The sequence below is a fragment of the Nyctereutes procyonoides genome, unplaced genomic scaffold, assembly GCF_905146905.1.
Source record: "Nyctereutes procyonoides isolate TBG_1078 unplaced genomic scaffold, NYPRO_anot_genome, whole genome shotgun sequence".
NCBI classification, from domain to species: Eukaryota; Metazoa; Chordata; class Mammalia; order Carnivora; family Canidae; genus Nyctereutes; species Nyctereutes procyonoides.
The window spans coordinates 60483086-61636518 of NW_026575046.1; the positions used below are offsets into that span (position 1 = coordinate 60483086).

General features: G+C 43.8%; 2 protein-coding genes, 1 long non-coding RNA gene, 1 other non-coding gene and 2 pseudogenes across 4 annotated transcripts in view; 2 read left to right on the top strand and 4 right to left on the bottom strand.

Moving 5' to 3' along the window:
- Positions 1-53045: 53045 nt before the first annotated feature.
- Positions 53046-53152, bottom strand: LOC129510060 (U6 spliceosomal RNA). The gene has a single exon (XR_008664502.1). It is a non-coding gene; the product is annotated as a U6 spliceosomal RNA (small nuclear RNA).
- A 75673-nt stretch (positions 53153-128825) lies between these two features.
- KCNMA1 (potassium calcium-activated channel subfamily M alpha 1) lies at positions 128826-838420 on the top strand. The gene is given in 30 exon segments (XM_055325743.1): positions 128826-129233; positions 345840-346001; positions 487978-488039; positions 548963-549056; positions 549886-549958; positions 549961-549996; positions 603601-603676; positions 612438-612513; positions 614610-614780; positions 616389-616480; positions 634775-634885; positions 637419-637524; positions 639288-639370; positions 643159-643228; positions 649213-649368; positions 681980-682089; positions 695113-695181; positions 697601-697612; positions 704522-704608; positions 710954-711030; positions 749581-749674; positions 762740-762863; positions 767104-767328; positions 770782-770974; positions 800141-800254; positions 804971-805101; positions 824327-824521; positions 826391-826509; positions 828012-828236; positions 837713-838420. Coding segments are annotated over 30 exon segments (3534 nt in total). The 5' UTR covers positions 128826-128864; the 3' UTR covers positions 837735-838420.
- A 21309-nt stretch (positions 838421-859729) lies between these two features.
- Positions 859730-878877, bottom strand: LOC129509415 (malate dehydrogenase, mitochondrial-like; annotated as a pseudogene).
- Positions 878878-1015370: 136493 nt separating this feature from the next.
- LOC129510048 (U4 spliceosomal RNA) lies at positions 1015371-1015454 on the bottom strand (annotated as a pseudogene).
- Positions 1015455-1049436: 33982 nt separating this feature from the next.
- LRMDA (leucine rich melanocyte differentiation associated) overlaps positions 1049437-1153433 on the bottom strand; it is a 1013426-nt gene continuing 909429 nt past the window's right edge. The window contains exon 7 of the mRNA XM_055325848.1: positions 1049437-1050833. Within this exon, the coding sequence (XP_055181823.1) occupies positions 1050754-1050833 (80 nt within the window). The 3' untranslated portion in view covers positions 1049437-1050753. The remainder of the gene's footprint in view (positions 1050834-1153433) is intronic.
- The window catches only part of LOC129509934 (uncharacterized), a 33529-nt gene continuing 9333 nt past the window's right edge, over positions 1129238-1153433 (top strand). The window contains exons 1-2 of the long non-coding RNA XR_008664443.1: positions 1129238-1129457; positions 1152792-1153091. This is a non-coding gene — a long non-coding RNA (uncharacterized LOC129509934). The remainder of the gene's footprint in view (positions 1129458-1152791; positions 1153092-1153433) is intronic.

The window sequence follows — 1153433 nt, forward strand, 5'->3', positions numbered from 1 at the left end:
CAGACTGGCCTCATTAAATGCCCCGAGTTGGGGTCAGGGAAGAGTCCTTCTCCTCCTCTGTTCTCTTTGCCTGGGGTAGGTGGGGGCACAGTGCTAGAGAAAAGCCTCATGCTGCAGCAGTGACCTGGCCAATAGGGGCAGACTTGGGGTTCATGCCTCCTCAGTCCTTTCCTGCTGGGTGGAGGTTCCCTTGTGCACCTGCAGTCTTGGCCTCACCTGTAGCCACAGGACTCACAGGGCCATGGGGGCTGGTGCAGCTGGCTGAGGCCCAGGGCACAACCCTCTTGCCCACGTGCACTCAGCCATTCGGCTGCCCACACTTCCTCGCCAGCCCAGAGCCAGTGCTGACCCGAGAGGGGCAAATGGGGCGGCAGCTACTTGTCTTAGGCATGGGTTCTTTTCATGAGCCCAGTTATGCCAAAACCTTAAAGTTTTGCACATGCAGCTTTATGAGTGACCTTTTCTTCTTTTAGACTTTCACATGTTTTCTATAGGAAACTTGGTTTTCTTTCATAATTAAAAGGAAGGGGAAAAAATGTCTCTTTTAAAAATGGAGGCCAGCTAAGTTGCTAGAATCACAAACTGTTTCTGGAGCTGCCAATTAGCATTGAGGGAATTCCTGCTTGTTTCCAAGCCAAGCTGAAACTGGGATGGGGGAGAGGTGCACAGGAAGATCGGTCTCTGCCCTGAGTTGGCGTCTGTCTCATGCAGGCTCAGGTCCTTCTGGAAAGGCAGAGGTGACTTTTAGTTCCAGCCGTGAGGCCTTGGACAGATCATGCTCGTGGGCTCAGCACCTGGCCATTGAAGGTAGTGCAGACTAGATAATCTCTAAGGCCCCTTCCCTTGCTGACATCTGGGATAGGGGTGAGGAATGGGACTTCAGCGGAACCCTAGCTCTGGGGAGCCTTTCCAGAGGCTGGAGGAGCCCTTCAACACCTCATGCTTAGGAGTGAAAACCAAAAGGGACTGGAGTAGGAGCCGAGCACTGGCCCAGAGGCTCAGGCTGGCGCAGAGGAGCTGGTGCAAGGAAGCGGCACTGCTGCCTGGCTTGGATGGACAGGGCAAGGGGCCACCTGGGTCAGATACTCAGATGTTCACTGCGAGCAAGGACTGGCACAGGTGCTGGGGGTATCGAGGCCACTGCTGTCACACACACCAGGTCCTCAATGTCTGGCAGAAACGTGGCCAGAGGGCTTGGGCTGCTCTTGTCCATTTGCACACTGACTACAGCATCCTCTGGACTCTGCCAGCAAGCCAAGGACGCTTCCGTGGGATGGAGCACCGCTCTGGAGATCAGGAAGCTTGTCAGCTCACGTCAAGACAAGCTGAGTGGCAATGAAGAATGTGCACCAGGGTCACTTGATGTTTTCTTCTTGCTAAGCCACACCAAGCCAGAGACCCTGGTGCTAACAGTCCTTCACGTCTCCATCTCAAGTCCCTGCCCCAAAGCAGACTTGTTGCTCATGAAGTCTGGCAGCAGCTCTCCCAGTTTCCTGGGGATTTTCACCATTTCTTTCTTTGGTTCTCTTCTCTCTCTTTGGCTGTCCTGCATCCTGTGCCACTTGTGAGGGGAAATTCTCAATCCCTGTTGGGAATGCTTTCTCCCCAGGAGGATGACTTGGTTTACCTTCTCCCAACACTGTCTTCGAGAAAAGTTCTGCATTAAGAAAAAAGGAGCCGTCCATATGCCCCACAGTTTACAGATTGGTACACCTAGGTGGTCGGGAGGTGGGGGTGGGGGTGGGGGTCGCGTTGATGCCAGAAGCCCAGATGACAAGGCCTGCATCGACACCCGCCGTTGGGTGTGTCCCTCTTCCTGGGGCTTCGGTTATTTGTGTGTTGGATGCTGGCCTGAGTCCTGCATTTCTGACCTCCATTCTGTCCTTCCACTGTGCCTTCATGGAGGTTCACTCAATGTCACCCTTCAGTGCCCTCTGATGAATTCTCATCTTTGGTATCATGTCTTTAATTTCCAAGAACTCTTTATTCTCTGAATGTCCATCTTTGTGTCATTCTATATTTGTCTCCTGGGTGTGATGTTTTAACTGAAGATAGATTTTTTTTTCCTTTGTCCTTTCATATACATCTAATTTCTCCACCCCCACACCCAATTTGTCCTGATCTCAGTCTTGCACATCAGAGGATTGGCCTCAGGTGTCTCTGATTCCCCGGAGGAGTCCTTTGGGCCCCGACCAGGAGGGTTGGCCTGGCAGCAGGTGTGCAGCCGTTGTTGGGGAAAGGCTGGCACTGTGCAGTCAGCATTCAATATGGCAGCAGCACAAGGCCGTTTACTCCTGTTTTCAGTGTGGGACCAATCCTCTGCTCTGTCCAGAAATCCTCTCTCACACTCTCCAGGGAGAAAACTTCCTGACTTCTGCTAACATGAGTGAGATGCAGGAGCCCTGCAGCTTCCAGTCTAGAAACAGGTCTCTCTCTGGCCTTCCTGAATTCCTCATTTAAGCCATTCTCTCCACCTCGAGTTCTAGAAGGTGCAATGCCACAGTTCCTTGCTTTCCAAGATTCCTTGCTTTCTCATGTTTCAGGATTTGGCAGGCACAGGTTGGGTACGTAACTTGGTACTGGTCTGTCTCCTTTTCATCTTTTTTTTTTTTTTAAGATTATTTGAGAGAGAGAGAGAGTGTGTGTGTGTGTGTGTGAGAGAGAGAGAGAGAGAGAGAGAGAGAGATAATGATCAGGGTAGAGGGGCAGGGGGAGAGGGAGAAGCAGGTTCCCTGCTGAGCAGGGAGCCTGAGGTGGGGCTCCACCCCAGGGCCCCAGGAGCATGACCTGAGCCGAAGGCAGATGCTTAACCAACTGAGCCACCCAGGTGCCTTCCTTTCATCTTCTAAAATGATTTTGCCATGGCTGTTTCTCTGGTCTTCCCATGTTTCCGGAATTATGTCTTTTTAAAAGAAATCCTTTTCCTATATTTACTTTGCTTTAGTGAGGTTTTAATAAACAAAATTAAGTGTATGTATAATTCTAGTTTGTTTTTTTAATCCCAGAAGTAAGGCTTACACTCTTTCGTGTTCCTTTATTTTTTACTCTCACTGGGCTCTTGGAAGGACCTAAAACACATACTCGTTTCCTTCAACGGCCGTGCCCTCTGCCAGTTGGTGGGTGGGGGGTCAGGCCTCTACCAGAGAGGCAGGGCCAATAGGAGCCAATACGAGGCGTGTGTAACAACAGAAATCTCTTTCAAGTAGTGGGCATCTGTGAGCGTGAGTGCTGGCTAGCAGGCACGGAGGGTCACGGGCAGGTGGGGCTCTCTGGGCACGGACTGACAAAGGAAGAGTGAGCGAGTGGAACTCCATAGGAGAACTGCAGCAGCTGTCTACACATACAGTTTCCCCCCCCCCTTCCAGGGAGGTTTCAGCTTTCCCAGCCTTTCCAGGCTTCTGCTTCTAAGGTCTGAATGCATTAGCTCACCCACGTTGTCCAGGACACTCCCTTGCTCTTAATGTCAGCTGATTAGGGGCTTTAATGCAAATGGAAAACGCCTTCACAGTTAGTGTCGAAATAACTGGGGCCTGTGGCCTAGCCACGTTGTCCCATCAAAAAAAAAGAAAGCATCACGGGGGCATTTGCCAATCATTTACTTACCCGGTTTCCCACAAACGGGCATTTGGATTAAATTTGTTGTTGTCTATAGACTTTTTTTAAAAAATATATATAGACTTATTTATCTTCTGTGTGGAGTTTGTGCTTCACAGATAAGAACACCAAGGCTTTAAGGGTTACAGCAAATTCCCTAAGCCCTTTTCTCATGCCGTATTACCTTTGGGATAAAAGCTGACTTGTTCTTATTTTGGAGTTGCTCTCTTTAGCTCTGCACAGATGCTACTTGCTCTGGGGACGTTAACCATCTCAGCTACTTTACACCCACCTGAGCCATGGCAGATGGACAGAGATTCTGAGAACTAAGTGACTGTGAAGAGAGAAGGGGGACCTAGTAGGGCCCCCAGGGACCACCTGCAGACAAGAGGGCTCTGCAGCACATGGTGGCACATGGATGGTGTCTAGCACACATCCAAGAATACGAAACAATAAAAAACAGAACCAGGTGGACCTCTGAGTTCAGCAACAATGCATGCTGGTGTGTGTTCTTTGTGCAAATAAGAAGAATGATAACTCTAAAACTGCACGGTATTTTGCTGGAAATGACAGTCTCTTTTTTGACAAACAGCTTATTTTTAAGATTATCTGCTAATACTTTGAAGGTATTGTATGCTTTGGCATTTGACAAGTTGACATTTCTCTTGAAGTGCAGTAACTTGTTTTTACATTTTCGAGTTTGAAATATATTACTTTCAATAACATTTTATAATCTCTAAATAATTCCCTTTGTTCTTAGACATCAGCGTCTTTTTTTTAATTAATTAATGGCATTCTGAATAATCTATTTGTATGTTACAGAGTTCAGACTAAGCAAGTGATTGCCTAGGAGACTGCAGCTTGAGGTCAACTTCGTATGTGGGGAAAACAATTATTTAAAACCAAAAATCTCAGAGTTGAATCTGAAAGGTGTGTGTCTGTGTACATATCGTGGAAGATCAGAAAGCAGGTTCCTTATTTCAGGTCAAAGCCCAGGTAATTGACCCTTAAGAAAGCAGGGAAGGAGCCAATCGAAAATGCCTACAAATGCAAAAAAGAACATGGAGGGAAGCCTAGCAGAAGAACTTCTCTGGGTCTTTTGTAGGCTGCTGACTTGTTTGCCCAACAAAGAGTCCAAGGAGGAGAGCCCAGGTGTGGTGGACGGCAGTATATTGGCCTCCGTGCCAAAGCAGTGCTTTGTCCTGACTGGAGTCCATCCTTCAATCCTGTAACAGCAGGCTGGATGGCTGGATTCCCTGTGCTGTGTTGTAGATGGATTCTGTGATGTCCTTGATGACGGTGGTATCCACAGGAGGTCGGGGGTTACTGCTTACCATCTAGCTACTCAGCCAACAAAAGTGGGTGCAGCAGTCACAAGAAGGGAGCCTGGGAGGACAGACTGCTGCGATCTAAGTTGTGTCAATATGCACGCCTGTCCCTGGGACACTATGGCATCGTTGGATCCACAGACGACATAATTGTTCTAAGAGGTGCTGATCATGTTCTAAGAGGTCGAAGGCCTGTGGGGTTGCTGTCCCTAAATAGGAACTGACTGAGTCGTTGATCTGATTACTTACAGCTCTGCTCTAAATACCTACTGGGTCATTGCGGGGCCCTGGGTGGGATCCTTGCATTGGCTGTCATGACGGGGTCATTCACGTCCCCAGGGTAGGGGCTAGCTGAGGAAGTTAAGACATGGCTGAATGTGCCCATAAAACAGCAGCCAGCACTGTCGGGGGGATCCGAGGCCAGCGTTGGGAGCAAAGCCCCCAAGTGGCAGTGGACATTCAGCCATTCCTGCTGCGGTCCAAGGGGTAAAAGAAGGCCCCTCAGTCAGCTGGCTCAGTTACCCCACAGGGCTCAACTCTCACCGAAACATTTTCTGATGTCCCCACAGCAGCCAGTTGGTGAGAAAGCACACATACCATCATGTGCTGGGTCCACAGCCCTAGAAAGGACACCAGGAACTGCAGCCACAATGCTCAGGCTTGTTACTACATTAGCTGGCAGGTGCACACAAGTGGGCTGTGACGGTGAAGACGTCCTCCAGGGTACACCCCGTGCCCTCAGGCTACTTTGGATAGTCAGAGATGACATCTCATCGATGAGGGGGGGGGGAAGTACAGGGATGAAAAACCAGAGACCCCCCAGTGGGGGAGGTGCAGGTCCCGGTTCCCTTGTGAGCCGGCCCGCCTGGGGGAAAAGGCTTGGACTGTTTGCTGTGGTTTCGCCACTGCAGGGCTCAGATGACCCCCCAGGACCAGGGGAACATGTGAAAGTCTGTGGCAGAAAACAACCCATCAGTGACAAGGTGGGGTGGGCGAATGAAGGACTTCAGCAGGCGGGGCTGAAAGTGCCTCCTCGGCTTAGAAGATCTCTCTCTGGAAGGATTTGGTGATCAGAACTTCCTGGAGTTTGGTTTGGTTTCTTTTCCTCTTCAAAAGTAAAAAAAGACATAAAAATGTATACTTTTAATACACAAGAGGTCTCATCTCAGGTTCATTCTACCCCTCATCCCAGAAAGAGGACTCACTTTCATCAGTCTGTCCCTGTGGCATTCTGGTAGAGATTCCAGATAAATCAAATGTGAGTCACCCCCTGCCCCCCAGACTCTTTCTCACTCAGAAGCAGCACAGAGTACTCTGTTCCGCCTTTTCCCACGTAACCCAAAGTCCTGGTGGGGCTCTTGGCCTTATACTGCACACGCTACTGCACCAGCAGACGGGCTGTGACCGTTAGAACGGAAACAGGGAGCCATCAGGCCTTGAGGCAGGAAACTAGAAGCCCATGGGAGGGGGGCACAAGGGCCATCACATGGAGCCTGTTTCCCTGACACAGGGCACCTGCTAAGATGCCACACGGCCCCTCAGGAAAGGCCAGAGATGGGGATAGACGTTCGGGGAGAGGGGCTGGGGTGTAAAGGTTCCTGAGGCTGTGCGGGCTACCAGCATTTCCTGTTTTTCTTAGGCAGTTGAGGCCAGGGAATGCGGTTCAAGAAGAAGAAAGGTTTAGAGACGTTTTACGTCGAGCCAGACTGGAAGTCCCACCGTGTTCCCACACTTTCGGGTTGGGTGCCAGGAGAAGGCACAGCCCCTGTTTAATACAGGTAATTTCTCTGCAGGTACGAACCCTGGGTCCCCTGGAGTGATGGGGGGAGGTTTTCTGCTAGAATTCAACAGGTAAGCGCACCTGCCTTGCCCCACCTCCGTCATCCTTGTAGGATATTCTGAGCCTAAGGTGTCGGCCGGGACCTGGAGACGTGCAGGGACACCAAGTGTTATTCTCGGGTCCTGGGAGGTGAGGGAGCGTGGGACGCTGTCCAGGGAGGGAAACGGTGGCACCCTTTCCGCTGGGCACCAGCAGAGGTTGGTGGCCCTCTTTCAATGCCACTGTGCTGTGGGGGTGGCAGTGCTGTTTCTAGGTTGTGGTGCCGGTCATGGCCTAACATAACCTGAAAGAAAGAGAGGGCTGGTCATGTGCCCAGGGTGCCACGATGGGGACGGGCCCTCATACTGCAGGATACCTACTCTGTGCCATATCGTTTACTAGGCGACTGTCATATGCTCTGGACTCTATACAATTTTTTTCAGGGTTAAAATTCTCTATTCTTTTTTAACGGTCAGTATTCGATCATAGCATTCTATTATTCAAATTCAAATTAAACTAATTTTTAGGTGGTCGATTTCATTAACTACATGTCTAATGAAAAGAGGGTGACACCCTGTCATTTGAACACAACAGGACATTGTTTTTGTTTACTAAGCCAGATATGCAAAACTTAAAATTGCATACTTGGAAGCATTTACTTTAATTTTTGTTGTTCAGAATATTACATTCTAGGTGAAAAATCAAAGCATCTTTTTCTCGCAAATATTAACATAGGCGCACGGCGAGAAACCGCCAATGATACATGGGAGGGGCATGAATTGAAAAGTTAGATTCCATGGTCTTTGACATGGTGAGAGGTCCAACTCTTCTCACCTGAACTGTGACCACACTTAGCATCAGTAACAACTGTGGAAATAAATGAGGGCCACTCAGATGACAAGCAGCAAGGGCTACTCCCAGCTAGCCATAGGAATGGAGTTGGCCCCCATGGCTTGCCTTTGGCAGAGACTCAAAGGCAGGCAGGGTCGTGGGAAAGCTGTGTAGGGAAGAAGAAAGGCTTCAGGTGTGCACTGATTAGTCTGAGGGCCCGAGAAGCTAGAGGCAGACTAACTAGCAGTGGGGCGTCCTGCATGATTGGTTAGGGGTACGTATTTGGCTTTCTGTGGTTGGTTCTACTAAGCTAGACGCTGGGGCAAAAATTATGAAAGCTGGCAGGTATGGATGGATCAAATCTTGGCTATTTGGGGCCAACTGTTAGGGGGGTGGTTTGGCTTCCTGGACTGGTGGCGACAGACTGTGGATCCAAGTCCTATTTTTATAAATGGCCTGGCAGTTGTCCATTGGTATACTCCATCTCACAAGGAAATCACCAGCTATTACGATGAGATGCAATGTGAAGTGAGGACATAGCATCACCTGTGAGGCATTCGTGCCAAAAATGTTTCACCTGGATCTCATCAAGCCACAAAATTCAGCTACTGGCTTATAGGAAGTTTAGGTAATGAAGAAACAGGCAAATCTACGAGGAGTAGTCTGCAAGATAATCACCTGGTCTCTTCAATGCTAGGTCTACAAAGGTGGGGGGGCAGTAGATGGATGGAAGGGACCATTTTAAAAGAAGAATGTCTTAAGAGACATAAAACCAACTATTAAGGAAAAAAGTTGTAGGAGACACTTGAACAATAGAGATCTGAATATGGATTCAGAATGAAATTGTACCAGGGAATGGGTCTGGATGTTAGGGTGCAAGGGGAATATGTCGTGGCATTGCAACCTCAACTCTTCAGGAATACAAGTGTCTCATGTAATTTCCTTCGAAATGGGTTAGCAAGATCAAGGTGATGCAGCAGGGCAAAATGTTGTCGGTCTAGACCTGGGTGGTGAACCGTGGGTTTTCATCACAGAGAAGCAGACTTCTCTGTGGCCTTCTTAACACTAATGCTTAGAAAAAGGGTATTTTGATTGACCCTCGGTTCCCCTTACTTCCTCTAAATAACCACTGTTACAGTTTGTGTCTATACAAGCAAGCAACAGACTTGTAAATTCTTCTTAACGTTTTTACCTAAAATAAAATCATAGCCTAGCTGCTTGATTACCCCCCCCCCCAACACACACACACATACACCAATACCGTGGGGATTCTTTCCATATCAAAACATGTGAACCTGCCTCATTCTTTTTATGACTGCAATGAGAATATTTATTGGATGAATGAATCATCACTTATTAAATATACCCTTTTAAAAGTCATTTTTCTGCTGTTAAAAGCATTATCTAATTCTACTCTCAAAGAAAGAGTGCAGGAGGCATGATAGGAAACAGGTTTGTTGCTTACCCAAAGACACATAGCCAAGTAAGAGAGAGAGCAGGCCAGGCTTTGAAGCCATGTCCATGTTTCTAGAGCCCTGCACACCAAGCTCGTCAAACCAGTGCTTCTTCCAGTATCCTCCTTTGGGACTGGTTTGTCTTTGGCCTCTCAGAGACTGATCTCTGGTCACATGGTCTATAATCTTGGGGCATTCGATCAAGAGCCAAAATACCTCAACTGATTTGTATCTAACAATGGGTGAGTCACTTTAAATCCTTGTCTCTGATTTTTAGGATCCTTTTTTATAAGGGCAGGGGGCTGCTACTTCCTTACAACTAGTAAGATAATGTCCTCGAAGGATGAGGAACAGTCAGGGACCACTGCCCGGAAAGCTGCACATCTCTGTCACTACCATCAATAGAAAACATTTCCCACACGGTGCACTGTTAATCCAAGTTCCTGGGAGCACGTCTGGTAGAGTCAGCTGTCCGTACCCTAGCTGTAAGGGAGCCCAAGAAAGCAAATGTGGGTTTTTAGCTTGGGGAGGCAGGACCTCCTAACATGAGGGGTTTCCCAAATGGAGGGAGGCTCTTCAAAAGGTGCTGGGCGGCTTCGAGTGACAAATGTACATCGTGAATCTAAGTATCTTACGATAGACGTGGTACAGCCATTTCATAAGCCTATTTTTGAAGAACATTTAATGGCATGGGGAAATGCTCAAAATAAGGTCTATGAAAAGATACACAAAACCATACATCGAGGACGGTCTCATTATTTTTAAAAGGATGGGGCAAAAGCTTTGCAATACAGGTGCCCGTTGGGGATCCTCTGAGAAGCAGGTGCCAACATGGGATTAGACATACAAGAGGTTTATTGGGGAAAACGCCTGTGAAGGATAAACGCGGGGGGAGCTGGGCGTCCAGAGAAGCCCTCAGCTGGGGGCAGGTAGGGCTGACTCCTGTGAAGGGAGAGAGGGAAGGGAGGGCAGAGAAGGAAGAGCCTCAAACTGCAGTGCAATTCTGAGAAAATCTTGCCTGGGCTAAATCTCGACTCCTCCTGAGGAGAAGCTGCATTTGGAAGGTGGTAGAAGAGCCTTGGTTCAGCACGACTACCTCTGTTGTGCTCGTCACTGCCAGGGTGTAGCCTCGGGGCTGGGGCTTGCAGGGACAGTAGCCGAAAGCGGTCCTTCTGGGGGAGCTGTGCACCCAGAGGGTTCTCCTGAGGATTGGGCGGCGCATCCTCATTAATGAAATGAGGGGTCGCTTTTGAGCTGGGTGCTCTGCACACAAGAGGTATTGGCAAACAGTGGTTATTAAAACTGCCCAAGTAACTTGTTTGCTGCCCTGTGGAATCCCTTCTTGCTGGGAAGCGCCGCGCAGGTACACAGTGCACGTAAAGTGCAAATATACGGGCCATGCGTGACAGTGTAAGCAAGGTTCGAGTGGCTCTGGGGCCACAGCCCCGTGCAGTCCCCCTTGCATGGGCACATGGGAGCCCCCGAAGAGGGAACCTGTATCCCCCTTTAAAGCGGCTGCTTCGGTGCTTCCCATCATAACTTTGTCACCCAACTGTGCTGCTCCTTTCCTCCACTTGCCAACTTTTTGAAATTTGGTCTGTAACATGGTTTCCCTGAAAATTTGCCTTAAAAGAGGAGGAGATGGAAGCCAAAAACACTAGGGCTGGTTTTTTCCCTGCCGTTCTACAGTTTTGAGTTCTAAGTTTGGGTGCTTTAGAAAAATAAGGGTCGGTCATCCCGAAAGCCAGCCCGTTTATGTGGAGGACTTCATTTTTATGATTCTGATTTTAATTAACTCAGACTTTAAACCTCATACCTGCCAAGGGTTTCTTCTTCTATTGAGCATTTTCTGCCATCCCTAAAATTAGGTTCTGTGGATTATAAAGGTCCGTAAGCAACTCAGGGACCCTTTAGAATAAGCCAGATCCCAAAATGTCAGTACTTTGAGAAAATCGGAGATTACCTGGTCCCAGCTTATCAGTTATGAAATCAGGACACTGAGACTTGCCCAAGCCCTCAGACACCTTTTGGGGCTTCTGCTGCCCCAGACGCATGGTCTCCCTGCCTCCTTGACATCACTGTGATTGCAGGGTTAGCTGGGTCAGCCTGTGGGCCTTCGGAGGCCAGGTGTAGCCTCCCATCCCTTGTCAACACTTCTATCCCAAGACAGGAAGAAGTGTGAGAGAGGTGGTAAGGGTGGGCGCGTCTCTGGTCTCTAGGCGTCCAATGAGAGATGCTCAGCTAGTTGTACAGCTCAACCGTGTACAGCTGGGGGTGGTGAGGAGCTGTGGTGTCCTGAGGAAGCAGGAATAGCAACAGTAGTGGTAACAGCGTCATGGCCCTCACTATGTGCCAGCCTTCCCTAAGTGCTTCGTGTGTATTAAAACTTGTAACACTATTTGGTAGGTACTAGTGTCCCCATTTACAGATGGGGAAACTGAGACACCAGGAGTTGAGAAACTTGGCCTAAGGCGACACAGCTAACCAGGGTCTGTCCTCTCAACTCCTTTCTGAGAATGCCTGCCAGGCAACCAAGAAGGAGTCCATCCCCATCCCAGACTTGGGTGACGGGGCCAGGCCTGGGAGGAGGACCAGTAGCCACAGAAGATGGTGGGTGCGCGGATCCAACCAGGCACGTAGCTTTGCTGAGGGGAATGGGAGCCAGAGGAAGGGGAGACTCACACAAGATGTGGAGCCCATCCTCAAACTCAGCCGGGCCTGGTGGCCACCATGGTCACTGAGGTCATGCTTAGCTGGAGGACGTCCTTAGGGCAGGAGCACCTGCCTTTCTAGCCTCCTATACCCTCCCGAGAGGGCATGTGAGCCCTGGGGACAGTCTCTGTGCTGACTCGTTTATGCCCCAGCTGGAGGCTTGAGGCAGCCAGCCTTGCCATTGTCCACTTCAACGTAGCGGCGAGGCTGGCATCAGCCACGGGGGCAGGACCAGTCAGGGGTGTGGGACCCCTTACTACACCATGACCCTACTGACTCCTACTTGTGGCCCAATCTGCAGATACAGGGAGGCATCTGTTCAGTTAGGACAAGGACACCAGCACTTAAGATGTCATCTCATGGGAGGTTCCTCAGTTTTGGGAACTTGCCAAACGTGGTGCCTTCTCCCCCCCCCCCCTTGGCTCCCCATACCCTACAGACAGGATTGGGGGGCCGTCTGTTTCCACAGTGGACACTGTTGACTGTAAGAGATTCCCTTTAAGGAATCACTTTCAAGAAAATTTTTTTAGACTTCACCTAGAAGGGACCTGCTAGAAATAAAGACCTGTAGGTGTTGCCCAGGGAACTAGATGTAGTTTTCAAATGTGTTCCCAGCCAAGCTGCAGTTTTCAAGGATCCTGCTACCTCTGTGGGTAGGCAGGAGCCAGGCTCTTCGCTTGCAGAAGGATCTCCTGAGAAGCCCCCCTTAAGCTGCGTCCACGTGAGCTGAATGGGCAACCTTGCCTCATGGGGGTAAACATTCTCGAACACAACTCCCGGCTCCCGGGGAGGGGTAGTTCAGTGTGCATTCCTCTGGGGAGGCGGTTTCCCTTGGAATAGTGCTTAGCATTAGCCCCGGCAGCTGAGGGCCACTGCATAGAAACGCCATCCAGGGAGGCGTTGTCATGGCGAGGAATCTGGTTGGCCTCTGAGAGAATCCCGAGGGACAAAGTGGTTGAGCATCTGCGGAATCACAGCACCAGCTTGCGACACTAGTGGGGATCTGAACCATCAAGGACACCATCCTATTTGTGGGCAAGAGCGCATCTCACCGTTCAGGGTCAGAGGCCAACAGCAACACTGTATAGAAGCAGTAGAAGCAATGGCAGCAAAATGCTACGGCTGGTTCCCGGTTCCCGTTGCTGCTTGCCCCAGGAGGCCAGAGCAACAGGCTGGGCAACCTCCAGGGAGTCTGGGGCAGCCTAAGGAGTCCCCAGGACAGATCGTGGGCTGGCCTATTAATCTAGAAGGCAGAAAATTAGGAGTAGGTCTACATGAAAATACCACACTACGCGCTGTCACCTTGACCCCTGGAGTAGGTCAAGTGCTCACACAGAGGGAAGAGACAGGCGGCCAGATCCCTGAGCATTGCACACTTCAGCCCCATGGCAGACCCTGAGGATGAATCCAAAGACCTTTAAGAGGCACGTGATGCCTCGCTTCCAATATCTGAAGGACTGTCAGAACCGGGCCTGTGGACAGAACTTCCCAGAGGGAGGTTGTGGCTCAGTCTGGGGAAGAGCTTTCTGGCCGCTGCACCTGTTTCAGAGTGTGATGAGTCCCTGAGACGCCAGGCCTAGGATGGCCGATTAACGCCTACTTGTCGTTTTGTTCAAAACGACAACTAAAACACTTCTTAATGAAACAACTTCTTAAGTCTCTGTGACACTCCTTGGAACGAGGAGCAGCAGCACGAGGGGCTGTCGGTGCCATCCCACCCAAGGCTGCCTTCCCGAGAGACTCAGAGTGACAGCTGCTTTCCTGGCTTCCTTAGAAAGCCTGACTATGCTACTTGTTTGTAGCTCATGGGAATGCTAACTCACTTAGGGCAGGTGTCTTGAGTAAGCCATTGGAATTTTCTTCTTGTATATAGCGTTAAGGTAGTCTCTGAGTATAGAAATCTCTCCAAAGTGCCAGAGTGTTTTCTTTTTCTCAAGCCAAGAGAGTCAGCATTAAAAGGTTACCACCTCTATATCACTGTGACCTTGTCAGAGTCACCCAAGTTCTTTGAGTTTCAGTTTTCCCATCTGGAAAGATAGGGTGTGGGGCAAAGGATCATGGAAGATCCCCCTAGGAGAGCAGTCAGCCTCTTAACCATGTGGAGTCTGGGGAGGAGACCATGGCCTAGCTAATGCAGGTTGTCCACTCTGGATAGGGCAGCTGGCACTTGATGCGACGGAAGCGATGCCTCTTGGCCTGGACTAGGATGGGTTGAGCCGGGGCCATAGGGAAAGTTGGTCAGAGTTTGGGTCTCAAAGTGTGATTTAACCAAGCAGGAGAGGGACTGACTGGGATTGCTGACTAGGGCTGGGCCTTCCTTCAGTGTCCCCTGTCCTTGACTCCCAAGCATTATAGGGCAGGGCCGGCACTCCACTGCCTTGCTTCCAATGCCTTTCTGCAGTAGAGCCAAGCCTTTCCGCCCTACTGGCTAATTTTCTCCTAAGGGTGGGCTGAACAGATCTGATTATGACTCCTATACTTCCCGACTTAGACAACATTTTATAAAACTAAAACACTTCCCTGCCTAGGCTATACTGACTAGCAAAAAATTAGTTCTGAACCCATGATACATTTGGAGTCTGACATATTCCTTTGAACTCATAGCTTCAATTTTTAATTCTTTTCAACACTGGAGTTTGAAATCACAGAGATGGTATTTGCTTATTTTGGGCATTCTGATAACACAGAAGAATATAGTGTGAAGGAAGGTCCCCCTTTGTTTCCAGAAACTTTTAGCACATTCCTTTCCCCCTGTGGTTGTGTAAGGGTTTAGTGGCACCTGCCTGGTCTTAATGCATTTATAGACCTCTAGTCTTCTTATGCATACATGGGGTCATACTATACATATTGTGTTATTTGCTCTTAAAAAAAAAAAAACAACAAAAAACAAAAACCCAACAACTAAGTTCATCCAAACTCACTGTAATGAGAGAGAACACTTGAAGATCTTAGCAGGGTCCCAGAAAGGGAAAGTAGGAAGTTGGATTATTGTGAACCTTTGGATCTGGGCTCAAGTGGTTTAAGGCAGACAGGAAACTGATTGAGATTGGCAAAATTTTATGATACTGTAATTTAGGATTGGTACCAGCGAGGAGAGAGTCTTCAAGTGTTTCTTGATAAGTAAATTATAGTTTACAGCTGACTTGAATAAGTTGACTTGTGGGAATTCCTTTATTTTCACCATTTCTGACACTTTTTCCATCCACATTTCCATCTTGTATCATACTCCTTCTGCCTGAAGAATTTTCTTTAGTATTTGTTGTAGTATAGGTCTGATGACAGTGACTTTTTTTTTCAGCTTTGTGTAGCATGAAAAAGTCTTTGCTCATCTTTAAAAAAAATTTAAGTGTATCTTATTGTCATGTTTTCTTTGTAGTGATTTTAAAGCCAGTCGCTGTTTATTAAGCTATCTCTGAGAATGACTTACCTATTAATGACATAGCTATATCTGTTTATAGTGGGCCATACCATACAATGTAAGTGCCTTGCCATAGTTAATTTAAAGCAGATGATTACTATTTTTTGTCTGTGATTTCTTGTGTATTCATTTATTTATTTATTTATTTATTTATTATTATTATTATTTTTTATTTATGATAGTCACAGAGAGAGAGAGAGAGAGAGAGAGAGGGGGGGGGGGCAGAGACACAGGCAGAAGGAGAAGCAGGCTCCATGCACCAGGAGCCCGACGTGGGATTCGATCCTGGGTCTCCAGGATCGCGCCCTGGGCCAAAGGCAGGCGCTAAACCGCTGCGCCATCCAGGGATCCCCTTGTGTATTTTTAAAAAATATTTTATTTACTTATTCATGAGACACACAGAGAGAGAGAGAGACAGAGACAGAGAGGCAGAGACACAGGCAGAGGGAGAAACAGGCTCTATGCACAGAGGCTGATGTGAGACTCGATCCCCGGCCTCCAGGATCACGCCCCCTGAACCGAAGAAGGCAGACGCTTAACTGCTGAGCCACCCAGGCATCCCACTAGTGTATTTTTCTTAAATTGAGGTGAAATTCACACAACATAAAACTATAACCATTTAGAATTTAAATTTAATGTTATTTAGGATATTCACAATGTGTATAACCATCACCTCTTGTCTAGTTCTAAAATATTTTCATTACCCCCAAGTGGTCAGTCCCCACCCCCCCCACATATCCCCAGCTCCTGGAAACTACTAATCTGCTTTCTATCTCTCTATGCATTTACCTACTTTGGGTATGTCATATAAGTGGAGTCTTTTTTTTTTTTAGAATTTTCTTTAATTTTTATTTATTTATGATAGTCAGAGAGAGAGAGAGAGAGAGAGGCAGAGACACAGGCAGAGGGAGAAGCAGGCTCCATGCACCGGGAGCCCAATGTAGGATTCGATCCCGGGTCCCCAGGATCGCCGCCTGGGCCAAAGGCAGGCGCCAAACCACTGCGCCACCCAGGGATCCCTAAGTGGAGTCTTATAACATGTAGCACTTAGCATAATGTTTTCAAGATTTATCTGTATTGTATCTATTGTACTGCATTCCTTTTTTTCTTAAAAATATATTTATTTAGAGGGAGAGGGAGAGGGAGGGAGAGAAAGAGAGAGAGAGAGAATCTCCAACAAACTTTGTGCTGATCACCGAGCTCCAAGCGGGGCTTGATCTCACCGCCCTGAGATAATGACCTGAGCCAAAATCAAGAGTCTGACACTTAGCAGACTGAGCCACCCAGGAGTCCCCATACTGCATTCCTTTTACGGCTGAATAATATTTCCTTGTATGGTTATGCCACGTTTTACTTATCCATTTATTCATTGATGGAAGGAAATTTGGTTGTTTCTCCCTTTTGGCTATTGCCAATTTTGCTCCTATGAACATTCTTTTAAGGTATTTGTTTGAATACCTGGTTTTAGAATTTGGAGTAGATATCTAAGAGGATGGAATTGCTGGTCATATGGTAATTCTGTTTGACTTTTTTTTTTAGATTTATTTATTTGAGAGAGAGAGCACACATGTGGCACACAGGAGCAGGAGGGACAGAGGGAGAGAAAGAATCCCAAGCGGACTCCACACTGAGTGTGGAGCCCGATGCAGAGCTTGATCTCACAACCCTGAGATCATGACTTGAGCTGAAACCAAGAGTTGGATGCCTAACTACTGAGCCACCCAGGAGCCCCTCTACTTAACTTTTTGATGAACCCACCTTGATTTTTTTTCCAAAATATTTATTCATGAGAGACACAGAGTGAAAGGCAGAAACATAAGCAGAGAGAGAAGCAGGCTCCCTATGGGGAGCCCAATGTGGGACTCGATTCCAGGACTCCAGGATCACGCCCTGGACCAAAGGCAGACGCTCAACCACTGAGCCACCCAGGCACCCCCCCCCCCACCTTCATTTTTGAAAGATATTTTCATTGTTATAAAATTTGGGGTTGGCAGTTTTGGTCTTTTTTTCTTTTTAGTATTTCAAAGTTGTCAATCCATTACCTTCTGAGGTTCTTGGGTTTTTTAGGTATATTATTGGTTTCCTTTAATTTTAGAAACTTCTTGACCATTAGGTTCAAGTATTTATTCTGTTTTCTCTTTTGCATCTCCATTGACTCTAGACTGGTATTATCCTACAAATTTTGAATGTTCTTTTCTGGATATTGCTTTTGCTTCCACTCATTTCTCTTTATGTTTCAATTTAGATAATTATCGATCTGTTCTTTGAAGCTCAGTGATTCTTTCCTCAGCTGTGTGTAGTGTGTTGACCTGCCTGTCAGAGTAATTCTTCATTTCTGACATCATGTTATATCCAGCATTTCCGTCTGACCCTATTTTATAGTTTCCCTATCTCTGCCGAAATTTCCTATCTGTTCATGCAGATTGTCTACCTTTTCCATTGGATCACTTCATGTTTAAACTCTGTAGTAATCCAAGATCTGGATCCTCTCTGAATACAGTTGTGTTTATTGCTTTATATATATATTTTTGACAATAGGTTGTTTTATCTTGCTTTTTAAATTTGTCGGGACATTTTTAATTTAATGCAGGACATCATTTTGAAAGACTAGAGGAGACTAAGATAATCACTATTTATGCCCAGAAATGGACATGCCTCCTCTGTCAGATTGTTGGTATGGAGAGTGGAATCAGTCTAGTCATGAGATGGGTAGTTTTCTATTTCTTTGGTGATATCCTTATCCCAGTGTATCCACAGACTTCAAATTCCTTTAGAAGTGGGGTGCTAAAAGTAGGGTCTGGGATGTAAGTGGGCCTGGGGATGTCAGAGGGTTTTTCTTATGTTCCAGCTGCACCACCAGCTTTTAGAAGTCCATACCCATACCACAGAGAGGGGGTCTCCCTATGCTCTTGCCTCTTTGCACTAGACTCTGGTGGCCTACTTGCTAACATGCTCATGTTGGAAGTGGGAGGGGTTTTCTGTTCTGTTGTCCTGACCATCCTTGAACTTAGGCAAGCTTTACATGTGTGGGTTTTGGGGCTGGACTTTTTTCACCATCTCTTCTCCCCCTCATGGCAACAAAACTGCCGTGTATCTGCAGTTGGACCCGGGTGGGAAAGTTTCCTGCTGTTCTTTCCAGTGGTAAGAGACCTATGCTTCATATAGATACAGGGTCTGGAGTTTAAGAGATTTTGCTTTTTCTGCTGAATTCCATTAGTTTAGGTGTGACCTAATCTCATTATTTCCCCACTGATGGACATTTGTGCCATAAAACATCATAAAAATGGTGCAAGTTACTTTGTCTACGTGTGAATGCTTTCCTAGAATGGATGCTCAGAATGAAATTTCTGGGATGAATGGGGCAATGAATGGTTTTTTTGTTTTTTGTTTTTTTTTTTTTTTAGAGAGAGAGAGAGAGATAAAGCACGAGTTGGGGGTCAGGGAAGGGGCAGATGGAGAGGGGGAGAGAAAATCTCTGCTGGGCACAGAGCTGGACTCGGGGCTCAGTCTCACGAGCCTCAGATCATGACCTGAGCTGAAATTGAGTTGAGTGCTTAACCAACTGAGCCACCCAGGGGTGCCTGAATGAAGCACGGTTTAAAGTTGTGATAAAAACTGACTTCCTTGATTTTTTTTTTCACTTACTATATTGACCTTTCAGATTAGTAAAAAAAAAAAAAAAACAAAAAAACAAAAAACAAAAACAAAAAACCAGCAACAACAAGAAAACCCTTTTGTTGTTATGAGGGATTCAAACAGTAAAAAGACCTCTGATAAAAAATGATGTATGGGGCAGCCTGGGTGGTTCAGCAGTTTAGCGCCTGCCTTCGGCCCAGGGCCTGATCCTGGAGACCTGGGATCAAGTCCCACGTCGGGCTCACTGCATAGAGCCTGCTTCTCCCTCTGCCTATGTCTCTGCCTCTCTCTCTCTCTCTCTCTCTCTCTCTCTCTCTGTCTCTCTGTCTCTCATGAATAAATAAAATTAAAAAAATATTTTTAAAAATGATGTATACCTCTGGTATGGAAAAAATAAGAAATTGTTACTTAATCGATTTTTTTTTTTTGGTGACATTTCCGTTCTATGTCCTAAACCACTGTATAGTGTTCTCACCATACCTTTTGAACTGCCCTCTATGATATCTCCTTTATTATAAATGTTGCCAGTCCAGTGCAGAGCCTCCTCGTCACAGCTCTGGTGGCCTGGAGCTGGAAGTATGCTCTCTCTGCTTGGAGCACTTTCCCATTTGTGCTATTCTGAGAACACCTCACCTTTTATCTCTGTGATAGGATCAGACCTGTTGTTATGGCCTTTTTTTTTTTTTATGGTCAGGGTATCTTTATCATAGTGGAAAATATTTAGCAGCAGTACCTCATTTGTATAGAGATTCTTTTACCTAGCAACCTCAGTTATCCAAAAATTATTTTTTTTAAAAAAAAAGTCAGGGAGGATATATGGCAACAATCAAAGTAGGTGCTCCAGAACCCATGCACTAATGTTAAAGACACTGCATGAAAAAAACCAAACCCTTCCAGGCACTTGGGACATATTTTGGTTCTTAGCATAGATACATTTTATTATTGGTGTTTTTCAGTTGCCAGGAAATTGGACTCTGGTTTGGAGAGGATTGTTTGGGGCAGATATACTAAGCCCAATATGAAGACATTAGATAGAAAAATCGCTAAAGAAGAAAGAGTGGTCCAGGTGACCTGACCTAGCATAACCAATGAGGGCTCCTGCCACTTCTTGAGGTTAGCAAAGCAAGGCCGCCTTACTAACCTGTAGTGTGGGGATGTGCTGGTGGGGAAATCAGGATGGGGAAGCAGCATTCTGGAGCTTTATTGATCAGTGAGCACGCTTAGCTGATGCTGTTTGGTCTAATGGTGAATTAATGACAAGCGTATATGATCTGTTCAGGGTCTACTATATGTGCCAGGTACTTTACATATATTTTTTGTATTCTCACAAGGACCTAGAAAAGTAACTGCTTCTTACTGTCATTTAACAAATGAGGAAGCCTAGGATGGAAACAAATAATTTGGCCCTAGATCTCATAACTGAAAACTGCTAAAGCTGGTATTTGAAGTTATGGGGTTCACCCTCTTTACAGACAGACCAGCTCTGTTGTTTGCAAAAAGAAGAAACCTGAAAGACGCTTCTTCCTCAAATAAGGAGTGGGGGTATGTGGTAGGGCCACTTGCATATGGTAGGCTCCCATTCAGGACCTTGCATGGGGACAGAGGCCTGTGGGGCCTTTTGCTCAAGAGATACAGTGACTTTTGCAGACCACATAGCCCGGGCCAGGGCTGGCAGCTGTGGGGGAGGCAAGGGGGGGAGGAGAACATGGTCTTAATCTCAGGAGCTTTTTAGTTCAGCTGTGGAAACAAGATACTCAAACAAAATAACAAGGAGGCACTGGATCCTTGGTTATTTATTTGATATTATTTTGTTTGGTTTGTTTCCTGACATTTGTCCTGTCCCCACCCCTGAGTGGGCCATCTGGGCCCCAGGCTCCAGGAGGCCAGACATAGGCCACCAGAGACTAGTGGTGCAGGGGAGCTCAGGTAGGCTTCCCAGCAGAAGTGTGCTGAAACAGGCCTTGGTCTGTGGGAAGGGCTCAGGCAAGAGTACAGGAAGTGAGAGTCTGGTCCCGGTGACTATCAGAAGCTGAGTTCCCTCTCCTCAGTGTCCGAGGTAGCCTGTCTTCATGATGGGCTGGGCGGACCCGGTTGTGGGGCCGCACCCCCCAAATCCCCATTGCATCTTAACTGGGGAGCTCCAACTCAATCCCAGTTGATGGTGGAGATTTGATTAGAGAAGTCCATCCTGCCTAGGTCCCGCCCTCACTGGCTCCTGAGTGGACCTCTCTCCCAGGGCCGCTCCTTGCTTTTATTCATTGAACACCTGCATGTGCTAGGCGCAGGGAAACAAAGGTGAATAAGACATGGTCCCTGTCCCCAGGAGCCCACAGTCTCGCGGGAGGCAGGCGTGCCAGAAGGCAGCGCGTCAGAGCGTGGGCACCATGGTAGAGCTCTGTGGAGACAGCTCCCTGCCCTCCTGTCTTCCCTGTGAGATGGGAGTTTTCAGTGTGGTGCCACTCCCCAGGTTTAGAATGCTCTGTCCCATTCCTCTGCTGGGGAGGAACTCCCAATTCCAATTCTGGGATATTCCTGCTGTCCTGTTCATGCTGGACATAGGACAAGGATCCAAGTTGTCAGGGCGGCCTGTGTGGTCAGGATCCCTCAGTGCGCCTGGGCAGAGGGTCTGTCACAGGCAGGAGATGGGGATGGGAACCTCCCGGAACAAAGAGGCAGTGTGGCTGGGGGCAAGTGTGGGAGCCCATCTCTGCAGAGAGCCTTTCCTTGCCAGTCCCACCTGTGGTGGGTGCTGTGGCAGTCGGGGATGGGGGACCCGCTGGATTGCTTGATGAGCTAAAGGGATTTCTTATAAATTGGGTAAGTTTTGACCAAAATATAGTCAGCCATATGTAACATGAATCACATTTTTTTTTCATGAATCTCATTTTAAAATATTTTTAATACAACATCTTCCATTTAAGTTCAGAATGCAAGAGGCTAAGAGCCCCAGGGCCCAACAGACATTCTTTACAGGAGGCGGAGGTCAGATTCCTCAGTCAAAAATGTGCCAATGACGTCAGCAGAGATCATCTGTGGGGTTTGGAACATGGCCCTTGTGTAGGGCACAAAGCAGAAGGAGAGTTTAGATGCTAGCATCTGGTACTGAGTCTTGGGGAGTTTTGGGTAGCAAACAGTATTCGAAAGACAAAGAACTGGATTGGCTTCAAGGAAACATTTTCTAAAAGAAATGTTTGAAAATGGGGTAAGATTTTTTGAGAGGTCCTAATAAGCTTTTTATAAACCTACAGATTTAGATGGGATTTCAAACACTGAGTGGGAAAAATAGGGATATGATTAAGTTTCTTTGAGCTTCCCCAAGCAAACAAACTTAGATCTAAAATTAAAATACTGTATACAGTCTTGAGAGGATACTGATTTTACCATTATGAAAAAGGGTTCTTTTTTCAGGATTATGCACTGGAAGCACATTAACCACCCTCTACTGAGGTAATAAAGAATCCTCTGACACCCAGAGTTCTTGTTCTAAGAGTTACTTCCTAAAACAGGAAGTATTTGTTCATTTTGTAAAGTATCATCCTTATCAAATAATATTTATGAATACAAGTGTAATGCTTGCTGTTATGCAGAAAGGAAAATCTTTCTAGAAGCTTGTGCTCTAAAACAAACTCTTTTGAAGATGGAAGAATGTTTAATTTTCTTCAAATTCCAATGTGTACCAGAAAGCTAGTTTTGGACTTAGGCTCGGGAAAGATAGAGCATGTGCTGGTAGCCGTGGGTGGAGTGTTCAGAGCCTCCGCATCTCAGGTCCCGACTGTTCTCCTCCCACCTGCCTGCCTGGAACGTGGGTTTGCCGAGCTAGGATTTGCAGGTTGTACTGGGCCAGGGGAGTGGGTGTCACTCGTTACCTCTGGGCTGACCCTGCTGCGTGGCCTGGATAGCGCATCATCCAATTGACTTTTTGATGGAGAGCTGACGTTGTGCCAAGTTCTTTTCTGAGTGCCCAGAATGCCAGGGGGCTGCCCTGAAGATCCTGACAGCTATCTGGTGCTGGTGATGTGGGGAGGGCCCGTCACCTTCACACACAGAATTGTGGTGGGCGCTTAGCAGCTCCACAGTGTTTTTCTCGTGAGGTTGTGAAAGAGCATACAAACGTAAGACTTCAGTTTGCTATCCAATCAGGAGCAATGTAGAAAAACAACCAGATGCAAAACTGAATGCATCTGCTTTTCTCCTTTAGGTCTGAGACACTGCATCAGAAGCTAAGTATGGCTTTAGCCAAGACCCCGGTCCTGGAGCAGGATTTGGAGTCGCTGGCATTTGTGTAAAAGACCTGGGAACCCATTTGAGCAAGACCTATAGAAGAGAAGGAGAATCATAAGGAGAAGGGGTTTGTTTTTTTGTGAACAGAGTCCAGACATCCCCAGCAGGGCACCTAGGTTCTAAAGAATGAGCAAAATAAGCTTCAGCCAAGCAAAAGGGTTGTCTGAGTACCATCATGAACAGCGCCATCTGGTAGACTGAGATCCATAGAGGGCAGGAGACTTTAGGATGGATATATGGGGTGTTTGAGGGCTGGGAGGTCTTCTAGCTTTTTTTTGCTTCTTACAAAAACTTGAGGCACTCGACTTTCATCTGAGGGGAGTCTAGGCAGCAGGCTCTATGCTGGGGTGGGAGGAGGTAGGAATACAAAGATGAACAAGGCATAGTGTCTGCCCTAACCCCTTGGGCGAGGCAGACATAACAAAACACGTAGAAATCACTACACTAGAGGCATGAACAAAGCCCTGTGGAAATGAAACTTCCAGGGAAAGCCTGGCAAAGCTTCACAGAAGAAGTGACATTTGAGCTAAAACTTGAAGAGTCAGATTTGGCCATGTAGGAAAGTGGGTCTGGGCCTACGGAGCCGCTGGTTGACAGATCTAGAAGTATGGAGGAATAGGGTGTGTTTTATAGTCGGGCCCACAGAGCTGGGACCAAGGGCACAGGAGAGAGGGGCAGAGGATGAAGCTAGACACAGGATAAGATTTGGAATGTGCCACGGGAGATCATTTGGGAAACTATTATGGCCTTAAAATGAATAAGGCAGAATCAGATTTTGGAGGGGAAGATTAATTCCCAATGGATTGGAGGCAAGGGACGCTGGTTCAGAGAAAGGAGCCAGTTAAGAAGCTACTGGTAAGGCATGGATGAATTGAGTGTTCCTAATGGTGACACCTCAGGGCTGAACTTGCCTAGAAATGAAATTTCTTGTGGATCCCGGGTGGCTGACAATCTCCTCCCCTCTAGTTTCCCAGCGGTTCTCATTCTGGCCTATTTTCTTCCTTTATCTTTTTCTTAACAGTTCCTGATACGTAAGCATTAAAAAAACCTCTGAAAAATCCTGCTTTCATCTCATGTAAATTGATAGTATTTTTACTTTCAGAATAGTTGTGCTCACGGTATTCTCCGTTCCATTTCTTGTTGGAGGAGAGATTTACAGTCTTCCGTTCAGTAATCATTGTCATCCGCTTTGTTTTGATCTTGTTGGAACCTCAGTTGTTTCTAACCTGGACCCGTTCTGTGACTATGGCCCCCGAGGACGTCTGCATTTTGGAATTTGTGATTTTCTCTGTGGTTTGATACTATAGTTTTGACTTTGAAAAAAAAAAAAAAAAGCATTGCATGCATATGGTAAAAACCCAAATGTTATGAAGGATATCCAGTTAAGATAAGCTTCCCTTGCTTACACTTAGCACCCAGCCCACTCTCCATCCCCTCCCCGGACGCATCTATGGCACCACAAGAACTGGTTACATTTCCAGGAAGAGTGCATGCAAAAGGCAACAAGCAGACATGTGCCCCGATTCCTTGGTGACTTAACTTGCTGATTTTGATTGGTTTGTTTCCTGACATTTGTCCTGTCCCCACCCCTGAGTGGGCCATCTGGGCCCCAGGCTCCAGGAGGCCAGACATAGGCCACCAGAGACTAGTGGTGCAGGGGAGCTCAGGTAGGCTTCCCAGCAGAAGTGTGCTGAAACAGGCCTTGGTCTGTGGGAAGGGCTCAGGCAAGAGTACAGGAAGTGAGAGTCTGGTCCCGGTGACTATCAGAAGCTGAGTTCCCTCTCCTCAGTGTCCGAGGTAGCCTGTCTTCATGATGGGCTGGGCGGACCCGGTTGTGGGGCCGCACCCCCCAAATCCCCATTGCATCTTAACTGGGGAGCTCCAACTCAATCCCAGTTGATGGTGGAGATTTGATTAGAGAAGTCCATCCTGCCTAGGTCCCGCCCTCACAGGCTCCTGAGTGGACCTCTCTCCCAGGGCCACTCCTTGCTTTTATTCATTGAACACCTGCATGTGCTAGGCGCAGGGAAACAAAGGTGAATAAGACATGGTCCCTGTCCCCAGGAGCCCACAGTCTCGCGGGAGGCAGGCGTGCCAGAAGGCAGCGCGTCAGAGCGTGGGCACCATGGTAGAGCTCTGTGGAGACAGCTCCCTGCCCTCCTGTCTTCCCTGTGAGATGGGAGTTTTCAGTGTGGTGCCACTCCCCAGGTTTAGAATGCTCTGTCCCATTCCTCTGCTGGGGAGGAACTCCCAATTCCAATTCTGGGATTTTCCTGCTGTCCTGTTCATGCTGGACATAGGACAAGGACCCAAGTTGTCAGGGCGGCCTGTGTGGTCAGGATCCCTCAGTGCGCCTGGGCAGAGGGTCTGTCACAGGCAGGAGATGGGGATGAGAACCTCCCGGAACAAAGAGGCAGTGTGGCTGGGGGCAAGTGTGGGAGCCCATCTCTGCAGAGAGCCTTTCCTTGCCAGTCCCACCTGTGGTGGGTGCTGTGGCAGTCGGGGATGGGGGACCCGCTGGATTGCTTGGTGAGCTAAAGGGATTCCTTGTGATTCGGGTTGAGTCTTGGCCAGATGCGTCCCTTTGAGACAGGTCTGCCTGCCCTGAAGTCCCGAGGCAGGACTTTCCCAAGGGGTCACAAGTCTCAGGGGCTTGTGTCTTTTCTTCAGTTTTCGGAAGTCACTTCAGCCGCACTCCCCGTCAAAGGACAAAGGCTACAAAAGGAGATACCGAGTGTGGTGACAAAAAGTTACCTCCATCTGCCTGAGCCATTCGAGAAGCCTTCCCAGGGGAGTTGCCACGTCCTGGGGGAGGAACAGCACGGGTGGCAAGGGTGTGCTCTGCATGGACAGGGGCCTTGGGCGGGGGTGGGTTAGGGCAGGACGGGGTCCGCAGAAGGCCCAGGAAAGAGCGGATTGGGTAGGGATGGCAGGACTGTAGGGTGTAGCAGGGAGGGAGAACACGGGCTAATCCGTGGTTGACAGACGGAAATGTGGGTTGGTTTTTTCTTCCCCTAGAAGCCAGTCTAAGGATTTCACGGTGATGAGGGGGCGCTGTTTCCTACAACTCAGGTTTATGTTGTAGAGAAGCTCAAGTTGGATTAGAGCTGATATTTAAGTTTGGTTACTTCAGAACTCAGGATCGCTCCCTGCTGACCCCCCTACCCCCCACCCACTCCTACCCCCACCCCACCCCCGCTCTCCTTCGCTGCCCATCTGGCCCGTCAGTGAACAGTGTTTGGAAGGAGGCCAGGGTGTGTGGCTGAGGGGCCATCTCTGAGGGCCGGAGGGCAGGCTCTCAGAGACCCGGTAGCAGCAAGGAGACCTGGGGCCCAGGCTGGGACAGTCACCCGGCCGAGAGAGTCTGACAGGGAGCGGCCCAGAACCCACCCCACTTTAGCCTGCAGGCCACTTGCTCCCTGGGGTGGCCCCAGGCTCCGGGCTCGGCTCCCCAGGCACATAGCCTCAGCATCTCAGTGATGGCAGAGTCTTCCCGGCAGCCACTGTGGATCAGGCGAGGAGAAGGCTGCAGGGCAGGCGCAGGTGCTGCAGTACACACCACAAAGCTGTGTATGCTGCAAAGTGTGGGGAGGAAATGGGAGCTGGGAGGTGGGGATATGTGTGGGGCCTGGGGGGGGGGGTTGGGGGCAGCGCCCTCAGTGTGATGGCCGTCCCAGGGTCTTCAGCTGGACCGCCAGGCCTGTAGCTGTGGGTGGAGAGCTCAGAGCCTCCCAGCCTCCTGTCTCCCACCCTTGGCCTTCTCCCACCTGCCTGCCTTGGAAGTGTTCTAAGAGTTGGGGATTTGCTGGTTATACTGGGCCAGGGCAGCAGCCGGCGCTCCCTCACCTCTGGCCTGACCCTGCTGTGTTGCCCAGATAGAGCACCATTCAGGGACTTTTTCGTGGACGCTGACAGTGTGCCATAGTCTTTTCTGAGTGCTCAGGATACAAGGGTATTGTATCAGAATGCGCCCTGCCCTTGAAATGCCACAGCCACCTGGTGATGCTAATGCCAGGAGGGTCCCTCACCTTCCACTTAGTCACGGGGAGCAGTCCTGACTGTGAAATGTGCACTTCGTGTAGCCATGGGCTCCCAGCAAAACACAGAGTCCTTGACTTTATGCCATCCTCTTCCCGCCGCTCCTTCCACCACCCACAACTCCTGGACTTTTCAAGCTTCCACGTGATTTAGGAGATTCTTCACTGGCTCATTCTATCACATGGGGCTTTCCCCTCTGAGTGGACCTCAAATTGTAATCCCGACATACCCCTCCCCAATTCTCTACATCAACCGTGCTCTAATGGACAGTCAAGTGACAATCATCCAATCGGGGATCATTTGTCTTGGGAACTAGTCATACTTTTAAAAACACATTGAAAAATAAATAAAAATAAAAACACATTGACTTCTCGGTGCTTTCTCTCAAATATTGTTGGCATAGTATCAGAGAAGTGAGACTAGTTGTAACCTTGGCTGCAAGGGATTGAAGCAAAATGATGAATTACAAAGGGTAGGATGGGGGATCCCTGGGTGACTTAGTGGTTTAAGCAGTTTAAGCGCCTGACTTGGGCTCAGGGCAAGATCCTGGAGTCCCGGCATCGAGTCCCACATCAGGCTCCCTGCATGGAGCCTGCTTCTTCCTCTGCCTGTGTTCTCTGCCTCTCTCTCCCTGTGTCTTTATGAATAAATAAAATCTTAAAAAAAAAAAAGGGTAGGAGCCCAGAAATCAGCAGACCCGTATTCTACTCAATATTCTGACATGAGGGGATCCCTGGGTGGCTCAGTGGTTTAGTGCCTGCCTTTGGCCCAGGACGCGATCCTGGAGTCCCAGGATCGAGTCTCATGTCGGGCTCCCAGCATGGAGCCTGCTTCTCCCTCCTTCTGTGTCTCTGCCTCTCTCTCTCTCTGTGTGTGTGTGTGTCTATCATAAATAAATAAATCTTTAAAAAAAAATTCTGACATTAGCTGGCTCACAGGCCTTTGTAACTGAGCATGGTTATCCTCATCTGTAAGCTTGAGGTTGCAAACAAAGGCATATATTACTTATGGAATCACTCAGTGTGGTATAAATATAAAAGAATACATGGGATTTATCAGGGATTTTAGTGTTTACTCTCAGGGAGAGAAGGTACAAGATAGAGGGGCACACAGTTCTTAGGGCCTCGTTCTGCTGCGTAACAGGAACAGTTGGTATCATTGTAGCAGGGGTATCTTGTAGCTGAAAAGAGTGGAGAAAAAACAAATACAAGCCAAGGGGTGAATTTTTCCTTTAAATATATTATTACCTCTTGGGACTATGAGCTCATTCTTAGAAGAGTTTTATCTGTGGGACCCCTGTGAGCCCTGACCTCTGGATGGGTCCTGTACAGAGATATTTCATTTGCTTATGCCAGGTAACCTAAGGATATCACCAACTCAGTGTCAACCTTTTTAGTTCCTCACATATGAGTGGAATATATATTTAAACTCCAAAGCCTAGGAGTCCTAGACATTGGTTAAAAATTTCCTAGGGAGACTTTCCTATGCAGAACCCAGACTTAGATTCCTTTGTCTAATTTTACTATATCTGGGAGTAAGTATTGCTTTTAGAGAACTCCAACTTTGTGTGAGGAGTGTCTTACTCCCAACACCCCCTAACAAGCCCACGATTTCCCCTCCACGTGTGGATCTAAGAAGACCAGGCATTGCAAAACGTGACCCCATGCTACCACAGTCTCCCACCATAGGCAGCAACGACAGCTGCTTATAGAGTTCTGTGCGCTTGGTGCTGTGGCCCAGAGGAATTTCCTTTACCTTCTTGTAACCTCCACTACACATTAAAAGGAAATTTTATAGATAGTACCTAGTATTTTCTAGGTGTTTGGCTGCAAGGAGCTCTTCAGGTTATCCTGTCTGCCCCAGTACCAGAACAGAAGCCTCATAGACATCAGTAGCATTTTACTTCTGGAAAAAAAATCTGAAGCAGAAAAGGAAAATAGTAGGATTTTCTGACGTTAGGTAAGGGGCTATATGGGCATTTATCCTCTATTTTTTCAGTTTGTTGGATTATTTCCTAATCAATGAATGAAGAGAACCTACTTCGTATCTGAGGTCCCTTTCCCGTTTCCGATTGGGAGTAGTTTTAAGTGTGAGCAAGTTTCTCCTGGCAGTGAGGAGAGTAGGATACTTCGGTGTGAGAACTCTTCCCAGGGCAGGACAAGAAGCTTCACTCTGTTCATACTGGCAAGAGAAGTTACAGGCAAAGCCTGAACTGGGGCTTTAGTCCCCTCCGCTTATCTCAGGCCCAGTGATGTGAGCTGACTCAGCACTTGGCACAGGGAGTCCCGTGCCCTGACCAAGCCATACCCAGCTCTTCTTGCCACATGGGCCACTGGCCCGCCCGTGTGGGACACGGCCCTTTATGGAGGGACGGCACACTTGCAGCCTCAGCATCATTTCGTACCCTGGCAGCTGAATGGGAACAAGTGGCAAAAGTAACTCAATTGCTGCTACTTCTTTTTTTCTGACGTTTCCTGACTTCCCTTTATTCATGGGAGGCAAAAAAACCTCAAGAGCAAAAGGCAGCCAAGGAGACACAGAGTAACGGTAGTTCATAGCGTCTCTGGAGATATGACCATCTCTGAGGTATGCTTTGAGGGTAGGCGGTGAACAGTTTTTTTCGTAAAAGTGTGAGATGCACCGCTTGGTTGGCAATTAAGAGGGAAACCAAGCCCTGTGCATTTCAGATGGCCCTCAGCAGTGGCTGCTTTGATCTGAAATACTGGACGTTCACGTGCGACATCAAAATAGGTATTATACCCATTCACATTAAAGGTTCAAGAAACTTCATCTGAGAGCCAGGAAATTGAAACATACACTTCAGTGATAGAAGTTAAACACACACACACACACACACACACACACACACACACACACACAAACGCAAGGTCACCTCTTCAAGGCCCTGAAGAAATAGCTCTAGACGAGCTTGCTGCCCAGAACGCGTCTTCCAGTGTGAATCTGGGAGTTTATGTTTAATATCTTGGTGGTGTTGCCTATTCCTCCCTGGTCCCAGCTGCTCCTTCTGTCTGCCCACCTTGACTTGTTTCCCCTGCTTCAGTTTCTGATGCTTGCTTCTTGGTGAAGCCAATTCCAGATGGAGGGAACAGCACCAGAGGGGTCAGGCAAGCAATGCCATGGGCGCACGCCACCTTCCAGGGGGACATGGTTCTCACCTTAACCCAGTGGCCACAGGGAAGGCTGCTTCCTCCTCCTCGTGGTTGAGGTTTGACCGGTTAAGGAGGCTTTGCCTGACATCAGGTACTTTCTATTAGATGAAGCTGGCTTGTCTCTCTTAGAGCTGCTTCCGCTTCACTTAGGCCAGTGCTTCAACCATTTAGGATTCAGATTCAGTCCCACCTCCTCTGGAATCCAGGAGTGTGGAGGCCCTAACTTCCCTCCTTTCTTAGAGGATTTCTCCATTCTGTGAACCCCTCTCCTGGTCTTTACTACCCATTTTACTCAAGGACCCTTGACCAGAGTACAGCTGTGGATTCTGGGAACACCGTTCTCTTCAGACAAGTCACCCTTTGGGGAGGACCACAAGTGGAGTTGGGAAGAAGTAAAGGGGGATCCACATGGTAAAGGTATCCACAGGTCAGTGGAATTAAATACTTTCTGTAAGACAACAGGGTGACAGATGTCACAGCCAGCTCCCTCACTTCTGGGTCACTTATTCTGTGCCCAAAAGACCCTGCCTTACTCAACTAGTTTATCTTCTCTCTTGAGAATTAATTAATTTAGTTAATTATTCAAAGGGAGGGAACACTTCACCTTTTATACCCTTTGACCCCAACACAGGGCTGGGTGTGGTGGAGGCTACCAACAAATGCATGTTGAATGGGCAGATGGGTGGATGGATGCTCCAATTATCGAATGAGACTTCTCTATTCCTTACTTCCCAGGTGTCAGATGACCATCTTAAAATCCATAGCTCTTCCATCACACCTCAAGTCCAAATGCCTAAAATCCTCCTATTTTCCCCTTCAGATCTCCCCTTGTTCTTGACCTTGGCATCCCCCTTACCGGTACAGCTCTTCTCTAGCACTCAGCAGAAACTCTCGTCATGTTGGAGTCTTTCCCCTCTTGGGCCCTAAACCACCAAAGCACATCAAGGCGCTCGTTTCCTTTTACTCCCTTCCACACAGCCACAACCTAGGTGCTGGCCCTAGGTCTTTCCAAAGCCTGCCCATCCTTCGAGGTTCACCAGATTCAAGTCCCATCTTCCCATCTCATTTACACCTTCACCAGCCACTTTCAAGGCCACAGGCTATTTACCCTGGGGCACCCCTTCCCCCCTTGCTCCCAAGCTCTTTTATATATATAAAATATATAAAATATTTTATATTTGTAACCTGCATTAGCTCTCTTAAGGATCTTCCATTTTTGGAAATTTCCAGCCCACTTAAAACCCACACCCATCTCTGCTCCTGACCATTGATAACTCTCATGTGCTGCTTCGCTGAACCTGGGGACTGACTGTGCTTACTATTTTCTTATAATAGGACTGGAAAGGCACTCAGAGTTCACTCTTGGCTCCTATTTTCTTTACTTCCCATTTGGATCAGATCCCCAAAAGCCTATTGCCGTGTATTTTGTACAAACCTGATGAGTTCCTGGGCAGAGCAGAGGCAAGGAAGCTTTTTTTTTTTTAATTTTTTAAATCTTTTATTTTTTTGGCAAGGAAGTTTTTGTCCTTGGCATCAAGGTACATATTGCTGGGAGGATCAAGTCCAAAGGGCTATGAAAAAGGAGGCAGTTAGGTAAGTGCCCCAAGAGGAGTACAGGGTTCTCCTGTACTGGGCACTTACCCTACCATCCCCACATCCCAGCGGGTCATCCTGGATGTGCTGAGCGGAGGGAACAGCAGTTCTCCTCAAGCTGTCAAGAAGTAGGAGAGGCTAAGCTTTGTCCTGGCTTGACCCACCACCCTCTACCCTTGAACAACCCCCCACGCCCATCCTCCCACGCCCCTCCAGCTACTGAGGAGGCATTTCTTGTGCTGCTTATCCTGCTAGCCATAGCCAGCTCCTTCCTGGCTTCCCCAGCAATGCATGGTCTGAAGGGGCCCAGGTGCTTCCAGGGCTAACTTCCCAACATGCAGTGCTTTTAGGACAGCGCTCACTGCTTTTGCTTTTGCTTCTAAATTTCCATCTGTGCCTAAGAAATGATTTGAGTTTGTAAAATCAGTAAAAGCAGAAAATCAAATGTTAACAGCATGCCCTGGATGGGCAGAAAAACCAGAGTGAACCTTCGGAGAGGTCCTGCGAGTGGGTGGGGGGGCTGAGGTTAGGCTTCACTGGCTTCAAGGCAGGAGCCTCGGGTCAACCTCCTCCTACCTTTTGAGCTAAACCATTCCTCATTTCCTTGGCTTGGAACCCCTCACTATCCTCTCTAGGAACTAAGAGTCCCTTTTGCTGAGGATGCTGAATCCCTACCTCAAGTGTAAGGAAATATGGGGAGGCTCTGGCTTGCTGCCTTCCTCAGGAGTCAGGAAATCAATTTCGCTTCCTGAAAAATCAGTACCAACACTCCTACCAGCCCAAAGGTCTGACGTCACCCATGAGCTCCCTTCTCTGCCTTTGCTGCCAACAAGCTCAGAGTTAACATTTTGTGTGAAGTTACTCTGACCTTCTAAGGCTGATTCTTTGGGACCATTATTCCTCTCCTCCCTCTCCACTCCCTGACTCCCACCCTCTACCCCTTTTGTGCTAACAAGCTTTGGTCTTGTTCTATTTTAATGTTTATATAGATTCGTTTGAAGCTTCTGCTGAATCCCCATCTCCCCATTCCCCATGGCACTCCATCTATTCCCTCTGTGAGAAACCAGGGCCCACCCAGGCGGGGACCCGTGGTGGCAAAGCATCCTTCCCTTTAGGACTGAGCAGAAGGACTTTCTTCTCAGTGGTCGCTTCTGATGGTGGCTCCTGCCAGCTCTGGCAACAGCTCTGAGGCCTCCTTGTGACCCAACTTCTGAAAGACAGCTTCAAGAGGCTCCTGCGTTTCACGGGACCCTGTGTTAGGGCCCGGCTCCCTAAACCTTGAAGGGACTGCCTGCTTCACTTTCTCTGCTCAGCTTAAGTCTTGTCCAGCCTCAGGGAGGGGAGCAGCACCCCTGAAGGCTTCTGGGAGGTGCCCTGGTTGCCCTGGCAACGTGGCAGGGCTAAGCCACCAACTGCCAATGCGGATGACAGTTATTCAAGAACTTCCATTGGTCCTCTGTGCCAACTAGAAGGGGGTTTCCAGGCAGCAAATATTTAACAGCATTTCTGAGACCAGGGGCATGGCTTGATCAGTCACTTAAAATGGAATGAAAACACAGGAAGCCTCTCCATGAAGAGAAGACATATCACACTATTTGCCACGATGAGCTCCAGGGGCAGCTCCGGCCCTCAACTGGAAATGCTGGGCCTTCAGGCAACTCAGGGCTCTTACCAGATGATCAAACACGGCCTGAGTCTGATCCAGGAGAAAAATCTAATGCCGAAGTCCACTAAGGGCCAGTTTTCCAAAGTGTGGTCTCAGGACACCTGAATCAGAATCCTCTAGGATGCTTGTTGCAAATGCCAAGTCCCAGGCTGTCCACCTACTCCTGGGCATGGGCCTGGGAAGATGATTTTTTAATTAGGACTCCCAGGTGACCGATGCACACTGATGTCTTGAGGACCACAGATACAGGGGATGAGGTTGCAAGGATGAGCAGGAAACTATTATTTCTGGCTAATTTTTAGAGATCAACTTTATTGAGGTATAATTTACATACAGTAAAATATGCTCATTTAAAGCTTGCAGTTTGAAGAGCTTTGACAAATGTTTATGCTTTTGCAATTGTTGCAATCCAGATAAAGGGCATTTTCCTTACGTCCCTTTGCAGTTAATGCCCACCACCCAGCCTCAGCCCTACTGGCCTGCTGTCTGGTACAGTCAATGAGATTTACCTTTTCTAGAGCTTCATATAAATAGAATTATATGGTATGTTCTCTTTTGTGTCTGATTTCTTTTGCTTAGCATAATATTTTCAAATTTCATGTCACACCACTAGTTCCTTTTTATTGCTGAGTGATACTCTGAATACATAAGACTTTATTTACTTGTTTTGGTTTGGGTTGTTTCCAAATTTTGACTATTATGAGTAAAAATTTTATAAACATTCAGTAATCTAGCCAAAGTTAATTTTGGTTTGTAGTGTAACAGTTGAGATTTTTTTTTTTTAAACCCAACTAGTTAAGGGTATCTAGTTGTTTCAGCAGCATTTATTGAAGACTCCCATTTCCTCCATTGAATTATCTCAGCATCTTTGTTGAAAGTCAACTGACAATATATAAATGGAACCCATTTTTGGACTTTATGGTCCATCAATCTGTTATGGCCAACTTTAAGCCAATTCCCCATTCTGCTGATTACTGTAGCTTTATGATAAAAATCAGTTAGTCTAAATTTTTTTTAAAGATTTTATTTATTCATGAAAGACACACAGAGAGGCAGAGACATAGGCAAAGGGAGAAGCAGGCTCCATCCAGAAAGCCTGATACAGGACTCAATCCCGGGACTCCAGGATCACGCCTTGAGCCAAAGACAGGTGCTCAACCACTGAGCCACCCAAGTGTCCCCAAAATCAGGTAGTCTAAGCCCTCCAGATTCTATTGTATGTTCTTTGCTTTTCCATATAAACTTTTTTTAATTAAAAAAATTATATAAAAAAATAAAAAAAAATTTTTAGGGACACCTGGGTGGCTCAGCAGTTGAGCACCTGCCTTCGGCCTAGGGCATGATCCTAGAGTCCTAGGATCGAGTTCTGCAGTGGGCTTCCTGCATGAAGCCTGCTTTTCCCTTTGCCTGTGTCTCTGCCTCTCTCTCGTGTATCTCTCAAGAATAAATAAAATCTTAAAAAAAATAGTGTAAAAAAATAAAATTTAAAAATAAATAAAAATTTTAGGGGCACCTGGGTGGCTCAGTGGTTGAGCAACTGCCTTGGGCTCAGGGTGTGATCCCGGGGTCCTGGGACCAAGTTCCACATCGGGCTCCCTGCATGGAGCCTGCTTCTCCCTCTGCCTGTGTCTCTGCCTCTCTCTCTTCTCTGTGTGTTTCTCATGAATAAATAAATAAAATCGTAAAAAAAATAAAAACTATAAAAATTTTTTTTTAGAATAATCTTGTCTACATGAAAAAAAATCTTCCTGGGATTTTGATAGGAGTTGCAGTAAACATATATATGTACTGACACTATGTTGAGTGTACTAATCTGTGAATATGCTGTATCTCTGCATTTAGTTAGAATTTCCTTGATTTTTCTCATCAGCATTTTGTCATGTTTTGTATTCAGTCCTGTACACATTTTGTTATATTTATACCTAAGCCTGTAAACAACTTTTTCTAGCTATAAATGGCATTGTGTTTTTAATTTCAGTTTCCATGGGTATAGAGTAGTGCAATTCATTTTTTGGTATATTGAACTTGTATTTTACAAGCTTACTATCCATTCCAAGAGTTGGGTGTTTTCTCTTTTGTCTTATTTTGGTATGCTCCTTAAGGTTTTCTATAAGGTCTATTATGTAATTTGCAAATAGGACAAATTTGTCTTTTCTAGCATTAGCTAGAACTTCTAGCATTATGTTGACTAGCACTGGTGAGAGCAGACATCTTTGTCCTGTACTTGAACTTAGGGAAAAACAATCTTTCACCAATTAGTATGATATTAGTATAGTTTTTTTGTAAATGTTCTTTAATTTTTTAGCTTTAATGAGTAGAATTGACAACTAAAATATCTAAAGTTTGTGGGACGCCTGGGTGGCTCAGTGGTTGAGCGTCTGCCTTTGGCTCAGGGCATGGTCCCAGGGTCCTGGGATCGAGTCCCTCCTTCCTCTGCCTGTGTCTCTGCCTCTCTCTGTCTCTCTCTCTCTTTCTGTGTGTGTCTCTCATGAATAAATAAATCTTAAAAAAAATAAAGTATGCAATGTGATGATTTGACATATGTAAATTTTGCGAAAATTTTGCAAAATGATTGTCACATCAAGTTAATAACTTCACATAGTTACCTTTTGTGTGTAAGGGTAGTAAGAATGCCTAAGATCTTCTCTCTCAGCAAATTTCAAGCACCTAACAATATATTAACTATAGTCACCATGCTGTGTATTAGATATCCAGAGCTTATTCATCTTATAATGGAAGTCTTGTAGCTTTTGACCAATATTTGCCCATTTCCCCCACTTCTCATCCCCTAGTAAGCACTATTTTACAGCCTGTTTCTATGAGTTTGACTTTTATTTATTTTTTAAGATTCCACATATACATTAGATCATACAGTATTTGTCTTTATCTAGCCCATTATTTTCTCTAGTTTCATTTATGTTGTTGCAAGTAGTAAGATTTCCTTTTTTCTCATGACTGAATAATATTCCATCATATAAAATCTCGTATCTTTTTTGTCCATTTATCCATTGATGGGCACTGAGGGAGTTTCCATATCTTGGTTATTGTAATGTTGCAATGAACATGATAGTGCATTTATCTCTTTGAGATACTGATTTTGTTTCCTTCAGATACATATCCAGAAGTGGGATTGGTAGTTTTGATTTCTTGAGGAAACTTCATACTGTTTTTTATAATAGTGATATGAATTTAAATTCCTACCAGCAGTACACAAGGTTTCTCTTTTATCCACATCCTCTCTAATACTTATCTCTTGGCATTTTGATAAATGCCACTCTAGCAGGTGTGAAGTGATCTCTCATTGGTGATTTTTATTTGTATTTCTGTGATGATTAGTGATGTTGGGAGCACCATTTGTATATATGTTGGCCATTTGTATATGTTTGGGAAAATGTCTATTCAGATCATTTGCCTATTTATTTATTTTTTCTTTAAAAGATTTTATTTATTCATGAGAGACAGAGAGAGAGAGAGAGAGAGAGGGAGGGAGGGAGGGAGAGAGAGAGAGGCAGAGACACAGGCAGAGGAAGAAGCAGGCCCCACAGAGGGGGCCCGATGTGGGACTTGATCCCAGAACTCCAGGATCATGCCCTTTGACCAAAGGCAGGTGCTAAACCGCTCAGCCACCCAGGCATCCCCTTTGCCTTTTTAAAAATGAGATTATTTGGGGATTTTTTTTGCTATTGAATTCTTTATATATTTTGGATATTAATGCTTTATCAGATATACTATCTGCAAACTCTCTCCTCCATAGGTTGCCTTTTGATTTTGTTGATTGTTTTCTTTGCTGTGGAGAAGCTTTTTAGTTTGATGTAGTCCCACTTGCTTTAATTTTTGCTTTTGTTGTCTTTGCTTTTGATTTCATATCCAAAAAATCATTGCCAAGACAATGCCAGAGAGCTTTTCCCTATGTTCTAGGAGTTTTACAGTTTCTCATCCTTCATTTAAGTCTTTAATCCATTTCAAGTTAATTTCTGTGTATTGTGTAAGATAAGGATCTAGTTTAATTCTTTTGATGTGAATAACCAATTTTCCCAATACCATTTGTTGAAGAGATTCTTCTTTCCTTGTGCATTTTTGGCACACTTTTTAAAGATTAGTTAATGGTATATACAATTGGACTTGTATCTGGGTTCTCTATTCTGTTGCAGGTCTAAGTGTACTATACTGTTTTGTTTACTATAGCTTTATAATACAGTTTGAAGTCAGGAAGTGTGATGCCTCTGGCTTTGTTTTTCTTTCTCAAAATTGCTTTGGCTATATGGTGTCTTTTGTGGTTCCACACACATTTGAGGATTGTTTTTTCTATTTCTGTGGAAAAGGCAAGTGGAATTTTGATAGGGGTTGTACTGAATCTGTAGATTGCTTTGGGTAGTATGCATATTTTAACAATATTAATTCTTTCAGTCCGTGAAAGTGGGATATCTTTCCATTTATTTGTGTCTTCCTTTTTTAAAAAAATTGTGTCTTCCTTGATTTCTTCCATCAACGTCTTATAGTTTTCATAGGTGTTATAGCATAGGTCTTTTACCCTCTTGGTTAAATTTATTCCTATTTCATTATTTTTGATGCTCTTATAAATGGGAATGTTTACATAGTTTCTTTCTCCAGTAGTTCATTCTTAGTGTATAGAAATGCGAACAATTTTTTTAAAAGATTATTTATTTATTCATGAGAGACACAGAAAGAGGGAGAGAGAGGCAGAGACACAGGCAGAGGGAGAAGCAGACTCCGCGCAGGGAACCTGACGTGGAACTCGATCCCGGGACTCCAGGATCACTCCCTGGGCCAAAGGCAGGCGCTAAACCGCTGAGCCACCCAGGGATCCCCAACGAACAATTTTTCTATATTGATTTTATATCCTGTAATTTTACTAGATTTATTCTAACAATTTTTAAAATATAATCTTTAGGAATATGATTGTATTGCTGGCAAACAGGTACCATTTTACTTCTTCCTTACTAATTTAGAGGCCTTTTATTTCTTTCCTAATTGCTCTGGCTATGACTTCAAGCACTATGTTGAATACAGTGGTGAGAATGAGCATCCCACGGGAGGCCTGGTGGCTCAGAAGTTTGGTGCCTGCCTTAGGCCCAGGGTGTGATCCTGGAGTCCTGGGATTGAGTCCCACGTCAGGCTCCCTGCATGGAGCCTGCTTCTCCCTCTGCCTGTGTCTCTGCCTCTCTCTCTTTCTGTGTCTCTCATGAATAAATAAATAAAATCTTAAAAAAAAAAAAGGAGAATGAGTATTCTTGTGTTGTTTCTGATCTTAAATCTGAAAGCTTTTCACAGTTGAGTATGATGTTAGCTATTGGCTTCTCATAAATGACCTTTATTCTGTTGAAATACATTCCTTCTACACCTAATTTATTGAGAGTTATTTTTTTTTAATCATGAAATGATCTTGAATTTTGTCAACTTCTTTCTCTACATCTATTGAGAGATCATATGATTTTTATCCTTCATTCTGTTAATGTGGTGTGTCACATTTCTTAATTTGCGTATGGTGCACTATCCTTGTGTCTCAGGGATAAATCCGGTTTGATCATGATGTCTCATACTTCTAGCGTGCTGGTGAATTCTATTTGCTAGTCTTTTGTTGAGGGTTTTTTGCATCTATAGCCATTGGCGATACTGGCCTATAATTTTCTTATAGTGTCATCCAGTTTTGGTATGAGAATAATGCTGGCCTCATAAAATGGGTTTGGAAGTATTCCCTGGAAATGTTCTTTATTAGGTTGAAGAGGTTTTTTCCCTATTTTTAGTATTCTAAGATTATTTATGAATGAGCATTGAATTTTGCCAAGTGCTTTTTCTGCATCAGTTGATAGGATCATGCGATTTTTCTTCTTTAGCCAGTCAATATGATAGAATACATTGATTTTTAGAATTTGAACCAGTTTAGTATCCCAGAAATAAACTCTACTTGATCCTGTTGTATAATACTTTTTAATATATTAACTGAATTGTCTTTGCTAATATTTTGTTATGGGTTTTTGAGGGATACTGATCTTTAGTGCTTTGCCATTTTTTTGTTTTTTGTTTTTATTTTTTGTAATGTAATTGTCTTATTTTATAATGTAATTGTCTTGTATTGGCTTTATAAAATGAATTGGATCTTAGAGGTATCTGTATTTCCTTGTTCACTGCAGCATTATTCACAACTGCTGAGATATGGAAGCATCCTGTGACCACCAATGGGTGAATGGGTAAAGAAGATGTGATGTGTGCACACACACATAGACAAACACACATACACTGAAATATTATTCAGCCATAAGAAAGGAGAAATTCTCCCAATTGTCGTAACATGGATGAATCTGGAGGACATGAAAAGTGAAATAATCTAGACACAAAAATATAGACACTGCATGATCTCACTTATATGTGAAATCTAAGAGTAGAACTCATAGCAGCAGAGTAGAATGGTGATGTTCAGGGACCAGGGGTTGGGGGAAATGGGGAGGTGTTGGTCAAAGGGTACCAACTTTGAAGTTATAGAATAAGTTCTGCAAAAAAAAAACCCGCAACTGTCTTGAAGAATGTGAACCTAAAGCTGTGAGCTGTGAATATCACAGAGTTTAAACAAAATCCCTCTGACCTACAGATACCTCACAAACAGCAACTCCAGAAAACTTCAGAGCAGGAGCTGAGAGTGGCGCTAATGCCTCACATTTGGATCACTTCTCTCAGTTAAACAGTCTGATCAAAACAGAGGAATTGGTAAAAAGCCACAGGCCCAAAATGATGTCACTTTGGCCAAGTTGCCCAACTGGGGCTGATACCTAACCTAATTATGGTTTCAACATCCCCCAGAAAAGTAGTCTTAACTGGTCAGTAAGGAATTTTCTGGTAAGCACCAATGAGGTAATCGGTCACCTAGACCCTCTCTATTTCCCCAAAGAAGAAGAAGAAATAATCTGCATGATAAGACCCCCTTGCTCCCTGCCCCTTGCTCCCTGCCCCCACCCCCCAACGAAGGGAAAGTCACCTTGCCTGGAACAATCCTTTCTTTTTTTTTTTTGCCACACCCTCCTTCCTATTGAAACCTTCCATTTTGTACAACTCTTCAGAGGTCCCCTCTATTTGATAGGTAGGATGTTGCCCAATTCATAAATCCCTTAATAAAGCCAATTGGCTCTTTTAAAAAAATGAAACAAACAAAAACAAAAAAAAAAATGAGTAAGTTCTGGAGATTCAATACATAGCACAGTGACCATAGTAATATGGTACTGTATTTGAAATTTGCCAGAAGAGTGAATCTTAAGTGTTCTCATCTCACACACCAAACTGGTACCAGTGTGAGGTAATATGTTAATTAAATTGATTGTAGCAGTCATTCCACAAGGTATACATCTACCAAAAATCATCACATCGTACACCTCCTGTTTTTACAATGTTTTGTCAATTATACCTCAATAAAGCTAGAAAAAATGAATTATCACACCTATAAAGAGACAGTGTAGGATTGGTGTCAAATCTTCCTTACATATCTGATAGGATTCAGTGGTAAAGCCATCTGTGCCTGGAGATTTGGGGGAATTTTAAAATTATGACGTTAATCTCCTTAATAGTTGTAGAGTGGTTCAAGTTATCTGTCCTCTATGGGGTAACCTGTGGTAGTTTGTAGTTTTCAGGGAATTGGTCCATTTCATTTAAGTTGTCAGATTTATGTGTAGAGTTGTTGGTTGTATTCTCTTACTCCTTTCGTGGACCTGGCGCTGCAGGGTCTGTAGTGACAGCCTGTTTTGTTGCTGATACGGTAATTTGCTTCTTGTCACTTGTTTTCTTTGCCAGTCTTGCTAGAGGTTTTTCAGTTTTTTCAGAAAGCCAGTTTTTTATTTCATGGATTTTTATTCTACCTCATTTTTCTGTTTTCAATTTCATTTATTTCTGCTCTTACCATTATTATTTCCTCTGTTCTTCTTGTTTTTGGTTTAGGATGTTCTTTCCCTAGCTTCCTATTGTGGGACATCAGACTACAGACCTGAGGCTTTTCCTCTTTTTCCCTATCAGCGCTGCTTTAGCTACATAACACAAATTTGATTATGTTGTTGGTTTTTTCTTTTAATATTTTATTTATTAATTTAAAGACAGAGAGCATGAGTGGGAAGAGGGGCAGAGGCAGAGGGAGAGAGAGAGAATCTCAAGCAGGCTCTATACTCATGCTCAGCCTGGAGCCTGATTGGAGGCTTGATCCCATGACCCTGAGATCATGACCTCAGCCAAAACCAAGGGTCGGATGTTTAACTGACTGAGCCACCCAGGTGCCTTGGTTGTATTGTATTTTCATTTTCATTCTAGTCTAGTTGTTTGTCCTTTGGACAGGAATCAATAAACTTTCTTTGTATAGGGCCAGATACTAAATACTTTAGGCTTTGTGGGATATATAAAGTCTGTATCATTCCTCCTTCTTTCTTCTTTCTTATAACATTTTTTCCCTCATAACATTTTTAAAAGTGACTTTAATTTTTAGAGTGTTTTAGGTTCACAGCAAAATGGACTAGAAAGTACAGAGGTTTTCCATATATCGTCTGTATATCCAATATCCATGCATGTATAGCCTCCCCCATTATCAACATCTCCCACCAGATGGTACCTTTGTTAACAGTTGATGAACCTACATTGATCCATCATACTCATCCAAAGTCCATAGTTTATATTAGGGCTCACTGTCACTGTCATACATTCTATGGGTTTGGACAAATGTGTAATGACCTATGTGCATCATTCTGGTACCCTACTGAGCATGCACTGCCCTAAAAAATCCCCTGTGCTTCACCTATTCATTCTTTTCTCCCCTCTAACCCTGGGCAATCCTTGATCTCTTCATTCTCCATAGTTTTGGCTTTCCCAGAAAGCTACATAGTTGGAATCCTGTAATACGTAACCTTTTCAGATTGCCTTCTTTCACTTAGAGATACGCATTTACGCTTCCTCCATGTCTGTTGGTGGTTTAATATCTCATTTCTCTTTAGAACTAAATAACATTTCATTGTTGGATGTACCACCAACTGAAGGACATCTTGGTTGCTTCCAAGCTTTGGCAATTATGAATAAAGCTGCTGTAAATATTTGTGTGCAGGTTTTTTTGTGAACATAAGTTTTCAACTCCTTTGGTAGGAGTGTCATTGCTGGATCATATAGTAGGAATATGTTTAATTTTGTTGGAGACCACCAAAGGGTCTTCCAAAGTGTCTGTGCCATTTGGCATTGCCACCAGCAATGAATGAGAGTTCCTATTGCACTACATCCCCACCAGCACTTGGTGTTGTCACTATTCTTGATTTTAACCATTCAGATGGGTGTATAACATTTTAAAAATGTAAAATCATTCTTAGTTTGCATCCTAAGAAACAGCTTTTGCACCAAAAAAAAAAAAAAAAAAAAAAAAAAAAAAAAGGTCTCGTGGGGTAATGGCTTGTTAACCCCTGGTTTAGACCCATCTCCCATTTTCCATAGTCTTGTGTGGGTGTCTCTAGCTTTGCATGCTGCATGTCCTAGCTGAGCTTTTGTGCTTAAACACACACCCACACTATTAAAGCCTTTTCTCTTCTGCCAATTTCTCTACAACCTTCTCTTTTCTCAGGACTCACTTCAGTTCTTACCCCCACCACTTCCATGAAATTTGTTCTGTCTGCTTCATTCTACACCTGTCTCTTTTTCAGAACACTTCACGAATTTTGATAACACTATTTTGTGCAGACTCTCACGGTTCGCTACTTTAACTGCCTCACGTATTTTAATTTATTTCCACAAGCGGATTATATGTTCCTGGAGAGCTGGCATTTCCCTTAACAACAACAATGATAACAATGCTGCCTTTTAAAACAATTCTTTCTGGGTTATAAAGTGTTTAAATGGGCTTTTTCTTCTTAGTTCATCAGAGGAAAACTGGGAAGCAGTCTGGGCAAGGCATTTTATCTCTGGTTGACAAACTGAGGCTCAGACAGTTCATGTAGACCAAGGCTCCGTGACTAGTAAATGACAAATGCAGATCCAGAGTGTCTGCATTGGCCTGGTGTGGCTTCAGCATCCTGACGCCAGTAGGGGATAGGTACTCCCAGTACCCTTGGCCCAGCCTGTTGAACGAATGCCTGATGCTGGGGTCCAGAGGGTCCAGTCCCTGGGTCCATATCCCCCGTTACTTCCCCAAACCTTCTGCACCGTTTTTTCTGCCGCACACTGCTGTTAATTTAGGGAGAACTTGGGATCCCTGGGTGGCGCAGCGGTTTGGCGCCTGCCTTTGGCCCAGGGCGCGATCCTGGAGACCCGGGATCGAATCCCGCGTCGGGCTCCCGGTACATGGAGCCTGCTTCTCCCTCTGCCTGTGTCTCTGCCTCTCTCTCTCTCTCTCTCTGTGTGTGTGTGACTATCATAAATAAATAAAAATTTAAAAAAAATTTAGGGAGAACTTGGGCTGTCACCATTTCAGAAGACCTGTGCAAAAGAAGCTCCATCCTTTCATATTTGGAAAATCTTTCTCCAGAGGAAGAGGACTCTATCTGAAAACACACTCATTTCCTGGAGCTGGTCTTGGGTGGAAAGGCCACATTCCAGGGGAGGACTTTTCCCCGGGAATTTCACACTTGTCCCCGAGAAAAGACTCTTCCCTGCCATCGGGCCATTGCTGCATGGTCCTCTGTGGGAGCACAGAGGCTGGGGGCCCAGGCCTGGGGGGCTCTGGCCAAGGAAACTCCCTCCTGTGCCAGGCAGTCTCTGCCTTAGTAGAGGAGGTGTTGGTGGAGAAGCTAGGGAAAGGATTGCCACAGCCTCAGCAAGCCACATGGCAAACATGGAAGTAAATGCAGGCCTGTCCATCGCTGCTGTGCAGCAAATGCCCTCTCCCTGTCCTCTCAGGGAGTCCGGTGGCTTTCTACTTAAGAGGAAGACCTTTGGGCTGATCTGGGCTGTCAGAATGGCCGGTCTCCCTCTGGGCACCCTGAGCCCCGGCCGAGACCCTGCCTGGTGTGTGCTGGCTGGCGGCATTGCTCTCTGCACACAGGTGGCTCCCATGGCCTGGCCACTCCACCCGCACCCAGAGCTGGAAGCCTGGCCACAGACCAATGTCCAGCCGTGTGACTGGAAAAGGAGAAGCGTGGCTGGACTGGGTCAGGGAGGCTCCTGGAGCAGGTGACAGGGACACTCGGGTCCCCAGAGGGCTCTTCCTGCGGGGCTCAGCTCTCATGCATTCAGGGAGAATAGGGCCATCCTGTCGGGAGAAACTCCCCTTCCTGGAAGGCCACCTCCTTGGTCCGGGTGCTCTGCAGTCGGGATTTCCACCCTGTCCCAGTCCTGGTGAGCAGCTCCTGGTGGGCGGCCTCTGAGGGTGAGTGCGTGGGGGGAGAGGAACGCTAGACAGCGGTATCTAGGCCCTGTCCCCCTTCCACTTAACCCTCACAGCAGCTTTGCGAGGCGGATCTCTAGTATCTGGGCTTCAGGGGCACAGAGGGTGCTGGGGCAGGGCCGGCGCCTGAGCTCAGGTGCACACTCTCTGACCTCTTCGTTCTCTTAGGCCTTCAACTTGGATGTCAGTCAGGGACACCGAGTGCAGGCCGAGAACCGACCCGGGCCAGTTGCCTGAATGCCTGATGCTGGGGTCCAGAGGGTCCAGGATAATGGAAATCCAGGTAATGGATTTTGGAAGGAGAGGGTGGATTCCAGCTGGACACCGCCCATTCCATTTCTTGGCCCCAAGCGTAGGGGCAGCGGTGTTTCCTGCCTAGACAAGCCCGGAACCCAGCAGGAGCTGATGTCCAGCCTGAAGTCTCTCTGCCAAGGCCTCACCTCTACTCTCCTATGAAAGAGGTGGAGCCATGCTGGAGGAGTACTGCCCAGGCCAGCTGTCCACCCTGCAGGGGCCTGCCTGTGGCTGGCGAGGAAACCTTGGTGCACCAGCCGCTGAGCTGTCAGGCTTGGTTGGTTGGAATGGCCTAGCCTATTGTGACCAATAAAGTCAGCAGATGAGGCTCGGCGGCTCCAGACCCAGGCACGATGCCCTGAATCAGGTGCCCGAGCTGCTTCCGTGGGCGCCTCCATGCTCCTGCTGCTGGCATAGGTGGCATGGTTTGCGTGACCATCACTGAGGCACCGGGCAGCAGGCACTGCCGATCCAATCTCTGCCGGGCCGCCTCTGGGAAGCGGGGGGGCTGGCGCGACCCCAGCTTGGGCAGGCTTTGCACAGCCCAAAAGTGTAAGATGTGGATCCTAACCTCAGAGAGTGAACTGTCCAGTTGGAGGAGTAAAAACCCATAAAGGCCATTGTGATGGAAGAGAAAGTGGTACGTATGCCAGGAAAGGATGGGTACTGGGCTCTGGTTCCTGGAGGAAGAGGCATTTAGGTCAGGATGGTTGACTCCGTGCACTTGGGCTCTGGGGATAGCCCAGAGCTAGTTTAAATTGTCTAGCTAGTTTAAATTAGGCTAGTTTAAATTAAATTACTATCTGTTGCAATTCAAGAACCGAAGGGAAAATGTTGAAGAAAAGGTGGACACAGAGTTTATATTTAACAACAACAACAACAACAACAAAATCCCGCAACCCCAAAACATATATACTCATATATCCCTCAGGGAGGGATACCCTTAGACCCTGCACTTGACCCTTGGTTCATAGTTAACTTTCTCCCCTTCCAGTATAGACTTACTTGGCAGAATGAAGTGAAAAGCAACTTTATTTGTTGTTTTAACTCTTAAGACATTGCATTTTTCTGGGTCGTTCATTAAGGAACCCAAAAACCTACTCTTTCAAGTCAATACTTTGATTAATGACTCAAGAATAACATCACTATCAGGGGCTCTACTTCTACTACTGATTGTTATTTATCATTTATGTAGTTCTGTAAAAACAATCCCACTGTGTTAAAATGCTTTTATTCAGACCCATTTAATGGTTAAGACCGAGGCTGCCGACATTCCCATATACATCTTCGTTTTATCATAACCACAAATCATTCTTTCGCAAATCTATTTTCCTGATTAATAACTTCAAATTTTGCATTCATTAGTAGCCATTTAACTTATAATCCCTGACAAGAGTATTGATGTATTAACATTATACTTTTATTGTATGCTTATGTTCCCAAATTGTCCTGATTCCCTTGAAGGTGGCTATTTTGCTTGTCTTAATAAAGGACAGCAAAAGATTGGAAACAAGTCAAATATCTGTAAAAAGGAAACTAGTTAAATATATCATGTCACGTCCCTCTGTGGGATGCTACTCGGTTGTAAGAAAAAATGAGGTGGCGCTTCGTGTCCTGTCACGCAATGATCTTCGAGACATATTGTTAAGACAGCCAAATGCAGAACAGGATGTAGAGAATGCTCCCGTTTTTGGTTTTTGGTATAAGGGAGATGTTAAAATGTGTTGGCTTTGCAAAAGTGCGAAATACTCTGAGCAGATATATCCAGAAATGAGATAACATTTGGAAGAGAAAATCATGTGGCTGAGAGGCTGAGTTAGGGGGGAAATACTTCAATGTATATGTTTTATTTTTTCACTTTCAGATACTTCAATGTGTATTTCCTAAGTGTGAGGATATTCTCTTACAGAACCTCCGTGCAATGATCGCAATCTGGCAATTTAACGTGAATACACTATCATGTAACGCACAATCCACATTGTAATTTCTCAATAGTGACTCATAGCCATTCCCCACCTCACTCCCACTCAGGATCACATGTCACACTAAATGTCTTGTATTTTAGTCTCCTTTACCTTGCAATGGCTCCTACACCTTTCTTTGTCTTTCTTTTTGTCAACAGCAGCAATGATTAAGCCTCTTTTTTTTTTATTTAAAGATTTAATTTATTTATTCATGAGAGACCCAGAGAGAGAGGCAGAGACACAGGCAGAGGGAGAAGCAGAGATGTGGGACTCCATCTGGGATCCTGGGATCACGCCCTGAGTGGAAGGCAGACGCTCAACTGCTGAGCCACCCAGGCGTCACAATGATTAAGCCTCTTTAAGTGGCTTCTCAGGTGGCAGATGTAGACAGGTGGGAGCTAGACTAGGAGAGCCAGAGGATGGAGGCCCTAGGGATGGCTATCAGCTTCAGCCTTGTTTGTGGTTCAATACGTGGAACCTTTTGAGGACTTGGTGGAATAATGGCATTCTTCTAGAATGTGCTCCTAGGTTGTGGGGATGGGTGGGTGGGGCTTACAGTCATTGTAAGTTGGGCCTAAAGAGAAATTTGAGCCTATTTTAAAGGCTGGTATGGCCAGGTGACATTTAGATTACATTCTTGGGTGCATTTACAAGGGGAGGCTGTCTGTAGCTTTCATTAGAATTTTTTTTAGGCTTTTTATTATGCAAAGTTTTAAATACATACAAAAGCGGAGAGTGTTCAATGAACCCCCATGTACTCGTCACAGTGGTTTGGCTGGCTGGTCAGGGACTTGGAAAGGGCACAATTAAAAATTGATCACAAGGCATTTTGAGGAAGAGATGTGTGGCTAGACCTCTCTAAATGGCCTCAGAATGGGAAGATCTGCATCCCAATGGTCGCTTAAGAGTTGCTACAGCAGAGAAGGATTTTTATAATCAGGTAGATAAAATGGTCTGTTCTCTGGACTTCCTTTAGCTTCTTTCCCCAGCATCTCCATCCTTGCCCAAAGGCCTCAGAGACCAAGGTGGCCAAGGCACCAAAGTGGCTCAAGGCCAAGGCATTGAGCCTCTGCACAATCTCTGTCAACCGCTGAGCCAGGGCAGCCCAGGTGGTGCAGTGGTTTAGCGCCGCCTGCAGCCCAGGGCGTGATCCTGGACCCAGGATCGAGTCCCATGTCTCCCTGCATGGAGCCTGCTTCTCCCTCTGCCTGTGTCTCTGCCTCTCTCTCTCTCTCTCTCTCTGTGTCTCTATGAATAAATAAGTAAAGTCTTTAAAAGAAAAATTAAAACAAAACAAAACAAAAAAAACCGCTGAGCCACCTGGGCTGCCCCCTGCTGGGATTTGAATGGGATTGTGTTCAATCTATAGATGAATTTCGACATAACTGACATCTTAACCACACTTAGTCTTTCAACCCATGAATGTAGCATATCCCTCTATTTAGTTAAGTCTTTTTTACTTTCTTTAACAATGTTTTTTTGTAACAAGTCTTGTGTACTTATTTTGTTAAATTCTTTCCTAATTATTATCTGGCCTGTGATGCTATTATATAAATAGCATGTTTTAAAATTTAATTTTCTAAAAAAATAAAAAAATAAAATAAATAAAATAAAATTTAATTTTCTGACAGGTGATTGTCAATATTTAGGAATATAATTGATTTATTGACTTTATACTTTATAATTTTTGCAAATTTTCTTATTTTAGTGATTTCATTGTATATTTCCTAGGATTTTCTACATACATACATTATTATATACCTGGAAAGAGTTTTACTTCTTCTAATCTATACCTTTCATTTATTTCTTTCTGTTTTGTCACATGGCACTCCAGTACAACATTGAATAGGATGGTGAAATAAGACAATTTTACCTATTTCTCGATGTTAGGTTAAAAGGGGTTTTTTAGCCTTTTATCATTAAGTGTAATGATAGCTTTGTGTTTTGTATGTGTGTGTTTTTATTTTTTAAAGATTTTACTTATTTCTTCATGAGAGACACAAGAAGTGAGAGGCAGAGACACAGGCAGAGGGAGAAGCAGGCTTCACGCAGGGAGCCCCTTGTGGGACTCGATCCCAGGTCTCCAGGATCACGCCCTGGGCTGAAGGCGGCGCTATACCGCTGAGCCACCTGTGCTGCCCTATGTGTGTGTTTTTAAAGTTCACTGAAAACTTGTAATTTTAAAAATGACCCATGGGGTTTGTAACGAATTCAGCAAATCATTCTAATATTTTACAACTGATATCAGCTTTTGCCATGCAATTTGAAAGATTCAGATGTGAAAATTTCACAGTCAACTCCACCCCTAGCAAAACCCCTCATGTTACATGGTTATAACTCTCAATTCTATACTAAAGTCTGCATTATAAAGCTCTGAGGCAAGCATCAAATAATTAAGTAGTAATATTTTAAGTGAGGACAGGTTTTCCATTATTTCCAAGGCTTGAATCTCCTTACGTTGTAACATTAAATTCAATATGATTGATGAAGTTTTGGAATATAGGTGAGGTCCGAAGCCGATGACCCAGAAAGAATTCTTGAGACGTTTTTGGTGCAAAATGGTGGTTTTATTAAAGCACAGGGACAGGACCCGCAAGCCAGAAGCGCTGCTGCCCCAGGGTTGTGAAGGGTGGAGTTGGAGGAGTTAAGCAAAAGGGAGATTTCAAAAGGGTTTTCATATGCTAAGGAGGACCTACGAGATCCTGGAGGCCTTGCCTTCTTCATGTTAAAGATAGTTTTTCCCTCTAGCAAAGTATTAACATTAAGACAACTGGAAGCTTCCTGAGGAATGTCACACATTTCCCACCCTGGGTGGGGGTTGTTTGTGGATATCAGCCGAGCTTTGTCCTCAGCTAGCCCTGTTCCCCCATCTTGATGACAAGTCAATTTAAAGAATCCCTCTTCTTATACAAAGTTCTACAAATTTCTTTTTTTGGTCATCTTTCTTCTTCCTTGTCTTTGCTCTTTGGCCTCTTTTTCTTGTTTTTGTGTTTCTGGCTCCCCCCTGCCCCAATTCTGTGCCAATGCCTGTGTGCTTCCTGTGTATTTTTTAAAAATGTTTCTTGTATTTCTTCTTGCTGTCCTGACTTCCTGCTGAGCTGGCACTGCCATTGTGGCTTTGGGCTTGGCTTCTAGAAAGACCGTCACATTGACCTGGATGGCAACTAGGACCACTTTGCTTGACTGCTGCTGTGTCCAGGCTCTTCTGCATCCTTCATTGTTTAGGCCCTTAGACATTTTGCTGAATTTTTCTCTTCTTTTACAGACAATGTGACTTTCACTGTCACCGTCATTATAGTCTGGCCGAAAAGCTGCTTCGTCGTTTTCTCTAGTTAAGTCAGAGGAGGGTCGAGAGGAGTAGATAGCGAGGCTTTAGGCTGGATAGATTCTAGTCATTTCACCTGCTCCTTTGCTCTTTTTTCAATATCTGTGTGTCTGATAGGTTAAGAATAGAAATTAATTTATTGCCACTTGCTTCTTTTTTGCTCCTTCTATTATGATCCTTCCAAGTACTTTTGTCTGCAGACTCTGTCTCTTCACTGGAGCATTTAGCATCATAAGTGGCTCTCTGCTCCTGAGATTTTTTTACTTCTTCTGGTACGTGAACTACCTTTTTGGGAAATGTCCTATTCCTTTTTTAGGCAACTCTCTCCTCTTTCAGCTTATTTTTCTGTTCAGATGCAGAAGCTCTAGGTATATATATATATATATATATATATATATATATATATATATATATACTTTTTATTAGGTTGAGAAAGCCCTCTTCTATTTCAGTGTTTTTGCTGAGAGGTTTTTTTTTTTTAATCATAAACAGTTGTTTAATTTTGTTGTTGTTTTCTATGTCTTTTGTGATGCTTATAACTTGTCTCTTAATTGTGCTATTATTGTTATGGATTACATTGAGCTTTCTTTCTTTCTTTCTTTCTTTCTTTCTTTCTTTCTTTCTTCTTTCTTTCTTTCTTCTTTTTCTTTCTTTTTTAAAGATTTTATTTATTTATTCATGAGAGACACAGGGAGAGAGAGAAGCAGGCTCCATGCAAGGAGCCCGAGGAGGGATTAGATCCCGGGACTCCAGGATCAGGCCCTGGGCTGAAGGCAGGCACTAACCCATTGAGCCACCCAGAGATCCCCAACATTGAGTTTTCAAATGTTAAGGCAACCATGCATTCCTGGAATAAATCCCACCATATCGCATGTATCACCCTTTTTAATATTGCTGGGTTCAATTTACTGATTTTTTGTTGTTAAGGATTTGTGGTCATGAGAGATCTTCATCTGTAATTGCATTATAATGACTTTTTCTCATCAGGATAATGTTGACATTATACAATGATATTCTCTCACCTCTTTTTTGAAAGTTTTTGTGTAAGACTGGTGCTATTTTCTCCTTAAATGTCTGATGGACTTCACCAGTGAAGCCATCTGGTCTGGCATTTTGTGAAAAAGTTTCTTAAAAAAATTATTATGAATTCAATTTCTTTCATAGACATAGGATCATTTAAATGATTTCTCTTTTTATGCCAGTTTTTGTAATTTGACTCTTTTAAGGAATAGGTAATTTCACTATGTTGATGACTATATTGGCATACCTTTGCATATATTATTACTTAATCATTTTAGTGTTTGTAGGACCTGTAATTGTGTCTCCTCTTTAATTCCTGATATTACTAATTTGTGGTTTTCCTTGATAACTCTAGAGGTTTATCAAATCTATTACATTAAAAAAAATACACCCTTTAGCTTAATTGATCTCTCTCCACTGTTTGCCTATTTTCTATTTCATTTTTCCTATTCTTGCCTTCATGTTTCTCTTCCATGTATTTTGGGTTTAAGCTGCTCTTTTTTTCTTTTGGAAGATTTTATTTATTTATGAGAGACAGGCAGAAACACAGGCAGAGAGAGAAACAGGCTCCATGCTGGGAGCCTAACATGGGACCCGATCCCAGGACTCTGGGATCATGCCCTGAACCAAAGGCAGACGCCCAAACGCTGAGCCACCCAGGCATCCCTAAGCTCCTATTTTCTTTCTACTTTCTTAATACAGAAGTTTATTTATTTTTAAAAAGATTTTATTTATTTATTCATGAGAGACACAGAGATAGAGAGGCAAAGACACAGGCAGAGGGAGAAGCAGGCTCCATGCAGGGAGCCCGACATGGGACTCGATCCCGGGTCTCCAGGATCAGGCCTTGGGCTGAAGGCAGTCCTAAACCACTGAGCCACCCGGGCTGCCCAAGATTTCATTTTTTTGATGGCTGAGTAGTATTCCATTTTGTGTGTGTGTGTGTGTGTGTGTGTGTGTCTCACATCTTCTTTATCCATTTATCTGTTGATGGACATCTGGGCTCTTTCCATAGTTTGGCTATTGTGGACATTGTTGCTATAACTCTGGGGTGCTGCATTTTTATATTTGGAGTAAATATACAAATATTTGGATTTGGAGTAAATACCCAGTAGTGCAATTGCTGGGTCATAGGGTAGCTCTTATTTTTAACTTTTTGAGGACCCTCCATTCTGTTTTCCAGAGTGGTTGCACCAGCTTGCATTCCCACCAACAGTATAGAAGGTTTCCTTTTTCTCCACATCCTTGCCAACATCTGTCATTTCCTTACTATTTTTTTAAAAAGATTTTATTTATTCATGAAAGATCCACACACAGAGAGGCAGAAACATAGGCAGAGGGAGAAGCAGGCTCCCTGCAAGAAGCCTGATGTGGGACTTGGTCCAACTATTTTGGGATCACACCCTGAAATGAAGGCAGATGCTCAATGGCTGAGCTCCCAGGCATCCCTCCTGACTTGTTAATTTTAGCCATTCTGACTGGTGTGAGGTGGTATCTCATTGTGGTTTTGATTTGTATTTCTCTGATGCCAGGTAGTGTTAAGCATTTTTCATGTGTCTGTTGGCCATTTGTATGTCTTTTGCGTGTCATCCTTGCGCAGGGGCCATGCTAATCTTCTCTGTATCGTTCCAATTTTAGTATATGTGCTGCCGAAGCAAGCACCATTTGTATGTCTTTTTTGGAGAAATGTCTGTTCATGTCTTCTGACCATTTCTTGATTGGATTATTTGTTTTTTGGGTGTTGAGTTTGATAAGTTCTTTATAGATTTTGGATACTAGCCCTTTATCTGATATGTCATTTGCAAATATCTTCTCCCATTTGGTTGTCTTTTGGTTTTGCTTTGCTGTGCAAAAGCGTTTATATCCTGATGAAGTCCCAATAGTTCATTTTTGCCTTTGTTTGCCTTATATCCTCTCTCCTGCTTCAGAGGAATTGTTGCTGCAAAGGGCCTCTTATGTTAGCCCCCTTCTCTATTTTTCCTCATGTGAAATTGCGTAAACTCTTTGCCAAGCATAAAGGATCTCTTCAGACTCAGCAGGTATGTTAGAGAAACTGGCTTTGAATTTGGTGCTAGTCCAGATGGATTAAGAAGTGGAAATAAATTGAAATGAGGATAAAGGGCATTTTAAATGATATCAGGAATCCCATTTGGTAAAATCAGAGTAAATTCTTCTTTTACTTCATTTTCCCCAAATTCCATTTTAAAGCAGGTGACCTTTTAAAGGCAGATGCTTCTGTTGTAGTAGGCATTGGATACATGACTAGCCTTCCTGGGCTTTCTCAGCAGGGATACAGACCTAACATGTGATCTAAGAGTGTTTTCCTTGAGTCCAGTTAGTGTTATTTGGTTCCAGATATGGAGAGGAGAGGGATAATTTCCTAGTCTAAGATGTAAGAGGCTTATTCTCACCTTTTCTATATTTTCAATTAATAAGCCTTTTGAAAAACATTTGGACTTCCACTTCCAGGTGGACTATAGAAATTTGCAAGAGACCATTACTCTCACTGTAACAAGGTAGGCTCAGTAAGCTACAAAATCATAGTTGTTAAAAACTAGTGAGAGAGCTGAGGATGCAAAGAATTTAAAATGACCTAATTCCAGAGTGTAAAGAGCCCCTTTAAGGAGAGTGAGTCTGCTTCCATATAAGGGTATTGGAATAGCAAACCTATTATAGATACAGGATTTTTGGAGTCGCATGAGAAACTAGTTGAACTAGTTGAAATTGGCATGAGCTGTCATGATGTATTAAAATTCCGAAAGACCTAACTGCAAAGTAGCACCCACCTGCAAATCCTCATTTATAAGACCTCACCAAAAGTATGGCTCTGGCCTGGTGAAGGTAAAGGGTGAAGAGAGATTTCCTAGCAGCACTCATTTGTTACTTTTTTCTACCTGAGTCTTCACTGAGTACATAGCAGCAACAGGGACATGGAAGAAGGACAGAGATCCCTTAAGGTACACCTGCCCATCAGTCCTTTCCAAAGGAACACATAGTTAAAGGTAGAAGACATGTAAAAGAGCAGGAAAATGTGACCTATAATCAAGAGGAAAAAATGGCCAGTAGAAACAGAACCAGAAATGACCCAGATGTCAGAACTAGCAGACAAAAATTTTAAGATAAGTATACCTCTGTTAAAGTGTCTAGTGGAAAATATGAGCAAAATAAGTAAAAATGTGCAAAATTGCAACAGAGAATCTGAAATTTCAAAAAAGAATAAAATGAAAATTCTAGAACTGATATGAAAATTCCATTTGAAGGATTTAACAACAGAACTTAAAGATAGGTTAATAGAATTTATCCAGGGGACGCCTGGGTGGCTTAGCAGTTGAGCATCTGCCTTTGGCTTGGGGTGTGATCCCACAGTCCCGGGATCGAGTCCCACATCAGGCTCCCTGCCTGGAGCCTGCTTCTCCCTCTGCCTCTCTCTCTGTGTGTCTCTCATGAATAAATAAATAAAATCTTTAAAAAAAATGATCTAAACTTATGCATAGGAAAGAAAAAATAAAATTTAAGATTCATTTACTGATTTATTCATGAGAGACACAGAGAGAGGCAGAGACACAGGCAGAGGGAAAAGCAGGCTCCATGCAGGGAGCCTGATGCGGGACTTGATCCCAGGACTCTGGGATCATGACCTGAGCCCAAGGCAGATGCTCAACCATTGAGTCACCCATGTGTCTTGTGAAACATTAAAATTTAAATAAAATTACAACAGACTTTCAGAGAACTGTAGCACAATATCAAACACCATAACACATGTATACTGGAGTCCCTACAAAAGAGAAGAAAGAAAATGGGGCACAGGGAATATCTGAAAGGATTATGCTTGGAGATTTTCAAGAAATAACAAAAAGTATCAATTCACAGATCTTAGAAACTCAGGAAAACCCAAGCAGAATGAATAAATACAAAGAAAACCATACCAAGGCATATTGTAGTCAAAATACCAAAAATCAAAATTAAAGAGAATGTCTTAAGCAGAGCCAGAGAAAAAAGGCACATAAGTTAAACAATACAAAAAATGAGGGCTAACTTCTCATCAAAAACAGTAGAATGTAGAACACAGTGGCATGGCTTCTTCAAAATGCTGAAATACAGGGGGTGGGAGTGACTGGGTGGCGGGCACTGAGGGGGACACTTGACGGGATGAGCACTGGGTGTTATTCTGTATGTTGGCAAATTGAACACCAATAAAAAATAAATCTATTATTAAAAAAATGCTGAAATAAAAAAAGCCATTCAAAATACCTACTTCAAGAATGAAAGAAAAGTTACATTTGCCCACAGAAAAAGGCTGAAAAAACTTGACTCTAGTAGACTTTCATGACAAGAAATCATAAGTTCTTCAGGCTAAAGGGAAAGATACCAGATGTAGCCTGGATCAGTAGGAAAGAACACTAGAAAGGGAAAATAAATGGGAAGGTGTGTGTGTGTAGCTGTAATCATTGTTTTAATTTACCCACCAGATATTTAGACTTACCCATGTTGGGGTGAGCTCTGCTCTGTACTAAGGACGGATACTGGTATATGGTGGTGACGCTCTCTGGTTTTGTTTGTTGACTACAGCTTCAGTTCACGCTGATGGTCACTTTTTTTTCCTGGGTAAGGAGTTTTATGTTGGGAGTTCTCTTCTTTCAGCACATGGAGATGGTCATTCTGCTGTCTCCCAGGTTCCACTGTGTTTGTTGGTTTGTTTTTCTGTTTTTTTTTTTTTTTTTTTTTTTTTTTTTTTTTTTTTTGAGAATTCAGCTGTCAGCCTAACTGGTACACTCTAAAGATTTCTCTTAGGTTTTTTCTTTGTCCTTGGTTTTCTGCAGTTTCACCATAAAATGTATAAACGTGGATTTCTTTTTTTTTAATATTTTATTTATTTATGAGAGAGAGAGAGAGTCAGAGACACAGACAGAGGGAGAAGCAGGCTCCATGCAGGGAGCCTGACGTGGGACTCGATCCCGGGTCTCCAGGATCACCCCCCCCCTCACCCCCCACCCCCCACCCCGGGCCGAAGGCAGGCGCTAAACTGACTGCTGAGCCACCTGGGCTGCCTTGGATTTCTTTTTAAAACTTTCTCCCTGGGATCTCTTTGGCTTCTCAACCATCCATTCTGGTATCGTAGTCTTAGTCTACGTAGGCTGCTATAACTAAATACCACCTACTGAGTAGACTTCTAGTCCTAGAGGCTGGAAGTCCAAGGATCATGGCCCAACATGATGGGGTCAGGGCCCTCTCCCTGGTTGACAGCTGGTGCCTTCTGGCTGAGTCATTACATGGTGGGTGGGGCTGGGGGTCCCTCTGCCTCTTTAAAAGGCATGACTCCCATTCAGGAAGGTTCTATCTTCCTGGATCAGGCACCTCCCAAAGCCCTCACATCCTGATATCACAATTTTTGAGGGTTAGGATTACAACATAGGAATTTGTTGGGGGGGGGGCACATCCAGACCCTCGCAGCATCTTGCGTTCTGGACACTTCTCAGTGCCCATTTCTTCACACATTCCTCTGTCCCTTCTTCTCTCTTTGCTTTTGGGATACCCCCCAAAAAACATATAGGTCAGACCTTCTCATGGTATCCTCTATGTCTATTTCTTTCTTTCTTTTTTTTTTTTTTTTTAAGATTTTATTTATTTATTCATGAGAGAAACAGAGAGAGAGAGAGGCAGAGACACAGGCAGAGGGAGAAGCAGGCTCCAAGCAGGAGCCTGATGTGGGACTCAGTCCCAGGTCTCCAGGATCATGCCCTGGGTGGAAGGCAGGCATTAAACCACTGAGCCACCCAGGGATCCAGTGAATGTCTCCATGTCTCTGCACACCTGGGACTTTCTGAGCAAAGGTTGATACCTGAGGTGAACAGTGTTAGAACGGAAACCATCTGCTCCCATTCAAAGGCTAACAAAATGTAGCTTCTCTGAGCTCCCCACCTCCCAGAGCCAGAGGCTTGCATTCTTCCCTGTTATACTTCTTAGATAATCCTTTACATTTCAGAGAGGGATAAAATTTGGAATCCTGGAACCATTTGTTTACATTCCAAAGGACAGTAAATGACTCCAGTGAATGCCCCCCCCCCAACCTCCTCTTAGGAAGAGAGGGTGCTAGCTGGGCATTGTGTAACCTATGTACACTGCCAGATTTCTAACTTCAGGGTGTCTCTCCTGCAGTGCAAAAAACGCTTTGCTCATGCGGCTCTAACCCATGGCTCTCACTGAGTGACTCTGAAGGCAGAAGAAGTCAGGAGTAGGGAACCGATATAGTTACTTGTGTAAGTTATAATCGGCCTCATCCCAGAACTTTATGATTTTAGTCAGGATAACAGACGTAACTAGAGGTATTTAAAACTTACCACTTAGATTTCCTGCTTTATTTTCCATCCCCTTGTCTTGACTATTCTCTGTGTGGTTTCTTCTGACCTACATTTTTGTTCATGAATTCTCTCTTCAGCCCTTGTAATCTACCATTGAGCCATTCATTTAATTGTTTTTTGTTGCTGTTAATTTTTTTTTTCTGTTGTGGTGGTGGTTGCACAAGTATAGGTCACCAGAGTGTATACAGTGAATGAATGGATTTTATTGTATATAAATTATACTTCAGTAAAACTGGTAAAAAGATAAAAAGGAAAGTGCACCTGGGTGGCTCAGTTGCTTGAGCATCTGACCCCTGATTTTGGCTCAGGTCATGATCTCTGGGTTGTGGGATGGAACCCTGCATAAGGCTCCATGCTCAATGTGGAGTCCACTTGTCCCCTGCCCTCTACTCCTTTACCCACTCATGCTCTCTCTCTTAAATACATACATACATACATACATAAATTTTAAAAATCTTTTTTTAAACATTCATTTTTAAAAAATTTTTTAAAAGATTTTTAAATTAAAAAAAAAAAATAAAAGATTTTTAAATTTATTCATAGAGAGAGAGAGAGAGAGAGAGAGAGAGAGAAAGAGAGAGGCAGAGGGAGAAGCAGGCTCCATGCAGAGAGCCTGACGTGGGATTCGATCCAGGGTCTCCAGGATCACACCCTAAGCTGCAGGCAGCGCTAAACCACTGTGCCACCAGGGCTGCTCAAAAATCTTTTTTAAAAAGATAGAAAGGGCAGGAAAAATCTTACTCTTAATTTTCATATTATTCTAATTTGCCGTTTTAAAAATGACTCTGTTCCTTTACATATTCGTCACTTTTTTTCACATTTGTCACTTTTTATAGTTTCTAGTTTTCTACCCAAATAGTTTATCTCCTTGAGATAAAATAACTAGTAAAACTTCATCTATTGACTTATTTTAAATAGTAAACATATACATTTTATAGTCTCTGCTGACAGTTCCATTATTTTAAATCCCTACGGGCCTCATAGTATTATCATCACATATGCCTGATTATCTCTGACTGTATGTTAGGCATTGTGGTGGGAAAACTATTGCCTAGGACGTGTTCTCATCTTCTTCTGAGAGTGGGTTTTCTATTGCTTTAGCCAGGGGTCTAAGAGCATGACCAATCCAGGGTCTCTTCATCCCAAGTTCAGGCTTTGTTACTTCCTCAGAAACCCACATAATCTGAAGATAGATTTTCATCTGTGTGAGGGTTATTTTTGCTTACTCTTACCTATGGTGTATGGCTTTGGGAGGCCACAGCCCAAAGCCAGAAGTTTTTTTATTTGGCCCTGTACTTTGAGAACTCTGGACTCTGACATTTCCTCCCATGGCCCCTCAAGGCCACCAAAAGTCCCAAATTGCAGCTTTCCTTCAGGTGGTAGAGTCCAAAGTATCTCATTAGCCTCTCCAGTTTCCAGGCCTTTCTGGGATTTTAGCCAGGTCATTTTTTTTTTTTTTTCAATTATCTTTTGGGCTCTGTAATGCTTTTAAAAAGATTTTAAAAATATTTTGTTCACCTTTTTTAGGTATATTGCTAAGAGTTTGGTCTGAATCACTTAGTCTGCTATTAGGAGGATTAAGTTTTAACACTTGACATTTAAAATAAATATTTTTATTTAATTAAACGCTGACTTCCCTAGTTTTTTGGGTTTTTTTAGCTTTTTTTCAGATTTATTTATTTATTCATGAGAGACACAGAGAGACAGGCAGAGACATAGGCAGAGAGAGAAGCAGGCTCCATGAAGGGAGCCCCATGATCCAGGGAGCCCCACTTGATCCAGGACTCCAGGATCATGCCCTGGGTCAAAGGCAGACGCTCAACCGCTGGGCCCCCCAGGTGACCCTGACTTCCCTAGTTATAAAAGTTAAACCTGCTCATTGTATTGAATTTTGAAAGCTCAAGTAGAAAAGTAAAAATGAAGAAATATCTGCCCTTGGAGTACCACCAGATATAAATACCTTTTACTGTGAGGATGTGTTTCATTTCACTCTTCTTTTTCCCTTTTAATTAGAATTAGTATATGAATTCTAATGCATTTACATTTTAATATCCTGCTTCTGTTTCTTAAAATCATATTGCCAGTATTTTCACTAATAATATTCTGTGGGGAAAAATGGTTTTACTGGCTTTGTCATATCCTAACATGAGTATATCAAAATTAATTTAGCCATTTCCTACTTTTGGAGTTTTATAAAAATTATCATTATCCTAATTTTAATAGTATGATTAGCATCTCCTCATATAAATATTTTTCTTGACTTTTGAGTATTTCCCTTAGGTTTATTCTCTAGCATAGAATTACTTGGACAGGATGACTAGAAATGTTATTTTGATAGCAACAATAATTACCCACAGCTAATCCATCTTTTGCCAGTTTCTCCTCAGCACACTGAGAGCTGTTGTCACTGTAAACTCACCGTGAGTTATGAGTAAGTGGTGCAGAGAAAGTGCATCACTCTTACCTCCTTGACCACTTGGGAAAAGTTTTCTGCTGAATAGGCAGGTACAGACAACTTTTTGCTCTAAGACAGCGGGCCTTAGGGACGCCTGGGTGGCTCAGTGGTTGAGCATCTGCCTTTGGCTCAGGGTGTGACCCCCAAGTTCCAGGATCAAGTCTCGCATGGGGCTCCCTGGGAGGAGCCTGCTTCTCCGTCTGTCTGTGTCTCTGCCTCTCTCTCTGTCTCATGAATAAATAAATAAAATCTTTAAAAAATAATAAATAAATAAGACAGTGGTCCTTAACCCCTGTTGCATATTAGAACGCCTTTGAAACAGTTTAATATGAATCCCCAGGAACACCAATGGGCATCTATAGATCTGTGTTTGTAATTCCTCAGCAAGTTCCAGTGCAAAGTCACACTTACGGACCACTGCTTAAAAGTAAACGACCAGGGGATCCCTGGGTGGCGCAGCGGTTTGGCGCCTGCCTTTGGCCCAGGGCGCGATCCTGGAGACCTGGGATCGAGTCCCACGTCAGGCTCCCGGTGCATGGAGCCTGCTTCTCCCTCTGCCAGTGTCTCTGCCTCTCTCTCTCTCTGTGTGTGACTATCATAAATAAATAAAAATAAAAAAAAAAGTAAAAGACCATCTAAGTCTGTGTTTAGTAAACAAGAGAATTTTAACTCTTGACCTCTTAAAATGCCTTTGACCTTTGCCTGCTTAGGAAAGGTGGGTTTGCTCCTGATCCTGGTTTTACTTCAGAACTAGGGTTGACGGATAAGCTACAGGATGCTTAGTTAAATTTGTATTTCAGATAAATAACCAATAACTGTATGGTTATTGACTGTATGTCCCAGATATTGCAAGGGATATGCTTATTCTAAAAAAACTACCCCTGTTTTTACAGTCTGAAATCCAAATTTAATTTAGCTGAATATCTTGTGCATTTATTTGCTAAATCTGGGTGCACTAATCATGGTCCCACTTCCAGGTACATGTGATTTTCTGCAGCATTCTCCTCTTCTTGCTGCGGTTTGGTATGGGACCCTCTGTTTTATGAAGAGGTTTGTGTTTCTTTCTGATTCTCTCTGCCTGGGACAGAAAGCTGCCTTCGTCAACCTTCTGCAATAAGTTAGTCCACAAAGACACTTTCATGACACTCTGTAAGGCTGGTGGCCCCTTGGCCGGCCCTAATGTCTGTTGCAGGAAGCTCTCACTTGGTATACAAGAGGGCTCCCAATGGCCATAAAGTAGGTAATAGCCTTGTCAGACATAGTTAGAGAAAGAAGCTTCTAGCATTTCCAGGTGTCAGTCAACAGAACTGTGTATTCTGGAGTAGGCTTTTGCTCAGACAGCAGTCAGCGGGGGCCCTGCTAGCTATGCATCGAAAACAGACTTGGGGGGGGGGTATGTAGAAAATGCTGCTGCTCTCATTTAGTGCTCGGTCTTGGAGGGTTTGCACAAGTTGCCCAAGGGGTCTGGTGTGTGTAAAGGCACTGGGACCACCAGTTCAATCCCTCCTGAATCAGCAGGTGAAGGGCACCTGGGGAGCTCAGCTGGCACGGCCCTGCCCAAGGCACTCTGGTAGGAAAGAGTCACCGGAACGGAAAGGTGTGCGTGTAGGGGGTGCGCCTGGGTTGGTGGTGCTGCACCCCTAACGTTCTAGAAGCCCTGTTAGATTCAGAGTCCTCCGCACCCAGCGTGATTAGAGGAACAACATCTCAGCACGAGGCGGGAACCACAGAAGAAGCCCAGCCTCGGAGCTGGAGCTCCAGGGTAGGACACCCCCGCCCCCCTCCCGGGGCTTGGCGGGGAACCGACCGGGGAAGGCACCCCCGCGCCCAGACCACCGGGCCAACCTTGCGGGATTGCCTCTCTGTAGCGACACCTTGTGGCGGCATCTTGTCATGGCAGCGGAGGCGGAGCTGGGGGAGGCGGGCCCGGGGCGGCGGGCCCGGGGCGGCGGGGACTGCGCAGGGCGACAAGGCAGCCGGGGAGCTGGTGCTCGTGACCGCGCTTGGCGGAGCCCGGGAGGGGTTGCGTGGGCCGAGCGGCCGCGGCTGCGGCGAGACACCTGCTTCCCAGGACGCGGCCACGTGCCCCAGAGCCCGCCCTGACTCGCCTCTCCTGGACGCCGCGGGTGACCTGATCCGCACCCCGCGTCTGCGTGGCTGCTCGGGGAGGCGCAGGGCCACAGCCCGGGCTGTCCTCACGGCGCAGGAGCCTGCAGCCTACGTGAGCCCCGCGGGAGGGCACATCCCCTCCCATTCCCGCCCCGGGCCCTGCCTTGGTCTAGCGCCCGTCCCGTCACCTGCGGGGGCTGCGCGTCCTCTCGGAACCGGCCGCCCTCCTCCTGGGCCTTCCCCCTGCAGCCCCCGCCCCTTGCACGGGCGCCCTCCTCCTGGGCCTTCCCCCTGCAGCCCCCGCCCCTTGCACGGGCGCCCTCCTCCTGGGCCTTCCCCCTGCAGCCCCCGCCCCTTGCACGCGGCGCCCTCCTCCTGGGCCTTCCCCCTGCAGCCCCCGCCCCTTGCACGGGCGCCCTCCTCCTGGGCCTTCCCCCTGCAGCCCCAGCCCCTTGCACGGGCGCCCTCCTCCTGGGCCTTCCCCCTGCAGCCCCCGCCCCTTGCACGGGCGCCCTCCTCCTGGGCCTTCCCCCTGCAGCCCCCGCCCCTTGCACGGGCGCCCTCCTCCTGGGCCTTCCCCCTGCAGCCCCCGCCCCTTGCACGCGGCGCCCTCCTCCTGGGCCTTCCCCCTGCAGCCCCCGCCCCTTGCACGGGCGCCCTCCTCCTGGGCCTTCCCCCTGCAGCCCCAGCCCCTTGCACGGGCGCCCTCCTCCTGGGCCTTCCCCCTGCAGCCCCCGCCCCTTGCACGGGCGCCCTCCTCCTGGGCCTTCCCCCTGCAGCCCCAGCCCTTGCACGCGGCCGGAAGGCTGCTCTTCCTACAACGCACTCGCTGGGAGCCCGCCGGGCCCCCCCTCCCGCGAGCCCGCCCAGCCTGCTGGGGCCGCGCAGACCTCAGACCTCCGTGCGTGGCTGAGCCCCTCGCCGTCCTGCTCCCAAGGGCCAGGCTCTTGGCATCGAGGCCTCCCGCTGGACCACGCACCAGGTCTCACGTCCTTGGCCCTCAGCCCCCCGTGGGAGACCGAATTCACTGACGGCAGAGATCAGATGTGACCCAGGGGTGTCCCCTTGGTGACCAGCCTGGCACCCGGCTAGGAAGTGTCGGGGTCCTGGGGGATCAGTTAAGACAAGGAGGCGGCCTCTCCCTGGGTTGAGGGTCAAGCGCAGCCCCTCAGTGCATCGTGGGAAGTTAGACACGCGCAGGAAGGGAACAGCAGGCCCACACGCGCACCGGTGTGCCAGTTCTCTGTCCTATAAGAAGCCTAGAACACCGCAGTTTGGCTACTCGTAGAGCTCTCTAATCAACAGAAGAAAAAAAAAAGATTATTGCCAGAATTTATTTTGTGTGGGTATCGGTGAGAAACAGTTGCAGCTGGAAAGCTTAGGCGGGGCGGAGGTGCAGGTCAGAAGTCAGAGCCCTGGGGTGGGCGGGTTGGGGGCTGCGGGGCTGCGGGGAGCACCTGCCCCCCCCCCCAGCTGAGCTGCAGGAGCTTGTGGCCTAGGTCGGCCTCCTCAGCCTCTGTGGCAATAATGGGGTAAGAAAGCAGCCCTCCCAGGCGGTGTCAAGTGAGGGGCCAGTCCCCGCAAAGCTCCTCTTCTGGGAACACCACCATGAAATCAGGTGCTGGGGGGGTCATCCTCTCACCCCACCTACATGCCCCCCCCCACCTCCACAGGGATCTGCGGAGCTCTGGCTGTGGGAGGAGGCCCCCCCCTCCCCGGTCCCCAGCCACCTTTGCTCTGAGAGTCATTGAATCAGGACCCTGTAACCCACAGACCACCTTAATGCATTTGGCCCCCGTGCCCCGTCTCCGGAGGATTAGCTCCTCTGTCCCCTTTCCTTGGTTGGCATCGCACTTTCAGAAACAAGAAGCTTTCTGAGCTCCGGAGTCCCGCGAGCCCACGGTTTCTGGGGTGCAGCCCTGCCTCTTCCATTGGAGGCACCGAAGCTTCTCCCTGCCACGCTGCCCACATCTCGCCGCTGGTGTAACGCTAGATGTGTGCAGGGCGTTTTTGGGCACTTTTTTTTTTTTTTTGATTTCACACACATTTTATCTCCCATTTGAATACCAAGCATTCTGGCAATGTTTTTCCTTCTTATTTGTTTTAATAATAAATTTATTTTTTATTGGTGTTCAATTTGCCAACATACAGAATAACACCCAGTGCTCATCCCGTCAAGTGCCCCCCTCAGTGCCCACCACCCAGTCACCCCCCCACCCCCACCGTCCTCCCCTTCCACCACCCCTAGTTTGGTTCCCAGAGTTAGGAGTCTTCCATATTCTGTCTCCCTTTCTGATATTTCCCACTCATTTTTCTCCTTTCCCCTTTATTTCCTTTCACTATTATTTATATTCCGTTTTCGGGCACTTTTGCTGCTAGTGTGTCCTGGTTGCTCTAGTTCCAGAGCCATATGTGTCCTCTGCTCTCCCTCCCTTGCCTCATCCACCTGTTTCTGGTGGTGCGGTGGGCAGGGGACTGGGTTTTAGGGCAGGGAGGGGCCTGGGTTCTGGATCCCGACTGTCCCCTACTGATTGTGTGAACTTAGGCAAACCTTTTACCTCTTGGGATTCAGGGTCTTTCGCTAAAAGAGATGGTTGGACTGAGGTGACCAGTAAAGACCCTTCCAGCTCAGGATTGTTTGAGGCTTCACCTTTCTCCCTGCTCCTGATTTAGAGCTGACCATTCATAAACCCTTTTAAGGGAGTGGCGGGGGGACCCCCCATCTGCATCAGTCAATGGGGAGGCTCAAAGAGGGCACCAGGCTGTGTACTGCCCAGAGATATCGTGCCAGGTTGTTCAGCCTGTGTGTCCTGCTTCCCAATGTGGTTACACTGATGCAGAAGATCCAAGTGCTCCTAATGGGATGGGTAATGATGACTCTTTGGGTGTCTTTTTTTTTTTTTTTTAAAGATTTTATTTATTCATGAGAGACACAGAGAGAGAAACAGAGACACGGGCAGAGGGAGAAGCAGGCTCCACGCAGGGAGCCCGACGTGGGACTCGATCCCCAGGACTCCAGCATCACGCCCTGAGCAGGATGGCAGCTGCTTAACCACTGAGTCACCCAGGCATCCCAACTCTTTGGGTGTCTAATTGGAGATCTGGACATCTTGTCCAGTTGCGAGCTAACCAGCCTTTCATTGAGACTGCCGGTAGCTGCCAAGGGGCTGAGGCTGGCCTCTTGCTTCTCTTGCACCCCTGTGATATCCAGCAGAGGGCTGGGGGCACCACACATGCTCACTAAATAATTTTGAATAATGACACTAAGTCAATAGTAGGATGTGGCTGCTGAGAAACTTAATGTCCTCTCAGGTTGCATTAATAGAAGCATGCTAACTGGAATAAAGGAGGTGATGTTGATAACATGTTGCATGCTGCAGAGACTTTTTCGGTAGAACTGTTTCATTTTGATTCCCCAGGAAAGCTGCATGAGAGTTGGAACCTTGTTTGCCTTTTTTTTTTCTTTCTTTTTTCCTTTTTTTCTTTTTTTGCTGCTATATTGCCAGTAAAAGCACTGGGCTGGTCAGGTACCAGGCTTGCAGAAACCATGTTGCCTGCCCAACAGAGCTTGTTGTCCTTCAAGATTATAAGGAGGGTTGTTCGCACACCTTGTGGAGAGCAGCAGAAGTAACCAGGGGTTATTTCACTGGACCCAGGGAAGCCTGAGAACCTTCTGTGTTTAATAGTTCCCATCTGTGTTTTCTCCTGCCTCACTAACACCCATTCCCCCTGTAGTCCTAGCATTCTGGTTTCGTCTGGGAAATCCTAATGAGCGCAGCCCTGTGGGATTTGCCGAGTCCATTGACTACTGCCTCGGCGCGACCATTTCTCAAGGTTCCCCAGGATCCCAGCTACAGAGGTTTGCTCTCAAAGTGTGGTCCCCACACCAGCAACCCCAGCGTTGCCTGCAAAAGCCCAGACTCCCGACTCAGAATCAGAAACTCTGGGCACGGGACCCAACAATCTGCATTTTGGGAAACGCTCCAGGTGATTCTGATGCCAAAGGTGGGTCCCAGCACCATCTGAGAGTCTGACTGTCGATTCCCCCAAAACTTTGAAAAGAACCAGCACCTAATTGTCTGCTGGGGGCAGGGAGGTGATTAAGAAGGCTGAAGGGGTGGCCCTCAAGAGACTGCCCAGGGTTTCCTGCTCCGAAGATCCCTGGAGTCTGTCCTATCAGGGGCCCAAGTCTTTAGCTTTTCTTCAATTTTATGGGCTTCCCAACTTCCTCAAACTCGTAAAAATTTAAAACCTTTTTTCCCCTTTAGTTCGCTAGAGTCAATTTCCTGTTTCTTAGAACCAAAGGGCCCAGCTGACCCCGGATGGGAAGGATTTGGACAGATGACCTGTAAGGTGTCTTCCAGCCGGCACACTTTGAACGAGGGTCCATGCATGACTGACTGATGGGCTGACACCAGATCTCCTTGAGTTTGAGCTCTGAGAGACAGCAAAATTAGAGCTTGGGAGAAAAAGGAAGGTGACCAGATCTGTGACCAGATTCCGATCCCGGAATGACTTGGAGTTCTGGCCGGAGCAGGATTAGAACAAGCGCCAGGAAACGGGTCCCCAGGGAGAGCTTCTTGGTTGATTGGCTGAGTGACCTCAGGGAAGTCATGTCACCTCCCTAGATCCCATTTTTTTTTCTAACAGAAGGATTCTTTTGTGCTCTTAGCTCACCCCCCCCCATCGTGTAGCTAAATTAAAATGCACACGTGACTAACAGCAGCCTTGGGGTGGCCGGCATGGGGTGCGGCCTGTGGGGTTATGTGCAATTAGATGGAGAAGGGCTTAATCTTGGCTCCTGGGGCCAGATGCTTCTGCACAGACCCCGCTGACTCACCAGCAGCTCTGAGGCTTACCAGGCTTCCTGAGGGAATGCCATCTGCCTTTCCAGAAGCGCCCTGCTAGGGTGGTGCACTGGGAGTGGGCAGGGGGCTGGACAAGCATCCTGGGAGCATCTGCAGGGGCTCTGAAGGACGGGGACTTCATCCTAGCTGGATGCACGTTGATTGGAAGTGAACCCTTTCTAAGGGGCACACGTGAGTGTCTACACGTGGAATTCCGGGGGCTGGGACACTCACATGCATTTGGGAGAGGAAATGGAGAGAACCAAGCTCAGAAGCCACCTGGTGCTGGGGCGCTGGCAGGCTGGCCTCGTGCCCCTGCTGCTCTTTCTGCCCCTCTCGGCATCTCTTTGCCACTGTACTGGGCCTGGCCCTCTCGCCTTTTGGTTTCAGCTTCTCGTTTCTGCATGTTGCCTTCCAGGCAAGAGCCCATTTGGGTTACAAGTGACTGATACCAACTTGGCACAACTTGGGGACCCGGGGCGGGGGCACTTTCTTGGCTTGTGGAATAAAATCCTGACTTTGAACAAGCAGATCTTTGAAAGGGAAGAGTCCTGCCAGGTTGCAGAAATGACTGGAATCTGCTGGCAGAGTCACCCCTTCGCTTGTCCCTGTGTGACCGTCTCAAGGCCTCTCACCACAGATCAGCTCCCACCACACGTGGGGAGTAGGGCCGCCGACGACTGGGCATGTGCAGTGCACAGTTCCAGCTACTGGAGGGGAGGGGCGGCCTTCACTTTCCGGGTTCCACGTTGAATTGAAGAGAACACTCCAGGGATTAAGAATCCCAGTTCATGACCTTGACTGTCCTGCTCTGCCAGTGACTACCTGGGTGGCCTTGCAAAAGCGACTTCACCTCTTGGGACCGCTGTCTTCTCTCGTCTGAGAATTGGGGCTGAGCCTAGCGCCCACCTTAGAGAGGCAGCTTTTGTCTAGTGGCTGGGAGGAGAGGTGGGGGGCCAGGCCGCCCCGCTACAATCTCCGTTTTGCTACTTAGAAGCAGTGTGACCTTGGGTGTCCTGCCTTCCGCATCTCTAAGATAGGAGACTAATCGCACCCTCTAGCAGGAGTGTTGCAAGCAGAAAATGAGCTTGTGCACCAAAGGAGGGCAGAGCAGTGAATGCATCTCCCAAGCAGTTGGCGAGAGCATTTAATCCCTGAGATCTCCACTGCTCTGCACGGGCTGCAGTGTAGACATAATGGAGGGGGAGCCATGGGCCATTCACTCCTCTGCTGGTAGCCACTCTGCTGCTTTCTCTTCTGCTTAAGAATGTGAGTAAGAACCAAGAGGGATGTTCTTGGAGGAATAAACTCGAATCTGTCTTAATTTGTGTTTTTTAAAAAGTGATCATTCTCCAGCCTTGGTTCCCTATTATTAGTGGATCGCTTTTAAGAATAGATTCTATTCTGAGCACTGCGTCGAGTGCCCCGCAACCGGCATTTCATGTAATTGTTGCAAAACACAGCAAGGCAAGTGTTTGTAGCCCTTGCCTGCAGATTCAGGAAACGTGCCTCTGAGAAGAATGGTGGTTCCCGAGGGGGGTCCCACACCTGGCTTAGGGAGGCCCCATATTGAAGACCTGCTGGCCTACCCTGAAGCCCATGTGATGCCAGTCTCCAATGCATCCTCTGCTGGAGGCCCTGGTGGCCCCTGGAGGCCCTTAGAGGCCCTGGAGGCCCCTGGAGGCCTTGGCGGCCTTGGCCAGCCTTCCCATCTGCTTCTCTCGTCCTCCTCCTGAGTCAGGCCACCCGACTGCCAGTAGGTCTCCCCTCTGTGCGCTGGTGTTTGGGCCTCTTCCCCTCTGTGCTGCTCTGGCCTGCCAGGGTCCCCCAGGCTGCTTGATAAATAAGCTCTGTGCGGTGGCCCCTGTGCCTCAACCTCCCTCCCAGAGGACAGGTGCGCTCCCCACCCAGAGGCCCGGGGGGCTACCAGGGAGCGAAGGCAGCGGAGGCACAGGCCTCCCAGAGCCCGGCCAGCCTGGCGGGGGCGTCAGGCCGGAGCCTCCCAAGGCCTGGGTGCTGCCTTCATCCTGCAGAGGCACCAGGAGCCCGGGGCTGGGGATGCATGGGGGCGGGGAGGGCCCCGGACCCAATGCAGCATGAGGCCAGGACCGCTCCGCTTGGTGAATGTGAACATGCAGGGCCGCCCATCACTTGGTGGGTCCGCATTTCTTCGTCTCTGTACAGGCCCGGGCCTTCAGACAATGCGAGAGGCCCTCCCATCCCCCTTCCCCCCCAGCCCTAGGCCTCCAGCAGCCTTGGCCCCACTGCTTGGGGACTGCAGCTTTTCCCCTCCCCTGTAAGCTGGCAGGGATGAACCAAGTGGCCCCAAGTTCCCCTCTAGCTGTAACTTCTTAAAAACTCAAAATGTAGAGCCCTCCTCAGAGATGTGGGGCACCTGACAGCCACCTGGTTTAGGCTACTGTTCATTCATTTGGGGTTAACCAGGTGCAGCCGCAGGCCAGGCTTCCCTGGCAGGCTGCCAAAGGCAGGGCCAAGCCCGCCCCCCCCCCCCCCCCCCCCCGCCACTCTCCACCTCCAGACAAGAGTCCAGGCCTCAGGGGGATGCCAGGTTCAGTGCAGGGAAATAATTGAGAAGGCGGTTGCCCGCTATGAGAAGTGCCCCAATGGGGAAGTGGATGTGAAGGTCACGGAGAGCTCCCTGGAGGAAGGGGCCCCTGAGTGGGGGCCTGAAGATGAGGGGAGCTAGCTGGGCTCCAGAAGTGAGGGGTGGAATTGGACACTGGGCCTCAGAAACTCGTGTCTCAGGAGCAGGGCCTGGCTCCATCCCGTCCCTCCTTGGTCATTCGCACCTCAGGGACCCCTGCTGGGGGAGGCAGCAAGTCCACCTCTTATCTGTCCACGTGAACTACAACGTCCTGCACAGAGGATTACAAATCTGTTAAGAGCTACCAGCCTTCTCCACAGGAAGAATATATGCATACGAGTGCGTCCCCTTTACACCCACAACTGCAGGGTGTGGAGAGGAGCCCCTGGATTAGAGGCAGAGAACAAGGTCAACCTCAGGCTCATAAATCAGTGGAACCTCACCAGTCTCACTCCCAATTGCCTTGATCACTGTCCTCTGGGATCCCTATATTCTGGAAATACCTCCTTGGTTCCTCCAGGAGTCTTTCTATTAACAAGCAGGATCCCCATCCAAATCCCTGTTGCTGGGGGCTCAGTTGTGAGGGCCATCCACTCTGAGATCCCAGGCCCGATGGGCACGGAGGAGGGTGACTTGGGGAGACCATGCCCTCTTTGATGTGAGCCCCAAAGCCTGGTTGCATCTGCGGAATGACACCGATAGTGTCCTTCAGAGTCCTCAGGATCCCTTCTGCCTGTTGGTGTGGCCCAGTGGAGAGCGCACTGAGCTTAGTGTGGGGACAGCCGGGTGTGCGTCCCATCCCTGTCTGCCATTTTTCTCCCATGTGATCCTGAGCAAGTCCTTTTGCACTGCTCGCTCTGGCTCTCTATTTCCTCATCTTCTATAGCTCTTGGCCACAGTGAGAGGATCAAATGAGATGCGAGTTCAAGCACTTTTAAACCGTATAGGGATCGTGTCTGCTGGGGTGCTTTCAGTGCACAAGTGAGAGAAAGCAAAACCCCAGAAGCGTAAGTAATAAAGGAGACGTATTGATTCCCATTACTGAGAAACCCAAAGCCTGGGCGGACACTGGCACTGGGGTTTCCTGTGCTTCTCTTAGCTCTGTACCCCTCCTGGGGCCCCTTGGTCCTGCGGCCTGGCCGAGGCGGCTGCAGGATGCACGTGGTCTCGCCCCACACACAGTAAAGAGAGATCCTTGAGAAGGAGGGGGATGTTACCCCAAATCATCCGCCAAGCCTGCTGCTGCGCCTCAGAGGTCTGAAATGGGCCATATATGCTTATGGTCTCTGAGGGGCCCTCCAGTAAATGATAACTGCTTGTCTCTATCTGGGTCATAAAAAGCAAAATCTTACTTTTTGTACTGATACTGCTGGAGGCTTATTACCTAGGGGACAGCTGGGATAGCTGCTCACCCAGTTGGGGTCTCCCCCTGTGGGCAACCTGCCAGGTGAGTAAGTCTCCCGGCATGGAGAAGAGGAGGTGACCGCGTGCTCTACGTGGGCAGCTCACTTCCACAGGAAGAAGAGCTGAGCTGGGCTGAGCTTGCCCAGTTTATTCTTCCCTGGTTTTCATTTGGAGAGATTACATTGCCTCTCCTGGGGCACAGTGGGTAATGGGGTAGAGAGAGGTCAGAAACTACATGAATGGATTTTCTAAGGGAAGAGAATCTTAGGAGAGAGAAAGATACATTTCCTCTTTCCTTCGCCCCTCAAATCTCCATTCCAGAACCATCCATGTGGCCAGGAGAGTATCATGCACTAATTAGCTTAGTCCTGATTTAACTGAACTAATCAGGATGGCAGGGGGGCGGGGTGCTGGAATCACACCAATTGGATTGGAACTACATGGGGCCAGTGTGAAGCTGTAGCCCAGGTGATGTCTCCCCACCCCTCCTTTCCAGGGGTACTAGACGATGGGAGTTTGGTACAAGAGCTATTGAGAGGATAACCTCCACTTCAGTAACATAAAATAGTAACTTAATAACTATGATTAGTTTAATGTTTATTACAGCCAAACACAATGATAAGCTGGTTTAATCTAAAAAATCAAATAAGTTGAGATTTCCACTTCTGGCCGTGATGGAGTAATTGTATCAGGGTAACCCTCCAACCATAAATGACTACAAAACTGGAAAAAAAAATGAAATAAGGGTTTTCAGCCATTGGACAGTAGCCAGTGGAACCCTGTGATTGCCCTGGCTTTCTGCCTGGAGGCACTTACCAGAAGCCAGCACAGGGAGGAAGGTCCAAGGGAGCTCCGCAGTCTCACTGAGCCGGGCAAGCTAAGTCTTGAGTGCAGGGGGGCTGAGGCATCTGGAATATGTGAGGCAGAGTACATTGGCAGGGAGAGAGCTCTGCAGACCTAGGGCTCCAGAAATCTGGAAGGATCCCCGCACCATGATAAAAACGTCCTGGAGTTAGACGGTGGCGATGGTTGCCCTGTCTTGTGTCTATATTAGAAACCAATGTATCGTACACTTTACAAGGGTGGATTTTAAGGTATGTGAATTACATCTCAATAAAAAACAAGTGAAGAGCAAAGAGGATCCCCTTAAGTCTTTGGCTGAGTACTAAGCTGGTTGTGGGTAGGGTGAGACCCCAGGAGAACAAAGGGCAAATACTGGCCAATGAACCATAAGCAGGGAGCTGAATAATGACCAGAGCACACACAAGGTTGGAAGACTTTTTTTTTTTTTAAAGATTTTATTTATTTATTCATGAGAGACACGGAGAGGGTTGGAAGATTTTTGAGTCCTGACCAACCAGAATAGAGAAACCTCCATGAACCCTGGGAGCTCTCAGTAGTGGCTTCACAAAGATCTTACCTTAGACGAGGGGTTAAACTATCCCCAAAGCAAAGGCTGTCCTAGATGTACTTTGACAATGTTTTTAATTTTTTTTGACAATGTTTTTAAAACATTGTTTTGAAAGTAACAAGCAGATCCTCAAGTAACTCTCAGAACAAAATGATATTTTTAAATCTTTTTTTTTTGAATTTTTATTTATTTATGATAGTCACAGAGAGAGGGAGAGAGAGAGGCGCAGAGACATAGGCAGAGGGAGAAGCAGGCTCTATGCACCGGGAGCCCGATGTGGGATTCGATCCTGGGTCTCCAGGATCGCGCCCTGGGCCAAAGGCAGGCGCCAAACCGCTGTGCCACCCAGGGATCCCCAAAATGATATTTTTAAAGACAACAAATTCCAGTACTCAAAAACATATTCATCATGTCCAGCATCTAATAAAACTTTTTTTTTAATCAAAAGGAAAAATAATAGTCGATAGACCTAGAAATAGCCGTGATGATAAAATTAGCAGGCACAGACTTGCCAATAGCTTTTATTTGAAGAAATAACGACTGAAAGTTTTGCAAGTCAGATGAAAAATATATACAGATGCGAGAATTTCAACAAATGGCAAGCAGAACAAACATGGAGAAAACCATACAAGGCACTTCCGAGAATGGCTGAAAACTAATGATAAGGAGAAAAAAAAAATCTTAAAAGCAGCCAGAGGAAAAGAATGACATACAGTGGAATGAAAATCAGGATGACCATGGCTTCTCATCAGCAACAATGCAAGCCAGAGAAAATGGAACCATCTAAGCAACCCTCCTGTAGACAAGGAAATTGTGGCTCCCAGAGATGAAGATACGTGCCTAAGTCATTCTGTACAGTGGAGTTTGAACTCTGGTCTTTTGACTCTAAAGTCTGATTTTTTTTTTCTTTTTCCCAGTTTGTCCCTTCTTAACTTATGACAATATCAATAAAGTTTTTGTAAGAATTACCATGTTGACTATAAAAATTAATGTATGAATGTGCTAAGAAGTAAGTAAAAATAACCTGAAATCCACCCCCCCAGGGATAAATCATTCATAACTGGTAACAAGGCACAGATACACATGTGTCTGTATGCGATGTAACGGCACGGATCATACTCCATGTGACTAAGACAGCTAATTGCCTGCCAAATATATATTCTCATCTTCTCCCCTGGTCACAGGGCTTTGGGCATTATGCCCAGTTGGAAAATTCTCTTTCCAGGTTCCCTAATAGGAGCAGTCAGGTGGGGGGGCTCCCGGCAAAGCTGTGGTGGCCCCTCCCCAGGATTTCCAGGCCACAGGACTGATGGCTGAAGCTCCAGGAGTCAGACTCTGGCCTGGGAGGTAGAAGCTGCCTTCCGAGGACGACGGAACACAAGCGCTGAAGGATCCAGAGCCTCGGATGGATTTCAAGGAACTGCCATTCCAGCCTGGATTGTCTGTCTCTAGCTTCTCTTATGTAAGAGAATAAACCATGAGTCTGTTTAAGCCATTGGCTTGAAGAGCCATGTGCCCCTGTGAATGTATTTTTTTTTTGTTTTGTTTTTTTGTTTTTTCCAGCACAAATCTATTTAATTGAGGCAGGCGGCAGCATGTTCCACTCTGATTAATTAGTCCAGGGGCCTGTCAACACAAAGTACAGAAGAAGCCACAATCATTCTTTCGGGAGTAGCCTCCATTGGTGGCTGCAGTGTGAGGGGACACTATGGATCCCTGGATGCTGTGGATAGACTCCTTCTTAGGGTTGATCCAGGGTCTGATGTTAGCTCGGGAAGTGATGGAAGGTGGCAGAGGAGGGGGTAAAAGTTCTCCAGGGAATTAGGTCTTGATGATACGGTGGATATCCTGAGTGGTCTCCTGGTGTAAAATATCTCACTTTTGTTCTTGAATGTCCCTGTGTGGTGGTTGTACAAGGCTGCTAAGCGGAAATCCAGGTCATCCTTTGGTATCTCAGGATCAAAAAAATAAATATCTTGCCTCATGGAGGTGATTGTGGGAGTCGAGCTGAGCTGACTCCAGGGTTCCTGTTGCTGAGCAAGGTGAGTTGGGTTCTTATATGGCAGTTTCTTGGAAGCCCGGAGTTTCCCCAGGGAGGAATCATCGTTTTCCAACGTAGGGTGCTGGAAAGGTCTTGGGTGAAAGGCATGGTAAAGTGCAGAGTGAGATGCTGGTGTGAGGAATGGGAAGCCCACCACCTTTGGAGGGTTTATTTTATTTTATTTTTTTTGAGGTTTTTAAGTTGACATCAAAATTTTTTTTTGTAAGTTTAAGTAGTTGCAAAGAACGAACGTAATTCTGACTTATGAAACTGTTAACATTCTAAAGCTGTCACATCACTTTAAAATGTATTTAAGGAAATAAACACTTCACAGTAATCTTTTTTTATTTTTTTATTTTTTTTATTTTTTATTTTTTATTTTTTACTTCACAGTAATCTAATACCATCATTTAAAAAAATACATGAACAAATGCGGTACAGATATACAATGGAATATTACACAGCTGTAAAACAAGATGAGATTGTGCCATTTGAGACAACACGGATGGACCTAGAGGTATTATGCTAAGTGAAATAAGTCAGACTGAGAAAGAAATACCATATAATTCCATTCCTAAGTGGAATCTAAAACAAACAAATGAATAAACAAAGAGCAGAATCAGACCCATGAATACAGAGAACAAATTGATGGTTTCCAGAGGAGAGAGGGGTAAAGAGTGGAACAAAATGGGTGAAGGGGAGGGACACCCTTCCAGCTACGGAATGAATAAATCACGAGTAAAAGGCACAGCATGAGGAATATAGTCAATGACGTAATAGCAACGTAATGGGACGCATGGTAGTCACACTTATCGTGAACATAACACACAAAATTGTTAAATTCCTTTTTTAAAAAAAGATTTTATTTATTTATTCATGAGAGAGAGAGAGGCAGAGACACAGGAAGAGGGAGAAGCAGGCTCCATGCAGGGAGCCTGATGTGCTACTTGATCCCGGGACCCCAGGATCACACCCTGGGCCGAAGGCAGGCCTTAAACTGCTGAGCCACCCAGGGATCCCCCAAACTTGTTAAATTCCTAATGTAACATTGGACGTCAACAATACTCAAATAAAAAAAACACATGAATAAAATCTTTAGCAGTCAAATGTTAGATCTTTTTTTTTTCTTGAACTCTTATTTCCATTCTATTATCTTATAGAATTTCATCCTAACTTGCTTTTTTTTTTGTCTTTTTTTTTTTTTTTAAAGATTTTATCTATTTGTGAGAGACACAGAGAGAGGTAGAGACATAGGCAGATGGAGAAGCAGGGTAGCTGCAGGGAGCCTGATAGGGGACTTAATCCCAGGAATCCGGGATCGTGACCTGAGCCAAAGACAGACGCTCAAGCTCTGCCACCCAGGCGTCCCCTAATGTGTTTTTTTATGCTTAAAAGTCTTTCAGATTATTTTACCTTGTGTCTCTGCAATTTGATTATACATACACAGACACACATATACACATTTAGATCTTGTGACCACATATCTTTACAGACTGAAAATTTTGACCGGGATTGAGGTAGGTACATTGCAATCTTAATGAATATACAATTGAGCAAAACAATATAAAGTAAAAATTTTCATATAACTAAAAAATTGGAAATCCACTTCTCAAAAATGTGAATTGAGCATTTAAAAAATAATTGGTTCATTTATCTATGGCTGCGTGTGATTGTTAGATTGAGACGGCGTTTAGCCAATTTCTCTTGCTGTTGATGGTTTTTGTAGAGATAAGCACTAGGAAACCTCATTCACATAAGAAGGTAGATAGGAATGGAATACGTTGTATTATATAGCATTGTCATATAATTCTTTGAACTATTTTTTGAGTTACAGGCTAAAAATCACAATGATATATCATCAAAAAACATTTATAACCTTCTATCAGCTAATCCTCTAAGTTAAATCCTTCTTTATTTTTCTTGAAGCCAAAGAATTAGAAACCATTGATTTGCAACTCGGTCATTAGAGTAATTCACATTCTCAGTTTCTGGGAAGTATATCACAAAGCCTATGTACCAAGACCTATCAAATGACTATTAATTACCCTCTCATTCCTTCACAGAACGACATTTGTTTAAACTGACATTCACAAAAGGAGTTGGGAAAAATCCAAACATAAATCTCAATTTGCCCTTATCAACATAATATTTTTGATGAAATGCTTCTGTCTCAGTGCAAGCCTTAAACATTTTCACCCAAACCTTGGAAAATGTCCACCAAACATCCGAGGTGGCAAAGCTAGTTCTCGTTGCCAAATCAATTAGCCCAGTCAAGTTTATTTATTTTGAAATATGACAAACATTCAGAAAAGTCTACAAAGCAAAACTTTATGGGTCAGTAAATAATAAAAAAGCAAACCCATGTAATTATCACCCTTTGCCGGCGTCTCCAAAGCCTCACCTCATGCCCTTTCCCACTGACACCTCCCTCCTGTTCTCTTAGAGGATACTGGGATCCCTGACTAGCTCAGTCAGTAGAGCATGTGACTCTTGATCTTGGGATCATGAGTTTGAGCCCCATATTAGGGCATAGAGATTACTTAAAAAAAGCAACAACCATCTATGCCTTTCTTCTAGAGGATACCACTATCTTGACTTTTATAGTAACTATGCTCTTCTTTATAATTTTGCCATATATGTACTCATTCCTAAATGATACAGTTTTGCCTAATTTTGAATTTTTATAAGTAGAATCTTACAGTGTGTGTTTTTTTTGAAATGGGTATCTTTAACATTGAGAGATTCATGCATATACTTCCATGTATGCTACAATTTCATTTTGGTATGGTTGACCATTGTATGAAATACTTGCCCATTCTGTTATTAATGGACATTTGAGTAATTTCCAGTTTGGGACTGTAAGAATCACGTTGCAATGGATATGCATTTTTTTCCCAACAAGAGTCAAATTTCAAATTGCTGAGTTCTAGTGTATGCCTATCTTCAGTTACAGTACATAGTGCCACCCTATTTTCCAAAGTGGTCATAGCAAAATGGTGCTTTTACTCTCAATACGAGAGTTCCCATTGCTTCACGGCCTCACCCACACTTGGATCCATCAGTTCAAACAATGCCCATTGGTACGTTTTTGTAACTCCTATACATTTGTCAGCCTTTGTACTTTTGTATTTCTTGCATTCTGGTGGGCATATAGTGATATCTCACTGTGATTTTAATTTGCATTTGTCCAATAATGCATGGGGCTGAGTTCCTCCAGTGAATTGTTTGTTCAAGACTCTTGCCATTTTTCTCTTGAACTGTTTGTTTCTCACTGTTTTGTAGGAGTTCTTTTGATATTTTGGATGTGATCCCATCATCAGTTATACATGTTGCAAAAATCTTCTCCCACTCTGTGATTTGTCTTTCAATCTTTAAGTGGCTGCTTTGGATGAACATGAAGTTCTTAATTTAATGGGGTCCAAATAACAATCTTTTCCTTATTAGTTTTTTTGTGTGTTTTGATTAGGAAGCTTTTTTCTACACTGTAGCCATGAAAATAGTTTCCCATATTATCTTCTAGAAGCTTTATTGTTTTCTTTTACATTCAGGTTTACAAATAATGAAATTAATTTTTATGTAAAGTGTGAAGTAGAGGTTTCATTTTTCTCTCTCCATATGGATACCCAATATCTAGTGTTATTTATTAAAATACAGTCTCTTTTTCACTCTGTTGGAGAGCCACATTTGTTAAATTGTGTGTGTGCTCATGCATTGCAAGATTTCTGGGCCTTCTGTTCTATTCTTTGAGTCTATTTGTCCAACTCTGTGTCAAAACAGGTTTAATTACTGTTCTTTTATAAGAAATCTTGATATGAAATTAAGCAAGTTCCCCCAACTTCTTGAACATCTTGGCTATTGTGTTAGTTTGGGTCCTCCAAGAGGCAGACCCCAAGATGGCACGAAAAACTAATAAATAAATTTCATTAAGGGAAATGCTTATATGCAAAAAAAATAGGGAGGGATCTTGCTAAGGCAAGGAGAGCTATCAGACTGACCCACAAGTCTGCTTCCAAGTAAAGAGGAGAAGAGAAAATTGGGTGGAATTGTTAAAAGCAACTATGTAGTCAAAGAAAGTTTCGACAATATTGGAAGGTCCTAGAACCAAAGCTGGCCATCAGAAGGGTCTCTGTCTCCCAAGAACAGGTCTGCTGTAGTATCCCTAAATGCACAGTCGCTGAGGTCCTTGGTCGGTTATTTTCTCTACAGTTGAAGGTCCACAGGACACACATGCGGCTGCCATGGTCCACCCTTATGGTAGGCAGATTCATTTTTCCACACAGCTTTGGAAGAGTTCCTCATTAGGATGTGATCAAGATTAAATTAAATACACAGATCAGTTGGGGAAGCATTGTTACCTTTAAAATATAGGTCTCCCAATCCATGAAACTGGTATACAGCTTTATTTTACAGCTTTTTTTTTTAAAGATCTTATTTATTTATTTGAGATGGAGAGAGAGAGAGACAGAGATAGCAAGAAGAGAGCACAAGCAGGGAAGAGAGGGAGAAGCAGACTGCTCACTGAGCAGGGAGTTTGATGCAGGCCTGGATCCCAGGACCCTGGGATCATGACCTGGGCCAAAGGCAGATGCTTAACCGACTGGGCCACCCAGGCACCCCACATTTTATGGCTTCTTTTATTGATCTTCTTACTTATTCATTGTTTTTTGCAAGGTCTTATACTTAGATTAATTTCTAAGTATCATATATATATATTTTGCTATTTATTGCAAGTATATACAAATGCAATCAATTCTTGTCTATTGAACTTTTTTTGAAAAACCTAAACTTATTATTGTTAGGTTTTCCCCAAATGAACGATGGAGAAATTAAAAAAAACAGCAGAGCCAGGCAGTAGGTTTGAGAGTGCTTTAATGGGGAGTGCTCCTGGGCAAGGTTCTGTGACTCAGAGGGGCTTGAGTCAGGGAAGCTGCCCCAGGCAAACTGCAGGGGGGTCTATAAAGAGTTTTCGGCGGGAAGATGGGGGCAAGGTGGCATTCCTATTAGGACAAGGGTTACAGGTCCTTGTGTGCTAAGGTAGGGTAGGGCAGCAAGGCGGCCTTATTGGGAGGCTGTTGGCCTGGGGTCGCTGTTTTGAGGTCCCCAGTCTCACCAGCCCAACAATTATTAATTCTGACATTTTATTTGCATGTTATTTTGGATGCTCTCTGTACACAATCAAATTACCTCTTCCTGATTGTTCTATTTCTTCCTTTTTCATCCTGTGTCTTTTATATCTTCTTCTTGTCTTATTGCATTGGCTACTTCCTCTACCATGTTGAATAGGAGGAAACATATTTGTTTTGTTCCAAATCTCAAAAAGACAAATTTTCCACATTTCATGAGTAAATTATGTTATACTGAATGCTTTTTGTTTATTTCTCCAGATCCATTCTCTTTACTTTTCCAGCTGTACCGTACCCCAAGAGGCAACTTGTAGGCACTGAACCAATGGGCTCCACTGCCTTTTTTGGTTTAGATTAGTTGTGGCCAGTTATAGGCACTGATATGAGATAGGGTAGGGAGGAGAATTGCTTGGAGGTATTTATTCCCCAGACTACCTCACTGCCATGTCATATAGATTAGGTGTATCCTACCAAAGGCCACAGCTTATGTCATGTAGCCCCCTCCATATAGCCAACTTTCCCCATTTTATAGTAGTTCCTCCTTTCTCTTGCCCCTTCAGTTCCTCCTGTCCATTACTAGCTCTAGGATACTACATTACACCTTGTTTGTTTCTTTAAATGCTCCCCCACCTTTCTAAGCAATTATTATATTAAACTCTTCAGGTCACCGCATCTGAGGGCTATCTACCTTCTACTGAGTCTCTAGAATAATTGAAGTCTACTGTACATTTTGTCAGATGACAAAGTTTCCTTCTACTTCTATTTGTCTGTATTTTCTTAAAAAGTATGAATGAATCAATGTTGAGTTTTATCAAATGCTTTTTATGAATCTATTGAGACAACATAATTTTTATCCTTTATTTCGTTATTGTGCTATATGGCATAGTGTTAAGCCATCTTTGTACTTGGAATAAAACTCAGCGTGGTCATGGCATTTAGAGACCACCTTTTTAGAGACAGTTGAAATTAACTTGCTAATATTTTATTAATGAATTTTGCATTAATAAAATATAAAACTCAAGAACAAGATTTGGCTCATAGTTCTTTCACTTCGTGTTTCTGTCACTTTTGGTATCAAAATTCTGTAGGCTTCATAATGTGAGTTGGACTGTGTTTCTTTTTGTAACATCTGGGAAAAATTGGCATTTTTTCTTTGTCAATGTTTAAGTTCCATGTAGAAAGCAAATGGACCAGAAAATTGAGGAAATTCAAATTTGTATGTTTAATAACTTAGTCTCAAATACCTACTAAAAACTGACAAACCCAAAGAAACAATTGACTATCATAATCAGATTTTAACACACTTTTCTCTGTAACTGATAAGGAAATTGACAAAAGTAAAAAAGATTTAAACACAATCAGCAAACCAGAACCAATGGATATATGGAATACAGCTCCTGATGACTTTAGAACACATGTGGTTTCAAGCTAATGTAAAATATTTATTAAAAAATTTGACCATATCCTGGGCCATAAAGCAAGTATCAAAAAAAAAAAAGGACTAAAATAATACAGAGGGTTTTTTCCCCCTTACAATGTCATGAAGTTAGAAATGAGCTAGAGGAGCACCTGGGTGACTCAGTGGTTGAACTCCTGTCTTTGGCTCAGGTCGTGATCCTGAGGCCCTGGGATTGAGTCCCACATCAGGCTCTCCGCAAGGACCCTGCTTTTCCCTCTGCCTGTGTCTGCCTCTCTCTGTGTGTCTCTCATGAATAAATAAATAAAATCTTTAAAAATAAATGAGCTAGAAAAAATAATTTGCCATAAATTTGGAAATTTAAACCTTGCTTTTGAATAAACATAAACCAAAGGAATAATCACAATGAAAATTGTGAATTATTTGAAACTGAATGATAATGAAATACTATATATCAAAATATGTAGGTTACAGCTAAAGGTATGCTTATGGAGAAATGTATAGCCTCAAAAGCATATGTCTTAATATATTACTAATGTTAGTTATGGTGTAAATTTAAATACTAACAGTTTATATTAATAATAAATGACTAATATATTAATTATTTAATGTAGTTCCTAATATATTTAAATTTACCATTTTACTAGGCTCTTTCTATTTTTCCTGGCTAGTCTAATTCCCCCTTTCCTCTTTTCTTGCTCTTTTGGATATATTGAGTATATTATCATTCCTTTCACACTCTCTGTTAGCTTGGAAGTTATACAAATTTAATATTTTTTTGGTGTTCACTCCAGAAATTGGAACCTTCATCTTTGACTTATCAAAAACCTAGAAGTGATTACTAGTAATGCCATCATTCTGGACAGTGGAAGGCTGTTAAAACATTGTGATTTCATGGACACTTTTCTTGACTTACATGTCCATTGATGACATATATTTAAATTTCTTAATATAATATTTTAAACTCAACAATACATTATTATGCCTTTTTAAAAAAAGTTTATTTATTTATTTATTTATTTATTTATTTATTTATTTATTTATTTATTTATTTATTTATAGGAGTGGGGAGGGCCAGACGGAGAGGGAGAGAACCTAGAGCAGATTCCCCACTGAGCACGTATCCTGGCACAGGGCTCGATTCCACAACTCTGAGATCATAATCTCAGCTGAAATCAAGAGCCAGACAGTAGCCTGACTGAGCCACCCAGGCAGCTCTATACATTATTATTATTTACACGGTCTGTGGTCACTTATACTGACTCGTATTTTTATGATTTTCATTGCTTTTTATTCCAACCTGCATCTGCAACCTTCAGTTTGGAATCACTGCTTTTCTGTTGGAAGAACGCCCTTTAGTACTTCCTTTTGCTCACTACTTGGTGAAACATTTCCCCAGATGGTCTGCAAGTGCTCTTATTTTATCTTCGTCTTGAAGGATAACTTTGCTGGGTATAGAAGTCTAGGTTGCAGGTCCTTTCTTTCAGTTTTTGAAAGATGGCATTTCACTGACTCCTACTTTCCCTTGTTTCTTTTGAGAAGTCAGTTGTTTGTCTAATTGCTGTTTCTTAGAAGGTAATCTGTTCATTTGCTCATTTGTTTTCACTTAACCTGCTTTTAAGATTTTTCTCTTTGTCCTTTGTTCCCTATAGTTTGACTCTGATGTGGCTGGATGTTTTCTCCCCCTGCTCCTTAACATAGCTGGCCTGGAGGCTGTAGGGATTCTTAAATCTGTGACATGATGGCTTTCATGTATAGGGCAGTGTTCTCACCCATTATAAGTTTAAATATTGTTTTTGTCCCCTTTCCTCTCTCTCCATTCTTCCTGAGACTGGTTACAAATATGTTGGACCTTCGCAGTGTTTTGTCTAAGTCTCTAACATTAAAAAAAATATTTTTCCATACATATTTTCCTCTCTGTGCTCCTTTCTGGAGATTCATTTCTTTTTTTTTTAAAGATTTTATTTATTTATTCATGAGAGACACAGATAGAGAGAGAGAGAGAGAGAGAGACAGAGACAGAGACATAGGCAGAGGGAGAAGTAGGCTCCCACAAGGAGCCTGATGTCGGACTTGGTCCCAGACCCCAGGATCACACCCTGAGTCAAAGGCAGACAGATGCTCAACCACTGAGCTACCCAGGTGTCCCAATGGAGATTTTTTTTCTAACTAATTTTTTCAATTCATTACTTCTCTGCTTAGGAATATTGGCCTATCCATCGAGTAATTCCTCTTAGTTGCTGTGTTTTTCAGTCCTAGGATCCCTAGATTTCTTTTTCAAGTCTGGGATGTTTTTTCCTAGTTCTTTCTTTGCTAACATTGTTGATTTTTTTCCCTTTTATCTCTTTGAATATACTAAGCATAACTTTTTAAGAAAACCTTTTTTATTATGGGAAATGTGTGTATGTATGAATCTATGTATCAAAACATACATATGAATTGTAATACATATAGGTCACATACATATCAAACAAATGTAATGAATTCCTATGTGTTCATTGCTCTGCTTCACTAAATATCAATATTCTTTCATCCTTTAAAAAATATATTCTTCCCATTCTGCTGTTGCTCCTGACCTTCCCCTCCTTCTTCCTCCTTCCCTTCCCCCTCCCTCATTCACCTCTCCTTCCTCCCCCCCCTCCTTCTCTTTCTTCTTTACTGGAGTAATCAAAGCAAATCCAAGGCATTGGTATATTTTTCTCTAACAGACAGACTTTAAAAAAAATCATAAGCACAAAATCATCCTACCTAGCCATACTAATTCCTTTTTAAAAAAAGTTTTTTTTTTTAAATTCCTTAATGTCATCTACTACCTGTGCAGTTTAAGATAATTGTGGCTTTCTTTGGTTTTAGCATCATATGTCTGAATTTTTCACTGGGTTGGTCAAGAACTTAATAAAGCAAATATGAAATTTCCCTCAAATACTGCAGTGTGTGCAAGGGACCCCTGAGGCTCCACTGAGGTGCATTTTCACACACTGGGCTCAACTTCTTTTCTGCCTCTAGGCTGTTCACACAAGCACACTCTTCCATGAAGAGCAGCTGGCATTGGACATAGTGATTCTCACTGGGGAAGACAGACACAGCAGAATGAGGGTGGAGGTGGAGAAGGATCCAGGACAAATAGTTTGAAAAAGCACTTTGTCAAATCAGCAAGCCCCTTTGCTAGAGAGGCATAACTCCCCCAGGAGTTTCCTGCTTGACTTGGTCCCAGAGTGTGGACTGTCATAGATAATATGCAAGCTGATTGTAGATGGGACACAGGGGTGGCAATGACAATAGTTTATCACAGGATGAGACAGTGATTCTCCTCTCAGTTCTCCTCAATACTTGTGACTACATCTCATTTACGGATTATAGGTTTTCAGTACTTCTAAACTTTCTGCATCTCAATTCTAACAAAGAAAACTGGGCTTCAGGCAGGCAGTCTCTGGTTAATGTTTCATAAATTGTTTGGTTTCCTTTGTGCTTATTTTTGTAGTTATGTCCTACTTATGGCAAGGGATATGCCTTAGCAGTAGCTAGCACATATCAAGTTCAAACACTGTTTGCAGTGTTTTGAATGCTTTCTGATTAGTAGCTCTTTTTATCCTCATGACAACCTATGAGAGGGGTTCTAGTACTCTGCTTTCCATGTATAGAAACTGGGGTTCAGAGAATTTTAGTAAGCTACCTAGAGTCACAGTTTGGAAAGGGCCATGCTTGGCTCCAATCCAGAGCCCACATTCTTAGGAGCCACTCCACACTGTCTCTTTTAGGGTAGTGTTTCCTTTAAAGATTATTTAAATCAAAGTGAACTAATTTAAATTAATTCTTATGTAAAGAACTAAAAAGTAGAGGCACTATGTGAATGGGGCAAAAATTGGGACAGGGTCCTTGGAAGATCCAAGTTCGGAAAGCATCAGCTCCATGGTTCTGACCCAAGGGTGGCAAGTCTTCAGCTCTGCTCCAGGCCACAGCCAGGTCAGTGGGGAGCTGTCTGCTGGAGGAAAGAGCAGACCCCATCTTGTTCCTGTTTAGAAGCTGTTGCAGGACAGCTCATCCTGGGGACAGGCTGTCTTAGATCCTTGTATTCTTTTTATATTTCTTACCATGAAATTGTATTACTGGTTCAAACAGTATGATGTGATCTGATATGAAAAGCCGTAACAGTACAAATCAGGGCTTTTCCCAGCAAACCTAGCATGTGGTTAAGAGCTGTCGCAAGAGTGAATGTGTTAGTACATGTCAGCATTTAGAACAGGCCTTCGCACTACATTAGTGGGCTTACAGGGGCGTCGGGAATGGGGATGGTTAAAGATGGATGAGACCGTGCTGAGGATTAGGGAGAGCGGGCCTCTCAAGCAGCCTGGAAGCAGCAAACCCTTAATGAGCTCCCACCCAAGGCAGCTCAACATCGATCTGCCTGACGTTTGTGTCAGGACTTGCTTTGTTTCAGGCAGTTGCAGAGACCTGCCAGAGCCAGCTGGGGAATGCCAAATGTTCCACCTTGATGCCCGGAGATGCAGTGTCTCATCTGAGCCCACCAGGTGTCATGAGTGCGGGACTCCACCGAGACGGGGATGGAACACTAATGGGTTTCCGTGTCAACATTAGTCAAAACCCTGCCCTGTGTTGTGAGCTACACAGAGCTGGCTGATGCATCAAGGAGTATATGTTCCAGAGACGGGCACCATCAGGCACAAGTCAGCTTTTAAGTCTGGAGGAGATGGGGTTCTTCTATAACTTGTGAATCAGTGAACCTAAGACCAAGAGAACAGGATTAGCTAGGAAACGAGGCCACCTGGTGAGAGCAGGTGCTAGGAGCTGGGCTTTACCTTCTACAGAGCTCTACAGGCTGCAGGGCACCCGCAGAGCTGCCAGGGGCTCAAGAGCAAGGCCATGTATAGAATGGACATGGGCATGCCCCTTACTCCTTGTCTAACCCTGCACAAATCATTTGTCCCTCTGAGCCTCGGCTTTCTCATCTGTAAAATGCAGGCTGTACCTACCTTGCAGGGCTGTTGTGTGGATCAAGTTAGATAAGGTAGGCACAGTGGCTGGTGCACAGCAAGGGGCCAGTCAGTGGTAGAACCATCTGTTCTGACGTCATCTCAGCTGTGCTGGGAAGGCGGGGTCCTGGAGCCTATTTGACTGGTGAAGTTCGGCTACAGGGACGTGAACGGACTACCTACCCCAGGACACATGGCTGCTAGAGTTCAGAGCTCTATTCCAAGCCCCAAGCACCTCTTCTCTAGGTGATGTGTCCCGGGCACAGCATGACGTCCAGCCTAGGGGTCATCTGAATTGGCCACAAAATGGAACAATGAGGTTCAAACCCAGGTTTCAGCCTAGGAACCCTGTATGCTCAGATAGGCCAAGACTGGCTTATTCAATTTATGCCACCGCTGTGGACAAAAATGCGGCCAAAGTCCTCGTTTGGGGGTAGACAGAGTATTAGTAAATTGAATAAGGAAGAACTTTATTTATATTTTTGTGGCTCAAGGTGATCAGATGGATTTTAAATGGGATATTTCATGTGCCGTGTGCTGTGTGTCTTTTGTAGTGAGAGACCTACAGTCACAGTTCAGCATGAGACTCTAGAATCGCACGGCCTGGGTTCACGTCCTGGCACGACCACCGAGGCGCTGGGCTGGTGGCTTTCTGGTAGGCCTCACCATCCTCATGTGTAAGGCTCTGATGATAGGGCTATTTCACAAGGTGTCTATCAATTAAGGTGAGATTTGATTGAGGCTGTGCTATTTACGGCACCTAGTGCAGGGCCTGGCGAGCCAGAGGTGCTCCGTGATGGCAGCTATTACCCTAATTAAGACACAAGATGTCACTTAAACTTACAAGGCATTATCCTTGCAGCCAACTATCAACAGATTTTTCTCCCCAGTTGTGGACATGAATCATAGCTCAACCTGGAGCCCTGGTGTCTAAGCAACTGGATGCCTATTACCTTTGCAAAGCCAGCCTCTGCAACTCGTGTGTCGCCGTTACCATCACCCCGCCGCCTAGCTGCCCCAGACACAGTGCTTAGCACAGAGGTGCTGCAAAACGATCTGTGCACTGGACCCGAATATGCCACCCACCAGCCAGCGGGGAGGTGTGGGTTGTTTCTGGGGGATGGCACAATGGCAATGTCTGGGTGTGGGGCTAAGGAAAACGAAGCCACGAGGACCCGGTTGGACAGACCCCTGGCCCTGACTTCAGCAGTGCTCGTTCTGATTATAGGTGGTGCCCTCGGGGAACTTTCCAGAAATGTAATCATTGATGGGATGCTGGTAACACTCTGCAAGAGTTAACACAGCTGATCCTGGGCAGGTCCTTTGGCCCCTCAGTGACTCAGTTCTCATCTTGAAACTAGGAATAAAAAACACCTGCCCATCTAGGTTTTCATAACTACCAAGTTAGCTCCCAAGTGTGATGCTCTGCAAATGGAAAAACTCTCACACAAATGTGCACACACACGGTTGACTAGTGGGGACTTTGCCCGTCCTTCCCCCACCCCCGGGTGGGCTGGTGGTACAATGGGAGGGTCCCTCTCTTCCTACATGAATTTGATCCTGTAAACCTCCCGTCTTGACCACGGCCTCCAGGGAGAAGGGCCAGGAGCTGCTGGCTGGGCAGCAGGAAACGGACCCTTAGCTCTGGCGGTGATGCTCCTAGGGACTCATCTGGACCTGGGGAGTCAGCTCCAGAGGACACACTTCCAAGCGGGAGATTCAGGAGCCAAAGGTAATCTCCCTCTAAGGGCAGCCACTTCAGAGCTGAGTGCAGCTCCGGGGTTGGCTCTGGGAGGGGAGAGGGTGCTGTAGCTCCAGCCCTGCCTGCGGCGGCCAGGCGGCTTGGCACTGATGCTGACGCACCCCCTGGCCCCCCTCCAGCTCTGGCCCGCTCTCTGACAATGACCGCCCAGGAAGAGCAGCAGCAGCCGTATGATCATACTAATGAGGAAGGCTTTGTGTGAGCGGATCGTTTCATTTAATTCCCATGACAGCTCAGCGAGGCCTGTGCTATTATTATTCCCATTTTACAAGTTGGGAAACTGAGGCACAGAGAGGCTAAGATGGGCCGTGTGACAGATGCCTGGGCCCGGCATATCCAAATTCCAACCCCGCAGTCTGACTCAGAGTCTAGACCTCTTGCCTCTCCCCCGTGTTTGCGGACGACCACTTGGACTGAAGGGAGGGAAGGAAGGAAGGAAGGAGAGCGTGCATGGAAGCGTGTTGTAAAGTGTGCAGTGTCGGCACGGGCTGGGGTTTGTCCCCGTTGGCCCAGAGGCGGCCCCCGGAGCTTGTGCTCTCAGGGCTGGGGCTGCAGTTCCCCGGGTGTCTGGCTGAGATCTGGAGCTTGCCCCTCCACCCTCAGGGCTCCCCTGCCCCTGGGGCTGCCCCCTTCCTCCAGGCGCCAGGGGAGCCAGTGCACACCTCCAAATCCGAATCCAGAGACATGGCGCTCCCTGTCCCTGGCCGGCTGGTGGCCATGTGCCGCCTTGGGTGAGTCCCTCTCTGTCTCTACGGAGAAGCAGGCCCTGGCCTGGCCTCCGCGGGCCTGGGGGGCTGGGGCGCCTGCGTGCCTGGTTTCAAGGCCACGCAGCCCAGTGATTGCCGGGAGCTGTACTGCATGAACCAGGCACAGAGCATTTCCATCACCGCAGAAATGTTCCATTAGTGCTGCTCGAGAGCTTGGTATTTGTTCACGGGTTTTCTCTTTTGAAGTAGAAAGAATCCTATCACCCCAGAAATTTCCTGCACGTCCACCTCAGTCAGTGTCTGACTCCGGCCCCCGAGGTAACCGCTCTTGTGGTTATTTTTTCTTTTTAATAATGTAAATGTTTACTTTTTAAAGATTTTTAAAAATTTTTATTTACTTAAGAGACAGAGAGAGAGAGAGAGAGAGAGAGAGAGAGAGGCAGAGCCACAGGCAGAGGGAGAAGCAGGCTCCATGCAGGGAGCCCGATGTGGGACTCGATCCCGGGCTCCAGGATCACACCCCAGGCTGAAGGCAGGTGCTTAACCGCTGAACCACCCGGGGATCCCCGTGGTTATTTTTTCAAACCGTGAATTCGTCTTGCCCGTCTATGAAATACCTTGTTTGGCAGGGCAAGGCGCCCGAATGCTTGAACCATTTTGCAACGTCCTCCTCTCAGGAGAACAGGAGCGTCCTGAGACCGACGGTCCCCACCGTCTCTCCTCCTTGCTCCCCTGCCTTCTACATTCAACAAGCAACACGGAACAGAGCTGGTCTTTGGGAACTTGAGGATGGTCTGCCCTCAGCTCCAGGGAACCTACACCTTTCCACTTGCCTTGGTCTGCGTTTGGCCTGTGGAGCCTGGGCTGTGGCTCTTTCTGGGAGAATGGACTGTCATTCCCGGGTGGGCTCTCTGCCACCCTGTGCAGGGCTGCCGAGCAGACGGGAACGGCAAGGAGGACCGAGGCTGTCACCTTCTGAGGACTGTCAGAGAGGGGGTTGGCCCAGAAGACATTGCTCCAGGTCACCCCTGCCCCGGGGCTGGGTGGCCACTTGCAGGCCCTGTCCTGGGGGTGGGGTGGGGGGTGGCGGTTACAGGAGATTTGAATCAAGTTTGAGCTGGAAAGTGAGAAATTACTTTTTGCTTAAAATTTGGGTAAGGAAACACATTTTACCTTTTTTAAAAAATTTTATTTATTTATTCATGAGAGACACAGAGAGAGGCAGAGACATAGGCAGAGGGAGGCTCCCCATGTAGGACTGGATACCAGGACCCCAGGATCATGACCTGAGCCAAAGACAGATGCTCAACCACTGAGCCACCGGGGTGCCCCCACATTTTACCTTTTTGCTTCAGATCAGTTGAAAAAAGTCTCAAGTAGGAAAAACCAGATGCAACTCTTTCCATATTTGTTCTCACCAGGGCTCGGAAAATCCCCAGGTGTTCAGGGTGTCCTGCCGGCCAGCCTCTCCTAGTAACCGCCATGCTGGAGGGGTGGCCAAGGAAGGCATCTGTGTGCAGAGAGCCAGCTAGAAGGACAGGACCTGTGATTCCAGAGACTTCTGAGCTGGCACAGAATGACCTCACTTGACTTTTCCTGGGTGAGGGAAGGGCCCCCACTGGGGGTGGAGGTGGGAGGGAGGGCGCTGGGATAAATGTCAGCAGCACAGTGCTGGAGACTTCCTGAGCCATCAAAGGGGATGGGGGCTGGCTCTAGCACCCCGCAGGAGGGACCTCTCTGCAAAGCCTGGAAACGGTCACCTCCTGCTGTCTGTTGGTCTGCTCACTTCTCACTTCTGTGTGCTGATTGGCAGCTGTGCCAGGATGAAAGAAAAGGGACTGATGACCTGCACCACAGGAGGGGGAGGGAGGGCAGCTAAGGACACTGGGGCTGGGAAGAAAGTCAGCAAGGTTGTGTCTGGGAGCTGGCTGAGGAGTTGCTAGAAGCAGCACATCCCTGAAGCTGATGGGAAGGAAGCAGGCCTGGAACAGTGGGGTGTCTGGGACTCGCCTGCCAACAGGACCGCGGGGATCCCTGAAAATGCACAGTGGCCAGGCCACAAAATGATGGGCCAGAGGTCATGTGTGGAAAGGGAGACCTTTTTTGCTTCCTGGGCAGGGCCCCCTAAGTCACTGTGTGTGTGCATGTGAGTGTGGCAGTGAGAACCTCAGAGGCGGAGCCGGGGGCTTCAGGGTCCCTCTCCATCAGAGCTTCCACAAATTTACGAAGTCCTAGAGGTCTGTTTTGGGGGAGGGAGTCCCGGCCTCTCCTTCCTTTCCTCTCTGTGGCCCCAGAATTCCCGGTGCTGCCTTTGAGGCCTGTGGGTCCGGAGGGCCACCTGCCCGGCCCTCTCCGTCCCTCCACCCAAGTACAGACTCGGAGAGAGAGAAAGCTCTTTGCCTCCCTTCTGCTGGGACCTCAGAGTCCTCATGCAACCGTCCCCAGACTTGAGTTGGAAGCCTGTATTTGGGGACCAGTCATCCACAGAGCTCAGTCCTGGACCTGCCAGAAAGGATGGTCAGAGCCTATGCAGTCTCGGCAGAGCAGCACCGGGGCTGCGGGAAGGGGTTCTGACGTTGAGAAGTATTAAATAGGCGCTTTCTTATTTTGACCATGGAGCGATGTCCTTCTACACATTGGTAGAGACTCAGCAGAAAAGTAGTAAGCTCCCTGTCACCGGTGATATGTAAGCCGAGACTAGCTAAACACTAGCCAGGGATTGTGTGCGTGCGTGTGTGTGTGTGTATTTCAGGGACGAATTTACACGATTATTGCCAGTTTGCACCAGATGAATGCTTCTCATTCATGTGCCGTCTTCCAGATTTTTGACATATCTGGTTCCTGTTTATTTATACACTATTTTTCTTTAAATAATTCACTCTTTTGGACACAAGTGTATGTTTCGAGAAAACTTGAAATCAGTATCATAAAGGAAAGCCAGAATTGCATGTTATAAATAGAAAATAACGCTTAAAAACTCCCCGCCGCTGCCACCACAAACCAAAGATCCTGGTGCTGCTGCTGGGCCGTGTCGGCTGGATCCAGAGGGAGATGGCAAGACACACCTGCCCCTCATAAGGCTTCCTCCCGGAGGTCATCAGGTTGTTTGGGAAGGAGCTGAGGAGCCAGGGCCTCCTCCCTGGGCCCCACCCCAATCACCTGGACCAGGTCTCCCTGGGCCGGCTCCTTACCCCTCCGGGCTCACCCCAATGTGTCAAAGGAAGTGTTTGGAAAACCATCACTAGGGTTCTTTGCAGCTCTAATATGCCTTCCAACTTCATTTTTAAGGATTTTCTACTCCCGTATGATTTTTTAATTTTCGAGTGGGCTTTCATCAGCCCTAGTCCAGGGAGGGAGCTGGGGTCCTCGCTGGCTCCGCCATAATAAGCACCTGCCTTGCAGCCCTGCCTTGCAGCTGTCCCTCCTGCTCCAGACACCTCCCGTCCTCCCTGCTTCCACGTCTGCTGCTTCGCGTAGGCTAAATGTCGGTTTGAAAAATAGCATCCCATTAAAAGATTATTGTCTGCTTCCTTACTCAGGCCTCCGAGATGAAGCCTGTCCTCATTTGATTTGGTTCAGGGGCACTTTCAAAAAGAAGGGGTGGTGGGGGCGGTGGGAGGGAGACAATTTATCACAGAGAGTTAGACATAGACGAGAAGAAGGTTTCATCAGGAGCTTTGTTTATACTTGGAAAAGTGCTTTGAAATATTCTCCCTGGCAGGCCGGCGTCGGCACCCTGTTAGGCGCACCCTGTTAGGTGCAGCACCCATTCCCCACTATAGCAAGGCCTGACCTGAAGCAAGTTCACCACGTGACAATCAGGCCGGAGGAAGGAGAGGCAAATGAGTAGGTAATGAGGCGCTTTACACAGGATGGGTTTCCAGGAGTCCTCTAAACAGGCAATCCCTGGTGACTTTTATTTTTTTATTTTAAAGATTTTATTTATTTAATCACGAGACACACAGAGAGGCAGAGACACAGGCAGAGGGAGAAGCAGGCTCCCCACGGGGTGCCCGATGCGGGACTCGATCCTGGGACCCCGGGATTACTCTCTGAGTCAAAGGCAGAGGCTCAACCACTGAGTGGGTGTCCCCCCCTCCCCCCGCCGTGACTTTTAATTACAATCCTATTTCTTCTGAGGGTATGGTAAGGACTTAAGAAGATGACTGTATCTCAACCAGATACATTTGGGGGAGGGATTTCCTCCTGGAAATCGCTAACCTGCTTCCTGTCTTTGTAGATCTGCCTGTTCTGGGCATTGCACAGAAACGGAATCACACGATATGTAGCCTCTAGTGTCTGGGTGCTTTCACATGCATGTTTCTAGGGTCCATCCATGTTGCAGCGTGCATGAGAACTTCATTCCTTTCTGTGGCTGAAAAGGAATATTCCACTGGGTGGCTATGCCAGGTTTCGCCCAGCCATCCATCAGTGGACTGGTATCTCGGTGGCTTCCACTTTTTGGCTATTGTGGATAATGCTGCTCTGAATATCTGTGTACAGACATTTTCATTTCTCTTGGGGACACACCTAGGGATGGAATTGCTACATCATATGGTAAGTCTAGGTTTAACCTTTCGAGGAACTGCCACACTGTTCTCCAGAGCACGCGCACCACTTTACACTTCCACCGGCAGTGTATGAGGGCTTCAGCTTCTCCACATCTTCACCCATGCTCGTTGCTGGCTTTGGCTCTAGTCACCCAAGCGGGGACAAAGTGGAATCTCCTTGTGATTTTGAGTCGCATTTTCCTACGACATAACCTGGGACTTGAACTCACGTCTCTCAATTCCCAAGTCATTGCTCGATCCCCAATACCAAAGAAAGAAGAGGAGGAGCCATGATGGGGGAAAGGAAAGCATCTTCTTCCACCATTCCCTCCTACTGTGTCTAAGGGAGGAGGATTTGTTCAAGCCCCCCGTATGAAGACTATACTGAACATGATAAGACTGCCCCAGCAGTCTGTCTTAGATGCCCAAAATAGCCTTAAGAAGGTGAGAACAGGGGCACCTGGGTGGTTCAGCGGTTGAGCATCTGCCTTCCACTCAAGGTGTGATCTCCGGGGTCCCAGGATCGAGTCCCACTTCGGGATCCCAGCGGGGAGCCTGCTTCTCCCTCTGCCTGTGTCTCTGCCTCTCTCTGTGTGTCTCATGATTAAATAAATAAAATCTTACCAACAAAAGGTGAGAACAGAGAGACTCCATGGAAACATGGGACCAGTTTATCTAAGATGTAATCGTAAAAAACAAAACCAAACCCATAATGGTACCCAGTGGACAGCAGACCTTGATCCTCCTAGTAGGCTAACCCCGCACAGTGATTCTCAAGAGTGTGTGTTCTCCCCTCCCTTCCTCCCTCCAACCCTTTCCCGGAGACTTCTCGAGCTGGAGAGCCACCATCTCTGCTGGGGCTGAGTCTGGTCCCCTGGGGATGCTGGGGCGAAAATACTGCTGAAAACCGCTCCTCTTGGGGCTGGTCTGTCACAGGGTCATGCATTTGATCACTCTACAAGTGAATTACGGGTTGACTTGAGTCTTTTTCAAAGGCCGATTACCATAGTTTTTAACCTTTGAATCTTCAGTGCCTGGCATACAAGTTGGCTTTCCAGAAATGTTTGTTGAAGTCATTCATCCACCCATTTAACAAATATTTATGCAGCATCCATTTTGTCCCCAGGTACTAGTCTAGGCTTCCAGGATACAGTGAATGAAAACGGTTAAGAATTCCCTGCTCTCGTGAGGCTTACATTCTAGTGGCTGAAGAATAAAGTGTACAAACCTGTATTTGAGACAATGAATATGAAGGGAATTTGTAAGCTGTGCATGCTATGGACAATGAAGGATTCTATGCATGAAGAAGTGGTGATAATACAACAACACAAGCAGGTACGTGATGCACTAAGTGCCAGTCCCTGTCCTAAAGTATAATATGAAGACTGTGTATAATATAGATGAGGATTATGTGCATAATATATATGAGGGTTAGGTACTTAATGTGCATGAAGATATGCACATAAGGTATTCGAGGGTTTAAAAAATTTTTTTTATTCATTGATTTTATGGTGTCAACTGACTTTATTGTTCGTAATGGGAAGTGGAAGGGGAGGTGACACCACGACTCTGGCTCCAGAGGTGACTCCGAAGACCCACTCTGTCGCTGTTCCCTCCCACCGAAAACTAACCAAATTTTTAAATTGCAATATAAAATAAATAAATAAATAAAAATAAAATAAATTGCAATATAATTTTTTTTATAACAAAAAGCAGAGCACTAAACAAAATAACATAATGGGTCAGACGGTGTAAACGTACTGTGCCCTGCCATGTGAGATGGGCGACTGCAGGGAGATCCAAAGTAGATGAGCTTCCTGGGTTGGTGTCCAGTCATCTCTGATCCCACCACACCGGACAGCCAGAGGGCCAGCTGTGGTCGGGGCTGAACCTTTGGGGAGCCGAGTTCCTATAAGTCAACCTACTTCGTGTATATGAAGCTTTTGTACATGAGGATTCAATAGAATGTTAGACACACACATACACAAAACGTAAGAATCCATTAATCCTCCCAACCACCCTACAAGGTAGAAGGTTATTATTATCATTTCCACATCATGGAAGAGAAAACTGAGACACAGAGAGGTTAAGGAACTCGCCCGGGATCACACAGTGAGTAGGTGAGAAAGCCAGAACTGGAACCCAGGCTCGTGGCCACAGCCCCTGTGTGCTTGACCGCTGTGCTATGGCCCCGTGCGGTGGCAGGAGGCACATAGGAATTTGGCATGAGCTGGCTTCCTGGGCTTTGAGGGCTGGCTGCCACAGCGTCTTTCATTGGTGTGGGCCTGGGATGTTTGGGTTGGTGGCAAGCCAGCCAGACCACAGGAGCAGAGGCACGGACCTCCTTCAGGACACACCCCACCACCTCAGCCCATGAAGCCTGTGACCTCATGCCCTGGAAGCTGACCCTCCCAGAGTGACGCTCCTCGCAGCCCTCCCTCTGGCCTTGTCCCAGGTGTCTTTGCAGGAGCCCGTGCTCATGCCCAGCAGCTGCTGGGTGACCTCACGGCTGTGGCCAGGGGCTGAGAGTCAGGCATCTTGCTTCCGGGGCCTTGCCTGCTCAGTGTTCCACGCAGGGCGGAGAGCCTCCCGAAGCTGCAGGGGGGAGGAGGGCAGGGAACTGGGGGGCTGTTGGGGTTGGCTCACATTTTCTCCCTGATAGGGTGAGTGACTTCTGGGTGTCTCCCTGTAAAGGGTGGGTGGTCCTTCAAAGGCTGCTCTGGACACCTTTCATTCTGTCATTTAAAAAGAAACAGCAGGAGTCTGGGAGGTGAGGAAACACTCTGAGGAGCCTCAGGCTCCAAGAGCCTAGGCCAGCAGGTAGGGCCTGCGGAGGTCTCCCTCACGCTCCACTCCCCTGCCTGGGCCAGGCCGGGTGCAGTGGGCACCCAGGGAATGCTGAATGAAAGGGCCGAAGAGCAAAGGGAATCCACCTGGTCCAACTCTCTCCTTTTATAAGCAGGAAACAGGGCCAGCAAGGAAAGGAGACTCAGCTAAGCCAATATCTCTAGCCACAAAACGGGAGACCCAGAGAGCCAGGCCAGGCCTCGAGTTGCAGCAGAGGTGTTCTTTACGGGGCATGGGTGGCCTAGGTGTGCAGGTGCCTCTCCTAGAGGGGATGGAGCCTGCTGGATGGGGAGTCCCTGACTCTCCTCTCCCCCACACTGGCTCTCATCTCCAGGAACATCTGCTCATTAGCAGCCCAAATTGGAAAGCCAGGAGGTGGGGAGGAGCCAGTTAACCTTTGCAGTTCAAAGTGCTTTTATGGGGCGGAGGGGGTGGGGGGAAGAATGATGATTAGGATCACAGGGTTGGCCATAACTCATTGAAGACCTACTACTGTGAACAGGCCTTTTTGTGTGCATTATTTTTAATTCTTCCATGTTCCTAAAATAAATTATGGACAATTGATGGAAACATTTTTAAACAGAAGGGAAAAAATATGCGTGGGCCCAGGTACCCCAGTCAGGGGCTCTGGGGCCTTGTGGTCATCCCAGCAGAGGGCAAAAGCTCCTACTTCATGAGCTGTGGGCTGTCTGTGGTCCTGGGGCCTGCAGCCTCCGGGTCTCAGGTTCGATCCCAGCCCCACCACACCCAACTGAGTGGTGCCCTTTCACACTGAAAGGCCGGGGAGAGAGGATTAAATACACGGGCTGAAAAGGATCTCGAGTCGGTAGGACCGGCACACAGTAGGTGTTTGGTAATTGTTAGTTCTCTTTTCTCTCCCAGCTGCAGCAAGCCGATGTCTACTTCCAAGAAAGATGACTGCCTTGCACCGTCTTCTAAGAAATCAGCATTTTAACTGATGACTTTTAGAAACCACTGTGTTTGGAAGCTCCAAGAAGTGCATTGCCAAAGGTAATTGGGAGCAACAGAAGAACCATGGACTTGTACACTTAAGAAGACTTGAAATGTCGTGACGTTTCCTGGCCAATATATATATGAAAGAACCTTGAAAGAAGTTTCCCCACATTTCGTAACAATCTTGAAGAATTCCTGATAATAAGTTGTGGAGCTGAAAAGGAGTTTTCCAAGCTGTCAATGATTTAAAAAAAAAAAAAAGGTTGGTTAAAAAGCTAAAGTAGGGGCACCTGGGTGGCTCAGTGGTTGAGCGTCTGCCTTCGGCTCCTGGAGTCCTGGGATCGAGTCCTGCATCGGACTCTCCATGGGGAGCCTGCTTCTCCCTCTGCCTGTGTCTCTGCCTCTCTCTCATGAATAAATAAATAAAATCTAAAAAAAAAAAAAAAAAAAAGCAAAAGTAATTGAGAGAGACAGTGGGGGGTAGAGAGGCTTCCCCCAGGTCGTCACTGAAGGGCCTGACCGCCCCCTTCCTGGGCCACCTCTCTCTGTATGGGGATCCTGAGGTCTGGGGACACCTGTGCAGTAGCTGGGCAAGAACCCCTCGGGGCTCAGGGCACCCCCTGCATGTGCCCTGTGTGAAGGCTGGGGATGGGAGGCATGGGCAGTGGGGGCTTGCGATTTGGGAGTGGAATTGAGGAAGGAGACGGAGGTCTCAGGCACCAGGGTGAGGGTGTGGGGTCTGCAGCTTTAAGGGTCTTGCACTGCGGTGTCTCAACACCACTTGGAAGATGCTGGGAGGGTCACAGTGGTCACAGTCTCCCCAGGACGGGGTGAGGAGTCCCAGAATGACAGAGATGAACATTTTTATTACCTTTGCCAAATAGGGACTCAGAATAGGTTACGTTTGCTTTCAGAAAAGCACTAAGAAAAGGTAATGTTTCCTCCACTTGAGTTTTGGGGCAATACTTAAACATGCCACAGATGCATGTTACCAGCATATTTAAGTGTAATGTAATAATAGGGGATCTATACCTTTTAATTTTTCCTCTAATGATACAGCCAAAGCCCTCTCTCTTATCTGGTGCTATCCCTTCTGGTTAAAGAGCAGGTTAAGACAATCATTATACAAATTTCATATACATATTTAAATATTTTATTCTAATTTGCAAAGATGATCATACAATAATCTGGCTTTTTTCTTTAAACTAATGATGGAAAACTCTAAATATGTACAAAACAGGCAGAAGAGAATAGGAAACCCTCGTGTGCTTTGTGACCCAGCTTCAAATATTATTGAATCACGGCCGAGCTCATTTTGTCTATGTCTGTCCTTCCAACGTGCTGTTACTTTGAAGCAGATCCCGGATGTAATTTTGCTTAATCCCTGGCATTTCAGAGCGCATCTGCTATGGACTGAACTGTCTCCCTCCAAAATTCTTATGTTGAAGACCTGGCCCCTGATGCGATGGCCTTCGGAGATGCGGCCTTTGGGAGAAAATTCTGGTCAGATGAGGTTGTGAGGCTGGGGGCCTCGTGATGGGATCAGTGCCCCTGTGGGAAGGGACACCAGAAGGCTTGCTCCCTCTCTCTCTCCAGCCACAGCCACCATGAGGAAAGTCCACATGAGGACACAGTGAAGAGGGTGGCCATCTGTAACCCAGGGACAGAGCGCTCACCAGGGACCGACCTTGCTGGTACCTGAGAAGCTGAGACTTCTGTCTCCTGAACCCTGAGAAGGAATCTCCTATTGTGTAAGCCACCCAGTCCCTGGTACTTTGTTTCAGCAGCTCATGCTACTACAGCACCTTTAAAAGACAAAGGTTGTTTAAAACAAGCAACTAGAACAATAATGTTACCGCATCTACAACCTTGGATGGTTGACTCCTTCATTTCAGCAGGTATCAGCAGGTAACAGTAGGTGAACTTCTCATGTGGGGCCGGGGCTCTTCTCCTGCCTGCGCTTTGGCTCCCTGGAGGTCTGTGCGGCCTCCCAGGGACAACCACATCCCTAATGCATGATCTACAATCTGCAGGTTTCAGGTTTTGGGTTTTGTCTTAATTATCCTTTTTTAATTTTAATTTGTTTTTATTATTTTTTAAGGTTTTATTTATTTATTCATGAGAGACACAGAGAGAGAGAGGCAGAGACACAGGCAGAGGGAGAAGCAGGCTCCACACAGGGAGCCCGATGTGGGACTCGATCCCGGGACTCCAGGACCACACCCCGGGCCGAAGGCAGGCACTAAACCGCTGAGCCACCCAGGGATCCTTAATTTTTATTATTATTTTTTTAATTGCAGAATGAGAACTTAGAGGGATTTGGGGAGATATGAGGGTAGAACTCTCTCAGCTAAAGTTCTTACTGTCTCCTCTCATGTTTTGTAGTTGTCTCCTTCACACCTACTCCACCAGCGTTTTGAGTTTTTTTTTAGAAATTCATTTTCCCTGAGCATGTCCAAAGCATTTACCTTTTCACGGAAATGACTCTCCTTTTTATACTCAGAGTCACTTGGTGTTTTGTAGTGTTTACTTACAAATTAACAACCACGGGTACAGCTGGCATAAGTAGGTTTGGGAAGAAACACAGCTCATTCCTGCCAAGCATTGAACTCCACTTGCGGGAGAAGGGCCTTGGGATGCCGGAGAGGGCCACAGTCATCCCATGGTGGGCTTGTGGAGGGACGGAGGGCATCACGTGACTTGGGAAGTCTGTTGGGTGGAGATTGATTAAGTGACCTCTTCTGACTTTTTTTGGAAATCTTTTTGTTTTAGTGCAAATGGCTCCGCAGCCTCCTTTTATATACTGCATGGTAACCATTGCATAGTTAGTTGTACCATGTGCTTTTACTTACACATTTCTTGGGCAGCCACCGTGGTGCAGCGGTTTAGTGCCGCCTGCAGCCTGGGTGTGATTCTGGAGACCTGGGATCAAGTCCCATGCGGGGCTCCCTGCATGGAGCCTGCTTCTCCCTCTGCCTGTGTCTCTGCCTCTCTGTGTCTCTATGAATAAATAAATAAAATCTTAAAAAAAAAAACTTACACATTTCTTGGTGGTAGATGTGGAAGTTGTTTCTGGTTTTTGTCTGTTCATTTTGCTTCTTTGCTAAGAGGTAAAATGCTTCATTGAGCCTCCTTGCCCATGCACCTTGCTGTGCTTTTAGATTTTATTTTTTTATGTTTTAACTTTATTTTTCAATATTTTACACTTTATTTAAATTCAGTTAACATATAATGTATTATTGGTTTCAGAGGTAGAGGTCAGTGATTCATCAGTCTTGTATAATACCTAGTGCTAAAAAAAAAAAATACCTAGTGCTCATTACATCCTAGTCCTCCTTAATGTCTATCACCTAGTTACCCATCCCCTCACCTCTCCCTCTCCAGTGACCCTCAGTTTGTTTCCTATGATTAAGAATATCTTATGGTTTGTCTCCCTTTCTGATTTCGTCTTGTTCTATTCTTTCCTCTCTTCCCCTATGATCCTCTGTTTTGTTACTTAAATTCCACATATGGAATGAGATTATATGATAGTTGTCTTTTTCTGATTATTTCATTTAGCATAATATCCTCTATTCCCATCCGTGTCATTGCAAATGGCAAGATTCTATTATTATTTTTTTAAGATTTTATATATTTATTCATGAGAGACACACAGAGAGAGAGGCAGAGACATAGGCAGAGGGAGAAGCAGGCTCTGTGCAGGGAGTCCGATGTGGGACTTGATCCCAGGACCCCAGGATCATGCCCTGAGCCGAAGGCAGACACTCAACTGCTGAGCTAAGTAGGCGTCCCAAGATTCCATTATTTTTAAAGATTTTACTTATTTATTCATGAGAAAAACAGAAAGAGAGAGAGGCAGAGACATAGGCAGAGGGAGAAGCAGGCTCCCTGCAGGGAGCCTGATATGGGACTCCATCCCAGGACTCCAGGATCACGACCTGAGCTGAAGGCAGATTCTCAACCACTGAGCCACCCAGGTGGCCCCCATTTTTTTTTTTTTTTTTTTTTTTTACAAATCTTCTTTATCCATTCATCTGTAGATGGACATCTGGGCTCTCTTCATATTTTGGGTATTGTTACCTTGTACTTTAACCAGCATATTTACAGGATACATTTCTTAGTGTGAAATTATTGGGTTAAACAAAAGATATATATATTTAAAGGTATATATATTTAAAGTTTTTATTGATACTGCAAGTGATCCTCCAAAATCATTTCACTAATTTCTACTCTTACCAACAGCATGTAAACGTGTCTACTGCACACCTTCTCAGCAACCATTACCACCCTTTTTTATCCTTACTCGTCTGATAAATAGTGCTATCTTACTGTTGTTCTTTTTCTTTTATTATTTATTTAGAGTGAGCTTTAGCATTTTTTTTTCTGTTTAATGGGTATTTGGACTTACTTTTTTTTTTTTTAATGAACTGTGAGTTCATATCCTTTGCTCCGCTTGTCTTTTAAGTAGATTTATGAAACTCTAATTTAACAGTCCTTGCCCTTTGCTTGTCTTTGTGTGACATAAATTCACAGCGAGGTTTGGATGACTGTTCATCAGAAATGTGCGCTTTCCCTTCCACTGTGTGGAGTTGCCTCTGTGAAGAGGTTGCCAGCTAGGGATTGCACTTTGGGGTGCAGGTGGAGCCACGTGACTGAACTCTAGCCAATGGGCTGTGAGCATGGATGACAGATGCTACAGGTGTCTGGGGAGTTTCTCACCAACCTTCTCCATGATCCCACAGGTCAAAGCTGGCAAGACCTCTGTCAGGCTAGCATCTGGGTGATGTGCAGGAGGGGACCCGTTCTGTTCTGCGCTGCTGATTGAAACCACTAGTTAATTGAACCATTAAGCATTTTACAGTTTATCTTTTTTTTAAATAGTAGTCAGCCCCCTCTAGTACCGGAAATACCTAACAAGTAGCCTCTTCTAATTTATGTATCAAATATGTGTTGTGTTTGTTTTTTTGACCTTTTCCATGAGATTTCTTTTTTAATCATGCAGATTTATAATTTTTTTACATGTTCATTTTTAAAAATGATGTTTGCATTTTGTGTTATGCTTGGAGAGAAGCTCTCTACCCCAAGGTTATTTTTTAAGTCATTTATGTATCTTTCTAGAACATTTAGGGTTTACATTTTTCATTAAAATTTTTTGCTTCATTTGTAAGTTATTTTAGTGTAAGATATAATGTGGGTTTCCAGCTTAGGTCCCCCCCCCTTTAAATTCTTAGGAGTTTGTTCTCATCCCATATATTGAAGTCTAATTTTCATCACTGATTTGAATCACACTTTTGTCATTTACCAAATTCCCATATGCGTTTTGGTTTATATATGGACTCTTCCCTATTTTGTGGATTTGCCTGGTAATTCGTATACTGTGCCAAAGTGTTTTTGTTGTTGCAGGTTTATGACAAATACTTTTTTAAAAAAAGATCTATTTATTTAGGAGATTGAGAGAGAGAGAGAGAGAGACCATGCACACATGTGCAAGCAGGGAAGGGGCAGAGGGAGAGGATATCCAAGCAGACTACTGCTGAGCACAGAGCTCGATCCTGCGACCCATGAGACCAGGACCTGAGCTGAAACCAAGAGTTGAATGCTTAACTGACTGAGCCACCCAGGCACTCCTATGATAAATACTTTAACATGCTTGGTGAGGAAGTCTATCTTCATTTTTCTCTATCATTTTCCTGGCTCTTGTCATATTTGCTTTTGCAGAGAAACTTCAGAATAAGTTTGTGTAGTCAAGAGAAATTATGTTGCTACTTTAACTGGAACTGCTTTGAGTAAAGAAAACTGAAATTTTTTACAGTACTAAAATTTTGTATTCAAGAATATGTGTCTTTTAGTTTATTCAAATATTGGGGCACCTGGATGGCTTAGCGGCTGAGCATCTGCCTTTGGCTCAGGTCATGATCCCAGGGTCCTGGGATCGAGTCCCACATCATGTTCCCTGCAGGGAGCCTGCTTCTCCCTCTGCCTCTCTCTCTGTGTCTTCATGAATGAATGAATGAATAAAATCTTTTTAAAAAATTTATTCAGGGATCCCTGGGTGGCACAGTGGTTTGGCGCCTGTCATTGGCCCGGGGCGCGATCCTGGAGACCCAGGATCGAATCCCACGTCAGGCTCCCAGTGCATGGAGCCTGCTTCTCCCTCTGACTGTGTCTCTGCCTCTCTCTCTCTCTCTGTGACTGTCATAAATAAAAAAAAAAAAAAAAGAAAAAAGAAAAAAGAAAAAAAAGAAAAAAAATTAAAAAAAATAAAAAATTTATTCAAATATTATTAAAATTTCTCACAGGAAGGTTAAAATTTTTTCATGTAGATCCTGCACAGTTACTGTGGAATTCACTCTTAGGGGCTTTATTTTTCATTCTTATTATAATTGAGATCTTTTCTTTCTTTGGCTGGCTGTTGTTTGCATATGAAGAAACCACCTAAATCAATACTGAATGTTTCTAAAGCTTTTCAGCTGGTTTGGATATATAATCATATCATCTTCGAATCGTATGAAATCTGCTCCCTCCTTTCAAATATAGTTGCTCTACCCTCTCATTAAAAATCCTGTACGTTTTTCCTTCTTGATTCTCCTTTCACAGATATGGAAAAGGAGGTTCAGAGAGGTTAAGTGACTGGCCCAGGAATTGCTTGGCTAACGAATGGCCGAGCAGGATTCTGTCCTAGCCTTCTGGTTCTTTCCATTCAGCTGTGCTGCCGCTCAGTTGACCATCCCTTGGAAAGCAGCTCTGAAGATTTTCCATCTTGATAATGAAATGTGACTTTTTGAAAGCTGTCAGCTGAGGAGGCAGAAGGGAGTAAGGGAACTGTGTCCTGTAGAAGTCGCTACAGATTTTGCCCCTGTTGGCAGAGGGTAGGTTTGTGTGGGAGTCTGGCAAGGAGGGGAGGGCTGGGGGCAGTGAGGGTGGGAATGTGAGAGGTAGCGTGAGAGCCTGCACATCCTTCAGCTCATTGTCCAGCAGCCTAGACTTGGTGTGTTGGAGACCCTGGGGACAGTCCGCTGGCCCCTTGGGGCTGACTCTTGTCCTCTTGTTTGGTGGTCCCATGGAGGGTCATGCAGCTCTCAGAGCACTGGCCCTTGTGGGGACTTGGAGGCCTTCCCTACGCACACAATCCTGTGTCAGCCACTTTGGGATGGTCCCAAGGAGAGAACAAGAGTGCCCAATCCTTACCCTAGAGACCCATGTTCTGAAGGGAGAGAGAGAATCTAGCAGCTACTATGTGCCTGGCTGGATGCTGACACCTCACCACTTGGTCCTCACCACCAGTCCAGGCTGAGGTAGAATGAAGTCCCTAAGCGGAGTCTCAGAGAGGGCCCCAGCTCGTTGTGGCCAGCTGAATTCCAGCTGGGGGTGGGGGCTCCAACCCCCCTGCTCCTTCTGGGCACCCCGCCACCCACCCACAGCTTTGGACCGTACAGGGAAGTCCTGGGTGACCGTGCTGGGCCCCGTCAGGGGAGAGAATCAGGGCAGCTGCTTGGAGGGTGAGGCGTAGGAGGCTGTGAATGGCCTCAGGGAAGTCAGAAAGGAGGCAGCGGGCGGGCTCTGAGACGGATGGGCAAGCAGTGTGGTCTGGCAGTAGGGAGAGGCCACAGGGATTAGACTCTGGCTCTGCGGAAAAGGGTAACTTCTGAGTCCGCCATACTGGAGGCCACATTCCCCTGAAGGCCTGACCTTGGCGACACGGTGAGGTCAGTAAGTTTAGCTACTTTTCCATCCTCTCCCCAGGCCCAGACAGCTTGTGACCCCACGGGGGTCCTTTCAATCAGCTACAGGTCAACCCTACTGCACCCCCTCTGGCCCCCACCCACATCAAGCTCCCCTCCTGGGCCCTCGCACATGTTTACACCACACGGGCTGGTGTTCCCGGAGCCCCGGGAGCCTTTCGGGCTGTCTGTAGACACGGAACGGCTACCATTGGCTATTCAGGAGGTGTTCAGGCCGGCAGGAGGGTCTCCTGGCACCCCTCACTGTCTGGGGGGCCACCCTTTGCCTGCTCCACACGTGTCTCTGTGGGTTTAGGAAGTTGGGCTGTCCCACCTCAATGCTGACTTAGAGAAAGTAGGGGCAGTGGCTTTCCCTTCTCTGGCCCTCAGATGTCATTGGCTCCCCTCGACATAGGCAAAGGGGAACAGCAATCCCGCGTGGCAGCCCGTCGCTGGGCGACTCGATTTCACTATCAGGATGGAAAATCTTCAGGGGTTATTATCTTCCAGTGGGCTGGTCACCTCCATTAGTGACTCCTTCAAACGCAATCCAATATCCCAGTGAATATGACTTTGAAACCAAATCTGGTGTCCCTAGCCTTGCCTTAATCCCTGTGAGCTGCCTGCCCATCCCTCAGAGCTGACCCAGCACTGGCCCCCCGCGGCTAGTTCCTAAAATGACTTGGCTTAGGAGGCGGGGCGGAAGGGAAGCGTCAGCTCGTCAGCTCGGACTTAACGGGATGGACAACGGGTACTAAGTCTGAGGCCACTACCTTTAGAGATTTGGGCCCCCCTGAAATGTAGGTGACAGGCGATCCACAAAGATATACGCTCTCTGCAAGCATGAAAAACCCTTAGTCAAATATCACACTGACATGCACGGGGCCTGCCAGGGTTCTAAGTTCTAAACAGGATTGTGGGAGCCAGTTTCTCATAAACTTTTCAGAGCCCAAGGGCTTCCTTCCCTGTCTATTTACCCCCAACACAGTGGCTCAGAGAACATCAGATTAGCACTATGAAGACTGATAAGGTTTCTTGTCAAGATTTACACACACACACACACAAACACACACACATGCTCTCTTTCTCTCTCACTTTCCCAGTCAACTCCCTTTTCTTTTTTTTTTTAAGATTTTATTTATTTATTCATGAGACACACACAGAGACAGAGAGGCAGGTCTGTCTCTACACAGGCAGAGGGAGAGGCAGGCTCCACGCAGGGAGCCTGATGTGATCCCAGGACCCCAGAATCATGCCCTGGGCTGAATGCAGGTGCTCAACCACTGTGCCACCCAGGGATCCCAACTCCCTTTTCTTTCTTTCTTCTTTCTTTCTTTCTTTCTTTCTTTCTTTCTTTCTTTCTTTCTTTCTTTCTTTCTTCTTCCTTCCTTCCTTCCTTCCTTCCTTCCTTCCTTCCTTCCTTCCTTCCTTCCTTTCTTTCTTTCTTTCTTTCTTTCTTTCTTTCTTTCTTTCTTTCTTTTCTTTCTCTTTCTTTCTCCTTTCCTTTCCTTTCCTTTCCTCTCCTTTCCCCTTTCCTTCCTTTCTTTTGATTTTGTTTATTTACCTGAGAGAGAGAGAGAGAGAGAGCAAGACCAAGAGAGCACGAGCAGGGTGAGGGGCAGAGGAGCTCCTGCAGAGCAGGGAGGTGTTCAGGCCGGCAGGACCTGAACCCCAGGACCATAATGAGGATGCTCAGGCACTTAACCAACTGTGCCACCCAGGCACCCTCTCTTTTATTTCTTAGAGAAAATTAAGACATTGTGAGGCTCACAAAACTAATTTGGTGAAGTTTCTTGGAAAGAACAGGGTTTTAGGGGATACATAAACAGCCTCTGGATTGATCTTCAAAAATACTTTACCTCCTATTGTCATTTTAGTCTTTGCTTAAGGTCCTAAAGCAGTGTCCCCATCTCTCACCCTACCTCTCACATCTAATTTAATATTCAAGATCATTCTCTGGGTCTTCACTGCTTTGTAACGCACCCCTGCCCCTGCTAAGTTCTTGCCCACACACCCAGGTTCTCTCTCTCTCACATACACACACACACACACACACACACACACACACACACACACACACACACAGGCTTCCTCTTGCCTCACAAAGGCCTTCCTTCTGCATCTGCCCCATTCCTGTGCAGTCTGACCCATCCCTCCAGGCTAAGCCCAGCTTCTACTTTTGCTTCTCAGAATGCCAGGAGCATTTAGAATATGATTATACCCTCATTTTCCTCCTTCTGTCACTTTTTTAGCTCCTTGTTTTGTAGGCACTGAGCCTTTCTCCCTTACTAGATTAAAATACTGCAGGAGGACACGCACTCTTCTTGTCTGTTACCCATTCCCTCCCCTGTGTCTGCAGCAGGTGCAGCACACAGTGGGCCCTCAGGAAATACTGAATATTAAATGAGAGTTTTGGTTTCTGGTCTCAAGGAACAATTCCTAGTTCCTTAAAAAAAAAAAAAAAACAAAGAAAGTGAAGCAGAAGGAATGTAATCAGGAAGCATTTGGACATTTTCCACAAGATGTTCTAAGAGTGCCTGCTTCTGTGTGTGCATGTGTCTATGTGTGTGTACATGTGTGCATGTGTATGTCTACATGGGTGTGCTTGCCCTCATAGGGATATATGTGGTAGTTTGGATCCAAGGCAAAGTTAGGCTCATTATGAAGATGCCTGCTGACCACCTGCATGTGGGTGCATCCTTAAATTGTGCTCATTTGAGATGCCTTTTTTTTTTTTTTTTTGCACATTGTAACAAGCCCTGGGTAATGACAGGAGCTAAGGCTGGAATCCCTAATGAGCTGTGGATTAAGAAATGATGTGATAGCATCTTGCTGATTGTAATTAACACACGGCCTCTATTATGCCCTATCGGAGCTGCATCTTCTTGCTGACAAGTAATTCCCCAAAATAATCACTTGTCTTTCAACATCTCGATGTGTGGACTAATTGTGAAGAGCTCCTGCCTGGAAAGGCCACCCGGAGCAATTTGAGGACAATTACATGGGAACTAGTGGCTGCTGGGCACAATTACCTGAACTTGAATGCATGGTGAGTGAGACCAAGCAAGGGGAATGAAGCTCTGGCCGGGCCTTCAGACAGCACCTGCCCATGGCCGCTGGCTTCATAATGGGCTTTCCACACATCTAACATGTTGCCCTAGAGGAGGAGAATAAAGTGCTCATCAAGAGTACCTGAAAGGACTTGGATCAATTTTTTTTCCTCCTTAAGCGATACCAGTCATGCCTATCTGTAGAAAAAACAGAAAATATAAACAACAAAACCACTACCAACACCACCACTCTCATCACCATCATCTTCTGCATCTTCACCATCAAAGTTGCTACCACTTAGGGACTTAATACTTCATGCTGCACACTTTGGCAGGCACCTTAAATAGGTTTTCTCTAGATCTGACAAAAATCTTGCAAAGTGGGTGACTATAGTCCCATTTTATAGATAGGAAAACTGAAGCACATGCCTGTCCCAGCTCACACAAAGCAATAGCTGTTGAAGGTTTGGGTCTGTGTGTCTAAAACATGTGCATATGCTGTTTCTCTTCTTGTCTTTTGGATAGGATGATGACCCCTTTCCCTCTTGGCTGCTGTTAAGTATTAACTGTGAATGTTGAGTAAGATACTGGAGATGAAAGCTTTGCAAACTGTAGAGTCCTGAATGGATTCAAGGCTTTATTAGGCAGTGCCTGGAGTCTCTTCAGATATCATACCCAGCTGCCAGGTAAGTAAGTAATGGGCATTGAATGGTGTGTGATTGGGTCTCTTTGAGTCTGGGCAGGTCCGTGCAGTTTGAGTAAAGGGAAGGAAGGATTAGAGCAAACCTAGGTACATGGGCAGGGACATCAGGATTTAAGGGGAAAGAAAATAATCCCATCAACTGGAGTGAACATTGAACTGGGCAGTGGGAACACCCTGTTCAGTTCCACCAGCCACCTCAAATCAGTATTTATTCAAAATCAAAACAGCATGATTAATCCCTAACAGTAGCCTCAAAACAAGCTCCTAGCCCTCTTCCAAGCAGATCATCAAGTTCTTACGTGTGAAAATTCTAGAGCCACTGCAGGTGCTGGGGAACAGGAAGGGTGAGAGTTCAAAACTGTGGGTTGAGCTTGGGCAGGGGTCTGAGTGTGACAGGTGGGCCAGAGCCAGATGATTAATGTCATTCTCTCTGCTTCTGTCTCTGCCCACCTTACCACCTCTCTCACCTTTTGTTCATTCTAACTATTGACTTTGGTAAATAATGTGGAATTCAAAAGTTTTGTCCGTGTGTGTGTGTGTGTGTGTGTGTGTGTGTGTGTGTGTGTGTTGGAATCAGGAACGGGTTCACATGGTAAAAGGCAGAAGTCAAGAGGCTCCGGCATCTAAATGTCTACCCAGGATGCCAGCCAAGTGCCCCGCCATGCTTGGACGCTGAACTCCCCTCCCATGTTGGAGGTCCTGCCGGCAACCTGAGAAATTAATTGAAGTTCTGTTGGGCAACTGTCCGCGAGGGCAACTCTCCAGCACCCTGTGGCTTCTGAATTTGTCTTGGAAGATGGCCAAGCCAGGAGTGGAGTTTGACCAAAAGTAGGTGGAATTGACATAGAAGAGCTAACTCGGGCAGTCGCTATCATCCAAAAAAGCAAAGAGAAGGAGGCTGGGCGGGAAATTGGGCAGCATCAATAAGGGGATGCTACTTTGCTGGGAACAGCTTGCAGCCACAGCCTGCAAGGGGGCAAGGCTGGCTACGTGCAGTCACGCAGATCCTCCACCTGGGGCCAATGCACTTGACCTCCACATCCATACCCGGTGAAGGTGAATCCTCTCAGGCGGGGGGCATTGAAAGGCACATGCGGAAGTCACCAGGCTGGAGGACTCTGCAATGGGAGCTCTTCACACCGACCAGGCATCTGGCAACTGGCTGCATGGCCCTGTGGTCATGAACTGGGAGAAGTCATCAATGTTCTGGTCATGGTTGTGTGGTGACCCTGTCAGAGGGACACCAGTGGCCATGAACTTTCTTTCTCAGAGTTGTGTTCCATGTATCAAAGGCCACTTCTGCTTTCTTTCTTGAAACTGCTGCTGGGCTTCAGAGAGAAGCTGGTGTTGATGTGATCTTTGCTCCGGGGAGGTCTTTGGGGGTAAAGAGGGAAAGAGGAGCAGAAGGGAAATGGACAAAGGAGATTTCCTCAGTGGGAAGGAAGGAAAGGATGTGTAGAAAGTTCAGCTGAAAAAAAAAAAAAAGAAAGTTCAGCTGTTACAGTGAACAAGTAAGTAAGTACATAAGTAAGTAAGTAAGTTCAGCTATTACTATCCAAGCAGTGAGCAGGTTCTTGGATGGTTTGAGCTGAAAAATCAACATCAGACTGAAAAAGCTGGGCATATAGGCACAACCTAACTGAGTTCCACCCTCCGGGCTGCAGGTCTATGAACTGCTGCCTGACATTAGGTCTACTAGGTCGTGGTGCTAATGCTGTGGCTCCCCTCGGGCTCTGGAATCCGCAGGGACTTCCAGGGGGAGAGAAGAAACCTGCACTGTGTGTCCTTCCCACTCCACATGGGGCTCCTCTGCTCTGTCCTGTGCTGCAACCAGGTGGTCACTGGAACGTGAGAGAAATCTGGTCAGGATGGTCCTTGACTCCTAGAACGTGGAGTTCCAAGTTGTCCTATCATAGCTCATTCTCCACCTGAAGATAGAGGCGGTGGCTCTGAGAGGATGCTGGAAGCCTCCCCAATGCCCTCCTTAGAGGGCTCACCAGAGGCGAACCTCAGAAATAGAATTAATTGGTGCCCCATCAAGTCCTGGCACCCCCAGCCCAGGCCTAATGCAGCTGACAGTCCAGTGTCGGTGCCTCATGGATCTGCAGGGAGACCTGAGGAATGGCTTGGTGGAGCCTCTGACCCCAGAAGACCCTCATTTTTCATCCCCTTCTTTCTGCCTCCCTCCAATTGGCCCTAGTCCTCAGCTGTGCCCTTGGCTGCTGCTTGGATAGGGATGGCTCCCTCCCTGTCTCCCTCGTTCCAGCTGTCACACGAGGCTCTGGAGCCCAGGTTCTGCGAAGGATGGAAGGAGGGAGCGATGCTCGGGGTGGAGAAGAGGAGGTGCCAGAAAGAACCATCGTCGCCCTCTTTAACTCCCTGGCACAGGCATGTGTGTCTGGAAGAAGTGCCAGGTTTTGGATGGCCCAAGTGTTGGAATTCAGATCTCCGAAGGGGAGCTGGGGGCGGACAGATTCCAGGTCAGAGTGAGGAAGTTAGTAGCTGCATTAGTTCGGAGTTGCACCACCTTTCCAGCAGCTGATGCTGGAGAAAGTGTGTGGATGTCGGCATTACCCCGTATCCAACACCTGTGTCCTCCTGACCGCTTACAGAGCTGAGCACCCCGCCAGGCACTTCACCCACATGGTCTCACGTAGTACCTCTTCCATTTACTGCCACCCGCTTTTCTCTCTGAGCCCCATTCTCCCCACTCCTGAGCCCTCTGGCTTGTGGTCCTCGGGAGGTTAGAGCTTGGAATGAGGAATCCTGACAGGGCTGGAGGCCTGGGAAAGCAATGGGCCAGGGCCTTGAAAGTCAGGCACTTGCTTGATGCAAACAATGACTTTGCCCTTCAGTAGCTGACAAGTAGGCCTCATCCTTGGTGGGGCAAGCGGGGACCCAGCCTTCCATCTGAGCCCTGTTGCCCACGCCGCAAGCTATGACCCTTCCTGTCACCCTCCCCCTCACCCTGCATGGAAAGCTTCATACAGAAATGAATTATTCACAAGTTTATGTGAAATTTAAGGATTTTGGTTTCCTCTTCCAGGGCAATTATTGCTGTCAGGCCAATCTCTCCTGATACAATGGAAATCCTTGTTCCCTTATCATTAAAGGAAGGTTATGATTCTGAAGGCAAGTAGGAGTATCTCTGGAGGCTTGGTCCCCTCGGACCATGCTGCATGGACAGATAAAGATGGATAGAAAGGGGATTGGGAGTCATTGTTTAATGGGGACAGAGCTCCAGTTCCTGCTGATGATAAAATCCGTGGAGCCAGATGGTGTTGATGGTTGCAGGACATTCTGAGTGTACTTAATGCCATTGAATTGCGAATTTAAGAATGGTTACAATGGAAAAAGAAAAAAGAAACCGTAGCTGGGCCTGTTTGGAGGCTGAGGCAGGACTAGCTAGCAGGAGAAACAATGAAAAGAATAGAACGGGAATGCTTTCCCTTGTTGGAGGGGGTGAAGACTGACACAGACCTGATGAGAAGCAGTTGGCCACGCGGACTGGAATCACAGCTGCTCAGGCCCTTGGAGTTCACAATCTCACCACTATTCAAAGTGGGGGCCTGCTCTCATACCAAATGATGATGCAGGAGCTCTTTACCACAGTGGTGTCAAGAACAAGAGAAGACCAGCATTGGAAGCACCTAGAGGGCTGGTTAGACAAACAATGACAGAGCCACACTACAGTATAGCTGTTGGGGGCCGGGGGAGGAAGAGGGATAGAGGGAAGGGGGGGGGGGGAGAGAGAGAGAGAGAGAGAGAGAGAGAGAGAGGGAGAGAGAGAGAGGAGTTTCCTATGTTAATGTGGAAAGTTCTGCAGTGGAACCAGCCTGTAAGTCAAGATTTATTGTAAGGTAAAAACATTGAAGAACAGAATAGTACAAATGAAACACTACCTTCATGTAAGAAAAGAGGAAATGTGAATATATATATGTATTAGAAGTGTGTAGAGAAATACCGGAGGATACATAAACCAAACACAGTGGTTGCCTGAGAGTCCTCAGTGAGGAACGGGGGGTGGGGACAGACACAAGGCTGCATATTGTATATTGTTTTGATTTTTTAATTGTATGAATAAATTACTTAGTCCTTTTCTAGGAAGGGAGGAAGGAAGGGAGGGAGAGAGAGAGGGAGAGAAGAAGGAAGGAAGGAAAGAAGGAAAGAGGAAGGAAGAAGGAAGGAAGGGAGAGAGGCAGGCTAGGAAGGCCCTTTACAAACTCCAAGACATCCTACAGACAAAAAGCACTTAATAATGAGAAAGCAATTACGATGATCATACTGTAATAGCTACCATTGCTCAAGTGTTTACCAGACATCGCACTAAAGACTTTCTATGATCTTCTTTGGTCCTGACACAACGGTTTTTATTTTCATGGATGGGAAAACCGGCAATCGTTGGAGTGAGTTTGATTGTCCAAGGCCAGGCTTCTAGAAAGGCACAGAGCTGGGGTTTGAACCCGGATCCTCCCGTGGCTCTGGACTGCCTTGCTCCCCTCCGTGCCGTGGTCTGGGGGGATTTTCTTGGTGGCAGCGGTGGGGCGTGTGGTTCCACGCTGCCGGAGCATCCCCTGGGATCGACATAGGCATTTTCCAAGGAAGGCTCAACTTTTTAGTAGTCTAGGTGCCGTTCTTGGAAAAAACCGAACACCTTGACACCGCCAGTGTGCCTCAGGCCCTGTGGTCATTCTGTCTTCAGGAGGTATTTTTGGTCGCAATTTTCCTACAATATCCGGACAAGTGCCATGATGAGGCACCACACTTCCTTGCGGTTGCGCCTAGCTTTCCTGAAATACCCATCCAAGACCATGCTGGCTCCACCGCCTTGGATGGAGCCCAGAAGAAGGTTTTTATGGAACATGTCTTTAAAACCGGTTAATGATTTACGCATAACTTGGCAACGAAGGCAACGTAGGTACAACAAAACCTTTTCCTGTGTTCGGGCAACCTCATGGCCATGGGCTTCAGCCTGCAAATGGGGCCAGGTAATTACATAGTCCCAGAGGAGGTCCCGCCGTCCAACAAAAATTTGGTTGTAAAAATAATTAGATCGCAGGATATTTAAAAATAGGGTCCAGAAGTGGAGCTGCGGTCTCCATCCTCATTTACCTTCAGAGAAGGGACCCCAAGTTGTGAGTAAGTTGAGAAACAAAAAGTACTGGCATTTTGGCAGACTGAAACTCGAGGCTTCATTTCCCAGGGCCCGGCTCTGCCGCTGGTGGGATTGCCCGATGGAAGATGCTTGCTCTCTCCAGAAGATTCCGCTGGGGAAGTTTGCAGCCTGCAAGTGGCCTTTGTGTTTCCACGAACGAAGCCCACCGCACCCTTTCCCCAGCACCATGCTTGATGACTTGTCTCTCCCGCAACACTTGATCCATTTTTTAAGTTAATGGTGCTCTGTGCCCAGAGAGCAAGGCAACTGACGTGCAAGTGCTTCCCTGAAAGGATGAGTTATGGGATGTCCCGTGGAAACTGAAGGGCCGGTTTGCTTCAAGATAAATGGCCTTATTGTATTCTGTTTTTCTTATTAGTTGATTTCCCACAGCTACCCTCTTTTGTTTGGGTGTAGCATGGGGGGGGGTGGCTAGGAAGAGGAAAAAGTCTTTTGTTTTGTTTCACCTTTGTTTTTGGGTTGTTTTTGTTTTTATCATGACCAGCAGCCAAGGAACCCAGGAAATCACCTCCCTTCTGGCTGGGTTAGAGGATCCGAGCAAGAAGTTAACAGCTCACATCTCCCTGGTTAGAGCAAGCCCCTCAGGAGCTGCAGAGTGCTTCTTGGTAAGATGTGTTGATGGGAAGCTGACCTTTACCCTGGGCCACGGACATGTGGAAACAGCGATGCTTTCTACCGAGTGTCCTGGGTGGCCTGTGACATGGTGGGGAGAACGCTGACAAAGGAGTGGAGGCAACCAGACTGATCATCCCAGGGGAGGTTTCCATCAGGGGTGTCGGAGGCACCAGCACCTGTGCAGGCCTTGGAGGCTGCCCCAGCTGTGGATGGTCAGCCAGGCCTGGAGGTGTCCCCTGATTAGTGACACACTTGACAGTGGTCGTTCCCACTGGTCGATGCTCTGGGTAGTTTCTCTTTCCTGTGGCAACCGTCAGTACACATCTGAGCAAGATGCTGCGTGGTGAGGTTTACCAGAGGGGAAGGAATAACGGATACAGGCCAGTTAGCACGATGCCTCGCACCATGATGCTCAAAATACGCGTTTGAAAAAATAGCAGAACAAAAGGGTACCATTACGAATTCCTGTTTACCCTCTATTTGAATTTGGGCCACTGCAATTTGCTAGACACACCCTCCCTTGGTGTCTTTGCTCCTGGAATTCCATCTGCTGGAACTCCATGGCTCCCCCTCTTCACCCACTGTTCCAGGTACATCAGTTCTGCTCATTCTCTATCTTAAAGTCTATTTTGTCTGATGATGAAACTGCAAAATAGTTTTATTTTGGTGAGAATTTCTCTGGGGCATCTCTCTCCAGTCCTTTACTTTCAACTTTTCTGGGTCCTTAGATTACAAATGTGTTTCTGGGACACACACATTCTGAAACAATTTATTTATTTATTATTTTTTTTTTCTGAAACAATTTAAATCCAATCAGGGAATTCTTTTAATTGTTTAGTTGCATCGGTTTACGTTTACTGTAACTTTAGGTATGTTTGAATACATTCTACCATTTTCTCTTTATATTTATTTATTTATTTAAAAAATTTATTTATTCATGAGACATACAGAGAGAGCCAGAGACACAGGCAGAGGGAGAAGCAGGCTCCATGCAGGGAGCCCGATGTGGGACTCGATCCTGGATCTGCAGGATCACGCCCTGGGCTGAAAGCAGGCGCTCAACCACTGAGCCACCTGGGATCCCTTTCTTTTTTTTTTTTAAATTGAGATACAATTGACATATAACATTATATTAGTTTCCAGGGTAGAACATAATGGTTTGATATTTGTACATACTACAAGGTGATCACCTCGATAAGTCTAGTTAGCATTCATCACCACCCATAGTTACAGAGGTTTTTTTTTTGTTCCCTATGCCAAGGACTTTTAAGATCTACTCCCTTAGCAACTTTCATATATAGAATATTATTAACTGTATTTTCCATACTTCCCACCTCTAGCCTCTGGTAATCCCCAATCTGTTCTCTATGCTGTTGTGTTTTTTAAATTTTTTGGTTTTTTAAGATTCCACATATACATGAGATCATTTGGTATTTGCCTTTCTCTGACTTATCTCACTTAGCATAATGCCTTCAAGATACATCCATGTCGTGGCAAATAGTAAGATTTCATTCTTTTTTATGGTTGACTGTATTCCTTTGTGTGTGTGTGTGTGTGTGTGTGTGTGTGTGTGTGTGTGTATCAATGGACACTTAGGTTGTTTCTACGTCGTGGCTATTGTAGATAATGTTGCAATAAACATGGGTGTACACATACTTTTTTGAGTTAGTGTTTGCGTTTTCTTTGGATAAATACCCAGAAGTGGGGTTGCTGAATTGTATGGTATTTCTACTTCTAACTTTTTGAGGAACCTCCATACTGTTTTCTACAGTAGCTGTAACCAATTTGCATTCCCATCAACAGCACAAAAGGGTTCCCTTTTCCCCACATCCTCACCAAAACTTATTATTTTTTGTCTTTTGGATCATAGCCATCATTTTCTTTTATTATCTCTGTTTATTCTACGCTGCTTCCTTCTTTTTTCTGCTTTCGTTTCCCTCTTCATCTTCTTTGATTTGGGAGCTGTCCATTTGGTTTTCATTCTTTCAGTGGTTACTCCTAAAATGTTAACGTGTTCACTTGATGTCACAGTCTCAAGTTAATTTATACCTCTGCCCTCCTACAAACAATTGACAAATAACAATATGCCTAAGGCTAATGTACTCACAGGTTATTGTGTCTAGTATTTGGGTTCCAAAATTTGTCCTTAATATTATTATTATTATTATTTAAATATTTTATTTATTTATTCATGAGAGACATGGAGAGAGAGGCAGAGGGAGAAGCAGGCTCCCTGCGAGGAGCCTGATGTGGGACTCGATCCCAGGACTCTGGAATGCCCTGAGCCAAAGGCAGACGCTCAACCACTGAGCCACCCAGGTGTCCCTATCTTTAATATAATTGTTGTTGTTTTATAATTTAAGCTTGTTTAGTATTCCCTATATGGTAATCAGTGTCTTTGCTCATCAATGCTTCTTTAGGACTTTCTTTTGGGTTCACTTGCTCACCCCCTTTAGAAATTCAATCAGGGTGAGTCTATTTATGAAAGATTTAGTTTTCATTTGTCTAAAACCCTTTTTATTTCAGCCTCATGGGTAAAATAAAGGTAGGATATTTAGAATTATTCATTAGAATTCTGGGTTGACAGTTATTTTCATTCAGTCCTTTGAAGATATTACTCTGTTGTCCCTGGTTCCAGTTTTGCTGTTGAGAAGTCCGCTAATTGTCATTCCTCTGTAGGTAATTTCACTTTTCTCTCTTGTTGCTTTGAATATTTTCCTCTTTGACTTTGGTGAATTACAGTTTTTCTACAAGGCATCTGTAGGTGGGTTTTTCTTTATCCTTAGAACCTGTGCTTCCTGAATTTGCGAATTCTTGTTTTTCGTCATTTCTTAGCCATTACCTCTTTGAATATTATCTCTCCTCCTTCTTTATGGTCTTTTCCTGGAACTCTCACTAGATATATTACAGAACAGGCATTTTCATTCTATCTGCTGTGCCCACCAGGTCAATGCTTTTCTTTCTTTCTTTTTTTCCTCTCATGCACTCCATTCTGGGTATATTTCTCAGACCTATTTTTATTTGCCTAATTCTTATAATCCAATCAAGTCCAATCTGCTATTTGTTCTCACTTACTGAATTTTAAAAATTCATTGGCCATTAAGGTAAATCTTCCATAAGTTCTTTTTGGTTCTTTTCCAAATCCACTTATTTTTTGTACTGTTGTGGCTGTTCCATTTTTAGATTTTTTTCATTTTCTATTTCCTTCTTTTAAGCTCTTAATAATTTAAAGTAATTAATTTTATGGTCTCTATCATATTATTCTCTTACCTGAAGTTCTTGGCAGTCGTATATGAACTTGGCTTCATTCTGTCTATTGACTTTTGCTCATGATGTGATGGCTTTTTCATGGGTTTTGAAATTTTGGATTGTGAGTTCATGTTCAATGTGGGTTTATCTTTGAGAATCCTTCTCAGCCTCAGTTGAAGATATGTATCTTTTTTTCCCAGCAATTAATACACTTTCACGAGCATATTAGGTGACCATCAAATACTCATCTCTGCTGATGATATGGACAAGCTACTAAAAAAGATAACTAAAGCTCTTTACCCCCTCATTAGAAGAGCACTTATTTCTCTACCATGTGTTCCCTTCAAGCTTTTCTGCTTGTTTGTTGTTGAGATATGCATTCTTGGGACCAGAGAACACATCTAGCCTTGGGAGAAGAGAAATGAGCAAAGGTTTTGGAAAGGGGAAAAAGGAGATGGAACAATTCTTTAGTCACAGGAGAAGAGACAACATTGAACAGCAAACAAAGACAGGTAAACAGAAACACCATCATTCCTGGGTTGAGACAGGGGTGTGATGACAAGGTAACAGGTGATGAACCAGAGGAAGTATCTCATTGTATGTTTCAGAGGATGGATCCTCTGAGAAAGCAGGAATAGATTTACAGAACCACCTTTCTGCTTTTATTAATAATAGCAAATGACAGTAAAGGGTCCAGACATTACCTGTGCCAGGTACTATGCTAAGGGCTTTATTTGCATTCTTTCATTTGATCCTTGTAAAAACTCATAATGGAGGCACTTCCCCCCTACTCTACAGATGGGGACATTGAAATTCGAGAAGCTAAGAAACTTAACCCAGACCCCACAGCCAGGGAAAGGAGCAGAGCTGAAATTTGAACCCAGCTCTGTCAACTCCAGAGCCAGCCTGTGTAGCCACTTCAGGGCTGACCTAGCACTTCCCCTGGTTATGATATAAAATACTTTAATACATGTAGTAGGGCCTCCAGGGCCCCCTTGTGTGGTGCTGGGATTGCTGCTAGGGATGGGAAGACTGTTCATTGGAACTGTTGGTAGCGTGCGGTATGTGGCATATGGTGGGTGCTTAATAAATATTTACCCAATAAATAAATAATGCTTTTTCCTTCACAGAGTTGGGGAGCTGAGCCCTGGAGAAGTGGACTAGGACATGTTAGGTTGTGACTCTTCCCTCTCTGGCTTGGCCCTTGGCTTTAAAGTACTCACAGTCACCCAGAGAGACCAGTGTCCTGATCTCTTTCCCTGATAAGGAGGCTGGGCTGGGTGGAATTCTCTAGAAGTGTGTCACACTGCAGGCTGATAATGGTGACGAGGAGTCGTGGCATGGGTGTTTGAAGCTTCTTTCTCTTGGCTGCATGGCACTTTCTAGATATCGATCCTGCTGAGTCTTATTCTCACTCCTCATCTTGGTGAGGGGAATATACGCAATGAAGGGATTCCTTCCTCATCTCCTACTCCTACTCACACAGCCCAGGCTCCCCTGCCAGCAAACCAGGAGACTTTACAGATCTGCAGGGTCTCCCTGACAGGGAGGCTGAGCATCTCAAGGATCTGTGCTCCTGGACAGTGAGACAGCCCAGAACGTCGGGGGTGGGGGGGTGGGGGCTGTGGTTGGAGAGGATGGGGAGGTTCACCAGCCGGAATCTGCCACCAGGATTCTGTGTCTTTCCTTTACAGGGGAAATGATTTGTTTCTTACTGTTGAAGCTTTGGGGCTTTCAAATCCCCTTGAATTACAGCCACAGCTGGCTGTGCTTTCCCAGGGAACAGGAGCACCCAGAAGAGGCAATGGGCTGGGGACAGCTGCATGTCTCCATGTCTTCCTTGTGTCTTGGGTCTCACATCTCTTTTTCTAATTCTCTGACTTTGTGTCTGTCTCCCTCCCTCTCCTTCCTTTAGCTTTTCACTTCATTTCTTCCCTTTCCTTCTTATCCCCAAGTTTCTCTCCCAGGTCTCACACTTTTGTTCCTGTGAACTTCTACACAGCTCCACCCCATCATGCTTTCTTTCTCTCCACAGGGGCACCCATTCCTGCTATTTGCCTTCATCCCTGCCAGTCTCCCCACGGCCTTGAAAGGTCCTGGTTTGCCTGCAACTCCAGGGCTCATTCCACAGAGGTTCTTCAAAGTTCCCATCTTGACCTCAGACTGGGTCTGGTTTCCAGTGAGAGGCCCAGGAGTGGGGCTGCCATATGCACCTGCTGTGTTGAACATCCCCCACTGGGGAGCCTTTGGTGGGCTAACCAGGATGCCCGGCCCCTGTAGGGTGCACAGAGGCCCAGAGGCCATGGGGGGCAAACTTCCTGGTGCCTGTTATTGGCTTAGGAGACTTCTGAGGTCCTCTATACTGACCCACAGTGGGGGGAGGCTCACTGGGCCAGTGGGTTCCCCATGGGGTAAAGGGCCCCATGAAACTCTGAGAGCCAGATTAGCATTTTAAAGAAAGGTCAGCAAGAAAGAATTTCTGAGACCTGCTGGGAACATAAGGGATGTTGGTGAGGAAAGATCACCACCACCCCCAGTCCTCCACAGGCCCATCTGCTGACCAGGTGGCATTTGAGAGGGCAGAGAAGGCACCAGATAAGGAATGGGAGCGCTGGATTCCAACTTTAGCTCAGCTACTGGTGAGCAAAGAGTGAGCAGGTTACTGAATACTTCCAAGTCTTACTTTCCTCCCTTCTCCAAAGAAAAAGTCAAACAGAAAGACCTTGGAGATTCTTCCAGCTCTAGAGTTATGGTGGCCCGGTGAAGGTCAGGACCACCAAAGCTGTTGTCCTCTGGCCTCAGAACAAATGCTAGTGCTTTGTGTGACTTTGGACGGGGCACTTCACCTATCCGAGCCTCAGGTTCCACATCTATATGGTGAGGGTGATGCTTGCTTTACAGGATCCTGTAAGAACTGCCTCAAATAGGAAAGTACAGCATTGCTCAAAGGATGAGTTGTGTGACTCCAGGTAGTGCAAAGGATGATTTTATCTCAGATTCCATCCTGATGTTCCATGAGAAAGTCATACCCTGTTCAATTCTTTCTTAAACCTAGTTGCCACGGAGACAGCCAGCCTGCCTATACCACCTGTATAACCCTCAACAATTACTCCATTTAGCAGAGGGAGCCCAGGCCTCAGGGTGAGAGCCTTCATTTTTATTTATCCTGTTTAGATGTTTTTACACTTTTCTTCTATTTAGCATTTGTATATTTCTATTTCTATCTTTTTTTTTGTGTTTTTATTATCATTTATTTACCTTATATTTATAGCAAGGCTGGTTTTCCACAAAGCTAGTGTTATTAAAATTTCCTTTTGAAATAAGTTTGAGTAAATCATAGGAGTCACTTGGAGCCAAATATTAAATACCAGTAAAGGCAGCATGATGATACGGTAAGATTGTGAAGGTGATCTAAGAGTTGGGGAAGGCCTTGCATTAGATCTGGGGACACGTCGTGTGATAATCACGTGGGTACTCATGACGTGCCCTAGAAGGAAGGGCATGTACTGCCCACATGCCATTTCTCTGCCTGTGATCTCAACTCCCAGGTAGTGCTGGGGACGCCAGTCTCCCCAGAAGACCCATGGATGAAAGAGCAGAGCAAACCCTCTGGACACTGCAGTGTGGACTGTGCAGTCTTCAGATTGGTTCTGACTTAAATGGTCCCCCCCATCGAATTTAATGGAAAGCCATTGCAACGGCCACCTGATTATGAACTATTGAACTTCCACAATGATGATAAAGGGGGTGGAGTTCCCATCTGAGCCATTGTATTTTAAACAAAATGTGTATTACCTTCTGAAATAAAAGCCACTTACGCGTACCAGCCAATCTGTCTCAGTATAGGTCACCAAGACATATCTTGATAGAAGAGCCAAGAGCAAGTCAAATAAAAAGCCGTAAGTCCATGACTAGCCATCACTCAGGGAGTTCCCGGGACAGCTTAGGGCAGCTTGTGGGTTACTTTGTTCAACTTACAGTTTTCAGTTTTGTTATATATATATTTTAAAGATTTTATTTATTCATGAAAGACAGAGAGAGAGAGAGAGAGAGAGAGAGAGAGAGAGAGAGAGACAGGAAGAGGAAGAAGCAGGCTCCATGCCAGGAGCCCAATGTGGGACTCGAACCTGGGACTCCAGGATCACGCCCTGGGCCAAGGGCAGGCGCCAAACTGCTGAGCCACTCAGGGATCCCCTCAGTTTTGTTATAAGGAGGGGAGGCCACAATGAGATTTATAGATAACCAAAAGGACGTTTTTATAAGTCTCCAATTCAATGTAGCACCTTGCAGAAAATTCATTCAGCACAGAATCCTGATGTTCCTGGAGGCTTTCCAAAAGCAAAGACTCAGCCACATACCTGGCAGTGTCTGCCTCTACCTGTCTGCTCTGTTCCAGATATGTAGTGTAAGATGTCTTTCTAGAACTATCTCAAGTATCTAAAGTTTGTGCTCATACAAGCCCACCTCAGGGGTTCCCCAGGGAGGAAGAGCTGGTAAAGCACTCAGTGGATGCCTCCAAACAGCAGTGGCTTCAGCACCTGGAAAAACCAGAGGCCCCTCCTTTCTTGTGCTTGGATTTGCTAGACTGGCCAGACAATTGGCAAAGGTCACTGGGGGAGAATTTGCTTGGTGGCAGACTCAAGGACTCAAGTCCTGGCTGATGGGGAGGATCTACCTCTCCTTCCTGTCCACAATTCCTAGAAAAAAAAAAAACGTTTAATCAACTTTCCTTTTTAACTCAGTTACCAGGTATTGGTCCATCTCCTTTATGTCTTATTCTTCTGCTACTCCCAGGATATTGATAGCTTGGGTTTTTGTCTTGCCTTTTTTATATTTGCAAAAACATGGCAGAAGCAGGATCTCTTGGTTTTGCACAGATGGCCTTACCTCTCATAAAAACATAGTTTATAATTTTTGAAGACACAAAAGCATGATCTCATCCTTGGGAAGTAAAAAGCTTGACAACTGTAAGATAAATACTAAAGCTGAAGAAAGGAGGTGACCTCCAGGGAGGCCAGTCATCAGTGTGAAAGGAAGAGATGGATCCTGCTCTGGATAATGTGCCCAAAGCAGACACAGACAGAACAAGTCGGAATTAGAAGTCAATGAAACCCACAGGATGTCTGGTTTTCGACTCATCTTTCCTTGTTCTCAAGAGGGTTTACAAGTGGGAAGGATGATCTCAGCATTGTCCTTACGTGCAAACGTGATACGAGCTTCTGAGCAGAGGCAGGATGGAGGTCCTCAGCTCATCTGCACAGTCCCTTTTATGGTGTAGTCATTCAGGCACCCATGGGCCGAGGGATGGGTTACATACTAGAGTACCCAGATCTCGAACCACTGCTTTTGCAAAGACCAATTAGGGATCCTCTAAGAAAAGGATTAGAAAGTCTCTGCCTGGTTTGCGGTGTCTGGCTGGCTTGGTCTGTAGAGCATGTTGACTCTTGACCTCGGGGTTGTGAGTTCAAGCTCCTTGTTGGGTGTGGAGCCTACTTAAAGAAAAAAGTCTCTTGGTCTGAAAGTAAGAACAATTTGGATAGTATCAGGGAGAATCTCTTCACCTTTGACTCCTTCTTTGGCCACCAGCAAAAATGAGCAGATTAGTTTTTGCCCTGCCTACCTCCCAGAAGCAAGGTCTATAGAACTGGCATGTGGGTGTAGTGACAGCGATCACAGAATGACAGGGAGATGGGAATTTGCACAGTCATTATTCCAGAAGTCCTGTGGAATGCAAGTGGGAGTCAAATTCAAACCAGGCCACGGTCCATGAGCGAGGTCTACTTTGACTCAGCCAAGGATGTAGTTGAAGGGAATGATGACTATATTCTTGCAAGTTTGTAACCTGGCTGGCGCTGGGGACAATGACAGAGGATGATAGGACACTATTCTTCACATTCCCCACTCAGCATTGGCTGATCTGACGCCAGTATGCGAGGCAAGGCTGGGAGGTATCCCACGGCTTGGTTGGTTCGCACGTGCTCCAGCCCTGGAAGACGGCTACTGGGTTTAGGATGTAAAAATATCAGCGATCTTCTTCAGGGCATCTTTTCAACTACTTTGGATCATTTACATAAACTTTTAGGACTTATTTAAAAAGATGTTAGATTTTGGAACAACCTAAATGTCAGCAGTATGCCATCTAATGAAATATTATTCAATTATTTTTAAAAAAGTGTTTTTTTTTTGGTTATATTTAATGACCAATACTTACAATAATACTTACAATGTAGTTTTAAGGGAAAATAGGACAAAAATTAGATGTTCAGGGGTGCTTCCATGGCTCAGTTGGTTAAGCATCTGCCTTTGGCAAGGGTTGTGATCTCAGGGTCCTGGGGTGGCATCCTGCCTTAGGCTCCCTGCTCAGTGGGGAGTTTGCTTCTCCCTCTCACTCTGCCCCCACCCCTGCTGGTGCTCTCCCTCCCACTCTCTGTCTCAAGTAAATAAATAAATGAAACCTTTTAAAAATTAGATGTTCAATCTAACCCTAATTTTTCAAAAATACACCCCACCGCTAAGAAAATAATGAGAAAGAAATATATGAAAATATTAATAATGATTACTGGTGGGCCGTGGGATTCTAGGTAAGTTTTATATCCTTTTATGAAATGTTTGACAAAATCTTTGAGTCTGAGTTATTCTTATAAGCAGAAGTAAATGTAAAATAAATATTTACTATAAACAAACTGCTCAAAGCTTGTTCTCTGCCATCCCTTCTGGAACTCAGAGGCTCTTGGGCAGAGTTTCAGTGGTAGACCGCTATGCTCATCCTTGTCCATGGTAAGTCACAGAGAGAGAAATTGCTCCAAAGGTCTAGGCCCTCTAGTCATGCCGAGTAACTTGGCAGATCTAAGACTCAGTTTCTTACCTGTAAAATGGGAGAATGACTACTGCCCTCTCTTATACCACAAAGAGATTATAAAGACTGGAGAGGACGAGGAGGGGGAGAGTACTTTAACCATTTAGAACCGAATGCACTGGTGAGGTATGGGTCACCAATGGTAGTTGTAGCTTAGAAGATCGGACATCAAAGCAGGGGTGATAATATCAAGCCTGTTAGCCGCCCTTATCACAGTGCTTTATATGACGGTAGGACTGGCAACTGGGTAATTCTTGTTGCTGTGGTTGCAGGATCTTTGGGAATTTTTCGCACCAAATTTCTGTTTTAATAGGCCCTTTTTTCAAGCATTTGCCAAATCATGTCAAGTGCCAGAAAGGGTCACCAGAGGGCGCTAGATCACTTAGGTGTCCCCGCGGCTTCCCTAGCAAAATCCCCAGGATTTGTTGGAACTGGGTCCAGGCTGGGGGAAAAATGAAACCCAGTTTTCGTTACGGTGTTGGGCCAACATTTAAGTAAATACAATTTTCTTTCTTTTTTTTTTCTCCTTGACTAGTACTTTAGTTGCTCGACTTTTTCAGTTTGCATTTTAACGCATTTTTATTTATTTCTTTTACATCAGTTGAGATTGTCCAGATTAGAATCCTTTAGAAGCTTGAGACCCTGATTTGCTTTGAAAGCTGCTGTAGGCACGTGTTCACATGATCAAGAGGCTGCCCTCCCCTCTGAGAAGTTTATAAATGTATTTAGAAGTAAACAAATGGCCTATATTGTTTTCAGAACAGGGAGGAGGCTGAGGTTTGTATTTGTGGTTAGGCTTTCAGTGCGTGTGTGATGGATGGCCCTCGGTGCCCAGCTGCAGACACACCTACAGGAGGGCAAATGCTCGGGGCTATTCGCCGGCGGGCCTCTCTATCCTGTCCTGGAGTCTGTCCACCCACTGGCTGCGGCGCCCTCCAGGCCCTAACGGCTGCCTGCCGCAGACAGCAGGGACACTTAGCCTAACTTCTTATCCCAACTGAGGGGGTCGTTGGGTGCGGAACAGCCAGGTGGGGACAGGGGGCAATAGTTTTAACTGGTCGCATCTCCCCCACAGTCTGGTGCTCACGCAACCAGTACTGATTTTGGGGTCAGAAGATGTGGTTGGAGTTTGGCTGTTTTTTGGGTCACGGCAGTTACAACCAAGACCTGTATAATGTTTTCTTTTTCATCCTTACAAATCACCCTTTGTTATTTGCAGATAGGGAGGCAGAGCAGTTCCTGTTTTTATTCCAACTTTACAAATGAGGAAACAAGATAAATGCAAGGCGCTGATGGTTCCATTCTGTCTGATGGGACCTTTCCCCTGGTTGGTCAGGCCAGATGCAGGTTTGCAGGACCTGGTGCTGAAGCTGGTGGACTTTAAGGTGGTAGCAGGAGAGGTGGGCGAAGGCCCGATGAGGGCTTTCTCTGGTGGACAATAGCACTCTCGTCCACGGCCTTCCAGCTGGGCCATCCCGGGAGCTGGTGTGGGACTGGCTGGTTGCAGGAATGGTAGGATATGGATTTTGATGGCAAGAGACTCTGATGAATCCCGACTCAGCCTAGGTTTGGATAACACAGATGTTGCTAAAAGCTTCCCCCAGCATGGGCAGAGGCAATGAAGACAGTAGGAGACAGGCCCTCCAGCACCCTGGAAGGCCGATGGGACGGTGACGGGGACAGTGGAGAAACACAGCTGGACACAGCTGGGGTTTCTGCAGTTGGGGTGACAGAAGTCAGAGCAACCAGTGTCTTCTTGCTGGTAGCCCCAGACTGGTGATTTCAGGGAACTCAGGTTGTGGGGGCTGCCCAGGAAGGCCTGGAGAGGCTTCATGGTTTGTGGAAGCTCAGTTTTAGGGGGGAGGGAATCCATTCTGGGGGCTTCGTATCCCTGTGGGCAGACAATCCTAGCTTTCCCTGCTCTTTTTATTTTTAAATTTCAAATCTTGTACTTGATTTAAGGAAAGTCCTTAACGTCCCTGGCATATGCTAAGGCCCAAAGATAGCAAAGTACAGCCATTTAGAGGGCTAATAAATCGAAGGAGTCTCAAGGTCACTGTTACCTTCTTGCAACGTCGCCACAGCCATCTAGGGCTGACCCTGAACCCAGTGCTGGGAAGAACCCAGGGTCCTTGCAGGGACTAATGCAGCACAGACATGTTGAGAGAGGCTGCCGTACACGAAGGATGAGGCTACAGGCACTATCCGGGTGACAGTTTCACTTTCTGGAAAATACTGTCTGTAGCTCCCTTTTATGCATTGCTTTTTGACTACCAAATACTCAAGAACCCTGATTTCATTCTACTTTCCCTTTTGACCTTGGCCTGGACTTTTTTCTAAAGGGTATGTGTCCTGAACCCAAGGAACATACTCCAGATGAGGCTGGAGAAGCTGCAAACATTCTCTTCAGCCTCTCTGCCCAGCTGGGCCTCCCTTCTTGGGTCCTCCTCAGCATCCTAGGGCCTCCAGGGGCAAGGGGCAGGGCTGAGCTCTGGCTCCCGCAGAAGCAGGCTTGGCCTATGCAGTAAAGGATGCTAACTTGGCCCTCACCACAGGAAGGGCTGAAAGGAACCTGAGGATTCCAATTAGGCTTAAACTAATGAGCTGGAAACTTTGGGGAAACCACTGTGGGCAATGAGGGGAGAGCGTGACCATCTTCCTTCTAATTAGCACTAGAAAAACTTCTGGTCCAGCTGGTAGCCAAGAGGAAGGGCCATGAACAGAGGAAGCAACATTTCTGAGAGTGTCACAAGAGGTATTCCCCTGTGGTATAGGGTTAGAGGCTGCTGAACAAAACCAGGCTCCTCCTCCTCTTTAAGGGTGGAGGTAGGAGAGAAGGCCCTAAACGGGGTGGGGGGGTGGGGGGTGTAGACTCGAATGGCACCTACAGCGTCCTTCCTCCAAGCTGCCCTCCTCACACGATGGGGCTTGAGGCTAAATAAAATGGGAGTGACTTTGGGGTAACTCCATTGTCTATGGGAGCTTGCACCATCCCTGAGGCCGGGTCCCCCTTGTTCCTCTCTCTCTCTTGGGCAGTCTCTGCCCCTTAATAAGGAAAACACAGAAAAACCACCTGCTGCTGTCAAGGGCCACAGACCACCCGCCGGCCTCCAGCCATGCTTGGGGCACCGGGGCACCTAGGAAAGGGTTAGGGATGAGTGAACTAGATAGAGGCCAGAAGGGGTCGAAGTAGGGTCTGTATCCTGGAGAAGGGTCCTGCTCACTCCCGAAGCACGAGGATTTGGGGGTGTCCGGCCAGCGGTGTGGACAGTTGGTCCCTCCTTCCCTCCCCACCGGGGGCTCCTTTGGTAAAAACGGCCTGTGGGGGGGGCTCCCCTCCCCGGGTCGGGCGCTCGGCTGGGGGCGCAGCACCTTGGAGAGAGGCGCCCGGGCCGGAGCCTGATTTGGGGCGCCGTTCCTCGCGCTCGGGGGCCAGGGCGCGTGCCAGGCGGCCGCCCAGGGCCCTCCGCCCCGTGCCGAGCCCCGTGCCGAGCCCCGAGCCGGCGCTGCGAGCCTCCTCCCCTCCCGCTTCGGGCGGCCTGAGCCCGCGCCCGCTCCAGTTGCTGCAGCTGCTGCCGCCGGCGGCTGCGGGCGCGGGAGCGCGGGGAGCGCGCCGAGAGGCTCGGGCGGCGAGGACGGGGCCGGGAGGGGCGGGGGGGGGGGGCCGGGAGGAGCCGGCGCAGGCGGGGAGGCCGCGCGAGCGGAGGCCGCGGGGCTCGGCGGCGCGGCGCGGCGCGGCGCGGGGGTCCCGGGGGTCCCCGGGGGCGGCCCGGCGCGTGCGGGGGCGGCGAGCCGGAGCCCAGGGGGCGGGGGGCGCCGGGGCCGGGGGCGGGGGCGGGCCGCCCGCGCTTCACTAGTTGCCGCCCGCTCAGCCCGGGGCGGCGGGGGCGCGGCGGGGAGGGTCCCGGGCCGGAGCGCAGCGCACCGCGTGGCGCACGGCGGGCGCGGGGGCGCGGGGCGCGCGCGGGGCCGGGGCAGAGCCGGGGCGGCCCGGGGGCGGCGCGGACCCCCTGCGCGGGCGGCCCGCGGTGCGTCCTCGCTCCCCGCGCTCGGGGCCGGCGCAGCCCGGGGCGGCGGGCGGCGGGCGGCGGGCGTGGGGCGAGGGGCGTGGGGCGGCGGGGCGCGGGCCGGGCGGGGAGCGGGCGGCGGGGCGCGCTGCATCCCCTCCCCCCGGGCGGCGGCGGCGGGCGGCGGGGGAGGGCGGCGGCGGCGGCGGCGGCGGCCCTCCGTATATATCTCGGCGCACCCCGCCAGGTCGCGCACAGCGCCCCGAGCCCAGGCGCCTCCCCGCCCCCTCCCCGCGCTCGGCGGCGGCGGCGGCGGCGGCGGCGGCGGCAACATGGCTGTTGATGGGTGTTCGGGGTGGCGCTGGCGGCGGGAGGAGCTCCCCCGAGCCCCTGCGCCGGCCGCCCGCTGCTAGCTATGGCAAATGGTGGCGGCGGCGGCGGCGGCAGCGGCGGCGGCGGCGGCGGCGGAGGCAGCAGTCTTAGAATGAGTAGCAATATCCACGCGAACCATCTCAGCCTAGACGCGTCCTCCTCCTCCTCCTCTTCCTCCTCTTCTTCCTCCTCCTCCTCTTCCTCCTCGTCCTCGGTCCACGAGCCCAAGATGGATGCGCTCATCATCCCGGTGACCATGGAGGTGCCGTGCGACAGCCGGGGCCAGCGCATGTGGTGGGCTTTCCTGGCCTCCTCCATGGTGACTTTCTTCGGGGGCCTCTTCATCATCTTGCTCTGGCGGACGCTCAAGTACCTGTGGACCGTGTGCTGCCACTGCGGGGGCAAGACCAAGGTAACGCGCGCCCCGGGCGCCCGCCCCCTGCGCCAGCCCACCCCTGCTCGCGCCGCGCCGCATCCCTGCCTGCCTTCCCCGCGCCGCCTGCCCTGCCCTGCCCTGCCCTGCCCCGCGCCCTCCCCGCGCCCCGCTCGGCGCGGAGGGCGGCGCGCCGGGGCCCCCGAGTCGCCCCCGACCTGCCCCCGACCTGCCCCCGACCGGCGCGCTCCGGGACGCGGGCGCCCAGTCCCGGCCCCTGGCTCCTGGTGCGGCCGCGGGCGGGGCGCGGCGGGGCGGGGGCAGCGGGGCGCGCGGGGCGGGGGGTCGCGGGGAGGTGGGGGGCGGGCCGGGGGCCCGGGGAGCGGAGCGCGCGGGGCCGGGGTCGCGGGGCCGGGCGGGGGCGGGCGGGCGGGCGGGGCTCGGGGCGCGGGCCGGGGAGCGGAGCGCGCGGGGCTCGGGGTCGCGGGGACGGGGTGCGGAGCGCGCGGGGCTCGGGGTCGCGGGCGGGGGGCCGGGGGCCGGGGGCCCGGGTGCGGGGTGCGGGGCCGGGGAGCGGAGCGCGCAGAGCTCAGGGTCGCGGGCGGGGGGGCCGGGGGCCGGGGGCCGGGGCCCGGGGTGCGGGGCCGGGGAGCGGAGCGCGCGTGCCCCGGGTGGCGGGCGGGGGCGGTGGGGGCCCGGGTGGCGGGCGAGGGGGGCGGCACGGCAGCCCGCACTCTAGAAACCTGTTGGGGAGACGAGTTGGCGGAGTCGGCAGCGAGGGGGAAACCTTTTGGGCGGGGGAATCCCGGGGGAGGAACGTGGCCAGGGGAAGTGGAGGGGGGACTTCGGGGACCGCGAGGGAAAGTTGGGGAGACGCCTCCCAGTTTTGGAGGCAACCCGCGGAGGCCGCCACTTCAGGAATGTGCGAGGTCGCGCAGCCGGTGCCACCTGCCTCGCCGTCCCTTGGATGTGCCCGTGGAACGCACCCCCACCCCGCGTTCCAGCCTCTGTGCTCTCGCCCCCACGCCACCCTCCTTAGGTCCCCGGAAATGCCGCCAGCGGCGGGGAGCGGGCGCGGGAGGTCCGTGCGGGAGCCTCCTCCCCGCTCCCCGGCGCTCGCTCTCGAGGTGGCTGGGTGTCGGCTGGAGCTATTCCTGGCGCGGGGACGCCCACCTGCTCCCGGGCGCGCTACACCTTAAGTGCGGTTGCTAGGCTCAATGCCTGGTCTGTCGCCGTGTCCCTAGAGATGTCCTCTTCTCCCCCCCCCCGCCCCCCACTGGCCGAAGGTGAGGGGCTGGGGCAGTTTTTCATCAAAGACAGCAGAATTAAAAAAGAAAGAACTGGAAAAAAAAAAAGAGAGAGAGAAAAAGGAGGGATCGAGCCGCCTTGTGTTTGAGCAGTTCGCATCCTAGGGGACTTCACGGCGCCAGCATTCTTGGTCGGCCGGCCGGAGGGGAGATGAAGGAGAAGAGGGGAACCCGGGGAGGGCGGAGCAGGTCTTGGGGGGGATGTTCACACCTTTTCCTAGTAAAGTTGATCCCAGGACCCCTGGAACTCGAGTAGGGCTGGGCAACTTGTAGCAGCCTCCTCGGTTGCCACGGCGAGTAGGGAAGCCAAGGGGCTGTGGGTGAAGCACAGGGTGACCCCAGGCGCTCTCTCCCCATCATTAATTATACACGGCGCTGGGTGCTGGAGCTCAGCTGTGTTTTGTGGCAGCACATTTGTGTTTTGGAAAATACTGGTGTGTTGGAAATAAGGGAGAAGAATAAAAGCCATCTCTCTCTCTTCCTCCTCCTCCCACTTCTCTGGAGGCTTCCAGATGTTGGCCAGCGGGCTTTCTTTGGAGTTACCTTCTCCTCCAGAGAGGTGTCTCCCTACTTGTCCAGGTGGGAAGCCTCTCATATTGCAGAGAAGCAAACAGGTTAAGCAGAGTCTGAACCCCGAGACCGTGCGACCGTGTTTCTTGCCTTCCTCTCAACCGATTATTCATGGAGCCTTCTTGATCACACATTCACTCATCTCCTCCTCCTCCCACAGTCCAGTCCTGGAGTTTTGTTTGTTTTTTCCCCTTTACTGAGAGAGTCTGAGTCTGTCCTCAGAGGAGGGATAGCTCCCCGTGATGGGCATCTAAAATGTTCGAGGCCCCTGAGCGATTTTGGTGAAGTTTTTAACAGCCTCCTCATCCTTAAGGAATTGGACATTCTTGATCGTTAATGAAAACTTTCTCAGTAAGTCCAAATAAGTTTGGGTGTTTCTGTGATCCTGTGGTTTTAAACACAGCTCCCACCTCCTTTTACTCTAGGGGTTCACTGATGCCACTGCACTACCTGTGATGAAATGCTGATGGGATCGTTCCCATAGAGAATCTCTTTCATAAACGATGACCAAGCATAACTTCTGTTAGCCTTCTCAAGAAAAATAGGTTTTTGGCAATGATCATTGGAAAAAAAAAAAGATGCCTGTCTATTAGACTGTATTTTGTAGTTCCAAGGCCGGCTGAGTTGACATAACTGGAAGTTTCTACCAAAAATCCACCTGGGACAAGAGGTGTCTGCAGTTGGTTGGGAGGTTATGAGGCCAATGGAGGACCGTGTCGGGTCACTTTTGATACCATTGGAGCACACTTTAAAACATGCCCAGAATCTCTTGATAACTGCCCCTTGATTTTCTCACTTGAACCATGTGTAGCCAGCTCATTACACCTGTAAATAGTAACTTAGACCTTTCCTAGGCTTTTCTTTCTGCCCCTGAGGTCTGTATTTTTACTGCCCTCTTGGTGGTTTTTTTTTTTTTGCCCTTCATTCTTTTTGCTTTCCAAGTATTTGGTAGTTGTTGAGATCCGTACAGAAGAATGCATTTGGCCTAAACTTGGAATAATTGTTTTAGCGCCACGCTTCCCAAGCAAACCTAGACTGCTTTTGCCCAGAATTCTGTTGGCCGTCAGATGTGCTCACTCTCGCCCTCATTCAGTCCCAGGATGATCGGCCAGGAGCTGGGGTCCCGTGGAGGGCTGGTTTTTAGCATCTGAAATTCCGTGGGAGGTAAGTTTCAGCAAGGTGCTCTGACGTCACAAGTACTTGGCCTCTGGGACCCTACCGTCTTTTTTGATCAAAGGAACCCAGGGCTAGGGATGTTTCCTTTTTTTTCCTTTTTTTTTTTAAGGGGTGTTTCTCATGGGGCATCTCATCATTAGCACTTTGGCCTCTGAATCTCAAATGATGAGTGACTTTAGTAATTTGAAAAGAATGGTATGTGGACTTTTTTTGGGGGAAGTAAGAGACCTTGTCACATTTCCCCCCTGTTAAGAACTTGGGCACCATCATCCAGTACTGTGTTCTTTGCTGTACTTTTTTCACAGTATTGTTTTTCTCTGTTGGGTTTCATCAGAGCTCTGTGTTCACGAGGCTGTGACGTTCTGAGGTCCAATCCAGTTGCAGACTGTAGTGAACAGTGAGAAGCGCAGGCAGCCTGGCTAAGGCCGTGACCTTGAAGAACTCATTTAACATCTCTGGTCTCCTTCTCCTTGTGTTTAAAATGTGGAGATTGAGTTCTGTGACTTCTGATGCCCCTTCCTGCTCTGGGATTTAGTGTCCGTGGTTGGCAGGAGTCGAGAGAGTACGGGGAAAGTTTCTAGCTCAGAATGTGTGTTGCAATTTTTTGGCAAATTCTTGAGGAATTCAGCCTTACGGTGCCTCTGCGTCTTTATTGCCGCTCTTTCCTCTTCCAGCACACGTCAGGGTAATCTCTTCAGATTAGCCTGGGGAAACCGAGGCCAGCTTTCTGACAGAGCTGTGGCTGGCTGGGGGACCCGAATGCGGCCCAGCAAAGGCCCGCACCTGGCCTCAGTTTGAGCTGTCCTCCCCGTGGAAGTTTGGGCTTGATCAAGCCTGGTCTGCATGTAATGAATTATTGAGGCATTGTCTCCATGGCTGTGTGTCTGAGAAAAACAACACGTTTTCTCTGTCAGGTTGGTGAGTAATATAAATATCAGATCCTGTTATGGCTCGGTAATTACCCAGGGTCTGGCCCGACGCGTCCAATCGGGGCTGAAGCTTCAGTGCCTCAGAATTCTTGACCCCAGATTGGCCCCGCTGCCTCATCGCGTCTTGGGGATTGCCTGCACCGGGTGGCCTTCAGATAATTCTCTCCGATCAGAGCCCTCAGGGTTGGCCCTGGACGAGCTCTCAGGTCCCAGTCACCGGCGGGGTTCCCGCTGACCTGCCCTCGTGCAGGGGGCGTTTGCTCCTCGTTCCCGGCACTCCTGATGGAAGTGCACCCTTCAGGAGAGACTCGGCAGTCAGACCCAGGTGCAAGTCGTGAATCTCACACTCATTAGCGGGGCGTCTTTGGCTGCCAGCCACATCCAGCCTTGATTTCTTCATCTGTAAAAAGACCATATTGATGCCTACTTTGTCAGATGCTTTGAGGAATAGCAATAATGGGTATATGGTACCCAGCACAGGCCTGGCACGAGGCAGGTTTCCCGTAAATAGCTCTGCAAAGTGGTGAGTTTATTTTCTCCTGGATTACTTGAGTTTGACCCCAGAGGGGCACAGACTACAACACATAGAACTTTTGAGTTGAAACGAACCACTAGACTCGGAAGGTGGGTCCGATAGCCGCTCAGGGTCAGATGGAGGTTTGGGTTCATGGCTCTTGGCTGTTGCAAGGCTGGAGGATTGGGGAGGGGCGGCCAGGGGAAGCTCTGTGTTTGGATGCTGCTGTTTTGAGGGTGGGGATGTCAGTGGACTAAGCGTTGACTAGTGTTGACACTGTGTGGCTCCGGGAGTGGTAGCTGGAGAGGATGGGAGCTGTTTAGTAGGAGGGCAGGCTGGCCCCCATCATACCATCAAGAAGGGACGACGTCCTTCCCTGTTACCCCAGTCCGGAGCTCACAGACCTGTTCCCCCGATTATGTCACAGTTTCCTGGCCAGGGTTCTCTGTACTGGCACCAGCTTCCCTGAAAGCAGTGTTTCCCAAAGTGTGTTCTGTGGAGCACTTGTCCTTACCATGTGAAAACCATTGTGAGTTGTGGCACACCTGAGCGCCGCCCCCCCCCAACCTTGGAGAGTCACATCACAGGCTTGGAGAAGTCCTGTAGTAGAGAAATCCCTTAAACTGCTCTTACCTGTGCTCCCTTTGAACACACTCGCCTAGCTGTCAGGCATGCTGTGTGGTACCTAAGAGTCTGCCTGTGACCTTGGGCAAGGACTTTGCTGCTTTGTACCTCAGTTTCCTCATCTGCACATTGGAGATTGTAACAGAGCACAGCCCTATGGGGTAGGTACTCTCTCCAGCCCTATTTCATAGACTTTCCTAGGAGGACACAGGTGATCTAAGGCCTTGGGCTGACTCTGGAGACTTATCCAAACATACGTGGGACAGAAAGAATGCCAAGGCCAAGTGGGCCCTCTCTTTGCCTCGCTACTGTCCTCTTCCCTGCATAGGGCCATTCATTGGGGGTGCCTGGTAGCAGGGAGTAAGTGCTTGCTTTGGGTCCCTCTCTGTCTCACCAGGGCACGAGACACATGCTGTTGAGATGGTCGGGCTGGCAGTGGACTGCAGTGCCAGGGCCTCTTTCCCAAAGTGGGCGGCTGGTGAGGGGGGTACTGGCTCACAGTGGCAGTGACCACAGTAATCTGCAAGTCACGGCAGCCAATGCCTTCTTGGGACTTCAGAGCCGTGGAGCCCTTGGAGGGCCGCTTCTGTGGCTCTGGTGAAAAGGGCTGTGTTCATGCGGTGATGCCACGGCTCCGGGGCCCTGCTGGGAATCCTGACCCTTCCTGGATACATATCTAGGGGTCGGGCGAGCTCAGGCCTCCTGAAGGACCTCTGAAATTCCAGGGCCTTTCTGGGCTTGGTGGGCAGCAGACCAAAAGTGCCTCCTCTTTTGAAATGCTTCTGCAGTGGGTGGAATCCTGGCCCTGGGCACACAGTGAAGGAATCTCAGCCTCGGAGGAAGGGGTGTCCTCTTGCTCTGGGTAGAAGTCTCAAGGAATGTTGAGTTGGGATGTCAGACCTCTGCTTCCGAGGGCAGGAGACAGCATTTGTTGGTCTAGTCCTGGGGCTCCTCACACCTTAATATTGCATACGAATCACCTGGGGAGCCGTTAAAATGCAGCCCGTGATTCAGAAGGTCCAGGGTCAGGCCTGAAGTTCCGCACATCCCACAAGACACGGGCAGGTGTGTTGTGCTGTGCAGACCACACTGAGTAGCCAGGCTCTGGCCATTCCTCGGCCTCCAGTCAATCCCTCCCTGAAATGGAGCCTATTTTTAAATATGGAAATTCCCAGCTCCTGAGCAGTGAGGAGGGGTGAGACACGGAAGGTTCCCTGTGCCAGGACAGCCTGGTCTAGAAGACTCCGCGCAGGCCCCTCCGAGCTGCCGTGGTTCGGTCTGGGCCCTCCCTGCTGGAGCTGATTGTTCGGGTGCCCCCTCCCAAGGCACCCGCCAGTGCTGTTGGTTTGGGGTTGGCCTGTGGGGGCCCGAGCAGCATTCTGTGGGTGTACAGGGTGTGGCCTGTGTGCCATCTGCCCGTCGGCGTGCGGGCTGTCCCTCGCGCCAGTTGGTCACCCTGCAAGGGGCGAGGCTTCCAGACGTCCAGGACGGCAACTCAGCCAAACCACCTTCTTGCAAAATTAAAGGCTCGTGGTGTAGCCAGGGCTGCGCTGTGGTGATGCTCCAGGGAGCCAGCCACTGGCCACTCCCTCTGGAGTGTTTGAAGTCAGTGGGCAGCAAGACTGCCAGCCTGACTTGCCACAGGGTCCTGGGTGGGCCTTCCCAAATGGAGGGTTCTACTTAAAAGGTTTGGACTCAACGCTGATCCTGAGTGTGGGGAGGACGGCTGGCTGGCACAGTGCGCCCTCCAGCTGCTCTTCTCAATGATTCTAGCAGGTGAAATTGAGAGTAGCTCCTTTTGTCACCTTAGCACGGTTGTTTGCAGCTCGTACTGTCAGGGACTTTTTCCTTGAGATGTGCTGTTTATGTCTTTCCATTGTCGAAGAGGAGAAGCTGGAGGAAACTCTCAGCCAAAAGCGTCTTCAGCAGCCAGGATGAAGAAGGGCCTGGCACAGTGTCCAGCATGGAACCGATCCTCGGATGAATATTATGGTTATGATTGTTGTTCTAGATTTGGCTTTTACTACCTAGTAAGTGCATACTATGTGCCTGAAACCGAGCTGGTACCAGGGGAAAAATAAGACCCCGTTGTGACTTTTATTGGACAGGGTGAGAGGGAAAAAAGCAGCTGTGTTCTCATGGGGTGTGCACACGTCTGCTCTCTGAGTTGCCTGCAAACCCCCTGAGGACAGGGGCTGAGTCATATAAACACAGGCGCACATATGTGTTGGGAGGGTCCTTTCCCTACTGGTTAGCTGGGGGCCGGGTGGGAGCGTAGCAGGTGCCAGGACATTTTGCTGCTCTTTCCGGGTAATTTGTCAGAAGCTACGGAAAAAGGCTGGTGAAAGGGACGGGCCTGATTTGGTGACCCGACGATGTTTGAGTCATTCCTGGGTTTCGGGTATTCATGCCACCCAGGTCTCTCTTGACCAGCAGCTCAAGGATTTGGTTCACGATGAGCAGCTGCTTGTGAGCTGGCTGAGTCAGGCAGGGGATGGAAGGGCAGCTTCAGAAGAATGGACGATGGGATTTGCTTTGTTTTCGGCATTATTTGGTGATTGTCTTTGTCTAATTGCCAATTTGGAAATGTAATTGACACTCCGGGTCCAGAATGGATATACTGAACATCCTCATCTCCCTTTGAGATCTCATTACCTGTATGACTAATGCTTCTTTACATGGCCAAAGGCGAAATTATTTAAGACATCTCATTCACTTGGTATTCTCTATGCTGTTTCCTTGGCCTGCCTGCCTGGTTTTCTGAGGGCCCCAGATCTGGCTTACTCTGGGCATTTAGCAGAAACGCCTATCTTTCTCTTTTCTCTCCTTCCTGCTGCTCTTCACCCTTTCCTTCCTCCACTTCTTCCGTAGTGACTTCACCGGCATCTGAGAGCAGAGACTGGATTTGGCAGGTTAGTGGACAGCAGACAGGGACTTGCTCTCGCCAGCTCAGAATCACAGGGCATTATGAAGTCATAGAGGTGAAAGGGAGATTTAGGGTCTGGGTACTTCCTCCCCAGGGCCGGTGCTGGGAGCCCCAAGCCCTGTCATCATAGGGGGATGGGGGTGTCACGATCACCTGAGGCCACACTGTTCCACTCCACTGTTCCATTCACACCTTGGAATGAATGGAAAGATCTTTCTCCTTACGCGAACCCCTCTTTGCTTCTGGTCTGTTCCCATGACACACAGAACAAATCTTGGAGGATAGTAGATTTTGGGTTCTTTTTTTTTTTTTTTTTTTTTTTTTATTTATGATAGAGAGACAGAGGCAGAGACACAGGCAGAGGGAGAAGCAGGCTCCATGCACCGGGAGCCTGACGTGGGATTCGATCCCGGGTCTCCAGGATCGCGCCCTGGGCCAAAGGCAGGCGCTAAACCGCTGCGCCACCCAGGGATCCCGATTTTGGGTTCTAAGTCCAGCCCAGGAAGGCCCAGAGCTGGGTGGTGGTTAATGTCAGCAGTGTTGTTGAGGGCTAGAAAGCCCATAGTTCTACCCCTCTCAGGCCACTTTCTTTTTTTCTTAATGACTTCCCAGTGTCCTTCACCTGGGGTAATGAGGTTTCTCCTTGTCCCGTTCCCCAAAGTTTGGAAAGGGTCCATTTTGGCTGTTGGTTCTGATGGTTTGCCCTCCAGGATGTGTCTGGTCTTGCTGGAAGCTGTGGGTGGAGGTGTGGGCTGTCCCTTGGCCATCGAGTTGCCTCTTTGTCAATGACACATGTACTATGTTCCAGGGTTAGCTTCCTTCACCATTTAGCGCTGGGCTTGGCCGGGAGCAGATGTGATTCTGAGGCCACGCCAAGAATCCAGATGTAGAGAGCATGGATCCTTTGTGAAGACGCCTGAGTTGGTCTCTGCTTTCTAGGTGTCAGCTGTTCCCAAACGAGAGAGAGCAGATAGTGATCTGGAGCCTCTTTTTGCACCATTTAAGTATAGCTGCTCCCTGGGATCGAGGGTTGTTCCTCCCAACTGCTCATCTTACCTCTTCTCTGGGCTTCCATATGCTACCGTCGCCATGTCCCCTATTCTGCAGAACAGAAAGAAACCAGAAAAGAGAACGTGCAAGAGGAGAAGGTGAGGGAAAGTAAGGGGTAGAGGGAGGTGTTCACACAGTGAAAAATAGAATTTCTCTTCTGGGAGTTAGATGTTGGGTAAATATATAATTGGATGGATTTTTAGTTCCTACACCTTTGTCTTAATGAGTAAGTCATGACAAGTGACCTCACCCCCCAAGAGTGAAGCGTTATGTAAAGACCAGTAGAAAGAATGATTTCACTTGTGGAAGATTTCAGCTCTTCCAGTGAGAAGTATTGTCTAGTTAACTGATAGGATGGAGCCTGGGTGGCCTGTGGCCCGTGGGGATCTTTTTTGCGTGCCCGTTATACGGGAGCAGAGTCCTATCCCTCTTGAGGAACAGTTGCTGCATTAACTTGCTTTGGAGTATAGACCCTTTCTGGCTCTGGAAGAGGAGAAAGTGGGTATCCAATAATAAAGTGAAGAGCTCGGAGAAAAGGCTCTCAGGTTAGTGGGAAGGTTCTTTCGGAAGATGGCAGGGTTTATCGGAAGTGCTAGGGATTTTCATGACCAACATTAGCTGGCAACAGCTTTATATACATTGTTTTTTTTTTCTTTTTGAAAAATTGTCAATGTTTCTATCTATCTATCAATCACATTTTCTTTTTTTTCTCTCTTTTTCAAAGGTTTTATTTATTTATTTATTCATGAAAGAGACAGAGAGAGGCAGAGACATAGGCAGAGGGAGAAGAAGCAGGCTCCCCACATGGAGCCTGATGTGGGACTTGACCCTGGGATCATGCCATGAGCCAAAGGCAGACGCTGAACCACTGAGCCACCCAGGCATCCCTCAATCACATTTTCTTTATCCGTTCCTCTATCAGTGGACACTTAGGTTGTTTCTGTATCTTAGATATTATAAATAATGCTGTAATGAACATGGGGGTACATACATCTTTTTGAGTTAGTGTTTTTGGTTTCTTTGGATAAATGCCCGAAGTGGAATTGCTGTAACATAGGGTGGCTCTATTTTAATTTTTTGAGAAACCCCCATGCTGTTTTCCAGAGTGGCTGCATTGGTTTATATTTCCACCAGCAGTGCATACTGTTCCCTTTTCTCCACATCCTTGCCAGCATTTGTTATTTCTTGTCTTTTTTTTTTTTAAGATTTTATTTATTTATTAATGAGAGACACACACACACACACACACACAGAGAGAGAGAGAGAGAGAGAGAGAGAGGCAGAGGCACAGGCAGAGGGAGAAGCAGGCTCCATGCAGGGAGCCTGACATGGGACTTGATCCTAGGTCTCCAGGATCACACCCTGGGCCAAAGGCAGCGCTAAACCGCTGAGCCACCCTAAATAGGCTGCCCTATTTCTTGTCTTTTTGATAATAGCCATTTTAACAGATGTGAGGTGATAACTCATTGCACCTTTTCTTTTCCTTGTACTTTTTTAAATAAAGATTTTATTTATTTATTCAGGAGAGACAGAGAACTCATTGTACTTAAAATTATTTATTTATTTGAGAGTGAGCGAGCATGAGCAGGAGGAGGGGCAGAAGTCAGATGCTTAATTGGCTGAGCCACCCAAGCGCCCCTCTTCTGCTCATTTTTAAAAATCAGATTGTTTGCTTTTTTTTTGTTATTGAGTTGTACATATTCTTTGTATATTTTGGGTATTAACTCCTTATCAGATATATATGATTTGCAAATATTTTCTCCCATTCAGCAGATTGCCTTTTCATTTTGGTGGTGGTTTCCTTTGTTGTACAAGGGTTTTTTAGTTTGATGTAGTTCCACTCATCTATTTTTGCTCTTGTTGCCTTTGTTTTTAGTGTCAAATCTGATGTATCATGGCCAAGACTGATGTCAAGAAGCTGAGCGCCTGTGTCTTCTTCTAGGAGTTTTATGGTTTCTGGTCTTACACTCAATCTTTCATTCATTCTTAAGATTCCTTTTTTAACATCAATGTGTTACACTTTTGTCCTTCTTAAGTGTACGATATGTTCATTGTAGAAGTGTACAGCAAGGCATTAGAAAAAAAAAAAAAGAAAGAACACCTCATACCCACTGGGATGCTACTATTAAAAACATCAATAACAAACCAGCCCAGAAAATAACAAGTGTTGGCTAAGCTGTGAGGATTTGGAATCCTTGTGCACTGTTGATGGGAATATAAAATGATGCAGTCATTGTGGAAAGAAGTATGGTGGTTCCTCAAAAAAAAATTAAAAATTGGATTACCATATGATTCAGCAATTCCACTTCTGGGTACAAATCCAAAAGAAGATATTTGCACACCCGTGTTCATAGTAGCATTATTCATAAAAGCCAAAAGGTGGAAGCCACCCAAATGTTCCCTGACAGATGAATGAAAAAAAAAACCAAAATGTACCATATACTTGCAATGGAGTATTATTCAGCCTTATAAAGAAAGGAAATTGTGAAACATGCTACGACGTGGATGGACCTTGAGGATATGTTAGGTGACATGAGTCAGGCACAGAACGACAGCAACTGTATGGTTCTACTTATATGAAGTACCTAGAATAGTCAAATTCATAAAGATAGAAGTAGGGTGGTGGTTACCAAGGGCTACGGGGGGTGGGGGTTAACGGGCACAAAGTGTAAGTTTTGCAAGATTGGAAGCATTCTGCCCAACACTGAATAATCTTAATAGTACTGAACTGTATACTTAAAGATGGTTAAGATGATAAGTTCTATGCTGTTCCTATTTTACCACAATAGAATAAAGGAAAAGAAAATTCCCCCCCAACCCTACCTCCTGGAGATGACCCCCTCCCCCATTATCTTTGGACTCATTTTCCTCCCGCATTCTTCACCATGGCCACCGTGGCACTCATGTTTGTCCTTGGGGCAGCTAGTAATTTTCCTCTAAGGGTTGGTAAATGGCAATCCTGTGAGAAGTACCCAGCCTGGCCTTGTTGGATTTAGGTGGTGCCCATACTGAGAGCAGAACAGACACCACAACCCTGCTTCTGTCTGTGGAGTCCGGTTTAATGGCATCTATTCTAAGAGTGAAGTTAAAGGCTACTGGAGTTTTGATCTTGACATAGGAGTGGCAAGTCATTGTCCCTGGGCCTCTGTTTTCTTACATGTAACGTGTTCTCTGATTCAGTGATTTCAGTATAACAGCCGTTTCTTCAAATCAGATTCTAAAGTTACCGTTGGTACCCGATGAAGAACCCAGGAGCGAGTCATTTAGGGCAATCGGGCAGTCCTGGTTCTATTATAAATCACAAGAGTGAAATCTGACTGATGCGTCTCCGAAACGTCCATACTGACTTGGATGAGATGGCTTAGTTAAGAATTACGGTCTGAGGACATAGGCCCTTTTGGAAGTATCTTCAAACTTGTCATTAAAAAAAGCAAAATGAGACAAAAAAAAGTCTTAGAAATAGTTTTTTTGTGACTCTACTGTTACTTCTAAGGAAATAGCCATGTCACTGCTGGGGTTTTAGTTTTAATTTTTGGTGTGGAGGCAAGGTTGGCGACGTCTTAGATTATAGGCTGTAAGTGGTGCGCTATGATAGGCTGGCTTTGTGGAGGTTGGGCATAAAAAGAAACATCTCATTAAAGAGAAGGTCATGCAAATCAACCTGCTTTGATGCTTTTCCTTGACTTGGCCCAGAAGGCAGCCCTGGAGTGAGAATGTTCATCTTGGCTCCGTTCCATGGAGCATTTCAGCCTCCAGAAGCTGGGAGGAGATGATCAAAGCTTCTGTGGCAAAGGAGCTAGTGTCTGAAGGGATGATCCCCGCACACTCAATAACTTTTGAAATAAAATCCACCCCCCACCCAACCTCCAAATTGTAAGCATCGACTACATCAGAACGGACTGGACCAAATAGTCTTAGGTTACGTAACATTAATTAGATCTTGCTACTGGGGGCCACGTATTACATTTTATTTTGTGTTATTTATTTTTAAAAAAGAATTTATTTATTGATGAGAGACACTGAGAGAGGGGCAGAGACACAGGCAGAGAGAGAAGCAGGCTCCCTGCGGGGAGGCCGATCCCTGGACCCCAGGTCACGCCCTGGGCTGAAGGGAGATGCTTAACTGCTGAGCCACCCAGGCGTCCCCACGTATTACATTTTAACTTGTCACAGACACATTGCATTAGTGCTTCACAGATCCACAGGGTACCAGGTAGCCTTTGGGTATTATTGAGTGAACTGGTGATTGTGCAGGACTTGACGAAGCCTGGACAAAAATACTGCTTTAGATTTTTCTGTAGGTGTCGTTACACTCATATGAGGGGGTGCAGACATCCTGCAAGTATTTCTTACAAAACACACTAAAAATTGAGATGGGAGTTATTGTATCTGCCGTACTGAATGGGTTGCTTTATAGCCATGAACCAGATACGGCAGAGATTTTTCAAACTCTGGGTACCTTCTCATTTTCCGATGACAGGCAGTGTGAGCGCTATATTTTTAATTGGTCCCTTCTTTAAATCAGGAGCTGAAATGTTATCATGCAAATCTCTCCTGAGTTGCATGGAAACTAATAAAATCACAAAGGTTTCTATTTGTACTCTATGAACACAGACTGTAATGAAGCTGAAACAGCCATCTCCAGGGGATGATGCTATTTAAATGCGAGGCAGGGCTTTCAAAGGATTCTAATGGTGAGAGGAGAAACCAGCAAGTGAGCAGGGCCCCTTCTTTCCTCCCTGCCTCTCAGGCCCCTATGCACCTACGCTCCTCTGTAACTTCCTGACCTCAGGAAGAATTCATTTAAAACAAAGACCTCTAATCCTTAATACATCCTGTCTGTCACCTGTTGTAGCAAATAGCGGTTGACACTCAGTCTCTCTTGGCCATTTGCTGCTCCTCCCCAGACGTGGCATGGATCCCTACCTACACTTACTCGGGCTTTCGTTTTGGTAAGTCTCCTGTGAACTGGGGTAACTGACTTCTTAGGGAAAAAAATTAATCACAAACTTTTGTTTTTGGAGCAGTTACGATGCACAAGCCCTGTTTTAAGCTCCATATGTTTCTTCTGTTAGCCAACCTTCAAAACAGTCCTATGGAATAATCATGTTTATTGTCCCCATTTTATAGATCAGAACACTGAGGTACAGAGGATATATATATATATTCATAAATATATGTATATATATATTCATAAATATATATATAAATAAATTTTTGGATAACAGACTTTGAGTGCTTACTATGTGTCTGGTGATTTCCAAGTTCTTCGCATGTATTATCTTATTTAATCCTCGCAACAACCCAGCAAAATAGGTGGTATTGCCATCACTTTACAGATGAGGAAACTGAGGCATAGAGAGGCTGAGTAACTTGCTCAGGGTGACACACTAGTGAGGGGCTGGGCCAGGTTGAAGTGCAGACAGGTGGGCGGTGGAGCCCGCACGTCTCACCCTTGCCCTGTACACTGCCAGGTTTACCTCCTGTAGCGGCGGTAGGTTAGCTCTGCTCAGGTCATCCGTGTCACAGAGGGAGGGAAAACAGGGCGTAAGAGAAGAGTTGGCATGTGGAGACTCCTGTATCATCCCAGGATGAGGCATGAAACCTCTTAGATAAATTCAGAGAATTGTATACCATGAGGATAGAGGTGACCCTTAAGGGATATCTAGTCCTTTCAATCTCTCTGAGCCTTGCTTTTCCTTGCTGGAACATGGGTTCAGCACCTTTTCTGTACCTGATAGGCAGGTGTGCTGTGTGCAGTAGTATAGGTTGCTCACTGCACAACCCTAGGGCTGCTTTGAGATTCATACCTGATACATAATCAGACTTTATGCACCGTGGCACATGTGCCATATTTCTATGTTGGGGAGGGGGGATTTGGAGGCACAGAATAAGTATGGGGCATTTTTCTGAGTACTGGTCTTCCTTGAAGTTTTGGAAAAAACCACTATTTTTTTTTAAAGATTATATTTATTTATTCATGAGAGATACACAGAAAGAGAGAGGCAGAGACACAGGCAGAGGGAGAAGCAGGCTCCCTGCAGGTGGCCCGATGTGAGACTCAATCCTGGGCCGAAGGCAGGTGCTAAACCGCTGAGCCACCCAGGGATCCCCTAAAACCACTCTTTCTGATATTAACACACACACAGGAGATATTAGGAGTAGGATGCAGAGTTCAAACATATTTTTAAAAACTTGAGGTGTGTGTAGTATGTGTGTATTTGTGCACACACCTGCAGGAGGGCGTGAGGAGTGGAGAAATTTGACACCCACCAGCCAAGCCTTATCATTAAACTGTGAACCTAAGTATCCTGGTGTGACATGATGCCTTATTATTCCCACATGCTATTTGCTCATATCTGGAACTCTGAACCTATTTTATTAAAAGAATGGGAATTGTATGAAAAGCACATAACTATATCTGAATTCCCCAATCTGTTATAAATAAAGTACATTTCAGGTGTCGGTGGGGCAGAGAATTTAATCTGTGCACTCAGAAGAAGGTAGTGCTGGTTATGAATCTTCCCTGGCCTTAGAAAGATCGATTCCTTGCCACTCTCCACCTCCACAGCCTGGAAATACATTATTGTATCACAATATGGATTTCTTTCTAGACCAGTGGGTATTGTGGCCTTCGCCAGCCAGATCTCGTGCACGAATATTTAGAAGCAGGAGATGAAGTGGTCCAGTCTGTGAGTCTTCATGAGCATGGCTGTCCTTTTCTCGGGGATACAGAGTTGTGTAAGGCAGCTTGTTTCCTCCCTGGGCAGGGCCAGTAGCCATGCCTCCTGATTCCAGGGGCACCCTCCCCTTCAGAGTCATGAATGATGGCCCTGGAATTGTGCAGCGTACACCCTCCATGTCCACACACGTGGCTTTTCTAAGTGTCCAGCTGGGTTGTATACACCTATGTAAGAAATTAAAAACAGTACAAGGCCTTTAATTCTTAACGGCCTAACAAGTAAGAGAAACATCAAGAACTTGAGGTCCGGAGAAGGTGGAGGACATGGAGAACTGCTCAGAGGGTGGCCAGACAGAGACCCTGGGGATGTGTGGAGGTGTGAAGGTGGACCTGGCTTTCTCATCCCTAGGCCCAGCACCTGTTGCCATGACTTCTGATGAAGGTGCCGCTCCTGACGTGATGTAGGAGGGCTCCCAGGCCCCCACCCTTGTTCTCAGTGAGAGCCTTTGGAAAGATTGATTGCTTGGGTGCTAGCCTGCGTGTGCCCCCCAGGGCCCGTGCACGGGGAATAACAGGATTCAGGGGATTTGGAAAAGGCCTCTCTGTGGCCAGCCGTGCTATTTTTAGCTCCCTCCCATGGCCCCTGCTGTCCCCAGATGTTTGTCAACAGAGCATCCCACACCTATGTGGAAAATGGCAGTTGAGGCCCAGGCAGGCCCGGTAGGCCACAGCAGTCTCCCCACCGGGCCCGGCGGCCGGGCCGGATCTCTGGGGCTGGCAGGCTGCTGCGAGGGTGGTTGCATAACTGGCCTTTCTGCTGGTTGTGGTGCCTGCTGGTTCTGGGTGAGGAGGTCGAGCCAGAGTAAACAGGTCTACGCTTCACGGCCCCTCCCTGGGCCCTGCTGCACTGGACGGGTTCGTGGGCCTGGTGGTGATGAGCTGGCACAGTTGGGAGCCGCTTTGGCTCTCTTGCTGCCTGGCCACTGCTGCACGGCGTCCAGTGCCCGTGCTGGGAAATGTGCAGATGGCCTGGCCTGGTCCAGGAGTGGCCAGGTGTGCTGGAAGGCTGGGTGTGACCTCAGGGATGGCTCCCTCCTTCCCTTTTAACTCTCCACTTTGCCTCCCCCACCCTGCGAGGAGGCTTGGCTCACTTGCCTGGAAGCCTTCTGTACGGTCTGCACTTCTGCACTTCTGCACTTCCTGGGAAGCCTTCTGCACGGTCTGAGCCAGGCCTCGCTCTGTCCTCGCAGACTCCGCACTGTCCTCCCCATCCTGCGTGAGCATCACCCATCTGCTGCTCCTTGTGGACAGGGCTGGTAGTTCTCCTTTTTTGATCTGTGGCTCCTCACCGGGGTCCTAGAGATTAGGCTGTGAGTATTGGCCAACCAGTGACAGTGTGGTGGCCAGTCCTCAAAGAAGGCCCTCGACAAACCAAGCCTCCTGGTATTCATGCTCTCGGGTATTCCCTGGCTTTGAATCCAGACTCTGACTTGCTCGTAACCAGTAGAATGAAGTCAGAGTGACTGTGACTTCTTTATTTTATTCAAAGATTTTTATTTATTCATTAAAGACAGAGAGAGAGAGATAGAGAGAGAGAGGCAGAGACATGGGCAGAGGGAGAAGCAGGCTCCATTCCAGGAGCCTGATGTGGGACTTGATCCTTGGGCTTCAGGATGACACCCTGGGCTGAAGGCAGGTCTAAGCCCCTGAGCTACCCAGGGATCCTGTGACTGACTTCGAGACTAGGTCAGAAGAACCCTTGCAGCTTCCCTCTTGGCCTCCTGGAACACTGGCTTTTGAGAAACCAGCCATCATATAGAAGACATCTGATTGTCCTGAGGCCACCGTGCTGTGAGAAGTCCAGGCTACAGGGAGAGCCTTGGAGGCTGAGGTGCCACATGGAGATGGTGGGGGTGGGTGAGCGACGCTCCACGGAGCACCAAGACACCAGACGTGATGAGAAGAATACATCTTGGAAATGGATCCTTGAACCCCAACTGATGTAATCAAAGATGATCCAACTAGCTCATCCCTTCCTGAATTCCTGACTGAAAAATGATAAAATAAAATGATTGTTTTAAACCACTACATTTTGAGGTGATTTTTTATGCAACAATAGATGACTAGAACAAATAGCTGTCATGTTGGACAGTCCTTCTACTAGATCCAGCTCTTAGCCTCTTCTGTGGGTTCCTCTTAGTCTCTCTTCCCCAACCCTCTGGAGCCAGCTGCATTGGACTTCCTTCATGTCATAGATGATCTTCGCTCTGCCTAGAATTCTCTTTCCTTATCCTGTTTTATACAAGATTAAAAAATATTTTATTTTATTCATTCATGAGACACACACACACACACACACACACACACAGAGGCAGAAACATAAGCAGAGGGAGAAGCAGGCTTCCTGCAGGGAGCCTGATGTAGGAGTCAATCCCAGGACCCCGGGATCACACCCTGAGCCAAAGTCAGGTGCTCAACCACCGAACCACCCAGGTGTCCTCTTTCCTTATCCTTCCTCTCCTGTTCCGCTTAGTTGACTCCTGTTTATCCACTGATGTGCTGGTGTTTACTCTCTAGGGAGAAAGCCCCTATTTGTGGCATTGTCCGTTCCTGTGGGGTAAATATGCCCACCGTGGCTGGTGTCAAGATACCAGCATGACGTCACAGAACACAGAGGCTAGGCCAGTTATTATAATAAGCAACCCCAACATGTCCATGACTTGATACAGTAGGAGCTTATGTATTGCTCGTATAAAGTGCCATTAAGGGTGTGTGTGGAGTGTGATGGGGTGGCGCCTTGTTCCACGCAGTCATTCAGGGCCCCTGGCTTCTCGTGCCTGTGGATGCATCTGCCGTCTTCTAGGGGTCTCTTACAGTCTCTGCTGAATTTTCTGTATCCATCTGACAGATGAGGGTGAGAAGTAAGCCCCGTGAGGTGGGACTGTGGGAGCAGTCCTGGAGGCTGTCCACATCCCTCCTGCCCACACAGTCTATTGACCAGAACTTAGTCACATGGTACCCTAACTGCAAGGGGTCCTGGGAAATGTAGGAGGGCACCCAAGAGGAGTTGGAGATGGATTTGGAGCCTACCCGGACTGCAGAAGGGGCTCCCGAGTGGCCATGCTGGGGAAAAACAGGGGAGGGTTTCAACTGTCCAGAGCTGGCTCTGCCTTGATTATATGACCATCTGCCAGGATTACTGATACTGCTGGATGTTTCCTGGGTGCTGCCAGGTGTTGCAAATGGGGTTAAGCACTCCACATTCCTTGTGTCTCTTACGCCTCTCAAAAAGCCCATGTTTAGGTATTATTTCCCTTATCCCCATTTTAGAGATGGGCAAACACTGAGCATTGGAGTGGTTATGGCACTTGGGCAGGGCTCCGTTCTCACCCAAAGTTTTCTGGTTTCAGAAAGCCTTCTTGTCGCTGCCTTCAACTTGCAAGCTACTCTCCTTGTTCAACACTAGAGCAATGGGACCAAGGGGCTGAATTGCCCCATCTCTCCACATTCTAAGGAGAACAAAGAGATCAAAGGCGTCTTGGCCGTCACCAGTTGGCATCGCCCCTTATTCTCCGCCATGGTTAGAGGGTTGCATTGACAGTGGTGCCTGTGCTCCACCTTGTGACTTGAAAGCACTGTCTGCCCCTTAGCTGCCTTCCACTTTGAATATTACTTTGAGTGGCTCTTTGCCTGGACCATCAAGAGTGTGACGGTGGTGAAGGCGGAGGCTGGGTCCCAGGTCCCTCACTGTCCTCTGTGTAGTGAAGCGCTTCTCCCTTGGAAAGGTCACTTCCCTTTACCCCATCCCACCCCGTGCAGATTTCGTGTTTAACCAGAGTGAGTTCAAGAGTTCATTGCTGAGACAATGGGATTATTAGGTGAGTAATAATGGGAGCAACGTGGCTGCTTGTCTAAAACCCAGTGGACCGGAACGTACATGTCCAAGTGAACCTCTCTCATCCCGCTGAGCTCAGTGTCGTCGAGAGCTTGCTCTCTGGAGCCAGATGGCTCAGCCTCAAATCATAGGTCTGCCACTTGGTGACTTTTAGACCTTTGGCATATTGCTTAACCTCTCTGGGCCTCAGTGTACTCAACCTGGGAAGTGGGATTGATAATAGTAATCACTTCATGGATTTGTTGGGAGGATAAAGTAGATGTTGATTGCTTAGAGTAGCACCTGATACATAACAACTGCCACGTAAGTGTTGATTGTGATTGTTATTTCACTTTGGTCACCTTTGGGGACTGACTCTTTTCCTAACATGGACCATGACACTAGCTTCGGCGGTCACTCAGTCTCCCATAACTCTCTAGTTTGTTCAGTTTCCAGAGGGCTGGCTGGCATGCCTGTCCCCCTGCTGGAATGTAGCATTCCTGAAGTCTGGGACTCTATGTCCCTGTTTGCATCCATAGTATCAGGGGCACTTGAGGTCCTCTGCAAAAATTGCCTGAAGAAGTATTGTCCCCATGTCAAGAACTCCAAGACCGAAAACTTTTTATGTTTATCTCTGTTTCCATAGCAACCTACAACAGTGTCTAGCATCACGAGATGCTTTTTGAATAAATGCAGGAGTGAAAGAACAAATGGTTTCATTCTTACTTGGGAAATGAGGGTCCGTCTTTGGGAACAGGCTTGTTGATGGCATCGGAGCATTCTTTTGAATGTTGCTGGGGTGACACGTCTCGACGTTTGAAAGCCAGTGTGATTTTGGGAAACAGAGGTAGTTCGCAAGCAAGTTCAATGAATAAGAGAGGAAGCCAGTGTGGGTACCCAAATGTGTAATTATGATGTATTGAATCTGAAAGTTCTGGATGGCGTGTCCATGACCTCTGCAGGAGATTTCCAAAGAAAAGTTTCCCAAGTGCTTTTGAGTCCTGGCAGCCCTGGAGCGGATGTGTAACTCACCCCGTCCCCCCGCGCCCCCTCCCCACCACGGAGGGGCAGGACTCATTTAGAATATTAACTTTGGTCTCTTAAATTCAGGCTTGTGAACTTTACAGCCTAGCCTTGGAGGAGGGACAAAAGCAGGCCTGAAATCCCAGCTTCACGTTGCGCTAGTTTGGCGGCTTCGGACAATTTACTTAGCCTTGCCAAGCTCACTTTCTTCATCGGTAAAATATGAATACTAAAAATATCTGCCACATAGAGTTTTTGTGCGGGTAAAATGAGGTGATCGAAATGAGCACTCAGCACCTCTTAGGTGCTCAGTAGAGAGCTCCCGTCTGATGAAGTTATTTCAGCCCTCGCTCCTCCATCAACAGCCACAATGAGGTGGGAGGAGGGCTTCCCTCAAGGGAGCGTGGTAACTAGGGGCCAGCAGCGAGTACTGAGATGGGCCAGTCGGGGGCTGGTAGCATCTACGTATGACGGCAGAGCTTAGGGTAAAAGAAAAGTGGAGTCAGAAATACTCCCTTCCCTCTACCTCTGCATCACCCCCCACCCACTGTAGGGAGGAGGGGGAAGGGATGGAGCCAAGGGAAAGGAAGGATTTTTGGAGTACGAGAGGCCTCATCTTATTTTATTTAAAGATTTTATTTATTTACCTAGAGAGAGAGAGAGAGAGAGACGACAAGTGGAGGGGAGGGGCAGAGGGAGAGGGAGAGAGAGAGAAGCAGACTCCCTGCTGAGCAGGGAGCCCGACGTGTGACTCGATCCCAGGACCTGGGGATCATGACCTGAGCTGAAGCCAGACTCAGCCACCCAGGTGGCCCGAGACCTCACTCTAGAAGAGTCACTTCTGGGGGACCCTCAGGTTGCTCACCTGCAAGATGAAGATTGGAGGAGGTGATTCTCAGGGTCCCTTTGTCCATTAATCCCCCGTTTTCTTTTTTTTTAAATTTTATTTATTTATTTATTTATTTATTTATTTATTTATTTATTTATTTATTTATGATAGTCAGAGAGAGAGAGAGAGAGAGAGAGAGAGAGGCAGAGACACAGGCAGAGGGAGAAGCAGGCTCCGTGCACCGGGAGCCCGACGTGGGATTCGATCCCGGGTCTCCAGGATCGTGCCCTGGGCCAAAGGCAGGCGCTAAACCGCTGCGCCACCCAGGGATCCCCTCCCCCATGTTTTCATAAGAATTTTGATTTTGCTCCTGAATGTTCTGTGCTGGGCCAACTAACTTCCATAACCTCAGGTAGATGGAGACCAGAGCGGAGGGAATGGAAGGGATGGCAGTGAGGGACAGCCTGGAAAGTGCTTCTCCAGGAGGCCTTTGAGTCTGGTGGGCCCATCTGCCTTCCGCCCTGGGTGGCCCTCCTGTCCTGCGAATGCCTGCAGGGGCCTGGGGAGCCATGAAGGGACCAGGGGACCTTTAGGGCTGGAAGGGCCAAGGAGAGGGTCTTCTTGGGCCTCCACCACCTCACCTGAGTAGGCTGATTTCTTACCTGGCAGGTTCCCCCTTTTAGGAACATGTGCTACTCTGATACATCGAGGGAGGTGAGGTTCTAAGGTTTACATAATATCTGGTATTTGTTCTCGGGCTTTTTTCCTCGACTGGGGATTATGTGTTCTGAGGCACCAAAAACATTTTTCTGTACACTGAACTCCTTCAGGAAGACTTCCGGGTCATCTTCCCCACCTCCCACCCCCTTTTCTAGTTTGTCCTGCCACAGTCACTCAGGTAAGCAAATATCTTCATCATCAGTAAGCTGTCCCCCACTGGTCCCTGCTGTGAAGGGGATCCCAGGGACAGTAGGCATGGTGGTACCTCCTTGGGGGAGCCCCCAGTTGAGTTGGGCCTGAGCAAGGGACAGACATGGGTGCTCTTTCCTGTTTACTGAGTGACACGGGGAGGTGTGGGATCATGAGGGATCTGGGCATAGCTCTCACCGTTCCCGCTGATGGGCTGTGTGGTCTCCCCAAGCCTTGGCTTCCCTTGCCTGTAAGGTACAGACCACAGAGAAAATTCTACGTCGCACGTAGCAGATGCTCAGTACATCATGGCCACCATTTTTATTATGGAGCACATGGAGCGATGCTATTTAGCAGAAGTAGATCTCTTCAGGTCTGCCTTTGAGGACCCCCACCCTCACCCCCTTATGCAAAGTACTGTGTTAGGTGGAGGGTGGAGATAGCCCTGCAGGGTTCTGTGTTGCTTCACTTGCCCAGCTCTCTGTCTGATGAGATTGTAAGCCCCTGGGCCACCTGGGTGGCTCAGTGGTTGAGCATCTGCCTTCAGCTCAGGTCATGATCCTAGAGTCCTGGGATCAAGTCCCCCATCGGGTTCCCTGCATGGAGCCTGCTTCTCCCTCTGTGTCTCTGCCTCTCTCTCTGTGTCTCTCATGAATAAATAAATAAAATCTTAAAAAAAAAAAAGACTGTAAGCCTCTAACAGTAGGTCTTTCAGGAGTGGGCACACAGGGGGCCTGTGGTATTTTCTCTGTGTCCCCAGAACCTAGCATATGACGCATGACACAAGGTGGCCACTCGGTAGACCCAGGTTGAATGAATGAACAAACGGGTGTTAACAAACTCTTGCTGATGAATCGACTAATATTCCACGCTGGTTAAAATTGTATTTCGGGCACTGAGTCTCTTTCTTGTCTGTGGCTTCTAGAGCGCTGAGGGTATTTCTCTCCGGATGCCGAGCCTGAGCCTTTCAGGTTGCCCTGGCCTGGTGGGCAGGGCAGGGTGTGGATGCTGCAGAGGTGGCCTGTCCCTGCTCTGTTTGCCAGTGGCTTGGCCAGCGTCCCCAGAAGAAAGGGTATTTTGTACTCTCTGTTGTGTAAGTGTTGGACACCTGCAGACGCTCTTTGCCTGTGTTTGATAAAATGACAGATTAAAAACAAATTTTTAAATTTATTTATGAGAGAGAGAGAGAGAGAGACAGAGAGAGAGAGAGAGAGAGAGAGAGAGAGAGAGAGACAGGCAGAGGGAGAAGCAGGCTCCATGCAGGGAGCCCAACACGGGACTCGATCCCAGGACTCCAGGATCATGCCCTGGGCTGAAGGCAGATGCTAAACCGCTGAGCCACCCAGGGATCCCTAAAGTGACAGATTTATCCTTTTCTTCTCCCCCTGCCTCCGTGCACCCATCACTTTCTTCCATTCCCCGCGTGAAGGGGCCTGTGTTGGGCTGGCCACCAGCCACCGAGACAAGCCAAGGCCCTCGTCGTGCTGTGCGGAACCGAACTACAGCACATTGGGCGGAGGAGGCAACTTCAGCTCAACTGCAAACACCCTGTCAAGGAACAGAACCACGTATGTTTTTTGCTGCACGTGGGGAATCACAGCACGGAGGTGCAGCTCGGCCTCTGCATGCTGCTAACTAACCCCTCGGTGCACACTCGCTCTGTGAGCCAGCTCGGAGCCTGGCCCACCGTCTGTAGGGAAGGCCCCTTGGTGGCCACAAACTCGGTTGGCCCAGTCTCCGGCAGCTTCTCACCTGCCTTGGGCCTGACTTCAGACGAAAGTGTTGTTCTGGGACTAGATAGCTCTGAGTTCTCCAGCCAGGCACAGAGTATACTGGAAAGAGGCACAGAGCACCCAAGGGTGGGGCTGGTCAGTTCTAGTCAACCACAGTTCATCGGGCTCCTGGAAGTTTTAAACCTTGTACTGTGATGAGGGGAGGTTGAGGCAGGGCAGCTGCCATTTACTGAGGGCCTACCATGTGTCATATTCTGAGCTGGCCACTTTGCGTCATAGCTGCAACCCCGGAGAGTGGATGTTGTTCAGGAAGAGGGACTTGGAGAGGTTAAGGAATTGCCCCAGGGTCACATCGGCATCCCCGGGGGTGGGAGACACAGGCCTTGAAAACTGACTGTCCTGTTGTATGGGCAAAAGCTCCAGATTGTCATTTATTCCTGAAACAAACAACCGTTGGGTGCCTACTGTGTACGTCTGCACAGGGCAGGGGATCCAGAAATAAGTCAGCCTCAGCTTTGGCTTCCTGGGAAGGTCTCAAGGGGACTCTTCACCTTCACTGTTTGGTTATGGGGCCAAGAGCTGTGTCAGGGAGGCACGCAAGGTGAGGAGCTGAGGACTTAGTCTTGGCGGTGAAGCCAGGAAGGCTCCCCCGAGAATATCACACTGGAAACATGCCTGGAAGGATGAGAAGAACTCTACCAATCTTTTGACTTTCAGTTTCTAAACTGAGGTCTAAATATATAATAGGGCATGCACGGATCTCAAGTTTGCAGGTTGGTGGATTTTTACATATGAAACGCACCCTTGGAGTCACCAGGTCTTGGAGGCACACATTGCGTGTTGTGTTCGGGCAGAGTGATGAGCACACCCTGAGCGTTCTGGGGGCTTCCGAAGAAATGGAGCCCAGTGAACTCTCACAACTCTGGTTTCAATCATAAGAGAAAGGAAGATGAATATTCGTGTATCTTGATCTCTTTTTGCATCGTTACATTTTGCTTTCTCTGGATTTGAGGCTCCCCACCTGCCCCTGGGTTCTGCAGAATAAGTATTTGATGGCATCACTTTCCTTTTTTTTTGTTTTTTACCTTTTTTTAAAAAAGTTTTATTTATTTATTTTAGAGAGCAAGCATGAGCAGAGCAGGGGGAGAAGCTAAGGGGAAGAGAAGGAGAATCCATGCTGCGCATGGAGCCCGACGTGGGGCTCGATCCCACAACTGCGAGATTGTGACCTGAGCTGAAACCGGAAGTTGGGCGCTTAACCAGCTGAGCCACCCAGGTGCCCCACATGCATCACATTCCTACTGCATTGGGAAGAAGGAAGTTGGCGGAAGAGGAGTTGATTGAATCCTTGACTAGTTTAGCCAGCTTGCTGTGCACGGCTGGGAATGTGTCTGGGTCTTTGGCCGTGTACATGGCATGTGTATGTGATCTTTGGGGTTTGTGGCAGTGAGGCCAGGCCTGGTAGCTGGGCTCAGGTGTGCTGTTTCTTCCCTAGGTTCTTGGAGGGAGTGTGTTTGGTTCTGTGTAGGCCCCTGTGTGGGAGCAGAGGGAGCAAGGAGACACTAGAAGCCCCCAGGACTTTCATTTCTTTCTTCCTTAAACTGTTTAGTGTTCACATTGAATCGCTTAATCATGTAAGAAGGCAGATATATACTCTACTGTCTTGTGCCCCTGGATCCTGCCTTCCAGATTAGATTGTAAAGTCCTCTGTTGGTTTATAAACCACAGCGCCTCGTTCTTCTCTTACACTTTCCTCTTGCCTATACCTAATCTCGTCTGAGCACATGGCAAAGCACCTCGTGATTACTTGTCATGTGCATTGATTTTAGGGTCTTTGGTGAAGTTGTCCGTGGCTTGCTATCAGAGGGATGTGCAATTGAATTGTGAGGTTAAAGCCAGCATATGATTATAAGCCAGTAGTGTTCATCTCTGGACATTAGGGTGAACATTGACCTTGGTGAATAGCATGGGAGGAATTTGGGAAAAAGTCACAGTAGCTCACATTTTTAGGAAATTATGTGCCAGGCCCAGAGTGAAGGATTTTATGTAGCTGAATCAATTGTGATGCTTTTGATAGTACGTAGTAGGAATGCTGGCTTTCGTTGTCCTCAACGTTAAAAGGACGTCATTAGCTGATATAATTGAAAGGGTGAGTGACTTCAGATGAGGCTTGATCCAGTGGCTCAGTGTCTTCAAGGACCCAGTTTCTTTCTGTCTCTCGAATCTACTTTCCTTACCAGTGGCCTCATCCTGAGGCTGCTTTGCCTCCGGGTTCCCAGATGGCTGCCATAGCTCCAGAGAGCACGTGCTGTTACGTTCATGCCTGTAGGAAATAAAGCCCCCTTGGTTTGGCATTCCTTGCACAGGTCCTGAGGGTCACTCTACCTGGACAGGGTGAGGCCAGGCTGTATGGTTGGTGTCCTCAGAACCTTGAAGACCTCTAAATGGAAAACAGGGGTCTACAAAGAAGAGAGAAGATGGACATCTGGAAGGCAGTCAGCCAAAGTTCCATACAAGCAGTGGTTGAATTTAATCCTCGCTACACCCTTTCGAGGTTGGCACCGTCACAGGTAGGGGAGCCAGGGTACAGAGAGACCACGTAATTTACTTGAGTTCACACAAGTTCACAATGGAGGCTGGACAGCCAGACTCCAGAACCTGCGTTTCTGACCACTCCATTGCATTCTTCAATGAGTCCTTTCTTTTTTAATTTAGGTAACATTTATCCTTTTACGGTGTACATCTCAGTCGTTTTTAGTATACTCACGAAGTTGCACAGCTGTCACCACTGTTTAATTCCAGAACGTTTTTACCACTCTAAAAGGACGCCCTGTACCCATTCAGTGGTCACTCTGCCTTGCCCTCCTGCCAGCCTCTGGGTAATCTACTTTCTGGCTCTCTGGATGCGCCCAGTCTGGAATCCTAGATGGGGAATCACGGCATAGGTGGCCTTCTGGGTCTGGCTTCTGTCACTGAGCCAGGGAGTTCTATTTGACTGGGGTTTGCTGTGCCTGACCTTAGGGATTCTCCAGCCCCATCCTTCCCATCTTGAAATGGACAGGGATGGGATCCCTGGGTGGCGCAGCGGTTTGGCGCCTGCCTTTGACCCAGGGCGCGATCCTGGAGACCCGGGATCGAATCCCATGTTGGGCTCCCGGTGCATGGAGCCTGCTTTTCCCTCTGCCTGTGTCTCTGCCTCTCTCTCTCTCTCTCTGTGTGTGACTATCATAATAAATAAATAAATAAATAAATAAATAAATAAATAAATAAATAAATAAATAAATGGACAGGGAGAGGATGGTGCTGCTGGGCCGAGGAAGAAAGAGACTCTGGAGACTCTGGCAGGTGAAAGAGACACTGGCGGGCAGGCTTTTTTTGGGGGGAGCCACCGGGCTGGGGCTTTGTGAGGACAGGTGTGAGCTTTTGTGTCCCCTGTCTCCTGGATATGCCCAGGGAGGGTTCATTGTGCGTTCTCGAGCACCCCCATGTGCCAGGCACTATTTGAAACCCTGGAAGAAAGTGAGGGAAAGGGCTGGGTGGGTGGGGAGCAGGGAGGGGGGCAGATAATCAATCAGTCGATGAACTAATGAGATCATTTCTAGGACACAACGGAAGAGGGTGATGGGGTTGAGGGTGTTTGAGAGGCTACTTCGGTGGGTGGCCAGGGAAGGCCTCCCTGAGGAGGCGCTCACTGAGCTGAGCCCTGCCCGAGGGGAGAGGTGGCCATGTAGGTTGGGGGGCAGCATGCCCCAGGCCTGGGAGGCCAGGGCTAAGTCCGAGGTGGGAACTGGGTGGCAGTCCGGCTAATTGGACATGATAGTGCCTGCCGCCTCGTTTCTGCTTTTCCCAAATGGTCCCTTCCTCTTTGGGGCTTTTTACCTGCAGCCTGTGCCCTGGGAGGGTTTGACCACTGCCCAAAGGTCACGGTGAGATTCGTCCCTGAAGGCTTTGGAGGCTATTTGGGGCTTTAATCCCCTTCTCTGTTTCTGAAACTTGAGCCCAGCCTTCCTCCTGTTTCTGACTCAGGCTTGACAGTGCCGATCACCTGTTTTGGTCTTTTTTTTTTTTTTTTTTTTAAAGAAAAATTTGGTTAAAGACCCTCATGCTCTTTCTTTTTAAATGTTGTGTCCACTGAATTTCAGGGACCGTAGACTTCGGCAAGCCGGACACCTGATGTCACTCACCGATGGGAGCTGTTTGTTCACTGTGCTCTGGTGAGAGTGCAGAGGGATAGGAAGACAGATAATCGGCCCCTTGTACACGCAGGTGCACGCACGCACACACACGCGTGGGAGCCCACAGTGACGACCGGCCGTGGATGAGGCAGGGCTCAGGGAAGCCTTCTGTAGAAGCAAGGCCTGAAGGAGAGGAGGTGCTAGGCAGGCCTGGGTGGTGAAGAGAGTGCTGGGGGCCCCAGCAAAGCGGCTTGGAGGCCATGGGCTGGAAGCGGGAAGGACGTGGAGACGTTGAGAGGCAGATGGCACCGCATGCCAGGCCCCGGGCCCCAGGAGAGGGGAGGAGGAGAGAGTAACTGTAAGCTCTGGGAGGCCAGAGACGGTCTCCTTCATCACGTCACCTCCAGTGGCCAGTACGGTGCTGAGCATGGAGAGCTCGTCCTGACTTCTCAGGTGGAGCAAGTTGTGTCTCCATTTCCCATCACCGCTGTGATAAATTGCCACAAACTTAGTGGCTCAGGACACCGGTGATTATCCTCCCCCAGCTCCGGAGGCCAGAAGTTTGTAGGTAATTGGTTTCACGGGGCTAATGTCAAGGCATCCGCCAGGATGGTTCCTTCTGGAGGCTCCGATGGGGCCCCCTTCCCTCGCCTTTTGCAGTGTCCAGGCGCACCCCTGGCCCTTGTTCTGTGACCTGTCCCCATCTTTATTTATTTATTTATTTTTGGTCCCCATCTTTAGAACCCGTCGCTGTGGTCTCTGTTTCCATCACCACATCTTCAGCGTTCTCATTTGTGGTCAGCTCTCTCTCTGCCACCTTCTTCTCCTTCTCCTCCTCCTCCTCCTCCTCCTCCTCCTCCACCTTCTTCTTCTTTTTAAAGATTTTATTTATTTATTCATGAGAGACATAGAGAAAGAAAGGCAGATACACAGGCAGAGGGAGAAGCAGGCCCCCTGTGGGGACCCCGATGTGGAACTCGATCCCAGGACCCAGGATCATGCTCTGAGCCAAAGGCAGACGCTCAACCACTGAGCCACCCAGGCGCCCCTCTGCCTCCCTCTTCTCTGGACCCTTTGCTCACATCAAGGGATAATCTGGGACACTCACCCCACCTCAAGATCCTTCACTCCATTATATCTGCAGGGCCCCCTCTGCCAGATAAGATATCTTGTGCTTCTGCCGACCACAGTGTGTCAATGAATGATGTTTATAGGGGGTATTAAGGGTACGGGAGGCCATAGCGCGTTCAGCAGGAGAGCCGCACCTTGATATCCATCAAGGAAGACGGGTCTTTCCCTTGGCTGGCCTGACTCTGCAGCATTGTCCTTTGTCCTCTGTGGCTGCTCCTCCTGACTTCCCCCTTCTCACTGCTGAGTGACATGAGCTGGTTTCCTCAGCCCCAGACATCTCACTCACACCCTTTCCTGACTTCTGTTCCTTCCCTACCCTGCAGGTCTTCTCTTCATCCCAGAACCAGCATGGCACACGTCCCTCCTGCCCCATCCAGTTAGCGAAGTCAGAACCCCAGGTCGGGCCAAGATGGTTTACTGTTCGTAGGCCCATAGTCACGGGGAGGGAGAGTGGAGCAAGGCCACTGCCAAGGTGGGGATGAGGGTCTTTGGAAGGCTGGCTTCCCTACAGGTCTTGTAGGGTCTTCCTCATGGTCAAGGGGCCCAAAGTGGCACTGGACAACCAAGATGGCTCTTTGCAAGGGTTTGTTGGGTGCATATGGTAAATCCCTGTTGCCTCTGCCTGCTTTGAAAAGGGAGCTCCGTGCCACCAAGGGAGAGCAAGCGATGGGGCAATATCACCTGCTCAGCACCCCTCAGCTTGGGGTCCCTCAGAAGGGGCTTAGGAAGAAGGGATGGCCAGGTGCAAATATGTCCTTCTTGACTCCAGGTTGGGGTGTTGTGTTAAGGACCTTCCCGGTTTGGGTGTTTCTCTGGAGGAGCTACTTGTACCTGACCGTCCCATCCCCTCCTTCCAGACAATCTGGAATGACCCTATTTTAGAACCAACTTGGCCTTTCAGCAGTCTTACCTGCAAAGGGCCTGAGGCATAAACGGTCAAGGAAGGCCAGGGGATTTGAGCGAAGGGTGGAAGGTGGAGCCTACAGGGAGTAGTCAGGCTGCAGCCATTGGGGTGTGTCTGGGAAGATGGTGGCCGAGTACATCCTTCTGTGGGTGTGACCCCCAAGGGGCGGGGTGGGTGGTGAGGAGTGGGGACTTGGTCCCACCTCTGCCATTTATGGCTGCAGGCCTTGGACAAGCTGTGTATCCTCCATAAACCTCAGTTTTCTGCGAAATGAGCACCTTCCTCATAGAGCATCTGCGTCCATGCAGTGAGCTAATGCGGGTAAAGCCCATGGCATCCAGGAAGCACCTGCTATCGGTGAACCACCTCTGTCACTGTTACCGTGTGTCGGTGGCCCAAGGGCCTATGACATGGAGAAGCATCCTGGAAAGGGGGCCAGGAGTTGGCAGCCGCGGTTGGTTGGGGCGGCTGCTGGGGCTCCCTGTCTGAGACACTGCTGCGGACTGTCCGGGGCACATACGGGACGCCGCCCCATGTCTGGAGGCCACGAAGCAGAGAGCCACTGGTCCCCCGCAGGCATCCCCAGTAGCTCGTCACCCCTGGAGGTCTGCAGGCAGACCTGGCTCGAAGCCCAGGGCAGTCACTTCTTGGTCGTAGGACTTCCCAGTGTCCCCATCTGAAGATGGGACTGGAGCCCCACTAGTTGGGCGCTCTCGGCCTCAGCGGAGATGAAGGGTCCTATTCGGAGCCCTTCTTGGTGGCAGGCAGGGTCCTCACTGCACTGTCTCCGTGGCCTCCTTCGGGAGGGCTCTGGTGCCCTGGCAGCTAGCGAGCCCGCAGGGAGGGCCTCTTCGGCCAGGTGGCCTCTCTGGACCTGCCCATCCAGGTCCCCGGGCTGCTGCTGGGTGCAGGGTGGGGAGGGAGCCTCCCTCCGTGGTTCCCGGGGTGCCAGCAGCTGGCTTCTATGCTCTAGCCACAAGGGTGTCTGCTGTTAACAACCATGGGGTTTTATGGCTGTTCCTGGTTCCTGCCCAGAGGCTGTTTTATGGGCTGCCGTGTTCTTGGAGGGCCGGGCCCAGAGAGTCCCAGAAACTCTGTGGACCGCGGGGGTGTGTGGTGGGTACCCCGTGCTGCCCGTGAACAGGAGGGTTTTGGGTGCGGTGGGCCCAGCTCCTGGGGTTTCCAGTGACCCCCCCCCCCCCGCCAGGCCCTCAAAGAAACGTGTTTTGCTCGGGTGTCCACTTCCGACGAGAGCCATCTGCTCATCTTTAGGAAGGGAACGACAGCCCGTTTTCTATGCTCTGGCATTAAGTTAACCTCAGAGGACCTGGGGAGGAGAACTTGGTAACTCAGACACTAATAAATGCCGTGCCTGCTGATTGCTTTATTTTATTTTACTTTCTGCAGTTCTTAGTTTCTTGTTCCCCACTGTCCTTGAGGAGAAAGGCTTTTGCTTGGGGCCTCGTGTGGGTTTTGCAGGAGGCAGTTTGGTGTAGGTGGTTAAAGGTATAGGCTGGGATCCCTGGGTGGCTCAGTGGTTTGGCGCTTGCCTTCGGCCCAGGGCCTGATCCTGGAGTCGCAGGATCAAGTCCCATGTCGGGTTCCCTGCAGGGAGCCTGCTTCTTCCTCCTCCTATGTCTCCGCCTCTCTCTCTCTGTGTCTCTCATAAATAAATAAATAGAATCTGTAAGAAAAAAAAAGGTACAGGCTTAGTGTCACACAAATCTTGGTTTGAATCCTGTCCTCACTGCTCGCCCATTTTGGCGGTCACCTGACTGGAGAGGCACTGCCAGCGTTTGCTTCCCAAGGCCTGGAAGAATCAACATCCTGCCGCATGTGGGGCAGCCCCAGACAGTTAGGAGTTGCCTGGTCCCCCATGCCAGTGGTTTCCCTGGAGACATTGTTAGTGGGTCCCCATCAATGTCTTGCATTCACTGCACATCTTTTTGCATCAGGCGCTATCGTAAGAGCTCTAGATAAACCGTGTGAGGTAGGAAAGGTTATCATCCTCAATCTGGAGTTGGAGAGCTGAGGGTCAGTGACTTGCCCAAGGTCACACCGCCAAGCGGTAGAGCCAGGATGGGAATGCCAGCATCTGACATAGTCTTCATTCAGGATCACCCAACCGTCTTGTTTACGAGGCTGTTCTCCCTCTGAGGAACTAGAGTTCTGCATGAGTATTGGGCAGTCCTGGGGGTGGTTGGTCTTTGGAAGGAGCCCAGGTGGCACTTCTGGCTGTGTAATGGGAGTGGGTGGGTGGGAACTCAGGCCCACATACTGCCCCGGCCATCTGCCTGCCTGTGCACTCTCGACTCCTTCCCCTAAACACCTGCCGGGATCCCAAGGTGGGGGTGGGGGATGTAGGGGGGCCTCATTGAATGGATCTGAACCCTCCTCCTGCTAACAGAGATGCTCAGACCCAAAGGGGCATAGCACCTGTTCAGGTGCTTGGTTCCCAAGCTTCGCTCCACATCTTTGAAGTGGGACATCAGAAGCAGATCTGTCCCAGCCTCATTTCTCTCTGTCCTGCACTCCTTGCTGTCCTCGCAGCCCCACGCACCCCCCTTCCCACCCCTGCCATGCTATAGAAATCCATGCTGAGGTGGAGGGGAGCGGGAGGCAAGGAACACTGAAAGGAGCCCAGAGGGAGGCTGGCTCTGCGGGGACTCCTGAGAACTCTGGCATCGCAAATATAAGGGCCTGTTGCTTTATTTTTAGCAGTATGAGGGGCCCTGAGGGCAACAGGGGGGATGTGGGAATCCTATTTTTTGCTGTCTTGCTAATGGAACCTCTAGCCCGATTTGTTTTCCTCTGAAGTCTGTCGGGCTTGCAGCCCCAAAGTGCTCTCCTCCGGCACAGCTTGGAGTAACACAGCGTTGGTGTCAACTGTCGGGCGCGCCGCTCTTTCCCTCCCAGCTCCAGGTTCTCCAGAAGGAAGGTGGCCGTCTCTTCCGTCTTGTCTCGCAGCCTTCCTCATCCTGGGCTCGGGTTTCTGAAAGCAGACAGCTTCCCCACCAGATGAATGGATATTCCCAGAGGTGTTTCCTGGGAATGTTCTGAGAATGTTCCCAGGCCTGCCTTGGTTGCTTAGAACCCTTGAGCCTATGGGGTGAGGGCGGTCTCTTGGCGGGAGGGGCCTGCTGAGGGCTGGACGGTCATAGGACAGCGCGTGGGGCACTGGTCCCACCACTGTGGGCTGCCGGGGGTGCTGAGGATGTGAGGACCCGTATCAGTGTAGGGGTAGCCAAGGAGAAGATGTGGGGGCCGAGGCGCACCTCCTGATTCGGTACGCTCAGATTCTCTGTGTCCACCAACACAATTTAAAAACATAATAACAGGTGTATTGAGGTGTCGCTCTCATGGCATAAAGCTCACCCTTTGAAAACAGCCTTTAGCCTATTCATAGAGTTGATGGTGAATCCTTCACTATTATCTAACCCCAGAACATGTGCATCACCCCAAAAGAAACTCCTTAGTGCTGAGCAGCCACTTCCCATCCCCTCCTCTCCCCCTAGCCCTGGCAGCCACTGACCTGCTTTTGGTCTCTGTGATTTGACTGTTCTGATCATTTCATATAAATGGGATCATATGACATGTGGCTTCTTTGATCTCTGTGTCACGCTACAAGAGTGTGTCTCGGTCCTTTTCTCTGAGCACTTTTGTGTCCGTGGACACAGGACTCATCAGAGTCTGAAAAATGACTACAGTGAGGGCATCTCTCTCAGTTTCAGTGCCTGGGTGGCGATGGGAGAGCTGGGATGCCTCCATCAAATTTTGTTGCCACCCACTGGTGAGTTTCACGGGCCTTGCAGGTTGGACTAAGTTCAGAAGGCCCCTCGCGTTACCTGGGATGGTGATATCGTATAAGGGTTGGCCTCTTAGTGCACTTTAGTAGAATACGGTTTTGGTGAGAGGCAAGGTTAATGACTTAGGTGGCATGGATCTCCTCGTAAGCAAAGGAGTGAGGGCTGGACATCTATTGCCCCCTTGCTCAGAACTCAGCACTTCCTGGAACTGAATATTAGCATGGTCTGTGCCACCTGCTTTGGCCCTTGGTCCAAACAATTTGCTACATCCCCTGACCAGGTTGACCGTGGCCACGTTCTTCAGGGCCAGGAGGTTGCCTTGAGGCCCACATGGTTTCTGGTTGAATCATTAGCAAATAAACTGGCCTTGATGCTTAGCAGGGCCCAGGGGACGGGGAGGCACCATGGCGATGACCTCTGATGATAAACAGACCATTGGAACTAGCCTGTAGCCTCCAAAGCTTTGCTGCCTTCTGTGTTGGGACCAAAAGCAAGAGCTTCTTCATCTTGGGGCTGGTGGGAGTGAGCCACTATGAGATATTTTGGTTCCCAGATTATGAAAGGAGAACAAATGTATATACCAAGACTATAAAGGTCATAGGGTCTTGAGTCTAAAGACAGTGGCATTATTTGTGCTTGATTGGCCAGATCATGGGCTTCCTCATTCATGTCACCAAAGAGCTATGGAGTGCATATCACACATTAATCAACGTCACAAATTTGGATTCCAACATATGTTTAATTGTAGCTCTGCTCTTTTAATGGAGCTTATATAATTGTCCCTTCTTTTTATCCAAGAGGCTTTGGTTGGGATGGAGATAATGATGGTCCCTGGTGTCCCTGGACACGAGCATGTTCATCCAGCCATGGGACCCTGGGCAGGACCTTCACATGTGAGCCACAGTGACCTTCTCTGTCAAGTCCCTGCCTCTCAGGGGTGTGAAGCTTAGATGAGATCTTGTTTCTCAATATATTTTGAAAAGGTGGAAAGGGCTGGCTGTAAAAGCCACACAGTAAAAGCCTTCCTGTGCATGAAGGGCCAGTACAAAGTCTCTTCTTGGCTTTGCCAATGAGAAAATGGCCTTTGCTCAGTGGCAGGGATCTTTGGTCATCTCCCCCTGGGGGGTAAATCATTAAGTGGCTGTCACTGTGTTAGGCAGTTTAACAAGCAGATTCATCCCCTGTAGGGAGGCAGGGTGGTCTAGGGGAGAGAGCCTGAGGCCCTTGGTGCATCCCTCGGCTCTGTCACCTGCTGACTCTGTGACCTTGAACAGGGTGTGTGTGTGTGTGTGTGTGTGTGTGTGTGTGTGTGTGTATCTTGTAGTAACTTCTCCACGTATCCCATTACATAAGAGGTCAGCTGAGGACTAGGTCCTCGAGGGGATGTGTTCAATGCTTGGAAATGCTCAATGTGTCTTACTTGCCGCTCAACTCACAGGACCACCACTGACTTCTCCTCCTCCTCCTTTTGACTGGTCTGTCACCGCCATTTTACAGATGGGGAGACTCGGGTCACTTTTATTCTTGTGTGGACGGACCCTCTGTACCAATATCATGGGGGCATTCCCACCTCTGCTTACATGCCCCTGGGAGAGGGGAGCTCACTACCCCTAAGGCATACATTTTGTTCTGTTTTGGAATAGTTTCACATGAATCCTAGAACATGCCAAGGTGGGTGGTGAACTATTTACATCAAAAACGATGAGCTGTTCATCTTAAGAACATGATAGGATCAGCCCACTTCTCACAGTGCAGACCTGGGATGATGTTCCTTGACATGGAGATGGGTTGGCAGTGAACTTTCTGTTGACATCCCCTCCGTACAGGTGAAGGCCAGGGTGTCTGAGGGACTAGTGAGGGTGGAGATTAGCCCAGAGAGTTACAGTGTTGAAGAGTGGAGGCGACCAGCAGGACAGCTCTGGCTGCTGAGGTAGGATGACATCGTTCTGTCCAGGGTCACGGGCCTCGTTGCCCTTGACCTTGAAAGTCAGCATTGGGGTGGGGTATCCAGTGCCGAGCAGTCCTCTATTAAAACAGGTGAAGGAGGCACAAACACGTGATGATCTCTGTGATTGCAGAAAAAGCTTTCAGTATAATCCAGTTGACATTTCATGAGAAAACATCCCAAACTCGGCACGGAAGGGGACTTGCTTATTTGGTGATGGATAGCACCGAGAATTATAGCAAATGCTATTTTTAACAGATAAACATGAGATGCATTCCCCGTAAGCTAAGAACAGGACAGGGGTGTCCACTATCACCTCTGCTTGTTCAATGTTGAACCCTAGGTCCAAGGCAGTGCAGTAAACAAGAGAAAGGCAAGAGAGACATAGCATCAGACAGGTAGAGATAACAGTGTCATTTGCTGGGGATCTGATCATTGGGCTAGAGGAAATCTTAGACTCTGAATCTATAAATTATTAGAAGTAATGGAATTCAGCCAGGGGGCCAAAGTCAAGTACAGAATACACAGCTTTCTCATAGATCAATGGCAACTCACTGGAAACGAGGTTGAGAAAGCCTTGGCTCTCCCCATGCAGGCTTTCGATGTTACCCCCCACGTGGCAGCTGCAGTGGTGACGTCTCCCAGTGAATATTTGTGAGTGTGATAAGGCACTGTCACTCACACCCAGCCCACTGGGCCCAACAGGTAGCTTTATTTTGGATTTTACGCAGGAAGAACCTATGGCTCTGACAGGTGTGAGTGACCTTGTCCAAGGTCACTAAGTGAGTAGGAGGCAGAACAAAGGCTCCTTCCCATCCACTACTCTCCACTTGCCTTCTTCGGGCCTTACCATCTCTACCAGTTGGCCTTGCCCCTTGTTACTCATCTCCGGTAGTGGATGACCTTGGTGGGAAGGCTGGTCTGGAAACATTTTCATTTCATTTGGGCGAGAATGTACTCTCAGATTTCTTTTACGAGCAACAGCTTGTCCTGACAAACTCGCACCTGGGCTGCTGGGTGGGGCTGGCTTTCTTCGGAGGGCACCTGGCTTGAGACGTGAGGAGGGAAGAGAGAGGGCCCAGTGGTTGCTGGGCGTGGTCTAGGCTCCCTCTGTCTTTGTTTTGGCTGGCTTCCTCTTAGTCCGACTTCCATCTTTGCCTTTTATTTTATTAAATGCCTCTTAAATTGTAACAGCAACACATGTTCACTGCAACCAATAGAATAATAACGTAGAAGAAAAGGTAGTCTTTATTTCTTCCTCGATAGCTTTTTGCTGCAACACACTTGTCTCCTTTAGCTTCATCACCCAGTGGTAAGAGCCTAGTGTAGTAGACTCTTCCACTCACTTCTCCAGGTGCACAGCGCAAGGTGCACAAGCAGGTTTTCCGTTGATTTGATAAGAATTTATAGGCACTGTGCTAGATGCTGGGGATACCATGGGGAACAGGAGATAAAAAGCTCTCATGGAGGTTACAGTCTAGAAGGTTGGAATACCTGATAGTGAAATGTCTAAAGTGCCACCCGGAGGTAAGTTCTACAGGGAAAAATAAAGCAGGAGAAAGCTCCCACCCATTCCCCACTTTGTAATTTTGAATCAAGAGGAGGTCAGGGTAGAATTGACTGAGAGGGTGGCTTTTGTGGGAGAAAGCCATGAGATCTCTTGGCTTTGAGGCAGAGGTTAAGTACAAAGGCCCTGTGGCAAGATGGTGCCTGGTAATATGCTCTGTCAACTGGAGCAGGGCGTGAGATGGGTAAAGAGGTAGGAAATGAATTCGTGGAGGGAGAAGGATGGAATTGGAGGAGGGGAGGTTGTGTAGGGCCTCCTGGGCATCAAATAGGACTTTACGGTTGTGTAACGAAAGGAGGATCTTGTTATATGTTTTTTCCCTTGCCACTTGCTTTCCTTGTTTACTCATACATCGTGGACACTCCTCCAGGTCCACAGATGGAGATCTCATTTTCAAAAATATTTGCAAAATATTCATATACCATGATAGATTCAGCCATTCCCTTTTGATGGACTTCTGGGTTGTTTCTTTCCCCACTCCAGCAGTGCTGTAATAAATATCCTTGTATTATGTTGCCTTCCAGGTGGGTGCTTTTATTTTATATGTTGGAGTATGGGATTTCTAGGCCAAGGGGTGTGTGTGTGTGTGTGTGTGTGTGTGTTTTATTTTAATACATATTGTCAGATTTTGCCCCAGAAAGGTTTTTGTTTTTTCTGATAGAACCATTCCTAAGTCTCAGATGGCTGGCTTTGTCCCTGTCACACCTACAAAAAAAGGACAGCTTTGGAATCCTTCAGCTGGTGGGAAGGTGTGTGGCCTTTTGGGGGTGTGCTACTGGGAACAATATCATTAGCTCTTTTTCGGAGCTTGTGTTTGATGTTGGTGACGTCAAGATAACCAAGAAGATGAAAACACAGCTGTTGCTGTGTTGTTTGTGTTGTGGCTAATTTTCTGTATGCTGAAAATAAGCCCAATGGCGAGAAGCCACACGGACAGAGATTCACACCTTGTCAAATACTGAGTGGTGTTCCTGCAGCATCTGAATGATGAGGCTTCCTCCTGGCATGGGGGTCTTGTGAGCTTCGCAAATGCGGGTAGCGCGGCAGTGGGCGTGTGCTCGCTTGGCCCCCCTCCTCTCCGTGACGTTCCGGAGTGGGATGTTGTAAACTTTGAAGCTGATTCTCACCTGTTTGATAGTCTGTATGTACTTGTGTGATTTGTACCGTTGGACATTTAGGCTGTTTCCCATCTGTCGCAATTCAAACAATGAATAATCTGGTGTGTGAGTCGTTTTGCACCTGTATGAGGATATCTGTTGGGTAGATTTGTAGAAGTGGAACGGCTGAATTGGAAGGGATTGGCCGCTTGCGTGGTGATAGACACTGCCAAATTGACCTCCCTTGGGAGAGGGAGCGGTGTCCCATTGTCAGGTAGTGTGAGAGGGCACCCTCTTCCCCAGACCCTCTGCAACTCAGGGTCTTGTCCCATGTTTTGGTTTTTCCCAACCTGGTGGGTGAGTTGTACCCCATTTCTATTTTGTATTTGTTTCATTTTATATTTATTTGTCGCCAAGGACAACCCCCGCCTTCAGATGTTCAAGCGCTATTACTGTTTTATGTTTTTGAACTTTCAGATTCTTTGCACTTTTTTATTTTCCTGTTGGATCATTAGTCCCCTATCCGCCCTCCTCCGATATGGTCTGTCCACATTATGAAGACATTTGACACTATGATCAGATAACCTGACCTGTCTGACTAGTTAAGAGGTCAATCCACACTGTCTTTATTTTCGGGAGGGAAAATTTAGGTATTGGAGAGAAAGGAATACGTTCTCAACAACAGTTCTCGACTGTTCCTGAAACAGCTTAAACTCAGACAAAACAGAGAGCCACGTGTGCGTGTGTGTGTGTGGAGGGGGCTCCTGAGTGGCTCCATTAAGCATCCGACTCTTGATTTTGGATGAGGTTATGATCTCAGGGTCGTGAGATCGAGCCCTGTGTTGGCTCTGCACTCAGCATGGAGTCCTGTGAGGTTCTGTTTCTTCCTCTCCCTCTGCCCCTCCCACTCGTACTCTCTCTTTTTTTCTCTAAAATAAATAAATAAATCTTAAAAAAAAAATAACTGTGGGATGGTGGAGTCCCTAAGCCTGGGGACATCTTTTATATGGTCTCATTTTTATCCTTCATTGGTTTGAGGAAATAATGAAGAAACTTAGCTGTCTGCGACTATAACTTCTTTCTCCACTTGCCTGAATTTACAACCCTGTTGTGGGGCTTTTCAAAGCAAGCGCTCCACTGGGTCATTATTCTTGTCCAGGTGGTCTAACTGCTATTTTCAGACAACCTCCAAATTCAGTAACTTAACACAATACTAGGGTTACAACCGACATGGGTGTTCCAGATGAAGTAGGTGCCTGGGTGTCCAGGGAAGGATCCAGACTCCTCCTATCTGTGACTCTGCCCTTTCTAGTTCCCCAGAGGCCTCCTCAAGGTCCTCAGCTAGCAGAGGGGACAGGAGAGAAGAGGATTATGTGTGGGAGGGTTTCACAGGCCGGTCACTGTGCCCGTGCTCCTCTGGCCAGAACTTGGTCTTATGTCCCATCTAACTGGAGGGAGGCTGGGCAGTGGAGGCCAGTCTTGACCCCAGGAGCTTGTTGTGTCATGGTCTCTTAACACTGTGTGGAACCTGTAAGTTTTCAAAGCATCTGGAGTGTGATCGCACTCTGTCCTTTGACAGCTCTGTGAAAGAGAGGTCAGATGAATGCTTTTAACCCCCACTTGGAGCCGAGGAGGCTGAGGCCCAGGGAGGTAAGTATCCTGCACAAAGTGAGGTACTGAGGTATGCGCATAGGTGCATTTAGAGTAAGCTTGAGGAAAAAGCTCTCTCCTGGCCCATCCTTCCTAACATGATACAAACACAGTCACCCACTCTGGGCATGCCTGGGCCAATCCCCTGCACATGGGAGAACAGGCTCTTTGGTTAGGGGGCAGTAGAAGCTGGTCAGAGCATATCATCTACCGTGGTATGGCAAGAGGGGAAGGTCTCTCTTGTCCTTTGTAAATGGTACCCAAAAGGCGAGGGGTGCTTGTACTTGTACTGGTAGGAAGTTTGGCCAAAGTATTTTATGTTAGGATAGACTCGCCATTAAACCTGGCCCTTCCAGGGGAGATGTTCTTTGCCTTGACTTTGGCCATCATCCCTTTCTTATCATTTGCGTGGGGCACTAGCATTGAAATTGGGGCTTTCTTCTTCATGCTCCCATTTCCCTTTATTTAATTATTTTAAAACATCTGATGTTGCAGTGAGATCAACATGTGAGCTGTGATGTCTCATCTGTTCTATTTCAAGCAGCGGGGAAACAAATGTGGGATGTTCTCACCTGCCCTCTGGGTAAGGACTGTGCCTCCAAGACCCCATTAGATGGGTGAAGTCAAGGTGGTTCCTGGCATAGTTTGCATGCTTTCCCCTCCAGGGTGGACACCTGGGTTTCCTTGTAGTGAGAATGCCTTCACTAACCTACTCAAAGCCTATAAAGACAGAATACTAGGTGGTTGCATGTGTTGTGGTAGCAAAGTCAGCCCCAAGCAACAGAAAGAAGAAGCATCCAGAGGCCAGTGGTTGGGGCTTAGTACTGTTACTTCTCAGTGAATGGCTGCTGAACTTGGTTTTCTCAACTCTATGACAGAAATAATATCTTTCTTAGTACTCTCACTGGGCTCTTATGAGGATCACACAAGATAATTTGTATGAAAGTGCTTTGTAAATGGGAAAGCACTTTGTAATATGAGATATTACTAATAGTAACAACAGGTATTTGCAATGCTAGTGATTCACTTGGGGTAGGAGACCATAGATCTCATCACTGCTACCTTGTGCTACCCCACATGGTACTTCAGAGCTGCAATTAGCATGTGCAATTTCACTTGATACTTAGCGATCATGAAATGTTCTGGAAATAATCTTGGGGCTTAACTAATCCAACCATATCACTTGATAGATGGTGAAACTGACACCTGGAGGGGAGACACTTGCCTGGGGTCCCTAGAACCTGGGACTGCATGCTCTAAGTTCCACAGAGTGGGTTGTTGGGCTATTTGCCTTAGGATGGTCTTTGCTTCTGAAAATGCTCGAAACTGGGAGGTTTGGGTGGGACGTTTATCCTTAGTCATTAGGTGGAGTTGCAGCTCTGACTCATGTCTGCCCGCTCATTCTGACCCCACTCTGAGCTCTGCTGTACAAGGTTCTGGGCAAATTTGGACAGTGCTCAGGGAAGCTCAGATGCTTGGGCACAGGGTCCCGGGAAGCAGAGAGTAGGAACTGAAGTAGTTTGCCAGCAAGAAAGGGAGGCCAGGGCTGTTCCCGAATACGGAGAGTGGAGGTGCCCCTGCTCCTGACCTTGGTCCTTGTCAGGCCCCCCCTAACCTTACCTTTGCCCCATGCACTCCCTGCCTGCCCTCTCCAGGGGGCGCCGGCCACCAGGGCACACGCAGCTGCAGGACTGGATGGCCCTCTAGGGGGTGCCTCTAGGAGGGTGCCTCTAGAAGGCTGGGGCACCCAGCGATGCTTGAAGTATTCAGACGGCAGCCGGGCTTGGTCCAGATGGAAGAGGGACCCATGAGTGGAGGCCCTAGAAAGACTAACTTTGTCCTCCTTTTCCATTCATGCCGCTGGTCAGCCCTTTCCCTGCCTCTAGGTCGTGCTCACATGTCACCTTCCAGATAGGCCTTTGGGAACGCCTCTCTTTGAACATGTGACTTGTACTCCCTACGTGTTGATCCCTGTTTCTGGATTGGATTCACCATCTGAAACATACAGAAAAGTTGCAAGTCAGTGCAGAGAGTTCCCATCTACCCTCCACCCAGCTTCCTCTCCTGTCTACCTACACCCCAGGGAACCCTGGTATGGGAGTGCTAGTGCCTGGGGATTGAGTCTCGTATTACTGACACTCACTAGCCACAGACCTTCGGATTCACCAGTTCTTCCACTAAGGTCCTTTTCCTTTTGCAGGATCCAATCCTGGATCCTACCTTGCGTTTTACCTGTTGTGTCTCCTGAGTCCCCTCCAGTCTGCAACTGACTTTGTCTGTCATGACTTTGGCATTTGTGAAGAACACTTATTTAATTATTTTTGTAGACTATTTACCAGTTTGGGTTGGTCTGATATCTTTTTATGGTTAATGTGTATGGCTTTTATTTCCTGTTGATGGGGTCTGTTCCAGGGGTGGATTGTCCTTGCCCATCTGGTTCACTGCCATGCCCCAGGCCTGCTGGAGCGCTCAGTCAGTATTTGCCGAGTGCACAGTTGAGGTGGAAGCCTGCCCAGCATTAGCAGAGTGCTCGATCTGGAGTGAGAGAGACCCAGAGCAGCTGGGTAGTAGTTGAGCCTTGGTGGGTGACTGGGCTGGGTGAGCCCTGAAGCCTCTTCCATTCATATTCTGTGATTTTAGAACATACCCAGTGGTGGTATATGAGCTCAAACTCATGAAATTCCACATGTGTTAGCTGAGCATGTGCTGGGGAGCCCTGTAGTGGGCACCTGGGATCCAGCCTCTGAGAGGGGTTTACTTTCCTTGTGGACCAAGACCCCAGGGAAATGCATGGGAAGAGCGAGTGGCCATGCTGCTGACAGTTAGTGGTCTAGCATCTGGACTCTAGATCAGTGGTTTCCAGACTCCGACTGACTTCACAATCACCCAGTGGACTCGGTCAAAACACAGATTGCTGGGTCTCACCGACAGGGTTTCTGCTTTGCTTGGTCTGGGATAGGGCCTAAGAAATCACACATGTTGCAAGTTCCCAGGTGATGCTGAAGCTGCTGGTACAGTGACCCCACTTTGAGAACCACTTCTCTAGTTGTTCGGAGGAGAAATAGTCCACTCCCAATTAGCAAAACCCAGGAAGACCTCATGGAGGAAAAGGTCAGGCTTGAGTGGGATAGGATTTACCCAGGTGGCTGTGGGGGCTTGAAGCACACCTGGCTGCCTTGCTGCTGCCACCTGCAATCTGTGGGTGCCTTTTGCTTACCTTTGCCACATTGACCTCTGGCCTTATTGTGGTTTTGTCCAGTCCTCTCGGTATAGTGGGCTGTCTTGGCCAGGGGAGTCTGAGCCCCTAGAAGAGGAGGCTGACTAAGCCTTTGAGAGGGGTTGACCTTGGCTGGCTTGGATGAAGTCACTCTGAGGCCTGGATGCGTCCGTATTGCACAGGCTGTTTGAATGTGTTTATTTGCCTGGGCCTCACTCTCTGCCTGCTGGCACCGTTTGAGGTGTTGCTGTTGGGCTCCGTGGCTCTATTTCTGTTTTCCCGTCTGGCACCAGCTCAGCGGGGGCAGATGAGGTGTGTGGCCACCCTTGCTTTCTTCCTGGCTCCATGTTCTTCTTGAGGCCAGCACTTGGTCCAGTAGAACATTTGAGTCTCACTAGAGTATCTGCTGTGGAGCAGATGGGTTCTTTTTGGGAGAGAGACGTTCTGTGATGGTAGGAGAAAGCTGGGAGATAAATAATTGAACTATGTTTGGACTTAACACACAACAGTGGTAGGAATATATACACACACATGCGTGTGTGCTTAAACTTCCAGATCATTTACAAGTTGTTATTCCTTTAAGTGGCATTCAAAAATTGGTGTTAGAGATGAGGGGGCGGCATCAGGAAACTTGGGAGAGGCCATGTATTGTTTGTGTAGTTGGAAAACTCCAGGCAGGAAGGTAGTGTGTCATTCAAATCACAGAATGTTGGAACAAGAGGGACATCAAGGAGCTTTTGGTTCATTCCTTTCATTTTAGTTGGGACCTTCAAAGCCTAAGAGACTTGCTCTGCTCAAATGTTACCTCCTCAACTGTCCCAGGCCACTCCAGATTGCTCTCTGTTTCTCTTGTGTTCCAAAGTTGTTTTATTTGTAGCACACATCTCTTGTTTTATAAGTAGCCACGTATGGGTTTGTTTGACCCACGAGATCAAGGATCAGCCAATTACAGGCGGGAGCCCACTGCTTGCAACCAGCCCACTGCTTGTTTTTGTAAATAAAGTTTTATTGGAACACAGCCTATGCCCATTTGTTCATCTCTTGGCCATGGCTGCTTTTGCACTACAGTGGCAGAGGTGAGCAGTTGCTACAGGGACTCTCTGGTCTGAATGGTCTAAAGTATTGACTATCTGGCCCTTTACAGAAAAAGTGTGCCAGCCCCTGCAGTAGAAGGTGAACTCTCTGAGGGCAGGTATGGAGTTTCATTTATCTTTGCATCTTCCATTTCTTGCTTAATAGTAGGCGCTTAATAAATATATGTTGACTAGGCTTGAAGTGCAGGGGGCCAATTTATCAATGATTAACTGTACCAGGCTGGAGCCACCACCTGGCTGTCCCGGCTTCCCCAGCCTCCATCCCTCTGTTGGACCACCCCATGCCCCAGTTTTTTCTATAGGAAGATGATAATATCGTCTGTCTTGCTGAGTCCATTGACCTGTGGTGAGGATAGAATAGGATATTGACATGTCTTAATAGAACCACAGGCCTAGATTCTGATGTTCCTGAACATTCTAAACCAGCTTAGTGCTCGATTTCTCTTTCTGAATCTCTTTGGCTCCCTTTTGCCTGCAGGCTACAGTATACACTTATTCATGACCCTCCTTATTTTGGCCACTACCTGCCCTCTCCAGTGTAACCTACTGTTGCATCCAGAATCTTCTACATGATGTCCCCTACATATTTATTGCACCTTTGCTGGGACCCTGCGCCCCACCTCGACCTTTACTCTTCCTGTTTCTCTTCTGTCTGTCCTTGCAGGTCCCCCTTATGTCCGACCTTGCTGGAGTCTTTGGACCTTGGCCAACATGAGTGACTGTCTGATTTGCCACTCAGGGCAGTGTTTTTCTTTGTTATTTTTTAATCCCCATGGATGCTTGTTAAAAGAAACCCAGAAGCTAGGCAGCCTGGGCTCAGAGGCTTCGTGCTGTCTTCAGCCCAGGGTGTGATCCTGGAGTCCTGGGATCAAGTCCCACATTGGGTTCCCTGCATGGAGCCTGCTTCTCCCTCTGCCTGTGTCTCTGCCTCTCTCTTCTCTTTCTCTGTGTCTCTCATGAATAAATAAAATCTTAAAAAAAACAAACAAATCCAGAAGCCTGGACCCCAGACTCATGGAATGGCTAGAATGTCCAAGGGTGGGGCCAGGTCTCTGTTTTTTTTTTTTTTTTTTTTAGAAGCTCCTCATGTGGTTATGATTTTGACCAAAGTTTGAGGAACAGTAAGTAGGAACAGGGTGCTCTGTGGTAGTATTTATCTTTTTACGAGATTCTTATCTCTTCAAATAAACTGGAAACATCTTAAAGGCGGATCTCGGTCTCATTTTTTAGAATAGCACACACACACGTGTGTATATATATATATATATATATATATATATATATATATTTAATTAAGTCTGTGAGATGCTTTGTGGGTGAGATTATCTCCTGCATCAAGCCTGCATCTGGTAAGCGCTCAGGAAATGTTTACTCGTTGATCGGTACAAGATATGAAAGTGCTCGGGAAAGCAGAGCAGGATCTGTGAAGCAGGGGATTATTATCAATGTGTGCCTTTGACTGATTTCTGCTGAAGATGTCCTCAGAGCTCTGGACACAGAAAGTCACCCCCGAGAAACGCTCACTACGCAGATTCCCTGCACTTCTCCAGAGCTCTTTTCTTTACTCTCATCTCCCTGGGCTTATGCAAGAACACTCCTTTTTCTTTCCCCTATGGCTGATCCCAATAATGCCAAGCTGTAGAAGTGCATGCTGCTTGGGAGAAGTTTGTTTGGACACTTAAGAATGTAGAAGAGGTTTAGCTTGTATAATGAGTTTTGCTTTCCCATTTAGCATGCTCGGAGAGAAGTGCAAATGTTTCATCTCTGCCTAGTGAGTTATACTGCCTGTTTACACAAGCCTGTGCTCTGCTTCTGAAAGTGCTCCTTGCCTTCTTCAGGGTGTGGTGTTGCTGCCTGGATGTTCTCTTCAAGCAGACACAGTGCTCAGGCCTCGTGTCTTTTATCCTGTTAACATGGCAGCAATGTTATGTTTCAGAAGAAATAATTTCAAGTGGAGCTTTCCTTAGAACCATTGTGCAAGGTTATTTAGAACATGAGGATGCTGTCATTTTATAGAGCAGTGGGGAGAGACCAGTTGCATAGACTGCCCATCAAGGTTGTGAGCTTGGGCTCTGGTCAGGGCGCTCTCTAACTGGAATTGAAAATTCTTAAGTCTGTGATGGAAAGAGATCAAACAAACAAACAAACAAAAAAGAGATAACATAAAAACAGTTAGGAGTCACTGGTGAGGGCTGATTTAGGAAGATTGTATTTCCTTAGAAATTCACAGCCATGTGAGCATATATGGGAACCTTGGCTTTTGCAACCAATGGCCTGTGGATAAAAACTTCTTTCTTCTGTTGTTTCATTACCAGCACATGGTATGTGGGGAAAAAAATGTAGGTTCTAGAGCTTACTCCCCTCCTCCCTTATGATTTCACTTCATTAATATTAGGCTTAATTATTCCAATTTATTATATGAGAGGCTTATTGCTTAATTTGAAAATTGAATGGATTATTAGCTTTTTAATAAACAATAACATTTACTATCTACTGATGAGGGCTCTAATCATTTAACTTATGACTGTACTCTGTTCATGAAATGGAACAGAAACTGTTACCTACCCCAAACTAGACTCGATGACCATCAATGTGGACAGTGGAGAGTGGCCCTCGGAGGATCCAGAGCACATTTCATATAGAGCACAAGCAGAGGCTGTCAAACATAGAGCAGTGGGTCTAGCATTCTAAATGCTAGAATCTGTCTTCCTCCATTGTACCCAGAGCCAAGAGCATGGGTCAGAGTAGCTCAATAGAGTGACCATGTGATCCTGTGTTATAAACGGAGACAGGCCTAGCATAGTCTCTCCAGTGATGAGAGAAACCACCTGGTTTCAGATTCAGACGTGGAGAGTGTTACATACAATGTTGGATAAAAATTGGAGCCCTTTAGTGTATAGAGGGGCTAGAAAATGAGTGTTGATAAATACATTGTTTGATTTGGACAGCCAATTTCATCGTGATATAAAGTGTGGTTGGTCAAATGGGCTTCTATTTTTGATAAAAATGAGGTTCCCGAAGGCCATTCTGCTTCTGAGAAAGAGATTTCAGAAAGGAGTTTTGGTGTGTTCCCCCACAGAAATTGCACTGCTGTAATCATTCTGTCACCAGAGGCTTGGCACTGAAGAATGAAAGCATGAGTGAACTCAATCTTATCCTTCAGGAGCTTGTGGCATACAGGGCCCCTCCACAAAGGAGGTAACTAAAGGTGGTGAGGACCTGCATGCTTGATTGCCCAAGAAATCCAAAAACAGAGCAGGAAAGCTGTTTACCTAGAGACCCACTACTTATGGAGGTGCCATCTGAGCTCATCCTTGAAGAATATATATTTTATAAACAAACAGACTGAAGAAGTAAATGGAACAGAGAAAGGTGATGGGGTACAGAGCATGTTCATGGCAGGTTAATGAATCTTTTTTGAGAGCCTTCTCTGTGCATGGAGTTCCCATCTGGTGAAGGGAATGAGGTGTGGGCTTGGTCCCAAACCAAGCAATGTTCCTTGTGCTTATCTTCACTCCTTACAGGAATTTTTGAGTATAATAAATGTCTTGAAATGTGGTGATTCATTTAACCATGACAGCAACTCGATGAAGGAAGAACCACAATTGTCCTCAAATTATGGAAGAGGAAACCGAGATGCTTGCAGTTGAGTGACTTGCTTAAGTTCCTGCCGTTAGTATGTCACGAGGCAGAGGTTCCCACCTGCTAACCTGACCATGGAGCTTGTGCCCTTGGTTGTGGCTCCTCACACTGCCACTTCTCACCCTGAGCACCAGTAACTCATTTCTCTGCTCACCTCCGCCAGCAGAGCATGAGCAGCTTGAGAGCAGGGACGCATTTCACCCCTTGTCCTGGTCATGCAGCCAACTGTTGGTGTGTGGTCTGAGCTCAAGAAGGTGTGTAGGGTACCAAAGATTTGCTATGGGGTCTTTAAGGAGGGAGCAATCAGATTTTCTGGGTTTTGAGGAACTGTTTAGAGAAAGTAAGGGAGGGCATTTCAGGATGAGAGAAGAACGTGAGCAAAGGGCCAGAGTGGCTAAGTGGGAGGAGTGTGCAGGGGAAGAAGGGTCTGGTGTCCCTTGGACAGGAGTGTGGGTGCATCTGGGGAGCTGGAAGTGACCTGGGAAGGAGGGTGTAGCCCTTGAGTACTGGCAAGTGCTGGCCCCTCTGCGGGACCTCTCTGGACCTGAAGGATTGTGTTGGACCTCTGGCCTCCAACGGGTATCAGATGACCATTCTCTCCCCCAGCTCACCCTTTGGTGTCTGTATCAGAGACAGAGTGTGGGACTGAACGGCCCATGGCCTGGATTCCAGGGATCATTTACTTGGTTAAAAACATGTATTGAACAACTTAAATGTACTACATTCTGTGGCTGGAGAGGCCCTGAAGGGTGGCTCATGGGCTAATGCTCTTGTTGGCATATTGGGCTATTGGTGTTTGTTGCCAGGGAAAACTGGGTGGGTGGTGGGGACCAAGGCCTGGCCCAGGGGGGTGTCAGGTCTTAGAGAAAGAGCCAGAACTGTGGTCTGACAGTTTCTCTGGTGCTGAGTTGCTGCCTGGCAGGGTACCCAAGTCCTGCTCTCTAGGTTTTGGGAACTGAACAAAGCAACTGAAGAAATCAACAAATTGTCACCAGGTCAGGTCCTTGATAAAGTATGATAAAGCATGACACATGAAGAAGGAAACAGAGGTGAGTCAACCTACCTCTACCTTAGCCCCCTGAAATTGTGTCATTTATGAATGAGATTGTACTTTCCAGAAATGCAGAATTCCTTTTAAATGAATATAGGGCTATACCTCCTTAGGGTCTCCTGCCTGGGCATGGTCAAGGCTGGGGATTGCAGACCCTACCTTTATACCCTTAGGAGATGAGGTTGGACATGTTGGTCTTTCCTTCTGAGCCAGCACAGAGGCTGAGCATGGAAGGTGGGTGACATGAATGGGTTGTCTCTGGGAGAGCCCCAAACCCAAAAGGAGTCAACACCCCATCTTCTTTTTTTCTTCTGCCACAAAACCAAGGATGTTACCCCAAACCCAGGACAAACTTTGACCCTGCTCCACCTGTGTGGAGAGTTAGGTCATTGATCAGAGAAGGATGGACCAGTTTCCTTCAAGGACAGGACTTTTTTGTTGTAAAGCTATCATATTACTCAGATTTCAGATCTCAGAAAATTATAGTAGCAGAGGCTCCAAAGGCTAAACGTTTTACAATCATTTCTTCTTGGGTTTAGAATCTCCAGGTGTTAGACCAGTCCCTGGAAATATCGCCTTCCGGACTGGTGTCTCTGTGTGAGAAACGATACCCACCCAGGCTCTATGGAGCCTCTGTTTGCCAGGGCCTGGATTCTAGTGGCCATTTGTGTCCTCATCCATCCTTCTCTGAAATTGGGCCAGTGATACATTGACCTGATTTCTGATGATCTTAAACTGCTCACAGTAGAATCAGGTCTAGTCAGGCCAGGATGGGACTGATCAGGAAGAAGCCCAGCCTGGGAGTCCAGGGAGCAGAGCAAAGGGTCAGGACCATGGAGAAGTGGGAGGAGGGCCAGGCTCTGAGTGGTCGGAGGTCAGCAAGAGCAGCCCCGCTTATGAGTTTGGCATGGGGGTGCCCATTTGCCATGACAATCCTGGACCTGTGAGCAGTATTTGTAGCCAAAAGAAGGTTGGAGGCGCACTGTGTTGCTGACTGAAGCAGGAGGGGCTGGAGATGCCGGATTCACCTCACCTGGCCAGGGCCAGCTTTGCCCTGCAGATTGGCAGATGGAGCTGGTGGCTGGTTATGGGTGCAGACAAATCACATAGGAAGTGGGGCCTCCCTAGCTGGCTGCTTGCCCTGTGCTTTGGGACCATGCCCATAACTAAGCAGTCACGTGTCTCTTAAATAAAGGCGGCTGAGAGTTTCATCAGGAAGCCTGTATGGAACCAAACACCTGGGTGTCTGCCAAGGCCGTGGCTGCTCGGGTCAAGAAGGCCCCCAGAGGGGTGTGGCTCTGAGGCCTGCCCTTGTGAGTGTCTTGCCGGGAACAGGCGTTTCCTTGCAGTTGGTCAAGAGAGGGCAATCCTGATGGCTCGTTCTAGAGATTCCAGAGGGGAGAGATTTAGGGTATGGCACAGCAGAGGCTGCTTCCCACTGAGTGAGCATGTCTTCATGTTCCTAAATTCCAGCTGGAAGAGGATGTTACTAATACAGATTGCTAGTGATTGGTAAATCCTTATTCCACATATATTAATGTGTTTATGCCTCATAACAACCCTGTGTGGCAATAACCCACTGTTATTTCTGTTTTGTAGAGGAGGATGTTGAGGTGAAGGAGGTCAAGTGACTCGCCAAGACTAATTAGCCAGTGAGCATCAGGGCCAGGGATTCAACCCCAGGCTCACTAGCTCCGCTGGGCTCCGTGTCAATGATGGCATCGGTGACCTCGGGGATGAACTCCACTCTTGCCTGGGTGGAGCTGGGCTGACATACATTTGATCTTGCTGGAGAAATCACCAATCTTCTCAAACTTTGGAAAGTGTGACAAGTGGAACCTCAAAGTTGTATCCCAAGGGCATGTCTCCAGGTTTGCTGAATTTTTTAAAGAGAAGTTTTACTTTCTTTTTTACAACAGACTTTCTTGCCCAGTCATGGGAAACTGATAACCACTTGCAGAACTGCCTCTGTCCTGGCTGTCTTCCACCCCTCCTAAAACTCAGCTGCTCCTTGAAGTCCTTCTTTGAGTGTCAAGAGGCTCATGCATCTGGAGTCAGAGCCAGACAGCAAGGTTGGACCAGGCAAAGCAGGATGTCCCTTCTGAGGCCGTCCCCTGTGCAGCCCTGTCACCAGCCCAAGGCTTGGGAGATGTAAATGGGGACAGCCATGTGTTCCCCAAGGAGGGAGAGGTTGGTAGGAGAGAGTGAACTATGCTCAGGGGCTGACTGAACCAGGCCACTGAGTGTTCATCCCACCTGGATAGAAGCCCAAACTTGGGTGTCATATGAATCCTAATGTCTGGGCTGGCTTTGGCTTGAGGAGCCTGGGGTCAGGGAGGCCCTTCATGAATGTAATTTCTGACCATGTTGTGGTTGGGCAGGCTGGTGCTGGAGTCTGATGGTTGGGCTCCTAGTGAGCCACGCGACCATAGCCACTTACAGTGGGGCTGGCTATGTAACTTGGGGGGGCCAGAGCCAAGTGATAATTCCAGGTCCCTTATACAAAGATTATGTATAAATACATAATATAAATATGTAATATGTATTATATAATACATATGATTTATATATATAAATACACACACATACTTTATACACACACAATGGAGTATTACTTAGCCATCAAAAAGAATGAAGTCTTATCATTTGCAATGATGTGGATGGAACTAGAGGGTAATAAGTCAATCAGAGAAAGACAAATACCATATGATTTCACTCACATGTAGAATTTAAAAAACAAAATAGATGAATATAGGGGAAGGGAAGGAAAAATAAAATGAAACCAGAGGGGGAGCAAACCATAAGAGACTCTTCTTAATCATAGGAAACACTCAGGGTCCCTGGAGGGGTGGGGGTGGGGAAGGGGGTAACTGGGTGACGGGCGTTAATGAGGGCATGTTGATGGAATGAGCACTGGATGTTGTATAAGACTGATGAATCCCTGACCTCTACCTCTGAAACCAATAATATACTACATGTTAATTAATTGAATTTAAATAATAAAAAAAATTACTGAGGATTTTAAGATGGCAACAGCAGAGCATTAAGCCAAGGCTGGGGACCTGTGGGCTTGCTCAGTGTGTGTGTAAAGCCTCCGGTTCTTCCCCTGGGACGTGGAGGTGATACGTAGTAGTATGTCCCTCAGGGGCTTGTCGTGAGGCCTGAGCGTGAGGCCACGTGATCAGGGCTGGACAAAGTCAGCTTCCACGAGTGCCGTGTCAGGCGTTGACAGCCTTGTTTTGGCTTGGGCAAAGGCATGTGGAGGGCAGCGGGACCCTCGGTAATGGCTCAGCTGAAGGGGCATTTTGGGCTATGTTCTCTGCTCTCACCAGCTCATGGTTCGGGACCTTCCACTTTGCCAAGCACAGAAGCTTCCTCTGAGGGCGCAGGGAGGCTTTTCCCACATGTGTGGGCCCTGCCCCACATGTTGCAAGCCGTGGGCTGGAGGGCGGCCAGGAGAAACGTGGGCTGGCTTTTTTTTTTTTTTTTTTTTTGCTGCGTTCATTTTTAATTTGCTGAAAAAAGTCAATTACTGACATCATGGAATTTCTACCCAAAGATTTTACTGTGCCTCTCTGAAAAATAAGGACATTTTCTTTTCTTTTCTTTTTTTTAAGACTTATTTATTTAGTTATCTGAGAGAGAGAGGGAGGGAGGGAAAGAGAACGCATAGAGGGGGAGAGAGAGAGAATCCTATGCAGACTCCCCGCTGAGGGTGGAGCCCAATGGGGGGCTTGATCCCACAACCCCAAGATCACAACTTGAGCTCAAAACAAGTGTTGGACACCCAACCAACTGAGCCACCCAGGTGCCCCAAGGGCATTTTCTTATATATGCACAGTAACATTATTATAGATATCGAGATTTTTTTTTTTAAACAGCATTTTATGGAAAGTTTAGCTAGGTATTTGTGGGGAGGTAAAGTGGTTAGTATAGATTTGCTTTGCTAGGATGAAGGGCTGTTATCCAGATTCAAGCTCTGCATTCTTGTTTACATTAAAAAAAAGATTTATTTATTTATTTACTCATGAGAGAGAGAGAGAAGCATAGACACAGGCAGAGGGAGAAGCAGGCCCCTCAAGGGGAGCCCGATGTGGGACTCAGTCCTGGGACCCCGGGATCACTCCCTGAGCTGAAGGCAGACGCTCAACCACTGAGTCACCCAGGCGTCCCTCTTGTTTACATTTAATTGCCATTCATAGGAGGTAGTGGCTCATCATTTTGGTGAGAAAGATGTGGGGACACCTGCCTCATTGCCCCACTGGGTGAGAATGAAAACCGCTTCTCAGGAGGAGCCTCGGTGTCTCATTGCTATTGCTGGGTCCTTCTCTGTCTTTCACCTAACCCATACCAGGGGCCTCCCAAAGGGTCACCTGGGCTTTGGAGAAACACCCCTGCTGGCCCGTTCTTCACACACCATGAGAGAGGTCGACGATGTCGCCTGGACCTTGAGAATGTCACCAAGACTTATCATTCACTTAGTTAAACCTCCCCAATGCCTTCAACAGAGTCAGCTGGCCACCTCTGTCTGTATGGCCGGTGAGCTGAGGATGGTTTATACATCTTTTAGTGGTTGGAAAAAAATGAAAGAAGGGCACTATTTTTTGATACATGAAAATTATGAGAAATTCAAATTTCAATGTCTATAAGGTTTTATTGGAACATAGGCTTGTGCATTCACTTATGTGTCTTCTGTGATTGCTTTTATGTAGCAATGGTGGTTGGGCAGTTGCACAGATCATTACAGAATAGTTTGCTGACACCAAAGCTGTATAAAACCCATGCTTTTTGGCATGGCATCTAGGGCTCCGGTCACTGCCACCTACCTACCTTTGCACCTTACCTTGCTTTTCTTGCCCCTTTTTCTCTTAGGAACTTCTGTCTCCTGCATGCATCATTTTCACCTCTGTGCTTTGCTACTTCTCTCTCTCTCTTTTTTTTTTTTTCCATCTTTTCCCCTTCCAGGGCTCAATGTCACTGACTCATCCCTGCAGAAATTATCTCTTCCAGGAGGCCTTCCAGGCCCAGCTCTCTGGTTTAGTGGTTCCCTGCTTGGGGTCTTACTGTTCAGTTAGGAAAAATAGGGAGAAGGCCAGAGGCTCTGAGAGCTTGGGAGCCAAATGCTCAGCACAGGGGAAGCAGGGCCTGGGGTGGAAGTGGCTCACCCATTCAGGAGATATGGATGGAGTGACTGGTATACACCATGTACTCTAGAGGTGGACAAGACAGACTTGAGCTCTGTCCCCTTGGGGCTAGCATTCTAGTGGGGGAGACAGTGCACATATTAACACATTAAGTGAGAAAGAGTTTCCAGTCTTCATTAGTGCTCTGGAAAGGTGGTAGGAATGACAGAGGGGGTGGGTTGTCTAGATAAGGAGGCAGGAAGGCCACCGAGGAGGTGATGTCTAAGTCCTGACTGAGCAGGACACTGGCAGCCAGGAGCTCTAGAGTGACAGGGAAAGATGAGCTTTCTTCTAAAATTATCTCTTCTATTCCTTCTTCAGTCTTGAGGAGATGGTGAAAGGCCGTGCATCTCTCCTCCCCAAGTCCATAGTGTAGCGGCCTGAGAAGTCACAGCAGGTTCTCAGGTCAGAGCCCTCCCTTGTGCGTGGGCTGCACCTTCCCTAGGCCCTTCTCTAGAGCTTCTTGGCATCTATCACAACCCCAGGACATCACTAGCAGCCACCTGTTGAGATCTGTGAGGTGGCTTGGAGGGACTTCAGCAATGGACCCATCTGGCCTCTCCATTTCAAGAGGCAAAACTGAAAGCCAGAGAAGCAGAGTCCCTTGGCCACTGGGGGGCTCAGAGGCAGAGCGAAGATCAGACTCCTGGTTCCTTGACCCTCAAAGAAAGGGATCACTCATCTTCTTTTGATTTTATTAGGGGAGACATCAGCCCCCAGAATTGAGATAGGGCTACTAGAGGCCATTGGGAAACCCTTGGATCAAGGCACCATCCAAGAGAAGGGCTGACTGGCTGGGACTCCTTTGCACCAGCAGTGCTCTTTGCTGGAGGTGTCCGGAGGCACTATGTGAGGCTCTTGCCCTAATCCCACTGGTTTAATTTAGCGGCAGTCCTGAGGGAGGCTGTGCTAATTATAGCCAGTTGACCATACTGGGAGCTATAAATAGGGCAGGAGCCACCTGTTTGGTCATTAGTAGGCATTTATCAAGGCACCTATGAAGGATTCGGTGATGGTGGTGGGCATGGCGTGGGTGCAGAAGGCACCTAGAAGCCTTGAACTGTGCTCTGAATTTGTAGTTTAGCCAGAGGAAGCCAGTGTGAACAGCGGAGTTGGGGGGGGGGGGAGGGCATCAAGAGCATGACTTGAAAACCAGGCTTTCAGAGCTCAAATCCTGGCTTTTCACAGCAGTGAGCCTCTGAGAAAGTTGCTGGAATTCTCTTCCTTCATTTCCTCACCTATAAAATGGAGGATTTAATATCTGCTTAGTAAGGATGTTGTAAGAGTAAATATTTGTGCACACACGTATACTCATTTGACAGATACATTTATATAATTATGTAATTACATATTCTGTTGTATATGTTATTACTATCAATATATTATATGTTGATATATAAGTAATTTATGTGTATACATGTGTGTATTATTTAGAATAGCCTAGTATCTTGAGTCAAATGAAATTGCTCGTTATTTATTGCTGCATGAGGACAGCTCCAGGAACAACCTGCCTTTGAGTGACCATCTTGCACGGAAACCTTCATCTTGGAAGAATGCTGAGTATAAGCGCCTACTTCGATGTGACCACTAGCGTGTGGCAGTTAAGAGTGTAGCTTTTTTAACCTGGAGTTCAATTTTAGCTCTCTTACTGTATCCTGTTAGGCGTGTTACTTCCCATTTTGTGTCCGTTCTTCATCTGGAAAATGGGACACCACACTAATGAGCATGTCCTGGGGTTTTGGTAGGATTAAAGAGATAACACCTGCAGAACACTTTAGAGCACAGTGCCTAGCACATAGTCACTGTTTTTTTTTTTTTTAAGGATTTTATTTATTTATTCATGAGAGACACAGAGAGAGGCAGAGACATAGGCAGAGGGAGAAGCAGGCTCCCTGTGAGGAGCTTGATGTAGAACTTGACCCTGGGACCCTGGGATCATGATCTGAGCCAAAGGCAGATGCTCAACCACTGAGCCACCCAGGTGTCCCCACATAATAGCTATTAATGGAAGTATTGTTAACCTTCTTCTCATCTGCCTTTGGCAGCACCTCCAGGCTGACATCGTCCTCCTACCTGGAGAATGGGGCCTGTACCTCTGAGGGCAGAGGACTGGTCCTGAGGTGCCTGGGCCTGAAGATGGGTGGCCGGGGCTTCTTCCTTCACAGGTGCAAATGTCCCTTCTCTGGAGCCCCATGGCACCTCCTTTTACAGTCATGCAGGTTTTTCCTGTGTCTCTGCCCTTGTGCTCCAGACGTGGCACATGGTGGGCACCCAGGAAGCACACCCCTAGCAGAGAGCCGTGTTTGCCCGCGACAGAGGAAGAAGAGATAAAGCGACAGGAGGTGTTGGATTTATTTATTTTTTTTAAAGATTTTATTTATTTATCTGAGAGAGCGAGAGAGAGTGTGAGCATGTGAGTTGGGGTGAGGGAGGGGGCAGAGGGAGAGGGAGAAGCAGACTCTCCGCAGAGCAGGGAGCCCGATGACTGGGGCCCTGATCCCAGGACCCTGAGATCATGACCTGAGCTGAAGACAGACGCTTGACCGACAGAGCCACCCTGGCACCCCGGAGTTGTTGGATTTGTATGGAGAGAGGCCAAAGGGTGGGGGGAGGGACAAGATACCTATGAGGTTTCCTGGGAGAGGAGCCTATTTGTTTTATCCTGTGCCAAAGAGCAAGGACATCAGAGTAGAAGTGTGGGGAAGACAAATCTCTGTTAGGTAAAGGGCAAGTTGCCTGGCCCTAAATCTGCCTGAGGTGAGAAGCGTGGGAAGAATGTGGCCCTGGGTGTGAGGCTCCCTGGTCCGGGCTTGCAGCTCCAAGCATGGTTAGACGACCAGCAACCTGGGTCCCCCCCAGACCTGCTGAGCCCAGATCTGAAGTTCAGCCAGGTTCCCAGCATGGGGGGTGCATGTGGAAGTCTGAGGAGCTCGGCTCTAGACCAGTGCTGCTTCAGGTAGGGGCCCCTCTTGCCAGCCCACAGCTGAGAGAACCGAGGCTATGACATGGGCCTTGAGTACCAGTTCTCAAAGTCCTGCGGCTCTCCCTAGACCCCCGGAAGCTCTGATTCTGTCCTGGGAGCAGCAGCAGCAGCAGCGTGGAAGCTTGTTAGAAGTGGCAACCAGTGCATCAGCCCCCTGGGGGTGGGGCCGTCCAGGTGGCCCTGCACAACCGGTGAGATGGATGACCGAGCCGGAGCACTGGCCTGCAGCCCCACCGGCTGCACAGTGGAATCCCTTGGGAAGATAAACAAAGGAAATACTTGGGTCGCTGCAGAGCATGTGCACGTGGCAGGGACACTGGGAAAGCCACCACAAGCTCCCTGGGGGATTCTCCCGTGCAGATGGATGGAGGCCCAGGGCTCTCGGCCAGTGCCCTGGTTAGCCTCAGTTTTCTCAGCTGTAAATTGGGAAGAATTGGGGAGAATTACCCCAGTTTGTGTGTCAGAAAAAGGAAAGTGCCTCGGGGAACCTTTCACTGAGCTCCCTGGGGTCTGGAAATGTGCCTAGGGAGGCGGGCTTCCATCTGTCAGGAAAGGTGCAGTGAGATTCCTGTGTTGGTAGGGGTGGGATTCGATACCCGGCATGGGCCAGGGGGTGGAATTATAACGTGGCGGTTCCCCGATCAAGTACTAAGTGCTGTAAAGTCGATACCCTGCCTGCTGCAGTAGCTAGGTTCCGGACAAGGCACTCACTGGCTCCGAGGGAGCCCAGTTCAGGGATTTTCCTTGTCCACCTGCTGCCACCATTGCCTCCTGCGGGAGCTCACCTTTCCTGGGGCCCTTCGCTCTGGGTTGAGACACAGTGAAGACTGCATCCCAGGCTCCCTTGGGTTAGAATGGGGGGTTGCTGGGATCCTGGCCCCCTTGCCCTGAACACTGGTGGTGGCAAGAATGAAGTTTAGAAAAATATTTACCCAGAGTAATCCCTCTGCTATGCCACTGACCGTCTCCCAGGAGGCTGGGTAACAAACACAGAGTTCTGGTCATAATTTATAGAGAGGATGAGCTGAGCCTTCCAAGGGCTAAGACGAGGCAGGAGAAAGGGTGGTGGTTACCGTGTCCAGACCCAGGCTCTGCAGTGGCCAGGGTCGAAGGCCTCTGAAAGTAGCCATTGGCTCCAACCACCGGGTGAAGCTGTATGTGCATTATAAATGCTGGCCTCAAAAGCATCATGAAACAGCAGATGTGGAAAGTAATCATAATTTAATCTTATAAATGCAATTATATGGCGCTTCCCAAGTGCCCGAGGGACTATACCTCATGGGATCTTCACGACCATTATTCCTCTCATTTTACATGAGCAGTTGCTCTGGGGGGGGGGGGTCTGCGATGGTCAACCTCTGCATTTTACAAGGGGGGAAACTGAGGCCCACACAGTAGTTGTATGCCCAAGGAGGTCATAGTGAATAAGTAGCAGAGACAAAATAAGAAGTGCAAGTCCTCGTCATTCCAGCACATCTTGAAAAACAAAGGGTTTACCCAAGTCTCTTCTTGATTTTCAGGCTGGGATGACTTTAATACAGAGTTGCCTGGATTATGTAACACCAAAAAGAAAACCTCACAGGATATTCGTTCTGAAAGATTCACAAGAAATTCTTTAGAAAGTAAATTTAAATTTGAAATTTTTAGACCATGTCCCACAGGAAGAAACACACTGGACGTTGTATATGTATTATATGCACACACATATATATGATACATATATATGCACACCCATATATATACATACGTGTGTATATATGTACTAAATTATACATATGCGTGTATATATATATATATATATATTTACTTACATACATACGTCTCACAGAACAAAAATTCATGAAACGATTCTTACCACATGGGCCAACTTGATGTATTGGATTTATTCTGCTCTATTTTATTTAAAAAATATTACTCATACTCCATTAAGTAAATTTCATGATCAACCAGTGGACCAATTCCTGCCATTTGCAAATTACTGGTGAGATCTGGCTCCTCACTCAGTATGGGAGGAAGCTGCAGCTTTGCTTCACATTGCGTATCTCTTCATCACGTATCTGAGACTAGAATCCAGCTATACCAATTGCCACCATCCACCCTGCCCAAGCCTGACCATTGCACCTGAGACTTTGCTGGGGACCTTGTGGGGCTATTTTCTGGCATATTCTGTGGTTTTATGCCTGCAAAACCGTGGCTTCCAGGCCTGGCCGGGTTCTCTCTGGCCATCACCCATATCAATGCTTTGCTCCTTTTCCTGGTCACTATCCTTTTCTTCCTCTTCTGAGAACCAGAGCATGGATTTGGCAACTGAGTCCCAAAGAGTTTTGGGACTGGAGATTGAAGTATGAGGGATTTTGAGAGAGAACGCATTGATCTGGCTCCCCAACCCCTTGTTTACAATTCCACGATTCTTAAAGCTCTGAAAAGTGAAGGTTTTCACATAATTCATTGGAGGTGGGGGTGGGGGAGTACAAACCTGCCTGGAACTGATATGAGGCTGTTGATGGTCTTTATTCATCCAGCTTAGTCTGGAGAGTCCTGTGTGTCCCTATAGAAACTATAGTGTAACAGTGATTTGTGGCCCAAACCCCAAAAGATTTACCTGATCAATTTTTAGAAATCTGAAACTGTTGAATTCTAGAACACATCTGGCTCCATGGTTTTGAGTAAGGAAAGTTTGGACCTGAAGACACAATTGAAGTGTGTGTGAATGTGTTATTGATTAACCAGTGAATACTTTTGGGAGAAAGAGTGGTAGATGGAGGAAAGTGAGGGAGGACCAGTTATCAGATAGTTGACTGTCAACAACCTGTGAAAAACAGAGGGGCTTTTGTGAGGATGACTTGGGTGCAGGCCATGGAAGCAATGGAAACTCTAGTGGCCTGTACTGGTATCAGGTGTTTGGTGTGGTCTGATTTCTTTAGAAAACTGAATTATTCTCTAAATGATGCACTTATTTCCAGCTTGAACAAAGGCCCACGTTGTGCATGTGTGTGTGTGTGTGCATGTGTACATGCACATGCTAAGAAGGTGTCCCCTTTATTTTGCGGTGCCACAAATGAGGAATAACCAAGCAAAAAAAAAAAAAAAAAAGATAGGAATGTCCCTGAGTTCTTTGTAGATTCCTTTCACAGCTCCTTGGCTCGGTTTTAATATTCCTGTCTTCTTTGTTCTCTCTTCTTTATAATAGTTCAGATGCCTCTTAATAGAAACTGCTGACTGCACAGTGAAATGCACTTTTCTTCATTAGTATTAGCCTTGTAGGTCATTAAAACCTTGCCGAGGCTGCTTCCCCACCCTCCTACCCTAATAAAGGCTTCAAAATCTTAAGAGTTTTTAAAGCCTCTGCGTTAGAAGGCCCCAGAAACTCCAGGCTCCTGAGATGAGAGAGAGGCATATCCAGCTTTTAGGGAAGTGCAGGAGAGAGAGAGCACGGACCCAGGTCCTCAGAGACACTTTGATATGTCTAAAGAGAAATCAGGCTGAGGGAGTGTCAGATTTTAAGCCAGGATTGAAGCCATGGTCTTTATGAAGGCCCGGGAGACCAGACCTTGGACCCTTGTCAGGTGGGGAGTTGGAAATGAGATTCCTGCATAAAGCCAGCCCTTCCGGAGAGGGGGTACATCCTCAGGAACAGGTGGTCCAGGAAACATTTGGTTGAGGGAGGGTGAAACAATGTCTTTTGTGAGAATTTGTAATCATAGATCTGCCTTCTTGCAGGTTCAGGTTTGAATTTGTATCCCCCCATGTGACCCAGGACACCCCACGCTGTGAAATTAGCCTGATGTAGTTTTGGGTTGATAGCATTCTATAGTGTCTGTCAAAACCAAATGAAAAATTCTTTCTAGAGGAATGTACTCATAGCTCAAGCATTGAAAGATTCCTGTAGAGAAAACCCAGCCAGTCAGACAATGAGCCTTTACTCTCCAATTACAAAACAGACAAGGAAACAAGTCACCATGAGTAAAAGTCAGCAGAAACAGCAAACAGGAGAATCAGATCCCCCAGGGTTTCATGTTTAAGACCAATTAGATATATAATGTATTTCAAATGTCGAAAAAATAAGTTGTTGAAAAACATGAGTAAGAAGCATTATACTAATTTTAAAAATGTGTGGCTATTTGAAGAAAAAGAAATAGAGCTTCCAGAAATGAAAAATATAATAACTAAAATTGAAAATATGATCTTCAGCATTAGCCACGTACTTTTACAGGTTATTTTTAATTAGAAACATAAAGATAATTCATTTATAGGAGTATATCAGATACAACGTTAAAAATATTTGCAGTTTTGCAAAATTGAATGCATTATAATGTATTAGAAAAAAAACATGGGACCCAGGCAGGCTTTCATTTAATGACTATGTAACCTTGGGTTACTTCTTGACCTCTCAGATGCAGTTTCCTCTCATATAAGCTGACTCCACAGATTTGCTCTGAAGGTTCTATTAGATAGTTTTTGAAAAGGTCTTGATTTCCCTTTTCCCTTCATTTCTCTTGATTCTGAAGAATACTAGTCTCTCCTATTTCCTTCTCCTTTGGGAAGAGTCTTATAATTTATTAAATTATAATTTAGTAATGATCATTTCAGCCAGGATGGCCAAAGGGTAGGGTGCTTAGCCAGTGGGGCCAGTTGCAGGTAGGGACGCTCTGGCCAGGCCTCCCATCCCGAGGCGGGAAGGGATGGTGCACTCTGACTTTGAGTGGGGCCTGAATTTGGTTAATATGGTGGCAAATATGGATCTTAGGTCAGGCACAGCCTGCAAATCCTTTTTTTTAATAATAAATTTATTTTTTATTGGTGTTCAATTTGCCAACATACAGAATAACACCCAGTGCTCATCCCGTCAAGTGCCCCTCTCAGTGCCTGTCGCCCATTCACCCCCACCCCCCTTCCTCCTCCCCTTCCACCACCCCTAGTTCGTTTCCCAGAGTTAGGAGTCTTTATGTTCTGTCTCCCTTTCTGATATTTCCCACACATTTCTTCTCCCTTCCCTTATATTCCCTTTCACTATTATTTATATTCCCCAAATGAATGAGAACATATACTGTTTGTCCTTCTCCGATTGACTTACTTCACTCAGCATCATACCCTCCAGTTCCATCCACGTTGAAGCAAATGGTGGGTATTTGTCATTTCTAATGGCTGAGTAATATTCCATTGTATACATAAACCACATCTTCTTTATCCATTCATCTTTCGATGGACACCGAGGCTCCTTCCACAGTTTCAGCCTGCAAATCCTATTCCCAATTAAGCCAATCCAACCCATGGGAAATCTGAGTTTTGCATTGAGCTTGGACCCTAGTGTTGGGCTCGGGCTCAGTTTTACATTTTCCTACAGGCATTGTGCACCCTGTCCTGTTGGTCGGCTCTAGCAGAGGACAAGACCTGAACTCCCAGAACAGTGGGGAGGGAGGAGAATGGGAGGTACCTGTAGGGTAGCTCGCATGTAGATCTCCTCCCTCCCCGTTCCCTGCTTTGTTCCCCTGACCCCCTTCATTTTCTCCCTACCTATTCTGCTTTGACTTTCACTCCTTTTTTCTCTTCCCCTTTTTATCTTTATATTTTCTTCTTCTCTTTAGCAGAGGAATGCTAAAGAGACCATTTTTTTTTCATCCTGTGAAATGAGTACAGTGAGAATTTGGGGAGTAGGTTTCATCTGGCCTTGCCTGGACCCACAACAATGTTTGGCATACGCTAAGATTTTAGAAATTGTCTAATAGGGTTGTCCTGGACCTTGGAATCGTTTCTGGACCTTTCCTGGTGTGAATGCAAGTCATGACAATGTAATTCTACCCAGGAAGGGAAGAAGTGAACCTGAGCAGAGTTGGCCTTTGGGAGGAAACGGCAGGTTCCCCCTCCCCAGTGACATGGGCCCAGCCCAGCCTTGGAACTCAGCAGAGTCAGGCCTGCAGTGACGTCACTGGCCTTCCGTGGGACAGCTGCAGCCAGCAGCAGGACACTCCAGAAATGCCAGCAGTAATTGGAAACTTTATTTTCAAATGCTTCCCACAGCATTTGTGCATGGTGAAGAAGTGCTCCTGCTGCTGGGCTTTTCAGGTAGCTGTCCTGAGCTGGGCCCTGGGAAATCAGGGGGACCCGAAGCTAACCTCTATCATCTCTGGTGCAGGGCTCCTGGGGGTAGGATGCAGGGACATTCCCCAGAGGGCTAAAGCTTCATGTCAAAGGGATTCCATTTATATAGGCCTCCAGAGCCCGTGGCATGCATTCTTAGACAATAATTTTCTTTTTTCTAAAAAAAAAAAATCTATTTATTTGAGAGAAAGCGCACTTGTGCACCCGAATTGGGGTGAGGGGCAGAAGGAGAAGCAGACTCCCCCCTAAGCAGGCAGCCTGATGCAGGGCTGGATCCCAGGGCCCTGAGATCAGGACCTGAGCCGAAGGCAGCCGCTTAACCGACTCAGCCACCCAGGTGCCCCCTAAGAATAATTTTCAAAGCCCTTTTTGTTTTGCTAGTCCATTCAAAGAACATTGTCTTCTTATTTAGCTCTCTCTGATGCCTAATCTCTGTATAGCAGGTGAGTGTAAGAGAAATGAAGGGAGAGAGAAACACAAACATTGTAGAGGAGAGACTATTTTGTGGAGCCAAGGCATTGGCCTTCCCCTGAATGAAGGTCCATGATGGGGAAGCGGCGTCAGCTTGTTCCATGTGGCCCCTGACAAGAGAACCAGGGCTGTGGGGAGACACATTTCATCTTGGAATCCCAGTGACAGCAGGGAGCTCACAGCAGCGCACCTGCTGCGGGACACACAGGGCAGCGGGCTTGTGCACAGGCCTCGGGTGTCAGAGCCACTTGTGCTTGGGGAGATGGCCTGTAGCATGGAACCCCTGGAACCATGCTACCCAGCCCCCTGATTGATCCCAGGCCGAGTGTCAAGTGCTGCACTGGTCAACTGTCTAATTCTCATGACTGCCCTGTTGGGTGGGAACTATCATTAACGTCATTTTACACATGGGAAACTGACTCACAGAGTCCAGGTGCCCAAGGTCACAGGCTAGGAAGCAACAGTGGCTGGACTGGAATCAAGGCGGCCTGTCATCAGAGCTCCCTTCCCACCAGCTCTTAGCCACCAGGAGTTAGGTCTCTGGTGTTTGAATGTGGGTTATTAACCCTTTGGCCCTCCCTCTTGCAGTTTTTTTTTCTACCTTCTTTTTTTAAAAAATATTTTATTTATGGGATGTCTGGGGGGAGGCTCAGCAGTTAAGTGCATCTGCCTTCAGCTCAGGGCGCAACCCTGGGGTTCCAGGACCGAGTCCTGCATCGGGGTCCCGCAGGGAGCCTGCTTCTCCCTCTGCCTGTGTCTCTGCCTCCCTCTCTCTCTCTCTGTGTCTCTCATGAATAAATAAATAAAGTCTTAAAAAATTTTTATTTATTTACTCATGAGACAGAGAGAGGCAGAGACACAGGCAGAGGGAGAAGCAGGCTCCCTGCGGTACCCCGATGCAGGACTCGGTCCTGGAACCCCAGGGTTGCGCCCTGAGCTGAAGGCAGATGCACTTAACTGCTGAGCCTCCCCCCAGGTGCCCCCTACCTTTTTTTTTTTTTTTTTTTAAGATCTTAGTCTTAACTGTCATATGGGCGTATTGCCTAATGAACTCGTTGCGGAGAAGCGGCTTTGGGAGGAGGCGCTCAGCCATGGAAGCGCTCCCTGCCCCCAACCCCCCCCCCAGTTTAGCTCCTTTAAGGGAGCGCGTACTATGGGAGCTGGCGTCTAAAAATGGACTGGCTCAGCCCTAGCAGATTCAGGAGGGGGAAGGTGACCACTTGCAGGAGGCCGAGCCGGGCGTCAGGCGGGAGGGCTGCTGGACGCCCGAGGCCCAGCCTAATGAGGACAGTGGCGGGGTGGCCCTTGATGGCGCTCTCGCTGCCCTGGAGACGGCGCTGCCAGAAGCGTGATTGGGCTGGGGCGGCAGTGGCACGCCGGCCCTTCTCACCACCTGCTTGAATTATTGCAGTTGCCTCCTGCCGCCCCTGCCAGGCCTGCTTCGCTCCCTCCTCCGGCCGTCCTGGCGCAGCTGCCCCAGCCATCTCCCCACATGCTGATTTTATGACATCACCCTGAACTCCCTTTGCTCCTGTCTGTGCTCGGAGGCCTGAACTCCTCCGGTACCCGGTGCTCAGGCCTCTGCCCTCGGACCCCGCTTGCTTTTCCCTCTCCCCTTCCTCATCCGCCCTCCACGAGCCTCGCTCCACCCAACCCATCTGCCTGAACAGGCCCTCGGGACCTGTGCGTCCTGCCCTGGGACTCCGTCCTCCCCTCCCAGGTGTCTGAGTTGCTTGTCCATTCAGGGCTCTGTTCGTGCTTCTGTTCACTCAGTGCTCCTCTGAGTGACTTGGTGCCAGGAAGAGGTGGGAAGACCAAGACACACGAGACAGGCCCCAGTGCCCTTGAAGAGCTCTGGGTCTTAGATCAACCTGGTGAGAGCCACTCCAGGCTGGGTACAGAGGCTCCTCTTCTAGGAAGCCTTCACTGATTGCTGTGTTACTGTGAACCTGCCCTGAGTAGGAGCTCTATAGATCCTGGTCTCTGTTCTTTCTCTTTCAGTGTCTTGTTTTCTGCCTGGTGTTGCTCCCTTAATGCCAGTATCTCTTGGACATTATCCTAAAGGAACATACCGCGCTGTACTGCAGTATGCGCCTATTAATAGGAATACACGTTTATGTTGAGGGCTGACTCCCAAGAACACTCACTTCCGTGATGCCCCTGGCTCCCCTAACAACACTGTGGGGCAGCCAGGACAGACGTGATCCGGCCCGGTCTGCAGAATGGATGCGTCTTGCTCACAGGCACACAGTTAACGAGTGGCAGAGGTACATGAGGTTGCCGGGTTGCTTAGATAAAGGGTGCTTAGAACTCCTAACGCTTCTCATCCAAGCGCTGTACCCACCCTCTTTGTCCATGGAGATGGGAGTAGCTGGATGGAGCGAGAGGAGAAAGAACAGTGTGGGAGGGGGCCGGAGTGGATATAGGATGGATGGCAAGAGGGGGCAGGTGAGCAAGGCGTGGGGGCAGAGGCAGTCAGGTGACCTATCCCTTATAGCCTAGGAAGAGCTTCAGGCTCAGCCACCCAGCTGAAAAATTTCAGAATTCTGTGTGGTTCTTAACATGGTTAGTGGACCTGGGGACCGGGTATACAGGGAGTGGAATCCCAGGTCCCTCTCGCTCTGGCTATCAATTTTAGGCTTTCCAATTACAGCAAAGGTGGTACCACTGTGAACACTAGCTAGTTGGAATGCTTGGGCTCCTGAAGCTCAGTGGTGAGAGTTACCTATGTGTTAAAAAAAAAAAAAATCTTACCCTGCTTTAACAAGAACAAAGTGTGTTTCTTTAGCCTGGGCATGAATCAAAAATAGTTGAACTTTTTTTTTTTCTTTCTTTCTTTCTTTTTTTTTTTTTTTTTACTCAAGTTTAAAAATAAAAAAGTCACCTTTGGGCTGAGATCAAGCATGGAAAATTTCAGGGCTTAAGAGTAAATTTTTTTTCCAGCTGCTCTGGTAAGGGCCGATAAGGTGTTTTGATGGAAGGCTGCATGTCAGCGTGGACTAGGAGTCCCACTCCATTGTTGCTTTGCAATGTCTGCTTGGTTCAGACGTCCTCAATGAAAGGCTTCTCCCTCTCCTGGCACCGCTGAATATGCAGAGGACAGGGGAGACATGTGTAAGTGAATATAAGCAACTAATTGGAACAGACAAGGAAGGTGGTGATTAAAATTAACAGATGCTTCAGCTTCTGCAAATGTGGTTTTATCACATAGAGTACCGGTTGGCACCCCAAATGATCAATTACTGATGCTCTAGATTGGGTAGTGACAAGTGTCTAGAGATAAATGCCAGGCCTGAGGAGCTGCAATGGAAGTGAGAATAAGGATGGAGACACTTCTGAATTTTCTTTTTTTAAAAGAAATTTATTTATTTATTTATTTATTTGAGAGAGAGAGTGAGAGCGCACAAGAAGGGAGGCAGGCAGAGGGAGAGGGAGAAGTAGGCTCCCTGCTGAGCAAGGAGCCTGATGTGGGGCTTGATCCCACGACTCCAGGATCATGACCGGAGCCTCAACTGACTGAGCTACCAGGTGCCCTGAATTTTCATTAAGATTAAATCTGGACAGTTCTTGACTACTGTAGCTAATTTTGAAGGGCATTGTAGTTAAAGCTTTGTTTGTTTGGCATACTTTATTTTTACAGCTCAGTATTATTAAGGAATGAAGAAACTGTTTTATGTAAGTCTATTTTACTGTTTCTGACAACATCTTCCAAAGAAGTATACATTTGTGCAACAGACTGCCTGCGATGTTAATTCTAATTTTAGAAGCTGCCTCCCATGGATGCTGAAATCAGTCACACAAAATTCAGGTAGTTACTCAAAAAATCTCAATACACAGGAGACTGGCATAGAGACTGGTGGAAATTTGGGCAACTGAACCTGTGTCTTAGGATCCCAGGATTGTCGGGCAGTGCTGGGTCAGCTGTGGGATGGCTCTAGACATGTGCATGAGCAAACAGTTGTTGAGCAGAGTCAGCATGGATGGAGAAAAGACAAGCCACCATGGACAGACCCGGAAAGCGTCAATCCAGGGGTCCTAGGATTTCATCTTGACTTTGTCACTTACTAGCTGTGTGGCCTTGGGCAGGACGCCTCACATAGAAGCCCTGGTTTCCTCATCAGCAAAATGATGGTATTGGATTGTATATGTTTTAGGTCCTTTCCAGATCCCCAACCCTGTAATTCATAAACAAAAAATTCAAAGATTCAAGTAAGAGCTTTAGCTCTCTCTTAGCTGAGCTGTTTGTAGTAGTCAAAAGTGATAACATAATTCAGGAACTTCCCTTCTGGTTAAAGTAGCCGTTGTCAGATGTAGTCAACGGTATTGTAGTAGTATCGTATGGTGGCAGATGGTAGCTACCCTTGTGGTGAGCATGGCCTCAAGTTGAATCACTGTGTTGTACACTTGGAACTATTGTTAACATTGTGTGTCAACTATAGTCAAATAAAAAAAACGTTAAAAACAAAATATAATAGCCCATTGTCCTAAGTTGTGTGAGTAACTCTATCACTCTGGCTTTTTCCCTGAAAGCCTCTGGACCTTCCCAGGAGGCAGTTTTTAAAGCCTTGATGTTTGACCCTGAGAGGGTCTTCAGCCTAGGCCCAAGTCCATCCTGATGGTCATGGCCCTGCCTTACCCACTATTAAATATGGTGGACATCTTCCTGGCTTACAGGTAGTCTCTGGGTAGAGACACCACGACGATCGAACTCCTCTGGGTCTCTGTTTCTGCACCTGGAAATGGGGCTTCTCATAAACAGTAGAGGTAGTTACAAAGGTGGGCCCTGAAGCCTGACCACTCGGCTTCCAGTCTTGGCTCTGTGATCCATTGGTGTGGGATCTCGGGTAAGTCATGTGACCTTTCATACCTCAATTCATTGCCTGCAAAATGGGAGCTATAATAGCCCCTGCTGTCTGGAGCTGAGGGTGGGATTAGACAATGCATATGGAAAGCTTAGAATAGAACATGCATGGTAGAAACGATGGCTGTGTGTGTGTGTGTGTGTGTGTGTGTGATATTAACACTTAAGGCTTTGTTATATATCAAGTGAGATAACGTAATTATACACCGAGTAAGAGAATGTGTGTAAGCCCCTGGCACGATGCTTGCCAAATAGTTAATTTTCAATGAATGTTAGCTTTTACCTAACCAGGTCCTGTTGGAAAAAGAAGTTATGTCTTTTATGTGGTTGTAGTAGTCTCTCCTCCAGGATTTATGCCTTTTCTCATCAACAAATGGTGGAGGCTGGGCATGAAGCTCACAGTGCTTAGCCTGGCTGGGCGGATGGGAGGCCCTGGCAGCTGCGTCTCTGTCAAGGCCTCCTGGCCGGGGTCAGGAATTCAGGTGCTGAAGTTTTGTCTGCTGGGGCAAGTCACAGCTGCCCTAGAGACCACTTGAGTGCAGCTCTTGGGGGCTGAAGAGCCAGTTCCTTAGAATCCAGGAAACTGGGTATCTGTGTCCAGAGCCAGGGCCGCTTCCAAGAGGAGAGAGGGCAGCAGGCCTGTGGAGCGCCAGCCACCTCCCTGTGTCACACCCTCCGGGGGCCTTGCTCAGCTCAGTTTCCTCATCAGTGGCCAGCTGCGATGAGCTGGATTGGGGCTTTCACACTCTGTTTTCCCCCTTGAGACCCACAATAAGAGATGCTTTTTCTTCCTCAACTCATCACCTACAACTGTGAATAGAATTAAGGCAAAATTCCACACAATGGCGCCTTTCTGTAGGTCAGACTTTCTGTTTCCTGTGCTGTTATGTTGTTTTCTATTTCAGTCGAAAAATGCCAGTTGTGAGCTATGAAGTTGGTTCTGTGAGCTGCTTATGGGTCATCATGTGCATTTGAAACACACGGGCCCGGGACGCCTGGGTGGCTCAGTGGTTGAGCGTCTGCCTTTGGCTCAGGTCGTGATCCTCGGGTCCTGGGCTTGAGTCCTGCATCCAGCTCCCCGCAGGGAGCCTGCTTCTCCCTCAGCCTATGTCTCTGCCTCTTTCTGTCTCTCTCATGAATAAATAAATAAAATCTTAAAAAAAAATAAACACATGAGCCCTTGAGGGCTGCTGTGCTGTGACTCTGCTGGGACGGTGGAACAGGGAGAAGGTGGCTTCTCCTTGTTGGGCCAGAGACGGTGTGAAATAGCAGCCAGATTTTCAGGTCCAGAGGTGGAGCCAGCTGCCGCTTTTCTCCCACTTTTCCTTGAAATCAAGTGGATATTTCCATAAACTCAAAAGTATGAATCTAACACATGTGGGGCTGTAATTCCTTCACTAGTTCCCAGTCCTGGAAGCAATGAAGGGAGGCCTCTCACCAGGTGGAGAACAATAGATGGTATGGTTTCATATGGTTCTTGGCGTAGCTGGGTCCTGCAGCTCTTCCGTCAGGGCCGTGCTGTGGGTCAGGCTGCAGCCCCATCGCATTGAGGTTGCACAGCCTGTGCACCTGTGCAGTCCTGGAGCAGTGCCCAGCTTGTGCACTGGGCACCAGCTTGTGAGTAACAGAATCATGGGGAGGTCTGGGGTTGTGGGGTGGAGTGGGTTGTTGGGCAGCATGATAGTGGTGGGCACCCAGATGCTCAGAGATGCACCTATTTACTAACATGTACAAATTCCACTCTTAGGCACTACTGTTGTCCCTAAAGAGACCACCAGTAGATACCACCTATTACGGACCAGCTGAAGTTGGTCTGAAGGCTCACTGAATGTTGCAGGCAACAGGGGCTGGGCTGAGCAAAGGCATGGAGAGGGGCTGGCCTCTGGGACCGAAGCCCCCAGGCAGTGACACCCATCAGACCTTTGCCATGGCCAGAAGTCCCTCACGTTCCCAGTGAAGCATGGGAGCCTAACTATACACAGCTGTGTTAAGATGAAGTTGTATCACCTGCTCTCCGCCTAAGACTTACAGACCGCAGCCATTTTACCACGACTCATTAGAACCTGGTGTCACCTAGAGAGGCCTCGAGGCCCAGCAAATGGAGACTGTGCCAGGGGTTCCATGGCAAGATGTCTGCTTGATGCCAACTTCCAAGCCTCTGCTTCTTGGGTTTATTTTGTGCCTTTGCCCTCTTCCATCTGGACAAGCAGAGATCTTATTGGAATTCCAGGGCTGCTGTTGAGGCCTTCCTTGAGATGCAGCAGGATTTCTGACTAGTGGGGGCAGGTCTTTGGACCAAAGGTGCATGCCTGATAGCAACTTTATTGTAGGAACCTACCTCCCAGGATGCCTGGGTGGCTCAGTCAGTTAAGCATCTGCCTTTGGCTCAGGTCATGATCTTGGGGTCCTGGGATTGAACCTTGTGTTGAGCTCTCGGCTTCTCCCTTTCCCTCTGTGCTTTTTTTTTCTCTCTCAAATAAATAGACTCTTAATAAAAAGGGGGAACCTATCTCCTTGGGCATGGCCAGGAACTTGGCCTCTTCTTCCGTAGGACACTTGTCATCTCAGGCCCTTCCTGGAACTGCATTTAAGCTGGTGAACCATGGGTCGGAGTTCTCAGTTCCTGTCTTTCAGGGCCTTGATTGATCCTCTCTGTCCTCTCCTTCCCTGGTATCACTCTGGTCAAATGGATCTCATGAAATAGCTATCTACTCAGGCTCTGCCCCTGCAAGTCTGCACTCTCAGTGAGGCGCCACTTAGGTATCACGCGATTTCAAGAGGCATGTCCTGACATCTGTGTTCTTATTTTTGTAAGACCAGAATTATGAACATTCCAGGGATCGTTTGGAATCTGGAGAGGCAAGAACCCATTTTCTGAGCCTTTTTCTTATCCATAGCAGGGGGGATAAGATACCCACTTCACAGATTTGTTGTGGAGATCATATGAGATAGAACTTTGCAAATTATTTGGCCGAAGGTGAAAAAAAGAATTTTTATTCATTAATGTTGCTGTTATTTAGAATTTCTTACAATTTGCACACCCTAATGCCTTATTTGGTGCAATCTTTCTATAATTCCAGATTGGGATGCTAGCTTACTTGCTTACAGAATGATGTAAAGGAAAAAAAAAATCACTCTTCCCTGGCAGGCTGAATTTTGTAACTTGGCCAGTCAGACAGCTTAAAGTTTTTTGAAAATATTGGGGAGGGGGACCCAGAATAACCCAGCCCCTCTGGTAATAGCACATTATTACTACCTTTTCTGTTTCCTGTTCATCTCTGGAAACCCTAAAGAGCAGGAGAATTATATTCTCTGTCACTGCTCGAGAGTCTCCCATGAACCATATAAACAGGAATGAACTGCACACTTGTTTCTCATAAACCCAGTTGGGCTAATATTATAGGCCTGTTTCTGTCACCTCTGGCTGTCTGGGTATTTGTATTTATCCACACACCCTCTATGCCCAGGGCACTTGCTGTGTAGGAGAAGCCTGTGCCCTCCCAGCTGGAGGATGCTCATAACTCATGAACTCAACATTGAAGGGCTAATCGTGGGCCTTGATCCATAGTGTTCCGGAAAGCTCTGGGGCCGGATTAAACTGCCTTCTGGCTGTGATTGACAGCTGCCAAGATTGAACTAATGAGCCCGGAGTGCCTGATTGTCTGCAAACCACTCTGGAGTTAATTTCCTTGCCTACCTCTCCCTACCTTTCAGAAACCTGCCGCCTTTACTCCTCTGTGCTCAGTATATGTCACATCCATCTCCCACTCCTTTGCCAGACTTAATTGCCAGAATTATCTGAGTGAGTTATTTATATTAGTCTCCTACCAACCAGCAATTATAGCTAGAGGACCAACAAACAGAACACATGCTTATTTGCCTCAGTGCCTTTTGGTCTTGGCCCTGAGAGGGCCTGTGGGAGATGAGTTTGATTGATCTGTGATCGATGGGCCGGAGGCTGGAGCTGTGGAGATGCCCCAGTGACTGCATTTTCTTAGTGTGTTTTTGGCACACAGGTGCATCATTGCAGCAGGACCTTTGGGTGTTGATGAAAGATGGTCCCCTGGTGTTGAACTTGAGGCACTTGGATGGGTGTGGCCAGGATCCTGGGATCTGTGCTCACTGTGATCCTTGGTTCGATGGATCCGGTTCATATCTCCAGGGTCCTGGATTCTACCTGATGCAGCCTGATTACGGCTTTGAGGTAAGTGAGGAGCGGCCTTGTTCTATCACTGTCTTCATTGTCGTCAACAACACTGATGTTTCCGTAGGAGACGGAGCTCTGTCACCTGAATTATGACTTTCAGTTTCTCCCAGTTTGAAAAACTGTATTTCCATTTTTAAGGATTTTATTTATTTTATTTATTTACTTATTTGAGAGAGAGAGAATGAGAGAGAGAGTGCGAGTGTGGAGAAGAGCAGAAGGAGAGAGACAAGCAGACTCTGAGCCGACCGTGGTGCCCAATGTAGGGCTCAGTTGTAGGATCCTGAGATCATGACCTGAGCCGAAATCAAGTCAGGTGTTCAGCTGACTGAGCCACCCCGGTGGCTGTATTTCCATTTTTTATAGATAAAGAAACAGACTTCAGCGAGGTTGGCTGACTTGGCCAATGTCCCCCAGATCACAGGTAGTAGAAAGTGGCTTAGAACCTCGATCTGAAGGGACGCCTGGGTGGCTCAGTGGTTGAGCGTCTGCCTTTGGCTTAGGTTGTGATCCCGGGGTCCTGGAGTCAAGTCCCGCATCGGGCTCCTTGCAGGGAGCCTGCTTCTCCCTCTGCCTATGTATGTCCTCTCTCTCTCTGTGTCTTTCGTGAATAAATAAAATCTTAAAAGAGAAAGAAAGAAAGAAAGAAAGAAAGAAAGAAAGAAAGAAAGAAAGAAAGAAAGAAAGAGAGAGAGGGATCCCTGGGTGGCGCAGTGGTTTGGCGCCTGCCTTTGACCCAGGGCGCGATCCTGGAGACCCGGGATCGAATCCCACGTCAGGCTCCCGGTGCATGGAGCCTGCTTCTCCCTCTGCCTGTGTCTCTGCCTCTCTGTCTCTCTCTGTATGACTATCATAAATAAATTAAAAAAGAAAGAAAGAAAGAAAGAAAGAACGAACTTCGATCTGAAACCCAAGCTCTTTCTCTTTGGCCACACCATGTATCCACTCTGGATTCTTCCCCAGCCCTCTTTGAGAAGAGCTCAGAATGCTTTAAAAAAACCTGCATTTTGCTGTTTTTATTTATAGAATGTCAGTGTTTGCTTAAGTCAGTTCTTAGGTAGTAGTGATCAAGAATCTCATCATTCCTCATTGACTCCAGCTCGGAACCAGAGGCCCCAAAATACAACCACACTTCCTGGCTTCTCCAGCACTGACTTCATCTCTAGATGCCACCCATGTGAGGCCTATGTGTGCACAAGGGGCATGGGGGAGCTAAGTTTGGATCCCTGTACTGTTCCCTTTTCATCTGTTTAGTTTAACCTCCAAAGCCTTATACCATGCTCTCTGTGCCAAATGGAAAATGATGTTTTTATATGGCTCCATACATCATTCTTACTCCAGCGTGGGGGCTGGGATCTTGGAACACTTCAAGATGCACAGCACAGGACTCTGCTTAAAGCTACAAGAAGCTGTTAGATTGTTTTGTCGTGAGGTTGGCTGAACTCAAGTTTTTTTTTTTTTTTTTGAACTCAAGTTTTACAGCTGTTTTGTATGTTTGGTTCAGAAAGCCAAGGTTGAAAGAACAGGTGACACCGAAGTGTCATTTGAGTAAATGATTTTTGTTTTCTCTTGGAAGGGAGGTTGGCTGTTTCTGGATTCTAATTTTCGTGTTATTTTTTTCAAGATATATAATTCTGTTTTTTTTTTTTTTCTGACATATGAGATCGTAAACCCTGGAGACTCACTTCTTATAATAGTCAGAAATGGCCCTTGATCCAGTTTTATCTGGGCTCAAATCAAGTCTCCAGAGGACCAAAGGACTTGTGATCTTGTCATGTGATAATCACCCTGGCCTGTGAGGAAGGGCCAGGCTGATCCTTTCCCAAGTACATTAGACACGTCTCTCCATCTCTCCCTTCCCGAGAATGAATGCCCTCCCCTACCGGATCAGGGGAGTTCTTCATCTCCTCGATGTTTCTATGGTGGACACTTGTGTGCTTGTGTGTGTGTGTGTGTGTGTGTGTGTGCGTGCGCGCGCAGACACAGAGTGAAGAAATGGTGGGTGAAGAGGTGTCTTCAATAAGGTTCTTGTTAGGGGATGTTTTTTCTCAGAAGAGAAATCCCTTTCACATGATGGGAGGGGAGCTAGTACGGTGTCATCGGCAGCCCCACCTGACCCTCTCTGTGATGAGCTGTTCCTCCCATCTTCCTTTTTTCCTGCCATTGTCAAGTCCCTCAGGAACTACCTGGTCCACAAGGGTGCACCATGGGGGTTGACTCTCCGTGGGCTCTGTGCCACGACTGTGAAGTTAGGGCCTTTCAAATGCTAGGAGGCTTTGTGGATGGCAACGTTTCCAGGAACAGGAGGACCTTGGAAAATATGTGTGCTCATTTGATGGAGGCAAAGGTTCCTCTGGGCTCTTGGTCTTCTTCATTTCTAAATTGCAAAAGCAATCTCTGTGTAGTCCTCCTCACCTCCTCAGAGAGGACTTGGTTCTCAGGAAACATCTTCAGGGTGCCTGAGCTAGTTTATCTGTTGGGTTTTTGGAGGATTGAAGAAACAGCAGACTCACCCCCAGATGTGGAAAATCCAGTTCTGAGGAAATTATTCAGCTTGCTTTGAAGAGCTTGGATTGCCATACAAAGGGGGTCCTTTATTTGTAGCGAGTGGCTTAGGCCAATTGTTTCTAGTCATGGCCACAAGAATCACCTGTTAGAACCTAAAAAAATAAATAAACCCCCACTCCAGTCCTATTAAATTGAAATATCCAGGAGTGGAATATGAAATTTGTGTTATTTAGACCAGTGCTATGGGGTTTTCTGATGCCCTTTCATGCTTTAGAACTGCTGGACTCCCCACTCATTAACTAGGCAGTGGGGGAAGACAGGATGAGGGGTGAGGTGACCCTCAGGTGGGACCTTGTGTCTTTGTGGTTGCCTTGAGCTCCTCTCCTGGCTACCCACACCTTCATGGTAATAGCCTGCTGGGATGTTGAGCCCTGAGGGTGGGGTCAGTGGGACACTCTGCACCTGGGTGGGCATTTCCCTGGGAACAGCCCCGAGACAGAAGCTGCTTTCTGGGAGTGGGATGCACTTGAAACATTGCAGGTGGGTTCATTGCTGAGCAATGTGGTGGCTCCCCCAAGCCCCTAGAGGCACTCAGGCTCTGGATAGGTGTGCGTTGTGGATGAACATCAATGCAGGGAGGAGGGGAAGAGTCCGGGCAATGGCAAGAACCATTTATTCATGAGGGCTGATTCAGGAACATTTAAAAGATTGATGGGCTACATTCTCAAAAATTCAAAACAAAAGTAATTTTACAGAGACCCAAGGGGCAAAAAATGAAAAAAAAATTAGATTTCATATTTCACTCAATTGACCTTGCCTTGTCGCTAAAAAAAATGTTAGTGTCTGTGCTGTTTAGGAAGCAGTAATACAGAGACTGCTTCCTAACTTTCTGCATTCTTAAATGAGCTCAAGGTTGCATCATGGCCCGCCGGTGTGTCCATGACGAGAAAACCATGCACATTGTGGCAAAGGCAGGAAGAGTTTCGTCTGCCCTCTGGGGTGTCAGATCTCAGCACTTCTTGGTGGAAGTCTTTTTACAGTGCGTATGTACTCAAATACCACGACCCACACTTAAATATCTTAAAATGTTATTTGTCAGTTATATCTCAAGGAAGCTGAAAAAAATAAGAGCAATCATGAATACATATATATATATTCCTAAAGAAAACTCCCCATACTTGATGTTTCCTTTTTTTTTTAAAGATTTTATTCATTTATTTATTTGTTAGAGAGAGAGAGAGAGAGAGAGAGAGAGAGAGAGAGAGCACATGTGATGGGGAGGGGCAGAGGGAGAGGAAGAAGCAGGCTCCCCTCTGAGCAGTGAGCCTGATGCAGGGCTTGATCCCAGGATTCTGAGATCATGACCTGAGCCAAAGGTAGATGCTTAACCGACTGAGCCACCCAGGCACCCCAATACCCAATGTCTGAAACATAGACGGGGAGCAGAGAGCTGTAGCATGTATGTACATGGGTTGTCTGCCCACCAAAGTAGAGAGAGGCCTCCACGGGTACTTGTCTTAGCCACCACCTGGAGAGTGCCAAGTGCTCAGCCTGCATTTGCCCTCCTCGTCCTCCCTGCACCCATAATGTCTGTACATAGTTACTGTCCCTGTTTTCAGATGAGGAAACAGATCAGAGAATTAAAGAACTATACGAAGGTCACAGAGCTGGTGCATGGAGGAGTTAGGATTCAAGCCTGGTCAGGGGTTTGAGCCACCTGAGGCCCCTGGTTTAACCACCACACGTGCTGCCTTTCCGCAGCAGAGGCTGGCTGGGGTCACATCCTACTCGGTGCTGTCCGCTTTCCTGCCACCCTGTGTGCTGGCTGGGCTCTCTGCTCCCAGGGCTTTGCTATCTCTTTGAATACCGTCTCTTTAGCCTTCTTCTTTTTCTTTTTTTTCTCTAGCCTTCTGTACCCAGACTCTTTTCCTGTTCCTTCCAGGTTTCAGAAATGCCTGGAAATTGCAGATTTGTCCTGGGGGTATTTGCCCACTGAGGCCCAGGGAGGTCTGTGCATCTGTCGCTGACAGTTGACGTCCTCCTTAGCACTTGTGTGGTCTTTTGGTCGACCGTGCAGGTAGACCTCTCCTGTTAGAACTGCAGAGTGTCCCTCTGCAGAATCAACTGCCCAGAATCTCCAGAAGGAGAGGGTGACTTCCGGGTACCCATCTGCCATCTTAACGATGGCTGGAAGAGATGTGCTGGCCAGGTTGGGTGGTAGGGTCTCTGCTCCACACATGCCATGCTCAGGGGACACAGGGTCTTCCTTGAAGGGTCAAGTCTGTGGTGTCAGCTGAACCCTGGCTGGAATCCCAGAGCACTGCTGTGCTTGGAAGAATTAGTTAGGGATGCATCTCTGTAGCATGCTGTCCCCGTCGCAGGGCAGGATGAGTTAAATTGGAAACCATTCCTGGTGTCTTCCTCCTAACATTGGGTGGCACTTTCCTAGAAAGAGCATTGATCACGGGGTTCAGGGGCTTGGGACTCTAGTCTGCCTCTGTTCTTTCCTTTCTCTGGGTTTCAGTTTTCTCATCTATAAGGTGGGGCCATTAGAAACTCGGTATACAAGGTGATAAACTCCCACAATGTTGAATGTCACTTACGTCTCAGTAAAGAAGAAAAAAGAAACTTGGTGCTCTTGAGGATTTTCTACTGAAGTTTTTTAAGGGGAGAAAAGAAGAGAAGGTGAGTGGGCCCTTTCTCCCATCTCTTCCCTCAAAATATAGGAGCATAGTCCAGAGTTATCCACTCCTTGCACACGTTTACTTGATAAAGTCTTGCAGATTTTTCTTGTCACTGCATGATGTGTATTTTTTATTTAATATGTAAATATGGGCAGCCCGGGTGGCTCAGTGGTTTAGCGCCGCCTTCAGTCCAGGGTGTGATCCTGGAGACCTGGGATCGAGTCCCACGTTGGGCTCCCTGCAAGGAGCCTGCTTCTCCCTTTGCCTGTGTCTCTGCTTTCTCTCTTTCTCTCTCTGTCTCTTATAATAAATACATAAAATCTTTAAAAACTATGTAAATAGTACTCTCCTTACATCTTTGGGTCAATTTTATGCTCCTTGAGTGTATTCCGTGGCTGGTTTTATATACCCTGACGCCAAAACCTTGCTGGGGGCCTTATATCTGGAAGGCAAAGCTTGGGGGGCTTGTGTCATGTTCTGGTAGGGGGGCAGGATATAAAAATAGTACCCCACATGCCCTACCTTTCTGCTTGTCTCAGGGTCTTATTCACACACCGCTTCCAGCATCTTTTCTTCATGGACTAAGCGATGATGCAGACGTCTTACCTTAAAAACGCTCCACTTTTGAAAATGTGCTCAGAAGCAGCACACCCAGGCCTCACCACTCCCCAGCCCCCCTTCTGCCCAGACGCAGCCTGGTTTCCGGGGGAGAGGCTTGCCCGAGGCTGAGATGCTTGCTTGGGAATGTTTTCCAAGGCCCCTTCCAGCTCTGATGTTCTGTGCGTCTGCATGAGGTCAGAAAGCTAAGATGGGCAGGCTGACGTCCATGCACACAGCAGCGTGTGCATCCAGGAGCTAGAAGAGAAAGCGAGGCAGGAGAAAACAGTGTGAAACCCAAGAAGGTCCGGGGGTTCCCAGTGCTTCCAGCAGCAGGAGGAAGACAGCAGCGGATGCTGTGCCACCTCTCTCGGGACCCAGCATTCTTGGGTCTGCACCATAGGCTTTGAGAGAGACGCAGCTCCAGCTAGAACCGGTATCACATGGGAGCAGGGCTCCCTTCTGTCTTCTCTGATGCTCTGTTCTCCCGACTGGATGCACCGGGACTGCCCCAAGAGGGGGATTTGTCTCTGCCTTCTTTTCCTTTCTACTTTGCTTCCACCCTGGCCTTGGTGGTGAGCACACTAGACATGAGGACCATTGCCCAGGGGAGTGTCTTGGATGGCTGCGGGGGTGGGGGTGGGGGGAGGATCCCTGCACAGTCCCTGAATCTCACCCTTTTCTTCCATGTTCCACTCTCTGCCCCTCTTAGCATCCTCCTCTTCTGAAAAGGAAGCTGTTGTTTGCCTCACTAAGCCAAGACTGTCATCCTTCAGCATGGGCAGTGGAGAAAATGGGCAAAGGGTAGTTGCATGTCCTTGACTTTCTCCAATTTTACCCTTCTCTTGAGGAATGTCTCACCTATTAGTACTTCCAGCAAGGTGCTAGTTAAGGGGGCACCATTTTCCTCTAACCACGGTGGCCCAGGCTTGGGGGCATGGCTTTTCAGCCTTTCCTTCATTCCTTGTGTTGTTGGACATCTGGCCTGGGACATTGAAACAGGTGAAAACTTGGGCCTGGCACTAGGGAAATAAACAGAGGGCAACAGGGCCAGATAAACGGCCTTACAGGGCATGACGTATCCCTGCCCGCATCCTAGTCTTGGCCTGCCTCCATGGGGCGGGGAGGGGGGGGGTGTCACTGCTTTCACTGCAGCCCACAACTCACTATCTGCCTGCTTGGAGCTGCCCGGCCAGGAGAATGGCCCAGAGAGGGAGATGCAAGGGCCATCTCCACCATATCAGTTGAAGGCCTGTCCTGTTAGGAGCTGTCCTCTCCTAGAGGACGTCCATCCTAGGACGGGGTACTCCTGCCAGCCTGGAGCCGCATGGCCTTACTTCCCGAGTTCATGAGAGAAGAACTAGACACAGTAAGTTCAACACCTCCAGCCGGCGTCGGAGTATCAAGAGGGGTAGGACAGTTAATTTCCTTCTCAGTATAGGCAGGACGGCATAGTGGTTAGGTATACATGTCCTGGTGTCTGAATGCCTGCGGGTTTTGTTTGTTTGTTTTTGATAGAAGGGTCAACAAAGACGAGTTTATTTATTTATCTTTATTTCAGTTCAGTTTGCCAGCATATAGCACCCAGTGCTCATCCCATCACGTGCCCTCCTTACTGTCCATTGCCCAGTTACCCCCACCCCACCCACTTCCCTCCACGGACCTTCAGTGTGTTTCCCAGAGTTAAGAGTCTCTCATAGTTTGTCTTCCTCTCTGATTTTTCCCCACTCAGTTCCCCCACCCTTTCCCTTATTGTCCCTTCCACTATCTCTTATATTCCACATAGGAGTGAAACCATATGATAATTGTCTTTCTCCTATCGACTTATTTTATTCAGCATAACACCCTCCAGTTCTATCCACATGGATGTAAATGGTAGGTATTCATCCTCTCTGATGGCCGAGTAATATTCCATTGTGAGAACCTGTGTTTTACTCCAATCTCTGCCTTTTACTGATGGTGTTATCCTGGGAAGATGGCTTCACTGCTCTGGGCCCCAGCTGGCTCGTTTGTGGAGTGTGTGTATTTATTTATAGAGCCTTACTTGGTGTTGGGGGCTGCTTGTGATTGGAGGGTCACTACATGCAAGGCATTTATTTATTTATTTATTTATTTTATTTATTTGTTTTATTTATTCATGAGAGACACAGAGAGAGTGGCAGAGACACAGGCAGAGGGAGAAGCAGGCTCCCTGCAGGAAGCCTGATGTGGGACTTGATCCCAGGACTTCGGGGTCACACTCTGAGCCAAAGGCAGATGCTCAATCACTGAGCCACCCAGGCATCCCCATGCAAGGCATTTAGAACAGTTCCTAGTCAGTGACTATGGTCAGTGATCGATTCCCAGCAGGTCCAGTCCGTAATTGGTCCAGAGTGGGAGGATCATGTCACCATCCATGATGCAAGTGCAGCACATCATGGTTTTTCAAAGTATTCCTGCATGCATTTCTTGTGAGGTTCCAACCCAACCCTGCGTGGGGGGTACACTCCATGAGGTGGGGCTTTTGTCTGTCATGTTTGCCACTATATCTCAAATGCTTAGAAACAATGTCTGGCCAGTAGTAGATGTTCAATAATTACTTGCCCTGTGCCTGAGCTCTGTGAGTTAGGCATAGCAAGTAGTATTAGTCCATTTGACAGGAGGAAAGGCTGAGGCCCTGAGATGTAACTTGACCCTTCTAAGGTGGTATGAGGTGTTAGCAGCTGAGTTGGTGTGGGACCCCTGTCTCCTGGGTCCTGCCCTAGTTCTCCTGCTCCCATGGGCTATTGTCTTTATTAAGAGCCATGCCCATAGGTTGCCCAGAGCAGGGGCTAAATAAAAGAAAGGTTGCTTTCAAGTCAGCTTCTTGTGTGTCTCCTACATGTTGGAGACTCTGGAGCTTGTAGCCCAGAGGTGCTTGCTGCATGGATCCTGCTGAGGGACAGCCCTCAGGCTGGCTTCTTTGGTCCCTAGCTGAGTGGCATGCAGCAAATGACTGTTTGCTTTCCCGGAGCAGGCATTACCTACAGTAGGCCTTCAGGTGTGGATAGGGGTGCAGGGTGAGACTGTGTGATTGTAGCAGATCTGTCGATCTGGCCTCCCACAGGTGGTTACAGATTGCCCTTCTCTAAATAGGAGTCATCGGAGGCCCTGGGTACCAGGCATCTTGTCTCTTTTAGGCTTCCTATGGGGCTACAAGGGCCTTCCAGGGCTATTTTTTTTCCATCCTTTTACCTCTATGTAAGACCAAACCAAATATATCCTAGAGGTATTATTTGCTTTTAAAAAGACTCAGGAAATAGGACCAACCACTTCTGAAGGTTTTTCTAAATTGAGGGTTGCATTTTTTTTTTCCAGTAAAGGGCCAGATAGTAAATATTTTAGGCTTTGTGGGCCATACTGTTGCAACTACTCAACTGTACCTTTGTAGCGTGGAATCAGCAATAGATAACACTTAACAGATGAGCATGGCTTAGTTCCAATAAAGCTTTATTTACAAAAACAAAGGTCAGGCCAGATTTGGCTCATGGGCTGTAAGTTTGCCAACCCTTGTCTGAGTAACCATTTTTAGGGTCAGACCATTTCCTTTGGTTTTGCCGGTCGTGGATGCTGCCTGAGTCAGATAATCCAAAGGGAAGGCAATTCCATGTTGACTTTACTTCCCAGTCTCCACTTCAGAACTCTCCTCAGAATACCTGCTTAGGAGAGGTCCTGGAAACATGTGCCTTCCATGCAGAAGGCTTACTGTGTATGGAAAGACTGGCTCTCACCCCAAATTCCAGTTGATCTGGAAAAGCCACACAGGGGTGGGCCTGGATGGGGGCAAGTCTGGGGTGAGGCTGGATTACTGTAAATGCTCAGACACTTGGGTTCTTGGCTCTGTACCCTCCTCACTGCCTTCCTCAAGCCAAGAAAAATGAAAGGCAAGGGCTGTTTGATCTTGGGCATAATATTTAAGATTGAGTGGGTAGGGTGAAATATAATTGACCAGTTCTTTTCCTGTAGCCAAGCCCTGGATGGTTCCTTAATAATTCATGGTGGGGATTGCAGATTGGTGGGAAAAGCAGTGAAGCTCTTCAGCTGGCTTAGGACAGATGTCTGGATTCTAGGAGGTACTGGCTTCTGAGAGGCAGATTCAGCATGATTTTTTCAACTCATTTTCGCACAAGGAGATTTTTATGGAAATCTGAACACTCCCAGCTAAATACTCTTGCTATTAGCATCTTTCATTTTGACAGAAGAGTTTTCTTCTTCTGCCCTGATGGATTATTCAGGCTGGGCTGGGTTCCTGTGTGGAGTTATGGGCACTCTTTAGGGGAAACATTTGGTGTGGTAGGAAGATCATGATTTCTGGGACTCTAGATTTATGTCTTGGCCATGTGCTACTACTTGTAATGGGCTCGGGTAAGTTCCTTAACCTTTCTGAGCTTCAGACCTCACCTGCGCAAGGGGGTGATGATACCATACCCACTGTTGCTGGAAGACTGAGGGTTGGTGTGCAGTGCCTCCAGCACAGTGACTCATAGGAGGTGCCCTGTAAAGGAAAACAAAAATTCAGTTCCACTATCTAGGCTGGGTTCAACATCTTTGAGGTTGTTTATGTGCTTCCCTGGGTGACCACCCAGCAGTAAGGTTTTAAAATGTGAAGGAGGCCTTGAAAGGATAGACTGCTACCTGGTGAACAGGTGTTTTTGAAAGTCAGATTATCCCTTTCTCTACACATTGGAAAAATTCAGCCAGTTTGGGGCCAGGCAGCACCAAGGGGAAGGGGCACATGTCTGTGAATTTTGGAAGATAACCTTCTTGTGAGAACTCTTCCAGAAGAAGGAGATAGGATTGGCCTGGGCCTCTGGGTGTTTCGGCCTACCTGCTTGGAAGAGCTTGTCTTGCCCCTCTCCTTGTACTGGTGTTTTGGTGGATTCTTTGAGGCTGAAATGTTCCTCCATTGTTCCCTTATATGAGGTTCCTTCTGTCAAAACACAGTGCACCCCTGCTGCTTCCTGCGTCCCGCATGTCCATACTGGGTAGTGGCAATGATCACCCTCTCCTGATGGGTGGACCAGAGCTTTCTGCTCATTCCCCGTGGAGCTGTGTGCCTGTAGCACACTGTGAGTGAGAGGGAGGCAGTGAGCTGGGAATTTAGTGGAGGAGGGAAGCCTTCATGGCACAGAGAAGAGACAGGATAGGGAGAAGAAAGAGGAGGAGGAGAGGGAGGCTGTTGAGATAGCTCTCTCATTTACGGCAGAGAGTGTGTGATCACAGCCAGCCCTACACAGACTTCCCTCCAAATGAGAAGGGAGTGAGAAAATATAATTTTAGCGTCTGGCTTTTGGCTGATTCCCTGCGGAGGTTCCTTCTGGGCTGTGGTGTTGGGTGTCTCCCCTCCTCTGCAAGGGACAGACGGGCCGTGATAAGTGGGTCCAGATTTTGCTCAGGGGAAAGCAATGGGGAGAAAGTAGGGAGCAATGCCTATACATAAGGGGCATGGGGGACTTGGATTTGGGGACATGGAGGTGAAATCGAGGTCACTGCAGGAGAGCACCAAGGACGCTGCAGGAGAGGATGTAGGGACAGGGTGGTGGGGTCAACAGCTTGACTCAGTCTGGGCTGAGCTATATTGGGTCTCTGTTCCTACGCTGAGGCATGAATCCATGTTTTCCAGGCCCCGTTCCACGGCCCCACTGCCAACACAGGTGTGCATTTTGGTGGAGGCTTGCCGACCTCTGTGCAAGACCAAGGCAGCAGAGTCTTTCCCTGGAACAAGGCCCTGCTAGGAAGTGCACACTCCTAGGAGGATGTATCCTAGGCAGGGCCTGGGGGGCCCCTGCGCCTGGCTGCCCTGTGACTCCTGGCACGTGAGATGCCAGGCAGTATAAACCGCTGGCTGGACAGGCTGGTGTATGTATGTGTGGAAATCAGACCTGGGGAGACTGTAAACCAAAGACAGCCCTCCGCATCCCAACCTGACGGCCCCCACCTACCCCAGAGAGTTTTCAGGGATGGCATAGGGAAGATTCACACTTGGTGGAAAATCTTAGCATTTTCATCCTGCTTTCCCTCCCCTCACTGCCAGTCAGCGAGTGTTAGGGGAGTAGAAACTCATTTAAATATGAGTCTATGAAAAAATATAATTAGGAAGATAAATTGGAAAATGCATATAATACACTTCCGTGCCAGATATAAATTACTTTATCCACACCGCTACACCCATCCATTAACCTGCAGAATTGGGAGTTGTCTGTGGTGTGAAACTCTCTTGGGGGATTTTCCCAGGGAGCCCAGCTATTAGGAACTCCTTAAAAATGGAACTTAAATGATAGCATATAGATAAGAGCATCTTGGAAACCTCATGATTCCATTTAAATTCATCATTCAGTGACTTCATCACAGGTCAGAAAAAAAATGCAGGGTCTTTTTTTTTTTTTTCTGTACCTTTTGCACCTGGGTGGGTTGCTTGGGGAGGAAGAAGCCTGGACAGATGAGGGTCCTGGGATTTTTGCCTTCCTATGTTGGAAGGCAGTGCCATATGGAAAGGGGTTTACCTTTTTTGTTGTTGTTGTTGTGTCCCCAGAGAGCACAGAGTGTGCCATTGGTTAGAAGTTATAGAAAGGTGAGCCTTGGATCAATGCAGGGGAGCACTATTTTTTTTTAAAGATTTATTTTATTTATTCACTTGAGAAAGAGTGAGAGAGAACACAAGCCAGGGGCATGCAGGTAGAGAGGGAGAAGCAGGCTCCCCTGCTGAGCAGGGATGGGAGCCCCATTTGTGGCTCGATCCCAGGACCCCAGGATCAGGACCTGAGCTGAAGGCAGACATTTAACTGACTGAGCCACCCAGGTGCCCCTTTTTAAGATTTATTTACCTATTTTAAAGGGGGGGGAATGGTAAGGGGAAGAATCTTGGGCAGACTGCCCACCAACTGGGGAGCCTGACATGAGGCTCGATCCCATGACCCATGAGATCATGACCTGAGCCGAAATCAAGAGTTGGACACTCAACCAACTGAGCCAGCTAAGCGCTCCAAGGGAGCACATTCTAGCAAAGCATTTTGGTTAAAAACATGGTCTTTAGAGTTTTGGAGTTCAGACCTACCACCTCCTGGCTGTGGGGCCTCGGGGAAATTCACTTCTCCAGGGCCCAGTCTCTTCTGCAAGAAATGAGGGAAAACTCATGAAACCTTATAACTTCCTAAGTTTGCTCTGCAGATTAAAGGAGAATGTAGAAGAATATGATGAGCTCCTAGTTAGGGCAATTCAATAAAAAGTAGGCATTAGTGCTAGAAGACATGATCACAAGGGGAGCAGCAGTGAGAAAATTAGCTGTACTGTGCAGCGGGAGAGGTTTTGGTGGGCTGGGTGGCTGGCTGCTTCTCAGGAGTGCTGCCCGGAGATTCCTGGGCCAGACGGCGGGGTCGCATTCCTGGGCTGCGTTCAGTGGTCTTCAAACTTGGCAGTGACCATCTCAGCCACCTGGGAGTTTCTTCCTCTACAAACAATAATGGTTTTGTGAAATAATCACTACCAAAAATTCACAAGAGAGGTTTTTTTTTTTTAATTCACAGAGAGTTTAAAAAAATCATTCAGAATCTCACCACCTAGGAATAAGCATCTTCAACAGTAGGAGGAAATCACTAAAACGTCTCTCTATGGATGTATACGGCTGAAAAGATACATAGACCATAGATTGACAGTAATAATTTTAGAATAATAGGATCACACTCTCCATTCTAATTTTAACAAAGAGTATTCACTTACTTTGCTTGATTTTTCTAAGAGGAAGCATCTGAAGGGAGTGCTGCGCTCTGCATTAATATCTCTTCATTGAAACACATTTTCTAAAAGATCTCACTGAGGTGATGAAAAATATTAAAAGGTTGCAGTCATTACTTTCTGTCAACGACGGATTATAATTATAATAGTGTCTGCTATACAAGATGCAGAAGGATGCAGTCACGTACTTTTTTCCCACCACCTGCCTCTGCCTTACATTAGTACTACTGTTGTTTTTACAGCCTTAAGGTTGATGATATCTAGTAAGTCCCAGAGCCGTCTGGTCTCGAGCCTTTCCCCCATGTAGGAATTCAATTTTTATTTATAGTCTTTCTGTCTCCAATTTATGTGGCAATCTGAAACGGTGTCATTTTGGTCTTCAGTTTGTTTTCTTTGATCTAACTTCTTGATAATCTAACTTTTCTTGTTGTTGTTCTTGTTGGTTTTTTTTTTTTGAATATATATTCTGATTAATTCTCCTATACATTAAGCACTTGTAGGAAATTTCTTCTCTTTCTTTGGTTAGATTTTCTTCAAGACAGGGCTCTTCATCTTCTCTATGCTGTGTTCCCTATGTTTACCCTTCTTAGTCTATGTATACAGGTGCCATGACACTATCTTGCTTATGCTGAACTTGGATGGCTTTGTCTGGTTCTTCTATTTGTTCTGATATTAGACAAATGCTTTTTTTTAAAAATGACTTTTAATGTTTTGTTTGTTTTTTCAATGATGCCTTTTGTAACTTATTCAAAACCCCTACCTTGGTATCTGAGCTACAGTTTGAGATGATTTCTGATGCCTGAGAGCCTTATAGGGAACATGCAGATGAGGGAGGGTCAGAGCTTGGAGCTGCATGTTCCTTCGGCTAGGACTATGTGCTGCTCTCCTGAGATTTTGCTCGATATCCTGTTCCAAATTCCACTCATGGCAAAGGTACTGTCTTCTGTGAGGGGATGCCCTTGACATTTAGATGATCCCTTGAATTAAGCATTGAGCTTTGGAGCATATGTTCATCTGAGATGGAGAGAGGGACCCTGAATTATTGAAACCACAGCTTTATGGCTATCAATTCTTTACTGTCAAATCAGACAAGGGCAAAAAAGTAAGTTAAACCATTGTCTGCTTCTTTCTAATAGTAATTGGCAAAATACTGATGACTTGTCTGTACCACTCTAGTACAGAGACTGGTAGTATAATAATGATAGTAATTGGTAAAAAGTTTCAGCATTGTGGCCTCACCAATAATGCTTCTGGAGAGGATGGTGTGGGGATAGGAGTTTTTCACAAGACATGTCAAATCCTTTCCCCTTACCCTCACCCCAGGTCTTTCTTCCCTTTTAGATGTTGATAGCATTCCTTGTTTGATCACTTTCAGTTCCTACCCCCACTCCCCTTTTTTTGAGGGAGGTGTATGTTTTGCTTAATTATGTGTTGGGACATAGAGTTATTGTGATGTGGCTTCACTCCACCATCTTTCTCCAAAAGTCTTTGACTTTCTTTTAAAAAATATTGTCTCTCAGTATTGAGCCAGACACATGGAATCACACTCCCCTATCAGTGGGATGCACAGATCTATAACGGACCCTTGAACAGTGCAGGGGTAGGGGCACCAACTTTCTGTACGGTCAGACATCTGGGTATAACTTTTGACTCCCCCAAAACTTAACTCCAAATAGCCTATTGTTGACTGGAAGCCTTACCTATGACCAAACAGTTGATTAACACATTCTTTGTTATCTATATGTATCTATATCTATATCTATATCTATCTGAATTCTTACAATAAAGTAAGCTAGAGAAAATATTATTAAGAAAAGCAGAGGAAGAGAAAAAGCACTTGCAGTACATTACCGTAAAATATCTGCGTATAAGTGAACCCACGCATTCAAACCCATGTTGTTCAAATGTCAACTATATATTTTTATGAAGTTTGCAAGCCATTTCTAACAGTCAGGTCTAGGATCCATTTTAAGGTTCCACCCCTAAGATTCTGTGATTCATTCTGTTCTCTTTAAGAAGCAGGGAGGGGGTGTTAGTACAGGGTTGTCAGCTCTTTTACCAGATATTCCCAGATGTGGTTTCCCTCATCTGTGGAAGAAGGGATCACATATCTCCCTGTGTTCTGAAGGTTTCTTTTTTGATCTGTAGGTTGGACGGATGAGGTTGGAGGTCATTTAATTTCTGCTTTCCACAGCAACCTAAAAGTAACCTCTATTAACAGGCTGTCTTTGAGTTTGTGTACAATTACATTGTTCTTAACCCTGCCTGAACACCAGTCAATTTGGAAGCTTTTAAAATACTGATGTTTGGGCAGCACTGCTCTACAGATGCCATATTAATTGGTCTGGGGTGAGGCCTAAATCACTGGCCTTTCTTAGAACGCCCTAGATGTTTTAGCTAATCTACTTCCAGGATTGAGAACCAGTAGATTGTTCTTTCTTATTTTTTTAGTGACTCATGATCCTTTCTCCATTTTCCTTACTCATACTCCAAGCCTTGGTTATGGAACATGTATCTTCTGCACACTAAATATTTCCCAAGGTAACATTACTTAGAATAGTAGTGTGTTGTGGTTTTGAACATGGGCTTTGGAGTGATAGAAACTTGATTGTGGATCCTCTTTCTGCCCCTGCTGCCTGCGTGACCTTGGACAAGTAACCTAACTTCTCTGTTCCTCAGTTTTCTCATGTAAAATAGGGATTTCAGATCTACTGAAATCTATTTTGTACTATTTTGAAGGTTGTTTTGAGGACCTGTAGTAGTTTTGAATGACATTAATTACATGCTACAATGGTTTTCTTTCCATTAGTGTTTTGGCATCAGAATGCCTGATACATTCTTTTCTGTTCCTTTATTCTTAATCTTTTAGTAAAGTTTTGTTTCAGCTGTGCCTCTTGTAATCATAACACAACTGAATTTTGTTTAGTTGTTTACAGTAGTATGATAATCTCTGTCTTTAAATAGGTAAGCTTAATCCATTTATGTTTATTATAATTGCTGCTATAATTTCTGAGTTTTTTTCCCCTACTGTTTTCTTTTTACCAATCCTTTTCTTTGCTCCTCTTTTTTCTTTTCTATGTTGATGGATATTTCCACATCTTCTCCTTTTTTCCTTTGCTGCTTCCTAATTAGTAGATCATATTCTATCCTCTTAGTGGTTACTCTTAATATTTTTAATGTACGGGCACACCTTGTTTTATTGTACTTTGATTTGTTGTGGTTTGCAGATACTGTGATTTTTACAAATTTAAAGTTTGTGGCAACTCTGGGTAAAGCCAATCTATTGGCTTCATTTTCTGAACATCATTTGTTTGCTTTGTGTTTCCATGTCACATTTTGGTAATTCTCACAATATTTCAAACTTTTTCATTATTGTTACATTTGTTATTTTGATCTATGACCAGTGATTACAACTCACCAAAAGCTCAGGTGATGGTTGGCATTTTTTAAAAATTAACTATTTTTAAATTAAGGTAGACATTTTTAGACATAATGTTATTACACACTTAAAAGACTAGAGTATAGTGTGAATATAACCATTGTATGCACTGTAAAACCAAAAAATTCACTGACTTGCTTTTTTTGTGATATTCACTTTATTGTGGTGGTCTGAAACCTAACCCTCAATATCTCCAAGACATGCCTGTACATACTTAGCCAAAAATGTTTCTAAGAACATTGAAAGTGATACAGGATTATTATTATTATTTTTTAAGGATTTATTTATTTATTTTAGAGAGAGAGTGCATGAGCAGGGGGAAGGGTAGAGGGAGAGAGAGAGAAGCACAGAGCCCATTGTGGGGCTAGGTTTCAGGACCCTGAGATCATGACCTGAGCCAAAATCGAGTTGGATGCTTAACCAACTGAGCCACCCAGGTGCCCCAATACAGGATTATTAATAAAATACTATATGTAAAGATCAGGCATAGTTCCTGATAGTCATTAAAATGCATGATAATTTCCAGTTACTGGTGCTGCTCTTACTACCGCCAACACTGCAATTAATATTAATACCATCATTTTACCCAGAGAGCTGCTAAACATTATTTTTACCCATGAGTATGTTATCAAGAACCTGAACATTATGAAAATTATGCAGAAAAATTGTTAGTCTGAATAGTGACAGTTTTTCCCAAAGGAAGGCCTGTCTATTAGGGAAGATAGCATTGCATCCTGGTGACTTTGTCCCCAGGCTCATGACAGCATCTTTTTTATATGACTTGTTCTTATTTGTAAAGTGTTGCACTGAGTATTCGTTAAGTTTTGCAAAGCACTTAGCACAGATTAGGTGTTCAATAATTGGTAGCGTTCATATGGATACAAAGCTGAACTTCCCTTTTCAAACACACCCGCCTTGATGCATTACCCTGCCTTATTTCCCTGAAAGCCAGTTCTTGGTGTGCGTCCCTCTGGCTCCGACCTCCTGAGCCAGAGCTGCGGTGGGTTGAGCATGGATGTGTCTGCTCAGCTCCACCTGCTTGGGGCACAGCCAGGCAGGAGGTGGCCCCGCACTGTGAAATCAATCAGGATGATTCTAGGAGGAATTATTGTGAATTAGCGGAATGCTATGAGGGATGGTCCAGATGGAGGTAGGTGTAAAGTAGAGCTTTGCTGGATGGAGATGTTTTTGCACAACATATTGATTTCCTTGGGGTGGGAGAAAAAAGAAACAGCAGCTCCTCAACACTGTCCCAGAACGGCGGGTGGGAGAGGACAGGTGGGAGTCTGTGGGCCCCCTCAGCTCGCTTTTTTTGGCTGTACCATCAGGTACTGAAGTTGCATTCCCACTGCTCCCCCGGCGATGCAAAGGGCAGATTACTAAGCAGGGCTGGGGTGGCAACGAGCTATGCTTTGTTTTCTGTCGGCGGCTGTGGCGTTCCTGGAGGTAGGTGGCACGGATACTCTAGGAGGGGGTGCTGTTCATGCCTGGTGCCCACAGACTGAGCTCGGAACAGAGAAGTATGGCTGAGAGTCCAGCCCGTAGCTCCCCAGTGCCTAGGTTGTCCTCCTCTGATGGCCCCGGAAGTAGCAGGGCCTGGGAATAATGTAAGCCTGGACATTTGGGGATGAGGGACGCTGTCAGACCGGGTCCCCTCCTTGAAGATGTCTCCCAGATCTGCCCTTGAGAGGACACAGTTCTCCTTCCAGCCTTGGCTTTGCTTTGCTGCTGCGATCCATTATCTGGGAAACCCTAGGCCACTTGCTTCCCACCTGGGTGTCTGTTTCCTAAGCTGTAAAATTAGAAAGGCAGGTGTTTTAGTGGCAGAGTCAGGAGATGAACCTAGGTTTTAATTCCATCCCCATCACCAGAGGGATGGGGATCAGTAGACTTAGGACTCGTGACCTGGCTGAGCTGTTGAGGACTGACCTCCTATTAGCTCTGGAGTCTGGTACTGCCACTCTCCAAGACACGCAGGAGGAAATTGAGGTCCAGAGCAGTTAAGCAACTTTGCCAAGGCCACACAGCTAGTTGGCTGGGATTTGAACTTGGGTCTGGCTTAAGGAATCTAGATGGGGATAATGATACCAGCGAAGGTTCTGGAGTTGGAAGTGGTGACAGGAAATGGCTGTTTCAGAGGCCAAAGAACATGGCAGGGTGTGCTGGCCCACAAGACCACTGTGGGGGTTCCAGCCAAGGGTGAGAGTGTGAGTGTGTGTGGGCACGTGTGTGTGTGTGTGTGTGTGGAGGGTGTGGCATACATATAGAATGCATGTGAGGAGGCTGTACAATGTAGCTTGTATCTAGTGTGTTTGAGTGTATGTGCAGGTAGGGACTTGTGTCTGTGTGGAGTTGTGGGAGTGTGTGTGTATAGAGTCTATGAGCGAGTGTGTGTCTATGTGTAGAGTCTATAAGTGTATCTATCTGTGTGTGTGTGTAGAGTCTATGAGTGAGTGTGTGTGTTTGTGTAGAGTCTACAAGTGTATCTGTGTGTGTATATAGAATCTATAAGTGATTGTGTGTGTGGAGTCTACAAGTGTATCTGTGTGTGTATAGCATCTACGAGTGAGTGAGTGTGTGTGTAGAGGGCCAATGAGTGTATCTGTGAGTTGTGTGTGTATAGTGTCTACGAGCAAGTGTGTGTGTGTGTGTGTGTGTGTGTAGAGTCTATGAGTGTATCTGTGTGTGTGTACAGCGTCTATGAGCAAGTGAGTGTGTGTGTGGCATCTACGACTCTATGTGTGGGTGTGTGTGTGTATAGCGTCTACGAGCAAGTGTGTGTGTGTGTCTGTAGAGTCTGTGAGTGTATCTGTGTGTGTATATAGAGTCTGTGAATATGTGTGTGTCTGTGTGTAGAGTCTATGAGTGTATCTGTGTGTGCGAGCCCCTTGCCCTGCCGGGGCCCAGGACAGCCTGCGTCCCACCCAGTCCCGCCGAGGCACGGTGGGGTTGGGGAGCCTGAAGGTTGCCGGGCGGCAGAGGTGGCGGCAGCGCTTAGGGACCGAATGGCCCATGTGGCACCTGGGGTGACAGCGGGACCAGCGCTGCCACTCGGACTCCCAGTGGCTCCTGAGCAGCTGCTATGTTCTTAATAACAGATTGTTGCCGTGTCTCATGGTAGGTAGGGTTATTTTTTTTTCTTTTTAGAATTATTTCTTCTTTTACAGGCAGAATGGAAAGAGAAAGAGCAGGATGCAGGCAGCGAGGAGGTTGAAAGGTTTTAGGGATCATCGAGGACATTCTCTAAGCCAGAAAAAATAATTGGGAGTGCGTTTTAGGTTTGCGCACTCCCGGGAGGATCTTTACGTGGAAGACAGGTCCGGCCAGCTCCTGTGTCTCAGAGCTTGGGAGAGCGCTGGCCAGGCCCTGCTCTGGGCCCTGTCCTTGGCCCACGAGGGAGGGTGGGCCACGGAGGGGGCGAGGGTGGGGTTTGTCCTGCAGCGCGGCTCAGGCACTGCGGACTCCCCTTGGCTCTGCAGAGTGAGTGGCCCTCATGGCAGAAAAGTCCGTCCCTCGAGCTAGCACCTGGTGACGCATGGCTTTGCACCCACCCAAAGGAAGGCACTTCCTGCCAGTGAAGGTAAAAGCCAAGGGGGGAGGGTGACAGAAGGAAGCTAGGTTCTAGAGAGAATTCAAAGATCTCGTGGGTGTTGGTGTTAGGGGACACGCTTCCTCCCGACTCTGGGGTTCTGCGTGTTCCCTTGCAGATTTTAGGATTGGCGGTGCCCAGTGTTTAGGGCTGTCTCTGAGGAACAGGCATGAACAGAAACTAAGAGGGGGTGCCTTTGAAACAATGGCACGAGGCGCAGTAGGCTTTTTCAGCTTTGGGGCTCCGCGCCAGGCTCTCTACTAGGTTGTGCAGATGGCTCAAAGGTCAGCAAGACTCAGCCTCTGCCCCTAGGACCTCACCCTTGCTGCAGTGGACTTTGGGTTTTGTTTTCTCTTTCCAGGTCATTGGCTGTGTTGAATTGTGCATCCTTTCCGTATCCAACAGGAAATGCCATCAAGATGGCCATTGAGAGAAGGGTACAGATTCGGCTGTGTTGGGAGGAAATAGCGATGCTACTATTTATGGAGGGTCTACTGTGGTGTTTTAGGTAGTTGGCTTCTAAAGTCCGGATGATGACCTTGTCAAGTGGCATTTTTTTCCCTTCCCAATTAACAGATGTCACAGAGTACGTGGTAAGAGCGTGGGAGACAGACCACCTGGTTTCAGTCCCATCCTACTGCCAACTAGCCGTGGGACCCCGAGCATGTTACCTACCTCTCTGTGTGTCCACTTCCTTATCTGTAAGATGGGCGTGATAGTAATAGTACCTAGTGCTCTTCTCATAATAGCGTTGTTGCAAGGAAGAGATGGGCTCTTGGGTGTAAGCTTTAGTGTCTGGTACATACAAGAAGCTTAAAAACGTTGGTATCGCTGTCACCAGTGGGGAGATTGAAGCTTGGTGAGGTGAGGTGACTGGCCTGTGGTCACTTACCAGTACGTGGTGGGACTGGAAGTCAAATCCAGTGTCAGGGGGTGGGAGGCTGGGGGTCACGCCCCAGCCTCGGCCTCCACCTTTTGCGACCTAACCAACTAGGTAAGAGAGAAGACTAGAGTTCTTGACTTTTGAAGTGACATCTGCTAGAGAGAAAAGAGGCCCTTTGTCTTAGGAGACTCTAGAATCTTCATGCAGTAACTTCAGTGAGCCCTGAACCACACTGAGAAGAAAGACCACAGTAGGATAGCCCTCTGGGAAAGCCCGTGTTCTCTAATTTTTTATTTTTTTATTTTTTGTGTTCTCTAATTTTTAATAAGAAAGTGCGCTGGCTTCCTTGTGCTCCCAGACGCCAACTACCATGGCCTCACTTGGGGGAAAATTCTAAACCATTGTTTCTAGACCAAGAGGTAGTTGCCAAACCAAATAATTACACAAAATGTACCTGCCAATATGTTTCCTTTGTCTTAAAAAAAAACAAACAAAAAAACCCAAAAAACCCAAACTGAATTAAAGCTTCTTTTATCTGTGTTTTTCAACAAAAGGGTGATAAACTTTTTTTTTTTTAAAGCTTTTATTTATTTGAGAGAGAGCATGGGGGAGATGGGCAGTGGGAGAGAGAGAAGTAGGTTCCCCACTGAGCAGGGAGCCCGGCTTGGGGCTTGATCCCAGGACTCCGAGATCATGACCTGAGCCGAAGGCAGACGCTCAACCGACTGAGTCACCCAGGCGCCCCAAGTGATAAACTTTTTGAATCAAATTTGTTCGGCCTTGAGGAGTTTTGTGTAGGTGAACAGGAGTCACGTATTGTTGATTTTGACCTTGAGCCCTGAGAAGAATTTTCTGGTGTGTTAGTGTTTTCCCTGGAATCAAGACTCACTTTGTGAACTGATATGTTTTTGATACTAGAGTGTATATATGAGTGTCAATCTCAAGAAATCATCATAATTTTATGGCCTAACTTCCTATAACATCTTCACATAAGGCCTGGCACTTGGGCGAGCTCCACAACTGTTATCAGCAACCCTGTAGGTTGTAGATTTAGGTTGTAGGTATAGGTGTGGTGCAGGTATAGTCATAAATATAATTTGTAGATGTAGGTTGTAAGTGTCGGATTTAAGTTGTAGATTATAGGTGGAGGTTGTAGGTAGAAGTTGTCATTATAAGTACGCAATAGAAACAAAAGGCTTTTCACTTTTCAAGGTCACATGCCACGGAAACAGAAAGCCCTGAACCTAGAACCCAGATATTTTGATGCCAAGATCCCTGAGATCTTTCTGAGTATATGTTCCTCCATGAGAAATGATGAGATGTATTTCAAAGATATTGTTTATATTTGCTGTTTTAAATATATGGAAACATAGAGGAGGGACTTGTCTTTGGTCTCTCTACCTAGAGACACCCGATGGTTACCTGTTGATCCATTTCCTTCAAGCCTCTTGGTCAAGATACTCAAGTTATTTCAATTTCCTTAGCTGTGATTTATCCAATTTTGTGTGCTGCCCGCATTACTATAATAAACATTTTCCCTGCTGTTGTAAGTCTGTAAACCTATTTTATTTTATTTTATTTTTATTTTATTTTATTTTATTTTATTTTGTTTTGTTTGTTTTGTTTTATTTACTTATTTATTTAATTTAATTTATTTTATTTTGTGACTACATGCTGTTCAGGATGGCTGTACCACCGTTTCATTGTTAGCCTTTCTCCAGTGTGAGATATTTAGGCTGTTTGTAGTGTTTGGCTTCATAACTAAGATAACAACAGTCATCTTTGAGCTAAGTTTTCTTGAAGCTGGTATCTTTAGGTTTCCAGGGGGAATGTGGAGCTGGAGAGGCTGGGGAAGGCTGGCAACTCCCCGATGGGGAGCCTGGCCTGGGTTTACACAGCTGCCTGGTTCAAGTGTGCCCTTGGCAGTTGTAGGCCCCGAGGCCAGCAGTGGGCAGTGTAGTGGGCCAGCCCTGGGGTAGATGGAGCAATAGAGGGAAGGTTTCTCCTTTCTGTAGACAAGAGTAAGGATGGGCAGGCACAGAGCTAAGAAAAATGGATGCCTTTCAGAGATTTGGGTTTATAAAGCCAGTAGAGGTGGGCATGGGGTGGGAGGGAATAACCATACTCTCTGGTATTTCTGCCCTGAGTTGTCAATAAGCAAGTTCTCTCCCACAACTAAAGTCTAAACAGGGGACAATTGACTCTCCTTTGTCAGGGCTTGGGAAACACTGCTTGGTGCTCCTGAGAGGGATCTTGAAAGGTTAGTGGCCAGAGGAGTGATCCTTTCATAGGGTTGGGTGAACCTTCAGGGGAAAGGATGGTGGAGGGGAGAAGGAGGGGCAAAGCCTGGCATGAGGAGCGGGGACGGAGTAGGGTATGGAAGAAAGACTGGCCCCTTCACTCAAGGAGGTTATGATCCTCAGGAGCCCTTCTCCCAGCCTGGATATTCCCAACTCTGGGATGATTTTCCTCCTTTTGTTTGTCTTGTTTTTGCAAATGAAGCAGTCAAGTCCTGGAGGAGTTAAAATTATTTTCCTAAGGCTGTGTAGCCATTGAATGGGGATGGAAAAGTAGACCAGAGAGCTCCAGCTTTCCTAGTGCCCTGTCCACCATGCCATGCAGCCTGTTATATGTGTTGGCTTGTATTCCCTTGGGGTGTCTGCTTCTCAGGGGTCAGGGTTGTGTCTTACCTCCTTAAATCCCTGCATGTGTGACATTACCTTGTTAGGACTCAATGGGCATGTTGGTAACCCTGAGTGACTTCCCAGGGTGAAGAAGGCAAGGGCCTGTCATGATGTGGATGGTCAGCCTGTGTTTGGTGAATGCATGAGTGTTGATCCATCCAGCAGAAATGCGTATGTGTTCTGTCTGCAGATATTTTTAAGTGCTTGCTATGTTTGTCCTGAGCATAGTAGTAGACCTTCTATTCTTGCAGAGGAGAAAGTTGTCAACAAGAGTTATAGAATTAATTAATTACAGATGGTAGAAGAGCCAAGGAAGAGAGTGGTTTCAGGTTGCCAAGAGAACATATGAGTTTGGGAAGCACCTATAAGCATTACCCAGATGCCCTGGACTCAGAAGTCAGGGTCCTGTAGTGCCAGGGGAGGATTTTGTTAAAATAACTAGATGTTTTCCACTTGGACTTTTGTTTTGCTCTGCTGTTGACCAGCTGGGTTGCTTTCAAAAAGTCATGTTGCTTCTTTACATTTTGTTTGCTTTATCTAAAAGCAAGAGATTATACGAATGAAGAGATTGTAAAATTCTGCTATAAATAACGGAGCCACCCTGTCTCCTCTACCACCACCACCGTGGTGGAAACACATCCTAACCCTATCTTAAAAATAGTCATGATATGCAATATTTTAGTGTTTGTGTTTTGTCTTTTGAGTGGGGTTTGGCCATTGGCTAGTTCCTGATGGGTAAGACTCAGAGGGGAGTATTTTTCAGGCATAAAAATGAGAAAAAGAAAAGATCTGGGAAGAAATATATTGACCCTTGCTGCTTCTTACCCAGTAGGAGCATGCTTCGTATAGGGCGCATCTCTCTTTTCATTGGCTTCATTTCAGTCCTTCATGTACTGGTAGCTGCTTGCCCTCACTTGGTCAGATGGTCCAGAGAGCCCAGTGCCCTGCCCCTTTTGCACACATCCTGGGGAGGCTTAAAGGCATCTAGTTGGACTCAAACGACGTGTTATCACATGCCTGCTTGGGGAATCCTTCTGTGGTTGACATATTACATGACACACAAGGGGTTTTGCATCATGCTGAAATGCATGCAAGCCTCTTCTCTCTCTGAGCACCAATTTAGTGCATTCCCCACCCCCCAGTCGCTGCTTTTTGTAGGAGATTATTTCTGATGCATATTGACTTGTTAGTGGAAAATGCTTCAGAGGGATAATGAGCTGGGTATTTTCCTCTTCATTTTTCTTTGTTATTGTTGTTGAATTCATATGGGCTCTCCACTTACACTTTATTGATTTCTGAATTTAGGGGATGGCCTGTAATAGGCAATTTCCTCCATCCAGCATTGAGCAGAGAAGAGGACTGTATCTGTGGATGCTGACTCTGCCAGAAGCTGTATGATTCCAGGACCAAGGTCCTCGCCTGAGACGGGGGCGCTTCTGTCCAGCCCTGGCCCGACACAGCTCAGTGCCCTTGGGCAAGTCCCTTGCTGTTTCTTTCCTGGCTCTGTTTTTTCTCTTGCCATCCAGCCGGGGGTCAGACCAGATGCCAATGAGTGCTGGCCCTCCAAGTTCTCACATCCTCCAGGCTGGGATGGAAGCCCTTTTCTTTGGTAGCTTGGTGTGTGGAAACTCGGGCACTCCTGCATTCATGGATGACACCACTGACCCCATGTGCTCTTGCCATTGTTTTCCCAGGAGGCCTGATGAGTGTGTGCTGAGTCATACATACGCACAGCCAGAGTCCCTTGTGACTAAGCTGTGCATTTTCAGGAGGACTGGCAGGGCCAGTGGTGCAGCCTTTGGACTAGGACAGCCTGAGCCCGGCGTTGCCCAGATGAGGAATAACCGTGACCTTGCTGGTGTGGGTGAGGGGCACCTGCCCATGGAGCTAACCGGTCTGGGCTCATGCGTTGCTCTATACTGGTACTCTGGCTGTCAGCTTTGCTTATGCATAGATGAATTACTCTTGTTTCAAATTATCATGGAAAATCTTACTGTCAAGTTCTTAGGACAGGATTAAGGAGAATAAGTGATAAAGGTCGTCAGCATTATTTACAATCGCTGGACTTTTGTTCACCTCCGTAGCCTGCAGAGGAGTGGGTTTCTTCCGAGGGTGGCAGAGACGTGGGATTTGGAATGAGGCACACCCGAGTCTGAAGCCAGCAGTGGTGCTTCTGGCCGTGTCACCTTAGAAACTGGCCTCCCTGAGCCACAGTTTACCTTCTCGAAAATGAGAGAAAACAGCCGACTTAAGAGGTTGGCTGGGAAAGACTAAGTGAGGGAAGGCTGTGTTTTGCAGCATCCCCACACTGGTGGGATGCTTTTAGGTGGGACACAGACGAATTTCTTATTATAGTTATGTATTCGAATGTGCTTGTGAAAAAATAGAACTAGCACATCAGAGCTCGTGCTTTCGCAGATATTATTGCTCAGGACAATGCTAATTTTAAAGAAGTGAGACAATTTAAAGTTGATTTAAAGAACAGTGTGCAGTGAATTTTAGTGCAGGATATGCAGACAACAGCAGAAATCAGAAAGGTGGGTGAGGAGGACAGAAATCCGGGTACGATGGAACTATGTTGTACCAAAGATCGCAGACTCAGGGGTAGGGCCAGAGTCAGTGCACCTTTCCCTTCTTGTCTGGTACCGGTGCAGGGGAGGTGTAGGGTGCTGGTGTAAGAAGCCCAAGGAGACAAGCTGCTGGTGGCTCAACTTCACACACTGTATCCACCTGATGGATGCTGTCTGCTTCCAGCCATGGATTCGCTAAGTGATTGTGGACAAGATTACCACTTTCCCACATTTTTCCAGGGCAAATGTCACTCATTTCAGAATTAGAGCCTGAGAGCTAGAAGGGATCTCAGAGACAATCTACTCCATTTTACATTAGATTCACGGGATTTCTTTAAAAAATGAGTTTACAAACGAAGGACAGAGAGGTGGAGTTACTTGGGAACACACAAATAGTGCAGTGGCTAGGACAAATCTTTATGTGTCTTTCCCTAAAGATCTTTCTTTCCTCCGCCGGGCTTCCCATCATGGGCAATAGCTTGGAGTGTGTCCTTAGAATGGAACCTACCAGACCTCAGACGTGTAAGCCTGGTGACAGTGAGGGTCTACTTCTTGAACATTGCCTGTGTTTCTGGGTTTCTCCTGGTGGGGAGCTGCTCTTTCACCTCTGAGCCAAAAAAAGGAAATGAATTTTAAAATCGCGTTTGGCTTTTTGCGGTTGCAGGGTTGCATAGCTGTGGCTCACCTCCCAGGGCCTGAATTTCCTTCTTCTTTGTCAGATGCTTTGACCTCTGTAGGTTTAAATGAGATAAGAGGTGAGAGAGGCCTAATGCTTGGATCCCTGGGTCAATGTAGTTGAGGCTGAGGCCAGGCTGTTCACTCTAAGCTGAGCTCAGGGCCTCGCCCATGACTTTGCTGATAGAGGCTCACTCTGGTGCCTTGAAGTGGCCTGGTCACTGCCTGCTTGGGGTCTTGTAGTCCTTCTCCCTGAGGAGGTTTTGGGGTGGGGGTGGGGTTAGATTATCAAGGAACCCAATCTCCTTTGTTTATACTACTTATTTCCTTTCTCTTGATTTCTAAAAAGTAGTCTGTAATTTTATTTTATTTTTTAAGATTTTATTTATTCATTTATTAAAATAAATTTATTTATTTATTCTCTCACACAGAGAGAGGCAGAGACATAGGCAGAGGGAGAAGCAGGCTCCCTGCAGGGAACCTGAGGTAGGACTCAATCCCAGGACCCCAGAATCACAACCTGAGCCGAAGGCAGATGCTCAACCACTGAGCCACCCAAATGCCCCTAGTCTGTAATTTCAACTACCTCATTCATTCATGTAGTTACTGTGTCCTGGGTTCTAGGATCTGAGAGTGAATTAGCTATAGTCTGTGCTTGGAAACTTACAGTCAAGTTGTGGAGCAATATTGGGACTTTGTGAGCACAGTGCTTGATAAAGGGGGAAGTGCAGGGTTCCCGAGGTAGGAACCCAGGGGAGGAGCCCACCTAACCCAGTGGAAGAAGAGGCAGCTGGGGGGAAAGGTTTACACAGCAGGCAGTGCCTGAGCTGGGTCCTGGGGCATGAGGGGAGTTCGGCAGTGTCCTGGAGGCAGCAGAGGTGCACTTCTGGTGGAAAAAATAGCATAAGAAAGGCCTGGAGAGGATACGCAGCCTGTGAGTGTGGTGTGGGGAAGGAGGGAGCTGGCAGGAGCACAGGAGCTGAACTCTGCATATAACAGCAGCCCTCGGCCCCCAGGACCCTGGTCCCTCTGTCCTCCCAAACCCCCATGAGGTAAGAGGTCTTGGGGGAGAAGGGTCTGTCTGCTGTGCCTTTTCTGGGTTCCTTTTTCGGTGTGAGGTAAAATACATATCTATAAAATTGACCATTTTAACCATTTAATAAAGATAGAGTCACAAGGTTGTGGAGCCATCACTGCCTCTTAGTTCCAGAACTTTCCCATCACCCCAAATAGAAAACCCATACCCATTAGTAGTCACTCCCTGTCTCCTCCTTCCTCCAGCCCCTGGAGCCGTGGATCTACTTTCTGCCTCTATGGATTGGCCTACTTTGATATTTCATAGAAGTAGAATCATACAATATGTGACCTTTTGTGTTTGGCTTCTTTCATTGAGCATATTGTTTTAAGCTTCATCCATGGATCGACTTCATTCTTTACTGTTTAAGGTTCATCCACTTCATTCCTTTCTGTGGCTAAAGAATACTCCATTGCATGGATATTCCACATTGTGTTGGTCTGTTGTTCATCTGCTGATGGACATTTGGGTCATTTCAATCTTTGCCTACTGTGAACAATGCTGCCGTGAACATTTGCGTGCAAGTGTTTGTTTGAAGCACCTGTTTTTAATTCTTCTGGGCACGTACCTAAGAGTGAAATCGCTGGGTTATGGTGGTAATGTTGCATTTAACACATTGAGGAAATGGCTGGATTCTTGAGGGTACATTTGGCTCCACCCTTGCTCAGAGCCTTGCCCTTCTCATGTGCGCTACTGGGTCCAAGCTCCGGGGAGTGCACCCAGCAATTGCCAGGTGCCAGGCATGGTTTTGCATCCTCACTAGCAACCCAGGTGGTGGGCACTATTCTTGTTCCCAGATTTCAGATGAGGAGACAGAGGCACAGGGTGTTTGAAGATCGTACCCACAGTCACACAGCTCCTGAGTAGTGGACTGGGGATGTGAACCCAGACAGACTGTCTCCCAAGCCTGGTCTTTCCCCAACATCCCACGCGATGCTTCAGACGTGGGAGCATTCATTGGCAAGGCTGCAGGCTGAGCCTGACTTGCAGTGGGGGGCTCTGTGTTTGAGGGCTGCCTTGGGGCCCCCATGGCGGTTCCCAGGGCCCTTTGTTCTTTTCATACCTTGCTTCTCCCCAGTACCCCCATCGCAGCCACCAGCCTCCCCTCTTTCTCTTTCAATAAATGAAGATGCTTTTATGCTTTCCTAGAAATAATAGAATAGAAAGCCCCTGCCCTCTGGTTAGTGGTGGGAAGAAGGGTCAGGGAGCATGTTCCTGTAGCCCATCTGAGGAGAACCCATGGGACCATCCAGTCTCATGGGTTCTTTTTTCCTTTCCTTTTCTTTTCTTTTCTTTCCTTTCTTTTTTTTTTTTTTTCAAAGATTTTATTTGTTATTTGTGAGAGACATACAGAGAGAGGCAGAGACACAGGCAGAGGGAGAAAGAAGCAGGCTCCTTGCCGGGACTCAATCCCGGGACCCCAGGATCACGACCTGTGCCAAAGGCAGATGTTCAACCACGGAATCACCCAGGTGACCTCAGCTGGGGGTTTTCATGGTGCTTGCAGGCTGCAGAGGTGACCCTGAGTTGGGCTTGGGCTTTGGTGTCTGAGCATCACCCATGTTCTTTGTGATCGCCACAGGCCAGGCTTCTGCATCTGCTGTTGTGTAAGCAGCACCCACAGAGGACGTACCATGCTGGGGCAGCTAACTGCCAGTAGAAGAGCCTCTGTTGGTTCCCTTTGGCTGAGGCTGGAGGTGGAGGACCCTGGGGAAGGGGTGGCCGAGCCTTGGAGAGGGGGGAGTCCCCTCTTGGGAGGTGAATTGGGAGCCCCAAACCAGTTTGTCCTGTGGGAGCTGGCCCAGATTATGGTTTACAATGCAAATTTGGGAGCATGCCAGGGCCATATTAATACTGCATGAGGCAGTAAGGGGACCGCAGGCTTGAAACCGGAGCTCTGGCCTAGAATGGAACTGCATAGTGGGCCTTGTCTTAAAGGGACATGACGTGCTCCCAGAAGTATGTGCAGCATTATTTCCCTCTATGCTGTTTACTATATTTGCACACAATGCCCCTGAAGGGTTTAAAAAGGAAATGACAATGTAAGATGGGAGGCGTATTTTATTGCACATGATGGTACCATGTAATGCTCATTGACTTTAATTATCATTTCTTTTGTTACCTTGGTGAGAGGTGGGGAGGAGGTGGTGGAGAGGGAGGGAGAGGGAGAGAGAGGAGGGAACTTATGTGTCTCCCTGATACTGTGCTAGAATCTATCTCAGCTAGTCAGCAGATTGAGAAATCCGGGACTCATTCACAGGTAGAACAAAATGAATAATAACACTTTGCAAGCTCAGAATCACGAACATGACACATAATTCTGCCTTCAGAAAGGTGCCAATTTTGATTCTTCTGCTCTTGTGCTTGAGTTCATGGCTGTGCTCATTGTTTCCATGCAGAAGGGCAAGTCAGTGCTGTTTCTTGTGGGAATGTGCAGGCCACTTGCATTTGTCTGGAAACCAAAAGCAACAATAAAGTATAAATACCTGGATGCTCTTGGCTTCTGAGGAAGAAATGGAAGAGAAGATGTCAGGGATTTCTGTGAAAGGGTGACCTCTATCCGATGATATCCTAGACATGAAAGGAAGACTCAGATGCGTGCAGTATAGTTGTAGTGTTAAGTGTGTTTCGGAATTTTTTTTCATCCTTTTCAAATTGGTGGTCCACTATGGTAGCTAGCATGCCTTTGGGTGCAAGTAATGGGCAACACGGACTCCAGCTGGAAATGTAGAACAGAGATGGCTGGGGCGGGGGTAGGGGATCTCTGGTGTGGCTGGGTCTGGCCCAGGGATGTCTGAGGTCCTGGCTCCTCCTGTTTCTCTACCCACTGTCCTTAGTTACAGCTTCATCCTAAAGCTTGTTCCTCTCATGGCTGTAAAATGGCTGCAGCAGTTCCAGGCATCACATCCAGACATGGCAATGTCCAGAGGCATGGTGGGACCATCTCTTCCGGGGAGGCTTGACAGAGAGAGGAACCTTTCCTGGAAGGCTTCCAGCAAATTCTCCATGCAAGAACTAGGCCAATTCCCCTCCACTGAGTCAGTGAGTAACAAGTCAAATAGGAATGCTCTTAGATATAGACCAGACAGGAGCTTACCTGAGGCCCAAGGCAGTTTAGAGAGGAGGTAAGAACCTGAATAAAATGAGGCCATGGTATGAAAGAGGAAAGGGGACATGTCTAGCTGTCTCTTCTAGTCACAAATAGCAAAAGGCAGCTCCCATTCACCTGATCCACAAGGTGGTATGGAATGCTCCAACCTGGGAGAGAAATCAGAGATGATCTGCTCCAGTCCCTTCATTCTACAGATGAACAAACCGAGCCACCGCAGTGGAGGTGACTTGCCCAAAGTCACCTGACCCATCCTAGAACCCATGCTACAACTATGTGAGCATGGTGAATGGTTGGGCCTATCCTGGCTGATGTTACACAGTTATGGAAGAGTACCAGAACTCAGGGTGGGAGATTACTGTCAGGGCTTCTAGAAACCATTTGTAGGGCCTGTCATTTTCTTTCAATAAATATATCGATCAACCACTGAATCTCTAAGTTTGCCCTCTTTGGGTGTTATGAGCCTAAGTGCAGTAAAGACGCTTCAAGGCATCCATATGAGAACAGGTTCCAATCCATGAGGGCATAGCCAAAGCTGGGTATGTGTTCTCTTCTGGAGAGGGTTCTCATTTTTCATCTTCTCACTGCCTGATTCCAAAGACTTACAACAGTGTCTGGAACACAACTAGTACTCCACAAATGAGTGTCAAATTGTGTTGATTAAAACTGCATGAAGCCATGCAAATATTAATGGTATCTTGTTTTCACCTGTACAAGGTAAGTATAAAATGAAGTCATGCTAAAGATATCTAGATAGGATTGTCCAAAGAAGAATGTTATGCCCTCCTGAGAGCAAATATGTCTGGCCTTATTGGAGGACTACGGTCTTGATGATTGGGTATTGATTGGGTTAGGCAATCAGCCAGTGATGGTGGCAGAGCCAGCTGGTGCAGTGAGAGGCTGAGCTCGGATCCATGCAGGTCATCCATAACTGCCCTTGGCCATCGGGTCTAGAGGACATGCATTTTTCCTGGCTCCTGCATAACTCCTCAGGGTACTTCTTGGAGCCTTCTCTTACCAGCAGGGAAGCTCTGGTTGTCCATTATTATCTAATGTCAATTGCAAAGAGAGAGAGAGAGAGAGAGAGAGAGAGAGAGAGAGAGAGAGAGAGAGAAAGGGCAGTGGGGAGTAGCTTGTGGACAACTAGACCCAGGTCCCTTGGTCCCTAGATAACACCCTACACAAAGCAAAATAAGTAGCCCACAGCTGTATCAGTGTGTTTTGTCTTCTAGAACCAGGTCACCAGGACTGTAAATCATTCAGAACTCAGAATACCACACACACCATCATGTTGAGGTTTCTAAAATCAGGCCCTGTCTCCTGTGCCATCTTGAGAGTGTCAGAAACTCCAGCATATTTGAGGGTTCCCAGAGGAGAAAGGAATAGCCTTCTTATTATTCTGAGAGAGTATAGTTTGCACATTCTTGGCTTCCTCAACATTTGGATTCTGAAGCCTGGTCAGTGTGGGGATGCAGAGCAAACCCCATCAAAGCTACTCCTCTTGTTATGCTGATGGACAGTTCTCCACTCTGTTTCATTACTCAAGCATTCCATGTCCCCCTTTGACATCTCCCATACCCTTGTTGCTTGCCTTTGGGCACTGGAGACTTATCTTACTTTGTACACGGTGACAGCTGAGTTCTCTGAATAGTGAATTTTTGTAAAGCACATCCTTTTCTTGCATTGACTTCACTTGGGCAGTGAAGATAAGTTTCCATGGAGGAAATATTGCTTACTGTTTCTTTTTTACTTTTTTAATTGAACTATGCCGTGATATGGAAAAAAGCAACAGACCGTAAAGTCTAGCTATCTCTGCAAACAGAACTTACCTGTGCAACCAACAGCCAAATCAAGAAACAGCATCTCCATAATTTCTTGAAATACGCCCTTACCTAGAGATACAAGGCCCCCATGCATGTTCTATCACTAGCATTTCTGAACACAGCATATCCCCTCTAACACCGTCTGGCCTACATACACATCACCAAACCCAGGGAATTTCTCTCCCATGGACGGGTTACTTGGCTTGCATTTCTTATGTGTTAGCTTTGGACTTTGTTTTAAAAATGAGGATTCATACGCTTCCATGTTAAGTAAACTCAGCATATGAGAAAGCCATGTTTACCAATGAGACCAACTGGGGACAGTCTTATTTAACACGTTCATTGTTTAATGCTTTTCTTGTTTTATTGTCTTGTGTGTTTACTGCTTTCTTTTTTACTCTTCCTCTTCGATTGTTGCTTCAATCGGGTCAGCTCTTCCCTTGCATTTATAGAGCGATCCATCTTAACAACCCCTAACTATTCATCAGGCACCTGCTACACGCCAGGCATTCTGGCAAAGTAGCGTGTGTCTTTAACATGAGTGCTGTGGTGGCAAGATCTAAGGCTGACCAAGACATGGCTTGTCTTCTCAAAGATGCATCAGTCCTGGGGTGGGAAGTGGGGGGCACAGATGTGTGCTAGCCTGACCATGGACTTGCTACATCAGTGAGATATTGAAGAGGCTGAGACAGTTGGGGGATCACCCCCATCTGAGGGTGGGCTGGAGGATTCTGGGGGACTTGTGAAGGAGAGGACTTTTTTTTTTATTAAGATTTTCTTTATTTACTTGAGAGAGAGAGGGAGAGTGAGAGAGAGCGAGAGAGCACCAGTGAGGGGAAAAATAGAGGGAGAGGGAGAAGCAGGCTCCCTGCTGAGCAGGACCCTGGGATCATGACCTGAGCAGAAGGCAGATGCTTAACCAATGGAGCCACCCAGGTGCCCTGGAGGGAACGTTTTACATTGCCGCTTGGAGATGTGACTGCCCTTCGATGGGACCCACGTTCATGTTTATGATATGAGCCACAAGGAAAGGAGTCTTAATGTGCTTTGATAGTAGATGCTGCTATTTAATGCATGAAGCTTAGTCAGAGGGAAGGTTTTGGGTTTATTACAGGAAATTAGAGCGCTCTGTGCAGGCAGTTCTGTAAGTTCAAAATGCCATCCAACGGGTTTGCTTAAACAGTTGGTTGCCCTGGGACCTGTTTCTTGTTCACTTGGCAGCTGGGCAGTGCTTGAGCCTTTGAAGGTCGCCTTTGGAGGGTACAGGCTGGATGGAGGCCCTAAGCCAGGCCCCCCAGACTCTGTCCCTGCCTGTACCGCTCCCCTGCCAGCTTGCTGGAGCCCTGCTCCTGGGCAGTGACAGCTGGGAGGTGTGGGTGAGGGGTTGTTGCTAAGAAAACGATCCCAGCTTGCCTTGTCTGACGTGTGTGTTTAAATTAGCATCTTTAACTGCAGTTCCCAACAGTTACTCAGTTTTGAAACTACTGGGATTTGGGGAAAGGGGGTGGTGTTGAGGGGGAGGAGAGGTGATTTGAAAAGGCAAAACATTTGCAGGTGTTTTTTTTTTTTACGCAGTTAAATAGAGGGAAGACTATTAGCCGGGGGAATGTCAATCTCAGGCATGGTTGCAGAACCCCTCTGTGGGTCATAGAAACCCTCTACTTTGCCCCAAGGGGCTAGCGGTGGCCCCGAGGAGTCCGTTAGAGTGGCTCATGGTCCACTTAGAGTCCTCAGGAGTCTTGGTATTGCATAAGACTGTGCGGGGATATCCATCTACCCCAAGGCAAGGGTGGTCAGGCAGTTGGGAATCTGGACAAGGTGCTGGGGTGGGTGTCCTTCACCTACCCAGTTACCTCTCCGAAGGGGCCAGGTGGAGACGGGACATCTAATAATAATGATGACAGTGCTAAAAATAGACAATGGTAATGCTCACATTTATTGGGTGCCTTCTGTGTGTCGGTGATGGAGCCGAGAACGCCCCATCTTTTAACTTGCTCACAGCAGCTCACAGAACTGATTCTCTATTATCTGTTGTTTACAGATAACAGAACTGAGGCACCGAGAGAGGACAAGTAACCTTCCCCCAATCCCTGAAGCACTAAATGGCAGATCTGGGGTTGAAATCCTGGTTTCCTGGCACTAGTGTGCATGCCTCTAACTTTGCATTTTGCTACCACCAGGCATAAGGCACCGGGAAACTGAGGAAACCAGATGAGAACAAGAATGTGTAAGTGGAAGGCAGGAGATGGGGCTTAGACATATATGCTGCACTGAAGGGAGTGCCCCCCCCACCCCCCGTGGCTTTTTAAAGGTTGCCTTTGGAAGAGGATGAGACAAAGATGCTAGTCTCTCCGGACCTCAGGGCCTTTGCTTGTGCTGTCCTCTGTGTGTGGCTAAGTAGGATCATTGTTCTGCCTCCTTTTTGTGTGCTGGCTCCATCTCATCTGTCATGTCTTAGTTTAAAGCCATGGGGACAGAGAAGCCTTTTGGACCATCCAATAACACTCATTCGGCAAATATTTATTGTGTATTCTAGGTACACAGCATACACTAGTGAACAGATGTAAATCCCTGCCCATGAGGAGCTTAGTTCTATTTGGGAGAGAGAGAAAATATGCAATAAACACAATATATAAGTAAAACTTTGTAGTGTGTGATTTTGCTGTTCTGTTTCAGCACCCCGTTTGCTTCTTTCAAAGCCCTTACCACATTTTGTAATGATTTTCTTTGTTTACTTGATCATTGTCTGCCTACCTCCCATATGGGGTAAGTCCCTTGGGGACGGGGACCTTGGGTGTCTTGGTCACCACTGGCTCCTAAGTGCCCAACCCGGAGCCAGACATGCACTGGATGTTTAGTAAGTGTTCATTGAGCAAATGAGCGAGAAGTGAAGCTCTTAGACTTTGGGGGGATAACTAGACTGAGAAGCTTGGAAGGATTTTCTGCAGCTGGGCCTTTAAAGATGTCTTCCAAAGGCCAGGGTTTGTTGGGACAGATGATGTCCATGTGAACCCAGGGACCCTGGCTGAGCTGTGGTCTAAGCCTTTCCCTCAGGGCAGTCCTTGAGAAAGTCCCTTGGATGCTTTAAGGGCTGTCTCTTTATTTATTTATTTATTTATTTATTTATTTATTTATTTATTATTTATTTATTTATTTTTTTAAATAAATTAATTTTTATTGGTGTTCAATTTACCAACATACAGAATAACACCCAGTGCTCATCCCGTCAAGTATCCCCCTCAGTGCCCGTCACCCATTCACCCCCACCCCCCGCCCTCCTCCCCTTCCACCACCCCTAGTTCGTTTCCCAGAGTTAGGAGTCTTTATGTTCTATCTCCCTTTCTGATATTTCCCACACATTTCTTATGAATAATAGTGAAAGGGAATATAAGGGAAGGGAGAAGAAATGTGTGGGCTGTCTCTTTAAAATGGTGATGATCCTGCCTTTTCCTCTCCGTTGAGGACAGGCGAGGGATCAGTGGCTGCTGCTGGAAGCAGAGGACTGTGCGGTATGGGGTGACCTGCCCTGGGTGCCTCACATAGATGGGCTGAGGTACAGTGGGGGGCATGCCGTTCTCACCTGCATTCTTGGGTTGGTGTGGGGACCAACGAGAACACATCATTATCAGTAGTAGTAAGGATTCAAATAGGAGCTAATGTTTAGGGAGTGCTGCTGTGCACGGACACCTTGCCAAGCCTTTGAAGGGCACCCTGTCATTCACTCTTTACTAGTCCCTGTGTGATGTGGAAATTTGCTCATCAAGTGACTTACCCAAGGTCACACAGCTGGTGGAGCTTGGAACCCAACCCAAGCCAGTCCCAGACCTCACACTGTATACCCTCAGGCAAGTCTCTTGGCTTATTTTTAGTGTCCCCCAGCAGAAAGCTCTTACACTGTCAGAAGATTCTTCACTCGAGCCTTAGAACATATTTCCCATTCTGTGTTTCGCCAAGAAAGGCCTTTACTGTTGAGGTACTAGCAGAATTAATGTACTTTATAAGCGCTCAGGTTATTTATTGTTCTTGCTATTATTAATAGAAGCCAAAATAACTCAGTCTTTGGGTTAGGGAGGCAGCCAGAGGGAGCCGGGTGACCTTGGTTGGGATGTTAATACTCCTTTGCAGTCTCCTCTCAATTATCCAGGCTAATGGAATGGGAAGCAGTGCCTACAAATAGTCATAAAACAAGAAAATCAATTATGTGCTCAGTGGGGTGTTGACTGACAAGCAGGTACTAAGCCTTTTATGAGGCTGGCCTTCAAACACGACTCCCTTCTCCGGCGAGCTTTTGGAAAGTGCGAGGTGGGAAACAGTCCATACTTTGCAAGGCAGGGATGGGGAAGCAGCTTTGTGCTTTGATCTTGGGTAGAGACAGTGTGCGGGAGCGTCAGCAGCCCAGGTGTGGCTAGTGATGTTTTCTCTTCTCCTAAAGCAACTTGGGTGATGGAGGGAGTTGCCTTAATCCACCCCCCCCCCCCAACCCGGAGCATTTCGCGGGCTGGTGCAGCCGCAGAGAAAATGTCAACGCGCTGTCCCGGGCCAGGCTCAGGCCAAGGCCAGCGTGTCTTCGAGTTCTGCGGGGCTGACGTGGCGTGCAGCTTGAAGGGAATGGAAAGGTCATAGAGGCCTGGGACAAGGGAGCGGACGGAGCCAATGGCACCGTCCGGTAACATTATATGGAAGATGAAATTGTAGTGTGGAGCCGAGAGATGCCCGGCTGGGGAAAGAAAGCTCAGCATTTTCCATGATTAACTTTCTAATAGTAACCGTGTGTGTACAGCTGGCGCTTAGCAACGGGGAGCTGATCTTCCCCGAGTGTGCACCAATACAAGGGCACGTGGCTGCTTACCATTGTTGGGTGTTCCCCTTTGTTTCTATCACCGTCCAGGGGAGAGGCATCCGGGAGACCCGACCACACCTGTCGCCTTTGACAGCAGAGGGGGCAGGCGGCCAAAGCTGTGTCCTTTGCCCGTTGAGGCGCCCCTCCCCGGGAACCCCAGGCCTCAGGTGACCACAGAACTCCCTCATGGCTGCAAGTCATGAAGGAACCCATGCTTCGCGAGCTTACCCAGAAGCTGGGGCAGGGCTGGGACCAGCACCCCACTCTTCCCCCCTGTTTCTGTCCTGTGCTCTGGAAAGTGGCCCTGTGCCACTTTCTCCTTGGCCTCCTCCCTTCTCCTTGGCCTCCTTGGCCTCCTCCCCCAAAACCAACGCTTTGTCTTAGATTTGTCAGCGGTCCCCACGAAGAGAAACTATGGGTTCATGTTGGCATTGATGACTTCCTGTGTCGCCACTCAGCCCACTCTGAGGATTTGAGTAAAGGTGCCTGGGGAGGGCATCGCTTAACCCAAGGGAAAGCTGAAGGCAGGATTGCAGGTCCCGTGTGGCCCGTGGGGTGTTGGCCTGTTCTGGGTGCTAGGGATGCAGGGGTGACGCCGACCCAAATCTTCTCTCCTTTTAGGCCGTATGTTCCAGTGGGGGGAGGCAGGAACGTAGTAGATCGAATGATAATTTACCTTCAGATATGTGTTTTAAGAATATGAAAGCAGGCTAAGAGGTAGTGGTGGCATGAGTGGAAAGGGGCATCTGTTTTACAATGGGTGGCCACACAAGGGCACGATGTGTCTATGGGAGCGATCGCCGCGGGAATGGCATTGACCTGCCTGGAAAGGGAAACTGTGGAGAACCTCTGGGGGAACAGTGCTTTGGGTGTGTGGAATAGCAGCTGCGAAGCCTCTGGGGAGGGAGCGAGCTGGGGTGCTGAAGATTCCCCCCCCGCCCCCCCGCCCCCCCCCCCCCCGCTCTGTTTGTCAGCCCCTTTCCTCCCTCCCTCCCTAGCTTTGTCTCTCCCTGGGAACTTGTCAGCATCCGATATACCTTGGGTTTATACGTTGCTTTGTGGCTTTGACTTGTGGGCTGCTTCCCTGGCTGCAGTGTCCCTGGTGCCCAGAAGGATGTCTGGGAGGTAGTGATGCTTAGTACCTTCTTGTCAGAGGAGGAAATGGATGGAATCCTGTGTTTGGAGCCAGTGAGCAAAGTGGACCGTGAAGATGTGACCGGCAGGGTAGGCAGGAGTCAGAGCATGCAGGGGGCGGAGGAGAGGCTGAGAACACTCCGCAGGTATTTGTACCCTTGTCTCACAGCCTGCTACATGGGGTGGGCAGGGAATAAGCCTCTGGCCCCAGGAGCCCCAGCTCAGCTAAGAGACCATTTGGTCATCATATGTCCGAGGCATGGTGCTCCCAGAAGCTGAGATGTTCTCATTAGATGTGTAGCCAGTGAAAAAGCACCCACATTGCCCTAATGACGTGTTTGCTTTCCAGAATCTCCAAGGAATCCAGATCTATATGTTCAGTCCTGGTGCAAAACCACCAGGAGCCTGGCCTCCTTCTGAGGGACACTGGTGACCCCATCCCTGGGGAGCCTGAGGCACCCATGCTCGGTGTTGGCCCATTTTCCTGGGGCTGCTTTGATTGTCTGGTTGCTGCTCTGTAGTTGTCTTCTGGTCCTTCCGTGGAGGAGGCCTGGGTTCCAGTTCCATGGTGTCCTGTCCAATACAGCCTTATCAGGCCAGGCAGCAGGCAGCAGAGGGAGGAATTCTTGTGTAAGACCCAAGGGCACTGGCCACCTGGTCCCCATCTCTGCCTCTCCAGCTGGAGGCTGCACCAGGGAGAGGAAGCACCAGCACCGTCTCCCACCAGCACACTTTTCCTGCATTCACAGATGTGCAGATGCACACAGGTGCACACCTGCATACACCCACATGTGGTGCCTGCCTCCCCTCCCTTGCCGTGTTTTTACACATCCCCATGAACATTCTCGCCCCTTGGCCCCTGCCCCCTGCTCAGGCCCACCTGCTTCCACTCCGCCATCATACACATTTGCTCACACACCACACACCTGTAGCTCCCCAAACATGCCTCCACCCCTCAGCCCACCTCTATGCACTCAAGACACTCACTGCCGCCCCGGCTCCCCTCACCTGGTACCTCCTCATCACCTCCTCTTACATTTACACAAGAGGGATTCTTGCCCTTTGCGGGCTCAGAAGCATGATGAGGTGTGAGAGGTGGAAAGCGTCTTGCTTACTGACACCAGAGGAGGGGGGTGGAGACAGGGGTCTCAGCTGCTTCTCAGGCAGGTACGGGACTCACAGTGGGCATACGAGAAAGAAAGCAGACACAGGCTCTGATGTCTCGGGTTATGCTCTAGGGGTGGAGCAGGCCATACACAGGATAATTAGGCCAACACGGTAAGTCAGATAGTGATGGGGCAACAGGACAAATGAAGGAAGGACAGGGAACGAAGTGATGAGGAGGGCGCTCTTTCCTACAGGGCAGTGAGACAAACTCTTCTGGAAGATGAGCTTTGAGTGGCGGGTGTGTTCAGAGCACCGGGGGAGGGAGGAATAGCAAGTGCAGAGGGGTGGAGGGGCGGGTGGGGGCCAGGGGTGTGGCTGTGGGTGCAGATAATGGGGAGTTGGTGGGAGAGTCCTTCCGATGGAGGCTTCTTAAACATCCATCATCCCCAAAAGATGGTGATCCCCTGAGGCCGCTGGATGCGTGGGGTTCATCTCCATGGTCTTGTGTGCTTGACCCCGTGGGGTGCTTGGCACCAATGGGTGCTCTGAAAATGCTTGCCCCTTGACACGTTGCTTGGTTCAGTTCTACACAGAACTTCTTCTGTGTTCCAAGATACTTGTGCTGGCCACTTGGGCTAATGGGATGTAAAGAGCCAGCCCTCCCCTTGGGGAGCTCCCGGCTGGGGAGGCGGCTAGCCACATGCACGAATGCTGAGCGGCCCCTGAGAGGGATGTGCCAGTGGCCCTGAGTAGGGACGGCTCTTTGGAAAAGCTGATTCCTGATCCGTATCTTCAGGAAGAAGAGGAATGAGCCCAGGGTGAGAGGGAGGAGGAGGAAAGAGATATCGCAGGAAAGGGGTGAGTGACAAGGATTAGGGAAATGACACCCTCCTGCATGGTGTATGGTGCTGGGTACCCAGCAGTTGGGAGCTCCAGGGGTGCCATATGCTCTTGCCTACGTGCTCTGCTTGTGCTGGGCCAAGAAGACAGCAAGACAGGGCCCAGATGCTTCACCCTCGAGTTGATGCTGTCATGGGGGCAAGCCCTGTGGCTGCATGGCCGCTTCCCGGATCCCCATGACTGAGAATCCCCATGACTGCAACACCTGACTTACCTGTTCTCTGTTTCTCTTGGTCATCTTCCTGGTCCCCTCAGGGTGCTGGGAGCCACATTCCCTGGCTCATCAGTCAAGCCTCCCCCTCTGGCTGGTGCTGCTGTTTGAGAGGCAGGCCAGGAAGGCCTCCCTGGGTGGGGAGCAGAGAGGGATGGAATCCTCTGAATGTGCTCTCCAGAAACCAGTCACATCACTCTCGCTTTCAGAGGGGACAGGCTGGTGGTCCCCAAGTGTGCTTGGATTGGCCTGTGTGGTTTCAAAATTCCATTTTGTGGGTTTTTCGTTTCTTTTCTATTTTTTTTTTGCATTAATTGCCTACATTTACAAAATGGGAAGTTTGGGATTAAGATAAACAACAGCTGGGTTTCTAACTTTTCTTGAAAAAAATAAAAAGGGTTAAAGACAGACCTTTGTAGGCCTGGGTCTCCTCATGGTGATGATCAACTGGGCAGAGTTGTGGCCCTTGCCGTGGATAGTCCCTTACTTACCATAGCGGCCTGGTTCCAGCGGGCACATCAGCTTGGAGCCCCCCAGCCCCTTTTTTTGCATTTAGGAAATAAAAATAGTTTTGTGTTTCTGCAAGTTCTCAGGGATGGCTTTTGAGTCCTTAAACTCTTCTGGATCATTCTCATTCTCAACTAGAAGCCAATAGGGTGAAGCCCCCCTCTCTGTTTTCATTTGCTTCAGGAGAGCTGGGTGTCACTGTCTGGCAGCAATAATGGGGAGGGGCACCTGGGTGGCTTAGTTAGGTATCCGACTCTTGATTTCGGCTCAGGTTATGATCTCAGAGTTATGAGATCCAGCCCCTCATGGGGCTCTATGCTCAGTGGGGAGTCCACTTGGGACTCTCCCTCTCCCTCTGCCCCTGCCCCATTCGTGTAGGCTCTCTCTCTCTCAAATAAATGGATAAATCTTTAAAGAAAACAAACAAACAAAAAAAAAACAAAAAAAAAAAAAAAAGAAAGAAAGGGGAGATGTGGGGGTGGGCAGGCCCTAGGTGGCATTGTTGGAAGACACAGGCCACATTGCCCGGCTTCTGTGAAAATGGTGTGTCCAGATGTGGGTAAAGAGGTAGAAGGCCTGAACCCCTCTGGAAACCTCAAAGGCTGAGCATGGAGAGCTCACGAATGCAGAGGGCAGGGACATGGTCAGGCATCCTTTTCTCTGCCCTCATTGCCCTGCTTCACCATCACCTAGGCTACTCACTGAGCCAGATCCTCGGGGAGTCTTTATAGAAAAAAAGAAGGTATGATTGATATGGTCAGGGTCTAATTAGATGGTGATCCCTTCCCAATGGGTCCCCTTTAGCCTCTGGGATGCACAGGGCCATTTCCAGACAGTGGAAAGCCTTGGGGTGGGTTGAGAGGGGGCACTGGGAACTTGCCTCTTGAGTCTTTACTGAAGTGGGGAGTCATGTTCTGTTTTCTCACCTCTGCTCCGTACTCTGAGGAGACTGAGCTCACACCACCTGGGCAAGCTGCTTTGATGGGGCCACATGTGGATTAGGATCAGATGACCACCTGGGGAATGTGCCAGCTGGGCAGCCAGGACAGAGTGATTTGCTTCCCTTTGCCAGTACTTTCCAAGGTCCGGTGTTTGCTTGCAGCTTCTGGCGAGGCCTGGCCTACCTCTGAGGGCAGCTCAGCACACACTTGGGCTCAGAAGTCTGCAAGGTGGCACCGCCAGGCCCTCCGGACCTTGAGCAAGGCCTGATGCACCAGGGCAGGCTGGGGGGAGTCACATGCTGCCAGCCACTGATGGTGGTGGGGAGGCTCCAGGCCCAGGTGCCAGGCGGGTAAATTGATTTTTCAGCCTGCGGAACTTCTAAAGATAGGCTTGGGTGGTGCTCTGCTGGCACTGGGAGTGATGGGCCATCTGTGAATCACAGGCCCGCCTGCTGCGGGAGTGCAGGCCCAGGGCAGGCAGCGCTGCAGTGAGAAGGACCCAGATGCATGAGGGGAGGGCCAGTGCAATGAGGGTGACTCATCCCAGGCCACCCGCAAGGGGGGGCTTTGCTGCCTGGCTCTGGGAGGACTGCATCCGCCTGTAATTTACGTGGTTCCTATGACTGGTTGGAGCAGATAAAGCACAAACCGAGTAGATGAACGTCTACTTCTACTTTTTGTGCTTTGTGCTTCTCTGGCCTGCAAGCCTCACCTAGTTAAGAAAACAGATTGCTTGGTTTATTTCTTAAATCACCACTTGGAGTCCCTCCGTGTTTACTCTGAATTGCCCATCCCCCTACTTTTACCCTGTTTTCTTTGAATTATTTGACTGGCTCTTTTGGGTACTTGTGACACTTTCATGCCCCACTCTACAGTTTGCAAAGTAGGCAGCCCACATTTATTGAGCTCCTTCTAGGCGCTGGACAAGTGCTGGCAAAGCAGCAGTGACTGGGCAGAGAGCTTGTTGCTATCATCTAGGAAGATAACAGTGTGAGAGGCTCCTGAGGGTTTCTTTGTGATGGGGAGAAAGGCCTCTTCGAGGAGGAGACATTTATCCAGAGAGGAAGCTAGCTGGGCAGAAATTTGGGGGAAGAGCATTCCAGGCAGTGGGAATGGCTAGTGTACACCCCCCACCGAGGTAGGAATAAGCTGGCTTATTTCCAAAATAGCAAAAAAGCCACTCTGAACAGAGTTTAGGGCATGGAGGGGAAAGTGCTACAACAGGAGGCTGGCATTTCTTGTAGGGCACGATAGGCAATGGTGTAGAGTCTAGATTTCCTCCTCAGTGCAATGGAGTGTTATCAGAGGGCTTTACGTAGCCATGCATGTGACGTGATGGACCTTTGTAAAAGCTTGCTTTTGCAGCAGTGAGGCCAGGCAGTGAGGGCAGGAGTGGAAGCAGAAGCGCCCGTTAGGAGGGCTACTGCATTTTTCCTGGTGAGAGTTAAGGGTGCAACCATGGCTTGGACTCTAGGCTTAGATCAGATAATACTGCCTCAAGCCTTAGAGGAGTCCCATTAGAGACAGAGGAAGAAACAGAGGTTCAGAGGGTACCAATGACTTGTCCTGTGGCCAGCCATCGGTACGTGAACAGTTGCAACCAGAGCCCCAAGTTTAAGGACTTGCATATTATCTTCACCTCAGCGTGGTGTCTGAGAGGCCGCCTGCCTCCCTCTCACATGGCGTGATGCTGGGATGTGAGGTGAGGGCAGTCCTTGTGGGTCCTTGTATCCTTTTGTTCTGGCTGCTGTAACAAATACCCCAGTCTGGGGGTGTTAAACAACAGACATTTCTTGCCTCCTAGTTCTGGAGCTGGAAGTCAAGGTGTCGGCAGGATTGCATCCTTCTTCTTCTGTTTTTAAAAGATTTTATTTATTCATGAGAGACACAGAGACATAGGCAGAGGGAGAAGCAGGCTCCTTGCAGGACCCTGGGATCACGCCTTCAGCTGAAGGCAGATGCTTAGTCACTGAGCCACCCAGGTGCCCCGGGGTGCTTCCTTCTGAAGCCTCTCTCCCTGGCTTGTAGCTGGCCACTTTCTCCTGGCGTCTTCACCTGGCTTTCCCTTTGTACCTGGATGCATCCTAATCTCTTCTTCTTAGGTGTCTAATGACCTCACTTTAGCTTAATCACCTCTCTAAAGACCCCGTCACCACATAGGATCATCTTTGGATGATCGTACTAGGGGTTCAGACTTCTATATATGAATTTTGTGGGGGATGCAATTCAGCTCCTCCCAGTCTGTTTCCTTGGCATGGAGTTCATGCGTGGTGACACTTTGGTTTGTCTCCAGGACGATGACCACTGGGAGCAGGTATTTGCAGGTGGCCGTGTGCAGGAGTCCAGTGCCACAAGTGTGGGAGGGGTCCACAAGGAGGGCAAGTGTACTTTGTGCAAGGCGATGAGTGGGAGAAGGAGTGACAATAGCATCTGCCCTAGTCACTGACTTTAAGGTGTCCCCTGACAGCACACAGATGATGAGCCGCTTCCTAGATCAGGTGTTTAAATAACAAAGTAATTGAAAAAGAACAGCTAGTATTTACTGAGCACTTACCGAGTGCCAGGCCCTCTCACTAGCATCCTGCATGCTGGGATGCATGCTTTCAGAAATTCTGTGAACTGGGAGATGAGGAAGCTACATCTTAGAAGGTTTTAGTAACTTGTCTGTGCTTATTTCCAGGTAACTGTGGAGCAGGGATATGCAGAGGTGCTCTTTCTGATTGCAGAATCTGATTAGCTAACTACTATGACGTGCTTCCTTTGAGAACTTGTCCCAGAAGAGAATGAAAGTTTTCAGTTCTAGTTAGACTTGATTTCTGTGGTGTTGCCGGAGGTACAGTTGACCCTTGATCAGTGCAGAGGTTGGGATGCCAGTGCCCTGCAGCCAAAAATCCATGCATAACTTTTGATTTTCCCCAAACTTAATACTACTAGCCTACCATTGACTGGTAGGCTCACCAATAACATGAAGATTTGATTAACAGTTGATTTTGTATGTTACATGTATTTTATACTGTGTTCTTACCATGAGGTAAGCTATAGAAAATGTTAAGAAAATCACAAGGAAGAGAAAATATGTGTACAGTCCTGTACTGTAGAAAATTCTGTGTATAAGTGGATCCATGCTGTTCAAACCCATGTTGTTCAAGGATCAACTATATTCACATTTCATCTATGTCCTGTGTTAACCTTGTAGGTGTGGAGGGTTTTTTTTTAAAGTTTTATTTATTTATTCATGAAAGACACACACACAGAGAGGCAGAGACACAGGCAGAGGGAGAAGCAGGCTCCATGCGGGGAGCCCGATGTGGGAATCAATCCCAGGACTCCGGGACCCCAGGATTATGCCCTGAGCCAAAGTCAGATGCTCAACCACCAAGCCATCCAGGCATCCCAAGGTTTGTTTGTTTGTTTTACTACCTATTTTAATGTTTGGAAAGGTGGGGTTTTTGGATCAAGAAGCATCACCTGGGAATTTGTTAGAGATGCAGTTCCTGCCTTGGATTTCCTCAATCAGACACTGAGGCTGGTATCGGTTTGGCCCTTTCTGGTTTAACAAGCCCTCCAGGTTCTCATGCTTGCTAAATTTTGAGACCACTGGCTCACTTCAGTTTCAACATACAGGCATGTGCATGGAGAAACCCAAGGCTGGATGTCCAGATTTCAGGACTGTACATGGGATGAGGGACAGAGCAGCATCTCTCAGAGTCAGTTGCATGGGACAGGAACAGGTATTATGCCAAAAAGGCCCCAGTTGACAGTAGATTTCTCTATTGCAGACTTTTAATATGGTGATGATTGTTTTGCTTTTTTGGGAGATAGCAATATTTGTATTTCCCCAACTTATCTGACTGTTAAATTCCTTTTGTGGGGAGCAAATACCAGGACTAATGTTTGTGAAACACTGCAGTCCGTAGGGGTCTCTGGGGGAGATACAAATGATCAAATTGGGATCTTCACCATAATGAGTTTTAATCAAATCAGTTGTGTTTGCTAATAGGTATGTTGTGTTCCCTCCCATGGCAGAAGCTGTGAGCAATCCTAGAAATGAACAGGGATCGTTATTTATCAAACACCTGCTTCCTGGCAGGCACAGTGCAAGGCCCTACAACTCTAAGGGGTTGATATCCTTAGTCCCAGTTGGCAGATGAAAAATGGAGGCACAGAAAGGCAAACTTGCCAGGCTTTCGGCAGGTAGATGGTGGAACTGGAATCATACTCCAGGACTCGGTGATCCCCACATCTCTTTCTACTTCTGTATCTCCTCGTGGAGCTTGGAGAGGGAGACGGGGCACTCGGGGAACAGAGGACCAGACCCATGCACATTGCACTGTGACATGGTAGTGTGCTGTGCTCCGGGCAGGAGGATGATGTGAGCCAGTCCCCAGAGCAGTTTAAAAAAGCGACATTGTTTTTCTGATTATAAACATATAACACGTACTCCTGGTAGGAAACTCTGAAAACACGTAAATGTATACCCATTAAAATGGCTATTAGCCCCAATCCAGAAAATAACAAGTGTGGGGGGATGTAGAGAAATTGGAACCTTTGTGCCTTTCTGGTGGGACTGTAACGTGGTGCAGCTGCTGTGGAAAACAGTATGGCAGTTGCTTGAAAAATTAAACATAGAATTACCATGGGATCCTGCCCTTTCACTATTGGATGTACACCAAAAAGAAATGAAAACAAGGAGTTGAACAGATATATGTACACTCGTCTTCATAGCAGCCTTATTCACAGTAGCCAAAAGGTAGAATCATACCAAGCATCCACTGATTGAAGAATGGGTAAATACACACCGGAAAATTATTCAGCCTTTTTTTAAAAAAATATTTATTTTATTTGAGAGAGAGAAAGAGAGAGAGAGCGTGCGAGAGAGCACGTGAGGGAGCAGTGGGGAAGAGCAGAGGGGGAGGGAGAGAATCTCAAGTAGACTCCGCACTGAGTGTGGAGCCCAGTGTGGGGCCCAAGCTCATGGCCCTGAGATCACGACCTGAACTGAAACTGAGAGTCAGACACTGAACCAACTGGGCCACCCAGGCACCCCTATTATTCAGCTTGTTTAAAAGGAGAGAAATTCTGACACTTGCTACAACATGGTTGAACCTTCACAATATTACGCTCTGCGAAAGAAGCCAGTTACAAAAATACCGTATGGTTCTACTTTTATGAGAAACCTAGAGTATTTACATTCAGGGAGACAGCAAGGGAAGCGTGGCTGCCTGGGGTGGTGTGGGGAGACTGTTTAGTGGGTGCAACATGTCAGATTGGGGCGATGAAGAAGTGCCTGAGATGGATAGTGATGCTGGCTGCACAGCGCTGTGAATAGACCTAGTTCCGCCACAGAACTGTACGCTGCAGGTAGTTCCAGGGGCGTATATTTTGTGTTATGTGTATCTTACCTCAGGTATTTTAAAAGTATAGCAATGAAAGTAACTGTTCCATCCCAGAGATAATTGCTGTCAATATTTAGATACATGGCCTATCAGTCTTTCCTCTATGCATTTAGACACACACGTAGATCTTTTCCCATGTCATCAATAATTTGTTGAAAGTGTCTTTTTTAAAAAAAATTCTTTATTTTAGAGAGAGCAACTAAGCAAGTGAGGGGAAGGCGGGGGGGGGGGGGCGGGGAGAATCTCAGATTCCCTGCGGAGCGTGGAGCTGACGCAGGGCTCGACCTCACAAGCCTGAGGTCATGACCTGAGCTGAAACCGAGATGTGAACACTTAACTGACTGAGCCACCCTGGTGCCCCAAATACGTGCTCTTTAGTGATGCCCCTTAGTTCCTCAAGTAGATGCGCTGCAGTCTGTTTCACCATCTCCCTGTTGTTGGTTCTGCACACTATTTCTCATTTTTCACTGTTTTAGGCAATGCTGTAGTTGAGATCTGTATATGTCCATTTTTATTCACACCACAGCTTGTTTCCTTAGGACAGACTCCTAGAAGTGGAATTTGCTGGGCCGGAAGGTGCATGTTTTTAAGATTCTCTGTGCGCACTGCCAAATTGCCTTCCAGAAAGGTCATGCAGCTTTCATGCAGTCCCACCAGAAGTGTGTGAGAAAGAGTGTCTTTTTTCATCACCTTCCCTACAGGGAGCCTAGAGGATGCAGAGGGAGAAGGAGCAAGGTAGCCTGGTCCCTTCCCTTCCCAGAGCTGGATCTCAGCCCATGCAGTTTTCTTTCGGGCAGTCAGTAGGCGCCTGTTTAGCCAGCCAGGGATGGGGCTGATGAGTGCTCTGGCCAGCCCGGGGTTCGGAGCCTGCCTGCGGGAAAGAACAGCCAGTTCAGGGATAATCCCTTGATATTGGCGCTCTGGTTCCAGTCTGGAGATTTTTTATCCGGCTGATTGCCAGTCCAGCTCTGGGCAGTCGGCTGAGCTGCTCAGGCGGGGTTCCCTGAGCTTCGGGAGTTGGCCCTCAGACCTCATTTCAGGGGGAGACCTTTGAGAGTCTCTGTGTTGCTCTTCTCCAGGGTACCCTGATTGAACAGTTGAAGGGGGGAGAAAACAGTGCCTCCTTCCTAACAGGCATTCTTCTCTTCCACGGGACTGAAACTAAGTTGCAGGAATAGGTGCTTCCCTATGGTCCCTGGTAGAGCCTTTCCCTTTTGAATGAAAAAAAAAATTAATGTAGAGGCTGCAAAGCATTTTCTATTTTTGAAAATTATTTATTTATTTTTTTTTTTTGGTGGATCGTAGAAACAAATGTTTGCTTGCTCTGACCCGTTTGGGAAATAGTGTGCTGCTCTTCATTCTGAACGGGCAAAATAAACACAGGTTTGGAATGAATGGCCTGTTCCTCTGGAATTAAGCTCTTCCGGCGGTGGGAGGGGCTGCGAGCCCTGAGCCTGGGACTCAGCGGAAGGCTCTGGAAGGAAGACTTGTCTCCTTCTCTCTTTCTGGCTCCTTCTCCCTCCCTCTCTCTCTCTCTCTCTCCCACCCACACACATTTAAAAGCTTCCCCTCTGTGTCTGTCTGTCTGTCTCTCACACACATGCACAAGCTCCTTGGGAACCTCAACTCTGTGGCCTTAGTTTCTTTCTGGTGTAGGATACCCTGACAAGGTCCCCTGAAGATTCTTTCTGATTTTGGACTAATTCTCAAAAGGACTTGTTTTGCGGGCTCTCACAGTACCCAGAGGAGTGGAACGCCCTTGAGCTGTACCCCTCAGGTGTGGGGAGGATGAGAGGAAGCAGGATGAGGAATGGGCCTGATGGTGAGGGTCCGACCGAGGAGGCACACTGTTGATGGTTTCAGAACTTTCAGAAGAAAGCCTGATTAGCTAGCTCTACACATGAGCCAGTGGGGTTAAAGTCACCAAGGAGGGATGGGGGAGCCATGATACCATTCTCTAAGAGAGAGAGAGAGAGAGAGAGAGAGTGTCTCTCACAGGGGCCATGGTTTCAGGGCCCAGCTTTCCCTGTCCCTTTTCTAGTCTGTTGCCAGATGCTGATGGTTCTTGCTATCATTGCCCGCGTGCATTCACCCTCTCCACTGCTGCTGCCTCTGGTCCACTTCAGCCTTCCATTGCTGCTTGCTTGGACCACTGCAGTAGACTTCCAGCTGGCTGCCCGACTCTCTCCTTTCTGATCAGTTCTACCTCTGACTGCCCAGTTACATGTTCTAAATGTTAGCCGAATATTTCAATTTCCTCATCAAATATTTTTTTCATGGCTTCTAATTAGCTGGAGGAAAAGAGAAAGTCCAGTATATATATCTTTTTCTTGGCGTTAGAGATCTCCATATCTCTTCCCTGTCTTCCCTTTATGTCTCTGGGTGGCAGCCCGCAAAACTACTCTCTGTCCCTGCCTCATGTGGTAGTTCATTTTATCCTTTCTGTTTTTTTTTTTTTTTTTTGGGTCTGTGTACTCTTAGGTCTCATTCATTCTTCATAGCCTGGGGCCAAATCCTCTTCTTCCAGGATGCTCCAACGAGAAGTAATCTCTCCTCTACTCAGCATACTCCTCCCCTGTTCCCTGTCTTAAAGCCCTGAATTTTTGTACTTCAGTACAAAATTCTGCTGCTCTTGTCTCCTCAGTCTTTGCAGACCTTGGCTTCACCGCTGAGTGCCAGCGTTGCCAGGGTGCGGTGCCTTGCACGTTGCACATGGCAAATATGCAGCAGTAGCTGATGAAGAAAACGAACAAATGATCCAGGCTTTTCGGTGGTGTTCAGCCTGTGTTTTCACCCTGTCCTGTTTGCCCTCCCCTCACTCGCACTTGGTTCCTGCTGGTGAGCAGCTTGCAGCCCAGGTACCGCTTCACTGAAACACGCTCGTGTGTTTCCAGGCACGTAGCAAGGGGCAGCAGGTTAGTGATTCATGAGTAGGTGGAGAAGGTGATCGCCTTGAGAGCTGCTGACTCAGCCACCAGCCGCTAACCTGGGGCTCCTCTGGGCAATGAATCAATGAGTGGATGGTATGAATGAACAGATGGCCACAGACTCTCAGGGGACCCGGGTCTCTTGGATCTGTGCTTCCCAGCTTTACAAGTACACAGCCCGGGGCCGCATGGGGAGTGCTGGAAGCCTCTGTATCAACACGGCATGTTTTCCTTCACAACTAGTTCCTTTTGGAGGTTTGGGAATAAATATTCTTTAATATTCGATCAGAGTTATCAGGGGAGAAATGCAAATAATGCTTGCATTTTAAAAGATGAAGTGTAACACGTTAAAGAAGCTTCCTGCCTGCTGAAGGCATGCTTCAGGTTCCCACCCAGGCTCCCCTGGGTAGGAGGGAGGTGGGTGTTCACTCTTCTCACCCTCAGGGGCTGTGATGGAAAGGTCTGCAAGGATCTGGGCTAGTTCTATAGCTCCTGCCCCACCTGGTTGCTAGTTTCTCAGCACTCGCCTCCCCGCCCCATGGCCGATCTTAAGCAGGGTGTAGACTGTTAACTTGGAGATTTCACGGAGCTGGGTTCAAATCCCTCCAGCAGCATAGACGCTGTATCCGGAGGGTGATGGGGGGAGGGACACTCCCCCTCTGCCTTTCCAGAGGAGAGAGACATGAGTCCTGGAAACATTATAAGACTAAAAGGTACACATGGAATAAATTTCGTAGCTAGTGCAGTAGAAGCACCCGGGGATCAGTGGGAGAAACACACTCAGGCAGGAGTATAACCCACATGAGGGACAGTGGGGAGCACTTCAGCTGATGATGCTACTCAGTTATACCCCCTGGCAGAGTGACCCTCCAGTGCCACACCCCAGCCACCTGTGCTCTTGCCCCTCCCTTCACCCCCCATCATGATGAACTTGGTCTAGCTATGTGACCTTGGGCAGGTCACATGTCCACTCCCTTGGTGCCTCATTTGTTAAGTGACTGTCAACACCTGGTCCAGAAGGTTGTTGTAATCACAAGTCCTGCAAAAGGCCAGCAAAGATTTGGGGTCTGATACCTTGTGACTAATATGGCAAGCCCCCCCCCCCCGCCCCCCGGGCCTCCTGGCCTGCACTAGAGAACCCATCCGCATCTTTGCAGTTCATACATAGCAAAGGCCAGTTGTTTGCTCCCTTAAATTTTTAGAGAAGCAGTTTAAAGAATGGCAGTCCCATGAAGGCGGGGACCTGCCTGATTTGCCCCCATCTCCCTACCCGCTGGAATGGTGCCTGGGGTTCAGTAGGTCCCGGACCAATACTGGATGGTCGGATGCAGGAGGGATATCCATTTAACATCCGAGGGCAGACAGGTACCAGAGAATGTGCTCAGAATCTCTGAGGAAGTTAGTTGCTAAAATATTGTGAATTTCATGACCTCATCCATTGGAAATAAGGCTACCAGGCTTTTCTGGATCGTTCTGTGGGAGCCTCAAACTGAACCCTGGGTCATATGCCACCTGGCTGGGTGGCATATAGATGTGTCTAGGATAGAAGTGAAGTGACCTTTCTCTCCGAGTCACCAGTGCCAGGGGAGTGTTCAGTATGCTCTCTTTCTCGGGGATTGAACAGACTCTTGGAGCCTTGGAAGAAAGGAAGGAAAAACCTCGATGTGTATTAACACAGTGTTTGAGGGGATCAAGAAATCAGTCTGTGGGAAGGCTGCTGTGATTCTTCTCCAGGTAGATGGCTTTACCTGGGCCAGTAATTAGTCTTAGTCATGAGGTCATCAACTATTTATGAGTGAATCATTGCCACACTCAGTTGTACATTACCTTTGATGTGTTTTGCTCATACAAGTGGGACGTACTTCTCTACCAGACTTCACACCCTTGCATATGATGTGTCCTTTGTGCCTTTTTGTAAACTATATATACATTGCTTCAAAAAAAGGAAACATTGATTCCTAGGGTGAAGAGGTGATGGTTTCACCCTTGAACTGTCCTTTGTATACTTTCCTGGGATTCTTGAGGTGGCTGGGTTGGCTTCTGTTTGGAAGATGGATTTTATTATGACTTATTTATCTATTTTTTTAAAAAAGATTTTATTTATTTATGAGACACGCAGAGAGAGGCAGAGACACAGGCAGAGGGAGAAGCAGGCTCCCTGTAGGAAGCCCAATGCAGGACTTGATCCCGGGACTACAGGATCACTCCCTGAGCCAAAGGCAGATGCTCAACCACTGAGCCACCCAGGTGCCCCTTATTATGACATTTTAAACCAAGAAGTCTGTTACCACTGCACTCTCCATCTCTGACCTATGGGGACTAGACTTGATATATCTGCAACGTTGAAGCCAAAAAGGGTCTGATTTATCTGCATTTCTTTGATAGTGTTGCTAAGTTGTCTCGGACACATCAAACTAAATCGAAAAGTACTTATCATACACGGATGCTATTTATCATCATTGTCATTGTTATTTTTATTATAGCGACTTCTGTTTGGTGCTTGGAACTTTACTCACGTAATCTCACTTAATCCCCCCAACAACCCAGGAGGAAGGTATTACTGAGGCTTCGAGAGTTCAGGTGACTTGCCCACGGGGTGGCTGAGTGGAGGAGGTGACATCTGACCTCGGTGAGGTGAGAGTTTGGGCTTTGCCATCAGACAGACCTGGTCCTTCTTTCGATGTCCGTGGGGTATGAGAGACGTAGGGGTGGTGCTCGCTCCTTCCAGGTCAGACACAGCTGCGAGTCTGAGTACCCCCCGGGCGGTATAGGTGAACCTGAGATCAGATTCCTCCAGGGGTAAGACAGCGTGCGGAGGGAGGACTTCCTGGAGGACAGTGCTCCGTGTGGGGACTGAAATGTGGAAGCTTTGGGGGCAGGTAGGAGGAGAGGCAGGCACTGAGAGTGAGAGCAGTAACCTGAGGAAAGATTCAGAGGTGGCTGGCTCAGCGTGTTCTGGCCTCAGTTTCCCCACCTTCCTGGGCACATTTACCTATGAATGAGGTGATACACGATGCATCCTTTCCATGTTAGAAAAGTGCTGTAGAAGAGGGGCATTTCTGGTGGCAGGAGCACGATCATCAGCGGAGTATCAACTGGAAACTTCATCTCTTTTTGTGACTTTTTCTCTCTTCCCCGGCGCTGTGGCTGTTGTGTTTCATGGCAGCCTGATGTAGTAGGAAGAAGCTTCTTTTGGCGCCCTCAGCTGTCCTTGGTGCGTTCTGGTCCTCCGTTAGGATTTTCTGCTGTGTGACTTTGGGGCTGCCTCCCTGTGCCCTGTGCCTCACCTGGCGGAGTAGGGGTCACACAGGTTGATTTCCTTGGGCATTCGTAGCTCCAAGATGCTGGAGCATATGGTCTAATTGTGACGACACACAGTCAGCAGCAGCGAAATGACTGCACATCTCAAGTTTGAATTACATCTTTATGAGCGGAGAGATCGTCTCCTGCCTTCTGGGACACATTCATGTCCCTAGGACACACCTGCCTCTGGTTCTACCTAGGGACATGGAGAACGTGCTGTGTGGCCCAAGGCCCCTGCCCGTCCCTGCTGCCTGTTTTCCTGGAGGACCGTGTCCTGGGACTGGCCTGGGGCTCTTTCGTGTGCTGGCTTTCTCTGTTTGGCCGAGAGACCAGGGCCCAGGGTCTGGGCCTGCCTCTGCCCAGCTCTGCAGCCTCTCCAGGGGGAGGAGGAATGGAGCTGGGAGGCCAGGAGGGAGGGCCATGTGGGCGGGGGGAAGAGGCCCTGGAATGACTAGCTCAGTGAGTCACTCAGCGTCTGCTCCAGCTGGAGAGAGTCGGGGAGGGGGGGCGGTTATGGCATTGCCTCATGCAGCAGGGTAGGAACCAACCGTGAGAAGGCATCGATTCATCGTCAGGGGGCGGCCGTCCTCCTGGGCACAGTCGCGGAGGAGTGGGCACGGAAGGTTCCCTGAACCCCGGGGGCAGAAGAGCAGTGGGGGCTCGAGGTGGGCCCTGCTGTGCATCCCTGAATCAGAGTGAGAGAGGTCAATGAGTGCCTTACAGAGCTGATCTCATCGTCTCTCGCAGGAGACCAAGAGGGAGCCATTCTTCTTCTTCTTCTTCTCAATTTGTGGATGATTAATCTGCAGCACAGAGAGGTTAAGCGTCTTGCCTGAAGTCACCCAGCAATGACTAACTGGGGCCTTGGGAGCCTGTGGGCTTAATCACTGCATCAGTGATTCTCAGCGTGGAACCTGCATCAGAGCCATCTGCAGGACTGGGCTCTACCCCATGGTTTCTAATTCCGGTTGAGTCTGGGATGAGTCTGAGAATGTGCATTTCTATCATGTTCCCAGGTGATGCCGGTGTGGAGGGAGAGGGGGCAGGGACCACACTTCGAGGACCACTGTTGTATCCTCTCATCTTCCCCACCCCAGGCTCTTCTCCCGTGAAGCAGGAGGGATGGAGTCTCCCACCGTGAATGCCATTCTTTTAATTACACGTAATTATGTTTAGTTTGGGCCAATTTAATTTATGAAAGAGCAATAGCAGTTTGATAAACTCTCCTATTGCTACTGTGTTTCTGTCCCTTGTCTCTTTTTATTTTGGAAAAGTTGCTGCTGGGCGCCTGGCTGGCTCAGCTGGTGGAACATGAGACTCTTGATCTCAGAGTCATGAATTCAAGCCCCACGTCTGGGCGTAGTGCCTACGTGAAAAAAGAAAAAAAAAAGAAAATTCACTGCTATATGTTTTGATGCTTTCTTACTTCATGCGTAACGTCCTTGACTCCATTTTGGATTATAGTTCTTATGGACACAAACGCTTTTGAGTTGTCTGATGTCTTTCATCTTGAGTTTCTCTTGATGGGAATACCAAGGCCGCCAACCTGGCATCATCCCTGTTGTGTGCGTGTGCTACGTGTATATGTGTTTTATATCCTAAAAACAAATATGTTTTGACCCTTCTGGCTCTCTTCTGTTTTTCAAAATTGCTCCTTTTGCAGTCCCCTTTGTTTGGCTATGGTGAACCATTTTTTAAATTTAATTTTATACTTTTCTGTGGAGCAAGGTTAGCTCTATCTTTGTTGCTTCTCAGGAATTTAACAATATTCTTCAGGGGCGTCTGGGAGGGTCAGTCAGTGGAGCGTCCGACTCTTAGTTTTGACTCAGGTCATGATCTCAGGGTGGTGAGATTGAGCCCGGCATCAGGCTCCACGCTCAGCTGGGAGTCTGAGAGTCTCCCTCCTGCCCCTTCTGCCCCTCCCCCAGCTCGTGCTCCCTTTCTCTCTAAAATCAATCAATCAATCAATCAATCAATCTTTAAAAAATATTCTTCAGTCATCTTTTGCTTATGGCTAATGTACAGAATGAAAAACAGCAGCTCTTGCCTCTCTATCGTGTAAGGTAAATAATGGTAAGTTTTCCCTTTCCTTATTCCTCTACTCTCATCATATCGCATTCATATTTTTATTGTATATTCTGGTATTTTAAGCCTCTGCTGTATTACTGCATTTTACTTGATTTTACATTTTATCTTCTCTTGAAGGAAGCTTAATTTTTAATTTTAATTTTGTGTCGTGATATATCACAATTATAACAATTATTGAGGCTGAAATGGATCTTCATGTTCAGTGCCAAATCTTTATTACCACGGGCATTCCCCATTATTGAAGCCCTTACGTTGATTAATGTCTTTCTCTTAAATGTGAGAAGCTTAACATCTGTATAAGCTTTCTGAAACATTTATTCTGATTCATTGCACCTTGTTTCTTCTAATGTGAAGGACAACTTGGCCCCGTTGTTGAGTTCTGCAGGGGAGCAGCCCACTACGAGCCTGAGTTATCTTCCTTTCATAGGTCATCCACCATCTTCCAGTGGGGTGCTTATACTTCTTCACCATGAAATGAATAATTACATTTGTAGGCACCTGGTCCTCAGTGAGCCTTTTGATCTTCAGACCTAGGTCTGTCTTTAGTGTCGGAAAGTTTTCTTGCATTTTCATACGTTTTCAGTTCAGTTTATTCTGAATTGACTGCCTGTCCTTTCTAGCTGTCATCTTTTATATAACCTGCAGTCTTCGACGTCACAGTATTCTGCTTATGTCTGTCCTCCTCTTCATTTCGGGAGTGCTTTTTAAATTTGTCCTTCACAACACATCTTGTTTCAGAGGTAAGTCCTCTCGGCTTTTATTGCAGACATGGAATAGATGGTTTCTTGGTGCTTTACTTATCCCCAGAGTTATCTTTAACGGAGCACTTATTATGCTCTGGGCATTGTGGCAGGCATTTTGTGTGCACGACCTCAGATGAGCCTTAAAACAAGGCTGAGAGGCCTGGGCTTTGAGTGTCTTCACTCTGCAGGTTGATATACAGATGCTCAGCCTCACCCAGGTAGTGAATGCTGGGGCCAGGGCTCACAACAAGCCTGTGTCCATGCCCTTGGCCACGATGTCTTTCCAACCATGGTTCTTTTCAGATCTCTTCTTCACTTTGAGTGCTATGTTCTCGACCTGCTGTGTTTAAGCGTGTTTCCACAGGTCTGGTGGGAGGTTTTTCATTTTCATCCCTGAATGCAGACGGTGTTTGCCTGTAAATAGGAAGGGTCAGTTCTCCTGGGTCCTGGTCCCATCCACCCTGCTGCGGAGCAAACACCCCCCTGGCTCTTAATGCACAGGAGTGGCTGACGGAATGAAGTGGCTGACGGAATGAAGTCTTGAAATGAAGTCTTACAGCGAACTGTAAGGCAGGGCAAGTGAGCTCCCACCATGAGGACTTCCAGAAGGGAAACTTAATGCCCATGATATTTCTTCTCAGAGTTTGGTGAACCCATTGCACTGTGAGCCAACTGTTTGCATCTGGCTGGCTGTTTGACCTGGCCACCATGCCAGGTACAAACTGTGCTTGGACTTGCCCTTCTTCCTGGAGCTGCCACCTGCTACATCAGGGACAGGGCCCTGCCCCCAGCCAGTTTTCTTCTTGCTGTACCTGCCATGTGATTCCTGGGGCTTCCCAGGGCTGCTGCTGACACATGCTGCTGTCATTCTTTGGTGACAAGAGGGAGCCAGGTGTGGTCAGCATCTCTGCCCATGCTGGCCTCACTGTCCTGTTCTGTCGTCCTGATCTTGGCAATTCTACTGTGCAGCTCCTCGGCGACCTCCTCTCCTTGTGGCGTGATCTTTCTCCCACTTCTCCCAAAGTAAGGCTGCCCCAGGGGCCTCCCTGTCTTTTCTCCTTTCTTCATCATATATATTTCTTTAGACGTTCTTTTAAGTTGCTGGCACAGGGGTGGCACCTTTTCCTAGTTTCCCAAGCTGTTGTAGGTTTTCCAGGCTTGCTGTACTCCTTTGGTTGTGTCAGTAGGAATCTGTTGCAAGCCTGTGCTCATGTCACCATGGTGACTCCTAAATGGACAGTTCCCTCTGAAGCCAGTGGCCGGGCTTTTCTCTCTGTACTGCCCATGCTCCTGAGGGTGGGGATGGGGTAAGTCACTACTTCTCCCTGACTTCCCACCTGCTGGTCACACTCCCTCCTTTCCCACTTCCTCCTACCTCAGATCTCAAGTCTTAGCATGAGACCCGGGCTTCTGGGTTTCTCACACTGAGTTGGGTGACCCATCACAACTTCTATGACTCTGTGGCATTGGTCCTGGTGATCTAGGTCAGGCTAAACTAAGCTCTCTGTTAGGAGATCAAGAGACTTTATAGTAAAAAGGGGATCCTCTGTTGCTGTCCTTATATATCATATGGTCTCAGGCTGGGAACTCAGGTTTTTAGAAGACTGTCTGGGGGTCTGGACACAATAATGTGGCACTGATTCATTGTTGGAAGGTGAGAGAAGCAGTGTCAGGAGTAGATTGAATATGTGAGCTCACTCACCCTCAACCAGCATGGACTTGGTACGTCACTTCCAGATCTGTGTCTGGTGCGAGGTATAGTCACATCCTTGGGGTTTACTTGAAGGCTAGTCACTAAGGTACTTGACACTACAGACACATCAAATGTGATATGCAAACAGCCTTCCCTTCCAGGCTAAGGATGATCTCTCCCCGTTGGACCTTGATTATTCATGAATGACAATTGATAATAAAGCACGCTCTACTTCGGAAAATTCATTAAGGGAGGCTGAGGGGGGGCAGCCCTGGTGGCTCAGCGGTTTAGCGCCGCCTTCAGCCCAGGGCCTGATCCTGGAGACCCAGGATCGAGTCCCATGTCAGGCTCCCTGCATGGAGCCTGCTTCTCCCTCTGCTGTGTCTCTGCCCCCCTCTCTCTCTGTGTCTCTCATGAATAAATAAATAAAATCTTTAAAAAAATATATTTTAAAAAAAAAGGGAGGCTGAGGGGCTTTTCCAGTGAGAGTTAGGACAGGTTGGTGGCTGAGTCCCTAGGCAAATTTGAGATTTGCTTTCTGAGATGTTGCTGGCTGCCATGCATTGGCCTCTTCAGAGACTTTGGGGGACACTGCTGTTTTCATTTGCTTTGCCAGTGGAACAGGTGGTGATGATCTAGTGAGAAAGAAGAGAGGAAGAGCAAGGTCGAGATGTGGGGCTGGTGAGGAAGGGGAGCAGGAAGTGTGAGGAGGGGAGGACAATGAGTTGAACTGTGGAGGGGCTGGGTTTGAGGTACTCAGGAGATGCCAGGTCAGGCAGCCGGGAGACTGCAGGAGTGGAGAGAACATATCCATGGTGGTGCAGAGGGTGACATCGGGCCTCTCCTTAGCTCCATGTCTTAGGAAACTCACCTAACCTTTTTGAGCTTCACTTACCCGTAAAATTGGAACATTCACAACTTGCTCACGGTGCTGTTGTGAAATCAAGTAAGTCAATAAATGCGATGATGCTGGTCTGACAGGGTTCTCAAAATCTCTTCCTCGAAGGGTGCTTTTTCTGGAATATTCTCTGTAACATTCATGAGGTGCTCTCCTAATTGGAAGGCCTGTCCCCCGATGAGGAGGGTCTTGATTAGAAAGGTGGCAGATCGGATTTTGTTGTCAATAAGGTGGTAAGGAAGGGTCTGGCATCCAGGGTGGTATTGAGGGCTGGCCAGGCTGTGTGGTCGGGTGAGTACAGCTGCACTGAAGTTGATTTAAGAGCCCTGGGGTCAAGGAAGAAGAGGGGGCAGGAGAGTCCTCAGGCCAGCCTTCGTTGGAGATGAAGACTGTCCACAACCATGTAAGCCTTCTGCTTCCTTCTGAGGCTGGGGCTTCTCCACTTCCAGCTCTGCTTCTTTATCAGACTGATTCTCACTGAGAATCTCAGGCCCCTTGGTGCCAGCTGAGTGTCCCCAGCAGGATGACTCCCAGAGACAGGCAGCCCTCTGTGAGAGACCACAGGGAGGGAGCAGAGGCCGCTCAGAGGAAGGACACGTCTGTCTCTAGTCTGAGGGCCTCCCCTTTGCCTCTGTGTGGTGCAGGGCTGCTTCACTCCTGTGCCCACCCCTTGGGCTATGTCCACATGTGCCGGCCTCTTAGGTGGCAGCCTTGACTTGGCCTCCCAGTGTGCTTCCTTGCCAGTGTCTCAGGAGAACATTCTAGGAGCAATGCTTGGGGAGTTTGCTCTTTCTCCTTTCATGAATGAGAAAATGGCCTGAGAAGCCAAGGTGCTTATCATCGTGCAGAAGGTAGTGGTGCCACATTCTGTCCCCCAGGTGGGACAGCCCCTGGGGCTGTAGAGTAGGACAGAGGTAGGGGGGTTTGGAGATTTGGTAGAGGTGGGACTTGATGGTAGGGTTCATGGTCGGGCTGCAGCATGCTGGGGGATGTAGAAGGGAGACTGACCAAAGCTAGGGCACCCGGCAAGGAGTCCATCTCAGTGGATGGAGGCATGAGGCTACAAAGGCAGAAGCTGGGCTGGAAGTCCTTTTAGTCATCTAGCCTGCTTCTCAGAACTCTGCTCCAGGACATTAGTAATGCTATGAATTCTAACTTGGCTTTTTTTTTTTTTAAACTGTTTTTCCTTTGGAGAACCCAAGTATTATAGGTTGAATTATGTTCCCTGCCAAGATACCAAAGTACTGGGCCCACGTCCCTGTAAAGGTGACTTATTTGGAAATAGGGTGATCAACTGCAGATGATCAAGTTGAGATGAGGTCATTGGGGCAGGCCCTACTCCAATGACTGGTGTCCTTATCAAAAGGAGGAAATTTGAGTGCAGATAGGCACACAGGGAGGATGCGTGCAGAGATGAAGGGAAACGTTGGGGTGATGCATCTGTAGGCCAGGGAACGCCAGTGACTGCCAGCAAAGCCTCTGAAGCTCCAATGAAACAGTCTTTCTCACAACCCTGAGAAACATCTGACCCTGTTGACACCTTGATCTCAGACTTCTGGCCCCCAGATCTGCGAGAGAATACGTTTCTCTGGTTTAAGCCCCCCCATTTTGTGATAGTTTGTTATGGCAGCCCTTGGCAAATGAGTATACCGTGCTTTCCAGATCCCATTTTCCCACTTCCTGGAAAACTGCTCCCACTGATGCCAAAGGATTGTGGATGCCCAGCTGACCCCGGGGAGTTCACTGAAGGTAAGCAGGAGCTGCCCTCTGAGCTGCAGACAGGCTGGGGAGCTCCTGTGGGCAGAGGTTGCCGGTTCACCGCCTGCCTCTGGGGACTTTCTTCCCCATTTCCTCCCCCACGGACCTGCCAGACCAGACCCTGCTGAAACTGCTTGTAGGGTCAGGCGGTGGGTAATGCTGCCCCTGCCGGGGACCATGTGTGCTAAGCCCAACCGGGCAACCGACTGCGCCCCTGCCCAGCCCCACCGAGGGATGCCCCCAGCCCCTGTCCTGCCCTCAGCCCTAAGCCGGAGAGGGCCAGGGTAATGAAGACGAAAACCTTGTCACTGGGTTGTGCACGGTCTGTTTGGTATGGCGCACAGACTGAGCAGAAGCCACCTTTTAAAGTCAAGTGTGGTGTTGTGAGTTTCTGAGGTGTTGGGTATCCTCTGGTTGTCCCATTGCGCTGAGTGGCACGGTTGGTTGTATGTTTATCCCCCAGCCAGTGGTTATTCTCTTTGGACTGTTTGAGCCGACAATCTTGTATTACTTACGGACTCCCGGAGCACAGAGACCTCTCCCTATATTCACCTTGCACACTGGAAGCCAACATTTGCCGAGGGCTTGTCTTTCGGAACCCTTCTCAGCAGGCCTGTGTGAGCTGTTTTATCCATTCATCGTGCAAGGGAGGAAAGCAAGACTCCAGGCTGGAGTGATTTGCTCCATGTCACACATGCAGAGCTAGACCGGGCGTCCCCTGCACACAGTAGGTGCATCGGAAGCATAAATTGGTAGGCACCACCTGAGAGTTCTGTGTGTGACGGTGGCCCCAGTGGTCCAGAGGGGCCAGTCTTGGTCCTCAACTAAGGCAGTGGGCCATCGGGGGCAGGGATAGCCTCTCTGCTGCAGCCCCCGGGCTCCCAGACCCGGCTTGGGCACATGTTCTCCTCCTGTGCTGATTGATGAGTGTGGTGTTAAACGTGTGGCCTTTTGCAGGGAACTCTAGGAGGGCGATGAGCTTTATAAATCTGCCTGGTGCCTAAAATTGAACCACACACATAATTCACTCACATGTACTTGCTCAGTAGGGCTTGCATTCTGTCTGCCGTCCTGCCTCCAGCTCACGCTTGACGCCTTATGATTCTGGACTTCTCCAGTACACAGTGGCATGTCCAGCCTGTCCCAGATTCCTGACCTTTAGGCCTTGGGTCCCCGTGGGCAGCTTACTGCTACCCAAACACCAGGCCCTGGCCCTTGGTGAGGCCTCGTCAAGTGTTCCGCTACTTTTTCCTCTGCTTTCGAAGCACATGCCTGCCAGGGTGGGTGGGTGGAAAAGGGGGTGAGAAGCTAGGGCACCCTGGGATGGGGAAGGGCTCCTGAGCTGTGGCCAGAGAGACTTGATAGAAACCTGGAGCAGTTACTGAGTAGATTTAAAGGGCCTGACACAGGGCCAGGTAGTTTGGGGAATGTGAAGACAAAATCACTATTTCCAGAGACTTGGGCAAGCAACAGAGGATTCTAGTGAAAACTCAGATTTGTATTCAACTACTGGCTCAAATCCCCAGTTACTAGCTCTGACCTTAGGCAAATGGTTTCATTTTTCTTGATTTAATTTCTCTGTATACTTTCATGAGGTTTTCGTGAGCCATTAGCATAGCGCATGGCACACCACAGGTACCCGGTAAATATTAGCTCAAAACGCTGGCCCCTCCGCCTCCACTACGGTGATAAGAGCTGACCCGCGGACAGCGCCTGCTGGCTGACCACAGGCTGGTTGCGGGGAGCTGTCTGAAGTTCCAGGCATAGAGCTGGGCCCCTGATCTCTGCCTTCAGTTGCCAGGCCGCGTGGCCTTGCTTAGACCCACCTATGTGTGAGATCTTGGACAATCTCCCTGTACCAAAATTTCCTCATCTTTGGAGTTGGTACGAGGAGGGTACCAGCCAGGACCCTTAGGAGAATCCCTTGAGCTTTGTCAAGGGCTTAGCGGGATGCCTGCCCATCATAAACACTCAGTGAGTGGCAGCGGTCCTTTGATGGGGAGCACATGTGCACAGGTGACCAAAATGGCAAGCTGTTCAAGGCAGAATGCCAATGCTGCCATGCAGCTCTTTTATTGTAGGTGTTTAGAGTGTGGAGCTCAGCACGGGCTGATTGGGAGAGACGGGGAGGGGGTGGCTCAAGCGAGGAGGCTGGTGTGGCTAACAGCAGGTGGGAGAGCAGAGAGTGAGGAGGACAGGTACCAGCAAGGTTCGGGAAGTTGGGAACTTTAGGTGTGGGGTTCGACCTGTGGACCGTGGGAAGACACTGTGGGACAGCGGGCTCATGGGAGTCACTTCAGGGCCTTTTAGCAGCTCGGTTGTTAGAGATTGGAGAGACTTCTCATTCATTCGAATCCAGCTGCCCGTCCCTGGTGAACAGAGCAGTAATTGCAAAGGAAGGGACCCGGCCGGGCACATAGGATGCTTGCCCAGTCCTTCCATCTGCTATCCCAAGGGGCTAGCCTAGACCCTGGACACATCCAAGGCCCTGGGTTTACTGCCTTTCAGCCGCTGTTTGTGTCACAAATGCCTGTCCCACAAGGGGTATTAAAAATAACCCAGTGGCTAATAGCATTTCTCAAAATAACTGCTTGCAAAGTACGTTGCTAGAGTGAATGGCTACTAAAATTAGATTCCCTGGAGCGTGTGTGTGTGTGTGTGTGTGTGTGTGTGTGTGTGTGTGATTTTTAGACTCCTCTCCCCTGGGTGAAGCCCACAGTTTGTGCCCTTTTGTTCTGTGGCTCCTTCTGTCGTCACTGGGTGTCCCAGAGCCATAGTTACCAGCTCATCCCCGCAATGCCCATTTCCATCCCCCAGTCCTTGGCAAATTGGGGCGGCTGCTGCCCTACATTGCCCAGTTATGCTGCCCCAAAGAGCAGGATTTTGAAGAATCTTGGAGGGGGTGTGGGGTGGCCTCATTGTAGCAGTGGCCTCATTCCTCGGTGTGCCAGGTAATAATAGCACACTGTGGGGGGGAATCTCACTCAGCCTGCTGTCCAAGGGGGAAACTGGGCCACGGAACAGTGAGGCAGCCCCACTCAAGGTGCCCTAGTAACTGAGGGCATGGACACTCGATTGGCCAAGCCCTCGTAGGCCACGGCTCCAGAACTCTTCAGTGGCCTTCCGGGCCAGTCCTTTGGGCCACCAGGCAATGGGCTCATGCAAGCCCAACCAATTCTCCTTTCACTCAGAATGCAGAAGGGAATGTCCTTAGAGCAAGTGACAAAAACAAAGTGACTCAGTCCTGGAGGGGAGAGGGGTTTTGGATGTAGGACAAACAGAACCTGAGAGCCAGAGGTTGGTTCTTCCTTGGGTAGTGACTTGCCTGGAAAGAGGTGGGCCAGTATCCCCATCTTCCACATGGAAGAGCTTTCAGAGATTCATTTATTTATTGAGCACCTGCTACGGGGCCGGCTCTGTGGTAGGCACTGGAGTTATGGGGAGAGGTGTAAGGTGAAAGCAAGGTCAGGACACTGTTGAGAGCTAGTGGCAGCACCCTAGGGCTTGGGTTCTGTGTGGCCCAAGGGGAGAAATGCGTTGTGTACACATTGGCTGCATCCCCATGCCCACTGGCCTTGTGTTGCCCCTAGAGAGTTGGGTTCTGTGAACCCAAATAAATGAATCCTGTGCATTTATTTACCTATTTATTAGATTTAATTTGACTTAATTTAATTTAATTTTACCTGGAATGGAGGCCCAGGACAAAGTGAATTTCCCATTCCCTGTGGAAGCTGCATGTGGTAGAAGGGGTCTATAGTGGAAAGATCATAGGTTCTGAGGTCAGGTGGATTCTGTGACTGCAGACGAATTGCTTATCCTCTCTGAACCTGTCGCTTCACTGCTAAATGGAAGTCAGCATAGCACCAATATTTAAGGGGATTAAAAGTCATAATTGATCCAAAGTGCCTCGTGTGGTCCTGGTGTGTAGTGGGAGCCTCCACACGTTATAGAAATCGGTAGTTACATCAGCATTAAACTAATAAACTGTGTTTGCCTTCGAAGTTCCGGTGGTCATTGCTTTCAATCAAGGTGATGGAGATTTGAGTTTTGGGTACCAAGTCCTGGCTGTCGGTGTGGCTGTCAAAAAGCTGGAAACCAGTTAGGCCGATTTCTAATGCTGGAGTCAGGGTTGAGGTGGGGATATATTTAGAAAAGTTTGCATGAAAAAAAAAAAAAAAGAAAAGTTTGCATGTAACCAAACTTTAATATGATGCATTCATTATGGGCGCTGGATGTTTAAGAAGAATCTTTTCTGCAAACCCATACATCAAGTTGGCTATCTTTGAACCCAGTGATTCTCTACCAGACATGGCTTGGCCCTCACATGGGATGTCTGGCACAACTGGAGTGGGAGGTTACTATTATTTAGGGGGTGGGGGGGAGGGGTGATACTAAATATTCTATAGTGTACGGGATGCCCCCACAAGAAATAACTAGACCAAAAGAGTCAGGGTTGAGAAAGCCCTGCCCTAATCTAAGAATGAGGGAACTGACCCCTCTTTGGGGGAAGTGACTTGCTGAGGTCACCCGGCACATCCGAGTCAGAGCCGGGACCCAAAACTGAGTTGGTTGGCCAGCTGCCAGGCCTTCTCCTAATGTACCTTGGTGCCTTCATCTCGTTGTGTGAAGCACATCATTAACTTTAATCACGTTACTGAGCTCTTACCCTACACTTGATCATTTTCAAGGCACTTTGTCTTGTCATCTCTGGAGTTCTGCTTTGGGAGAACCAGGTTTTCATATTCCAGGCTTGCTGATACAGAAGAGTTACCAGATTTAGTAAATTAGAATAGAGGATGCCCAGTTACATTTGAATTCCAGATAAATAAGACACCGTTCTTTTTTTTTTTAAGATTTTATTTATTTATTCATGAGACACACACAGAGAAAGAGAGAGAATGAGAGAGAGAGAGAGAGAGAGAGAGAGAGAGGCAGAGACACAGGCAGAGGGAGAAGCAGGCTCCATGCCGGGAGCCCGACGCAGGACTCGATCCCAGGACTCCAGGATCGTGCCCTGGGCCAAAGGCAGGCACTAAACTGCTGAGCCACCCAGGGATCCCAAGACACAATTCTTAAGTATGTTCTCTGTAATATTTGGGACATATTATATTAATAAATTATTTCTTATTTATCTGAAATTGAGATGTGACCAGGGCATCCTATTTTTGACCTGGTTACCTTACAACCTCTACCTGCTGTCCCAAGATCACACACAGGCCATGATACCTTTCCCACTCCTGCCTGAGGCTTCCAGCATTACTCCTAGGCCCCTCTGCCTGGAGGGTGAAGGCGGAAAGGGACAAGTGGCCCAGAGAGTTGAGCAGGCATCTGTAGCTCCTGGCCTGCAGGTGTTTGGGAGGGTCTGGCCGTCCACTCTGGGCTACAAACTCTGTAAGCTGAGAGGGTGGCCGAGCTGTCCCTTTTTTTTTATAACTGGAGAATAGTTCAGCTGAAGTGTCAGCAGGTGAGCTGTGTCCCTGGAATACCGGGTCTTGGGGGGAGGCCTGGCAACTTTGCCCCTAAATCAGAGCAGAGTGTCCTTTCTATCTTGCTGGCTTCCACAGAACACCGCCACCTGGGCCTGAGGAGCACCTGGGCCCCAGCACCTTCCAGGATGGAAGTGCTGTCCCTGCACAGTCCCTGGTCTGGGCCTGCCCCTGGGGCTGGAGCTGGGCAGCTGCAATCGGCTCGGGATGGGGAGAGGACAAGGGCAGGGGGATGTACCTACAGAACTGCCTCTGAGCCAGCAGGCCCAGCCCCTGCAAGCTCCTCTGTTTAGAAGAAGAGGCTGTTAACAAGCGGGGTGAGTACGGGATGCTGGCCTAGCTGCCCTGCCCTCTCAGCCTCACCCTGGCCTGCCCCCTCTTGCAGCCCTGCTACTTCACTAGCCTGGACACTGGGCTCCAGAGCAGTTCAACAGCCCATGTTGGGGGTGAGGCCACCGCCCTGCCCCATCCCTCCCACCAAGGTCCAGGTTTGTTGTTCCTGGGCATCGGGATGCCATCTGTCCTCTCACCCCAGAGCAGTTTCCTGCTGGGGGAGCTCGTCCCCACAGTACTTCCTAATGGGCAGTCAGCTGGCCAGTGCCTCAGTATGGTGGCCGTTCTTGATGTTGACTGGGAACAGCCTTTGAGGATCACTGGGGGGCAACTGCTTAGGGGACTTACCACATTGGCTGCCACTTTGTGGGCATCCATGGGCCACCAGGGAGCCAGTGAATATACCTGGCCTTTGTTTGTGTAGGTGCTTAATAAGTGCATGTTGAGTGAACACATGAAAGAAAAGTATGTAGTAATTCTATTTCACAGAAGGTATCTGGTGATCAAGGTCGAAGTCACTGCTTCTCACACTTGCGTAGGCATCAGCATCGCCTGGTGGACTTGTTAAAACAGAGATCAGCCCCAACTCAGGATTTGTGGCTCTGTGGGTCTGGGTAGGGACCAAGACTTTGCAGTCCTGACAAGTTCCCAGGTGATGCTTCTGGCCTGGGGTCACACTTTGAGAACCACTGTCTTAACTTATTGCCCTTCCCAAACGCTTTGCATTTCAATGTTACTTTTATTTAAATAGTCGTTAATCAGGGATCCCTGGGTGGCGCAGCGGTTTAGCGCCTGCCTTTGGCCCAGAGCGCGATCCTGGAGACCCGGGATCGAATCCCACGTCGGGCTCCCGGTGCATGGAGCCTGCTTCTCCCTCTGCCTGTGTCTCTGCCTCTCTCTCTCTCTCTCTGTGTGACTATCATAAATAAATAAAAAATTAAAAAAAATAGTCGTTAATCAGGGAGTCACACAAATCTTGGTTGAATGCCTACTGTGTCCCTGTGTACCACCTTTGGGGCACAAACGGATACTTGTGGCCTTGGGGAGCTCACAGTGCAGTGAGACAACTGCACACAAAAGAGTTCCCAACTAATCTGATTGCTGTTCCTGGGGTACCATGTTCAAAGTGCAGGGGGAGTGTAGGAGAAAGGGCATCGTGGTAGGATCCCTTTGAAGATAAGTATGACAGCGTCTCTTTTTCTCTCCGTATTGCACTTCTTTGTGGCTTTGTGGCTTGTGTCTCCAGTTGTCCAGTTAGATCTTGAAGGGTAGAGATGGAGGTAACTCTTGTTTTTCCTTTTATTAAGTGTGTTCTAGTTCTGGGGACATAGTAGACAACCAAAAACAAAACAAAACAAAAACCCCAAAACTGTATTGCCCAAAGAAACATGTCAGTATTAAAGAAGTGAATGCCTAATGGTGGAATTTCAGGCCTAGGTGTTTGTGGGAGTTTTACTGATTTGGATTCTGTTATATATACCTACTTCTGGGCTGTCCTGGATGGAGACCATCTTCAACACTGGTCCCCAGTGTCAACTTGCCCCCTGAGTTTATGAAAAATACTGCAGACATTTACCTGTAGGGATTCTTAGAACCTACCATGTTCTTAGAGAATTTCCAAGAGCTTTACGTGGTCCTGAGCTGATGCTTAGCCAGGGGCTTGTCATGGCCTGAGGGGACATGCCCTTGCAGGAGGAAGAGGCCTGGGTACTCTTCTTCAGAATTTGGGAGTTTGAGGAGGGAGGGAAGCCCCTCCGTGGTGACTGCTCGAGGCTTTGGGCTCCAAACAGAAGCTGAGAAAGGAAAAAACTGCTGCTTATTCTGCGCAGGGGTTGGGAGTAGCCGTCGGGCTTTGCCTGGGCTCGGGGCTGGCTTCCCTGTGACTTTTCCTCCACGCACCCTCATCTTGTCCGCTTTGGCTTCAGGAGTGCCAGGTAAGTGCAGAACTGTGCTCGCTGTCAGCATCATTAGTAACAAAAGTATTCATAATAGTTGATGCTAGTGGAGCGTCTGCTGTGTGCAGAGAGCACTGCTCTGTTCAAACACCTTAGATTCATAAACGATTGGAAGGGTCGAAAGGTTAAGAATAGTCCATGCTGATGGAGCGCATGCTCTCAGTGTTCTGCAGTATTCTGCATGTGTTACTTCATTCAGTCTTTAAAACAACCTTCAGAAATTGGAGTATAATTGGCTCCCTTTTATTTTATTTTAATTTTTTTTAAAGATTTTATTTATTTAGAGAGACAGAAAGAGAGAGAGAGAGAAAGAGACACAGGCAAAGGGAGAAGCAGGCTCCATGCAGGGAGGCCTACTTGGGACTCGATCTCGGGTATCCAGGATCACACCCTGGGCTGATGGCAGAGCTAAACCACTGAGCCACCCGGGCTGCCCAAGAAGAGGTATTTTAATGATAATGAGATCTCTTGGCTGGAGGATAGATGTTGGAATTATTTTCAGCAGGGGGTGGTCCAGACGAAGAGCAGAGTGAGTTTTAGTGTAAATTGGCATAGAACGTCCCTCAGCTGATGTTCAGCTGATGCAGGTGGTTGGTGCTTAAGTGTCTCTGTGGATGCTGTGGACGCTACTTATGGGATCCAGTGTCAGGAGAGCAGTCCTTGCACCACGGAGGTAGCTTCCTGCACTCACGTTCCGCACCCCTCATTTTATCACATCTAGCAGGATGAGCGTGTTAGCTGATGAATGACAGGAGCCAGTATTACATAGGTGCACAGTTCTCAAAGTGGGGTCCCTGGCCTGGCAGCAGGAGCACCCCCCTGGGACGTTGTTGGGAATGCACATTCTTTGGCTTCACCCCAGACCCTCAGGATCAGAGAGTCTGGGGTTAGGGGGCAGCCAACATGCCTTGGTTGAACCAGCAGCCCCTCTAGGTGACTCTGATGTGCAGGCAAAACTGAGAACCACTGAGATACAATGGCAGGAGCTCGGAGTTGGGTCTGGGTTCTGCCCTGTTGGGTTCTAGAGTCTTGGGCAAGTTACTAACGTCCCTGAGCCTTGCTTCCCCACCTGATTGACGAGGGCTATAGCCTTTCTCTCCTAACCTCAATACGAGGATTAACATAGGCGATAACTGATATAAAGTGCTTCCTGCCAGGCGGAGCATACAGTGTCAGTGACTGTTTCTCTCATTCATTGGATTATGATGGGGCAGCAGCAGTGGGGTGGGGGGGTCCCCGGAAACATCTGACTCCCAGTTCCTTCACTCACTAGCTCTGTGACCTTGGGCAAACCAGTCTCCTTGTTTGTAAGAGAGAAGTTGCCTAAAGTCCTTTGTAATTTGTAAGCTACCAATCCAACATGTGAAGTTGCTGCATAGGTATTGACTGGTGTGGCTTGTACTTAGTCCTCTTGGAAAATCTTTCCCTTCTCGCAAACGATGAAAGAAAATCCAGAATCTCACTCTGCTGGACCTGCAGGCTGGATGACACAGGGATTTTTTTTTTTGCCCCAAGAGTGTTTGTTTTCCCTACGTTGTTTCTTTCCCTCCCACCCTGACCCTCTTAGGCCAGATCCTGTCCTTAGCTTGTTTCCCCCTGTGGCCTGATGTTGATCCTTTATTAAAATCTCAACCACAAATCATGAAAACTGTCTGGTTTCTTGGAGGAGGGGACCGCCCACCATATCCTTTTGCCATTATGATGATTGCTTGGGTGGCTATGCCAAGACATCAAATAAATTGCCTCCTCCCCTTAAACGTCTCAGTGTAGAGATAAGCTTTGCTTGCAATTTCACCAGATTCTTAAATGAGGAAAATGGGCAAGCAGCATTCCTTTCGCTCTACTCTCCTACTTTTTCCATGGAAATGTCCAGTGACAACACATCCATCACCAGAGAGGCCCAGGGCCGGCTAGCACAGGCTGCTAGAAGGCTCCTGGCTTCCCAGAGAGTACTGAGGGCCCTGGGAGGGGGTCTGCAGAGAAGAAGTAGAGCCAAAGACCCTGCTGTTTATCATTGGGGTGCAGCAGATCTTCTCCCTGGGAGGAGAGGGGTGCAGCAGGTCTTTTCCCTTTTCTCTTCCTCCCTGCCTCAGTGAGCCACACATTGATGAAGTGGAAGCTTGTGTCACAACCACGCATCCTCATTAGGCTGCTGATGAATAGGGACAGCAGGAAAAATGAGTTGGGCTCTGCTGTGGCATCCCTTTACTTTTATAGCAAACTGCCAGGATGTCCTTCTCCTGTAAGAGTGAAGGTTGCTGAGGAGAGAGGAAGGGTCAGAGCAGAGAGATTTCTGATATGCTGTTAGTGGTGCAGCCAATTAAAAATAAATTAAAACAGAAATCTCTGAAGGCTGCTGGAATGCAAAAGTCTTCTCTCTTGGCCCCTTTAAACCCTTGAACAAATTAATTGGATGGATGTTGACTGGGTATCAGCTGAAGGCTTAGGTACCAGTTCTTTCTATGGTGGGCAGAGAGGAATGTGTGTGTGTGTGTGTGTGTGTGTGTGTGTGTATGTGTGAGAGAGAGAGAGAGAGATGGAGGGTGGGGCTTGGGAGTGTGGTATGGGTTGCAGGGGGGCGGTTCAGAGATTGAAAGCATGCTGCATGTGAATTAAGCATTTTGGGGTCTAAGAGACAAAATGTGCTGAAATTTCCTTTTGGAAGTAATCAGAGGGTTGGGAGAGAGATCTCTAGCCTTGGAGAAAACAGTTGGAGGCTGTGACGCACTCTTGCTTCCAAATGCTGCTTTTTGGAAGCAGGGCTCAGGTGAGCTATGAAGAAGACCCATGTGGCCTGTTGCTGGAAGAGGCAGTGGAAGGTGTGAGGTGGCCCCATGGTGCCCGTAGTTGGCCGGAGGATGGATGGGATTACTTTACCCCTATGCTGACGCACATTTGTCTAGAAGCTTTTTCCACTATGTGGTTGGGTGATCTCAGAAAGAGACAGAAGGAGGAGGCTGTCTCCCTGTGCTGGGACCTGGATATTTGGGGTCACCTGGGTTCCTCCCTGACCTCTTGAGGTCCTCAGCCCTGAATTCTCATAACTTCTCTCTCTCTCTCTCTCTTTTTTTTTTTTTTTTTTGCACATTCTCTTTAAGAACATAGATAGTGATAGCTGTGGCCCTTTGGCCCAGAGTTCCAGAACGTGCACTTTACTGAGGTCAGGGCAGATGAGTGGGAATGGAGCAGAGCTCCATCGTGCTTCCACTGCTGGCTGCCTGGGCCAGCTCTGCTCCATCCTGGGGACAGTGGTGGCCTCTCTGGGAACAGTTCCCACCACGCACTGAGCCATAAAAAATTAAACTGCAGGGCTATCAAATATTTAATCGGTCTGATAAATGAATGCTTGCAGATTCTTATGAATTCTTTGCTTTGATTAAATAAAATTGAAGGATGGGAGTTGTCTTTTCAGCACTTTAGCAAAGGATGAGGCATGGCCGTTTCTTTCCACCCAGGATCTGGTTCCTGGGAGCAGCGAGAGTCTGGGATAACCCACTGTGTTGTCACCATCTCTGTGCTCCAGAGTTTTGGACTTACCCCAGTTGTGGTCCAGAGGGGCAGTTCTAAGACCGGCAGCCCTTTATGGTTTATGACATTATGCTAGTAGATCCCAACTTCTATATTCTCAACTCTGGATAGCCCTCTGATTGTTATAAAATGGGAATAACGATGATTAATAATAACAATGATGATACTTTTTTTTTTTTAAAGATTTTGTTTATTCATGAGAGATACACAGAGAGAGGCAGAGACACAGGCAGAGGGAGAAGCAGCCTCCCTGCAGGAAGCCCGATGGGGGACTCCATCTCAGGATCCCAGGATCATGCCCTGAGCCGAAGGCAGACGCTCAACCGCTGAGCCACCCAGGTGCCCCAATGATACCTTACTTATAAGACTGTTGTGTGAGACAGATCAAATTCCTTATACCCAGCACCTAGCAGGTTCTAAGAAATGATCACTATCATTATTACTTTGTTTCTACCGTATCATGACCGAGTCACATCTCTCCTTCGATTTGGGAAGGCATGATTTTGGAGGATGTCCCTACGGAGGCTGCTGCCAGCAGTTCCTTGGTTATCACCTGACCATCATGTTAGCAAACCTACTTGCTCATCTGTTCACTAACTTAAGGCTGTTGGCTCATGCTAGGAAGTGTAAGCAATCAGATCCTGCCCATCTGGAAAATGTGCTTTCGCTGGAGACATCACATGTATCCACTAGGTATGTGTGTATGTGTGTGTGTGTCTGTGTCTTAATATGTTCATCATACAGGGAGAAAAGAAGGTTCATAAAAGTTGAGGTTACTATGGGTAGGGTTCTCTCTCTCTTTTTTAAAAGATTTTATTTATTTATTTATGAGAGACACAGAGAGAAGCAGAGACACAGGCAGAGGGAGAAGCAGGCTCCACGCAGGGAGCTATGGGTAGGGTTCTTCGGGAGAGCTTTCACTAGCAGGCTTTACTGCTAAGTAAAAGTCTTGTGTTGTAAAGCCTGTGCTGGAGAAGGAGTGAAGAAGCCTGTGGTAGTTCCTGGGATTTCAGAAGAACTCATAGAAGGCTCTAGATGTGCAGGACCTCTGGGGAACATTCAGGCTTAAAGATAAAATTGCTCCAGGAGAGGGGGATTTTTTCCTTACTTGCCGGATGCTTTAATAGTATGGGAAAAGTCAACATGGCCCTGTCTGAGTGCCTTTGGCTCAACTGGAGGAAGATCTGCTCTGCTGCAGTTGAGGGGTCAGGTGTACTGAGGATCGGATCTCACCAGACCAGAGCTGTACAACTGTGATTTGCCTGCCGGAGCCCTGGGTCACTGTGCCAGACCCAGCCTTGGGTCAGAAACTGGAACTGGATTCCTGTGGCCAGATGGGAGGCAGGCAGGCAAGGCCAGCCCTTCCTGGTCAGGCCTGTAGCCAGCCCAGGTCTGCTGGGAAGTGAGGGCACATCCTGAGGTCTGAATGCCCTGTAATGTGCCAGTCGGTGGCTCAGTCCCATGGGGGGCAGATGCCAGCATCACAGTTGACATGCATTGACGTCCTGGTTGGTGAAGTCTGTGGGTCCTGAAGGAGGTGCACCAGCTTTTGCCTTGGTGGAAGGTCAAGGTGCCCCATGGGACCATTCTCCTCTTTAAGCTATCTAACTAGTCAATCGATGAGCAATTGATGAGATTCGAGGTGTCCAGTATTGAAAAAAAATCTCTAGGCTTGGCCCTGGAGGGGTGTGAGGAATTACAATTTGTACCACCCTCAGAGATAAGACCGTGGGCAGCAGTTCAGGACACATCCTAAGACAGCATCTGCTCAGTGACACACGTGTCTAGGGTGGGGGGTGACCTCTAGGCAGGGGTGGGGGGCAGGGAGCTTGCCTCCTTGGCCAGCCTCTGTGTATTCTGCCTCATGAACTTATTTACATGAAAAGAGATAAATTCTGTTCCTTTCCAAACTCCAATGTGGATGAGTAATACCTCTGGACATTCTTTTCTATTTCTTAGTCCCCTTCCACTGCTTATGAAAGTCCTTTGGACACATTGTAAGATATTTGCAAAGAAGCAGAAATGAAATCACCTGTAATCCCATCAGAAACATTACCACCATTCGTGTTTTGCCGTATTTCGACAGTATTGCCATACTTTTATTTTTCTTTACGGTGCTGACATCATGGTGTATATATAATTCGTGTTCTGTTTTTTTCTTTAGCATCGTCATATTATCAGTATTTCCACATGCATTGGGACTCCATAAACATATTTTTAAATGACTCATGTCTCATGATATAGATCTCACCCCTTTTCCTTAGATTTTCCTTTAGTTTAATCTTTTTTTTCTATTATAAATGGAGTTGCCCTGAATATCGTTCTTCAGAATTATGTATGTCCCCCACTTGTTCATTTATTTAAAAAACCTTGAATGCCTCCCATATGTAAGAAATGTGCTCTTAGCCCTAAGAAGGAAAAGGCTTTTAGGCATACTGTTGGATATTGAGAATGTCATGGGATGACTTAAGAGGAAACCACCTGAAATCACAAACACATGCATTTCTGAATTACTTGAGAACATGCACGGTTTTGTGATATTGTTTCTACAGCCACTGTTCCTGGCTTATCCTAGCACATTGGGCAGGTTAGTTGTTGTAGGCCTCAGTTTCCACATCTGTAGTCACTAGATGGGTTCGAAGTTGCTTCTTGCCTCCAACAGTCTGTGGTTCTAACTGTAAATGGAAGATCACGCAAGGGTCCCTCTTTCCTGAGGACTCACTGAGACTCTAGGTGTTTGGAGCATTCCTGGTCTACAGATGCTGCTGTCGGGCCTGGACATAGCCTCTTCTCTTCCCCTCTTGGTCATGATCACGTGTCCATTCACCCAGCTCTTCTTTTGCATGGTTGTTCAGGGCTTGACTGCAGCCCAACTCTGTTGGGAATTAGCGCAGACATCATCGAGTTCTGTAAAACTGTGAGCAGAGCAACCAAGGAAGGAAGACTCTTCCCCAGATGCCCATATGGCCAGAGAGATTCCCCTTTGAAACACAAGCAGGGTAAGTGGGAGGGGTTCCTACCCCATTAAACCCGTTGTGATAAACTCAGAGAAAGTATTGTTCTGAGAAGTGTTAAAGGCAGAGCACTGCAAAGACTTTAAAAAGATGGCCATAGAAAGAAAGGCCACAGGACATCTGGTACCTGCAGGGCATTCTAGTCTAGCTGGATGAGTGTGCATGCCCAAGTCCCACAGACCCCGGATAATGGCATTCACATTTATGAGGCTTTGTTCTCAGTTTATACACAATGTGATTGTGACAAGCCAGCACATTTGAGACCGAAGACCAGCTAATTTATTAAGGATTGCAGTTTCTTGCTGGGGTCATGCTTTTAGCTTTGTTGGCTCAAGGAACTTAATTTTGACAATTCACACAGAAGGAAGCAGGTTCACAGAACTGACTGCTACTCAGCTAACTCTCCAGCAAGTGGGGGTACGACTATAAAGGCATGTCATGAGTGGCGTGAGTGGGAGGGAGCATCATCTGTCTAAGTCATAGATGACGAAGTGCCACCTCTTATCCCTTACTCATGACAGATATCCTTAATCTATCAGGATATTTTTTCCAGCTGAGCCAAGATGCAGGTTCAGAATCCTTCTTAACGCCATGCTCCAAGCAGTCCCTCGCAAACAAATGGGGCCCATTGCTCTTGGAGTAAAACATCCTTGTCATCCCCAGGCATAGATGCATTCTTTCTCCTGTGGGCAATGCTGTGTGGGAAAATAAATCAACATCTGGAGGGTTCCCCAGTAAGCACAGATACATGGTGGCCTGATAAATTGCTTCTCTGTACTCCAGCGACGTTTGTCCAAGGAACTGGGGGCCATCTTGAGTAAAACCAGGGAATATGGGAAAGCGCAGATACCCTTTTTATTATTGGCCACCAGCATGAAGATTGGTTCGTGTTATGATAACGAGTTATGTTGTAGGCACTTCCCGAAGGACTTGTCGCTGTGTTTTATCGTGTGCTCTCCATAGCAACACCTGTGGGATGAGCAAGGTTGGTATTATCTCCGTGGAACAGATGATAAAGGCTGAAGGAAGAGAAATGACCTGCACAGGGCAAGTCACACAGCTAGGAATTTTTCCCAGAAACCAGGTGTCTTTAGTATTCCTTTTAAACATTAACAAAAAAAAAAATTGACCTTTTGGGGGCACCTGGGTGGCTCAGTAGTTGAGTGTCTGCCTTTGGCTGAGGTCGTGATCCTGGAGTCCCAGGATCTAGTCCCACATCGGGGTCCCTGCAAGGAGCCTGCTTCTCCCTCTGCCTGTGTCTCTGCCTCTCTCTCTCTCTCTCTCTCTCTCTGTCTCTCACAAATAAATAAATAAAATCTTTAAAAAAAATTTTAACCTTTTGAGTTTGCACTAACATGAATTCCACTAGGGCAGGGTCATGTCTTATTGCTGCATCTTTGATGATTTTTCCTCCTAATCTCCAGTATCGTGACTAACACAGGAAGTGATTAGGAGATTTTTATGGCATAAAAAATCCAGCGGAAGATCCATTTCTTCCCTCCCTTCTTCCATTTCTACCTTCTTTCCTGCCTTCCAGTAAGAAGCATGTCCCCTCCCTTCCACGCTGGCCTTGCCCACTCCAGGTAGGGGAGAGCCGTGAGCTGTCATCGCAGGAGCAGCTCTGACTGCGAGGCCACCCTTGCACAACTGCACCTGTGCAGCAGGTAATGACATTATCACTCCACTGGGGCTTTCTTTCCCACCAAGAGGCTAGTCGTTAAACCCTTATTTGCAGCTCTGACAGCAGGAGCCACAAGCCACTAACCAGCTCAAGACCAGGGGTCCCGAATAGAGGGATCCCTGAGCAACAGGCCTTCCAGGAGGGTGGCAATACCTCTGCTGCAAAGGGCAGAGGGCTTGGGGAGCTGGCGCCCCCAGGCCCCCGGGCTCAGGCCGAGGCAGCAGGAGAGAGGCCGGCACTAAGGAGAAAGCGCGACTTGGAGGGTGGGAAGTAGATTGGTTTTAGGGCTGTAGGGAGAGGCGGGAGGCCAAGTAACCTAGCTCCCCAATCCCTCTCCGGACCATCTTTGTTTTCTGATTTATAATGTGTCCCCTTTGGGGATGGCCTTTTGACATGTGCTAATTATAAGTTGTCCTTTGGCGCATTCGGAGAGCTCTAATAATTAGAATTTCTAATTCCAGTCCTGTGAGCTGCTCCCAGCAGCCTTATCCTGTGAGAGGAGCACTTGACACATTTGCTCTCCTGCTCAAAGTCACTGCAGGAGGGCCAGCAGTGTGCAGCCTGGAGGAAGGATCCAGATTTGGCCAGTAGGGATGGAAACTTCTCTCCACAACCCAATGTCCTGGAAGAACTTCTCTCTGTGGCATGTTCGTTTTTAGAGAGGAATACTTTCAAGGGAAATGGGACAGGGCATGGTGGTCTAAGGAAGAGCCCCTGGGCTCTGATCCTCGCCTGGCCAGAGCCTCCCTGTGGGACCCCGGGCAAGACACTCCATGAATCTCAGTTTCCTTTGCCTGTATACCGAGGGGATCAGAGCTGTGATTGCCCAGGGCCCTTTCAATTCTGGGATTATTTGAATCTCTGAAATATGGTAATGGGGTGTTCAGAGCCCCCGGATCACATAGTGATGCTGCCACGGCTAGCTGCTTGACTTTGTTGGCACGTAATTTGATAATAGGATATTAAATAACTTCACTCAAGGTCAAGGTAAGGGCCCATACCGTGTGTTTCTTTCCTCGCTTCCACACTGTCTTGCTTAACCTCCCCGAGCCTTGGTTTCTTCATCTGTAAAATGGGAATGCTCCTACTTGGGAGACGGTATTGGTGAAGCTCTGTGGCAAGTGCAAAGCACAGGGATCTCTACACTGTCACTCTGACCTTCCATGGATCTTTTGGAAGAGGGGCAGTGCAGTTGCTTTACTGTCTCAACCCACACAGGGCTGCAATCAGAAAGCGTCTCTAGGGCCCCGCAGTAATTTGGCACCTAGGGTGGTGGTGGGGAGAAGGTAGGTGGGTACTTCGGCTCCGGCTCTTGCCGAAGACTCACTCTGCCTTGCTGGGGAGTCGCCTTGCGGAAGGGCTGGAAGTGGATGTCAGTCCTGAGAAACCCCCGGGTGTCTGTCCTTCCGTCTTCTCCGCTAGTGGCAGTGAGCATGCTTGGTGTGGCAGGATGTGTTACTGGTCCCTGGCACATATGCTCGAGTTGTTCACAGATGGGAGGTGGGTGGAGGGGGGATGCTCAAGGCCATGCAACGGGTAAATGGAGGAAGGAGATGGGGAGGGACAGGAACTGAAGCTTCTAGCTCCAAGGATCAGCCCCACCGCCCTGCCACAGCACCCCCACCTCTGTGTGCTGCTCCTGCAGTTGCCTCGCTCCCCATCTGGGCTTGGGCCCCAAAGCTGCCCCTTACTGGGGGTGGTGCTTGAGCCTTAGAACTGGAAAGGAGAGGCTGTTAGTGCCAGAGGGACCTTAGATGGCATTAGGTTCAACTGTTTTAGGTAGTTGATGCTGGCATGGGGGCTGAGATGATGGAGTAGTCAAGGCCACACACGTAGCTTGTTCAGATAGCCTGGGGATGACCAGCCCTCCCGACCAGAATCGCAGTGCCCTTTCTCCCACACCTCATTGCCTTTCTTTCCCTGGAATTCTATCAGAGAGTCTTGTACTACTGAAAGCGAGGTCCAGGGTTCCATTGTATTTGGCTGATCTTTGAGCTGGAGGCGGGGGGGGGGGGGGGGGGAAGAATTTAAAGCCTCAGGACAATGCCCCACCCTCCCTGTGTTTGTCAGCTTGGGCTGCAGCAACAAATACCCCGGACTATGTGGCTAGATAACACATTTACTGTCCCGCAGTTTTGGAAGCTGGAAGTCTGAGGTCACGATGTCCTTGGGGTTGTCCTTGGGGTTTCTTCTGAGGCCTCTCCCCTTGGCCATCATCTCCCTGGGTCTTCATGTGGTCTTTTCCATGTGGGTCTGTGTCCTCTTCTCTTTTTTACAAGACTACCCACTGGATAAGCTTAGGGCCCACCCTAAGGACCTCATTTTAGCTAATCCCCTCTTTGAAGAGCCTGTCTCCAAACACAGTCTCATTCGCAGGTGCTGGCAACTAGCACTTCAACATATGGATTTGGGGGGGGACCTCGTCCGTCCCTAGCACCCCCTCTCCCAAGCTCTCCCAAGTCACCTTGTGTCTGATTTACACCCTTTGCTGTTTGTCTGGCCCATGTGGGCATTTGCGTTCCCAACCCTATCTTCCTTCGGGAGCCTTGGTGAATGATCAGGAGAGATTCCAGAATGGAAGGGATGTCCTGAGAATGTTAAAGATGGGGAAGCAGAAGGGGCTGCCTGTGGCCACCGCCACATTCATCCCATGGTGGCTGCTCCGTGGATTTGCTTGGAGTGGGGGTGGGAGGACCAAGCTGACTCAGAAGACGTTTGGGGCCTAAGAGGGAGCAGAGGGAGCAGACAGTTCTTCTAGGGAGCATACCTGATTAAAATCATATCAACTGGCCCTCAAAGAGACATATTTATAGCCTCAGCGACACATTTTTTAGGAATCTAATTTGGATCAGACTCTGGGAATCTTATTTTTAGGCCCAGAGGAGATCCCTGCAGGCAGGTGACCAGATCTCCGGGGGCTTTGAGGCCATTCTGTCCAACTGGAGACTCTCAAAGTTGAAGAAACTTGAAAGGTCCCGTCAGCCCATCCTTCCACCTGTCGTTTGTGTCACTGCCCCAGTGTTCTCACTGAGGGACCATCCCACCTCTCTTGAGTACCTCCAGTGCCAGGGAAACCCTTTCTTTCCAAGGGACCCATCCTGTCCTAGGAAAGTTAGAAGCAGCTTTCTCCTTTCTCAGTTATCTGTCTGCTGGATTGGTCCACCCTCGGGGAAGGACAGAATGTGTCTAACCATTTGTCAGCTCCTCAGAGGTCTTGAATACGGGGCCAATGGCCTTGTTGGCCTTCCTGGCTCCAGGCTAAAGGCCCCAGCTTATGCTCCAAGCAGTTCCTCTCAAGATGTAGTTCAACCCTGTTTTTTAGGGAATGTGTATATTCAGTTCTGGGGTCCAATACTTTCCCCATTGCCCGCCTCATGGGGGCTGCTGTAATTCTGGGTCCAGATGAAACTTGGCCAGTTATAGTCAACTGGTCTTTGTTGAGAAATTTTAGGGAAAAGAGACCACTTCTAAAAAGAAATCACTCAAAGGACACCTGTGCTCTTGGTTTGGCCAGGAGAAAGGTGGAGGCTGAGTATTGAGAGAGGGGGTCTGCCCATGTGGGGGGCAGCACTAGGCCCCTTCTGGAGACCCAGATCAGGCCATGGGATGGGAGGAGAAGCCAGAGCATCTGGGTGGGTGGTCCTTCTGGGAAACCAGCATTTGGGCACCACTGGTTTGCCTACCTCACCCTGCCAGGCCTGAGAATGGAGGGTCCTTTCTGCCCCATTTGTGGGTGCTCCTGACAGGGAGAGCTTGGGGAGCACCTTGTGTAGGGCCGTGTCCCCTGGCTCATACTGGGCACACCTTCAGGGTCACACTGAGTGGACTGTGTGCACCCAAGACTCAGCTCTGTGGCTGACCTATCTTTTGTGACACCTCGAGCAAATGTCCCCACTTCCCTCATCTTCAGATTCCGTCTGCCTCCCTTGCTGTTTGGAGGATGAAATGGGGTGATGCCTGCAAAAAACCCCACTGGCCCCAACGCTCTCCACAAAGCTGCCTCTGCCTGCACAGATGTTGATATTGTAGGGCCCAACACTAACCGCAGAACAAAAGGAAACGTTAGTTTTCTGAGGTGGGCAAACCAGACTTTAGAAGGTATTTCATTGGAGCTGTTATAGTAGGATTGGCCTAATTGTCCAAACACCAATTTTTTTTGTTTCCTTTAAAAATTCTGTGTTTTCTATTAAAGACAAGAATACAGTGTATGTGTGTGTGTGTGTGTGTGTGTTCGTATGTGTGTATGTGTGAGTGAGCGTGTGTATTTATTCTTTGGACAAAGGGGCATTCCTCTGTGGACAGGGCCACCCTCGTGCCCAGTCCCCGCCCCACATTGCTCCTGCTCCCCGCGTCAGGTGGCATACTTGTGCTTGTACCTAAAGGAACCCAACAGAAGAGCCCAGGTTTTGGGACAAACAAATGCCAAGAAATTGCACTTCTCAGGAAGATCACTTTCAGTGGCTTTCCTAGAGACACCCTCATCACTTGAAACAAGATGAGAATTTCCCAGGTTAGACCCCACAAGATGGTCGATTCTGTGGGCAGGCTTTTAAGAATGATGAAATTACCTGTTCACTCTCATCAGGATTATAGTCAAGTGGCTTATTTCTACTCTTCTGCCTGGCTGGCAGCTAAAAATAAGGCTCGGGAATTAGATTTTTCTTTTTTGTCCTCACCACAGAGCATCCTCTGTGAGCGCTGGCTTTCTTCCTGAGGGGAGTCCCTGCCCAGAGGCCTCACGTGCTGACCAAGCTCTTTCGGCTGCTCCGGGTGCTCAGGAGAAGCTGGTGTGGCCTTGGGTCTATGTTCCTTGGGGGAAGCTCATCTCCTGACTCACCCTACCCTGGGTCTCCTACCCCATGTCTTGCCTTTGTAGTGTCTAGGGAGGGACTTTAATGACAGAAGACTGCAGCATCACCCCCTTGGTGTGCTCAGTCTAAATCCTTGCTGCTGGACCATAAACCCCATGAGGGCAGGGGCTGGGTCCATCTTTGTCTTCAGTGTAGCCATGGCATAGTGCAGGCTGTGATCATTTGTGGGATAAATGAGTAGATTTCCATTCCTAAGTTCTTTCCAGAATTGGCACCGGCGACAGAGAATCCCACTGGCTTCTCTTTCCCGGTTCCCTCTAAGCAGTTGGTGCCTGGTGGAGAAGACGGCTCCTGGAGTTTCTGCCCCAGCCCCCAAATCCTGTACCTTTCCAGAAGAGACTCAGAGAGCCGAGAGCCAGAGGCACAACTGGGCAGCCAACCTTTGCTTCCTTGCTCACCGTGACTGATGAGATTAAAGAATTTTGGCAGCATTTTTAGGTCTTCATCTGCTATTAGCTGATTAAAATGGAAAAAAAAGAGAGCGAGAAAGAGAAAGAAAGATCTGCATCCTGGGACAGCTTGTTCTTGATGCAGTTGAAGAAAGACTGGGAAGCTATCAATGACTTCCTGGCTTATGTGGCCCTATTTTTGGCCTCAAATCCATTGTGAATTGCTATCTTTCCCCCCCAATCATCAGCAGGAAAATTCATCAACAAATTAAAATTCCCTACAGAGTCAGAAGGGCTTTGGTTTCTGGGTTTTTAAATGACCTTAATTTTAAGCACCAATACCATGCAGGTTTGGAAGCCGCACAGTCACTGGATGTCTTGCTCCTTGCTGAGGCAGCAGAGTGCTGGGGTTTTCACAGCCTTGCCAAGATTCTGGGTGCTTGGGGGATCCCTCTGGAAGCCTTATTGATTTCTAAAGGGCTTCCCACCCCTTCCTTCATTGGCCTCATTCAGCTTTAGGTGGGTTCATACACCCTTGGGAAGTTTCCTACCACCTTCAGGTTAACTCGGCCTAGGCCCTCAGGAGCCCCCTCTGGCGGCCGTTACGTTCAGGGGCCCTTTGTGGGACGAAGGGAGAACCAGGGGCAGGTCTCAGGCTGCCTCCTACAGGCCGCGTGACCCTTGGGCGGCCCGGAGCGCTGTCCAGCACCCTGTCAGCTCTCCGGCTCATCTCCAAGTAGGTTAGACCATCGTGGCCGGGAATCCTCCAATGAGCCAAAAGGGAGGCCTCTGAATCCCACGCTGTGGGGATTCGGATGACCTGTAAGGGTTTTTCTGTCACTGCCATTTTCTGGAGCTGCATCCTGCGTTGGTCTCATGTTGATAAACTGGAGGAGAACCACCAAGCTTCCTACTTGGGCCTTGGGTGGGAGGAAGGTGGAGATGGACAGGCAGGGAGGGACAGAAGCGGCCTGAGTGCAGGTCCAGGAATTCAGACTGGTTTGCTGTGAGGTACTTGGGGGGCCATGAAGAGTCAGGACTTGCCTGCAGAGTTTAGTGCTCTGTGCATTCATTGTAAGCCCCTTTGCTCACACAGAAGAGGAGGCTAATCGGTTTGCTAAGACCAGGTTGCCTTAAGGCTACTTGTTAGTAGTAAGAGGTGTGAGAAACATTTATCGGGCACTTCCAAGTGTGAGGAATGGAGAGCTCGACACAATGGTGTGAGGAAGGGACTATTGCTCTCTGCAGTTTCCTGATGAGGAAAGCCAAGCCTGCTGACGTGTCATAACAAGGACCACACACTGCGGGGTATGGGCGGGGTGGGGGGCTTAAACAACAGAGGTTTTCTGTTGTTCTGGAGGCTTCAAGTCCGAGATCATACAGGATTGATTCCTTCTGTAGGCTGTAAGGGTCTTAGCCTGTAGATGGCCATCTTCTCCCTGCATCTTCTCGTCTTCCCTCAGTACCTCTCTGTGTCCTCTTCTTGTAAGGACCCCAGGTAATATGGGGTTGGAGCCCAACTTAAGGCCTCATTTTAACGTAATCACCTCTTTAAAGGCCTTAGCTCCACATACAGTCACATTCTGAGGTACTGGGGGTTAGGAATGGAACACAATTTTTTTTTTTGAGGGTGGGATATAATTCAGCCTATAACAGGCACAGAGAGACTAGATAACTTGGCTGAGGTTGCACAGCTACAGGATTCGAAGTCAGGTAGTCTGACTCCAAGAATCCCTTGGTTCTGTACATATTGAAAAAATGTTGGAGAAATGCCAAAGCAAAGTAATGCAGTTGTGGTCTATTTGAAATGTTTACATGAATCAAATAAAGGAGCTCTGTTATTTTTTTTTTAATTTTAGATTTTTAAAGATTTTATTTATTTGTTCATGAGAGAGACAGAGAGAGGCAGAGACATAGGCAGAGGGAGAAGCAGGCTCCACGCAGGGAGCCCGATGTGGGACTCGATCCTGGGACCTTGGGGTCACACCCTGAGCTGAAGGCAGACGTTCAACCACTGAGCCACCCAGGTGTTCCATAAAGGAGCTCTTTTAAAAAGAAAAAAAGCCAAATACAATATGGCCATGCTATGCGGAGGACAAGTAGTTCCTATGTAAACCTAATGTTAATTCTTACTGTGTTGCCAGGGATGAGATCCAGTAACTGGACAGAAGTGTAAAGTCGATGGGCAGTGGTATCTGTTTCCCATCCTGTGGGTGCATCTCTCTGGATGTGTAAGTAACCTCATCACTTTGAGGTCTAATTCGGGGTCCTGGGTGAGTGTAGACTCGCCTAGTGGTCCCCAGCTCCTCCCTGGCTCTTCGGGGTAGCCTTTCTGAAACTTTGGAGCTCCCCAGTCTCTCATCTTGGATCACCGTGCTCTGCTTCCTCCCAAGTCTGGCAACAAGGGTTCTGGACTCTCCAGGAAGCAGCAGTGACCTTGGGAAGGTCATTTGTCTCAAGCTTACCTTCCCTATCTCAAATGGAGGTGTTGTAAGTAGAAGATGACCTTTATGAGTCTCGGCAGATCCATGTATCCCCACAACTTCGTTGCTGTGACTGAGAGCTCCGTCACCTGATTCTATGGCTGAAAATTAAGCTAAATGAAATTGCAGTGTCTGGAACCCTATCAGATTGTCCCCGATGGCACCCAGAAGCCCTTGGGGTCTTCTGATCGCCCGGCGTCACATCCACGGAATGCTGCTCAGCTGACATGGTTGCAGACCGCCGCGTGTCAGAGCCCCGTTCCAACATGAGGGAACACAATCTGGAAAGAGGAGTGGTTGTTTGATCTGATGCGGAGCCATGGCCTCTGCAACGTGTGATTAGTTTTCACAGATGGAGATATAAGGCCAAGAGCTATGGGAGGTGATGATGCGTGTCGGAGTGAGGTGGCAATAGCTGTGTACCACGGCGTCCTTCCCAGCGTGGCCTAGAGGTCACCCTGAGAGCTTGGGACAGGCTCTGTGTTCTTCTAGCTGCGTGTTCCCGGCATAGGTGTCTATTTCCCTTCTCTACCCTTTCCTTCCCTTCCCATTATTTGTCTCTATTCCCTCCCTCCTTCTTTCCTTCCTTCAAGTACCATTGATGAGAGCTTCCAAATCAAAGGTGATAATTCGCCTCCTGTGAGCATCATCGTTCCATGGGACATAGCGTGCGCACACCCAGGGGTTATTTGCTGGTGGTCTTTCCTTTCTCGTCCCTCTCTGACCCCTTACTCTCTTGTCAGGGCTACATTCAGCCTGTCTCATGCGTTACTCTTTCTCTGACTATCGAAGTTTTCAGTGATGGATTGGAAAGTGTAGTGACTCCTTTCTTGGAAGTTATCACAACTTAACACATACGTGATATAAATAATGTGTGTGTGTGTCTCACCGGAGGATAAACTCTTTGAGGACAGGGATCCCATCTGCTTCTTTCACCATCACGCTCCCAGGCCCTGCACAGTGTCTTAGTGGCTTACAGTACGTCCCAATGCTTGTTTGTTGAATGGGTGAGGGCGGTAGGTGATTGGGAGAGTCTTCCTTTGGAGCTGAAGAAGCAGGTTCATGTAGCTAGGTGTTTTGTCCTGACATCTCTGCCGGCCATCAGCTGACACAGACCTGGGCTCTCTCATTGCACTCGGTTCAAGGGGCCCATGGCCACACCCATCAGTCTCCTGCCCGTGGGGTCCCTACTGCCCCCTAGTTGAAGGGGGCAGGCGAAGGCGGAGGAGGGCAGTGCAAGGAGCCATGCTAGGATTATGGCGTGCAAGACACAGGCAGCCAGGCTTCCAAGGGGCAGGGAGCTCCGAGCCAGGGACGGGTGGCTCACCCCGAGCCACACAGCTGGTCTTTGCCTCCACCTTCAGCAGCTGTGGTGCGCTCTGGATGTTCCTGCCAAGGGGTGTGCCTTTGCTGGACTTCTCACCTCCTGCCAGCTGAGCCCCTGCCAGGGGCGCTTTCTGGGGGTTGTCCCATTCCCTGCCAGGGTGGATGTGGGTCTGTCCTTTCCCTCCCGGTATCCCTTGGACATCTCCACAGACGGAGGCAGGGCCAAGGCCACAATGTGGGCGGTGCTCCCTCTAGTTGTGTGGTGGCTGAGAGATGGAGCTGGGGACCGTGCCGGTGGGGGTGGGGGTGGGGGTGGAGTCTGGCTCACTCTTAGTATAATATATAAGGGAAGAGAAGAGCTTGTTCCCTGGAAGGGCCCGTCCTTGAGCAGTTTTGTTTGTTTTGTATTGAAGGATGGTGCCAACATTTATTAGACGCCTACTGTTTGCCAGATGCTAATAGGATGCTTTGTATAGGGTATCTTATATAATCTTCCCTACAGCCCTCTGAAGCTAATTCTGTTATTATCCCCATTTTACACACGAGAAAGCTGAAGTTCAGGATGTGCACAGCTAGTAAGTAGCGGAGCCCAAATTCAAACTCGAGCTCCCCAACCCCAACTGCCAAGTATTTCTTTGCTACCGTGATGGATTCTAAGACCTGAGAAGAGCCAGGCAGCTCCAGAGACAGGAGGTGCCGGAGAACAGAAGGCTCAGCCAGGACCCCTTTCTTTCCTGCAGACTGCCCGGTGTCCCTGGGTCAGGAGCTACCAGTTGCCCTTAGCTGCATCTCCAGCCCGGGGGCCCTTCCCAGAGCCTGGAAGGCCAAGCTGTTTCCTCTTGCTGCTCTCGGAAGCCAGTGGCGGGCAAGGAGTGGGGCTTCTGCTGGGGTCTCCCAGCCTCATCAGAGACTGTGACTGGGCCAGAGGTGGGAGCCCTGGGCACCCAGGCCTGGCCTTCTCAGAGCTGACCATCCAAACTACTGGCATGTGCGTGTATTCCATTTTGGGTGTACTTCAGTCCCTCCACTGCTTTTGGTTTAGAATTCGGGCCATATCTCTTTGTTTCCCCACCCCACACGCAACCACAGTCCTGTGCAGAAGACAGGTGCTTGGCCATCGCAGCCCCCGGAGCTCATGGAGGGAAGCGATCGATGACTTTGATGAAACAAGATAAGCAATAATTTAGAAAATTTCTGTTTAAGCTCTGTGATGTAATTTCCTCTCGTGGCAGATTTATCTCTTCAATCCTGTGCAACTCAGACCAGCGTTAGAATGGCTTCCCCCTTCCTCTCTGTCTGTGTACCAGTCTGAGTTGGCTGTCAAGGGCCTGGGTGCCCTGAAGCCCTGAAGAGAGTTTGCCTTGGAAGGCAGGGCACCAGGTTCTGGATTTTGGTCCGGCCTGCCATTGGTTGTGTGGCTCTGACCCACTCACTTAACCTCTTTGAGCCGAGGAGGTCTCCTGTCTCAAATGGGAGTTCCGGTATGATAACTGAATTGCCTTAAGGCAGTGGACAGTGCCAGACCTGGGATTTCTAGATGCAATACTCTGGCTTACTTAACATGCCTCAGATTTGCTGCCCCCCCCCCCCCCATTAGCAAGAGACAGTATCTTCTCTTTTTTTTTTTTTTTTTTTTTAACTTTTTTGGGAGTTAAGAACCATAAGGTTTATTTTTTATTTTTTTATTTTTTAAAAGATTTTATTTATTTATTCACAAGAGACACAGAGAGAGACAGACACATAGGCAGAGGGAGAAGCAGACTCCCTGTGGGGTGGGCCTGATGCAGGACTCTATCCCAGGACCCCAGGATCACGCCCTGAGCCAAAGGCAGACTCTCAACCACTGAGTCACCCAGGCGTCCCAAGAACTGTTAGGTTTAAAATGGAATTAAGAGACCATCTTCCTGGCCTCAGTGTGTACTCCAGGGATCATCTCTCCACCTTTCTCTCTGTGCACTAGCAACATCTAGAAGAGGGAGGGGGGCATAACCTGGTGGGAATGGAATCATTTCTTTATGGAGACCCTCCTCCTTCTCCAAGGGCTTGCAGTTGGTGGGTCTGACTTGAACCTCCTGGAACCCCTGAGAGAGAAACCAGGCCCATTGGCCCAATAGCCCAAATGAGGAAACTCCAGCACGCAGAGAGGTCAGGTGGTTCTCAGAAAGTCACGCAGCAATTCGAAGGCAGTAGAACTCAGGGGTATTGACTCCGATCCAGTGCTTCTCAAAGTTGGGTCTGCTCGGGAGTCTCCCGGGAATCTTGTGAAAATGGAGATCAGGTCCAGGATGGGGCCTCAGGTTCAGTATTTGTGACCAGGGCCCAGGTGGTGCTGACACTGCAGGTCTGGGGATCTCGCTGGAGCAGCAGGGGGCTTGATGAAGAAGCTGGGAGCCTGGGGTCTTCGCAGCCTGATCGAAGAGGAGGGAGGCCTCGGTCCTGTGGCCTCCTCACTGACTTGTGTGCGCCGACCTTTTTTTCCTGAGTTTTCTTCCTCTTGCGCCGTGAAGGCTTCGGCTGCATCTTGTGCTGCGATTGAAGTGAACGTCTCATCTCAGCTGGTTTCTGAGAGGGCCCTGCTTGCCGTAGGCTCACAGTCCCTGTTCCAGGGAGACTCGATGCCTGACTTAATTCCCTCTGGAGCAAGAAACCACCCTGAGTGCTAACCTCGTTTGTATTTTTAGAGTGCTCTCCATCAATTACTTCACTGGCGGAGCGGCTTCTCTCCGCTCATCGGGGAGGCACCAGCAGTTCTTCCGCAGGCCTCCCTGGGCTGTCCCCTCCTTGTTCCCATCTCTCACGGAGTCAGGCTTTCTCCCCGGGTGCTAGATCCTCTGTGTGCAGGATGGAGACATTATCCACCCCATTTGGTCCGTGTGGCAGTACCACGGGCCCAGAGCAAGCGACAGGCCAGGTTCAGAAGTGCAGTGTGACCGTCCCAAGAGGCAGGCCAGCCCCTAAGCCCTTCACCTCCCTGCTGGGGAGAGGTCATGAAAAAGGGACATTGTGCAGGGCCAGGCAGGGCTGGGGACTCTCTCTGAGCCACTGTTTTGCAAGCTGCTGGTCTGAAAGGGAAGCCACGGAGGGGGCCATGACTTGTGCTGCCCTCTGGTAGAGTGCTTTTTTTTTTTAAAGATTGTATTTATTTATTCATGAGACACACAAAGAGAGGCAGAGACACAGGCAGAGGGAGGAGCAGGCTCCCTGCAGGGAACCTGATGCGGGACTTGATCCCAGGACCCGAGGATCACAACCTGAGCTGAAGGCAGGTGCTCAACCATGGAGCCACCCAGGGGCCCCAAATGGGTTTTATTTCTAAAGTTCAGCTGGAAAATCCTCACGCCAGAGAAGGCTGCCAAGGCCACTTCAGCCAGTGGTTTCTGTCACATACCTCCCACCGTAGGGGGACCTTTGACTCTGGCCCCAGATGAGTCTTAGCAAACGACCGGCTTTGTGTCTCAGCCCCGTGTCTCCCACCTGTGGCCGAGGCTGTGCAGAGGCCTCGGGGTGGGCAGGCTGGCTCCCTTCCGGGCTGGCCGGGCTGCTCCGGGTCGCTGAGGGCCGCTTGCACACGAGGGTGACGTGGGCAGCGGCTGGCTCTTCTGAGCCAGGCTCTGCCTCTGGCCCCAAGGCCCGTGGAGGTGCTACGTCCCGCGTGTCCCATGTTCTTCCACCAGGAAAGGTGAGCACAGCCTTGTGGTGCCCCAGGCGGGCTGCCCGGGGCTCCGAGCGGGAGGGACCTCAGGGACCTTAGGCCGCTTCCTGGAAGGCATGCTGTGTCCATCTGGAAGAGTAAAAGCTAAAGGCATCCGGAAATGTGTGTGCGTGTACGTATCAGTGGGTGCACGTGTCTGCCCGTCTGCGTTTAGGGACCTGTGTGCTCGTGTGTACGGTGTCCCGTGTCAGTGTCAGTGTGTGTCCACGTGTATGAACATGTGAGCATATGTCCTGGTGCGTGCGCGTGTGGCCTGTGCGGCAGTGGGTGTGTTTCTGTGTGTCTGTGAGTATCTGTGTGACATGTACGTGGGCGTACGTGTGAATGTGTGCGTGTGTCGGTTAGTGTGCTGTGGGCTGTGGCCTGTTGGGCCCCATGGTCAGTGGGAGCACCCCGACGCCCTGGGCAGTGGATGGGCCGGGGACACGTTCCCTGTGTGCTGTCTCTGGTCCTGTCCTGGATGTTTGGATGTTTCTTCTGCCCAGAAGCCACTGGGCGGAGCTCATAGTGAAGAGAGAGGAGGAAAACAGAAGGCCTAACTTCGCCTCGGTCGGGGTATGCCTGGTTCCGTGCAGGGCACACGACAGACCCAGACGTGCACCAGACTTGCCTGGTGCGGGGGACAGGCCTCTCCTGTGCTCTGTCCGGAGGGAAACTGAGCAAGAGGAGCCTCCAGAGGAGGGGTGGCTGAGGCCAGCCCATGATGCAGGTTAGAAGAATGGCTCCTGGAAACGAGGCATCTGCGCCCTCCTGCCCTCGCCACTGTAGCCTTGGTAGGCCCGAGACTACACCGAATTGAGATTCCGGGCACCCACTGTCTCGTTCCGATCCTTACTGTGTGATCTGGAGAAAGTCACTTGGCGTCTCTGAGACCCTAGATCATCTCCTTATCTTACAGAAATCCGTAAATCCTGCAGCTGAATGGGTCACGCCACAAATGGCAATCTGAGCCATTTAGCCTGCAAAGCCTAACATATTTACTCTTTGGCCATTTCCAGGAAAAGCTTGCCACCCTTCTTCTAAGTGTTTAGTAAACAGGAACTTATTTAATCCTCGTAATAGCCCTATCGGGAAGGTGTTATTATTGTGCCCACTTTACGGATGAGGACACTCAAGCCCAGAGATATCAGATACCGGGCCTCAGGCCACGCAGTTAGGAAGTAGGAGATGGGATGTGAGGGCTGGAGTGCTGGCCACTCTGCAGCACTGCGAGAGGACCCTGGGGAGGGAGGATCAGCTGAGAGGATGTTGGTGCTGACCTCCAGGGTACTACCTTGACCTCGCCAGGCTCTTGTCCAGAGTAGTGATGTGTCAAAGCTGCGCTTTGGAAACTGCTGTAAAGTGGACATCCAGGGACCACCCTGCCTTTGGGGAGACTCAGTCTCTCAACCATATCTCTTAAGCTCTTGATAGTTCTTGGAGACAACACCTGCATGTCATTAGGGGGGCGCTGCTCATAAGAGCTTCTCCAGCGAAGCTCAGTGGTTTAGCGCCTGCCTTTGGCCCAGAGCATGATCCTGGAGTCCCAGGATGGAGTCCCACATCGGGCTCCCTGCAGGGAGCCTGCTTCTCCCTCTGCCTGTGTCTCTGCCATTCTCTCTCTCTCTCTCTCTGTGTCTCTCATGAATAAATAAATAAAATCTTAAAAAAACAACACTTCTCCATAAAGTCTTCCTCATTTAGATTATTGGTCCGTGTTTGTACCGTTGCCACGTGCTGTGGCCTGTGTCCTAGTGGCCTGCTGTAGGTCATAAATACTTGGGAGGCCTGTGTTGTGTTTTTCACGGTGTGTTGTTCAGGGGCAGAATGGTGTCCTATCAGGCCAGAGGATTCTAGGGCCACAGTGGTGTCAGAAGGGAGCTGTCAACATGCCTGCCCCTCAAGAGGCTTAGACCGGAGCCGGGAGTTATGTGCAGGGAGGATCGATGATGTTAGCAGGTGCCGTCCATTACCCCATCCGGTTCCCCAGCCCTCTCATTCCTGCCCTGAGCCGCTGCTCCTGGCTCAGGGCCCTCCCCCTGCTCGGAGCCAAGGTGAGCCCGCACAGAGTAAGCCCATGGGAGCGGCCCCAGCCACAGACCCCCGGCATCTGGCTTGTCAGGCGGGCACGGCTCGGAGACCAGCTCTATGCCAGAGCTGCCCACAGAACCTTCTGGGATGATGGAAGCTCTGCCTCGGTGCTGTCCACCATGGTAGCCACTGATTACAGGTGGCTACTGGGCTCTTGAGATGTGACAAGACTGAGCAACTGAATCTTTAATTTTAAGTAATTTAATGTCAGTAGCCAGATGTGGCTGGTGCCTGCCCTGGGTCCCAGAGGTCCCCAGCAGGCCTGCTGACTCTGTTGTCTCAACAGTGTCCTTCCTGTTAACAAACCCTGCACTGAATTCCTCCCCTTCCCCACTCTCCAACTGATTCTTCCCTGGAATTGCCATCTGAATAAACTCTTGATTCCAGCCATTTGGAATGACCATTTTTTTTTTTAAATTTTTTTATGATAGGCACACAGTGAGAGAGAGAGAGAGGCAGAGACACAGGCAGAGGGAGAAGCAGGCTCCATGCACCGGGAGCCCGATGTGGGACTCGATCCCGGGTCTCCAGGATCGTGCCCTGGGCCAAAGGCAGGCGCCAAACCACTGCGCCACCCAGGGATCCCTGGAATGACCATTTTTAAGGTCAAAAAATAGTCGAATGTTGGTACTTTCATGTGATTGAGTTTGCACTGACATCCCTGCTGTGGGTCTGCATCTGGGGGACACCCAGGTTCATGGGGGGTGTTGAGGTTCATGTTGGTTTGTGTGCATGAGCGATGGGAGGGTAGTGGAACTCATTCCCTGTCCAGGCTGGAGTTTGAGCCCAGCTCTGCCTCAGAGTGGCTGTGTGGCCTTGGGCAAGCCACTCAGCCTGTCTGTCCTCATCCTTGGTGAGGATAATCCTGCCTGCGTCCATGGCCCGGCGCCTGCCCTACCTGCCTTGCAGGCTGGTTGGAAGGAGCAAGAGAGCTCCTAGACAGGGCTACTCATTAAAAGGGAGCCCAGTGAGGGGCGCCTGGGTGGCTCAGTCGGTTAGGGATCTGCCTTCAGCTCAGGTCATGGTCTCCTGGTCCTGGGATTGAGCCCCACATCTGTATCTGGCTCCCTGCTCGGGGGGGGGGGGGGGGAGTCTGTATCTCCCTCTCCCTCTGCCCTTCCCCCTGCTTGTGTTCTCCCCACCCCCATAAATAAATAAAATCTTTTTAAAAAAAAGTGAGCACAGTGAGACTGTAAGGTGCCGTGCCCCAGCTGCACGCAGCCCCTGGCTGGAGGGATGTTTGCTCACGGCTGATGGAATCCGGACGGTGGGCGTCTTTGATGCTAGGATGGGCATTCCTAGCTGCCCGGGATGCCAGTGCCTTGAAGCCATCTTTGCATCCTCCTGTCCTTTTGGCAGGTTGCACTTAGCCGCTAGCGTGAGCTCCTGAGCAGGGACGCTGGGGAAACTCACCCTGCCTGCCATCTGATCAGAGCAAGAGCATGCGTTACTGGATGGCTGCTGAGGGCCTCACATTTGTTTCCCTTGTCCACAAAAAGGCAGTGAGCAGTTGAATTAGTGGTGATTGTGAGGCTTATCCTTTTTAGGTTTTTTTCCTGCAATGGACCTAGACAGGCTGGAGGCATTGCACTTGCAGACAGTGTGGATTTTCCTAGTTCCCTCGATCTTCTTGAACTTCCTAGGGGTTTGCCTTCAGCTCAGACTCGTCTTGCCCAGAAGCTCTGTGCCTCCCAGAATGTTCAGGCTGGAGAGAGGCTGAGCCATCAGGGGCCACTCAGGAAACCAGGGGTCCTGCTAACAAGTGCAGTAGGGGTTTATAGAGGGAATGAGGTATAGAGGTCTTAGAGGGGATAAAAAGCTAAGCATGGAATGGAGAGGTGGCCCCAGAAGAGCCATAGCAGGAAGCTGCTAGTATCCCTAGGGCTGGGGGGACAGGGAGAGCTGGCTGCCTGGAGCTCAGGATCCAGCAGCACCTGGGGATGCTGGACCTTTGGAAGGCCTGCTGGGTGGGGCAGCACCACGGAGCAAGTGAGTCTCTGGGGACAGCTGGAGACCCAGAGGTGATAGAGTCGCTGTGGAGACACCACCCAAAGAAGAGAGGGGTGGGGGTAGACGTGTGCTGGTTTCTTTCTTCCTTCTTCCAGGAGGAAACACGGTCTTTTGCCTCTCCTCATTGGCCAGATCTGTCAGGAGGCAGAGGGCAAGGGAGCGGGGTGGGTGGGGGCACTGTGGTTTGTAGAAGAGGAGTCAGGATGGGGTCTGAGGGCAAATGACCGGCATGGGGCCTTACCAGAGCCTTTAGGGGAGAGCCGTGAGTGAGCTCCAGGGAGCCCAAGCACCTCGAGCGAACACAGGCACAATTTTGTCTCCACGTATGTGCACACATTCTCTAGGAAGAGAGCTGGTATCTTTCCTCAGATCGTCCAGTTGCCCAGGGCCCAGACTGCACAATTGATAAAGGTACACCTTGTCTTACTTATGGGAAATCTGTGGGTGCAGAGGAACACACGTGTGCTCTTGGTCCAGGGTCCTCTCTGCTAACTGGATGTTTTCCTTCGCTCGTCCTGGTTATATGAGTATGTTTGGAACATCCCCTGTCCACTGTCTGCCTCTCCAGAACTGGCTGTGTGGCTCCCCTAGCTGGTCGGCCTTCCCTACTCAGGCACACCAAACGGCTCCAGGCAGCCTGCTCCTGCAGCTGTGGCCAGCGTGCCCCCGACCTGGGTCCTGGGCCAGGTGCGCCACACTGTGCGTGATGCAAGCAGAGCTCGCACCGGGAACAAAACCTGGTTCTCCTTCATTTGGTCTCCCTTGTTCAGTACACGTGGACCTTGTACCTACCATGAGCCAGGCGTTTTGCCAAGTGCTGGGGGGATAGTGCCCATCAAGATTGGCGATGACCCTGCTGTCATGGAAGTAGAGGTAGACTTAGAAAATAAACAAGAGAACAGGGACACAAACAAGATAATTTCTGACCATGATAAGTGCCAAGAAGACAACAGAGCAGGGAAACGAGGGTTGAGTCTGAGAGCTATTTTTGATGGGGAAGTCCTCTTCTAGGAGGATATGTTTAAGCAGAGATGTGAAGGAGGAGGAGTCAGCTTTCCAAGAGAAAAAGCCTGGGAAGTGGGAGCAAGAGCCAGTGCAAAGGCCCTGGGGAGGGAATGAGGACTCTCCCCCCCCAATAAAAACAAAACAAAACAAAAAACAAAAATGGTATCATGTGGCTGAAGCCAAATGAGAGGTCCTGCCCTGACAGTCTCCGACTCTTCTGACTGACCCTGTCGTGCCTCATGTGTCTTCTTACCTTTGTGCATGAATGGGTGGGTCAATGCCCCTTCCTTCGCCATTCTCTGTTCTCAGCAGGGTGTGCGGCAGGTGGTGGGAGCTGTTTTGTGCTCCCTGGAGCAGTGGCTGAATGTTTTGGTATCTCCGAGATGCCAGGAGGATGGCAGATTGTTTCTGTTCAGACCATCAGTCACACAAAAGCCCAGAGAGCAAAGAGCACAGGCTTAATTTATTTTGTTTATTTTGCAGAGGAAATAGCACTTCCTTGGAGTGAAAGCTCTGAAGACTAGAAGCTGAATGGAGAGGGGGAGTTCGGATTAAATGAATGGGCTGACCAGCTCTGACCCACTTTCCATCTAGCACAGCAGTGATGGGAGAGGAAATTGCATTCCGGCTCTCTCTGTGCTGGCCCCGGGGCTGGTCACTTCTCCAGCCTGCCTTTTCACAGGGGCCAGGGCTTCTGTGCAAGTCAGGCTTGATGGAGTGTTCTTGAAGGTAGCTCATGAGATGGAGTGGAGCCTCACAATGTACAGTGGCCTCGTGCCCTGCCCGGGTTCATGGTGGACCCTTCAAGCCTGGCTGACAAAAGCTGATGACCTTGGCAGTGAGGGCAGCTGTAGGTTTAGAGGAGGGGTCATTTTTAATTAATTAATTAATTAAATTTTTGGTTAATGAATTGATTTAATGGCTGATAGATAACCAAGTACATAGATTGTTAGTAATGCACAAAGAAAGATAGGTGATGTACATATGAGTAGATAAATGTAATTTTATATATGTAGATATATTTTAAAATTTTTAAATTTTTAATTTTTAAATTTTTATGGGAGGAGGGGTCATTTTATTGGTTCTGTGATGTAACTGAACCAGGAGGGAGAAATCGCTGCTCCTCTGGGCTGCAAAGGGGCGATCACAATGGGGAATTCTCAGGAGGCTTGCAGCTGGCTGGGCAGGGAGGGCAGGGGATATTCCAACTCCCCCTTGCTGTGACCGGTCTAGCGCTGTGATTGCAGTGCATAAGACATGTCCATGAAGGGCTTGCCTCAAGGAGTCCTGGTTTCACATTCCTGGTTCTGCATTTCAGTAGCTGTGTGGCCCAGCAGGTTACTAATCCGGTTTAGAAGTCTCAGTTTCCCCCCCTCTGAAATGGAAGTGTTGATACCTGTCCGTCCCGCCTCTCCGGGTTGGTGTGGGGTTCCCGAGGGATTGTAGGCTTTGAAAGTACTGCCTTTGAAAGGCCCATGGTAGGTACTCTGTAAATATAGTTTGCTTAATTGAAAGAATGCAGAAGTAACTGAAAGAGACCAAAGCTGGAATATTACCTGGAACTTTTGGGCTATGAGGAATGAGCTTTGAGGTGGCAGTGACAAGGAGGAAGTTAAGGTGGACTATTGCGAGGTATCTATGAGATCCATCATCCCAAGGGCTTGGCCAGTTCTATCAAGTTTCCTTACGGCAGGAAGAACATGCTCTGGACATAATGCAGATTGTCCTGCTCCCATAGGATGGATGACCGTGAATCACAACCCCGGGGGACTTGGGTCTGTTTATGGTAAGCTCCTCAAGATTGCTTTAGACCACAGTTCATATGAGGATTGTAAAAGGGAATAGAGCCCAAGAGAGAAAAAGGGCTCTAGCCATGGCATTTTGAGGGTGCTTCACTAATGAAATAATCACATCATTAATCCCCACATGAAGAAGGAAAGGGGAAGGCATCGAAAGAAGAGTGCTTGTTCATATGCAGTGACAACTGACAAACTCTGATTGTAATAGACCCTTGTGAAGGAGAATGAAGAGTCATCTGACTTAGGGCTGACCGAGAGAGGTTCAGGAAGGCTGAAACAGAGAATCAACTGAAGCTGGTAAAAAGAGCTAAAGATAGCCATAGACCTTTGTAAACTAATAGCCTCAGAGTTAGAAGGTGAGCGAGACCAGATAGTATCACTACTCTGGAAAGGTGACACTGTTAGCAGACAGAGAAGCAAAATGGAAAAGTGAGTGTTTCTGTTTTTTCTCTCTGTCTTCTCCACCTGGAGTGAACCCTCTCTGGAATGAAAAAGAGAACAAGTCTCTTGTAAGGAACTAGAGAGTTCTCTTAAAAGGTGTTTCTAGGATCAAGCGGATCTTATGGCAAGGTCTTGACATACCCTTCGGATATTATGGATAAGATTGTAGGGTTGTGTGGGGAGTCTTTTGATTGATTATTCTTTTCATTAGGGATCATATTTTCCTGCTTCTTTACATGCCTGGTAATTTTCGATTGGATGCCAGACAGTAAATTTTACCTTCTTAGGTACTAGATATTTTAGTACTAATATAAATATTCTTGAGCTTTGTTCTGGGACATGGTTAAGTTCCATGGAAACAGTCTGGCCCTTTGGGGTCTTGCTTTTAAACTTTATTAGGTGGGAACAGAGCTACCTCAATGTAGGGCTGATTTTTTCCCCCACCCTAGAGGCATGCTATTCTGAGTACCTGTATGAGTTTGCTAGAGCTTCCATAACAGAACACCACTGTGGCTTACCGACAGAAATTTATTTTCTCCCAGTTCTAGAGGCTAGAAGTCTGAAATCAAGGTGTTGGCAGGGTTTTTTTTTTTTTTTTTTTCTGAGGCCTCTCTCCTTGGCTTGCAGATGGCCATATTATCTCTGTGTCCTCACATAATCATCCCCCTGTCTGTGTGGCCTGTATCCTAATTTTTTCTTAAAAAAGACACCGGTCACACTGGGTTAGGGCCCCGTCTAAGGACTATATTTTGATTTAATTACCTCATTAAAGACCCTGTCTCCAAACAGTCATATTCAGAGGCACTAGGGGGTAGCGCTTCACCACAGGAATGTTGGGGGGGGGGACATGATTCAGTCCATAGCCTGTGCCTCATGAATTTTGAGGTTTTCTATTCTGGCGGGTTGGACATGACCTATTTCCAGCCCTGTGTGAGCTCCAGGCTGTTCTGTGTGCCCCTTCAAGATGTTTCTCTCCGCCACCTTGGGCAGTTTCCTCACAGGCCTGTGCTGATCAATACTTAGACTTAAGGAGGCCCCTCTGCTCATCTCTGCTGTGCTGTCTTGGCAGCTTTCTCCAATCTGATGCCTTGCCCTGTGAATTCCAGCCGCTTCTGCCTCCATGGAATCCCAGCCCATCCCATTAACTTGGCAAGGGCTCTGGGCTCTGCCTGGGTCCCCCTTTTCTGTGTCCCAGTCCAGACCCCCCTCGAGGAGTCCAATCATAGGCTCCTCTCATTTGTCTCTCAGGGATCACTGTCCTGCTGTGCCTGAGCTCCAGTGTCTGCAAACTCTTGTTGCCAGTGTTGCTTCTGAGTTTTTAGCTGTTTTGAGGAGGATGTTGTTAAATCTGGTCCCTCCTACTTCCTTTGGGGAGCCTTTGAATGGTGGGGAACACCTGTAGTGTTCTGGAACTTCTCATCCTTGCTAGTATTTCTCAGTGCATGTTAGAAGATGGATTCTGGAGTCTCCATTCAAATGATGCTGTGGCTTATCCTTGGGAATAATTTCTGATCAGATTATTATGCTGAGTGCCTGGAGCCATTAGAGGTGCAAGTGGTAGTCACATTGCACTCCATTCAAACAGGTCATGCTGGAACCACCAGCTATTAAAGAACTGATGTCAACCTGTAGTGCTTCCTTTACCATGACTTAACCTGAAGTGGTCAGGGAGGTTTTGCTGCACACGAGGATTTCCTCCTTATAGCAACCCCCTCAAGCAGTTGCTATCATCCCTGTTTTCCAGATGCTGGAAACTGCAGAGGGCTTCTGGAAATTCCTCAAATCTGCAGTTCGAACTCAGTTCTGTTGGCCCTTAAATGAGATGCTGCATTGTCCAATATCTTCATCAGAGGTTTTTTTTTTTTTTGAAAGATTTTATATGTTTATTCATGAGAGACACAGAGAGAGAGGCAGAGACACAGGTAGAGGGAGAAGCAGACTCCCTGCAGGGAGCCCAATGCAGGACAACCTCCCAGGACCCTGGGATCAAGCCCTGAGCCAAAGGCAGACGCTCAACCACTTAGCCACCCAGGGGCCCCTTCATCAGCATTTTGTTTAGGGAGCATCCAAGAGCTGGAACTTCGACTCAATGAGCAGAACAGAAACAACAACAGATCAGGTGCAAGATGAAGTTCACTCCCTGGTCCCTGCATGCAAATCAGAAAAGATCCCCAGAAGCAAATGGAGGCTAAAACTTATTCTTGCAAAAGGCCTCAGTTTTAGAAGGGAGCTCAGAGATTATTCAGGCCCCACCTTACAGCTGGTGTTAGTGGTGGCCAGTGGCCAGTAGCTGTTGTGGCAGTGTCACACTCACAGGCAGGCAGGAAGCCTCCCTGGCAGGACTTTCTGGGTCTCTACTATGTGAAAGGCCTTTTCCTTGTGCATTCCCAAAGTGTACCATTACCCCTGGATGATTGGATGGATGAACACAATCTTGGATTGGTACAACCTTGTCAATTGTAAATAAATCATCACCTCTCCTCTCCATCACTATCAAAATGTCTTTCATGCTCCAATTAAATTAACCCACTTACTTCATTCTTTAATGAACTTTTCCAAAAGTTAACCCCTCTGCCTCCATCAAGAAAAGAACTTTGATTAGATGTCAACCACTCTTTAACTCCCTTGGGTGTCCACCTCGTTCTCCTGTCTGAATTTGGCTCCCTCCATGTGATCACCAGTGGGTGGTGGGGAGGGGAGTCTTGCTGTTTGGGAAAAGAACACTTGCTGTCTTGGAATGCCAGCTCATGTCTGGAACAGCGATCAAACATAGGATAGATGTTTTATTTCCACTGCTATTAGCAAAGCTTTGATGGGAAGGAGACATCGGGGTGCGGAGTTTAGTCAGACCCAGGGGTGTTCCATAGATAATGCTTGTTAGGCCTAGTTTCCTATGGTGAAAAGAGTTGTGAATTTCAAAAGCATGTCGTGAACATCCACAAACTTTTGTTTACTGTGGATTTGTAATTGAGCTATATACACAGGAGGCAAAACCTGGGCACATAGGGTCTCTGAAAATATAGATGCCCCACATGGTGATGGCTGGCAGCTTTGCCCATAAGCAGGAGGGACAGTCACTAGCATATGTGGTCCACATGCCATGTAGTGACTGCCCACACCTGGGCAGGTGGACACCTGGCTTCTATTTGAATCCACCCAGATTCTAACCCAGTTGCCATGCCACCTCTTTGGGAAGCCACCCTCGTGGCCCAGGCTGGAAGTGAACTTCCTCTTCTGAGCCCCAGCTGCCCGTCACCAATATGTTTGCTGTTAGGGCTCTGGTCACTGTCTGCCTGGTATTTGAGTTAGTTACCTTCTTACTTCCTCAGCTGGACTGTACCCTCCTTGGAGGACAGGAGGTCTGAGACATCTCTGTGACCCCTCCAGTGCTTGGCACAGAGCAGATGTGACCTCTCATTGGTGGTTCCTTGTCATCTGCCTAATGTCCTCCAGCCCGTGTATTTCACAGGGTGAAAAATACCCATTTATTTTGGGGGTGCCTCTAGGTCAGGCTGCCCTTATATTTTAGGGGTTCAGGGCTGGTGGGAAGTGGCTTCAGATGGATTTGAGGCTAAGGTTTAAGAATTTGGGGTCTGCTACATTAGAGCTGACCTCTTGTAGTGGGTCTCCTGTACTTTCCCTCTCCTGGACTCAGGACACTGGGATCCTTTGAGTGGATCTGAGGCAGGTCATCACGTAGAAATTTGAAATTTCTAAGGTTTTTATTACACGTAGTACATTGTCTTACTAACAGGATACCTTAAAGTAAAAAAGAGGCTTTTTAGCATAATAAAATTATGTGTTTATGGGAGAAAACATGGGAAATAATAAATTATAAAGAGCAAGCAATTTCTTTTGTAATTCTACAATGCAGTAATCATATTTCGGTGTATTTTATTATTACAATAAAATGTTATTCTGAAAATGTAATTGGATCCTAAGACATATAAAACTTTAAAAATAATGCTTTTTAAAAATAAAAGTAGCACATGTGGTATTCAAATAATTCATAAAGATATAAAATGAAAAATATAAGTTTTTTGGCCACCCACTGGCCCTAATCCCTGAAACTTGTCTCCAAAGGTACCAGCTCATCAAATATTCTTTTGTATCTCCCGGGGGTGGTAGGGGTAGGGTGGAGAACACATATACTAGCTTTCATAAGTGTGACTGGTTAGGCTTTTAGGGTAGAAACAGGTAAAGGAGCATTTCCTCCTGTTGCTACTGATATTTCAAAAATATTTTAAATGGCACCACCCCAGTCCGTCACGAAGCTGTCCCATCTCTGCTCTTCGTTGGGCATTTAGTTTCTTTCCAGGTTGTTATTAAAAACAATACTTTAAAATAAAAACATTTTTAGGTACAATTGTGACCACCTCTGCTTATTTTTATTTTTATTTTTATTTTTTTTTTCAGAACAGAATTCCCAAAATGGAATTCTCGTAGCAAAGGACAGAAGCTTCTCTGGCTGTTGGTAGATACTGTCTGATTATGATACATTTCTTCTATAGAAATAGGACTATTTCTCTTGCCCATACATTCTTTTTGATGTCTTGAAGATAAAAAAAAAAAGAAGTAATACAAGGGGAACTGCTCTTTATGCAAAATTCAAACAATATGCAAGTTCATGGAGTGAAAAGTAAAAGGGGTGCCCCTCCTCAGCTTCTCTCCCCTCAGCTCAGAAATAAGCCTTGTTAGAGCCAAACCTGGATGGGGCAGGCCTGAATTAGAGTTTGGATGTTGCTGTGTGATGGTGGATTCGTGATGCAGCTGACAGGCCTTGGTTTCTTCATCTGTAAGATGGGTGTGCCGAGCATCACCCTATTGGATTGTGAGGATGACGTGGGTGTGTGCAGAGAACCCAGCCAGCGGTAGGCATCGTTACAAGTGTCACCCTTGTTGAATGATGGATGGCTATGGGATGCGGAATCCACAGATTCAGGCTGAAATTGTGCTGGGAAGTGGTCCTGTCATTCTGTGGAGTGCTGGCCCTTCTCTCCAAGATTGCTTTCAATCTGGCCCGACGGAATCACAGTCCCGTGAGCTCCACGTGCAGGAGACGGTTTCCGGCAGCTGTTGCGTTGAGCTTGTGTCCTAGTGTGCTGGCCTAGGCTCTTTGAGGGGCAGGCAGGAGCTTATCACTCCTTTATTGGGATGGACACACCCAGGATGACTATCCCTGAGGACCTTGACATTGAGGACAGAAGAATCAGGCACGAGAAGTCCCAGCTTGGGATGGCCTTGCCTGAGTGTCCCCTTGGAACGTCAGCCTGCGCAAAATTGTGGGCATGAGACCAGAAACCCTCCTATTTATATTGCACTAAACTCTGCAAATATCTTTAGTAACACTAAGCCCTGGGTTGTTCTAACAGCATCTCTAATTATAACCTTTTTAACATTTACCGTGCTGTCACGCCACCCTGATTAAAGTGCCGTGGCGAGCAAGGCTGTTCGCACCCAGTGGCAGCATTGCTGATGAGAAGGTGCCACTAAAGCTGACCTTCCAGGAAAAAAAGGCTGAGCCATCACTTAGGATGCACAGGACGCAGTGGGCCACTGTTCTGGATCCCGGGCTCCAGCCGTCCCAGCTGAAGCGTCTCCCTGTGGCCCTCAGGCGGCGTGTGCGAGACGGAAGAGCAGGTGTACCCTGCAAGTCCCGGGGGGCCAGAGGAAGGCTTTGCTGCGGAGATGGTCTGTTTTGCTGGCCTCCACGTCATTCAGCCCACCTGACAAACAGCTACTCTGAGTGTGCGTGGAAGACTGGCTGGCTCTGCGAGAGCTTGGTCAGCAGCTAGAAACGTTACGGGATTCCATCTGTCGGGCAAAGGTGCCTCGAGCATCTTCTATGGGAGGAACGTCAGGTTGTACAATAATGACCAGCCAATGAAGACGAAGAGGGGGTGGGCACCGGTGCAGACTGGGTTTCTGGGAAACAGACCTGAGTTTGGACATAGGATTTTGGCGGGGGAGCAACACCTGTGAAAGGAGGGGTCGGGGGGCAGAGCCATGGCCACGGGGACGCAGAGTGGAGGGCCGATCAGGCCCCACCAGGCCCTCAGCAGCCCAGCAGGGAGCTCGGGGTGGACCCTGCCCGACAGAGATGATGTCTTCTGGCTGGAAGGCTGGGCCTCTGTACCCCAGGCCCTCATCCGGTGCTGACTGTCCCAGAAACGCTGTGACCGTTGGGGAAGCCAGCACCTGCACTGGAGGCTGACCCTGATGGAGCGAACAGCTGGAGGCAGTCGGTCTGCTGACCCCTCTCCCTGAAGCCGCCTTGCAGAAGGAGGATGGGGTCAGGGCATGTCCCCAGGCAGTCACGGCCTGATGAAGGAGCTGGGGTTCCCCCTCAATCCAGAAGGCTACCTCAGGCTGGTGGTCACAGAGGAGTGGGTGGGGCGCGGGCTTCCAGGTGAGCACAACAGTGTGAGCGAAGGTATGGAGGCAGACAGTGCGTCCTGACCAGGAGCCAGTGTGCGCAGCGGCAGAATTTGGCTACCCGGGCGGAGACGTGGCCACCGCTGGAAGTGGCCCAGGGGGCCACCCACATGAGTGACCTTCCCAGCTGTTGGTCCTCTACCCTGTCCCCCCGCCCCCAAAACCTGTTTTTCCTGTCACCGTTAGGGAAGTGAAGCCAACCTGGTGATGTGTCTTCCCAAGTGACCCGGAGTGGCCTTTCCTCTGTGTCCTCTGGCCGCTTCACCTTGGACAACAGGGAAGATTCTGTGCTTCCTCCTGCACAGAGCCTGGATTTTCAGGGCTCATCTGGAGGAAGGTGGAGGTGACTGCTAGGGCAGCTGACCAGAACCTTGAGAGCCTCCTTGAGCCTGGTCACCCAGTTCTATTCAGAAGCTCTCCTGAGAGGAGTGCAGGGATCCGGGTAGCACCCCAGATCCTGAGTGTTGGGGGGCTACCCTCAGCCTCTGCCTGGCTCTGGGAAGCTGGGCATCTTGTAGGCCCTCTGTTGAAGAAAGGCTGGTCTTTGGCCTGACGGCTTGTCTGTTTTGATTTCTGAGACAGCCCTCGAGATGAAGGGATTTTCATAGGCAGCGACTTCATTCAGCTTCCCTGGTGGTCTGGGACGGGGGGGGGGGGGGTTGGTGTCTCCTTAGCCAGGTGCTTTTGGCAGCAGGGTGTCTATGAGAAGAACACAGAACCAGACGAGTTAGGCCATGAAGGCAGGTACCGGGGTCAGCCCGCTCTCTCCAGACACCCGCCTTACCCATCAGCTGTTCCAGCCTCCTGCCTTCCTTCGGCTCCCTGGTCCATGCTGCCACTTGGCTGACCAGGGCCACACCTTGAGTCCCTGTCCCTTGAAGTTGGATTTCCTCCCGAGTATCCTCAGAGGCCCTAGCCTGGGTGTTGTCATGGTATTTTGGGATTTGACAAAGGAGCAGAGACAGATGGGCCCCGTGGCCTGTTTGTGGTAACTTCCCTCTGCCTTGACTAATGACTGCAGTGACATCTGTGGACAGTAGGCAGGTCCCTGGTGCAGCCCTGTGCGATTGAGTTTCCTGAGTTATTCCATATCAGCAGTCAAGAAGCCAGATCGCTGGCTGCTAATCGTGCCGGCTTGTACCTGGCGTGGAGTTTAGGTTTCGAGGGCCTTCCCACTCAGTCCTGAGTCGATGAGGACATGGTGCGTGGCTAGAGTAGCAAGGACTCTACGCAGGAACGGAAGGTACAGGAGTGGAAGCGTCCGAGGGCAAAGTGAATCAGAAATTTTCATGAAAGGATTTTGTTGAAATTGATCATGCATCAATATTTTTCTCGTTTGCAAATTAACCGCAGGGACCTGTGTATACTTTTATTTCCTGCATGTGCTTGCATCGTGTGTGTGTGTGTGTGTGTGTGTGTGTGTGTGAGAGAGAGAGAGAGAGAGAGAGAAGGAATGTTTCTGCAGAAGATCTAGAGGTTGGTTGTTGACATTAACCTCGCTGGCAGAGCTAACCCACGGGGCCTGCGTCAGCTCTGCACATGGGGTATTCTCGGAGTTGGCCTTGATACAAAGCTAAGAGAGTAGCCACATCCCCTACCCCTCTTTAGTTTTCTTGGGCTTTTCTGAACCTGAACAGATCTTGTTTTCCATCTCGAAATACTGCTGGGTGGTCTTGGCTGCTGGGACCCTGGCATTCCCGCCCTGCCTTGGGTGTCTCCTAGGTGCTCCTGCAGCCACAGTGGGTTGCTATGGAAACCAAGGCTCACAGTACCATATAGAGCCTGTTTATTTCTCCATGTCCTGCCTCTACCCTGGGGAAAAAAATGATGATGGTGACACTTTTGCTTGTGGACCATTGGGAATTCCCTGGGCCATCCAGTGAGGCTTTTCCAGGCCCTGCCCATGGTGACCACCGGGGGAAGTTGGTAACTGTTGGAGGGTTGGTGCTCCTCTTGTGCAGGGTAGGTCTTCACCTTTGGATGGGCTGGCCAGCTGCTCCTCTGGGCTCAGCACTGGGGCAGGGAGTACTTGGGCCTTTGGGAATGGCTGGGAGGTGCCCAGGATAACCTCTGGAGTGGTTGGGGACACAGGGGCTGACAGCCACCCTGGAGACAGCCTCTGCCTCTTAGCATGGAGACACCAATGGCAGACTACATGGCATTTTACGTCTCACGGATCAGCTGATAGGATAGTGAATATCATTGCCGTGTGGCAAATTAAAGTGACTCCAAGTCAGCTAACAGGTGCCTTTTCATTATTAATTCCCATCAAAGACATTAGTTGCTATTTAGGGATCTAGCTACTTGGCCACCTACACTCTACTTCCTTTGGATGCCTGCAGTTTTTGAAGAAGAGAGAGAAGAGAAAGATCTTTTTCTTTTCCCTTGCTACTCATCCTTGGAGAATTCACTTTGGAGAAACCTTAGGTGATTCTCAGGGCTAAGTCTCTCCCCAGAGCAGATGGAGTCTGGACAAGCACCACAAGAATTCTGCGTGCTGGCAAGTCTCAGCCCCCTTCAGCAAGCTCCTACTACGTGTCTGTGACCTTTTGAAATTATATCTTTAGAACTCTCAAAACTGTGCCTTGCAGAAGGCATTTTAAAAATTCTCATTTCTTTGATGGGAAAATTGAGGCTGAGAGAGGCTACATGTATCACCAGCAGTCACCTACCTGTGAAGGGGCTCAGCTGGGATTTGACCCTGGCCTCTGCCTCCATGTGACACCTGAGTGCATGTGGGGCCAGCTGGACCTGGAAGCTCTGCATTTCGCAGGGGCTGCCGTTCTCTCTGACCAGCAGACATCTCACCCTGTCCTCTGTTGTCATCAGAAGCCCAGCCCAGATCAGCTTCCCTAACGAATTTTCCAAGCCACGACAACAATCCCTAAGTGGCTCTGAATGCCCATGAGGGGGCTTAGCGATGGATCTCATGAAGGTACGTGTCTGTGGCAGACTGCATGAGTGCAGGAGCTTGAAGACCAAGAGTATCTGTGCCCCTGTCTGCAGGAGTGACCCAAAAGCCAGCTGGAACCACCAAGAAGACCTTTCTTTTGGGAAAACATTCACGTAGAGGCAGTCTGGCCCCTTGATGGGAGACTGGTGGCCTCTAGGACTCCTTTCTCTCACCTGGTTTCACATGTGTTGGGTATACCCATCCACTCCTGGATCTCGGGCAACCCAGGGCTATCACCCTGATATTGCTGGGCAAACATGCTAGCTGAAAACCAAACCTGTGCTTTGGAAAAGGACTGTCCTTGCACTTTGGCCACCTGTGGGAGTAAGGGCCTCCCTCGCTAGGATGGGAGGAGGGACAATGTTAGAGGGTAAACAGTAGGTGTCAGACATGTACAAAAATGTGTTCAGATTCACACTGGCCAGGATCAGGAGCCCCAACTACAGAAGCCGAAAGTGCAGACTCCTGCTGTCACCGAGCCTTTTGCTGGGGTGTGAAGGAAGGTGGGGGGAGAAACCAGCCACTCATGGAACACGTGCTGAATCTGATGCATCTCGGGGTGGGGGCTGGGTGTAGATAAAAGCTGCTGGTGACACTCTTGTAGGGAGCCTTGCCATGGGCCAGACTCCAGGAGAAACCCTTCACGTGCTCTCTCTTGCTCTTCCTCATGAGCAATCCTGGGACGTCAGTACCATTGCGCCCATTGTACAGTTGAGTGAATTAAGGCATTGAGCATTTAAGCCACTTGGCCAAGTTCTTACAAGTAGTAAATAGCAGCTCTAGAAGGCAAAGTTGGGCTTATCTGATTTCAAACTTGGTTGCCTGCGGGGTTTTGGGGTTGGGAGACAACTGAGGAGCCGGGGCAAGAGAAGCCTATTGTGCAGGGCGCAGAAAGCCCGCCTGGAGGGGGAGGAGACCAGTGGGCAGGAGCGGTGGCTGATGATGGGCTGGAGTGTGGCACAGGTTTAGGCGTCAAGGGAAGGGGTGGTGGTACGTGGTGTTAGGCGTGGTAGGCACTGGGAATCCAGAACAGGTGTTCCCACCCTTGAGTATTCACTGAGTTCACCTCCTGGTTCTGGGTCCCGAGCATTTACTCGTTGGCGCAACTGCGATAGCCTGGGAGTGGGTTGGGGCCAGGGTGATGGCTGAACATGGGCACAGTGGGTGATAAGGTAGGAAAGGCCCTGGATGACTGGAGCTAGATCTTGACCCTATATGCAAGGAGACACCTCAAGACAAAAGGACCTTTTGAGTCTCCTGGATGGTCTCTTTCCTGATCCCATGCCTCCTCTCAGAACCGTGAGTGGCCAAGCAGTCTCCACTACTGGCTCTGCTGGGAGAGAGGTGAATCCACAGAGGACCTAGGGCATTTTTGAAGCTGTTTTAGGCTTATGGCTCACACGGAGGGGAAAAATGGCCTGGATCAAGTATGTGAAACCCTTGCACTCCTCATTCTGACGCTTGGGGGCCCTTTCTTGCAAGACAGAAAAAAAAATCCTCAGCTTATTGTCCAACCCTTCTATTTATAGCCACCAGATAATTAAGCAGATCAACGTGTCTGGGATCAGAAGGGGCTGCCTGGCTGGTGGGCCATATGGTGAGTCTGCAGGGTCGCCGTGTGGCTAATAGGAGGAGCGAGGGGGAGTTTGGAGAGCCTCTTGTCGGTGTTTATGCTTCATTTCATCCCAGTGTGTTTCTGGTCAGCAGAAGGATTAAAAATAGCATGGTCCTGGATGTGGTCCTGGGGGGCTCTTTGGGTCACATTTACTCACTTGGCGGATGGCACAGTGTGCTGCTGAGTTCTGAACAGCCTCGGAAAGAAGCCCAACCGAAGACTTCAGGTGTCCCCCCCTACCTGGTCAGGGGCTGAGGCATGACCTAACTTCTTGCTTTCCTTTGTCAAGACCCAAGGGCTCCTTGGCCTTGTGATACCTGTGATAATTCATCAAGGTCACCCCTTGCCACCGCCTAGTGGGTCTAGTGGGTCACCTGTAGACATTGCGGTCATGAAACCTCTCCTCTCCACCCTCATTGCAGTTCCTCCAAGGCTCCCTATTACCTACAGGGTGGAGTCCAGACTTCTTTGCCCGGCGCTTGAGGCTCTCGAGGCCTGGCCTGAGCCCATCCTTCTAGCTCCTACCCTGTCCTCCTGAGCCTTAGTCAGTCATTTGGGGCTCTCCACCTCTCCAAACACGGGGGGCTGCCTCTTTGAATTTTGACTCTTGCTGGAATGTTTTTTCTTTGCCTGTTCAAATCTTGCTCACCCTGCAAAAGCCAGTTCACATTCAATATCCTGGGCTTCCTACAATGGCAGATTGATCTCACTCTTTTTTTTCCCCCAGACCTTTAGAGCAGTTCTGTCTGAATGGTTTCATTTGGCAATTAATCATGTTCTGCCGGCAATATCTTCACCACTATTATCCCAAATAGTTATTTAAATATTTCATCAGCATTTAAGTCTTGATATTTGTCCTGCCACCTGGACCGGATGGAGTGTCATTGGAGGGCAGAGAGAGGGTCTTAGGCCTCCCTAGCAGACAGTGATGTGTGCTGGTCACCTGCACGACGCCAGAGCCTGCCTCTGCCTTTCATTCTCCCTTGGCCTCTTACTAACCATATGACCTGAGGAAAGTCTCCCCGGCTCTGTGCCTCAGTTCCCCTACTTGTAAAATGTAGATAAAAATCTAGCACCCACCTCAGAATTGTTGTAAGGATATAGTGAGCTCATACTTTCAAAGAGAGAAGGCTTCGAGAAGGACTCCGTGGTGCATGCTGAGATGCCTGCTTGCCCTCCACCCAGCCCCCAGGCCCCTGCCTTGGACTCAGGAGATGGGCCAGATTTGCTCATTCTTTCCATTTGATGTAGCATCATTTGTACAGATGAGAAAGCTCTGCCCCAGAGAGGGAGAGAGGCTTTCTTAAGGTCACATAGCAGGAAGGGGTGGAGAGCCAAAGGGGACAGAACTGAGTCCAGGGCTCCCAGGGCTCCAAGGCCTTTCTTTTCATATGCTAACCTACTGAGGGTCTTTACTTTGCCAGGAGCATGGAGAGAAAGCTGGGTTTTTTTTTTTTAATTAATTAATTAAAATGGTTAAACAACTTCTCCTTGGAGCAGATAGAGTAGGAGTGGGAGGGATGCCATAGCCCTGCAGGAGTCCCAGGGGACCCTTTGCGTTGTATTCTGTGGGAATGGCCTCCCCTTGAGGTATGCAAAAGGGCGCTGGATGGGAAATTTCCCTGATAACCTTCCCATCTCACTCCTGGGCCCTGTGATGGAGCCCGAGGCCACCTGTAGCTGGAAAAACACAAAAGCATCAGAGCCAAGGGTGCTGTTCCAATCCCTCTTGAAGGAAGGGCTCTGAAGGTAGGCTCAGCTGCCCTTGATGTGAACTGCTCTTCCTGCTGTGTCTTGGCCACATTCCGAAAGACCCCTCAGGGTTCAGGAGGTATTTCGAGGAGCTATTCCCAAACACCCTCCCTCCCTGCTTTGTGTCAGGGGGGATGTCAGTTTGGCTGGGACATGTGGTGTGATGATGTGCGGGGGTGTTCCCAGATCACTGCTTCCCTTCTGGCCCGCCCCAACCCACCCCTGGCCCGAGAGAGTGGAGGGATGAGGGGGCTTCAGAAGATGCCAAATGATTTCTGATTCAGAAATGGCAACATCTGACCTGAGCCTCCAAAGTGTTTTCCAGGCTGCTTTTCAAATGGAACCAAAGGTTAGCCTGTGGATAGATTTGTGATAAAATAGTAAAATGTAATAATGTTCATGTTAGCATCTGCGTGGTGAATATTCATGTGTTCTCTGTGAAAGTCTTTCAACCTTGCTGTATGTTTGAATTTTTTTTTTTTTTTTTTGTTATCAAATCTGGGGGAAGGAGTGAGGACTTTGCAGTGGACTGCCTAGGTGGCCAGTCCTAGCTCTGCCCCTTTCTAGCTGGGTGATCTTGTACAAGTTACTTAACCTCTCTGAGCCTCAGTTTCCTCCTTTGCAAAAATGGGCTTAATTCTAGAACAGTGTCATAGGTGGTAAGCTAATGCATTTGAAGTACATCTTGGGCAAGAACTTGGAATGGAATCTGATACATTTATTTAGTTGGTAAGTATCCACCATCATGATTATTATCAATTAGTTTTGTTTGGATAGGGTCTTAGGAGAGGGCATTGAATTAGACAATTAGGAGGTTATTAGTAATATGAAAGAATTATTCTAGGAGTGTGGTCCCATATGGAGGAAGAAGCCTGGTAAAGGGGTTTAAACAGAGAGGGCCAGGGATGGGTGGAGAAGTCAAGGCAGCAAGCATAGACTCCACTCTCAGAAGGCTTGTTAGAAATAGGAGGGGAGGGGAGGGAAGCGGGGTGGGGGGCAGAGGAGACTTGTTTGTGGGGCACAGGGAGAGAGAAAGAGGGCCAGGAGGGAGGAAAGTTGTAGATGGCGCCACCTGGCTCCTCAGAGTGGGGTCCTGGGACCCGTGGCAGCCACGCCACCTGGGAGCTCACTGGAAAAGCAGAAGGTTTGTGCTCATGGAAGCCGGAGAAGCGTGGGGCTGGATACCCACTTGAACTGCAGGACCAGCAGGGCCTTGCCAGTCTCCCGCAGCATGCTCAGGTGCCCAGTCCCACGGCCTGCATCAGGACGCGGAGTCAAATGGTCCAGCCGGGCTCTTTGTCACCGTTCTTGGGGGTCCAGGCACCTTTGATGGGGCCCCAGCTGGACCTTTGCAGTAGCTCTTCCCCACTCCCAGCAACTGAATCGATTAGGTCCACCCAGCAGTTTTCTCTTGCTCTTCCTCCTGTTGGGCTCCTCTGCCAAGTGGTGTCTCAGAGGAGCCGTGGGGCCAGCGATGCCAGGGCCGTGTGGTAATGAAGCAGGGGGGCAGGCAGTAAGCCTACTTGACACCCCACACTCGAGGGAAATTCTGGAACGTCTAAACCAGAGATCACGGCCAGGGTTTGTGTCACTGACCTTCAGGGGATTGACATTTTTGCAAAATTAGATGCCAAGAAAAAATTGAGAGTCCACATGAAGGTCTAGATTCCTAGCTTCTCTTGAAAAGAAAAAAAAAAATAGATCTACTGATCTATCAGATCTTAGCAATTATCTGGGTTTGAGTGGCAGGTGCATGGGACGTTTAGGTCACCCCTGTCCCTTCAGGCTTATGGTCCAGGCTCACCCTCCTGAGCAGTTGGGTTTGTCAGCCTGGCCTAATGCAGCTCCTTCTTTTAGGGGAGTGGCCACTGGCGAGGCAGGTTCAGGGATTTGTCTGAAGCCATGCATTTTGTCCACAGAGCAGGGTCCTGGCTCCCAGGCCCCCACGTTCATATCGGAGGCCCCTCTCTCTATAGCCCTCCCATCAGAAGCCTCATGCAAATTCTAAGAAATCCCATCAACCTGGTCAAGAGGGTCTTGGGTCCGTCCACCTGTCAGGCAGGCCCTAAAGGGATGAGATAACTCTTTGTAACTGCTTTATATAAAATTATCACAAACCAAGCTCCCCTTGGTGAGTCGTTCTGAGTTTTCTATCCATGAATGTTCTTCTATCTTTGCACCCCAAACTTTTACCTGTTGTCAAACTATATAATAAGAACTTTAAAAGACATGAAAAAAACCAGCCATGATCCCACCAGTGTAGCACAGCAGCTCTCCCTGTCTTTGATTTTTAAAAATGCTTTAAATCTCAGAAAAAAAAGCTATTCTTATTTTTATCTTGTGCCACTGACAATATATTTTAACCAATTTCCCGCCTTCCAGCCTCCCTCCCTCCCTTCTCCTCCCCGTCTTTTCTTTTCCCTTTCCTCCCAGCCTTCCCCACCTGTTAACCGCGAGGCAACACAATGCTTCTATTCTACGTCCAGAGTTTTTTGCTGGAAGGAGACACAGTCGCCCAATCTGGCTCAAAGAACAGCCCAGGCCCACCCATGGCAAAGGAGCTGTCTGTCTGCCGTCTGGCTGGCCAGATAAGTTCCAGAGCCTAGGGGGCAGGAGGGAGAAAGCTAAGCATTGGGACGAGCTAGGAAAGTCTCCTAGCTCTTACTTTTCCATCTACTAAAGTAGCACATTTTGGCGGAAGGTTTGTGTGTGTGTGTGTGCACTTGTGTGCATGTGTAAAGAGGTAGGCCTGGAATGGAAAACTTGTAGGCACCAGGAATCCCCTCCCTTTCCAGCCTGGGACATTCAGATCTTTTGATGCCTCTCACCCACGCTAAGTTTTAAGCTCAATACGGTCATCTTTCCTGAGTATGACCTTCTTAGCATTTATGTATTTTCATTTCCAAGAGTTAACTGTGCCCGGCCGGGCATATTTCAGCACCTGGTGATAACAAAATATAAACGGTACATCCCTGGGACAACCGTGCCCTGTGCTGCTGGAGACAGCCCGTGCTTTGGGTGCCAGAGTAGCTGTGTGACCTTGGGCAGGTGACTCAACGTCTCTGCGCTTCGTTGCCTTTCCTGTAAAATGGAGATGACCATTCCCAACCCTGCTGGGGTTGGATTCATTAGATGAGATACTGTATGCAGAGCACTTAGCAGAAAGCCTGGCAACCAAACGGAGCAGGGATTCCAGTTCCCTCCCCCATCCTTCCCCTGCTAATTTTCTTCAGAGCTTGAGGATCTGCCAAGGAGTTAATAATCTGTTAACAAACACTTACGTGTTCCAGGGAAGCTCAGACTATAACGGGTGGCTTTCGGAGAGTGGAGAACCTTCCTGTAATGTAAATAGTCAACTCCGATTTAAGCCTTTAACTCTGGTGAGCCTCCAGTTTTGCCTGTTTTGGTTTTTGGTGCCTGGCCACGGAGAGAGGCAGAGACCCAGGCAGAGGGAGAAGCAGGCTCCCTGTAGGGAGCCCGATGCGGGACTCGATCTCAGGACCCCGGGGTCACGTCCTGAGCTGAGGGCAGATGCTCAACCACTGAGCCACCCAGGCATCCCACCCTCTCTGGTCTTTTATGTCCATGTTTGTAACCTGAAGAGGGTGGATATATTTAACCCTGGAAGGGGAAGGGGCAGGAACTTTGGAAACCCAACTCAGCCAGGGGCCCGGTGTTGTTCAGCATTGTCTGTTTCCCTCTCCCTGGTTTCTTTGGCATGAGCCGTGTTCTTAACGCTGTTACGGAATCTGGACATTGCCAGAAATGCTCGGGTTAGCTCCGGCTTTCGGGTTCCCCCAAGTGTGGAAAGCACACCATGGGGAGCGCGCCAGGTACGAGACCTTGAATCTCCAGGAGGAATACAGCTCCTTTTCAGTTTTCCTCCAGTCTTCCTGGGAGATCTGGGAGAGAAAGCCTCATTTTGGTGTTTTGAACACCTCTTGAAGCTCACCCTTGTTCCTTTGGAACAAAGGCACAGCCATCCGGCCAGCAAGCAGTGGCTCCTTGGAATTACGTGACTGGGTTTTGCTTGGCGTTGTGTTTATTTCGAAGGCTTTTGTCTGTGTTTTAGACGTGATACCAGTTTTTTACATTAGGCAGTGTTACAAGGTTCCATTAAAAAAAAAGCGAAAGCCTGAATCAGTGGTGCAGGTGGCATGTGGATAGGGCAGGGTTAGGATGGGGGGTGGGGTGTGAATAGCACGTTCAGGAGGCACCGACTGAGCCAGTCTCCTGGATTGGTCCCCAAACTGCTGACCTTGACTCCATTTCTGACCTCACCACTGACAAGTAACATCGGGGCAACTTCTCTCAACCAGACAATTCTCTGAAGTCAAGAACGGTGTCTTTTTCCCTGCTTGTCATCCTGCGCACGACAGAGGGACCTGGCCTATCACTCTTATTCATCTGCTTGATGACACACATGTCAGTGGGCCACCTGCTTCCCGGCAGCCTGCACTGGGCCTGGGGGTCTGGGAGTGGGAGCCAACGTGCCCCAGTCTCCTGGGGTTTCGAGGACACAGGTAGCTCCTGTGGTTGACTGTGGCATGTCTCATATGAAAACATTCACATTCGTCATGACTCGAAAACACGCCTGGCACAGACCGAGGAGAGGGTGGAGCTGGCATCCTGAGGGTGGCCTCAAGATGTGCGGGGAGACAGGGCTTCCTAGTAGTGGCTGCTCCTGCAGAGCATGCTGTTTGCCTGTGCTGCTCATGTGCAAGCCTGTTGTGCACTGTCCAGAGCCGGGATCCTTGCCCCGGGGCCCACCAGTCTCTCCATGTAGCAGGAAGGAGACACCTGGTGCTGGTGTAGTCGGCTCTTCCATGGGGGAAGATGGCCCAGATGGTGAGACAGGTCCTGCTGCCAATGTCTGAGCGTGCCTCAGTACCCCCTGCCCCGACTGTGGTCAACACAGCTCTCAGACTAGCCTTTGTGCGGTACTTTCCAGAGGCAGGTGTATGGCTGGCCGAGCAGAAGGAAGCTCGGAGCCAGCCAGTGACTGTGGGGAGAGAAGCCCTGGGGTGGGTGAGGGAGGGACAGCTTCGAGGCCACGGCATGTTGGTGTCCTGAGGAGGATGGCTGTGCTGAGCTTCCATGGCTCGTTGTGGCTCTGACTGCGCCGCAGTTAACCCTGGAGCCTGGGATTCGGGCTTGGGATGATAACGACCTTGTGCCACCCTCTGCTTGTCACTGCTCTTCAGGTTGGGATGGCAAAGTGATCTGTCAAAAACCGAAGTCACTTTTTCAACAAAAAATCAAAGCAGACCTAATGATTGTGGCCTGATTTCTGAGCGGTTGGCCTTCCTTAGTTTTGAAATACGAAGTCATTGCTTCTTTCTTACCGTGAACAGACTTGGCTGAGCTTTTCTCACCTCGACGCGACTCCATCCCTGACCTTGGCCCCTTCATCACCCTAGCCTAGTTCCTGGCCTCACACCTGTCTTGGCCCTGTTCTCTTCCTCACCTCACCCCTTGTTCCTCTGTGTCTGTCCCACCCAGGGATACAATAGCAAAGTCAATTTTGCCTCTTGCTTGATAATTTAAAAACAGTTGAAAGCCTGGCAATTGGTTGTTTAAGTGGTATCAGAATGTTCCACCTTAAAAATGACAGGGCTGGGAAACCTCTGGGTTGACCGTGGGGGCCTCTTGAGTTCTCTGCCTTCTGGGCCTGGCCTGGCCACCACCTCCCCACGTGTGATGATACCTTTCACTTTCCCGGGGCTCTGCTTCCTCATTGGCCGCCACAGGGATTTGGGCCAGATGAGCAAGTCTTTTTATTTCTGGATGTCAGTCTGCTCCTCGGTGGGACAGTGACGCCAGAGCTAATCTCCAAGGCCTCTTCCCATTTTAAAGTTCTTGAGTCGGACCCCTGAGGACTATACTTAAATTCCATAGTTGTGGGGTGAGGAAGTGAAATCAGGACACTTTATAAGGAAGGCCAAGTGTGGTGCTGAGACAAATGGGTTCAGGGAAAGAACACGAGGTGATTATACTTCGTGCAAAGCAGTAAATAAGCCTCCAGAAGGCAAAGTCCCTTTGGCTTCATGGTTAAGCATTATCACTGTACCTTGACAGTGCTGGGAAGGAGAAAGGGGAAGGGAGAGGAGTCAAGGTGTGGCCCTCCGAGTCTGGAACCCTGCAAGTGGGAGAGACCTGCCGAGTGCTTTTCCAGTCCTGAGGGCCCCAGCCTCTGAGCCCTTTGCTGGCAGGTTTCTCGCAGCACAGATTCCAGGAGGAAGCCGCAGACATCCAGCATTTGCTGTTGCATTCCTGTTACAGCTGTTGGCTGAGCTCAGTGGCCTGTGGTCACCTCTATATTTTTCAGACTGGCTGGAGCCACAGTAAACCAAGAGAGGGGCCCCAGGCCTGCCCTCCAGCTCAGACCCTTCCCCCATTCCGAATCCTTAACACCCTTCTACTTGGAAAGCCCCAAAGGGCCTGGAGCAATCCCTAGGACCCTCTTCTGCTCCTGGGGCTGAAAGAGGAGCCCTGGGACACCAGAGGCTTAGAGGTAGGATTCTATTTCAGTCCTCATACAAAACTGTAGAATGTCACACCATCAACACTTTCCTTCTGGATATTGTTTTGATTGTTTTGCAATCTGAGAATGGGAGCCAACCTGTGGCTCCTCCAGCACTTGGTCTTGGAAGCTGAGACCATCAGGGGAGTGAGTGATCAATCATTGCATGTGGTGGAGCCAAGAGTGACAGGACACTGGTACCTTGACATGCTGCCCTTAGGAAGGACACTGGACCAGCTGATCTGAGCTGGAAATTGATCTCTTATGTCTTGGAACTGATGCAAGTCCCCAGATGGACAGTGGACACTTCACTGGAGGGCCCACATACCCTCCCTAAAGAGTAGTTCTCTGCAGTCTGGAAAGCCCAGGGTGGAATATGACCCAAGAAAATGATGAGACAGGATAGAGGGAACTGGGGTTTACATGGCTTTACAATGTTATCGATGATCTGTGAATTTTAATCAAGGCATGGCAGTGGTGGAGGCCTTGACCTTTCCTGGCTGACATATTCCTTCCACCAGCCTTCATCGGGGCCCGCTTTATGCCAGCCATGATACAGAGGTGCATTGTGTGGATGCGGAGATGGGTTAGGTCGAGTGGCTCTAGTGGGACTAGCACTGTGTTGGGCTGGTGAGGTATGAGGATGTGATATTAAGTGGTGCCTCCCTGCATCGTCCCGTGGTTAAGGTCATCACCAATGTGAGGTCCTCCTCTGCTCTGCCTGCAGAAAGTACTTGCTTTGTTTGCTCTCCTGGGAAATATTCATGCTTGTAGTTCACTAGCTTTAGCTTCCTGGTTGGATATTCTGAATGGTGGCGGTAGAACCAAATTGTGACATGATAGTGAGAAGCTGGACTTCTATCTTGTAAAATAACATCCAAATCATTTATGCAGGAGGATGTAGACTGGGACTCAAGACTCCAGGCTGCTAGACGTGGCTCTGGCCCTGCCACTCATCTGTTAATGATGCTTAAAAACATGACCTGCTTCTTGCCTCCATTCATCTGGTCATTTGTGGGGGGTGGTTGCCCCCCACATGTACACATTACCAGATGTACCAAAGTCTAACAATATAGTCCTTGAAACATTACTCTGAAAGATGCAAATAGATAATAAAGGGGTCTGTTTGGTAAAGTTTGCCAAATACTAGGTTAAACAGTTATTCCATGAGTTTTTCTACTGTAGAACTTTTCATGACCTTTAATTTACTAATGTCAGGGATCACCATTTCCGGGGCGGGGGGTATAGGTATCATATGCCGTGATTCCCAGTTTTAGTTGGGAAACCCTGAAATACTTGTGTTATAGGGGAGCTTACTGAACTAATGTTCCTTGGAATCTACTTTGGGAATTGTCGGGCTGGATGGGTGGTTCTCAACTGGTGGTGATTTTGGCCCCTTGAGGATGTTTGGCACTGTCTGGAGACATTTTAATTGTCACAACTAGGGAGGGAGGCAGGATGCCACTAGCATGCTGTAGATAGAGGCTGGGGATGCATGTGACAGCACACAGGACAGATGCCCACAACACAGACTTACCTGGTCCAAATGTCACAGGGTGGGGTTGGGAAGCCCTGGCTTGGGGGGTGGGGTCCCTAAAGTTCCCACCCTTCTCCCAGCTCTAACACTTAGGGAATTGGGTGGTTTCGTGATACTCTCCAACATGGTTTGCACTGTGAGATCTCTGGCCCTTGAATGCCGTTGCTCTCTGGAAGGCAGGAGAGGTGACGCTACCGACTCTAAGCTGCATATCCGGGCACCCATATGCTCAGTAACCATGATCTGGCATTTTTGGCAGCTCAGAGGCTGGTGGCGAGGTGAGAAGAACATAAAGTCTCCCTTTCCTGGGTCTTGTTTTCACCCTCAGTGGCCAAGCTGGGGGAGCTCACTTTGCTCTGTTGCCCGAGAAACTTGGATTTCAAAATCTGCTGCCTGCCAGGAGCTGTTCCTGCAGATGGAGCTGAGATTCCAAGAAGAATCTCCAGCTCACAGATTCATCATCTTTATGAAGTTTTAAAATCACAGATGGTTTTTATGGATACTCAAGGTATTCCAAGCTTTTTCTGCTTCCTCTTGACCCCCATACCCCACTTCTCCAAACACACATTTTTCTCCAGTAACCAAAACACACTAAGTAATGGAAATTCCGTCACAAGCTGGCCCACAGAGACCCGGATGGGACTGGTGCAATTATATCTGAAGCGAGGCACCGTCATGACTAATTAGCCTCTTAGAGAAATGAATTTTCCTATGGACAACATCAGGGAAATCAGCCTGTCGCATCTCAAGGTGCACTCTTTGTAAGCTTCCTGGCCTTCCTCCCCAGGCTTTGGAGGTGCGCTCTCTCCACGGATGTCCTGCCACCCATGCACCATGTGAATAGTGCATCCCGAGGTGGAAATTCACTTTGTGCCTGCCCTGTCCGCTCCATCAACCCCATGCTTATTCTTATCACAGAGGGCCTCATCACCTTTAGGGGCCAGAGCCATTTATGGAGAACTTGCTGCTTCCCAGAAGACAGCGTAGGCAATGGTGAGCAGGCTCTGTCACCAACAGTAACCTAGGAGGCCTTGGGGAAAGCGTGTTGGGATTTGCCGTCTATGTCTTTCCCATCTGTAGAGAGTTGAGCATCATCCTGTGTCCAGAGATACCAGATGAGACTGAGTGAGTGAAATTTATGCAGCCAACTTTATTGACCACTGGCCCCGGAGGGATTGTATGAAACACCATTTTCAAAAGGACGCTCAGTGATGGATGACTTATTGGGGAAAGCTCTAGGCCTTTGCCTGCTTGGTTCAGATATTTGTTGAGTATTAGCCATGTGCTAGGGAGTCCTGCTATTTCTCTTGAGGGTTGCAGAATCTGTAAAATATGGACACACAGAGAGGGGCAGGGAAAATTCTTATAGGGTTTTGGGTCAGGCTTAGAGGAGACAACAGTGACCTCCTACTGCCGGTCGGCGCTGCCTTGGTATGCGTTCGGCATCCCTGCGGACCCTCACAGCGACCCTCTGTGGTGGATATGAACAGTCCTTTTTCCAGGTGAGGGCACTGAGGCTCATGGGAGGTTAAGCTAGTAACCTAGTAACTCCAAGCTAGTAACTAGCAAAGCTAGGCTTTGAACTCATTTCCAGCAGACTCTAAAACCATGCTCTTCTTACTTTTTTAAAAAAAATTTTGTCTCCCATGAGTGCTGAATCTTGAATCTTGAGTTCTTAGTTCCCCAGCTGGTATCCAGTCTCCACACTTCAGTGCTCCAGCTAGGCTCCAAGGTCTGGGGGAGGGTCCCAGGGACCATCCAGGCTGTGACAGCGCCATGGTGCTCACACGGAGTAGATGAGCTGTCTAGCTCTTCCTTTGGAAAGAATTGCTGTGCGCTGTGCTCAGAAATCGAATGTGCCACATGATAGAGCTGAGTTCCCCCAAGAAGAATTTATCAAGTCCTGGCTGCAACCTGTAAGTGGATTATAAAGTTAATTTAGCAGGTCACAACCAATGCTTAAAAAAAAAAAAAAGGTAGTACAAGAAGATATAACAGTAAATCCCTGGTACTCAGGTTTGGTGTTGTTTCATGAGTCCTTTGTTGCAATTACTGAGGTACTAGGCGCGTACAGGTCACAACATAAAGTGTATTTCTCTGTGGGTGAAGGTCACAGGTTTGAAAGTACTGCCCTGGAGGGAGGTTGGGCATGCAGCAAACACTCCAGAGAGAGGCCTGTAGTGTTTGCTTCTTGAGTCTCTGCTGAAGGATGGGTTGAAGGAGGCAGAACATGTCTTGGCAGGTGTGTGAGCAGGGGTTGGCGGAGAGCTCACTCTGAGCTGGGCTCTCTTAGGTGCCTTGGAAGCTTCAGAGATGCTAGAGAGGAGGCCCCTGCTGGCTCTCAAGGTTCTTCCTTTCCCGTCAGAGAAGACAGCTCTGCCCAACAAGACAAGAGGATGTAACAGGCAACACCCTATAAGAATAAAAACCTAGTGGTGCAACATAGCTGTGGTTAAAAGCATGAACTCCAAAATAGGTTTAAGTCTTCGGTCATCTCACTTAGTATCCACCCTGACCTTGGGTAGATGACCGCTCTTGCCTCCGCGTTCTCATCTGTAAAATGAGCTTGATAATGGTACACACTTGAGTCAAGTTGTTGCGTGGATTGAGTTAGTATCTGCAGAATGCTCAGAACAATGCCTGGCACAGGGCCACCTACATTTCTACACCTATATACTATATGCCTCATTTGTCATGTGAGCTTGACTGGAGTGCCAACAGAAGGCTTTACCAAGGCAAACTTGAAGCAGGGCTTGAAGCTCACCCCATTTAATATTATTTTCATCATGATCATCATAACTACCATTTTCTTGTCATAGAGATGCCTGAGTGGCTCAGTGGTTGAGCGTCTGCCTTCAGCTCAGGGCATGATCCTGGAGTTCTGGAATTGAGTCCCACATCGGGCTCCTTGCATGGAGCCTGCCTTTCCACCTGCCTATGTTTCTGCCTCTCTCTGTCTCTCATGAATAAATAAGTAAAATCTTAAAAAAAAATATTCCAGACACGCAACAGAGTCTTCCATGTATGCCCTATAATCCAATGACGTGGGAATCCTTATGCCCGTTTTACAGATGGGGAAATGCGTGTTTAAAGAGGAAAAAAAAATAAAGAGGATCCATGCCAGGCCCCAGACCCAGGTTGGTCTGGCTCAGAGGCCTGTGCTCTTGAACCAGAGGACACATTCTGTCCTTGACCTGCCACTACTGCTTCCTTTGAAGATGTGGCAGCTAGGTCCTTTCCTGGTCCTGAGAAAGGGTAGTATCCTCTCCACTGGGGAGAGGGAAGGTTGGAAGCATGGCGGCTCTATGGATTGTCCAGATCTACCCTGTGAGGTGACCCATTCACTACAGAGACCTGTTTTCTTGGTGGCTCCTGCAGCTGCTTGACCTCTTGATGGCCTTGTCTGGTTCTGCTGAGGTCAGAGCTGTGTCACAGCTCTCTGTGCCCCACACCTGGCTCATCTTCTCTCTATCTCAGAAGTCGAGACCCTGACTGGACAGAGAGCCTGTGACAAATGCCAGCCCCTATTTGAAGTGCTGTGTTAAAGAGGCTTCCAAATAAGATGCGTGGCTCAGCAGAGACTCATGCATTTTTAAATGCCCACATGCTTTTGGAAACTGCTGGAATCATTAGGGCTCTTAGTCATCTGGTTCAGCACCGGGGAACTAAGGATCTTGGCTCTGTTCTCAGCAGGAAAAGTCCTTCTGCCTAGGAAGCCAGGAGGGCAGCCCACACTGCCTTGGCAGGTGGGCCCACCCCTGGACCTGTGCTTCCAGGTAGGTGTGGACCGATTAGCAGCTGACTGATGGGAAAGAAGGGCAGTGAGAGTGGCTCTAAGCTACAGGCCTTTGGTGGACTTGGACTTGGCACCCACTGGATGTCCAGGTCTCCCCCAAACACTGAATAAACATGAAGGAGGAGGCTGGGCTGGGGAGACACTCGGTGCATAAGCCTAAACCTAAGCACTGTAGGAATCGGGGAGGGAGTCTAGGGGGACTGTCGCGGTCTTGAGAACTTCCCACGGGAGAGTAAACTCAGGTCAGGGCAACCGAGGGTTTGGAATTACTACACTGGTAGGTAGGTCTGGGTGGTGTCTTTACACATAAGGTTTTCTCTTTTAGGAAGCAACCACCGGCACTCCAACACTCACCTATTCATTCATTCATTCATTCACTCACTCACTCATTCATTCATTGTTCAACAAATACCTCTCCCATGGCTGCTCTGCTCCAGGCCCTGGGTGTAGAGTGGTGCACACAGTAGCATGCCACCTCTCCTCCTGAGCTCATGGTCTAGCGAGGGCCTCTGGCATTAAACAAATAAATCTGCAAACATCTGTGAAATTAATCCCGTAGAGAGTCTGACAGAAGCAGCTAATGGGTTGTTGAGAGAAAGGAGAAGGGGGGGGGCTCATTTAGACTCAGGAGCACTGTGCCCATCCTTCGAAGCCAGGCAGCAGCCCTCTGCCTTCAGGACATCAGCCTTTCCTGGGAACACTGTCTCCCACCACTTAACAGGCCTGTGTCATGCTCTCTCTTCCCCTCCTGTGCCACATTCTACTTTTGCTTAATTTTGGGCACTTGTCTTATTTGCTTTGACAGATCTTCAACTCGTGGAAGGAGAGGCTGAGTTTTATTGTGTGAGAACCCACTATGAGAATTCCCTCTATGAGTGGGTACAGGTAGAATGTTGTTGAGTGAATGAGCATAGGCCTCCATTCCTACCCCAGAGACACACAGGGGGATGTGTCAAGTCCCTGCGACGAGAGTGCAGGCTTTAGAGCCAGCCTGCTTGGGTTCAGCTCAGCTGCTTACTGGCTGCGTGACCATGGGCAAGGGCCTGGACTTCCCTGTGCCCCTGCGTCCTCATCTGCAGAAGGGGAGATGTTAGGAAAGTTGTCGTAATGCTGAAAGATGTTAGGACATGTGTACTTCTTAGATTCGTACCCGGTCATGGTAGCTGCTTTACAAGTTGGTAGTAACGTGCCAGAGATATTCAGCATCTCACAAAATTCTCCCAAACCTCTGGCACTTATTTTATTATTTTATTTATGATATTTATTTTGTAGCTCTGAAACCTGAGGTTTTGAAAGGTTTACTAACCTGCTGCAAATGAGATTTTGATACGAAACAAAACAAACATAAAATGAAGCATATCTGCAAACCCAGGACTTTTGTACTCTGCAGTAGCATGCCATTCCTCTAGCTGGTTTAATTCTCACCTCGAGGTATTGGCTGAGATGTGGATGTTCCAGAAGTCTTCTCTCCTGGTCAAAGACTAATGTTCTGTTCATGGAATGACTGGACATTTGAGAGTAGATGCTGTCCTTGGAAGGGATGAGAGAGGGAGTACTTCTAGGGTGTGTGTGTGTGTGTGTGTGTGTGTGTGTGTGTATCTGCTCCACCTGTCTCAAAGAATCAGGCCTCTCTCTTATTTTTCAAGGGACTCAAGGTAGAAGATAGTATCCCCAAAATCTCATAATCTATCATGGTGGCAGAAAACATGGCCTTGGTCTATGTGTAAAACACTTGAAGCCTTTCAGGTTCACACCGACTCCATGTGAACAGTCAGCCCTGGGTTGGCAGGGGTTGGAGAGGCAAGGAAGGTGTTTGATTGGTTCTGATTTTCTATTCTGTGGCCCCTGAGCTTGAGAATACAGAGTCCCCATCCCGTGGCATCCCCTTTCTCTCCATCAACAATGACAAGCTGTGTCCACATTCCCTTTCTTGGCTCCCTTATGTCCTCCTTGGGCACAAAACTATGTCTGCCTCTTTTGAGAATAAACATTATACCCCTTATTTTTCCAACAGGAGAGGGATATAATTTGTGGCTAAAACCAGGGTGCTCAGGTTATGAAAATATCCATTTCTAGCTCAGACCCAGAGGAAAAGAAGCTGTTTGTCATTGTGAGGTTCTTTGTGAGCGTCTCCCGATAAGAAAGAGACAGGACCAGTGGAACCAGGATGGGGAAAAGCCAAGTCTCCTTAGTCTATTCATTGACTTTTTTTTTTTTAAGACTAAAAAAAAGGATCACATGCGTTTTGCCAAAACCAGCCCCATGGCAGGAATCCAAAAAAACATCATAGTAATACTATCTAGATCATCTAATTTCCAAAGAGAGACCCCAGCTCAAACACCCATCAGCTAGCAGTGATGCGGAGATGGTCACACGATCTGAGGGCCGAGGCCCGTCATTCCCCTAAAGTTCTGTGGACAGCCTCTAACGTTAAGGCTTGGCCAGACCTTCATCTGGATCCTGTGTATGTGTGTGTGTATGTGACTCTCATATCTGTGATGGCAAGAAACACCCTATTTGAGGGAAAGGCTGCCACACACTAAGTGGCTTAAGACAACAGAAATTGATTCTTTCATAGTTCTGGAGGCCAGAAGTCCAAAGTCAGGGATTTGCAGGGCTGAGCTGCCTGTGAAACCTGTAGGGTAGAATTTTCCCTGCCTTGTCCTAGCTCTGGTAGCGGCTGTCCATCCTAGACATTCCTTGGCTTGTGACTGCCTCACATCAGTTTCTGCCTCTGCTGTCACTTGACCTTCTTCCTGTGTCTCTGCCCAAACGTGGTGTTCTCCAACCTGTGTCTCATCCTCCTCCTTTTGTAAGGACACCAGTGGTACTGGATTACTTGATTACATCTGCAAGAACCCTATTTCCAAATAAAGTTACATTTACAGGCACTGATGGCTGGGAGGGTTTGGGGTACACAATGCAACCCATTACGGATGCCTTGCTCTGATTCTAGGAAGATGGCTCAGGGTTTCTTTTACCAGCGTGAGGAAGTGGACAGGTTGGGATGTTCTAGGGAATTAGGTCCTTGGAAGGAGGAGGAAACCTCAGATGGAGGACTTATGCATTTAAGGCCCTCCCTAGCCTCCTTCCTCCCACCCTGCCCAGATTGATGTTTCTCAAAAAGGAGACCCAAATTGGCAGCATCAGCATCAGCTGAGAATTTGTGAGAAATGTGAATTCTTAGGCTCCAATCCCGACTTCCTGAAGGAGCAACTTTGGGGTAGGGCCCTGGAATCTCTGTTTTAATAGGTCTTGCAGGAGATTCTGATGCACAGTGAAGTTGGAGGACTGTTCTTCTAAGTTCTGCCCTTTTGTCCTCACTGTCATACTTTCTAATGGGGTTGCCCATGGATAGTGTTAGGTTTGGATTAAAGTAGAAAATTCTTTGGTGTAAAATGAGTTTGGGAAGTACTGTATTGGTCTAAGTCAAACAAGTTCCTTGACTAGTTCTGAGCTTTTGATATGCTCTATGGACTAAACATGGAAAATTTCCAGAAAGGGGAACAGTAATGTTTGCGGATTTCATTGACAAAAGAATGAGCCTTTCTTCGTGGCGTGTCCCATTGGACAAGTGTTCTACAGAATACACACTGGGAAACTCTGCTCTCATCCACACATCAAGGCATTCAACAAATTTTTATGAATCACCTTCTAGGAATCAGGCCCTGTGCTAGGGGAATACATCCGTGAACAAGACATAGTTTCTCTCTCCATGGAACTTATAGTTGTGTGCAGGAGTTGGCAAACTACGGGCTGTGTGCCAAGTCTGGCCTGCCATCTGTTTCTGTATGGCCTGCTAGCTAAGAATGGTTTTTGCATTTTTTAGATAGTTGAAAAAAATTTTAAATGAAGGACATTTTATTTATTTTAAATGTGAAATTATATGAAATTCAAATTTCAATGTCCATACATAAAGTTTTATTGGAACAGAACCTCTCTCTTCTGTTTGCATATTGTCTATGGCCACTTGTGCTCTATAATGACAGAGTTGGGTAGTTGCCATAGAGACCGTGCCATGTATGCCCCACAGATCCTAAAATATTTCCTGTCTAACCCTTTACAGAAACAGTTGGCCAACCCCTGGTCTAGTAAAGCAAAGAGGCTCTGAACAAGTTTTGCAGGTGCCGTGAGTGTTACGGAGGACCACATAGAGATGGAGGTTGGAGGGGACATTAGGGAAGGCTCTCCGGAGAAAAAATCTTGAGGATGAACAGAAAGTCTGGAATATGACAGAGTGGAGATGGTTGTTATATAAGAAATAGTACATGCAAATCCAAGAGTCAGAAAAGAAGACCACTCATTGAAGGAGTGGAAGAAAGCCCAGCATGGCTGGAACATGAAGAAGGTGAGGCCAAGACTGGTTCCATATGTGACTAGGTGCCAGGCAAAGGACAGACATAGAAGAGCAACTCTGAAGACCCTGCTGAGGATTTTGAACTTTGCCCTAAGAACAATGGGAGCTAATTGAAGAGTCGAAGCACAGGAATGGTATGAGTGATCTGTAGTTTGTGACATCTCTCTGGCTTTGATGTGGGAATGGATGGAGGACTGGAGCAAGAGTGGACAGTACACAGATAATTATGAAGCTTGGCTGTCCATCAGGGGAGATAGAATGGGGATGGAGAGAAGTGGATTTTGGACGTAACATCTTCATGACATCTGTGACACTCCCCCTCCCTCCTGCAGGTTCTGTGCGCTGCCTGACAGCCTAAAGAACCTGTCTCTTAGGTGCTGGGCCTGCCTCCTCTTAAACCCTGTTTATTAATCAACACTGATTGCTTGTTGCAAACCTACCATTTGGCAGAGTGCTAGATGTAGAATAAGAATATATATATACACACACACAGTACAGAATGTGTTCTATAGGGGCACCTGGGTGGCTCAGTCGGTTGAACATCTGCCTTTGGCTCAGATCATGATCTCAGGGTCCTGGGACCAAGCCCCATGTTGGGCTCCCCGCTCGGTGTGGAGTCTGCTTCTCCCTCTCCCTCTCTGCCTCCCCCAGCTCGTGCTTGCTCTCTCTTTCAAATAAATAAATAAATGGAATCTTAAAAAGTATAATATGTTTATATTCCTTATCTTTAAGAACTAGTAAGATCAGATTTCTGACCTCGAGATTCTTAGCCAGGGGAATGATGGATGTATCCACAGTACACGAATGTAATGAGGGCTCATAACCAGAGGTACGAGTCGTTCTCTTAGGGAACAGAGAGTAAGTGTTGAAGAAACCCCGGTGGGAGATATTAATTCTAATTAAGAGACCTGGTGAGGCTTCATGGTAGAGGTGGCTTTTAAACTGCATCTTGAAGAACTTGTGGGATTTGGGAAGGAGGGGAGAGGTAATGAATCCAACACGAGCACAGTGATGAGTTGATGGTGGTGTGAGGTGTGTGCAGGGGAGGGCTGGGGAGCAGTGTAGGGTAGTGGAAGGCTTACTCTTTCTCTGATGGCCAGGACCCTGCCTACTTCATCTTATGACCTCCTGAGGGAAGTAGAAACCATGAAACACATGTCCTTCGCTATAACCTTGTTTCTAGGCACGACCTTTCACCTGAACCAACAACTACTGTTATCCACAGGGACAGGTCCTCTTGGGGGGTGCAGTCCATCCTTCGATGGCTATTTCTGATTGCCTTTGACCTCTGCGTTGACTTCTTCCTTCTGGCTGATGCCTAGCCCCTGGCTGTGCCCCAAGACCAATGACTTTGAATGAAGTTTCCTCTGGTTCTTGGTTCCGTTGTCCGGGGCTGTGACACAGAGTCATTTGTAATCTGAGTCTTCTGTCCCGTGCCAAGAGATATTTAATAAATGTGAGTGATGATGATGGGTCCCTTAAGAACAGTTTGGCTGATTTATTTTTAAAGCCTTTTTTAAAAATAGTGAAATAAAACAAATATACAGAAAAGTATATAAACATAAAAGTACAAAGGAGTGAATAATGATGACAAAATACTGATAACCACCAACTTGGGGTCAAGAAATAGAATATTGCCCACAGCTTTTCTCTGTGTCGCTTCTCCTTGGCCAGCTTCTCACCTTTGATGTGTCAATGTTAAGAAATACTAACAACTACCCCTGTCAGGGCTCCTGGTCAGAAAACGCTGCTGTAGCAGGAAAAGAGAAACAATCTTGGGATTCAGGCAACAATCCGACGTTCCTTCCAGGGCTGCCTGCACAAAGGAGGTCCCATCTCCATGAGTTCTAGGGGCTGGACTGGCCGTTGCCATGGAAACTCAGGGCTTTTGCAGGATGCCTGCTCCGGTGATGACCACAGTGCTCACACAGGGGCCCCTGCCCTCATCATGGTTGTTAGATATTTACAGTAAGAGACTTGTGAGGTTCAAAAGAAGCTTCCCCTTTGGGTTTTCTTCATACCCATGCCCACCTGGCGTGGCCCTCCTGAGCACAGTAGATGGGGCGCAAACGGAGGGAAAGCGTGTTTTCTTTTCATCCAAGGGAGATGGTGGGTCCTCAGGGGAGAATGTGCAGAGCTAACAACAGTTCAGTAGTAATTCATTAGTAAACTTGACATTCAGGTTACGGACATTTTTGCAAACTGCATTTTCTAACAATCGTCTTGGGCCCCCCTCTGATTACAGTCTGTATTTGTAGAAGGAGGCTAGTCTCAACAGGCAGGAAGGGAAAAGCAATTTCCATCGGAAGAGAAGCCTGGATGGCTTTGCCCTCTGTTCTCGGAGAAAGGTGTGTGCCTTTTGAGATTTCAGCTGTTGAATCACCTCTCCCCGGAGCTCCTCAATATTTATATTGGGCGCATTGCAACTAGATTTGCAAACTCAGAATCCTGGGTGGAAGAGAGAGGGAGGGATGCTGTAGGGAAGGAGCCCCTGTGTATGCAGGTGTGTGAGCAAGACCTTTTGGCTTCCTGTTGACTTGTTTTCTATATCTAATTTCATCTTGGGGTCAGACCTGCCACTTTTTCAAGAGTGCCCTGCTGACTGAGGTCCAGAGCCGGGGAAAGGGTGTGGGTGCCCCTGGGGGTGGTGAGCCGCCACGTCCAGACACTCGGTGTGCTCTGTCTGGGTGGAAAACCTCCTCTGAAGCCAGACTGAATCACACCAGTTTCTAAGACATTCCTCAACCATGTTAGGCAAAAGAGTCCCCCGCTGACAAGCTGGGGTAGAAGGAAACCTGATATAATTTTGGAAAAACCTTCTTTGAGAGAGAAGGTTCTCACAGCTGCAGAGCCGCTCCCTGCCGTCCAGGGTTGGAGGGGTCCCAGGCTACGGGAAGGAGATTAATGGGCACAGGGGTGCCAAGCAGAGAGCTGAGGCTTTGCAGTGCTGGGGTGCTCACCCTTCCCAACTCCCTTCGGGGATCCAGAAGGAGAAACAGTCATCTGAACCGGTTAGAAATAGAAGTCCCCTCGCTTCTCCCCCGGCTGTTGAATCATTGTTATTATTTCACATTAACAGCCAGTCCAGACTGTCTTGTATTTGGCTGCTGTGTTGGAAACCTAGATCCAGACGAGGGTTGTGGGAACGCAGGAGCATAGGAGGCTGAGGTTTGGGCGTCCAGCTCGGCCTCCGAGGCGGGTGCAGAGCCGGAGCATGGGGAGGTGGGCAGCCCTGCGGAGCCTGGGCGGCCGTTCACGTTGCCAGGTCCCTAGTGCATCATGTGCCCGGTATTTTGGCCATCTTTCTGCCTCCCGAGGCCTCTCTGATTTGCTGGGCCTTGGTTTCCCGAATGGGGGTCATGTCATACCCTGGGAAAGGCAGTAGGACCACCTCACTGGGACAGCTCTTTTGATCCGAAGCGCGACACCATCCCACGTTCAAGCACGTGGAAGCGGCAGAAAGATGTTCGATGAGTGAGAGGTCTATAGACACATGCTGGATCAGGCTCTAAATCATGGTGGAAATTTTCCTGGAGTGGGACAAATCCTTTTGTAAACAAGAACATTCATCTTTTATTTTTGACTGACGTGTCTGGTGAAGCATGTGCCTCTCAGAAGCCCCATGACATCTGATCTTGTTTGGGATTTGGTGTTTGTGTTTGAAAACGTAGCTGCACTGAGGAACAGCAGTTTGGGAGCCAGCACTCGGTGCGAGGCTCAAGCTGTGGAAACTGGCCTGCTTTAGCCAGGATGTCAGTGGTGCCCAGGAAAGCACTTGCTTTTCCAGTGCCTATCTATTAATCACCTGCTGGATGCCAGACACCCTGAGCCTTTGACTTCAAGTTGCTTTCAGGCTAATGGGGGCAAGGGGACGTGTGTGGATCAAAAGACAATGAAGACAGCCAGCCTGTGCATGTCCAGTGACCAGGGAGAGGAACAGAGAGCGAGGGCAGGAAGAGCTGTCGGGGTGGAGCCAGGGAGAGGACTTCACTGGACCCCTGGGAGTTGATTGAGTCGGGGTGGGGGTGCAGCTGAGTGGAGAGCAGTGGAGTAGGTGTCCCAGGAGTGGGAGCAGCTGGCACAGAGGTTGGTGCTGAGGACCAGGTTCTATCAGGGAGGCCCTGGGGGGAAGCGAGCCCAGTGCATGGTGGGGAAAGCCACAGGCAGGCCTGAAGAGCAGGCCCTGAGGGGTTCTGGGCAGCGGGCAGTGGGGACTGGGGAGGATTTTGAGATTCCAGAAAACATGAGCAGAAGGAAAATAAAGCAAATCGAACAAAACCCAGAACTCGTGCAGTCGTTCCTTTGGTGCACCATCAGGTCCCCCGTAAGTACAGGCGGGTCCCGGGCTCTGAGGATACGCAGTAAACAAGCCCGGCCAAGACCCTGGTGTCCCCGCAGTCGCGGGGGTTGATGGAGAAGGAGCGTCCTCCTCCTCCCCGCCCCAAAAGTGGCCCCAGGAGAAGCGTGGCGAGCTAAGGGGATGGAAGTGGCCCGTGTCCTTCGGGGCATTGGACTGTTGTTTGGATGTTTGCCAGTTATTCACCTCTTCGCTCGGGGTTGCCTCTGTCCGCGGACGTGGGGGGCAGTGGTCAGCCAAGCGGTACTCCTACCTGCAGCCAGCGGGTCCCCTGGGTGACCTGGTGGGGCCGTGGCTACAGGTGCACCCCGCCCCGGGGGTCGCTGGGGTTCTGGGCGCTTCCTGCCATCTGAGTGAGGACTTGAGGACCTGGCAGTGATGCTGCGAATCAGGACGCTCCGTGTGGCCCCGAGCCCTGAAAGCGGACACGTTCTCCTCTCCTGGTTCTGATGGGCACTGGTGGCGCTGTTGGAGTCCTGCCGGACCTCGCCTCTGCCCTGTGCGCCCTGTCTTTCCTGGCCTTGAGGCTGTCCCCGATGGGTGTGACGGGCCCACGCTAAGCTCCATGTAGAGGCTGTGGCTACTATGAGCACAGCCTCTCTGTGGCCCTCACTTCCCATCCGTAGAGTGAGGACCAGGTGAGCCGTTCCTGGATTTTCCATGAGCTACTCAATTACTCTTAAAGACATAGAGAATATCACAGGGTTGCCAGCCTTTTCATTTTGAGAAGCAGGAGCATAAAAAAGAAACTGTCAAATGCCAGCTCTACCACCGTTGTCATTTCATTAAAAGGGCATATTAATACCCAACAAAGGAGTGATGGCATAATGTCAAAGAAAAGGACAGTTCTTCCCTGGAGAGGAATGTTGGCCGTCCTTCACTGACATCCATCCTTACACTGTCCCACCGCTTTTCATTTCCACCCTTCCTCCTGGAGCAGCATGGCTGTGTGGCCCCACACATCGGGACCTTGGGACCAGAGGGCCTGCGAGCCCACCTGCCAGGGTCCTTTGCTATCGAGACCAGATGAACTGGTCCCTCAAATATCTTGAACTCTTTGTCTTGGTGGTGACATTCATGTCCCACCCCCCCCAACCACGTCCACAGCCCTGTTTTGATTCATTTGCCTTCCACCCCACCAACTTGAGTCATAAAAGTTAACTTGGCTAGGATATGGAGATTTCTGACTTCTTTTATGAAAATGAGGGTTTTGGATTTCCTGTGGGTCTTAGTTATACATATCTCTAGTCTATCTTGACTAGAAGCCAGATTTGGCCTCCGCTTTGGTGAAGTGGACAGAAAGGAGGTTTGCTGTTGGGAAAATAAGGATTCACATCCTGATCGGCTCTGTTAGCCGGGGGGACCTCGAGCCGGTTGCTTCTAAGGCCCTCCAAGTGCACCGTCTGGCACTCGGCTGGTAATAATAACTGCTGTTTACTGAGCCCTCGCCTTCTGCTTTGCGTTCGTCCTGATGGCCGATCCTCACAGATGCTCTCCGAGGAAGGTATTTGTAAGCCTGTTTCCTTTCCCATGAGGAAACGGAGGAGGCTAGGATGAGGTTCTAGGTTGCACAGTCAGTAAGAGGGGAAGCCAGGAGTCAGACTGCGGCTCTCGGACAACAGCACCCGTGCGTGCCACACTTCTCAGGCCACCTCTCAGCCACGTGTGGCTCTACACAGTCTCTTCTGTGAACAGGCTGCATTTCCTTGAAAAGCCCCCCTGCCCCCCATTCCATGGCTCGTCCTTTCTGAAGGGACGGAATCAGGCTGCACGGGTTCCAAAGTCCCTTGCAACGTTGACCTCTACAGTTTTGTGACCCTGAGGTTCATTTCATTAAAAAAAAAAAAAATTTTTTTTTAATTGAAGGAGTTGGAGTAGTCTCCTTGAAGCAAGAAGGCGTGCTAGATTGCCAGATTGCCTTCTCCTGAAATGCAAGAGTCTTGCTACAAAGAAAGGGATTTATATTGAGCTCATGGTCCTCACAGGGTTTGGAAGGTCCCCATGCTAACCATAGACCCTCAGAGAGCCGCGGTGCCTCAGTTTCCCATTTTCACAATGGGGATAATAGGATTTAACTTGGAATATTGTCCACAGGATTCACCAAGATGCTACATTCAGAAAATTATATTCATTCTTTATCCTTCTGAACTTCTCTGGCCCTGCTTCAGACCTGCCTGGTGTGATTGCAGGTGATTCCTCAACTAAAAGAAAAATGAGGTTTTTGTCTTCTGACTCGGCCCCGGGATAGTTTTCTCATCTGAGGGTTCATGAGACATTCTCCCTGGGCAGGGGCAGGCTGTCCTGCAGACTCGAGGGTCAGCCGCCGTGTCTTTGCAGGTGGACAGATGGACTTGGGCCCGGCCTGGGTCACTCTGGCTGAGGGATCAGAGCTGAGGTCTCTGCTAACACAATTCCAAGTCTCTGAGGCCCCAGTGGTGGACTCTGGGCTGTCACGTATGTTCTCATTTTGTTAAGCTAATTGTGGGAGAAGGAGATTATGAATTTGCATGTGTGGAGTAGTGGCTGAGATGTTCATGTTTGTCCTGAAAGTTAGGGGTTACCTTTTGATTTAAGCAGCAAGTGTGGCCCTTGGATAACACATCTCACTACGGGACATTGTGTCTCATGGGTCATTCTGTTCCCAGGTTGGATTCTCTTCCCCAGGCCCTTTCTCCAGCTCCCCATCCGGACACAGCATGACCAGATTTAGATGTCTGAACTACAAAATTTTGTTATTGAGAAGCCATAGGGTATGAGATGATGGTTTCAGTAGTAGTGATAAACAGCATTTTATGGGGCGATCCCATCTCTGTACATTTTGCCTATCCTGAGGCAGCAAGGAATAGAAGAAAAACATGGCCTTTAGTCTTAGAATAGACTGGATTTAAATTTCAGTGCTGCCACTTATGAGATGAGTGATCTTGGAAATTACTCAGCCTCTCTGCGTCTCATGACATTCCTACCTTGCAGCCTTACTGTGAAGATTAAATAAGATGGTGTAAAACCCCCAGTAGAGGACATGGCCTGTGGGTATAGGAGGGAACACAGGATTTCCTGAGGGCCAGCCCTGCCCCACGCCCCCGGACACTGGCCAGCCGCTTATGGTGTTTGCCAGAAGGGGCCCTGGGCTCCCCCAGCACTTCACCTTGGGGGACACGTGCTATGCTAGTGAGGGGCTTGCCCTCCAGGCCTCAGGGTCAGGTGCTTTGCAAGCCAGACAGAGCCTTGGGGAGTGTTTACACAGCCCCTTTGAGTTTGAGACAAAGAAACCCAAGGCACAAAGATGGTAAGTGCCTTCTTAAAGGTCACCCAGCCTTTTTCTGCTGTCACCTTTTTTTTTTCCCCCACAAAGACCTACGAAGAGCAGTTATTCACACACAGCCCAAGGGGGGTCTTAGCAGTGAGACACCGGACAGTGCACCCGGGAAGCTAGAGCTAAAGATGCCTGTGTTGATGAAGTTTCTTAGGACCCACAGAGAGACCCAGGAGACTTGGATGGCTTTCTGACACCCCAGAGCACTTGGCTTTGTCTGAGCTTCTTTGCAAGCTCCAGTGGGCATTGTACCCCTTCTCTGGAGGTATAGCCCGTAGTTTTTAGCAAAGGTGATAGCTCCTGGGTAGGTCCATCTGGCTTGGACGTGGAGTTGCCTACACGTGTGAGGTCCCGGGGGATGGATGGGGAGGCCATGGGGTGCAGGACGCTCTGCTGCCCTGCTTCCCCCACCCCTGAGCATCAGGGCTGCGTCTTCTTGCTTTTCTCTCCTCTGCAGAGCTCTTGCCATGAAAATCCCAGCGGATGGTGCCCACATTATGCTTTATTTGCCTGAGCTGCTTTAGGTAATCGGTCTAATCCCTAATACGTAGGATTACCAGTTCCTGGGAGACTGCCGGGCTGGGCCCACGCCCAGGACATGAAGGAGGCCGCACCAAGGGATTTCCCCCTGGCCTGCTGGGAAGGGCTGCGGGTGTCTGGAGGGCCCTCCCAGCATGAGGCCTGAGGCCTCGAACCAGGTCCTGGTAGCCCTGTGGGTTTGCGGACACTGAAGTTCAAGCATTTCTGGGTCTGAGGCCAGGCTGTGCCCCAGAATGTCATGATCATTCCCATGGAATAAAGCATCTTTTAAAAGCTACAATGGGCCAGGGGATTTCGAACTTGCTTCCCCCACAGAAAACCACTTTATTCCAACACGGTCTCGCCCAGGCTCAGTGCAAAGGTGCTTGAGTCTTCGGCCCTCCCTCGCTGGCCCCCTAGGGTCCTAGGGTTACTTGGGACTCTCTGTATTCTGTGTTATAGAATGCAGGGGGCTGGGCCCCAGGAACAGAAAATTATGGGCTTAACCCACTGCTCCTTCTCATCTCTTGCACGAGGGCTCTGCTCAGAGAGGCTGGGTGACCGGCCAAGGCCCCACAGCCTGTTCCTGGCAGAGCGGGGCTACAAGGCTAGCTTCCCAGCGTTGAGCCCGGAGCTCCTCAGGCCGCCACCATTCCTCGGGCAAGAGAAAGACTCCTGCTCCATGCCCCACTGAGGGCAGCTGCGTGCCAGGCTGCTGGTGTCCATCTCAAGGACAAGAGGGTGCAGGAGAGGTGGGGAGGCTGCCACTGGAGATGGGGTGAAGGTTGGCATTGCAGGCAGGGGGAAGGGACAACTTGGGAACAGCATCCTGCAATACAGACTCTGGGAAATGAGTTTCCGATGGTGACCAGGGAGACGTGAGGACAGCGTGGGACTTGTAGTGAGACCCAAGGAGAGGACAGACGGAGGCTTCCAGTCCTTCCTTCTCCTACAGCCCTGGGGAAGCTGAGCGTCCAGGAAGGATGCTCGAGTACAAGGCTCAGGGCAGAGGATGCAGGCGTGGGACTAACAGGGAGGGGGCTTGCTCCTGCCTCCGCTGTGCCCCCAGGGGAGGGGGGATGGTTCCTGGCAAGAGGCCCCCACTACCCCCCACCCCACCCCACAGGTGCCTCAGGCCTGCGGGACTCAGCCCGGGTCACCTGCATCTCCTCCTCTGGCCCCATCTGCATGGGGCGCCTGCCTCCTTGCTTAGGAGGAAGGCTTCGCGGCCTGTCAGCTTGCCCATGCTCATTTCTGATTCGATGGGTTTGCTCCACGAAGGGTGATTTATGGCTCCGAGCTGGTTTTTGGCCAAGAAAGGAATCATATTTTCTCTGTCCTTGATTTAACCACCCTCTCAAGGCACAGGGACCTCGCAGAAGGGTCTCTGCGGTACACGCAGTACCCTGGAGCGGGGCAGACTGAGTCCTCATAATGATCATAAACCCCTCATGGGCACTTGGCAGTTGTCCACAATGCGTCCACACACATGACCCACTGGCTCCTCCCTGGGAGGATGTCGGAACAGGACTCAGGTCTTACGGGTGTCAGAGAGCTGGGCCTAACTTCTGAGTGCGCCCCCCTGGGTCAGCTACTCAGGCCTTCACCTGCGCAGAGTTGCTGCAGTCGTGCTCAATGTCAGTAGCTGCTGGTGGTAGCGTTACGATGGGGACGGGTTTGCAAGCCTACCTGTTCTAGATGTTGCTGAGGACACGGCAGAGAGCAGAAGCAGTGTCACGTCTTTCCCTCATGGAGCTTACAGATGGTAAAAGATGCTGCAAGTTGGCGGGCGAGCAGATCATTGTATAAATGCTCTGAGCAAGGGTGGGGGGTGGCCGGGTTGGGGGTGCGTGTTGTTTTCGACAGGGCGGGTGGGGAAGCTCTCAGTAGTAAGGCAGCGATGACCTGAGGATGGTGAGGGAGGCCGCCTGGGGCTCTGTGGCAGGGGAGCGGCCAGTGCAGTTAGCCCAAGGTGGGAGCAGGTCTGGAACATTCTGGCAGCACGAGGAGGCTGGAGTGAGTGAGCGAGTGGGAGACTTGAGGGATGGCAGCAGGCGCGGACAGATTGGGTGCGTTGGACTGTGTGAAGGCTGTGACTTGTCCTCCCAGTGGGACGAAGAGCCACAGGAGGGTGTTGGCACTGCACCAACACGATCTGACTTACATTTTCAAGAGTAGTTTTCCTCCCAGATGATCACTGTTTAAGCAACTTCCCAGATCTGGGACAAGGAGCCGTTGTCCAAGGAACTGAGAGGAAATCGAGCCAGATTTGGAGCCCCTGGGGGCAGACCCAGCAGAGCGCAGTGAGGCAGCTCTGGATTCCTCCCAGCAGCTGGCCGCCCCCCCCCCCCATGGCCCCTCTGAGGTCACCCACCAGGTGTGGTGCCCATCGTGGCCTTGGCACCTGGCCCGGCCCGACAGGTGTGGGTGCGAGGGTATCCCAGGGAGAGTGAGGCCCGCCAGGCAGGAGCAGGTGCGGTGGCAGCTCACAGGTGGCCAGCATCCTCTTGGGGCCTGGGGAGATGGTGGGGGCCCTGCCCCGTGTGAGCTCCATGGGGATCTGAGAGTCGAGCCATGTGCTCTGCAAGGCCTGGTGTTGGGGTCTGGGATTCCTTTCTCCAGAGCAGCATTGCTTCTGGTCCAAACCAGAGGGCGCCGATGCCGCTGTTGCCCACCCTCAATAGGACAGCTGGTGCTTCCAGAAAGTGCTGTACTCCGTATCAGGTTACAAGGCACTACTCATTGCTGTTGATAGAAGAGGCTTTGAGAAATGAACTGGCTTGTCCAGGGCCATCCAGAAGACCTAGACTTGGATTTGAGTATTTTGATGCTCAAAGTTCTTCCTGCCACACCACAAACCTGAAGTTTACAGTCTACTGGGTCCAATTCAGAAAGGACGAGAGATGGAGAGAGGGCCCGGAACTGAAGACTGGGGACGGTGGTGTCCTGGGGTTAGAACGGGCTTGCTCTCCAGCGCTGGGCCAGGGCTGCTCCCATGACTGGGGAAAGCCAGGCCCTTTAGACAAGGAAGGTTGCTTCCCACCACAGCCCCTCCACCTGGGCCAGGAGCCTGGACCAGCGGTTTCTTCCAGTCCCAGGAACACTCAGATTCCACGTTGCGGGCTGGTGCAGCGGAGGGACGTGCTTGGGAGTGGCTGGTTCCCTGGGGCTGGATTCAAGGGGGTGACTTACCTGGTCCAGGAGGCAACCAAGGATGAGAGCAGCGGAGGCAGCTGGGGGTTCCTTCCTGGCTGGGCCGGGCGGCCCTGGGCATGTGGCTTCCCCTCCCGCCCGTGGTGTTCCCATGTGCATAGTGAGGGGGGTTGGCATCCCAAGGGGTTACTGAGGTCCTTCTCAGGCTTTGGTGTTTGATCCTATGATTCAGGAGAAATGTCTAAACGTCCAACAGATGTGTGCTCTGTGTAGTGAGCACCAGGTGAGTGTGGTCCGGTCAGACCCTTGGCCACAGGTGACAAGGGAGGCATTACGCCCTCTGCATCACGCCAACAGAAAGTCACTGAAGGGGACGTTACTCAAAGGAATGGGGGAGGGCACAGAAGGGGTGAGGCCTGTGAGAGCAGGCAGGCGGAGGGGCCAGCTGGCCATGGTGCCCTCCAGGGTGCCCCCAGACTCCTGTACCTGCACCCCTGCCCTGTGGTCTGGGCGCTGGCATTACATGTTGTCCTGTGTTGTCTGCAGGAGGCAGCTGTGGCTTATTTTACAGAAGACTCTGGTGGTGGGAGAGGGCAGGACTGGGGGGAAGGGGGGCCTCCCAAGTATGATGGAACCCTTTTATCAAGGGAGGTGGCTATAGCGTGTCTGCATCTTCCAGGACATGCCCCACCCGCCCCCCAAGCCCTACCCAGTCTCATTCTTTCCCCGTCCCTTCTTCCTTAGTGTTCCTCTCTTCTCCCCAAGGCATCCTTCTCTCCATTTCAGAAAATCTCTGTCCTGTCTGAGGCTAAGGTAGCTGGAGCCTGTAGCTTATGGGGTCTCTCTCTCTGTGTCTCTCTCTCTGTCTCTCTGTCTCTCTGTCTCTCTGTCTCTCTCTCTCTCTCTCTCTCTCTCTCACACACACACACACACACACACACACACACACACACACACACAGGTCTCCGTGGAGGATGAATGAGGGGATCAGGGCCAGGTCCCTCCTGATGCCAGGGCTGCCTGCCTGACCCTGCTCAGAAGTCCTCCTGGAAGAGCATCTGGGTCCTTCCCTGCAGTGGGAAGTGGAAGTTTCGATGGATGCCCACTCTGCCATTCAGAACAGTTTCCCACCCCACTCCCCAGTATCCTGGGGGCATAGGGGAGGGAGTGGTGTCCTGGGACCCGGGAGGCAGCCTCCCTCTGGCCCACAGTCTCCTCATCTCGAGTGGGAGGTTGATCTGATGGAGTTCAGAGTCAGAAGGAATCTAAGAGGTCTCTTGGTCCAAGGCCCACCCTGTGTAGGAAGCCCTGCGGCCCCCGGCCTGGGGAGGTGCCACCCAGCTCCTGCGGGAGCCCCTCCAGAAGTCATGGTGCCTTCCCATCCAGCGGCCCGTTGCCTCGTTGAAAAGCCAGAGCCACTAGAACTTACGCTTGCTTATCCTCCATCCTGTAATTATTTATTAAGGCTTCTCTCGGGCTCAGGGTCCCACCTAGGGTCATCGGCGTCCCTTTCGGGGCTACTAGTCAATGGGGTGGTGCAGTTTTAACGGAACATCCTTGGAGGCAATCCCTCCCGTGAGTGGGTGCTCTGTCTTGGCAACTCTAACTGCCTTGCACCGGGCCAAACACTGTGCATCATTTATCTAACATAAGCTGTGCCCCCCACCTCGGTGGGGTCGACGTGCTGGTCCCCATTATTGTGCAGGAGGTGAAGTTCTGGAATTGTAACCCGCCCAGTGCAGCCAGCTTGTAAGTGGCACAGCTGACTTAGCCCAGGGGGGCCCTCGGCCCCCAGCCCTTGCACTGTGCCTTCCTCTGAGAAATCCCTGCTCCCACTTACCCTGTTTGTAAAACAGGGGTAACCCCAGCTGTCCATTGGATTATCATCAGCTCTAAGCGAGTTCGTCCATGGAAAGCACTTAATTTTTAGTTGCTGGCACCCAGTTCTGGCTTCATGAATGGTGACCAGTCACCATTAGACTGGGTGCTGTCCCTTACCGTTTCTTCCCTGCTGTGTGCCTCCACAAGAACCCAGCCCCCCTGGGCCGCTGCCCTCTTTTCTCCAGAGCGTGGGGCTGTACCTGCTGCCAGCGAGGGATGCTTTGGCCAGAGTGAGGTCAAAGGTGGGGGGGAGGTGCTTCCCTGCAGGCCGAGTGGGGCCAACCTGGCTGGCTGGCATCAGGCTCTGCAGAGCTCTGGCCTCCTTTCTGCCCTGCCACTGCCCCAGTCCTGCCTCCCGCATGTGGTAATTGAGCCCACGGCATCGAGTATTAGCAAATAATAACACGGGCATTATCTTTCTTTAGTCTGTGTTTTTCCTTGCCTATCATAAAGTAATTAAAATAATGAATGCCTTGTAAAACAATAGTTAAGAGGGCTGGCAAAAGGGCATTATCTGCAGTACACCTCTTGTGCTCTGAATTATTGATGCATTGAAACCACCGAGACTGGGGAGGACTCCCTGCCTCGTGGCCCTCTTCATGCTGCTTCTCTCCTCCGAGGTCTGTGGAGGCTGAGCCTCCAGCTCGGATGCACGGCGGGGGGCACCACTCCCAAGGAGACGTAAGAGCCTCTGGTTTGAGGGCTTTGCCCTTGCACTGACCTCTCCCTTGTCCCCTCACAACCCCTCCTTCTGCAAGAAGCCGGTTGTTCCGTCCTGGGTGAAAGGAGAGGCTGGGCGAGAGCTGGATGTTAAGATCCACGTCCCATTTTAGATCAGGGCGGGGATGATGAAGCCGGGCCAGTGTGATTAGGAACAGTGGTTCTCAAAGTGGGGTTCCCGGGCTGGCCGCATCGGTATTCTCTGGGAAAGTGCTAGAAATGCAGGTTCTGGACAGCCTGGGTGGCTCAGCGGGTTAGCGCAGTGTTTAGCCCAGGACCTGAGCCTGGGGTCCCGGGATCGAGTCCCATGTCGGGCTCCCTGCATGGAGCCTGCTTCTCCCTCTGCCTGTGTCTCTGTCTCTCTCTCTCTCTCTCTCTCTCTCTCTCTCTCTCCCTCTCTCATGAATAAGTAAATAAAATCTTAAAAAAAAAAAAAGAAATGCAGGTTCTGGCCCGGGGCACAGCACTCTGTGTTTTAACAAGGCCTCCAAGTGGTTCTGATGCCCACTTGAACTTGAGAATCACTGCTTTTGAGCCTCAGTGGCTCGCGGAGAGGTGGGAGGTGGTGGGACTAGTAACTGAGTGTGTCGTGTGCCTTTGAGCGCTGCTTAACCCCTCCAGCACCCACGGGGCCGGCTGTGTTGTCCCCATCTCATGGGGCAGGGGGATGCTGTAGGGGCAAGAGAGTGAATCCACACTTTTGGTTCCTAAGATTCAGGGGACGGGCCTCTGGATCAGGGCTGTTGTGATTTTCGGTACACCAACCTGTGCCGAATCTCCGTGTGATGGAGACTCGGGGTCTCTGGACTGAGACTGGCCTTAGGTGGCTTGGGCAGCAGACCCCACAGGTGTCAGGTGGTCCCCAAATGTGCCCACCCTGTGATCCCCCCACTCCACACCTCTTCTTAGACTCTTCTAGCTCCCTGGGGCCCAATACGCTTGGAAAGACGGTGTGAGCACCCAGTGCCTTTGGCTTCTCAGCTTTCCTGGAGCCCACGGAGGCCAGAAGGGGAAAACCCTGTGTCAGGAGCAGCTTCCTGCCTGCCCGCCTGCCTGCCGTCCCCAAGGGGATGACTCACCCGTGCCTCTCAGCTTGTCTCTCCTCTCTCTGCCTCACCCCCACTCACTGCAGACCAAGGTGGTCACCCCTGCCTTGGTTTCTCTCCCTTGCTCCGACTCACAGTGATTCCCTACTGTCTTACTTGCTTTGAAATTTAATTCTAAGGTTTTAAGTGGTGAACATAATTTGCTGGCGTCTTTTATACATCTGTATCTGCAAAAACAATCTCAGTGGATATTTGAGCAGGGGGCGCAGTTAAATTTTATATAGTGAATATTTTTTCAGTATAACTGTGTGCTGTGTAAACAAAAATTGGGTTTCATTTATCTGAAACTCAAATTTCTCTGGGTGCCCTGAATTTTGTTTGACAATCCTAAACCCAGTGGGGGGGTGGGGGGGTTGATACGTATAGCTCTTTATATTTTTTCGTTCGTGTTTATTGAGCCACCTGTATGCAAGGCACTCTTCCAAGGCCCTCAGGGTACAGGAGTTGGGAGGGGGAGGCAGACTGTAAATGAAAAATAAAACAGAAAGGTGGTGCTGTTGGAAGGCAGAGTTGGAAGTTTGAAAGGGTAGCTGGAGAAGATTTCATTAAAAGGTGATACTTGAGCAGAGACTTGAAGGAGGTGAGGAACTAAGCTTGGGTTCTCTGTGGGAGAAGAATATTTGAGGCAGAGGGCACCTTGCATTTAAAGCATGCAATTTAGGGCCCGAGGTGGGGCTCATTTATCTGAAGAAGTCAGCTTTGTGTCCTCAAGCATGTTTTTAGCCATGGAGGAGCATTTATTCCCTTTTGTAATTAAAAAGGTCTAGTGTGGATTTCAGGCACAGCTGGATTCAGGTGTTCAAATGATGGCATCAGTATTCTATCACTGCTCTCCATCTCCTATGCGGTGGCTTCATTCCCAGGGAAGGATTACTTTTCCTACTCTCTCCAACAAAGGTCCTGGGCTTGAATTGTATTGGGTTGGCACAGGTCGTGTAACCATCACTGACCCAATCGCTGTTGCCTAAGGGATGGAATGGTCTAATTAATCAGTCTCTATTCCTGGAGCCAGTGTGGGCCTTCAGTTCCTTTTGAACTACACAGATTGAGATGAGGAGATGGGGGATTTCCTGAAGAAAGAGCACTTCTGGGAGCAGGATAGGAAGGCTGGGTAGGTGGACACCACAGCGTGTTAACCTCACCTCCTTTGTAATCATTCCATGACCTTAGACAAGATGCTCTCTCTCCTGAGCTTAGTGATTTTTCCCCCTTTAAAGTGGAAAGAGAATAATTTCATTCTTTTTTCTTTCACAAAGATATTTTAAGAGGAAAAAAAAAAAGAAAAGATCCTTTTAAAAAAAGATTTAAAAGAAAACCAAAGCCATAGTACATCCCATCTCCCTGCCCCTCGTACCTTCAAGCCAGTTCCCACATCACCAGGACCCTTTCAACTTTGATTCTTTGGGGTAGGCTGTGTTTAATAAATCCAGTTGGTTCCTATTCTAAACCCTTTTCTCTCTGTTGCCAGGAGGCCCAGAAGATTAACAATGGCTCAAGCCAGGCGGATGGCACTCTCAAGCCAGTGGACGAAAAAGAGGAGGCGGTGGCAGCCGAGGTCGGCTGGATGACCTCTGTGAAGGACTGGGCGGGGGTGATGATTTCTGCCCAGACGCTGACCGGCAGAGTCCTGGTGAGTCCACAATTCCCTCCTCCTCAGGGAGGCCTGCTGTCTGGTCCATGATGCCTCTGTGTAGAGGGATGCCGTGTTTCCTGGGGCTTCTCCAGGCCTCTGGCTATTGGGAAGTGGGGGTGAATGGCAGGTCATGGAGTAGAGACAGGGTTCCCTGTGTGCATAAGCCAGTGGTTTGAGGGGGGTTTGCAGAGTGGGCCGGCATCTGGGGCACAGAGGGTGTGTTGGGGAAGATGTAGAGCATTTCCTCTGTCAGCAGAGCAGGTGTGCACAAGCACGCACACACACAAGTGTGCACACGTACATGAGCATGCACACACACACACATATGCCGCTTGGTAATCTTGGAGAGGAGAAGGGAGTCAAAGTAATGTGTGCTGAGAATTCTGCAGAGAGCCCAATAAACGATAGATGCCAGGATCCGTAGAGCTCTCCGTATGTGCCCATCGGCTCTCTTAGGTCTATTCTGGGACGGGAGTTTCCCCGAGAAGGATGCTGCATTCCAAATGATTTCTTGTTGCAATTCTGGAAGCTGCCCTTCCTGGCCCAGAAGCTGGGGCTTGGTCAAGACACATTTGGCTCAAAGAATGAATGGAAATGTCCTGACAGTTGGGTGAATCAAAGATCGGGCAGGGACATTGGAAACCGTGATGTTTCATGGCAAAAGCTCAGTGAGGAGGTGATGAAAGGTGTAGGGAGGTGGTGAAAGTTCCACCATCAGAATCCTTCTTGGGGAGAACTCTACATTATGTTTGGAATGAATATCTCACAGGCTGCTTGAGGGAAGGAAAGAGACGCTGAATGCCATGCTCATGTCACAAAGGTGGCGGCCAAATAGCCGACAAGGAGGATGAGGGTCTATTAACCCAGGATGCTTGGGGAGCTGAGCCTTCTGGAGAGTCTGGATGTGAAACTGTGGCTGATGTTAACTGCTGGCAACATAGGAAAGGGAGAAATCTAAAGCTGTGGTTTTGGAAAGGAGGCCAGAGGAACTGGTGAGGCCTGCTGCTGCCTGGAGGAAGACAACCTGGATGGGGAGGACCCAGGAGAGACAGGGCGATGTGGAGCGTCTGAGGAATTGAAGGTGGCTTGCCGCGGGCTGTGCCAAGTTACCACCATCCTCGCCTCCCTGCAGGGTCTTCAGTAAATGCTCCATTGCTCTTTTGTGCTTGTGTATGAGTGGATTCTGTGTGGGGAGCTTGCAGAGGTTGAATTCTGGGTCTGGCCATTCATGTGAGAAGAAATGCAAGCAGTGCCTTCTCTACCTGTGGTAGTGATGGTAGATGAAGCACAGCCCACTGTTTGGTTGCACGAATGTGATACCTGTCACTTCCACGTGGCCACAGTAGGCAGCTCGGATCCTCTTCATCAGCCTCTGCCAAGACTTACCGAGGATGACTTGGCTAGGCGTTTTTTCCAACCCTTTGGCAAACAAGGAATGATCTCATTCCATTGCACCATGGATGGAAGTTCTTGAAGGAATATCTGGAGGAGAAACGCTAGGGCTACAAGCATTGTATGGGTGTGTGTAGGGGGCGCTGAGCATGGGGACATAGGAACCATCAAGAAAGCCTTCATGGTGCTTCATAGAGAGGAGAGCCTTTGAGCTCAAACTCCATTTCAAGATGAACTGAACCCACGCTCGGTGGCAGAGAAGATAACAAAGATAAAAGCTTGAAAACAAGAAAGGGACCGCTTAGTGGGCCGGAAGCTGAGAAGAATACCTAAATCATAAACCATAAAACAGAAGGCATTTGAGTTGAGCTTTGAACTGTGAGCAAGCATCATGAAGTTCCATTGAGGAGAGGGGATCATCCCAGAGTGAGCGGAGGGTGGTTGTAGAGCAGAGGTGAGGCACGTAGTATGCACCCGCTGCAGCAAGGCCCGAGCGAGCACCAAGTGGTGCAGGCAGGGGGGTGGATGTGGGTGGTGTGGGGGAAGCAGAGCTCACAGGCCAAGTGCACCGGTGGTCATCTTGATACTGCTGCTCACAGGAACGTTACCCTCAGCCTCCTGTGAGCCGGGCACTGTGCGAGCCGCATCCGTTATGACCAGGTTGAAGGGCAAGGACCGTGTTGTGTTTGATCCACATCTCTCGTTTTGCTGTTGGGTTGAGGGGTCCATGACAAGGAAGTGAGCAAGCCAGTCTTATCGATGGATTCCTCTCCATCTTAGAGTTGAGGAGCCCAAGGCTTGGGAGGGGCAGTGCCTTGCTGATGAATATGCAGCCTCAGGTGACACAACTGGGCCCTTATGTGTGCGCCTCCAGACTCCCTGTCCAGTGCTCTTTCTGTGTCATTACTTCCCAGTCGAAGATAATTCCTCTTCTTTTTCTAAGCCCTTGTCAGCTGTTGCTTTGGCTGTGACACTTTGACATTCCTGTCTGAGCCAATTAGGTCCTGAGGCTGTTTGGCCTGATTCTCCTTAACATTTGCATGGACGAGCACAGTCCGCGTCAGCCTCCCCGTGATGCCAGCTGCTCTCTGAAGGTCTCCTTGGAGAAAATCCTGCCCGGGTTGCTCTGGCTCACTCAGAGCCGAGCAGGTCCTGCTGCGCAGAGAGCAGGCGTCTGGGAGTCCCGGGCGGTGCTTCAGGACAGGCCTCTCCTTTAGGGGAAGGCAGAACTTTGCTCTGAGGAAGGAGCAGATTCCACATGGCAGTCTCAGTGCGCACGAGAATGCAGCTCTGTCTGTTGAGAACCCAGAGCTGTGTTTGTCTTGAGCTGTCCAAATGTTTATCCTTGCAACAGGGGGACTAAGCACGACTAGACATCCAGCTGTTCAGAGTTTCCCTGTTCAGTTTTTAATATGGTTGTTTTTTTTTTTACACATGGCTCAGGAGCTTGGCCTTCACACCTCGGCCGCTTTCTTACCTGTCTCATTGTCACAGGTGAGAGTCTCAAAGCTAGGCATTGTGGGTGAGGCCCAGGTTGCAGAGAATTCACCAAGATCACCCCAGCACATCTGTAGACACACCTGCTGTCTGGGATCTCTCAGGCGAGCGCATCATTCATTCACTGAGTACTTATTTCTCATCTGCACCAGGCACTATTCTAGGCCCTGGGCATAAAGCCACGAGCAACAGACATGCAGGGTGTGAACTATTTATATTGATAAATTAGATATAAATTTGTAGAGCTCAGTGTGAAAAAGGAGAAATGACAGCCACCATTCACCAGTAGCTTTTTATAGTTCACACCTGGAGCCTTGGCATCGGCTCTCGGAATAGCCTGCCTTGTCTCCGCCATGGCACTCAGGCTTACCTTCAGGACGGGAGCAAGACTGGACAGGGTCTCCTCCTGGAGCTCATGGCTGAGAGGTTCTGCATCAAAATGACCACCAGGTGGTCCAGAGTGGCTGCATCCTTTATTTATCTTTTAAAATTAAAGATCTTTATTATTTTCTGATTATTAAAGGGGGTACGTGCTTATTTAAAATTTGGGAATATTCTGGGAGAATTGGTGTAAAGTCCACTTTGGGACGTGGAGTTGGCGCATGCCACGGGACAGTTCAGTGTAACAGTAAATGCCATGGAGGTACCTCCCAGCTGTTTGGGGGTTGCTGGGGCTTTGGTCGCTACATCTCATGTCATCCCTTTAATGCTCAGACTCAGGAGATGAGTAGTTATCTCCGGCAGGGATTGCTGTGGTCTTCCTGGTGGACCTTCAGGGAACACTTTACGTTGGGAAGGAGATCATGGCCCTCCTCTCATAGTGGCTCCTGCGAGCCAAGTTCGTGGCCCACGGAAAACACACAGCATCTCAGGATTTGCATTCTACACCTTCAACACCCCCCTGATGCCGTCTCTGTGTCTCTTGGCTCACTTTCTCTTCGTCCCTATTTCCTCACTCTCCTCTTCAAACTTTACGTTGTATGTGGATATATGCTCCATTGGTGTTTTGTGAGCTAATTAAATCTTTCTAAGAATAAGGCAGTGTAGATAAACAAAGAGGGCAGGAAGCCCTACAAAAGCAATAGGCTTTTGTATTGTTTGGTTGTACTTTACAGAATCATAAATCAAAATCAGGAAGCGTGATGGTCTAGTTCAGGGTTGGTTAGGGATTTTGTAAAGGGCCAGATAGTAAAGGTTGTAGGCTTTGCAGACCACAGGGACTCTGTCGCAGTGACTCAACTCTGCCATCATAACTTGAAAGCAGCCACAGCCAATATTCAGGTATGACTGTGTGCCGGTAAAGCTTGACAAAAAAGGTGGCGGGCCAGACTGGTCTTCACGGCCATAGGTTGCTGACCCGTGGTCTATTCAGTTCCTTATTTAATAAATAAAGAAAGCAAAAGGCAGAAACTGGAAGAACTTCCGTAGGAAGGAATTTTCTAAGGTAAGATAGCGCAAGAGGGATAGTACCAGAGAACCCATTTGTAATGAGGAAAGTTCTAGACGCATAGAAACACACATGGCTAAACATAGGCACGCACGTACGCTACTCACCCCATCTTTGTTAAGCATCTTGTTTCTGAACGTTCATATTAATTCCTACATTGACCTCAGAGCGGCTCTCTCCCTAAGGAAAAACTGTGTCTCATGGCCAAGCCCGGCCTCACCTCAAGGTGGAAGCAGGCTCTACGGGGCTCCGACCGCACCCCAGTTCCTTTACACATTCAGTGCTTTGCGCTTCTCTTCAAAGACACGTTTTGTCCATACAATGATCAGCTCCTTAAGCAAAGATAGAACTCTTAGAACTGCTCTCTGTTCGGTTATTTCCCCCATATTCCCATGCCACTCTGTTTGAATATTGCTCCAGGAAACATCTAAATCTAATCCATGAACCGAGAAGATATGCTACCTGCTTTACCGTCATCGGGATGATTTGTCGAAGAAGGAGAAAGAAAACCACCAGTCTTTCCCTTTATCGTCCTACATTCATCGCATGTGTGGCATTTTACATTCACATTATATACACAGGCTGGGCCATTCTATCTTTATCCCCTAGGGCTCCAAAGAAAATATGTATCAAAAACGCCTTTCAGATAGCAATAATCCTATTGGTTTAATAGAGTTAGATAGACGTGTTCTCTGTTGCGTCATCTGTGCATGAGATCGGACCAGTTGAACAAAATTGGAGGGGCACGTGGGCATGCGCTTAATCAAATATGTGACATTTATTGCTTTCATTTCCCCCTTTAGGTGACTCATGGTGCTGCTGACATTTCTCATCAGCATCCTCTACTTTTCATTTCCCGGGCTGCCTGGTGGCAAATTCACGCACAGCTCACGTTTCCATCTCCTCTCTCTTCTCATTCATGCCCGCTCCCCTTTTTATTACCTTTTAGGCATATCTACCTAAAATTTTTATATCACCTACAAATGACCTATGTAGCGGAAAGACCAGAGGTGTCATGGACCTACATTCTTAGGAAGACTGTTCTTACAGTAGAGAGGTAGATCCTGCTGTCTGTGCACTTGGGAGTAAGTCAAGATTTTGTTTGAGGTTTTTTTTTTTTTTTTTTTAAACTCCCCTGAGGGAGGCTTCTTTGAAAGGAAATGCATGGCAATCCCTCTCCAGGACTTAATAATGGCTCTTCATTTTATCCTGTGCAAAGAGTTTATATTCTGGATATGAATCAATAAGTCCAGAAAGGCGTGCTTTCTTTATATCATTGAACAGGAGAGGTTTGTCCTCACCTGTTGAAGGACACACTAGATTGCCAAAGATTCGTTATTTGTGACCTGGCACCGTTGGTAGGGGGTGGGAAAACTGAGTCGGAGAAGTTGCTGAATCCAGCAGGTGCTCATGCTAGGTGCTGAGCTGCCTGTCACTGGAGACATTCAAAGATGGGCAGGATCACATTTGGTGCCGTTGCTGCCAGTTAGTTAGACTTTTTCCTCACTGCTTTAATTGGGTTCTACAGAAAACTAGATCTGGGAGCTGCTCTAGGATAAAAATGGTTTCCTGGAACTTGGACAGACTTCATTTCTCTCCTTTTTTTTTTGAGATTTGTCAACGCGTATCAGTGTGTCAGGCTCGAAGAAGTCCCGCAGTAAAAAGGCAGAAAGACTTTGCTTTGCCCAGCGTTTCCCATTCCTGTGTCACCATGGAACCCTTTCCTCGTGAAGCACCTGTAGGCGTCACAAAGAACACGCCTTGGGAAATGTGGAAGTAGTCTGGGGATCGGCAAATTGTCACCCAGGGTCCCGATCTAGCTCCCTGCCTGTTTTGCTCACAAGCTAAGGAGGGTTTTTACATTTTTAATGGTGTTTTAAAAAAAAAATCAAAAGAAGAATATCTTGTGACATGTGGAGTTATATGAAATTCAAATTTTAGTGTTCATAAACAAGGCTTTATTGGGACACAGCCATGCTCACTCATTTACATATTGTCGATGGCTGCTTTTGTACTGCACTGCAATGCAGAATTGAGTAGTATCCACAGAGTCCAAGATACCCGCCAGCCTAAAATAGTTACTGTCTGGCCCTGTACAGAAAATGTTTGCCAGCCCCTGAACTAGATCATTAAGTTCCCCTCTGCTCCGTGACTGTCAGTATTTCTAAGCCACCTGCGAGACTTGCCTCGTGGTTCCCCGTAGCACGAGCTAATGGGCCACAGGTACCATCTAGCCCCTTGGGCAGACGTTTATTCCCACAACCTCAACCAAGTGATGAGGGTAGAGGTGGAGAGACAAAGGCCAGAGCCAAGTGTGACAGCAGGTTCCCAGCTGGCTTGGTTAACGGATTTCCCCTCCCCAAGGTCAGTGGAGTGTGTCTGGGAATCCTGTAGCAGGGGGTGCTCCCTGCATCTCCACCTGCCTGTGTCCATCCCCTGCAGGTCAGCCCACCCCGGGCCCAGCCCAGCAGCCCAGAGTCCAGTCCCCACCACAGAGGACAACGCCTGGTTTGGGCCTGCAGGCCCTGCGCCTCGGCCACACCGGCTGCTTGTGTGCACTGCCCGTCTGCAGGCCATGTGCTCCGTGGGCCAGCCTCTCCAGCACATTCTGTAAAGCAGCTGTTAATTTTACTAGCTGGTGTGTTGGTGCCCCTGGCCTCCCCTGTGAAAATGAAGGAGAGTTTCAGAAACAAATCCTCGGACAGCTCTGGGGAGAGGAAAAGCATCCTGGCCCAGGAGCAGCCTGCTTCGTCCTGTTTGTCTCTGACTCCCAGGGGCAGCCTCTGGGCTCTGGTGGCAAGTGCTGATGCCCACGGCCTCTCTCCTCTGGGGCTTCTGGGGGAGAGGTGCCTGTGTTGTCCTCCCACCTTATCTGCTCTTCATTCATTCCTCTATATCCGGTATATACCTTTCTGCCCCACCCACGTACCTTTGTTGGTGTTCCCTGGCACATGGAACTGAATGTAGCACCCAGTGGACACCTGATCAGTGAGGTAGTTCACTACAGGGCTCTCCCTCACCAGTCGCTCTTGCTTCTGTTCTTTCTGTTTCAGCTTCTGGGTCTGGGCTGGGAGACAGGAGCCCTGCCCCTCTGCTGAGCTAGCGTTCTCTGACGCAAGGCTCCTACTCCCTTGATCTCCATCTGTCTCCTTGTGTCTTTTTCTCATTTTGGTTGGAACCAACCAGGAGGATAGGTAGAGTGCTCAGCATCCCCGGCTTCTCCAGCTCCTACTCTTCCTCTCTCCTTGGGATGTGCATCCCCAGGAAAGCATGCTGAGGGCTGTTGTGCATGGTCTTGAGCCTGTTAGGGGTGCAGTCCCTGAAGCCCTTATGCTGAGTCCAGCTTGGCCCTCTCTCGGTCTTTTACCCTGGGCAAGTTCTTTCCATTCTGGTGCCTCAGTTTCCTCATCTGTCCAGTGGGCATAGTAATGGTCCTTGCTTCTTCACGTTGTAAAATGTGATTCATCAGTGTGTATACAATGTTGAGAATAGTGGCTCTTAGATGGTGAATGCATTAGCTGTTATTACTTTGTCATTGTTGTGTGAGCCCAGAGACATGTCATGGAGGAAATGCGCTGGTGTGGAGGGAGTGGAGAATAAATCATTTCCTGCAACAGAGGTGGAGCAGCCCTTGGACTTCACCACACTCAGATGTCCTCTCAGAGAGCCGAGCCAGCTCTGGGCATGGCCATTTGAAAGGGTTCTGAGTGTCCCAGGCAGGCCCTGCTTTGCCTCCAGGCAGCTCATGAGGTCTGCTCCATGCACACAATTCAGGCCCTGTCATTTCTGAGGCTGCCTCATGCCCCCCTGACTCACCAATGTCAAGTCAGCCAGGAAATTCTCACTTCATGTAGCCTCCCGGAGCTGCCCAGGGGCTGGAGGGCAAACTGGGCTCACCCTGGGAGCCATACATTGTAGGTGCGTGTGTCAAGGGTCAAGTTTTCTTATTACTGTGGTCCTCATGTCATCCTGGATGGGGCGGGGTGTGGGGAGGGGGCTGACAGACACAGAGCTGGTTTCAGAGAACACATCATCTCCAGTCCACTGGGAGGTGTCTTTAACATTCATTTTGGCGGGCAGCAACCACAAATCTGTTGGAAGGATTCAGGAGACTGTGCTGTCACCAGAAGAGGACACAGATTCTGCTGTACATGCAAGGCGTCTCCTTTGAGCTATTCATTCATTCTTTCGAACATTCCTGGAAGCTCTACCAGGTGTCAGATGTTATTTAAGGCACTGGACACATGTTAGTTCTTCTAGCAAAATCTGCAAAGTGAAATCATTCAAAATGTTGAAAGTGCAAATGTTATGCCTCTGTTTTGCTACAGTGCTCTGGGAGGCAAGATTTTGAAGGACTTTGGTCATAAATCAGAGCCCATGGCCTCTCCATCGGTCCTTGGACAGGCCTGGGAGCCTGACTTTTCTAGTCCCGATCACACATCCTGTGTTTTTCTGCTGCTGGGCCCAAGGGGCCTGAGCAAATGTGTTTCTATGACTAATGTTAAATGAACTTCTCCTTTCCCATCAGTAAAAGCTGGCACCCCCTGGAGGCTTTGTAGGAAATGGAATGCCCACCATCTTGTGCTGGGAGAGTTTTCTCACTTGGCTTTTCCCCCAGGGCCTTCGGAGAGTGCCAATGGTTTAGCAGCCTCTATTTGCCAGAAAAATACCCTGGTGGGCTGAAACTCTCCTTGGAGCCTCCATTTCAGCTGCGGAAGTTTGTTTAGCAGGGAGACTCAAAAATAGGGATGACGCGGATGACAAAGTCGCCAGCCGTTGTCGTTGCTGGGGGCACGTGCTCGGAAAGTCACACTCGGGACCACACACAAGCTGATGCTTCCAAGTTTAGTTTACTAGGCTATGTTTAGGAGGAGGCAGACTGACTCGTGCCTGCAAGGCCCCAAACATCCCAATTTGGTGCACTAGAAGCCCCATTTTTAGGGTCTGGGTCTAGAATGAGGCCTTTTCCAGAAAAAAAAAAAAAAAAAAACATACTTCAGGGGAATGACAACAACAGAAATCCACCATTTGCCCTAAAATTTTTTTTTTGCAAAAAAATGTTCTCTAGCATTTGAGTAGTGAGGGAACTAGGGCAGGGCATTTGCTTGTCTGTCATCTTTCTTAAGGAATCAGGGCACTCGAAAACTCCATTAAATGCATGCAGGCCTTTTAAGCAGCAGGGCCATGGTTTTGCTCATCCGGTTAATTTTAGTTCGTACAATTGGCGTGGTACGGATGCAGAAGATCATGACAACACTGGGAAGCCGGGGGCCTGTCTGCGTGGAAGCTGAGTACCCAGTTCCCCAGCCTGCTGGGACATAGGTCTTCGCCTGGGGAGTGGGTGGGTGGGGTTTACCTGCAGCACTAGGTGCCTCCTGAGCAAGCACACCTCTGGACCTTCCTTGTTTGTTGGATGATGGTGAATCCAGAAGGTGAATGCACTGGTCCTACTGGTTTCTTGTACCTGTGGAGAATCCCAGGTTCCAGCAGATTGCTCTGAAGGGTAGAGAAACCCACACCTTCCAAGATCTGTTCCCAGCCTGCCTCAGCAAAGAGGCTGAATTTTGATCTTTTCCCCGTTTTTCTTTATTAGCCATTTTTTTTCCTTTTCTTTTGTCGGCTCTTAGGACAGTGACTGTCCTCAGGGAGATAGGGAGCAGCTTACAGAAAAGGGGAGAAGAAGCAAAGACCCTGTTCCCACACCACCTTCTCTTAAATTCTGGCTTCGCTGACATTAAAAATAGCTTGAAATGGAGGCCGAATTGCCGAAGAGTGGCATTTCAGAGGGCAGTCTGCTGGCTGCCTGGCCACCACTCGTGCCTGCGAGGGCCCTGACTTGCATAGGAAGGTGTGGGCTTTGGAATCCCACTGAGAGGGCTCCAGACCCTTCTCCTTGTATGTCAGGCTAGATCTATCTGGAGCTAATTGGATCAGCGGGGCACTCACGCAGCCTTCTCCCTGGGATCGTGCCCCAGGGGTGGGAAAGAACTTCCTGCAAGGGAAGGAGGTTGTCTTCAGGCACATGCATGGGCTCCTGGGGAAGCTGCCATGAGGCTGCTATATATCTCCCTCCAAGCCACAAGGTGGGCACCCTGGGCTCTTGGACCTTTGACCTGTCCAGGAGGAAAGCGTCGATCATCAGGAAAAAGGAAAGGATTTTGCTCACCTTAGGTCATGCGGTGTATCTCTCTGGGCTTTGGGGATTAGTGACAGCGTTCAAGATCAATTTGGGAAATAAGAGTAGAGGTGACAGTCACTTCCTTTCATCTGAGGAACTGTGGCCAGCAGCAAACTAAGTGGGTTCTTATCCTGGCTCTGTTGTAACCTTCCTGGTGACCTTGGGCAAGTCCATTCCCCTTCAAGGTCTTGGCGTCTCTATGACTGAGACAAGAGGGTAGCGATAGTTTGTCCCCTTAAGGCCCCAAGTGTTTTTGCGTTTTCTCATTCCTCTCCTGTCCTTCAACCTGTAAAGGCAGTGAGGGTTCACCTCCAACCTGTTGTGCTCTTGACAACGTGCTAGACACTGGGAGAGCTGAGTTGGTCAAAGGATAAAGGAGAGTTGTCTTTCTCCCATCTGCTGGAGCAAGTGAAGAGAAGCAGGAAATAGTCCAGGGGCGTCCCTGCGTGGCCCTCCCCTTGGCTTCATGTTTCATTTAAAATAAACTCTACAAGTCTCCCTGTGTGATGGGGCCTCTGCCTCACACTCACCTATGATTCTTTCCCTCCCCGACTCCTTTCCAGGCAGATCTCCATACGCAGGAAGGGAAGCAGCTCGCAGAGGGAGCAGGACATGTGACTGTGGGGTCAGCCTGGAGGAAGGATGCCTTGGGGGGGGGGGCGGGTCACCTCCCAAAGGCCAGGTCCTCCTAGGGGAAGTGGGCTTCTTTGAAACCATCTCCATCTCGGATCTCCCTTGAGTTATCTTTAAGCAGTCGGAAACTTCCAAGGGGATCGAGTTCTGACTTGGTAACCTCTCGAGCACCAACACAGACTTTAAGAGAAGCCTTCCTTCCAGCCGAGCAGCCTCTGTGTGGGGAGACCTTGGATGAGATACAGCCTCTGTCCTTTGCTGTAACAGAACTGCTGTTGAAGCATGTCACCATGTTCCTGGAAGTCCATTCCTCTTCTGGAGGTAGAAGCAGTACCTGTAAACGTTTCATAAGAGGCACATTTATAGGAAATAGTGAGTGGAAGAGACACCCAGGAGAGGTGGAACAGTGGGGAAGCATGATTGTCATGAAAGTCTTTTTTTTTTTTTTTAATCTCTGGAGCAAGGTGGTGGTGTACCCTGGAGGCTGGCAGGAGGCACCAGGCTGACTCCACATTCACAGCAAGGGTGCGAGCACTGTGGGTGATTGGTGGGTTTGGTGCCGTGGAGGTTCCCCAAATGGAGCTTCATTTTAGGTAAACTTCGATGAACTTCTAAACAAAACCTCAATCGACTCTTTCAAGTGCTCCTGATTTAATGAATATGATTTAAGCAAAGGCGGTCCGAATGATCTTTCGCAGTAAGGACCGAGTGGTTTCCTGGATGCTGCATTACGAAACGTCACTGTTCCTGTGGCCTATGCCCACTTTGCGAACCAGTGGGTTTATCTGGTTGTTTCCCCAGAAAGTTTCAGTGCTAACGCAGGTTTCATAGCACCCTCTCCCAAAGGGAGTTGCCTTACTGGGGCTCAGGGTCATCTCCAGCAGACAGACCTTGTGGAGGCAACTACTCAAGCCATCCTTCCAGCTCTCAAAGATACAATTCTTCTTCCCTGGGGTGTGATAGAGAGATCCAGATAGAGAGACCAGAAATAAATAAGAAACTAGATTCTCTTTCATTTAACTCTCTTTCAGACACAGCCTCTGGTGCTAATTATTTCTGCGGTAGATTTTGTCAGACCTTGAATCCCTCTCTTTTTTGCCAGAAGTGGTATATTTTTTAAGATGCACAATGACATGAAAAACAACCCGCTTTCCTGAAAGATAATTTTGCGTACATTAAACAGACATATTAAGCCATTTATAATCGAGCTGTTTGTTCTTAGGAATCTGGAGGAAATCTGAATTTCTAATTTCAGACTTTTTAATAATTTTCAAAAGAACCCACAGTAATAATTAAATGTCTTTGAACTTCTTTAGGCTGTCTTCTATTCCATGATCGCAAAGCATAGGGAAAGAAATGGAATTCTCTACCTTGATGAACTCCTTAAGAGGGTACAGGGGACATCGGGCCCGGGGGGGGGGCGTGATTTTTAGCAGAATTGAGGGAACCTAAGATAAAGAGGCTCAAGGAAAATGCTCAAGGTCGCTTTTCAGAGCTTCAGACACGGAGTGAGGGCCTAAAAGCTGGTGTTTTTTTCATAGCCTTGGCTGCTAAGACTTGGGAGAAAGCCAAGGAGAGAGAGAAGTAGAACTTAGTTAAGGGTATTTGTAATGAGAATATGCGTGATGTGTAGCATTTTGTGGCTTTGGTGTTCAAAGATTAGAAGAGATCTGGTCCAGGGATTGGTGAACATGTCATCTCCTGGGCCCACTTTGATTAATTGGTGGCAGTTCCAAGAACGCTTTGCTGAAGATTCAAGGCTCAGCAGGAAAGACTAACTTTCTGGGGCTCTGCTCTCCAGAATTCTGTGATTGATTAGAGATTCCCATCAGGAGCAGTGACTTGAATGGGGGCAGTCCTAAGGTGATTTATGCCCCGTTATGCTTTAGATGTCTCTGTTCTAGATCATTTTCCCTAAAGTTCACTTTATGTGTGATTAACGTGAGGCTTGTTCAGGGTCACATAGTTGGTCCCAAGCAGTATATGGACAAGAACCCACATTTCCTGACTGTCTAGCGTTTGGTACCCCAGCTCTATAGGTTAAATCCCCAGAGGAGCAGAAGGTTGTCAGCTTCCCGCCTGAGCCCTCTTTTTCTTTTCTTTCTCTTCTCTCTGTTTTTTTTTTTTTTTTTTTTTTTTTTTATTCATATTGTAGCCTGATTTCAGTTTTTTCCATCTGGAGACTTGCTTTTGTGTTTGGAGAAGCAGAGTGGGTAGATTTCAGGTCCATAGTGATTTTGCAGACAGAAATGCAAGCACCTTTCTCCCATTTGTGAGGTTCACTCTCAAAACTCTCTTAGGCACAGAACACGAGCTGGTCACCGCCTTTCCCACTACAAAGCTTTGCCCTCGGCCCACTCCCAGGTCCTACCCTCCCCATCTTTGTGGATGCTCCCCACCCCCCACTCCGCTCCCAACACTCTATGAAATGCTTTCTGTGGGGGCTCATGCGTCATCATTCCCTCTCTAGCTTTCAGAAGCCTTACCTCCTATTTCTTCCTGTTTTCTCCCTTAATGTTTTCTCTCTCAGGTATTCATGCTCACATCTTAATGGTTGTGCTTACAAAGATGAATACGTTTTTGCCTCTGACCAAGAGCACTTTCTGCCCTGACTTGAATTGAAAAGTCTGCAAGAGTGGCTGGATGGGAGCAAGGGTAGAGTCCTCGGCTTTATCCTGGGAGACATAAAAGTTGGCAAAGATTTTATTGCCTCCATCAAGATGAAAATGGGATTCCAAGGCTTCAGATAGGATAGATAAATAATAAGGAAAACTCCAGCTTTTGTCAAAGCCAAGTTGTCTTTATCAGTTTTATGAGTCTTCCTATTGTGCCTGTACCTCAGCATCTCTCATTCTGATGCCAGACAGAAGAACCTTCTCTGGGAATTTATGCAAAACTGAAAATGGATAGAGGATTTCAGACAATTGGTAAAACTTGGAAGAAGGCTGATAAATCATGTTCTTGGGCTATAACTCACTTTCATGCTCCCTATCCGGCTTAATGGGGATTGGCGAAGAGAGCTGAATTAGCTGGGAGGCCCAGGCTGGGTGGGGCTGGGATTCTGGGATTGTGATGGATAAGGCGGTATGACCTACGGGATTGCAGTAGCATGTACCAGGCAATCTTTCACGTTTAGGGTGGCTGGGATCCTTTGTCAGCATGGAATGTTGTCTTCAGTAGCTAGCCATGCACAACTGCAAAAGGCTTTTACTTCCATTCCCATGCACTGCTTGAGGGACCTTCATGTCTCACCTTCTTTAGAAACCAGTGCTGCAAGGAGCTCAGGTGCCATGCTGGGTGGGCAAGAAAGCACCCTGTGAGTGCTCCCTGGAACTCGTTTCTGATCTGAATGCTTGCTTGGTGGGAGACTGATACAGACATCCTGTACCCTGGCAAGAGCAGAGTCCTTGGCGACTTACCCCCCAAAGCTACTGCCTCCATTGTCCTGGTTGAGGCCCGGTGACATCCTCCCTCCTCCACTTACAGCAATTGCTGTGTCACTCTCCTCATTTGTCCCATCCCCTTCCTTTGGTCCACCTTGCATGCCATTTGCATCCTCAAAGCCAGCTTTGCTTTGGTTTCCCCATGGCTCAGGGACCTTCAGTAGCTTCCCATGTCCTCAAGCCCAGGCTCCTTTTGCTGAGGGTCAGGGCTCACCATCCTCTGGCCTCCACTCTCTTGCCAGCCAGTCCTTCCACTTTTCTCCTCCACACACTCCATATGTTCTAATCCTGCTCACCTTTATGGCGTAGTGCAGGGTCTTCCCTCCTGTGTAACCTACCACTCCTGTACACTGTTCACTTACACTCGTGCAGGTGGCCTGTGCACCCTAATAGAGTCACAGGCTGAATGGTTAAGGGCACTGGCAGTAGAGCCAGCCTGGCTGGGTTTGACTTTTGCTTTGCCATGTATTTGTGTGACCAAGGGCCAGTGCCAGGAACCAGTAATAGTACCCACCTCAAAAGGATATTATGAGGGTTAAGTAAGCTAATATTTATAAAGTGCTTAGAACAATAGTTGGCACAGACTGAATATTATATAAATTGTTTGTTCAATAAATACGGTAAACTTCAAATTCCTTAAGAACAGGAAACATGTATTTTAATATTATAATCACCTTTGTCTTATACTGAGCTAAGATAATCCTGAACCAGATTGCTGTGAGAATGAAGTTTAAGAGAGAAAGAGAGGGGAAGAGAGAAAGGGAGGGAGAGGGAGAAAGGGGGAGAGAGGGCAGGAGAGAGAGGGAACGAGAGCGAGAATGAATACATGTGAAAGTACTTTGTCGTTTGTTCATTCAACTGATATTATTGAGTATCTGGAAGTACCAGGCTCAATGCTCAGTGGTTGCTAATGATCAAAATGGGATGAAGTATGGTTTCAATATTCAAGGAGCTTGCAGTCTAGGGGAAAGGACAGAGATGTAAGTCAGTATCTGAACACATTGGCTCTAAATATATGAAAGACCAGTAGATCAGACATTTTTCTGATCTCACCTTCATTTTATAGATGAGAAAACCAAGACACAGATATATATGAACAAAGAAAAAAAAAGACATACAAAAAAACAGAACAAACTGGAAGTTGTTAGTTAGGGGTGAGGGGGGTTAGAGATAGATGAAACAGGTAAAGAGGATTACGAGTACACTTATCCTGATGAGCACCGAGGCATGTATAGAATTGTTTGTTTTTTAGAATTGTTGAATTATTATATTGTATGCCTGAAACTAATATGACTGTATGTTAATTATATCTCAGTTAAAAAAAAAAAGAGATGAGTGCAGGAATGAATGTGTGAAAGAATGAACTGAAAGATCCTAAAGACATGACTCCAGGAAGAGAAGCTCAAACCAGGGATTTGCCAGAGAAGATGGGTTCCATGTCGGGTTGGATGGGTGGTGAACCCCTGAAGCCATAACTATCCATCCAATCAAGCAGTTACTATGGTGGGCAAGTGGAATAGTTTCATTGCTTCCCTTTTTGGGGACATCTCACTCCTTTGGTCACACCTTGATACCCTTCTGCCATTTTTCTCTGAGGCAAAGGTGGTTTTATTTCCTTTCCCTTTGGGTCATGCTGAGGACAAGAAGTGAATGTGACGATGGACAGAAAAAGTACTTAACTATTCACTCCTGAATCTGCTTTCATCATAATGGGCCCATTAGGAAGGCTTCTGTAGGTACAGGGACAATGTCTGTCCACTGGGCTTCATCAGCCACTAAGTGATCAAGGCGTCAGGGAACAGTCAGGAGTGAGGCTGGCTGGTTTCCATGGCAACCTGAGCTTGCCTCAGCCCTGCGCACACACACTTCTCTCTTTCCACGTAGGCATGTGTTTGTTTATTATTGGTTCCACCCGGAAGTGCCCGAGTGGCTGTGCAGGTGGTCTCTATGCTTCCATTGCTGAGGTCACTCTCTCAGTTTGGAGATGGACCCTTAGGTGGGCGGTTAGAGACACAAGATTTGTCCCACCAGGTGAAGCTCTCCTTTAGGCCTCTGAGCTCTGCTGTCTGTGAGCATGATGATGGAGATCCCTCAGGTGGGGACATAAGGGATGTAGATCTAGAACCATTACAGTCAGACACTGTGTGGGGCCTGCGGTGAATCACAGGCTGCTCTGGAGGGCTGTTGGTGGTGCACATACCTTTCATCAACAGATGGCTTGCTGCTCTCCCCTGGGGAGGCCTGTGAGCTGGCCCAGCATGTGTAGGCTTGAGAAGCTCCAGATCTAGGCTGTCTGACATGGGAGCCACTAACCTCAGGTGGCCATTGGGCACTCGAAACTTGCTTGGCCAGTCCAAATTGACATGTGATGTAAGTATAAAATCTAGTATGAAAAGAAAGGGGAAAATGTCATGACTACTTAATAATTTTTGTATTAATTGCATCTTGAAATGATAGCATTTTGGACAAGTGGCCTAGAACCTAATTTAGGTTAAATAAACTTCCTTATTAAAGTTAATGTTACCTGTTTCTTTGTAGTTTTTAGAAATGTGTCTCTAAGATGTATCGTGGTGAGGGCTGCACAGTGTGAATGGACTGAATGTTACTCAACTGTTACTTAAAAATGGTTAGGATGATAAGTGCTATGTATATTTTATTGTAGTTAAAGCAAAAAGCAAAAAAAAAATTTAAAAATTTTAAAAAAGATGGAAAAGGAACCATCGCTTCCAGGTTTCTCAGTAGTCTTGATCATTTTTCTAGAAGCCCCTAGGACACTTCCCTATTTATCTTATGGGTCAGGACTGAATTACATATGTGATCGTTAGCCAATTGCAGACAGAGGAATGAGACTACGTGGTTGGCTCAGACTAACTAGGTCTCCTACCCAGGAGTGAGGCTAGGACCTCTTGTGGTGTTACCTGTGTCCTAGAATGAGACCAAAGCTTCTGAAGAAGGAAGAGAAGGGGAAATAGCAGCCTACACTGCAACTGTAAAGGAAAATGTATAAGAAAATCAACGTATCTGTGCAGTAGGTGAAAGCAATTTGGAGATTTCCTCCCCCACTTGGGATATTACTGTCTTTAAATCTGTTCATGGTTGTAAGCAAATTGGTTAAGCATCAAAAATATGTGCCTCCCACGAAATTTAAAATTATATATGTGGCATGTATTATATTGCTTTTGACAGTGCTGCTCTGTAGTATTAGTGGTTAAATGCGGGGTCTGGGCTCTTCTCTCCCATTTACCAACTTTGTGACCTTGGACAAGCTGCTCTGCTATGTTTTGATTGCTTCATCTGTGTAACAGGAATAGCACTCACTTCAATGGGTTATGAGTTGAATCGATACGCGCAGGGCACTTAGCACTGTAGGTCTGGCACATGCGAAGAATCTAATGAAGATCAGCTCGCATCAGTGACTGAGTGACTGCGTGGGGACCAGTGGCTGTTCCCAGAGCCTTCAGACTCTCCCCAACCTGCACACCACCCCTTCTTTGGCAGGGAGAATGCTGACTCTCAGACACAAAGGCGTCGTTCCCGAGGGAGCTTTTAATCAGAGGTGGTAGTGAGTGCTTGTTGGATGGGTTCTTTCTCCGGATGGTCCCGAGATGACTTTTCTTAGATAAATAGCCTTCTCCTGAGGCTTCTCGGCAACATGGAAAGTAAAGATGGAATAAAAGGTCCACAAATGGGAAACCTTTTGTTCAGTTTGGGCAAGGTCTGACTTAATTGAACTCAAGCCTGTTGTGCTCACTTAACGTGGCTCCAGGAGAAGCGGGTGTAGGAAGCCAGGTTACCCAGCATCCTTGCTCTCAGAGTCCCACTTTATGAACCTTTGTAGGTGCTTGTGTTGACCAGGAGGTTGTCTCAAGGATATCTGAGGGGAAGGAAGGCCTGGATTTAAAGTTGTTTCTAAGTCAACAGTTGAAGAAAATAAAATCACAAGGAAATGCGTGATTGCCTTCACAATTATCTGGGACCAAAGGCACACGTGGAGGATTTGTTGGGATCTCCAGGGCATGTGGGGATGTTCTTCATGTCATTGAACCTTAGACTGCAATTATTAGATCTTGACAAACTCTTATCTCAATTCAAATTGCTGCCTATTGGGGTGCCTGGGTGGCTCAGTTGATTAAGTGGCTGCGTTCATCTCGGGTCATCATCCTGGGGTCCTGGGATTGAGCCCCACATCAGGCTCTCTGCTCAGTGGGGAGCCTGCTTCTCCCTCTCTCTCTGCCCCTCCCCCTGCTGCTTGTGCTCCTTCTCTCTCCTTCAAACAAATAAACAAAATTAAAAAAAAATCTGAATTGCTGCCCATTACTTAAAGAACTGTGATGTCAGTGCTGGAAGGTAGCATAGGGAGCACTGTGCAGAAGGGGATGGGGCTTGAGGGTGAACAGCAGACATGCCCAAGGTTAAATAGCAAGTTAGCATCAAGAGTCACACTTTTTCTGAAGGAGCTTTCTTTGTGTTTTCTGTAACTTTCCATCATTTTTTAGTAAATTTCTCCCTATTTTAAATTACTCCTATTTCCTGTTTCCTCTTGTTGCTTTATAACACTCATAATTCTCTAATATAGTATATACTGCTTATTCATTTTATTTATTTATTTATTTATTTTTATTTATGATAGTCACAGAGAGAGAGAGAGGCAGAGACATAGGCAGAGGGAGAAGCAGGCTCCATGCACCGGGAGCCCGACATGGGATTTGATCCGGGGTCTCCAGGATCGCGCCCTGGGCTAAAGGCAGGCGCCAAACCGCTGCGCCACCCAGGGATCCCTTCATTTTATTTATTATGTGTCTTCTCCCATCCCCACTAGAAGACATACTAGCTCCATAAAAGCAGGGATTTTTATCTCTTTGGACCACTGTTGTATCGTTAACATCGAGTTGCCAGACTAGAGTAGGTGTGGACCGAATGAATGTTGAATGAATACGTGAGAGCCTAATGGGATCTTTTAGGTCCATCTTGGTGGAAGTCAGCTTTCCTTGGTTGTCTAATTCAGAGTCTCTCGAAGAGAAATATGAAAGCCATTTTCACCCCAATGGAACTCTAAGGTTAAAACTCATAAAGTTGCTCAAGACTAAGCTATCAATATTGACTTTCTAAGAGATCCTAAGGTTTGGAATTTAGTGCCCTCAAGTCACTTCATGTCATCATGCCCACTAGGCTGCTTGAAGAAAATAGGGTGGATACTTGGCACATCCTTCCTCCCAAGTGAGGGCATCTTTTTTTAAAAGATATTATTTATTTATTTATTTGAGGGAGAGACAGAGATAGTGACAAAGAGCATGAGCAGAGAGGAGAGGGATAAGCAGGCTTCCTGTTGAGCAGGGGGCTCCAGGTGGGGCTTGATCCCAGGACCCCGGGATCATGACCTGAGCTCAAGGCAGACGCTTAACCCACTGTGCCACTGAGGCACCCCTGAAGGCATCTTTTATATGAAGTGCCCGCAGGATTTCACTAGGTTAAGGGGGGAGAAGCAGGTGTCCCGAAGGAAAGGAGTGCTGGAAGCACAGCTGTGAAGGCAGACATGATCCTTCCTTCAGCTGACATTCCTCGGAGCACTTACAACGGGCTTGGCTGTGGCTGGCTGTGGATCCATGGCTTGGTTGTGAGTACTTTTGAAGGACTAAGCATTCATGAGTAGGACACTGGGGAGAGAAGGATGCATATTTTTTGCCAGATTCCGAAATGTGCCTTCAATTCTTTGGTGAGGTAGGCTGAACAAGAAAGTAATGCTGGGAAACTCTTCAAAGCAGCCAGGCCTTGGGGCTCCAGATGAAAGGACTCCTTTGTGAGGGAAATGAAGGGAGGAAATAGAAGTGATTCTGTGGTTGAACCATAGGCTGAATGATGACCTGGAATAAGGGAATGCTTTAAAGTTAGATGCCAGGCTGGGCTTTCTAAAGAAGACTCATGGGGAGAGGGACCCACTGAGATGGAGGGCTCCAGGCGGAAACCCAGAGGCAGGAAGGAGGTGCAGTGTTTAGGTCTCTGATGGAGACTGGAGGGTGCTCTTTGCTTAGGGCATGAGAAGACCATGGTGCTGATAAGGTTACCTTTAACCTAATAAAGAAAGACCTTTCAGATGATGTCACAAAATTTCCAAATATTTTTGTTTACACACACATTCTTTTCTCCCTCTGTTTGTAACCCCAGCCGGTGACAAACAGTCCTATTTCTGAGGGATTTACTAAGTGCCACATTTGGTGCCAGGTGCTCTCCCTACGTTGCCTATAATCCTCACATTCCTGCGGTGGACTGGGTACCACGTTCATCCCCATTCTAAGGACTCTACACGTGAGGAAATTGCCTTGGTTGGTGGCAGGCCCGATGGAAATGCTGGCCTTTGTAGACATCAGGTGTTTTCTGTTGAAAAATCAGGTGGCGTGGCGTTCTGGGGCACGGATGAGGGACTGCTGCTGGCCCATGTGCTGGATGGAGTCTTGACGTGATTTGACCTCATTAAGGAAGCAGTTAGCGAGAGGTTACATACCCTTTAACTTCTGTAATTGTAAATCTGTTACAAAGCTTTAAAAGCTTTTAGTGACAATCTTCCAAATTAGAGGTCACTTTATGACAGTTGCTCTTTACTTCTCACTTTATTGTTGTCGTTTGGTTGATTGATTGTTTTCTTTTCTGCCTTCCTCTGTCTGGTTTTCTCTTCATCTCTGCCCCCTAGCTGCCTTCTTAATCACTTCTCTTTTCTTTTTTTTCCCCACTTCTCTTTTCTATCACTCGTTTTCTCTGCCTATATATTTATTCATCTGTCTTTCCTTTTCCTTTTCCCCCCTCTGTACCTATTAGTATCTCTGAAATGCCCATGAAAAAGAATTTCTGTGTTCTTGTTTATTGAATAGGAGAGGGTTTTATGATTTTGATACTTCTTTCTTTAAAATACAATAACATTAGGTCACTTTTTTTTTTTACTTCATTAGAAGCAAAAGAATATTCTGATTCTCTACTGGACAGTGGTCCTCGATGGGGGCGAGTGGATCACAAATCTCCTGTGAACCACTTGCATCGAGGGGTTCTTACTTGGTCTGTTTTCTTTCTCGGTTATTTATTATTCAGTTTAACTTAGAGATCATTAAACAGACAGTGTTTTCCATCTACAGTGTCAGGGGAAAGCCTTGTCAGTCCCCAAACATCAAATGAAACAATGCTTTGGAAGCAAGAACTTCTCAATAGAAACCAGACAATTACCAAGGGTGTCATCTGTGCCTCATTTTGGTGTTTGTAATTGAACAATGAAAATGAAGGTACATGTAGGGGCCATGCAATAAGGCTTTTAATTTGAATCAGAGGATGGGGCCAAGAGCTGTCATTTATAACATTACACAACCAGTCCTACAATGAATAATAATTCTGTCTTGAAATTACTTCCTTACATCCTTCCTGACAAATGATCACCATAGATTAGTTTATAATGGAGATAATAGTGCCTTATATTTGCACACAGTGCTTTTCAGTTGTCAACATGCTCTCTCATAATGTTATCTTATTTGGCACTTGAACATCTGAAATGTCCTAAGAGGGGTGAGACCTGGAACTAAGACCTTTCTTACAGTGTGGAAGCTGGAGATCAGAGAGGTTATGTCAGTTGCCTGATGACACACAGCATACCAGTAGTGACAGTTGACCTAATCCAGGTCTCCAGATTCCTGAGCCAGGGTGATTTTTGTTTTTGTTTTTTTCCTGACTGCATGTGGCTGGAGGGGGACTTCATACTAGCCATTGTGCTGAAGCCAGAGAATGGGGAACTTGGCAGAGTCAGCACTCTAGCTTGGTAGCCCTCACCTAGACAGGTCTTCTTTCTCTCCCTGAGGACTCAAGGCAAAAGCAAATGTCTTGAGGTTTTCCTAGCTAAGCCTTTGCCCCAGACTTTGGGTACTTGTGAGATGAGAATGGGGTTGTGGGGAGGTGCAAACACATGGTCCGCAGAAAAGCAGTTCCCTCACCACCTTGCCAAGGTCCCTGTGAACCCCTCCTCCTGGAGAGGTCAGTCAGTGGATTTTATTTTCATGGCTCATTGGCTTCTGGACACCCCGGGGCTGTGGTGACCAGTGTGGCTTTAGGTGGATGAGGACAGAGCATGTGTAGAACCATGGCTTATTTTCTCAGACATCAAGCAATTTTTTTAAAAGATTTTATTTATTTATTCATGAAAGACACACACACACACATACACACACACACACACACACACATATATAGAGGGGGCGGGCAGAGACACAGGCAGAGGGAGAAGCAGGCTCCACGCCAGGAGCCCAATGCAGGACTTGATCCCGGGACTCCAGGATCACATCCTGGGCCAAAGGCAGGCCCCAAACCGCTGAGCCACGCAGGGATCCCTGACTTCAAGCAATTTAAACACAGGGGGACGTCTTTAAACTTAGCAAAATAAATAAAGCTTCTCTGCCATTGTACCCTCGGAGTAGAAGCTCATCTGCTTTAGGCACTAAAAGGGGCAGATGCTCATTTAAAGAAAATATTGTATGCCATCAGGCTTTTCACACTTATTGAGAACTCACTATGCACCAGGCACGGGGTGAAGTCTGTGTGGGCCTCCTTGTACCCTCACACCCAGACCACGAGGTAGACACATTAAAATTGCTGTTTTATGCCAGGTTCAGTGGGGTTGAGTAACTTGTTAATGGCTGCACAGCCACTAAGTGGTCTGACTTTTGGCCCCTGCTCCCCAGGATCTCTAGGGAGGGACATCTCTTAAGGCAGTTGCTTTCCTACTCGTGAAGGCCCAGAGCTCTGTGTAAATTGACAAGAACCTAGGGTTGGGGTTGGGGGGAGGCTGGAGCTCCACCTGTGCCCCCTTCTCTGGAAACCCAGGCAGGTGTCTATCAGGCCTCCACTTGCCTTCTGGGAGATCAGGGTTTCCTATCCTCTAGGTAGGGAAGACCAGCAGCCATTCCTCCTTGGCCTACCTCTTTTTCCGCAAACGGGTATTGCAGAGGGATCGTCCTCATCCTTGGAAGTGAGAAAGGACGCAGGCCTCCTTGGCGAGGCTGCAGGTGAGACTGCTGGATATTCGGGTCCTTCGCAGCAAGCCTCTGGCTTGGGAGAAGGCACAGGTGGGGGTGGGCTGAAGTAGAAAGTGCCATTCCCCCGCCGGGGCTACTCGTTAGGGAAAGGTGACCTGGGCCTGGGAAAGGCAGGCTGGGCCAAGGAGGCTGCCCTGGAGCGTGTGGTGGACGGACATGCCTTAGGTCCACTGGTGCTCCCTTCTTTTCTGGCTGCGCCCTCTGTGCCAGGCGGCTCTGGGAAGGCCTCAGGGCCTGTGGGCTGAGCCAGCCCCCACGCTTCTTCACCTCACTGCCAAAAAGAACATACGGGCATTTTTGATCATTTGAAACGTGAAGCATTTCACATTTGGGTTTTTTTGTTTGTTTGTTTTGTTTTGAATTAACTTTAATAAAAAGCTTAGTCAGCAGTTGATGAAATAATTATTTTGAAATTGGCCATTTATCTTCTAGGACAAAAACATGTTTTCTGTTTCTTTTGCTATTGGGAAGAGCTTCCTCTTCCCTCAGGGTGACCTTCCAGGTCGTGCCTTGAAGTGAACATCCTCCCTCATTTGTATTTATCTGAACCACTGAAGGCCCTTGGTAACTCCTTGGATAAAAAAAAAGTGGGTGCCGTCCCATTGCAGGCTCCCCTCGGTGTGTTTTATTGCTTCATTTGTCTCCCCGCCCAGGACTGATTGTCCCAGCTACATGGGGAAAGTGAACCTGATGGTTTTTGTAGTGGAGAAGGTCTACAGAGCTCACTCTCTACCTGAAGCTTCCTATACCCTGCTGGAAGACAGCCGGCTACCTGATTTTCCTGGAAGGGAGACTTGCCCGTGTGCAAGCGTGGCTATCAGGGTGGTCACAGCCCCCCACACATGCCATTTTGCTTCCCCTGGTCATGACTGTGCCAGCAGCAAGAGTGCCTAGGACATAAAAGGGCCAGGACCGCAGCGTGGCTGGGCACATCAGGTCTGGGTAATGCTCTGGATTTAGAAGGCAGAGAGTCTTATTTTCAGACATTCATCTGATCAACAAATTCAGGGTTTGCTGTAGGTGGGGGGTTCTTGGGAAGCAGACTCTGAGGTGGAGTCGAATGTGTGCAGGATGTTTATTACGAAGTGTCCGTAGGACCAGTGCCTGTGTGAGGGGTGGGAAGAGGCAACATTGCACAGAGGATGAGCTGTGATGCAGGCCTGTGGCAGCCTCGGCCAACCCCACGGAGGGAGCTGGAATGGAGGTGGTCTGCAAGGTCTGTAAGCGTTGCCCTGACAGGAGCTGAAATGGGCCCTAGTCAGCCAGAGGGAGAAGGCTGTCCCCCCAAGGGTATGCTTGGGCCAGACAGTTCTCTGCAGCTGAGCATACCTTAAAGAGGCTGCCGACAGCCCTCCCAGCAGCTGGGCAGCAAGGAAGGGGGGTGTCTATGTTCATCATGGTTGTCTCGTGGCTAAGGCACTGTGTCAAGTCACTGCAGATGGCGTCAAAAGACTTGGTCTCTGTCTTTAAAATGCTTGCAGTCTTGTGGCTCAGATGCTGGTGTGATGGATGCAGGTATGGAGGGCTGTACCTGGTGCCCCAGGCACATACCTGCTCCGCAGCCTTGGTACCCCTAGGGGGTTTATGCTAACACCCTGTTTGCTGATGAGGAAGGCAGGGCTCTGAGATGTTGAGTAGCTTGCAGGGGACAGCCAGCCAGTCCGGGAACGTACTGGGATCCCAATTCAGGTCCAACCCTGAAGCTTGTGTGCTTCTCTGTATTCAGAATTGGCTCTGAGATGGGAGGTGGGCCAATAGGAGCCATGATCCCATTTCCCCACACTCCTCCATGAAGATCTACCCCCTTCTCCAGCCCATATGGCTTCCTCCTTGCTTTGACCTTTCTCAGCTGGCCAGAGTTACATTCTCTGGTTGCTGCACTGGAGGAAGCACTGAGCCCTTCCAAAGGGCAGGGCTGTTGTTATGTGTGCTGACTTAGGTCTTCTGTGAGATTTCTGTGCTCATGGTCAAGAGGTGTGGTGTGAGTGGCTTCCTTCCTCCACCAGAGACACCCTAACCCCCCTCTCTGGGAATCAGGGGATTGTGAAACACCAGTAGCCCCTCAGCCCTAGGAATCACAGGCGAAGTCACTGTCTTGCCCTCCAGAAGCCCTACTGGTAAAAATTCTCACATCTACGCCTTCTTGTGGGTCTGTACCTGGCCTGCCTCATGTACCTAAGAGAGAAGGTGCAGGGCAGACCAGGGCATTGGCAAGTCTGAGGGACTCTGACTCTCCCTATGTTTGCTGAAGGGGGCACTGAAGCCACCCTAAAGCAGATTTGGACAAAACCCAAAGGTTCCAGGGCCTTGACATCGAGCCCCTATGACCTACCACTTAATCAGATGGTCAAGGACGTGTTAAGAGGGAGAAATATGTAAATGTTTAGAAAGCAGTGGGTTGTGGGCTGTAAATGGCCCTGGCGTGTTTATAAGAAATGAGCAGGCCAGAAAAGAAACCCCAATAGCTTTTTTTTTTCTCCTCCTTTGGATAGAATTACCAAACTGATGGATGGAGGGAGTGTCCTGGTTGTTAAATATTTGGGCCTCAGGAGTCTTTTGATGTAGCGCTGTGTGACAACTGCTTGCAAAGTGAGCTCAGACTGGCTTAAATTAGCTCAGGGCCATGTGTTGGGAAAGAGAGGCTAGTGGTTGGAGTGGATTCCCTCCATCATTGTTTGCAAGTCTATTGTCCAGAAGTTCAGGACTCACATTTGTCTCTGCTCACTTGCTAGCACATGTGGTACTCAGGGTCTTGGGTGAGTGTGGAGAAGCATCAGGTCAAGGAAGCTTATCATGATTCTCAAACAGGTATTGGCGTTCACCAGGGCCAATCAGTCTCTCTCCATCCCTGTCTACCACTACCCACCCTCCCCACAGCCTTCTCAGCAGCCCGCCCAAACTGCTCCCTGGTCGCCATGCATGTCTCCTTCCTCCTGCCCCCCTGTCTTTTCTGCCATCCTTCAGCCAAGGATGCTCTCGTGACTCTCTCTAAATAGCTCTGGTTGAGCCTTTAGGGGCAAGCTCAAAATGGCATCTTTTGCACCGAGTCTTCTTGAACCACACAGCTAGAAGTGATCACTACCTCTTGCAAATGTCATTTCAGCCAACTGGACAGATCCAAAGTGAGAGTGGGAGCCATCTTGGTTTTGGGTTAGCTGGCTGGCTGAGGAGACAGGGAGACAAGGGAAGAGATGAATGGAAGGAAACTTAGACCCAGGGATGAATATAGTGTCTTCTGCTTAAAAAGCACTATGCTTCAGCTTGCTTAGTCTCCTTTGTCAGCAGGACTGGTGGTGCCAGCACCTACATTGCACTGTGTGAATTAGATGAAATAGTGTGTGATACCCGGGGCTGGGGAGGATAGCTGCTGTTATTGTTGTTGTTGTTGAAAATAACTCCAGGAGATGTTCCACCCTTTGAGGAAATTATTTTAGGATTCTGTATTAAACCCAAAGTTTCCTAGGGCTTGTAGTTTCACCATCTAGACCTCCTTCCTTATGTTACTGACAAGGAGTCTGAGCCCGAAAGAGAGATGGGAGAGACTTGCCCACATTTGTCAGGGTTGGTGGCAGGCTTGGTGTCAAAGTAGAATTTTTTGAAAGTTAAAAATGTGACTCAGACAAATATAGACTGTGCACATGTCAAAGATTGCATTTATCTGCTTAATGAGGGAATCCACAGGATAGCAAAGTGGAGTTACATAGGCGCTGGAGAAGGAATGTTGGGATGAGATTGCTAGATTAGACATAGAGATTTTTTTTTAAGATTTATTTATATATTCATGAGAGAGAGCGAGAGAGAGGCAGAGACACAGGCAGAGGGAGGGAGAAGCAGGTTTCCCGCAGGGAGCCCAGTGCGGAACTTGATCCCAGATCCTGGGATCACGACCCGAGCCGAAGGCAAATGCCCAACCACTGAGCCACCCAGGTGTCCTGATTAGACACTAATGAATGGTTTGCAGAGCAGTAAAATCATCACTTTGGGATTATTTTTACTACTGAACATAAATCATTTGTCTTTCTACTGGGCAAAACCCTGAACGTGAACATACAGCTTCTCAGATTCTGAGCCTTTAAACAAGTCACACAAAGGAGCTCCTCCCTAGATGCTGAGACATCCGTTGGGAGGGCTGTCAAACCACACCCTAACTATGACATTGAGAGAGCTCGTGCCTTAATCCTGACAATAGAACCAAGTCTTCCCACCAAACTCATCATCTCCCCACCTCTTTCTACTCTCCCTACACATGCATGCGTGCATGGAGCCAGGGTCCCTGCTTCCACTCCCTCGTTGGCAACATGAGGATTAATTACGCCACCTCCCTCGTGGGCCAGGTGTGCTGACTTATGGCTTGGAGCTGGACAGGCACATGGAAGGTCACCTGGTCCTGGGACTGGGGGACCCTGACGTCTACAGGAGAGGCAGACTTGTGCAAATAACTGTGCCACCATTTGGTAGTGGCTGTGAAGGCAAGAACAAAGAGCTGCAGGAGCCTGGCAGAGGGGTGCCTTGGTGTAGAGTAAGGGAAGAGACAGGAACGTTGAGTAGGGCATCTCCAAGCCCCACAGAGTGGCGTCATTCGTGGAAAAGCACAGGGCCAGCTTGGCCAGGTAAGCAGCGTAAGCAAAGATGTGGGAATAAAAGGAAAGATGCTTTCCACTTCATGCGTATTTGTTGAGCATCTGTCAGTAAGGTGCCAAGTTCCGTGCTTGACCCTAGGATGTGTGCAGGGAGTGGAGGAGATGGAAACGTTCATCCATGGAGCAGAAAACAAGCCCTAGTCCTTTTGGAATGTTTTTAGGAGACTGGGGTCTTAGGTACATTTGGGAGGAGGAAATGGAGGACCCAGTGGAATGGAGACAAGTGAGGCTGGAGAAGCAAGAGAAGCCCAGGCTTTAGCTGAGTGATGATATAGATGGTAACCCTTGACCAAACAATTCATCTTTGTCCAGAACCTTCTCTAATGCAAAGCCTGTGGCTGACCCCCTGGGTGAGGCAAACAAGTGTAAGCACTTGGTGAAGTCCTCAAGAAGTTGATGGATTGAGTGGAAAAACCGGCCACACTCACAGAAAGAGCTAACAATGTACAGTGGTGGGTAAGATAACTGTTTGCTCAAGCTCTGGGGGGAAGGAGAGCTCTTTGTGGCATGGGTGGTCAGCAGGAATTTCTGGAGAGGGGGACACTCGATCAAGAGTTGAGGAAACAAAAGAGCAGACAGGACATTCTAAGCAGTGAGTGGAACACCTGCCCACAGAGGGCCTGGAGGCAGGGAGATTTTCCAGGGTTCTTGGGAGAGGAGTTTGGATAGATGTGGTGGGCCAGGTGGTGGAGCACCTTGAGTATCCAGCCGAGAAACTCTAAGTCCATATTTTCCCAGAGGTTGAGCGCTCAGATGTCCAAACAGGCTGGGAGGGTCATGTGATGAGGGAGTGAGCCTGGTTGGGGGGACTGGTCAGCACAGTGAGAGACTTCCCAGCTGAGGGAAGTTGTCTTGGAGAACTGGCTGACTGTGGCCATTTGGCCAGTTTATGATATTTCAAGGGAAGTCAGAAATTTGCATTTTTGTGAAGTTTGCTGATTTTTTTTAAACCTATTGTCAGTTAAAGAAAATAGTAAAAAAAAAAAAAAAGAAATCCCTCCATGGGCCAAGAAACATGTGACTTCTCAATAGGTAGTGTGGTCCCTGAAGGTCCTTCCAGGCTTGGGCATCACCAGGCAGATGGCAGAGGGAAGATGAGGGTACTGAGCAGGAGAACTGAGCAAGGAGGGGCAGCATCAGGGTCAGGCCCTTGGGCATTTATGACCAGAGGTCACAATTAATGCTGAGCAGGCCTTACCCTGACCAAGAACCACAGACCTAGAACGAAGGGTGCCTAAAGGAAAGGGAGTGAGGTGCCTGATGCAGGGTTGGGTGAATAGTACAAATCCAGTTTCTTACTTGCTGTCTTTAAGAAGCCTGGGTGTTGGAAGTCTGCTTATTTGACAGAGCTGATCAGTGGCAAGGCTGGTATTGGAATCCAGATCAGTTGGATTCCAAAGACCAAGGACTTTTCTCATGGACTGCTGCTCTGGCCCCTACAGGGTCTCTCCTCATTCTCTATATCTAACTCATTGTGGGACCTTGGATAGGTCACTTCTGTCTTTGCAGAGAGGGGCAAGAGAGAAAACCAAAGGGCTTGTCTGGTCCAACCTCAGCATGTTGTGGTTCTGCATTGGAGCCATTTGCCTGTTGGGATTTTATGGTTCTAAAGGTCTTTGAATGTTTCCTTTCAAAGAGCTAGGAATCAGAGATGTGTCATCCTCAGATAGCCAGGGGCAGCAGGGTTGAGAATGAACTTGGCAGCCCTGTGAGAAAGGATGCATTCTCGTCATTCTTGGAAGGGCTTTTTGTATGAAATAGGCACATGGATATAAAAAAAAAAATAGGCACTCTAGCATGGCTGTCACTGAGGCCCCCAGCCTGGAGGCCTAGAATGCAGCTTTTGCTGTTTTCCTATCTTTCTGCCCTTCTGTTCTCTATGAATGTTCACAGTCCCCCCACCCTAGGACCTGCAGCTTCAAAGAGAAATATTATTGATGCACCGAGTCTATTTTTGGCTGGCTGGGGTTGGTGCACATCCAAAACGGAAGCATTAAGTTTTGTATCCATTTTTATCTACATCTGCTCCTCTCTCTCCTAAATTCATCAAAAGATAACAGAAACAGAACTTTCCTCAAACCACATTCAATTGGTTTGTATTTTGGGGGCCAATATGTCAGGCCCCACCTTGCTGTAACTGAGACATGCATGTAACATTTCCAAGGAGCCACAGAAAAAGACAGAGGAAAACTTCCATTTGCCCTTAGAGATTAGAGGAGGGTTTTTCTCTTGGAGCTGTTATATATGGAACTGTTTTTCTGACTCAGCAGGGGAAGGAGGTGGTTATGAAAGCAGAAGATGTTCCTTTGCCATGAAGCAAGTATTTTGGGTCATGGATCTTATTGATCAGACCTATGGAATTGGACGTTTCTCTTATGCACACATATATTTTCTGTCTGGTGCTGTTCCAGTAACTGCCAGAGAGACCTCTGAAGACTGAAGACAGCCAGAAGATGGGCTTCTGGAATCTTGCTCCGGTTCTTGGGTTGGGTGGGGAAAGGCAGTTCTCAAGTATAGGGGATGTGTTGGGCTGACAGAGAGAGTTTGGTAAATCTATCAGTCAAAATTCCTCCTTGAAAATTCTCAGTGAGATAACGTCTGTCCTTGGGTTATTATAATGTGCAATGGGATTGGGAAGCAATGAACCTATGGCCTTAAGCAGACTGACATAATGAGCAGGGGGCCAGAGCCATGGGAGGCGAGCCCAGATTCTCATATGCCTTTGTCTGAGTCTAGAGTAGGGGTTCACACTTGGCTGACACTTAGAATCATCAGAAGAATTTCCAGTGCCTTAGCCCAGCTTCAGAGATTCTAATTCAGTTGGTCTACGTGGAACCCAGGCATCTATATTTTATAACTCTTTCCAGATGACTTCACTGTGATTTCCACTGTAGAGTAGCATGCTTCTCAAACTCTGATGTGCAGGGAAGTTATCTGGGGATGTTGAAGTAATGGTTATGAAGACCTGAATAAATGGAAGGACATATGTTCATAGACTGGAAGACTCATCTGTAAAGATGTCAGTTCTCTCCAGACTTCCTTATAGATTTAATACAATTCTAATCAAAATCTAAGCAGGACTCGTCAACCCAATTTCTGACACATATGTGGAAAAGCAAAGTAACTAGAATAGTTAAAATAATTTTGAAAAATAATATATTTGGAGGGATCACACTACCTTGATTTTAAGACTTATTATGAAACTATGGTAATTAAGACAAGGTGGCATTGGCAAAGGAATAGACACACAGGCAATGGAACAGAATAGAGAGCCTCGAAATAGACCCATAGCAAATATGGCCAAATTGTTTTTTGACAGAGGTGCAAAGGCAATTCAATGGAGAAAGGATAGTCTTTTCTACAAATGGAATTGAAATAATTGGATATTCAAGGGCAAAACAAAAAACCAAAAAAATCTTGACCTTAACTTCCCACTCATACAAAATTTATTCAAAATGGACAATAGAGATAAAGTAAGACTGTAAAACTTTTAGAAGAAAACCTAGGAGAAAACCTCTGTGACCTTTAGCTAGGCAAAGAATTTTTAGGCACGACACCAAAAAGACGATCCATAAAAGAAAAATGGACCAATTGGACTTTATCAGAAGTTCATCAGAATTAAAAACTTTTGCAGCATGCCTGAATGGCTCATTTGGTTAAGCGTCTCAATTTTGATTTTGGCTCAGGTCATGATCTCGGGGTCAGGAGATCGAGCTCTGTGTCAAGCTCTGCACTGGGCATGGAGCCGGCTTAAGATTCTCTCTCTCCCTCTCCCTTTGCTTCTCTCTCCTGCTTGCATGAGCACTTTCTCTGTCTCTCAAAAAATTAAAAAAAAAGTAAAAAATGTTTAAAAAGAATTAAAACCTTTTTCTTTGTGAGAGACACTATTTGGGAATGAAAAGATAAGCCACATACTGTAAGGGAAAGCTTGAAAATCAAATGTCACACAAATGACTTTGTATAGTCAGGATATATAAAGAACTCTCCAAATTCAACAGCAAGAAAACAACCCAAATGAGAAATGGGTAAAAGACTTGAACAAACACTTCACCAGTTGTCAGTGCCTGACAAGTTTGCAAAGTGCTTCCTGAGAACCATGGAAGTCAGGAGGGTCCTAAGGAAGATACAGTGAATTATCACCTCAGCCCAGTTTTACAGAGTTTTTATTCTTTACTCCAAGTGCTTATGTATTGTTATTATTTTTTTTAGATACTCTGCATTTATATGGGGTCCTGGGAAGGGATTCTTTTCCCCATCTGGCAGGTAATCCTGCTGAGACTGTGGGAGGTTGTGGTTATAGAGTGTGTTAGTGAAAGAGCAAGGTGGAAGCTGGTTTCTTACCCAATAGGATGCCCACGATGCCCATGAGAGGCATGTCGAGTGGCTAGAGCCATCACAGAACACAAAGCACAGGAATTAGGTTCTCAGGACTCTTCTGCGGAGGAGGCTAACGGCAGGGTGAAGGTGGCAGGATAAAATGCTGGATGGAGATACAGTCAAAAGCAAGGGGAGGGAAAAGGAGAGAGGAAACCAAACTGACAGTCATGGGTTGGCTTAAATACACAGTGAAGGTCTGAGGGTGCATCTTTGTCAAATGGCGGGTCTGTGGGAAACCACGCTATCACTAACTCCTAGTTATCTTTTTCTCCCCCACCCACTAGAGGAGATCGTGTTCGAACATTCCTGTATTGAGTAGGAGGCATTCAAGTCAGCACATCTGGGCTTCAGTATGCTTCAGCTGACACCTACCTTACTGCGAGATCTTGAGCAAGTCAGTGAAAGCTTTGTTTCTGGAAGGTCCTGGGAAATAGTATCTGGGTTGCTCAAGGTATGGGAGAGGAAGTTATCTGTGAATAGCCCCTCAGTGGGTTGTGCCTTTGAGGAAGGCAGCGAGAGGAGCCAGAAGACAAGGGGCACCTGTTCCCTAGTTGGGGTTTTAGGGTGTGAATTTCTGATGTCTCTGTCATTTTCTCCGAGCACCCACTGCCCTCACTTGTGCTTTGGTTGATGACCTTAGTTGATTCTTTTATGCAGATGGCTCTCGAACCTCAATTTTCCTGGCAATTACTCCTCGACAGTACCTTCCCTGCTGCATGCAACTTCAATTAATCCTCAGTTAAAATGCCACAGAGACTGAAAGGCTTTTTTCCCTTGTTCCCTTTTTTCCTACTGAGCAGATTGGATTTTGTGCAGCTCCATTGAAAGAGGAGTCATTTTGAAAGCAGGTTCAGATTCTAGCCCAGTTCCTATTTATTTATAGTGCAAGTTATTTCAGCAACTGCTGTCAAGTAAAAACTCTGTTTAATCGGAGGCAGGTAAACATGCCAATTCCATTTCATTGCCTAAGCCACCGTCTCTGCTGGGGTGGAGGAATGATGCCATGCTGGCTGACCCTGGCTGCCAGAGGGTTGAAGACCAACATGGTTAGGAGTTGCTACCCAACCAGACCTGGCCACCCAGCTTATTGTCATTTATGTCATTTGGTAGAAAAAGCAAGAAGTTATGAACCAGAGGTTCCAGTTCTGGTTTGGCCACATGCTGACTCCATGACTTGTAAAAGTTACTTAGCTTCTTGGAGTCAGGATTTACTCATTTTATTTTGTTTTTTTTTTTTTTAAATATTTTATTTATTTTGAGAAAGAGAGAGGAAGTGAGAAAGTGAGTGAGAGAGAGAGAGAGAGAGAGAGCACATGCATACAAGTAGGGGGAGGGTAGAGTCAGAGGGAGAAAGAGAATCTCAACCAGACTCCATGCTAAACATGGATCCTGACTATGCAGGGCTCCATCTCATGACCCTGAGACTATGACCTGAGCCAAAATCAAAATCAAGTGTTGGATGCTTAACTGAGCCACCCAGGTGCTCCAGGATTTACTCATTTTTAAAATTTTATTTATTTATTTATTAATGAGAGAGAGAGAGAGAGAGAGAGAGAGAGAGGCAGAGACACAGGCAGAGGGAGAAGCAGGCTCCATATAGGGAACCTGATGCAGGACTCGATCCTGGGACCCCAGGATCATGCCCCCGGCCAAAGGCAGACGCCAAACCGCCGAGCCACCCAGGGATCCCCAGATTTACTCATTTTAAGATGGTAGCATTAATAACTACAAATATAAATGAGCTAATGTAAGCCTCCAGTGCTGTGATTGGTAGACAGTGGTTTCTTACTTCATGGTCCATGGAAGTTCTTTGAATGAATGAAGTTGGACATTGGGGAGTTGAATGAATGAATGAACACATTTGTTCAGCAAAGATTTGTTGAGAATTTGCTAGGCATCAGACACTATGCAAGCTGGTGGAGAAAATGAGATATTGTCTCCGGCTTCACAGAACTTCCGTGGTAGGGAAGGAGAAGACATGAGCGTAGAAATGTATAATCATGCATATTAATAAGTCTGTTCTTAAAAGGTGTGGAAGAGAGAAGAGGAGAGAAGAGGGTGGGAATAGCTTGCACTGGTGAGTAGTCTGGAGACTCGTCTTGGAGGAGGCAGCATTTGAGCTGAGACCAGAATGCAGGGCGGGAATTCACTTAGACAAAAAGGAGAAAAAGCATGTGTCCAGTCCTGAGGCAAGAGAGAGCTGCACATACTCAGGGAAGGAAAAATAAGGCCAGGGAGGTGGGAGTGTGGTGAGCAAGGACGGGTTTGGCTGAAGGTCGCTGGAGAGGAGGGCAGAAGCACCCAGGCCTCGCAGGCCACAGGAAGTATTTTGCATCTGGGCGCCACTGCAAGCCATAGGCTTTGAGCACAGAATTAATGTAATTCTCTTTATTAGGACCAGATGAGGTTGAATTGAATCAAAGGTTATTATTAAGAATACAGATGCCATTTTTATGGGAAGAGCTTGTGCACTCGGTGCTGAGGGCTGGCATAAGGCAAGGGTGGCTGTTGATGATCGTCTTTGGTTCTTCCTGCTTCTGGCCCCTGCTGTGGAGCTGGGGACGGGCTGACTCTCTGGGGTCCATGGGCTCCTGCCCATCTGAAGCCATAGACTTTCCCACGACCCAGTCCCATGACACCTTTGGGTCTGAGAATCCTCAGGAGTGGGAATCCAGAAAGTGTTGGCTGTGTGGCCTCAACTGGAATTCCAACTTGATTTAGTTCTAATATTGATTGGAAGAAAAACAAGGAAGCTGTGGTGTCAGCAGGCATAAACCGGGTTGAGGAAGCTCACCATGTATTTTTCAGAAAAAAACAAAACAAAACAAAACAAAACAAAAAACAAAAACGGAAGCTACTCTCAGTGTTGTAAGTCACCTTGACAACCTAAGGATTAGAGTTGTCTGCTGCTTGGCCTAGCCATCCCGGTGCTCATGGGTCCCACTGGGAGATTGTTCAAGCTAAGCCAGCCATGCCTCTGTCTTTCTTCCCACTGACAGGAGAACCATAAAAACTTGAAAGGGGGACACATGCCCCTCATCCCCATTTCCGCCCGATTTGGGGAGTAGCAGGGACTCGTCATAATATCCCTCCCCTATACAAGCACATCATGTGGGGAGAGATTTGTGAGAGGCCCATTTGACTGATGCGTGTATCTTCGTAAGCTAACCATCCAGGGGAGAGTCCTTTCTAACTAAGAAGAGGGGCGATGGAGAGGAAGCTACGAGAAGCCTGAGCAGATGGACTGCAGCTCCCATGCCCTGCAAGGCTGCAGCTGCCCTGCGCCCCGGGTAGCCAGGTCTGAGGCAAGGCACCAGGCAAGGTCTATCCAAAGAGCATCTTGAATTTACTGAGAGTCTGCTGTCCTTTGAGCTCGGCCCTTCCCCCATGCTGGCCGTGTGTTCTTCCCAGTGATGCTTTACATCTTCAGATGGAGCCACCGAGGCTCACAGTGGTTACATAAAGTACCCAAAGCCACGTGGGCATGAAGGGGTTGATTGAGACTGAATGTCTGCGTTCCCCTCCCCCCAGATTCTTATGTTGGAACCTGACCCCTCACGGGCAGGTGTTTGGCAGTGGGGCCTTCCAGAGGTGACTGGGTAGCGAAAGCAGAGCCCGCATGGGACAGGTGCCCCTATAAATGGCTCTGGAGAGCTCCCGCACCCCTTCTGCCCTGTGAGGACAGCGGGTCCTCACCAGACACCGAATCTGCCAGAGGCTTTGTCTTAGACTTCCCGGCCTCCAGAACCATGAGAAGTAAAGGCGTGTGGTTTAAGCCACCTGTTTGTGGCATTCTGTCCTAGTGGCCCAAATGGACTAAGTCACGGGTAGAACTGGATTTGAACGCCAATCTTTCTGGCTCTCTCCACATTGTCTCCCAGCCTGTCCCAGCTTCTTGTGTGCCTGTGCATGTTGGGGACAGGGTCAGTGATGCCCTTCTCCCACGCATGTGTCCTGGTGCTAAGTCATTGTCCTCGGTGGGGGTGCAGTGAAGGGTCACTGGCTGCAGAGGGGCCCGGTGCTGACTTGTCAGCAAGCCATTATGTTCTTCCTTATGAAGCAGGATCAGCCTGCCCACCTGGCCAGCCTGCCCTCTGCTGGCTTGCCCTCTACCTGCCTGCCCACCTGGCTGGCCTGCCCTCTGCTGGCCTGCCCACCTGGCCGGTCTGCCCTCTGCCGGCCTGCCCACCTGGCTGGCCTGCCCTCTGCCGGCCTGCCCTCTGCCGGCCTGCCCTCTGCCAGCCTGCCCACCTGGCTGGCCTGCCCACCTGGCTGGCCTGCCCATCTGGCTGGCCTGCCCATCTGGCTGGCCTGCCCTCTGCTGGCCTGTCCTCTGCTGGCCTGCTGGGAGCCCGAGTGAGAAAATGGATGTGAAAGGTCTTTGGGTAACAGAGAGCACAAGACAGGAAGCTGAGGTGCTAATGGGTAGGCAAGACTACCTGCTGAGAGAGATGGTGGACCTGGCTTGGCTACCACTGTGCTCAGCATTCAGGCAATGGAGAACTGGGCCACAGCTGGCCTGTGCTGGGTCAGAAGCACTGTTGCCTGAGCCCACAGCACCAGCCTCCGTTTGCATGGTTGAGGAGGTGCCTGGGCGTCCTGCTTCCCGCCTGGCTGCATGTGGGGGGCCTCTCATTCCTGCTGCTTAGAGTCCAACAGTAGCCAGGGGTAGCTCTTGGCCCACAAGATAAACTACGTGGGCCAATCCTGGTCACCTGGCCCAGGGTCACCTGGCCCGCCTGGCCACAGAAAGTCCCTTGGGCCACTCCTGGCTGGAGCCAGTGCTCCGAACTACCAGCTGCCCCCCCCCCCCAGTCCTCCCCTTACTTCTGCCCTTACCTCATCTTCACAGTTACTCTGCAGTTTCAGTGGGAGGTGTTGGAGCAATTAGGTGGAAACATCCTTCCTACTGCCTAGAATCTTCGAGCTCCCAGAATCTTGTTAGCTCCTGTGTTCTTCTGCTCTGCCTTCCTGCTCTTTGTCAAGAGCAAATCCATGGGCCAGCCACCTTGTTGCTGGGGGGCCGATGGAACCCCAGGCAAGTGGCCTCCGTGGGAGGGAGTTCTTCTGGCTGGGAGTGTACACCGTTTGTGATTCTCTAGGTGTGCTCTACTCCTGGGCCCATCCCTCATTGTCTGCTAAGGCAGAAGGCTCTGGATGCAGACTTGGGAAGCCTGGGGCCTGGTCTGAGAGATGTCTAATCTCGATGATGGTGAGGATAATGATACTAATACTAATAATAGTTAAAATAGCTCTCATTTACCAGATGCCAATTTACACCAGAAGCAATTTAGACCTGCAAGGCTGGTATTATAGTCACCTTACAGAGGAGAAAATTGATGTTCAGAGAGGTCGAATGACTTTCCCAGAGTCAAACAGCTGGAAGGTTACTGAGCTGAAGTTTATGTCCACAGATTGGTGATTCCAAAGCCCTGTTGTGTCTCCCGGGTGCCCTGACACATGACTTCATGAGCCCCAGGGTCACTAACTCAGAAGCCACCCAGAGCTGTTAGGGTTCCAGATCCTTCTGTCACCCTGGCAGTGAAGAGGTTCAGGCCTCTACTACATTAGTACCTTGGTTCCTGAGTTCTTTCCTCTCACCCTCTGAGTGTTTGCAGAGGGCCCGACTCTCTGAAATTGCCCTGGCTGGGCTGGGTGCTTTGGAAAGTGCCAAGGAGGAAGGAAATTCAAAACGGCTTGACTTGGCTTCTTCCAAGTTTCCCTTTGGAGCCCCAAGAAATGCATCTGGAAAACGGACGGGAGGATGAAAAGAAGCAAGCAAAATTGGAAAAAAGAAGGCTGGAGAGTTCACCTATGCTGAGGGTGCCCATTTCCCAGGAGCTCAGGCATGTATGTATCTTTAGAGTGGCCTGAAGGGGTGGAGAGGATCAAGGTGGAGTGAGACCTTGCTAGCCTTGACTCTCTACTTGCCTGAGACCATCTGAGCACAAAGCAGGGAGGGCTTCCCCAGCCTGGATAGAGCCTCATGCTCCACCAGGGGCCAGCCTCCTCATTCCTGAGAAGGCTGGGAAGCCCAGAGGCTCTCTGTCCCTTAGGTCCCCAGAGGGGAGAGTTCCTGGAATATGTCTTGTCTGTCCTCTTTGGCTATCCTGCTTCTTCCTAGGCTCCCATTCTTTCTCCAAGGCCCACTCATCGACATCTCTGGGAAGTCTTCTCTGGCCACCCCAGAATCTTATTCCAGAACAGCTACTGCATTGTAGTCTATCTAAATGCTTGATGTATTTTTTGTCCTTTTCTCCAAGATAAGGCCACAAGCAATTTTCTAGCCTGGGGTGGTCCCTTCTGTGCATAGTCAGTTCCATGAAATATTTAAAATACTACTGGCATAATTTAGCATACAGAGTGAGTTTATACTCTTGGGTATTTAGATCATTTCCCTTTTCTTTGTAGTTGATATTATTAATTATTCTTATTATCACTTTACTCTGCTTAGTTTTTTTTTTTATTTTAACAGCTTTGCTTCACGCTGTCTTTTCCTATGTTGGCATTTATTTATTCATTCAACAAATAGCCATTGAGTAAGCTGTTGAGTATCTACTATGTGTCAGACACTCTTCTAGGTACTGGGGGCACAAAAGTGAACAAAACATTTATCAGTTTATATAATTGAAAGGCACAGGATTAAGGGTCACTTAGGGTGAGGCTCAACAGTATCACCACTGGGGCGCACTTCCTGTGGGAGCTGACTTTGTGGGTTGAGTATCTGGAGACCCTTTCCTGGACATGCATCAGGTCTTTCTTGAATGAGTGTTTCATCTGGTAGTGAATGAGGCCACCCAGGCTCACACACACTTGTTCCTGGAGTTGGAGCTACCCTCTAAGGTTTCATAATGAGAACATGCTTTTTTTAGGGGAGCAGGTGTGTGGTAGATTCTGGACTCCTACGCGGCTGTCTTCTGATTATTCCCAGAGAACTGCACCTCTCTGATCTGGTTTGGCTGAGACTGTTTTTGTCACCCCCACAGGGCTGTGTTGTTTGTTCCTAGAGCAGAGAGACATCTGTCATCCTCACTGAGCCTTGACAGATGCCACATTCAAAAAAGCAGCACCCATTTAAATACGCAGCAGCAGGAGCCCTGTCATTGCCACCCTGGCTCAGACACTGTACCTTCGTCTCCATATCCTGTGGCTTGCCCTTCCTTCCGCTGGGTACACCTTCCTGCACCCTCCTGCCAGCCCAGACCCCCACACTGCAGGTACAGAATCAACAGTACCTGTGTGCAATATGACGCCCAGCAGATTGAGCAAGAGGGCTTGAGCCTGAGATGTAGGGTTGTAAGCACCTGCTGGACAATGAGCATCTCTCAGCTTGTGGGTTGGAATGGGGTTTGGAGGGTTGATCGTGAACACAATGGGAAAAGCAGGTAGGACACCACCTCCCCAGGGATAAGGATGAGTCTTCCTTAGGAAGTGCCACACTTGACTCCTGTTAGCTTCAGGAGTGAGAGCTTGGGGAACTGGGGAGGGCATAAACCTACAGTGGGACTTGCTCTTAGTATCAAGGGGAAGCTGGGGATGCTCAGTTTCATAAGAGAGAGAAGGCTTGACTGAGGATGGCTTCCAAAGCGAGACCTACAGAGATGAAGGAGGGCTGGGGATGGTGGGATGAGAAGGAAGAACCAGGATGTAGATCATTTCCTCTTAGTTTATGAAATCACCCTGCCTTTTGATACTTTAGCACTCCCTCACTGTGGGTCCTAGCGGTGTAATCCTGAAAGACATGTGGATTTGTTTTTAGAGAAGGCTGGGTTAAGAAGTTTAGGAACAATAGAGAATATCATATCCTCCTCCTGGGCAGGCTCCTGCATGGAGAGGGTGACTTGGGCAAAAGATGCTGAAGGGTCAGGTCACTGAGGCCTATAGAGAAGAGGTGAGCCCGGCAGTGTCTGGGGACAGGGGGACAACCATTGGTTGGGTCCTGGGCAGTGTCCTGGTGCCATGTTCCAGATGGGAGGGTAGGGGAGTTATCAACCCATAGATGACCATCCTGCTCTGGTGGTCGGGCTTGGGAAAATAAGGCAGGAGACTGTTAAGTGTATTTGACCAGTCGTATAAGCCACTGGGTAAGCCAATAATATAAGTCCTACTCTTTACCATGTATGCTTATAATAATGGATCACTAGCTGAAAAAGACTAGTCCTGAAAGCTTCCACGGAAGGAAGCTAGTGAGGCCCCTGTTGAGCTAGAGGTGTGCAGCTCCAGGTGCTGAAGAGTGTCAGAGTCAGAGGACCAGGTCCGAGGCTGTGGGCTGGGCTGCAGGGAATCCTGAGTGGGGTTCTTGGCTGACCCTCACTGCTCTTCCTTAAGCCTCCCTCATTGAAAAGCACTTCTGCTTTCATATTGTGCTTGTGCTTAAATATTTATTTGGAGAAAGGCATCAAGAACCAAAACACTTCTCTATACCCTAAGTCTGATCATCTGCAAGCTCCCTAAGCTGATTTTGTGACTTGGCGTTCCGGAGACCCCAGCCCACTTCACTTATTCCTGCTTTTTCTTTTTGAAGCTACTCGTTCTTTCTTAAGCTGACATTTGAAATCTTAGGTTGTTCTTTCTGGGTTTTCCCAGATTATGGTTGTGACTAATCCTTCTCATGATGTTTTAAGTAATGAAGAGAACCTGAATCCAGCAGTAAAACCAAAGACCTTCGTCATACCTCTAGAAGTTTCTGGAATCTATAACATACCAGTTAAAGAAGGACTAGGTTTTCCCTTAACTTAAATGACTACAGCTCATGGGAAATTTAATTTTTAAAATAAATCCTGCATTCCAATAAAGAGGAAAGCTCTGCTAGATAAACAATGAACATGTTTGCTCAAAAAAATGGTTCTTTATTCAGCTAGGGAGGAACCAGGGGAATAGAGGGAGATACAAAGTGCTGAATAGAATCTATAAGATGATATTTTGAAATCAAGGCTGAATTTATCCTCTCTCCTTTCCAGTGGGCTCTAGCTAAGCAGGACTAAGCAGACCTTCTCCAGATGTTCCCTGTCTCAGTTCTAGGACCACCGGAAGATGCTGCCAGAAGGACTGTCCCAAGTGTCAGGGTGCAAAGCCCGGGTCTGTTATCTGTGATAGAAAGCTTCACCAGGGTAACTGCATGTATCATCCAGGATTTTTTTGTATGCAAGTGAGAGAAATCCGGTTCCAGCTGCTTAAGCAAAGCAAAACAAAACAAAATGAAACAGAACAAAGCAAAGCAAAACAAAAATGTGGAGGTGGGTTTGATAAATCCAGGAACTGGAAAGCTTAGGGGTTAGGTTTGGTTTCAGTTGACTCTAGGTGCTCCAGTGATGTCCGGAGGTCCCTTGCTCCCACTCTTTCACTCATTTCTCCTATTTCATACTTCTGTTTCTTTCTATATGGTTTTGCACCCAGGCATATATCCTTCTCAAATGCATATCATAGTTGCTTTTTACCCTAAGCTCTCAGTGGAGAAATGACTTCTGTTTTGTATACAGAAGCTCCAGCAGAAATCACATAATCAATTCTCATTAGAACAGGTTGGTTCACATGCTTGTTCCTGAGCCAATCACCATGGCCAGGAAGATGGGTCTAATTCTCCTACTGAGCAAGCCTGGGGGGCACCTGCTCCTGGACTTGGGAGTTAGAGTTGGGGCCCTTCCTGAACCACAAAGATTGAGAGCGAGGGAGTTTTGTTACCAAAGGGGCAATAAGTACGAGGCAGATAAGATAATAGCTATCCACTGTGATATGGTGTGGCCCCGCAAATCCATGGGGCCAACCTGGGGGTGAACCCATGTTCGCCAGCTGATCCTTTTAGGTGATTTCTTCCTCTTTGGTTTCCTAAAAACTACCTCAGTTGTTGAAATGATCCTTCTGCCATCTTGCTCCTTGACATTGGAAGAGTATGCAGAGCCTAATTTACCAACTCGGACCCACTCTAGAAGGCAAGGCACACTCTGTGCCCACACTTCTTCCCCAACTGTAAGAGTTAAGAAGTCACTTCCATCTTCTAGGCTTACTATTAATTTTTGGCCATCAGTTGAGAGCTGATAGCTATTGGAGATTCAAAAACAAAATCTCTAACTTTATGATTGGAACTGTTTGATTTTATTAAATGAACAAGTTTTTATTAAATATCTCTAGCTATCTGTTATTGGGTACCATGTATCAGGCTGCTGCATGCTTCATAAATATTGTCATATGTTGACAGTAATGCCATGAGATACAGTATTCGTCCTATGTCACAGGAGAGGAAACAGGGTCAGAGTGCCATGTGGCTTGTCACAGGCCATGCAACCTGGAGTATCCTACATATCTCGGCGTTTGTGCTGGGTTTGATGCATAGAGGGATGTGTAAGGCATGTTCTGTGCCCTTGAACAGTAAGGAATTGCTGCGTGTTTACAGTTACATAAAAGAATGAGTAATATGTTTCAATGGGAGTAAAAGATTAAACAGAAGGAAGTGATTAATTTTCCTTGAGTGTAATCTAGGAGGAGGGAAGGGACATTTGAGCTAGGCCTTCAGGAGTGAGTAGGAGTTTCCACGTGGGTATGGTGCAGAGGGAATTTGTTCTTGAACTGAGTAATACATGAGTTTTGAGATGGAGGTGCCAGTGTCGGGATGTAATATCACTTTGTCCTCTGTCTTCTCATTTTACTGGACGACCAAAGTGATTCAATTGTATTAGTTCAGATGCTTTCATTTGCAAAGAATAGAAACCCCAAGACAAGCTGCTTCAGACAATAAAGGGGATTTATTGTCTCATCTAATTGAAAAGCACAGAATTAGGGCTGGCTTAGAGTGAGGCTTGATCCATTGGCTCACTAATATCACCAGGGGTCGGGTTTCTCTCCATCTCTCTGTTGTGTCTTATGCAATGGTCTTTTCATCCGAGGCTGGCTCCCTCCTCTTAGAGTGCTAAGATGGCTGACAGAGCTCCTTTATCATGCTCCTCATGCTCGGCTTTGTCCTAGCATTCTCAGCCAAAGACCTGAGGCGCTTAGATTGGACTGACTCAGGTCACATGCCCAATCCTGAGCCAGTCTTTGTTGCCAAGGGACATGGATGACATTAGTTTCTTCGGAAACACATGGATCCCCAAATGGAATTTTGGGGACTGATGGAAGGAAGAAGTGACAATGGATGCTGGGAAGTCATCAAAGAAATGTTTCACCACAGCATTTAAGTTTGGATATTCCTTCTCTCTTGAGCAGTAAAGGTGGCATGTACCTGTTACACATGACCTTTGAGGCTTAATCTCTGGTACCTCAAACTCCAAGATTGACCTTGAGTAGTCCAGCCATTGAACCACCATTTTTTTCTCTGTTGTCCCTTCCTAGTTTATCTCCTGGACAAGGTTGCTTTGACTTTGTCTGAGAACACCCAGAACACCCACTCTCTAGTAACATGCAGTGGACTTTGTGCACAGACCAGGATGCTCCCGGCATAATGGCATAAGTACCACACAGGATGGTCTAGAGCTTTATAGCAGATCGTCTCTTAGGCCTTTTAAATAGCTGCTTTCTCTGAAGAGGGTAAAAAATCTGACACAGCATTTTCTAAAATTCTTCCCAAACTCCAAGACCACTACTTTCTCCTTTCTACTGAAGTAGCTAAATTTATTCTCAGTTAGGGAATGGCAAAAAAAGAAAAGGCTTCCTGAGATGTCCTGCACCCACGAGGGGAAGAAATACCCATGGCCATTACTAGCCAGAACTGGCAAATGGCATGTGGATTATACAGCACATAGAACAACTCTAGGAAAGGCTGGGTAGTCGGAGGTGGAGAGACCTGGGTTTCAAGTCTGGATGCAGGCACTTTTGAAGAGGCAACGTGCCATGGGGGTGAAGAACACAGACTAGTCACACTGCCTGAGTCTAAATCCTGGCTTTTAGGATTTTGTTGACAAGCTGTGCTCGGGTTCTGTCCCAGCTTTCTCGTTTATTAGACGTGGATCTGGAAATAGTCACCACGTTCTAATCTTCCATTCAGGGGATTGTTTTCTGAGGTTTCCTCTTGTCATCTGACCTTCCAATTTAGTTGGGAGGGCGATGACTGTCACTTTACATCAAGCTGCTTCGTCTGAAAAATATGGATACAAATAATATCCACATTAGAGGGTTGATGTGAGGATTAAATGAATTAATACATGATAGACGATTGACACGGCATCTTGTAAGCACTAACCGTGTGGATAACTAGATAACTTGTAAGGTCGCTGTTAGCCGTAGAGACATTGCATATATGCTCTCTGGCATGTCACAGATGCCCGACAAATGTTAGCCATTATTAATAATAATTAGGTTGATCAGACTGTTTCATAATAATGCGAGTCATCTGAGTAGAGCTTTTTTTTTGTGGCTGGAGTGCTTGCCTCCAGCATTGTCCCCCTGGACCTCACGGCTGCTCAGGGATGGGGCTCCTTTTGGCCAGTGGATCTCAGGGGAGGGCTGAATGCCTCCCAGGATGTCCTGGCCAAGTGGCCTCTGTCGGGACAAGGACAGGATGCATGGCGAGGAGTTTCCTTGTCCACGGCTCCTACATAGCCCCTTTCTCTCCATCCTGGAGGCTTCCCAGCCATTTGTCATAGCCTCTTTTGAAATGCATGCGGTTCTCATCAGTAATATCCTGATTGCCCCATTAATCTCCTTTAAGCTTCATGAAAAATACAAAGGGCTGGATCAGGAAATAGTCACCAAGTTCTAATTCTGCATTCAGGGGATTGTTTTCCGTGGACGTGCAGAGACTGATGTTTCCCATTTGGCATTTGGATTTCCAACTAAGTCGGGGAGAGCTGTCACCTTCTGAATTATCAACCAGTTTACAAGGTTGCATCTATATTTTGCCTCTAATGTGTCTGTACTTTTTGTTGTGTCTCTATCTGCATGTGCTCTTCTTCCTAATGGATGTTTTACTATACTGCCCAGAGGGAGCACCAAGGAAATTTCTTATGATAAGACCTTAGAGAAGCAAGAAGCCTGGAGCTTCCAGTCATTCCTTGTACATGTTCCTTAGGCCCTGACCACAGAGCATTGCTCGCTATGGAAGGAGCAGCGTTTGCTTTGTTAAACTGTGCTCACACACACACACACATTATACACACACATACATACTCAGAGACACACACACAGACACACATTCCAAGGCCCTGAATTCTATATTAGTTCACTGTTTAATGGGGTAGCTACTGGCCACATGTGGCTTTTTAAATTTAAATGAAATGACAAGTTTAGCTCTTCAGTCTCATTAGCCATATTTCAAGTGCTCAGTAGCCACACATGGCTAGTGGCCACTGTATTGGGCAACAGTTCCATTCATGCAGAAAGTTGTGCTAGACAGTGTTTGGCATAAAAGAGAAAATGAGAGGGAACTGGCACATGAGTGTTAGCATTAATGACATCATACCCCCCAGACCAAGGAATATTAAATATTCCTCTTTCTTCACTCTGTGTATTTCCCTTGCGATTCCAAGGACACTTATGCCAGGAGAAACAAGAGACTATATTGTTCTTTGATCTGACACATTCAATGAAACCATTCATTGAAAATTGGATTATTTTAATCTTATAAAAACATATAAATGCCTATTTTGTCACCTCCCATGAACAGTGAACTTTGACAGCCTTTCATGGGTGTTTCATCCCGTCCATGACTGGCATGGGAGTGGCCGGTGTAGAACCTTGTATCTCTTGGTGAGGGTGGGGTTCAGGAAGACTGTTTTTGAGCATTGCCTGGCAAGTCTAGTACTAGTCTAAGACTTTTAAATACTTCTGTCCAATTTGATCTTTAATGCTTCTGGCTGTGGACCACGCTGTTTCTGCAAATCCACTTAGGAACCATCCAGTCTACTCATTTGTCTCCAAAAAAGCAGGCACCAGAAATGACTGTAAGAGCACACTTGCGTTTGATAATATCAGGATGGCGCCTGCTGCTATCTTGTTGTTGAATATCAGTAGGTTGTCCAGTCGTACCAGATCCAAAAAGGTGAGCATCATTGCATGAATGTTGCAAAAAAAATCTCTGGACGTTGCGGGGACTGCCCAGACCTAGTTTTGAGAATGACTGATTGAATCAGTTTGCAGAGTTTAATTCACATACTCGGGCAAGGGTTCTGAATCCTTCAGTCCTTTGGGGGGGGGGGAGGCGTGGGGAGGGAAGGCATAGAGTGGCTGTTGGAACTAACAGGAAGCATGGGGAGGAGGGATCTAGGGCTGCCCCCGAGATCTGAGGTCTGATTGACAGAGCACGTGCAGGAAAGGGCTGATGTGCCTGCCTGAAATGGGCTTATCCAGCAGCACCCAGGGCCTCTGGTGAGCATGGGGGTCATTGTGTTCCAAACTGTCTGCAGCTGGCTTACCAGACAGGTTGCAGTCTGGGGGAGACTATCTGTGGGGTTTTCCAGAGACCTGAAGTCCGAGGACAAGGAGGTAATCTTCCCCCAAGTGTCCTTGTAGTCTTAATTGTGGCATCCTGGGAATCTCAACCCATGTTAGGGGTCATCTTTTTGGTGCCTTTTGACCTTTAGTCCCCTCAGAGTTGACAGGTGACATTAAGGTGACAATTTCTTAACTCCTGTCACTGATAAAACTCTTAAAAGATCTATAATACTCTAAACGTATCAGAGTAATAAATGTAATAACACCTCTTTACACTTTTGTAGCCTTAAAAAAAAAAAAAAAGATCTGCCCATGAGAGACACACAGAGAGGCCGAGACATAGGCAAAGGGAGAAGCAGGCTCCCTGCAGGGAGCTTGATGTGGGACTTGAGCCCAGGACCCCGGGATCACGCCCTGAGCCGAAGGCAGATGCTCAACCACTGAGCCACCCAGATGTCCCTTTTGTAGCCTTTTTTTTTTAATTTTTATTTATTTATTTATGATAGTCACAGAGAGAGAGAGACAGAGACACAGGCAGAGGGAGAAGCAGGCTCCATGCACCGGGAGCCCGACGTGGGATTCGATCCCGGGTCTCCAGGATTGCACCCTGGGCCAAAGGCAGGCGCCAAACCGCTGCGCCACCCAGGGATTCCCCCTTTTGTAGCCTTTTGAATAAAGTCCCCCAGAAGCGTTATCCTAGTGGTTTACAAACTCATTTTTTCTTGGTGGGGGTTGGGGGCCAGTCCTTAAAAAATCTTTGTTCTAGTGACTCCTAGGCTAGAACCCACCAGGCCATCCAGATACAAGAGGAGCGGTGACTGAGCTCACTGAGCCTCTGTCCTCCAGGCCCTCCAGTCTTCGAGCCACTCCAGAGTGTCGCCCACTGAGCCTTGCGAGTGTGTCCTCCTGTCACTGCAGTGATTCTTTGCTGCTCCTGGAATTAGGATGGCAGCCAAAGAGGAGAGAGTGGCCTCCTTTAGCCCAATTCAAGGAGTGTCTGTAGTGAAAGGGTTGCAGGGGGAAGGGACTCATCCAAAGTCACTGGTTGGGGGAGGGACTGGATTCTCCATCGACTCTTTTCCAGAACAGAGCATGTCCTAATAGAACGTGGCTCATGGTTTCTCAGGCCAGGCTGGAGATTTTGAGCCCTGGCCTCCGTGCAGCCTGTCTTCAGCCTCCACTCAGGGATTCTCCTGGGAAGACCCTCACGAGGGTTTTCAGCCTAGCTCAAACTCTGGGTTGCTCCAGTTCCTTTTGTTTTGCACACTCAGGTGAGAGCACCTGGAAGCTCTGCTATGGTCTCCACCTGAGGCTCATGAGGCCCATTGTGCTTGTTCTGCCTCTCAGGCTGTCACCTGTAACAAAACAGCTGCAGTCAGAGTGTCCACAGGTACAATTGGTTCTTGCACACAGATGAGTGAGCGCTCATCCTCCACCGACTCTTGTCTCTAGCGTGTCATCTGCCCAGTGCCTCAGTATTCTTGCCTGTGAAATGGGCATATAAACAAATCCACCTAAGGCTCCCTAGAAAAGTCAAGGTGTTTGAAAAACTGGCTAACCACAAATTTTCCCAAATAGATGCTGGCTGTAAAGCCAGAGAGTAGGAATAGTTGGCCTCCATCTCAGAGGCCATTCCTGCCATGCTCCCTAAAACGTCAGTGCTGTTCTTGTTCTGAAACCAAAGAAACCAGAGCTGTGGCTTCTTGTGTAACCTTTGATGATGGTTTTCAGATCGACTCTAGATTCAGAAGAGCTGCTGATCAGTTTCTTAGAGGGGGAAGCAGACGATGGGGAGGAAAGGGACTGAATTTATTTTCTAAACGCAGTTTCCATGCTGACTCACCCAGTGGGTTCGGAGTAACCTTCTGCTCTCTGTATCCATCCTAGAGATGGGGGAGATGTTACCCTTTTGCCCAAGGGGAGAATGGAGAAAATTCCAAGGACTGCATTGAGAAAGGGAGTCAGCAGAGCAAAGGAACTCCTCTTCAAAGGTTAATACAATCTTAGTAATCTCATGAAAAGCCTTCCTGGCTTTAGCATAACTCCAAGTAATCTGGCACCAGACTTTAGATTTGCTCAGAGAGCAAGAGGGAAGGAGATGATGCTTTTGTCTGGAATCCCAGTACCTTCCTTTGCAAGGCCAGCAGTGCAGAGATAGGCCCCAAAGAATACTGGCAGCCTATAGTTGGGACGGAAGCACTTAATTTGCCTCAATTTCTAGGAGTCACTGGGAAATTCAGCAGCTAATGAGTGTGCCCCTGTTCTGTCAGGTTCCTATAGGAATATTTAGTATTCCCTTTCTAATACTTATCAGCTAAGGGAATTACAGAAATATATTTCTGGAACTTGCTGAGGATAAAAGCAGAGATATAAAAACCTCCTTCTTTTCCACCCGATGGGACCCAGCAGCACAGGTGAATGTCACGCCTGTGTTAAAAAGGCCAATGATTCCCAGCAGGCTCTGACCACAGCCTTCACTTCCCAGGACTGTGCCAAGTTGGCTTCTTTTCCCTGGTCCTACCCCTTGCTGGGGTGTCCGAGGGCCTTCCATTCAGCGCGTGGATGTCCAGGTCCTGTAGGCGGACACACTTCTATGAATCTGGACAAAAGGGCAAAAGACGTGGAATGAAGGACTGTTCCCTTTTGGGCTGTTCACTATTTTCTTCTCTCCCCTTTTGCTATAGAATAGTCCCCCCCCCTTATCTTCGGGGGCTAATTCCAAGACCCACAGGGGCTGCCTGAAACCATGGATAGCACCAAGCCCTATCTATATTATGTTTTATTCCCATACGTACATACCTATAATAAAGTTTAATTTATAAGTTGGGTGCAGTAAGAGGTTAACAGCAATGGAACTAGTGCAGATTTCTTTTCCCTGTTTTAGTTTCATGGAAAAGAAGATTCATTCATACCATAGATCTTAGCGGCCTCAGCACACAATTTTTATTCTTATGAGGTCGAAAAGCGTCACCTTTTCACTCAGAAGAAGCGCTTTCTGGCTTCCCTGTGGTATCTCCAAATTGCCAGCATCACGAGTCTTGTGCTTTGGGGCAATTGTTAAGTCAAGTGCGGGTTACTTGCACACAAGCACTGTGATACCACAACAGCAGGTCTGCTCACTGTAGTGGCTACTAAGTGACTAGTGGGCAGGTAGTGTAGGCAGCGTGGGTACACCGGGCAAGGGGATGATTCACATCCCGGATGGGATGGAGCAGGACAGCCTGCAATTGCATCATGTTATTCAGAACGGTGCCCGATTTAAAACTTATGAATTGTTTATTTCTGAAATTTTCCACTTAATATTTTTGGACCACGGTTGACTGTGGGTAACTGAAGCCGTGCATAAGTACTACTGTACTTAGTGTTTCCACTAAGTAAATGACTAGAGTAAATGACTCAGAAGTGGTATTTCTGAAATCCTATTTCAGGACATACTGATACCCCTCAAATTTGGAAGAAGCCTGCATACTGTCTCCCACTTGATGATTCCCATGCACATGTTTCCGTGAAAGACCATGGAAGTCGTATAGTAAAGTGACCCAGACAGGCTGAGTTCATCCCTGTGATTTCCAGTGAGCCCAGGATGCTGGTATTCCGCAGGGCACAGTGTGGACGTGTTGCTTATCTGGACTGACCTATCCTTTGAATAAGGGTTGAATGCAGCCAGGTGAATAGCAAGGCTATAAGTTTTCAGCCTGTAGTCTTGTGCCCTTCAGCAAGTTACCTAAGCTTTACATGCCTCAGTTTTCTCATCTGTAAAAGGGGCTAATAAAAAGTACCCACCTCACAGCCCTGTCATGAAGATTAAATGCTTTAGTTAAGCTTCTACCATCAATTTTTAAATATCATGTATTCTGTACATGTTAGCTATTATTATGACTAACATCATTATTACTTAATTATTAATTATTATATTATAAATTAAGACTTTTGATACTGTGCCAAGTGGGGCTAATGCTGCCTCCTCATGTTGTAGAGCACAGGATAGGATACAAGCCTACCTTGGATGAAAGATTGCAAGGCACCAGTGTTTGATTGAAGCCTCATGACCATCTTAGAGGAAACATGCAGTTGTCCCTCTTTTATGGTGGAGCGTACCTGAGTGGTAAAGAGACTAATCCCAAGTCACCCAGCACATGGAGGATGCAAAGCCAGTCTTGCTGGCTCCGAGCCCATGATCCCCCATCACCTCTGCAGAGCTGCCTGTCGGTCAGACCCTTATGGGAACCTATAGACATGGGCCTGGTGTCAGCTCTGGTAGGAGGCACCGTCTGCTTGGATCCTGGGTTCAAATCCTATTTCTATCCCTCTCTAGCTCCTTGCCTTTGTGCAGGTCACTTGACTTCTCTGATCTTCAGTCTTCTCTGCTGTAAGATAAAGACAGTAATACCCATATCTCATGGACACAACAAGGCTAATGATACAACGTCTGCGAGGGTCAAGCACAAGGCCGACATATGGTTAGTGCTCAGTATGTCTTAGCTCGTAGTGACACTCTGCATCAGGCTTTGTACCAGGCTGCTTCACATGCAAGATCTCGTGTAATCCTCACAACCCCAGCAGGAGATCTGTACTCTTCATATTTTTGGATGGGGAAACTGAGGCTCTGTTCAGTTAAGTGACCTGACAGGGTCATAAAGTTGTGAAGTCGAAGTTCAAACCCTGACAGCCTTACTCCATGGAAACACCTTTCCCCTTCCTCTTCTGTAGAGTGATGTGCTGGACTATATGCAGGGTTTGTGCATGGTCATGCTTCTTGGTCAGCAGGGTGGTCTGGAAATGGGCATTTTAACCATGTCTGTGTAGGATAGTACTGTCCTACTTGGGCTTGAGAACAGTGTTCCTGAGCCAGGAGAGTAATGCAGAAGTTTAGTGCTGTTTCACCAGGAGAGATGTACCGACTCCACTCTTGGGTCTAGCAGTTCCCTCGGAGATGGTGGCCCATTCATAGGTGCCTGCTTGGCCAAGGTTAAAGTCTGTGCCTCGGCACAGGACACAGTGACCTCAGTGAATCTGGTTACCTACTTAACAGCTCAGGTACCAGAAGAGATGGTTTCCTGCAAGATGAATCAAGAGAGAACTCAGCCAGTTTTCCGGCTGATTGGGGGACGCAATCCAGCGCATTGCAGGACAACAGAGTGTTTGGATGCGTCCTTAATCATTGAATCACTCAGATAAATCCTCGTTATCAATTCTAGAACCATGGATGCCTTTCAGCCAGGGACAAGAGTAAAACAAATAACCTGAGGTACCAGATGCAAGACACTAGAATAGGGGGAGGACAGGAAAGCAAGGGAGAGTCCAAGATTACTTCCATGCTTTTCCTACTCAGTTGGTGTTCAGAGTCCAGGGGAAGAGCCAAGGTGGGCTCCTAAGGGAGTATTGATTTGGATGTGCCAAGGAGTTGGAATGTTTTTGTTTCCTAGGACATGAAAGTGCACTTGGCTTTGCATGATTGGGTTTAAGTTGCTCAGTGGAGCATCATTTGGCCCTGGCCTGAGTCTACAAAGTCCTGCAGCTTGGGAAGGACAGTCACTGCAGCACACTTGCACTTTAGGGCTGTTCATAGCAGGTTCCACTGCTCAGTGAAGGCACATTTTCCAGGATTTCCCTGTTTTACCTTCTTTGGCTCAGGGTCCTGTAAGCATCCCTGTGGGGGAAAGGGAGTATGTATACAAGGTTGGCCAGTACATGAATGTATCCTCTTGGGTCCCAGGGGATGGGGCCAGGTGCAGCCCAGCAGTCATGGCAGTGGGGATGAAGTCAGGGCCAAGGCAGGGAGGGAATGGGGATCCTTCATTCATTCACCCAGGAAGCACCGACTGAGCACCCACTGTGTGCCAGGCATTGTTCAAGGCAAGATCACAAAGCTGTGATCAGTGAGGTCAAGCACCACCACACCCAGTTCTGTCATGGACAGTGTGGGCCATGGGAGCAGCACGGTGGAGGAGGGAGCACTGGATTGGGGGTGAGTCTGTGTTGTATAGTTGTGCTTCCTTACTAACCTGCCCGGATTCTTCTCCACTCTCAGAGCCAACTTAGTAGGAACAACACTACTTTCTTCCTCCTCTTCCTCCCCTCCTCCATCTAGCAATTGATAGCCATTTATTTTGCCTTTATCCCTCTGGCTGAAAGGTGAATATAGGTATAAAACATAACTTCATCTGTCTGGGATTCAGTTCCAGAACAGAGGGAGAGGGTCTTACAGACCCAGCCACATGCTTCTCAGGGGAAACACCTCCTCCTGAATCCTGGTTTGGGTATTCTTTCTTGGGGGGGGGGGCGGGGGGCAGAGACTGAGTCCATGATTTCAGATCAGGGAGGTACTGCCTGGCAAAGGGGGAGCTGAGAGCCCTGATGGGGATAATGATATGTGGTTCTAAGAACGGGACTTGGAGCAGGTGCCAGGGAGAGCAGGCTAGATGTGACAATTCCACAGAACAACCTGAATAGAGAATATAGGACCGTGTCTGACACATAGGAGGCCCAGTAAAAAAATAAAAATAAAAATAAAAAATAAGCCTGGGAAGGAAAGCAGGAAGGCAGCCATTCATCTGATCTACAAATATTTCTTAAATATCTAAGTCAAAAGAGCATGGACTCTGGAACCAGACTGCCTGGGTTCAAACCTTGGCTGTTTTATTTACTACCTTCGTAGTAAGTTACTTAATTAGTCTCTGTGCCTCAGTTTCCTCATTTATAAAATGGGAACAATCAGTAATAATAAATGGAGGTTGTTATGAGGACTAAAAAAGATTAAGAGCTCCATTATAAATATCCTTTTGTTTATTTATTCAATGGCTATTCATTGGTCTGGTGTTAAGATCAAGGCAGTGGAGATTGGCAAGGTCTCTGCTTTATCCATCTTCTATTCTAGTGGGAGAGCCAGGGTATCTAAAAAGCCAACAGATTGACAAATAATGTATCTTAAGGTAGTGATAAGTGCTCTGGAGGAGACAAGAAAGAACACCAGGAAGTGAGTGAGCGGAGCTGAGGACCAATAATACGAAGGACAGGGGTGAGGGAAACAGGCATTGCACCCAGAGATCATTCTGAGATAAGCAAATCTTTGGAATTTACCAGAGAGAGAGAGAGAGAGAGAGAGAGAGAGAGAGAGAGTACTCTTTGAGTACTTTGAGTTTCCAAGAGAGGCAAGCAGGATAAGCAGCCAAAAATAAATATAGTTAAATAAAGATTGATTCTGGGGCCAAACAAGCTTCGAGATAATTATTTTCCCTGGTACTGAATCATTATGGCTCACAAATGAATTCGTCTTTTCATGTTTTCAGTACCAAAGGTCCTTGATAGATGGATTAATCCTCCTTTTCACCTGGCTTCCTTCACCTGATCCCTTCACTTTGTCGAATTGAAATTAAGGACCATTCATTTGGAAAAACCTATTAACTTCCTGCTCCTAGATGGCTCACTATCCAGTCAGCCTGGCTGAGTTCCATCTCTTAGGGCATGAGCCCTTGTGCATCTCTGTTCTCTCCATCAATGTCCCTTTGGGCCTGTGGCTGAGGCAGTCAGGCTCATCGAATATGCCAGTTGCTCCCGTCAACTTTCCGGCTTCCACAGGGAACCCAGGAGCTGGGCATCACGTCTTTGTGATGGCACCCAAGGAGATTGGGTGCTTCTGATGGTGCAAGATGGCAGAGCTTCCGTCGATCCAGGCCCCAGACTGGGTGGGCGAACCCTCACTCTGTCTCCATGGGTCTCTGACTTCTGGCTTCTCAAGGGCCTCAAGGATTGCCTACTCCCTGTGTTTTGTAGGCATTTGACAAACTCTACCAAATGAATTATTCAGCCTCCATCAGGTCTGCTCCTGTTCCTATTAAAGCTAACTTTCCCCCTCTAAAATAACTTCCACACCTCTTCCTGCCCTAGTCACTCTGACTTTCCTGTGTTCTTTCTTATTCTTTTTAATTGATTTGAGAAAGAGAGAGAGGAGGGGAGGGGCAGAGGGAGAGGGAGAGAGAGAATCCCCAGCAGACTCCCGGAGATCATGACCTGAGCAAAATCAAGAGTCAGACGCCTAGCCAACGGAGCCACCCAGGCGCCCCATCCTGTGTGTTATTTCTTTATTATATCTGCCATTCTACAACATTATCTTATTTATATGTTTATATATTATCTGTGTCTTCTCACTAGACTGTGGTCTTATGTCTGTTTAGACTCTACTGTATCCTTTCTTTTTAAAGATTTTATTTATTTATTCATGAGAGACACACACACACACACACACAGAGAAAGAGGCAGAGACACAGGCAGAGGGAGAAGTAAGCTCCATGCAGGGAGCCTGATGTGGGACTCAATCCCGCGTCTCCAGGATCAGGTCCTGGGCCGAAGGTGGTGCTAAACTGCTGAGCCACCCGGGCTGCCCGAGACTCTACTGTATCCTAAGTGCCTAGAACTGTACCTGGTGCAAAGAAGGTGCCTGGTAATAATGGGAATGAATGAGTGCCAGTCGCCAGGGAGGCACCTCTGCTCCTACCCTCACTCCTTCCATCCTCTCTCCCCTCTTTCAGGGCCCGGCTGCAGGGTCGGCTCATTAAGGCCATAGACTGTCTGGTTAGGAAGATAGACTTCAGAACCAGACTGCCTGGCCTTAAAGACAACATACGACCTGTGTGACCTTGGGCAAGTTCATCTGTGCCTCTGTTTCATCTATAGTCTGGATGGTAGCAGTACCTACTGCGTAAGATTGTTTTTCAGATTAAATGAGTTTAATATCTGTAAAATACTCAGAATAGTGCCTGGCTCTTGTGATGATGCCTGTAAGAATTACCTGGTTGCCAATTGTTGGGGGAGGAGAGGGGTCTGTCCCCTTGGTGGCCCCTGGGTGCCCCCTCAGTAACCTGGAGACCTGGCCTCATTGCCCCCCTTGGGGTCTATTCAGCAAGCATGTCCAGCCCAATTATTTTAAAAGATTTTATTTACTTGTTCAGCAGAGACACAGAGGCAGAGACACGGACAGAGGGAGAAGCAGGATCCCTACGGGGAGCCCGATGCAGGACTGTATCCCAGGACCCCAGGATCATGACCTGAGTCCAAGGCAGAAGGCAGATACTCAACTGCTAAGCCACCCAGGTGTCCCCTGGCCCAGTTTTTATGTTCAAAGTGCATAAACCCACCCAGCCTAGAGGAGGGATCCTTGAGGAAAACAGCTGACCGGTGTGGGGACGGAAGGTCCTTTCTCAAGGTTGAAGCTTCCCAAGGCTCTGTCCTTCCCGGAGTCCTTCAGCAAGATTTCCATAATGTTATTAAAAAGCGACGGGTGCTGGCCAGATGAGTGACACTTCGCAGTGGCGGGGCTTTGCTCTGCTCCTCTGGGCACAGAGAGCTTGTTCAGTTATGTGCCACCCTGATGATGGGCCCAGTCACGAGCACACACATTAGCTCCTGATTATACCCTTGTTGTGTGTCTCTTGACAGGAAGGAAATGAATTTACCTCGTGTCACCTCTGTAGTTTGCAAGCAGCCTTGGTTTCTGCGATAATAACACCTTTCATGTTTTGTGAGACCAAGGAGGAAACATTACGTTTGGTGGCCAGTCCTTGGTGGCCGACACGGTCAAGCCTGGAGGTGGCTTGAGCTGATCCCTCACCGGGACGGTGGCCCCTAGGCTCACAGGGCATTGGCACCGCAGAGCACAGAGCCCAGAATTCATGCTCTCCGGGTCTTGAATCACTCAAGTCTTGGGCAGATGTTTGTCTCTCCACTTCCATGTGCAAAATGGGGGTGATACGAGTCATTATTTCACAGGGTGGGTGTGAGATGAAATAACCTAATATATGGAAAGGACTTAGAAAAGGGCTTGGCATATGGTAAAGGCTGCATGGGTTTGTCTTTTGTTGAAAAATCGTTTAAAAAATAATTTTGCTCTTGCTGTCATCGTTATGAAAAGGCTGTCCCCAGAGTTGAGGACACATCTCTGTCATTTAGTAAAGGTGTGGCCTTGGGCACATCCCTTATCCCTTGTGGGCCTTTATCTCCTGTTTGTAAAGTGAGAAAAGGGTAGCGCTGCCGCTCTTGGTGTTGCTGGGAGCCTTTCAACGAGGGAGTGTGTGGAAAGCATTGAGAACAAACAGCACCAGCACAGATAAATGCTTAGTGGATGTTAGCTGCTGTGGATTGTGAAGGGTGATTTGCCTTCCTCGTCCCTCGGGGGGTGGGGGGGAGGTCAGGTGCTGTGGAGACCTGCAGGGCAAGGGGAGAGGAGTCTCAGCATGGTGGGTTAGTATTGTGTACCGAGGTCTTGCTTTCCATTTGGGGCCATGACCTTGTGGAGAGAAGAAGTTGTCCAGCCATGCTAAACTCCGAGTTCTGCTCTGGGATCCTGGGGCAGGCCCTGAAGGGAGGTGGGAGTGAGTCCGTGGATCCATTATTCCTTGCAAAGCCCTCATAGGGGGCTGATCAATGCAGCCTTAAAACAGTATAATTCCGGTAAGGGGCAGCAGACTCCTCCTTCACTGAACCATCCCCTCTCTTCTAGGAGCATTGACCCTTTTAGCAGCTGTCCCTACAGAAAACACCCCCCTCCCACCACTGGGGAACATGAAATCCCTGGGGACTCACCTATGAAGAACTATGAGAGCCTGGGAAGGGCTTTCCTTGGGTCTGGGAGAGGACTTCTCCTCCTCCTTCTCCTTCTCCTTCTCCTTCTCCTTCTCCTTCTCCTTCTCCTTCTCCTTCTCCTTCTCCTCCTTCTCCTCTCCTTCCTCCTCCTCCTTCTTTCTTCTTCTTCTTCTTCTTCTTCTTCTTCTTCTTCAAGATTTTATTTACTTAAGAGAGAGGGGAGTACAAGCAAGGGGAGAGGCAGATGGAGAGGGAGAAACAGACTCTTGGCTGAGCAGGGAGCCCAACGTGGGGCTCAATCCCAGGACCCTGAGAACATGACCAGAGCTGAAGGCAGATGTTTTACCCACTGAGCCACCCAGGTGCCCTGGACATCTTCTGAAACATTAACTAACAACCCTTTTTCAACCCCTGATCTTTCCTGTCCCCAGTGAATTCCCAGCGGCAGAGTCAGCTTAGTGGGGAGAGCCCCTGTGTGGATGGGCCATGAGGTCCCTGAAAGCATTGGCATTTTGGTCTGACCTCAGGTTCAGGGGCTGAGCAGGGCATGACCTCTGGGTTCTTTTCTGACCTTCATGGCTGCCCTTGCTTGCCTCCAAGAACATGAGGCACACCAGTGTATCTTCACTCTCGAGGGGAACCCAAAGTCCATGGGTCCCACCCCCAGCCCCCGAGCCCACAGTCTCAGCCAAACCCAGTCACTGCAACAAGAGCCACTATTTCCAGAGGAGCCTGGGCCTGCTGTGCGTGGGGACCTGGCACTGTGCCTGCGCACAATGAGCTCTCGAATCATGGGCAAAGGAGGCAAATTGCACATCCTTCCAGTGTGAAAATGAATGAGGTGGAGGAGAAGGGAGAAAAAGCCAGAACAAGACAGAGCCCTGGAGAAGGACAGAAGCAGAGTGAGACTGGGAAGTGAGAGAACTCTTGAAAACAGAAGGGAAAGTAGAAACTCGTCATGGGAACTATCTGGTGCTGAGAACCTAGAGTGTTCCAGGCACTGAGCTAAGCACTCCACATATTCTCCCGTTCAGTCTTCACAACCAGACTGTGATGTAAGTACTGTTCTCAACTTTGTTTTAAGGTGAAAACAGTGGACGTTCAGAAGGGTCAGGTGTCTTATCCAAGCTCACACAGCTTTCAGTGGAGAGTCAGGACTGGAACCCAGGCCCACTTGACTGCAGAGTGCGTGTGCTTCCCCCCCACCCACCGCAGAGGGCCATCACCCCAAGACTGTGGCAAAGCACATCTGAGCCGCGGTGCATGCCCAGACACTGCAAGGCACAAGGCATGCTCTTTTGTAGTTGAGATGCATTTGCAAAGAGACCTCAGGGAAGGCAGATGGGTGAGTATTAAGCATCTCACCCTTGAACCCTTTGTCCCTTGGGATGCTTTTGGGTAATAATGGAAAAAAGCATTTTTCTACACACACACACACAAAGAAATCAAGACAGAGGTGGTGTCTGGTGCTGGTTCAGCTATGTCATGTCAAGGTTGACCTCTCTAGGATGTCAGCTTCCCTTGGCTTTTTGCTCATGGTTAAAGACAAACAGGAAGCTTCAGATGTTGTGTGTATGTTGAGGTAGGAAGAAGAGGGGAAGGGGAAACATCAGGGTAAGCTGTTCCCTCCTCCCTCTGGGGCTTCCTGCCATGCAGAGTGTATGCCATGGCCAGCCATAGTGGCGAGGGAGGCGATAGGAGGGATTTTTTAGCTTTACAGCCTCCAGGATGGGCAGGCTGAGGGTCTACCTTGGGTGAGCCAAACTGCAGTGTCTGCTGTATTCCAACAATCCGGCCACAGCTCAAACTCACCAGTAACCCTCATCCCCCAGGCAAGCTCATTTAGTTCTCTGGAAGACCCAAGCAGGCCTTGACCATCATGAGTGGAGGGTCGCCGAGGTGGGGGTACACATAGGGGCACCCAGCTCCTTCCTGCCTGGCAGCGGCTGGAGGTAGCTGTCAACACAGTCACGTCTGTCGTGTCTGCAAAACCAAGCCCGGAGTCTCTGAGCTCTTTCGTGCCTGCTTTCTCTGCAGCCAGCTGCACGGCTCACGTCCCAGGAGAGGCAGCAGATTAGATCAGTGGAGGAGCAGAGAGGCCGGGGAGGGGGTGGAGGAGGAATGAATGTGGATTCGAAAGAATTTTCTAAAATATCATATTATTGATTTGGAAAGAGACACAAGAGGAAGTGTGAGAGACGGGTGATAAGAGGCTCAGCCGTGGTGGGCATGAGAGAGGCTGCCTGGTTTTGGATTGGAGGTAACATCGGGCCAGTGATTCTCAACCGATTTCTCATTAGAGCCCGTCTATGGAGCCTTTGAAGACGTTTTATTTTCCTAATCATCCTCCCACCCGCCCATGAAATTTTAATATCACAGATATGCTGTATATGTCTTTATGTGCTGTATGGATATCTGTGCTTATACATAAAAGGGATAACGTTTTTGACACCCCCCCCAATATCCGTGTTTGCCCCCTTGCAGGAGATATTGCTCCCCATTGAGAATACATGCATTGGGCTTGTCTCTGGGGGCACATTTGGGCTTCAGGGGGAGGGGAAGAGCTGGCCCTGCCCTCCCAGCTCAGACATTTTTATGGAGAGGGGGAGCTGGGAGTCTCACATTTCTTGAGCACTGATTATGTGCCACACACCAAGGCAGGTGCTTTATTTTTTTAATAAAGATTTATTTATTTGTTCATGAGAGACGCAGAGAGAGGGGCAGAGATACAGGCAGAGGGAGAAGCAGGCTCCCTGCAGGGAGCCCGATGTGGGACTCGATCCCAGGACTCCAGGATCACACCCTGAGCCGAAAGGTGGACGCTTTAATTGCTGAGCCACCCAGGGATCCCTAAGGCAGTTGCTTTAGATACATCACCTCACCTGATGGGGGGGGGTCAGAGCTATGACCCCATTTTATAAACAAGGACATCAAGTTTCAGGGGCTCATCCCTTCTTCGAAGAGACCAGACTTGCCCAGATGAATGAGGGGATGCTGTTCCTAAGGCCGGGTATGATCATGTGTCAGCTGGGTTCAGAACTAGTGGCATGAGGAGAACAGAAGTGGCTGAGTCGGTGGTGGTCCTTTCTGGAGGGAAACGGATGGCAATGGGCTTTGAAGACCTAGAAATGAGAGTTCCAGGCAGCGGGGACAGGAACTTTGAAGGCTTAGGACTCAGATCCTGCCTGGCACAGAGGATAGGGAGCTGAGGGAGATGAAGGTGGAGCCATCCAGGCAATGAGAGGAAGCCATGGGTAAGACTGGCACTCAGTGGACTCTGGTTAGAGTATGGTATTGAGCCAGGGACCCAGCCCTGATACTTCACACAGTTGTCACGAGGCACAAAGACATTTTCTTCCTGGGTTAGGGTAGGAGATGGGGTTCCTAACTCTTTGGCTTTTGGAAATGGAACAGTCTTCAAAGAATATCCAAAGGAAATCTCTGAAAGAAAGTAGCGGAGTGTGTGACCTAAGATAGACTAGACTTTTGCTTCCTTTTACTCCCAAGACCCTTCCGGTTCTCTCACCCCTTCCCTGACAGGTACTTTGCAGGAGCTCCTATGGATATGACTGTATCAATGAAGACAGGCCCCAGTAACAAACGGCCCCCAAATCTCAGCAGGGCAGTGCAACAAAGGTGTGTTTCCCACTCAGGCTTCATGCTCTTCATGCTTTATATTGTAACCCAGGCTTCTGGAGACTGCATTTTCACATGTGCTTCCGCTATGGCTATAGCGGCGGAAGAGAACATGAAGAATTGTGCACGGCTCCTAAAGTTTCTGCCAAGATGTGACTCATGCCACTTCTGTTGACATTTCATTGGCCATTGTAGGTTACGTGGCTTAGCCTAACTTCAAAGGAAGCAGAGAAATATAATCCTGTCATGTGCCCCGGATGTGAGGAGCAGGAGATACTTGTGAACAGCACTGAGGATGACCGCAGTGATAACAAATGATGAAGATATTAAATTGACTTTTCAAGATCAAGTAGAAATTTTTTTTCCCTCTGTTCTGTGTAGCACTCTGAATATCTCCCCATTAGTGCTCATAGTATACCGTTTGGTAAATGTGTATTTGTTGCTGCAACTAAAATCAGAACTCCTAAGGGCAAGAAGTATGTTGAATGAGAGACATACAAATATTTATCGAGAACCCACACACTATATGCCAGGCACAGTGCTGGTGCACAGAACAAAATCCTAGTGTCTCAGAGTGGTGGGTCTTCGGGGAGTGACATGAGTTGCTTCTGACTTCTAGAACATCCTGGACATGCCTCCATCTTAGCATTGACTGGTGCCATGGCTTGTTGATTGACTCTCTAAGGTAGAGATCGGAGGTGTAGTGGAAGAACCTTCCAGAAGGAGATGACCTGTGAGTGAGGACCTCGTCCAAGCTCTGCATGGAGCAGGTGTGTCATGCGTTCTTGGCCTTCAAAGTACTTTGCTTTTAACAATGCTTCTTTATCCTCTCATCCCACTCGTTCCTTTAGATAGGACAGATATTATTGCTCCCATTTGACAGATGGGCAGACAGTCTCAGAGTTGGCCCTTCAGACTGGTCAGCTTAATTCCATATGGATGAGGGCTCATGTCCTCTGTGGCTGTGTCAGCTGAGCTGGACCTGCTGAGTTCAGGCTTCCCATCACTCAGCTCCCAACACCATCAATCAAACATTCTCAGATTGGTGGAGCTTAAAAATGACAGCCATTTGAAATTGAGTAGAATTCAGTATTATTAAAACAGCATTCTAAATTTTAATCTTGTGCATCGACTTTTTAATAGCTTCTACTTTCACTAAAAATTATGAGCCATGCTCAGAGACATTCAATTTAAATACTGTCAGGCACGGCTGATTTCTTTTCTAGTATTATGAGATTTCTCCCTTCCCTCCCTCCCTCCCTCCCTCCCTCCCTCCCTCCCTCCCTCCCTCCCTCCCTCCCTCCCCTTCCTTCCTTCCTTCCTTCCTTCCTTCCTTCCTTCCTTCCTTCCTTCTCCCTCCCTATCTCCTTTTGTCTCTCTTTTCATTTTTCTTCCTATTTTAAAAAAAATTTAAAGTACTGGATTGATTGATTGGTTGATTGATTGATTTTTTACTACTTGGTGATTTTACGAGGTAAGAAAGAGGGCATATCTCTGCTCTGGCCTAGTTATTCTTTTCTTCTGTTGTTTGGTCTTCTTTCCAGTCTAGCCATTGATAAGGGAAGATAAGCTCCTCCATTGTGGAAACTGGATAATGTTTATTTTTTTCTCAAGCATCTTTTCTTACCATTACCTTATTGTCAGGATACTAAACAAATGTAGTTATCAATATGGGTACCCTCCCCAATGCGCTTGTTCTAGGCTCACCTTCTTCAGGACTTGGAAGTCTCCCTTAGTCCCCTCTGAGATGCATCTGCTACTCTTTTTTCTCCCCTGCTATCAAACCCTTTCTTGCCTGGTTGTCTTTATCTTCTCATCCCCATCCCAGTTTCTCACCTTGAACCAAGCCTAGGGTGGGAGAGATGGGGAGCAGGATTGCTAATGAGGACAGGCAAGGACAGATAAGAAGGGATGAGCATGGCTTTTGGAGTCATAGCTAGTTGCATTTCTTTCCTTGCCAGTTGCTAACGTTTCCTGGTAAAGTCACTTAGCTTCTCAGAGCCTCCATTTTCCTACCTGCATAATGGGGCTAATGATACCTCTCTCATGGGTGATAGCACAGAGTTGGTGGGAAACTGCCCACAAGGCACAATGCTCAATGCCATGGATGGTGGCATCGATAGCCACCAGGCCATTCTTTCCTTTCCTCCACCCTGCAGTTCCTCTCCCCCCAGCCCAGCAATTCTCAGCCTGAGACCCACATTAGTATCACCTAAGAGCCCTGAAAAGGTGCCCAAATCCCCAGGCTTCACTCTAGCCTAATTAAATCAGAATCTGGGGGTGTATGCTTGTGGCATCTTTACTTTAAAAATTCTTTCCAGGTAAGTCTGATGCATGCAAGGGCTGAGAACAACTCTAAGTCCCCAGGGTTGCCTGAAGCCGGAATATATTTTTCTTTTGAGATCATAGGGAACTTATTTTAGTGCGTGTGGGCAAAGACCCAGATCTCTCATTAGTGCTGGAATGGGGTTGTACCTTTTCTGACTGTGCCTGAGAGAATGAAGAGAAGGGGAGGGGGTGTGGAGTAGGGGTTTTCTCAGCAGGTGACACTAGGTACACCCTTTGCTTGTTTTCTCTTGGGGATGTCTGTATTGTGGCTGCATCCACACTTTTGCTTCCAATAGGGGGACAGCAGGGGAGAGGGGAAAAATAAGGGAAGGAGGAGGGTGACTCTCATGGAGCCTTCTCCAGACTTCCCTGCCTCTAAGGTACTCCTCTCCTCTGTGCTCTGGAAACCCTTGGTCTAACCTGAAGCTTGTCCAGTATGGTGGCCATTGGCCACGTGTGGCTGTTACACATGAAATATGGCTTGTCTGAGTTGAGATGTTCTGTGTCATATATATTCAATGAATAATTATAAAAAGAGAACATAACATAGCTTATTGACAGAATTTTTAAAAATATTGAGTGTATGTTGAAATGATAATACTTTAGTACATCGAGTTGTGTAAAATATTACTGAAATTAATTTCACCTGTTTCTTTTTACTTTTCCTATGACGACTAGAAAACTGTAAGCTACCTAGGTAGCTTGCACTATCAGACGGCACTGGTTGGACCTCTCACTTGACATTCAGTATACGTTTTGTATGTAAACATGTCCTGATGTGTCCATCGGACAGGCAGTCTGAGGACAGAGACCTCAGCATCCTATTTGTTTTCCGTCCCCCAAACACCTGTCATCAAAACACATCGTACTTAGCAGGCAGTAATGTTTTCTGTAATTGTTGATGATGGTGATGGTGTTGGTGGTTGTGGTGATGAAGATAATGATGAGGATGTAACAAAGCTCAAATGGTACATTGGGGCCAAATCGCAAAGATTTTTGAAAAGACATGCAAGATGAAATGGATACATTGCTTGGAATAAGGATCCTCAAATGTATCTAAATTGTTTGATTAATTTACACATATAAAGAGCCTTGGCACATGGAGCAGAAAAATCTTCAGTCATTTTTTTTTTAATTTTTAAAATTTATTTTATTTTATTTTATTTTTCTTCTTCAGTTATTTCTATTTAGAGATGCAGCAAGTTTTAGAAGTCTAATGATTAAAACCCTTCTAAGGTATCTAGTAAAATCATGTTAGGTAATTTGGATAGAGCAGTGAACAAAGCTAAATATTCCTGCTCTTCGGACCTTCCTTCCATATATGTGAAAATAAACACGTATCCAGTAAAATGATTATAGTTTGGACAGTATAATTAGCAGCCAGGAAAAGAAAAACACAAGGCAAAGGAAAGGGGTTGTGGTGGGGTCAGCTGGATGACATGCGATCTTCCTTGGGGGCAACATCGAATAAATACCAATCAAGTGTCTGAAGAAGAGTTCACTTTATCTTATGGTTTCATTTCAGTTGTTTATCCACTCGACACATGCATGTAGTGCAATTCTTCTATTTACTTCAGGCGATGGGTGAGATGAGGAAGTGGGTTCTGCCTCCCCAGGAGCTCACAGCTTAGTCTCAGAAGCATGAAAAATGTGCCAATTATCCCTCCACTCACATCGCCTTAAAAGTCGATCCTCAATTAGGCAACACTTCTCAGCAGCTGTAGTCACTCTATCGCGTTCTCAGGGAACAAGACTATGCCTCATCAGAAATATCCTGAAGCTATAGCCGGGGGAGATCCCTCTCGAGAAGCCTGGGTCCTTTGAGCAAATGCTCTGAGGCTCTGGTTAGCATCCTTTTCCCAAAAGGAGTTGAAATGCTGCCATCTTGTTGTAGTGTGGTAGTTCGAATTTAGGTATAAGGTTTATTTTTGAGTTCTAGGCATGGAACTGGTTTGCGGTGACATGGTCTGGGAGGACTGTGTGTTTTTTTGCCAGGCCCTTCTTGGAACATGCGGTGTCTCACCTGTTTAGTCTGTTGAGATCAGAGCCAACAGGCCCTCTGTCCAGGGAGGTCCAGGATAATGTGACTCACATCCTGCTTTGTATCATCCATCCTATTGTTGGTCTGTCTTCTGGAATTGGCTGGGAGGATTGAGACCCACCTTGCCCTGGTGAGGTCATCTTGGAGCTCCCGGCAGGAAGCAGAATGAAAACTTGTGTTTATTTTACTCACGACTGATGAGTCTTTCTGTGGTAAGAGCTCCACTTGGTGACAGAGAAGAATCTCCTATCTGTTCATTTCACCTTTGAAACCAGAAAAGTTGCCTTTAACAAGGTTAACACCTAGACTAAATAATTTGCTAGATGAGTCCAGTAGGTCTCTGGGTTTGAAGTTTGGAAGCCTGATTCAATGACTTTCTTCTGAGAGCCACGTGCTGCTGTTGTTTCCATTTCTTTCCTTTGGATTGCTAACCCGTCTTTCCCGGCTTCCTCGCTGCCATCCCCCCAGATGTGTTCATAGTCCCCTGTTGCTCCAAGACTCTGCTAGCTCTGCCTGGTGACCCCACAAATCCCCAGCATCCCGTGTCTGCTGCTCTGGGGAGGGAAGCAGATGGCAGGGCTTCTGTTCTGGCTCCCAGGAAGGCAGGTGGAAGGGCAGCCAGGGTTACAGCAGCAGGTGGGGAGTTGAGGTTTCAAGACTGAGCCCGAAGGAGACACCGAATCATTCACCACCCCTGGGCCAAACAGCTCACCTGGAACCAGCCCTGCTGGCAGAAGGTGGCAGCAGCTGAGGGCTGTTGTGGCTCTTGAGCAAGTGAAGAACAATGTTGGGTGGGTGACTGGGAGTTGCTGCCTTTATGGATTATCACTTGCCACTCACTACCTCAGGCCAGAAGCTCCACTGAGGTCCCCACACTCTGTGACAAATGGGTTTTTGCTTCAGTGTTTTCTTGATCCTGGACAACATCCACTGATTTCCCCCTTCTCCTCCCCTGGCCCTGTTCAAGTCTCAGCTCTGAACTAAATGCCCAGAGTTCAGGGAAAGTGCCCCTCCGCGGTGCTCCCCCTGCCCCAAGCACTGGGCCCACCACATCGCTTTGTAATCCCCTCTATACATGGTCTCCCACACTGGGTGGCGATTTTCTTGGTGGTTGGGACTATGCCTTGTCCCACAATGTATTCCCAGGGCTCTGAAAATTATACCCAGTGCGGTGAATATTTATAGCCTAGAGTGAATCCCATCTACGTGCATGGTATCATTTAATTGATTATAGACATCTCTTGATTATCCACTAAATGAAAGGAACTAGCAGCCTGGAAAAACCAGAAGAGGAATTAATCCAAAATATACTTTTCTTTTTTAAAAAAGGCATTCTTTGTGGTACTCCATAGGGCAATTTGGGGGAGGGGAGCAAATTATGCAGCTTCTTGATACTTTTTATTCTTATTAGATAAAAATGAGAATTTTGGTGGTGTTTGAATAACAATATTCTAAAATGCCTTTCACTGCCTCCCTCTTCAGCATTGTTTCATCCTCATTGGCTCTACCTAGTGAAGACACGAACAGTTGTTTATGGAAATTGATGTGTTTCATTGACCGCAGTTGCCCCTGATGCTGTAGATCATAAAACACTATTATATAAATTGAACGTAAGCTTGAGCTGGGTTTTCTAAGTTATTAGTTATTCCTTGTGCTCAGACCTGCTGCCAGTCAGTGTTGGGAGCCTGGGAATATGCCAAGTGGGATGAACCAGGCCGGTCTAGGATTTAAAAGTTTTCCAGATAAGCCACATGTGATAACTGAGCTTCCTCAGTTCAAGCATGTGATTGGCAAGTACATCAGAGAGCATAGGTGAGAGGGGACAGTAGGACGCTGGCATTTGTCTGAAGCCAGGGTATGTTATTGGCTCCTTTAGCACTGATTCTTGTGTCTTTGCACCTTGGAAAGAGAACTGGCTGGCTCGACAGTGACCATAATGACAAGATTGTTGGTGCTTTGCTCACATTGTTGCTCACCCTCCTACATCCTAAAGGGAAGATACTATTTCCATTTTACAGATGAGGAAAGTGAGTCCTCATATGTCACTTTTCCAGAGTCATGTAGCTAGCAAGTGGTGAAACTGGTTTTCAGAGTTCTGTCTGGCTGCTTTTCCATGTTTTTCCCACCCAACCTTCCTGCCTGAAGAGCCAACCTGGGCTGTCCTGAATTTTCCATTCACTGGGAGCTATGTGACTTTTACCCAGGCACATCAATCTTTAGACCTCAGCTACCTTTTCTTTATAGTGCAGATGACACTAATTGTCCGCCTTGGAGGGATGCTAAGAAGATTGAAGGAAGTTAGATACATGGCAGTATTTAGGAAAGTATTGGAAGTTCAGTATCAGATGGGGTCATTATCATTATCATTGTTTGTCTTCCATCATGACTACAGTTTCTGAGTCCTGGGCTGAGATTCTAGCCGTTTCTGGGTCATGGCTGAGAACATTGAGTTAGCACTGACCATTCTTCAAAGAAGCTGTGCAACTGGGGCCTTGGCTTCGGTGATCTGAACAGCTGGTGTCAGCCCTGTGAGCCTCCTGGGCTCCTCTGGAAAGTGACAGACTGATGGAGAAGCAAGTGGGTGGCCTCAAGCATGGCTGAGCAAGGGGTGGAGAGTGGCTGTTTTGTGATATGGACCGAGGATATTTAAGCTCTCCATGGCTTTTAGGGGAATTGTGGCCTTTGTGTTTTTGCTGTCTCCCATTTTAAGGAATGTCTGAGTTCTTTTTATGTTGAACTCAGTGGGTGAATGACTAAACCTTCCTCATTTTTTACTTGATCTGTCTCCAGAGTTTGTTCCAAAACAAGATAGAAGGGAGCAATTAATAGGAGTGGGGAGGAGAAAGGGCATCCATGCAAGCCAAGTTATAGGAGGAAAAATAGAAGGTTTTATCTTTGTTTAGTCCGATTTGACATTAATCAGAACAAAGACAATTATAATAATAACAATAATAATTATACTTACTCAGTTCTTATTATGATATGTGCACTTTCTAAGTTATTTAGGTGTATTATTTTTACTTAGTTTTAAAAATAACTTTATGAGCTGAGGACTGTTTTTATGATCATTTGTATAGATGAATGAACTGAGACATGAAGAGGTGAAGGAACTTGCCCAGTGTTGCCTCCTGATAAATGAGGAGTTAGGATTGGAATCCGGGCAGTTTGTTTCCAGAGCCTCACTCTCGATAAATATTCTCTGCCACCTCTTTGCAGTAGGTAAATTAGAGAATAGAAGAATTAACTCATCTCAGAATAGAAGATCTATGTTGTTCGATTTCTTATTATCCAGGCCAACAGAGGGGAGCCAATGACTCCCCCAGTAATTTATGCTTAGCTCTGGTCTGCATTATGAGGTTTTGTGGGTGGTTTTTCTATGATAAGTTTAGAATCAGGAGCACAATAGATGAGGAAGCCCAATTATTAACCCCAAACACATTAATTCTCAATAACTGCATTTATTTGAATGATTCCAAAGAGTCTGTCTTTTTTTTCCTTGGCAGTTTCTCAGAAGTCATGACTCCCATCAGCCTTTGTCCACTTGTCTGTTTCAGGACCATGGACAGGGCCCCGGGTGTTGGAATGGAAAAACATTTTAGTTAGGTTACGCTTGTCTTCTTGGCTCAGTTTATCTTCCATCTTCCATAAGACACACGTCTAAGCCTTGTTGTAAGTCGCATTAGCATTGTCTGAGTATACACATGCTGACATTGGAGTGTATAATCCTCTAAACATTTTCCAATATTAGTCTGCATAGTTGGTATTGGTCCTTTTCTACTTTCTCTGGCCTTATTGGGACTTGACAGGCTCGACACTTTGCCTTCCAGTATGGCCTGCCTATCTGAGAGTTTGGTTCTATAGTGTGGTTGCTGTCAAAATCCAGTAAAGACATTCATTTAACTTTTCTTCAATATCATTATATGATAATGACATCATGGGTGATGACAATACACATGTATTGTGTGCTTATGGTGAAGTAGCCTCTGCCCTGAGTGCTTTGCATGTATTATTTTATTTAATTCCCACAGCCACAATAGTACTATGCAATGTAATACAGTTTTATAGAGGAAGAAAATGGGACACAGAGGGACTAAGTAAATTGCTCAAGATAACCCAGTTAGGTTGTAATTAGTGGAGCAGAGCCTACACTCTGAACTTCAGGGTAACCCTGTGTCCATCTGCAGTGGCTCCATAGGGTGAAAAAGGAAGGATAGCCTTTTCTGAGTAGAGATGTAGGAGATGTGGTTGGTATTTGGTACAGTTTGATACTCAGTGCCTTATTCTGCTTACGATCCAAGCTTGTTTACACAAGAGGGTAGTGACACTTTAGAAGCCAGGAATGGCAGTAGGAAGCTGCATTAGGAGTCATAAAGTGTGAGCTCAGATGCAAAATTGGATGTGCTGCGCTGAAGGGTTAATAGGCATTTCCAGTCTGGATCATTTTGTTGTGACATCTGCTGCTAACCTGCTGCTGGGAGGGGGAACATCAACCATGATGCTGCCTTTAGTAACCTTTGAAACAGAAAGCATTTGTAGGTCTCAGTGAGCACTGGTGTTCTGTTGGTTGGCTGACACAAATCCCAGTTTCTTCCATTTCCCCACCGGTAGGCTTACATTTGTGTGCCAAGGCATATTGGGTAAGGATGACCATATGGATGGGGGGAGGGCTCGCTTTGGTGTCAACTAATCTCATTAATAACCACAGAATGGCAATATCATTACTAAATTGAAGTTCAGATCCTTGTAGAAAAGTCATTTTTAAATAGAAGAGGAAACAGGTCCAGAGCAGGAAAGCAGAACTAAAAGGACCCTTAATCCAATGTTTTCATCATCATGTCTCTATACTATCAAACTACAAACATGATTGATATTAATAACAAAATATTTTCAGTAGTATTAACTTACTGATAAAACTTCTATCAAGGGTAAAAATGTTGAGGTTAAGATTTGAAGTTTTTCAAGGCAAAATAAGCAGTGGTCCTTCCTCTCAAAGAGAGGATTGACAGCCTTGGGTCAGAGATATAAAACAAAGAAGCGTCACCACCCCTGTCACCATCACCACCATTGTCACTATCACTGTCATGTGTATTTAAACTGCTACCACCATCACAGAAACCTACTTGGAGCACTTACTATGTCCAGGCATTGTGCTACATGCTTAATGTTAGTCTTAATTTAAAATGTATGACAAACCTATTATTAAGCATGCTTACAGATTAGGTTCAGAGGTGTTAAAATAACTATTACAAAGCTTTCTATTACAAAGTGGCATATGGGGGATGCAGTTAATCTGGTACAATAGAAGCTTAGAAAAAACCAGAACAGTGTAGAGGTTTCATGGAGAATATGAGACTTGCAGGGGGCCTTGAGCTAAGCTATGAAGAGTGATAAGGACAGTGGAAGTGAACAGGATGGGGTGGATACTAGACTAGGGAGTGCTTGAATGGTTCTTGCCATGGAGAAGGTGGAAAGTTAGAAGAGAACAGTGTGTAGAGTGGTCTGAGGAATGAATGAATGAATGAATGACCTCCTAGTCTACAGAGTACATTCTCTGTTCCAGGCCCCATGTAAAGTGGCAGTGGGCACACAGAAGTGAGAGACACAGACCCTGCACTAAGGAATAGGGGAGAAGACCCCAAAATAGACAACCATGATCCTGGGTGATAGAGTTGGGCAAGGGGCAAGTGAGTTCAGAGGAATGGGGCCAACCTCTGCTCCATTTGGGGCTACACTCCTGACACTGTCGAGGGTGGCCTGGAGACAAGGAGACCTAGGGCAGTACAGGTGAGCATATGGTCCCAGCTGCCAACTGGCTTTGAAGGTCACCTTCTTTCCTTGACTGCCTCTTCCCTGCCTGTGAGCAGGACAGGGGGCACTTCTGTTAGTGCCACTGCCTGGCATGGTCAGCTGCCAGAGCTGCAGCCTGAAGCCCAGAGCTCCCCACAGCCAGAGCTCAGAGCTGTCAGAGGAGATCACTCCACACAAAGGCTGTTTCCCCTTCACTGTTGGACTGGGTGTGTTTGCATTCACTGTGCCAGCCACTCCTGCCCTCCTCAATTCCCGGTGCTGAGGCTGGGCGGCTGCCGAAGGGCAGGCTTCCGGGAGGCCAAGCTTGCTGGGGTGAGGTCAGGGGGGGGGAGTGGAACACAGCTGGTGCCAAGAGAAATATTAACTTGACATTTAGCAAAAGGGTGAATCCATTTATTGCACTGCAACGATGAGGTGTTTGCATCCTGAGTGGCCTTCTGTTTTCCTATTGTCTTTCCTCCGCGGTGGTCTGGCCGGGCCATAGTCTTGGTGGTTTACATCCACATGGTAATGAAGGGAAGCCTTCTGGTCAGTTCAAAGTCAGTCTCTTTGTCTGTCTCTGTCTCTGTCTCTCTCTCTCTCTCTCTCTCACACACACACACACACACACACACACACACACGTGCCCGTGCATGCGTGCAGAGTCCCCAGATCTATTCTGATAATTCAGAAGTCTGCTTCTCTCTGGTTCCTTCCTTGTGAGCCCTAAACTTGCAACTTCAGTCCACACAACTTGGACACTTTGAAATGCCTCCGTCTTGGCCTGGCTTTCCAGCTCCTGACAAAAACCATTTCCAGACAGGGTGGAGCATGGATTGAACTCTAGCTGTGTATATTCAGGAACACTAAGAACATGACAAAAATTGCTTACATAGCCACAAGGATTTTGGTATTTATAGGGCTTTTGCCTTTTTATCATCTCCCAGGGGCTCAGGGAGATGGGCAGGGTGGGTGCCATTCTAAGTGAGGAAGCTAAGACCTAGGCTCTTTTGTACTTACAATACACCAGGCTTGGTCTTGGGTTCTTTAATTGCATTACATCATTTAGCCCTCACCAAGGCCTAGTGGGGTGGGTCTAGTTGTCCCATTTTATAGATGAGGAAGCTGGAAGGGTCTGAAAGTTTTTTCAGCTGGTAAATGGCCATATGTACCTGACTTTAAAGCAGTACACTGTTGATTTAGGGGCCATGGGTCAGTTTGGAGGGTGTGTAGAGTCCAGTGGGTGTTACACTGTCTGGTCCTATCCCAGTCCAGTAACCTGCAGTAGTCTATGATGGAGTCACGGGTGTTCTAGAGAACTTCTCACTTCTTTTGCTTCCTTTTTTTGCCTTACTCCCAGAATCCTCAGAAGAGACATTGCTTCTTGTGACTCTTGTCTTGCCCAATTAGATCCAGTAACTTAATATCTGAATGTCTAACCCAGGATAACTCAGAAACTCATAGAATGTTCTCTCCAAAATTGCCTCTATGTATCTCCTCTGATGGCCCTAAGCTGGTGGATGGCACTATTGCTTTGAGCCCATTCTTAAGTCTGGAACACTTTTATCCCTCAATCCCCTTTCCTTGAATTCACTTGCCTCAGGTCCTTCATTCTACATCAGAAGGAAGGTGCCACCGGCCCGACCTGATAAGAAGAAGAAGAATTGATTGATTAATTGATTAATAACTTGACCTTCAGAGTTGATAGTGATATATGAGGCATGAGAGAGAAGCAGAAAACATATATAAATATACCTATTATATATTATTCACCTTTTCTTCAATCGCTAAGTTAGCATTCTCAGCTTACCCAAGCTATCTACATGTTCATATCACCCCTCCCACAGCTCAGTAGGATGACAAATTTCTTGCCACAAAATTATTCATTTTTCTATTGATGGACCTGACTGCAGTTGAGGAGGGCCAACCCACAGATCCAGAGAAAAGCCCTATTCTTTTAGACCCATCTATATACCTGTGTCCCAGTGGGTTCCCAAATTGGCATGGGATGGAAAGGCCATTCCTGCTATTGGCAAAGCTTTGTTCCCATCCCAAACTCATTTTTCCAAGCTTGTAAACATCTTGCTAGGGAGTTCCATTTGTCACTAAGGTGAAAATCCAACTCTAAGAGCCTTGGTTACCAAATGAGGGGACCAATCACTTTAAAAAAAAAATTATTTATTTATTTATTTATTTGAGAGAGACAGAGCACAAGCAGGAGGGACAGTGGGAGAAGGAGAGAAATTCTCAAGCAGACTCTGGACTAAGTGCAGAGCCTGATGCAGGGCTCGATCTCATGACCCAGAGATCACGCCCTGAGATGAAACCAAGAGTCAGATGCTTAACTGAATGAGCTCTCCAGGAACCCCACCAATCACTTTTTTGATGTACCAATCGGTTCTTCAATGCAGACCATCCTCAGCCTCTTTGCCTCTGTCAGATGTTGATGGGAGCCTAGTGGTCTGATGATCTTAGTTGGCTCCAAACCAATTGCTTTGTCTTTGTCCTCATTTTGAGACTGAATAAGTCAGTCCTGATGCCAGTAAAATCTTGTATTTTTCTCCAAGGCAATGGCTACCAAACGTAGCTATGTATCAGATTACTTGGGGTTGTTTGTTAACATGCAGATTCCTGGATTCCACACCAGATTGGCCACCTTAAAATTTCTAGACTATATTTTTTAAAAGCCAGTTCTCCTCCTTTAAAAGCCAGTGCTTGGGAACACCAATCTCATTTATCTACCAGCTCCCAGGCAAGGAAAATTAGTGATGAAATCACCCAGTGTGGGTGCTCTTGGCCAGTTCTCATTCCCTTTTCCACCCGAGAGCTTTTTTTCTGCCTTGGAGGAGCAAAGCTATCATCAAAACTCAAGGTGACCCTCCTCTGGTTTATTCTTCTCTTCCCAAAGCACAGGATGTAGTTCCATCTGGCACTGCTGGGATACTTAGTGGACAAGAAGAAGGAAACGTCAGGTTCTAATAGACATACCTGTGCCACATACCTGGCATGCTGCATGGTGTTCTGTATCCTTTTGTCACTTCTGCTGATGACTTCATAATGAACTTGGAGCACAAACTTAAAGAGCTGGAATTCGAGTTACTAAGTAGATAAAGTATCCCTACACTGCCCACTGATAACCAGTTAACTAGTGGGGTGAGAAATTTGATGAGCACCAAATAACCATGGACTCTCCCACTTCTCCAGACCCCTTGCAGTTGGGTGAACCATGAGCAGAAATTATGTGCATTTCTTCCAGCCAAAGACAGTTAAAAGCCCCTGCCTGCTTCCCCGTACTCTTCCTTGCCGTCTCATGGCAGTTGTAGAGACCATGTATTCAGAGGTAGAACCACAAGGTAAAACCAGTCTGGATGCCATCTTTTTAAAACAAGCTACCTTGGAGAGCCACCAGGCCCAGAATGACTTTGCATGAGTGAGAAATAAGTGATGAAAGAATAAGTCTTTGGAATTTGAGGGTTTCTCTGTTACTGCAGCACAACCTTGTATGTCCTGACTAATGAGGTGGTTGTTGTCCTGAAGCAGACTTCCTGGTGCACGAAGCTTCTAGTTCTTAGCATTTGGGTCTTGCTTCTCCTCCTAAAGAGTGAATGAAACTAGAACTTTCTAGGAACTCTTTCAAGCCACAGTAGTGATTTACTGAAGCAGAAAGAACATGGTTATTTTGAGTCTCAGAAGAAGAAAAACAAAACAAAACAAACTTAGAGCTGTTGTTTTCCTCCCAGAAAGGAATTAAAAAGAGGCATATTGACATGGATAAAAACACCACCACTGCTTGATCTGGTGTGGATGTGTTCTTCGAAAGTATTAATTACTCACTCCTACCATTTAAAAATATTAATTTAAATGCACACAGCTTGTAAATCTCTTGTTATTCTGTCTGCTGGATGACTTGGGACAAAGCTAGCTAAGAATTAATTGATTAATAACAGTCTGCAGCCTGTGTATGTTTTCACTGACAATCTCCTCAGGACTTGGGCTTCTTAGCACTGCTTTTCTGTCTGCAGGAGAAATGTTTGCCTCTCTGAGGGACTTTTATCACTTGATAGAGTTAACTAATCTGATCCTTTCTCCTCTGGCAATGACAAAAGTCACTTATGTGAGAATGGACACTTACATGTATTTTTGTAGTTGTGCTTATTTGGCCTATGTGAGATATAGAAGGACATAGAGGGTGAGTACTCAGGAAAAGGTCTTTTGTCCATCACAACATCAAAAGGGTCTTCTGTCCATCGTGACTGATTATCTACCAAAAAATTCCATTATGAGTAACGCATGCCTTTACATTAAAGCTATGTCATCGCAGAAGTGGTGTGATTAAATATGAATACCTTCCTACGGAGGGAAAAATAGTTAAGTTGTTAACAGCGTACATATGACTTCCTTAGAAAACCCCTGAGAGAATGGGACATGAGTCAGATCCAGTTTGTTGGGGGATGTGAGGTAGAAATGAGCCACTTAGAACAGAGTATTAGCAGAGTGAGTGTGAGTCTGGTGCTGGAGCAGAAAACCTGCATAGCCTGAGAGCTCTGACCCTAAATGTGGACAATGAAATGGGTTTGGGTGGTGAAAGGCCAGCATTTGTTCAGGGTAGGCCATGAGCGCCTGCCTTGGTGCGTCCTCTGGGGTTGATTTCTATCACATTAAACACATGCTTCCTGAACATTTTAGCTGTGTTCAGGTGTTTTCTTGTAACTCTTAGACTAGAGTCATGTCCTATCATACAGCATAGGTCCAGTGAACTGTCTGCTATCCTCAGATGTGGAGGAGTTGGCAGGTACAAAGGAGACAGAAGTGAAGCAGCATCCACATCAGGAAATACCTGCCTTTGTGCATCTTGGCCTGGGCAGCGGGCTGGGAGGGGGACAGGAGTGGGGGGACCTGCAAAGGCTCTGACACTTGTGTGGCAAGAAGGGTTCAGCCCAGTGACATAGAGCCCTGGAAGCCACTGGAGCTTATTCTTTCTTCATGTTTTCCTGGGGCCTCAGCCTCAGCTTTAGAGTTCAGAGCCACTTTCAAGTTTGATTCTTAGGGAATTGTTCCCTTTTTTTTTTTTCTTCCAGAACAGCCTTCATGACGATTTGTGTGATATCACCTCCCTCTTGAAGGCATCTTGTGTCCAAATTGATTCCACTATTTCTTGTGTCCCACTGTGTTGACACCCACCTTTCTCACAGCACTTACCAGAACATATTTCTTTTGTACCAGTTAGATACTTCTTCTCCAGAATTCCTCTTGGAGTCTCCACCATTTTGTTTAGAACAAATATGTTGCTGAATCTTTTAAGAGCGAGAGGTGAGACCTCAAGGAGAATGTTCGAGCTATCAAAAGAAGCCATAAATTATGTTTTGTGGAATGTGGATTCTGTTACCTGGAGGATCTTTTTTTGTCTGTTTGTTTGGAGAGTGATAGAATTAGTTGAGTATAGCACTTTTACTGTAGGTTAGGACAGAGCTGAACTGTTCTGCATCAGCCAGGCTCTACCAGTCAGGTTAGGCCATACTCTGCTGCAGTAACAACCCCAACAGTGGCATAATGCAGAAAAGGTTTACTCGTGTTACATTCATATATAATATCAGTCAGGAAAGGCAGGGGTTTGGGAAGAGAGTGACTCTTCATTAAAGTCAGAAAGTGAGGGGTACCTGGGTGGCTCAGGGGTTGAGCGTCTGTCTTTGGCTCAGGTCGTGATCCTGGGGTCCTGGGATCGAGTCCTACATTGGGCTCCCTGCAGGGAACCTGCTTCTCCCTCTGCTTGTGTCTCTGCCTCTCTCTCTCTCTCTCTCTCTGTGTGTCTCTCATGAATAAAAAAATAAAATCTTAAAAAAAAAGTCAAAGTCAGAAAGTGAAACAAACTGAGAGAAGCTCCATCTTGACATTTGCTTCCAACATCATCCTGGCCCAAGACAGTGGTGCCATGGCTGAAAGCTTCCATCCAGAAATGGCACACACTTTGCTCATGACTCATTGGCCAGAGCAAACCACTTGGCCATACCTAACTTCAAAGGAGACAGGAAAGTATTCCACCAATTGCCCCCAAACAGCAAAGAATTGGACTAGTTGTGAATATCTCTGCTGGTGTCCATAGGGATGAAGCCCATGCTAGCAGAGGGGTGAGGGTCCAAAGGCTTCTGCAGAGAGACTAAGGAACTTTGTCTTATCAGGACTGCATTTCTACCTGGAGGGGCTGAGTGGGGAAGGGTCAGGGAAGTAGTCCTTGGTTGTACCATGGTCTACAAGGAACTGAAGTGAATTCAGAATCCTCTATTAGATCCATTTATGCAATTTATGTCCTTTCTTCACCTTACCTGGGAAATCTCCAGCAGTTTGGGTTGTTGCTTGTTGCCTGTGCCTAGGAGACTGGGATGGAGTGGGGGCAGGAGGGAGGGTCTCAAACAGCTACCACATTGAGGATATAAGTCATTCAGGGCCAAATCAGAGGCTGTACTTCTCAGCCCGGTGCCGAATAAGCCAGAGACGGCCAACATGGCCAACATCTGAGTTAATATACCTGTTATTTTTTCCTCCTAGATCATAAATTCTTCAAGGTCAAGGACTGTTTCTTATTTATATGCATGTCCCCTGCAGAGCACAGAACCACTCTGGACTCAGCAGGTGCCCAATTGCTTGGAGGCATGTTTGTGGGTGAATGAATACATGAGTGAGTGGATTTCTGCCTCTTTTGCCTTGTGTTGGGAAGCCTTGTGGTCGGCAGGTAGCCAAGGGATGGCATGGGAGGGGGGCAGCACTGTCTTCACCCAGAACAGCAGCTCTCTGCACTTTGCATCCAGCCTTGGCTTCTAACCTTGACTTCTAAACCTTCTAGAAGGCTCCAAGTGCTGTCAAAGTAGGATGTAGAAAGCTTCCTTGACCGTTCTCACTTGTGTTGATGAACAGTTGGCTCTGGAAGAGTGGCTCCCTCAACATGCCCAGAGGTGATGGCAGCCTGAGAGCTCTGCACCAGGAGCTGGTATAGGTGTGTGGGGGGGTGGCAGGCAGGGGGGCAAAACACCCGTGAGGATTGGGTGTCACAGGCCATGGACAGGATGCCAGCCTTGGAATACCTTCCCTTCGCCACTCATCCAGTGGTTGACTCTCTCTTTCACTTATTTACCTGTGATTTCATTCATTCCCTCTATCATCCACAATGATAAACCAGAGTGTGTTTGGAGCTCCTGATACAATGCCTGGCACATAATTAGTGCTAAGTTAATGTGTTTGCCCATTCATTCAGCAGCAATATTTTTTGGGTGCCTCCTTTGTACCAAGCACTCTACCAGACCCTGGGACAGAGCAGAAAACAAATAGACCAAGGTCTCTGCTCTCGTGGAGCTTGCCTTCACGTGGCTGAATGGCAGTTGTTATTATTACTTTGAAGTACTTCTGATGTTCTGGGAATCCATGGAAAGTGACAATATGGCCTCACTCCTAGGGGAGATGAAAAACCAGAGAGAGACAAGACATGTGCACGCAGAATATAAACACCATGAGGCAAGGCAGCCTTGTGGGATGGGGGGTGGTGGGGACAAGGGCTGTGTGCTTGGGCTATTGGTCCCCAAGTAGGGGAGTGTGTGGGGTGGTAGGCTTTGGGCTCTGGCGGGGCAGAAAGGCAGGGAAGGCTCTGCTAGGGGTGGGTTGGGGGAGAGGGGCTGAAGGGGCTGGATTGTTACTGCAAGTGACTCTCCTTCCTGCTAGCGTTGGGACTGTGAACAAGTTACCTAACCTCTCTGTGCTCCTTTTCCTCCTCTATAGAGCCTTGTAAGGCCGGTAAGAGTTAACAGCTTGCAAAGTTCTTCGAGCGCTACTGGGAACGGATAACCATTATATGCTGGTCTGTTGTATCGAAACATGAGTGAAAGAGTGGAGCTGGCGGTTCGGTTCTGGGTTCTGGAAGGTGTGGCCGGCCCTGAGGAGCACAGGAGGGTTATGGGTAGACGGGGGCCTGCTTGGATGCCCCTCCCCAAGGAAGCATTTCATTTCCTCCATTCGGTTCAGGCCGGAGCTCTGCGCCCCCCCTCCCTTTTCTGTCAAGGAGCTGCCAACCCCTCTCCCCCTTAGTATTTGTTGGCAAGACCGAGCAAAAGCATTCCTGAGTTAAAGGCACAGTGAAATGACACTTGAATTCTCTGGGGAACAATTCTGCTATGATGGATAAACACGTTAATTACTCAGAATTTAACCTCCAGCTGCTGCAAATGCCGAGCTTTCCCTCTCAGCCTGTGCTTGAGGCCTGGGGTGGTGGACTGTCGGGGAGCTCAGTCTGTCTGCCCGGAAGAGCCTTGCCGTCCCTGCGCACAGCCAGCCCCTGGGAGGCCGTCAGAGGATAGGTCGAGATCACAGGCTCTCGTGCTAAGTGGCTCGAGTTCGAATCCCAGCTCTGCCACTCATGACCTGTAGGCCGTTGAGCAACTACTTCAGCCTTGCTGTGTCTTAGCTTTTCTATCTGTAAGATGGGTTGCCATGAAGATGAACTGTGTTAACAACTGTGAAGGACTTGAGGACTTAGGCATGTCTCTGCTGTTACTATGATTACAATCCCTGTGCAGGTGGCTGCCTTGGTGCTCAGCTCTCCGACTACAGGATTTTTGTGGGTTCCTTTCTTTTCTTTTTCGGCATCCCTGCTGTCTTGCTCTAAGGTCTCTTAGTGAATGTTGCAACTCACTTTTTTTCTGGTGCCTAATTTTAGTTCTCCCAAAGGAGAGTGGGTGAGGCACATTTGTAAAGTCTTCTAGGACATGAGTGGGGACTGCTCATCAGTTGGTTTATATATAGAAGATTTAAAGAATGCCTACTAGTGCCAAACCCTACACCAAAAGCTGGTGCCACAGCCTCCAGCGTGATGTGGCCAATAGCTCAGGCGGCTTGCTTGTGGGAAGGCAGCAGGACCATGGGTGAGCCATGCATGGCAGCAGGGAGCAGTGGGTGGGATGACAGAGGCCAGAGGGTCCTCTCTAGTGCTTTCCACTACACACCCCCGTAACAAGGGCAGCGTGTGGCAGCGCGGCCTTCGGAATCCGACAGGCATGGATTCCAGGACAGGCTAAGCATCTTTGCTGTATGACCTTGAGCAACACATTTCACCTCTGTAAGCCTTAAGTGCTGATTCAGAAGTGGGGAGAGCAGTGCTTAACTGGTAGGATTGTTGTGAAATGTGGGCAAAACCCGAAGTTCTGTCACCGGGAAGGCACTCAGTACGATGAAGCCTGTATTGCAAGTGATAACCTCTCCTGGTTGGAGTGTCCTTGTCTAAAAATAGCACCTCCGTTGCTGAGCCTAACAAAATTAAATGAGGGGCACTTGGGTGGTGCGGTCGGTCAGGCATCTGACTTAGTTTTGGCTCAGGCTGTGATCTCAGGGTCATGAGATGGAGCCCTGTGTCCAGCTCTGTGCTGAGCGTGGAGTCTGCCCAAGATTCTCTCTCCTTTTCCCTCTGCCACTCCCCCCTCAAATAAATACATAAATCTTAAAAAAAAATTAAATGAGATGATGGGTACAAAACCCTTAGCATTCTCTGTATCCAAAACAGTGATGGGTGACATTTACTCGGCATTTTTTTTTCGGTCAGTGTGCCTCCTTCCTCAGTTCCTGCTTCACCTGCGGGCATGGAGGAGTGCCCCCCGCCCCAGCCGGAGCCCCATTTGGGCTCAAGATTCCCCCAAGGAGCCAGGCAAGGAGATTCCAGGTTTCAGGTCGCCTTCCATAGATTCATAAATTTCTGGGCTCCTCAGGCTGGAAATGGCTCACTGCTGATGGGATCATTAAGAGTGCCAGCCAGATCTGATCTCCACATTCAGAGGTTTATTAATAACACCTCGAATTTATCTTCCTTGATGGGGAAATTTTGCCAGTATCTGATAAAAGCAAAATGCACAGTGGCCTGGTGCCAACAAGAGCCCTCTCCCTGTCGTCAGCTGTTAGCGGAAAGCTAGTACAGCAGGCTGGAACGGGGCTAATGGAAATACAGAGGGGGAAATGAGTTTCGTAGCTTTCGTTCAGAGCTTGGACTTCAAACCACCTCCCGAGGCCTCTCGCCCCCAGACTGGGCTGTGAAAATACATTTCAGATCTGCACCTCCTTCTGAGAGTGCATGCCTCATCTTCCAATCCCCATCTGAACACAGTGCTCCCAATGCAACTACACTTGTCCCCTCTGGACTTCTGTGGATCCTGCTTATCCTCCAGTGGAGAGTGCATGCCACCAGAGAATTCCAATGAGTAGCATAAGTGGAGCTGGCTACAAATGAGAGAAAACATCATGGTGGCATGTGATAGGGCTTCAGCAACAAGGATCCCGGGTTAAGCTATTGAGGAAGTGGGCCCCTTAATTTATATTAGTTGAATCAGGGGTGTATAGCCAAGCAGGAGGACCCTTCAAGGGCAGAGGATTCAGGCTGTGATTCTAAGGCAGTCTAGAAATATCCTGCTGGAGACCTGGCAGTGGGAAGCCTGAGGTGGCAGGGAGTGTTTGGGGAAGCTGACCCAATGTATGGTGCTGAGTGGTAGGTGGCAAAGGGCTTTGGAAGCTTCTAGCTCAGAGGTACCCTTTGTCCCGGATAAAATGTCCAATGAGCTCATTTTACTAATGAGGATGTGAAGCCTAGATGGGGGAAGCCATTTGCCCAGGATCCCACAGCAGTGGTGGCAGGCTAGAACTGGAATGGGTGCCTGACTTCCCCGTCCAGCAGTCTTTCTACCCGAACTTGCTTCCTTATGTGGTTAACTCTGAGTCCTACCTGCCAAGCGCCTTGCTAAGGAATGAATGACCTTCACAACAACCTTGTGAGAAAGAGGCTCTGGGGGCCTCCATTTGACCCTTGGTGCCATTGGCTGGAAGAGTTTAAAGGACTTGCCTAAAGTTACAGGCTACTAAGTGGTGGATTCAAGGCTCCCATCTAGACAGGTTGCTTGTAATCAGGAGTCTAAACCAGTGCTTCTCAAAGTGGGGTGCCTGGAGAACACCAACCTGGAAACTTGTTGGAGATGCAAATGCCCGAATCAGAAACTGGGAGTGGGGCTGGCTATCTGTGTTTGAATACGTTTGAGTTGGTCTAAGCCACAGATCTGCCAGTTGTATAGTGAGTCCCTCTTCCCATGCTTTGGAAACCAAATGACTGGCTTCTTGTGCCTCAGGAAATGTACAAGGTCATTGCTACATCTCAGCCTTCCAGCTTCTGGTGCCCTCTTTTAACAGTAGGATTCTTTAGGAAGCCTGGGATTGGCACAGGTTTTCCTGTACCCAGAGAGGTTAAGTGTGTCTCTGAGCTTGAAGACAGCAAACTTGGCATGGCTGAACCTTCTGTTGGCCAGAGGGGATTTTGAGAGTCCTGTTTGCTTTCATGAGAACTTGGACAATTTGGTTCAGTCAAGTGGAAAATTAACAAACCAGAAAGGAAGGGGACACAATTTGAGACCAAATGTTCATTGCAACCAGGGTGCTGCCAGACTTCTAAACTTGCTCTTGTGAAGCCTTGAGGAATCTCACACTGGAGATGTTTTCTTCTTGAGTCAACAGACATTTATCTTGCACCCCCCAAATGCCAGGCACTTTGCCTACCTAGGACGGAATAGAAAGATGAAGGGATGTGGTCCCTGCCCACAGGGAACCCACAGTCTATTGAGGTTCTCTAGTGTTAGGATCCTCCACTGGGGGAAATACAGTGGCTTTTGGTTAATGCAGCTGATGAGGTCTGGTGAGTAGAATGTCATAAAAATAAATCCCCTGATTATCCCCTTGGCAATCGATGACATTGCATACTAATGAAGGCAGCGCTTCTTTGGTGGTATGGGGGAAAAGAACCGCAGCCCAGTGAAGGAGAGTCTGATGAAGACTTCATTATTTAATGAACCATGTCCTTATGAACAGCTGTGGTGTTAACCAGCCAGGACAATTATGCAAGTTGGATTATGTCTCCAGTAAATTGATTCTACTTTATTTGATTAGGTTGGTTCTCCAAAGACAAATTCTTCCAAGTTGGGTTGGGGGAAAAAAAACAAACAAACAAAACACCATTTCAACTTTGCTTCTAACTTTTAATCTTTGAAATGATTTTGCTGTCAAATCTTAAGAGGAAACCCAGGATAGCCGCTATGTTGCCATCAGCAAGAGAACCAAGAATAATCATGCATTTACAATAGCTATTAGCATGCTCTGTACAAGACTCACACAGGTTCTCTCAATGAGCTTGTCCATAGGGGCAATAAGAGACAGGCAGAAGCTGTAACTACTCCTTTGTGAGCCCCCAAAGTAACTGGGCTCCAGCTCACCAAGCAGTTATCTTAGCACATAGCCAGTTGTAGGTGCACAGCTGAAAGTAATGAAAAGAAACAGGATTGATGTGAAAATTTTCCTGGAACCCCATCCTGCCATTTTCAGATTATTAGGCACCACCCAGTCTAGTGTCAGTGTGGGCCATGATGGATTAGCAGCTTATAAAATCTATTTAATGGGTCATCACGCACACCACTAAAAAATGAAATAGAATAAAATAAAATACAGTGCATCTCATTACACGTAGTAAGTATTGCCTCATGAAATGGTAGTTTCGTTGGGTGTGCGTTTGTGTGTGAGGGTGTCCGTGGTGTATTCTGAACCGTGTTGCAATTCCCACAGCCAGACAGACAGTCTCTAAGTGGTACAGGCTGCTTCTGGATGCGATTCATCTCCCATAACAAGAGGAGCCCAGAAAGGCTGGAAAAATCACTTGTCCCAGATGTGATCTCTGGGGTCGTGAAATCACTGGATGAAAGTTCGATTCATCAGTGGTTTTTAGACTTGATAGGACAGGGCACATTCAACGCACACACCCATCCCACAAACACAAGGCTGGCTGACCTGTACTGACCCTTACTACATGTGATGCGCTCTGATCCATTCTATTCTACTGTGCTCAGTTCTGTTGTACTCTACTGAACTTTACTGACACTACCTCTTTTTTCTTTTTAAAGGTTTTATTTATTTATTCCTGAGAGACACAGAGAGAGAGAGAGAGGCAGAGACACAGGCAGAGGGAGAAGCAGGCTCCATGCAGGGAGCCCGATGTGGGACTCAATCTTGGGTCTCTAGGATCAGGCCCTGGGCTGAAGGTGGCGCTGAACCACTGAGCCACCTGGGCTGCCCTACTGACTCTATCTATTCTATTCTATTCTATTCTATTCTATTCTATTCTATTCTATTCTATTCTATTCATTCTATTCCATTCATTCCATTCCCATTTCATTTATAAAATGATGTTCAGGACTTATTAGGTAGATCATTTTCATGATCCATTCATGAGTTGCATTAAAAAGTAACACTGGGGCACCTGGGTGGCTCAGTGGTTGGGCATTTATCTTTGGCTCAGGTCATAATCCCAGGGTCCTGGGATTGAGTCCTGCATCAGGCCCCCCGCATGGAGCCTGCTTCTCCCTCTTCCTATGTCTTTGCCTCTCTCTCTGTGTCTCTCATGAATAAATACATAAAATCTTAAAAAAAAAGGTAAAAAGTAACACCAGATTAAGTTACCTTCAAATTCCCTTTTAACCCCAAACTTCTGTGAATGCAATGTAAATCATCACCATTATATTAGGATGCAAATTCTCTGTACAGCAGGCTCCCATATAAAGTTGTTGATGGCTGAAAACTATCTATTATTAATTAGTCATTGATTCACTGGCTCATTCATTACTTACATGTGCCAGGTACTGCCTAGGCCATGGTGATGTATGGTGGATAAAACATGACCCCTGCCCTGGGTGAGTGCCTAATTGTAGGGATACTGATTGGGCTTCCTGGGGTTGTGAAGGTTCCAGCAGCTCCCTCTCATGGGAAGGAGAACCCTTGAAACTTTATTTCCAGCACATTCTTCTTGATGTTTCTGGGCAAAGTATCTAGTCCCAAAGTTTTAGTCCAGTAGAGTTGAACACACTTCAATTAATAAACACCAAAATCAAAATGAATGTATGCTACAAAACAAGGCCAGTGGAGCTGTGGTGGCCCTGTCCTCTCTTGGGCTGTCTCACAGGTATTAGGGACCCTAATTACGTGTTGTGTATTGATTAGTGTCCCATATAGATCACTAATCCTGTGGACCGACTTGCAGGGACGAGTAAATGAGATTGCTCAGTGTTGGGAGCTAATCAGATTTCTTACGCTTAGACCAGCTTTATGCTAGGGTTTAAGGATGCTCCTGACTCAACCCCCGAAATGCTCTGACCATTTCTCAGATGAATGAGAGGAAAACTGGGCCCAGGGGTGTAGAGAGTGGCTAAATGTTCCTTACGGCTCCCCTCTAATGAGAAACTCTCCTCAGATGTCCCATTCAATGTTGATTCCTCCTGAACTGTGGGACTTCTGAGGACATAGGGAGAGTGGCCACATGTCGGTTTAGAATCATGTGCTAATTTTTCGGTATTATTTATTTTGCTCCTCAGCTAGATTGTGTACTGCTGGAAAGGAGCAGCTGGCTGGTAGGACCGGTCATTCCATGGTTCTGAGTTACTCTTCCTCATGGTTAAATGGAATAAGTCTACCACCCAGCAGACCCTTGGGAAGGCTGAGTACAATTTGGCCCCCAGGAAGGGCAATTATCTTCTTCTTCAGGGCCCCTGCTGCTTCCCAAGGCCAGCACTGAGCAATGGCTTGTACCTCCAACTCCAGAGTCCCCTGTCCTTCCCTCAGTCCAGCCCTAGAAACACCACCATGTCATTGAACCTCCTGACATTCTTTATCCCTGTTTCTATCATTTCTCTCCACCCTCACCTCATGCCACATCCCTCATTCCACTTTAGGCCAGTGGACCAGAATTACAAATACTTGCCCAACCCCGAGGGGCTATTGGCCTGACAGCTCCCTGCTTCTGCTCATTGTTTATCCTTTGCCCAGGAGTTTCCCTTACATCCCCCACAATCACCTTGTCCAGCACACTCCACACTGGATAGAATGACCTCTTTTGGCATTCATCTGTCTTGAGTTGCTCCCCTTGAGCATCATAATAGGGGCCAGCACCTAGTGAGCTGTGCACCCTGGAATTTGAGGCTTGAACTCAGTGATGTCAGTGAGGTGGAATGCAAGTTGCTGGATAGGGTACCATGACATGTTGACTCACCTTCCAGACTATGGCTTTCATGAACCCCCAGGAATGTGTGTGATGAAGAGTGTGTGCACTCTCCAGAATGATCCACAGAGCTGGTCTCTTGAAGAGCAGACACCCTTAGGGGAGGCAGCGTGGCTTGGAGAATGAACAAGGCCATGGTTTCTGAGTGAGGAAAATGGATTCCAGTTCTATGAAATGCCATGCTTCCTTCTATCTTTTATGCTGAGGGCAGCAGGTCAAGGCAAGGCCATTTCCAGTGACTGACCTGGTGAGATGGGCCACTGATCCTGGGTGTTTGGAGCTGGAAAGGTTTTGCCGATCCTCTCTTGTCCAGTTCTCTCCTTTTACACCTGAACAAACTGAGGTCCAGAGCTGGGCCGTGGCTTGCCCAAGGTCAGTAAGAGCTATCACCACTAGTATGTAAGGTGACAGCTGTCTGGGCTACAAGGGAAGGGGGCCTGTTGCTGCTTCTCCTCACCGTAGTTGCCACCGTCTTCTCTTGGGTGTCCTTGTCTTTCCCTGGAGCCAAGAGACAGGAAGGAAGGAGCATCCATTGCCATGGCAACCAGAGAGCAGGCTTCTCTCCCCAGTGACTGGCGTTCCTCTGAGTTCCTCTGACGAGGGCTGCTGCTGGTTCCACTGCTGGGCCTCGATGGGGGTGCTGGGACCTGTCACCTTATTTGCTGGGAGAGAAAACAAGAGGAGAGGCGGCAGACAGCTTCTAACAGAAAGTGGGCCTGCGGGTGCATCGCGGCCATCCTCTTCGCTCTCTTACACCACTTTCCCCCTGCCAGAGACTCTGACAGGATTTCAGAATCTTTTTTAGAAAGAGATCAGTCTTGAGCAGACTCTGGTCTTCAGATGCCAGAACTCAACTTTTGAACTGACAGCAGCTCTGGCTAAAAAGGCTCTGTTTGTCAAACCTGCCAGGAGAAAATCTAAAATAAAGAGCTGGAGTGGGGGAGAGAGGAAAAAGAGGGCATTTATTTTACTTTCAGACATATTTAAGTCTTGTCAGTCCTCCAGGAGGTAAATTGGGACTTTAAAGATCAATAGGCATTACTGTTCGTGTGGGACCGAGAAATTCAGGGGTGGGAAGGGCCTTATCAGGCCATCTATCCCTCTGTCCCTGGCCTATTCTAATCCTTCTTGTTTGTAAGACCCTTTGGAGAAGGTGATTGCATAAGCTCTCACAGTAATTTGTTCCACTGTCTAACAAGTCCTGATCTTAAAACCATCTTCCTTATGGCATGGCCAGATTCCTCCTGCTGCCTCCAAAGCTTGTCTGTCTGTGGGCCAAGGCTGCTTGGAGGCACTGAGGTTTTATGAAACGAGCAAGGACTTGGTCCTATCATCTATGTTCAAGTCTGGCCATTTCCACTCATAGGCTTAAGGACCTTGGGCAAGTCACTTAACTTTTCCAAGACTGTTTCTTAATCTGAAGGGGTTGATGTGAAGGTTATAGGAAGTAGTAAGTGTCAACGTGTCTACCGTGCTACTTGACATTTAGTGATGTTTAAGAACATGCCATGTTGCTCTGGGTTGGCCTAGGGGTACCATGCTATGGGCAGCTATTGGATTGACACCTTAGGCATTGATTGACCATTCGGTTGTTGGATCTTGGGGTAGTTAGGGGACTGGAGGAGTGGAGCAGCAGGGGCCGCTGAGGGAGCACTCATGGGGGGTTGGTCAGTGCCCGTTTGCCAAGCAGTACAAAGGTTTCCCTATTTTAGAGGCCCATTTGGCTGTGTCTGTGCATATTATATAAAGTATCAGCCTTGGTAGTTCCTTCAAAAATGCCAAGCAGGGGTTCCTGACTGGCTCAGTTGGTTAAGTGTCCGACTCTGGATTTCAGCTGGGTTCTTGGTCTGGGGGTTGTGAGTTCAATCCCTTTGTTGGGCTCCATTGAAAAAAAAAAAAGCCAAGCAAAGCCCTATTTCCATGTCTTTGTGCCACTCAACCCTCCATGTTTTTCTCCTTTATCGAATCTCGCTCATGAGTGAGATCCAGCTCAAACCCAACCTCACACATGACTGTGATTCAGCTCTAAACTATAAACCTCTTGCCCTGCGCAAGGTTTTATCCAGAGGGAAGAAAAAGGAGGTTTTTTTCCTGCATGGCCAGTTGAGCCACTGACAGAATTGAGCCATCACAGAGCATTTGGCCTGAGAATCACTGACGAGGAAACTGAGACCACAGAGGAAGAGGGACTTGTCTCAGGTCATGGCAGTCCTCAAGAACAGGTCTAGAACTCCAGTCTCCGACTCACTGCCCAGGCTTCTTGTCCAGTCCCCATGTCTGAGGTTGTTCCTTGAGCCTGGAACTAGACTAGAGTCAGCCACCACCCTGTGCAGCACCCCTCCTAACCTACACATGCTTGCTGAGTTATTCTGAAGGGAGGTGTGTGTGTGGGGGAAGCACCCTGTTTTTGGAGATGGGGAATCCACCAGTTGGGAAAACTGAAGCCGGGCAGTCCATGTGGATTAGGGCTCCCATCTAGGTCCCTACCCCAAAGCGCAGGCCAGGGTGGGAGTGCTGGGGAAGTGGAAAGCATCTGTGTCTTTCTTACCCACCTGACAGGGGTGGGGTGGGGGTGGGGGACAGCTAACTTTAAGCCCTGTGCTGAGAGGGCAAAGTTTCAGTGTCGGTTAGACACCTTGCTTGGCTTAACATTTATAGGACTTGTTTTCAAATGGAAATTCCTTAGTCAGACTTGGTCTGCTCTCAGGGAGACGCTGGCCAGCCTCTGAAGCACCTGGATTTCAGGAACATCTGGAGGGGTCATTTAGGTCAAGAGGCTATGAGATAAATGTTTGTGTGTATGTCTGTGCATGGGTGTCTGTGATCCCCTTTGCTGGCTGCAAACTCTGTCATTGCATCATGGAAAAATCCTTCCGAAGTAAGGCAAGTAGCAGGTGCAAAGATGCTGATGTTGGATCCAGTGAGAAAACACAGTTGTCATCACAACAATGGAATTTATGCACTGGTTTGGCACGCGGTTGGCCCAGATGGGGAAAATACTGTTAAGATGGCCAGGCTCCTTTGGGTGAAGGGACATGGAGTGGCTCCCAGAGGAGTAGGGGACAATGTGGGGTAACAAAGCATGGTGGCTTGGAGGTTGTAGGACCAGAGTTCAAATCCCGACTTTGCTGCCTTCCAGCTGCGTGGCCTTAGGGCAGTTTTTAAAAGCTCTTCACTTGTCCCCACTGTACATAGGGGCCCAGTGTTAATTCTCGGTTCCCTTCTGTGGGGCCCTCAAGGATAACTGCAATGGCTATCTGAGAGGAAGATGGCCTGTAATTTTGAGCCTGCTAGCCTGAGGCATCAGAGTAGACTCAGGGCAGGGGAGGGATGTATGGTGATGGAGAGGCCCACAGATAAAATGACCCCACAGGCTGCCATTTTAGCCACATTTCAGGGTTAGAAATCTGCCAGCTGGCCGGCTTCGTTTCCGGAGTACTGACAAGGGAGCAGCTGGAGTCTTCTTCTTTGCTGGTATTCTGGAACAGCTGCTGGGATTTATTAGTGCACTTAGAGGAATTACTTGGAATCACGGCAGGCATTAAGAAATGGGAATGCATTTCTGTAAGCCAAGCTAATGTTTGAGCGTCTGGGAGCAGGGTCTTTCCTCCCGTAGTGGGGGAGACACAGGAAGGTCTGGCCTGTGATTGTGCTCGAACCATGGGCAGTAATTTCATCGGGGCTGTACTCAGCATGGGACACAGGTTGGATAGTGTGTGAAAATGAACAACTGGTTCATGCGGTGGACCTTTTTGCAGAGCCAATGCTCAAGGATGCTGTGGTTTCTAGGCACCTTGGAAGTGACAGCTGTCTTGGCCAGGACGTGAGGACAACTGTGGGTAGCACAGCACTCTGAGCCTGTTCCCCTACTCGCTCCTCCCTGTTTATCTGGCAGGATGGTAGTCTCATTAAGTGTCTTCTTCCCGACCCAGCTGTTCTTCTCTCATGTCAGCTGGTTCCATTTCTTGATACTGAGCTGGCACTCCCGCATGGCATCGCGTGGCTGGGTGGACTGCGCTTGCTTTCCAGGGCCTTAAAGTCTTCTTGGGAAATGTGATGAACAAACGTTCAATTATTAGACAACAGCAAAGATAGTACAAATTACAGTTATAAATGGAGTCTAAGCAGGGTAGATATGTTTAGGGCTGATCTAAATGTCCTTGGAGCTTAGAAGATGGAGAAACTTCAGAAGGCTGCAAGAGACTGGCTTTGGATGAGCCCTGAACAGCCTGTTGGGAAATGCACCCACTGCAGGGGGCCACGCCTTCTCTGATGAGTCCCTGTTTGATGAACTTTGAACCTGAGGCAATAGCAGAGCCTGGGTAAAATAGAAGGAAGAGGGTTCTGCTCCTGTGTCTTTTTGCAAGCTAAGAGTCCCATCTAGCTTGGGGACTGCTTGAGGTTGCCGTATATCCGCCACGGTGGCCAGGGTAGGTGGGCTCTTAGTGCCAACACTGGTTAATGAGTGGCTTCGAGCTGTGACCCTGGTTAATGAGATTGGATTCAGAATATGTTGCAAATGCTGAATGGTCACCAGTAGGCTCCTGTGCACCTCCTCTGTGCCCCACACTGTGTTGTGCTGAGTGCCAACAAAACCCCGGTCAGTCCTGCCTGCTAGGTATGGCTGTGGTCTATTTGCTTCTTACCCAATTCAGGCTGCCATCACTTCTTGCACAGATGACTGTGGTGGTGGCCTAAAAATCTGCTGATATTCCCTCCAAGCCATACCCTTCCCATCAAATCCATTCTTCCAACAGTGGCCAGGGGGACCTTCCTGAAATGGTTTTCTGATCATGTCAATTCCATTTTAAAAGCTCTTCACCTGTCCCCACTATACATAGAAGAAAATTCATCTCCTCGTCATGGATTGTCCACTCCTGAACTTTTCTTGTTCCCTAAGTGCCCTCCACAATGTAACTTCAGAACAAAAAACAACTGGCCTCTACCCACATGGATCTCTGTACTGGGGATGTCTAGCCTCTCCATTCATGTCTCCCCTTTGGCCTCGCTCCCTTCTAGTCACCCCTCACGGACATCATCTCTTACCAGACCAGGATGGCGACTCCCATTCTATACCTCACAGCTTGTTGTAAATTTTCTTTGAAGCACCTTTTGAATTACCATCTATCATCTGTGTAGGATTTTTTGTTGTTGTTGTTGTTGTTGTTTGATGTCTAATGTCTTTCTGTCTTTTCTCCAATCACTCCCAAGGTTCCCAAGGGCAAGAATCCCTACCCCTATCTTGATGGCTACTGCTTAAGACCTAGCACAGGACCTAATACCGAGCAGGTTTCAGGATATGTGTGTAGAGGTGGTGGGCCTTTTAGGTTTCAGAGCTTCTTCAGAGTTTCCTGTTGGGTGTCCTACTGACCAGGGAACCACTAGAGCTTCAGGCAACTCAGCCAGATGTTTCTGTCTTTCGATATGCTTTATGCCCAGGCGTGTAGCAGAAGAAACTCTTTCGACTCATAAACTGAGCAAATTTATAGTGGAAATCAGTGGGAGAGAATAAATATGAATCCCCATGATGTCATTTTATGGGCTGCTTTATAGATTGTAATCACCCATTTAGAGTTTGCAGGCTATTAATTTTGTTTGTGGAGAGCCAGGACTCTTGGGGACAGAATTTACAGGGCTGTGGTGTCAGACACGTGGATCTAGGCCTTCAACCCTTGAAAGGATTTGGAAAGAGAAGGATAAACAGTCCTTGAGTGGTTAGAGACTCAGGAGGCTTGCCACTAGCTCCTCCTGGATGCAATTTTAAAGTGTCTTTACAAATATCTGTTTACTGCTTTATTATCTTAATTTTTACCCTGGTCTCCAGGCCCCTCCTTCTCATAAGCTAAGTGACTGTGGAATTTTGCTTCACAAGTGGCAGAGAGAGCTTCCCTTATTAGAGCTTCAGAAGGCCTAGGAAGTAGCAGATTCATCAGACGGAACTTGGTGGACTCCAACTCTACCCCTTAGCTTGCTTGCAGCAGCCGTGAGCCAATTTTTGTTGTTGTTGTTAATTTTTTGACTCTTTCTTTATTTCTCTATAAATCATGACTACGGCCCTTAGCCTGAAAGGATGATTCTAAAGACAAAGGAGATGAAATCGAAAAAGCACTTGGTACTCAAAATGAGTTGCAGGTAACAAAGTGATTATTTTGATCACTGTTTGATTGTATGGTATAAGGGGAACAGAGTGAAAACTAAAAGGCAGGACACTTGGTTCCAACTTTGTCACTCTCATGCTGGGTGACCTTGGGCAAACTAGTCATCCTTTCTGTCCCAGATTCTGCATTAGTGAAATGAGAGGTTTGGCTCAAATGATCTCAGTGGTAGTGCTACTCAAAACATTGTCTGTGGACCAGCAGCACATGGGAGCTTGTTAGAAATGCAGATTCTCAGTTCCCACTCCAGGCCCCCAGCTCAGAAACCCTGGGGGTGGGGCCCAACCATCTGCATTTTAACATATGTGTCCATAGCGCTAATATCATGTCTGATGTTGGCTCCCTGAGCATCAGGCACCCCAAGGGCCTTCCTCCTTAGGGTCTTGGACCACAGTGGCCTTTGGCAAGAGGAGAATGGAGTGGAGTAGAGGAATGAGTACAGGATCCTAAATCAAGACTCAGCTGGGATTTGAACCCATTCAGCCTGATGCAGTATCTGCATGTATAGCCACTACTTGGTTACCTCTCAGTAGTATGGCCTCTGCCTCTTTCTTGCCTAGTGACCTTGGCTGAGTTATTCAAACTCACCAGGCTCCTTTTCCTCACCTGTAAATGGGAAGGATGCTTGACCCTATGTTATAAGGTCATTGTGGGGATGACATGAGTTACATGAGAAAAATGCCTCTAGGGCCTACATGTGACTAGTATGGGGTGTGCTAATTAATGTCACATCAGTGTCCTTCCCATGCTCCAAAATAAGACTCCATGGGACTGGGGGTAAAATGGAAGATGAAGGACCAAATTCAAGTTTAAATTAGGAAACTTGTGCTCTGTGACCTTGAGCAACGCATTTAAGCTCAGAGAGGTAAAATTTCCTCATTTCTAAAACGGGAATGTTTATTTTTTTCTGCTGGTATTTATTGAATGTCTACAAAGTGCTGATACTGGGCAAGCCCTGACAGCACGTCATGAGGAAGGCAGATGCAGTCCCTGCTCCCCAACCCCTCACCCGCTCTGAACCCCGACTTCGTTGTGGGATATAATGAGATAGATAGTACGTGAGCAGGCCTATCGTGCTTGTTGATCATCATCATTTTACCAACACGGGTATCTGCAAAGTATGTTGTGGACTTAAACGGTGTCGACTGTTTTTGTGCAGTTTTGGAGATTTATTCCTATGGGTCAGGCCCTGATAGACCAATGAGAGAGAGAGGAGGAGGCCTTGCCTGGACAGTGCTAGATATACCTGCTTCCTCAGAGCCTGACCCACAGCTGTGCCCTCCAAGGGGTGGGCTTTCCCTCCATGTTTGGGGCAGTCATTTGACGTGTCCCACAGAAAGCCGATGTGGCGGTGAGCCCATCTCTGCCTTTCCCAGGTCTTTTTTGAAGTTCTTTTTCTCCGCCTGCACATGTTCTATCCTGGAGGTATTTTGGGGGGCACCCAATTAGGTACACCTGGTCTTTGTACCAGGCAGGAGATTGGAACTGCAGAGGGGAAGGGATAGATGGACAGGTCTTTTAGGATGGTGGTGGTTGGATTTGTCTTGGAGAAGGTATGTTGAATGTTTACTGGGAGAGTTGCACTTCACCCTCAGCCTGTCTGCCTGTGGTTGAACTCTGGGCAGCAAGAGAACAAAGGCAATGACAGTCCTTCAGTGCCTCCTCTGAGCTACAGCAATGCTACCAATCATGGGGGCCTTGAGAACCCAGGTCCTCCTGGGGCAAGGGTGGTGATGGCCACATCCACCCTGCCCCAGCTCACCTTCCAAAGAGCTCCTTCTGAGTTCAGGTGGCCTCTGTGCTTTGAGCCATGGTCTGTTCTGTCTGTCAACCCAGAGCTAAGTGGGTGTCTCCTTCCACGAGGTGGAAGGTAATTGATGACTTGAGATGTCTGGGCAGAGGTGAGAGGAGAGAACTTTGAAGGCTGAGGATGAGGGAGGACTTTGTGGAAATCATGACACTGTGGCTGGACCTGGATGGAGAGGCAAATGGGTAGACTTTTTGAGGAGGACAGAAACTCAGGCAGACCCAGGTGGCTGGTTAATCCACGTCCATAGCCCTTGTAGTGTGTGGCTCAGCTCACAAACTCAGGTGTGCAAAAAATGTCAACTTCATTTTTTAAACCTTCTAATGAACCAGTCTGACTCTGAGTTTTCACCTACATGTCTGTTGGGGGGATTTTCCCCTACCTTGGGTTGTGCATAGCTGTTGAGTCTGAGAAAGAGCCCAGCCATGGGCTTCTGGCCACGAGGGCTTTGTGCACCTGGTCTCTGCTGAGATGCTTGCTGTGTGATATCCAGGCCCATTCGGGTTTGGGGCTCTGCTGCATCTGCGCTGCACATGCAGCATCAGAGTCCCTTGGGAGGCAGAAAACCCACACTGCTGGTACATCTTCCCTGCTCCCTCTGAGGTTGTGCGCTCTTACTGCCCCAGGATGTGAATCTCTTGCTTATAAGCTCTACCTCCTACTTCTCTTTAGTCAGGAGAAAAATCTCTCCCTTTCTCCTTTAGTGCCCTTCCTAGCACTCATCTCTTCCATGGGACCCCACCGTAAGACGTAGAAGAAGAGCCTTTGTCATCAAGCTGTTTGTTTTCTTTCTGCAGAAGTCCCCTCGTTTAGACCACCTGGTGCATATGAGCAGCCTCCATGGAGGACAGATGTAAATTGGTGTTTCTGGAAACTCTCCCACCATATATTTTAGAGCCAGAAGAATGGGAGTAACATCTTTAAGTAGCTGAAGTCCAACCTGCCCTTTGGGCACATAGTAACTAGTTACTGAGGGCTGCCCTGGATGTCAGTACTGAGTTACTCAGGAGCCAGAAAGGGCCAAAATCAGGCAGCTGGCAACCAGTGACTCACTTCTGGGTGATGTAACACAGAAGCAAACATTTCTTTGACCATTCACTCCCTAATGCTCTCCCCATATCATTTCACCATCATAGCACATGTTGGCCCTGTCTGGAAGATTCATTCTCCAGAACCAAGCAAATAAGAAGAAAGTCAGGGACTGACTGCTGACATCTGAAGGACCAGGGCAGAGAGTGTGTGTGGGGACCAGGGCTAGAGATCCTGGTATCAGGGTTCATCTCCTGCGGAGGTGAAGTCAGGAGTTGTGACTCCTAGTGGATGGGAGTTTATGTGGGATCATCTCTGGAAACCTCAGAGTCTCTAAGACATGCTTATTGGCTATTCCTAAGCAGTAACAGATGGCAAGATAATATTCTTTTCCTAGTCCCTTGCTAATAACAGTCATTCTCAGAGACCTTCCCAATTGAAGAAGATGCCTTCAGGGTGAAGAATGTGGCCTCATTTTTTTCTCTTTTCCATTTCTCCCTTTACCATTTTTCTTTTCCTGTATTTCTGGTAGGTAAGGTGGTCCAGCTCCATGAGTGGGAAGACTGGGCAGCTGGGATGTGGTTTGAGGCACCCATCATGGTCCCATGCACCATCAACGTGTTCCATTGATTATCCAGCATTGGCCTGAAATGTCCATGTATGTTGCTCCTTTGGGTCAAGGGATGAAGACAACTGCCAGTCTTATCTCTGATATGGAAGATAAGAAGGGATGATTAACTAATTGAATATGAAAGGGCTGATCATGTTTTAAAGTCAACAGACAGGGCTGGAAATGAATTGTAATCCTCCATTTTATTGCCAATAAAAGAGAAATAGTATAGTTGAATGCTAGACCCTGGAGCAAAGCTCATGGACTCAATGTCTGGAATTTGCTAAACTGGACAAGTTACTTGGCCTCTTTGTTCCTTAGTTTTTTCACATATAAAATGTGGACAATATTAGTACTTCTATGTTAGAACTGTTAATAGTTAAAGTCCTTGGGTTAGTATATACTTAGAACAGTTCCTGGAACATAGTAAGTCCTACAGAAGTGTTTGCTAAAATTCTTAATGCCCAAGGTTACACAGCTTGTCTTTGAAGATCTAAAGCCAGAACTGTACATATTGCTAGGACCACATAGATTTTAAGGTGACTGAGCTATAAAGGAATGTGATCAAGACCTCTTGATGGTGTGGCGAGGACCAAAGAGGGCTGGTGAGAAAAATCTGTATCTGTGCACACCAGAACACTCAGAGTAACTTTTAAAAGTCCCAGTGCTTGCATGCAGTATTAAAAAAAAAAATCTCTCTTGGATGATTTCAACGTGCAGGCAGGGTGTTAAACTAGTGGTCTACAGCTTCATGAGTCTTATAAAAATTATCTCGTAGTATTATTCAAATAGCTTCAGTGCCTCAATCCTAGCTATTTGGATTCCATAGGTTGGGGTCCAAGAATTGGCATTTCTAGCCAGCTCCCAGGGGGTGCTGGTGCCCCTGGTCTGCAGGACATACTTAGTGGTGAGGGTAGAGCATAGCACTGCCCGGGAGTGTGCTACACTGCACAGTTGTGGAGGCCAAGAGGCAGCACAGTATTTAGTTTATTTACATCACTTATGGATTTTCCTGGAATGGAGGTTACAGGTGGGGAAATGGGTAGCTGGGGTAAGTAATAGAAGTTTGTCATAAATTCCTTCAGTTTAGGAAAATGCCCTTAGTAGCCTTCAAAATCCATTATGAGATGATGATCATTAAGTACTTAGAGTGAGCTAGGCCTGAGGGGATGATAAGACTTGCCCTAAAGGGATTTATAAGACACACACCCTTGAAAGGGCAGACAATGGAGCTGTGAGAGACCTGTAGGTAATATTTCTGACTCAAAGTTGAAGAAACTGGGGCCAGAAGTGTTGCCCAAGGTCGCACAGTTTATAGGTAATAGGATGGGGATTTGAACCCAGGATTGGTCACAGGGCAGCATTAGCTACGTGCTTAAGGAGCAGTGTATAGGGGGGCAATACAAGGATGCAAAAACTAGAATCCTCAGCCAAGAGCTTCTGGAATTCAGAGAAGTACCCTCTGCTCCCCAGGTCTGGACCCCTCGGTGGGGGGCAAGTTGCTCTGCCTTTTGGTGGAAGGAGGCTTGGAAGTCAAAGGTCTGCTGAATCCCAGGTCTGCTGTTTATTATTACTGGGACCTTGCAGGAGCCTGAATATAATCCCTGCCTCCCAGTGACTGTGAGAAGGACATTAGATGAGAAAGTACATGAAAAGGACCCAACCTGATTTCTGGCACACAGTGCACCCTTCAAATTCAGTAGCTCTTCTCCACTTATACACTTGAGACTTTGCTCCCAAGCAACGTCCCTCCCAGGACTGGAGGTCACCCCTCCTGGCTTTAATTGGCTTTGATTTGCCACCCTGCTCTCAGGTTCACTGGGACCTCTGCTTTCAGGTGGGTTGAAAACATCCAAGCTGTTGTGAGATGTTCCCATTATTGTGATTTAAAAGCATCTTGGATGCTTGGTGTAGCTCTTGCCAATTTCTCAGAGAATTAAACATTTAGCACCCAGTCACATAGTTTCCAATGCTGAGTACATGTGCAAATGTACAAGTGTACAAGGACCCCTCTAGGGGGTCAATTAAAGCGGAGTTGAAAACTAACTCACACTAATTCTCCAACGTAGGGAAGCATCTCTGTGGTTGGTGAGATGAGTAATGTGTGTGATCTGGTGGAGTGTGGCTCTGAAAGTAGAAGATGGAGGGCAATCAATGTCTGCAAGAAAGGGAAAAGCTTGACGCATGGTTGCAAGAGAAAAAGGAAAGGGGAAGAAAAGATCCCTCAAAGATGGATCTAGTTTTCCTACAAACAGATCTACTTGACACTGTTAGAAGACATTTGCTTCTGATGCTTATTCTCACAATTTGCCATTTCGTAGGGAATCGAGCCCTCAAAGAAGTTATTTTTCCCTCTTGGCATGGTTGGTTTCGAGAATTAGATCATTTGTAAGTCAAAAGATTTCTATAAAATTCAAAATAGGTTACCAAGCCAGGTATCTGAGCTTCGCTGGCTAGAAAGAAGGGGGAATCATATTAAGGTAGGTTTCCTTATTTCCCAGCTTAAAATTGCCTTCAAGGTCTTACTCCCATCCCAAAACAACAAAGGCCCTGCCTGAGGAAGAACCCCTCCTTTCTTATGGTGTTCTGCAACCTGAGTTAGTGAGGGCTGAGATTCTCCTGGAATTTCAGAAGAGGCTGCTAGCTCCGTGTTAGCTGCTGGGCTGGAGGGGAATTAGACATGAGGATGAGATGGAGACTGGCTGGGGCCATAGTTCTCAATCCTGGCAGCACATTATAATCCTCTGGGGAGCTTTCAAAGACCCTGATGCCCAGGTCCCACATCCACTAATTAAACCAGAATCTCTGGGATTGTCCAGCTCCCTAGGATCCCAGGAAGCAGTCAGGGCTGAAAATTCCGGGTCCTCCAGTGGAGCTCCTTGGAGTTTGGGTTTGAGAGCACAGGCAGGGTTCAGAAGCCCTGGGGAAGGAAGGAGATGTTGGCTTGCATGGCACCTACACCCCCAGGGGTGTTTGTAAAGACTAAGTTGCAAAATTCTCTGAGAAGAAAGGTGTCGTGAACATTGAGTTTGTTGCTATGCATGAGATGGTAATTCAAAAATTACACTTTCTTGATTCTAAAACACATTGATTAGTAAGATGCACCACTGATTTAATAACTGCTTTTTTGGAAAATGGGGGCAGGAAAAAACTCTGCATTAAATATGTATTAAAGTATGCATCAAGGGGCTCCTGGGTGCCTCAGGTGGCTCCTGGGTGTTCAGTGTCTGCCTTTGGCTCAGGTCATGATCCCAGGGTCCTGGGATCATCGAGCCCTAGGTCAGGCTCCCTGCTTGATGGGGAGTCTGTTTCTCCCTCTCCCTCTGCTCCTCCCCCTGCTTGTGCTCTCTCTCTCTCTCTCTCTCTTTCTCTCTCTCTCTCTCTCTCTCTCTCTCTCTCTCCAATAAATAAATAAAATCTTTAAAAAATATGCATCAATTATAAGATACCTTTTAACTTTACAATCATATGTTGGGAAATGTGACCCTTGGAATTGATCTAATAGCGTAATGATCCTGTGCTTTACATTTAATCCCCACAAGAACCTTCCTAAACAGGTGCTACCGTTGTCCCCACTTTATAGGCGAGGAGGGGACTGAGGGGACTGAAGGCACAGAGAAGTTGCTTGATCTGTCCAATGCCACAGAACTGAGCAGCAGTAGAACTGGAGTTTGAGGACTGATTTTCAGAGGTAGCTCAAGTGTCCTGAGAACCAAGGCTGCACTTTCTCAGAGCCCAGGGGGGTGGCTTTTCCACAACCAGGACCCAGAATCCCCCAGAACAGGAGCATCCTATAGTTACTTCTCTTGCCTCCTGCACGAGGGTGCCTGGCTGAGGGCTTGAGTGAGGACGAAATCCCACTGGAGCCCCTCTCCAGGCCCCGAACTCAAGGGTTTACTTCTTCTAATTCCGCAAAGGCTCAGCGTGAGCCGGTGGAGGCCTGCCCGAGGGATGGGAGCCCGGGCAATGGGACCGAGGCAAGATCACTGAGCAGTGAGCAGGCCTCCCCCACCACTTACCAGTGGTTCTTGGGCCTCCTGTGCGTGGCTTCCAGAAGGACCATTGTAGGGGACCTGTGTGGTGGCAGAGGACCAGGGAGAAGGAATTTGAGTTCCCTCTGGCTCTGGGGCCGCTGATGCTCTGCTTCGAGGGCACAAGTCTCTGCTTTCCGTGGCAGTTTGCTCCACCACGCGTGCTGGAGGTGGGAGACGGGAGGGTGGGCTGACCTGGGAACCACAGAAAAGCTACCGCTCTGACCTCCTGAACCCGGCCCAGCTTCTGCAGGTTTTGCCTCTTCTGTTTTTCCCTTTTCTCAGGCTCCTTGACGGGAAGGCAGGCTTGCACCTCTCAGGCTCTGCATTCCAGAACACCCCGGGTAATGGAAAGTACAGAAACAACTTCAACTGCTTTCCAAAACCTGATGGGCTACACTGACTTCTCAGAAAGCATTCATTTGGACCTGGAGCGAGAATAATGTTTCGTGGCTCCCTGGAGGAGGGCCAGGGTTCTGCAGCTCCGGGCGTGGGCCAGATGGGAAATCCAGACGCTGGCCTGGTGAAGGAGGTCCTTTCTGCTGCTCAGTTGGGCTGTGAGGGCAGCAGCCTCCTTAGGACTCTCACCGTAAGCCTTCAAGTATTGTTCCATGGGGAGACTTTCAGAGGGGAGGAAAGGTTTAATAAGTATGGGCAGCATGTAGCCAGCCTTAGAATGGCGGTTGTTTAGAAGAGGGACACGCATGGGTCGCAGCACTAAGTCAGGTGGGGTCAGGGGGCCGGTGCTAGGGGGCCGGGTGTGGTCTGTAACTCTGCCTCCCTATCATTCCAAAAGCCAACTCCATTTCAGCTCAAAGTCTAAATTAATAGTCTGCTGGCTCTGCAAATAAATGGATGTTTGGAAAGGCCCCAGGGCCCCATGTAGTAGAAGGGCATTATTGTAGAGCCAGTGTAAATAAACATACATATGTGTGGGGAGACGGCGGCAACAAAATCAGAAAATCAGTTGTTCCAAAGATTAACTTATTATTCCATAACCAGAGAGGCCCGCCTGACACTCGGGGTGCAGACTCCTTGGGTGCCTATAGGATGGGTGTCTAACATTCTGTCTACACAGGCCAGCACCTGCCTTGGCTGTCTGCAGTGAAGACCTCCTATGCTCTCTTCCTGCCCCACACACCGTGGGAGCTCCGTCAGACTGTGGGGTTGGTGACCATCACTCCACTGGCCTTGGAAAGAACCCCACTGGATGCTGAGGGCCATTCCTCTCTGGACTTGCTGGTTCTCAGGCAGGGAGCCTTAAATTAGGGGGCCTTTGGGAGGTCACCCCGTCATGGTAGGGAATAAATTCAGCAGCATAATAGAATCATCTGGGGATTTTTTTCACTAGAGTATACCCTCCATAGGCTTGCCATGGAGCCCAAACACCCATTTTTAATAAGCTCCTTGGATATTTCTGATGGTTCTAGTTGCCCCTTGGATAAACCTCTTTCCCCCGACTCTTTGGGGGACATTTATGGACACTCCGTTCTTTTGACAATCTTTCTCTGGCTCAGTGGAGCACACCAGGTTACAATTATTATTGGATCCTTATGACTCAATTCATGACGCTGGTTTGGATATACAAGTAGAGACTGCTAGTTTCCTGACAGTTTCAAGGCCCTGCCTTGGGAGGAAATGGTAAGCTGAAGGCCTTTGGGATGGATACCAATTGCTGCCCTGAGGGTTATCAGTACTGTTTGGTGTCACTGCTGGGACTGCTGTGTGTACTCATTTGGGGGCCAATTAATGCACAGATCTCTTCATTTGGGTTTTCCTCTTAGACTCCAGGCAGAAGAAATTAGCCAGGGAATGCAGTGCATCTTCCTTTCTCCCCTCCTGTGCTGTTCAGATCTTGGGAATAAAGAGGCTGAGGCATGAAAGAGCAGATATAACCTGGCTGCAGAAGGAAATGTGTTTTATTTTTTCCTCTCCCCTTCCTCTCATAGGTAAAGGCTGTCTCTTTTGTACCATCTGTCTTAGAGCGCAGCCAAATTAATTATGTGTGTATTTAGGGCTCTACTAGTCTTGCCACCAGACATGTGTGTAGCGCCTTACAGTTTACAAAATGGGTTCACATACTAATCTCCTTTGACTTAATGAGATGATGATTCAATGGGTTATAAATCACTAGAGCAGTGCCGCACACCATGCATGACAACCATGGAGCTAGGACAAAGCTGTCACTTAAATGAAAGAGGCTGATAAAGGCCTGTATTCCCCAAGCAGAGGGAAACAGCTGTAAACTTTCCATGGAGGTTCTTGCTACTGTGTCTTAAGCTCTTTAATAACCTGTTTGAGATACCTAAGGATTTTGGGGAACAACGTCCTATAGATGAAATGTGAGTTAAGACCATTGATTTGGGTGCCATATTGTACAACGTTGGGTGTGAGACAGCTGCCTGGTTTGGCTCTAGTCTTGAGATGAGAGACAGTGGAGCTCTCTTGGTTTTGTAGTTCTCCAGTAGTCAGGGGAAGGCTCTGATTATAAACCTCGCCTCTCACAGTTTGGTCTGTATCCCACCAGAACCTTCTTCACGGGGACTGGGTCCTCTGTCTTCGTAGTGTGAGGGGTGGGAGGAGGTTGGGGGAGGAGTAGACTTACTTTCTGGAACAAGGAGACAAGTCTGCTTCTTCCTTAGATGTCTTGGGTGCAATCTGGTGAATGGTTCAAAGACAGAGGGAAATTCAGGCTCACAGTGAGGCTTTTCTGAAGCCCCAGAAAGAGCTTTGCTCCTCTTTACATCAGCCCTCTAGAACTCCTCTTACGTTTTATAGTTCCCATGAAGCAGGTTGGCAGGTAGGGCCTCTCATCTGTTCCCTTTCTAATGCCATGTCACCAGCCTGAACAAATGGGACTCACACATGCTTGAGCAGAGATGCCATTCTGTTCAGAGAGTAGCAGATAGGCCAGATGGATGCTGAGTTCACCGCAGCGTGGGTCTGGGATGGTGGCTCTGTTGCTATCAGACCAACTGACAGAGAAGTCTCATTCATCAGACATTGTTGTAACGGGCAGTGTTATGGAAAACCCGTGTGTCTCCAGCAGGAGTTTCATTCAGGGCTGATGAGCTGTGGTTAGGGCCAAACCTGTCTGATTGACCCCCTTCTGAAACATGAATTAGGCTGTTTTAAAGGTTTGCTCCTGTCTTGGTCACCCATTGCGGCTGTAACAAATTAACCACAGACTTAGTGGCTTTAAACAACACAAATGTGTTATTTTACTGTTCTGGAGGTTACAAGTCTGAAATTGGTCTCATTGGGTTAAAGGCAAAGTGTTGCCAGGACTGGGGCTTTACGTCCTTGCCTCTCTATCCTCCTAGAAGCCCCTGCATTTCTTGACTCCTGGCCTCTTCCTCACGTCACTCTGACCTCTGTGTCTGTTGTGATATCTCATTATCTGACTCTGACTCTTGCTTCTCTCTAATGAGGATCCTGTCATTACATTTTGGACCCACCTGGATCATCCAGGATAATCTCTCTCCATCTCAAAGTCCTTAGTCACGTCAACAACATCTCTCCTCCCATGTTAGGTAACATTCACAGGTTCTGGAGGTGACAATGTGGTCCTCTTTGGGAAGCTATTATTCTGTTTACCTCAACTTCCAATCAGTGATTTCTCCGTTTTATTTGCCCAAAGCTTCAGGGAGCATCACGTTTGCTCATTTAAAACACTATTTTTAAGAGAGAGAATATGTACTTGCAAGGAAAAAAAGGAAGGAATTGTACAAAACAGATATAATTTAAAATGTTACTTACCCTTGGTTTCTAGTACTTTGTTTTCCCTGCCAAGAGGTGAAAATTATGTTTGTTAACGATTCCTCGTGTATCCTTCCAACAAGAATCCATACATAGACAGGCATATATGCACACAGACATGTGTATATATGTACAACTCTCCCATTTTTTAAAACCAACGATAGCTCATTTTTACATAACTATATTCCTTAGTGATCTGTTCATATCAAGATTTACGTAGATGCCCTTTTTAACATCGACATTGTGTTCCGTGGCGTTGACGTATCAGAATATATGTAACCAGCTCCTTATTCAGACAGCTTGTCATTGTTAGTGATCTTTCGCCGGAGCACACAACGCAATAGAAAAATGCCTTCTTGCATTTGTCTTTACACACACGTGCCAGTGTATCTATGGGAGAAACTCCTGTTAGTGGCATTGCCAGATCTCAGGTTATGTGCTCCCTGAACCTTGGTTATGCCACATTGCCTTCCAAGAAGAATGTATCAGCAAGCTCTTGGAGACTGTGGTGCCTGGGTATAGCCAGATGCCACGCTCAGCGGGGCCCTGCCATGTTACTCACTGGTCACCCCTGGAACCTCATCATAGCCCTGGCTCTGACCACACCTACCGTCACTTTGCGGGGGGTGGTTCAGTCCAGGATTACAAGTGTCCCTACGGGGCAAGCCACCGAAGACCTAGACCCAGACTTGCAAGCAGGACAGACATGTTCACTCAAAAGGCTATTCTCGAAGCATCGCATTCCAAGATCCCGTGTCAAATGCTGGAGATTCAACATTGTGTCTCCTTGAAAACTATGAGTTCCTTTTGTCTTCCTGTTTCTGGAGGCAGACAGTCTCGAGGCTCTGACCGGAGTACCGCAGTGGCAGGCTGTTCTGGGAGGGAGAGGTCTGAAAGATGCACTGCTTTTGCCAGAGATTGCAGCCGTGCTGGCTGGCCCCAGAGTGCTTGCCTCTGACAGTTATTGTTTGTGAAAGAGATTTGGTGCTTCATCAGAGAAAAACTGTGTACAGAAACCTGGCAGAAATTTCTTAATGGCATTCTGATTAAAGGAGCAAACAACCTAAATGCCAGATTAGTAGCATTTGGGGGAAGAATGCTCGATGGGGAGTGCATGTCTATTTTCTCCTTTCCCTCAGCCTTGCTTGGCAGAATACATTTGTCACTTTGAGGAAATGAGAAGAGGACCAGCTGATGTAGCAAAGAAATAACTGGGAAACAAAGAGTGATGCTTGTTGTAGCTTTCTGGTAGTCAAAGGGAGTGTAGGTTGGAGATTCTGACTCCCAGAGTCCTGAAGTAAGAGTCTGGATAGCCCAGTGGACTGGCTCGGAATGCCAAGCTATGCCAGTACGTGTTGGATTTTCTTTCCATCAGGAAACTTCCAGAATGATTGAAGGGGGGCCCACCTGGGGCCATTGAATGTTGGAGCTGTCATGCACCTGAGTGGTTACCTCTCTTCTCCTCTGGCCTCAGCACATGATGGAAGTGTTATCAAGGGAACCAAGCTGTCTCCCCAAAAGCATGCTTCAGGGACTGTGGTTGTCCCCTCTGTCCATCATTGAGCAAGCTGTTTAGGGGGACGGTTAGTTCTCTCATAGCCCTTTAAGGACATCCAGACAAGGATACAATTTGCAGAGGTAGGGGGGAGGATTAAGAATTTTTTTGTGGGGGGCAGACTGGGTGGCTCAGCAGTTTAGCACCGCCTTCAGCCCAGGGTGTGATCCTGGAGACCCGGGATCGAGTTCCACATCGGGCTCCCTGCATGGAGCCTGCTTCTGCCTCTGCCTGTGTCTCTGCCTCTCTCTCTCTGTGTGTTTCTCATGAATAAATAAATAAAATCTTAAAAATATTTTTTTCTCTGTAGACAAAAGGAAAATTCTCTATATGTTGGCCAGAGTGATTTTCTTTGAAATGTAAATCTGATCAGTGTTAAATTCTGAACTCCTTACCGTGACTTCCAAGGACTGCCATGACCCGGCCCGTGACTGCATGTCCACTTTCTTTGCTTACCACTTGCTCACATGCCCCCATCACACTGGCCTTCTTGCAGCTCCTTAAACACACCCAGATGGTTAGTGTCTTGTGACCTTTGCCTTGCTGTTTCCTCTGTCTGGAATCCTCTTCCCCTGGCTTTCATGGTTGGATACCATTGCACGCTTCGGCTGTTGGGGGAGATTGATGCACCCTGCCCCCCCCCCCCCTCCTGCCACCTTCCTGCTGATTTCCTTTACAGTCCTTCATAGGACCAGGAACAGGTATTTATTTGTTTATTTGATGGCTTTCCTGCCCTATAGGTTTCTCCCCACTAGAAGGTCAATTCCAAGAAGGTGGAGATCTGGTTAGTCATCCTCAGTGCCTGTAGGGGCCAGAGTCCAGTCAGGAAAGCAGGGGTTTCAAGAGAGGGAATTCAGGGTGGGAGCTAGGTACCTGGGTTTAGGAAGAGTGGAGGGGCCAAATAGGCCACTGCAGGGCAGCCCAGAGGTTAGGAAGAGAAAGGAGCCAAAGGCCTAAAGGGAGGAGGTGGTGTTATGAAGGAGGAGCTCCTGTCAGGACTAGAGACGTCCCCTGAGAGAGGGAGGAGATGAGCCACAGAGGAGCAGCCCCTCAGCTTCTCCCTTCCTTCACCCTCCCGCCTCCCCCAGTGCTCCCATTGGCAGGAGTGCCACCCAGATAGCGTAGCCTGTGGGAGGTAGCCTCCGTTACCAGGACCAGAGCAGGGGGGAGGTGGGGAGCAGGTGTGAGGACAGGCAGGTGCCCGGCACCTCTGGAAGTCCGTGGCACATCATAGGTCCTCCGTATGTAATTGTTGGGCAGATGTCTGAATGTACCGTTGTGCACAAGTCCGTTCCAGTGTCAGTTCTAAAGATTATTTATTTAGGACAGAGAGAGAGGAAGAGCTGGAGAGAGAGGGCATGAGCAGGGGGAGGGATGGAGAGAGAGGGAGAAGCAGATTCCCCGGGAGCCTGCCTGCAGGGCTTGATCCCAGGACCCTGAGATCATGACCTGAGCTGAAGGCAGATGCTTAAGGGACCGAGCCACCCAGGTGTCAATTCTACTGGTGCTGACCCCCATTAAAATCCCAGGACCTAAGAGGGAGGGGCTCTGTCTGAGGCCTGGACTTGATAGTCAACACCCTGTGGCCCTGACAGGTTCTAAGCCTCGGTGTGTCCTCTCTCTGCCGCCCAACCCCGGGGAAGGGAGAGGATTCTTATTTCTGGAAATAACATTCTTTCACGATCCCTTTAATCTGAGCCTGCTGTCAATTTTATATGTGCAGGGTTATGTTGCTTGAGGAATTCCTTTGAAGACCATTTTAAACTTTCATTCCTTCGTTCAATTTTAGAATTTGTAACATTTGGGACCCTTCCCAGTGCTCTGGATTTATTCAGGCCTGGGGTGCTAAGGGACTGGAGCTGAATTCCACAGTCTTGATGACCTCTGTCAGGTGACCTAGGAGAATTGATTCAGCGTATGGGAGCCGTGATTTGTCTGTAAGGAAGAGTTAAGGACACCTCGGAGGGAGTGTGAGGCAGCGAAATAAGCCAAGATAAAGCCCCAGCACGGACGAGGCCTGATGATGTTGAATGCTTTCCTATTCCTTTCCCCAAACCTTGGCAGGTGGCCCCCATGTCCCCAGCCCTGCTCCCTTCCAGGGCTCGGCACAGCCTCTGTATGGATTTTCTGGTTTCCTCCTGCTGATTACCTTCCACGGAAGAGTGCGGTTGGAGCAAAGGCAGCGTCTTGGCCCCTTTCCACTACATCTCCTCATTTTGACATTTTGTCCTGTTAAAGGAGTAATTGTGGGTTTATATGAATGTTTCCTTATAGGTTGTCTGCGTTAAAAAATAAAATTATAGTCTGCCGAAACTGATTTCTGTGGGTAATTGATGGAGTGCCTGTCTCTTTTCTCTCTTTTTCCTTCTTTTTTCTTTCCTTTTTGCTGAGATGGTGCCTTTGCTGCCTTGTCCCCAGAGTTTTGCGCGAGGGTTGAATTTGGAGCTGCAACAGTTTTTCCCATTTCGGTGTTAGGGTTGACTGGTGCTTTATCAAAGCTCCGTAAGTACCTCGTATTATTGGAAATCTCAGCAGGTTGGAATCCAGGGACTTCTATTTAAACCTCTAATGTAACAACAACGCCGTCGCCCTGTAATTAAGCATTTCTGGAAGTTACTTCGATTGAATTGCAGAAAGGAAGGTGACAGCCCACAGAGGCTGGGGTGACAGTCACGGGAAGAAATGCTGGGGCAGCTGTGGTTCCAGAGGAGGGTGGGGTGAGTGTGTATGTGTGTGTGTAATGTGTTCACTTTCCAAGATTTCTGTCTAAGCTGCTAGTGTGACGGTAGGTGCAGGGCGCCTTTTAAAGAACACTGCGTGTCTGGTGAACATCCTGTGTATTGAACGTCCTGGTCTTCTTTCCACTGCCACTCCCCATCAGCCTCGGGAGACACCGAAGGAAAATAATGCTGCAGGTTTCAAAACAGTTACCCCCTTCCCTATCATTTCACAGAACCAGGCTTGGTCAAGCTTGTGATGACATAGAATTTTCCTCGCTTTGAAAAGTACTGGTTAAGTCTTTTGCTTCCCGCACTTGAAAAGCAGAGTCATTGTGTTTTTCTTTTTCAGAGGCACTGTCAGGCCGTCAGAAAGTGGAATTTCCCACAAGACCAGAATTCCATCAGCCTTCATTCATGACCTTAGGACTTCCAGTTTTAAAGGACAAACCTGGCCTGTTTTCAGGGTTGGAGGAAAACAGCCGGCTCCCAAGGTTGGGTGGGTGCACATAAGTAATTGTGTGGGGGGCTTGAAGGGCCTGAAAGGATGGTCCCTGCCTGGGCAGGGGAGCAGGGGGGCTGGATCCTCCCTTGGGGCGGGGCTTGGGAAGCCTAATTTGACTTGTCTCCCCAGGCATTACCTCTCCCCTTATGTATTCTGTGCTCTTTTTATTTTAAGAGAGCTCTGATGTGTTATTTATTTAATCTCCCCTCAACTATGCCCACTTCAAGTTCTTATTAGATACTCAATAGCCTTCTTGAGTATGATCCAATTCTTCAAAAATGAAGAAAAATCATCTTCTGGAGAAAAATCTACTCATGGGCCCTTGAAACATGTTTGCTTTTTAAAGTATCGTATAGTAAAATGGGCTCCCCCCCCTTTGTGTACAGTTCTCTGAATTTGAGCCTGTGCATACATGCATGTACCCACCAACGTAATCGAGATACAGAACTATCCCCTCACTTCACCGCATAAAACTCCTGTCCTCCACCTACAACCCCTGGCAACCAATGGTCTGTTTTCCATCCCTATAATCTTATCTTTTATCTTTTATTTATTTATTTTTTTAGATTTTTATTTATTTATTCATGAGAGACACAGGGAGAGAAGCAGAGACAGAGGCAGAGGGAGAAGCAGGCTCCCTGCGGGAAGCCCAATGTGGGACCCCGAGATCATGACCTGAGCTGAAGGCAGACATTCAACCACTGAACCACCCAGGTGCCCCCTATAATTTTGTCTTTTTGAGAATGTCAGTACATAGAACCCACAGCATGTGACCTTTTGAGAAAGGCTTCTCTTCTGGGTCTTTTTTGATTGAAGCAGAGCCTCATCCTTTAGGGTCATCTGTATCATTTCATTATTTACTCTTTTCTGTGCAAGCTTGGAAGAATTTGAATGGTTCCTTAAAAGAGAATTTACCACAGGAAATTGGTGGCAAGACTTAAGGGCAGCTCTGAGACCTTCATTTCTGTCCCATACACTGACACCTAGTGGTTTTAGGTAACTTTCCAGGGCTGTAACTTCCAACGGCTGTCTTCTCTTATATAAATATAAGTGTGGGTTTTATGCCTGCAGAGAAGCCAGCTGGAATTCCAGATGCCTGCTGATAATCAGAATACTATCCACTTAGCCCAGTGTGCCAGAGCCATCAGGCCCTCTCAAACACTGACCGCACGCGAAATCACATCCATGTCCTCAGGAGCCCCATGCTTCTGGGGCTGGGCTCTGCTAGGAGAATGGGGCTGTTTGCAGGGGCCAAGAGACTGCTTGATTCAAGGTGGCAAAGGAACTGCTTCAGTGTAACTGCCTGGCAAGGAGATAATTGGGAGAATCAGTTTGGTGATTTCCATCTGACAACCAACGGGAGACTTCCCAAGGAGCTGGAGGAGATAAGCCTGTCAAGATCCTCTCTGTTGTTTTAGGTCCTGCTGCAAGGCAGGGCTTTGGTCCTCCCAAAAGGGGAACCAGAAAGATGCAGCATTCTTCTTCAAAGCACCAAGGAATCACAGATCCCATGGCTAAGCAGCATGGAACCAAGCATGTTGGTTGTCTGGTCAACCTTTCTTCTGGTCTAGCCAATGAGAGACGTTCACTTTTGCAACATAAGCCTCAGGCTGTGTTATATAATTCCACCTCCTTGTCTTTCAGAAAAGTGTCTTGAAATGGGAGTGGGAGTAAGCTTTTTAACTTAAGCCTCCACTCTCCCCTAATTCGCTACTTGTCAATCAATTGGCTATAACTGATAGCTGTTATTTGCCATTATTGAGAGACATTCTAGTGGAAGAGTTAACAGCAGGGCCCTGGAACCAGACCACAGGTCCCGCCCAGTCTCGTGGGACCCTTGGGCAAATTGCTGACCTTTCTGGGCCTTTGTTTCCCCATCTGTAAAGTGTGGATGACAATACTATGTCCTTCACAGGATGGGTGTAAAGCTTCAATTAGTCAATATGCATAAAGCAACTACCAAATACCAGTTAGTTTTCAGGGCTCCATATGTGGATGCTTCCACTGGAGTGTTACCCATTCAGTTTAAGCACTGTTGATTAGTCTAACAGTTTCACTTTACAGAGAAGAAAGCTGAGGCCTATGAAGGTTTAGTATCGTGCCTGATGACAGAACCAGGACAAGAGATATCCTTTGGCTCTTACTCCCCCCCCACTTTTTTTTTCACTCTTCAAAACAGAAAACAGAAAACTGATGATCTATGTAAACTGCTGTTGGGCACTTTATTAACTGCAACTCTCTAGTAACTTGGACTCTCACGCTATGTCAAGACAATTGTAACGAATTTCCAGCTCAATAAACCCAAGTCATTGGAGAAAGATGTCACTTCCTTCAATAGAGTTTTAGTAGTCTTAAAAATATATATTTATTTATTTGAGAGAGATAGCGTACTAGCGGTAGGGAAGAAGGAGAGGGAGAGAGAATCTCAAGCAGACTCCATGAGGAGCATAGAGCCTGTACGACATGGGGCTGTAGTTCATGACCCTGAGATCACAACCTGAGCTAAAACCAAGAGTAGGACGCTTAACCAACTGAGCTACCCAGGCGCCCCAGTAGAGTTTTAGTGTTAAGCATATTTTTGCAGTGCTTATTTATCAGTATAATGACTACTGTATATGAGATTTGGAGTAGTTTTTAGTGACCCAGAATGTTTCCTTAGCAAGAACTGTCATTTGCTGACCAGGAGAGTTGTTAACAGTTCATTGCCACTTGATCTCGGCTAGCCCATCTGGGTCAGCTTGTTTCTCTCTGGTGTTCACTCTTTCCATCAAATTGTTCCAGCAACTAACAACCCAGTTTAGTGATGACAAGTTTGTTAATAGTGGAGCTCAAGATAAGGCAGTGTTAACTCCCTTTGCCCTGAGAGTTTGCTGCCTGCCTGTTGAGTGATCCAGGGACTTGTCAGCCCTTTGAGCTGACGTGTGAGGTGCTGGGAGTTAGGAGAAGCACTTGGTGTGCTTTCAGCTTACACATGTGTCCCCAGGCTCAGCATTCAGCGTGCCAGCACCCCACCCCTTCCAAGAAACCTCCCTTTCTCCTTGTAGGTGATACTTGTGCCAGCTCCCATCTAGAAAACAAATGCCTTTGATTTAGAAATACATTTTCTTAGATGTGCAGAGGTGTTTAGGGTCTTGGCTTTTGCTCAGCCTGCAAATCAGGTGACTCCCATTGTCCATATGAATGATCTGTAGTCAAATTTAGGATCCTAAATTGGGGCTTCCTGTTACTGACAGAGCTTCTGGAGTAGGCGACATCATCTAACATTGTTAAACTCAACGTGGCAGGTAGGAAAGTTGGAACTAACATTGATTCAGAGCCTCTCTGGGCAGATACATAGTCTGTGCTTTCCTGTGCAGGCTCCGTGAATGCAACAATGGTTTGTGGGGTGCTTCTGAATTATCTGCTCAGTGCATCCACTTTTTCAAGTATGAGGAAGCCCGAGGTGATAGCACACAGTATAAAGGGACCCCCTCCGCGTATACGTCTCTGGTTTTCCATTTATCTTATGAGAGGGGTGCCCACCCCGAAGTGTGAATTAACTGAGTCTATGGCTGAATGAGTTCATATTTGCTGAGCAGACTCATTCAGGAAACCGCCCTCTACTCTCCTGCTGTTTATGGTGTACAGACACCCTTCCTAAGTGAATGTGGCATTTGTATTGGATGAAGGCCGTAGCTCAGTATGAAACGTGATTACATGTCTACTCTAATCCTCAACAGGCAAGGTTTTCCACTTAAGGTGTTTTAAGAGACATGTGTACTGGTGGACTCACATAATATTTGGGTCAAAGGCGCTTACACGCAGAGATGGAAGCTATGAGCCATCAGCTTAGAAGCCAAACCTCAGGAGAGATGGGGGTCTGACTGAAGCTGCATAAAGTTTCAGTAGCACCCCCACGTATATATATAGAGTGGACACATAGTTGTATATGTGCACACACACAAACACACACACGCACACCATCTCCAGTCACATTTGCAAAGACTTACCGATGAGCTAATAATGTTGCTGCATGCCAGAGGAATTCACTGGTCTACAAATTCCGTGAATTCTAATGTCTCACTCTGCACTTTTAGAAACGGATGGGCTAGAATTAATTGGGAACCTTCCTTCCAAGGGAATATTGGAAGTATTCTTCACTGCTGTGGAGCACTGTTTGTTTATCCATAAAATTCCACAAATTGCAATGGAAGTCGCCGAGGTGACATTGTGAGCGATGGGTATTACCAGGACTTTAGCTGATGGGCTGACCCAGCATCATATGATACAGGATATAGACTCATGTGGTGAGAGGGTTATGCTTCCTTTTATATTCTGAGCACCACAGGCAGGACGTCACTGCTTGGTTCTATCACGTGTTTAACACCCTTTTGAACCTCGGTCATCAGCCTCAAGCCTTGGGCTCTGAGTCTTTGCTAGAATAACCATATCCAGGTAGGATCTGCGTCATCTGGATGTTCTTTTTTGTGGTATAGGGTTACTCTCTAGTTATGGCAAGCAAGATGGGCTTTCCATTTCTGGGGGTAATATAAAGTTCCATTTAAGAAATATATTTGGAAGGAGGCAGTTTAAAGGGGGAAAAAACACTACATAATTAATTGTGCAGGTGGAACCCAGTTAAAAGATGTTCTCTGTAGGGACAGGACAAGTTAGGAGACCCTAGCCTAGGGGATGGTGAGCATCCTTTTTTTTTTTTTAAGATTTTATTTATTTATTCATGAGAAACAGAGAGAGAGAGGCAGAGACAGAGGCAGAAGGAGAAGCAGGCCCCATGCAGGGAGCCTGATGTGGGACTCCATCCCGAGTCTCCAGGATCATGCCCTGGGCTGAAGGTGGCGCTAAACCGCCAAGCCACCCGGGCTGCCCAATGGTGAGTGTTCTGACTGTGGGGAGGCAGTCGGGATGAGCTCCTCCTCCTCCACCTCCTCCTCCTCCTCTTAAACCCTGCTGCCTTTTCCGAGAGAGCTATGCTGATCGCTCACCTTTGCAGAGGCTAAGCAGGTGCCTTTCATACACCCCATTTAATCATCCAGAGGTCGCCACAAGATATATATTATTAAAATCCCTTTGTTAGACGATGTGGGAGAAAGAGTAGGGGTGGTGGCTGACATCTCCAAGGACGCTGGACTGGTAAGGGGCAGAGCCAGCGTTTATTTGAACACAGGCAGTATGACTCTGGAGACTGGCGCTTTCCTCTTATGCCACATCCCATTTCACACCTAATAACGTTCCCCAGCAAATGACCAGGGAAATGGAATAAGAGAACACTCTACACATTCCAGTTTGCTAACTATTGGCAAATTGAATTTCTGGTGAGGAAAAAGAAAAACACATTTTAAAACAAGAGAGCGAGAAAACACCAACCTAAATGTGGGGAGTTGGGACCCATGGGTAATCCCCGTGTGACATCATAATTATCACCTCTGTTTTGCTGTGCGTTCTCTGCTTCCCACATGCCAAAGACTATTAACGATTGATGGGTGTTCTTAAAATCTCTACTTTGCTCATTAACGATTAGGTTTTGTGATTCTTTCTCTCGAAGCCTGGATCACAGAAGCCTCTGGATTTGGAATGCCTGACTTGTCTATATGCCAATATTTATACATTGCTGTGAAGGTTTTTTACATTAAGGGAGGGATCCTTTTGCAAGTAGACTTGATTTAGAGTCCATCTAGCACTCTTACAGTAGTATTCTTAGCACGACTGCTGTAGGATAATAAATGCTCTCTGTAAATATACATGATGTTCAGCTCAGCAGCATGCATTTACTCCTTTTTTGGTAAGTTTTCTGGGTAAATTTCAAGGCCATCAGGATATTTCCTAAGTTAGTAGATTTTATTAAACCTCCAAGAACATAATTAGCTCATTTTACAAATTGTTGGTGCTTACAGAAACTCATGATAGATGAGACACTTAAGGCCATTTCATGAGCAAACAGGAGAAGGTAGTTTGTTAATACCGGTCCCGTTCGCTGATATTGTGAGAAATAAATGAATGCTTGTCACTAGTTGTTATACCCTTCATTTGAGAATTATTTAAAAGGCAATTACATATGTTTGTAGAGAAATAACACCACCATTTAGTTGTGTTTGTAGCTTCACAGAGTCTCCCCCGAAATAGAATGACAAAATGGTGCCACCGTGGACTTGGTTCTGCTCGAATTTTAACATTTTAATATGCCTGTATCCCTTTTAAGAAATTTTTAAAAAATGATGATCTATGATCGGTCTCAGCCTCTGTCCTGTGGCAATTTAGTCTGCTCTCTGGGAGGCCGGCGGGATCTTGTTCCAGGCACTTTGGTTCTTGTTTATCACGGGGGCGTTTTGCAACACGGTTTTACAGCGTACCCGCTTCTTCTCATCACACCTCTCTCCACCCAACTCTCCACAACTATTAGAATCGTGCTCCTCTTCCCAAGCGCTGTGTTTCTCTCTTCCCCTTCATGTTTGGGCTCCAGTCATGTTGGCTTTGTCCAATTTCCCCCATGTCCATAGTCTTTTCATGCCCTTGACTTTGCACCTGCTGTTGCTCTCTTTGGATACTTCCTTCCTCTCTGCTCTCCCTTCCCTGCGTTGGGTGTATTTCCCCTGGATAGGATCTACTTCCACTTCCCGTGTCAACTCCAGTGCTGCTTCCCCGGGCAGCTTCCCTTCACCCTGTTCCTCTGTGAGCAGCTCTCCCAGAATTGTGTTCGGTTCTTTCAGGCTCTTATTTCAGTTTGGGTTCCCTGGTTCACTGGGGGTGACTACCGACTGAGTATCTGCCTCCTTGCAGCATTGTGACACTTCCTAAAAGCAGCTGCTTTCTGTGACTTTTGCTACAGTTGCATCCCCAGCAGCCACCTGTGTGCCCAGCACCTGAGCGCTCAGTTAAGTATTTGTGGACTATCTCCGTGGACAGAAGCGTGCGCCCACCTCCGTATTCTTCTGCAGCTCTGCCCTCGATGCCGAGAAACCCAGCGCTTTACCATCCTCCTCGAGTTCTCACTGATGTGGCCTCTGATTCTGACCCAGCATGACAAGTGTGTGAGGGGATCAGAGGCTTCCTGGCATTTGGTAGAATTTATCAAGAACTTGACAGAGAGAGAGAGAGAGAGAGAGAGAGAGAGAGAGAGAGAGCATAGCCCTCCCTGTGGAGCTGCCTGTCTGGCCATGTGTGTGTCACTTTCCTGATAAGCACCATCCTGGCCTAGCCGGGTTGGTGGGTGGGGGGAGGTGGCTGGGCTTTCTTTCTGGGCAGCAGGACTGCCAGGCTGTGGTAGACTGGCCAATCTGGAAACAAAATAGGTTCTGTCTAGACAGCCTGGACATTTGGAAGAAGAGGAAATATGAAGTCTAATTGAAATTATTGACAAAGTAAGAAGAAGTTGCAGGTAAAGAGAGAAAATGGGCATTTACTGACTACCACTGCACTGCAAGCCCTGTGCCAGTGTCACGTGTCTGCACACCCCTTATCTCCTTTCATTCCCCCATCATCACAGACTAAGAAATTGAGGCACCCACAGACAGAGCAAGGGCTGGTGCGTAAACCTACTACTCCTGTTTGACTCCAAAGCCTGTATTTTCCATTGCCACATGCTCCCACAAACGGTCTTTGGCCCTCCCTGATCTGACTCCAAAAGTAGGGCAGCTCATCCTGCCAGAGGTGGGAATATATTCGGCCTCAGGGGCCTGGACCATGCAGCCACTTGTGTTTCTCATCCAGCCATCTAGCTCTCTCTTGAGGCTGGACCACACGGGAGGTGGTCATGTTGCTCGAGGGGAGAATGGATGAACAGCTATGCCATACAAGAAGTCTGTCCTCCTCTGATTCCCTGGGAATCATTTAGTCTGCAGTGTCCTGCAATATGTGAACTTAGTTGACAGGGTTCAAATACACCTGCCTGTGTGCACACACACATGAGCAGTGTTGCTATGAGAACCAACAGATTGAAGGTGAGGAAAGGCTTTTCAGACCAACACGTGGCTTGAGCTCGGAAGGACGAATAAGGGTCGTCTGCTGGAAGAGTCTTAGATGGAGGAGGGTCAGGGAGATGTTCTGGACAGTGGGAGGGGCATTTGCAAAGGCCTCATGGGGGTATGGGGGGAAGGCACACCTGCATCATGGTGGAAAGGCCAGTGTGACTGGAGCTTGTAGAGGGGGAAGGGGCCTGATGCCAGATGTCACGGCAATGACAGGGGTCAAACCTGTGCAGATTTTGCTCTGCCATCCTGTCTTGAATAAGGAGGATAAGGGGTAGGATCTACACCGGAATGGAGGTGGGGAAAGGCTGGGGAGAAAGTCTGTGATAGGAATAGAAAATAAGAGTTTCTAACAGCATATTTTAAGGAGAGTCGTAGAACTAGCCTGTAGTAAGGTTGGGAGACCGAGGCGAAACTTCCTGATAAGCCCTGCCCTGAACTCCTGGTCCCTTTACCACCAGGCATCAGAATCACAACATCTAAGTTCGCGGTGTCTTGGCCTCCTTACCAGCCCCCCAGTCCTAGGCAACCACGAGTCTGTTTTTCTGTTTCTATAGACTTGCTTGTTCTGGACACTTAATATAAATCAAATCATGTAATAACGCAGTCTCTCATGTCAGGCTCCTTTCCTTTAGCATACTGATTTCAAGGTTTTTCCACGTTGTAAACATACATCAGTACTCTTTTCCTTTTTATTGCTGCCCAAGCACTTCTTGACCTCCTGAGAAAAGCATCCAGTCATGGAGCAGTCACCAGTTCCAGTGTGTGGTGAGAGCAGGGCGCCACAGAGTCAGTGATTGTCTTTAATCCATTTGGACTTCAGTGGTCTGAATCGGTCAGCCTGGAAGCAGGCCTCCTTGTTTCTCTTTTGCCCTGTTGAGTAGCAGCCATGCTGTAGCTGTCCATTCCCATTATGGTTCTGGGTTTTGAGCTCTGAGTGTTCCTTCTATCCAGGGCCAGCACGGACGCCTGTTAGGTTGAGCACTGCCCAAGGGTGCTTAGCTGAAGGCACAAGAAAGGGCTCAAATACAGTCTGTATTCCACTTGCGAAGCTGTAAGTCAGATCCAGAATGGAGCTGTGTCCATCCAGACAGGGAGGTTAGGTTGCCTTTCTAACCCAGAGCTGTGTCAGGGCTCTGGCAGTTTTTTGGTTGGCATTTTGCTGTCTTTGGCACGTATCAGAGCTGAGGACTTGGGCCCAAGTACCATGCCTCATAGTTGAGTGAATAAGACTTTAGGTATTGACAAGATAAAGGATAAAATTACAGATATTTTCTAATTTATGGATTTGTTCCCATAAGAAAAATGTTCCCTGCCTTGTGTTCAGACATCTACAGTTCTACCAGGAGCAAGGGAAATTTTCAACTTTTCTGTTTTCTCCATCAGTTCTCTTCTGAGTTCTAACAATCTCTTGCTGTTCCCATCTGTGTTTCTAACTTTGGGGTAGAGCGCTTCTGAGGTTAGATTGGTGTTAAAAATTAATTTTCACAGAAAGGGTAAAATCATGACTGTCAGTTGTCAGAATGAACACGTGTTAAAGCTTTTATCCTACTTAATCGACGGGGGAACCCAGTGGAAGAGAACAGACACGTTTACAGATCAGGACTAATACAAGACATGTACACATGGAAGCCAGGCTGTTTCTCCACAAGAGTGGGGGGAAATCTGTTGAACCTCTCTTGGACAGGATGGAGTTTACGTATCCACAGACAAGAACTGTTTGCACTGCTGTCATGTGTCTGAATGCACAGAGTGGTAAAAGAGTTTCCATACCATCAGAATCAGATGGCCTAAAGAAGCGTTCTCTGGTCTGACCACGCAACTTTTTCTATGAAACCACACGTCTTTCCACCACACTGATGATTTGTGGTGTCTCTAGCACATTGGTGAATTGAGACAAGCTTTTGCTCTTCCAGTTGAAATTTTAGCAGGAGCACGAGATTTCCTTCAGATTTCAAACAGTCTTTGGTATGTGATGTTCTCGATCGGAGGAGCAAGGATCTGGACATTTTCAGACATCATAGTTGGTAGAAATAGCAAAGGTGAGATGCCCTCGGGGGGCTTGAAAGGAGGAATCGGTTAGACCAGAGACTGGATTTTCTTCTTAAAATCATTACACACTTTCTGTGTGACCTTTGGGCTTGCCATTTATCTCCCTGCCTCTTTGAGACAGGAAAATAAGTGTTATTTGTAAAGTATGTTGAGCTTCTCTGATGAAAGGTACCAGTTAACTGTGGAGTGGTATTATTAATTTGTTCAGCCTTGCCCTTTGTATTCCTGCTGGGATTTTGATGCTCTGGGTAGATTTGTCTTCCATCTCTTCTTTCTTCCCACCATTAATTTCCACTGCAGCAGGTGGGGCCCTCACCATGAGATTAAGGATTTTCAATGGCTGCTTTGGGATATTTCTATTGACTCCAAAAAGATCTGTTATAAAAAAGCCAAAGACATCCACCCCAGTTTCTTTCCTTTCCTTTAAAATGTTTAAGTAAATAGTTGATGGGATAATTATTCTAAATGTAGTAGAGCATCAGACTATTTTATAAAACTTGCTATAAATTCAAAATTAGTCTTGCCAGAGCTTTGTGGACTTCTTCGGCTATGCCAGGTGCAGCTCCAGTGACCAGTGTTGCAAGTGGTGGAAAGGAAAATGCAGGATCTTCCAGAGAGAAAAAAACAAAAAAGCGTGGGAATGTTTCTGAGATCTGCATATTCAGAATTGACTCCATTCCTATCAATCATAAGGGGGTCTTCAGGAATATTTTCACTCTATGGAAAAAAGCCTTTTATATAGGAGTGTGCTATCGCATTTGCAATGTGATACGTTGTGTATCTGCTCAGCTTCACTTCTCAAAACTGACTAGCAGTAGAAAGGGAAATAGTGGCTGGAAAGTCGACTTACTTTTCCTTTTAGCTGTGACATTTTAATGACTTTACTATTCCTGTTTCTCCTCTGAGGTAATATTCTTTTACAAATTAAGGCATATGATTCTTAATCTCTAAGACACCAAATCCTAGATCCCTCACTTCTTTTTTTTTTTTAAGATTTTGTTTATTCATGAGAGATACAGAGAGAAGCAAAGAAATAGGCAGAGGGAGAAGCAGGCTCCCTGTGGGGAGCCCGATGTGGGACTCGATCCCAGGATCCCGGGATCAGGACCTGAGCTGAAGGCAGACGCTCAAACACTGAGCCGCCCAGGCATCCCTAGATCCCTCACTTCTACCGTTGAGTTCCTTTGGGTGACCCAATATGACAGGCAAGATTATTTTTGTCTTCACTGTCATGACGTGTTTCTATAATACTCAGATGAGGCTGAGTTTTGAAGAGCGCTTTGTTATTTCTAGACGAATGCAGGAGTAGGAAACAGCAGCATTTCAATCCCAGGGACTAGGTATTTGTTGCTTTTTGGGAGGCAGTGCTAGGTCTCAATTACACTTCACACATTTATCACTCCACTTACTTTTGATACATTATTTCCCTAGCCAGTCTAGCCACACGGATCCTCTGCTTCTCAATTCCTAAGGTTTTTATTATCTCTCCTACTGATAGCTCCACTTAACCATAACAATCTGATATGATTGTCAGTCTATTTGTTGGGTATTCATTTTGTCTCTCTATGAGACATACATTTTTGTTAAAGGAGACAATCCTATTTTATGTTTCTCTTTTGTCCTCTTTAACACCTAGCGGGTGGCCAGAGTCACCATGGGTGCTGAGCAAATTCTTTCCAATTTCCTAAATGCAAATGGCATTGGCTAGAGTTGCGCTAAGTTACGTAGATTGTCACAAAGATCTAAAACGGAGCGCACTGATTACATACATAAAATCAGCAGGACTAGCTTGAGAAATAAGTCATGCTCATTTTTGAATGGAGGTGAGCACAGTGGTGATTTACCTGGATCCTGGCCTTGATTAATGGAAGGATATAAACCTTTAATTGTTTGGACGGAAAAGAAACTTCTCTAGCATTCTTCTTTTCCCTTCGATGAACTATTAGAAACTGAAAAATCTCAATAGTCCATTTCAGTGGAGATAAGTGTAGACTTTGCAGGCAGCTGTGAACACCAGCATCCTCCCACTGACCTACGGAGCTTGGGGTCAAGTGTAGAAGCAGGGAGATGAGTTAGCAGGGCAGTGTAATTGGTGAAAGATGATGGTATCTTGGACATGGTCTGGTGCTGTGGGAGTTGAGAGAAGTGTGAGGTGCTGTGTTTATTTAGAAGGTAGATCCAGTTACATGGATAAATAATCAGGGCCCTTTTAGTAATTCTGGAAGTCCAGAGAATGAGTCCCAGGAAGAATGCTCCTCTGTTTGGAGATACTTCTCATCCCAGGAAGTGAGCTGTCAGGGGCAGATCGTGGGTGCTGAGAGCTTCCTGCAGAAGTCACTACTGTGCATCTGCTTGGGGGTTTTGTTGTAGTTTTAGAAGCCTTGTGCTTGTGAGCAGCTGGGCCAGGTGTGCCCTCTCTGGGAGAACGACCACGGGATCTATGATGAGTGGTTCCCATCATCCAACCTCCTAATTGTGCCTTTGCCTCTGCTCACAGTAGGGCCTTGGACAAGTGAATTCCTTACTGGGTCCCAGTTTTCTCCCCCAAAATGCAGGCCTAGCCCTAGATGTCCTTTAAGATTCCTTCCCAGAGGGATCCCTGGGTGGCGCAGCGGTTTGGCACCTGCCTTTGGCCCAGGGCACGATCCTGGAGACCCAGGATTGAATCCCACGTCGGGCTCCCGGTGCATGGAGCCTGCTTCTCCCTCTCCCTGTGTCTCTGCCTCTCTCTCTCTCTCTTTCTCTCTCTCTCTCTCTCTCTCTGTGTGTGTGTGTGTGACTATCATAAATAAATAAAAATTTAAAAAAAATTAAAAAAAAAAAAGATTCCTTCCCAGAGAAGCATTCAATGACTTTTTTGAATCCTTGGAGCCATCCTTGGTGTTCAGTGTTCTTGGCTTTGAGGACTTCCTCCTTCACTCTTAGCCACTACCTGAGCTCATTTTCTGAGCAAGAGCTCAGATTTCTGGGTTCATTCGCCTTTGAACCTCCTGCTAAACCGGAGCTAGTCCCGAAGTTGAGAAGGGAATCCTGATGCCCCGGGCCATTCTCTCAAACCTTTGTCCATGAACTTTCCATCTGTAAAGGCCTCTCTGACATCAAACTCTTCCAAATAGGAAGAACCTACTATCTTTATTGTTGACCATCCATGACCATCCAGTAAGCAGCCACCAAAGAGACTCTCAGATGATAAACCCTCCATGTGCATGATAATTATTGCCAAGGTTTTGCACTGAAGCACAGAGCTGAACAGGGACTTTATGATTAATCGCAGGCTGTGAAACTGCAAAGGAAGCAACAGACCTCACCCTTTCATCTAAAAGGAGATAGTCTCTTGAGATGGTGGACACCATGGCAAGCCAAGTCCCACTGCCATCTCTATCTTTACCACTTCTTTTCTCAGCTTCTCTCCCTACAGAGCTCACTGCAAGCTTGTTTGTGGCAGTGAGGTTTACCCTCCAATAGAAAGGAAACCCAAGGGCACTTAGCCTTGGCCAGCAGACCAAACTGTGCTCCACTTCCTCTGATACTCGGTAATTATCAATCACCTGCATTCTTCCCAAAGCTGTATATGTTCCTCTCTTTTGAAATCTCTGGGACAGCAAATGAAGCCAGGATTAGCCAGCCAAGGTTTGTGATGCCTGGTATGCTCGTGTTTGTGTTTTTGGCTCACGGGCTGCCTTTGCTAGGATGAAATAGTGGGCCTTCCACTGGGCATGGCTCAGCAACTCTGCTAGTGTCTGTGCTTTATTGGGCAATAAATTAATACAGAGCACTGCCAAGGAAAGAGATAAATGGATAGGACAGCAAACACATTTTTAACAAGGAAAATGGCTTTGTTTCTCAGTAGCATCATTTAAATGATTAGCTCAGTAATTGTGTAGGTTCCTTGATTGGGAGTGGGGGAGGGGATCCTGATTAAACACATCTCTGGGAGGAACTGTGTGGGCATCCTCACTGCCTGTGGGGGTTTTGCGGAAGAGGAGGAGGATCCTGGGTCCAGGGAGAAGCTTGCATTTTCGTCACGAGTGACACAAATTCTGCCCGGGTTTTAAGCCTATAAATAGCATGTGGTTCACGGCTGGCTGTACCTGCAGGCTATAATCAGGATAGTCACACTTGAAGGAGTTAGGAGAAATCTTTTATGATTTGTCATGGTCATTAACTGCATCCTATGGCTAATAATGGCGAGAGGGAAGGAGAAAGGAAAAAGATAGACTCTGTGAGAGGGAGCTTCTTGTTTGCAACACAAATCTCGCAAAGCCCAGAGAAATTCCAGACGTCATCCTAAAGCAAGACCCTCAAGACTCAAGCCAAAGGCATCAGAAAAGAAAAAGCAAATCCTTCTTGTTACGTGCATGTAAACACCAGACTGTGCATGTATTATCATAACTAATTTCTAGAAAGGATCCTCTCCCCACCTGGCTATTGGCTGCATAAGGGGTCTTGGTCCCTCGTTCTCCGCAATATCCCTCGTGCTGGGGATGTTGCTCAGCATATAGTAGGAGATCAATAATTATGTGTGAAAAAAAAAAAGAAATATAAGTGGCCTGTTTCCCACCCTTCACATTCTACCTATTATTTCTTCACAGCTTAATTACCCTTCCACCGCTCCTTCCCGACAGCTCCTGCCTGAATGGCCATTCTCTCCTCCACTTACTTGATTAGCTGTACTTTTCTTTTTGGAAGAAAAGAATTGGAAATTGAGTCCTTGCTTTGGACCATCTTTTCTATTGTCTCAATTTGACATTAAACTCTTCTAGTATCGATCTGTTTTATATCCCTTTCACAAACCTTTTCAGGTTGCTATAAAATTTTTATCTGCGTTTCTCTAGGAATAGATGAGTTGCATAAATGTGAATTCAATTTATCTTGCAAGTATAATAGCTTATCATAATAGACCCTTCATATAATAAGTATATCAGAAAATAATTTAGCCTTTATGGGATTTTTCCCCCACTTCAAATGATTGGTCTGTATGCTTAATCGCTCAAGAACTCAGCTTTCTGTAGAAATGGAATTTATGTTTGCATGTGACCAACCTCCTGATTCTTGTCTTAGAAAGACAAGAAGAGAAAAGGAATGGGAGGGAGGCAGAGAATGAACAAAAGGGAAAAGAGAAACAAAAGAGAAAGCACATAGGGATGTTTGCTGATGCCTATAGCTTACTTTAGTGTGAGTTTTGAGGGCTTATTTACAGCTGTCTTATAGAAAATATTTGCACAAAGTAAGTGCCATGGGATTTGAAATTGGGGAAGAGGGCAGACAAATTGGTGCTGCTTCTGCCTTAGGGGGTATATCTTGGTGACTTCTGATAAAGGGAACTTTGCAAGCTTTCTTGTCTCTGGTGCTTATAATGGTTCCATGTATCTCTTCTTGGTAGGGGGTTTAGAAGAAATGGCAGTTCTTTGCCAAGAAATTGCTTTATTGGAACAAATCATTTGCAATAGTAATGTGTTTACTGAGATAAGTGCCGTTTTAACCGTAGCGTGCTGTACCCCTGGCAAAGAATCTCAAAGATGACTCAAAGCTTTTTTGAAACACTGCCATATAATTAAAGAAAACCGACTTAATGATCTAACATTTAGCATTATTCTGTACAGTTTTCCTCCTAGACTGGAAAGTAGTTACAAAAATAGCTTTATTTATTTAGAATGAGAAATAGCATATACAGATAGATGTATGTATTTATATATTTACTTCATTTTACAAATTATTATTGGTAGAAATAGTCCTGTATGTGTGACCAAGAAGATTCATTTAGGGACTCTGCTTTATCCTTCCCGTTCATTTCTCAGTAAGTATTCATTGAGGATGTGCCTTATGCTGGGCATTAAGAGGGCCACAGGAGGGGATCCCTGGGTGGCTCAGCGGTTTAGCGCCTGCCTTTGGCCAAGGGCGTGATCCTGGGGTCCCGGGATCGGATCCTCCATCAGGCTCCTTGTATGGAACCTGCTTCTCCCTCTGCCTGTGTCTCTGCCTCTCTCTCTCTCTCTCTCTCTCTCTGTCTCTCATGAATAAATAAATAAAATCTTAAAAAAAAAGAGGGCCACGGGAGGAAGGTGACATTCAGACACAACTTCAAGGCGTTTGTAGTCTAGATGAGGAGACAAGACATGTACATAAAAATAGTTAACCATATGTATCAAGTAGTATGGAATGGAGTGTCCTCAAAATATGAAGAACCAAATGTGCTTTGGAATACTAAGCAAAGATAAGTAGAGGAATCTATACATCACAGAGGGCATTCAGTTATTCACTCATTAATTAATTCATTCACTCAGTCGTTCATTCATTCACTCATTTAGCAATTCTACATAAAGCATTTACTATGTTCCATCACAAGACATATAGGTCTCTGTCCATACAGAGTTAATCTTTTTTTTTTAATGATTGTATTTATTTATTCATGAAAGACACAGAGAGAGGCAGAGACACAGGCAGAGGGAGAGGCAGGCTCCCTGTGGGGAGCCCGTTGTGGGACTCAATCCCAGGACCCAAGGATCACAACCTGAGCCAAAGGCAGACGCTCAACCACTGAGCCACGCAGGTGCTCCAAGGTTATCTTTTCTTGAGGTCAGACAAACATAGACAAGTAAGGAAAGTGATGTCAAGGAATGATAAGCCAATGAAGGAAATGAAGCTGTGTGAGGCGACAGGCCAGGGCTGTGTGCACACATACACTCACTCACACACCCATGATACAACTTTAGAGGGATAGTCAGGGAAGGCTTCTCTGAGGAGCTGGCCTGAACTCAGGCCTGATAAGGAAAGGAAGCTTGCAAATGAAGTGGAATTCTATTCTTGCCTCGAAGAACCAGAAGACATGATTTGGACGATGGGAAAGGGACAGACATCATGGAATCTTTCAGACTATCTGAGCTCCTTTTCCCCTAAGGTGTGGAGCTGCACTGCTCTGCATAAGGTGAGAACTTACTGAGTATTTCTCAAGTGAATCAGTGAATGATTCTGGCAATCACCGAGTTGGTAGCTATTGACAGGTGAGAGATTTCCATCTTTCAGTAAGATCATTCTGGAATGAGCGATATTGTGCTCAGTGCCAATCGCCAGGCATCATGCTGGAAATTTGTATTTAATATTTATTTATAGAGCATTTACTATATGGAAGACACGGTCTTGAGTGCATTATAGATATTAATTTAATCTTTATAACTCTTTGAGGTCGGTGCTCTTCTTACTCCCCTCTAGCAGATGTAGGAACCAAGCCATAGAGAGTGATCTACTCAAGGTCACATGGCTGATAAGCATCTGGTTATACGGTCTAGCCCTCCACCACTGTGCTCCCTTTCCACGAGAGGAGGGATCACCCACATCAGCGGGGCATTTTGAAGTTTCCTCATCCTGGATTGGTAGAAAGAGGGAGCTTTTCAGTTGGCTAAGGGCTCAAAAGCTATACTGCTCAGCAGAACTCTATGTAAAGATGAACACCTTCTCTCTGTGCTATCCAATACAGTAGCCACTAGCCTGTGTCTGTTACGCGCTTGAAATGTGGCTAGCGGTCACACATACAAGACTATTTCTACTGATAATAATTTGTAAAATGAAATGTGAAGAACTGAGTTTTCAAATATTATTTACCTTTGGTTCATTTCAATATGAATCTCAAAACCGAAGCAATATAAAATATTTTTCTGCGAAACACAACTGTGTTGCTTACTAGGACTCATTTTCACTAAATGCCACAACTGTTGCATCACATAAGATAGTGTTGTATTGTAGGAGGTGTGGTCGGTGCCCAGATTGTTTCTAATAGTCCCTTAATCAATTTCAATAAATTTCAGTATTAATTGCATGTTGATGTAAAAGGATTTTGCACATATGGGGTTACATGTGAAATATTTGAGACATAAATATCACTTATTTTTATTTTTTTTAATATGTAGCTATTTTAGAATTACAAATGTAGCTTGAATTCTATGTCTGTTGGATGCCATTGGCCTGAAGTTCACCCTCAGGCCCCTGGATAGGGTGCTTGGTCAAAGGAAAGTACCTATTATATTATTGGTGGATGCTGAGCCATCATCCTGATGACTAGCTCTCCATGGAACCCTCACCTCTTCATTCCTGTTCCCAGGGACCAGTGTGAACTGTTGTAATGTAGGTTTGCAGATGGAGCACCATGAGACAGGTTTATGGAAACTCATACATTGCACATGACCTCCATTTTGCTAAAAAAGATGTGGATTTGGTTGGAGTTGTGGAATCTTTGAACCAGATCATACTCCTGCCATTCTACTCTTGCCTATTTCTTGGCCAGGATGGGGACCTGTGTTGCCATTGGCAGGAAATAGCTATCTGCCCATCCCCTCCCACAAGAGCCAAACCCTGTACCTGGGCCCAGCGGTGCCAAGGAGCGGGGGGTAAGGTGGCTGTGCTTGCAGGAAACCACCTGCTAAGACACGTGGGCTACAGATGACCCAATCAGTGTGGCCTCCAGCTCAGGCCCAGTCCCTGTCCCTGCATGCCATCTGTGTCCCCCAGAGGTCTGGCATGCAGCAGCCTTCCCATCAGCCTTGGTGTCAAGGAGGATTGTGTGGGTGTGTGAGAGAGTGGAGCTCCTCAGCGACAGAGTTGCCTGAGGACTGCTCTTTCAGAGTCATAAGTGGGGATTTGGGGGAACCAGGTGGTTTTTCCTTTTGCCAACCCTCCCTGGGTTGGGCTTCCATCTACCTAGCTTCCTGACTCTTTTTGCACATTACATTTGCCTCTGCCTTAACATTCTCGCCAACCACTGCTCAGGTGGTTTTTCTCTACTTGTAATGAGTGCTTTTACCCAGGCTGCACATTGAGGAACTTTATTTTCTAATACATCAGACAAGTACTACTGATGCCTTGTCCTACCTCCCTGAGATGCTGGTGTCATAGCTCTGGGATGTAACTTGGTGATCTGAGTTTTAAAAACTTTTTAAAAACTTCAAAGTTCTCCTCTTCATTGGGGAACCACTGCCTTAAATGGACCTTTCTCAAAACGTGTCAGAATTACAGGGAAAGGGGGTACGGTGTGTTTGTTGAAAATGCAGATTTCTGAGTCATCTCTAAAGCCTTTGGAATCAGAATATTTGGAAAATTTTAAACAAATATTTAACGAAAACAGAATTTCTGACAAATAGCCCCAGTGGATCACAGGTACACTGTGATGTCAACACCACTGTATTAAATCATTAACAACTTTGTATGGATATTTTTTTTATTATCCCTTGTGCTTTTTAAAAGAGCCAAGAAAGAAGGTTAATACAAAATTCAAAGGAAGTAATCTCTGATGATTCTCACTGTTAAATTTAGACTTCATAGAAGAATTTTCCATTATGGGGTATAAGACTGGAAAATATGCCTATCATGTATCCATAAAGTGGTAAACATGCTATTTCCTTGGGGATGGGAGAGAGGGTTGTTTATGGTTTGGGGGGCAAATGGGGCCAATGTTTACTTTTGTGTCCCCATTTTGGGAGGGGTTGTCTACCATCATAGCTATCCAAGAAAACCTTCCAACCTTGATGCTTCTCCACCAAGGAACTCTGAAAAAGCTGGTGGAACTCCAGAGTTCTCCCACATAAAGGCTTTGGGGACACCGACGGCCTTATAACCTAAAATTGAGAGAGCAGCTTTGGTGTCTTAGGTTAAAAGAACAAAAAATAGGGAGTCAAACCTGGATTCGAGGCCCAGCCGTGCCAGTTACATACTCATTGAAGTTCCCTTTGCCTCAGCTTCTCCATCTTCCTTCTTGAGAACAGTGGGTCCCTGTTCAATTCAATTCAGTCAGTATTTAACCCTGCCCTCACTCTGCCCTGTCATGGTGAGTGCATAACACCACCTTGGTCCTCTGTTCACTCAGCAAACATCAATAGGACAATGGTTAAGAAGCTTTGGATGTGCTGTTTTCTGCATGTGAAATGCTTTCCTTACTCTAGTTAACTCTTTCTTATCCTTCTTCCCTGGGGAAAACTCCTTTAACCCCACAGTCAGCAAAACTCTCCACTTGTGTTCAGAGTCCTCTTTGCCATGTACATTTTTTTACTCTGTAGTGTGACCACTGGTTGAGTGTCTGTTTTCCCTCTAGACTGTAAGGTCCATGAGGGCAAGGGCCCTCTTTGGTTCTCTGCTGTATATCCAGGCTTAGTGCAAAGCATGGTATACAGTAGTCACTCAATAAATGCTTGTGGAATGAATGGATGGATGGATGGTGGAGACAGAGACACAAATGACACATTCTGCTCTTAAGGAGACACGGACAAGAGATTGAGAGGAAAACGGATGACTATAGTGAAGAATGAGAGAAGTGCTTTGAGTCTTTGAAAGTCTACTCAGAGTCTTTTAGGAGTTGCCTTCAGTGAAGCAGCAGATGAGGTTACGGAAGGCTAAAAGTTGTCACTTTGTTTCTAAATGGCTTGATTTTTCAGTAGAAGGAATGACGGAAAGAAAGAAAGGAAGAAAGGAAAAAAAAGGAAGAAAGGAAAAAGAAACAAGGCTTAAAAAAATCCAACCCCCCGGTGTCATTGAAATAGTATTTAAAACATAATATAGGATGGCAGGTTAAAATGACAATTGTGGCTGCTTCTGGAGAGAACATGTCAAGTAGACCTGCATTCTTAGGAAGGTCAGTCAGCCCAGAGCACACAGGGAAGCCAAATTAGTGCCAGAAGTTTCTTGCAGGGGGTGAAGCTTGAACTAAGGGAGTTGGTCTGTCTTTCCTCTGCCTTAGACATGTCTGGGAAAAATGGGCAGAAGCATGGTCCTTGGTTCCTTTCATTTTGGAAGCCTTATGGGCAACTATTCTTTAGCACTGCTTCTTTCCACCAAGAAAGGAAATAGTTTATCAATGGGAGCTCCCATTTTCCATTTGTGGTACTTTTTGATTACTTTCTTTGGAAACCAGTCTTCTCAGCCATGCCGTTACAAGTCTTAGTTGAAGTATGTCTTCAGAAATCTAAGGTTCCGTATTGGAAATGGAACTTTTAATAGTTTTATTAGCAATAGTGACATATCTAAATTCATGATATGCCTTTCTATGGACAAGATATATCAGCTTAATTAAAAACAAAACCAAAACATGTTGCTGGCATTGTCTAGCACATTGAACTAGCGTATGAAAATGATTTTGGATTATATTTCAAGATAGTGTTCTGGCCAGTTTTCTCCCTTTTGGAAGCCTTCAAAATCTATGGATATTTACAGAGAATTTTGTCCAAATAACACATACCCAAAACAACCAATTTAAGATGTTTTTACACCCATATTCAAAGAAGCCAGAATGTCTTAAAAGGATTGACTTTTTAAGTTTTTTCTGATGGCTTAAAGCAGTGATTCTCAAAATACGGTCCCTGAATCAGCAACATCAGCATCACCTGAAAGTTGTTAAGAGATGCAAATTTCTCAGGCTCCCCCAGACTTATCAAATCAGAATCTCCGGGATGAGGTTCAGCAATATGTGTTTTAACATGGCCTATGGATAATTCTGATCCATACTCACACTTAACAACCACTGTCAGGCTACGGCATAAATGTCTGGAAAGGTTTTTGATGTTGGGAACCTCATCTTGGCATCTGTCATCCTCCTTTGCATAAGAATCTTGTGCCAAGATTAACTAGAGTTCAAGTTCTATAGAGCAGAAGCATTCTCTCCTACTCCGTATCCCATGCCAGCTCAACCCTGAGTCTGTAGGGGGTACTTGGCAACTGCATGCAATGAATGAATGAGTGGGTAGCTGTGGAATGGTGTGGGGAGTTCAGAGGAATGAAGATCCTCTGTCCATGAAGATCTTCTAATGGAGTGGACAGGGAGGGGGAATTCAGTGAGTCAGGCTGGGGCTCTGCTGAAATACACAGCTAGATTATGACAAGAGCCCCCAAACCCTGAGAAGGCGATGGTTCTCCCCCATATATACATTGAAAACTTGGAAACCCACGCAAAGACTTAAGGACGTCCACCTCAGTTCTGATTTCTCCTTTATGATAACTGTGTCAAAGCTTTTAAAAATAGGAAATAAAAAATTCTTCCCATATTTTCTGGCTCCTGCCATGCTGCAGACAGCCTGCGTGTCTGGTCTGCCTGTAGAGAGACCAAAGTATGAAGGAGGCCTGAACATCATACACATGCTCTTCCTCTTTTTAAATGACCTTCAAAAGACAACAAGTAGCATTATGTAGACAGTCTTCTTTCTCCTGTTTTGCTTCCAAAGTAAGGGTGAGGCTGAGAGAGGCAGGAAAGCTGTGTTGCCTGACCTTGCCGCCATCCCTCCACCCCTAACATGTGTCCCATGGAAGGGGAGCTTGTGGTTTTCTGACTTGATCTCTGGCTTGCCAGAGCTGTAGTTAGGCTGTGCAGCATTATTAGCATCTGATCGTCACCGGGCCACAGGGAGATGTGTGAGATATGCAGGAAGGAGGGCAGTAGCTGGGGATGTGATCCAACCTTGTCAAATGAATGCAATGTTGGGTGGGGCATCCACCCTCACTCAGGACAACCATCATTACACATGTTGAGATTTCTGCCACTGACCCTGCCTCTTGATTTTCCTTGCTGTTGGGGAGGGAATTTGTGAGCATGAGGAATGCTAGCTCAGGAAGATTCCTGCTTCCTTCAGGAGAGGCAGCTTGTTTGTAAGAATGCAATGGTAAAATTAAAAAAAAAATTCTTCTCTGAAGTGAGGGAAGGAGGGAGAGATGTCAGAAGTGGACAAGCTAGTACCTTCTCTTTGGAGACTTGGAATCTCAACCTACTGTAAACCTTAGCATGGGGGCTTACTGGTTTCATTCTTATCTCGATGGCATCCACCAAAGCCAACCTCCAACCCCTTTATTATGGTCAGCTGTTGGCCCTACAAAAGAGGAAATGGAGTGTTGTGCTTTTGGAACTAAGCACAGGAACGTGCGTCTTCATGGTCAAGCCTGGCGTGGGGCGGGTAACTGATTTTGAAGCCTGGTCCAAGTTGGTGTCAATGTTTTATTGTTAGTTGAATGGTTATTTATCATTTTTGGCCAACTCTCTTGACTTTTCGTGGCCTTACTTTCCAGGTTGCATTGGCAATCCTTTTTAAAAGCAACACTTTTTGATGGCAAAGTCATTGTTGTAAAAGATGGAAATTTTAGGTTGTTCTAGGGGTGACTCTGGGGTCCTACTAACCCACTAAGTGGCCATACCTAAGTCATTACTGCAGCTTGGCCTTGAAGTTTAGACCTTGGGGACCAAATGTTCTGTGTCCATGACATTATCTTAGAGGACATTGTTAAATGTTTTGAAAATGTTATAAGCCAAAGGCAGACGTTCTTTTCTTTTTTATTCTGGTAAACGGTACTTTCTTTCAAAACTCCCAGTCATATCTGGGACTTTAGCTATAGTTCGGCTGTAGCTCTAGATCCAAAAGACATAGTAGGCTCTAGATCCCTGAGAAATTCATAGTCCCCTTCCTGTATCAGTAATAGATGAGACTGGAAGTGGGAGGGTAAAGTGGAGACCTAGGTAAGTTCTCTGTGTCTAAATGGGGATAGATTCTGGAACTAAGGGGGAAATGCCAGCTTAGTAAAGAATAAGATCAAACATCCCAGAGAGGCAAAAGTCACTTGTATGTAATGTAACTCTCTTAGAGGTACCCATTGCCACTAAAAGGAGAGATATAAGTACTTTCTGGAAAGATGATTATGTTTGAGTTTTGAGATTTAAATACATTGCTGGATTCTGCTTGCAGGTTCTCAGAATTTTCCTTCTATTTTGCTTTTTAATTGTGATTAACTTCATGTGAGATTTGCCATTTTAGCCTTCTGTGAGCATATGGTTCAGTGGCTTAAGTACAACCACAATGTTGGACAACCATCACCACTATCCATCTCCAGAACTTTTGGATCAATCTGAACAGAAACTCTATACATATTAAACAATAATTCCCTATTCCTGCCTCCTCCCAGACCCCAGCAACTGCCATTCTACTTTGTATCTCCATAAACCTGACTGAGTTCTCGAGGTACTGCATGCAAGTGAAATAATGCAATAATGGTCCTTTTGTGTCTGGCTTATCCCACTTAGCATAACATCGCCAGGGTTTACTCATGTTGTAGCATGTGTCGGAATCTTTTTCCTTTTCAAGGCTAGTATTCCATTGTACACATAGACCCCATTTTGTTATCTGTTGCTTCCAAAGCTGCTTTGAACTTGGATGTACAAGTATCTGAGTCTCTGCTTTCATGTTCATTTTTGCCTTCAATATACTCTAACTATGGCAAGATTTGAGAAGTAGGGCAAAGATGGCCATAAATTTAGTCCTTGGTGATGATAAGTGGCAACTGGTGACCAGACAGTGTGCTACAGAAGTTTTCTCATCTTATGAATCTAATTAAATTAAAAATCTAGTTGGCCAGACCCATATGCACTTAAGCCACACGGTGTCCCCCAAAAGCTCATTAGCTGCAAACTTGGGAGCTCCAGCAGCAGATGGAAATTTTTCCCCTAGATTCTTCAGTAATTAGACAGGACAGGTCTCTCAAACTTTAGCCCTCGAATGGAACATTATATCTTGTTTGCCAATGCACCAGTTTCATGCTATTGATAGAAATATGTGAAAATCAACCCTTTAAGTTTTTCAAGGCAATGATAGAATATTTCAGTGTCATTAAACCTTGATTCTTAAGGTCACAGGTTTTAGGGAAAATTTTCCGACTCAGGGTTACAGTTGTTTTCCATCATTTCGGTTTCTTGTTTCAATTATAATAAATTGAGACCTTTAGAGGATCACGTTTAACTCTTCTATATTTTTGTGTTACGCAAAATGAAACAAGTGTGGTCAACAAAACCCAAGATGTTAGATCATTGACACCTTCCCGGCAGTTGGGAAACAGTGACCTGCAGAGATCCACACAACTTTGTGCCCTGGAGTATATCAACATGGTCCCCCAGGAGGGAAGAGATTAGGCAACTGGCTTATAATTATGCCCCCAATTCTTCTTTGGGGAAAATTAAAAAAAGAAGGATCTTTTATATCTATTCCGTATTAGTCAAATGCTCCTCTGCCCTCTATAAAAAGCTCATTATTGTTCATAATTTGTCTGTATGCCAGTAGATGCGTGACTTACAATAAAATTGTTCTTAGTAGCTTACATTAAGAAGGAATCCTATTATTTTCCAGGGCTTTGTTTTTATCTATAGTCACTTTGAAATTACCTAATTTGGAAATCACAGAGACACTTTGCTAGGACTGTAGTTGGCCAATAAATAGTAATAGAGACCCAGTATTTGTGATCAATTACTGGAGTATCAGTTTATCTCTGTGTCTCTTGCAGTGTGTGTGTATGTGTGTTCGTTTATTACTTATACACTTATATTTACATTGTTTTGCATCTCAATTCCTTATGACATGTGCTTCACTTTGTTTCCACACATTCCCAGTCCTGATCCTAACTTAAATTCTCACCTTCTGACATCTACCACCTTAACTGAACCTTTCATAGAGACGTAGTTTCCCTCACACCTCCATAGGTGGCTTCTTTGTTTATAGCCCATGGGCCCCTGGATCTGGTCCTCTGTAGCCTCTTCCATCTTTGTGCAAAACCTTTTCTCTTGAGGCTCCTGCCATCCAGCTGAATCCTCACCCTGTCTACTCTCCCTGATGCTGGCATCTCCCTTCCTGCAGGCTCTTCCACCATTCAAGATGGCTCCATCCCTGACTCTTTCTTTTCCCCACCTCAACTCCAGCCATCCCCTTCTGGTATGTGCACATGATTCTGCTTGCTAGCCCCCTTGCATCTCAAATCCTCAATCCCTTCAACCATGATGCTTTCCAGCACTACTCCACTCCCGCCATGAGTCCCCTTGGCTCCTGCCTTCCCTGGAACTATACCTCACCTCTTTCTGAGGTTTTAAGCTCCGAAGCCTCACTCCATGAGGATCCAACTCTCTTGCTTTCATTACACCCAGTTTCCAAACTTACTCTCTTATCTTTTCTTCAAATACACTTTTATTTAGCAAATATTGATTGAGACACTTTGCTAGCTTCTGGGAGTTCAGTGATGACTAAAAATGGACAGGCAGATGGGATGAACACTGGGTGTTATACTATATGTTGGCAAATTGAATTTAAATAAAATACTAAAAAAAAAAAGGACAGGCACCCTGTCTTCATAGAACTTGCAGTCCAGCAGAGGAGAGAGGAATTGATCAAATGATTGTACAAAAAATTTAAAATTTTTGCCATGCTAAGTGCTATAAAGTATTATGTTCATGGGGTACATCCCTGCAATAAGTGTTAGGAATGTGATAGCGGAGCTGAGATCTGAAGGATGAATAGTCTATGAAGAGAGGTACGACTTCCAGGAGGAAGAAAATGCTTGTGCAAAGGCCCTGTGGTAGCTGGGGTGGGGAGGCACGATGCATGATGAGTAAGAAGAACTTAATTTCCATTAATTAGAATCTTCAGCAGCAGAAAAGGGCTGGAATTTCAGGGTCTTGTAAACTGTTTTAGGGATTTCTTTTTCTTCATACTCAAAGTCATTTGAAGCAATTTAAGGGGTGGGGGGACCGCTCCAAGTTATATCTTGTGTCCTAAAAATTCAGTCCATTTTATATTGGGTATGGCTTTAAGTTGCACTTTTGGAAGTACCAGACTTAAATGCCCCTAAAAGCACGACATTTTTCCTGGCCTTCCTTACATTTGAATAAAGCACAGTTTTACTCTTATCTGGGAGTCCCATGTATTTTATAATTCTAAACACTGACTACTGAAAGCACTTCTTTATTCCTCCCTTTCTTTTGTCTTGAATGCATCTGTACTTAAACTGTTGTTTGGAGTCTTGGCCTTTAGTGAATCAACTTGCAGCATTTTTGTGTAAGCACTTCATAAGTCAAAAGTAATGTGCCAGAATGTTACTTTGGAAACTTAGGGGACCTTTGGGTGTTTAAATGGCACTGTCAAAATATTGGTTTTATATTTTACAAATCTTTTGTTATATAGGATAACAAAAATACCTTTCTTGGTAGCAAGATGATGTCTTCTATTGAGAGTGGTTGAAGGGAGAGGGAAACATTAGTATACTGGCCAGATTCTGAAGAAAAAAAATATCCTTCATTTTTTTCCCTTCAGAAAACACTGATACTCAGAGTGTGGGCTCCTCTATACAAAACCTACGGAAACATGGGCTTTTCAAAGAATCACAAAGGCAGGCGGAAAGGAGATTGGGTGAGACCCTGACTCAATTCCCTGGAGCAACAGCAGAACGAGGCACAGGGCCAGGAGAGAACCAGTCAGTAGCCTTGGTAGGTTGTGTTGTAGTTTTGTGGGATGGCCAGCTGCACGAGCAATTGATTGTGCCACTGGAAACACAAAACTATGAATCCGAGTGTCCGTAGGATTCCTGATTATGATTTTCTTCCCCTCTGACAAGATTACTGACACGCATAATGCTCATCATGCTGAATTTACAGTGATACCCACAAATGGCACCCCCTAACATAAAAGAGCATTGCCTTCTCAAGCTAAGAGTTCTGAATCCTTTTGCAATTCCTGTGCAATAACCTATCCATGTCCTGATCTGACGATCATCTCTTCCAGGCCCCCCTTTCACAGATTGGGAAGCTGAGTCCTGGAGTTGTTAAGTGGTGTGCTCAAGAGTGTACTGCAGAGTCAGGATTCAACATCACTTGGGGCTGTGCCCTCTCTGCCATGAGTCTGTCTGCTGGCACGCCTGGTGCCTTGCCCTTCCCTGCATCAGACAGGTGGATCTGGAGTATCAGGGATTTCCTTTCTTCTCCCTTGGCTTTCCACCCTCCCCTTCCTATTCCACTTTGGGGGTTTGTGATGGTGTTGGTGTTACTTCTGTATCCTTTCCTTCCTTGGACATCCCAGAAGTGTCTGTTTATGTACGTGGTATTTATCAAAGCCACAAGGGACTCCTGAGTAATTTAAACTTCTGAATTCCATGCTCGTTGAGGGCAAAGTCCAGGCCTGACTTTGCTCTTTTAGTTTTCTTTTTCTCTCTCTCTCCCTCTGGGCTTTGTACACAGGAGTCCTGTCTGTCAGAGTTGTTAAATTCACCAGACCAAACATTTTAATTTGGATGGTGGAATGATGTTATCACTCATAAACAAAATGTCCCCACGTTGTTTTGCCTTGGGAGTTCTCATGTCTATTGTTTTTACATAGTAAATTTTATTGTATATAAATTACACCTCAATAAAAAAAAGTGATGTGCCCTTGGGATTATATGTAGAAAATGGTCCATTTTCAAAGGGGTCGCTGCTGCCAGGGGCTGGCTAGGCCCCAATCAAACATGCAGAATCATTAATTAGGGTCATTTGTTCTGCTGTGAGCTGAGCAGAATGTATAAAACCTGCTCAGGAGAGAATTAATTCATCCTCCTCTCTGTACTTTACTTCTAGCACGATTCTCAAAGCCTGCAGACCTCATACATATGTTCTAATGGGCTAATTGTTAAGGCGACATTTGTAAATTAATCTCTGACTTGAGCTAAGTGGTTTCCCCTAATGGCTTTAATTCAGTGACTCCCATTCTTGGCTATATATCAGATTCACTGGAGGAGCTTCTGAAAAATAGAGGTGCCCAGCTTCCCCATCACCTCAGCTTGCCATTCTCTGGTTCCAGGTTGGGATGAGGGCATCTCTGATTTTTAACAAATGCTGCTCAAGTGATGAGTTGGTGGTGGTAGCTGCCTTTATGAGCCTCTACTCCAATCAGTGTCTGGAGGCCCTCATAGACTCATGACTTGTGTCTATTGAAAGCGCTTGGGCCAAATTCAACAACTTGAAACCAGTTTCTAGAACAGACAGTGTGTCTAAGAGCCCATCTCCAAGGATAGGGGGGGGGGGGGGGGGAAGGGTGGGGGGGGGGGGGGGGGGGGGGGGGTGGATTATGGGTGTTTGGGGTGGGTTATATTATATTATATTGGGGTGTTGTTGTTTTGTGTGTGTTTGGGGGTGTGGGGGGGGGGGGGGGGGGGGGGGGGGGGGGGGGGGGGGGGGGGGGTGGGGGGGGGGGTGGGGGGGGGGGGGGGGGGGGGGTGGGGGGGGGGGGGGGGGGGGGGGGGGGGGGGGGGGGGGGGGGGGGGGGGGGGGGGGGGGGGGGGGGGGTTTGTGTGGTGGGTGTGTGTGGGGTTGGTTGGTTTGTGTGGTTGGGTGTGTGGTGGTGGGGTATTGGGATTGTGTGAGAGTTTTTTTGTTTTTGGTGGTTTGGGGGGGGTGGGTGGGGGTGGGGGGGGGGGTGTTTTGTGGGTTTATTGTATTTTTGAGAAAAAGAAAAATTAAATAAATGGGAGATTGAGATAATTGAAATGTAAGTAGTTGGTTTAAGTAATTAGTATTAATATAAAAGGGGGTAGTTTAGGAGTTTATGAGTGGTGTGAGGATGAGGATGGTTGTGCGTCAGGTTAGTTCGGTGTCTTTCTCAGAGATTTAGAATGTTAGGAAGATTAGTATGGAATTTGGGGGGGGGGAGGGGGTGGGGGTGGTGTTGGGGATGCACTGTGTATCTCTGTGTGTCTGTGTCTGTGTTCCTGGCATTCTTCTGTGCAAACACATGTCGTGTTTGATCTTGCATTTCTGGGAACAGATAACTCAAGAGTACCATTGTTTCAATGACATTTATCAAATCACTTTTGTTAGATATCTGGCACTCTGTAAATATCACTCAGTACCTGGTATCACTGTGTAGCATATGGGTATTTTCAATCAACCTAAGACTATGGCAGTTAGCGCCATCCCAGGTAGCCATCCCATGGTGATTTGGTGACCCTACCTCCCAGCCTGTGAAAAGCTAGAAAGGTGCTGGTGGAGGTCAGCACAGTGTGTGCCCCAAGAGGGAATGCTCATCTCGTCCCACATGGCAGACTGTGTGTACCAGGTCTTGTTTGTGACGGTGCTTTGTAAAGAGCTTGGTTATTGTAGGGAGCCTTCTGTGACTCAGCTGCTGGAGGGCTAGTGTTTCTGTGTCTCAGGTATATTATTATGCTTTTCTTGGCCTCATCTTAACATGTCCCTTGGCTAGAGTGCCTTTTATCTCTGGGACTTTCGAGGCACATAAAAGAACTCCCAGCAGACTTCCCCCTTACTGAAGGGATGTTCTAGAAGCCATTACAGGTAGGAAGAAGGGACACTTTGAGAAGAAAGAACATATTGTTCCTGCCCATCTCAACCTCTTTTCCCATTCATATCTTGACCTAGTTAGTACCTTAGTACAGAATGACTATACCTGCGCCATACCATTGAGTGCTAGTTGCGTAGTAGTATAACATGACATGGATTACTATGTAAGGATTATTCCACAAAGAAATTTATTTCGTGACTTCAAGTGGACTTTTGTTATTTTTCCTAGGGCCTTAAGTATAGCAGATATCATGAAATAAATACTTAGATAATTATTTGGGGGTGCTCTGTAACATAACCGTTAGCATTTAAGCTAAAAATCCGACTGTTCTGTGTAGCTGGACTGAATTTTTTCATATGTAGAGCAGAGTTCTCAGACAATGGGGGGGCTTATCAGAGAGAGCGATAAGAGATGAAGAGAGAGAGTGCTAATCCTTTGTCAGGGCCTATAGAAGATGAATCTTTGTTGGATTCCTATTTCCACGGCCTAATCCAAGGGGTTGATTCATTTTCTGCAGCACTTGGATCCAGGTTGACAATGTAATCAAGCCCGACATGATAAAGAGCCATTTAGCATGTTTAAAAACCACATGCCCAGTTGCCTTAATTTTGAGAAGCTGGTCCCTTCCTCACTGATCATTTCAGTCCTTGAGGTGGGGGGTGTGGGGGGTGGATCAGTTTGGATGCCCTGTACCTCCTCAAGAGACAGCCTTCCAGATGAACATGTGGACCCAAGAATCGGTTCTCTCACCAAGGTCTTCAGTTCTTGGAGGTCATTTCCCTCCTGAATTTCTTCCCTCCCTCATCCTATCAGAGAGATGCTGATACTTGAGTTTGCATCTTAAGAAGCTAGCAGGAGTCCTCCCCTCCTGTCACTGGCTGATTTGCTTAAATAAGCTGCACATTATTCCCTGTCAGAGAGGCCAAGCGAAGGCAGCTGGGACAAATTAGTGTCAGCTACTTCATCTGGCCCCCCAGTGCTGGGAAATCCTCACCATTGCAAGAGAGCTTAGATTTTGAGCTCATTTCATAATGATGGTGATGCCATTTGCAAGGGCTTCTATCCTCTTTCTTCCCCTCTCCCCTGCATCCCTGCCCTCCCTTCCCATCCCCTCATTGGCCTGTAGAGTCAGCTCTGACCAAAGCTCAGCATCCTTACACACACACACACACACACACACACACACACACACACACACACACACCCAGAGCCCAGCTGACAGAGATTAGTCTTGGGTCAGCTGTTTATGAATGAAGAAGAGGTCCTTCCCCTGTGCCCTGGCCACGCCCCTTCTCTTTGCAGCATTTTGAGAATGAGGTTGGGGCCAGGATTTCAGTGCTTATGTCTCGTAAATAGCAACACAGATCAAAATTAATCTTAAGCTATTTGTTTTGCTGCCTCCTTCAGATAATAGAGGGAAGAGGCTTGTTTATATTTTTGTTTGTGTTTTTTTGTGTGTATGACTTTGCAAAGGGATGAAGGAGTGAATGAGCGTGAGGGGAGAGCCTGGGGTGAGCCTGCCAGGAGGATTAGCACCGGATAGATGGTGATTTGCCAGCAGACTGCAGGGTTACCTTGGATTCAGCTGCAGCACGGTTTAGTTTTTGAGACAAAATGGAAGAATAAAATAAGCCCCAGTGATGTACTGTTTTACCACTTTCTTTCATCAGGATGATTTGTCAGGGGCTATGAGGCTGCGTCTTTCTTCCTCAGTGTCCTGCTGTTTGTCAGTGTTTACTGTGTGGTCTGCTGTCTGTCCCGGTAGCTCCGTGGGGTTCTGCAATGTTTTCAATGAGTACAGTAGGCAGATTGCATTTCCTATCTGCCAGTTTGATGCACACACACAGTACAGATATGCGTGTGTGATCCCCTCGACTCTCTCTCTCTCTCTCTCTCTCTCTCTCTCACACACACACACACACACACACACAGCTTGGCTGTGCGCAGTCGTTACATAAATTGGGATTCATCTCTATCCACCAGCCGATGCCAGAGGGATGTCAATATGCAGATACTCTGAGAAGAGACTGACACTACTTTCTGCATGGTCCTTTTAGGATATTAGTGTGTCGGAAAGGTATTTGTTGGCACAGCGTGCAGCGGTAGTGTTTGCTTTCTGTTTTCAATCTTAATTGTTGGCTCTGCGCGTCTTGCTCATTTCTGAGCATCCGTTTAGTTGCCCTACTGATCTCCTCTGTGAAAGACTAAATGAACAAACCAGAACATAGAGCAGGGACAGAAGTGTTGGTGGCGGCGTCAGCTGCCGCATACGCTTCAGATGGACATCAGTGTGACAGGTATCCTTTGGAGGAGATGCCAGACTTTTAAATCAGAGGCAATTAATTCTGAGTGAAGAGTGTAAAGTTGAACAAGTCTCGTGTAGCTGGCCTAATGTATTAGCGGCTTTGGCTCCCTGCACCTAACCCGTTTCCAGAATACTTGAGAAGTGTTGTAACTACACGCTCGTGGATGTGCACACACACACACACACACACACACACACACACACAATTTGTACAAGCAGCAAATTTGTGCTTTTCAAATTGATGGTTCTTGTCTGGAGACCAGCAGTCAATCAGGGGTTGCATAGGGCTGGGGGCGGGAGCGGGCTTAGCTTGTTCCTGGGTGTGAGGGGTCTTCCTGGGATTGATGAAAATGGTCGAAGCCATTTCATTGCAGTGATGGCTGTACCCCTTGGTCAGTTTACTTGAAGTCACCGAATTGTGCACTTAAAATGGGTCAACTTTGTGGTCTGTAAATCCTTGTCAGAACTTGGAAAAATTGATATTCCCATGTCTGAGTTCTTCTGGGTCCAGGATACCCATAAAACGACCAGTTGTATCGCCCTGAATTCTTACCTGCTCTTTCTTCACTGGAAGTGTGCGGACTTCATTTGCGGAGAAGCTGGACCCTGTTGCTAACAGGGCAAGATGGGACCCGGCACCATAGAAACAAGAGTCTGCCCTGACCCCTGTTGGCCAGCACAGAGGTTGCTGCCCGCTGCAAGGTGTGGAGGCAGCATCAGGGCGTCCCGTGGGGCCTCCAGGGCTTGAGATTCCCAAGAGGGCCCCAGAAAGCAGTTGGAAATCTGCTTCTCCACTTGTGTCCACCACCACCCCCGACAAAGCCCCCCAAAACGAAGCTTCCTGGTGTTGGCTTTAAGTGATGGCATTTTCTTCTTCTTTTGCAGGTTGTCTTAGTCTTTGCTCTCAGCATTGGTGCCCTTGTAATATACTTCATAGATTCATCAAAGTGAGTATTCAAATACGTTGCCTTGCCCTCTTTTCTAAAACAATCATGAGCCTCTGCGTCGATGAGTTGATTTATTTTAACACCAAAATTTGCAAGTCTTTTGAGGGTGGAAGGCTGTCAGAGGAAGGCAAAGCTACTCTGCTGGTTTTCTGAATGGGAAAACAAGCTGTCACAGGAAGGTTACTCGGATTCTGCTGGTGTAAGAGGGAGAGGTATCTGAGGATAAGCCTTTTTGCTGGGTCTAATTTGTTTTCAAATACCTGTTTCCTGTTGAAATATTTGCACTAAAGATGTCAAGAAGCTAGGAGGGCTTTGGTAGGAATGTCCAACCGCTGGGAGGGTTACAGGTATCCAGCAATGAGGGTCCAAGCCATTCTTGCCATGGTTGTAAGGTCCTCTTCTCATTAGGGTTTCTCATGCTTTAATCTTGTTAGGGATCAGATTAGGAAGCATGGCTCTGTCCTTTGCAGCTATCAAGCAGAATATTCAGTGGAAGCATTGCTCGTTGGTGCTTCTTGACTTGTGAAGGTAACAGATGGAAGGAAGGAGTTCTTTATGACTCCCAGAGGTCAAGGCCCATGGCCATCTAACATTTCCTAGAGTGGACATTTGTGTGGAGCCCTGGGGTACCAGCTGAGTGAACTGGTACTCTGGGCTGAACCTGAGGTGGAGGTGGGGGTGGTTCTTGAGGACAGAGTTTAAGGCTTCATAGGGGTCAAAAGAGGTCACCGAGCAGAGCTGCTAGGCAGTGGCCAGCTCTGCCCTGGTTCCAGCAGGTGTCACCCCGGGGTACCTTATTTGTTCCAAGGATTCTGTTGCAAGCTTGGGGCTGAGAAGCTGGAGCCAAGCTGGTCTGACGTGCCTTTCTGTGGTGACCGTGAACTTGACAACTGGGCAGTGACCTTGAACTCTTTGCCTGTGTTGTCCACTGTGAGAGTGTTTTTGTCTCTCTGAACTCTATCCTTGGTATGACTGTTCACTACAGTTTGATTCCAGGAACCTGCTTTGTGTCCTTGTTGGCACGAACCCTGGTGTGCCTGAGTCCTGAGCTTAGTGCTCTTTTTCTATGACTCGGGATGGTAGTAATTTCATGCACGCCTAAATTCTGAATTTCTCAGAGGCATCTGGTCACCAGCCAAAGGATTTTGTGCAATTGGGTGCTGAGGCCAAAATGCCATGTCAGGGAAAATAAAGCAAACATCCCTTTAATCACTTGCCTCTGGGAATCAGCCAAGTCTAAGAGTATCAGAGGTCCTTCAGCCCGTCCCCATGCACAAGGCTGGACTGCCCTCACCTGCCTCAGGTGGAGAGTCCTTTCAAAGTCCTCCAGGACACAAGATTCTACACGCCTCCTCCATTAGCTCTTCCTGGCCAAGAAAGAGAAGAGATGTTTAAGCCTGGACATCTCCAACTGGTATGTCATTGAAGGTAAGCTTCTTTTAAATATCTTCTCTTAATGATTCTGGACCATATTTGGATTGAACTAAAGATCTTCTAAAGCCCTGGTCTTATTTCTCCATTCTCTTCCCAGGAGTGAGGAGTGTTCTAACATGTCAGGGGGTGCATATCCTGTCAACTTCCATGCCAGGCTCAGGAAATGGGTTTGGGCATGTAGTATGTGTGCCCCAGACAGAGCAAACCCTCACATGGAGGTGAGTGTGGTGATCGGTTAGGAGAGATGCCTCGGCACCTTCTTACCCTTCCCCTCCCTTTCTGCTCCTCTGTATTTCTCAGAAATAAAATGCTCTTGTTAGATGGATTTGAATTGTGTCCTTTTTTACAGTGTCTACTGAGAGGCAGACTTTTGTTCGGTAGATTTTGGTGTTCACAGCTCCATATAGGAGAATGGAAAGGAATCGAATTCCCCAAAGCAAAGGGCCACTACTCTGGATGCCCTGCGCCACCCCACGGTCCTTCGGATTTAGTTATGATTTTGCTCAGTCTTGGGAAAGCCAGCATTGGGACCCTTTTCTGGTTCCGTTTTCTTTAATGGACTTACAAAGAGTCTATTCCAAAGATGGACAGTTTAGTCCTATTCTGCAATTTTTCAGCAAAAATGCCAATAATCTTAGAGCCAAACTTGTCCCCATTTTCCCTGGGGACTGCCCTAACCTCAGTCTTTCTTCTGTGTCACTGACCTGTGTGGTTTGGCATAACGAGACTTGATTTATAAGAAGACTTGATGTTTATTTATGTCAGCCCTTCCGGTTCTCATTTGCATTAGTATGTTTGGTTATAGCCATCTCCCAAGGTTCTGTCCTTTGGGTGACCTGATCGGCGCAGCCAATAACCCAGGAGTCTTCCATCTTCCTGGGGAAAGCCTGCAAAGCATGCACACATGAAGTAAGGGGCAGAAGTACAATCTGTAAAGTAACCTTTATGGCAAGTCCACAGATTCCCAGGAATAAAAAAACAAAAACAAAAACAAAAACAAAACAAAACAAACAAAAAACCTATTAGACATTGTAATCAAGCAGACTAAGAGAAAATAAAGTTCTATCCACATATAAGAAGCAAATGGAAAATGTGTAAGAAAGCTGAATATAAATTCTTAAAATTCATCTTTTCATCCGAAATTCTCATTGATTTATATACACTGGTGGTTTGGCTGGCTATGTGGGGGGCTTGGAAAGAGGGCCTTAAACTTCTCTTGGGAAGTTATCCTATATTACCACCCTGGAAAAACCTCGTATTCTTCAGACAAATTTCTGTTAGCATTTAGCCCTTCAAATATATCAATCAAATAAACAAATCCCTAGGTTTTCCCTCGCATGAGCCTAGTTGGGCGGACATTGTCGTGAAGTGGCTCATCTCCATGAATTTCAATCAGAGCTGGCCTCCCCAAAATGGTGAGGAATGTTCTAGCAGCACAAGTTCAAGATATGGCGATCTCTGCACCCAGCCCCTTGAAGAGGGCAAGGAAGGCAGATTAATATACAAAACAGGCTCTGGTGGTCCGCCCTGCCGGCTCAGTGTCAGACAGGCCTATTGGGGTTGTGTGAATGGGCTGGCAGGTGGGGTGGCTGGTCATTCCGCTTTCATGTGGCAGCAGGTGGGGAAGGCAGTCCAGATAAATGTCATAATTGGTGGCTCTCTGATCTTGTTAACCTTTCAGAACTTAGTTTACTCTCAAGAGGTAGTGGGTAAGTCATTTCCAAAGACAGCCTCCCCTAAGCATCTTTCCTTTCCCATCGTTAGGCCAAGATAGGTCCCGGAGCGGCTCTTTTTTTTCATTCAAGGATTTGAGGAGAGCTTCTTTGGGTCTTAATTTTCCTGGAGTGATCACCACAGAAGAATCACTTGTGCAGCCTCAAGTGATTGCTATCTAGCTAAGACAGATTGTGGCTCTGAGCTCCTGGAGTTGAAAGCCAAAGAGAATTACGTTAAACTGTGTTAAAATTATGCTTCATCATCCCAGCGGTAGACTCTCTAGAAGCAGCCAAGCAGAGGAGCTCTTCTACCAAGACTTTGGATAGGCACAAGTGTCAGTTCCTTCCAGACACGGAGAAGATTTAAGCCCTCCAAACACAATAATCCTATCCCTCAGAAGATATTAAATTAGCCACACAAGGCAGGTACTGCCCAAAAGAACTCTTCTTTCTCATTCTTTTTAAAGGTGTTCTGTCCAATTTAAGGCATATGCCACTCCAGCTCCTAATTCTGATGTCTCTTGATCTCCGCTGACCCTTTCCTCCCACACACTCTGAATACTCCGTGAAGCAAAGACTTTTAAAAAATTGTACAACCGAGTCAAAAGCACCCCAGACACCCTGTGGGTGATAATGTCACCATGGCTGGTTCCATCCCTGTCTGTTTCCTCTCTTTGACATAGGTACAGTAATTCTTCTCTAATAGAGAAGAAAAAAATAAATAAAAAAACCAACGATGTCAGTGTGAGGGCAGGATTCATGTATTGCATAATGCAGCAATTCCTGCTGCTTCTAGAATTTCAAGAGAAAGTTGGAAGAGACAGGGGTTCCAGGCCCTGGATATTTGCATTTTTTTCCAGGGGCATTCTTGGAAAGGATGACTCACCTGTGGGGAGATATTTATTCCTTTGATTCGTGTTTAAACTCAGCTACTTCTTATGCTACAGTTACGTGGATTATGAATATTTAATATTGCGCATACTGAAAATGAAGGTCAAGTCCTGCTCACTGGTTACTTCAGTGCAGGCGCACGTCTCTGCAAGGGAGGCTACCTGCTGTTAGCAGAGTAAAGCTGAAAGGTTATACATTGTTAAAATTTTCCTTAATGACTTTATCAGCTCCAAAATTGCTGGCACACAGTGGGGGCACCTGCTGATTTCACCGGTCTTTGCTCTTGGCTTCTTGTATCAGCAAGGCTGCTTTGGGGGATATGGACATTAGGAAGGAAGAGGGAAGAGCAGTGCAAATTTTGGAAAGCATCTAATCCAAGGGCTGGGTTCCAGGGCAATGCTGGCGTTATGATGTGAAAATGGCCCTCCCTTGGTCTTTAACATCCATTTAACGTTTTATGTTTGCATTCACGGGCTCATTCATCTTGTGTTCATTCGCTCATTTGAGACCTCTCACACTGAAGATTTTCCACCACACAGTAAAATTGCTTGGGGTTAGGTATGGTTAAGGGAGATTATCTTTAAGATCGCAATAGAAATCGACCTGATGGTTTTCATAGTCTCCAAAAATAAAAGTGGTACCGTTGATGTGATGGGGATACCCAGAGCCATTGCGGAACCAGCCAGTCACCAGCTACTGTACCCAGTGAGTGTTCACACAGGCGGGCCTTGAGTCCCCCAGCCTAGAAATCCTTCTCAAAAAAGGAAGAGATGGGGCAGGTGGCTGGGAGAACTGTTCCCTGATCGGAGACTGTGCTGAGCACCTCGTGATGCACACCACACAGGACCTCCCTGAGTTCTCCCAACAACCTGATCAGATGAGTGCTCTACCTTCCCGAACATGCCGCATTTGTCCCAAACCCCCAAACCGGGTAGCTCATCGGTCAGGGAGCCAGGACTCGAGCCCAACACGTCTAAAGGGATCTCTCTCCCAAGTGTCTCGAGGTGTAGTTCCCGATGGTAGAAGTGCCTCTGTGGGTCGAGTGAGGAGTTGCAAGAACGAGGAGTAGCTGAGCCTCCTTAGCTGACTCCTCTGTCCTGTTTTCAATTCGGTCTCCGTCTTCCCATTTCCTATCTTTGGGGCCACGTCCGCAAGTCAGCAGTGCCAACGGGGGTCCTAGCACAGCTTCCTCCCTAGGACACAAGACTTGTGGGATGGGTCCATGGGACATGTCGTGTCTGCCGTCTGTTTAGGTCTTGATGCGTTTCTTCCTAAGTTATGGTGTTATAAGACTCTCTTCTCTTTTATCTCATGGGAGTGGCAGCATTTGGTGATGCAATAGGGTCAAGGTAGCAAAGAACAAGGAAAGCTGGCTGTTCTCAAGGGCTTCTCCCAGTGAAGGGGTTCTTTCCCAGTAGAAAGCCCCTTGGCTTCCTCCCACCATGCTCACCTCGTCCTCTGTGGCTGTCGGTTGGCACACTACTAGGTAATGAGAAAGGCCCTACTACTCCATGACACAGGTTCTTTTGTCTCTGAGAGAGCTGCAGAATTTCATTAACTTGTTACGGCTTTGCACTGTGTGCCTAGAAAGTTAGTACCAATGAAGCAATGGACTTTAGGAGAATTTTGTTCCCAAGAGCTTTCTGTGGAGGTCTCTGGACCAGGGTAAGATACCTGACCTCCTCCTCCAGTTGGTCCCGTTCTTCCCGGCTGTATGCACAGGTGTTGACCCAGTGCCTCCCAAGTGGCAGCTTGGTAGCAGACACCTGGCCTAGCTGTGAGGATGGCGTTGTCACCTCCACGATAACATGATGTAAACTGTAAAAAAAGTACTATGAAGGCCATTCTCACTTCCACCATGAGCTCGCCCCCTGCCTGGCAGTAAGAACAGTCGGGTAGCCCATGGCATAGAGAAGGGAGCTCACCACCTTACCCTGTGCCCAGCTCCTTCATGGAACGTGGCCTTTCTAGGTGCCATGCTGGGAAATTCCCTGCCGTTCTCTGCCGTGATGTCTTTGTCGAGGAGTCACTGTATGCTTTTAACCTTTGTTGAGGAAGTCAACACAATCACTGTGTGTGCAAAGCATCTCCCTATTCTTTTTTCCCCCTTTTTTCCCTCCTTTTTACATGCTCCACCCTAATTTTCTCTATCCCTCACTGACATTTTTATTGCGAGGCTTTGGTTTGGAAAATTATGGGTAGGGAAAGTTCAAGGGCAGGATGTTCAGAACAGCATTGCACATCTGTGAAGGGAGCACAACAGGAGAGCTAGCAGCTGTTGAGAGAATGGAATGTCAGATGGTGGAGGCACTGGACCCACAGAGGGATGGAGGAGGGGAACAGACCTTCAGGGCAAAGAGTCTGTAAATACCTCCCAATGGGAAGCCTTTGTCCCCTTGCAGAATTTAACCTTTAATGGCAACACTGGATTCTCTGACTCAACTGTTCTATTTCATCTAGCTTTCCAAAATGCCATTTTTTTTTTTTAAATCAGGAGAGAAGACAGGTGGAGGATATGCCCAGAGGGTAACTCCTCTTCATCCATCTCCCTTCCATCTGGGTAAGGCGGGCTCAGCTTCCTGGCTTACTTCTCATTGCCTGGGTGATACATAGGTATCACATCCATTGGCATCTGGAAACATCAGGGACCTGGTCATCTTTGGCCTTTCCTTGGAAAAAATCAGAGACTCTTAGGAATGGGAAGGAAGACAGAGCTAGACCTTCCAGGGCCTAGCTCCAAAAGGTAACTTGAGAGAATGACATGTTAGAATTTGAAGAGACTTTCGAGTCCACCTGGTGCCACTATCCCCTGTGCCTCAACCTCCTCTCCTGCCCCATGAAGTTGAGGGATATACTCAAGGGCACCCACGTAGCCAGGGGCTGACCTAGAACCAGAGCAATTTTCTCTAGTCCAGGCCCCTTTCTCCTTGATCCCTTGGGGTTCTTCCTACCAAATACTAAATAAACTAAGATGTGATGACAAATATTATCCATTGAATAGCAAAGCAAATAGTGATTCTTACACCTATTCTGGGAGTTTCAGGCTGTCATCATGGGGGCAACTTTAGGGTCGTAGAAAAGAACAAAGATAATGAGAGGTAGGCACTTGGGATTCAATCTCCTTGGCAAGAGACCCTGAATTCCTTGATTTTATGAGCCTTTCCTTTTTTTTTTTTCTTTTTGTACTATTTTGGAGGGGGAGGTAAGTGTTCAACTTTGTTGTGGAAGGTTATTAGCAAGCCTGAATGCATTGGTTTGGCTTGTTTAGATTTTTTTTCCCTGGAATTTGTTATGCATGACTTTTGAGGACATTTTGCCCAATGGCTCCATTTGTTTCACTGTGAAAACACTATCTGATGACTATGTCTATAAATCTGTATTTACTCTTCTCTCCAAAATTAGAATGAATTATTTCTTCTCTTCTCAACACTCTTCAGAATTTCAAAGGAAAACTTTGGATTATCTGACACTGTTTCAGGCCTCTTGCTTCTTTTAAAAAGAATGATTGTTTCAGGGAAAATGAAAAACATGCATTCCCTTGTAGGTTCAGTTGATTGTTTATGTCTTCTGCAATGAGCATGTGTTTATAGCGCATGAGGGCTGGATCTTGTCCCTGTTGCACAGCACTGGTCCTCTACGTAAAGTCACAGGCAGAAGTGCACACAGAACTGCCAAGGGATCAGAGTAGGAGCCAGCTGGAGAGAAAGGTTAGCGCTCAGAACAGTTTAATCCAAACACAAGGGCAAAGCTCATGCTTCACACAACCATGATTGTGCTGAGGTTTGGTGTAGACTATTACAGCTTTATGATAGGTCTTCTGGGTTGCAGACGAGAATGGAGATGTGACCTCTGTCTTTGCTTTTATTCGTCCTTCTTCCTGACAGTCTGACAAATTGTAGCTTTGGGGAGACCCTGGTCAGTGATGAGTCATTTGTGGTTTAAAAATAGAATTTCTTGCAGCAAAGATGCCCTTGGGGCTTTTCGATGCTCATGTCACTATTTGTAGAATTTGGGAGAAGGGAATGTGTGTGTGTGTGTGTGTGTGTGTGTGTGTGTGTAGGGGACATTCTTGTCCCAACTCTCGATTGATGAGAGAGCATAGCATGAGTTGGTTAGCCACTAGTCCCATCGTAACAACAGAGATGAAGCTGAGAGCCATGAACCTATGCCTTTAAAGATATCGTCAGGTAAGAGATCCCTATTAAGTATTGAATGCAGGAAAGAAATTTGCTAGGTATGGAGGATTGAAAATACTATGTGTAAGACTAGATCTTTTCCATTAAGACTTTTAAATTATATATATTTTTACAAGGGCCAGAAAGTCTAGCCATCATATAGCAAATAGAGGGGAAATGGGCATAAATATAGCAAAAGGACAGGAGAAATGAGGTACCAAAACAAGGTAACAATTGAGATCTCCCCAGGAAGTGTGTCATCACTCTCTACTATGAGCATTGCAGGTCAGGGCTGAAGGTAGAGAAGCCAAGAGGACAGCTGGGTCTTGGAAGTATTTTGACTTTGGGGAGGTTTTGAGTTGAGGAGGTAAAAACTCTGTCTCCCCTTGATTCTGAGAACCCACAGAGGGGCCTCTCATGGCCTGCACTATGTTCTCTGACTTTTATTTTCGGTATGTGCTGAGTCCGACAAAGCCCCGCCTTGCCATGAGCCCCTGAAATAAAGGATTGAGAGTGCTGCAAGGGTGGCATAACAGAACCAGACAAGCAAACTGTCCCTGGTGGCAGTAATACCTGTTCTCCAATTGCAAGTGATGAAAATCTTTGGAAACTTCTCTTTGGAAATTTCCAGAAGTGGCTGACTGAAAGGCATCCACTCCACCTTTCTGAGAGCAAGGTCAGGGTGTAGTTTCAGGGGCCCTCTTTGTGAACTTGCCACATGCTAAGCATCCAGGGACATAGTGGGGAAGAAAGTTATGGCCATGGAAAGTGCTGTTACTGATGAAGTGGTCATGGCACGTTTGGTGACCGGGGTTTGCCTGTAGGGTCACATGATGATTTTCATGGGTGCTTTCTCGGGTCCCTTTCTCTGTACAGCATATTAAAAGTTACGCTTTGTGACTGCATTCATATAAAGATGAGTATAATCCAGGCTGGATTCATTATTATGTATTTATTGTTTTTTTTTTCTTCTGATTTTAAAGAAAGGAAAATTAAGGCATTTTTGTAGGTCCCTGGAAGTCTGGTGGGCTGTAGGCACTGTGCCTGCCATGGCCTGTTGGAAAGTTGGCCCTGATTCCTCCCTTCCTGTCAGCCCCATCCATCTGGAAATTTTCACAGATAACAAAACAAGCTCAGAGACAGAGGCCTAATATCCCATCCATCTTAGTGTCATCTAATTGTTTCAGATGAGGAAATTAAAAATAAACATTCCATTTCAAACCATGTCTTTTGACTTGGCTTTGAGAAATATGAACTCCATCAGCCCATCCTTAAAAAAAATGGCACCTGTAGATATGTCCAGTTTTTGTTCAGAAAGCCTAATAATCTTGTGATGAGTTTTAGAGAGAAATATGTGCTTTGTACATCCTCCTATCTGAAAATGAGCCTTGCCAGTTTAGGAGATCTGTTTGCTGAGAGCTCCACAGTGAAAAATAACATTCCCTACAGCAAGGTTTGTAAGCTCCAAGAGATGGGGCAGAGTGGGGTAGGGTGAGGAGATGTTATAGGAATGAGGGAAGCAGATCTGGTGAGGACTGAGCTGAGGTGAGAGCTCAAGCCTCTCTTGAAGTGGTTTCCCAGCTCTGGCTGATTGTCCCCAAGCAGAGCGCAGGCTCGTGTGGCCCAATCTTCCTGTGTTTCAGAGAGAGGAGAGGAAACCAGGCTTTGTGTTGAATCTCCAGTTTTAAAATCCTGCCCACGGCTCCAGATCTTTTAAAGTACTCTGCAGGCCAAACAAAACACTTCTGCAGGCCAGATTTGGGCCTCCCGTTTTCAATCTTTATTCTAAACTGTCTCTCTTTCTGGTCTTGAATTAGCTCTGCTCTCGGAGTGCCAGAAAAATCTTCTTAACTCTTGACTCTCCATCCCCTAGAAAGGGTCCCTTCACTTTCAAAAGTGAGGAGTCCTTGGTCTCCAGGTGCTCTGGCTTATTTCCTATCTAACACACTTGCAGATGCTGCTTAGGTATAAGTGTCCACTCTTCTCTAGGCAAATACTGTATGTCACAGCAATAAATCACCCACAATTTACTGTAAATCCCTACAGCTGCATATCACGATCTCGACGTCATCCCTGAAAATAACGTCGTTAGGACCTCATAAACATACACTCTGTTTGTTTAAGAACTGCAAGAGCTTTTTAAACATGGTTGCTAAGTCACAAGAGTGTATTTTCCAGGACATAAATGGAAGTGAACACAACCCCCTTAAATTGTCAGATTCTTTATAAGAAAAGAGGCCCAAATCTGTCTGTTCTGCTGGTGTATTAACTTGACCAAAACGGAGTTGATTATATGAAGCATGTGTGTTGATAACTATTAGACACTATCTTCTGACTTGTCTAAATGGACACATAATATGAAAGTGGTTTAATTTCTAGCATATGAGGGTATAAAAGGATGGATTAGCACAGATAAATCTTGGCTGTATTTTTTTTTTAATCAACCTTAAAGTTTGCAATTTGCTGAGCAGTCGATTCAACATTTACTGATAAAATTCTTACGCTATGGCCACTTCAAAAACAAAATCAGAAGCATCTCTGGACCTTTCTTCCTACATATGGTCCCAAGTCTGAGCTACATTTTCATCCCCTCATATTTTGCTTTTTACACAGAAACTTGGCAGCTAATGTTAAGGTAGCGTTGTTAGACTCTGCTGGAATATAGAGCTCAGATGTTTTCAGAACTACAAAAAATATGGCTGTTCCCTTATGATAACCCCAATTCCAGTAGAACCGCTCCAACAATCTGGCTTTCAAATGTAAAATATTCATACTGTCTTTCACTTATCATGATACTCTCAGGACGAAAAATGTAGGGCGGAGTCCAGGGACTACCAATTAGATTTTGGAATCTACTGTAAGGCACATGTCCTTCTTAAAGATTTTTGATCCATATTCCTATTTATGCCCAGGCAGAGAGCCCCTGTCTCTTCCTTTGAGAGCTGGTCTTTTCAACTCTATCTCTCTCTGCCTACCCCCTACCTCCCACCCAAAAATGAACCCATGGCCTAGTTTGAGACACAGTTGATCTTGATGCCTTAGAGAGAACTGGAGGGACCATATGTAAAGAAAGATGAAGGACATGGATGCCAAGCATCTACCTGCACATGCTTTTATCTAGCATCAGGAGGAAGGAGGGGGGTGCATTAAGGATTTTGCCCTCTTCATAACAGCATGAACAAGAATGCTAAGTCAAGGTCTGTAGGAGCCGCGGTAATAATTGAAATACGCTTCAGGCAGCCCTATAGCCTGTCAGTGCCTTGGAGCACAATCTGTTATCAGGTACTTGGTGAGGCTGGGGAGTAGACAAGGAGGGGGCATTTGGTGGCTGTGTGTCCCTGTGCACTCATGTGCATATGCTTAGAGGAGGAATGAGTAAGACTTGGAACCTACAGCAAGTACAATTAGAGAAAGCAGTGTGTATAGATTGCCGTTTGCCATGGTGATGGTTCTCTTGTGGGGCAAGCACCCCTTTGAAATTTGATGAATGCTGTAGGAATTTTGCTTGCCCAAGACCCTAAAGTTGGTCCAGGGATCCCAAGCTAAAGATTCTTGCTCTGTACGATGAGTTCATTGGCTCAAGCACTACTGTTTCTTCTGCCATGAAGATCATGTAACAGACAGAGGGCAGTCCTCCTACCCGAAGGTTAAGCAGAGACTGACTGGGAACTCTCCTTTCTTGGCATATCAAACACGTCCAAGCGTGAGACTCTCCATAGTGTGTTTTCTCATCTCCAGCAGTCAGATCCCTTTCCCTCACTCCATTTGAAATCTTGAAAACAGAGGGGCAGTGCTAATGAAACCAGGGAAGGAAGGCCCTAGGCTTCCTGGCCATTGCTTTAATCCTGGGCAACACTGAAAGCAGTGTGTAAGGTGAGACGGGGCTACAGGGCAGAGCCAAAGCACTCTTTGTTCTCTGCTTCTCTTACACACTGGGGGTTAGCACCTGTCTTTAGAGGAAAATTTCCTCCCTGGCTTGTGATTCAGGATGCAAACAACCCCCACCCAAAATCATTCCATCTGAGACACTGCTCTGGAACACCAGGACCTGGGCACCTCTGGGGTGCCCCGAACAGATGCAGGCAGCTGCCACTTCTCCAGAAAGCCGCATCTCTCACCTGTGGCTGCAGAGTCTCTGGGGACCTCTGTGGTCTCATCCGACCAGTCTGCAGACCAGTTTGACAGAAAACCAAAGAGCAGCTTCCGGAGAGAAGCCCCATCTCTCCTGAATTCCCTGCTTCTTTCAGAGCTCTTCCTGCCTGCACCTGTCTCCAAGCCAGCCAACTGTGACAGTTTAATTGGTGTAGGGTGGGGGGAAGCAGTCAGGGGTGACTGGCGTTCCGGAAGAAGGAGACTCCCCTGAGAGGAGTGAGGGGAACCGTGACAGGCAGGCCTGGCAGCGCTGTGTAGGGGCAGAGGGTCCATGACCCTCGCTTGAAAACAGTGCCCACTGGAGGAAACGTTTGCCAGCTTCTTCCACCCCGAGTTGCTTGGCCAGTTTTGTATATTCATATGTGTTGTTGCTGCCTTGACTATGGTGGGCAGAGAGGTCTCTAGGGGGCTCTGGCCTGGAATGGGAATGGATGGAAAGGAACAACAGCGCTGCCTAAGAGCTAGAAGCAGAAATCTGGGCTTATCCTGCTCTATCACTTCATAGTCCTTGCCCTTGGGCAACCCACTTAACCTTTCCAAACTGTATGGTCTTTTTTTGTGCGTGTGAAATGGGGTGAAAATGGTGATGAAGGACAGCAAATCCCTACCTTGCAGCCCTGGGTGCAAGCAATCAGATGGTGTCTGTAAAAGGCTGTGAGTACCGTGCCCAGCGTGAAGGCAGCCCCCCAAATTTAGATATTTCTGTTGTCCTTTTGAGGTTTGTTTTGAAGCTTTTAATCAGGTCTTTAGAGAGACAAGATGTAAACACATTAAAATCAGGAAACAAAACAAGAATTTGCAAAGCAGTGATGTGGTTCATTATCAAGGGGGTGCGTAAGACCTGAGCTCCTTAAAAGTGCAGCTCTCAACTCATTAATGGTTTGGGAAGGCGGTAGAGTGGGTCAAAATGAGCACTTCTTTTTTTTTTTTTTTTTAATTTTTATTTATTTATGGTAGGCACACAGTGAGAGAGAGAGAGAGAGGCAGAGACACAGGCAGAGGGAGAAGCAGGCTCCATGCACCGGGAGCCCGACGTGGGATTCGATCCCGGGTCTCCAGGATCGCGCCCTGGGCCAAAGGCAGGCGCTAAACCGCTGCGCCACCCAGGGATCCCAAAATGAGCACTTCTAAAGGATGAGATTGAACAGCCTTTGGTGAAAATACTGCTCCAAAAGGTCACTGTGATTTGATGAAAATTTGTCTCAGCTATCTCCATAGAGCTGTGTATACTATGTCGATGTATGTCTGCACTGGCTCTTGATGTAAAAATCTGTATCTTACTACGAGTTTCCTGAGAAAGTGGTCTAAGTAGTGCTTGCTTTGAGTCCAGAAGAGAGCACACTTTCTGAGCTGTAGTAATTTAGGGCACCTTCAGGGAAGATGGGTTCAGGCACAGGTAGGATTTAGATAATATGGAAGGAGGGGATAGGGTGAACAGGCCACAAGACCACCCTTACTTCTGACACCAACCGCGGGTTTGAAGAACTCCCCAAACCACCTCAGGTTTGATAATTCACTAGAAGGACCACAACACTCATGCTCAAAGACTGCTTCCTTCGGGGAAAGCATACAGATTAAACGCAGCCACGGGAAGAGGTCCAGAGGGCCGATCCAACAAAGTACCAAACACAGAGCTCCCATTGTTCTCTGCCTATGGAGTCACAGGGGGTGTTACTTTTCCAGCATCCAAGTGTGACAACACACAGGGAATCTTGCCGGTGGAGGAAGCTCACCGAGCCAGGTGTTCAGAGGTTTTTCCGGGCCTCCACACACAAACTTAGGTGACTGTCCATAGACTGACCTCAGGCTCTAATCTTTTTGGAAGTTGACAAATATCATGTGACCCAAAGCCCCTACCATATATCACATTGTTAGACTTTCTGGTGTGGTTAATCATTCCTCCCCATCTGCCAATCACAGCGTTACTCTCTGGCTGATGCAAGACACTCAGGCAAAGACTGAGTCAGGCATAACATCCCAAAGACTTAAAGGTTACGTCATCAGAAACGGAGGGCCAAGGCCAGATTTCTCTCCTGGCAGGGTCAACATCTTTATACCAGAGTCAGTGAGGGAACCATGCTGGCTAGAGGAGGGATCTCTCCTGGGTCCTTTGAGCACATACATGAATAGCAGAGGAGAGGGAAATGCTAAATCACAAAATCTAGTGTTTCTGGGGTCTGTTAATGTCAGCAAAATCACTGTTGAAAACAATAGGATTTATCCATCCCCGTGTGCATGCAAGCTGAATAACTAAACAGGTGAGCCTACAGTTGGCAAAGTAAAGCTGGGCACAGGCCACCTGGATGTACATTCCGCATGCAAGTGAGCTGCCCAGGGCACAACAGACCTTTGGTTGGAGCCCATTTGCTGCCATTTCTAGGTGATCAGGACTCTTCCTATGCCCTGTTCCTTTGCAGACCCAATGGATGGGCCTCCAGGTATCCTGGGCAGCTTTGGTAAGAAGAACATGTGTCTCCCTGCTCCAGTTTAACTTCCCCACTGTAAGGCTTGATGAGGTCAAAATCAGAAAGTGCCGAGACTTCAAGCTGGGGATAAAATGCAGATCCAGCATGCCATCAGGACATGCTGCCCCCTTGCCACCTGACAAATTAGACAATCTCCAGCCAGGGACAGTTTGTAATTGTGCAATCAAATTAACTTGGATTTCAGCTTAATGAAGTGCTTAATGTCCTGAATGAGGCTGAGTCCTAATATTTAGAGAAGCAAGCTGGACCCCAGGAAAGGAAAGAACAGACTTTGGTTGGTAGCTGCTAGTATTAATTGTGCTTGCAAAGTCAACCTTTTTAAAAATTCATCCTTTCATTCAGGCAATCTGTTAGCACCCAGTTCTGCTAGTTTTGCTAAGGGGTTTTCCTGCTGTGGCTCATAAACAGGATGGTGGAAAGAATTTTTTACTGGAAATCTCTGCTGAACTCTATGTCCCAGAGCATATTTCTTAACTTCACAGGATCTCAGCTTTTTCAATTGAACAATAAGAAAAATATTTCTCTTTTTCTTTGGAATTCCCATTTTTTGTTTTGTTGTAGTTAAAGACTGATGCTCTGGAGGCAGGTAGACCTGTTTACAAATTCTCATGCTGTCATTTAGTAGCTGTGTGCCCTTGGGAAGAAATTAACCTAAGACTTAATATCCACAACTGTCAATATGGGTCCTAATAATTTCTGCTCCTTAGTACTGAGAACAGTAAATGAACACTCCACATAAAGCATCTAGTATAGGACATAGACTATATTGGCCTTTATTAAGTCGGATGATATGAATGTGAAATTATTTTCAGTATGAATTATACATCACTAACTTGGTACCAGTGGTTTTTATTTTTATTAAGCTGATGGTTTAGCTCTTGTTTAGAAAATGCCTGATGACTTGGTAATTAACTTAATAAATATTTATTGAATGGTTATTATGTGCCAGGCACTATTTTAAACTCTACGCACTTACCAACCCTAGTGTCAGAGGAAGATGGATAATAAACATATTGACAAATGAATAAATAAGATAATTTCAGTTGATGATCAGTGCTGGGAAGAAAATAAAGCTGGTAATGGGAAAAGCAGATTTCTTTAACAATTTTGTGCTGAGGACTCCTTGGGCAGTCTAGTGGATACTGTTACTCCCTTTTGAGAGTATTTATCAATGCATAATGTAAAAACACTGGATGATAAGAAAACTGGTTACATTGAGATACAGTTATCAGGATATAAAAATCAAATTCATGATAGAATATGTGTGCTTCTTTATTAGTACATTCTTATCCAGATCAAGTGCAACAGTTCTAATATGCATCTTTAATTTTAAAGTAGGATTAATGTAAATGATATTTTGAGATATTGGTATCAATTGTAGTCTTACATATAAATACATGAGATTTTCATTGCTAACAGAGTCAGAAGTGTCATTGATACTATCCTAGATTGTTGCCCACATTTATAATCAAAGAACATGCTAAATTTGAGGTAGAGGTTAATGAAAGTAAAGCTGTAATTTTTCCCATCTTAAAGTCATGGCATCCCTTAATATTATCCAAGGGCCCGCATGGAAATCTGTGCCACCAGGTAAAAACCCTTAGGATAGAGAGTGACTTGTACTAGGGGTTGAGCCATTTTACTGAGAGATGAATAAGGTGATTTCTACTTTTAGAAAGTGGGGTGTCTGAGTGGCTCAATCTGTTAAGAGTCTGCCCTTGACTCAGATCATGATCTCAAGATCCTGGATCAAGCCCCATTTCAGGCTCTCTGCTCAGTAGGGAGCCTGTTTCTCCCACTCCCTCTGCCTGCTACTCCGCCTACTTGTGCTCTGTCCTTTCTCGCTCTCGTACTCTGTCAAATAAATAAAAAAATCTTTAAAAAAATTAAATAAAAAGCCATTGTGGACATATAGATTAATGGAATAGAATTGAGAGTCCAGGCATAAACATATCCATCTATGCTTGGTTGATTTTTGATAAAGATGCCAAGATCTTTCAATGGGAAAGAATAGCATTTTCAAAAGATGGTGTTGAGACGACAACTAGATGAGCCACATGCAAAATAATGAAGTTAGACCCCTACCTCACACTATACACAAAATTCACTCAAAATAGATACAAGACTTAAATATAAGAGGAGAAATCATTAAACTTTTGGGAGAAAACATAGGGGTAAACTTTTGTGACATTGAATTTTGCAATTAATTCTTAGATATGATACCAAAAGCATAAGCAACAAAGGAAAAAAATACACGCATTAGACCTCATCAAAACTGAAAACTTTGGGTTTCGAAGGACACAACCAAAAAATGAAAAGACAGAGTATAGAATGGGAGAAAATATTTGCATATCATATCTGATAGGAAACTTGTATCTGGAATATATTTAAAAAGCATATTAAAACTCAGTAATAAGAATACAACCCAATTAAAAAATGAGCAAGGGATGGATATTCATGAACACATTCATCATCAGGGAGGTATAAATTAAAACCACAATGAAATACCACTTCACACTCACTCCTATGGCCATACTAAAAAAGGCAGATTGTAACAAGTGTTGATAAGCATGAAGAGGTCAACAAATTGCAACCCTGTACATTGCTAGTGAGAGTGGAAATAACGCAACAGCTTTGGAGGGCAGTCTGGCAATTCCTCAAAAAGTTAATCATAGAGTTACCATAAAACAGAGCTATTCTACTTCTAGGAATATACCGCCAAGGAACAGCAACAGCCTAAATGTTTGTCAATGGACAATTGCATCAGAAAAATGTGGTATATCCATGATGGCATATTATTTGGCCATAAAAGGAACAAGATACTGATCTATGCCACAACATGGATGGACCATGAAAAGGTTTGCAAAGTGAAAGAACCCAGTCACAAAAGACTACATGTTATATGGCTCCATTTATATGAAATGTCTGGAACAGGCAAAAGAGAGAGACAGAGAGGCTTGCAGGAGTGGGAAGATGGAGGATGATGGCTAAAAGGTACAGGGTTTTTTTCCAAGGTGACCAAAATATTCTAAAGTTTACTGTGGTGATGGTCACACAACTTTGTGAATATACTAAATGCCATTGAGTCGTATACATTAAGTGGGTGAATTATGTGGTACATGAATCATAACTCAATAAACCTGTTACCAAAAAAAAAAAAAAAACCATTCTGATGTGATGTGGAGAACAGAGCCTGGGGCACAGAATTAACGGAAGAAAATGTTTGGGAGGTGGTTTCCATTTGTCCAGTTGAGAGAATGACGCCTTGGGCTGGGAGGGAGACAGTGGAGGCTGTCTATCACAGACAGACAGGGATGTTGAGTTGGAAAGAGAGAAAAATGAAGAGTGACTTCTAGGTTGTTGACTTAATAACTGGTTATTTTCTTCCTAGAAGACTTGGAGTTTTAGTTACGAGCTATAGAAATGTTGAGAGAATACTGAAACACTACAAACTCTTTGAAGAGCTGGATCTCACCATGTCATAATTATCAATTTCACTGTAGCTTTTAACAGAGAAGAATATTCATTATACACATGCATAGGCATACACACCACATCTTCACAGGCGCTCTCATGCGTGCAAAGAAAAAACATAAAAACCACATGCTTTGGAAAGCCGAGGCAGGAAAGAGAGAATGAATCCCCAGCCTCACAACTTCTCCTCATTCCGATGCTAAATTTGTTCAGTGGAAAGAGATCTGTGATCAGAGCAAGTAGGAAAGAATCTATTCAAGAATTTATGTATCTTAAACATGTCCATCAAGCATAATTTTCTCCCTATCACATGTACAAATAGCAAAGGAGAAGAAAATGTCATTTTAGGGCCTTGGGTATTACAGGATTTTGATAATGTTAGCAGAATAATGGATAAAATAACCCTGATTGCTTCAGTCACCTGGTCCCAACTGAAGCCCAGGCTAAGTAAATTGTCAGTATAAGCATGTTAAAATCCTTGTTACTTAAGGTCCTTCTCTGGAGACAGCGTGGCTTCAGTAATGAATGAGCTCTGGAAATTAGAGAAGTAATCAGATTGTTAATTGAGATTATTCGCTTCCCCTCAAGCAGAAGCAAATGGAACGGACGCCTCCTGAACGTGTACATGGCTCTGCTGTGGAGAGCCAAGGGTTTTCCATGATGCCGAGTCCCCTATGGCTCATCTTCATATAGGAACAGAAGACAGAAGGCATGTCCCCCCTGTGGTGGGGTTGGAGGAAGACTTCCCAGGAACGTTGGCTCTGAGCCAGAGATGCAGGAGTTGATATACCCTCATTTATGCTTGAGGAGGATATATTTTCCTCAATATTTTCTCCTTCTTCCAGGGTCCCTTGGGAGCTGGGGTGTCCAGCTCCGTGAAATTAATTGACCGAGGGCTCAGTTTTAATTCCAACTGCACCAACAGAACTTCGCCTTTTGCTGTATAACTCGAGGTTTGACAGACCCATGGGCTCGATTTCCTCATCCACAGAGGATAGAGTCGAATAGAGAACTTGTGAAATGGTCCTCTATACTTTTCGACTCTTGGAGGTTTTTTTTTTTTTTTTTTTTTGGAAATTGAGTTGAAAATTCACATAGAGTATTAAAGCCTACGATTCAGTGGCATATAATATATTCGCCATGGTAGGCAACCATTACTTCTTTAGTAAGACCCTTATATCACCCTCAGAAAAAACCCTATGTCCCGAAATAGTCACTTCCCTGCCCCTGGCAAACAGCAGTCTTGCATTCTGTCTCTATGGGTTTACCTTTTCTGGATATTTCTTATAAATGCAATCATCCATCTGTGTCTGGCTCCTTTCATGGAGCATTCTATTTTCAAGGCTCATCCATGCTGTCGCCTGTATTAGGACTTTATTCCTTTTTATGACTGAATCATATTCCATTGTGCGGATTTGTCACATTTTGTTTATCCATGTTGATGTGCATTGGGCTTGTTTCTGCTTTTTGGCTATTTTGAATAATGCTGCTATGAGCATTTCTGCACAAGAATTTGTTTGAATTCCTTTCAATTCTTTTATATCTAGGAATGCAACTGCTGGGTCATCTGATTATTCTGTTTAACCTTTTGAGGAATCACCAAATTGTTTCCCACAGACTTTGGACTCAGACGGATTTGGGATTCAGGTCTAGGTCTACATCTTTCTAGGAATATAACCTTGGACAAGTTATAATCTCTGTGAATCTTTTGTCTATACAGTGGCCATGATACCACCTGCCTTAATGCTGCGGTGAAGGGATGAGTAACTTGCCAGCTCATGCCTGACAGATAGGTAGGCTGAAGAAATGCTCTTCCTTTTCAATGATGAATAAAAGTAGAGTGGAATAGGTGGGTTTTAAACAACCTGCTTTTAAATTCTTCTTATTATTTTTGCTGCCAAATCATGCTTGGTTCAATTAATAGTAGAATTTTAATATATTTATTTTCTATGTGTTTACCAGTTGATGGGGCAAGGGAGATGAATCTTCGGGACAAAATCAGGAAGATAGAGTAAGCTGACATGATCTTGAGATTCCTTGGGTGGATGATCCACCTTTATTTACTTTCCATTCTGTCCATGTTTGAGGATGGACTTGGCTATTGAAGTGGTTATTGATCCCTGTGATCCTTCTGTAACATGGCCTGCTTACCATTTTTTAAAAAAATATGCAACCATTGGTCACAAACTGCCTCATTAACTTTGAGGGAGTCAATAACTATTTATATGGCTTATGATGTGATATGATCCCTACATTCAAGGTTCAGCCACATCTCCCAAGTAACATCCACTGTTAAGTCCTAGGGGCGCATTTTTCATGGTGGACTGTTGTTTTCTTCGTCTTAAGCACTGTAGGTCCTCACTCAGTAAGCCCCGATGGCCACTCTTCTCTTGGGGTTTGACCCCAGTGATAGTAAGGGGTTTGGACTTGTCCCATGGGATGTGACTAAGGAGGAGTCACTGTGAGAATTTCTGATCCCTAGAGATGGTGAAATAATGAGAGAGAATGGGAAAAGCAGCAAGTGTTTGGACCCAGTGACCAGTTAGCTCAGAAAATGGTGGACCAAGGAGACGCCCTGGCAGGCAAATAATTTTGTATCCCTTCAAATCAGTGTTCTTTACATATTTATTAAATAGTTAGTGGAGAGACTGAGCTTTTACAGGTGAAGAGAAAGAAGAAGAGGAAGAAAATGATGTTAGGGTGCCTCAGAGGCCCTCGCCAGCTGCTTTAGCAGTTCAGAGACCCTCTGCTCTTCAAATTTGTCCTTGCAGGGTCTCACCTCCCCACAAGTAGCTTTTCCAAATATTCTTTTGGCTCACATGTTATAACTACTCTCTGAAAAAATCCCATTTTTCCATCCTATTACTTTTCCAGTGATCCCTTGAGCACCTTATAGATTGACACCCAGGAAACTGCCCAGTTGAGCCACTCCCTAATTCACTTCTGGCTGAGAGTTTAATAATAATAAAAAAAAAGAATTTGAATTAAGTACTTACTCTGTGACAGGCATTGTGCTAAGCCCCTTGTAAGGATCACGTCACTGGATCCTCCCAACGATTGATAAGGTGTGTACCTGTGCCATCCCCACTAACAGGTGAGGAAACCAACACACAGGGTGTCGAAAGTGGCTTACTTAAGGTAACGGCTGGGAGGTGGCCAAAGGAGGATTTGAATCCATACCTTTAACTTTAACCCCTGTGTTTTTCTTGGGCAAAATCATATATTATTTCTTTCAAAGTCAGGATTTCAGACCCCTGATAATGACAGCAAAATGAAAGCTATTTGGGGACAGTTTGAGACTAAAACATCACACGTACCAACACTAGTGATTTATTTCAGAATCAAAATTGTTATAATTATGAAGTATAAGTATCTGTAATGTAAATCTTTCCGAGAACTGGAAGGCGCTACCCATCTCTGAAGGTGGTTCTGTTTTAATTTGGTTCCCAGGAAGTAGAGCATTTATGCCATAATTTGCATTTGGCAGTACCTTCCAAGTCACTGACGGGCCAAAGCCTTAGAATGATGGAAGTATGGAGTTCACAGGCATCTTCTGGGGCCTGGTGAACCTCAGAACCAGAACCTGGATTAGCCAGACGCCCCTTTGAGGGACGTTGATTGATCGCTTTTCCTATCTGTAACTAATTGCAAAAAAATGCCCGGAACTTCACAGGGAAATTTTTCCATCTTCTGCTTTTCTCTGCGGACCTCAAATTGCTTGATATTCTGGCTGTTTCCAGGGCTTTGACGTCAGTGGAAACGGCATGCACAGAATAATTATCTAATATGCCATAAACTCCATGCTATGGTCTGGCAAAGGAAATATTGCTCCAGGCAAAGGGGAACTCAGATTATATATATAAAAAAAGCAATAAGCCTCTCCTTCGTTACTCCTGAAGAAGGAGGATTCTGGCTTTGAAGATGAACTGAAAGTCCAAAAAGAGCCCATTTTGCAGTGAGAGAGGTGCCCCTCTCTCTTAGAACTCCGAAGTTATTTTTTTTTTTGGATATTGGCTTAGTCCAGTGGAGACCACAGCGAATGTCCAGCAGCACAGGCAGAAGCGGTGGCCTGCGGGCCCGTAGCTCCTCCTTTCACCTGAAGTCCCTCCTTGCAGGGTGAACAGGCTTCCTTAGAGCCCAGATGATTTATTCCTCGTCCCTCCTGAAAGCATCCAGTCCTGGGCTGGGCGAGGGAAAGATAAATGAGTCCCAGTGGCCGTGTTGTAGATTACTTAGTGCCAGTTGTCAGTTCTTTTTTCCCTGGGAAGGGTTTGAAATGAGATTGTTTTCGACAGACTGTCCATGATAAATGATTTTCCGAGTAAGAAATTGCTTTCAGTGCCGAACCTCACCAAATCACCCTGACAAATGTTTGTGGTGGCGGGGGGGTGGGGGGCTTCTTGCCATTTCATGCTCCAGGAGGGGTGGGGGTGCAGTGGGAGGTAGGGATGGGTCGGATTGGGTGTCTCCCCGATGCAGACAGAGGGGTGGGGGCCTTTGTTTCTGGGCGATGCATTGGGTCAGTTTCTTCCAGCTATTGCTGTGGGTCTAGAATATTCTAGATCAGAGGGAGGAAGAGGGATATGTGTGCATCTGTTAGTGCTGGCTAATTGTGTTGTTTCCATGTGCAACTGTTAGGGTGAGGAACCTAATGCCAGTTATAAATAGAATAGCGATACGTACACACAGCAGGGGCAGGCACCCTCCAGGCCATGTTCCCAAACTCTAACTAGTTCGTGACCCCTCCTGAAAAATCACAAAAATAGCATTCCCTCTTTCAGTATTATTTGGCATTTCACAAGAGATTAAATGTCATGTCTAGAGTCACAAAGGCCTGTTAGAACACGGCTTTTCCAGCTGTACAGGGTCCCCTTCCTCCTCTAGATTCTGGGAGAGCGGGGTGTGGTGGGGGGCCTCCTGCCGGGCAGTCGTACAGGGCTCAGCCATGGAGACGCCCCAGGGCATTGGCAGGAGGATACCTCGAGAGCCAGAATCTGGAGGCAGAGCCTACAGCATCACAGCATAACCAGGGCAGGCTCTGGGGCGTCAGAGCCCGGGTGAGATGAGCCTGCAAGAGGGGCCCACAGTGCTGAGCTGCAGATGGACCTCAGCAGCTCCAGTGTTAAAGGGGATTCTTACTCTCCTGTATTTAGACCTGTGGCCTCCATGGATCCTCAGCTGCCTGCCAGGTCCCCCAGCTCCTGCCTCCTCTCAAGGCCCCTGGAGAAAGGCCACCGATGCCTCTTTGATGATGCTTACCCAGTGGCCAGTAGCCCAGGCCACCTCTGTGAGGCTCCAGTGAGCAGCTACAGGAGTGTCACAGACTTCCTGCTGCATGGATTCAGGGAGAGGCAAAGTGTGATGCTGCAAGGCCAGGGCCCGTCGTGGGGAGAAACTGGCCCTTCCGGTGGTATTGGGAGCGACAGCACATCCTCGAGGTGACTTCTGCCATGACTTCAGAAGCAAAGTCTGTTGAGAGCTTGCTGGTTTTCCTAGTCATGGTGGAATCTTCTGGGGTGGGTGGGAAAGATGGGTCATACTTCTCCTCCCCACATTGTTCTTCCTGCAGTAATAATCCCATCTTCCTCATAGTTTCAGCCTCTGTTTAGGCACAGCAGCAGATGGACTGCAGCCTGAGAGGACATGCATGTGCCCAAGAACATAGAGTTGGTCAACTCTAGTGCTGCCACATTCATTCTCCTGGTCTGTCCTCACCTTGCTCAGATTCTGTCTGCCTGGCATGCCCCATGATATCTCCTGTCACTTGGGACACAGCAGAGGAGGACTCAGTAGGGCATCCATGGCCTAGCAAAGCTAAGTACAAGAGTCCAGCACTGCCTACGGATTCATTCATCCATCAAACATTTATTGAACATTATGCATCATGCTTTTTGCTGGGTATTGGGACCAGAGATGGAAACAGAGAACATTTTCTGCCCCCGAGATGCCCTTTCACATCTCACATGGAATCTGACAAGTAGTAGTAGTGGTAACGACAGCAGCAACCAGTGTATTGAGTGCTTACTATGTTCTAGTATGTTCTAGTCCACATTCTAGGCTTTCCCCTCTTACTAACTCCTCTGAACCTTGCAACTATCCTCATCCTCATTTTATAGATGAGGAGACTGGGCTTCACAAAAGCTAAGGAGCTCTCCCAGAGTCACCCAGGTAATGGGTGGTGCCATTGAGATCTGAATCCTGGGAGCTGTAGTTCCAGGAACAGATGCCCTCAACTGGTCCTGTGGTGGGGATGAGTCAAGGTCAAGGTGGATGTGAGGGGAAGGAGTGGTCAGCACCTTCACGGGCTACGGGAAAACTGTTCTAGGGAACTGATGTGTGAGCTGGGTCCCAACTTTTCTCAAGGCATCCAGGTCCTCAACATCGGTGAGAAGCAGCCCTGCTTTCTTGATCTCTGGGCTTGGTCTCCAGTGTTGGAACTGCCCCACAGCCCTTTCTTGTAGTGTGCAGACCTTTGCAGTGGAGGCAGGTTCACCAGTGTGCTCCATTTAGATCCAGGGACTTGGGACCTATTTACAAAGGAGAGAAGATATGTGCATAGATCCATGTGCTCAGCTCCATGTTCAGATGGAGCTTCAGCTTTCAAAGCTATAGTCATGCAGGATACAAAGCCTTTTAGGAGCCAGTCGGAAGGAATGTGGCTCCTCTCCCAATTTGGGTCTATGAGCCATGGGCCCAGGCCATGCCTTGTTGGTTTAGAGCAGAAATTAGAATAATTACCTCTCTATTTTGGGAGCAGACACATCTAGGGCTAATTAGATCAGTTAAACCCCAGGTGTGTCTGGGTCCTTGGAACTGTAACATCCCAGATATTCAGCAAATTTGGCAAAAGGAGAGAGACAGAAGCAGGGAAAAGTAAAGTACCCCTTTCGTTATACCCCAACTTCAGCAGCAAGCCAATAGCAGAAGCATGGCAGGGAAATTCCCAACACTTCTGTAGCCATCCGATTCGTGCTGGGTGGAGCATAGTCAGCTTGCTCAGGGACTGCTCTATTCTGGAACTTCTCTGATGTCAGGCGATATTCCAAGTAGTGGAGACTCCCACACACTTCCTCACTGCCCCAGATCTCTGGTTGAGCTCTTTGGTTCTGCAAGTGAACCAGCAGCAGTGAAGGTTTTCACCTCCCTCCATGTGTTGCTTATGACTTTGGCCAGGTGACCACATTTGTGGCCTGAGTTCACCCTCTTTGAACCTGTGCTGTTTGAAACTCTGTTGCCTAGGAAGCTATCCTTGGTAGGGGACTACCCCCAGAACTGAGGAAGAGAAAGGGGCATGACAACCAGTCAGAACCAGGAGAAAGTGCAAAATACCCCCATTTGAGAAAATGGACTTGTGGGCTAGTGATCTTCATTAGCCCTGGCAATGGCTCTTAGAGCTATCAGTCCAGTCATCCTCCTTTCTGGGTTTCCTGCCAGCCAGTCTGCAAGTCCAATTAAGAAAGTGTCCCAACAGGCCACCACTGCTTTGTGGTTCACATTTTGGGTTCATGTAGGCATGTTCTAACTTTCTCATGCTTTCTTTCTTTCTTTTTTTTTTTTAAGATTTTATTGTTTATTTGAGAGAAAGAGCGAGTGAGCAAGAGAGCATGAGCTGGGGGAGAGGATGGAGAGGGAGAAGCAGACTCCTTGCTGAGCCCAATGTAGAGCTCAATCCTAGGACTCTGGGATCATGACCTGAGTTGAAGGTAGAGGCTTAACCAACTGAGCCACCCAGGTGCCCCTGCACTTTCTTTTAAATTTGTTTTAGGGACAGTAGCTTCTCTAACTGGGGAGTGAGGCTGGTAGTAAAGAATGCTAAGGATGACGGTATAGATGGGCAAAGATCACCTGAGAAGATCAAGATGAGCAAGTGGCTGGATCAATGCCACCTGAAAAACCAACACATTCTTTGTTACAACATGGTCTGATGAGAAAAACCATGACCACTCTAAACAGCTTCTGAATTACAGTTTTTTTTCAAGCTAAAGAGAAGTGGCATAATTATTTAAATGCAGTGCAATCCTATAGTAGGATACCCTACAGTCCAGTTCATAATGTAAAATGAGGTATCTAAAGAATGGCAATCAGCTCCAATCCCTGACCTGGTCTTGGCTTATCAGGCTAACTTTATTTATTTATTTATTTATTTTTTCTTGGGGGTTGGGGCAACTTTGCCTTGGGAAGCAGAAATGCAGGAATGTCTTCTTTTCCCCAGTGTTTCCCTTCCCTATCTCCCTGAAATCTGGAGTCTGGCCAATAGAACAGGAGCCAACTAATCAAGATGTTCCTGGAATCATTACTGTTATCCTAGAAGCCCCAGTAGCCAAAGCTTCTAGAATCATCCCATTGGTATTTACCCTGGGGCAGCCAACTAGCCCAGGTAGGACCAGGCTGCTCTTGGGACAGAGAAGATGTGGATATTGCAGCAGGACCTGGTGGCCAGCTGTGCAGGCTCCCTCAGGTCATGTCAGTCACCATACAGTGATGCAGCTCCACATTTTATGGATTGAAATATTTAGACCTGCTTGTCATATTACGTTGGGAGTAGAGGGCAGTGGGTAAAGTGGATGGGGAAGCAGAGTGTTGGAAGTTTATTTTAATTTAATGTTATTTAATTCAGATTGGATATTTCAATATGATGCTCAGAAAAGATCCTCCTGCTGTCTAATTCATGTGGATTTCCCAGGGACCATACCAACCTGATTGTCTTTGTAGAACCATGAGCTTCACCTGTAACAAAGCCTAAGATGCATCTCCCAAAGACTGGACAGCAAGTTCATTACTGATGAGCCTAGATTTTACCTTTTTCTCTCTCATGGAGAGAAGATTTTCATTTTGCCCCTTTTGTAGATGAATGCCACATCTTTTCATGTATGTGTTTAATCACCAATAATGCTGCAACGAAGTTGTTTTTAGGGTCATTTTGGGACACCTGAGGAAACAGGGGCACAGGGAAGTGAAGATGCTTGTCTAAAGGAATGTAAGTGACAGAACTGCAATTCAAACCTGAATTTGTCTGGCTCTAAAATCCAGGCTCTCCCACTCTGCATCATAAAGGTCCAGGTGATACAGTGGTTAGGCAGGTATGGAGTAGTTCATAATTTTTTTTTTTTTTTTTTTTTTTTTTTTTTTTTTTTTGGAGAGCAGTGAGGGACATAGATCTCCTTGAGAATTTTATGGAAAATGTGTTCCTCTGGGTGGGCAGAGAGCTGGGAAACACCTCAACTTCACAATTTTGCATATTATTTCTGGGAGTCCGTGGGGCCTCTGAAGCCCACCTGGGAATTAGTTAGAACTAGGGGAGTCTCAGGATCCCAGGTTAAGCTAATTAGGATCTTGGGAAGATTTATTAAAAGTAAAAAATTATTCATTAAACATTTTTAAAGAAAAACATTGGGTAATGGGGAGGCCATTTCCAGAAATTTCCTTCCAGCTCTTCAGGAAAAAGAATAGGGATCAGGACAGAAAGAGGAGAGGAGATGAGTGAAAAGAGGAAACAGGATGGAAGGCATTAAGAAATTATCCAGCAAGCAGTAAAAGCAATTTGCATTGTGAATAATTAAGGCTGTTCAGACCCTACGGACTTGGTTGAAGCACTATTCACAAGCATTTTCTTTTCAGGTTAAAATTAATTGGAGTGTTGGTTTATTTATCTTTTCCCTTGGTGAACCAAATGACTCATCCTGATTTATAAACCTTCTACCTATCCACTCTCTATTAAGATCAGTGGAGGTGAGTGATTGACAATTTTATTGAGCTCCCTGGGGCCATTATTAGTAAGACACTCATGCTGGTGGCCAGATCAGTGGCTCTTAGAGACTTCTCTGTGCAGCAGAAGCTCCAGTTTCTATGAAAAGAAAAAGCAGGTAGCCTCATAAGGTCATTTATGTCTTCAGGTAAAATTTTTAAAAAGATTTTATTATCTATCATCTATCTATCTATCTATCTATCTATCTATCTATCTATCTATCTATGTATTTAAGATAAGAGAGAGAAAATGAGAGAGAAGGGGGAGGAGCATCAGGAGGGGCAGAGGGAGAGGGAGAGAATCTCAAGCAGAGTCTGCACTGAGCATGGAGTCTGACACGGAGCTCGATGACCCTGAGATCATAACCTGAGCCAAAATCAAGAGTCAGATGCTCGACAGACTAAGCCACCCAGGAGTCCCTGTCCTTAGGTAGACTTCTGGAAGGAAACTGTGATACATGGCTAAGTGGGTAGGGAGGGTTAGATCCAAGAGCTTGGGGATTTTTCTATTAAAAAACTAGATAGAATTTCAAACCCAAGAAGAATCCCTCTGATATAAGCTCTTGTTCTTTGTGTTTGGGGAAGATCCCTTGAGACCACTTTATAAGCACAGGAGTGACCAGAATTCCTTCATAGGGCTTATCTCCTCTGCTAGACGTTTTTAATCTCCTGAAGTTTCAGAAATAAATACGATGAAACATTTTTCCCAGCTTACCCCTGAGGAAGGTAGAGCATCCATCTCAGGCCCTGTTGGGCAGTCTTTGGAGATACTGGGCTCCCTGGTGATGTAGAGGCCCCAGAGCACATGGCTACTCCTCAGGCTCTAGATTCTGAGCACGCCAGGTATACTCTCAGCTCTGGTCCGGAGCAGTAGGGTGACCTTGAGCAAGTGCTTAAATTAAAGCACAGTTTTGGTGTTGAAGTACCTGCCATGTTTAGGGGATTAGAACAGTGCCTTCAGGGAGAGTTATTACAGTTACTTAGATTCTGAGCTTCAGGTGTTCCACTTGTAGAATAGAGGTGAAAATATGGGGTTGTCATGAGGATAATGAGATAAAGCAACGAGTGTACTTAAAAGAGTATGAGGTAGATCATGCCTGTTCCGCCAGTGTTTGGCAGCAGTGGATCATAGCTCCAATGACAGGAAACAGACCTGGGGGATCTTGGCAGTTCCCACATAGATTGGGGTTACTGAGAAACCTTATAGGGGTAGAAGCTTTAAAAATGCTGCTCTTTACCTGCCATATCCTATGTAGCTTCAGGTAGTGTCAATGTGTATAAGGCCCAGAACAACACACTTCGTGGTACCCAAGGTGCCAGGCCTGCCTGGGTTTGGGATTTGTCCTTCTCCCATTCAAGCACAGTGAACCTGTGTGCATGTACCTTTGTATATTAAGTTTCTGGTGCCAACTTTACTGCTAATAGTGCTTCGAAGAAATGAATGTATTAGGCTCTTCTTAGACGAATTGCATCAAGATTGTATTATGCTGATGGGAAGCAGAAAAGAAATCAGGGCCTCTCTCTAGGCCTTGTGGGCTAAAAGGGTAAAATTAATTTATTAAGTATGTCTGTGAAGTAAAAGCTCTGGAGGCGTGACTCCAGGGCTGATTCAGGGGATGGCAGTGATACAGAGTACTGATTGTCCCGAGATGAGGTGAACCAGGCAAGTGGGCACTTTGAGTGCAGAGGATATGAAAGAGCTTGAGATGAAAAAAAATTTAATACCTTTTTTTAAAAAGGAAAAAGAAATAGTCTCATAAATGTTGAAAACTGACCCTATAGTAGAGAAAGGACCTTCTTGAAGTCATGGATATTTATGGGTGATTTGTGGGATTGCATGAAGTGGAATTGTTTCTGGGCTGAAGCAGTCCAACTGTGTGGTGGGGCTTAGACCACCCTGCAGGGTCTCCTTCAGGGCTTCATGTGAAAATGCCCACAGGAGTCAGGCTGGACAGAATGCAGCAAGGGGCAGTGGGGCCTGGGGGGACCTGTCTGTGGGCTAACTGTAATGAATTATACCCCAGTGGGAACATGGAGCAGGTCTTTCAGGTCTTCTATTTATTCAAGTGATTCTGGAAATCCATGTTTTGTTTTAAGGTAACCCTTCTAATTAAAAAACAAAACATGTGGGTGGCCATTTTGCAACTTTTGGCTGTAGAAGAAGACCAAGGAGCTACCTACTTTGTATGTGCAAGGAGGCCAGAGGGGTCCTCTGGCAATGGGGCAAGCCCCCTCAGCTGTCAAGAGAGAAGGAGACTTTCTCTTGGGGACTCGAGGGAAATACTCAGCTCTGCTAAGCCTTCTGCTCCCCCCTGACAATGGTGGTCCTAGAATTCCATTCCTGAGCTTACACTTCCTCATCTCTTCTAGGAAGCATCCTCTAGCTTCTTCTAGGAAGCATCCTCTAGCTCTCCTATGGGGTTAAAATATATATATTTAAAGCATTATGGAAATGACTATTATACATAGGGTAGAATCTGGGCAATTTTTTTATAGGCTTTATTTTTTTAATTTTTTTAATTTATGATAGTCACACACAGAGAGAGAGAGAGAGAGGCAGAGACATAGGCAGAGGGAGAAGCAGGCTCCATGCACCGGGAGCCCGACATGGGATTCGATCCTGGGTCTCCAGGATGGCACCCTGGGCCAAAGGCAGGCGCCAAACCGCTGCACCACCCAGGGATCCCCAGAATCTGGGCAATTTTTAAAAAGATTTTATTTATTCATGAGGGACACACAGAGGCAGAGGCAGGCTCCTCGTGGGAGCCCTATGTGGGACTTGATCCCAGGACCCCAGAATCACAACCGGAGCCAAAGGCAGATGTTCCACCACTGAGCCACCTAAATGTCCTGAATCTGGGCACATTTTTAAAGGCTTTAAACAATCTTTTAGTCTCCTGACATTCCTGCCCACCAAAGGTCCAAGGGGGTTATGGAATGTGTATATATAGGTTGGTCCCACTTGAAAAGAAAAAAAAAACTGAATTCAAAACAGAGACTGGGAATTGACTGCTCTCAGCACAAAAGGAGTTTTCTCATTATAAAAGATTCCGCTGCAAGCTTTCATCACTGTGTTCTGGTTGAATTTACAATAGGATTTAGTTTATAAATCAATTTGATCTACACATAATTTTCAGGAAAACATTTGCAGCACAAATTGAGGTGCACCTGCACTTCCTACCGTTTTTTTTTCCCCTTCAGTGTCTTTCATTTTCCATTTTTTTTCTGCCTGTGTCATCTTTAAGGATCTCTGCATTTTCAGACTTGCAGTTCTTGGAGACTTCACAGCAAACTCACATATTGAGTCGAAGGTAGGGAGCTCAGGGGTGGTCCCCAAAACATTCTCCACAAATGGATCATAATGCCCATTCCTTTAATAGGTACCAGTTGATGTTGGGAGGAAGTGATCACGAGATGGTGGGGGATGATAGGATGGATCTGGCATATACATCTCTGTAGCTGGTGGAGGAAACAAATTGGGCTCATTGAAAAAGCCCATAACAAAGGCCTCTGCTCACTAGGTTTTCTCCTCTAATGTGGTGGAATGGGAGACATGGCTTAGAGTCCTGGCTCTGCTGCTCACTGACTTTCTGCCCATTTCCTTGTCTGTAAAATGGGAGCATTATGCTTCCCTTGAAAGACAATTGTTGACAACTAAATGAATGGTGTGTGCAAAGCCAGTATCCACCTTATGGTACTCATTTGGTAAATGCTAGTTCCTTTTTTTTTTTTTTTTTTTTTAATAAGTGAGTTCACGGTTAAAGAAATTCCTTCAAAGAAGTAATTCCTGTTTAGAAGACATGAAGAGGCTGATGCTTAGACCGTACAAAAGGTACCATATTCCATTTTCAGATACAAAAATTAAAACGGTATGTCAACATTTCCAAAAGCAAGAAGAGTCTTTAAAACTGATGGCTTCTTAAGGCTATAATTCACGAAGTTTGTTTCTCTTCTTGATGCTACATAAAACAGTGGTCCATCTTAGAGATGACAACTTAAGTTCAATAAAATGGGGTCTTTATATTTTTGAAGGTGAGCCTGTCAGACATTCCATGTGTAATATATAACTTCTTCCATCTCTTTTTTCTTCTCTTCTCCCTTGTCTCCCTTCTCTGTCGTCTTCTATTGTTTTGTTCATATTAACAGCTTTATTGAGGTGTATCTCATATACCTTAAAATTTACCAATTTAAATGGTTCAGTGGTTTTCAGTATAGTCACAGAATTGTGCAACCATCACCACAATCTGGTTCTAGAACACTTTCAAGTCCTCCAGGAGAAACACTGTGTCCATCATCACTCATCCCCACCTCCTGCCCTCAACCCTCACAACCCTAGGCAACCACTAATCTACTTTCTTTCTCTATGGATTGGCCTGTGATGGATATTTCACATAAACAGAATCTTAGAATACATGGCCTTTTGTGACTCACTTCTTTCACTTAGTATAATATTTCCAAGGTTCATCCATGTTGTACCATGTATTAGTATTCCACTCCAGATAATATTCCAGATAATATTCCACTGCATGGATATGCCAAAGTCTGTTTCTCCTTCATCTGTTGATGGACATTTAGGTTGATCCTACATTTTGTCAATTATGGGTAATGTCAATTATGGGTAATATTTCTGTGAACATTTGTGTATAGGATTTTGTGTGGATGTATGCTTTTATTTCTTTTGAGTGCATACCTAGTAATGGAATTACTGGGTCACCTGATGTTTTCATCAGCATGGGCTGCCATAGCAAAATACCCTATACTGGGTGGCTTAACGCACATTTATTTCTGATATTTCTGGAGGCTGGGAAATCCAAGATCAAGGTGCCAACATGGGCTTCTAGTGAGAGCCCTCTTTTTGGCTTGCAGACCTTCTCATGGCAAACTGTCTTGTGTCTGTTCTTATAAGGGCACTGATCCCATCATGACAGCCCCACTTACATGACCTCATCGAAACCTAATTATCTCCCAAAGCCCCCATCCAAATACCATCAGCACAGTGGATCTTAGGGCTTCAACATGGGAATTTTGGAGAATCGCAAGTCAGTCCGTGGTGTGCTCTCTGCTTAACATTTGAAATAACTTTTAGCTTCTTTTATTATGAACTCTGTTTTGTCCCCAGCTTTTATAGTGATCTTTATGAGTTTACTATGAGGTGGTGACTCCGCAGCTTGCAGATGCAAACACTGTGGCCATTCATCTATTCATTCAATGGAAACTTAATTATCTGATCAGTGCTAGAGGCTGTAAATCAGTGAGCCAGTAAACGTAATCAGGGGATGCTTATAATGTAGTAGGGGAGACAGGCAAAAAAAAAAAAAAAAAAAAAGCAAATTAAAACAGATGAATATTAAAAGTCAATTTTAGTCTGTAATCATGCTCTGAAGACAAGAGAGAACAACAGGCCAAAGATGGTGGTGGCTTGGCTGAATGGGTGGTAAAGCAGAGGAGTTAATGAGAAAGATATTTTGGGTGGGTCTCACTGATGGGCCAGATGTAGAGTGAAGGAAAAGAAGGAATCATGGGACCTTGTAGGTGTTTCACTTGATTAACAAGTTAAGGGTGCTGCCATTTAGAAGGAAATGGCTGAGAAGGAAAGGGCTGCATTGGAGGGTAAGTTGTCCGTTGAGAAATTAGGATTTCATGGATGCGTTAAAATTGAGAAGTCTGTGAGAGATGGAAGAGGAAGTTAGATGTGAGAGCCCAGAACTGGGAAGAAAGTCTGGGCTGGAGTTATACTTTCAGAAAATATAAAGATGAGTTTGAATTCATGGGAATGTATTGCATCACTTAGGAGAAAGAGAAGAATGTGGCTGGGGTTGTCGGGGGAGGCGGGGTGCAGGAGGGAGGAGCACCCCCCTGTAGAGGCTGGGTAAAGAGGAACAACCTGGATGGGAAACAGAGAGCACATCACCTGCAGGGTTGGGATGGCGGGAGCCTGAGGAGGAGCGTGTTTCAGGGCGGATGAGATAGTCCACTGCCAAATGCACATCAGGGAGGCCAAGGGCCCAGAGTCCCGCGTGGAGTTTGCTACATGGGCATTGCTGGTGTCCTTGCTAAGTGCAGAATTAGCAAGTGAGGGGGGAGGTCAGAGGGAGGTGGACTGAGAGAAGGAGCTTTTCTGGAAATTTGGCTGGCTATGAAAATAATAAGAGTCAAATGTCTGAGTGGGATGTGAGATCAAGGAATGTTTTTGTTTTGTATAATAATGGGAGATGGCTGAGCAAGTGTTTATTTTGATGCCAGCACTCCAGTGGTGGGGGAGAGATGGCAAGAGCGCAGAGGCAGGCCAGAGCTGATAGAGCATCCATGGAGGGCATGCCCTTTTGGGGAATGAGGGAACCTGGCTCCTGGGAATGAGGAGGCATGGGGGGTGGGGGGAGTGCGTACATGCAAACGCAGGCTTGGAGGGCTGCGGGCAGGGAATATGGTCAAACTTGATCTGATCTCATGTAGTCTTCTTTCTAATGACATTATGAAGCGAGGCCGTGGGTGGAGCACAATGATGCACAAAAAGGTACGGGAGGCCAGAGAAGGGAAACTATGAAATAGTGGCCTTGGGGAATTGGAAAGCAAACCAATTGAAGAAAAGGAGCAGCTGGCCAATCAGTGCTGAGTGTCAGTTTGCAGTGTGAGATCATGAATTTATAGTAAAAACAGTCATTTCAGTTGTGTGGTTTTATCCAGGGGTTTTAGCCCCACGGGGGCTGGTTGGAACAGAGGAAGAGTCCAGCCCATCTTGGGGAAGGGGCGAGGGTGGTGATAATGCTGGGCTGGGGGAATCAGGCTGGACAGGCCGGTCATGAGGCAGGGCATGGAGCAAATGCCTGGCGGGGTGGTTGGCAATGTAGTTGACAATTTGGAGGTTTCCTGGAGGCTGAAGAAAGATGCCAGAGGGAGCTCCTGAGCAGGTGAGCCCACAGAGTGAGAGGCTGTGGGTGAAGGACTGGGGATTTGAGGTGGCGACAGCAGGTGCTTTGTAGCTGCTGCTGCTGCTGCTGACCAGGTCCAGAGCATGACCATGGAGGTGGGTGGGGGGCGTGCAGAGGGGGTATAGGTCATGGACAGTTAGCAGAGCAAGGAACCAAGAGTCCAGCATTCCCATGGTTCATCAATGTCGTAATTATAAAGACGATAGGAGCTGGAGAGGATGGGGAAGACTGTGAACTGGGAGCTGGGGCCCCATCCATGATCATTAGCTCCACTTCTAATTGAGTGTGGGGTTCTTATGTCCCGATTACAATTTCGAACTTAAAATTGACGTATGGGAATGAAAGTGTCAGAGATTCAAGTTGGTCCCTTGAAGCTTCTGCTTTATGTTCTTTTTAAAAATGTATTTATTCATTAGAGAGAGAGAGAGAATGAGCAGGAGGGGCAGAGAGAGTGTGGAGCCCGATGCGGGGCTCAGTCTCACAACCCTGAGATCAGGACTTGAGTCGAAACCAAGAGTCAGGTGCAGAACTGACCGTGCCACTGAGGCGCCCCCATTCTTCTGCTTTGTTTTAAGGATGATTGTTTTGATGACCTGGTCCTTCAAGATGTGGGTGTCTCTGCTCTCACAAGTACTTTCTTCATGCTAGCTCTGCTGCAGCCTCAGATTAACACAGAGCATAGGCATGGAGGGTTAGATTAATGAGATGACGATGAATAAGAATTCCAAGCCTCGATGCTGACAACTACTTTCCAGGTCTTCAACCTTAGCTGCATTTCCCACATGCAGGACTAAAGCTGTTCTTCCTCTTTGCAGGGTACCCTGCGAATTATACCACATTGTTACACATCATAATTGTATCATTGCACGTCATAACAATGGGATTTCAACAGTTATTATTGCACATTCTAATTATGTGATTACTCAGTCTTTCACCAATTATGTAATTACATTTAATTATACCAATTGCACAAATAAACGATAGTCAACTACGAATTACTTAAAATAAAATCCAGAACTGTGCATACGTTGGCAATCGCCCTGAAAACAAGAATAGGAAACAAGAAAGGGGGAAGGCTTTATGGAACCAATTAGCAAGTGAAAGGAATGATGTGATCGGGGCAGATCTTTAAGGATCTTGGCAGGAGATCTGGAAGTTTCCTGTCATTTTTCTCTCCAACAGAGTGGTGGTAGGAATTGAGGTCGTTGAAGTCAAGAATACTGATGCACTGTTGTTATGCCTGGAAGAGGAGGTGCCCCTATTTCCTGAATAAAGAAGAGCAGAGAGAAAGAGTGAGCAAAGAGCAAGAGATATTGATGGGAGAGGGAGGGAGAGAAGCTGAGAGGGAGAAGGAAGAAGAGGGGAGAGGGAGGAGGAAAGGGACAGCCAGGAGAGGGGAGAAAAAGAACAAGTTAGACATTTAGTAATTAAAAATAGTACAGTATTGGGGTGCCTGGGTGGTACAGTCAGTTAGGCATCCAACTCTCTTCAGCTTAGGTTGTGATTGCAGGGTCACGGGATGGAATCCACACTGGGTGTGGAGCCTGCTTGAGATCCTCTCTTTTTCTGCCCCTCCTGCTCATGCTCTCTCTTTCTCTCTCTCTCAAAAGAAAAATATAGTATCACTTAAGGTGGAGCATAGAATCAGTGCTAAGAGAATTCAGATTTATTATTTAAACTTTAGTCCTTATCTGACCCACTCTGATTTTTTTCTGTCCATTACCCTTAGTTTAGTTCCCCAAACTCCTTCTGAGGTTGTTACCTGAAGCTAGAACTTTAGGACCGACCATCTGTCACATTCAAGACTACATTTGTGAGACTACATAATAGGAGAGAAACTCACTATTCGGAGCAGCAAATAAGTACCATCCTCGTCATGGTTCCTCATGCACATTGCCCTTGGTTGGTGGGTAATTGGAGTGCCTACAAAAACTTGGGGTTGTATCACAGGGACCAGTTGTTTCTATGGAGATATCCCAGAGGGGTGGTCTTGTCTGGGAACAGGTTTTCTCTGACGCAGGTCACAGAGCCAGAGTAGAGACCAGTGGTTATTGCACCCCAATCAGTTTTCTCAGCTCGTCTATGCCTCGGAGAAGGGCTACCCTAGGGCTTCTGGAGAGGAGAGGCAGAGAGCACTCTGGGGAGGTGGGACCGTGCATGCATCTGGGAGAGTGGGCCCGCCGCATTTGCGCTCTTACAAAGAGATATAATTGGTAGGTGCCATTTAAGCGCATATATACTTAGGGAAAATTACCCACTGGGCTTGGCTGAGTAACCACTGAGCACCAGAATTGCTCAGCATCTGCCCCAGGATCCTACAGCAGTTGACAGGATGAGGATTACTTCAAAAGTACACATAATGGCTGGGGTGAGTACTTAACACAGCTATAAAAATAAGTCTCAATGCTATTGAGGGTCAGGTTGGAGGTTCAATGTACTTGGTTAGCTTTTTCCTGTACATTAAAAATGAACAAAGCGCACAGCCACAATAAACAAATGAGGAAAAGTGTGCTTTTAAATCTAAAGTGTAGGCAAATTGAATTTAAATAAAATATTTTTTAAAAGATTTATTTATTTATTTATTTATTTATTTATTTATTTATTTATTTATGATAGACAGAGAGAGAGAGAGAGAGAGAGAGAGAGAGAGGCAGAGACACAGGAGGAGGGAGAAACAGGCTCCATGCCGGGAGCCCGACATGGGACTCGATCCTGGGACTCCAGGATCGCACCCTGGGCCAAAGGCAGGCGCTAAACCGCTGAGCCACCCAGGGATCCCCAATAAAATATTTTTTAAAAGCCCTTAATTATAATGCTAAAAAATAAAAAAATAATTAAAATAAAATAAAATAAGACATAATGAAGGCATGTTAATGCCTTCGCCGGTGAGTTTGTCTGTGGAAGCCCCTGAGATGGGAGCTAAAGGACCTTAAATCTAAACAAAGGCACCTGTCCTGTGGTTTCTCTATAGCTCCCGGACTGTGTTTCATTTTTGCTCTGTTACATTGGACATTCATTCCTGCGTGGAAGGTCAGTGCCTATTGTGGGGAACCCTGAGCTATGGGAGAGGGCACCTAAGGTAGGGTGGTGGAGTTATGTGGGGAATTTGGGCAAGAGAATCCTGTGAATTTAGAACTAAGAGAGAAGAGTCGGGCTGGAGCTCTGTAGCCCAAATATCTCTTTCCTCATCTCCCCAAATTCACCAGATCAAGTAAGGTTAAGCCGATGCTTATCAGCAGGTTTGCAATGGCGTTGCATCTCGCTCTCCACTTCCCTTGTCAGAAACTTGGAGCATGTAAAGCAGAAGATGTGCAGCCAGAGCTGTTTTCTAAATGAGAGGGAAAGAAGCATAAGCAGTTTACACAAACAAGTCAACTTGCTGAGCTGCTATAATCTGCATTCCAGGTTCTTAGCCCAGAGCTGGTCATCCCTGGCTTGCCCTTTTAAACAGAAATGCCAATGCAAAGATGGAAGTGGAACATACTGATGTATACAGGCATGAGCTGGAACTGGCATCAGTCCTACAGAGGTGCTTCCCTGTTTAAGCATCCATGGTATGCATGTAATCCTGGCTACAAGGGGCTCAAGGAAAGAGAGTCTACAAAATGCACCTCATAAATGTACGGAGCACCACACAGCTTGAATGGTTACCAGCAAAGATGGGAGGGGAAGGCCGCCATGTGGCCAGTCACCAGGAAACAGCCATTCATTCAGTATTTATCAGATGGCCATGAGGTCAGGTGCTGGCTTAGCTAGCTATTATTAAGGGATCCTGACTTCAGTTCTGGTTTGCTTTCTCTAGGCCCATAAGTGGTTTCTTTATTTATTGAGAACTTACTATGTGCAACGATAGGCCCTTTATAAACTTACCTTATTATTCTACTCAGTAGCTCTACTGTGTTTTTTAAACTTCAGAAAGTTTAAATAACTTGTCAAGGTCATATGGTTACTGACTGAGATCAGAATGTAAGCCTCTGGTCTGAATCCAGGGCACTTTTTCTTAACTCCAAAATTATACGTCCTGTTGTATGCCAATATATATGGAGTCTTGGACAATTTCCTCATTGTAGCACACTTGGAGTGTGGGAGATTTGCATAGGCGGGCTCAAATTTATTTAGGGGTATTCCTTTATTAATATACATAGTAAGAAGATCTTTGGATTAACACGGAACAGGCTGCCAGTTTCTTATTCAAACGACCTAGAAAAGCAATTGACAAGAAAATGTTCTGTTTTGCCTTCAAGTAAGATTGGAAGTATGTGGTAAATCAAAAGTTATATGTTAAACATCCTCCCAGGTGCATTTATTATAGAATATTAAATTATCAAGAGACTCCTCTTGGAGGGAGAGATGAAAAATCCCTTGACATGGGTACAGAAGCCATACATAGGTAGGGACTGAGGTGGAAGCAACCTCATGCTAATGATCATGGTCTGGCAAGAGAAACAGCATATGAATTCCTTGTTTGCTTTTGTTCCTTCCCTTGATCCTCCATTTGTTTTTAAATTCATTTAGCAAAGCTTCCTGAGTACCTACCATGCATGTCTCAGGCACCAGGTTAGGCTCTGGTGAGGCAATAAACAAGACACATAAGTTTTCTGCTTTCATGGAGCTTCCAGTAGAAATGGACAAAAATTGGGGGCTTTGGAGGAACAGAAAGAAGGGGAGTGTGGTTGGAGCTTGGTGGGCAAGAAAGAGAACAATGTGCAGTAAAGGAGACTTCTTTAGAAGCAAAAGAGGCAGGTGCCTGGCTGGCTCAGCCGTTGAGTGTCTGCTTTTGGTTCAGGTCGTGATCCTGGGGGTCCTGGGATTGAGTCCCACATTGGGCTTCCCACAGCGCCCTCTCCCTCTACCTGTGTCTCTCTCCCCTTCCCGGTCCTCTCTCTCTCTCTCTCTCTTTCTCTGTCTCTCATGAATAAATAAATAAAATCTTTAAAAAAAAAAAAGCAAAGGAGGTCTAATTTGCAGAGAGACCTACCCAAGAGCAGACGGAAGCTTGGTCTGTGGCATTACTTTGAACAACGGCAGCAGCAGGTAGCAGTTAATGAGGCTTTACTAGGTGCCAGCAACCGCGTCTGAGCATTTGTCATATTTTAACTCATTTAAACATCACAACTCCGCTCCAGGAATTTTAAAACACCTCTACTAAGTTGAAAAACAATGAAGTCAATGTCAGGTTGATAATTCTAAGAACTCTAAGTATTCAGCGGGTTAGGACACAGCGACAGTTTTAAATTATTTTTTTCCAGTTTCAATGATGATGTTGTTCTAATTTAATTGCGTTAGCACCAATAGATAATTATTTAGCTGAGGAAAGGTATTTTATATTTGATGGGATTCTTGTTACACTCTAAATTTAACTAGTGTTCTCCCTCCTTTTGGCAAAACTGCCTCCTTAGTAAATGGGTCCACCAAACGGCTTTGTCTTTGCTCTGTTCACACTATGGTATCGTGTTGTTCATAGTTTCATCTGAGCAGAAGTGGTGTTTTGAGGCCAACAAATTCGTTGCTACTCATAATAAACAAATATTATCATATCTTTGCTTCTCTACTGTTAGTTAGCTCACACAGAACTGCAGATCATCTTTTTAGAATTGCTTACACCGAGCATGGTGTTTCAGAAGCTCGTGGCAACTTAGAAAATTATTACAATTTCATACCATTTTAGAAAATAATACTGATTTTTTTTAATCCACTTAATATTTAGGGAGAATGATGACTAGAAGGAGCTGTCCATCAAAATATGTGCTGATTTGAGAGGACAAATTAAAGGAAAGTCAGTGTTAGCTGATTTAAATGCCTGGTTCAGAGATGATCTCAAATAGAACCTTCATCACATGTACAGCATGGGGTAAAAACTGTGCTAGGACCCATCTTTGCTGACGTATGATTGCATTAAACATTACTGTAGCTTTTGAAAGTTAGAATATATTATTTTCAGATTACTTGAACAATGGAGCATGTTGATTCCTAAACAGTAAGATTAGTCTGTTGGTAAGCAGAACATTTAGGTTCAGATGTTCATCTCAACTCCTGCCCCCTGTGTTTTTATGAGGACCCTTTAATTTGTTTCTTTCCATTGTTACTTCAACAGTTGATTTTTCGGGTTGTTTCCTGGAGAAGTAGACCAGCAGGAGAGAGCTGAGTTTACTTCCTAACATCTGATTGGCAGAAATCTCTAGAGTTTTAGTTTATGCTGCTACTATGCTTCATGTCGTGTTGGGACCAAGCTTTCTGATCTACAGCACAAACATCTACCATTTGAAGAAAATAGAGATGAATGGAGACTCTAATCATCTGAATCACCATCTACATCCTCATATAAAGAAAAAAGATAACACAGCCATTAGTTTAAGAGAAATGAATTTTAATTGGCTTTAAGCATTTATTTTTGTGATGTCTAATGACACAGAGAAGTCAAATGCCCTAGTGGGAATTTTTCTCTTACATGATTCAAAATCTCTCACAACCCTCTAGGGGCTTTGGCTTTTCACGGCTTATAGATCAGCTGGTTTCACTGAGTGGTGAATCTTGCTATCTCCAAGACCATCCCCATTTAAGGCTTTGGATCTTCTCCCGGGTGAGAATCACATCTAGGTGAGATAACTTATAACTGTCCTGGGACACAGGAGGAGTCTGTATATCAGTCCATTGAAGACACTGCACCCTTTAAGGATTGTAGGATTATTGTAGCTGATATAATTGTCATACGATTTAAGTTCTCAATCCATAGAGGATCTTGGGGCCATTTAAAGTCATGTCAGAAGATGGGATTTCTCTAGTAGGCTTGGCACCTCCTCTTGATGCTGTGGATTAGTAGTCAGTTTTCCCCAGATCCTTCCATTTCTTCTCTCCATCCTTTTATTTTACTTCTCTTCCCTAAACATTTGTTGAGGACCTCTTGCACAGACATGGTGTTAATGGAAACACAGACACAACAAACAAAGCCTGTCCCATTAGGGAGCTCACAGTCTAGCCAGGAAGAGAAGGGGGTGAACAAACAGATAAATGACAACTGCATGAATGATAGGTGCCACAAGAGAAGCACTCATAAAGAGAGGGAAAACCCAGGAAAGGGCTTAGTTACCTCCAGGTGAAGGGAGGATCAGGGAAGTCTTCCTGGAAGCAGTGACTACTGATCTGGGTGTTCAAAGGTGGATGAAGAGGAGTTTTCGAGGGAATAGCATGGGCGTGAACCAGAAGAGTGAGTTCAGCAGTCTGTTCTTCCTTAGCTGGTGTTCATTCTTACAGATGCCAGTGAGTCATTCTGTAAGTCTCTGTCTTCTCCTGGTTAAGAAATTCCTAAAAGAATTATTGCAGTTAGGATAGGATCCTTGTGCATAGTAGGATTTTCCCAGCTCTTTGGGGAAGAGGTTTGATAACTCATGCATTTCCAGGGCAAGCTGATCTGCTTGTTTATCCTTTAAACAGCTTGAGAAAGGCGGAGGTTCCAGACTCCTTATAAACACAAACCACTGCAGGTAATAACAGTGTTAGGTTAACAGCAGTGCCACATCTTCTATTTCAGGAAGGATTGAAGTGGCTCTTCCCGGGTTTTCATTTATGAGGCTTCAGTTTCAGGAGATTTTATTCTTTGCACATTTCTCCAATTTTCTTTTGTTCCTAGTAGAGGAAGCTTCTCGGAAAGATAAAGCAGTGGACATGTTCCTTATGAAGTCTTCGGCATTCTAAGGATCCAGCTTTACTGCTTCATTTTGATCTTGACTTTATTTCAATAGAATTGCCATGAACAAGCATTATTGTAGTAGGTAGAGTGGATGGCTAACTGTTGGGTGATTTGGGCGTGCTGCAAAGACCCCTATACTCCAAAATATCTCTTTCTTACTTGCGACTTATCTGAAAATCTGTAATTATAAATTCGTTCTTGAAGTCTTTTTGGTTGTCTTTAAAAATCTGAGTAATTTTTAGTATCCCCTTGTACCTTAACTAAGCTGGTATCAGTTATGGGCTCCTTAAGTAAGGCCAGCGCTGAGCTCTAGGAAAGGAAAGAAGTGGAAAAATCAAGATAAAGAGTAGCTTTGTCCGGGACCAGCTTTATGTTACATGATTATTATAACATCAGTAGCATTATTCAATACAGCTTGTCACCTGACATCTGCTTACCTGAAGAGACTGCTATGGGTGAATTCTAGGAGCTTCCTTATCACATTAATGACCTATACTTATTGACAGTTCATTCTATCTTGAGAGATTGTCTATGATAATTTGCAAAGTTAATAAACAACATCTCTGCTTCAATTAGTGTTCCTCTGAGAAGGGAGGAAGAGAGTTAATATTGATTGATACTTCCAGTCTACCTTATGCCTCTTTTATATCTTTTTTGGATTGGACACGGTACTGTGCATGTAACAGGTGCCAAATAAATATTTTTTAAAGAAATCCGTTCGTATATTTTTTGGAGGCTCGTAATCACCACTGATGGGTACTAACCTGACACCCGACTAAAGTAACACCAAGCAGGCAAAAGTAACTGATTGTTTTGTTTTTATAACTTTATTTTGAAATGGTTTAAGGTTCTCAAGAAGTTGCAGAAACAATGCAGAGTTTCTGTGTACCCTTATTACAACATACAGTAGCATGTTACATAGCCACAGCACATTGTCGAAACCAGGAAATTGACTTCACCACAACACTGTACTCAGGTGTGGACCTTTTTTAGGGTTTTGCCCATTTTTAGAAGCCCCCTATTTTCTGTATTGTTTGAGGACATCCTATCATTTGGGATTTATCATTTTCCTTCCCGATCAGAAGATAGGTATCTCCCATCAGCGCTAAGAAACTCCCTTGTGAGAAACTAATTTTTTAGAAGAGAAATGAACAAATGGAAAAACATACCCCTGAATTTATACAAGGTCACATTGAATGAATTTTTAAAATGGCATTAATTTCAAAATGACTTAGACCGAGGTTTAGAATCCACTAAAAACCAACTGTTATTCAGCAAACTACTTGTAAATACTGTATGTGTGGGTTTTTAAAAAAAATCATGTTTTCTTTTTTTAGCTTCTCCAAATACAAGCATCCTCCAGAGCCTTGGTCAGTTCTGTTGATCACACTGTAAATGTGCTACCTACTGAAAAAGTTACTCTCACTCTGATGCTCATCTGAAATCGCACCCAGATGCATACATACGGAGGTGCACACAGTCATCCCTGTTCTTGGCAGAAGCCCAGACCTTGAAAGGAGCAGGTGAAGCAGATCAACTTCCTGAGTCGCTAGGAAAGACGGCGGGGACGTGAACAGGCACCCTGGGCTCTTGCAAATTCCCATTCGGTTTCTGTCTGATAGACAACAGGGAGAGTAATGGGGCAGAGGTGATGACGCCCTGATGCTGCTTGATGCTGTCACCATTTTGTGGAGTTGGGTGTGTGTATGTTTTTTTACCTACTGGGGCGGCAGTAGGGGGAGAACAGCTTGTGTTGGGTAATCATCTTTTTACTCAGCTGGGAGAGAAAAGGAGAGGCATTAGGTAGCTGAGAAACATTCACCCTCTTCCCAGACAAGACATACTTACTCCTTCCTCCTTCTTCAGAGGCAACAGCCCCCTAGGTGGGACCTTTTATCTTAGCTTTAGTTAAGACCTATTACAGTCTTCTTTGGAATCTGTCCCTGTGGCAGCAGCTGCCCCACAAAGATGCCTTCCTGCTGAGCTGCCCATTTCCTTGAGTGTCTGCTAATTATGCAGCAGCAGTCACTTTAGACGGTCCCAGTCGGGCCTTCTGCCTTGAGTTCAGCTCATCATGTTTTCTTCTTCTCAAGTCCCCAGTGCAGAGGCCTCACGTCCCCCCAGGTCAGCATTTGTACTCTGGTCCTGGCTTCCAACTGGAACGCACTTGGAACAAATGAGAACCCACCAAGGAAGTAGGGCCACAGGGTCACAACAGTATACAAGCAGACCGGTTCTGTGTCTGCCTCATCGGCTGGGAGTACAACGTCCCACCATATTTGTCCTTGAAAGTTGGCTAACAAAGCACCGCACTTAATAACTTCTAAAGGGAGAGCACATGCTCACACATGGCTCTCTCCCTCTTGCTGTCTTGACTCCAACCGAAAGAAAGCCGCACCCTCAACCCTCATGTTCTCAGCAGCCGTCTGAGATCTGAGGGAATTTAGGTCTCTAAAGAAAGACTGGATCATGATGCTCCTAGAAGCCTAGATGCCCAAAGGGTTTGATAGAACATTTAGAAGACAGTGGGGTAGAATGCGTGGTGGTATCGCTAACCAAGGTCTTTAGACAATGAGCAGAGGAGCTGAAGGCAGAAGAGATGTTAGCTGTAACTCTTGCCTAGGTGTGCTCACATGTAATTTGTCTAGAATCTTTGACAAGGGTCTAGGATGTTCACGTGCCCTCCTGCATTCAAGGTACTGAACTCCGTCCAGTGTATATAGATTTGAAGCCTAATTCAGAGACTATTCTCCAAAGAAGCTGAGAGAATGGCTTCTTAATAGGGTAGGTCCTTTCCAAAAATGAAGAGACACATGCCCTGTGACACAGACTGTAATGGCGGGGAGGGCCACAGAAGGAGACGTAGCCACGTGGTTAGGTGCCCGCCATAGCAAGACTGGGGGTAAAACCCCTTTCCCTCAGGACACCTGATAGCATCCTGCCCTGAAGAAGGGGCATTTTCCAGGATCTTGGGATGCTTTGCGCTGCAGCAACAGTTTTTATCTTATTATCTGCATAGGTGACCTTTTTTCCTTTGGAATTTAATTTGACTAATTAACCTCTTTGCCCCCGCCCCCATGTGCTCCTGCTTCTGATTCCTTCTCCACATCATTACCAGGGTTGACTTCCTATGAAAGGTCATGGCCTTATTCTCCTGCATTTAAGCTTCTGTAGGATAAGATGAAGCCTAGACATGCTACCACCAAGGTACATTTGCAGTCTCTGTCTGACCCCATTTCTTGCTGATCCTACAGTCTACTTAGGCTCCCGTCATATGGAGGCCCCTCCCTCCATTCCCAGGATGCACTGTGTGCTCTCTTGCCTCCACGTTTCTGCCCACACTTATCCCTCTGTTTCAGTATATTATCCTGCCTTCTGTCCCTGACAGATTTTACTCATGACTCATAATCCACCTCAAAAGTTTGGCAGAGGCCACCTTTTCCAGAGCCCTTGGTTTCTTATCTGTATTTGACTACTAATGATCGTAATAGCTAAAATGACACAGCATTCTCCATGTGCCAGCCACTAACAGAACAGTTAGCATTGACTAACTCATTTATTCCTCTCAACAATCTGAGGAGGTGGATATTCTTTGCATTTTATACACGAGGAGGCTGAGGTCCAGAGAGATTAAACAACATGCCTACGGTTCTTCGGTAGATTTTTGAAGCAACGCACTGTTGCATATACACGCTTCCAGAAATTTAAATCTGGGTAGGCTCTTCTACTACATGGAAAAGGACCGAAGAACAGGAACCATGTTTGATTGAATTTTGTGTCCCCCAAACTAGCATAGTGCCTATCTCAAAAGAACCTTGGAGAAATTTATTGAATGAATGTATGGACTATTATAGTCTTGTTTCAAACTATAATCTTTTTGAAAACATGTCATTCAACTTAAGCCTGTAGGTTTTTAAGCAGAGAGAATGAGTTGTGACCAAGTGAAAACAGCTGCACCTTCAGGCGCAGGGAGGCTGGTGCGGGGAGCAGCCCTGTACTCCTTCCCTACCTGCATCCATTCACATGTTGCAGTGGTGCTCGAGTCTTGATGGATGGTCAGCTCTCAGGGAGCATGTGAGGCCGAGACAGCACCCTGCTCCTTCACGAGGAGCCTATGTCCCCCCCAACCCCCACCCTGGGGCTGTGATCATACCTATAGAGGAGAAGACTGAGGTCCAGTAGCCATTTTGAGATGATTGCCTGTTTTCCTCCCACTATTTCCAATCAGAACCAGGGGGGAAAATCGTCACTTAGGGCTAGACCACACCATCCTCTGCATTGTGTTCAACGTGTCAGAGATCACAAGAGACAAAGGGGGAGGAGAAAGGAAAGCAGATGTGAAGGAGGCAGTTCCCAGGAAGGCAGTTCTCAGATACCCCATGTGGCCTTGACATCAGAGGGGCACTTGATGGGCTCCTGCTGAATCGGTACTATTTTTCTTTGTTTAGGAAAAACTTTAATTTTTTTTTTCTGATCAATGTTGATAAAAGGTGTGTTTGGGGAGTCTTACCTGTAACTAAGGTTTTGTGAAATGGCTAAGGTATATGTGGAAGAACTCACTTCTGACCAGCCATCCATGCTGGCATGAAGAAAAGATGGCGCCCCTTGGGAGTGGGTTTAAATTAAGGGTCGTAAGTGCCTTCCTGGGGCTGTAGTGGCATAGAGTTACCTAGTTTGCGCTGCCCCGAGCTTTCATGACCTGGTTGGGTTGCTCCGCTGCCTTGTTACACCTCGAGAGTCACCACGAGTTCTGTAACCAAAGTGTTAAGGATGTTGGCACTTAACTGTCTCTTATTTATCTGACCAGCTGAGCTCTGCTTGTATAACGAACTGTAACCACAGGAAATCATGGTGTGTATTTTTATGTAACTGATGCCTTGCTTCTCCTGAATTTTCAGAACATCTTAAAAATTATGGTTGATGTTAAAGACTCTAATGAGGTTGTTTGTTGAAGCAACATACATTATAACAAGACATGCATTCGAAAGGATGGCCAGGGAAACCATCTCATCAGCGTGATGACCAGTTCTGTCCTCACCTTTCCTCCTCTGTCTCTCCCCTCCCTGTCCCCTATGCTGCCTCTTCTCGCGTGTAATGCCAGTGCTCTGTACAGTGTTCTGTTTAGAGTGGTTTGAACATTTTTCTGCCCGTGTCTTTCATTGCTAAAGTAACTCACCTCTCTCATATCGACTCTTACCCAGGAGCCGCACTGCAGACTCTTTGATGTAGGTCTTTTCTGCATGGCAGCTAAGGCCAAGCTGTGGTTTTCATTGCATGATGCAACCTCACCCTTTCGGTTGTCGCCTCCAGGTTAACCAAATCCTTTTCCTGCACTGCCCATGCATGCTGCAAGCTTCCCCCCAAGGCCCGGACCTGAATGTAGTGAGCACTGGGCGCATGTGTGGACTTGATGCGGTGAGCATTCCAATACACTAAAGTGCTGGGATTTAGGGTTTTCTTTGGACATCTCCATGGGTCCTCAGTTTGCTGTGATACCACGAAGGCCACTCTGTCCCTTGAAGACTCAAGACTAAAACAATGGGAAACAGAAAAATAAATATCCTGTTTTTAGATGTATGCTGAGCAAAGGCTACCATGAAATTTAGAAGCAAGGGTCGGTTTTCCAAGTAACCACTAAGCTGACGATCAGCCCTACAAATTCCCAACTCTGCATGGATGTGCTCCAAATGACGAATTATTATGGTACCTTATCACATTTTTCTGAACACTGTTACCTCATTTGGTTTTGCTTAGATTTAATGAGATTAATAAAAATCTAAATGTATATCCTTAAAAGAAAAGCCAAAAACCTCTTAGGCTAAATGTCCTGAGAAATACAATCATTGGCCTTTGTGTTTATTCATTGTGCAAACAGGAGTGCCACTAATTCAACTTTAAAAGATGTAAAGTGGTAGTACTATAAAGGAATACCATATTCATTGGAACATGTTGGCATTGCATTCAGTATTACTGATTAGTAATTGTGATCATTTTCTCTCACTAAGATATATCTTTGCCTTAGGGGTGTCTAATGATTCCTTTTAGGGCTGGTTTTCTTTTTTTTTAACATGTTTTTTTTTTTCTCTTTTTTTTGCTCTGTTTTATCCTCAGAATAAACTTTAATAAAAAATAATTGTTAAGATCTTTTTTTGAACTGGATTTTTTACTATTTCCCATAAATAGATGCTTTACATTTTATACATACCTTGGCTGTCATTTGAGAACAATGACAGATGGGTGTTCCCAAACTCTGATAATTCTATGGCAGGAATGAGAGTTCATAGAGAATTCTTGGTGGAACCAGCTTGGTAGAGCCTCTTAGATTAAAACTCTGCACTAAGCAGTCATAATGACACAAAATTGAAAGCTTCATATCTTGTTTCATTTTTCTTCATGAATCCTGATTTTCTCATATCCAAGGGATTTAGTAGATTAAAGTTCTTTCCACAATGTTTTTCTTCCTATTCTGCTAAACATATCCTATTCACCCTATAGAGATAGACTTCACTTAGAATTTAATAACCTGTTCTTTTGGTAACCAGTACAAAGCCCCTTTGAATGGAACCATTTTCCTTTTTGACAGGAGCTTAGATGGAATTATAGTGTAGACCTATGCAGAGCAGGTGATCCTGACCAGCACGATGACATGCTCTCACTTTACCAGAGCTTTCCTTCATCTGGGGGTTTGGTGAAAGAAACAACTGATTCTCTTCTTTGGGATTCTTTAGTAAAGGGACCCACCCCTTGTTCTGAGAAAAACACAGTGCTTCCAGATAAAATGAAAGGATTTCTGAAACCCGACATCGGGTGGGGGGTGGAATAGATGGATTCATTTATGGAGACAAAAGAGAATCCTAAGAAATCAGCTACCTAGGGACATCCTTGTTCCCTCACAGAGCTTTTATTTTTACAGTAAGGGGGGAAACAACTCTAGAGAAAATCAAAGATATGGCAACAGAATTAAGAAGGGGAACTGCAGAAAGAAGCAGGGAAAAAGAAACTTTACCCTGATGAGTGTACGATTCGTTACTTTCTGACTGTGAATCCAGAAGTCAGGTGGACACCATTAACATGGTGGAAAGTGCTATTATTTCTGAGCTATGAGCAGGACAGTTTTGATAAGTGATTTCCAGTGCTAACCAGAAGCAAATGGGAAAGAAAAAAACAAAGGAAAAGAAATGTTCCTGGAGGTAAGAAGTTATTTTCATGAAGTAGTTAAAGAGGAAATTAGAAGAGTATACACTAGAAGTTATGATTGTATAATCATAGGGTTTAACAAGCTATTACGATTTTCCGTGTTAATGATGACAATTTGTCTCTAAAGGTAATTTGTCACATCTGATTTTCCATGGTGATGTTGGTCCCCACTGCTCAGGTCACTTTATGGCATTCCTAAGGCATGACTCCTGCTTTGGACTCAGCAGACTCATGACTTCTAATCAGCAACATCTCAGGCTCTCCTTTTTGGCTGTGAGGCTGCTGGGCTCCCAACAAAACTCCTAAATAGGAATACTTACAAAACTTCCACGCCTCAGCTGTCAGCCAGAGACAGAGCTAAGACACAGCTATTTTATTTTCTTGTGTAATATAAAGGTATAATTGTTTTCTATGCCAGATATCAGAAGAACTTGTACCAGGTCTTTCTCAGTATCTTCTTAGAAAAAAATTCTCAACAAAAAAAAAACCCAACCTCAGGATGTCAGAAACAAAACTATCATTATTATCCTTTAGCATCACATAAAAATTCGTGGGGCGCCTTTAACAAATGCCAGTGTCCTGGTGGTGAGTATATATACGTTATGTGACAGTGTTTTCTATTCTGCAAAGTGAAACAAAGCAGATAAACAGAACCAATGTTTCTTTATGTAATTTTTTCCCCTAATGCTTTTGAGCCTCCCCAGATCAGTACCAGGCAGGCCTCTAGCATTGGTGCTCTTTGTCATTGAAGCTCTTCAGATGAGACCACCGAGGAGATGTGTGCCATTCTGCTTAGACAGATGTGGCTGGCAGATTGCAGGATTGAAACTTTAGCAGATCTACGTGCCTTAGCCTGCTGTCAGGAAATTGGAGTTCCATGAAGGGAATAGGAAAGGGATCTGTCTCCTGCATCTTCATTACCCCCATCTGATTAGGCTGTCAGTCTGGGTCCCAGAGCAGACTGGGTTTGGCTGTATAGGTTAAGTAGTTTTGGCTTTCCCACTCTAAATCCTTGTAGGTAGACCCATAGCAAGGAGGCATTGCCAAGGTCAGGCTATTTAGGTGTGTCAGGATTACATTAAAGCCAGGGAGCTGGACAGGGGTGGGAGCATAGAGGATAAGCTAAGTAGGAGACTAGTAGGATGACTAGGGAATATCCAGAAGAATCCAAGACAGACATCAGGAGAAGAAGGCTCAAACATGGGAGTTTTGAAGACTGAACCCAATAACAGTTTAAAGAGGCCCCATAGTGATGTGAAAGACTGTTATACTGTGGGAATCCCAACCCACCTGCTCTACCTTAGGAGCCCCTACCATTCTCTATGCAATTATGAGACCTTCATAATTTATTTAGGAAGCCTTGAGCCCAAAGTACCTTGAAACTGTGCCCCTAGGCTGCTTCCTCATGGTTGCTCTCTCCTTAAGAAATGGTGACAGCAGGCAATTGCCCCCCAGTGCCTAAGAGCTGACTAGTGTTATTACTGGCAAGAGATGATTGTCTATGGGCCTCTTGGCACATGTGTGACAACATTTGATATCCAGTGGTGTTAGGATGAATCTGCTTTTCTTGCTTCTTCAGGTCTCCATTTTTGTAGGCATGAGAGTAGTTTGGCTCCAGGGCTCAGAGCTCCTGCAGCCCCCCACTCCCCATACCAGGCATTGTGTCTGGTTCCCTGCTCTTCATTCAGACCTGAAACCTCCATCTTCTCCCTATTTCTAATCACCTTACCCAAGTGATCCTATTTTGTGGATGGCCCCAGAGTGAGGTTGTAGTAGAGAGCATACACTTGTGCTGGTAGGCTGTGGGTATCTGCACATGTGTGTGCACATGTACCACCCACATGTACCACTCTACAACTGTACATGCTCATTGATCCTGCCCTTGAAAAATTCTTAGTCGGCTCTGTAGTATTTGTGTGTGTGTGTGTGTGTGTGTGTATTTGAATTCTCTACTCATCACATCCCTCTACTAGATAAATAAGTTTACTAAAGAAGAGAAGGCTGGAGTCAGTGGAGGTAGAGAAATAAGAGTAAGGAGCAATCAGTCATGGGTTCTCAGACAGTTCAGTGAGAACCAAAGCAGCACTCATTTGGCAAGACTCTGTTTTATGTAGTAGCTTAACTCTGATTTATTACATAAAAGTTGCTGGCAAATATGAACACTAATTCTAGTCTGGTAACAACTGTGATTGAAATAATTGTAGTCTGTAGACAAATTGGAAAAAACAAACATTAGTGGGCAGGTTGTCTTGGATATCATTCCAAGAGTCCAACAGTGAAGAAATACATGATCTTACAGACGTAGAATTGGAAGAGATATTTAGAAGACATATGACCAGTTCATCCCCTGCCTCTACTCCAAATTCATGGTAAGCCAACCAGGCAAATGAAACTCTCTCTTCTGCTAAAGACCCAGGAAAAGAATACACAACCTCTTGTGGCCACTCATTAAAGTGACTCATGGCTTTCTCTGTCAGGAAATCTTGGTTAATTATTTAGTATTTATGAGACTATGTGGCTGCCTTCATGGAAATATAATTTCCCTGGTGTTTCCTCTTTAGTATTACCCAAATGTAATACTGTAATATATAGAATGACAGCAGATGTTAGCTCACTGCACAACTTATTGGACATTTGAATTGTGTTACAACACTCAATAAGGAGGCAATAAAGCAGGTACAAATGGAAAATTAAGTGTGAAATTATTGATTCTATCAGTTTTTGTTCCTTTGGATAATTGCCTTTTTTGGCATTTTTCTATAAATAGTTCTTATTTATCACTATTGTTATTAACTGAGTTTTAAAAATAACTATCACCTGTTCAGCACTTAGTCTTTACTCAATATCTGATTTCATTCTTGCAACAGCCTTTGAGGGTTGTACCCTTATCTCCAGTTTACAAATGAGAAAATCAAGCCGTGTTTGTCAAATTATTTGCCTAAGAATATACAGTTAATAATGATAGAGCTGGGATTTTTTTTAAAGATTTTATTTATTTATTCATGAGAGACACAGAGAGAGAGAGGCATAGACACAGGCAGAGGGAGAAGTAGGCTCCATTCCATGCAGGTCTCCAGGATCACACCCCGGGCTAAAGGTGGTGCTAAACCGCTGAGCCACCCAGGCGGCCCTAGAGCTGGGATTCTAATTCTTCCATTGAATTCCAAAACTACCTAACTGCTATCCATGCTTATGGTCAACTTCTCAACTTCAACAGAGAAAATTGGGGCATCTTGAGGGCCATCCATCTTTAAGCAAATAAAGCTTAAACACAAGCAGAGGAGATAACACAAGCAGAGGAGCTTACCTCCTCAGTAGATGGGGTCAGGTTCCATGATGCCAGTACCCCTCAGAGGCCCCAGAAGCACTTCTGGGGGTTAGTAATATCCTGTAATACCCACATTTTGCTCTTATTTTACCTATTTGGGTGCCTAAGTGGATAAAAAGATATGGAATGAAAATGAGAAGGGGACCTTAAGCTTAGATAGCATCTTGAAATCTTGTGAAAAAATTTAGAGGAATTCCATCAGATAGTGATAGAGATTTCACCATCGAGTTTTATGAAAACAGATTATCAGTGTGTTTCACTGAGAAATCCAGGGTGTAAGCAACTGACATATTTTGTTCTCTTCATCAGCAATCTATGTAATTTTGTTTGTCTCCTTGAAGAATGTTTAGTTATTAGGACCAAGTATTCAGGTAGATATCCTGAGCCATACAACTGCTCCGAAGTCTATAGCTCTCATTGTTCCAGGATTCTCCATAACAGTCAGAGCTCAAGAAGACAGAGCACATGGGATCCCAGAATAGTAAGGATTTATATGCCACCTTTTCATTTGTTCCCATTCATTGCAACACAACCCTAATGAGGCATATGTTTGTGGCTATTTGATCACATCTTGTCAATGAGTGGAGGCGTAATTGGAAGCCTGATGCTGTCAGAAAGATTAATAGACCTGTTGATACAAACCCATAACTGAAGATTTCCCAACAAAGCCATTTAACCAACTGCCTTGGGATCAAGTAACAAAAATGTTTTCTGTTCACATTAGAACCATTGCAAGGTCCAAAACAAGTGTTTTAAGATTTAGAAAAGGCTCCTTTTGAGGTCATTGTCCTTAGTATTGATTGACGACTGAACACAAACTCCCCCATCAACAAAAATAACATCTTAGAAGATAGCTACTCAGATGTTCTGGGATAAAGTCAAAATGATGAGCAAAAGAAGAGGCTGCTTTTTGTTTGATAAAAGTAATAAAACCTACACAAGTTATTGAATATATGTATGCTCCACTGAGTATAAACACTAGAAGTACCAACATCAGAAAGTTAAGCTCTTAAGTAGATAACTCTGCCAAGGTAAAATGGGGGCACCAATGAAAGCTAAAGGATAGAAAGCTTTCTATCCTTGGATCTATTCGAGACCTAGGGTGCTGTCTAGGTTAGAAGACAATGTTCTAAATAAAGGTTATTACTTTCTCAGTGGTTAATTACTATTGCGTCATTTGCACTAACTAAATCCACTATTACTATTAACTTAGAAGGTATTTTTCTGAAACCTAAAATTATATGAATAATAATATCGATAACTTGGAGTATATTGCAAAGAATTGCCTCCTTTTAAAAATAGTTTGCTCTCATAATATTCTGACCAGCTAGGTACTTTTATTTCTGTTTTGTAGGCACTTTGCTTACCCAATATATCCAGACATTATTAGAAAAATCTCAAATCATTTAGATTTCCTCCCTCTTGGTTGCAGATAGGTTCCATAGTATCCATGACTATATGATGTTATCATTTTTCTTTATTTCAATCGAATAGAATGGGATGAAAAACTTACTGTTTAGTCCATAACTGAAAGTGTTTAAAGTATCTAAACCTCATACATTCTTGTTCTTCTAGAATAAGAGAGAGTAAGAGAAAACAGGGCATCTTGAAGGTCATCTGTCTTTAAGCAGATGGATAGCTAGGAGTTATTTCTCCATAAGCAGAAGAACTTACCCTCAGCAGATGGGTCAGTCTTCATGAGGCCACTAGCCCCCCAGGTGCCCTGGAAGCACTTCTGGGTATTAGTAACATCCTGTATGACCGTCTTTACAGAGCAGGGTTAGATACAAGTTGGATAGGTATGCTTCCTCTCAATTTTTCCAGACCATTTGACAAACACATTCAATTTTTCTCAGGCAGTTTTACCTTGTCTATAAATCAGTCAACCATCATTGTTTCATAAAAGCTCCATGCCAGGGTCTGTGGATAGTAGATGCTACATCATGTTTCTCTTACCTCTCGAAGGATGTTGCAATTCTTCTGGAGAAGTAAGGTGGTATGGCAAAAAGGATATTGGGTCTGTCCTAATAACCCTGTCCTAACCCTTCCACTTAGCTACATGATCTTGCCTAAGTTTCTGAGCCTCTACTTCTCAGAAGTCTGCAAAATGGTGATTATAGCAAACTATTTTGCCAAGTTGTAAGGACCAAATATGACAGTATGTGCAAGCTCCATACAATTGCCAGGTATTATTATGTTGGATTAGATAAGAATCAACATTATAAGACAGTTTAGAATTCATCACTCTTTTTTTTAATTTTATTTTTTATTTATGATAGTCATCACAGAGAGAGAGGCAGAGACATAGGCAGAGGGAGAAGCAGGCTCCATGCAGGGAGCCTGACGTGGGATTCGATCCTGGGGTTCCAGGATCACGCCCTGGGCCAAAGGCAGGCGCTAAACCGCTGCGCCACCTAGGGATCCCAGAATTCATCACTCCTAATGCTATAGGAATTCAGAGATGGGAGAGGTCAGTGAGGGTACAAGTAGCTTACTGAGCTGAGCCTTTCTTTCAGCTTTGAAGGCTGCCAAAGGTTTGAACACAAAGAGAGAAGAGCATTTGAAGAAGCCACAGCAAAAGCAATGATTCAGAATTAGGAATACGTAGGTCACATTCATGACATAAGGAAGGTACCAGCTCATGGTAGCAAAGGGCTTGGCCTGGAGCATATGGTGGAAAATAAAATAGGGCATGTAGTGAGGTTGGGTTTCAGAGATTCTTCACAGCTGGGGTTAGAGCTGATATATGAGGCAGGAGGGAGCCATGATGGTAGATGAATGACATCTTTTAATTAAATTAATCTGGCAACATTGCAGAGGTGAGACTAAGAGAAGAGTGTGGAATCATTAAATTCATTGTATTGATTCATGTCTATGGTGCTGTGGGCCTGCACTCTGGTGGTCCATAATCCTGGTGGGAATTGAGAAGGCTCCATGCAATTTAAAAAGGGACTAGACACAAGAGCAAGGAGAATTTAAGTGTTGGAAATTATTTCACAAAGTGCTATTTTGTTCCTCAGTTAGTCCCTTCCCTCTCATGTGGTTATTTATTAAATCATCTCAGATATTTGCTACTGTTGTTCACGTCCCAAAACCGCTTAACATTTTGTTATCTTTCATAAACGATGGTCTCCATAACTTCTCCCCATCTATACTTCATTTTTGCTTTTAATCTTAAACTAAAAATGTGCTCCTAAGGCACTCTGTTAATTAGAATGTTGGTGAAGCTCGCATCGTGGTGTTGTAATTACTTCTCTGTATCGTCTTAATTCCCCCCCACCCTTGTTCCCACCTGAAAGTGAAAATATCGGTTCACCCTCTTGATCTCAGCAATTAGTTAAGTGGTATGCAGCTGGTTATCTGGGGATGGGTTCAAATGTTTCATCATCTCTATTCAGGTCTGAATGGGAATCTTCTCGAGCAGCAACACCTGTAATTAGTGTGTCCTTGCAAGAAAGTTCTTCTGGAACAGTGGTTCTCAAACTGTGGTCCCCAGACAGGCAGTAGTATCCGGGGAAACTGTTAGAAATGCAAATTCCCAGGGCCCCAGCCCAGCCCTACTAAGTCAGAAACTCTGAGAGGGGCCCGCCAATGTTTTAGTAAGCCTTCTAGGTACAAGCTAAAGTTTGAGAACCGCTGTCCTGGAGAAATATCTTCATAAGGTTGAGCAGCCAGATTCAGAGAGTTAGGAAAACAGACTTTGGGAAACACTAGGGGAATTTAGAGGCTGAGAACAGAGGATGATTACCATCCTCTTAGAGATGATACAGATTTCCAGAGGAACAACTGCTGGAAGTGAGATTGTTTTGGTCCCTAGTCCCTGCCCCTTGAAAGAAAACGTGGCCAGCCATTGCTTGCCCTGTGCTTTGGAAAGACAAGGTCTTAAGTCAGTTTCGGGAAGGACTATTGGATCTTCCTGCTCAAGGGTTTTCAATGGATATTACAATGTTAATTGAATGAAGAAAGATATATTTGCCATTCTGGGTAAATCTTCTTTTCTTCTATAGACATCTAAATACTGATGATATGCCTATTGGATGATCAAGAGGAAGTAAGACCTCTCTCCTACACTGGACATTTAAACCACAAGCAACTTTTTATTGAGGTTCTTTTGAAAGTGTCTCAATCCTAGAGTCCTAGTGAAAACACTAAATTTGCCTAAGGTTTTAATCTCACCTTTGACCCATGGACTGTGGGAGTCTAAGAATGAAGAGTCCCTCAGCTTACCAACTATCTTGTGTCCCCTAATTGCTAAGTCACTAGTTAACCAGGAACAATTTAGGGAAAGTCCATTTACTACTTTCAGGACCAGAACTAGTATCCCTATTTCAGTTCTCAAAACTCCATCTCTCTCTCTCTCTCTCTCTCTCTCTCTCTCTTTTTCTCTCTACTGGCAACATATATCCACATAAAGGCCATTCTGATGTGGGCATGCCTCACCAGAATGACAATCAAAATTTAAGTGTGTAATTCGGAGTCACTTTCTTTTGTATTAAAAAAAAAGTGATTTCTAGCTCTTGAAAGTTCTGTGTATCTAGACAAGAAAGTCTCTAATTTTACATGAGAAGGAAGAGGGCTTTGTATTTCATTTTCTGTTCTACAATGAGCATTAATCATTAAGATAAAAATCTCTTTGGGAGGAAAATAAATCCTGGCTGATATGGCCAACCCTTTTATTGTTGAATTATATATTTTCTTTTTATAAGATCAATGAACTTCTCCGTGGGTTGTTTCCATTTGGGGAATGAAATGATGGGGCTTTAGAATCTCTGCTCTGTGGTCTCTGATTGTGTGTTTGTGGACTGCAGGCACTCAGAGGATTTATCTCAGAGGGCATCCTGATAAACAGTTCCTGCCACTTGAGAAAACTAGGCAGGACCTTTCTCCTTAGGCCCTTATGGCAAGCAGCAAAGAGCTAAAAGGGACAGAAAACAGACTTCCTTGATCACTCAGGTCCTACCTGGGTCCCAAGTAGGGCCAGAGGCTGGCCCTTTATTATCTCAGGGTTTCCTGCTTCTCTTCACCTCTTCCATTCTAGCAGAGCATGCTCATAACATTGGTGAGCTTCCACCAGAAGAAAAGCTGCTAGCACCAGCAGCATAATGTACTCCTTTCCTTTTTTCAGTCCAAAGTTTAGGATTCAGGGATACTATGAAACAGTTATTAAAATCAGCTCAAAATTTTTGAAAGAAGTACTAAAGAAAAGGTTTGATATGGTTTCAGCATTGTGTCTAAATCAGGAGTGCTGTTGAGGTGTATTTCTCAACACAGGCCCTTTAGCAGAGAGCCCTCTCATTGCTGCCATCAGGTATGGGGAAGATAGGAGGGAACAGCAGAAATGACAAGGAGGGAAAGGATCAATGGGAAGAAGTTGCTACAGCCTGATTCCTTATGCTCTTTTGAACATCTGCTTCTGTTTATGTGGAACCAAAACATCCTCAGTGGCATTGAGCTGACACCTTGCCCCCCAATTATCCCATTCTCTTGGACACCTAGCGAATGCTTTACCTATTAGCTACATTTTAAGGTTACTACCAAATAAAACACAAAGGCCATGGAATTAATGGGAGCTAGGAAATTCAGGGGACCCCCAAATATATCACCAATACCTGTTGTTGTGGGCCATAGTAAGGTTATTGTTTGACCTTGGTGAAGTGATAGTGGGTTTTCCGTGATAGACTTGGGAGCCAAAACTTTCTCTCTGTCCCTTTGATTATGACTGTCAGTCTTGATGAATATGAATTTAAGTGTACATCTAAGTCACTATTCATACAAATAAAACCATGAGTGCAGTATTTACCAGCAGAGCTTCCCATCCTCACCCTCTTACACACGCATATACACACACCATTCATTCTTCAGTAGCACATCGTACCAGTGGCTTACATAGCCTAGAGATGCATTGTCTCTTCAACCCTTGCAATCTATAGTGGATTTATGTCAACCTAGTTCATGTACTTCTTTTCACTGTGACTAGAGCAGCTAAGAGCCCTGATGCCTGCAGACCTTGTGGGTCTTGTTTTTAACATGAAACAAAACACCATCCTGGCTTGGGGATTGCTGAAGTTTCACTTAACTCTAGGCCTGAATTTTCCTTTTTTTCATTTAAGTTAATACCCATGTAGGGGAGGAGGTAAAGATCAGTGGCTTAGCTTTTTCTGCTCCTGCCTCCTTTCAGCACTGAACTAAGCAAATTCCATGCCATCTTCCCTCCCACTTGCCCACCTTAGTGAAAACCAATAAGTTGTCATTTCCTTTATAAAAGAAATGTTTTTTCAGTGTTTGCTTTTTCTTCAGTCTGCCTAGTTGGTAAATGCAAATATAGATACCCCCCCCCATGCTTGTCTGGAGGTTTTCCCACCTATTTGTGATTTGGGAGATGACAAAGGGCATGTTTGGCTTGTAATAGAGATCAAGAATGGATAAATCCAGTGCATGTCATATGATTGGAGAGTCCCATAGACTGCCCCATCATGCCTCTATGTGGGCCCTGCATTCCCATACTGCGCAGATTCCTGCCTGTTGAATAACCAAGCATTGTCCTTGCCCAAGTACAACTATACTAACTGGTATTGCGTACAGCGATTTCCAAAATGATGGTACTCGGAAATCCTCCATCCTGCACTTCTCAAGCTAGCCGTCTCCTGGTCCAGAGGTCCACGTTGCTTTCCTTCCAGGGAAAGTATTTTGCTTCTCCTCAAACTCCCCATCCTTTCCCTCACCTCACCTTCTTTATGTTTCTGGCCTGAGAGTTACCATTTGCTTACTGATAACAGTATACTATGAATTCCCATTCACAGCTTTGAGATGCTTATGAGGCTTTCCTGCTTCCCACCCAGCCCCAAACTTGGGACTTTTCACACACTGATCCTCTGATCAGTTTGACGCGGGAAAGCACATGGAAGCCATGTACCAGTTTGTATAGTAGTACCCTTTTGAACTGTCTACTCTTGAACAAAGTAGAGTCTGCTGGGGGTTCGCGTTGGCTGCTTGACACACACAAAACCAGTTAACCTGCATGCCAAAAAAAAAAAAAATTAACCCTTAGAGTACTGCTTCAACATTTTGGTTTAATGGTCTTGAACTTTACCAGTGGGGCAACGCTTCTTTCTCCAGATCAGAGTGCTGTACATAAAGTCCATACATAGTCTAGCTGGAACATCAACCAGGATCCTCTCCTCCACAGCTTTCCTGAGATGCTCCTGGATCTTTTATTCCTAATCAACCAATGGTTTTACAGAGGTCTAAAATGCAACCATGGGCTTAACTGAAAACGGGCTCTTTTTCCAACATGCTAGAGGGTATGAGGGATTGTTTTAGCTTTGGTATGTGTCCTCTGAAAGAAAGAAGTCAGTTCTTTAAGGGTTAATATGAAATTAAGGAATTTGATGGTCTCTCCTGCTTGTCCTTCCTCCAAGGTGTCTGCATGATCCTTTTTTAGATTCTTAGCTCAACTGTTGAATGATAAGAATAATGTATATATAAACATATAAGTACAAAAATGAATAAAAGAACAAAAGACTGAATGGTTGAATGGAAAGACCCCTTGGCGATGCTTGCTCGATTATCACAGAGGGTAGAAAGACCAAATGTTTCAGTCAACGAATATTCATTTTGTCCTCTACCCCGAGTACCACTACTACACAGTATGCAGAAGCCTTGATGATGCTTTTCATTTACCTCTTGCTTTTTTCTTCTTCCTGTCTAATAGCCCAATAGAATCCTGCCAGAATTTCTACAAAGATTTCACATTACAGATCGACATGGCTTTCAACGTGTTCTTCCTTCTCTACTTTGGCCTGCGGGTAGGTCTCATCCCCACTACGCGGTATCATGATGGGGCTTCTTGTGCCCACGGGCCGAGCCCCAGCAGCACCTGCTCTTGCACAGGTGAAGCCCAGTGCTTCCAGGGCAGACAAGAGACCCACATTCCGATTTTCAGCCCTTTCCTTAACTTAGCATTTTCGGAAGTGTTTGTTAAAATCTTTTCCCAAGGAGGAGACACAGGGATTGAAATAATCGTTATGCCTCTACTGGGCAACTGTTTCTCATCTCTCTAAATACTAATGCGCTATTGTCTTAAATAGAGAAAAAAAAACCCTTCTCTTAAAATTTATGTTTATCGGGGGTCACTTAGTTGAATCCTGAGAGAGTGGTTGTGAGGATTGAATTGAGGCACAGTAGCTTGGTAGAATTTGGGGCTTGGAGGATTTATAGTAGAGCCTGTCTATGAAGGGAGCCGAACAGAATGTGTATTTCAGAGATTGTGTGTGCATGAGTGTGTGTGTGAGTGGATGTGAACACATATGCTGTACTTCCAGTTATATTTCTGTTAGAGTCTAATGAAGGTGAGACCACTCAGACTGTCCCCATGGTGCAATTGAAAACCACAGGAAAATAGCTGGCCTGATGTTTCTCGAAGGTTAACGCAGTCTTCGGTCACTCTCTAGAAAAGGCTGTATAACCAAATTCTAAGGCAGAAACAGCCTGTGATTGGTATAGATCTGAGAAGGACATACCATCTCCCTCTAGGCCCCTGTGAAAAAAAAAACAAAACATAGCCTTTGGTGGAAGAGTATAGTTAGAAGGCGAGCATCACGCTTCTCATGTTTTTCTCATTTTCTCTTTCCTCAGTTTATTGCAGCCAACGATAAGCTGTGGTTCTGGCTGGAAGTGAACTCCGTGGTGGATTTCTTCACGGTGCCCCCGTGTTTGTGTCTGTGTACTTAAACAGAAGTTGGCTTGGTGAGTTCATCTCTTCCTTTCTTCCTACTGGTTTCTGAGCTGTGGGGGTCAGAGGCCTGAGCTGTCCCGACAGAAGCAGAGTTTTACGTATTTATGGGCACAACTCTTGGCATTTGGGGAGTTAGTGGTGACAGTTCTCTTTGGAGTCCTGTCCTGGCAGGATGTGCCCAGTTGGGGCTTCAGGTAAGGCGGTTTTATCATTGTTGAAGCCTACTAGTCACACCGTCACAGCCAGGACCTCTGCCTTCATGGTTCTCTCATTTTCATTCAACCTGCTGGGAAGACTGGACAAAGAAACCCATGGGGATGAGGCCAACTTTCCGAGGAGCTACTTCAGGTGCCTTAGATGTCTGCCTGCCAAATGTAGCTTCTGTCTGCTTCTTAGCTTTATGAAGAGTGGGTCCTGCCTGGCTTGTTTATGGCTATGGGTTCCTCTGTGGGGCAGGGTGGGGTCAAACATCTCGAGCCACCGTGTTCTTGAAGGAGATGGGACCTCCTTCCTGCGTTAAAGGAGGAGCTTTCTCTGGTGCTGTGTTCACATCTCACTTTATGTATCTGCTCAACATGTCACTTCCTGTCTGTCCCTGGCAGGCCACTTCCTGCATCAGGAACCAGGACACTTTGGTGAGAGAAGTAACTAGCTCAGAGGATGGTCATGGCAGCCAGAGGCATAGACAGCTTTGAGCGTCTTTTGGTTGCACTGAATAATTCTCTCAGAATGTTCCTGCTACTGTGGGTCTACAGGGGAAAAGGGAGGCTGAAACGGGGCTCAGAGGACTATTTCTGGGTTCCTTCCATCTTTATTTTTAGAAATTTTTTGTCTTAACTTTTTTCAAAGTAATATATATTGTTGTAGTCAGCATAAACATTTAAAGATGTATGAAGAAAACAGCAATCATGTCTTCCCCCTGCACCCATCACTGTGTTCTCCCTGGAATGCCCTGTGTTAAGAAACTTCCATCTTTCCTTCATGTCCCATTGCCCCAAACATGGATGCACATACAAGTATTGTAAAGGTGGTGGTCTTCGTGCAAATGAGTGTGTCCATCACATTGCACTGCAGTTTGGTTTTCTTACTAACTAATAAATAATGAGTATCCCTTCAGCTCTGTAATAATTCATTTTATTAGCTACACAAAATTCTATAAATGGTTGTATTATGGTTCATGGGACCATAATCCTAAGGATGGACATCTGATTATTTTCTTTTTGTGCTGTAAACAGTGGTTTAGTAAACACCCTCATTCACATATCTGTATAGTTCTATTTCTCTAGATGGTTCCAGGTTCCTAGAAGAGGAATTGCTGGTTCAAACAATGTGTATATTTTAGTTTGTACAGATATTGATGGCTCATTTTCCAAAAATGTTGTGCCAAGATATGCTTCCACTAGCAAAATGTTTTTGATGTCCTTGCTAGCTTTGTGAATTTGTTACATGCCTAGTATCAACTATTTAAAAAAAGAAGCCCCCTTTTTATATGATGCATGGAGTAATCATATATGCACATATCTGTGTGTATCTGTGTGTGTGTGTGTGTGTGTGTGTATCCCATAAAGATGCTATTTTCTACTAGTTTTCTCATTAGAATTGTGTTCACTTGCTCAATGGAAAAGTTTTTATCCTTGATCCAAGACATATTTGCTTAGATTGGGTTTCCCAGCCAGTAAGACGGGACTGTCAGAGCCACTCACCAATCTGAGAAGTGTCCTAGGTGTGATCTGAACGTGCTCTGGTGTTGAAGGTCCCAGCTACCTCAGCTTGGCTGTTAACTGGGTTTGTGACTTGGGGAGCTCACATTGCTTCACTCAACCTGTTGTTTTTCATCTGTAAAATAAATTTTAGGTTAGATTATTTGATTTCTCACATACTTTCAGCTCAAAATGTCTCTAAGACTCTTGCATTGTTAATGGGAAATTTGGGATCTAGGTTGTGGGAAGGATTGGAGGGTTAATGAAGTCAAATCACCAACAGTCCTGAGTCAAAGTAACATTCGGGCTGCTAACCAGGTCTCGTCCTAGAGCATCCTGTGGTGAAGAGTATACACACGTGCACACATGCACTCACGTGCATGCATGCACCCTGCAATACTCCAGAAATACAGATAGGCAAGGACAGAGACCAGGTTAAAGATGTGGAGCTGAGCCTCCTTGTGAGGCTAAAAGGAGTGTCAGCAGAACTTGGATGCTAAAAATTGGTGTCTTTTTGTGACTGATTTAATCCTGATTTTTGGAGTGGTGTTCTCATCTAGTGAAAATCCACCAGAATGAGTACAAAAAGGAGAAGAAAAAGAGAAAGGAAGAGAAATGAGATACACTTTTGTATCAACTGTGGTTGCTCTTCAAGAAGAAGAAGAAGAAGAAGAAGAAGAAGAAGAAGAAGAAGAAGAAAAGAAGCAGCTCTAAAATTTGCTTTGATTTGATCATTAATTGAACAATATTTATTAAGCACCTACTATGTGCCAGGCACTTTTCCAGATGGTTAAGGAACAACAGTGAATAATGGGGTGCCTGGGTGGCTCAGTTGTTTGGGCATTTTACTTTTGATTTTGGCTCAGACATGATCTCAGGGTCATAGGATCAAACCCTGTGTTGGGCTACCCATTGGACATGGAGCCTGCTTAAGATTTTCTCCCCCTCCCCACTTCTTCACACTAAAAAGAGAGAGAGAGAGAGAGAGAGAGAGAGAGAGAAACAACAGTTAATACAATAGACAGTGTCGTATCCTGTGACATTACAGTGGGGAAGGAATAGGAAGAAATGACCCTAATAAATAAGCAAATTATGTAGTATGTTAGGAAGCAGAAATATTTTGAAACTGGAAACTGACCAACAAACTTTTGGGCTATGAAATAATAATAAAAATAACCACAACAAATAATCTTTCTTCTCTTATAGCAGAAGGCACTGTCCATGAAATACAGTTGGCTCTTTGGTAACAACCTCTTGGGCGAGATCTGCAACTGGTCTGCCTGTTATGGAGGAGAATTCAGTATAATAATATTTCAGGGAGGCTCCCACGTCTGGTTTAACACATGGGTTATCACCTCATGAAACAATCACCGTGCTGATGAGCTGCCAGAGATAAAATGAACATTTCCATGAGGTAGGGCTTATAATGTAGAAAGAATAATCCCATTCAGTGGAGGCATTTCAGGAGGAGCTCCCTTCCTCCTGGAAAATGAAAAGGTGCTACCCTTCCTGGCAGAGGTTTGGTAAAGATGAGGAAACTTCAGTCTGTTCTGTTTCCTGCCCCCCCACACGCCTGCTGAGGCCTGCCACCCAGGGGGCTGTGCTGGAACTGGATCCATGGAGGTGCAACACAGGATGAGCACCGTGACCCCCACCTGTACATTTCCCAGGGCATAACATACACTGGGCTTGACTCCTTATCATTGAGTATGGTTGTATAGGGGATAGTACTCATTTACTTTACCGTATGCATTACCTTAGTACATTGGACGGCGTGTTACTAGTTATTGTTACTAACAGCTAATTCTGGTTCTGCTGTGTGCTGGGCACTCTGATAGGCCCCCAACACACCTGAACTCACTTAATGCTCAGAGCAAACCTGTGAGCTGGGAATGACCTCTCCCCATTTTGCAAAACAGGCTCAGATACGTTAATTCCTGTCTTAGGTCGCATAGCCTGGGAGTGTTGGAAGGGGTGATGTGCCTCCGATTTGACTTTATGCCCATATACATGCTGTTCTTCTGCCTCTGTCCTTACCCTTAAAAGATTGGGGATTTTGAGGACAGGGTTAGGGTGACTGAGCTGGTTTTGCCCATTTCTGCTGGCCATTCTCCATCTCTCCTTACTCAGAAAGCTTCACTTCAGGCAGGCAGGGATCTCAGGGTCATAGGATCAAGCCCTCTGTTGGGCTCCCCTTTGGGCATGCAGTCTGCTTAAGATTCTCACCACCCCCACCTCTTCACACTAAAAAAAAAAAGAGAGAGAGAGAGAGAGAAACAACAGTTAATACAATCTTACTTCAGAACACACATCCTCATGCCTCCTTCTCTCCTTCCCACTCCTTGTCCACCTCCAGTATCTAGAGTTGCCATTAGGACCTGGGAAATATGCAGAGCTTGTGTGGTGTCTCCTGAGTCCTAAGGTCTCGTAGTACCTTGGGGGTCAGATCTGCTCTACCTGGAGGGAGGGAGAGACTAGGGACTTCCACACATGCTGTCAGTAGAGCAGAGTGGGTCAGAGCCAAGTTCTGGGTTACCACCTCAATTCACATCTTGACTTGGCCAGTGGGTCATTTTGAGCCAGGTTGTTTATTCACCTCCTCAGGTTGTTGAGGGGATTCAGGGAGGAAGAGGAAGTAAAGCACCACGTACATAGGACGAGCTTCGTGATTATCCTGGGCTTCTCTTTCTAACCTACCTATCATATTTTAAAGCGCCAAGGAAGAAAACAAACCAGAATGGAACCAAAAATAAGGCAGTGGGATGTGAGGACATCCATGTTGGCAGGCGGCAAGTTGCTGCTTATTTTAATTCCTGTTCCCACACACCAGCTTATTCATTTTTGTTTCTCTCACAAAATCCTTATCCTACCTAACTAAAATAAATGTACCTTGAAATGAGAGATGTATTTTATTTTGAGACTAGAATAACATGCTCTGGGGAGAACTCTTCTGTCTGTCTCCTTCTTTGGGGAACTGTATCCCCAAGGTAGGTCAACGGGCAGTGCCTCCTTTGTGTATTTATTTATATGGTTTCATCAAGGGTCATTTTGTGTGGTTAAAAGAAGAGAGTAGAGAAAAAAATAATGATGTGCTTCCTGGCCAGTCATCTCACCAGCTTTTATTGAGCGCTTACTGTGTGCTCAGCACTGAGACAAAGGGATTGTGTCTGGCCACCCTCTTTCCTAGTCTTGCTATGATTTCCAACCTTGTCCCTCTTCTCTGACTAATGAAATCATGGGATGGTAAGGAGCCCCAGGCCTTGAACCCAGGGTGGAAAAACTATAAACTGTAAACCTACCTGCTCCTCTAGCCCATGTTAGACTTCAGTGCCTTCGGCAAACAGTGCTACAAAATAGAAACGCTCCTAAAAAATAGAAAAATGGCCAGCCACAGGGCAATTAAAATGATTGAGGATATCTGCTTATAAATATATGCCAGACAGTTCCTTTTTTGTGTCAAAAGGTGATAAAAACAGGACTGTTAAAAAAAAAAAAGTACAGGTCCTTAAAAACAACAACAAAAGGACAAAACGTAGTTCCTGTTTGAGACTGAGGTTTCAATCTAGATTTGGAACCAAAATAAACGCGCATGCAGCAACAGCAGGTAACACTGCCCGCTGTATAATTAAGTCCCAAATTGCCAGGTACAGGCTGTCAGGGCCTTGGGAGTTCACAGGAGAAAGAGCTTATGTGGGCGGAGGAACGTGAGGAGGCTTCTGGAAGACGCTGGCCTGGCCCAGGCTTGCTGTAGTGGGTGAGATGGCTGGAGCAGGGAGCAGTGTGTGCTTCTTGGGGGAGAGGAACTCAGCCTACCCTGTGTGGAAGATGGCAGGTGCCCACCAATGATACTGCCGTGCGAGATAAGAAAGACCTTTCCCGTGCTGGGCATCAGCCCCAACCCTGCAGGAGGGATGTGTGTGTGCTTCCTCTTGCTGCAGTAACAAACGAGTGCCCCAAATGCAGTGCCTTGATGCAACACAGGTTCACCTCTTACGGTTGTGTAGGTTAGAAATGAACATAGGTCTCTCTGGGCTAAGGTGCAAGTGTCTTCAGGGTCGTGCTCCCTTCTGGAAGCTCGGAAGAAGGGTCTGTTGCCTTGCCTCTCTCAGCTTCCACAGCCACGTACATTTCTCAGCCCCAGGCCTCTCCCTCTGGCCATGGGGTGGGTCCTCGAATTATGTCTCCCTGTTGTTGCTGTCTGTCATTACCTTTCTTGGACTCTGCCTCCTGTCTCCCTCTTCTACTTCTAAAGACCCTTGTGATTACATTGGGGTCTCACTTGGATCATCCAAGTTAATCTCCCCATATGAAGGCCAGCAGGTCAGCAACCTTGATTTGTCTGCTACTTTGATTGCCTTTTGCCATTACCGTATTCCCAGGTCCTGAGCATTGCCAGGACTGTTTTGGGGGGCCATTGTTTGCCTACCCAAAGAGGTATTAATATTCCCATTTCACCAAAAAGGAAACAGGCCCAGAGGAGTTAAGTAACTTGCCCCAAATCATAGAGCTCGTGGCTCTGCACAGTCTTCTAGAATCCAAAAGCTCTGGCAGGTGTTCTGGGCCCTCTGTGCCCTTGCCTTGTCATACTTTTCCAGTGTGTCACGGGGAAGAGACACTTAGGGAGATCTCACTTAGAGCCTGAGACCTTCTCCCTCTCCTCACTTCCATGTAGTGATTTTTTTCTTTTTCTTCATCTTTTTCTGAGACCAGGTGAGCTACTAGGCAGACACGCCCACCCTTCACCATTCCTAAGCATTGAGTCAGGGTGCCCCTTCCTGTGTGGCTGCAGCTCCGGAAGGGAACATGTCAGTTCTGCAATGGCCCCTGCTTAAAAGCATCCTTTTGTTAGAATTCACTCTTTCTTGCTTTTCTTAATTTAAAAAGTGGCGAGAAACTGGAATTTTGGAATGCCATCCGAGGTGACGAGTTGTGACATATGTCATCATCTTCCCAGGGAAGGCAGCGTGTGGAGTCACGACACGGCCTTCCTCTGGAATGGTCATTCTCTCAGGGCCCAGCTGCAATCTCAGGAGCCTTCTGTTGCCCTCTCCATCACAGGGTGTCTGGCCCCAGGGCCACTCCCTTGCTTGAGGAGTCCCACTGCAGGTGAGGTGAGGTTAATATCCAGCCTCTGTTGACCAGCCTCTGCATTTGATAAGAATACTCAGTGGTGAAGGCCTTTGACTGGTTTCTGTTTCCGGACATCAGGGATTTTCCGTACATTGAAATTTAAAAAACAAAACAAAACCAAAAACATCAAAACAGGATGTGATTTGGGCAGAGAGGGGAGGTAGCCCTTGTGGGGAACCCCAGGCATGCAGCCTCGACTCCCAACCTCCCCGTTCCCCCCTAAAATTCCTGCCCCAGGCCCACTAGGCTGCAAGTTGGATCTGCCCTGCTGACTGTCACCTTGTGCTGAGCCATGAGTCAGTTTCTGCCCGCTGGTTGGCATCCCCCCCCCCCATTAAGGCATAGCTCTTACTCCACCTCCCGTGCGAAGCCTTCACATTCTTCCAATTGGAATGGATTCCCTGACTTTTGTTTCTTTTACTCTTATATATATATATATATATATATATATATATAATCTGTATTATATTATGAGTTAGAATGCAAGTTTCACGAAGGCCTTGTGTAGGGACATTGACTATCTTTTTTTTTTTTTTTTTTTTTTTTTTTTTTTTTTTTTGTGCTCTGTCCTGGTGCCTAGGACAGTTTCCGGCACATAATTAGTCCTTGTTAAAAGAATGAATATGTTTTCTTACAGTAAGGATAATAATGAAAAATTATTGACTGTTTACTAAAAGCAGGCATGGGGCTCAGCATCTCATAGGCATTATCTGATTTAATATTCACAGTAGCCCAAGGAGTAAATACTCTTGGTCCAGTTTTACAATTTAGGGAGCTGAGGTTTGGAGCGTTAGGTAACTTTTCCATGTAGTAAATGTGGATCCAGGACTCAGCCCAGTTCAACCTGATTCTGGAGCCCATGCTTTTAAAATTACTAGACCAGTCGTTTTTCAAGGCGTACTTCCCAGTCTGGCAGCATCAAGCATCACCTGAAAATGTGTTAGAAGTGCAAGTTCTTAGAACCCAGCCTAGACCCAATGAATCAGAAACTCCCAGAGTTTAATCTGATAATCTATGTTTTACATGGCTTTCTGTTGGTCCTGATGTTCACCCAATTTGGAGAACCACTGTCCGAGGCTATTCTGGGATGGTTATAAATTTGGCCGTTCATGAGAATTTTTAAAACTCATGATGTTCAGACCAAACCTCCAACCAATTAAATCAGAGTCTCTGGATTGGGGCAGAGGACCTGGGCTCAGCATTTTTTAGTGCTCTCAGGTTCCATCTAAAATGCAATAAGGTTGAGAACCATGTATATACATTTATACAACATTCTGACTATGAATGTTGAGTTAATTCCTCATCTTTGTGCAGGGAAGCTCCAGGAGATCTTGATAGAATGCAGCTTCTGATTCAGGATGTGTGGGTGGGATCAGAGATTATGCATTTCTCCAAGTTCCCAGGTGATGCTCATCTTCTGGTCTGGAGACTGTATTTTTAGTAGCAAGACTGTGCTGTCCAATAAGGTAGCCACTAGCAACACTGGGCTATTTAAATGTAAATTAATCAAAATTAAATGAAATAAAAGCTCAGCTTCTCAGTCACACCAGCCACATTTCAAGCACTCATTAGCACTGTGTGGTTAGTGGCTGTGGTGTTGGACAGCACAAATATAGAACATTTCCACCATCACAGAAATTTTGCTGGACTGCGCCGCTCTAGAATGTGGCTTGTGATAGAACGTGCCATGAATTTTTACTTTTTGGATGTCTGGGACACTTTCGTAAATGGTGGAAGCTTAATAAATGTTTACTGAAGCGATTTCCAGTGAAAGGACCAATGTACAGTTGTAGAGAAATCATTAATCCACCATCGAAGGGAAACTCCCCACCACCCTATCCAGATTTAATTATTTAAAGTATCTGTAGGCAAACAAACAGACAGACAGATGGACAGACAGACAGACCACAAAAAGGGGCCCTGGGACTGGCTCCAGCCCTAGCTTCTCCTCCAGGACTCTACTGCAGATTTTGAAATGGCCTGTTGGGCTCTGAAAGGATAGGTCTCTGGTTCCCCCTACAGGACTGTCTTGGACTTTGCTGGAGCAGTGTGAGATTAAGTAGGCCGGAGAAGGGAAGGGAGACAAACTGGCTCAAACTCAGTGGGTAATCAGTGGCTGGTAGAGGTAAAGACAGGCTCACTTTGCATTCCCATAAGGTATTTGGAATCTAATAATTTGACTTGAGTCAATTGCTGTGGCTGTGAACTCCCCATCCTGCCCACCACCCCAAGAGAGTTCCTGGTCCCACTGCCCAGGGTCTGGAAGGAAGGGCCTTAGAGAGCCCCCAGACATGACCTGAGGTGGCCGGACTTAGATGCTCTAAAGCCCAAAGCCTTTCAAGTAACTCCTCCCTATAGTCAGTGGTTTAATTTAACATAATAACAATGAAAGAAAAAAAATGTGGCTTCCCTTTTGGGAGCCAAATGTCTTTGAAGATGGGGAGAGGGAGAGAGAAGATGTGTGCTCTAAAAGAGAAAGTGCTTCCATTAGCAGGGTAGTTTTGGATGTGTTCACAGCACATGTTTACGTGTGTATATGTGTGTATGCACATATACAGGTACAATTTATAATGATCCCAGGTAATCTTCCAAACGATCCTATGAAATAGGGATCCTTTGTAGCCCCATTTTACAGTTGGAGAAACCGAGGTCTAGAGAGGTTCTGTAACTCACCAAGACTCACATAGTGAGCCGAGCTTTGGACCCAGGCAGTTTACGGCCCTCAGGGTCTTATTATACTGGCTCTCAAGCTTTAAAACTAACTAGCCGTTATAGTTACACTTATAAAAAAAAATCAGTCCAACAGCCCCATCTAATCAGATCAAATACTGAATGCAGCTTCCTCCTTGTTCCCATCCCCTGACAAAAGGTGAGTGACCCCCTCCCCCAATGCCAAACAGAATTTCTTTGGTACTCCTGGGTAAGAAAAGCAAATTAAGAAGAAAAACAACTCAATCTATGTTTTGGAACAATTGAGTTGATATAATTTCTATAACTTACTAGCCTTCAAACTACTTTTTTTTAACCTTAAAGCATTTTCCCCAGTTCCCCCTTTTCTGAGTCTCTTGGTTTCTTCTCTACAAGTACCAGATAAATAAAACCAATGTTACCATCATTAGTCCATCTTGAAGTAGTGTCATGGTGGAGACTATGGGCTCTGCTCTTTGCCTGAGCATATTTTGGGGCAGCGAGGGTGGGTGGTCCTCAGTGGCTTCATGTTCCTTGGGAATAGCACCGGAACCAGATTTCTATAGTGTGGCAAGAGAAATAAACTCATTGAGCCCATCCCTTTGATTGAGCTCTGAAGAAAGGCAGCCCCAGCAAAGTGGCTCGCTGGAAGTTTAGCTGTTTTTCAGGGAGCTAATTGCTGCCCTGGTAGCTGCTGTGGCTGAAACTGCTTCTAGAGAAATTATTCCTCTGAAAGAGATTTCCGGTTGTATTCCCTTGATATTGCTTTGTCAGGACATGCTTTAAATAAGATGCCCTCTGCAGGTAGCAGGGATTCTAAATCCTCATTGACGTGTACAGCTCTGTTATGTGCCAAATTGGAAATAACATCTCAAAATGAATGTCTTCAAGGAACAAATTCAGCAGTAGGTTTTCGTAGATGCCAAAACCTCTCCAGATGGCTGTACTTCATCTGGGGTATTATTGGAACAGCCTGCTCAAGCAACCTAAATCTCTAGGACTGGACGTATATTTACCTTTGCATCATCTTCAAAAAATAGACGCCTTGATTCTTCTCGATGAGATAGGGCCGTGATGGATTGACTTGGCTAGCAAACTGGGTAGGGAGAAAATGAACACAGGAGCAGCTCTGAGACACTGCTACTCGACTGAACACCTACTGCGTGCAAGCCACCGATTCCTAAGAGTGGCTCGCTAATGGGGAAAACCTTTTAGATCTTGCCTTTAAGATGTTGATAATTTAATTGGGTGGGTACTTTATACGGAAGCATAATCCACGTATAGGAATTCAGAGGAGGAACAGAAGGAGGAAAGTTGGCCATCCCAACCCAAGAAAGATGGCAGTCTAAAAAGTTAGCCTATTCCTCCTAGGGCAACACCACTATGGTGTGGTCTGCAGGCCAGCACATCATCTGGGAGCTCATTAGAAATGAAAACTCTCAAGTCCAACCCCAAACCTATAGACTCTTTGGGGTAGGGCTAAGGGATTGGGTTTGATAAATTATCTAGGTGATTCTGATACATGCTAAAGTATATATTAGCTACACTAATATATTAATGTAAATTATAATACCCATGGCAGTACATTAGGATTATCTGTGTAGCTTTGAAATGTCTCCTTGGCCAGATTATGCTTCAGACCAAGAACATTAGGATTGCCAGGTGGAACTTAGCCATCAGAATGTTTTAAAGTTCCTTGGGTAATTTCAGTGTGCAGCCAGGATTGAGAAGCCCTGCAGTGGTGTTTCTTAACTCAGGAACACACCTGAATACCAGAGAAACTTAAAAAAAAAGTAGGAACAAAACACTAAAGCATTCTAGAAAGATCCACTCATTCTCCCACTTGAGCTGCATTGAATCACCTGGGAGGCTGGTGAGACCACAGAGAACTGTGTTTCTGATTCGGTATACCTGGTGGGGGGAGCCTGAGGATTTGCATCCCTACCAAGTTCCCAGGCAATGACTGATGCTGTCAGACTGGACTGGGGCCACACTTTGAGAACAGCTGGTCTCACCTCACATGAGGCTCCCCTTGAATTCTAGTAGTAGCTTTTTGGCCAGTTTCCAGGATTCTCATATTCCAGTAAACCTTACCGTTTTTGTGTACCAAAATTCCAATATATTTATTGATGTAATCCCTTATTTTAGTATGTTTTTGAAATTAAAATGAGAATCATTTACATCTTGAGAGATACCCAGCATGTGATATTCTATGTTATAATTTCAACTGGAACAGAGGAGCTCTCTTTAGAAAGACTTCTGATCTCACATATGTAGTCCTTTTCTAAGACATTCCAAGTCCTGGGGTACACCAAGAGGGAGGACCTTTGCTTGTGTTTGTTAGGCACTAATATTTCCTCCAGAGTCATTTGGGGTTGATATCTCTTTCTAAACCCCCTTGGAATTGGAGTAGAGTTGCCTTATTAGGAAAAATAGGAGGAGGGTATGTTGGAAATTTGGGGAGAGGAGGGAGAGAGAGATCCCAGATCCAATTCCTATCCCTTTTCTGGAGCCTGACCTCCTCCCTCCCCTTGGGCCAGAGCCACTAACCACCACCCCCCCAACCCTCCCGGGAAGGAAACACCTGACCCCTCTCCACCCCCAGGATAGTTTATTTTGACAAACATTCCTTCCCAGTTATCTTATCTGGAGACACTGAGATGCCCCAGCCTGGCCCTGGGCCAGCTGCTGGGGCAGATGATGGATGATGAGCAGAGCTCTATTTTTTAAGAAACAACATCGTATCACTAGAAATAAATACCAAATTCCAGTAGGATGACACTTTGCTCCCATATGACAATTGCTAAATTCAACTTTTCTCTTTAAGGCCAGACAAGAATTTAGCAACCCATCTCACAAAGGGTACCATTCATTTATTATTTCCTGGGTGGATTGCAAAACTCCCCCCTGACCAGACAAGGGGCAGAGCAAACTCTTCCTTTTTGTCAAAACTCAATCTCACAGTCTTTGTCCTTTATAGTCTCACGCCATATCCCTTTCTACCTATTTTCTGTGAATTTCTTCCCTGTTGTCACCAAGCAGCCTACCTACCAGCCATCCCCAGCCCCAGCTGTAGATATATCCCAGCTCTGTGATTCTGATAGCTCTGCGGTCTAGCAGGTGCTCACCCGTCCTCTCTACTCCCCCGAACTCAACCAGTTATGATCTTGCCTCTTCTAAAACTATGATCATCTGAATCATTCATGGCCTCTCTGCTGATGTTGGCTGTATTTTTATAAGTAATGTATAAAATATTCTTGTAAGTACATGTCCTGGTTGATTGACTAGATCAGGAATTGGCAAAACTGGCCCATTGCCTATTTTTGTAAATAAAGTTTTATTAGAACACAGCCACACCCACGTATTTATCTTTGGCAATGAGACAGAGATCTATGGCCCACAAAGCCTAACATTTTTACCATCTAGCTCTTTGTAGGAAGTATGGGACCTGATTTCCTGCCCTAGAATAGCAGCTATATTATAGATCCCTTTCCATTCTTTTAAATGCTTGCCATGGAATTTTGCACCAAACTACTAATTAGTTTTGACAAACAGGGCATGAACCCTTCTCTGAAATCAGTAAGAAATGTACCAGTAATAAAGTAACATCTTATCTTTGCTGCTGTTATTGCTATTATTATTATGGCTACCCAAGTATTATGTAGCAGGTAGTGGTCTGTGCTCTTGACCTTTCTCATTCAGTCCTCCTAACAGCCCCAGATAGAAGACCCTGGAGCTTAGAGAGGTGAGCTGTCTTCTTTGCTGTGTGACTTCAGCAAGGATTGGAACTCAGGTCTCTCTGATCTCAGAGCCTGAGCTTTTTATTACTGCTAGGTCCTCCTGCTTCAGTCCTAGCCCTTCTAGGTGCTTGGTCCTGAGTCTGAGCTCCAGTTAGGGGAGACTATTAAATGATTGTTACCACTATTACCGTCCTCACTCATTCATTACACAAACCTTAAAACCAGTCCCAGGTATTAGTTGCTGTGCAGGGCTTGGCATTTCGACTGTGAGGGAGGCATTTTTCCCCTGCTGTGGGAAAGGCAAGTCAATAAAGCCCAGGTTGTAAATCCAGATGTTCACAAGTTGCAAACCCGAATGTTTACAGGGACAGGAAGGTAACAGATGAGGGAAGCATGCCAGGTGAAGGCTGTCTCTAGCTGTGGAGCCAATGCCCCTCTTAAAAGGGTTGCTGTTGATCCCGTTTGGCTGATTCTTGCTGGGTGGATACCTCCTCAGTGTCCACGGGGGTCTCTCTACTCCCTCTCCATCCTTTTCCTTCTCCTCCTCCTTGAGAACAATTATTTTTGGCCACTGTGACTTGTCCTTTAAAAACTGGTCTAGGTTGCTATATTCTTTCTCTGCTTGGAATACAGAAATTCTGGTGTCTCCTCTATAGGAAATAGTCCTACTAGACTGTTTTCCTACTTACCACATTAGTGGCCAGCATCCTTACAAAGGCTATGACTTGGCGTCTGCTGACAGCACTGAACAGGTTACAGCAGATTAACCAATAAATTTTCTTCATGTCGTAGGTCAGTATCTTAGGTGACTTTAAATACTCCACTTGAATTTGCGAACTGGGACAAAATCCTTTTTCAAATGTGACGGCGTCTGGAGCAAAATGCACGTTGTCTCAGGACTTCTTATTCTTATTTTTGGTTTTACGCATTTTGGGCAGTGGCCTTTGCTCACCCCCACCCTCACCCCTTAGTAAAAGTGCTTCTAGTCTGGTGAAGAAGAGGGATCCGAGCTCCAGCGCAAGCACAAGGGAGCCTGGGGGACACTCAGGTGTCACAGGCTATTTTCCCTGCAGTGACCTGCCCCAAATGTCTGTCCTCTTCCCTGGCCCTCGGAGGCCCTCCCAGTCCCACACTTGAACACGACTGCATTTTCCAGGCCACCGTTCTGAAAGGATTTGTTGTGTAGTTCTGCTCCCTAGTGGGAGAAAGTGGGAATGAAACAGACAGTAGCCCTTCTCAGGATTGTGTTTCCTTCAATTCTAGCGAATTAACCTCCATTGAAATAGGCTCTGTTCTTAACTCTTAGAGATAACATACCCCTTATAAGGTCCCCCGACAATATGGAAAAGCCTGGAAAAGACAAATGTTAGACCAATAGCTAGGGTTTTGAAAAGGAGGTGTATGTATTCAGGTTAAGCATGCACTGAAACCACTGCCCATACAAAGCCAAACCTCGGTGGGCTTCCCAGGCAGGCCAAGGAGAGTGGAGCCCTAGCTTGACTCCAGAGTGAAGATATTACCCATTTCCCTAAAATGAAGGCCTGCCTTCAAATGTTTATATAATCCTTTTAAGCCCAGTAGGGTATGTTCCTTCTGTCCTTTGACTGAATTGGTTTTGGTTTTGGAAGAAATAGTGAAGGATCTGTCACTTTCCTTCTTGCATGTCAAAGCTGGCCAGCTTTGAAAAATGGAAGAATGTGCAGATCCTGAATAAATCTGTTTGTCAAGCCTACACAGAAATGGGAGCTTTATTAATAAGCTTGAGTGTGATCATATAATACATGTATCCCAATAAAGCAGCTCTGATCTACGAGCCAGAAAGGCAGTGTTTAAGGAAGGACTGCACTGTGTTAGCATTGTGTTCATACTTCAGTCTTTGCTCCTGGGAGGTGAGTTAGCATAATATTACCATTGACTGCCTTCGGGTGGGTCCCAAAGGTCATTTCTGGGGAAGATAATAGAGCTTTTAATATGATATACTTTCAGCCGCCTAGCAGATGCAGAATAATCTGAAAAGGGACCAAAAAAAGTAGTGTATATTTTTATCCTGAGTTGTCATTCTTTGTATCAACTCATTTTTAGGGAAGAGAAAGCCTTTTTTTTTAAATGTTATGACATTTCTCTCTCTCTCTCTCTCTCTTTTTTTTTTTTTTTTTTTGGACTCTCTGGCTGGACTTTATCTCAGCAACGTTGCAAAAAAAATATTTTAGTTATGGGGAAAAATGATGGGAAGGAACCAGAAGAAGGGAGACAGCCACAACACAGGAGAAGCAGAAGTCTGGATGTCCTGTGGCCATATGGAAAGTTTAGGGTTTTCAAGGAGGAAACATGTTCAAATGGTTGGTTCTGTTATTCTAGGGCTAACAGGAATCTAGGAAGCATTTGTGGTTAGTCAAGGAGTGCTTCAATTATCTAACAGTGGCAGCTGTAGAACCACACCAACAGGGCAAGAAAAACAGATGACCCATGGGAGCAAATGTGCTTTGTTCATACCACTTCCATGGGATTTAGATACCAAAGGAAAACAACTGCTTCCAGCGGGGGGGTGGGGGGGGGTGGAAGAGCTACCAAGTAATCCTGGAATTGGGTTTTCAGAGCTCCTTGTGTTCCAGGAGCCTTAAAAAATGATCATTAGCAAGTCAATGTATGTTGGGGGTAGGGAACGGGCAACACAGGGAGTGATTTGTGTGTAAATGTGTCTGTCTGTGCTTTACAATGTCCACCCCTCTTGAAACTGCAATATAAACATGGGTGTGGAAAGAAGAGCTTCATGATTTTTAGATCTAATAGGCCACTTTATGACGCCAGGGTCATCTCTCTTCTCTGCTGGTGTGTGTTCAGCTGGCCACCCTTCATGCCAAAGACCTTGAGTGGACCTTGGCCAAAACCCCAAGGTGTACTCCCTGGTCACTGTCAGCAGTGATCTGTGGCATGGATTGGTGTGGGCTGCATTGCGTTGGGCAGGGTTCATGGGTCATTCAGGAGACGATGCATCAGGCTGCAGAGACAAAGGGAGGCTGCCTTATGTCCATGGAGATGAGTGAATCAGAAAGCCAGATGGGGGCCCCGCTCTGAGGACATGAGGAATTTCAGAGCACAAAACTGGAAGAGCTTGGGAACATCTTGTCCTTCACTTCATTTATGAAAAAAAACTGAGACCCAGGGATGCCAAGGAATTTGCCTATATTTCTTCCACTAATTAATTGATTCTTTCATTTATTTATTCAGTGATCATGCCTGAATGTCTCTCACATGTCAGGCATTGTTCTGGTGCTGGGGTGATAGGATGAGGGTCAAAGAGGGAGCAGAAATGTATCACAAGTCACTGTTGAAGGAAAACCTGGTTGAGGACAAAGCATTCTTGAGACAGAAACAGACAGAAGAGAGAAAAGAGAACCACCTTAGTGCTGTAAGTGTGAACACTGATTTAACAGTCTTTGATAATTATACTAACTCTCAGTGCATAATGGGAGGTTACCCCGGTACCATTCCTTGACACCCATCAGCGCTGTAATTGCAAAGGTACTTGTAAGATGATTTGATTAGTCTTTTTCTCCTGCTGCAGACCCAGACTGCGAGTTCCATCATGCAGATACCTTTCTTGGCTCTACGTTTTATCCCCCAAACCTGCCCAAACCCTTGACACATGATAGATGCTCAGTAAATATCCATGGAATGAACAATGGAACGAATGACAAAATTGAATATGGCTACCCACGTTCCATTTTATAGGATGGGGATCAGCCAACATCAGTAAAAAGTCAGTGAGTAAATGTTTGGTCTCTAGGGGCCATACAGTCTCTAGCACAACTACTCAGATCTACCTTTGGAGCACGAAAGCAGCCATGGACAATACGTGAGAGAATGCGTATGGCTGTATCCCAACAGAACTTTATTCATGTATACTGAAATTTGCATTTCATGCAATGTTCCTGTTCCATGAAATATTATTATTACAATAGCTCTCAATTATTTAAAAAAGGAAAAAATAAGCATTCTTAGCTTGCAGGGTGTAAAGAAAGAGATAACAGGCCAGGAGTCATCCCTGCTATAGGAGTAGATTAATTGTGAAATTTTTAATTGATTGATTAATTTAAACATTAAGTACATGCTCTGAGCCAGGCTCTGTATCAGCATTGGACATACAGCAGAAATAAGATACAGTATCTGTCCTCAGTTGGTTTAGCACCTTACTGAAGAAGACACATGTAAAAAAAAGTGTAATAAAAATACAGTGAAGTGATCTAAGTTTGGCAGGGAGGGAATGGTCAGCTCTGTTCTAGAAGCATGAGAGACCTTCATGGAGATGGTGTTGGTTGCATTGAGGCCAAATGCTGCATAAGCAGTGGCTGGGAAAAGCTAGGGAAGGAGCCACATGTGGAAAGGTGCAGAAGCAGTTTTTTTCTATGAAACCCAAATGTGATGGGGACAAGGCCCTGCAAAGGTGATCCCAGGAGGCAGGGGCCATGTCTGCCAGGACTTTGGTATTACATGAGGGAGTTTGAAATGTGCAAGTCTGATCTTGGAAGTGTCTCCTTGAGAATCCTCTGGAATGCTGCAGTCTTCAGGAAAGAGTGTGGAGAGCATCCTGTAGGAGAAATCATGGGGGAATTGGGTTGAGACAGGGGATGGAACTACCTGAGACCACTTCAGAATCTAGGGAAGAAGTCATGAGGGCTTATGGTCATTAAGACAGCAGCAGAGTTATGGAGACCAAGGTGAAAATCAAGAGAAATGGCAAGGAAGAAGATCCTAAGAGATCACTTTGTGATTGATGGATATGTGGAAGATGAAGGAATAGGAAAAGTCTAGAATGACTAGCTTTCAGCTTGGCTCTCTCTTCGTGAATGGTACCATCCTTCACACAGAATAGTAAAGGAGAGCATACTTTAGAAGAGGGTAATTGGATCTCTGGAGCTTCCTTCCTTGGTGATTTTTAAAGAGTTCTCCTTCTGAGACTTAATCCCTCCATCTATAAGACAGGAATAATTATTTCTGTACTTTTGGGAGACAGAATTGGTATGGCTCACCTCTCTTGGCAGTCATAATGATGATTAGTCACCTGTACAAAGACAAGATCATTATGCTCAGCTGGTCTGATCTTTGAAGGGTGAGTCATGACTGTGTAGTAAATGAGAACCCCATGGTTCATTTAGTTAATGTATGTGAAGCACTAAAAGTAATTGGAGGTTTCTAGACTATGCCTTCCAAAGTCACAAGCTTCTTTCAGATATCCCCTATTTAGAGATTGGAAAGTAAGTCAATGTAGATGGAGTGATTGCCCCACTATCTCTGGGTCAATTTGCTTATCTAGTGCTCAGAAACTTTCTGCTAGTTCTCTCTCTCTCTCTTTCTCCCTCTCTCATTTTTTGCCCATTGGAGAGTGCCCGTGGATTTTTAGATAACTTCCTTACAAATTAGAAAGAAAACCTTAGAAAACAACATTCCGAGCTTTTCCCATTTGGGTTGGATCTTCCCCGTTTTTATCTTAATCAAAACTAGAGGCAAAGATGTGATCTCTACATTGTAGTCAGAAAACAATAAAACCCTGTGTCCGTTTTATTTCCTGACAATAGAAAGTGGCCCAGGAAAATATTAATGAACATAGAAGCAAGATAAAATTAGAACCTTGAAAACTTTGAAAGATTTTGCATAGTACTTTTCTCATTTATTTGTTTCTGGCCTGTTTTAATTCCATAATCTATTAGGTTCCACTGTGTTCTTCAGCTCCACTGAGGAAGTTTATTTCTTCATCACCAACATTGTGCAGTCTTTCAGAATGCTTTTGGGGATTCCAGAGCAAATAGCCTTAAACAGCAGTTTAATTGTCTGAGAGATTTTATTTGCTTATTGAGAACTGTTGGGACCACAGCATTATCTGCATTGGGGAATAATTCCTTTAGTTGCATGTCAGTTTTACTGTTCCTTGCCCATAGGATTATAGTTCCTTTTGCATAAAAGGATGCTTGGAACTGGGACACCCAGAGTACTGATTTTGGGTCCTTGTAACTAGGCCCACGGTAATAACAATTTGAGCAGAATCAGTGCGTCTCTTGAGGCCTGGAAAAAAACGGCAGAGAGAGAAAAGAGCAATTTGAGATTAATAAATGATTCATTCAACAGATAATATATTGATTATAGCACTCTGTTTGTCAAGAGAGGTACACTGTGAAAGTTAAGACAATTTCAGCCTAGAGTAGTTTTTTTTTTAAGATTTTATTTCTTTATTCATGAGAGAAACGCACAGAGAGAGGCAGAGACATAGGCAGAGGGAGAAGTAGACTCCCTCTGAGGAGCCCGATGAAGGACTCGATCCCAGGACCCTGTGATCATGACTTGAGCCAAAGGCAGATGCTCAATCTGGGCTGAGCCACCCAGGTACCCACACCTAGAGTAGCTTAACCTAGTTATGGATATTGGAATTCAAAATACTGTGTCTACAACGGGACTTTGAAGTCCTTGATAGGTAAACAGAACAGAGGCATGAGTAAGTAGTTAAACTAAAGAGTAAAAAAATAAGAAGATATGCATTGGAAGGCATGCAAATGCACTCTTTACATTAAACATAATTCACACATTGTCCACGTGTTAATGACATGAGACATACACTTACCTATACACATGATCTCTAGGGGAATTCAACACAGTAGGATAGTAATTGAATGATAGAGGCCCGTGTGCCTGACTTTCTCAGACTGGGTATCTTGTTGGCACATTGCAGTAACTAATACTAGAACCAGTGGAACATGCCCGTAAGTCCAAATGGAAAATCCCCCTTGTTCTGCTCACCTGGCCCTCAATGAATGATTGTAAGCATCTGTAGAACAGTGGTTATTTATTTCCCTATCCAACATCTGTCCTTGAAAGCCATCACGTGGGCAAGGGCTGCGGAACATGTAGACGATGTTTCCATCAATGGGCTGACCATATTGAGTGGAAGAGCGAGCCTTGGAGGGATGGGCCCTCCTAGACAGGTAGGCTTGTAAGTCAAGGGCAGGGTGTCAGCTCCCTGTGTGTATTTCATGGTGAGAGTGAAAGCAGACCTAAATCATGAGTTGTTGAGTCTCCTGCTTGGATGTTCAATTCTTAATTTGAAAGGAAGCTCACTGCCAAGGGAGTATAACATAGAAAAGGAGTGGCCTTGGTGCCGAAAATAAACCAGGGCCTGTCGAGGCTGCTTGAGTTTATTTACATATATTTATAAGACGTACAACATTTCTACAGCTGTTCCAATTCTGTGAAAACATTTTGTGAACATTATTGTATTGAATCAATTCTGTGCAGTAGGTGTTATTATTCACTCCATTTTGGCAGATGTGGACAAGGGTGTTTCAAGAGGTCTGTGATGGGTCCAATGTCACACCATTAATAAGTAGCATGGTCGGGGCTAGAATTAGGGGTCTTTCCATCCGTCATGTTCCCACTAGGATACAAAAGGCTATGACAGGCCCTGCCTTTTCGGTGCTGATCAGTTAATTTAGGTATATGCTCAGATGGGGTGAATTATTCTCTGGTTGGGAGCCACAGTAAGGTCTGTGCAGCATTGTGAGTTGCAGGCAGGGAGATGCTGTGCCAGAGTTCCTGGCTGGGGGAATAGGGTTTTGGTTGAGGTTTCAAGCATGGGTAGGGTTGGATTAAACTGAGTGGAGAAAGGATTTTGCAGACCAGAGAGGAAGGTAAGCAGGGGGAGGAATTTGGATGCTGCTTTGGGGAACCAGTAAGTAGACTAGTGTGGATATTTTAGTGTTTGTGTGGAGGTAGCTGGTGGATCTGTGCGGGTGGTAAAAATAACTGGAGTGGATTTATCTTGGGGAAGGCAGGGTAGTTGAAGCTCTTTGGGGAAGTTCGAGGAATGGGAGGAGAGCCTACTTGTTATCTCCTTCCAGTCCTTCTCTTTGACCACCTTCCAACCTCACAGTAGGTGGAACTCAGCCACCTAGGCATCCACCCTTTCCTTCATTTCACTTCCTCTTGTTTTGTTCAACAGACATTTATTATGCACCTGCTGTGTTCCAGGCACTGCATAAAGTCTTAGCAAAGTGACTGAAAGGAACCCTCAATGCTCAGTGAATTGGTACATGAACAAAAGAAATGGGACTTGGGCTGGCGAGCTCATTCGTAAGGGAGAGAGAGGTAAATTGGGTTCCAATGTGTTGCACTAGGCGTGGCAGTGTGCTACTCGGAGCAAGCAGAGAAGCAACGATTCGTGGGGCCAGGGAAGGCTCTCGAAACAAGTGGCATTATGGGTGGTGTTAGGAGCTTGATGTTGGGCTGTGTCAGCTAGAGAAGGAGGAGAGGCAGGCCAAACCAAGTTCTGTCTGCAAATGAACAAAGACCTAAACATTTGAGGAAAGTGGTGTAACCCAAGGTGAAGAGAGGAGGAAGGTCATGGCAGGAAAATGTCTCTGTATCACACCCAACAGGACCACTGGTCCAAGGGCACGTCCGCATCCCCTTAGGCAAGCCCTCGGCAAAAATAGTACTGCTCTGGGAAGTTTACTAGGTCATAGCTTGACGCTAAACTCATCTTTCTCCTAAGAAGGCCGAGGGAACATCTGTCTGAGGCTAGAGGTCCAGCAATTGAAGAAGAAAGAGAAAAGGCAGTGATATGCTGTAGAAGAAAAGAAATGAAGGGAGAGGATGGTGGTACTAGACTATTTTTTTCCCTAAAACAAAAGTGAGAAATGAAGTGTCTGTTAATGGCTGGCCTAGAATGCCAGTCTAGGGGCTCAGGAAAAAAAAAAATCAAAATGTATTAGAGCTCTCTTCAGACCTTGGATGGTTTATGGCAGCATCTAAAATTGCTGGTAAAATTATGACCTTGTAATTCACAGCTGTGTCATATATTCTCCAGCACACCGTGTGATTTATATACCAAGCCAGTTGCTTTGAAAAAGCACAGAGAAAAAAACTCACACAACAGGAAGTTTATAAAATGTTGTTATTTTTAATGTATAATGCCTTTTGCTTAAATCCGCACTGATAGGATGGGTGGTGTGCTGTTGGTCAAGGTTACCGTCCAGTTCTTGCAGCGGGCTGGGGTGTGCAAGGTATGATTACACCCCCACACGGGCTGGCCAGGCTGTGATACTCAAGCTGCGAGATCCTGCCCCACCTCTCGCCAAAAGAGAGCGGTCACCTTGAACCCCTTCTTCCCTTGAAATTATACCTGGGCATCTACCAAAGCTCGACTTGCATTATTTTGAATCACATTCAACCTGAGCAGGAAAGGAGTCCTCCCTTCCTTGGAAATTGAAGGGGCTCTGCAGGACAGCTTCTTAGAAAGCCCTAAATGGGATTTCCACCAAGCTTTTCAAGTCAGCATGGTTTTGAGCCCTGTTACAGAGCTAGTGAGGGGAGGGGCTGGGGCAGGCTGGGGGATGGTGATACTGAACTATGGGGAATACTAGATTCCTACAACTCTCACTTCTGTGAGAAGGTGGAGGGAGAAAGAGAGGACACCCCACAGCCCAGTGATCAGGCGGGAAAAGCCCCAGCTGTGAGTCCAGAGACCCCTCTGTGGTCCAGGCAGGAGCCCCGCCAGTCTGGTTCTGATTGACCTTGAACAACTCAACTGTAAAAAAGAGATGAGCTCTTTCTTTGGAGACTCCTCAGTGAGTTATTGTGAAGATCAAAGGAAATATTATATCTTTTAATCCTAAGCCAGTGGCCAAGGTCCTTATTTTTCCCTTGCTCTGCCCGTTTCATTTCCCCCTCATTGCGTACAACCCTCTTACCTCAAAGAAGACTCTTGAGGATGATGACCTGAGACTTCCTTCTCTCTAAATGTATTTTCTTTTGTTCAGTCTCATTTCTGTCTTTCCAGTTTTTCCTGATTGTTTTCTCTGAGCCTGTTAGAAATCTAATCACTTCCCTGTGTAGGACCTGTTTATACTCTTTCTTTGATGTGACCACATACTTCTCTAGATCAGAGTCTTAATGCTCCTGGTTCATTTCCGGCCTGGCTGAGATCCACAGGGCACCAGAAGCCACAGAAGGAAGGCATCTCAGTGCTGAACAGAAGGACCTTGCTGGGGCATGTGTGATGCAGGTGACCAGAGGCCAGAGCTCACTGCAGTGGTCTCCAAGAAGGTGCCAGGACTCTGTTCCCGTTAAAGTCAGTGAGGCTTAGAGGACACTACAGCCCTATATATACGCAGAACCTCCCTGACTTTGGCCACATGGAGGAACTTTGCCAAGCCCCAAGGCGGGATGAGGGGATTTGTTTCTTGTGTCCTATGTTGCATCCCAAAACCCATAAAGATGCTTCCAGTCCCTCCAGGATAAGGAAGTTCTGATTTTATTCCAACACAAAAAGATTCTATTTTATGGGACAGAGTCAAAGAAGTCAGAACATCTTAATGATGTAGTTTCAAAGTAATTCTTTCCTAATTTTCACAAAAATGACACATTCTCATTTTAAAAGAAGTGGAGCAACACAGAAAATGCAAAGAGGAATCCGTCAAACAACTAGACAGCATACAAATTTTGGTAACTAGATAAAGATCATAAAGATGGTGTTAGCCGGGCAGCCCTGGTGGCTCAGCGGTTTAGCACCACCTTCGGCCCAGACTCAGGATCGAGTCCCACATCAGGCTCCCTGCATGGAGCCTGCTTCTCCTTTTGCCTGTGTCTCTGCCTCTCTCTGTGTGTGTGTCTCTCATGAATAAATAAATAAAATCTTAAAAAAAAAGAAAAAAGATTGTGTTAGCCATCTCTCTCTGCCTTACGTGTATGAATGTTAGATAAACAGAAATTCATATAAAATGAGTTAATACTATCCATAGTTTTTAAAATTAAAAAGTTAAATAAAGTTTATTTGAAGGTAACAGGAACAACTTTGAAGAAAAATGCAGGAATTGCTAAACTTTGCAACTTCCATTTCCTAGGATGCACTGGTCTGATTCGGAGAAAGAAAATGACCACGTGTATGTTTCTGCTACATCCTTTCCACCTCATGAATTATTTCTTATTTTCATTTCATCATGGTTTCATAACACTCTCTTTTCGAACTAGAGTTTTCATTTTTTAAAAGATTTTATTTATTTATTCATGAGAGACATACAGAGAGAAGCAGAGACACAGAGGGAGAAGCAGGCTCCCTGTGGGGAGCCCGATGTGGGACTCCATCCCAGGACCCTGGGATCACACCCTGAATCGAAGGCAGACACTCAACCACTGAGCCACCCAGGCACTCCTAGAGTTTTTGTTTAGTCTTAGATAGTTTTTTAAATGCTTTATTTATTTATTTGAGAGAGAGAGAGAGAGAGAGAGACATATGGGGGGGGTAGGCAGAGGGAGAAGCAGGCTCCCCGCTGAGCAGGGAGCCCTATGTGGGGCTCGATCCCAGGACCCTGGGATCATGACCTGAGCTGAAGGTAGATGCTTAACCACCTGAGCCACTCAGGTGCCCCATAGTTCTCCCTTTAGTTAAGTATTTTGAATTGTGAAGTCCTCACCCAGGTCCTTTCTTTGCTTAGGTTCACTGTCGGCTCAGGGAGTAACAATGGAGAGACGGCTTTCGGGCCACTAGAAGCCCAGCTCTGTTCCCTGGGGGCTAAGTGAGCTTGGGCAAACTGGGTAACCTCTCTGTGCCTCAACTGCTGTATCTGTAACACGAATACAACTTGAGCCACCTCCTTTGGGGTTTTGTGGGGATGGAATGGGTTATTAATTAATCTATATACCTGTAGATAGGTAGCTATATGGGTATTGGTAGATTGATCTATCAATTTCTCTCTCTCCCCATATAGTGACCTATCTATAGGTACAGAGGGATACACACACACACATTTTGGAGATCAGAAAGTAGCAGGCAGACTTGATACCGATGTACTCTCTAAGGGGCTTGAATTCTTCTGGCACATTACTCTCATCATTTCATTCTCTCTTCACGTGACAATTCTCTAAGTCAGTAAGAACTTGAGTCCGGGTTCTCGTGGGAGTGGCTAGAGGAAGAGATTTGAGGGGCAAGTGCATTCACTGAGTGCCAGCTGGGTGCTGCACAGTACTGGATCCTTTGTGCTTTATTTTACTCAACCTTCTTAGCAACCTGTGAGCTGAACTCATTTTCCCCTTTTACAAATGATGCTGGGGAAGTTATTTGATCTGTCAAAGTTAGTAAGTGGTGGAGTCGGGACTGCAGACTCCCCTCCATCAGGGAACACTTGCCTATTAAAGAAGTGTGACATGGTAGCCGCTAACCAACTCCAGACAGACAGCAAGGAGTCCTTCCTTTGGGGGTATGAGCTATACATATGCATCCCTCCCAGAAAGAGGAATTTCGGATTGCAAGCGAGTACCAGCCATGAGCCTGAGAAATGAACAGTGAGGGAATCACCAGTGTGGGTCTGAGTTCATTAAGAAAGGAGGTGACAGCAAACGACTTAGGTGGCACTAAGAAAACATATTTAGGAGCAGGATTTGGGGTGGGGGGGAGTGAGCTGGAAATTATGGAATGCTTTCCTTGGTGAAATCCACCAGCCTCAGGCCTCCTTTTTCTAAAATGTGTTTTATGCAATTGTGGAATACACAGAAAGTTAGTAGGCATTCTAGAAAGAGAGCTCTATGGTCAAGTAAGTTTGGGAAATCCTAGTTTATTTTATTTTTATTTTTAGTTATTACTCTAGATTCCTTTTATTATTTTTTAAAATAAATTTATTTTTTATTGGTGCTCAATTGAAATCCTAGTTTAAATAAAGGGTTTCTTAACTGCAAGAATTCTCAGAGGCTTTAGGATGCTGGCACACATTGCCAGTGTCCTTAGGTCAGGATGTGGCATCGCTTTGAACCTGTAGTGTCTTCAGACATGCCTGGGGCAATGTTTTTCCACTGGCCAGGACCTCCCAGCAGTAAGTCCTCAGCTGCAGAGAGTAGTCATAATGACAAGACCTTCCCAATACTGTTTCATTTAAGCCTCCTGACAACCCAAGAGGTAGGTTTTATTATTCTGGTGAGGCAGGCCTTTCTGGTGCCCCATCTGTATCCCCTCGCCCTCACCTTTGTGCAGGTGGCTTGATTTTGAGTCACCAGCTTCAGCATTTCCTTGCCTGAGGCTCCTCTCCAGTCACTGAAGACTGCTTGCTGGCCTGCCGCCAGGGCACCCATGCTGGGACCTTAATGCTCCCCTCAACCAGTGACCTACAGAACAGAAGGTGATGGGTCCATCCTCTGGTCCTCCAACCCTCAATGAGAGACTGCTGCTCGCACCTTTCAAATTTGATTTGAAAGGGACATTAAAGATTATCTGCTAGTAAACACATTTCCTCCCTTCTCTCCTTCCTTCCTTCCTTCCTTCCTTCCTTCCTTCCTTCCTTCCCTCCCTCCCTCCCTCCCTCCCTCCCTCCCTCCCTCCCTCCCTCCTTACCTCCATTCTTCCCATGAGGAACCCATTAGGGCACAAAGATGGAAGCAGGACTTGTCTAAGGTAATGCAGTGTGTTAGAGTACTCCTGAAACTAGAACCCACTTAGTTTTTCAAACGGTCATATAGATATTCTTTTCAAAGCCACAAGAAATCTTGTTTTTTTTTTTTTTAATTTTTATTTTTGTGGTCCTTTTTGTCCCTCTCAGCAGTTTTGGTATAAGAATCATGAAAGGAAGTTTAATTTGCCAACCAACATAGATTTCACGTTATCTGCGGATGTCTGCCTGCGGACCATGCTCTCAGTACTCTTAAAATCTCAGTCTGTTCCAATAAATCATTGTGATTAGTTACGTGCTATTTTTTGATTTTGGGTGTTAGTTTTTGTTATTCTTTGTGTTTCTTTAGAGTAGAGACCATGTCTCATAGTGTTTCTAGCCCTAACAGCTCCTGGCAAAGGACCAAACATGCAGTAGGGATACAGTGACGTGCCACTGATTAATTCATTCCTTTTATGTATATTCTTCCCCTTTGTTTGTTGGGTTTGCAACTTGTGCCCATTTCTCTCCTCTCCCGTCCCCTCATGCAGTTAGTGAACTGGCCACAAGGAGGGCATCCGATGGCAGAAGAGGAAAGAGCTGGCCTATTTTGCCCCCTAATTAAAAAATCAGTCCAAAATAATAGCAGGGTGATTTCATTTGCAAACCCACGCATCAGGCAGTTGGTAAAGAACAACAGCCTAAGCAACAATATGAGTGTGTTGTTCATTTACATCCGCACTTTGTGGCAGGAAGAAAGAATCCACTTATTGCTAATGATAAAGCAGTGACCCACCTTATTTATTTTCACATAAATCACATCTTGGCAGGCATTTTCGTAGCCTGAGACTAGCTTGCCACTGTTTTGTCTTATCTGTGAGATTGCTCCTGTGCCGTAGGAGCTATTTCGTAGAGATCAAGAATCTCTGCTTAAATGTGATCCATCTTCATCAGTGAAGTAATATGCTGTGAGGACTTTCCAGACATTATCTGTTGCCACGTGACCAATAAGCGGATAGTTTTTGTGCTTCCTGCTCTGGTTCTGTGAAAGGGTAGGATTTTAGAGCTCATCCCCTGTCACTCAGAGTGGGATGCAGAAATGGATGAGGCTAGCGGAACTGGCAGGTCCGGGAGGCCTGCCATTCAGATTCTGATCAGTGACCTCCTTGTACTCAGGGATGAATTGGGGTTAGGGATGCAGACTGAGATCAGAGCTGGATTAGTTCACTAAGCAGTGCTAACGTGGGTCTCAACTAGGCAGCACAACAGCACAAAGTCTTGCCTCGCAGATATTGTTGCTTTCAACTAGTTGGCAAAGTCAAAAACCTCTCACATCACAAGAGGTTTCTGAGCTAAACCCGAATCCAACTCACTTCCTCTTTTCTTCAACATGTATTTATTGACCACTACTATGTGCTGGACATCGGGGATATGGACAGAAGGAGACAGAAGTTTTATCACCATTTATTTATAGGGCAAAAGGCTGAAATCAGCACCTGAGCCGAGGATTTAGGAATCACAAAGTGGGACTTGCAAACTTGTTTTTGGTCAGAACAAACTAGTTTATGCCTTTAACATAGCTTTATTCAGGACTTATTAGAAAAAAGATGCAGTTGGGGAGGGGTGATCATCTGTCCTTTAGATGAAACTATTTCATTTGGTAGGTTAAAAATATCTCCAAGTCCTCACATTTCAAAATCAGAGATATGAATCGCCTTGTCCCCCAAGAGAAAAATCTTAAGCAGGCGCAACATTCCTGGCTGTGCTAGATGTTACAGATTATACACAAAGAAGAGGATGGATAGAGACCTTGACGTCAAGGAGTTCCTAGTCCAAAATGGTTTCTAAATAACTGAATTAAGCTAGGAAAAGAGAAACAGCATCTTGAGAGTTAAAATGAGTGTTACAGGCAACGGAAGGAACAGCCAAGCATTACTAACTGGAAAAAGCACCTGTTGGCAAATTAAGCATTCCCTCCTCCTCCAAAGTGTCAGTAGGTCAGAGGTTGGCAAGTTGGCCTGCACGCTAAATCTGGTCCACCACCTATTTTTGGAAATAAAGTTTTATTGAATGTAGCCAAGCTCATTTTCTTACATATTGTCTCTGGCCAGCTTTCACACTATAGTGGCCAAGTTGAATGGTTTCAACAAGATTATATGGCTCCCAGACCCTGAGCTATTTATTCTTGGCCCTCTACAGGAAAAAAAATTGCTGACCCCTAATGTCAGTTATCCAAGTTTATCCTGGTGTTAGTTTAGAGCGTTAGAACAAAATGTAACTGAGGCGCACTTGGTGGTAGATTAAGCTTCCCAAAACAAACACTTCATTTCCATCGTCTGGGTTTACCTTAAATTAATTTTGAGCATTGGAATTAAGCATAGCTAAAATCCTGTGGCACCTTGAGGCCCTTGTGAAAATGTTTTTACTGACCTGAGATTCAGTGTTCTGCTTTCTGCCTTTATAGAGAGCTAAATCAAGAGCACCCATTTGGAAGAAGTGCCTCTGTTCTTTGTAAACTATAATTGAAGATATAATTCACTGTGTTCCTCAGTCTTTATTCAAAGCTGCTGGCACAAAAATTCTGCTTGAGATTAATTTTAGGATAACATTGATCTCTGAATTGACTCTATAGGTTTGCCCAGCTCATAACTGTCGTAACCCAGTATGTTTCTCTCTTGCCATAGGTGACAAAATGCAGAACCATTTTCAGAGGTGAACTTAGTAATAGTCTCATTGCAGGTGCCAGGGAGGGGACTAGGGTGAGGCAGGAAAGGGGCATGGGGTACAAATTTAATGACCTACTCCTGGGGCAGCACAGGGCAAAGCTATCCTTAGAAAAGTTTGCCTCCTTAAAATCCGTGCACTAGGTGCCTCTCTTGCCTCACTCTTGTCCTGAGGCTTGCAGGTGCCTGGTAACATTCATCCCCTCTTTTTCCAGTTGGCAGGAGCCCTGTCCTCATTTATCCCTAGGTATGCGTTTTGTTTTGTTTTGATTTCTTGACCATGTAAACTGATTCAGGTCCTCCCTGCAATAGATGGAGGGACAAATCTCAATCATCCAACCTGTGGGCACTTCAGTGACTGGGGACTGCCATCTGTCTCCTGTGGGTCCAAATGTCAGGCAGGAGGGAAGCTCGGGGCCATGCGTCAGCTTTCCAGCTGGGGCTCAGCGTGGGAAGTGGGATTAGGGAGGATTATTCCAGTTCTCATCATGGAGCTCAGGTTTTCATTTGGGGGAAAAGGAGAGGATATTGAATGTAGTTGGATTCATTTGTCTCCAGCATCACATATGGTGTGTCAGGACAGGCAGAGGCTGTTACTTTGGAAATGAGAGGAAAATATAGGACCCAAGAAGTTAGTGAGGTTCAGCGCTAGCTGGTGATGAGGGGGAGAGGGAGATGGGCGAGTTACAGACTCTGCCCTTCAGACAGTTAGTTCTTAGGAGGGAAGAAGATGGAGTGGGGTTGGAGGAGGCAGATTAACTGGAGATGAGGCAATATTTTCTTGAAGAGACAAACCAGGGACCAAAGCAAAGCATCCTTTCCCCCTGTGCCTCAGGCCCTGTGCAAAACTGGCAGGCTTCTGGTCTCCAATTTTAAAAAGAGTTGAGTGTGGGTAGGTGACCTGAGGCACTTAATTCAAATGGTCTGGGATTTGGGGGAAATAAACAGTAGTATATGCCTGGTCATAGCCTCAGCCTTGACATTTTATCTTTCCTATTTCGAATCACAGACATTTGGAGTACTCTTTTGTCAGCCAAAAACAGAGCCATGGCTTGACAGCAAGTGGAGTTGATTCAGTTCTCAATTTGGTCCACAGTTTGCCCCTTTCCACCCCTTCTCCACACCTGCTCCCCTTCCCCATGCCCAGCTGGCTTCATAGTTTCCTTGTAACCAAGAGTGCCATCAACCCCTTCTTCCTGACTGGGGGATCAATGACTTCTAGGCAAATGTGCATTTTAATAGGGACCAGACCTTCAGATTCTAGGAAGTGGGACCAAAGAGCAGGGGCTTTGGAGGAAACTGGGAATGAGTGTTTTTGTAGCACATTTTGGGTGTACCCTAAGAGGCATAATTACTACTTTATGAGGATATGCAGTGGTGGGTTAGCAGGGTTCAAATAACCAGCCCAAGTTCTCACATTGCATAAGGAAGGGAGCCAGCATTCAAAGCCACACCTATCTGATACCAGAAGCACAGGTCTTCCAGTGGATGTTCAGGCATCAAGGAACAAGTGAGAGAAAAGTGCTAATTTGGGGGTTTTCTCCTAAAATACAATGATGTAGGGAGTCATCTTTCCTATCTAACTAAATACAAGTATAGATTGTAAGCTGCTCCATAATGCCATAAATTCCTTGAGGATGGACTTGTAGCTCATCACATTTGTATCCCCGGTATGCCTAGCTCAGTATCTGGCTCATAGTAATAATAACAGCAAACGCTCAATGGCACTTACTATGTACTGAGGACAATTTTAACTGTTATAGATCAGTGATTTTTTTTTCCTTACAATCACCCTATGAGGTAGGGGAAGAGAAGGAGAAGGAGGAGGAGGTGGAGGAGGAGAGGAGGTGGGGAGAAGGAGAAGAAAAGAAGAAGAAGAGGAAGAAGAAGAGGAGGAGGAGGAGGAAGGAGAAGAAGAAGAGGAAGAGGAAGAAGGAGGAGGAGGAGAAGGAGGAATTATAGACCAATATACCTTATCAACGTAAGCACAGCAACCCTTAGAGTAAAATCAATCTGGAATAATACATCATGACCAAAGTAGTTTATTCTCAGAGTACAAGATTAGCTTAACAAATGAAAACCAATGATGTTATTCACCACATTAACAAATAAAAGAGAAACATCATATGACCATTTAAACAGACATCAGAATAAACTTTGACAAAATACAACACCCGCTTTATGATAAAGACTATAAAGCTACATGTGATAAGACAGTATGCTATGGCCTAAACAAAGACAAACTGATGAATGAAAGAAAACAGACTCCAGAAATAGACCCATATATACATATGGGGTGATATACATAGATATGGGGCCAGAGGAGAAAGAAAGTTCATTGATTGACAACAAAAGCAGCAATGCAAAGGAAGAAATTCTTGACAAATGCTGATGGAAAAACCAGATCTCTGTAACAGAAAAAAATAAACCTCAACTCTCACCTAACACTATATACAAAATCAGTTTGAAAGGGATCATGGACTTAACTGTAGAAGCTAAACATAAAGCTTCTAAAAAGGAACACTAGAAAGTATCTTGAGGACACTGTGTTCTTTTGACACAAAAGGCACTGCCTGTTAAAACCTAGCTAAATTGAATATAATTAACATTAAAAACTTTTCATCCAAAGGCATTTAGTGACTTCTACTCCTTCTCCTTTCACTCTCCTTCTTATTCTCTTCCTCCCCCTCTTCCTCTTCCTCCCTGCCCCTTCCTCTTCCACCTCCTCTTTCTTCTTGTAATGCTTTTGTCAGATTTTGGTGTCATTGTTAGGCTGATATCATAAAAATAATTTGGGAAATGTTTCCTTTTCCTCTATAAGCTAGATATTATTGCCTTCTTAAATGATTAGTAGAATTCTCCAGTGGAAATCATTGAGACCTGAAATTTTCTTTGTGGAGTGCTATTCATTGAAGTTTCAATTTCTTTAACAGATACATGGCTGTTTAGATTTTTCATTTCTTCTTGTGTCATTTTGGAAAAGTTGTATTTGTATCAAAATTTGCTTATTTCATTTACTTTTCAAATTTGTAGACATAATATTATTTAAAGTATTCTTTCACTATCCTCTTGATGTCTGTCTTTAGGACCTACAGTTACATTGATCATTTCCGGAGAACTGTAAGTTTGAAAAAGTCTCTTATCAGTTGTTTCATTTTAGACACACTGAGTTCCTTTCAAGTCAGGAACAGGCCATTTTCTTCCTTCTTTGGGATATTTGTCATGCTGCTTCCTCAGCCAAAACAAACAAACAAACAAACAAACAAACAAAAATCCCCTCATCACAACTGTTCTCTTCTCAGCTGTCTGCTACTCAACTGTTAGGACTCATAATCAGTGCAAAGCCCTTTCTGATATACAGATCACAACATTATCCACACATACTCATCCAGATACACAAGTATGCACACTACACATGTGCAGATGCACACACAAATCCCCACACATACACTCATACAGATAACTACTTATGCTTTTCCTTCGGAGCACTTTATTCAAAGTATTAATTAGAAAAATTTCTCTTTTTTTTAAAGATTTTATTTATTTATTCACAAGAGACGTAGAAAGAGAGGCAGAGACATTGGCAGAGGGAGAAGCAGGCTCCCTGAGGGGAACTGGATGTGGGCCTCGATACCAGAATCCTGGGATCACGACCTGAGCCAAGGCAGACAACAACCACTGAGCTACCTAGGTGCCCCTAGATAGATTTCTGATAGGAATTTTATATTTCTTCTCTCTCTTACTATTTATATTTATATTTATATATTACTAATTTTATATTACTTTAAATTCCATCATGGCTGAACTTGTATTGTTCCTGTTAATTGCTAAACACCCAGTACTCATCACAATGCTTGGCACGTGATAGGTGCTTAATATGTCATGGTTGGGGAAATAGACTAATCTACAGTGAGGAGAAATAAGTTCCTCTCCCTGAAAATTTCATCTGATTGTTTTAACTCTGATAGAAGGCAGTGTAAAGGCTGGAAAAAGAGGTGGGGGCCAGATTATGAGAAGCCTTGACTAACAATTTATGAATATAGGTATTTCTCTGTCTATATTTTTATTTCTTTTTATTTATTTTTTTAAGATTTTATTCATGAGAGACACAGGAAGAGGGAGAAGCAGGCTCCATGCAAGGAGCCCGTTGTGGGACTGGATCCCGGGACTCCAGGATCACGTCCTGGGCCAAAGGCAGGCGCCAAACCGCTGAGCCACCCTGGGATCCCCCTGTCTATATTTTTAATACTTTCTCTGCCCCTGCTATATTTTTGTTTGCACTCATTGCCTTCAGGGAAAGAGGGGATTGGTGTTGGTAATGAGAGGAAATGCTGAGAAGAACAGAATAGGGAAGTGTAGGGGCAGGAGCTCCAATGGAGTCTCCCCTCTTGTTCTCTGGAAAGCCTAGAGATCCCCCTCTACCTTAGTTGTACATATAAGATGAGCAGAGGATTTACATGGCTGGATTATGTTGGTGGTGGGAGGTGGACGGATAGAGTGGGGCCATTCAATTTTTCTCACTAGTAGGGTTTCCTATCCTGTGAGGGAGTCTTCCCTAAGAACCCTCAGTCATCAGACTGGATCAACAAAATAAAAGAAATGGCCCAGTAGGATGCAAACTGCAGCTCCCCCCTCCCTCCCCACAGCCTCTTCTGTGCTCCTTCATTTGAGGAATTATAGCCTTTTCTTCTTCCATCCCCCTAAACCATGTCCAAAGGAGCTTATGTGGTAATTTACAGAGTGAAGCTGATTGATCAGCTTGTAGGACATAATGAATCAGAGTGTTCCCCTCCCTTCCCAGCTGCCTCTCAGAGGAGGGTTCATGCTGCTGCTGCTGCCCGGAGTGTGCTGGGATTTTTGCAAGGGTGCTGATGAGGGAGGGAGGAGGGAAGCTCCACCAGGATATAAATGCTGGTGAGCCACACTGTGCTAGACAGGAGGACTCATTGGCAGCACGAACCCAAGGAGCATAGACTCCTCAGATCCTTGCAGAACATTAGCTTGGGCGAGACGCAAATTGAAGGGAACCCGGAGCCCAGCCCAGCTCTCTGCCTCCACCATGATCCCCAGTAAGATTCTGGTCTACCATCACCCACCCAACAGCACCAGCACAGAGGCTTATAAACCCCCCAGGCGCCGCCGAAAGTCCCTGGGGGACTTGTTCCATAATGGCTACCGGGTAAGGTCTGGGCCCGCCATCCCTGAGAAGGAAGAACAGCAGAGCTTCTGGCAGTCGTTGGTGTCCTGCAGCAGGGTTTGCACCTCTTGGGGTAAGGTCCCTCCCAGCCCCAGCATTTATCCCCCAACACATATCCTGTGTTCCTGGAGGCTGCCCAGGAAAGAAGTGCCCTTCTTACAGGCTGGATTTAGGGTACTGTCCAGCGACCAGGTGATACCTTCTCCATCCCCCTTTGCTTGGCATACCCTTGACCTCAGATGTTTCAGGCCAGGCAGGAATCCTGGCTTTCCTTTTTGGATGAATGTGGCTGGTCTCTAGTGCTCCCAAATGTTTTTGGGCTATTAAAGAATATATTTCAGAAATGTTGGGGAAAGCTTGGCAAATGACAGCAATAGCCTCCTTCTTATTTATTAAGTGGTAACAATTTCCAGTGAGTCAGCATTTTCAGAAGAGGCTTTGGAGCTATGAACAGTATTTTTTTTTTTCAGGGACAATATCCCATTTCTGTTTCCTTTCTTATGTCCTCATAGCAGGCCATGGGGATGCTGTCTTTCCTATCTTGGGTGGTACTTCATTCTTCTTACCCAGCAGATATCAAAGAGGCATCCTCTGGGAAGATTATTCTCTCTCAACAGTTTTCTGAGAGGGATTTGGCTTTATTTGGTCATCCATAATGTATAGGAGTTTGAAATTAATGACTTAAATTTACATTTCTGGACCTAAGGATCCCAGACTTAGGAAGAGATATCATTTATTTCCAGAGAGGAGAGAGGCTAGTGGTACCAGGAGCTTCTTTAAAATGAAGTATTGTCCCTTTGGATCCAAGTTTAGGATTCTTATGCAGATAGGCACTGCTCAGACTCCTCTATATTATATAATTATGTAGAGTGAAATTCCAATTAGCAAGCAAAGGATGGGTGAATCCTGGTCAATTCTTCTCATTAGAACTGGCCTAAAAGGCTCCTTAGGGCTGAAACATCTGCATGGACTTCACCTGGAATCTAAATATTCATGCCCCCTGTGTGGGACCCTACATCTGCAACCAGATTATTACCTTCCCTCCCCCTTCACTTCAGGAAAGAGCTGCTTCATGCTTTAAAACTTCCAGCATTGGCAAGGACCACCATGAAAGCAGCTAGAAAGATGAGCAGGAATAATGGGATCATAAGCTAAGAGAAATAGACCATTTCCTGAGTAAGAGTTGAGTAACTGAGTAGTACCACAGGTTTAACTTAGTATCCAATCTTCTTACTTTCCTTTGGAAGGGTTTCTCATAAATTCATTCATTTTCAGCAGTGAGTGCTTACTATGTGCCAATCCTTGCTATTCTGGAAGATAATGAACATGGTGGTGAGCAAATGCATGAGGCTCCTACTACACTGGAGCTGACATTCTATGGAGGGAAAACGGGCACATAAACAAGCAAATATGATCATAGTAGATAGTGATAAGTACTCTAAAGAAGAACAGGGTAAGGGGTAAGGAGGCTACAGATTGGGTGGCCAAAAAAGACTTCTTTCTAAGGCAGTGTCCAGTTGAGCCTGCCTTGCCGTGATTTAGGGAAAGGACATCCTAGAGAGGAATGGAAGCTGAGAGTGAAGTGGGAAATGTTCAAGAAGTAGAGGCACAGTGTGGGAGATGTAAGGACGGGGAGAGTGGAAGTGACACGAATAGAGACCAGATCATGTAAAGCCTTCTGGAGCAAGGTAAGGAATCTGGAATTTATTTCTCGTGAGACGGCTCTTAGCCGGAGGTGATGTAACCTGACTGACATCTGGAGAATGGTCAGGGGCAGGATGGGCTGAAAGAATGAAAGTGAAGCAGGATGACCAGCTTAGGGCTGTCAGCCTAGCTCGAGATAACACTGGCTGGGACGATGGTTCTGGCAGCGGAGAGGGAAAGGATGAGTTTGTTTATATATATATGTATTCAAGAGATAAAATCAATAAGATGTACTTGTTTACTCAAAAAACGTGTTTCTCTACTTTCTGGCTCCCCTTTTCAAATGGGAGACTCTTGAAGCAGGAGCAACACCCCTGGTGCCTTCAGTGTTTAGAACAGTGAGAGATGGTACAGAAAGGCATTCTCTGCACATGTCTGGCATGAATGAATGAATGAATGACAATCCCAGTTTGAATATCAATGTCTCTCAGACAAAAGAAGCAGGACTGGATAAGGTGGATAACAAAACGGCTGGAACAATTACCAAGGGAAAAGGTTTGAAAAGGTCAGACAAGGAAGCACTGTTTATAAAACACCAGCTCTGCCTAGAGGAACAAAAGCCCAGGGGCACTTGACAGCAAGAAAGATGGTCCCCTCCCTCCAGCTAGAAAGAAGAGGCTTGGTTCAGTCTGCTGGGTCTGAGAAGTACGTGGGCCTAGAGCTGAGGATGGGAAGTGAGACCTGGTGGCAGCGGCTGGGTGACCACTCTGGAGAAGGGGAACAGCCTGGAGAAGGGAGCAACTTGGAGAAGAGAAGCAGCCTGAGAAGAGGAGCATCCTGGAGAAGGGGAGTACCCTGAGAAGGGGAACACCCTGGAGAAGCCTCCCTGTGCCCGTGTCTGCCCCACTGGTACCCGGAGGACCCCTGGCCTCAGTGTGAGCTCTCAGGTGGCAAGGCCAGATGATTATGACCTTGTCAGACCCTATGAAGATAATTGCTTTCCAGGATTTACACGGGGGTGGAAGGATTGGAAAGGACAGAGGTTTGTTAGAAACTTTCAGCTTTTTGCATTTAAGGATTAAGGCGTTAAAGAGAATGGACAATAGCAAATTGGAATACGCTGGCAGGCTTTCCTCCACAGGCTGGGATGTGTGTTTTGTGTGTTTCCTGGGTCTTCTACTCAGTTGGGACCTTGCTTGCAGGAAACTCCCGAGTCCTTTCTGCCCAGGGTTCATGGGAACCCTGAGCGGTGAATCATTTATCATTTGCCTCCATGTCCCTCAAAGTCTGTTGGAATAACAATGCTGCTTCCAACTGAGGAAGAGGTGCTTATCGCTCCACTGGTTAGCTGGCCGGTGCAGGGATGCCAGGGCACCTATTCTCAAGACTACCCTAACCTGGTTGCTCAGGTCCTGGGCTCCAAGTCTGACCCTCTGAAGGGACATCAGGGTTGGGAGTCCTTCCCACTAGGAGCTGCTGGCTTCAGGGTCCTGATTCTTTGACAGGGACACAGGGCTCAGGGCCAGAGGACCTGAGCTCAGTCCTGAACTTGCCACCAACTTTATAATAACAACTAAAAATTATGAATTAAAAAATGTACATATACCTACTACAATTTTTTAAAAAAACTCTAGAGAAATCAAAGAAATATCAAAATCCTGCCTCTGTAACACAACCACTGTCATCATTTTATGCCTTTCTTCTAATTGTTGTTTTTCATATACCTGTAGTTTTTTTAGTCTTGTCATAGAGAACATGTATTTTTATATACTATAGCTTTTTTAAAAAATGTATCCTGTTTGCTTTTTTAAAAAATCATATAAAAAAAAAACAACAACAGAACATACAATTTTCCATCCTAACCATTTTTAAGTGCACAGTTCAGTAGTGTTAGGTGTATCAGCATTGTTGTAAAAACAGATCTCCAGGGACGCCTGGGTAGCTCAGCAGTTGAGCATCTGCCTTCAGCTCAGGGCGTGATCCTGGGGTCCATGATCAAGTCCCGCATTGGGCTCCTTGCATGGAACCTGCTTCTCCCTCTGCCTGTGTCTCTGCCTCTCTCTCTCTCTCTCTCTCTCTCTCTCTGTTTCTCATGAATAAATAAATACAATCTTAAAAAAAAAAAAAAAACAGATCTCCAGAACATGTCATCTTGTAAATCTGCAACTTGTTACCCATTAAATAACTCCCCTTCCCCTCACTCCTCAGGCTCTGGTAACTACCATTCTGCTTTCCATAGCCTACTTTAATTTAACACCATGTCATAAGCATTTCCCGGTTACATTATTCTCAAATTTGCATCATAAATACCTCATGGAGAAGATGGACGATATTGAAGAAAACCTATGTTTAGGTATTAAGCTTCCATTTGCTTTTCTTGTTTAATGAGTCGTTTTGCAATTAACATCTTTGTTTCTGTGGCATTTTCCCATATTTTAAAAAAATATTTCCTTAGGCTATATTTCCAGAAATGGAATTAGTTTGCTTCATAATGCAGAATAACTTTCCGAAAATGTTGAATCAATTGACAATTCCACCATTAAATTATAAGATCATCTCATTGTAGAGTCATCTCTAGGAGGTGAAGCTCAGATATATTGGTATTTAAGTAGAATAAACAATATTACTGTATTTTTTGTTAACTTGCATTTCTCTTATTTCAACCAAGTCTAATGATTTCTAATGGTTGTTTATTATTTCATGAGGTGCCTCTTTATGATTTTTTACCTATTTGTGAACTAGGGACAGGATATTTTCCATACATACTTTTAACATTACAAAGAGTTCATCCTTATTATATCATATCCTTGTTATAGCCTATTAAATTATTTTTCTTGTAGGTTATCATCTTCAGTACCGTTTTTTTTTTTTTTTGACATACAGAATTTTGATATTTTTATGGTGGCTGATCTGATACTTAAGAATTTTTATGATTCCTTTCACATCTGAATTTAGAAATTCTTCCTCTCTGCAGAGAGGTAATAAATACATAATTACATTTTCCTTAGCCTTTCTATGGTTTATTATTTATATTTCATTTTAATTCATCTCAAATTAATTTAAATTATGGTATGAGATGGCTGTTTATATTGATTGCTGCTTTTTGCCAATTGTTCCATCATGAATGTGTAATGCTCATGTTCTTTTAATTTGTGATGACTCCCTTTTCCTATATTAAATTCTTCTCTATATAATGCAGTCTATTTTGCCTATCTTTTTTCTTAAGATTTTATTTGAGAAAGCAAGAGAGCACAACAGCAGGGAAGGCCAGGGAAGAAGCAGGATCCCCACTAAGCAAGAATCCTAGGACCCTGGGATCATGACCTAAACAGAATGCAGACACTTAACTGTCTGAGCCACCCAGGTGCTCCTATTTTGCTTCTTTTTGTGACTTTCTTATTCTATTAACTTGTGGTAAATGGCTTCTATGATTTCTGCATTTTGGGATTTGGTAAAGTTTCTTTGTGCCCTAATACATAGTCAGTTTTTGTAACTATTCAGTAGTTGTTATTAAAGAATGTGTGTTCCTAGTTTAGCAAGTAATAGATGTGTCTGTCCATCCATTCCAGTATATAGCATCCAAATATATCCCAAGGAATTAAATGCTATACAAATATTCTTTATTTGTGCTTATTTTTTGGCTAGTTTCTGGAAAAGGAACATTAATGTCTCCCATTGTGCTGTGGCATTGTCATTTTTTTGTTTGATGTATTTGTGTCATTTTCTGTTCTATCTCAAAGGTATATTCTTAGGTGTGTATAGTTTTATAGGTATTACCCTTTATTTGTTTCATAATTTTTCACAGTAGCTGCCACTTTATTTCATACCGTTATCACTTTGTTTGCTTCTCTTTTTGGTCAGTATTTAGTGCATATTTTTCAGCTTTTCATTTCTAACTTTTCTTTATATTTTGTTTTGATGTGCTTCTTACAAACAGCATGCATCTGGAATGTGTTATTGATGGTTATATACTATCTGAGAGTCTTTGTCTTTCCATAGATGAACTTGACTCATTTTATTTTCTTGTGATGACTAATATAATTCAGTTGTTTTTGCTGTAACAATAGTATTTTCTAATTAATATGCTTTTCTTCGGTTTCTTTTTTTCACAATTCTTCTCCTTTGGTTAGATGGATCCAATTTTTTGGTTTTTTTTTTTCCCCTCTCAGATTTTGAATTTATAATTCTAAATATATTCTTAAGTTTTTGATACACAACCTTTAATTTTTCTGTTGATTAATAGTATCTTCCCCTTTGAGTACCTGGCTGGCTCATTTTTAAGAGCACACAATTCTTGATCTTAGGGTTGATTGAGCCCCATGTTGGGTATAGAAATTACTTAAAATAAATAAACTTAAAAATAATCAATATCTTTCCTAGAAGCAGGATGAGAACTTTAGCATACCTTTCTTACCTCAACTGCTGCCTCCCCTCCATATCTACCTTCCATGTAGTATTATTCAGAAATTTTAAATTTGGGGTCATTGCTATTATTTATTATGTTTTATAGTGTTCAGTCAACACATAAACCAATCAACTACTTTTAACTCTTTTCCCCCATTGGTTCTTGTGTCTCACTTCTTTTGGATTTATTTTCCTTCCAGCTGGCTAAGTATATCTTTCTTGGTTCAAAATGATATCTCCTGTCATCCAATGCAGCCAGGGGAATTCTGAGAATAATTTGATTCCCACTGCTTTGAGGGGATTATATCTTTACATTGATGTTCTGAAATGTCACCATGATATGTCTACAGTTGGGTCCTTGAAAACTCGACCTGCTGGACACTTAACAGACCTTCTCAATCTGAGGATGCAGGTCATTCTTTTGGTCCGAGGAACCTGATTCTAATATTATTTTGAAATTTTCCTGCTTCCAGTTACCTTTACTTTCCCCTTCTGGAATTTCATTTAATAATATGTAATTTTATACACACACACACACATACTCCATTACTTTATGTGCTATGCAAATGTGAAATTAGGTTTCTTAGCTCTGCCAAGGTAATGTCCAACCAAATATCCACTTTTCATCTACCAACATTTTGTGCTTTTCTCTTATGTGCTATTGTCTCTCTTCTATTCTTTTTGTCCTTGGGGGATTTTACCATTTCCCCCTTTTGTATTACTTTAGTGAGGTTTTGTGATAAAGCTATGTTTAACCAGAACTGTTGTTGGTTTAACCAGAACCAGATTATTATAAAATAATAATCTAGATTATTATTTTAATCTACTGATGAATTATATATATATTGATATTTTGTGTATATTGGTATTTTATGTGGAATTATGGCATCTCTAGCATTAATGAGATTATTTTATTTTTGTGCTTTGAAAAGCCAGGTTGGTACTAGGTTGATTTGTTTTATAAAACAACTTTAGTAGTTTTCTGTCTTTTTCCTATTATGGGATAGTTTATAATTTCAACAAAATATAAATGTTTTATGGAATTTAATAATAAATTACATGATTGCAAAGTCTTTGAGGGGAACATTTAGTAAATTTTTCTATTTACATATCAATTATGATTCGGTAACAGTTTTCCTGTTTTGGTCATATCAACTTTCAAGGTTTACTTTTTTTGGAAAGTTGTCCCCTATTATTGAGGCTTTCAGTTTTGTTAGTATAGGATTGTGTGTGATTTTTTTTTTATATTTGCTTCTTTATTGGTTAAGCCAGTACTTTATTTTATTTTGTTTTATTGTTGTTGTTTGACCCGATAACTTTGTTATCACTTTTACTCTTTATTGGTTTTCTGATTCTTCAGTTACAAACACTGAAATAGAAATCATCTACCTCCTCATGCTGTTAAGATGACTTTTTCCTCAGGATCTTAAGGTGAATGCATTTTTAAAAAGATTTATGTGTTTATTTTTAGAGAGAGAGAGTATTTGCATGCTCATGGAGGGGGGTGGAGGGGCAGAGAAAGAGGGAGAGAGAGAAAATCTTAAGCAGAGTCTCTGATAAGCAGGCTTGATCTCATAACCCTGAGATCTTGACCTGAGCCGAAATCAGGAGTTGAATGCTCAACCAACTGAGCCGCCCTGGAACCCTATGCTGAATGCATTTTTTATAGGTAATCTCTTATTATTCTATAGTTTTCTTCCAACTTCTAGTTAACAAGTATGCTCTTTAAAATTAATTTAATATAAGTAGAGAGGCAGCATGCTTAGTGGGTATATTAATGATTTTAGATTACTCAAGTGACTACTTAGGAAGGGGAAATTTGCTAACTATTTGAGGAAAAAAATAAAGCTTCATTCCATTGGCATACTATTGACCAAAATAAGTAAATACATCAAGATGGATTAACAAGGTTAAAAGAAGAAACAATCCTAAACCCGTGGTTCCCAAAGTTGGCTGCACTTCAGAATCATCTGGGGAGTTTAAAACATTCTGACACATTGTACCCCAGACCAATTAAATCTGAATGTATGGGAGTGGGAGGCCGGTATCAGTATTGTTTTAAAATCCCTGGTTGATTGCATTGGCAGCAGAGTCTGGGAACCACTGCCCTGCAGCCTTGTTTTCTCAAAGTGTGGTCTCTGATCAAGAGCATCTGCACCATGTTAGAGCCGGATGCAGAGTATCAGGTCCCATATCAGACCCACTGAATCAGAACCTGAATATTAACAAAATCTAGGTGATTCATTTGCACGTGGAATTTGAATAGTGGGTGTCTTTTTTTTTTTTTTTAGTGTTTAACGTGAACTTAAGTGTTTCCTTTTTTTAATATAAATTTATTTTTTATTGGTGTTCAATTTGCCAACATATAGAATAACACCCAGTGCTCATCCCATCAAGTGCCCCCCTCAGTGCCCATCACCCAGTTACCCCCACCCCCCGCTCACCTCCCCTTCCACCCCCCTAGTTCGTTTCCCAGAGTTACGAGTCTCTCATGTTCTGTCTCCCTTTCTGATATTTCGAATAGTGGATGTCTAATGCAGGTGTAGCAAACTAGGCCCCTTGGACTATTTATATGAATAAAACTTTATTGGAATATAGCCATGCCCATTCATTTGCATACATTTACAGTAGAGTGGAAAGTTGTGAGAGATCCTAAAATATTTGCTATCTGCCCATTTTCAGAAAAAGTTTGCAGTGCTTCTCAGTGTGGATGGCTCCTTAGAATCATCTCAGCTCTTAGAACTCCCCCTGCCTGGCTGTACCCAGGCCCATGAAGTCAGAATAGATGCAGTTATGGTGTTTGAAATGTGCAGCCAAGGTTTAGAATGACTGCCTTAAAGAGGAAATGTTACTGCATTAAAAAAAATCTGTTTTTATGTTAGAGGTGGCCATTGTTGAATATTAACAAAAAGAAACAGTGATAGAAGACTGAAGTATCAGACCATGTAAACAACTTTAGAATCTGAAAAGAAAAAAAGAGGGGAAAAAAACCCCATCTTAAACAAAATTATAGATTTAGAAAAATCCTTTAAACAACATTGAAAGAAGAATGATGAACTATGGGAGATAATAGAGAGCGTAGTGTCCTTAGTACAATAAAGCCCAGACACACACACACACACACACACACACACACACACACACACACACACCATTTATTTATTTTAGAGAGAGAGAAAGAGGGAGATTGAGAGATAGCATGAGTAGGGAGAGGGGCACAGGGAGAGGGAGAGTAAGTCCTCAAGCAGACTCCCCACTGACACAGTCTGTCACGGGGCTTGATCCCAGGACCCTGAGATAATGACCGCAGCTAAAATCAAGAGCCATCCATTTAACTGACTGAGCCACTCAGGTACCCCAACAAAGCCTACATATATTAATAAGATGAAGACACAGGTCATCTGGCAAATGCCGCTATAAAGCACTTTAAAGTAGAAAATAAAATGACTAATAATTATGTGAAAACACTTAAGTTCATTTGTTGACTTAGAAAAGAAACCTGAGGGGCAGCCCCCATGGCCCAGTGGTTTAGCGCTGCCTTCAGCCCAGGGCGTGACCCTGGAGACCAGAGATCGAGTCCCACATCGGGCTCCCTGCATGGAGCCTGCTTCTCCCTCTGCCTGTGTCTCTGCCTCTCTCTCTTTCTCTCTCCCCCTCTCTCTGTCTCTGTCTCTCATGAATAAATAAATAAAAATAAAATCTTAAAGAAAAAAAAAAAGAAACCTGAAATAGTGATGAACTTCTACTTGGGGCCTTTCCAAAGGTGAGGCTCACTTTCCCTCCCACCCACCCTTCCCCCTTGCCTTCTTTCTTTTATCACAGTGCTCAACCTGGTGGGGATGTGGGCAGATGACCATTTACATACTGGTACAAATGCAAATTGCTAGCAGACTTTGGCAAGAGAATCTCAGTGTTGAAAGTGCTGACTTGAGCACTGATGTTTGCAATTGGAACTGACCACCACCTGAAGTCTGTGCCAGGGAATCGCTTACAAGCTTGGGCTTTGCGCAGGGAGACAAATCTGGTTTGAGAACTGGCTCTGTTACTTACAAACTATCTGCTGGACACGCTGTCTAGTCTGTTTATCCTTAGCTATTTTCTTCTGTTGTCCTTGTAAACAATAATTAAAGGTTTTGGTGTGCAAGAAGTAATTAAGAATTGTTGACAATCAATAATTATAGGTTGTATCATTGTCAACATCATCATTTCACCCATAATTTAAATATCAATAATGTATACCGTGTGTGTGTGTGTGTGTGTGTGTGTGTGTGTGTGTGTCTTTCTGGACTTTCTATTTTTCTGTCTTTCTTTGTTTTTTAATTTTTACTTATTATTTATGATAGTCACACACAAACACAGAGAGAGGCAGAGACACAGGCAGAGGGAGAAGCAGGCTCCATGCACCGTGAGCCCGATGTGGGATTCGATCCCGGGTCTCCAGGATCGTGCCCTGGGCCAAAGGCAGGCGCCAAACCGCTGCGCCACCCAGGGATCCCTGGACTTTCTATTTTTCTTGTTGACTTTTCTGTTGAGTTGTATACAATCCTATACTTTTTAATTCTATGGTTTCATATGATGAAATTACCATTTATCGAGTACCTCCGATGTGCCTGCATTGTACTATCAGAATACTTATTCTTCTGGTACATAATCCCCAGGGTACTTTTCTTTTTTTAATTGAAGTATAGCTAACATATAATATATTAGTTTCAGGTGTACAACATAATGACTTGACGATTATATACATCATGAAATGCTCACCAGGATAAGTGTAGTTACCATCTGTCATCCTACAAAGTTATTACACTGTACTTTTCATCCCTGTGACTTATTTTATAACTAGAAATTTATACTTCTTAATCTCCTTCACCTATTTCTCCAATCCCCACACCAATTCCCCTCTGGCAATTATCAGTTTGTTCTCTGTATTTAGGAGTCTGTTCTGTTTGTTTGCTTTGTTTTTTAGGTTCTGTGTATAAGTGAAATTATGTTGTATTTGTCTTTTTCTTTCTGGCTTATTTCACTTAGCATAATACTCTCCATCTGTTGTCATGAATGGCAAGATTTCATTATTTTCCTTGGCTGAATTATATATATATTTATATATATATTATATTATATATTATTATATATAATATATTATATAATTATATACATAATGTGAGATGTGATATATACATATATACACATATGTGTATACATATACATATATATATTTATTCATCTATTAATGGATATTTCAGTTGCTTCCATATCTTGGCTACTGTAAATCATCCTGCAATGAACATAGAGGTACATGTATCTTTTCAAATTAGTGTTTTCATTTTCTTTGGATAAATACCTAGAAATGGAATTACTGGATTTTGTGGTATTTTTATTTTTGCGGAAACTCCATACTGTTTTCCACAGTAGCTACACCATTTTACATTTCCATCAACAGGGCATGAGGGTTCCTTTTTTCCCACATCCTTGCTAGTGCTTGTTATTTCTTGTATTTTTTATTCTAGCCATTCTCGTAGGGTAAGATGACATCTCATTATGGTTTCGATTTACATTTCCCTAATGATCAGTGATGTTGAGTGTCTTTTTATCTCTGTCTTCTTTGGAAAAATATCTATTTAGGTCCTCTGTTTATTTTTTAAGTAAGATTATTTGTTTTCTTGGGTGTTGAGTTATATGAGTTCTTTATGTATTTTGGATATTAACCCCTTTCAGATATATCATCTGCAAATATCTTCTCCCTTTCAGGAGGTTTTTGTTGTTGTTGTTGTTGATGATGGTTTCCTTAGCTGTGTAAAGAGCTTTTTAGTTTGATATAGTCCCAATTGGGTTTTTTTTTTTTTTTTTTTTGCTTTTGTTTCCCTTGTCTGGGAAGACATATCCAGAAAAATATTGCCAAGACTGATGTCTAAGAGATTACTACCTATGTTTTCTTATAGGAGTTTCATGGTTTCAAGTTTTACATTTTGGTCTTTAATAAGTTTTGAATTTATTTCTGTGTATGGTGTAAGACAGTGGCCCAGTTTTAATTCTTTTCATGTAGCAGTCTAGATTTCCCATGCACCATTTATTGTGGAGACTGTCTTTTCCCCATTGTATATTCTTACCTCCTTTGTTATAGATTAATTGACCATATATGCATATGTTTATTTCTGAGCTCTCTATCCTTTTCCATTAATCTCTGTCTTGTTTTTATGCTGGTATCATACTGTTGTGATTACTAGAACTTTGTAGTATATGTTGAAATCTGATATTTTGGTACCTCAAGCTTTGTTCTTCTTTCTCAAGATTGTTGTGACTATTCAGGGTCTCTTGTGGTTCCATACAAATTTTAGGATTATTTGTTCTAGTTCTGTGAAAAATACTATTGATGTTTTGATAGAAATTGCACTGAATCTGTGAATTGCTTTGGGTAGGATGGGCATTTTAACAATATTAATTTTTCCAATCCATGAGCATGGAATATCTTTCCATTTATTTGTGTTGTCTTCAGTTCCTTTCATTAATATCTAATAGTTTTCAGAGTAGAGGTCTTTCGCATCCTTGGTTAAACATTTATTCTTTTTGATGCAATTGTAAATGGGATTGTTAATTTCTCTTTCTGCAATTTCAGTAAAATATGGAGACACGATAGATGTCTGTATATTGATTTTGTATTCTATAACTTTACTGAATTTATATATTAGTTCTAACAGATTTTTAATGAAGTCTTTAGTGTTTTCTATGTATAGTATATAGTAGTAGGTCATCTGTAAGTAGTGACAGTTTTACTTTCTCCTTACCAATTTAGATGCCTTTTATTTCCTTTTCATGCCTTATTGCCATGGCTAGGACTTCTAGTACTATATTGAATAAAAGTGATGGGAGTAGACATCCTTGTCATCTTTCTGATCTTAGGGGAAAAGCTTACAGCTTTTCATGGTTGAGTATCATGTTAGCTGTGGGTTTGTCATATATAGCCTTTATTATAATGAGGTATTTCTCTCTATACCTGCTTTGTGGAGAGCTTTTATCATGAATGGATGTTGAATTTTTTTAATGGTTTTTCTGCACCTATTGAGATGATCATATTTTTATCTTTCATTTTGTTAATGTGATATATCATGTTGATTGATTTATGGACAGTGAACCATCCTTGGAATAAATCTCAGTTGATCATGGTAAATAATCCTTTTTGTATTTTTAAATATGGTTTGCTAATATTCTGTTGAGGTCTTTGCATCTAGGTTCATCAAGGATATTGGTATGCAATTTTCTTTTTTTTTTTGTATTATCTTTGATTTTGTTATCAGGGTAATGCTAACCTTGAAGAATGAACTTGGAACCATTATTTCCTCTTCTATTTTTTTGAAATAGTTTGAGAAGGATAGTTATTAACTTTTCTTTCAATGTTTCATAGAATTCACCTGTGAAGCCATCTGGTCCTGGATTTTTTTGTTGGGAGTTTTTTCATTACTGCTTGAATTTTGTTACTAGTAATCGGTCTATTCTGATTTTCTATTTCTTCCCTATTTAGTCTTAGAAGACTATATGTTTCTAGGAATTTATCCATTTCTCTTAGGTGGTCCAGTTTGTTGGCATATAATTTTTCTTAGTAATATTCTTGGTATTTCTGTAGTATCGGTTGTAACTTCAACACTTCCTTTTTTTTTTTTTTTTTGGTTAAAGTTTGCTTATTTTTAGTAATTTCTACACCCAATGGGGGTTTCAAACTCATGACACCAAGGTCAAGAGTTTCATGCTCTTCTGACTGAGCCAGCTAAGTGCCCCCTCTTCATTTTTTATTTCATTTATTTGCATTCTCTGTCTTTCTCGCCTCCTTCCCCCACCCCCACCCCTGTCTTTCTCCATGAGTTTGGATAAAGTTTATCAATTTTGTATATTTTTTCAAAGAACTAGCTCTTAGTTTCATTGATCTTTTCTATTTTTCTATTTAGTCTCTTATTTCATTAATTTACACTCTGATCTTTATTATTTTCTTCCTCTACTAATTTTGGGCTTTTTTGTTTTTCTTCTTCTAGTTCCTTTAGGTGTAAGGTTAGATTGTTTATTAGAGATATTTCTTGTTTCTTGAGATATGCCTGTATGGCTATACACTTCCTTCTTAGAGCTGCTTTTGCTGCATCCCAAAGATTTTGAACCTTTGTGTCTTCAAGGTATGACCTGAGAGATGAAGTTACTAAGACTAGGTGGAGAGCTGTGGTACAGTTCCAACAGAGGCTTAGCCAATGTCTTGTAGAGCTCTACAGCTGGATGGCTCTTTAGGATTGTTCCCAGATGGAGGCAGGGCAGCAAGTCTTTGTTACCACATGTACTGGTCATTGGGGACCATCCCTGGCCAGGGCATAACCTTAGGTGAGACCTCTTCAGGAGTCAGGGAAGCATAAAGATCTCTGAAAAAGGGACCTGGCTGTGCCTCACAACATCCACTATAGATCATGTGTGTTATTATTCATTCAGTGTAGTCTCAAATATCATTTAGATGTATTTTATTTAGGATTCTTATAGTTGGTGTGTGAGCTTATCTTTGTTCCCCCAATATAATTCCAGCTTTCTAAACCAACGCAGAGTATGGTATATGAGGGGACAGTCCATTTTAATTAGTTGACTATATAATAGAGAGGTTTATTATTTCTTAATATTTAAAGGAACTCACCTGAACTCACCTGGATCTTTGTGGGGGCATAATTCATGGTTTTGGTACACACACATTTTCTTCTTTAAAACTTTGTTATAGTCATTTTAAATTTTCCTAGAATATCATTTTATTTCAGAGATTTTAAGTTATAGGGAATAAATGATAAGAATACAGTATTATGAAGCAAAGAAGATGAATGATTTTTCAGTTAGACATTGCCCATCCCACCTCTCCCTTTCCCTGGTCTCCTTTATGTAGTTTGAGTTTCCATCTGTTCTTCTTTAGGACTTCTCTGGAAGAGGGACCATTGGTTAAGGCTCTTCCCTAGTTAGGATGCTTTAGATTTCCTGTGGGTGTCAGTTCTCACCTCTTAGGTGAGCCCTCAGTGCTCATGGCTTTTCTCTTTAAGAAGCCCTGGATGGTCTCAGAGTTCTGAATGCAGAACATGTACCCTTTAACTATCTGCTCATTCTTTTTCAAAAGGATGATTCATTGATTCAGTTCAAGTGGGTATTTATAGAGCACTCACCTTATGCTGGGCATTAATTAAGGTATATGAAATAAAGCCATGAGCAACGAAGACACTAGTTCCTCCCCTCCTTGAGCTGATGGTATAGATTAGGAGTCAGAAAGTAAATCACTTGAGTAAGTAAGACCTGAGTGCTTTCTCATGCTGTGGGGAAAAGTAAAGTGGGTACAAGGAGCAGGAGTTTGGGAGGCGGAGAAGAAGAGAGCTTGAAGTTTGGGTGGAGAAGCCAGGGCAGGTCTCACTGAGGTGGCTGCATTCAGGACACACCTGCAGGAGGTATGGGAGCACATCCCGTGGCCATGTGAGGAAGAGCACTCTGGGCCGAGAGCAGGTGCAAGATCCCGAGGCAGGAGCATGCCTGTCCCAGCAGAGATGGACCACGGAGGGAGGCAGCCAGGAAGGAAGAAGAATAATATCAGGAGCAGGAGGAGGCCATCAGATCCAAAAGGAAATGGGGTGGTGTTGCTTTAGGTCTTTGGAATACTTTGACTTTTACTCTGTGTGAAATGGGGACGTTGGAGGATTTTGAGCAGAGGAGAGGCGTGATCTATTTTACCTTTTGAAAGGTTAAAAAACTGGCTGCTGTACTGAGAATAGGCCAGCAGGGTCCAGGCAGGAAGCAGTTAGGGAGCTGCAGGGCACATGGTTCAGATGACCATTTCTCTAGTCAATTTGGCTTGATCTAAGGATAAAATGTAGACTGCTTTTTTTTTTTCTTTTTAACCCACACAAACCTGTTTAGCCACTTGCATTAGTGAAAGACAGTGCCATGAAAATGACACGCACAAGGCAGTCAAATAAAGGTCACTGTCGCGGAAAGTCATTCCTGCCTCAGCTAGGGTCGCTTTTGCTGGGGAGACATAGCTCTTTCTTGTCTCCATCCTGGAAAAACTGTTTTCCTAAGAACCAGCTTTTCTCTCCTGTACGTTATTAATCTTCTAATGTCTCCCTGCTTTTTTGTTGACTAAGTGCTCAGAGCTAGGTCTACAGTTTACCTCCAGCAAAAGTACAGGACCTATGGTGCCTGCATTCACTGTGTTTCCCACCCTTATTTTCAAACAGACCCATTAAAAGAGAAGCTTTTTTTCTATTTTTCTGAGTCACTTTAAAATATGGGAAGCTACAGACAAGTAACATGTACACAATATCACCTACAGTAAAAAGAAAGAAAGAAAAAAGAAAGAAATCCAGCTCAAAGTTTGGGTCATTTGTGTTCCAGCTTTGTTTCCACAAGTGAAAAACTACATATATGTATGCAAATATATATATATATATATATATATATATATATATATATATATATATATATACACACATACACACACATTGGATTGGATTCCCAGGATCTTCAGGCTAAAACAGTGGCTAATACATCACTAAAGCATCCTTATGTATCCTGACTCCTTTCAGTGTCGCCAGTCTTCTTCTTCGAGTTTCTCAATGTGTTACTTTTATCTCCCAGCAGTGTGTGGTGATGGTCCTGGGCTGAGACCAGCCATCCAGGGTGGACTGGATGCTTAGGACTAACAATAGAGTTCATTAAAAATATACCTCCCAGCCCCTGCTACTCATTCTGATTTTTTTTTAAAGATTTTTACTTATTTATTTGATACTGAGAGAGAAAGAGCACAAGGAGGGGGAGTGGCAGGCAGAGGGAGAGGGAGAAGCTGAGAGGGAAACCTATGATGATGACATGGGGCTCGATCCCAGGACCCCAGGATCATGACCTGAACCAAAGGCACATGCTTAACTGACTGAGCCACTCAGGTGCCCCTCATTTTGATTTAATACAGTTTGAGAACTTTGAAAATATTTTGCATACACAATATATTTCCCAGGATCCTGGGTTTTTGAAGACCTTTTTTGTTGTCTCTGTTGTTGCACAAGTGCTTGATGGGCATCAAAGTTGTGGGCCAGATTCTCCTCGTCTAAGATTTCTGAGTGTTGCCCATTGTCATCCACACATACTGTCACATCATGGGGTCTTCGTGGTGTTCATGGTGACCCTCTCCCCAGCCTGACACTTTGTTTTTTAATTTATATTAATACTTAATATTTGAAGAAAAACAAAGGCAGATACTTCTTGGCATGAGTTTCTAAGAGCTCGTCGTTCGTTTTGCTACTTAATCTTGAATCCTTTTTTCCTTTCTAGAAAGTTCTTTTCGATTTTGTCCCGGCCATTACTTATGACCTACAGATTGTTTGTACTTCCCTTGGAACATGTTTTATTCATAGGTTGGATTTCTGTGATCTCCCCTCCATTTCCATTTTTTTAGATTTCACTTTTTTTTCTCCCTTTTCTTTACGTTCTCTGGCTTCTGGGATTACTCCTCAGTTTTGTTCTCTGTGGCATTTGGCTGCGTTAAGTGAACCTTTCATCAGTTCTGTTAGGACTGTGTTTTGGCTCCTGGGCCTTCAGTTCATCAGTATCCCTTCTCATCTCTGTACTTTCTGGTTTAATAAAAGTAATATAAATATCATTTGGCATAGAAGGCCAACGTCTTCTGAGAAAATCTTCTGTTCATGAAGGTAAATCCCTTTTAGATAAGAAATTTCCCTTTCAAGCTATTATCCCTTTCTCCTTCTTGTGCAGTGGGATTTGTGTTCCCCTCTTGGGCTTTGTGTTAGTCCCTCATTGTCCCCCTTAATGCTTGAACAAGGCGAAATCAAGCCAGGCCCAATGTGGAGCTGTACAGTGAAAGCTACCCATCTATCTCCTTTCCTTGATCCATTGCAGTGACTCCGCCACCTTTTCCCCATCACTTCTACCTCACGTACAGGGGCCTGAGTAGAGTCTTACCCACTGGCTAAGAGCGGCCTATCAACAACATAGCTCGCTCTGTGCGTAGTATTCCACTAAGTGGCACAGCAGGAGGAGGAGAGGGCATTGACAAAATGCTTCCAGAAAATCTGTAAGAGAAAATCCCCTTAGCAAAGGGTGTAATATTGAAAATATCTCAAAGCTGTGATCAGTATTTTGTAAGTAATTCTCTTACACGATGGCCAAGCATGAAAGCCCCATGATTGACTCAGAATGTTTTTTGGCTCATAAACTTGATCTCAACAGAAATATATTTTACCCTGGGCTATTAAAACAAAACAGTAATTTGTGTTTTCTCTAGTCCTTGATTGTATCTTCCTTCCTGGTGCCCATCTCTCTTCTGCTGTCTAGAAATGCTGGCTTTTGGTTTCTATTCAGCAGAGGTTGCCAATTTAGAAAGGACAAACATTTATCTTGACACTTAGTAAAAGTGGAAATATATATGCTTTGGCTTCTGAGGTTATGGGGTGTGAGATCTTACTGATCTGAATTTTTTTTTTTTTTTGGTTGGGAGAAAAATATAGAAGTTTTCTAGAAAACAGATAACACCGTGGACTATACTCTTCATTTTATCAGCTGAAGATAAAGTTGAAAAAAAAAAAAACTCATAAGACATCAGGTTATCCGATTTGTTCCTAATCTGCTCTTAGCATAAAGGTTACCCTGCCATATTCCCAGTATTTTCCAGAGACAAAAATCCTCTCAAAAAAGTAGGTAACTTAGAAACAGAGCTTTAAATCTGGAATGGGCAAAGGCTTTCCCCACCAGACCTTCCTCTGTAGTGGCTCAAAACAGGTCTCCTTTAATGAGAAAGTTTACCAGTGGAGATTGAACCAGTCAAGAATCAGAATGAAGGACTATGTCAAAGGTACTGGATGGTTTAATCTTCTGCAAGAACTTCATATCCCTTCAACCCTGGCAGCTGTAGATCAAATGGCAGAGTGTGAACATTAAAACCACGCAGTGAGAATAATGTGTCTCTATTTCATTTCTCTTTCCAGGTTTGAGATTTTTAAGAGCTCTCAGACTGATACAGTTTTCAGAAATTTTGCAGTTTCTGAATATCCTTAAAACAAGGTAAGATGTTCTTATTCACATTTTTAACTAGTTCCACACCCCCCCCCCAATGCCAAGTTGTAAATATCAGATGTCTTTGTGTCTTTGTTTTCATCACTGTAGAGTGAGAGTTCTGTTAGTCTCAGAAAGAGGGATCTAACACCGAGATCTGGAGAAAGCCCAAAGTAGGGCTTGGGTAGCTCTCTTCTGTAGGACTGGGACACTTTGCTAAGCAGAGAAAGAGCTGCGCATGTGGAAAAGTAGACAGTTTTGGGGTGCTGTGTGGGTTGCTTGGAAATCAGCTGCAGCATCCTGGAGAGATGGTGCCTGGTGTATGAGGGATCGAACAGCTCATTGATTGGGAAATCCTTGCTCCCAGGTTCTAAATCGCCCCTTTATTACATCACTAAATAAGAAATTGAACCTGAACGTAAAAGCAATGGAAGCGGTGCTCTTTGAGAGGCAATCACAGACCTCATATGGCAAACAGAAAATCATTTCATTTCAAAGTACATTTTAGATGTTCACTTTATAGCCAGTGTAGTCCCTGGGGCTTGCTCTGTGAATTGCCTTTTGGGGAATACCTAAAAACCTCCTGCTGAACACACCATGACTACTTCTGTTAACTGTGTTATGATCTGGAAAACACTACTGGACCAGGAGGAAAAATCCCCCTGAGATCCCTTTCCTGATGACCTGCGGGTTTGCAGAGCTGGCCTGAAACCAGGCTGCCTTGATGAATAAACTAATAAAAGAGGTTAGACGTCCTCTAATGGAGAATAAGTACAGGCCATAAATTTCTCTTATAGGAAATTACACTTTAAGAAGCTCACTGCTAATGTTCCATTTCCTCTGAGGTTGACGTGTTTGATAAATGATTAAAAACAGGACACTTCTGGATTTTGTGATTTATAATTAATACACCTGCATTTGGGGGGCCTTGGGTTCCACATTGTTTGAGCTGGGACTCAGCTTCCCGAACCTGTCACACCTAACAAATGTGACAGGCTATTGGCCTCCCTCTTTGGGGTTCGTGTTTTACGTTTTATTTATTTCTTTTATTTTGGTTTGTTTTAATTCCATCTTGCTTTCTCCTCACTAACTACTCATTTGTGTGCATGTGGGATAACTTTGCTTTCTGTTAACCAAGTTAAAAACCCAATGAGCATCTCTCTACTCAGCAGGAGTCCCGTCTAGTGTGTCTCACTGCCCTGCACTTTCATTAGCCTGGGGTCGGCATTTATGAATGTTCCATTTAATAGTATGTAATATTATTAATATAGAGTGAATATTATCATTCTTTGTTTTCTTCTGAGTGACAGTAACCCTTTTCTTTTTTTCTTTTGACTCTTTCTACCTTTTTAATAGCTCTTCTGGGCAATGGACTCATATTACTCTTGAAATTAAAATGATCAATAAGCTAGCAACTCTCCATATTTACCCATGTCATAATTGCTCCACTCAAAGATATTTTTGAGGGTAGAACTGGTGTGTACCCAGGGGCCAAGCAGAGGGAGTGTATTTAAGAGACAAATGTTTTTTTTCTAGTGGGGGAAGGTGTTACGTGGAGTCAATACTCTCGAACATGGTATAGGGCCCCTCATTCTCTGTTTTGTGTTTACATCATAAATTTGGGGGATTTGAATCCTCTGATACCAGTGTTTTAAGAATGTGCCACTAGTCCAAAGAATAATGTGGAAAGAAAACTGTGTTCTATTTTACTTGCATTCCATATGGATCCTTTTTGGACTTGGGAGAACAATAAGCCAAGTAGATAAAAAATCTTTTCCTGGGCTTTTATGAAGAGACCCACTAATTCCCCATTCCTTGGAGAAGATTCCTTTCCTTTAGGTGCAGGAAATAGCACTCACATCCCTGGTGAACTGTCCACCTGCTAGGTCTAGTTAGAGTGGTTCATTCTCCCAGTGCACAGGGGAGAGAGTCGAAGCAGCCAGCTGGGGAAAGAGGTGACTAGAAATCAGGAGAGAGTAGCCTTAGGGAGAAGTCGTGGGATGGCAGGCTGCTGGGTGTCTGCTGTCCTGAGGCCCAAACAGCATTTGCCCAGCACCCCACTTCTCACTCAGTTCAACGCTTTCTATGGTAGAGGCGGTTTTCATCACAACCCCACAACTTGGATTGTCCCAGTTCCTCTTGCTTATGTGGGTGACTGAGTTAATTCAACAAGCCTGACTTGAGTGTCCATTCCTACCAGCAGCTGGGTGGGTGCTGGGGTAGCATCCTGCTACCAGAGAGCACAAGAGGAAGGGGGCCAGCCAGCAGAACCCGTGTGCATGGTGCTGGTGCTGGGGCACAGGTACCTTCGGGGGAGGGGTGCTGCTGGGTGGGAGAGGTGAGGCATGGAGGAGAGGAATGAAACCAAGCTTGACGTGAGTGCAGGTTAGTCAGGACTCTTCAAAGAAAAGGGTTTGTCTTAGGGAAGTTTCCTAGAAAACTAGGTGTTGTCCATGTGGGGCTGGCTTGGGCCTGTGAGGTTCAGGGAGGGTGGTGCCGACCTCCAATCACAGAAGTTGCAAATGCACACAGGTGAGAGAACATGCTCCTTGGGGGAGCTCTGAGTAATCCTGTGCTCCTGGATACTGGGGGCTTTGTGCTGGGAAGCAAAGACGACATTAGGAGGTCAGGCTAGGCCCAGATTCCAGGCACAGAAGAATTGACTTAATTCTAAGAACTCTAGAGGCTTTAGAACAACTGTCTGAGCCTATTCTCTGGATGCTTTTCCTTTGTGCACCTCTGAGCCCAAATCCTGAATCCTCTGATGCAGAGAATTGGAAGCCTTGGTTTTTGTAGGGCTTTGGATGCAGAACAACTTTCCAGTGACTCCTCTGTTCTCTGCTGTATTCACAGAGACCTTCCAGGAGGCTGGGTACAGCCCTGTAATCATCTTTAGGGGGGATTTTGTCTGGCTTTCTCGGGTGGCCAATCCCCCATCAATCTGTGGCATTACACAGGGATAGAGACGTTGCAAATGTGATTTGAAATAATGATTTGAAATTGCAGTTTCATTTTCTGTCCTTTGGCTGCTTTGCTTGGCAAAAAGCTGGAAGTAGCAGAGCAGAGACATATGGGGGGGGGAGAGAGAATTAAGTGGGCAGCAAAGAAAACCAGAGTGGACAAGATGACACAGAAAACAGATGAAAGAAACAAGTCATCTTGCAGATGGGACAGCACCAGAGTCATTCCTTAAGCTCTCAGCCCACAGGGGGACCTACCATGTCTGGAAGATGGCCTATTAGAGGGGACAGGGTCCCTTCCATGTCATTGTCTGAACTTCTGGTGGTGCCTCAGTGGCCCTACAAACTGGCAGGCAGACTCACAGTTGAGAGGATACTTACCCTACACTCAGAGCAAAATAAGCAGCTTGGTTTTCAAGGCCATCATTCCACATCTCATTGGTTATATACATGTTGATGATGAAAACGTGGGTCATCCAATAATTTGTTTTAAATGGCAATAGCCATTTAAATGATGTGCTCTCTGTCTCCCTAAAACAAAATAATTATAGTAAGATAGACTATGCTCATTGTAAACATTTCAAAAATATAGAAAAGCATAAAGGATAAAGTAAAACTTCCCCAACCCCACCTACAGTTGAGACAAACATGACTAATATTCTCCTCTGTCACTTTTATTCCCTGCATACTATTCCATGACACATGTGCACCATCATGTACCTAACCCACACATTTTGGGGGGACGTGTGGAGAACTAAAGACACTCTACTACAAATATGACCTCGGAAATGGCTCTCATGTTAAGTTCTTTAAAAAGAGTGTTCATTATGGAGATGGCAAGGGAGTGTCCAGGTGGAGGCCACACCCGATTTATCCATCATGGATTTAACTTATCCATCATGGATTTAACTCAGAGAGCGAGAGGTACTCCCTGAAGTGTTTAAGTAGGACAGGAACGTGGTCAGATTTGCTTTTTAGAAAGATCTGCTAGTCCACCAATTGTGTGATGGGTTTGATGCATCTAAGACTGGAGACCAGTGAGGGCAGCTACCCAGGAAGGCGGTATCAGGAAATGGCCTTGAGCTGTGCAGGTCAGGGTGGAGCAAGAGGGGTGCAGAGGTTTTTCAGGGGTAGATTGACAGAACCTGATTTTCCTCACAGTTCAGACCATTCATCTCAATGTGGTATCATCTAGTTGACTTTTCAGGGGTAGCTGTCTTACATCTATACAGCAAAGGTAACAATAAAACAAAATAAAGGCACGGACATCTGGCTATACCCTCAGCCATAAAGGAGGAAAGTAGTGGACAAGCCGAACAGGGACAGATTTGCCCCCCCCCCCGCTTTTTTTGTAGACGATGGATGACATTTTCCAGTGTGAACTCAAACATGTCTTGTTAAATACGATGAGAGCAAAGATGGCTTGCACTAGCTCTAGGTTTGTAGCTATACTTTCAGAAAGAGACAGATTTTCTCTCTTCCAGTATTTGCATGGTCCCGGAAAGGTTTCTGATCTACAGGGACAGACATCCGTGCCTGCCCTTGGATAATTCACTGTATCCAGTAATGGAAATTTCTCTAGTGGCTATTGAGAACTCATGAGCTGGGGACCCAGAAGTGATAACGGACAACATGAAAATGATTCTCTTTGGAGGAGTTAGGTTCTCATGATAGAGTCCCACTCCATCCCTCCCTCAAGGCATGGGAAAGGGGCATGAATCTGAATGGTTCCAATCATTCTAACCATGGGGAAGGTCACATTTGGCTCAGACCCATGACCTTGGCTGTGAACCTATGCCTATTTCCAGTGGCCCTTTTTTGCTGTGCCAAGGATGCAAACTCACCCCTGCTACCCACTCCCTCCTCTCAAGGAGCCCTGTGCAACCTGGTGAGGTTCAAATTTCAGAGTATGGAGAAAGTCCACTAAGAGTTAATCTTGCATCTTTTCCACAGAGCTTTTAGATTATTGCCTGGTTGTACAGTTTAATTTGGAAAGCAAATTCCTAATACTAGCGATCTGTAATCATGCTAATGCCATAAAAATAATCAGATTTCAGTGCTGAATATGGACTCTTTCAGCAACAATGATGAACTGTTCTATGCACAGTGAGAACTCCCTTAAGCACTATTAATATCATTATGACAATCATTTGGAAATTAATAATCATCATTTTTGGTTGTTTTTCCAAAGCACCAAGAGGCTCAAAGGCTGCAATAGTTTTAATATCTCAATAGGGCTTCCCATGGTGATTGGTGGGGCACTGCTTTGTTCAGATTCCAAGGATCTGGGAGTATGTAAGTGAATCAGCTTGATATTTAATTATCCTTTCAGAAAATGAATAGTGCATATTTTCCTCGACTTACAATGGAGTTACGGCTGGAGGAACCCACTGTAAGTCGAAAATATTTTAAGTCAAAGATGCATTCAATACACCTGACCTCTTGAACATCATAGCTTAGCCTACCCCACCTTAAATGTGCTCAGAACATTTAAATTAGCCTACACCTGGCCAAAATCCTCTAACGCAAAGCCTATTTTATAATAAAGTGCTGAATATCTCATGTAATTTGTTGAATTCTCTACTGCCGGTGAAAAACAGAGTGGTTGCATATCGGTTGTTTGTTCTTATGATCACATGGCCAGCCGGGGGCTGCAGCTCACTGCCACTGCCCAGGATCACAAGAGAAATCATGCTGTATATCACTAGCCCGAGAAAAGAACAAAATCCAGAACTCAAAATCTAGTTTCTCTGAATGCGTGTGGTTTTCACACCATTGTAAAGTCCAAATATTATAAGTTGAACTACTGTTAAGTCAGGGACTGTATGCACATGCTTTTCTGAGATCTCTCCCTTGGGGCCCAGCTCCCTGTTCCTCATCTGCTTCTTACTCTCACACCTTGGAGGACCCACAAGGCAGAGGCTTGGAGGTTTTGCTGTAGTTCAGCTTCCCACTCAGACACTAGTTGGGAGTAGGACATAGTGATGTTCCAGCCACAACAATGTTCAAGTTCACTGATCCCCAGAGTTGCTTCTCCTAATGGCTTGTTGGGTGGATGTCTTATATCTATGAGTTTTATTTCTGCTCTGACAGTCTCTGGTTGTGTGTGGGGAGAACACTCTGGAAGTCCAGTGTGTAGGCCTCTGGGGCTGACAGGCTGCTCCAGGAAACAGAAAGGCAAGAGTTATAGTATCTTTCTTCTTTCAGGAGGGGCATAAAGAGAAGATTTTAAACATTATTTTGGTCAGCTGGTGATCTCCAAGTACAGCTATAGAAACTACGTAGAGGTGGTTACATGACCCAAGGTAGCATCTGAAAAAAGGGACAAAGGCCAGGATTTAGCAGATCTGTACTTGCCTTTGTAAATGCCAGGTCCATCCATCCAGAACTTGCAGAGCCATGGAACTAATCATCCTGTCGTGCACAGTTGGTGGTGGTACAGGATCTGCCCTCTTTTCTTAGATGGAGATCGTCCCAGACTTACTTTATAGACCTGATCAATTGCTAGATTCTCCGAGATCATTTTGGATAATCAACCCCTTCTGTTGCAGGCAGATGGCTTTAATTGTGAGTGACAGAGTGTACTTTGAACCAGCCTTGGTAATGACTGGGATTTAAGACAGAATCGGACATGTCTGGATCCAGGGGTTCAGATTCTCTCATCAGGATTCTGCTTCTCTCTTCATCTCTTTTAGGTTCCATTCTCAGGCAGGCTTTCTCCAGGGCAGATGGCCTTCTAGACTTATATTTTTTTGCGCCCAAATCTCAGGAGGAGATAGATTCTTTCTCTCCCACTCAGTTCCCAAGCAATGTCTCTGATAAGTCCGACTTCATAGTCCTTTAGAGACAAGAGTTCCCCCAGCAGCCAGTGTGGCTCAGGCCACCCAGACAGAGGGAGAGGTGGGAGCTTGTGAGTGACATCCCACCCAGGTTAGAGGCTGAGGATGGAGCTGTCCTTGAGGAAGGGATGTCGGACCCACCCAATAGAAACAGAGCTCTGTACTGCTTCTCCAAATTATTGTGTTAAGTAGGGCTTGGATCAGACAGGACTGGTTAGAATATTAACCCCATCACTTACCGATCACATCTTCTCGGGCAAGCTGCTTAAGTACACTAAGCCTCAGTTTCCTTATTTGGTTACTGGGAACAATGATAGTACCTGAATCAAAAGGTTAGAACGGTAAAAATCTGAAGAAAATCAAGAAGTCAACACGATGCCTCACACATAATAGGGACTCAGTAAATATTGGCAATTTTTATAGGCAACTCCTATTCTGGCAACCCAAGAAATGACCAAGAATGACAGAGTGGACATTCTCATTGTTTTTCTGTTTTTGAACCAGAAAGAGATCTTTCCATATATTTCAAAAGATCAGTATCAAACCAATTTTTTAAATATTTGGCTCTTCTTTCCTGGAACTGTCAAACCCAACTCTAGAAAACCAAGACCACAGTTCCTCTGCTCAATTACATAAAGAAAAGAAGATTGATATAAAAGGCAAGCTGGACTCTGGCCTCATGCCTATTCTAGAACTGCTGATCTGACCTCCACTGAGGGACTCTTCCTCCAACCTCTGGGCTTTTAAAATGTACTGATTCATTCAAGGAACACTTATGGATGCTGAAATTATTAGACATGAGGTTGTGAGGGAAGAGGATACACAAATAGTCTCAGATTCTCACACTGTAGATGACATATTAATTACAGAGGGGAGTGGGCTCCTTTTGGTGGCAAGATTTCCCATTCCCACCTTAACCGACTGGACCTAGGGTAATCGACTTGAGATTTCCTGATGTGATGCCAACCCAGGCAGATATTCTTAACAGAAGCATTTAAACAGGTTCTAATCATGGGGGGAAAATCAGACAAATTCAGAATGTGGGGTACTCTATAAGACAGCTGACCTGAGTGCACAGAAAACTAAATGTCATGGAAAACAAAACAAAAAGAAAGGGCAGGGGAGCAGTTTAAAGGAGAACAGAGCAGGGATTTGCAAACTATATAGTCCAAGGGCTAATCTGGCCCATTGCCTGTTTTTTGTGAATAAAGTTTTATTGGAACACAGATGTGTCCACATTCCTGACCCCTGAATAAAGAAAGCAACATAATAAGCAAATGTAATGCCTGAATCCTGACTGGTTCCTGCATCAAGGTTAAAAAAAAAAAAAAAAAAAAGAAGAAAGAAAACATCAATAAGCAATTTCAGGGCAAGTTAGAGAAATTTAAAGGGACATAAATTAGAGAAATTTACATGACATTCCTGAATTCACATGAATTTTCTTGGGCTTGACAACTGTAGCATGATTGTGCTGCACGGTTTCCTTCTTAGGTGTTAAATGCTAAAGTATTTAAGGGTTGCGTCATGAAGACGACGATGTACTTATAAATGGTTCGGCCAAAAAGCAAACTAAAAGAATAGAAAAAGAGAAAAGGGAAAAAATACAAAGAAAAAAATGTCCAAAATATTAACTGATCAATCTAGATGAAGGGCATACACGTGTTTATTATACTGTTCTTTCCACATTTCTATAGATACAAAAAATTTCAAAATAAAGTCTGACTAAAAAAATTTAAACCCAATGGAAGGATTAATTTAGGGGTCACGTTTAGTGGCCCAGCTGTTATTGTTCTCTAGGCTCTGGCCCTACGTACTGATGCTGTCTTCCAGGACCTTCCCTTAGGAAGGAGGAAACATGGGGGGGTAGAGGTGGGCTGCGTGTCCCCCAAAGATTGCCGCCACTCTGGAAGGCAGCCCCAACATGCTCTGCTTTTGTAACTTGGGGATTTTGCTTGTTGTCTCTTTGTACAGTAATTCCATCAAGCTGGTGAATCTGCTCTCCATATTTATCAGCACGTGGCTAACAGCAGCTGGGTTTATCCATTTGGTGAGTATCCTTGAAGATGCTCCGGCCTCTGGCTTTTCTGCCCCGTCTGTCCCTGTGTCATTTCATTACTTGAGATTTCTCTCCCTGAAGAGAAACCTCAGCCCCGCAGCAGAATGTAGGAGGAGAAGCAACTGCACGATGGTCTGGGTTTCCAACCTTTTCACCCCAAACTAGCTCCGGATGGTGAATAATGGTCTGGTGAATAATGCTCACTTCGTTAACCTGGGTTGTTCTGCTCCCTGGTTTGGTGGGGTTTCCATTCTGTCTGCAGTATCCCGAGCGAGCCACGAGATGGCAATGCGTCCCCAGCTAACACTCGCAAAGCTCTAGGCCGCAAGGTTGGAAGTTTGACCCACGTCTCTTAATAAACAACAAATTCAGATCCCTCCATCTCTCTCCGCTTCCCCCTTACAAAAAGCCACCGTTGATTCTCTCGCCTGATGACATGGCAAGTTATCTTGTATCTCCAGCACGTTAATTCTTTCAAATTAATGACTCTTTGAAAGACTGACGATGTTAAGTCAAGCTAGTCTCACCTCCTGGAGGCCTACCTTTATTCCTGCTTTTAGGGACCACAGCTTTTATCGGAAAGCGTGCTTCCTGCAAACACAAAGTGTTAAAACCAGAGGGAGCCTCCTCTAACTCTGAAGCTTTGAGTAAGGGCGCCTTTCCCAGGCTGAGCCTCTGTTTGGGTTAAGGGGTAGAGGGTGCATTTCACTACCTCCCATTGTCAGGGGGATTTATCATTGCAAAGGAAGGTGCCCCGGGCTGGAAGCCTGGGCTCTCATTCCCCCACTAGATCTACCCACCCCCTTTGTGGATGGAATTCTTGGGTGAAATCACTCCTCCTGGGTAATCATCCTAATCACGAATATGAGCTCACCTTACATTTTGTGAACTAGCTTCTATTCCACCGGGAAACCTCCATGAAAATGGCACGTTGAGGCCAAGAAGGGATGTGCGAAAGACGCCAGGTTTTGGAAACTTCCTGCAGACGAAGAGCCAGAGGCTTGGTGATTGGGGGCCTGGAGGCTGGCTGCCCAAGTGGGCGGCGCTGGTGGGTGACAGGCACTGCCCACGTGGCGGGCTGCAGGGCCGGGATCTGGGGTAGGCCTGGAGATCCAGCCCGCATCCCTCCCTCTTTCCTGAGAGTAGTATCTGAAGGGTCTCTCCTGCCTACCTCACAGCTTTGTTGTGGCTCGAATTCGATGGGAAGACGGAAAGTGTTTTGTAAAGTCTAAAGAAAAGAGATGGGCACCCTGCACCCCTCTGGGACAAAGGGTTCCCAGTTCACCCATTCTCCTTTCCGTTGAAGTGTGACCTCTGGCTGATTCACCAGCCGCACCGTGGAGTCGTGGCTACAGAGATCTGAAAGCGTTTGTCGTGCAAAGCTGAAAATATCTACTATCTGGTCCTTTATGGAAAAAGCTTGCTGACCCTCGGTCTGAGGAGTTACACAAAAGCAAGTTGCTCTCCTGAGCTCAGTTGTCGTGCACTCCGGGAAACGCCTGCCTGCCGTTTGCAGGGTAGAGCCACCCTCGACATTCTGTAAAGCCCGGAGAGCAGAAGCAGACTCCCAGGAGATACTGTTTGGGGGTTTGGGTGTAGGTCTGAATGGGCGACGCCCACCAGGCATCCCCTTGGTCAAAATGATGAAAAGAGGAAGCCCTTTGTGGGAGAGTCTAGAATTCCTTTGGGGAGCACATGAGCCAGGCCCTTGCAGAGAAAGGTCAGGGCAGGGCTCTCTGGCTCTTTCCTTGGAAGACAAAGCTGTAAAACATGGCCAGGGGCAATGCCTTAAAATTCAGCTGGCTTCCACTCCTTAACAGTGAGAAGAAAGCCACACTAGGGGTGTTTGTCCCTGTTTCTTCCCGTTTCTTCTGCAGTCAGCTAGGAAGGCGAGGAAGGCCTGTTTGTGCTACTACCTCCCCACTTTCTCCGGGAGGCTCTGAGTCCTGGCTGGACTCACCCGGGGGCAACAGGCAGCTCGTGTTGAGGCGCCTGTGCAGGTGGCACCAGCCTGCTTGAGCTCTTGTGTCCTGGGTTTACCCTACGTATATATGTCATCTCTTCTCTTCCCTGTCCCCTTGCTTTAGGTGGAGAATTCAGGGGACCCATGGGAAAATTTCCAAAACAACCAGGCTCTGACCTACTGGGAATGTGTCTATCTACTCATGGTCACCATGTCCACCGTTGGCTATGGGGACGTTTATGCAAAAACCACGCTTGGGCGCCTCTTCATGGTCTTCTTCATCCTCGGGGGACTGGTAAAAACTCTTTATTACGATGTTGATTTTTATGGTCATTAATATTTTCTATTATCCATTTCTTTGAAGCTTTGTATTTTGATTCTGTGTTTCTGCATTACAAGCAGGGGATATGGCCCTAGAGTTGCAATCAGGCTAAGGAGACCCAAACGCAGGCTAAGAGATTTTTGTGCGTATCTCTTCAGTATGTTAGACTGGCTTCCCAGAGACCCAGGCACACTGCCCTTGTCAGGGTCAGCCTTGCCACCCGGAGGAAACCTAATTATCTTAAGAAAGTGATGCTCACTTATTACGTGAAGTGTCTGCCCCTTAGTAATGTGATTCAGCAGCTGATACTCCGCAAGGACAGCTGCTGTCACCTGACCCCATAGATGCTGTGGATCCTCTGTAGACAGTTTGCGGTTTCAAGAGCTTCCCCCCCAACACCCTTCATGATCCTCCCCTAACTTCCAACAAACACTGTGGCTGGGGCCTGCCCTGAAGAGTAGGGTCCCCACAAAGGACAGAAAGGCTCCTAGTCTCATGCAGGTGGACATTGGTATGTGAGCTGAGTGTGGGTTTGTACACAGCTGACCGACTCCCCCCCCCCACCCCCCATGCAGTGACCCCGGGGATAGATTTCCTCCCCCTTTGTAAGTCAGAAAGTTTGGCTATTTGCTTTTCTGGTCTTTGCAGATCATAACAGTCGGTCATGATGTAATTTTCGAGGGGGATTTCTGGCAACCCATGGGCGGCTGCTGCATTTTGTCTTTCAAAGTAGCTCATTTTAAGATTTTTTTTTTTTTTTTTTGCCACATGTGCAGTAAAAGTGATTAGGATCCTACTTCACACGCAGCTTTCACATATGTACACCGCGCATACATTTATATGATGCATATACATCTCTCTGTTCTGTATGCATACGGCGTATATACATTTCGAAAATGTATATAAATGTACATGTGCGTGTGTCCATTGATGCGAGCGTTTCCTGGGCATCGGGGAGGTCCCTGTAGGTAAGGACACCCACTCATCCAGCCACAAGCACAATGTTTGTTGGACAAAACATGGCAGATTTGTGTTCCTCCTTGCTATTCTTTCCTCCCATGTGATTTCCTAAATTCACCTTTTGTGCTTTTTAGTGATTTTTTTTTTAAGTGGAGAAAGTTTATATTATTTTGATCTTTTGGTGTTGGTTGTCTTTCATCACTCACAAAGGCAGTGATTCTCCTCTGAATTTTAACCAGAAAGAAAGGTCTTCTCTTGCAGTTGTGTGTGTGTGTTTCACCAGCATGCACCCCCTTTACTGATTTCCCTTCAACAGGAAGCACTAGATGTCGACTTATGTATTCCTGTTTCCTTTGTATTTTTCTTAACTGTGATTTTTTTCTTTTTTTTTTTTTCCGTTGTCCAGGTTGGCTGATGTTTGTTTTGTCCCATGTATTTTCAAGAGCTTGCCCTTTTTGTGCTTTTATTTTTTATAATCTCCCCCCATAGTAGTATACACCTTGGCGGTTCGAACCCCTTTGTGTTTTCGAATCTTAGCACCCCTCCCCACTTCTGAAAAGGTCACCCCCTTTCTTTGGCCTGTCTTTTCAGTCTCTCTTCTGTCTCCTGTCTTCTCCTCAGGCCATGTTTGCCAGCTACGTCCCTGAAATCATAGAATTAATAGGAAACCGCAAGAAATACGGGGGCTCCTATAGTGCGGTTAGTGGAAGAAAGTAAGTATGCCAAGAGGTTGTGCTGCCTCCACTGGGGTCGAATCCTCTCTGCATGCCATTTTTTTTTTTGGCTCTTGTTTCTTTGTTTCATGCATGTAGGCAATGTTTGCCCGCTACGTGCCCGAAATTGCCGCTCTCATCCTGAATCGGAATAAATTCGGCGGGACTTTTAACAAACATGGAGGCAGAAAGTAAGTCAGTTGCATCAGAAAAGATGTGGTTGAGTGACTTTCAAGAGCCCGTCTGGCAGTGACACCTGAATCCCGCCCCTCACCCCTCTTACCCACCCAGAAGCCTCTGTGAGGCAAGGGCCACGCTCTGTGTGGGGCTCAATGTCAGAATTACCACAGGAAATTGTCACCCGAGGATGGACCACGCAGACCTGTGCCCCTTCGTGGCTTTCCCCGCCCCCCACCTTCCCGAGAGACACCCTGCATCTCTCCTGGAAGGGGTCCCTAGATCATGGGGCCTGTATGTTGTGTTCTCATCCCTACCCAGTAAACCAAGTTCATTCATTCTTTACATCATCTGGCTCAGGGATTACATTCTGGTCCCCCAGACTACTGTAATGCCACCCTATGGGGGATTCTGTGCAGCTGTGACATGGGATTGTCCTCCAGTGGGGAAGTCTTAGGGAGAGCAAGGGCAAGGTCACCTTGCCTACAGTCAGGGCCTTGTGGCAACCCGGAAACCAGTTCTCTTCATCCAGGAGGCACCGAGCGTGTCCTCAAAGGGACTCATTCCTCAGTTGAGATTCCTTCTGGGCAACATATATTCCATTTATGGTGTGTCAGGGCACTGCATGCTATTCCTGGTGAGTCTTGGGTTTGGCTTTCTGAACATCGGTGCTTTCTTTTTGGGGACTATTTCGTTCCATGCTCAGATCATTTTTATCAATATCAGTATCAATGGATGGCTTTGTTATCAACCAGAAGTCTGACTCCTATGTGAACAGCAGGGCCTTATTGTCTCTGTCCTCTGCCAGACTACCATCTCGGGAGGAGAATGTTGCAGGGGAGGCAGGGCCGGTGGCAACCATTCTTTTCTTTTCTTTATTTTTTTAAATGCTTTTTCTTGGGTCCTCAGCCTTGTTGTTTTTGTTTCTGACGTTTTGTGTTTGTTTTAACTTCCACAGAGTAACAGGTTCATAGCCTTAATGTACAGCTTAAGGAGTTTGTTGGTACCTACATACACAGCCAGTAATTACCATCCAGATTGAGATGAGAATATTTTCATCACTCAGGCCCCTTCTCAGTGCTAGAAGCTCCTATCACAGAACTGGGTCCTCCTCCCCTAATACATTTTTCAGATGAACTCTTGAATAGGCTGTTTTGTTTTTTAAGAGAAGATAAAACCATAGCACTACCCTTTCCCCCTCGCCTCCTCCTTGCCTGACAGTCCTGTTGGACAGAACAAACCTCATCTTCTGTTGGTCTTTCGGGTGCATCCTGAGCTCAGGTGTCCAGTCCTTCGTTCAGAAAATGAGGAGGTAGAAAAAAAAAAAAAAAGGACTCATTTTCTTGAACTACCCACAGGACACCAGTTTCCTTTCAAAGGAACAAAGGACAGTGGGCAAGAGGAGGCCAGTTGGCGTCTCTTCCGTGGAGGCAGCACATTTCTCCACCTTCCCTCTAAATGGAGCCCTCCTCTTCCTATTACCTTAACAGCCCTGGATGAGATGAAAACCAAGCTGTTCTGATTTCTGGGCCATTGGTTGGATCCAAAAGGCCAGATAAGTCCAGAGATTCCCACTGGTCATTTATTCCATTGCCAAGAGGAAAACAGCTCCTCTGTCCATTTTGCCTTTAAGGTGTGAACAGGTTGCCATAAAGCAGAAGGCATTCTGAGAGCCTGGGCTCTCTTTATGGCCTCCCACCCCACTTGCTCAGCTGGGGTTTCCTTATCACTGTCCCTGAAGAAGCACATAAAGTCAATTGCCCTGAAGTCTATATTGAAAATATTTCTTGACTCTCACTCCAGGTAAAAAATTTTCTTTTTCCTCTAGACTCCCTAGTCCACTGCGGGTGGGCTGGGTGGCTGGTGGCTTTTGTCGGTGGGTGACCCAGATAGGGCCTCAGAGCTGCAGTTGCTCACCCACCCCGGGTCTGATCTGGTCATCTTTGTTGCCTTGGCACTTCCACTCAAACCCTCAAGTGCTGATGACTTCAGATCACAGACTTCCAGCGGCTTTTGTTCTGGATCCATCTCTGTCATCTTTTATCACGGCCTTTTAGCCTGGTTTTTCTCTCTTTCTCTATTTTTTCTTCTCCCTTTATGAAAATACACACTTTGCTTTTAATGTTCTCTTTGGGTCTCCAATGTCCCCCGACCCTGAGGACGGAGAGTAGGTCCTGTCATCAACACTGGGACCACTCACTTTACTTTACGCATTGTTTCCTGGTTCAAAAGCTAATTACTAAGTAGTTTAAAGAAGCCCTTTGGTCACTTAGATCTTTCATCAGAAAATATAAGCTCGGGAAAGGAACGGTAATAAAGGGCCATTAGCACCCTTTGTTTGATGTTGTTTTCCAGTCAGTAGAACAAGATTGATGAAATGTTATGTTTGGCCAAAATTTGAGTTTTCATTTGGAATTCAGTGTTGAGAGAATGGGCTGTCAGAATCAATAAGTTTTCTTTCGCTTGGGATATGGGCATGTGGTAGTAATTAGCAATATAAGGTCTTTAGTTGAGCAACCAAGCATGGATTTTGGCAGCAAACATAATGAGAAACTACAGTTGTTCTATTTCTAACGTCAAAAAGTTTCCAGATAAAATTAAATGCATTTGCAAAAGGAAAGCAGCTAAACTTTGTTGAAAGATAGAGTTCAGACTCTTTAAATAGCATGCTTTGCCCCGTGTTCTTGTGTATGCAAAAATATATGCACTAGACTCAGGGGCACACGTACGTACCTATACTCTTCTCCCTAGGATTTCATCAAGTGAATGCCCAGAATGTAATTAAAACATATACATCGTTAAGGGGATTGTTTACATGTGCATATTTTACTACGAAATAACCTCTCTAACAATGTATTAACTTGTCAGGGAATTTAAGGTAACTTGTGACCCAAAGCTATAGATGCACACAACTTCAAAATCTAAAGGTAATTTAAAGTAAAAAAAAAAACAAGACAAAACAAACAAACAAACAAAAAAAAACAAAAACACACACACACAAAAACAAACAAACAAAAACACAAAAACCAGGCAGAGAAGTTTAGGGTTTTGTTTACACGACACCCAGTTTCAGGATATTGGAGAACATGAAGATTTTGCTGGCACATCTTTTTCGGTTTTCATCTGTGTGTTTGGCATGAAGTAAATACCCCACACAGCATCCCCAGAACATTGTCACCATCAACCTGGGATCAAGCGCCTGGAGTGGCTTCCTTCAGCGCTCCTATGGGTATTCATCACTTGACCTCCCACAGGACATCCAGAGCCAACCATAGATGAGGGGATGTGTGTGAGTGTCAGCTGTTCTCTGCTTTATCTTATTATGATGTATCAGGGCTCCTAAGAATAGGAATTGGGTGTCAGTAACCAGGGGTTCCATGAATGGCCTATGCAGGCAGTCTCTGTGGGTTGGAGGTCTTGGGGACAACTGGCCTCTTGGGCTGAGACTCCAGATCTTATTCAAAAGAGTAGCCTGCCTGCAGCCAGCCTGCCTCCTTGAGGCACTGTCTCCTCCTCCTCCTTCCCTTCATGTAAAATCAAAGCTGCTCAGAGGTGGGAGAGAAGCAGGGTGAGGCTCCCATGGCCTTTGGGATCCCGGCTTGCTCTCCTTCCTCCCACAGCCCCTGCCTTTTCCCCCAGAGATTTCCTCTCTGATTTCCTCTCAGCCACTCCTCCTCAGTTTATGAGAACTGACAAGATCATGCTCCGAGGTCACATGGCCAAGGGCCATGGAAAATAATCAGCCACAGAGAGGAATCCATCTGCTGTAACCCCCTTGCTAGAGGTGGCCAGGCTGGGGAGCCATCTAGACCTTGTGTTTCCCATGATGGGCTTCTAGGACTGAGGTGGTCCTAGGCCAGATGAATGGGAAAGGGGAGAATGGGATGAGTTTAGATTATTCTCCTAATTTCTGGGAGCCAAATGCTGAGAGACACAGAGAGAGGAGAATTAAAAATGGAGGCCAAGAAGAAGGCGAAAGAAGAATGAATGAAGTCTACTTGAAGGAAAGGTCCCATATCTGGAGGAGGAGACTCGGGCCCCCCTTGTGGTTGGGGGAAGAGTTGTCACAGACTAACCTGTCTCTGGTCCCAATGCAAGAAAGCTGTCTGTGGAACTTAAATGCTATGGCTCCTCTTAGAACTCTTCTTTATGTAGACAGAGGAGTCCACGTATTTGCAGATGAGAAGCGAATCAGTACGGCCCAAAGCTCTAAGACTGCTGTCTCTAACAGTAGTAATACCTACGGACTTGCATATTTCTTAATCCTCACAGCAACCCCACAAGGAAGGTGTTATTTCCCTTTGCAGTGGGTGAGGACACTAAGGAACAGAGAGGTTGCGCGACTTGCCTGACGTCACACGGTGAACACAGGGTAGATTTGGGGTTTGAACCCTGGGGCAATCTGCTTCACTGGGCCATAGAGATCACCTAGAGATCACCTTCTAGAATCCCTTTCTGTTCTGAACCCCATGATTATCCTGTGGTTGTATGTTTTTATTCATGTGGACCCATAAGTGGGGCCACACCACTGTGCACAAGAGAAGAAGAGGAAATGGATGAGTATCACTGTGGGCCTGTCTCTTCTGTACGCTTGCCTATTGCTTCTAAGGGTCGTGCCCCCCCCAGAGTCCAGGACAAAAAAAAAATCTGGAGAGGGGACAAACCATTTCTTCCTGGATCTTGCTCATTCGGTTAGACTGGAAATGTATTTACCTCTTGGACCCTTGCAGCAGTGAGAGGCTCGCAAGGATGGACCGAGGTATTAATGACGGAAATATGATTTGTGCCTTATTTGTGGGTCTCCACACTTCCAACCCCTTCCTGGGGAATTCATTTTTGAGGCTACCAACCATGGTGGCTTGTAGTGACCTGCCAGATGCAGGCACCCCCACCCAGGCAGGGCCTGCCTGAGTAGCATCTTAAGAAGAGCGTCCCCTGCCTTGGCGGACATAGCCACCTGTTCCCTTCAATTTCCTGGCTGGTCTGCGGCCCAGCTCAGAGCACTTCTCTGGTGCTGGTTTTCTTAACTGTCATGAGGATTAGTGTAGCAGGAGCCCCTCCTGGAAAGTCCTCGGTTAGATACCCTCTCTGGGTTCATCTTGGAGTTTTGGGTTGGCAGCATTAAGCTTTAGGAGGCTTGGGTCTTCTGGGAGGGAGTTAGGGCAGTCTGCCTTCAACATGAGGGGTGGCCTTGGGATTATAAGAGGGGGGCCCTGAAGCCACAGAAGTCGGCAGCATTTATCACGTTTTTCCATTTATCTGCCGAAAACAGATAACTTTAATACGTTTGCTAATGTAGCGGGCATATTTTAAGGAGCATTCAATAATGAAGACAAGAATTTCAGGAGCTAAGAAGTACTAGAGCACAATTAGTTTCCTGCCTCCCTCTCCATTCCTGTTCCCATGTCCACTGGCTCATTTTCAGTCTGTGGATGTTTACCGCATGCCCCCCATGCCCGGCAAGATGCGGGTTGTATGTGACAGGGATTTGGTGGCGAGCCAGCTATCTCCGTGGGACCTGTCCTCATGGAGGTTGCAGTCGCCAGGCAGTTACAGGCTACAAGCCAGGCTATGACTGACGACAATATCAAGTACAAGTTTTAATGTGCGTGTGGCAAAAATGAAAAGAAGAAAGACTAAAATTCTGTTATAGAGCCAAACGAGATGACTTACTGGAATGAAGTCCTGGGAGGCAACATTTCAGAGGAGGGCATGTTACAGCCTGTTCCATGGCTGCTGACCCCAGTTCTGTTACTTCTAAGCTGAGGAGAGCTAACACCCCAGTTTTAAAATTCACATTATGGGGCACCCAGGTGGCTTAGTCAGTTAAGTGTCTGCCTTTGGCTCAGGTCACGATCCCAGGGTCCTGAGATCAAGTTCTGCATCGGGCTCCCTGCTGTCTGCCTGTCTGCATCCCTCTCCCTCTGTCTGCCTCTGCTCTCCCTGCTTAATTCTCTCTCTCTCTTTCTCTCTCTCTGTCACTAAATAAGTAAAATCTTTAAATAAATAAACAAAATTCATATTACATGAGCCCCTTTTATAAGCAGCCGTCTTTGGTTCTACCTCCATGGGACTCAGTCTTGAAATCTTATTTTCCTCTCAGTCCCTACTTTGCCTGTACAGTAGTCTCTACTGACTTATCAGGAGAGGCCATCCTTCCCTGACCTCTTATTATTGGGATATTATTTAATTCCATACCTCTTCTCATATCAGACATACTTTCCTCATCTCTCTCTGTGTGTCCTTTGTTCCTTTCTGAGACCACTTTCTATTCCCTCTTGCCAAGCTGTCTTGAAATGCCGCTCCATTTTTTTCTACCACACTCAACTTTTGCCCACTGTGGTTCTAGACTACATTTTGTTGTTTAAAGATTTGGAATCTTAAATGAGTTACGGTGCCAGAGCCGGCATTGCAGTTGACCCTTGAACACAATGGGCTTGAACAGGTGGATTGTTTGGATAAATACAGTACAGTAAATGTGTTTTCTCTTTGTTATGATTTTCTTGATCCAATTTTCTTTTCTCTCACTTTATTGTAAGAATACAATCTGTAATATATGTAACATATGAAGTAGGTGTCAATTGACTACGTCATTGGTGAGACTTAGGTCAACAGCAGGCTATTAGTAGTTACATTTTTGGGGTCTCCAGAGTTACATGTGGATTTTTGACTGCACCAGGGTTGGTGCCCCAAACCCAGGGTGTTCAAAGGTCAACTGTATTTCTTTACAAAGACTTACTGGATCTACCCCAGAGTCTATCCCCTCCCTGAGGAGAGCTAGCTTGAGTCATGCCTTCATCACCATCTAGTCCACACATGATTATTGAGGACTTGCCACACACAGGCACTGGGGATAAATGGATTCACACCCAGAGAGACTTCCAAATGTACTACATCTCTCTTGACCTACTCATTATAATATTTGACCACCAACGTGGTCAGGGAGTTCAAACTCAGAGCTTATTAAACCTTCCCTCTTGGTTCCCAGAGGTGACCGTCTTCCTACAATAACATTTCCATCTTGATTTTTTCTGATAAGGGCTGACTCCAGCACTTGGGAATAGGATGTGGGGTTAATTCATGGTGTTGTCTTAGGCCATCTTTCTTTTCACCTCTATGCACAGCTCAGACAATACTACCTCTCCCTTTGGCACAACCTGATGTGTCCGGTAGGGCAGGGGGGTTGGGGCTACTCCTGTGGGGAGCATTTCCTATAGGATGCCATTTATGATTTCTGTATCACAGACATCACTCTGGTTGAAATGTGACCGAGGCTTTGCATTTCACACAAACTTCCATCCCTTGACAGGAAGCCACTCAGCCCTCTCCTTGCATGGCCCACGTGATTCCCAGCCTGAACTCCTGGCAATGTTTTCAGATGCCTAGATTTTAAAAGCCATAAATTAGCAAATCATCAACATATCACCAGGAAGGATCATCTGGTAGCCATTCTAGTCAGAAGGAAACACAGGCCCCAATAACTGATCTTCACAAAGATATGAAGAACTGTAGACAGACAGATACAGTAAATAGGAAGACAAACAGATAATTCAAGTTGACAGATCATCTTGGACTGATTAGACATTCTGCTTTGATTACCATTAAACTTTTGGGGGAGGAAAAAAGAATTGAGATTGCCCTAATACTTTGGAAAAATGACCCCTTGACTACTTCTGAAATTCAGAACTGAGGCGCAGATACCAAAAGCAAGTGTCATTAGATGCTGTATCGTATAATGTAACATGCTAGGTATTCCTTTCTGATGAGAGGGGTCTTGGTGGGTGTGGATGTGGGCGCTTCTTTCTCTGCATCTGCTTTGGATTCTTGTAAGCCACATCTTCAGTCCCTTTCAAACTTGAAGCTCTATTTAAAGAGACTTGGATGCATATTAAATCAATTTCCTGATAATACTAATGGAATGAAGGCTTGTCCCTCCCTCCCCCTTCCACTTTCCTGCCATCTCTCTTCTCTTCCACATACTTATCAAAATGTTCCAGCTATTGTTCTGAAAACAAGAATAGAAATGTAGGTGGGAGATGAACTGTATACCTAAAAAAATAAAAAGTCATATTCAAACCTAGACTTTTGCTCTCAGAGAAGTCTTTCTTCCATAAAAAAAAAGAATTCCAAATATGACTTTTCTAATTATAATCTCTGAAAAGTCTTTCAGCACAACCTCACGTTTGATTGGGTGAATCCTTGCTGGGTAGGTTCCAAATCTAAAGAACAAATGCCATCATCCGAGAATGAGTTGCACTGTGTTTTCTGTCTTCCTGCTATGTCATTCATTGCGATAGAAGTCTTTACAGAGCTGTGCAAAGTCATTCCTATTAGACTTGGGGTTTGTCCCACTGATGCTGCCATCATACACCAGGAAACTTTCTAACTGTCCAAACCTATCATCTCTTTCCATAAAAAGAACTTTAGATGCTGTTGAAACATGAGACTCATGGAAACCTGATTCTGTGTCTCTCAGGATTCAAGGTCTCACATCTAGTATGAGTGCTGCATAACAAGGACCTGCTCCCACTCCAGAACCATGGGGACTGCTCCAGATATGGGTACCGATTGTTAGTAAAAGCAATCTCATCTCCCCTCTGTATACCTTCTTAATTAGGGGATGTGGAGGCAGTTCAGAGATAGATTCATGCCCATCTCTGCGAGAGGTTTAGTGATCTTAGCCTCTGACCTCAAAGGCAAATGCCAGCTAGGCTGTAGAACAGATTTAGGAAAGTTCCCATCCCAACATGTTTGCTCAGCTAATAAGTTTGGGAGCCCCTTCCATGTTCCAGTCACTGTGCTAAGTGCTGTGGTTGAAGGACAAGCAAGAACTTGTGATTCTGATCTCCTGGAGCTTACCTGAGACGTTGACCAACAGAACGATCCAAGGAACGAATGGTAGCTAAACAAAAGCTTGATTATGTAGGAGCATCATCCCAGTGAAATGCTTTTTGGCAAGAATTTTGTTCAATGAAATCATGAAGGCTGCAAGCACTTTCGGGGGAGTGCTTCTAAAAGCAGTTGATTAATTCATATTGTTAAAATGTACCCATTGCAGTAGTTTGGGGCAAAAGTAACAGCAGGGTGACTTGTACACCTAACAATCCATGGTTCTAATGATGGACCCAGTAAACAGGGATACAGAGAGACTTGGGAGGGTGGTAGAGCTGCTGATGCAACCCCCAGCCCCCTCTTTGTCATCCCTTATAGTGTCCCCTGGTGGTATGTTATGCCTCAGCAAGCCCTGGAACCTGTGGACTCCTCCTAGTTCTTAGGTGTGTAATGGATGATGGAGGCTGGCTACTATGTTGGGTCTACTCAGAGTGGATTGGATAGCTAGCAGTGTATGCCAACTGGGCCAACACCCTTCTATGTCTGGGGAACAAGGCCAGGATGTGTTAACTTGATTGTATGGGAACACAGTCCCAACAAGATATGCTCTAGGGCCATGAGGCATGATTTTCCATGGGTGTTAGTGGGGAGGTGGGCCTCACTTTGCAGATCAATGCTAACATACCTCCCCTCTACAAGGGCAAAAGTAAGAACCAATTCTTTACTTGGACTCATTTTCCCTCTATTCCACCTTCATCCCCGAAGCGTGTGATTGACCATTGCCTTAGTCTTCCCTACTCTTGGTGCCTCCTGTTCAGAAGCAGCACCACCCAGTAGAGACAGGCAAATCTACTTTGATCTGCATAGAAGAAAGTGATGTTCAGTGCCCTGATTTCTCTGTAAGAGTGGAGCTCCTTCTAAGATCGGAAGAATCAAGTCAAAGGAAGATTGATGTGCTTGAAAATGGCCAAAGGCCACCAAACCCAAAGAAAGGGAATGAATAAAATGTGGAAGGGCATAGGGTTGGGGAGAGACACAGTGTAATTTGTGAGTTGGGCAGTTATGGAATTGCCTACTTAAGAATTGCCATACAAAAAAAAAAAAAAGAATTGCCGTACAGGTCAGGTCCTCTTCTAGGAAGGAAGGAAAGAAGGAGGGGAGAGAAAGAAACCAAAACAACATGAGCATGCTGGGTCCATGTGAAAATTAAATGAGAAACTAAGGTGAGGGTAAACAACTCTTCCAGTCAGGAGCTCTCTGCTTACAGGCAACAGAAACTGATTCTTGCTAATTTAAGCAGAAAAGGAATTTTTTTTGAAAGTTAGGGTACCTTAAGGAATTCAGAAGAAAGCTGAAGAGCAAGATCTCAGAAAGGACACTGTTGAGCCAGCCAAGCCACCCTGGGATCTGGCACTCAGGGACAGTCACTACAGGGTTTTGCCATCAGGATGGATCCCACTGGGAACTTAGTGTCACTCCATTCAAGACTGACAAGAATTGATTGGCCTAGCTCAGGCAGGGAACCTTGATTCAAGGTCCCAAGACTATATCTGACTGAGGAGGGCATTTTAATTTTCCCAAATTAAAAATGAAGTGCCATCGACAGAAGAGAGGATGCTTGCTGGATAGGTCGATACAACCAATGCCTCCTACACTGCAGTTTTTAGGATTAATTGATTGATTGATTGATTTTTAAATATTTATTTATTTATTTGAGAGAGAGAGAGTTGGGGGAGGGATAGAGGGAGAGAGTCTCAAGCAGAGTCTGTGTGAGCTCGGAGCCTGATGGGGGGAGGGCAGGAAGGGTGTGCTCACATGACCCCGAGATCACAACCTGAGGTGAAACCAAAAGTTGAACACTTAACCAACTGGGCCACCCAGGCACCCTTCGGAATTTATTGTTAAGGCCTGGATGGAGGCACCTTTTAGGCAATAAGCTACAAAAGATGTGTGATCACTCCATGTGTGTGATCTAATTATGGAGATCTAATTGTGATCTGGGATGGTGAAGGTACAGACACAGGCCACAGTTTAGGTCCTGACTATTTGTATATGGTAAGATGTACCCACTTTGTGCAGAAAGTTCTAGTCTGGTCAGGACATCTCAGTATTCACTGTTGGCGCCACCAGTAGTCTGTCCTGTGACCTTGGGGCTCTGTTTTACAGAGGTGCCTTTGCTGCACTGTTGGGATCTATTTGCTCAACCTTCTGCCCCTGTTTAGGGAAACAGCAAAACAGCCTGTCTCTTTCCAGAATAGCTCTATTGACAGCTGGATGAGATGATTACTTTATTCTCTTCCTCACTAGGAGGGAGAAGGCATTTCCTTTCTTTGTAATTAGCAAAGTACTAGCTGTGGCCCCGTGTAGGAGATTTTCTTATCTCTAACCCTCCTTGGGCTTTTCTTTTGTTGGCTTTGTTTTTTCATTAGTTTTAACCGGAAATGGCTACAGCCAGGGTTTGAGACTGTGACCTCAATACACATTCATTGTTTTGTTTTGATTTTTGTCCTCCTTACATGTCTTGTTCTCTCACAAGCTTGAAACATGATAGTAGATCTGAGGCAACAGAGTCAGCCAATGATCTATCTGACAGTCTCACGATTAATGGTTTTATTTCTTCTACACTTAGAGTGGCACAGGGTGGCCAAGACAAGCATGTCTTACCAACCAGTCTACTGGGCAGCAGATAGTTCTGGAAAGTCTAGTGCTTTGGGAGTCCTGAGCCAGGTCCCAAGATGGGGTAGAAGGATGGGATCTAATCAGCCTGGAGCTAGCTTTTGTTGACCAAAAGTGAACTCCCTTACGTGGAAGTCAGTTCCTTTGGGACAATCTCTCAGCACTGGAGGAAGTGGGAAGGCGGGAGTTGGATCAGCCTCCTTCCTTTTGGGCAGTGGGGTCGTGCACCTCAGGGGAAAACCTGGGTAATGACCACCCTGAAAGACATGACCCAAACCAGGGGAAGCTGTGTGACAAAGCAGCCAAAGAAAGCCCTACCAGGTGACAATGGAGTGTCAAGCCCAGAGTCTGCCCAAACCTCAGCTTGCATAAGAGTCTTGGAAAGATACTTATTGGACACTGAATGGTTCAAATTCAACCTTGGAGGGACAGCATGAACTTGTAGTGCTGACCACTGTGTGATTTGGGTTGTGGGGTCTCTTGCCACCCAAACCTTGCTTTCTACATGATACAATGCCGCTGAATGCCCTGGACAAGCTTGTCCTTCTTAAAATTCATCCCCATCAAGTCTTTGGCTACCCGTGGTGGGGGTTGTTGTGGGGAGGTGGGATGGAAAGAGCATGATTAGAAGTCTCAGCAGAAAGACAGAAGAGATTCTAGCATATGTATTTGATATAAATATTATAGTTTTACAGAGACATCTAGATCAATATATGCCACATTTCATCTACCTCTCTGACAAAGTGAGCACAATGTATTCAGGGAAAGCTGTATAGGATTTTCAATTTACTCTGTGTGATTTATTGTGACAGGATAGCTATGGGTTTTTTAAGTTCTTTATACTTGTTCCAGTAAAAATGGATATAGTATCTTTAAAAATAAACAGCCCAGAGCTGTGCATTTTATATTGTCTTCCTAGAATGAGGCTCTGCTAAAGAGAGATCTGAGACCTCCCTGCCCCGGGAGGGGGGTGGGTAGTGGGGAGGAACCTGATGCAGTCAGATTTGCCTCAGTTCTGCTCTTTAGCTGTTTCGAGGATGGTGGGGGTGGCGGAGAGGGTGAGCAGAGAGAGCTGAATTAGGAAGCACTGCAGACGTCTAGACAAGATAGGATGGTGGCGTGAACTAGAAGGCACATTGAGCTGGAACTCTGCGGGGGCGGGGGATACATCAGTGTCTGTGGGTTCAGCCCACTCAGTCTGGGCCCCTTCATTTTCATTTTGTAGTGACTGGCCCCAGTCTCCCAATTCCCTGCTCAGGCTCCTTTCAGCAGCATCAGCCTTTCTTCTCTCTAGATAGAAGTCATCAAAGCCAGGAGGTAGGACTGCTCTTGCTGTGCTACTCAGCATGTCCTAAATCTCTGGCCCTCAGTTTCCACATCAAAATAATGCAGGCACTAGACCAAACATTCCCCAAGGGCCATTCTGATACTAAGATGAACATGAGTCTATGGAGTGGAGCCCATCCCCATCATGGTTCCCTTTTTCAAGGCTACTGACTTGAAGCAATGCTACCCGAGTCTTCTTAAAAGCATGTATGTTTTTGTTCTCATTCAGCTCAACTCAACCTCAGTGGGTCTCTGGAGGCCGCATCCACTGGAGCCTTTCAGAGTTTGGGGGCCCCCCCAACATCATCCTCTTATGCCTGCTGCCTTAGGTCACCTCCCCTAAGTTGTCCATTCTGAAAGGCAGCAGTGGAACTGAGCTCTGAAGCAGATCCCACCTCAACTGGGCCATCCTGGCTTCCCTCCACCATCTCCAGGAAGGAAGTAGAGTGATTGAAGAGAATGCATGGGATTTCCTTCTGGAGGTGGAGATGCTTAATGATGGGGGAGGCAGGCACATCCATATTCATTTAGTGAAGATGTACCCATGATAAAAGCACTTGGCAGTTTTCTGGTGAATCCTGCTAGAGTTTGTAATAGTCAAGCATTATTCTTATTCTATTTGTCACACTCATCTACTGACGCCAGGCTTGCTCCATGACACCCCTAATTCAGTGTTATCCACTCTTAATTCAGTGTTACCCACCCCTAATTCAGTCCAGTCTATGTTTATGGAGCCCTGCATACTTGCTTACACTTTTACACAGAATGCCATCTGCTACTATTCTGGCATTTAAGATGCTTCTTCATGCATCTGAGAAGAATCTTTTAATCCAGCCATTAATGTTGGTTTATCCCAAGAAAGATTTATTTACAGAACTCGACAAAATTTTAAAAACAATAAGTCCCATTGGATCAGAAATGGTTATTGATTTAGGTTTGTTGGCCATCTTCACAAACCACATGGCCAGGCCCCATAGAAATCTCTCATTAAGATTGCCAAGAGTTTAAAGAAGTTTAATCTAGAGCCACTCTGGGAACAGTGTTAGTTACCTTCATAGTGTAAACTTTCCTAAATATTCTCCATCATAAATGGATCATTTATCATCTGGATCCTTGGGCTGGTGAGGTAGTCCTGGGCTGGACATAGCATATAATGTCTAACATCACTTTGTCATCCCTTGGCTTGACAAATCATTGTAACTTCAGTGTAAAAAACTTGGTTTAGAGTTTCAGCCATCACTCGGCCTTTGCTTTCTCGATCACATGCAGGCAGCATCTAGTGATGCCACAATATTGGTATTTTTTAAGTGAGAATCATCTCTTTCTATCCTAGTCCCCAGGCTAAGCATCTCTCCTGTTAGACCCCTCTAGCATCCCCTCCACTGAGTGACCAGGAGGACATCCTGTTGGCCCAGCCCTGCCCGCCATAGAGGAGTGGAAGCTACAATCCTCCAGCCTCTGCTCTCTACACTCCATCACTTTCATCTTAGTGAGCATTAGAGCCGGGGACCTGGGTCACATCCTGAATAAGTCACTTTCTTGCTTTGGGATGTCAGGCATGCGACTTAAGGAAATTGAGGTTAAGAGAGGTTATCTGCAAAGATGCAGATTGTAGGAACATGGGGTTGTTTGAGGATTAGGTGAGATTCCAGGGGCCCTAGAGCACTTTACATCTGTTTACCTACTGATTTATAGATATCACTTGAGTCCTACCATTTAATAATGCTTACAATGGCCCAACCCTTCACTGAGCCCTTCACATATATTATCTATTTAAATAAATCCTCAAGATAACCTCATGAATCAGGTACTAGCTCCAGCCCCTCTGAGACTCTGACGTTATGGTTGTAAAATGCAGAATTGGTACCTTACCTAAGACTATTTAGTTATTTAGTGTCTGAGGCTATCAAAGTACGAATCTCACATGGTAGATTTGTAGGTGTCATGGAATCTGGCAGAGATAATTTTGGATGAGGATCTTTTTGGCATCCTTCAAATCTTACACTGTGAATAACCATCACTCTGCATCCAAGGAGGGCACACTCTGCTTGCAGTCTTAGAATATTTTCAGTTGTATTTTCAATCACTGAGGATATAAGAAATTCTGCTTCTCTTTTCCCTGCAATAACATCCTTCCCCCAACTACCATCCCTGGAATTTTCAAAAGTCCTGATAATATTTCTGGAAATTAAATTTTCCCCTTTCACCATCCATCCCTTGTGCTCCTGCAGGCCCCACCCCCACCCCTTCCTGGCTCCCTCAGACACAGGCTGATGGGAGCAGATCTTCTAATGCAGATGCTGAGTTAGAGAGGTGACTTCTCTCCATCCATCAACTCTAACTGCATTCAAACATGTTCAATATGTGGGCTTCTTGATAACTTCCACTGTATGGAAAACAAAATGGAGGGAAATGATTATTGGCACAAAAGGGGGAAGTCATAAATCTTCAAATCAGATATAGGACAGATTGGAACAATATGGGTTCTCCAAGGTTGCCATGATAATGTACCTAATAACTCTCCTTGGGCAAAAAGGCAATCTGCTTTCAATCAATCTCGCTTTTTCTGAGCAAAAATACCAATTATGTTGAAGGAAGATTTTTTTTTCTTCCTTTTTGATAAAGGCTGCTCTCCACCCCAGAAATCATGCTGTAGCTAAAAGATATATATTCTCAATTGTCTAGAATGGTATTGGACAGCTAGCTTCAAATGAGGAAAGTCAATCCTTTTTTGTCTCTCCTCTCCTGCCTGCATTTGTCTACTTCTTAAGAGAAGTGAAAGCTAATTAAAGGCTTAAGGGATAATATTGATTGAATTGGAATATATTTTATATGTACCCAGCACATTTTCAACTAAGAGAACCCTGACTCTTTCTAAGGCTGAATAAATCAGCTGGCAGGGCCTTTGATTCAAGGGTGAGAGGGTGAACTCATCTCCTTCCCTTCACACATCTGTCCTAGAGATGAATGATTTCAGAACAGGGAGAGGGAATGCTGGCAGATGTTCATTCAGTCCTTTGCGTACAGGATGGGAAGGATGAATGTTCAGGCATTTCCCTGGACCTATCATTGATTTGAGTCCAGCTTTGAATAATCACCAGGCTTCTACTAGTATAGAACTTTGAGCTTTGCAGTGCCTGGGGTGGGAGCTGGCTGGGTGGTATTAACCTCTCAGCTCCCTCATCTTTGAATGGGGATAAGGAGCTTGCCTAGGATCACACACAGCCTTGGTTGGCAGAGCAAAGAATCCAGTCTGGCTTATTTTCACATCCAGGTGAGAGGGAGGGCCCCAACCACACATATGTCCTGTGGAGGAACCCTACGTTGGATTCATGCTGGCCTTGTTCTTAGTCATGGAAGTCTGCAGGCAGAAAGTGCGAGAATTGCCCCATGCAGCTCCAGATGTCAGTTCAGGAGGGAGATCCATTTCTCCGTCACTTTCTGAATACACTTGGCAAATTCAAAATCAGAAATCTTATTCAAAATGTGCAAATTCATTTGCAGCCTGTTTTGTCCATATAAATGCACTTGTGCTACAAGAAATATTTTAAAATATGACATGATAAAAATGTACATAACCCAAGCATTCTGTTCACGTCCCGTGTCCTAACAATGCGTACTTCTGGAGGGAGCTACTCATACGGGTTTGGGGCATTTGGATGGGTGGTGAAGGCTAGAGAACCTGAACCTGGCTGGTACTGGCTAGAGAACAAAGTGATCGTGTTGGAACGTCCCTTCTGAGGCAGCCCCCTGACGGTCTTTCCTCCTTGTGATGGCCTGGCGCTTGCCCGGCCACTAAGTGCAGCACCGTAACAATAACAGTCCATAATAGTGATATTATTAACTGCATTGTGCATATTATTGATTTACTCTTTGTTCTGCATCATTATCCTTTCACCAATGAGTTTACTGCCTTATTCTCACATACTTAGTCAAGCACCAAATTACAACGAAAGGGCAGGCTCTTGTAATGGCATCTAATGGAACATTGCATAAGTGATCATCACTTCCTCCCATTATGAGCTGCCTCCAGCCAATGAGCTTTCTGCCTTATTGGAATGTGCACAGAGCAATTATGAGGTGCAAGGGGCCTAGCCATTCTAAATTTTTTCCCACGAAATTACCGTGCTTCAGTGTTCGCCACCTGCCCATGCCTCAGAGCCCAGCCAGGGATTCGGCCTCTGTTACTAGCAGTCTGAGAGGCACAGAGACACAGGCTGAGCCCCTTGCCACAGTCTCCTTATTAGAAGCCAGCAGGTTTCCTCCCCACAGCCAGGCCTCGGCTTTGGGTTGTGGGGCTAACCCTTGCACAAAAGGGCTTACTCCTGATGGAGCATCAGATAGCAAATGTCTGGCTACCACGGGGTAGCCAGATTGGTTCAGATTCATCAGACTGGTCCAGGAGCACAAAGATGTTGGGGGGACTGTTGTCCTAGAGGTTCTGGAAAAGAGGAAAACCACCATCTCCAGAAACAGGAGTCCAAAGCTCCCTGGATCAAGGCAGACAATTCCAGCCTCATTCCTTTCTAGCTTCTCCCCATCTTGAAGTAAAATGCTTTGGCCCTTGTGGAAATCTCAGACACCCTAGGGAAGCAGCTATCTGGGGATACACAGCCTGCAGCATGATCTCCGATTCCATAGGCGTCCCATCCTCATTTAGCCCTGAGTAATGCTCACTTACTGTAAAGTGTTACATGCCCCCATTGTCGGAGGAGTTATGGCGGAAAAATGCAAAATTTCCTTTTTACTGCTTATGGCCAGCAGAACCCATAACGTGTCAAGCCGCACATTAGCCACCCTGATAAAAGTCCGCTTTCTTACACACAAAATCATCGTTTCAGCAAGATTTGTTATCTCATTACCTGATAAGCTCTATGTCATAAACCAAGACTCATTCGGTAAATCTCTCAAGAGGACGCTTTGTGGGCAGAAAGGGAAAGATATGAATCTGCAAGGGACTTGATAATGCAGCATTTAAGCACAAGCATAATGTCACTTATTGTTAAATGCATAAAACCACTTGGCCAAACGGTTGGGCTTTTAATAGGATTTTGTGCAGCATCAGGTGAGAAGCCATATGCCTTTTCTGCCGAGGAGTCTCTGAACACCTGCCAGCACCGCTGCTTTGCCTCACAGCCCTCTGGGGATGGGAGCTGGGCTTTAATTGAGGCCTCGGGAGGAGATGAATGCTTCCCTGCAGCTGTGAGCTTCCTCTGTTCTTGCGTGGGGTGGGTGCTGGGTCAGCGCCAGGCTGGCCCCATCTGACTGGCTTCTCCTGTTCAGGCACATTGTGGTCTGCGGACACATCACTCTGGAGAGTGTTTCCAACTTCCTGAAGGACTTCCTGCACAAGGACCGGGACGATGTCAATGTGGAGATCGTCTTTCTTCACAAGTAAGGGGCCCCTGCTGTTTCAAGACCCTCCATGCAACCAGGCACCCCGAGAAGGACTCCCTGAGTGTCCATAGGAGTGGTGGTGAAGGGGCCATGTTGGGGGGCAGTGCAGAGTTGAATTGGCCATGACCCTCCCCCCACCAGTGGCCTCCTTAGAGAGGACACCATGGAGCTAATGGAAAGGGAACCGACACATTAGTTCAGTGGTGAGCACGGCACCTGCCTCCATGGAGGCAATTCAGGCACATGTGAGTGAAGTTTATTATGGGGCAAACATGTCATTACTGTCTCATCAGCTGTCTGGATCTATTGGATCTAGGTGTGTTCGCAGTGTCTGGTGTGGAATGAGCTGTATGGTGTGGATGGATTCTTTACAACTGAAGGAGTGACATAGTGGCCAGGCAAGACCCAAACGTAAGAGGATGCAGGGTATAAAGTGCTTGCAACAGCTGCAACAGCAATTACTATTTCTAGAAACCTCAGTGTAGGACCCTGTGCTGGTCCCATCTCTAATCAACACAGGGAGTCAATGTACATTCTGTGAACTCAGAGGATTCCTTATGAATCTTGCAGAGTAAGTTACTTAGCCTCCCTGGGCCTCAGTTTTCACATTCCTAAGATGGGGAGATCACAATGGTTTCATTCTACCATGTAGAGAGAATGAAAAGAAATAGTCCGCGTAAAGTATACAGAGCAGAATCAGGCACACAGGAAGTGCACAACAAATGTTAGCTATTATGGTGAAAGATAAAATATATTAGGCTAGATAAGCAACTTAGAAGATAGGTCTTATCATGTTTATTGGACAGTGGAGGAAAGCAAGATCTCTCCCTCTGCTCAATGTTGTTGGGATTTTAAGCTTTGCCTGATCCCCTTTTAAGGAAAATGTTAGCCTGCCACAGGGATAGAGAGTCCAGGGACTCGGGCATGGCACCATCTTATATTTTGATGGAAATGGGGCCATCATAGGGCCTTCACTAGCCCCAAGTTACCAAAGGACAAAGCTTGTGAGTTGGTGTGGCTCCAGAGGGGGTTGATGGCTCAGGACTTAATCCTGCTCTGAGATCCCATGAAAGCTGATTTCCCTATAAGCTTCTGTTCTGTGCATCTCCTTCGTTTGACACTTATTCACAGAATACCAAACTGCCCGCCATGTTTGAGTGCTAGCGTTTTGCTTCTCAGCACTGAATTCTCCAAGTTCTGAAAAGACCAGCCGGGTCATGAGCACAGGAGCAGAGCTCACAGATACAATGCAGGGCGTGGCCTCTCATTACCAGCTGAGGGGCCCGTCCTCTGCAGAGCATTCTGGAAGGTTCCAGAGAAGTAGAGTGCATAGGTTCTGCCCTCATATTGGTTGGGCATTTCAAGATGAGCACATGTGCAATAATTAGAGCTCAACATCTAGCCTGTATTCACTGACTGAAGTCTATTTAGTCGAGAGGCACAATTGCACAGGGCATTTGCATCAGGGAGAGACCGCGGCTGACTTCCCAAGGGGCCTGACCAGTAATGGATCTCAAAAACTGGTCCAATTTGCACAGGCTCTGTTTCTCTCTCACCCACCGCTTGAGTCTGAATCAACAAGCTGGCAGCTCATACTTCACTTACTGGGATTCACTTTTGTGTCCCCAGCATCTGTCAGCGTCAGCATCGTAGTAGATGGCCTGGTTAATTAACCTCTTGCAGCTTTGGGTTAATAGCATCCCTTCCTCTAGGGTTGTTTTGAGGTTTAAATGAGTTAATACTTGTCAAGTGCTTGGAATGGTGTCTGCCACATAGGAAATGCTCAAAAACATTAACAATTTGCTCTAAGTGCTTAATGAATGTTAGGCAAGCGTTGACTAACACAGTTCTTGGTACCTAGCAGATTGAACGAAATATCATCTCCCAGGGCCTAGCCATAATACCTTATAGAGAGAAGATATATTTCATCTCTGCAGAAGTAATAAATGGATGAATAGGTCAATCAGTGTTTTAATCCTTGTCGTCCAATGGGAAAGATGTCTGTACAGCTCAACACTAAGAATGATGAATGGTGTACACATGTGTGGATCAAGAATAGTACCGAGAGTAAATTAACTCTGTCTGTGGCAGCTCACAGGTGGACATGTTTTGATCCAGGCCCAGGGGGATGAAAAGTCCACGTGGCTGAGAAGCAGAGAAGAGGCTTTGAGGGAGGGAATGACAGGAGGCTCTACCAGGGGCATCTTTGGCTAATCTCTGATGTCACAGCCCAGTGTCTCTATTCATCAGATGGGGATTCCACTTTTAACAAAGTCGAAGACATTTTATCTCATAGGCCTCAGACTTTGTGAAGACTGTGAACCTCTTGCTGCTGGTTTTGGTTTTCAGTGGGTGGGGGTTTTATTTTTCTCAAGTTTGAAACTTTTATGTCTGGCAAGAAAGGGGTCTGTCTTGAAGGTGAAAGCCTTTTCCTAGGTCTTTCTCTTTGGAAGTCAGAGAGAAAGAAGGCCATGGAAGCAGAAATACCTGAGTCTGTTTTATTAATGGTTGTTCTTTCTCTCCCTGCCAGCATTTCCCCTAACCTGGAGCTTGAGGCTCTATTCAAACGACATTTTACTCAGGTGGAATTTTATCAGGGTTCAGTCCTCAACCCACATGATCTTGCAAGAGTCAAGGTAAGAAAGAAGAGGTGACTTCTGTTTTTACTCCAACTGACAGGGGGATTGACTCTGTGGTGAGGGCATATGCCTCCTAGGAAGGCCAAGCATCACCTGCACACCCCTAATGAGATAAGTCTGATGCCACCAGCCTTGACATCACCCTTCCACTGACCCCAGAGCTTCATTCTGCTGGCACTTGCTAGACCACTTCCCTCACTTGGACTAGTCATAAAATGAAAGTTATTCTGCCAGTTCCTTCAATATCAGCACTCCTCAAGGAAGAAGACCAGTTGTATGGATTCAGTAGATGCATATATAACATAATAATCAAGATAATATTTAAGATAATTCCTATCTTAAATACTTAAATTGGATTCAGTGTAGTTCTGAAATCTATTATTTACATTGGAAAGGAACATGAAGGATAAAATATAAATAAAATTCTACCAGGCCGTAAAACATCTTGAGCTTCCTTTTTATTCACCACCAAAGACTAAAAGCACAAAACTAAACATGCAGATATCTGATATCACTGGGTAATAGGGTAATCTTTCATTCCAAAATCTATTAAGTTAGAATCTTCTTATAAAACAGACCTGAGGCTTATAAAGGAAAGGGATACAGCAAAGTGGCATCTGCTACTTGGCTCGTTTTATATAGATTTTGTAAGCACGTTCAATATTTGTAAGCATGTTCACTACAAATATTGGGTATAGATTAATATTGTGAATCCACTGACATCTAAATGTTAACTGTGGTCACTACATAATTTAGTCAATAATGTCACTGGCAAACATGAATAAGCCAGAAGGATCTGGGTAAATTCTTTGGATTATTAAAGAAAAGTAGAGACAATTTGTGACATACCATGGAGGAAACCATGGCCTCCCACCAAAATGCAGGAATGGTCTATTAAGTACAACATATCGAACGGGACAGATTGCAGACCTGAGCCAGCACAAGAATTCTTATGCTTATAGAGTCCAGTTAATATTATCCAGACATGATCCAAGTTATGACTAATGTGAAATCTAATGAGAACTTGGAGAAAATAGTTACTGTTCAAGGACCTAATTTAGATGCAAGCAATTATTAGCATAACTCATCATTCCCTCAAAGACCTAAATCTTATTTTGGCTCATGTTTAGATAAGTCAGTAGGTTTTGAGGTCATCTGTAACACATCATTTCATACACATAGATTTGTTGTCTTTTGAATATCTGAATGCTAATTGAATACTAAAGAATACTGAGTTGTTATCTGATTTAGGGCTCTTATTTTCCTTCTGTTCCAAAGTTAAGATGTGAAAAAGGTCAGATGAAGGACTTTGGAGTCTCAATTTCTGAATCCCCAACAATTCAGTTAACTTGGTAACCTGAGAGAAGTGATTTAGCTCACCTAATACCATTTCCCGACTAAAAAAATTAGGATGATGGTGTGGATCCGTTGGTTGGGAAAGGAGGCGGGGAGGGGACTGAAAGGCTTCATTAATTGCTATTTAAAGAAATCTGGAAAGATTACATCAAAGTGACTATGCAAAATGGAAAGTCTAATTACCAAGGTACAGGTTGTACCCTCTAACAACAACAAGATAAAATGTTTATACCATAACAAGAACTTGCAACTTACACTTTTGACAAAAACTATAATCTCTCAGTATTATTTTTTCTTTCCTTGCAAAGCACCAGATTCTCCAAAAGCCGTCAACAGAGAAAGACTGCAACCAAGCATGGTTATTTATATGTTTGTGTTTTGTGATTTTCCTTTTGGTGTCTTAGATAGAGTCAGCAGATGCGTGCCTAATCCTTGCCAACAAGTACTGCGCTGACCCTGATGCTGAAGACGCCTCCAACATAATGAGGTAACACTGGGGAGGCCAGGGGAGGATCTAGGCTTGGTGCTCTGCAGTCCATTGGGTGCCCTCTTGAGTTCCCTGCAGAGCATCATCTCTGTGGTACCTTCTCTCCCCCCTATGTACCCTACTACCTTGCCACAAGCATAGGTCCAGGGGGAGCTGAGGCACTGGTGGCTGTGGAGGGCAAGGACACAAGGCTTATCCTTGGCACATGGGAGCCCTGGGGTTCACAACTGGTCTTGGGTTTGAGATATTTCAGACAGGACTAGGAAAGACAGATTGAGATTAGGTATAGGCCTAAAGTAAAGTGCCATTTTCCCTAAGAGGGAGTGGACCTGAAATGACTTCACTGTGGGTGATTTTGTCCCCCAGAGGACATTTAGAAATAACTGGAGATGTTCTTGGTTGTCATAATGGAGAGATGATGCTGCTCACATCCCGGAAAGTAGAGGCCAGGGATGCTGTTCAATATCCTACGACGTAGAGGACAGTTCCCCACAGCAGAGAATTATCGGGCCCCAAATGTCAATAGTGCCAAGCTTGAGAAGCTCCATGTTGGAGCTTTCTGAGTGTGTCTATAAACATGTTGATTAATAGCCCCCACAAAGAGGAGTTGGTGGACTGATGAGCTTGTTTCAGCCAGTTTCCCAGGATGAAGCAGTGTCTTCACTGAAAGCCTTCTCAGTGCTTTTAATACTAAAATGCATTGCTAAGATAATGTTCTACAGAGAACTTTCTAAGGTAATGTTCTACAGAGAAGTTATCACACCTATTTGTCTCCAAGCCCCCCCCTTTTTTAAAGGTTCTTTTTTTTTTTTTTTTAGATTTATTTATTTATTCATGATAGACAGAGAGAGGCAGAGACACAGGCAGAGGCAGAAGCAGGCTCCATGCAGGGAGCCCAATGTGGGACTCGAATCTGGGTCTCTAGGATCACACCCTGGGCCAAAGGCAGGTGCTAAACCGCTGAGCCACCCAGGGATCCCCCAAACCCCCCTTTTTTACAGAACATCTGTGGGAGGGTGGGGAGCACACCATCCAATGCCCTCCTGTAAACCTGCTAGGCCCCTGGAAGGCCATGGCTTGGCCTGCCCTGAAGTGCCCGACCCCCCCACTCTTCACTCTTTTCTCATGTCAGAAGAAAACTGTTCTGTGACCACTTAATGACAAAAAAGTTAAGATATTTGGCTCTGGAGAGTTAAAGCCCCTTGGGGTTCTTCTCCCCTCCTAAGTACATTGCAGAGTAGTCAAGAGAGTTGGAAGGGAATAATAAAGAGATGCTTCTGGAGAAGAGATGAAGGAAGAGAAGACATTTCCCTCCCACTGCATTCCTAAGAACTCTTGCCTAATTGTGAGCAGCCACCCTTTGGTCTAGACAGACTGGCCTCTCCCCACAGCTTGGTTTGCTCCACAAGGCTCCGAAATTTACCTGGGGTGAGGGCTTGGGAAGTTGCTTCCTCAGGATGCTCCCATCTCCCTTCATTTGCTTCTAATGAGTGGCCTCAAATGACATCTCCGAGGGGGGGGGTCTCTTCCCGTGCACTGGGGATGAGCACGTCTTCCCCTCACCATCTGGTCCCTGTGTCTGGCAAGCGACATCTGGCACATTGTTCTTTCCTCTTGCTTTTCTTCAGCAACATGCTTAGTGCCGTTGTTTTAAGGAAGTTGACGCATGAACTCTTGTACGCAGGGGGCTTGCCAGCCTGCAGGGAAGTGGTGGCATGGGGACATGTGTCCACACCTGGGCCCACCCCCTAACTAGTCACAGCTGGAAAGTGACTATAACAGCTCAGCATGGGGGGTGGGGAGAGGGCTTCAGTGACCCTTTCCTTGAACTAGGATTTCTATCCTTCACCAGGTTTTTGTATCATTTGAGGTGATAAAAATGTAGCCTTTAAGGACCTAGGCGTCCTCATCTTTGGATTTTTCAAACATAAAAAACAAAAGAAGAAGTTTAATGTTTTGACCCCCAGAGAAGTTTGGGGCTAGTGTCTTTTTATTTCCCCAAAAGCGAGTAATTGAAAAATGAGTAATAGTTTTGAAATGGGCATTTCTCTTACTAGCAATATTTCATTTAAGCCCTGGCTGCAATAGGGCTAATACGAAGACATGGAAGTGACCAGAGTGTTTGGAATGAAGCCACGGCATAAAAATTACAGGGCCCAGGTAGCTTCAGAAATGAAGTTGAGCCACCCATTAACCAGAATCAGAACTAAGGCCCAGGCAGCAAAAGGCAACAACGGGAAGTTCAGGGTTAAAAATTGGGCTCCGTCTTTCCCTTATTTGTATAATCCTCCTTTCTCCTTAGTTTAATGAGACCAATCTGCCCCTTTTGAAATTAAAATGTCAAAGACCCATTTGAAATGAGCTAATGCAGAAAGCTGGCCCGGGCTGTGAACTGAATTCTGAGGGCTGAACCATGGCTCAAAGTCCTTGAGTTACAAGCACAGGCCAACACCACACTTTTTCAAAAATAAAATGAATTCCTTCAAGTGCAAAAGCCCAGGCTGAATTTGTGCAGGAAGAGGCTTCTGTGTGATCCATTTCCTAAATTTACAAGTTGTACCTTCTCAGACAAAACTGCTCCCTGGCTGCCTTCTCTCCATTTTTGCACAAAAAAGGGATGAAGCATGGAGCATTTTTTTTTTTTTTTTTGGTGCAAAGTGTGTGGGGGTGGTCATAATAAATGCACTTGCATTTCTGATTAGGCTTAGGAGGTGGGCCCTTCTGTGGAATTCCGTTCTTTAGCCTTCCTTGTCACAGAAGGAAATGTGCAATGTCACCTCTGACAGAGTCGGTAATGACAAAAACCATAACTTACATGTGGAGAGAGCTTTTAATGATTTCAAAGCATTTCCACATCTGGTCTTTCATTTGCTACTCATACCAAAGCCTGTGAAATAAATAAAGCAGGTACCGTTGCCCCCAGCGTCCAGATGAGGAAACAGTCACAAAGAGCCCAGGGATTTCCTGAAGGTCACCCAGTTCCTTAGTACAAGACTGGAACTGGAATCCAGGTGTTTCTGTTCCTCCCCTTGTAGCCTAGTGACTGTGTCAGGGAGCCAAATCTAGGGGGTGGGGGAGGGCAGTGGTTCATAGGGGGTATGGCTGAGGGCAGTCTGCTGGTGGGTAGCTGGGAGAGGGAGTGGAATTTCCACCAGACTGTGGCCCCCTCCAGGCCTTGGTGCTCATTTCCAACCAGCATTAAAGTCATCACTTAGACACTATTATCTAGCAAAGGCTGAGTCATTGATCGCATCATAAGAGCCCTGCTCAGAAATCCTTTTTGTGAGTGGCCATGTGTGTGTCCCAATTAGTATCATTTGTCAGGCTGCTTGTTTGATTTGTCATTGTTGTCTCAAGTTGTTAACTTGGGGAATTGGACTCAGAGCAAATTATTTCTAGGCTCATCCCTAGGGTATGTGAGATTGCAATCCTCCTTCGGCCCCATGAGTTAGGCTTACTTTATTTAGATGCCTATGTAGGCTGTAAGCCCGTGACCCCTGCTCGGGAGCCCCCGCTCCAGTACACACATGTTCACATGCCCACACCAAGACACCACAGGACAGGATTGCTCTCCTCTTATGCCCAGGACACGGTTTGTGGCCTTTTTGTTGATGTCTTTTTCACACTGCCATGGGGCAGGGTGATGGACACACAGTTTCACTTGGGCCTGTGCCCGCAAGCCCTCAGGATGCCAAACTCACTCCATCTGGGCACAATCAAATTCACGTTCCCATCAGACTCCAAGAGTAAGGCGGACCCTGTCTCAGCTTTGGTTCTTTCTTCCACAGAGTAATCTCCATAAAGAACTACCATCCGAAGATAAGAATCATCACTCAGATGCTGCAGTATCACAACAAGGTAGGCCAGCCACAGCCCGAGCCCGTCCCAGGCTCAAAGGTGCACGAGTGTGCGAGGTCTCTTTCCTCTCGCTGCACAGCTGCGTATGTGCACACGCACATACACCTGCTGCTGCAACCCAAAGGCCTGGAAAAGGGGGTGCTGGGTAAAATCCTCCCTGCCCCCCCAGGGCCTTTCTTTTCTTTTCTTTTCTTTTCTTTTCTTTTCTTTTCTTTTCTTTTCTTTTCTTTTCTTTTCTTTTCTTTTCTTTTCTTTTCTTTTCTTTTTAAATCCAGGGCCTTTCTTGAGTGCAAACATCACATTTACCATTAGTCACTGGGAAGAGGCATCTGTTGGACCCCCAGGATCAGAAATATCGATATAATCTTTGATCCTGGTTCAACAACTTCCCCTTTTATGTGCCTCGCTCACTTCTGTCAGTATTTACTGACATCCTGCCCTGTGGTTGGCGTGTCAGCTGGCCTCCCCAGCACCCACACAGGGATAAGTGAAGGAGTCCTACTTCGTGCCTTCAGGGACGAGGGGTAGAGAGTGTCCCAGGCAAGAGGCAGGGCTTTCCTACCAGAAACCAGGTGACCCAGAGAAGCAGAACGTGTGGCGGGTGGAGAATGTGCAACACGAGCAGTCTCAAATTCAAGATGAGAACTGGCTCGGTCGAAGTCAGGAAAAGAGTTGCTCTCCAGAGATTAAACAGAAAGGAGTCTTCCCAGTCTTCTAGTTTACAAGGGGATTGGGAAGAAAACAAGTGCGGGGAGTCTGTGCTGTTGCCCTTGCAATGACTTCTCAGTCTCTCACTCAAAGGCACTGCTCCTCCACTTGGCCTGTCACTAAACTCCCCGGGAAACAGCTTTGGGGGAGGGAAGGTGGCACCTTTCTCTGTTTGATATGGAACTGGTTATTCCCCATAATGAGGCTCAGAGACCAGAGGCTGCTCAGTACCTGGAACCAGGTGTCCTGTCTGAACACAATAACTCCCTGCTGGGTTGTGAGTGAGTGTGTGTCCCATCTTATAGGCCATATTCCCAACGAAATAGGCAGTCAGGTGACCCAGAGAAGACCCTGTTCTGCCAAATGCACCAGTGCCATGCCATTATTTCTTAATTGCTGGCAAGTGCTGCCCCATTTTGCTGCGTGGAGGCCCATCAGAGGCTGCTGTTGAGTGGAGCCTGCTGTCGGTGACTGGCCTTACCACTTGGGTCTGCTGCCCACTGCCCAGCCCTCGGCAGGTGGTTCCACTGCAGAACGTGTTGCACTCCAGCCAGTGGGCTTGGTGGTGGGCACCCAAGGTCTCATTGTCCTGTTCATCTCTGGAAAACCCAAGGACCCTGAAGAGATAAAGTGAGGATTTGGGGTACTCAGAAGCATCGGACTGGAGTTTTTTGACAGCAGCCTCTGTAGATGGAGGTAAATTTTACACATCAAGGCTGTGGCTGGTGACAGCTCCTAAGGCAATAAACTCTTCTTTCATTTATGATTTGAAATTTCATTTAGTGTGGGAGTGCTTTACGCTGTTGTTTAGGTTTTTTGGCTGAATTTAGATTGAATAGGAAAATGAATGTTGTATGTTTAGAAGAGGTTGTCAGTTCCTTTTTTTCTCATTCCAATGAGTACCGATACCACATCTTCAAGAAATTCAGGAGGGTTTCAGCTGTGATTCCTGTCAGACTCTGAAGTAGCTCCATGGACCTAGGATCCAGATGGAACCTGGTCAGTGCTCACATGACCATAGCCAGCCAAATGTCTTTTATAAACCTTTTCATGGTACTTATTCAGGAACAACGATGAAGAAATCAACTGATCCATGATAATTTACTGAAAACATATTTATGTAGAACCACCCCAATTTCAGGGGGGTTTCAGGGTCAGGCAATATTATGTGTGAGACTTTGCTCCTATAAGATTAGTAAGGGTACAAGCGATGGAGTGACTTTGGCCCAAGACATTTTTCTCTACCATTTCATTTCTCTCTTCTATCGAGAGAGCAAAACGTCCACTGGTCTTGTCATCTCATTCCTCATGGAATTGCAAATGAACACTTGCCACCCTGCTTTATAATTGTGCTATTTCATGAGATGCTCCCACCCTCCCTTAAATATGTTTTTCTTCCCATTGCTTACAATATTATTTTTCTTCCTCTCTCTGTACTTCCTCTTCACCATGACTAAATGCCCAGAGAGCTCCACGCATTAACACTTGCTTTCTTCAAAGACCCTGGTATGTGTGTGTAAAGTTATGTTACAGTCAATGTACTACAGTACAAAGTACTGCAACTACAAGATGGTTAATTACATAATTGGATACTGGACTTAAAATATAAAGAATTGCAATTCCCTGTGCTCTAATGATCCTGGTATTCCAGGGCCTAGAGGGATGTAGGCAAGCTGCCTACTTTCTCTCTGTGTGAAACTGGTCCTAAGTTTGTCATTGTAGTAATCTCAGACATTTGTGTCATATTTTATGGGTTTTAAAGAGCTTGACATCCATTATCACATTTAGTCCTCATTTGACCATCTGTGCATGCTAGCATCCCAGTGTGACTTCAGACTGGGAGTCTACGCTGTCTCAGACAGAGCAGCTCTGGTGTGTACAACTCATGGTCACTTGGCAGGCAGTGCTAAGGACAGAACTGCCGTCACCTTCTCTTTAAATAGAGCCACACCCCACTGAACCAAACTGTGGTTCCTCACAGCAGGCCTTATATAGTAGGACTGATGTTCTGTAAAGTAGATCTGAATTCATGGAGAGAAACACTCAGCCCAGCCATCTCTGAACACAGGAAGAAGATGGTATGGGGCATTTTTGATTTGAGTGCAAATGTCTTGAAGCTTTTCAAGGAAAGAACAGTTGCCTGTTCTTTCAGTTTCACTTCTAATGACTTAGCTATTAATGTTTTTTTTTTTTTTTTTCCGAACAGATTCTAGAACAAGAGTTCTTTGTCTGGGACCTGGAAGCCAAGTCCCAAAGGCCCAATAGAGGAGCAAGTTCTTTGAGCTTTCTCACTAAAACCCCTTACACACTTGGGCAGTTGTGTTAAAGTGTTTTCTCTGAAATGACTTTTATTCATTATGGTGGCTTCCTCAACGTTGTGTGTAGAGGGGAGAGCTGGAACTGGGACTGGAGTTGATCTCTCCTGGTTTCCCAGGAGAGCCTATTTTCACATTCCTTCTTGGGATGGGGAGTGATCCTGTGGCAGATCAGAGGGAGACCCTGGTCCTGCTACACCAGCTTTATCACGCCTCATTCTCCAGAGAGGATTTGCCTCTAGACTCCTGGGCAGAAATACTGGCGTTTTCTTCGGGCCCAAATGTCCCTCAAATGAAGGACAGAGGATTCGGGTTCCTGGTGAAATTTTGCACACACAGATGTTCCTCCTAGCCTTTGGTACATCCCTCCCTGCTCCCTGCCCCACAGTTGGGAAAGATATGATGGCCAATAAAAAGAGGCCATATGGAAGCCTGAGAAATGAAACAAACTTGAGTTTCCCATGTAATCACTGTAAAGTATGTCTAAGGAACTCAAACCAGATGGGGACATAGGGGACCCAAAGCCCAAGGGTCTGGACTTCATACCTTCAAAAATATGGCACATGGGGATATGGAACACTCTGGAAAAGGCTTTATTTGTTTGTTTGAAAATGCCACAGGGGTTATGTGGCCTTCAAATCTCCTTTCACACTCAATGATTTATTTGCTCATCACTTAGATTTCCTTTCTCCTTATTCTTCCCAGATGATATGAATGCAAATGAGAATTTCTCCCGAGACTGGTATCTTCCCTCTGGTATCAGTAAAGAGGGAAGGTGGCCTTTGCAAGCTGCTGAAGAGTAGGCAGAGAAACAGGGTAAAGGGCAAGACTATTTGCTAGAATCAAGACCGTGATGTGAGAAGGTCTCTGATACCCAACTTGAGAGAAATTACCATCCACTGTGGCCCACACACCAGACTTTTTTTTTTTTAAGATTTTATTTATTTATTCATGAGAGACACACACAGAGAGAGGGGGGCAGAGACACAAGCAGAGGGAGAAGCAGGCTCCCTGCAGGAAGCCTGATGTGAGACTCAATCCCTGGACCCCAGGATCACTACCTGAGCTGAATGCAGATATTCAACTACTGAGCCACCCAGGTGCCCTCACCCCAGACTTTTTTTAACCATGTTATCATTAGAGAGGATACAGTCTTCTCTCCCAGGAGTCACCACTGCTGGATTAGGACTTGTGAGACTGTCATAGGACTTTGCAGGAGTGGTTATTTCCGAAAGCAGAGCAAGGAGCCATTGGACTTGCTCTTCGTTTCCATGATGGTGTCTTCTACTTTTCTAGTAGCACCACTGTAGTTGTATTGTCCTGACAGTGAAGGGAAGCATTCTGGGTGCTCCTGCTGTTTGCTGGTACGTGGAGAGAAATAGTAATTTCAGAGCCATAAAGCCTTGGCATCAGCGGGGCCTTGGCAGGGCTTACCGCTTCAACCTCAAACGCAAAGCAAGAGGTCTTTCTATTATGACTTGGAAAAACACTTACTGAGTTTTTGGGACAAAGACCTTGCATTTTTGGAGGTAGCTTTCTCCATTTATTAGACAAATTACATCCTTAGAAAGTTCCTTTATGAAACAAGCCAAAAAACTACTTTCTTGTAATGTACACGAGTCAGTCCTAATTCTGGCCCCTGGAACAAAGCGAGACAAGCCCATCTCTCTTCATCACAACAGCACCTGAGGTATTCAGAGGTAAACCAGCCTGTCTCCGTGAGGGTGTGGTCCTTCTGGAGGCCAAACACTGCTGGCTCTCTTACCTGTTTCCCAAAAGATGTTTTTCAGAAGCCCCACCTCTCCTTGTGCTTGTCATTTTTTTTTTTTCTTTCTGGAAGTGATTCAATTGATCAGTTTTCCTCTTTAAATCTGACTGTTACAACTGGATCAAGTACTCTGGAACTAGCCTGACCAGTTCACAACAGAATGAAACATTCATTTTCCCTTGATCTGGAGACCATTTCTAACAAGCAAGCATTGGCTTTCTCTGTAATCTGTCACATGGTTGGCCTCTTTCTGAGGTTTGAGTTAGCCACACAGTTAAGGTTTTTCTTTTTTCTTTTTTCCTTTCTCCTCAGCTCTGTTGCCAAGTTAGGTCTTCTCATTTTGAATTTATACAATTGATTTTTTTTTTCAACCTAAATGCTGTGCTTGACATTAAGGCCTTTAAAATCTTTCCTGGCTGGTTTTCTGCCCATTTTTCCAACCCTGGAGTAGTTTTTGAATCTTGATTCCTTCATCCGATGTATGATCTCTGGCTCTTTGCTTCAGGCCACTTAAAAGTAATCGGATGAGCATATGTCTGGGTCCTTATCTGGAGGTGGAACCTAACTATTGAATAGGGTCAGTCCATCTGCAAGAGATTGTAACATGTCTACACTGTGATTTGCCTGATGATTTAGATCAGTGCTTCTCAGATGTGCTCCTCAGATCAGCAGCTCAGCAGCACCTCAAAATTATTAGCAATGGGGATTCTCCAGCCTCACCCCGAACCCTACTAGATCAGAAACTCTGGAGGAAGGGCCAGCAGTATGTGTGTCAACTCTCTGGGTGATTCCGATGCCCACTTAGGCTTGGGAGCCACTGGCCTGGAATATTGGGGAGGCAGAGAAAAGAGAATTCTAAAACACGCAGGCATCTGACACTCTGGGTCTGTTTGAGAAGCCAATTTATGAGCGACCTATCCAGACATCCCAAGAGCGTGGGCCGATGTGTGGGCTGAGGGGAGAACCTGGGTTTGGGAGGCACAGAAGCGGTGTTCCAGAGCGAATGTTGAAGACTGAAGTGTACTGAATAGGGGAGTCAAATAAAACACCAAACACCAGGCTTGGGTGAGGGAAAGAAAGGATGAGTCTGAATGCCTCTGAGTAGTCGGGCCATGCTGCATTTCCCAGAGGAGATTTGCAACAATTGAACATTTAGCAACGTAAGGTCTCATACCTCACTTTTGCTTCCACAGGCCCATCTGCTAAACATCCCAAGCTGGAATTGGAAAGAGGGGGATGATGCAATCTGCCTCGCGGAGCTGAAGCTGGGGTTCATAGCTCAGAGTTGCCTGGCTCAAGGCCTCTCCACCATGCTCGCCAACCTCTTCTCCATGAGGTCATTCATAAAGGTAACGTCTTGTCCTATTAGAGCACATTAGCCCCAGATTCAGTTTGTCGTGGGGTTGAGTAGAGAGCACAGCTTAAACTCAAAACAGATCGACGGGCTTTAACCACTTTGGTTAAGGAGAGATTCCTTGTTACAGATTTGGGCACAAGGCCAACTTCTTTCAAAATTATGTTTTTATTTTTATTTGGCACATCCACGGCCATTAAATGATTGTTCAAAGCACAATCCTCTCTTTTTTTTAGATAAACCACATGTTTATCTATCAACAAAGCCTCCGCTGTTAAAACAAAAATATGATTTATATGCATTCCATATGGCACCAGAGTGCCTAAAGAAAAGAATTATCATTTTGCTCTTTTACATCAAGTGGCTGGTGGACCTCTCACTGTGCGGATAAATGCAGACCATGTGTTTGTGCTGAAGCCCAAACCCCAACAACATAATTCATTTATTTATTTCTGCACAATCAAGGAGGCCAGCAGGGCTGACATGCCATGGTTATTTGAATGGAGAGTGAAACGAGGGACCGAACCCTCAGCAGCGGCGCCCTGTACGCCGTGAGATGGGCAGTCTGGCTCTGCTCATCTCCTCGTCAGCCGGCTCACCCCACAGAGCTGACTGGGCAGCCACCCCAAAGTCTCCAAAGTGGCCCCTGCCTGCTGGTCCAACCCAGGCAATGAAGGACCCAACTCTGTCCTCACAGGCTGGGTCAGCACATTTTCCAGACCAGGCCAGGCCCATTTCCAGGACATTGGGTTGAGAGTCCAGGCTCCTACTGAGAGGGCTTTTGGAGTGCAGGATAATGATAATACCAGTCCCCATCCTTAGATTGTTCTTAGCCTAGACTGTCAAGGAGGCAGATCAGGACAGTAAAACCTGCCCAGTTTGGGCCTTTCTGACCTGGCATTGGTGGCCATTAGCTCAGGATCTAGGCTTCCATTCCCCTTCCTGCATTAGTAGTGATAGAGGTGGGAAATTTGTGAGTTACCTGGAGGTCTCACAAGGCGGGCTAGAAGCTCTGCAATTGAAAGTGTGAGACCTCCAGCCTTTTGCTGCCATTACTGCTGTGTGTGGCACCAGTGGTTGGTCAGTTGTTTGGGGGAGTCGAGGCAATGGCCCTGGAGGCCGTGGGAAGGATGAGTGAGAAGAGTAAGGTTACAGGTGATGGGCTGGTTCCATGTGAGTGCTCACCCTGGGCACCCACAGCCGTGTGGTTAGAGCAGGGCTCTGCTCTTCTTTAGGTCCTTACCCTCTGAACCCACCTAATTTACATTACTTATGCAATTCATGGATAATAATCGTTTATGTAAAAGAACAAATTGTTTTGGAGACCCTTCAATCACTTTAGCAAAGGGTGGCTTGGTCAAAAAATTCCTTCAACTCACTATGTACCCAAAGACCCCAACTCCACAGAACTCCAGGCTCAGACCCAGCCCACAAATAAGGACGTTGTGGGGTTTTTTGTTTGTTTGTTTGTTTGTTTTTGTTTTTGTTTTAAATGGTTTCTTTAATCCAGGCTGCTATTCTCCTGCCTGGATGAAACTGAATGCAGGCAAAATGGAGTTGGCAGGGGGCTCTGTGTGGCTGGACTTAGAGACATGCCCCAAAGCCAGATGTAGTCTTGTGTCTCCCATGGCTCTTGTGTTCAACACAAGGAACCCAGATCCTGGGATAAAGGACTGTCACCAAGAAAGCTCCTCTGGCTCATTCAACCAAGCTCTGGTGGTTTCCTCCAGCAGGGAATGACCCACAGGCCCAGGCACAAGGTCTGAGACCTGGGCTCTGCTTCCTTATGTTGATGTAACACGGTCTTGGCAGGGCCCTACCGCACATGGGGCACTTGACATGCGTATGTTTTGATTTTGTGGTGCCTGCATGGAAACTAGAGCTGCCTGTCAAGAAAATTAATAAAATGGATGTGACGCTGATTCCTCAGTGTTATTACCAGCAGGGATAAAGAACTTCTGTCCAACTTTCTTCAAGACCCTGGAGGGCCTCACCTCTGGAGCCAAGGACGTCCCCTCCAGCCCAACTAATCCCACTGCCAAGTTCCTATTTAGGAAGAGCCTGTGGAAGAGACTGGGCTGGGCCCTGGTGTAACTGAAAGCACATTTCCCTCCTAGGGTTGTATTACCATGTTATTTCTGCCCTGGGGCCAGCTCCTCCGTGTTTGGAGGTAGCTCTCTGAACATGGCCTCCTGACATTCAGGTGGTCTTTGTGTTGGAATTTGCTAAGGTGCATGACCTGGAAATAGCAAGATTTCCCTTCAAATATTTTTTTTTTTTCATTTAAAATAAGGACAGCCTGAAGCGTGTGCCTCTCATTCTGTAGTGTCATCATTGTGCACTTACCCTCCAAATCCCTGATCCTTGTCTCTTTTGGGTCACAATAAACACCATGATGATGTTCTCCTTGACCTGTTTTGTGTATTATCTCCCATTCCAGAAGTCACAGAGCCTTCACTTATTTTTATTTGGTGTGTATTGCAGGGGCAGATGGAAAAAGGAATCTAGAAATGGATGACTGTTTACAAAAATTGCTTCCTTCCCCAGTATCCCCCATTTTCCTCCAGCAGAGAATTCACCAGCACTTCCACAGGAACAGGCAGGCCTCGAGGATGGAGGGAGGTGAGATGGGGCTTTGGTAGATTTCATCCCTTGAGGACACTTAGCATTTCTGGAAGCAAGAGGTGGAGTGTGAGCTCAGCCTCTCCTTTGCCCTGGGCAGGTACAGTGTCTGTTTCTTGGCTCTGCAGAATACACTGTACTCTGTCTCTGCTGAGCAGAGAAGAAAGGAGGACTGACACTGCGATAATATATCACAGGCGGAAGTAGCACGGTGGCTGCCCACCAGGCCTTTAGTGGCCATGAGACCAAAAGCCAAGACTGAAAGTGAGGATTTCAAAGCTCAGCAAGAGCGAGGGGCTACTGGTATGCAGGGGTTACAAAAGAGACCCAGACCAGGGATACCAGGAAAATATGGGGAGCACCTGTTTATCCCCTGAGCGATATCATTTTCAAAGTCCCTTACCATAGGCCTTCATTGCCCTCTGAAAGCCTTGCTCCCATGTTGGATGTATCATCTCCGAATTGGTCTTAATATTTCGAGAATCTATATTTTTAGCCAACGCCTTTGGGGGTAATGAATTCAAGTGTGCTAACTACTGTTAAAGACTTTTTCTTGGCTATTTGTATTGAATTTGGTCTGCTCAACCTTTAAGGCATGCCCTCTGCAGTTTCTGGTGTGCTGGGATTTGTGTAACAGATCCATGCTAACCTGATAGCCAATGACTTCATGAAAGAGGCACAGGTTGGCCCCTCGGGTCCTTGGACCCAGAAGCCTATTGCTAATGGCAGGCTAAGCATTTTCTGCAGCGAGTATCCAGTTTTTGCCCCAAATTCCTCTAAGAAGATAAGGTGATCATCCTGGTTCCTGTGGCTTGTCTATATCTACATCTTCGACCAGGTCTGGAGCATCCTGTTTATTTACACTCTCTGATCTCCTGCCACCTGCCTGTGAGGGTCAAGTGAGAATCTTCCTGAGGCCTCCTGTAAAGACCGAGACAATAAACTTATTTAGCCTATCTGCTATTGCCTCGTAGCTGAGTCCCTGAATAAGTGGCCACACTTACCCTCCACTTGGCTTCCTCCTTTGGATGTATTCTAAGATCCATTGATTTTTTTTTTTTTTTTTGGTTTGAGAGTTTTAGCATGTAATACTTAAGTTTCTCTTCAGCATATGTGGTTTCAAGTTGGGGCTTGACCTGCCATCTTGGTGAATTGTGCTATTATTCTTACTAGGATTAGCTGTCCTTGGACATGATAAATTGTGTGTGGGGGTGTTGTGTATAATTTAGAGAGTGATTAACTCTTAACATTTCATTTTAGTCTGTACTGAGACTTCAAAATTTAGCAGATTTAAATTATACTCAGAATTGCCAACTATTTTAACCCTGCTAAGCTACGAAGCACACACTCATACATAAATACACACACATCCTGGAGCGTGGCATGTACTCTGTAATTATTTCTTGTGGGTGAAATGTTACTTAATATTGATCACAACATGGCCTCCTCTGTCACCTTTTCTATTTCTGAGTGAGGAAGCCATAGGAAAATCAGGTCCGTGTTATTCAGAGTGTATCTTGGCTGAAGTGGACTTTGCTGGACATGAAAACCATTTGTTCGTTATTGATATTACCACATTAAGATAAACTTTCAACAATACATAATCCTAGCACAACTTGTAGGCAAGGGAATCGTTTTAATACTTCTATTTTGGGTTTATGTTTATGTGCATCTATGTGTTTTTTATATGCATGTCTAAAAAAATTATGGTTTAGGAGCTGGAAATACAAATCAAGACTCTACTAACAGCTGAACTATCTGCGATTCTAACTGTGCCAAGCCCTGTGTTAAGTGCTTTATAGACATCGGTCATGTAATTCTCACAGTGGCCATACCCACCACTGACTATTATTACCCACTTTCCAGTGGCAGACACTGTGGGTTATGAGAAGTTCAGCAGCCTGAATGAGGACAAAACACCTAGAATTGACAAATGCATGTTTCAAACCAAGCAAACTGGTTCTAGGTCTTTGAGTATACCAGGAGGAAATATGGTAGAGGTGCCTGGGTGGCTGAGGCGGTTAAGTGTCTGCCTTCAGCTCAGGTCATGATCCTAGGGTCCCGAGAGCGAGACCCACGTTGGGCTTCCTGCTCAGCAGAGAGTCTGCTTGTCCCTTTCCCTCTGCCCCTACCTCTCACCCATTCTCTCTCTCTCTCTCTCTCTCTCTGGCTGGCTCTCAAATAAATAAAGTCTTTTTTAAAAAGAGGAAATATGATAAATCGTAAGGGGGAACCTTAGCTAGTGCTAGCATCTTAGCTTTCTGTAGTTTATAGACATGGTTGCTTTGATAGAGACTCCCTGGGCACCTACTGTATTCCAGAGAGGGTGCTAATCACACTGTCATCCTCATGGCTAGGAGGCACTCAGAAGCTTCAGGAAGCTTCTGTTATTACTGGGATGGGTGGGCACATCCATTCTCTGTGTCTTATTGGCCTTTCTCTCTGGCCAGCTCTATAAGGGCAGAAATCACTGCATTAATGCATGTGAACCTAGCCTGGGATGAGTCAGGGTAGGGAAATATGATCCAGGCTTTCCAGAAGGAAGTGACATAATTCACTGGTGTATTCAGGGGGTGCAGCTAATTGGCTTTGGTAGGAGCCTAGGAGAATATAAACAGTTCTTACTGGCTGATGGGTATAAGCTCTGCAGACCTGAGGTGTTCATCCAGGTGAGGGAGACATACTAGAAATAGGACCCAGCCCTGTGTGGAGTGGGAGGGAGGTGGGTGACCTCTGAAAGGGGTCTAGAGCTGCAACTGATAAGGTTGGGGTCAATCTACATAGAGTAAGTTAGATAGTGAGAGGCAGGCTGTTGCTTATTCCACACTCATGGGTGATGTCATCCTAGTCACAAATTGTGTCATGACAGTGGACTTCTGCAGATATGTTTACCAGCGGAGAGCAGGTCCCAATACAAATATACTCACTTCCTATAATCTTGTTTATTCTCATAAGTCCTAGATGTATAGAGGATCCCCAAATTTGTATCTCCATTCAGAACCTCTCCCCGAACCCAATATCATCTAACTGCCACTCAGCATCTCTATCAGAGTGTCTCATCTCATCTGAGGCCTGGCATACCCGGAATTGAATTCCCGTTCTTTGTCAGGAAGCCTGGTCCTTCCCTTGTACTAATGGAGATGCCATTCTTCCCATTGCTCAAACTGAACTATTTGGAACTATCCCTAGCTTCTTTCTTTTTCTCACACACTATGTTCAATCCAGCAGGAAATCCTCTCAGTTTGACTTTCCAAATATGGCCAGGATCTGAGTACTCCTTCCTGTCTGATCCAAACCAACCTCATCTGTCTCCTCAAGCATTACACCAGTCTCCTAACTGGCCTCCTTGCTCTGCTTTTATCCCTCCCTCACTCCAGTCTGTCCTCAGTAAAGCATCCAGAACAATCCTTCACAAGCATGAACCAGATCCTATCACCCTTCTGTATAAATCTTTCCATGGCATCCTATCTCACCAAAATAAAGTTCTTACAAAGTTCTATAGGTCCTAAGCAATCCTCACTGGCCTCATCTCATAAGTGCTCTCCTGCTCCTTGCCCTCAGCCACACCATCTTTGGCTAGTCTGTGGGGTTATGCACTTGCTGTTCCTCTGGCCGAAACACTCTTCCCCTAGTAGCTTCCTGGCTTCCCTCTATCAGACCCTCCATGTCTTTGCTTAGTGTTAATTTCTCAGTGAGACCTTTCTCTAAAACACTAGGATTGCATTTTTAAGAAAGGCTTAAAAACAAATTTTTAATTGAAGTATAATATACAAACATAAAAATGTGTCTCTAATAAATGGGCAACTTATTACTTATTCACAGACTCAGAACTCCCATGTCTTGAGGACCTAGACTGAGAAGCCATACATTATCAGTACCCCAGGAGCCCATTGATTTAAATATCAGTGTATGTGTGGGTCTGTTCCAGGGCTGTCTTGGGGAGAACTGACGTCTCCACGATGTTGAGTTCTCCAGTCTAATGTAGCATATCTCTGAGAAAGAGATGCTTTGCCCTTCAACAGTTTTCCTGGCAAATGCAGGAGAATCAAGAAGGAAGTGACTAAGCTCCTACACTTCTCTGGGGCTTTCCTTCCCTCAGGGGCTTCTGAGGGTCCCTAGAGGGAGGAGATGTCCCACTTCAACACATTCTCCAGCAGGGATTTAAAGGTTCTCCTTGGCTTCATGGGGTGGGTAACGTTTCCATACCTAAACACATCAGAATGACATTTTCAGGATTTATCCCACCCTTCCCTCCACAGCCCCCTGTGTCTATCCCTTCCCAGTGTTCCTGGCTTTGTTTTCCTCCGTGGCTTCATTTATTGCCTCCTTTCTCTAAGACAGTGTAAACACCGTGGAGCCTGGGGCTACTTGCTGAATCCCTAGTGCCTGGAGCAGCCCTTGATGATGCACAATAGGTACTCAATAAATGCCTGTTGAACAAATAAATGAATAAACTGGTCTCAGCCTCGCCTGGCTAGCCTTTATTACAGAGACAGCTGGGTAGGGCCAGGACCGCAATTACAATCTGGGGTGATTTTGATGCTGAAAACTTCTTCCGTGGCTACTGTGTATAGTTCCCTTGCCAAATTAAAGGGCTAGGACTCCACGTGGAAACGAACTACAGAGCTTGGCGAGGACGCGTGGAGGCTGGTTACGTTTGGTTATAAACCATTTCGACTGCCAGCAAATCCAGTCAGTGTGTGGCTTAAATTCACAAATCAAAATAAACACCCATGCATTGAAATGAATTTGCTAAACCTCAGTATCCCATTTGGGTCGACATCATCGTGCATCCTCTTTTTTCCTCCGTGAATTTCATCAGATCGGCGGCCCAGCCTGCCTCCCCCAATGCCATCCAATCTGCTCGAGATGACTAACACCCACCTGAAAGCTGAGCAGACTTCCCCAAAAATGATTTCAAATGAAGAGAGAATTAATCCATGAACTATTAACAGGGATTTCGTTCCCCTCTGGCCCTGGTAATTTCTAGAACATTGAATTAAAGAGTTCTTAGACCTTTACAAATTCTCAAGGCAAACATTATTAGCAAAGAGAAGCCCATACAGCATGTTAGAAGATTGCCAGAAAATGTCAATGGAATTTCTGAATAAAATAAAAAAGGCTTATGCTTCCCCTCCCCATTTTCTCCCCTTTTCCCTCCCTCCCTCCCCCTAACATGATTAGAAAGTCATTTTATGTGTCTTATATGTTTGGTCAATCAAAGGCAAACGTACATGATTGATGGTGACAGGGAACACATTTAACTCATTACTCTTTACTTTGCAGCAAAATGATTTGTGTAAACTGTCTGCCTAGCATTAAAGGTAAAACAAACTTAGAAACCCCAAAATGTTAAATTTTTGTCTAATATTTTCCTTTCGGTTTTATAGCTGTAATCACATATGGATTCTTTTATTTGGCTCTTGGCACAGACTGAACAAAAGGGGAAGACAGCACAGAAAAATTACGTAACTTACAGACAGAGCCCCATGCCCTGATGGAGCCCTAAGAGCTGCAGTGGCTAGGACTCACCCTGAAAGCCAGAAGCCTCTACTCACACTGGCCCTTATCAGCTGGCAGGATATTGTCAAGCGTGTGAAGTAAGGCCCTCTTGACCAAGTCGCAAACACCATAATGATCTCTTTTGGAGATTATCAGACCTTAATTACTGCATGCATTTCCGAATACACCTGGGCATCCACAGGCTGCGTCCTCCTGGCTTCTCCCACTTTCAGCGTTCTAATTATGGGCACCACCCACTGTTGGTGATTCTTTTCAGGCAAAAGTCTCAAAATGCCGTTAAACCATTAGGAATGAGTCTCAGATTCCTTGGTTAAATCTATTGGTAAGCATTGCCCTTAAGTGATACCGAGTATAAATCTATGCCCAGAACAAGGATGAAGAACCTAACATTTTGAAGCAATGACTACATATCTAGGGGAGGCGGAGCAAAGCACCACCATTGATTTGATACAGTGGGTATCTTTTCAAGAACTTTAAGATTGTAATAATATTCTAAACTTGCATAGCTCTTTACAGTTTACAAGGTATACATGTTTTACTTAAATTACTTTTTATTTGACCAGATACACAAGCATTTTATTGAGTATCATTCAGGAATTGTGCCTAATTTGAAGGATGCTGGCATTTTGGACCCTTCCTCGTGTGTAGAGGAGGAAGAAATAGAAAAAGGGGAAACAGAAGGATGGCTGACTTCTAGTTGTACAGCTGGATGCAAGATGGTAGAGCAAGAGCCAGAACTCCGCTAGATCGGTGGGTTCTCAGCTCGGTGCTTTCCCTGCTATCTATCACACGTGGCTTCCCTGAGAGAAATGTTTTGATAGACACATTGCTTGGTTTTGTATTCAAATTATACCTTCTAAGAACAGAAATCCCTTTGTGATATTTGTAGAAGTCGTATCCTCAGTTTCCCCAGCCATGCCAAACTACATGATCTAAGAATTAGATATTTTTCAAAGGTAGGAAACACCTGTTTGTCCCATTCTCTCCACAGTGTGTCGGTCTTTTCAGACCACACCACAGTGTGTCCTCCCTGGACCTTAATGCCTTGTTAGATGAGACTTTGTTGCCCAAGTGCTGCGGCTGAGCTGGGGAGGGAGAGGATGACCCCGTTTGTTGGAGGACAAATGAATGAGTAGGTCAGAATGCAGTGTGGTGACTTGCAGCATGGAGTGGGTATCCGTAAAGAGGGCGTAAGGTCTAGAAGGGTTTACAAGTGCTGATAAAAGCAAGAAAGGAAAATTTCTAAGGCAAAAAAGTATAGTTAATCCTAATCCTTGAAGGCTCCTCTGATCAAAGTATTTAAGTAACTCAAAGCATTTGGGCACAGTGGTGGGGCTCTGAATTGATGTCCTTGAGATTGGTACATAAAACCACCTGCATTTACCTAGCCTTTCGTCTGGCCATTTTCCATTACAGGAAAAATGCTTAAAGTATGTGGGCCCACAAAGATGTGGAAGTAATTTTAATTGTCTGCCTATCTTGTTCTTTAATCTTATTCTTTAAATTAACCTACAGTAAAATTGATGGGCATGTATGCCCGTGAACACAGCTCTATACATTTTAACGCATATGTTGAGTCATGCCACCAGTACCAGAATCAGGATACAGAATGGTTTCAAGATACCCCAAATTCACTCATATCTTTCCTGTTCCCCTAGCCCCTGACAACCACGGGGCTGTCCTCTGTGACTATCGTTTTGTCATTTTCAGAATGTCTTGTGAATAGAATCATATAGGATCTAACCACTGGAGACTGGCTCTTTTCATTCAATATAATTATCTTCATTCATTCAGGTTATTGTATCAATATTTCAGTCCTTTCTCTCTTTTTTTAAAAAGATTTTATTTATTTATTCATGAGAGACACAGAGAAAGAGGCAGAGACACAGGCAGAGGGAGAAGCAGGCTCCATGCAGGGAGCCCGAAATGGGACTGGATCCCAGGACTCCAGGCTCACGCCCTGAGCCAAAGGCAGACGCTTAACCACTGAGCCACCCACATCACCATTCCTTTCTTTTTCTGAATAGCTTGGCATTTTATGGATTTGCCAGTTTATCATTCATTCCTTTATTTTTTTTAATTTAAAAAAATTTTTTTAAAGTAGGCTTCATGCTCAGCATGGAGCCCAGCATGGGGCTTGAACTCATGACCCTGAGATCAAGACCCAAGCTGAGGGGCACCTGGGTGTCTTGTGGTTGAGCGTCTGCCTTTGGCTCAGGGCGTGATCCTGGAGTCCTGGGATTGAGTCCCACTTTGGGCTCCCTGCATGGAGCCTGCTTCTCCCTCTGCCTGTGTCTCTGCCTCTCTCTCTGTGTCTCATGAATAAATAAATAAAATCTTTAAAGAAAAAACAAAAACAAGACCCGAGCTGACATCAAGAGTTGGACCGAGCTACCCAGGTGACCCTATTTATCCATTCATTCCTTTAATGGCATTTAGGTTGCTTCCAGTTTGGAGAGATGATGAATAGAGTTGATCTAAGCATTTGTGTAGAAGTTTCTTCTAGTCTCTCTAGAGGAAAGAAGTAGGATTGTTGGATTAGAGGGTAAGCATATGTTTACCTTGAAAAGAAATCACTAAAGTGTTTTTCCGGAACGGTTGTACCATTTGTCATTCTTGCCAGCCCTGTATGAGACTTTCTGTTGCTCTGTATCCTAGTTTGCACTTGGTATTGTCAGTATTTTGATTTTAGCCATTCGAGTGGGTGTGTTAGAGTGTCTCACTGTGGTTTTAATATGTATTTCCCTAATGACTAATGATGCTGAACATCTCTTCATCTGCTGATGTATCATCTTTCTTTTCTTTTTGGTGAAGTGTTTGGCCTATATTTAAAAATAGGCTTTACTTTTTAAAGCAGTTTTAGGTTTATAAGAAAAGTGAGTGTAGGTACAGAGATTTCCCATATGTTCCCATGCATTCCCCCATTACTGACATCTCTCACCAGCATGGTACATTGGTTCCACAGATCAACCTTCTTCCCTGTTGATCCCTGGCTAACATGGATATTTGACCTGTCTCCATAGTTTTGCCTTTTCCAGAGTGTTACATAGTTGGAATCCTACAGTATGTAGCTTTTTCAGATTGGCCTCTTTCACTTAGTAGTATGCTTTCTACATTCTTATATGGCTTTTCATGCCTTGATAGCTCATTTCTTTTTAGTGCTGAATAATATTCCATTGTCTGGATGGACCACCATTTATTTATCCATTCACCTACTGAGGGACATCTTGGTTGCTTCCAAGTTTTTGGCAATTATAAATAAAACTTCTATGAACATCAATGTGCAGGTTTTTATATAGACATACATTTTCAACTCTTGGTAAATATTAAGGAGGGTGGATTGTATGGCAGAAATATGTTTAATTTTATAAGAAGCCACCAAACTATCTTCCAAAGTGACTACCATTTTGCATTTCCACCCAGCAACGAATGAGAATTTCTCTTGCTCCACGTCTTTGCCAGCATGGGGTGTTGTATCAGTGTTTGGCCTAATTTTTAAAATGGGGCTGTTTTGCTTTTATACTGTTGAATATAAGAGGTTATTATATGTTCTGGTTATCTTATTAGATTTGTAAGTATTTTCTCCCAGTCTGTATCTTGAGTTTGCATTTTCTTGACCCTGCCTTTCCTGGGTAAGTTTTTAATTTTCAAGATTTTAGGGGTTTTCTCTAAATGTTAAATATGGAGTTTCCATATGACCCAACAATTCCACTCCTAGGTGTCTACCTAAGAGAAATGAAACTGTGTATATTAATTTTCCATGGCTGCTATAATAAATTATCCAAAAAAAAAAGTTGCTTAAAAACAATGCAGATGTTTTTCTCTTCCTTTTCTGTAGGCCAAAAATCTGAAATTAGTTTCACTGGACTAAAGTCAAGGTTTTGGCCAGGCTGGTTCCTTCTGGAGGCTCTAGAGGATCATCTGTTTCCTTACATTTTCTAGTTTATGGAGACTGCCTGCATTTCTTGGCTTGTGACTCCTTCCTCATATCCCTCTAGCATTTGCTTCCAATGTCCCATTTCCTACTTCCTCTTCCCTAATCAAATCCCCACCTGCCTCCTTTTTATAAGAACACTTGGCATTATAATTAGGGCCATCTTGGATAATATAGAATAACTTCCCATCCCAAGATCCTTAAACTTAATTGCATCTGTAAAGTCCTTTTTGCCATGCAACATAACATTCACAGGTTCCAGGTATACTTTGGGGGCCATTATTCAATCTACCACAATCTGCCCTTTAGCCTCAAAAATCCACATCCATTCCACATGCAAAATACATTCATCCCACATTTTGATTTATTTATTTTTTAATTTTTAGAAAAGGTTTATTTATTTGTTAGAGAGAGAGAGATGCATGAGTGGGGAGAGGAGCAGAGGGAGAGGGAGACAAACAGACTCCCTGCTCAGTGGGGAGCCCCATGCCTGGCTTGATCCTAGGACCCTGAGATCATGACCTGAGAGCAGTCAAGAGTCAGATGCTCAACTGACTGAGCTACTCAGATGCTCCCACCCCATATTTTTAAGTCTTAACCCTATAGGGTAAGATTCTGGATATGATCCATTCTGGGGGAAAATTCCTTTTCACCTACAGATCTGTAAAACTAGAAGGCAAGCATTCTGCCTCCAAAATATATTGATAGGACAACCATAGGATAACAATTATAGGCATTCCCATTCCAAAGGGAAGAATATGGAAGGAAGAAAGCTTCTACTAGCCCCAATTACCTTCAAAATCCAATCAGACAAATTCCATTAGGTTTCACATCTGAGAATAATCCTCTGTGGCTTAAAATTAGACTAAGCTAATGTGATTCCTCCAAATGTATTCTTTTCAAAATCACTTTGGCTGCTCTAGTGTTTTTGCCTTTTCATATAAATTTTAGGATCAATTTGTCTATATCTACAAAAAAATCCTACTTGTATTTTGATTGGAATTTTGTTAAACATACAGACCAATTTGGGGGAGCACTGGCATCCATGAACATGAATTCCAATCCATGAACATTGTTTCTCCATTATTAGATAATCTTTAACTTCTTTTATCAATGTTTTGTAATTTTCAACAGATAGATTCTGTACATTTTTGTTAGATTGATACATAATTATTATAATTTTTTGGAGCTACTATAAATGGCATCTTAAAAAGTTAAGTTTGCAATTGTTCAGTGGTGGTATGTAGAAATACACATTATTTTGCTATGTTATCTTTGTATCCTGCAACCATATTGCACTGGCTAACACTTCCTGCAGGATATTGAATAGGAGCAGTGAGAGTGGACAGCTTTGATTTTTCCCCGGTCCTACGGGGGAATATATCCAGTGTTTTGCCATTAAGTGTAATGCTAGTTGTAGATGTTTTGTAGATGCCCTTATTTTGAGACTGTGGGAATTCCTTTCCCTTCATAACTTGATGAGAGTTTTTTTTGTTTTTTGTTTTTGTTTTTGTTTTTGTTTGTGTGTGTGTGTGCTTTTTCTGCATCAGTTGATGGAATCATGTTATTTTTCTTCTTCGGGTTCTTAATATGGTGAATTACATTGACTGATTTGAGAATATTGAAACAGCCATTGTGCATTTCAAGACAAACTCCACTTGGTCATAGTGTGATGTACTTGCTAATATTTTTATAAAGATGTTTTGTATATTGTTATGAGTAGATACTGTTCCATAGATTTTCTGATACTATCTTTGTCTGGTCTTAGTATCAGGGTAATGTTTGATTTCATAAAATGAGTGGAGTAGCCTTTCCCTTTCTTCTGTTTTCTGGAAGGGTATAGAAATTGGTGTAATTTTTTCTTTAAATGTTCAGCAGAATTCACTAGTGAAAACATCTGGGCCTGAATTTCTTTTTCCAAAGGTTTTTAAAGACTAATTCAATTTCTTTAATAGTTATAGCTCTATTCAGGTAATTTATTTAATCTTGGGTGAGTTGTGGCAATTTGAGGTTTTTGAGGAATTACTCTAATTTAGCTGAGTTACTCAAGTTATACGCATAGAGTTGTTCATAGTTTTCCATTTAACATCTATGGGATCTGTAGTGATACCTTCTCTCATTCCTGATTTTGTAATTTGCATCTTTTTTTTTTTTAATTTGTCAATCTTACTACATGTAAATTTTGCTGGTCTTTGCAATCAGCTTTTGGCTTTATTATTTTCTTTATTTTCTGTTTTCTTTCTGTTTGATTTTGGTTTATGTTACTCTTCTAGCTTCTTAAGATGAAGCTTAAGTTATTGATCTGAGACTCTTTTTTTTCAAAATATAAACATTTAATGCTATAGAGTTCCTTCTAAGCACTGCGTTAGCTGCATTCCACAAATTTTGATATAGGTATTTTCATTCAATTAGAAATATTTTTCAATTTCACTTGAGACTTCTTTGATCTGTATTATTTAAATGTGTGTTGATTAATTTTCAAGTGTTTTGATATATTATTATTTTGATATTATTGATTTGTGGTCTGATTCCATTACAGTTAAAGAACCTACTTTGTACTTTGCATGACTTCCATTTCTCTAAATTTGTTAAAGTGTGTTTTATATAATCTGTCTTGGTGAATGTTCCATGTGAGCTTAAAAAGAATGTGTATTCTGCTGTTTTTGTGTAGAGTGTTCTATAACCATCAAGCATTAATTAGTGCCACTTGGTGAATGGTGTTACTCAGTCTTTCTATATACTCTTGCAGATCTTATGTCTGCTGGTTCTACCCATTATAGTCAGAAGAATGCTTTGCTTTTTTGTGTGTGTGTGAATCAACCCTTTTTATCATTATATATTGTCCCTAATATTCTTGGTAATTCTCTTTTTCTAAAGTCTAGTAGACTTCAGTTCTGATGTTCAAAGACTCATTTAAGCTTTCTTTCTTTTTTTTTAAGCCTTATTTATTTGAGAAAGAGAGAGAGAGAGAGAGCAGTGAGGAGGGGACAGAAAGAGAGAGAAAGAACCTTAAGCAGAATCTGCTGAGTGCAGAGCATGACATGGGGTTCAGTCTCATGACCCTGAGATCACGACCTGAGCTGAAACCAAAAATTGGACGCTGAACCAACTGCACCACCCAGGCACCCCTCAAAATTTCTTTTGACTAGTGTTTTCATGGGAAAAAAATCTTTCTCATTATTTTCTGTCTGAACAAAACCATATTTTAAAATTTTATGTGATTTTCTTGTAGTTGGGTCATTAAAAAAAATTCCATTCTGTGAATCTGTTTGTTAAAAAGTGTATTAGACTATTTAACTATAATGTAGGTCTAATATTTTGCTCTTTGTTTTTTGTCTATTTCCTTTGTTTTAGTTCCCTTACCTCTTTACTTTCTCCAATTGGACTGTTTTGAACATTTTTAGTATTCCATTTTATCTATAGTTTTCCTATTACGTATCTTTATGTAGTCTTTTAATTGATTGCCCTTGGGATTGTAATGCACATACTTAACTTTTCAAGACTACTTAGATTCAGTGATTTACCCCCTGTAGGTAGAATGTAGAAATCTTATGAACCTATAGGTCTCTTCACACTCCCCATTTTTTTGTTGTAGTTGTATTAACATATCATATCTAAATATACTGGCAATCACATCAGACAGTGTTATAAGTTTTTGCTTTCAACCACTAAACATATTTTAAAGAACTCAATACAAGTGTCGTCTTTTATATTTATCCTGTTATTTCCCCTTTCTGCTGTTCTTTCTTCATTCCTGATAGTTCGGTTTTCCCTTTGGTATCGTTTTTCATTCTGTCTGAACAGCTTTCTTTAGCAATCCTCTTAGAGCACCCTGCTGGGAACAAATACTATTTTCCTTCATCTGAGAATGTCTTTGATTCACCTTCATTCCTGAAGGACATTTTTGGTGGACACAGAATTCTGGGTTGACAAATCTGTTCTTCCAGTACTTTAAAGTGTCATTCTACTTCCTTCTTGCCTCTGTTGTTTCTGATGAGAACTCTGTAATCATTTGAATTGTTATGAACCTATAAGTAAGAAGTTCTTTTCCTCTGTTTGCTTTTAAGATTTTTTTTGTCTTTGGTTTTCTGTCATTTAACTATACTGTGTTTGAACATGATTTCTTTGGACTTACTCTGTGGGGCTCGTGAGATTCTTGTATCTCTAGGCTTGTCTTTGGTGGAAATTGGGAAGTTTTTGTTCATTATTTCTTCAGATATTTTTCCTGCATCATACTCTTTCTACTTTCCTTCTGGGATTCCTAGGAGACAAATGTTGGACCTCTTTCTGGTAGACTGCAGAACCCTGAGACTCTATTCATTTAAAGCATTCCTTTTTTTTTTCTCCCTGTTGTTCCTACTGCACTCTTTATATTGTCCTAACTTCAAGTTTGTTGATTCTTTCTTCTGCCATCTTCATTTTGCTACTGAGCTCATCTGGTGAGTGTGTTAGTTATTGCATTTCGCAATTCTAGAATTTTCATATGATTCTTATTTTTATCTTGTTTCTTCACTAAGGCTTTTTGTCTTTTAATTATTTATTTAAGTGTTCTCTCATAGTGGTTGGAATGTTTTTAAAATAGCTGCCTATGGATCTTGTTAGGTAATTCTAATATCTGTGTCTTCTAGGCATTGGATGCAATTTCAGATTTTCCTGGTTTTTCATAAGCCAAATAATTTTTTATTATATCCTTGATATTTTGATTATTTTATTTTGAAACTTCGGGTCTTGTTTTAATCTTACAAAAGTTTTATAATTTTGACATGTAATCACCCTCTTTGATTTTGGGCTGTGCCTTCTGACCAGGCTTCTAGGGGTTCTGATTATAGTGTTAGTTGAGTTTTTAAAGCATTGGCAGTGCTGTTTGGATCTGTCCCACATCAACCTCAGTCTTTATTATAGTTTGTTCTCAAAAAATCTATATATGCTGGGTAGGGTCAGCTTTATCCATGCTCAGGGTAGGCCCAGGAGTCATAAACAATTGTAAGGGGCTACTTTCCCAAGTCTTCTTTTACTGTTATCACCAAAGAACTGACAGCTTCCATAGGGCCTTCCTTTTTATCCTCCGACCAGAAAGCTGGGACTTTAGTTACCCTGCTTACTATATATTTCCTGCTCTTATGTGCCCACATGGGGCAAGCCAATGGTACAACAAATACAAAAAGCAACAGGACTTTACCTCACTCTCTTGGAAACTCAGATCCTTCATCCAGTGAAGGTTCTCCTACTTCTCTTACTCTCCTTCCAGCTCCTATTGTCACCCCTACTACTACTACTACCACTGTTGCCTTAGGGGTATAGGTACAAGAAAAGAGTAGAAAAGAAAAAGAGAAAACATGATTTCTCCCATTCTTTCTGAGTGTTAAGAATTTTTCCTACTGGTCTTTGAGCCAGAAGAGGAGCTTCTCTTGGAGCTCTCTCTGTCCATATCCTGGTCCTCACTTACAGGTTCTGAGGTCAAGCTAGAGGATACAGAGGAAATAGAACAGTAAACTCAATGCTGATTTGGTGGTACTTCCAATTCTGGTCAATTCTGTTTGCTTCTGTTCACTTCTCAGTCTTCAAATGGCTATTCCATGCATTCTGTCCAGGTTTAATAGATGCATTTAGTAAAATGAACAGGGTAGAGTAAACTTATTCCATCTGATCCAGAACCAAAAACCCAGATATTGCTTTAGATTGTCCTTTATAGCCAGACCCAGGGGATTATTGGCTATATGACAGTGTTGTCATCATCAGGTCCTTTAGGTATGAAGTAATGACTCTCTTTGGGGGAGGGGATGGTTTGAGATTATCCACTTTTCCATCAAAGGCTATAAATAACCTAGTATGGCAAGCTGCATTACAGTGAAATCCTGTGCCTTTCCTGGTAGAACAATATGAGGTGGCTATTTCAACTTCAAGCTCATTTGGCTGATTTAGAGAAACTTTGGGACAACAGTAAAATGACATTGAGATCAATTTAGGCATCCATCTGCCATCTTGAAAAATGATGTGCAATAAAACCTTTCAACTGGGTGTAATTTTTTTAGTTTTTATCATTAATGCCACATGTATTTCACGGTAATAAGAGTGATTCAGGCCCACTTATTAGGGTTTGAAGTTCTGAGAAATACAGGTGCCCAGCCTCGGTGTTGCACTTTATGTACCATAGGGGATGGGAAGTCGGGTGGGAAGTAGAAGAATTAATTGGCATATATGAATAAAAGATAGCACCTCTTCCCTTTCCCCCAAATTGTTTCAGTAGATAGGGTATCTCTGCCCACTGATAAATAACATCTGTATCTGTGCCCACTGATCTTGGTGCGTAAAAGCTCTTTGCTGACACTCTACCAAGAGAAGTCTATGTTTATTCCTAGACTTCATATTTATGGCATTGCTTTGGAGGACAATGGATTTAATCAGTTTCTCCTTTCTCTAGACTGTGACAAAGTAAGTATCATTTAAAAAGGAATTTCTTGTTGGTTTCTTGTTTTAGCTAGAGTTTGGCAGTGAGAAGACCATTTCTTTCAGTGGTTGGATATTTTTTCTTCTCTTTGCATAAACTATTATGGAAAGAACCCGTGAAAGGAGAATATCTGGCACCCTTACAGAATTCAGATTAAGTATTAGATTTGATCAGCTAAAGATGTTGGATGGTATCTCCCTATTGAGATACACCCATGGACCACTATCTTATCCAAATTTGCCAGCACAGCTCTCACTCTGCCTGTTGTCCCTCACTTGTGAAATTTGAAGGGACTTGTATAGCTGTATAGTGAGCAGAGGGCTGTGTAGGGAGAGAACTGTAAGACTCTGACTTAGGACATAGCTGATTATAAGACCTTGGACTGCTTACTCAAACTTTCTCTGAGCTTCATATTTACCCACTATAAAAGGTGGAAGAGTGTAGAGGATTATTGGAATTATTGCCAGTGTGTTAAATCCCCTAGCCCCTTCCTTCCTTCTTAGTGGGTCATACCATTTGGTTTCTGATGAGACTTGAGACTGGGTTAGGATTAAGTCACTGATAGGAGAAGATAGAGGGATGAGCTGATAGAAAACCAATCTCCAGAGTGGAATAAAGGTATTCCTTCCTATATTGCTTACACTTTTGCATTATCAACATCTTTGTAAATAACTGATGCTGGGGGAGGTCTCTGGAACTCTTTGTCATGAGATACAGGGTTAGCAGAATTTTCTGCCTGAATGCCTTTTCTAGGACAGCAGCATTGTTCATCAGTCTAAATGACATTGCTTCCCTTAACCTTCTCAGCCTTGGCATCAAAAATTCTACCTCCAACCCCCTGAGCTAGAAGATTTTACAGTTGAAATTTGGGTGCATCTGTCTGGCTTTTCCCAGGCCTCTGCACTGGATGGAGATTTACTAACTCTTTTTCCCTGTGTGTAATGAAAGCCCATCTAGCTAGTGCATCCCTGTCAATGCAAGCCCTGCAGTGGAGTGACCTACAGAAGAACAGTTGTGTGCTAGAGTGAGTAACCTGGGAAGAACTCAGAGAGTAGCAACCTCCCAGTTCATGCCTGGGGGCTTGAAATGTACTGTCAATTTGACCTTGCTCATGGGACCAGTGAACATAGAGGAACAGCGACCGTGCCTTGTTCAAATAGGATCATCACAAGGCCATTCCAACTGTAAGATAAGGGCCAGCCTGGCAGTATTTTGGAAAATAATGAACTATATAATAAATGCTAATATCTTCCTAGAAATACTACCAGAAGGAAAAACATGCCTTCCAGAACTCTTCCAATTACAGAAATCATAAAGTGTGCAATTGGAAGGGATGCTTTAGTAAACTGTTTGGAGGGGAAGGGATGAACTTCCTTTCCCTAAGTAACAACAGATATATATATATTTTTATTAATTAATTTTTTTTTTTGGTTTGTGTTTTTTTCTTTATGTAGGCTCCGCACCCAGCATGGAGCCCAAACAATGGATATTTCTAACTTGCCTTCTAAAAAGGATGAATACAGGGGTGCCTGGGTGGCTCAATCAGTTGGGCTTCTGACTCTTGGTTTCAGCTCAGATCATGATCTTGGGGTCATAGGGTTGAGCCCCACATCGGGCTCCACACTCAGCACAGAGTCTACTTGTCCCTTTCCTTCTCCATGCTTGTTCTCTTTCTTTCTCTCTCTCTTTTTCTCTCTCTCAAATAAATAAATAAATAAATAAATAAATAAATAAATCTGAAAAAAAAAGAAAAGGTTGAATCCACAGAACTACAAGGCTTTTTTTTTTTTTTTTTTTGATGAGGGAAATATGCAAAATTGGGACCAGGATTGAATTATGAGGGCAATAGAGTCTGAAGGCTCTGGCCAGCAGTCATTCTTCTTTCTTTCTCCCCACCAGTGCTCAGCTTCTCCTCCAAATATAAGTTGAACAAGTACTTTAAAAAATAATGTTTGACCAAGCACCACTTTATTAGTATGCCCTTCCTGTGGACCAAGGATGTGTCAGGTATCAGTTCAAAATCAATCTGGGAGGTGAGACTGGAAATAAGGAGTAAAGCTATTTCCTAGGAAGAAGGATAAGAAATAAGAATAGATTGTAGGTATTTCCCAGTTGAAAGATGTGGGCAAAAGTCAAGTCCAGTGACTGGAAGGAGCTAGCCCAGTCTACCCATCAGGATCGTGCTGGCTTGGGACTTCTTTCAGAAGGCCATCAGCTAATGGTAACATTGACACATGACCCTTCTCCTATTTTAGGAGACCATCATTTCCTCCAAACACCTACCTCTATCTCATAATCATATCTATTCAGAGTGTACTTGCTAGCCACTAGGAAAGGTGGAGGGGTTGGGAGGACCTCTAGAGAACACTGCTATCTTTTAGGGATACATTCAAGCTGCTTCATTTTTCTCTTTAATCCAGAGGATTGTTTGATAGTCAGTGATGTTCCAGGCTTTTTTAGCAGCAGCTAAGCAATAGGAAGCCATGATTCACAAAACAAACATCTAACTAACAGGCCTATGTTCTGTTGTGTGAGCAGGAGAATGTCTTCATTACCACCATCATCACCATCATCATCATCATTACCATCACCATCATCATCATCATCTTCACTGTCAACATCATCATTGTCACTCGTTACTTATAACAAAATCTGACATTTATAGAACTCTACAAGGTACACCCCTAGTAAATGCCATATTTCAGCATGATTAAACCACAAGAGCACTTGACACATTTGCCAGGCACTATGTTAATCACTTCATATGCATCACTTCATTTTAGCTGTCTTCCTAGGAGGTAGGTGCTATTGTTGCTCTCATTGTGTAGGTGAGGGGGTTGAGGCTTGGAGAGAGGTTATACAGCTTAGCTCAGGGGCACTTGTGGAAGTTAGGATTTGAACCCAGAGCCTGCATGTGCTTTGGTACTTTCTACACTGCTATATACTGAGGATCAGGCCCCCCCTTAAAAGGAAACTGCTAAGCCTAGTTAAATACCTCAGCAATTTATAGGCTGCCCACTTTCAAGCTCTGAACCAAATGTCTTTTTGATGATGCCTAAAATCCACTCTAGGAAGCCACAGAAGGGAATTTCTGAAGTCATTTCTAACTTCCTGTGAAAATATTCTGTAGCTTGCAAGAGATTTTCCAGATAACAATGAATACACAATAAAGCGGGTGCCTCTGCCTTGGGTACCTGGCTCACAAATAACCCATTTGGCTTCCCAATCACCCTGATACCTAAAACTAGCAGAATTTATGCTTGTGGCTGGAATGGCTCTGTTCAGCCAGAAAGCAAAAGTTTATGGCCGAACCCTTTGCTCTGAAATGAAATCTAGTCTCTTTGGCTCAACTTTATTAGGCCGTATTGTACAGAGATAGGAGACATAAGTATCCAGAATCTGCTGTCACTAAAACGGGACTGAGTTGGCAAGCGTATTTGTCCTCATACTCAACACCGTGTCCTAAAATGCAGACATTGAATAGGAATTAGGGATACAAATCAGGGCCATTTTTTGAAACTTTATTTTTGATTGACTTAATATAGTCATCTCATTGTTCTGTCTTTATACAGCCCACATTGAAATGGAGACTAAACTATCGTTGGGGTCACTGAACCAATGGAAAGAGACTAAGTGTATAAATCTGGACCCCTGAAATAGTGTTTAGACTAATTGCCACAACAACTCAAATACTTGGATATTCAGTGCTTAGTTATGTTTAAGCTTTCTCTGTAACTGGCTCCAGTATTTAGCGATACTTGTGGAAAGCATTTTTTTTCATCCCTACTTTAAATCCTTTGGACTGTGATTGATTCTCCTTAATCTCTGGTCCTCAAAAGCACAATGGAGAATACTTGTTTTCTGTTCTTTACTGTCTTTGGGAATAGCTCTTTACTACTCAAAGTGTGGTCCATGTTTGGGCAGCATCATTATTCTCTGGGAACCTGTTAGAAATACAGAAACTTAGCCCCCTACCAGGACTAGGGGATCCGAAACCACATCTGACCAAGGTCCTTGCATGATTTACATGCACCTCACAGTTTGGGAAGCACTGGACTCAGAGCCTCAGAAGACTTTTCTTAAGTATGCCTCCAAAGTGTCCACTGGCAAGAAATTTTCGCGAGTGATAGCAGCAATGAATGTAGCGGGATTCACACCAAACTACCTAAAATACCAAGGATCCTGCAAAGGCATAGGTGATGCTCTAGTGGTTTGTCTCTTCAAAAGCAAACTCATAGTTCCTGTGTTGAATTGAATGCTTTTCTAACTCTCTTCCTATTCATCCAGAAATAAACAAACAAATAAATAACCAACCAACCAACCAACCAACCAACCCAGTTGTTTTTGCCTCAGATCTAGAATTGGGGAGAAATGGAACTGCTAAATGTAGCCTTTGAGGGGCTTGGTCCATGTCCTTTTGAATTGTTGTTTGACTCTACACTGGAAGCCAAAAAAAAAAAAAAAAAAATGAAGGCAAGGAGAAGACAGAAGGCTAAGTCCCATGGGGAAGACAGCATAGTCATGAGACAAGGGTGAAAGGGAAGCTACTTTTCTTAGGATGGCAATGGATTTCTTAGCTAGTAGGAGGAAGGACTTTAGTTAGACTGGTGGAAGTACAACACCTCTTGAGAATCTCTTCTTCTAAATTCAGGCCTCCAAGTTACTGGATTTAGAATTTAGAAAATCATAAGCCACTTGTTAAGTAGCCCAAGATGTTCTGCGATGACAACATTTTCCAGGAAAATATTGCTCCTAGTAAGAAGTTTTCTGGGAAGTTTAAAAATGATCTAATTCTTCCTTCTCCCTATTAAAACCTGAGAATACAGAATTTTTCAGCATTTGGAGGCAGGATTTGGTTCATTTCATGGTGCAACACTAAAGGCTGTGAAGTGATCAGTGCTTACTTGGGATTAGGTGCCCAGGGAAAATGGCTTGTTTCTTTGTGTCTCTTTCTCCAGTTTTGTCTTACTTAGTTCAGTTCAACAAATATTAATTAAGCACTTCTTATATAGGCACCTGTGTTGCTTTTTCTGGAAGATAAAGAGTTGGATGTGTAAGGGAGGGGCTCATGTTCCCAATTCCACTTTGCTGTAGCTCTCATCAGATGTCAGAAGACTCCAATACCATGATGGTAGCTAATGATGGTTAACATGAGCTGTGTGCTTACTATGGGCCAGGTCGTGTTTTTTTTTTTTTTTTTTTTTTTTAAGATTTTATTTATTTATTCATGAGAGACACACAAGCAAAGGGAGAAGTAGACTCCCTTCGGAGCTCAGTGTGGAACTCGATTGCAGGACCCCGGGATCACACCCTGAGCCGAAGGCAGCAGCTCAACCACTGAGCCACCCAGGTGCCCCTGCCAGGTAGTGTTCTAATCATTCTATATTGATCACCTCAGCCCTCCCAGCTCCCCTAGAGGTGGACTTGATTAGTATTTCCAGTAAGGTGTGGAGGAGCACATCAAGCTGGGGAAATGAGGAAAAGCCTCATCAGTGAGGGGGCATCTGATGTGACCTTTATTAAAAGAATTAGATTTGACCACTGAAAAATAGATATTTTGGAGCTATAATATATATTTGTGACAGAAGGATCACGGGAAATCAGAAAGAGGGAATGTTTTAAAATTAGCATTGCCGGGATCCCTGGGTGGCGCAGTGGTTTAGCGCCGGTCTTTGGCCCAGGGCGCGATCCTGGAGACTCGGGATCGAGTCCCACGTCAGGCTCCCGGTGCATGGAGCCTGCTTCTCCCTCTGCCTGTGTCTCTGCGTCTCTCTCTCTCTCTCTCTCTGTGACTGTCATAAAAATAAATAAATTAAAAAAAAAAGAAGTATCTTAAAAAAAAAAAAAATAAAATAAAATTAGCATTGCCTAACTCCGTGAGCTGCTCCTTAAAATAAAGGGTTGTGTGATACCTTGTTTCACCCCTGGAGATTTACAACTCCTATGAACATGTTAAGATTCTAGCCATCATACTAAAAAAGAATATGCCCAGTTTGGCTTTGTTAAATCTCAAATTTATTTCATCCATTCAAATATTATTGAGCTACTGCTTTGTACCATGTACTGTTTCAGGCACTAGAGGTTCAGATAGAATTTTCTCCTCTCAACCTACATTTTCATGGGGACCCTCTCTCTACTCTGTATATTCGAGATATAACACCTGTTAGTTCCGATGAGCTTAGTATGGGAAATCTTGGTTGAGAATACTTCTACTTTGCTGTGAGGAAGAAAGTACAGAAAATGAGAGTAAGTTCTTAGGAACTTTTAGAGCAGTTTGATAGATTAATTTTATATTGGTTGAATCTAATGAGAAATATTTTGGACCTGTACTTTGTAGGTCTTGTCTTTATTTTCTTTTCTTTTTCTTTTTCTTTTCTTTTCTTTCTTTCTTTCTTTCTTTTCTTTTTTTTTTTTTTTTTAGAATTCATTTTTGTTAGATTTTGCAGAAGTTTGAGTCTGCAAAACAGTGGATATTAGAAATAAAAGCAAAACCCGTTCCCCTACCTCAAATGGATTGAGAAACTCCATCCTGGATAGTCTTGCATGCTGGGGGCTGAATCATCCTCCTGAGGATTGCTCAGCAGGCATCCGCTTGAGAACATTTACTTCCTGCTTGCTCCACTCAGATTAGAGTTCTCTTAGTGATATTTTAAGAACCTTATTATTTGAAGCACAAATGAAGATGTTCTTAACCCTTAGCAAGATTGCAAAACCAAAGTCCTATTTGGACAGAGAGTGAAAAGGCCAGCCTGTAACAGGGTCTGACATCTCTTAAGCATAAACACCTTTTCTATACTAGAGAGAAAAATATGGAGAGAGTTGAGAAGTCTTCTATATATTGAAAAAAAGTACCAATTTATAGCCACATAAGCAATACTTTCTTAAATCACTTCTCTAAATAAGAATGCTTTTCTTCTTTAAAAAGATTTTATTTATTTATTCATGAAAGACAGAGAGAGGCAGAGGGAGAAGCAGGCTCCCTGCAAGGAACCTGATATGAAACTCGATCCCAGGACCCTGGGATCAGGACCTTAGTCCAAGGCAGATGCTCAACCACTGAGCCACCCAGGTGCCCCAATAATAACGCTTTTAAAAAGTTCTCATGTCACTCTTTGCACTAGCCTTTCCTTTATTTTATTTTTTATTTTTTTAATTTTTATTTATTTATGATAGTCACAGAGAGAGAGAGAGAGGCGCAGAGACATAGGCAGAGGGAGAAGCAGGCTCCATGCACCGGGAGCCCGATGTGGGATTCAATCCTGGGTCTCCAGGATCGCGCCCTGGGCCAAAGGCAGGCGCCAAACCGCTGCGCCACCCAGGGATCCCTAGCCTTTCCTTTAGCCTCAGTCCCTCTGGCACTCTCTGTGTCTTCAGAATAATCTGGGCTGGGGGGGGGGCGGGGGTAACACAGTAGGGGAAATGCCATATATTCTTACACTTTTGCATGTGGTATGGTCTGTTAATCTCTCTCAGAGTATTTCATGTAGGCTATTTTTTTTTTTCTCATAATGCCTGATGGAAGAAATCTCTTTTGATAGTCTGCAGCTTACTAGTCTGGGACTAAGAGATTTGGCTCAAGTCCACCCAAAATTAATCTTTGGAGTTGTTTATTTATTCATTCAGTGCTGAAGCAACCATTTATCTGGCATTCCATCAAACCCTGAATAATCTGTTTTAATTGACATTGTCCTGAAGCCTTTGGACGAGTCTGAAATCCTTTTCGTCCTGTTCTCACATTCGGGAGGATGCAATCTGAAATAGGCCATAATTGTGGTATGCCAAATGGTTATGCAGTCCCTGAAATCCAACACTGCTCTCTGAAGGGCAACCTACCTGACTCCACGTCCAAGAAGCACAGTGTTGAAGTGCAATTTGGCACAGAGAGGAAATACATTCTGAAAAGGTGCACATCACCATTCATTCCCCACCTCCTTTGCTTCTTCCGGTGGTTTCAACTTTATCACCAGTTTGTTACCACCACCACCATCCCCCAAAAGCTGTGCAACCAGGCATTCTCTGTTCTGGCACCTGTGAGGTGCAACTAGCAATGCTCTGCTACTAGCAAGCAATGCAAACGTTTTGTCTTTTAATTCCATGAGTTGATTTTAGGAATTGTCATCATACTGAAGAACATTGAAAAAAGGAGGGCGAAAGAGAGCCATGGGCCCATTGATAAAAACTGATGCAAGTGGGTTAAGATTGGAACATAGAGGAAATGAGGAGAGAAAGAATCCAGAAAGCCCAATGATGAAGCCTCCTTAGCACTCAATTGTCCTTAACATTGTTTTTTCCAGCAAGAAATGATTAGATGCAACATTAAATCAGATTTTCCCCAGTGACAGAGCATGCTCTTGAGGAATGTGGATAAATGACCCCACACATTTTAATAACCACTCACACACTCATCAGCGTAGGGACCATAAATGCTGATCCCATGTTTATTATTGTAGTCAAGGACTTGACACTTCCTGTGGGTGTTTTCTTTTTCTTTTTTTGTAGGAATAAATATGTTTTTTTTTTTATGAGATCTAAGGCACATTGGTCAGTTTATGTCACTGTACTCTGTTTTAGATTGTCACATCATAATGGACAGTGACAATGCATTATGTAATTTATATGTACAAATGTTCATTCAGACGTGGCTGGTTAGTTCTTGTTCAAGCAGTTTTATGGTTTAAAATTGTGCATCCTTTACAGAAAACATATTAACTTAGAATTTGGATAGATTATAAAAACAGTAATGCAATAAATACCTGCTAATCCACTGGTCTCCTATCACCAATGTTAGGCAATGTTAGTGTAGATGTTACGACTCATCTCTTTGTCTTCTTTGTTGTTGTTGTTTTTAAGATTTATTTTTTTATTTGAGAGAGAGAGAGAAGGAGTGTGCACAAGAGCAGGGGAAAGGGTGAAAGGAGAGGGATAGAGAGAATTCAAGCAGATTTTCCACTGAGTGCAGAGCATATTGTAGAGCTTGATCTCATGATTTATGAAATCACAACCTGAGCCAAAATGAAGGATCAGATGCTCAGCTAACTACGCCACCTAGACACCCCAGTGACTTACCCCTTCTTATTACAGCTATTAACATAATGGTCATCAGTTTTTATAATTTCCTTTTAGTTCCTTATTTTTGATGTGCATAATATACAATATTTAGATTAACACAGTGTACTTGTTTTCAATTAAATAGGGATTGGCATATGATAATCTCTCAAATTATTTACATGACTCCAGAGGTAGGAATAGACATTAGCAAAATTATTTGACTATAATCACCACAGTTATTCAGACTCTTTTCTGGGAACAGAAATCACCACAGTTGGAGCATACTCCAGCCAGGATGGTTGATTTTTCACATTCACTGGACTGTTAGCATTAGAGAAACACAGTTTCACTCTAATCAGAGAAAGCATAAAAAATAAAAGGTGTCATTACTGACCCACCATTAGTAACACATGCAGAATCTAGGATCAAGAAGGTGTTACTTCCTTTGGAGCCAAGGCTCTTGTTTCCAGTTGGAAGGTACCCTTTGATGATAGAGCCAGCTGCCCATGAATCGATGTACAACCATTTACTTGGGGGTTGGACTAGACTGGTTGAAAAATTAGATAACAGAGAGAGCATAAATAAGCAGACAAGAAGTGTAGACAAGCTAGCCCAATGGCTCAATTTCCTTTCTCACTGAAGATTCTGTGAGCATTTGATAAATCAGGAGACATAGCACATCACCTGCTCATCTTTGCTCTTCTAAAACAGCTGGAGTTTGATGTGACAGCCAAAGGAGAGATTGCTGCCTCGGGAAATGCTTTGCCTTTGACTGATTGCTGAATGGCTGGCAAATTAATTTTGGCACCTTTCCTTAAGTCATTTTGGTCCCATTCCTTCATTTTTCTGCTGGGAAGTGTGTATATTACCTTACAGTTAAAAATACCTACACAACACAAATGTAGAGAACAGCATGTACCATTTTAGGAATGAAGTTGTAGGCTGGGATAGTTCCATTTTGAAGCGTAGAAAAGATGCCGCCATGCTCTGAGAGGAGGCTTGCACTAAAATTAGTGTTACTTCCCATTGACTTCGCACAAGATCATGGGCTCCAAGGTTTAACATTATATGAGTCCTTGGTGAGCTTCAATTCTAGTATTTGCCCCTTAGGTACTGATTGTGCAGCAAATCCTCCCTGCCCCTTCCTACTCCCCCTGCCCAAATCCTAGTACCATTCCTTCCTTATATATTTACCTTGTCATCTCTAGCAAGAGGTGACATGATGGGTGGTTAACAGCACCAACTTAACCTGTCTGTGCCTCAGTTTTATCCTCTGTAAAAGAGAAATCATAGTGACAATAACTTGCTCTACCATTTTTAGATCTCTTTGTTCACTACCGTTTTCTCTTGTGTGAAGCATAAATGTTTTCAACTCCACATATTTTACACGTTTTTTTTTGTTGTTGTTGTTCTTAAGAATGCATTTCAGGGACACCTGGGTGGCTCAGTTGGTTAAGTATCCAACTCTTGATTTCAGCTCAGGTCTTGATCTCAGGGTCCTGAGTTCAGGCCCTGTGTTGGACTCCACACTGGGTATGGAGCCTACTTAAAAAAAAAAAAAATGCATGTCATTACTGCTGACAAAGGAAAAAATAATATGCACTTTAATTTTTGCTTTTTCAAAGTTAAAGATACCATGTTTGAGACTTAGAAAGGTAAACTGTGGTAAGAAATGACAGTTTGAGGCCTTGCCTTGGATAAAGATCGAAGCTCTGCTCTCTGAGCCTGTGGTGTGCTGCTGTGTCCCTGTCACAGTCTAGGGCTCATTCCCTGGTTTTCCTGATGTGATTGGCCTGTTCTTGTCATCAATCTGTCCCAACTTATCATTCTTGCCCTTAGGAATTAAAAGGTCTTAGTATTAATTATAACTACTGATTCTTCTGCTCTTATAATTATAGACATGGATTTAACTTTTTAAATTGTGGTAAAATACATATAACATAAAATTTAGCATTTTAATCCCTTTTAAGTTTGTGTGTATATGTTTGTGTAACACCTTTATCAGAAACCTCAAAAGCATGTTGACTTATCCGGATGGAAACTAGGTTAAAAATATGGGAATCTTGGGGGACCTGTGTGGCTCAGTCAGTTAAGCATCTGACTTTGGCTCAAGTCATGATCTCAGGGTCCTGGGATCAAGCCCCTTGTGGGGCTCTGCTCTCAGCAGGGAGTTTGCTTCTTTCTATCTCTCTCTCTTTCTCTGCCGCTTCCCCCACTCCTATGCATGCTCTTTCTCTCAAACAAATAAAATCTTTAAAAAAAGGATTTGATGACTTAAACAAAAGGTTACGACAATGAATTGAAACCAATCAGTATTTCAACCGTCCCTTTGGTGCTACTATGTCTAGCGTTGTAGATGCCACCTAAGAATCTACATACAGATGTAGAAGAGGCATTGCACTTTCCAGAAAAGCTCTGTATATTTTTCCAGTTATTTTGACATTGAGTTCCTTAGGCATTCTAGATTAGCCATAAAGACAAAACTTGCAGGAAAAAAATATGGAAAAAAAATCAGTAAAAGTCAGATATATCTGGTCAGATATATCATAGTCAGACATATGTGGTGCTTCTTCCAGCAAGGAGAAAAATATGGGAAAATAAATACCGATTAAAGTAAGATTTAATCAGCTGCTAGAATTGATCCTGAGATACTGCATATGCTCAATAAATATTTGCTGAATGAATGAATATCTACCATGTTCAAAACAAACATGAATAGTATTGTTATCTTGCAAAAATGTGTTTCTACTTAGTAAAACTGTTTAATGATTAACCGACAATAAAATTTGGTCCAAAGAGTAGTTCCATTAGGACACACAAGCAGGAAAATACTGACCATAACTAAAAGAACCATATTAAAACTATATTCACTGAGGAATACAACCACAATAATAAATGAGATAAAGGTTCATATTTTCATTTTTTTTTGAAAATCAAGTGCAATTCAATTAACAACATAAACAGCAAAATATAAATGGGATATCTCTGCTAAAACAATGGGCTGACTTCCTACACTTCAAAAATGTAATTTTCCCATAAAGCTCTATCATGAGGATTTAGAATTGGAATATAGAATAGAATCATATAGAATCCTATCCTCATATAGAATCCTATTTACCAATAAAACAAATTATGGTACTATAATGCCCCAAATATTTTACATTTCAGATTATTTACTAATGCAGATTAGGCTTTCTTCAAATTAGTTAGAATTAATGACTTTTGCTTATAAAGTAAAAAATATCTTTTATTTTAAGAGAAAGTTGAAATCTTAAGCTTCAGGGAAATTAAAAAAGTTTATGCTTAGTTAGATACATTGCAGTTAATTTTTAAAATCGTACGGTTTAGCAGTAGAAATGGTTGAGTGACTGTTTTTTAAAGACCCCACTCTGGGGAAGACCAATTTGTCAATAAACAACCCATACCCAGCAGCATTGTGTAGCTAATGTCTAAGGTGTGGGAGTAGGTTAGAAGCAGCTCAAACTAATGAGGTTAACCCACATACTCTAATCATCCAGACTTGCACAAAGCAGACAAATAGCATAGAAGCAGGGAGCATTCCATCTATTTCTAAATGATTCCTGCCATTTTTGTATTCCAGAGTGTCACCAAGTAGATGGTCGGTGTCCATTTTCCACTGTTTCCAAGTCTCTTCCAGCACTGTGTTTCCCCTAGTTAACTGACTAGTGGGCCATAGACAAGATGGGCTTTAATTCAACATCAGCACAAGAAATTGTCAAAAGGCACTTCCTGTTGGCTGGAAAGCAGCTTCTCATCTGCTCCCCTTTGTAGCCTCCAGCAGAGGTGTACGTGGGAGGCTGCAGGCTCCCAAGGACCACACAGCCTGCCTGCCTTGGCAATCCTGTGATCCCTGAGCTCCCAGAGGGGCTCAGCATTCTTGTTATTATTCACTTTATAATTTTTAAAGATCAATTCCAATGTAAAATCCTTCCAGAAGTGCTTAGCATGAAGAAGGTTGTTGGGAAAACCAGTTGAACTTGATTAATTAGGAAAAAGACCACACATTTTAATGAAATCTGGAGTAAGACTTCTCTGAAACTACATTTTCCTTTTTGGGATACTCAAGGTGTGGTTAAAAAAGTATTTTTTTTCCCAAAGTAGATATTTATATATTGTTATACACACACACACACACACACACACACACACACACACTCATTGTAAAAGTCTTCAGAAAGCACAAAAATCTATAGAGAAAAATTGTTTGTACTAAAATAGTGGCTAGTGTTCTGGTATAAAATTTTCTAGATTTTTCTTTTAAAAAAACATTTTATTTATTTATTCATGACAGACACAGAGAGAGGCAGAGACATAGACAGAGGGAGAAGTGGGCTCCATGCAGGAAGCCCGATGCGGGACTCTATCCTGGGACTCCAGGATCATGCCCTGAGCAAAGGCAGATGCTCAACCACTGAGCCACCCAGGCATCTCAGTTTTCTGGATTTTTCTATGGCGTTACAAGCATTCAGATAATTATAGGGTATTTTTTTCAGTAGGGTCGACTATAAACACTATTTAGCAATGTGCCTTTTTATATAATTTCTATATGAACGGATAAGAATTTTCACTATAATTTTCAATTGTTTCTTTGTATTTCATTGAAGAATGTACCATTTGTTTATCCATTTCTTTGCTATGAATAGTTAAAATAGAACTGTTGTGTAAAGGAACACATACTTTAAAATTTGTGTTAATAATTGCAAAATTGCTCTCTAGATCTGTTTTATCTATTTATGTACCCACCAGGATTTTGAGTGAGTGCCCACGCCTCCACACCCTTAGAAACCACACGGAGTAGAAAAGAGTGCTGCTTTAGAGGGGATGTACTAACATTCTATGAGCTTAGGGTGATGCAAGCTTCATGTAGACGGTGTGCTTGTGTTCCTTGTTGCTGAAGATGGTCACCATCACAAAAACTACAGCATTCATTTATTGGCCAGCTGGTAAACTCTGGTTTCCTTTATATAGTTTACTGTCATATCTTGAACCTCCTATGTTCTTCTCTCCTAGATTGAGGAAGACACATGGCAGAAATACTACTTGGAAGGAGTCTCAAATGAAATGTATACAGAATATCTCTCCAGTGCCTTCGTGGGTCTGTCCTTCCCTACTGTTTGTGAGTAAGTGACCATTAACCATGTGCTCTTTGGCCCTCAGGGATATTTTCTGTGGCCCTTAGGAAAGACACCTCACCTCTGCCCAGCACAGTTGAGGTACTCAACAATTACCGAGGGTGTCCTGTGTGCTCTGTCTTGTGTAGAGAGCAGGAAGGTGGGTCATTATGTGGTCCCCACCTTGGGGATTTCTGCTGGCCCTACCTTTCCCTGCAGCTCTGAGAACCTGATGCTTAGATCCATCATTTGCACTAAAATATGAACTACAGTTTTCCTGCATGTCTGGATTATGCTCCTGCTGTGTAGACACAATTATGATGAGTGGTAGGAACCCATGTCTCTGATATTACCAGGATGAAAACAAATCTTGCTATCTCCTTGATGAAAGGAATTTTAATATTTTTTCAGTCAAGTCAGATCATAGAGACATCAGAGAAGCCATTATTCAAAGTGCGTTCATGATTTGCTGAGGAAATGTGGAACCGAGTGTATGGAAGCAGGCTTTGAGAAAGCCCTTAGCGCTTTAGTCCCCGATATGGATAACTAGCATGTTATGACAATGAGAAGTCTTAGCTTCTCCTTCTGTGAGCTCAGCAGGAGGGGTGTGAGCAAAGGGCAGCCCCAGCCTGCTATGGACACTGCAAGTAGAACAGGTGATCATTTAGGAGGTATGACCTCAAGAGTTCCAAGGGTCCTGGCCCTGAAAACTTCCATCATGATGATGCCTCACATTTCCCACTTAGAATCCCAGATGTTGGGTGTAAGTCACACAGGGCCTTTGTCCTCTATGAAAACACAGACTCCCTGGGAATGCTGAAATATTAAGCCTGATTTATTCAGCAAAAGATTTGATAACCTCAGTCTCACTGATAAAGACTGAGATGAAATAGGGGAATCTGGGAGCCCATTGGGCTGCAGAAGAAAAGCTGTTGCCTTGAGTTATCTGGGTGCCTACAAACAAAACCTATCTTCTGGAAGGGGAAGTCTAAAGACAATGTCCTGGGGGCCCTTGGGCTCCTCTGTCTTATAAGCTTTCTGTTCTATGCACAACGGAGAGCAGACAATGGGCCTGGGAGCTTGGTGTTTACCTGGAGACTCCTGTCAGTGAACACAGCAGGTGTGTTCTGTCTCTGGGCCCAGACCCTAAGCAATCCAAAATGGTCTGGCTGTTTACTGAAATTTCTCACCCTGTCTCTAAGCGAAAGTTTAAACGCTAAATGGACTGGAAAAGTGAATAGGTAATTGATTCGGAAGGAGTTATTTTCTGAAAATGGATGCCCTATTGTAACTCCCATGTGCTCCTTTATTTGAGAGCTATTTCTCTTTCTGCTGCAGAAAGGAGTTAACCATTCAGAGGCATTGGGTCCTGGAACATTGAACCTGTCCCAGGGGATTTTTCTCCATCTTGGAGTTTGGCCTGCCTATGATAGAAAGCCCAGGAGAATTCAGGACTTTTAATAGAAGCGAATCCTATGAAAAACAAACAAACAAACAAACAAACAAACAAACAAACAGTTGAGGCCTCCTATACAGTGTAGGGGTGGTCTGAGCTCACTGCAAAGCCACCAATACCCAGAGGGGTCCTATGGCACCGGGGGCATTAGCAGGGGAGTGTGTGAAGACATCCCTCACCTTGGCTTTTGATTTTTCCTGGCTTGGCTGGTGTTTGTCTATTGTAAGTGCTTCCTCAGAAGCCTGCATTCCCACTGCTTCTTTTATTCTGCTCCTGGGAACTAAGTCGGTTCATCTTAAGAGTGTTAACCTGGAAGGTTAGAACCAGTCCCCTAGAAGGTGCCATTGGGATACCCATGAGCTACATTTGACTCACGTGTTTGCCCTAAGCAGTATTTCATTTCTTAAAAATAAGTTGCCAATATTTCAAAATAGTGGGATTTTACTATTTTTATTTCACTATAAAAGCTAGATTTCTGGCATCTCTTGAAAATCTGATGAGGCAACACAGGACTTGCATTTCTACCAGATGCTAACTGGCGCTAGTTTTTATAAGGAAGGGTTTGATGTAGGTCCTCCCCTCTCTGATGTCTCAAACCAGGCCAGACTTGCACTGATATCCTGGCCCTGGCCCTGTAGACACGTGAGTTGGCCAACTCTGACTCACTGGATGATATGAAAACTTCACTGCCCTTTGGAGCCAGCTCAAGAGCTGGACACTAGTGCCTGCTATAGATATTTCCCTTGATTGATTTTCATGTTTAGGACAGTTGCAAGGAGAGAATCTTTCAGACACACTTTGTTGTCAGAGAATTTAATATGTGTTCAGCACAGCTTCTGGAATACAAAAAAAAAAAAAAAAAACTTCTGATGTGAGTGAGAATGTGTTCAACTTAGTGCTATTATTCGTTCAGCACAATGATACAGCAGAGGTAGGAATAATCAATAAAGAAAGGACGTTTAATGAGATTTAGGAACATCCCAAAACATTGAAGCTCTCCTCAAGCATTTGATTATCTGGAGGCTTAATTATCTGTGTTTTCTACTTTAAATTAAAGAAAAGCCATAACTCAAAGTTACCAGCAGTTTAATGATAACACTCTTCAATTCAGGTTAATTAAAGCACAGCCGTAATTAGAGTGTAGTGTTGTATATCACCAGGCTGGCGCATAAGTATTTTCATTACAGTACGAATTGGCTATTCAATTTCAAGATGACAAAAAGGACGCCAAAATATATTTTAAGCTGGTTCATGTAGAAGAAAAAAGAATTGGGGAATATTCTGGGTACAATAAAGCGCAGATAAAATATACAGATTTTCAGAGCAGTTTCTGTAATTATGCACTGCATTAAAACAATATGCAGCCAATAACGTCTTAAAGCATGAAAAGAAATAAATTTGCTCTTCCCCTGGGCTTGCAGAGTGCCCCCTTGCAGGGTGGGATCACTGTGTTGGAGAGTCTGGAGTTTTCTCAGAAGCTGGGAGAGCCTTTTTTTTTTTCTTTTTAAAAAAGATTTCATTTATCTATTTATTTTAGAGAGAGAGAGAATAAGTGGGGTGGGGAGGGGCAGAAGGAGAGGGAGAGAGAAAATCTTAAAAGCAGTTCCATGCAGTGCAGAGCTTGGTCTCACCACCCGAGATCTTGACCTGAGCTGAAACCAAGACTCGGATGCTTAACTGACTGAGCCACCCAGGCGCACCAGGAGAGCCATTTTATGAAAAGATAAAGGAGCAGGATGCCTGGTTGAAATTTGAAGTGGTTTCCCCAGAGAACAGAATGGGGCAGAAGAAGAGGCAGGAGGGAAAGAAGGCCCCCGCAAGGCAAGCTTTTTAAAATTTTTTATTTTATTTTATTTTATTTTATTTTATTTTATTTTATTTTACAAATTTCAAGTGCAGAGATGCTCTCTCCTATCTAGGTGAGACTCACACCAGCTCTATCCCTGGACTTCTCTGCACCAGCCTTTTGGCTTCACTGTGTATATCACCAGAGGATGCAGCTTTGTTCCAAAACCAGTAACTAATTTAGACAAAATGCAATATTCTCTCTAAAATTTTGATTTACATTTTCTCATTTCATCCTCACCCTAATCTTATGGTTTCTATTAATATCACTGTCCCTGGTTTTCAAACAAGGCCACTGACACTCAGAGGATGTTGGTGTCCCTCCAAAGGCACCTAGCACACAAGTGACAGAGCCAGGGTTCTGCTGCTGGGCCTGTGTAATTGAGAGCAGCTTGGAGTAGCTGCTGGATGAAAGCCGGCTAATTAAGAATCTCCTGGGGAGTTTACTAAATGGAGAGATTTCTAGACTCCATCTCTAGATTTCAGTGTCTGGGAGGAACTCCCAAATTTGTACTTTTTATAAGCAAGGCAGGTGATTCTGATACAAAGTCTGATGACTGGAAACCCCTCCCCCTCCCCACCGGGCCTACCCGTCTGCCTCTTAGCTCATCCTTCCGCATCACAGGCTGGAATAAACTCCCCTCATTCCCCACTTTGGGCTCAGTCACTGGAATGTTCCTCTCTGATTTTAGCCAAAGTATAGAAGTATAGGTAGGCCACATTTCACAAGCTAATGTTAAGATTGGGGCCTTTGGGTGAGCTTCCTTGCCATCCTTCCTTATACAGTCTCTGGGGAGGTAGGATGAGTCTACACATCACTACAGCAGGCAAACCACTGACTGCTCTGCCCCTTTTCCTGCCTAATCCCAATCAGTATAGGAAAAAGACATTGGGTACTGAGCCCTGTGATGCTGAAAGCAAGTTGAGGCTGGAGAGAACAGATCAGTGTTAAGTACCAAGAAGCACAGGGGAAAACAGGTACCATTCAGGATGCAACCCTGGAAGTCACATGGCTTTGTGGGCCACCATGGTGGGTATGTCCTGGGCCTGCCCCAGGATGCCCTTAGCATGTTCCTTTTAAGAGCCAGCAACTTCTGAGCATCCCCCCTTCATTTTGCATAGCTGGCTCACCCCTGGGTTTGTGTGACAGTAAGATCGAGGCAAAGGAGCTTTGGGATCTGAAAGAGAATGTGCCATCCATTGTTCTCTCAATACTAGAAAACCACCTGCTCCCTTTGCCTCCCACTCCTCATCTTCCGCAGGGAGGCAAGTGACTATGGAGGGTATGAAAGGCTAATGCCAGGCCTGCAGGAAGCGAGGAGCTGTGGTATGAGGTCATGTTGCCACTAAAGGGTCTTGTTTTCATAGTAGGATGCTGCATGATGTCACACAGTGTGACCTGTGGTATTGCAAAGGCCCAGGCTCAAATCCCTAGGTCAGCCGCTTGGTGAATATGTCATCAGAGACAAGATATTTGATTTTTGCCTGCCTCCTTCCTTTGATAGTGACCCGCTGCCTGGCTTTGGACTTGAGATAGGAATATTACTTATCTCTCAATACTAGCTAACATCCTTTTCTCTTCTTTTCCTACCATCAGTCCTGTCCCATCCAATGCAATGTAAGCTACAGGAAAGAAAGGGACCCATTGTGGCATTTCCAAGCTATATTTACTCTTACCCTTTAGAAGAGCCCTGCATCAGTCAGCAGCCAATCAACTTGATATCTAATAAGCTTAGGATATTTGTACCGTGGTGCCAGGCTCTCTAGAGAAAACTGCAACGAGGTCTAATCAAGTATATGCATGTTAGAAGGTTAATAACAATACTTATAATGACAAATAAAGATTTCTGTTTCCCTACAGCAGCTGCCTTCAGAGAGTTTGCAGTCTGGCTAAGGAAAATAATATCCATCCTCAGGGAGAGCCAAACACCCATAAGTGCATGGTGGATGAGTGTTTGCTGGATAAGTGTTTGATGAGTGCACATCCTAGAGGACAGCACCTGAGAGTTACAGGGGAGAGAGCTCCCTGTAGCCTGGGGTGACCAGGAGAGGCTTCCTGGAAGAGATGACATTTGAGCTGTGCCTTGTAAGGAGACTGGATCAGAGAGGGAGTAAAGAGGGAAGAGGGAATTCTAAGTGGTAGGCAGTCAGGAGGCTCGGAGCCACGTGGACCCTCTCTCCATGCCCAGGTCTCTGAGATTTTCCAAGGAGAGCAACTGGATTTCTCCTTTAGATGGGAGGAGGAGACGAATCAGAGTCCTTTTCGACATGTGACATTTTCAGGGAGGAAACAGCAATAGTGTTTTGATCCTAAGAACTAGTAAACGAGAGGCTTCATCCCTCCCTCTGCCTCCAGATAAGGAAGTGAGGTCAGAGGTGAGAGGTGAGGAAGGAGGAGCAGAGGGAAACCCACAAGTTCAGAGGTTGGGTTGTGGCCAGAACAGCACCTTCCAGGGCCTGAATTTCATTCACCCTGAGGCTATTAGTCAGCCATTCATCACTTGCAAATATAAGAGCTTAATTGTATCAGGCTTTACAGCTCAGAGGGGATTAGGACAAAAGATGTATTTAAAATACAGTGTTTCTCTCTCTGTCCCCCCTGCAGCTGATGGAGCAGTTAAAATTCAGGTTCCATGTGGAGTATTTAATGCCTGGGTAACTTGGGGAACTCTGATCAGATCTTTGCTGTGCTAAAGGGCAGGGGCTCTCCCCTCAGCCCAGGTGCAAACATGGATGCTTCTGTGCTGGTTTAAGACAGTGTGGGGATTGGAGGGGGATTTTCCATCCCCTCATCCTCCTGCATTCAAGGCCCTGATACAAGAAGAAAATCATGCTCTCATGCTGTGTTGTTTTGCATGGACAGATCTTTCCAGTGAAGCCCCTTGAGGAAAATCTAAGACGGCCTGGAAAAACCCAAGTCTCCTGTACAGAGACTGGAAACTACAGCTAGTTTAACTTGAGTTCTACAGAGTCATTAGATTTTAGAGAAAGACTTCTGAATGTGAACATGGAGCAGAGAGAAGCTGGCAAACCTGATAGTCATGTGATGGGTTTACCTAGCCGGGTTGCAGGAATGAGCATTTTATGACCATCTGTGGAAGGACTCGTCTCACCGTTAAAAAATATTTTCCTCAAAGAACTGGCCCTATTCCTCTAGTTACTTGAGGGGGGTTATTATAATTAAGACAATGTATATGGGGACGCCTGGGTGGCTCAGCTGTTGAGCATCTGCCTTCGGCCCAGGGTGTGATCTTGGATTCCTGGGATCCAGTCCCACATCGGGCTCCCTGCAGGGAGCCTGATTCTCCCTCTGCCTGGGTCTCTACCTCTCTCATGAATGAATAAATAAAATCTTTCTTTAAAAAAAAAAAAAAGACAATGTATATGAACACAGATAGGAATACAGTATTCATGATTATTTCTACTACAGGGACCCAGAGGTGACCGGTAATCTTTTTACATCTTAGTGAATAAACAAATGACCCTAAAATCTATTTAAACTTTTAACCAAAGGCTACAGAGGCAGTGGCACGTCTAAAATTCTCTGCAGGAGGGTCGAGGAGGCAGTCCAGTTGGAAATGGGATGCTAGGGGCTTGACTTGATGTTAGCCACACGTTAGCTACACGTAACAAACACAGAGTTCACATTTTGTTTCTGACTAATAATAATAGCAAAGATTTCTAAAACGCATTTATTCATATTTTGGGCAAATGCTAATTGTTCATATCAGAGAATGTAATTATTTCTAAATTCAAGTGTGTTAGGTGTGCTAGTGGAGATACTGTGAGTGTGCGGTGTGGGTGTGTGTGTTTGAGGGTGTTCTGAAGCCTTCCCCACTCCACCTCTATCAAAGCTATTGGGAAATGAAATCTGAACAACATCTCCATGAACATTTTAAATCACTTCCTTTTTCTTGCTCCTGAGTCTTATAAATCCTGCTGTTTCAAATTTCCTTTAACTGGATGTTTCCATTTCAAGAGCCTATCATTTTAAATCAAAGCTCCTAAATGTGAATCTTTTCCATTCTAGCCCCTAGATCCTAAAGATCTGGTTTCCCAATGCATGGTATTTACATCTGCATCTATTCTGATTGCATGCATCGGCCTGACATTGCCAGGGTCCCTCTGGATAACAGAAGAGGGGCCTCTCACTTGGAGGAGGAACTGGGTTTGGAGGGCACAATGCAGGCTGCCCCCTCTCTCCTCATCCTCTCACTCCTGGGTGACTCATCTTCAACAACCCCAAACCACATCTTCACTTACCCTTCTTGAGCACATGTGAAGGTGTAGGCTCTGCGAGGGGTTTCTCTGCTTAATTCACATCAGCAAGCAATCTTTGTAGTCAAGGGGGCTGATTTAATGGCAAGAACAATTTATGTCCCTCTGGGTAGGTAGAAACAGTTGGACTCTAATTCTTAAGAGCCTTTGTTCAGGAACATCTGGGTTGAAACTACTGTAGTTAACAGATGATGCTAGCAGTAAAAAAAAAAAAAGGCATTATATAATGTCATTGTCAAATTTGGTAGACCTCTACTTAATAATTATCAAGAAAGCAATCTAACTTGTTATTACAACAGTTTTATTGCAGATTGCTGGTTTAAGACCTTTTGTGACAAGTGGCATTTTTTTTTTTCTGGAAAAAAGTCATTTCTATTCCTCTGTAATTATTTTCACAACCAGCAACAACTTCCTGCTTTGGACATATTGGGACATTTTATTTTAGAAACCAAGAATTAAATTCCTGCTAAAGGTTTATCACATTGTGAAGGCTTTCTTGCTTCTTTCTTAGACCCTCTCTCTCCCTAAGCCCCTTTCCTATCCTACCCTAGTCCTATATATGCAGAGACACTAAGTAAAGCCCTACAAGGGACTCTAAGAACTGGATGAGCAAAGCCTATTTTGCTTTACCAAAAACAATAGTGTTGATGATACAAATACATATTTAAGCTCAAGATATCCATTCTAAGTAGTCTGAAGACATGTTCCGGGGAGGGAACCCCTTGTACCTGGAGCTGTGGAGACTCCCAAGGACAAACTGCTGTCTGTATCTTAAAATTACATTTGCATTTTGGCATATTGATTTGAGGCAAACGTTAGATTCCCAAAGCGTGTCACTGGTATTATTTCTTTCGACACCCTTCTTTTCCAATCTCTCTGCTTCTTGTGAACAAGTTAAGAGGCATCTTGTTTCATGATTTTATACCCAACTCCCAAGCCTTCTCTACTTCAATTTTCCTAGTTTACTACTGTATCTCTTAGGTGTGCTTCCAGCAACTCATGAGATTTTGCTTTCCATTCATTCATTTTATTTATTTATTTATTTATTATTTAATCAGCGTGTATTGAATGCTTACTCCTTGCACTTTGCAAAATGCCCGGGAGGCAAAGCACGTGTCTTGCACCAAAGAAGCTCAATCAGAGGGCAGGGAGACAAGTAAACGAGTGATTATCACAGCACACCACTCACTGGCACCTCTGTTCCCTTGCCTTGGTCTATTCTTACCTCCTGGTACCTCTGCTGAGGCCTTAAGCCCAGCAGTCTGGACATTGGCTAACTCTCTGTGCCAGGATCTAACAAAAAAACTGTGATTTTTAAGAGGAAGGGACATAATTCAAGATTTGAATTTGGTGGGCGCAGAAGATACTTGTTACAGCAGGAATTAAAAACTTAGGTGCCTCTAGGGGGCAGGAGTGAGCCACAAAGAGTGAAGAATGAGGAGGCAGGATAGTTAGGGAGTGCTGGGGTCTATAGCTTATTGGGGAGCACATGTCCCTACCAGAGGGGTAAGTGCTTCAAAGCTCCAGTCCCTTTTAGCCATGCAGAATGTGGCTCCATTGTGGCCATTTATGATTTATCAAGGAAAGCTGAAAGGCTAGTTTTTTGTTTTTTTTTTTTTTGTTTTTTTTTTTTTACAAAATCACCTGTTAGTATCTAATTCTGGGTTTTAAAAACGCTGTCCTGACCAATGTTCCATGCTGGGCTTCTGGCCACCACTTCGATGGCTTTGCTGTTATAAGAAGCATTTTTGCAGCACACTGCATTGAGATTTGATTTCCACTTTTGGCCTTTCTTCCTTTTTTTTTTTTTTTTTTTTTGGCCTTTCTTCCTAAAGGCCATTTGATCTTGAGCAAATTGCACCTCTTTGGACCTCAGTTTGTCATCTTTATGAGGAGGGCAGGCCCAACAAGTCTTGGAAGGCCCGAATCTGATAATCCATGGTTGTGGCACTGTTTGCATATCATCACTTTGTTGACATCACCCTGTCCTCCTCCTCTCTGCCCCTCTGGCCAGAGAGTAAAGGCTGGCTTTGGATCAAAGAGCTTCCTTAAAAAAGCCTTCTATAAAGCAGTGTAGTCATCTTAGATATGGATTTGGAAGTTATGAAAGAAGACTCAAGGATCTCCTGGTCCACCCTGCTAGGTTAAGAAATGTGCACAAGGCTGTGTAGATTTTATTGGCTTTCCTGCCTTAGAGAGCTCCTCTCTTTTTATATCTAGTTGGTAAATGGTGTCATAGTACCTAGAAAGATGTAACTCACCATTACTATGGACTATTTCCTGCTTCTACCAACAGGATCAGGTCATTAGAGCAATTAAGATACGTTATCCCGGGACGCCTGGGTGGTACAGCGGTTGAGCGTCTGCCTTTGGCTCAGGGCCCCGGGATTAAGTCCCACATCAGGCTCCCTGCATGGAGTCTGCTTCTCCTTCTGCCTATGTCTCTGCTTCTCTCTGTGTGTGTCTCTCATGAATAAATAAATAAAATCTTAAAAAAAAAAAAAAAGATCTGTGATCCCATGAACCGCAGAGTACCAAATCAGAGTGGCCAATCACTCATGGGGATATCAGCCTACTGGCCTCTTCATGATCTGTGCTAAATTAAGATCGGCCTTCTCCTTGAGATTTTGACATTTAGTTGCTATTTACATTAGAAAGTAGTTACCTAATCTAGTAATTTGGTTCAACAAATATTGTATAAGCCATATGATATTTTAAACAATTTAAGCTCCAGGAGTAACAGCCCCATAAAGGGTGCGTGTTAGCAGTGCTCTATGGGACATAAATTAAGAAGAGCATTTTTCCAGCTGTAGTTGGATACTTGGGTTGGTGTTTCAGCAAACTGCATAATCAGCACAAAGCCCAGATCATTAGAGTCTGCTGGCAGGAATCAGCAAACCTGCAAATCACCAGGAGAGCCCAAATACGCCGAGATGAAGTGGTCCTTTGAAATCTGACTGTCTGTTGAAAGCAACACGGGAGACCATGACCTCATATATAGGAGTGAGCAATTGGTCTTACTTCCGCTAGAGAGCATGAGGCCCTCACCAACCTCATTGCTTTTCTATTTGCAACCACCCCAAAGCCTCCCATTTCACTTAGAATAAATGGCAGACTGGCAGACTTGCTGCCATGACCAGTGGTCTTCACAAATATGCTCCTGCCCAGCTCCCTTGAGCTAATTACTGTCACATGTGACTTTGCTCACTTGGCTGCAGTCTAGTTGCCTTTGTTGCTGATCTTCAGACACCCTGAGTTCCTTCCTGCCTCAGGACCCTTGCACTTGCTGCTTCCACTCCCTGGAAGAATTTTTCTCCAGATCCTCTCATTGCTTGCCTCTTCCCCTCACCTCCTGTGCTTTAGCTTTCCTTTCTCAGAATGGTCCTCCTGGACCATTGCGGATAACGCATCTTCCCAGTTACTCTCTTTTGTTTGGTCAGTTTGGGATTTTTGTTTTTTTATGGGAGTATAGATGACACCCAATGTTAGTTTCAGGTGCACACATAGTGATTTGATGATTATATATGTTATGCTGTGTTCACCCCAGGCGGAACTTCCATCTGCCTCCATACGTTGCTATTACAATAGCATGCCTATTCAAGCTATGCTGTGCCTTTAGTTCCCAGACTCATTCAGCCCATAACTAGAAGCCCAGAACTCCCACTCCCCTTTACCCATTTTTCTCCTCCCCCCACCCCCTCCCCTCTGCCAACCATCAGTTTGTTTTCCCGTATTTATGGGCCTTCCCAGTTACTCTTTGTCCTCTTGGGTTGTTTTGTTTTCTGCATAGCACTTTTCCTCATCTGGAAATTTATAATTTATTCACTTGCATATATGCTTATTATCTATCTGTCCCAATACAAAATAGACCTCCCTGAGTTAAAGATGTATATCCTACCAGGTCCTAGCTGGGGACATGGGCTTTCTGAGCCTAGGTTCATCACCTTAGTAACATAGAGATATCAATAAAAGAATAACTGGGGCCATCTTTCTGTCTCAGAGACTTTGAGGGGATCAAATGAGAGCACCAGGAATGGCCCCGACTTGTGACCCAGTGCATCTTCCTCTTTATAGTGTTGCAGCTCGATAACCTACTCACTCCTCAACCTATCCATCAGCTAGTGTCTTAATATCCAAAAAGTCCTTAAAACATATGCTCATTATAGAAACTTATAATATATAATCTATGTAATTCTTCTGTGTGTGTACTTTCATTTCTATGAGTATATAAATATATATTTTCACCCAAGTGTATCATGTTATTCACATGTTTGTATCTATATAACATTATTTGTTAATCTTATATCTTGAAATATTCCTCAGAGTCATGTTGAATGCTAAAACATATCGTACCATACTTTACTGAACCATTGCTTTATTATTGGACATCTGGGTTGCCTTTTTTTTTTTTTACTCTGTATAAAGTTCACTATCTTGAACATCTTTATGCATAAATGCCTTGTTGGACCTTTTATTCTTTTCTTAGAACACCAGTAAGTGGAAATCATGCATTTACTGAATTTCTGTGTGCCAGTGGTTCCCTGTACAGCACTATGGGGAATTCCAAATAAGTCCCAAACTGTTAAAGAAGTCACGCTGGTTGAGGAGCTAAAGTTCAGACACAGAATGCAATAGAGAGCAACCACAGCCAGTATGCAGTTGATTAAAGACTGAAGGAGGCTGTTGCAGACAAGGTGCTGCAGGCAGAGGTTGGGGGTGGTGTTTTGGGAACAGAAAACCAGAGGGTGGCAGTGGAGGCAGAAAAGCTGCACAAAGGCTGGATTTGATGGGCACTTGGGAGGGAAGGTTGGGAGAAGAGAAGGCATTTGGGATAGGAATCACATCAGGGAAGGCATGGAGGCTGGAACAAGCCAGGCTCAGAGCAGCCTGGGCTGCAGGTGAGGGCACCGGGCAGATGAGGTGAGGCCGCCTGGATGGGGCCAGAAGTGATGGTGCCACAGTCATGTGCTGGGCAGTTACATGGAGGCTAAGGATTATTACCATCATTCCGAATGCACAGGGGTCTGCTCAGAACAACAATATGAGCCATTTATACAAAAGACCGAAATGGAATCCAAATAACAGGTCCAGCTGCTCCAAATACCTCCCTCCCCCTGCAGTTAACATTTTACTACCCGACCGAGTAACTAATGAATCTGGCCCAGCCTAAATCCCCAGGCACAAATCCCTGCTTGGGGTCTGTGTCTAGACATCCAGACCCTAGGGCAATTTGCACTTTGAACATTCAGTGCCTTATCGCTTACGAGAAATCAGGTTTAATGGGGAAGATGGGGAGGTGTCGCCCCTACCCCCTCCCTTCAGCCTGGCGACTGTGGGCTAAGGGTCCCTGGGATAATGAATGTATCGGGTGATAGAGAGGTCGTAGTGGTGTTTGCTGTGTGGCTCCGGTCATCCACAAGCACTGACGGGGAGGTTTCTCCATCTCGTTGCAGGCTATGTTTCGTGAAGCTCAAGCTCCTAATGATAGCCATTGAGTACAAGTCCGCCAACCGAGAGAGCCGGTAAGCGTGCCACCACCCAGTGGCCTGCTGACACCTGCGAGGCAATGAGCGTGCTCTCAGGGAGCTCGGCCCACCTGCTTCTGTCCTCCACGTGATTAACATGCTCAGGCCCCTGGTAGATGCGCCTCTGAGCCTCGGCACATCTCAGGGCATGCCCAGCCAGATGCGGCCACCTCTGCTGCGGACCCCTGGCATCCCAAGCCCTGTTGGACATTCAGAAAGTGTGTCTCCAGAGGAGGGCGATGAGGCATCCGGAGGTCTGATTGTGCCAATTTAGGCTTTTCACCCTCTCTGCACAAAACCAGGGACAGGCCCCATCCTCAAAACCCTGTTTACTGCCGTGAGCATGAAGCAGGTGGATTCTGGCCCCCTCCACAGCAAGGATAGGGCAGGGCCGTGATGAGATGCACCGGCCCTCTTGATGGCCAAATTACAAGCAGCCTATTGTGTACCATATGTGCTTTTCCCGGTGCAACCGAAATCCAGGTGGCACAATGTCCGCTTCATGTAAATTAGCCAGGAGAGCAGGGCTCAGAGGCAGGAGCCCTCTTTATTTATTTATTTTGCACTTAATTATGTGCACATCAGACTGAGGAGGGACAGGGTCTGGTTGAAATAGATAACAGCCCAGTCGATACATGAGTTCTCGCCAGATGAAGGAAGCATCCCATTAACCCGGGAGTTTGTTGATGAAGGACCATACGCATTACCGATAAAATAGAGATGATTTTTTCCCCCCAATTTTTATCAATGGGTTTTGGAAGAAAGAGCTTATGGAGAAATGTGTGGGCTTTCGTCCTCTAGGATGACATCTGGGTGTATTCCTAGCGATAGGAAGTAAGTCTTCCCGTGACTGCCCAAGTGTAGAGGACAGATACCCTCCAACATGTGCCTTAATACATTAAGTGCAGGGCAGGACTAGAAGGTGCTCGCTATCACCATCTAAGGAGTTTTCATTATCTAGATGAATAACTCAATAAAGCTGGGCTTCCAAATGGACGCTCTCTCTGGGTAATTAATGCCATAAAGCCAGACTTCCAAACATACAGTCAGCGTCTCTGACAAAAAGCAAAACAAAAAGCAAACAAAACAAACCAAAACCAAAAAACACTGGATTGTCAGCAAGTCAATCCAATGTTCCCTGTTACCTTAACCACCAGATCAGATTGCTTTCACAAAGTCAATCTGATCAAAGGCTAAGCTATTTGGAAAATCCAAATCAACCAAGAGGAACTAAAAATGGTAGATTTGGTAGCTACATGTAAAGCGTGGCCATAGCAGTTAATAATTATGTATAGATACAGTTTTCCTTTTTGTGATGGCAAACTGAAGAATATCATGTGCAAAGAAGGGGGACCCAGAGCCCTGGCTATTTGCTGTTCCACAGACAGAGTCGGTGTTCCTGGAATTCCCACTTTCCCACATGGTGGCTAGTAGTCACCTGTGCCTGCGGAGGGGGAAACATGTGTTCTGGGTTTTTGCAAATGACATTCTTCATGTTGCCACGTCAGTAAATCTGTGTAATTCAGTCTTCTCTCTTTATCACTTCGGTGCATCTCTCAAAAAAGTGTGATGGTGTAGGTGGCGCTAACGCTGAATAGCGTCTCTTGACCATTCCTGTATAATTTCATGGCAGGAGTCTGCCCCCTGAACCTTGACCAGTCATCTCCCACCTGCCACCTTTGGTCACAAAGAGGGAGAGAAAAAGTCTGGTAATGGTTCAGTGTGAATCTGCTGTCACTATTCTAAGAAAAATAACTAAGAGCTTTCCCTGAAGACAAAGTCTTTTCTTTGATGGACCCTTCAATTAACTCACAAAGCTGAGATGTTTTCAACAAAGCCATATTTATAGATACAGATTTTTAGGTTTTTTTTTTTCTTTCAGAAAAGAGTGAAAAGAAATTGTTTGGCTTTGTTTTTGGCTTTCTGTGTGCCTTTGCCAACTTTAATTCCTCTCATGTGGCTTGGTCTCAGTGTGGAACACATTGGTTCTTGTGGAAAAAGGTGTGTGGGAGGGAATGTGGATCATGCCTCTGAGAAAACACTTAACTTCTCCAACACAATATCCATGTTAAAAAGAATCGAACTTTTGACCCTTCCTGAGCTAAGAATTTTGTTTTTTTTTTCTTCATTGAAGAATTTCCCATTTCCTTTCCTCTCCCATTTTCTAAGTGGCTGGGCGTTAAAATTAGAAGAACCCAGCCTCTCCCCCCACCCCTTTGCCCCCCAGCCTGTGTTGAACTACCTCCTCTGTTGTTTGACCCCATGACGCTGTTTCCATGCTCTGCTGAAAAACCTTGTTTTCACATGCATCCTTCAAATAATTTGAAACAAAGGTTTTCTTCCTTCTTTCCCTCTGGTGTCAGTCAATTTATTATCAAATTGTTTGATTTTAAATTCTTTTCTTGTCGTTTTGCAGAAGCCGAAAGCGGTATGCGCTCTTCGTTAACCTTCCTCCCAACCCCCACCCGCTATCTTCACTGCTAACCACAGGACTAACCATTTGCCAAGAATTCAGGAAGATAGAGATTATATATATGTATACACATACATATAATCTCGTTCCCTTGTCTAGTATATATATATATATGTAAATATATATATGTATATTTATAATTAAACCCCTCTCCAACTAGAGCACATAAACATTGAAAAGTAGCAGATTGCTTTTCTTGTTCAGTTTGTTGATTCTTTTGGATGACGCACTAACTTCTTTGCAGGAGACCTAAAAAACCAACAGGTGCAAGTCCCTGTTTTCAGTTATGGCACCAATGATGGGAACAAGTGCCAACAATGTTGAGAAGGAGGACGCTTCTCTCTAGCCCCTGGTGTCTGTTTCTGTCCTGTCCTGACGTGTCTTGGTGTCCACCGGACTCTGTGGTGCCATTTGTCTGCATACCACATCCACATTCCCAGTGACTTCCTCCTCCTCGTGTCCGCTTTCCAGTTTGTAGAGCAGGATTCGTGTCCTTTTATCCACAAAACAGAGACCAAGCTCAACTAACATTCAACTTTCTTTCCCTTACACTTATTTTGATGATAATATTTTGCATATTTTATTTCCTGGGCAATACTCGGTACAGACTTAGAACACTGCTACCTAATTGCCAGATTATCACATCTGATTTAGTGAATGAGTACCGTTTATTGAGATGAACTCATGGCTTTATTTTTTTCCCCAGTGTGTTTGGGCATATTTCTTAATGTGAAGTATCTCAGCTTTCACCATGTGACATCACCCTGTTATGCTGCTGTTCTCTGTTGCATGAAGCATGACCAAATCCTCATTGATAGCATTTTCTTTTAACTTTTTTGGTTAATATTTCAAGTGTAGTTTTTCAATAATGTGTTCTCTAAAACAGTATTGTTGAAAACATACTATTGAGATGCCTTTGTGTTCATCTTCTCAAGAGTTGTTTCTCTCCGTGGTTGGAATCACTGTCACTTGTTCATGTTTGTAATTGTGTGTGTGTGTGTGTGTGTGTGTATGTGTGTGTGTGGTGGGGGTATTTGTCTGGAACTCTTTCCAAAGTCAGATTCCTCTGTGATTTTTGGAGTAGATGTGTGACAATAGAGGTGGCTTCCTGTCAGTTTGGTATTATTGATATGATCCAACTGCAAGAAGTTACTGCAACACTTTGCATCTTCAAAGGTCCACAGTGGTTGCACCTCTGCTGTTGGCTTTTGGCCTTTGAGTCCTTTTATCTTGTGGTGGAGGCATGTTGTGACATAGCATGACTTGTCCTAAAGTGTACCACAAAGTGACATGGCTTGCTCCCAGAGCCAAATAGCCACTGTTTTCCTTTCCAAATGAACTATTTCTTCCCCATCCCTTATGGCTGCTGTTTTCCTTATGTGCAAAATATATTTTTAAATGCCATTTCTAAAATCATTGTGATGGGTTCAGGCCCAATAATTCCTTGCCCACATCATTGGCGTACCACAGTCGCAGGCATTTGAGTCTGACCAACTGGGAGCAATCTTTACTATGCTGTCTCTGTGTGAGTGACCTGGGCTCAAATATATTGAAGCATGGAATACACACTGTGTCTCCTACATAGATTCTATAAGCAAAAGTGTGTGTGTCTAGTTGTGTGGGACTCCAGCAGCATATAATTGAAAGCCCAGAAAAAATAAAAAGTTCCAGAAAGACAATAATATTTGAGATTTGGGGCTCCTGTAGGCTGTGCCCTAACCCAGCCCATCAACTGCAGGGCAGTTATACTCCTGAAAGGGTAAACAATTGGCTGAAACCAATTTCCACCTGATAGCAATCATATATGACCATGGGTGCTCAAAGAGGCCACTTCCCAGTGGTGTGATTCATCTGGGCAAGGCGTGAACTGAAGTTTTAGATGGTTCTAATTCCCTTGCTTTAGTTAATGAAGTCCCATTAGCTTGCTAGACACAGATATAATTATCATGTTCTCAAGTACAAATTATATTCTCATGTGACTGATAATTTTGTCATTGTTCGGGGAATGGTACATTACACCTACCAAAAACTGAGGGGGGTGGGAGGAGAAATACACACCTGTTAATTTACCCATAATAGATACAAGATTCTTTTAAAAAATATGGTTCAGCTGAACTATTCATCTTTGGTTGTCTCCAAAAACAACAAACAAGTAAAGTTTATGATGATGGAAGAAGGAATAAGTAGATGTTTCCTAGTTGTTATGCATAAGTGGTGGAGAAAAGGAATAAATCATTTTGCCCCATCAAGCCCCAAATCTCCAACCTGACTCAAATTCAGCGTGACATACACAATGAAATGCATTGTACCTTGAGGCCTGGAGCTCCCCTTCCGGAGGAACCCATCTGGGACGTTTCTCTGTTGAACTGAGCCCTGCTAGCCAGTTCTAGGTTCTTGTGTTTCAACTCTGAGTGGTACTTTCAATATTGAAATCAACTGCTGCTACTCCCCCAAGTGGCTAGCTGTTTATATATTTGTGTATTTACATTTTTGTACTTAGTGCATCCAGAAGATGGTTACCTCATGTGCCAACCCCCTAGAAAAGGTGAGGTCCCTCCTTTGGTAGGGCTGATTGTTAAGAACTTGGCTCAATCTTTGAAAGAACAGCTGTGTCTACCTTTCTCCTCACTGGAGAGGGAGAGGAACACTTTTGGAACTGAGACCTTTGATTTATATTTTTCGTTCCTTCCACCAATAGTTGAAAAGTGCCTATTGCATACAGGGCCCTAAGCGGGCTACCATGGGAAACTTATTTACAAAAACAAATAAAATATGAGCGTGCTTTTCACTCCCTTTTTTCAACTAGGGGTTCCCCATGGAAAATATATATTTGTTTCCTGAGAGTGGGCGAGGAGCCAGAGAATCAGCCAAATGCAAAGGTAGTCTGAGAGCCAAAGAACAAGAGAGAGCAAGAAACCTTAGGGAAGGAGCTACATAAGCCGTTGGCCTCCAGCTGCCACTGAATGTTTTCTGTTGAAATTAGCAAGGTCATAGAGGAAAGAGGATAATTTATATGTTCTTTGAAATGAGGGAAAGTCCATCCCTTGCCAAGAAGATGTCCCTATTGGAATTCTACTAATTGATATATGGACTTTTTCTTAGAGATTTTCTTGATTCTTCACATGACACATCTTGAAGTTTATCTCTGATAAGCAAGTAAATTAGACACAATTGGAGCCAGGGACTGATTTAACGTGATGCATAGGGAGGGAGATGTCTGGCAGTCACAAGAACAAAACAAACTTAACATTGGATATTCTTTTAAGAGATCAAACAAAGACCTTTGGACAGATTTACATATTCCCAGTAGGAGGTCAATCACATATTCTGAGGGTAGTAGGAATTTTGCTGGGGAAAAAAAATTACTGCTGTGTAGGATCCTTTTTATATATTTTTTTTTTCAAAAAGAGGAGGATTAACATTTTATTTAAATTTTCTAGATACGGAATGTGGATAGAAGACTTAATGTCTACAGTATTAAAAAGAGTAATGCATTTCCTCAAAGAGACTTTGAAGCCTGTACCTTTACATAGGGAGTATTATATGCAGTGGGCCCGTGGAATCAGGACCACATGCTTCTCTAACCAAACTGCTAAATATATGAATGGAATACAGCACAGTGAACATTCTTATGTATCTAGACTTCTTTCCTTCATTATTCTCAAGATCTGGGCTTGTTCTTTCAATTCCCACCCAGAAAGCTGCCTTAGCTTGATAGCTGCTAATGTGAGCATAAAGCGTCACACATGCTTTAAAGAGATGACTCAAAGCCTCTTACTCCTTGTTAAGCCCTCTCTAAAAGAGAACAGAAGGCATCCTGGAATCACATAGTCAGTGATGTCCTTGGAGGTGCATAAGGTTTGAGGAACACAGATAGACTCCACTCTGCAGCCAGAAGGCAGTCCAAATTAGCCCGTCTCCAGATGTTGTAGAGGGATATAATATTTTGGATACTGTAGTCAGTAAAAAGGTCTTTCAAATGCCAATAGGGGGCCTTCTGGTGATTTATTAGCACCAAGAACAAAATGGAGAGCTAGCCCCTGTGACAGATTATTTGCTTCTTATTTAGTTGTTTTAATAACCATGCTTACTATTAATAGTGACCATGCATTAAGGATCTACTATGTGGCAGTCACTCAGCACCTAGTATATACTTTAGCTCTCTTAGTGACACTATAAGCTGGAGATTATTCCCTCCATTTCATAGATGAGGAGAGTGAGGCTTAGTGGCCCCCACATGCTCCAGGCCAGAGTCTGAACTCCTAGGCCTGACACATGCACCTGCTAGCTTAACTAGCATTGGCAGTGAAACAGATTTGAACACAAATCTGCCTTCTATCAGTGCCCCAGATCTTTTGTCTCCACCATGCTAACTCGACTAAAGTAGGCTTGAAGGCTGTAATAAATCATCTCAACCTGCAGTCTCTGGAATGATAATCCCAAATTCTCATTGTAAGCCAATTCTTGTTCACTGCTGATAAAGAACAGAGTAAATGAAAAGAAACTTTTCATTGATAGGAACCTTGCTATCACTGTCTTCCTACTATGACACAGTGGGCTTGATCACTGGAGTGCAATTAGAGAAGCACATAATGTAAAAAAGAGTTCTGTGCAAAGCTTGTTTTGCACATATATGTCACCAAGACATTGATGAGTGTCAAATTTCCCCTTTTGAATTGCATTGTTGAAATCATGATTGGATTTTTTTTTCACTCAGAAGCTTTTTTTACACTCTTATATAAATACATATCAAAATGTAGATTTTTCCAACTTTAAGGAATTAGCTTCGTCAGATGCCATAAGTACCCAGAATTTTTCATGTATGTCCTTGTACATTATTGTGGACTGTACAGTTCTTCACCCTATAACTTCATCTCATTATGAACAGGATATTTTGATAAGGAACCCTGTGTTCCATTCCGTGGGGCCAGCTAAAGAAAATATGATAATTCCATTGAAAATGAAATACACTTTTGCCTTTTTTTTGCACTAATAAATAATAAGAGTAACCATAACCAATATGCAGTGAGCCTTCTGTACATTATCTTGCATTATCTCTGAAGAAAGACTATGATTATCATCATCATTGTAGGTGAGGATATTGAGTTGGAGGGAGATTTAGTAATTTGCCCAAAGCCAGACAGCTACTAAATGGTGATGCTGCATTTTCTGATTGCAGAGATAGGGCAGACAAGTACTGCCTGACAGCAAAGGGGTAAGAAAATGTGCAAAATCCAGAATTCTCCCCTTCTAGACCATCACATTTAATTGGCTTTGAAAAAGGAGTCCATCTAAACTGTATGAGCTCTGACCCTTTTTCCCCTCGTGATCATGAGAAGTCAGAGGGCAGTTAAGCCAATGTAAAGAATTGGCAGAGGGGTAATTAGGAGGTGCCTATCCAGTGCTGCTGCCAGTTGCAAGCTGTTGCTCTTAGTGTGGCCTGCTTCTTCCAATTTCTGAAGAATCTCATTGTTGCCTGTGGTTCTAGGGAAGAACAGACCAATCATCATGGTCTGTGGCTATTATTTAAGTGTTAATAACAGTGATGACACAGGATTGGTTTCCTTCTGTCAGGTCCCGTTATGGGTAATAGTGGATGTTCTTGCAACCACAGACAATTATTTTGCCATAACAAACCACTCTGAGGCTTCCCAATAGAACAAGTTTACCTGAGTCCTTCCTGTATTGCTACAGACATGTCACTCTGTTGGCCACAGCCCTTCCCTGAAATGGTTTTGCCGGCAGTAAAAAATAAAACAAAACACAACTTGTTAATTAGCATCCTCCATTTTGATTGCCTTAGACACTTGAGGACTTCCTTTAGCCTAATTCCAAACATCTATTACTTTAAAGCCAGATTTTCAGATCAGAGAACACCTTTGTTATATCTATTGCTGCATTCAGGGTACCTAAATACCCTGTTCATTAAGCCCAAAGCCTGTCAGTCTCTTTATAATACATGCCTGCATTCTGTTCTTGATCTGCAGATATTAAACTTATTTATTTTACCCATTTATTAGATTAAGATACATGTATCTCTTTTGTCAGTCCAAACACAACTTGGTCAGCTAATCCATTTTTAACACTTTGAAACAGGACAGTGTATATTTAGGTCCATACTTCCCTACAAGGGGAAGGTTTTTCCAGGGATAATTTACATTTGTTTTATGATTACAGTTTGCCCTGATCAGGATGTACCAGATACACACATTATTCAAACAGTCCCATGCATTTTGGGAAAGGTGGACTGGAATCATTTCTAACTGCTGGCATTTTTCTTTTTCACTGTTTGGGTAGATCCAATTCCTTCTACATAGGCTGCACGTGGAGTCCACTTACATGTATTTACCAACATCATGCAGATGTTATGTTTGCTTCTGCATTGGTTACAGGTGTCGTGTACCATTCCCTGCAGTAATATATGTATATGTGTATGTTTCTGGATGTATATAGGGGTCCCATTAATGCTCTGTCATCTAGTGGAAAATTGTTATAGCAATAGCTTTATTAGATGAGTAACATTCAATGTTGACCATCAACAGAAGTTTCCAAAGGGCTACATATCAGATCAGAAGCCCATGATGGCAACCCCATTATATACCCTCAGTCCTGAAACCTAGATGTGCTTTGATTTCTGCAACTGGGAGTATGCCAACCTGGGAACTGAGCAGTAGAGCTTTATGTTGGCATTATCCACTTAAGTGTCTGGGACTGTGGACATCAAGCTCTAGACAACATCTTTGGGAAAAGCATTAGACTAGTGGGCCCCCTATAAAATTAACATTACAGTGTAGCCTTCAAGGTTTTATTCAGAACATGACCTCACAAATGTGCCTTCTTTGTTTGTTTTTGTTCACTGAGCAGTATATTAATTAATCCTGGAAACCATCTTAAGATCCAAGAAGGTACTTTAGGATTTTTCATCGCAAGTGATGCCAAAGAAGTTAAAAGGTAAGTGTTTATATATATCTGCCTTCCTTTCTGGCCCAGCCATAGACATCTTGATCCACCATGATGGGCCTGCTTTCAATATGTATAGGGCCCTAACCCCAAAACTTCTTAACCATGTGTCCATAGGTATCAATGGTACTGAGTCTTAGGAAAAAGAGAGCATGCTTTCAAATGCTTCCGTGAACTCCTCTTCACATAATTGATTCCACATCTTTGAACTAGAGTAATAACATTTTAGAACTAGGAGGGCCTAGCTAACTGCTCCTTCATTTTCCAAGGGAGGAAATTGAGTCCCAGAGAACTGAAGTGATTTTTCAGGGTCATCCTGATTCAGAACAACATAACACAAGACAACTGGTTCCTTGTCTAGTACTCTTGACCTAATATCCAGACAAATTTACTCTAGTATTATCCACTTTCTAATCTAAATGCCAAGTGGAATCTCAAAAGGTTTGGATTAATTTCAGATGAAATACTAAATTGGCTATATTTCTCTTTGTGGCCTTCTAGGTAAGTAGTTGAAATTGTCAGTTTCAATTCTTAAGCCTGTGTAGATACAGCCCTGGATTTCATTGACCTCAATGTTTTATGACACTTTTATTAGTATCCTTAAACCTGTTTAAGCAGCCTAGGCATCATAGGGCTCTTTGGAGAACACCATGGAATATTGTTATATTTGATTCTGTCCTAGGAACTATGAAAAATTTATTAGCAGAAAATGTGGCTCAAACAGGCCACTCACTTTAACAATAATGTTACTTAAAATATTTCAAATAAATTATTAATTGTGAAAGATCTCCAATTATTTATGTAAGCCTATTACTTTCATTTAATGAGTTCTTATTCAAACCAGGCCTTTGCTAGGTGTTCTACATTCTTTCTTGCTAGTCCTCAAAATAACCTCATAAGGTAAGTCTTCTAAAACCATTAAGGGCTTTAGTTTCCTCATCTGTAAAGTTGAGATAAATAATTTGTCCAAGGATATACAGCACATAAGCGAGTGGCAGAGCCCAGATTGGAAATGGTCTTTCCTTTTCCCAAACCCACACTTTCTACCAAATTTAATAACACTAGAAAATTCTTATGTAGAGTTTAATATGTGCCCACGCTGCTCTAAGTATCAGGTACCATGAACTCACGTCATCCTCTCAACAACCTTATGAGATAGGTAGCATTACTATTTTCGTTTTACACACGAGGAGACTGGGTGCAGACTGGTTAACTAACTTGCCCAAAGCCCCACTGCTAAATGAGTAGTAAAGCCAGGATTTAAAATCAGGAAGTCCAGTTCCAGGGCTTACGTTCTTAATTATTTGCCAAGAGGTAAGCCTGATGTGCTGAGCACAGAACAATGATATTTGACAACTGATACCTATTACATTTTTCCTCTTCACCCACTCCTGCAAACTAACCATAATAGTTATAAAAGCTTTTAGGGGAAAAACATGGAAACAAACAAAGAAAAAACCCCAAAAAGCAAAACAACAACAAAAAAGAAAAATTCTTTAAACTGAGCTATCTAATGGCTTAAATTTACTTCTACAAATTGGGAAATAATTGCCATTATTCAGATGGGGACAAGAAAACCTCCTTATCCAGCTCATGGATCCTGACTGTTCTTCGGGAATACCTCAAGAACTGGGTTCACCTGAGCGGAAAGTGGGCATGAATGGGACCGAAGCCTCCTCCAGGTCCCCTGGAATAAAAGGTTGTGCTCATATCCAGACTGTAAGACACACAAGCAGCATCTCAGCACCACATACAGGGGGGCTGGGGAGCACAGCGGCACCGTAGATCACGTGTACCTCCCAGATAGCAAATATAACATGAAGCTCCCATTTGTGTAATTCTATTTCCTATTACATCTCTCGCTAATGAATGTCACAAATACCAGGCAGTCCAAAAAACAAATTACCTCCTGTATTAGGGAGTGCAATATGTCTCATTTCAGTGCTTTATGGTATTCACAAATACATGCTGACACAATCAGCTACAACACCAGCCTATAATTTTCCGTAGTGTGTGATGTGTTGGAGCAAATGCTGTTGGTTACAGGATTTCAAATAGATGAAGACTGCAGAAAACCACAGACAGGGCCTTGGGGACTTGAATGAAACTAAACAAGTTTTGTAAAAATGGAAAAGTTGATTATGATGATCCAGGATTGAGGTTGTACCTCTCCTACAAAAAAAGCAACCAAAGAAATGAATGGATTTTAGCTCACAGAAACTCAGATGCGGCATTTTAGGAAAAGAGGAATGAAACCATCCATTCCAGTCTTTGAAAGGTCAATTTTTTAGATGAACATTTGGTTACTTGTCCACTATTCCTTGCCACTAAATATTTTCCTTCTTAAATGACCTTGGTCTTTAATGTAGGAGCCACAAAATGGCGCCTCATTGGCTCAGTTTGACTTGCAGACAGGATTCATTTGATTCACAATTGTAACAAATAGATGAGTCGCCAAGAGGAAGACATCATCATGTTTTATTTAAAAATCTTTATTTCTGGTTTCTCCTGAAAAACTTGCAGATCTAGCATTACTGGGTAGCATTCTCACACTCATTCATCCATCAGATGCCTGCAGGTCACTCACTTTCTAGAACGCTCTGTACCAGGTGCCAGGGAAGCAGTGGTGAACAACAAAGTCCTTGCTTTCAGGGGCTCAAGTTCTGGGGAGGAGAGAATAACAGTTTTGTTTATTTACAATACATTAATCAAAGTCTTAATGCAACTGGGTCACTGATTTAGATTGTGTGTAAGTGAAGGCTGTTCTGAAGGAGCCACATTTGAACAGAGATGGAGGTGATGGGAAAGAGTCCATCATACAAAGATTGGAAGGGAAGAGGAGACAAGGTGAGGACAGTGTTGTTGTGTGCAGGGAGCCAAGGAAAGGAAAGTATGTCTGAGGGAGTAGTGTGGGGAGACAAGGTAAGAGAGAAAGGCAGGGCTGGCTCCCAGAGGTTTTGATAGAGGGGTTGGGTTGTTAGAAGATGGAGTCATTGATGGTTTTAAGCTGGGGGTGATGTAGTCTGATTTATATTATTGAAAGGTCTTTCCTCTCCATTATAAAGAATGGGATATAGTGCAACAGGAGAGGGTGCTCAGAGATGGAGAGACTGCATAGTGTAGGTGACAGAGAATAATATGGGCTAGGCTGGTGAGTGGAGGTGCAGAGAAAGGAGACTGATTCAGAATATATTTTACTAGAGAGTCTATAGAGCACACTGGTGGACTGCATATAGGAAGTGAGGGTGAAAAAGAGGAATCAAGAATAGAGCCTAGATATGGAGCTTGTGCAGTTGGGTGGATGTTGGTTCTCCATCTTACTGAGACGGAGAGGGAAAGCTGGAAGAGAAGCAAGTTTGAGGTGTAGGAAATTAAGAATTCAATTTTGCCATGTTAAAATAGGAGATTTGCACTAAACATACACATAGAGATATCATAAAGGCAGTTAGATGTAAGATTCTGGAGTCTGGGGGAAAGATGATAGCTGGAGGTGTCATTTATGGGAGGGCCCTGGCCAGAAACAGATGACACACCTAAATGAGAAAAGAGAGAAGAGTTTTATGAAGAGACCATATAAAGTTGTGGGCAGAGAGTTAAAGAGAGCCAGTAAGGGATGGTGAAGCATCCCAGAGCTAACAACAGAGGGGAGCCATTCTCAGCCCTAAATCTACAGTCAAAGGGAAGGAGAGCTATCGGAACCTGTAGAGAGAGTTTGTATCATAAGAAAGGCTGCCTGGCAGGAGCTGAGCCCTCTTAGGGTAGAGATGTGGCCACCACCTTTCCATGACCCAGCAGGAAGAACCCTCTCTTCCCATCCTCCAGTCTCCTGCTGGCTCCTCCCATTGGCTGAACACAACAGGAGACCAGAGGATAAGGAGACCCTAAAGACCAGCCTTCTGGGGTATGGATCTGGTCTTCTTGATGATGTGTGTGTCAGGGTCACCTGCTGAGGGCCACTTAGGGAAGGGCTGCGGTGGGCGGGAGAGGAAGAGGTTGAGGAGAGCAGAAGGAAGGATATGGAGTAGGCCTGAGGGTGTGGAGTAGAAGGAAGGGATATGGAGTAGGCCTGAGGGGTGTGAAAAGTCCTCTGGAATCCATGGCCCTGGATTTGAAGTGAGATCAGTGTTTCCTTTCCTGAGCTCAGCTGCTCAGGTGCAAGTGTGCAATAAGGTCAGGGCTTTGCCAGGTGAGCATGAGAAAGGCAGAGATGGGTGGGGACGAGCATGGTGCTTGCAAAAAAATGACACTTGGCAAAACTCAGCTGGAGCTTAGCTACTGAGCTCCCTCTGGTTGGGATGTGTCTCCAGGACTGCAGACCAGAGACACCCTCTCCCCAGCCACATCTCACTTGTTAACTTTACCCTTATCTTCAGAATCAGCTTTAATTCATGAAGTAATCCACTTGATCTTCCCAATAGTCTACTCAGACTCATTACCGTTCCATCATCTCTTCATTAGAGATGTGTTTAAGACCTTGAGCTCTGGGATTAGACTGTGTGCAGTTGAATCCTGGCTCTGTGTGACCTTGGACAGGTCATGTAACCTCCCTGTGCTTCAGTTTCCTTATCTGTAAAACAGAGATAATAATCACTACTCCTTCAAAGGATTGTTTGAGGATCAAATACATTAATACTAATAAAATGGTTAGAATAGCACTTGGCCTATACTCTATGCTCTATAAGTGTTCCCTGCAGTTGTTGTCATTATTATCATGTGTAACAGCATCAGGTGGGAGAGAAGATGGCCAAGGGAAGTGGAAACAAGATGACTTCCTCCATTCCTGTCCTCCCCCTTTCATAGCCACATTGCCCGGCAAGACAAATAATCAGCTTTTCTTTCTTTCTTTCTTTCTTTCTTTCTTTCTTTCTTTCTTTCTTTCTTTCTTTCTTTCTTTCTTTCCTTTCTTTCTTTCTTTCTTTCTTTCTTTCCTTTATCTTTCTTTCTTTCTTTCTTTCTTTCTTTCTTTCTTTCTTTTTCTTTCTTTCTTTCCTTCTCAACATGGATAAACACTGGCATTTAAAGAAATTTATTATTTGAAGAAATAGTGACTAGAGCAGAAAGAGCTTGGATTTTAGAAGTCCTGGGGCCGGCCAAACCCAGCACAGGATGACTTTGGGCAGGTTCTGACAACCCCCTCAATTTACAGATGGGAACAGAGCCCTGGGGACCCCTAAGATGTCTTCCAGATCCCAAAGTCTTAACATTGATTCTAATCGGTGCCAATCACATGCGCAAGTCCTGTGAAAATATAAAAAGGATCCTAGGAATAGAGTAGTCAGGAATTGTGTTTCTTTCTTTATAGTCTTGGTGAAGGGAAGACCATGTTTATCCCTGGCATTCAATTATGTTGGGAGTGGTAAAGCCAAGGATTTTGTTAGTCCCTATTTCCAGAGCTTGTAAGATTGTTCCAGGGAATTTTATCCCAGTAATCCCCTGTCCTAAAAGAATATAGGCCTCCAGTGCTGTTCTTCTAGGTCTTATGCATTCTGTGCTTGAATGATCTTGTTTTCTCTCATCCAGAATATCTTTGACACAGCCAATGTGCTTTGTAACCACAGCTTGACACTTTTGTCAGTTGAGGGGATCTTTTTGTTGACTTCTTCCACTGGGTACCCAACCCAAGAGTGCCCTCTGCCCACCTCACTGCAATGCTCAGCTGAGCTGTGCTTCACCATGAGAGGAAAACATCCATTAATTACGTGTTCTTGGGGCTGGAGAGTACGAGAGTTGATCCTTCCAGTTTGGAAACAAATATGGGCTATGAAATGCCAGAAGAAATTTGACAGAGGACCCCTTTGACTCACCACTTTTGTCTTTCCCTGTCACCTTCCTCCTTAATCTCCCTCACTTTGGAAAGAAATGTGCTTTCAGACTGACAAGGCTAATGTTTTTATTTGACTGTGGAACCCTATCCTTGCAGCCCCTTTGATAGCTATCTGACCAGACAGCAAGGGTCTCGGAGATGTGTTCAACTTCCCGACCAGGGGCCTGGGGCTGGTTGCCTACGTGTTCCGATGGGCGGCACTGAATACTGTGCCCAAAAACGAAAGACGAGCAAGCAGACCCAGGGTGTCACATCGGCAGCCATTCCCCCAGTTCCTTTTCAAAGGAAAGTTTATTAAAAGAAGCACTAACTCAAAATGCAGAATCTTGTGTTTGAAATAAAAGGTCTTGCAACAAACATTTCCGTCTGTAAACGTCTAAACCTTTCAAAAGATTAAAGGAAATTAGTGCTGGCGTGTTTCATTAATTTGGCACCACGGTGGAGGAAATGTGGTACTCATTTCATTCGGGTGGATTATGAAACGTGTCAGTTTTTCCATTCTCTTTCTCCAGGGCATTTTTTTACTGCAAGGCCTGTCATGATGACATCACAGATCCCAAAAGAATAAAAAAATGCGGCTGCAAACGGCGTAAGTAGTGTTTCTTTCCCCCTTCCCCCCCTCCCACCCTTTCCCCCAAATTTGTTTCCCTTCTCCTTTTCCTATTAAAGAAACACTAAACATCAAGAGGTTTCTTGAATATGTTTATGTTTCATCCAGCAGTTTAAAGAGACATGAAAAAATGCTCTGTCCTCGCTTTCTAGAGCAGGGGAGGAAAAATCACCACCATCAACACCTTTGAAAGAACCTAGTGCCTAATCCCTATCTCTGGACCCTGCAGGGATGCTGAGGTGGTGTGTCCACTTGAACATAGTCAGTATGGTGTACAAAAAGGAGGACAGCTAAGACCATGGAGGAGGGAGAATTTTTGCATAGTCATTTCCAGTCGAGGTGGGACCGCCATATGTGAAGATGGCTGTACTAGGGTTGAAAGGGAAACTGAGTCTGAGGATGCTGTAACCCAAAAGGGAGCTGACTCTTTTTCTATTTGGGACTGCTGCCTTGATACCAAGGTCCAGAGTTTTCCCTTGTGGTACCCTCAGACTGGTCCAGGAAGAGGACTTGGCCACCACCAATCACCTTTATTTGCCGTTGCTCCAATAACCAACCTCAAACACCATTGCTCCTTGGGGTAGACTAGATCGGGCTTGGTAGCTTCTGGCATATGCCGTCTCAAATCTCTTCCAAAGCAGCTTGCCAACGGGACCTCTGGAGAAAGATATGGTAAGTCAGGGACTTTGGATCATGGGCTCCTGAGAAACCAGGACTTAAAGTGGGCTTGCCTTGAGAAGGCCATGCCTCTTGCAGTAATTATGTTGCATTGCCTAATAGAAATTGTTCATGACCTTAAAGAAAACAATAATAATGATGCCTTCCTTCCTGTGGTGATTTAGTATTTTTCTGAGCTCTTTATTTATGATCATTTTTTTTTCTTTGATCCTCATCCTAACCCTGGGTAATTGGCAGGGGATGTTATTAATTCCATTTTACAAAAAAGAGGAAACTAAGGTTCCAAGTTTAGTGGGAAGATGAGATTGCTAAGAGTCACACAGACCCAACGGACGGGGTTCAGGCTCACCCAAAGGACTTTCCATGTTGTGCACTCAGTGCTCTAATCATTTTTGCAAGAGAGGAGGGCAAGGCAATGACCTTGGGTCTGATGAGTAGAAAAACAATTATGAAAGATCGCCCCACAAAATACTTTTTCTTAAGCAGAAATCAGATAGAAGAGCACTATTCCTGGGATATGCCAACCAAAGCAAGGGCTTTTTTCACTGCATTCCTGAAGGGGGGGACACAGTAATGTAAAACCAGTAAGATATAAATACCACTCTGCTGGAGCACGAAGACGCTCAATTTCTTAGGCAAATACCCATGGGAGCACTCTTGGTCCAGAGCAATTTCTGTAAAAATCCTCTGAAGCTGGTTCCCAAGTTTGGGGCAGCTTAGGCCCATTGCTTTGGCTTTCTCCACTGACTCAACACACATGGCCCTGTTCCCCCCAGCTTTGACACCTTACTCCAAGTAAGGTGAGTATTTATCGATGACTTAGTCAAAGAAAGTCTAAATTCTTTTTTTTTTTTTTTAAGATTTTATTTATTTATTTGAGGGGGAGAAACAGAGCATGAGTAGGAGGGAAGGGCAGAGGCAGAGAGAGAAGCAGGCTCCTCACTAAGCCGGGAGCCCTGTGCGGGGCTCCATCCCAGGACCCCGGGATCATGACCCAAGTCAAAGGCAGATGCAGAATAAAACTGAGCCACCCAGGCACTCCAGATACTCTAAGTTCTTGAGGTCTAAGAATTCTGATTCTGACAACCTAAGGAGAACATCTAAGAAACAACAAACCCACTTCACTTCCAATCCCTGGGACTCATTGATGCCAAAGGCCCTTCTTACCAGGGCATCCACCCTAGTCCTGCTTGGTTGGTTGTGAAGACAGAAACACAGCTTGGCTAACCAGGCACCCCCCAGACCATTTCCATCAGAGGAACACAGTATCCCAAGGTGGAAGTAAACAAGAGTTACAAATATGAAAGGGTTAACTCCTTTATAAGGAAACTCTTGTAGCGGGAGGGGGTTAGGAAATGCAAGAGTGTTGAGGCCAATAATCCATGGCCAGATATCTGCCAAAGAATCTGGTCCTGTAATACCACTGAAATTCACTTATTGACTAGGCATCTGCATATTTCTGTAGGTGCTTTCTTGCTGCCTGGGATGGAAGGGTGAACAAGATAACCACTGTTCTTTTGAAGCCTTCACTTTAGTGAATGAAGACAAACAATGATCATAGAAACCATTAAATTCAGATAGAGTCAAATGCTATGAAGAGAGAAGAGACTGCCTGAGGGTATGGGAACTTGTAAGGATGCTGCTTTAGCCAGAAAGGTCTGGAAGGCCTGCCTTGGAAGGTGACATTGAAGCTGTGACCTTGTCCAGGTTGGTAGGAGAGCAAGGGCAGAGGTCAAGAGGCAGGAATAAGTTTGAAATGTTGAAAGGAAAGAAGGAAGGAAGGAAGGAAGGAAGGAAGGAAGGAAGGAAGGCAGGCTGGCCGGCCGGCCGAGGTCAGAGAGGAAGCCAGGGGCCATGGTGAGAAGCCCAGGTTTTAGTCCTGTAACTGATACAGCCATTGGGAGATTTTGAGCAAGGGTACAGCATCATCAATTCCTGTATTAGATGACCTCCATGGTGCCTGGCCAGAGAACAAACTCTAGGAAGGTAAGGGTAGAAGGCAGAATGATGGAGAGAAAGTGTCTCTGACCCCTGTTCTGATACTGGAATGTTCCTCATAGGCATGTAGCAGAACTCAGCAGAAAGCTTTCAAGTCCCTAGAAATGAGCATTTGGCCTCTAAGATATTTTTCCACCCTGATTCCAGGCAAGCAAACAGCAGCTAACTTTAACTTCATCCTAGAGGGAGAGGCACATAATCGTTTGAAAGAATTTTATTCTTTTCGTTCCCCTTAAAGCTGGTTCAGCTACGGAAGTGTGTGATCTCTTACCATGCAGCATGGCACGGATTGCCACAGAAGGAATGCCCCCAAAGCCCAGCCAACATGACAGGGGTCTTGCCCCTGTCTCTTTGTACCTCCTTCCCTCTTGAGCTCTTCATCTCATAGAGGCCCCCGGCTGTGAGGTTAATGTTTGATAACAATCAAAATTGTCCAAATATTGTTCTTCCTAATTAAAAGGCCATAGCAGCCTGTGTTACAGAGGGCAGGATGCAGATGTGTATGTGTAAGGGGTGATCAGAATAAAGTGAATTATTAAACATGAACTTCCCTGTGCATACCAGGCAAGTCAGGAAATTGGGGAAGATGGGCTTTGGTTGCAAAGAAACTTTCATTAGAAGGAGTTAGAACTGCAAATAATGCATTGGGGAGTTCCTGTGCCTTTGAATGCACATTGCCTAGTGCCCTAAGTTGGAGAGGGCAGCTCACTCACACAGTCATTAGTCCAAAATGTTAGGCCAGGTGTTAATAATTCACTCTAGAATGATACATCTCCACCAGGGCAGAGCTGATGACAGTCATTGGTCTTTATCCGCAGCTTCCTAACCCTCCCCTCCCAACCTAGCTCTTCCCCTTCCAACCCCATCCCCACCTCCCCATTCACCTCGAACAGTTCATGCCATACTATCTGGGAAAATATTGAGTGTGGACATTCCATTTCTGGAAATTCTGTGGTAGTATAGTTTAACTTTTGCATTTCTTTCCATTTCTTCATAGCATTCCATCAAGGAAGAGAGTCAAATTCAGCTGTCTGGCCAAGGAGCAAGCTCTCAGAATCTACTATTTACCCATTTTCTTTTTTTGTATAACAAACCTGGTCTAATGATTTACATTTTTTCCCCCAGCCTGTAGAAGTTTGCCAAAGGGTGGACTCCCAGGGGACAAGTCATGTCTGAATTGATGTATTTGAAGGAATTTTCTTGAACTTCTAATCATTGACGTATTTTTGATTTATTTTTTTTTCTCTTTGCTGCCTTGGAATACGGCCCCTACTCTATTTTAACTGCACACTGGTAGTGATATATTGTGAGTAAAACGGGTTCCCAGTAGCCCGGAGTCCAGTTCCCCCTGTCTTTCTCTAGAAGAGATACTTCTTTTATTTTCTGTACAGTTTCAGTTTCTTTTTTTCTTTTGGTATTTATGTTGCATGTAGCAGTGACATCATGCCCCAACTCCCTCATCCAACACGGTCTGCAGAGTAGCCTGGAGCTCGAGACCCCTGAGAGCAGGGAACCCACCCCCACCTCCGTTCATCTTCCCATCTCCCAGCCTCTTGCCAGCTTCTGGCGCTGTCTTATTTTTCCATTTGAAAATAAGACCTTGACCACAGTGTTTCTCTTGAAGGCCTTGTCTCAGGACCTTTAGGGGACGCTGAGTAGGCTGAGGTAATTACCACTATAGCTGTAGATGCCTCGTCAATTGGGAGTCATTGTCATGCTTGCCTTTGATAAATTAGACCTGGTCTCTGCTACTGAGCTTGAATTCCTATCCTGAAGGAAACACATATGCTACATATATATTCCTGTGTTGTGATATATATATGATATGTACCAGTACTTTATATGTAAAAATGAACATTTTTATATATAAGCATAGAGATATTTTATAGAGAGAGTGATGCATTTATTACAATATACGTACCTCTCTATGTGAGAAAGTGCTTGTTAGAGAATTAATTGGACACCAAACTTTGGGATTATAAGTATCTTAAGCCACCTTACTGGAGACAAGTACCCAGTACTTGTCTTCTGTGGAAACAGTGGTAATTATTTCCTACAGTCTATGAAGTTCCCTTGCTTTTAAAGAAAGTTTCTCTTTCAGTCAGTACCCACTAGGACATATGCAGTTCTGCCTTGGGCATTAGTCAGGCATCTTGGAAGATCCATTTACTTGTTTAAGGTGGAAAAGGTGGTTCAAGAACATTGTTCCATTTTGCTAGAGAGCTATGCAGAAGTCGGAACAAGTCAACTAACCCTCTGAGCCCCTAACTTACAGAGTAGGAGCCCTCTCACCCAACAAGATGTGGCAATTTCAGGGCCAGTGTTTCTTTATTTCTTTTTTTTTTTTAAGATTTTATTTATTTATTCATGAGAGACACAGAAAAGGGCAAAGCCATAGGCAAGGGAGCCTGCTGCGGAACTCTATCACAGGACCACGCGATCATGACCTGAGCCAAAGGCAGACGCTCAACCACTGAGCCATCCAGGTGCCCCAAGGGCCAGTGTTTCTGTGTGTGACTCCCAGCAATGCCACGTTCGGTGGCACCAGTGATGAGCATCATCAGGTCTCTACTCATGTACGTGAGACTCCATAGAAAGCGAGACCCAGCCTGCAGACCAGTGCAGTTCAGCGGTCCTGGAATTTGGAGATATCTCAGCACTCAGAACTCTCATTGCCTTTGCACCATGCAAGTGGGTCATCTGGTTTTGGCTAGTCTTCAGAGTTTGAGGCTGTAGAATGCTCAGTGTACAAACAAAACAAATCAATGACGTCCTCAGTTCATCACACAACACCGCCAAAATTGACTCTGTGGCCCCCTTTATCTGCAGAACACCTTGAAGGATGGCTCGAGGGCATGTGCCACTTTCATACCTGCAGAGGCACCTACCGCACCTCATGATCCTTCAGATTCAAACAGAAAAGGTGATGTCAATCCACAAACAACTCTGGTGCCAAATTCCTCTACCTTCCGCAACCGCAGTGTGGTGTTGAGGGCAGGATCAACTAATTCTGGGTACTTAGCGCGATTAACATTAACTAGCTTTTTCTTTCCCCTCTCTCTGTTCTTGGAAAACCACCTGGAAGATCTTTCTTCTCCCTGCAGAAGCTAATAGGAGGAATTTTGCTAAGCGAAGACATCACTCCTCATTTATAGGACTGGAAAGAATGCTCTCTGATTCCCACCGTCACGCCAAACAGTTGTCTCAACCCTATACCTTGGTGGAAACTTTTTCGTTCTGTGGATGCACCTACACATCATTTTAGCTGCTGCTGTGCATGTGAAGAGCAGCTTCAGGGTTCAGGCTTGGAATTCACCCTTCCTTCACTGGATTGATTTTAGACATGTCATTGTGATCTAAAAAGTATCTACCAACTGAAAGGCAGATATTGTCTTCTTCCACACTAGTCTTCCTTTGAATTTGCTCCATTTGAACCTAGAATACTTTTTCTTCAGCAGTTGGAAAACTCCACCTGAGCCTCTCAGTCCAGCACTGCCTTTCCTGCCCCTTCCAAACCCACCCTGGAAATTAAGATTCTGCAGTTGGAAATTGGCTGGCAATTTGGTTGCTGATGCAGGAGGCAGATGGTGCTGAGAACAGGATGGAGTCCAACTCCCTCTTCATTCCAGGCTTGGCTCAGAAGGGCTAACCGGCTGAGAACCTGAGTTTGACAGCTGACTGTCAGTCCGACGCATGGAAAGCGCAGTAACCGAGCCACAGCGACAGCAGCCACTTCTTTTTAGGTTTCCTTTCTTGGGATCATGACCTTTGAAAGTAGAGAAAAAGTGGTCCGAGAGTACGTCTGAGGAATCCCCCATTTTTAAACACTGAAGAGTAAACCGGTAGCTCTGATGATGTCTGTTAGGGAAATACTTTTATTTTATTTCTACAAATAGGGCTAGGAAGTCATAATGGCAATATTGGATGAATATCCACTTCATTGTGGTGAAGGAAGGCAGATGAAAGCTTTTTCTCAAATTGTAAAAGTGCTAAGGCAGAGTTCTTTGGAGGAAGGTGAGACCCAGGGTCTAATTCTTGGCAACCACATAATCTCTTTGAATCAGTGGCACTGGTCCAAGAACCAGAACCTTGTCATGTGGGCCAAAGACAAAACTGAGTCCCCGCAGGCTTATATTTCTGCTTTCCCAGAGTTAAGCTGGCCTATGGGGCCAATTAATTGAGCATAAAGTTCCAAAAGCCCTAAGATGGAATGACAAGTAGCTACAGTATTCACACCTACCAGAGACACACTCTTGTCTGTTCCCTGTCCCCGGAAGCTGCAGCAGGGCTTCGGGGAGGCCCAGGCAGCTGGTGCTGAAGTGGCCCCACTTTTGCTGGCCTTGGCGGCCGAGCCACGGTGTCTGCAAGTCCGCCACTCTGGAACCATCTCCTAGAATTCACCGCTTCATCCCCACTGCCCTCTAAACGTCGGCTGTGAATCCTAAGAACCACTGAAGTGAAATGACACTGCACAGATTTCGATCCTTGAAGGCACGCAGGGTCCCCTTTCTGCTGCCCTTCAGAGAAAGGCCGGCTAGTTGGGGTGGTCTGTTGACCAGCTGCTCTTCCACATGGATCCACTAGATGTCCTCACAGATCTACTTTGTATTACCGTCCACATCCTGGGGAAAATTTCCTTTTCTGAGGCTTGGGATTTGGGAAGAGAGCTTTGGGGGACTCTGTGAAAAAGAAGCTCAGCAAACGCCAAAGATGAGAGGGCACGTTAGGTGTCCAGGGAGTAGATTAAGAACCTTATTTCTGTTTTAAATAAACACTGAAACTTTCAAAGTTGCTCTTTGAAACCTAACCTTGGGAGTTTTTAAGTGGCACTCTGCTCTCTAAAATTAACCTTCCAACCTACATCAGCTCTAGAAAAAGGAGCCGGTCACAGGGAAATGGAAATAAAACGCCAGCGGTTCTGAATATCTGGGATTCGCTAAAACAAAACCAGAGGATTAGGAAGCCAGAGAGAGTTGAAGGAGACCAGGGGTGGTGGTTTCCAAATCAGGAGGTCCATTGACTTAATTTTGATATGATTTTGTTTTACAACTTGAGAGTATAATTTTACACACGGAGTATTCACATCCTCTGGAACAGCTACCACCACACGGGCAAATCCTCAGACGTTTTTAGTTAGAGCGCTTGTTCATGACTCATTTCATGGCCCGGAGGAGGGCTCTTGGCCAGGACGCACATCCTTCAAGCCTGATGACTCTCCCCACCAGAAAGGAGGTCAGATGGGCCTCACCTTTTAAGAATGTGGACCCAGAGAGTGTAGGTGAAGACATCTTGGGGGTGGGGGCTGTCAATGGAAATGGACTCTTCCAGAAGTAGAGCGAGAGAGCCACCCTCCCAGTCGGTGGCACCTTGGTCTAGACATTGTAATTCACAAAGGTTTGTCAACACGTGGGGCTCAATCATTTTTAACTGTTTCTGTCTTGTCTTTGAGCCTCTCATTGATCATTTTTGCTGTGTGTGTTGTTTTTTTTTTTTTTTTTTTTGTGGTGGTGGTGCTTGTTTGTCTTTTGAGATTTCTATTTTGTATTTGGTGTGAGTGTAAAAAAACGATGACTGGGGAGGAATGACGAGTAATAGCATGTTTGCTTTTTTATGCATATGCTGCTTTGGAATGTGACTGCTTATAATTAACATTTAATCTTCTTATAGCAAAATTTTTTTTTTTTTTTGCTGCTTCGATTACCAGTTTCAGCCTGTTCCTGCATGCTAACAATATGAAATTTTAGAACAATGCATGGTTTCCAGAAAAGCCAGCAATAACAGTTGCAAACAGTTCCTGAGAGGCACTGGGTTGAAGTTGTGTTTCCTCCTGAAGGCCTCATCAACTACGAGGTTTAAAAATCACCCATTATGATGGGCTTACCTCTGACAGAATCGTTTCAAAAGTTATTCTGCTCATCCTCCCTCCCCTTGTCCTTAAAGACGGCATACGTAGAAGAACTCTCTTTCCCTATAAATGTGTCAGATTCTATTATTGTATATGAACCCAAAATGGCAGTATGGAAATGAAAACCAGGGACTGTTGCTAATGAGAAGCATAGCATTTCAGAGTTTGATGGGCTTCTCTTCTGCTACAGCATTTGATTAAATTTTTCTTCAAAATAATTTATTTACAGTGAAACAAAAAAAAATTATCTTTGTTTCTCTCCTCTGTGTAAATAACAAATCAGTATTTCCAGCAAAAGAACTGAGCCAAAAATAAGCGAGCAGTCTACAAGTTGTACATCAGATCTGGGTGCATGTAAAATAACTTCATTTTTGTGTCTTCAGCTGAAGACTTTTTCCCCTTTCTTGACTTCAGCTACTACTGTTTAGGGTGTCCGGGCATTCACACCATGCCTTCTAAAGTCTTCCAATTCAAATGCTATAGTGGAACTTTTTTTTTTTTTTTTTTTTTTTTTTTTTTTTTGGTAAACGTTCAGCTCAGGAATGATGTACCACGCATTGAAGAGGGCTGGGGCTGCATGATGATGATGATCTGAACAACCAGCTAGCTAGGATGCTAAAAGAACATGTCACTAAAAATGGGAGCCAAGTTTACAGGAATAGATCTCTCATCCATCTCCCCCAGTGCCTGTTTCTCACAATCCTAACGTTACCCCTGCTTGACAAATATACTGTATGGCAAGTCATAAAGGTCTTAGAACAGGACTTGACCCATTTGAGAGATTTAAGCCCCTCTTCCTGGTGACTGTAACATTCAAAGAGGGCAAAACCACAAGCCATATTTTAAACTAAGAGTGCAACCATTCTCCACAAAGAAAAAGAAAGAGGGGGGAAAAATGACTTTTAAAATGGAAGGTGTGGGCGCAGGGAATAACACCTCTCCAGTCCCGGCTTACTATTTGGCTATGATGCTTGGAATAAATACGAGTTCTTCTCCAATCCTGTGAGAGAAGCAGGCTGGTTCATGCTAAGTGATAAGCAAACACGTTTGCCTGTTGTAGCATCAAAATGGGGCACAGAAAAGCTCCTTGTGCTGAAATATAAATTAACTTGAAGGATAAGAAAGAAGCGGATTGAGAGCCACTGTGGTGATGCCCAGCACGTTTTGTAGGTCGGCCCTCAAGTTGGATCCCCAGGCAGTCTCGATCCTATGAGATCAGCTTTAGAAGAGCTATCAACACTGCACACAAATATAAATAAGATATTTTACATGGGACCTAATCTCTTACTTCATGTTTTAGAATTTCTAATCTATTTTGGCCAATATTTTCTGTTTAAGAAAAAAAATTATGATTAACCAATAGCCCCAATGACTTTCCGAATTTTCAGTGGGTGGAGAGAGAAAAGAAGATGCGATTTGCAGATTCTCCCAGCTCTAAGCAGAAAATACACCCATGAGTAGCTAAATGCATTCCAATAGACCAACATCTCATATGCTTTTGGTGATTTCTTATTTGTGAACTGCCTTTAATGTCAAATACGCAGCGTTAGCCTTGAGTAGCTGCATTTCTTATATGGACAGATTTGGATATTTGTTCTGTCAAGAGTAAATTTAAATTCCTGTAGGCATCATGTAAACTCACTCTGGGGAAGTTCAGCAGAGGCATCCTCAGATTCTATATTAACATGTAATCGTTTCACATCTAATTTGATGAAAGCTTGTCCTAGGCTCTGCCTAATGCTCAGAAATGGATGGAAATTAGAAAGCCTACATATTAGATATTTTGCATCTCGCAAAAACCATTTATCGTACCAAATCAGCAATTAATTGATTGGCTGTGTGTATATTTTGACCTCCCGTATTAATTGCGCCAGGGGACAAATGTTGGTTACATTTTTGCTGTCTCTAACGTGCTCTTCTTCTCATCCAAGAACCCGATTGTACTCAGCCATGCCCGCTTCCTGTAGTCACCTGCTTTACCTAGGGGAGAAAAATAATACACCACAGCCTTTGGCAATTTATATTCTCACTGCTTTTTTTTTAATTTATTTTTTTAATTTTTTTATGTACAACCAAACTGTTACCAGCAGTCACTCTGCATTTTTTTTTTTTTCTGGGTCAAGACTGTTAATGTGAACTAAGACCTGTGTTAAATCCCTGTAGCTGCCTTCTAGCTGCCTTGCTGTGTGTGACCTTGCCATTAACTACCGCTCTTCCTCTCCTCCCATCCAACCCATGGTGATAGCCAAGATGTCCATCTACAAGAGAATGAGACGGGCATGTTGTTTTGATTGCGGCCGTTCTGAGCGTGACTGCTCGTGCATGTCAGGCCGTGTGCGTGCTAACATGGACACCCTTGAGAGAACCTTCCCACTTTCTTCTGTCTCTGTTAATGATTGCTCCACCAGTTTCCGTGCCTGTAAGTTTACCCCCGACACACGGAGTTCTGTGTCTGTGCTGTCCGTGGTACCATCCCCGTCTTGTGTTGTGTACCCTGTGGTCCTGGTGAGTCCGTTGGGCTGATGTTTTCTTCCCAGTGTGACCTTGTGTGTGGTGGTTGATATGTTGTCCTCGCTGCCTGTGTCTGTGTGCACCTCCTGGGGAAGGCCTCCCTTCCCATTCTGTTAACTCGTTGTGCTTCTGGTGATGGCGTGCGGGATTGTGGTATTGGAGTCTAGTGATAGCCTCCCTCTTTCTCCTTTAAATAAACATAAATGGAAATTCATTTGACAGCATATCAAATGCTGTGCTAATACAAAGATGTGTGGAAATGCATATCTTAATGTTCGGGTAAAGGCTATCCATTGGATTGGGTTGCAGGGAGGAAGGAGAGAGAAGAAGCCAACACTACCATTAAATCGCTTGTAGCGAGTGTAGATACCTTCCAAAATACAACAGGGTTAAGATGAATGTGGATTTCTTTCTTTCTTTCTTTCTTTCTTTCTTTCTTTCTTTCTTTCTTTCTTTCTAACCTTGTCTTTTTAACTTGTGTCTCATTCCTCTGGTGCTAGGTTGTGTCCTATGTTCTGGAAAAGAGTATTCTAAATCTGTAAACCTATATTGACTGGTGCAGTTTTGGGCTTTCCTCAGAAAGACGACTAATTCAAAGAATCATTATTTTTCTCAAAATAGAATCTCCTATCTAACTAGCAATTGTGATTCCACAAACTATAAGCCACAAACTGCCATGATTTCCACTGCACAGGACTTTGAGGTCAGTCTTCTTTGTCACCCACAAGGTCAGAAATGTTAAAGAACCAGTCAAGGCCTAGCAGCTGGCAGCTGGCAAAGCTGAAGCACACCAGATTCCTGAGATCTCCCTCATCCTTGTCCGCAGCGTGGACTTTGTTGGTATTTTACTGATGGTTCTCGGGTGATGTTACTGAAAGCTCCAGTATGTTTGCTGAGGTGCTGGGATGCAGGTCCTCCTCTAATGGCAGATGAGGTTGTGTTTCCATGTGAAGACCTGGATGTCTTCAAGTGTGGCTCTAACCTTATTGTCACATTTTTGGTAACACAAAAGGTAGAAGACAGTTCCTTGTTCTGTGCTTCATCCCTTCCTCTTGAAAGCACTTGGCACATTTATTGGTAACCATATTGCCATCTGGCCTCTCCCTTTCTCAGTGCCCAAAGCTGGATGAACTAAATTTTTACCAGCAGGGGTTAATTCACACTGGTAACGAGGGTGTAGGGGAAGAGGAAGAGCACTTGCTCTCGAGCATCTATTCCTGTGAAGAACTTGCTGACCCACCTGTGCTGGTGCTGGAGGTGGCCCCAGCATGGAGTGCTTGTGGGACAGTGATCCACAGAGGCTCTCAGGGCTGAGGGAGCCCTGACTTCACTGTATGCAGTGAAGTGGTGTGCCTTGCCAGGTACTCATGTTTGAATTTGCTGTTCAGGTCAGAGGCACAATCTGTGCATCGAACTGTTTTAGAGTCATTTGGAAAAGTTATTATCTGGGACCAGAGAATCATCCTTTCTAATTCACAATTCACTGTTCTCCCAGAACAGTGCCAAGAAACAGGATTTGTTTTTTAAAAGTGATACCTGAGTAGAGGTTGTACTGAGGGATTTTGGACTGTCCCAACCCCATTAGCCTAAAATCCTAGAAAGGAAGTTCTTTTTCAAATCTTTTGTACAGCTGCCGCCACAGTATGAAACCTTACCTCTTTATTCTTATCTCGAGAATTCTCGCTATTTCCTATGACACTATAAGGTGAACTTGGTGGTAACCACATGACGAATTTGTCTAAGATTTATGACAAGACACTAGGTTCAAAGATAGGAGCTAGGAGGAAAGAGCAAAGTGGTGAGCTATGGTGGCAGTTTGGCCACATCTTTGACTGATGGCATTGAATGTAACCACCAGCCACCGAGGTTACCCATCTGTGTAAGGCACAACTTCTTCTGTTTACAGATAACCACTGGGCTCTAAAACTTTGGCCAGGGATTCAATGGAGAAAAGGAAGGAGCCATTTGAGCTGTATGTGGTCGTGTCTTGGCACTAGCTGCCCATACCAATCACAGTAACGTGTGTGTCCCCTGTGTGAGGCCTGTGATACCCAGTGTGTGTGATTTCCATTTCATCCAGAAGAAACCATAATTGGAGGGATTTCTCAGCTCTGCAATTTAATCAAGCATTGATGGAGGCCAAGAGAAGAAAAACTTAGGGTGGGATTGTCCCATCCTTTCGGACACATCCTGTCCCTGAGATTGTTGTCCTTCCTACCCTTCCAAATCAACCCCACCGTGGAAAACATGGAGCTTTGGGCTGTATGTTGAAGCCTTAACTGGTACTGACAGCTTGGGGGTAGGGGGGTCGCCTCCTCTATTTCATCAGTCTCCCTGCCGTCCTCACGCCATCAAACGAAAGCAGATTTCATCCACCCCTGTGTGAGTCCTCTCACCTTTGACCATTAATAATAAGTTAGAAAAATCCATTCCAATTTGAGCCCCTCCGTGCACCCACGTAAGCCCTTCTTCTCCAATTAAAAAATGTCTATCTCTATGCAGAATTCCACTGGCAGAGCTCCAAGAGCAATCCCTGGGCTTCCCTTGCTGGTGGTGGGTTGGGTGGTGCCCATTTGACAGAGCTGGTTGACTCAAAGAGCAGTGGTGAGAGTGGGCTTTTCATTAAATATGAGCAGATGTGAAATGTAGAGGGTTTGACAATTAGAAATGGCAGGAGAAGGGCCCTTGAATCAAAGTGAGGTCAGATGGGCGGATCAGATTACTTCTCGTACATTCTTTAGTTGTTCTGAAAATCATTTTGAATTAGTGTCAGCAGAGCCATGATGGGTTTTGCCCTTTGTCTTTTATGCTAGGGCCGTATTGTTTCCCAAGACACTCATTAAAGGTCATTATATTATTATGGAGCTTGCTTTGGTCGCAGTTTTCCAGTTGAGCCAGTGTGCTTTGGAGACTGCCTAATTCATTTCTCTCTTGCCTTTAGTCTCCCTCCTTGCTATTTTTTTTTCTCATAAGGGGAAAGATTTCCGTTTTCAAGGGACGTTAAATTGAAACACAAAGTCCCATTATGTGTTTTCTGAAGTGGGAAGAAAAGTAGCCAGTTCCCGGAGGAGTAGTAATATATTAAAAGTGTTCACAACAGTTTTAAAAATCTGCCTTCCTACAGCAGCAGCCCTCCCCCCCCCCCCGCCCCAGGGCACCTCTCCTTGGAGGTGTGGCCCGTTACTGAGGATCGCTCCTTGCAAAGTCACGTTCTAACAGTTGTCTCCTTTTGAACTCAAGAGATGTGAGGTCGGACGGTGCCAACAGAGAGCTCTTCAGAGAAGAAGGACTCCTTTACAACAGACTTAAAAAAACAGTGTCAGGAAAGTAAAGCACATAGTGACCAGTAAAGATTCATCAAAGACTATGTTTTTGGCAAGACTGAATTTTTCCATATGGTAGGCGGGAATCGGTGTACAAAAAAGCTTCATTTTCCAATCGTCCTGGTTTTGTTTCTACTCCAGATGATCCCGGGTAGCAGCTCTTCTAAAAGACGCTAGGTTGATATGGGCACAGACGTTTTACAAGTAGCCATGTTCTAGGACCATCAAATATTTTTAAAAATGAGGTCTAGCAACACACACACACACACACACACACACACACACACATAAATATAGATGTAAGTTCCAATCAGTTCTACTTTGCCTCCATATAATTTTATAAAATAGTGCTTTTTCTCTGTCCAGAATTTATTCTTGTTATTTCGGTTTTGCCTGGTATCCGATTGCTCAGTCTAATAGAAAGGGACAGTGAAAGTTTGAAGCAGTGACAACATAGGACCCTATTGATTCAAACCTGCCGAGATCCGTGTGACATGATGCCGGCCGCAAACCGTCAGCAGCCCTGGCATGAACAAATTAATCATGTGCTGGAAGAGAAACAGATCTTTAGACTTGCACTTGGAAATAGTTTTAGCTCAAGTACATGTGCGATCACTCACACCAACCTTTCAATTTACTAATAGTTTAAACCTGCACAATTACATACACCCTTTTGCAAACTACTGTAGCTAATTTTAAATGGCTCATGACTCTTATTTTGGGTATAAATATAATGCGAGGAGGCATTCAACTCCAATGGTTAAGTTGAGAGGAGACGTCCAATACCATTAGGTTGAAGGGACACATATCCAAATCAGTTTAGTGTAATCTTGAGTCTTGTCATATAATAAACAAAAATCAGCTTATGCCGAGTAGCCTCTGGTTTGTACGGGCAGAGAATTAACATTGTCAATAGAACGAAAGTCACTCGAGTGAACTAATGGCATTTTGAAGTACATAAAATCAGATATGAGGGCAAGGGGTGGAAATAGCTCTAGGAAATGTCTATAACAGGACACACCCTATACTGACAGTCTCCACTGCCTGTTAGAGAGGCATTTGAGTTAATAAGCTGTATTTAAAAATCAACAGCCTATCATTATCTGATTCCTTTTATGTGTAGTTTGGGGTGACTTCCTCAAGCTCCCCCCAAATTGTATTTGTTTATTTTACTTCTGGGCCCTGAAACCAAAGACTCTTCCCACCACAATGATCAGTGATAGAAAGATAGAAAAAGGAGAGCCAAAGGAAACTCAGCTTAAATCAATTTAATCATAGTTTTCCATGCTTTCTTGAAGCCCATTCATTCCAGGTCTGCAATTTCTCCCATTTTTCTTGTGCAAGCTGGTATGATCTCTCTGTATCTTTCTCCCTCTTCCTCTCCCTCTCTCCTTTTCCATATCCATGACAGCAAATACTCAAGCAGCCTTTGAATTCCCACTGTAGCTCTTCTCCAGCCCTGGCCCACGTTCCCTGAATTGGCCATTTGCACTTCATTGCAGGACGTGAAAACAGGAAGGCAAATAGGGCCAGACAGCCATCTAATCATTCCGAGAGACTAAGGAACGGTGTACCTGGGAGGGCAACTTCGGGCACTTTTGTCGGTAGCAGGCAAGGTTACAGAAGCCACCGCCTCCCCCTCGAGTCTGCGGTGGGCACATTTAGCAATGGCTTGACTGTAAATACATCTTCCACATGCTTACACAGTGGTCACCTCGTTAAATTGGGATCCTAGGGCAAAAAGCCAAAATGTCCTTTGGAAAGGATCCCTTGAAATGCCTGTCTCTAAAGGTTTTCATTTGTAGTAAATAGCTGCTTTCTTCAGGTTAGCGTCAGGCGAAGTAGTTGACTTGTCCTTGGGGCCCTTGTTATGCTCCCCCCCAAAGTATTGTTGAATTCTTTACGATAAATATGCTATGAAGAGCCACCTCGTAAGGATGAAGAGGGACCATCTGGGCAAAAGGCAGCGAGCTTCTCAAAAGAAATCCTTTGAAACCGAGTTAGGAGGCAAGAAGTAGAAAGGTCAGAAGGAGGAAAGACGGAAGGGCCCCTCGAGTGTACCTCTCACTGGGACACCTCCCTTCCCAGGAGAACGACACTTTAATAAGGGACTCGGCTCTTCAAGGACAAACTAGGAAAGATGTCAGCATGCCACAAGTAGCCTGAGCCGAGGTCCTTCTGCAAGGTGACATGGAAATTATGTTTGCATTTTTACTCCGGACAGTGGCCGGTTGTCACGATACTCAGTCTGACAGCTCCCAGCACTGGGCAGCAGATTCCCCATCTTACCTCTGTGGTGGAGGACGGATGTGGCCAGTTAGCTCTCCATCTCCCCCCTTCTTCCACTATCTCAGGCGACAGATGCCAGGGCCAGTCCGCCTTTCACTTGAGCTCTCTTGTCAAGGCTCTGCCTTGAGCCCAAATCCTGACCTTTACTGTATGAAATAAAGTACTGATGAACAAGCCGAGGTTTGAATTAGAGCAGGCTTGGAGCAAATGTCAAGTCCATCTCTGCCTCCCTCCTCCACCTGCACCAGGAGCCTGGATCAGACCCGGTCTGGAGTTTTGCAGTGCCTTAGGCTTTATGGGTCTGGGGAGACATAACTTATTAACAAAGAGTTATTAAATTTTTATCAATTTTACAACACAATGTAAATGCCTCCTATGAATCTACATTGTATTCATTATCATTTAAAACGTTAATTAAGTCAAAGTTGCATTTAATTTCTCTCTAAATGGGCCTCTGGGAAGAGGCTTTTAGAAACATCTGTGGGAGCGTGCGGCTCGTGGAGACAGGGAATCCCCCAGCCGGCGTTCAGGATAGCCTCCTGAGTTGATTGCCATCGCGTGTCTGTGGTTAATTTGTTGTGATGCGATTGGGCATCGTCTCAAATGAGTATCAGACCAATAATGGTGTAAAGTCACTGGAGAGAGTCTTGGGCGGCAGCATGGGCCCTACTGCATCCTGCCTTCAAGTCCCATCCAGATGGAAATGAGCCCTTGATGTGCAGCCTCCCTGGTCTCCATCATGCCCTGGGGTTCTCCCTCCTTGGATGGTGCCCATTGCTTCACTTGGATGCTTCCTTCATCTGAGATGGACGTTTGTCATCTGGCCCAACCAATTCAGGACGTTTGCCATCACACTCATAGGAAAGGTCTTAGAGTTCGAGAGCTTTGACTCGCATGTAAGCCTAGAAGCAATGAGCGTGATGAGAACCCTTTTCAGAATGGAGTGAAGGTAGAGATTATAAACAGATCAGATGCATCGGTGGGAAGGGTGAGGCTTGCTAAGATTTGGTGAAAGATCCTTCCCTTTTTGAGGAGTGGTTGCGTTTTTTGTTTTATCTGAGTAAAGGCCCATTCTCCAGGCAGATCTATTATTATATCTGTCCTCCATCACGCAGAACTCCAGGGTTCTTAATGTGGTGGTAGTAGGTGGCTAGTGCTTAACTTAGAAGGCCGTGAAGACTAGACTTTGTGTAGTGTCTGCTCTTACTGTGAACCAGGTGCTCTGCCAGCAAAGCAAGGCTGTGTGTGTTGTGTATTGTTAAATTTAACACATAGCATTTTCCACATTACAGACATGATTGCAAATACTAATTTAATCCTTATTTTGAGGTGGTAACTGTTCTTGGCAGTGGAGGCAGCTATAAGCTGAGGCAGCTGTAAGTGGTGCCATTTAGAGATGAGACAACTAAGGCACAAAGAAGGTTCCTGAACTTGCCTTGGGCCTTGCCTGCGTCAGCATGGGCCTGAGATACCGAAACAAGTGGGATGGCTCCACAGGCTGTGGAGCAAGTTGAGTTACTCAGGTACTTACAAGTTGAACCTCTGGTTACCCTGTCCGGCTGGAGCCTTGGAACCTGTTCTTCTCAGAGAGAAGAGCCATAAATGGGTTTTGTTCTTAATCTGCAATATGGTCGAATGCATTCGAGGTGCCTGATCAAGAAAAGAACTGCCACCACCCAGGCTTTGTTCTAGGAAGTCTTTCGGGGCAGCTGTGGAAGAAGGGGCCGGCCTGGTCGGGCAGTTGGGAGGCTCTCCCTGAGGGTGGAGAAAACCTGCAGAGGGGAGGCTGCTCCGTGGGGCGCTAGGGAGGAAGGCGTGAGCTATGGCCACCAGGACGCTGCAGCTGAACCACATTATCCACATGCAGCTCCGAGAAGTTAAAATCTTTTTAAAGAAAGTTTAATTAATGGCTCTGAAGCAGTTGAGTTGCATTAGTTGGATTTCTTGAGCATAATTCTCCCCAGCTGACCCAGCAGCCGTTGTGATTTCTGTTTGGGCTCAGCCGGGTTTGCTTCAGTTGGAGGGGAATTTAAAGTCTCAGCTGGGACTGGAGACCTACCAGGCTGCATCTACTATCCCCAGTCTTGGGATCTTCTCCATCTATTTTCTTTTTCTAACCCTCATTTCTTCTTCCTCCCTCATCATGCTATCCATTTCTAATAAGACTCACGTCTTGAGTGTGTTGATGGGGACAGAGGCAGGCAGTTCCCAATTGCCACGAATGTTATTGCCCAGGCTGGGCAGCAGCAACAAGGGGGCACCACCAGCAGGGACATGTGACCAGCCCTGAGGGTGTTGGCTCAAGCTGCATGTGGTAGCTTCAGCTAGAGCTCATGAAAATTATTTTTCAAATCCCTGTGTCTGGCAAGGAAACTTTTCTCCTCCCATCTTTCTCAGGGAGACAGCATGTCTCCTTACATCTATGGAGGAAAAAAATGATAAAGTATTTCACATCCCATTCACTGAAAATCCACTGTAGTTTCCAACCACTTATCCTACTCCAGTGGAAATACAAAACACATTTCCTGTGAAGTACTGCCACACAAAATCTGAGGAAGTCATGTGGCATTTCTAAGTACCACGGCATAGTTTTCTTTTCCTTTTTCTCTGTGCACAAGACCTTTGTGTTCATTGTGACCATATATTGGCCATCCATGGCTATTGGATTTGTACGTGGCATTGACCTCAAAGGGCCATTAAAATGGCATAGAGTCCTGGGCCCCTGACAGTGCTGGGACATGCATGCTGAGCATGCCAACTTCTGGAAATGGAATGAAGCAGAATGCACCCACCACATTGGCTGTGGGTTGTTTCTCTTCTCTCAGGGGCTTTCTCCCAAACCAGTATGTTGAATTTTGTAGATAATCAGGGAATCCTCCATCCCCACATTTACTTATAAGGGTTCTGCTTCCCCAGCCAACCATTTTCCCAAAAGGAAACCAAATGTGCAGAAACAAGTCCAGCATTGTCAGACCCCCACATTTAAAATTTCAGGGAGCACTAAAGAGATGCTTTTAGAAATAGCTAGACGGTGCCTGGTTTGGAGGGCGATTCTAGACATGCCCAGAGATTCTTGTTCTGGGGAGACAGTCTTCTGAAGTCCAGCTCAGACAAACTGGGTGGAGGGTTTGGAGACTCAGAGGCATGTCTCCTTAAGACCGTCTCACTTGGTCATCTGCAGAAGGACCTGTCCCCCCACAAACAAGGGAAACAGCAATAGAGAAACTCCCTCGACTTCTTCTGGTGAACCTGAAGGCCCCCATTCTATCCCCTTCAATATGGCAGGGTGAATACTACCACATATTCCTAGAGAATATTCTAAATGTTCCTAGAGAAAACTCTAGGCAAACTCAAAGTGGAAGTTTCTGAAGCAGATCTATGTTAGGGATGGTCTGTTAGCTTAACTAAGAGACTTTTGAGGGAAGTAAGAAAGACTGCTTCCTGGAGCTGGAGCCACACAAGATGTATCAACGGTGCGTAGAAGGGCATTTGTAGACCAGAGTGTGGGCCGTCTTTTGGGAGTGAAGCTGACTGCTTGAATTAAAGTGATTTCCACTTTGGCCAATGGCAGCTTTCTGGGCCAGAGCCTGTTGGATTTTACTCAGTCAAGAAAGGAGATAGGGGCTGCCTTCCTTCCCTCCGAAGTCAGAAATGCAGGATGCTGGCATCCTTGGCGGGGCTTCATGTGTTGGCAAGAATACCGGATGGGAAATGGCCTGCAGGATTCCAGTTCAGTAAATATTTGATGAGTAAAAAGAATGAATAAATGAAGGGATTTCAACCATCAGTTAAAGGAATAGATGGTATGTCAGAAGCAGGATCACCCACATCCATGAAGTTTCCTAAAACTCTCTAAACAACTTGTAGCAATGCGTGTGTATGCATGCACACACACACACACACACACACACATACATGACACAAGAAGATTAAAAGAGGGAAATGTAGCAAAGAAAATCAAGGACATAACTGATGGCTCTTGAAAATTATCAAATAGTAGGTACAATCCATATTCTTTGTGAAGGTTGATTATGGGGAAAGAAAATCTAGAAGCAATTCAATCAGATCCCAATTTAAAAAGATCTAGACAGAATTAAATTGCAGTAGGCAACCCCCCCCCCCCAAGTATCAAATGAGGAGAGAGAGGGATATCACCACACAGAGGATACATGTGTATGTTAGGACATTTGTCCTAGAAAATCAAGGACTTGTGACTTTGGTATTCAAAAAGCCTGATCATTGTCCTGTGAGTGAGGGTGGCACAAAAATACTAATGCACCGGGTAGGGCCAGTGTGAGGAGAGATACCTGTTTGCAGAGTGCTGTGACCATTTGGGCATGGCCATGTCGGCCTGCCCAAATGTGGAGAAAGATTTAAGGCCATTCATGACTGTTAGGATCATTGACTCTGACTTAAGGTAGGCTGGTTGGATCCAACAGCACCCAAGTGGCAATTCTTCCCACCTCAAGGTATCCAAAGGCTGAGTGTGTCTCCTGGCAATTTCCTATTAAGTGTCATTATTCTGTTTATTCTGCTCGAGACAAGGAGAGGGCAGAGAGCTTTCCAGATTGCTCGCAGAGCTCTCAGCCTGCACCAAGCATTCATTCTCTTACCTTTGAGTGGCTTTGAATTGCTCTCTGCATTTTGTCAAGGTTGATCTGGCTATTTCTTCAGTGCAGATGAGTAAATTTCCACATATGGCCTGTAACCTATCCAACCGAGAGAACACATCCAGCAGGGATGCTTCAAAGCCAAAGCCCTGAACAGGTGTTACTGGAAAAGGAGGTATGGTGACCCGCAGAAAAGAAAGACCCTGCAAAAATGACAGAACGAAGCTTGCTAGGCATGCAGGTGGGGTAGAGAAAGGGGCTCAGGTCATGTGGCCTGGAAGTCTTGAGAAGAGGTTGTGAAATGTGCGAGGGTCTAGTTGCTGGAAGGACCACTTCTTCACTGAGGATGAAGATGGGTATCCAGTGGGCAGACATCTCCTGTCTTCTCTCAGCTATCTAGCTGGGGATTCCCAAGCCATTCATCTCACTGGGCGGTGAGCTCAGTGATTCTCCTTGGCAATTCAAGCCCGAAATTCTAGGGAACCTCAGAGCAGGGAAAGGGAGGGAAGTAAGCGGGATTTCTGCGTTTTCTGGGGACTTTGGAAACCATTCCTGGAGCAATCATGTTTTGATATGTTCACCAAATGGGTGCTCAGTGCGTGCCAATTACTATAATAAGAGTAATGGTTTGCACATGTATGAATCTTTATTCTTCTCGTTTCATCTAAACGAACCCAGAATAAACATCAACCCTTACTACTGTGGGAGACTTCGGACAAGCTTCAGGACTTCTCTGTCTCTTAGTTTCCCCATCTGTAAAATGGAGGTAGGAATGGATCTATCTCGTAGAGCTCCTGTGACTTTGTTCTCTTCATTTCTCCTCTTATTGAAACTGTCTTATGACTTTTCCATCTCTTCTATGGACATGGACAGTGCATTCCTGGAAGACAGAAGGAATGCTGGAGACCAACAAGAGGGGAACAGATGGTGGGGAAGGATGGCCTTTCTTTCCTTTCAAATTCTATCAGAATTTCTTTTCTTGATGATGATCTTGATCTCAACCCATCTTTGAGGTCTGGTTGGTGTTGAGACGTCACATCATCACCGTCCCTAAACTGCTTTATAAATAGTCAGGCTCTGCTTCTTGCTGATTTTCTCATTAGTGAGATTAGTGTGAGAACTGGGGCCAAATGGGGCCCAAATGCTTTACCCATGCCCTGCCTTCCTCCTAAGCTTTGGAATGTTATCAGCATGGTAGTTTTGCTTGAGATCAAATCAGGGCAACATAGGAACTGTCATTTTTCATTTGCTGGGGCCCTTTGATCCCATTTGGGGTTTATTTGTTTCAAGTGAAAAATACGGCCCCTATTGCATACATCTATCCTGTAGAGTACTTTTTTATTTTTTTCTGTTAGAGATCAAATCAGAGTTGTAAGTTGTGTGGTCATTAGTTATCACCACCAGATTTCACAGCCTGCACTTTATTTCTGCTCGTACAAAATCACCAGTCTTCTCTGCTGCATAACGATCACTCCGGGGAAGCTACATACAATATGCCTTTCGTGGGTGCTTGGGTGTTAATTTATATCACAGTTTCCTTTGCAGATATAATCAGAGTCACCTATCACATTCCTGTTTCTTCCTTTTATTGTGTTCCTTTGCTATCGCGTTTGTGTGATCTTTTTCTGAAAAATGACAGGTAGTGTTTCTCTGCTCACTGTATCAGTGACTTATATTCTCCGTGACTTCTCTATTGCCATTTAAAAAATACAGCATTTTATAGATGTAATCTTAGTTATTTATAACTCAGGTTTGTTATATGGGAAAATTTCCTAAATGACACCTGGGTTTAGGTCCATTTTTTTTTTAAAGGAAGGGAAAAATATTCACAGCAAAAATATTTTCCTCTAAATTGTAAATGAAGGGAAAGCTCTCAGTAAGATTATAATGCATTTTTCCTGATTTCTTAGTACATCGAAATGCATGAACATTATTTTTATGTAAGTGATCAAGTTGTGTTGCTTAATAACACGTTGTTAGAGGAAAAAGAGCTATCCCTTTCGATTTATTTGGATATTTACTGGGTGACTTACAGTGCTATACATATTAGAATTGGTTTGTCAACAATTAACATTCTAGGTTTTTATATAACCCATACTTCAGGTAATAGAGGATTATTAAACTGCAACCAGTGTGTTAGAAATCTGCCGACTGGTAATAAAATTCTTATGTATAACAGCAGCTGAGAAATACTGCTGTATATTTATGCATAGATTACAAGATAGATGTTGGCCGGCAAACCGCAGAGGGGCCTGAGGGGCCAATCGACCAGCAGGTGGCGCTGCTTTTCTATAAATGAAACCCTCTACCTGGATGTATTCAAGGTACCCCCCCATACACTCTGCATTTTTCTTTTCCAGATATTCCTTTATTTCTCCAGAATGACTTTCTAACACTGAGTTTGTATGTTTGTCAATTTATTGAGGAGATAAACCTCCACTAAGACAACACCTCTCCATTGCTAAGATTTCTTTAAATCCGACTAGCTATATTTATTTATTTATTTATTAAGATTTTTCTCATTTATTCTTGAGAGACACAGAGAGAGAGGGGAGCCACAGGCAGAGGGAGAAGCAGGCTCCGTGCAAGGAGCCCAAAGTGGGACTCGACCCTGGGACTCCAGGATCATGCCCTGGGCCGAAGGCAGATGCTTAACTGCTGAGCCACCCGGGCGTCCCACAACTAGCTTGATTTAATGCTAGTGTGGAACAAATCCTAGTTCAATAAATGTTATTTTGTTTTTAAAAGGTAACCACTCAATGTCAGATTCTTGCCCCTAAGACTGGATTACCTCCACCATCTGATTATTATGTGGCAATTTTTAATTGCCGTTTTTATTTAATTTTTATTTAATAAATACCTATTTATACAAATTAATTCCCTAGGCTTTATTCCACCCCAGGATAATGAGGGACATTTTTATAAAGGTGGCTTAGGTACTGGATTGGAGGGTGCAATATAAAAATCATTTTAACGTTTCCTCAAGAATTACTTTAGAATACAAGTTAACCAAAGAGTTTTGCTTTCTCACTGGGCTGAAGCTGAATCTCTGACAAACAGGATCAGAGGTGTTAGGTTGTCTTCCCAGAACAGTCGTTCACACAAAGGCCGATCAGTTCATCAGTTTGGACATCGATGAAGCAAAACAACAAATGTACAAGGAAAACTATATTTTTGGTTCTTTTGTCCACACACAGCCTATTTTCATTGTTTTGAAAGACAGAACTATGCTTTTTTTTCCTTTTTTTTTTTAACCTACACTATTTCTTTTATTCAGAGTGTTTGTGAACAGGGACAGGAGAGAATAGGTGACAGTGGATTTATTGGGGTATTGGAAGGCGAGAATTAAAATAAAATACATCCCAGGACCTCTCATTTATTTGCTCATTGTATTCATTATTAAGTACTACCTATGAGACTATGAGGAACTTTGAATGCAAGTATTTTTCTTATTTTCTTTTTTAAAATTTTGAAACCATTAATTTGGGAAGGCCAATTTTGTAGTATTTTTTTCTCTCTCTCTTTTTAAAGTAATCTTTACCCCTAACCCAGGGCTCGAACTCACGACCTCGAGATCAAGAGTCACACGCTCCACCAACAGAGCTAGTCAGGCACCCCAAGAATTTTATCTTTTGAGTTTATAAACATTTTTGGCATACTGGCCTAAGGGGTGCCGGTCAGGGATCCAGACAGGGATCCAGATTCTTCTTTTATTCACTTCTGTGGTTTTAACAGAGAAAACGCTGAAGTATTATTGTTTAAGTAAAACCAAGGAGTAGAGAGTTTCTCTAGGAGTAGAGAAACATTTCCTTCTCAGTGAATCCACTTGAAAGCATGAGTTTTGTTGAAAATGTTTTCCCAACTGTTGACTGCGATCAGTATTCTTACTACAGTCAAACCCTGATGATTTTCCTCCCAGTCCCTTTAAGATGGGACAGGATCATCTCAAATAGCTGAAGATGGGAGATACTGTCCCAGAGTAAAAGGTCGGATGGACCTGGCCGGGCTCTGAGGAAGCAGCCCTGTGAGTTTCACAGGCCCCCTTTCCAAGGCATTAAATAACTTTATTTTCCTGTCAGATACACTCTCCAGAGTAAAAACGAGACCTCCAAGGGAACTGGACTATTGCCAGGGGCCTCCTTCTCGTGTTTAGTTTAATGCACACACGTGTGTACCTTAGCTTGGACCCTTATAATTCTTAAGCGGGCAGAAAGAAAGGAGGCTGGGTGAGGGGCTTTCGATAGATCCTGCCTAGATGCAAACCACCTGCTGCCCTCTTGGAATCTGAGTATTTTAAACTGAAGAAAAAGTAATTTGCAGAGGACTCAGATTAGCATCTAATAATCACAATTCTGTCATTTGGAATTTAAAGCCTTACACTGTCCCTTAGACACCCCCAACTATGCCCTCAGATAAATCTGTCTGCTTTGGCCAAACCGATTTTCTTAGTCCCTAGCTTACCACCTTCCCATCTCCTTGCCTTTGGCCAAGGGGTCCCCTCCACCTAGAGCGTCCTTCCCACCTGGTGCTGCCACCATCGAGCTGCTTCTACGTTGTGGCTTCCGTGTTGTCAGTGTCCAAGGCCCTGTGTTTGGCTCAGAGGGTATGTAGCTGAACAAGATTAACAACTCTATCCACCCCACCCTTGTTTTCAAGTCTGACTTTTTTCCCTGACCACCCTGTACTTTCTAGCACTCATCATATGAGGCATTTCTTTTAGCCCTCCCCTGACATTACCATGCAGCACCTTTGTACTATTATTTCATGTAACATGTATATTATATACATATATTGGTTTTGTGTAAAATTTTTCAGTTCATTTTGTTGAAAGGCAGGCTTCAGAACCACTGAGCTAGGCCACACTTTCCTTGGATCAGGAATTCTGCTTTCCTATTCTGTAGCACTTTGGGGGATTGAGTCTGGTAAGAAGTGCTGGATCATTATTTTTGCCTGAAGAGTTATGAGGCCTTCCATCCATGACTGGTTCCTGTGGTATTTGTCAAGTAACAGAAGAGAGCATTAAGCCCAGAACCCTTGCAAATCAGAGCTGAGAAGGCCCTTGTATGTAATGAATGCCAGTCCTCTAGGAGTGGAAGTGTCTTTCCAAGGCCATGCCTTTGATCCAAACTGTGACAAACTTGGGCTCCCCTTTATGCTTCTTTCCTCTGCAACACCTCCCTGGCAACTAAAATCTATGTCTTAGGAACCTTACCAGGGGCTCAGCACTATGAGAGATTCAGAGATTTGTAAACTACAGTAAAGGCGCTTGTGAATCTAGTTGGGGAATAGGAGATATTGAAATGGAAAACAAATTATAATGCAAAAAATAAGGAGATGTCAGAGGGGTGTGAGATGAGAAATGCCAAGGGATTTGTAGGAGGGATTCTGTTTTATTACGGTTGCCTGGGAAGGCTTCCTGGAGGAGGCAAGCTAACCTATTTCTTGAAGGATGGACAGAGTAGATGGGTGAAAAGAAGACCTGTGGGAAGGAAGAGTGGAAGAGTCACTGCCACTCTGACTCTCATCACTCTCCTGATCCCCACCATTGTCCACATGCATGCACCCATCCTGTGACCTCCCACCAGAAATTCAAGGGAAAGAGCCCCTTGTAATCAGATAGCACACATTTCCTGTAATTTAGAGGGAACAGTGGGGTTTCTCCAGGTTTCCATCTGACTTTCATTTGTTATTGCTCTGAATAGTCCCAGCCTCCTCCAATTGAGGCCCATTTAAACATTTTCTGGCTTTTTGTTTTGTTTTGTTTTTATGACACTTGGCATAGCCTAATTATTTTGACCTTAGCAGTTCATTGAGGCCATATGAAATACAAGACAAAGGTGGCAACCAAGCAAAAGCAGACAATGTGGGGTGGGTGTTGAATCTCACCTCATTCTAGTATGAAGATACTAGATCAGTTGCTCCAGGCAGAGGAGAGAGCATGAACTCATCTGAGCAGAACAAAATCAAACGAGCAGAGTGGCATTGTGGGGAAGGAACCAATGCTCGAGAGCTCTAATTACTTTGATTACTCAAGCCAAGGTAATAATGATCGGTAAAATTTATCCTGAGCTTGCCAAGAATTCTTCTAAGCATTTTTAAGATTTTTAATCATAAAAATCAGAGTACCTATGAGAAAGGTACTCTGAGTATTCCCATTTTACAAGTGAGAAAACTGAAGGTAGCTAAGTTGTCAATACCTGGGTTCGGACCCAGCAGGGTGGCCACAAGGCCTGTGTTAGCTGTTGTTCTTCTTGCAGCTCAATGAGTTGACTTATGTAGAGGGATCCCCCACACCTTACAATCCTTCTCTCAGGGATGGTGTACTTGAGTGTCATGGGAGCCAGGGCAAAGGATGAACAAGACAGGTGCCTGCCATGTGGCTGGGGTACAGTAGGCAGCACCAGGGTGTTTGACCAGCTGATGAACTCATGTCCCATGAGACACTTCACCCTCCTGGAATGGGAGCCCAGTCTTCTGCAGATTTAGAAATGCACATTTTTATGGATAAGCTTCAGACTTGAAGATTGCCCTACACATAAAATCCCATGGAGTAGCAGAGTAGTGCCAAGCAGAGCACATTGGGACAGTATTTGCTACTCAGGCTTTCAGCATATGGCCCCTGATTATCTCTTTTAACCCACAGCGACTCCAAATCCCAGTTTCTACATCTGTCTAGCAGGGATGACAGGGGATCTTATGACATTGAGGCGCTGAGTAACTTGCCTGGGATCAGAGCTCTAACAAAGTCAGAGGTGAGACTTAGGCAGGTGGCCTGACTAGAAACTTTATCCTCATGGTACTCTCATGAGCAGAATTCTGACAGCAATTGGTCTGGATTAGAAGTCTGCAGACCTGGGCCCTGGCTCTCTGTCTGCATAGGACTGTAGTCTTGAGCCCAAAGAGAGTAAGACCAGAATATCTTTAAACCCCTTCCAACCCTGCTCCTGCATGTTATACCTTGTTCTCTGTGTTGACCAGAAAGGGGCCTCCCATGCACAAGCATTTTAAAATGTTGCCCAGGATATGTCTGAAGATAAATTATAGTAGAATACAGATAATGATTTTATAGTTCAAGAGCATCTTTAGAAGGTGACTATGCCCTTAAAAAATATACTAAATGCTGTGTTTAGTGTAAAATCACAATCCAGACCGGTCCTTACCTCCCAAGGTTAAAAACATACAGTATTTCTAAAGTGTTTTGGCAGGACATTCTTCATGGGGCCATGGAGTGTACCTAGCTTGCACTAAAAACCCATGCATTTTACCTTTATCTGAGTTTCAGAGAAAGTATCAGTGCAACCATCTGGAATACATATTAGAATTCTAGGTGGCTCTTGACACAACAGGCTTGAAGGAAGATATGGTGTTTATGGATGAACCAGTAATATTAATAATATTAATAATAATGATGGTCTTTAGCTGCATAACATCTTACGGTTTAGAAAGCAATTACACGTACCCCCAGTTAGACAGTAGGCTGGTCTTCAAGTAGAATTATGGGGGCACACATTGATTTTTTAAAGTGTACATAGTAAAGTGAAAATGGAAATGAAAACGTGGACATTTGCTGCCAGTCATATTTGCTTGAAGCTGTTTAGGGGGGAGGAAAAACCAAAAAGAGAAGGGAGGTAACATCTGAATCAAAACATATAAGCAAGTAAAAACTTTTACCCCAAAGTGAAAATGTAAATCAACATTGTGTTAACCAGGAGAATTTGATGTGAAGTGTGAAATTAAGTCCATGAGAGACCTGACCCCTTCTCTCTGTTCTGTTTCTCACCCCAGGCAGGTGGCAAATCTCAGATTCCTGAGGCAGCCCGATCTTTTCTCCACTCCTTTGGATGTCTGACAGTTTGTAAATCCACAAGGAAACCTTTCTTGCAAGGGTCTTCCTTAACAATCTCATGCAAACAGCATGAAGTGATCAAAAGAGTAACTCTTGTTTTATATTTGCCTTGCCCAGTTCCGAACAAGGGAGTAAGTGTCTTCTTTGTAAGATACAAAGTAAGATAACTTCTTTGTAATGACAGGCAGGGTGGCAGAACCAGCAGGTTCTTGAGAACACTCTGGAGAAATGGGCAGGGCTGGGCCAGGGCTTGAGTAAGGAGAATGAGCCCCTTGCCTTGGGCACCAAATTTAAGGGGACACTGAAAGCCTCAGGAATCAAGAGAGAGTTTCATGCAGTATTTTAAAAATCAAAATGCAAAAACAAATCCATAATAAATAAAATGTCAGAATTTTAAATAAAGACAGGACAAATAGCAATTTTAATGCTGGCATTTCCATACTGAACAGCACAACAAGGAATTGGCAGCACTTTCCACGTGCCAGGAGTGGTGTTCAGTAGCATACAGCCACTCTTGATACAGTGCAGAGGGACCTGATTTATCCAATGGTAAATGCAAATCTATTTGATAATAAACCATATCAGAGGAAGAGTTCCTTTACAGGCTCCATAAACTCCATTACAGTCCATTTTGTCTTTGTTAAACATATGAGTTGAAAATTACAATCCCTTTATTCACTATTATCATTTTAGAAGCACAGCTTGAAAAGATTGGCATGAACTTAAAAAAAATATGTTCACATGCTTGTATCTATGAACCACCATTGTTTTCTGGGCTCTAGCTGATGATTTTTATGAAGTATACTGAAGGAGAAGAAAAATCAAAGATAATTATAAATTTCCAAATACCTACTTCATCAGCCTAAAGTGATTTTAATGGGATGGATGCAGAATTTTCTATTTCCACATGAAAATAACAGAGATATTCTGATTAAGCCCCTAATCTACTATATGTGAAATTCTAACCAAACTGATGGGGCACATTTTCTTTTCTGAGACTACCTTTGATAAGAAATGCATTACAAACTCATCAGTTTGGCTTCCTGTTAACAAAGAGACAGCAGCCGTCTGGATCATTCTGGATTCACAGTGAAACTGCCACACCATGTATCCTCCAACTAAAGCCGTGCAAGTTTGACAAGGGGCAGATGAATCCAGGAGTTATTGTGCAGGGGTTTAAATCTATGCGGCAGCTGACGGTTGAAATAATCATCTATATATCGCTCTGAGCTAGCTGGGGAAAGGTTGAAGCTGTATATTTTCAACATATCTAGTCTAATGGTTAATCTGTTGTCTTGTGCGGGCTCTCTCAGGGTGGACTTGCGGCACACGCTGACAGCTTCAAGGAATTGTTCATGGTAGATGTGGTTTGCCTTGATTCTCAAAGTGCAAGGTAGATGAATCTGACTTCACTTGAGTTGGAAGATGGGAAACTCACCTGACTGGTTTCCCCCAATACCAGGGCACCTGCCAGACTCCTAGCAGATTGGAAAATAGGGTCGTTTGGGTCGCTAAGCTACCTCTGCCCCTCCCTACCTCCCAAAGTCTGGGCACTTGATGTGGGCTCCATCTGTGTTCCTCTTGTTGATTGGCCATCTTGGCAAATTGGGAAGAACATTGTCCTTTTCAAAAACTGGCCAGCTAGGAAAATGTGAGAAGATAAACGAGAGGAGAGATCAGCAAACATTTTCTGTCAAGGGCCACCTAGTAAATACCTCAGACTTTGTGGACCCCTGGGTCTCTGTTGCAACTACTCAAGTCTGTCGTACAGTGAAAATGGCCATAGACAATAGGTAAATGAGCAACTGTGGTCCTTTTCCAATAAAACTTTATTTATAGCTGTTGAAATTTGAGTTTCCTCTCATTTTAATGTGTTATGAAATATTCTTCTTCTTTTTTTCACCAGCCATTTAAAAATAAAAATATTTTAAGCTTATGGAGTATACAAAAACATGTTCCAGACTATAGTTTGCTGACCCTGGAACTTGAGAAGTATAAGAAAGAAAGCAGCTCTCGGTGCCAGGGAGTTGGCAAGTCTCATCCCTCCACTACAACTCGTCCCCCACAAACGGGTGCTACACATGCCAGGGCTACAGAAAAAAAGGAGTCAGATTCACTTTTTAGCTTCAGAGCAGTTAGCATCTCCTTGGTTGGAGTAAAGAATAGGGAGAGAAGGAAAGAAAAGTTGAAAAGGAGCAGTTTTGTTGGACTCCTGTATTTTTTTTTCTCAGTTTTTCTCAGTAAAAGTTATCTTCCATCTTGTACCGCCTTCCCAATCTCCACTCCATAGCAATAATTCAAGGAAATTCTTGCATTTCTCATTATAGTCGTGTATTTGCTCTTAGAATTCCGTTGTTTTATCTTTGTGTCTCATCTCTGAGAAGCTAATATCTAGTTTTAGCTTGAGACTTTTCTTTGCCCTTGAGATGATAGAAACAATCTGTTCCAATAAAAAAGAAAAAAAGAAAAAAAGAAAGAAAGAAAGAAAGAAAGAAAGAGCTAAAGGCAACCAGATCTCCAAAAGGAATTTCCTCCAATACTGAGCAGAGCATTGGGCGAGTTATTCTAGCAGGTCAGGGTTTTAGTGAAGATATATGAGCTGAGATTCTAGATACAGGGGACTTTGATGAATGTTGGACTTCTACCAGGATGCATATAGAACATGAGGCTTACAGTTTGAGATGGGGGGGATGTGGAGGGGGTGTTCAGTAGGTAACATCTAATCCACCCTGTTTGATTTCAGAGGATCCATTAGGCCTGCAGTGTTTCCGTAGAGAATATTGCAATCCAGGTCATGTGGGTTCTGTTAGTATATTTATATAGTATTTTTTTTCTCTCTCCCATGTAGGAGCTGAATTCTTTCATTACTCTGTGTTGATGGACTCAAACTTACACAATTCAGGTTTCCCAGGCAGTGAATAGAACCAGAAATACACCCTGTGATTAACTTCTACATAACCTATTGTTCCTTAAAGTCTCCCTCCCCATTCTCCTATTAGCTCTACAAAAGCCTAGAAATGAAAAAGCTGCAACAAACCTCCCCTCCCTGCCCTGTCAGCCTACCTGGGGACAGGCACCCCTGTGCCTGTGCTCTGGCCCACAGAGCCACTTAGAGATACCTTCCATCCTATGTTACATAATGGCAGGTTAGTGTTATTTTCAACCCACAACCTCTAGGTTTTTCAAATAAATGTATTTCCTATTTCTCAGCTAGAAGTTGTGAAATTATCCTGCCTGATAATGTAAATAATAAAGCAATTGTTCAGTTGTAGACAAGTTATATATGTTACATGTTGGAAATATTATTATTCTTGGCATTGCTTTTGAGAGGCAACATCCTTCATATTTTTATTACCTGTGCATTAATATTCTCTATGATCTTTCAAAAATATTGATTTTATAGGTTTATTGATTACAGTCTCAATAATACTGCAAAGTGTTCACCAATCTTCAGGGGGGATATATGCTATCCCAAGGTTTTCAGACCAGAAACTCTCATTTCAAGGATATCACCCACTGTAAGTCCCCATGTTCTGATATTGAGCTGCTTATGACCCTCTAGGCATAGAACTTGGCTCTGATGCCTGCCTTGCCATGTCCTAGCCTTCTTAACTGCTCAACCTCGCTAATGAGCACATGACATTTCCCTCTTATGGTATTCATCTTGAACCAATATCCAGGTGCTCCTTTATAGCAATTACAAAACCAAACTCACAGTATGGATTATTTATCTGGCATCTGTTGTTCTTGTTGTTGTTTTCCTTCATTGCTTCTAGAAGCATCTACACCTTCTCACCCATCTGGTTTGTGTGACAGGCAGCTAAGGTTCTGGTACTGTATGGTTACAAGACAGAAGACGTCCCTCCAGAAAACAGGTGCCATTCTGTGCTCCCATCCAAGGATTGCTCTTTGGTGGCCACATTGTAAGACCTCAAGAGTTAACTAGCCCATGTTTTCTGGTGAAAGTCTTAGGCTTTCCATCATATTAGAGAGAAAGGTTGAGTCAGCTTGGGAGTTTTGTCCATTGTGAATTGCATATTGGGAAAAGACTATATTACTATGACTTACATGATTTTTCTTGAGGAGAAAGTTTGGTAAACTCACAGAGAATAGGAAGCGCACTATTACATCCCTAGCTTGGCAACTTCACCCTCTCTCCTTACCCTCAAGATTTTTGTTCTGAAAGATGGAAAACACATATCCACTTGTCTTTTTTTTTTTTTTTTTAACACTCATGATAGAAGGAGATGCCATATATCCTTCTCTCTTAGGAGTGGCAAACCCGATGGCATTTAATACAAGTTAGGCAGCAATCAAAACCAAGCTGACCAAGCCTGCTGTTTGAGATGAAAATGATAGTTTAACACTGAGGATTGATGACTTGGAATATAATGATTATTCAGTAGGATGCATTCAACAGACTTCAGGAAATAATGGGTCTGGTCTTGCTGCCAAACTGAGTTTTCGGTCTGTGTATGTCATAGGGAGAAGGGTACTCTGTAGGTTTTTGGAAATTATTGCACAAACAAGATTGTTTTCTGACATATTATCCCTTCTGACATTGATGATAAAAACACAGCAAAAAGAATTTCAAGAAGCCATCGGGGCAAGAGAAAACTGCAGTTCAGCTGAGAGGAAGAAACTCCCCTTTTCATGTAAAGCTATAATTCTATTCGATGGTAAAACTCATTTGGAACTTCCCTAATGAAAAATTTCACAAAGGATTCATTTCCATTTTCTTTTCTCATTATTGTTTGGCAGTCAAGGTTGCAGCTAGATCGCGCTATCCCAAAGACCCATTTGAGTTCAAGGACACAACTCACAATCCTCGGCTTGTGGCCGAGCCAGGTGAAGGAGTTCGGGAGCCCGTTCCTCTTTTAATAACCGCACCCCTCAGTGTTCTCTCCTAACGTGCTGAGCTCAGTTGAAGAAGAAAGATGTACTGTTGTCGATTTCAGCATGCGTTCAGCTTGTTGGGCAGCAAAATTCCAAAAAGAAATGCCATAGCCAACAAGAAATAACAATTGAAATGACCCTGCCTCCAAACTAGCAGCTTGCTCAAGACTTTCATCGGAAGCCCTATTAGCTAGATGCCTTTGCGTTCAAGCCACTTTGCATGCTGCTCACTCTGAGTGATTCCAGTGTGAATATGACATTACTAATGACCTGTTAAGTGTGTGCAGATGTGGGTTTCTCCAGATGTGGTGATTCATAACGTAATGGAGATAGCTGGTTGACTCATGTTTATAGGTTGTTTGCCTTTTATTGCGTTTCCGAGTTTATTTGCTTTGAACTGTTTTTTTTTTTTTTTTAACTCCAGCCAACAAATTCACCTTTAAGTGTCAAAGGGCCTCATCCCCCTAAACCCTGTCAAGGACATAAGGAAGGGGGGATGTGCCCCCGGCTGGACCCAAGCACTGGGTCCATCACATTCAGCATTGAGCTATTTTGGGAAAGCTGAAAGTTGGAATCCTTGCCCTATTTTACTCAAAAGGCCCACAAAGAGGCATTGGTAACCCTGACACGGTGTTTGCAAGCTGGCTAGGACAATAAAGAAAGGGATTTCTATTAAAAAAAAAACAACAGTAAAGTATATGATCATCTTGAAATAAGCCCAGAGTTCTGGCCAGTGTTTCTGGTGGATGTTGCCTAGCTTTTGCTTGAAAACAGAATGCTGATGAAAAGTCGAGTAAAATGTTGTTACAGATGTTCGACTCTGCATTAAGGCTGTTGGAATTACCACCACATCTTAAATCAATTCCCAGAACATTGTCTGGAGGTTATGTCATTGAAATAATGAATCCTCTTTAGTCAAGTATAAGCAAACATGTTAAAACATCATTGTAACTTTAAATTAAACTCTAGCACAAACCAAGGGATCTGAAGCCTCATTAGACTTGCCTGACATTTTTCTAGCACTGAGTCTTCCCCAACTGTAAAACTGTTAGATTCAGAGCCTATTAGACAAGTGAGCGCTGGGAAGTTACAACAGCACATTAAGTGTTATACTTAGGGATGTGCAAAAACAAGCCCTTGAATTTTATGAGTACTTGGAGACTGGTTGGAGTTCAGCTCCTATAAAAATTCCACATTGGATTCCTGAACTTATTTGTGTTTTAGAGAAGCCGGTAAGTCAGGTTCCTTTCAAAGATCGTATCTTCATGTGCTTCCACAGCATGATGCAAGTGAAAATGCTGGAGACAGAGGTGTATTGTAATTAGCCAAAAAGTAGGCTAAGTAGGAGCCTGTAAATGTGCGTTGGCATGAAGTAGAGGCCAATTACTTCAATACATTTGTCTTTCATGAAAGTAAGTAAATTTAAGTCTTCCTTTTAATTCAATTTTTATTCCTTTCATGTAGTCACAGAAGCTATGAAATGAAAATTATATTTTATAGCTTAACTAAAAGTTTTTCTAGATCTGCTTTCTTTAAATATGCAGAAATTGATAGAATCCATATAAAGGATAATAATTAAATATGGTTTATAACCTACTTAGAGAAAGAAGTTATCGCTGCTTCTCTCGTGGGATCTAAGCCATATGTAATGGTCTCCATTACACAATGTTCATATATTTAAGCTGAAGACATTCCCCCCCATCCCCCCATTTCTTCAGGGAACAGATCTGCATTTCCAGGCCTTGTGAGTGCAGGAGGAAACCTTTGAACATGAGTTTCATTTAAGAGAACAAATCCTGGTTTAAATGCAGTATGATTATGATGGATGATCTTTCTGAGTTGCAATGAAAATAAATAGTTTCCTTGCATAGAAGGAGGCATGACTTTAGCACTAGAATGAAGTGTCTCCCTGGAGCTGGGTAACAGGTATTAACTTACACATCTTCCATGTGAAGATCACCGCAGGTAAACAAACAGTGACAAGGTGCAAGGATAATGGGCACTTAACCAAAGAGGGTTATTTATTATAGGTCCAGTGCAAACGGGGAGACAATAGGTAAGCAAAAGAATCCAACAGAATTGCCAGTGAGTGGGACTTCTGTTCAGGTCCTTACTAAAATAGACTCACTGAATAAATCGGATGAAACCATGGCAACATCTGGTGTCCTTGAATAAAGTCAGGCATAGTAGCCTAGGTTAGGTAAAAGACCTTTCTGGGTGTGTCACTCTAACCTTAAGGAGGCCTGTGTGACAGAGAAGAAGAGAATGTTCACCCCAACTAGCCCCACTCACATGCACGCATGTTATTCAGTCTGTCATGTGACTCAACTAATCTAGGTCACCCTGAACACAATATAGCAATAGCAAGTGGTCCATATTAAAAGGTGACCTTGTATTACGGGTGGAATCCAGGCAGGATTTTCTCCCCAATCCTTAGATGAGGAAAATGCAAAAGGATACTTATCCACACACCTCTCTCTCGTCTGTCTCTGTCTCTCTCTCCCTTTCTCTTTCGCTCACTGCCTTTCTACCCCATTATTAACCTGGGATGACTGGCCCCCTGTGCTATGAAAGGAAGATGAATTCAGGTCAAGCCCAGAGTGCCTGTTTGCTTGCGGAGAGATGCATATCAACTCTAAGTGATTTTTTTCAATACCATTTATGTGGCTTGTATTTATTTCCTTTAATCTTTTAAGTGCTGTTTAGTCTCTGTGTGATTTGCTGTGGATACTCATTTCTGATAAGATGCGATATCCTCCCAGCCACATAGTTAGGCCTGGAGCCCTAAGTGACTGATAGGGTCGCAGTCTGAGCCTGGGCCTCAGGGGGGACGGGGCGAGAGAGCAGCTGGTAGAGTGATGGGATGTAGGCATTCGTAGGTGCTTTCTTGCCTTCATTGCTTCTGGAAACACTCTCACCTCAAACTGCATTCTTGTTCCCTTTCCATGTGTCAACCAGAATAGAGACCACCCCCGACTAACAGTGGGATAGGGGAATGTACCAAGTGGGATACTTTGAAGCAGGTTTGGAAAATAGTTGGATTATTAGAATCCCTTGGAACCATGTATTGTAACGTACTAAATTTATTTAGGGTTTTCAGGGAAGTACCATATAATGCATGTCCTGATATGGGTCTTCCTGGGCAATGTCGAGTAGCTGAGATGGCATCCTCCCCCACCTGCCTAAGACTTGTACACCATTAACATATGTCAAGCTTCTTTTGATGTCATCACTGCTAATATTTCTCTTCTTAGCTTTAAGGTGACTGCCGTGCATTCCGGGTTTCAAGGGTGCTTCCTCCCAGTCTGTGTTGCAGTCAACTCTAAGAATCCAAGGATCCTATATTTTTCCTTCTTGACATTACAGCTTTAGCCTGAATTGTGGGGGGTGGGGAGAGGAGGGCTAGGATTTTGCCGCTGATGCTGATGCCCTTGGGTGACAGGCTGGGTGCGCATCTGCTAATTATGAAGCAGCTCTCTTAAAAAAAAAAAAAAAAAAAGCATGATGCAAGCTAATACATCTATAAAGCTTATTAGTGGGTGTCTTTGGGCAAAAGCAGTAAAGTGTGCTGTGTTGTTTGTGAGCGAACCTTCACATTGCTTAGTGATCTGTGTGGTTTAGACGTTTGGAAAACAACCTTGGTTTCCAACCCCCGCTGTCCCCCCTCTCGCCACCCCCACCCCCATCATCAGAGATATCACTCAGTGGCAACCTCCTCCTTCATTCGGGCGCTCTTCTCCGGCTGGTCTTCCAACCTCACAGCCCAGTCTGAATGAGTTGAGAAGGATGCAGCCCCCCCCCCCCCCCCCCCCCGCCCCATGCTCTCCCTCTAGGAGGGCCAAGAGCTGAGCTGGGCTGGAGATCCGTGAGCCAACAGGCACCAATGTTCCCAGTCCGGACTGATTGAAACATTGGCTGTCAGGGGCTCCAATCCCTGCCTCTCTGCAAGGCTCTTCCCCTGGCGTGCAGGGATTAGGCACCAGCTAAGGTGGTTCCTCCGTGGAATCAGCGGGCTGGCCGTGATTCTGCTGCTGTTCCCCATTCAACTTCATTTCTGACTGTGGTTATGGAAAACCCCATTCGATTACTCGGCAAAGCAACTACAGTCAATTCTAAGAGTAACGACTGAGTGTTCCCACCCCCCGACCCCCACATATATACATACATATATATGTATTTTATATACAGACGAATCATGATTTCTTTTCTTTCTTGCGGCAGGGCGCTTACAAACTGGTCTAGTCTGTTTCGAGTGCATGTTCAAAAGCTGGAGTGCTCAGAGGTGATGAGTTCACCTTCTCTAAGCCGGCCTCTTTGACTAACACATTTGGTCTTTGTCACTGGGTCCTAAAAGACAGCCATGAGTTCCTAGTGAGTGACTGAGCCGTGAGTGTGTGTCCTTTGATATCTTGCCTGTATCTCGCAGCCTGCCCTCCAACTGTTCATAATCTCATGAGCTGCCTGTCTTTCCAGTTGAAGATGAGCAGCCATCGACGCTGTCCCCCAAAAAAAAGCAGCGGAACGGAGGCATGCGGAACTCACCTAGCTCCTCACCCAAGCTGATGAGGTAAGAAGAGGGGCTTCGGGCCACGCGTGGGGGCCACCCCCCCCAGATCCCCTACTCCCCACCCTGCCCAGACCCGGGCCCAGAGTCTCCCCCCCCACCTTACAAGCACGAGGCACGAGGCGGGGGAGGGGACCGATCGTTAGGTGGCTTCTTAAAGGCTGGAGTATTTATTCTGTCAGCTTGTCAGCAGTTAATGATAGAGCTGAAAAAATTCTGTCATGAAAAACAGTTTGAAAAGCTGTTTGAAAAATACATAGGCTTTAAAGTCTTAGCTGTCACCATGTCCTGTCTCTGTGTAGTTCCTAAACAGCAGTGGCACTAATGACGGCGCCAACCAATCAGAGGGACTCGTGTGGTTAGTTTGCCTGCGGCGAGTCTCTTTCTGCTGGAGTCCCTCCGAGGACTGTTTGCTGTACTTAAGGCCATATGTGAGATGTATCATCACAATCAAAAATGAACCTGAAGATTACCTTCCTTTTATCCTGTCGATTGAAATCAAATTTCCGTTAATTGATTTTGACTGATAAAAAAGTCTAATAATCTGCGGACTTGCCAAAGCAAAGTTCAAAAGTAATCCAGTTCTGCTCAGGCTAAAAGCAATATTAATTATGAAATACAGCGTAGTGGGTACTCTTTCTCCCTCTCCTTCCTTCCTCCCTCCCTCCCTTCCTCCATCCCTTCCTTCTCTCTCCTTCCCCCTTCCCTCCTTCCTTCCCTCTTCCTTCCCATTTCCTTCCTTCCTTCCTTCCTTCCTTCCTTCCTTCCTTCCTTCCTTCCTTCCTTCCTTCCTTCCTCCCTCCCTCCCTCCCTCCCTCTCTTCCATCTTGACTATGGCTTCCTCTTGGAAATGGTAAATGAAACCAAATTCCAACAGAGTTCTGCAGGTTTCTCTTCTGGGCCTCTTCTTCGTCTTTCATTTTCCCCGGTTGTTTTTGATTCATCTGCCAATCCCAGGGCTTATTTCCTCCAACATCCTAACTCTGTAGCACCTCAGGGATGAAATAGGAGTGATCCCTACATGATCACTGCCATGGAAACACCTGCCATCTTGATGTTTCTTTTTCTTTCTCTTTTTCTTTCTTTCTTTCTTTCTTTCTTTCTTTCTTTCTTTCTTTCTTTCTTTATTTCTTGACATTGGCTGCTCTCTTCTCTTTAATTACTGAAATAAGATTATGGCCATCCCCCCCAACCCCCCCCCCACCGCCCCTTTCCTCTCTGCATACATTCCCATCATCCAGGCCCTCGGAGGCCACCCTTTTAGGATGCAGATGGGGCCATCCTTCTCCCTGCCCTGGAGGACAGGGATTCCCATGGAAGCTTCCCCCAGCCCCTTGTCCTGCTCCATTATGATCACCTCTTGCTGTTGGATGTTTCCTTAACAGTTCTCTCTCTGCCCCTCCACTCAGTCTTGCTGGGGTGTTGTTGATTTACATGCTTGTTTACAGTTTATGAGGAGAAATAAAAGGACCAACTGCCAAGCTTCTCGTTTTTATGATGCCAGTTGTCATGCTAGCATTCATTTCCTATTTACTCATCTTTAGGTAATCGCCTTATCTAATGCTAATAGTTTTATCCATTTAAAGTAGAGAAAAGCCCAGGCACTTCCTTTTGCCTAAATTTAGAGAAGCAAATAAATAAATAAAGAGAAGTCTGAAAAATCTGAAACCTTTGGAGCCAAATTCCCTGTCCCTGTTTGCTATGTAAAGTATGGCTCATTTCTTTGATCTTGAGTAATAATAATTCTGAGGCGTTATACTGTTTTCATATGCTTCAAAGCTGTGTCAAAGTTTTGCTGCTTAAGGGTACTTCTTTATTCTGTTGGCTCTTGGGTACCAAGATGACAGGTCTTCTGTACGAGGTGGAAGCTTTTTTAAGTCGTAGCCTTCAGCAAAACATCAAATTACCAAATCCAGGGTAACATACTTCTACACAAATGCCTTTCCTGTAGATATATTATACCATATATATTAAATACTTTAGTGTTACACGCTACATTTTATGTGCAATAGAAAGTGATGGTTTGAGGTAGCCTTGGGGGGACTTTTTTTCCACAAGCAGAAAAAGCTAGTGTATACCGTATCAAGCATGGTTTTTACAGGACTTTCTGCCCGAAGGCCTTTGTAAATAAGTAATGATCAACAGATTGGCTGTGGGTTTTTGAAAAGCATGCCTATGTCAGTTTGCATGATGGGGGAGAATTTTCAAAGTGGGTCTTGCTTTCATTGCCTGTTGGAGAGGGGCTGAGGGAGCAGTCATCCTGGGCTGGAGCTGTCTGCCCCGTGGTACATCAGAATTGCTAAACGGGGGTCAGGTGGTGTGAGCTGAGGCTTGCCAAGCTACAGAACTTGGGTTTCTGGTGTTGGTGCCTTTGGGCTACTCTATGGCCACAGCTACTGCTTCACCCCACCTGCCCGCAATGGTCTCGACTGCAGCTCAGCTGAAACGGGCTGTCCAATGACAAGTCGGAAAGTCTTCGACACCCTTCCTTTACCATAGAGTCATCTCTATGTCCCCAAATGCTCTGCAGCATCTTCTGACGTGGAAGCAAAGACCGGGTGCTGAGCCCTCTTTCCCCCTTCACTTCCAGCATGTGAGTGAAGAACCCATGGGCAGCTTCGTTTGGTTTGAATATCTGGCACTGATGGTGAGGCTGCCGGCACCTATTCTTGTTATATCCCTCTTGTTGATTGAGAAGAAAGAGCGGGGGCTCATGCTGTACCTTGTGGCTTCTCCAGGTCACCCTACCTCTTCAAACACTCCCTTTCGACTCTGCAGAAGATAGGACTCTTAGGTCCTATTCCTTCTGACCTGAAAAATCCATAAAGGAAGCTAATGACTTATTTGAAGTGAGTTTTTCGACATGAGTTTGTGGCTTGTTTGTTTGAGCAGAATCAATCATTCCGAATGTGGAAAGGTTTTAGTGGCCTATGGGCAGTGATAGGAATAGCTCCAAGAGAAACCAGAGAGCCCAGAATGGGAGGGGATGGGCTTTAATTTACCACTGTGGCTTCTGCAAATAAAACAGGCTCCTACGCAAGGGTTTCTTGCAAACTATCTGCCAGCATCAAGTGCTGCCGGGACTCTGCGCTAATGGTCTTTGTCTCCCTTTTGTTCTGGTATCAGACTCACTCTGGTTTTTCAGTGTCACTTAGCTCTCTGCACAGCCATTAGGTGAACAGCCTCGTTTTGTGTGTCTGGATCCTGATGCACTATGTTTTTTAGTCGCCCTGACAGAAAACAACTCTCACAGCCCGATTGAGCCAAATGGCAAGCGTCTGTGCTCCAAGCCAGGGAGTCCTGTGTCATGACAGATAACCTTTGGCTTCACAAACCCCCCAGGAGGAGCAGGCCATGGAGTTTCCCAGACTCATGTTATTTGCCTTCCTTGTTGATCTCTTAACATGGAATGATTTAAGGAACCTCTCTTAGTTTTCCTTTAAAGTCACCAACCACTCATTGCCCACTTGTCCCTGCTAGTGAGTCTACACCTTGAGAGGATGGCTGTGTTTTTCTTCCATTGCAGGGCTGCAGAGGGCAAGAACATTGTCTCTAGATAACTGAGTCAAGTGTTCTTAATTTGGGGGAGCTCACAGACCCCACTGAACTTCAAATGAAAGCTCTCTAGAAAGTTTCTCTAGGGGGGGAAAAAAGCACATTGGGCACCATTTTGACTACAATTGAAGCAGATCCATGGATTTCCCTCAAACCCTGCCCAGCTTACAATCATAGTTGGTTCTTTCCATGGCCACCTTCAAGGACCTGTATTCACAAATGCTGTTGGATACTAAGAATATTCCTCCAGCGGGTAGATAGTGGAGAGTAAATGCCTGGGCTCTCACACTGTATCCTCAAATGGATCCAAAAAGGCGGTGCATTTCAGCTGTCTGTTTCAATTCCTTTTCTCAGATTAATTCTCGTTGAGCAAATGTTTTTTGAAAGCCTACTGTATTCAGGGTTATAGAAAGTCTTTGAGGAGTATAAAGTAAGATGGGTTAGAATAGGTCTCTGTCTTCAAAACGATCACAGTTTAATGTAGGAGACAGGCAAGCGTATATGGCAAAACAGAGTAGAAACAGCTCAGAGATGTACTAGCATGGGCTGTGAGAACAGAGAACAGAGAGAGCTGCCATTACTTCTGGTTTGGGAGGCTGAGGCCAGTTTGTGAAAGAGGTTTCATTTAAACCTAGCCCTGGATGATGAGGAGAATTTTCTAGTAATATCAAGCCTACCTGTGTTCATTACTTACTGGGTGCCAGGCATCATTACAAGAACATTATGCCTGTGAACTCCCTGAATCCTAACTATAACTGCATGAGTAGGAATCATGCTTTCCTCCATTTTATAGATGAAGAAGCTGAGTAGCAGAGATGTAAAGTCTAGTGAATCTGATGTGTCTTACCCAATTAGGAGGATCTGAACCCCGGTGGTTTAGCTTCAAGCCCATATTATTAACTCTTTTACTCCTCTGTCCATTTGGAAGAAATAAGGAGAGTGCTCAGGCCATAGTAAATGGCTCAATGTGGCTGGATCAAGGGGTTCTTGGAGGAGCATAACTGGAGCTGGAAATATGAGAATATTCTTGTATCCACCCATGAAGGCTCTTGCCCATTATAGGCACTGGGAAATGCTTGCAAGTTCTTGAGGAGACTGTGTTTTAGGAGGATCACTGGTGGCAGTGTAAGGAGAGGTGTAGAACCAACCTTCCATCAGGGCAGCCTTCTGGAAACACATGTTACATAAATAAGTGTGAGGAGAAAGCCCAGCCAGCCCCAGCTTCTGTCAAGGTCCTTTGGGTGCCAAACCACTCAGGGTCTGCTGTAGAATAGTGGACCAGAAGTGGGCCATGGTCTTCCCAAGAAGAACACACAGAATTCCTGACATTAGTCCAAGTTATACCAGTTTCTCCAGGACCTGGGAAACTTAGAGTCAGATAGAGGGGCCATGAGCCATGAGGATTCATGAAGGATGTTTCAGGGAGACAATTTACTAAAGAGATGGCCCCCAGCCAGGCTAGCAAGGATAAATGACAATACTGAAAATAGAGACCCAGAAAATATTAGAGATTGGTTGCCTGAATAGGAGAGGAAAGAGGATTTGAGGAAAACTGATTAGCCTCTTGGCCATTTCCTGATCATTAAGTGAAATAAACTCATCTGCTTGTTAAGTCCCATTCTTCTCTTTTGATTTATGCCTTCCATGGGGTCTTTTTGTTAGGACTGCCAACTTGAAAGAGTCTAGTAATAGGAAATGGCAAGATGTCCTGAGCCCAGTCAGAGTTGGGGATGGAATGCCACTCTCGCCGTTCCTTCCAACTGGGAAGAATAAAGAAGGAAGGCAGGGACAGCTTAGCTAAGTAAATTCACCTCAGAATGCACAAACAAATACCAAATGACAGGCCCCGACGGGACTGGAGAAGAAAGAAATAGTGGGGCTCATCATACCAGGGCTTGGGGTGGATTTGACACAGGTCTCTGGACAAGTTGCACACTCAGCAGAGGGTCATTATCCCGTCCTCTCCTTTCAAGAGCATCTTGCACGCTCTCCTCTAGGACTGAAGAACATGTCAGTTCTCCCAGGTTGTCTCCCAGACATAAAGGCAGTAATTTCCTTCTTCCTTTTAGAGTGGTGGCTGCCTAACAAGAGATGATATATGAGGTGGCAGTAGTTCTTGACTGTTTACTTGTTAGGCAGGGAAAAAGATGTAAGGAGATAGATACAGAAGTTGAAAAGGACTCTGGTCATGGCAGAGTGGCCAGAGCCTGGCCTGAAGGTTTTGTCAAGGTGGCTCCAGGGATGACCTTCTGGTGGGAGATGCGGGTGGGTGTGTGTGTGTGTGGGGGGGCAATGCGGGCAGCTGTGTCTCAGGAGAGATGCTCATTACACAGGAGGGTGGGGGCAGTGCTGAAGGATGAGCGAAGGTAGGTGTCAGAACCAAAAGCCAGTATCCTTGCAACATAACGGGAAATAGTATTCACCCTGAAATGAAATGTACCCCAGAATGAGATAGATCATTTATGGTATGAAAACCCAAATAACCCAAATATGAGTCCTTTTGAAGAGACCACCTGAGACCCTCTTCGGCACAGCCTGTGACTCACTTGCTTGGCCTGCCACTCTTGAGCATTGCATTCAAGGACTTAGTTACTAACTGCCTTGGAGTAGAAGAAGAAATGGAGTAGAAGAAGAAATGAAGAGAAAGGAGGGCAAAAAAACACAAAAAAAACAAAAAACAAAAAACAAAAAACAAAAACAAAAAATGGAATTTTAAATGTACGTTTCAAGAACTAATATTTTATTGGCTGTTTAATGTTTATTTGCTAATTAGCTCATGGGATGGAGGTCAGCAAGAAAGACACGTTAGTGTCTCACTTTATCACTGAATAGTTGCTTGTAGTCCCAGTGGCAAAGACTAGTTCTGTGGAGTGTATCCATTGTGTCAAGCACCACTGTGGGGCTATGGGGATATTTTTGAGGTCTCACACTTTGTTTCAAATGTTCCTCCTGAATCTATCCTCCTCCATAACCTGAGACAGGAGCCGCTTTCCCCTTCTTAGGAACTCCTACCAGAAGAGGTGAGAGATGCTCCTTCAGAGATAATAATTTGCATTTGTAGGAGGCAGCTGGATTTTGTTCATTCTCCATTGCAGAGCCCTGAAGCACAGTGCCCTGAGCTGCAAAGACAGACAGACTAGCATGGTGGGCATTCATGGAAGGCACAGCTTGTATGAATAATCAGTAGGAAAGGAAATTACCCCATGGGCCTTTGTCAGGACAATGTACAAAGGAGAGCCTCAATAATCAATTAAGTCTGGGAAAGCTTTTGCTGTGTTCCAATATTTGAAGACTCAGTTCAGGAACATCCACATTTTTATAGCAACCGAGGAGCCCCAGTGAGTTAAATTTTTCATATCTATGCTTCTTGCATCTTAGCTCACACCTCCAAAGTCCACAGCTAGAAATTAAGCATGCCTGACTTCAAATAAAGAATAAAAGATCATTGTTTTGAGGGTCTGCAGAGCAAGGAATGCAACTTGCCATCAATTAATCTGAGGAAGTGAACTAAATGCCCTGCTAGAGCAGAAACACAAAAAGCTTGCCTTGAAGACAAGTGCCTAAAGCAAAACCACAAATCCCTCTTCCAGCAAACCTGCTGTGGGGAAGCCAGTATTATATTTTAAAGAGCAGAGTTCCGCTTACAGGCAAATACAGCAAATCCCAGTTTTTCTGTGGCAGTGGGTTCAACACTGGCCTTCAGAAATTTACATTAAAGTACAAGTAAACAAACCAAAAAAAAAAAAAAAAGGTGTGAAAGAGGAAAGTTACAGCATGGTTTTTTAATTGCATCCTTTGCTTGAGCTTTGGGGCCTCATTTCGCATCTCCTAAGGCTTCTCCTATCATTCCAAGCACCCCATTTAGGTTGAGGCCCACCCTGCAGTGGTCTCCCTGGGAAATTGGAGGCTGGATAAAATGTGAGAGAAATTCTCAGCCAGGGAGAATGAACAAAATCCAGCTGCCTCCTATAAATGGGAGTGGGTGGAAGAGGGGGCCAAGCAGCATTGGCTCCCAGTCAAGACCTGTTCAAACCTTGCCTCTCCTCTCACTGGCTGTGCCATATTAGCATGTTACTTAACCACTTTCTTTTCCAACCATGCAAATGGGTAATAATAGTGGAAATTACCTGCCAGTGTTACAGTCATGAGTAAATCATAAAACCTAGGTAACAGTTCCAGCCCTAAACATTTTATAACAATTCAACTCATGGTGGCTAACCATTTATAGTGGCGATACTAGTAGAAATAACTATAGTAACCCTATATGTGTATTATTAAACTGCCCTACCCTTACCATCTCCTTTCATAAGAGCTACAAATATATGAGTGGCTTTTTAGCAAAGTATAAAGAATAATAATAATAATGGTAGTTAACATTTACTGAGGGCATGCTCTGTGTCATGTTCTATGCTAAGTGCAGGACAGGGCTTTACTCGTGTAATCCTTAAATGGAATCCATTAAGTCATGGTGGTGATTCATACTCTAATTGTACAGATGAAGAAATCGAGGCAAGGTGCAATGTAGCAAGTAGGAGGTAAGCCAAAACTTGCAGACAGATATTTTGGTTGCGGAGCCACTATGCTATATTATCACTTAGGAAATCGGTGGTTTCCTCCCCTCAGTGATTTCTACCCCAAAAACATCCCTTTTGGAGACAGACTCTTGGGTCAAATGAATCAATTAAGTGGCAGGTGTCCAGGCTTCCTCTTTCCTTTGAACTGGTTGTCATAGGTATCAACCCAAAAGTGTGGTTGCGAGTTAAATGCTCAAGAGAAGTGCCCTCTCGGGCAGAGCAGAAATGTAGGTTGAGGTGGGGTGGGGTGGTGCTGAGGGAGGGAGGTACTTTGGCCTGAACTCTTTGAATAAGATATTGTGTATTTCTGGTATCATTTTGTAGATTCCTAAACAGGTGGCAGGACGCATTTCTTCCTGAAATGAACAGGTGAGACTCGAGGGCAAGAAGGGCAGCTAGGGTCCCTTCTAGAGATCGACAGCTGATACACTGTGCCCACTTTTCAAGGTGGGCTGTTGTATGGGTTTCCTGGGGCTGCCATAACCAGGTGGACACACTGGGTGTCTTCATCAATAGAAATTGATTTTCTCACAGTTGGGGATGTTAGAAGTCCAAGATCAAGCTGCCAGCAGGGTTGATTTCTTCTGAGGCGGTGAAGGAAAAGCTCTGTTCCAGGTCTCTCTCCTGAGTTTCTAGATGGCTGTCTTATCTCTGTGTCTTCACATGTCCGTACATGTCTGTGTCTACATTTCCTCTTCTTATAAGTGCAGCAGCTATATTGAATTCGGGCCCATCCTAATTACCTCTTTTTAATTTAATTTCCTCTTTAAAGACTCTATCATACAGTCTCATCCTGAGGTACTGAGAGTTCGGACTTTGATGTACAGACTTGGTGGGGGACAGAATGATGCTCACTTAACAGCTGTGCAGCAGATAGACCTCACCTCAGAGAGATTCTGTTACTTTAAAATAATGCATGTACATCGGCTCAGTGGTAAATGACAAGTGAGCCTTGAATCAATTATGGTGTATTTTAGGGGAGTTCAGATTACTTCATGAGTTAGGGAAATGTATAAAATAAGTAAGATAGGAAAGACAATATCTAGTATTTCTCCTTAATTCTAACTAAGGGGCTTTTGAGTAATTGTCTCAGAACGTTTGAATGTGGTTCTTTTAATCATTTTATGAACAAATGATGCTGGGATGATTTGTTCTGGGATGTTTCTGGTGGACTTCCTTTCTAGTTACAGCAGACTGTCTGGTTCTTCTCCTGGGCCTCCCCTGACCATAACAATGTTAGTTGTTGTGCTCAGTGGCAAATGCTCCAACTTTCTTTTATTGATGTAAACTCCATCAACCTCAATTTAGAAGTGCAAGTTCCTATGGCCAACTGGCTCTTCACTATTCACCTATGTCAGAGACCTCTGCAGTTTAAGCCAACCTAAGCCACCCGAAATCACTACAGCAATAGATATCATGAAGAAATTCATCCTGTCCAGTTCAAAGTAGTTACTGGAATAAACCATGTCCCAAGCTTTCTTCCAGATGGTAGAACCCAGTGAATGAGGAACACTCATGGTCCTTCATGGAACTCTAAAGTCATCAGTCTTTATCTTTTCTGATCTCCATCATTGCTCTGACAACATTTCTAGAGTTACTTAATGACCTCTGGCCTTTTGATTCCCAGAAGTGGCCCAGAAGGATTTCCAGAATCCTTCTACCCACCTCTTTCTCAGAGAGAGAACAGTACCTCAAGGCTTGAAGGTCTTCTAGGTTCACCTAACATTTACAATGAAATCTCTGTATCCCAGCTTTTCTGGAATGTCTCAAATGATGAGAAATCCACTCTCTTGGGAAACAACTCATGTCATTTTTTTAAAACCCCTTCCATTTTTATAACATTCTTCATGTTTGGAAACTTGATTTTTGTTCTATCTAAATTCCACACATGGTTCTTAACCTGCTCCCAATCAGTCATATGCAATCAGTGGATTCCATCTTCCATTTGAGGACCACAATGGCACATCAGAGGACTGGCTACTGTGACTGGCCTGAGTGTTCTATACCTCATATTGGACAACACTGCAGCCAACATCATCTGCTATGGTTTGGGGTGCCATCCTTGGGCTCATATAGGCCTGCAGGGGATCCTAATGGCTGCTAGTGGATCAACACTAAAATAAGCTGAGATTCCTCCTCATTTTTTCAGGGATCAGATAAAATGCTACCTTCTCTGGGCAGCCTTCCTTAATGTTACTCAAATGCCAGGCAATTAACAGCTTCTTTGTTGGTATTCTCATGCCACCTTGTGTGCTATAACACTCATCACAGTGTATCACAACTCTTGATTGACGTTTTCTCTCTCTTGCTATATTATGACCCTCTCTTTGACTAGGGACTGCATCCTAATCATCAGGGTAGTCGCCATTCCTGGATCAAAATAGAAAATTCATGTTTATTGACTGCTTTGATGTTTCAAGAAATCAAAGTTCAAAGTCCAGGTATCAATGACTGGTCAGAAAGGGAACTATTTTTGTTTGGGGAGACTTTTTAATGGTCCTAAGATCAGACCCTTTGAGGAAAATCCTGGGTAATACATTTAAATTATCCAGGCCAGGGTGAGAGGTGTGTGGGGAGTACAGAGTGCAGCATGACATACCACTGAGACTTCTCAGGTGCTTTTGGATATTACAGTGCCAATCATGGCTTGCAACCCTAGTGTCAAATTACACCTGAAACGACTATAACGTTGTATGTCAACTACACTTCAAGAATAAATAAGATTTTTTAAAGAAGAAATTATACCTGCTTTCCCCAGACCCTCACCCCAGTTAATGAGGCTTGACATTAAACAACTGTCTTTTCTCTTCTCATTGAGGGATGACTGATCATCAGGCTTGTTTATTTACTTTTCTAAGATGAGGGTCGGAGGTATTATAGGCAAGTTTCAAGCCCCTTTGAGATAATACTCCCTCTCTAACCAATAAACTGGGCAAGAGAATTTGAAGCTGGGTCTATTTCTTTAGAGAAAATTTATTAAGATCCTATTGCAACTAAAATATGTTCTTCTAGGGCTGGGAAGACTTCATTCTGGTATTTTCTGAAATCTCTTTGGTGGTTTCTAACCACCTACCTATCACAGATGGTTAGATATCCTATCACAGATGGATATCTATGAAAACTATTAAAGATTCTTCAAGGACAAAAAAAAAAAAATCAAAAGTTGCTCTTGCTCTGATCTGTGACCAGTTCTTAGGAGCAACTGCCTTTTTTATTTCAGCATTTTTGACTGAGTTCAGTATTTGAAAGGTGGCCTGGTGGTTTACAACACCTAAAGATCTCCCAACAGCTCAGCTACTGAGATGCTATTCCAAGGTGGATTGTTTTTCTCTTCTGAAGATTAGATATGACAGTTCCTATAGTAATCTAGCATGTTTGTTGAAGATAACTTTGCAGAATTGCTCACATGGTATTTATCATTTGGTATAGCCTAAAAGCAAATTCTCAGGAATAAATAAATGCAGTGAGAATTTTCCCATCTTAAGTCGGGATGGAGTGAATACCGGGGGTGGGGGAACAGTTCATACTAGGTATCCTAATATCCCAAAAGCTTAGTTCTAGGGCTGTGGATCATGTAGGAGAGATTTCTGTCCCACTTTCTATGTAGTGGACATGTAAATGAGAAGTGTCAGAGAAATTTCAGAGGGAAAAATACTAAAAACTAAGTAGTCACCCACTGATGCTTAAAATAGATCATATAAAGGTAAAATCACTTTATAATAAGTTTTTGGAATTAGAACCTTTTTATATTTTCTATCTTGAATTGGTGATATTATTTAGGAAAGATAACTCCCCTGCAAGGACAGGTAGATATGCCCGTGACAGTGTCCTAATTATATGTGGTCAATGTTGTAGAAACCTAAAAGACCTCCCCCCAATTGAGATATGGAATCGCTATCAGAGATGGAATCGGACAATGAATATGACCCAAGATGTAGGAGTATGTTTCTTATGCTGTGAACCTGTTAGACCTGCCTGATTTTATTGTAATTCCTAAGGTTGTTGGTAAGGCTTTGCCAGCCCACTGGAGGGGAGGCCTCTGCAGCAGCATCGTTCCTCTCTACCAGTAAACAAGGCAAGAGGATGAATTCAAGACAAGTTTATTAAGATGCATCTGAGCTTGAGCTCTCATCCAAGGAAGGCTGCAGTTGGGAGGTGCAGTGGGGGTGGGGGGAGACCGTCATTGGATGGTGAGTGCAAATACAGTTGTCAAGGCAAGGAGAGAGGGTGTTGTTTAGTATTGAAATCATGTATTCCAGATGTGGGCATTTGGTAGTCAATCTGCTCTGAAGTGACATGCTGCTGAATCTTTAAAGGGCTTCAGCCGGGGAGAGCAAAATCTGATTGGGCAAATTGCTAAAATATTTAAAGTGCAGCCTGTTAAAGCTTTTACTGCGAAGAGCATCACGTCAGAAGTTGTAGTCAGAAAGAGCAAGTAATTGGCTTTCCATCCTCATGCCAGTCAGTCAGCATGAGGCTCTATTCCTATTCCTTCCTCTTCATTGCCAATGCTAATAACAACCCTTTGGTATGAGTGTGTGTGTGTGTGTGTGTGTGTGCGCACGCGCACGCGTGTGCACATGCCCACGCACGTGTGTGTGCATGCGCGCACACACATGCACACACTGGGGAGACTGGATGGTTGGTAAAATGAGAATTGGAGGGAGAGGTATCCATGAAAGGAGGCTAAGTCCACAAAATGACATGAAGATCATTTTAGGGAATTACTAGGTGATAAAGGTAGCATGCATTTCCAGGTGATTATGATGGTTGGGGCAGTTGTCCTTTAAAGAAGGGGTTCTGCAAACCAAAGAATGGCCTTCAGTGGTGGCCACTTACCATGTGTCTTTCAACTCCTCTGAGATATTACACAGGGGGCACTTTCCATTTATAATTCATTACATTTTCCACTTAGGTTTTCTTGTCGTTTTCTCCCCAGGCATGACCCCTTGTTAATTCCTGGCAATGATCAGATTGACAACATGGACTCCAACGTGAAGAAGTACGATTCTACTGGCATGTTTCACTGGTGCGCACCCAAGGAGATAGAGAAAGTCATTCTGGTGAGTGGCGGGCCACAGAATCCATGCTATCCACTTCTGTCCCAAACTACCATGGCCAGGAATGAGGTTTCTCTAACTGGCTGGTGGGAAGATAGGGTCCCTGGGCCTAATTATTTTTGATAACAAAAATTTGGGACACAGACTGAAGCAACTGGAACTCCTATCAGAATATGAGCCAAGGATGTTATTTTTAATCTCTGAATATTTATTGGCTCGTTACAATATGGGGTGGTCATGTGCTGTGTAGAAGGCACGATGGGAGGCGGTATGTATGTAATTCCTATGGATGTGGCTCTGCTTGACCTCTTTACACTTCAGTTCTCTTATCTGTGAGAAGATGGGATGAGAATGACCCTAACTGCTAGGGTTGTAGTGAAGAGTAAAACCCACAGGGGAATCAATAAAGTTACTTATTATTATTAAATGCCTTGAAGAGATATGAATGCTACCAATATAATAAATAATATTTTTTGTTTATAACAATGTCTTGTCTTCTTCTAGATAATAGCCTTGCATATTTGGGATCCTTCTTAGCACATGATGCAAAATGAATTTGCTGATGACAGCGATGAGCCATGGGTCCACCTCGGACAAGTGGGGGCTGAGAGCCCTATTTCATGGTTAGGTCATCTCAGTAGCAGCAGTAGGCTTCTTCTGGTCTCTCTTAGGAATGTCAGCCTAGATAACAATCCATTCTACTCTGTGGACTTGTCCTGTTAACAGCTTTAGGTTTTAATGCCCACATCAGCTTCCCTACAGTTTATTGTCCTGCTAATCCATGAAAAATGGATTAATAATCAGGAAGGTCAAATGGAAGAGTTCTTTTTCCTTTATGCCTTCTCATTGCAGATTGCTGTGCCCTGCTTCTTTATGTCAGCTAGGAAAATCCTATCACTTCTGATGTCATGGCCACCCTTCTCAGAAAAGGGCTGTCCCAGTTCCTCAGAATGACTTCATACTCTAATCCACTAGATTTTTTTTCCCCTGTGTTTTCATCTGAATGTGTCTATGTATGTGTGTTCTCAGTTTAATGATAATCAAGCAATTAAGAGCCAATACAGGATTGTTCTAGAGGCTGTCTTGGAGGTGTGAATGTTGCAGACAAAAGCACGGAGAGTCAGAATTCTCAAGAAACAGCTATTGTCCAATTTTCCAAGAGTGCAAATGGTTCTAATCACAAAGGTGCTCCGTGTATTTACATCCTGATGTATTCACTGCACTTTTGCCCTGTTGATCCAAACTCAGACTGGCGCTACCCATTTGGAGCCGGTAAAGGGCTGGTATCGAATCTGGAATCCAGAGTTTTAATGGCTTACCTCTATTCCTGAAGAGTGTATGGCTAATTGACATCCAAACAAAGTCCCTTCTGGCATGAAAGAGTTTAAGGAAGTGAGTTACTGCTTCTGTCATCTGAAAAATAACATCGTTTAACAAAACATTTATAATAGGCCATTTATGTGCTAGCTGCTGCTCTTGTCACTAGGGGTACAGCCCCTGACAATGACTGCTGTCATAGAGCTTATGTTCTAGGAAAGGCAAAGAGAAGATATGCAGGTGAACAACTGAATATAGGAAAACAGTTCAGACACTGATACAGTGCTATGAAGACAATCAAGGAGGGCCATGGGCCAGAAAGGGACCCAGAAGGTGTTATTTAGACAGTGTGGTCCAAGAAGCCCCCGCCAAAGTCACACTGGAGCAGAGATGAGAATGCTCAGAAGAGCCAGCCATGTGAAGATGCTTTGGGGTTGCATGCATCCACTGGGTGCAGGGTACTAACTGCCCTGGGGGCTAGAAAATATGAAGTAGCCTCAATCTTGAGGAAATGGTCATCTAATTAGAAGACATAAAATGCAGCCAAGAAATAATATATTTAATGCTGCGTGTTATGAGGCACAAAATGCTATTCACATCTAGGGGAGAAGGACTAGGATGCATCTGACTGGCCAGGGGAGTCTTAGTGGATGCACACAGATTGTGCTTTGAAGGGTTTAAGGCCACAAAGGCCCAGCTTGGGCTAGGCCTTCAAGGATGTGTAGGAAGCAGAGGATTGTGATGTGAGTAGTTGTTCCGTTGGGTCCTAAGCCTGACAGAATCAGACTCTAGGAATTGGGATTTTGACAGGATTCTGTAGGTGACATTACTATGGCTGGTCTAAGGATTGGTGTATTGGTCCCCAGAGCTAAGCTCCTGTGGTCAGCCACTGTGTTAGCTGGAGCCTTTCCCACCTCCCAGTGTCACGCTCCAGCCCCTAGTCTGGACTCAGTTTGTATTTCTCAGGATCAATGAAGAGAGCTTGACTCCCTGGTGACCTGGCCAATTAAAAGGAATTAGAGGGCCACCTGGGTGGCTCAGTCTGTTGAGTGTCTGCCTTGGGCTTGGGTCATGATCCCAGCCTGAATCAGGCTCCCTGCTCAGCGGGGAGCTTACTTCTCCCTCACCCTCTGCCCCTCTCTCACCCCCTCCCTACTTGTACTCTCAGCTAGCTCTGGTACTTTCTCTCTCTCAAATAAATAAGTACAATCTTTAAACAAAATAAAAGTAATGAGAAACCCCATCACAGCATACTGTAGACCAGTTGATGCTCTACTAGTGGTATCCAGGCATTCAGACTTCCAAACAGCCAACTAACTAACTTTAGGTCTTCTCCATGAAGCAGGGATGTGGGATGTTGACTTCCCAGTGGGTCCTCCTTGATCACCATTTCTAAGACATTCTTACGGCCCCTGTCTTAGGTGTTCTGTACTATTGCAGAGGGAAACTGATCATGGTGACAGTCCCTGCTTTATTCTAACGATCAGGGTGTGAAAGCTAGCTGCTTCTCCTCCTTGGGGGTTACTGTAATAACCCTGACATTGTCGTGAATTGTAATATTGACATTTAAACAATCAATACACCAGTCAATTCTAGGGATTAAATCAAGCAGTCTGATATGTGCAGTGGACATTAATATGCCTCCCCCTAAAGCATTGTAAGTCACATGGGGCCATCCAGGCATGCAGTGGGTGGATAGGGAGGAAGGAAGGCAAGAATGGGGGGAGGTATTAGAGAAGCGTCCAGAAGGAGGAGCAGAGAAAGACCCACTAACTGGCCTCCTCCTGTGTTGCTCTCTTCACTAATATAGTGAGCAAAAGGCAGTGACTTCCTACTTGCATAGGAAGCTGGGGTCCTCTACTCACTGGAGTGACTTTATTCACTCATTTGAAATCAAGCCTAGGGTTGGGGGAAGCCATGGGCTTGTTGCTCTTACTGACCAATCTCTCAATCCTTTTAGTTATTCTCTGGGAGTTTTCCTCTGATGACATACACAGTGGGCCACTCCAGGCATGTCCCTGGAAACCACAAAGCAGCAGTGGACAGGGGTCAGCAGACTCTGCAAAGGGTCATATAATAAATGAGTTAGATCTTGCTGGCCATACAGTCATTGTCAAGCTAATCAGGTCTGCTAATCAGGTCTGCTGCTGTAATGTAACCACAGCCATAGGCAATACCTAAATGAATAAGATTGACTGTGTTGCAATAAAATTTCATCAGAATTTGAATTTTATATATTTTTCACATATTATGAAATCTTTATGAAACTTTTTTTTCCAACCATTTTAAAATGTAAAAACCAATCTTGCCTCACTGGCCATGGACATACAGTAGCAGATTGTAGACCAAGTTTGGCCTGTGGGTCATAGTTTGCCAGCTCCTGGCCTAGGATGTCCTGGTCTGCCTACTGATGTAATAATGATGTAGTATGAAACCCCATTGGTGAGTCCAGAACTCAAAACTCAAACTTCTCAAGCTGAGACTGGCATAGATCTTACCATTTTATCATCATTTCAGCAAGAGAGCCAAAAGAGGCAGCTTAGCTTATTGACAATTTCACGGAAACGAAGACTTCTCTTTCTAAACAACATAAATATTGCTATTCCTTCTTATTTTTCCTCCTAATAATCATCAGGAAAGACCACCAGCTCATATATATTATGGCATAACTTTCTTAAATCTTTGTCGAAGAAGACATCGTTATGTGTAGACATATGTTTACATATGTTTATTATACCAGTACGATGCATACACACATACTCAAATTATAAATATATATGACATGTCTGTAACATGGATGAAATTTTTAAAAAGCATGCAGAAAGCACTCAACAAATGTTTATCTTTATGAAGGTGATTTTTAAAAAATATTTACCACCACCTTGAGGTCTTTTCTTCAATGCTGGTGCGCTTCTCCCTGTTACAGACTCGAAGTGAAGCCGCCATGACCGTCCTGAGCGGCCACGTGGTGGTCTGCATCTTTGGCGACGTCAGCTCAGCCCTGATTGGCCTCCGGAACCTGGTAATGCCGCTCCGTGCCAGCAACTTTCATTACCACGAGCTCAAGCACATCGTGTTTGTGGGCTCCATTGAGTACCTCAAGCGGGAATGGGAGACACTTCACAACTTCCCCAAAGTGTCCATATTGCCTGTAAGTCCAAGATCATGTTATTGATGCTTTTTCCTTCTTTTCATTCACAAAAGAAAATCCCAGATGGATATAATAGTTGTAGCTTTGATCAAGCATCTGCTTCTTCATCTGGTTATGGGCCTGAGGACTCAGCCCTTCCCCTGTGCTCTGTCTAGGAATATCTAAACCCTGAGAGACCTTATTAAAAGGAATTTGCAGCCAAGATCAGCTGCTCATCAAGCATGAAGTTAGGCTGGTATGAAGTGCATTACCATATCAGTGTCTATATACTCTGTCCTGCCTACCCTAAACCTAGCGCTTCGAGATATTATGATGCTTATAGCAAAATTTACTCATGGAACTACTTTTATCATTGTACTTATGACATTATTAGTGCTTCTGTAAATCTTGGACCTAACACTTTCTGTTTTTAACTAAGTGGATTTAACAGAGTTCTTTCTCCATTCTTGCTGTTCAGAAGGCCAGCCCCTTCTGCTGGCCACTCCCTGCCTCCCATTCACTTAGAAGCCTAGCACTGTTTTCATGTGTGCATGCACATATGTGCATGTGCTATTTTTGAGTTAAAAAAATGCTAGGACCCAAATCTAAAAAGAACAGTTTGAGACATTCCACAATGTAGAGTAAGGATGTGGGATGTATGGCTTAGGAGTCATTTTATTACTTCCTAACCATTAATCAATATGCTTTTTGTAAACTTTTAAACAATGCTAGGTTCAGTACACTTATTTAGTAAGCACATGTCGTTAAGAAGAGTCACCTGAAGAAAAACAAAATAGTCATATGCATAGAAGAACATAAACAGATATGTACCTTGCTAGTTTCTGTCATGATGGATTTGATTATGTATTTCCACAATTGTCTTCCTACGTGTGCTTTTCCACATGGTCCCCTGGGGACACATGGACTGGGGTCTAAAAGTATTTTGTAAAGAGCTTATTATTTTACTGGGCTACACGAGTCTGTGTGTCTGTGTGTGTGTGTGTACATGTGCATGTGTGGTGTGTGTGTGTGTGTGGAGTGTTGGGTGTGTGTGTAATGTTTGGTGTGTGGGTGCATGCTGTGTGTATATATGTGTGTTTCTGTCTGCGTGCTCTTGTGTACATGCACTCACCAGCTGGTATGTATACAAATAAGCTCTCGTGTTTGCAGGTCCTTTATAAACCTCCAAAATTTAGTGCACACAAGCACACTATATTGGCACAACGTGGGCCTTCATCTATGTCTTCATATATTTCATTGTTTAAACAGTGCCCTACATCTGAAGCCAGCCCAAAGAAGCATGATGTTTCTAGGCATGTCATTGTATTTCTTGAGTTTTGAAATCATATGTATATAACTGTGCATGGATTGTCTTACATCACAATTACTGCTGGATTCCTTACAAGGTGAAAATTAAAAGAATATAGATGTAGGCAATTGAGGCTTAGGCACTGGGAAAATGATTCAAGAAGTTGGTCTGACTTATTTTGTACCAAGAGATCCCTGGAAAAGAGGGATTCTTCTCCTCTCAAAAGATACTGCTTCCAGAGCCTGGAACTAGTAGCTTCCCAGCCCCATAGCACTAAATGCCTCCTCCTCCATAATACCACTTTGCAGCAGCTTCTTGGGGGCTGAAAGCAGAATCATGACTCTCATTGGGTCATAAAAGGGGATTGATGGCCTCATTATGTGCAGCCAAATTCCATTATCCCAAGGCCCCTTCCTTCTCCAGGAGGGAGAATGAGAGGAAGGTATCCAGGGATGGATGTGGTTGGCCGACTTTCTCCCTCTACAGTCGGTGAGTTGAAGGCAACTCAAATCTCCATGTAGGCCAAGCAGACACTGGGTTCAGGCTGGAGAACCAAGTATGTAGACTCCAAAATGATGCCTTATGGCCCCTGGGGAGCCCTGACATGGGATGGCCTGGTGGGTTCTGCTATGGTCTCTCCTAGGGACACAGAGCATGTGGAGGGCACCCCCTCCCCTCCAATACTAATCCCTCTATTCCACTTGAGCTTGCATTCTTCACCTCTCTGTCATGACCTCCTTGTTCTGTTTTTTTTTTCCTCCCTCACTGCTTTTTGTTGTTAGGGAATTTTAAAAAAATCTGTTTACTGGCTTATTTATTTTTAATTATACCAGTAATATACAAATACATTCTTGTTATAAAATATTCAAACAAGATAGAGGTATATAAACTCAAAAACTTTTTCCTTTACCCCCCAATCTTATTCTCCTCCCTAGAGGCAATTACTATTATCAGTTTAGTGTATATTTTCCCTGAAATCTCTCTCTGAATGTACATGCATTTATAAGTTTATTCACGAATATACAGTTTTATTTTGTGGGTTTCTTTTTACATAAATGAAATCATACTTTTTTGAGTTATCTAGAACTTGTTTTTGTGTGTGTATGTTTTTTCCTGTCACTTATCCCTGTCACTTATTTTAGAGATCCTTCCAAGGCTATGCCTACATGGAGAACTGTCTTGGTCTCTCAACCTGCTGCATAGACTCCCCTTGAATGTATGTCCAGTGGTATTTTTAACCACTCCTAGGTGTTGGTCAATTAGGTGATTTTCTTGTTTTTTTTTTTTCATTAAAAATTGTTTTTGTTGTTTTTTAGAAAGGGAGAGAAAAGGGGGGGGGGACTTGGAAGGAGAGGGAGAGAGATAATCTTAAACAGGGTCCATGCCCAGTGTGGAGCCAAGTGCAGGACACAATCTCACGACCCCAAGAACATGCCCTGAGCCGAAACCAAGAGCCGGATGCTTAACTGACTAAGCCACGTAGGCGTCCCTCTTGTGTTTGTTTTTTCTTGCTGAAAAAATACAATAAAATTACATGACTTGAAGCTGAACTCCTTTTCCCCTTCGCTTTGCAAGATTCACATTCCTTCCAACCCTCCCACATCCGCTAGGTTGAGCAGCACCATCAGCCCCCCACCCCCCACCCCCCATCTCATCACACCGTGCTCACTGGCTATTTCCCCTTGGCTGCATTGGAAATTCTAGTTGGAGCTGCTGTTTTTGCCCGAGACAGAAGTGACCTGCTATTAAATAAACAGGCATTTGAAACCCACCCCCTCGTTACGTTCTGAAAGCCAGAGGTTGCCACAGGACAGTTTCTTAAATCAAGACAATTTCCAGGCAGGAAAAAGATGTAGAACCCTGGCATTATTCCTCTCCCTCGTTTGTTAGCAACGGCTTGATTGAGTGTGGAGAGCAAGCCTGAAATGCCGCCATCAGCACCGACTACCCTTTAGATTAGCACACAGCTCCTATTCCCTAGAACGTAGTTAGGCCAGCTTAATGTCAAGGCATAAAAAAGATACTTGTTAAATAATTTCCCAAAGCTCCGGCTCAATCTTTAATTTGTTTTTATTTTTTTTCCCTCTTTCCCTCTCGTGCCTCGGTCTCACTTTTGCTTTTCTTCTTCTTCTTCTTTTTTTTTTTTTCTTTCCTCTATGCCAAAGGGTACGCCATTAAGTCGGGCTGATTTAAGGGCCGTCAACATCAACCTCTGTGACATGTGCGTTATCCTGTCAGCCAATCAGAATAATATTGATGATACTTCGCTGCAGGACAAGGAATGCATCTTGGCGTCACTCAACATCAAATCTATGCAGTTTGATGACAGCATCGGGGTCTTGCAGGCTAATTCCCAAGGTAAGGACAGCCTGTAATACTTCTCTGCTGTGCCTGCGGGGGACAGGGGCTGGCAAGAGGGATATCCTTCACTCAGTAATTCAAAGAAGCTCACATCAGCCTGCCTGGCAGTGAAACCCACGGTCGCTGGGATGGCTTTCAAAGGGGCATCTGCTGCCTCTTCTTACCATCGTGGGAAGCGGGCTTGAGACCTGAACACCCACACTCAGAATAGGCTGCCGCCCCAGAGAGGAAAGCGGTCTTTCAATTGCCACCCCCTTCGTCTTCCCAAACAGTGGCTTTATGACCAGGGTTACCTGCTAAATGTCAGGCACTGCAGAGATGCTGGCTGAACAATTCCTAATGTTTCTCTCCAGTTTATATTTTTGCCATTGACCTATGTTAAGCTTTGCCATTGTTATAGCTGCATGGGGGTGTTAAGCTTTGCCTTGTTATATGCTGACCTACGGGATGGTGACCCCTGGACAGTGGGGATGACAAGGACACACAAAATCATTCAGCAAGAGGTGTTGCTCATCAGCCCACACATTCTCTATAGGAGGCATGATGGAGCTAAATGATCCACATCTGCTTTCTCCGCTCTGCCCCCATCTTCCTTGTCATTTACTCTGGGATCCTGGGCAGAGAGCTGCTAGTGGAGATGTCATCCAGAAGTCTCAGAGAGGCAGCACAGCAAAACATCGTAACAAACAGCCTCACTAATCAGGGCCCTGGGAGGATGGGGTGTGAGGCCTTTGTGCAGGCTTGGCTGTGAATCCCAGGATCATTGCCACAAGTGTTCTACTGGAGGGGTGGCACTGGGGGCCTGATGGGGGCCTGAGTCCCATCAGCCCAGGACCAAAGGCGTAGGGAGCACGGCCCACGGAATCCTCTTCTCCACACAGTTCTGGGCTGGCGTCTGCCAATGAGAGCGGGGCACAGGGATGATCTGGAATCTGGAAGGGGAAAGAGGCCCTGGTTCTTTGGAGGCAGTGACAGCCAGACCCTGAGCAGATGTGAGGTTCAAAGCAGCTCTTAGGGGAGCTTTCTGAGCATCACCGGCTTTGCTGCCAGGGACTGATGTGGGTGTGTATGGACTTCCTCAAGTTGCCTTCAGATCTACAGCACCTCCTGTGGAAATTTCCACCTGCTGCTGCAAGTGAAACAGGCCAGTGGTGGCCTCTTTGATTTTTTTCTTGTAGCCCTTCCAGTGGTTGCATCAATGTCTAATTTTCTTCATACTTAGAATAGAGTGGCTTCTAGTCTTTTCTTTTCTTTTCTTTTCTTTTCTTTTCTTTTCTTTTCTTTTCTTTTTTTCTTTTTAGTTCAAGTAAGTTAACATATTGGTTTCAGGAGTAGAATGTACTGATTCATCACTTTACATATAATACCCAGTGCTCATCCCAATAAGTGCCCTCCTTAATGCCCATCCCCCAGTTACCCCATCCCCCCCCCCACATCCCCTCCAGCAACTCTGTTTGTTCTCTTAACCATGGAGTCTCTGTGGTTTGCTTCCCTCTCTGTTTTTATCTTACTTTATTTTTCCTTCCCTTACTCTATGCTCATCTGTTTCATTTCTTAAATTCCACATATGAACGAAATCATATATTTGTCTTTTTCTGACTGACTTATTTTACTTAGCATAATACACTCTAGGTCAACCCATGTTGTTGCAAATGGCAAGATTTCATTCTTTTTGATGGCTGAGTAATAGTCCATTGTAGGTATATACCATATATTCTTTATCTATTCATCAGTCAATGGACATTTGGGCTGTTCCCATAGTTTGGCTATTGTTGCTAGTGCATCTATAAACATTGGGGTGCATGTACCCCTTCCAATCAGCACTTTTGTATCCTTTGGGTAAATACCTAGTAGTGCAATTGCTGGGTAGTAGAGTCACTCTATTTGTAACTTCTTGAGGAACCTCCATACTGTTATCCAGAGTGGCTGCACCAGCTTGCATTCCCACCAGCAGCATAAGAGGGTTCCTCTTTCTCTGCATCCTCACCATCTGTTGTTTCCCGAGTTGTTCATTTTCACTTTTCTGACCAGTGTGAGGTGGTATCTCATTGTGGTACTGATTTGTATTCCCTTGATGATGAGTGATGTTGACCATTTTTTCATGTGTTCTGTTAGATGGGCTTGATGTGACCCTGACTGAAATAGTCGGAAGCTGGGTTTGACCTCTCCACTCTGCCATCCTCTGCCTCTCCCCTACATCTAAATCTTGGTCTCCACTTGCTCAGCTGGGCCGCAGGCCAGAGCAACAGGTCAAGGAATTGAATGAGAGTCTTATCTACACAGCTCTGTACTAGGGAGCCAGAGCCTACCTCCTACCCTGCCTGTTCCAGGAGTGTAGGTGACAAAGGATATGAAAAGACAGTAAGCTGATCCTCTAGGAAGAAGAAGAGGCAAGCCACCATTTGGTTCCTGCCTTTCAGTACTTGTCCCATGTGTGTCTCCTGACTCTGGCCCAGCATGGGCATCCCCCCGAGGATCTCGTTAGAAATGCAGACTCTCATGCCCACCTCAAACCTACTGGATCAGAATCTGCATTCTAACAGAATCCCCAGGTGACTATTGTTCACTGCTGTAAGGCACAATAATCTGCACGCTAACAAAACCCGGTCCAGTGAACACGCTGACCAACCCGATTAGACGCTCCTCTTCTCGTGGCAGGAGCTAGCAAGGGGAATGGAAAGAAATGGAAGCAGGAGAAGCACTCCCTTGGGGTGAAGGAGATAGAACTGAGCGGGAGGGGCAAGAAAACACTCCCTCTCCCCAACATGTCTATTTTCTCCCAATTCAGTAACTGTGATTGTCAAGGTCCACAGATCAGTGTCTCAGTGCATAATTGAGTTACATATGCGTGTGATGCGGGTGTTCCTTCCAGGTCTCATAGACCAGATCCCAGCCTCTCAGATTCTATATGATGGCCAAAGTGGTAAAAATGCTTCCCCTCCCCTCTGCACATACCCATTTCTCCAAAGCCTTCTTTAACATTTTTTTGCATAGAAATAAGCAAGGAAAGTAGGTTTTGGTGGGAGATAAGGAAAAAAGGAAAGGGAGCTTGTTTTTCTTGCAAGAAAAGAGAAGGGCACTCCTTTCATCCACCCCCCCCCAAACACACACACACACACACACACACATACACATCCCCAAAGAAGGCAGAGGATACATCCTCTGGCCAGTGGCCATTTTCAGACTCATGGTCAGTGGTGGAGTGGAGCCCATGGCTGCCAGCAGCCAGCAAGCAGTCTTTTCGGCTCTCGGTGAGAGACTGCCAGAACCATAGGCACACCGAGCCCACATTTCCCCTTGTTTTCTTATTTTGTCTCGTCTTCTCTTGTCCTTGGTTTCTGACTCTCTCCTCTGGGGACACTCTGACTTTCCAAAGTGGTGGCCATAAGCACAGGAAGTGACTTTCTCTCTGATAGGCTAGTGCTCTGTGTTCACCTTGGGTGGCTCATCATGGAGCCCCCTCCCTGGGTTCGTCCGAGCCCATGGGACCAGAGGGAGAAACTAGGTTTCCCTGCCACTGTCCCTCCTTGAGACCCTTTTGACCAGCTGGAATGCTCATTGGCTTCAGATATTCTCACTGCCCTTCATCTGTGTATTTGTCATGACCACGCTCCAGGTGGATCAGAATTACAGAGCACAAAATGGATTTCGTGCTACTCTTTTCATTGGGGAAGCAAATCTAACTTCCCCCGAGTGATAATGACATAGATTTCTGGCTACTGCTGCCCACCTTTTATCACGGTGTATTATTCTGTAGTCTTTATGAAACCTCATCCTTTGCTTTGTCTTGAGAGCTGTGTTACCATCTCTCCAGAGTTTGACAGGACAGAAATATGGACTCAGGACAAACCTGTGTGCTTTGGAGCCAAAATATCCATGCATTTTTAGGGAAAGTTTTTCTAACATGATACAGTGTAACACGAAAACTGTGTCTTACCATTGGGGAGGTAGTCTTTGTTGAAATTTGTGTTCAGGCACTTGCTGCTGTGCATTACTTGGTCTCTGAGACCAACAAAACCCCCTTTCCCCTCTTCTCTCTTCACAGTGCCTTTGGTGTCACTGTTCTAGCCCACATGGTGTCAGAACTGACCCAGCCTAGGGATTCTGGACCAGACACTTTCTGAAAGATCTGAGATGTGATGCCTGGTTGTCAAAAACAATTACAGAGAAAGGTGGCATACCCTATTGTGGATGGTATATCCAATGTGACACTTGGGTCTATGAGATGCAGTTTTAATATACAGCAGGCAAGACTGCAGTGACAATTATATAAAGCAGGTGAAGCTGCTTCTTGCTGGTCAGCAAACATCAGCTCAGAACCACTTTACAGCTCTTTACCAGCAACTAAGTGCCTTTATTTACAGAGCGCCTGTCACTTCCCTTTGGCTGGAGAGCTGGTGTATTATTTAGCACGCATTTATCTGGGGAAAACATTTCAATTTAAATCAACTGGTACAACAGTGGCTCTTGCCAGACTGTTTCCCTGTGGTTCTAAAAGACAAGAACTGAGTGTGATCTTGAAAGGGAGGGTGTGCAGAGGAAGAAAGGGTCCATTCTCAGAGAGCCACTTGAGTCAGTACCTGAAAAGAGGGAGCATGTGATTGAGTTTCCCTTTGTGCTTTTGTATCACATTATGAAATGAGCATTTTATAGTTTCTTCCTGGTTAGCCTTCTACTGAGGATAACTATTCAGGGAAAGAAAGAAGAATAAACGAGTGCCCACTATACATTGGGCACTCTAAAAGCCCAGAACACAAAGGTGACTTGGATTCAGACACTCACTATCCTTGAGGGGTTCAGGTGAATGGAGGAGGTACCCCCATAAACAGTTACAGTGCAAGGAGACAAGGACAAGGCTAGAAATACAAAAGCACAGAAGGCTCCTCATTTTATATGTTTTGAGGAGTTGAGAAAGCTTCCAAGAAGAGGTGATGTATGTGGATGAGTTGAATGTGGCTATTGAGCACTTGAAATGTGGCTGGTGTGACTAAGGTACTACTTTTTTCCCCCTTCTATTTAGTTTACTAAATCTAAATTATAAATACAGGCATGTGGCTAGTGGCTACCATATTGGACAGGGCAGGTCTAGAGCTTAGGCATGTTTCCTTGTTAAGTGCTGTGTTGACAGGAAGATGATAATTAAATCCATCTTTTAAAAAGATAACAGGGAAGGATGTGAGCATGGATTAGATGCAGAAGGAGATGGCAACATAAGCTATGTGTGGAGACAGCTGCAGTAGACTTCACGGGATGTATGAGGACTGACAGGACAGCTATAGTGGTGTTAGTCACAAGGGCAAGGCAGAAATTGAGGTGGATTTGGAACAGAAAAGATGGCCCATTGAAGGCCAGTTGGATGGGAAGGAGGTTTGAATGAGCAAGGATGAGGAGTTGGTAATGGCTACTGGGTGGATATAAAAGTGATGAAATAAGCCAAGGACTTGGGAGGAGAAATAGGCTTGTGGCCAATGGTAAAGAATTTGGTCCTGGTCCATTTGAGTTGAAAGTAGGACATACAAAGACATACAAACATACAGCTAGCTTTAGGGATAAAGTTAGCTTTGAAATTACAGACTTGGAAATCATTGGTGATGGACAGCATATAGGCCTTGAGTGTGGTTATTTCCTAGGGTGAAAAGGCAGAGCTAAGAGAAAAGGGCCAAACCTGGAACCTCAAAAATGTCAACACTGAAGGGACAAATGGAGGAAGAGAATCCAGCAAAAGGGGCCAAGGGCAAAAACCGAAAGAAGTAGGAGTGGACGCTGTCAAAGGTAAAGGGGAAGAGAGTTGAATAAATTCTAAGTAGCAATTTAGACTGTATTCCAACTATTTGTTGATACCTGTGTTTCTTTGAACAGACTATGAGCTCTTTGAGAGGCAAGGACTCTCCTTTTGCTCATCTTGGTGTCCCCAGTGCCTTTAGCACAGGATCTGACATAGAGGTGACATGCCACAAGAATTTGTTGGGCTGAACTGATGTGAAAGGAAGCGTTGATTAGCACTGTCAGATACTACAAAAAAGTCAAATAGATTAGGTCCTAAAAATGGCAATGGTGCATTTGACCCTCAGGAAGTTGTTAATTAACTTGGCAAGAACAGTTGAGTAACTTATTGCCAGTAGAAGCTGGCATTCAGGGGTATAAAGCACTAATGGGAGGTGAGAATTTGAATCCATATATTACTCCTTCAAGTGCTGATAGGGAGAGAAAGAGAATATTTCAGAGGATCTTGTCAAAGAAAAGATTTCCTTTGTGTTTTTAGAATGCCAAGAAAGATACCATATTTATTGGGTACAGTAGACTGAGATGAAACCCCACTGAGAGGTCAGGTTTGAAGCTTTATGAGAGAGTTGTTAAATGATAGAGAGGAGAACAGAGACAAGCAGGAGAAGATGATATGGCCTTGAAAAGGAGAAGGAATGACTCTCGTCCCTCTGGGATGGAAGGCTAGCTGGGGAAGTTCATGAAGCCAGAGGAAGCTCAATCTGATGGTTCTACTTCCTTCATAAAGCAGCCAGGTTGGTTTTCCTTGATGATCTAAGGAGCTGGGACAGCTGGGATGGGGAATTAATGGTGATAAAGGTTCAGAGCAGACATTATGGTATACATGTAGGGGAGATGACTGGAGTGAGATGAGAGCATGAGTGAGCATCAGTAAGGGCCAGCTGTGGTTGGAATTACAAAGATGCCATGATGCTGGTCAACACAGCTCTGTGATTTTTCTCTGCAGTTCTGGACAAAAACAGCAGAAAATGTACAAAATGGCTTTAGTTTGGGTTGGAGATTAGAGTTGGTTAAGGATCCTGTGGAGCTGTTGAGAGAATATTATAATGAGTGGGCACCAGGTCTAAGGTGGTAGATGGACAAGGCAAACTGGTGTTGGGGCTTAGAGACTGAGAAGCCATACAAAGCAGGAAATAAATCCTCATGAGGTCAAAGAACAAGATGTGAAGCAAAGGTGTGGGAGAGCTGGGTGTGGGAGGTTTGATCTGAGAAAGGAAGATGTGATGAGCTCAGAGAACAAAGTATTTCTTGCAGAGCCAGAGCAGAGCTTGGTGGTATTATGTTGAAAACAGTTCATTTGCATGAGGATTCTGAGTCCAAATCTTCTGACTCTGGAGAGCACCACCAGTAGCACCAGCACCAACAAGAGCTGTAATAATAATGCTGATGTTCATGAACATTTGCCACCATCCTGCAGTAGGCATTTTGCCAAATGAGATGATATGCATTTCTTAGATCACTGGTTTTCACCCTTGGCTGCACACTGTGTTCATCTGAGAAACTTCTAAAAAATATTGCTGAGTCACAGCTCAGCAGCTGTGGTTTAATTGGTCTGGGGTACAACCTGGACATTAGGAGTTTTATAAACTACCAGATGCTGCCATGTGTGGCCGGGGCTAGGAACCACTGCCCAAGCTGATCCTCAGAGGAGGTGTATGTGGTAAGGAGGTTACCATTTCAATCGGAAAGAAGAGAAAACCAAGCTTTGAGGAGTCAGATAATAGTTAAACTGGGGCCTCCTGGTCTCTCAGAGATCCCAAACTTTAAATTATTTTACATCTTTAGGACAATGCTGTTGGCTCAGTTTGTTGGTCTGCCTTCTTTCTTTCTTATTTTCTCTTGTCATTAGCTTCCCCAGAGTAAAGAGGCTTACATGGAGAGAAAGGGGGTAGGGGATGTGCTGGAGACCAGGCTCTGGTTTCTGCCAACTGGCTGCATTTGCCGTCTTATCTCTGTCTCTGTCACGATGCATTTGCCGTCTTCTCTCTGTCTCTGTCACGATGATAAGTGAAGGATATTGCCCAGTGGACAGGCCTTCTTCCTGACCACGGCTTTTGAGAAAGAGCCATGCATAGATTCAGGACCACGCTGCCACTAAACAGCAACATCGCTCACCCCCCAGAGCCAGCCATGTGCTCCCCTCAAGAGCTTGGGTTCCTTTAAGAAGGTGGAACATGTGTATTTCAACTTTGGGGTTAAATTTGGATGTTGGTGTTCAGGTTCCTCTGTGGTTGTTTCCTTTCCTGTCATATGCTCCACACAACTCAGATTCATGCCACCTGTTCTGAAGGTATCAATATAATTCCACAAACTCTTATTAACCACCTGTTGTGTGCCCAGACTGTGCCTGGCAGGCATTGCTGGGGAGACAGGGGTGCATGAACCACATTCCCCGTCCTCGCAACCTCCTATGCAGATGTGTAGCTCTGCTTCCAAATGCCGGTCCATCACCAGGAAAGAATTACTATCTATGGAGGCCAACATGGGACAGGAAGAGAGAGTGGGTTTGAGAGACACTTTGAAAAATGCATAGGATTTCAGCAGGTGGAAACAAATAGAGCTGATGCAGTCAGAGAAAAGAATAGAAGTAAGGGGGCAGGGGTACCCGGAGATGTGTTTAAGAGACAGTGATGAGTACAATTTGGCTGGAATACAGGGTATGTGTAAGGCATCTGGGAGACCTGAGGCAGAAATTTACATTAGGCATTGAGGGATTTTTTTAAAATTTTGAGCTATAAAGCTATAAACAATTCAGCAGGCACTGGGGAGCTACAGCAGGTTTCAGTGTAAGAGAGTGATGGGATCGGACCTGAGCTTCAGAGTGATTGATTGTTTAGAGCAGAGAAGAAGAGGATGCAGGGGTCTGGGTAGGAACTGTGGTTATCCGGGAGACCAGGAGCCTTGAACTGGAGACGTAGTAGACGTACAACACATTATGTGAGTGTGACCTTCCTTCTCAGAGATGTTTCATGGGAAGAGGCCTTGGCATGGGGGGCCTGGCTATGGGAGAAAGTGGTGTTGGTAGTGGTGGGTTCTTGCCAGAGCTCATTTCTCATTTGGCAGAAAACCCCAGTGGCCGTGAAAGGCAGATGGGTGGAGATGAAGTCCTACATCCGGGAGAGGGTCACAGCTAAGTCCGCCCCCCTGCTTGTGCCCTATGAGTGGAGTAGAGCCTCCAGGAGAGGTCTGAGGAAAAAGAGGTGAAAGGCAGAAAGATGAAGAGCACCCTAGAAAGGGCAGAGGGAAATGTTGCCAGAAGCAGAGAAACCACAAGCTAAGCTGGGCTCCCCATTTCCCAAGGGACAGAGGAACATATGTCACAAACCCAGAGTGAATGTCCCCTGGCTGCTTTTCACAGCTCTATGTTTATTTTTCTATATCCTAGGCCTCTTTATAGCCACCAAGTTAAAAAAAAATTATACAATGGCTTACACAAACACACCAGTAGGTACGCAAGCATCTATGTGTGTGCATACCAGCACACCTCCATGTGGGTGCACACACACACACACACACACACACACACACACACACCACGGTTCCTCCAGCCCCCTGTGACCCTCAGCCACAGTGACACTAACTGATACCCACACATGAACAGATGCTCTCTGTTGTCTGCATTTCAACAAAGGTTAAGAGCCTCAAGTAGGGGATGACATTTTTCTTTGGAGGAATGGCCATGGTCCTTGGAGAGACAGCATTAATTGGGGGCATAGGGCATCTCCTAAAGTCTGAGATTTCTTTTACTGTCCCAAAAGAAGAAAATGTGACTTCTCTTTTATCTTTGGGGGAGGCTGTGGATTAGGACCTCAAAATTATTGGATAGCGGAAGTCAGAATTCGAAAGGACCTTCCCAACCTGGCACTTCGGGACCAAACCTACAGGATGGAATGTAATGAAGACCCCTGGGCGTTAGGTTTCAAGTCATCTGTGAAGACAGGCAGCCGAAACCTTGTTGATAGAAGTGTAATTTATTTTGAGTAGTGGTTGTTTCATCCTGGTCGGTCTGAGAGGAAGCATGTTAGGAGCTACAAAGGTTTGAGAGGAAGAACTAACAAACTCAAGGCTGCCACCAACGGGGATGGTCAGAATGGGAAAATGCTGGGACAAGCTGTCACTTGCCAAGCAGTTAAGAGAACAGGGGGTAGTGGACTGAAAGGGCCTTTTAGTCTTCTGCTCCATTGGAAAAACCAGGACCGATGGCTAACGATTAAAGAGAACCAGATTTTAGCCCCACATAAGGAAGACATTTCCAGAACAGAATGGGCTGCCTGAAAATGTAGTGAGCATTCTGTTACCACGTGTCCATATGCCAAGGGAAAGTTACTGACATGGTCTTTGTGATGAGAGGGACATTGGGTCAGATGAGTTCTGGTCCCTTATAACTGAGGGTGTCTGGTATTTTCCTTACTTTTATTACACAGGGATCTGTGTTTTCGATGATCTACATTCTTACTCCAGAGGGAGCGCTATGATGTTTGGTGGGATTGGGGTTATAACCGGGTCTTTTAGTGGAAGCTTTCACGTCCTTCCAGAATGACACTGTCTCCAGGAGGCAGTGGGTGAGCAGCTGCACATCTGGCTTTTCTGTTAATTTAACAGAAACTCCCATGTCACCCTCAACATCTCTCCTTCCCAGTGTTACCCCTTTGTGTCCTCCCTCCCAGCCTCCCCACTGCACACCCAGGCCACCCTCCAGCCCCCCACCCCACAAACGTACCTATATACACATATCCTCACACACATCCTCCCTGAAACCAGAGAAGCACTTTTTTTTTTCAGCTGCTCCCACACAATGCTCATTGCCACAATATTCTCCCTTAATTCTGAAAGGGTGGTGGCGGAGAAGCCATTTCTCTCTACCCACCAAATGAACAAAGCTCTGTGCTAAAATATTTTTCTTCAGTTGTAACTGAAACTGCTGTTGGCTTCAGTCCCCCAAACCAGAAAGACAATTATACTTAACTGTTTAGAGATTTATAAATACCACGCTGGAGTAGCCTCCAGGTAGTAACTTTAGATACCCAGCCCAATAATTTTCTTTTATTGGTTTGTGATTTAGATCTTATTTTGAGTCCTCTATAATAAGAGTAGTACATTTCATTAAAAGAGCTTACTAACCAATAAAGAAAATCTGGCTTAGGGCTGGAGCAGGTCTCCCGTACGGAGAGGGGCTGGCCCTGGTGCACCTCCTCGGCAGACATGACAAGACTAATCTCAGTACAGGGGTGCACATGTATGTCGGCACAGTAGCATGTGCGGCTGCTTTCTAAATGACTTCAACTTGGGAGAATTTTTCCTACACAGCATATTTTACCACATGAAGGATCCCCTTAAGACGGCCCTTCACTATTCTGATATTAGATTCCCAGCGATGAGAACAAGGAGACACAGACCCAGGAATAATTGTAGCAAGAGGCTGGAAAGCCTGAGCTCCTTGCTGAACCTGTGCAGGTATTTTGGCCTTCCATCAATGAGGATCTTAATAAAAACGGACCCCACCCACCCCCCAAAAATCACCTTTTCCTTCCAACTGCATGCAGAGCAGATTCAGTTCCCCACTTGGGCTGTGCCCAGCTTGGGACAATGGCAGTGAAAGGAAATCTTAGAGTCAGAGACAGAAAACAGATGTGGGGTGGTGCTGGTGTTGGGCCCAGCCCCTTGTCCTCACATCAGGCTTTCCTCCTTAAAACTTGCATGTGGTGTTCATGCTTCTTTTTAAGAATTGTAAGCTTTTTTTCAGGTGAGTCATGCACCAGGCACTTTCATATGCAATATCTCATTTAATCTTCCCAATGACTGTTTAGGACAGAGGTCATTTATCTCCATTTTACAGATGAGAAAACTAAGGCTCAGGAAAATTCAGCAACCTGCCCAAAGTCTCATAGCTTGTCAAGAGCACATGGAGTTGATTCCAAAGCCTGTGCTTTCTTCACCATATCAGTCAGCTCCATAAAAGAGACAAGTATTATTCTTTCAAGAATAGGCCTGAATCTGTACATCTGCTTTTAAGAGTCCTGGAAGCATCCCCGGGTATGCTCAACTTCTTGCACCCAGGGACTAAAGTTTTTTGTTTTGGGTTTTTTTTTTTTTTTTTTTAATGTTCTTGGTCTACGAATCCCCATTTTGTAGGTCTCTGGCCCTCCTTGCCCCAACAGTCAGAGACACTGGGATTCTCTTGGTTCCAGTCTTCCTTGCTACAAGATCTAGACAAACAGGAGTAGAGTTGAGAGACGTATGAAGAGCTCTGCTTTGCCTGCCTCTGTGAGCAGCTTAATTTGTTGGAGCTTTTTTCCCTGTTAGTATAGATTTGATTTTTGGAGCTGTCAGTATGAGGTTGGAAAGTTTGGGACTCTGGTATCACTCTCTGTTGTCCAGACACTTACAAAATATTTCCAGGTTTTATTGATCCATCCCACTCTCCAAGTGGAAGTTTCCATAAAAAGCAGTAGGTGAGAATAAACAGACCACTCGAGCCCCCAAAGCCTAGGATTTCAGGTGGTGTATTTTCCTCGGAAAATGGTCCAGATAAATTGTCCTTTGGGAGCAAAGTATGGTTCTATAATCAAAGAAAAGTAAAAGAAGTCTTGTCATCTTATGGGCTCTCTAAGGCTCCTGATGAGATTTTGGATAAGGATGAGTCAATCAAGTGTTCTTTTCCTGAACATTACTTTGGTTTATACCCCATGGCTGAGGTTCGTGTTCCCACTCTTTCCACGGTCATGCTGTCTTGGAGCTAATGGGATCCACAGGCAGAAATGACATAGACATATAAAATAAATTATATGGCACAACTTGAACACACACACTTAACAACACAGGGTCTGGAACATTCCAGAGTACCTTGCAAAATGCATGGTGTGACAAAACTCATTTGTAATTTTCTGAGGCATGAGTTTAATCCACATGTTGTGAAGATTAACATGTGAGCCGAGAGCCAGCAAACGAGCCTAACCAATCATCCAATGGATTTCTGTCTTTATCCATCTATTTATAACCAAAAACTCATACAAAGTCTTCCAACCTTTATTTCTTTTCTTAAAAAGTGCCCTGCAGAGAAACCAACTGATTTATAAGTGATTCATTTCTGGATTTATAGAATATTTAATAGTATGAGTGGTCCTTACATATTTGAATTACACTTCATGGAATGTTCTGATGGAAGTCATCCCCCAAATTCTAGGAAAGCAGTGTAGGAGTCATTGAGCCTCTTGTTGCATAGCTCCAGTAAAGAGTTTCTACCAGATATAAGAGCCACATGGATGTCCCCACACAGTGTGTCATGAGAAGGCTGAGACTGCTTTGGGCTGTGGTGTTGGGGGCAGGGGCTGTAGAGTAAGTGGAGTTGAATTTGAATCTAGGAGTGCTTATCGATAAGTAAAGGGGTTGTAGGCAGGTGAAGAGGCTGAGGCTGAGTGAGAGAAGGCTTGTAAGCAGGAAGAGCCAAGTGTAGTGTAACAGAGGGGCACATGGCTATGTGTCTCCTGATGATAGAACAGAGGGACCTTAAAGGTCTCAGAGGAAAGAATTATAGGTGAGATCATTGTTGACCTGGATAGGCTCTCGAAACAACGGCCTGGTCTATCATCTCACTGATTTCCCCACTCCCACCAACTATCAGGAATATATTCATATTCATATATATGAATAAATAATATATAAACATATAATATATATTCATATATATATTAATATATTTAATATATACAGCACCTCACACCTGGTGGAAGCTTATAGAAGTTTGTGGAGTGAGCAAATGCAAGATCTAATCCCAATATCTGTTGTTTGTAGTCTGTGCTGACTTCGTTTGCCCTCGAATGAGATAAAGCAGCTGGATACTTTGTTAAATACCATATCCTTTCCTTCCAGGCTCTAGTCACTCTCCATTCATTTGACTGTTGGGCACCAGGCAAAGGCTACAAAGATCCAGGACATTGAACTTGTCAGACTCATCCGGACATTCTTTAGTAAATTACCCCAGTCCTTTCACCTTCGCTAATAGCTCTTGGTCCTCAGCCTTTCACTGGGCTCATTGCAGGTGCTCTTGCCTGAGGAGGCTGTGGGATTGAGACCTCCAAAGTTCAATAAAGGGCAGAAGCCATCTCTGCTTTCTGCTCCAGGGAGCTTAGAATGGTTTCTGAGAGCTTTCTTGGCCATGTGGATATGGACATTTCCCTTACAGCAGACTAGCCAGTGGCACCCAAACACCTGGGCAGCAAGAATTCAGCAGATGGGTTTTGTCGCTCTAATTTATGATGGTGCATCACGTATGGGGCTGTCAGAGTGATGACACAATCATGTAGGGTCAGGAACCAGATTCTAAATCCTCCTTGTGGCTGTCAATGTGTTATTTGACTTTGGATGAACACTCTATGATTTCATTTCTTCATCTATAAAGTAAGGTCTGTTCCAGTGGCCCCACCTAAGTACCCTGAGGGATCATGTGTGGATCTAAATAGATGATGGCTGTAGAGGAGTTTTGTAAAACATCAACAGCTGTAGAAACAGGATTTGCTGTCAAGTTTAATGCTGGTGTGTAGCGGGGAGCTTGGATTTGAATGTGAGACCTGCCACCTACGAGGCCTGGGCAAACTACTTAACCTCTCTGTACCTCAGTTTTCTCTGAAAATACAAATTGCACCTGGCTTATCAGATTGCTCTGAGAAGTCAATAGGACATAGGGTTTTCTGTATTCCATCTAGTATCTTTACATGTGTCAGAGAAAGTCACTCCTTTCCAAGACACGTTACTTTCATCTGTTGAAAAGTGTTCAAAATATGATTGTGTTTGAACAATACACTTGTCTACTATCTGCTTTGAAAAGAATATTATAATAAATATGAAAATATACCATGTCCATGGTATGAATGGTGCCTACTTAGAGGACCTTCACAACCACACGTCAGCCCTGAATGAGTTGACGTAAAGCACTTAGTAACTGGGATGTAGTTAGAGATCAAGCAATGTTAGCTATTTTGTTTTTATTGGTTTGGGATAGTTTTACTATTTTCTTTCATTCAGTCCCCCAAAATAACAAATAGCAAGATAGGGTTATCCATGTGTACCAAGCAGCCAGGAGGCTGATTCTGCTTGTCAGTAGACATGCATAGAAAACAAATAATAGTGGCAACCAAAACATCTTTTGGAGGGGGGAAAACTGGATATAGTAGATTGACAGAAGTCTACAGAGTTGGTGAGGAAAACCTGCTGATTGACAGTGCCCACTAAAATGGTCCCTCCATAGGCAGGCAAGTGTGGCACCACACAGGGGGGCTTCTCTGAAAAGCAGAGAGGCTAGGCCTCAGACAGCTCATTGAAACTATCCTGGGTTGCTACTGGCAGAGAAGGGCCCATGCTGCTCCAGCTAAATGATAGGTGACACCTCTCTTCCCACCTTGGCCGTCTTCTTCTTCTTCTTCTTCTTCTTCTTCTTCTTCTTCTTCTTCTTCTTCTTCTTCTTCTTCTTCTCCTTCTTATAATAATAATAATAATAATAATAATAATAATAATAATAATAATTTTTTATGGCCCTAAACCAGGAGACCTGGGGAACTTCCAGTTTTTAATTAGGGAAGGGATCTTGGATCCCTTTAAGTACCTAATAAAATGATGGATGTTCTCTTAGCCCCTCCCCTTAGCTCCCTCTAGTTGTATGCAGAAATATTTGCATACAGGTTCAACAAGTTTGCCCTAGCCCATGGGCTTTCCACCTTAGCTGAACACATTGCAATCAACCTGGGGACTTTTAAACCTCACCCAAGCCACATCTCCAAGCAATTAAACCAGACTCTGGCAACAGAGATTCCACGGTGCAGCCTGAGTTGAGAAGCACAGACCTAGCCTCTTCTTTACTCAAGGTAACCTTCTATGACTCTCCTCTGGGGCTGCTGATTCAGTAAGCTTACCTCTCCACGGGAACTGGCAGCAGCCTCCCAAGGGTGCTTGTGGGGAAGTTTGCAAGACATGTAATGCACACTATAAAAATGCAAATTCTATGAGAAATTAACTTTGACTCATGCACTTCCAGGTGGTTCCCAACCACGGGATTGCACAGGAAAGGTCAAGGCAGGTGGGTGCAGGTAGTTCTCGGAATGCCTAATCAGCAGTGTAGGAAATGGAGGAATTTTGAAAACCAGTCAAACCCTGGGTACAAGGACAAAGAAGGACAGTAAATAACGGGAATGTCATGATTGAAGTTTCACACTTAATTTATAAACCTACTTTTAATACGACCCCAGGTAATTATAAATTCATGGTGGCTTTCTTTTTATTGAATTATATGAGGCTGTTCCACATCATGAAAGGAAGTCCAGGTGTGTTGTTTGTTTGTTTGTTTATTTGCATTTAGGATACTGTAGATTTTTAAAAAACCCTCTTTTTATGAGCATTAATTATATACCATGCAAGGAAGCAATTGCCTCTATGTTATGAAATATTAAATCAAAATGCTTCCTGTTCCCAGATGTCCCAGAGATAAATACAGCAGTATTTTGAAGCCCCTCTTGGAGCTGTTTTGCCTGCAAATTTATTGTTTTGTCTCCATTTTCAGAAAGCCCTGTTTTCTGTGAAGTATAGCACTCTAGGTAGTTTTTAAGACGCAAACTCCTCTGGAGTTGCCTATGTCGGCAACAACTCTTATGTAGATGGCACACGAGGGATGGCGCACTGATCGGCTCCTTTAAGATGACAAATGGGCAGAGAGTGTTATTGTCTTTGATTGCATGCCTTACATCATCTGTATGTAGGAATAAAAGGGCCATACTTTATCTTTAGCCATTTTATAAATATTTAAGTCCTTATAGTTGCCTAAAGATATTAAAGCATATTTTACAGTAGTCGGAATATAAATATTATATATAGCGCAAGATACCAAAGTAGTTTAATGAATTCATAATTTTCTGTTCACATTTATTGGAATGTGTTTTATGTTCCAAAAGTTCCATTTAAAGAATAAGATACCATTCTGCTTCCTGACAACACACACCAAGTGTTGGCCAGCATTTTCGGGCGGGGTCTCGGGTCCAATGTCTATAGAGGCTTTCATTAAGAAGCAGAAAGGCAGGAAGTCAGGGCACTGGGAGATAGTTCCTCAATCTCTACATTTAAAAATATATATTAATAACTTTTCGAGTAAACAGTTCTGGAGCTTATTTAAATTACAAAGCCTTTCAAAGAGAAAACTTTTTATAGCCCCTTTCTTCTATTTCAAGGAGATTAATTCAAAAAACCTAAGCAAGCGCAGTAAAGATGTAGTTTGCAATTTGCCTGTCCCCCCACCCCACTGCCTCTTGTATGCCCTGTCGGCCAGTCTACAGCCTGATTCAGGGTATTGATTTGGACAGTGACTTCCTAGTGCTTTCGGATCCTTTCTCCCTAAGTTAAAGAGTTCCAGCTTGCTCCTTACTTTTCCTAAATGCAAGGGAGTGACAGGGACAATATTACTGCATCTCTTTTCAATTTTCTAGTGAAATATAAAGACTTTCCTCTTTAATATTTCACCAAGTTTCTCCAGTTCCCAGTGGGAGTCCATGCTGGGTAATGTTTGCTAATTACCAACAACAAAACTAGACATACAACGCTGGGAAATTACCTGACCCTTTCCATTTTAATGAGACAACAAGGATTTCGCGAAGTGATGTTGTTTCACTGGTTAATGGTGTCAGCAATGTTGTAATTGTGGGTTGAGACACATTAGCTGAACAACCACACGTAGAAAGGGCTTTCTCTTGACAAGCCCTTTGGAGACTAGAACCATATTATCATTAAGCCTTTGTCATTTGCATGCTGCTAATCACTTACTTTATTATCCCGAGTATCCATTGTCTTTCTTTAATTGCTCTTTAAATTAAAATTAAAAATAGTTCTAAAGCCCACAATGGCTGGGATAGCATCTTGATTATGAAGATAACTTCAAGAAAATGGAACAACTGGTAACATATTGCTGGGATTATGAGAGAGTCCCACTGTTATGTACCATGCCTGCAGGCCCCAGGGGCCTAATTCTGGCGGTTTCTCTTCCTTTAGCCCATACTGTTTGTTTAATAAATGGTTATTTATGGCCTTTTTGGCCATTATAGCAACTTTGGAGAAAGTACATCCTTCTCATTGGTTTGAGGACTGCAATTTCATTCTCTGGGCAAAGATATAAAATACAATTGGAAGGCAGGATCTGGACTAGGGCCTCTGAAAAGAGATCCTCTTGATTCTCCTTACTAGTGTATTGTGTACACGGTTACTATTAAAATTTGGGGTCATGAAAGAGACATAAACTTCAGAGCTGAAAGGGACCTTAGAGTCATCCCATTTTCCAGATGAAGAAACTGAGGACCAAAGGGTTGCCGTAACTATAGTCAGAGTAAGAGATGAACCTGGATTGACTGTTACTGAGTAGAGTGGATCCAAAGCTCCTAAAGGAGGATCATGCCTTATGGGTTACTCCTGAAAGACAGTATGTCATGCTTAGAGTTATGATGTGCAAGCTACATGGTTGGCATGATACAGTGCATTTAGTGTGTGCCTCTAGTATCCATATATTGATGTGTCTGTTGATATAGACTATGTGCTAGGATTCTGGAAGAAAGGGCTCATGTCTTCCACTTTCTTAAAAAAACAACCCCGTGCATGATTCTGTGGTCATTTCTGAATAGCAAGTGATTAAACCCAGAGTTATCAGGGTTCCATTTTCATATATAATGCCTCAGAATTAGGATGATAGGTTTTGGAGAACTAGGAAGGACTGGGCATTGCCTTATCTGCCTCAAACGTATAGAAAACCGAGTTTGGGTGAGACATTGTGTCCTTCGAAGTTCTAATAGGGAGTTAAGGGTTGACCCGGGCTTAACACCCATATCTTTTGATTATCCGTTCAGTCTATTATTGACATCACCATCACCATCACTATCATCATCAAATAGGTTAGGACTTGTATGAAGTGCTTACTCTGTTCCTGGCACTGTTGTAAGCAGTTTACCTGTATTTTTTAACTTATCTACTCTCCATGGCATATTACTCTCCCATTTTACACATGTAGACTGAGACACAGAATTTAAGAAACTTTTCCCCGAATCACAAAAGTAGAAACTGAACAAGGCAGCACTCAAACTCAGGCAGTCTAGCTCCAGAATTCGAATTTTTAACCACAGCGTTATGGTTCATTTCAGGTTGTGGTCAAGGGATATTGATTATAGTGTAAATGACTTTTCAAAATTAACTTAGCACCAACCTGCCTCTTCCTTAGTGAAGATTTGTGGGCATGAGGAATATCTGATCCCAGTTATATGTTCATCTGCCAGGATAAACATGTATGCAGGAAAGCCTTTAAAACTTAAAAGAAAGAATTTACGGGGCTTTCTGTTAAAGGACTATCAAATGTTTGGAAACTGGGCTGCTGTCTCAGGCCAGGCATCCTGTCTCGAGAAACTTTCAGAGACAGCTGGTTGAAAGTTGTCGGGGATGGGATTCTGCGTTTCCTGAATTGTATGGCAATGCCTTGGATCACTTGGCAAATCCATCTCTTACAGCTACTTAATTTTCTGTGCCCTTAAGATATGGATGTTTTAGTTTGCTTGGGATTTCATAGCTCTGGTTTTTGCTACGCTGGCCATTGGTTCATATTAAACCAAACAACTGGGGCCCATTTGGCATTTGGTGTTTTAAAAGTAAAAGGACATTTGAACTACATGACAAATGCTGAAAAACAAAGCCCATAGCACTGAGAACATAAAGAAACTGTTTATAATGTAAAGGTGGTTACGTTTTCAGTCAATCTATCACTTTAATGAGCTCTTTGCATTTCTTTGATTAATGCTCACAAAAGGGGGAGAAAAAAATTGATGTAATGGAAACAAAATGCTATATAGTCTTGGCAGCACAGGGGAGGTTTCTGTGTGTTTTATTAGTATCCACTGCATCTCACTGTCTTGCAATGTATATGTCTACCTTTCCCCTGGCGTAGCTAGCATGCCTCTAGTTTACTGGAAATGTGATCCAGCATGAAAGAAGAGACCCCATATTAGGGACAAAACAGCCTTTGACCTCTTGTAGTGGCAGCAAAGAAGGAGGATCCAGAACGGGAATTTGGAATTAATGATAATAATAATAATAATAATAATAATAATAATAATAATAGAAAAGGCTGACATAGTCTATGCTATATTGAAATGAAGAACCTAGGGCAGCCCCGGTGGCTCAACGGTCTAGCGTCGCCTTTAGCCCAGGGTGAGACCCAGGACTGAGTCCCATATTAGGCTCTTGCATGGAGCCTGCTTCTCCCTCTGTCTATGTCTCTGCTTCTCTCTCCGTGTCTCTCATGAATAAATAAATAAAATCTTAAAAAAAAAAGAAAGACATGAAGAACCTAACAAGTATGAATACCAAGAAAGGAAACATTAATACCCTGAGAAAACATTTAAACATTAGACTGTAGTGATTAGTATGTAATTAGTAGTAATTTATTTGTTGAGTTTAAAATAATAAGGACAAGGAAAAAGTACAGAAAAAGATATCTTTGTGAAGTAACTGAATGGAGGAGAGAAGTTAGTCAAAGCAGGCTTCCTGGAGGAGATGAAGGAGGGGTAGGATGTGGATTTGGAGGGAAGAGAGGAAACCACATTTCTGAAGTAGGGGAGCCTTGGGATGAGAAGCAGCAGGTGCCACTCCTCTGTGTTGGAAACCAGCTCTGATTTCTCCTCTCTCCACCACGTGCCCAGTGCTCTTTATAGCCGTGAGCATTTGGCATCCTTTTCTCTGAGCTTGAGTGGCTCTTACAAAGTGATTGGAGGTTGATGTAGCAGAGACCTGGGAACCTCGAAGACTCACTTTGGTGTTTTATTTGTTTGTTTGTTTGTTTGTTTTAGAGAGAGAGAGAGAGTTGGGAGGGGCAGGGCAGAAGGAGAGGTAGGGAGAATTCAAGCAGACTCCCTGCTAAGCGTGGAGCCCCACACAAGGCTCAATCCCATAACCCTGAAATCATAACCTGAGTTGAAACCTAGAGAGTCGGATACTCAATGGACTGAGCCATCCAGGTGCCCTAAAGACTTACCTTTTAATGTGTAACCTTTACTTCCATCCTAGAACCTTAGTTCCACCAACTTCCCAATCAAGTGCGATCTCAAAATAACATTTAGGATCGTTAGAGCTCAACAAGGTGTGTCCATCCACCATATCTCAACTCATAATGATCACATGAGGTTTCAAGCTTTCAAGCTTTTTTCTTTCATTGATTTATAACTTTGACAATTTTTCTCATTGCACAAATAAAATATATTCATTTCAGAAAATTTAGCAAGTACATATAAGCAAAAAGAAGAAAACACGCATTCCCTATATTTTTACCACTCGGACATATTAGCATTGGTCTTATGATTTCAGTCTTGCTTCTCTAGATATAAATATTTCCCCCTCAAAAAGGGATTGTATGTATTAGTATATAACCTGTGTTTTTCCACAAATATTTTTCCATGTCATTAAATATTTTTCTGCCATATGTTTAGTGGATTATACTTGACAGAATCAGTTTCCTGAAACAGAACATTCCTGTTGTTTCAATTTAACATTGTTACTTAATAACTACAAATGAAGACTATTATAACCAAGTCTTAAACATAAGGAAATTATGGCTGTACACATATTTTTAGAAGTGAAATTGCTTAGGCCAAAGGGCACATACAATTTTAAGTCATTTGATTTGTATTGCCAAAGTTGTCTTATTTTTAAGTTGTGAGATGAATGCAGAGGGGATAAAAAAGCAATTGAGAAGTTACACTATGAGCTCAGGGGCAAATGAAGACATTAGACCAGATGAATATTAGATTGCTTTTCAAATCTGTGGTCTTAGTTGTGTTTGAGTTGTGAATAATTTAGTCCTTCCTTCCTTCCTTCCTTCCTTCCTTCCTTCCTTCCTTCCTTCCTTCCTTCCTTCCTTCCTCCCAGAAATAGATATTGGAACAGTAAGCTCTTCAGGCTTACTTTAAGGAAAGATTTATGAATTTTAATGAAACTTAATGAGCAAACAACTATAGAGCACTTTGGTTGGTTGGTTGGTTGGTTGGTTGGTTGGTTGGTTTGGTTTGCTTTGGTTTGATTTAGACCCAAAACACAAATTCTAAAAGAAATTAGGTATATTATACAATGGGTGGATCCAACTTCCCAAGGCATTCATCAAATATGGTCTCTAGAAAAAAGTACTGTCACCAATATCAATGTTACATACTGTAAATAGAAGAAATGGAAGCTGCACTGACCCAGATCTTGTGCCTGGTTACTGGAAGTGAAAAGGAAAGCTTAAATGAAGATACAGTAATTTGTTTTAATACAAAATCAGACCATGCATGAGCTATTTCACCAAGCAAATGGATTTTCTGTTTGGGGCATTTTGGTTGTAAGAGATAGAAGTTCAACTCAAAAAGACGTAAATAAAAAGGGAATCGTGGAACTGAGGTTCTGGTGGGTTCATGCATGTGAGCCCACAAGCTTGAATGATGTCAGAGCTCTGTCTTAATTCTCTTCATGTCTTGACTCATTTGCCCCATGATGGGCTGAATGGTCACCTGTAGCCCCATACTTACCTTCTTCTGGCTTTGCAGTCACAGCAAAAGAACCACAGTTTTTTATACCAGGGCCTGGGGGAACATAGGTTGGCCCCACCTTAGGGGACACGCTCATCTTAAAGCAGTCATGTGCCTAGGATATCGGGGGCCCATCTTGCTGACCTTGTGAAGTCACACTGTCTGGGTTGTGTCAGGGTTGCCCTCCCCCTCTCTCCACCAAACACTGTGGAATATGTTCCTTGCATGGAGAAGGACTTGGACGGGGGCATATAATCATCTGTCCTGCTTCTGCCACCAGTTGGTTCCATGACCTTGGATACAATAACTTCTTTTCTCTGAGCCTCAGTTTCTTCATCTGCGAAATGGACAGATTGATTAGAGGATTTCCAAAGCCCTTGAGTCTCTAACATAGAGTGATCGGCAAGGAGGCAAAGGAGACCCAAAGATGTGGTTTAGGTTTCTCAGAATTGTCAATTTATATGGTTTCTAAGTTCTGTTTTTAGGCTCTGGCTTGGGAGCAGTTATGGACTCCCAGCACATAAACTATTTGGTTGAGTTTGGCAGGAGCATTTCTGCCCCCGCCCTTACCCCCATAGCACCTCAAACTTTGCCTCCAGCACCGTGTCTCCAGCTAGTGCGCCTCAGGATCCTAAGCAGAAAGGGTTGGTTTTGAGTGCCTTTTGGACATTGTCAGAAGATGCTGCCTTGGTAAATCATCATTTTTAACTGAATCAACACAGGTCAGCTGCCTGGCCTTCATGACTCTGGAACTGCAACTTTGTGGGAGGCCCCAAAAACTACTATGAAAAAATATTACAAGGTTAAAATGAGATTTTCCCTTGACTGGGTTGTTCATATAGACTTTTCCAAAAATCTGTCTTCCAAAGCAAGCCTCTGTGTGTGTATGTTCCCGCTACAAGTTAGAAAGCAGTCGTGCTTCTATACATGGAATTTTCTTGACTTCAGCTGCTGAAGAATTTGTTGGAATACACACTGCAAAATGACTACTGTGGCTATTACTGTACTTGCTCAGGGGAGCTATTCAGATGCCTCATTTATTGGAGCTTAATAGATTAAAAGTCCAAATTGAGTCTCATGATATAAGCCTAATCAAGTTCTAATCTGCATAATTTTCCCATAAGCAGCAATGGGAAATTTGGATAATTTATGTTTCAGCAGTTGCCAATCATGTGTTAAATAGCATTGTTGCATTTACTTATCAAAATATTTTTATTGATCTTCACTTCATGTGACATTTCACTTTGGGATTTTTTTTTCCTGGCATTAACAGGAAATTTAATTCATCTCCTAGATGATGTAATATGAGATGTTTCTCTTGATTTTAACATGTCTTTATAGATCATTTTTAACGGTGATCTTTTCCTTTTACAACTTCATATTGAATACCTGTCTCAGCAAAGCTAGATGACTCGGCCTAATTTATTTCCCTAGTTTAACGTAGCATATGGATTTCTAACCATCATTTATATGCACACAATAAAAGATAATTTGGCCCACCATTTGAACCAATTCCTTTATGTTAAATCTATGGGGGTGGGAGAGGCACTTACCTTCATTTCTCCATCTATTCTGGGGGAGGTGACTGATAAGAATTTCCATATCTCTCTCCCTGGAAAGGCTTAGGGATTTAACTAGGAAAGATTTAGAAAGTACTTTGTGTTTTCCCCCATGGAAAAGTACTGTAATAAAGCATTTATTATATGTACTGAGTTGTGCATGCTATTGCACCAAAGCAAGTTAAGCATAACTACAATGGGTCCCAGTAGTTATCTGCTATTGTTTAAAAGTGAAAACAGCAAAAGAGGAGGACTGGCTCAGGGCACCTGCATGGCTCAGTTGGTTAAACATTCAACTCTTGATACCAACTCAGGTCTTGATCTCAGAGTCATGAGTTCAAGCCCCATGACTTAACCACAAAAACAAAAAAGTAAGACTGGCTCAGGCCTCCAACTTGCCTACCTGGGTCAGCCCCTGAGAAGGAGAAAACATCCCATACAGGTGGAGGGTAGCATGGACATGGTTAGCCATGGGCTCTGATGTCAGACTCAAATCCCAGATCTGCCATTTACCAACTGGTTGTACCTGAGGAAGTTCTTCAACTGTTCTGAACCTTACTTTCCTTATCTACAAAATGGGGATATTAACAGCGCCTACACTCATGAGGTTGTTCAGAGGAATAAATGAGGTGGCCTATGAAAAGCCCCTAGTGCAGTTTTAACACATAATAAAAGCCGTGACATGGTGGTTTAGAGGGGACCTGGGGCCAATTTGCCTGGGTTCAAATATGAGATCTGCTAATTCCTAAGTGTGTGCCCTGAGGCCGATTACTTAACTTCATGTTGCAGTTTTCTCATCTACAAATAGTTGTATAGGATGGTTCTGAGAACTAAAGTTATTATACGAACAGAATTCAGTACATAATAAGTACTCAATAAATGTTGGCTAATTTTTTTCTTGGGGTTCTATTTAAAGCTATCTTCTTCATTCCCAATTACCTTAATCAGTCTGGGTCTAGAAAACTCTTGCCTTTGTTTTGAGTTCTATACAGACAGTGATACTGAGTCTCATTTTCTAATGCACTCACCTCTGCATTACCCTGGAACCCAACCCAAATCTAGAAGTCTAGCGATTCCCGATGGTATAGATCTTGTCTGAGCCATAGCCTTTTTCCCCCCCTATAACCACATGATGCCTCTTGGGTGCTGCACATAGATGCATGCATACAGCAGATACTCAAAAAAAAAAAAAAAACTAATAAAAAAATGAAACCTTGGTGATCTCCTCTGTGTCCCCTTCTACCTTTTCTCCTTGAACTTCTTAGGAATGGCCCAAATATTTGTGTTCAATTCTTTAACTTGAAGCCATCCTATCTGAAATGGTCTTGTCTCATTTAACTAAACATCCCATAAGCTACTTAAGGTAACTTCCCTGGTGGGGGCTGAGTGCTATCAGCCCCTGGAATAACCAGTATCATGAAAAGAACATCAGACACTGCCAATTTTTGTCACCTGAACCCAACAGTGGCACATATGATTAGGAACACAAATGCTGGAAAAGAATCCGGAGAGTAGTAAACACCATTTTAGGAGCCTTGGAACTCGAGAGGGAACTTTTATACCCCTAAATAATTAAGAATAGTGGGAGATTAGCTCTGAAAAAAGAAAGCTCCAAAGAAATTCTTCAGTTGCTATAAGGAATTAAGAAGCTTTTCTTAGTCTTTCTTAACAACTGGTCCCACTTTTCAATGTACCCAGAGAAAATCTTAACCATCTCCAAGGTCACTTAGGGAATCTGGATCAGCCCTGCCATTTCAAACTACAGGTTCTTCCCCATATTAGGACATCTAAGAGAACAATGTTAATGAATTCTGTTCATCTTTAACACAACTCTCTCTATAGGAGGAGAGAAAAAAAATCTTTTTCTTTTGTCTTTGCCTTTTGCTTTTAACAATATGTAGCTACAAAAGTAGCAAAGGAAAAAGAGGGATTATCTTTGCTGAAGTTTCCTTGCCAACAAAAGCACTCTGTTCTTGGGGTCATGCCTAGGAGAGAGAAGGGACTTTTAATGGAGAGATGTCTTTGGACACTCACCATAGTTTGTCAGTTGCAGATGCTAATGGAACCAGGCTTGACGACTGAAGGGGAAAATGGAATATGAAAGCAAAATGAAATAGGCCTATGAGGCAAGCATGTCATTTCTAAATGAAGGTTTCATGCAAAGGAGTTGAGTCTTTTCACAGCTGAAAATGGAATCTTTAAATAAGATAAAATAAAAGGATGCTTTGGCTTGTTGCAGGTTCTGTAATGAAATACAGTTTTCCTAATACCGTGTGACCTGCATTTCTCCCTGTTTTATGGGTGCTATTCCTTGACGTACAAACCCGTATTTTCTCAAGTCAGCATTTGATGATGGATGTCAAAATACAGGCCATGTATTATGCATATAGCATTACCGATTTAAGGTGTTTACTTGTCAAGTTGAAGAAATTCAAAAACGTCACCTCCACTGAATCTGCACAGCTGTCACTTGCAGTTTTTCATGCTTTTGAATGAAACTTCTGATGAAAACAGTTTAGTTTTCCCCTTCGCTATTCTGGGGAAGAAAACAGCTAGCATTTAAAATGCATGTTCTTGGTTATGTGGTTGGCTGAAAAATAGACATTCCAAAGTTTAGAAAGATGGACATTACACTGTCACTCGAAATTACTTATCTTATTCACATGTATCAACACAAAGAATAAAATTAAGTGCAATCAGAGAATGAATAGTAAATAAAACTTTTCTTTTCTTTCTGAAAGTATGGCATTCAGTAGTATGAAATTTATACATAGGAGAGCAGAAAATAGGAAAACCCTTTTATATTTTGCTGGCATTTCATGCATTATGCACCTCCAAAACAACAAGCAATTATTAAGCACCTGTCATTTCATTCCTTATAGATAGAGCTTCACACATACCATAAACCAGAATCAATCCAACATTGCCACATTACTGGAGAGTAAGTCAGGAATCTGGCCACACAGTCTATTTGGAATTTTGTCCTTGGAGACTTAGCAAGTGACTTTGTATCGGTAAACCCTTAATTCACTGATAAACCCATGTAGCCAATCCCCCAAGGGCAAAGAAGAGAAACCAAGTGAATGTGAACTTCTATCTGCCTGTCCTCTAGGGTCAGGAGCAAATTGGGTCTTGCAACCAGCATAGAGTTGATGGTAGCCCTTGCAATGTGCTTGACTTGATACAATTAATTTTCACCAAATGAATATATGAAGTCAATAAATGTCTCATGTTTATAGATTTCTATGCACATCCTCAAAGAAGCAGCCATTCAGCCTTGAGGTTATAGTTAGGCCAAGTTTGTTCTAATATATGCTGGGATTTGGGTCTGAAACACCCAAATGGCAAAAATCAGAAACCAAGTAAGCTACTTTCCAATTTACTATGCCCATGTTTACCATGTGAGGTCTGTGTTAGGCACACTGTGGGGGCTTCAAGACCCCTACAAGCAGGGGGCATATGCAAGAGTCAGGATGACGTCAGCTGCATGTGAAAAGAAAAGAAAACAAAACTCTTCATTTGGGATTACACAAAAGGAAAAATATGTACAGTTGGCCCTTGAACAATGGAAGAGTTGAGGGATGCCAACCCCCCACTGCACAGTTGAAAATCCATGTATAACTTTTGAGTCTCCCAAAACTTAACTGCTGATGGCTTTCTGTTGACTGGAATCCCTACTGATAAATAGTCATGAAGCCTACATTTGGTATGTTGTGTGTATTCTTACAATGCACACTATATTCTTACAATGCAGTAAGGTAGAGAGAAGAAAATGTTATTTAGAAAGTCATAAGGAAATTACATTTACAGGACTGCATTGTAGTTATCAAAAAAAAAAATTCGCATATAAGGTGACCTGCATAGTTCAAACTTGTGTGTGGAAGAGTATATATAAAATTGTGTGTGTGTGTGTGTGTGTGTGTACATATAGTGTGTGTATGTATACAAAACAAATCTAACCAACCTCGAGTTTTTACCATAAGAAATATATATATAATCATTATATATGTAAAATATACATAATTATCATATTGTATATTATAATCTTATTTGCATATACTGTATATAAAATCTCATGTAGTGAGAAATGGTTAGTTGGTAGTTGGTTTTGGTTCTATGGCTGGCTAATTCAGTAACTCAACAATAGTTCTTTTTATTTTATTTATTTGTTTATCTATTTATTTACTTATTTTTTGAGAGGGAGAGAGAGAGAGAGGGAGAGAAAGAAAGAGAGAGAGAGAGTGCAGAGGAGGGAAAGAGGAAGAGAGAGAATCAAGCAGGCTCGATCCCATGACCCTGAGATCATGGCCAAAATCAAAAGCCTCATGTTCAAAAGACCGAGCCACCCAGACACTTCTCAAGGATAGTTCTTTCTATCATTAAGTCTTTCCAGCATTCAGTTCAGCCAGTCTCATTAACCTGGCTTTGTCTCAGCTGGTGCCACCGTAGTTGCAAGATGCTACCGCAGTTCCAGGCACTACAGGTGCAAGAGCAATGTCCAGTGAATTAAAAGAGGATCTCTTCCTATGTGATTCTTTTTAAGAGCAAAGAAACACTTCCTTAAAGTCTCCAAGCAAACTTTCTCCCACTTCCCTTTGGCCAGAATCTGTCAAAACCCCTGGCTTGAGTCACCCACTGACAAGAGAAGAAGTAATCAATTGGTTTATGGTAATAGTCAGGATAGGTTAGGCTATGCTGTGACGACAACAACAAAGCAATCCCCAGTGTCTTAAAGCAGCAAGATCACCTCTTCACTCACTCAGAATGCTTTGTGATCTGGGTTACTGTACAAGGCTGCTGTCCAGCCTTCGTCTCCATAGTAACTCACGTTCTCATGGTTGCCACAGTCTGGGAGGAGAAGCAGAAAGTCAAATATTTGTACCAGAAGCAGTGGAATACACTGTTGTGTTCACTTTTCATGGGCCAAAGCATTTCCTATGCCACATGGAGGCACGGAGGTACAATCCTGTTGTCTGCCTGGAAGGTGAGGGGAACAAAAAAATCTATGAGCAAAAACAATAACTGACGCAGAGACTCATTTTTAGTGAGCTATCAAGGCAGGTTAGAATTATTTATACTGGCCTCTTACTTTGTCATTCACAAAAGCAACACACAGAGTTCATCCTGGAAGTGCTAATTGTTGATCTGTAAATAATGCATAAACAACTCTTTCTTTGAGTGTGTATGTATATTATGTTATTCCCAAGCTCTCCATGTCTCTGACTTTTCTCCCTTCTCTCTTTCTTTCGTACTAGGGTTTACACCTCCAGGAATGGACAGATCCTCTCCAGATAACAGCCCAGTGCACGGGATGTTACGCCAGCCATCCATCACAACTGGAGTCAACATCCCCATCATTACTGAACTAGGTAGGGATGAATGTCAGCTTTGGGAAGATTTTGTTGTCCTCTCTTCCAACCATGTAGGATATGAGGTTACCCTGTTTCTTAGCTCCTTTAGCATAGTCGGCTCTAGTAGGGTTGGTTTGGGTGGAGGTGGAGAGAGGTATGGGTAGTAGTATGACAGATTACCAAAAGGAAAACTGATCTATCTTTCCTTTGACATGAATAGACAGTTTCCTTCATGCTGGTAACTGTTCTCAAAGGAGCTTGAGATGATGGATTTGAGATTGGGGCATAAATTAGGGAAGCGGGAAGAAAGGAGGAAAGGCGTAATCCATGGACTCTTCTGGTGATTTACGTTGGAAGCACCTCCAGACAGCTCTTGCAATCAGAGCCCTCCACTGAGGTACAAAGCCTCAGGTCTAAGCCAGACCCATTCTGAGAATGGGCAATGGGCATTTAATCCATCCTAGCTGAACTTCTCAGCTAAAGGTCATTTTCAGCGAATGCTATTCTGACCTAAAATATGATGGGTTTTGAAGGGCCATGATTACCAGCCAGTGGAACCCAACTTTTAACCCGGCCATGGCACTCCTTCTACTATTTGTGAATTTGCAAAGCTGCTGAGTGGTCTCTTCCCTAAACCCCAAGACAATACTAGCCATCTCTGGTGCTGGGTCCCCTTACCTTACAATGTGTTCTCTGTTATTCCCTCACGCTCTTCTTTTTCTGTACTTTCCTCCACTCCCTTTCCCCAACCCTTAAATGCTGTATCCAATTAGCTAAACCTGGCAAGTTGCCTTTGGTATCAGTCAATCAGGAAAAAAACAGTGGGACGCACATTCTAATGATAACTGAACTGGGTAAGAAGCACTGTTTTCCTTCACATCAGTATCTCCTTTTGTTCTGTTGTTGGTGTTTCCAACTATCATCGGCTTGTTTTTTATTTCACGGGCTGTAATAGAAAGACTACCCCATGGCACTGCTTTGAATGTGTTTTATTTGTGGCTCTGGTTGGAATCGACTGTCTTGTTCTGGCCTTTTTTAATGATTTTTTTCCCCACACAGCATCAGTAAACCTTTGATCACACCCATCTGACCTGGCAGTTGTTTCCAAAGCATCTTTGCTCTAATTCATTTTCTTTGGCCTGGGCCTTTTTTTCTCCCCTTTCCATGTGTCCCCCTGCTCTCCCGCCTTCTCCCTTATATTCCTTTTCCAACACACTGTCAGTTTGACTGACATGTCTTCACAGCTCTCAGAGAAGTCAAAGGAGAAATATAAAAATTTTAAGATAAGAAACCTAAGACGGAGCCTTCCCTCCAGCTGTTTATTTTCCTTTATTCTGACTTTATTTGCCTTTTCCCCCCTTCTCAGAGGCCCTGGTTCTGAAGCCATAAAAGCAGCCAGATCCTATGGGATCTTTTCCTACAAAAGCCAGATTTCAAGAAGGGTGCCAAAGATGAGGTTAGCAGCCACTGAGGCACAGCCCTGCACTCTGACCCCCACCCGCCTGTCCTAGAGCCTCACAGAGATTCAGAGTGGACTCACCAGGAAGATGAAAGGTCTGGTCATGACTACATTTGTCAGGCCCTCCACACTTCCCCATGACTTGGTTAATAACTCTGTAAAAGGCACCCATCAGCTGCAGGTCTCAGAACTGGGGATTGATCTTCTAAATAGAGACAGCAAAAGTGCTGTTCTGCAGAGGGGTGGATAGAGAGGTGGGGAGCACCTGCCTTCGAATGACTCACAAATGAAACGAACATGCCATTCTCTTGGCCCCAAAATATATTTCAAAATAAGAGAGCAGGCTTTTAACACAGTAATCTTGCTTGTGAGGTGTCTAGAAACTAAGGAATAAATTGTCCACCATTCGGCACTGCATTATTGTAGACGTAGCTATTTATCAGGACAAATTCACTCAGGTCAAGGAGTATCACACTATTTTCTATTTCCAACAGTAGGAGAGGTGTCTTTTTCATGTTTAGAGAAGTTGGCTAAAAGCCTAGGTTTCTGGATTGCTCTTTTCAGGACCTTAGAGTTGTATGAGGCACAGGGAGCTCATGCAGCCCAGACCACTGGTTGGAAAATTCATCCAAATATCTCCATCTCAGAAACCTTCAGAGGCATTTCAGAATCATTACTGCCAGGAATTTGTTTTTCTGTTTGGAGTTCATGTGCTGCCAACTAACCAGGATATCTCGATTTGTGATTAGGAGAAGAGAAAAGAGAAGGCTTGGTGCCCCAAATCTGAGGCAACAATTCAGGCATTCAGTTAGCAAAACCGAATCCCCTGAAGCCTTTGTCCCTCACGAGATTTCTTCTGTGAGCTCAGAGAACCTTCCATGTGTTCACCTCACCCTTACTTTCTGCATTAAGCCCTATTTTCCTGGTGGTCATACCACCTTTGGCAAGCCGTCATCGTCCGACTGCTTCGCCTCCCTGCATCCCACAAATATTTACTATTTACCTACATGTTCTGAGACGTGTTCTGCATTATGCCAAGCCATTAAAATGCCTTCTAAAAAGCAGAGGATACCAGGTTTTTAAAACTGTGTGGTATATTCCAGTCTTCATCCCGTTGGAGAGTTTCAATTGATGTTAGAGGGTCAAAGGCTTCTAGAAGTTCCCCAAGAAGGATATTTGCTTAAAGCCCTACTTAACCTAGTTTCTAGTCATCTATGATCATAAAACATTTGGGGAGAAGGATTTAAAAATCACCTGTTAGCATCCACATAATGACTGCTCTGTGATACATACAGGCTTTGGGTAACACTGTCTGTTCTCCCTCTGAGACTCTCCCAGAACAATACACAGGATTTTCACTGGCCCCCTGGTTCCTGCCTTGGGATGCCTTCCCAATGACTGAAATGCCTGGCTCACTGACAGTCATGTCATCTCTCCCTCCTTGTGGCCACTTCCCCTCCAAGTCTACCACCAGCCCTTCCCAGTGGTCTTGAGAAGGGGTAACCAATGCTATACCTTTCGGAGTGTCAATGCACACGCCATCCTTGGCTAGCCTAAGTAATTAAAACCATGCTCCTCTGCGTATTGTCCAGAGTTCAAATTTTCTGATTCACCAAGCAGGAAGCCTAAACTGTGGCATCCAACATACTTTTGGGTAAATGGAGGTACCATTTGACTCTATAGAGTCCCTGAGCAAGCAAGAGCCTTGCTTCTGAGAGAGGCGGAAGGAAGCTGGGAAGTTTCATAATGTAGTAGGGTAGACAGATCATTTAATCAGAAAGGCAATCCTGCGAGCAGCTTACACTTGCCAAAGCCCTGGGCCACACTCCAAGTGCAATCTCGTAGGAGCCTCCTGACAGTCTTGTGAGAGCTGCTATTATTTCTCCCATTTTACAGAGAGAGAAGCTAAGGTGCAGAATGACGAGATGCATTGCCTGTACAGTTTGTACACAGCCTAGATTCAAAGCTTACTTGTCAGATCCCACATTTTGCACTTTTACCCACCAGCTGTGATTCAAGTGTTGCTGAGGCAAAGATGTTCCCCCATTAAATTTTTTCTCTGGGGAAACAAGATGGTGTCATTTAGAACTAATTCCATGCCTTGCCTTTTATCCTATTATCATTTATTCTGCTTTATACAATAAACAAGCGAAAGTTGGGGAAAAAGTTATCCAAAAAGTTACTTTCAGGAAACAAAAATTAAAATAATAACTCTAGGAAAGAGAATTCACTCCTGATACATTTAGAAAGGAATCAGAAAAAGGAAACCTCATCTATTCTTTTCCTAAAAGCACCATAATTATTCCAGAAATCACGAGCACTAATCTCCTCCCCCACCACACACTTTCTTTCCTATTACTTGCTCTGCAAAACTGATAATTTCTAAAGCCAAGATGGGAATGGAAATTAATTTGTCACTTAATTTTTAATAAGTTAAAGACATCTCAGTGACACAGCCAATCAGTCTGCACATGCCCGCCGGAGGAGTCCTTGAGGAATCCTCAGATAGAAATGAACTACAGCATCAAATGCTCCTTCTACTTGAGCTGCAGCACATAAAAGATTGAGCTGTTTAGAAGGGGAAAGGGAGAACGTGGGCGTCCCCCATGCAACTCGGAATGCACAGCAAGTCCTTGTCAGCAAGCAGCCAGAGACAGCCAGGATCCATCCCACCTGGGGTTACTGTTCTATCAAACAGGACCTGTCAGTGTGGGCCTGGATTCAAGGCTAGGGACATGAGGCCCTACCCAGGCCAACCCCGGGCAGCCTGTAGGTCCAGCCTACAGGTGAATTCCCTGCTATGCGCCTTTGCTGTGGCTCCTAGTCTACTGCTCTTCGGTCTTAATAAGTCGCTTTCTTTTCCTGTGCCTAAACTTAGCATCCCAGCATGGCTACTCATGGCTACTCATCCTTGAGATGTGTCCATGTCTCAAAGGACTTGGCTACCGAAAAACACCTCAGGGTGTTTTTTGGTCATGATTCTAAAACTATACCAAAGGACTGATCAGCACTGTCCAGCAGTTCTCCAGTGGTCTGCCATGGAGCAAGGCTGCTTGAACTCATTGCTCTCTGGGCTTGGGAAGCTTGAACAATCACATAGGAGCAGTCCATTGAGTCCACTGGCTCCCACCCCCAAGATTCATCTACAGCTTCTCCCATGCTTTTCTTTCCTTTTCAGTGACTTCAGTGTTGCTAAGCCAGTGGCCTGCTCTTTCTCTGGCTTCACTGTTTGTATGTGGTCTTTTGAGCTAATTCTCATTTTACACTTTTTCTAGTGAATGATACTAATGTTCAGTTTTTGGACCAAGACGATGATGACGACCCCGACACAGAACTGTACCTCACGCAGCCATTTGCATGTGGGACAGCATTTGCAGTCAGTGTCCTGGACTCGCTTATGAGTGCGGTGAGTGGGTGCGGGATATGGGAGTAGAGCGCCTCCAACCCCCAACATCGGTGGTCCAAGACTAGAGCATGAACTCTAGGGAAGAGCATGACCACACAGAGCTTGCAATCTAGAAGCAGATACCAACATTAGTCAGACTCTTGTGTAAATAAAAGTTGGATTATGAATTCTTGAAATTGTGAGGAAGATAAGGAAGAGGGGAGATTTTATGGGGAAGAGTAACCCCACCCCTACCCCCAAAGAAGGAAAGCAAATGCAAAGGCCTGGTGGTGAAGGAAACTGATCATCTTAAGGAGGCCAAAGAAAGCCTTTGTAGTTGGGCCATAGTGAGAAAGAAGAGGAGAGGATGAGGCAAGGTTGGACCTATACGACCAAGAAGCCCGTTTTCATGGCTTCAGTTTTTTAAGATCAATGAGGAGGCATTGAAGGATGGTTTTAAGCTGGCAAGTCATGTGATCAGGTGTATGCTTTAAGAGCATCATCTTGGCTGGTGTGTGGAGGATGGCTCTGGAGGCAAGATGGCAGCAGGAAGTCTGAGGCTACTAAAGTTTGGATGAGGATAGGGTTAGCAGGGCTAGAGGGAGATGGGAGCATCTAAGTAGTGTTGGTCAGGAAGACTGATAGGACTTGGGGATAGATTAAATATAAGCAGAAGATGGAAGAGGACAAAATGTGAAGGGTGACTCTTACGTCATAGATAGCCAGGTCACTGAAATATAAGTCCTGGGAGAGGACCATGCATGAGGATCAGGCCTGGCCAGTTCTCTGCTGCCAGGAAGGAATGACGTGGTGGTAAAGAGAGGAAAGTGGGTTATCTGAGGGGTCAAAGGCATCATTAATTTCTTTTATAATTTGATATGTACCAAACAAACAAGGCATTGTTTTTTTTTTTCACTTTTAGGACCAAAAACGAATAACAATTAAAAAGTAGGCACTAGTTCATCGAGCTATCTTAACTGAAAAAAGGCAAAAAGCAGACACTTGAGTAGGTTATAAGTGGGGATTGTGAGGTGCTCCCACTGAGTGTCTTTATTTATCATAGAGAAAAGCCTCTTTATTTTGGAATTCTCAAATTCACCACTTATGAAAATACATACATAAGCTGGATAAAAACTGACCTTTGAGGAATCCATGAAAAAGTTTTATTGAACACATTAAAGCCATAAACATAGCTTAGAGAGTTTTTATACACATACATATCTTAAAGTGCTTAAGAAGGCTATTCTCCTGAATGTGTTAAACAACTGATATGCTAATTATGCATTATTCTTCTCTATTCATTAAAACTAATCCCAGAAGAACTTCTATTTGAGGAAAGAAAAAACATAAAGCTTTTATTTTTTTTTTTTACATAAAGCTTTTAAAGACTAATTTAGGTTACTCTGTTTTCCTGAATGTGGTCCAACTGCAAGCATATCTTATTTAAAAAATTAGAATTATGGATGTAAAAATAATTATGAAACCCTATTCATCTGAATGAAGGTTGACTACTAGGCATCATGCCATATCTTTGCATGATGCCTAGTCAAGAAGGAGAAAAAAAGGTCATTAGACAAGGCACTCCTGGTTTTCCAGGATTTGGGATTTCATTCTGATGGCCTGATGGTTCTGGGCCCAACCATTCTCTACCTGCTAGTGATGTTGGGCCCAGTTTGGGCCAACTCCTTGAGCAAGCCAGAAGGAATGATAGAAGCTACAGGATGTGCTCATACAGTGCCAAACTGTCTGTACTGGTCTTCGGTTTCAAAGGGATTTCTTTAATTCATCTCTTTTAGAAATTTCATTTTACTTCCGATCCTAACTAGAGAGATTACAGAAGACTGATTTCCCTAAAAGGTGATTAAACTGTGGTTTTTTTTTTCAAGAGCTGCAAAATACTCTATTAACATTTTATAAAATCCAAACTTATAAAAATTTGTTTCTATGTATAAGACATTCAGGATATTCCAGGCTGAAATTAGCAAGGCCACTTTTTCATACATGATTAAGAATTTCAAAATGTGAGTGCAGAGCTTTAAGCCAAGCGAGGGCCCCCTTTGAGCATGGACCGTGGGTGACCCCACAGTCTACACACCCATGAAGCCAGCCCTTCATACCAATGAGCCGCTAAAATGGATTTTAAGCAACAAAGAACTTCACCCCTACACAACAGAAGGGACACTCGGTGGCTATGGGGTGGGGCTAGGGGGGCACATCTGGATCTGAGCTGCACAGCTATTTGTCTGTAGCCCCACCACGGAGTCAGTTTTTGGAAACTCAGATGAGAAATCAAAGTGGGTTGGTTTGAAATTTTTAAAAAGCCATCTCTAATCTCCTTTGAAATGCAAACTGAAGTGTCTGGGAGAGAGTGCCTAAAAGCATGTATGGATGCCAAGGGTCTGCCAGCAGCATTCCTTCTGAATTCCAGCCTGGGAAAAAAAAAAAGAGTATCGAGAATCTAGTAACTGTCATTGTAATCATCATTGGCTTCATTTATTGAGGGCCCAGAACTCTGCGAGGCACTTCAGCTACAGTGTCTGATCTTTTGGACAATAATGTGAATAAACCTGAAGCAACACATATTTAACCGATGCGCTGATGAGGACTTTTCAAATCATTAGTCAAAAAGCCCATCCGATTATTCCAGGCCTGGTTTTCCTTGTCTGGGATGAGCAAGTTCCACAGTGAGGTGTTTTTTTTTTTTCTCCCCCACACTCTCTATAAAGAGAGAGAGAGCACAAGCAGGGACAGAGGCAGAGGCAGAGGGAGAAGCAGGCTCCCTGAGCAGGGAGCTCCATGCGAGGCTCGATCCCAGGACCCTGGAATCATGACCTGAGCCAAAGCCTAACCAACTGAGCCACCCAGGCACACCCCCTCAGTGAGGTCTTGAATTGGATCTGGTTCAACAGACTCACTCGAATCTGGGCCTTCAGACAAAAATGTTACCTACGATTTCTTTGCATTCTACCCCAACCCTAATTTATGAAAAACAATGACAACAACAACAAGAGATTACTCAAAAACCAAGGCAGTAACTAGAAGGAACTGAAAAGGTTGGCAGGAATGTAAATTGAGAAATTGAGACTCCTCCAAGCAGCGGGAGCCAGAGGTAAGCTTCCATCTCAGACAGTCGCTTACAAGCAATGTCTCGACGTTCACACACACACCTCCTCAGATGTCCATGATCTGCTTTCTCTAGCCCCAAAATTGCCACTTAATCATGTGTCTAAACGTCCCCTGAATATTGTCCTTCATAACTCAACTCCTGCTGCTTGCTGCTTCATTTGTTAAAGGAACAGTGTTATGATTCGTCATAGGCATTCCTGAACAGATAGGGATGTTGCAGACATGGCCTCGTGGCTTTCTCCTGCTAATCAACAGCAGAGACACATGATCAGAGGGAATAATTATGCTTGTGGGTATCTGCCTCTAGGAAGAGGCTCACAACTAAGGAGTGTATTCAGCAAAAGGTACCAGCCTGCCCCCGCCCCCCCCCTCAGCGCCACCGCCAACACACACACACACGAAAAAGATGAAAGGAAGCCTCTCTGAATTTAGAACTGAAACTGGTGCTCAAGTGTTGGACTTGACTTCCACACCACTACCTCCCTCCCCCCACCCGCAGCCCCAATTTGAGTTGTATCTGGCCCCTCCCTAGGCAGAAAAGTCATGAACTATGAGCCAGACTGCTCGGATGCAGATCCCAGAACCAGCATTTATGGGCGGATACACTTAACTTCTCTGTGCCTCAGTTTTATCATCTTTAAAATTGGGATAATAATAGTACTTACCTCACAGAATTGTCGAGATCCTCAAATGAGTTAAGGCTGTAAAGTGATTAGTGCAGTGCTTCACACATGACAAGCTCGATATTGTATTTATCATTATTGATCATTGCCTTCTTTGGGCGCTGAACTGAATGCCAGGCACTATTTCGATGCCAGGGATTTAGCAGTGAAGAAGAAAGAGGGAGACCTTGGCCCTCATGCTGTTGGAACTTTCATTCTCATGGCCAATAATTATGTAAATGATTATGTAAATCAGTAATGACAGCTACTTATCAGTAGTAGTCAATGAATAATATCAAATGGGCAAAACTGATTTGAGGGTGTGGAGACGTGTGTTAGCCACAGTGGTCAGAGTGAAGTTGTCTTAGCTGAAGACCTGGAAGCTGACACTGAAAAATCAGGAGAGAGCACCTGGGGGTGAGGGTGATCAGCTTTCCACGGCAGGTGCAATATCAGGGCTAAAGCTAAACAGTGGTGCTGAGCTGACTTTGATGGGCCTGAGGCAGTAGCTGAAGGCCATCGTGGTTGAAATGTTGTAGATATAGGTGAGGGACATGCAAGAAGCAGTCAGACAGGCAGAGCTATCGTCCATACTGTGAGTATTCTGAGTACAAAGACCATGTACTGTCAAGTTCTAGGTCTGGGGCTAAACACTTTAGTCTTGGTTAGAAAATGCATGCATCTTCCTTTGGATACCACCAGGATCCTCCTAAGGCCTCTGCTTCCTGTGTGTGTTGGCTGGAAGGACAAACCCATCACTGAGTTGACTCCTGAAGTATTTTTCTGTCCCACACTCCATCCTAGTGCACTCGTTTTAAGAGAAAAAAGGAACAGAAACAGCATGATTTGTTGGCATGAGCACCTGGATTGATATCTGGCTTCTAATGAACCGTCTCTCATAGAAGTCTCAAAATGGCACATTGCAGGCAACACCCATCCTGTAGACAGTTCTGTATTTCCCAAAGTTTTTCATTTTTAACTAGCATTGTTGCCGATATTTTAAACTTTTAAGATTACCCTTAGAATATGGATTTCCAGCTTATTTTGATTGGAGTGACAAAGCAGATTCCCAGATACCCACAAAGCACCCATCGGCTAGAGCTGAGCTGTGCTTCCTTTAACTGGAGTCCACACTGTTTCCTGTTAAATTCTCCCAGGCCTGCTTCACTCACCCCACTGGTCGCCGCCTGTCCATCCCACTGAACCCAACTTGCAGGCCTCCTGCTTCTAATTTTGTGAGCCTGCATGACTATGTTCCAACAACACCCTTGGACTTCTGGCCATGTGCCTGTCCTTTGAATTGGGAGGATGAGCACATGATGTCCACTTTCTTTGGACCCTCCAACTTTTTTGGGACCCCCACCACTGAATTCCCCCAGGAGCCCAAAGAAATTTCAGTATGACCATTTTGTGCCAGGCCTGTCTTTGCTTTGCTCACTACTCCAATGCCCAGGGTGGATATTTGCATGTTCAATGAATTAATATTTCATAACAAAGGCAAGGACTTCTAGGAGACACAATATGGCACTGGCCCATGAATTAGGACATGAATTAGGCCATGAATTAGGACTGGTCTCAGTCCCAGCTCACTGGCAGCCAGTGCATGTCTTTTCCACTGTCTGGGAATCAGTTGGGCCCCACTGTCAATGGGAATGATATCATGTTAGGGTAACTGGGTAAAGACAAAGGTATATGAAAATCTTTCACAGAATCAGCAAATACTTCTTCAGATCCAATGTAACTACAAAGAAGTAGATTTATTATACATGCATGTACATATATATGCGTATGTGTGTATTACATGTTTCTATATTCTATTCTCTAATATCAGAGCTGGTCTCTGTTTGCCAGAAATGACTGAGGCTTATGTTGTAACTGAAGAATGTGACCATCTGGAAGATAGACTCACATGATTCACTCTCTTAATTGTACTTGCTTTTTGGCTAAACCCCAGGAGGGTGTTATGGAGCAGACCAAGTTCGTAGTCAGCCCAAGCTAATCCAGTGCCGTGTTATATAAACAAATGACTCCTTCATGGCCCTCTTCCTTGCACTGCACTCGAGATCCTCATTTCTCCTGCTCACAAGGTGAGAGACGGGCCATGGGCCATCCCGAGGCAGATGAGCTAGCGCCAGTGTCCATGTGGCAAATGGCAGTGTGCTCTGTTGCACCCAGAACATACCCCTGCTGTCACATCAGGCCAAGCAGATCCGGCATTGAGAAAAAAAAAAAATCAAGTCGTTCTCATCCCTCATGAAAGAAAAATACTAAAAATAAAAATCTACACCATGAAAACTAGCAAATCTAAAAAATGGCAGCTATGGCATGGAAAATGACAATTTTAGAGCAATTATAAACGAAAGGCAAAGTGCCATTAAAGTTAAGGCAATGTTATTAAAAGATGTGTTAATTTTCAGTTAAATTTTCTATAAAAGACCAATTAGTTTAAAAGGCTTGACAGCATTAACTGTGAAACATAAGCTCTGGTAATTATACTTTAAAAAAATAAAAAGAGGAAGATGCACCAGTTAGAAACACAGGCGCAGAGGGGCGTCCTCAGAGCAGGCTAGGTGGCAGTGCGGGCTCAGATTTCCCTGTGCTGTCAGGTCCTCTGCCCAGCATCTCTCAGCTTGCACGATGCCTGTTACTCCGTCTACATATGGGATCTGAGAAACGTCAAGGTTCCGAGGCCGAGGAGGCCACACATGTGATCTGGGCCAGCTCTCTGATATGAGAGATGAGAACACCGAAACACAGGGAGGGGGCAACATTTCTGCATTGGTTGCATTGCTAGCCGGTTGTTATTTTTATCAGCTACCATTTATTATTTATTGCACATTAGACGTTACACAGAGCATCTCATTTAACACCATCCTATAAGCTGGCTTGCACTGTGGTTTTTCTTTTGTTCCCATTACATGGTTGAGGAACTCGAGGCAGAGAACAGTCAGGCAACTTTCCCATTGTCAGAGCTGTCGAATGGCAAATCTGGGATTTAAAACCATGCTAGCTGAATTCTGAGGTCAGTGCACATAACCCGGGGTGCCATGGTGTCCTATCTGAAAGAAGGTCTTCCCTGCTGAGGGGTGGAACCCCGACCTTGGTAGTGGGAAGATGGGCTCCCATATTCCTTCACCTACATGCATAGTTCAGGAGGCCAAAGACCGTACTTCCGTATTACAATACTACCTTCAGAAGTTTGCGTGTCTGCCTTCGATTCTAGTGTTTCTGTTAATCCAGAAAAGAACTATGTCCTCTGGGTCAGGTGAGTTGTACAGAAGTTTGTTCTAGCGGGCACATTCTCCATAGGAGTTGTCTGCTATAACTGGTATTGAGGGCCCAGCATCTGTTTGCCGCAGGGTACTGAAACAGCCACTTCCGATGCAGAAAGTTCTGGATTTGTGCTTAGCTGCAGGCCAATCAGTGTATGCTCTGTGAGTGATATCCCAACCACGTGAAGAAATCCGTGCCTTCCATTATACCAGCTAGTTATCCTTTTTCAAAGAAAAGCGTCTTTGTCTTTGCACCACGTCACTCAGATCACAGAGAAACCTTGGTATGAGCTCAGAACACCCCCCCACGAAATGCCCAAAGTTACTTCTCTGCAGCTGAATATTGAGGCAGCAAAATGGGAACAAGAGAGCTCTGCTGACAGACAGATATCACTAGTCTCTGTCCTTGCAGGTGTTGCTGCCTGCAGTGCTGCTCCTTGACGCCCTCATGGGAGAATCAAGGAGAGATATCTAGGGTACAGGTGAGGGGGTGGAGATTTGTGTCCAGGGTTGTGAATGGTTCCAGAGTTGGTCAGGCACCCATGAAACCCTGTGACCTACCCTGAAATTATACCAGTTGATGGGAAGTTTTGAAAGTGACACACTCTTTGAAAAGGATACAATTTCAAGCCAAACCAAGACCTAGGGATTAGTAAATGCTCAATAAATGTCAGCGACGGATTGATCAAAAAGTCTGTGCTGTTACAAGGTGACTGATTTCAACACAGAAGGGGAAACATGTTAAGGTCAAATCCTTGAGATTGGAACAAATTGGACAAAACAATAACCTTTCATGCTAACCTTCTAGACTCATCATTGCAAAGCACAACTTAGACCGTTCTTTTTTTTTTAAATCACTGACTGCTTTCATTAGGAAAGTTATTCAGTGTGGGTTATTTTGAAAACACAGAAGGGTATAAAGAAAAACATTTAAGTGAACCATATTTCTAATACCCAGAGAGAAGCATGATTAATATTTTGGTTTATTTCTTCTCAGATGGATAAATAAACATGGATCATCCAGTTTTAGATCTTGGTTTTTTTGTTTTTTGTTTTTTTCCTTTTAACACTTAGTATTTTATCCAGAGCATTAATCATGTCATATTATTGGGTATCATGATTTGCAGTGCCTCCATAGGACTTCATGCGATTCTAACCTATAGGTATTCCAGAACCTATTTAACTGTTATCTACCTATTATGGGGCATTTTGTTTTAAAAATTTTTTGTTGTAAAAAAATATTTTTTTGTGTGTAACAATAACTAACCCTGTGTTAAACATTATTTTACATAATTTTTGAACAAGAAGCAATTTATGATCTCGAGGCAAACTTACCGGGTTTTTTAACAAATATGAACATTTTTAAAGCTCTTGGTGCATATTGCTGGATTATCTCCTATTACTTCGTGCTGCCCTCACGGGTTTGTAAATGCCATCTCATGAGCTCTAGCAGGCACCGATTATCATTTTCTCTAGGAGGCCCTTTAATTGTGTTCATGATAGTTTCGAAGTATATAACCTTTTAATTTATATGTGATCATGTAAATGTATATTTTGTTTTGTGAATTATTCTATAGTTTTTATGCTTAAAAAGTGCCTGCTGACCAAGAGAATTATCAGGTATCCTGAGATCACTTAAATATTCAGCTATATTCTCATCAGGTTCTTTGTGGCTACATTTTATTTTATTTTTTTTTGCCTCTAACTATTTTATAACACTTGCTTCCTTTCTTTGGCTGAGTTTTATTGAGATATAATTGACTTATAACACTATGTACATTTAAGGTATATAGTGTAATGATTTGGTTTATGTATATATTAAGAAATGATTGCCGCAGTAGGGTTAGTTGACACATTCATCACCTCAAATAGCTGCATTTGTGTGTGTGTGTGTGTGTGTGTGTGAGAGAGAGAGAGACAGAGAGAGAGAGAGAGAGAGAGAGAGAGAGAGAGGACTTTTAAAATCTCTTAGCAACTTTTAAGTATATAATGCAGTATTGTTAACTGCACTGACCCTGCCATACATTACATCTTCAGAACCGATTCATCTTATAACTGGAAGCTGGTATCCTTTAACCACTTGTTTGCTCCATGCCCAACATCCAAGCCCCTGGCAACCACCAATCTCTTCTCTGTAACTGTAGGATCAGGGTTTTTTTTGTTTTGTTTTGTGTGTGTGTGTGTGTTTGTTTTTTTTTTGTTTGTTTGTTTTTTAGGTTTCACATATAAGTGAGATTATACAATATTCATATTTCTCTCCTGGACTTATTTCACTGAACATAATGCTTTCAGGATTCATCCATGTTGTTGCAAATGGCAGGATTTCTTTCTTTTTATGGCTGGGTAGTATTCCATTGTATATGTATACCACATTTTCTTTATCTACTCCTCTGTCAATGGGCACTTAAGTTGTTTGCAACTCTTGGCTATTGTAAAAAGTTCTGCAGTGAGCGTGGGAATGCAGCTGTATCTTTGAGAGAGTGATTTTGTGTCCTTCAGACATACCAAAAAGGGGAATTACTGGATGATATCGTAGTTCTATTTGTAATTTTTGAGGAACAATCATACTGTTTTCCATAGTGGCTGCACCAATTTACATTCCCTACCACAGTGCACAGTGGTTTCCTTTTCTCCTCATCCCCATCAACATGTATTATTTCTTGCCTTTTTGACAATGGTCATAATTAGCAGGTGTGAGGTAATAGTTCATTGTGGTTTTGATTTGCATTTTCCTGATGATCAGTGATGTTGAGCACCTTTTCATGTACCTGTTGGCCATTTGATCATCTTCTTTGGAAAAAAGTCTATTCAGTTCCTTGGCCCATTTTGAATGGCACTTGGGTGTGTCTGGTGTTTGCTACTGAATTATATGAATTTCATTCATTTCCTTTTTTAGAAATTTAATAAATATATCTTCAGTCAAAAAATATAGAAAATAAATAAAATTATAGGAAAAAATTGAAATCAATCAGAAGTCTATCATCAAGAGTTAATCACCAAGTAAAAGTTTGAGGTATTAAGTATAATAATTTTCACAAAAATAAACCTATATCAGCTGAGTTCTGCACTTTTTTTTTTTAGCTCTGCACTTTTAACATGAATTTTATATCATGTTTTTTTTTTGGATCTTGCCTTTTTGCATATTTTATGATATCATATAATTGTTACAGTGCCATTAAATATTCTCTGAAAACATAATATTAATATCTGGACAATGTAAGTAATATAAGTGTATCATGATTTATTTAATCATTACCATATTGTTGAAGAATTTTTTCCAGATAGCCAGTTACCCCTAAATCATTTGTACAATAAACATTTTTTCCCTATGGTGTATGATGCTTTCCTTATCATATGAAAGAACAGATCAGCAAACTTTTTTTGTAAAGGACCAAATGGTGAATATTTTAGTTTTTTGAGAGCCATACAGACTCCATTGAAAGTACTTAACTTCCGTTATTATAGCACAAAAACCTATTTATAAACAAATGAGTATGTCTGCATCCCGATAAAAATTTATTTAAGATAACAAGTGGCAGGCTGGATTTGGCCCAAGGGCCAGATTTGGCCCAAGGGCCAAGTCCTGTATTTTACAAAGAACTACTCCACTATTGTTCTCAGTAATCTATTCTGGTTGAGCTTCTCTCATTTTTACTATTGTCTACAATGTTTAGTTATGAAATATCTAATATTTATAATAGTACCTGGGAGCCTGGAAGGACAATTTCATAAACTGTTTATGGAGGAAATTTAGCATATTTGTATCAAGTTTTTTAAAAGTCCAGTTGAAAAAAAAAAAAAAGTTCAGTTGAGGGGCACCTGGGTGGCTCAGTCAGTTAAGCTTCCTGACTTGATTTTGGCTCAGGTCTTTATCTCAGAATCATGAGATAGAGAGCCCCTTGTGGAGCCCCATGTCTGGCTCTGGGCTAAGCATGGAGCCTGTGTAGAGTCTCTCTGCCCATCTGCCACCCCCAACCCCCACTCGAACATGCTATACATTAATTAATTAATTAATTAATTAATTAATTAAAATAAAATAACACAAAATAAATTCAAAAGTCCAGTTGAATCTGTGATTAGGCATATATCAAACATAAAAATCTTTTACCAGAAAATATGACATTATAACATCCACTTTACATGTTAAGGAACATGACATTTTTCTTTTTTTATTTTTTTCCTAATTATCTTCTATGTCTGTGGATAATCATTACTTTGCTTTCCCTTGAACAGTATCTGTTCTTATGCATGACCAGGAACTATGAATTAAAGAGAGCTTCCAGAATAGGAGTGTTAATTCTTAAACACATAGGACACTATATTCTCTTTCTTATTTCTAATTTTATTTTTTAGTTATGTTTGTCACAATCTCGTTCATTTTTTTGAAGAATTATTTCTTGTATTTGTCAATTCAATAAATATCCTTTTGTGATTTCATTAATTGATGCTTTATTATTGCATCCCTCTGCTTTTCTAAGATAAAAAAGAACAATAAAAGACAATTCTTTTAATGCTTAGCATTATTTATTACGATTCTTTTGTGCTTAATAAGAAAATCATTTAAGGCTCTGAATTTGTTTCTGTAGCTTTGGCCTCAATCCATGACATTTTTATATGCCATTTTTCAAATAGTTAATTCTTAAATACTCTATATTCTAAGTTTGATTTCCATCTTGACCTGCAGTTAGGTTTTAGAATACCCTTCTTTTAAACTTGGAGATGTTGGGATATTTATTCTATTTCTACTATTATCTTAATTTTCTAAATGCACTCTAGAGCTTATACCTTGAGCTTATACTTTGAGCCATTGATTATTATTTGGTAATTATTGTTTGAAAGCTATCTAAAAATGTTGCAAAGTTTAGCACACATCTACTAAATCGCTTTTATTATATCTTTAATTTTCGCATAGTTTGGTCTGTTTAAGCTATGGTAGCTAGAAACACAGTGATATTTTACATATCACCCTCAGCACATTTTATGCTCATTGCTAATTAGTTTTACTTTCTATATTTCAGTTGTATTATTTTGTGCATAAATAGGTTATATCTTTATTGTAAATTTTAACTATCAATACAAAGCTAACTTGCTTAATGTAATATTTAAATTTTTTCCCTTGAAATATAGTTTTCTATGCCTGTTTTGTTTTGCTTTTTCCTATTTCTCTCTGAAAATATCAGAGTCTGATTTTCATTTTGACTTTTGAATAAGTCTAAGAACCTTTGCGATTGAATAAAATCCCTTAGCTCATTTATGTTTAGTTATTAACATATAATGCAATAATTTTGCATTACAGTTTATACATGCCTCTATAATTGTGTCTTTTAGTATCCATCTTTGGGTATACAGGCTATATTTTTGTATGCTTATTTTCTCTAGTGTTGTGTAAACTATATTCTATTTTTTATTCCATTTAGTGTTTACCATTCTATAAATATGTTTGAAAGTATATTTTTTAAGCATTATTATCTAGAAAAATTTAGTTCTTGAGTCTTCCTTCTATAAGATGGAGGAATTTACATGCCTTTATATCCTCCTTCTCTCTCCTACCTCATTTTTCTGACATCTAAAAATAAATTAATATTACTATTAACAAATAATTTTGTGTCATTTTTTTATTTCAAGAATTACTTCTGACATTTGCATTTAGTTTAGTAGTAAAATATACAACCATCTCTTAAACTCCATGTTTTGGTATATTTCACCAATATTTTTAAAAATTTGCTCATTTATTAATTTCTAAAAGTTTAAAATGATCTCAAGGATACCAATTTCTGTTCCTGAGTATTTTTTTAAAGAAGTAAATCAATAAATACTTAGGTACACAGAGATTCAAAAATATTTCTGTTTTTTTAAAAATATTTCTATTGCCTTCACAAATGATTGTTAACCTAGATGCACGTAGAATTATTGGAATAAATGTGTCCTTTCAAAACTCAGTTGATATTGTTCTTAAATCTTCTAGAGAAGTCTCTGGCTAACCTGATCTTGTACTTTTTTTCCCTTATAGCATTGTGTTAGGCCATATTTTGTCTTCATTTAATATTTTATATTTAAATATTCACCTGGTACAGATTTAAATGTTGGCAGCATTTACTTGGTGAGCCATTTCAATCCACATCCTTGGTACATCATTCAGCTCAGGGCAGGTTGTGCTCATTTGTTTCCTTGCTTCCTTATTCATTTTTTACCTGCTCAAATTTTGTTTATAGCATTAACTTGTGAACACTTGCTATTTATCAATTTGACTTCTGTTGTCTTTCCTCAATATCTACCAGCCTTCTCATAAAAGACAGAAAGAAAGAAAGAAAGAAAGAAAGAAAGAAAGAAAGAAAGAAAGAAACCACTCTACATATTTTTCCATGTAGTTTCAGCCAACTTCTTACTTTTACTTCCACATCACTGATTTTGTGTATATGTGATTTTTAGTTCTATAACATAGTGCCTCTTTTTCTTTGTTGTTTTGGTAAGAACACTTCACATGAGATCTACCCACCTAAATTTTTCAGTGTCCAATATACTATTGTTAACTATTGCTTCTGAATGGGTAAAAGTCTGGCCATTATAAGTTTAGTTATCTTTTAACGATTTCTCTTTTGTTTTAAAACATTTACTGAGATATAATTAATAATCATGCAATTCTCCCACTTGAAGTGTTCAATCCTGCAATTTTTAGCATGATCACAAGTATGCACAACCATCACCACATTCAATTTTAGAACATTCTTATTGCCTCAAAAAAAAAAAAAAAAACCTTCCATACCTTTTGGCAACTCCCACTAACCTCCATCTCTTTCCCTCAGCCTTATGCAACTATTAATCTACCACCTATATTTATGGATTTGCCTCTTCTAGACATTTCATAAAAGTGGAATCATACAATATATAGTCTCTTGTGACTGACTTCTTTCACTTAACATAATGTTTTCAAGGTTCATTCATGTTGGAGCACATATTAGTACTTCATACCTTTTTGTGGTATGAATAATATTTGTATAGCTGAATAATATTCATGCATAGATATAGCACATTTTATTTATGCATACAGTAGGTGATAGACATTTGGACTATTTCAATTTTTAGCTATTATGAATAATGTTGTTATAAACATCTGTATAGAAGTTTTCATATGTACATACTTTCTTTTAGTTTTTATTGGATCTATATATAGAAGTAGAATTGCTGAGTTATATATCTCTGTCTAACCGTATAAGGAACTGCTAAACTGTTTCTTGAAGTGGTGGTATCATTTTATATTCCCACCAGCAGAGTGTTATGGTGCAGTTTCTCTACATCCTCATCAACTCTTATGATTTGTCTTTTTGATTGTAGCCATCCTAGTGAGTGTGAAGAGGTATCTCATCATGGTTTTTTATTTTTAATTTTTTTTTAATTTTTTTTATTTAGTTATGATAGTCACAGAGAGAGAGAGAGGCAGAGACACAGGCAGAGGGAGAAGCAGGCTCTATGCACCGGAAGCCTGACGTGGGATTCAATCCCGGGTCTCCAGGATCGTGCCCTGGGCCAAAGGCAGGCGCCAAACTGCTGCGCCACCCAGGGATCCCTCATCATGGTTTTTTAATTTGCATTTTCCTGATAACTAGTGATGTCAGGCATCTTTTCATTTTCTTTTTATTTTGTTGGCCATTTGTATATCTTTTTTTTTTTTTTGAGAGGTGTTGATTTAAGTTTTTTGTCCATTTTTAAAACTGGGTTATTTGTATTTATGTTGTTGGGTTGTAAGATTTTATATATGTATATAAAAGATATATATAAAATCTTACATAAGATTATATATGGGGCAGCCTGGGTGGCTTAGCGGTTTAGCACTGCCTTTGGCCTGGAGCATGATCCTGGAGACCCAGGATCGAGTCTCACATCGGGCTCTCGGTATGGAGCCTGCTTCTCCCTCTGTGTCTCTGCCTTTCTCTGTGTGTGTGTGTGTGTGTGTGTGTCTCATGAATAAATAAATAAAAAGAAGACTATATATGTATATTATACATATATATTCTGGATACTAGACTTTATCAGATATAAAGGGGGTTGCTTTGAGTATCATATTTAAGAATCCATTTTCAAATCAAAGGTTATGACAATTTACCCTATGTTTTCTCCTGTTTCATAGTTTTAGCTCTTACATTTAGATCTTTGATCAATTTGAATTAATTTTTGCATATGGTGTGAGGTAGGGGTCCAACTTTATTCTTCTGAATGTAGAAGTCTAAGAATTATAGCTTCATTTGTTTAAGAAACTATCTTCTTTCTCTATGGAATGATCTTGGCACCCTTGCCAAAATCAATTGACAAATGCATATGAGTTTCTTTCTGGACTGAATGTCAATATTACACTGTCTTGATTATAGTAGCCTTGTAGTGTGTTTTGACATCAAGAAGTATGAGTCCTCCAACTTCATCTATTTTAGATTGCTGGGTTATTTGGAGTGCTTGCAATTTTTTTTTAGATTTTATTTTTTCATGAAAGACACAGAGAGAGAGAGAGAGGCAGAGGCACAGGCAGAGGGAAAAGCAGGCCTCATGCAGGGAACCCAATGTGGGACTTGATCCCGAGTCTCCAGGATCACACCCTGGACTGAAGGCAGCACTAAACCACTGAGCCACCTGGGCTACCCCGGCTTGCAATTTTATATGAATTTTATTTTGTTTTTATTTTTTAAGAGATTTTATTTATTTATTTGAAAGAGAGAGAGAGCACAAGCAGAGGGAGGAGAGGAGGGAGAGGGAGAAGCAGACTCTCTGCTCAGCAGGGAGCGCAACACAGGGCTGGATCCCAGGACCCTGAGATCATGACCTAAGCTAAAGGCAGACACTTAACCAACTGAGACACTCAGGCACCCTTCATATTAATTTTGGAATTAGCTTTTCCATGTCTATATGGTTTTGGGGGTTTTGACAGAGATCGTACTGAATCTGTATATTGTTTGGGGGAATACTACTGTCTTAATAATATTAAGACTTCCAATCCATAAAGATGAGATACCTTTCTATTATTTAGATTCTCTTGAATATCTTTCAACAATATTTTGTAGTTTTAAGTGTACCAGTCTTATACTTCCTTGGTTAAATCTCTTCCTAAGTAGTTCTTCTTAGTGATGCTATTATAAAAGGAATTTCTTAATTTTATTCTTGTATTGTTCATTGCAAGTGTATAGGTATATAAATAATATTTTGTATATTGATTTTGTACTTGCAAACTTGCTGAGCACATTTATATCTATAATTGAATTTTAATAGATAACTTAGAATTTTCTATATATAACATCATGTTCTCTGTACTTCTTTCTTTCTGATATGGATAGTCATTTCTTTCTAGCCTTGGCTAGAGCCCTCAGTGCTGTGTTGAAAGAGAAATGGTGAGAGCAGACTTCCTTGTCTTGTTGCTGATTCTAAGGGGAAAGCATTCAGTCTTTCACTAAGTCTGCTGTTAACTTTGGGTTTTTGATACATGCCCTTTATCAGGCTAAAGACATTCCCCTTTATTCCTAGTTTGTTGAATGTGTTTATCATGAAAGCATATTGGATTCTTTTAGTTATCTCTAATCACATCCATTTTAATTTTAATATCTTGCATAAAAATGGGTGAGTTGTATGAAGTCTTCTTTCTTATAGTTTCATCTTTTACTTCTTATAGACACAATATTTTTAAAAATTTTATTTGATTCCAAGACAGATGCTTCTAACTTTTTCTTCTACTTCTTCCAGTAACTAATCAGTCAAAATGATGCTTTTCCTTTATATCTTAAATACTATGGTTCCCTTATAAAAAATATTTATACTGGCTCTTTTTATTTCTCTGTACCGAAAAACAGAGTTCAGTGTACAAGGTCATGACTATTCTGTGCCCACTTTGCAAGCTGTTAAATTCCTCCCCTTGGTCTTGATCTAAATGGGTAATTAGAGCACAAAGGTCCTTGTCAAGTTTCCATGCCCAGCACTCACATATTTAATGTGCCACAGGGCTAGGGAGGAGTCTCCTGCTTCTCATGATGTGTTATCTGACTGTAGCGAAGAGGATCTGGAAATGGAAAATGTTGGAAATGCTTGTAGATGTGCCCCAGAACAGGAACATACCTCCAGAGGCTCCTCTTGCTACTCCTGCCCCATCCCAGGATACAGTGTACTGGTGACCTTTGCCCTGTCATTCCTGAGTCCAAACAGGGTCTTCCAATGGAGGCAGACTGAGAAGTACAAACTCAAGGGTGAAATACATGGCTTTGGTTTGCCCATCCTTCACCCCAAACATCAAGGATTTTTTTTTTTTTTAAAGGAAAGGCTGAGGATGAGAGGACTGTTCCTCTCCCTAGCAAAAGCTCTGAGTCTCTGATACCAGGCTAGAAGTATCTGTCAGCACTTGCTGTGCACCAAGCACTGTTCTATGTGGCTCACGTGTGTTAGTTCTGTTGTCCTTTTAACCACTCTGTTATTACATTTTACGATAACAAAACTGAAGCACAAAAATGACAAATAACTTTCCAGGGTCACACAACTTCTGAGAGGTGAAGCCAGCATTACATCCACCGCCTGACTCAGTCTTATCCCGTGTCCAGGCCAGCAGCAGTTCGTCCAGTACTAGTCCTTGTGCTGCTTCTGTGCCTCAGGGCACATCTGAGCTCTGGTGGAGGATACCTTCATTCTCCTTAGGGTCTGACTCCTTCTCGGTAACATTCCTAGTCTCCTTTGCTGTTGGAATGTTCTATCACTTTGGGTGTTTTGCCAGTATTTCAATGAGGAAAGTGAATCCTGCCTCATCCATGAGCAGCTATCATTTGAACTCCGAAGTCCTCATGGAATTCTTTTTTTCCCTTTTTTTTTAAAAGATTTTATTTACTTATTTATGAGAGAGACACACACACACAGAGGCAAAGACACAGGGAGAGGGAGAAGCAGGCTCCCTGCGGAGAGCCTGATGCAGAACTCAATCCCAGGACCCAGGGATCACAACCTGAGCCAATTTGGGCAGCTGCTCAACCACTGAGCCACCCAGGTGTCCCAGAAGTTCTCATGGAATTCTTTGCATATGAACTTGATCTTAATGACTGTGCTTATTTTACGGTTAAGAAGATCAAAGTCTAGACTGATTAGTCAACCCCTAAGACAAAGAACTAGTGATGGCTACACAGGATGAGAGAACTCATCCTTACCTGGTTTATTCCCCACTACATTTTGCCAGGTAAACTATCTGAGAAAATGCTGGGGTGAAATGCAGCTGTTTCCTAACCGACTCCCCAAAGTCCATACGCCCTCAGAAGCCACTGGCAAACTCTGGTTTCATTTCATTTTGCCTGCTTGATTTCTTCTTACCCTGGAAAATGGAACATAGACTCTTACTTGAGATTTTTCTCAAATTAGGCTGGTGACAAGTGTCTTTTTGAGCTCTTTTATTTGGCACCCTATTAATATTTTTAAACTCCCATTGTTTTGTTCCTGACAGATCTGTTATGTTTCAGGTGTGAGACAAATGTACACATAGAGGGAAACTTCTCTAATATGCTATATTTGCCTCAGAGGGAAACTTTTCTAATATGCTATATTGAGATCACTTAAAAAAATAAAACCAAAAGTGCACGTACCAGGACATCCTCCTCCTCGTTATTTTATCTGACATATTTAATTGATAGAGACTTCTGGGTTAGATTATCATCAAAGCACATAATAAAATAAATTGGTGACATGTGGCCTTAATGACACTCTCGGCATCCCTTTCCAATGCCGAAGGAAGTTTTACCACTTTGGGGAAGGCGACATCCTAGCATAGGGTGACAGGACCTCAGAGGTAGTCGTACTTGGATTAGCAGCCTGGACAGGCTGCATTTTGTGTCACAAGTCCAAAGTCCCTCAGTAGACATGTGGGACTTAAGGAAGGGAAGCAGTATTTGCATCCCTACTAACACCAATTATGGTAAACACCAGCCATTTAGACTTCAGCCCTTTAATGAAAGTTCCCTGAACTGGTTTTTAAAAGTCAGACTCTCCTGGAAGAACCAAGTAGGAGAGAGAAGAATGGAATAATTGAGGCTGCTGTCTTTTCACTTCCCACATAAAATTATTTGAAAAGAAAGGCCAAAACTTTAAACAGGAGATACCAAGGAAAGTTGTAATTTGGATGTCTGTTGTCATGACTTTAGGGTGTTTGCTTAAAGGACTTTTTTCCCCCAACTCTCTCCCCAGACATACTTCAATGACAATATCCTTACCCTCATCCGGACCCTGGTGACCGGAGGAGCCACACCAGAGCTGGAGGCTCTGATTGCTGAGGAGAATGCACTTCGAGGGGGCTACAGCACCCCCCAGACCCTGGCCAATAGGGACCGCTGCCGTGTGGCCCAGTTAGCGCTACTGGATGGGCCCTTTGCGGACTTGGGGGTAAGTCCATGGAGCAGAACCCGCTGGTTAGGAATAACTTGGCCTGAGTGAACTGGGTGCCAGACAGTGAGGAGCTAGGCGCCTGTCTTTTCTGTCTTCTGTGGTAAAATAACTATGATGTTTATGGTTTATTGCATAGCAGGCACTATGCTTTAACATTCATTTTTATTCCAATGGCAATCCTTTGACATTCTTTAAGGAAACTGAGGCTCAGAAAGACTGAGGGTTGGCCCAATCAGGAATTTGCACCAGGAATGCTGGCTTCAGAGCCTGTGGACTTACTCACTCCCCTGGGAAACTCCTACCATGAGCTAGGAGGCATCAGGTGATTATAGCATGCAACCAAGGCGGGGATCCCCTTTCCACACAGTCTTGGCATGCCTCAGGGCTACTTCACCCCAAAGGCATGTTCATAGCACATGAGGAGCTTTTAAAAACCATTGATGGCCATGCCCGATTCCCGGGATTCTAAGTTTTTGTATCTAGGTATGACTGTGGCCTTGGAAGTTTTTAAACACCACTGGTATTTACATACATCTAGAGCCACTGGTCAAACAAATAGCATCTCATGTGGATCCTTTAATGTCCCTAATTCCAGATCTAGGCCCTCACATTTCTGAGGCTGGACCCAGTCACTCTCCCTCATGCTTTCCCTGCCACAGAGGGTATGACCAGTGCCTCCCTTTGGGCCCCATGCACCAGCTGGGTTCACGTACTTTAGCAAAAGTATGCACTCTTGACCCTTATTCATGGCCCTACCACCTCCACAGATGTGTTCAAGGGGTGGAGAGCCACAAGTCTTGGGAACCAATAAAGCTATTGCACAAAAGTAGTGTTGCCCAGGGAAAGGGTCACTGTCTCTATTTCTTCTGAAACCCTGATGTTGACTTGCACCATATTTTGGTGTGGTTATGGGCAAGGACCTTTGTTAGACTGGGCTTTTTTGAAAGGTGGCTTCCATAGCTAGTGTCCCCTTTCATCTATCATTGACTTATACACTTATGCACTTTAAAAGGATAAAGACTTTAAATATCAGTAAGATTTGGCCCCATTTGTGTTTTGTCATACGATGCGCATGTGGAAATTCCAATGACAGGAAGGACAAAGGCAGCCTCTTATTCCCAAAGAAGTCATTCTTCAGGGCCCTTCCTGTACTAACGCTCACCTGAAATCACCTGGCTGCATGAAACCAGCGTTTCCAAGTGCGTGGATTTGCTTTCACATTCCACATCAGGCCCCAGACCCTTGGAAGGTGACCGTGAACTGATTAGGACTGTGAATCCCACTTATTCAGCCTGCAGCTCTTAGCCTCTTGGGGAAACACATTCTCTTCCACCAGTGCCATCTCTGAGGTCTGTAAATTGTGCTTTTCACACAGTCCTTTCCCTGAAAGAGTCTGTCACCATAGTACCTGGTGGGGTCTTTTCTCCTAGCAGTGATTTTAATTATCACTCGAGCAGTTTTGACAACACGGTCAGATCACAGTGATTACAGCCGAGCTGGGGCTAAACATAATCACCATTTCGCAGAGCTGGTTTCTTCTCAGCCAAACATGCATTTGAGACCTTCAGACTTTACACCCTCATTTCACATGAGGGAGAGGCACACTCTCTTTAGGGTTCTCATTGCTACAGATAGAAAACTGGAGAGAACCAGAGGAGAACCCCATCATTATCTGATCCCTGAAAATTACCAGTATTTGATGGAGGCAGTTAATCACAGTGACTTCTTTATCCTTGGTCCTTTGGAACAGACCCTGCAATTCAGGAGACCCCAAAACAAGCTTTCATGAGAAGGCTCTGTTCCCCCCTGGACCTCTACTTCCAGATAAATAAAAATGTTGCTCTCTGTTCTTTTCTTGTCTCCCAGGATGGTGGTTGTTATGGTGATCTGTTCTGCAAAGCTCTGAAAACATATAATATGCTTTGTTTTGGAATTTACCGGCTGAGAGATGCTCACCTCAGCACCCCCAGCCAATGCACAAAGAGGTGAGTATATTTCCACTCTGCTCTCCCAACCCAAATGCAGAGACAGAAATATCCTCTCCTGTCCCCCACTTGTACAGGCAGAGGTCCATGTATATGTTCTCAACGTGCAAATGACTCTGCCCACATTAAATCCAACACTGAGTTTGGAGGTCATGGGAGATGTTTTTCTTTAATTACCCATAGAAGCTGTAAAGAATTCAAGTTTTATAGATTAGTTGCTGAATAGGAGTGTCTCCTCTAAAATCCAGCTGCAGGGATTATTCTGTTGGTAGCTAATAGATATTTCATATTGCTAGTGTTTAAGATAGATGGTTCCTTTGCCATATCCTAGATGCCCATATTTTTACTTATATTTATTTATATTTTAATGGACTTACTTTTTAAACTTTTATATATTTACTTTGAGAAAATCATGTATTATCACCTTAAGCAGAAAAAAATAGCAGTTTATATGTACTAGTTATATTTTTCTAATTGCATTAAAATAAATTCATAGTAGCCGCAAATTAAAAGTGCACTATAGAATTACCAAAACCAGTGTGTTTGCGTGATATACCTCAAGAAACAATGCTATAGAGCTGAGTATTTCTCAGCTCTGTTTGCACATCAGAATCACCAGCTTTGTAAAAATATTCTTATTTCTCTGACTTAGTCGGTCTAGATTGAAAACATAGATAATTTTTTAATGCACAGAGATATAGGGTATAGCCAGAGTTGAGAGAATTGCTTTGAGAACCAGCGAGTTCTCAAAGTTTAGCGAGGCCGGAGAATCACTGGCACAGCTTGTCCAAACACAAATCACTGGACCCCACCCCCAGTGCATCTGACTCCATAGATCTAGAGGGAAGTTGCTTAAGAATTTGCATTTTAAGTTCCCAGGTGATGTTAGTATGTCTGGCTTAGGACCCACCTTGACATGTACTACTATGGAAGAAACAGTGATTTTTTTTTTTTTTTAAGTGTCTGGTGTTAACAGGATGGAATTGGGAACAGTTAAAGGAAGGCTAGCATAGACAGAGGCAGGGAGGTCTTTTTTCTTCTTTCATTTAGAAAAATCCCCACAAGAGTTGATTTTCTAAATGGAAAAGAGTGAGAAAGGACTAAGAAGTGAGATCATGGGAAACAAAGACCCTGTGATATGTGTCTGGGATTGTTCAGAACACTCTAGAATGAAAGGTGCAGTACAGTCCATGAACCTCCTGCATGCATTTGGGCTACTCAGGATCAGAAGGGAACTTGATAGTGAATGGAAAGGGGCTCATAGGCCATAGGAAGCACGGTTTTGTTCTCCCATCACGGGCACCAATTCTGCATCTCTGCCGGGGCTCGTGTCTGGCCTCCTGTCCCGAGCATCAGCTTGGAAGATAATACTTAGGGCCTTGAACCAGCTAGAAGCCCATCTTCCAGGTCCTCTGCAAGACCAGAGGATCCTATAGGTTCAGAGACAGGTGAACTATGCCCGCAGTTATCCTCACCTGTGACCCCTTTGCTTTCCCGCCCAGGTATGTCATCACCAACCCCCCTTACGAGTTTGAGCTCGTGCCGACAGACCTGATCTTCTGCTTGATGCAGTTTGACCACAACGCCGGCCAGTCCCGGGCCAGCCTCTCCCATTCCTCCCACTCGTCCCAGTCCTCCAGCAAGAAGAGCTCCTCCGTGCACTCCATCCCGTCCACGGCAAACCGACAGAACCGACCCAAGTCCCGGGAGTCCCGAGACAAACAGAAGTACGTGCAGGAAGAGCGCCTCTGATATGTGTATCCACTGCCACCGTGTGTGAAACTGTATCCGCCACTCATGTTCCCCAGTGGGTGTTTCCAACAGTAACTTTCCCCCTTTGCCCCTGTAGTCTCCTCCCTTTTTTTTACACATATTTGCATATGTATGATAGTGTGCATGTGGTTGTCATTTTTATTTCACCACCATAAAACCCTTGAGCACAACAGCAAATAAGCAGAAGGACCAAAAGTTATTTATGATTCTAGGGGAAAAATAACCCAAAGGCATGCTCCAGACATAAATAGCTCACTGCAGGAAGGAGTTTGCAGAGTAGGGGAGAGCCCTTGTGATCGATGTCAGTTATGCAAAGCAAGTTTAGTTAATGTAGAAGAAAAGTTTGTTCTGATTTATCAGGATTATCAGGGTGCTCCGGGTTTTGGTTTTGTTGTTGTTTTCCTTTCTTCCTTTCTTTTTTTTTTTTTTCATATATACATACACATGTATTTGAAACGAGCAACCAAAAAGCAACAAAAACATATCGATTGTTTTTCCACTCTCTGGGCTGAAGTCTCGCAAAGCATTTAAAAGGCTTTCGCCATTTGCGTAGATGATTATTAAGCACCTGCTTTTATAACAGAACATGCGCAATTTTTTTTACTCACCAAGGCCTTTTTTTGTCTCAGAGCTAGCTAGCTTCCTCTGGGAGTTCCTATGAACATTTCTACCCTTACTGTGGAGGAAAGAATAGTGTCCTATTCGTGGATGTATCAAATTCTAGTCATTTAATCTAAGTGAACAGAGGTTTGATTGCATATTAAATTGTTATTCTGTCTCCTTATGCCATATGACTAGCTATTTTTTTTCTTTCACTTTTGACATTTGGGATGAAAAGCCATATGTATCATAAATATCAGATGTAAGTCATTAAAAACTGCCTTCCTGGGACTTTTACATCTTTTAAAAGGTGAATTACTTACCTTATGTACAGAATAAATAATGCTCAGGAAAGAGCGAGTATTTTTCCATGCATTCTCAGGGGACCTTTTTAACTCCCCTTTGTTTGATTAGCTAGGGCCCCAATGCCAGGTAGGAGCAAGGGCTGGGGCCGTGGTAGAGTGTGAGGAAGATAAACCCAGCAGCAGAGCATGTTTTTCTAGGAGCCGACATGCTAAATAAATCAGAAGGTAGGGGGATCGAGCCACAATTGACTCAACAAAGACAAAAGCCAGCTACCACCCCAAACTGCTGGCACAGCTGCATGGTGCTGGCTGTCCCAAAGCTGAGAGCTGGTGGAAAAATTCCTCCTCCCCAGTTTCTTGAACATAGCCAATTCACTTAGGCAGGCGAATGACAACTACGGCGAACCGCTCCTTGTCGTCACGGGGTGGGGAGAAGAAGCGTGCAACAGTAAGCCAAACACATTTTGGTACAATTATTTTTTTCTTCTGTTTTCCTTCTTCTCCTTTTTTTTTTTTTAAGTTAGTAAGCATGAGAGGAAAGGTAGAAAAATCCCTTTTTCAATATCCAGTTGTCAGATGTCTTATGCATGCAAATCAGGCTTTAGGCAGTGCAGTAGTTCCTACAAATCGGCAGACTCCACCACAACCAAATTCTTGTGCTTGTGGACTAGCCCCGGGCTGGTGTATACCTATTTGAAATGTCTCCTTTAAAAAATTCCATTGAGCCGAATAGGGGTGGAGGGGAGGAAAAAGGTGCCACAGCTATACCATCTCTAAAAAGGTGTTTTTATGGTGAATGCTTTGAGTTTAGATTTCGGATCCCCTCTCCCCCCAAGCATGATAGTTTTGGAGGTTTGCTTGCTGTGTGAGTTGACAAGCACTTTTACTGACAGAATGGTGAGGCTCAGTCTGAACCTCTGCCCCCCATACCAAAGACAGGCAGTGCAGTATTCAGACCAGGAATGGGGTGGGGGAAAAATGTATACATGTATATTAAAAAGCCCGATGAGTGGAAGAATTTTTTTCAAATTATTTTTGTCCCTATATGTCAATTTCTATATTATGTATAATTATCTATCTTTTTATATAGAACTATATATATCTCTATATATATATATACACACACATATATATGTATACTATACGTATATGTGTGTGTGTATATATATATATATATATATATATATATATACACACATAGACCCCAGTTTGGGATCATGAAGAGCTTTTCATGCATTCTTTGCAAAGGAGGTTATCAAGTTGTGCCCATAGAACATTTATACCTATAAGAATGTGCCAGTTAAAGTGCTCAACAGGAAATATGACAGTTTAAAAGCATTGTAAAACTCACATAGCTTACTTCTCTCTCTAAAGTGCAACAAGGATGAATAGAATGGGCCAAGGTATGACAATTAATGGTTCTGCATGACCTAGCCACTGCTGGGGGTTTTCTTCTATAACGTTGTCCTTGTGAAAACTTTTGTGAAATTAAAAAAAAAGGAGTTACAAATTTTATTCTGTTATTGGTTTGTTTATTTTTATTTATATTGTTCTGTTTGTGGTTTTATTTAGTTTGTTTTGCTTTTTTTTTTTCTCCCCCTTTCCCTCCTCTTCCTTCCCTACTTCTCCTCCTTCCTTCACTTTCTAAATTGCTCAGCGCGATGAGGCTGTGCTGCTGCTACTGCTAGATCCCTTAGAGTTTGTTTTGGTGTTCTTGGTTTTGGGGTTGGGTAATTTGGGGGGAACTTCTCTCCATCTGGCTTGCCTTTAAATCTGCACGTGGCCTCCCTGCCCACCTTGGTACCTTGCTCCAAGTCCAAAAGCATTTTCCCATCAAGAAACCCAGCTTCCTCCACTCCCCCTCCCCATTACCACCACCCCAACCCAGTCCCCCATCAGTCTGTCCACATTTCTGTGTTTATCTTGGCAAGACCTACTAAATCAGAGTATGATGCCAGGTGATAAACTTTGCTGGAAAACATTTGCAGCCATTCCATTTGGCAAACCTGCTTCTCGGTTCATATTTTATCCTCCTTTTAATGTAGACCAGGAGGTTTATTAATGACAAAAGCATTGGTCTCCTTTATGTTTGATCAATAGGCCCCCAAATTAAAACTGTTCAATTATGTGTCTCAACTCCTAGAGCAAGCCCGGTTATCCGGGGCCTCACGACTCAGGCTCTGCATCATCCAAGTCTCTCCTGCCGCCTGCCTTTCAGGCATTTGTTACATCCCAACCAGAGATTGGGAAGATAGAGAGAAGTGATGCCAAAACGCATTTTATATACAATCTGTCAGCAGCTCTGATGAGATGATGTTGTGACAGGAACAGGGTGGGAACAGACTGTGACATGAGATGAAACTTTGGGATTTTCCCGGGACTTTAGGCACACAACTGAGAGTTGACTGTAGCATTTGGCTAACCATACATTCAGTGATGAAAAGGTAATCATTATGACCTCTATTCCATTAGCTGAAACCACTATGTTTTACTTGCCCTCAATAGAACAAAGTCTCCTCCCTTGTTTTCCATGTGACTCCAAACTTCCCCATTCCCCTTTCAGCCTCTTTTAGGAAGGAAGCACACAAAGTCCTCGCATTATGTCTCTCCCCTTCCTGCTCCCCATGAAAAAATAAAAGAATAGGAAGGAAATGGAGAGAGAAAGAAAAAAGAAGGAAGGAAGGAGAAAGAGAGAGAAAGCAAGAAAGAAAAAAGAGAAAGAGAGAAAGAAGAAAGAAAAAGAAAGAAGAAAGAAGTAGGTAAAGGTTGAGAGCAAAAGAATTATTTGAAGAGAAAGTATATGCATTTAAAAAGAGCAACAGCTAGAAACTCAATTATCTGTACCGTTCTAGAAGAGAAGCAATTTGTAAGCCATTCAGTCCAATTTGCTTTAGGTTTTGAAAGGGCTGAACCTTAAGTAAGTGGGTAGACCAGGAGGTGTAGTGAAGCCTTCTCAGCCTCAACAGCTTGCTCGGATGATCGTAAAATCATCAACATCCCTAAGGATTGCTACCCAGGGGCCTTCCTGAAGCCAGTTCAAATGGATAAAGAGAAAGCTGGACCCTTGGACATAGAGTCCTACCACAACCGGGAGAAGTTTCAAATTCCGTATGAACATTACAGGTTGTGACCTGGAACCTTATAATAAGTGCCCAGTAAATCTTTTGAAATAACTTGAACTTAAATATTTTCAGACCTTTCATCATGTTATCAATTATCTTTACTCCCTTGGCTTATCTTTAAAAAGGATCCAAGAGTGCCTCTAGGTGCTTCCCTATGCTGCTGTGCCATTGGCGCTCTCTCGAGCTAGGCTCAGGGCTCCTGAGGAGGGGGGTAGCCTTAGAAGTCCGGTGAGACGGAGGTATAGACTGTGCCTCCTGCCAGCATTGTCAAGATCTCAGATGACCAGAAAAAACCTTTGACTGGCTCTTCTTCAGCATGGGAAAAGCCTAAAGGTGTGTGCATCCCAACAGAGACAATTAAATCAACCTGACAGGTTCCTATAGCAACAGGCTCCTGAAGGATAAAGAGGAAAGTATGGAAACTTCAGGGCAAGACAGGGTAAAAATCAGTGTCTCAACCAGCTTCTTTAACCCATCCCTGCTTTGTCATAACACGACGAAGCTGAGCAGCTGTGGGCACCTGTCACTAAGCCGGTGGCCTGTCTCCCACCAGGAGATGGCACCTATTGTAAAGGGAGGTGAGAGGGATTATCCCCTGCCACCCAAAAGGAAAGAGTGAAGAGTCTGTCCTTGGGGTGTCAGCTGGGCAAAGGCCCCAGAAAAGGCCCAGAGCGGGGGGCAGTTTGCTCTGCTCAGCGAATGGCAGCATTAGACTTTCAGTTAAAAGAGGCAAATCGAGTCATGATGGACGATTGCAAATAAGTGTCAGTTTTCATAAATGGAAGCTGCTTTGGTTCTGGTGCGAACGGTTTTTATGTCTATGAAGTAGCCATCCGTTGCCCATGGAGGGGGAAGACAGCAGTACGCACGGGTGGGGGCCCCCTGGGGGCCTTGAGGTCTGCTGGGCAGAGGGCCAACGCCAGACTGCGTCCCAGAAAGGTGAGCTGGGAAAGCAGACAGCGTTACCCCTGCAGGCTCCAGCTCCTGGTTGGGGCTTCCTGTCCTCAGCTGTTGTCTCTCCAAATGGAACCTTCATTCTCTAAACCTCAGCTTGTGGGACAGCAGGAGGAGGGCCAATTATTCCAAATACCATTGCTGTATTCTCGCCTCTCCTTTAATGCACTCTTCTCTGGGGAGCAGTTCAGTGAAAAGGCTGAATCCCACAGTCCTGACAAGCCGCAGAGCCAGTGGAGAGGCTCAGTTTTCACAGCACAGCCTGTTTCCCTGCTTGCAGGTGCCCAGGCAGCCAGGACAGCCCAGGTCTGGGGTCGTTCCCCCCCACCCCCGCCTGCCAGCCCCACTCCTCCAGGCTCCTCGTGGCTTGGGGAAGTCCTAGCTCTTATCCTGGGCCCTTCTATCTCAGGAATGGAAGTAGCGATGGAAGACGCAGAGGACCCATGGGTGGGGTAGGGCACCTGTTGAGCACAAAGCCGTTATCTATATCTGTATCTGTAAGGATACAGGCCCCACAGCAGGGTAGCCATCCTGAACCCCTCAGAAAGAATGCAGGGCCACCCCTTTCTCTCCTTTCCTTCCAATGCAGATAACCCAAGCAAATCCTCCTGGGTTGTCTCTAATGCCGAGCTCCCCGTTCTGCAGGCCAGCACCCCGGTTTATGTTCCTTAGATCTCAGTGTGCAGCCACACGTAGCCCTCGGGTACAGAGAGTGCTCGTGTAAATGCTAAGGTCATAGGACAGGCTAACACCCAGCGCTTCCTTAGCGCCAGACTCCTGCCAGCACTTTACCTACTCATTCAGTCCTCACCCCAGCTCTGCCGAATGGGGCAGCTCACACCTCTGTTCCAAGGGATCTACAGGACAGATTTGTTCAGAGCCACCGGCCAGAAAGTGGCAGAGTGGCTTTTGAAAGTGCGGGCACTTCCGCACCTGGGCCTAGGCCTGTGCTGAGCGCTGCACCTGCTCGAGCACCTTCCCTCCAGGTGACAGCGGGAGGAAGATCTGCCCAGGAGCCGAGCCCATTTGACAGAAGATCCGTAGCTGCAATTGGTTAGGTGGTGGCCTGCTGGGAGCCAGCTGCCACCAGGCGAGTCCCCAGATCCACCTCCCCCTCCTGGCTGCTGCCTCCATTGGCAGCCCCCAGCTCCCTGTGGGCCGGTGCCGCACAGCTCCGTGCCCCCCGCCCCTCCGGGCAGTGCCAGGTCCCTCAGAGGCATCTTGCACTCCACGTCCAGGTTGCATCTCGCCCTACCAGTCACTTGCCAGAGACCACAAAGCCTCCCCTCCCGAATCCGGGGGTCGCACACGACCCCTGTTGGGGCTGTTTTCCTCTGGCGGCGAGGAGGCCCGCACAGCCAGATCCACCGGCCTTCCCATCTTCGGGACAAAAACGAAGCTCCTGGAAATCTCTTTCTGGCCTGTGGCATGAGGCGGGGAGAGGAGATAAACTCAGGGATCTGGATTTTTTTTCTGGACCACTTCAGCATCCATTTGAATCCCTTCCCTGAGTGTTCTTCCTCATGGTCCATGGGGTGGCCTCCCATTGACCCAGTTTCTTCTTTGGAAGGCGAGATTCATAAACCCAAGTGTCTTCATCATACCCCGCACACTCTCTGTTGAAACAAGTGGCTGACGACCATTAAAGTGTGCGTTCCTCTGATGGCCTTTGGGAGAATCTCTTCGTGAAATACCTCTGCCCCTGGATATTTTACCAGAGTGCTCAGAGCATTAACATATTTCCACGTCCTCGACATCCTACCCAACCAAGTCTCCAACAACATATATATTCATATCTGACCAGGGGCCCAAATTAAAAAGCCTGTTTCTCAGGCGTAATGAGAACCTCAGCTCATCACCAGGATGTGCTTGAACACAGCTCCTTCTTGTGTGGAGCTGAATGGCCAAGACACAGGTGCTACTCTGCATAGATTTTCTTCTATGGCAAGAAACGTAGAAGGAAAGAGAGAACGAAGCTTAAACGGGGAAATAATGCTCTCTTTCTTACCGACAGCAGAAGGAAATTGATATTCTCTCTGCTGCGAAAGGTCAAAATGCCAACTTCGAATTGAACTGTAAAGACTAAATTCTGAACAATTATTCTCTGCAGCAGTTGTAAAAATTTCAGCAAATTGCAGCTGTCTTAGGTCTTTCGCCCAAAAGACCTACCCGTTTCCATCAGCGGAGTTCAGTTTCCTTTCCAACCTGGCATGTCCAACCTAGCACTAAATCCCTTTGCACAATCAGTCCCCACAGGGGCACAGCCAAAACCCAGGGCAGCTAAGGCAAACAGCACAGACGCCTGGTTCAGCTCTTCTGAAAATCATCCTTACACATAAACCATTGGAAAAAGTCATAGTTTGAAATTGTTTCAGCGGCCTGGCAATGCTTTTAAAACATGATAACCATCACACGCTACTCCTCTCTGAAAGGTTAGTTTAATCGTAGATCACAAAAAAATTGGTTTCCACAAATGCATAATGGTTCATCTATGTCACACTTGAACTAAATGGTTTTTTAAATGGAGCTGAAATTATTTTGATGTGTACACAGTCCTGGATTTCTATACAACCTTTTTTAACCAGTCCATCAGGAACCTTGCCTCTAAAGCCTCATTAATAATTCAGATGTGCTGATGACTTTAAAAGATCTATGGAATTGAAGCTTAGGAAAAAAAAAAAAAACTCCGCTTGACAAAAAGATAAATGAATGTAGAAAGAAGCTGTACGAGTCTGGCAAGCTGTAGATCATCTCAGAACAGATTGTAACTTTATCATTCTGTCAGGGGGAATAATTTAAAGCACTTAATCAGTTAGCTTCACTGTGAGGATGTAGCATTATGAATTCCTATCGTCCAATCTGTTCAAATCAAAGTGAACTTAATTATAATAGGTGAGAGAGCCAGAGCAGGAGAAAGGGGAGTGGAGAATGATCCGAGAGACAGTAGTGTCCTGGGTGTAAACTGAGCTGCTGAACAAAGGGTAGTGGGCCAGCAGCTCTCACCGAGGACACCCCAGCTCCCCCGACGGTGTTTAGGCTGAGGGCTCAGACTTGACACCGCAACAGAGTACGCCTCGAGGAGACACAAGCAGAGCGGTTGTGAAGCTGATCACAGTTGCTGAATTCATAGATCATTAGCCTATCAGACAGACAGACAGACAGACGCGCGCGCGCGCACACACACACACACACACACACACACACACACGCCAGGTGTCAAGCCAGGTGAGCAATTTTTGTTAATGTATCAGTCCAGGACCGCTGACAAGGCAGTTGTGACTTGTTCTGATAGCAGAAAAGAGGCCATTGTCTCTAGAGCAGTGGTTGTGCCTGGAAGCTTTTCCCCTTTTTCTCTCCTTTTCCTAAGCCACTAATATGCTTCCCAAATTCGAATGTCCTATTTGCCCAGTCTATTCATGTCTGTATATGAGGCCGATAACCCAGAAAGTTTCAATCCTAGAAAAAAGGCAGGGGCAAGGCCTGAGCCCTGTAAAATAGCACTTAAGTGCAGAGAGGATGCTAGGCCCTTTCCTTGCCCCCCTTAACTCACCCCCAACACTCTGACTCAGCCTTCTCTCTCAGGCATCTCTGTATTTAGGGTGGAAATGAAATGCCAAGACTTCGTCGAGCTCCCTTGTCAACAGCTTGGGTTATGATAGTCGGTTAAGATACTGCCACTGGGAATTCGTTTCATAACTTTCTACCAACACAGAGTTTTCTTTCTTGAAATAAAAACCATCTCAAAATTGTCTTAAAATATTGGTTACTGTTCTGATTTTTAGTCTCATTGCCCAGCAAAATCTGTGGGCTTAAGACCCTTAAAAATGGCTGCAAAAAAAAAAAAAAAAGAAAAAGAAAAAGAAAAAGAAAAGAAAAGAAAGAAAGAAAGAAAGAAAAACAAAGAAGAGTGGTGTATTGAGATACAACCAAGTGTGTCTGTTATAAAAAAAAAAAAAGCCAAGTACAGGTTGGGAGGAGGAGATTCTGCATAAGATGCTAGATCACTGGCTCTGTGTCAGGGACAATGTCCCTCACGTTCCACTCAAATCAGTGAACATGCAAGTCTCTCTTTAGGCACAGTGTTCACACCTAATATTTGGTATATTCAGCATCTCCTTCCCACCAAAGCTTTCCAGGCCACTAAAGGAACCCCAGAGAGCATTGCTGGAGTTCCTCTTCCAACCACTCTTTGTTTTGAGAGGTCCACCTACGGGGCTTCCAAGGCCCATGGGTGCATTGGTCATCACTTGTCACAGGCAGCAGAGCTGCCCCAGGTCCTGTGGTTCTCCCTACACTGCACTATCTCTTAGCAACTATTCACTGTCAGCTTCTATCGATTACATTTTTGCTTTTTTTTTTTTTCAATGAACTTTCCAAAGGCTTTACCCTAGGACTAATTAAGCTTCTCATTTCTCCTTCTTGTTCTCTATCCGTTTTGCCCTTTAGCAGAAAAGAAATGGTTTACAGATGAACCGGATAATGCCTATCCCAGAAACATTCAAATCAAGCCCATGAGTACCCACATGGCTAACCAGATCAACCAATATAAATCCACAAGCAGCTTGATTCCACCAATCAGAGAAGTTGAAGATGAATGTTGACTCCCAGGAGACCAGAACTATTTTTTTAAAGCCTGACAAACTTCATAAATGGTGATGTGACTTTTCTTCCTCTTACATGCTGAATCACTGGTGGAAACGTTAGGATAAGCGAGAATTGCAAGAAAAATAAAGTAGACAGATCTTTCTCTTTGTCTGCCTTGAATATTGCTTCCATGTATTTTGGAAAAGAAAATGATTTCATTTATAAATGAACATACTAAAATAGTCATGTATAGCCTCTAGCATTTTAAATTATTTTTATTTATTAGAAAGAAATATATTTTTTCTTTTTTTCTCATTGTCAGATATCTTCCCTATATCTCAACAATGCAAAATCAAAATGAGTAAGTGGCCAGACTCCTTAATGCGTATTTCTCTTCTTTTTCTCTTTTCCTTTGAGGAGAATGATGGTCACCACCACAGTTAATTGTTATGAAGGGAAATGGATTATTAAAACAATTTTAAAATGGTCCGATGATGTAAACATATATTTTAGTAAATTCATAAAAGAAGACAAAAGGGGGCAGGTGAATTTCCTGGATGGGTGTGTATTTTAGCTGCATCGACACCAGCTCTTAATAAATGGAAACTTATTTATTTTCTCAGTTGAAAGTCATATTTTTGTAGTTTTAGTTTTCATTCTGTTTTTCTCACCCTTTTGTTCGTATATTTAAAGGGAAGACCTTCTCGCAGCTTTTCTACAATTGCCAGATCAGGTTTATCCAGCCAACTAACGATGCCAGGAGGGTTGTGAGCACGCCTGGGACGTGAAAGTTGAGGACCAGATGCGCACAAGATACTGCTCTGTTTGTTGTTCTAATGGTGGGGACTCCTCCATGCTGTTATGCTTCTCATTTCCTATGTCCAAACCACCCACACAAGCACAGTAATTTCAACTCTGGAAGGGTCTGGTGGACTTTCTCCCCACTCCCCAGGTCTCAGAGCTTTTAGCCTGAAAGTTTGTAAACACCAGTGGATAGTTTCACTTAGCAATAGGATATGATAATGCATTCGTTCTTCTCACTGAGTTTTTGTTTAAAAGCCAGAAAATTTTCACAATCAAGGAGACTACTTTTGCCCAGATTTTATTTTTTTCAGGCTTTCCTTTAGTTGCTGGGACAAAACACACAAACTTGCTGCAATGGTGTAAAACATAATAACGACAACAGCAAAACAATGAATGCCCTCAATACAGATTATTAGAAAAGTCCTTTGAAAATGACCAGCAGTGAAATCAAATGTCTCAGCCACTTCCAACTGTGCTTAAAGATTTTTCTAGCCATCAGACACAATTACCAAGTCTCAGAGCTCTGCTGTGGCTTGCATGCTCGGTGTACAGTCGTCCCGGCAACTGTTACGTTCCAAACGATTTAGCAAATCTTTCAACTTCAAAAATGATCAATCTTTTATACAGTCATCAGGGTCTATGGAGAAGCATGGATGTGATAGTGATTTTTCTTTTCTTTGAAAATGTAAACTGTGGACACTTGAAGAAACCAAACTTACCAAAATACCCCTCAAAGTCCCATGATATCTATTCCATTAATTCTTTAGGCCATGACCCTGTGGCACTTAGTATATTAGTGCAAATCAAATCAGAGCCATGCAATGAAATCACCATGAAAACATACGTCCACTAAATACTCCAATTACCAGTGTAGGCAAAATGAGCTTCCACCTCTGTCTACTTCCTGCAGAGCCAACGTAGTTGTGCTTCCGCCTTGTAGGCGCCGTCCTGAAGTGACTTGTCAGACTGTGGTTACCCTGTTGTCACATTTTGTAGAAGTAGCTCTATAAAAGTATTGTGAATATAATGTATGTCCAATTGGATTGTTTAAAAACTACTTATAACCAATCACTAGTCTACACAGCAGACTAAAATGATGTCAGCAGTCTATATTCAGGCTTATGAACATTTCCTGGTTTCCAACAGAAGTAAATCGGGTTTGTGGGGTGAATCCCTTGTTAGGATTTCACAACTTTCTTAAAAGCTAGGCCTTCTTCTACATAATTATTTTTTATTGGGGTCACCTTAGTACATTCACATCAATCCACGCTCTTCTTTCCTTCATGAACCCTGGTGGACTCTTCTTCACTCTTCTTCCTGATAACCATTTCCAAATTTGTTGGAACTGTTTAGTAACCTTGGCAGGTGATGGTGGCCACCTAAATGATCTTCCCTTAGATAAACAGTGTCCTGTGCCTCTCAAACCCATCTTTCCATACTGTCAGTCTGAAACAGAAGTATAAACTCCATGACCACCATGGCCAGAGATTTAAATCTAAACTTTTCTTTTCTTTTTTCTTTTCTCTTTCCTCCTTTCCATTTCAGTATTGTTGATAGATAACTTTTTTTTTCTTTTGATCAAATAACTAAGATGGTTTCCTATAACAAAGTGCTACCCCCAAAACTAATTGGCAGGAATCTATTTTCCTCTATGGTAGAAGACCAAGCTCATGCTGTTTTGATAACAAATTCAATAACAATTCAACAATAAATTGTTCTGAGACAGAAAATAAAAATAAGCTTTTTTTTTTTTGAGGAAGTATGCAAAATGATTGGTTGGTAGCTCCTTTGGCAAAAACTGGCGCTGGGTAAGTTAAAAGTGATGTGAGAACAAGGTTGTAAGACCACGGAAAGGCTCAAGCCAATCCTAGAGCTTCCTGATTAGTTTCTATGTGTTGATCTCTCTGGCTGGGAAGAGGTCATAATTTTATCCCACTGTGATAGACCAGTACCCATATTTCTGACTAAATTAAACTTAAACCAATGATGGTCATCATTGGCACCATCTGTCTTGAAAGACTCTGATCTCCTATCCCATTTTAGGGTTCCAGGAAAGCCCTTATCCAAACTAAAGACTCTTGGGTGCTTTGGGAATCAAAGACTCATCAAGACAGTATTTAAAAATCAGAAAGCACCTATTTACAAAGACATCATGACCATCATAATCTTTCTTATTAAGAAAACTTTTACTTTTATCCAGGGAATTATATATTTCAAAATATCACCTTGAACCAGTATAAAATACTTTACATATAAATGTGACTAAGGCATGTTGGGGAACACCCAGAGCTCTTTCCTTCCAAAGCTTGGGTTACCTTATGATGTATTTTGTACAAAATTTAATTGAAGACTTAAAACAACAGAGAATTAGAACTATTTGGTTAGGGTACAAAAGGGAGAAACTGAGAAAGCAGAAGAAAATTGGGGATTATTTTCATGCTGAAAGTCAAAGAGTGCAACTTCCTTACTGGTGGTTTAATATGAGCATTCAAGAGGTATATCTGCAAATAACTAGCTATGCACTTTGAGAATGTTCCTGAAACCCTCGGAATCCCAAGGACCTCATTTGTAAATGAGAATGACTCACCTAAATGGTCCTAAGGTGCCTTTCAGATCTGGGAGGACATGAGCTAGGTTAGGAGTAGGGGCATGGGAATAGTCATTGGAAGCAATCTTCTCCTGTGCTGGGATGATGGTCCTCTTGCTGCAGCATCCAAGTGATACTCCTGAGAGTGCTGTGCAGTTTCTGTCCTGGGCCCGTGAAAGCTAGGTTCATGCCTCTGCTTTGCACTTTGGAGTCTCCCTAGGTTCAAAATGCAATTTCAAAATTCAGGTTCTCTTGGGTCACATTGGGTCAGATTTTTCTGTGTGTTCCTATGGTGTACGTCTCCATCTCAGCCCTGTCTGCCCTTTTTCTTGGCTCCAAGCTCAGTTCCAGTCAATCCCTTCATCTCTAACCCAGATCTCCACTTTTCAATATGTAGTTAGAGTCTCCTGACCCCCAGATTCCTGACATTTTTCCTCATTTTTATTTCCACAGGTGGATCTGGGCTTTAGGAAGCAACCCGTCTAACTTCTCACTTCATTTCCTGTCCTGTTTATTTGATTTCCTTTCTTCCATTAGTACACTCTTTCTTTATTACTTACATTCCTATCTAATTTTGATCTATCATTCTTCATTTTCAATGAAAACCTCAGTAAAGAAAGAAAGGAAGGAAGAACAAAAGGAGGAAGAGAGGTATGAAGAGGGAGAAAAAAAGAATACCAAACCAATTGATTTGAATGTGAGCCTACTGTTAGGAGACCAAGCAAATCCATTCAACTTGGACATAGTGTTCCATTGCAGAACCTGTCCATTATCTCTTCTGTCCCTGTGGTCTGTCTATTCTCTATCCTGTTCCTCTTTGTGGCTTTTGGAATGGTGGTAAAATAACTGTGGTCCTTCAAAGGGACTTTACTATTTAGGCCTTGACTCAGCCTCTTTAAAAAGCAAAGGGAACTGAGATTTCACTTATAACTTATCTGGCAAATTTCCTTTCTGCCCCTCCCCTACTCACTCTATGTTCCCAAAGTGCATTCATTTTTCTATCCAACAGAGATGATATGGCACTTTAATCCCATGGTCATATAAAGTGGTGATACGGCCCTTTGGGTTTATTAATGAGAGAGTAGTAATTAAAAACGATTTCCAGCCAGTTTGTATGAGCATGGCCATATTGTTTTCTTAAGTGAAGCCTGCTGTAGTTGCTTGTTGCCCATGCGATACCAGTTGTTCTTTTTATTTTTTTAATTGCCATAAAATAAGACAGTTCAGAGGATACTTTTATCCTTAATTTTATTTCCCAAGGAACTACAGAGCCTAATTGGCTATTGCTCTGGCAAGCCCACTTGGAACACATGAGGGAAATGAGCCTGTGTGCCCTGACACAGCCACCTTTTAGCAGAACACCAGTTAGAGGCTGCATTATACCACAGCCTCGTGGTTAGATTGAGGGGAGGAATGTTGAGTTAGACTCTCTATACCAAATCTTCCTTTTTTGCATCATTTTTTGAGAAAGGGCCTGAGACTTAAGTATGTAAAGACAAGCCAAGCCAGGAATGCATCTAGGAGCTAGGAAGAAAGAACAGAAACAAAATGATATAAGCAGCAGTTTCAAGTACCATCATCCAGGTACACGTATGTGGTGGCAAGAGCTAGTGCTTTGGGTGGAAAAGAAGGAGAGGTTGCATTGAATTATATCTGTTGGGAAGAATACAGAGTGATATAGTGCTTGATGGGCTTTGGAGGTATTTCAATGGGAAATAGATGGCTATAGAAAAATATAGAGAATGAAGGTTTTCCAGGAAGAGGCGACTTAATGGGCCATGGCTCATTGGTGGGAATGTGATTTCAATACATAAGGCCATTTTGTCTCTGGTGACACAGTCCTGTAGGGGAGCTGAAGAAATCTAAGATGAGACCTTAGGAAATAGACTGTCTTAAGAGGCAAGCCAAGAGGTTGAGACTTGATTTAGAAAGCCATGGAAAGCCACTAAAAGTTTTAAACAGAGTGATGAACACCAGTGCCTGTGCATTTTTTAGGTTGAAAGTTTTGAGATGTCAGTTCCTCCTGGAAGTCATCAGGAGCGCATGTGCAAAGCTAAACGTTTTTCTTAGCAACATGGAGTTCTCAAGGGTGCACTTTCCAAGTCTAAAATAGCATAGGAAGCACTTATCTTCCTCAGATACGTGTCATGGATCATACTTGTTATAGAAGTTTAGTTGTAAGGACTGGTGTGTGGATTAGGTGTTGGGGCAATGACTGGTTCTGGAAACTGTTCTTATGAAAGAAACAGTGACTTTGGGCCCCAAGGGAAGAACCACGTGGAGGATTGGGAAAGAAGAAAGGAAGACAGGAAGGGGAGCCAGCAAATGCGGGCACCAGAGCAATGTTGTATTAGATTCATTCAGAGTAGAAGAAACTTTCCATAAGTGAGAGCTTTCCATAAGTGAAGGCCTTGCAGGCAAAAGGAGTGCACAAGTGGATCTGGGAAGAGGTTTCCAGCAATCCCTGTGGATTTGGAAGTCAGGCCCACAGAGGTACTTGTCAAGTATGGAGTGTGACTGAGTCTTCCAAAGGAGGAAGCATAGGTCTGGAAGGCCATCTGGCCTAAAAGACTCTTAGGAGGCTACAGCCATATTTATAGGTGCTAGAAGGAACACCATAAGTAGATACTCTTGGGATAGGAGATCTAGGTTACTCCAGAACTAGGAAAATGTCAAGCAAGAGAGGGAAACTCTGAGAAAGAAAGGATGAGGCATTTATGAGGTTGGAGATGAAGGGTACCAGAGATGATGACTCCTCAGTAAAAGCACTCACTTGATAAGGGCAAGGACTTTGCTTATTTTTCTTTATCCCCAGGGCCTGTCATGAGTCCTGGCTCCGGCTGGGCAATCAGTTGGCTGCTATGTGTTACTTTGGATGCCATGGGAAATGCAGGGTCAGCAGGACTTCTAGGCTACTGACACTCTTCCTGGAGGATTCAAAAGAGGTGCTGGGCCTCTTCTTTCCTCTACCTGTTCATGTCACCCCATTAGTCTTCCCCTACCCGTCCCCCAAACAATGCACACACTGGAAGCTTCAGTTTCAGCATTCTTAAAACAAATGTGACAATCACTTTGCTTTGGTGGCTTTTCTGGACAGGCAGCAGGAGGAGAGAGGCTTTTTTTTGGCCCATTGAAAACAGACTCTAATTTCTAGGTAGATTTTAAGTTTAAAAAGGTTTCCTTTGGCCTATCTATCCCCTTCTATCCCACAGAAGGACATCTGTGCTTCTTCTCCTCCACCCAGCTATTCAGTAGAACAGGGACAAACGTGACACCAAAGCTCTCCAGTGGGCCTGCCTTAGGAAGCATTACCGGGCTGGCTGTTCAGAATCGTAGATGGGAAAGTACACACGGCACTGACACACGCCTGCCAGAGCAAAGCAGAGCTTTCCTCACATGGGATTCAAGGTCAATGTGAGAGGCAGCCAGCAGAGAAGGGATCCCTGCCAACAAGGTTGACAGAGCCCCACTTCCACACTAAACCAAAGCCCTGCTGCCCCAGAGCGGCGTGTTCCCTTTCCCTTCCTTCCGCTAAGTACGGCTTGAGACACATTTGACCAGAACTGCAACATTTCAGATATAAACCAAACTCGGCCTGGAACTCCTAATTAAAAATGTTCCATTCCCAGGTGACACAATCGCATCCTGCCTAAGACTTCTGGCCCACATCCCACCACCCAGATGCTGAAAAGAAACCTTTCCCCACTTTTACACCCAGACCTGCACTCGGTGTTTCTTCAGGGGACAAAGAAAAAAAAAAGTACACTTACACAGAGGTCAGCCTACATGTTCATGAAGGAAAAAGAGCGTGGCTTATTCATCCGTCTTTCAAACTTTTGATTGTCGGCATTCTGATTATGATTAATTACTCTGACTGACCAGGATGGGAGGGGAGGATAAATGCTGGTGCTCTGAAATGATCTACCCAACTCCGTCATCTGTAACAACCAGTGATAACTCTCTTGTCTTGTAAAAAAGGGTTTGTACATAACTTGTACATGGTTTCATTTTGTATTTTTCGCAGATTAAAAATTTATGTATTTGTGTTCTAAAACAACGGGTGTTCTTTGTGTTTCTGTAGTACTCGTGTCTTGCGGGGGGTGGGGTGGGGGTGGGGGCTTGAGGTGGGTGGGTGGTGGTGGTGGCAAGGTCCCTGCATCCCTGAAGGACAGCTGAGCTCTCTCTGATGAAGGCAAAGTTCATCAGAGACATGGGCTTGCCTTTCCATTGCCCTTCCAGCTCCAAGTGCAAATAGACCCCTACAGGTGCAAGGAGACCGTCAGTGGGCACTAGCTCAAGTCTACAATGGACAGTGGATGAGAGGGAGAGCTGCTGTCATTAGCTGTGGGGCCCGGGAACCCTTCAGGGCCACACCATGGTCAGAGGGACCACATGCTCCTGCAGAGGTCTCTTGCATGCAAGCCCCTAAAGACCTAGGCAGCCTTCAAACTGGCCCTTCAACAGCTGAATCCTTCTCTCCTCAGCCACCTGCTCCCAAGCTGGCTACACCTTTTTGACATCCGCACCGTGAAGTGATGTTCATTCCTCCTGCATTTCGATGATCCAAGCCCAGGACAACCTCCTGAAGTTTTGACTCATCTTGCCCACACTCACCCCCAATAGGGCAGTAGATGGAACTTTGTCTCAAGACAGAAGAGACCTCTTAAAAATTAGCACTGTGGTTTCAGGGCCATGATTTAAATCTTCTTCAGAATCCTGTGAGTTTGAACTCATTGAGAGAGGCTGGACTCCCAAGGTTAAGGCTGGTCTAACTGGAGAAAGGGAAGGAGCTGAAGAGCCATCCAAATTATATCCACTTATGTATATCACATATCGGCACTTAATGTATTCTAGGGATTATTTCATTGTTCATCAGTCAAATATCTACCAAATAGCTAGTATGTTCACATTCCTCTACTGGGAGCTGGGGATACAACAGTGAGTAACACCATGATCCTGGTCTCCAGTCTGGGAAGGTGTGGAATCAACAGATAAATAGGCAATAATCCTGTATTAAAAATTGATCAAGAGGGGTAAGCACGATATGCCATTGGGAACACATAAGAGGCACTCAGCCATTTGAAAAACAATCTACCAGTGGATTGCTACTTTCAAAACCAAATCCCTGTTCCACCTAAGCCAACACCAACCTAAACCAGAACTCATTCATGGGGTCAGGAAGAGCAGGTTTACCTATTAGGATGTGCCAATTCCTGCCAGTCTTTGCGCTTCGGTTTCTAGACTTGCCTTCTCCAATATTTGCTAACAAATCTGAATGTTGTTGGGAAGAGTGTAATTGCAGAGCATATGGTCCCCATTAGTTAGGCAAACTCCACTGCCAAATTCGGCTCCAAGGAAGGAGTCTGCATAAAAGATGAAGTATTAGGAAAAGATCGACAGTGACAGAGAAAGCATATAAAAGCGATGAGACAGTGAGTTACAAAATAGCGGGCTCGGCACACGCACCACAATGAACATGGAACATATTTTTCTATTTGTTGCAAAAACAATATATGTGAATTTGTGCTAAAATCTCCCTGTAGCAAAAATCAAAGTAGACCATTCACCAGAATCAATGTTAACTGCTTTGCAATGTCAGATAAGATAGATTCTGGCTGGGAGAAAAACTGGGGGGAACAGAACAGACAGTGGGCAAAAGAAATAAAGCATGAACGATATCAAAATGTAAATACAAGCATAGGCACTATTTTAAATGTTAATGGACCGGGCCTTTGAGAGAAGAAACAGGATCTCATGCTTGCTAACCTTTCACAGTCAGAGAGTCTGAAACGTAAGCTAAAAATCAGAGATAATAGGTCCCCCAAGACCTGGAAAAGATGTCTGGGCAAGGTGGGAGTGGGGGGTTTCGTTGCACTGAAGGCAGTTTCCCTGCCCGGTCCAGCATCTGCCCATGCCAGAGGAAGCAGGGCAGTGTCTGTGCCCACACCCACCCTGGCGGCATGGCCTGCCCTTTCCAAACTGCTGACGTGGGCCTTTTGTACCCACTGCCCACCTCATGCTCCTTGGTTTTCTATCTGTTCCAGTTATTTCACCCTTACTTAATTTGACAGATTTTCCTAAGAGCTATTTACTGTAATCTGGTCTTTTAAAAATAACCAACTCTATAGCAGCGACAAGGTCTTAAGTCCTTGTTTCTTTGGTTAGCGTACTATTTACTTAAATTGCCTACTGCGGGGACAAGTACAGGCATTTAAACCAGCTTGGGACTGCTGGTCACTCGGCTGGTGGAAGCACAAGGAGACCAGCAGAGTAAGGAGCAGGCATAGATGTCAGTGCACCACAGGAAGCAGTGAGCGTGTTCCCAGAGCGACGGAGAGAGAGGATCAGTTAACCCAGCAAGTGGATGAGTCGTGCTTGATTACCGGGCCTCCTAACAGAAACGCCTGTAGGTGTCTATCAATGAGGAGGGATGCATTAAGAGAATTTATTCATCCATTCGGTGGAGTACTAGGCACCCAAGAAGAAGGACGAGGTAGATTTATGTAGGTATATTGGGGTTGGCAAATTCGTCTCTGAGGCCACATGCAACCTACTGCCTGTACTGTAAATAAAGTTTTATTGAAACACAACTATGTCCATTCATTACATATCATCTTTAGCTGATTTCCTGCTGAAACAGCTGTGGTGAGTAATGACAAGAGATTGGATAGTATAGAAAGCCTAAAATGTTTATGATCTTACCTTTTACAGAAAAAGTTTGCTGACTCCTGGCCTATGTTACACACAGAGAAAAAATACAATGTATATTGAGATCCTACTTCTGTTAAATGAATAGGTATGCTTAGATTCATTAAAATTTGTCAAACCAAAAACAGTCATTGTCAAGGTAGGGCGGGAGTGGAGGGGAAATATTACAAGACGTATGAGAAACTTTTGCTTTCACTTTACATGTCTGTTTTGTTTAGGTTTGTGTAGGTTAGGCATGCATAATTATCATCAGAAAAATGATCCTTAGGATCCTTCTTTCTAGGAAAAAATGAATAATGAAGGACCTAAGGTCACAAAGGATGTAAGTCACTGTACCAGAATGGGAATGAAGTTCTGCTCATTCTGCTCTTTGATATGAGTGTTTTTAAGTGATTTAGTTATTTATAGGAATGCCTTTCTAGGGCTCTGCATCTCACTGTTCCTCATTTCTAAGTGTCCTGTGTACAGCAGGCAAACGTGAGACTCGGACATTTTCTCTGCTGGCTCTGAGTTTGTCACAAGTGTTGAGCTCTCGACCTGCCCAGCTAGCAAGCATGCGTTTTCTCCCACCTTGCTTGTCCAGCACCAGCACAGTGCCCTCTGCACACTCGCAGGAGGAGCTGAAGGGCCAGGCTCCTCAAGTCCAGTTCCAAGGCTGCCCTTCTTCATAGGCCTCAACTGGGCAGCACCGGTCTGGATCATGGGCTTTTACTGTTGCACAGTCTTCTTTAATCCAGGCATCTTCCCAAGAAAAGATAATGCCTTTCAGGCCTCTTTTATCCATTAATTAATGAAAATGAGAAGTAACTCAATTATACTAGAACATGCATACTAGTCACACACATTTTAAGGATAAGAGATAGGTAAACAGTGCAGATAGTCTTCTCACTTGGTCTATCTAGTGACCCAGCTCCTCCTTGCAGACAATCATATTTAATAGTTTCTTCTTTATCCTTCTAGAAATAGTTCACACATGTATGAGTATATTCCGAACATAGCATGCTTTATACATATACTTTATATACCTTCTGTGTAGCTTTTTAAAAGGAATATAACATATAGGTTGTTTTTTATCTGTCCATCAGTCTTTCTTGGGCTATCCAGTAGTCCGTACAAGGAGTAATTTATATAAACTTTCTCCTACCCACGAGCATTTAGGTGGTTTCCAGTGTCTTTTATTTCCACCACCACCACCACCCCCGCCGCCTCTGTGAACAATCTGTGTACATATCTTTGTGCACAGATACAACAGTGGGATAAATTCCCAGAACTGGAATTGCTCTGTCATTTCTGAAAATATTTTAACTGCATTTGATATTGCCAAATTATTCCCTAAAGAGGATGCCTTAAATCATATCCTATCACCCATCATTGAGTCCCTGGTTTTCCACACCTTTTTCAATTGGGATGTTACATTAACCAGGGTACTCATGACTGTAAGTAACAGAGTACCTCACTAAAGATGGCTAAGACATTACACGGTTACCATCTGATAAAATTCACAGTCCAGAGGAGAGTTTGGTCACAGGTTGGAAGATGCCGTTTTACTGAGACTCTGGGTGTTTTCCCTTTTGTGCTCTACTGCCTCAGCGTACTGAAGGCCACTGTGCTCTCAGTCTGATGGGACTCATCCTATAATAGAGGAAATCTTTTCTAGAGGCACCCTGGACACTGCCCTTCAGATCCCACTGGCCAGGATGGGATCCCATGGCCACACTCAGAATGATAACCAGAAAAGGGCTGATAGTTATGTGTTTGACTTAGAGTTTTGTGACTAAACAGTCGCACTTCATACATGGACTTCTTGGAACAATATACCAGTTAGTGATGATCAGAATTAAATATAGCATCTTTGTCTTTTGACAAATAGATTTATGATGTTATACATGATATTTTCTCTTTGATATGAGTGTTTTTAAATGATTTAGTTATTTATAGGAATGCCTTTTAAATACTGTGTCAGTTAAAATACCTTTCCCAATCTGCGAACTGCTTTTCATGTCTGGTATATTTTCTTCTACTACTTTTTCTTCTTACTCCTTCTTACATACTTACTTATATTTTATTGCAATAAAAACACTTAATATGAGATCTATCCTCTTAACAGATTTCTAAGAGTCTAACACAGTATTGCTAATAGTAGGTACCTCTTTTTTTAATCCTTCTAATTGGTCACTGGTGTCTTGTTTTTAAGCCTCACATAAACACCTTTTAAACTTCCATTAGGAAAAGTCTATTGGTGATGAACTCTTTTAGTTTTTCTTTGTCTGAAAGGATCTTTATTTTTCACTGATAATTTCAATGATAATTTAGTAAGGAATATAATTCTAGTCTAGTTTAGACAGATTTACTAATCTAATTGTTTCCTTCTTAGGTAATCTGTCTTTTATTTCTGGATACTTACAAGATACTACCTTTGTCTTTGGTGTTCTGAAATGTCACAATGAGTGGAATCTTTCAAGTAAAATTTCAAGATTTTTAGGAGTAGAGAAGTGAGTAGAGAAGAAAATGCAACAACAAAAAAATCAATCTGAAATCAGCCAGAAAATTTTTTTAAAAGAAACATTTTTTAAAAGAAACATTTAAAAGAAAAATTTTTTAAAAGCAGCACAATTAAGGTGGGAGGAAGAAGCTGAAATAGATCAATAGACATAAAATGAGCTGAACATATTTGTTAAACATGAGTTAAAACATTGCTAATGGGACTTCCACAGGAGCTGGGTAGAGTTGGAATGCTTTACTTCCCTGGTAGGTTTTCAACCATTATTTATTTGGATGTATTTTCGGCTCATTCCCTCTCTCTCCTCTGTCCAGTAGTTTTATTCCATGTATGTTGGTGAGCTTGCTGGTGTCCCACATTTCTCTGAGATGCTCTTCATTTTTCTTCATTCATTTTTCTCTCTTCTTTGTATTGCAAAGTCTCTAACAATTGTCAGGCCTGATATCTATTCTCCCCATTCAAATACATTCTTGGGTCCTTCTGGTAAATATTTCATTTATGTCATTGTACTTATCCACTCCAGAATTTCCACGTGGTTCACTCCTTTTTTTTACACATAACTTCTTTATATTTATTAATATTCTCTATTTGTCAAGATATTGTCATCATACCTTCCCTTACTTCCGGAAGCATGGTTTCTTTCAGTTCTTTGATTTTTTTTTAAGATTTACTTATTAATTTTTAGAGAGAGAGAAAGAGTGCACAGATCGGGTAGAGGGGAGGGGAGAGAGAGGAACCCAAAGCAGGCTCTACGTGGAGGCCGATGCAGGGTTCCATCTCAGGACCTGAGATCATGACCTGAGCCAAAATCAAGAGTCAGCCACTTAACTGACAGCCACCCAGATACCCTTTTTTGAAAAATTTTAAAATATTTTATTTATTTATTTGAGAGAGAGAGAGAGTGTGTGTGTGTGCATGCACATGCATGAGAGAAAGAGAAAGAGAGAGAGAGAGAACAGATGAAGAGGGAGAAACAGACTCCCTGCTGAGCAGGGAGCCCCATGTGAGGCTCCATCCGAGGACCCTGAGATCACAACCTGAGCAAAAGGCAGACACTTAAGTACTGAGCCACCCAGGTGCCCCCCTTTATGAATTTTTAATAACTGCTTTGAAGTCTTGGTCTGCTAAGTCCAACATCTTGGCCCTCTCTCACAGGTGCTTCTGTTGTATGGTTCACACATTCTTCTTCCTTTTTATGCCTCATACTTTTTGTTGAAAACTGGACATTTTAGATAATAAATTGTAGCAACTCTGAGTGCCGATTCTTCCTCCCAACAATATCTTGCTATAATTATTACTTTATATAATTTTATATCTTAGAAAGAAGCCAAAAGAAAGAGAAACAAATGTATTTATTGATAGAGTTTTTAGAGTTTGAGGCTTATGAATACAGTCCCTTCTTAGATAATTTTGTTTGATCATTAATTCATTTACCTACTTGCAGAGACTATTTTAGTAGACCTTAGTGCTCCCTGAAGTGTGAAGCTTTGGATAGTGCTCATCAGGGGACTCAACCTAATGCATGCTGATGTCACCCTGGGATTGTGGCAATTTTAGCAGGGCTTTATGGCTGCCTCTTTCTCAGTTTCTCTATTAAGCTGTCTCTCTTGGTATCACACCCAGCTATTTAGGTTTCATGAACTGCACACTAATTGCTCTATTGTTTTTTCTAATATACCCTAGAGTTTAAATTGCCCCATTGTTTGATCTAATTAAATAAAAGCCTTTGATAGGAGTGGTTTTTGAAAGCAAGTTGTTGAGGTTTCTTTTAACCCTAAGGTGGGTCTACTTAGCTATCTCTTTCCCTGTTTTTTTCTAGTGAACCAGCTGGCCTACAGTTTAGGTGATGCTCTCATGGAGCCACCAGCCCTCTCTTAATTGCTTATCATCAAGAGTACTCTTAGTCTTGAACTTTCCCACATTCTGTTCCAAATAAAGTAAGTTCCCTTGGGGAGAGCTTTGGAGCTAGTTCTTTGTTCTTACAATCTGCTTCTTCAACTGAGCAAAATTCCAAAGCCACTGTTGTGAAGGTATGGATGGAGACAGTGGCTATGCCTCTCTTGAGTGACACTTCTGCCTCATGAGCATGGTGCTGGGTGGAAGCAGTTGCCCCTGGCATTTTCTTGCTTCCTCAAGCATGGAACTTTTGCTTTACAATCATGCTTAGGCAAGGGTGATCAGAGCAATCAGTACTCTTGACCTAAACCCTCTGCCCTGCAACTTGGGCCTGGTTAAAGGAAGGGAGCCCTTATCTCTTGGTCACACTCACCTGGAAATTGTTCTCTGCTACATGGAGGTGGAAAGGGGAGAACAAACCCTGGTGGCTTGCTCTTGTTGCAGAAACACAGTAGCCCTTCACTGAGAACTGGTGGGACAGTGACCCTTATCTTCTTGACCAAACCCAACTAGAGTAGTGCTTCATCATTTCAAGCTCAGAAAGGAGAGAAGGAAGAGAAAACCATGCCTCTGGTACCACAGATTCTTACTTTTCTTATCAATACTTTGTAGACTTTCTGAAATAAATATTTCTTTCTTTACTAGGAACATATGTCTGAAAACTTTAAATCGTTGTTATTTTCATAATTTTTACCAGTTATAGTTATTTCACTCAGGAGAGGGTCTTCAAGTCTTCTCAGACCTCCACTTAGGACTTCTTCGGGAAGGACTTCTTCAAGATACAAAAAAGTATAAATCATAAGAGAAACAAAAAATATATTTAACTGCATTAAAATTAAGAAATTCTCTTAACTAAAGAGAGTATAGCAACAATAGAAAGATAGGGTACATGTTGGGATACGTTTTTTTTTTTTTTAAGATTTTATTTATTTATTTGAGATAGAGAGAGAATGAGAGAGCATGAGTAGGGTGAGGGGCAGAGGGAGAAGCAGACTTCCTGCGGAGCAGGAAAGGGGCTTGATCCTGGGATTCCAGGATCATGAAATGAATCGAAGGCAGACACTTAACCATCTGAGCCACCAAGGTACCCCGGGAGAAGTTTTTTTTTAAACAAATATAGCCAGCAAAGGACAGGTATATAGAATATATAAAGAACTTCCCAAAATGAATAAGAAAGACTATAGTCTGATGAAACAAAATGAACAATAGATATGAATCGACAATTTGTGGAAGAAGAAATGTAAGTGGTAAAAATACTCATAGAAACACTTAACCTAAATAATCATTTGGGTAGTGCCAATTAAAACCACAGTGAGGTTTTATACATTCATACCATTATATACTCATCAGATTAATAAGAATTAAAATATCTTAATTTTCAATGCCCAGATTTTGGATTCCAAATACCACTTTCCACTAAAAGAAGCCAGAACACCTTGGGGGACATGGATGATTCCAGGTGGGGACAAAGATAAATAGAAGGTAATACATGGAATATCATGTCACAGTAGGTATCAAGGAAGATATCAAAACTGTCAAAGGCACTTAGGATCCAATTCAAGAAGGTCCCATCACCCAAAATTGAGAAATCTTGGAGCATTATAAAGAACAAGAAGTAGAATGCATTGAAATCCATCAAATATACTTGAATTCATGAGCTTTTATACATTTTTTATCATTATAAATAAAAGATAATACAAAAAATAAATTTACACGTTGTCGTTGAAGGATGGCTGTAAACCATGTCATTTTTCAAGAACTGGTAGATGGTGCAATGAGTCCTCTTTATCTCATCTTTACTATACAAACCCTATCGCTAAATAAGTTAATAGTAGAGGAAGGGATACTTTTAAAGTATTCCAGCTAGTCAATTAAGGAGGGATGAGAGAATCAGAATGCAGTATTTTGCAACACCAAATGAATCAATGAATCTAGAGATTCAACATCAACTACTAAAATAAAAAAAGTGAGACAACTAGACATTGTGATGGAAAAACACAACACCAATCCTTTAGACTATAGAATGAACTAGCAATTTACAGGAATGTGTCACAAGACATCATGAAGGGGCAATCAGCAAAATTTACCCTATGGGAAATTCTACAGGACAAACCACCTACTTTCTTAATAAAACAAACACAGAAGAGGAAACAAAAAAAAATGGAAAGGGAATCTCTAGCTAAAAAAGATGTAAGAGATGTATCAACCAATGGCAATATGCTGATTTGATCTGATAGTGGTTAAAACAATTAAAAAATCCTGTGCCATCCTCATGGCACTCTTGGAAATGTACTATTAAGAAAGCATTTTTTAAGCTGTGGTAATGCTACTGTCGTTATTCTTTAAATACTTCTTACAGTTCTAATGCAATAAAGATTAAATGGTGGTGATACTTATGCTTGAGGTTTGCTTTAAAATGATAGATGATAGAGATATATGGTGGCTAAAAGAACAAATGAAGTGATATTAGATGTGAGATGATAACTCTAGGAACTGAATGATGGACACATAGGGTCTACTATACTGTTTTGTCAACTTATGTGTTTGCAATTCTCCATTAAAAATAAAATTTTTTGACAACACCAAATTTTCATAAGGAATAGCACTCTTATAGACTGCTAGTAGGAGGGGAAATTGTATATGTTAGGGAGCAATACATTAATCTAGAATATTTGAAGATGTGGATAACCTACAAGCAACCAATTTCTTCTCCTGCATATATGTGTGTGTATATGTACATATATGTACACACACATATACACACTATATAGATACCCTCACAGATGTATAAAAGGATGTAGGAAAATGTTTTCAGAGCAGCACATTTTTGCATGTGAAAAAATTTGGAAGCAACCTAGCTGTCCATCAACAGGAAAATAGACAGATTGTGGTATATTCATCAAATGTATTTCAATAGAGCAGTAAAAGTTAATGAACTAGAGCTACATAAATCAACTTTGATGACTCTCACAGACACAATCCTGAGGTGGAAAAAAGGAAAGGAAAAAGAAGCCAATTTTAGAAGAACCCATATATTTTATATAAAGTTTTAAACATATTTAACAATGTTACACTCACATACGTATAAGAATAATTGCAGATAGTGTAAAATTATAATGAAATGCAAAAGAATGACAGGTGCCAAACTCTAGGTTGTAGGTACCTGCAGAGGAGAGCGGTAATAGGTTTGAGGAAGGGTCTAAAATGGGCATCGAATATATTAGTAATACATCAACTGACATGCTTGGTTTTACACAAGTGCTCATTTTGATATTTTTCTATCATTTTGTAATGTCTGAATTTTTAAATGTCAAAATGTATGAAGGAATAAGATAAAGGTTACGAGCATGGTGGAGTCTGAGCACAAAAGAGGGAGCAAAGACCCAGCCTGGGAAGTTATAGGTAGCTCTGTGGTGAGGGGATATTTGTACTGAGTCTTGCAGGATGAAAATAAAATTACCTCTTTCTTCTAAGAGACAGAAACAGAAAGAATGTTCAAAGTAAGATGTGTCATTTTTGTTGTTGTTACTGAGCCTTCAGGCTAACTCAGGGAGCTGACTTTTTTTCTTTTTTTCATTCCTTCTCTTCTTTTTCTCTGTTTCTTTCATTCTTCTTTTCTTTCTTTCTTTCTTTCTTTCTTTCTTTCATTCTTTCTTTCTTTCTCTCTCTCTCTCTCTCTCTCTCTCTATCTCTCTTTCTTTCTTTCTCTCTTTCTTTTCCCCCACCCTTTCTTTTTTTCTTTCTGCCATCAAGCTAAAAATGTTTTTACATTTTATAAATTGTTACATTTTATTTTTTTATTTATTTTTTATTTATTTTTTTAAATTTTTTTTTATTTATTTATGATAGTCACAGAGAGAGAGAGAGAGAGAGAGAGAGAGAGGCAGAGACACAGGCAGAGGGAGAAGCAGGCTCCATGCACCGGGAGCCCGACGTGGGACTCGATCCCGGGTCTCCAGGATCACGCCCTGGGCCAAAGGCAGGCGCCAAACCGCTGCGCCACCCAGGGATCCCCTAAATTGTTACATTTTAAATGGCTACATAAGTCTCCACATATCCTCAGCCTAGTCTCTTGGCCCACAAAACTTAAAATATTTACTATCCAGCACTTTCAAAGAAAGTTTGCTGGTCCCTGGAACTTTAAACATTTGCTTCCTGGTAAGTCTGGGTGATCCTGGTTCAGAAACAAAAAAATCACATTTAGTTATGAAACTTCTTATGGTATCAAGGGAGTTAATGCAATTTTATATTAATTGCAGAGGGAAGAATTATAACTAAAACTCCTTTAAGCAAAAGGAGTGAAATATTGGTTTATAAGTCTGAGAGTCCAGAGTGATGGCTTCAGGTGCAGCAGGATCCAGGTGCTAACATGATATCATAAGGATTTTGTCTCTGTGTCCCTAGACTCTGCTTTCCTCTGTGTTGACTTCATTCTCAGGCAAACTCTCTCACTGTGGTGGAAAAGATGGCCAACAGCAGCCCCAGGCTTATAACTGGGCAGCTGTGCAACCTCCCATTTGTGACTGTTTCAGGAAATTCCTGAGAATACATATTCCGTTTCCTGGTTTGGATCAAGTGTCTACCCCTGAATCTGGGGGTGGGTATTACACCTCCTTGGAAAATAGAGCCCAAAAGTGTAAAAAAAAAAAAATTCAAGACTGTTCCACAGAAGAAAGAAAATTTAGATGGTCCCAAAACACTCAATGGTAGACACTACTTTTGTTTACCCAACAGCTATTTATTTTCACTCCCTCCTTTGCCTCAAGATCCCAAAGCTGGTGTTAAAAAAAATGACTTTCCTTGCACTTCAGGTATAATACATTCTTCTACTCTTGCTGGTCTGCTCACTTCTTGGGGTACCACATGTCTTGATCGTCTCTGTTTTGGTTTCAGGATGCAGCTTGGAATTACATTTGCTATCTTCCTGTGACTCAGTGACCTTTTTTTTGCCTTGGTTTCTCAATAACGCTTTTGAAAGTTCAACTCTTTAGATTGTTCTTTTTTCTAGCCATAGTAGAAATTAGTGGGAATCATGGCACACATCACAGCGACTGGCTGACATTCGGAGTCCTACAAGACAGGTAAACTGTTGCCTTATTGTATTTTCACCAGAATTAAAACATCTTAGGATGGTAATGTACCCCTTCCACCAGTTTTACCAAAACTCGATTCCCTACTTGAAGTAGGAATGGGGAAAGCAAAGAAGGAGGTGAAGAGGTACCAGTTTCTACCATATTTATTGTGCAAAGCTGTTTAAAAATGCACTTCTTCAATTCTAGATAACAGCCGTAGTTACTGCTATCAACACACCGTCTGATTAAACCACATAGTCTGTAAGTCACACCAGGGAATCAGGCAGTGGCAAAACTTGCAGGTTCTGATATCCTTGCTTAAAGCAGGAAGTCTTCCTAAATAATAAGTTTTGCAGGGGGACAAAAAGAAAAAGAAACGCACACAGATATAGACTACTACATGTTCCTTTGACATCAAATTTGGAAACAGAGATGTCGGGATTTTAGAAAACTCTTCCCTTCAGACTGAGCCAGACTAGAGTCAGGGCTACAGGACCAATCATTAGACAGCCAACTGCAAAGAATGTCTGCCAGCAACCATCTTCTCAGGCCCAATACGACCAGCCAAGCCTCAGCCCACATTCTTCATGTTGCTGAGCACCTCCTGGTTGCATAGACTCATCTGCGTGGCCACTACTCTGTCACTGCCCCTGGACCTGCCCCCCCATCAGTGGGCACATCTAGTCCTTCCCACATGCAAGTTTCTAACCAGAAGCTGGTTGTCCCAGTCTTGGCTGTAGTGACTCCTAACACAGTGGATCCTGTGTGAGTACAAGTCACCATTCAAGCTGTCAAGATCCTTGAGTTAGCCACTTGAAACAACTCTCCTTCTGGAACATGCACTGAGGGACAAGTCCCAGGGCAACCCTCAGAAAGCCCAACTCCATCCCCTGTAACTCATGACTGTAAGCCACATCCTCTACCCAAATCCCAACGCCAGGTGCATCTTCTACAGAGCACGGCGCAGAGCCAACAAGGCACTTGGGGGAATCTCTGCAGCCGGAATGCCTGGGTTTACATCTTCCTCTGCTGACTAATAGCTGTGGGGCCTCTGTTTCATCCCCAATCCTCAGTTTCCCTGTTGGAAAAAAATGGGGATGCTGATCTTTCTTATAACGAAGACTGAGAGAGTTAATACTGGGAGCTGTGCTAAGACGCTGCCTTGCACATAGTCGCTGTAAGTGATCAAAATAACTACCCATCAAGTGCTAGGTCTTCTTTAGACACAGCTGTTCAATTTCTAAGAAGTCACATCTGCATTTCCAAAAGCGAGAAAGGAAAACTGTCAAAAGTAATGACAGGCCGAGAAGGAATTGGGCAAAAAGGAAACCCAGAGAGGATCCCTCAAAAGGCCACTATCTTGCCCATCCCAGGAAACAGGCTCTAACCTGCGCTAGCTCCCAAGAAGCCGGCATCGAAAACCTCAACCCCCACTCTCAGAAATGGAGACACAGCCAACAGAGGAGGACGAAAAGCAGCAGAAGGCTCCAGCCAGCAAATTAACAAGCTTCTGTCCGTTAAAAGAAAGAAAGAGAGAAAGAATGAATGAAAGAATGAAGTCCCTAGTTGTAGATACTGAGATGCTTCCTGGAGGAAGGTGGCTGACTTTTTATCAGATGTGTCACTCGGTGAAATAATTGCTGGCAATAATGGTGCAAGAGCAGGCTGCTCAGAGTACAATTTATCCATGTCTGTTCTATCTTTCAACTTCAAAGCACCCACTGCCTCACAGAGCACATCAAAATGACACCACTGTTGTTAATGACAGTGGCCTAACGCAATACACAGAAGTCAAGTGATTTCTCTAGATAGGCCAAAGAAAAAATAGCTCTCGTGGAGCCGCAAGGCTTGTGTGTGCACACATCCTGATGCTGCATTTTAATTCCCAGTGGGGAAGATGGAGCCGGATTGCGGATTTATTCACCCTTCGAAAACACTGGAATCCCAGGAAGGCAAGGGGAGATGGGACATAAAACCAGTCAAGAGGCTATAGAAAGGGAATTATTTTTCTGTGTTTTTTTTCCCCCAAGTAATTTGTCCCCACATTGCTGATGACGGGCCTGCTTGGGATATCAGAAAGGGCATGGGATCAATCAGATGAAAAAGCTCCATTGCCTTTTATTTCCATTCCATGTCAGCCACCTCCTTGTACCACCACACCTTTATCTGGCCACCTCCTTCTACCTTTCCTGGCACGCCCTGCACGAAAGTAACTATTTAGACATCATGGCATCCTCAGATAAGGCTCCCCACCGGTTGTCTTTATCCTGGGATTATTTCCACTCTACCTGTGCGGTTAATGTGGCTTAATCAGATCAACTACAGTCTCTTTGACTCCTCAGTTCCATCTTCTCCTTGACCTTTTTGCTCAAGTAACCTGCAATTTTCATGTATTCTGGGTCAACACACCGGTCCTTTCTCTTTGAATCTATTTCCAAGCTAGCAGCCAAGAGCACACGTTGAGAATCTGATAACCATGGCGATGGAATCGTTTACATACTTAGGATTTCCAGTCTCACTTGAGCCTATATTTCTCCATCACCCATTTCCTCATCTCAGGTCATTGCTTTCCATATTTCTATAGCAGCCCTTCACGAAGTTCAGTGTATGTGATAGCCAGTGGAGGGGCTTACAAAACACATTCTCCAGGCCCCATGTCTGGAGATTCTGATTTAGTTGATATGGGGAGGGGAAAGCTTAAGAACTACCAGTTCTAGCAAGCTTCCAGTTGAATATCATTCATGATATTAGCCGATGGGTCACGCCTTCAAGAGCACTAATAGACACTCCCTGGCATATAGTACATTTTCATGCCATTACTGCCTTACAGGATTTCAACGCTTTTCTTTCCCCACTTCAACAGACCTCCTGTACTTGGCAACAACAACAAAAACAACTCTAAAATTAACTGACCTTTTCCCTCCTAAAGTTATGTTCTTTCCCAACTCCGACTCCTACCTTCATGTGTCAGAGGAAGTAGTGGCTTCATTGCTGGCTTCTTGAAGTAGATGGGTCGGGTCAATGGGAGGTTTACAGAGAAGATCCGAGTCTGGTCTTCAGCTGACTTAGTCCATCATCTGCCCTCACCACTACAGAGAAACAAAAGCATGAAAGGTTAGGGACCTCCTCCTGCCCAGACCTCAAAACCTGACATGGCTGATCATTATGATCTTGACTCTTGAAAATGGGAATACACATTACAAATGGAATTGTAGCAGGAGCAAGGATCTTGGAGCTGCAAACCCAAGCTTATATACACAAGCTCCATCATTGTCTACCTGCATGGCCTTTGGAGGTCACCTCAACCTTTTTCCTGAATACAATTTTACTGATTACTGTAGTTATGAATGTTGGACCACAAATTCAGCAGTGCAAGCAACAGAATTTCCTTTACTTTTCTCCAATGTTTAGATCTTGCCATTTAGCTAGGGGCAAAGAGGCAATTTCCATCATTTCAAGGGTTTCCTTTTTCTTTTCCCTAAATTCTTGCTTTGTCTCAAGGACTCAATACAGTTCTAAGATTTGGGTTGAGGATTTCTGATCCTGGATTAGTCAGGACCCACCTACACCAATACCTGTGAGATGCCCATTCCCATCTGGTCTTTTCTGTCTGTCCATGCAGGTTGCCCTGTGCCAGAGCTCGTTCCTGAACCCAAAGCCTCATCAGGCTCACCCCTACCTGAGCCCTTTCATGCTCTTTGTGAGTATATAGGGGTCAGTCTGCTGCTCCCCATCTCTATTGGTCTGGAAGACATTTGGGGCTCCTTAAGGCCTTTCCCCACTTTCCTGCCACTCTCAACTTGCATCCTTCCTCTGTTCTTGCTTCTTGCTGAGACAGGAGGAACTCTGTGAGTCTGCTGTGGCCCATCCTGCTGGACAGCCCCTGCGCCCGCCCTTTCTGCTTCCCAGGGCTCGAACGATAAATCTGAGACACAACTCTCTTGGTTTTCAAATTCTCTTCTAAAGGTATTTACTTTTGAAAATTAAAGCCCTAGACTCTTTAAAATCAAAAGGCCTTTTCTCCTACTTTCTTTTGTAATATTCATCCTATGGATTAATTAACTTGCCACATGGGAAAAGACTGATAGGTACAAAGAGACTGCAGGAAAAATGTCAGTTCATATTTCAAAACATCTTAACTGCCTATATAAAGTGGGATAAGATTATTTTTAGGCTTATGTGAGGACTACATTCCATCACACAGGTTAAGGTCCTAGCGGTGTCTGATTTGAAACATACTAGATGAATATGGGTTCTCTTCCCTTAGCTCCTCCTGGCTTTCTGACTGTGTGTCTTTTCCTCCATGGCTTTTCTCCTCCCACCTTTTCCCTACCTTTGTTTTATTTTGTTTTATTTTATTTATTTTATTTTATTTTATTTTATTTTATTATTTTTTCCTACCTTTGTTTTAAAATCTAGTGGTTCCTCCTGGACAGCCACAGACATTTCACACTCCTCTTGCTCAGAACTGTACATGGTGTTACCTCCTCCCATTTCTCTTTCTTCTTGGATGTCCTAAGTCAGAAATAGCACAACATTCACAACCGTGCTTAAGAGGAAAACCTTCACACAAATCTCAGTGTCTTTCTTCTGTGCTAACACCTGACACTTCTAACCAGCTCCCAGTCCATGAGTATTTCTCCATTTTGACCTCTCATCAATTCTCAGAGCCACTGGTATAGCTGGGGTCCTCAAAATATCACACCTCACATTTTATGCTCTGAACCAGCCCCCTACCTTCCTGCTTTAGGCCATCTTCTGACAATATTCTATTTCTAATACTTAGTTGTAAGTTACTTGACTTAGTTGACTTACTTGATTATGTCACCTCAAGCTTAAGTATTTATGATGCTGCATTATTTCCAACAGGTAATGGCATTGAAAGGCCTCGAGTATCTAGTGCCAATCTTCACATCCGTCTTTCCTCCTCTCTACTGCTTCTCTCTCCTCTGACCTTCCCTCTCTCCTCTGATCTCAAATCAGTGCTTAGCAGTGATCTTATAAAAGTAAGCTTGGGGGGATGGCCAACTGTGACATGGCACAAAAACTTTATTACTACTAAAAAATTAGGGCTTGGGTATATATAAAATTGTGTAAATACAATTACATAATTACACAAATATATATTATATAAGCATAATTATATATACTATATTATATACATAAGTCATGTTATGTGAATATATAGTATGCATATTATGTATATGATATAATGCATATATAGCATATATATATATATATATAATTGCTTTCAAGAGACCTCAATCCTTTCCTTTCCCCACCTCTTCCACCTGGCAACAGAAATGAAAATTACTGTGAATACAGATTTCTTTAACTTATTTTCTTATAAGTTACTTTCTTATATATTATATATAATAGTGTCTATATTATGTATAATATATTTAATATGATTGGATAATATATATGATATATAATAAATTATATAGTAGTGAGATTCTATAATAGTGTTGCATTCACAGCAGGTGAAAAAGGAAGAATAAAGAAAAAAAAAGGCTAACCTTAATATCCTATCCACATCATCATGATGTTTATTACATAGTCCAGTCCTTGGAGTAGAGAAGATCCTCAACAAACAATTCCTGAGTAAATAAATATCCCCTGGAAGGCCTTGCTCCTCTGCCTTGCTGGGAGTTCATGTGAGATCATGGGTGAAGATCATGTGAAGATGGGTGGAGATCATGTGACACCCTCCCTTAAGCACACTGCTGCCCCAGAAAGCCCCTTTCCCACCCAAGCCACTCTGTCTTCCACCACAGTACTCATTTCTCAAGCTCAGCTTAAATATCAACTCTTCCGTTTAAGCCTTTGTTGACACTCTACATCATTTCTCCCTTCCCAGGCAAATGAATTGTTTTTTTGTACTTCTGCACTATTTGGTGAGGGCAGTTTCCAAGTGCTTTAGCACTACGGATTTGTTATTTGACATATGTATTATATCCTATTCCCTCATTACAAAGCGAGCTCCTCAAAAAGCCGATTTTCTTTGGATTCTGGCATCAGTCTGCATAGCAGACACTGAATTTTTGTTTGGTTTAGTTGAGTGGTGAACTTGAGGGCCAGAAGATGAAGAGCTGTTAACTCAACCAAACACATTGAGTAGGTTTGCCTGGGTTTTATTTTTAAGCAACAACACGGTGGTTTACCTTTCTAGGATTTTAGAATCATCTTTGTCTAGTAATATGTCCTTCCTCCTATTGACGTATCACAGGCATGGGGAAAATCCAGGTCTTTGTTCCCCAGGAATCCTGAAGGGAGAGCAAGATATAAATCTATGGATTTCTTGCCTTCAAAAATTCAAACACTCCAATGAATAAATATGCATTTGAGGACCCTCTGGTAAAACCAAAGCAGCATTATGGCGCAAGTAGCACGACTATGGGAGATTAGTTACAGAAGGTCAAGGAAATCTTGTCCTCCTGGCTCACCAAATTTTAGAACATAGTGGGATACCCTTCTGCAACCCTTCCCAAACATACTCATTTGGTTACAGTGTGTCATAGTTCTTGAGACACATCTGCTCCTTTTTCCAATGGATGTTTGAAACATATGGTCCAATTTTTGAAAATAAACACATTTCCCTACCTATTTGCACAACGTTTTTGCAAAGACAAACTCTTCTCATTGTCAAATTTCCTACTTCTAGCTGGAGTTTATCTTGTTGCTTCACTGTAAACCTTTGGTTTCCATTTATGTCCCTCTAGGACCGAGAGAGAGAGAGAGAGAGAGAGAGAGAGAGAGAGAGAGAGAGAGATACTCACTCCAGAAATTTGGAAATAAATTTTTCAAGTAGTTTGTTCTGACTCAACTGAAAAATTATTTCAACATCCCTGAGGTACCCTAGCCCCCCAAGGCTCTAACCACAGTCCAGCTGGTCTCATTTGCCAAATGTGGAAGCTAATTATTGAAGCCACATCCCCTCGATTTAATATCTTTTAATGGACAGCTAAAAGCTTGGCCATCACATCACACCTGCCATAATGTCAATCAGTTGGAGGGAAAAAAAACATTTTTATGTCAATCAAGAAATCCTTGGGGATGTTGTAACCTGTTATGATGCATTACCCTTTGACCACTGTGACTTAAAGGTTCTAGCATCAAAGAGCACGTGCCAGAAATAATTAGAAACCAATCTTGATTGTATTCACATATAAATGAAGCATTAACTCTGGAGTGTTTATACTGTCTGGACAAGAAGGCTAGGGAGTCCATCTTCCTGGTACCACCATCAGTATCTCTATTAATCAGAAGTAGTGGGTTGAGATTCAAAGCTATTGCCCTAACACTGCAGATACTTAACACCAATGTGATTACTATTATCCTGTATTAATGTCCTGCCACAAGTGTTAACAAGGCCAGTAGAGCAAACTGACTAATTTTCAATGCCCCTGGCACCCTGTGGTGAAAGAGATGGATTTTCCAGGAAACAACCATTGTGAAAAACAGCAATATATAGGGCTGAGGCTGGCCTTACACATTTTAGTGGTTACAAAAATGTCTCCCCCCACCCCTTGTGAGTTACAGCTCACTAAGGTATGACACTGAATCACCTTATCTCTCTCAGTAACTGTTCTGTTGTGCCTTGCTCAGGGGCATTCATCTGAATGACACCGACCTCAAAATCGGAATTTGGGTCCTAAATCTTAAGCATGTGATATTTTTCTTTATGGGCTAGATTTCAGAGAGCCCAAAAGAAGAGAGAGAATCACCAGCACACACCTGACTTGCACGTGTTCACAATTCATCTTGGCCATTGCAACATCCTGTCCTTAGAATGACCTTACAGAAAAGGAGAGCTAAAGGGAATAGCTATGAGAATGAGAATGGCCGAGGAGTAAATAAAACAACAGGGAGGCAGGCAGGGGCTGTGGTGCCCAGGGTGAACCAGAATAAAACAAATTCATTATATTGTAAATTGTTTACACTATATGGGAGCCTATTATGAGGAGTTTGTGAGAACTGGAGGAGGGGGTGGATTCCCGCAGTATCCAAGCCCGTTGATCACTCTCAAATCCCCAGAGACAAAGAAATCTAGCTCCTGATGGTTGTAGAGGGTGAGTGGAGAGTAGGTAAATTAAGGCCCGAGATAACCCTATTTATGGCGTGAAGAACATTGCAGGTCTTTTCACTGCATTTGGGCTGTGAATGCTTGCAAGTAATTTGCCATCCTGAGGTCCCAGGACAGAGCCAGGCAGAGTGTCTTAGTGCTCAGTATATTGCTGTCAACTTCAAGAGGATTGTCATGAAGTGTTAAGGCACTTTGCACGTAGTAAGCACTCAATAAATATCAGTGATTCAGTGGTTGGTTGTACAATCACCTCCTCCATTTAAGTTTCCTGCTCCACTGCGGATATATAATCCAATTCCAGATGTATGAGCCTTGTCATCCTCACATTGTTGCTTCATTCATTCATTCATTCATTCATTCTTCATCGAATACTGACAGAGCAGTTACTATGTGCTGGGCCTTCCCAATCACATGTTCTAGAGTGGGGTAAAAGCTTTGGCGTCAGATGGATCTGGGTTCAGATACTGACTCTGTGATATTGAGTGAGTTCCTTACTGTTTCTGAGCTTGTTTCCTCATCTGCAAAGTGAGCACAAAAATAGTGCTTCCCTTGGGATATGTGAGGGTTAAACAAGCTTGTGTGGTGAAATATTTAGGACTGAGCTGAACACATAGTAAGCTCTATGAATGTAAGTGTCCTAAATGCTCTGCCCAAACCGGGCATCACTGTCACCTCCTCCCCTGTCTTACATAGGTCATGTTAATTTTTTCTTCCCTGAATGCAATTAGTACTCATGATCTGTTTTGTCAAGTTTGGTTCTTGACTTTTACATTTACACGGTGGTCCTTTGCTGGCCTATTATTCTGTGAATGCCTACTTTTGGCTTTTCCCATGGAGGAATATCATTGCAAAACACTCCAGGTCATGATCACATTATGAACTGGGGACTGAATCAAGACAGAGATCAATGCAGAGAAAAGCTCACCATCACCTGGGCAGAGTGAGGTTGAGGCTGTAGCTCTAGCCATCAAGTCTACATTAGAGCAGAAACAAAGAGACAAGAATAAGGAGGAAAGGGTATTGCCTCAAACAACAAAGCAAAGCTTTCCTGGAAATCTCACAACACAGTTGTGCTTGTGTCCCATTGGCCAACACTTTCACCCATGACCAGGCCTGCCTGGAAAGTAGATACAGAAAAAGAGGTTGGAAATGGGGATTGGGGTCAGCCAGTCAACGAGTACTCCAAATTGTAGCTGAAAATCTCCCTGTCTTCCTTCTGAGCTTGAAATAGTCTATCACAGAAACCACTGAATTGAGTAAGGCCAAGTTATAAAAACAAATATCCTTCTTTTTGTTCATTTGTTTGCTTCATTTTTTCCTTCCTTTATTCTCCTACTTTCCTTCCTTCTATTCCTTCCTTTTTTCTCCCTCAAAACCTACATGCCAGGTACTTCTCTAGGCATTGACTCTGCAACAGTGAGCAAGACAAACCCCAGCCTCACTCTCAGACAGATTTACCATCTAGTAGGAAAATATTTGTTTATCTTGCATATTTGCTTCTCCAGCTATTGGGTATATCACTGTGGGGGCACATGACAGGAACAACAAATCTAGAGTGGAGCATGGGAATGTACCTACATCTGAGAGGTCAGGGGGGGGAAGAGGGAGTGACCCAGGCAGAGAGATTCAAATAGCGTGAGAGGGAATTTTTCAGTTCAGCCTGGCTGAAGCTGAGGAGCTGAGGACATTGTAGAAGGGGGCAGTAGAGAAGAACTGGCTGTAGAAAACACAGGATGGGGACACAAAGGCCAAGTCATAGAAGGTTTTCTCAGGAGAGTGAAGTTTAGACTTTCACAAAGAAGCACTGGAATGCTGCGTTCACAGAAATACAGAATAGTCATTGCTTCTAGAAAGACCTTGATGCCTCAAGAATAGAGAATGAGAGACACCACAGTGGAAGACTGAAGAAAATCAGGGAGGCTGTGGCAGTGTTCTAGGCAGAAGATCGTGACCTAAACCAGCAGAGTGACAAAATACAGGGAGAAGCGGAAGGACTGTCTCTGAAGTCATGGACCAGTCGAGAGAGAGAGAAGTGTGTGGCCTCTAAGTGACTTCACACTCAAGAAGTTTTGTTTCCACCATCTTCATAAAGGATAGGAAAGTAGAAGTTACCTGCCCACATGGCGTAGCGATGGTTACTATAGATGTGAATATATACATGCATTATATAATAGTATTTATTACCTAGTCCTTTGTGGAAAGGGTTCAACTACACATGGCACAAGTCATGTATGGATTGACTGCATCTGCAAAGTAAAAGAAAATACAACTTCAGTGACTTACACAAACTTGGACCTATTTTCCTTACAGAGAGAGGTCGTTGTTGGTTCAAAGATTTCAGAGTAGGTGCCTCTTTTGAAGTTGTCCTCATTGTCACAAGATGGTTGCCATCACTCCATCCATTACACAGCCAAGGCAATAGAAAGATTAAGTGGGGAAAGCTGTGCCAATATTATGTGTCCTTATATCAGGAAAGAGAAATATTTTATGAAAAGACTTTTCCCAGAAGACTTTTGCTTGTTCCTCATGGACACGGGCTACCCCTAGCTGTGTGGAAACCTGATTGGCAAATAATGGTCTTCAGGACATCATAGAAAGAGGAAGAAAGGGAGAAGGGCACTGGGAATGGCTGTTCAGCAGACAATCACCAGTGATTTGCCCCCAATGCATTATAAGCCTGGGTTATAGGGGAAGCTGTGGAGGCAAGCATGAATCAGAGGTCATCATAGTCATGAATTTTATGAAAGGTTTTCTGGGAAGCTACATTTAAGAAAATATATATGGTGACTATGATTCCCCCGACAGCACAACTGAGTGATTTGCAATATACTTGCATTTCATGGCCTTCGTTCCAAGTACTGTCACTCGCTTTCATGTCAGACACTCGAGTTGTTTCAAAATCACCAGGCTGGCCCACTATTAAATTACACACACGTGCACACACACAGACCCTTTAGGAGCCCCCAGTGAATGATGAGAAGTGTGCTTGCTCTTTTGATGGCCGTGGCATCAACACTATTGATTTGTTTGGGCTGGAAGTCTGGGGGATTCAAACTACCCTCTGCCTCAGTCCAAATTCCTTTAAAGCAGTTTAACACCCCTGGCATCATTTGATTCTCATGGCAATCTTGCAAAACAGGTTTTGCTCACTATTTTAGAGAGAACTAACTCCCCCTCCCCTATGAAATGATTTGCTTGTGATCTGCTATTAGAGCATGAGGGTCAGCAGCCCTGTTTCAAAGAAGACTTTCTGGGTTTAAATCTTAAGTCCTTCTAATGCTTGATGACTCAGAAGAGTTTCAGGGTAGATACAAAGGAAGACCACTAAGGAATGAAGGAAGACCAGCATTAATGAGCTGAACTATAATTGTAGTTTAGGAAAATCTGGAAAAATGTCCTGTTTATCTCTGTGCTAACAAAGCACCCCAAAACTTAGTTGCATGAAACACCAAGTCTTTTGCTCAGGATTCTTTGGTGACCACAGTGGAGATGGATAATATCTAGAGTCTCAGAAAGGAAGAATTAAATGTCTGTGAGTTACTCCATGGCCAGAGGCTGGATTCTTGTGAAGACTTTCACTCATTTGTATGGCTCCTGGGCTGGGATGACTTCAAGACTAGGCTCAAATGGAACTATAAATTTGAGAACCTATGAATGGATTCTCCATGTGGCTTGGGCTTCCTCACAACATGGCAACCTCAGGGTAATTTGACTTTTTAAATGACAGCTCAGAGTTCTAGGAGATTGTCTTCCAGTGAGCGAGGCAAAAGCTGAGTGGCCCTTTATGATGTTGCCTTGAAAGTCACATAGTAAAAAAGAAAAGAAAAGAAAAGAAAAGAAAAGAAAAGAAAAGAAAAGAAAAGAAAAGAAAGTCACATAGTGTCACCTTCATCAAACTCTCTTGGTGAGAGCAGTCTCAAATCCACACAGCTTCAAGAGAAAGGGATTGCTCTTGAGGAGAAACATGTCACAGGATTGGCGGCCGTCTTTTAAAACTAGCATAGAAGCGAATCCATATCAGTTACTTTTATTTTTAATTCATATTGAGTAGGAGAAACACATTCTACTCTCTTCACAGATCTCTTAATCTCTAAATGTATTTCTTCAGCCCTACTACTAACACTTACAAGCTGTGTGACCATAGGAATCTTACTTAGTTTCTTTGAATCCCATTTTCCATGGCTTTAAAATACATATATGACCTCTCTGGGCTTCTGTGAGAAAAGAATGGGACAAGATATGCAAAGTACTAACCAAAGACTTACTCCACATTTACTCAACACAGACGTCAAGCACTTCCTGTGTGCCAAGCTCTGCTCTAAGTGTTTCATGAAGATTACCTCATTTAATCCTCATACACCCCTATGACATGGACACTGTAATTATCTCTGTTTTAAAGATGAGAAAACTGAAGGGCAGAGAGGCATGACTTGTTCATGGTCACAAATCACATAAGTGGCTGACCTGGACTTGAACCTAGTAATCTGGCTCTAGAGTCCATACTCTCAACCACTCTGATGTGCTACCTTTCAGGAAATAATAAAGATGTGACCATGTACTTTCATATATAATTTACTGAACACCCACAAGTAACAGTGGGGGGATTCTGGTTTGTGCAAAGATATGTTCATCTAGACCAGGGGTCTGCAAACAATGACTGTGGTCCAAATCCAGCCACCCCCATTCATTATGTACTACCCAGGGCTGCTTTCCTGTAATCGTAACAGAAATGAATAGTTATGACAGAGACTGTACAGCCTGTGATGCTGAACATATTTATTTTCTGACCTTTTATGGAAAAGTTTGCCAAGCCCTGCTCTAGACTTTACCTGCAGCAACTCTTTGTCCTGGGTTTCTTGGAATTACACATGTGCTGAACCTTTGCCCCGATTAATCCCTCCATTTAACAAGTTTTATTGAGGACCTAATGTATTGAGGACTTAATGTTGTTACAGATCCTGGTGAACTTGATGAATACTAAGACATAGGGTCTTTGTCCCCAGAGAGTTTATGTTCTGGTTGAGGGACATTAAAAAAAATGAAACAGTACACAAAACCCCAAATGATTGCAGATTGTAATGATTGCTAAGGAAGAAATAAACAGGATAAATAAAGTTAGAGAGTGGATTTCTTAGATATAGAAGTCATTTTAGTTGGCAACTCTATTACTACAGCTAAAAGCATTCTAATAAGAAGGCACATGAAGAGGAGAAAGTATGAAATAGTCGTGTCTGAGAGAGGAATAGAAAGCTTTCTAGGCAATGTGGAAGAGTGGCTGCCGGGTGTGGAACGCCCACTTCAGGATGTGACAGGGAATTGAAAGTGAAGCTGGGCAGCCCTACAGTACATTTTTTTTTTTTTCCTTTTGCAATGTGAAGTAACCTGGGTGCAGAGATGGGGAAAGCAGACAGTGGGTTCAACAAAAGTTGAGGTTTTAGAGGATAGCAATAAATAGAAATAAGGGGAGAGACAAATGGACAAAGTTCACCTGGAGACCAATTGTGTGTGGGGGGTTCACTCATTGTATTAAAACTAGGCATTTGAATGCTTTCAGATGGAGCACAGTCCATTTGGTTTGTCACACCCCTGCATGTTCTTGATGTGCTGTGTTTGCCAATTTCCATCATTAATATCTCTTGCCTGCTCCTGTAAGCTTCTGAGATTCCCAAACACTGAATTATAGTAGATGACAGACTCTTACCTGGATGAGGAGAGAATGGAAACAGAAGTAAGGGGTAGGATTTGTTAATTGGAACCTGAAGTTTTGATGAGGTCAGATGAGAACTAAGGGACTAAATAAGTGAGAGCTGGAAGCATAGAAAGTTTTCTTAAGAATGAAATATTAGAAATCCAGAATTTGAAGGTAGTAGACTAATGCTTGCAAGTTAGGGAGTGTGACACTGGGAGGGGGTAGCTGAGGTATGTGCTAAAGCTGGTACCTCAAATCAATGGGGCCGACTTGGACTTGTAATACATGGCACGAGGACAGCTGAGTAGCCCATCCACGATAGGTCAAATTAGATCCATACTTAACAGCCATACACAAGAATGTCTGCTACACAAAGTGTTTCTTTGTATCAGGATTCAGATCCAAAGAATTTCTATATTGTGATAGCTTCTGAGTAAGCTGTCAGAGAAAATAACAAAATATACGTGGTAAGCATGGGAAAGTCAGAAAGGATAAATCAGAAACTCATTGACAACATAGCGAGTAAAATAAGAAGTCACTAGTCCATATTATTATTAATAATTAGTTGAACACATTTTTAAAAATGGGGAGAAGGGGATATTTTTTCTTACAGTTGAATTCCAGGCAATAAACATAAAAGGAATGATGGAAATAGAAAATCACCACAGTAATGATCGTTTTAGGTAAGTATCATCAATGAATACTAAGACTAGGCATGGGGACAAAGGTGGGCTGACAACAAACAGGAATTTTAAGCACTCTTGAAGGAAATTCCCCCAGAGGACTAAAAAAAAAGAAGAAAGAAAGAAAGAAAAAAGTGAGATAATTGGCCACATCATTTTAACAGTGATCAAAGTCAGTATTACCAGTTGTGGGACAAATTGACTGATAAGAATTGGTAAAGAAGAGATAAAACTTCTGAATTATGCACTGGGAAGGACATGACATCCCTTTTTTGTTTCCTTGCCCAAAATACATAACTTCAATTGAATCAAAGAAATATCAAACAAACTCAAATTGAAGGACAATCTATAAAACAGCTGGCCAGTACTCTTTAAATCGTCAAGTCATGAAAGACAAACACTGAGGAGCTGTTTCAGATTAATGGTTGTTAAGGAGACATAATTAAATGTCATGTGTGATGCTGGCTTGGATCCTGGACCAGAAAATGGACATTAGTGGGCCAATTGATGACATTTTAATAAGATCTATAGTTTAGGTAATAATATTGTATCAACATTAATTTCTTCATTATGATAATTATACTATTGACATTTTCAGAATCTGGGTAAAGTTTGTACAGGAATTCTTTGTACTGTTTTGGCAATATTTATATAAGTTTGAAATGATTTTGAAACAAAAAATTAGAGAAACAAATTTGATTATTAAATTTTTGGGGGGTAAAATAAAAAAATTGGGGGTATAGTAGTAGCATATGCTTATATATGTATGTATATACAATAACATTTTTTCTTTTTATTTACATAATTATGCCAGAAATAGCCGGATCTAGCCACTGGTTCCTTAATCATTCTTTTGATATGTAGCAGTTAGAAAAAATAAATGAAAAGTACTCTGTACATTCAGCTCTCTAAGCCGAATATACTCATTGTACCCTCTACCAGGATAATTATTGGCCATTCACTGATTTCTGGTCCAATAATTTATTATTGAAAGAAACGTTACTCCTAATTGACTTATTTTCTTAAAATAATAATCTCATTGATGTCTATTAGTCAGAGAGGAATTAGTAAAGGCTCAAGATATCACCAAAAAGCTTTTCTTAGTTTTTTGTGGGTTAAACAAGTCAAACACAAGTTTCTCTCTTCAAGAGCGTTTTTCACGCCCATGGCAACTTCCTCTTGACTCCTTTACCTGGGTAAATGGGAGGGTCACAATTACCCAAAGTACATCAGATGTTTCTTCTTAGACACAGGGAGTAGCTTTCGTTATCATAGCTTCAAGAGACAAACTAATCAGCTGATGGACTAGACTGGAAATTCCAAAATCTGGCTTAAACAGTTTCACCTTCTTAAAGAGCCCAATTCCTCTGAGCACGGGCTTTGCCCCTCCTGTAAACAATCCACACTGGAACATTCCAGCCTATCACCACAGCCTGATTAATAGTTGTGCTGCACATAAAGTTATGTCTTACAGGATGTCAATATTAACCTTTCAAGTGTGTATCTTTTATGATTTATTCATCAATAGCCCTACTAAATATATTTTATATTGGACGAGCAGTTATTTTTTTACCAAAGAGGAAACTGACATTTCAGTGCTGACTACCTTCTGCAAAGACCCTGTCTTCTGGAATCAGGGAGACATCTTGACGTCCTGGGCTGGTCAGGGTAAGGTGCACTTTTGTAACCACCTTATGGGTTAGTATTTTTAAACGCTCCCCAGCACCTAAGATTATTCTGAGCATTGAGTAAATTCTCAATAAACACTTCCAAATTGAATTCAGCATGAATCCAAATATCACCAATTTTGTCACCAGTCAAAACTATTTATTATTTGTTAACTATTAATTGTTCAATGGCTTTTAAAATCAGTTGCTACATGGCAGGTACTGACTAAAAGTTTTTCAAATTTTAGCTAACTTAAGTCCTCAGACAAATCTGGAAAGGTAAATTATTGCTATTCCTTTTTCTATAGATAAATAAGAATGGGTGCGGTAACATCCCCAAAGTCACTTGGTAATGAAACCGGGAGAGCTGGTATTTGCCACCAGGTATAATAACCCAAAAGCGATGCTTACTCTATGCTGGGTGTGCCAGCATGGCCCACGGGGGGTGTAGAACTTAGAATTTAAGAGCCTTCCTAAGTACTTCATGTCTGTCCTGTAGTTAGAAGCAGCACATGCTATTAATCCAACTAATCAAATAATCCAGTCTTCTATGGGCATTTCGGGCTTCAGTAACAATGCAAAATTTGAAATTTTGCCTGAGGCACCAAGAGAGCCATACTAGTTTCCTTTTGCGACAGTAACAACCAACCATGGTCTGAGATGTGGACATGTTTGCAGGCCAATTGATCAGCCTCCCATAATACCACGGATATAAAATTTCAAAGTGAGTTGACACACCAAATGTAAATTTTCAAAGCAAATAATGGAGCTTGTCTCATGACTCTTTTTTTTTAAGATTTTATTTATTTATTCATAAAAGACAGAGAGAGAGAGAGAGAGAGAGAGAGATGCAGAGACACAGGCAGAGGGAGGGCAGGCTCCCTGAAGGGAGCCCTACGTGGGACTCGATCCCAGGACCCCGGGATCATAACCTGAGCCAAAGGCAGATACTCAACCACTGAACCACCCAGGTTGCCCTCTTTTTAGTTTATTTAATTATAAGCAAAGGCAAGAGATATCTCTTTTTAAAAGTATCATACATATAAGCGAAATTTTGCCACTGAGGAGCACCTAGAGGGGTGATAGGATTCTAAGAGCTAGAGATCTGTGAGGAGCTCTCCAACAAACTAAGGAAAGGAAAGCCTAGGGGAAGATGTACACTTCTCTGCATCATAGGATTAGAGTCAGGGGAGCCCCCCAACATCTGTAAGAGACATTATCACTTCAAAGTCCATTCTACTTTCCCTGTGAAGGAAGAAGAACCCTCTTCAGAAAAAAGTTAGTATCAGTTTACATCATCATTACTTTCATTATATATTTATATAATCATTATATTAGTCTTTAGAGAGATGGCAAATAAAACCGTTATGAAATACTATTACATACCCATGAGAGTGGGCAAAATTAGAACCGATAATGTCAGGTATTGGAAAGGAGGTTGAAAAACTAGAATGTCTTATATTTGGGGATGCCCTGAATATCTGTGAGTGAGAGTCAGGCAGCCCTTACACCTGGCAAGGTTATTGGAAAGCTTCCAAAGAGCAGTTCCACTGAGATAAGAAAAAAATATTTGGTAGGTTATTTGGAAATATCTTATAAAACTAAAAGCTCTATGTGCACTACTCTCAACCCAATAGAAATGAGAGCTTAAATGTCTCAGAAATCATAAACAAGAATAATCATAGCTCTACTTCAATACCCTCAGCTGGAAGCAACCTCTGTGTCCATCAAGAATAGAATGGTAAATAACATGTGGCAGATTCATTCAATGGAATAATTCACAAAATGGGAGAAAACACACTACTGATACACAGGACGACATGGATGAACCTTGAGACATCATAAAGTGGATGATGTTAGACACAGAAGAGTACATAAAATGTTATTTCATTTCTATGAAGTTTAAAAACTGATATGTAGACATAGAAACCAGAATAATGGTTTCCTCTAGGAACTAGTGACTGGAAGAAAGTACAAGCAAGCCTTTCAGGATTCTGAAACATTCTATATCTTAATCTTGGTGATTTCTACACTTATTATCTATATGTAATAATTCATCAAATTGTAAATTAAAGATTTTTCCATTTTTTGGTGTGTCCTATATATCTCAATCAAACAAAACAAAATAAAACACTACTAGTCACACAAAAAGACAGGACTATCTAATCAAAAACCTAAAAGAAAAATAATACAAAAAATAGAAACAAACCCATTGTGATTTGGGTAGTGAGGTCTTTACAGTAAATGCAATTAATTTGTTCAAGACGATAGAGATGAAGATGAAGATTTTTGCTAGAGAATCAAAATCTATACAAACTGTGAAGTAAAATTTCTAGAATAAAAAATAGATTATCTGGATTTAGCTTTTAGCTATGATGGAGAAACTGATACTGAACTAACCCTCCCATTATTAATAAATATAGAAAACACAAAGTTGATAAAGACCTGGGCAGTAGGGAGCACAGAACTGATTCCTGAAAAAGAAACAGGGGGATGCAGGTTCCACTTAAGGATGAGTGTCCTAGGTGTGCTTGAAAACCATGTTTAGGTCATGGTGCAGCAAGCAAAAGTCCTAACAGTTCAGGTAACTTGATGACTTGAGGAGGTAGAGAATAGAGTTTGGGGCCACTACAGAATCTACAGTCTGTGGTTTGGAATGAGAAAGAAGGAAGTTGTACAGAGATAAGGTCCCAGAAGTATCTATGGGAATTCCGTGGAACTCTATGTCTATTCCTGGGCTATACTTGTACAGGACAAGAAAACAGGATTTCCAAAAGGCAAGTTGACCAGAGATGAGAGTAGAACAGGTAAAGGTTCATCAGTGTGAGGGAACAATGGAAGTCCAGCCTGGCTGGAGTGGGGAGGCATCCTTAATTCCTTGTTGACACCCCTGGTATTCAACTGAGATGCCAAACAGGCCAAACCTTAAGAATAGAAACCTGTTCTAGAAAGCCTACGATAGAGTCTCCCTAACCAAGCTTAAAACGAAAACCTGATAAAACCTATAGAGAGGGCAGAGATTAAAAGGTAAGTCCTTTCAAGCTAAACAAAAACAACAAACTTAGGAAAAAGTGCAGGCTTTTCACAAGTCTGCCAGAGAAATTGTAATAAACCAAGTCCACACAAATATAAGTTGAATAACAATGATTAAATGGTATACTTGAACATAAATCTACTTTCTCCAGAGGAATATAATGAAATCTAGAGTCTCTCCAGTTCATCATTAACAACATCTAGTAGAGAATGAAGCCTCGTAGACATGAAAAGAAATCAGAAAGCTGTGGCCCATAGTCCAGGAAAAAAGAAACTATAGAAAAAACACAACTGGAAATTCTAGATGGGGAAAAAAAAAGAAACCTAAATGGAAAAAAAAAAAAAGGACATTTCTAACAGCAAATTAGAAATGACAAGAGAAAGATACAAAGCAAGAAAGATAAGTAGAAATTATCCAAACATTAAAAAAGAGAAAAAAGAGTTGAGGAAAAGTGACAGTGCATCAGGATCCTGTGGGATAATATCAGCCCCAACTATGTGTAATGGAGTCTCAGAGGTGGGAAATGGTGACAATGAGGCAGAAAAATATTTAGAAGGAGTAACAGCCACCATTTCCCAAGTGTAGTCTAAAAAAAAAAAAAAAAAAAAAAAAAAAAACATGTATTTTTATGAGATTCAGAAGACTCAGAAAACCCCAAGCAGGATAAACACACTCACACGCATGCACCCCTAGGCACAACATAGTAAAATTGTTGGGTAAAATTTCAACAAAAATTTTGAATGCATAAAGAAAAATAAATATTTTACATCTTCACATACAAGGAAACACATGAATTAACATTGACTTCTTAGAAATAATGAAGGCCAGGAAACCATACAATATTGTATTTAAAGTGCTGAAATCAAGAAACATATATACAGTGAAAAATATCCTTCAAAAATGAATATAAAATTGTTGGACAAACAAAAACTGAAAGAATTTATCAACAGCAGACCTGCACCATAAGAAATGCTCAACAGTGTTCTTTAGACTGAAAGAAAATGATACCAGATAGAAATTCAAACCTATAGGAGTCTAAAAATAGTGCAATATGTGTATCTATTACAATGCTGCTTGCAAAGCAAGGAATTGGAATCGTGGTAAATGTCCAACAAAAGATGTCATTTAATCTCATTGTCAATCTATTTAAGAAAACCATAAAGGCATTACAAATGAAATTAAAGATCTAAGTGATATAAGAAAATGTTCATGGTATGTTACTTTTTTTGTCTTTTTTATCCAATAATTTCTGAGAATACAGTGGGAAATCTTCCACTATGATTGTATGTGTGTATTTTTTTTTTTTTAACAAAAGGGAAGCCTGCTTTTATTGATGCACACATCGAGGGACCTGCGGTTGGAAGGGGAGGTGAAGTTCACATGACACTCGTGGTTAACGCAACAGAAACATGAGGGCAGGAGATGGCTTTGCAGGGACATGATGCCTTCATAAGTTAGGGAAACGGACTGCTAGCTGGCTGCCCTTTCATTTCATGTTCTTCACAAACTCCTCTCTTTTTTTTTTCCAGGATCGAGATTCTTTATTTTGTGATTTATCAGTAGAAAAGGAAACGTTTAATACTGAAATCTAAACATACAGTACCTATTTTTTTTTTTTCCAGGTCCTCTCCCTTTTTGATGGAGGCCTTCAGCTCGGGATAGCTTCTGCTATCATCTTCTCTTCAAAAGGGGAGATCTTGCCAACGCCTAGATTCTTCTCGATGCCCTTCTCCTCCACCAGTAACGGTGTGGAGAAATAGGTACAGTCTGCTTCCTGGGATTTAACAAAGGAACATTCAACATCTCCTTCCTTCCCGTTCACTGCATCCACAAGAGAGAAGACAAACCGGGCTCCAGCTATGCCATGGACAGGGTGACAGAGCCTGTTCCAGCTTTGGTCTTCAAAGGAGGCCACCTCCGTGCAGGCCTCCTGGATCAGCCCAGTGATGGCTGGTCCTGGGGAAGGTCCACCTTGGGAGTGCACTGAGAGATCAGGGGGGTGATGGCCTTCCTGGCATGACCACCAATGACAGGAACATTGATTCGCACGGGATCCAAACCCTTTAGTTCTGCAATGAAAGTGTTGGCCCTGACAATGTCCAGGATCCTCACCCTGAAGATTTTATTGGGGTCGTAAGCTCCGTGTTTCTTGAAAACCTCCGTTGCAATTGGGATGGTGGAGTTGACCGGATTTGAAATGACGCAGATCATGACTTCGGGGCAATGCTGGGCGCAGGCAGCAGTAGGGGTAGCCACAATTGAGGCATTGGTGTTGAACAGGTCATCCCGTGTCATGCCTGGTTTTCTTGGGGCATGGTTGGTTGTGACGGGTGGGGAGCCAAAGAGCAGGCAAAGGAGCCTGGCAGCTGGCAGGTGACACCAACGACCTCCACCTATGTGTGTATGTTGTATACCTATATGTTCCTGATTTTTATATAATCTTAATTAATTGCTGCTTATTTCTATAGTTTCTTAAATTGTTAAACTTTTTTTATTTTTTTAAGAGAGAGAGAGAGAGTGCACAAACAGGGGGTGGGCAGAGGGAGAGGGAGAGAGAGAAACTTAAGCAGGCTCCATGCTCAGCACAGAGCCTAATGTGGGACTTGATCGCACAACCCTGAGATTGTGATCTGAACCCAAAATCAGGAGTCAGACAGTTAACCGACTGAGCCACCCAAGCACCCTTCTCTATAGTTCTTAATATTTTTAATCAAATTTTTTAGGTTAAATTATATGCTGTTGATATTGACAAAGCCGCACTGGTTTTCTTTTCATGATATTTTCCTGATTTATTTTTTTCTCCAAATAGTTGTATTTCACTTTTCTGTGTCTTTTTTTTTAATGGGATTAGCTTAAAATTGAGTGGTTCTTTTCATATATCAAGATAGTCTTTAAATAAGTACATTTAATCTATCTCTACTGTCTTGACTCTGAGGTATTTGTCCTTAGTTTGCTTTCTCATTTTGTCTTTCTTTTTCCTATCTCTTTCCTTTGCATCTTGTTTACATTGTTCTCTGCCTCTGCTCATCTTTCTTTCCTCACTAAAAATTATAAATTATTTAAAAATTATAATTGTGTATGTGTATTTACTTTTAACATTTTTTTTTAAGATTCTATTCATTTATTCATGAGAGACACAGAGAGAGGCAGAGACACAGGCAGAGGGAGAAGCAGGCTCCATGCAGGGAGCCCAACGTGGGACTTGATCCCAGGTCTCCAGGACCATGCCCTGGGCCGAAGCCAGGCGCTAAACCACCAAGCCACCCAGTAGGTTCCCCTAATTTTAACATTTTAAGAATCAAAATACAATTATAATTATTTCCTGAATATGAAAGCAACTCCTCATGTTTTTGTTATTCATTGCCATTTTCACTTACCCACCTTTCTCAAACTCTCAGCTCAACCCAAGGGAATCCATCAACACAGAAAGAAAAACTCAACACATTTAAAAATAACTATATTATACAGACTATCTTTTCTAACCACAGGAAAACAGAGTTAGAAATAAAAAGAAAGATAATTAAGAGCACACATAAGTTTGGAGCTGAGCATTCCTGTCTTTACTAACACTTGAATTAGAGAAGAAATCACAAATAACTTATGACATGTTTAGAAACTCAGTAGGAATATTGCCTGTAAAAGCTTGCAAGGTGCCGCTAAAGCATTACCCAGAGGTAAATTTATGTGCATATAGGAAGATGTTAAAATAAAAAGATACTGAATATAAAAGAGGTAATCCTGCTACTTTGTAAAATAAACACAATATAAAACAAATTATGAGTGTATGTCGAAGTAAGTGAAATAGAAACTGAAATAAAGATAGATGCAGAAAATAAAATCAGGGGCACCTGGGTGGCTCAGTTGGTTAAGCGTCTGTCTTCTGCTCAAGTTCTGATCCCTGGACTCTGGAATCGAGTCCCATGTTGGGCACCCTGCTCAGTGGGGAGCCTGCTTCTCCCTCTCCTACTCCCTCTACTTGTGCTCTCTCTCTCTCTCTCTCAAATAAATAAATAAATAAAATCTTAAAACAAAGAAAATTAAAAAGATGTGACAGTAAACATAATACACTGAAAAGCTTTTTAAAGACTGATTACGAAATAAACAAAATTTTAAAAAAGATTTTATTTATTTATTTGAGAGAAAGAGAGAGGGAGAGCACGTGCTGAGAAAGGGAGAGGGAAGGAGAGGGACAAGCAGACTCCCTGCTGATCATGGAGCCTGATAGGGATCTGGATTCCAGGACCCTGAGACCATGACCTGAGCCAAAATCAAGAGTCTGTATGCTTAACCAACTGAGACACTGAGGCGCCTCAAACAGACAAATCTTAGATTATATAGATCAGGACAAAACAAAATAAACGATATCAGGAAAGTAAAATAAGACTGAAGTCTAGATACTCTGAAAGTAAGAAATCATTTCAAAGTATGATGAATAATGATGATTATAAATTTGAAAAATATAGATGAAATGGACAACAGATAAGGAAACTATAGATTGCTACAATTATCTTAAGAAAATTTGAGGACCAGAGTAAATCAGTAACCATCAAAAATCAAATCAATTTTAAGATTTTAATTTTACTTTCTTTCCCAAACAAAAACTAAATAGTTTTACGAGGAATTTGCTTTCAAAAAACATATGTCTTATAAATTCTTTCAGATACTAAAAGAGGGGAAATGTCTTTCTCACTCTATTAGGTTAGTATAATGGGTAATCTAACCAGAAAAGGATAAATTAAAATAAATTTATAGATTGGTTTTATGTATAATCATAGGTGCAAGAATCCTATATATAACATTATTTATGTCAGTATTGTATTATATATAACACCAAATTTTTACAGTAAATACATGTATTTCAACAAATATTTGTATAGGAAAATTGATATATGTGATGTATATGGCTTGCCTGTTTATTTACTTATGAAAACCATGAACGTATAGGTCATTAGAAGAAAGTCCTACATAATCTACCCTATTATCATTGAATATATTACGTATCTAGAACTACTATACTTAGGTATGAAATATGTGACATATAGTGTTATATATTTATTAAATAAAATCAATATATATATTAAGATATCTATATTGCTCTATCTATACCCATTTTAACCAAGCAAGGAGAATGGTATATCAGGAAAGCCCTCTATGTAAATCATGAGATTATAAGAGTGAAGAGAAGCAAATAAAGCCTTTAATTAATATTAAGAAGGAATTTAATGGAATTGAACACTCATTGTAGATTTTTTCAAAAAGGGAAAGATCTTATCAAAGTGAAAAATGAAGGAGTCCTTCCTTAATCTGATAAAATATTATTTTTCTGAAATCTACTGAAAATATCTAACTTCATAGTAAGACTTTAGAAGCCTTTAAGTTAAAAGCAAATTTAGGATTCCTGTTATCACAGTCTCTATTTAACATTTTATTGGACTTCCTAACCAACACAATAAACAGAAGAAAGGAAACAAGAAGTATAAGAATTGGAGAGAAAAGGGCAAATTCTGTTGCAAAAGTATTGTTTTCTACAATAAAAATCCAAGAGACTCTAAAAGTATTAGAAATAAGTAATATCTTTATATGTTAGCAATAACCAATTAAAATACAATTTAAAAATATAATTCCCAACAGCAACAGTGTTTAGAATATCATGGATTAAAAATTTTTAATTTTATTGGTAGAGACGGAAAATGCCTAAGTGCATGGAGAGATACACTGTGTTTATTCTTTAGAAGTTTCAATATTCTTAAATTTTTGATATTATCTAAAAATATGTATAAATTACGTGTAATTTCAGTCCGACTGTGTGAGGAAAACAACTTCTATTCATGCTGGAAAGCAGATGGCAAATAAAATGATCAAGGATGCTTGCTGTGAACCTGCTTTCAAGTGCCAAGATAGGCCAGTGTCAACAAATACTGCCTTGGATGGAAGTGTTGCATTTGCTTGCCATGTGATGACATCTTTAAGCATAAAGGCAAGGTAGTGCAACAAGAATTTAGTGAGTTGGGGGTTTGGCAGCTCTTGCAACTGCACACTTTCTCAGAGTCACTGGGTCAGTGAGAGTCACTTTGATGATATGCTGAGTGCCACCTGACTTCTGTTAAATTTTGATATTTTTGTATAAACAAATCAGGGATTTACAGTTCCTGAGTATTGTCTCCCTTCCTAAAATAATGCAAAATTGAAGCAGTGATCTGTCATGGAACTTAACAAGGTGACTCTAAAATTCATATGAAAAGGTAAAAAAGAAAAACATAAAAAAATTAAAAAGATAAAAGATTAAAAAGTCAGTTGAAAAAATAAAATGAAGGGGAACATAATGAGAGGAAACACCAAAATAAAAAGCTTCTCCATAGCAAAGTAAATCATCAACAAAACAAGGAACCTACTAAATGAGAGAAGATATTTGTGAATGATATATCCAATAAGGGATTAATATCCAAAATTTATTTTTAAAAAACGCATACAACTTAACACCAAAAAAAATGAAATTAAAAAGTGGGCAGAGTACCTGAATAGATATTTTTTTTTCCAAAGAAGATATACAGATGACCAACAGGCACCTGAAAAGATGCTTGACCTCACTAACTATCAGGGAAATGCAAATTAAAACCAAAATGAGATACCATATTCCTCCTGTCAGAATGACTAAAATAAAAAACACAAGACATAACAAGTGTTGGTGAGGAGGATGTGGAGAAAAAGGAACTTTTGTACCCTGTTGGTGGGAATGTAGATTGGTACACCCACTGTAGAAAATGGTATTAAGTTTCTTCATAAAAATAATAGAATTATCACATGATCCAGTAATTCCACCACTGGGTATTTACCCAAAGAAAATGAAAACACTAACTCAAAAAGATCTATCCACACCAATGTTTATTGCAGTATTATTTACAATAATAGCCAAGATATGGAAGCAACCCAAGTATCCATCCATAGATGAATAGATAAAAGTGTGGTGTATACATGTGCAACGAACATCACTCAGCCATAAAAAGAATGAAATCTTGCCATCTGTAACAACACGGATGGATCTAAAGAGTATAATACTAAATGAAATGAGTCAAAGACAAATACCTATGATTGTACTCATATATGGAATTTAAGAAACAAAACTAACAAAGAGACAAAAGAGACAAATGAAAACCAGACTCTTAACAGAACAATTGGTTGCCAGAGGGGACATGGGTGAGGAGATGGGTAAAATATGTAAAGGGGATTAAGGGAAAAATTGAGAGGGATTGCCTATCAAATAATAAGTCTTATTAAAGTATTAGTTGTTAAGACACTACAGGATTTGTGCATAGATAGAAAAATTAAGCAGTAGTTCAGAAGAGCCCAGCATTAGAGCCACGAATAAACGTAGAAGCTTCATGGGTAATGGATGTGCCAATACAGGTTAGCGGGGAAGGGACTCATTACTAAGTAAATGAGATTGAGGTAACTGCTTAGCCACATGGAAATAAAACCAGGTCTTTACCTCACACTTTATATTTTTGCCCTAGAAGATGAAAGGCATGAAAATCAAAACTTTAAAACTTTAAGGTAAAAGTATATGAAGAGTATCTTTTTTTTTATTTTTTATTTATGATAGTCAGAGAGAGAGAGAGGCAGAGACACAGGCAGAGACAGAAGCAGGCTCCATGCACCTGGAGCCCGACGTGGGACTCGATCCCGGGTCTCCAGGATCACGCCCTGGGCCAAAGGCAGGCACCAAACCGCTGTGCCACCCAGGGATCCCCATATGAAGAGTATCTTTATGGGATTGTTGGAAGTAGCCTAATAAGACACAGAAAAAGGTTACTTAAAATCTTATGTTTCACCACTCTCCATAAAACAGTGGAAAAAATAAGCCACAAACAAGAAGACACTCACAACAAATATGACTGACAAGGTTTCAGAATTCAGGATACACAAAGAATTACTATACATCAATAAGAAAAAGCTACTCATAACTCTTGAAATGACAAGAGGCAGTTTCAAGGGAAGGCATGGACGAGGTGACCCATACTTATGAAAAGATAGGCACCCTTATCAAGAAAGACAAAGAAAATGCAAATTTTAAAATTGAGATATTTCACAATCTACAGACTTAGAAGTTTAACAAAAGGGAGATGTTGGGAAGAAGTAAAGAAATCAATAACTCAGGTACACTGCCACTGGGAGCCAAATTAATTTAATGACTGGAAGGTATGTTGGCAATTCCACTTGTAGGTACTCTTACCAGATAACCTGTTACAGATGGTGCTTGAGACATATTGGACAATAATCATGGATCCATTGTTTGTAATAACCACAGTTTGAAGATGTCCTAAAAGTCCATCAGTAAGCAAATTAGAATAAACCTAATTCATTGGTGTATCCTTGCAATGGCACATTAGCGCATGAAATGAATCAGCTACCATCAATGTGTCAAAATGGAGAGACCATAAAAGCTTAGTCACAAGACAGGTTACGGAATTATCACTGTAGTGGGATGCCACTAAATCTAATATTTTAAAACACATCAAACAATAGTATAAATTTTACGGATACACTCATGTGCATTAAAATTCAAAAATATGCCTGGGACCGATAGACAAAACTTCCTGAGTGTGTAATCTCCTGGTTGGGAATGAGAGAGGCGAGGATTCAGGTGGGAGTACAAAAGAAGCTTCGATTGTACCTGTTTTATTCCCTTCAAAAAGATTTAAAGCAAAAAGTAGTAAAATGTTAAGATTTGTTACATTTTGAGAGTAGGTACATTAGTAGGTTCTTTACACTATTCTTTCTACTTTTCTGAATATTTAAAATTTTCATATTAACAACAAAAAATGAAAAACAAGAGTGAATCGCAAAACTTTATACTCTGACCCACGTTTGCTTAAAAATCTTTAAAAAATGTCTCTGTGTGTGTATTTGCACATGTGTGCATTGGTTTGCTAGAACTTTCATAGTAAATATCACAGACTGAGTGGCTTAAACTACAGAAATTCTTTCACACAGTTCTGGAAGCTAGGTGTCTGAGATCAAGGTGTTGGCAGAGTTTTTCTTTCTGAGGACTCTTTCCTTGGCTTGTCGATGGCCACCTATTCCCTGTATTTCCATAGTCTTCCTCTGTGTGTGTCTCTGTCCTAATCTCTCTCTCTCTTTTTTTTTTTAAAAGATTTTATTTATTCATGAGAGACACACAGAGAGAGAAAGGCAGAGACACAGGCAGAGGGAGAAGCGGGCTTCATGCAGGAAGCCCGATGCAGGACTCGATCCTGGGACTCCAGGATCATGACCTGGGCCGAAGGCAGGCGCTAAACCACTGAGCAACCCAGGGATCCCCCTAATTTCCTCTTTTTATAAGGAAACCAGCCATATTGGATTTGAGTCCACCCTAATGACCTCATTTAACCTTAATTACTTCTTTAAAAGAAAGGCCTATCTCCAAATATGGTCATGTTCTGAAATACTGGGGAGCAGGACTTCAACACATAAAGTTGGGAGCGATTCGTTTCAGCCCATAGCAGTGTGTGAGGGTACACAGTATCTTTCATCTTCACATCTTCTCCTCTCCTTTCCCAGGTCTCAGCCTTGAGGCACATTATTCACTCAAGCTTGTTCTGACTCTCTTGGGAAGCTAAGTCTTATGTACATGGGCATTGCCTTTGAGCATCCCATTTCCTTCTCCACCCATGCTACTCCCAGATACCTCTGTCCCACAAGTGGGGACTTCCTAAGAGTTTTGGAATCTTCCTTTTCTCCTCTGAAATATTAACATAACACTTCACACTGAGCCCCACGAAAAGAACTATGCCACATGGACGGTATGGCAACAGATCAGATTAGACTACTGGTTCTCTCCATATTTTCTACCTTTATGTGGGTCTTTCCATAAGGTTGGGCTTTTTTTGTTTGGATTGGTTTTGAGTTTGGTTTTTGTTTTGGAATTTATGCCTAACAAAAGCAAAGAAATAATCACTGGTGGGTAAGAAGTAAGAACCTAAACTTTATAAACAAGTCCATCTTTTTTAAAAGTCAAAAATGATTAAAAATGTTATAAACAATCTTTCTTTGCATCTACTTTTCTATTCTACTTGACTCAGTGTCATTTTTTTCTCATTCTGCACTCCTCCACACTAGAAATCAAAACAAATTCATGGCATTGACCTGAAGACTCATTTACAGAATAAGTACATTAGTAGAGGTGATGCCCAACGACATCTCCAAAAAGTGGTTCAAAAGTTCTGAGCTCTGCCTGTGGTGCCTATGTCTACCCTTAAGTGGGTAAAGCAGAGGTAGACTCATTTTTGTCAAGACTTATTGTTGTACAGATTTGGAGAAAGCTCACATCCAATTATGGTCCTTGACACTGAACCATTATGAAAAAGATCAGCTTGCACTCGAACCATGAAAAAGTTCTGGTCTTCGTGAGGAAATTGGGTACAGGGGGAATTTTACTTGGAATCCCTAACCCCATCTTCTTGAAAATCCCCCTCATCCACAACTATTTTCTTAGATGGGATGAGAATCCCTATGGCTATGTTTAAGGACCTAAGGAAGACTGGGAGAAATGTACTACACATTCATGCAACCATCCTCAGCTGTCTTCCAGGATTATTAAGTACCCAGAACTGTAAACTCCTACTTGTTTCTTTAAAAATTGTTAAAGCAGAAATGCCAGCACATCAATAGCACAGTAATATCCAAATCATATATTATTCCTTCCAAGAGGCTGGAAAAAGGCAATGTGCATCCCCCAATGAGGACAAGACTAATCGCAGCTCTAGGGCCAGGCCTGTGGAGATTTCCCCTGGGAGCTCATCATTTTATCAGATGTCACGGCTTCTCTCAGTTTCAACATGCTCTCCGGAGAAGTTCCCTTTCCCTCCACAAGCACCTCCATTCCAGGGAAAGAGCTTTCTATAAAATCTAACCAGGACAGGAATGGTTCAAGGGTCCATGGTAGTAGCACACAAAGAAAACAGAAAGACCTAGAGGCCCTCCACCTACCTGCAGTCAGTGGATTGACCCATACTTAGCATCTAGATCAGCAACTGATAATTCACAGCAATTACTTGATTTGAGTACTTATATGAAACAATGCTGGCGGCCAATAGGCTACATGTCATTTCTCCTTCCATGGCTTTTGGTCTTCTTCATCCCTCCACATGCATAATTATAATGGACTTTGAAAACATGAGCATGCTCACATGTGTATGCACATATACACACGCATATGCATGCACATTTAGAAAAGTGATCGTCGGTACAGTTTGCCATCCTGCTTCTAAAGTCCTGCTTACCCAGATCAAGATGTAGAACTCTTATAATCATGAATGGCTACAAGATTTTGCTTTACTGCCTTTCTCCTACACACGTGTCTTATTCAGGAAGGATTAACCTTGTCACTTCTCCATCATCTACTGATGCAAAATTCCCTAACAGCTTAGCCTATTTTGACACTGTCCTGCAAGTCTAGAGAAATGTGGTAATGCATCCATTGAGGAGAGGTACAATTTGATCTCATGATGACAGAGAACCACAACCTGCTCGAGGATGCAAAGTGTGGACAAATCACAGTAGCGTGTTGGTTGACCTGGCCCAAGGTCACCTGAAACCAAAAGCTCCCTGTAGTGACTGAGACCTCAGGCAGATAGAAGGATGGAGAATGGCCCCATATAGAGTGCAGTATTGGCCACGGGGGTCAAAAAACTCTGGGGTTCCTTAGGGTTCCTGGGGAGATGGATAGAATGCTTCCCAGATCTAAAATGCCATACCTGTGCCTCAGAGTTGCCTCAGCCTTGTAAGCAAAGCCAAAAAAGCAGTACAAAAAAGTTAAGCATTCACTGAAGTGGCATTGAATTGACCTGGCCAGAGATGAAAATGTTCTTTCTATCCTTTATTCTCCCAAGTTACCCTGCACTCTCCCGGCCCACCCCTCTGAGAGAGCCAAGATGGACAACAAGGTGTCGTTAAATATCTTGCTGACAATGTAAGGAAATGAAGAGATTGTCAACAAAGACTTCCGTGAAGGTTGCAGGGACGGGAGAGGGCAATTGTTCTCTGAAGTATGGTTGTCACTCTGTGTTAATAACTGCATCTGACCTTTTCCTGACAGAGGTTCTTTGCTGGGTTCCACATTGAGCGGCCAGAATGATTTAAAATTTAAGCCCTGACAACAGGGGACAGTCCATTTGAGTGAGCAAAGCACTGCACTTTGTTTTCTCTAAAGCCTTTGCCTGTCACGGAAGCTCTGTGGAAGGCAGACAAGAAGGGTGAAAAACAATGGCAGGGCCACTCCTTAAAGCATGTGCTTGGTAACTAAAGAGCTTTACGCTGAAAAACTACAATTCAAGTACTTTTAAAAACCAACTAAGATACCATTTCTTCTTTTGCCTCAGGGATAAGTGACTGAAAGTAACTAATAAATATTGCTGTATCCCTCTCCACCACTAGACCCAGCCTAACCTCCTACCTCAGGCTCCTTCTCCATTAAAACTGATCTTTCTATTCAGTTTCAACTCTTAAATTGATGTCTTGGTTCAACTCTTGTTTCATATCCTTCCTATCAACTTTCCCACAGCCCCATGTGCTCTGACAGCCCCACTGTTCCCTGAGCTATTGGCACGAATCATGGGCTCTCTGGAGAGCTTTCTGACACGTTATCCTCAGCTGTTACTTAGCTAGGCTCTTCTTTTTCAGCATTAACCTATCAACCTGGCCTTGTCTCTAGAAGTAATAAAAGTTAAATAGCAAAGTGTTGATTTAGTATGGGGACCTAGTAGTTGAAGATACTGTTTTAGGTCCAAGGGAAAAGCATAGAAGAGTCAACTGTGAGCTTTATCCTCATGGCACTTTTGTTCCAGGGGTGTAGAGACAGGATGCAAGCTGATGGAGGAGGCCATTGAAGGTTGAGGAGATTGCTTCCAAACCAGGTAAGCCAGAGAGAAGAACCCAAGACTGAGTGAGTCCTAATGGTAAAATTCCTTGAGTTTACATGTGGCTGAACTGAGGGCCAAAAGGTAAGATTATTTGCCATTGTCAAGGGTTAGCAGGTTCAGGTGGTATGATTCTCATAAGAACCAGTAATAATGACCACACACGTTTCATGAGTACTTGTTAAGAGTCGGGCCCCGGGCCGGGAGCTTTCCGTGCAGTTGCTCATGACATACTCACCACGACCCAAGAGCTTGTCCCTTTTGTTTTTCTCCATGGTTACCCATATAGAAATTGAGAGATCAAGAGATTTTCCTGAGGTCACAGACTTAGAGAGCTCAGGAGCCAGGCTGAGAACCCAGGGCTCTGCCATCATTGTCTGTGTGCCTTTGGCCTTCTGTCCTTGATCAAACCTCCATCAAATAATGTACTGAAATGAAGTTTAAAATTCCTCACCTGTGTGCATGATTTCCTTGCTCCTTATGAATCCTGACCCTGGTCTCTTCTGGTTCAGGGCTCCGGGTGCCGTTAAAAGCATTAGTCACAGACAGGATCATTTGCTAAAGGGTCTTGGTTACCTCACTTATAAAATGAGAGGGTCGGACCAGATAATCTCAGAGGTCCCTTCTGGTTCTTACAGTCTATGATTCTATGATTCCAAACAAAGATTGCCATCCTCAAAGATCATAAATTTCAACTCCTTTCACAAGCCCTAAAGAGGAAGGAAAGGAAAGAAGAATTGATCGCATGCTTGTGCAAATTTAAGTAATAGAGAACAGAGATGCTACCCTTGTGAATTCCTGGGTGATATGCATGACTTGGAAAAAGAAGAAAAGTATTTCATGCAATACCACAGGGCACCCTTAGCTCAGCCTTTCTTCCTGAAATAAAAATACAACTGAGTTTTTCAAGTTAGTTGGTTGATGTATCACCCTGTTCCCCCTCATCATTCTCATATGATTCAACAAACATTAGAGAGAAATTTTTCTGCTTAAATTCCTTCCTGCAACAGAAGTAAATATCTTACTTTTATAAAATACATTTCTTAAAGATAAAATACAGTTCTACAATGCTGTTTCAGATAGATTTGCCATAAGTCAGATACCCTCGTTCAAATAATGGACTATGAACATAATCCATCTTAGGGAGTCAGGAAGTGCAGAACTTGGTCTTATTAAGGTGCTCTGTTATGAGGCCCAGTCACTGATACAATGAATTGTTTTTCAACTGGGCTGTGGCTGCCACCATAAGTCTTTGGCTTGAATGAAAAGGCAATTAAGAAGGGAAGTTGGAACAAGAAACTCAAACCAAATACTCTTCTTTTTCCAGTGCTAACATAATTAAAATCGTGTTTAAATGCCAGTTGGCTAAAACTAAATAAAAATGTGCAATTAAGGACACCAGTGAGACTATATCTCAAAAACTCTCTTACTAGTGCCGTTTGATTCTTATTTTTCTTTCTTGCAGAAATTTCCCCTAAGGTGGAGTGAATTCTGCAGGTGGGCAATGGAAAGGTGGCATATTCCAATTCCCCATTTCACAATCCTTACCTACACTAAAGTTGGTTGGCCTGAACGACATAGTGTACTTCCAGCCACTAATGTACTGGGGCCAGGAGCCTGAGAGTGATCCAACCTATTTTCTTATGTAATCATGATGAGAAAAAAGCCTTAGTCTCCTAAGAAGGCAAAATATTGTGTTCAAGGACTTTATAATCAATCTATTGCTGTGTAACTATAAAACTTAGTGGCTTTAAAAAATTCAGAATTATCATCTCATGGTTTTTTGGTCAGGAATCTGGGCATGGCTTAGTTGGGTCATTGACTCGATGATCTCTCATAAGGTTCCAATCAAAGTTTAACTAAAGTAGGATCTGCTTCCTAGCTCACTCTGGTTGTTGTCAATCTTCAGTGCCTTGAAGGCCATTGAACTGAGGAACTCAGTTCCTTGCTGGCTATTGGCCAGAGGTCACCCTTACTTCTTTGCTCTATGGCTTCTCCAATATAGCAGCATGTTTCAGTAACTCCAGCCAACCAGAGAGTGTACTAACAAGGCAAACTCACAAACTTTTGAAGTCTAGTCATGAATTGAACCATATTACTTTCCCATGTTCTATTGGTTAGTCACTCAAGGAGAGCAGGTTACACAGGGTATGAAAACCAAGACATAAAGAGAATCATTGGGAGTCATCATAAGTCAAAGACAGATGGGGTTCCAAGACTTGACCAATCTCTTTTTTTTTAAATTTATTTATTTATGATAGTCACACAGAGAGAGAGAGAGAGGCAGAGACACAGGCAGAGGGAGAAGCAGGCTCCATGCACCGGGAGCCCGACGTGGGCGCTAAACCGCTGCGCCACCCAGGGATCCCTTGACCAATCTCTATATGATAATTAGAAGCCAGGATCTAATCAGTTAGCAACCTTTCTAATTTTTACAGCAAAATCATACTTCTAAGAAGAATACAATCATTAATCATTAATTATAGGCATCTCCCTGATTTCCACTATCAACGACACATGTAGTTGGATTATTATCCTACCCTTGCAGTTAAGGGGAAAGAATATTATGATTGGCAGTCCCATCAGAACCACATGTGATGGGGGAGGTGCATTTCCCTAAAAGAGGTGATGTTGAGTAGATTAAAACAACAGACCTCACGACCTTCAGCCAAAAGGGTGGCTGGGACAATGAACATTTGTGGAACATAATCTAGGATTATGTTATATGTCATAATGGTTATTCATCTATAGTGTATTAATCAGTCAAGTTAGGCCAAAGACAATGTCAAGATTACTCCCCTTAATTTTGTTCTAAGAATGCCTTTACCAATCGGTAGTACTTAATAGTAGCCACATCTATTCCACTGGAATGTATATCCTATAAAAGCAGGTATCTTTGACTTACATCACAGGTGCCTAGAACAGGATGTGGCACATAGTTGACCCTCAATAAATATTGGTTAAGTAAATGCATTGAATATACATTGCTGGCACAGTTGTACATTGAGACAAGTAAACCATATCTCACATAGATATTAGATTCTTAGGTAAATTTGTAAGGGGAGCTGTGTGTCATAAAAATGACCACATAATGAATATCATGGGGGATTTTGTAGGCTTCATTGAACCTTGACATTTTAGACCATGTTTCTACATAGCAACTCCAACAGGGATTTTTCTTTCTGAAGTTTCTTTGGTTAAGCATCATAAAAAGTGATTCCTTTGTGCCAGGAAAAAAAAAAAAAAGATTCCTTTGCATTTAGTGGTCATGATGTATAACAATATGTATCATTAAACATTTCAAGACAGGCCTCAGAAACCAAAAAGGTCTGAGCATGAGCAGGTTTATTTGTCCCATCTGTGCTTCCTCCAAGATATACACTTGCAATTATCCTGACTCTTTGGAAAGTGCCAATATCCTTAAAGGTGTTCATACCTCTGGATCCAGGGTGGCTACAACTTGGACATTATCACAGGGAAAAAATCTGTGCTATTTAGTGACATATATTGCAGGGTTATTTATAATAGCAAAATTCAAAGCTTTTAAAGCATAAAATAGTCAGAGAAAGGTTTAATAAGCACTGTATGTATATATAATCTAATACTCTGCAACTTTAAACCCACTTGCTTGCAGGTAGTAAAACATTGCCACATCCATAATACCAGCAGAGAAGCTAAAGTTAGAGATTTTCCGTTCCTTGTACAATATCAAAGTGTCATAAGATGTCCATGCTGGAAAATTGACTTCTGGTCATGTGGTCCCATTCTAGTTTAAGGGCGACCCTTCTGTAGCTTGCTCCAAGGCATCCTCCCACATGCTTGCCACCTCCAATAGATGCAGTGATAGGAGGAATAAAGATGCCCCCCGCCCCCTGCCCAAAGATGTCCCCCTTCTAATCCACAAACCTGTAAAGATATTATTTTATGTTGTAAAGAGGAATTAAGATTGCAGATAAGATTGAGGCTTCTAATCAGCCGACCTTAAAACAGGGAGATTTTCTTGAATTATCTGGATGGGCCCACTCTAATCACCAGGGTTCTTTTTTTTTTTTAATTTTATAAATTAATTTTTATTGGTGTTCAATTTACCAACATACAGAATAACACCCAGTGCTCATCCCGTCAAGTGTACCCCTCAGTGCCCGTCACCCATTCACCCCCACCCCCCGCCCTCCTCCCCCTCCACCACCCCTAGTTCATTTCCCAGAGTTAGAAGTCTTTATGTTCTGTCTCCCTTTCTGATATTTCTCACACATTTCTTCTCCCTTCCCTTATATTCCCTTTCACTATTATTCATATTCCCCAAATGAATGAGAACATACACTGTTTGTCCTTCTCTGGTTACTGTGGCCAAGTTCAAAAAGGGTGTTGCCTGAGTTCTCCTCTGGGATTTTGATGGAATCTTGTCTCACATTTAGATCTTTCATCTATTTTGAGTTTATCTTTGTGTATGGTGCAAGAGAGTGGTCCAGTTTCATTCTTCTGCATGTGGATGTCCAATTTTCCCAGCACCATTTATTGAAGAGAGTGTCTTTCTTCCAGTGGATCGTCTTTCCTCCTTTATCGTATATTAGTTGACCATAAAGTTCAGGGTCCACTTCTGGGTTCTCTGTTCTGTTCCATTGATCTATGTGTCTATTTTTGTGCCAGTACCACACTGTCTTGATGAACACAGCTTTGTAGTACAACCTGAAATCTGGCATTGTGATGCCCCCAGATATGGTTTTCTTTTTTAAAATTCCCCTGGCTGTTTGGGGTCTTTTCTGATTCCACACAAATCTTAAAATAATTTGTTCTAAGTCTCTGAAGAAAGTCCATGGTATTTTGATAGGGATTGCATTAAACGTGTAAATTGCCCTGGGTAACATTGACATTTTCACAATATTAATTCTGCCAATCCATGAGCATGGAATATTTTTCCATCTCTTTGTGTCTTCCTCAATTTCTTTCAGAAGTGTTCTATAGTTTTTAGGGTATATTTTGAGAACCATTTGAATGGTAAATGGTTCTCCAACCTTTTATTTTCAGGTTGTAGGTGTCCTTCTGTCTAAAATGAGTCTCTTGTAGACAGCAAATAGATGGGTCCTGCTTTTTTATCCAGTCTGAAACCCTGCGCCTTTTGATGGGGTCATTCAGCCCATTCACGTTCAGAGTTACTATTGACAGATATGAGTTTAGTGTCATCATGATATCTATTTAGTCCTTGTTTTAGTGGATTGTTCCACTGAACTTCTTCTTAAAGGGGAGTTTTAAGAGTCCCCCTTAAAATTTCTTGCAGAGCTGGTTTGGAGGTCACATATTCTTTCAGTTCCTGCCTGTCTTGGAAGCTCTTTATCTCTCCTTCCATTTTGAATGAGAGCCTTGCTGGATAAAGTATTCTTGGTTGCATGTTCTTCTCGTTTAGGACCCTGAATATATCCTGCCAGCCCTTTCTGGCCTGCCACGTCTCTGTGGAGAGGTCTGCTGTTACCCTAATATTCCTCCCCATGAAAGTCAGGGACTTCTTGTCTCTTGCTGCTTTAAGGATCTTCTCTTTATCTTTGGAATTTGCAAGCTTCACTATTAGATGTCGAGGTGTTGAACGGTTTTTACTGATTTTAGGGGGGGATCTCTCTATTTCCTGGATCTGAATGCCTGTTTCCCTTCCCAGATTGGGAAAGTTTTCAGCTAGGATTTGTTCAAATACATATTCTGGCCCTCTGTCCCTTTCGGCGCCCTCGGGAACCCCAATTAAGCGTAGGTTTTTCTTCCTTAGGTTGTCGTTTATTTCCCTTAATCTGTCTTCATGGTCCCTTAATTGATTGTCTCTTTTTTCCTCAGTTTCCCTCTTTGCCATTAACTTGTCTTCTATGTCACTCACTCGTTCTTCCACCTCGTTAACCCTCGTCGTTAGGACTTCTAGTTTGGATTGCATCTCATTCAATTGATTTTTAATTTCTGCCTGATTGGATCTAAATTCTGCAGTCATGAAGTCTCGTGAGTCCTTAATGCTTTTTTCTAGAGCCACCAGTAGCTGTAGAATAGTGCTTCTGAATTGGCTTTCTGACATTGAAGTGTAATCCAGATTTTGTAACTCTGTGGGAGAGAGGGCTGTTTCTGATTCTTTCTTTTGAGGTGAGGTTTTCCTTCTAGTCATTTTGCTCAGTGCAGAGTGGCCAAAAACAAGTTGTATTGGAACACGGGGGAGTATCACTGGTCCGTCTAGCTGGTCTTCTGGGGGAGGGGCCTGCTGTGCTGATTTTCAGGTGTTAGCACTTGGGGGAGCTGCTCTGCCCCTGCCTGCTGCAGGGCTCAGCGGGGGTTGTTTACCCCGTGAGGTCCCAGGAGGAACAGCTGCAGTTGCTATGGCAACTCTGGAAGCCTGGATTCAGCCTCCGCAGGAACTACGGGGCTCGGGGCTCTCGGTTCTCCGTCCCGTCCGCAGGGCCTGGAGGCTCCGGGGCGGGGCCGCTGATCTGCTCAGCTCGGGGCAGGAGCGTCCTCGCTGTCCTGGGCCCTCCCGGCCTCTGCCTGTCCCGGGGGAGGCCGGATCCTGGGCTGTGTCCCGGCGCCCTGTGCTCCGGGGCCTGCGCTGTTGGATTCGCGCTCCCGCCCCGCAGCCCCCTCCGCGGAGCCGCCGCCCGAGCCCCTCCGAGCTGCTCCGGTCCCCGCCGTGCGCGCTGCAGCCCTTAGGGAGCTCGGAGCACTCTCCTGCGCTCGCAGGTGTCTGTTAGTGTCCCCGGGAGCCCGAGGGCATCCCCGCCCTCCTGGGTCCTGCTCTAACTCCCTGCGAGCCCCTTTCCCCCGGGAAGGTTGGTGCAGCTCCTGCTCCTCCGGGACGGGGCTCTCCTGTCCTGGGGACACTCGCCCCGGCCTCAGCCCGGCTCCTCGCGGGGCCCCTCCCCCTTGGGGGCCTTTTGTTTCTTTATTTCTTTTCCCCGTCTTCCTACCTTGATAGAATCGCGAACTCTTCTCACTGTAGCGTTCCAGCTGGTCTCTCTTTACATCTCAGGCCGAATTCGTAGATTTTCAGGATGATTTGAAGGTTATCTAGGTAATTTGGTGGGGACAGGTGATTTGGGGACCTTGCTCTTCCGCCATCTTGCCAATCACCAGGGTTCTTAAAAATAAAGAGGAAAATACAAGACTCAGAGGGAGATGTGACTATGGTCAGAGGGACATTGCTGGCTTTGTAGATGAAGGATGGGGTTCACAAACCGAGGAACGCAGGCAGCTTCTAGAAGCTGGCAAAGTTGAGGAAAGGGAGTCTCTCTTAAAGCCTCCAGAGGAATGCTGCCCTGCTGATACTGTGATGTGAGCCCAGGGAGACCAGTTTTAGACTTCTGACCTCCAAAACTCAATGATAGTAAATCCGTATTAAGTCACTAAGTCTGTGGTCATTGGTTGGAGCAACTATAGGAAACCGATACAGATGGGTAGCTTGCCACTTCTCAAAACTATGTTCACTTTTCAGATCTTGTAAGGCAATGTGGAGGAATGTACTAAATATTTATTGACCAGCATAAAATTGAAAGATAGACTTCAGCATACATTTCTGACGTCCGACCTCAAATCTTAACATAAAGTCACATTCCAATTCATTGAAATTATGTTTTATAAGAGACCTTAGCACAGCTATATGCTGCCTTTGGCTATCTCAGTTTGGATGACTTTTGAAAAGTGGTAGAGAGTGCCTTGAATTCCTCTGCATTCTTAAAATTCTGAGACACATATTCAGTGAGTAATTATATCTCTTTGAATAAGTGAATAAACTATAATACTTAATGATGTTGAAGACCCGTTCAAAGTCTTATTCACTGGGCTTCTCTGTAGGGATTTAATAAAGAATGTTTTCCTCTTACACAGTTTACCAGCCTTGAATTGTTAGAGAGTAAATAAAGGAGTCATCAAGTTATATGGTTAGATATTAATCATTAGATTTCATAGTTGGTCACAGTATTTTATTTATTACCATTTTATGCATCAAGTGCAATATTCAGAAGTATAGACAGTTACATATATTCAGGGGCTTATAACCTATGAAAAGTGGGTTTGGTTTCTCTGTGTACCCTTTGTTTACTTGCATGAACCAAAAGATGTATTTCTAATTATGTCGGGACATCACCCAAAGATGTGACTGTTGTTAAAAGATCACAAATTAAATGGTAAGAACTGAAGGCAACCCGGAGTTTTTCGAGAGCAATCTTACAGCTTGGAGAATTCATAAACCAAGTAAACCTTCTGACATAACTATAAAATGTGGTATAAACCCTAGAAAAAAATGGCCATCTTGAAAGGGTAACAGCACTTTTATGAGAATTCCAACCGCACCATGGCAACATCAACCCGTCAAAGCAAATGAAGGGTAGTAAAAGTAAAATTAAACATGATGAAGGGGACACCAGCTTGCTAACAGCTTTCCAAGCAGTAAAGCTTTCAAATGTTATCTCTTCATTGGTCTGTTCAATCACACATGCCTGCTACCAAGCTTTATCATATTATGTATCTTTCTCATCACAGCAGCCTGCCACGGGTTTGATGGACTTGTCTGTATGTTCACAAAGGAGGGAAAGAGAAAGAGAGCGCTCCCCTTCCCCCCACTGCAGCCCCTCCCTGTGTACCCTCATCCCTCTTCTGTAATTCTCTCCCACTGTCCTCTCTTGCCCTTGCTCTGGTGTCCAACATGAGTCTCCCTGGCATAACAAAGGTTGCCTTGCAGCTCTGAGCTTTGGGGACTAAATACAGATCAAAGCCCCATCCTACCCTCAGTCATCCGAAGGACAGATTCCAATGTGCATCTGACTTTGTCCTCTCTCTTTGCTTCCAAAAATCAGCATCCTTCTCTCCTTAAGTTTTTTTTCCCTCCCTCCCAACTAATCCCTCTTCTGTACCCCTTCTCTAATCTCCTGCAAACACTTTGTTGAGCCTCAACAGCTTGCAGAGAAGGACGTAGACTGTGTATGAAATCTGAGGAGGGGTAGCCGGAGACCTCATCCAGGTGTGCTCATGTAGATGATCTCTCAATGTGCTTTGATGGCTCCTACCATCTCTCTCCCCTCTTTTCTCTCCCTGTGTGCCCCAGGTGAGTCCAGTGGCAGCATTTGGTTGTCCTAATGCTAGCCTTTGCTGATTTTCTGTCTCTTATTCTGTTCTTCTAAAACCACCATTTCCTTCCCCACCTCCTAGACTGTTGTAGTTCAAAGCACAGGCACTTATTTGGGACATACTAAAAGTAGGAAGGAGATCCTGGTTCTAACAAGAGCCCAAGGGAATTCTGATAAATTTAATCGTATTGTGTTATTGTGTGTCTACACAAACACACACATTAGCGCATGCTTGCAAGCACACATACTTCATTTTTGTTGCCTTAATCTTTACTTTAATCGATCCTAATGTAATTAAATCAATCAGGCATCTTCTCCCAAAGTGTAAGGATTTGTTTATGTGGTTTATGATGTCAAAGCCAATGCACTGTACTTTTTGGAGAGTCCGCGTGTAAGTTGAAAATCACAAAAAATTGAATTGCATAATCACATAAAATTCAAAGTTGAAAGCAGGTTGAGATCTAGATGAGCAGAAGGCTGTTTTTGTAATCACAGTCTCTCACAAATTTGCTCTATGGCTTTGGATAAGTCACTTTTATTTTTAAGATAGAGGCATAAATATAACATTATAAATGTAAACATGTCTCTACCTCTATCTTTAGTACCAGCTACATATGAATGTAGTATACTAGGTGCATCAGTTTACTCAAGCTCCTGTACTCCAGGATGGGGACTTAAACAACAGGCATTGCTTTTCTCACAGTTGTGGAGACTACATGCAAGAGCAAGGTGTTGGCAGGGTGATTTTCTTCTGAGGCTCTCTTCTTTTCTTGCAGGTGGCTCTGTACACACATGGCCTTCACCCTCAGTGTGCTCATCCCTGGTGTCTCTTCCTCCTCCTATTATGGACTCATTTCAACTTAATCACCTTTTTACAGACTTTGTCTCCAAATATGGTTACATTCTGAGATCCTTGGGGGATGGAATTTCAATATAAGAATTTGGGGAGACACAATTTAGCACCTAACATTCGGTACTAGGGCAATAAAAATAAATGGGACACAGTCCCTGCCTTTCAAAGATCCAGTGATTGAGACAGAAATAAAGTTGATTATATGGCAGTTGTAAGAAGTATAACAATAGAGGCAGATACTGCATGTAGGGAAGGCATAGAACGAAATTGGCAAGTCGGCTTGACTAGTTCACAGAAGGCATCAGGAGGGAGATGGTATTTGCTCTGGGTCTTGCAGTCTTAGCAAGAGGTCTCCAGGCCAATGGGGAAGGACAAGGAAAGGCATGGACATTTTAGATATTTAGGATCAACCCAGCAGGCCAGTGCTCCTCATATTAAGGACCTTCTGTGACAATTGGGAAAGAGAAATATGTCCAGTTGTCTTCAGCCAATTAGATCCCTAACTGATCTAATCTCATTTGAGCCTGTTTGAGCCATGGCAATTTCTGTAGGTCTCTATTCTGAACAGTGTTGTCCTTGATCCTTGGAGGACTGAAAAGACACTAACCCCGTCTGTCCAAATCTGAACTGGGAGATCAGATACAGTTCTGATTCCAGTTACTAGGTGAAGTAACTGGAATAACATGTCAAAGAAACTCATGAACCATCCCCCAAAATACTCATTTCTTCCCATTGGGCATATGTTTCCTCACGTATAAAAAAGAAAAACACTGAATTAAATCTTCTCTGAATTCTGATCAAGGAATCAATGGACTATTACAATGGAATCTGAGTAATATACTTAAAAGGATAAAAAAAGGGATCCCTGGGTGGCGGAGCGGTTTGGCGCCTGCCTTTGGCCCAGGGGCGATCCTGGCGACCCGGGATCGAGTCCCACATCGGGCTCCCGATGCATGGAGCCTGCTTCTCCCTCTGCCTGTGTCTCTGCCTCTCTCTCTCTCGCTGTGACTATCATAAATAAATAAATAAATAAATAAATAAATAAATAAATAAATAAATAAATATTTTAAAAAAGGATAAAAAAATGCACAGACCTTCCTCATATTACATTAAATTATTAACGTTATTTAAGAGTATAGACTCACTTAGGAGCCACACCGCCAGTCTTTGAACCTTGGATTTTTACTAGTTCTGTGACTTTGGTCAAATCACTGAAAATTTCTCTTTGCTTCATTCTTCTCATCTGTAAAGTGGGGATAATGGCAATACTTATATTCATAACATTGTTATGAGAGTTAAATGCATTAATATTTGCAAAGCACTTATATCAGGTCGCTGGCATAGAATAGATGTTATATAAGTGTTAAATACAATTTTTAATAAATGCATAAACATAAAATTAGGAATAAAATTCTTTATGTATATAGCTCCTACTTAACTATAAAACAAAGCAATCTGAAAACTATTAGCTATAAAGAAAAATAATTTAAAATGAAGTGAAAACAAAACCATAAAACAAATACAATTCAAATTTACACTGTTACTTCAGCGTGATAGATAATGTTTTTGCTAAAACTAAATCATAGAAGTTGTTGTTAATTATAGAAAGATTTAGCATCAGATCTATTCCACAGTGATTTTTTTCCTGTGTTTTGACTTAATAATACAGAGGAAGTCTGCATGCAAAGTAAGCTTTTCAGAATTCTATGAATGCCATCAACACTTTGTTTGCTAGGTCAGGACAATCAGACCTCATTCTTTATCAATGCCATACTAGTGAATAGTCCTGGAATGCCAATTTTAATTAAAGATAATGTCAAATTACATTATTAGTGAAACCTGCATGATATTGTTCTCTAAATCACAATGTTGCTCAAGTCAGACATTTGAAGACCATTCATGACTTCTATCTCTTTATCCTCATCCTTTAGCTGAGTAAGCACGTCCCTAAAATATTCCCTGGCTCTGTCATTTTTTTTTTTAATCTCCTCCTAAACATATGACCTCCTCGGATTATGGATTCAGACCCATGGGGTTAGAGACCCCTCTTTGAGTATCCCATATATGCTTATAATATCTGTGAAGACTAGGTAAGAGGATTGTGTCAGCTTATGAAAGTGGGCTATAGGCACTCCCACATAAACCTCTTTTCTGTATTTCTGTTGGACAAAACTCTAAATTCTAGAGTAATCTAGAATTCTAGATTGGTATGATGAAGCCCTTCATAAGTAGAAGTTTCAAAGCAATTACCCTATGGCTTTCTGAGTTCCAAATGCTGTATTTTAGTTGAGCCTAACCCAGAAGCTCCTTTTTCCTTGGTATCTGTTATGATGTGGTATGTGAGCCTTTCCAACCTCAATCAATACATTTTGGCATTAATGAGATAAACCTCTGTGAAGAGCTTTGCCTTTCAGCTGCATTGAAGTTGGGGTTCCAACAGAAACACCTTGCTGTGCTGGCCTGTGGGCTACTGGCGCTTAATCAGACCATGCAGACTCTATGTTTAAAGCACAGAACCATGGAAGGCCAGCATGCAATTAGAAATGACAAGTTCAATCTCCTTGTCTTACACGTTGAGAAGCCAGTGCTGAACTTCCCAAAGAGAACCAAAGACTTGAAAACATCACACTTCTTGGAGGACCTCTACTGAATGGGAAGCATAAATGTGGAAAGGCTGTCTTTTCTTTTCAGAAGCATTGTGGTCTAGGACAAACCTGATGCTTCCATCATTTGGCTAAGTGGTCTTGGCTCAAATGTGGGAGACTTTCTTGATCCTTGGTTCACACAAAGGTAGATCTGGCCCCTCTGTCCTCTCCGTTCTTAGGCTGCTCAGGCTGTCAACTGTCCCAGCCTTTGTCACAGGCCATCACCATATTTGCATGCCTGTTCCCTTCTATTACAGATTCCCAAATAAGATAAATTAGTATCTTGTTGGCAGAGAAATCCTGTGGTCAAATAATTGTTGGAATACAGACTTGAATAAAGAAGTTTACCTAGGACTTCTTAGAACATTTAATATACCCCATGTGCACTGAGAATCTCCACCAGGGGTAAGCAGGAAGTTGAAATTCACACAATTTTTTTCAACTAGAAACTTTTGTTTCTAGAGTACCTCAGATGGCACCTTAAAAAATATTGCCTTACCTAGATTTTAATTCCTTGTACACAGTTATAATGTCTTAGCCCTTTATTTTTTACCCACAACATAAAGCACTAAGCTGAGCACGTGATGTCATCAAACACATTTAGTGAAAGAATGAGTGAAGTTACTTAGTTTCCCGGTTCTTAATTTGATCATCTCTGATAATGTAGAGTTTAGGTTACATGCTATCTTTCTTGATGATTTTAGACTATTCAGAAGGAAGATTTAAGTGAATATAAACTGTTAAACTGGCAGTACTTTGTGTATTTAGTGTTACCATCAACATCACTACTATCATGACCAGTTGATTATTGTTAGTGAGTGCTTCACAGAAAATTGTTATTTTAACCCTTGCTCTACATGGAGTGTTAAACAGCTCAGAGCTTTATTACTATAGTATATCTCACTTTTAAATAGAATAAGGTAGAATTTTTTTATTTTTATTTTGTTTTTAATTTTTATTTATTTATGATAGTCACAGAGAGAGAGAGAGAGAGAGGCAGAGACATATGCAGAGGGAGAAGCAGGCTCCATGCACCGGGAGCCCGACGTGGGATTCGATCCCGGGTCTCCAGGATCACGCCCTGGGCCAAAGGCAGGCTCCAAACCACTGTGCCACCCAGGGATCCCAAAATAAGGTAGAATTAAATAGAATTTACCAAACATGGGTGAGTGGATCATTTGCTAGATCAGTGTATTCTAAGTTGCCTGAAAAAAAAAGGAGGACTCATAAGTTTAAATATGTATTCATCTGCAATGCTCATTCATGTAGTTACAGTATTTGGAATTATATTATTATTACAACTCTAACTATAGATATGACTACATTATATAGCTATATGTATATGTGTATGTGTCATATATATACATACACATATACACATGCATGTGTGCACACACATATATATGCATGTGTATATATATGTATGATATAGATATTGTGAACACATATATAATAGCATATATCATCCGTTGAGCAACTACTATGTGCCAGCGATGGCCACAGGCACTTCACATATATTGTCCTCATCCTCACAATAACCCTGCAGAAGCTGGCATTATTATTCCTATTCTAGGAAGATGAAGCTAAGGACTAGAAATGTTAATGATAACCCCCCAGAAGTGTAGGAACCCTGTGCCTTAATTCTCTGAAAGAATCCTCAAAAAGTACTTGCTCAGCCTAAAACAAACTAGCTCATACCTTGCATTTATACTGCTTACAGTGATAAGTGATGGCCCATGCCCAGAATAAGAATCTCTACCCTGACTGGAGGATAGACAGTAGCCAAGCAGCAGAGAATAATATTCCCAGCTTAATACTGTATTACTGTAACTCAAGACCACGCAGGGCCCAGATGAAAGGCAGTCTGCTTCCAGTCACAATGAACATTTCCATGATGCCATCACATGCCTGGCATTATTCTCAGTTTTCTATACCACTCTCAATCCTCGTAGAGACCATATGTGGGCTACAGTTACTTAAACCATTTTTGCAGATAAGGTAAAAGGCCTAGAGAGTTGGAGTCATTTGCCCACGGTCACAGAGCTATTGAGTGGCCAGCTGAGACTTGACCTTGGGCAAAGCTAATTTAGTGACTGGGTACTTAGCTCCTACACCAGAAACAGTGGTTTCACTGTACCTCTGGCCTCCTTAAATCCTGTGCTACTTTGGTTGCCAAGTCGTCATCCATCCAAGGTTCCTTCTAACCATGTTATCTTGTCACCATTACCTTGTGATGTTTCATTACCATAACCATCTCCCCAGTGACTTTAAGCTGGGTCTCCCATCTGTGCCTCCTCAAACCCCCACTGAAGTGGATGGGCCACAGGCATTCAGCTGCTCTCCCTTGCAGTCCAATTTTACTCCTCCCCACTGCTCAAACTACTCCAGGAGTTTTGCCTTCTGATGCAAGGTTTACAAGGGAGTCATCATCACACAATTACTCTCCACCATGCAGCGTTGACAATGCAATCATCTGTCAGCAAATGAGCTGAGCCATTCTTGTGTGAGGCTGTCTGGACCACACTTGGCAAAATCAGGTTATTACCTTCATGCCTTCTAACCAAATGCAGACAATAGAGCTCTCCATTACCCAGAATGGGAGCACAGTGTTCTTTGGCTTTCCTGCCCACATACTGAGATTCAAATAGCAGCCACAAAGGTAGGGGGAGATTATCTCAAGACAAAATGCCTTTGTCCCATCTCTTTAACTAAAGAGAGTTGAACAGTGTTTTGTAGAAAGCTCTTGGAAGCCAATTATAATATTCCCTGCACATCCTTTCACTGAGGGGTGTGTTCCCTGTGTTATCTGGCACATTTGCTTCTGGAGAGCCAAAAATTGAATCATTTTATCTAGCCAATGGACAAGGGTAAAGATTGATTTGAAGACCCATGGGACATTCAGACAGTGCACAAAACTGTCCAGGGCATAATGCTGACCAGAAGGCTGACCCTCCATCTTGTCTCTCCCCACCCTCATCACTGTATTATGAAAAATTTCCAACACACAGAAAAGTCGAAAGGATTTTACAGGGAACCACCCACCTACCCCTACTTAGTTTTTATTATACCTGCTCTATGCCATATCTATCCAGTTATGCATCTTATAGTAAAGTTCATTTAAAGTAAGTTTCCTTGGATACACATCACCCCAAATACTGCTTCTCTCTGACTTTTGAGTTGGGAGGTACAATATGATGTGGAAATCTTAAGTGGACCATTCACTGAGTTTTGACATATGCATATACCTATGCATATTCTGTATGTTAAGATTTAGAACATGACCATTGTTCCAGAAAGTTCCCTCATGTCACACTCCATCAGCCCTCAACCCCACCTCCCCAGAAGCAACTACCATTATGATTTTCTTCACTGCCATAGATTAGTTTGTGCCCTCTAAGAATCACATATATGGAATCAGAGTCCTCTTTTGTGTAAATTGCCTCCCTCAGCATGTTTTTTAAATTCTCCCATGTTATGTGTACCAGTAATCCATTCCTTTTTATTGCTGAGTAGTGTGCCTTATGTATGGATATACCACACCTCATTTATCCATTCACCTGTTGAGGAACACCTGTGCTATTTCCAGATTTTGGCTACTGTGAATAAAGCTGCTGTGAATGTTTGTATACAAGTCTTTGTAAGCCCTATGTTTTCATTTCTCTTAGGTGAATATGTTGGAGTAGAATTGCTAGGGTGATAAGCTAGTGTATGTTTATTTTTTTTAAATATTTTATTTATTTATTCATGACAGATACAGAGAGAGGCAGAGACACAGGCAGAGGGAGAAGCAGGCTCCTTGTAGGGAGTCTGATGTGGGACTTGATCCCGGGACTCCATGATCATGACCTGAGCCAAAGGCAGATGTTCAACTTCTGAGCCACCCAGGAGTCCCTAGGGTATGTTTACTTTTATAAGTAATGGCAAACCTTTCTTCCAAAGTAGTTATCTCGCATTACACTCTTGCCAACATTGTTTGAAAATTCAGTTTGCTCTAGATCCTCACCAACATTGGGCATTGTCAGTCTTTTTAATTTTAATCATTTGGGTGGTGCTGCAATTAAGTCAGTGAGGTGTTCGTTTACATTTGCAAGATGACTAATGATGTTGAGCACTTTGTCACATGCTTGTGGCCTTGGGCATACACATATCTTCTGTAAAATGTCTATGCAACTCTCTTGCCCCCACCCCTTTTTTTAAAGGGAGGGCCTGGTCAAACCTTGGCCCTTTTTCGGGGGAGACAAATCTACAACCTTGAGCATGGGCAAGCCTTAGGAAGCCCCAGTCCATCCCTGCTTCTCCACCTCCTGTCCAGGCTCAAAAGACCCCGAAGAGATAATTTTTGAGTAAATGTTGGTTGCACTCCTGATTTGCTGGGTGCTGCCAACAGGCAGCGGGAATTGACGGCTTGTTAGCAAAGCCTGGCCCCTTTGTGAGATGTTTTCAGAATGATTGATTTACAATAAAGTGGTTCCTGGTGTGTGCATGCAGGTGGAACTGATGCGGATCGATTCCAGTGGCGCTAACTAATCAGCTGTTTAAACTGGCAGGGAGAGTGCTCAGTGACAGACACAGCGCGGCCATCATTTTCCCCCTAAGATTACAAATTAACTTGTTGGGGTTTGCTGGGGTGTGTGACAACCTGGAGCCCAGCCTCAGAGGAGGGGAGGGCGGCTGTGCCTTCAGGGAGGCCTCTCTGGGATCTGCTTTTACAGGCTGGAAGAAAAGAGATCTCATCTAGGGAAAGTGTGAGTATGAGGATTTTCACCCTCATTGAAATTCATCTCCACTCTCTAGTGAGGGGGCCTGCTGAATTTCTAAGAAGGTCCACTCTTGTTTCTCTATTTTTCTTTTTTCTTTTTTTTTTTTTTTCTTTCTTTCCATTTTTCTGTGAGCTGTTTGCTTGACCCAGTGGCAGGCCTCGCTATCTCCCTTCCTTCACTCATTTTTCTCCTCTCTGCTCCTAAAGAGGGGAGAATTTTGGGTTAAGGGATCCAAGCTTTTTGGGGTTAAAGAGGGCCATTATTTGGTATTGTTTGCTTTTAAGGTTCTCTGCTTTGTAGCAGGATTATATTGTGGTATCTTTTAAACATTGAGGTATTTGCTTTTCCTATAGTCATTACAGCACCTGATCCTAAAAACTGGGAGCTTTTAGGCCGAAGAAACTAGGTGAGGTGTGGAGGGCCGTGAAAATAAAACGGGAGAGCTGGTTTGATTCTGGCCCTGTCACAGCACCAATGTGGAGGCCTCCAGACTCTAGAACCAATTTTGGCCTCTTACCCATGAAAGGTCTTCCATGTGTTGTCTTCCCCTCACGATACCTCCCCAAGTAGATGCCAAAAGGGGTGATATCTGACCTCAAATGCAGGTCTTTGGATTTTAGTATGTCCAATGACGGCTCTGGAACCCTCAATTAGCAGGCCAGATAATAGCTGTACTATATGAAGTATCTGGAAAGGCATTCCAGTGTAGGAGCAGGAGTCTGTTAACACACTCCAAATTAACACTTCAAAAGGATTTGTTGTTTCAGAACTTGATACTGTTATTCTAAAGTGCTACTGGAGGAATAACCAGGTGAGAGCCAGAACAGGCTGCAACCAGATATTAAAACTTAGTGTGAAGCTCCAATAATTAGATCAGTGTGGCCCCAGGGATAAACAAACAGACAAATGAAGTAGAATAGGTGGCTTTGTAACAGACTCTGTTGTCTTAAAAAGCAAAATATGACAAAGGAGTTGTCCAAAACTTATAGAGAGGGGATGGCAAGATTTGAAAACAAACAGCTCTTGACAATCAGAAAATTGTGAAGGGGCTAAAAGTATACTTAGATTCTGAAGAGATGACATACTACAAATAAATACCAAATATTTTGTGATTTAAATGTGGAAATCCAAGGCATCAAAGTCTTCAAAGCATTTAGGTTTTTACTTAAGTCTTTGGATTAAGAAAGTCTCTGCAAGCAGAAAAGCAAAGGAAACACTGCGAATGGAAATTTTGGTGAATTTAATGCATACAAATAAATTCTCTGTATCTACAAAACAATACAAACTTTAAAACCCAAAAACAAATTAGGAGGAATATTTGCAAAAATTATGGTGAAGGACCACTCTCACTTAATACATAAAGTCTCATTCAAATAGATCAGAAAAACAGGAATCTCAATGGATACATTGAGGTCAAGGATTGAAGAGAGAATTTATATGGAAGGAATATAATACATTAAATTACTTTTTTTTTTCATAAGTTCACCAGTCAACAAAAGATTAAAAATCAAGATAAGGGGTTATTTTTCATCTCTCAGTTTAGCAAAGATGAACATAATACTTAACGCTAGCAAAAGTATGATATAACAGAGACCATCATACTCTTATGGATGATGGTTGAACTGTACAACTTTTCTGATCTATATGCCTACATGTTGTCCCATATGACTTCTCCACTCTTATTTTCTAATTCTTTCTCCTTTGCTCTCTGTTCCAGAAAAAGGGGATTTGTGTTTTGTTTTGTTTTCAGTTGTTATCATGCAGATTTCCCACATTCCAGAAAGCTCTCAAACTTCCCCCTTTCTTCCCACCCTCTCACTTCCTTCTTCTGCTTTTCTCCCCCTGCCCCCTTCCTGAGCCTCCCCCCCCATTTTCCTTGCTCCTCCCCTTCTTTCTCCTGTCCCTCTTCCCTTTTATACATTCTCTTCCTCTTTCCCTTCCTCTCCATCTTCTAAACTTTCTCATCCCTGAAATCTCAGATCAAACATCATTTACTCAATGCAGTCCCCTTATTCTCCCTAAAAGCATCACAGTACCTGGTTATTTGCTCTCAGAAGCAGTTTATAACTTTTTCTTATACACTAATCACAATTGGGATTTATATATTTGTCATTATTTTATTAGTATATTTCTCCCTCCCAGGATTATATGAATTGTGTCACCTTTAGTCACCAGTACCTAGCAAGGTGCCAGAAAATAAGAGAGTTGATATGTATTCTTTGTCTGTTTTAATGGCTGACTTCCCTAAAAGACCACTAGAATGAACTGAGGCCAAAGTAAATCTAATTTAATCAAGCTTATAGCAGTAAGGGAGAACCTACCTTAGCCATGTCTCAGAAGAGGATGGTCATGGGTAGAAATCCATAGGGTTTAGGGATCTGGGCTCAAGTGGTTTAAGGCAGATGTTTAGTGTGAAGAGCTGATAGGGAATGGCCAAAGTATGATGTCATAGTTTAAGATTGGTGAACACAGCAAGATAAGGACATTTAAGTAAGTCTTCTACATAAAAATAGTTTGATATGTGAGTGCTTGGCCCCATGAACAATCTATTGTTTTGACAAGGGTTTCTGTTTATCCAGATAAACAAATTAATTTTTCATATAAAGTAGCTTTCAAACATTTCTAAAGCTAAAGGTTGAGTTATTTATTGGTTTATAGCCTTATCTTAATGAGCAACAATTGCCAGGAAGAAAAAAATAAAATTATATTGATACAGCTGGCTTCAGTTCTCAGTCTTGAGAGTTACGCTATGTGGCTGTAGAAACTCTCAATTCTGAGATGAAAAAAAGGAATGCAATCCTGGCAATATATATTAAGGTCCTTCAAAATGCTTTTACAATATTTCCTAGCAGCTCTAGGAGTCTATCATTTAAAAATCAGAGACATGAAGTTTTATATACAGGGTTTGGAAGTGTCTCTTTGGGATTGGGGCAGCAAGATGACCCAGCTCTTAGGAAAAAAGAAAGGCAAAAAACTTGTGAGGGAGGGGGAAATAAAGGTGAGATGAAAAATTGCCAAAGATTTCTCAGTTTTGCTTTAATCCACTTATGGAAACCATATTCAATATCTATTGAGAGATTCTCTTCTTCTTTGTCCAAAACTGGCCACATGTTTCTAAGAAATTCTTGGAGATGACTCAAGCTCCAGGAATGCCTACAATTAAAGCTTGTCTTTAAATTTCTACAATTAATCAGTGAGTTGTAGACATGCTTATCTTAGCTCCAGTGGGAGTAACAATTACCTGATGGGACTCCATGAAAATGCTACAAATTCTCTGGCAACAAGGCCAACAGTTGTTTTTATTTTTTGTTTTTTTGTTTGTTTGTTTGTTTTGAGTATCTAGAACTCTTTCTCTGACTCTTCTATAATAAACTCACATTTCCTTTCATCTTTTTGGTAAAAGGAAATTATTTTGGACGAAAATCTGTGGCTCCTGGTGTGTGGCAATGGAGATTCTAGTTAGCCAGAATGCAGGAGAGTGAGTTGTGGTTCTAGGTGAGAGCCTAGGTCCTCAATAGCTGGATTTATATCCCAAGGTCTGAATATAGCTTCCAAATTAGATTTCTAACAGTAATAGATAAGACAGAAAGACCTTTGGTTTTCCAAAAAATAAAGACACGACAAGCTATACCTCTGAGATATTTTTGATCAAAATTATAAGGTGCTTTATGGATACTGGGGAGAAAAAGTTGTTCCCACCAGGACCTGAGATAGGATCATTAAAAAAAATCAATGCAGATAAAGTCCATTTCTTGTTTTTGGTATTGTTTGCAGATCAAGCGTATGTACTCATTTTTTACAGCATTTGGCCAAGTCCTCAAAATATCTTTGCAAACAAATAAGGGGTTGACATACTCTGGAAGGTGGCTGAAGGATTGCATCCAAAGTATATGAATCAACATATTAGTTTTAACCTGCATTAATATATTCATTTCAACTGAATATTCAGAATAACTATATGAACCAGCAGAGGTCAGTCATAGTGCAATAAAAGCTTATGTTATGTAGTGCTAACACTCTGATGGATCAAGGTCATATGTAGGGTTAATTAAAACTCTGTCCTGCAACAGAAAAATCAGCAACTGCTTCCTATCTCACAATCTTTTAAAAAGTTATGAGATTTAATATTTTAATGATGATGATGATTTTTTTTTTGTCTGAGTTACCTGAAATCAACAGCTCTTGGGTTAAAATACACGACTTAATTGAATGATCTAAACAGAGTGTAGAATTTCATATTTGATAGCACGCATCAGTGTCAAGTCTATTTTACCCAATGATTGTTAATAATCATAAACAGTCATAAACAATAAAGTTATGAATGTCAACTACTTTGTATTTTCATAAATCTCATAATGCATGTGGCAACCATATAGAAAATAGAATATCACTTTTGATACCACAATATTATATGTTTCTTAAAAGTTATGGGAAAATATCTTTTAATCCAATGAAGATGTGACCTTTGAATCGATTCCTTTATTATTAGTTCAAATCAGCCAGCCATATAGGGATGGGAGCAGAAAGTTCTAGGCAGAGGGAGGGAATGGAAAAGTCCTATCATGAGAATGGGCATGGTATATTCTAGAAGGCTCCAAGAAGCCTTTCATAGCTGAAGTGGAGCAAAGTGGTTAGAGTTAATCTGGTTAGGGTTGAGAGGTAGTGGGGGCCAGTTCACATAGTGACTAGTAGTACAAGGATAGGAATATGAATTTCAGTCTAAGCAAAGAGGGAAGTCATTGGATGGATTTAGGGAAGGAAGGAATTTTACCTGATTGGTTTTTAAAAGGGTCATTCTTGGCTGTTGAGGGGATTGTAGAACATAGATGAGTAAGAACAAAAGTAGGGAGACCAGTTAACAAAACTTCTGCATAAGTCTAGACAGAAATGATGTTGGCTTGTATTAGGGAGGAAGCTGAGAGAAGTAGAGGCATTCAGGATATATTGTGAAGGCAGAGCTAGGAGGATTTGAAAATATGGATGAGATAGATTATGAAGGAAAAGGATAAGTCAAGGATGGCTCCTAATTTGGGAGTTTGGGTGCATTTAATGGATGGTTGTGCTGTTAAATATGGATTAAAAATATGTACTAAGCATCTACTATGTAGAGAACACTTTTTTTGGCAAGATATATTCTTCTTACTTCTAAAATATTTTTATTGCTAACAGACTGTGAGGGCAAATCACATAAAAATTTAATTGTCATCAATATTTCTATTTTATTTCAAGCAAATATTCTAAGTAAGCATTTTTCTGACTCTCATTATCTTTTTTGTTAATAACATAGATCAGGGGTCGGTAAATATTTTTCTGAAAAGAGCCAGATAGTAAATATTATAGGCTTTGCAGTCTATATGAATTCTGTTGCAACCACTCAACCTGGATGTTGTAGTGGGAAAAGAAAAGAACCATAGTCAATATGTTAAGGAATGATATGGCTGTTTTTCAATAAAGCTTTGTTTATAAAACAGGCAGTGGGGCCATATTTGGTTGGTGGGTTGTAGTTTGCTGATCCCTGACATAAACTATACGTCCTGGAACAAGACGAGAGGGAGGAAAAGAAAATCAGCTCATGAAAAAAGAAGTCAAATACTCATCTGTTGATTGACAACAATGCATAATGGAAGTTTTCGTATTTATTTATTTTTATTTATTTTTTTCTCATAGTGTTTCCAATAGTCATTCTTCTGATTGCTTCAGGAGCCCCTCACTCCACATAATCCTGGTAAGACTATAAATTCTGGTACTTTGCTCTCCGTCACAGTGACAGGTCCTTACCCACGTTCACCAAACTGAGTAGTTTCTTCCCCAGGGTCACAGAGAGTGGGTTAGAGGTGGGTGCACTATTCAAACAGGTCAATTAGAATCTTCCCTGCACTTGATATCTAGATAGTAGGAGACAGTTTTCTTGACTAAGGGACAGCTAAGAGGGGCCTCAAGTTGTATAAATTACAGGGGCTGTTTTGCCAGGCATTTGGTCAGTTCAGAACAACTGCAAGCAGAGATAAACAGAATCAAGAGCCATGACAACATTGTCTGGGAAGCTTAAGCAGGCGATGTCGAAAGCCAGAGAAATGCCAGGACTCTCCTTCTGTAAGTCAGTAAATTCCCCCCTCTTGCTTTAGCTAGTTTGAGTTGAGTTTTGATCAGTTGCAGACAAAAGTTTTTAAACAAAAATACTGCTTCATTGAATTTGAAAGGGGAGGACAATTACCATTTGAATTCCTCGAATGTGCTGTGCCTAATACATGTTAAACTTAGTTAAACTTGAAATAGTTTTATGTTTAAGGTTGAGAGGACAGGGACTCGGGTAAGCAATTTGCCTGAAGTTACATAAGTTTTTGGTCGAGTTATGATTTGACTGTTGATGTTTCTGACTCCAAACACCACGCTGTTTATGATACCACATAGTAAGGAAGCATAGAAATTAAATGACAAAATGATTAAATATAATTTTTGGATTTCTCAATTTCTTTTAAAGTAGTTTCAATTAGGGCTCCAAGACTGTGAGAATAAAGGTGATTTTTGCAGCATCAGAAAGACAACTGAATCTCTAAAGAAGTTTCTTTCATAGAAGCAGCATATGAGCTGTTAGGCAATCAATCATGGGCCAACTTTCAAAGCTGCTTTGAATCTTAAAATGGAATGTTTCTAGCTTAATTGTCCATAGGCTAAAGCTGGAAAATGTTAGCCTTCTTTTTTTCCTGCTTAGAGAGACCAGATTTCATATGTATGCAGGAAATGCGGAGCCGGGCAAACCATTCATTTCCATATCTCTAAGTAGGCTGTGCGAGTTTGACGAGGAAGGGCAAGTAAGGAATATAAAAACCAGCATCAAAGATTCATGCTGAGGAAACTCTTCTTGAGAGCTACATGGAGACAGGAGTACAAGAGAGGTTTCTTCCTAGGTGGAAAGAGGTGATAATTAAACATAATTTGTAGAAGAAAATTAATAGTGATGGACTTGAATCCTTTATGGCAAATGTAAATTTCAAAGCAATTTTGTGTGGAGAAGTAAAAGGCTATAATATATGGCTGAGTGGTATATGCTGACAGTAATGGTCCTCTTGTGCAGTGAGTTATTAAAGACTTTCATCTCACAGTTTTCAACAATGAAAAGAGAAGCAGTTTGGGGGCATTTTCTGAGATATGTCCCTTGTGTTGATTTAGCTGGTATGATCAGTAGGTTATCTCAACAGCTGTATGGAAAAGGTTAAATTTGCTAAGGAGATGAAAGACTACAATGTGAGAAGTGTACTATTTAGGAAAGATGTATTGTTTCCTCTCTGGGACTAGCAAACCATGACCTTGGACAAGTCATTTAATCTCTCTGGGACTTTGTCTCCACATCTTGTCCAAGGATGTTGTCCATAGCCTCTTCCAACTCCAAAAATCTTGGATTCCCCCTTGTGATAAGAACAGCCTCTTGGGAATGAGTTTTCCTCTCTGTCTAGGGAGTTTGCCCTAAAGAAACCTCAGGGATGTTTCACTTAAGAGTCCATCTTCTGTCTCTCTTCCCTTATTTTTGAAATGGATTCTAGAATCAGCTCTGGGACTACATCTTCAGGGAGCACCAAACAGAGATAGTGAAGGGCCGGAGCCATCTCAGAAAGCTTGGCACTCAAGATTTCACAAAGGTCTATGGATGGAAAACTTGTCTGGGAACCAACAGCTCAGCCTAACTGGATCACAGAACATGTGACTCTAGGTTTGGGATATTCTTTCAGTCTTGGCTTGTGAGAATTAGATCCCACAGCTGTTAGATATTCTGTTCAACTTTTTTTGCTGTTTGTGTTTCACTTGGGAAGTTTCTATTAACCTATCTTAGGTTCACTGGTTCTTTCTTTGGCTGTATCGAGTCCAGTTGGGAGCTGATATTTTTTTTATTTCTGTGTTTTTTATTTCTAACATTTTCTTCTGATTTTTAAAAATAGTTTCCACCACTCTGCCAATAATACCCATTTGATCTTGGTATGTATATATATTTTTTTCATTAGAACCCTTCACAAGTTAATCATAGTTACTTAAAATGCCTTTTCTGTTAATTTAAATTTGTTATCTATTAATTCGCCTATCTGAATATGGTTATGATGATTGCATTGTTTCCCTAACGTGTGTTTTCTTGCCTTTTGATAGGCCTTTTGATTTTTTTGCTGAAAGTTGACATGTATCAATAGTAACTCCTGAGGCAAATAGACCTTTCGGGTGGAGGATTTATATTAATCTGGCTACAAGTTGGGCTGTGTTTAATGTTTGTTGTAGCTCTAGGGAGTACAGACACCAGATCCCTTTAGCTCTTTTGGTTTTGTTTCCTCCCTTGGTCTTAAGCCTTCTCTTTGGATTACTTCTCAGAGGCAGTCCCCGTCCTACAGCTTTCTCAGCTGTAATTCTGTTATACCAGATTGGTATAATTGTTGGTGTGGTAGTTGGGTATAGGAGAGGGAAGTCTTCCCAGTCATTTAGTGGAACTCTGTCTCAGGGTGTGGCCTTCACAAATGTTTCTGTCCCTCCTCAAGGTGTGTAGCTATCTCCCACCTTCCCTGTACCAAGTTTCCAAGACATTTTCTTGAAGCTCTGTCCCTGTTAACTTTTCCTCTCCCTGCACAGTGAAATACAAGTACCAGAAAGGAATGAAGTGGGAAGGATATCTCTTTCCCCAGGTGAGATAGTTTCCATATTGCTCTGTGGTGAAGTATTTTATCCCGGAGATTAAATAAGCTTTTGTTATAGAAAAGGAAAGGAGAGGATTGCGTTTGCTGCTTTTCCCCTCCTCCTGTCAGCACCATAGGAGATTTTTTTTTGGATCCTCATTGCAAGAATCTTTCCTGGAAGGAAAACCCAAGAAAGTGTGTGGGCTCTCTGATTGCAGCACAAGGAATTTGTCATGATCAAGCTAGTTAGCACTCGGTCTAAAACAATCTGTCAAAACTACTGGTAAAGCAGGCAGTTGTACAATGTATGGCTTCCAGTGGCTTCAGCTCCAGGTAAGCATTATCTCTAGTGCTGTATCTCTCTGGATGCATCAGTCTCTCCACTGATCGGAGTGGTGGTTTGCTCTAATACCTCAGTTCTCTGATACGTTTAAGAACAGTTGTTGATTTTTAGTTTGCCTAGTTTTTCTTGTAATGATGAGATTGATGACACATAAGCTCCTTAAGCTTCAGAGCTGAAAGAAGTAAGACTCATGTCTACCTCTTTCAATGGAAAAAAAATATATATATATATATGCGCTCTATTTTAACCCTAGAGATGCACACCATCTGCACAAATAGATATGTAAATTGAACAAGTCAAGTAACTTTATATAAGATAGAAGTAATCATTAAAACCAATAAGATACATAACATAATACAGGTTTGTTGTGCTGACCAAATGATAAAGAGAAAATTCCATAGTGAGTGCTGGATGGCGGAGGAGAGGTGCAAGGAGTTGCTTTTTGGAAGATGCACTCATCATTCTGTACCTTCTTCTTAGTTAACATTTTGGAATTCATGTTTTATCTTAAAAACTCTTATAAGTAAAATCAAAGGACAGAAAAACATCTATCTAAGAAAATGAAGGCTAAATCCAAAAGCACATTGAAACATATGGAAAAAGCACACATACTCAACAGACTGAAGAGATGAAGAGGAAGCTCTTCTTTATCCTTCTCACTTGGCATATATTCACAAATAAAAATGTTTTGGTTCATCGAACCATGACCCGCAGTTTAAATTTGTTCCATATGATATTCTCTGACTCGAAAGTGTGTCTAATAAATTGCTCAATGTGTCTTTGCTTAAAAATATAACACTGAAATGTCACATCTTAGAGTATATTTACTTAGCGTGTTTTAGGTGAAAAAAGTCATTATACCAAAAAAAAATCATATCCAAAAAATGGTAAACTTTGTCAAGAGCTCTTATGGCAAAACATCATTAACTGAGCAATCCCTATGAGAAGCAATTCTGTAATTAGTCATAGTTTTTATTTATTTTAACGTCTTGAATCAATTAGTAACTTTGCTTCCTCCTGAGCAATGTAAAAACCATAGACCACTTTCATTTTCCTCAGTGTTTCTGCTAGCTTCTACCAAGCCATGTGGTAGCTGCCTGGAATTTTAGCTAGTATTATTGTTAAAATTCTTTTTTTTTTTTTTTTTTGGAATAAATACTTAGGCCTGATAACCAGTGGTTCCCCCTTCTCTGTAATGTCTTCCCACATACTCCTGCTTTTTTCTGGATTCATTTTCTTTTTGGATGTAGTTCATCCTCTGAGAAGCCATTATTTTCATAAAGGATCTACAAGTTATAGACCTTTGGTGGCCAAACTCACCCTGAAATGACAATGTGTGTAGGTATAGATTTCTAGAATTAAAGTATTTTCCTGAGCACTGGGACATGCTCCACTGTCTTCTTGTATCCAATATTGTTAATGCTGTGTTACCAAATCTAGTGTTACCCAAATTCTTAAAGTAGAATGTGCATGTGGCAACCATATAGAAAATAGAATATTTTCTGAGGCAAAACTGTTAGGATAAGTAGATTTTCTCTTTACTGCTAGTACCCTGAGGTGAGTTTATAATATGTCAGCATAGTGTTGGTACTGTTGTTGTTTGTATTTTAGTTTTACTTTCTCATCCCTCTTAATTTAAATACATGTCTTTCTTTAGTTTTTAGAAATTATCTGTGATTTTTTTGAATATTGTTTTCCCTTCATTGTCTCTATTCCTTCCTCCATAACATCTATTACATGTTAGGACTTCTATCCTCTTAATTGTCTGTGGATATTTAGAAATAGATTATTTGTTTCTTACAATGAGATATTTGGAGTTCTTTATATATTCTGGACATGAGTCCTGTATTAGATATGTGGTTTGTAAATATGTTCTCCCAATCTGTGTCTTGCCTCTTAATTCTCTTAATAGTATCATTCAAAGAGCAGAAGTCCTTAATTTGGATGTAGTCTAATTTATCATTTTTTTTATGGCTTCTTCTTTTTGTACTGTATCTAAGAAAGACTTTCTCCTACATTTTCCTCCAGAAATTTTATAGTTTCAGGTGTTATACTTAGGTCAAAAATACACTGTGATTTAATTTTTGTAAATATTTTAAGATATGAATTAGAGTTTTGTTTTTATTTTGTTTTGCATGCTGATGCCAACTTTTTCTAGCATCATTCGTTAAAATGGCTCTTTACTTTCTACAAAATAACTTTTCCCTCTTCTTTGAGAACCAACGCATCAGATCTGTGGGAAGTTCTACTTCTAGTTTCTCTATTCTGTTCCACTGTTCATCTATCTTGACTTTAATATCACACTTCTTTGATTACTACACCTTTATAATGAATGTTTTCATTAAAGAAATTTTTAAAATAAATTTTTCAAAGTTGTTCTAGCATTTCTAGATATTTTACATTTCCATGACAATGTTAGAAATAGCTTTTCAATTTCCACTGAAAAGCATTTTGGAAATTTGATTGCGTTGAATCTATGGCCCAATTTGGGAAGAACCGATACATAAATGATATTGAGTCTTCAGGTTCATGAATATGATATACTTCTCCATTTACTTATGATTTAAAATTTCTTCAGCTGTAGGAAGGAAATTCCTCAGCTTGGTAAAAAACCTGCAGCCGATCCATTTAAAAGACTGAATGCTTCATGATTATGAAAGGAAATAAACAAGGATGTCTGCTGTCACTGTTTCTGTTTAATATTGTATAGGAGATCTTAACCAGCGCAATATGGCAAGAAAAAGAAGTAAAAGTGAACAGATTTAGAAAGAATAAGAAAACTATATTTATTTGAAGACAATATGATCATATATGTAGAAAATCCAAGGAAACTACAAAAACCTAAGCAAACTAAGGAGTGATTTAAGTAGGATGCCAGGATATGACGTCAATATACAAAATTGATTGAGTTTTTATATAGTAGCAATCAACAATTGGAAATTGCAATTAGAAAAAATACCATTTGCAATATCATAAACATTAGAGATCAATATAGAACAATCTGTGTAAGAGCTGTGTGTTGAAACTATGAGCTATTACTGGGAGAACTATACAGTGTTTATGCATCTGGCACTCGAATAATATCAAATTTTACAAAATTAATCTTGAGATTCAATGAAATAATGGTCTCAATCAAAATCTCAATGGGATGTTTAAGGAAATTGATGATTTGATTTCAAATTGTATGAAAATGCAAAGGCCAGAATAGTCAAGACTATTTTGAAAGTGAGGAGTATGTAACCTTTTGGTAAGCCTTACTATTAAGCTACAGCAATTAAGCTAGTGTGATAGACATATGGTTGGTTGAATGTAATCAAATGCACAATCTAGAAATAGTCTCACACCTATATGGTTAATTGATTTGCAAGAAACCTGCCGGGTAATTCAAAGGGAGAAAGAAAATTCTTTTTATCAAATGGTGCTTAAACAACTGGACCTCATACTGAAAAAATGAACCTTCCCTGTTATCTCACACCATATATAATAAATAAGTCATCATGGATCACAGAACTAAAGAGCAAAAACTATGCAACTTCTAGAAAGATCTAATGGAGAACATTTTTGTGATTTTGAGTTAAACAAAGCTTTCTTGATAGGACACAAAAAAGCATAAAACATTAGGAAGAAAAAATAATGATGAAATGATTTTCATCAAAATTTAGAAATATGCTATTTTGAAAATGAAAGAGCAAGTACATCCTGGGAGAAAAATTGGCAAAACATATCTGATAAAGAACTTGTATTCAGTATAAATAAAGAGCTCTTACAATAAAATAGTAGGAAAAAATACGTTTTAAAAACAGAAAATGGTTTGAACAATTACTTCCCCAAAGACTATGCATGACTAGATAAAGAATGAAAAGATGCTAAATATCCCTACAAAATTGAAAGAGAAATTAAAACCTGATGAAATGTTATTATACATCCAGTAGAAAAATCTAAAATAAACGAACAACAACCTGAGTGTCAGTGAGGATGTGACCTCTCATTGCTGGTATAAACACAAAGTTATGCAGCCCATTTTTAAAAAGCGTGTTGGCAGTTTCTAATGAAGTTAAACATACCTTGCCGTTCTACCCGGCATCTCCATTTCTGAGTATTTATTCAAGGAAGATGAAAACATACATCTGTTTGTTTCATATGTATAATAGAGTTGTATGGAAATGTTCACATCAGCTTTATTCTTCATACCTAAAAACTGGAAAAACCCAAGGGTATATAGATTGGTGAATGCATTAACATATTGTGACATGTCCATTGGAGGAATATTATGTAGTGATTTGAAAGTACCAACTATTGGGCAGCCTGGGTGGCTCAGTGGTTTAGTGCTGCCTGCAGCTCAGGGCCTGATCCTGGAGACTCAGGGCCTGATCCTGGAGACCCAGGATTGAGTCCCACGTCAGGCTCCCTGCATGGGGCCTGCTTCTCCCTCTGCCTGTGTCTCTGCCTCTCTCTCTCTCTCTCTCTCTCTGTCTCTCATGAATAAATGAATAAAATCTTTAAAAAAAGAAAGTACCAACTATTGAAATAATCAATGATGTGATGAATCCTAAAAATATTATGCGAAGTGAAGGAAGCCTGATACGAAAGAATGCATATTATATGATGCCACTGGAATAAAATTCTAGGAAAGGCGAAAAGAACTACAATGACACCAAGAAATCCAGTGGTTGCCAGGGCTAGGATAGGAGGGACTGGGAGGTGGTGAAATTATTCAGACATTGACTGTTATTATTATGTGACAACCGATAATTGCCACACTCAGAATTTTATGTTTTAAATTGATGATTTTTTAAAAAGATTTTATTTATTTATTCATGAAAGACACACACACACACACACACACACACACAGAAGCAGAGACATAGGCAGAGGCAGAAGCAGGCTCCCTGTAAGGAGCCTGATGCAGGATTTGATCCTAGGACCCCTGAACCAAAGGCAAATGCTCAACTACTGAGCTACCCAGGTCTCCCTAAATTGGTGATTTTTGTAGGTAAACTATATCTCAATAAAGCTGATAATAAAAAAGAAAGGCTCAGAAATGACAGAGAAAATAAAGAAGACTTTTTCTTTGAGAAGCAAAAGCTGAGGATAGTATCCTAGAACACTCAGAAAACTTTTTCATTCCATCTAAATCAGAAGTGGCTCTCTGAGGAAAATCTTCTGAATAACCTAGCTGTGTTCTTTGCTCCAGACCAAAATTCTCATTTTTTTTTCCTGGTTTCTATTGTTACCTTCTCCTTGAAAGATCGCTTGTTCCTTTATTGGCAAAGAACCTTTAGCAGTTCAGCTTTGATATTCAAAGAGTAAACAAATCACATTATTTCCATTTCACCATTGCAGTGAGGAGACAGTGTGAGGGAGGCTGGTAACTTCCTTCCCCCATACACCCACCCACAGGCTGCCTGCTGCTTCCAAGACTGCCTGCAGAACCCATAGTCCCCTCCATCAAGCTGGGAGCAGACATGAGCCTATAGAACGAAGGGCTTTGTGAATCTTTCCCTTACTTTCCTTAACAACTGCTTAGTCCCAAAAGCTGTCTAGCTAGAGAAGATTTGTAACACAGTAGGAATTGTGAACTCAAGGTATTTCTAACCGTAATTTAAAAATGCCATGAAAACGTAGAGGTGAATGTAATCTTTTTCAGTCATCCTTGTTAGCTTGCCATGCACGTATCAATGGCTTCATTACCAACACAGTCACACAGAAGTATTTAAAAGTTTACTTCTATTTGGAACATCTTTATCCCACACCTTTTATGGCTTTTTCATCTTCCATAACTGTCATCTTCAGCATTTGCAGCCCTTCTCAAGAGAGAGGAAGAAAAATATGTTGTGTATATAATATATGATGACTCAACCCTGTTGTTATCATCACTCATAGGAGAGATGAGGGATCATAAGGTATGAGTTATCCCTCACTCCCTCATTCACAGAGATAAAAACATAGAAATGCCATCCCAACATTTAGGCAAGATATACATACTAGGAATGGCAGAAAAAAATAAATTGTCCCAGTAACTCCTGTATTCTTTCCACAATAAAATGGTAGGATTCAGGGAAGCAATGGAGCCTTTGGAATAAAATCATCATTCCATCAAATATGATCTTTATATTTATTTAGATAAAGTCTCCCAGTGTTTTGGGTTTCCAGGAGCTAAGGGACCAATGTGAGAGAGTCTCTAAACACATCTACTTGTATATGAGATGGGCAGATTTCAGCAGGAGGTTCTGGTTTGAGAGCTAGATTTGCTTATGGAATTTAGGGAATGGCAAAATGCTGCAAATTTTCTGAGCAACAATCCTTTAAAAAAAAGAGCTTCAGTGTTGTAACTTTGGACTCATTCTTTACTCTAATTCACTCAGTACAAATGTACATTCTATAGCACTACTCACCTTAATGTCTACGCATAGTGACCTGTTCCCGGATTTGGTTTAAGGACCCCTTGTTTAAATGTTTTCCCATATCACAACTGTGTGTATTTGGAGCTCTGGAAGTCATAGCAATTGATTCTGATCTTTGTATGGGATGATCACTGTCCTACCAAAGCTCGCCCCTCCAAGTTGCAATTCTATAGGAATTTTTGTGAAACTGTATTATTAAAATCTCATGAGACATACATAGTCATTCAAAGATATTTGTCGTCCAATATATTTTTCTCTCTAGCAACACAGAGCTCTTTAAAGAATGCTCTTAAAAATATTAACATATTTCAAATTTTCTTGCATCTACAAGACACGTTCTATACTGTCCTTGCAAAGTGGCATGGGAACTTAAAAAAAACAAAAAACAAACAAACAAAAAATGAAAAGACAATTCCAGAAAGGTTTTACATGTGGACTCTTGTTTGTGGCAAGATCATCTTTCATCCTTAGTTGAGACTATTAGAACTGCAACGGAATCTTCAGGACTGTTAAGATGATTAAGAGCCACATTTAAAAGTAGCTCCAGTAGCATCTTGACAAACATTTTAATTTTATATCTCTCAAGTAAGCCCATAAAACAGCATGATCTAAAAATTCTTAACAAATATATTAATAAAAATTTAAACATGTGCACATTACTTATGCTGTTTTGAGTTAATTACATAATAATATTGCCTTGTATACACCTTAATTAGATTAAATATTGATCAGTGCACTTTTTATTGATACTTCATTACCACACAATAACTGTCTTGTTATATCTAGATGAAACTTTAAATTAATTAAAGACTTTGGATGTAAATGAAAAGTTATGGAAAGAGATCCCTTTTAAAACACAAACAGGACTAGAAAGCTCAGTCTATGAATTAAAGCAGAAAAGAAAAATTCAACTCAACCTATTTTAAGGGTTTAAAGTAATTAGATCTAAGAATGATGATCCAATTTTTTCCCCAATAGGCTTCAGCTGTAATATCAGTTAGACTAGGTTCATCTATCACTCTGTGTTAAGGAAGAGGTTATGAAATATTACAATTATTCCTGAGGATTATGGTCTTTGTTTATTTCAAAAAGAAGCTAGATTTTAAACAGCATCTAAGATTTGTTAGCATGTGATTAAGGCTGTTTATTTTCATGCTGATGAGCTGAGAGCTGTTTCAATGGAGAGATGCCGTAATCTTCCCATGATCTGGAAAATAATTCATGGCACTTTTTATGTTGTCATTAACTGTCATGTCTCTTGAGTTAAATATGAGCCCTGTCATTTGGAAGTCAGAAAGCGGCTCCTAAATTTCTCAATTTCATTAGCAATTGATTCAAATCATTTCCCGAAAATAGTCTGAATTGACATATGAATTGTAGTGGTTCCTCAGCTTGGTGATTAATTAATCAAGCCATCAGGTTCACATTAAACTATTTATCAATCTTACGATTTCCTGCTTTTCAGAAAAAATTAAAAAGCACTCTAATGATATTTTATGAGTTTGGAGAAAAATTAAAAATGGGACCAAAAAAAAGTAATGTGTCCTTCCTAATTCTGAAGCTCTGTGATGTCAGTTTCTGTGAGCCAAGACACGCAGAGAGAGTGGGCTGGAATGTACACCCCAGAGACGGCACCGTGGGGCATCCTGTGGGCCTCAATTTCTCTACCTGTAAAATAGATAAATGAACTAAGCGATCTCTCGTTTTTCTTTCACTTTTAAAATCATGGGAGTCTGTGAATCAAAATGAGACGTGATCGTCGTTCCTTTTATTTTTATAGTTTCAATGTGCGCCATTGGCTTTACGTTAACAAAAACCAAACAAACAATGTAGGGTCATTGACAGAGGCGCATAGTCCAAATTAAGATTGTAATTGACGTTCTTGGAGCAACATTGGACACTGTTCTGCAATTTGCATTTGAAATACTATTTTCCACGAATGCCCACATTAGTCTGGGTCTTTTCTGTGGCTGTTAGAACAAGGGGCCACAGCTGATTGCCTCAGCCCCGAGTGACAGTGTGAACCTTTCCAAGACTTGGGCCCCACCGAAAGCTGTTCGCTGACAAAACTGCTGGCAAAACATCAAGTTGTTTGCCTATTTAGCCTCATTCAAACTTTGCTGAGTTCAGTTAATAGCCAGTTCTTTTCAAAATAAACAACTAGCCAACCAAATTCAGTCCCTTGTCTTTGGAATTTGCTGTGTGTGTACCGACAAAACAAATGTCTCATTCTACACAAATCCCCCTGGGATGACTTACAGAACGCTGAGGTTTCTCCCTTAAAGTTAACTGCGTTTTAAGCACTGGGCTTCCTCTGATGTTCTAGAACAGAGGGTACAAGCCACAGAGAAAGGCCCCCATGCTGGCCCCTGTGCTTCTCCATCTGGGACAGAGGCAGCCTTTCTGGCTTCATTTCCCAGCCTCAGGAAGATGGGGAGAATGAAATGTCCTTTTCTTCATCTCTTCTCCTCCTTGGGATGGGCTGTGGCTAGCCGGCCCTGTGCAGTGCAAACTGCCCAGACTTCAGATGGAGTCCAGAAAATACACCAGCCAAGACCTTCCTTGGGGACTGGGGGCAACTACCCCCCACCCCAACCTTGAGGAAATGGATGGAGGTCTTTGGGTCTGGGGTCTCACTGGTACCACTGCAGCGCTGACCATTCCGTGCTACCGACACACATGCACCTGATCCACGAGGAGGTCAAGAGCCAAGGAGAACTTGCCCAAGAATGACACCTCTTGGAAAACTCTGGCCTGGTAGGGGAGTGGGGTGGAAATGGCAAAGTGGAATGCCTACGTGACACACAAACCCATAAAGGATCTCGTATTTAGACTTCAACTGTGTCTCCAAATGAGGTTATTCACGCAACTGCCGAGATGCATGATGGAATTGGAGAAAAAACAAAGTTCATCCCATGACCAGAAACTTACTGTTCTTTTTTGGAAAAATATTGTCCATAACCCTCATTTTATCAATTTGGTAATCAGCTTAGGCATAGCACTTTTTTTTTTTTTTTAAGTAGGCCCCATGCCCAGCATGGAGCCCAGTGCAAGGCTCGAACTTATGACCCTAAGATCATGACCTGATCTGAGATCAAGAGTCCGATGCTTAACTGACTCAGTCACCTACACACCCTGCACAATATATATATATTTTTTACTTAAAGAGTTAATTTGTTTAGCATAACCATTAAACATGTAATGTGATTTTCATAACTCCATTTCAGTATTTTTTTCATATTTTTTCATATACCAGGAGCTTTAAGAAAACAGAGAAGCCCAGGCCTCTTTCAATCTCTCTGAGGCTTTACTCATCCGTCCTGGGCATCCTTCAATTTCATCTCCAAGACAAAGCCATGTAGTAAAAGGAAAATAACACCTGGGAGATGCACATTACAAGTACCAAATGAATGACGTAAGCCCTGTAGTAGCCTTGGTGCATTGCCAAGAGACACCTCCAATTATATTACTAAAGAGAAGGAAAAATCCCTCACCTCTAGATGATATCCTACTCCTGCCATTTTGTTATAATGCACTTGTAATGCATAACTATCCCAAGCCCTTTCTGGAATATGCCATGCTTTCAAACTCCCAGACTAGCACCATGAGGATGGAAAGGAATTGCATTTGCAAATGTCAGCCCACCTCATCCATCTCCCCTCATTCAAACAATACGCATTCGAGGTTCAGCAATCGGAGTTATATATTTTTCCTTAATGTTGTTGTAAGGTAATGGTTCTCTTATCTGAAATTCATCAGCCTGCTATAAATTTAAACTCCATTACTGCCAATAGAGAAAAGCTAAGCACCAAACCACTTTCAATAAATTTGCACTTATGCAGTTGAACTGATACGGCCTCAGAGGAAAAGGTGAAACTCGTCTTGAGATATTTAAGTTAGTGTGAGTCACTGCTTCGTCTGGTGTTAAATTGGATCCATCGAGAAATGTAGGGCAGCACTCATCAGCCCTGAGTTATACGAAGAGATTTCAGGCTGAAGAAAAAAAAAAAATCTGTCTCCAGCATTCATTATTAGATGGTGTAATTCTAAGAAACCAGTGGCTGGCTCTGTTATTTGGCACAACTAAATGCTACAAATGGAAATCTTGATGGATGAATGTTTTTATGAACAACATTAATCAGACTCAGGCCAGCCCAGGTCCTGGAGATTTGTCATGTCCAGTCATGAAGCTGTAAGTGAGGATGTCTCCGTACTCAAAGCGAAGAGGGTAATTACAAACATTTGCACGAAGCTTCAGGATTGACGGATAATACCCGCCCAGATCTAATATACCCGCCTGGGGATACAACAACTGTTGTTCCTGTCTCCTATCTCTGATCAGAAAACTGAGGCTCAGAAATGTGGTATGACCACCTTGCCTGGGTTTGGGAAAGTAATGACATGTGATGTCTTCCTGGCTCTGTGTTTTTGGTGGTGGAAGATTGAGAACACGCCCAATTCAGCAGTCTCGAAAAGCTGCCAGGGTCTCTTGGTGAAGAAGGACATCTTGATCCAGAGCCAAAAGAATCAAATGAGATACCCACAGAGGCACGGCTGTAGCTTCCTTGGAGAAGGGGCCTCCCAAAGCTGACCTCCTGAAGCAGTCCAGCCTGGGGAGAGGGGTCAGCTTGCCAATTAGAGTTGATGGTTTTACAGGCCGAGGACAGCATGACCAGGCCAGAGCTCCCAGGCTGCTAAGGATTGGGGATTTAGATACTTAAGATGACTTCTATTTATGGTCAGAAAAAAACATGTCTCTGTGGACTGGAGCATGGGAAGTTTAACTCCCAGGGCATAATGAGCACGCTACAAGTTGTGAGGGCTTAGCTGTCAGACACACACACATGCCCACGACCACACACCCTCCCCAGCCCTTCCTCCCCTCCTCAGCCTAGTGCCCATTCTAAGGCCAGAGCTGGCATCACATACCCGTTGCAAGAACGGAACAGCATTTGCACTTAATTGGATGATATACATTATTCATGAGCCTTGAGTCTGTGATGATTTTGGCATTCATTAGGGGGGGAAAACGGGGCATTAGTTTTCGTGGTACAAAACATTCCGTATTAAACTTCATTTGCAATCCACTTTTAAATGTGAGGAATTAGAAATGCTTTTAAGCAAAGTTAGGGACTATGAAATAGCTGGAAAACAAGTAGCAACAACTTCTAAAGATGGCGAAGAAAGGAGTAAAAGCTGGGAATTTCAGATGTCTCTGCACTCAGAGCTCCGAGCTCCAAGTATAGGAGAAGGAAGTCACCCTAAAACTAAAGCAAGTTAATAAAAATTACAAGGATAATAATGATACATGTGTGTAGGCATGTGCACAGACTTATGCATGTATATACCATATATATTCTATATGAATATCTAGATTTCATATTTGATTACGTGTATATATGCCCGTATGTTCATATATGTTAATACATAATATATATATTCAACATTTATTTATTATTTATTTATTTATTTATAAAGATTTTATTTATTTATTCATGAGAGACACACAGAGAGAGAGAAAGAGAGGCAGAGACACAGGCTGAGGGAGAAGCAGGCTCCAAGCAGGGAGCCTGACTCCCGGGTCTCCAGGATCATGCCCTGGGCCGAAGGCAGCACTAAATCGCTGAGCCACCTGGGCTGCCCATATTCAACATTTACTTAAAGCAATGGATGCAAAAAAAAAAAAAAAAAAAAAACAAAAAAAAAAGCAATGGATGCATTGAGGGTTGCTTTCTTTTTTTTCACATCTACTTGTCCAAAATAAAGACATCATTTCCTGAGGGATAAATGAGACTTAGTTTAGGGTGGCATCATGCCCTTCTTCATTCCGTTTAGAATAAAGACTTCAAGTCATACCAGAAGTTTCTCTAGGCTGAGCTGAAATACGCCTCGTTTCCCTTTGCACAGTGTCTGTAGAATCTGAGTTGAGATCATCTAAGTCAATCCCTTCATTGTGCAAATGAAGAAACTGAGGCACCATGAGGGGTCTGGTATCCCTAGTGCTCAGAGGGTGGAGGGCAGAGGAAATCCAGCCTTCTTTGTAACCTTCTTGCGCCAGCTCCCTACATGGCATGGCTCCCTGGGAAAGATTTGAAATCACACAATCTGGTGCAGACACTGGAGGATGGCAGGCAAGCCTCTTCTTCTTGCTAAGCCTCAACTCTTCAGTTTTACAAAAAAGATGAATTTTGGATGTCAGGAGTTTTGAGGTGATAGCTACAGGTAAAGCCCTTGGGATGGAGCCCAGCATATATTAGGTCTCCACAAAGCTTCCCTGTGACTGTCTGGATTTTAAAGTAGGAGACACAGCTCACGTGGACATTCTTGCTATTGCCTGCTAAGCTGTCCCATATCGGTGACACTCGTCTAACGTCCCCAGTTGGACATGGGGATCCTTAGATCAGTTTCGTGTTTAGTCCCACTTTAGTGATCCCCAGAGCCTGATCTTCATTTAACTAGCAGGTGCTCAACAATGCTACCAGTTGTGTTTTACACAGTGGGACAAGTTATGATTTCACATGTCCCTACAATGCTGATGTACCTGCCGTCAGAAATCAGTGCCGAATCTGTACTGCAGAAAATCCCACGTACAAGAATATCCACGTGCGAAGTTCCCCTCATTGTCTCAATTAATGCTCGCAAAGATCCAGGCGGGCAGTTACCACCATCTGCATGTAATAGAGGAGGAAAGTGAGCTTTGGGAGTGGGGAAGGGAGCGGTGTGCCCACAGTCCAGCAACAAAAGGATGGGTGTGGAAGATAATTGCAAGCTTCCCATCCTACATCCACCTGGGATCCCACTCCAAACCCTGTCTCTCGGTAGAGACTCACTATCTGTTGTGGGTTGCACTCCACAAAGCGGGGCCCCTATTTCAGTACGGTGCTTTCAGAAGAGTAGGATAAATAGGCTGGCTCATTTCTTCGAATGTTTTATTTGAGAAAGCCCCAAAGCCAGAGTAAAGTGATTGCCCGTCACCAAGGGTCTGAAGCACGGCTCCAAGAGGCTCATCATAAGAGGGAAATTTCTTTGAAGTTTCCCATTAAAATTCACATCCATTTGAGTCAACTCCACATTAAAATATATGTGTTTATTTTAATACACATTTACTGCTTAAATCTTGAAGTGAAATAGGCATTGAAAGAAAATGCACCATTTTATCTTATGGTTCAGGGTACCCAGGGCCCGCAGCTGCACACTGAGATTCAGAAGAATGGTTGGGGGCTCTCTATCTCTATGGTAATCCCCAAATCTCAGCTCTAGCCCGGATGCGTGGTGACCCCCACAGCCCATTATCATCAGGACGCAGCTAATGGGCCTCGATGAGGGCGGGTCTACACACGCAACCGGGCTGACCCATCCGTCAATTTTTCTTAAGGAGCCACTGAGGATGCCTGCCTTACCACAAAAGCCTGAAGAGCCGCCGAACTCATTTCTCTTCTGTCCATGTGTATTAATTCCTGTTTCTGTAATGAGATACAGGGGAGAAAAAAGGGCTGAGGACTGATGTGGAATCAGATTGGGCCTGATGAGTTATGGAGGCTGCCTTCTCATCAGCGATGTAAAACAGCCCGGGCTCTATTTACTGCTGCTGTCAGCAGGATCGATAAATAACATTTTCAGTGACATGAAGAGGGAACGTGTAAGCTCAGTGAAATGAAGGGGAGCCAGAGGTAGAAGCAGACAATGCTCTTTTTTTTTTTTCCCTCTTTCTGCCCTGGCAGGAGTCACCTGTTTGGGGGAGAGAAAGGGGCACCGATCTGGTTTTGCTTTTAAGGGAGGAGGCTGCATCCTGGGAGGAGGAGAGGGCTTCTCAGCCAAGAGGGAAGGCAAGGAAGGGCATGGCCCATTGTCACTATAACTTCCCTCCTGTGCTGAGCCACACCCCCATCTGAGCCCACTGTCAGCAACACCCCACATTTTTAGCCACTTCAAAGAGAGGCATTTTGGCTTCTTGTTTATACTGGAAGTAGAGTCCAGGCCCAAGGTAGAACCCAGAGGAGGTGTGCCTGACTGCCAGAAGGCTCAGAGGAGGCTGACCAATGAGAAGGGCCTCCCTGGTTAGAGGCATTAGGTGGGGGGACCTAGAGCACAGCAGAATTCCAAGTCCCTCCAACAAGAGTTGGGAGTCAAGAATTAGCCTTGTCATGGAATTCCCACTTTGAGGGAATCTCTGACGTCATGAGAATCTTCTGTTCAGGACACATGAGGGGCTGACCCAGTCTCTGCACACAGGGAGATCACCAGCATTTTCCATTCTAGGCTCCCCCAATGCTGCATGGGTAGTGGGATCATCTGATGCAAGGCAGCAGCCCAGCTAACTGGAGCCCATTGGCTTTGCACGCCCTGGGAGACTGCCCTTCTGCCTGGAAGGGGTGGGCTGAGGTGGTAGGTTGGGGTCCTGGGAACCCCGGAGACAGTCCCTGGGTAGCCCATCCTGCCTTTGCTGTTCAGACAGCTTTGTAACAACACGCTCTCAGCTGAAATCACAGTAGAGAAGCTCAGTTGCCGGTTTGATGAGCAAAATCACTTTGAGGACTTCATTTGCCTTAATTCCGTCCCCCTCCCCCCACAACTTTCTTAGCATGTTCATTTGGGTTAGGGACCATGAACGGTTAAGAGTCACTTATAAATCTTGGTTGGACATGTCAGATTCTTTGTGGCATGTGAAAGTTCTGACAGAAACCAGCTATGAGAGCTCCAGAGCACGGGGGAAGACAGAGGAAGAGCAAGGATGGTCATTAGCGTGCAGAGAGAAGGGGAGGCCGAGAGAGGGGATGAACAGAAGATGAGAAAGAAACGAGGGGAAAGACGAAAAAAGAAGGTTCTGGGGGAAAGGGAGGTGAGAGGGCCAGGAGAGGGGGACTGGTCAGCAAATCCCTGCTTCCCTCAAGTCAGCCTTAGATTGATAAAAACCATTATTTGGGTGGAAAAGTACATCATTAGAAGAAGCTCTTCAGATGCTGTGTCGAAAAGTATCAGGAAATAGAACCATAGAATATACACTCTCATTCCAAGTATTTGGGGGAAATCCAGTGAAATCCTCTGACAACATGACTATGTGAGAGTTAAAGTCCTTTCTTAGACTCGTGATAGCAGATGTTTACTGGATGCCATGCATTGTTCAAAGTACTTCAACAGTATTAATGTACCACAGCTACATGCCAATCCTACGAAATTGGGGCCATTACCGTGCCTGTTCTAGGAAGCTGCACAGAGCTGGAGTAAACTGTCTAGGGCTACACAATCAGGAATGTAGGAGCAAGGATTTGAGGTGGCTCCAGAGCCTGGACAGCTGACCACCTGATGCTTCTGCCTCTCATTCACTGTTGAGTTGTTCATTCATCCCATAGATATTTATTGAGGCCCTACTATGTGTCAGTCCTCTAGTAGCATCACCTGGACTCAAAGCATACAAGCAAGAACAGGCACATTCTCTGCTCTGAAGGACAACTGGACTGATGGGTGAGGCCTCACAATCAGTGTTAACTGCTTGGTTCTTTGTCTTTATGCTCTGAAAGGGATAAGCAGGACAGGGGCTCAAGAATTTGCATTTTGATTACACTCCTATATGATGTCAGTGTTGGTGGCCTGAGGACCTCACTTGGAGGACCACTGATTCAGAGATAGTGTTGTAAATAAGAAGAACAGAAACTGAGATATAGATTCTCTTTGAGAGGTTTGCAGGGTGAGAGGCAGGAGGAGAGAATGTCTGTAGGCCTGGAGGCAACAGGCAGATGCCACTTTGGGAAATGGAGGTAATGGTAAGAACTCGGAAGTGTATGGCTAGTAAAGGATGGGAGGTGATACTGAGGGGCCAGGTGAATTTAATGCAGCTCTCACACATTCCAGGAAGGATCACTCCCCCGCCATGAAAACTTCCATAGAGCTACCACATGGGGTTCATGGTTTCCAAAAAGTAAAGTCATCTTTTGATATGAAAGGCAAGTTGGATTTCCAATCACTTATTGGGCTTTATTCCATGTTCTCTTGGGGAATTTGTCCCAGGTTGCATTGACATCATGTTTCTTTTGCTGCATGGGAATAATAAACACACACAAGTCCATGGTATGGCTTTCTCCATGATAAAACCCAGCTCTTTATGGCAATCACATAGGGGACTGCTTCTGCAAATGATCTTGAGAACTAGATGATCCCACTGGCTGCTCAGAAAGTTCCAAATCCCATGATATGCATTCCTATTAACCTATGGGATCATCATGAGACTTCTATTCATATGCAAATGTGTACCCAGGAAAGATAATATATCGTGATCATAGGTCCTCATAAATACAGTCATAGGGAGGAGCTTAAGGGGATACGTACTTTCTATCCATGACCTGGCCTGGGACTTGGGGAGCAGAGGGGTCTCTTGGGATTCCCTGATAAAATGTCTTCACCTGCATAGTGGTTGTGCTCTTTCTGACCACCGGACTGCAACAGACACATGCATCCACAGCTCTGCCCGGCATAATCTATGCACATATTTATTGTGATTTTTGTTTACCAGTTCATTCATTGACTGGTCCGTGTGAAAGTTGCCCCAGGGCTCACAGAGGTGGACATATGCAGTCTCCAGAAATGTTTTATGGGCACAATCACAAATGGATAGCAAAAATCTAGGAGCCACATCTAAGGGGTAGCCTGTGAGCATGGGTACCTAAGTGGGTAGCTCTTAGGAACAAGTAAAAATGCAGCATGAAGAAAATGAGAGCAGTAGAGTAAACTCAAAGAGCGATGGGAGACACCGAGGGATGGGAAAAGAGAATAGATGGGCAGCCCTGGGGTACCATAAGCACAATTGCTTCTGCTTCCTTTGTGGATAGAGGGGCTGACCCTGCAGGGTCAGTGAGCTCAGTTGTGAACCCCAAAGAAGCACAATATCACTACCGTGCTCCCTAAGTGAGACAGCATTCTAGTCTGGAATGCCAGAGTAGTGCAAATCTTTCACTGAGATAGAAACTAAACCAAAACCCAAACCACACTAAAACAAACAAACAAAACACAGGAAGCAAAAAAAAAAAAAAAAAAAAAAATAATATATATATATATATATATATATATATATATATATATATCACTTAAGTTCTGAAACATAAATTCCAGTTTGAATTTTTTTTTTCAGTTTGAATTTTCTTTTCTGTTCCCTGGGTACCTTGAGGCATCTGGCAGTTATCCTGGGGTGACACGGTTGGGGCGCAGGGGTGGTGGCATGAGGAGGAGTGTGAGTAGGGAGTTCTAATCCTCCTACCCGTTGCTGCCTCTGCTCATTCAGAAAAGCAACTCTTCTTTTTAGAAATGGTTTAGCAAGATCCCATGGACTTTCTTTCCCCCCCCCCCATCAGAGGTTGATCAGAAGGACTGTTCCTGTTTTTTTTCTCTCTCAAAACCTGATAGATGTCAGGCACCCAGCTTGTTAACTGCTGATTTGGCTATCATTACTTTCTGCTTCAGATGACTGCCCCATTTATCTTGGCTTAATACATTACCATGCCAACATACGGTGGTATATAGGTATTCTTTTATTATGCTCAAGTAGCATATTGAAGCATGTTTCAATTTAGAGTGACACACAAATCTAACTTTCCTCACCCTTTAATTTGACTCAGTGGAAACACAATGTGGGCATAACAGACAATGTACAGTCTATTAGCAATTTTACAGTGAATCACTGTTAAGAGTCTGTCATGTTAGTATTTATTTCACTAAGTCGCATATGATCTAGTTGAACAATTCATATATGCCTGTATTTTGTTTCCTGACAGCCTGGGTAGAAAGCACATCTAGGACAGCATATGAAATATGCATGTGTCCTTCCATGAAGATATTTATAAATACATGATTTTAATAGTGAAAAACGCAAACAAGGATGACACAGCTGATTCTGCACCAATATGCATAGTTATTATTGAATTTTTAAACTCATCAAAGGAAAAAGTTTAAAGATGTGGCTTTACGAACTAGGGACACAGCATCAGGTTTTATGTGTCTCAGGCTTCTTCTGGGAGAAAGAGATGGGGAGAGTTTTCAGTGAGCCACCAGACCACAGCAAAAAAAAAGTTCATTGACCTTTTGGTGAAGTAGTGTGAATCTTTTCTTCATATTTGTTGCTTTAGAAAATGATGAAAAGGATTGTATAGAAAATTCATATTTGTCTCCAAGCACTACTAATTCAATCGCAACAGTACTTTAGTAGATCTGAAAAATAGCAGTATACACATACACACACACATGTAGATTCTTGAGATAATACAGTGTATATTTATGTATGTGCATGTGTGCATATACAGGTGTGTATATACAGGTGCATATACAGGTGTGTGTATATAGGTGTGTGTGTATATATATATATATATATATATATATATATATATGTCACTATGTAAAGTTAAATCTCAAAAAAAAAAGTTATATCTCATCTTCCACATTCTCAAACTCAACTTTGAACCATTCTTCCCAATTCACTCTTTACTTATTCTCCATACAGTCTTGCACAACTGCCTTGTTGATGTTCCTTTAAACTTTTTAGTTGACTATGTTTTGGGCTTATTTAGAAGTGCTGCTTCATTCCTAGATATTAGTCAGGATCATTTTTATCAAAGATGATAGAAAGTTTCCAGTTACAGCAGACAGTGAATTTCTTTGTTGTTCGGTTGCTGTTATTTTATTTAACCTAATTTGAAATGGGTTATAAGATATATAGCTTTAGGCATTGCTAGATCCAGGTGCTCTGATGATGTTGTCAGGGCTCTCTGGCTATCTTTCCATGTCTGGATTCACTTTCCACTGTATGATTGTGTCATTCTCAGATAGGCTCTTTCCAGGTAGTGATAAAGATGATTATTAGCATCCTCAGGCCTTTACACTAATGGCCCATCACTGAAGAGAAAGAAAACCATTCTTTCAGCCAATATGTATAAGCTCAGGGAGGTTTCTGACTGGCTGTACTTGGGTCACACCCCAAATCACTGGGATAACCATTGGATCTGTTCACACTTTGGGTCTAGCCTAGTGACTTGTGCCCAGTTTAGGGCCAGGGGCTAAATGGGGTTCCATGATTAATGCCTCATCATAACCACATGGAATGTTATGTGTACTGAGAGGTAGGGTGGGGAGGGAAAAGGGGAATCAGAAGTAGAAACCACCTCTCCACCTTCCCTACTTACGTACCTTGACTCAGATTACTTCAGCTAATCATCTCTCCCAATTTTATCACACTTGGGACTTTCCACTCCATTACCCTTTACCCAGGTCTCAACCACTTTTTTTCTCAAGCATCTTCTAAATCACAGCTGCAGTTGCTCAGGATTTTCCCAGGGAAAGCAGGAGTCAACAAAAGCCCAAGAGATAAAACACTTGCATGGCCAATAAGTCTTAAAGTAGGCAGTAAAAGATGGGCAGATGGTCTCCATCCAAGATTCTTGGAAAAGCAGCCAGACATTCTGTGCACGCTTGATAAACATCAAACAAATCACAGACATCTGTGAAGATGGGTTCTACCCATGACCACTGGCTGGATCCCTGTAAGAAGAAGAAAAACATACTCTCAATCATGTTTCCTAGCCCAGTTCCTCCTTTTCTCCCCAAATTATCTTGCTGTTGAATATAAGCCTTCCCCAGAATGACCTGTGGTATATAGTACATAGTACTAATATTCAAGGGTAAATTAGATGTAAGACAATGAGGTCAAGTTACCTAATCTCTGTAAGCTTGGTTTATCTTTTATCTGTAGAATAAGAATAAGAATAAGAATAAGAATATAAGAATAAAAGAATAAGAATAAGAATAAGAATAAGAATAAGAATAAGAATAAGAATAAGAATAAGAATAAGAATTTCATCAGACAAGGGTGAGGCTTCAATTACTTCTCCTCTTTAAGCTTCAATTTTATGTACAATGGACGTATAATACTTACTCATAGGGGAAGTCAGAGACACACTCAATATCCATTCTGCTCTTCTTCCTTAGTAACATAATGCCAGTTTTGGTAGAGGTGGCAATATGGTATAATTTTAGAAAGACCGGCCTTCCTTGCATATAGGGGTGGTCAAGAAAAGGGAAAGATTTTAAGAGAGAAATGTAGAGGAATCCTTAGGAAGGGGGCCGATTAAACTGATACTCTTTTGGTTTCATTTCTTCTTTCATTTTTAAAAAAGATTTTATTATGTGAGAGAAAGAGAGAGTGAGAGATGGGGGCGGGAGGAGCTGAAGAAGAGGGAGAAGCTGACTCCCCACTGAGCAGGGAGCCCATATGCAGGGCTTGATCCCAGGATTCTGGGATCATGACCTGGAGCCAATGGCAGATGCTTAACCCTCTCAGCCACCCAGATGCCCCTTATTCCTTCTTTCTATCTGCAATTAGGATGTGATGTCTTCAGCTTCAGCAGCTATCTGGGGGCCTTGAGGAAAGACAAAGAGAATTGCTGAGACCTTGGCTTTGACAACGAGTTGCAAAAGGCCAGCAACCTCTTACTTCTGGACTTCTTGCTGTTTGAGACAAATAAATCCTGTTGTGCTTAGTCCTCTGTAGTCAAGTGTCTGTTACTTGCAGCCAAATGCAATGGATAACTGTGTAAGATTGTGTAAGGATTCAGACAAGTAATCCATATAAAACGTTCACTGCAAAAATCTGCAATATTGACTCTAAGACACTCTAATGCTGTTGTTTTTTGTTCTCACCAGAAGGTGTCAATAGAATGTTTTCTTCCAACTACATCACAACTATTTCCGACTTCAGAAATATTAGGATGAGCAAATCTTGTACCTTGGAATTGATGAAATAGGATAATAATAATAATAATAATAATAATAATAATAATAATAGTTAACATGTATAGAGCAACTCTTATTTATAAACGTAACAGAGCGAACCCACTGCCAGGTACGTGGCAGGTACTCAAAGTGTTTTCTCTTTGTATCCATTCTACGGCCTCTTCTAGTTACAAGGGTGTGTCTGTCCAGGAAGAGGCAGCCTCCTTCAATAAAATGTAAATGGTAATAAGTTCCAGGTGCACTCAGGAGGTGGTCACAGCAAACAGTGCCTTCTCTCTAAAAGGAGAGCTCAGACATGAATTTTGGAAAAATAAGAGTTTTGGAGCAAACTATCTTTAACAGGGGATCTGACCAGGATGGTCCCTAATTCCTGTTGGCTCTTTGGAGTAGGTCCGATTAGTGGGGCTGGGATTAGCCCTATCGGGACAGACCAATTCGTGGAAATATTCGGTCTGCTATCAATGTCACCCTCCCCCCGGGCCTGGTGGGGAGGCAGCCTCCACCATCAGCGTTTCCATGACGATGCAGTATATTTAGTCAGCAGCACCTCCCGAGTAAACAGTAATCCTTCAGAAAAACAAGAAGGTCATTACAGCAACTTGTCAAATCAATGCAGAGGGTGTCGAGGCCGATTAAGGCATCTTCTCTCGCAGCTGACACAGTGTCAATAGTACTGGGCCACTACTGCTCAGGCAGATGATTGAAGTGAAGTGCCCATCAGTCAGGGCGTTGAGGTGAGCTAACGATTCCCCGCGCTGCCTATTAGAGCTACATGACAACTCAATCCTCTGTGCTGCAAAGAGAGAGAGGGAGAGAGAGAGAGAGAGAAGGGGAAAAAATAGTGACCTTGTTGCTTTGTTTGAAGCTGAATTAAATTGACAAGAGCAGCTAATCTTTACCTAGGGCGATTAACAGAATTAAGGACCACAACAAAGGCACCCAAGGTTTTAACATCTATGCAAGGGCTCAGGGATGTTTATGATGTAGGAAGCCCTCCTTTGGTATTCAGGTACAATCCAGATATATATTCTGGGCCAAACCTTCTCCAAATGAAGCGTGGGTAATCCCATTAACACCCTGCCAAAGCAACGTGTAAGGACACAAGGCGTTCATGGGATACGTCTCTTCCTGCATCAGCCGGGAAGCCTGTTCTTCCCAGTGGCGCTGGCTGATTATTTTAGACTTATGAATCTGGGCTGGGGAAAGCCATAAATACACAAAGTTTTTAATATATTTCCCAGGAGAAATATTTTGCCTTATTTTAAATCTTCTAAGCCTATGATTCCAGAGCAATTTTTTCCAAACCATCCAGTGGTTCAGCAAAATAAGAGAAGGGCCTCATGGCAGATGAACAGAACTCCCAAAGAAGGAAATGAGAAGCTTGAGAGATTCTTGGACAGAAATATTTTTTGTTCCAGTAAGGAACATTCTACCCTTGATGCAGTTAATGGCATGGGATCCAGCATGAACAAATTAGCAGCAAATTGGAACAATGATATCAGAGATAAAAATTTTACTTTTCATATAAAATTGCATTTAACATTTACAGAGCATACTCTTCAGTGACCAGAAGCTGGGGTCATCAAATCCTTTTCTGTAAAGGTCAAATAGTAAATATTTTAGGCTTTGTAGACCTTATCATCCCTGTTGCAACTACTGAACTCTACCATTATAGCATGAACAGAGTCGCAGGCAATATGTAAATGAGTAGAAGTGGTTGTGTTCCAAGAAAACTTTTGTTTACAATAACAGGCAGGGGACCTGATTTGGCCTGCTAGCTGCAGTTGGCAATCCCTGGCCAAAAAGACTGTAGCAATTCCATTCACCCAACTAATATTCATGGAGTGCTTTCTATTTGTCGGGCACAGAACTAGCTGCTAGAGCAAAAAGAGGGAATAAGCACAGTCCTTGCATTTGAAGAATTTGCAGTATAATAGAGAAGATAGCTATTTGTGTGCATGACTGCAGTATAGTATGTTAGGTGCTATAGTTAAAAACACAGATGAATGTAATAAATTCTTACTAGGGCAGAAAAGTTCAGAGAAAAGTTCAAAAAAAGTTCAGATAAAATAAGAGAGTTTGGGGCTACACATTCAAGAAACCTTAAGTGGTTAAGGTGGGTAAAGATATTACAGATTCAGTGTAGCCAGAGTGTATGGTGTGTGTGTGTGTGTGTGTGTGTGTGTGTGTGTGAGAGAGAGAGAGAGAGAGAGAGAGAGAGAGAGAGAGAGAGATCTGGAAACAGACCAGATCAATGAAATGAGAAGGACAAGGAATACAGAAGGAGACTTTAGGGGACAAATTGGTTGGAGAAAAGGCTAGAAATTTACATGGGAACCAAAGGAAAGATTTATATGGCAAGCTAAGGAATTCAGATTTTTTCATCTATAGGCAATAAAAGCAATTACTTATTTTAAGCAGAGGAATAATGCAATCAGATGGCTATGTGGAGACAAGGAAACACTAGCCAGAGACTATTATAATAGTTCCAGGCAAAAAGAATATAAAATCTTGGATTAAGATTGATCAGGGAATAGAGAAAAGAATAAAAATGATAGAAATGTTTCATAAATATAATAGATCAAGCTCCTGCTCTTAGGGATAGGGCAAATACAGCTGAAGGGGTACCTTGGCATCTGTTCCAAGAAAGTTGGTCTTGGGGGAGTGTAGGACTTTGAGAAAAATTTGCACAGAGCCAACTAAGGCAGTGCAGCCAAGGGAGAAATTTAGTCTAAGAGGATAGTCAAGAATATCACCATGGAAACAGTCTGTAAGAGCCAAGCATGGAAGATGATCCAAAGGTAAGAGTGAGCTATCAGATCACTGAGGTGAGAAGCTCATGAAAGTTGGTGGAGGTCAGAATACAGAGCTGGAAATATTGTTGGGGCAAATTGTTGAGGCGAGGTATGCAGGAGATCATTCCTCAGTTTGGTGTGGTGCCAGTGTGAAGAGATTTAATAATATATGGGCTCATGTAAACTCAGATACAATTAATAACACCAGGAATTATTCCAAGAATTCTAGCTGGGTGATTCAAAGCGGGTGATGTTAACAGAGGTAGCAGAGACAAGGATGATATAGACAGAGTAATGTTGAGTTTACTTTGGGACATGATGAACTGGAAACACCTACAGGTTAATTGGTGGCTTGTTGAATTTGATAATGTAGGGCTTAGAACTGGACATATAATTGTGAAACTAATCAGTATGTAGCTGTGGTTGAAGCCACAGAATGGATGAGAACACCCAAAAAGAGTGGCTGAGAAGAGAACAGGGAGAAAAGTAGGAATCCCATAGAAAATACTAATGGAGAGGACAGAGAGAACTGCATCACTGAAAAAGACAGTGAAAGACTGGTCAAGGAAGTAGGAGAAAGATCAGGGGAGAATAATGTTTCTGGAATAGGAAAATGGTTAATGGCAAATGTTACAAGGGAGTGAATTTAGTTAAAAACCACACAGAACAGAAAAGCCTTTGGGGTAATTCTTGGCAATCCTGAGTTAGAAGAACAGTATGGATAGAAGCCAGATTATCCTTGGGTGAAAATTGAATGGGAGACACTGTCAATACTTTTGATGATAAAACGAGATGAGAGGTGGGGCACCTGGGTGGCTCAGTGGTTGAGCATCTGCCTTTAGCTCAGGGAGTGATCCCGGGGTCCTGGGATTGAGTCCCGTATCAGGCTTCCCACAGGGAGCCTGCTTCTCCCTCTCCCTGTGTCTCTGCCAATCCTCTCATGAATAAGTAAATAAAATCTTAAAAAAAGAGAGATAAGAGGCATATTTGTAATTTTAAGAAGATACATAGCAGAAGGAAGATGATTAAGAATGAAAATACTGAAAGATATTTTAACTCAAAGGAGAAGCTGATAGATTGCAAATATATCAGACAGGAAATACAGAAAAGTTTGGAGTGGCATTTCCTAAATTAATCTATAGACAAGAATTACCTGTGGGTATTAGTTAAAACTATTCCTGTCCCCAATTCAGATCTTCTAAATCTACTAATTTAGAAGATCCACCAGGGGGACAAGGGGATTTCAATATATAATAAGCATCACAAGTGACCCTTATAATCAGGCTGGTTTAGGAAATTGCTGTACGAATATTTGAAATTAGAGCAGTGGTCCACAAATTTGGCTGTTCATTGGAATCAACTGAGGTGCTTTAAAAATATATCAATGTGTGGGATGCCTGGGTGGCTTAGCGGTTGAGTATCTGTCTTTGGTTCAGGGCATGATCCTGGGGTCCTGGGATCAAGTCCCACATCAGGGTCCCCGCAGGGAGCCTGCTTCTCTCTGCCTGTGTCTCTGCCTCTTTCTGTGTCTCTCATGAATAAATAAAATCTTAAATATCTATCTATCTATCTATCTATCTATCTATCTATCTATCTATCTATCTCAAGGTCTGAATCCCACCCGCAAGAGATGCTGATTTATATGATCTAGAGTTCTACTTCAGTATTGGGAATTTTATAATTTTCTGATGGGATTCTAACATGCAACTAATTTTGAAGTGTAGGTATGGGAAGATGAAGATGAATGAAAATAAGTTTTGGGGGAAAAGAGAGGTAAATTTGCTTATTTCATACTTCTGTGACCTCTATTCTACTGAAAAAGGTTTCATCATCTGTTGAAAGTAAAGGGGCAGAGGTGGAGTATTGAACTTATGAAAATAATTAAAGGGAAGGGATGGGAATATGAATTGTAAGAGCCTTAAAGATGTTGCTGAAATGATACTCTTTTTCTGCAGAGGGCAACTATTTAGAAGGAGAGTGACTAATTGACTCTGTATCTGGTGCTGGGTTCTCAGGGAAAATATAGCAGTATGACCAGGGAAAAGAGGATTGAGGGAACTGGAGACATGACATCATTTAAGAAGGCATGGTTTACCTGAAGACTGTTGTGAGTAGTAAGTCATAATTTTAGTTTAAGATCTTGGAATCTCAATCTCAAAGAATAGTCACAGAAATGAAGTGAATATCATTGGACTAAAGTTGGTTAAGGAACTATATGGTTTGAGTTTTGAGATATGAGATTGCCTAGTTGAGACAAAGGGCATACACTGTCTATCAAATCTGGCTCCTTGACTTGCTAGTTGTGTAACCTTGGGCAAATTATTCAACACATGGAAGCCTCAATTTCTTCATCTGTAAAAAGGGGGTAATAATACTTGTGAGAAAATTATGTGAACAAGGCAGTGGTCAACAATGTCAGTCTTCGGGAAAGTTCCAATAGGACAGGAATTGGTCAATAAAATTATTATTGGTGATGAGTTTTTAACAGAGTGGTGAAGGCAGGAGCCAAATTTCAATGGGCTGCAAAAGAAAGTCCTAGAGTAGAGATTCTTCCAAGAAACTGGGTGAAGAGAAAGATATATTTTAAGGTAAATTTAGGAAAAGGCATGATCTATGGAATACCTATAGGATTTTTGTGATGATTAAATTAAATGAGTACAAAACATCTAACCTAGAAAGCACATAAGCCTCACTAAAACTGATCTATCGTTATTATTATTACTACTGCTATTATCAATATCAAAGTTTTGTGGATGATAATCACTGGTTTGGGGAAATTTGAATATCAGATGCTTTATGGGTTTGGTGATTGTGTTGACTAAATGAAAAATGTATATAACATGTGGCCTGATGTGGTGAAGCATGAAATCATGATGGGTAAGCTAGAGGTAACAACTCTACTATTTTGCTGTTTTGTAGTTATGTTTACTACTAAAATGGGTTCCATGATGTCTACTTCTAATGATATCTAAAAGTTAGGTACATTATATAACTTGCTTGTTGAAAGCTGCCTTTATATTTGTATCATTTTTCTGCGCAACACATCAGTTTATGTAACTGACCTATTCAAACAAATAGAATAAAATGCTGCCAGGAAAGGGGAGAATGAGAGAAAGAGTAAGAAAATCTATCCCCAGAAAAGTCTAAAAAGAGAAAGCATTAGAGAAAATCATAAATAATAGCTTTTGTTACTGGTCCTGAGTACTGCTGGGGATATGTCTATATCCTATAATTAAATAATGCATTTGAGCATCCAGAAGAGAAACCACTGCCACAGATGCTGTGCTCTGTATGGAAGGTCAGGACACCAGAAAAGATCCAAAGGAGGCATTTCTTAGAGAGGTCTGGTACATAGTAGAAAGGAGAAAACATCATCATCCTGTAATCTATACTAGGGACAATCATGCAAAAGCCTACTTATTTCTGCAAATAGAGCAGAACCAACCACCAAAACAATGGAGTCTCCACAGTCTTGGAAGAAAGGCTTAGTAGAACACTTGGTTTCAAATAACAACCCCAGTGAGCCAGATCTATTTTGGAGGCCCTTGGATCACTGAGAAGTAGAATTATTGTGGTGACTTTTAGTTGGCAAAACTGGATCCAGTGACTGGAAGTTGAAGGGAGGAAGATGTCACTTTAACATAAAAAAAAAAAAAGCTGCTTAGGAAACAGTGATTATTTTTATTTGCAATTGGAGATCCAAAATGAAATGAATAACCAACTGATGAGATCTTCTGGGTCAGTTTAAGCATCCAATGGGAGATTAGATCCTCAAATTACCTTCTGAATCTGACATATTACTTTTGATGTTTTAAAACTATCAGAACCATGTTTAATACTCACATGCTTGGATGAACTTAATTCTTCCCTGGAGCAAGTCAAGATTGGGTTGGTCAAAGCTCTTTCTGACTAGACATGCAACAGGTATTGTAGAACTCTGGAAAAAAAGTTGTAAAGAGAACATTTTGGGGAAGAGAGGCTTCTATTTATATCTATTGAGACACATTATATTTGAGACCTTAAAAAGTTGACTCATTTAGTTTGCACTGAAGAACCAAGGGGTAAGTACTATAATCTCCATTTTTTTTAAAGCAGATATGGATGGTTTAGAGCAGTTAAATAAATGGTGAATGATCACACAGCTAGAACACCAGTACTTAAAACCAGATTTATTTTACCCTACAGTTTGGGCTCCTATCACTACACTCCTTTGTTCTCAGCTTGTCAGGTGCCAGCTGTATGAGCTGGGATATACTGCTCAAACTCCCTCAAGTTTTTTGTATTTGATAATAAAACTGTAGTGTTGTACAATATTACATAGGGGGCTTCTGGGTAGGCCCCTGAAAATAGTAGCTGCTACCTAGGTCCATATAAGCCATATAATCTGTAAAAATAATACAGAACAACAAGAAGAACAAATAATACTACACAAAACTCAAAATCTCAGAATAACTAATACACAGAGATTTACCAAACTTCAAAATAATTGCAGAAGTAAAAATTAAAAAATCCCAGTCTCACCAAAGTCTGTTTATCATAAGCAAAGGCAGTTTGAGAAAGACTATAAGAAAAAGAGAAGATGGGAGCTAAAGCTGGACATACATTTTTCTAAAACCATAGTCAGAAAGACAAAGTTCACCTTATGTGTAAAAATACTAAACATATTTATTGATAGATCTGATTATTAATAATAAAAAAATTCTTAAAAGTGCACATGACTTGAAATGGTAGTTTTTGAGAGGCAAGACTTCAGGGAGAAGAAGATGCAAAAAGAGAGAGGACCCCCTTAACAACTGAATGGTGAATAGAAAATTTTAAGGTTATTTTAGATAAAAAACAAACAAAAACCCAATAAATAATGGGCACAGAACATGTCCCCACATCATGTGTTTTCTCTCTCTCTCTTTCTCTCTCTCTCTCTCTTTCTCTCCACTAAGGAATTGCTATACTGGCAGAAGAGGGCCATACTGAATTAGAAATCTTCTAAATATCAACAAACCTTTGAAAATCAAGGAAAGACATTTAAAAAGTCTACCCAAAGTTATTATTAAAAAATCAGAAAACAAGAGCCAATGCATTTCAGTTGATGAAAATTGTCCCTCAAAAAAAAAAAAAAACAAGAAAGAAAGAAAGAAAGAAGAAAGAAAGAAAAGAAAAGAAAAAGAAATCATGAGGAAAAAACCTCACAAGACAACATTGCAAAGTTAATTAAATATACACAGGTGAGCATTTGACAACATAACAAATCACTTTGAATCAGAAATTCAAAAAAGAAAAAAATGGAAATAGGTAAAAAAAACTGGAAAAAAATGGAAAGGATGGTTTGTTGAAGCAAAAATAATCAAAATTATTTCAGAAATGTAAATTATAAGATGCTCAAGTGAAATAGGTTCAAACAAAAATTTAATAAATGGTATTGAATAAAGGTAGGAAGCAGCCAAGATAATGGAAATGAGGTAAAGAAAGGAGAAAAAAGTCAGGAAAGAAATTTTAGTAATGGAAGATGGCAAAGAAGAAGTAATATGCATATAATTGGAGGCTCAGAACAAGAAAAGGAAACTAATGGAACATATGTAATATTTAAAACTTTAATTCAATATTATTTTCCAGAAACAATCCATACATTGAAAGGGCTCATCCTTGGGAAATCAACCTTGGATGATCAACACTGAGACATAGCATATAAAACTATGTGACCTCAGAAATAAAGGAAAAATCCGTGAACTTTCATGAATAAACACACTACACACACACACACACACACACACACACTCTACATGAAAAACACACTGATAAAAGAGACTATGCCTTCTTCTAAAATACTCATTGGTTGTCACAAAATTTAACCTATAATCAGTCACAAAGAAATAGGCAATAATTCTCATAAAGTAGAAATGTAAATAAAACTGATCACGATACAAAAACAAATGCTTAGATATCATTAAGAAAATTAAAACTCCCAAATGTCCTTCTACATGGAATTGAAAAACAACCTTGCATAAGAGAAAATATAAATTGGAAATGTAGAATCTTAAAACATTAATTATAATGAAAACACTGGTTATTAGAATCTATGGATACATACAAATTAATGATTGCAGGGAACTGCATAACCAAAAGGAATCTTTTTCTTAAAAAAGATTTATTTTGTTTTTATTTTAGAGAGAGCAAAGGTTGGGGGGGGGCAGACCGAGGGAGGGAGAATCTCAAGCAAATTCCCTGCTGAGTGTGGAGCCTGATGGGGCTCTATTTCACCAAGAGTTGGACACTTAACCAAATAGCCACCAGGTTACCATGCATAACCATAAGTGATCTTATACATAAAAATGAAACAATGAAAATAAGGAAATTAAATGTGCAGCTTGACAAAAGTATAAAAAAGATACAAGAAAGCACAAAGAAGAAAATAAAAAAAGACAAAGACAGAAGTTACTGAAGTATAGAATGGGGAAGTGCATGGAAAGAAACCACCCTGTGGCACAGAGTCAGGGGGAGGGATGACAGTTGAGAGTGAAACAAGAGCATGGAGAAGCACTATTCCATGTCAGAGTCGCCAATATAAACATAAGGCAGCGCTAAGGAATTTAAAGCTGGCATGCATTATAAATAACACGAGAAACAGTAAAACCAAAACCCAACCCCAAGTCCTACCTAGATTGACTAAACCTCTACACTAATGGCCCAACAGAAAAAGTTCACCTATTGCCAGGCATAAACACTATTTACCTCAGCTGCTTCTGGCCTACACACAATCTCTGCCACTCAATCAAAAACAGTAAGATGTTGGAAAGCATTAAAATGCATACCTTGGCAAGAGACAAACTAATCAGCAGAATCAGACTCAAAAGTGAACCAAATGTTGGAAACATCAAACCAGGAATTAAACATAACTATGGCCAATATAATAAGGGATCCAGGAAAAATGGTGGACAATATTTATAAATAATAAACAGCTGGGTGACCTTTGAGGAAAGAAACTACAAAAAAAAAAAAAAATCCATAGCAGGAGCACCTGGGTGGCTCAACGGGTTAAGCGTCTGCCTTCGGCTCAGGTCATGATCTCAGAGTCCTGGGATTGAGCCCTTTTTCAGCGTCCCTGCTCAGCAGGAAATCTGCTTCTCCCTCTCCTTTTGGTTGCTCTCCCTGCTTGCACTCTCTTTCTTTCTCTGTCAAATAAATAAATAAATTCTTTTAAAAAATATATGAGAACAGATATAAATAGTTCTCTTGAGGGCTTATCAGTAGACTAGACATGGTTGGGGAAAGAATCAGTGAATCTGAAGGTAGGTCAATAGAAATTTCCCAAGCTGAAATATAAGAGGAAAAGTGAATGGGAGTGGGGGGAAAGGAGCACAGCATCCTAGGACCATGAACCAATGTTAGATGATCTAACGTTGAGGATAGGAAAATGAGATCTAATTAATATATCAAAATTCTGTTTTCTTAAAAATCAAATACATATGTCACTAGCAAGAACAAAAAAACAGGAACATGTTAGAAAGACACAGAAGCCAACAGCTCCTAATGGCCGAATGTGGGGAACTTTGAGGAACCAAATAAATAGCAGTAATCAAGTATAACCCACTGACTAAAATAAGAATTCATAGCTTTACACTGATAGTTATGTACTGATATTTCTATAAATGTCTACTTACACATATACTGACATAAATGAATGAATGAGTGAATGAAACAGCTTTTCCTTAAAGCATAAGTTCAGCTAACACATGTAGAAGGAACCGTGGAAATGGAAAATCACCATGTGAGGAACATCACAGTAATAATCGTTTTAGGCGAGAATCATCCATGGATGCTAAAATTAATGAGTGGAAGTATGATGGGAAACAGGATATTTATATGGTTTCAAAATATCTCCACATGGTATACTTGTTAATTACTAATTAAAAAATTATAACCACTGTGAAGACACCTATCACATATTCCCCTGACAAAGTGATGTTAATATCAGCAGAATGGCACAAACCATGTGCTTCCTAATATGTACTTAGAGGACACAAAATCAGCTTTTCAGTATTTTTGGCAAAAATTTAAATCAGAATGTAGTCACATGGAGACATTGCACAAACTCAAACTGAGCATCTGCGCACAAAATAAATGCCCAGTGCCCTCCAAAAGTGCTAAAGTCACGAAAAACAGAGACTGAGGAAGTATCCCAAACTGGACGAGATACTAACTAGAGAAATAATATCTAAATATGGTGTGGGATCCTGTATTGACTCCTGTACCAAAGAAAAGGGTTATCAGCGGGGAAATTGGTGATACTTAAATAAGATACATGGATATAATCATTGTAGTATCTCAATAATATTGTATCAATTGTGATTAGATTTAACTGCTGTGGATTCTGGGTGAAAGATATTTGAAAAATCTTTTTGCATATTTTATGTAAGCCTGAAATTATTTTAAAAAGATAAGTTGTTAAAATCTGTAAAGTTAAAAAAAAATAATAAAGTGGTTGAAACAGCAGCCTGCTGTCTAATGGTCATACCTCCTATCAATGGACTTAATGGTCACTGTGAACTCTGTGAATGCATCAGTCTTTTTCAAGCCTATGGGTGTGGGGCGCCTCCTCTTGAGCTCCCAGCACCAGTGCTGAACCTAGTGCATCAGACATCGAGAACAGATGGTTTCTTGAACCCCTCCCTCTTCCAAATGATGAAATTCTCTTCAGCTGAAATCACGTAAGACTTAATAGCCATCATTATTTTTCCTGATTTGTTCCCTAGCTTAAAATAAGCAATTGGCCATTTTAAAAGACTAAATGTCAATTTAAAAGATATTTACAAAAATCTTCAAAATATTTCATGTACAAATGAGAATCTTTCTTTACACTATTACAACGGGTAGTTTATATAAGTAACTCTAGTCCCCTCATCTTTCTTTCTTTTTATTTTTATAAATTTTTATTTATTTATGATAGTCACACAGAGAGAGAGAGAGAGGCAGAGACACAGGCAGAGGTAGAAGCAGGCTCCATGCACCGGGAGCCCGATGTGGGATTTGATCCCAGGTCTTCAGGATCGTGCCCTGGGCCAAAGGCAGGCGCCAAACCGCTGCGCCACCCAGGGATCCCTCCTCTCATCTTTCTAATTGCTGCACTATCATTGCTTATTGTAAATATACTGTTTAAATTTGGTAATATGTGGTGCTGGAGAGGCTGGAGATAGGCTGCATCTGAGGTGAGCTTGTCTGGATCAGGAGGGCCTTAACTCTGGAAGTGCATGAGTGTTGTCAGTCTGTGTTGGGGCAGGAAGATGACTGTATAACAAAGATATCCTGAATTAATTTTCACACAGAACAGAATGTTTCTTAAAGGACAAAAATATGCTGATTTCCTATTTATATATATATTACTCAAACTCAATGGTGACTCCAGTAATCATTTAGAACTTAGACCAAGAAATGATTTGGGGAAGGAGAATTTTATCAGTGACATTGTTTAGAATTTATTATCATATGGTGATAATACAAAGAAGTCTAGCTTTTAGTTGATTCTATTATTATTATTATTATTATTATTATTATTATTTTAAACATTAATTTGAGAGAGAGAGAGCAAGAGTGTGAGTGGAGAGGGGAAGAGCAGAGGGAGAGAATTTCAAGCAGACCCCATGCTGAATGTGGAGCCTGCAGTAGGGCTCGATCTCACAATTCTGAGATCATGACCTGGGTGCTTAACCAACTGAGCCACTCAGGAGCCTCAAGTCTATTATTATTTTTAATTTTATCCCTTCATTGCTGGTTCTGGCTGCTCCTCCCACCACCCCACCTTTGGAACACTGCCTGCTGCATAGAATCCTGTGTTTCCTCTATCATTATACCCGCCACTCTGCTTTGTTGATTGAAATATCTATGTTGCCCAGGATACTGTGAGCTGTTTGAAGACAGAGTGCATGCTTTATTTATTCACTTCTATATCTTCAACACCGGATGCATAGTAGATTCTCAATAACTGTTTGCTGGAAGAAAAATGACTCCATGAATTCATGCAGACAGGAAGTGGGCCAGGATCTTTGCATATATACCCTGGGCAAAGATAACAAACCTCCAACTTTAGCACTGCCCAAAGTCATAGGACTTGCCAATGGGAGTCTGTGTGGACTTCTGATGAAGTGAAGGAGGTGGTCCCAACCAAAGGGCCAAGATTAGTTGTCTGTACAGCAAATACTACAGGTTGTGCAGGGTGGTGAGGAGCTTGAAATTAGTAGCAGACAGTGATGGGTTTATGTCCCACCTATGCCACTTAGTGACAAATTTGAAATGTTCATACAATTGCTTGACCTCTCTAAGCCTCAGTCTCACCATCAGTAGCAATGGGCATAATCCCTACATTTGTGTGGTACTTAAATTAAATGCCTTAGTTGTCATATCTCTGGCACAGAGATTGCTTACAGCAGGAGCTCAGTAAATTATGGTTGCCATACCATTGCCCTCTTTTTTCTCTCCTGATGCATGCTCAGACACACTCCAAATTCCTCTCCAACACATTTATAAAACCCAAAGGATGTCTTCTATATAGCATGACATTTCCCTTAAAATAGGAAGCAATGCAATTTGGGGACATGGCAGTTGTAAATATTTGCCATCAGTTACAGGAAGATTCAGTCCTGGACTCCAGTTTCTCATCATACTCTTCAGGCCATCCAGGGTGCACGATGGGTGGCTGACAGAGCAATTGGAGAATTGTTTCCTAAAACCCCGTTGGAACTCTGCATAATACCAGTCGAGGGCCATGAAGCCCCAAAGCCGGAATTAATCAGCATATTCTTCTCTCTTTTCACCAGATACTTAATTGGTGTCTGTTAATCAACCTGCTTGGCTTCCAATAATCACAATTTCACAAGACATGCTTAGAGGAAAAGTAAAAGAGAGCACACAGGGGGCAAGGTGGAGCAATGGATAGATAATCAACATTTTTAATTGGATTTCAGGTTTGGGCTTAAGCCTCTCGTTTGAGATTCTATATTGGCTCTATCATTAGCAGAATAATTCTACTCTCATTTTCTCATTATTTTAAATTGAACAGCAAAAGAAAAGTGTGATGTCTGAGCACATACGTTTCTTGGGAAAATTAACCTAAATGATGGAAGTGGTAGTTTAATCCAGTGCTACCTGATAGAACTTTCTGCAATGCTGAAAATATCTTGTTCTGTCCTTTATAACATGGTAGCTATTAGTCACATGTAGTTATTGAGCACTTGAAAGGTGGATAGTGCATGTGAGAACTTAATTTTTAATTTTATTTAATTTTAATTAATTTAAATTTAAGTAGCCATGTATAGCTAGTGACTACTATAATGAACAGCCCAGGAAAGAGACCACAGTAAAAGCAAATTCCACTGCTCTCAGAGTATTGGGGTTCAGCTTGCATTGCTATAAGGCTACTTGACTCCATGCTTCAAATTCTCTTGGTGCTCCTGCCCGGCTTGCGCTCCTCCCAGTGATCTTTGAATTGCTTCCATTGAAATGTAGCTATTGTTGACTCAAATCTAGTCCATTAGCTGCCCTCTACCTGGATTTCTAAAGCCTCTGCGGTGTTTCCTTTAGAGTTTCCTATCCTGCACCCATTTCCTTTAACATAATAGCTTCCTAGTTTTCTTTGGAGAACCATCTCTTCTTTCTTTCCTTACATATAATTCAAGTGGTTTGGGCACAGCTGACTCCATCCTGGGACTCTAGGAGTGCACACTAACAGGCTAAGCAAAGCACTGCAACTCTCTGGTCTCAAACTGGTACAGGGATTGGCACATGGTACAAGTCTATGTGTTACGGAGACACTCGGAATTATTTGCTGGGGTCATCGCAAAAAAGAAGCTCCCTTTCCATTGTGATTGCTGAGTTAACAAAATGGAAATGTGGAGTGCTGGTAACCATTTGCCACCATGTAGAGATGAGTTTAATATAGAGGAAAATATAATTAAAATTGCAGAAGGATATTTCTGATGGCATTACCTTTGAACACCTGGATCTAGGCATGTCTGAAGATGTAGACGCTATTAAGTTACTTCTTGTCTCCCTCCCTCACTCTATTCCTTTTACTTTCTTTTTAATTTTTTTTTTTTGCTTAAACAAATTTGAGTAGGGATCAGATGAAAAAGATTCTAATACATAGCATCTGTAAGAAGCCTTCTACAAATTTGACACCTCCCTGCATCTCCTTCTATTTTTCAGTGTTACTATAAATGTACCCTCCATTGGATTCAAGCACATACTCCCACTCCCTTTCTCTGTGTCTTTACTTTTTTGGTGTCTTTTTTATGCCAAATATAACACAGTTCCTTTGTTTCTCTTCTGGGTCTCTAATCCAGGTCCAAGCCCAGCTCCACCTATCTAGTCTAGCTCCCCTCTCCCCTCTGCTCTCTGTCCTCTGAACTCTTGAACAACACTTCAATTACCTTCACTCTCCTGTGTTCACTGGGCTGTGTGAGCTTGTCTTTACTCACTAACAAGACTTGGAGACTCACTGAGGGCAGATACCACATTCAATCCAGTTTTATCTCTTGCACATAGCCTCTATCAGGGCCTAGTACAGAAAGGTTCAACAGTTCTGAGGGACTGATGGATTTATTGATAGAAAGCACATATTTTATTTTTTTAAAGATTTTATTTATTTATTTGTTAGGGAGAAAGAAAGAAAGGGAGAGAGAAAGAGAGAGAGAGAGAGAAAAGGAGCACAAGCAGGTGGAGTGGCAGGCAGGGAAAGGGAGAAGCAGGCTCCCTGCTAAGTGCAGAGCCCCTCATGGAGTCTGACCCCAGGACCCTGCAGGCTCAATCCCAGGACCTTGAGATCATGACCTGACCTAAAGGCAAATACTTAACCGACTGAGTTACCCAGGTGTCCTGAAAACACATATTTTACAAACACCAGTTTCTGGATGTCTAAGAAGGCAGACAGTGAGAGGCATTTTATTTATATTTACATTTTGTAGAAGTTTCATTCAAGCTCTCAAGCTAAGGTAGTATTCTTTGTTCAGAATTTGCTTATGTCTTTTCTAGGCTAAAAATTAGTGAAAAGAAAATGGAGAGAATTAGTTATAGCTGAGATTCAAGAAGTCAACCATCAAGGTTGAGGAAATAAAAGTTTAAGACGATCTACAGTCCATTTGTCTCCTGAAGATATTATCATCCAACCAGAATGTGTTTACAAAAAAGATTGCTCAGTGCCCCCAAATAAAGGTAACAGGGAATAGAAGAAAAGATAAAGGCATTGTCTCTGCACTCAAGGCATCCCAACCTCCTTAGATGGAAAAGTTAACATTTCTGAGATAACAGTGAACAAGATAAGGCAATATATAATGAACTCTGTGGGATAGATCAGTGGTATAGAATTTAAGAGATGTAGAAGATCAATGGGGGCTGTAGGAGTCCCTGCAATAGTCTTAGAGAAGGTAGGACTTAGGCAATGTTTTAAAGAATAGATAAGAGTTGAATGAACAGAGAAGATTTACATGGGCATAAAAAAGACAAAATTTAAAGAAATTAAATGTTAGCTTTTAAATTTAATAAGAGAGATTCAGAGATCTTTTATTTTATGGTTCTGGCTGAGAATCACTTTTAAATGCTTTAAGAAATTAGAAGCAGGGCATCTCAGTCAGAATGCATAGGTTGCACATACATATCTAAGAGGATTCCATTGACAATGTAAGATCATAGGTATGGATTATTACAAGATTTCTCTACAGATAACTTGTTCTCACAAAATCACTATGCTAGTGTATGAAAAATGGAGCTTAAGTTCTTACGGAAGGAACACCGGCCTTTTTCTTATTCTTACAAAGTCACCTTATGGATGACTGGAAGCTTAAAATTTAGAGGAAGAGAGGACATGGACTTTCTTGTCTCTGACCTTATTCTGCAAGGTCTCAGGAGACTCTCAGGAAGAAAGAAATGATATCAACTCCCAGGTTGTTTTAGTTCTCCCAAGGGTTTTCCCATGTACTTTCTTGAAAAAGTTCAGGTCCTAAAATGATCAGAAAAAGGTCAAAGCAAAATAAAAGTTTGAGTCAGGTAGATGGCATAGGGACTAAGTACTACAAAGTTTGGTGCCAAGAGTACCACTGTGGAGTAATGGAAAAACATTTGAGGTGGGCCTTGACTGAGTGGTAAGACTTTCATAATTAATTGGAGGTAGGGAAGGAGTTTCTAGTAGAATAGAAATTAAGTCATATAGATAGCAAATGAAATGCAGGAAGTATCAGTGATATTTATGCTTTCCTCCAAAGTATATGAAATTGAGTTCTAATTTCTAGTCTGTCAGGTTAGAACTTGGAAGTTGTCACTCCCATGCTCATGATAAGGAAAAAAAAAACTACTAAAGTGAAAATCAGCAATTCTTCCTGGGTCATCAGAGAATTGCAGTTATAGGGTAAACCAGTGCCCTGAAAGCTGGAGAAAGAGGAGGTTATAGAGAATCATACTTTACTGAGAACAGAAGCCCTGGAGCAGAGGTTGCCTTGCCACTGGAGCTAGTTCTAGTAGGAGCACTCAAACCATAATTTAAAAATTTCTGGGGGTTAGTGCAGACTAGTTTGAAAGACAAAGTCTTAGAGTGAGGGTGGAAGACCATGTACTTTTGTGAACTTTATCAGGAGTCTCACAAGATTCTCAGAATATACTTTGGAGAAAAATGTCCTTGAGCTTCTGGTGGGAATTGGCAATGAGAGTGAGTATGAAAGAGTTATTGAAATGCCCCTAGAATATTCCATTCTCCTCAACAAAGGCCTTCCCTAAAAATAAACTATTTTGTACTGCCATGAACAACAGCCTTAGAGCCATTATGTATGGTGACAGATGTTAACTAGATTACTGTGGTCATCATTTGACAAAATATACAAATATCAAATCATTATGTTGCACACTTGAAACTAATATAATGTTTAATTATATTGTACTTCAATATAATTACACCTCAATAAGAAAGGAAGAAAGAAGAAAGAAAGAAAGAAAGAAAGAAAGAAAGAAAGAAAGAAAGAAAGAAAGAAAGAAAATAGTTTTACATAGGAGAATAGAAATGTCCATGTGCAGCTCTTCTAGAGGTCACAGTTCACTGAAACAAAGATAACTAATTACAGGACTATAGAATACTCCACCATCTCCTTTACCACCGTGTTAGTCAGGCTCCTCTAGAAGAGTGCTTTATAGGTAAAAGTAATTCAAGGCTCACACTCTATTTAAGAAGTCTCTCAGGAAACTCAAAGACATTAGGGAAGGCAAAAACAAGGATACAAACAGTAACTTCAGCCTCTGATGCCTATAGCTACAGCAAACAGCAAATGCAGCCTAACTTCAGCCAGATAAACATAAAAATCTACCCTAGAGACCTATTTACCTCAGTTTCTTTAACCCAATATATCATGTCTGATTTTCAACAAGAAGTGGTAAGGCATGCTAAAAGGCAAAACACAGTTTAAAGAGACAAAGCAAGCATTAGAACTGAAATTGCTAAATTCCAACTCACTATGGTAGAGATTTATAATTACCAGACAAGAAAATTGAAATAATTTTGATTAATACTCTATGGTTCTGATGGAAAAGGTATATACTACAGAGCATCTGGCTAATATAAGCAGAAATATGGAAACCATAAGAAAGAATCAAAAAGGAATGTGAGAATTCAAAAACACTATAACACTAAAAGTGCCTTTGAAGGGGTCATCTGTAGACTGGACACAGCTGAGAAAAGAGTAAATTGCAGATACATCCATCGAAACTTCACAAAGATTTAATTTGTGAAAGATAAAGTCTTTCATTCATTTTATGAGTGAAAAAAAGGGCACAGAACATCCAAGAACTGTGGGACAATTACAAAAGATACAACATGTACATATTGGGAATACCAGAGGAGAAACCAGTGAAAAAAAAGCAGCAGAAGAAATATTTGAAGTACTAATGACTGAGTAATTTCTAAAATTAAGATATATACTAAACCTTAGATCCAGAAATCTTAGCAAAAAAAAGAGTAAATACTACAAAACCTACAACCAAGAATATCATATTCAAACAACAGAAAGTAAAATTTCAAAATAGTGAAAATCTTGAAGGAAGCAAGAGGATGGGGGTAACCTACATATAAAGGAACAAAGTTAAAATTATAGAATCCACGTAAACAAGAAAAATGGAGTGAAACACTTAAAGTGTTGAAATGAAAAAGAAAAACCCTCACAACCTAGAATTCTGTATCCTGCAAAATTATCCTTCAAAAGTAGAGAAGAATAACTAAAGATGTTCTCAAAAAAAAAAAAATATTCAGGGAACATCTCCACAAGACCTGCCTTGAAAGAAATGTTAAGATAGTTATTTAGAGAAAAGGAAAATGATATAGGGCAGAAATTCAGTCCTGCATAATCAAAGAAAGACTGCCACAAAAGAAATAAAGGAAGCAAATTTAAATTTTAAATTTTTCTTATTTTTAATTGATCTAACAGATGGCAGCTTGTTCACAAAAATTGCAGCAGTGTATTCAGTAACTGTCATTTATAGATAGGTGAAATAATTGGCAACAGGTTATAAGAGACAGAAGAGAGGAAATGGAAAGACTGTCGTACAAAATACCTATATTAGTCATGAAGTAGTAAAGTGTTGTTTGAAAGTGGACTTGGGTTCATTGTAAATTTATATTGAAAACCCTAGTGAAATCACTAAAATTTATTAAAATTTATAATTGATATGCTGAGATAAGAGAGAAAATGGAATTATATAAAATGTTCAATGAAAATCAGAGAAAAGTGGAAGACAAGAAAAGAAACAATAAGAACAAATGATTGAAAATAGTTACAAATATGGTAGATATTAAGACAACTATATCAATGCTCATTTAAAATGTGAGTGATCTGGGAATCCCTGGGTGGCTCAGCAGTTTAGTGCCTGCCTTTGGCCCAGGGCATGATTCTGGAGTCCCGGGATCGAGTCCCACATCAGGCTCCCAGCATGCAGCCTGCTTCTCCATCCTCCTGTGTCTCTGCCTCTCTCTATGTCTGTCATAAATAAATCTTTAAAAAAAATAAAATAAAATAAAATGTGAGTGATCTAAAAATACCAATTAAAAGAAAGATGTTGAGAGTGAATTTTAAAAAAACAAGTACGAATTCTATGTTGTCTACAAGTAACCAACTTTAAATAACAAAAATGGTATTATATTAAAAGTAAAGGGTTAGAGAAAGATGTACTACTATGCTAAAGCTAATCAAAATTGGAGCAGCTACATTAATTTCACCCAGAGCAAATATCAGAGCAAAGAAAATTATCTGGGATAAAGAGAGGCATTACATAATGATAAAAGGGTGAATTCTCCAAGAAGAATATAATATATATAAATGTGTATATATCTAACAACAGAGAGTATGTATTTTAATACATTGGATAAAACCTAATAGGCTTACAAGAAGTAGAAAAATTCATTATTATAGTTGGAGACTTCAATACCACTCTAAAATAATCAACAGATCTGGGGGTCAACTATATGACAGTGTAGTTGAACAGAACAGCACCCTCAATCAACTGAATCTAGTTGACATTTATAAAATATTTCATCCAACAACAGCAGAATATGTATTTTTCTCAAGCACATGTGGAACATTTACCAAGATAAACCACGTTCTGGGCCATAAAACATACTATTACATATTTAAGAGAATAGAAATAATAGAAAGTAGTCTCTCAGACCACAATAGAATTAAATTGAAAATCAATAATGGAAAGATAGCTGGAAAAATAGTAAAGTACTTGGAAATTAAACAATACACTTCTAAATAACGCACAGTTCAAACAAGTGTCAAGAGAAAATTTAAAATATCTTGAACCAAATGAAAATGAAAATACAACTTATCAAAATGTGTGGAGGCAGCAAAGACAGTGGTCGAAGGGGAATTTATAGTATTGAATGCACATGGTAGAAAAGGAGAAAGATCAAAGTCAATAACCAAAGCTTCCACTTAGGAAACTAGCAAAAGAAGAGCCAATTTGATCTAAAGTAAGAAGAGAAGGAAAAAAAAAAATGAGAGCAGAAATCAATGAAATTAAAATAAGATCTGTGGGGAAAATCAATGAAAACAAAACCCAGTTCTTTGCAAATATCAATAAAATTGATAAACATCTAGCCAGGCTAGTGAAGAAAAACAAAAGAGAGAGAGAGAGAGAGAAAAACTCAAATGATTGATATCAGAAATGGAAGACAGGCCAACACTACTGATCCCATGGACATTAAGAGGATAATGAAATTCTATTATTAACAACTCTATGCGCACAAATGTGATAACTGAGATGAACCAATTCTTTGAATGACACAAATCCACCAAAACTCACACAAGGGGAAACAGATAACCTGAATAGGCCTATATCTATTTAAGAAATTGAATCAAGAATGAACAATGGAAAATGCAGAGAAATGCAAATAAAAACACAATGAAATATCATCTCACACCTGTTAGAATGGCTATTATTTTTTTAAAAAGCAAGAAATAACAAATGTTATTCCACAAAGATGGAGAGAAAAGGAAACCTTGTGCACCACTGATGGAAATGTAAATTGGTATAACCACCGTGAAAGACAGTATGGAGGCTTCTCAAAAAATTGGAGATAGAAGTACCATATGATCCAGTAGTTCCACTTCTGGGTATTTATCTGAAGGAAATGAAATCATTATCTCAAAAAGGTGTCTGCTCCTCCATGTTTATTGCTACATTAATTACATTAGCAAAGACATAGAAACACCTAAGTGTTCACTGATACATGAATGAGTGGATAATAAAAATGTGGTATATATATTTGTGTGATAGCTATGTCTACATTTATCTAAAAGAAGGAAATGCTATTTCTAACAACGTGGATGGACTTTGAGGACATTATGGTAAGTGGAAAAAGTGAGACCAAGAAAGACAAATACTATATGATTTCACTTATATGTGGAATCTAAAAAACCAAACCAAACTCTCATAAATACAGATTGGTGGTTGCCAGAGGCAGGGGGTAGGGAGTGGCCAGTGAAATGGGTGATGGTAGCAGAAAAAAACAAGACAACAACAAAAACAACAACAAAAAACAGAAAGATGTGAATAACCTTCCCCAAATAGAAAGCACCTGACCCAAATGGTATTTTTGGTCAATTCTACCAGACATTTATGCCTTTTTTAAAAAATAAACAAACAATAATCTTGTCCAGAAAAATAGAATTAAAGGGAACATTTCCTATCACTTTTCATGAGGTCAGCATTACCCTAATACCAAAACTAGGCAGAAACAGTATAAGAACCCAAACTATAAACAAATATCTCTCATGAACATAGATGCAAAAATTCTCAACATGGTATTAGCAAATTGAATCCATCAATGTCTAAAAAGCACTATAGGGCATGACCAAGTGAGAATTATCCCAGGTACCCGGGTACGTAAGGCTAGTTTAACATACAAAACTCTAATTGTGTAATACATAACATCATTAGGCTAAAGAAGAAACAGATGATCATAACAATAGATGCAGAAAAAATACTGAATAAAATCCAATTCATCCAATCCTGAATCCATTTTATTCATGGTAAAATTTCTCAGTAAATATGAATGAAGGGAAACTTCCACCACTGATGCACATCCACAGAAAACTTGTAGCTAACAATATATTTAATATGTATAATTTTTGCTGTAATATCAGAAACAAGGAAAGATGTCCCCTCTAACCAACCCTATTTAATCCTATTTAATACTGTACTAGAAATCCTAGCTAATGCAATGAGACAAGGAAAGGAAATAAAAGGTATACAATTGGGGAGGAATAAATGAAACTATATTGTTTTGAAGCTGGTATTATAGTTTATGTAGAAAATCCAAAAGAATCCATGAAAAATAAAACCTCTTGGAAATAAGAAATAATTATAGCAAGTACATGGTAATATAAAAAAAGTCAATCACTTTCCTATGTGCCACCAATGAACAATTGGAATTTTAATTTATAAATTCAACATCATTTACATTGGCACCAGAAACATAGAGAAATAACTATTTCAAACTTAAGAACAGCAACTATATATATATATTATACATAATAAATATATAAATTGTATATAGTATAAAAATGTAAATAATATATATACGAAAATATATGAGGAAAACGACACAACAGTGATAAAAGAAATCATAGATCTAAATAAGTGGAAAGATATTCCATGTTTATGGATAAGAAAACTCAATATTGTTGAGCTGTCAGTTTTTCCCAACTTGATCTTAGATTCAATTCCATCCCAGTCAAATCTGAATGACCCTACTACCCAATCTCAAGACTTACTATAGAGATACAATAATCAATCAGTGTGGTATTATCAAGAGTAGACAAATAGATCAGTGGAATAGTGTAGAAATCCCAGAAATAGATTCACACAAATATAGTCAACTGATCTTTGACAAAGGAGCAGATATAATTTCATGCAGAAAGTATATTTTTTTCAACCAATGGTTCTAGGATAACTGGACAATTCACATGCAACAAAGTGAATCTAAACATAGACATTATACCTTTCACAGAAATTAAATAAAAATGGATCATGGTTCTAAATATAAAATGCAAATATATGCCTCCTAAAAAATAATACAGGAGAAAGTCTACATGACCTTGGGTTTGTCAATGACGTTTTGGATGTAACACCAAAAACATAATCCATGAAGGAAAAATTAATAAGGTGGACTTGACTTAAAAGTAAAAAGGCTTTCTTTATGAAAGTCGTTGTTAAGAAATGAAAAAAAGGAAATCACAGACTGCGAGAAAATACACAAAGAGCTCTTAAAACCTAAGAAGAAAACACACAGCTCAACTTTGAAATTGAGTAAAAGGTCTAAATAGACTTCAAGAAAGATTATACAAATGGAAAATAATACAAAAAGACGCTCAACAGTATATATTATTAGGGAATTGCAAATTAAAATAACTAGATGCTATTATGTACCTATTAGAATAGCTAAAATCTAAAACACTGACAACGTCAAATGATGGCAGGAATGTCAATGCACAGGAACTTTCCTTTATTGCCCCTGAAAATGCAAAACGGTGCAGACACTCTGGAAAATGGTCTGGCATTTCCTTTCAAAGCTTTCAAAAATTGTATTTTTAATGTGTGATCCAGTAATCGCACTTCTAGACATTGACCCAAATGAGTTAAAAATTTACATCCACAGGGAAATCTGCATGTGAATGTTTACAGCAGCTGTATTCATAATTGACAATATCCAGAAGAGCCAAGATGTCTTTCAAAAGGTCATTGGATCAACAAACTGTGGTACATTGATGCAGTGGAATAATATTCAGCAATAAAAAGAACTACCAAGCAGTGAAAGACTGGAAGGAATCTTTATATTACTAAGTGGAAGAAGTCAATCTGCAAAGGTTATTTACTGTGTGACTCTAAGTAAATGACATTTTGGAAAAGGTAGTTGCCTGCGGTTGGGGGTTGGGGGGGAGGGATTAGAAATTGAAGCACAATAATTGAAATTGTTCTGTGTGATAGCGTAATGGTGGATACACGACATTATGCATTTGTCAAAACCCACAGAGATCTACAGCACAAAAGGCGAACTCTGATATAAACTATGGACTTCAGTTAATAATGAACAATGCAAGATGTTAATAATAGAGAAAACTGTTTTGGGGATGGGGAGAAAGGGAAGCACCTACCTTCTTTGCCCATCATTTGCACTTTGCCCTCTTTTCTTATCATTGCCCATATATTTAAATAAGAATCACAATCCCTTTTCCGATGACCTCTGTATTATTGGGCTGAATTTCCTCTTAAAGAGGGAGATCTTTGAAAGAGAGTGTTCCTTCTGTATCATCCTTCTGGTGGATAAGATTTCCTCCTGCTGTTTGTGATATTCTCTCCATCAGAAACTCACAACAAGAGAATTGTAAATTGCTGGGTAGATGCTCAATCCAATGTAGGTCTGTTATGTGTCATGCATTGCGTGCTGGCAGCCTGTAAATATTTAACAGCAGTAGGTACCAGACACCATGTGAAACCACAGAGAAGTCGCCTGATAAGAATACATAGGGCAACAAGTACCAGGGCATTTAACTGGGAAATGAAGAACATTGTGATGAAGTCAACATTTCTAGAGCTGCTCTACTTCCCTTCCTGCTTAGAGTAACCAATCACAGTATGGCCAAGTTCCAAGCAAAGTATAAGTAAAGAAACTCAACAAATGAGTATTAGCAAAGCAATGCTGTTAGTAAAGAAGAGTGAATACTCACCATTTGTTTTTTGGCTCATGGGGTTGCCTTTAAAAGGAAGTCTTGGCTTGAAGGATTGGATCCAATTTCCAGAGCTTGAAAATATATACCAGACACAGCACACCCGTGAGTCTGTCAAAAGGAATTAGAGCCCCCCTAAATTGGGAAAAGGCACTTCTCTTGGTGGCAGGAAGACTTATCTTGCTAGTGGCATGTCAATGCTCCACACACCATGGTCTTTCACATTCTACAGATGAAAGACATTATCCCACCCAGGAAGATAGCAGTTATTCCCCCAAATGAATCAGAGGATGTCATACTCATATGGACACCATTTGTGGAGTGTTTATATGAAAACTATGAAATTTAATAGGCTAGAGAAAATAATAAAAAAAACTTTTAAAAAGACAAATAGGGAAAAAAATTACTAAAGGTTTACTGTTGCCTCCAAGATCTGTCTTAGGAATACCATTATTTCTCAAATTGTGTTCCTAGGAACACCAGGATGGAAAAGAGGGTTTTAGAAGAAAATATTCTGTGGTCCAATTACCTCAAAATAGTCTGTATTCTACAGTCCCTGGTGAATGACAGTAAGTATTGAAAATCCTGGACTAAAATTTTAAAAATCTCTTGTTTTATTTTGGTTTATACTGGCTTTTCCCAAATGTGTATGAACATATGGTCATTTTATTTAGAATTTCTATTAAATTCATTATAGTCTAGTACTTAGTAATGTTATTTTTTCCCCTCTACCTATCAACTTTGTTAATCTTTTACCTGAGTCAGTCTAGTGACTCAAAGTTGACAATACCTGCCCCTCATGATAGGACAGGCCAAGAAATTTCAAGGGTATGAATGTTTTTCATGAGAATTAGAATGTTTGTGCAAATACATCTCAGGTGCTATGGGGCTGAAGACTTTGCAGAAGTGAGCATGACCTGGTCGTCAAGGCTAATTAGTTGAATGGATCTATTTGGTTGCCACTGTTAGGCTTTCCTACACTATGAGATTTAGCTTTCCTCCCCCTGAACAAAATGCAGAGCAGATTTTCAACAATTAACTTGTCGGTCCAACAAATGTTTATCAACTTTGTGTAGTTAGAATTCTTCCTGTGATGAGTGATGGAAAGTCTAACTCAGATTGACTTTATCAGAAAGGTCTTCTGATTGAGAGTGAGATCGGTTCACAAAAATCAAGGGTTACTATTGGGAGAGATCGTTTGAATACTAAACAACTGAAGACAAGTCCATTTAAAAAAAGACATTCAGAGCAAATGCCAACTATAAGCACTACTCTAAATAAAAACGAAAAGTATATATTTACTGAGCACTTAATTTACTCAAAGCCAAGTCCGAAGAGCTTTACCCGTATTAATTCATTAAAGTCCTGACAAGTACTATGTGATAGATACCGTTAGTATCACCACGTTACAAAAAAAGGGAACAAAGAATGAAGTTAGAAATTGACCAAGTTTGCCTCATTAGCAAATAGGTAACTTGGTTCCAGAGCTTTTCAGTCACTGGGCTATAGTGACTGGCAATAATTTTAGTAAATGCAGGGGGACATGAAAATGAACAAATGGAATGTCTCATTAGAAAAACCTTTTTGCTAGTAGAGTACAAACAATGTAAGTACACGATCACAACTCAGTGTGCTCATTTCTTTAAGAAAAGACAAATAGGTGGGATCCCTGGGTGGCGCAGCAGTTTAGCGCCTGCCTTTGGCCCAGGGCGCGATCCTGGAGACCCGGGATTGAATCCCACGTCGGGCTCCCGGTGCATGGAGCCTGCTTCTCCCTCTGCCTATGTCTCTGCCTCTCTCTCTCTCTCTCTCTCTCTCTCTCTCTGTGACTATCATAAATAAATAAAAATACAAATAAAAAAAGAAAAGACAAATAGGTAAAGTGCTAGGAGGACTGGGAAGGGGAAGTAGTCCCTACACCTGGGGTGGAAACTATGCAAAATGGGAAAGAGGAGGTGAGAGTGTGCTGGCTCCGAGATACACATGACATTCTGCCTTGGGTAGGGGTAGAAATCAAAGAATATTCCAGGCAGCGTATGTGAGGGAAGAGGATGTCTTTTTCTAACGACTACCCAGAATTATTCATAATTTTCAAAAATGTCTTTCTTGAGCACCTAGTAAGTATCATGCATACTTGTAAGGATTTAGGGTGCCTCCATAAACAAAACGAGCAAAGATCCCCATCCTCGTGGAGTGCACAGGGATGCTACTTACGCTTCAGGGACAGGATGGAGCAGCCTGTCTCTCCATGTCTTTCCAGGCAGGCTGGAATGGCTCTCTTATCAAAGATAGCTAGCTCTGCCATGTTCTGCATTTTGCTAGATTCCCCAAAGAAGAGAAAGGGTAACTTTGATTTCAGCTGTTGCCACCTGCAGGTTGAAACCCCCCCCAAAACAACAACAACAACAACAACAACAACAACAACAACAAACAATCCTGAAGGCCCTAAAAGAGGCAGAGGCCAAAATCCCCCTCCTTCAGCTGAACATGTTGGCCTAGGCTGATGAAGCATGGAGCAGACTGGCATGGCTGTGAGTGTGTGTGGTGTGCTCTTGCACACACGTACCTTGTGTGTGTGTGTGGTTGCACATGTGTTGGATGTGGCATTCCCGGGAAGGGAGAGCAACGGGGCTCCATTTCTCATGGAGGGTTCAGAGTCCAGAACTTGGAGAGGCGAGCTGGGCATTAATCATGCAGGGAAGAGGATGGCATTTTAGTTTTCAGTTAATGACAAACTTTATTAGAGGAAAAAGAAAGAAGCAGATGCATCTTGTTCTGTCCCGTAGTTTCTCATGAGGCGGGCAGAGTTCAGTGAAAGGCTGGAGGAGGGAAGTACAGACAGCCCTTTTCCCAGGGATAATTGAAGTGCTCTGCACTGTTTTATTAGGAAAAAAAAAAATCTTCCCTCCCAACTGGCACTCTCAAAGCTGTGTACCAAAAATTTCCAAAGAAAAGTCACACTACCTGATGTGAGTTTTAAAGATAATTATTTTTGTCATCTCTTCTGGAATCGGAGATCTGGGATTCGATTCAAAACTTGAGTCTCAAAAAAACAACAACAAAAAAAACACTCTATTGGCTTGTTCTCTCTGAACCCTGAATAGTTACACTTTGTGCTCTTTCTTTTAAAACAATCCCCACCCAGTACACAGTAATCTCATCATTCATTCATTCATTCATTCATTCAGCAAGTTTGTTTTTTAGCCCTTGCTGTTGCCAGGCACTGGGCTGGGCAACAAAGCTATAGGATAATGGGATAGAATTTGTCCTTGTGCTTGTGGAGATTAGTCTAGCTCATGACTTGTATCTGTGATAGGGATAAGTGAAGTACTTGAGACAGTAGGGAAGAGCCCTGGAGTACTTCAAATCTAGAGTTTTCCATAGGACTGTCACATGGCAGAAACTAGCACTAACTTCCTCCCTCAAGCTTGCAATTTGGTGTGTATTCTTTCCCCAAGAAGCTAGCAAAATAGTCATTTTGATGTTATTTTACCAGAACATACCATACAGGGGTAGGGAGACATAAGCACCCATTAAGGACAGATGGCCCAGGCCTTACTTCTCCATTAAAGTGGCTCTGCAGCCCTGTTAGTACAGACCCAAGACTTCATATCCAGATTGCCTGATTTTAAGCCATGGCTTCATCATTTTTAACCATGTAGACAAGTGACTTAACATGTAATATGTGACAGTAAATATTATTCCTAATATTTCGTCCATCTTACAGATAAGGAAACTGAGGCATAGAGAGGTTAATTCCTGTAAGGTGTGTACAGTGGTACCTAGCATATAATAATCCCTTCCTTTTGGAAGATAACCTCTAGATACTGGGAATCAATTGTTCAACAAATATTTATGGAATGTCTACTATGTGGATGTAAATCAATACAAGGCAGGGATGATCCTTGGAGCTCACCTTATTCTAATGGAAATACAAAATTATATAAAGTGCAAAAGTCACTACTTTTTAAAAATGGGCTTATTTCCTGGGTTTGGAGATGTCTCCCAATTCAGATTTCTTTCCTATTCTGATTAGAGCTACCCTGATCCCCTGGGGTTTGCACCCAATAAAGGCTCCAGTCTGAGTCTAACTAGAGAATGGGAGTGACTCTCAAGTGGTTAAGGCATAGATGATCCACTGAGGGAGTGGGGTGTTGTCATAGCAATGCAAGGTCAGCAACCAGAGGGCTTCCCTCTTTTTACCACCGAGAAACTCTTTTATTTCAACTCTTGTTGTGAGTATAGGTGACTCTAGAGTAAAAGAGATGTAAATGTGTTGTTGCTTGGACTGAAACTCCCTCTAGAGTGAGACAAAGGGAGCCTATGTGGTCCCCAGGAGACAGGACTAGAGACACATTCCCTCCCTGAATGATGTACCTTCCATATAACTAAAAAAATGTCATATTTCACCTCTGGAGCCCTCAGGTCATAGAATCTGTGAACTACCCTCAATGTCAGCTCCATAGAGGACATAGGGCTGGAGGCAGAGTGTCTACTGTCCATGAGCTTAAGTGACAGAGCAGGTGATTGGTAAATGTGGACAAAATGAAGGATACATTTCCATCTCTGAGCACAAGATGATTTGAGAAAACATTATAGGAAATATGGAATGCTTGATATCAGGAAACAGGATTAGATAAAGAGTAGGACATCTTCAAATATAGCTTTCTGGCTCTGAGTCCATACCTCCCCCGCCATGTCGAGTATGGATGTATGTTGTAGTGAACAGCTATCAGATTTTGAGCACCTGTCATGAGCCAGACATGCCTCATACTTCATCCAATTTAACAGAAGTTGATATTTCATGTGATACAATTCTCACTGTTCCATAAACACAAAGTTACTATTCTCATTTCATAGATGAAGAAACTGATGCTGAGAGTAGTTTGATAACTTGCCTGAGGTCTCTGAACTAAACTGAGACTTGAATCCAGGTGAACTTGATTTTTTTTTCTTTTTTGAGAGAGAGAGCACAGAGGAAGAGGGGATAGCAGACTTCCTGCTGAGTAGTGGATACCCTCCCCGCCGCCGCCCCAATGTGGGGCTCGATTCCAGGATCCAGGGATCATGACCTGATCTGAAGGCAGACTCCTAAACAACTGAGCCACCCAGGTGTCCCCAGGTGAGCTTGATTCTAAGGCCCAAGCTCTTAGTCACTACCTGATACTGCTCACCCAACAGAAACAAAGACAAGCTTGTGAGAGAGACCTGGTCACAAAAAGGGAGACCAGGTCTCTGATGGTGGCAGGGATTGAGCTGTAAGGGAAGCCACACAACTGAAGTGAGGAAGTGACTTGCGTAGCCCAAGCTGGGGTAGAAATGCTAGGAATAGATGGGGAAGACATGATTGAAGAGATTCCAGTCAAACATCTTACCAAAAGGCAAGGTCTGGCATCTCTGTGAGCCCAGGGCTGGGCTGGCCCCTACAGAGATGGTATCATCTCTGGTACTGCCTGCCCTCACAAGCCTACAAGCCCTTACAAAACAGTTGCAAAAAGGGCTCAGAGCAGGAGCCGGAAGACCTGAGTTCTGAGTTCTAGTCTTACCTCTGCCTCTCACTCACTGTGCCTTGGTTTCCTTACGAACCAAAGGAAGGGCCTTGACATCCTAGAATATTGTGATTCTATCACTTATCTGAATGGAGGATCATTAAAGAAATAAATAAATGCATTGCTTGAAGAATCCAATACCTCAATTGGATAATCTTCCCCAGGCTTTTCCCTATCTCCCTCAACAGCTTCCAAAACGTATGAACATGGTACAAATACCCAATAACTGGTGGGCACAGAATTGAAGCTCTCTGTGGGTTCTTTTCCTTTTTCCTATGCTCTCTTGATCCTGTAATAAACCTTGTCTTGTTAGTCAGATAGTCAGAGGCAAAAAGAAACTACAGGTGAAAGGCCTGGTGGCTGGACTTCCCACATCGGAGGAAGAGGTTATCAAGTTAGAGATCAAAGGCCTACCCAGATGCCCTATCTTACTGCCCTGAGCACTAATGGAGTTCTTTAAGCAAAAGCAGGGAAGAAAGGTAGGAAAATCGAACACTGAAATTGACACGGACTAGAGTCCGAATTTAAGAAAGAGTGGGAAAAATTAGAGATGGAGACAAACCATGAGAGACTCCTAACTCTGGGAAGCAAACAAAGGGTTGCAGAAGGGGAGGTGGGCGGGGGGTTGGGGTAACTGGGTGATGGGCACTGAGGAGGGCACTTAATGGGATGAGTACTGGGTGTTAAACTATATGTTGGCTAATCGAACTTCAATAAAAACAAATAACAAAAAAAGAAAAAAAAAGAAAAGAAAAGAAAGACAAAAGTGGAAGCCCGGATTTAATACCTAACCAACAAGGAAGGACAGTAAAAACCTTAATTTTGTTTTGTTCTACAGTAGAGACATAATTCTAAATGAGCAGGTTATAAATGAAAAGGCTGAGGAAGGGTAATAGGTTACTGTAGGTAAAATGTTTTGGGGCATTAAACATAGGGACAAAAAAATAAACCTCTCATGCTAGAAGTAAATGAAATCACTTTATCTTCCAAGGCTTAGCTAAGAAACTATACATGTGCTGTTCCATCATTCAACAAAACTTTACAAAACACCTATTTTGTATGAAGCCCTCTGTCAGGTACTCCACTCAAATGAAACATCGATCTGTACGAGAACAAAAGAACACAGAACAGTCCAATCAGAGACAATCAACATCAAACTGAGAGAGATGGAGAATAGTATACAGATGGTAAGATATTAGAAATCTTGAATATTCACCCTGTGTTTGTAAGGCTCATGTTGTTCTATCAGTGGCAGTTGCTTCCAGAACAGAAAAGAAACAACAGGTTCATAGCAATTTCCACTGAGCTTGTTTGTTTCAAAGCCACATTCTCACTGGATCCTTCATGCTCCAAGCTGTGGAAATTCAAATGTATTTTTCTGCTGAAATGGAAGCCTCGTGATTGGTAAGTCGGTGCTGGCTTGCCCCTGATTTCAGTGGATGTCAAAATCTGGCCATTTCAAATTCTGGTGAGCTCAGGCTGGCTCATTCTAGAGAAACAATAGGTTCGGTGCTAGGATCTAAGACGGCTGTGGCCATAAACCAAGGTGCTTCACACAGGGAGTTACAACTGGGAACAGATGGTGAGTATTTCACCAAGTAGGGTGCAGCCCCTACTACAATCATTCTCTCCTCTCATCTCTGGCGGTGAAAAGCTGGACAGTACTCTAATGGCTGCCTAATGAGCATGATTAAAACCTGGTAATGACTCATCCTGGGAGAAAATGTTCAACCCTGCAGAAAACATTCTGCTTTATTGTCTGTGAACTTCTCACTGATGAAGCCCGGAGATTGACGGACTTTCACTGCATGGAGGGTGCGAGGTTTGCAGGAAATGGAAGGTGACTCCCAACTATTTGTGGCCATGAAGCTCTTCTGAGGACAGGAGGGTCCCTACCAGGGATGTGTGATGGAGAACATTTCTCCCCTAAAGGCCCTAGCTTCTGATCTGGCAGGAGGAGCATTTGTTGAGTCTAAACAGAAATGCGTTGTTTTCTGCATAGATTTGATTAACAACCGTGCTGTCGAGTCTTTACCGTCAGGCCAGATTATATTATAGTCATGACAAGTAGTTAATGAATTTACATTGACTAATCCATACAATGCTAAAGATTTTTCTGTCAGGATTAATATCCAAAATGTGGAGGACACTGTCTGATGTATGGCTCTGCTCCTTACACTGATGTGACCCGTGACTGGTGTTTAATGCCCCGTGATCAGATAAGTGACAGAACAGGAGCTGGACACTGAGACTGGACTGTCTGAAGGATTTTGTAAACAAATGGCCAAGGGTTATCTTATTCCTCTCTGGTTGGGCTTCTTATATCTTGCTTTCTTTTCCTCTAGGAGCTGAAGCAAGCACCTTCGAGAATACCCAAAAGACTCATGGCACCTCTAGAAATGGCAGGATAGTTTTATTGCTTTTGTCTAACTACCTATCTTCTTACTGCTGCTTGCTCTGTGGTGTCTTCTCAGCATGATTCTGACCTCTGGTCTGGTCCTGGCCTTAGGTATCTGCCATCCCCTCCACACCAAACAGAACACACTCTAGACTACTCATTTTCTTCCAGAATTCTGGTTCTCTTCTAACCATGACCTCACCAGCCCCTCTAGCTTGCCTCAGGCCTAGCCACTGTGTCTTTTCATAACTACTAAGCATATTGATGGCCATCACTTAATGGTGGTGGAAGGCCCCTGTTCTTCTTGTCTGAATGGCAAATACCAAACTATAGTGACATCAGAATCAACTGGAGAACATGTCAAGCAAAGCAATTCACCACCCTATCCAGTAGGTCTGCACTGAGTCTCGTGAATCTGCATTTTTTTTTTATTGAGTAGCACAAATGACTTTTCATGCTTGATAAAAGGGTGTTCGTGGTCCACACTTCGAAAATTAAAGATGCTTCTTGTCAGGTTGTCTCCAGTAGGTCCCTGTTCCTTGGCAGCAGTGTCTGGCAGCAGTGCCTGCACTAACAAATTTATTGACAGGGTGATGTGGGCTGATACAGTCATTGTGGGACCAACTTTCTGAGAGTAGGCTCTCTCAATACCATAAAATTCTGGACTTTCCTGCAGCTTGATCTAGGCCTATACAAATCAAAACCTTTGACCTGCTCTGGCTCTCTTTACTCTCAAATTCTGGTGATGAGAGGTGATAAAAATGTATTATAGTAACTAGATGAGAGCTCTTTCTGGAGAAAATATCTGGGGGAGTTGCCAGTGGGAAACTGGTAGGAGAGTGAAGGAGGGAGTAAGATAATTTTCCTAGTGGCTGCAGCCTCCACACAGTCATGTGTGGCTCATTTAGCCATAGCCCAGAGCTTACATGAAACTTAGACAAATCCAGGGAGTTTGGGTTATACTTCTACACAAGCGGAAGTTGAGGTAGGAAGTAAGAACAATAGCACTCAGATAGGGGATCGGGATGGATAGCTTGAATTAAGCCTATCAAGAGTCAAGGGACACCTGGGTGGCTCAGTAGCTGAGTGCCTTCGGCTCAGGGTGTGATCCCGGGGTCCTGGGATCAAGTCCCGTATCAGGCTCCCCACAGGGTGCCTGCTTCTCTCTCTGTCTATGTGTCTGCCTCTCTCTCTGTGTCTCTCTTGAATAAATACGTAAAACCTCTAAAAAAAATGAATCATAATTCTGATGTTTTAGAAGGGGTGCCAGCCTGTAGTGTGGGCCTGATTGTGCTGGGGTTTTACAAGCATCACTGTCTACTCTTTATAACAACCCTGTGTGGTGAGTAAATACATCACCATTTCCCATCTGAAGAAATGCAGGTCTGGAGAATCTGGTAGCCTGCTCCAGAGGACACATGCCACATTGGCAGAATGAGGATCTGAAATCAGTTCCAGCCTGACTATCCCTTTGTAAAACATTGTGTTTTGAGAATATTGAAGATGTTAAAATTGTTCTAAAGCTGTGGAAGTTTTCTGTCTGAAAGTCAATGCCAGTACCTTTAACTTCTGTCTACAGTCTATGTGTTTTCTCTAGCAGAGGTTAACATGGTGTTTATCACACCTTAGTTGGGTTTTCATGAGTGACTAACACAAGACTATTGAGATATATCAAATCCCTGGACATTGTCGTGGTATTAAGTGATTATCAAAGACCAAGGTCTTATGTGTAAAATGTATTTTCCAGGTAAACACCACCATTGTAACTACATAATCATGTGTATATTCATTCTTGGAGTCTCTGAAGGTTGGGGGAGATAGGCGCTGTCTGCTTCCCTCTCACATGATACAATTTGCATCTCAGTTCAAACACCTCCAACTCTGTGAAGCCCTCTTGATTTTAAGAATTTAATTTTGCACCCATTCTCCTGTGTTCCCCATTGGCCTTTGTGAGTTCATCATCATGTTCTGCCATTTTGATTGCTTGAGTCCATATCCATCGTCCTTTCCCAGACTGTACGTACATAAAGGAAAAGAACTGGGTTTTACTCATGTTTGTTAAAAGCCAATAAGCTAAATTAACCATGATTCAATTCACAAGTGGGAATAAACCATATATAGCTAAGTCAATTCTTTGCCCAAAGTGTCATGCTTAGGCCACGAAACACTGGTCTTTCAGAGTCTGAGAGCTCAAATAATCCCAAATATGCTTTGCAAGGGGTTTATCGAGAGCCTGGTGATGGAGGAAATGCCAACGAGTAAGTCAGCATCTTGGTCCCAGGCAGCCTAAGTTTTACCCAGACCTGGGCAGCTGCGAAGTTGAATTCTCCTCATTTCTCTCCACCACAAGAGGCTCACTGTTCTGTGAAAATAGTCAGCAGGTACTTTTGCTCTTATTTCACACCAAATCAGTGACCCCATGTTTGTCCTTCCTCTGAAGGGATCTGGCCCACGGCTGCATCCCACCCTGTCTTCTTGAACTGTTCCCATCTGTCTCAGGGGCGTTTTTCCACTTTCCAGGGGCTGAGTCCTGGCCTGGAAGAACAACTAGTTCATGTCAGAGGCTCATCGCAGCTTGTGAATCCCAGCCGGGGGCTGGAGCACCACCGGACTTCCAGGAAGGCTCATAAAGGGGCCAATTGTAACATTCACACTCCTTTGGAAGACATTCCTGTGTCCCAGTTGGTTTTGGCTGAGGGGATGGTTGGCCAGGAACAAGGAGGCAGATACATTTCCAAAATCCAGCCCATGTGATCAAGGCACTGCAGGGAACTTGGTAGGAGACCTCACTTCAAGGCCTCCCCAAGACGACTTTCTTAAGCTCCTTGACACTCCTGGCATGGTCACCTTTCAATGTCATTTTACTTTGCTATTTTGGATGTTTGTTTGCATGCTTGGGGCTGTTTCTCCCTGGCTTACAAACTCCTTTTTGGAAGCAGGTTTTAGATTCTTTTTAGAGGGAAGAAATTTCTGTCCTTCTTCAAGTAGAGGTGTTGAAAGGTCTTTCTTGTCCAGAGAATACCTCCTACAAGAGAAGAAAAGCATATTAAAACATGACTTTTTCCTTTAGGCTTAGAGTGGTTGGGGAAAATGCTGGTTCTGGGTTTAACTTTGGAGTTAGCCTTTCTACATTTACTTATTTGACTTGAAGTAATTAAACACATACCCTTACATCTGGTATTGCACTAGGTATCAACCGATTAGCTAGAAAGGAAAATGAGGTTCCTACTTATTCCTGGGGAGATTCCAGGTGAGTTACGGAAGCAAAAATTTCACCCTAGAAATAGCAGAAGCATAAATAAGAAGAAATGAGGGCTATTCTAGGCATGCATTCTTTACATATAACCCAGGAATTCCAGGGTCCAGGAACAGGATTCTGTATGTAATAGTTCATATGTGTGCATGTGTGTGTGAGATATTTTCGTGTACAGATATATGCACATATATAGGCTCTTTTTCTGAGGGAGAATAATCCATAGTCTGCTGAGAGCCTCAACAGTTCTCCAAAATAAACTCTGCTGTGTTAGAAGTAACTATCCTCTTATAATTGAGATTCCACTCCCAATTCTGGCTCTCCAGGCTAACACATGCCAAAGTGAACAAAGTTGTCTTGTCGCTCTTCTCATTTTTATCCACTACCTTAGATTGTGACCAGAAGGTGGTATGTGCCACATTGCACTTGCTTCAGTCTAATCAGTCTGTATTTTAAAGGTATATATTTAAAGGTGGAAAGACGAACTCTCCCTCTTTCTCTCTTCATGGATAGGACTTTGTTAATAAGCATTTTTCTCTCCAAACTACATTATCAAACTCTATTTCCTGCCTTGGTCAGATTAGGAAAATATTTTATTTCAAATGCGCTAATACATAACGCGCTCCCTGTGCGACTGTGATGGCATTCAATCATAGGTAGTCATGTGCTCTACGTCTTAACTGAGTCCTCTCCATAGAGAGGACATAAGTTCCCAGAAGGAGGGAAAGAGCTATGTCTTAAATTGCTTTAGCATCCGAAAGTTCTGGATTGAAGAGAGCCAACATTCCATCTACTCATCGCAACTTCTTGGTCTTCTAGCCTCGACTGGGCCATCTCTGGTGCCAAGGCAGGCATTTACTTTGAAGACCTCCATGGCAGCCCAGGAGGCTGCAATATAAAACCACAGTATTTATGGCACATCCCATAATTATGCAATGCAGTGGCCCTGGGAGGGCTGTGAGAAAGTCCTTCCTTACGTCACCTTGCTGTGTCCTTGTGAGCTGCACCTGAGTAATGCCATCTCAGACCACCTACATTGAGTTGGATCTGTCCTATGAGGGGACTCCTTCCAGCAGTAAAAGCTTCAGTTTGGAGTCTGGCACCACGGAAGCCTGGAGCAAAACGGTAAGAGAATGAAGGAGTCTCTAGTCGACCCTCCTGTGCTAGAAATAGAGACGATGGAGAATGACCACAGTTGGAGGGCCCCAGACCTTGTTAGCTAAGCTCATGGCTGTCAGGAAACCACTTTCTTTTACTTCTTATCTCTAGTGACCGGTTCTGTGGCCGGTTGCATGTGGTTAGAGTACAGCATCTTGGATCCCATCCTTTCTCAGATGCAACTGTTGTCAATTTTCCTTGGCTACAGGTTGCACTCCTTTCTACTACAAGCAAGATTTCTCCCTCCCTTTTGAATACAGAGACACACACTTATACTCTCAAAAATTTCTTAAAATAGAGTATAGAGTTAGTGAAAATAGAGGCCTAGGACCTACAATTTTAAGGAAAACCTAAAAATCATTAGGTCCCTTTTCTGATCTGATCCCTCAGGTCTATCTATGACATCTTTGGCCTGTATTTGCCCAGCCTGAGAGAAACAACAGCCCCTCTTACTGCTATTATGATTATGATAAACTGAGTGTTTACTGTGTGCGCATTCTCATTCCACCTTCACAACAATGCTGTGAGGTTGGTACAGCCAGTGTACACATTTCTGGATAAAGACACTGTAGCTGAGAAGGGTTAGTAACATTCCCAGGGTCACATAGCAATTTTTAACCCAAATCTGGCTGACTCCAGACAATCCAGCTATTCATCACTGTTCTCTTGTTTCTCATACAAATTTATTGTCTCATTTATTCATCCTCCGTCCAACAAACATATGATGGGTTTTCCATTCCAAGTACTGGACTGTATGTATCCATATTCACAGGGCTCCCAGATCTGCTATCTGGAGTCATGCAGCAACTCTATTTCCTCTATTCCATTCTATTCTATTCTATTCTATTCTATTCTATTCTATTCTATATTCTATATTTATTTATTTATGAGAGAGAGAGAGAGAATGAATGCATGGGAGGGGCAGATGGAGAGGGAGATGGAATCTCAAGCAGACTGCGTTGAATTTGGATCTGGATGGGGGGCTTGATCTCACCACTCTGAGATCACAACCTGAGCTGAAACCAGGAGTTGGACATTCAACCGACTGTGCCACCCAAATGCCCAAATGCCCCTAATTCCTTTAGATATCTGGAGACAGCAAGGATGAACCTGCTCAGTTTGTTCTTCAATCAAAATGTCCCAAGTTCCTCCAAAGGCCTTCATTTAGGATGGTTTCTGTTGCTTTTCTCTTCTTGGGCCCTCTCTTCTGCCTATACTGAATGTTCTCAGTAGCCAGCAGACCAATTTAAAACCTGCTGTGATGCCTGTAGTGCAGAACCAACTTCTTTAAAAAGGTACTCTAATGACAGTAGCCTCTGGTGCATCCTGACCCAGCAATTTCCTTGTTTTATGACAAAGAGCAACAAATAAAAATAGCTAGCATTGATTGAGAATTTACTACTGTTTAAAGTGCTTCACATGAATTGACTCGTTTCATTTCATACCAACCTTGGGGGGTACATACAATTGTTATTCACAGTTTACAGATGTGGAAACTGAATTTCTGATAGGTGGAGGAACTTACCCAAAGTCATCCCGATGACAGACCCCCAAAGGTCTTATTTTAGAGGCCACACTTTCCATCTCAGCTCAGGAAGGGAGGAAGTGTAGCTCTGAGGACTGTTTTCCAACAGCCAAGGCCGGTCCCCCCTGAGAGTTTCCGTTTCCTTCCTGGGTCCATAAGCAGGCTGCCTGGACTCATGACAGATTCTCCCCAACTCAGCAACCCTTGGCCCTGACTCTTGGTGTTTCATACACAGAACCCTCATAAAGCCCCATCTCTGCATCTCAAACCCAGGTCTTTCCTCTGTTTCTGAAGCCACAATGCACCTTAGCTGAAAGGATGTCTCTTTTCTCCTCCTCCATTTCCCCAAAATGCTCTAATAAAGAAGAAAAATGCAAAAATACTTCTTCTTTAGTAACCCTGCTGCATAAGGGGAGCTGGGCATGCTTATCAACCATTAAGTTCATAAAAATATGTATTCCTTAAAACAGCAGATTTTTTAAAAAATGAAATCATATTCATATTTCGGTATCTGTCACAAGTCCCCCTTATAAACCATTAGTTAACATTTGCTAATCCAGTCATTCTTTATAGGAAAATGTTTTCTGAAACTTCTATTATATATGAGCAGAATTTTCTCCCCAAAGAGAAAAAAACTATGCAAACTTAACAGCTCCTTTATTCGTAATTTAAAGATGATTCTTTTTTCTGAACATGTATAATTTATGTTTATGCATTAATTCTGTAATTAATGGTTATAAAATACATCAAATATGTAAAGTGCTGCGTAAGTGCTTAATTAAAATAAAAACAAAAAAGTGATGATAATTAATTTTTCATCCCAAAGGCAAGACAGTATTATGGTTCACAGTGACTATCAATTAATACTCCTATTGTTAATAATAAGCTCAACTTTTTATATAAAGTGGAACACGTTAAAATTTCCTGATTAAACACTGTGTCAAAAGAAAAAAGTTCCTAAAAAATATTTTCATCATATAAAGCCTCTGTGGGAAAACAGCTTTCAAATTTTGCATTTTAAATCCTTCATTGAATTCAGCTTCATTATAAATTTTTTAACTCAGAATTATACCATTATAATACCACAGTTTTCAAGTTCCTTATCTTCCCTAAGGAATTCTGAAAATACAGCAAAGCCCAAGGAGACTGATCTTGGTTATAAATACAGGTTCATTAGTGTTGAAATAGCTAATATGCAATAAGATGCCTACTGCATGGAAGGCACAATTCCAAGAGCTTTGGAAAGTATTCTTTTTGTTCATTTGACAAATTTGAGTACCCACTGTGTGCTAGACACTGTGGTACGTTCTAGGCATACAACGAGGAATAAAAGCAGGTGCAGGTTGAACCCTTCATGATGCTTGTGATCCAGGGGAGGACACAAACATAAAAGAATTGCTAACGTGATGACTGCTATAAGGAGCAAGCATTCCTACCTTGAGTTCTGGCTTTGTAGATAAAGCAGCTTCCTATGAAAGATGGTAAACAACAGAATGTTGTCACTTAGTCTTTCCTACTTTATTTCTCTAAATCTGTTTGTTGAGGTTCCCTGCTTTTTAAAATGACATCTTCATAAATAATCCATCTGTGTTGACTTAATTAACCACAAAAAGATGAATAAATCAAATGGATGTTATTTTACTTACTTTACTCAGAAGGTCAATTCGCTGAAATAGACAAACGAACGTGCATTTATGGGGAGCTATTCATTCACCAGGGATCCTTACAAGTTCATTGGAATAACATAAGCTTCCTTTGTCAACTGCACACAGCAGCCTTATTGGCAGATGAGTAGGGCCTGCCCACATTTTCCTTGCTTGGTGGGGGGTTGAGGTGGAGGGAATCTCTGCCTACAGCAGTGATTGTTTCTTAAAAGCCAGCTCTGCCACCTGTTCTACGGGCTCAACTGCCTTTCACTGCTAATGTCCTCTCCAGAAGCAGTAGGCCATTAAAAAGAGACAAATAATCTTATTTTGAAAAGTGAAATATAACTTCCTGTCACTATGCTAATGAAGCAATAAAGTTGGAATTCATAAAGTATCATATTTAATGAAAATATTGCCAAGATACAATTTCAGTGTGGCACATGCTAGAACAGCCACCCACACAGGGCTCTTTCTTCTCTACACGCTTGGGACTGGATCTTATACTTGTTGATCTCAAGCCTCTTAATCCTATGATAGAAAAATCTCTGCTCTTAATGGATAAGCACATCTCATACTCAGAGGACCCTCCTGGATTCACACATGGGCAGTTGTCCTTCTCTCCATAATAGAAATATAGTATGACCCTTGGTCAGCCATCTTGACTCTCTTAGCCAGGAATTTGCAACTTGAAGTCATGGATAGACCTCAAAGGATTAATAAACCCAGAGACATAAATACAGTTTACATACCACGGATTTGTCTTGGGAGAGGATGTGTTCTTTTTTATTTGAGTCTCAGAATGGTCTATTGATTTTTTTAAAAAAAAATGTTTGGAAAGAATTGCTTTTCCTAGGTTCCTATGGTAGATTCCATTAGTAACAAAAAGGTTCCACCTTTCCCCCATCTGTATTTGACCACATGATTTTGCAATTCTTGCTGCTAAAGAAATGGAGTCTATGTCCCTACTCCTTAAATCTGGGCTCAGCCCTATAACTGGCTTTTGTTAGTATAATGAGGAGGAGATTTCATATGTAAGTCCCAAGTTTAGGCCTTAAGAGACCTCGTGTGCTTCAGCATGTTCTTTTAGCTTCTGTCATCGCCATTGGAGAGACATGCCTGGACAAGCCTGCTGATCCCAAGAAGATAAGGAATCCTGAACTGGCCCAACCAAGGTGTCTTGACTAAGCCCAGTTCACAGTAAAGCCCCCTCACCCCTATGCTACCCACCAACAACCTTTACACCGTGAGTAAGCCCAGTGAAATGAAGCAAACTTAGTCCTCATCAGGAGCACCCAGCTGACCCACACATATGCAACCTATAATAATAAAGAATTGTTCTAAGCCACTGAATTTGGGATAGTTTGTTACATAGCAATAGCTAACTGATCCAACTCCCAATTCTTGAGAAATTTCTGGCCTCTTCTAAAATCTCTAGAAAGATCCTTGGGATCTGATACTCATCAATGCAGACATAGCTTCCAGCCCAATCTTTGCTTACTTTTTTCTTTGTGTGTGTCCTGCACATAAATCTTGGTGAAAACTCCATAAATCCTTCTTCCAGAATTGCTCTGTAAGTGTCCTGTGGTGAGCTCACCTGACCTACTTTGCCCTGTGTTCAAAGATTATTGTTCACAAATTATTGTAGGCAGGATCCATCATGGGAAGGAAAGCCTTCTTTTAACTCGGGTTAATATCAGGAGAGGACATTAGCAGAATCAAAATGAGATGATAATAGAATGTAAATGCTATTGAGCTGCTAAGGCAAAAAGAGGGGCAGACACACTGGCTATGGTTAATGGGACAGTAAATGCTTTGATATCTGTCTGTTCTCTGTTTTAATTCTCCTTAGGATCTTTCACTATATTAAAAGCAAACTCTGTCTGGAAACATGGTCCTTTGGACACAGTTCATCATGTAATTCCTTTACCTATGGGCTCACATTTTCTCTCCCCTTCTACAACAGAGATCCCTGAGGGAGGGGGGGTTAGCTCAATCCCCCTGCTGTCCACTGGCTTTCTGACATTGACTATAGTTCAACCTAAACAATGATTTCAATGTGTCCAAAATATAGCCAGTACTGACATCTCCTCTCCCCTCCCCACACTTCCAGTACTCTCTCATACTGTAGTTACATGATATAGAACAAGTCCCATCATCTTTCTGGGCCTTAGTTTCCACATTCACAAGCGTTAGGGACTGGATCACTTGATGATCTTTACAGCTTGTAATCAAATAGTTCTGTGATTATCTTATTTACTCAACCAGATTCACAGAAATGTCAATTTTTAACTTTGGAAGGAACTTTCAAAATTATCCAGCCCCAACACTCTAATTTATGAAAGAAAAACAGAGCCTCAGACAAAGTGAGTTGCCTGAGCCCACCCAGCAAGTTAATGGCAGAGCTGAGATGAGAACTAGGGCCTCTTTCTTTTTCAACATTGTCTTTCATTTAACTTCCTTGAGGATGGGGCTAATTTCAAATTCATCTTTTTCATTTTCAGCCACACAGTCCAAGAATTATAACTAACACTCAATAAATCTCAATAAATATTTGTTGACTTCAACTGGGAATGAGTAAGCATCGGTTGTTCGGCCAAGAACCAAATTTTTGAGACTGTTCAGCCAAGAGAACATGACTGCCACATTCCCCAGAGGTCTTCTTCTCTCATGTGGGGGAGATGCATGATTGTGTGTAACTAGTTTAAGTTACATTTTGATCAAAGAGCCAAAACAGCCTCTTATCCAGCACTAGGTTAACATCATTGGGTCTTCAAACACCAGCACTGCTCACCATGAAGGTGTGGTGGCAATTTACACATAATTTCTCACTCACAGTTTAGGTTTTGAGATGAGATAGGTTTTGGGCAAGGACATGATGGATTAGATTTAGGCAGACAGCCACTAAAACTGCTTATTGTTTTAGAGTGAACTAATGTTTCTCTGAATAGAAAACAATTTATACACACAAGGAAGGTAAAGCAAAGGAGTGAAGTACTAAGGACAATCAAGCTTGGATTATTTATCACAGTCCCAAATAGTCTCCTCTCCCATTTTTGAAAAGGTACAAGACTGAATATGTCCCCTCCTGGGTGGCATTGCTATTGAAATGAGGAGACATAAAACCACACATTATCCCAGCCTGCTCTCTTGGGAAACCACATTAATAAAGCTCAGCTTACTCTCAAATCAGGCACTTAAAGCATTCCAAGGGTACTAGTCCTGCATGTTAATGAAGGTCCCCCAGAAAGAACATCCTGTCTTCACACATGTTTGGGAAATTCTTGGTTAGATGATTTTTTAAAAGTTTACTTATTCTCTCTTTAAAAGTAAGTGAAAAATATATTTAATACACAAAAAGAATATATGGCATATATAAGTTATGAAGCTTAATGGTAAAATAAATACCCACATATTCCCCCAGTCAATTTAAAAACAAAAAAATTGCCAGTATCTCTGAATCTACTTGTGAATTTTCCCTGCTTCCCTCAATTTCCCCCCCACATATGTATATATGTGTGTATATATACCTATATATACATACATATGTATGTATTAGACATTTAATTTTGATTTTTGGTAATTTTATGAAAATTGAATCATACTATATGTAATCTTGAATGACTTTGGTTTTTCATTCATCATTATATGTCTAAGATTCATCCATATTGTTGTATATAAGTATAGATCATGGAACTGTCAGTAGTGGAATGAAAAATCTTACAAATGACTCTTATGACAAATATGCAAGAAATTGTCTAGTATACAGATGTAGAACTAAGTCACAAGTAATGTGCATATTTAACTTGACAAGATAAAAGCCAATTGTTTTCCAAAGTGATTATGTTGATGCATTCTCTACCAGCAGTAGAGAATATATACCAGCAGTATATAAGAATAATATTGCCTTTATACCTAGGCAAGAAGTCTCTGCCCTGGCCTGTATCACAGTGGTTGTGCACATTGGACTACCTTTCTGAACATTTTCTAACTTCTCTATACTACCTAAGACTGGCTTGGGCCAAGAATGCTGTCTGGGTAGGTAGGGCATTCCAAGTTTTACCTCTTCTGGGTGTTCTCTACACCTCTAACCCCCCACCCCAATATACCTGCCCATCTATACACGAGAACTTCCCAGACTCCCATCTATGCGGCTGTCCAGGTGCCCCAAGGTGGTGGTCTCACTTTCAAGGATTGGGCTGTCCAGCACATGGCTTCTGCTGATTAAGGGAGTCTTTATTTGCAGGATTATATTAGACTGCACTGCCAGAATGATGGGTTGATCTAATTATTTACAAAAACAGCCTTTGAAAAATGGATTTGCTTAGAAGCCCACACACTTTAGGAGTGGTCATGTATAAAATTTCTCAGTATTCCACAATCCCATCACCATTTAGTACTGTCAAACTCCTCAATTTTTGCAACCTAGCATTCTTGAAATGATCTCATTGTGGTGGCAATTTGCATATCCCTAATTACTAATTAACTTGATCTTTAAAAAATATTTTTATTTTCATTACAATAACTTTTCTATGAGGTGCTTTTTGAAGTCCTTTAACTATTTTTTAAAATTGTGACCATATACATATAATGTAATATTTACTATCTTAAACATTTTTAAAAGACTTATTTATTTATTTTAAAGAGAGGGGATGCGTGGGGGGGCAGGGTAAGGGGAGAGGGGGACAAGCAGACTCCCCGTTGAGTGTAGAGCCCGACATGGGGCTCGATCTCTCAACCCTGGGATCATGACCTGAGCTGAAATCAAGAGTCAGATTCTTAACTGACAGAGCCACCCAGGCACTTCTATTAAACATTTCAAGTGTATGCCTATACTTGGTTGTGTGACCAATCTCTAGAAATTTTTCATCTTGTAAAACAAAACTCTATATCCATTAATCAATATGTTCTCATTTTCCCTTTCCTGTTGCTCCTGGTAGATAACATTCTAATACCTGTTAAGATGAATTTGACTACTCTACCTATCTCATATAAGTAGAATAATACAGTATTTGTCTTCTCATGTTAACTTATTTCAGTTAGCAAAATGACCTCCAGATTCATGTGTCAGAATTGTAACACGTGTCCTTCCTTTTAAAGGCTGAATAATATTCCGTTGTATGGATCTACCACATTTTGCCTATCTGTCAAGACATTTTGTAGCTTCCACATTTTGACTATTGTAAATAATGCTGTTAAAGCATGGGTGTACAAATATCTTTTCAAGATTTTGCTTTTGATTTTTTGTGCATATGTGCAAAAGTGGAATTAATTTCTGGATCATACAGTAATTCTACTTTTAATTTTTTGAGAAACCACTATATTTTTTTCCATAAAAGGTGCAGCATTTTACATTTCTACCAATAGTGCATGTGAGTTCCAATTTATCCAAATCCTTGCTAACTTATTTCATTGTTTAGTACTAGTCATCTTGATAGATGTAAGGTGATATCTCATTGTATTTGATTGGCAATACCTTAATCATTAGTGATGTTGAGTATCTTTTTATAAGCTTGCTGGCTATTTATATATCTTCTTTGAAGAAGTATCTATTCAAGTCCTTTGCCCATTTTTAAATCCAGTTATTTTGTTGTTGAGCTGTAGGAATTCTTCACATGTTTGAATATTAATCCCTTACCAGATACATAATTTGAAAATATTTTCTCCCATTCTGTAGATTGTTTTTCACTCTTTTGATTGTGTCCTTTGATACACAGGTTTTTAGTGTCATAACCAAGAAATCATTGCTAAATCCAATGTCTTGAAGCTCGTCCTCTTTGTGTTTTTCTGGGAGTTTTATAGTTTTAGGTTTTTCTTTGATCCCTTTTGAGCTAATTGTTGTTGATAGTGTGCAGTAAGGGTCTAACTTCATTCTTTTGCATGTTTATATCTGGTTTCCTCAACTGAATTTGCTGAAAAAAATCAACAATTATATTGAAAACCAATACGGTGAAGACTGTCTTTTCCTCATTGAATGGTCTTGGCATCCTTGCTGAAAAGCATTTGACTATATATATGCAAAGCTTATTGTGGGCACTTTATTACATTTAATTGATCTATATATCTGTCTTTATGCCAGTACCACACTTTGTTGATTACTATAGCTTTTTAATCAGTTTTGAAATTGGGAAGCATGGGACCCAACTTTGTTCTTTTTTTAAAAAATATATATATTATTATTTATTCATGAAAGACACACAGAGAAGCAGAGACATAGGCAAAGGGAGAAGCAGGCTCCCCATGGGGAGCCTGATGCAGGACTCCATCCCAGGACCCTGGAATCATGACCTGAGCCAAAGGTAGACGCTCAACCATTGAACCACTCAGGTCCTCCTCCCTCAACTTTGTTCTTCTTTTTCAAGATTGTTTTGGCTATTTGGGGTCTTTTGAGATACCATCTGATTTGTATGATGGATTTTTCTATTTCTGAAAAAAAATTGCCAGTGGGGTTTTGATAATGATTACATTAAATCTATAGATCACTTTGGGTAGTATTGACATAGAATATTAAGCCACCTAACCCATGAACATGATGTCTTTGCATTTCTTTGTGCTGTCTTAATTTCTTTCAGCAATATATTGTAGTTTTCAGTGCACAAGTCTTTTGCCTCCATTGTTAAGTTTATTCCTAAGTTCATTCTGTTTGATGCTACTGTAAATGGATTATTTTCTTCATTTCCTATTTGATTGTTTACAGTAGTGTATAGAAATACAACCAATTTTCTGCATGTTGATTTTGTATCCCGCAACTTTGATGAATTTGCTTCTTTGTTCTAACAGTCTTTTTTTCATGGAATATTTAGGGTTTCCTCCAACCCTTTTTAAAATGTATCTTTTTTTTTTTATTTGGAGAAGTTCATTATGTTTTTCAGGTACCAATACTTTATTAGTGACATGCAATGCAAATACTTTTCCTAGTATTATGATTTCTCTTTTATTTATTCTTTTTCTGGTAGAACAAAAATATTCATTTAAACTATTTTGGTTAGTACTTTTTAAGTTTTAAGAAATAATCTCTTAGGTCAATTTTATGAAAGTATTCCCTTATATATCATTCCAAATTTTAAAAGTTTAATATTCATAATTAAGTATTTAATTTATCTAGAATTGATTGTGCAGTATGAGGTAAGTATAAAACTTTATTTCATTTTTTTCATCATTTTTTTGAGTAAAGACATCTGTCCCTGTACCAATTATTTACTAGTTCCTCCATGATGTGACATGTTTCCTCTGGCATATATCAAGTATTCATTCATATATGTAATTATGTCTGGACTCTACATTGTTCCAAAGTAACTTTTTTTACACAATAGTGACAGTACCTTAATTATTTAGCCTTAGTCCTAATATCTGGTAGGGAATGTCCTCTCATTCTATTTATCTTTAGGAATGCCTTGGCTATTTGTCACTTTCATTATTTTTTTTTTCAGAAACAGCTTATCAATTCTTTTAAAAATCTCAATTGGAATTTTTATTGGAATCACATTAAATCTACAAGTCAACTTAGAAGAACTGACATCTTTAGGATTTAGGTGTTTCAATTCATAACCAAGGAATATTCTCCATTTATTTGTTTCTTTAATGTCTTTCAACTATATTTTTCATGTTTCCACATTAAGAAGTTGCAAGTCTTTTGTTAAAGGTATTCCTATGTATTTATTTTTTGTTATTATAAATAGTGTACTTTTTAAAAGTTACATCTTTTAAATGTTTGTTTTTTTCTTATAAGGGGATGCAATTGACTTTTCTTTTTTATATTGATCTTATATCCAGCCACCTTGGAAGGCTCTCCTTAGTTTTTACAATTTATCTTCAAATTCTTTTGTCTTTTCAATGTAGTCAATTATATCATCTTGTCAATATTATTTTCTCATTTCCATCCTTATAACTATTACTTTTTACCCTTTTTCTACTGTACCAGCTAGGATCTCCATTACAACATGGAGACACTATTACAACACTAATAGAAGTAGTGATACCAGATTCATTTCTCCCCATCCCTCACTTTTTAGGCAATAACCAACTTCATTATTTAGAATGCTATTTATATGGGGTATTTTGTTAAACATCTTTCATAAAGTATAGGAAGGGCACTTCTATTTGTATGACTTTTTGTTTGCTCATTGTTTCTGTTACCTTTTTGTTAATAATCGTTTAATTTTATCAAATGATCTTTATGTAACCATTAACATAATCAAGTATTTTTCTCTAAATGTATAATATAATTATACATTTAATTTAATAATTTTATATTTTATAATTGTATATTTAGTTCAATAATTATATATTTAATCTTTAATGGAATTCACATATCTAAGAACATAACATATGCTACTAAATAGTAGAAATTCACACTTGAACACATAACAATAACAGTAATAAGTAACAATATAATAGTCTACATTACACTAAAACTAAAAAGACAAAAAAATGACAACAGAGAAAAATCAGATACTTTAAAAAGATACGAGATGAAAGCAATAGCAATAATTGAAGCCAATAGTTGAAGATGATGAGTAATAGATTTAAAATGCTGAGCTAGAAGCCCCAGTTGCCTAATGGATAAGGCATTGGCCTCCTAAAATGCTGAGCTATGTAACCAGAAAAAAACATCTTTCTAGGTTGAAAATGACACAGAGATTTCTAGACAATTTCCATCAATGAACAATTAATTCAAAGAACTGATGAGTCTCAAAAAGAAACAGAATTACCATATGACCTGGCAATTCTACTCCTAGGTGGGTATCCCAAAGAACAGAAAACAGGTACTCAAACAAATACTTGTATTCAATATTCACAGCAGCACTATTCACAATAACTAAAAGGTAGAAGCCACCCAAGCATCCATCAATGGACTGATGAATAAACAGAAACAAAATACATAGGTGAACCTCAAAAACATGGATGAATAAATTCAGCATTGCTGAAACTAAAAAACATTATGCTATGTGAAGGAAGCCAGACAGAAAAGGTCTTATGATTCAAGTTATATGAAATATCCATAATAGTTAAATGTACAAGGACAGAAACAAGATTGGTAATTGCCAGGGGTTGAGGGAGGGGAGAAAGAGGAATGAACACTTTATGAGAACAGGATTTTCTTTTGGGATGATGAAAATTTGGAACTAGAAAGACGAGATGGCTGCACAACACTGGAAATATGCTAAATGTCACTGAATTGTACTATAAACGGGTTAATCTTATGTAATGTGAATTTCAGCTCAATAAAAAATCATTGGTGGTAATTTTGCCAGTTCTAGGTATAGAACGCAGGTGGATTTGTCAGAGTACCTAGTCCATTTTGCACTGGAATTAGAAGGAGCATTTTTTTTTTTTACAGAAGAATTCCTCAGCTGTAATAATATGCTAATGTATACTGGCACCTTTCAGGTAAGAGATGGAAGAAATGGACATTTGGAGAGGGGGCAGTGGTAGCGGGAAATCCGACTTTAAATTAGACTGCCACAGATGGTGGTAATCGCGGTAGCAACAGTAGTAAACTTGGGGAAGCTGTTGTAATCACTAACATTAGTGTTTCATAATCTGTTTGGGTACTTTACAGCTATTAATTCCCATAATCCTCAGGCCATCTCTGTGAGGTAGGTTATATTATATATTATCCCCATGTACAGATAAGGAAACTGAGTCTCATTTAACAGTAGATGTGGGTTCAGTCTAGCTCTTGGGTCTCCCCACCAACAAATATTAACACCTCAAAGTTCCCTTAAGATGAACATTTATAGCTCTGGACAGTGGTAAGCAGATGGAAAGGCGGTTCAAGAGAAAGGCAGCTGAGAAACCCTGGGAGCGTTCCCATCTAAAACCTGTTGGGCAGTTATGAATCTAGGCAGTAGATTTCTGATCCCTGTATTTTTCTATAAGCACTCTCTTTCCTCCTGCCCAGGAAGCCCTCATCCAGAGCCCACCTTCTGTTTTGCTCCTCATGGCCCCCGTTTAATCCAATGGACTTCTACCTCTTAATTATAGCCACACGTATATAACCTCAAAGGTACCCATGATCTGTGCCTGAGCTGTGAGCTCACACTCCCTTGGGGAAAATGCAGGCTTCTGTGTTTCTTTAAGGTTGCAAGACTCATGTCATAGTACTAATTCAATATGGGCATTGGAACCAGGAAGGGAGGTAGACTTGGGATTGACTGATTTTCCTCCTGTTCATACCCGGAGCCTGCTCCTTAGCTTCCCTCTCCATGGGCTCCCATCACCCTCGGTGCCATCCATCACCGCTGCAGCTCAGCCCGGTGATGTATTACACTAACATATCATTAGTGCAACGGCAGAGCAAGGAGCTTTGATGATGTATTGGGGCCATACATCATCAGAATGAGTCACTCTGATGATGTATAACTCAAAAGATGGTACTATCCAGGGAAATGTGGACATACCATAAATCAGGGACAATGTTAAAGAAGAAAACCCAGGACGGCCTCGAAGGAAAATAAAAGTTCAGGGGTCTCCCGCAGTAGGGGTTGAGAGACAAAACTAGTAAATTCTTAACGGCTCAGATTGAAGCTTTCTGTTAGCTGTGGCATCCTTAATGACTAAACCAGATCATCGGCATCCCAGGGTGACACTTGGGTTTCCTTTCCATCTGGAATTCAGTTTGGCTTCTGCTTTCCTGCAAAGCCCCCTTGTCTTGAGGGAGATGCAGAGTCCATCAGATCAAACACAAAATACTCCAGGTCTGTGCTCTATCCGGGTCCTCTTGGATTCGTCAAGCAAAGAATGGATTGTGGGAGCTTTTCGGTCTATGATGGTTCAAGCTTACATTCTCTCAGAAGTTCTCTGCCTGTAGCCTGATTACTGAAATTCCTCGGATTCATGAAGGGGTGTGAGTTTGAAATTAGGTTGTAAAAATAGAGTCAAGGGAGCTTGGCTGTAGGAGTTAGAAGCTTTTAGAACATAGTTGAGGATTTCTATTTGTCAACAGGCTAGATCTTGCTGAAAGCTTCTTTTGCTTTTCTTTCTACAAAATAGCAACAAAAAAGGGAGGAGCCTATGTACCATTTAGTTCAAGACACAGAAAATTCCCAAATTAGGTTTTTATGCTGTCAATTCGTCAGTTGGACTAGCAATGTCGACACTTGGATATGGGACCTCCAATGAAGTCCCTTCCCTTCCCTTCCATCCTCCTATCTTTTCCAGCTTTACTTCCTCCACAGGAAGATAAATAATGGAAAGTGTCAGCCTCCCTTCAATATCCTTAGATTAGGGGAGGCTAATAACATTCTCATAGTTAAGAGCATAAACCTCTTGTATTTTTTAAAACTGGGAGATAAAGAAAGTCTTAAGGAAAGGGAGTTGAGAGCCATAAGGCAGAAGGAGGAGGTAAGACCACACACAAGCACACTGGGAAAAAAATAAATTAACGTTTGTGTTTAATGCTTTATTTAATGCCAAGCTGTCAACTTGAGATCTGAGGCCCAAGCATACTGATTCTATCCCTCCACCCATCCAAAATAAAATAAAAATCAAAGCCTAGGTGCTTCAGGACTGGAGAATATCAGAACTCAGCCCATAGCATATGGGATCCATTACAGGCAAGAAGTCTTCCTCTGGGAGTTCCTTCCCCGGTCCCCACCCACACTCCCGCAGGGGAGGGAGCCACGAGCAAAAGTACTTGCAGTCAACCCTGTTCATGTTGCTGTGACTCACTGCCTTTGTTTATTGCAAACTGCTGCGGACTCTGTCCTGGAAGGCAGCTTACATGAAGACCTTCCAAGGGAGTGCAGGAGAAGGGCCTGAGCCTACCATAAAACACAACCACCTCACCCCCCGCCACCCTGTGGAAAGGACGAGGGGGGCTTCACCACCTGAGCAGCAGTTAAGAAACAAAATGCTTTTTTTTTTTTTTTTTTTTTGTTCTCAAATAGCTGTGCCTTCAAAGGCCTTTAAAAGTTGAAATAAAACAGATCTTGCCTCTGCTCTTTATTTATTTTTTTGGCGGGGGGAAGGGGAAGAGAACAAGGGAGCTGATAAAGCCAGTACATTCCTTGGGAGTTGTTTACAAAGAAGCAGGAACGGAAGGGGTCCCATCATGGCTTAGGGACCCTCTCGCTGTTGAACGGGATGGCCATGGCGTAGCAGTCACCTGCCCCTGTGTGCATGGCCTCTCTCTGCCTGTGCAGGGAACTGGAGGCACAGGGCATCGGGAACCTGGGCATGCGGGTCCAGATAGGTAATCCAGGGGAATGGCTAGAAACAATGCCACAGGATGTGTTGATGGAGCAGTTGGGACCTATGACTCAGTGGTCAACATGGGACATGAGAGAACATAGGGAATTTGCCAGAAGCAATAGTTTTAGCTATTAGTGTCAGCTGCTTTACTCAAGAGTGGCTTGAGTCAAGCTGTGTCGTGGTATTGCCATTGAGTGGGCCCACAAATTCAGCCCCCTGGGACTGCAGCACAAGTCAGCATTGTGCGTCCACTCATCAGACCTGCTAGATCCTGAGAATGTCAACAACAACAGTGGCAGCAGTGGGGGCAAAAGGTACCTCGCCGTCACACATTTATTGTGTATCAGTACCTTGTTAAGACCTTGACTTATGTCTCAATCATCTCAATAGCTTCAAGGGGTAGTTTTATTCATCCCTTTTTCACACAGTCACATGGCTACGAAGTGGCAGAGTAAGATTTCAACTCTCAATGTCCTTTGGCTCCAAAGATTTCCCTAGTGAGCACTGCAGTGTGAACTGCAGGGCAGGGGCAGGCCTGCAATGTCACCCAATCGGGCTTTGAATTGCTCCATCACTTCATCCTCTTCTTGAGCTTCTGGCCTTCAGGGACTTCTCAGACTTCCATTCTAGAACCCATGGTCAACTACTCTAAGATTTGGAACAAGAATTATCGTATTTTAAAGCCCCTGTTACTTCGTGCCTGAATTAAAAGGCAGATGAATGATCCTAAACACCAAAGGCCACTTGCCCAGAGGCTCAGAATAAAGGGAAGAAAAGCATTGTGTTGCGTGGGTCTGCCTGGCGGTCTGCTCTTCACTTGGTGGGGGGCTTGTTGCCTACTAGGTGCTTGCGTTTCATTCATCGGCTCTGGAAATAGTCTCAAAGCTGTTGAGGGGTGGCCCTTTGATAACATGTCTCCCCCTCCCCTGCTTTTGGAGCAACACTATGCCCGGAGTCTATAGGACAGCAGAACTACCCAGAGATACAAGAGTTCAACTTTCCCTTCATTATCTGCATCTCCAGAATAAATAAGAACAATAACAATAAAAACACAAGACCCTTGCTATGTGATTTTATGCCCCCCCAACTTCAACCTAATAATGCATGGTTTTACAAGATGGAGGTGCAAGAACTAATAAAATATATGGTTTAATTAACTAAACTTATGCTGTAGTCCACATTAGAAGGCCATGATTTAGCATGCACTCTCATCCTCAGGACAGAATAATGCAAACAGCATAATTAAAAGTTGATGAGAACTATATTTATTGGGCACACAGAAAGAAGGGACATCCAGATTTACGATACATAAAGTAAACCTTTAGTTTACAATATAATTAATATTTTAAAAACCACCGCGTGCATATAATGCAGTGGAAGAGTCCGCCCCCACGGAAGGATAATTTCTTTGGTGCTGATCTTGGCTCCGTTTAATAGTAAATTATGTTCCTGAGCATATACAAATGTAACATGATCTATTATGATCTGGAGATGATGCTCATTGAGATGTCTGCGGCTGTGATGGATCGTGGGTGCGCGTCTCCGAAGACACGGAAGATAGCTGAAGGGCCAATTATTTATCTGTGGCATGAATTCCGTGGCTATTAGTCACACACATGGTGACGCCAAATGAGGGTATGCCACTACATTTTAATCAATTCCCGCTGAAGAAAACCCCTCGTTAGCATCGAGCTGAGGACGTGCAGGATTTGCAGGGGGGAGAGAGGGACAGGCTCCCAGGGGCCGGGAGCACCCACGTGGTGCTCCACCTTGGCTCTTGAGGACTCAGCAGCATGGATGGTCTTGGGCCACAGCTTACCTGTCATGTGACACTCATCACCCCCTCGTGTGATAGGTCCGGTTTTCACCACGCCCTCGTGCAGACGAGGAACCTGAGCCCCTGAGAGAGCAGCATGCAGGGAAAGTCAGAGCCAGGATCTCCAGCCCACCTGTGCGACCCACCTGTGCGACCCACCGTGCTCCACCTGAGGCCCCCGTGAAAGGCCCTGAGACAGCTGAAGGACAGGTCCCCACAACCAGTCCACACTTCCACGTAGAGGCCACAAGCTCAGGATCCTCCTCCCACGCAGATTCCCTTCCTCCATTCAGACGTGCTCCCTCGCTGGGAGGCGAACACTGGGAGGCGAACACCTGGCGCCTCCTTTCCCTGTTCTTTCACGTTTATTCCAGAGCTGCTGGTAATCCTGCAATCTCAACACTCTCCAGGAACCTCGCCCTCATCCCAACCTCAAGGTTATTCCAGAAAGGGTCATGGTGGATGTCATTTAATAGCTAGTTTTCCTTTATAAAACGTCTGAATATATAACGAAATCTGTGAATTACCTTACTTTCCACCCCTTCAATCCACTTCTCTCCTTTTCTTCCTTCTCCCCTTCTTTTCTGCCTTCCTCTCCTCCTTCATATTTTTTTTAAGCCCCAGAGATTGGATTTAACAAATACACTTGTATTTTCCTTTTACAGAAACATAAATATTAAATTCTTCCGGGGGAGGGGGGAGAAAGACAGCGTTTGTGCATAATCTCCAGTATCTATCCTGTCTAAATTCCCTAGGCTGATTAGCCTATCTCACTTTAAGGAATGGGGACAGTGTCTTTAGGGGAGTTTTCTTTCATTTATCTGTTCACTCTGCTTATTCCATCACCTGGACTATTACTATAGGGAGCCACTGAAGGGTTATAAAAAGGAATACCTGGCTAATTCCCTGTACCCAACCTATATGCATCACAGGCTATGGAATAGTTATGAACATTTTCTAGAGGATGGGCAAATGATACTCAACCACATAGCAGAACCACTAGGAGGTCTAAGTACCTGGACTTAGGGCTTTAGATCCCATTGCTTCGGCCGTATCCGTAAGATTGGCTCTTTCCTACTAGTATCAAAACCCCAGACAAGGAGAAGTCCAGTTCAGCCCAGGCCACACTTCCTATCCTGACTGTACTCTACACTCAAAGTGGAAACCAGCACGGCTTCCTTCGCCTCGGGAGGGATCCATTTCGTCTGAGACTTGAGAAGCAATTCACTAGAACCTGAGAGATGCCAAGTCCCAAAAGAGGGTGCGGAGTCCTCGGCGTGGGCTTTGAAGCCTTGTCCCAGGTGGTGGACAGGAGTCCATGCAGGTTTCAAATAAGAGTTTTTACCAGGTTTCAATGAACCAAAAGAAACATTTACCTACAATCCTACTGTTGTTGGAAACACTCTCAGGGAAGAGGCAAGCAAAGGAAACACACAAAATAAATTAAGTACAAAGTAGATAAAGAAAATAATATGAGTTCTTCTTCATTATCTGGTTCATTACACTTTTTAGTGCTTATTAAATTCATTGTTAAATGATTTAATTTTGTTTTGGAAAAAAGTGGATGAGGAAGGGAATAAGAGATTAAGGAGATAAACTGCTGAGGTTTCCATTTTGGAACTGGTTACAGAACAAGGATGCGATGAGAAAATTAATTTGTAGGTCTCTCTAGGGGAGTAGTCAACACCAGGCACCACAACACACACTATTTGCCTTATTTTTTGCTTAATTGGCATGGCCTTCTCTGGGGAGAGCTCAGCCTAAGCCAAGTAAGAGGATAAATCACCTTTAGTGTGGCCCCTTCTGGGTCATGGATAATTTTTCTGACAGCCATGTCAGATCAAGATGCTAATGTATCAGCTAGCTCCTCTGTATCCCAGCACTGAGAGTGTAATTTCCTTCCTATTAGCACACATACACACAAACATGCTCCCCAGGGTGGTTCAGTGAAGGTCCCCAGTCCTGACTCAGGGAAGAAGAACTCTGAGAAGTGGTAAGATGCTCTAGGCCAGGACAATAGCAATCTTTGCTTCTAGAGCCACCATTCCATCCCCTTTAAGAGGGCTTCTTTCATCCAAGCATGGACCTAGTATTTTCTAGATGCCTTAGACTCCCTGAGATGCATGCTTGTGTATGATCTGTTAAGATTGGGGTGGTGGCAGTTGTCCTGAAAAGGTATGAGCTTTTCTTATCAGAATACATTACCTTTACCTGCTAAACTATTTGGAGTTTAACATATACCTTTAGTTTAACATCATGCTTGAATGATGCCTGGGGTATAAGGCATCTTCTCTTTGAATTTATAAGTTGGTTTTGCCTTTCCTCCCCCAACCTGTCTTTCCAACAAGATTAGTCTCTCTTACAAATCAAGCCCTTTCAGTCCATGCTCAATGGGGAGACCTTTATGACCTCACCCATTGAAGATCTCCCATTGGACAACCCTGAGTGCTGAGGCTGTGATGATGTCTCCTAAGGGAGAAAAGAGTGGTCCTTTTGCTGCCTCTGATCGAGGAGAGCACCTTGAAGATAGGCTGGAGGCCTGAAAAGTCCTTGGCAGTGAGGACTCAACATTATCCTCGTACAGCATCCATCCCGTGCTCACTGACTGTCCTTGCTAGGTGCAGGGAATTCACCACATCCTCTGTTAGAGATGAACTGTGCTGTTCTTCTCATCTTTTCTGTTGCCCAGAGACTTCCACCCTCTGTTCCGTGTGAGCAACATCATTAATCGGAGAGACAACAAGGGAGAAAGCTGGGCCTGACCATCAGCAGAGCCAGAGGAAGGGCCGGCCTGGGCAGGTGCCAGGGATGAGCCAAGCAAAATCTTTCCTTTATCCTGGTGCTTCCCCTCCCAGGAGCCTTCGGGCTCCATTACTAAATCCTCTGCAAACTGCAGTGAGGGCAAAAAGCAAGCCTGTGCCTTTCATAATGGATTTGGGCATAAATGAGGATTGTTCTTAGGTAACTCACCCTGCCCTACTTTCTCCCACCAGCTTTCTAACAAAGTCAACCAGAGAGCAAACAGTGTTGGGCTTTCAAAGCCTGAGATTTAAAAAAGAAAAATCCTCTCTTTCACAGCGCCTGTACTTACAAATATGTATTCCGTATTTATACAGCATATTAAAACCCAAAACCTACAGTAATGCAACATTAAAGTCAAGAAATGCAAAAGTGAAGAGTTTATGGCATTGTTAGCTTGCCCACATTGTGCATTCTGCATAATGAACCTCACCTTGAAATTCAAGCCATATACCATGCAGCAGAGTTCACCCCACTAGGCAAACCTTAAACCTTTTGCATTTTGTGAATTTCATTACCTCAAATTGCAATATTAATAACTGAAATGTGCAGCCAAGAAAATGCTAATTTTCTGCTTTTCCTTTCATTTTTTTCTTTCATCTATTTTACCCTCTAATTAAAAAAGTGGGGAAGGTAAAGAAATAAGGAGAAAGGAAGGGAAGGAAAGCCAATGAGGCGAAAACCTGCTATACAAACTCACAGTGTTCGACAATTTTATGGGAGAGGACACTGAGGCCAAGAGAGCGATGCCCATGGTTACCCAGTTTAGCAAGGATTTCCCAGTAAGTTTCCCACTGTAAAGTCAATGCTCTTTGGCTGCATTTCCTGGCCAGTCGTTTGATGAGGCCCCAAATCCAAATGGGGAAATGGTTTCTGTGGCAAATAAAGGAAAAGCAAAAGCCAAAAATTTCTGTGAGTAGTTAGAACTACTTTTCTTCCATTTACACTATCTGGTTTATCTTCACTTAGCATAACTGATCTCAAGGGGTACAGAATGACTTTAAATTACTAGCATTTAAAGAAGACTCACATTTCAAAAAAGAAAAAAATATATTCTCTCTTTGATTATTTAATTCCCAAGAAAACACATTTAACTCATGAAGTAGCCAGCGTGGACAGAGTCCCAGGAGCCACACATCAAAATCAGCAACATTCCTTTCAACCCAGTGAGCTGGCATCCTTGTGGGAACGGTTGCTCCCCATTTCACGGAGTCTGAGATGAAAAGCCTGTTGACAGTCCTGGCTTCCTTTCCTTCAGCCTTTTTTCTGGGTAGGCTGGAATCATCTGGAAATGAGAAGGGGTCAGTGTGACCTCAAGTCTGACTTCTCATTGAATCCGCAGCCAAAGCTGCCTTGGCACCTGGAGTGTTCACAGAATCAGCAAAAAATGGTATGGATGGGTTTTTATTCCAAGAAATTTGACCATAGAACATGCCTTTGTCTGTTTCTTGGCTAGAAGGTATCTAAAGACAATGCCAATTGGGCACATGTTAGCCCCGCTGGAAGAAACAGGAGAGAGAGGAAAGCAAATGCACACTCACAGTCCCAGGAAGAGGTGCACCTAGAGGTGAAGCATCAACTTCTAGGACTTTCTTGAAAAGAACTGAGGGTTTCCCTCCAACGGGAATGTTTCAATGGAGACCTCACTGTCTCACACACCTTGTATAAGATATGAGAGTCAGATTTCTGTTTTGTGAAATCGGAATCGCAGTGAATTATTTTGTTCTGGAAGGCTGGAGGTCCTTCTTCCTGGGACCTCCCTCTGCAGAGATGTTTACGAGGAGCGTAGGAACTTCAGGGCAGTGTTCCAGCTCCTATCCCTGCCTACAGGGCAATGAGAATCAAGTGCTGTAAGTGAGGGGTGAGGGGCAGGAGAGAAGTGTTCCCAAGAGGGTTTTGATGAGTTAGCGGCCTCCTTTACAAATGGCCCAGAAACCCAGGGAGTACAGTGGAAACAGAGTTAATGAGGCAAAAGGTGGGGAAAAGAAGAAACACCCAAGGGTGGCAGATCAAAGTCAGAGACCGATGCCTGTCGGACAGGAGACAGGAGGAAGGGGGGTTTTCCTTGCTCCATCAATCCTGCCCAGGAGTGGCCTAGCCTGTGTCAGTTTATTGAATCCAAAAGGTGCTTACCTGAGCCAGCGACAGTCTGCTCTCCTTCTCCCACCTCTCTCCTCAAGTCCCTGCTGCTCTCCTCCTAACAGATGGTAGCACACACGAGCATTTTTTTCTTGCTTCTGATGCTAAGCATGATTTACAGGCTTGAGTTATTATTTATCATTATTCATTTTCTGTCAGCAGTGCATTGAAGGTTAATAGAAATGCCAGCATGCTCACTGATTTACTTAGTAAAATATTTGTTCCAAGGTTTAGGTCATATGATTGGTGTCTGAGTGAGTTTCAGGTTTATGCATTATGAAAAGCAAGATGACTTGACCTTCAGCCACCAACACTAGCACCATATATTACTTTAGTGAGTGACCTTCAGAGACCTAAGATGCAGTAGATGTATTCAACACATGTTAGCCGCCACCATATTGCTGGCATTGTATACATACCAGCTGAGTTTACGCAATGTAAGCTGAGCCCCTGAGCCCATCTCATGAATGGGAGGCACAGGAGATGTAAACTCAGGCTAAACCAGATCCTTTCTTAAGATAATAAACTGGCTTTGCAGTCCAGCTGTGCTGAGGCTGTGTGTACACACAGGGACTAATCGCTTCACATCGCCTCCTGGGCTCCATGCAGCTCGGCAGAGAGGAGGCGGACAAAAGGACAATTCTGAAGGAAGCTGGTCTTGGATAAGCAATTAGTCAGGGCCCCAAGGGGAGAGTGGGCTTGCTGGCGTCATGGTGTTGTGGTTGCAGGCTGGAGGTAACAGAGGAGGGGGGTAGGGAGGAAGGAAGGGTCATGAGCGTTGGATTTTAGATCTTAGGGCCAGGCTGCTGGAAGAGTTCTAAATAGCATTACAGTGATACACAAGTAAATAGTAGATCAAAAGCCAGCATCATTTCTAAAGGGCCAGTTCTAACCATTACACTAGCAGTAATGTAGTACAGGACAGTGGGTTCAAGGCATGGTCTCAGATTCAGCATTCAGAGGTTTGGGTCCTAGCCCCAGTGGACCAGTTGGCTCAACCTCTTCAAGCCTCAGCTTTCTTATTTTTAAGAAGTGTAGCTTCCTCTGGAGGCTGTTGAGAGGGGTCAACTGAGAATACAAGGAATGTGCCTAGCACGGGGGCTGATGTTCTCTCTGAGTGTTTGACATCATTCCAAATCTGGTGAATAGATGGAGAAGATATCATTGAGAACAGCCAGCAAGGCTTCATGTCTGAGGAGAGACCTGATATGGCAGTTAAGGTGGAAAAGAAAGAAAGCAGGCTGGTGGAGAAAATGGGGATCCTGGAGAACAGAAAGCCTGCTGGCTGCCAGAAACATGTCACCAGCCTGAAGCTAGAAATGAAAGTCAGGATATCTAAGAGCCTGACTTCTTTTCTATTTCCAAACTGTGCTCCTCCCCTAGACTTCGTCAGACTAAGTCCCTTTGGACTATCAATGTCCTTTTATCAATAGTTTACTAATTTTCATTTACTTTCTAATCTACAGAAGTTTCTTTAGGTTTTTAGATTTGCCTCAAACATTGTCTTAAGATTCAATGATCAGCTGACGTTCTCCAAGGAGCCTTCTCATTTAGTCTTCTAATCTGTCTTTTGCTTCCCACCTTTGTAAGGGCAGGAAGTACTTGTAGTACTTGTGTATACTTGTAGCAACACATGTTATGTATGTGTAATTGCTTTCATCTGGATTTAAGTGACCAGGCTTATTCCAACTCATCATGCCAACAGGAAGCAGGCAGGTGTTTAGTCCCTCAAAATATTGCCTTTGAGGGACACCTGGGTGACTCACTGGTTTAGCCTCTGCCTTTGGCTCAGGGCGTGATCCTGGGGTCCTGGGATCGAGTCCCACATCAGGCTCTCTGCAGGGAGCCTGCTTCTCCCTCTGCCTATGTCTCTGCCTCTCTCTCTGTGTCTCTCATGAATAAATAAATAAACCTTAAAAAAATATTGCCTTTGATGTTCTACACAGGTGGCTTTAATACCCCTGAGCCCCATTCACTTCTCCTGAAAGGGGTATGAACCCTCTTTCTCACATGTGATATTAAGGGAATAGCCTTTATTGGAGAAGGGTCAGGGAAAGTGGCTTAAAATCCAGTGGGAATCCCATACCCAGGAATTAAACACAAGACAGTTTTCCTTAGAGAAAGCAAATACTGGAAATAGATCCAGAGATTCCCCATACCTCGGCCCAAAGTATGAGACAACATTGTTTTTGAAATAAGAAAAATGATCCCTCACTGAGAACACGGCTGCGAAGTAGATCCAGTCCACAACGAATGTGACACTGCCCACTGGTCATCTAGTCATCTATTAATTCTATATATAATGTTTTCTTGGGAGGGGGGGAAGAAATTGGAGCTCCTATATCCTGGGCATTCACTGTGTCAAAAGCCAAACTCCTCAGGGTCAAGGCCATGATACTGGGACTCTGTTCTTCACACTGATCATTTATAATAGAATAATAGAGTCTTAGCACTAGACAGTTTCTGAGAGGTCATTGAATGTGATATTTTCCCTCTGCCACTGAGAATTCTGAAGCCCGGATTTATTGACCTGTGATTGATAGTATCAAATAGAGGCCTGGAACAGAGATTATCCTGGCTCCTGGTGGTGCTCTTTGCCCCTCTCCACATTTGCTTCTGTTTCAAAAAACTCTTTTCCAAAATTGGCCCTAGTAACAAGCTGATGATTGGGTTCCAGCTGCCCAGATGCAGTCCCACTCTCAGGAGAGCCACCTTTCCTTGTCTTGAACAAAGGTGGGAATGCCAAGAAACCCATGGTGTGTCAGAAATGTTGATGGCTAAATATTGCAATGTAATAACAAAGGCAACCTTCAGAGGAATAAGGAAACAAAGCAATTTAAATCTCATTTAAATAATTTTCCTTTCTTCCCCCTATCTTCACCCTAGACTATTCAATGAGCCCATCTGAATTCTGAGGGCATGTTCATTCTCCCACAATGGGGCTGAGTGCTGGAAATGTCCTTTCATTTAATTTCCAGTACTAGCTAAATTATCTATTGCCACGATCTGTGATTGATTTAGCTTTTATTGCTCTTGGCTGCGACAATCTATAAGGACCCAGCTGATTCCCCCTTTTTGGGTTTTAGGCTTTATTGCTGTCATTTTAATGACAGATATTAAACATAGGGAATTCTCATCTGTATTTCCTCCAATAGGCTGAGCTGTATGTTGTATTTGAATGTGAAATAATATCAAGAACTAGTTCTTCCAAAGTCTCCTTCTCCTACCTGCTCCAAGTGATCACTCCAGAAATCTGTGACAATTCTGAAGAAGAACACATATCTTCAGGCTAAATTCATTATCATGATACGAAATATATAGTAAATATCTAATAAATATCTGATGTATAAACTAATGAATGCAGACTTCACTAACCCTTTGGCAATGGGAACTTTTCCTTGAATCTGCCATTAATCCTCATTTCCAAATGCTCAGTGAACATCTACTGTACGTAAGGAAATTATGCTATGTGTAATTCAAACAAGTGTATAATCTTACTTTCCATGAACTTGCAACTTATTGATAAAAACCAAGTGTAGACACAAAACTATCAATAATATAAAGTATGGTGGTAAGTGAAATTGCAGATTTCCTAAGGGCATAAAAGGGTGAGACATTGTCATGAGCAAAGAAAAAGAAAAGAAGTAGGAAAGATGATGAAAGTTACACAGGAAAGGGAGTTATTTGATACTAGATTGGGTCATTTTCAGCCACAAGAGACAGAAACCCAGTTCAAGTCCATTTACTGACTCACATAATTGGCTTCCAACATTGCTAGGTTAAGGGCTCATCTAATGTCATGAGGAATCTAGAATGTCTGCCCCCTCGAGACTAGAGGAAAGAGCACTTTGTTCTACCCTATGTCTGTCTACCTTCCTTTTCATAGCATTTCCTGTTAAATGCTTCTTTGCTTTTCAAACCTGAACACAGTTTGTTCAGTATAAGAAATATAACATTTCTAAATTTAATTTTTGAGATGTCTTCTTAATTCTTAAAAATATATGATCAAATCAAGCCGAAATTCACAAGCAGCAGCAAAGTCAAGTAATAGTTGGGAGATAAATTGTTTGAAAGCCCAGATTTCTACTGTATTCTGTTTATCACTGATAGGCTCAAAATGGGGTTGTCTCCCTTCCTCACCATGACAGGTTCATGAGATGCTTGGATCCTACTTCCTGTTCTTGGGTGCTGCTGCTGCAATCTTCATTTGCTAAAAATTCAAGTATCAACTCTAGGGTGCCCATTCAGAGAGATGGCATTGTAGAAGCTGACTCTATTAGAAGATAAATTATTTATGCTTGATTATGATGAGATTGTGCCTGGATAGTGATGGTTAAAAAAAAGGGGGGGGGAGTTACTATTTAAAACAACAACAAGGCCCCAGAGATTTGTATTTTTCCTAGTTGGGAAGCATAGAAAATATGTGTAGGTAGTAGTCAATGTTTATACTCAATGTAATTATATGTATAAGTATTGTATCGTAGGTGATACAAAAAGATAACTTTTCAAAATGCTTTTGTTGATATTCTTCTTTTTGAAGACTTGAATGATGGCAATGAAGGCACACTTATTAAATCTATAGATGACACAAAGCTTTGATGAAGAAATCTATATTCAAAGAGAGCCCTATAATGCTTTCCCATTAGTCCTCAAAATCCAAAATACATATGACATACAGTGTGAAAACAGGTTTCAAAACAACAAAAAGTAAATGGGAATAGTAAGCTCTCCTTTTTTCTCCCCTTTCTATCCCTCAAAAAAAAATGTAGTTTTAATCAGTTACCAGAAGCCAGAACTTATAGCAAGCTCAACAGGGAAACACATTTGAATTGCTTCTGGTAGGAATAGATCTTGATGATTTAAGAGAATTAAATTTAACCTGAAACTTTAGAGGTTGGGGTGTGTTATCCCGTGGAAAAGTTGGGTTTCCTCATCCCGAGAGAAGAAGATCTTTGAACATGTGATATTTCAAAATGTTCTAGCTAAATCAAAATCTTTCATTCACTCAAAAAATATTTGCTGGGTGGTTTCCATGTTCCCTTCACACTTGGGATCATACCAAAAAGTACCCACCTTTAATGGCTGGGGAATTAAGAAGACAAAGACCAGGAGGATGAGAAAAATGAGATAGAGACTGGCTGGGGTGGGGATAGTAGTAGGCTCTGGAGACTTTCTGAATTATACAGAAAGTAAAACAAATTAAAGACTTTAGTAAATGTGAATGTCCAATACTCTGCAGTATCTCTGAGTCCAGGCCTGCAGCTTTACACATACCTCTATGCATCTTCAGCAACACCATGGCCAGCATCTCCACCAGACCCATTTCCTAATCCTCTAAGTAGAGAGAGCCTGAAGTTGGCAATGGTGTTGAAATTCCATCTGTCCCCCTGGAAGAGCCCTGGGAGGAAGAAGAGCCCAACAGAGGATCCAGATGTCTCAAATAATTCCAAAATTCAATCACAAGACCTAGGACTGGCATCCAAATCAAGTAATAAGGAAACCAATAATCATAGATTATTGTGTTCCAGATGTTCAAAAGAGGCTTTAAAGTCAGAAAATGGGTTGGAATTCTAGCTCTGATCACTTCTATCCATGACTTTATTAAGAGTCTAAAACAGTATCTTCTACTACCATTATTATTATTATTATTACTACACTCTACAGCTATAACTTCTACTAGTATAGCTACTATCATGATTGCCTTGTTGGATGTTATATAATTTACCCTAAAACCTTATGAAGTGTGTATTACTAAACACACTATACCAAGAAAAACAAACAAGGAAGAAAAAAGAAAAGAAAAACAAAACTAAGATCTATTAGTTTGTCCAAAGTTATAAAGCACAGAAGTAGTGGGACTAGAATTTGAATCCAAGTTTGTTTGACTCCAAAACCCTTGTGCTTGCCCAATTACCCATAATCCCTATAGAGTGGACAAGAATTTAGCTCCCTTAGAGCCAAGGAAGAGAGAAAGTGGTATGTTTGCCTACGGTTCTAAATTACAGAAGAAAATATTATCAGAGCAAGGAGGACCACAGGGAACATGGCTCTGGGACCATCTCAGACACTATCTAAAAAGACCACCCCAGTCCCAAAGGCTGCTCATATGTCATATGTTTTTTTCTTAACCACAAATCTTGCCTTGACCCTCCCTGTACAAGTCAACTTTTGCTTAGTACAGATGACCGTTGGACCCACCTCTCCATTCTGCTGTGGAGTGTGTATTTCCAGTGAGGCCAAATTGTCCAAGATGGTTACCATTTAAAGTTCATGGTTCTACTCTTTTACAGTCACTGAAATATTCTGGAAATTCTGATTTTTATGTGTCCACACACTTCTCAGCTGATTATTACAAGTAGTTGAAATAAATTTATTGGGTTTATTTTTAATTTGGAAAAAACAGCTGGCAGAGCAAGACCCATCTCCAGTTCAGCTTGCTAGTACTTGTTGCTGTTGACCTTGCAGGATTGCATTGTTGCTTGAGTCAAAACAAGGAACTCAGAGCCCAACGTCTTGCAAAGGGGAATAGCCACATCCAGAAAGCTCCCTGGGGTACCATGAATATTATCAATAAAGAAGTACTTCATATTTATACACCATCTGACATCAGTTCTCACAAACTCCTGTGAGAACTCTGAGCTATCTCATTTACTCTTCCCATAGCATTAGTGGGCAGATGTGTTATTTTCCCTCATTTATAAGTGAAGATATTCAGGCTCAAATGGTTGAATAATCTGCCCAGGGTTAGCATATAGTCACCTGGAAGGAACAAGGCTTCCAGGTCTTTCCATAGTTCCACACTGTTTTACTCTCCCGGACCACAAGGCTCCATGAGCCCGTTCCCTACAACCCACCTCAAGAAAAATAAAATTTGTGTGACCACGAGGGCCTCCATATTTAGGAGGATATTTTAAACCTGGACCATATTGAGAAGTTCCCATCCTAAAGGCTAGTGTGTGGTCTCAACCTGAGGGAAGTCCACTCTTCTATCTGCAGGGTTGGTGAGGGAACAAATGTGAGAACTAATTCACACCACTTTATCTGGTACAAACATCTCTCCGAGTCTTGGGTCAAGAGAGTACCTAGGGTTCCTTATTTGATCGTTGCCATCTCTCCCAAGAAGAGACAGTTTGGGCCTGAGCTTTCTTCTTCTGTTGGGGAATCATCCTCCAGCACTGTTGCCAATTTGGGGCAAATGGACTTTTGCAAACATAAAGAATTTTACCATTTGGTCAAGTGCTTCCTACCTTTTTTATGGGTCATTTTCTCAAACTCTTCCTGTGTGCTCAATGCTTTATATGTGTGCATTTATTTTATCCTTACAACAACCCTATTGGCTGGGCAGTTTGTTTCATTTTATGGAAGGGAAAACTGTAGGTCTGAGTTATCCAGGGTCCTTTAATAGGAAAGTAGTCAGGCTTCAAACCCAGGTTTTTCTGATTCTTCCACTTTGCCCTTGAAGCAGCCTGGTATCTTTCAGAAGGGACTCCCTTACTGAAGTTTCAGCTGCAGCCCAGGTACTATTGACCTTGTCTTTAGGTACTAGTTCCCTTTCTATTTGGGATGGAGGTTGAGGGACATCCCAACAACCTCAGCCCTTAGAGGGATGGTTTTGGATTTGAGGTCATCTACCTTCCTACTGCCTGACTGTCACTTGCCAAAGAACCAGGAAACATACCTGGTGTTATTGCCAGGCTCAGGTGAAGAGGAGTGAGTTTACCTGCATCCAGCCCAAAGTGGAAGGGGAGAGGTGCTTTCTGCATGTGCCATTTATCATGCTCTACCACCTCCCCCTCCACCTTTCAAACCAAGGATATGACATTCTGCACATCCAAGGGGGCAGGAGCAGGAGTGCAGAACATGAGACTCATAAACTCAGCTGGGTCCTTTTCTGAGTGGTCAGCAGAACCCATCCAGGACCAACTGCAAAGCACCAGGCACCCAGTCAAACTCCCCCAAACGCAAAGACCCTTTGTTCTCTTGAAAACCCGTCTTTGTTGGGGAGGTTGCTATTGTTGTGGTCTTGGGAGGGACGAAAATGCCGACATCTCCAGTTTTTAATATGGTAAATGTCAGTGTTTATGCCTGCGCAGGCTGGCCTAATTATCCCGTGTCCTCTAAAATCTTCCGCTGTAATTACCACTCACCGCAGTGACACCTACTGCTAAAGGGAGAGCCATAAGCTGCAGGAAGCTCAAAGCCAGAGCACACTCAGCAAACTGCAAGCAACACCAGCAGCTGTTTCTGGTTTCGAAGCGGTGGGAGCTTCCTGAGCCATTTACCCTGGTCCCTCTGGAGTAAATGCCACCATGGTTGAAAAGTTGGAAATGTTTGTCAGGCCCAGAACAAAGCTGTGAATGAATACTACAGTAATTTGCTTTCTCACAATCTTCTTCTTTCTCTAAACCAACCATGGAAGCAACTGATGGGGACAGAGCAAAAAGGAGAAAAAAAAAAAAAAGACTATTAGCACCAGTGGTATCTGGTATGTCGTTGCTATTATGTGTATAATAGCCTTTGTGTTATCTACATATGTACTGTAATGCATAGAGAACGAGCTGCAGAGTTGAGACAGCTCAAGAGAATAGCTTTTAAGCAAAATGCTATGCTAAAGAGACAGATCGTCCTTCTTTAAAAAAAAAAAATGCCCATTAGCCCACATGGGCAGTATTGAATCGCGTTTCCTGTGTGGAGGGAATGGGTTGGCCTGCCTTCTGCGCTCGCGACTATACAGAAAGAGGAGGGGAAGAAAAAGAAGAAGGAAAAGGAGAAGCAAAAAGCGGGGGGGGGGGGGGAATCAATAAATTCAGTGTAAGCAAAGTCACAGCAACCTTTAAAATAATAAGACAAATCCATTTATTTCACAAATGTCTTCATTTCCAAATGCCATTGTTTGGGGCACTCTGCTGTCATTGTCCATGACATTTTCGAAAACTTGGCTCTTAATCATTTAGGTGTAGCTGGAGTTCTCCAGCAACAGCCAAGTTAAAAGATTAGACATTCACCCCACTGCTTTAACAGCCGGTGCTGTGGGGGGAAGGAGGGAGCCTGGCGGTGGGGGAAGAGACGAGGCTTAACTATGGACAGAAAAGCTCAGCTGTATTGCTATATACAATGAAAAGTAATTACAGAGAAAAATGAAAGCTGTTTCTTGCTGTTAGCAGGAAGAATAAGAGAATTCTGTACCTTTTTAAAGCTCTGAGTCCATTTTGATGTAATTGGTTCTGGAATTATTTATGACATTAATTGCTGCGCTATCGACTGCCTGTCAGTGGCTCTGGCAGTTAGTCCATCTTTCTTAGCAGAGACAGCCTGCTCAGCCCAAACTAGACTGACAAGCTAATTATACCCATCTTCCCCTTCAATGACAAATGCTGCTCATCGGAAACCTTTCTAGAAATAAGCTCTCATTCTTTTCCCTTTTTCCTGAGCCAGACATAACGGATATCTCAAGGTGCAGATCGCAGCTAAAACTCAGCTCACAGGGCTATTAGCTCTGAACATCTCACTTGAGCCAAAAAACCTAAGCATCTTATGTTATCAAACTGTATGTCATTCCCTGATGCTAGTTTTCAGGGATGAGCAGGGGCCCGGGCTGTCAGTCAGAGCCGGGCAGAGAGAGCAGAGCTGACTGAATTAGCCAAGCTCTCCTTAAGCAGCACCACGGCCAGCTCAGGGGCTGACACGGAGCCTGGGGAAACACGGGCCGCTGTGGGGCTTTGGGGGAGGCTCACGGTGAGGGCCCATTTTAGGAAGACCAGGTGGAGTGTCTTATCCCAAAGCCCCTTTGTGATTTCACCATGTAAATTGTTCTCATGTCCAAGGTTCATTTTGCAAGCGGATTTCGTAGAACACGGTGCAGGCACAACACCTCCTCTGCTGGGCATCGCTTTGGAGAGTGGGGACCCTCGCTGTGGCACATTTGGGGCAGGTGCAAGAGGGCAAACAGGGTGTCCTTTCTGCTTTAGGGACAGGCAGGCTAGTTTGGAAGACAAGGCATGCAGACAAACAGGCATGAGGAGCCTTTTCTCAAAGCATTTGGGAACCCTGGGGAAGCCCTATAGTTAAAAGAAGGATGGAAAGTGCTGGCAGAAAGAAGCATCTCTCCTTTGGAAATACCACCTGGTTTTTCTTCTCCGCCACAGGTATTTTGCTCTATGTTGTGCTGTCCGAAATAAACTGGCAAAATTCATTCTCTCCTCTCTTTTTTTTTTTACAGTATTTTTTTTAAATAAATTTATTTTTTATTGGTGTTCAATTTACCAACATACAGAATAACACCCAGTACTCATCCCGTCAAGTGCCCCCCTCAGTGCCCGTCACCCATTCACCCCCACCCCCCACCCACCTCCCTTCCACCACCCCTAGTTTGTTTCCCAGAGTTAGGAGTCTTTATGTTTTGTCTCCCTTTCTGATATTTCCCACACATTTCTTCTCCTTTCCCTTTTTAAGAGAGAAAGAGCTTCAGAAAAGAAGGGCCCCCGTGTACACGGTTTCTCAGTTGGGAGGAAAGTCAGGCAGCTAGAATTCAAGTCCCTCCACTTGGACCTTACAGTACACAAACTCCCCAAATCCAAACCTGCAACATGGACTGAATAACCCCAGGCTACTTCCCAGTCGAGGCTTGGTAGGAAAACATTTAGAAAAATTATAAAGACACTGAGTAAACAAGAATCCTGTCTGATTGCTGCAAAAGTATGGTGACAAGGACAGGATGGACTGTGTATGGGCTTTGGAACCAAAAAGTCACTGGGGATAGCTTGCTTCAAGAAACATCTTAGAAGGCCTTTGAGATTGTGCAATCCCTAGGATGGTATTAGGTGCATTGTGATCTCCCACGTAATTTTGATATTGTCTTCGTTTATGGCTGAAAGGGCCACTTATGGAAGCCAAGTAGACAAGGGGTAGGCTGGAGGTGGATTCGTATTGTATCAGCTGAGCTAAGCTGCACATTTCCTAGAATTCCCTTCCCTGCATAGTCCCAAGTTAATGCCACTTGAGACATTTTGTATGAGATTTAGAAGGGGATATTAGAGGTGTGGCTATATCCTTTTACTCTCCAGGGGTCAAGGGAGGCAGTCCTACATTGCCACTTATCTGCTGGCATATCTGATTGGCATGGAACAGATGTCAAGCTCACAGCATCTCCATCAGCTCAATCATCTGCTTCAGCTTTTCCAACACCTTGAAGAGGTGCCAGCATGATATGTGGGGCCAGCTTCTCCTGCAGCCCAACCCCCCTTCAAAGCCAGAAGTCTATAGGAGGTAAGAGACCAATGTGGATTCCCAGCTTTCCTCCTGAGTTCAGACTCAGCCTTGTAGGTACACATATTTATGTTTATATGAGATATACGGATATATATATATATATATATATCCGTATATCTCATGATTATATATATTCTTTTATTATATAGATACAGATCTCCATATCTTCAAAATTCCTTATTTCCCAGCTGGCGCAAGGACCAGAACCCTAGGGGAGAAGGGTTCCAGTAGAAGACTCCTCAGAATGTGGAAGAGGGCATCAGCTACTATGCCTGCAAAGACATAGTCATCAGTAGGCCTCCCACCATTCAACTTTCATGTTAGTGTAAGGCAAACGAGAGAAGAAAAATTGTGTAAAATTTGAACTCCATTTTTATAACCCGAAATACTTAACCACCACCTAATATTTTGACTTTAAATACCAATCACTTGTATAGCTAGAAAATGGACTTCGTTTTCACGCAGAGGGTTGATAATCTACAATTATAAGGACTGATCCAGGGCTTAACACTGTGAAACTTGATCTGCAAAGGAGTGTAAATAGGGTGACTGTCCCAGTTGACTCAGGACTGAGGGATTTCATGGGTCATGGAAACTTCAGTGGCAACTTAGAGATAGTTCTAGGCAAACTGGGATGACTGATTCCCTTAAGTATGAGGCAACTTTTCATGCCAGCCCAGCATTACCAGTGCTTTCGGTCTCTCTGCTTCCCCACCTCTAAAATTGTTTGAGGATAATTTTTTTTAATAAAGGTAAGACAAGTAATAAATACTAGATATTTAGTTACTAATAACTAGCGAATAATATTACCAGAAAGAGTAACACTCAAAAATGTGAAATTATAAGAAAAAAATCCATACATGATCAAATATTAAGCATTAAGTAAGGAAGAAAGCACATACTACCAGGGCCCATGGAGACATACAACATGAGGGCAGGAGGTTCTTGTATTCATTCATTTGAAGGAGAATCTATTCTGGGGCAGGCACAAGACTAAGTGGAAGGTCTAATTTGATGAACCACGTAGATATGAATTCTTACCTTCATGGGGCTTTGAATCTGTGAGAGAGTCAGACGTTATACAAACACAACCACAAAAATGAGTATTATGAGAGAAAAATAATTGAGTGTCCTCAGAGAAAATATGGGGAGAGATCTAATTTAGATTGGGTAATCAGAGAGGAGTTCTCAGATGAAGTGCCATTGACAATGAGTCCAGAAGGATGAGAAGGAGCCAACCAGGCAAAAAAAGGAGAAGAAAGTACAGCCCATACACAGGGGAGGAACAGGGCTCAGGGATTGGGTCTTGGAAGAGGTAGGGCTTAAATTGGGTCTTTTATTTTTTTAAGATTTTATTTATTTATTCATGAGAGATGCAGAGAGAGAGGCAGAGACATAAGCAGAGGGAGAAGCAGGCTCCTCGTGGGGAGCCCGATGTGGGACTCGATTCCAGGACCCCAGGATCAGGACCTGAGCCAAACCCAGACGCTCAACCACTGAGCCACCTGGATGCCCCTAAATTGGGTCTTGAAGAAGAAGTGAGTTTTCAATAGACACAGAGAAATAATTCCTGTCATGGGTCCTTTTACATCTTTACTGATCTTGGGAAAATTATTTTCATCGCCAGGCCTCAATTTCCTCTTCCATGAGATAATGGGTTTGACTGGATGATCCCCATGGAAGAATTATGTTAATATAATTGAATATGCCCAAGAAGATGAACACTTAAGTATCAAAAGCCACTTGCCATTAACCATGGCCAAACAAATATCCCACGGGAATTGGAGAAAACGTGTAGGTTCCCCAGGTTGCTATTGTCACTGCTCATTAACTGAATGGACTAAGAGCTTCCCTTAGTGAAGATTTACTCAGATGTGAATAGATGACGGGGTGCAAATTAGGCATGCCTAGGAGCAAGACTCATACATGTCTTGGCTTCTTGAGGAGGGATTTGTGCTTCTTATTTTCAGGGAATGATTTCAGTTGGTCAGAGAAAAGGAGTTTCCCACTTATGAAGTGCTTCCCCACTGGAAGGAAGGGGATAATTGAACATCTAAACTGTGGACACTTTATACCTTTTTTTTTTTTCTCTCCTGGTAAACTCCTTGGAAACTTCCACATAAAACTAACATGAAGCTCTAAAAATTGGATCCTTTAAATCACTCTGTGCTTATAAATTGTGGGGTGCTGAGGGTAGCTTTCTTAGGCCATTTTTTCCCCCACTGATTGTATAAAGTTGCTGAAATAGGTGGATCAGGAGAAAGATTTTATGCAAGTTCCCTCCCCCACCTCTACCTCACCATCCCCAGGCAGCCAAGGTTTCATTCCTGTACTTCTCTCTCAATATTGCCAAAAAAGGAGGAAATTAGGATTTTTCTGAAGACCTTCATCTAAACCAGTGAGCCCCATGAGGGCAGAAGAATCTCCTGTGTTCCTACCTCATGGCCCAGAGCCTGGGCCCACAGTGGGACCTCAGGAATTGTCAATTAGTTGAATGGACAAATTAACTTCAAGCCAACATCTGCTTTGATCTGATCTGGCTCATGTGGAAATTGAGGAATGGCAAGGAGATTGAAGAAGCATTTGGAGAAAGAGTAGCATCCTGACACTTGGCAAGAAAAATAGATTCAGAGTCAATGTAGAGGAGGGATCCCTCTTGGGGTCCGTAGCAAGGTGACCTTGACCCAAGTGACTATTCTTTAATCTGAGCTCTGCAGGTAAAAATTTCTCTCCTAGCTAGAAAAATGTCCTTAAAAAAAATAAAGTGAACTTGGCAGTCTTTCAAATTCTGTAGCTTAGACTTTCAAATAAACATTTTACAACATGACATAGGATGGCTTAAGCTTAGTCCTGTTGAAGAGAGAAATCATCCAGCAATTGCAATGCAAATAGAAATAGTATCTTACAGTTAGTAAGCAGATCATAGACTGCAAAGTCCTTTTCCATACATTATCCCATTCAGAATGGCACAACTACAACTTCAATACGAGCAGGGACCAGGTATCTCTTGTTCACCACTGTATTCTCCTCCCTTCAATAAATAGTTGTTAATAGATATTTGATGTATAAATCACGACAACAAATAGGATGCTGGCTTAGAAATGCCATATCATTTTCCCAATGTCAAATAGTTAATAAATGGCAGAGCAGTTACATTTCAGCACAGGTAGTTAGGAATATTTTCCAAATGTGCTCATAACTCAGCTTCTTGCCACACCCACAATGGCATGTAGGTTCACCTTCAGTTTCATTGATGGAGGCAATGTTCAAGTTGAAGAAAGAAGAAACTTTGAGATCCTAAAGAAAAATGTGGAAAAACAACAGCCACCCAATGTAGATTGTTTTATAAAAATCAGCTTGCAAATCCAAAAGATCAACCCTCATTACAGCTTTATGTTATATTATGGTTTATCATGCCATATGGATTGGTATAGTAAGGGCAAAAAATATTTTTTTAAGATCACTAAAAACCTAAGTAATATTTGTTTCTAAAATTCATTTGATTTTTTTAATGTAAAAATATACTTTGAGCAAAATTTAGCAATCATGCAGATTATATGCATATGCCTTTCATCTTTAAGAATAATACTGGTTAGCACTCTATTCATGGCTTCCAGAAATTATCCCTTGGGTGCTTCTAAAATTCTTCCTGTGGAGGAAGTCCTGCACCCAACAATCTGCCTAGCAGGGTAAGCGAAATATCTACGTCCAGCCAAACCCCGAAAGACTGTAGTATGTAACTCCAGGGAAAGTGTTATATTCAGTGGCACTTTCTCTTTTTAATTTCTGAATTTAAGGCTGCAGTTGGAAAGAAGAGAAGGATGGGCACCCCCCTTTCCTTCGGGTCGATAAGCTCACATCAGCTTGCCCGGAACTCACAGACATTATCTTCACTCAGGACAGGTGGCGGAAGGGGTGGTTTGCTTTCTCCTCACCCTGTCCTTTTAGGTTTCCGACATTTTTAAGACACGTGTAGAATTTTTTTTCAGGTGAATGCCACAAGAGATTTAATAGAAGATGCATTTGTTTTTGACTTCTAATTAATCAAGATAACATCTCTCTCAACCATTAGACAGTAAAATCAATACCTCCGGCAGCTGCACCACCAGTTAGACTTATACACCAATACCTATTATTGGCAAATCAGTGATGTATTTAACCATGTTGTACTCTATCATTTTATAATATGAGGCCAACGTGACTATGTTGAGGGTGTGTAGAACAAGATATTTTGCCTCTGGATCCAGTATTGGGATTTTTGCTGTATCCTCAGCCCTGCCCCACTCCCTCCCACACACAAAGCTGGGGTGATGATTCATTTCCCAGACTCTGATTTGCATGAACCTATATACTCACCATGGGGGATACCAGAATCCCAGGTTATGAGAAACACAGGTAGAGCAAAGATCCCAGGTAAAAAGGTGGGACAAGAAACATGAGAGATGTGGGTATGTCATGAGCTCCTTCCATCAATAGGCAGTGGTGGCCTAGGGTGGGAAGGGTCCTGGCTACTCTGAGGCCCTGCTCTCTGGAAATAGCATGTGGAGGATGTCTTAGGTCTAGCTGAGGGGGTAATGAATCTCTGGGGAATTCACTGTAGAATTTGCATAAGTGGCACCTGTGTTATTCCTTGTAAATATTCTTCTAGGCAAAATCCACGTCAAGGGCTCTATGGTAGGGGGAGGACTTTCTCTTTGAGGCAGCTTATGGCTTCCTGCTGACCCAGAGCTAGAGCACTGAGACCATGATATGTTCCAGCAATTGGCTAGGTATCCAAGACACTGTGTGGTAGACCAAGAAAGCCTGCTTACATAGCAGGTGACTCTCCCCTGGACCCTACATCTAATCTTGAAAAGTCCCTCAAGTCCCACATCACTATTGCTCTTTATTAGAGTGCCATAAGTTCCAATCATCTCAAGTTTCCATATAATTCGTAAGTATTACGTGAGCAAGACTCCTGAAGGCATGATGAGTTCTAGGTGACCGGGGACCTAAAGAAGACACTCTGACTGAGGAGAGAAAGAGCCTAGGAGAGGCTAAATAAAGCACTTCCTGGGACACTGAGGCACAGCAGAGCCAGTGCCAACCTTTAAGACAGGCACACTCTTCTGATTGCCATTTTCCAGAAAGCATTCTCTGACTCTACATCCTGGTATTCTTGGAACCCCCTCTCTACCACATGTCACAGTGAGAGATCTGTTTCCTGTCTCTTTCCTGAATGCCTGGGAGCCCCAGGAATCTTGTTCCTCTCCATTCCTCTAGGGTCAAGCACAGACCTGACCCAAAGGAGATACTCTGTCAAGGGTAGCTATTTTCCTGTGGAAATTCAGATGCAGCACCACTGAGCCATGAGGGTAGGACATCACAAGTTAGTCTGAGAGTGAAAGGGTTAAGGAACCCTGAAAAAATCTCATTTTCTGGGAGACTTGTTGAGGGGAGGAACACATTTCTAGACTGCCTATATTGTAGGCAAGATGGTGGAAAGAGTAATAACAACAACCGTAACAGTATCTATCATAATTATGAAGATAAGTACATTGCATTGTGTGTGTCTCTCTGAGGCTGGTTTTAATACTCTGTCATACTGATGAGGAAGCTGCCTTGGAGAGGACAAATCATATATCCAAGGTCACACAGCATTGGAGCTTGGGTGGATCTGAGTCTAAAACCTGTGCTCCTTCCATGATGCTATATTACCTGCCAAATAAAACTCTAAAGTGATACTTCACCAGTTTTCACTGAGACATTTCTCCTTTTTCCTTAGCACTCCCTTTCTTTCCCAGAGCTTGTGATGTTCACAGCCTTGTGTTCCTCTCATTGGAAAGCTATACTTGGAACATCAACATACAGAAAGGTAAATTTTTAGGAATATGATTATGCTTCCAGGACCTATTCTTTTGACACCAAGAAAATGATCAGTGGATCAGAGGCATTGTCTCTGAGGATTATATACACAAACACCCGATAAGGTGTCAGGGGTGGGGGGGCGGCGGCGGGGAACTCCATGCTGTGTGTCCTGGATATAAAGGACGAACTTCTGCAGACACTGTTTCTAATTGAAAGGCTTCAATCAGGTGTCCAAAACTGTTCCAAATAGTCTGAGCTGTGAGCTCAATAAGAGATCCCTTCTTCATTCTTTATTTTATATTCAAACTTACCGTAGCTACGTGTTTAAATTGTCCATGAGCTTAGTTAAGTTTTAGATTTAAAAATTTTTTTTTTAATTTTTATTTATTTATGATAGAGAGAGAGAGAGAGAGAGAGAGGCAGAGACACAGGCAGAGGGAGAAGCAGGCTCCATGCACCAAGAGCCCGATGATTCGATCCCAGGTCTCCAGGATTGTGCCCTGGGCCAAAGGCAGCGCACACACCACCCAAACACGCCACACACACACACACAACACCACCCACACAACAACAACCCCCCCAAAAAAAGGGGAAAAAAAAAATAAAAGGAAAAAAGGGAATTATATTAAAAAAAAAAAAAAAAATTTAGAAAATAAATTGAAATGGGGGTGGGTTTTGTGTGGGAGGTTAATGTGAAGGGTGTAAGTTGAGTGTTGGGGATGATATTGGTGGTATGTTTAAGAGAAGATTAGGATGAAGGAAAGTTGTATGGGGTATAGAAATAAGATGTGTAGGTTTGTTTGAATTTTGAATGGCAAAAGTGTATAGTATTAAGTGATAAATAAATGGAATAATATGATAGGCATATGTTGGGGAGATATTTTTAAGGTTGTATTTTTTTAGTGGTATTTAGAGGTTTTGATTAAGTTATAAGGAAGGGTGATCATGCAGTATATCGTGAATAATGTCAAAATATAAGGTTCTGTGTTTTGATGTATTTGGTTTGTAAGGGTAAATAATTAGTAATGTTAATTATTTGGAAATTTTTGAGATATTTCTTAGTGAATGGTGTATAATTAAGAGGATTATTAGCAGATGTTCTTCTAGTCAATGTTCATGCTTTGAACTCTATTGGTTTGAGTCCCTCAGCATCAGTCAGCAAAATCAAAGGTGGCAGGTCTTCCATAAAACATAGGTTTGTCCAGTGTGTTGTTGACTCACACTCTCTTGTGGTAGCCCATTCATTGTCATCTCTTTCTCTGTAGTTCTGGGGGGGCATCAGGGGACCTGTAATTCAGGCCCCTCCTTCCTTGGCCCAGGCTGCACTCAGACTCACTGCTCTGCTCCAATGTCAGCCATGTTGGCTTTCTTGCATCGATTCTTCATTTTTGTATTCATTCACTCATTCATTCATTGAACAAATATTGGTTGAGCACCTACAATGAGCCAAGCAAAGGGAACAGCATGTACAAAGGCCAGGAAGGAGAAGCAGTGGGAAGTAATTTTGGGTCAGCAGTCATAGGGGATGCTGCACTGGGACAGTCCTCCCTTGCACAGATACGTTTCAAGGCTTCTCTAGCATGATCTGGCATTGTGCATCCATATGCCACATGATCTGTGTCCCCACCCAAACTGTACACAGAGTAGACCAGTCTCCTCCTTGCCTCTGAGGTCCTGACTATGGACTTCCTCCAGCCTGCACTGCCTTTCTCCTCTCTTATCCACTGCCATCCTTATTAACTTTATTTTTGAAAACTTGATTTCAATTAGCAATAATCACGCCTGGGATAAACCTCATTGGAGACGATACTGCCACTGCACAGAGCTTGAAAACTTGATTTCAAGCTTACTATTTTCTTCTCTCAACTTAGGGCTTGATTATTAATGATTCTCCTTTTATTTGGGTTTTAAAATCTTTTTGCTTGTGCAACTCTTAGAGCCCTGATGAGATGAAAAGATGCTTCATAGAAAGAATGGTTCAGGAACGTTTTTTTTAAGATTTTATTTATTTATTCATGAGAGAGAGAGAGAGAGAGAGAGTCAGAGACACAGGCAGAGGGAGAAGCAGGCTTCATGCAGGGAGCCTGATGCAGGACTCGATCCTGGGACTCCAGGATCACGCCCTGGGCTGAAGGCGGCGCTAAACCGCTGAGCCACCCAGGGATCCCCTGGTTCAGGAACTTCTATGGAATTCTCTCTTGCCCAGAGAGAGGGTTGAGGGAGACTTGAAGCAGGGAACCAGTGAATGTTCTTAGTTATAGACAGTAGGACCTAGTCTAGCTAGTTCAAGAGGGAAAAGAGCATGTTTTATTAGAGCATGTTACATGACTCACAGAGTATCTGGGAGAGAGCCAGAGAACCAGGTTTGGAGGTGCTTCAGGGAAACATAGCCTCCTTCATCATGAGCTATGTCAGTGAGGGCATCACTACCACCTGGCCCAGGCTGGCAGCTCATGCACAGCCCTGATGTTGAGTTAGGACACGTCACTAGTCTCAGTCACTGCTATCTCTGGGACATCTCTCCTTCTATCCCTTCAGAGTGGAGTGTCTGGCTGGCGTGTGCTTAACTGAGTTCCTAGGTTCCAAATCAGAGTCTTACATATAAACATCTGACCAGTGGAGCCTAAGTCACATGCCTACACTGCCAGGAAACTGGAAAACCAAGTTTTTGGCATTTACTGTAGGGTAGTGAGGATTCATAGGTAGAAACACTGGAAGCATGGGAAAGGTGTTCAAATGTGATGGACAGACAAAAACAACGACTAATGAGGACGACATATGGATGGGAGGAAGAGTGGGGATAGAGTAAGAAGGGCCTCCACTAAATCTACAAAGTTGACTCATATCTAGGGGTCATCACCCACCCCACTTGCTTTTTTTCTCCACATCAGATCTCTCAGAAAGATCTGATTTATTTCTTAAGCATGTCTTAAAGCCACGTGCCTCCCTTACTATCATTCTAGTTCAGGATTAACAAACTTTGGTCTGCAGGCCAAATCCAGCCCACCTCCTGTTTTTGTAAACCAAGTTTTATGGGATCACAGACACACCCATTTGTTAATATGTTGTCCTTGACCATTTTGAGTAGAGTAGTTTCACTAGAGACCATATGGCTAACAAAGCTTAAAATACTTACCTCTTTGTCCTTTACAGAAATAGTTTGCTGACCGCTCTCCTAGTCTATGCCAGAACCATCTCTTACTGGACTTCTTCAAGAACTTCCTAAAGAACCCCACCTTCCCTATCAGTGAGTACGTCTAATAGAGTATTCATTGCAAAATACAAATATGATCCTGTCAGTGTAAGATAAAATTATTCAATAAACTCTCATTATACTTAATATAAAGAACAACATCCTCAAAATGGCAATGAGATCCTGCAAAATTTAACAATATGCCTGGTTGGCCAGTGGGACAATAATAGTGAAAGACATCAACAGACATGATTAGGATATATAATGTTTCTTTGATGATCAGGGATGAGAGATGATATTCTGACAAAGCATGAGTTGACAGCTCACACCCAGGTTCTGGATACAGGGAGAGGCTTCCACTTTTCCCAAGTCCCTCTCACACACACGCCTGCGCACACACACACACACACAAAACAAAAACATAACAGCTGCTGTGGGTAAACACTCCATGGAATGAAGATTCAACCAGTAGCAAGAAGCTTGATTTTGTCATTGTCCTACAATTAAAAATACCTTTTTGTCTCCCTCTCCTCTCACCCATCTTTCTGATGTGAAGTATCCGACTGTGGTGCTGCTTGCTCTTCAGATGCAAATGATAAATGCTTTATATCCTGGCACATTTCTCTTTATTGCAGGACTACATAAATGAATGAATTAATGGTTAATTTTCCGGGCATGGGGAACTCCAGTAGGGCCCATGTTTCAAACATGCATAAGGCCCATTCCTGAAATGAACCCTCTGATCTAACATTAAATATCCCCACAGTATCATTTCGGTAGATTTAGCTTTTTGGTTTGGTTGGTTGATTCAGGTTTTTTATTTTGTTTCTATGTTGTTTTATCTTTCTGAACTTCTCTTTTATTATGTGTAGTATACAATTATTACTTGAACTACATAATAAAGGTAAAGTATGGTAGCAATCAAATGAATCAATTGCATTATCAATTGAATAATTTGTCTATGTTCTGAGTATATTTTATGTTTTGTCTGTCCCTTTTGAGGTTAATAAGTTCAAAGAATTAAAATAATAACTTTTAAAAACAGTTTTTTTATTTTAGTTCCAGTTAGTTAGCATGCAGCGTTATATTAGTTTCAGGTGCACAATACAGTAACTCAACACTTCCAAACTAGTAATAGCTTTTTAAATTTTATAAAGCCTCCATATTACTATAATTAGTCACCCTTCTCTTCAGACTACCACTCTATTATTTTTAATGCTATTCCCAGGAACTGCTGAAGATATTTTTACTATATGCCAATACCAAGGTATTTTCTCCTGCCCAAACATGTAATGAGTACTCTCTAGGGGGGTCCCGGGGATACCTATCCCACATACACCTGCCTACCTACCTGGTACCTATCCACCCACCTACCTACCGAAATACCTATTGTTTATTTATTGGTTTGGAATACAATTTATTGGTTTGGAATAGAAGCTAAAATGTGTTGTAGGACTATACAACTTGGGCATAATGACAACAGGCATATTATTTATTTTTAGACATTTTAAATAGAATTTTTATTGAAATATGATACATATGCAGAACACAAAATACACAAAGTACAACATAGTAGAGCTCAATGGATTTTCCACAAAGTGAACATAGCCATACCACCACCCAGGTATAGTCAGTGCCCCTCCAATTGTGTTTCTTCTTCTTCTTCTTCTTCTTCTTCCTCCTCCTCCTCCTCCTCCTCCTCCTCCTCCTCTTCTTCTTCTTCTTCTTCTTCTTTCTTCTTCTTCTTCTTCTTCTTTCTTCTTCTTCTTCTTTCTTCTTCTTCTTCTTCTTCTTCTTCTTCTTCTTCTTCTTCAAGATTTTATTTATTTATTCTTAAGAGACACACAGAGAGAGGCAGAGACACAAGCAGAGGGAGAAGCAGGCTCCCTGCAGGGGAGCCCGATGTGGGACTAGATCCCAGACCCAGAATCACGCCCTGAGCCAAAGGCAGACGGTCAACCGCTGAGCCACCCAGGCATCCCTCTTCTCTTCTTAAGAAGACACCATTTATATTGGATTAGAGTTTACTGAATACATTTTTGGGAAGAATACAATTCAACTCACAGTAGCCAGTTTTAAACCTCTGTAGTTAGTTGTATATCTAGTTACAATCATTATGTCTCTTTGGTAAATTGATATTTTGTCATTATACATTGTCCATCCACCTTTATCCTTTTTTTTCTCCTCTAAATTCTACTTTGTCAGATACTAATATAAATGTTCTAGGTTTTTTTAAAAAAATAGTACTGGCAAGCTGGACTTTTATGCTTTTTACTCTTAATCCATGTATATTCTATATAGTTCCAGAGGGTTTCTATAGTTTCTTTCAGTTATATATTTATCAATTTTGATGATCTTTGTCTTTTACTTGGTATCTTTACACCACTAGTATTTAGTGATGTTGATATGTTTAGATTTAAATCTACCATTTTATTGTTTTCTGGTTTTTATTCCTCTGTTTCTTCTTTCCTGCCCTTTTTGGGGTTTTCAGATATTATCAGCATTCTACTTAATTGTATATTGTGTTTTTAAATATATTTATATAATTTCTATTTGTTGCCCTAGGAATTAAAAAATACAATCTTGGGGTACCTGGATGGCTCAGTGGTTGAATGCCTCAGTTTAAAAATACTTTCTAAAAAATAAAAAATACAATCTTAATCTCTAGCATTCTACTTAGAATCAACACTTTACCACATTGTGTGTAATGTAGGAAATGTACCACAATAGAGGTCCCTGTATCCTCCCTTCTTTGGTTATGGTTGTCCAATATATTACATCTGTATAAAATGAAAACTCCTTGGGACAATGTTTTAATTTTTTATTTCAATGAACAAATACATTTTTAAAGAACTCAGTAGGGAAAGAGTAGCCCCCTATATTTACCTAGTTATTTAGCATTTCTGTTGTTCTTCCTTTACTTCCAGAGTTTTAAGTTTTCTTCTGTTATTATGTCCCTCTGTCTGAAGAACTTCCTTTAGCAATTCTTCTAGATCAGGCTTGTTTCTGGTAACAAAATTTCATAGTATTCTTTCATATGAGAATGTTTTTATTTCACCTTCATTCTTAAAGGCTACTCTTGCTGGAAATTCATTTTTTTATCCAACAAATGGATAATCAGACTTTCTATTTCTTCCTTTGTCAATTTTAGTGAGTTTCTTTTTTAAAACTGAGGGTTTCATCTAGTTTTTAAAATTTATTGGCATAAATTGTTCATGATATCTTCCTTCAAATGTTTAGGTTCTATATTTTCATTCCCTTATTTATTCCTGCTATTTGTGATCTGTGCCCTCTTTTTTTTTTCCTCACCAATTTTCTTAAGGGTTTATCAAGAAAAAGATAAAGGACACAAATTACAAATATCAGGGACAAATGACTAGTGCAGCTCTGAATATGAATGTACATGTCTTCGTGTGGGCATATGTTTTCATTTCTCTGTGTAGATTATTAGGAATAGAAATAATGGATCATATACTAAATTTATCTTCACTTTTTAAAGAAACTGCCAAATTGTTTTCTGAAGTTTCTGTACTATTTTACATTCTCATCAGCAATGCGTAAGGCTTCTAGTTTCTCCACATTCTCATTAATAGTTTGTATTATCTTTCTTTTTGAGTATAGTCATTCTAGCGGGTGTACAGTGATATCTCATTATGATTTTAATCTGCATTTCTCTAGAAATTAATGGTGTTATATTAAGCACTTTTTTGTGCATATTAGCCAATTCTATATATCATTTGATGAAATGATTGTTCAAATACTTTACCCGTATTTTTGAATTTTTGGTCTTATCATTGAGTTTTAGGAGTTCTTCACATATTCTAAATAGGAGGTATTAAAAAATCCAGGATGTTTTCAGTCTGCCTTGTGTTTTATTGTCCTTTAGTTCCTTTTGAGTCTTGTACTTTATGTGTGCATCCCCAGGGTAAGCCAGGAGTGTGAGAATAGCTCGGAGGCACTCTGTCTCCACTGACCATGTGTATAGACTCAGCTAAAAATATGTTTGTCCCAATCAGGACTATACCCTCAAGCTACTAGAATGAAGCCATTGACCTTGCCACTTGTTTGCCTTACAGAAGTCATTTCCGCTGAAGATGGGCAATACCTACTGCCCCCAATGGAGTGAGTCCTCCTCAACTGTGTCAGAAAAGTTGCTGGTCTTCCTGGCCTACCTTCTCCTGGTGGAATCTCCCCATCACCTGTTGGAGGAGGTAGTAATGGAAGTAGCCACAGCCCTAGGCCTGAATGCCACAGAATCCCATTGTTCTTATCCTGAATTCAACAATTTATCCCAGATTGTTATTTATGACTTTGGTAGAATTCTAGAGTAGTGGCATAATATTACTTGTTGATTTTGTCCAGCTTTGTAGTTACTTTTTGGGGAGAGTATTTGCCAATCTCTCTTGGCCATAAATCCTGGACTTCCTATCTTGGATTTATATTTTCTTCTTTTTAATATATGCATTTAATTATTTTTTAAAAAAGATTTTATTTATTTATTCATGAGAGACCAGAGAGAGAGGCAGAGACATAGGCAGAGGGAGAAGCAGGCTCCCCACAGGATCCTCATGTGGGACTCGATCCCAGAATCTCAGGATCACACCCTGAGCCAAAAAGCAGACACTCAACCACTAAGCCACCTAGGCATCCCTATGCATTTAATTCTATATATTTTATTTTAAGAACAGTTTGAGCTGCATCATGTAAGTTTTAATAAGTCTTATCTCACAATTCAACTTAAAATATATTTTTATTTCCATTTTGATTATTTATTTGCCTTGTGTTATTTAAACTGTATAGTCTAATTGCATACTGTGGGGAGTTTTAATGATCTTTTGTTATTGGGATCCCTGGGTGGCGCAGCGGTTTAGCGCCTGCCTTTGGCCCAGGGCACGATCCTGGAGACCCAGGATTGAATCCCACGTCAGGCTCCTGGTGCATGGAGCCTGCTTCTCCCTCTGCCTGTGTCTCTGCCTCTCTCTCTCTGTGTGTGACTATCATAAATAAATAAAAATTAAAAAAAGTATTAAGAATAATCTTTTGTTATTGATTACTGGTTTCATTAAACTATAAAACTATTTTAGAAGAACATAGAAGAACTCTAAATCAGTCATGAGTTGGCCCCCCAGAGGACATCTGGCAATATCTGGAGATGAGTGCTATTATAACTAGGAGAGGGGAGCTGTTACTGGCATCCAGTGGATAGAGGCCAGGAATACTGCCAAGCAACCTATGATGCACAGAAAATCTCTCATAACAAAGAATTTTATCAAGCCCAAAATGTCAATAGTGTCAAGGGGGAGACACTGAAGTAGGTTGAGACTATATGGTCTAGCTTGTGGGACACCTGGGTGGCTCAGCGGTCGAGTGTCTGCCTTCATCTCAGAGTGTGATCCTGGGGTCTGGGATCGAGTCCCACATCGGGCTCCCTGTGAGGAGCCTGCTTCTCCCTCTGCCTATGTCTCTGGATCTCTCTGTGTCTCTCATGAATGTCTAAATAAAATCTTTTTTAAAAAAAGTCTAGCTGGTCACAAATTTTGATAAATGTTCCGTATCTACTAGAAAAGAATGGGATTCTGTCAATATTCAATTCATTTTCCTCTATTAGACTCAGATTTGTTCATCATGTTGTTAATAGATTCTAGATTCTATTTTTTTTTCTGCTTGTTCTACCAGTTACTAAGAGAGGCATGTTAAATTATCTCATTTTGTTTATAGATTTATCTCTCTTTGGTTTTTGTATTTATGTATTTTGAAGTAATCTTTAGGTCCATATAAATTTTTCTATCTTCTTGGCTATAGACCTTTTGTTAGGAAATCATCTCCAGTAATGTTTTGTGCCTTATCTGATATTACATCAGGTTTTTTATGGCTAATGTTTCCATATCTTTTCTCCATCCTTTAATATTCAAACCTCTCTATAATTTATCTTAATTGTCTCTTAGAACTATGACTTTGAGGTTTTATCCATCTAAGAATATTTGTCTTTGAAATATTCAGGCAATTTACATTTGATATTATTTGGGTTTATATTTACAATCTTAATGTTTTTCATTTGTTACCTACTTTTGGTACCTTTACCTCTCCTTTCTTCAAGTTTTTTTGATTCATCAAATATTTTTAATATTCTCTTTATTTTCTGTAAGTTTTTTTTCTGTTCTTTTAATGGTTTTCCTAGATATTAAAAAATAGATTTTTGAGTTATTAGGATCTAATATGTTAGTACTTTCACCTCCTCCCAGACAATCCTTAGAATATTTAACCTCCATTTATTCTAGCATCTTTAATGTTTTTCATGTTAGTTGTTACCATACATTTTAATTTTGGATATGTATTTTAAATTACAGAAGACATTGCTCTTTTTGTATAGTCAATATGCCTTTCTGGCTGTCCACATATTTCCCTCTCTTACTGTGGTCTTTATTCCTTATTGCATACCCTTAATTCTATCAGATAATTTTCATTGTACCAGAACTCCCTTGAGTCTTTATTTAGCTCACTCTTACAAGCAACAAATTCTCTGTCTTTGTCTATAAACTTATTTTTGTCTTCACTATTAAGGGATATTTTTGCTGAGTATGGAATTACAAAGTGGCAGTCATTTAATTTCAGTATTTTAAATATACCATTCTGTTGTCCACAAGCTACTATTGTTTCTCTTGGAATATCAGCTGTCTATCCTAATATTGTTCCTTTTAAAGGTAATGCATCTTTATATTGGTTGCTTTCAAGCCATAGAATTGAGTTTAGAGTGGTTTGGGTATTAGATAGAAACATGGTGTGGATGAGAGTATGTGGGCTTTGGGTGGGTATTTCCCCATTCCACTGGCTCTTACACATTCTTTACCCCATGGGGAGGGGCACTGTGTTGTCTGCTCAAGATGCTACAACAAAATACTATATATTGAGTGATTTAAACAACAAATATTTATTTCTCACAGTTCTGGATGTTGGGAAGTCCAAGATTAAGATGCTGGCAAATTTGGCTCTTGGTGAGAACACTCTTCCTAGCTTGTAGATGGCTGCCTTCCTGCTGTGTTCTCATGTAATAGAGATAGCTTTGGTTTCTCTCCTTCCTCTTATAAAGACACAAATCCCACCACAGTGGCCCCACTCTCATGACCTTATGTAAACCTAATTACCTCCCAAAGATCCAACCTCCAAATCCCTCTTACTGTGGGGTTAGGGTTTCAGCATATGAATCTGTGGAGATATAAACATTCAGTCCATGGCAGGTACAATCAGAGGAAAGGGCCAGAGCCGGGACTGCTAAAGTATACTTTTTGTCTGAGTCAAATAGTGATACTAAGTACTGAGTCTATAACAAGGATTAAACTGTAAACTTGGAACTAAATGTAAATAAACAAAAATGGCAATTAGGATAACAGAGTCAAGTTTTACAGAGTAAAATAATACATACTTTAATAATACAGAAACTATATATATATAGTTTATATGTATAATATATATATTTATATATATTTTATATATATTAATTGAGCAATGAAAGAGGAAAAAGATAAGAGGTAGAAAAGTATGCTGATTTCCTCATCTTTAACAGCTAGAAATCAAAGCATACCATTTAAGGTTCACAAATCAAGTATCATCTATCCTATAAAATGCATACTTCTGTTACATGAGTTAGGCCATACGTGATTTGAAGTTAGTAGATATGGTGCTGGTATAGTGAGGAAATCATTAATTCATGTACGATATTTATCACCGTGTCAATATTTTAAACCACCAGGAAATAATGGCTGAATGTAGCAAGCCACAGAAGAGTATGGGACTATACACACCATACAGATGTTCCATATTTTCTTTCTTGGATCACTTTTTCCATGTGCACTATCTTTGAGGGATTATTGCACATAACTCTCCGGTCACTATGCATTTGCCCCTTGTTTCCAGACATCAGCAGATCCAACACTTGCAACACACACACATGAACACACACACACTAAACTTTAATAAGACTAGGAAGAATAGAAATAGAAAATAATGTAGTAGAAAAGGAAAGTGAGAAATAAAAATTAAGCTAACATATTTATTGTCTATTTTAGGACACCATTTCAATCAAGGTTTCAACAGAGAAGCATAACCAGTGATTATATATATAAAGAGATTGATAGCAGAGAATTGGCTTATGTGATGGTGGGGTTGGCTAGGCAAGTTCAAAATCTATAGTACAGGCCATCAGGAAAAGTAGGCTGGAGACTCTTAAGAGCTAACACTGCAGTGCACAGATGGAACTTCTTTTTCCTCAGGAAAACCTCAGGTTTCTTGCTCTTAAGAACTTGAAACTGACTGGATCAGGTCCAGCCAGATAATTAAGAATAATCCTTTACTTAAAGTCAGTTGACAATAGATGCTAATCACATCTGCTATATATCTTCATAGTAACTTAGATTAGTGTATGATGAAATAACTGGGTACTAACACCTAGCCAAATATAAAGCTGACCACCACAAAAACACACATGAAGAATTTCAGGTTGAATGAAAAAAAAATCCTCTCTAAAAGTCTTTCAACTTTGCTAATCATTAGAAAAAGTTCATTAAAAAAAAGTTTGTGCATAAATATTGATAGAGAAATATAAAAACAAAACTCTATGTTCTGTATAGGGGACATACCTAAATACATCACGACTCAGAAGATGTGGGGAGAAAAAGGCAACTATAAACAAGGAAGATGAAATAAAGAAGACAGTGAATTAACAAACTTAATAATATATCTTATTGAATTCAGCCCCAGATCTTTAAATAATGCTGGCAAAATAATAGGCTAAAGAGTATAATATATAATATAATGAATACATAACTGTTGTGATTATATGCATTCAATAACATAGCACCCACATTCATAAATCATGTTGATTTATGAATGTGGATGCTATAGTTATATGGATAAGCAAAAAGATGCTGGCCTAAGATTTTAATTCATCTATCTTTACAAGGAAACAAACAGAAGACTCAAATAACATCATTAAAAAGGAGGGCACCAGGGTGGCTCAGTTGGCTAAGTGTCTGACTTTTGATTTTGGCTCAGGTTGTGATTGCAGGGTCATGAGATAGAGTCCTCTGTCAGGCTCTGCACTGAAAGTAGAACCTGCTTAAAATTCTCTCTCAACCTCTGCCCTACCCCTGCACCTCATATGCTTTTTTTTAAAGGTAAAAAAAAAAAAAGTATTTATTCCTTGATATATTTTGAGCTTCAAACACTGAAAATAAGGAATATACCTTCTTGAGGTGCCTGGGAGGCTCAATAGTTGAGCGGTCCACTCTTGATTTTGGCTCAGGTCATGATCTCAGAGCCCTGGGACTGAGCCCTGTGTTGAGCTTTGTGCTCAGCGGAAAGTCCGCTTCAGGATTCTCTCTCCCTTTGCCCTTCCCCCTGCTCTCTCTCTCTCTCTCTCAAATAAATAAATCTTAAAAGAATAAGAATATACTTTCTTTTCAAGGTATGACTATTTGTAAAATTTGCCCATATATTAGATCACTTGGAAGTCCCCAATAAACTTCAGAATTAAAAGTACCAAAACTGTATTATGCTTACAATGAAATAGCACTAGTACCGATACAATAATATGAGAGAGTCCCATAAGCATCTCTTTTTTCAAATATAAAATAGAAACTGAAATTAAAGTATATTGAGAAAAAAATGAGTGGAAAATTCTAAAGAACACTCAAGTAGAGAAGCGAAGTGAAGACACTTTCAAATGTGACAGAACTTGATCATGTGGCAATTACCTTTTAGGTGCTTCAGTCATTTTTCCTTCCTTCCTTCCTTCCTTCCTTCCTTCCTTCTTTCCTTCCTTCCTTCCTTCCTTCCTTCCTTCCTTCCTTCCTTCCTTCCCTTTTTGGTGGTGGTGGGGGATGAGAATACAACCACCCAATGATGAAACCCAGCCTAATGCAAGAGAATAGTGACTTGTAAAAGGAGCATGGCGTGTTCAATGCCAGAAACCAGTACTACAATAGCTAAATCTTGCTGATAGAATAATAGTGTGATGTGGCACACAAAGAACTTGGAGGATGCAGCACAAAAGTTCTTTTTGAGAAAAGTACTCCACAATCAAATCTAACCAAGCAGGAGGGAATCAAGACCAAAACACTCAGGAATGGAGAAACGCCAGAGAAAAGACTGGTGGTAAGCAAGAAATTAATACAAATAAAGAACTAAGATGATCATACCCTGTACATTGTGATTGTAGAACATAAATATCATAATTCTTGGTAAGTAAATTTGGGAGGTGGGGGTAGGAGTCTTGACAGGAGGTATAAAAAGTCCACCCACTTACCTAATTGTGTGAATTTGGTCACTATTGAATAAAATTGAAGTGGAATTTTAAGAAGTGTAATATTTCCATAATCTCTTAAAGTTGGAAGTTTGTATTTTTTTAGCCTTAGATAATTTAGGCATTTATATCTCTTGTGGTAAAGAAATAGCTGAAATTAAGCAGTTTCCTTATTTTTAATTATTTTTCTTTTTTCCTCTTAATATTATATTTTATTAAAATAACATTGGTAGCATAAGCTTGTTTTAGTTTTTCTCCATCCATCTGTTCATATATGTGCATTAAGAATAGTCTAGAAGAATGTTATCTAATTTTATATTTATGGGCAGTATGATTTTGAATATTACTTTTTTTTTGTTCTGGTTGTATTTTTCTTCCCTTATGTCTTACTATATTGTTTGAAAAGTTCATGATGAAAACACATAATTTAAAAAGCAAGCTATAAAAACATTCCAAAAATCAGAATGGGGGCAGATGGAGGAAGTTTTATGTAAGAGAACTGACAGGTCTGAACGACTGCTTGACTACAGGGAGAAAAGAGGAGAATTTTAAGTACCACTGAAATTTAGAGGCTTGACCAATGGCAGAACCACCAGCAGAGTAGGGAACCAGCAGAAAACATAACTGGTAGAAGCAATCTAGATTCCTTCAGCCTAGGAGGTATGCATACCAGGGGTTATTGTCAGTATGGAGATGCAAGGTGTGAGGCTGGAAGACAGAATTAGTGAGAAAAACATACTTAGAAGTAAACATTGTAGAGATGTGAGCTTGAATCATGGAAAAGGATGAGACACCAGGACTGATGTGTGCACAGGGAGGGCCTGGGGGTCCTGACACAAACTGGCCATCATTGATTTCAGGCAGAAGGAGCTACTCTGCTATATGGGTCATCTCCAGTCACCAAGGACAAAACCAGAGCAGAAAGTAGCTGAAACTGAGATGTAGCAGCACATATGGCCCAAATTTACCTTGGGTCTCCACAGGCAGGTTGCAATTAAAGTAGCTACTCAGAGGCCCTGCTTTTCTCAAATTTCAGGCTCTACTTGGGTCACTGTGACGCCAGAATTCTCTTTTCACTTCAGCATTGACTGTTGGCATTTGTAGAGGCAGACAGTCACACCACAGTTGATTTATCACTGTGCCTGGGGCTCCAAGGGATTTTCAGTGGAAACCAAATTCAGAGCCTACATGTACTACAGACTTTTTTTTTTATCAAATAATTATTTTTTGGATTTTTAAAAAAAATGAATGTACTTACAAAGTCCTTATGTTATTTAAAAATGCTTAATGACAGGCCAATGTATTGAATTAAAAACCATTAAGTAAATACATTCTCTGTTAGAAGGCTGGAAGGCCGGGCTAAAGATTATACACACATCTGCTGCCATCCATCATGCCTTAATGCCAGTTAACCATCACTTCTGGGCTGGAGTTAATCAAGCCGGGCTCTCCCACCAGGTGAGCTTGGTTACCACCTGTTACTTTGGCTAGGCGAAAGGACTAGCCATGGATTTTTATTTAGCAGAAATATTTGACTTTGGCAGACTGTTAAAAGAAGTAATATTTCAAAATAATGCAACAGAGGAATATTTATGAAACTATTTGCACGGTGTTACCGAGAAGCTAGCTCTCCTTTCCCATTATAAATCACTCTCCAGCTGGGTCAGAAGAGCAGGTTTGGCAAATATTTAGATTCTACAGGAAATGCTGCAAAGATCATTATATTAAAGGAATTAGAGTCGTCAGGAGATATTGGTGGGGGAAAATGCTGGCAGCACAAAAAATCACACGCAGAAATGTGGGAAAGTATTAGGATAACTGAAACTCTTTTCATGGAGAGCAACACAGAGAACAAAGAAAGAGGGCAGGGAAAAGCACATCAAACTAGTGTGACCAGCTCCGCCTCCCCCTCCTGACCCTCCCTAGCTGGAGTACACCTACACTGGGTGGCTGATCCTACTTTATTGCAGCTTGGTGATATGACTTGGTCAGGAAAGACTGTTTTTAAGTTTTCTGAACACTTCCCACTGGCTCTGTCCATTTGTAGTTACCACTCTGGAGTCGGGGCATGACAAGAATTGGAACTGACATACACCAAACTCTGCATGTCCTGGAGCCAGCCTCAATCGCTCTGCCACTGTCACGTCAAGCTCCATCACTCCTGGCCACTCAGTGCCTGAGCCCACGACACCTGTCAGAAACTTTCAAGTGTCTGCTTGTTTCTTCATCAGCATTGCCTACTTAGCCTGGACAAGGAAGGGATGACATTTGGGATGAGGGAGGAATGGGCAGTGCCTTCCCCTTTCTGCCTCCTCCACCTGTCAGTTTGGGTTTTCTCTCAACATATCAAAGTTTAGAGCCAGTCGCTTTGTCATTTAGAAATGCATGCAGTGGTGACCAGGTTTGAAAACAATGTGGGAGGGAGAGAACTTGGGCACATCTCCTTTGAGAAGGATGCGTTGTGAGGAAATTAAACAAAGAAAAGAGGCATTGCATGAGGCTATCTCTGCCCTTTGGAAACGTGCTGCTTTGGGATATGGGTGGATGCACTCAAGTCATCTATACACATGGATTCCTTTGTATTTTTTCTCTTTTCATTAAAGTGGAATAATCTGGCATATGAGTTATCTAAAATTGCAGAGGTTTTCTGGATGGGAGGTTTCAGTTGTCTATTGTTTTCCTTCTTCTTTTTAGTAATGCTTTCATCTTAATAAAGGAGAGAGGGGCAAAACTATGGATCTTAATTAAAGACAAAACTTCACAGTGTTGCAAGCTCTGTATGGATGCATGTCCGTAATTCCCTCTTCTCATTATCATAATATGGACAAATATGTAGGCGCAAAAGTGCTCTCCTCGTCCATCCAAATTTTCCCCCCAGTGGCTTTAACAGATAGCACAAAAGTGCCTTCTATAAGGACAAAATGAGTGTTTTCTTTTTCCTTTAGTCCATCTGAGCTGTTGTAACACTCAAAACGGGTGGCAGAGAGGTTGACTGTATCATTAAACCGCTTCATCTCCCATTAGTTTCTACTGCGCTTAAACTCTGGCTTTTGCAACTATCACCCAAATTTTCTGTGATTCTTTTTTTTTCTCAGTTGTTATTATTGAAGTAGGGGTGACCCAGAGTATTATATTAGTTTCAGGTGTACAACACAGTGATGTGACAATTCTATATATTATGCAATGGTCACCACCATAAATGTAGTTACCATCCGTCACCAGACAGTGGTGACACTTTTATTTTTGCCCACAACAAAGAATTTTTTCCACTGACTCAGGGGATGGGCTTTCTCAAAAAACTATGCCAAAGCTGGGCATTTAACAAGAGCTGACAGAGCTGGCTTCTTGTGGGGCAGCATCTTGTTAGCCATATGAGAGTCCTAATCCTATAAAGCCTGTGCAGATTCAGCAAAATGTATGTTGCCTTGGGGGACAGATGTGGTATCATTCCACTTCTGCCCCCAACCCCCTTCTAAGCCTGAGCGAATAACCACCATTTTGTGCCTCCATCCCTGGATATAGAATGGGAAGACAAATTGATGATTTGTCTCACTCCTGATATCCTTTAAAAGTCCAAGTGAGATAATGGTTATGGAATTACTTGAAAAGAATAAGGGTATTATTAGAATAAAAAATGGGAAGGGTTTGGATAATTAGTATAAATGCATCTTCCAAATACTATCAGTGGCCTTCTAGGACCTGGCCTATCCTCAACAACTGCACATAAAAGCAAATGAACCCAGGAGCCATGTTTGTGTGGGTTGGTGCCAACTAATTTCTAGAAGGTGAAGAAGTAGGAATACACAGCTCGGGTAGGGTGATTGTGAAAAATGTTCTATATATTTTCATTATTCTAAGTTAGAACAGGAGATTGCAAAAGCTTCCAGGTAACCTGTAGAAGATCAGAGAACTATTTGTACCCAGAAACAAGGAGATAAGAAGATGACCTTAAGAGTAATAAGGAAATCAGGGGAAAAAGGAATGTGAACATATAACTTTAACCTCCCCACTACCCCCCACCCCGGGGTGGGATTAAGGGACATGTCAACAGCAATGCTCATCTTCTCTGGCCAGCAGTTTGCTCCTCTCAGCTCACATCCAGCGCAGCAGGACTTGGAGAACAGGGACTTCAGGGAGAGGAAAGCAAACCCATAAGGATGACCTTTCTCTCCAAATCCAGGTGTCTAATATCAAGTAACGCCAGCCCTTATAGAGTGTGAGATTCCAAGGAGAGGCAATGGTGTGGTGGAAAGGATGTGAGCAGTTCCCAGGCTGACGGTTGGACCATTAGCCCCTTAGACAAAAACTTACAAGGCCAAGGACAAACACGTTTGGGCACCATGGAAGAGGTACCTGCACTCACACAAGCCAGCTCATCCTGCAGTGGACAGGGGTAGTGGAACTCAGCACCTATTTGTAAATGCAAGGACTTGTCCAGGAACCATTCTCTCTTCTGTTTAATGTGTCTCTTTGGCTCAGAAAATGGACTAGGTCACTCTTGAGAAGTAGCACCTCTACTTACGCTAGGGGAGGAGTGAATCTGATGTGGGAAATTGGATTCTGGCCCTCCTATGTGAAGATCTGCTCCTCTGGGCTCTTTTTGTGTGCTGCCCATTTGCTTGCCTATAGGACACTGATTTTATATTTTGTTCCAGTTGCCATGATACAGGTAAGCTCATGAGAGCAGAACACCTCTATTGTGCAACTGGCAAACAGGCTGTATAGTCTTGGCTGGCACCATACCCCATACTTGAATTTAATTTATCAACAATAAAAACCAATATTCCTGTCCCTATCTGACTCCTATGTCTACTTTTTATTGTTTCTTGACTCCTAGAGGGAAGGGTTATTCAAAATCCTAATGAGATTACAGATAAATCAATTTTTTTTCTTTCTTCAGGCCACTTCTGTGGGAAGCAGGAGAACATTGACATCATAAATACAACTGTGGGAAGTGACTAAAAATGAATCACAGGTAAACTCTCAAAGTCAATGCATGACTTATAAACTATGCACTGACCCTTGAGTAATTTTTCTCATGATCCTAGTAGGGACTGTACTATATTAGGGATTACCTGTATTAGAGACAGGTGTTTATGACAACATCAACAAATAAAGCGTAGTAAATATAATAATGAAGTTGTGAACGTGGTTCTAAAAAGCAAACTTCACAAATACACAATGAGAGCATGTAGCCACATGTAAAGAGAGATATACTATATATAAACAAAATGAGGGTTTTCTAATAATCTCAAGGATTGTAAATACCAATGAGAACTTTAAACACAGAGTTTTGAGTCCCATTCTATTATGTCCTATGGGAACTGCTCTGGAATTCTGAGGCCAGGTTGTATGTGACACTCTGAGTAGGACACAGGAAACCTGGGCAGACTCACAGGTGACAAAGCAGGATGGTGAAAGGAAGGGACGATGGGATCTGAAGAATAGCACTCTATCTCCTGGACAAAGGAGGCACCAGTGGAGGCATGAAGGCCATCTTTAAATACCCAAGTGATGATCATGTGGAAAAGGAAGCATGGGTGCAAGAGGCCCAAGTGGTAACCATAAAGAAGAGTTTTCTAACAACTAGATCTAATTGAAATAGAATGGCTTCTACAGAGTTCTTAGTTATCATTGTATAGACAGAACTCATGCATTAGGTAAGAGTTAAATGGGGTGAGGTATCATATAGATATCCAGGTGTGATATGCTGTGATTCTAGAAATTATTTATATAACACTTATTCACCAGCATAGGCTTGAATTATTATAACTTTCTAATTCTGAGTGTAGATTCTCTTCTGCTTTTTCCTTACTAGTTCACTCATGGGGGCTAACCTAGTGTCTTGCACTTGACAAATGTCTACCAAATAAATGAATGGTAGACACTCAAATATTTTTGATGACGGTGATGCTATGCTCAATAAAATTTGACTAGTGGATTAATAGACAAAGAAGGATGTTAAATATTAGCAAATCTTTTTCTCATACTGTTTATTAACACAAGCAATTCTTCCTGATTTGATAATATTTCTCTTTAACATTCTTTACATATGAGTTGAACACAATATGCTGAACAGCCTTGAGGCATCTCCGAGTTTGAAAAAGAGCAATATAGTTTACATTTTACAAAGGATGCTCACATCCATTATTTCTTTGTAATGCTCAATATAACTCATATAACTCAATGAAGTTGACATTTTCCAAATGAGGAAACAGGGCCCAGAGATAGAAAGGGACTTGCTCAAGGACACAAAGCCAGTAAGTGCAGAAATGGAACCAAGGATTAGGTCCATTAATTCTAAGATGCATGCTCTTTCCACTATATGTCAAATGCCTCTGACAAAGGCCCTATGTAAAAGAGAGAGAGAGAGCAAGAAGAAAAGAAAATGAAAAAAAGGTTACATGCCTCTATTTGGTTAAGTTGGTCAGACCTACCTACTCCTCATTTTCCCCATGTGTTTCTCTTCCTAGCATCCTACATTAAGAAAAGCCAATTGTTCATAGAAGATATGGTTCTGGTTTGCCTGGATGCTGAGTTGATGGTGATGCTATGTGAATATGACCACGACATAACTTGTCTTTATAAATATCCATTCCTTGCAGGCTTGTGAAACTACTCGCTTGAAGTCTGAGTCCGTTTGGCAGGGAGACAGGACAGGGCAGCTGTAAGTTGGCACAGTTACCCTAGGCTAGTCCATCGTAAGCCACCTCACTTAAAGAAGTACTAGAAGCTGGTGCTGTGGTTTAATACCAGGACTGCTGGCAGCTCCCACCTTGTGACCTGGAATTGCAAGGTGATCTGTGAAGGGAAGCTTTGAAATATCATCAGACATGCTCTGAGGGTATGCTTGCTGCTGCTTAAGTGCTTTGGAGAAGGGACATCTAATAAATGTGTTCAGTATTCTCCTTTCCCCTTCAATCACATCTTCTCTTACTGTTGTCTTTTTCTCCTTCCTTGAGGAAATAGCCCAAAAGTAACCTGTTCTTGTAATAATGAAATAAAGTTTTCTCATGTTAATTCATTTAATAACATTGAGCACTTCTGCACTTCTGATTTGCCTTATGCTAGACTAAGTTCTGGAAATATAGAACTGAAAAGTACTGTTATATGATCAAAGAATCAGTTTAGTAGGAATGACAGCAATTAGACAAACAAGTAAAATAAAGGCTTATTAGTAATATTATTGAGATATTTACAAGATGTTGTAATTGGTGTTCCTGAATCAATTATCTGAATCAGTGGAATATAAATAATAATCATATGCATAATAAACTTTCCCAAGCTGAATAAGAGTGTGCCTATAAAGGACTCACCACATCAGGTAAATTTAGGAAAAGAGGCCAACATTTAAATATCCTAAAGAAATTTAAGTTGTTAGTAAATGTCATTGTCTGAATAAAGATTCCTAGCAGAAGCAAATAGTGATCATTTCTGGAAGAAAGCTTCCCCTCATAAAGGCACTTATTATTGTTTAAATGATTTTGCTTGTGTAACTATAGTTCATTATAGAACAAAGTAATGCCTTTTTTAAATGCTTTATATTTTCCCTGGAGTTTCTAGTTGCCTTTATTTTATTCTTGAAGTTTTTATTTTTATCTTCCTTAGGCCTTTTGCACAGATATTCTCCTGGTGTGTTCTTTGATTACTCTTTTGAGTTAAATACAAATAGTTTTTTGTAGCTCCCATCACAATACTCCCCCTGCAGATCATTGCCAAAATATTGTCACATGGCCAACAGGATGACAAAATAAGATTCAATTCCTCATTAATTGATATATATCTTCAAATAGTTTTTTTTCTGTGTCAGCTTAGATTAGATGTAGCTGCATATAAGAGAATAATCAAAGCTAAGTGAAAATTAAGATAAAATTTTCTCTATTACAAAGAGGATTTTAGAGGTAGGCAATACAGAGCTGCTATGGTGAGTTCATATTGTCCTCTGAGACATTGCCTTTCACCTGTGTCTTTCATTTTCAAGAAAGTGAAAGAAACAAAAATGAATGTTAGGGCTCCAGGTACTCTATCTACAAATTATAAGAATAAGAGGGGAGCATTCTCTCTCTTTTAAAGATATTCCCATGAAACTCCCTTCACAACACATCCACTCTAAGTTATTGGCAGAATGTGGTCATATAGCCATCTATAGGTGCAAAGGAGGCGGAGAAGATATTTGTTTGTTTTTTTAAGATTTTATTTATTTATTCGAGAGAGAGAGGGAGAGAGAGAGAGAGAGAGAGGCAGAGGGAGAAACAGGTTCTGTGTCCATGCAGGGAGCCTGACAAAGGACTCGATCCCAGGTCTCCAGGATCATGCCCTGGGCTGAAGACAGTGTGAAACCCCTGAGCCACCCGGCCTGCCTGATATTTGTTTTTAAAGCTTAGCTGGATGGACGCCTGGGTGGCTCAGCAACTGAGAGTCTGCCTTTGGCCCAGGGCGTGATCCTGGAGTCCTGGGATTGAGTCCCACATCAGCACCTCTCATGGAGCCTGCTTCTCCCTCTCTGCCTGTCTCTGTGTGTCTCTCATGAATAAGTAAATAAAATCTTTAAAAAAAATAATAAAGCTTAGCTGGAATAAGTCTAAGTAAAAACTATTTTCTATTAATGAGCTAGAAAAGAACAATGGGTCATGTGGGAAACAGATTCTCCCTCTCATATCTAAAAATCTCTTTACTTTGATCTCACATTTGTTACATATTTTGTCAGAGACTAGAATTCCAAGTTAAAAACCATTTTCATCAGAACTTTGAAAGTATTTTTCTGCAATCATTTAGCACTTGATATTATGATAGTAAGTTAGTCTGAAGGATTAAATCATATTTATCTGATTTACTTTTTCAATATCAGCAAGGTTTTAGTTATTTACCCTCAAAGTTTGAAAATTTCACCATGATTTTTCCACTTGTTTCAATTTCTCATATCTTTGAGCTATTAAACATTGTATTCTGTTAGTTCTTTAAATATTTTCTTTCATTCATTTCTATATCTATTTTTCTACAGCTTCTGTTACTTGGCTGTTAGGCCTTTTAGATCTGTCCTCTGTCACTTATCTTTTCTGCTAAATTTTTGTTTTTATTTCCTTTCTACTTTACTTCATGGATGAAGGTAGTTTGGAATTTCTCCCTTTAATCCTTCACCCAGTTCTTCTACTGAATATTTGTTTTGTTTTGACAATAATATTTTAATTATTAAGATACCATTTTTATTCTCTGAATCTTCCTTTTCATAATATCCTGTTATGTTATGGATGACAGGTCAGCTCCCACGTCTCTGGACATATTAATAAAAGGGTTTTTTGGGGGTGTTTTTTTTTCTCTACTCTTGAGTAGCTCTATTTTCTTTGAAACCTTCTTTTATTTGTTTACCTTATAATAAATCTTATGTCATACTTTATTGTTAAAATATTTAGTGATTCTTGTTTTTTCATTCATATTTAAAAATAAAGACATGTAAGACTTTTAGTTAAAACAGCTCATGAAAAAAAAAAAAGTCCCACCATTAAAACATTATAAAGGGTTGGAATACACACATGCATACATAAACTTGAAAATTTGCAAATTTCAAAAATAAAAAAGAAATGCAAAACCATATCCGAGTATAAAAATAAAAGGCAAGTGGCCCACAGGGGCATTGGATTTGAATATAGGCTAAATACATAGAAGAGGAAGTTTAAAGATCCAGGCTGTTAAGCATAGTAAACTGAACTTGAGCTCATGAACAAGGCTCAGAGCCTGGAAGAACATGAAATAGCACTGAACTAACTACTATAAAAAATATGTGGTAAATGATTCATCCACATTAAACTGAAAATCCAAGTCTGTACAATGAGAGATTTAGAGCTCAAATTCACACTCCACTCATAAGGAAGGAATTATAAGCAGAAAATGAACCTAAAAGCTGTTCTGGAATTGGTAATACCCACAGGGTCTTAGCAAAGGCAAATTTGAAATTGTTCAATAGAGCTATTCTTTATCATAGAGAATCAAATGATATCTTGGCAAACAAATACCAATAAAAAGAGGGAGGAGAACTAGGACAAGGAAGAAAGGAACAAGGAGGAGAATGAGGAGGAGAAGAAAAATTATAAACAAAAATATCATAATCAGATTCAGCATGTACAACAAACAGGAAAGTTACACCCCATGAACTACAGGTAATAAACCAAATGGAAAGAAACTTTTTTTTTAATTAGAACAGTAGGAAAATCTGGAAAAATGAATTTCTAAAAATAAAACACATTGCTAAAATTTTCCAATTTTGTGAAAACTATAAACTCATGGATTTGAGAAGCTCAACAACCTCCAAACAGAATAAACAAAAGGAAACCACACCACAGAATAATCAAATTGCTGAAAAACAGTGATGAAGAGAACATCTTAAAACCTGCCAGGAAAAAAAAAAGCCACATTATATACAGAGGGACAAGATTAGAATGACTGCAGATCAGAAATGATACAAGACAGAGCACAGCAAAATGAGACATTTAATGTGCTGAAAGAAAAAGGGTCAACCTACAACTCTATATCCAGTGAAAATATCCTTCAAAACTGAAGGTGAAATAAGGCCATTTCTAAACAAGCAAAAGCCGAGAGAGAATTTATTCTAAGTAAAATCATACTATAAGAAATGTTATAGGGAGCTCTTTATGCTAAATAATGTTTCTAAATAGAAACTCAGATTTCTACAAAGAAGACAAAAAGTGGTAAATATGGGAATTAGAAAAATGTGTGTGCATGTGTACCTTTTTCCTTATTTTAAAATTTTCTTTAAAAGCTAATTGTTTAAATAAACATGCTAAATGCATTTGGAATTTTATGTTTGAATGAATAAAATATACCACGAAAATAGCACAAAAAATAGCAGAGTAGGGAAATTGAAATAACTTGTTGTAAGGTACTACACTGCATGGGAAGTAAAAACAAAAACAAAAACATACTGTGTAAGTTGAAGACGCTTATTGTAAATACTAGAACAATCACATATATAATAAAAAGTGAACTGGAACACTAAAGCTACTGAATTAATTGATAAAGAAACAGGAAAAGACCACATAGGAACAGAGAACAAAAAGTACAAATTAAAAAAAAAAAGTACAAATATAAAGCAAATAGCCAGAGGGCAAAATTAAAAGCAAATATGCTGTTAATTTCATTACATGTAAATTGTTTTGGGACTCCTGGGTGGCTCAGTGGTTGAGCATCTGCCTTTGGTTCAGCTAGTGATCCTGGGGTCCTGGGATCAAGTCCCACATCAGGCTCCCCTAGGGAGGCTGCTTCACCCTCTGTCTGTGTCTCGGACTCTCTCTCTCTCTCTCTCTCTCTCTCTCTCTCTGTGTCTCTCATGAAAAAATAAATAAAATCTTAAAAAACAAAAACAAGACTTGATTAGAAGGCAGAGATTGTTCAACTTATTTTAAAAGTGAGGAATAATTTTATGCTATGAATAGGAAAATAATTTCAAATGAAAAGGCTAAAAGTGGAAAAGGATAAATCATACAAACACTGAAATATTAATGACAAAGTAGATTTTAGATTGAAGAATATTATCCTGAAATATGGCAGGACATTAAAAATAACAATTTCAACATGAGTGTATAATAACTGAATAGGTAAGCAGTATCCAATAACAGAGCTTTAAAACACATAAAGCAAAACCTTAAAGACCAAAAGAAAATATAGAAAAACCATTACAGTTGGAGATTTCAACATTCAGCTTAGAAATTAGTAAAAATGTATATATAAAATCAGTAAGGACATAAAAGACTTAAAAATGTATATCAATTTGTGTTAGTTGACAATATACTAGCAATAGCAGTAGACACATTCTTTTCAAATGTACATAAAACATCCAACAAGTTATACTATAAGATAAGCTCATTTAGAAGGATCAAAGTCATAGAGAGTTTGATCTCTCAAATATACATGTAAATTTAACAGAAAATAAATACCAAAAATTATCTGAAAAATACTCAACTATTTGGAAATTAAGGCAATTCTAAATAATCTATCAAGTAGATATCACAAAGAATTTTATTAAATATTTTTAAATGACATAAAAATCACTACATATCAAAATGTGCGGGAGGAAGCTAAAATAGTATTTAGAAAAAAAATGTAATGCTTTGAAGCCTCATATTAGAAAATAGGACAGTTTTAAAAATCAATTAGCGGGATCCCTGGGTGGCACAGTGGTTTGGCGCCTGCCTTTGGCCCAGGGCGCGATCCTGGAGACCCGGGATCGAGTCCCACATCGGGCTCCCGGTGCATGGAGCCTGCTTCTCCCTCTGCCTGTGTCTCTGCCTCTCTCTCTCTCTCTGTGTGTGTGTGTGTGTGTGTGTGTGTGACTATCATAAATAAATAAAAATTAAAAAAAAAATTAAAAAAAATAAAAATAAAAATCAATTAGCTAAGTTTCCATAATAGCCAACTAGGAAAAGATAAGTAAAGTGAGAGGGAGAAAATTAAAAAAAAAAATGAAAATTAATGAAACAGAAAACATACATACAAGAGAGAAAAATAAATAAAACCGAACTTGGTTCTCAGAAAATATAGGAAAAACTAATTAACTGTTAATAAATTCTCGGACCATAGATTGCCAAATAGACATTAGTGGGACAACCAATGAAATGGAAATCTGTAGATTAAATGTATCAAACATTGATTTTCTAATTTTGATAATTGTTTCATGGTTATATAAGATGTTAATATTTAGGGAAGCTGGATGAAAAATATACAGAAACTCTGCATCTTTTTTTGGTGACTCTTTTGCAACTTTGTAATTATTGCAAAGTGACTTTTTTTTTAATTTTAATTTTTTTTTTAGAGAGGGAGAGAGAAGGGGGGAGGGGCAGGGGGAGGGGGAAGAAAGAATCTTAAGCAAGCTCCACACCCAGCATTGATCCCAACCTGGGGCTTGATCTCACAACCCTGAGATCTTGACCTGAGCTGAAATCAAGAATCAGATGTTCAACAAACTGAGCCACCTAGACGCCACTGAAACAATTTTTTTAAAAAAGAGTAATTTCCAGGAAGGGAGAAGTAAGACTGTGTAAGAAATCAAAAAGTCAAGATACTGATGAGGAGAAAATATTTGGAATAGATAAAGAGTTCTTACAACTCAATCATGAGAAAACACACAAGCCTGTTAAAAATGAGTGAAAGATTTGAATAGATATTTCACAAAAAAAAAAAAAGGGCACCTGGGTGGCTCAGTTGTTTAAGTGTCTGCCTTTGGCTCAGGTCATGATCTCACAGTCCTGGAATCAAACCCCAGGTCAGGCTCTCTGTTCATCAAGGAGTATGCTTCTCCCTCTCCCTTTGTACTCTCTCCCTCTCTCTAAGTAAATAAATAAAATCTTTTTTTAAAAATAAAAATCAAAAAAAATTCACTGAAAAGATAGATGAATGTGCAATAACAACATGCTCAAAATTACTCATCATCAGGGAAGTGCAAATAAAATCACAATAATACTACATTTAAGATATAATGGCAAACATTTTAAAAGACTGATAACACTCAGTGTTGGCTTGTGTGTAGAGCAACTGAACTCTCATACAATGCTATTAAGAGTGTGAAATGGTACAACCTCCTTGGAAATAATATGGAGGTTTTAAGTAAAGCCAAAAAACAGTCCTAGCATATAACTCAGAAATTACACAGCTAAGTAGATACCTCAAAGTAATAAAAAACATATCCAAACATGAACAGAATGTTCATAGCAACATTATTCAAAATACTTCAAGCTATAGTAATTAAAGTAAGTGTGGTACTGGAATACACTGAATGTGAATGAACTATAATTTAAATAAATACTTAAAAAAAAGAAATAAAAGAATGAACAAAAAAATGAAATGGGCAAAGGATTTGAAAAGACATTTTATTCCAAAGAAGATCTTGAAATGGCCAAAAAGTGATGTTTGATACCATCAGTCATAAGGAAGTGTAAATCAAAACCACAAAATACCACTTTCATACCACTAAATGGATAGTATAAAACAAAAACAAACAAACAAAATTCTAGAAATTGGAACCCTTGTGTATTGTGGTTGGAAATGGTGCAGCTACTATGGGACACAGTATGGCAGATCCTCCAAAAGTTAAACATAGAATTACCATTAATCCAGCAGCTCCTCTCCTAGGTATACAACCAGCAGAACTGAAAGTAGGGATTTAGACACTTGTACACCCATGTTCATGGCAGCGTTATTCACAATTGCCAAAAGGCTGAAATAGCCCCCAAATGCATGAAGATGAATAAATAAACAAAATATAGTATATACATACAAAGGATTGTTATTTATCTTTAAAAACAAATTAAATTCTGCTCCACGCAATATTGTGGATGAACTTTGAAAACATTATGCTAAATGAAATAAACCAGACAGGAGAACTATGATATGATTCCCCTTATATGAAGCACCTAGAAATCGGCAAACTCATAGAGACAGAATGTACCAGGGACTAGGAGAGGAAATGGAAGAGTCACTATTTAATTGGTATGGAGTTTCTGCTTAGGATGATGAAAAAGTTCTAGAAATGGAAAGTGGTAGGGCTGTATAATGTTGTGCACACACTTACTGCCACTGACTTAGACACTTAAAAATGGCGCTTGGTAAATTTGATGTTATGTGCGTTTTACCACAATAAAAGAAAAGGAAAATTATCCCCAAACTTGAAAGAAGGCAGATGCCCACAAAGGAATACAGAAAACTAAATCCTGGTCTCTTCATATGCTGCAATACTATTTAGTAGCAAGAAGCAATAATGCAAATAAATCTCAGAATTGTAATACTGAACAAATGAACCCAACCACAAAATAAGTATATGCTGTATGACTCCACTTACATCAAGTTCAGGAAAAATCAGAACTAATCTGTAGTAACAGAAATAAATTAGCCATTGAGTAGGGTTTGGGGCTCTGACTGTAAAGGAGTATAAGGGACTATTAGGGGGGATGAGAATGAATCATATCTTGATCCGCATTGTCACTACACAGTTGTATTTGGTAATTACAACTCACAGTTGTATTTGGTACAATTCACTGAACTTCAGACTTACACTGAAGGCATTTGGTGTTTTGTTGTCTGGAAATCACACATACAATAAAGTTGATGAAAGGAAGGAAAGAAGGAGAGAAGATAGGAATGAAGGAAAGAGGGGAGGAAGAAAAAATTGCACAGCTGTACCAATTAGAACAGGGTAATCTCAGGGATGCCTGGATGGCTCAGCGGTGAAGCGGCTACCTTCAGCTCAGGGCATGATCCTGGAGTCCCGGAATCAAGTCCCACATCAGGCCCCCTTCATGGAGCCTGCTTCTCCCTCTGTCTATGTGTCTGCCCAGTTCTCTGTGTGTCCCTCATGAATAAATAAATAAAATCTTAAAAAAAAAACAAAAACAAAAAACAGGGTAATCTCAGCACAAGGAAAGCCAGTTACACACTGAAAAATGGAAAACCCAAAAATAATTCCACATGTATAATATGCAAACTTGGCAATGACAGAGAGGACATTGAAAAGAAGAGAAAAGAAAAAAAAAAGAGAAAAGTTGAAGTGGAACAATAAGCCAGCCATGTAGTCAAAAAGTCTAATTCTACTTTATCACACCATTACAAATTCCAGATGGATTAACACCTAAATATGCAGGATAAGATTTTATAGTTTTTACAAGAAAAGAGAGCAGAATAACTTTGTCAAGTACTAAAGAATGTCCACAGACGTATCACAGCCCCTGTACCTCTCTCATATGTGTATCACAAAAGTTAAGAAATTCGATCACATCAGAATGGTAATGATAACAAAATTAAAAGGTAACCATAGACTCACAGAGATACTTATTAACACATTAGAGCTTAGTTTTTATATCTAGATTTTTCAGGGAGTCCCAAAAGTCTTAGTTCAGTTTTAAGCTTTAATCTTTTCAGAACTGTGAGTGCTACTAATTTACATTAACAATATTGGAAAAGTTAACTAGGTATATGTTTAAATATTGATATGTTTCTTATTAAAATTCAATATAACTACTGTCTTGTGCTACATATCACTCTAGTCGATTTTCAAATCTTGTAAAAACTTTTCCCAGCTGTTGCTCAGTGAGAGAAAGAACTGTGTTTATAATGCTGGCCTCAAGATCCTCAAGAAGAAGGTTTTGATAAACACGATAGAGAGTTTTAACATGACCTCACCAAGAGAAGTCTAATGGACACAGATCAGATGACCTACATGGCCAAGTAGTAGATTTCCTACACTGAACCACTCACTGTCAAAGAAAGTGTCATTCAGAAACTATTATACCCAAATAAGTTAAAATTAAAAATTTACTTTTAAAACCCAGAAAAGCAAATATGCAGAAGGGCAATATAAATAAGTACACCACTAAATGATATATTTGTAACTGCAGCATTTAAACATCCAGAGTCATTAAGGCATAAAACTCCACTAAGACCTACAAATTTCCAACTAAAATTGCTTATTTTTCTCTCCACACTGCTCTATGTTGTTTTATACATATGAGGGCCTGTATCGATGTGTATAGATACTCATGATCATAATAGCTTTTTTGATTTAGCATTTCTTTTTTATTATTTTTTTTGATTTAGCATTTCTTTTAGCAATATTATACTGCCTGTATTTCTCAGGATTATATGGCATTTATTATGAGGAATTGGTTCATGTGATTATGGAGCCTGACAAGATCCACTATCTGCCATCCACAAGATGGAGACACAGGGAATCAATGGCATAGGCCAGAATTCAAAGGCCTTAGAACCAGGAGAACCAATGGTGTAAATCTCAGTCCAAGAAAAAGAGGAGTTTTCAGTTCAAGCAGTGAAGCAGGAAAAAAAGGAAAAATCCTTTCTCCACCTTTGGTGCTTTTTAGGCCCTGAAGGGATTACAGTCCTGCCTACACACATTGGGGAATGCAATCTACTCTACTGAGTCCTCCGGTCCAATGCTGAGCTCATCTGGAAACACCCTTACACAGACACCAGAAATAATACTTACCATGGGCATCCCACGGGCAATGAAGTTGACACCAAGAAGTAACCATCACATCATCCATCTTTGTTCTTCAAGGGATGTTAAATGAAAAAAAGTAGGTGTAGGACATTGCATATGGATCCATTTATATAAAAAGAAGAAATTATGAAAGTATGTATATATCTACATACACACTAGTTCTCAGTTCCCGTTAGGTGGGGAGAAATAGTGCTGTATAACTGGGAAAGAGGCAAACATGGGCTTCATTCTCCTCAAATATAGGCACTGATGAACAGAAGGCCATAGTCTTACTAGTTTCTGCCAACCTGTACAGAAGAGGAACATGAACACACGTTTCATGAGAAGAACTAAAAACGCCTGGGAATTGCTTTAATAGCTAAATGGGGAAAATGCAAAGATAAGAGAAACCATCACAGATAAAACCTAGCCTTCAGTAATGAAGCCAGCTACAAGCCACAGTTTAGGATTTTTAGCTGGAAATTAAACCAGTGTTGAGTGTTAACAGGACTAAGGATTTTAAAATATACATCAAACAAGTAATATCCAAGTTCCCTCCAATCTTCCCCAAGGGTTGTGAACTAGTTAGGGCTGGGATTACAGTAGCCTGAAATGGAATTTCTTACCCAAGGCAACTGGAGACATCAAAGGATTGAGGAAAGGAAAGGTCTGAGTAGCAATGCAAAGGCCCAAGGTGGAAGAGTCAAGCCAGAAGGAATGTCTGAAAAATTACTAAAGCTAAACGAGAATGAATGGCCAAAATGAGAAGTGACACTACAGTCAGACATATCGAAAGGAGTATGTGATCAGAGAGGTAAGAACAGATTAAATCAGTCGGAAGCAAGATGGGCAAGGGGGATTTGGAGAAAACATGCTGGCCTAACTTACAGGTATGGACTAAGCAGAGGGCATGCAGCACAGAATCTGGGTTCATGGGCTTTGATGCTTTAAGGAGAGAATGGAACAGGTGAGCACAAGCACACATCAGAGATATTATGGGTTCGGTTCCAGATAAAAGGAATTATCGCAAGAAAGTGAGTCAAATGGAATTGTTGGTTTCCTAGCGCATATAAATTATTTTTACACTATAGTCTATTAAATATATGATATCATTATGTCTCAAAAAGCAGTGTACATACCTTAGTTAAAAAATACTTTTTTGCTGAAAAATGCCAACCATCATCTGAGCTTTCAGTGAGCCATAATCACTGATCACAGATCATCAAGGTCAATATAATAGCAATGAGAAAGCTTGAAATATTGTGAGAATTACTAAAATGTGATACAGAGACACAAAGTGAGCAAATGCTATTGGAAAAAATGTCACCAACGGATTTGTTTGATGCAGAGTTGTTACAAATGTTCAATGATAAAAAAAAAACACAATTTGTATGTGTATAATTTGTAAGTCACCATAACGTGAAGCATGATAAAATGAAGTATGCCTATATCATTAAACTATAATCTCTGTTGACTGGATAACATGTATTAATTCTTACCTATTTCAAAACTCCATAACTTAATAGTCTAAATATTGTAAGTCCACCATGAGCCATCTTTGTCCCTCTCATGACAAGGAGTCAAGTTGAAAGGTTGGTGTTTAAAGGAAACTATTCCTAATACCTCTCAAATTCATCTCTATTTCTAAGATTGCAGGAATTATTCCAACATGGAAAAGGAAACATTGGTTTAATGTAATTGATGTGAGAGAACATAAACATCAATGATTTCCAGATTGTTCTACTTGCTAATTAAGGTTATCCAGTTAAACTTAGGTGTCATCTACTAGTCCTATGAGTTGAGTTACCATTTACAGCCTGAACCCAGGGACAGTGAAATCCTACAGCCAGCATCTTCAGTCCTACATAGAGGTCTTCATTGTTTTCCTTAAATATACTGGCATTTGTGTCATATTCTCAAAGCATCCTTCTACCTCTAAATTGCATGCACATTTGTAGGTTTGGCAAGAGTGTGGAACTATTTTCTCTCCCTGATCTAACTGCTTATACATGAAGTTTTCCCCTTAACTTTCAGCCAGTCCGTGTAGCAAGGGAATGCAATTTAGGATGCTGGTTTTTGTTGAATACTAACCACACTCCATAGTCATCTTTACACGTAGGCAGCCATCACATTATAGGACCGCTTATGCCCACAGTGCTTTGCAGTCCATCTTTTCCTCACTGTTTCATTGTCTTGGGCAGAAAAAGTCCTAAAACATTACTGAGTAGTGGCACTCCTCACTTATATCAAAGATAATTCCATTTTGTGGAGAAGATGTCACTAAATATCACTGTAGAGCTGAACATCAGCAGCCTTTCTAATGGGCAGAAAATGGTATCTTCCCTTCCTTTCTCATTATTCCCTCAGCTCCCTATTAATCCCTGTCCACTGTGAGCTCACACTTTAATCCTACTTCCAGCTCTGTCTCATGCTCTCCTTTGGCATAATTTCATTTATTACCGTTTACATCATCCCTACTTTAGGAACTCGCTCCCAGACACATTCTACACTTAAATTTCCTCTCGTGTCTCTTAGCAAAACTCTCTTTTCCTAGGTTGTATGTTCTCCAAGCCACATTCCATGACATTTTAGAAAAATCAACACATACTAACGTGAATATGTCCCAAATAACTAACTTAATACCTACTTCACCCACAAAGTGACAAATGGACATTATAAGTCCCCAGAGAAGAACTTATAAGGCTGGAAAACTTCCAGTAAACATAAAGGAAGACACAATCTTTGGACAGTGGCTATGTCTTCTAATATTCTTCAAATCCCTTAAGTGTTTGCTGATGCATTGGAAGTAATATACAGTACTCCACTAAGAGCTGATGGTCTGTTTGTCATACAAATAAGTAACCAATATGTTTTGTGCTCCTCTGGTCTCATTTTTCTTTCCAGGTCCTAGTCACAGTAGTTTACCACATGGTATTTGGACAAGTTAGAGAGAGCAGAACAAGTAATGGTAACACCCTTATTCGGCAAAGGCTTCTTGGAAACAGAATTGGGATAAGCAGATGGTGAATGTCACTTTGGATCAGCTGCAATGGATAGACACCATGGAAGAGTCTCAATGGACCCTGAGCTGCCCACCCTTGGCATTAGGCAGTGACGCAGGTCTGACTTAGGCCGCTTTTATGAGTAGCAACTACTGAACACTGTTACTGTTTTTGATGAAAAGAGCCCTGTGGATTGTTTTTGATCTGCATATTAACAAAGAAGAAAAAGACAGGTTATTTCTTGGAAGCAGCAAGAAAGATTTTCCCTGAAAAAAACGTGCAAGATACATCTCTGCGAGAACACCACACACACACACACACACACACACACACACACACATGCCACGCACACATAGAGACAAAACAAAACAAAATAAAACAAATGAAAAATCCTTTCATCCAGAATCTGTGGTTAGCTTTCTTTTATTCCTTCGTATACTGAATATGTGAAAATGCACAACACTCAGACATGCAGTCTGATCGAGTGATAATCTCTTATAATGTGCCTCTATTTAAAGCAACAAACAGATGGAGGGTTTATGAGCAAGGCTGGTAAAAGTAAAAGCAAATTATTATAATAGTTGTACTTTTAATAGGATTCCCCACAATCTAAAACATTATTCCCCAAGGAACAAATTGTTCTATAAAATTGTGTTACTTAGGAAAAAGACAGTCCGCCCTGACTTTGCAGAGGCATCAGAGGACTCCGGTTGGCTTTCTATTGCAGGGGCTCTCAAGGCAGGTTGGTGTCCTGGGAGAGATGATACAAAGCTGTCAAGTACTGTGACCTCCTAAGAAAAAGCTCAATGGAAGAGGGTAAAAGGCAGAAAGACCAAGGGGGCAATTGGACATATGAAATAATTCTGAGCTTTGATTGAGTTTATTACCTTCTAATTTTCTACTTTGAAAAAACAAGGTTTGGGAAATTCTTGCAGATTTAAGATAAGCATGCAACGTCATTTCTGGCTCTACTGATTCAGACCAACAACTCACTCTACACAGCAAATCTTGCTTAACAAACAGTGGAGCTGTAAACAACCCAACACTAAGTGATTACCATTATCCCTTTTCAAGAGAAGCGAAACTTGTAATAATTCTATCATTAAGATGAATATACTGTAGTGATGGCCTTTACGTAAATTATAATTAAAGCTAATCTTAATTAGAGTTATTACACCATTTTGGAAGAAAATAAACAACCCAAAGAGAGGGAAGCAATGTGGTCAATAATTCACTCCAAAAATATTTTTTGCCTCCAAAGCTCACATTGAGGGAGACATTCCTGCGCATGATACAAATGGTTCTGACATTAAGAAAAGTAAACAAGTAAGAAAAATAAAGATGGAAAAATTCTGTGGTCAGTTCACAAGTGCTTTTTTATTGTTTGAGGCAGGGTTAAAGCCTTTTATAAAGACAAGGATATATGTGCTGCGAGATTGGATATGACATTGGACTCGTCTAGCTGCCCTTGCACAGAAATCTGGCTGCCCATAATATGCCATGGACAAAACATGTGTGGGTGCTTCTAAACAAAGAGCCAGGGTGGGACCTAAAGCAGCTAATTTAAAGCATTGCCCCAATGCTGTTTTGTAGATCAAACAGAGAAAAGGTACTCGGCTCTGGTTATTAATGGATTTGAGAGATAAAGGCAAACATTTAATATCCCCTAATTATTAATGGCCTTGAGGATTTTGATCTAAATTTGTCTCCATAAGTGATTAACTTGCATAATCTACAAGAGGGCCTCCTGCCAGCCTCACTGCAAGTCATTCAAGGACTGTGTTGACTCAGAGGCCAGAGGCCACGTAAATGGTCTAGAACTGAGAAAGTAGGTTCTTTTTCAGTCCTCAGGGATTTTGAGTCCTTAAAGACTTTTACAATAGCAACTCTCTAGTTATGTGTTATCTATAACTTGGAAGGACTCTCTTTTCAGGTTTTGCTGTCCTCAAGCTAACCTAGTACTGGGAGATCCTGGACAACGAACACCTGGTCTAAAACAGAAGAAGCAAAAAGTAAATGCTCTTGTGTCAAGAGCAACTCACCTTTCAAATGCCTCCTAGAGTGATTTTACTGGCATATCAGTACATTAAATGAAATTATAGCCACCCAACTGGTACGATTTTGCTTCTTTTCCTTGTAACATCAGTGCTGGAATTTAGCCAAAGATACACAAAGACCATCTCGTGAGCTATGGATATCTGTTCTGAGAGGTCTTGAGGAAAATTCAAAGGGTCTATGCCTTCTATTAAAAACTGCTTGGGGAACTAGGGGTGGTGGAAGGGGAGGAGGGCGGGGGGTGGGGGTGAATAGGTGACGGGCACTGAGGGGGGCACTTGATGGGATGAGCACTGGATGTTATTCTGTATGTTGGCAAATTGAACACCAATAAAAAATAAATTTATTATTTAAAAAAAAAAACGGCTTGGGGGCAGCCCCCGTGCTTTAGTGGTTTAGCACCGCCTTCAGCCCAGGGCGTGATCCTGGAGACCCAGGATGGAGTCCCATGTTGGGCTCCCCGCATGGAGCCTGCTTCTCCCTCGGCCTGTGTCTCTGCCTCTTTCTCTCTCTCTCTGTGTCTCTAATAAATAAATAAGATCTTAAAAAAAATAAAATAAAAAATAAAAACTGCTTGGTCTGGTGGGTGTTTTCTGCGGTCCTTTCTTTAACTTCCTGACCCAACATTCTGTTTTCATCCCCTCACTATCTTTAAATAGCACCCCCAGGAGCAAGCCACAGGCATAGCTGGACATGTGTGTGGTTAAAAATAAATAAATACATACATGCTTAAATCAGAGTCCTTGGTACAACCGGAGCTTGGTGCTGGGAAAGATGCCTGACACTGCCTACTATTCAGGGCAAGAAGTGGATTTAGAAATATACAAAACAAGAGGGAGTCCATGCTTTTGCAGTTAGGGATTTAGGGAAAGCTATTTACTTCAATCCAGGACCTATAACAACACAAAGCCAGCCATAAATGTATGACCTGGCTGAGAATGGATACCTCCTTTTCTCTGAAAAACTGCAAACCAGAATGCACTGCCTGTAACAAAGCTGCTAAAGGATGGTGTATGTTGTGGGGGTAGGGGAGAGAAAGGGCTGTGCAGAAGAGAAGGGATTAAAATTTAAGGTGAATCAGGGAGGGTAACCTTCCTCTAAATTGTGACTATTTCACTAAAAATAAGCCCACAGCACAATGGCATCAGAAGGATCTCTACTCAATAGGCAGGTTGAAGACACAGTCTCTCTCGCTTGACTATGGCCAGTGAGCATGCTCAGGGAGGCCCCAGGTGTGACCTCTGCTCCCCTGTGAGCAGTGGAGGGACCAGGCAATCTATCATGGTGTTCCTCCTGTCAGCCCTGGTGCTTCGCTGCCGCTGTCTGTCACCCTAGTGGATGAGACCTGCTTAAGGGCAATCATGTCAATCTCTATGTGACCACTCAGTCTAAGGCAGAAGGATGATCTTGACAGGCCTGGCAAAGTCAGCAGAAGGTACCAAAAGCTGAAGTCATAGCCTTCCCACAGAGATGCAATGTGGACCATTGTTTGTTTTTTTTTTTTCCTTCAGTTTCTTCTTTATTTTTACTTGCCCATTTTCTTTTATTCTCATGACATAGGCTAAAGCATACAGAACTTGCCATCAGAGCTGGTCATCTCGGATAAACCTGTTGCCCTCGGAATTTTTCCCATAGTAAACATAGCGACATTTCCCCAGGACACCTGCAAAGAAAATGAAATACATCTTTAGAAGTGGCACAATTAGTACAGCAAGGAAACACAGGCCTAGAAAAACATATGCAACAGGGTCTCAGATCCAGTGGGTAGCAGTAAATGGATTAAGCCCCAGGAGAGAAGGACCCTACTTTCCTGTCCTCAGAGTTGGCATTCAAATAAAATGTCACCAGAGCATAGGCTCCTAGGAATAACATGTTTCCTGGATGAATTCTCTTCCGCATTTCAGAGACTTTTCTAGTTTGGCCAAATTATCCTCAAAATAAAGCATAACCCTTTCTCTCTCTAGGTTCCCTTAGTAGAGTTTCTAAAAATGGAAAAGTAAGACTTTCAAGATGGGTCCCACCCAAGTAAAAGATGTAAAACAATTTTCCCAGAATGTGACTCTTTTCAAGTCTTTTATCATGAATCAGGATTATTATCATCCAGGGAGAAGCTTCCAAATCCCAGGAGGCATCAAACACATCTGGATGATCAAGGAACAGTGGTGGTGGTGACAAAATGCCACATGGAAACTAACAAGAGCCTCCAGCATTAAAGGGCTTCTTCTTCCCCCACTCCTTTCTTTTTCCCCACTTGGTTCCACACCCAACCTGAACCCATGGGTAGAACCCATGACCCTAAGATCAAGACCTGAGCTGCTATCAAGAGTTGGACACTTAACTGACCAAACCACCCAGGCACCCCAAAAGGGCTTCTTCTTACAGGCTGCCTGAAATGAATTCTCAGGTTGGAATGTTTTTGATTTTCATCTTTGGTTTTATTTTAAATAATTTTCTAGCCCCAAGTGCAGTTTTTGTTTCATTAAGGAGATTGTAGGAGAGTTTAAGTAAGAAAAAACCCTAGAATAAGGTCAAATCTTTTAACCAACTCCATATATATTCTAAACATCTTTAAGAAATCACCTGCCACAGTTATTATGAAAGCTTTGTATGATCATTAAGGGAAATCAGTTTTTCTCAAAGAAAACATTTATGATGACAGTTTGCTTTTTGCCATATTGCTTTTCCCTCTCTAATTTTAGAAAAACTAACTTAAACTCCAGCTTCACAGAGTTGTCTTATTACTAAAAGTACTTGCATCTCTGAAGTGTGCATAACTAGAAAAAAAGCAAAGAAATATCCATAAAACATTAATTCACGGGCCACAAATCTGCTTATAAAATAGCTACCTATATGCATGATTACTTTTTCTATCAGTTTGTTAGCATGGAACCAACAATCACCATCTATTGTTCATTTGGGGTAAATTAGCACTTGAAATTATCCAGGTTCTTCACAGCAGAAGTTCTAAGTAAATATTTTTGTGATTGTACAAGAGATGGCTCTCCATTTACAGGACTTTAGATATTATTCTTAAATAAGGATTAAAAATGACTCTTAGAAACTTTTAAGGACAGGGCAGAGGCTCCCCAGTTTGGATGGCTTGGGACAAAGTTGGGAATTACTGGGGTCACAGAATCTTTTGAGAGTCAGCAAAAGGGAGAAGGAGAGTGACATTATTTCATGGCCTCAAACTGGTCTTGGGCTTGCTCTCATTTCTACTATTTGTCATGTTTCCATGAACCAGGGTACTGCAGACCACTCCTCCCCCTTAGCCATGCTTCCTCCTTGGCCCCAATCCCTAATCTCTGCTTTTCAGAAATTAGGCACTTGGAAACATTGAGTTTGGATAAGACCTCCTTGAAACATTTCTTGGGGCTAAAAATTATTCCTCTGGCTATTGGCACTGAGCTGCTCCCGTTATTGCACTGTATAATGTGGCACCTGCTGTAGTACAAACATTGTCACCAATGCTGGGAACTGGCCTGTTGGTCAGGCTTGGCTGGTCAGGTTCCATTCCAGGAACAGTATCCCCTACAGGCCTGGGTGGGAGGGTCTCAGATGTTTCTGAAAATCCACAAAGGGCTTCCTTAAATATAATTGACTCAATAAACCCTCAAGAATCTGGAAGGATGAGGCCAACGGATGTTAATTTGTTTCCACAGCACCAGGACAGCATGAATTTTTATAAAAAGAAATGGATAGGGCTGTCAGATATCATAAAGAACACAGTCTTTCTCTTGAGTAAAAGAATGAAAGGCAGACATGCACACACACATACACACGTGCACACACACACCACCCACTAGTGGGTGCATTCTCTCCAGTAAACCCTCCAGTGTGTTCAGGGATTGAATTTCTTTACTCCATCCTCTCTCCTTGGTAACCATCAACTCCAGATCTTGCCTAGACACAACCTGGACGGCAAATGCCATCCTGGAAACAAGTTGGCTACTCCTGGAACACGGGCTGCAAATGTGGAGGGAGGTGAAGTGTTCTGAGCCATGTTCCCCAGTGTTCCTTTCTGGTCGGCACTGATGAAAATCCTTTTTAAGGTCTGCCCTGTTCCTTCGGGCCTGGAAGCAAGAATGTTTATAGACGTCCTGGTGAGAGAGGGCTGTTTGATGAATGCAGGAGACTGGCAAGGTGTCAGAGCTTGGAGAATGAGGCAAGGACATGAGGTATTAATATTGTCAATGATCTCTTGACGGGAACACAGATACTGCACTCACCGTCAGATTTAAATAGGCATCAAGTGCATTGATGACAAAAGGGCAGACTTCAAACAAAGGGCTGTGTGGTGGGGAGCGGAGCTAGTCTCTGTGCTGGCAATAACCTGATCTGAAAAGACACTGTCAGGGCTAGCGACAGGCCCAGAATTGTGTGCAGTGACAGAAAACAGAGATGCTGACAGAGATACCAGTGCCATATAATGCCAAGGATATTCTAACACTGTCTGCCGCTCTAACGAAAGCTGACATCACTCCCTATCACTTGGGGTCTTCTATGTCCGCTCCTGCAGAGCATTTCTCCCCAGACATCATTACAAAACTCACCCTCTAAGTTCCTGGCAGCCCCGTTCGGTCAAAGCACTTGGGGTTAAGGGGCCTAAGGATAACCTTAGTCAATCTAAATTTGGACTTTGCAGGAGGAGTGCACTCATCCCCCTGATATCTCGGCTACTTCAGGTGATCAGAGTGCCAACGTGTGAGGAGCTGTCACCTTGAATAAAATCCTTAAAGGGAAGGCACTCAGTCTGTGGGCTGCTCCTGGGAGGCACAGAGACAGCCTGGCAGCCAAAAATGAAATCCAGCTGCTGGTGTTCTCCTGGGGAGAAAGGTAGTCTGGCTATCGACAGTTAAAATCGGCTGAAAGTTTTGAACTCACACCATCTACAACTGCTTAAATTAAGCAAGCATTGCCTCTTTTGAGAATCCTACCCCAGCTCACAGGTGGGAGGTGATTATCTCTCACGTGGGACTTTAGTGTTCAAAATAAATAAATAAATAAATAAATAAATAAATAAATAATAAATAACTGACATTAACAAGGAAGGTTAAAAAAAAACAAAAATAAAAAACAAACCTCACAATCTCATGTGTGACCATAGGATTTTATCATGAAGATTATTTGTAAAATAATAGAATCTGCTTATAAATTAAGTGAGGTGGCATCGTGTTTCTCTCTTCCCTGCCTCCCCATGGCTCTTTTCTCCCGCCACGGCAACTGCCATAAACTGTGAAAATTACAGAGGGAACAGTTTGCTTGCAAAGAACATTTTGACAGGGAGGCGCTCTGAGGCTAGAATTTGGGAACCCGCTGGTTGTGACTCAGTAGGCGGTGGTTTCCGTGTACATCTGTAATGCATTCACTTGTTTGTATCTCCACGAACTATAACGTCTTGGGACTGTAGGGGGAACAACACATTTAATGGCATATGTAGTGTTTTTAATTAAAATATCTGGCTTCGGCCATAATAAGTGAAGCAGGCTTGCCATGCATCAGGCCGACGTGTATCTGTCTGCGTGGGGGTTTCTTTTCAGGGGCCCTGAAAAATGACAGTGTGCTGTCCCCTGGGGAATCTTCTCCTGCCAAATGAGACTCCTAATTTTTCTTAAGTAGCCAGCTCTCCCATCACCATAAGCTTTTAAAACTATAATTATGAAAAAAATGTATTGGGAAGAATCTGTTTTAAAGAGGTTCTTTATCTTTTAAATGTTTCCCCCTCTGGAATGGATGTTCTAATTACGCAGGTTAAGTTATGACCTTGGGGCTGCCTGAGGGGTGAGAAGCAGCCTCTTTTCTTTTGATACAAGGATGTGATGGCAGGGCAGTACTAGAGACTTTGCCGAGGAAGACCCTGAGAGTCCTGAGTAGAAATTCCTTGCACCCTCATCCAGAGTCTAGCAAAGACCCCTGGGTTCCCCAATCTCCCAGACGGCCTTGTACTTCCAGTTGCATTTCTGCTGTCTATTTATTAAGGAGAGGTGGGAGTAGATTTGCATTTAAATCCAGCTCTGACCCTAATGGTTATGGGACCATACACATGTCCCTCTTCCTTACTGGGCTGCATTCCCCATTTGCAAAATGAAGGCAAGGGGCCAGATGATCTTGGAAGTTCATTTTAGCTCTGAAATAAGTGATTTAGTGTTTTCAAATGCTTCCCTTATGAAGACAGGGATGTCAGATCCAATGCTGCCTGATGGAGAAGGCAAATCCAATGGTCAGTTAATCAAAAATTTGATTTCAACTAAGTTAGCTCTTGAAATCCATCCAGCCAACATTCCCATAATATATAGAAGAGGAGCTCTGCTGGACCTCAAAATCCCCAAGGAAAAGCTCTACTACAGTTTGTTCAACCTGTATTTCACACTCAGAGCTGGGAAGGATGTCCCGCAAACTAGCCCATGTCCCATTAGCTTTGATAGGAGCTCATTAACTTAGTAACTTCTGACTCAACAGAGCTCAACTCCAAATATCAGAGTAAGTGGTTGTCCATTTGCATCTTAGTTGTTAAACAATAATGATCTAGACACACACAAACATACAAATACAAAAACTTATTTGATAATGGGGGACAGGTTGGACCAATCAATTCAAATTTGTTAAATAAAAGTATCAACTCTAAGATCATTATTAATATTAGTTTTGGTAATCACCATTTAAAATGCTATTATCACAAATGTAAGTACAGCTGTGTAATGACAAACAGATTTTGATCTGTTTGTGATCACTAGGAGCTTACAATTAGGCAGCACTACAGCACAGGCAAGGGAGAGAGGTTCTTGCAGAACTCCTATCCTCCAATCTGTACAAATAAAGGAACTAGACTGTTCATGGCCTCTTGGGGGGGGGGGGGAGTGATGACAGTGTTGTGAAGAGGTGGATCCAGAGACAGAGAAAGAGTATCTTGAGAGTCATTCTGGTCGACTGCAGAAGGTTCTAGAACTATGCTTTCAAGTGACACTATATATACCTGTGAATATGCCACCTCTACAATACTCCTTCCTCCCCAATCTCTAATGCCCAGGCGCTGAAACAGTGCAGAGAAGGTGTTCAATAAATACTTGTTGAATGGATAAATTAGCACTGCTGAAATTATTTCCTATACACAATTTTTACAGAATCCACAAAGTCAGGAATTTCAATTCCTGAACGCTCATACCTTCACCTCTGCTAAGCCTACACGTCTGAAACATCTTAAGACTATGTACACATTGAGCATGTGCCTTCTTCAAGAAGGGGGCAAAATAACAGAAGGCAACAGTCTCAATTCCTGAGCACCAGGGTTGTTTTTATGCTGAACACTCTCCTTCCACATAAACAAAGCAATCACAATATCTGGCTGGAAAGAGAGAAGTGAAGTGAACGTTATCATCCTGTCTTAAGAGCTGTAAACATCATACACAGGGAAGGACATTCCCCCAGAAAGCACATTTGTGGGTCTTTGTTACATGTGGGCCGCGAGTAAACTGGGAGCTGGAAGGGAATAAACGCCCATGTTTTATGATCTTGAGAAGTGGCTGGAGCAAACCTCGAGGTCAGCCTGTTTGACGTGCTATCAGCTCTGCTGTGGGTATGACCCCGGGTTGAGCAGAGCTTGCAGGATTACAGGCCCCAGCACAACATCCTCCTTCAGTCAGCTACTTACAGACTAAGGCCAAATGAAAAGAAGAGAGATTTTAAAAGGTCTCAAGGGAAGGGGTCACTTAGGAGCTGTTTGTGCGGAAGGAGGACAAAGTCCATCCTCCCTGCCTTGCAGATCTTCCCTTGTCTGCGGGCCCCTCGGAGGAGCCTCAGGGTAGGAAGGAAAGGGGGAAGGCTCTCCACCCAGCAGAGGGTAGAGGAGTCAGAGAAGGACTTGGAGATGCCGTTAACAAAACTTTACGGGTTTTGCACTAAATTTAATCTTTGTACTGGCATTTCCTTTTTCTTTTCTGTACTACTCCAAACTGTCCTTCATGTTGAAATTGTTTTAATACTTGGGCTCAATATTTCATTATTTTGTTCATCTGTACTCAGGGGAGAGAGAAGCTTCTTAAGCTAAGCTGAGGGACCTCAGAGAAGTCATGACACTAACTGTACCTCCTGAAAATCTCCAGGGTGGAGTGCACCACCTGGCAATATGTGTAAGACGATCAATTAAATGTGGAAAGAAAATTAAAAAACAAAGCAAAACAAAAAAACAGAGAGAAGTCAAAGAAGAGAGTGAGAGGCTTCCTTCCCAAACTAGCTGAGTGTGATTTTAGGCAAGGGTCTTGGATTATAATCTGCTTCTTGGGTTGGAATCAGATGCCATGGTTGTGCGATGCTTGCTAAACCCCAAAACACCTGTAAGGGCCCTCGCTGCCTCCTGCATCGACTTGGGGCACAGGGTCCTTGCTGAGTGCTGCAGCGACCCCTCCAACAGAGCTGCGTGGGGGACGTCTCCTAGCCTCACAATTGAGCACACTCCTGACCTCTTCTCCTTTATTACACAAACATCCCCACGAGCCGTGGGAGCAGGGTGCCCTGCTATGCTGCCCCTGATACACTGCGACGGAGACGTTGGAATTCTCCCGTTTTGACCACAAGGATGCTTTGGCTTCATCCTTATGAATATAATAAACATGCAGACGAGCCTGGTGTTTTTTTCTCTGAGAAAGCACTAATTATTCAGAGCAAACTCCATTTAGCCAATTTAATCCCTTAATTGTTAAATGCAAAGTGAAGCTATATGCTACTTTTGACATTTCACTTCTCTTTTATCGAATTTATTTTCAATGGAAGCAGTTCTTTTTCCGTGTATTTTTTACATCAAGCTAAATTCCCCAGCTTTCGCCCGATATCAAAGTTTACCAAGTATGGCTTCTAAATCTGAGAGTCATCAATTTCCACAAAGTCACGTTACCGTGAGCAAAGTTTTGCAGATCTGAATTGGGACAGGAAGACTTGTGCCTTCTGTTAAAGTTTAGTCAACTCACTTTATTGTGCGTGGTTTTGGCTCATTTCAGTTTTATTTTGTTTTCCCTATTTCCACCAAGGCTAATTTCTCCCCATGAATATGTACAGTTTTCAATCTACCAACAAGATATAAATCTTGATCAGTTTTCTTTCTTTTTTTTTTTTTTTGGTCCATAATAAATTATGTTATGTGCAGCTTTAGCTGCTCTCAGTTTTATTTTGGATTGGCTCTTTCTACCTGCAATGCTTGTTATATGTTAAAGTAAATGATAGTTTTTATTCATTTCTTAGCACAAAGAGTGTGCAGGACAAAGATCAATACGTTGGATGCACGAGAGAACCCGAAAGGTGGGGTTATATGATGTGCTGCTTTCTACCAAGCATTGGTCAACAGTATGAACCACAGTGTGGGCCACACAATCCAAGGGTTAGGATGCATTTACACCCCAAAAGAAAGCTGACCCCAAGTACCCGGCCACCTAGCCCTTCGAGAAGAGGGCACCTGGCCCCAGTGCTCAGTCCTGTCTGGGAGGCCTCCTAGAAGGTTAAACATTGCACTGAGAGAGGACACATTGCATATCCTGCTTACCACACAGAGGCTGGGCCTTGTCAAGCCTCACCTGCGTGTTTGCATGGAATAAAAAGCCAGGGAGGGAAACCAGTCAGCAGAGAAAGGATCTTGGCACTGCAGGTGATAGGAATGCAAGGCTGAGACGCCAGCCTCCCGGCCTGGGGGAGGCTGCACAAACCATCATGTGACCAGGCAGACAGGTTGATGGGTGACAAGCCAGAGCCTGTGGAAAATGTGCTCTGGGCTCCTGGGGCAGCTGAAAATGAAGCTTGTCATTTTAGAAGAAAGGAAGGAGGTAGGAAAGGAGGAGAAAAAGGCAGGACCCGTTCTTCCCTCACAGAATCTGTTTGTGGGAAATGTAAAAGCTGGTCCAACTCCAAGAAATAACTGCACCTTTGAGTGGCCCCTCAGTAACCAGCTCCACTGTCCCACCTTGAGCCCCTGGTCCCTGCCCTCTGGTGGCAGCTTCCGGGGCCCTGCCCAGACCTGACCAGGCCATTCGGAGTCCTCTCCACATAGAGGAAATATTAGGCTGACGGAATTAAAATTTATCTGGCAGCAGATGCTTCCATTATGTGAATCCTGGAAACAGTCAACGTGCTTTTCCTCAGATGTCAATGCTTTTTAAATCGTGTTGTACTGGGGGTTGTTCAGGTAGACAGAGACTGATGGGAAGAGTCCCAGGGCTGAGGGTAGGCTCACTTGCTCCTTTTTAAGCACCATTAATATGATTGGCTCTTATCTCTACACATGCTGTATTTCAATCAAATAAGAATATATATAGATATATATGCATATATATATATCTGAGATAGATATATGCATATCTATCTCTCTACCTATCTATCTATATATCAGAAGTCAATGACATAGTAAAGATTTCCTTGCTCCAACCACATCCCCCCATTAAAAAAAAAAAAAAAAAAAACCTGCTAAATCTTCTTAGCAATCCAAATTTTGAGTTTTCTTCTCAGGTTACATTTGTGTGTGTGTGTGTGTGCCAGTTAAAATGAAGCCAGAAACAGTTTTTATTTTGAGTTCCTAAACAATATTTTATTTATAAACTCTTACAAGAATACTTTATTTTGCCATGCTTCCTAGCAAGCTTAAGCACAGAATAGAAAAGTTTTCTTTAAAATTATTTCCTTAATGGTACTGAAGAATTCTCATTGAGACACAATTCAAACATCTTCATTTTAGGTTAAGTCTTTTGTTTTATAATGGCAGAAAATGAGGTTCAAAGTGGTTTCCCCAAGGTCACAGTGCCAGACCAGACATCTATGCAACTGTACCTGTCAAGTCTCTGAATCATAGGACACTGCCTTTAAGATGGGGGAGCACTTCAAAGATCCATCTGACATAGGCCGACTCTTACCTACTTTTCCACTGGGAGAAATTGAATCTTCAAGGCCTGTTTGGTGTGAGCATGTTCCCCTACTCCCCATCTCTGTATTCTAAGTGGGGTTTAATGGATTTGAGATGGGCTGGATTCCAAAGTGCATGCTAAGATGGAATGCAAATCTGTTCAGATTCATGAAGTTCCCTTTTGTGCTGCTTACTGATGGACATCATATAAACCAAGCTGTCAATCAAAGTGGGCAGCGGTCAAGTGGTATGGCTTCATTTTTCTTTCTCAGTGTTTTTTTTTTTTTTTTCTTTTCACTGAAGAACTCAGAAATATTTCAGACAGGAGAAAAGAAAGAAAGAAAAAGTTCACCTCTTCACCACCTCCACCATTTCTACCATTATGTGGTCCATATTCTTTTCCATCTCCCATCTGAAGTCAAGAGCATTGCCACTAGAGGGCAGCATGAATTTAGGAAAAACAGCAGCTTTCTTTTTTAAAAAAAAAAAGAAAGAAAAGAAAAAAAGATGGCAACTATTCAGGAAGGGCCATTAAAGCCACACTGTGCTTTTGGTCGCCAATTATAGGTTCTGTAATGATCAATATGTCACGTTTGCTCAATAAATGCTGAAGGCTTTCTGGAAATGGAGCTACCAAACACCCACCCACACCACCACCACCCTTTTGGATTCCTTTAGCTTTGATTTCAAAGACTGATTTTCTTTGCCATCAGTTGCTCTAATTCATCTTCCAGGCTCAGGGGTTGGGGATGTTCACATAATATCTGCATAAATGTAAAGAAGTATGCAAACTAATAAGCAAAGATAAATTCCTGCATTTCCTAGAAAAATATCATTTTTATTGCAGAAATTCAAAAGCAAATATGCTACCCGATGGTATGGAGTTACCAATCATTATGATAGTAGAAAAAGTAGAAAACTAAAAAAAGAAGATAAAATAAAACTGGATCAATAAAATATGCAAAAGGTGTGTTCACTCCATCCACACAAATCATAACTGCCCAAAATTCACCCAGCCATCATCTTCCCTCTTAGTGTAGCTGATCCAGACTAATCAGAAAAGAGAGGCAGAAGCAACTCAAATAAAAATAAAATAATAATTCCAGCTTCTCTTTGGCCACTAATTGGCCCCCATCATTAGTCTCTGGTACTTGGGTCCATGTGTATTTCCATGGCCTGACATCAAATAACCACCTCCCTTTAGGAGAAGTGAGGTACTCATGGGTTTCCAGGGATTTCAAGCTTATCATTACTTTTCAAATAGTAATAAAGATACGACATTCTATGGCATGACATTTTAAATGTCATTTAATAGAAAATTAGAATTTTCTATTTAAAAGCAATGAGTAGATTCAATTAGAGAAGAGAGTAAACAAAAATCAGTGTAACTAGGGGAAGGATTGCTGAGTGCAGGTGTGGCTCTCCATCTCAGCTGAGAGACCTCTCACATCGTCAGTGAAGCAAGTATAAAATGGCTCTCACATGCTTTCTTCCCATATACTTTCTTTCCTCATATAACAGTCATGTGATTGACTAGCCACTAGGGGAATGTTGGGTTCCAGTTAATTAATTAAATTATCTCATTACCTCGTGGCTAACTAGAAACCTTTCTGAGTTTTCTCTCACACATCAACACTATGTAAAACCAAAGTCAATTTCATTGTCTTACCAGGTATATCACAGTGACCACAAATGAGGATTTCTCTGGGCATTTATAGTGAGAATGATACAGTTTAGAAGCTTAGCTGGGGTGGGAAGACTGTTCATTGAACATTTCTCAAGGTCTTAGGATCTCCTTTATATATGAGTTCCAAAAGGGCAGAGATGACAACTTTTCATCCTTACTTCATGAGGCCTAGGGCATGCAGGTACTCAACAGATTATTTTTTAGTGTGGAAAAAATGAAAGAATCCTAGAATACAACTTGCCCTTGCACCAGAATCACCTGGAAGGCTTGATAAAACAAATTGCTAAACCTCATCCCAGAATTTCTGATTAGTAGGTCTGAGACAGGGCCAAGAATTTGCATTTTTGCTAGTTTCCAGGTGACAGGGACACTGCTGATTAGGGGGTCCCACTTTAAGAAACAGTTGTTTCTTAAACCCAAAGGGGCTCCCGTTTTTCCTTTTTAAAAAATAAAACCCCTGATACTAGCTTTTATTCTTATAAAATTAAGATCACTCAAATTCAAAAACAGAAATCTAGTTGACTAAGGGTCCTGGTGTACTGAGTTTTAGTAAATGCAATTACTGTCTCCACACAGCAGTCTGAAAACCAGTGGCCCCTAAAATTAATAATACTACTAAGTATAATTATGATAGTTGCTCCAGCTCCTTAATAAGGAAGAAAAAAAAGTTTAAACTTAGGTGACATGTAGACTACATTAACAGAAGAAAAGGAGAAAGGAGATTTTTGGATGAGTGGAACTGAACCTGCAAACCATAATTTGTGAAGTATAGGGAAAAAAATTGCCAAAAATATTTCCCAGAGAGTCTTTAGCTTTCCTCTAAAAGGACAGAATCTTAAATGAACAAATCAGAGCAGTGGGGGGTCCTCCTGCAGAGTTTGAATGGGAGTTTTGGCTTTGCTCTCAAGCACAAATTTGCTTTTGGTTTCAGATCTGCTCCTATTAGAAAGCTCACATCAAAAGTGGGGAAAACATCCACAGTTCTGTCTAATTCTTCAGGCTAAAATTTCTCAAGAGAGTCATTGAAAATAAAGACAAGTTGCTTTTTTTTTTTTTAATCCTTCAAGCTACAAAAATAAAAAAGGAAAGAAAGAAAGAAAGAAAGAAAGAAAGAAAGAAAGAAAGAAAGAAAGGAAGGAAGGAAGGAAGGAAGGAAGGAAGGAAGGAAGGAAGGAAGGAAGAAAGAAAGAAAGAAAGAAAGAAAGAAAGAAAGAAAGAAAGAAAGAAAGAAAGAAAGAAACACCCTCAAATAAAATTAAGCAGACCCAGTAACAACTGGGTTTGTCATAATTCAAACTCCGTAAGCACTGGGGGAAAGACCTTCCTTCTCAGACCCATCAGTCCAGCCTCCATCTGCCCTTCATTAGAATCCAAACAAACCTTTCCTGTCCTGATATTACTATAATCTTTCCTAATTCCAGGACACTCTAAATTGCTTTCTCCAAAAGGAATCTGCTGATATATGAGCTAACTGAAAGAAGTTTGCATTATGTGTTAAAAAAAAAAAAAAGCAAAACACAAAACAAACCACTTAAAGTATGTTGTTGCAGAAAGCACAGCATAATTCTTGGGCACCAGCAAATCTCAATGCCAAATGCCAAAATGTTTTCATTATTTCGTGATCTTTAACTTCCCATCCTCTAACCTGCATTGGAAAAATAAAAAAATCACATATATGCTAAGGCTAATGAAAGAAACAATAGGTTAAGTAAGAATTAATAGTAGAAAGCAGTTTATAAGAGCAATATGAACCTCTTGCACTTTTTTTTTTTTTTTTTACCCAAGATAAAGACAAAGTAAACAGCAGAAGAACATATTATAAGGGCCTTCATTAGGGTCAGACTCATTAAAACTTAATGAAGGCACCAGAGCCTCTCCAACAATATCAAGAGGGGTGCGCTTTTTACCTATCAGTGGAATGGCCTGTGTTGGAGAGACATTGCTGACAGTGGGTGGTACCAGGTGTTATCTGTCTCTGGAACATACTACTTTGATGGCTTGGGATATTACCCCTTTTATTTGGCTGGCTTGAATTCGTCAGGATTCACCCTGTGGTGAGTTAACATGCCTCCATATTGAAAAAAAATTGCCCATGGGCCAATGTGAGCCTCGCACCTAATAGAATACATCTGGCTCTGACAGTTTGATGCCCAGCTCTGAGCCACATTCGGCAACACAAATTAACAGCGTAGACATTGCCCACGCTGAGCAGGAAGTAATAACCTGCTACCTGCTACTTGGCCAAAATCTCATTATAAGCCATTACGGTAATTGAGGGCCAAGACTCTGTGGATATTAGACTCCCCGAGCGCCAGTCGTTAGTTCAGCAGAAGAAAGACTCCGAATGGAGGGGGCGGTGGGGCAGACTGAGGAGAAACTGCTTTGGACCAGAGCAGGAATTCCATCCACAGGGTTCTCTGTGTTTCTGGGAGATCTGTGAGCTGTTTCTCTTCTGCCCTAAAGCCCACAGAACCTCTGGCAGGGGGCCGGGGGATAGGGGGGTCAGGACTACAGGAAACTGACGTAATTCTTGGTAGGCCTCCAACAATGCTATACAATTAAAATTTGGTTTAAATGAATAATGAGGACAGTCACAAAGGGACGAAGAGGGCAAAAGAAGTAAGGATGCTCCAGAGTAATAAGAGTAGAAGCTGGGGTATAGAGAGGGGAAGAGGGAAGCCACCCATTTCCCCAGAAGATGTAGCCTCTCAAGAATTACTGCACCTCTATGAGCTTCCACTCTTCTATAGCTAGCAAGGCCAGCCCTCTTATCCCATAAGGCTGGCCCTCTTAGTCACTGTCCATGGTTGGCCAGATAGGGATGAAACAGTTGGGTTTGGTAGAGGGAAACAGGGCAGAAGTCCAATGGATCAAATAGCTTATCAGTTAACCTGAGTTTTGGTACCATGCGGATGGTTTTGGACTGTAGTAATCTTGACAGCTATCAATAAACATCTCTTAGAAAAAGTTACAGAGGGCCAGGGAAGGGAGTAATTGAAAATACAATAAACAGTCTCCAGAAATTCCTTTTTATCCCACCACATACAGGTCTCCACCTGCACCCCACATACACCCCAATAAGAACCAAATTCTCAAATTACGGGAGCATGTTTATGCCAGGTTTTATGTTGATTATACTCAGGAGTATCCTAAAACTTCTGAGTGCCAGGTCTTTTCCAGAAATGATTGGAAGCCTACTTAACAAATCTTCCTGGGCATCCAGAAGTTTCCACTGCATCCTATACCATGTCTCAGTGAAAGGGTCCTTGGCCTTGGAATTTTGAAAGAGTTGGTATTTGGGGGAAAATAAACACTATGGTGGAGGAGAGAGGGAGCTGCTGAGCACAAGGACGTCTGTGAGCAGCGGGTGCGCACTCAGAACACCCTAAGACAGTCTTCCTGCCTCAGCCACACCAGCCTCAGTGTTTCTCTTCACCTAGAGGGTTAAGTACAAGCTGGAGCCTACGAAATGGCTGCTGTTGGTACAAGTGAGGCCTTCCCTATAACTAGATCCTTCAGGAAAAAACAAATTAATCAACAGCGAGCTGAAGTGGGTTTAATGATTGCATTCTGCATACAATCAGCTTTTCCCTTTTCAAGGGCCATCAATATGTCAAGGGAAGACATATCTGAAGGATATAGCTCTTAACATCAAGGTTATCTATTCTCCACAAGGCTCCCACTCCTTGCTGGGCTGATACTCCACGCTGCCTGTGTCTAACATTTTCATCAACTCTGCAATCAATCAAGGTAATAATGTTGTGCAAAAAATCAATTAACAACGCAATTAAACTTTCCTTATTATCTCAAAGGGCTGAAATAATACCTAAAGGGAAGATAGACTCACTGAACGCAGACATCCATAATCCAATGTGAAAGTGAATTATGAGGTTGGACAGATGCAGGCATGTGCGGGTGCTGTTATTTTCCAGGGGTTATATCTCATCGTGGCAGTGGTATCAGTCAGCCCCAATCCCAGACCCTAAAATTCCAAATTACTTTTAAGAAATATATGATGTGCAATATCCATTTCATATTCTCTTTTAAAGATAACCCCCTCCCCTCCAAAAAAAAATTGAACGGCCATATTATTCAAAGACAAAATGATCTTTCAACAAGAACATAAAATATAAAAGCTATAATAACATTTACATCTGTATAGCACACATCTCTGTAAATGCAGGTCATCTATTATACATAATCTGCAGAGCCTAAGAGTCCCGGGTTGTGGCACAACATTTAAAACCCAAATGCATGAATGTGCAGACTCCTATGGGATGGCTGTGGCTTCCCCCAAGTGGAGGTCTCACCCATGCCTGCCTACATACACATGCATGCTCACACATACACACGCGCATGTAGAAGCATCCGGAACAACGGAAGTATCACTCATTTAAAATGAGAATGACTATATTATTTAGCAATTACACTCAACTTGCCCTGAAACACTGTCCTTAGGAATCGAGCATTTATAGTACATAAAAGAGATGACTATTAACCTTTTGCTGCAGTGAGGACTGTGAAGGGCTTGGAATTTCACAGTGAAATGAGATACATGGTAGAAGAAGAGAAAGGGGTTCTCTGACATTTACAGAGCTCATGCTCAGGACCCACATGCAAAATAGTCTGTACCAAAAAAAGATAGAAGGGGAAACGATGACCAGAAGAGGAAGGCTAAACAAACAGAAAACAAACAAACAAATATCAAAGCAAAAGCCAGCAAACAAAAAGTGATGGTCAAATATTGACATTGTTTGAATATCCTCTTAACTCTTGGAAATAAAACACAACCACACTTAAAGGATCAATACAAACAGATGTCAAATGCAAATGCCCAGACGAAAATCACCTTCCTACACCCGTCCTTCTCCATCATGGCACCAGAGGCTTCCCTCTGGCGGGGTGGGAGGAGCTCACAGCATATATGGAGAGTCTAGGAGATCCCTGGAAATTTATAAGGAGCCAAATGAACTGATCCAGAGAGGCACAATTCCAAATTTGGGCCTCAGAGAGCTGCATGAGGAAGTATTTTGCTGTTTCTTTATCAAACACGTTGCTACGTGAGCTCTAGGTTTTGGTAACACACAGCCATTCTCCTAGTGTGTAGATTTCCACATATGGCACCCTGAGTTGTGCACATATTGGCGCTTTAAAATATCATTGCTTAACAATGAATTTCTTTTTTTGCAAGTCACTCACTTATAACAAGGACCTATCTTCTTAAGCCAAGTTTCCCCATTTTTAGCACAGCAAGGAGGCAGGATTGAGCCCCAAGTGCAGATGTACATGAACAGTAAAAACAAGACAAATGCATACAAGCGCTCACTCTGTAATTTTCTAAGAAAATTAAGAAAGCAAACTGTGATGTACTTTTTGGTACAGAATTTCAACAGAGAAGTTGAACAGGTTAGTGAATCCTGCCATTCCTCTAACCTTAAGGAACGTAATTAATATGTTTTCATTTTCAATGACTATATTGTGTGTGTATCAACTGGAACTGCTCCTGCTGTGTATTTGATTCCACTGACGATGGGGTGGGTTGGATTTTAAATGATGTGTGAGCACTTCTGTTCTTTCCGTGCTCTGGTTTATGTGTTATTCATGACTTGCATTACAGACATGGCTGATACACAGATGTAAATGTTATTAGATCTTTTGTATTTTAGAGGCTTTGTGAAAGGCTCCTTTGTTTTCAAATAATTCTCTTAACCACCAAAAATAACCAGTAATACATGACAATGTCTTGGGAATTTTTTTTCACTGAATTTTCTGATGAAGAGATTTTCTCCTCTCTACTGCTATTTTTTTTTCATCAAAATAAAAATACGGGATAGGTTGGCAGATGGAAGAGTTACATCTTCATAGTACCAGTCAAGAGCAAGTTTATGTGTGTTATGTATGGGCATACACAAATGTGCGTGGTGTGTTTTGTGTGTATGTGTTACATGTGCGTGTTTGTGTGTGCACTGTTATATGTGTGTTGTAGTCTTGCAGTAAACTGTGTTATACATGTTGTATGTATTACTTTTGTCTGTGTGCGTCTTGAGCATGGCTGTTTATATGTGCACATGGTGTGTACGTGAGTGTGAATATGTTGACATCATTACGCCAGATCACAACTCAAAGTTGCCAATTCTCAGTTGCCTGCCAAAGAAGCAGTTGCCTTACTGCAAATTGGTATCTGACATAATTTTTAATCTGTTTTCACTTTACTCCATCCTCTTCACATTTCTTAGGATTGTAACAGAAATGTCGCCGAGGATAAACCTCTTCATACAGACAGCACTTAATCAGTCTGTGCCTCTTACTGGCTCACTTTTCTTTATTGATTTTAAATTTAAACAATGCTCTGAGGCTGAACAATGCACCTCCACAAATATAGCTGACTTCACTGAAGGAGGCCAAGAAAGACAGAGATGTGTGTTCAGTCCTGAGCTTAGTAGCCCAACATCTACACTAAAAGGAAAAGAAGGCTCAGGCCCTCTCCCATCCTCAGGGCAGTGGGAGTACTTGCCTGATTTTAGAAAGGCCCTTTTTAGAAATACAACAAAGGTCATCTCAACTCTGAGAAATGTGGAGGAGTCCAGAGATCAGGTTCTATCTCCGTGTCTGTAGTATGTGTCCTGTGCAACTTATTCAATTTTTCTGGACCTTGGTTTCTTAGTGTCTGGAGAAAATGTTTCTTACTTCTGTTCCAATGAATATAATCCCTATTATCATCTCCATAAATATGTTTCTATGTTATACATAGCTCATATGGTGGACCCAAAGATAGAGACCTTTCTCTTTCCATGTCCCTCTCTTCCTTTCCTTGGTTTGTCCCCTTCCCTCCTAGAATATCTATGACCCTCATACTCCCCCTTGCTTTTCTTGGGGTTTCAACTCCAGAATTAAAATATAACTGTCCTCTTTCAGATACATGTCCCTTCACAACTTTTCAAAGAATCAACTAGTTTTCTGATCACTAATTCACATTAGGATATTAACAGTTGACGATGAAACAGAGTTTCATCACTTCAATAAAATATTTTATTTTTAAATACAGATACATTAAAAAATAGATGAACTGAATAAATCTTCAATGGAATTTCAGGCAAAACAAGTAAGTGGGGAAACACTATGTGCCAGGAACAACTCACGATACCCAAAATTAAGAAGAAAAGGAAAAAGAAGGGAGAGATTCTTTTTACATTTGAAGTACTGATAGGCCAATAAGTGAGATGATTGTCAAATAAAGATAGCTACAATAAAATTTGCTATAATAATATGCATAAAATGTTACACAAACACAGAAAAAAAGATCATCTCTACCTTGGGGAGGGATGAGGTGAACAGAATGCATAACTTTTTTTCTCTATATGTATTTCTCTTTTTACTTAAGTTACAGATATATTTGTTGTTGATAAGTTCAACATTACAGAAGGCATATTTAAAAACGTATTACTCCTCTTAAGACTTCCATAATCACCTGATATACAGTGATTCCCAGGATATACTGCTGGAGAATGTGAAGATAGGTATAGATAGAGCTATAGAAATGATAGAGATGTAGGTTTAAAAGTAGCTACATAGATCTAATGAGATATAGCTATAGAGATGATAGAGATGCAGGTTTAAATGTAGATATATAGATCTACAGAGATATAGTTATAGACACAGTGTAGATGTAGACATAGGCATACAGATACATAGAGATAGAGATGCTGATATAGGTATGTGGATATATATATGTATTTATATACATATTTATATAGATATAGATGTAGATGCAGGATATATTGCTAAGTAAAAATGCAAGGACCCAAAAAATAAATAAACTTAGTTACTTTTGAGTAAGAAGTAAAAATAAGATTAAACAAATAAACACACCTCTTCATCTATGTTTTTCGAAAAGGAAGATGTGAAGGATAAACCATAGACTAGAAGTGTGACTACGTGTAGCAGGAGAGTGAAAATAGCGTGGAGGGCATCAGGATGGAGCTGAGACTTCTCTGAATATATCTCTTTTTATTCATATATTTTACATATTCAAAAGTGAATAAAAAAGGATGGAAAAAAGAAAACCCTACAACTAAATACAACTGGGGAAAAGATGAACCTAATTGCATAGCAAATCAATAACATAGTGACACATGAAAAGAAAATCAAGTAATTTTGGAACACGGTACTTCAACTGCACACCTGAGTGACATATATTCTGAGAAAGAAAAAAAAGCAAAGTAATCTTGAGTTTTACTTAGTAGGCTTATTGTTGTTAGTGTTATTACCATTATAATTCGCAAATTGTTTTGTGTATTGTAGGGTAGAGCAAACATGTAAATATACTTGAAGTTTATTGGCATTTGGTGTTTTCACTGTGAGAGAAGGAAATCAAAGAATGAATGAATAAAGATGTAGTAGGAAAAATAATGGTTCCCAAGATGTCCATCTACACTCTGACCTCCAGAACTTGTACTACATTACTTTATATGATAAAAAAAACTTTGCAGAAGTGATAAATGGTATGGACCTTAGGTTGGAGACATTATTTTGGACTGTCTCTCTGGGTTCAACCTAATCCCAGGAGTCCTTAAAAAGGCAAGAGGCTCCCTAGGCTGTGATCACAGAGGTAGATGTGACCAGGATCAGAGAGATGCAACACCTCTCACTCCGAAGGTGGTAGAAGGGGCCTGGAGCCAAGGAATGGGGGAGGCCTCCAGAGCTGGAGAAGGCAAGGAGATGGAATCTCCACCGTGAATCTCCAGACAGGAACATAACCCTGCCAACACCTTGATTTTAGCTCATTAAAGAGCTTCCTTAGGCTTCTGACCTATAGAACTAAAAGATAATGAATCTGTGTTATTTAAGACATTTGGTTTGTAGTAATTTGTTATGGTAGTCCTAGAAAACTAAATAGAGAAGATGATGATGGTGACAATGATAATGGTAATGAAAACTGCAAGTCTAAACTAGAAGAATCTGTAAGAAATTATTAAAACTCACATATGTATGAATGTGTGTGCATATATATATGTGTATAGGACATCCGGCACCTCAATACTGGTTCTCCCCAAAATATTTCTACCCAAAATAACCAGGATGTGGGAAGGAAACGTACAATGTGCCTGAAACTTCTTGCATCGGAAAGCAGGTCAAGAACGCAGAAGGTGGCTTGAAGATCCTCTCTCTAGCCAAATTTGGCACTATTTGATATCAAAATGAATAATGAGAGTAATCCGACATATTGAATGAACTGAGAAAAAACTATGAGTTGAAAATAATACTTAAGTCCATAAATAAATATAGAGAAAAATGCCCTTATTTAAAGAATGCCAGCTAATTAATAAAGAAGGAATGCCAACATTGGAAAAGTCACCATATTCCAATGCAATAATTCAAATAAGTATTATCAACGGATGCTATAAGTATTGGGTGAAAGTTTATTGGAGAAGAAAATATTCACACAGCCTTAGACTGCCACTGTTTAGGGTACTTATTAATTATAAAGAGGAATATATACCTTCAGAGTGGATCAATATGGTAGTAACCACATTAACCAAATGATCAATCAGCATTACTACAAAAGAGATCATTAAATATGTGTCTCTCAACATCATGAAATACACTCACCATCACCTACATTTGCCAAAATGTTAAACCTGAATCAAATTATGAGTGAGCAATCAGAAAAATCTGGAATATGGGAAATTGCACAGTGACACTGACTTGGCTTTTGAAAAAGCAAAAACAGAAACCTAAATGTCATGAAAAGCAGGAAAGGAACGAGGTGTGCTCCAGTATACATGAGAATCACCTGGTGCACTTATTACAAAACAATTGCTGGGTCAGCCTCCAGAGTTTCTTTTGTAGTGGGTCTGGAGTGCAGCTCCAGCATTTCCTGTTCTAACAATTTCCCTAGTGATCCTGATGCTGCTGGACTGGGGTGGGGTGGGGTGGGGTGCGGTGGGGGAGTGACTCTTGAGAAGTACTATATTAGACTGAAAAATAAATAAAAGACATAACAACCAAATGAAAACTTCAATTGGATATTAAATTAAAACAAAGAAGTTGTAAGAGACATCATTGGAAAAATAGGAAATTTAAATACAGACTGTATAGTAGGCAATGGCTTGAATTAATGTTAATATTCTTAGCATTTTGTTGTTTTGGAGGTAACAGTCCTTATCTTAGGATATTCATGCTGAAATATTTAGGACTGAAGTATGATGATGTCTGAAATTTACCTAAATGTCTCATGAAAGAAGCGCATATACACATGCAGACTCATAGACCTACAGAGGGAGAGCACAAATGTGGCAAAATATTAGTGAATTTAGGTAAAGATTATATGTGTGTACAATGTACTATTCTTTTGACTTCTATAGGCTTGACATTTTTCACAGTGATAATTTTGGAGGAGATGGGTTGTTTATCTTGGCATATGATCTTTATAATTGCACAGTAATGATCTCAAGAATAATTTTCAAATCTGTGTTAACTTTCTTTGCCTTCCCCTCTCTGGATTCCATCAGATGACCTATTTAAGTCTCTCAGGTTAGCACTGATTGAGATTATCCTTTAAGGCCAACATGTTTTCCACAAACAGCACTTTGCTTTTCAAAACAAAATAATTGAGAGTGAAAAATTATCAGTCCTTGCTACTGCAATCCCATCACTCTGTGCCTTTCTCTGTATACACACACACAGTCTACATACACACTCAATCCTTTAACTTATAAAAAATGATTTTATTATTTATTTGAGAGAAAGAGTGAGAGTGTGCACCAGTGGGGGGGGGGGTCGGCGAGCAGAGGGAGTGGGAGCAGCAGGCTCCTACTGAACAGGGAGCCCAATGTGGGGCTCGATCCTAGGACCCTGGTATCATGACCTTACTTAATCAACTGAGCTACCCAGGAGTCTCTACTTCATCCTTTCATTCCTTCCTTCCATCTTTTCCTTCACAACAATGTAAAAGGTCATGTTTAATCTGCATCACAACGGGCCTGACTAGTATTTATTTACTCAGTTATCGAGTCATGTCTTCTTTCATTACATTACACAGCTATTTCATGAGGTCCTACTATGTGCCTACCAGTGCTCTTATAGATGGTGAAACAGCAGGGGAATAAGGTCTCAGCTCCTGGACACTACAACCCAGTGATAGAAGGAAGGCAATAAGTAGACAAAATTTAAGGTGAATGAATAATTTTAGATATAAATATAATGAAGGTGTTAAAGAGTAAGAAGATAGAACTAAGAAAGAGAATACCTTGGTGTTAGTACCAACTGTTCTGTATTTCAGGCTTGTGAATTTTGGCAGGTCACATGACTTATGTGAACCTTGATTTCATTTCTAAAATAGGAGTCATAATCCTTGCCTATGTACTCCCCCATCACCTGACTCACCTATATAGGAACTCCAGCTACTGAATAATATTTATTATTGCCAAATGATAGCATATCTTGTGATGATTTGTCATAATTCTTATAATAATAAACCGTCCTATATAACTGTCCCACTACTGTATTAGTGAGGATGATGCAAGCTGCTATAACAAAAAGCCCCATAATTTCAGTGGCCTAACACAACAGAAGTTTATGTAACCCTTACACCAATGATCAGTGCAGGAAACCTCCTCTACATGTGATTGCTGTGGTTCTGCCCTTTCCTGTAAGTCCTGCCATCTTCATTTGGCCAGTGCAATGGGAAAGGCCAAGGAAGCAGAGGCACTCTTCAAATGTCTTGGTTGTGGAATGACATGCATTGCTTCCACTGACATTTCTTTGGCTAAGCCACACTCATGTAACCACATCTAATTGCAAGGGAGACTGAGCTGAAGTCCAGCTTTATGGTCCCAAAAAGGGAAGAAATGTATATTTTATTAAACAAAGAGCAATCTCTGCTATTATGACTAAAATGGCTTTTCCTTCCACGTTCTTACTTAACGTAGAATAATGTAATATGGTAAAGAGAAGAGAAAGGGTAATTTTACAGTCAGTTAAATATTTGTTCTGGGCTAAGTACCAGGCACAACACCATACTGATGTTTCACCTGTACAGCAAACCCCAGTACTATCACTGAGTCTGGCACAGTGCCTGGCACAATTCAGTGTGTATTCATAGGTTAATGAATGAGTGAACATCCACTAGAGACAAACTCTAGGAGAGTAGGGTGTCTGATTTGCTTACTACAGTCTCTTGAGGGCCTAGCACTGTGCTCAGCATAGAGTGGGCAATATATATACCAAGAATTTGTCTTAAAACCTAAAGTTCTATTTTGTTCCCTTTATAGCATACTCTTGGAGGAAATATTTTTATGACACATTTAGTTATGTCAGAATAATTCCAAATCATCCAGGCTTTACCTAAATACCCATGAATACTTAAATAACTGACAATTCCACAGAGTCATTATAGCTATATTTTAGTAGCAAAGAGTAATAAGCAAATCAAGTAGACAGTATCTATTGGAATGGAAATCAGTAGGTGCATTTAGCTGAAAATTAAAAACAAGGGACCCTAACTTCCAAAAAGCCTCCATCAATTAATTAAAGCAACGAATTTGCAAGCTCCTGGGTGATAGTGAGGTGTTCTCAGAAGCCAACATGGTTCTACAAAGGCAACACAACCAGCTTTAACTGCAACAACAAATGGGAACTGGGTCTTGTTTGAAGATCTAGATGCAGATAACCTCAGCCAGGAAGAGGTGTTCCTCATCAAACTTACACAAAGAATTTGTTTTTTATAATATATTCAGAGGCCAATAAATCCAGTTGAATTTGGGTAGAGCAGCTTAAGTAGGCCTGACATGATCAACGTACTGAAGGTAAAATTATAAACAGTCACAATCAACTGATTTGGGGAGAAATTCCACAATGCCCACACTATACAAATATTTGTATTCCCTCCCTCCTTCATCTCCCCTGCTTCCTCCCTCTCCCCTTCTATCTACACATGATCTTGTTTTTCTTCCTTCATTACTGAAATATCAGCACCAAATTTAGATCCATTCCAATGACCACATCTTCCTTGAAGAAAATGTGAATTTATTATTGCAACTTTGAAAATAAGAATTTAAATAAAAATAGAATCTGATGATCTGTGAATCACCATGGAGCAACAACTCAACCCAAATCCACTCTATAGTGATATTATATCAGGCATGCTAACTGTATTTTAAAAACACATAGATAGAAGAATTGGGATAAAGCAATTAACTTTTTCATTTGCCATTCATATTTTCACTGCCTTGGTCCAAACAATTCCTGAAATAAATGTTCCTACCCTCAGAAAATCTGAGATGACTTTTTCCCAAATATCCCATGACATATCATGTGCCACATAAATTTCTCCTTATCTTTCAAGACCCAGTTCAAATGGCATTTCTTCTTGGAAGCTTCTACTGATTTCCCTTAGGCAGAATTGGTGGATCCTTGTTTGTCTCCCAGTGTACCATTGATACACAACCATTACACATACCCCACTGTATCATAGCCAAACATGTCATTTTTATTCCCACTTACATGTAATTGACTTAAATTCAGGGACACTATCTTATTTATCTTTGAATCTATGGATTCTCTACCATGGGTTTTGGAATTCAAAATGTAGTTAAAATGTTTGCTAAATGAACAAATGAAAGCATGAATGAATTGAACAAGGGAGCCAGACTTTCTCAGTTTACCAAATAGAAGGCCTAGGAGATGATGAGTAGAATTCATAATCACACCATAAATAACAGAATGATTATCTGATAGCCACAATTATTAAAAGTAGAGGCTTCATGGGGGTGCAATTTGTCTTTCATAAAAAAGCTTAGGCACTAAAGAAGAAACAAAACACCAGAAGAACTGCATGTCTCTTAAATAAATTGAATTCATAGTTTAATATCAACCCAGGAAGATAATTCCAGGTACAAATGGTTTTTTTTAAAAAAGACTTAATTTATTTATTCATGAGAGAGAGAGAGGCAGAGACACAGGCAGAGGGAGAAGCAGGCTCCATGCAGGGAGCCCGACTTGGGACTCGATTCCGGGTCTCCAGGATCATACCCTGGGCTGAAGGTGGCGCCAAACCGCTGGGCCATCAGGGCTGCCCCGGTACAAATGGCTTTAATGGCAAATTCAACCAAGGATTTACCAGAGAATAATGTCAATTTTCTACAAACTTTTCCAAAATATTGAAGAGGTGGGGACACATTCCAATTTATTTTATGCTTCCAGCATTATACTGATACCCAAAGTAGGTAAATATATTACAAGAAAAAAAAAAACACAGAACAATATTCCTCATGTACATGGATGCAAAAATCTGTAAGAAAATATTAGAGGATCAGATCCAGCAATATGTAACAAGTGTAATACATCATGACCAAGTAGGGGTTATCCTAGAAATGCAAGGTTGGTTCAATATTTAAAAATAAACTTATACCATATCGACATATTGAGAAAAATATAATCATCTCAACTGATGCAGGAAAAGATGACAAAATTCAAAATTCCTCCGTGATAAGGACTTTCAACAACATAGGAAGAAAAGGGAAGTTCCTCAGTCTGATAAAGGTCACCTACAAAAACTCACAGCTAACATCATTGAAAATGGTAAGACTGAGTGTTTTCCCTCCATTAGGAAAGGAGGGACAAAATGGGACATCCACTCTCACTTCTACAATTCAATTTACATATCTCATCTTCCCATCTTGAATTATCTCTGCCCATGTATTCTAGGGACCATGTTCCATGATATCTACCAATCACTCTTGGAAATTAAAGGCAATTACAGTCCCTAACAGCTATGGCATAGAGACTGGCCTTCTCTTATAGAAGAAGCACTGAGCAGATTCTCAAGGGCAACAAGGAGTTGGGACATGTTGAGCAGCACTACAATGAGTGATTCTAATGGGGTTGGAGGGGGGAATTTCTAACATTATATGGGAAAGACATAACAAAATATCCTCTGCACATAGTAAGTCCTTAGGCCAGCTAACCATTAACATAATGAAAATTCTCAGTTTTGAGTTTTATTTTGGTAGAACTGTCTTCTGTATCAGGCATGTCCCTGGAGATGGAGGCAGAAACATGGCACATCCATGCCCTTTACAGCATCAGTTGCTTACTCGTTCTATGTGCAAGACTGTGTACTGGGTGCTTTAAATTCATCATTCATTTAACTCCCATCATCAACAAGTAGGTTATATTACCCCTAGTCCACAGATGAAGCATATAATTTAGAAAGATTAAACAAACAAAAACATAAATACATAAATAAATAGAAATAAAAACAAAACAAGACAAATAGAAAGATTAAACAATGTGTTCGAAAAGACAAAATTATTATAGGAAAATGATTGAAGCCATGATTGGCTTTCAGGTCTTCTGATTCAGTGTTTCTTTCATTACAAAAAAGATCACTTTTGGGAAGAAGAATGCAAATGAGCAGTGTTTCTGTGACTTTGTTCTTTATCAAAAAGTTCTGGATAAAAATTTCAAAATTAATTTTCCAGTTATAAATACAAAGCTTCCTCCTTTTTAATATGAATTTTCAACTGAAAGACATTTTATGGACTTTAGCAGATTTCTCACCCTCCTCCTTCTCTTTTTTCTCTTCTTCCTCCACCATCATCATCATAGCTAAGTTCATTGAGCTTCTGAGGTGTAGGCACTCTAGTGAACATTCTACATGATTGTCTGATCCCTTGATCCTCTAAACAACTGATAAGATAACTAATATTATTTTTGCCCTTTCTTTCTTCTATAAAATGAATGCAAACAAAATTCAAGTCTTACTTTTTGGTGTCATGTTTGTGTTCTCCCTGGAGATCACTAAATTAGTTTACAATGCAGTTCATGAAAATCCTTGCCCATAGCACTCATTCTCTCTTTCTCTCTTTATCCCAGCTTCCCTCAGTCCTTAAATCTATCACAACATATAATTTGATTTGACCATTCTGATCTATGTAAGAAAGAACAGTCTTAAAAGAACAAAATTCAGTTGCTGTCACATTCTTCCTGTATTCAAGTTGGAAATAAGTCTTCTGAGAGCTTTAAGTGGCCCATTCTTTGTCTTCTGTTTTTGAGGAGCCTGTCTATTGACATAGAGACCTCCTCCATGCACCTCTCCTATTAGTGGGCCAAGAGGAGAGCTCAAAGTAAGGCTGGTGGTAAATGTAGATAGGATCAGGAAATCCTTCTGAAAACTCTATACTTCCCCTTGGTCAGTCAGTCCTTATGCTTGGCTTCAAAGATTTTCTTTTTGAAAAAGAATGAAAAATCCAACCAACAAAGTCAAGCCTTTTGGACCAAGTCTTCTCATCTCTGAGGGTTCCCAAACTACTATACCAAGGATAATCTCAGAAATGAGTGCCCCATTTACCATGTGAGAGGACAAAGCCTCCCAAACAATTGGCATGCTACCAAAAATATCTATTCAAATGGGATGTAGTCTCCCTGACAGAGATGATCAAGGACGGGCTTGAACAGAATAAGGTTTCCGAGGCTTTCTTGGTGCCACTAATGTGCTAGACTTTGTTAAAATCAACCTTATATTGAGTGGCAGAGTTGGAATTAAAATCAGGGTTGACTGTCAGTATCCATGTTCCCCCTTTAACTTACACACAGACATCCTAAGCTATGGAGCATGGATGGCATTGAGCTCATTGATGGCCACCATAAAATAAAAGGGAATGTTATGAAGGGCTCCTGGAACATCTTGTTAAAATATAATCTCTTTGCTTGGGGGAGTATCATTACAACCTTGGCTTTTCTTTCTTCCTGCTAGTTGAAACATGGAAATAAGGGCTGGTGCTGCAGCAACAATATTGTGACTATAAATCAAACTTGAAGATGGGAGCTAGTCTTTTGGAAGTTAGAACAAAAATAAAAGAAGCTTGGGCTCCCGATGGTGTCATACCTGCTACAGACTGCCTATATATGGGGTTCATGTTATAAGAAAGTATCTTGTTGAAATCACTGCTATTTGGGACGTTTGTTAGTTGCAATTGAACACAACTCCTAACTCATGCAAACCCTTTGTCATACTGTCACTACTTTTCCTTCTGGAACTATTTGCAAAAACACTATGTTATTGTTTTGAGGTTTGTTTTGATTTCTTATTATATCTACAGCCTCATTGTAAAAACTAATAAAATACAAAGAAAAATGAAAGTCATGCACAATTCCACCACCCAGGGCTAAATGTAGCTGACATTTTGATGTTTTGCCTTCTAGTCATTTTTCTATCCATATGTTATAAACATGGATGAGTTCATATATATCATTCTTCATTTGTTTTGTTGCATATTTGCATGCCATATTAAAAATTATTTTAAACATCTCTTAAATGCCACATAACATTGCAAATTCTATGAATTTGCCATAATGTACTTAGCATTCCTATCTAGTTGGATAGTGACTATTTTCTGCATTTTGATGTCATAAACATTACTATGGCGAACATCTGAATGTATAAAGATACTTTGTTTATGCAGTTCAGATTCTTTCCTTTGGACAGATTCCTAAGTATATCATTATTAGGTCAAAGGATCTAAATATTTTCTAGCTTCAATGCATAGGGTCAAAATATCAGTATGCACTCAATCCTCTCAGTAGCACCAAATATGGTTATGTAATCATCCTAGTTACCATAACAAGTGGAAAAATTATATCCCAGGATTGTTTTACTTTTCAAACGCTTGATTATTACTATGGTGAACACTCTTCATGCTCACTACCACTTGTGTTTCCTACAGTGTCTTATGCATCTTTGTACCTCCAACATCTACCATATATCCTGAATCATAGGATATTCTCAATACAGCATCACCAGAACGATGTGGTTGTTTTTGATAACATTGTACCTGGGATGGCCTGAGAAAAATTGCTTTTGGAATTATTACCAATTAGATTATGTACCGTGGAGCTTTAGTATTTGAATACTGATGATCCATGGAGGACTATAATAGTTACAGCTAACACCAAACTTTTCCTATTTATTATACATTGTTCTAAAACTTTAAGTACATTATTTCATTACACCTTCATAATAACCCTGTGAGGTAGATAGTATTAACCTCTCCATTTTAGGATGTAGAAGTTGAGACAGAGAGATGTTAAATCAATGGACAAGGATTTTAACCTATACAGTGAAATTCTAGAATAAATTTTTATTCAGATTCTTCAATGTGCATGGAAACTTTTGGGGATGTCAAGAAGGGGAAAAAAAACATGGTCCTGGTCTTCCAATGTTCAATGTGTTTGTGTAGACAAAATGAAACACAGTAAATGCGGATAATAATGGTGATATTCATAACCAACATTTACTGAGGGTGAGACACTGTTCTAAGCATTTACTCCTTTCAAAATATGCACACTGTAGACACTACTATTATTTTCATTTTACAGATAAAGAAACTGAAGTAGAGAGATTATGTAATTTGTCCAAGCATACAAAAGTAGTGACTGATGGAACCAGGATTTGAATCTAGAAGACTTCAGAACGCACCTTAACCACATTGTATACAACTTTACATTTTGAATACAAAGGGCTAAAAATTGGCACATGTCAGTGCATGCTTAACAATCAAAGAGGTATACCCAATGTGTCAAATGAATTCAGAAGACAGCATATTCAGAAGATATCAGGATCTGGAACAATTAGGAGTAACTCTACTATCCTTCATTATGAAATCAAAATGGCAGCTAAAGAAATACGGCAATAGAGAAAAGGCCTAGAATGGAAGCACACAAATGTGGTTTTCAAATCCCAGCTCCACCACTTCCTAGTGCAATGGGAATATATACTCTCCTGTAATAAGGTCAATATAAAGATTGTGTAAGTTGCTGTGTATATGGCATCTAGCAAAATGTCAAGCCTTTTGGTAGGAATGCAACAAATGAGATTTATCTTACATAGTAGACACTGTGTATTGGCTTCCTTTTATCCTATCTTCCTCTACTATGAGAACATGAACAGTAAAATGCTTGATTTTTTTAGCCTCCCAATGATATGGTCTAGGCAATGAGAAATAGGAAGATGTCTTTAGAAAACTGTCCATCCACAGATGAAAAGTGAATGCCTTGCAAGGAAAAAACCTTCCCTCTTTGTCCTGCCTGGATGCTGAAATGATGCCAAGAGGAATAGCAGCCATTCTGAGAACATGAAGATGAAATCCATATGCTAAAGATAGTGGAACAGAAAGAGCCTGGGTGCTTACCAACCTCTCTTTTAGATGCTGCGACAGCCCTGCAATGCCTACTTCCATCCTTACTTTTATGTGAAAAAATAAACACATTTTAGGTCACTATTTGTTGGATTTCTATCATTTGCAGCTGAACATACATTTATCTGACACACTTTCCTCACCATCTGCCAAAGCCTCTTGTGTTTCCCTAGATGATGTAAGACACTTATCAGATGGTCACACTGCTCATCATCAAAAAGCCAACAACAATTTTTTTAGAGTTAATGGCTCAATGTTCTCCATAGGTAGGCCTCAGGACATAAGGTTTAGGTGAGAAGGTGTGAATCCTTCTGCCCATTAGCAGCTAGTTGGAGAGCTAGCTAGTTGTGGAGTAGAATAAAAACTCAGGGTGACTTAGTTAGATTTGAATCACCAGTGAGAACACAAGCCACTATGGAACATGGCAGTATTGTATAAATGGAAGAGAGACAGACAGGCCAGATTCAAATTCTGGAATTGCTACACTAACAGTGACCATGAATAATTACCTTAAATGCTTGAGACCTCAGTGTTTGCCTCTGTAAAATGGAGATAGCTCTTACCATCTTGGGTTAAAGCTGAGATCATGTATGATCTGTAAGACAACTATCACAGTGACTAGGAATCATAATAGGTGAACCCCCAAAATGGCTATAATGATGACTATTAAATACAGTCATAAATAGTAGTCTGGAATTCACTTAACTGCTATTTGAAGGACCTACTATGGGCCATAGAGCAAAGAAAAAAATTGTGTTCCTGCCTCCCTACTTTCCACCTGCCTGCCCCTACCATAGACCTGATATTAACATGGAGACACAGAATGCACAAATGACAAATCAATCGATCAATCACCTAAGAGAGTGAGAGGAACTCAGAAGAAAAATAAAGAAGTGTCCAGGGACTGCAAGGGGAGTGAGGCATGAGAAGTCAAGGCTGGGAAATCATCACAGTTAGTAGACAGTAACCTTTGGACTTTAGAACAAAAGGTGTCTCCCCCATTTTGCTTAAGGGAGGACAAAGGACCAGAGAGCCACGAGTTTGGTTGAACTAACGTAGGGTGATTTCTTCTGAATCTCAGGCCCAATCAGAATACAAATTCTTGTCATTCAAAACAAATTTAATGTATACACAGATGTTATTCTATATTTTTACAGGTCCAAATACTAGATAGCTAAACATCCTACCCTGGCCCCCTTTCCTCATCCTGGTACAGCCCCTACCTCAATAGGTATTCAACTGTTTTCTTCAACACTCTGGCATTAAATGTGAGGACTTCTCAGAGGGCTCAGACACAGAAGAGAACCTGAGACAACTAGTTGCAAAAGGGTATTAAAAACATGCTCTTCCATTGTGTAAAATGTTTCTAATTATTTTAGTAGAGGGGATGCTGTTTTCCAAGATCCCATGCTCCACAGGGATAGCATACTTTGTTTTATTTTTGGAGGAAAAAAAAAAAGAAAATGCAAAGCTGAGCTGTGCATATATTTTTGTTGTTGTTGCTCAGACAAAGCTATTTCTCTCCTTTTATTTCGGCCTGTTTCTGTCCAGTGAGATGGCACCACTGCTGGCAAAGGCCATTCCCTTTTCACCAATGTGGTCCTATCCGACTCAGCAGGGCTACACAATATCGACTTGAAAAGTAATTAAGATATAAGTATTCCAAAAGAGAGCACATAGTTATTTAGAGTCGTTGGACACCATTCAAATGGAAAGATCTATGGAACACAAGGGCTGAGAGTCGTCATGCCGGTTCTCCCCCACTTCTCACATTAAGAAAAAGGACTAATTATAAATCTCCAGCAAATATGACCTGGTAAGGAGTTTTCAAACAAAAGCCTGTACCGGACGGGATATCTGGCAGATCTGGGCACTTGTTTTCCCTAATAACCATTAAAGTTGTTCCTAGTAAACCATTTTACAGCAACATTAGAAATATCAGAGTTTACGTTTTCGTTAATGAATTGCTGCGGAATGTTAGCGCTGCATCACGTCTCCCAACGACTCCTGATCCTCGCTTTGTCTCCCTTGTGCTCTCCCCCCACGTCCCCCTTAACATTTCATTTCCAATGACACGTCAGCCGTCTTTCACCAACCTCAAAGGAAAGTTGAATGCAGGGCTCACAAAGTTAAGCTGACATTTGCTCCCTTCCAATAAAAAATATTTAGTCCATTAAACATAAATAGCTGTCATTATGATACATGGACTGAGTGCAAACCTCCCGGTTCCCTCTGATGTTTATTACATCCAAACAACTGCAGTGCCTGCATGTTTTCAACTTTAGTGTATTGATTAAACTTTTAAATGGCTGCCATATAACCCAGGGACAGCGGGAAGATTAATTTGCGTCAATGTTCATCTGTAATTCATTAGCCATTTATTCTTTACAACCACATGGGCTATCAAGAAGATGCAGGCCATTTTTCACTCGGCACAGGCTGAGAACAGATTCTGAAATTTGTGCTGCATACAAATAAGTTCCCTGGGCCTGGCCAGTTAAACTGCTTGGCTTTTCAAAAGTTGAAGTCAGGGAAACAGCAGCAGGGAAGAGACATTAAAAGCTGGGGATGGGGTGGGGGAGAGGGGGGTGGAAATCATACATCCTCGGGGTGCTCATGGTTTAACTGAGTTTGTCCACTGTCTTCTCATCCATGGATTATGGTTTCTTATTTCAGTTGGATTAAAATAACAGAAATGTGTGTCTGAGCAAAGGCCATAAATAAAAGAGGTCGCTTTTTCCTATCTCTCCCCCTCCAGTCACCACCCCCACTCCTACCCCAACCCTGTTCTAGTATCTCCTAAAATGCTGTTTCTGGCAGAAAACTCCACAGAGAGTGGCCATGGAGTAGAAAAGTGCATAGCCCCAGGAACTTGGATTTGTACTCAGGGATGGTGGCGTTTGAACCAACCCTTCCCGAAACAGTGGAATCTCAGCCGGCCTTGAGCTGGGAAGGTGCCCAGCTAAAGAGCGGCCTGTTTCCTGAGGGAAGAGGTAGGCCATCTGGCTTCTCTGCGTGCCCCCCTGACCCCCTTGGCAGAACACAAAACGCATATTAAAGGCATAAACGGAGAGAGCACCCTGGTGAAAGGCCCTTCGACACACAAGGTGCTTGGGAAGACAAGGAAGGAGTCCACGTGCACTCAGGTCGGGGCAGGACAAGAAGAAAGCACACGAGGGAAATTTTTCTTCATGAGGATGAATAATTAAAGTGGAGAGCTGAGTGTCCTGGCCTCACTGTGGCTACTAACTGTAATCGTGAGAGGCAAAAAATCAATGGTCAGAATGACATCTGGGGAAGAGGGCTGGCAGGTACCCATTTCTGGGACGTGTGAAAGCCAATGTGCAGATGCCCAAGGCGACAACTCTTTTCTCTGGTCTACAGTGTCTACAGAAATCAAAGGCACCAGGCTCACTGGTAACCTTTGGTAACCAAGTCCATGAAAGCCAACAGAAGAGGACTTCGGGAGAAGGCTGTAAATGACTCATTCCTAACATAACTGCTCAGGCTGCTTACAACCAAGAATGAAAGGGAGCCCTCCACAAAAGCCCCCATCTGGAGCCCTTCCCCTCCCAGCCCAGGAGTTACCAACACTAAGAGTCCACAGCACACAACTCCTTTTCAGGCCCTTGGGGGAAATGGGTGAGGTCAACACACATCATGGAGATGCAGCTTGAGGAGTGTTATTTGGCTTGTGGATGTGACATGGAAGTGTCAGAAAGAATGCACATGAATTGTAGAAAAAGAGACTGGATGAGACCTTAAGGTCATTAGAGACAGCCCCCTGCCAAGTCTACGATCTGCCAACTTTATCTACTATTTTCATAGTTATAAGGACACTTGGCGTTGCACCTCAGAGGAACTCAGTAAATATTTGTAGAGTGATTGATTAGTTCAACCTAAGCACACAGATTCATTCATTCAACCATTCAACAAATGCTTATTGACCATCTATCAGATTCCCCACACTATTCTAGACCTAGGATAAAATGGGGAACAAGCATAGATGCAAACTTTTGTCAATAGGATACATTTATCACAGTTGACTCTTACTTTAATTTGGAGTAAAGGGACATTCTAGAATCCCAGGACATCAGTGTTGGGAGAACCAAGGCCATGTTCTTTGTTTGGCTTTCTATGGGCAAACCCTGAAAATGGTGGTGTTTAAACAGCTTGAGCCTTATGAATTAATTGGATAAGAGCTGGAATAGAATAAGTCTGACATTCTGGAAGAATTCAAAATATGTGTTTACTGAAAATTTCAAATAATGCTGATTCCAAAAATAAGTATAATTTCTGTAGGTAAGTATAATTTCTGTAAATTCCAAAAATAAGTATTCTTTCCAAAAATAAGTATAATTTCTGTAGGAAAGGTTAGGGTAAGAGTTTATTTTTGGAGGCAGGACTGTAAAAACCTGCTGCTGGCCAATAGCATCTATCATTATTGAACTCAGATTTGAGGAACAGAGAGAAATTTTATAAAGGTTTTGATCAGTGAAGAGCAAATAGTGAAGAAAATTATACCTGCTTTACTTTTTAAAGAATATTGTGAGGCATAAAGAATAAACAAAAATCACTGCCTCTAATTTCATGCAAGGACCTTATAATTTCTTTGGGGAGACAAAATTAACACATTAAAACTAACACATGATCACAGAGAATTAAGGGCAAAAGTGTTAAACATGCTTTTTTCCCCCTGCCTTAAATAATCAATGGTAAAACATTTAAATAATCAATAGTAAAATCAAAGCTGCTGAGGTATCAAAACTTTCACAAATTAAATTGTTGCGTGAAAGTCACCTGATAACATATATCAGGAGCTTAAAAATGCTCTTACCTTTCTTTCTCTCCATCCCAATTCTTGATATCTGTTCTAAGGAAATAATTCTCCATGGAGAGGAAAACTAGGCAACAAAGATCTTGGTTTACTTTTGCAGAGCTTTTTGTTATATGGAACAGAAAGTAAAGTAAAGATTAAGTAAATAATAGTACACTAACTCTATAGAACACCAGTGGCCATTAAAATGGTAATAATAAATACAATGAAGCAACACAGAAAAGCTTTAATCTATGCTAAAGTAGCCTACAAGACTGTAAGTTCTGTAGGGTTACAACTATGCACTCATGTTAAAAATAATGTAATGGCGTATATACAATTCATAACAGGGAGTTAGAGCTATATGAAATATGTCTTCTCTCTTTATCAAATGTTCTATGAGTTTGTCTTATTGCTTTTATAATTAGAAAAAATTCTAAAATGTTTAAACTGTGTAAGAGATTATAAAGGCTATGAATATTGGAAGAAAGCTCCATGCTCGAGAAGCTAGAATTTAGCCTTTGAAAAAAAAAAAAAGATCCTTAGATCATAATACACAGAGAAGATGAGAGAAAAAAATATCTTTGGCAAAGAATATTTTCAGCAAAGGCTGGGAGTTTGAAATGTGCATGGCCTGAAGCTGGAATAATGAAGAGACCTGTCTGGCTAATGTAGATGTGATACTCTGGAGAAACAATGTCAGATAAATAATATTGGACACATTTTTTAAAACTTTCGTTGTATCAGAGTGGAACTATTTCTTCTCTGCATCCCCCTTTCCAAACTAATAGTGTATTTCTTACTTTAGAATCCTACCTTGGCTCTCCCCAGGTTTCCATGGGTCAAGTGAAATTAAAAATAATATATAAAAAGGATTGGTTAAGTTTGTAGTTTGTTACTTCAGGAAGTGACTCTGCACTTCATCTTAGATAATCAAAAAAAAGCATAGTTGAGACTGTTTTAAAATACAAGAAAATGTATATAATGTTTATATATTTTTTTAAAAGTATCTAGCAACATGAAGGAAAAAAGAAAAAGCAGCAGAATGGGGCGGGTGATGAGATCATTACCCCATAAATAAGGAAGCTACAATAATTAAACAACATGGAACTTGGAATAAATGGAAAGGAGATTAATGATACAAAATAGAAAGCAAAGAAGTAGATTCTATTATAAAGGATTTTAGACTAGGATACAGTTGACATTTTATATCAGTGAGGAAATTAAGTGCTGTTTAATAAATGTTAAAGGGACAAAATGAATTTGCAATCCTAACCAGATATATAGTCAAATGAAACAAAACTAACTGTACAATACCAATGACAAAAATTGATTGGGGCTCTCCAATCTCTAGGGATATGAATAAAGTCAAAGGAAGAAATACTAAAGTGAAATATTGTCAGAGTTAGCCTGTGAAAAGTTAAATGCCTCTGCATGTTAAGACACCATAAAAAAATAAAATCCAAATTATAGGCAAAAAAATACCTTTTATCGTCTATGACAAGGGGTTGCTATCCTTAAGTTTAGCAAATATTTCTTACAAATCAAGTGAAAATTATTAACATCTCCATAGGAAAATGGATAAACAATATAAATAATTGTTTGTAACGTAAAATAAAAATAGTAAATGTACTGAGTATGTTCAGCCTCACATGGTATCAAAGAAATAAAATGATAGGTATTTAATTATTTTTAAAAATTACAATATCTAGTGTTGGTGATCATGTAGTGAAAGGAACCCTATCACATTCTGTTGGTTAAGAGTATAAATTGACACAGCTTTGTGGGAAGGCTGTCAACGCATTTCAAGAGCTTTTAAAAAAACTGAAACAAAATGCAAATTATATTACAGCCAGACAACATGCATATGACATCATGTTTTTGAAATTTGTTAAACTTGCTTTTTAAGTTATAATGTGGTCAATTTTTAAAGTGGTCATTTTTTCCCTATATGCTTCAGAAGAATATGTATTCTCTAATTGTGCACAGTTCTACATATGTCCACTAAAATCAGCTTAATCATATCAATTTTCTATATCTTTACTATTTTTGTCTGCTTTACCTATCACAAATTGAGAGAAGTGTTCTGAAACATGTAACTATTATGTAGATTTTTCTATTCTTTTCCTAATATAAATACTTGCTTTGGTTTTATATGGTATGAGGCTATCATAGTACATCGATTCTAAGGTACGCTTTTTTCCCCACATTTAACATCAGTCCTCTACATTATTTCAAACATTCCTTCCGGGATCATTTTGTTTTGTTGTCTACTCAGATACTTGCTGTAGAAGTTCTAGTAGTTGACTATATGGGTAGCAAATTTTCCCATTTTGTCCATATCAGTATTTCTTAATTTTGTACTCATGCTTGAAAGATAGTTTCACTTCTAACATAGGCTCCTATTTCTTTTTTCTTTTCTTCATATTTACTTTCTAACATTACTCTGAAAATATAATTTCAATGTTTCTTGGCTTCCATGTTGAGGCTAATAAATTTGCCTTCTGCCCTCAAAGACTAGTTCTTTGTAGGAGATTTTTTTTTTAAAAGCTATTTATAAAAACTTCTCTTTCTCTGTGGTACTCTGCAGGTTTTTTTTTTTTTTTAAGATTTTTATTTATTAAAAAAAGATTTTTATTTATTTATTTGAGAGAGAGAAAGTGAGGATGAGGGAGAGAGAGCAAGCATGACCAGGGTAGAGGTGGGAGCAGAGGGAAAAAGATAAGCAGACTCCCCAAGGAGCAGGAGGCCTGACCCTGAGATCATGACCTGAGATGAAGGTATACACTTAACTCACTGAGCCACCCAGGTGCCCCTTCAGGTTTTTTTTTTTTTAAGTTTTTATTTTAATCACTCAATGCTCATCATGACAAGTGCCATACTTAATCTCCATCACCTATTTCACTCATTGCCCCACCCACCTTCCCTCTGGTAACCACCAGTTTGTTCGCTGTAGTCTAGTGTCTGTTTTCTGATTTGTCTCTTTTTTCCCCTTTGCTCCTTTGTTTTGTTTCTTGAATTCCACATACCAGTGAAGTCATACGGTATTTGTCTTTCTCTGACTTATTTCACTTAGCATAATGCTTTCTAGCTCCACCCATGTTGTTGCGAATGGCAAGATTTCATTCTTTTTTATAGCTGAATAATATTCCCTTGTGTATATATATGACACATCTTCTTGATTGATTCATCTATTGATAGATACTTGGGCTGCCTTCATATCTTGGCTATTCTAAATAATGTTGCTATAAGCATAGAGGTGCATGTATCCCTTTGAATTAGTGTTTCTGTATCCTTTGGATAAATACCCAGTAGTGTGATCGCTGATCATAGGGTAGTTCTATTTTTAATTTTTTGAGGAAACTCCATACTGTTTTCCACAGTGGCTGCACCAGTCGGTTTGCATTCCCATCCCGTAAGTGTTCCTTTGTCTCTACATCCTTACCAACACTGTTGTTTCTGGTGGTACTCTGTAGTAGTTGTTGTTTGTCTTGTTTTGTTCTTGAGAGAGAGAGAGAAGGGGAGAAGAGGCAGAGGAAGAGGGAGAGAAGAAATCTTAAGGTGGGTGTAAAGCCTAATGCAGGAATATTTTAAGATTTGTGTGGAATCAGGAAAGATCCCAAACAGCCAGGGGAATTTTAAAAAAAGAAAACCATATCTGGGGGCATCACAATGCCAGATTTCAGGTTGTACTACAAAGCTGTGTTCATCAAGACAGTGTGGTACTGGCACAAAAACAGACATATAGATCAATGGAACAGAACAGAGAACCCAGAAGTGGACCCTGAACTTTATGCTCAACTAATATACAATAAAGGAGGAAAGACGATCCACTAGAAGAAAGACAGTCTCTTCAATAAATGGTGCTGGGAAGATTGGACATCCACATGCAGAAGAATGAAACTGGACCACTCTCATGCACCATACACAAAGATAAACTCAAAATGGATGAAAGATCTAAATGTGAGACAAGATTCCATCAAAATCCCAGAGAAGAACTCAGGCAACACCCTTTTTGAACTTGGCCACAGTAACCGGAGAAGGACAAACAGTGTATGTTCTCATTCATTTGGGGAATATGAATAATAGCGAAAGGGAATATAAGGGAAGGGAGAAGAAATGTGTGAGAAATATCAGAAAGGGAGACAGAACATAAAGACTTCTAACTCTGGGAAATGAACTAGGGGGGGTGGAGGGGGAGGAGGGTGGGGGGTGGGGGTGAATGGGTGACGGGCACTGAGGGGTACACTTGACGGGATGAGCACTGGGTGTTATTCTGTATGTTGGTAAATTGAACACCAATAAAAATTAATTTATAAAAAAAAAAAAAAAGCCTAATGCAGGAATGGATCTCACAACCCTGAGATCATGACTTGAGCCGAAATCAGGAGTCAGATGCTTAATCAACTGAGCCACCTAGATGCCCTGATACTTTGCAGTTTTAATAACTTTGTTTACGTATAGCTTTTAAATATTTATCCTGCTTGTTCTACCATCTGCTTCATAGTTTCATGTCTTTGATCATTTTGAAGAATTCTCAGCTATCACCTCTTCAAGTACTGTCTCTCCTGTCTTTCCTCTATTCTCTCTGGAACTTTGACTTGCTGAATGGAAAACCTTCCCATATAACCTCAATGTCATCCAACTTCTCACATTTCCCATAGTTATTCCTGTATTGTATTCTGTATATGTTCCTTAGATCTAGTAATTTACCAATAATACCCCTCAATGACCTAAGCCAGTTAATCTAACTGAAGATTTTTAAATCTCTACAGTTGCATTTTTACACTGAAAGTTTTAGATGAAACGTTTTCAAATCAGTTACTTTTACAGTCTCTTACTGCTTTTTTCTGTCTTATTCCATCTTTATTTCTTTAATCATTTCATACAAATTTATTTTATCAGACTGTGTAAAACCCAGTATCTGATGTTCCATGGGGGTTTAATCTCTTTATTTGCTAACATTTACTCTAAAGTGAGGTTTTGTGGAATGTTTGGTGGTTTCTGATTATGCACTCACTATTTGCTTTTCCTTAACCTGTGGAAATCTGAACAGCCTAAACTCATGACCCTTCCTTCCAAAAGGATCTGTGCTATAGACCTGTTATCCCTTGATTAAAATTCAAGGATCCACACTTACTTAATAAAGGAGCTTTTGGTTCATATCCTCTACATTATGGTACCTCCAGGCCTTTATATCCAAATTCCAGTATTGAGATTTGAGGCAAATACTTGCTTCCTTCACTGATTCAGCTCAATGTTTTACTTGATTCCTCCACTTTGGTGATATTTTTCTTTTTCTAGCTGACCCAGAAATGTATTAACAATCATGATCTAGGAATAAGATATCTTAAAGAGGATAGGTTTTCAAGGTGCCTACTCTGCCATTATTTCTAATATGCATTCATTATTTTAAAAATAACCTGGTATGCCCCGAATGTGGGAGCTGCCAAATATATCAATCAATTAATAACCAAAGTGAAGAAATACTTAGATAATAATACACTTATACTCGACTTCAATCTAGCTCTTTCTATACTCAATAGGTCTTCTAAGCACAACATCTCCAAAGAAACGAGAGCTTTAAATGATACACTGGACCAGATGGATTTCACAGATATCTACAGAACTTTACATCCAAACTCAACTGAATACACATTCTTCTCAAGTGCACATGGAACTTTCTCTGGAATAGACCACATACTGGGTCACAAATCAGGTCTGAACCGATACCAAAAGATTGGGATCGTCCCCTGCATATTCTCAGACCATAATGCCTTGAAATTAGAACTAAATCACAACAAGAAGTTTGGAAGGACCTCAAACACGTGGAGGTTAAGGACCATCCTGCTAAAAGATGAAATGGTCAACCAGGAAATTAAGGAAGAATTAAAAAGATTCATGGAAACTAATGAGAATGAAGATACAACCGTTCAAAATCTTTGGGATGCAGCAAAAGCAGTCCTAAGGGGGAAATACATCGCAATACAAGCATCCACTCAAAAACTGGAAAGAACTCAAATACAAAAGCTAACCTTACACATAAAGGAGCTAGAGAAAAAACAGCAAATAGATCCTACACCCAGCAGAAGAAGAGAGTTAATAAAGATTCGAGCAGAACTCAACGAAATTGAGATCAGAACTGTGGAACAGATCAACAGAACCAGGAGTTGGTTCTTTGAAAGAATTAATAAGATAGATAAACCATTAGCCAGCCTTATTAAAAAGAAGAGAGAGAAGACTCAAATTAATAAAATCATGAATGAGAAAGGAGATATCACTACCAACACCAAGGAAATACAAACAATTTTAAAAACATATTATGAACAGCTCTACGCCACTAAATTAGGCAATCTAGAAGAAATGGATGCATTCCTGGAAAGCCACAAACTACCAAAACTGGAACAGGAAGAAATAGAAAACCTGAACAGGCCAATAACCAGGGAGGAAATTGAAACAGTCATCAAAAACCTCCCAAGACACAAAAGTCCAGGGCCAGATGGCTTCCCAGGGGAATTCTATCAAACGTTTAAAGAAGAAACCATACCTATTCTACTAAAGCTGTTTGGAAAGATAGAAAGAGATGGAGTACTTCCAAATTTATTCTATGAGGCCAGCATCACCTTAATTCCAAAACCAGACAAAGACCCCACCAAAAAGGAGAATTACAGACCAATATCCCTGATGAACATGGATGCAAAAATTCTCAACAAGATACTAGCCAATAGGATCCAACAATACATTAAGAAAAGTATTCACCATGACCAAGTAGGATTTATCCCCGGGACACAAGGCTGGTTCAACACTCGTAAAACAATCAATGTGATTCATCATATCAGCAAGAGAAAAACCAAGAACCATATGATCCTCTCATTAGATGCAGAGAAAGCATTTGACAAAATACAGCATCCATTCCTGATCAAAACTCTTCTTTTGACTTCAGAAGAAGTCAAACTCTCCCTCTTCGCCGATGACATGATACTCTACATAGAAAACCCAAAAGCCTCCACCCCAAGATTGCTAGAACTCATACAGCAATTTGGTAGCATGGCAGGATACAAAATCAATGCCCAGAAATCAGTGGCATTTCTATACACTAACAATGAGACTGAAGAAAGAGAAATTAAGGAGTCAATCCCATTTACAATTGCACCCAAAAGCATAAGATAACTAGGAATAAACCTAACCAAAGAGGTAAAGGATCTATACCCTAAAAACTATAGAACACTTCTGAAAGAAATTGAGGAAGACGCAAAGAGATGGAAAAATATTCCCTGCTCATGGATTGGCAGAATTAATATTGTGAAAATGTCAATGTTACCCAGGGCAATTTACACGTTTAATGCAATCCCTATCAAAATACCATGGACTTTCTTCAGAGAGTTAGAACAACTTATTTTAAGATTTGTGTGGAATCAGAAAAGACCCCGAATAGCCAGGGGAATTGTAAAAAAGGAAAACCATATCTGAGGGCATCACAATGCCAGATTTCAGGTTGTACTACAAAGCTGTGGTCATCAAGACAGTGTGGTACTGGCACAAAAAAAGACACATAGATCAATGGAACAGAATAGAGAACCCAGAAGTGGACCCTGAACTTTATGGTCAACTAATATTCGATAAAGGAGGAAAGACTATCCATTGGAAGAAAGACAGTCTCTTCAATAAATGGTGCTGGGAAAATTGGACATCCACATGCAGAAGAATGAAACTAGACCACTCTCTTTCACCATACACAAAGATAAACTCAAAGTGGATGAAAGATCTAAATGTGAGACAAGATTCCAACAAAATCCTAGAGGAGAACACAGGCAACACCCTTTTTTAACTCAGCCACAGTAACTAACTTCTTGCAAGATACATCCACGAAGGCAAAAGAAACAAAAGCAAAAATGAACTATTGGGACTTCATCAAGATAAGAAGCTTTTGCACAGCAAAGGATACAGTCAACAAAACTCAAAGACAACCTACAGAATGGGAGAAGATATTTGCAAATGACGTATCGGATAAAGGGCTAGTTTTCAAGATCTATAAAGAACTTCTTAAACTCAACACCAAAGAAACAAACAATCCAATCATGAAATGGTCAAAAGACATGAAGAGAAATCTCACAGAGGAAGACATAGACAAGGCCAACAAGCACATGAGAAAATGCTCTGCATCACTTGCCATCAGGGAAATACAAATCAAAACCACAATGAGATACCACCTCATGCCAGTGAGAATGGGGAAAATTAACAAGGCAGGAAGCCACAAATGTTGGAGAGGATGCAGAGAAAAGGGAACCCTCTTACACTGTTGGTGGGAATGTGAACTGGTGCAGCCACTCTGGAAAACTGTGTGGAGGTTCCTCAAAGAGTTAAAAATAGACCTGCCCTATACCCAGCAATTGCACTGTTGGGATTTACCCCAAAGATACAGATGCAATGAAACGCCGGGACACCTGCACCCCGATGTTTATAGCAGCAATGTCCACAATAGCCAAACTGTGGAAAGAGCCTTGGTGTCCATCGAAAGATGAATGGATAAAGAAGATGTGGTTTATGTATACAATGGAATATTACTCAGCCATTAGAAACGACAAATACCCACCATTTGCTTCAACGTGGATGGAACTGGAGGGTATTATGCTGAGTGAAGTAAGTCAATCGGAGAAGGACAAACATTATATGGTCTCATTCATTTGGGGAATATAAATAATAGTGAAAGGGAATATAAGGGAAGGGATATGAAATGTGTGGGAAATATCAGAAAGGGAGACAGAACATAAAGACTCCTAACTCTGGGAAACGAACTAGGGGTGGTAGAAGGGGAGGAGGGCGGGGGGTGGGGGTGAATGGGTGTTTGGCACTGAGGGGGGCACTTGATGGGATGAGCACTGGGTGTTATTCTGTATGTTGGTAAATTAAACACCAATAAAAAATAAATTTATTAAACAAAATTAAATGTACTTGACATTTTCCAATTTGAAAAATAAATAAATAAATAAATAAATAAATAAAAATAAAAATAACCTGGACTCTTGAATTAGTGGAAATGATTCAAAGCAAAATATGCCCTCAAATAATGACAGTTAACCAATAAAAATTCAAAAAAAAGTTTTGATAGATACACTGTTTGGCCTTCCAATTTATCTTCTAGAAATTTAGCTTAAGGATATATTCAGAGAAATGCTGTGAAACCTGGGTGGCCTATGGAGTTGCAAGAACAAACCCTTCAACAGACTCTCATATTTTAAAATTATATTAATTCCCCAACTTAATAACCATGGGTAAAAATTCCATCCTAAGTGAGATGGCTTCATAGAACAGGAACAGATACAGCAATAGCATAGTATTTCTTACTTCTCAGAGTCCGAGAGGGACATAGTAGCTTGGGATATATGTATCCAGGCAAAGTATTAGAAAGCTCAGTTTTCCTAGACTCCTACCCTTTTATATTAAACATTTACATAATCATTCCAGAAGGATCCATCACAATGTATACTTTTCCATTTATTAGAATTTTTACAGACAGTACAGTTATTGTACTTGAACAATAGCTTTATCTTTATAGCTTTCTAGAAAGTCTATTTCTTTGGATTCCTGGAAGATGCGTGCACCAGAATGGTTGTTACAGCAGTATTTGTAATGGTGTGATGAAGTATCTTACTCTATTTTTGATATTTGATCACTGGAAGTTTATAGGCCCCATTCTTCTACTTTCTCTTTTGCCCCACCTCTGGGCAAGCTAGGAAGAGAGCCCAGATGTTTCTTTCCTTGGCACCAGAAGGGAAGCTCAAGTCGTGCAAACCTTGGCCCACATTTCCCTGGCACAACTATTAACCACAATGAAAATGAAAGCCATTTGCCCATTCAAAGAAGCCAAATGGACCAGCTTGAATGCCTGCCTCCCTCTCTGCAGAAAAATCTCATGATAGGAGTAATGAATGGCTTCATACCCTCCTAGTGCATGTATGGTATCATTAGTCTTGAAATGGGATTCAACTTTGGGAAGGGTTGGTTGATTCTACCCTCTGCTAAACAGCCACAAGATAATTGATCCTGTGAGCAGGATGGTCTAGATGATGACTACCATCATCTGGAGAACTTTCTTCTTTTGTTTGTGGCTTGCTACCAGGCTCTGCTGTCTATTGACTAGTGTGCATTTTTGAACCCTGCTAGCTACCATACACTTTGAGATGTATTTGCTGAGTCCCACTTAGCCTTTCTTATAGATTTAAAATCTAGAAATCAATGTAGGTCAAAGTTTCAATATTGGCTTTTAGAGACAGGAATAGGAATTGGGGTTCTCCTTAAAGTAGCCTTAAGTCATATGTCTCAGCCCAGATCTATGTTTGTGCTTCAGATTACATTTTGTATCTCAATTTCCATGAACCATGTGACTCATGCTAGGAACAGAAAAATAGCTGAGACCGTTGACTATCTCTCAGTCAGGCATGGGCCATGTTCTATAATTAGGGGAAAGACAAATATTGATACCCTATGAAGTATAAAGGCCCAATGGGTGCTGATATAAAGAACAATCACCTCATGGTGTGCTGAGGTCTGTACTCCTAGAAACAGATTATTCACTAGAACCCTATGAGGCCATATATGTTGTTGCTCCCTATGCCTCTGCCACCAAAAGCAAACTCGATCATCATAGTTATAGGAAAAGAATGCTCATTTACCATATAGCACAGACCCCAATTTAAAAAAATATGTATCTTGAATGCTTTACCCTCACACTTCTTAAAGGATCAAAGGATATTGAATTGACCCACAAAGACTCTATGTCCACATTGAGTGATGTGGCTTATCAACATGAACCCTGCTTAAGCTACTGTCCCTATATACAATAAAACAATTGCTGTGGTGGCAGTGGGGTGGGGGGGGCGGTCCTTAACATTGGTGATACTGAATGGACTCTAGAGGAAAAAGAAACTTATATAAATCTGAGCAAGAGAGAGAGAGAATCCCCAAAAGCATATCCATCAAAAGAAGGTGAGGGGGAGTGGAGAAATGAAATAGAGGTCTACAACTTGACCTCATTATAAACCCAAAATTTACTAAAAGAATTCAACAATAGAAAAATTAGAAGGGTGTCTATTTCAGCCTGAAAATGAAAGGGTGGAGAACCATTTACCATTCAAATGGTCCTCAAAAGGAAGCTGGGGTATCAATCCTTATATCAGATAAAGTTTATCCCAAAAGCTGTAGTAAGAGATGAAGAGGGACAAGAAGACCTAACAATCATGAATATTTATGCCCCTAATGTGGGAGTGGCTTTTGTGTCTTTAAAACAGAAGTTTTACATTAACTCTAATCTCTGCTGAGCTGTACAAATTGGTACAACTTCATGGTCTCAGCTGATACTGGGACTCAAACTACAATTATACTTGGGTCCTTCACTAAATATAAAGGCACACCACACTCTTAAAGGAGTTATTGAAAGTAAAATAAAGGACAAACAGGTATACTTCATTGTACCCACTCTCCTGCTGTCTTATCTAAATTTCCCATGGTCTTAGCACCATTTCTTTAATATATTCCATAGTGGATATGGACTCTGACATAGAAAGTAATACACTGAAATAAAATGAAATCTTTGATGCTTAGCTTCCATGAGACCCATGGAACCAAAATGAGAGCATTCCTCCTGGGTTAAAGTAGTTAATATGGCCTAATATAGATGAAAACAAGGCCTAGAGAAATTAAGACCTTTTTTTTTTCTTTTTACAGAATGTACTTTAAGGAAGAGGTCATTGTTTCTACTATCCTCTCACTTAATAGTGATATTGAACATCATTATTTTTCCTTTTGTTACTTTTACGTGTGGTGTCATAGTTAAAAAGACTTTACTAACCCAAGGTCATGAGGACCCTACTCTTCTGTTTTCTTCTAAGAGTTTTATGGTTTTAACTCTTACATTTAGGTCTATATATAATCCATTGTGAGTATATTTTTGCGTATAGTATAATGAAGGGGTCCAACTTTATTCTTTTGCATGTGGCAATACTTGTTGAAAATAATATTCTTTCCTCATTGAAAGCCTTAGCACACTTAGTGAAAATCAATTGACCTTAAATATAAGAGTTTCCTTCTGGATGTCTACTTCCTTTACATTAATCTATATGCTTATCCTGTGCCAATATGTACTTCATTACTGTCACTTTGTAGTAACTTTTGAAGTCGATAAGCGTGAGTCTTAAAACTCAATCTTCTTTTTCAAGATTGTGTCTTCTATCCTAGATTTTTTGCATTTCTGTATGACTATTAAGATTAGCTTGTCAATTTCTATAAAAACAAGCTGGGATTTTGATAAGGATTGTATTAAATCTGTAGATCAATTTGAGAAACACTGTCATTTTTAATATTAAATCTTACAATCCATGAATATAGGATGTCTTTCTATTCATTTAGGTCTTCTTTAGTTTTTCAATACTGTTTTGAGTTTTTGGAGTGTACGTTTTATATTTCTTCTGTTAAATTGATTCCTAAGTAATTTATACTTTTATATACCATGGTTAATGATATTATTTCCTTAATTTCATTTTTAATTATTCGTTGTAAATGTATAGAAATACAGTTGGCCTGTATGTATATTGATCTTGTACCTTGCAATCTTGATAACTCACTTATTAGTTCTCATAGATTTTTAGTGGATGCCTTGGAACTTTCTAATATGTAATATCATTTGACTCCAGCATGTGGCTGCTGACCACTTTCAGACCCCATCCTTCTCCTTTCCTTTTTGCCCTAAATCTGAGCAAGCCATTAAAAAGCTCAGATAATCCTTCCAAATCCCACAGACTCTATACTGTACATGGGAATCTTCATGCCAGCCTACACCTAATCACAATAAAAACCAAAGCCACTTTCCCTTTCTTCACTCAAACCAAGTATATCAGCTTGAGTGCTTGCTCTGTTCTCCCCAGAAAGCCTCATGATGTAAGAAATAAATGTTTCCATAGTCTCTTGGGGCATGTGTGGCATCATTAGTCTTGACATCTGAACCAATTAGAGGTAAGGGAATATTGATCCCACACTCTGTGGGGCAACCACAAGACAAATGACAAAAATAGAAACAATTCAAACATCCTACAACAGGGACAAGATTAAATACAGCCATTACAAATGATATATTTGGAAATTATTTGGTAATCCTGGAATATGCTCATGATACACTATTGTAAGAAAAGCAATAGAAAAATGTGCATGCACTCTAATCTCAACTTTCACTTAAAATATATGTATACACATACATGGGTAGAAGAAATACTTGTCACTGGATGACAGGATTGCAAATTTATTTTTATTCCTCATAATTTTGTATATTTTTCAAATTTTTTATGAAGAACATTTATTATTTTATCATTAATAAGAACAAATAGGGGCCAAAATCCTACCAAGGAGTCATAGGTTTAATTTAAAAACATTTGGGTGCCATATGTATATGTATATATTATATCTTCTTTATCCATTCATCTATCAGTAGGCACTTGAACTACTTCTATATCTCAGCTGCTATAAATCATGTTGCAACAAACATAGGGATGATATATTCTCTACCCTATGATCCAGTAATCACACTACTGGGTATTTACCTACCCAAAGAATACAAAAACTCTACTCAGGTTTCTCTAATTCCGCTGTTTCCAGGTTTCCCAAGAAAGCTGCAATCAGACATACACTTGAAAACAATAGTAAAAGGTAGATACCTTCCTATTTTATAGTCCTAACAATATCTCAAGTTTTTTCAATGCATATAGTATTCTTCATAAAGTGATTATTTATTGTCTAATGCTTCCTCACTTTGGACTTAATTCTTCAATAGTATCAAATGGCCTTTAGATCCCATGCCTGGCATGCTTTCACATCTCTGTGTCCCTTGCCTGGCATGCCTTTTCCTTTTTGCACCCCCTCATCTTCAGACCAAGTATTTCTCCCAATACGTTTCTGGATTCCTGTTCATCCAAGCAGCATCTTCAGTTACTTCCTATGTACCCTCACTGCATATTAAATAAAACTTCATGGTAGCACTTGCCACACTGAACTGAAGTAACAACTTGCGTAGTGAAATAATATTTTTGAAATGCTTCCTTGGACCACTTATCCATTGGTCTTTCATGCTATCTTCCTCTCATTCTGTGGCTTTAACTCTGTTTTTCTAATTCCTGGAATTTCTGTGAAGCTTCTCATTGTGCCGTTCTGGGAGGACAATGTAAGCAAGGTGGGTAGAGGTTATAGATTCCCTCATTCCTCCTTTATCAAGAATAGTTTTGTTTTTATCTACTGGACAATCAAGTCTTCAAAGAAATAACCCATTGGATGACAGAGCTCAATAGTTATAAAAACTTGAACTCCACAGCTTAACCTAAAGAAGACTGGACACATACAATATGAGGTATGAAAGGGCAGACCTAGTAGGGACATGCAGACAGGAATTTCCTCACAGATGGGATAGTGACTGACACTGGCAAAGTAGATCACATCTGAGGACACAGACACTGAAAGACCTCACCTCAATGATGATCATGAGCCATTCATTTGTGTGATAGTACTTCAGAGCTAGAAGGGATTCTAAAATTATCTAATCTATCTTCATTCCTGTACAGGTGAAGAATGGATCCCTAGAGAATTAAGGGGCTTGCTTAGGTTAACTGGCTACTACACAATTTCATGGCAGTTAGAAGATTGGAATTTGGTTCCTCTGGACTCGTTGTCTGTGATCTCCCTGCTACATTGACTCAGTTTACATATAAGATCAGCCTCGGTGTCCATCGAAAGATGAATGGATAAAAAAGATGTGGTTTATGTATACAATGGAATATTACTCAGCCATTAGAAACGACAAATACCCACCATTTGCTTCAACGTGGATGGAACTGGAGGGTATTATGCTGAGTGAAGTAAGTCAATCGGAGAAGGACAAACAGTGTATGTTCTCATTCATTTGGGGAATATAAATAATAGTGAAAGGGAATATAAGGGAAGGGAGAAGAAATGTGTGGGAAATATCAGAAAGGGAGACAGAACATAAAGACTCCTAACTCTGGGAAACGAACTAGGGGTGGTGGAAGGGGAGGAGGGTGGGGTTGAGGGTGAGTGGGTGACGGGCACGGAGGGGGACACTTGATGGGATGAGCACTGGGTGTTATTCTGTATGTTGGTAAATTGAACTCCAATAAAAAATTAATTTATTAAAAAAAAAGATCAGCCATCTATATGATTCTCTGGAAAATGTGGTTACCAGCTGAAGGATTTCTGTCATCATCACTCATGTTGCTGCCTTCTGACAGGGAAGAAAATTACTTTAGCATCCACCTCTTTAAAAAAATATGCCACAAGTTTGCATCTGACCCTTGTAAACATCAGGTGATTTGAGACATTCAGCTACTTTAACAGCCTAGTTGGAGCATGCTGGTCCTCAACCTTAGCTCAGAGCTCTCTTTTTGATCACTGTTTAGCCTCCAGTGCACACTTGAGCTTGTGTCCATATATCAGCAGTAACCAGGATGCTTGCCCACCATGAGGCCAAAAGGGGATCATCCCAGGAATGAGATGGCTCATGGAAGTCTGCTTTCATGCAGGCAGCCTCAATGTTTTCCAGTGAAATTGCCACTCTCAGATCTTTCCCATGCAGTGATCCTGCAACTATCATTCAGGGGAAGAATAAATTGATTGTCACTTCCCAAAATAATCAAAGCAAGCATTTTGTCAGAGTTGCATTTATCATCCTATAACATTTTTTGAGAAGTTAGGATCTTCCAAGACTTTTGTTTGTTGGTGTGCACACCCAGCCCACTGTGTTGTTGGGAAGTCCCCTTATCAGTAACATTTCAAGAAATGCTGGAAAATGATTAGAAACTAAGGTTGCATGATGTTTTACAAAGTAAGTCAGTGTTCTCTGCTTCTCTTTGGTAAAGAAAGATCAATCCCTCAACCCTTCATCACTCATGTCCAGGGTATCAAATACATTTCATCTGATTGGTTAATGGCCATCTAGGTTCTATCTTGAAAAAGATTCTGAGGTTCTGTTTGGGATAGGGAAGGAGTGACATAAGAGTTTGGTGATGTACCATGGCCTGGGGTACAGGAAAATAACTAGGAAATTCCCTGTATGGTTTTCATCCCCACCTATGGAAACCAATGAAACTATAGCCACAGGAGGAGATGGAGGAAGGACCTACTTATTCATTCTCTGGAATTTCAAGTTAGGCTTCTAGATTCCCCTGGAGATAACATTGGCCTCTTGGCCTTGTTTTGGTCCGCTCTGCCTCTCTTCACATTCTCTGAATAACACCATTCTGTTTTGTAATCTATAGAAAAATAAGACCTACATAGATCTTAGACTCTAAACGGGATGGAAGCCACTTTAAAATATACATTACTCTTGAAGATTTTAGAAGAAAAGATTACAAAGACATATGTCCTTAGCTCATACCTGGCATATCAAATTTGATTATGAGGCAGATATAAAGGTCTTGAATGTAGAATAAAGATAGACCCATGGGCCTTCTCTAGACCTACAACTTGACTGCCAAGAAGTTCAGTCATGTAGTTTATGGTAGAAGTTTCTCCCTCTCCTCCATGACCCATGACTCCATGCAAAGCCTTCCCCACCAGTTCAGTCAACCTCATCCATTGCAGTGGTTCTCAAAGATTGCTTCCTAGACTAGCAACAACAGTATCATGTGGGAAATTGTTAGAAATGCAAACTCTCAATATTATTTACTCACATACACTCTGCTTACTTATTCTGCTCATACTTAGTCTACATACTCTCATTCTTACTGAATCAGATTCTCTGAAAGTAGGGCTTAGCAATCTGTCTTTAAGAAAACCAAGTGATTCTAATGCATGCCAAGGTCTGACAACAAACAGCTCACAGTACTAACAGAATTTTCTATAATGATAGAAACCACGTCTTATGTTTGTACTGTACAATATCATAGCCACTAGCCAAATGAGGCTATTGAACACTTGAAATATGCAAATAAGGAAATGAAGTTTTAACTTTATTTATTTTTAATGAATTTAAATGTAAATAAGTATATGTGGCAAGTGGCTACCAGATTAGACAATATAGCTCTAGGATAGCAGCATTTAAATACCTAGAATTCTGAGAATTTTATGGAAACTATAAAACCCATCTTAGAAAAAAATGCACATATTCTAATAAACAAAATTTGGTAAACAATTTTGGAAGTCCAAGGGAGTTGCAGAGCATTCAAGGGAATCTATTAAGTATCCACCCTCAAAATTTCCAGCAGCAGAATTTATAATTTATAGGTTGTAGTTAAACTGTTAAAGCATTTCTATGTATATCATGTGGAACTCATTTTCTAGACCAATGAAAATACAGATTTATGTACAATGAATTCCAAGAGAAATGTTCAAGATTTTTCACCAAAATAGCAAACCAATATTCCAGACCTAGAAGTGGCTGTGATGCTAAACATTAGGAACCCCAGCAAAGTTGAACAAATATGTTAAGACTTTAATTATGCCTAAGATCATCTGTCCCCAGCATTATATATTCTTCAATTGTTGTCAATGGCGTGTATTGCAAAATTTATCAGGTTAATAGGTTAGGAGACCTAGTGTAGAAGTGTCCATACTTCTTGGGTATCTTGTAGGATGGAGGCTACCTTGCCATGGAATACTACCCTCTTTTATAAGGAATGATTTGTATGTGGAAGGTAATTTTTGTCTACAGAAATCTGTGTAATAATTTCTGATGTACAATGAGTGGTCCTTAACTATACTCAACATTTCAGCATCCTCACCTTCAATGTTCTTCTATGACACTGAAATCCTATCATCTTTGATAGCTCATCTCAAATATTTCCTCTGTCCAGCACTGAGATTTCTATTTTCCAAAATCTTATACCATGCATCTTCCAAAATTCCAGCACTTGTACCATTCACTTGAAATTTTGTCATGTTCTCACATGTTCCTGCAGGGGGAGGGGCTTTTAATATTTTTTAAAATATTTTTTAACCTGCACATATTCTATCTCAGTGCTCAAAGTAGGTGCATATAAATACTTGTGAATGAGTAACCCAACTCAGATTCAACTAGTATTTGAGTGTCCACTATGAGACAAATATTGTGCTATTTCCCATGTGGCCTTCCATTTATTCACCACCCCAACCCTGAGAGGAAAATAGCATTAGATTCATTTTAAAGATAAATATATAAAGGCTCAGAGATATTGAACAAATTTTCTAATCCCAGTGTGAAATTAAATTTAAGCATGAGCATTAGAGTTTAAACACCTGAGTTCAGATAGCAGCTCTGCCACCTACAGCTGAGTGACACTGGATATGTTATTTATGTCAAATATGAGTATGCCATTTATGTGAAACATAAATAACAGTTCTTTCATTTAAAAATGCAGCTTTTAATTATACCTAACTCATGGGAAGGAAGTAAAATAATACTAATGCTTAGAATAGTGTCCGGACTATGGCTTCTAAATATCTTCATTTAGTAAAAGTTATCAGGTTTCCTTGGAAAAATGGCTGACTCCAGGACTAGGGCAAGAAAACTATAAGATACACCTGGGACAGAAAATAAGGAACAGCACAATAAATTATGGTAATATGTCAAAAAAAGATATAAGAGTCAAATGGAAGCATCTTCAATTGGGCAATCTTAATTCAATCAAAAGATAGTGACAGTAATAAGTTATAACCCATAGAATAAAACAAGGATCTACAAAATCATAATGAAATAAGTAAATGTGGAAGAATTAATGGAAGTAGATAATCACCATTTGGTAAACACCATAGTAATAACTGTTGTAGGTAAGTACTTCCAGTGGAATCTAAGATTGATGATAAGACTATGATGAGAAAGAGGATACCTAAGCTATTCTAATCAAATATGAATTTCCTGAATTTGTTCACGAAGAAATACCAATATATCTAAAAAATCCCAATTGAAGAATATTCCATAAAATAAATGTCCAGTACTCTTCAAAAATGTCAAAGTCTTGAAAGACAAAGAATGAGAAACTGTTTGAGATTAAAAGACACTAAGGAGACAAAACAAGTAACAGCATTGTGTGATCCTGAGTTGGACCCTAATTCACAAAAAAAATATTAGTGCAACAAAAGGAGAAATCTGTTTACAGCCTTTATATGAGATAATAGTATTCTATCAATGTTTTATAATTATGCTGTTGGGTTACATTAAATGTTAATATTTGGGGAATCTGGGGAAATTCTTTGGGCTAATTTTTCAACTTTTTGTGAGTTTCAAATTAATTCAAAACCAAAGGTTAAAAAACTTATAGTTGTGATATGTAGCAAAGCTCTAACAATGTGTAAATCTAAATGTCCATTGGCTGATGAATGGATAAACAAAATGTAGTGTACCTATGCAATGTAACGTTATTAGGCTATAAGAAAGGTGGAAGTGCTGACATGCACTACAATATGGCTGAACTTTGAAAACATCATACTAAGTGAAAGAAGCCAGTCACAAAAGACCATGATTCCATTCATATGAAGTTTTCAGAACAGGCAAATCTATAGGGATACAAAGTAGATTAGTAGCTGACAGGGACTAGGGGTGTAGGGAAATGGATAGTGACTGCTGATGGATATGGAGTTTCTTTTGGCAGTGATAAAAATTTTCTAAAATTAGATAATGGTGACAGATGTACAACTCTGTACTATAGTAAAAACAACTAGACTTATATTTTGACTGGCCTTAACTTGTAAGGCTTATAAATAAGCTTGAGGTAAAATGATTTAGTTATTTGTTAACTGTCTTTTCCTATCTAATGGGAAATAAACAATCTTTCTCTCCCCTGGGGAAAGACCAAGGGTTAAAGGAGAATCTGTTTCAATTGTAAACACTGATGAAGATGCTAGAAAACAAGGGAAAAATATGACCCAGGGGAAAAATATCAATCTATTTAGCTTTTATAGATTTCTTCTGATTTGTCTGTTTCCTGAATAACCAATTAAAAATTTTTTTCACCTTTCAAAGGGTTGCATTACTGCCATGAATCCTTGTTCAGCTCTCAATGTATCAGGAAGGAAAAGCTCCAGGTGTGTTTATTGCAGGTGCAAAAGAAAAAAAAAAATGACCTAACAAAATATGAAAGAGATAGGGGAAAATTCTAAAGGGCTTTGCATGGTAGGCAGGCAAAGCTTATTACATATGTGGATGGCACCTGATATAGGCCTACATTCTGTCCCTTGGAGCTTGCAGACCACTTACTATCTCTGGATGTGGAAACACTGAAGCCAGAGTGAACATCACCTTCTCTCAGGTCTCAGTGCAGCACCAGAAAGCTGAGAGCTGCCATTAATCTTGAGAAGCCTCCAAACACAGTATTTAGCTGGGATTTATGAGAGGCCTTAGAGGCTTGCTCACTCCTGGTCACAACCCCACGTCCTTGATTATTGTGAATGAAACAAAGCCAAAGAAAACAATGCTGATGGCTAAGCACAGACAGAACAAGCCCTGTGGTATCACAATCAAAACTCATAAACAATTGCTCCAATTTGCAAGCCCATGAAGCGGGCTTATCTGAAATTAATAAATGCCCAGAGAGGTCTCCTCAAGAGGAAGGTCTGATATTCTGGGAGAGAATGGAAAGGGTAGAAGGCCAAAAGGAATTGCTCTCTGAAGCTACATTCTTAACTAATTTGTTCCGAATATCCTCCAGTCATACATGTGAGAAATGACATCTGAGGGCAAGGGGCAACAGTTCAGAGATAAAACAAGTTGAAAGTATTTAAGGTACTTGCCAAGGAAAAGTGCTCATCTGATAAAAATTTAGACAGGAAGGATGCCAAAATCCAGGAGACACACAACTGAGAGATGTGATGAGGTGATTGCTGCTCCAGCTGTCAGACTTGTCAATGGTATGGAGATGCCAGATTTTAACTCAAATGCAATGTCAGCCCAATAGCTGCCTCTATTTCCCTGCATGTTTTCCATTAAAAAAGCACTAAGACTTGGTTTCAACTATAAATATACTATCTGGGGCCAGTTCAAGATCTAAATTTGTCAGTTGGTCTGTATCCTCTTCAAAAGTGGAACTGAAATAGGAAGAAGAGAATACAATCTGACACTTTTACCATCATGATACTGCAATAGAACCAGCAGGGTGTACTTGGGTTGGAGGTGTGGGCATGTTAGAAGACAAGACATGAATGGCAGGGCAGGTCTTGAATTGCCTTGGGGAAGGCAAAACTTTCCATATTTATCTTTAAGGGTCCCACTAGAAAACAGTGGTGTAAAGAGTGACAACTCATCCATAATTTTGGAATGTCAAACCAGATCAGGCTCTGTGTTATGGTAAATACTGGCCATAAATACAGGTAAATATACTTTCAATTCCAACTAAGATGAGATAAGAGGGACCAAATTTACCCCCTCAAAACCTGAAATAACTGTAACATTGAACAAAATATACAAAAGAAAGAGTTTTTAGTCAATAGATGTATGACAATACAGGATAGTGTGTCCTGAGGGAGGGGAAATAAAGGAAGTGATTTCTAGAATTGCATAAGTTTACTGCCTGGAGAGAATTTATAGGTCATATTAAAGGCAAAGGGGACCGAAGTAGAGCACAGAGTCCTTCTGAGTAGTGGAAGTGGATCCAGGAGGAAAAGGCATGTAAGGTGACTAGAATTCAAAGGGCAGACTACTGAAGAAGAGAAGTTGAATCAAAAGAACTTCAGAAAATTTCAGAGAATCTGCCTCAAGTCTTCAGCTGATCAAGGCATGTGTATAAGGCAATTACTTGAGTCTGGGAAAAGAACTGCCTGAAACAAATAAATGGTATCTAAATAGGTGTGGAAGAAATAAAACAGAACCACCTGAAAGAAAAATAAATAATGGGGAACAATCCCTCAATATTACATAAAGCTTAGAAGAGTTCATGTTCTCCACCAACTAGAACAGAAAAAATCTAGCAAATCATAGGATTTGGAGTAGAGTATCCAGAATGATTATAGTCTCAACAGTGGAACAAAATTAGCCTAGAGTAAGGCTGCTTTTGTCCCAACTAATAAAGATAAAAAGCAAGTCTTTAAAGACAGTAAGTCAAAGGGAAAAAAAAAAACCAAAACAACAGCACATGCACATTGGAAAAGAAGAAATAAAAATGCCTTTTTGGGAAGACAACTTGATTACCTACATAGATAACACCCAGAAGTCTATCAAAGAACTCCTAGAACTAATAACTCCAACAAGATGTCAGTATACAACATCAACATACAAAAAGTATATTTTCCAAGTAGTGACAATGAGCAAATGGAATATGAAACAAGTAATTCAATTTACAATTGCTCAAAGAATATGAAATATTTAGGTATAAATTTAATATAATATTTATAGGATCTTTATGATAAAGATTATAAAATTCAGGCAAAAGTAATTTTTAAAAAGATCTTAATACTTGGAGAGGCATACCATGTTTATGGATTGGAAGACTCATCACAGTAAAGATGTCCATTCTTCCTAAGCTGATTTATAGATTTAATGCAAAACCTATCAAAATCTCAACAAGTCTCTTTATAGATAAAGACAATTTATCCTGATACTTATACAGAAAGGTAAAGGAGTGGGCAGCTCTGGTGGCACAGCGGTTTAGCACCACCTGCATCCCATGGTGTGATCCTGGGGACCCAGGATCAAGTCCCACATCAGGCTCCCTGCATGGAGCCCACTTCTCCCTCTGCCTGCTTCTCCCTCTGCCTGTGTCTCTGCACTCCCCCTCTCTCTGTGTGTCTCTCATGCACGAATAAATAAATAAAATATATTGAAAGAAGAAGAAAGAAGAAAGAAAGAAGGTAGGTAAAGGAGCTAAAACTGCCAATATAACTTTTTTTTTTAATAAAGGGGGAGGAATCACTTTTCTCAATGTTAATTTTTATTATATAAGCATAGTAAACAAGATAGTATGGTTTTGAGGGAGACTGATAAATGGAGCAATATAGAGAATTCAGAAAAAAACATAATTCCTAAGAGGAAAAATTGATATATTGGACTTCATCAAAATCAAGGGAAAATAAAGAAAAGCTAACCACTTTTATTTGCAAAAGATATGATCATCTATATAGAAAATCACACAGAACGTACAAAAAATCTATTAGAACTATGAAAAATAGGTTTATGTAGATAGCAGGATATAAGATGAACATATAAAAATTAATTGAATTTATGTATAAAAGCAACAACCAGAACCTGAAATTAAACAATAACATAAAATAGCACAAAGCAAATAAAAGGTATATAAATTGGTTAGGAAGAATGATACTACATATAAAAAACCCTAAAGACTCCACCAAAAGAACTAATAGAGTTGATAAATAAATTCAGTGAAATGGCAGGATACAAAATTAATACACAGAAATCAGTTGCATCTCTATATACTAATAATGAAACAGCAAAAGAGAAATTAAGGAAACAATTCCATTTACAATTGTACAAAAAAGAATAAAATACCAAGGCATAAATTTAACCAAGGAGATAAAAGACATGGAATCTGATAACTATAAGGAATAAGGAAAGAAATAGAAGACAACATAAATGAAAAGATATACTATGCTCATAGATTGGGATATATTGTTAAAATGTCCATACTACCCAAAGCAATCTACAGATTCAATGTAATCCCTGTCAAAATACCAATAACATTTTTCACAGAACTAGAATAATCCTAAAATTTATGTGGAATCCCAAAAGATCCAGCAAACTTCAGAAAGAAAAACAAATCTGGAAGTGTCACAATTCCAGATTTCAAAATGTACTAGAAATCTATAGTAATCAAACAGTATGTTACTAGCACAAAAATAGATATACAGATCAATGGAGTAGGATAAAAAGACAAGTTTGCTCATTTGAAACGGTAGATTATAAGAATACCTACTTTACAGGGTTGTGGCATATGTTAGTTTTATTAATCTTCTCCATTTTTTTATTCCCACTAACAGATGGTAAATTCTGGGAAGATGTGTCTTATACCCACATTACCTCAACATAGCAGACTTTCAAGAGGTTGACACAAACATGCCAGAGGTGTCCCAAATCTCCATATGCAAATCCAGGCTCATTCTATATCGTACATCTTACTTTGACATTCTCCCATCTAGTTATGGTATCCTCCTCACATGAATCCAAAATCCTTCCTGAGTCATTTTTTAATATACCCCTTCTCCATCTTCCAGGGAAGAATCCTTTATCTTCCAGGCACTTCCAAGTGCCCTCAACATTACCTCCAAAATATCTCTCTTATTTCCACCATATTTTCTATGGCTTTAGCCTAACTTCAAGACCCTGATATCACTTGCTTATAATATAGGCATCTACTAATCTCTTTAACTTTGATGTCTCACTGATCCACTACTACTTATAAGTAGTGTTTTAAATCTTTAGTACACATAGGATGCATAGTACGCATAGATCTAGAAATGAAGATTAAAGAGGCTAATGCGAAGGCCTAGAAATGTGGACATGTAACATCTTTCATTGGGGGACTTGATACAACTGAACTATAAATCCTACTTTGACAATCATATCCATGTTATTACTGCCTAAGAAAGAAAATGTTCCATCTTTGTTAGCAAGCTGGCCTTTATTAAAATATCCAACTTTATGAACTGTCCAAACGGAAGTAGTGAAAACTGTAGCAAAAAGTTCCTACAAACCAGAATGTCAGAAGAACCTGCATTTGCCTTTCTCTTCTTCTTCTCAGCCTCCTTCCAAGGCCAGAGTTGTTCATGGACCTGATCTGCCATGGCAGTCATGGCAGCAGCAGCAGTATAATCATATAGAACCTTGAGAGAAGGGATCCCTGGGTGGCGCAGTGGTTTGGCGCCTGCCTTTGGCCCAGGGCGCGATCCTGGAGACCCGGGATTGAATCCCACATCGGGCTCCCAGTGCATGGACCCTGCTTCTCCCTCTGCCTGTGTCTCTGCCTCTCTCTCTCTCTCTGTGACTATCATAAATAAATAAATAAAAATTAAAAAAAAAAAACCTTGAGAGAAGATCTGTCTCCCTTATTAAAGTTACTGGGAAAAGTAGCCTCTTTATCCAAAGAATATAGAGGGAATACTCATTTCTTTTTCTTTTCTCCTATTGCCTCTTCCCCCAAATAGTCCCAATCACATAGAATGTGTGACAGTGCAGGTAACCTGAATTTCTAGCCAAAAGAAACAAGAAAAGAGGTTCCTGGAAATCATAAAGTGTGGTGGAAACCTAAGAAAAGAGAGAGCTGAATAAGGGAATCCCCTAAATCTGTGTATGTGTTGCAAAAATCAATCTTGAGCTGTGTATGTGCAGAACAAACACAAAAACAAACCAAACATAGTAAGGCTTTGAAAAGTAATTATGATATAAATGGCTCAAGTCCTGGACAAACCCTGGCTGATGCATATACTGAGAGGGCAGTCTCAGAGAGCACAGCAAAAGCTATGAAAACTGAACTGACATTGGAACCACCATCCACAGAAGGTAGGATAGAACCTTGTAGTATGAGCCTAAGTGAACTGATTGCCTGCTTAAACAAACAAACAAACAAACATAGTTTAGAGAATTTAAACAAGAACCATAGTTTCATGTACATAATATTTAAAAATACCACTTCTGATTTCAAACAAGATTGAATAAGTACACTTCACCCTTTCTTCCATAACTGTAATTAAAAACCCTGGAGCAAAACATAATAAAGAACCTACTAGAAAATTCTGAAAGAGGATCACAGCAGAAGTGAGTGAGGATCTCGGTACTTAAAGGACAGCATAGTGGTGAGCTCCCTGTTTTATATTTTTTTGTTTGTTCTGTTTTTGCTTACTATACAGATAAATCTAGGAGCTATAGCCCCAAAACTTTTAATAGATGCAGACTTAAAAAGCCCCTATAAAAGAATTAAGATAAGAATTATAATGGATTTCCTGTCAGAAACCATATAAGCAAGAAGAGAGTGGAATATAATATTTAAAGTAGATTTCTACATTTAGTGAAATATGAGGGAGAAAACCTTTCTTAGTCAAACAAATGTGAGATAACTTATTTCCAGTAATCCTAATCTGTGAGAAATGTTAAGAATGTTCTTCCAAAGACAAAGAAAATGATATGTGTCATAAATTCAGATTGATATGAAGAAAAGAATGCAGGAGAATCAATAAAGGATAAAATATTATTTATTCTTAATTGATCTAAAAGGTGACTGCTTCTTGAAAATAATAATAGTAGCATTATATTGGGTGATTATAGCATATGGACAAGTAGAACAAATGACAGCAATATCAGGGAATAAGCAAGAGTAATGATGAATATTCCATCATAAAGTACCCACGCTATCCATATTATGTACTGATATGCATGAAAATAGACATACAGACCTATGCATTAAAATGCATGAAAATAGACATACAGAGCTATGAAACAGAATTGAGAGCCCAGAAATAAACCCCTCCATATATGGTCAACTAATATTTGACAAGGAAGCCAAAACTACTCAACCGGGAAAGGATAGTCTCCTTAATATATGGTGTTGAGAAAGTTGGAGACCCATTGCAGAATAATGAAACTGGACCCCTGCCTTATAACACTGGTATAATATGTACCAGATTAAAGACTTAAATGTAAAATTTAAAACCATAGAACAGGGCAGCCCCGGTGGCGCAGCGGTTTAGCACCGCCTGCAGCCTGGGGTGTGATCCTGGAGACCTAGGATCAAGTCCCACATCAGGCTTCTTGTATGGAGCGTGCTTCTCTCTCTCTCTCTCTCTCTCTCTCTCTCTCTCTGTGTGTGTGTGTGTGTGTGCATTTCTATGAATAAACAAAATATTTAAAACAAATAAAAATAAAACCATAGAACACCTAGAAGAAAACAAAAAGAAAAAGATCCTTGGCATAGGTCTTGATTTTCTGATATGATACCAAAGCTCAAGGAACAAAGAGAAAAATAAATAAGTGGGGTTACATTAAGCTAAAAAGCCTCTGCACAACAAAGGAATCAATTGACAAGATGAAAAGGCAACACTTTGGAATAGCAGAAAATATTTGCAAGCCCTATACCTGAAAGGGGTTAATATCTAAAATATATAAGGAATTCATACAAATCATTAACAAAAAGTATTAAGATTTAAACTGGGCAAGGGAATCAAATAGGTGTTTTTCCAAAGACACATATAAAAATGGCCAATGAATATATGAAAAGGTGTTCGATAGCACTACTCTTCAGGGAAATGTGAATCATAACCACAATGAGCTATTATCTCACACCTGCTAGAATGGGATCCTCAAAAAGATAAGAGTTAACAGACGTTGGTGAGGATACGGATAAAAGGATACCCTTGTGCTCTGCTGGTTGGAAATATAGATTGGTACAGCCATTATGGAAAATAGTATGAACGCTCCTTAAAAAATTTAAAATGGAACTACCATATGATCAGCAATCTCAATTCTGGATAAATATATAAAGGAACAAAATCACTTTGTTAAAGAGATATCTGCATTCCATGTTCACTACAGCATTATTTACAATAACCAAGATTTGGAAACAATCTAAGTGTCCACTGACAAATGAATGGATCAAAAAAATGTAAAAGACAGAAACACTGAAATATTATTCAGCCATAACAAAGAAGGAAATCCTACCACTTGTGACAACATATGAGCCTGCTTCTCCCTCTGCCTGTGTCTCTGCCTCTCTCTCTCTCTCTCTCTGTGTGTCTCTCATGAATAAATAAATAAAATATTTTAAAAATCAGTTAACTGAAAATATGATGATTTATTTACAAACTTTTTATTCTATTCCATTGATCTATATGTATACCCTTAGGCTAGTACCACATAGTCTTGATTATTGTAACTTTGCGTAAGTTTTGAAATTGGAAAGAAAGCCAATTTCATTGAATCTGTAAGATCAATTTGGGGGAGTATGCCATTCTCACATTCATACTATTATAAGTATGATTGTTTCCTTAATTTTACTTTCAGATTGTTCACTGCATATATATAGAAATGCAATTAATTTTCCTATGCTGTACTTAAATCTTGCTTTTTAAAATCAGTTAAGAGAATAAAGGATAAGAAATATGCATTTATATTATCATTTATTATTTTATAATTATCTCTGCTGGTGCTCTTTATTTTTTAATATGGTTTTGAATTAATGTCTGAGTTCTTGCTTCCAGCCTGAAGAATTTCACTTAGTTTTTTTTTATAGGGTATGTCTGTTAGCAATGAAACATCTCAGTTTTTGAATGTGAATACTTTCATTTCATCTTCATATCTGTAAGACAGTTTTGCTGGATATAAGATTCTTTTTTTTAATTTTTTTTAATTTTTATTTATTTATGATAGTCACAGAGAGAGAGAGAGAGAGAGAGAGGCAGAGACATAGGCAGAGGGAGAAGCAGGCTCCATGCACCAGGAGCCCGACATGGGATTCGATCCCGGGTCTCCAGGATCGTGCCCTGGGCCAAAGGCAGGCGCTAAACCGCTGCGCCACCCAGGGATCCCTGGATATAAGATTCTTGTGTGACAACTATTTTCTTTCAGCACTTTGAATTATGTCATCCTACTGGCTTTTAGCCTCCATTACTTCTGATGAGAACTTAGTTGTTAATCCCTGCCCATGGAGCAGGGACGAAGCGAGGAGCTATTGTTTAATGGTTACAGATTTTCTTCTTGGAAGGATGAACAAATTTTCAACATAGTTAGAGGCAGTGGTTGTACAGTAATGTAACTGTAAGTAGGCTGCTGAATTATACATGGGCATGGGTAGTTTTTGAGGCTAGTCATTATGATTGTTGTTAACCCAGGAGAATTCTCAGCTGTTTATTTCCCATGGTTCTCTCTAGTAAATGTACTAGCCTCTCATTTAGCTTTCTGCTCTCATAGTTATTAGCCTCTTCATAACTGCTTAACACTAAAACCTCCACTGTTCACACAAGTGCCCTTAATCTTAAATTTTCCCACATTCTGTTTTAAACAAAGTCAGTTCCTTTGGAGAAACTTTCAGAGCTTTCTGTTCTTAAGGATTTCCTCTCTCCCAGGAAAAAGTCTCTAAACCATCACTCCTGGTGCTGGAAAGAAAATAGTAGGCTCTGGTTTTCTCAAGTTGGCTCTCCCAATGTGGAACCTCCATCTTATAATCAAATTGGAGCAAGAGTGATCAAGGCTCCTGTATTCTTAGCTTGCTTCCTTTGTGGGGGAGAGCCTCACCTTCTGATTGGAGGTTGGGTAGAGAAAAAAGTCCCCAAAGTTATGCACTCACCTGGGATTTAACTCTATAACTTGGAGATAATTAAAAAATGCCGGTAGCCTACCTTTCTTGGTAATATACTTTATCCCATGATTGGGAGCCGAAGGAAAAGGGAGACCCATCTTTTTGGCCACATCTGCCCAAGGTGTAGCTTCCATCAAACCAAGCTAGGGAGGGGAAGGAGGAAAAGGATCCACATGGTTCAAGGGCCATAGAAATCTCATTGTTCCTTCTGAGTTTTAGTGGATTTTTTTACATAAATGTTCCTTTATTTGCTGTATTTCCCTAAGATAATATCTGGAGACATTAAATGGCTTTTTTCCCCATAATCTTCACCAGTTATACTTGTTTCACTGGGGAGCAGGTCAGAACTCCCCGCAGTGCATTTTTAGAAGTGGATCTCTCCCTCTCTTTCCTTTTTTATAAAAACCATCTCTCCTCCACTCTTTTGACATCTTGGGATTTCATTGATGAGCAAAGAGAATTTGTTATGGGGCTCTTATCCTGTCTTCTGGATACATTTCAGAGTTAGGTGACCCTTCTGTGTTTTTCTCATGTTCTATGAGAAGAAGTATAACTTTAAAATCCCTCCAGTTTTTCCAAACATATGCCTTTCTTAAAGGATAACTATAGTCAGAGCTATATACCTGAAAATGATTAAAAAGTAGTAAATGCAACTAATCTACCTAATTACAAACTCCCTCCTGAATCATCCCTCATGTGAAAAAGATTTTCTTTGTGGTAACATTATCTTTCCTGGTCTATGCAAGGTTCAGAATTTTCTCTGCATCTGTTCAGAAAGATCCCTGGCTACTCTACTTAAAGCATACAATGGTTTAAATAAAACAGAAATATCCTCCAACACTCCCCTTAAAGGGTCAGCAATTATTAATGAAGAGGAAGCCTCAAAACTTGCTAGCCAGTGATTAAAAGACATTTGCTCTGGAACGGTCTGTCTCAAATAAAAGAGATGAAGAAGGAAATTAAATTCTTGAAGAAATAAATTTTGACTGAAGTGAGAAATCACACTAAGAAGCTAATTTAAGGGAGATGAAATTAATTTTGGTGACATTTATTCTATTTAGCAAAAATGGTGACAAAACATATAGTGGCTCTGTTAGCCAGAGATAAGAGGCGAGTAATTTAAGGCTGGGCACAGCTACAGTCTACAGCGATTTAATCCTGCTGCTACACATCCCTTGTGACCTATCATTAAAGGTTTAAAGTAAAACTGACAATTATTATTAGCTAGTAATTGGATTTTGGAGATTCAGTATAAAGTTAGGATAATTTAAATGACTGTTGACATTGGAAAGATTATGTAAACGCTCTGAATCAGCTGAATTTATCAATTTATTTAGTCTTATAAAACTGAGCATACCCCAGCACCAGGAAACCAGCACAAAGGGTAGTGACTTTCTCAGAATTGTCCTCAGGGAGCCAGGAAAGACTTGGACTCAGATTTTCTGAAGGTAGCACCTAAACTTGCACACCAAGTCCCTGACAGGAAGGTGAGCTTCAAGCAACTGACTCAGTACCATCCAGACTTTTATCTTCCACAGAGGACCAAGCAAGTCATACCTCAGAAAATCAGGACATTCCAGGAGAAAAATAAAATCACCACAGGCCAATATTTTATGATATGGATTTTTAATTACAAATGCTAAAATTCAGAAACTAAAAGGGAATAAAAAACACAGCCATCATTCTTGATTTAGGGCAATGTCCTCTGGCCATTGTAATTCCGACAAGGCTACACTTCATAAATACTGATACAAAGGCTTCCTGCTCCTTTGTCCAAACATAGCACCAAGTAAAATTGTATTATTTAGGGAAATGCTTTACAAAATTAGTTCTGCTAAGAATGCAGTTGCATTAAAATCAGTAATAACAACATGGTGTCTCCATCAACTGAGCCAAATGCTACTATTAATATTCCCCTCACCTTTAAATGCTCCCTTAAAGGGAAGGTTCTGTTTTACCCTGAAATAATTATATCTCTGTTCTTATTGCTAACATTTACTGGATACTATTTAAACCCTCCCCTGGGTTTTAGGACAATATGTTTTAGAACAGTATAATCTCTCCCTGTTATATTCCAGAACAGAAGGAACTATACATGTTTCATGGGGTGTTTTTTGTAATTTAGAAAAAGTAATTTTATACCTTACAAAATATTCATATTTTCGGACTTCTAAAAATTCATCCTAAGGGATTATTTAAAGATATGTGCTTAGATTTAGCAGGCTGAACTACTGTTTTTAAGACCAACTGAATTTTAAAAGATATAATAGCTAAGAATAGGAACTTGGTTAAGTAAATTATGGTACATCCCTATGATGGAGTACATTATGCAGCCATTAGAATGCTCTAGAAGAGTATGGATATTGGAGATTTTTTTCATATGTTGCTAAGTAAAGAAAGTAAGGTTATAGAACAAGATAGGACTTTTAAAAAGAACTTGAAGGAATTTATACTGCTTATTAAGTTATTGTCTCTCAGCCCAAATCTATCTTTCAATATGCCTTATAATGCTGGGGCTGTGAATTGCAGGTTACATTTCTTCTTTACCAGGGGACACCTGATAGGTTTTACCTATGGAGGATACTAAAGCAAGATTGGCAGGCTGAGGGAAAGGAAAGGACATGTTCCTTCCACTTTTTCCCATGCTCCCAAATACCATTCTCATCGTGCCTCTATCATAGATGCCAGCACCAGCCACGAGCATGAGACATGCTCCTCAGAGGTCTGGATCTCAGTTCTGCAAGGCTCCATATCCAAAATTCCAGGTTCTTTTAACTCTGATCTCTTTCTTTTATTCTTCTAGCCCTAAGGGTAGGGTAGCTGCTTCTTGCAGTTACTATCTCTGTTGTTTCAATGTTCCTCACCTTTTTAGTACTCCCAATATTTTTGTGCTATGAGCTGAATTGTGTACTACCCCATTGATACATTAAAGTCCTAACCCTCAGGAACTAGAATACAGCTGTGTTTACAGATAGCATCTTTAAGGAGGTAATTAAGATTCAATTAGGTCAAATGGGTAGGCCTTCTTTCAATATGGCTGGTCTCCTAATAAGACAAGATTAGGACACAAACACACTGACCTAGAGGTAACCATGTAAGCACATAGCAAGAAGGTAGCCATCGACAAGCCAAAGAGAAAGATCTCAGAAGAAACCAACCCTGCTGGTATCTTTGATCTTGGACTTTTAGCCTCCAGGACTGTGAGAAAATAAATGTTTGTTGTTTAGTGATCATGTCTTTGGTATTTGTTAAAGCAACTGTAGCAAGCTATTACACTATTTAACCAATCCATATCTTAAATGCTCTCTATCAAAATAGCTGGTATGCCAATACTCAGAAGTGGTCCTAAGACACAGGCCCTCAAAGATGGGATCCCAGGCTATTTTGGACATACCCTTATCTTATCTCCATTTAAAACAGTTATATCAAGTTATGACCAAATTATCATGTGGTTGATTAAACCTACTACATCAAGTGTCTTGGGTGAACAAATGGTGTCTCCTATATCCATTAGGGCAGCGATGATGGCTGTAAGGACTGCAGTAAAGTAGTTAAAGAAAATTATACCCTCAGGTCTTAAAATATCAACTCAACTCACAAGGGAACCAGAAAGCCTCTATGGCAGCACTTAATGAATATTTTATTTTGGCAAGCTCATATGCCCACAGCTGCAAATATTCCTGGTGAGCTTAGAGTCTTGATATCATAGAACCGGTATTGTAAGAGTTGACCACTTGAACGTTTGAGATCACAGAAGTACCATGGAGACAGACAGTGTCCATTACTCAGGAGGCAGAACTGCCAACCACATTCAAAAATCAAAAATAGGAAGTCAGAGGCAATCAGGAAAAGATGTTCAGCTGTAAATGCTGTGTTCTGGAATTCTTAGCTCAAGGTCACCAAGATGAGACAGGCTTGTTTCCCCCCCCACCCTTTGTATGTCTCTGAGAAATGATAACAGATAGTAGTTGCATGCTCTAAACTTATCAACTAATAAGTGCAAGAATGGGAATATTCTAGCACTGAATGACAGGAAGGGCTCTTGTATGCCAAAATATAGATTTATCTCAACCCTGCCATCTTATCTTTGGCTTTGAGTAGCAGTTCTGTAGGTATAGTTTTTGCACTGCTGACTGATTCTTCTGTATGTCCACATGTCCACAAAGCCATGTTGAAACTGGGAGGAGTGAAAAACAACCTGTGTCTTGGATCTTATTGTCTTTCTGTGCCACATGTCCTCCAAGAGATGATCACATAAGCGTGCATGTGTATATGGCTACACAAAGATACACACCTCATTACCCACTATGGTAGTGAAGATATGAGGGAAATGTGTAAAACTGAAACCCATGTATCATTTGGAAGTCTCATTTTATTTCAGATTTCTAACTTAATAACTGTTTCAGACAGGGCTGCTTTCATTGCCCAACAGATGAGCTTGAACAGTGGGAAGTTGCAGTTGAAAAGATCAACAGGTATGTAAGCACAAATCAATGATTCTTGGTTAAGTCTCCACTGGATACATTCTGTCACTGGAGTTTACCCACATCCCCTCATCATCTCTCATCGGAGAACCTCTGTCCACCCTGGAGTGCTTTTCTTTTCTTTTCTTTTCTTTTCTTTTCTTTTCTTTTTTCTTTCTTTTCTTTTCTTTTCTTTTCTTTCTTTTCTTTTTTTTTTTGTTTGTTTGTAGTTGGGGGCATAGTGACTGGGGACCAAGCCACTCTAATCTCTCACCAAATGTCAACTCATATTCATGCTTGCAGTTCCCAACACACCATGCTCTCTCTTCCTTTAGGACTCAGAATGGACATAATTTCTTCCAGGAAGCTATTATTACTTTTCCTCCATTCTTCTTCCAAGTCCTTCTCTCAAGTATAACATGCACATCTCCATCTGAGCCCTTATACACAAATGGACTCATCATCTGTTTGCATGCCTATTACTTTCCAGCACACTACGAAATGCTTGAGCACAAGACATTTTGATACTTATCTTGTAGCCCCCACTCTTAGGAGAGTGCAGGCATACATTGCTTAATACATGTTTAAGAACTTTATGCTAGGACACTCAAGGTACATTTTCCAAGAGTGTTGAGAGACTGAGAGAAAAAAAGGGTCCACGTAACTTCTTTGCCAAAGCAGAAAATGGCCTTAAATTACTTTGTGTGTTCTCTTCCCCATAAAGAAAAGCACCCCTCTACCTACCATTTTTCAAAATAGAAAGATGATATAAATCATCTTTCTTTTTTAACCAGCTCAGGAAGTTGCCAAACCAGAATTATCCAGGATAACAGTCTCCAGGTAATAAACATTCATTTCTTCCTTCAGAACATTTATTGTGTACCTGCTGTGTGACAAGCATTGGAAGATACAGCTGTGTACAAGTTAGATAAAAGTCCAGCTCTAGCAGAGGTCACAGTCTAGTTGGGAAGATATGTAATAAGTAGGCAAACATATAAACACAGTGACTACAGTTAGTGGCAAAGACTATGAAAAGAATAAAGCAATGATACAGTAGAAAGTGGGTGGGGTCAATATGCAGCTGTCCTTTCTTCTCAGGATACAGTTCTGCTCCTTTGAAGCCCTGCCCTCCCCTCTGACATCCAGCAATTCCCTTTATGGGATCTCTTGGGCTCATTCACTCATCCATTCTAATACTCTGAAGCTTGCAGTGAAAGCAGAGTTGCTTTGTCCTGGAAGAAGTAAATTACAAAACTGGCCTGTCATCATACTGAATCCTGTTACCAATCCACCTGCTGGTAGAGGGGAGTCTATCTCCTCTGCTCTGGGCAGCTGGGGCCCCACAAGATCCTGGTGGTAACCAAAGCACCCCATAAACTTCAGCAGCAGGAAGAGGCCCTTTCAGATGATAGCCTTGCCTTTTGATTTACTATCATTTCCCTTTCCTGCATTTCCAACAAAACCCATAGGTCCCACTCACATCTCATTTCACTGTTGTTGGCTGTATTCCCCCGGGGCAGCATCCAGCCCACAGTTACAGTATTTCAGTTGTGCTCCAAGGATTTCTGGCTCCTATAGTTCCAGGGCTCTTCCATGAGCCTGCTTTGAACACAGAGATGTGCTGACCAAACAAGGATACTTGGAGAGAGGAAGTCCACTCCTTATCCATGAGCCTTCCTTAGGCTGCAGTCAGGCAAGTTGCAGCCAGGCTGATGGAAGGGCCCAGTGGACTGGTTAACAAATCAATCTTAAGAGATCCTATAAGGGGTCCTGAACTAATAACTTGCCAGCTTTATGCATTGCCACCTCTGTGCGCTGCCTCAGTTGGGTGGAAGGAATGAGGCACTTGTAGGATTATTGAGAGCAGCATTTGCACAGGGGAACAGTGGGAAGTGATTTAGCAGCCACACAGGTGTTTTCTTTAATTACACACTATCGGGAACATGGGCTGAGCTCAACAACCCCCACTGTTCCCTGTGTGTTTTCCCAGTTGTACAAGGCAGGATGCACTGAGTAACTGGAGAGGGCTGTTATCTGGCTGAAGTGCTTCCTGGTGGCCCAGAAACGGGGCCTCTTCTCACTTGTACTTCTGAAATATAGCCTCAGAGGCAAGTCTAGGGAGAGGAGTCTCCATTCCACTCAGCTCAGAGATGGTGCAGGATGCAGCAGGATGCAGCAGGATGTCAGGAGATGGTGCAGGATGCAGGAGAACTGTGTGTCTGTGGGAGAATCTCAACTTCTAGTAATTGGAAGTGATATAACTGGGACATCCTACCTGCTAAACCCAAAGCAGCTTTAAGTGAGATAGGCATCTGGGAAAGTTGCCAAAGAGGAGGTAGGTAGGGAGGAAAAGACCACTAGCCACTGAGGCTCTAGACCCTTTTTACTGGTATCCTTTTACTACCTACTTCTATCAATTGGAAGAAAGGGACTGATTGTACTCTTTTTTTTCCTTCATGTACAAATACTGAGGTGCAGCTGGAGCTAAAATAATACCAAGTCTTTTAATTCTCTGTGCAGTTGTAAGAGACTCCTCTTTGTCCTGGAATTTTAATGTGCTTATAAATCATTTGGGACTCTTGAAAAAATGCAGATTCTAGTTCAGGAGGCCTAGGGTGTTGCCTGAGAGTCTGTATTCTTATAAGAGCCTCCTAAGGATCCTGTGAGAACCACACTTTGAGTAGCACAAAAGCTCTCAATAGAGAGCACTTCTCTGAGTAGGGGCCTCTCTTCATAGCTTGATGAGGATTTGTAGCCCTCCTGGTTGACCATTTCGCTCTCCTATCAGGGACTTTATTTCACAACTCTGCCACCTTGTTGCTTTCTTAAGCACAGTTCTAGAATTAAGGCATGCTTATCTATAGGGAAGAACATTTGCTGAAAACTAGTAATTATGATACCAGGCTCTTTATTTCATATGGATCATTCTGGAAACAAAGTACTGAAGATACCATCAGGTAGGTGTGGAAATCTCAGTGCTCACAGCCTGCTTCCTGACTGAGAAATAAGATATGGGAATGCAGAACTGATGTTTCTAAGGAGTTCAGTGGTAGTGAAGTTCAGTAGGGGCTTCTCTCCATATTAATAATGGGGTTACAAGATATTTTATATTCCCCAGTCTTGGTTAATAATGGAAAGGCCTAACTACTTGCAAACCACACACTGGGATGATGGGGTGAAGCTCAAATGCAAGCTCTGCTTGCTGCTCTACAGAATCCATGAGCAACACAACTCTTTCCAGGAAAAGGTATATTTGCTATGATATATATAAACAAAAGGCCGACTGTGCCTTCTTGTGTTTTCTATTATGCTTAGAACTTATTTAAGCACAAACTCATTTAATTCTCAGAAGTACATGAAGACATTCTTAAGCCTATTTAATAAATGAGTAAACGGAAGTTTTAAATTTTTAAATACTCTCCCCAAGATCATATAAGGAAATATCAGGAATACAGGCTTTATGACTATGAATACAGTACTCTCTGCAGTTGGTTTCTCTAAAAGTAAATATTAAAAATGTGCCCTCCCCAGTGGGAGGAAAGAGAAGGGGAAAGAAGGTAGCCCTGCAATGAACTTATGGGTCTACCGGTAGAGGAAAGGACTTCCTACTGGATTTTGGAGAATGGAGAGACCAAAAGTGTTGTGATACCCCCAAACTCCTCCCATCTATCCTACCATATTTGCTTGGTTGGTTAACATCATTCAAATTACACTGTGTGTCTACCTCATGTCAGATGTCCTGGGAGATTCAAGAAGAGTAGAAGATAATGCCTGCCATCAAGACTTTAACTGTCTAGTTGGGAAAAAAGACCAAATCTCAGGAAACATCTAAAGAAATTCATCATGGAAGATAATCTACCTCTACAATCTGCATTCATTAGCAAAGAATGTGGACAACATGGATCTCAGTCTTGGCGACACAACAGAACTATCAGAATTTATGAAAGTGCTAAAGTCAGAGAGATTCTGACTTCATTGACAAAGGGCAAATATCCTCAACTGTGATTTTGGACCAGCGGTATTAGCAATAACTTTTGGGAATACACATTTTCAAGTCCTGGATCTACTGACTCAGAAACTCTGGGAGTAGAGCCAAGGGATGTGTGCTTTAACATGTCCTCTACATGATTCTGATGAAGCTAAGTTCTCCAAGCACTGACAGAGGGTACAGCTTGAACACTGCTATTTTTTTTAAAGCTCTCCAAATGATCCCACTGTGTAGCAGTGGCAACCACTAATGTAGAAAACAACAAAGACCAGTCTCCTAGAGAAGATCCATGTCACAGACAAGTAACCAAGGGACAAATTATGGAGGACTTTGAATGTCAAAGACTCTACTCTGCAAATCAGGTATTGTGCGTCTGTCTCCCACCGCCTCCTCAAAAAAAGTATAAGTTCCCTAGTGGAAAAGATCATAACTTCTAATTCCTGTGTCCCATTCTGTGCTCACTACACAGTGGGTACTCAGTGTACATCAGTCAGTAGCAATTACTAATTGTTCAGGGTGGGAACAACTGTGAGATAAGCCCTTGGAAAAAGCCCAGGAAAATGATAGGAGAGCCAAAGGGAAGAAAACTTGGGTGAAAAAGAAGCATCTAAGTAAGAAACGCACATCCCTGGTGCTCACCTGAAAGGGAACAGCATTGGCAAAAGCATTTACAGCAATCATGTCTTCTCCTGATTCCTACCCCCACTCAACCACACATTCTGTAGTGGCACCAAAGCACGTAAAGAATTTATTAAGCAGCATGAAATCCATTTAACGCTTCTCTGGAAGCACTAATTAGGTTTTGTATTTTGGGGCAGAGCAATACAGAACAGAGGGCAAAATCCTGGGCTTATTAACATTCTGTGTTTCCCTTTTGCATTTCTCTATGAGGTATTGAACCTCACCCCCATTATCAGCCCCATGTGATGGAGGAAGTTCTTTCAGGGAGGAGAGGGGAAAGCATTCCAAAGCTGGAGTCAAAAATAATAAATACTGGCACCAGGCTATCACTCTGTGGGGCTTTACCCCCAGTCCACACAGCTCCCCATTTCCATTAATCAACATCTCTAGGAACATTACAGTGCCTTTGGAAAATCCAAAGTGCCTGGCAAGGCGGTTTTGATTTCCAGCCAGCCCTTATTTGGTGTTGTATGAGGAGGATCTGTTAAGCTTCATGCAATTAGCAGGCAGAGACGAGCTCTGAGCAGGGGATATTTTTTAGTTCGCTGAATCATACCAAACCTGAATCTATTTACCAAAAGGAATAAGAAATGTGCATCTGGCTAGGCTCTTAGTAGGGGCCTGAGAAAACCTTCACATTTTACTGATTTCTTATTGCTATTCTGTCTTGACGCTTGGGATTCACAATTACAAGAGGAGAAGCTGAAAAGTTTCCATCTAGGTTAGTAGGCTTAGCAGGCTGAGGAAGTGACCTTGCTGGTATCTGTGCATTAAGTGCCAAATGTGATATTAATACATTTTGAAAGTTTCATAAAGTGCCTACTACTAACCTCCTTTTAAAAAACACAACAAAACAACCCAAAATGAAACCATAGCCAAAGAAGTTTCACAATCAGGATTTATGTGGCTTCCCAGTAGCTGGGTCTCTAACATGAGTGATTCTACAGTACAGTGGGCTGAGGAGACTTCCAAACTGTGTCCAAAGGACAGAGTTCAAGGTTCCCCATATCCCATCTATTTCCAGGTAAAACTGCCAGGAAATATAAACATCATGTCAGGTTTATTCCACAGTCTCAGCAGTTGTAATGGCCACATCAATGGACACACAGAATTTGACAAAATTATCAATAAACTTGTCTGTGCATGAACTACGCATATGCTGTTTTTATTCTTCTAAACATTTACATGTAACTAAAAAATAACAGCACATTCTTCTATGATTGATTAGTATTGAAACTAAAAATAGTATTAAATATCCAGTGCAGGCTGGTGTAGGTTCAGAGATTTATTGCAATGTCAAGATATAGCATAAAATTCAACAACCCACCCTTGTCTTGAAGAGTAGGTGGTTCCTCTCCCTCGCTCCTCAGATTGCAAATATACATATAACTGTAGGGTCAATTTTTAGAAAAATTAAACAGCTATTTTTGGGGAAAGCACTAGGGGTGTGAAAGAAAATAAGCTATGATCCAAGTGAAATGGCCCAGAAAGTGACGCATCTCTCTCTCTGGTTTGTTAGAAAAGTTCTGGGCTAGGGGAGAGACCTCATAGTCCCTTACTATGACTTGTGGCTGACACAGTACCTTTAATGTTACATCCTTACCTATCATGCTGGTTCAATAATATTTATTTTTATCATTACAGCAAACACTTACTAAACAATCACAGTCATTTCTTATTATGTAAGGTAGTTACTTATTGTAAAGTTGCTGCAAATACTGAATTAGCATATACCAAGCCACTGCTCTTTGGGAAAATATAGCATTGAGTTCCTGAAAGCCTCTGGTCTCAAGATGTTCACCAACCAATCAGTACATAACCTTGTTTTATGTGTGATGTGTTTAAAGGAAAGCTGTTTAAAATATATTGTTGGTTTGTTAACATTGCACTCACAACCAAAAGTGCTTTTTAGTTCATGCTTGAACAAAGCTCATCTAACACATGTATTTCCTCCAAAAGCCATGTCACAGCCTTCTTTTTTTAAAAAAAAAATTATTTATTTATGATAGGCACACAGTGAGAGAGAGAGAGAGAGAGAGAGAGAGAGAGAGAGAGAGAGAGAGTGTCAGAGACAGAGGGAGAAGCAGGCTCCATGCACCAGGAGCCCGACGTGGGATTTGATCCCGGGTCTCCAGGATTGCACCCCGGGCCAAAGGCAGGCACTAAACCACTGCGCCACCCAGGGATCCCTGTCACAGCCTTCTTGATGTAGGAACACTACACAGCACTTCAGTACTAAACTTGGAGGCAATTTTCAACCTCAAAATCACCAACAAAAACACAAAAATGTGAAAAGCATAGCCCTCCATAGACCATGAAAAGGGTATTTGTTTTATAGTATGAGCGCTGAAACAGGAAGGCAGAGCATGGCCTGATGTGACCTCAGCTGGGAACACATGTGTGGGGAAATTCAAAATTTTTTGTTGCTCTGTGCATGTCAGTAAATGACCAGAAGGCATGTTGCAAATATTGATTTGGGGGTTACAAACAAATTTCAGTGAGTAGGTGAATTTACAAATATGGAATCAACTGTACTACTGAGGATCAATTGTATCTGATTTGAACTGAGGCTGACACAGAGAAAAGAATATGAAAAAGGATTAAACTTTGAAATGTCAACACCAAACTCTGAAAGCTGCCTCCCATGGGGAGATCGACATTAAGTACTATCTTGGTCTGTAGTGAAGAGAAGCCTGCATGAATGCCAAGACAAGGCCATGATGGTTCTTGGAGACAATGAAATGTGACTGACCATCCCCAGACATACAGGAAACTGCAGAAAATGTGCAAGGTCGGTGTTATGGCTAAGAACACAATTTAAAGAACAACTCAACTTCATACCTTCAACTTAACCTTTGTGTCCTTCAATAAATTAAAGGCAGGGATCAAAACAGAAACAATCTCACCTAAGTTCAGTTTTGCAGGATTAATATTTCAGACAACTAAAAAATCAAAAAGAAGGGAAGAAGGTGGTGAGGAGCTAGAAAAAAGTCTCTTAACAATGGGAAGGTGGAAAAATAGGTTGGGTATACCAGGTCACTGCTTTTTATTTAGTAGCAAGATTTCAAATTCTAATCTAAACTGTTGCCTTTTTGGTATGACTATAACTTTCTCAAAAGGCCTTCTCTTTGGTCTTCACTGTGTACAAAGAAACTGAGTATTTTTTCAAGTACCTACCTTACCTCACCTCAAAGCAACTCTCTTCTCAAAAGGGTATAGACATTTTACTTAGCCCTGGGCCTAAGCTAACATATCTTTTCAGTGAACATCTGGTGCTACATCATGTATTCCCTATGATTGCTTCTATAGCAGTGGGAAAGCTCCAACTCAGAGACTGCCCTCTCCTTCCTCTGAGAAGCTGGCATATCCTGAGCATGCTCTTTGGTCTCTGTGATAAAACTGTAGAGTGAGGCAGTGTGCTGTGATATACTCTCTTACAGAATATATGTAATCGGTTAAGTAAAAATAGGAAAATAGCCTCAACACATCCCACTGTAGAAGTTCAATCCACACCCAAATCATAAAACTGGGACTGAATCTGACTATCGTCCCCTATGTAAAATGGCATCAGGAGCAACATGGAGACTGGATGGCTATTCCTGGGTAGGGATGCTGTGCAAGGATGCAGTCTCTGAGAAACACTCATACCCTTTCTCAACCCCTTTAACTTCTACCTGAAGGAGAAAGAGGAGAAATATTAGCATGATTGTCCAGGTTAGGAAACCTTTCCTTCAGTAAAGTGCATGCAGCTGGAGTCACTGGGTCATACAAGTAAATGTGGTCCTTCTAAATTCATTTCTACCATACTCTTCTGCACAGCCACGGTAACAAGATACATCACTTGGGACATTTCTTTCTACTCTTCAGAGGCTTTCTCCTCTCCCACATATCTACGTAAGATGGTCCCAGAAGATAGGCCTGCCCTCTCATCCTCGGTGGACTCGCACCTCACAATGGATTACATACTCACATTTTTGTGCTTTCATCTGATACTATGTGGTGTATGAGGCCTTTTCTCACAGCACAGTTTTAAGATTTACAAACCAATTTTGAATTTGGAGTAGATATATAGAGATTAGACCTTTTAGCTTCCTTTTATTCTAGCAGAGATCCTTACATTGACCTACAATGACAAAGATAAAGGAGTCTTCTATGGAATCTATACTAGCCCATGCTAAAGTTTTTATTGGGGCATGTTCCTAAAGCCTCTGGCTAGTATTAAAGTCTTATTCCATATTGTTTCAGTCTCTGTGCATACATTTATCTTGGCACTTTGTAAGGAAGCAGTGACTAGCAGATTGTGAGATTCATCAGTTAAATAGTCCTGGGGTTAAACAGTATTTTAAGGCCATCAGAACTTCATACCAATTCAATATCACCAGTATATCTTCTTCTTTTCCCTGATAACCAAGGGATTTTCACACTGGATGAGAAGCTGAACTGATGTCCTTTGACACCATCCCTTACCTCAGCTCTACATTCTTCATCAATTCTGGATGGTCACAGATGTATCAAAGGGCAACAAGCAGTTTTAGATTCTAGGAAAACAATTTTTGTATGAACAAAATCACTCTTCCTCTCTTCTGCAGACTTCATCCAAAATTGATTTTGATGTGGGGCATCTGAGTGGCCCAGTCAGTTAAGTGACTGACTCTTGGTATCAGCTAAGGTCATGACCTAAGGGTCTTGGGATCGAGCCCTGTATGGAGCTCTGTGCTCAGTGCAGAGTCTGAGATTCTCTCTCTCTCTCTCTCTCTCCCCAACCCCTCTTTCCCTGTCTTTCTAAAATAAATAAGTCTTTAAAAAAATAAAATTGATTTTGATGGGAGGGTGGGGAACATGACCTTTACTAGCTTTTCCAACCCTGGCATTTTAGGATGAAGAAGTCATGGTCCAAGCTAAAACTGTGCACTCCTCATGGCTGCTCTCCCAAGCCACAAAGGAAAAAGAGGGCAGAAATACAACTTGGCTTCAGCTACACCAGATCCCCACCCTGGATTCTCCATGAAGGAGAAACACATGTGAAAACTCCACCCAAATTGTCCTTCTCTCAACATCTCGACCCCTCTTCCTGTGGCTGTGAAACATCAGAATTTGTTCTTCTCAGCATCTGAGATCTCTGCAAAGCCAGGAGATTACAAATAGCCCTGGCAGTTTCTACAAAAGTCTACTCTGTCACTGGGCACAGCGAGGAAATCCACACATCTGGCCCAGGGAAAGGAAATGGAAAATACAAATGAAAGAGAAGCCAAAGTCATGGGAGATGAGAACAGCTTTCCTCTAGCTGAGTGAATGCAGACCAAAATCACCCTAAAGTCCTGAGTGAGTCCTGAGTCATTTTTTTTTCTTTCTGCTTAAAGGGACACGTGAGTTTTTTAAATGATTGTTTGCTATTTCAAGTTTTCAGTTTGTTTGCCTGATTTAGGATGGCCAGGTTGGTACAAACAATAATGCAGCCTCAGCATGACCAAAGTCTATCCTTTCTGGGGATCTGTGTTCAACAACAGGAAAATACATAGTAAAGACACTGCTTCTTTAACAATGGAAGCACCATAACGAATGGCTCTTCTATAGAATGATTTTGCCATTCAGTCAGCCAATGGAGGTCAGATTTCTTAATGCAATAACCCAAACACCAATCTTTCGTATATCTTTCTCCTCCATTTTACACCTGCTTCATCCTAAGAATTGTTATTATACCAAATCAAACAATTCAAAATGGATATTATGGATTTAGCTTTATACTAAATGTCACTAACAGCCCCTGAATATGGTTTCAAAATAACTTCTTAATGAAGCAGTTGTTGTGTAAGCCAAGAATAGTAGAATATAAATAGGAAGATGTGATTCTCAATTCAGATTGTTACTAATTGCCTGTGTGACTTCAAGAAGTCCCTGAACCTTTGTGAACCTTCATTACACTTCTTATTTTTAAAATGAGCTTTGAGGAGAAAATGTTAAGTATTATACAAATGTGGAATTGTGTTACCTTTTTATCATACAATACTGTATTTTTATCTTTGACTCACTTACTCTTAATGCATTTAATGTCAGTTGTGAACACTAGGACCCTCAATCAGCCAGTTGGATTCTAATTTACTAAAGGAATTCCTGGAATCTGTGTACCCAACTGCTGAGCTATAGTCAAAATCCATGTTATCTTCTATTTAAAACATAAATTTTTTTTAGTTTCTACAGGAAAAAAATTACAAATGCATAAATTTATGTTTTAAACGTGGTATAAAACATGCTGTTGTGGTTACCAGTTTATCCATCCTGTATGATTTATTCATAAACAATGTAAGACCAGATAATCCATAACATGGCAAACAAATGTGCCCTGGTTTTGTTCAAATCATTCCTCTAAGCAGATGCTTATCATAGCTACCTCAAAGTAAAACAGATGTTCCACTGTTGGAAATCTTGGGAATATATGTTAGAAGAAGGCTGTGTATGTTGTGAAAGCCACAACAGGGGTGGAAGGCTTGGAGTGCTCTTTGAATTTGTGTATATTTCAGCCATGAGACTTCACTAAACATATACAAGGAACTCTTTAGTTGACAATTAAAGAGACAAATCTTGACTATTCCATGTCAGCATGACCAAGTCTGATGTGGCAAAGGCCCAACAAATCTATGTATAGAAAAGGTAGCTGATTTAACCTGAATGAAAAATTCAGTGCATCCAACTGACCAATCAGTCCTACAAAGACATTATGGGTTTCTGACCAGTGGGGAAGCCTGGTCACTAATGATGACTATCTTTTAACTGTGTTTTGTTGTTGTTGTTGTTGTTGTTTTTTAGAAATATTTCTCCCCTACTCCAGAGACTTTTAAATGTGTGTAATGGAATGCTAATTATCATTATTATTATTACTGATATCTTTACTTACCATCTTATTCAGAGATCACCATAAACCAGGCACTGTAAAGAATGAGTGATTCAAATATATAAAAGTGACCCTCAGACAAAGCACACTGATGAGTAGAGAAGTTACAAGGTATGATGGAAATACTCCTGTACTAGGAATTGGGAATCCTAAGATTTAACCCCATCGGAATACCTAAAACCTAGTGGCTATTTGATAAATGAGTGTTTGAATGAATGAAAGAGAATATGAATGAATAAATGAATGGGTGAATAAGTGAACCAAAACATGAAACCTTTGTTGCTAACTCATCAGATTATGTTTTTTACCTGTTTAAATGCCCCTTGTCCCTGGGCCTTCTTATAAAATTTTAATTAAATAAAAACTCCTTACTTTCATTTTTTTATCTTTTTTTTTTTTTTCTGGACCTGCATCTCTCTCCATTCTGGTTTTGCACCATTTTCCTGCTAGCCTGCTACATTCCAGCTACATTGGCTTCTTTTTAGATCCTCCACTTAACACCTCTGAGCCGGAAGGTTCTCCTCCCTTTTATGCTCTCTGATCTCATCTTTATGTGCCTTGTATCTTTTGTCTTTCAGTGCTCATCTTACATTTCACATTATCTTCCTACTAAAGGAGTTGGAGTAGATAACTCCTAACTTCGTAATATTTCAGTGACTTTCAAACATTCTGGGGGCAGCAGAAACAGGCTGGTAATTACTTCTTTTGTTTAAAAAAGAATTAAGTGGTCTGGGGCACCTATGACCTCCCACATCCCCTCTAAAGCAAATGACCTTGAGGTCCTGACCCAGAACCAGAACCTCAGGGCTTCTTACCATTTATTATATTCTGTATCCAAACTGAATTCTACTCCACACTTTATATATATATAAATATATATATATATATATATATATATATATATATAATATTCCACTTCTTCAACTATATATATATATATATAGTTGAAGAAGTGGAATAGGAATGTAGGACATTTAAAAAACCAGTTGGATTAAGCTATGTCATAAGGTACTTTATATATATAAATATATATATATATATATATATATATAATATTCCACTTCTTCAACTATATATATATATATATATAGTTGAAGAAGTGGAATAGGAATGTAGGACATTTAAAAAACCAGTTGGATTAAGCTATGTCATAAGGTACCACCCACTGTATCACCACTTTGATGATCCATCTGATAAGTAGCCTTTGAGCTGTATAGGGCTAGAATACTAATCTGTGTTTCCAATCTCTTCAGTTTCCTTCTCTATAACCATCCATATTACACCCTGTTAGTCAAACAATAAAGAAAGTAGGGGTAGATTTTTTTTAATTTTTATTTATTTATGATAGGCACACAGTGAGAGAGAGAGAGAGAGGCAGAGACACAGGCAGAGGGAGAAGCAGGCTCCATGCACCGGGAGCCTGACGTGGGATTCGATCCCGGGTCTCCAGGATCGCGCCCTGGCCTAAAGGCAGGCGCCAAACCACTGCGCCCCCCAGGGATCCCTAGGGGTAGATTCTGAAGATAGATTATCCCTCTGCAGAAAAGCTTTACAATAGGATAGGACCAAGTACTTTGAGAAGCATCTATTAATGAACATAGTCTGCATGTAGCACTGTTTGAAGAAAAACTGAAAAGTTTATTTGATAGTCTAGCTTATTCAAAATACTCAGTAGTCAGTGAAAGTATATAAAACTCAATTCAGAAGATTCACAAAGAGAAATGCTTCCTCCTCAACATCCCAAATTAAGTGGCATGACTTCATACTTCAAGACTAGACTCCTACCAAATTAGAGTGAGACAGAAGCAAAGACCAATCCACAAAGCCTACCTGTTGGTACTAGGCTAGAACTGGTCCTATTCAAGGATAAGTATATAGAAACATATATATACATCTGCCACTATGGAGTCTATAAAAAAAAGATAATAATAGCAGGAAATCTTCCCTACTGATCTTGAAAAAAAAGATTTAGAACACACTCATTTGCTATCTTCAATAATATATTTTAAAAACACTCACTCTGTTAAAAAGGATCAGAGTGTCAAAAGATAGCTTGTTCTCAAATGAACATGGACATGATAAGGAAGCTAGCTGAATTAACAAAATAGCAAAGGAAACACAAAACACAGTGGTAAAATGATAATCTGTATCAGAGGCAGTAAAACAGAAGTGACACTGTAAAAAATTAAATGAATAACGTTGAAAAAAATCTTGAAAATATTTCCTAATATTTAGAGGAGAAAAAGAAATAAAGAGAAGATGAAAGACATGGAAGACAATTTAGATCTAAGTAAAGAGAGGTGTTACTGACCCGGAAATCCAAACAACAGAGAATTTATCATCAAAGATGTAATATAAAAATTTATGAGTAAAAGGGCTTAGGAAGAACCAAATAAAATACATTTTTAAATGACCAGAAATATCAAGGCAGTTTCATTTTATTTTAATTTCAATGGTTAATTTAAAATCTTACAAAAATCAAAAGAGGAATAAAAGCTAATCCCTAGAGTAGCAAAAATAAGGCAACCTCACCCTTCTTTGAAAAATCAAATGTCAAAAGACAATGAAACAATTTGTACAGAGTAGTGACTGGAAAAGTTTGTAACCTGAGAGGTTTATATCCAGGTTGTTCATGTGAAAAGTTGGCAGAAAGACATTTTGCTAAGCTTAAAATCATGAAAGATAAATCATTCATGTTCCCTTCCTGAGAAAGCACAAAAAAATGAATACCTGTCAACTGATAAAGAGAAATCAAGAACTCAAGACTATAACACTTAAAGTATAAAGGAAATGGCAAAGAACTTTGAAACCAATTAATTTTTAGGATCAGATACGATGAATTGTCACATGGGCACACAATTAAAGTCTAAGTCTGAAAAGATGTTGTATATGCAAACAAATCAGAACTTCACGATAAAATGTTGATATCATAATGCCTGATAAAAGAAGTAACTGATAAATACAGAAAAGGAGGATATCAGGTGAAGGCCAGATAATTTAAATTCTGCATTAGGAATTTGTTCTTGAATTGGATAGACAAATATAGTTTCAATATGCATTTGATAAACAAAAGAATCACCACCAGTAAAATAAATGAAAGGATTTCAATCTTACAAACCTCTACATAATATTAAAACAAACTCTAGAATAAAAAGGAAAAAAAAAGCAAGAAAATATTAGAAAAGGTGATAAAAATCAACTCAAACATTTGTTACAGCAATAGATTTAAACACCATAAGTTTTCATAATAATTTGTTAGAAAATAAAATATATGAAGATCACTAAAGACATTTAAATAAAGTTTAAAAAATGAATAAAATTGAAATGATGTTATATGGGAAAGTCTTGCAGAAGGCAAGACTTAATAGCAACACTCAAGCAGGATGCAATAGCCTGGGAAGAAAAAAGATAAAATGGACACATAACTTATGTGGTAGATGATATAATCATCAAACACCAAAATATATACTCCAAAAAGTACCAGAAACAATGAATTGAGAAACATCAAACAATCAGCCTATGATAGGTTAAATGAATATTAAAAAGAATGAAACCTTTGAATAATATAAATGTGACTAACTATATAAACTTACATACACACACATATCTGTATACTCTTCAGAAAGAAAATATAGGCTCTAACACCCACGGGACATTTAAAATTTGACCATTTGTTCAATATCTTTGATAAGAACTTAAAGGAAAAATATTCTCAACCATTAATGTGATAAAACTAGAAATACAATGAAAAATTTTAGCAAAATTGAAATAAAATTGGAAATTTCCTAAAATAATTGGACCAAAGAGTAAATAAAATTATAACTGCAACCTACTTTGGAAATAATGAAAATAAGTATATTCATGTCAAAGCTTACAGAATACAGCCATAGCAGTAATAAAGCATGTAAGGCTGTGAATAAACAGGAGATAACTAAAATGAATTAAGCAATCAGTCAAAGGAGACATAAAGTAAAAGAATACACACAATAAGAGGCTAAAGGAAAAAAAAGAACATATAAGGAGAAATTACAAAAAGCAAAAAATATTAAAACTGCTTCTCCTGGCAAACTAAAAAGTGAGAGAAACTTAGAGCCCTATTTAAAATGAAAAAAAAAAAAAAACAACTTAAAGTAGAAATTAAAATAGAACTACACAAACAGATATAGGGATTTTTCAAAGTACAAACATATAAACAGAATTTTCCATCTCTTAAACAGGTAAAGTTAGAAAAATAACATAGTACTGGCTAGAGAATGGTTATGTTCCCATTGTAATAAAAACTGAAAATACCATATTTTGATAGAAATGCTAGACTATGTATCAAATACCTTAAAAATATTCATATTTTACTTGGTAATTACATGTTAATTTATGCTATGAGAGATATTAACATTTTTGATGATTTATGTTTTTATAGTACCTCCATATGTTGGGACATTAAGGAGCTGTTAAAAATTGCTTTTGACGATTATTTAATGACATGGCAAATCCACCCTATAATGTCTGGAATAAGGGAGAATGATATAAAACTAAATATACAGTGTGAATCCCATTTAGTGAAAAGCAAAACATAGATAGACAACACACTGAAATGTTAACTATAATTATTTCTGTGTGGTTGTAACTTAAATATTTTCTAGACACTTTTCTATAGTTTCCAAAACTATGATAATAAGCATGAATTCTTCTGCAATCAAAATAATTTTTTTAAATTAAATAAAAAAGATATCTTGCCAAGATGGCACTGTGAATTTACATATTCAAAACCTCTTCCTCAAAATACCACAAAAAAAGCAATTTTAGTTGACTTTTCGAAACTTAGAAGTTGTATCTATCACTCAATACAAGGTAAATATCCCATACACTACAAAAGTACTGAAACAACAAGCAGCAATGTTGAAACTATGGTACTATTGAATTCTAAGTATAGAAATAGACAAAGACAGGAGGAAGTTTATCAAGAACTAAACTCTGAATCAGAATTACAAGCCAGACTCACAGAATAAAACTGGCATCTGGTAGGGTCTCCCAACCTCTAGAGGGAAAATGCTGAGAAAGATAGGGCTGTGGATTGCATTAAACCATGTATATGTGAGACAGGAAGGAACAAAGCAAGTCACACAGAGCAGATTTGTGTACACTGCTAAGTACCGAATCGACAGTGTCCCTAATACCAACCATTATGGGACAGAAATCCCAGCCCACTAACATAAAACTTGTTTCTGGTCTGAGAGTCTCAGAGCACCACATGGTAGCTCCTTAAAGTCAGTCAAGTATGATAGATGCTTAAAGATTTTTTAAAAGATAACTTCCACTCTGGATTAGACAAAAAACTAAAATTCAAAGGCAGTAAGGAAAAACAAGACCAAGAAAAAATTCAACAAAATCAACAATGAGAGGATGATTTAACTCCTAAAAAAAAATAAATGTACATTATACCCTCTAGGTTCATCCATGTTGTCACAGGTGACAAAATTTCATTCTTTTTTTTTAAGATTTTGTTTATTTATTTGAGAGAGAGGGGGGGGTAGGAGCAGAGGAAGAGGTAGAGAGAAAATCAAGCAGACTCCATGCTGAGCACCTGAGATCACAACCTGATCACAACCTGAGCACAAATCAAGAGTGAGACACTTAACCAACTATACCACCCAGGTGCTCTAAGATTTCATTCTTATTTTGTGGCTGAATAGCATTCCATTGTATATATACACCACATCTTCTTCATTCATTCATCTATTGATGGACACTAGTTGTTTCCATATCTTGACTATTGCAAATAAAGATGCATAAAATTGTCAAATCAGTATGATATACACCTGAAACTCATACCATTGTATGTAAATCACACTTCATAATTTAAAAATGCACATAGTAGTCTCTGAATAAGCTTCAAATAAAGATATAGATAGTATCTTTCAAAAAAGAAAGTATTAAAATGAAGAAGACATAGATTGAGAAAAATAATAAAATAATCACTTAGAAATTAAAGGATAGAAACAATGTAACTGAAATTTCAATACCTTCTAGATGGAATAAACACAGAGGTTTCTATAGTTCAAGGGAAAATTGGTAAATTGGAAGACACCACTGAGGAATCCTTCTATGCACAGTACTAAGATATAAAGAGGTAAAAAAGAGAGAGAGAGAAAGAAAAGAGAAACTAAGAGGTATGGGGGTCTGTAACCTATACCTCCAAAGATTTCTAGAATTCTGCTCAGAGAAACAATTAAAGAGAAACAATTAATTGAGAAACAATTAAAAGAAATAATACAGGAGAACTTTTCCATTAACTGAAGAAAGGCCTAATTTCTCATACTTAAGACACACACGAACTGTTGAACGTAATAAAGAGAAATATGTACTGGGACATAATGCAATAAAATGTCAAAACGAGTCTGGCCAACAGGCAGTGAATAGAAGTAATGTGTCATTTCTCAAGCAAACAAAAAAATGGCTCTGTGTTTTCTGCAGGCTGTCTACCTAGAGGCCCAAGGTGACTCTTCTTGACATGAAAATAGCCTGGGTCTGTGGGTCACATATGGATGGCAGGTACCTGGAGAGTCACAGAAGACACAGCAGGCTTGGCATATGACTTTTGTCATGTCAACCTCCTCAGATTTTGGAATTGCTAATTATAATCTTAAACTAATAGAACAACTTTGTGGGAAACACACAGATATGGCTACAACACTTTAAGAAGAAGTTAAATATAGAAAAGTAAGAAATCCTGACATAAAAAATATCTAAAGAGCTCTTGTCCTAAGTAATAGAGATTCTCCCCTCAATTATTCAGCTGATTTTTATGGAGCCTCTACACTATTCCAGGTACTGAGGCATAGTAATGAATAATAGAGTTGAAATCCCTGCTTTTATGAAGTTTCCATTCTAGTAAGGGAAGAAAATGTCATATGAAAAGGTAAAAGTGGTGGCAGAGTGAAGATATTTAGGGGTGCTATCTGAAATAGGAGAGTCAGGAACAGTGTTTCTGATAAGAAAACCTTTGCATAGAGACCTGAGTGAAGTAGCATAGCAACACATGTAAATGTCAGGTAGATGAGCCTGTGGCAGATGTGCAAAGGCCCTGAGGTAACACCAAGTGACCCAGAAAAAGGGAGGAAAAGATTACCCTAAAATAGGATCTGAGAGATAACAGGGAAGTAGATCATGGGGTTCGTGGCATAGCAGAAGGCCATGGCAGAGACTGTGGATTTTAATCCGAAAGAAAGGGGAAGACTTTGACAGCTTTTGAGCAGGGGAGAACATGATTTGGTTCAGGTATTTAAAGGACCATTCTCACTGCTGGTGGGTAATGGCAAGAAGTGTTTACCTGTTATGGTGTTGCTATAGAAGTGGTTCCAATATCCAGATTCAAGTCATATTTTGAAGGCAAAGCCAACTGGACACATAGATAATTTGCATATTGGTGTGAGAAAAAGTAAGGAGTTAAAGATGACTCTGAAGTTTTACACCCAAGGGATAGAACAAAGAGTGTCATCATTTTCCAAGATGAGGAAGACTGTGCAAGAAGCATGTTTGGGAGTTGAAGAAAATTAAAAAATGGACATTTGTTTTTAGCAAAACTCATACAATTACAAAAATGTGCCAGGTACAAGGTCCAAGTGAACCCTTCCAAATGTTCAAAGAATATCAAACAAATTATATTTATGACAACATGCCAATAAAATAGAAATCAATAATAAAAAGACAGGAAAGACATGATTCAGAGACAAAAAAAAAAAAAAAGAAAAAACAACAAACCCTAAAGGATTGATGGACAGAGAGGAAATTACTATGTGAATTACAAAATATCTAGACTTACTAATGTCAAGGATTTGCTGCAAAACTTTTGGGATGTGGTTAAAGCAGTACTTAGAAAAAGGTAGGGAAAAAATGAATTTATTTTAAATTTAAAAGACGAAAAATAAATAAGTTAACTGCAGATCATCAAAATAGCTAAGTAAACTTGCAGAAAGTAAAAGGAAAGAAGCAAGAGCCAAAATTAATAACTAGAGAAATATAAAAATAAATCAATTCAAGACAATCCTTTAAAAGAATTGTGAAATATATAAATGTCTAACATGAATCATTAAGAAATCAAGAACACAGAAATAATTAAGAATGAAAATAATAGAAGATATTGGCAAGAAGAAAAGTCTGGATACACTAAGTGTTGCAAAGGACAGAAGAGAAACAAGAACTCTCAAAACACTCCTCTGGGTTGGCAATGACTGCAGACACTTTGGAAAGCAATTTGGAAAGACATAATAAGATAGCTCTAAAAATACCAATTTTAGGTGTACAGACTTAAAAAGCAAAAGTCAGAACAAACAAACGTAAGACCTCCCACATTTCTGCCACAGGATGGATATATGTGGGCGTGCATTACAGCTTTGTCAAGGCAGCAAAAATTTGGAAATGATGGACAAGAATGCATCATATAGGGCATTATATTGCTATTATGGAACATTGCACAGCAGTTAAAATGAATGAACTCTGTATACACATCAACATGCATAGTTCTCAAAAACACAGTGTTAATCAAATAAAAACAGGTTGTCAAAAGATACAAAAATAATTTTTAAAGATACTAAAACAGTGTTCCATACCATCTGCAGATGTGTGTGTGTGTGTGTGTGTGTGTGTGTGTGGATGTGTGTGTGTGTGTGTGTAGTAAAAAGGACAAAAATGGACTGCGTACGCACCAAAGCATGACAGTGTTTGCTTTGGGGGGGAGCATCCTGGGGAGAATGGGACCAGGAAGAGGAATGTGAGAGACTTCATTATTGCCCAAATATTGTATTTCTTAATACTAATATTATTAAAATATTATTAATTAAGTTAAATATTAATTAAATAATAACATTTTCTTGATAAAAATTACCTGGAGTGAATACGATAAAATGTTAACAATTTTTTTCATATTCATGGTGGCAACATGAGGAACATTCATTAAATTTTCATCTATATTTTTTAACTGTTTAATGAAAGAGCAAACAAAACATTTCATTGTTTCCCTCTGCTCTAAGTTGTCTCTAATCTGTCCTTGGGTATGTAAGCAAGCCTTCAATTTGGCCCTTGACAGGACTGGAATAAGATATTATCCAAGGAGGGACCCTGACTCAAACTTCTCCCTCTGGGTAGTCTCACCAATCCGGTTTGCTGGACTTATTTCCTGGAGAACAAATCCCATCTATATTTCCTAGGCTTTCCCAATGGGCAGTTGGAATGATATAAGCTCTAACATGGCTGTGATTAACTTCGGCAAATGAAGGATTTACTGTTGTACATGTGTCCTGACTTTGGAAACAGACAAATAAACATCTGTGATGACCTGCATCTCTAGAGTCAGAAACAAACAGACCTCTGAGGGGTGTCAGAGCCACGAAGAATGTTAATGCTTCAGAATCAGAACCTGTTCTTTCCAGGATCCTGGAGCAAAGGAGGACAGTGCTAGGAAGATAGCAGCAAAGACCTTTTCTAAAAGCAGGCAGTACAACTGGAAATATTATCACTGACTTTCAGGAGAAAAGATAAAAACTGACCACAGCAAATGTGATATCTGCTTTCTGTTCTTGATTTGCTTGCAAAACTCAGGGATAAATTACCAAATTTCACCTACCAAATCTTGGGAGAAAGGCATTTCTGGAATAGTTAATGGGTTTAGATCACCACATCCCACTCTAGGTTCCTTGAGAAGAGGGCTGTGTCTTGTTCCACAAAGTACTTCCCTAGTGCTTTGGACTGGTACTTTGGCCTTTAGGTACATCATACACACACAGGGTGGAAATATCTATATAGATCGATCCATATATACACACACACATATATACATAGGCTATTATATATATAGCATATTATAAATACATCTAAATATATTTTTTATATATACACGAACATAAACAGATATACTCATCAATTATTTTTTCCTCTCTCCTTCCTGATCTCAGCTTCTTATAGAGTTTGGCCTTTGGTTAATAATATTGCATCATCTTGGAACCCAAAGTTTGAGTCTCTAACAGCCTCTTCCATTCTCCTTCAACATGTGATGTGGTGTGCTCTGAGTTGAGAGCCACCCAAGCCCATGGTTGGCTAGATGAGTAAACCTACCCAAGCTTCAGTTTACCAATTCCCTGGGGTAGAGAATGGACCACATGGAAAAGAAAGTACCAGATGGAAATAGAAAGGTCTTTTTTTTTAATATATTTTATTTATTTATTCATGAGAGACACAGAGAGTGAGAGAGAAAGAGAGAGAGAGAAGCAGAGACATAGGCAGAGGGAGAATCAAGGCCCATGCAGGGAGCCCGATGTGGGACTTGATCCCGGGACCCCAGGATCACACCCTGAGCCAAAGGCAGGGACTAAACCACTGAGCATCCAGGCATCCCAGAAGGGTCTTCTAAACAGGATGAGCTACAAGCCTTTGAATGAGCTACTCACAAAACTAGTTTTTGCCACGCTTTTATTTTTTTTTATTTTTATTTTTTGCCACGCTTTTAAAAAGAATGAGTTTTGCATCCAGTCTCAACTTCTCTTGTTCCTTGAGAACTGTCACCTTTCTATACCCACACTGAACTCAGACCAAGGCCCAAGCCTAGTTCTCATTTCTCACTTTTACCAGCTCTTGCAATTCCTGTCAAGTAGTGTCTCCTCCTTCAGCTTTGTTCTGAGCAAGCACTTTGTACTCATTTACTGGGCTGAGCTGAGGAGAGGCCTTGAAATAAAGAGATGAAAGTAACTGTCTTCTGGGACAGCAGGGATTTTCTATTAGGTTCAGATTGGATGAAGGTGCTCTCTATCAGAGAAAAAGCTCACCCCTCCACTCCCTATTTATAATAGGGAGGTCAGTCAGTATTTTGCCAGGGGGGGAAGGCAAAGGCAAATACTTCTCAAAGAGTAGCTGAACAGAGCTTGACTTTCATGGAAGAGGGAACCAGAAGCCTGAGGAATCACTGTCTTCTGTCCTCAGGTTAGATACCAACATAAGGAGCTGTGACTCATCCACTCAGCCTCCCATCTGGACTTTATTTTCCTGAAGCAGAAGACAGTATTGTCCGTCAGCCCACCCTCCATGGGATCTCTTCCTCCCCGGAGATTTACGTCATCCAACAAGGCCAATCACAGACAGGTGCTTCCTCAATCAGCAAGAGGATTCATGCTATTTTCCTCAAAGTTAAGCTTAAGTGAAGCTTATTATTTTCACATGCTTTATAGATAATTGGCAACCACAGCATAATTAGGGAGATTTTTTTGTGTATGTTTTTAAAAAATATTTTATTTATTTATTTGAGAGAGAGAGAGAACACAAGCAGGGGAAGGGACAGAGGGAGATGAAAAGAGGGAGAAGAAGATTCCCTGTTGAGCAGGGAAGCCTGACACCACCTCCATCTGAGACCCAGAGATCATGACCTGAGCCAAAGGTAGATGCTTAACTTACTGAGCCACCCAGGCACCACTGTTGTTATTGTTGTTGTTTTTAATCAGGCTCTACAGCCAGCATGGAACCCAATGCAGGACTTGACCTCAAGACTCTGAGATCAAGACCTGAGTTGAGATCAAGATCAGACATTCAACTGACTGAGCCACCCAGGTGCTCCTAGAAAGATGTTTAATAAAATAAATACTTAAAAAAAAAAGAGAGAGAGAGAGAAGGGGTGCCTGGGTGTCTCGGTCAGTTAAGCATCAGCCTTTGGCTCAGATCATGATCCCAAAGCCCTGGGATCAAGCCTCGAGTCAGTCTCCCTGCTTGGCAGGGAGTCTGCTTCTCTCTCTTCCTCTATCTTATCTCCTGGGCGCTCTCTCTCTCTCACTCTCTCCTCCTCCTCCTCTGTACCTCTCTCAAAGGAGTAAATAAAATCTTAAAAAGATAAAAACCCAATATAAACTAAAAGAGAATAAGATTAAATTGGCTGATTTTAATTTCCAAGCTCTCACAGCAAAAATCACTTGTCTATTACAAAAGATTTCAAATATTCTGACATCCAACAAAGCCTATAAAACGCCAAAATATCACCTTACGACCCATGGCAAGTTAAAATCTAGATAGCTGATTGTGATAGGTATATGAAAAATTCTATCTGCCATGCGTAGAAGAAGCAAAGCTGTGGTTGAAACATAAATGTGGATAAAACACTTTAAACTCTATGCTACACTGTACTGACAGCCAGCAAAGTGATATTGAAAAGGTTTCTTCTGTTAAGTTCCCTTAGTTTTTCTCAATATAATACTAGCTATTACAAATATCTTGGCCCTGTGTGTTTGCTGTCCCAGGATTTCCAAAGGCTAACTAGTATAATCCAGTCACCAAAGTACTGAAATAAAACTGCAAATTCTAGACAAGAGCCAAGCTCTCATACAGAGTCCTGAACATCACCCATAGATGTGATGCAGGAGTTGGGGGTGGGCAACGGCCCATCAGTGGAAGGCAACATACCATCCAGCTTGAGCAGCAAGCATTTGAAAAGATAATTTGTAAGAGAACGCACAATGGAACGACCCTTAAACCAAGCAAATGTGTGCCTGACAGCTTTAGCATCTGGAAATGCACACAACTGTTTGCCTTGGCTGGACTAAGTTCAGGTCCAAGGAACCTTGTACCATTTTTATGATTCTAGGAAGTAGAAAGTGGCACAGTGCTCTCAAAGGAACACTGGACGAGGGATGAAGACACAGATATGCTATTCTGATTCCATAGCTAATTAATCCTTGGCCATGCTTTTTTTTTTTTTTAAGATTTTATTTATTTATTCATAGAGACAGAGAGAGAGAGGCAGAGACACAGGCAGAGGGAGAAGCAGGCATCATACAGAGAGCCTGATGTGGGACTCGATCCAGGGTCCCCAGGATCACGCCCCGGGCTGCAGGCGGCGCTAAACCGCTGCGCCACCCGGGCTGCCCCTTGGCCATGCTTTTTGCCTCAGTTTCCTCCTCCATTATATCAGGATGGTAGATTAGTTCACCATGATGGCTTCTGCACACTCTGAACAATTTTATGAGACCTAAGTGGGGTGACTCTTCACTAGTTCTCCTTCATATAAAGAAAGGGAAATCACAAGAAAGGAAAAATGATTGCATCCTCCTTCTGAAAGTGAAATCCTCTGCGTCAGAAGACAACTGGAGACCATAAAAAGAGCTTATTCATTTCATGAGGCTTGCCTCAGAAGCTCAGCAAAGACAAGTTAGAAATGTTTCTGAGAATCCCTAAAAAGAGAAGTCAACTGATGGTAAAGATGAAAGAAACCTCAGATGTGATCTCATTTACCTTCTCATTTTAAGGTGAAGAACCTCAGCTCCTGAGAGGGGAAGCAAGGTTGTGAGGAAAGATGTAAAATGCCTGATAGATCTCAGTCACGGGACCCCAAGTTCAGGCAGTTTTTTTTTTTTTTTTGGTTACTTCATTCTACTGAATGTCTTCACTTTGATAGACAATAATATTTTTCTTTCAGAAGACCAGGGTACAGCTCAAACAATCAGAAATTAATTCTGTATGCCAAACTAGACATACTTTCAGAACACTAGCTTCATACTAATCTTCAGGAATTCTATGGCCATGAGGATTTTCATCAGAACAATTGAATTTAAAGGAAATATTTGTTGGGGTTCCTGGGTGGTGCGTCAGTTGAGCATCCAACTCTTGGCTTTGGCTCAGGTTGTGATCTCAGGGTTGTGAGACTGAGGCCCACATCGGGCTCTGTGCTCAGCAGGAAGTCTGCTTAAGACTCTCTCTCCTTCTCCCTCTGCCTCCACTCCTCTAAAATAAATAAATAAATCTTCAAAAAAAAAAAAAAAAAAAAGAAGGGACACCTGTATGGCTCCCCAGTTAAGCTCTGCTTTCGGCTCAAGGCATGATCCTGGAATTCAAGGATCAAGTCTTCCTCTCTCTTTCTCTGTGTCTCTCATGAATAAATAAATAAAACCTTACAATAAATAAATAAATAAATAAATAAATAAATAAATAAATAAATATTTTTTTAAGAAATTTAAAAAAAGAGAAATACTTGTCTAAACCAGTGCTTTTCAATAACACTTGGTCCATTGAAATTTGATAATAACACTCCAAAATTTTTCTTGATGTTCATGGCAGAGATAGAGTAGTTGGCACATGGGAAAGAGCTGCCATGACCATGAAAATATTGCTTCAGTGAGCATGGTGCTACACAAACTTCACCCCTGGCTTATCCCACCTCCCCCCATCTTTTTTAAGGCAATTTTTTTGAGAAGTTTAAAGTTTATACCAACATTGAAGGGAAGGTATGGAGATTTCCTGTACATGCCCTGCTCTCAAACATGCGTAGCCTGTTCCATTATCAACATCTCCCACCAGAATGCTATATTTTTTATAATAGATGAACCTGTGTCAACACACTAATATCATCCAAAGCCCAATCTATGGTATACATTAGGGTTCACTCTTGGTGTAGACAAATGTGTAATGACATGTATACATAATTATAGTACTACACAGAGTATTTTCACTGCTCTAAAAAATCCTCTGTGCCCTACCTGTTCATCTCTCCTCTAGTTCCCTGATCCCTAGCAACCACCAGTCTTTTTCCTTTTCCATAGTTTTGCCTTTTCCAAGATGTCATATGGTTGGAATCATATAGTATGTAGCTTCCTCCGATTGGCTTCTTTCACTTAGTAATATGCATTTACGTTTCCTCCATGCCTTCTCATGGCTTGATAGCTCATTTTCTTTTAACACAGAATAATATGCCATTGTCTGGATATACCAGAGTTTATTTTATTTATTTATTTATTCATAATAAATGAGACACAGAAAGAGAGGCAGACACAGGCAAAGGGAGAAGCAGGCTCCCTACAGGGGACTTGATCCCAGGATCCCGGGATCCCAACCTGAGCCAAAGGCAGATGCTCAACCATGGAGCCACCCAGGTGCCCTGTATACCAGAGTTTATATATCCATTCACTTACTGAGAGACCTATTGGTTACATTCAAGTTTTCACAATTATGAATAAAGCTGCTGTAAACACCCATGTACAGAATTTTGTGTGGATATAACTTTTCAGCTCCTTTGCATAAATAACAAGATGTATGATTGCTAGATCACCTCTGGCTTTGCAGCTTAGAATCTAGGGGAGGCAATGAATAAGTTCTATTATACGCAGTCATGTTGGCCACAAAATAAAAACAGAAAACCTACTTCAGGTTAGGCAAGAACCAGACATGGCACATGTATATATGTAAATGTTAAGGAGTCTTTGAAAGCGGAACAAGAAGTGTATAGCTGGAGAGAGGAGTGCAAGGCACAGCTGTGCAGCTCCGTGTCCTGCTGGATGGAGCTAGAGAGGCAGGCAACTACACCCATTACATTCAGAAGCCCTTCCGGGAGAGGAAGAACTAGGTGCTCTCTATTGGTGGATGGTTCATGCATGAAAGATATGGCTTAATGTTTGTTTTGGCCTGAGTGTGTTTGTTGTTGTTTTCACTCTAGATTCACCTCTTTATATGCATTATCTGATTAATAGTCCCAACGCTCTTATTAATTACATATTATTGGTATCCTCATTTTACAGATGACAGAACTGTAACACTCAGAAGTTCATCAATTTTCTCAAGGTCTTCCAGACAGTAAGGGGTAAAATGAGGACTAACAGCCAAAATTGACCATGTACCTATTAAGAGTTATTCTGCATTGTCTCCCAAAGTTGGAAGAAATTGAGAAGTGTATTCTGTTGAGAAATGGATTCCAGTTGACTTGATTTCCCTTACCCTTAATTGCCACAAGAAAAATCCTGAGTCAGAGAAAGAGAAAAAGAAAGAGAGAGAGAGAAAGAGACCATCCCAAGATGAAAAAGTCACCCTATAACACAACTCATGCATCATCTGGGGCATGTTCCCTCCTCTGTAAATAATGAAGAAGCTGTTGATGGAAGCAACACAAATAGAGGATTTACCAGTGAGAAGGAATATGAGAAGAAAAGACTCCTAGGTTGGCTTATTATGAGCCCAGTCAATTATAAGCAGCACATTTTGACACCACTGTAAATAATACACTTCTGTCAGAGTCAGCTGATGGAGATTTTCTGTTCAATATATTGTCATAGACACATGATGAAGGGGAGACGTTGGATGGCATATGCGGTACACAGGAATAAATATGTGAATAATCTCACAGGCTTTGAGACTTCCAAATACTAACTATGACAGATATGAACTACGGTGCATTCCATTCGAAGACTAGGGAACTAATGATGATAAGTTGAACAGTATAATATCCATCTTTACAGCATACGGCTGTATCTGATGGTTATGCTTGAAGGGACATCATTTGACCTGGCCTATTTCCAGTCATGTAATAATGAGATGTGTTTAACTGGGTCAGATGGAATGTTAGCACTAAAAAGGATCTGAAATCATCCACCACTACCCTCCCATTGTATAAATGAAGGAAATAAGACTAAATGAAGTTAACTGCCTTGTCTAAGATCAGTAATAAAGCCACTTAAAGACAATTCTCCTAAACTCAGCAAAACTACAAGACTGCTGACCATATATTGTGTCTAGATTGGTGTAGAGGGGAAAGGGAGGCCATTTTGGGGTGAGGGGGAACACCTTCAATTTGTGATGATCCTGAACCATGAGCAGAGATGATTTATTCGGCATTTGAAGAGATATGCATTGTTGCTTCATTAATTTGTCCAAAAATGATAGAATTCATCCCATTCAATATTAGATGACATCATCTAAATTTTGCATGGCCAGTGAGCTTTGCCCAAGTTCCAATTCTTCCAGGAGGCCTTCCTGGACTACACTGCTCCCTCTCCCTCTGTAGCATGCACAAGCATTGCCTACCACAACTTGGTATCATTGGCTTATAAAGTATACTGGATCCCTTAATCACTTATATCTTTAATTATCTATCTAGAGAGTCAGTTACTTGAGGACCGTAGCTCACAAGAAACTACCAAATATTGAAGTAAATTCATATGTTCTTCTCCAGACCCTGGGAATTAGAAATTCTGTGAGCAGTGGGCAAGATTTTTAAAGACCTCTCCAAGGACTTAGTTCTTCTGCACCTTATCGTCTTAGGGAGGACCTCTGCCCTAAGTAACTTGCCTTTTGGCCAGAGTTCAGTCAGAAGGCATGATGCTAGCTGTTCTTTGGCCTCTGAAATTTTTAGCTAACATGATGCACATATCTCCTACTTTTCAAAAGTTGGTGCCACTTTGTTTTCATGAAAGACCTACATTAATTAGTTCTGGGTTTTGCTAACTGAAAAGGATTTTTGCTTTTATGTAAAAAGGGGAAAAGTGAAAATAGTGTTTGGCATTTTGCAGCAAGCCCAATGCAGGCAGGTACACCTCGAGTAGTGAAAGTGGCCCCACCAACCTCCTTCCTCAGGAACTAGACTCAGTATCTCAGCAGCAAGCTGCCAAAGCTTTGAACTGTGTTGTAAGCATCTGTGCATTATTTCAATGTATTTTGTGCATCTGTTAGCAAGAAATGTCCTAAGATATCAGAAAAACCCAAAAGTGGTTACGTTCTGGGTCTGGGCATGCTCAAAAATCTCCACATAAATTAATGGAGATTGCTTGTTTGCTTTATTCCACTTCAGTTTATGAAAGGTTTCATAGAAATGCTCTATTTTCAGATAGAGGGAGAAATCTGTACTTGGAGAAAGCCCCAAAAGGCCCTCCTCCTCGCACACCCCTGCACTGACCTCAGGCCTCAGGGGGTTGTCACTGCTACTGTCATTGCAGCAGGCACCTCTCAGGTGTGTGGAGGAAGGCCATGACACTTTTGAGAGCCTGCATTCGAAGGAAGTGAGGACCAGTGAGCACTTCAAACCCTCCTCTCTCCCAGGTGAGAAGAGCCTAATCCAGAGGTTGCTCAGAAGTTAGTCCTGTGGTTTATATCCACTTGAATGAGATTAGGGAACTCCTAGAATTCCTGGTAACCTTTAGAGGCAATATCCTTCTTTTTCATTGGTTTAGGACACATCTTTCAGCTGGACCCTCTCTCTGCTAAGAATTGAGCAGTACAAAGGAAGAAGAGTGGTTCTGAATTAGAAGAAGAGATATGCATTAACAACGATGTTCCCCAAAGCCAGTCAACCACAGCCCAGGAAAATCTATGTAATTGGCCCTAATTAGTAAAATTACTAGCGATATTAGGAAATAAGCTAATGTCACACATTTAAATATCACAAATAGCTCTCTCTTTGAGCATTCCTGCCCCACAAAATTTTCCATGAAATTAAAAACATTCTCTGTGGGCCTTGTAGTAATTTCTTCTAGAGTCTGAAATCTACCTGTGTGCTTTTGTGTCACAGAGAGTATATTATAGCACAGGATTTGTATGTTTGTCTTTGTCATGCTCAAATTTAATTTAGGCAAAACATTAATGGAGTAAACATCCCAAAATTAATATCGCTCATGTTTACATTGTTATAATCAAAAACTAAAATTCAGGTATGAAGTATTCATTTTGTATTTATTGATTTTAACTTTCCGTCATAGTTCAGTTAGGCTCAATTTTGACAATACAGTATATGTACATATGGCAACTGTGCACATATACATTGTCTGAATACATATCTATAAATTGCCAGAAAATTGACAAACTTTATAAAAAAAATATCTTCATGTTTGAATCATCCAAAAGCCATCTGAATACAAATTAACATATACATTTGGATTCAAATTTGTGAAACAGCATGAGAAATAGCTTTCTTAACTCCACAGTAATAAAAAATCAAGAAACAGATATTTTTTCAATTTCTTCCCATTACATTTTATGTCCACATTTAGATGTATCTGGGAAGATCTCTAAACTGACACCACTGTGAGAGGCCCCTGGGATTCACAAATATCATTTCCATGACACTCAGAAAACTGGGGGAAAAGAGGAAAATGTGAGCGGCGATAAATTGGAGCTAATCTCTTTCTGCCACAACCTGAAATGATACTTGGCCAGGTAATCTCCCCATCCTCCATGCTGTAATAAGGGCTTGTCTATCTCTCCCAGATGCCCAACCTGAGTACTGGTATCTTCCCCAAATGCTTGTACTAGAAATTTCCTAACAGGATTCCAAGGCTCTGAAAGAAAAAGAAAAATGAAAAATAATTCTGTCATGTAATAAGTATTGTAAGTTTGAAGAAAAAGCAAAGCCTGGTGTTTCAGGTCTGCAATAAATAAAACAAATAATGGATTCTTTTGGGCCATAAAGCTCAACCAACCATAAAATGCACAAAGAGCCTCTGACAAAGGTCTTCTAAGCCTTCTGGGGCCCCATTTGATGTGGCATTGCTTTGAAAGCCCCAACCTGGCCCTGCCCCACTATGTATCCATTCTCATCCAAGAAAGAAAATCCTGGATCTAAGCATGAAGGCAGCACGTAACAGCTCCAGGCCTGCCTAGCACACCGTGATTTTGCACTTTGACCATGTTGTTGGAAAGAGATGATCACAAGGCCATCACCGTTGTGCACTAACAGATAGTGAAACTCCAGTAGGAAGAGATCATTGCCTCTGACTAGTTGGGTGACTTTGGACCAATCACTTAACTTTCCTGATCCTCAGCTTCCTCATCTGGAAATTAGTGATAGAACCCTCCTCATGGTTGTTGTGAGGATAAGATAAAGCAAGCAGGTAATACTCTTAGTGGAGGGTTGTTCTAGAGCAAGCCCCAGCAATAATCCTCTTCCTTTTTTTGGTGGGAGAAATGGGACTCAATCTAGAGGTATGGCCTATCAAAAATTCAATCCAACAAGCATCCTAAGGTAGGTAAGGAAAGGAGACAATGCACCCACTCTGCTTTCTGTGGCTCCTCTTGGAAAGGTTGACACTGCTTCCTCTACTCACACACTTTCCATCACACAGAGGCTTGGTGCTAGTGTCACCAGATTCTGTGTGTTACTTTCTCGTCTTCTTGTCTGGTTTGACAGTGACCTGTTGGCATGCCTGTTTTCCTCATCAGGTGTACAGCCCTTTAGTTCATGGATCATGATTTACTCAGACCCTCTAGACCCAAACTCCCCAGAACTCTCAGTCCAGCAGGTCTATAATAAACATAACCTGCAGCGGTGGGTGGGGGGTGGGAGCATGGGGGCATTCAGTGGTAAAACCCACTGAAAAGAGGACACAACAACTAAGTTGTCAGAAGAAGCTTTACTTTTATCTTGGCTCTGGCAACCAGTATCTCTTTAACCTTGGAAAAATCACTTAATTTCTTGGGACATCAGCTTCCTCATCTGTAAAGATAATCTCCAATTCCCTTTGTTGCTCTAAAATTCTACAACTTAGAGAAAAACAGCTGCAAAAAGATCCTTTGTTATCAGGTTGCCAAGCTGTTAAAGCAAAAGGATGCAACCAGCTAAGCCTGGACCAGTCCCCTCAGTCCAACATTTAAAATTGAGATTCCTTCTAGCATTTTCAGCTGTTCTCACTCCTCCTGTATGTATGTATGTATGTATGTATTTTTGAGATTTTATTTATTTATTTGACAGAGAGAGAGAGAGAGAGAGAGAGAGAGAACAACCACAAGCAGGGGGAGCAGCTACCTACCTACCTACCTACCTACCTATCTAATGAAAGTTCAAGGCAATGAATCCTATAGCTAGGATTAAAACACCACTGGGTCCGTGTCCTACAGGGCTTGACCCAAATGCTCTGTCCACAAAGAGGAGAAAATGTGCTCATACACCAGTGAACACCAGCTTGAGGAGCAGGGTCCTGGGGGTGGGGGGACCTGGTAGCCCAGGAATGCAGAAAGAGAACACAGGCCCACATGGACTCTGGTTCTGGCTGTAGTCTCCACTAACAAAGCACCATTCACCTGACAAATCGAAGGCTCAGCCAGATTTATGAGTTTCCTAAACTCAATCAGAATGGAGCCTGCTCTGACCTACAGAAGGTCACTCAACCATATTGAATATTTGTCAACATTCCATGGCCAAAGATAAAGTGAGTAAATATCCAAGACAGATTTAGACATGTCCCTGTTTATTCCTGGAAACTGTGAGTGTCTGTCTGGGCACAAAGAGCACAGGAGGTAGATTTCCCTTCCTTGAACATAGACTCTGCGGGGCCCCAAGGCGCCTGCTCACAAGCCAGCATCTTGTCACTGGCACTCAGCAACTTACACTGCAAGAGGCAAAAATGGAAGCACACTGCTTCCCTCACCTCTGTGCCTGAGGAAACACACAGAGAAGGTGAAGTAGCAGGGTTAAGTGTCAACCCTGCAGTTGGTACTTCCTGCTCTTTGCCAAACTCAAGGTGAGCCAAGTTGTCAGAGGGGCCACACAGCGGGTTTCACTTTTCTCACGTTCACCATTCACAGCCCAACAGCAATGGTGCCTCCTTTTCACAAGCTTATTTTTCACTTAAACAAAGTATTCATTAGTGTTCTCCTTATGTGTCCTGGGCAGCTATGGGAAATGGAAACTAGCCTCCATTGTACTACCTCTAGCACCACACCCATCAGCTCACTTGCTTCTAAAAAGAGAACACCGGGCTCTGTAAGGTGGTACCAAACCACAGAGGCAGGGACTTGGCATATCTAGGGCTCTTCTTGGGAGACAGAACTAACAGGATGTTTCTGTATAACTAAGGCCTAGCACTTGCTCTGATTTCTGGGGCCACAGATGAAATTAGAAGAAAAATTGGGGAAATGAGCAACATCCCAGGAGTCAAAGCATTTACTTAGTCTACCCACTTTCTCCCAAGTCCTAACAAGCCCCCTGGAGTATAATCTTTCTTTTTGTGACCCATTTGGTCTTTTCTTCCCCCCGTTGTCTTTGCCAGGAAGGTGAGTTTAAGAAGAACCTAAGAGAGAAATCTTCATTCCTGAATTTTGCTTCAGACAAACAGCTTCTAAGAACTGGTGTGGCCTGATGAACAGATGACCCACAGACCAACCCCTCTGGAAAGATGGCACTCTGATAATTTGGGTGAAGAGTATTCACCAAAGACAAGAGAAGCTGGGGTAACGTTGCAGAACCTCCCAACAGAAGAATGTGTGACACTGAAACTGTAATCAGCTGCTGATCTGGGCATTAAATCTCTGAATTTTTTCTTGTTGGAGCCTTTCTGAAGAGCAGGAAGGTAAAGTGCTTGGCTTCTATATCTGCTCCTGGATCAGAGTCCCAGGTTGCCTTTAGCCCCTTCTCTGCAGGCAGTCTGTCCCTCTTGCTCTGAGAAGTGTCACACAACGTCCTCAGGTCCCTGCATCATCCTCTAGTGGCTGAGTGAATTAACGCAGCTTCCACCACCTCCAAACAAGTGATAGGGCTAGAATGCCAGGTGACTCGGACACCACACTTGAGAAAATCTTTCTTTGTCCCACCAAAGGCCATGTTGTAGTTCTTCCACGGCCTCCCCATGTGCCTTGGAGAAATCACTTTACCTCCACCAGAACCTCAATGTTCTCACTTACAGAAAGAGAGC